This window comes from Myotis yumanensis, unplaced genomic scaffold, assembly GCF_028538775.1.
Source record: "Myotis yumanensis isolate MYYU_CA2020_CCGP unplaced genomic scaffold, mMyoYum1.0.hap1 SCAF_6, whole genome shotgun sequence".
NCBI lineage: Eukaryota > Metazoa > Chordata > Mammalia > Chiroptera > Vespertilionidae > Myotis > Myotis yumanensis.
Window position 1 is genome coordinate 63169105 of NW_027223757.1, and position 840060 is coordinate 64009164.

At 39.4% G+C, this 840060-nt stretch overlaps 8 protein-coding genes, 1 non-coding gene and 4 pseudogenes across 13 annotated transcripts; 7 read left to right on the forward strand and 6 right to left on the reverse strand.

Moving 5' to 3' along the window:
• Positions 1 to 1083: 1083 nt before the first annotated feature.
• On the reverse strand, positions 1084 to 27749 carry MTO1 (mitochondrial tRNA translation optimization 1). Of its 2 annotated transcripts, XM_070418237.1 has the most exons (12): positions 27477 to 27749; positions 23885 to 24084; positions 23689 to 23806; positions 17464 to 17753; positions 14278 to 14390; positions 13990 to 14180; positions 13497 to 13627; positions 12783 to 12987; positions 12530 to 12701; positions 9477 to 9595; positions 6907 to 7067; positions 1084 to 5531 (listed from the first exon to the last, which is right to left on the reverse strand). In XM_070418237.1, exons 1-12 carry the CDS (start codon positions 27691 to 27693, stop codon positions 5370 to 5372), a joined length of 2079 nt encoding a protein of 692 aa, XP_070274338.1. In that variant the 5' UTR covers positions 27694 to 27749; the 3' UTR covers positions 1084 to 5369. The 2 variants fall into 2 exon arrangements, with proteins under 2 accessions (XP_070274338.1, XP_070274337.1); XM_070418236.1 differs by having other exon boundaries at positions 12530 to 12987.
• A 2679-nt stretch (positions 27750 to 30428) lies between these two features.
• On the forward strand, positions 30429 to 31529 carry LOC139012870 (glyceraldehyde-3-phosphate dehydrogenase-like; annotated as a pseudogene).
• Positions 31530 to 32819: 1290 nt separating this feature from the next.
• Positions 32820 to 57698, forward strand: CGAS (cyclic GMP-AMP synthase). Of its 2 annotated transcripts, none has more exons than XM_070419334.1 (5): positions 32820 to 34020; positions 43204 to 43423; positions 47710 to 47952; positions 55282 to 55384; positions 57127 to 57698. In XM_070419334.1, exons 1-5 carry the CDS (start codon positions 32884 to 32886, stop codon positions 57473 to 57475), a joined length of 2052 nt encoding a protein of 683 aa, XP_070275435.1. In that variant the 5' UTR covers positions 32820 to 32883; the 3' UTR covers positions 57476 to 57698. The 2 variants fall into 2 exon arrangements, with proteins under 2 accessions (XP_070275435.1, XP_070275436.1); XM_070419335.1 differs by having other exon boundaries at positions 57162 to 57265.
• A 6244-nt stretch (positions 57699 to 63942) lies between these two features.
• Positions 63943 to 84624, reverse strand: DDX43 (DEAD-box helicase 43). Its single transcript, XM_070419336.1, has 16 exons — positions 84375 to 84624; positions 81116 to 81171; positions 80065 to 80191; positions 79101 to 79235; positions 77672 to 77753; positions 75674 to 75830; positions 75305 to 75423; positions 74721 to 74831; positions 74296 to 74437; positions 73273 to 73373; positions 69442 to 69529; positions 67545 to 67672; positions 67263 to 67372; positions 66203 to 66341; positions 64898 to 64985; positions 63943 to 64059 (listed from the first exon to the last, which is right to left on the reverse strand). Exons 1-16 carry the CDS (start codon positions 84622 to 84624, stop codon positions 63943 to 63945), a joined length of 1950 nt encoding a protein of 649 aa, XP_070275437.1.
• A 6034-nt stretch (positions 84625 to 90658) lies between these two features.
• On the forward strand, positions 90659 to 91671 carry OOEP (oocyte expressed protein). Its single transcript, XM_070419096.1, has 3 exons — positions 90659 to 90845; positions 91029 to 91213; positions 91582 to 91671. The coding sequence occupies exons 1-3, from the start codon at positions 90659 to 90661 to the stop codon at positions 91669 to 91671; spliced, it is 462 nt and encodes a 153-aa protein (XP_070275197.1).
• Positions 91672 to 96660: 4989 nt separating this feature from the next.
• On the reverse strand, positions 96661 to 98400 carry KHDC3L (KH domain containing 3 like, subcortical maternal complex member). Its single transcript, XM_070419097.1, has 3 exons — positions 98232 to 98400; positions 97883 to 98065; positions 96661 to 97619 (listed from the first exon to the last, which is right to left on the reverse strand). The coding sequence occupies exons 1-3, from the start codon at positions 98398 to 98400 to the stop codon at positions 96661 to 96663; spliced, it is 1311 nt and encodes a 436-aa protein (XP_070275198.1).
• A 3676-nt stretch (positions 98401 to 102076) lies between these two features.
• DPPA5 (developmental pluripotency associated 5) lies at positions 102077 to 102956 on the forward strand. Its single transcript, XM_070419338.1, has 3 exons — positions 102077 to 102188; positions 102302 to 102481; positions 102907 to 102956. The coding sequence occupies exons 1-3, from the start codon at positions 102077 to 102079 to the stop codon at positions 102954 to 102956; spliced, it is 342 nt and encodes a 113-aa protein (XP_070275439.1).
• A 10558-nt stretch (positions 102957 to 113514) lies between these two features.
• Positions 113515 to 114015, reverse strand: PBDC1 (polysaccharide biosynthesis domain containing 1). Its single transcript, XM_070419098.1, is given in 3 exon segments — positions 113515 to 113590; positions 113592 to 113838; positions 113841 to 114015. Coding segments are annotated over 3 exon segments (498 nt in total).
• A 21845-nt stretch (positions 114016 to 135860) lies between these two features.
• On the reverse strand, positions 135861 to 135989 carry LOC139013360 (small nucleolar RNA SNORA5). Its single transcript, XR_011472011.1, has one exon. It is a non-coding gene; the product is annotated as a small nucleolar RNA SNORA5 (small nucleolar RNA).
• Positions 135990 to 169348: 33359 nt separating this feature from the next.
• Positions 169349 to 683078, reverse strand: KCNQ5 (potassium voltage-gated channel subfamily Q member 5). Of its 3 annotated transcripts, XM_070418238.1 has the most exons (15): positions 682666 to 683078; positions 351637 to 351727; positions 312599 to 312725; positions 284981 to 285156; positions 284585 to 284710; positions 268606 to 268716; positions 262081 to 262176; positions 250143 to 250237; positions 246174 to 246200; positions 238931 to 238951; positions 237239 to 237459; positions 201956 to 202064; positions 177771 to 177902; positions 174635 to 174761; positions 169349 to 173731 (listed from the first exon to the last, which is right to left on the reverse strand). In XM_070418238.1, the coding sequence occupies exons 1-15, from the start codon at positions 683076 to 683078 to the stop codon at positions 172769 to 172771; spliced, it is 2835 nt and encodes a 944-aa protein (XP_070274339.1). In that variant the 3' UTR covers positions 169349 to 172768. The 3 variants fall into 3 exon arrangements, with proteins under 3 accessions (XP_070274339.1, XP_070274340.1, XP_070274341.1); XM_070418239.1 differs by lacking the exon at positions 238931 to 238951; XM_070418240.1 differs by lacking the exons at positions 238931 to 238951; positions 246174 to 246200.
• On the forward strand, positions 326150 to 326783 carry LOC139013155 (GTP-binding nuclear protein Ran-like; annotated as a pseudogene).
• Positions 504161 to 505559, forward strand: LOC139013156 (tubulin alpha-1A chain-like; annotated as a pseudogene).
• Positions 683079 to 695722: 12644 nt separating the features above from the next.
• On the forward strand, positions 695723 to 696200 carry LOC139012875 (small ubiquitin-related modifier 2 pseudogene; annotated as a pseudogene).
• The last annotated feature ends 143860 nt before the right edge of the window (positions 696201 to 840060 follow it).

The following is an 840060-nucleotide window of genomic DNA, read 5'->3' on the forward strand; positions in this document are numbered from 1 at the left end:
GCTAGATCCAGACCTGACCAGCCCCACCCCCGTCAAGCCCCGCCGGGTGGGGGTGTGTGGCCTCAGATCGCTTGGCCTGGTGCCAGGGCAGGGGGCGTGGCCTGAGGTCCCCTGGCCTGGGCCAGGGTGTGTGCCTTGAGGTCCCCTGGCCCAGGCCAGGGAGCACAGCCTGAGCCCCCCCCCCCCCCCGTCAAGCCCTGCCAGGCAGTGGGGGGGCACACAGCCTCAGGTCCCTGCTGATTGCTCATTAAGGGAACTCAGCCTCCACTATGGGTGCAGCCATCTTGACTGTTACGATGTGATGGTCAATTTGCATATTACCTCTTTATTAGATAGCATTTTGTTAATCAGTGTGTCTGTTAATGGGCACTTAGGTTGCTTTTACCTTTAGCTATTGTGAAAAATGCTACTCTGACCATGACTCTGTTCAAGGGTCTTCAAGACCCTGATTTCAATCTTTTTGGGTATATGCCCAGGAGTGGGCTTATTGGATCATAAAATAATTCTACTTCTAGTTTTTGTGGGAACTGTCATACTGCTTTCCATAGCTGCTGTACTGTTTTACATTTCCAACAATAGTACACAAGGGTTCCACTTTTTCCACAACCTTGCCAACACTTGCTATTTACTGTTTGATAATAGCCATCCTCATGGTTGTGAGATGGCATCTCCTTGTGGTTTTGATTTGCATTTTCTTAATGACCAGTAACAGTTGAGCATCTTTTCCTGTGTTTTTTTTGCCAATTGTATATCTTTGGAAAAATGGCCATTCAAGTCCTTTGCTTGTTTTTTAATGTCTTAGTTGTAGGAGTCTTTCATATATTCTAAATATTAACCACTTGTTAGACAGATGATTTGCAAATACTTTCATCCATCCCATAAATTGCCTTTTTACTCTGTTGTGTATTTCATCTGGCTTTTAAATTAGGAAATACTAATAACCTGCTTAAATAAAAAAAAATATCATAAAAATAAGCTTCATTATCATATTAGGGACAGTGAAAAGCCGGGACAATGCATGTAGGGAGGAAATGAAGCTGTAGAGAATGTAAAGACAAAAGAATTATGGAGAAAGGTATGTAGTTCTTAATATTTGTGTCATAAAAATTTTTATTCCATTAATTCAATTAAGTTTTAATTTTGCCATCTTTTACCTTTAGTAATAGTCATTCATTCATCCATTCATTCAAAAAGTATGTTCCTGGCCTAGCTGATTTGGCTCAGTGAATAGAGTGTCAGCCTGCGGACTGAAAGGTGCCAGGTTCGATTCCAGTCAAGGGTACACCTGGGTTGCAGGCTCGATTCCCAGTAGGGGACATGCAGTTCTCTCATCATTGATGTTTCTATCTCTCCTTCTCCCTTCCTCTCTGAAATCAATCATATATATATATTTTAAGCATGTCCCTAGTGTCTACAACTATGGCATTGCCTGCACTCAAGAGGCTTTTAACTTGTTAAGAGATTAAGGTAAGACAGATATTAAAAACTAAGGTGGAATGAAGTAAGTGCAATACTAGAAATGCTGTGAAGAGGGCGCCTAAAAGGAACAATTTATCTTCTCTGTGTGCCTTCCAGCATAAGCGGATCTGCCCACTCTGAATGAGTCTCTAGTCACTTTTGGGGGCTTTCCTGGTATTTCTGATCACTTCCCTTGGACAGGGCATTTTCTCATAGTTGATATTTTTTTGAAGTGGAAAAGCCATGGCTATTCCAATCTAGGTTGAAACTCAAAAATGAAAAAAATATTAAAACAATCAGTAATAAAATCCAAACTCTTGGCTATAAGGTAACTTTATAATTCAAATCTATGATGGTTTAATTTAGCATAGGTCTCTATCTTCATCCTCCCTCCCGCCCCCAATAATTTTATAAATGTTTAGTGTCTCCTAGCTGTTTCCTCTTTTGATGTTGGTTTCTGTTGAACTTTAGTACCTATAACTATTAGGCAATGTGGTCTGCGGTGGGTAGAGGAAATCACAAGTGTGACCAACTTCTGCTGGAGGCTGACTATTGTTATTACTGGGAGATTTCTATTAAATAACTGGCCTGAGTAAGGTTACATTCTTAGCTGATCTTTTCCTAGGGCATCCTAGTCTATAGCACTTCTGGCTAGTAGTACCAGAAGGAAGGCTGTTTTAAAATATTATTTTAGGTCAAGTAATTTTGTACAAGTTAACATATATTTTAAATTGTAGATTTAAAGAAGTTTTACATTCTAAACTAAATGGAAGAATGTATAACAAATGTTTTTCATAAAACATTTTTCAGTGAGTTACTATTGTAACAGAATTGCATTACAAAACTTAAATTTCTTTATATGAATAGTGTCACTAGACCCAAATTAAAGCTCTTAAAGAAACTCTCAAAGCATTTAACCTTTTGCGGTCCAATTTTATTTTTGGAATTCAAACAGTCTGGTCCAAATTAATTGACGGGATTGAATGTTGAACTTTTTATTGTTCTTATTTTAAAGTTTAAACCAAAAATTCACTGGTTATATTATTAAGTATGTTCAATCAAAGAGTTTATTCTTTAAAACATTTCAAGTGTGGTATCTTTTGAAACTGGTCTGTCGAGTCAGCCTCGACGCTGGACTGAAAAGGGTTAAGAACTTTCTATTTCTTCAAAATAAATTTTTGTTATATTCCATTCAATGAGCACTCTACTCACTGCTTTTACTCTTCTATTTAATGAGAACAAAGTTTAAAAACAGTGGTTTCCTTTCTAGTGATAAACAATTATCACAAATATCTTATTTGAAAAAATATGTATTGTAGTAAACATTGCCTCTGCAGTAAGAATTCTGCCCAGAATAGCCATGATAACTAAAGTTATTGCCAAAACCGGTTTGGCTCGGTGGATGGAGCGTCGGCCTGCGGACTGAAAGGTCCCGGGTTCGATTCCGGTCAAGGGCATGTGACTGGGTTGCGGGCATATCCCCAGTAGGGGATGTGCAGGAGGCAGCTGATCGATGTTTCTCTCTCATCGATGTTTCTAGCTCTCTATCTCTCTCCCTTCCTCTCTGTAAAAAATCAATAAAATATGTTTAAAAAAATAAAATAAAGTTACCTTTTTATGAAATTGCTAAATCAAATATCAAGAATAATCATTCATGCGCTAGCGCAGCGGTCGCCAACCGGTGGTCCGCAGACCACTGGTGGTCCGTGAGGTCCAAAAGGTTGGCAACTGTTGTCCTAGCTGGGTTGCTCAGTGGATAGAGCGTTGACCTGCAGATTGAAGGGTCCCAGGTTTGATTCTCGTCAAGGGCACATGCCCGGGTTGTGAGCTCCATTCTCAGTAGGGGGCATGCAAGAGGCAGCCAATCAATGATTCTCTCTCATCATTGATGTTTCTATCTCTCTGAAATCAATAAAAAATACATTAAAAAAATAAAAGAACAGCTCTAGCTGGTTTGGTTCAGGGAATAGAGTGTTGGCCTGTGGACTGAAGGGTTCCGGTTCGATTCCGGTCAAGGGCACATGTTGGGTTGTGGGCTCGATTCCCAGTAGGGGGCGTGCAGGAGGCAGCCAATCAATGCTTCTCTCATCATTGATGTTTCTATCTCTCTCTCCCTCTCCCTTACTCTCTGAAATCAATAAAAATATATTAAAAAAAAAAAGAATCAGTCACTGCTATATGATCAACATTAGAAGTACTTTTTACTTGCGACTGGTCTTTTTTTTTAATCCTCACCTGAGGACTTTTTTCCCATTGCTTTCAGAGAGAGAAGAAGGGAGGGAGAGAGAAATATTGATGTGAGAGAGACACATCGACTGGTTGCCTTCCACACCTGTCCTGACCCAGGGCAGGAAGCAAACCCAAAATCCAGATACATGTCCTTGACTGGGAATCGAACCCGAGACCCTTGGGTTTGAGGGCCAATGCTCTAACCACTGAGCTTACTGGCCAAGGCTTGCTACTGCTCTTGACTGCTTTATGGAAAAACTAAAGTTAGATGAAACAAATCCATGAAAATTGTGCTATATCCAAGTGGCCATATACAATTATAGAAAGATATTTGCCTGCCTCAACCCATAATCAGGCTTAACACCTAGATCTGTAGTCAAAGTGACTTCAGGGTTCTTAGAGCTATCTTAGCATCTGGTTTGGCCTGAAGCTGACTTGGGAAGCATCTCTAGGCTGATGACAGATCTGAGTTTGCATTTCCAGGGACAATTAGGGCCCTCTGGCCCACTTGGCTATATTCTTCCTCCAATCTCTCCAGAAAGGTCCAGGTGTCACCCAAAGGGTCCAGCTGGCCAGCCCACTCTGACCTTGTGACTATGTATCATGGAAGTACTGGAAAGAAGAGTGACAGCATCATTCTGATTTTCTGTCAATTCTGATTTAAAAACAGGGAAACACTAGTCACCAGTGATTATGGATTTGCCTTCAATGTTAAAAAATTGTATCCATGAGTTCCATAAAATAATATTGTATAATATAAAATAGCTACCTTTACTTTACTCTGCCTTAACCAGTTTACCAAGAAATTTTCCACATTGTAGATGACAGGAAACTATGATAATTTCCAATTTTTCTATTTTATAGGAATTAATCAACATTCATTAATGTTCAAAGACAATTACTGATGAGGATTTCCTGTAGAAGTACAGAAATCTTAGAAGTCAACTTTCACCCTCCATACTACATTCCAATATTGGAAATTAGTTGAATGATTTCGATAATTTTGTGCAGTTTAAAATTTTTAGCCCTAAGAATTTAAGGGTTCTGAAATTGCCTCCTAACCTAGCATAACCAAATAGAAGACTGCTAAGTTTCAGAACAAGTTGAAAAATAAGTGTTTTAATTTGGCACATTTAATGGACAAAATCCTTATGAGTTGAGTAGACAAATCTGCAAGCTAAGATTTTTTTTTCAGCTTTACTTTTAGGTCCACTATCTCTCTCTCTTTTTTAAAAAAGATTTTTAAAATTGATATTTAGAGAAGAAGGGAGAGGGAGCGAGAGCGCGAAACATCGATGTGAGAGCAAAATACCAAGCGGCTGCGCAACCTGGGTGTGTGCTCTGACTGGGAATTGAATCATCAACCTTTCAGTACACGGGACATCACCCAACCAACTGAGCCACACCAGCCAGGCCACTATATCTCTCTTTAATGGGCTTTGCACAAAGTTATATTAATAGGCTCACTGCATTAGAGCACCTGAGAGAAAGAGTATAAATTAAGAGTTTATAACTATTTTTTCAAATGTACAAAAAAAGCACAATGATAATATCTGTCTTCTTCATAGATTAATGACAAAACCATAATAATTTAGTTTTTTAACAGGTGTTAAGTAGAAATACTTCTTCTTATCTCCTATCTATACTCTTACATTGATTATAAGTCTTCGATGAACAGAAAGCTATAACTGTCTCTCTTCAAGTCTATCTGTATCACATAAGCATTGATCAGTTTTGGGCAACTCATTCATAGCTGCCTGTCTTTGCTGAATGGTCTTCACAAATCTGAGCAGATTGACGATGGCAGCAGGTGTCACTCCAGGTATCCGACTTGCAGCCCCAATCTATGAATTGAAACCACAAGAAAAACATAAAGTGAGCTATGTCAAATAAAATTTTCTTCCAGTGACAGTAACAATTTATGAAATATTTTTCAAAACTATTATTTTAATGTTTTCAAAATAACTATAAGATAGGTAAAGGAAATGTGTTTATTATCTTTTTTTAATGGGAAAATGACACTTAGCGAAATTAAAATGACCTGTCCAAGATCACATAACTAACAGATGTGGGAATACCTACTTTTTCTTTTCATTAAACTAATGTAACATCCCTAGCAGTGTGTTGGGCAGCACCCTATAATTAATCTCAGTATTTCTGTGTTGTATTTTTACAATGAAATATATGGATATTAACTCTAAGTGATGTAAAGACTAGCCTCAGGCCAGTTCAGGTCAGATTTCTGTGACAATGGATATTTTCTATAACATTTGCACTGTAACAATGTTCCATCCAACATGGTAGCCACTAGCCACATGTAACCACTGAGCACCTAAAATGTGGCTAATATGAGTAAAGAGTTGAATTTTAATTTTTAAAAATTTTAATTAATGTAAATGGTCTATTTGGCTAGTAGCCATAATTCTGGGCAGTGCAGCGTATGACTATCCATAAAAATATAACCCCAAAACGAATAGTATATATAGAGGCATAAAATTTAAGGCTTGTTTCCCTTGTTTCCATGACTACTGCTAGGAATACCATGCCATATTGATGAAATCACTCCTTCCTTTAAAAATCATTAAAAAAATATTTACAGACCATATTTTTGTTAAATGTTCCTTTTTTGTTATGAACCACTATTAAAAACAACAAAAAACCCACTGTCATTAAACTATGGTACACTATCAATTTTTAAGTTACAACTTAGCTTTTCAGATATGTTAAAATGTATGTCTTAGAATCAATAAATACAGCCTATCCGTCTGCAGCTATTTATTAGAAGTTCAATACTATAAACTACAAAGGTTTTTATAGATATTTACAGATGTGTGTACATGCATGTGGATGGCACATGCATGTGCAAATACACACACACACGTGGGCTAAAGCATGGGGCAGGAAACCTCTTTGGCTCCCCTTTCTCCTAGTTGCTCCCAAGGGCATACTATGGAGCCCCTAGAGAGGGATCTGAGAAGTGATTTGAAAACCACCAAATTATAATCAACCGAATTCTTGACTGGTGGTTATTTAGACTAAGCTTTTTCTTCATAAAAATATATTGACATCTGTCACAGAAAGAGATATTGAAAATAAGAAGTTACGTTTTTTATGATGAAATAAACCATTAGTTATGTGACCATGGTAATTCCAGGTTTAAAAAAGAAAGCACTGGCTCTTAATTTATAACCTATTCCTATCCATTGCCCGTGTTCTTACCGTCTGTGGGCGACTGAAATGTAGCTTCTCTCGAACTTCATGGGACAAAGACACATCCCTGAGAGTCAAATAATCTAGGTCTTTTGGCAGTTGGAGAGCTTCATCTCGCTGAATGTCCTTTATTTCTTGTTGCTGATAGAACAATACTGTTTCATAAGTGGCTGGTGAACAAAATAAATTATGTCATGATAGATTCATTAACAAGTTACATTTTTATAACTTTTTATAATTTATAAAGAGCTTTTGCTGCATTATCTCATTCAACACTTAATCTCAACACCGTGAGATAGGTGGGGTACCTGTTCCCTTTCACAGATGAGAAATTAAAGCTAAAATAGAGGGAATATCTTACATATTACTACAATATTCTGTCTGGCAGTATACTGCATGCCCTTTTTATTTCAAAAATTAGGAAAATTAAGAGAAATTGTGTTTCTTCCCAGTGCAAATTTTGGTGGAACATTCCTCAAAAGGCTGTGGGTTTGAATTTTAAGTCCTAAAGAACAGATGTTTCTTCAAGAAAATGGTTCTAAATTATGAACATATAAAGCTGTATTTTTTTAATTTAAAGCTTCTCAGATGATAACATAATTTAACTGAGGTTTTATTCAGACATAAAGTTAAAAAGATAATTCAGCCATTATTTTATAATTAAAGCATTCTGTTCTTAGAAACATAAATTCAAAATTTATTTTAAAACCTAACCTGAGGTAGTCACTCTGTCCTGTTCAAGAAAGTATGTCTTACCTGAAGGTTTTGGTAGCACCTGCTTCCATCACTTGTCTGGCAGCTCTGAGGCTGGCTCTGCCAATGAATTACCCTCTAAATATGGGCATATCATAATCATTCTGGCCCTCAGTTTCTTTATCTAGAAAATGTAAGTGCTAACTCAGATGACTTCTGATGGTCTTTAATGGTAAAAAGGGTGGTTGTGAAGTACACAGGCCTTAGTCAGACAAGCTAGATTCAATCCCAGCTCTGTCACTAACCAGTTGTGTGTTCTTGGGCAAGTTACCATTTATCTGTAAAATTAAGGTAATAATGCTAATACCTATTCTTCACAGGACACCTATAAGTATCAAATGAAATAATGCACATAAAGGGCTTAATACAACATGACAAAATAACAATTTAGTACAACAAATTGTAATACAACTTTATGACTCATGAATAGACTTGGCAAGGGATCATGGAATATAAATGAGAAAACATATATTAAAGTATATTTATTTAATCTTTCAAATATGTATATAGCAAAAACATCAGAGATAATACAAAGAATATGAAGTTGATTTCTGCCTTTAAGAAACTTAAAGATACTCTAGTGGAGGATCTGTGAAGTAATTGGAAAACCACTGATAAGTGTTATATTTTAACCTAGTGTGGTTTCTTTTAATGCATGGATACGAATTAGAGTCTTTATTTACAAACAAGTTAAAAATCATTATTCTGGATTATTCTAACCTAAACCTGGTGATTTATTGGACAAATTAAGTTGCAAATCAAGTTTAAAATGTAGAATTTAATCACTTTTTTCCAGTGCTAAGAGCCTAAACACATTCAATAAAGTAACTTTTACTTAATACAAAAATCATGATATTGAAATAAAAGGTCAACATTACTTCTTATACATTAGTACACTACTAGTGTCTGGTTATTTGAAAGAATGATTCTGGAGTTTAAATGGGTTTCCTTTCGTTGCTAGGTTTTTGTTAACTTGCATGGTGGAATGGCAGGCAGCACTTGGGTCATCCTATAAAAGCAACCAAAGCATAGCAAGGTGATAGGCTTCTGGAACTGATAGAAGATGCCATGGCTAAAAAGAATGTAGCATTCTTACCAACCAACATCGCTGGGCCCAAGGAGCTTTTAAGTCCTTTCCTGTTTGAACAGCGCATCATCATCCAACTTTTACTACTGTTCTCCCCATCTCATTCTGTTCCTTGCCTTTTTACCACCCCAGGAAAACACTTCCTCTATCAAAATACAGAAGCTGATCTTATTCTCAGTATTTTTATGTTTGAAATTTTTTATAATGAAAACCTTTTAAAAGTCATCTATAGCTTTGGGAATCAATACACTGACCCAGGGTAGGACTCAAGAGTATGGATTTCTTTGTCTGATACAAAATAAGTACCTGTTAATGGTAAAATGTTCCGGTATACTGTCAAAGCCAAACATAGTAATATTTTTCTCATTATTAGAATATTATATGAGGAAACTGTAAAAAGGAAGTTCAAAAAAAAAGTTGTTGCTTTTTTCTTTAAGGGAGAGATTTACAGTAGTTCCTAAACTTGAAATGTGCATAGTAATCACATGGGGATCTTGTTAAAATGCAGATGTTTACTCAGTGGGTCTGCAGTGGAGCCTGATATTCTACATTCCTAATGAGCTCCCACGTGTTGCAATGCTCCTAGCCTGGGATCTCCACTTTGAGTAGCACGGAGCCTAAGACTATGCTGGTCCTATGGTAATAATAGCTCCTCTTAAATGGCTGTCCATTCATAATTTGTACAAATGGAAAAGAGATAATATATATAGGCATCTTAAGTAAAAGAAGTATATCCTACCTTCTATTTTCAGTCTTTCAGCTAGCTCTCTACATTGAGTATACTTCGTCAAGGGCTCTGGAACAGCCTTTGCCAATAACTCCAGGTCAACTTCTTCATACTTCAGAACATCTAGAGCTCTGCAAATACACAAAAATTTCATTAACATAGGGGTCCATACAACATAAGACAGATTAAGAACAGGATTCCTTGGAAATAATAATTTCAGAATAAATAATATCAAAAGACACCTAATTTTTTCCAAGGACAGTGAACAAATGCAGCAGCATCTGCAACACAGAACCTCAATAAGATGTGTGTGATTCTCCCCAACTCCCTTCCCTTATCTTGAGAAATGAGTTGTTGGTAAAGTTTGCATTGCTATAATCCATTTGTCCTTTCTTGTAAGGACAGAAAATCCTCTGATAACAAGGGTTTGATTGAATTCCCTACGAATTTACATCTAAGCCATAGCCATGTAAGCCCATGTTCTGTAAGAGAGTCATCCTTTTGCATGCTCGGACCCAGCTGAAGGAAGACTCCTGCTTGCTCCAAGACTACAAAATATTCTGCAATTTCCCTCTCATTTTGTGTGGTTTTCACAAGGCCCCACTGATCTGTAAAGTTTCCCTATATTTACTACCGTAATTCATTTTATTTTTATTTACTAACTTTGATCTTTCCCTCTTTTTGTAGATTGCCTTTTTAATAAATGCTGTCCACCCAAAACCAATTAAAACAAGTCATTATCAAATTAACAGGAAGTCAGATCTGCCCATCCAGGGGTCCTAAGTACTTCACAAAAAACTACCAGATTTAATAAGCCAATTTGGCAAAGTAGCAGGATACAAAATTAACACCCGAAAATCGATAGCATTTTTATATACCAATAATGAACCCTCAGAAAAAGAAACTAAAGACATACTACCTAGAGCAGTGGTTCCCAACCTGTGGGTCACGACCCCTTTGGGGGTTGAATGACCCTTTCACAGGGGTCGCCTAAGACCATCGGAAAACACATATATAATTACATATTGTTTTTGTGATTAATCACTATGCTTTAATTATGTTCAATTTGTAACAATGAAATTGGGGATCACCACAACATGAGAAACTGTATTAAAGGGTTGCGGCATTAGGAAGGTTGAGAACCACTGACCTAGAGCAATCTACAGATTCAATGCAATCCCTATTAAAATATCAATAGCAGCCGAAACCGGTTTGGCTCAGTGGATAGAGCGTCGGCCTGTGGCCTGAAAGGTCCCGGGTTCGATTCCGGTCAAGGACATGTACCTGGGTTGTGGGCACATCCCCAGTAGGAGGTGTGCAGGAGGCAGCTGATCGATGTTTCTCTCTCATCGATATTTCTAACTCTCTATCTCTCTCCCTTCCTCTCTGTAAAAAATCAATAAAAAAATATTAAAAAAAAAATATCAATAGCATATTTCACACATCTAGAACCAATATTCCAAAAACTTATATGGAACCAAAAAAGACCCTGAATAGCCACAGCAATGTTGAGAAAGAACAGAGTTGGAGGGATCACAATACCAGATATCAAACTATACTACAAAGCCACTATAATCAAAACAGCCTGGTGCTGGCACAAGAACAGGTATATAGACAAATGGAACAGAATAGAGATCCTAGAAATTGACCCACGACAATATGGCCAATTAATATTCGACAAGGAAGGTAAAAGCATACAATGGATGAAATACAGTTTCTTTAATAAATGGTGCTGGTTAAATTGGACAGGTACATAAAAAAACACACAAAAAAACCTGCAAAAAAACTAGACAACCAACTTACACCATACATAAGAATAAACTCAGAATGGATAAAAGACATAAATGTAAGACATGAAACCATAAAAATCCTAGAAGAAAACAGGCAGTAAAATCTCATTTTCACTGATACACTGTCTAGGGCAAGGGAAACAAAGGAAAAAATTAACAACTGGGACTACATCCAACTAAAAAGCTTCTGTACAGCAAAAGAAGCCATCAACAAAATGAAAAGGGAGCCTACTGTATGGGAAAACATACTTGCCAATGATACATCTGATAAGGGTTTAATTTACAAAATATACAAAGAACCCATACATCTCAACACCAGGAAGACAAACAATCTAATTAAAAAATGGACAAAGGATCTGAATAGACACTTCTCCAAAGAGCACATACAGATGGTCAATTGACCCATGAAAAAATGCTCAGTCACTAATCATCAGGGAGAGGCAAATTAAAGTGACAATGAGCTATCACCTCATCCCCGCCAGAATGGCTACTATCAATAAATCAACAAACAACAAGTGCTGGTGAGGATGTGGAGAAATGGGAACCTTAGTACACTGCTGGTGGAAATGCAGACTGGTATAGCCACTGGTGAAATCAGTATAGAGGTTCCTCAAAACACTAAAAATGGATCTGCCATTTAATCCAGTGATCCCACTTCTGGGAATATATCCTAAGAATCCCAAAACACCATTCAGAAAGAATATATACATCCCAATGTTCATGGAAGCATTATTTACAATAGCTAAGATCTGGAAAACAGCCCAAGAGCCCCGCAGTAGGTGAATGGATAAAAAAAGCTGTGGTACATTTACACAGTGGAATACTACACAGCTGTAAAGAAGGATCTCTTACCCTTTGAGACAACATGGAGGGACCCAGAGACTATTATGCTAAGTGAAATATGTCAGTCAGAGAAAGACAAATATCACATAATCTCACTTGTAAGTGGAATCTAATGAACAAAATAAACTGACAAACAAAATAGATCCAGTGACATGGAAGCAGACAACAGACTGATAATTCTCAGAGAGAGATGGAAGGGGGAGGAAGAGATGAATCAAAGAACATATATGCATATATACATAACCCATGGTGAAGGCCTTGGGAGGGGGCAAAGAGGAGGGAGCGGACAAGAAGGGGATATCTGTAATACTTTCAAAAATAAAGATAAATTTTAAAATGAGTAGGGAGTCTTTAATATCTCTCTGAAATGATCTCATTTTTCTGTAAATCCTGTAATTTGTAAGTTCTGTAATTGATATTAAAAATGCATACCTGAGAGATACAACTTTACCCATACTTATAGAAGCCTCTGGGATTAACTTTTTCCATTTAGAACTTGAAAACTCAATGGATTTCAACACAGAAATGCCTTCTTCTAAAGAAGACTTCATCCAAGAAGCTCTTTCATATCTTTGTTGGGACACACAGCCAGCTTCCTTATACCCTAGAAGAAGGGAGGAGAGAACATAATGAGAGAGGTCTGAGAGAAGAGTAAACCTGGTTGGCAGACTCAGTGAAGAGTTACCTCGGAATGTGAGGCGGCTGTCAGCATTATCAGGGCGCAGTGACAAACGGAACTCTGCTCGGCTGGTAAACATTCGGTATGGTTCGTTAGTGCCCTGTGTGGTGAGGTCATCAATCAGGACTCCTATGTAGCCTTCTGTTCGGCTAACGACAAAAGGAGGCTTGCGTCTGACCCGAAGACTTGCATTGATTCCAGCTATCACACCCTACAAGAGGACTGAAATGTTTAAAAGGCCATTATGAACTGAATAAAGAGCTGTCCTGTTCAGAACACTACCTAGAAAAAAATAGCCTGGGGCACTAAGAAAGCAGGCACTGCCCAGAATGGATAGACTCGAGGTAGAAAATCTGAACCTTATTCAGAAACAGAATATGGGTAATGTACCACTTTACAACGCTATGATTTGTTCAATACATGCCTAAAAACTTTTCTAGCCGTTTCCCACTTATAAGTAAAAAGAATATAAATTCCCACTTAATAATAATATATGATCATTTTCAGTAAAGTTATCTTAAGAGCAATAAAGCCACAAGTGTTTTTTTAAAAATTCTATTGTATTTAGTAACCATCTCCACATAACCTGAAACAGAAATGTCTTCTATTAGTTATGTGTTGTATCTAAGATCTATATGATTATCGTAATAGACATTAAAAGGAGGAACACCAGTTAAATAGTCCCTTTTTGTTGACATTAACATTTGAACAAACTCTTACTTGAGCTGCAGCTTCCTCATAACCAGTAGTGCCATTTATCTGTCCAGCGAAGAAAAGCCGTTGCACCAAATGAGTTTCGAGAGAAGGAGTGATCTGACGGGGGTCTAAGTAATCATACTGAACACCATAGCCTGACCAAAGAATAAATGGTACAAAGTAAGTAAAAACAGAGCTGGATTTGATTATCATTAAATGCTCTTCAAAAATGGACACAGACACTGATGGGGGGTGGGGTGGGGAGATGAAGGAGGGCATGTGCCGGAGGGTAGGGGAGGTGGGGGGGGGGGGGTCACTGGGGGGAAAAGGAGACATAAAGTATTACTATTTGTAATACTTTAAACAATGAAAGAAAAAAATGAAGACTATTTTAAATGTCAAGTTGTTGGGCTTTGTCTTCTGAGGCTCTAAGCAGCCCTGACTGCAGTTACGATCTCCTCACTATCTGCTAAGGTGATGCTGAGCTCTTAGTGAAGGGTGCTGTGATTCTCTTTACCTGGCTGGATCATTTTAGCTTTCTCCAAGCCTCTGATGCATGTGATCATTTTCTCCTGTAATTCAGCTGGAAGTGTCACAGATAACCCTTGGGGGTAGATGAGGTCAGAATCTATTCCTTCAGGTTCCAACCAAACCTGATGTATACGGTTTGGAAAACGCAAAACCTTTGATTCAATGGAAGGACAGTATCTAGAACAGGGCATTGAAATAAAAAAATTTAATGAAACAAACGAAAGAGGCTGGCATCATTTCTCAAAGTAATTGAGCAGTGGCACTTCCTCCTTACCGGGGTCCTTTTGTAGTTTCCTTAATGTGACTATTAAGGTGCAGGTTCTCAAGGATAATCTCATCCACTCTAGGGTTGGTGTGAGTCAAGTAACACAGTAGCTGATCTTCTGGCTAAAACACATGAATTAGTTATAGCACTTTTGCCTCTCTACTAGTTTGCTTCTTATTCAAATAGACTGCACACATAATATTGGATGATGTTAACAGATGATGTTTTGCTGGATGTGATAATGTCATTATGGTTAGTTTTTATAAAATTTTTATCTGTTGAAGACATATAACTAAGTATTTATAAGTGAAATGATGAGATATTTGAGACTGTTGCTTAAAATCAGCAAGAAGAAAGTGTTAAGGGAAGATAAAACAAGAATGTCAAAAAAAGTTATTTGTGGAAGCTGGGTGATGGACACACAGATTCATTATACTATTTCTTCTATTCTCTATAAACTTAAATTTTATAATACAAGTTTTAAAATACACATACCAAGAAAGTATCACAATTTATATTTTCCCAAAGCAAAAATATAAAAATGAGTTTTCAAAAAAAACACACAAAAAAACACACAACAATATTTGAAGCCACTCATCAGGATAACACTTACAAGAAACTAGGACCATCAATTATTAGTCCTCAATTCTAAAAACACAACATACTATTTTTTTTTAATATTCAAAAGACAAGGTAAAAGTAACCTGTATTCTTAAAAACTGTCACTATTGTGAAAAACTGAAGAATTATTTCAGTTGAAAGAGAAATGATGGCCCTAGCCAGTTTGGCCCAGTGGATAAAGTGTCAGCCTGCGGACTGAAGGGTCCCAGGTTCAATTCCGGCCAAGAGCACATGCCCAGGTTGTGGGCTTGATCCCCAGTGGCGGGCATACAAGAGGCAGCCAATCAATGATTCTCTCTCATCATTGATGTTTCTATCTCTCTCTTCCTCTCTCTTCCTCTCTGAAATCATAAAAGAAATATATTAAAAAAGGAGAGAGAAAATGATTAAATATATGATCCTAGATTAGAAAAAAAATGGTTGCTATATTATAGGACAACATTGGGATAATCGGTAAAATCTGACTATGGACATTATATTATAATTAATGCACAGGTGGGGTCTGGCCAGCCTGCCCTGATCAGGGCGATCAGGCTGGCCAGCCAGGGAGAGGGGCCACAGGCGGTTGGCTGGCTGGCCCTGCCCTCTGGTCAAACTCCCAGTTGAACTCCTGGCCGAACTCCAGGCTGAGGGGACAATTTGCATGTTATCCTTTTACTATATAGGATAACACTATTGAATCAATGTTAAATTCCCCAAACTTTATCACTGAATTGAAGTTCTATAAGAGAATGTTTTTGTGTTGAGATACAGACTGAAGTATTTAGGGGTGAAGGGTCATGATCTTTGCAATTTGTTCTCAAATGTATCAAACAAAAAAGAAGAGTCAGAATGACACACACACACATACTGAGTGGCCAGATTATTATGACCACCTGACGTTTGTAGGCAAATTAGCTGTACACTGCATCGTATGGGATATGCAAGCCGAAGACCTGTTCAAACATCTTTGCTGTCTGCAGTTACCAAGATAAATCGTCTCCAATTTGCACAGGAACACAAGGATTGGACAGTTGAGCATTGGAAAAAAGTCATGTGGTCCAATAAATCACGTTTCCAGTTGCATCATGCAGATGGCAGAATGAGAATTTGGCAGAAACAGCATGAAAGCATGCACCCCACATGCATGAGTACAACCCTTCAAGCTGGTGGGGGCAGTGTATGGTTTGGGGCATGTTTTCCTGGCATGATTTTGGCCCTTTAATTCATGTGGAACAATGTCTGAATAGCACAACATACCTAAGTATCGTTGCTGATCAAGTTCATCCTATCATGTTGATAGTGTATCCCAATGGAGATGGCTTCTTCCAACAAGACAATGCGCCATGCCACGGTGCTCGTATTGTGCAGGAGTGGTTTCAAGAACATGAGGGAGGCTTAGGTGGCCCTCATAGTCACCAGATCTCAATCCAATTGAGCATTTGTGGGATGAAGTTAAAAGAGCCATCAGGCAGCTGGTTCCACAACCATCAAATCTCACAGAATTGGACAGTGCTATTCAGATTCCTCGCATCACCTTTCAACATCTCGTGGAGTCAATGCCAAGAATCACCACAGTATTGAAGACAAAAGGTGGCCTAACAAAGTACTAATGGGGTGGTCATAATAATCTGGCCACTCATCATAATATATATCCCACATTCAAAGGCTGTTAAATCGCATTGTTTTACCCGTATCTTCAGAAAAAAAATCACTTCTACTGTCGTGGTAAACAACCTGCTTCCCTATTTATAATGGTCTGGCCCTCTAGCAACTTCAGCGCGAAATTATAGCTAATTTGCCTACAAATGTCAGGTGGTCATAATAATCTGGACACTCAGTGTGTATATATACATACATACACACACATATAGATATGTATTTAGAGAGAGAAATATGGTAAATTATTAACAATGGGTGAATTTCAATTGTTCATAGGAGATTGTTTTAGTTGCCTTGCAACTTTTCTGTAGGTCTGAGATTGTTTCAAAAAGTTTAAATAGGCAACGTATTGAAGTAATGAAACTTAAGAACATACGGAGAAATGACCCAATCAGCCAAATTAATCCTTTTAAAGATCCTTTTTTTTTTGCACTAAGTAATAGTGATATAAAGTGCATTGCTACTGAAAGAAAGAGAGAGAGATCACAAAAGAAAGAAAAAGAGAGAGGAAGGGAGGGAGGGAGGCAGGAAGGTGTGTTAGGCTATACAGACAGTCCTCGGACTCCACGTATGTTGTTTTGTGGTTACATCGCCATCTCCCATTAAAAAAAAAAAAGTTCCATCATTTTGACGTATGTACATATGTGCTTTATGTTTTTTATTATTTATTTACCACAAGTAAAGGTCAGGAATTGTTATCTTTCTTTTAATTTTTTTTTTTTACTGTTTCACTTCATTACTGCTGTGTATGTGCTCCATGTGAGTGCCGTGGGTGCTTATGTAGGTGGGGTTCAGACTTACAGCGAAAACGTTGCACCATAGGAACCACAGAAACCATAGGAACGGATCTCCGACTTAACCTGAGGACCTACTGTATCCTTCTGTGAATGGCCAATATTTAGCTGTAAAGCCAGATTTTCATAATTATCTTACCTTAATCCACACTGTTTCATTAATAAAGCTGAATGGTACGGATGGATTATCTGGTGTCTGCTTGTTTAGAATACTGAAATTAATGGACTCTTTGGCAATTCGGGGTGGAGTCCCAGTCTTCAATCTTCCCACCACAAACCCCAACTTCTCTAGAGTCTGAGCCAACCCAATGGAAGGCTGGTCTCCTAAACGTCCTGCCGGATGCATCTCCAATCCAATTACAATCATGCCTCTCAGAAATGTCCCAGCAGTCAGGATCACGCTGTCTGCATATACTTTGCTTCCATCCACTAAAGGACAGGAAAGACAGTAAAAATCATGTTCTAACTGTACTATGGATCAAATTGAAATGTGACTACTTTATAATAGAACTACAGAAAAACTTTCTCTTTAGAAACTTGAGAAATAATTTCAAATGAGTAAGAAGGCTACATCTTATCAATCTCTAGAATCCAAGAAAGTTGGGAGGGAGAACATAATGTACTATCATCTATTCCTATGTTCCTAAAATTATACCAGCACCGAAAAAGATTAAATCAATTGATTTTAAAAATTAATTAATGTAAGACTTCTGGTTACCAGTAAATCTGATAGACTACCTCCTATAATTCCTTCTTCCTCCTGAAACTTCAAGAAAATGAAATAAAGGGGCAAAAAAGGTATAAAACCACAAGGACAATGAATGGGAGAGAGCTTGCCAAAAGATGAGACATTTCAAAATATTTTTAGAAGACAAAGTGGTTGGAAAAGTGATTAATGATCTAGCAAATGGGAGAAGACTATAAATCAAGAATCTGAAGAGAATACACCAATGGGGATGAACTAATTAGCCCTACAAAGCCCAGAAATGGGAAACTGAGGAATGTAGGAATGAAGCTTGGGGCTGAAATTAAGAGAAATAGTTGAAATCAACACATAAAGGTTCTATCTGCAGACAATTCCTTACAGGAAAATTTAGGTTTATTTTTTGGGTAATGGGGAGTTACTGTTTAATGGGAACAGTTTCAATTTAGGATGATGAGAAAGTTCAGAAAGTTCAGGAAATGGATAGTGGTGACAGTTGTACAATATTGTGGATGGACTTAACGGCACTGAATTGTACACTTAAAAATGGCTAAAATGGCCCTAGCCGGTTTGGTTCAGTGGATAGAGCGTCAGCCTGTGGACTCAAGGGCCTCAGGTTCGATTCCAGTCAAGGGCATGTACCTTGGTTGCGGGCACATCCCCAGTAGGGAGTGTGCAGGAGGCAGCTGATCGATGTTTCTCTCTCATTGATGTTTCTAACTCTCTATCCCTCTCCCTTCCTCTCTGTAAAAAATCAATAAAATATATAAAATAAAAATAATAATAAATAAATAAAATAAAAATGGCTAAAATGCCCAGCTGGAGTGAATCAATTGGTTGAGTACTGTCCTGTGCATCGAAAGGATCCTGGTTCAATTCCTGGACAGGGCACATACCTAGATTATGGGTTCAATCCCTGGTTGGGGCACATATGGGAGGCAACCAATTAATATTTCTCTCTCATATTGATGTCTTTCTCCACCTCCCCACCCCCACTTTCCTCTCTTTAAGCATGTCCTTAGGTGAGGATTTTTTTAAAAAAGGCAGGCCCGGCCAGTGTGGTTCAGTGGTTGATTGTCAACCCAGGAACCAATAGGTTGCAGGCTTGATCCCCAGGAGGGGGATGTGCAAGAGGCAGACAATCAGTGATGTTCCTCTCTCATCGATGTTTCTATCTCTCTATCCCACTCCCTTCCTCTCTCTCTAAAAATCAATAAAAACATACATATTTTTTTAAAAGCAAATTTTATGTTATGTTTACTTCCCCATTTTGCTGAACTATATCCCCCAGTAGCTTCCTAAGAAAAGATGCATGGGAAATAGGTTGTGTGAGTCCTTGTATATCTATAAATGTATTATTCTCCCCTTAGACTTGACTTTTAATTTGGCCCAGAATAGAATTCTAGTTTAAATCTTTTTTTCCCTGAGAATTTTGACAGTCTTGCTCCATTTTCTAGCTTCCAGTTTTGCTGTGAAGAAGATCAGTGCATATTTACTTAAATTTTTTTGTATATGACATTCTCCCCCATTTCTGAAAGCTTCTAGGATCTTATATGTGTCTCTGGTGTTCTGAAATTTTAAAATGATGTCCTCAGTGTGGTCTTGGTTCATTCGTTATGTACTAGGTGTTCTCCTAAAACTAGAAATCTGTGTTACAGATTACAAAAAAAGTTATATTATTAAGTCTATAAAGTAGACAGGGTAAAACATAGCATTTAAGGATATGAAATTAAGTAATAAAAACATAAATAAAGGTATAAGGTCTATACTAATAAAAACAATATAATCATTAAATTTGAAGAGGACAGGAGGCAGAAGAGAGAAAAGGAAAATAAAATAAAATTAACTATTCACAGTGGAAAGTCAACAAACACTGACAGAGGAAAAAGATTTAGTATGTAAAATCATAATTAAAATAATCACCAGAACAAAAATTCAAGCTTCTAAAAAAGAAACATAGTTCCTAGATACAAAGCAAACACAGACTAAGTGTTTAAAAGAAAGTATAGAACCATGTATATAATATGCTGTTATGTGAAACACACACACACACACACACACACACGAAAATACATGTATATTCACAGATAGAAAGACACTAGGAATGCTCGTAAAGAAGAAAACTGATTGGTTGGGGGACAGATGACAGAGAGACCACCTTTTCACGCTATGTTCTTTTGTCCCCTTTAAACTGTTTACTATATATATGTATGCCCCATTTTAAAAAATTAATAAATCTATAATTTTATAATAGGGAAATTAAGTCAAGATTTGTATTTTAAATATATTTTTATGGATTTCAGAGAGGAAGGGAGAGGGAGAGAGAGAGAAACATCAATGATGAGAGAGAATCATTGATCAATGCCTCCTGCATGCCCCCTACTGGGGACTGAGCCCGAAACTGAGCATGTGCCCTGACCAGGTATTGGCACTGTGACCTCCTGGTTCACAGTCTCAACCATTGAGCAACACCAGCCAGTCTCAAGATCTGTATTGTAAATGTTGAGATTCTCCAGGACAGCTCCTCTCATCATTTTTTAAAAAATATATTTTTATTGATTTCAGAGAAGGGAGAGGGAGAGAGAGAAACATCAATGATGAGAGAGAATCATTGATCAGCTACCTCCTGCACACCCTCAACTAGGAATTGAGCCCGCAACCCAGGCATGTGCCCTTGACCGGAATCGAACCCGAGACCCTTCAGTCGGCAGGCCGATGCTCTATCCACTGAGCCAAACTGGCCAGAGCTCATTATTTTTTAAAACTGATTTTTAGAGAGAGAGGAAGGGAGAAGGAGAAGGGGGGGGAGAGAGAGAGAGAGAGAGAGAGAGAGAGAGAGAGAGAAACATCAATGTGAGAGCAAAACATCAATTGGCTGCCTCCTGTATGCTCCCTGGGACCCACAACCAAGGCATGTGCCCTGACTGGGAATCGAACTGGCAACCTTTTGGTGTACATAAATGAAAACATAAATTTAAAAAATTAATTACAAAGATTCAGAAAATAAAGTTAAGGAAATCTCCTAAGAAAGTACGACAAAATGACAAAATGTACAAATAGAAAAAAACCTAGAAGACCAATCCAGGAAAGGATAGGAGTTACAAGAGAGAATGGAGAAATAATAGAAGAAAATATCTCAGATATCAAGGACACAGATTTCTAGTTTTAGGAGAACACCTAGTACATAACGAATGAACCAAGACCACACTGAGGACATCTTTTTAAAATTTCAGAACACCAGAGACACATACAAAATCCTAGAAGCTTTTAGAAGGGGGGGGTGGTGTCTATATACAAAACAAATTTAAGTAAATATGCACTGATCTTCACAGCAAAACTGGAAGCTAGAAAATGGAGCAAGACTCAAAATTCTCAGGGAAAAAAAAGATTTAAACTAGAATTCTATTCTCGGCCAAATTAAGGGTCAAGTCTAAGGGGAGAATAATACATTTATAGATATACAAGGACTCACACAACCTATTTCCCATGCATCTTTTCTTAGGAAGCTACTGGAAGATATAGTCCAGCAAAATGGGGAAGTAAAAAGGAGACAGACTGAAGTTCCAGGAAATAAGGGATGATGTAACACAGCAGAGTAGTAAAAGGAAGTCTCAAAAGGAAGTCTGTGGCCCTAGCCAGTTAGGATAGAGGATCGCCCTGCGGATTTAAGGGTTCCGGATTCGATTCTGGTCAAGGGCACATGCTGGAGTTGCGGGCTCGATCCCCAGTAGGGGGTGTGCAGACGGTAGCTGATAATGATTCTCTCTCATCATTGATGTTTCTATCTCTCTCCCTCTCTCTTCTTCTCTGAAATCAATAAAAATACATTAAAAAGAAAAAAAGCACATCTGTGGCCCTGGCTAATGTGGCTCAGCAGCTAGGGCACTGGTCCTGCATGGAAGGGTCTCGGGTTTAATTCCCAGTCAGGGGCACGTGCCTGGGTCCCTGCCCCCTCCACTCTAAAAATCAATGGAAAAAACATCCTTGGGTGAGGATTAACAACAAAAATGACATCTGTGCAGAAGCCTAGTGAGCAATTGTCTTGATTATAGCAGTAAATTGTGGGGGATTCAGAAGTTGATATTTCTGGAAGGGAAGCATTACAGAAAACTATAGAATTGATAAATTATTTGAGCACTGAGTGTTTTTAAAAAATATATATATTTTATTGACTTTTTACAGAGAGAAAGGGAGAGGGATAGAGAGTTAGAAACATCGATGAGAGAGAAACATCGATCAGCTGCCTCCTGTACACCCCCTACTGGGGATGTGCCCACAACCAAGGCACATGCCCATGACTGGAATCGAACCTGGGACCCCTCAGTCTGCAGGCTGACGCTCTATCCACTGAGCCAAACCGGACAGGGCATGAGTTTTTTTCTGATGAAAAAGTTGAACTGGGCAGGTACACAGGTAAAATAAGTAAATAAAAAATAAAGCAATTATTAACCCAAGGCAAAAAAAAAAAAAAAGAGGTATATAAAAGAAAACAAACATAATACACTACTTGAATCTGTAGTGAACAATATTCAAATAATCATAATAATATAAATATTATCAACCAAAATTTATGGTATAATTATATTGGAAGGATAGAAGGAAGGAAAGCAGGGGATTAAAGAGAGCTACCATATCCCTAGCCAATTTGGCTCAGTGGATAGAGTGTTGGTCTGCGGACTGAAGGGTCCCAGGTTTGAATCCGGTCAAGGGCACATACCAGGGTTGTGGGTTTGATCCCCAGTAGCGGGTGTGCAGGAGGCAGCCGATCAATGATTCTCTCTCATCATTGATGTTTCTCTTTCTCTCTCCCTCTTTGAAATGAACAAAAATATATTAAAAAATAAAAAAATAAAGAGAGTTACCATAAAAAAGTTAGTAGATAATGTCTAAGACTGATAATTTAGGGGGTAAAAATATAAGCTTATTGTTGAGAAATATGTTAAGTATAGATCAGAAGTGACAGTTAAAAAAACTGAACTATTAGGTTTATAGAGGGGATACAGAAAACAAACATGTATCTATACACATTTTTCTAAGTACATTCTTTTTAAAATATATATATTTTATTAATTTTTTACAGAGAGGAAGGGAGATGAATAGAAAGTTAGAAACAACATCGATGAGCTGCCTCCTGCACACATCCTACTGGGGATGTGCCCGCAACCAAGACACATGCCCTTGAACGGAATCGAACCCGGGACCTTTCAGTCCACAGGTCAATGCTGTATCCACTGAGCCAAACCGGTTAGGGCTATACACATTTTTAAATTCTACTTGATTTTTATAAAAGTTAGGTGCATGTGCTATTTTGATTAAAAAAATTAATACATAATCCTTTTTAATATAAAACATATAATAATCTTATAAATATAAGCTTTTAAGATTTAAGGTCAGAACTAGGAAAAATAAAAAGTACAAGAGAAAAAAGACACAATTATTCAGGCTAAAGTCCTACACATGGTACAGATGAGCCCATAATTTGACTAAGCTTCACAAATGCCAAAATGAAAGAATTATGATCTTTTTATACAGTTTTCCTTATTCATAAAGAGAAAACACAACAATTTTCTAGAATAAGTAAAACATCCCCACACTCTGCTCTGAAATAAATTGCTTACACGGAGCCTGATACTGTTATTATCATCTATAACTAGTACATACCCAAAACAACACCACTGACACGGCATTTCCCAGTGTGCTCAGGTTCTGGTTCTGTAAGTATAAGATCTTCTACAGCTCCCTCCTGAACCGTAAGCAGTGGTGTATTTAGGATTTCTTTCTGTCAAAAGAGAGTGCAAATTGAAACAACAGTTAAGTGATCACTACAATCTTTCCTGTTTTTGTGCCTTATTCTCACCTGCATGTTCTGTTTGTAGAGTTTCCTATCAATTTGAGCTCTCAGACCCCAAACAGCTGGTCCCTTACGCCGGTTTAATACTTTGTAATGTACACCAGACTGGTCACAGATTCGGGAACACAGGCCATCTAAAGCATCCACTTCCCTCATTAAATGCCCCTTTCCGATACCGCCAAAGGAAGGATTACAGGACATCTGACCTAAAGAAAATAGACAAAATAAATATATGAGCTCCTTGCAATAGAAAATTGTTTGTACAAGTGACTAGAATCAGCTCATGTGATAAAAAAAAAAAAAAAAATAAAGAGACTTGAAACAAACACTAAAAAGAAAATTCCAAAGTCCCAATAGGGTATAATTCAGGGCATTCTGGAAGACAAACTCTTGCCTGTAGTTTCCTTTCAATCTTTTCCTTGATGCATATTTTATTTCATTAGGTTGCCTTTTCCTTTAAAATGTGGTTTTTGAAATCTTCACCTCATGAAACCTTTCCAAATCAAGAATACTTTAGAAATACCTTGGCACTGGTTCACTGTTATAATCAATTATATCTTCTATAAATGCCATCTGTTTTCTTTTTTGCTTATTTTGCAGAAATAATAAAGTTTATAAGTTTCTTAAGTAAAAACCATATTTCATATCTTTTCTTTAAAATTCCCTAGTCTTATTTGGAGGTCTGGATACTGCTACTCATCAAAATGACTTACCTTTATTTTTTAATTGATTTGAGAGAGAGAGGAAAGGAGCGAGAGAAAGAGAAGGAGAGAGAAAGACAGAGAGAAAGAAGATGCTCTAATCAACTGAGCAACTGGGCCAGGGATAATGATGTAGCTTTTAATATCCATTATATATCAGTTAATTTTACAAAAATTTCTGAATCCTACTAATTTCTGACATGTTCTCAAACTCTGATCCCCAGAAATGAGTCTCCTCATACACAGAAGGGGGGAAAAACAGAACACCTAAAATACCAGAAATTATTGAAATTCTACTACTTTCTTGTGTTTTTAAAATATATTTTTATTGATTTCAGAGAGGAAGGAAGAGGTACAGAGAGACAGAAACATCAATGATGAGAGAGAATCATTGATCGGCTGCCTCCTGCATGTCCCGCACTAAGGATCAAGCCTGCAACCCAGGCATATGTCCTGACTGGGAATTGAACCGTGACTTCCAGTTTCATAGGTTGACGTGCAACCACTGAGCCATGCTGGCTTGGCTCCACTACTTTCTTATATCCCTAAACTAGAGAACTTCTAGGCACTTTATTAAATTACTGTAACTATATTATAAACCTATTTATAAAATTTACGTTTGTGGAAGTCAAATGCAAAGAAATCCTCATCTTTTTAAATTGCTGAAAACTTTTTCTCAAAGAAATGTATGCCTATAAGGAGCTTCTCTCCTTACAGGCATAGTTGAACATGTCATTCTCTTTTGCTTAGTCCTCCAAATTTTTCTCAACAGAGAACTCCAGGAAGCCAGCATTCATTCCCAATCATTTGGAGTTGGAATAAGATCTACTAAATCATCTGTGCTCTTAAATAGAGGCTACTAACATCCCAAGTGTGGCACCAGTACCTGGGGTGGGCAGTGGTAGTAGGAATGTATAATCAGTAAATTTTTCACTCTACTAAAAAATTTAAGTCAGCTATGTAGAAAAGCTCATGGTAAAACAACAGTTAACAACTGACCACTTAATATGGGCCAGCCATTATCCCAGGTGAGTTGCATGTATTTTTCTAACTTAAACTTTCTGACTTAAACCTGATGAAGTTGATACTATTACTTCTATTTCATGGAGAAAGAAAGTGACAGCTTAGATAAACTGTCCCTTGCCAAGGTCACCCAGATAATACACAGCAGAGCCTAGAATAAAATTCAGAAAGTCTAACCGCCTCTTAATGGACAATATTCTCCATGAAATGCATAAGTGATACAACATAGACGAGACAGGCTCAGAAGGCTAGTCTCTTTTATGGTGAAAGGCAAAATATAACTTTGCCAAAAAACTTTATTTTCCAGGTGAGTGTGAAAATAGAAGACTTTCTTTCCACCTCTGACTTCACCATTGGGAAATGGTATGACTGAATCATAGCAGGACAAATCTTGCAGTTCAACCTACTAAGCCAAAGCTATCTTTACGAGGTCACGCAGAAATATCTAATACTCCACTATATCGAATTACCTTAGGAAATAAAACCTTGATTTTAAGATAGAATTGTTATTCACTAAGGTCACCTGTAAAAGTTATTAAAGTATCTCTGAAATATATTTACTTTAAAACTTATATTTTGTTTAGAATAATAATGAGTTTTGATAGGAATTCCTTTATCCCTGACAGAACTACGTAATATACTATATAATGATCACTTTAGTTCAATAATACTTTTTTGTTCATTAGATTTTTGTTATTATTATTATTGAAAGGTAGTACTATAAGCAATGAGTAATTTTTTTTGGAAATCATATCGTTCCTCTCCAAACGAATCACAGTTAAACAGTGTATATTTCTCCACAGTTATGACCTGGATGGCAATTTTAAAATCGTATTTCAGTATACAAATATGTGATTTATTCACAACTTTTACAAAACACAGTTAATATTTCAATTGATCTTCACTCTTAAGTAAAATTCAGGAGGAAAGACATAGGCATGCATCATTTACCAGATACTGTTTTGGCTAGCATCTAGCATGATGCAAGAGAGCGGTCTAGCGCCCTACCTGGTTTGGCTCCGTGGACAGAGCATCAGCCTGCGGACTAAAGAGTCCCAGGTTCGATTCTGGTCAAGGGCACATGCCTGGGTTGCGGGCTTGATCCCCAGTAGGGGGCGTGCAGGAGGCAGCCAGTCAATGATTCTCTCTCATCACTGTTTCTATCTCTCTCTCCCCCTCCCTTCCTCTCTAAAATCAATATACTTGAGAGAAAGACATAGATATCTAGATAGATAGATAGATAGATAGATAGACAGACAGACAGACAGATATCTAGGTCCTAGCGGATTTGGCTCTGTGGATAGAGCATGGGCCGGTGGCCTGAAAGGTCCTGGTTCCATGCCGGGCAAGGGCATGTACCTCAGTTGAAGGCTCTGAGGCTCTATCCCCGGCCCTGGTCGGGGCAGGCGTGGGAGGGAACCAATCACAAAACTGGGGAACAAACATCCAGCAGAAATATAGAATGCAACGAAAGGTAAACAATGACTAATAATGCTAACTCACTCTTTACCCAAAGCAACGAGCGAGTCAAGGTTAACCGGCAGCAATGCAATCAGAAGCTATCAGCAAGCACCGTATTCTTAGTCTCCCCCTTTCCCCGAGGCACCGCCCCCACATCCTCCAGGCAACCGCTTTTGTCGGCAGCAGCACAGTCCGTGGCCCCCGGCACAGCCGACCCGCAGTGCCGACCCGGCCGCCGGGTTCCGCGAGGCACAAATCGGGCTAAAACCACCGACCCCAGGATTCTCGCCAGCCTTGCGGGAGGGAACAGGCTGCGCACACCAGGCACGGGGGGGGGGGGGGTGGGGGGGGGGGTGACTGATTATTCGCGACGTGCGTCCTACGCAGAGCGCCCCAGCGGCCGGGCCCCTCACCGATCGTGTCCACGCGGTGCGTGAGGAGCAGCGTTCGGGAGCCGCACCGCGCGGCCGCGGCGGCTGCCTCCGTGCCCGCGTGCCCTCCGCCGACCACCACCACGTCGTAGTGCGGGGCCCAGGGCGCAGCGCTGTCGCCGCGGAGCCGGGCGGGCGGAAGGTGCTGTTTGGCGAGGGAGGCCGCGACCCAGCGACCGCAGCCTCGGAGAGAGAACATGGCTGGAGACGGCAGAGTCTGTCCGACTCCAAACCTGACACGAGCGACGTGCAATCGTAAAGGGCACCGGCGTGAATCTTCAGGGCGCCGCCACCTACGCTGACGTCACGGCGTAGCACGTCTCCGTCCAGCGTCGCCGCTGATTGGCGGTTGGGCGCGACTTGCCTAGTCAATCCAGACCGGGTCCCGCGCTGGTGGCTCCTGGGACGTGCACCTGGGTCGCGGGCGGTGCAGGTTGTGTGACCGCCTGAGGCTCTGAGTGAGAGACATTGATTTATTGTTCCGCTTCTTTCTGCACGCATTGGGACTTTCTTCTATCGGGTGTCCCAAAATTCACGCAAGATTTGAATTTTGCGTGAGCATTAACAACAACAAAAAATAAAAGCCTAATTTTACTTGGTTTATTGAATCAGATTCTAATATCTGTTGCCCTTTGATTTCAATCCCTTCAACTTGATAAGCATTACCAAATACCAATTATGGCCCAGGAGCAGGGACAATGAAGACCAATGAAGACCACGGTTTTGCGTATGTGCCACCAAAGCTGTGGAGGCCATTTACCCAAAGTGCTCTTCCATACATAACCCTGTACTGTATACTTTGTGAATCAATAAAAAATTTACAATTTTAATTATAAACCTGTGTTTTCTATCAAAATTACTTCTTGCGTGAATTTTGGGACACCCTATATGTGCCCTGACTGAAGATGGAACCTCTACCGTGGCATATGGAGAGGACGCTCCAAGCAACTGAGTTATCCAGCCAGGGCCTTATTTTTCTCCCCTTTTCAATTCAACTTATCATCTCCCATTATATGTTTATTGGCTGTTTGGCCAAGCCAAAATGTAAGCTTCAGGAGGGCAAGGATGACCTTTGTTTACCAAGAACCTAGAATAGTAGACGCTCAAATGCTTCTTGAGTTACTAAGTGAATTACTGAGACAAACATGAAACATAAAGGGTTAGATGTAAAATCAAGTAGGGCCCTAGCTGGTTTGGCTCAGTGGATAGAGCTTCGGCTTGTGGACCAAAGGGTCCCAGGTTCGATTGTCAAGGGCACCATCTTGGTTGCAGGCTCCTCCCCATCCCGGACCCTGGTCAGGGCGGGTGGGGGAGGCAACCAATTGATGTGTTTCCCTCACATTGATATTTCTGTCTTTCCCTCTCTTCCACTCTCTCTAAAAATCAATGGGAAAATGAATCTCTGGTGTTATTTTTCTTCTAGATAAAGTCCAAGATTCACATCAAGACAACTAAAAAGTCATTCCCTCTATGATCTGGACACTGGTTGCTGCAACAAGACTGAGCAAGGAACAAGTTTTCCTCCTTTGAGAGGTCAGTAGCAGAGGTATTTAATTCTGGTCTGGTGGATTGTTGCTTGCATGTTTTTGGTTAAACAAACACCAGTGGACTTTTGAGGACGTTGGAAATGGCTGGAAATCAGTATTGAGCTATCTGTAGAGTTATTTACTGGATTCCAAGACAAGCAACTGGAGTCCTTGGAATAGAAAAATAGAACCATAGAGCAGAGGTCTTCAGAATGGAGTAGGCATACCCCTGGGCATCCTGGAAGACCACCCAAGTACACTTCCAGTTTTAAGGAAATGGATTTCCAAATTTCAGCTTCTAGTTTATTCTTCCCTAAAATTGGTCAGCTTGCAAACAAGCCTAACTACCCAACAGTCCTTCCATTTTACAAAGGAAAAATAAATGGATAAAACTCATGAATAAACATCTTTCATATTACAATTCAAACTAGGGCTACCGCCCTATGGTATAAGAAAACCTCTTTTTACGAAAGAGAAGGATATATCAAAGTATTGGATTCAGGGAAACCTCTTAATTAATCCACTGGCAGATGAATGAATAAATAAAATGTGGTATATACATAGAATGAAATTATTCAGCCTTAAAAAGGAAGGCTGACATAAAAACAACATGGATAAACCTTGAGGACATTATCTTAAGTGAAATAAATCAGTCATTAAGCCACAAAGACAGTGTGAGTCCACTGCCATGAGGTATCTAGGGTAGTCAAATTCATAGAAACAAAGTAGAAGGGTGGTTGCCAGGGGCTGGTGAGAGGGGGCAATGGGGTGTTATTGTTTAATGGGTACAGAGTTTCAGTTTTCCAAGATGAAGAGTTCTGGAGATGGATGGTGGTGGTATTTAATGTCACTTGAAAATGGTTAGCATGGTTTCAAAAAAGTAATCAAGACTTTCTAAACCCAAGGGGTTCCTGTCTCATATGTATGTATATAAAGGGATTGGCTTTAGAAATATACTTTTGAAAGCCTGTATAGAGATACTCTGGAAGCTGAACAGCCAAAGCAGTATGGATTATTTAAAATGTACAATTTTTTATGGGTTTTTAAGAACCAGTGGATAAAACTCATGAATAAGAACTTCACACAGTTTCTTTAAGATAGTGTCCTTTTGCCAAAACCGGTTTGGCTCAGTGGATAGAGCGTCGGCCTACGGACTGAAAGGTCCCAGGTTCGATTCCGGTCAAGGGCATGTACCTGGGTTGCGGGCACATCCCCAGTAGGAGATGTGCAAGGAGGCGGCTGGTCGATGTTTCTCTCTCATCGATGTTTCTAACTCTCTATCTCTCTCCCTTCCTCTCTGTAAAAAATCAATAAAATATATTAAAAAAAAAGATAGTGTCCTTTTAAAAAGTCAGATAGTCTCTCTGCTCCTCCTGTTCATCAGACAGCCTCGACCTCCTATGCAGTACCAGCCGCAACCCAGAGACACAATGATGAAGGTCAGAGCAAATGGATTTGGCCGTATTGGGCACCTGGTCACCAGGGCTGCTTTTAACTCTGGCAAAGTGGATACTGTTGTCATCAATGACCCCTTCATTGACCTCAACTACATGGCCTACATGTTCCCGTATGATTCTACTCATCGGAAGTTCAAAGGCACAGTCAAGGCTGAGAACTGTAAGCTTGCCATCCATGTCCATCTTCTAGGAGTCAGGTCCCGCCACCATCAAAAGGGTTGATGCTGGTGCTGAATATGTTGTGGTGTCTGCTGGTATCTTCACTACCTTGGAGAAGGCTGGGGCTCACTTTAATGGTGGAGTCAAGAGAGTCATCATCTCTGTCCCTTGTGTGGGTGCTGCCATGTTTGTGAAGGGGAAGGAACCATGACAAGCATGACAACTCCTTCAAGATGGTCAGCAATGCTTCCTGCACCACCAACTGCTTGGTCCCCCTGACCAAGGCCATCCATGACAACTTTGGCATCGTGGAGGGACTCATGACCACAGTCCATGCCATCACTGCCACCCAGAAGACATGGATGGCCCCCTCCGGGAAGGTGTGGTATGATAGCGGAGAGGCTGCCCAGAACATCATTCCTGCTTCTCCTGGTGCTGCCAAGGCTGTGGGTAAGGTCATCCCTGAGCTGAATGGGAAGCTCACTGTCATGGCCTTCTCTGGCCCTACCTCCAATGTGTCAGCTGTGGATCTGACCTGCCACCTGGAGAAAGCTGCCAAATACGATGACATCAAGAATATAGTGAAACAGAGGGGCCCCCTCAAGGGCATCCTGGTTATACTGAGGACCAGGTTGTCTCTTGGGACTTTTAACAGTGACACCTACTCCTCCACCTTTGATGCTGGGGCTCTCAACGACCACTTTGTCAAGCTCATTTCCTGGTATGATACTAAATTTGGCTACAGCAACAGGGTGGCAGACCTTATGGTCCACGTGGCCTCCAAGGAGTTAGAGCCCCCTGGACTACCAGCCCCAACCAGAGGAAGAGAGGCCCTCAGCTACTGGGGACTTCTTGCCCCAAATCCATCCCCCAACACACTTAGAATCTTCTGACTTTCACAGTTTCCATCTCAGACCCCCTGCAGAAGGGGAGGGGCTTAGGGAGCCCTACTTTGTCATGCACCCTCAAAAAAGTTCACTGGCCGTAGCTGGTTTGGTTCAGTGGATAGAGTGTTGGCCTGTGGACTGAGGGGTCCCGGGTTCGATTCCGGTCAAGGGCATGTACCTTGGTTGCGGGCACATCCCCAGTGGGAGGTGTGCAGGAGGCAGCTGATCGATGTTTCTCTCTCATCGATGTTTCTAACTCTCTATCCCTCTCCCTTCCTCTCTGTAAAAAATCAATAAAATATATTTAAAAAATCAATAAAATATATTTTTTAAAAAGAAAATATTAGTCCTGACCGGTTTGGCTCAGTGGATAGAGCGTCAGCCTGTGGACTGAGGGGTCCCAGGTTCGATTCCGGTCAGGGGCATGTACCTTGGTTGCAGGCACGTCCCCGGTGGGGGGTGTGCAGGAGGCGGCTGATAGAGGCTTCTCTCTCATCGATGTTTCTAGCTCTGTCCCTCTCCCTTCCTCTCTGTAAAAAAAAATCAATAAAACATATTAAAAAAAGAAAATATTTTTAAAAACTTCACTGCACCCAGCCAAAAAAGAAACAATTAAAAATAAATATTTTTTTACAATTACAGTAATCTTAAGCTCTTCCAATCTTGTAAAAGATGAACATTTACTATTTCACATTAATTTTAAAAAGTACCTTATTTAAACTAACATTGAAAAAGTTTGTGGCCGAGACCGGTTTGGCTCAGTGGATAGAGCGTCGGCCTGCGGACTGAAGGGTCCCAGGTTCGATTCCGGTCAAGGGCATGTACCTGGGTTGCGGGCACATCCCCAGTAGGAGATGTGCAGGAGGCAGCTGGTCGATGTTTCTCTCTCATCGATGTTTCTGACTCTCTATCTCTCTCCCTTCCTCTCTGCAAAAAATCAATAAAATATATTAAAAAAAAAAAAAAAAGAAAAAGTTTGTGAACTTCAATAGGCGAGAAAGCTTGTAGTTTTCCACAATTCTTTTAGGTGGCATGCCAGCAAATGCGTCGGGCTGTCAGTACTGCCCAGGGTGTTTGCAGCTTCTCTCAGGTTAGCTTTTTGCCTTGGAGCAGGAGAACATTAGCCTCTCCAGGACCCGGGCCACCCTGTGGCGGCGGGGCGGGGCGGGGCGTGGCTCCCAGGCTGCCCTCCCGCGTGGGGTCATATTTCCTGCGCGTGCTTCCTCACCGCGCCGCTGCCTTCCCGCCAGACTTCAAGATTTAAGTTTCATTTCCACTCACTGGCCGAGACTGCAGGTTCCTCTAACCGCGGCCCTTTCGCGAAGCCGAGTCTATTTTCCAGGAGCAGAGAGCGCCAGCCATGGATCCTCGGAGCGGAAAGGCGACGCGGACAGCTTCGAAGGCGGGAGCCGCCACCTCCAAGATTTTGGCGCAGAATGCGAAGGGCGCCCCGACGAAACCCTCGTCGACGAAGCCCACCCAGACGAAGCCCATCGAGTGTCCGGTTGTCCGCGAAGCTGTCCAGCCCCACGAGCAGAATTGCAGCTCCACTAGAGCGTCGGGGAACCAGCGGAAGAAGAGCCCCCCGGGCTCCCGGGAGAGACCGCAGGTCCGCGCGCGGGGTGCGCGCACCGAGAAGGCCCCTCTGAGCGGTGACGCGGTGGACGGGCACACGGATCTGGCCAAGGCGCAGGAGTCTCCCGCGGCTCCGGAGCCGCCCCTTCCCAGAGCTGGATCTCGCCGAAAAGGGGGTGCATGTGCCAAGACGGCGCCTCTGAGCGCCCAGGACGCCTTGAACGGGCACACGGATCTGGCCCAGGAGCCGGAATCGCCCCTTCCCAGGGCTGGATCTCGCCGAAAAGGGAGTGCATGTGCCAAGACGGCGCCTGTGAGCGCCCAGGACGCCTTGAACAGGCAGCCGGGTCTGGCCCAGGAGCCGGAGTCGCCCCTTCCCAGGGCTGGATCTCGCCGAAAAGGGAGTGCATGTGCCAAGACGGCGCCCCTGAGCGCACAGGACGCCTTGAACGGGCAGCCGGGTCTGGCCCAGGAGCTGGAGTCGCCCCTTCCCAGGGCTGGATCTCGCCGAAAAGGAGGTGCATGCACCAAGAAGGCGCCTCTGAGCGCCGAGGACATCTTGAGCGGACAGGCCATTCTGGCCGAGGGGCCAGAGCCTCCTGCAGCCCCGGAGTCGCCCCTTCCTAGGGCTGGATCCGCACGCTCCGTTGGGGAGCGGAGACCTCAGTCCAGGCCAACGGAGGACGCCGGCCAGGATCCGCTGGTTCCAGCCTCTAGTCTGGGCCGGAGGGACGCGGTGCCCGGAGTCTGGAAGCTCGGGGCGGTGCTGGATAAGTTGAAGCTACGTCGCGCAGAAATCTCAGAAGCCGCGGAGGTTGTAAACAGGGTCGTGGGCCACCTGCTACGAGGACTGAAGAACGGCTGGTCCGAGTTTAAAGGTGTCGAGGAGCTTCGCACTGGGAGCTACTACGAGCAAGTGAAGGTGAGTGCCAATCGCCTGCCCTCCCGTGCCCTAGGCGCGCGCCCGGCTTCCTCACCCCTCTTCTAACCTCCCCGATATTCCCCATCTCCTATGGTTCCTCACTTTACGTTGTAAGAAACTCAGACTAGTTCTTACGTTCTAGTTAAAACGACATACCTTTGTTCTTTCGTTTATTCATCACTACTTCCAAGGAACATAGAGCCAACCTATATTGATTGCTAGCCACTGTGAAGACACCATTTTGGGGGGAATTCAAATGTATAGATTCATTCATGTAAGCAGACCTGCACTGTGTTTCTCCAGCAGTGTTATACTTGGTAATTTCTGGTCAGGTTATGACTTGGATGATTAGGAGTGTGATCTGCGAAATATCCACAAAATTAATGTATCTAAGAAACTTTTTTCTATGAGGATTTTTGTACTGCAAAAGAAAAATATTTTCTGTCTCTCTCTCTCCAGCCCCTGTGAACCCACTCTTTCTCTCAACTTCTTATTTAGGTGTTATGGGAAGCTCCCAGTGAATGATGTTAAAAATAAATTAAGAGAAAATCTCCTACAGGTACTGAAAAGCATTCTTCCTAAATACACATCAGATGGAACTATTTTTAAGTGTGTATTCCACAGCTCCATTTGTCTGTGGGTGGTTGTCATTAAAGCCATCATTCCAGTATAAACGGAAGGCTTAGGAGCAGGTTTCTGACTGGAGTTTGTTTCCTGATCAGTGGCAGTGATGAAAGTGGACCACCTTGTCGTATTCTTGATCTTAAAGAAAATGCTTTTAGCTTTCCCCTGTTGAGTATGATGTTCGCTGTGTGTTTGTCATATATGAGCTTTTATTAAGTTGAGGTATGTTCCCTTTATTGCCACTTTGTTGAGTTTTATCATAAATGGATGCTGTATTTTGTCAAATGCATTTCTGCATCTTTTGATATGGTCATATGGTTTTTATCCTTCATTTTGCTTATCACATGGTATATCATAATAATTGATTTGTAGATATTAAACCAACCTTGCATCCCAGGAATAAATACCACTTGATCATGGTGTATGATCTTTTTAATATATTGCTGAATTTGGTTTGCTAACATATATATATATATAATATATATATATATATATAATATATATATATTATATATATATATACACACACACACTAATAAAAGACAAAGATGCTAATTGACTGTACCTTCGCTATTCCCACCAGCCAATCAGAAGAGTATGCAAATTAACCCAACAAAGATGGCCGTTAAATTTGCATACTGCAGGTGGGGCGTGCAGCGCCAGACGCCACCCGGGGAGGTGGAGCCGGCAATCGCCCTGGTCAGAAGCCTGAGGCCTGGGCAGGGGTGGAGCGGGCCATCAGAGTGGGCTGGGGGTCCCCTGCCCAGGCCCCGGTCAGAGGCCTGAGGCCTGGGAAGGGGCGGAGCTGGCAATCACCCGGGGCTGGGGGTCCCCTGCCCAGGCCTAACATCCTGGCCAGAGGCCTGAGGCCTGGGCCGGGGCAGAGCGGGCCATTGGAGCGGGCTGGGGGTCCCCTGCCCAGGCCCAAGGCCCGGGCCAGAGGCCTTAGGCCTGGGCAGGCAATCGGAGCGGCCTGGGGTCCCCTGCCCAGGCCTAGCCCCAGCCAGAGGCCTGAGGCCTGGGTAGGTGATCGGAGCAGGCTGGGGGTCCCCTGCCCAGGCCTAATGCCCAGCCAGAAGCCTGAGGCCTGGGCCGGGGCGTAGCTGGCGATCGCCCAGTGCTGGAGGTCCCCTGCCTAGGCCTAATGCCCGGGCAAAGCCTGAGGCCTGGGCAGGGGTAGAGCCTGCGATCAGAGCGGGCTGGAGGTCCCCTGCCCAGGCCTAATGCTCCTCTGGCCTGGGCAGGGGCGGAGCTTGCTATCTGAGCAGGCTGGGGGTCCCCTGCCCAGGCCTAACACCCCAGCCAGAGGCCTTAGGCCTGGGCAGGGGCCGAGCCGGGGATCGGTGTGAACTACAGAGGAAACACCTTTTCTGATTGCTCATTGGCTAAGCTCCCTGTATGCCACTAGTAATATTCTTAGTAACTTGGATAATAAGAATCCAAGAAGGTGATGTAGGGTTTTTCCACCTCACTCCTAGAGAAAAAAACGAAGGTCTGCTGCTGGAGGGGCTAAGAAATATCATATCCTGCACTAGCCAGTTTGGCTCAGTAGATAATGCCTCGGCCTGCCTACCACAGGGCCTGGGTTCAATTCTGACCAAGGGCATGTACCTAGGTTGCAGGCTCTTCCCTGGCTGGGGCCCAGGTCAGCGCTCATGCAGGAGGCAACCAATCAAAGTGTTTCTCTCACTTTGATGTTTCTCTCTGTCTTTCCCTTTCTCTTCCACATTCTCTAAAAATCAATGGAAACATATCCTCAGGTGAGGATAAAAAAAAATAATAAAGAAATGTCATATCCTATGAAAGACACATCTTGAAAATGCCTAAAGAAAGCTGTCATTTTTTCATGGTGAAGGGACTGGAATCAGTGTTGATGAAAACACCTTGGTGGCTGTAGTGACTGGCAGTGGCTGCAGCAGCGGGGTGATGGGGCTGGTGCCTTCCCTTGATCAGCCTGGTCGCCTCCCACAAAGGGAGGCCAGACTGCGGCTTAGGCCCGCTCCCCAAGGGGAGCAGGGAGCAGGCCTAAGCCGTCAGTAGGACATCCCCTGAGGGCTCCCAGTATGTGAGAGGGGGCAGGCTGGGCTGAGGGACACCTCCCCCCAGTGCACGGATTTCATGCACCGGGCCCCTAGTGTGTGTGTGTGTGTGTGTGTCCTATCTAATAATAGACAAAGATTGAAATTAACCGTACCTCCGCTACGCCTTCCATTAGCTAATCAGCGAGATATGCACATAAACTGCCAACAAAATGGTGGCTAATTTGCATACTGCAGGCAGATCCCGCTGCACCGCCCACGGCGAGATCCTGGCTTGCCTTGTCTTGGGTGGGATGGCGGGGGTGGGTGGGACAAGCGGGGGGTCGGGGGTGGGAGCGGCAGCGTGATCCAAGCTGCTGTCTGCCCCAGCGTGGGATCCGGGCCTGCCGTGTCTTGGGTGGGGTTGGTGGGGCTGGCGGGGGTGAGCGGCAGCATGATCAGAGCTGCTGTCCGCCCCAGCGTGGGATCCGGGCCTGCCGTGTCTTGGGCGGGGCAGGCAGGGCAAGTGGCAGCGTGATCCGTGAGAGGGCATAGGTTGGGCTGAGGGACCCCCCTTCCCTGCCAGTGCACAAATTTTTGTGCACAGGCCTTCTAGTGTATATATATATATTTTTTTAAATTGATTTTTATTTTTATTGATTTCAGAGAGGAAGGGAGAGGGAGAGAGATAGAAACATTGATTTCAGAGAGGAAGGGAGAGGGAGAGAGATAGAAACATCAATGATGAGAGAATCATTGATTGGCTGCCTCCTGCCTGCCCCTTACTGGCATGTGCCCTTGACCGGAATCGAACCTTTGACCCTTCAGTCCACAGGCCAACGCTCTATCCACTGAGCCAAACCGACTAAGGCTGGTTTGCTAATATTTTGTTGAGTTTTATATCTATGTTCATCAGGGATATTGGCCTATATTTGTGTGTGTGCGATGTCCTTGTCTGTTTTGGAAATGAGGGTAATGGTTACCTCATAAAATGAGCTTGGGAGCCTTCCTTCCTCTTGAATTTTTTGGAATAGTTTGATAAGGATAGGTGTTAGTCCTAACCAGTTTGGCTCAGTGGATAGAGCGTTGGCCTGTGGACTCAAGGGTTCCAGGTTCGATTCCGGTCAAGGGCATGTACCTTGGTTGCGGGCACATCCCCAGTAGGGAATGTGCAGGAGGCAGCTGATCGATGTTTCTCTCTCATTGATGTTTCTAACTCTCTATCCCTCTCCCTTACTCTCTGTAAAAGAATCAATAAAATATATATCTATATTTTTAAAAGGATAGGTGTTAATTCTTCTTTGAATGTTTGGTAACATTCACCTGTGAAGCCATAGGTACAGGACTTTTGTTTGTTGGCAGTATTTTGAGTACTGATTTGATTTTATTGGTAGTAATTGGTCTCTGCATATTTTCAGTTTCTTGATTTAGTCTTGGAAGAGTGTATGTTTCTAGGCATTTATCCATTTCTTCAAAATGATCCAATTTGTTGGCATATAGTTGTTCGTGGTATTTTCTTATACTCCTTTGTTTTTCTATGATGTCAGTTTTCACTTTTCTTGTTTTATTTTATTTTATTCACAGTGGTCCTCTTTTCTCTTTTTTTTTTAAAAAATATGTTTTTATTGATTTCAGAGAGAGGAAGGGAGAGAGAGAGAGGGATAGAAACATCAATTATGAGAGAGAATCTTGATTGGTTGCCTCCTGCATGCTCCCTACTGGGGATCGAGCCTACAACTGGGGCATATGCCCTGACCAGGAATCCAACCTCGACCTCCTGGTTCATGGGTCATAGCTCAAACACTGAGCATACCAGCCGGGCTTACTTTTTTTCTTGATGAGTTTGGTTAAAGGTTTATCCATCTTGTTTATCTTTTCAAAGAACCAGCTCTTGGTTTCAGTGATCCTTTATTATACTGTTTTTTTATACTCTACTTTGTTTATTGCTACTCTGATCTTTATTATTTCCTTCCTTCTATTCACTTGGGCTGTTTGTTGTTATTTTTCTAGTTTCTTTAGGTGTGTAAGGTTAGATTGTTTATTTGATATTTTTGATTGGTTTTTTTTCTTGAGGTAGGCCTATATTGCTATGAATTTCCCTCTTAGGACTGAACTTGCTGTGTCCCATAGATTTTGGGTCATTTGGGTCATTGTGTTTTCATTTGTTTCAAGGTATCTTTTGGTTTCTTCCTTGATCTCATTGTTAACCATTCATTGTTTAGTAGCATGTAATTTAACCTCCATGTGTTTGTGTGTTTTTCAATTTTTTCTTATAATTGTTGTCTAGTTTCATACCATTGTGGTTGAAGAAGATGCTTAATAGCTAGCATCTTTTTCAATCTTTTAAAATTTATTCTTACTGTTGTATGGCCTAATATGTGGCATATACTAGAAAACGTTCCAAATGCACTTGAAAAAATGTATATTCTGCTGCTTTGGGGTGAAATGCTCTGAAGATATCAATTAAATCCATCTGGTCTAATGTGTCATGTAAGGCTGCTGTTTCCTTGTTGATTTTCTGTCTGGAAGATTTATAGTTATAGTCCCCAGTGTCCTCACTGTGTTCTTTGGTATATGTACACAGAGAGAATGCAATCTTTCTCTCTTCCTCTTTTTACAGTCACCAATCCTGTCAGATTAGAACCACACCCTCATGATCCCATTTAACCTTAATTACCTCCTAAAAGTCCTGTTTCCAAGTACAGACACATTGGGGATTAGGGCTTCAATATCTGAATTTGGGGAGGACAGTTAAGTACACAGCACAATACATCTAAGTTTGGACTAGACGCATTTCATGTGGTCAGTAGACATATGGCTGCGAAGGACCGTGTTGAACAGTGCAGTCCAATAGCTGTTCCTGCAGCTTATCCTAACTAGGTAAAAGCATTTTTAATATAGTAAAAACAAGCATTTATTATAATTGCTTTAGTTATTATGAGAATGGAAAAGGTTCTTTGAAGCTTCTACAAATGCTTCTAAGACACTATTATTGTACATAACTTGGAGCTCACACTCATTTGGGTGACCAGTAGATATGAGATAACCCTTGTGCAACTAGCCAGTAGGTGAATACACACATTTTTGAGAGCATACAATGATCTCAAAATTGTAACAGTAGGGTGGCTGCAATGTGTATCTTGTGATGTGAAAGGTAGCTCCTTCCAGGTCTTTAATTTTATTAAGCTTTAAACTTAGAGTAAACCTGGTACAGATTTTAAAAGCTTACATGATATATTTTTGCTGTTGTTATTAATGCTCACTCACCCGTGGATATTTTTCCATTGAATTTTAGGGAGAGTAGAAGAGAGAGGGGAAAGACAGAGAGACATATCAATGTGAGAGAAACACATCAATAGGTTGCCTCCTGTATGAACCCTGACCAGGGCCCAGCAGGGGAGGAGCCTGCAACCGAGTGAGGTATGTGCCCTTGACAGAAATCGAACCCAGGACACTTTGGTCCAAAGGCTGACGTTCTACCCACTGAGTCAAACTGGCCAGGGCATATAATATGATTTAAAATTATTTTAAGCCTGATCAGCATGGCTCAGTGGTTGAGCAATGACCTATAAACCAGGAGGTCTCAGTTGGATTCCCAGTCAGGGCAAATGCCCAAGTTGTGGGCTGTGCGAAGGAGGCAGTTGATCAATGATTCTCTCTCATCACTGATGTTTCTCTCTCTCTCTCTCTCTCTTTATTTCTCTCCCTCTAAGAAATCAATAAAAATATATTTAAAAATAAAATAAAATTGATTTAATAATCCTGGCCAGTGTGGCTCGGTTGGGTGTGGATCCTGTGCACCAAAAGGTTGCCAGTTCCATATCCCATCCTGACATACTAGTATGTTCAAATTGTGGGCTTGAACCCAGGTACGGGGTGTGCCGGATGCATCCGGTCATGTTTCATTCTCACATGAACATTTCTCTCTCCCCCTCCCAAAAAAATATCAATAAAAAAATATTTTTAAATTAATAAAAGTGTTTTTAAAAATATATATTTTATTGCTTTTTTACAGAGAAGAAGGGAGAGGGATAGAGAGTTAGAAACATCGATGAGAGAGAAACATCAATCAGCTGCCTCCTGCACATCCCCTACTGGGGATGTGCCTGCAACCAAGGTATATGCCCTTGGCCGGAATCGAACCTTCAGTCCGCAGGCCGACGCTCTATCCACTGAGCCAAACCGGTTAGGCAAAAGTGTTTTAAGTATAGAAATCCCATATATATATATTATGGTTAAAAAAATGAGTATAGGGGAGAATCGAAGATGGCGGCATAGGTAAACACCGGAGACTGCTGCCCAAACAACCACTTCAAAAATACAACTAAAAGACGGAACGGACATCAACCAGAACCACAGGAAGGCTGGCTGAGGAGAGACTCTTCAACTAGAAGCAAAGACAACAGCAATACGAGGCTCAGAGGAGGCGCAGTGTGGAAAATATAAAGGTACCGAGGTGTGTGCGCAAAGCGGGCTGGTGGCTGAGGGTGCGGTTGTCATTTTCGGTCGGGAGTGAGTCTCAGACTCTGAGCTCCAGATCCGGGCGAGTCTCTAGGGACCCAGACTCAAACGGGAGAAGCGGGACTGTCTGGCTACGGTCCCTCCGAGGTTTGCAGCGGTTGCTGGGACAGAGAGGCAGAGCCCCTGGGGACGGACTGAGAGCAGCCATAACTGCTCCCTCCACCCGCCCTGTTGATCCCGCCCCGCCCAAGCCCTGCGCAGAGCCATTTGCCCGATCGCCTCAGGCAAAGGCTAGATTAGCACCTCCCCAGAGGACAGAAGTTTTCTACACAGCTGATTCTCACAGCCAGTCAGCCTGGTGGTCAAATCCCTCAGTATTAACTAAAAAAATCAAGGCTTAACTAGAACAAGACTGCGAACAAAGACCACAAGGGGGTGCACCAAGAAAGCATAAAAAATGCGGAGACAAAAAACATGACAGAAATGGAGGATATGGAGCTAAAAAACGCAATTTTGAGGGCTTGCAATAAACTTGTGGAGAGCCTCACAAAAACTAATGAGACCCTCGATGCTACGATAAAGAAACTAGAAATTAAGCATACACGGACTGAAATAAAGAATATTATACCCAATAGCAGACCAGAGGAGCGCAAGAATCAAGCCAAAGATTTGAAATTCGAAGAAGCAAAAAACACCCAACCAGAAAAGCAAAATGAAAAAAGAATCCGAAAATACGAGGATAGTGTAAGGAGCCTCTGGGACAGCTTCAAGCTTACAAACATCAGAATCATAGGGGTGCCAGAAGATGAGAGACAGCAAGATATTGAAAACCTATTTGAAGAAATAATGGCAGAAAACTTCCCCCACCTGGTGAAAGAAATGGACTTACAGGTCCAAGAAGCGCAGAGAACCCCAAACAAAAGGAATCCAAAGAGGACCACACCAAGACACATCATAATTAAAATGCCAAGAGCAAAAGACAAAGAGAGAATCTTAAAAGCAGCAAGAGAAAGAGACTCAATTACCTACAAGGGAATACCCATACGACTGTCAGCTGATTTCTCAACAGAAACTTTGCAGGCCAGAAGGGAATGGCAAGAAATATTCAAAGTGATGAATACCAAGAACCTACAACCAAGATTACTTTATTCAGCAAAGCTATCATTCAGAATTGAAGGTCAGATAAAGAGCTTCACAGATAAGGAAAAGCTAAAGGACTTCATCACCACTAAACCAGTATTATACGAAATGCTGAAAGGTATCCTTTAAGAAGAGGAAGAAGAAAAAGGTAAAGATACAAATTATGAACAACAAACATGCATCTATCAACAAGTGAATCTAAGAATCAAGTGAATAAATAATCTGATGTACAGAATGAACTGTTGATTATAATAGAATCAGGGACATAGAAAGGGAATGGACTGACTATTCTTGGGGGGGAAAGGGGAATGGGAGATGCGGGAAGAGACTGGACAAAAATCGTGCACCTATGGATGAGGACAGTGGGTGGGGAGTGAGGGCGGAGGGTGGGGCGGGAACTGGAAGGAGGGGAGTTATGGGAGGGGGAAGAGGAACAAATGTAATCTGAACAATAAAGATTTAATTAAAAAAAAAAAGAAAAAAAAATGAGTATAGAAACCATAAACTAAAACCAATAATACTTTCCCAACTCCACTGGTCCTAATCCCAGAGGGTATAAATACTAGGAGTCTTGTTTTTATTTTTTATTTTTATTTTTTTTTAAGTTTTTAAAAAAATATATTTTATTGATTTTTCACAGAGATGAAGGGAGAGAGATAGAGAGAGTTAGAAACATCGTTGAGAGAGAAACATCGATCAGCTGCCTCTTGCATATCCCCCACCGGGGATGTGCCCGCAACCCAGGTACGTGCCCTTGACCGGAATCGAACCTGGGACCTCTCAGTCCACAGGCTGACGCTCTATCTACTGAGCCAAACCAGTTTCGGCAAGTCTTGTTTTTAAAGATAGGGTTTTAGGTGGAAATTTTAAGAAAAAAATTGCAGTTGCTTGGAAAATATTCCTAAGCAAATATTTCACTGTTGTTTTTACTTTTTCTTAGGTTTCTGCTCCTAATGAATTTGATGTTATGTTTAAACTGGACGTCCCCAGAATTCAGCTAAAAGAATATTGTGACAGTGGTGCTCATTACTTTGTGGAGTTCAAAAGAAACCCTAAAGGAAATCCTCTGAATCAGTTTTTAGTAGAGGAAAGATTATCAGCTTCTAAGATGCTGTCCAAGTTTAGGGATCTCATTAAGAAAGAAATTAAAAACATTCAAGGTAAGATTTTTGAGTTTTGATCCTTAAAGGTCTAATCATACCTACTAATTGCCCATGTATATTCCTCTCCTGATCTTTCTTGACCTCCTACAGCACACTGTTGACCACTACCTCCCAGAAACAACTCTTTGCACTTGATGTCATTCTACTACATTTTCTTGGTATTCTTTTTTAAAAAAATATATTTTATTGATTTTTTACAGGGAGGAAGGGAGAGAGATAGAGAGTTAGAAACATCGATGAGAGAGAAACATCGATCAGCCGCCTCCTGCACATCTCCTATTGGGGATGTGCCCGCAACCCAGGTACATGCCCTCAACCGGAATCAAACCTGGGACCTTTCAGTCCGAAGGCCGACGCTCTATCCACTGAGCCAAACCGGTTTCGGCATTTGGTATTCTTTTTAACTGTTGATTGGCTCTATTTCGGTCTCCATTGAATATTCACTGAACTGCTGCCTGTGCCACTGGGCATGTGTGGTTGAATAAAATAATGGGATCCCCTCTTGAAGCTTGGATCTTGGAAACAAATTGTAGTGAATGCTCTGACGGGAATGAACTGGGAGAAGGGGTAGCAATTGAAGTGGTGGAGCAAGGCTCTGAGGCAGAAAAGAGCTTGGCAAGCTGAAGGAACTACAAGAGGCCCATGTGAACAAGGAAAGGGAAGAGGAACAGGAAGTGTAGTTTAAGAGGTGACCACAGACCAGATTCTTCAAGGACTTGGAAAGGTTCAGATTTTATTTTATGTTCATTGAGAAGCCAGGTTTTAATTACAAAGTAGTGATTCCCTTTGTATTTTTAAAAAATATGTTTTTATTGATTTTTTGAGAGAGAGGAAGGGAGAAGGATAGAGAGATAAAAACACCCATGGGAGAGAAACATCATCCATTGGCTACCTCCTGCACATGTCCTGATTGTGCCTCAAATCCGTGACCCCTTGGTTCCTGGGTCGATCTCAACTGCTAAGCCACACTGGCTGGGATAGCTTTATATTTTTAAATGTTTACTCTGGCTTCTTTGGAGAAGATATTATAAGAAAGCAAGTAAGAAGATTAGAAAGGAAAATATTTTAATAGTTGAAATGAAAAGATGGGGGTGAAGTGGGAGAGAAGCAGACACACCCAAGCTGTAGCTGTGCTTGCTTCTGGATTACAGTATGTATAGGGGTGAGAGAGAGGATGGAATTGAAGAAGGCTCCCAGGTTTCTGGATTGAGCACCTGTGTAAATTGTGCCATTTACTAAGATTGGAAGGACAGAAGAGGAACACTTTGGGGAATGAATGAAGAGTTTGGCTTAGGATATCTTAAGTTAGATTCCCTGTGATGTGTTAAACTGAATGTGCCAAGTACATAGTTGGATATGGGTTTGGAGTTCGGGGGACACATTTGGCTACATGTCAACATATAGCCAACCCTTTGACAGAGAGTGCAGAGGAACTTATTCATTAATTTAATCAATATTCATTGATTATCTAATGTGACAGATGGTCTAGATGTTTGGGATACGTTAATGAACAAATAGATGAAGACCCTCACCCTTCTGTACCTTATAATTATGTAAGAGCAGATATGCAATTAATGACAAATAGAAAATATAATAATCTTGAATACTAGAAAATAGTAAGTTCTATGGGGAAAAGGCTAGCAAAGTGAGAGGGATCTGGAGTGTTAGGAATAGGATGGGGGAAATTACAATGTTAAGTAGAGTGGTAAGAAGAGGATCCCATTAGAAGTTGGGGAGAAGAGAAGGAATGAAAGGAGACTTGGAGTGGTTTCACAGGAGCAGTGGTCAGTGTTTACAATGCTGCTGACATCCAAAAACCATTTGATTTGGTCCGTGGTTTTGTGGGGATTGTTGTTAACTTTGACTTAGCAGTTTTAGAGAGATTATGAACACACAAGAAAAAAGGGGCAGGGATGCAGTAGAGACAGCATGTGTAGGCCATTCTGGAAAATTTTGGCTGCAAAGGAAGAAGAAATATGGGTAAGTATGGGGAGGAAGCTGATTTAGGGCCAAAAGAGAGGTATATTTTAGAATGAAGGACACTGGAACCCTTTGTATGTGGAGAGGAATGATCCAGCAGGGAGGGGGAGTCCAGTGATGCAAGAGAGGGAACAATTGAAGGAGCGAGGTCTTGAGCAAGTGAGGATCCAGAGGCAGGTCCAGGGGTGGCCTTGGAAAGGTGAATGGACATTTCCTCGGTGGTAGTAATAGGAAGAAGGATAAAATGGGTAAGAGTGGGGGAGGTTTGCAGATTTGATGATAAGAAAATGAGAGTGTTCTCTAGGATTTTCTCCTTGGCATTCTTTCTCACTGTGGTCCCTTCCAGAAGTCTTATCTGGGAGTAGTCTTTACTGCTTATACACCCCTAAACCCCAAAGCCAGTATCTCTCATCTGGAAGTCTTTCCCGAATTTCTGACCACCATAGCTACTTGCCCAGTGGCTATCTCCACTTGGGTGTCCCATAGGCACATAGAGCTCAGTGTTCTAAAATGAAGTTCATTTCAGCTCAACCCTTCTTCCTCCTGCTTACTCTATATCAGCGGTCGCCAACCTTTCGGACCCCATGGACCACCAGTGGTCCTCGGACCACCGGGTGGTGACTGCTGCTCTCTATAGAAGAATGGAATCAACATTAATCAATTCCTAGGCTAAATTTCTGGATGGCATCCCAGAACTTGTACCTTCTTCCTTATCTTGCAGGTTCAGTCCATCTACCAGTTCTCTGGTTTTTAACCTCTTGAATTGCTCTCACTTCTGCTACCTGTGTCTTTAAAAAAATGAAAATTGTATATATTTAAGATGCTTTGATACACATATAGATAGTAAAATGACTTCCACAGTCAAGATAATTAACATATCTCACATAGTTACCTTTTTGTGTGTGTATGGTTAGAGTACCTGAAATCTACTCTCTTAGCATAATACTTAATATTGTACTGTTTCTAGTCGTCAGTGTGGTAGTATTAATGACAGTCATCATGCTGTACACTAGATGTCTAGACTCACTCTACCTAACTGCAACTTTGTTCCCTGTGACCAATATCTCCCATTTCCCTCACCTCCTCACCTCTGGTAACCACCGTTCTACTCTCTTCTTCTGTTGTCTTCTGCTTTTTTAGATTTCACATAGAAGTGAGGTCACGCAGCATTTGCTTTCCTGTATCTGGTTTATTTTCTCCAGGTTCACGCATGTTGTCACAAATGACAGGATTTCTTTCTTTGTTAAGATTGAATAATATTCCATTCATATGCAGGCATACCTCATCTTATCGCGCTTCAGTTCGTTTCACTTCACAGATAATGCGTTTTTTACGAATTGAAGGTTTGTGGCAGCCCTGTGTTGAGTGAGTCTGTTGGTGCTATTTTTCCGACATGCTCAGATGATGCTTTAGCATTTTTTAGCAATAAAATACTTTTAATTAAGGTATTTGCATTGTTTTTTAGACATAATGCAAGAGCACATTTAATAGACGACAATATAATGTAAACATAATTTTTATATGCACTGGGAAACCAAACAATTTGTGTGACCTGTTTTATTGCAATATTCACTTTATTATTGCAGTGGTCTGGGACTGAAGCCACAATATCTCCAACGTGTGCCTGTACATACCACAATTTCTTTTTTAAGTATATTTTTATTGATTTCAGAGAGGAAGGAAGAGGGAGAGAGAGAGAGATAGAAACATCAGTGATGAGAGAGAATCATTGATCGGCTGCCTCCTTCACACTCCACACTGGGGATCGAGCCCACAACTCGGGCATGTGCCCTTGACCGGAATTGAACCCAGAACCCTCAGTCCACAGGCTGACACTCTGTCCACTAAACCAAACCAGCTAGGGCCAGACCACATTTTTTTTATCCGCTCACCTGTCAATGGACTCTGAGATTGTTCCCATACATTGGCTATCGTGAGTAACACTGCAGTGAACATGGGTTGTTTCTGCCGCTCATCTGCCCTCTTTTCCAGGCTTCCCTCCAAACTGCTATTCATCAATTTAAATTAAAATCTAACCAAAGCACTCCCAAACCCCAATTTTCAGGGGCTCCTCATCATCATGCTAGACGGATTTTGGCAGTACCGTCCCGCCATAATACATTATCAATGAATATTGGCTAAACGAGTAAAACGTTTTGTGTTGTGGGGTCAGTTTCTGCTTTAGAACTAATTTTCACCTTAATACTCTCTAGATATCCAACTATAGTTATGCTATTTTTCCTATATTTTCAAGAAAATTAGATTGCTAAACCCTTTTTTTTCCCTTTTACATGTTTAAACAGATACAGATATCATTGTGGAGAAGAAAAAGAGAGGATGTCCTGCTGTAACACTTCTTATTAAAACACCTAAAGAAATATCTGTGGATATAATCTTGGCTTTGAAAGTGCAAAGCAGCTGGCCACTGAGCACCCAGAAAGGCATGCCCATTGAAAATTGGCTTGGAAGAAAAGTAAAGAAAAACCTAAGACTACAGCCATTTTACCTGGTACCTAAGCCTGCAAGGGAAGGAAATGGTTTTCAAGGTATCTTAAATGTGAAGGTTAATTTAAGAACATATAAGAGAGTTGTTAATGTTATATACAAGGGTAGTAAAAGTTCGACGACTGCTGTTGGCATTTCAAGAGTCATCAGGCTCAATAGGCTACCAGTACAAGATGGGAGTTTGATGAGTGATGGAATTGAAAACGGCATAGTTGTAGTAGTAACATCAAATACTCAGCTTTAAAATGTCTAGTAGCCCACATTTGAATGTTACCTTTTTTATTTAAAAAACTAGAGGCCTAGCCCTAGCTGGTTTTGCTCAGTGGATAGAGCGCTGGTCTGTGGACTGAAGGGTCCCAGGTTCGATTCTGGTCAAGGGCATGTACTTTGGTTGCGGGCACATCCCCAGTGGGGGATGTGCAGGAGGCAGCTGATTGATGTTTCTCTCTCATCAATGTTTCTAACTCTCTATCCCTCTCCCTACCTCTCCATAAAAAAGCAATAAAATATATTTTTTAAAAAAGAATTAAAAAAAAACAGAACTAGAGGCCCGGTGCATGAAATCGTGCATGGGTAGGCCTGGTCGGTGATCAAGGCCAATCGGGGCCTTCCTTTCCCCAGTTGCCGGCTGCTGGCCGTGGCCTTCTTTTGTTCTGTGCCGCCCCCTGATGGTCAGCGAACATCATGTCATAGTGGGCGGTCGAACTCCAGGTCGGTCAAACTCCCGAGGGGACAATTTGCATGTTTAGACTTTTATTATATAGGATATTTTTATTGATTTTAGAGAGTAAGGGAGAGGGAGAGAGATATAGAAACATCAGTGATGAGAGAGAATCATTGATTGGCTGCCTCCTGCACACCCCCTTCTGGGGATCAAGCCTGCAACCCGGGCATGTGCCCTGACCAGGGAAAGAACTGTGACCTCCTGGTTCATAGGTCGATGCTCAATCACTGAGCCACACTACCCAGGTTTGTTGTTAATAAAGAAAGGCAGTACTGGCCTCAGAGTCAGACTGCTCTCTGGTTCTGGATCCTAAGGCTTCTACTCTTAACTAACTGTGAGATTTTGGACTAGTTACCAAGCCTCTCTAAATAATACTTTATTCACATTTCCTTAATTTTTACCCATGTCCTTTTCCTGTTTCAGGATCTCATCTAGGACACCACACTACATTTAGTCATCATGTCTCCTTAGGCTCCTCTTGTTTGTTGTTGTTAATCCTCAGCCAAGGATATTTTTTCCATTGATTTTTAGAAAGAGTGAAGGGAGGGAGCGGGAGAGAGAGAGAGATCAATGTGAGAGAGACACATCAATTGATTGTCTCCCCCATGCACCCTAACTGGGGCCAGGGATCGAACCTTTAACCCAGGTACGTGTCCTTGACCGGGAACTGAACCTGTGACCCTTCGGTACGCAGGCCAACACTCTGACAACTGAGCCACACCAGCCAGGACTCCTTAACAGTTTCTCAGTCTTCCCTTGTTTTTGATGACCTTGACAGTTTTGAGGAATACTAGTTAATTATTTTGTAGAATGTCCCTCATCTGGCATGTACCTGATGTTTTTCTTCTTCTTTTTTTTAAAAAAATAAGTGGCCTTAATTTTTTACCTTTTTATTTTATTTATTTATTTAAATTTTATTGATTTTTTTTACAGAGAGGAAGGGAGAGGGATAGTTAGAAACATCAATCAGCTGCCTCCTGCACACCTCCTACTGGGGATGTGCCCACAACCAAGGTACATGCCCTTGACTAGAATCGAACCTGGGACCCTTGAGTCCGCAGGCCGACGCTCCATCCACTGAGCCAAACGGGTTAGGGCTGATGTTTATTTTATGACTAGACTGGAGTTCTGAGTTTTGGAGAGGGAGACCAGAGAGCTAAAGTGCTATTTTCGTTGCATCATTTTAAGGACACATGCCATGAACATGACCTAGCACTGCTGATGTTGACCTTGATCACCTGGCTGAGGTAGTACTTGTCAATTTCTCCACTGTTACTCATTTCCCCCTTTTCATACTGGACTATTTGGAAGGAGGTCACTGTGCACAGCTCACATTTAAGGAGTGGGGAGTTATGCCACCTCTTTAAGAGCAGTGTATTTTTTTAAATTTTTTTATTGATTTCAGAGAGGAAGGGAGAGGGGACAGAAACATTAATAATGAGTCAGAATCATTGATCGGCTGTCTCCTGCACGCCCCTCACTGGGAATAGAGCTTGCAAACTGGGCATGTGCCCTGACTGGGAATCAAACAATGACCTTCTGGTTCATAGGTGGAAGCTCAACCACTGAGCCACGCCAGCTGGGCAAGAGCAGAGTATTTGTACTCAGATTTTTTGGAATTATTCTGCATGGGAGATTTGGGCTGTAATCCAATAACACTTTATTAATCTTATTGCTTCATTTGTTCCAGCTTTGGCTTTAGGAGCTCTTTGAGTTGGTTCTGTGTCCTTTGGACATCTCCCATAATTGTGGGGATTTTGTTTCTCTTCATCACTAACTCACTTTCTGGCTCTACAAGGTATTCTAGGCTCATCTGGTATATTTCATGCATCAGTCCTAGAATCCGCCATTTCTCAAAGGAGCTTTGGTTTCTTTTATTGGAAAATGTACTAGAAACCACAATCTAGGTGCTCTGTGTATGTGTGCTCTTTTATGAGGGTGTCAACCCTCCCAGCTGGAGAAACAAGGGAATATAGGTAAGTATGTGTACTAACCCTGGTATATACACATATCTATAAACTAGAGGCCTGGTGCACAAATTCATGCTTGGGTGGGGTCAGGCCAGCCTGCCCCACCCCCTGGTCAAACTCCCAGCCGAACTCCTGGTGGTCAATGGGACAATTTACATATTTGCCTTTTATTACATAAGATATTTTTATATGTAACTACCTGTTGTATATGTTAAGTTATTCATGAGTTTATACTGTCTCTAATTATAATCCATTATCACCTGGATCATTCTTTCTTTCCTTGCTATCTGTAGCCTCTCATTCCAACAGTGAAAAATCTGACTCTCATATCTGCCACCGATATGCTTGATTGTATAGTTCTAGTGTGCACATACTAATATAGTTATTTCACAACTGCAAAGCCACTCCTCTATGGGAAACAGTTACCAACTAGAGTACAGAGCTAATGGACAGTTTCTTTTGCCTTCAGTCTTACATACCCCATTTCCAAAGTACACTGAGTGGCCAAATTATTATGACCGGCTGGATTATTATGACCACCCCATCAGTACTTCATTGACACTTCCAAAAATACTGAATATTGAAAACTTCCTAAGCAAATACTCTCAAGGTTTTATTATTATTATTATTATTATTTGCATAACTAATTCACTTCATTGTACTGGTGGGGTGGTCATAATAATCTGGCCATTCAGTGTAATTTAGGTCCACACCTTTTGCTCCCCCCCTTTCAGAAAGGTTGTTTTACACATTTGTAATGCAGTTGGAGTCCTTTTTCACAGTCTGCATTATTTCTAGGATCCCTTGACCTCCTAAATGATTTTTTAACAGTTTACATATATTAAGACTCACTCTTTGTGCTATAAAATTCTACTGGTTTTGACAAATGCATTGTATCATGTTTCTACCCTTAATAATAGTTTCACTGCTCTAAAATGTCCCTTCTTCACTTATTCAGCCCTTTCCATTCCAAACTTCTGGCAACCACTAATCTCTATAGTTTACCATCTCTATTGTTTTGCCTTTTCCAGAATGGCATAAATGGCTGTCATAAGTGGATTTATATAGCAATGAGCATACCTAGCTCAGTACCACCTTTTCCACATATTCACTGTCCATATATTATATAGCTATTACTACACTCTTTATTCTGTTCCACCAAAATCTTTGTCTACCCTTGCACTATACTATATTGTCATACATAATGTGTCTTTATAAGTCTTGATATTTGGTAGGGTAAGTTCTCCCACTTTGTCCTTCTTCATGAGTGTTTTAGATATTCTTAGCCCCTTGTATTTTCATGAAAATTTTCATATCATCTTGTCAAGTTCTACCAAAGCATTTTTTTGAATATTGATTGAGAGTACATTGAGTCCATAGATAAAATTTGGAAGACTTGATATATTTATAATGAGCTTTCCAATTCATGGATAAGTGCATATCTCCATTTATTTAGATTTCCTCTAATACTTCTTAGTGACATTGTAGAGTTTTCTCCACAGAAGTTTTATATATCTTTTGTTAGATTTACTCATAGGCAATTGTAAGTTTTTACTCTGAAAATTTTAAAACCAATAGAAAAGTAGAATTTACTAAACTCATACATATCTGTCACCTAGCTTCTTTTCTATTTTCTTCCTACATAGTTGTATTATCTATCAGTAATGATAGCTTTGTTCCTCTCTTTCCAGTGCCAGACCCCTTATATGCTTGCTAGGATAGCCAGTGCATGTTGAACAGAAATAGGGATAGCAGACATTTGCCTAACTAATTTCAAGGGAAAAACCTAAGCTTTTTACCTTATATTATCATGTTGCTGTGTCCTTTTTATTTTTTATTTTTTTTAAATTAAATCTTTATTGTTCAGATTATTACATTTGTTCCTCTTTTTTCCCCCCATAACTCCCCTCCTTCCAGCTCCCACCCCACCCTCCGCCCTCACTCCCCACCCACTGTCCTCATCCATAGGTGCACGATTTTTGTCCAGTCTCTTCCCGCATCTCCCACACCCCTTCCCCCCTCCAAGAATAGTCAGTCCATTCCCTTTCTATGTCCCTGATTCTATTATAATCAACAGTTCATTCTGTTCCTCAGATTATTTATTCACTTGATTCTTAGATTCACTTGTTGATAGATGTGTATTTGTTGTTCATAATTTGTATCTTTACCTTTTTCTTCTTCTTCCTCTTCTTAAAGGATACCTTTCAGCATTTCATATAATACTGGTTTGGCGGTGATGAACTCCTTTAGCTTTTCCTTATCTGTGAAGCTCTTTATCTGACCTTCAATTCTGAATGATAGCTTTGCTGGATAAAGTAATCTTGGTTGTAGGTTCTTGGCATTCATCACTTTGAATATTTCTTGCCACTTCCTTCTGGCCTGCAAAGTTTCTGTTGAGAAATCAGCTGACAGTCGTATGGGTACTCCCTTATAGGTAACTGAGTTTCTTTCTCTTGCTGCTTTTAAGATTCTCTCTTTGTCTTTTGCTCTTGGCATTTTAATTATGATGTGTCTTGGTGTGGTCCTCTTTGGATTCCTTTTGTTTGGGGTTCTCTGTGCTTCCTGGACCTGTAAGTCTATTTCTTTGACCAGGTGGGGGAAGTTTTCTGTCATTATTTCTTCAAATAGGTTTTCAGTATCTTGCTCTCTCTCATCTTCTGGCACTCCTCTAATTCAGATGTTGGTGCGTTTGAAGCTGTCCCAGAGGCTCCTTACACTATCTTCGTATTTTTGGGTTCTTTTTTCATTTTGCTTTTCCGGTTGGGTGTGTTTTGCTTCTTCGCATTTCAAATCTTTGACTTGATTCTTGCACTCCTCTGGTCTGCTGTTGGGTATAATATTTTTTATTTCAGTCCATGTATGCTTAATTTCTAGTTGGTTCTTTATCACAGCATCGAGGGTCTCATTAGATTTCTTGTAGATCTCAATAAGTTTATCGGCGGCTTCTAGACAGTTCTTGAGAGACCTTAAAAGTGTGGTTCTGAACTCAGTATCCTCCCTTGATAGTTTTGTCCTGTTTCTTTGTCTCTGCATTTTTTACGCTTTCTTGGTGCACCCCCTAGTGGTCTTTGTGCGCAGTCTTGTTGTAGTTAAGCCTTGATTGTTGTAGTTAATACTAGAGGGATTTGACCTCCAGGCCAATTGGCTGCGAGAATCAGCTGTGTCTGCAGTGGGAAAACTTCTGTCCTCTGGAGAGGTGCTAATCTAGCCTTTGCCTGAGGCTATCCAGCAAATGGCTCTGCGCAGGGCTTGGGCGGGGCGGGTCGCACAGGATCAACAGGGCGGGTGGAGGGAGCAGTTATGGCTGCTCTCAGTCCCGTTCCCAGAGGCTCTGCTTCTCAGAACCCCAGCAACCGCTGCAAACCTCGGAGAGAAAGCTGCCCTCACGTTCCAACTGATGCCAGACAATCCCGCTTCTCCCGTTTGAGTCTGAGTCCCTAGAGACTCGCCCGGATCTGGAGCTCAGAGTCTGAGACTCCCTCCCGATTGAAAACGACAACCGCGCCCTCAGCCACCAGCCCGCTCCACGCACCTCCGTACCTTTGTATTTTCCACACTGCGCCTCCTCTGAGCCTCGGTATGCTGTTCTCTTTCCTTCTAGTTGAAGAATCTCTCCTCAGCCAGCCTTCCTGTGGTTCTGGGTGATGTCCGTTCCGTCTATTAGTTGTATTTTTGAAGTGGTTGTTTGAGGCAGCAAACTCCGGTGTTTACCTATGCCGCCATCTTGGTTTCCTCTCCTCTCTGTGTCTTCACATGGCAGAAGCCCTTTTTAAAATCTGTCTTTCATCAGATCAAGTTGACAGCCAAATTTAAATTGCTGAAGCTTTTTAAAAAAATGATGAATCAGCCATGGCCGGTTTGGCTCAGTGGATAGAGTGTTGACCTGCAGATTGAAGCGTCGCAGGTTTGATTCTGGTCAAGGGCACATGCCTGGGTTTGCAGACTCGATCCCCTTGGCCTGGAGGAGGCAGCCAATCAATGATTCTCTCTCATCATTGATATTTCTCTCTCCCTCTCCCTTCCTCTCTGAAATCAATAAAAACATTTTTTCAAAAACTGATGAATGAATGTTAAATTTCATTACCCGCATATTCTGGGTTTTTTGAGATCATGTTTCTCCTCAATTCTGTTAATGTGACAGATTATATTGATTGATTTTTAAATTATAAATCAATGATGCATTCCTGGTATAAAACCAACTATATAATAGGATAGCCAAAACTTAAAAGAGCTAGCCGTGCTAAAACTTGCGGGAAGGGGAGAAATCTATTCTTAATTAAACTCTCGCAGGGAATAGAAATGTTCCCTAATTCATTTTACATGAATACCAAACTTGTAAGAATGGTATGCAATTTTTTTAATCAATTAATTCACATTGTTATTGAAACAATATATTAACAAACTGAATTTAGCAATATGTACAGCTTACATGGCTAACTCTAGTAAGCAACCTGCTCCATCCCTCCGCTCCAATGTTTTCCTATTTTGGTCCATTGTTTGCTTCAAATGACTTCTTTTAATATGTAATTACATCATATGTTCATTTCTTTGGGTCTATATCTCCCTAGAAATTTTTCAGAATGATAGTTTAATGAAGGAAATCGTTTCAATATTGTATTGTTTATATGTAGGCACTTTGGGTAAATTACTTCTTTATTTTTCTTTTGGAAATTAAGAAGAAACATGGCGGCTATCCTTCTCTCACATTGAAAAGGACATTTTGAAAAATCATGGAAAAGAAAAAACATGCTGTGAAAGTAATGGAGTGAAATGTTACAGGTAACTTTCTTATTTCTATGGTGGAATGTTTATTTTTTTAATGGACTCCATAGATCAGACCTAACGATGGTCATTACTGGGTTGAGTCCTAGGGGCAGCACATGGCTGGGCTGACCTGGAATATTATCTAGAGGGTGAGCATGAAACTAGGGAAGCCAGATCCAAGGGACCAAGGGAAGAGTGTTGTCAGAAGGCAAGGCCAGGGACCATAGTCCTGAACTTGGATCAGATGGATGTATAAAGTAGGACAGAACAAGAAGTAGGACAGAGCCGAACCGGTTTGGCTCAGTGGATAGAGTGTTGGCCTGGGGACTGAAGGGTCCCAGGTTCGATTCCGGTCAAGGGCATGTACCTTGGTTGCGGGCACATCCCCAGTAGGGGACGTGCAGGAGGCAGCTGATCGATCTCTCTCATTGATGTTTCTAACTCTCTATTCCTCTCCCTTCTTCTCTATAAAAAAATCAATAAAATATTTTTTTAAAAAAAGAAGTAGGACAGAAAGGACACTAGCCATGATTAGCCATTAGCCACTGGTTGTGTCTTAGTATTCTGCTTGCTTCAAGGTAATGAATATTATTGTCACATAATGGGAAGGTGCCAGAGGATCAATCTTTTTTTTTTTTTTAATGTATTTTATTGATTTTTTACAGAGAGGAAGGGAGAGAGATAGAGTTAGAAACATTGATGAGAGAGAAACATCGATCAGCTGCCTCCTGCACACCTCCTACCCGGGATGTGCCTGCAACCAAGGTACATGCCCTTGACCAGAATCGAACCTGGAACCCTTGAGTCCGCAGGCTGACGCTCTATCCACTGAGCCAAACCAATCTTTTTGATACTGGTGCTGCTTTGAGATAGTTTGGCTGCGTTGAAAGCCAGGACTGACTGGCTAAATTTGAAAGAACTAAAAATGGGTAATTCTTTTTCTTGGTAGCATACACACCATAAAAAAAGTGAGGCCCTAGCTGGTTTGGCTTAGAGGCTAGAACGTCAGCCTGCCAATTGAAGGGTCCTGGGTTTGATTCCAGTTGAGGGCACATGCCCGGTTGCACGCTTGATCCCCAGTAGGGGGCGTGCAGGAGGCAGCCGATCAGTGATTCTCTCTCATCATTGATGTTTCTATCTCTCCCTCTCCCTTCCTCTCTGAATTCAATAAAACAAATATATTTTTTTTTAAAAAGTGAGATTGGAAAAGAATTGTTCATTTGAGTTTCTAAAGTTGCCCAGTATAAGGGTCACAAAAGTTAAAAGGTCAAAACAACAATGTCCAACATGTGGACCCAGGAGGTTCTTTAAAGCTTCATGTACAGGCTTTGAAACCAATGTTGAGAAAAATATATTGCTGATATTGCTGGTAAAGCTAAATATTTTAAAAAAACATTAAATTTTGTCAACTATGACATAATTGGATGAATAATGTAAATATTTATAGTCTATCAAGTCATTGGATGAATAATACAAATATCTGCTAGTTTTATAGTTGAATTAATCCTGATAAAATAAAATATTTCAGCTAGGAATGGTGAAGCAGGAAGAAAAAATATGTTTTTGAAACTTCAAAGCATATATTTGAAAAAATAGAGTGACTAGATTATATTTATATGCTTTATCTTTGTGTCTTTATATGTATTATAGTATCTGTATTGTTTATTGTATCTTCCTGTAAGATACCCAAAGCTCTTTGTGGAATGAAGCAGGTTGTAAATAAGTAAAAATAAATGGTTTTCTTTTTTATTCAACAGGAAATGTTGTTTAAAACTAATGAAATATCTTTTAGAAAAATTGAAAGAAAAGTTTGAAGACCGAAAGGAATTGGGTAAATTCTGTTCTTACCACGTGAAAACTGCCTTCTTTCACGTATGTGCCCAGAACCCAGATGACAGTCAGTGGCGAGACAACCTGGAGTTCTGCTTTGATAGATGTCTGGAATACTTTCTTCATTGCCTCAAGTCAGAAAATCTTGAGAATTTTTTTATTCCTAAAGCCAATCTATTCTCTCGAGATAAAATTGACAGGATAAGTAAAGAATTTCTGACAAAAGAAATTGAATATGAAAGAAACAATAGATTTCCAATTTTTGGTGAATTTTGAAAATATATAAAAATAAACATCAATTATATATATTTAACTTATTTTTATTGTTGAGAGTATTACTGATGTCCCCCATTTTCTTCCCTTTTGTCCCCCTCCACCCAGCTACTGCCCCACCCCAGGCCTTCACCACACTGTTGTCTGTGTCCATGAGCTATGCATATGTGCATACCTGCAGCCTGGTGCACGGATTCATGCTGCACATTGAAAGGAAATTAATTAGAAGAAAGATTTGTGTGGTAATTACATTACTGCAAAAAATTACATATCAAAATAGTATATTTAATATAGTATTATAAAATTACAACACTTGTGCAGTTGGCACCAGTGAGAGCTTTATATGTATTGTGCATGTGCGAGTAAATGTTTATTTTTAAACTAGAGGCCTGGTGCACAAAAATGTGCACTCAGGGGGTCTCTCAGCCCAGCCTGTGCCCTCTCGCAGCCTGGGACCCCTCGGGGGATGTCTACCTGCTGGCTTAGGCCCCCTCCCCGGGGGATCAGGCCTAAGCTGGCAGTCAGACATCCCTCTGGGAGCCCGGGAGCCGTCAAGGGATGTCCACTTGCCAGCGGGGAGCAGTCCTAAGCTGCAGTCGGACATCCTTAGCACTGCTGAGGAGACCGCCACCACTGCTGTGCTGGCAGCCGTCAGCCTGGCTTGTGGCTGAGCAGAGCTCCCCCTGTGGGAGGGCACTGACCACTAGGGGGCAGCTCCTGCATTGAACGTCTGCCCCCTGGTGGTCAGTGTGTGCAATAGTGACCAGTCATTCCCAGTCGTTCTGCTGTTAGGGTCAATTTGGGTATTACCCTTTTATTATATAGGATTGCCAGTGCGCATCATATGTACCGGCCAGTCGGACAGACAGATAGTTGGTCACTTAGCCTTTTATATATAGATAGATAAGTTCTTTGGTTAATCTCTTCCCAACATCCCACTTCCAACCCCTTCCCTTTGAGATCTGTCAGTCTATTCCATGCTTCCATGACTCTGACCATGTTTGTTCACCAGTTTATTTTGTTCATTAGATTCCACATGTAAGTGAGATCATGTGATATTTTTAAAAAGAGAAGAATTAGAGTGACTATTGAAATGTTTGGCCCTAGCTGGTTTTGCTCAGTGGATAGAGCATTGGCCTGTGGACTGAAGGGTCCCCAAGTTCAATTCCAGCCATGGGCACATGCCCAGGTTGCGAACTCAATCCCCAGTAGAGGGTGTGCAGGAAGCAGCCGATCAGTGATTCTCTCTCATCATTGATGTTTCTATCTCTCCCTCTCCCTTCCTCTCTGAAATCAATAAAAATATATATTTTTTAAATGTTTGAAATATGTCACTGTAATGATGGATAAAAATGAATAAAAAATTATTCTGCTCTATTTGTCTTAAACTAATTAATATTAAAGGGTTGATTTTTTGGGAAAGAAATTAGTCAAGGAATACAAAGCAAAAGGAGTATTTAAAATCTGAAAGCTTTACCAGATTGGAATGATAAAGACAAAATACATAGTTATCTATCACCTTCATTCATTAAGCCCTTACTGAACACCACTTTTCACCAAGCACAAATGTGTGGAAGGTTGTAAGAGACAATATTAGAAATGACCATTGCCTCCATAAAACTGGTGGGCTTTGTTCAACATACAAATATATTTGGAAGCAGTGTCCTATCCTAAATATTAGGATATATAAGAAGGAAATGAAAATATAAATTCTACATTGTCTTTACATGTCTCAGGAAATTCATAATCTTATAGGAAAATATTGGCTAAATTAATACACGTGGCTAAATATAAAACATGTAATATTTTTTTAAAGTAGCACTTTTATATATATTTCAGAAAAGGCAATACATACACATGGTACAAAACTAAAAGAAACAGGTGTGGAGTTAATTTTGGTAACTTAGGAAAATATAGTCAAGCTTATGAATTCACATTTGTTGACATAATGTTATACACTGTTCTTAAAATTTTTTTGCCTCCATATCCCTAAGGTAGTTAGAGTGGGAAGAGCTGTTCTTCCCGCCCCACTCAGACTTATCAGAAACATATCTATTTGATGGTTCTTACTAAAGAATCAGGCGTTGGCTTTCAATGAACTCTGTATTTTTTTAAAAAAATTAACATATTTTAATTGATTTCAGAGAGGAAGGGGAGAGAGAGAGAGAGAGAGAGAGAGAGAGAGAGAAACATCAATGATGAGAATCATTGATCAGCTGCCTCCTGCATGCCCCACACTGGGGATCAAGCCCGCAACCCGGGCATGTGCCCTGACCGGGTATTTAATTGTGACCTCCTGGTTCATAGGTCAATGCTCAACTACTGAGCCTCGCTAGCCAGGCTGAACTCTGTTATTTCCTAATTAATTTATACTTTTACCCTTATTTCCTTTGTTTTCTTATTAATCTTCTTAGGAAACTATTACTGCATGAATAATGTAAGATGAGATGGTGAAGGCCTAATTATACACAAATATAAATACCTACCTAAATACTAAATGTTAATAAAAGTAACTATCATATATGGAATACAGGAAGCTGTACACAAAACTGTAAGGGAAAGGTGGGGAGTATCATTGGTCAAGGAAATTTCATGGAAATGAAATTTTCCTAGGATTTATTTTAGCATGGGGCTATAGGCTAAAATGTAAGGAACAGCTGTTGCATATTTCATTGCCATGAAATCCTTTTACTGTTTCATTTCAAAGTAGGTGAAGTATAATCACTTAAAAGAACCCCCGAACAAAATACTATTTAGTAAGCGCAAAATTAAAGGGCTCTGCAGACAGACAAGAGATCAGCATGTCTTTTATCATAGAAAATTTTTTATTTTGTTAGTATCTTTTTCACTGCCATGACAATATCCAAACAAGCTTTAAACCCTTTAAAGATTGACTTTAATACAGGAACATTACAGAAGACAAAATTTACTTTTATTTTTAAAAAGTGAAAAAATTTTTATGCTACATTCCTTAATATCCATTACAAAAATTTTCAACTCAAGTTGAAATACTTTTAATTTTGTTAAACTATAAAATATTGAATTCTACATTTTAAAGCACTATTATTTTAATAATCAGTCAAGTCTTTCAAACACCATCAGCATGTTTCCATATTTCCATACAGCTGAAGTACTATATCTGTAAAAAATCTTGAGTTCTGAAAAATAAGCAGAAAAAAATGTAAACTGCTGTTCCCAAATCTTTTAAAAGTTATAACTGTGATGAAATACATAACAAAACTTACCATGCTAGCGATTTTTAAGTACACAGTTCAGTAGTAAAGCATTAAATATATTCATTTTTCTACAACCAATCTCTACGACCTTTTCTTTTTGCAAAACTGAAACCTATATCCCCATTAAACATTTCCCCATTTCCCTCTCCCACTAGCTCCTGGCAACCACCATGCTAGTTTGTCTTTTTATTGACCACTCTAGCTACCTCAGGTCCTTATTTCATTGAGCATGATATCCTTTCACTATCCTATCCATGATTTCAATGGATCTGACACATCCATTTTATAGGATGTGTCAGAATTTCCTCTTACGCACCACTTAGTTCATCAATGCATTAACACCTGGTTGCCTCCACCTTTTGGCCATTATGAAGAAAGCTGCTATGAACATAGGTGTACAAATACCTCCTAGGGACCTTGCTTTCAACTTTTTTGGATATATACCCAGAAGTAGATTTGCTGGATTCTATTCTTAATTTTTTGAGTAATTGCTAGTTTGGATAGTGGATGCCCCATTTTACATTCCCACCAACAGTGCACAAGGGTTCTGGTTTCTGCATATCCTGGCCAACTCTTACTTTCGGTTTATTTGGTATTAGCCATCCTAAAGGGTATGAGGTGATCTCATCGTGGTTTTGACTGGCATTTCCCTAGTGACTAGTGAGACTGAGCATCTTTCATGTTTGTTGGACATTGGTACAGGGTGGGGCAAAAGTAGATTTACAGTTGTTGGTATGGAAAATAATCCTATCTAATAATAGACAAACATGGTAATTAACCATAACTTCGCTACCCTTCCCATTTGCTAATCAGGGCGATATGCAAATTAACTGCCAACTAAGATGGTGGTTAACCGCCAACAAAGATGGTGGTTAATTTGCATATGTAGGCGCAATGCTGGGAGGCGAAAGGGGAAGAAGCCGCCTGCCACTCGGTGATCGGAAACCCAAGTGGCAGCTAAGAGCCCGGTGGCAGGGCAAAAGTGGCCCTGGCACTCAAATGGAAGGAGGCGATGGTGGGGCCCTGCCCCGTGTGCAGCCTGCTCCGTGTGCGGCCAGGCCATCGACGCAGAGCTCAGGCGGAACAAGGGGATGGCAGGGGGCCCGCCCCGTGTGCAGCCCTTCCTGAGTGCAGCCCCAGCCATCCGCGCGGGGCTCAGAGGGAACATGGCGATGGCGATGGTGGTGGCCCAGCCCCCTGTGCGCCCAGGCCATGGGCGTTGGGCTCAGGAGGCTCCACCAGCAAAGCGGGACTGTGGGTTGGGAATGGGCACAAGGCAGACCTCCTGGTCCTTCCCCTCAGCCGGCAGGCTCCTATCAATCTTCAGTTTCTACTGAAAGGAATGTGGCGCCTCCACTGGGCAGCCTCCCAGGACTCGCAGGCTCTGGAGTGGAGACTTCAACAAGGACTTCAGCGCCTGCTCAGGGGAATAACCACCACCTCCCTACTCCACAGCTGCTTCTGTGTCTGCAAGAAGTGCGCATGCTCCTCTCTGTGACATGGGCGGGGCCAGAGCCTGAGTGAGGGGTTCCACCATAGCAAAGCAGCTGGACCAGTGCAGGGATGGAGGGAGGGAGGGCGGGGAAGGAGCAAGGGGGAAGCCCTGGTTCCCTGCTCCTCTTCCCACAGGCATGGCCCTGGCTGCTGTTATGATAAAAGGAGTTGTGTTTTTTTAACTCTGTCTGGGTAAAGGAAACAAGTGTCTGCTGACTTCTGATCTTATTCTCAGAGATGCCAGTTAATCCCTCTGGATGCATCATATCCAACCTCCAAAGGATCCGAGGGGCAGGATCAACCTTCGTTCCATAGTTGAGGAAATTGACCAATAAACACATGTGTCTCATGCCTCAGTGTTAACTACCACAGAAATCTCCGGGTAATGACTCAGATTCTATATCTAAGGGTATATTTTCTTCTGTTTTCATGTTTAATTCAGCCCCAAGAATCAAATAATACAATAAAGAATAAAATGAGTTCAGAGGGCTCAGCATTGTATTCCCAGGGCCTTTGGTCCCACACAAACCGCAGAGCTCAGTTATCCTGAGATGAAAGGAAAGGAAAGAGAAACATGAAAGGTTTCCCAGCTCAGTCACAGAGACATCTCATAACCACATATTAAGGACACGGCATTAACTTAGGGGTGGAAAGAACACAAATGGAATAGAATATGGAGCCACTTGGAGTGAGCAGGCCAGCAGGGGGGCAGTTGGGGGCAAGCAGGCCAGCAGGGGGTGGGGGGCAGTTAGGGGCAAGCAGGCCGGCAGGGGGGGTAGTTGGGGTGAGCACACTGGTACAGGGGGCAGTTGGGGCTGATCAGGCTGGTGGGGGGGGGGGAAAGTTGGGGGCAAGCAGGCTGGCAGGCAGAGTGGTTAGGGGCAATCAGCCAGGCAGGCAGGTGAGTGGTTAGGAGCCAGCAGTCCCAGATTGTGAGAGGGATGTCCGACAGCCAGTTTAGGCCCGATCCCTGTAAACCAGCAGTAGGACATCCTTCCAGGGGTCCCAGATTGGAGAGGGTGCAGGCTGGGCTGAGGGACACTCCCCCCAGCCCCCGAGTGCACAAATTTTTGTGCACCGGGCCACTAGTATAATTAATAAATAATAATACAAGAATAAGCTGTTATGTATACTCACAACTGTGTATCTTATTTGGAGAAATGTCTGTCCAAACCCTCTGCCCATTTTTTAATCAGGTTGTGTGTTTTGTTCAGTTTTAGTTCTCTATATTGTGGATAAATAGTCCCTTACCAGAAATATGATTTGTAAAAGTATTTTCTTCATAGTTTATTCACTCGGTGGCCTACTGGACATTTACAGTCTCTTCCCACTACAAATATTGCTGTAGTAAATCTTCACTTGTACATGCCAGCATATTTATAGAATACATTCTTAGAAGAGGAAATGCTGGATCAAAAGGTAAATGTATTTTTAATTGAGACATTACCAAATTGCTCAGAAGAGGGTATGATATGTGTACCTACACCAAGTCCATTACACTCTTGATCTTTCTGTACAATTTAAAGAATTAATAGTTCTAACTCTAAGATATATTACCTAGAATTTAGGTAACAAGTAAAGAGTAACACCTAATAATTTATTATGTTAACTCTTAAATACTGCTGATTTCAGTAAACATACTAACAAAGCCTAGTTAAGGAAAACAGGCATTTCAAAGACCATGTGTTATTCAAATTTTACCTCCTATAAGTAGGCTGAAACCACTTTTCAACATAGACATTAATAATGAAACTTCTTGGGTTTTCCTTGGGGTTTTCCCAATTTTTTTTCCACTTCTTTTTTCAGTTTATTTGCCTTATATCTCTCAGCCATCGATACAAGCTCCTCTGGGATACTCTGAAACCATTAAATGTGATTTTAGGATTGAGATTATTCTTTTAGTAGAACAGCTTTTCCACAATATACTAAAATGCCTCCAAACCATTTCAATCAGAGCATGTCCAGAACTGTTTACATGACATCTGTCAAATGTGTCTCTGCATATTGAACTCTGAATTTATCTTCAAGCTATAAAATCAGGCTGATCTTAAAAACACCCATCATTATACACTCCCCCGTTTGTATAGCCTCCCAGTTGCTTCCCAAGTCCTTTAACTTGCCTTACCTGGTGCCACTTTCTTTATGTTCTTTCTCATCTCTAGGCCTGAATATATGTTGCCCTGCTGAAACGCTTACCCCATTCTTCTACAACTCTCCTAACCCACTGGTTTCTTCCTCAGCAGGGCTTTCAGTGATGCTCATCTCCATTATACTAGTGGCCATAATTATATAATTTTATAGCTCCTCATCTTTGCTAGGCTACAGTCCTCATGTTTTTATTTATTTGAGAGAAAAAGGGAGCGAGAGAGAGAGAGAGAGAGAGGGAGGAAGAGAGAGAGAGAGAGAGAGAGAGAGAGAGAGGAAGAGAGAGAAAGATTGATTTGTTATTCTACTCATTAGTGCATTCATGGTTGCTTCTTATATGTGCCCTGACCTGGGATTGAACCCACAACCTTGATATCTCAGAACAAAGCCCTAACCGTATGAGCTACCTGGCCAGGGCTCATAATATGTTTAATTACTTGTTTAATATCTGTCTTTTCTGGTAAGCAGTAAGCCCAAGTAATGAGAACAAATGAAATTATTTGAACATATGTGACATGAGGTAGTGTTCTAATGAGTTTTATATTCTCACCTGGTTTGCTCTTTCCAGAATGTTAATTAATTCATTGGCAACCCTCCAATCATTTCTAGTGATAAGGGTAATTGACACTCCAGTCCTCCTTTAGGGGGGAGAAAAACGCGCAATTTTGATTTATAATTTATATTCATTATTCAGTTAGCAAAATGGAATAAAAACAGCTGCAGCAAAACCTCAACTCTTTCACAAGCCCAAATATGTATTATACATCAGAATTTAGCATCATTTAAACAGCAATATGGAATCTAAACACGCTGCAGTTGTTTAAACAGCACGTTACAAGGTGTGTGATAGTGGTGCTCTGGGAAGGAAAGGTCCTCTTACTTATGCCAACTTGGACAAGAGTAACCACTGGGTATATGACACTATAGATATAAAGCAAGGAGTGGAATCAGAAAGTTACATGCAGCTAACCATAGTGGGGTCTATAGAACCAGAATAGGCCAGTTCAACAGAAATAAAGTAGCAAAGCAGGTTATAGGGCAGTGATGGCGAACCTTTTGAGCTCGGCGTGTCAGCATTTTGAAAAACCCTAACTTAACTCTGGTGCAACCATATTTGCAACCATAGTAAAACAAAGATTTATATTTTTGATATTTATTTTATATATTTAAATGCCATTTAACAAAGAAAAATCAACCAAAAAAATGAGTTCACGTGTTACCTCTGACACACGTGTCATAGGTTCGCCATCACTGTTATAGGGTGACTCAGACAATTTACAGGCAAGAGAACAAAACCATTTATAGGCAAGAAAACAAAACAGTTTTTCAGGAAAAAAAGGTCTGTGAGGGGATGCCCGGCTGGTGTGGCTCAGTGGTTGAGCATCAACCTATGACCCAGGAGGTCATGGTTCAATTCCTGGTCAGGACATATGCCCAGGTTGTGGGCTCGATCCCCAGTACGGGGTGTGCAGGAGACAGCCAATCAACGATTCTCTCTCATCATTGATGTTTCTCTCTCTCTCCTTCTCCCTTCCTCTCTAAAACGAATTAAAATATATTATTTGTAAACTAGTGGCCCCGTGCATGAATCAGTGCATAAGTAGCTCTGCCGCTTGCCTCAGCTGACCGCCCAGCCCACCGCTTGCAGCGCTCCGCTGCATTGTAGCTCGCTGCCTGGCCCTCCTGTAGCTCTCCCCCACTTGTAGCTCGCTGCCCCACCCTCCTGCTGATCCGGTTATTACTCGGCAAGGTGTAATGACCATTTGCATATTACCTCTTTATTATATAGGATGTCTGAGAGGGGAGTAATGAGGAGCGAAGGTTGGCTTCTCACAGGTAGACTATGCTTACTTACCCTGCTCTTCCAGTGCGCCCTACTCTGTGCACATATTCTTCAATGTTCCGGGGAAAATCATAATTATAGACATGTGTGACATCATGGACATCAAGACCTCGAGATGCTAAGTCAGTAGCAATCAGTATTCTCACTTTACCTAAAGAGTAAAGCCAAATGAATATAGATACATTTTTGCATAAACCCAAGATATATCAGAAAACATATTTTCCCCTAATATCTAATCGGGTGAAATATTATCATCTTTAATATTAAAACACTTAAGGTAAAACACTTAATATTAAAACACTTAAGCATAACCCATGGACATAGACAGTAGGAGGGTGAGGGCATGTGCTGGGGGGTAGGAATGGCCGGGGAGAAGTCAATGGGGGAAAAAGAAGACGTGTAATACTTTAAGCAATAAAGAATTTAAATTTTTGAAAAAGGGGAAAATACCAAACACTTAAGGTAGTGAAAATGGGAATGGGATATTTATTTAGTCTTTCTTGTTAACTGCTGGCAAGTTACAACACAGTAGATACCATGGTTCAGCAAATGCTCCCTAAATCATCTGAGCCATATCACCAAGATACATGCATCTCAGGTAAATTAATAGAAATATCCCCCACTGCAAATTGTTGCCTTGACATCCAGGTTTAAGCATTAGCTCTCTGAATTTGGACAGTCTTAGTCTGATTAGTATTTAGAGCTCTACCAAGTATAGTTTTGATGTCTGTAAGCTGAGGACAGATCTTAGAAATGGGTTCTATGAAGAAGAGCTGTCACACAGCCAATCACATGCATTGTACTCATTTAAAATGCAACATATAGCCCCAGCTGGTTTGGCTCAGTGGATAGAATGTCAGCCTGCGGACTAAAGGGTCCCAGGTTCGATTCCGGTCAAGGGCATACGCTCTGGTTGTGGGCTCGATCCCCCCCGGCGTGCAGGAGGCAGCCAATCAATGATACTCTCTCATCATTGATGTTTCTATCTATCTCCCTTCCTCTCTGAAATCAATAAAAAAAATATTTAAAACAAATAAATAAAATGCAACAAATAGTAATTAAATAAATGTACCTGTTTTAAAGTTTTCTAATGCTTTCTCTCGATCGCTCTGTTCTCTGTTGCCATGCAGAGACTCTACTGATATATGCCGGAGAATCAGGTCGCTTGATAAGTGATCAGCACTGAAGCAAAAGATCAAGTCAGTGATCTTAAGTGCTTATTCTAATACCACCATCAATTCACTATTTTACTTCTATTAGCATATCCACTCTCATTTGAAAATAGGATACAAATAGAAATAATGCTAAATAAATCCATTTGATGACTAAGGATGTAAAAGAAAAAAATACCTACACAGCTTTTCTGCCGACAAACACTATGACTTTGTCTTTGGGAGACATGCTCTCTAAGAAGGTTTGGACATGAGATCGTTTCTCTTCTTCTGTGGTGACAATTATATTTTGTGTCACAGTACTTACAGCCTAAAAGATTCAAAGATCATAGTACATCAACATTGATAGGCAAATCCCATACCTCCTTGGCTCACAATAGATCTTATTTCACATCATTGGTTAATGCTTTAATAAACTGCCAACAGGAAAAAGAGCAGCAGGTCCTTGCAAAACTATTTCTATTCAAGGATTTGTAGAGAAGTTGGAAACTCTTTTATAAAAAAATATTTATTCCCTTTTTATGAATGTATTGGGGGTGAACTGGTTAACAATATTATACAGTTTTCATGTGCATTGGAAACTCTTGAAGGCTTGGCAGTGTGTTGAAGCTATTTGGTTACCATTGTAGGAAAAGAAATACCCATGAGGCTAATCTTACAAAAACTAACATGAATATAGCCCTTTTGAGTATAGCCCTTACAACAATGGAAGATTATTGGCTTATACTCAAGAGTTTCCATTCTATGAATATTTTGACAATTTAATGCAAAATTTCAAAATATCTTTGGTACCATTTTGACCCAGAGATAAAATAGATTTTTAATACAGTGGGGCCTTGACTTACAAGTTTAATTCGTTCCGTGATGGAGCTCGTAACTCAAATTACTCCTATGTCAAATCAATTTTCACCATTACAATGAATTGAATGCTGGGGCTGATGTTGTGGTGTTCACTGTGACGTTCGCTGCGCCAACTAGCGGTGGGGTATCTGAAGCTGGCTCGTAACCCGAACTTTAGTTCGCAACTCAAAGCAAAAAATCGGCCGAGAGACAGCTTGTATCTCGAAAAACTCGTTAGTCAGGACACTCGTAAGTCAAGGCCCCACTGTAGTATGTAATAAAAGGAAAGAACCAACCATGTATCCTGCCTTTCATGAAATCTAATGAAGTGAGCCTAGGCAAAGAGCCATTATTATTATCAGTGACTGAGTAAAAAGGGGCAATTTTCATTAATGATTACCTGAAAGGCCAATTACAATTATTAAGTGAAAGGCGAGAGAACTTTATAATGGAAGAGAGATATAATGGAGATCTTTAGTTATAAATTGTATAATTACTAACATCATCTGAAACTACTGAACTATCTTAACTTCACAAAAAGAGAACACCAGGCTTAAGTATATGCAAAGATATAGACCTTGTTCAGAACCTGATTCTAACAGGATTAATAAAAATGAGACACCAGGAAAATAGAAACACATAGGACTGGATATCCTATGGCATTAAAGGATTATTAAAATTTTTAGGTATACTATGGTATGCTAAATTAGTCTTTTAGACATATATACTGAAGTATTTATAAATAAAATCATATGTATCTAGTATTTGCTCTAAAATTAGGGAGTGGGCAGAGGAGACTTGCCAAAACACAAAGTATATTTTGGAAGATGGTTTTACTTTGGGTGGTGGATACACAATGCAATATACAGATCATGATACACTTGAAACTTATATGATCTTACTAACCAATGTCACCCTCAAAAATTTAATAAAAAATAAATGTGATAGCATTTTAAGCAATCAAATAAAGTTCTCCATTTGCATTGGAAAAAATATTTTTTATAATGTTTATTGATTTTTAGAGAGAAAGGGAGAGGTAGAAACATCAATGATAGAGAAACACCAGCAAACAGCTGCCTCCTGCACACCCGCATTGGGGATCGAGGCCGTAACCTGGGCATGTGCCCTGACTGGGAATGGAACCGGTGACCTCTTGATTCCTAGGTAGATGCTCAACCATTATGTAACACAAGCTGGGTTGAAATATTTATTAAAATAGTAATTAAAAACCAAACTTACAACTAGGTCCAAAGTACCAACATATACAATCATTGGCTCTTTTAAATAAGATTGTGAAAGCCGACGGACTGCATATGGCCATGTTGCACTGGAAATTAAAAAAAGGGAAAAAGATACACAAACATTAAAAATTTACTCTGAATCAAACATTACTAAGTTTCCTAAGAATGCTATGAACCAAATTGCTCATGAAAGACAAATTTAGTACTTTTTAATAAGACAGATTTTACAGAAAATATATGCTTCACAAAGAATTGTTCAACTTAGTGCAACTACTAGAAGAAACCTTCAAATATGTTTTTTTAAATGAATAAATCTTTATTGTTCAGATTATTACAGTTGTTCCTCTTTTTTCCCCCCCGTATCTCCCTCCACCTGGTTCCCATCCCACCCCATGCCCTTACCCCCTGCCACTGTCCTCATCCATAGGTGTAAGATTTTTGTCCAGTCTCTACCCACACCTCCTTCCCCACAAGAATTGTCAGTCCACTCCCTTTCTATGCCCCTGCTTCTATTATATTCACCAGTTTATTCTGACTTAATTTTTAGGTTCACTTGTTGATAGATATTTGTTGTCACTTTGTTGTTCATAATTTTTATCTTTACCTTTTTCTTCTTCCTCTTCTTAAAGAATATCCTTCAGCATTTCACATAATCCTGGTTTGGTAGTAATGAACTCCTTTAGCTTTTTCTTGTCTGTGAAGCTCTTTATCTGACCTTCACTTCTAAATGACAGCTTTTCTGGGTAGAGTAATCTTGGTTGTAGGTTCTTGCTATTCATCACTTTGAATATTTCTTGCCACTCCCTTCTCGCCTGCATGGTTTCTGTTGAGAAATCAGCTGACAGTCATATGGGTACTCCCTTGTAGGTAACTGTTTTTCTCTTGCTGCTTTTAAGATTCTCTCTTTGTCTTTAGCCCTTGGCATTTTAATTATGATGTGTCTTGGTGTGGTCCTCTTTGGATTCCTTTTGTTTGGGGTTCTCTTCGCTTCCTGGACTTGTAAGTCTATTTCTTTCATCAGGTAGGGGAAGTTTTCTGTCATGATTTCTTCTAATAGGCTTTCAGTATCTTGCTCTCTCTCTTCTTCTGGCACCCCGATAATTCGGATGTTGGTACGTTTGAAGTTGTCCCAGAGGCTCCTTACACTATCTTCATATTTTTGGATTCTTTTTTTGTTTCGCTTTTCCGCATGGGTGTTTTTTGCTTCTTCGTATTTCAAATCTTTGACTTGATTCTTGCAATCCTCTAGTCTGCTATTGGATCTCTGTATATTATTCTTAATTTCAGTCAGTGTATGTTTAATTTCTGACTGGTCCTTTTCCATTTTTTTGGCATTCTCATTAAGATCCTCTAAGTTCCTCTGAGGTTCGTAGAAGATTCTTGAGTAACCTTGTAACTGTGGTTTTGAACTCTACGTCCTCCATTAGTTTGCTTTCCTCCATTTCTTTCATTTGTGACATGTTTCTTTGTTTCTGCATTTTTGGCTGACTGCGAGGACCCGTTGTGTATACAGTGGAAGAACTGCTGTGCTGGAGACACCCTTATGGGGTAGGACTTGCTTCAGTGGGGCTTTGGTGCTCACTGAGTCTGCTTCTTGAGTGTGTCCCTTATGAATGTGAGGAGTTGAAATCTGGTATCTGACCAGGGTACCCTGGCTCCTGGATATCCAAGTCAACCACTGTGTGAGTCCACCCAGCAGGAGCTACAGCGATACCAGCAGATTTCTCCTCTTTGTTTGGGGTTTGGAAGTTTTGGAGCTCTCTGACCCAGCTGCAGTTAGGTTAGGCTGCAAAAGCGCAGGTAATTCCTTTGCACCACTGTGCACACTTTGGGTGGGGATGTAAACTGAGTGGGGCGGGGTCTCAGAGAATCAACAGGGCAGAGCAAACAGCAATGGCTATTGTCAGCCGTCTCCGCGTCTCTGCGTCCCGAGTCCTGAGTCCTGCACCCCACAGCAACAATGATCCCTGCGAGCAGCTCTGCGAGAAAATCACCCTCACTTTCTGACCCACTGCAAGACAGTCCAGTTTCTCCCTCTAGGAGTCTGGGACCCCAGAGTCTTGTCGTAAATGAGTTCAGTGCATTTGAGAGCTTGTATCCCCTTCCGGTTGAAAGAAACCACGCACCCAGGTGCAGCCCGGTTCGTGCGCCTCCGTACCACTGTTCTTGGCGCCTCTGCACCTCCTACCTGGTCTAAATGCGCTTTTTTCTTTCCTTCTAGTTTTAGAACTTCCACTCGGTCAGCTTTCCCGTGGTTCTGGATGATAGCTGTTTTGTCTTATAGTTGTAGTTTTAATGTTGTTGTGGGGGCAGCACGTACAGGTTTATACCTTATGCCGCCATCTTGGTTCCTCAAATATGTTTTTTTTGGTTTGTTTTTGTTAATCCTCACCCAAGGATATTTTTCCATTGATTTTTATGGAGAGTAGAAGAGAGAGGAAAAGACAGAAACATCGATGTGAGAGAAACACAGCGACTGGTTGCCTCCTGCATGAGCCATGACCAGGGCCTGGGCCAGGGAGGAGTCTGCAACTGAGGTATGTGCCCTTGACCGGAATTGAACCCAGAACCCTTTGTTCTGCAGGCCAACGCTCTATCCACGGAGCCAAAAGGGCTAGGGCTCAAATATGTTTAATACACAGGTTTATAAACCAATGGTGAAGGAGGTTTATACCTTAAATTCTAATATTTGAAAAGGTAAAATGAATGCAAGTGTTAGATTTCTCTTGGCCTATATTTTTAAAAAAGTAAAATCCTTGTATTTTTCATACAATGTCAGCAGGCAAAACAATGCCCCCCAAAAAACATTTTAAGCGTACTTATGAGAGGATATACAAAGTCAAATGTTTCTTAACCATATGTGTGTGTGCGTGTGTATATATGTGTGTGTGTGTGTGTGTGTGTGTGTGTGTGTATATATATATATATATATATATATATATATATATATATACTTTCACAGAAATTAGATGGGAAGATTTTAAGAAAACAAAGTGAGGGCCCTGGCTGGTGTGGCTTAGTTGGTTGAACATCATCCTGTGCACCAAAAGATCACCAGTTTAATTCCTGGTCAGGGCACATACCCAGTTTGTGGGTTCAGTCCCATGGGAGGAAAATCTCTAAAATCAATTTAAAAAAAATTTTAAAAAAGAAAACAAAGTGAAGAAATTTAGTATAGTTCATCAAGTATATACCACTTTTTAATGCTAATAACACAAAGGAGAAAATGGTTTACAAATCACTTGCATTAGTCTTTTTTTTTTTAAGATTTTAAAAATTTATTTTAAACAAGAGAGGAAGTGGGAGAGAAACGACCGTTGGTTGCCTCCTGCATGCCACGACTGGGGATCAAGCCCAAAGCCTGGGCATGTGCCTTATGGGGTGATAATCAGACCAGCAACCTTCTGATGCCTAGAATGATGCCCAACCAACTGAACCACACTGGCCACGGTGAGATCACTGTGCATTTAAATAACAATCATTGCTTCCTCAGTTTGACTTTGGGCTAAAAGTACTCAGTAATCAAATGTTTATTCCTAAGGACAGGGGATCATTTATTCAAATGTGAGACCCCACTATGAAACACGACCTCCCCTTTAGGAGTCCCCTCCATGTTTTTATAGAAATCCCTATCTGTAATTTAGGAAACCCAATAGTCCTTGTTACACTGATACATTGAGTTGCTATACTAAGTGATGACATACCTTTCACCTAAGGATCTCAAAATACTTTCAAGAAATGCTCTGAAAATCCTGTGGGGAAATCAACCAAAGAACGGAATCTATTCCAGATTTATATGTTGTAGGCTAGCAATTAGTCACATACCTACCTTGTCATAATAGTCTGCCTATCTGGGCGCACATCCAATAAAATCTTCATTATCTGTGGTTCAAATCCCATATCCAGCATCTTGTCAGCCTCGTCTAATACCTGCATTAAAAATGTGGCTCGATTAGATATGAGAGGTAGCTAGTATGTATGCTCTCTATGAACAGAATACTGAGATAATTTTTTCTCATTTTCCCTATTACTTAAACCACTATTTTAACTTCTCCAGGAGAATATAAGACAGTGATGACGAACCTATGACACGCGTGTCAGAGGTGACATGCGAACTCATTTTTTTGGTTGATTTTTCTTTGTTAAATGGCATTTAAATATATAAATATCAAAAATATAAATCTTTGTTTTACTATGGTTGCAAATATCAAAAAATTTCTATATGTGACACGGCACCAGAGGTAAGTTAGGGTTTTTCAAAATGCTGACACGCCGAGCTCAAAAGGTTCGCCATCACTTATATAAGAGGTCTGTGTTTGCAACATAAATTGATTTGATTATTTATAAGTTGGCTAAGTTTCTAAATCTATTTAATGAAAAAATTGTATCTAAATATCCATGTGGATTTTTATTTTCTTTTATACTTACCTACATTATTCAACATTTATAAAAAAAACATTAAAATAAAATTATCTTAAAACCCTTACTTTAACATAGTAGAGGAAATGAGAAATGTTCCTATGATTTAAAACTATTATAGCCCTAGCCAGTTTGGCTCAGTGGATAGAGCATCGGCCAGTGGACTGGAGGGTCCCGGGTTTGATTCTGGTCAAGGGCACATGCCTGGGTTTTGGGCTTGATTCCCAGTCGGGGGCATTCGGGAGAGCCAATCAGTAATTCCCTCTCATCATTGATGTTTCTCTCTCTCCCTCTCTCCCTTCCTCTGTGAAATCAATAAAAATATATTTTAAAAAATAAAATAAAACCATTATAAAATGAACAGTCATTTGAAAAGAGTATTTTAATAAGAGTTCAGCTCTTCCATCATTCCAGACCCCTGCTCCATGATTACCAAGTAGGTTATGCTTTTCAGGTTGACAAAGTTATTCATTTGCAGGTCATTCAATCTTCCAGGAGTTGCAATGATGATATCTACACCTTTTGTCAGGTCTTGTATTTGTCCATTTCTATCTCCACCACCATATATACAAACACTTAATAAAAAGAGAGAGGTTCACGTTCAGATGCCTTTGGAATTACATGCCCCTTTCTGAGAACTATCAGCACCCATCAACCCACTGTGGTGTGTCATAAAGAGCCATCTTTACATCACTGTTATTGATTCCATTGCCCTGGTTATAATTATATTGTCAGGGATAATACCTGACCCATGCCAAGCCAATCAGATTCTTGAAATGTGTGAAAAATAATGGGAAAATGTATAAAGCTACAAATGATCAAGATGCTGATGCAGATGCAGACAAAGAAATGACTTACGTTTTAAGACCTTTATATGAATACTTAGAACATTCAGCTTGCACTTGAAGAGCTAATTCCCGAGTGGGTGTAAGGACTAACATGCCAGGGCCATTCCTTTTCTCTCTAGCTCTTCGGAGAGAAAAACAGACTATTAAAGTACCTGTCTCAGATACATGGTAAATTCATTCAGTCCTTTTAAAATTTGTAGCAATGAGTGTCAAAGTCACATACATTCACCATAAAAGGTGGAGAAATATAGAAAGACAGTCAAACAAAAAAATCCAAGGGCCCAAATAGAAGCCTTTTCATTGAATATGGCCAATGCTTTCCTATGTCAAACATTCTCTCACACAATTGTACTGAACATGATAATTTAAATAAATTGTTTCCCATGTTTCACTGTTAAGACCTTTGGTAGGTACTATCTATTGCTTCACCAAAATGTTTTGTCTATTCATACTTTCACCAGCACAGTGAAAGTGTATTTCCCTGGGACTAGGCATTACCTTTTGACTGATACAATATGTCAAAGAATCTTTAAGTGAATTTTTGGTATCCATGTCCATTAAACCCCTAGAGAACCCAGCTGTAGAAATTCTTACACTGGTTGAGAGTCAAGGTGAATAAATCCAGGCATTAAGTAAGACAGTGTCTTCCCTGTTCCAGTTTGGGCTACTCCTATAAGATCTATTCCTTGTAGAACTATTGGCCATGCCTGCGACTGAAATAGAATGATAAATAGTGAAATCAAAAGTGCATTTCTTTGTGTCAAGTGTCCCTCCTATTCCAGTCCCAAACTTCATTCAACAAATATTTTCTGAGTGCTAGAAGTGGTAGTGCAGGAAGTGCTGGAGGAGTACTCATAAGAGACAGTTGCTCCCTGGTGATTTAACTTCTAACAGATATTGTTTGGGGGGTGGGGGCGGGAAATGGCCAGTGAAATATTAGAATTAAAGAATTATTCAGCATACCTGAATTGGTGTTGGTTTTTGAAAACCTGCCTTTTTAATGTTTTCCATAACTTCAGGATAACATTCAAAGGCATCCTCAAATTTACAAGTAGGATTGGGGATAGGACGTTTCTCACCATCTTTCAAGTCATCACACACTATATTATAATTTTCCTTCCTTTAAGGGAAAAAACAACAACAACACAGAACAAATATTATTGGTTTTGGTCACTTTACTCCCCAAGCAAGAAATTTTCCAGCGTTAGTTCAGGTCATATCTAGAAATTCAATTGCAACTGATTAAAACCAGACTGTTAGTACAGTTACAGTAAATGAGCACATCTTTTTTCTTATCAGAATAGTTGCAGAAAGAAGGGAAAAAATTACATGGTATATGTGAATGGGCCAATGAAAGTTTCATGAAAAAGTTAAGAATAGAGCCTGAGCCTGAAGTGTGTGTGTGTGGGGGGGGGGGGGGGGGGGCGGGGGGAGAAAGCCAAGATATAACGGGTCAATGGGAGAAAAAAGGGGACATATGTAATACTTTCAACAATAAAGATTTAAAAAAAGAATAGAGCCTGAAAAGTACATGCTTCATGATTCAAAATTAGATTGGCAAACACTTGAGGGCCAACATGTTACACACATATTTCCTTTTTCTAAAAATTTTTTTAAAAATTTTCTTAGGAAGGGAGAGGGCGAGAAAGAGAAACTTCGGTGTGAGAGAGAAACATTGACTGGTTGCCTCCATCACGCATCCTGACTGGGGATCCAAGCTGCAACCTTGGTATGTGCCCTGACCAGAATGGAACTGGTGACCTTTTGGTGCACAGGGGGACCCTCAGTCAACTAAGCCACACCGGCCAGGGCTTTATTTCTTTAAACCTCAACAATCCTGTGAAGTGGGAATTATTCCCATTTGGCAAGTGAGTATTAGTTACTTGTCCAAAGTCTGAACCCCACCCCAATCTCTAGAATAACTATTGTTTCTGCTATACTATCTTAATTTTCTAACAGGCATTAATAGAAATGAAATGTTGCCAATAGGACCTTTAATTCCAGATAATAAGGATTGAAGAGTAAAAAATTTTTCTAGTATTCAGATACCAGATCAATTTCTTATGATTTTCAGTTGCAGAAATAATTCTCTAAAACTTCTATTCAATATAGCAGGCATCAACCACATGTGCCTTTTTAAATTAAAAAATTTCAAGTAAGCTGTGGTGGATGTTTCTCAGTGGTTAGAGCCCTAGCACTGAAGGGTTGTGGGTTTGATTCCTAGTTAAAGTCATTAACCTGGGTTGCACATTCAATCCCTGACCCCGGTAGGGTTGGGTGTGCAGAAAGCAACTAATCTATGTGTCTTGCTTTCTCCCCCCACCCTCTTCCACTCTCTCTAGAAATCAATGGGAAAAACACCCTTGGGTGAGAATTAACAAAAAAAAGACAAAATAATAAAATAATAAATAAATAAATAATTTAAGTTAAAATTTCAGTCCCTCAATTATAATAGCCACACACACACACACACACACACACACACACACACACACATGTATATGTGTGTGTGTGTGTGTGTGTGTGTGTGTGTATATATATATATATATATATATATATATATATATATATAAATACATTTTTATTCATTTCAGAGGTGAAGGGAGAAAGAAAGAAACATCAATGATGCCTCACACTGGGGATGGAGCCTGCAACCTGGGCATGTGCCCTGACCGGGAATCAAACCATGACCTCCTGGTTCATAGGCCAGGAGGTAGCCATATATTAAGTGTTCCATACCTATATATAAATAGTGACTATTCTATCAGACACAAATATAGCCCATTTTCCATCTTTGCAGAAAGTTTTATTACATAGCAATGCTCTAAAATATGTCAATAGGTTACCAAGTTTTCATTTTTATATGAAAGGTGTAGACTTCAAATGCAATCATTTCAAATCTTTGCCCAAATTAATTTAATAACATAACTATACAAATACTCATTTGGAAAAGTAACCCACCTCCAAATGTCTATTTGCCCTTGTGACATTGACCTTGTTGTTTCTGACTCCATGTAAAAGTTTTTCTTAATTGGAGGTAAATCTGAGACAAAGGTGAAAATTCAAACTTTGATAAGTAATGACAATTTACATTTCATTGACACTTAAAGTAACACAAGTCAACCAAAATACGTATCAAGTTCATCCATACAGTTTTAGACAATTGTTCCACACTTTGTCAGCCAGGCTTATGCCAGAATTTTAGTTTGTCTTTTAATTACATTTTTCACACAAGAAAGAGCTCTTTAATTATAAAATTAAATATAAAAGAAACCATGCTTTGCAAAATCACAATGATCACAGTTGATGAACCTTCTCTCAAATATAGTAAACTGATTTTATCTTTTCTTTGAAGGTCTTTCCTATTACTGTTTAGAAATAAAATATTTGTCCTTATTCTACCTTCAGAAGCTACTCATCTTTAAGTGCCTTTATATCTCCTCCAAACTTAAAAATCCTTTTTCTGGTCACCCATCCCAAATCCCCCCAACTCATATATTGTTGAGGTGGCACTGGAAACTTAATATGCAGAAAGGTTGACTGCCATTGTGGAATTAATCATCGTTAATATTTGTCACATTTAGTGCATTAGCTTTTTAATTTTAAATAAATATATTGCTGCCTCATTCTGATAGACAAATTTAGTGCTCAAATTTACTCTGAAATTTGGTTATGGAACATTTCACTCCATATATAATTCCAAGTAAGAATTTCATTTAAAATTAAACAAATTTTAAAAAAACTCATATCTTATCAAGAACTGTATGCTTATTAAATGTTGTTCCCTTGTTATTTTGTCCTCGTCAGTCAGGATACTCCAAGATCAACTTTTGCTCAATCACAGCAACAATGTTAACAACTCATGGTCAGCATGTCTATTCCCTTCATTTCCCCTTGGGCCTGATTTTCTATTTTATTAAACTTTTGCAATAAGTTACCTCAAATAAGACAAAGAGTGGGTAAGTTTAATATTTTAATTGCCTACTTATAGCATAAATCACAACACAGACAACATAGAAAGTATCATGTCCTAGGAAATAATTGCAGCATTGCAAATTTGACTATCATTTTTCATACAGACCTTATTACTAAAAGTAACACATTTTACAGAGGATAAAAACCTCAATTAAGAGAAACATCAACACCACATGTAAGTATTAGAATACAACACCTGCCTGGCTCAGTGGTTGAGCATCAACCCATGAACCAGGAGGTCACAGTTCAATTCCTGCCTGGACAGGACACATGCCTGGGTTGTAGGCTTGATCCCCAGTAGGGGGCATGCAGGAGGCAGCTGAGTGATGATTCTCATCGTTGATTTTTCTCTCTCTCTCTCTCCCTCTCCCTGCCTCTTGGACATCAATAAAAACAAAAAGAAGACAGCACCAACCTGCCCACTTTTTTTCCTCCCATTTCAAAGCATCTTCTCGAATTTGGTCCCAATCAAGTAGTGGCTGATCTTCTGTAACAACACTGTCATCTGTCCTTACATCTCTTCGAAAAGAAGGTTGGAATGCAACAATATCTGTTAAAATATTTTTACCGAATTAGTTTCAAAACAAATCCTACCAGTACAAAATCCTCAAAACCATTTTACTATTTTGTGTTTTAATAACCTGACAATAATGCTTGCAATATAAAAATTTAGGATTTTAACGCTATAGTACCATGACAATTCTGGTCATGGTTTTTGTCATCAGTTATCTACTTCAGATTTATGAAATGTAACTTATTGGAGAAGTTAAATAGCATGAGAGCCTAGTGTCTACTAATAAATCACACATATCACTTAATTTTTATTATAATCCTGTGAGCTGAGTTTACTCCAGGTTAACAGATGAAGAAATGGAGTCTTAGCCCTGGCCAGTGTAGTTCAGTTGGCTGAGTGTTGTCCCGTGCACTGAAAGGTGGCTGGTTCTCAATTCCTGGTCAGAGCACATGTCCATGTTGCTGTTTCTCTAGCCCAATCAGATCTGAGATTTTTAAAATACCAAATTTATTAGGCAGTTTTCAACGACAGTCACGTTCCAGGGAAGAGACCATAGAGACAGGAGGCCAGGACTAATCTTGCTCTATCATTAATAGAAGTATGTTTAAAAGGCTAGTTTGTTTTTTTTCCAATCATCTGTAGCTAAAAGTAAAACTGCTAGGCTTCACCAAGGAGGTTATGTGTTTTCATTTGAGGAAAATGTATCCTGGAATTCCACAGAAAAAAAATTCTATAACAGACTAGATGTAATGATAGCAACCTAAAGCTTTATTATCAGGAATAGCATCAGCTATAACATGGCTTAGAATACTGAATGAAATTTAAAAAAAATTTTACAGGGCTTTAGTGGGCAAAAATCACTTACCAACTCTGGGTTGTGAATTGTAATTTTGTTGTTTTTTAACAAGATTATCTATCACTGCTTTTGCTTTTGTCTGCATTGCCTTGCTACCAAAAATTTTGATTTGTGCTTCAGGGCACCCTTTTGTTACCTAGATTCAAGGGGAAAAATTGGTAAGATTGAAGTCCCCTTGCCACTCACCCCTCCAACAATCACTCAAATCATATAAAAGTGTAAGTAAGTATAGTACTGCTATCAGTGTATGAGATATTATGAAAGGCTTTTATGCAGAAAAGGTCATAAACACACATAATTTGCATTTTAGAAAGATTGCTCTGGCCACAGTGGAGAATGGTTAGAGGACCACTGGAAGCAGGATGCTTCGTTTAGGGAAGAATGCCCCAAATGATGGGATTTTTCCTTGAGAAATACAGGAAATAGAAAGGACTTAACAATGATGGGCTGGTTGTAGATTAATGAGAAGTTAGTAATCTGAGGTTCCTGGTTTGGGAACTTGGTGAGTGATGTGGCTGCCTACTGAGACTGGGAAACAGGAACAGCTCAAGGTTTGAGGAATGGGGGTCAGGAAGGGCATATCAGATAGTCCCCAGAGATCTCATTCTTCAGTGAAGCTTATCTCTAAAGATTTTTACCTCCACCCTGGCCGGTATGGCTCGTTTGGGCATCATCCCATGCACCAAAACGTTGCGGGTTTGATTCCTGGTCAGGGCACATGCCTGGGTTTCAGGCTCCATCCCTGGTAGAGGGCGTGCAGGAAGCAGCCAATTGACGTTTTACTCACATCAATATTTTGCTCACATAGATGTTTCTCTCTGTCTCCCTCCCCCCGTTTAAAATCAAAAAAGATTTTATTTTTTTTAAAAGATGTTTACCTCCATGAGTCAAAAAACTGAGACCTGGAATGGCCCATAGCTTAGGTGAGTTCTTGAAAAGAATGGTAGTATAAAGAGCTTTGGCAGCTTATCTAAGTTACCACTGTATGTTAATAACTGAGCAGAAACGAGAGTTATGAATGAACTATGCATTTCGGGATTTAAGAACACGGATCACATACCTGTATTTTAGTGTTTGTGGAACTTTGGATGTCTTTTATTTTTGACCCACCACGACCTGTTTTTAAAAAATAAAGGAAAATAATTTTTTTTAGCCAAGTTGAAATCAGTAAGAGGGATATACCTACTTTCCTCAAAGAACCTTCTCTAGTTCTTTCCCAGATCATTCAAACAAAGGCTCCTGGGGTCCAATAATCATTTTCAGTTTGGAAAAAGGAAAGCAAGCATTTTCTATTCCAAATTTTGGTGAGTGGAAAAGGCTCATTTTCTAGACATAGATACTAAGGATTCATTAGCAGTCCCAACAAACTAATTAGATCCAAGGATGTGGAGAAATTAGAACCCTTACACACACCAACTCAACAAAAAAAAATCCAATTAAAAAATGGTGAAAGGTCTTGAATAGACATTTCTCTAAAGAAGACATACAAATGTCCAACAGGCATATGTGATAAGATGCTGAAATCATTAGGGAAATGTAAATTGAAAATCACAATGAGAAATTGCCTTATAAGTGTTACAAGGGCCAACATCAAAAAGATAAGAGGTTTAAAAAAAAAAAAGGTAAGTGTTCCGGAGGATGCTGTGAAAAGGGAACCCTTGTGCACTGTTGATGTGAATGTAAATTGGTGGAGCCACAATAGAAAACAATACAGAGGTTCCTAAAAAATAAAAAATGGAAGTATAGTATAATCCAGCAATCCTACTTCTGGGTATTTATGCAAAAGAACTGAAATCAGGATCTCAGAGTGATATCTGCACTCCCATGCTCATTTCGGCATTATTCACAACAGCTAAGAGGTGGAAACAATGTCAGTGTCTGTCAACAGATGACTCGATGAAGAAAACATGGCATGTGCACACAATGTAAGTTTTCAGCCTGAGGGGAGAAAAAAAGAAATCCTGGATTTGTGACAACAGGGATGGACCTTGAGGACATTATGCTAAGTGAAATAAACCATGGATGGAAAAAAAAAAAAAAGTGCATGACTCTACTCCTATGAAGGATCTAATGAAAGCAAAGTAAAATGGTGGTTGCCAGGGATGCAGGAAAGGGAAAATGGAGAGAGATTTGATGGGTTGGTTCAGCCATGCAAAATGAGAACATTCTAGAGGTCTACTACACAAATTGTTCTCACAGTTATCATTTTGTACTGTATACTTAAAATTGTTATGTGTAAAGTTGTATTTATTTTGAAAAGTTAGAGCCAGAATCAACATCAATTGTTCTTATAGTTGACAATTGTGACCTGTACACTTAAAATTGTTGTGTGTGTTATGTTGTAAATCAGTGAGCTAAACAGAGGATGCCGTAATTAATCAGTAAGCCAAATTTTAGAGTCTTTTATTACACCAGCGGGCTTAGAGGAATATTGTTTCCAGAGTCTAAGCAAGCACATGGAGGAAACTTTTCCCTTTTATACTCTTCCCAGCCCTTTGTCTCCCAAATATGGATTACACTTCCGGACCTTTTGCAGGCCTTGCTTGTAACTTGAGCATAGTACATTTCAGATAACTGGAGTATGGGAGTAACCAGGGACCCAGTGGAGCTGCTCAAAAGGTCAGACAGCTGAACCCACCCTCCCTATTATTCAAGTAAGCAAGCGTGTTTTACAAAAGCCAAGAAGAGCCGGGTTAAAATTTCAAACAGCAGTTTTTACAAAATGGAGGAAACATGAACAAGATGGCCTATGCTTCATGTGTAAATTAAAGTTATAATTTATTTTTTTTAATTAATTAATTAATTAATTTATTTTTAAATATATTTTTATTGATTTCAGAGAAGGGAGGAGAGATAGAAACATTGATGATGAGAGAGAATCATTGATTGGCTGCGTCCTGCCCACTGGGGATCGAGCCCGCAACTCAGGCATGTGCCCTTGACCGGAATCGAACCTGGGACCCTTCAGTCCACAGGCTGAAGCTCTATCCACGGCGGCAAACCAGGTAGGGCTATTTATTTATTATTGTTTAAAGCATTACAAGTCTTTTCCCCCAAGTGAACCCCTCCCTGCCACTCCCTCCCCCCAAAGTTGTATTTATTTTTTAAAAAACTGGATCTAGAACCAACATCAAGTCGGTGCTCTCGAGCACAGTGCTTGCATTTCACAGATGCTCAGTAAGTGTTGAGAGCTTAAGTGATTTTTACTGTAAACCTAGTGGTGGCTTTCATTTGTGGAGCATCATTCTTCAGATCTTTGCGCCTGAGCCACAATGAGAGGTCAATTAATCTCTGGCTGGTCAAGCAACAGATTGGTCAAGCAATATATTGCTCTATTTAATAGCAGCCTACAAAATCTGTTCTTTTTTTTTTTTTTCCCAAAAGAGGTTAAAAAAGGGGTAAAACAAAATGTTGGCTCTCATACTTACTGGTCAATTGTTGGAACTCATCTTCAGACTTGATGGCAATAAATGGAGCAAATCTAAATTCCAATAATTTCTAAATGCTTTTCGAAAAAGAATTTGTAAGACTCTAGATATACTAAGAAAAAAAGATGCCGTTTTCAGCAAATAAATCATATTTAAGTTAAACTATGTGCAAGATATGGCTAATGATCTGAGCTGCCCTACATCTTCCACCTCCTTATTTGTGGTTAATGGCTCCATGTGATGCTCAGATTGATTTCAGCACTGCTGTATTGTTCATTTTGGGGGTAAGCTGTCAAAGGCCTGATCTTTCATTCCAAAGCTTTCTGGAAGTCTTCTAAAAGTTCGTACCTTGGTGTGGGCACTTCCCCAGTAGGGAGTGTGCAGGAGGCAGCTGATCAAAGTTTCTCTCACATCGATGTTTCTAACTCTCTATCTCTCTCCCTTCCTCTCTGTAAAAAAAAAATCAATAAAATATATTAAAAAATAAATAAAGTTTGCACTCCCATAGGCCCTCAGACTGAAGGGTCCCAGGTTCTATTCTGGTCAAGGGCTAGATCCCCAGTAGGGGGCAGCCGATCAATGACTCTCTTTCATCATTGATGTTTCTATCTCTCCCTCTCCCTTTCTCTCTGAAATCAATAAAAACATATTAAATAAATAAATTTTTTTAAAAATAATAAATAAAAACGAAAAGTTTGCTCTCCCTAAACAATGTCTTTGTAAACTTCAAAAGGTGTGCTAAATGATTTATCATTCTAGCCCCAGAAGATAATAGAAGTATCACCAGGGATGCTCTTGCCCAGGCCCCGCCCCTGCCCAGGCCCCGCCCCTGGCCGCAACCATTCTCCTCTTCCGGCCCTGGCCCCCGCACACCCATCCTCCCGCTCTCACCGATCACCACGCCGACCCAGTCGTTCTTCAGTCCAAAGCAGAGCGGTGGTTCCTGGGGGACATCAGCCACAGGCTGCTGAGGGCTGGAGGGCTCCCTCCAGTCGCCGCCTCTGCCGCCCCTACGGCCTCCTCGACCTCTTCGGTGCGGCTCCTCCGTGGGCCTCCATTCCGGACTCTGGGGCACTGCCGATCTTCGCTGAGAAGCAACGACCCGGGAGGAGGCGTTGGCGCCGGCTTCCTGCCTAGACATGGTGCCGCGAAGGAACCCTGCGCCGCCGACGTCGCTCCCGTCCGGCCCGCACCTCCCGGCCGTGCCGTCGTGTGGCGGACCTGCCAGGGCGTCCACGCAGCCGCTACTTAAGGAGCCCGCGCGACGCGCGCCCCGCCCTTGCGCCGGTCCTCGTGGCCTCACACCCATTGGTGGACGAGACGTGTGGGCGGGGCATTCACGGCTGGACCAATCTGCTCTTTTTAATCGTGTGAGCGAAACGTCCGTGCGAATGAATCCCTGCGCCTACGCTGTCTGTTCCCTTTGAGGCGTGGGGCGCCCCTGAAGCCCGCTGGGCGCTTTTCCTGCTAAAGTCCCGAGCCCTTTCCATTTCACCAAGGCTCACAAACGCCGTCACGTTCACAGCGGGGTGCTATGCACGCACAAAACAGTTGAAACAAAAGGTTGGCAAAACAGCATTTACCATGGCGATGTGAGCAGCACTTGGATGTAATTGAGCCGATATTAGTTTTCAGAATGTTGGTGGTAATCTACAAATTTAATGATCCACAATTTTAAAATCTCGGACCTGAGAGATGTGGCTTCAGCACTTGACTTGAACTACCTGGTGTAGTTTTATTTTTATATTTTATTGATTTTTTTTTACAGAGAGGAAGGGAGAGGGATAGAGTGTTAGAAACGTCAATGAGAGAGATACATCGATCAGCTACCTCCTGCACACTCCCTATTGGGGATGTGCCCGCAACCAAGGTACATGCCCTTGACCGGAATCGAACCTGAGACCCTTCAGTCCGCAATCCGACGCTCTAGCCACTGAGCCAAACCCGTCAGGGCAACCTGGTGGAGTTTTAGATCTAATGCAATAAACTGAATAAATGCCCGAGGCACTCCAATCATTGCAGCCTGGCTCTGTGGCTGGGCATATTATTCCAGGCAAGCAAGCCAGCTGGGAGTGCCCCTGCTTTGATTAGGATCTTCAAATTGTCTGAACAAATCTCATGTCAATCATCTGTCAAACATGGTAGACATCTATTATGATGCTAGGATCTGTGGTCTGTGTCCAGGATTAAAGAACAGAAAGTACTACACCTTTAGATTAAGTGTTGAAGGAAACACGTGCTGTTCAAGTGGAGATACCCTGGCCACAGCTGTAACTTGCTAAAGTGCTGAGCAGCTGTGAATGTTATCTTATGTCTCTGGGCAGAGAAAGCATCAGACCAAGATGGGTGTTACTAAGATTTAAGGCTTGAACATTTGGTGCCTCGTGAATGTTGGGTACTATTTGTTTTTCTATAGCAAACTGAATCTTCTTATGTAATACAACAAACATAATTTATATTCCATTTACTTCAATAAGAGCAAATAATGCCCTTCTGGTCCCCAATCTAGGCAGAAGTAAACTTTGCTACTTTCAATCAAGCCAAGCCATGGCCCCAGTTCGGTAGAAGATGTTAATTCAGCACAGAACTTTGTTGAGGCTCAGAGGAGGTAACAGGTGATAAATTGGGGGCCTACATCAAGAGAATGGATAGAAAAAGGAAAATGAAATACCAGGTCACCAGTGAGTTCAAGACTAAAGTGAAACAAACAAAAAGACTAAAGTGAAAGACTAGAAAATTCTTTTGTAGAAAAAAAAAACATAGAGAAAAAAAAATGTAGTGGGAAAAGTGACTTAAAGAGGTGAAACTGAGCAAAAAGCACAAGAAAATGGCTAAGTTACAGGTTAATACTCCGGAAGGGGAATAAAGGGACATGAGCAATGCAAGTAAAAGTTTTATTTTGTAAGCATGAATTAAAAGCAAGTGACATGAGCCCAGCAGGTGTGGTTGACCCATGAATCAGGAGGTCACAGTTTGATTCTGGGACAGAGCACATGCTTGGATTTCGTGCTCGATCTCCAGCAAAGAGCTTGCAGGAGGCAGCAATCAATGATTCTCATCACTGATGTTTCTATTCCTCTCTCCCTCTCTCTGAACTCAATTAAAAAAACACACAAACAGATCATTGTGTCAAAAAAGCAACTTTTAAGGTTATGATCCTATCGCAGCCTTCAAAAGATTAATATATGGAGGGATTCAAAGAAGACATTATAAAATATCAACATTTAGCCCCTGATTTTGAAAAGGAGGAATGGAAAAAATTTGGTTGTACCCTTTATTCAGTCTTTGGCACTCTCAGTATGGCCACTTGGTGGCTCCAGATGATTTTAAATAGATATTAGCTAAATTTATCCATAAAATTATCCATCATGGAACGGACAAATTTGTTATTATCTTAAGTCAGCATTGATGGGGAAACTTTATAAAACAGCTGAGGTTATTTTCAGATTATGTATCACCTGTCAACAACATAATCCTTAAAAAATTGCAAAGGTGGGACAAGATCTGGAACCAGAGCCTCAAGGACCCTTTGACAGTGTTTGTTAAATATCTCCTTACAACTCTACTTTCCTTATGTTAACCATTTTTTTCCCTATCAGTGACATACATTTTGATGTTATTATTTGGTACAAAAATTGGTTTTATGTCTTCTTTATGCTTTGTAACATTTTTCATTGTATAGAGAGACTTCATCCTTAGAGTTGAAGGTTACAAGGAGTGAAGTAATGAAGAACAAAGTTTCGCAACGAGAAATTACAAAACCATTTCACTCACGTACTTTACTGTCTAAACCCAAAGCCCCGCAGACTGGTTCCTCCAGGGCTAAGCAAAGAAAATGAAAGCAGCTCTAGTCAGTTTGGCTCAGTGGAGAGAGCGTCAGCCAGCAAATTGAAAGGTCCCAGGTTTGATTCCGGTCAAGGGCACATGCCCAGGTTGTGGGCTCTGTAGGGCACAGCTATAGGGTTAAGCCTCGGACTGACTTGTTGGCAGAGCTACAAACAAGTCCCAGCTTAGAAGGCACAGTCCTCTTAGCATAATTAGGCTTGACCTTATGATGCTTCCTAGATCCTTCCTAGGTAGCTAATGGGCTGTGGGAGGTGCTGCCAAAACAAGTGAAACTCACAAAAACATTGACCACTACCTTGTTTACCTCTGGCTATAAAATAAAGGCTCAGCTTGCCTCTGGATCTCTCTCTGTGGCCTCAGCCAGGCACAGGAAGATTCACCTGGAGTCCTAGACCCAGCTTATTCTCTTTGTCATTTCTTCATCCTTCACCGCCCTCACTCAGGCTTTCCAACCCTTGGCTGAGCTGGCTCAGCACAGGGCTCGATCCCCAGTAGGGGGAGTGCAGGAGGCTGCCGACCCATGATTCTCTCTCATCAATGATGTTTCTCTCTCTCCCTCTTCCTTCCTCTCTGAAATCAATAAAAATATATTTGAAAAACAAACAACACAAATGTATTAAAAAAAATAAAGCAAAGAAAAATGAAAGCACATGATCCACTGGAAGTCTTCTTGGTAGAAGAGTTTTAACTTGCATTCAGTCACATAGCTAGAAAATGTTGGAGCCAGAATTAAAACCGTGCCCACCTCCCACTCATCAGAGCCAAATTAGGAAGCCTTGGAGATAACAGAGTGGCAAAACTGATTCATCTTGGCAGATTCTGCTAACTTCTAAAAATCTTTCTGTTTTGAAGCTGGCATGGGGTCAGCAAGTAAAACTCAAGGCTTGCCAATTGTAGGAAACTTAATACGGGGTCTCTGCATAAGACTAGGACCCCAGATGACTATACTTCCAAAAATGAAACTAAATCAGAATTAAATTTTGCTATCCAGATGGAAATGTCAAAGAACATAGTCTCAACTTTGCCTTTCTCAATTATGTCTTGACCTAATAATTAATTACTACAAACCAGCCTTGTGACTAATTCTACGTGTAGGAGTCTGAAATTTTCCAGGCGATAATGTGAACTGGCCTCAGGTTGAATGCATCCTTGAGAGAATGGCTCAAGTGAAAAATTATCATTTTATAAAAAGGTGACATTATCTCCCTACCTAATGTCAATTTTAAAAAATTAACCCCAGGTGGTACAGGATTTAAATGTTAAGATAGAAACGTCAGTATTCTCAGTAGAAAGTATAGTGAATATTTGTAGACCTCCAGGCAGGAAAGGATTTCTTAAGCAAGGCACTTGCTATAAAGATTGGTGAACTTGACTGCATTAAAATTAAACATTTTAGCCATCGAAAGACACCTTAAATAAACTGAAAAGACAATTTAAGCTAGAAGATACTGAGAATACATACAACTGACAAAGGATTAGTAAGAGACGGAAGAATACATTAAATAAAATACTTTCACATATTTATATCTTCCATACTTGTTTTTTACAATGTGCATTCATTATTATGTGATTTTTATTTATTTATTTTTATTATTTTTCTAAGAGTCTTCACATGAGAATACTTTTTCCATTGATCTTTAGAGAGAGGGAGAGAGAGAGAGAGGGAGGGAGAGAAGAAGGGAGGGAGAGAAGGAGGGAGAGAGAGAGAGAGAGAGAGAGAGAAAGACATCAATTGGCTGCTCCTGCATGCCCCTTACTAGGGATTGAGCCTGACACCCTGGCATGTGCACTGACCTGGAATCCAACCAGCGACCTACCTCTTGGTGCATGGGACAACACTCAGCCAACTGAGCCACACCGGCCAGGGCTGTTATGTTGATTTTTAAAATTAAATTGAAGAAGTAAAAACATCCACTAAAGTTAGATTCAACACCTTGTCTTATACAAATTATCTATTGATAACTGTTGATGCCTAGATGATGTGGATGAGGGAATTCAGCATATTAATACATCTCCCTTATACAAATGATCAAAAATGTCCATTAAAATGATTAAAACAACAACAACAACATATAGCTAGTTGTAAGAACAAAACAGTTTGTGCAGTAACTGCTATTTATTCTAAAACAACTACCAAATAATATTTCTAGAGATGCATTAGAAAAAGTATATAAACATGCATGGAGTGGTATAGACCAGCTTCAGGGGAATGATACCCTGTGGCGAGAGAAAGGAAAGATATTTGAGTGATATCTGTTTTAAAGAGGAGAGAAGTGAGGCAATGTGGGAAAATGTTAACATATTGTAGGGGTGTTGTTCATGGGTGTTTGTTATGTAACTTTTTGAATGTGTGACATCTTTTATAATTTAAAGTTTTACCTAAAATCAAAAACATTGAGAAGAAATGTACATCCATATTGTTTGAGGATTTTGGAAATAAATGGGATTTGTCTATACTTGCTACGTATTCTATAAGGAACAGCTTTGACTTTCATATTTTAAAACACGAAACACTTGCTTGAATGACTTAGAAGTAGTAACTAACCAGACCATCAGAAGATAACAGGAAGCAGAAGAGAGAAAAATGTCGATTCAATGAGCCTGCCCTCAGCCTGATTTGCCTACCAACCTCTGGAATTTAGATTTGCTCCATTTATTGCCATCAAGTCTGAAGATGAGTTCCAACAATCAAATGTAGTACCCAACATTCACGAGGCACCAAATGTTCATGCCTTAAAGCAGTGGTTCTCAACCTCGGCTGCACATTAGAATCACCTGGGAATCTTTTTAGAATCCTGATTTCTGGGCCTCATCCTCCAGAAATTCTGTTTCTTTGTTATGGGGTGGGGCCACAACCTTAGTAACAAAGAAACAGAATTTCCGGAGGATGAGGCCCAGAAATCAGGATTCTAAAAAGATTCCCAGGTGATTCTAATGTGCAGCCGAGGTTGAGAACCACTGCCTTAAAGTGACTTCCAGTCAACATAGTCTCCAATGCAAACCACACCTGCGGGGGGCGGGGGGGGGGGGGGGTGTGTGTCTTGGAGGCCAGGTGATACCTTACTTGTGGAGATGACCTCTGAGACCCAGCTGGAGCCAAATAAAGACTAATTCAAGGTCCCAAAGGAAGTCCTGGTGATTGATGCAGAGCAGGAAGCGCCCTATGGAGCCTGCAGGCCCTGGTGCCCAGTGTCCATTGGGCTGGGGGTGGAGGGTAATGCCAGAAGGGGCGGGGCTGCACGGAGACCCTAAAAGCGGGCACAGGCTCCGCCTCTGATTGGAGTTCTGTGAGAGCCACTCGACCTCGCCCTAGTGCTGCAGCTCCCAGCATGGTGGACCAGCCCGATGCCGTGGTCCAGGAGGACCCATGGATGTCCGCCCAGGCCCTGGACAGGCTGCTGAAGATGCCGCTTCCACTGCCCCGGATTCGCACCCGGCCCTGGTGGTTTCCTGCGCTGGAGCTGAGAGATCCATTGGTGTTTTACCTGGAGGCATGTCTGGCTGACCCCATCTTCGGTGAGCGAGCCGGGTGTGCAGGTGGCCTGATCCCCTCCAGTCCGAGAGAGGCCGGGCAGGGCACCTCTCGACAGCCTTTCCTAACTTCGAGGGCCACGTTTGACGCCGGGAAGCCGACGGCGGCGGCCTTTCCTTCCAATCTGCCTCCTCTTGCCACCCCTCAGTCTCTCTCTTCCTGTTTAGGCAAAAACGGAGCCATGATTCCGGAAATAGAGTGGATGAACCAGGTCCTGCTGACGGTGGAAAAGGTGAACTCCGGGAGCTTAATCGAAATCACTGTTTTCGGACAGCCCCGTGTCCAAAATAGGGTGAGAAGCGTGCTCCTGAGCCTGGCAGCAAGGCACCGGGAAAACCGTGCCCGAGGTGAGGCTCTCTGCAACCTGCATGTGGAGGGAGCCCAGGTGAACCCCTGGCGGTACCTGGCTTCCTTCCAGCCTCTCTTCCCTTCCCAATACTCTTTACAATTTCCCAGCTCCTGTAAGGTGCAGGCAGCCCCTGGGCATCCCTTTGTGTGGAGTCCAAGTAGGAACTTGGGGTAGTAAGCTGAGATCTGACACATTCATGCCCTTCACTGCCCATGTCGGCCTCCGTTTGATTATACAACTATTTCCAGATCCAAGTTCAGAACCTCCACCCGGAGAAATGGTGTTGCCAGCACCCCTCCCCCCAACCCCTCCCCCTGCCCGCAATGACGGCGTAATTTGAAACAGTGAGTATTTTTGCTTATCCAGATAAGAAGATAAAACAACTTGAGAAGTTCTTGAAGGCCTATGGGTCACCTCCCCCGACTCCCCAGTCTGCCCGGTCTCAGTCTCCTGTTGCATGATATTGGCAGGAGCATTATGAGAACCGACCTGCTCCTGCTCCTGAAGTTCAAAAGAAGCAAGTGTCCTTAAATCTCAGCTTCTTTCTTTTGCTGGCTGGATGGTGGTTTAGTTATTCTGATGCAGATGTGAGTGCTGTTGTAATAAAATGAATTTCCTTTTTGTCCACTGGCATAAAAATCTTTGCTCACTTAAAATTAAGCAAATTTACAAAAGATTGACAGTTCATGCATGTCTTTTTAAAAAAAAATTTTTTGTGTGTGGGTTTATTTGAGCCAAACTGGACAGTTGCTGGGAAGCAGAACCTCAACAAATTGAGATAATGCTTCAGAGAATGGAGGTTTCTCATTTATTTTTATACATTGTAATCAAAGGAGGCCATGTAGGTGAGTTACACGAAATCCATTGGTGATAGATTAGAGAGGCGGGAGAAAGCAAAGGGGAAACCTCTGGGATTGGGTAAAAGGTAAAATGATAGACACACACTTAGGTGGGTGGAGGAATAATTAACATGATAACAATGAAGGAATTTGTGATATCTGTCCTGGAGCCCAGGCACATTAGGTTGTGCCCCAAGGGGTCTGGAAAAAGGGAAGTTACAAGTTACCCAGACATTTCAAGGATATGTTATCATAGATGCAAAAAGACAGGCTCAGTTAAGATAAGGTTGACCTTGTCAGTGAAGACACCGGCCTAGGAGGTGACCACCCACCACTACTGCTTTCAGTTAAAGTTTAATTTCAGACCATCCTTTGTAGTTACTTTGTCTTTGAGTTTGCAAGATAGTCATGCAGGCCTTCCCTGAGCTTATCAGGTTAGCGTGTGGCCCCTTTCGTCCATCTCCCTTTTGGTCATAAATCAAACCAAAGGATTCATGCATGTCTTGATGTGCGCGGTAGGTATAAGGCCTGACAAGTGGTTTTCTTTTGGTCTGTTTGTTTCTACCATTTTGAAACTATTTTATGATTTTTATGGTGTCAGTCAGGCCTTCATTCACAGGAGGTAGAGATGTTGGGTCAATATACTTTGGGTCTTTTTTTTGTTTTTTTGTTTTGCATCATTTGTTCTCAAACTTGAACATGTGTGTAATTACCTTGGGAGCTTACTAAAAGTTTAATGCTCCTCAAGTGATTCTGATCAGTACATTGGGCCCATGAATTTGCATTTCTAACAAGCTCCCAGGTAATTCCAATCGGTGATTCTCCTTTGAGGCTCTCTCACTTTGAAGCTGCTGTGCGTTTTCTTCTGGAGCAGTGGTTCTCAACCTTGGCTGCACATTAGAATCACCTGGGAATCTTTTTAAAATCCTGATTTCTGGGCCTCATCCTCCAGAAAATTCTGTTTCTTTGTTATGGAGTGGGGCCACAACATTAGTAACAAAGAAACAGAATTTCCAGAGGATGAGGCCCAGAAATCAGGATTTTAAAAAGATTCCCACGCCCTAACCGGTTTTGCTCAGTGGATAGAGCGTCAGCCTGCAGACTGAAAGGTCCCAGGTTCGATTCCGGCCAAGGGCATGTACCATGGTTGCGGGCACATCCCCAGTAGGAGGTGTGCAGGAGGCAGCTGATCAATGTTCCTTTCTCATCGATGTTTCTAACTATCTCTCTCCCTTCCTCTCTGTGAAAAATCAATATATTTAAAAAGATTCCCAGGTGATTCTAATGTGCAGCCAAGGTTAAGAACCACTGTTCTAGAGGGGTGCCTCCCTTTCTGCACATGAGTGGGTATTCTAACAGGAAAGCTAAGCCATCCGCATTCATTCTGCTGGTGCTGAGATTCACTGGAGAACTGTGATCCTGGGCAGTTTGTCCCACAGAAGGTGTTCTTTCCCCAGGCTGGCTGGCTCTGCTCCCCCTTCCCCCCCATACACACACACCGGCCTGCAAAGGTGTCCTGAACCAGGGGATTTGTTTTTCTATTACCAGTGAAATAGTTATGAACAAATTGTGCAAAACAACCTTAAACCCTTGCTGTCTCCACTTTCAGGAAGTAGATTTCTTGGGGGGAGAGGCAGCTAAGAGCTCAGCAGCTTCAGACACAAAGTTTGAGTTGATTTAACTCCTGCACTTTCTTTACCCCTTAGTAGTAAAGGATTTTAGCTGTTTGCAAGGGTTTTTAAAATATGTCTTTGATTACAGTGATAATGATCATATTCCTAGTTTGCTTCTCATTTTTGGTCCATTAGAACTAATATTTTTTTTGCATGAGAGAAATTGTTATATGTAGTTAAACCAATTATTGTTTTCTGTGTGATTTCCCCTCATCCCTTTAAAAAAAAGTTTTGATTTTTAGAGGGAGAGGGGGAGAGAAAAACATCTATGAGAAACATCATTGATCAGCTGCCTACTTCGCGCCCCCTATTGGATATCTTGCCTGCAACCCAGATGTATGCCCAGACCTAGAATCCAACTAGCAACCTCTTGGTGCATGGGCCAATGCTCAACCACTGAACCCCATGCTCTTGGGGCCCTCATCCTTACTTTAAGCTTAGGAACTCCTGCTTGCTCTTATTCTGTAGATTTTTTAATTTTATTTTAGAGAGGAAGGGAGGTATGGGAGAGGGGGAGAGAAACATCGGTGTGAGAGAACATCGTTTGGTTGCCTCCCACACTTGCTCTGATCAGGGAGAAATCCACAACCTGGGTATGTGCCATGACCGATAATCAAACCTGCTACCTTCTGAGGCGATGTGCCAACCACTGAGCATTACCAGCCAGGGTATCCTGTAGAAATCTAACAAATATTCCTGCAGGTTTTCCTATTGGGATTTCTCAAAACCATTGAACATTTTGGACTGGTATTTGGAGGAAGAGGTTATGCTTAAAATTTATTCAAATTTTTCCCAGATTAATAAAAATTAAATGATTCTACACTTCTTACCCCCCATTACTTCCAAATGAGTGTATTTGGAGGTAGGGCCTATAAAGAGTTAATAAAGGTAAAATAAGGGTATATGGGTGGGCCTTTTCCCAGTATAACTGGTGTCTTTATAAGAAGAATATGGACACAAGATAGGTTGAGCACAGAGGAAAGCCCATGTGAAGACATACATAGCAAGAGGGCAGCCATCTGCAAGCTAAGAAGAGAGCCTTCAGAAGAAACCAAACCTGGGAATACCTTGATCTTGGACTTCTAGCCTTTACAACAGTGGTTCTCAACCTGTGGGCCACGACCCCTTTGGGGGTCGAACGACCCTTTCACAGGGGTCGCCTAAGACCATCGGAAAACATAATTACATATTTTTGTGATTAATCACTATGCTTTAATTATGTTCAATTTGTAACAATGAAATTAGGGTCACCACAACATGAGGAACTGTATTAAAGGGTCTCGGGCATTAGGAAGGTTGAGAACCACTACTCTAGAACTTTGAGAACAATAAATGTTGCTTAAGCCACCCAGTCTGTTTTGTTTTCTCTCTCCCTTCCCCTTTCTCTAAAATCACATTAGGTTGTGCCCCAAGGGGTCTGGAAAAAGGGAAGTTACAAGTTACCCAGACATTTCAATGATATAGTGTTATCATAGGTACAAAAAGACAGGCTCAGTTAAAGGTTGACCTTGTCAGTGAAGATACTGGCCTAGGACATTAACTACCCACCATAACTGATTTTAGTTTAATTTCAGACCATCCTTTGTGGTTACTTTAGGTCTCTGAGTTTGCAAGACAGCCATGCAGGCCTTCCCTGAGCTTGTCAGGTTAGCATATGGCCCCTTTCGTCCACAGTGATCACCTATTAGTGGTAACCAAAGGGCCTATGACAGACATACCACTGCCCTGATCTTTAAAGTGAAGTTCCCTTTTAAAATTTATTTCAAATCCTCAGCTGAGGATATTTTTCCATTGACTTTTGTTTTTAGACTGTGGAAGGAGGGGGAGAGGCAGAAAGAGAAACATCGATGTGAGAGACATATCAATTGGTTGCCTCCCTCATGCACTCTGACCAGGGCCAGGAATCCGAGGTTGGTGCTCTTGACCAGAATTGAACCCCGGACCCTTCAGTCCACAGGCCTAAGCTCTATCCACTCAGGGAAACTGGCTAGGACTTGAAGTTTTTTGTGTCTTAATTTTTAAAATGTTTATTTTAGAGAGGAAGGGCGAAGGAGAAAAGCATCTGAGAAATAGCAATTGGCTGCTTCCTGTATGCCCCCTCCTAGAGATAGAGTCCCAAACCCAACCTTGTGTACTTAAAGAATCCAATGGAACTGACCTAGGTGCATGGGAGGATGATCACTGAGCACAAATGAAAGTTTTCCTAAACACTAAGATTGGTGCTTGCTCTTGTCTTTTCATCCCAGTGCCCAGCTGTTAACAGTTCGCTTCCTTCTAGCAGGCACCTGGTGTTGGAGCTGCCTGGAGCCAGAAGCCAAATCTGACAAAGTTGCTAATTATGGCTACAATGGCATTCATAATGTGTCAGATTAACATGTTACATACCTGAATCTTACATTGTATTTCAAACATCAATTTTAACTGTGAAAAGGGTGCCCCACTCCAGGTTTGGAGAGGTTTCCCAGTGAGGGCCGGCTCCTTGGGCCAGAGGGGCCGCTCAGCGGACAAAGCCAGGTGTGAGCGGTGAAGGAGCATGAGGGAAGCACCAGCCTGCGACCTCTGGCCGCTAGAAATCCAACAGGTCTCACCTGCTTGCAGACAGAAAGCAGCCTAGAGCTGATATTGCCTCCCCTTCTACCTGCCAAACAACAGACGGTAGGTCATTCAATTCTTTATTAAGGAAATTCGATTCTTTTGTTACAACTTTAGATTTGTGCTTGCAAACATTTAACATGGGGGTGGGGAGGGGAAACCAAGAACAACCCACACCACCCTTTACTTTCCCCAGCTTCTGCTGCAGAAGCAGGACCTAGACTAGGGCTCCAGAGAGGGGTTTTCACTTGAACCTTGCCTGGCTCGCGCTCTGGGGTCCCGAAATGCCTTCATAACCTGGGAACGGGCTCTGGGTAGTGTTGGGGGAGCTCTGGGTCGCCGCCTCCTAGACTGTGTTGGGGAACAGCTGGGTCGCCATCTCCCAGACAGCGTCGGGGGACCGCTGGTTCCCCTTCTCTTGAACAGCGTCGGGGGACCGCTGGGTCGCCGTCTCCCGGACAGCGTCGGGGGACCGCTGGGTCGCCGTCTCCCGGACAGCGTCGGGGGACCGCTGGGTCGCCGTCTCCCGGACAGCGTCGGGGGACCGCTGGGTCGCCGTCTCCCGGACAGCGTCGGGGGACCGCTGGGTCGCCGTCTCCCGGACAGCGTCGGGGGACCGCTGGGTCGCCTTCTCCCGGACAGCGTCGGGGGACCGCTGGGTCCCTTTCTCTTGGACAGCGTCGGGGGACCGCTGGGTCCCTTTCTCTTGGACAGCGTCGGGGGACCGCTGGGTCCCTTTCTCTTGGACAGCGTCGGGGGACCGCTGGGTCGCCGTCTCCCGGACAGCGTCGGGGGACCGCTGGGTCCCCTTCTCTTGGACAGCGTCGGGGGACCGCTGGGTCGCCTTCTCCCGGACAGCGTCGGGGGACCGCTGGGTCCCCTTCTCTTGGACAGCGTCGGGGGACCGCTGGGTCGCCTTCTCCCGGACAGCGTCGGGGGACCGCTGGGTCGCCTTCTCCCGGACAGCGTCGGGGGACCGCTGGGTCGCCGTCTCCCGGACAGCGTCGGGGGACCGCTGGGTCCCCTTCTCTTGGACAGCGTCGGGGGACCGCTGGGTCGCCTTCTCTTGGACAGAGTCGGGGGACCGCTGGGTCGCCTTCTCCCGGACAGCGTCGGGGGACCGCTGGGTCGCCTTCTCTTGGACAGAGTCGGGGGACCGCTGGGTCGCCTTCTCTTGGACAGCGTCGGGGGACCGCTGGCTCTTGGCCACTCGGACTTTGTCGGGGGAGGCCTGGAGCGCAGCCACCCGGGCTGCAGCGGAGAAATTCCGTGGCTCGGCCTGCTCGGCAGCGTTCTTCAGCGAGCCTGGAAGAAGAGCAGGTGAGGAGGCCGCACCTGTGTCCCCATACTCTCCCCCCCGCAGGAGTCACCCGTAAGGGCTGCAGGGGTGGGGCCGAAATCTGAAAGCACTGGGTCCATTTGGGCTTCTAGATGCTTTGCAAAGAGGATGCCCATTCCCGGCGGACTAAGAGGATGAGACCGCTGCCCGGCCACACCCGGGACGCCTCAGGATCCCTCCTAAGTGAGCCAAGGTCTGCCCAGGCTTCCCCTCACTATTCCCGGCCCGCTACCTTGTGCCCGGAGTTGGCGGTGATAGTGAGCCAAGTTCATGATCATCTTGGACACATCCTTTTGGTAAGAAGGCCGGCCAAAGATCAGGATCTCAGCCTCGCCTTCGGGGTCCCACTGGTTAATGCGAAGCAGGGTCTGCGACACACACTCGACGTGCGGAATGTGCTCTCCGCCGGGGCCTGCACAGGAGGGAGAAAGGCCGTGAGGGGCGCACAGGAAGGGGAGGTGTCGGGAGGGGGAGAATTGCCAGGGCCACAGAGGAGGCTTGTCCCCAGGTGCGGTGAGGCTGGGTGATGGGAGCTGGGGAAAGGAGGCCGCCTTGGCTTCCCCTCTCCGGCCACTCACCGAAGATCGCTTCCACCAGCCACGCCTCGAGGTGAACCGTCTTCGGGCTCTTGAGATACTCCGTGTGGAACCAGTAGGGCTGCTTGGCGCTGTCACCCAGCACCTGGAATGGCGCCCCTCCCCGCTGCTCCAGCTGCACGAGCGTGGGAAAGCGCTTGGTGGTGGCCATGCTGCGGCGGGACACGCAGACAGAGCTGGTGCAGATGCAAGTGGGCCTGGCTACGGCAGCGGCGCTTGGGCCCGGGCCTTCTTATAAGGGGAAGGGCCGTGTCAAGCTCCTCCCCATCGCGCCCTGCTCATAGGATTCCAGGCCTAGCCGTCCGCAGCCGGCGTCGATCCGAGACGGCACAGGTGCGCTCTATTGCTCGCGGGTTCCCACGGGGCCCACCCCTCCCTCCCTCCCCGCTCCCCGCACTCGGGGAGGCAGAGGCGGAGCTCTAGAGTCGAAGGGAAGATCCAACAGCAGGACAATATTCGCAGAGAAGCAAACTGATATTTTCAGGGACCCGGGTGCTTTTCAGACAGTTCTAATGGGGCCATTTTAGCATTCCTGAGGAGTTGGGATAACTTTCTAATGGAAAACTAATTAAATACACACACACCAAAAAAAAAAAAAAAGAGCAAAAATTAAAAGGGTAAAATAGTATTCAAGGGCTAAAGTCTCCCACTTCCTCCTGAACCCCTGACCAATGAGTTTCCTACCCAGAGCCAGCACATTTCCAGTTTCTTCCTTAACCTGCCAGAGACAGCTGAACACAGCCAACAGCAGGTGGTCCGTGTGGTTTGGATGTTAGAGGGGAGTTCCTTGAAATTTTTCATGTCTTAATTCTCTCACACAATTACATTTCCATCTCTCGATTTTTCTGCCCAGCTTAAAGCATTACTTGTTATCTGCTACTCCGGAAGATGAAGTTATTTAGCTCTCACATCAGTAGTTGGGTATCATGCCCAGGCCCAGTGGGCTGAGACCCTCAGAATTCAAGCTCATCCTTGAATCCTCCATGGAATTCTGTTGGCCAAAGAAGTGCATGAGAAGTTTGTAGGTGTTTGACATGGTCCACAGTCTTGAGACCTAAGCAGAATACGCATTAGGAGCCAAAGAAAGGCAACATCAATTCAAAAGGTCACAGGATTGCCCTGACTGGTTTGGCTCAGTGGAGAGAGTGTCAGCCTGGGGACTGAAGGGTCTCTGGTTCCATTCTGGTCAAAGGCACATGCCTAGGGGGGCTCGGTCCCTGGGGGGGGGGGGGGGGGTGCAGGAGGCAGCCGATTAATGATTTTCATCATTGATGTTTCAATCTCTCCCTCTATGAAATCAATAAAAAATAAAAGAAACATGATTAAAACACAAAACAAAACTAAAGGTCACAGGATGGACTTATAAACTCCTGTGGGTAGGCAGAAGAATTAGATGAATGTATAACTGAAACCCAAGGATCTGGGCTCCATGACTGCCTCCCCTGGAGCTATGGAGTCATGAACACAGCAACTATAAATTGAAATCTGAGGTCCTATAGGATTTGAAGGATCAAATCCAGGAAGCATCTCCAGTCTGACTGACAATCTCTAGTCTGAAATCTGTTTCTGCTACCAAAATGATATAGGGTGATAATATTTCCCCTTAGTTGAGATAAGGATACTTGCAGTTCTATGCATATTGTTGTCATTTGTGTGTGTGAGTAGATTTTTTACTTCCTTGAAGTTTCAGAAATTGGGTATAGAAATATTTAAGAGAATTAAAACCATGGTATTAGTAATTATGTTAAAAAAGAATCTGTATTTAAATGAAATCCTAGACTATGAAAACTAATCTATAGTGATAGAAAGCAGGGAGTGATTGCCTGGGAAAGGGGATGAAAGGAGGAAGGGATTAGAAAGAGACACTAGGAAACTTGGGGATGATGGAAATATGCATTATCTTGATTATAGTGAAGGTTCCACTGGATGTATCTATATGTCAAAATTGGTCAAATAGTATACATTTTAGTATAAGCAGTTTATTGTACTGTATTCTTCAAAGTGGCTAAAAAAGAAGGAATCTATATGCATGGTATTTTATTTTCCTGTAATATTTTAGATAATTTAACAAATTAGAGAAATAGTTTTGTAATTCCAATTTGAAATATATAAGTAATTGATTTAGATATGTGGGTTAAGATGAAATATTAGTTTATATGCAGTATTGGATTTCTGAAGAGAAATTCAGGTCCAACATATAAATAAATTGTATTTATTTGATTTATAGGAATTATTTGGTAATTGGGAAGTTTTTTGAGGCTTAAAGTACCTTGCAAATGCTCTTTACCATGTATGAGAATATTTAGTTAATTAAATTTGTCAGTGGAACCTGTGATATTTAGAGACCATTAAATGTAATTGTTAAAACTTTCTGCCTGGTTCAGTGGCTAGAGCATTGGCCTTCAGACTGAAGGGTCCCAGGTTCAATTCCAGTCAAGGGCATATGCCCAGATTGTGGGCTCAATCCCCAGTGTGGGGCATGCAGGAGACAGCCCATTGATGATTCTCTCTCATCATTGATGTTTCTATCTCTCTCTCCCTCTCCCTTCCTCTCTGAAATCAATAAAAATATATTAAAAAACAAAACTTTCTGCCTGGTCAGAGTGGCTCAGTTAGTTGAAGGTCATCCTGTGCATGGAAAGGTTGCCAAGGCACATACATGGGTTTCGGGGTTCCATCCCTGGTTGTGTGGAAGGCAACCAATTGATGCACATCAATGTTTCTTTCTCTCTCTTTTCCTCTCTCTAAGCATGTCCTCAGGTGAGGGTTAAAAACACAAAAATCCAACTTTCTATGCTTATGAATGGGATAATAAGGTTTGAAAGTGAAACTTGGAAGCCTAAGAAAGAACTAAAGGTTTGGTTTTTATAATTTTCAGGAAAGAAAATATGACTTTTCAAATAAGCCATCATCATAATAGCCAGCTGAGGGATTATTAGGTAGAAGTTCCCAGATGGTGGCCTTGGGAAGACCCAGCTTCATCTCCATCTGTGAAGCCCTAAAACACTGAAATCATACCCTCATTGGGTGAACCCAGTACATCGCTTCAAGCAATATATTTTAAAAAATAAATAAAGCAGTTTATTTAGAGCCAGAGGTCTGGACCACACGGTTCGGTTCTAGTGGCCAGGCAGAGCCAGATGAGCTTCGAAATAGTAGATTCAAAATTTCCAGGCTCAGGGGCTTTAAGGAGCCCCTTTACGATAATGAATTTTTAAATCTCGTTTCCTCTTTGTTAAGTGACAGGAATGACTCCTGAGGTCCCAGAATTCACACCTGCGATGTGAAGACCCAAGATCCAACCCTCAGAGAAGGAAACGGACCCTCCTTTGGAACGTGGAAGGCCGAAAGGCTGAAACTCGATTGGCAGCTCCCGGGTGGTTCTCGCACCCTTCAACCTGGAGTTCCACTTTCTGGGGTTCAGGCCCAACCACTCGTTCCTGGGGCACGAGTAGCGCCTTTGTCCCGCGAACTCCCAAGGCCCGGGGTTTCTGGTGCGGAAGAGTCAATGCAGGTGGAAACCCTTGTAACCTTGTGAACTTGGGGACAGCTGGGCCCACCAGCGCTCGGGAAGGTACAGGAGGTCACCTGCTAGATCCGAGTGCAGGCAGGAGGCGGGGCGAGCAGGGCGATGTGAGCCCCGGATTGGACCTCCAGGCGGGCCCTTCCGGGGCGGGGCCTGGCTGGGGGCGGGCCCTGTCTGGGGGCGGGGCCTGTCTGGGGGCGGGGCCTTCCCGAGAGCTCAATTTTGGCGCGGCGGCAGCGGCGCGGGTTACTCTCAGGCCTAACGTAACCCTGAGCGCGGTTTTCCCTTCGAGGCATTCGCGATGGGGACGATGCCGAGACGGAAAGATATCCCCCCGTGGGTGAAAGTCCCCGAGGACTTGCGAGATCCGGAGGTGCTGCAGGTCCAGACGGCGCTGCTGGAAGCCATGTTTGGTAAGGGAGCCCAGTCCTGACTGGGGTGCCTCCACCAGGGCGGGCGGGCGGGCGTCTGGGCCTCCCGTGGGGGAGGGGGGTGTCTGAACGCTCCATCTTCTTCCCCCACGTAGGCCCCGGAGGATCTCGAATCCCATACATCGAGCAAGTGAGCAGAGCCATGCTCGAGCTGAAGGTTCTGGAATCCTCGAACCTCACCGAGGTCGTGGTTTACGGCAATTACTTGTACAAGCTCCGAACCAAGTGGATGCTCCAGTCCATGGCCGAGAGGCACCGCCTGAGGCAGGAGCGAGGTGAGAGGCCTTCGCCAGGTGCTGGGGGGCGGGGGCGGGGAGGGGCAGCTTCACCCCACACCCCCGCTCCCAGCCCTCCGCACCCCTGCTTCCTGTGCCCCCTGCAACCGCCGCACGGGCCTCACCGCCATTCGGGCCCTGGGTGTTGGGCTGGTCCTGGGCGCCTTGGGGAGGCCCATGGGCGGGTCCTCGGGGCCTGGGAGTGAGACTTGGATGGGAGGGGGCCCCGGGTTGGTCTAATCGGGTGGGGTTATCTGAGGTTGTAACCCTGCCCGCCCCCCAGTTCCTCGGAGGTGGTTGGAATGGGCCCAGTGGTTCCACGTTCCGAGGGCCCTGAGGATCCCAGGCCCGGAACGTTGGGCCGGGACCTGGCCAGGCTGTTGCCTCCCTTTCCTCACCACGCCCGCCTTTGTCTTCTGATCCAGGGATGCTCAGACTCGAGGACGCCATGAGTGCCCTCGAGCTCGGCCTTTAGCTGAGGGGAAGCGCGTTTGCACCCGGCGGACCGGGGACCAGGATGTGGACAGGAGGCTGTGGATCTGCAGTGGGTCTGCTCCCCGCGGAACAAGGGAAAACAGCTTGTTGGGGGTTTTTGCATTGGCCTCATGAGTCCTGCTGTAACTTTTTTCCAAGGTTGCTAATTAACGAATAAAATGTTAAAACAGTTCCTCACGTGTGGTTGGAGGTAATATCTATAGTTAAGGTGGACCTTGTACTTAAGCCTTAAATGAACCTCCCCCCCTTCAAAGCTAAGTGTAGAGGTCCAAGAACACACTTGGCTAGGGTATATATATATATATAAAAAAAGGGCAGGTGTCTAGGAGCAAAGTTTTGAGATAAAGCTCCAACCAAAAACCGGTCAATCTAGGGGAGATGTGATATGGTTTGGAACTGACTAAAAAATAATCGCTCTGCCCTGGCCTGTGTGCTCAGTAGTTAGAGCGTTGGCCTGCAACTCAGTCTTGGGTTCAGTTCCCCGTCAAGAGCAGGTACCTGGGTTGCAGGCTGATCCCCGGCCCTGGTTGTCTGTGTGGGAGGCAACCAGTCCATCGATGTATCTCTCACATCTGTTTCTCTTTCTCTTTCTCCCTCCCTCCCTCCTTCCCTTGCACTCTCTAAAAAAACCATATGGGAAAAATATCCTCAGGTAAGATTTTTTTTTTTTAAATATATTTTATTGATTTTTCACAGAGAGGAAGGGAGAGAGATAGAGAGTTAGAAACATCGATGAGAGAGAAACATTGATCAGCTGCCTCCTGCACATCTCCCACTGGGGATGTGCCTGCAACCCAGGTACATGCCCTTAACCGGAATCGAACCTGGGACCCTTCAGTCCGCAGGCCGACGCTCTATCCACTGAGCCAAACCGGTCTCGGCTATCCTCAGGTAAGATTAAAAAAATAATAGCCCTATAATAGATTAACATAACATGTATACAATGAAAAGCAACTATTCTATATAACAAATACAGAAGTGTCAATAACTTATTAGTATAGCAGTTTTATATCCTTGTAAACTCATTCGGTTCTCATCTTCAGTCTGCTGCAGAATGTTATTTAGGTGAAATTTGAAGAAAATTCAGCCTTACAGATAGGTTCTCCTTTTCCACATACCTAGCAGACCTCTTGAAAGGGGCTTTGGGGTTCTCTACCACACTTACAGGGATTCCCAAAGGGTATGTGAAATTGCAGGTAGATAAAGGCATTATTCTAGGTAGGGATCACCCCTGATTTGTCAAGGGTTCATCAGAATGGGGACTACAGTTTTCCCTAGTAGAGACTAGCTTAGTAGTTCCAAACCAAAATGAGTCCCACTTGGGGAACTTTCTGGCCCTATGACCTTAGTCAAGTTGTTCTATCCTCTCAGTCTCCAAATTGAAGATAACAGCATCTGACTCCACATGAAGTTGTGAGGGTTAGCTGTTAATACAGGTAGGGAACTTAAAACAAGCATCACACTCTAGCAAGTGTTGACTATTATTAGAGATTGACCAATAATGGAAGAGAAGACTAATAATGAGATGTCTTCTGATGGCATGTCTGTCAGACAACTATAGGCTAAATTCACAGAATGCTGGTCCAAAGGGAAAGACCATATATAATTTTGCTAGATGCTACTAACTTGCCTTCCAAAGGGGTTGAAATAATTTCACACTCAGCAACAATATATATAAGATTGCCTCTTTCCCCACAACCTCACCCAGAGACAACTGGCAAACTTTTTTGCTAGGCTGTTAGGTGAAGAGTCTTCCTGTCTTTAGTACTTCGAGATGGAGTCTGCTTTGTGGACGAACAGTTGTGGACCCTCAAATTACCCTCAGTTAGTGCACCCTTCAGAGTCAGTGGGCAATGAATGATTGTATGTAGGACTGTAAACAAAAATGAAACCAAATCTAGTGAAATCCTTTGGTTTATAAGTGGCTAGCAATAGACAACACTGATTGCCAGTGGAACTCAAACCACCTGGTGCATTAACTCAATTATCTCAATATTACCATTTTACTAATTAGAAAATCAAGATCCATCAATCACTTCCCCTCCCCAGGATTCATCTGAGTGGAGAAGGGTAGGGGAAGATTCCAAGCTGGTGTGAATGCTCCTAGGAGAGCCCAAACTGATCTCATTCCCCTCCTGAGCCCCAGGGGACTATCTGCCTGGACTCCAGGGACCAAGGACCTCTGGGGATGGGGTCTCTGCTGCTGTGGGTGGGCTGGAGTAAGTTTACCAACCTCTGATAACAGAAGGGCCTGGCCCTCCAGGAGATTACAATCTGGTTGGGGCATTAATCAGATCTAAGAGGCAGTGACTTTATGACTGCATTGTTTTTTGAGAAGCTCGAGGTTCTTTGGGAAATGGCAATGGGAATTTGACCTGAACAAGGTCAAGGAAGGTTCTAGGAGGAAGTCACTCCTGGGTGAGAGCAGAGTGGCAGCAGTGACCCCCAGCCTCCTAGAGACCTGGGGGCAGGGCCAGAAAGGGAGGTGGGGAAGCAGGTTGGCCCAGAGCCTTGCTGACTGTGTTAAGAGCAGAGGAAGCCACCCATGGGTTTTCAGCAGGTAGTGAGTTTTCTAAAAATCTAGTCCAGTTTTCCCTATACTACTTATTGAAGAGACCATCATTTCTCTATTGTGTATTCTTGCCCCCTTATAGATTAACTGACCATATAAAGTGAGGGTTTATTTCTGGGCTTTCTATTCTGTTTCTTGATCTATGTGTTTGTTTTTATGTCAATACCACATTGTTGTTGTTTTTTGTTTGTTACCACATTGTTTTTCTGTAAGATTTTGTTTGAGCCAAACTGATGATGATGCTGGAAAGCAAGATCTCTAATACCACATTGTTTTGATCACCATAGCTTTGTAATATAGTTTAAAATCAGGGAGTGTGATACCTCCAAGTTTGTTCTTTTTCAAGATTGCATCAGATTCCACGGATTAAGTGTTTAGGCCAGAAGGGAGTGGCAAGAAATATTCAGAGTGATGGAGAGCAAGGACCTACAACCAAGATTACCCAGTAAAGCTATCATTTAGAATTGAAGGTCAGATAAAGAGCTTCACAGACAAGAAAAAGCTAAAGGAGTTCACATGAAATGAGTTTACATGAAATGTTGAAGGGTATTCTTTTAAAAAAGCAAGAAGTGCCCTCGCTGGTTTGGCTCAGTAAATAGAGCATCGGCCTGTGGACCAAAGGGTCCGGGATTCGATTCCAGTCAAGGGCACGTACCTTGGTTGCAGGCTCCTCCCCAGCCCACAGGATTGTTCAGGAGGCAACCAATCAATGTGTTTCTCTTACATTGATGTTTCTGTCTTTCCCTCTCTCTTCCACTCTCCCTAAAAATCAAAGGAAGGATGTCTTCAGGTGATGATTAACAACAACAACAATTTTAAAAAAAGGAAGAAGAGATTAAAAATATGAACAATAAAATGCCAATAAATACATATTTATCAACAATTGAATCTAAAAAAAAAATAAATGAACAAGAAATTTAATGAACAAAATAAACCAATGAATAAAATAGAACCAGAAGCATGAAAACATGGAACAGATGGATGAATTTCAGGGGGTGGAGGTTGGGAAAAGATTAACCAAATATCTTTTTTTTTTTTTTAGATCTTTTTTAAAAAAATATATTTTATTGATAATTTACAGAGAGGAAGAGAGAGGGATAGAGAGTTAGACACATCAATGAGAGAGAAACATCGATCAGCTGCCTCCTGCACACCTCCTACTGGGGATGTGCCCACAACCAAGGTACATGCCCTTGACCGGAATCAAACCTGGGACCCTAGAGTCCGAGGGCTGACGCTCTATCTACTGAGCTAAACCGGTTAGGGCTAACCAAAGATCTTATATGAATGTATATATTACCTATATACATTAGGGTGGTGAAGGGGACATCTGTAATACTCAACAATAAACTTTTTTTTTAAAGGCAGAAAACAAAAAGATTTCTGTGGAAAGGAACAATTCTGAGTTTAAAAAAACGAAAGATTAAAGACAAAATTTAACTGAGTACATTTGGATATACTAATTGGCTTTATTAAGCAATTCATGAATTAGGCAATATCCCATCTAGCAAACAAAAGGCTGCTTTGAGGGGTTGTGCAAAATGGAAGGTTTTTATAGAAAGAAGGGTGGGACAAGGGACCTAATGACAAAGGAAAGATTATTTTTGGTCAGGGACATCTTTTATTTAGGGAAAGAATAGAGAAGAGGGTTTTTTTTTTGTTTTTTTTTATCATGCAGATTGCTTCTTTTTTTCTATGGGGAAGGGAGGGGGCCCATGTGACATTGCCTGGCTGGAGCTGGTTGATTTCAAACTGGTTGATTAAGGTTATATTTCTGGGAGAGGTTGAAACTGCAATTAGATCAGACATTAAATCTAGATTAGGCATCATGGGCTTTTAGCACAACTGCTTAGGTTTCTCCATCTAAAAATGGGGGTTATAACTATAGTATCTCGTGAAGTGAAGAGGATTAAATGAGTTAATATATTTAAAGACTTAGAAAAGTATCAGGCAGGTATTGAACACTCTATAAACATGAGCTATTCTTTTAAAAAATTAAAAAAATATTTTGTTGTTCTACTTATTTATGCATTCATTGTGTTTCTTGTACATATCCTGACCAGGGATCAAACCCACACCCTTGGCATATCTGGACAATGCTCTACCCAGCCAGGGCAATATTCACTATTCTTGTTGTTGCTCTTACTGTTCTTTTTCTCAAACTGCTTATTAACCATTCTTTCTTTGTATCTAGTAGATAAAATACATGTAACCAGTATTTTATTGAATTCCACTTGGTCCAGTGCAAGCAAAAAGTAACTTTTTTCTCATTCACTATTCCCCATTAAATTTGCTTAAATTGTTTTTCCACACACCTGAAATAAAATCTCAAGCAGATTCCATAGCCTTTTTTTTCTTTATCTCTTTCAGATACTATTGTGTTCCATTGATCTATTTGTCCATTCTGTTGCCAATACCACACTGTCTTAATTACTGTTGCTTTAAAGTAAGTCTTGAAGTCAGGTAGTCTTGGTCCTTTGACTTACTTTTTCTGTATCTTATTGTTTTAATATGCATTTTTTAACCTCAGAAGATCATCTCACACACTTATAAGTAATTTATTTTCCCTTTCTGTGAATTGCCTAATCATATTCTTTATCCATTTTCCTATTGAGATCTGCACTGTTTTTGTTTATTTTAAAGAATTCCTTACATGATCTATATATCAATATTCCGTTGTGTGTGTGTGTTGTTGTTGTTTTTGGTGTTTAAGTGTCTTCAAAATCTGTCATCCATTTGATGATTTCATGATGTGATTTTTATGTCTTTTTATTGAAATATAATTGATATAGAACATTGTATTAGTTTCAAATGTCAAGATAATCTACACTAATAAAAGAGAAACATGGTAATTGGCGTACGACCGCTACCCTTCCCATTGGCTAATCAGCATATCCTTATGCAAATTAACTGTCAGCCAAGATGGCGGCCGGCAGCCAGGCAGCTGGAAGCGAACATGAGGCTTGCTTGCTCCTGTGACTGCTGACTCTGAGCTGGCAATTTGAAACATTCTAACAAATATAGCCGGCTGGGATCTCAGAGCTGAAGTTATACATTGTTTCGATTATAGAACGGCAAACAAACCAGCAGCGGAAGCCTCAGAGCTAGAGCCAGAGCTAAAGCTGGCCCAGAAGAAAAAAAAAAAAGAAAAAAAGGAGCAGTTGGGAGCTTCAATCAAAACATAAGCCTGAAAGCAGCCCTCAGCCCCTCACCCAGACTGGCCAGGCACCCCAGTGGGGACCCCCACCCTGATCCAGGACACCCTTCAGGGCAAACCAGCCGGCCCCCAGGCCTCTATCCTATATAGTAAAAGGGTAATATGCCTCCCGGCACCGGGATCAGCAGAGCTGCGAGGCCTCCTGGCACCAGATCAGCGTGACAGGGGTGAATGCCCAAACCCCCTGATCACCCTGCGGCTCTGTGTGTGACAGGGGGTGGCATCCCAACCCCCTGATCGGCCCTGCTCTGTCTGTGACGGGGTAGAGCCATAACCTCTCCATCGGCCCTGCCCTGAGTGTGACACAGGTGGCGCCCCAACCCCCGATCCGCCCTGCTCTGTGTGTGACAGGGGAGCTCCACAACCCCCTGATGGGCCCTGCTCTGTGCATGAGAGGGGGGAGCTCCACAACCCCCTGATGGGCCCTGCTCTGTGCGTGACGGGGGGGGGGGGGCAGTGCCCCAACCCCCTAATTGGCCCTGCTCTGTGCGTGACAGGGGGTGGTGCTGCAACCTCCCCATTGACCCTGCCTTGAGTGTGATAGGGGGCAGTGCCCCAACCCCCCAATCGGCCCTACCCTGAGCGTGACTGAGGGTGGCATCACAACCTCCCAATCTGCCCTGCTCTGTGCATGACAGGGGGCGGTGCCCCAACTCCCCAATCAGCCCTGCTCTGAGCCCGACCAGGGGCTGCACCTAGGGATTGGGCCTGCCCTCTGCCACCCAGGAGCAGGCCTAAGCCAGCAGGTCGTTATCTCCTGAGGGGTCCCAGATTGCGAGAGGGCACAGGCCGGGCTGAGGGACCCCCCCTTCCCCCCCGAGTGCACAAATTTTTGTGCACCGGGCCTCTAGTCCTATATAATAAAAGGCTAATATGCAAACGGACCAAACGGCAGAATAACGGTCGCTATGACATGCACTTACCTCCAGGGGGCAGACGCTCAATGCAGGAGCTGCCCCCTAGTGGTCAGTGCGCTCCCACAGGGGGAGTGCCGCTCAGCCAGAAGCTGGTCTCACAGCTGGCAAGCACAGCAGCAGTGGTGGGAGCCCCTCCCACCTCCGTAGCAGCACTAAGGATGTCTGACTGATGGCTTAGGGGGCTTAAGCTGTCAGTCAGACATCCCCCGAGGGCTCCCGGACTGTGAAAGGGTGCAGGCCAGGCTGAGGGATCACCCCCCCCCCCCCAGTGCATGAATTTCATGCACTAGGCCTCTAGTGATTTAATATTTGTAAATATTGTAAAAATGATGATCACAATAATTTTAGTTAACATTCAATACCACACATAGTTAAAATTTTTTTTCTTGTAATGAGAACTTTTAAACTCTACTTTCTTGCCCTAGCTGGTTTGACTCAGTGGATAGAGCATTGGCCTGGGGACTGAAGGGTCCTGGGTTCAATTCCAGTCAAGGGCACATGCCCAGGTTGCAGTCTCAGATCCCCAGCAGGGGGTGTGTAGGAGGCAGCTGATCAATGATTATCATCATTGATATTTCTATCTCTCTCCCCTTCTCCCTTCCTCTCTAAAATCAAAATAAAAATATTTAAAAATAAATAAATAAATAAATAAACTCTACTTTCTTAGCAACTTTAAAATACAATATAGTATTATTAACTACTAGAGGCCCAATGCACAAAATTCGTGCAAGGGGCCTGGCCAGCCCTCTCAGCTCCAGCCGGCCCTCGCAGCCCCTCGCACCCTCAGCCCCTTGGAAGGTCATCTGGATGGTCGTTCTGCTGTTTGGTCTAATTAGCATATTAGCTCTTTATTATATAGGATAGTCACCATGCTGTCTATTATATCCCCAGCACTTATTTATTTTATAACTGGAAGTTTGTACCTTTTGACCACTTTCAGTCATTTTGCACACCCCCCCCCCAATCTGGCATCCTTTCATTTGTTGAAATGAAAAGTCCTTAAGTTTTAGGTATTTGGAACGTATAAAAAATTTTTTATCTAAAATTCAGATAAAACTGGACATCTTGTATTTTATCTGTCAATTCTGGCTATGAAGGTTTTTTTGCTTTCCAGGCACTCCTATTTGCTCTGAAGGATTGTTTCTGTTAATATGCTTTTATGTTGTAAATAGCCAACTCTCTCTTTACATTTAGTTTGGGACTAATTCTAAAATAGATGGTCAGTCAGTTCTTCTTGGTCATTTTTGAAGAGTAGAGCTGAAAAACACAAGTACTGCCAAAGACTAACATTTGATCATGCTTGTTTTACCTAGTGCTCTTTTACCTTAGCATGTGGACATACCTCCCCTCAACCCTTCACCTTTGGTTAAGAATGCTCATGTCTGCAAATTTGGCAAATTTCTTGTTTCAGGTTAATCCCATTGTTGGCCACTAGGTAGAGCAAGAATCTTATTTATGCAGATTCCAAAGCTCCCTGTTCCTGGATGTCTCATTTAGGAGGTAAAGTGGTCTTCGTGTTGGAATTTTTAGGCACTTTTCTGCACACTCTTCATCTTAAAATTTCCCACAGATTATTAAGGATTTAAAAGGAAAAGAGGAAAGGGAAGAACTTCTAAGTTCATCTACCCATCATGTTTCAGCATAATAACTATAATTTACTTGAGGTCAAGTCTCACAACTGTGCTCAGTCTGGGGGAGTTCTGCAGCCTCCCTCTGAAGTAAGTCTAAGATGGTTTAGGTGACTGTAGCCAGAGGTGAAGGACACACCCATTTCTTTACCAGGTCCTAAACTTATCAAAATTTTTTTTTTAAATGGCAGTGAGTATATGATTGAGAAGTTAAAAAAATCTTTTTTTTTTTTTGGTGAAAATCTCTTTATTTCCAACTCAGGATAGTATTCAGTAATAATCGGATGTTACTCATATTGGTTTGTAAGCCAGTCCTCTGCTAGTGAGGTTTTTATTGACTTGTTTCAGAATGAACAAAGTTGAAGCCCTTGTCCCTTCTTTGGAGTGGTAGATCTGTAGAAAGAGTGGTTGGCAACAGTCAGGCTCTGAGCACACAGCCTCATGGGTCTGTTGGAGCCCTGGCCGGTGGTTCAGTTGGTTGGAGCATTGTCCTTAAACACCTAAAGGTTGCAGATTTGATTCCAGTCAGGGCACATACCTCGGTTGAGGGTTCGATCCCTGGTTGGGGTGATCGGGGAATATGTAGGAGGCTACTGGTTGATGTTTCTTTCTCACATCAATCTGTACTGTAAGTTGTAAGTCATGTAAATTCTGTTTTGGAAGAGAATGGCTCAAGACTTAACTGCCATGCTCTCTTAGTTGCTATTTATCAAGTCCTTTTTCTCATATGTAGAAAGAATTGTGACATGGGGAATGGCCATGAGTCTCAGCTTGCTGGTTTGGCTAGTTCAAGGGCTTACTGATGCAACAGCTGTTTAGAACCTTGGCTCTGCAGAAGGGGAGCAGTTGCCATACAGTCTGCTGTAGTTCCAGACTAAAGCAAAGCAAGAAGCAGCATCAACTACCAACAAAAAAACACCCCAAACTACCCGGCCCTTCAGTCCTGAGGCTGATGCTCTATCCACTGAGCCAAACCAGCCAGGGCATACCTGACACTTTTATTATCCTGAGTAGCTTTATTCTCTGTAAACGTACCTCTGTTGGGCTTTTTCAGTTATTAAAACGTCTTCTAAGATTTTATTGCTAACTTTATGGATCCCAATTTATGAAGCAGTAAGCAAGACTGGCAGATAGGAAGATTTATTATCTCTTAGCATGTAAAACTGATATATTTTTATTTAAAACAAACATTTTCTTTTTTTTTTTTAAATATATTTTATTGATTTTTTACAGAGAGGAAGGGAGAGAGATAGAGAGTCAGAAACATCGATGAGAGAGAAACATCAATCAGCCGCCTCCTGCACATCTCCTACTGGGGATGTGCCCGCAACCCAGGTACATGCCCTTGACCGGAATCGAACCTGGGACCCTTCAGTCCACAGGCCGATGCTCTATCCACTGAGCCAAACCGGTTTCGGCTAAAACAAACATTTTCTGAAGTGATGTGTGATTGGGTTTATTTTAATTCAGTGAGTATGTGTTCACTCTGTTCCAGGTACATGCTGAGTAAGCCAGCTGCACTGCTAAAACATACGGTAGGAAACTCATGGGATTTATAGTCTGCTCATTACAGGGAAGCCTATTGTTCAATTTAAGGGATTTAAAAAGATACCTAGAGATTGGACAATCAACTAAAATTTATTGGTTTTGATAACTTTTTTTAAAGAACCAAAATCTTACTTGACCTGTGGAGAGAATCAAGAAAAAATATACCAAAAAACAATCGTCCTGGACGGTTTTGCGCAGTGGTTGGAATGTTGGCCCATGGACTGAAGGGTCTGGGTTTAATTCCCAGTCAAGGGCATTTACCTTGTTTTCGGGTTCAATCCCCGGCCCCATTTGGGGAGCAAGTGAAAGGTAACCAATGGATGTGTCTTTCTCACGTCATGTTTCTCTCTCCTCTCTCTCCCCCTCCCCCCTCCCTTCCACTCTTTCTAAAAAAAATCAATGGCAAAAATATCCTCACTCCCCCAGTGAGGATTAAAAAATAATAAAATGAAAAAACGAATCAACTACGACCCCAGTCATAAGCTTTAAGCCAGTTCATACAAAAGAACAACCAGAACAGCTCCTGATTATTAGGCTACAAAAAATGTCCTTCTGCATGTCCTTCAATTGAACAAGGACATACATTTAACCACAAGGATCTGTGTAAGTAGCATACTCAGTTTAGTCAGTTTCTAGAGTGCTATTTACTTTCTTCCTTACATAGATGTTTCATCACTGTGGTTATTTTCTTTGCTGGTTTCTTTTTCTTTTTCTCCTCCTTTGTTGGTTTTGTTTTTCTTCTCTGTTGGCTCCTTTCTCTTGTTCTTTGTCCTAAACACTGGTGTAAACTGCTTTATGGCCTTCCTGGTTCTCAGCAATTTCAATGGCAGAGATGGTGTTTTCCTCAGTGTCACCTTGAGAACAACCCAGTTGCAGCAAAGTACCATAGTTGAAGTCTTCTATTACCCCCTCAAATTTCAAACAGAACGGTCTCCACTTTTCTTTAGCTGATACTGATTTGAGTTCTTCTGGGTCCAAATATTCTCAAAATTTTTCTGAAATTCAGAATAGATTTGATCATCCACTTTAGTGAGTTTCAGGAACTATGGGTCAACTGATGAAATCAGCTTGTTGTAGACTTGAGCATGCTGCATTGCTGTCATGGCACACGCCACCTCAGTATCAAGTGGCTTTTTAGTTCTGCTAGTTGCCTCCATGTTGCAGCTAACCTTGATGACTGTTTTTGAGAAATACTGGCCAGATGTATTGTAGGCTGCCCCTCTACTGGAATTTGTGTGTTTTTCTCGTGATTAGACAGGGGAACTGGGTTTTTGGGAGAAAGATCACAGAAATCAATGCCATTTTCATCATATGTCAATGGTATATACTATCAACATAATGACTATTGATATTAACTTTGATCACCTGGTTAAAGTAGTGTTTGTTAGGATTCTCCAGGTTACAGCTATTCTTCCCTGTCTGTTCCCCTTCCCCTTTCCAGGCTGTACTCTTTGGAAGGAAGTGACTAGGCATGGCCCATACTCAAGGAGTGAAGATGTATGCTTATGGTGGAGTATCTACATAATTTATTTTAAATTCTTCTGTATAGGACATTTGTCTCTACTGCATTTATTAATTTATGCAGTCATTTATTTATATCAGTATGGACTCATGGGTATTTATTTTATACTTTGGGTTATAATACAATATTTTATTTCTTTTGTTCAAATTATTCCAGCTTGGCTTTGTTTCCATTGGGAACTCTTTCACTTGGCACCTGTGTTCCTTTGATGTAACCCCAGCAATTTTTTCTTTTTTAGCATTTCCTTTCTTTCTGGTATTATAAGATGCTTCAGGCTCATAGTGTATATTTCCTGCCTAGTTATAGAATTGGCCAATTTCCAAGGAACCCTTTTATTGGAGAATGGTATTAGAAGCCAAAATCTTGGTGCTAGATGTGCTTATTTCTACTGGAGTGTTTCTTTTAGGCCATTTCAGCTGACAGAGCAAGGAAATGTATGTGTTTACTAACCTGTGTATGTATCTATAAATATTTCTATATTAACCATCTGTATCTATTAAATTAAAAATGAGTTTCTACTGATGTCTCCAACTCCAATCCATTACTCAATTGACCCTTTTTGTTGTAAAGTTCCATGACTTAACAAATGCATGTTATCATGTATCCATTATTGTACCATATAGAATAGTTTCACCACTCTAAAATACCCTGTACTTCATCTATTCATCTCTTCCCCAAGCCCCTTGCTACCACTGACCTTTTTACTCTCTCATAGTTTTCCCTTTTCCAGATTTGTTGTATTTTTTGAATCATATATGTAATTTATAACCTTTTTAAACAGACTTCTTTCACTTAGCAATCTGCATTTTAGATTCCTCCATGGCTTTTTGTGGTTTGATAGCTCATTCCTTCTCTTTGCTGAGTAATATCCTCTGTAATAAAACCCTAATATGCAAATTGACTGACTGGTCGCTATGATGTGCACTGACCACCAGGGGGCAGATGCTCAAAGCAGGAGCTGCCCCCAGCCCACAGGCCCCCACCAGCAGCAGAGGTGGGAGGTGGGACTGGGGAGCAGGTGGCGCCAGGCCGCCAGCCAAGGTGGGTGCCAGCAGGGGCCCCCCTGAACACCCCACCAGTCACTCCGCAGAGAGAGGCGACCAGTGGCAGCAGCGGGGGGCAGGGCTGGTGAGCGGGCAGTGCTAGGCCAGCCAAGGTGGGTGTGAGCGGGGAGCCCCAATTGCCTGCTGGTTGCCCCATAGATTGGCCCTGATAGCTGGCCAGGCCTAGGAACCCTACCTGTGCATGAATTTCATACACTAGGCCTGTAGTCTATTATAAGGGCAGGAAAATAACTAGTCTTTTAAAATATGGTTCAGTGCCTTTGGCTCAGAACTGCTTTATCTTTTTTTTTTTTTTAATCCTTGCCCGAGGATATTTTCCATTGATTTTTAGAGAGTGGAAAAGAGAGGGCAAGACAGAGAGAAATATTGGTGTGAGAGAAACTAGTGACCTCCAGTAACCTCTTGGTTCATAGGTCAATGCTCAACCACTAAGCCACACACACTGGCGGGGCTATGAGCTTGGCTTTTCTAAACTAAAAAGGAAATACAGCACACCCCTGGATAACTTATTTTGCTCAACTTGGTTTTATTATAAAGTTTATATGAAAAAAATTAAGGGCCCAGGCCTGCAACAGAGGTACGTATCCTTGACTGGAATTGAACCTGTGACCCTTTGGTTCACAGGCCGACACTCTCTCCACTGACCCAAACCAGCCAGGGTAGAAATGCATTATCTTAAAAGTAGTCACTGTAATGCAAAGAATGAAGGCAGGTACATTAAGAGGAGAGGGTGCTTCTATCCTTCCTCATCCACTAGTGGAGAAAAGGATGGGGATGGGGGTGAGGAATAGGGGTGGGTGGAGAGGCATTTTTCCATAAAACACTCATCCTATAGGGGGGTGAGGGCATGAGTGGGGAGCTGGGGGGCAATGGGGAGATAAGGACACATATGTAATCCCTTAATCAATAAAGAAATAAAAAAATAAAAACATAAAAGCCTAGGTGGCGTCATGCCCCCACGTGACACCCTCGTGCAATGTCGACACAAGATGGCCACCGCAATGTCATCACAAGATGGCCGCCACAAGATGCTGGCAGGGGAGGGCAGCTGGGGGTTATCGGGCCGGCAGGGGAGAAGTTAGGCGTTAATCAGGCTGGCAGGGAAACGGTTAGGGGGCAATTATGCTGGCAGGCAGAAGCAGTTAGGGGCAATTAGGCAGGCAGGCAGGCAAGAGGTTAGGAGCCAGTGGTCTTGGACTGTGAGAGGGATGTCCCAGATTGTAGAGGGTGCAGGCTGAGTTGAGGAACACCCCTCTTTCCCCCATACACAAATTTCATGCACCGGGCCTCCAGTCTAATCTAATAATAGACAAACATGGTAACTGACCGTACCTTTGCTACGCCTCCCATTGGCTAATCAGCACGATATGCAAATTAAACACCAACAAAGATGGAGGATAATTTGCATACTGCAGACAGATCCTGCTGCACCGCCCCAGCACGAGATCCTGGCCTGCCGTGTGTGGGGAGGGTCAGGCGGGGTGGGCGGGGCAGGTGGCAGCACTATCCGAGCTGCTGCCCGCCCCAGCGTGGGATCCGGGCCTGGCCTGTCTTGGGCTGGGCAAGTGGCAGCGTGATCTGAGCTGCCACCTGCCCCAGCGTGGGATCCGGACCTGCGGTGTCTTGGGCGGGGTGGGCGGGGCGGGTGGCAGTGAGATCCCCAGCCACCACCCACCCCAGCGTGGGATCTGGGCCTGCCATATGTGACTGGGGGAGATGGGGCCGACACTGCAGTATTGGGCATGCCATCTGCCACCCAGGGAGTGACCCTAAGTCAGCAGGTGGTTTTCTTCCGAGGGTTCCCAGACTGTGGATTGGGCCTGTGGGGATTGGGCTGAAACAGGCTATCCGACATCCCCCGAGGGGCCCTGGATTGCGAGAGGTGCAGGCCAGGCCAAGGGACTCCACGGGTGCACGAATCCATGCATCGGGCCTCTAGTGTAAAAATAATACCAGCAATAGTTTATGCCTAATAGGCCTTAAATACTTGAGCTTTTTTCTCTATTTCTTGCAAGTAAAAGATGATTATATTAAGTCCTAATTTAATATCCTCAATAAGTTTTTGGAAAATAAGGAAACCAATTTTGCCATAGGCTAAATGAAAAGAAAAAAAAGAGAGAAAAAGAGTTAAGTTCCTATGGCATATTTCTGGTCACACAAACATCAACTAACTTCTAAATAAAGACCCAAACATTTCTGGCCCTGGCTGGGTTGTTCAATTGGTTAGAGCATCCTCCCAATATGCCAGGGCTTTGGGTTTGCTCTCTGGTCAGGACACTTACAGGAAGTAACCAATGAATGCAGGAATGTGTGGGACAATAAATTGATGCTTCTCTCTCTCTCTTTCTCATCAATAAATATAAATTAAAAATTAAGAAAAGAGAAACAGACCCAAACATTTCTACTATTAAACACTGAAGTAAATGTATATGTACATACATTTAAGAAAGATTAAGATAATGATTTTCCAACCCATTTATTCCCAGGTCTCGCGTGGCAGCACCCTATCCTGGCAGTTCAGGGTGAAAGGCAGGATCTAACCCTAGACAGGGAGCCACTCCATTGCAGAGTGCACCCTCACACATAGTTTGATGTGCCAATTCACCTCACATTGCACATGTCTTTGGGATGTGGGAAGAAACTGGAGTACCTGAGAAAACCCATGCAGACATGGGGGAAATGTACAAACACCACAGTGGCCCTGGCTGGGAATTAATTAATTTTTTTTACATCAACATTATAATAAAACCAAGTTGATCAAAACAAGTTACCCAGGGTTGTGCCGTATTTCCTTTTTAGTTTAGAAAAGCCAAGCTCATAGCCCCACCAGTGTGTGTGGCTTAGTGGTTGAGCATTGACCTATGAACCAAGAGGTCACTGGAGTTCACTAGTTCCATTCCCAGTCAGGGCACATGCCTGGGTTGTGGGCTCAATCCCCAGTAGGGGGCATGCAGGAGGCAGCCAGCTTATGTCTTTCTCTCTATCTCTCTCTAAAATCAATAAAAACATATATATAAAAAAAATAAAAAGCCAACTTCATAGAAGTAATTGCTTAAGATCACATAACCCATAAATGACCAAATCAGTACTTTAGGATCGATCTAGTACCATTCCCTATATATACTATCTCCCCAATTTGTTCCCACTCTCTGTTCTCACCAGCTCTGGTGAATTGTGAAGGTTGTTTGGACATGTGTCTGGAGCTATCCAAATTCAGAGTTGCAAGTCAGGGGCTATGTGTTCACCACTAACTGTAGTTCAGGCTCTTGGGCCACAACAGTAATGATCATAGATAGTCCTGAAAATTACTGCAGGTAGCAAATAAGAGACAAGGTAAGGGGGAGGCTCAAAGAAAGGATTGGAAAAGTCTGCCAGTGGCTGAAGGAGAGGTACTTTGGGACCTTTTGCCTGCAAGGCAGAGGGGGAAACCCAGCAATATTTGTTTTTGTTTGCATGTAATAGGGAAAACAAATCATCTGTGATAAACAGAGTAGAAGAACAGGTGTGAAAAGGCAAGGTTGGGGAAATTATTACAGATCCTGCAAAAAATTCCAACACTTAACCCCCCTTACCGAAATGGCGCCACTTAATGTGCGAATTCTATCAATTGCAACACCACAACGCAAAAGACTGCATATAAGCGTTTAAAGGCAGATCTGCGGTTGAAAGGCAGACGAGAAAGCCCATCCACATCTGCAAGGCGGGTGCGCCAGGTGCAACCTAAAGCGCCAGGGATGGGATCTCGCTTTCAGCCGGCGGGCCATGCATCATCCTCTTCGTACCCAGCTGTGAATCCGCTGGTCAGACAGTTCCAGTGATTGCCAGGAGTTACCCAACGCTTGGGGTCAAAGAAGCGAGGGAGGCTGCGCCTCGCTGGAGCATCAGAACGTTGGAGCTACCCTTGGGAAACGGGGCGCCTGGGGGTGCCAGGCGGGGAACGCGGTGCCCACAGTGGAGCCCCACCTGCCTTGCGGTCCCAGGGGACTGGCTTCGTTCAGCATCTCCCTCTGTTCACACTTTCAGCGCAGAAGGTCGAGTCTGTAGAGTGGAATGCCTGGGTAGGGGCACCTGGTCTCTGAAGGAGGGCTCGGGCCTTCGAGCCACAGAGCTTTGCATTCAATCGTAGGTTTCCCTCTCCAAACGAGTTGTTTCACATCTAGGGAGCCTCTGAGGCTTGCAGGTCACCAGTGGGTTCCACGGCCAGGATCCGCACATGGTTGCAGGCTACTCCCGGAAAGGCAGGTGTGGTTTCCGCGGCTGCGGGAGAATGCGGACCCCGAGACAAGGGCCTTCTACGTGGAGACTTTGCGGATCCTAGAATCCTAGGAGGCGATGCGGGTTCCATTCAGCTGCCACCCTTCACCCCTCCTCACTTACAGGCGCCCTTCTCTCGGCTAACCTGTGCCCGGAACCTCGCCAACCTGGAGCCTGGAGGGCCTGGGATGTGTTCGGGCCACCGAATGAATGGCAGAGGCCGTGACAGAGCATCGCTGAGAGGGACATGGGCTTTCAGACGATCGAAGAAATGGGACGTCAGAGAGCCCGCGGGCGGGGGATTGGAGCACCAGGTGTGGGCACTAGGAGCGGCGCGCAGAGGCCGGGCGCGAGGCGCCATAAGGGGGCCGCCCCGCACCCGGCCGCCCCACGGCTCCTGCGGGATGTCCCTGCCTGCTCGCCGCCAGCGCCGCCGCCGGCGCTGGGGCTGGCTCACGAGGCTTCTTCGCGACGAAGCCCAGACGTTATTACAAGACGACCCAACGTCAGAGGTCGTTGACGTCGAACTGTGGGTGGTACCGATGCTGTCTGGTGAGTGAGCCCGGACCGCATGCCCTTGGAGGTCCTGCCAGGCGCATCCTACCCCTTCCCGTAGCTCAGTGCCCGCTTCCCTGCACAGGCCCGAGGGCCCAAAGGCTGGCCGCGTACGAGAGGTGCTTCGGCGTTTTAATCCTGATGAATACGGTCTCCAGAGGCAGAGTCCTGCTCTTCGATATCCGACAGCCCTTGCGCCGGCGCGCTGTGACATCCCTGATTGTGAGCATGGCTGTCCAGCTTCGGGCCCGCCGAAATCGAGGTGAGTGACTTCAGGGGTCCTGGTGGGGGCGCTTCACTTGCCCAGGGGCCCAGAAAGGTGCACTTCACTTCCCCGCATCTTTCTGGCTCCAGTTCCCTAGCCTGAGGGCCTGGGCCAGTTCCATGGAGTCTAACCCCAGGGTGTGGGTCCTGGCTCCGGAGGACGAAGAGAGAGATTGCGGTAGGCGAGTCTATGGCTAGACCCGAATGTGGGAAGTTTAGGATATGTGCACGCCAGGGCTGGCAGCCCCTGGGGAGTCTTCAGGGTAGCACTCTAGGGGACTTGTCTTTCGCCAAACCTCTTCTGTGGGCCCGCCCCGTCACTTACGTCACTTACTTACGTTGCTAGGACTCAGCAGAATCAGCCTCACCTAGAAATGTGTTAGGAATGCAAACTCCGGGGCCCACGCTAGACCCAAAGAATCAGAACTCTAGGGGCGGGGCACTGTCACCTGGGATTTAACAAGCCCTCCAGGTGATGGCGATGCAGGGCAGCATTTTAAAACCACCGCCCCAGGGTATTCTCCAGAAAGCATACACCTGACCAGCTGCTTTCCTTTTAGCCGGAACTAGGGCCAGACGGCTGCAAAGTTCTGCGCGAGCCTCGGGGCGCTCTGCTTAAGCCCGGCCTGCTTGTGGCTGACCTCGGGAGAGGAGCGCATTGCTTTTGGAAGGAATGCTGGCCTGGAGGTCAGGAGGCTAAGGGCTCCATCTAGTTTTGTTTGTGCCATGAAAATGGGGTTGAGGAAGGGAGTGGGGCAATGGTTCTTAATTCTGTGCCGTTCACATTATTGCAAACTCGATCTTTTATGGGAAGTTTCAATGGTTTTATAATAAACGATTTTTACCGGTTTTGTGTGAATCAGTTTTCCTTCCAGGTTATAATGAGGAAAAGAAAAATTATTTTCACAAAGTAGTTTCAGCTCTTCACAGATTTGGGTGCCTGTATGAAACCCTCTCTGCCGCTTTAGACTCCAGCCCTCCATTTCTGCCTGGGTTCCTGCCAGTCAGAGTGGGGAATTTCAAAGAGAAAGTAGTGGGAAGGCTGTTCATCTGCCCAGTCAGTTGAGGGCAAAGAATTGCCCCTTCGCTGGTGTAATAGGCTCTCTGCTCCCCTTTGCAGGAACTGTTCAGTTGTAGCTCTGACAGTCTCAGAAGCCAGTTTGGAGAAAGTTGAAGAACTTAAACGGAATTGCATGTGGAGTACGTCTAGTGGCCTTTCCGGGTAAACAGAACTGATGTTCCTGGGAAGTAAAACCTGAGTACAGTGGGGCCTTGACTTATGAGTGTCCCGACTAACGAGTTTTTTGAGATACCAGCTGTCTCTCCACCGATTTTTTGCATTGAGATGACAGAGTAATTTGAGTTAACAAGCTCCTGAACGAGCTCGGTCTCGGAATGAATTAAACTCCTAAGTCAAGGCCCCACTGTAATTTTTGTTGAGGTGGGAAACAGAGAAATAGTTGGCAACAGAAAGGAGTTTGGGTTAAGAGTGAGAGAACCTTTCCTGTAGGAAAGGGCAGGATGCTGGTTGGATCGAGGATGATGCTTGGGAAGGAGAGGCTAGCAATCTAGAGCAGTGGTTCTCAACCTGTGGGTCGCGACCCCTTTGGGGGTCGAACGATCCTTTCACAGGGGTCGCCTAAGACCATCGGAAAACACATATAATTACATATTGTTTTTGTGATTAATCACTATGCTTTAATTATGTTCAGTTTGTAACAATGAAATTGGGGGTCACCACAACATGAAGAACTGTATTAAAGGGTCACGGCATTAGGAAGGTTGAGAACCACTGGTCTAGAGGCAGATGGGGATAATAGAAGCTCCAAGCCCGTGTGAAAGCAAGAGGGATGTAACCCAGCGCCCTGGTGGAGGCACCAGCCTTGGGTAGGAGGAGGAGCATATGTAACAGGAGGCCTAAAGGGTAATGATTCAGGGAGCTTTGTGGAGAGATTCGTTCTACCTAAAGGGAAAGAATACTCTTATTTATACCTTGTCTGAGCTCTGATGGCTTAATCTATGACTTTAATTAACATTTCTCTAATAGAAACACGAAATACTTATGCACTACATTCATGACTAAGAAATTAAAATGTATGTACGCTGAAGGCAGGGTGGAAGGGGTCAATGGGAAAAAAAGGAGGACATCTGTAATACTTTCAAAAATAAAGCTAAATTAAGAAGTATGTACTGTATTTCAAAATGTATTTGCTCAAATTTTTAAATGATTGGTCATACATTTCCCCCATTATCTGAAAATGGAGTGTTCCTATGAAACCTTCCGTAAACTGAAATGGGGAAGAAGCAATTACCACCTTATGAAATATCTAGGACACACAAAATAAATTGAGATAAATGAAGCACAGATGCTCACACACATAGTTCAAAGCTAAGGTGGCTTGTTCCTGCGGAAGGAGCTAGTGGTACCATTCTCCCCGCTCAGGGTGAGTGCTGCCTCTGAAATGCTCTCCCTGCCAAACAATGCTGAACACTACTTTTGCTTTTCTTATTCTTTTGTAGACTCACAAATCCTTTTCAAATTTCTTTTGGTTAGCAAAAACATGTATTAGTGTAGGTCTTTTATAAAAGTGAAGTGGCATAAAGTAAACTTTCAAAAAGCAGTAGATACTTGTAGTGAATGAAATGTAAATTTTAATTAAATCACGGTTCTAATATAAATCGATCCTCTTAAATGCTAAAAACTTTTAAAGTAGCTAGAACGTTTTCAAAATATACAGGGCGTCCCCCCCAAAAATCATATATACACACTTTAATAGCTGATAGCTCAATTGATGTCTCTTTCTTTTCAGATTTAACCCATTGGAATTAATAATTATACAAAGTGTGTATACTCCTTTTTGGACACCCTGTATTTGCTATCATTTGAGACCTTAAACACCAGGTCCTGCTCTCCGGTAGCTGTGTGATTTTAATATCTAAACCAACCATATGAAATTATTCCCTTGAATCTCAGACACAAAGAAAGTAAGCATATGGTCACACAGCTAGTGAGCGGCAGAGTTGAGATTGAAACCTGTGTTCTTCGTAGGACAGAGGACGGAAGGATCATGGGTTTGATTCTGGTCTAGGGCATGTACCTTGGTTTCAGGCTTGATTCCCCACATGTAGGAGGCAACCAGTTGATGTGTTTCTCTCACATTGATGTTTCTCTCTGTCTCTACCCTCCCTTCCATTCTCTCTAAAATCAATGGAGAAAAATATCCTCAAATGAGGATTAAAAAAAAAGAAACCTATGCTCTTACTCGATCTTTCCCCTTTATTATTATAGTGAATACAAAATGGATTATAACAGTTTTGTTAAAACCAGTTAGAGAAATGCTAATATCACAACTTTAAGTTAGTTTCCTTATTATCTCTATTTAATAACTGAGTGGGACATAATTTGTTATGTACAATGTGCCTCCCAGAGGTATACACACACTTAGAATAATTATAAAAGAAGTGTTTATTAAAAAACATTTCATTTTTAAAATTGAGCTATCAGTTGTTGAAGTATATATAGACTTTTTGGGACACCCTGTATATTCCTAGAGATGCAATAATATTACCAGGCAATATGTTTATATTTTATTTGGGTTTCAGTAATTTTTAAGACCCCAAAAGGAAAAACATCCCAGATTAGACATATTTTTGGCTCATAGATGCTGGAAGGAAAATGAACCTTGTTTTACAGTCTAGTTCTTTAAAATCTGAGCCGATCATTAAGTTGAGTGCTTTTTATAGTAAAGTGTAGCAACCCACTAATTATTTTTCAACTTCACACAAATTTTACTTACATTTTTAGTTCTATAAATATATAATACATGCACATGGTAGAAAATCCAGAAGATACAAAAGGGTATGTGGAGAAAGGTAAGCTTCTCTCCCATTCCTGTCCCTCAGTCATTCAGTCTGTCCTCAGGGGTGTTATATCTATCTATTTAGGCACATGTTATATTGCATATATGGATGTATTTTTATGTGTGGCAGAATATCTCATACATTGTTCTATACCTTTATTTTTTATTTTGAGCTAATTTTAGACTTATAAAAGAATTGCAAAAATAGTAGAGAGAGTTCCAAGATGTGCAGCACCCAGCTTCCACTTAGGTAAACATCCTACATAACAGAACATTTTTTAAAACTAAGGAATCATTTGGATTGCAACAATTTTCCCACTAATGTAGTTTTTCTGATTGAGGATCCAATTTAGGATTCTACATCATGTTTAGTTGTCATGTCTCCTTAGTTTCTTCCCACTTTTGACAGTTCCCCAATCTTTCCTTGTCTTTCATGACTTGACACTTTGGAAGAATATTGGTCAACTATTTTGTAGAGCGTCTCTCAGTGTGGATTTGTCTGATTTTTATTTTTCTTGATTAGATTGATGTTATGCAGTAATGGAAAGTATGCCACAGAGATGATCTGATCATGTGCCCTTCTCATTATAGCTCATTTCTTTCATGCTGAGAGTTCTTCCAGGTCTATTCCTATGGTGTGTCCTTTCAATATGTATTAGCCTTTTCTTTTTTTTCTGAGAACTTTCTTACTTTTGGCATTACAAGATGCTCATATATATTATTTTAATATGTGGGAATATATTTCATTGATATGTATATTTTAAACCCAATTTTATTTTGGAAATTATTCCATATCAGAAATAAACTATTTAAAAATGCTAACTAGTATTCCAATATATAGATGTTGTATGATAACATTAATATAATATTTTACTGGTCTCAGTTGATGGGCTTTTAGGAAACTTAATCTTTAGCTATGATAAGCAACATATGTCAGAGGACATTTGTAGCATGAATTCTTAGTAAAGTTTTTTTCTGGGATATTTTGTCATTCCCAGAATATTTTAATTTTTTTTTTTTTTTATTGTGGAATATAAACACAAGTAGGAAGGTGCACAAAACACAAAGGTGTAGGTCAATGAATTATCACATGGTGACTATCCATGTGATAATCATATAGGTTAAAAAAAAAGGCCATTGTCACCCTGACCGGTGTGGCTGGTCATCTCATACACTGAAAGGTCACAGGTTCAATTCTTGGTGAAGGTTCAATCCCTGTCAGGGTGCATGTGGGAGGCAACTGATCGATGTTTCTCTCTCTGTCTTCTTCCCTTCCTTTCTCTAAACATATCCTCTGGTGAGGAAAAAAAAAAAAGTTGATTGTCAAAGATGATCCTCTTGTACTCTTCAGTTACGCCCCTCCTTAACAAAAGTTCTTTTTTATACCTCCACCTGGATCAGGCTTTGGAATTGGAAGCCTTGGGAAGAGGGCATGCCCTCAGCGAGGCAGCTCTCCTCAGTGGAGGCCAGGCCCACAATGCTGACAGCTGAGGGCTTTCTGCCTCAGGGTCTCCCTTCAACTGAGGCTGATTCTAGAAGGATGATTGGGTTGACCCATTTCACAGCTCATCATACGGTTTGACATCTCTTCCTTCACCAGGGACAAAGGCAGGCTTGATAAAATAAAATGTTACTGCCCTGGCCGGTGTGGCTTTAGTTGGTTGAGTATCGTCAAGTGCACCAAAAGGTTGCTGGTTTGATTCCCGGTCAGGACACATACCTAGGTTTACCCAGGTTTTGGGTTCAATCCCCGAGGTGCATATGGGAGGCAACTGTTAGATGTTTCTTTTTCTCTCTCTCTCTTCCTCTCCTTCCCTCTCTCTCTAAAAATCAATAAAAAACATTAAGAATAAATAAAATGTTATTAATAGAGCCTAGAAAAGCAAGATTTATGCACCATTCATGAGAGATTGGATAAGTTTTAGTAAGCAGGAGGTGGACTATGGGAAGGTGAGAGCATTATAGGTTTCTTAAAAATATTTATACTTTGTTCTTTGTCATGAGAAGTTCTGCATGCTCATCTTTGCAATATTTCTTTAGAGAGTAGAAGAGGCATGGCTTTCAGTGGTTCAGTTGATAAATGAAAAGTTGATCTATGAGTGACACTGTCCATTATTTCAGGTGTAAATGAGGGAAGAATGTCACTTTATCATAGTCTCTCCTTTTCTCTATAGTTCTGAATTTTGATATAGTTCAAGGAAAAAAATCCTCAAGAGCAGAGAGAGAAATCAATGTGGGTAACATATAATTATTACCAATATTATCCACTATTATCTTATGTAAACCACATAGGGATATTTTTGGACATCCTCCTTATATATTTCTGTCAGAGGTCTGAATTTTCCCTTTACTGCTTAAAAAACAACCTAACAACTAATACATTTATTTAAACCTAAGCAATGAACCAGGTCTCTTTCCCTGAGAATTCTGGCGAGGTCTGGCTGCAGGATAAGGCTTGGAATAGGTGCAGAATTCTCACTGGCTACTCAAATGGATTGCAAGTCTTACCTTCTTGAGTAGATGCTTTTTGCTGAATCATGTAGATAGATAAGTTGAATAGTTTTTACCTTTGTCTTTTCCCTTTCTAAATATGGTTATGTACAGAAAACTAGAACAGAAATTGGAATGCTTTAGAGATAGCCTAAAAACTCTGAGGCAAAAAGCCTTTCAATTTACCTGTAAGGAACTAGCTGGGAATGAATTAAAATAATAAGATTATGCTCCATGTAAAAAAGAAAGAAAAGAAAAGATTGTGCTCTATCTGATGGCTAACTTTGGGATCAGCTCTTGGAACTTGGAATTGACCAAATTTGGAAATGCCATATTCTCTTAAAAATAATAAGAAAAAATCATAATAAGCATGCAAAGGGACATGGAGGCCACCCTTCAATGTACAGTCTTTTCCAGGAATTGTGGAATGATTACCAAGATTTCAAAAGAAGAACAATAAAAAGTAACCAGTTGGCCTAGCCGGCATGGCTCAGTGGTTGAGCATCGACCCATGAACCAGGAGGTCAAGGTTTGATTCCCAGTCAGGGCACATGCACGGGTTGCAGGCTTGATCCTCAGTGTGGGGCGTGCAGGAGGCAGCCGATCAATGATTCTCTCATTGATGTTTCTCTCTCTCTCCCTCTCCCTTCCTCTCTTTATATATACAATTGTTATATATATATAAACAATTAGAGAAAGGAGGGTCAAGATGTTGGTGTAGGTAAACCCAGTATTCGCCTCCTCCCACAACCACATCAAAATTACAGCTAAACCATAGAACAACCATTATTCCGGACAGCCTGAAATCTGGCTGAATGGAAGCTCTACAACTAGAGAAGTAAAGAAGAAAGCACATTTAGACTGGTAGGAGGGGCAGAGGTGTGAAAGGGCTGGGTCAAAACCCACGTGTGATGTGTTTTTAATAGGGAGGGATATCTTGGCTGCAGAGGCCTCCTGTGAGGAGCAAAGGGTCCCAGCCCCACACCAGACCCCCAGCCCAGGGTTCCAGTGCCAGGAAGAGAAGTCCCCAAAACTCCAGGCTGTGAAAACCAGCAGGGATTGTGGCTAAGTGACATAGAGGCTGCTGGAGACCTGGACAGCTCCTCTTAAAGGATTGGCATATGGACTTACACTCCCTTGGAGCTCCAATGTTGGGCAACAGTTTGAAAGGATCCAGGGACATATGAGGAGGAGCAAAATTGTCTGGCATCAGGGCAATAGCTGAGGGGCAGCTTTCTCCCAGACAAAAGTGTAGGCAGAGGTTATGTTTCCTTTGCTGAGACCTCCCCCACACAATGCTGACAGGCAGTCACCATACCCTGCAACTCCATCAACCTGGCCCACACTGTTCACCCCACCTCCATGATTCCCTGAGATCCCACCCCACCCAATTTGCAGCCTCCACCCAAGCTGTTTGCAGTGGCTTTTCCATATGAATGGCCTGTCCTGGCTCAGGCTTCAGACTTTCCTAAAGTCTCTCAAACAAGTAGTAGCTGGACTCAGTTTGCCCCATACCCTTGAAAAGTGGCCGCAGGCCCAGCACTAGCAGCAGCTTTCCAAGGTCCATAGCTTGGCCTCTCCTGGGCACCTCTAAGCCCAACACCAATAGCAGCCATCTGCAGATCGCTCTATAGCTTATGCCTTGTGGCCCCAGGCAGGGCACAGGTAGTGGCTGACTCTGCATCTCCTGGGAGGCCCCAGAGCCAGTGCACCCAGTGGACAGCTTCAGACACACCGGATTACAGCTCTACCACATCAACCAGTGACACACTTAAGGAGTGGACTCTGTGAGCACCAAAGCCCCACTGAAGCAAGTCCTGTTCCATAGGGGTGTCTCCTGCACAGCAGCTCTTCTGCTGTAGTCATAGCTGGTCCTCACAGCCAATTGGACTGGGGGTCAATTCATCCCAGTGACTCCAATAGCAATCCAGGCTCAATTACAACAGGACAGTGCACACAGCCCACACAGGAGTGCACTGAGAGTGCCCAGCTCTGGTTCCTGAGGAGGCTGAGCCACTGGGCCCTGCAGGACACCTATTACACAAGGTTACTATACCAATTCCAGGAGAAATAGCAGCTCTATAGAATACATAGAAACAAACACAGGGAAGCAGCCAAAATGTGGAGCCAAACATGTCCCAAATGAAAGAACAGAAGAAATATCTAGAAAAAGAGCTTAATTAAATGGAAGCAACCAAACTACTAGATACAGAGTTCAAAAACAATGGTTATAAGGATGTTCAAGGAACTTAATGAAAGCTTAAAGGAATTTAGTTATAATGTCAAAGAACTTAGTGAGAATTTCAAGAAAATTAGTGAGACCATCAAAGACATGAAAAAGGACCAGTCAGAAATTAAGCATACACTGAAATGAAGAATAATTTACAGGGATTCAACAGTAGATAAGAGGATGCCAAGAATCGAATCAGCGATTTAGAATATGAGAAAGCAAAAACACCCAATCAGAAGAGCAAAAAGAAAAAAGAATCCAAAAATATGAAGATAGTGTAGGAACCTCTGTGAAAACTTCAAGTGTACCAACATTTGCATCATGGGGGTGCCAGAAGGAGAGGAGAGAGAGCAAGATATTAAAAACCTATTTGAAGAAATAATGATTGTTCCACTTCTATGAATATGCCCTGAGACATATACCAATCAGAAAAAATGAATGCATCCCTATGTTCATAGCAGCACAATTTAAGATCTGGAAATAGCCCAAGTGCCCATCAGTAGATGAGTGGATAAAAAAACTGTGGTATATTTACACCATGGAATACTATGCAGCAGTAAAGAAGAAGGATCTGTTGCCATTTGAGACAGCATGAAAGTACCTGGAGAGTATTATGCTCAATGAAATAAGCCAGTCAGAGAAAGACAAGTATTACTCGATCTTACTCATTTGTGGAATCTAATGAACAAAATAAACTGATGGATAAAGTAGATACAGAGACATAGAAGCATGGAACAGATGCGGAATCTCAGAGGGAAGGCAAGAGAGGGTGGGAAGAGATCAACTGAAGAACTCGTATGAATATATGCATAACCCATGGGCATAGACAATAGGTGGTGAAGGCCTGGGGCAGGGGACAGGGGCTGGGGGCAGGGGCAGGCTAGAAGAGGTCAATGGAGGGAAAAAGGGGACATATAATACTTTCAACAATAAAGATTAAAAACAAATAATGACAGAAAACTTCCCCTACCTAGTGAAAGAAATAGACATATAAGTCTAGTAAGCACAGAGAGTAGCAAACAAGCAAGATAAACCCAGAGGCCCACACCAAGATGTATCATTATTAAAATGCCAAGGTTAAAGACAAAGAGAATCTTAAAAGCAGGAAGAGAAAAGCAGTTAGTTACCTACAAGGGAGCATCCATATTACTGCTAGCTGATTTCTCAACAGAAACTTTGCAGGCCAAAAGATAGTGGAAAGAAATATTCAAAGTGATAAAAAGTAAGAACCTACAACCAAGATTACACTACCCAGCAAAGCTATCATTTAGAATTGAAGGTCAGTTAAAGAGCTTCACAGACAAGAAAAAGCTAAAGGAGTTCATCATCATCAAACCAGGATTATATGAGATGTTAAAGGGTATTAAGAAGAAGGAAAAAAACAACAAGAATATGAATAATAAAATGGCAATAAATACAAATCTATCAACGATTGAATCTAAAAACCAAAATAAATGATCAAGGAATTTAATAAACAAAATAGACAGATGAATAAAATAGAATCAGAGGCATGAAAACATGGAACAGACTGTGAATCTCAGAGGGAAGAGGGGTGAGGGGAGAGGAAGAGATTAATGAAGAACTTATATGCATACATGGACACAGACAATAAATAGGGTGGTGAAAGCCTGGGATGGGACAGGATCCAGGTGGAGGGGGATAACGGGGGCGAAAGAGGGGGACATGCATGATACTCTCACCAATAAGGAGTTAAAAAATCAATTAGATCCCCTTCCACTGCAGCATGGGACTACAGAGTCACTACAGAGCCACTCCATGGCTGCTGTGGGTCTCAACAGGGACCACAAGGTGACCAGGACCATGGTTAAGCTGAGGCATAGCTGCTGCAGCAGTGCCCCTTCAAGCACACCAAGTTTCCGCCGGACATGATCTCTGGGAGGCGCATGGCAGTGTATGAGCCGGGGGCCAGGAGCTGCTCAAAGTCTCCAAGGGCAAGGGAGCTCTCAGATTCCTCAGTAAAGGGCAGAGCCAGGCATATCCTCTGTTTGACTCAAATAAACTCTAATACAAATTCTAAAAAGAGAAAAAGGAGGGGGAGGGTGTAGAAATGCCGGGAGCCGGTCCATCCTTGCTGCTTGACACAGTCACTGCAGAGAAGAAACATCTGCACAGCATATGTTTCAAGGGACCTGGCGTATATGGCATACTGTTCTTAATATGTTTGCTCCTCTTCTTGGCGCTATGTGTTTTAACTAAAGTCACCTCTCCGAGAAAGGTTGTTTTCCCAGGTTCTGTCTCTTGTTGTCTTGTTACATCTGTATTTATACCAGTTGATTTTAATCCTGTCAATTTCTATTGCAAAGGTTAGGGCGTTTCTTATCTCCATTCCAGGGAGTAAAGATTATGTAGCTTAAGCGTGATTGTAGTTAAAGTGATTAACTACCCGCCTGGCACTTAGTTAAGAGGTTTTATCCCCTCCCTAACTTCAGGGAAAAATCCCTACCTGGGGAAACCTTTCTCGGAGAGGTGACCTTGGTTAAAACACATAGCGCCAAGAAGAGGAGCAAACATATTAAGAACAGTATGCCATATACGCCAGGTCCCTTGAAACATATGCTGTGCAGATGTTTCTTCTCTGCAGTGACTGTGTCAAGCAGCAAGGATGGACCGGCTCCCGGCATAGAAACACACATTTGTGCCAAGAGTAAGAGAGAATAGGTGAGCACAGTCCTGGATGCCAGGAGGAAAGCAGCTGCCAAAGACAGCCTTCTACCACGTCTGTGCATAAAACAACCTTTTCAGGGAAACAAACAAATAAAATAATAAGGCCATATAAAAATCATAATAGCAATGGCAGCCAGACCTCACTGGTATAAGATCTTCAAAGGGCAGGGAGAGAATAATAGTCAACTGAGGATTGTGTATCTAGCAAAACTTTCCATTAAGAACATGCGTGAAATGAAGGTTTGGTTTTTTTTTTTGGGTGGGGTGGGTGGGGAGTAAGAGTTTACCATCTAATAGATCTCATGCATGGGACTTTTACAGGATATGCTTTAGGATAAATAAAAATGATCCCAAACCAGAGGGTCCAAGGAAAATGCCAGGTGGAACAAATGTACCTAATTTCACTCCAGTTCAAAACCCCATTAGATTCCAGTAAAGAGATAAAAGACATTAAATCCAAGAAACAGGGAGGACAGGTTGCAGAAGAAAATGGCAACATTTTGAAAACTGGAAGACAGATGGGCCTGTGGTAATTGATTTAGGATTTGCCTTTTTGGAGTTGCTAAGTCAATATAATTTGTGTTCCAGAATTCTCAAAATGCTCAGGACCTGGAGGTTACTGGGGGCTGGGCGATGGTAATATTCAGGATAAGGAGGGTTGGGTAAAAGATGTTTGAGAGTTCTCAACTCTGGATGTCTGCTCCCACTCTATTCCACTGGGCAACTGCTGGCAGGAAACTAAATTTCTTCTCTGGGAAGAATAAAATAACGGGAGAATTAGAGCAGGGATATTATTCTATTTTATAAACAAAAGGGTTAAGTGACCAAATGCCTACTGATGGTTAAAAGTTGAGATATTTATCCTTCTTCCCCTAAGTGGTCCCAAAACTTTTGAGCCATACCTTTACTATCCAGGCAGGAAACTTCAGGAGTCTTCCCAGGGAATCTGACCAGCTCACAATACTGACATCAGGGTTCCCCCACCAAGAAACCAGTCTGCGGTAGAGCTCAAAGTTGCCAAGCTCTCACCATGGACTAAAAACTTCTAATTGGCCCTGGCTGGTTTGGATCACTGGATAGAGCGTCGGCCTGGGGACTGAAGAATCCCGGGTTCGATTCCGGTCAGGGGCATGTACCTTGGTTGCGGGTGCATCCCCAGTGGGGGGTGTGCAGGAGGTGGCTGATCGATGCTTCTCTCTCATCGATGTTTCTGGCTCTCTATCCCTCTCCCTTCCTCTCTGTAAAAAATCAATAAAATATATTTAAAAAAACAAAACAAAACAAAACAAACTTCTAATCGGCTTTTTAGTGCTGAGAGGGATCAGAATCTGCCACACCAAAACATGCCACTTTCGCATGTGGATTATTTTGAGCTGAAGATAAGTGGGGCCCAGGAGACTCAGAGTTTTTTATCTCTCCCTTATCTGCTGAAAAGAATTTTGATATGGGGCCTGTTAATCTGTGGTTGGGATGGGGAGAATTACCCGCCTCTATCCTTCTTTAGTTCTTACGACTGGACTAATGATACAATAATAAAATTAACACAAGACCAGATTAACAGGAGAAAAACGACAACATGTGCACAGGGGATAATCGTCATATGAGGCTGTTTTGTTCTCATTTTGGGGGAGGCAGCAAAATTTATACTCAGAGACTAAAATCTGTCTTCGCCAATTAATTTAGCACAGGTTCATGTGGGAATTATAGTAATTTCACAAGCCAAGTGCATACAGGATAATATCTCTTAATCAACCAAATAAAGAAATAACAAACTCCAACCAAGTCACAGATTAATTATGCTATAGTTCCAGGCAAAGGAAGGTGAGAGAAGGAAAGTCCAAATTTAGTATGAGGTTTACCTTGTATATGAGTAGGCTCTTCGGAGAGTGCTTGCCCAACCGAAGAGTCATTCCAGCTGCCAGCTGTTAGTATACACAGACTCAGGGAAAGGTCCTAGGACGAAAACCTGTCTGTAAGCCAAGGACAGGGAAAGACCGAAGAAAAGAGTCTAGCCACTCCAGTCTGATAATTAATAGAGTTTGTTAAGGGAATCTTACATATGAGGTATGGTTTGGATGGCTGCAAGATATCCAAATGAATCCCTGTGCCAGTTAACAGGTGACAAAGATTCATATATGGGCAAAAATGGGATAGTCACAGGTACTAGTAAGAGAATGCTACCAGGAACAGGAAATTATTTACATATTTGACCAGGTCAGGACAAAGGCCTATTGAACCAACACATAGTAGGAGGCAGGGGATGGGTGCTGACTTATGTCAGAACAAACATCGATTACAATGTTGGAAGCAATCTCCCCCTTCTGGCCAAGGTCCAGCTCACAGCCCAGACTGTGGTCATGTCATACAGCAGTTGCTATTCCACACCAGTGCACAAGTGAATGTCCCCTGTTGCTAGAACATGTTGCTAAGTAACAAAGACTCTTTCATAGAGTACTGCTCAGTTTCTCACCACTGTCCTCAAGGAGCACCTCACCAACACAGGAGCATATGTCCCCAGGGTGTTTGGAGAGATTTTAGGTTAGGGAAGAATGGCCTTGCCCAAACCGAAGCTCTCAGATAGTCCTCACAGACACTCAATATTTGTAGTCTAAATATCCCCTAACTATAGTTGCTTCTCCACATTTTAAAAAAATTTTTTATTGTTGCAAGTATTATATATCTATCTATATATCTATTTCTATCTATCTATCTATCTATCTATCTATCTATCTATCTATCTATCTACCTGTCTGTCTCCTTTTTCCCCCATTGACCTCTCCCAGTCTGCTCCCGCCCCCCAGCATAGGCCCTCACTTCCCTACTACCTGTGTCCATGGGTTATGCTTATATGCATGCATACAAGTCCTCTGGTTGATCTCTTACTACCCCCCTAACCACCCTCCCCTGCCTTCCCTCTGCAGTTTGATGGTCTGTTCAATGCTTGTATGTCTCTGGATCTATTTTTATTCATCAGTTTATGTTGTTCATTATATTCCACAAATGAGAGAGATCATGTGATACTTATCTTTCTCCGACTGGCTTATTTCACTTAGCATAATGCTCTCCAGGTCCATCCATGCTGTTGCAAATGGTAAGAGTTCTTTCTTTCTTTCTTTTTTAAAAAATATATTTTATTGATTTTCTACAGAGAGGAAGGGAGAGAGATAGAGAGCTAGAAACATCAATGAGAGAGAAACATCGATCAGCTGCCTCCTGCACATCTCCCACGGGGGATGTGCCCGCAACCCAGGTACACGCCCTTGACCGGAATCGAACCTGGGACCCTTCAGTCCACAGGCCGATGCTCTATCCACTGAGCCAAACCGGTTTTGGCAAGAGTTCTTTCTTTTTTACAGTAGCATAGTATTCCATTCCACATATTTTGTTGTTGTTAATCCCCATCCAAGGAAATTTTTTTGATTGACTTTTTAGAGATAGTGAAAGGGAGGGGTGGGAGGAGAGAGAGAGAGAAAGAGAAAGAGAGAGAGAGAGAGAGAGAGAGAGAGAGAGAGAGAGAGAGAGAGACGGGGCGAGGGGGAGGTAGAGAGAGAGAGAAACATCTATGTGTGAGAGACACATCAATTGGTTGCCTCCAGCACATGCCCTGACCAGGGCCTGGGATTGAACCCAGGTATGTGTCCTTGACCAAGAATTGAACCTGTGGCCCTTTGGTGCATGGGCTGGTGCTTTAACCACTGAGCCACACTGGCCAGGGCTCCACATGCTCTTATTGATAAGTCCCCAGCAGGGCTCCTCAGCAGCTGGGCTGCTGACTGCTTATCAAGGACAACAGATGTAGAACGATGACATCTGGCACAGCTTTCTTTATTCTTATATCAGAGCAATGTGGAGTGATGACATCCCAACACAACTTCATACCTATGTCAAAGCAACTTTATCTCTTTGTCATAATCAAGTGGATTAAAACAACTTCACTTAAGTCATAAACCAATGGATTTGAAATTATTTTAAACCAGTATATACAGATGATCAGATCATAAAATGAGGTTCAAAGAAATGATTGAACTAGGCACTTTTTTTTTTCTTTCTTTTTCTTCTTTCTTTCTTTTTTTTTTCTTGGTGTCTGTAACCAAATTTATCCCTGAGGCCCAGCAGAGGGGATCAGGGCCCATGAGTCGCAGTGTTTCTATGGCAGCCTTTTGGGCCTAGGCACCTTTTTATCTTTTTTTGTTTTTGTTTGTTTGTTTTTTAATCATATATGAGTGTTTATTCCAATAGTGCCGGCAGTATGGGAGAGCAGCAGGTTATTCAAGAAAATCTGCTCTGCACCCTTTCCCCTGCCCCCCATAAACCAGCTGCTTATAAGGCGTACAAGGACAAAGATTACATGGGGAAGTGGTCAAAAGGAATAAGAATGGTTATAATGGTTACAGATTGAGGGCAATGTGGCTGGAGGGTTTGCAAAGCGGGTGGGGGCGGGAGGTCCCGTACTCCATTGTTCCTTTCCTCAACAAGATTGTTAATCTCTCCGTGATAAAAGGCAGTTCCCAAATGGGGAGGATGGGCAGCGTTTCCAGGTGAGCTCCCAGGTCCCAGGTACAATTCCCACTCAGGTTAGAATGTGCTTTCTCATGATTCCAGTCAGATATGACATTTCTGAAAAGAGAAAACTATGGAGACGGTGAAAAGGATCAGTGAGTGTGTCCCTGACGGAAGGATTGTGTGTGTCCCTTTTTATACTTTTTAGACAGACAATACATTTGTAAGAACTTGACAGGACAGCCCAGCCATTGTGGCTCAGAGGACTGAGCATCATCCCATGCACCAAGAGGTCATTGGTTCAATTCCTAGTCAGGGCACATGCCTGGGTTTCCAGCTCCATTCCCAGTAGGCAGTGTGAAGGAAGCCACAGATCGATGTTTCTATCTTTCTCTCCCTTTCCCTTCCTCTGTTTAAAAATAAATAAAAATGCCGAAACCGGTTTGGCTAGGTGGATAGAGCGTCGGCCTGCGGACTGAAGGGTCCCGGGTTCGATTCCGGTCAAGGGCATGTACCTGGGTTGCGGGCACATCCCCAGTGGGAGATGTGCAGGAGGCGGCTGATCGATGTTTCTCTCCCATCGATGTTTCTAACTCTCTATCTCTCTCCCTTCCTCTCTGTAAAAAATCAATAAAATATATTAAAAAAAATAAAAATAAAAATATATTTTAAAAAATTGACAGGACAAAGGAAGTGCTCATTAGAAAGGAACCTAAGGGGGGTGGGGGCAGGGTAGAAGGTGGGTCCATGGTGGGGGGGGGCGGGGAAAGAGGATATCTATAATAATTGCAACAATAAAGATACATTAAAAAAGAAAGAAAGGAATCTAAGCAAGGTGTGGGTATTAGTGAGGAATCTAAACAAAGCTTGGACTTGGGCATTCAATTAGGAAAGGCCTTCCAAGGCTTGTTTATATAAGCTTTGAGTCTGGATTCTTTTCACCCTTGTGATGAGGTTGTCTCTCAGCCTTAGCAGCAAGCAGGGAGGGCACCTCTCCTGGAGATTTGTCTCCTGCTTTCAGAGGAACACAGATGTCAGAGTTTTCTTCCTGCAAAGGCAGTTTCCTAAGTGACTATAATTCAATGGTCCATATGCCATTGTGGGATATCTCGGGGCCGCCTGCCCTGGCCTCCAACACTGTCCTATGTCACTTTAATGATCAGATCAGCCAAAGTACCTGGAAGGGGCGTTATCCACCCCTACTATCTCCCAGTCTTAATCATGAGCTAATTAGTGGTTCTCAACCTTCCTAATGCTGCGACCCTTTAATACAGTTCCTCATGTTGTGGTGACCCCCAATTTTATTATTACAAATTGAACATAATTAAAGCATAATGATTAGTCACAAAAACAATATGTAATTATATATGTTTTCCGATGGTCTTAGGCGACCCCTGTGAAAGGGTCGTTCAACCCCCAAAGGAGTCGCGACCCACAGGTTGAGAACCGCTGAGCTAAGTGATAAGTTAATGTACAAATTTAAAGATGATTGTAATCCATCTAAAGAAACAAATGGAGCGTTGGTGGTATAGTGGTGAGTATAGCTGCCTTCCAAGAAACAAATGGATATGTTTAACTTTTAATAACTTAAAAGTTAAACATAAGGAGGGTAGACATCTGGGTATTATTCTATTAAATACAGATATGAGTATAAAATATAAATAGGCGCATTTCCTCTATATAAGTGGAGAAGATGGATTTAGTAAACTGTGAATAGGCCAAAGGAATGTAGAAAAAGTAGGAATTATAACCAAGAATAGGAAGGGTAAGAAACAACGATGCTCACACCCAAAGCAAAGTGGAAAGAGGGACCAACAATAGCAATGTGCCTCACAATAGCAATGGGTTGGACACGGGTCCTAAGGAAACAGCTACGATGCAAATTGGATCCCTCATTTTCTGGGAGAGGAATCTTTAGTTGACAATTCTAATTTATTTATTATTATTTTTTACAATTCTAATTTAAATAAAATGCAAACAAGACAAGATTTCAATTATGTTAATAGAGCAGGTTCATACACAGTTTGACAAAAACAATATAATCAGAACCACTTATCAAGCAAAGCTTATGTCCTTAAGGAGAGAAATAAGCTTGAAGTCCCAATACTTCAGCAAGTAAATAACAACTATAAAACAGGAGCCCAGGCAGCTCTAGCAGGAAGCTGCTTCCTTCCCCGAACCCCAGGATACTCCCAGGATCGAGGCTGAGGTGGTGGTGGTGGTGGTTGGGGGTGGGGGGCAGTTGAAGTAAGTCTGAGAGAGAAGATGGGCTTGCAGTTGTAGATGGAAATGGAACACTGCCTCTTCTTGTGCCAGTGGGAGCAGAACCCCGTGGTCCGTCAACAAAGATGATGACAGAATAGAAAAAACACCTCCTGCGGCGGGGTTGGGCGGGGACAGTCTCTGAGACCCTAGGCCCCAAAGCATCTGAGAGCCACCTTGGATCGAGATGACCTCAAATTAGAATTCCTAAGAGTCTACTGATCATGGCCATGATGAGTGATGTTATAGTAGTCTGCTCATTATTCGTTGTTTAAGCCGCCCACTGTCAACCATTGGCCTGAAATATATATATATTATATATATATATATAATATATATATATTTATATATATATTATATATATATATAATTTTATTTATATATATATATTATATATATATAATTTTATTTATTTATTTATATATATATAATTTTATATATATATATATATATATATAATTTTATTTATTTATTTATTTGTTAATCTTTACCTGAGGATATTTTTTCCATTGATTTTTAGAGAGAGTAGAAGGGAGAGAAGTAGAGGTAGAGAGAAAAAGAAAGAATCGAACTTGTGACCTATTGGTGTGTGGGGTGACATTCTAACAACTGAGCAACACTGCCAGGGTGAGGCCTGAAAATATTAAATGGAAAGTTCCAGAAACAATGCATAAGTTTTAAGTTGCATTCCATTCTTAGTGTGATAAAATCTCTTGCTGTCCAGCTCTGTCCTGGCCAGGACGAGAATCAGCCCTCTGGCGCCTCCAGGAAATATATGCTCCTTGCCTTTAGCTACTTAGTAGCTGACTCGGTTATCAGATTGACTGTTGTGGTATTGCTGTGCTTATAGTCAAATAACCCTATTTTACTTAATAATGACCTCAAAGCCCAAGCAAGAGTAGGGATTCTGGCAATTTGGACATGCCAAAGAGAAGCTATAAAGTGCTTCCTTTAAGTGAAAAGGTATGTATGTATAGGAAAACATAGTATGTATAGGGTTCAATACCATTCACTGGGAGTCTTGGATTGTATCCCCGGTGAATAGGGCGGACTGTTGCACAAGGAAACTCTCCACATTTATGCCTGGGTGGCCCCCAAAGGCCTCAGTGTTGCAGGTTGCAGCCCATTGTGAGGCCCAAGGGGAAGCCTGACCATTGCCTTTTAGAGTTTCTCCATGTCACATGATCTAGAGCTTCCCTGAAGCCTCCCATTTACCCATTCATTCTGTGCCTCTGGGCTGGTGACTAACCCCAGCCACAGCCCTGCAGGGCAGCCTGGGAGGGGTGGGGGGCGGGGAGGGAACGCCCATGAACCTACTACCAGTCTTTTTTTTAAGCCCAGCAGTAAGTTTTTTCTTTAGTTCTTAGGCTGAAAAGAATCTGGGGACCCATGTTATTGCTGAGGGAAATGGAGGAAAAACATTTCAGTAAATTGTCCTGATTATTAATATGAAACTTAAGCAAGGACTTTTCTTAATACTGTATAGCATATATAGGGATTCATATCCGGTCAAATGGCCATGAGGTAGATCTGTTTTTTTTTTAAATTTAATTTTTATTGATTTCAGAGAGGAAGGAAGAGATAGAAACATCAATGATGAGAGAGTATCATTGATTGGTCAGCTTCTTCCTGCATGCCCGCTACTGGAATGAAACCTCGGCATGTGCCCTTGACCTTAATGGAACCCGGGACCTTTCAGTCCGCAGGCCAATGCTCTATCCACTGAGCCAAACCAGCTTGGGCTAGATCTGTTTTATACTCATTAATACCATTATTTGCATTAACTAGGCTAACTGGTTGATAAATATGACAATCACTGTTAATAGTCAATAATCCAGTCTATGTGCTTAGGACCCCAGGGGTAAAATTGAACCATCTTCCCTAATTCCAGAAAGTTTCTAGCCTAGTATAACAGGCAGGACACACATTATTATGTTTCCATTTTGCCCTTTCCTCATTTGTAAAATAAATATCACATCCATTTTCATAAGATTATGATTTCATAGAATTATTATAAAGATCAAGTCAAATGTATGTAAAGTGTATGTAACAGAACCTGTCACATACCAGATGTTCAATAAATCGTATTTTAAAACAGAAAAAAAGGGGGTGGGGCAGTTTTGACTATTTAGGCCTTGGGAGCTGAAGCAGAAGTAACTGACAGTAAACTTGAATATGCAACCTCAGTTGGGCTGAGACAGAATCCTTTTAACTTTTATTTATAATAATACTCTGAAAAGGTAAACAAAATTATTTAATCCAGGAAAGCTATCCTATTCTATGTAGATTATAGAAATAATGAAGAAACATACTGATGCCTATTAGTCTTACAATAGCTTTCATACTCAGTGAGGGTGTTTTGCCATTTAAGCTATTAATAAAGACATACTCAACACAATAGACTTATTTTTCATTAAAAGCTAAGGACAGAATCAGTTTGTCATCAATGTCTTAACACTTAAGAATTCGATTTAAAAAGCTTGTTTTACATCAATGAAACATTTTTTTCAATATTAACATTAATGAAATAAACAGTAATGTTCTTCCTTATCCACAAAAGCTCCCAGGACATGAAAGATCCTCCCCACAACCTCCTAGTACAAAACACTATGAAAAGCAGAACTGATCTTTCATAATTATTAGCCTTTCCCCATCTTGGAACAAGCAATGATGCTTTGCTTCATAACCAGTACTAATCCATATACGTGTGTGTGTGTGTGTGTGTGTGTGTATCTTTTAAAATTTATGTATTATGACTCATATTTGAATCTTTAGACAAGTGTCTATGCAGGAAAAGGGTGGTAGACCATTAGCAATTGTTTCCCGTCAGTCACAGGAGCAAAGCAGAATTTAGACTGGGCCTTAAACACCATGGCTCCTGACTCAGACCCAAGCCCCTACACCAAGGTCCTAATCACAGCAATGGCCTTATTTTGGGAGCAGATTTCTAGACAATCTTATGACCTATTTCCAGTAATTGCATGGCTTCACCCCATCTGTTCATCACGGTGGCAGAAGGAAAGTACTGGAACGAACACTCTTTCTTTCAAGATATTTCACGGTTTCCGGAGTTCATGAGCATCACTGTCCCTGGAAGGAAAGCATGAACTTGAGCATGTACGCTGCCCAGGAAAACATACAGGCACAGAGGGAAAGTGACTCCACAGAAAACACTCCCCACTGGTCACCTCCGAGCAGACCACCTACATTAGGACACCCAATGGGAAAAGACTGAGTAGTTTGCCAGGATTCTTAACTCCTGGCTGGGGAGGGGGTGGGGAGGAGGTCCTTCCTGCTGGGCTATCTGCATTCGCACAGAGCTCATTCTAAGTCTGAGAATCGCCGAGTGGGGGATCTCTGTGGCTGGAGTTTTTTATCTCAGAAAATGGGAGACAGCCCTAACCGGTTTGGCTCAGTGGATAGAGAGTCGGCCTGCGGACTCAAGGGTCCCAGGCATGTACCTTGGTTGTGGGCACATCCCCAGTAGGGGGTGTGCAGGAGGCAGCTGATCGATGTTTCTCTCTCCTTGATGTTTCTAACTCTCTTTTCCTTTCCCTTCCTCTCTGTAAAAAATCAATAAAATATATTTTAAAAAGTAAATAAAATGGGGGACAGTAGGTCCTCCCAAGCTCTGAACAGTGTATTCAGTGGGAAGGGGTTGTGATGGCGAACCTATGACACGCGTGTCAGAGGTGACACGCGAACTCATTTTTTTGGTTGATTTTTTTTTTGTTAAATGGCATTTAAATATATAAAATAAATATCAAAATATAAATCTTTGTTTTACTATGGTTGCAAATATAAAAAAATTTCTATACGTGACACGGCACCAGAGTTAAGTTAGGGTTTTTCAAAATGCTGGCACGCCGAGCTCAAAAGGTTTGCCATCACTGCCTAGGCGTTCCTTAGACTTCTTCCTTCCCGGGGGTTTCTGGCTGACACCCAGTGCCCTATTCCAGGGCTTCCCTGCTTACTTTGGAAACCCAGGAATCCTAGCATCTCAGGAGGTGAAGTCCCCGTCTTGTGGGAGGGAGTGGTGGAATTAAAGCCCTCTCAGCACAGCCCAGTCTGCAGCGCCCACGACCTGGCACATGAAGGTCTTTACCGCTATACCGCTTCCTTCGGGATTTCTCAGTCAAGCTCTGAATCATCTTTTTGGCGCGCTTCGGGTACCAACGTCTCCCGCGGATATTGATTTCAACCTTGCCCTCGGGGTCTGGCTCTCCCATCTGGAGCAGGACTTGGAACTCCCGTTCGAACACCCGGAGGAGCACTCTGTTCGGACCTGAGTGGAATAGAGGGCTCCAGAGGGGTCAGGTGGGATGGGGAAGGAGATGACTCACGCCCTGGCTTGCGGGACTCAAGACTCTGCCATAGGTGTGCGGGGTGTGGCGGAGGGGGGACCCCGATAACCCTGCAATAGGTGGCTGAGGGGGGACCCCGGAGACCGCGGTGGGGCCGAGTGGTAAAGAGCCCAGCGCACTCACCGAATATCTTCTCCAAAAGACACGCTTCCACGTGAAGCACCGATGGTTTCAGAAAGAACTTAAATTTGGATCTATACGGAAACTGTGGAAAAGGAGCCACTTCCTGGAATGGGAACTCTTCCTGTTGGTCCCTGGGCAGTGCGATCTGTTGAGGGCCCTGTTGGGGGTCGTCAGGCCGGGCTTCATCGCCGATACCCAGGATAGGACCTAAAGGAAGAGAAAACCCCATGTGGAGGAGAGGTGGGATGAGTACGCACACAGTCAGGCCACGGCTCCAGGTTTATTCCTTTCGTATGCCCCGCCTCCTCCAGGGGCGCTTGCTCATTGGCTAGCAGCCAATACAGTTTCAGCAGCTTCTAGCGCCAACCTTCAGACCGCCCACTGGTGCTTTTCGCCCGTTCAGGATGGAGGAACCTGGGTCGGAACACAGGACTTCCTTGAGTTACATTGTTTTCCCAATAATAAAGTCACAACACTGTGGGATTATGGAAAACACATTGCTCACCAACATTGCAGTTCAGAGATTTCATGTCTCCCAGCCTGGATGCACGCGTATGAGGACTGTTTCTACAGAACCAACCCGGTAATATAATAACATTTATTGAGGTCTAAGTACCTCAAAACAACAGTATGAGGAAGATACAATGATTATTTCCATTTTTATAGATTAGTAAAATGGAAATGATGGGATTGGGTCAAAAGTCCAGGCAGTAGGCTGGTGAGTTCCTGTTTGACTATGGTGCTAAAAGAATTCTATTTTTTCTTATAATGGACACTTCTAATGTTATCAGAGCTTTGCTTGCCTAATACATATCAGACAATAGGGCTGCCTCTTAGTACTAAAAAAATCAGCTAAAAAAAAAAAAGGTTTTGCAGATTTGTAGTGATCCTAAATCCTTTGCTGACACTATGAAATCCACAAACCTAACACCTACTTCAATGACCATGCCTTTACACGACACATTGATTAGAAGCCTCTTTTCTAAGGATGCCACTTCAGGAGTCTTAGTGTTGCTATTGGTCTATTATTTCACAGACCTTTAGCACATGCTCTGATATAGAGGACATCGCCCGAGTGTTCCCAGGGAGTCTCTAACATCCTTTTTGGGGCTTTATGAGGTCAAAACTATTTTCATAATACTAAGGTCTTATTAGTCTTTTTTAGTCTTATTCTTTCGTAAATGTAGAGTGAACTTTTCCAAAAGCTACATAACCTGTGATGGCATAGCAGGTCGTATGCTAAGCAGCTGTATAAAAATCCAGCTGTCTTCTATTAAACTGTACATTAAAGAAGTTTATAAAATGATGCCACTCTCCGCAATAAAATATTTTGTTTTTGAAAATACAGTTTTTTTTAAAAATAAAAATGTTATTTATGTTAACATTTAATATATTTTGTTACTTTAAGGTAATAAATGAATGTTTTGAAATGTTTAACTTTTAATTTCTAATACAGTGAGTATCAATAGATAATATAATTGATACATAGAAAAGCTCTTTGGGAGGGGGGGGTCTCCATAATTTTTAAAACCGTGAAGGAGTTCTGAAATCAGAGTTTGACAACTCCTACTCTAATAGAAAAAAAATTAGCCCTAGCCAGTTTGGCTCAGTGGATAGAGCATCAGCCTGCAGACCAAAGTGTCCTAAGTTCGATTCTGGTCAAGGGCACATACCTTGGTTGTAGGCTGGGCACTGGTCCGATCGATGTGAGAGAAATGCTATTTCTTTCTGTGTTTCCCTCTCTTCCACTATCTCTAAAAATCAATAAAAAAATATCTTTGGGTGAGGATAAAAAAAAAGAAATAAAAAACATTAGACTTGGTGTCAGGAGTCCAGCTCTGACGTCCTCACTTACTATCTATCTTTCTTCCTTCCTTCCTTCCTTCCTACCTTCCTTCCTTCCTTCCTTCCTTCCTTCCTTCCTTCCTTCCTTCTTTCTTTCTTTCTTTCTTTCTTCCTTCCTTTCTTTTTATTTTATTATTTTTTTAATATTGCTTAAAGTATTTTAAAGAGTATTACATATGTCTCCTTCCCCCTCAACCCCCTTGACATTCCCCCGGCTTCCCCTACCCCCCAGTGGTTTGTGATCATTGGTTATGCTTATATGCGTGCATATAAGTCCTTCGGTTGATCTCCCCAACCCCCCTCCCCCCGCCCCCAAACCCTCCCTGGCCTTCCCACTGCAGTTTGACAGTCTGTTCGATGCTGCTCTGCCTCTGTATCTATTTTTGTTCATCAGTTTGTAATGGTCTTTATTATCCATAAACGAGTGAGATCATGTGGTATTTTTCTTTCATTGACTGGCTTATTTCACTTAGCATAATGCTCTTCAGTTCCATCCATGCTGTTGCAAATGGTAAGAATTCCTTCTTTTTTACAGCACCATAGTATTCCATTGTGTAGATGTACCACAGTTTTCTAATCCATTTATCTGCTGATGGGCACTTAGGCTGTTTCCAGATCTTCGCTATGGTAAATTGTGCTGCTATGAACATATGGGTGCATATATCCTTTCTGATTGGTATTTCTGGTTTCTTGGGATATATTCCTAGAAGTGGGATCACTGGGTCAAATGGGAGTTCCATTTTTAACTTTTTGAGGAAACTCCATACTGTCTTCCATAGTGGCTGCACCAGTCTGCATTCCCACCAGCAGTGCACGAGTGTTCCCTTTTCTCCACATCCTCTCCAGCACTTGTCATTTGTTGATTTGTTGATGATAGCCATTCTGACAGGTGTGAGATGATACCTCATTGTTGTTTTGATTTGTATCTCTCAGATGATTAGTGACTTTGAGCATGTTTTCATATGTCTCTTGGCTTTCTGAATGTCCTCTTTTGAAAAGTGTCTATTTAGGTCCTTTGCCCATTTTTTTATTGGATTTTTTATCTTCCTTTTGTTAAGTTGTATGAGTTCCCTATAAATGTTGGAGATTAAACCCTTATCGGTGATAACATTGGCAAATATGTTCTCCCATGCAGTGGGCTTTCTTGTTTTGTTGATGGTTTCTTTTGCTGTGCAGAAGCTTTTTATTTTGATGTAGTCCCATTTGTTTATTTTCTCTTTAGTTTCCAATGCCCTAGGAGCAGTATCAGTGAAGAAATTGCTTCGGCATATGTCTGAGATTTTGTTGCCTTTGGATTCCTCTAGTATTTTTATGTTTTCCCGTCTTATATTTAAATCCTTTATCCATTTTGAGTTTATTTTTGTGTATGGTGTAAGTTGGTGGTCTAGATTCATTTTTTTGCATGTATCTGTCCAATTTTCCCAACACCATTTATTGAAGAGACTGTCTTGATTCCATTGTATGTTCTTGCCTCCTTTGTCAAATATTAATTGAGCATATTGGTTTGGGTCGATTTCTGGGTTCTCTATTCTATTCCATTGATCTATATGTCTGTTCTTGCGTCAGTACCAGGCAGTTTTGAGAACAGTGGCTTTGTAATACAGCTTGATATCAGGTGTTGAGATCCCACCTACTTTGTTCTTCTTTCTCAGGATCGCTGCAGCTATTCGAGGCCTTTTTTTATTCCAGACGAATTTTTGGAGAGTGTGTTCTAGATCTGTGAAATATGCCGTTGGTATTTTAATTGGAAGTGCGTTGAATTTATAGATTGCTTTGGGTAGTATGGACATTTTAATGATGTTGATTCTACCAATCCATGAACATAGTATGTTCTTCCATCTGTTTATGTCTTCCTCTATCTCTTTTTTCAACGTCCTGTAGTTTTCTGAGTAGAGGTCTTTTACCTCTTTACTTAAGTTTATTCCTAAATATCTTAATATTTTTGGTGTGGTGGTAAATGGGATTGTTTTTTTAGTCTCTCTTTCTGTAAGTTCACTGTTGGTGTATAGAAATGCCATAGATTTCTTGGTGTTAATTTTGTATCCTGCTACATTGCCAAATTCATTTATCAAGTCTAATAGTTTTTTGCTCACTTACTGTTTAAGTGCTCTTAGGCAGTTCATTTTCCTCTCTCAGTCTTAGCTTATTTACATATAAATGTAGGAGACAATATTTGATTGCAAAGGAATGTCATACAATTTAAATAAATCAAGTCAGGAAAGAATATAGATTATTAAGCACTAGACCAATGTCAGGAATTAATCTTATTACATACAGTATTTGACCAAAAGCCTGGATTGGCAGTTGAAATTTATCTGTCACTGAAGAACCCAGATTATACTGTGCCACTGCCAAGAGTTTAGATATTTGACTATTTAAAACCTTATCAGAAGTAAACACACACACACACACACACACACACGCAAAAGCTCAGTTTATCCTTAGGAGATGCATGCTGAAGTATTTAGGCATTATGTGTCATAATGTTGGCAACTTATTTCAAATGGTTTTTAAAACAATATTAATTTATAACTATATACATACTTAGAGGCCCGGCGCACAAAATTCATGCATGGAGAAGGGGGTGACACCCCAGCCCGGCCTGCACCCTCTCCAATCTGGGACCCTCTCACAATCCAGGACTACTGTCTCCTAACTGCTTGCCTGCCTGCCTGCCTGATCACCCCCTAACCACTCCCCTGCCAGCCTGATCACCCCAACTGCCCTCTCCTGCAGGCCATCTTGTGGTGGCCATCTTGTGGCAGCCGTCTTGTGAGACGTGAGGGCATGAGGGCATGAGGGCGTGAGGGTGCAAGGGCCACCTATGCTTTTATTAGTATAGGTATGTATAAAGTAAAAAAAGGGAAACAGATAATAAAATTGTTGAGTTAAGCTATAGCTGGTTTGGCTCAGTAGATAGAGCGTCAGCCTGCAGACTGAAGAGTCACAGGTTCGGTTTTGGTCAAGGGCATGTATTTAGGTTGCAGGCTCATCCTTGGTCTTGGTCAGGGCATGTGCAGGAGGCAACAATCTATGTGTCTCTCTCACATCAATGTTTTCTCTTTGTCTCTCTCCCTCCCTTCCACTCTCTCTAAAAATCAATGAAAGCCCAGCTGGTGTGGCTCAATGGTTGAGCATTGCCCTATGAACAATAGGTCAAGGTTTGATTCCTGGTCAGGGCACATGCCCGAGTTGTGGGCTCAATCCCCAGTGGCGGGGTATGCAGGAAGCAGCCAATCGATGATTCTCTTTCATCATTGATGTTCTATTTCTACCTCCCTTTTCCTCTCTGAAATCAATAAAAATATATTTTAAAAAGTCAATGGAAAAATATCCTCCAGCAAGGATTAACAACAATAAAAATAACCAAAAATTGTTGAGTCAAGATGGAAGTTGTGAAAAAACAAACAAAAGAAAAAAAAGATGGAAGATGTGGCTGTTCACTGTACCATTCTTTTTTTTAAAATTAAATCTTTATTGTTCAGATTATTACAGTTGTTCCTCTTTTTTCCCCCCATAGCTCCCCTCCACCCGGTTCCCACCCTACCCTCTGCCCTTACCCCCCTCCCCACACTGTCTTCATCCATAGGTGTACGATTTTTGTCCAGTCTCTTCCCGTACCCCCCATGCCGCTCCCCCCCCCCCGCGCCCCCCGCCGAGAATAGTCAGTCCACTCCCTTTCTATGCCCCTGATTCTATTATATTCACCAGTTTATTCTGTTCATCAGATTATTTATTCACTTGATTTTTAGATTCACTTGTTGATAGATGTGTATTTGTTGTTCATAATTTGTATCTTTACCTTTTTCTTCTTCTTCCTGTTCTTAAAGGATATCTTTTAGCATTTCATATAATACTGGTTTGGTGGTGATGAACTCCTTTAGCTTTTTCTTATCTGTGAAGCTCTTTATCTGACGATAGAGACTCATGAGGCTGCCTTTACTTATTTGAAAAATGCTGCCTGAACTTTTGACACATTGGTATTAGCCAATGTGGACACATTAAAAAATAATAATAATAAAAAAAAATATATATATATTTATTTATTTACTGATTTCAGAGAGGAAGGGAGAGGGAGAGAGAGATAGAAACTCAATGATGAGAGAGAATCATTGGCTGTCTCCTGCACACCCTCTACTGGGGATCGAGCCTGCAATGGAATCGAACCTGGGACCCTTCAGTCTGCAGGCCAACACTCTATTCACTGAGCCAAACCAGCTAGGGCTAATGTGGACTCTTAAATACAAACTAGAGTGCTTATACTGACAAGGGTTTGCAGCATGGTCACTGTGGACTAAAACACTACAGAACCCCAAATCTTACCAAATTGGATTTTGGACCAGGAAGTTCCAATAGTTTGAGACTAGAGGCCAATCAACTGAAAGGCTCACCTGGGCACTTTATGAGTCTCTACAATACAGAGTCATAACAAATAAGCCAATTATACTTAACCTCCAAGAGCATGTTTTGGAGTGGGAAAAACAGGTCCTTGACTGTGATGTTCTAACATGGAAATGGTATCTGCCACCCAGAAGGTGCACGGATCAGTGCATTTCACAGCCAGCCAAACACACTGGGGACTTGGGCAGCTGTATGCAGTAGGCCACGTGCACAGGAATTTACCTGGACCTTGCAGCTAGCTATCTCTTTGTCTTTATGTCCCACTCTACCAGCTCTCAATGGAATTTGTCATGATGGGCCCTCGTCCAGGGGTGGGCAAACTTTTTGACTCGAGGGCCACAATGGGTTCTTAAACTGGACCGGAGGGCCGGAACAAAAGCATGGATGTGTGAACTAATATAAATTCAAAGTAAACATCATTACATAAAAGGGTACGGTCTTTTTTTTTTTTTTAGTTTTATTCATTTCAAACGGGCTGGATCTGGCCCTCGGGCCGTAGTTTGCCCACGGCTGCCCTAGTCCATAGGGATCTTTGTCATCTCGACCTTGTTGCTTTACTGCCTAGAGCAGGGGGTCCTCAAACTTTTTAAACAGGGGGCCAGTTCACTGTCCCTCAGACCATTGGAGGGCCGGACTATAGTTTAAAAAAAAACTATGAACAAATTCCTATGCACACTGCACATATCTTATTTTGAAGTAAAAAAACAAAACGGGAACAAATACAATATTTGTATTTGCATGTGGCCCGCGGGCCGTAGTTTGAGGACCCCTGGCCTGGAGCAATGAAGGGCTTTCACTGTCTGAGACTACTCTGGAGGTGAACTTTCTACATCTTGTGAGGGCTGCATCCTTTGCATTCTTTTGTGGAAGCCTCTTGCTTCCTTGTTAAGCCATAAAAGGCTTGTATTAAAAGCCCATGATATCAAACTCAGATTAAATTTTTTTTTGTTGTTAATCATTTTTTGTTCTTGTTAATCCTCACCTGAGGATATTTTTCCTTTGACTTTTAGAGAAAGTGTAAAGTAAGGGAGAGAGACAGAGAGAGTAACATAGATGTGAGAGAAGCACATTGATTGGTTGCCTCCTACAGGTGCCCGACCAGGGCTGGGGCTTGAGCCTGTAGCTGATCCCTTGACTGGAATCAAACCTAGGATCCATCGTTCCACAGACACTCTATCCACTGAGCCAAACTAGCTAGGGCCCAAGCTCAGATTTAATACCAAATCTAATTGCCATTTCAAACCAGTTTTAAACCAGTCAGTCTGGAATTTCCTGATCCTGACTAGTGAGGTAACCTGAATGATAGGATCCTCTGCTTCCTCTAAGGCAGTGGTTCTCAACCTTCCTAATGCCGCGACCCTTTAATACAGTTCCTCATGTTGTGGTGACCCCCAACCATAAAATTACTTTTGTTGCTACTTCATAACTGTAATTTTGCTACTGTTATGAATCGTAATGTAAATATCTGATACGCAGGATGTATTTTCATTGTTACAAATTGAACATAATTAAAGCATAGTGATTAGTCACAAAAAAATATGTAATTATATATGTGTTTTCCGGTGGTCTTAGGCGACCCCTGTGAAAGGGTCGTTCGACCCCCAAAGGGGTCTCGACCCACAGGTTGAGAACCGCTGCTCTAAGGGACAGTGTCCTTGTTTGAAATAATCACCTCCAGAGTAGTTTAAAACAGTAAAAGCTCTTCCTTGCTACAGACCATAAAGCAACTTTTTTTATCCACTCGTTCATCGGTAGGCTCTTGAGTTGCTTCCATATCTTGGCTATTCTAAATAATGCTGCAATGAACATAGGGGTGCATATATTCTTGCAAATTAGTGTTTTGGGTTTCTTTGGCTATATACCCAGAAGTGGAATCTTTGGGTCATAAGGCAGTTCCATTTTTAATTTTTTGAGGAACCGCCATACTGTTTTCCATAGTAGCTGCAGCAATCTGCATCCCACCAACAGTGCATGAGGGTTCCCTTTTCTCCACATCCTCCACAACATCTGTTATTTGTTGTTTTATTGATGGTAGTTATTCTGACAGGTGTGAGATGATATCTCATAGTGGTTTTATTTTGCATTTCTCTGATGATTAGTGATATTGAACATCTTTGAGGCCACCTGAATGTCCTCAAAGAAGGTATTCTTATCAGTCAAAACCAAGTTCTCAAAACATAGAACAAGGCAAATAATATAACAGACAGGTGACAAAGAAAGTTAGTCACCAACTTTGGGAGGAGAAAAGATCTATAGAAAAGTTGCTATGCCCAAGGATCTCAATAGTGACTAACCAATAAGCCTTTTTATGGCTTACCCAAGGCAAACAGTTTATTTCCAGAGTTAGAAACAGCTGTTCCAAAACACAGGCTATCACTTGTTTTCCCCATTTTTGAACAGACTATGATGACTTATCAAGCCACAAGTTCACCATTTCTTAGATTCCCTAAGCTTGGATCCACAGCCTACTTGGCTGCATGCCCGATGCATCTATATCCTCTGGCTGGTGGAGAATGAGAAATATGAGAGGCCCTGTTTTTATCATCTCTGAGAGGGGAAGAATTAACAAAACCCATGAGTACTCATACCAAATAACCAGAGGCACTAAATCCCAGGAACTAATTCCACAGATATTTTCTTCTGCTAAAGTAAAAGAAGAAGACAATACCTTGCATTTCAGTGAAGTCAGTCATTCAGGCAGTGGGGACATCTGCTTCCAGCTTTTCTTGATGGTCATGATAGGCATGGAACCCTCCTTCCCAGCTTTCCTCATCCCTGTTTTAGAGTTCTCTCTTGTGCTTTTCACCCTTCAGATTGCAGCATACCTAACTATGTAAACAAGTAAAGCTGTTGTTTCTGTAGTAGTATACGGAGGTCCAATGTGATTTATAGAGCAGCTTGAAATCCTTTTATCAAAGCCCTAGGAAGGAATTAAGGGGAAGCATTTGGGCTGTAAACGTCACCTTTACATGGAAGGCTGCTTCATCCTATCATCTTCCTCTAGTTCCCAAAGATAACTGTCCTTTTATTCTCAATGATCAGAATAATGCCAGTGTGGACGGGAAAGGGGCCACATACTAAACCTGACGAGCTCAGGGGAGGCCGATGCTCTATCCACTGAGCCAAACCAGCTAGGGTAGGAATTATCTTCTTGAATATGCTCCCAAAGATCTGTGTCCTACTCCCTGGACAGCTTTTAATGAAGGCAGGAAATTGCCAGATAATTTGTTAAGGAGAAAGACTTCAAGGGGCTAATTTCTTATTGTGTTTAATGTCTAGTTAGGGCAAAGACAGAGAGATTGGCCCTGGCTTGCTCACATCACCTCTGGAGAATAGATTCAATTACAAAAGAGATTGATGTCTCAGCCATGGCCAGAAGCTTGGCAAGCTCTCAACTAAGACCATAATGTGGCAGTTTAAAGTGTGGGGAAGAGGCCAAGTGAGGGAGTAACATAACAAGGAGTTAATAAATCTAAAGGATGACTTTCCTGATGCCTCTAAATACCATGGGGCTGCTTCTAAGGCACTCCCTCTGATGACCCTGAGCTCTGAATGTAAGCAGTTTTGCTCTAAAGTTGGGGACCAGATCTGGTATCAAGGGGAAATAAAAAGAGCTCCAAAATCATTCTCTTTCCAAATAAGTTATAAACTTGGATATTTGTCTGCAGCGAGACTTCCTAAGGCTAAAAAGAGGAAGGAAGGGACATGCATTTGGGCTCCAACTCTGAGGTACAATGATACCTGAATCTCAGAACCAGGTTCCTCGAGCAGCTCTGTGGGTCCCCAGAGCCAGGGCCCAGAACAGCTCATAGCAGTTGGTGATCCAATATCCAATAGTCCCACCAGCCAATCTCCACCTGGGGATCGGATCCAGTGCCTGCATGAGCAGCCCACCTGTATCTGAGGGTGAGGTAGAGCCTGGCATTTAGACACATTAACATATGTGACCCCAAAACTCCTGGGAAATTAGGAATTATTAGTGCCCGTTTGCAAGTAAGGAAACTAAGACTGAGAGAGATAAAAACTTTTCTGCAGTCACTCTCCTCCTTATCTCTTGAATTCCCTGTGAGGAATTTTCTAAGCTCATGGAATGATTAAATGCACATTTTTCTCACCAACAGCAGGGGCTGTGACGTATAGACCCAACATTCATTTTCTTGGGGCTAAATCTTACGTGACTCTTTCTTGTCGGCCAAGAAGTACTTAGGGACTTTTAGGATCCAAGTCTACTTTCTTTTATTTCCATGGAACTTGCATCTTTGAGGCTCAAAGAGTTTTGGTTTTACTTTTTAAAAATTGTGATAAAATGTACAACATGACATTTGCCATTTTAACCATTTTCACTATGTACAATACAGCGGCATTAATTGTATTCACACTGTTGTGCAACCATCACCACTATTAGTTTCAAACAGAAAGTGTAATCGTTAAACAATAACCCCCTAATCCCTCCTCCCTCGAGCCCCTGGTTACCTCTAATCTGCTTTCTGTCTCTATGAATTTGCTTACTAGTCTAGAGGTTTCATATAAACGCAGTCATACAGATTTGTTCAAGGGTCAAAGAAATTTAATTTACTACAAATATCACACACCATAGCTGCTAATTAGCTATTCAAGAACAAATCATAATTAAGAACCAAAGACAAAAGATTTCAACCATGACCACAGATAGCTGCAATTGCTTGCCCTGGTTAGAGAATTCATGAACCAACGACCTAAGAAAGGCCATGCCTTTGTAGTAAATATTAGACATAATGTCTTTGACTAATATTTAAGGATCAGCTGGTATTTTTAATTATGCTAATAACTTAGGTGCACCTCTAGAGAATTTGCTTAAAATCTTTTATTTTATAAACATTGAGCACATGCCTTAGTGGAAGAAATATAAACCTTAGCACCAGGAGAGTTGGGTTCCAATTCTAACTCTACCATTGCTAATTAGACACCTGGTGCTACTTGTCATATGGGATTTGAGAGCAACTAGACTTCTTTTGAGTGCATATTTATTAGCATCTTTCCTTGCTTTTAAAAAACTCTGTAATCAGAAAATGATTGACACCTTTGGTTTCAGATGTGGCTGCTGCTCTGAGTCCACATTCATCAGGAGACAGCAAACCCAAGAGCTCAGGATCCTGTCCTTGTTGGTGTGCACACTCATAGGGCTGTAGCGAAGCAAGGTGAGTGCTTACTCCATAGGTTATACTTGCAACCTGCCTTTTTTATTGCTCTAAATTATGAGGCAACGAAGATTGTGCATTATTGGCATTTGATAATCCACAGCACACTATTTCTGACTCTGGTCCCATTGTGTTACTTTGGAATTATGTTTATTTATGTAATTTTGCATAAATACTGATTAGTGTTTTTTCTTTCTTTTTTTCCAAAGATAGTTTTTCTACTTTGAATCTGATTTTTTTTTTTTTTAGCTTTACCACAAAAGTTAAACCATTGCTTTATATCACCAAAGGGTTAATGTTAGAGAAAGGAAATGTTAACATGTATACAAAGCTAACTACAAGGTCAACTTTCTCAAAGTAGAAATCCAAGTTTCCTGTTAATACTGGTGTCACTAGCAAATGTTTGAAACTTTACCTTTTTTTTGGCCCCCACTCTCTCTCCCTCCCAAGGTCACACCAGGAAACATCAGGAAAGTCACACTCTATTTTAAATGAAACCTTTAAAGCTCAGACAGTGATGTGCAACACCAAAGAGCATCACAGCACAAATGGGAACAGGGAAAATCAGATGGTTGGCCCTTAAAAGCAGTCTGTCCCCCCAACACCCAGTGTCCCCAAGAAGAAAATCTCAGGACGATGCAAATAAATAGCTGAGCGTCGGTCTGGCAGCCTTACAGGACCAGGCGCCTGGGTCCTTACTGCTAGCCCTGCGTAGAGGTTGAGGGAACACATTTCTCTCGCTGCCTCTGCTCTTGGACTCCCAGCAGGCAACACAAAAGGGGAGTGTGGATGTGGGTGTACGGGAGGTTTTACAGGGCCCACAGCTGGTCCCAGCTGGCCATCCCAACCGACACACATCTATCTCTTCAGGGCACTGAACTCCCCTGGTATCTGAGCACCCCTCTTATCTGAGTACCACCCTGGGGGACATGCAGCAAGTTGGGGGGCTGGAGGGGCAGTTTTATATCGCAGGTGTTGACTGCTGCTGCTGCAGAAAAAATAGACATTAGGGGGCACTACTCAGTCTCAAATCTGAGCTTTAAAAACTTTTTTTTTCGAGTCACTTGCCGAAAATATTGAAGTCAGAAAATCCGGCTTGCTCTAGCTTCAAAATACACCCCAAATTCATAACTTTTCTACTATTTCAACCACTAGCACTTTAAGACACAACTTCTTATTTTTCCCCTAAAATTCAGGCCCCAAATCCAAAATAATCAAACCATTGAGATATCTTTTATTTTGGTTTTTGTTCTTTTAGTTTATATAGGAAAGAAAAATAAGGATATTCCATTTTGCTTGACAATCTCAAAATTTGGAGTAACTAAAATACATTATGAATATTTTTTTGGTTATCAAATTAGAATAATATAAAAAAACTGACGAAAGAAAAGTTAAGTTTTCCTAAGTTAATCATTTATAATAAAACTAGGGGCTCAGTGCACGAATTTGTGCACCTTAAAAGGAACTGTGGTCCATGAGGCTGTGGTGGGCACAGGGGCGGGTCTCGACCCATCCTCCACACCCCACCTGGCCCCTCCCGCTGTGGCCCCCGGTCCCCTGTCTGCCAGCAACTCTGCTCCCGCTGCCACCACTCCCAGGCACTTACAGCGCTGGCCCCACTTGCATCCGCTTATGGTGCAGAGTGATTGGGGCTGGCGCCGTCAGTGGGTGTAAGCAGTGGCTGCTGCCCCAATCTCCCCTCAGGAGCAGGGGGAGGTGGGGAAGCCCTAAGGGGCAATCGGGGCCAGCGCCAGGCACCGGCAGCAGGTTCGAGCAGTGGCTCTAGCGCTGGCAGTGGATGTGAGGGCTGGGTGGGACCACCAGAGGCTCACCCTGATGACAGCGACTGGTGCCCTGCCTTGATCTGGCACCCACACTCACCTGCTCCACCATCCCACCGTGGCCGATGCCCACCATGGTCCGTGTGCGCCCCCTGGTGGTCAGTGCACGTCATAGCGACTGGTTGTTTGGTTGTTCTGCCATTTGGTCTACTTGCATGTTAGCCTTTTATTATATAGGATGATGAGTACTTCTAAAGTTAAAACAAGAGCCTCTTTTTCATTATGTAGACTGATATAATAACTGCCAACATATTGATTTTAAAAAAGACAATATTTTGTCAACTGGTGACATTAATGATACACCTTATAGGATAAATTAAAGTCCCTGGGTGTTTGTTAATGCCCTTGTTAACTCTCCTGGCAACTCTCCTTTTCTTACTTGGGGAAGGAGAGTTCATGATTATTTCACCAATACTGTGTTAGGGCATGGTTTTTTGTTTGTTTGATTGTTTTGCCTGAAACTCCTTTGCTTAAGATTATTTACTGTGGCTGCTTTGCCTATGGAGTAGTCTTTTCTCTGTCCCACTCCACTAATTAGCTCTCTTTCACTTTAAACTCTAAAAACAAACAAAACAAAAGATTATTTAATGTTGTTTGTTAATGGTCCATACTTAAAAATATAAACTAGAATTATTTTCAACTATTCTATGTGATTACAGAGAAACTCACCATTAGAATATCACCTTCTCCCAGAAATTAAATCAGCTCACATGGCTGTTCTCCCTCACTGGAGCTTGCCAGCTAACAAGAGATTAAAAAAATAAATATTTATGTAGGCATGTAGTTGGATTGGTCCATTTCAGAAAGCTTTGAAAATAGCGAGTTTTTGAAATTGTTATTGAATTTATTGAGATGACATTGGTACATTATATTGGTTTTGAGAGTTTTTATTAAATATATTTTTATTGATTTCAGAGAGGAAGAGAGGGAAAGAGATAGAAACATCAATTATGAGAGAGAATCATTGATCAGCTGTCTCCTGCACATCCCCTCCTGGGGATTGAGCCTGCAACCCAGGCATGTGCCCCTGATCAGACTTGAACCTGGGACCCTTCAGTCTTCAGGCTGATGCTCTAACCACTGAGCAAAACCAGCTAGGGCTTGAGAGTTTTTTTATAGCATGATTTTTCTATTTATTGTGAACGTTTTCCCATAGCAATCAGTGGTTTTCTACAGCAATTTACATGACCATTTGTTAATGAATGTACCAAAATGTATCACTCTCACTCTAAATAATGCTGCCCTAAGCATTCTTATCCCTAGATCATTGCAAACATGTTTAAAACATCTGATGCCTGTGTTACCACACAGCTGGAGTTTATGCCTTGACAGCAATGTTTGTCTGCTTCCCATACTCAGTATCATTTTTTTGAGTGATACTGCCTTTTATTTATTTAACCATTTTAAAGTTTTTATAGTTCTTGCCTCATCCTAATATCCTAGCATTTGATGAATAAGTCTACATGATCTTAGCTAGATATTTCCTTTTTTTAAGAGCCAAATTTCTAATCTGTTTTCAAATAGCTGCCCTCTCTTGCCACCTATCAGTTTAGCTTCTTTTAATCTCTCTTGAGGCTTGGTGTAGTAACTTTCTATTGCTACTATTACAAATTCCCACAAACTTCATAAAACAAAAATTTATGATCTCCTAGTTTTGTAAGTCACAAGTTTGGTCTGGGTCTCTCTGGGCCAAAATCAAGGTGTCAGCAGCCTGCATTCCTTTCTGGAGGCCCCACGGGGGAATCCATTCCTTTGTGCATTGCTTTGACATTTTCTTCTGCCTCTTCTTAAACTTTCTGTTTTCTCTGGTGGGTGATTTCAACAGTGATGAAGAACGGGATGAAAATGTAAGTGGAGCTCTCGGCTTTGACTGAAGCCAGGAAGCCCTCTGGCTTCTGTGTTTCTCTCATAGTCCCATGTCCTTTCCAACCTCTTCACTTTATTACCAACTGGTCAGAGAAGATTTATTGTTATCTTTAAAAAAATATTTTTATTGATTTCAGAGTAGAAGGGGGAGGGAGAGGGAGAGAGAAACATCAACGATGAGAGAGAATCATTGATCGAGCCTGCAACCCAGGCATATGCCCTGACCAGGAATTGAACTCTGACCTCCTGGTTCATAGGTCGATGCTCAACCACTGAGCCATGCTGGCTGGGCTTGTTGTCATCTTTTTAATTCTCCATCAACAGCAACAGATTTGTATAACGAAGTTTGTTGTTCAGAATCATCTTTGGTTGAGTTCCCCGGCGGAGAGATTGGGTCGTATTCTCAGGATCAACATCTGTGTGGCGTGAGACAAGCAGGAGCAGATAGATAGAGAGATGTCAGATGTTGGACTGTGGTATGGTTGTAGCAGAGGACCCAGCCAACCTGCAGCGTGCCTTTATTTATCGTTAACTTCTTGTGCAAGTCTCATAAGAAATGACAAGAAATTGAAGAACTTTTAGAAGCTTTGTTATTCCCAAGGGGATAGCCATAATAAAAAAGTGGAGGCTCATTCAAAGGGTAATGGGCCAGAATCCAGAGGAAATACCTAAGCTTACCACTGCTAAAGAAGTAGCACGGAGCAAAGCAACGGCCCCCATTGATGGCTTATAAATATGTGCTGGCTATTATGTGCTTATTTTCAGGATGCAGTGAGAATATTCCTGATGGATAGCTAGGGTTCTGATGATAAATTGCTTGATTGTTATTCTGGACCTAAGAAACTCCAGCTGATTTCTTCAGTGATGTGGGGCACATATCACACTGTGCTTGTTATTAAAAAGCAGCTGCAGCCCTGGCTAGTGTGGCTCAGTGGTAGAGCATCAGCTCGTGCACTGAAGGATCATGGGTTTGATTCCTGGTCAAGGGCATGTACCAGGGTTGCAGGTACATTCCCCGGTCCCATTCAGGGCTCAGGTGAGAGGCAACCAATTGATGTTTCTTTCTCTCTCTCTCTCTCTCTCTCTCTCCTCCCTTCCACTCTTTCTAAAAATCAATGGGAAAAATATCCTGGGGTGAGGATTAACAACAATAACAACAACAACAAACTACAACCCCCCCCCCCCCCCCGCCCCAAGTCCCCCAAAACAGGTCCAAAATGTCCTTTATTAAAAAACAAACAAAACATCACTGTTCCAAATTGATGTCGAGAAAAACCAGAAAGAAAAAATGAATTCTAAATCTAAATTTGAGAATAAATACTCTCCAAGACTCTTGAACATCCATAGTCTGAGAATTGCTATTAGCCTTGATGACAATAAGATCAACTCCTGGGATTTGCTTCTGCCATATTGCAAGCTTACAGTTCTAAGTATTACAAAGGACTCATTTAATGCATCCGGCTTTATCATTAGTAAGTATATGTAATATATCCCAAATATCCACCTAATCAGACTGCATGATTGGAAATCAGAGATTTATTCTTTTGAAAGAGACTTAAACTGAAGATGTGTCCTCTAGCAGCAAATGATCTTTGGAAAAAGACTGAAAAACCAAGACCTTCAGAGCAAGCCAATGATGACATGAGGTAGATAGCTTCCACTCAAGATAATAAAACAAGACAGATTTTTTTGATATCTTTCCCCTCCTTTTTTTCATTTTGTTCCACTTATCCTTTTATTCTGGCGCCCCCTATAGGCCAACCAAAAAGTTTCTTGGTTCTTGCACATACCTACGCATTTTATCCTTATCCTCTATAGCATTTCTCTGCACCTACGGAAATGAAAACTCTCCTGTGTGTTTTACTCAGGCTATAGCTATTGTTCTTAGTCTAACTGAGTAATGGATTTGTCATCCTCTACCTGATTTGACTAAAAAATTTGATAGCTGTTCTTTTCAAAACTTTGTTAAAAGGTGGATTTTTCTGCCCTGGCCTGTGTTGCTTAGCAGTTAGAGCATGGGCCTGTGCACAGAAGGGTCCCAGTCAAGGGTATGCACCTGGATTGCAGGGTGTGCAAGAGGCAACTAATCCATGTTTCTCTCTCTCTCTTTCTCTCTCTCCCTCCCTCCCTCCCTCCCTTCCACTTTCATATATGAATAACCCATGGACACAGACAGTAGTGTGGTGAAAGCCTGGGGGAGCGGGGTGGAGGGGATCAATGGGGGGAAAAAAGGGAACATCAATAAAGATAAATTTTAAAAAAGCAACTCCAAACAACAACAAAAAAAAGATAAAAAATAAAACAAGCAACTAAGTAAGTAAATAAATAAAATGGAAATATATCCTTGATGAGGATCAACAAAACAAAACAAAACAAAACAAAACAAAAAAGGTAGACTTCCTATAGATCTCTTCTGGAATTCGAATTTTCTCACAATATTAATCCTAACCTTCAGTTCTACCAAAATTGGACACTGACTCCAAATAACAAAACACTTATGCTCACATATGAAGTAAACTTACAGGAATAGAAAAAAACATTTGAGGCTAGCCTTGCCATATTAATCTGCTATCTTCAGTGACTCCCCAGCCTCTGCTCAAACCTTATGCTAAGGGACTAGTAATTGTCCCACTTTCATTGTGATGAATGATACTTATTTTCCAATTTTGTTTGTGCAACACTAAGGTACTACTCTTAACGCAGACACCAGGCTTCCACCTGATTATTACAGAAACCTATCTTTTTAAAAATTTTAAACATTTATTTTATTTTTATTGGTTTCAGAGAGGAAGGGAGAGGGATAGAGAGATAGAAACATCAATGATGAAAGAGGATCATTGATCGGCTGCCTCTTGCATGCCCCTCACTGGGTTGTGAGCCCCCAACCCGGGCATGTGCCCTGACTGGGAATCGAACCCTGATCTCCTGGTTCATAGGTTGACATTCAACCACTGAGTGACACCAGCCAACCTGCAAAACTATCTTAAAATTTCTTCTTCTTCTTTTTCAATCCTCACCTGAGGATATGTTGTTGCTTTTTAAATTGATTTTTAGAGAGAGATAGAGATAGAAATATTCATTTGTTGTTCCACTTATTTATGCATTCATTGGTTGATTTTTGTATGTGTCCAGACGAGGGATCAGACTGTGACCTCCTAGTTCATAGGTCAATGCTCAACCACTGAGCTATGCTAGCCGGGAAAGACTTCTCAATATTTGAAACACCTACTTCTTCAGGAACGATGTTTCTCTGAGAAAGATAGAGATCTGAAATGAGGAAAGCATGGATTATTCAGGAAGCTCCCAAGAGAGATAGCCGACCTTTTCATTTATACTTCGGTGCTCCAATTCTAATAGTAGGAATAACACAATTAGGAAATGTGCTCCAAAATTGTCTCTGACCCTAGCAGAAGTCATAAATGAGCTTAGCTGGCATAGCTCAGTGGTTGAGTGTCTACCTATGAACCCGGAGGTCATGGTTCGATTCCCAATCAGGGCACATGCCCGGATTGCGGGCTTGATCCTCAGTAGGGGGCATGCAGGAGGCAGCCCATGGATAATTCTTTCTCATCTTTGATGGTTCTATCTCTTTCTCCCTCTCCCTTCCTCTCTCTGAAATCAATAAACACATATTTTTAAAAGGTCATAAATGACACCACATCTGCTCAGGGGGTACAATAAACTAGTTTATTTATTTAATTATTTTTTAAAATATATTTTATTGAATTTTTACAGAGTAGAAGGGAGAGGGATAGAGAGTTAGAAACATCAATGAGAGAGATCGATCAACTGCCTCCTGCACGCCCCCCAGTAGGGATGTGCCCGCAACCAAGGTACATGCCTTGACCGGAATCGAACCTGGGACCCTTCAGTCTGCAAGCCAACGCTCTATCCACTGAGCCAAACCGGTTCAGCAAACTAGTTTATTTTAAAGTTTCATGGTGGTTATAGATGATTACGTGGCCTCCAGAACTATGAGAAATAAATGCTTGCTCACAGGCACCCAGTCTGTGGTGTTCTGTCATAGCAGTGCAAACAGACTAAAACAGTACCTGTCCAAATGTAGGGAGGTCGTTTTGGAACCTTCTTGATTCAGTACCTTCTATCCCTCAACCCCTGCCTGGTGGATCTGCTCCAAAATATTTAGAAACTCGAATGAAGATAATTTTGAATATCTGGGTATCATGGAGGCAAGAACTAATATAATCCAATTTGGCATGAAGGGATTAAGATCAGAATAGCTAGAGGGCCAGGCCACCCTTTCCTAAGGTGATCCAAGAGGTGGGGTTAATTAGAAGTACATACCCTGGGCCTTTTCTGACTTCTTCCAAGTCCTTTTGAGACAGGTTTCCTGAGCTTGCCCCTATTCTGAATCAGGAAGGAGCAGTTCAGAACAAGGAGACAAGGCCTCACAGCAATGAGCCATGGTGGACCGTGTCTGGAAATTTTTACTTTCCACTGATGTTTTACATGGAAGAGGAGCAGGAGGAGCGCATCTTTGGTGAGTGGCCTTTGCCCACACTCCCTCCCCCATCCCTTTCTTCTGGGCTTCCAATCCCAGGTCTCTACCCCAAATGCCCTCCCCCTCCCCCGGCACCTGCTGGGCGCCTGGCACCCACTGCTGGTACTTCATGAATTCCTCCTTGGGCTTGGCTCACAGGCCGCCTGGATGCAGACCTTCTCTGCACAGAGGTGCACAGCCACACCCTCATCCAGCTGGAGGGGTGGTTCACAGCCACAGGCCAGATTCGCGTCACTGTAGTCCAGTGATGGCGAACCTATGACACGCGAACTCATTTGTTCGGTTGATTTTTCTTTGTTAAATGGCATTTAAATATATAAAATAAATACCAAAAATATAAATCTTTGTTTTACTATGGTTGCAAATATCAAAAAATTTCTATATGTGACACGGCACCAGAGTTAAGTTAGGGTTTTTCAAAATGCTGGCATGCCGAGTTCAAAAGGTCCGCCATCACTGCTGTAGTCAGACCTCCCCAGGCCAGGAAGTGGCTGTTCCTCATGATCTGGAGCATGGAGAGTGGGGACCCTGACATGCAGGCCCAAGGTAGGTGTCCTTGGCTGATTGTGGTAGGTGATTGTGGCTGAGGGCCTGATGGCGGGGCTGCGTGGTGTCTTGGTCTCTTTAAGAATCACTTGGGCCCCGCTGGCGTGGCTTAGTGGTTGAGTGTCAACCTAATAACCAGGAGGTTACAGTTTGATTCCCGGTCAGGGCACATGCACGGGTTGTGGGCTTGATCCTTAGTGTGAGGGCTGCAGGAGGTAGCTGATCAATGATTCTCTCTCATCATTGATGTTTCTCTTTCTCTCCCCTTCTCCATTCTACTCTGAAATCAATAAAAAGTAAAAAGAATCACTTGGGTGGCTGGGAATCAGGTGTTCCTTGGAGCCCTTGAGAAGTGGGGGCCTAGAGCCAAGCTACCTTCGTGGGATGGGGCAGCCAGGAAGGCCCAGACCGGGGTAACACTCCTCAGTGTTCCCGTGGGGTCCTGCCCTGCCCTGGGGTCTCAGTTGTGGGTTCTGCCTCACCAGGACTCTCTTGCAGGCCTTGAGCTGCTGCAGCGCGTCCGGAGCCAGCCGCTGACAGAGGAGGACCTGGCAGTGCCCCTGGGATGCAGCTGCACCCCATCACCCTGACTCTGCCAGCCTGGATGGGCAGGCCTTCCCCTGATTAGTTGGTTGGTTCTTCTGGATTTCGTTAGATTTCACTCTGTCAGAAATAAAAGCCTGATCTGCCCAAGGCAGTTGAGATGGGAGGGAAAGTTTTGCTTAGCCATTGCTGAGAAAGATGTGAAGGGCATTGGCTGAAGTTTGAATTGATAGCCTAATCCTGTGTCAGGCCTTCTAGGCATATATTTGAGACATGTCTCCTAAATGTAAGAAAGTGTTCTTTGGACAAAGATCTCCAATAAAATAAGAGACTCAATGTGCAAGGTCTCTGATGTGCTGCCCTCTTTCCTTTGGATAACTCTTGTGGCCCAGCAGGGGCTCTGGGCAGGCTCTGTGCTGACATCTGGGGAGTTGGGGTGTGCCGCCTGTGCAGCCCCTGGAGACAGGCCGGAAATGGACTATGAAACAGAAAAGACAGCTTCTTCACCAACAACTTCTCTCAGACTCAGAGGCTGGTCAGGCTGCTCTGAGTTAAAAACGGGGCTTCTAGAAAAAGAAGGGACCCTCCTAGGGTCCTCAGGAGCCCCCTGTACCTTAAAAGACAGACAAATGAGAGAAGAAAGGTATGGGGAGGGTTGTGTCTAGATGGAGACAGAAAGTGGTCCCACCCCAACTGCCTGGGGAAGCAGGCAGCCTGGTGAACGTGGGTACCCAAGCATTGTCCCGACTGCCAGAAGTTTGGGGGAAGTGGGACTGGGAAGGGGTTTTTTTTTTTCTTTTTTTTTTTTTTCTGGAGCAAAGGATCCTGAGGTTCCCTCAAGCTATGAATAAATTGATTAGTAAGGCTTGCTAAATCTCCATTCTAGAACTTTCCTGAATGCCAAATGCACATTTGGATCTCTTTACCCAAGATTGTGGCAAGCTACACGTGTCCTCACTTGAACTCTTCTCTTGAGCCTTGTCCAGCAGCCAGCATCTCACAATGAGCTATTATAGTATTCCAGGTGCGAGAAGATGGTGACTTGGACTACAGTGCAGGGCTGTGGTGAAAGTGCTACGAAATGTTTGAATTTGAAATATACTTTTGAAGCCAGCAAAATTAGTTAATTTCATGTTTTTTTTTTTTTTTTTTGTCCAGTTATTAAACAAAAGTTAGATGAGGTTCATGGTAGAGAAATACTCATGAATTTTCCTGGAAGAAAACCAAACTATACTATTCTTCTTCTTTTTTAATCCATTGATTTTTAGAGAGAGTGGAAGAGAGAGGGAAAGACAGAGAGAAATATCGATGTAAGAGAAACACATTGATTGGTTGCCTCCTGCACGAGCCCGACAAGGGCCCGGGCCGGGGAGGAGCCTGCAAATGAGGTACATGCCCTTGACGGGAATCAAACCCAGGAGTAACTCTTTGGTCTGCAAGCCGATGCTCTCTCCACTGAGCCAAACTGGCTAGGTCATAAACCATACCGTTCTTAAAAGGAATAGCATGCTTACTTCCTAATTAATAATTTAAAGATTAATGGCTCAAAGTGGAGGGAAAACTTCTCATTTTGTAAAGACACTTACAAGAAAACTATTTTCTCCCTCAATTAAGTTTCATATCAAGAATTGTCCTGTTGTGGAGTATAATGAACAACATAAATTGATGAACAAAGCAAATACAGAGACATAGAAGCATCAAACAGACCATCAAACCTCAGAGGGAAGGCAGGGGAGGGTGAGAGGGAGGGTAAGAGAGCAACCAAAGGACTTGTATGCATGCAGATAAGCAAAACCAATGGACACCTACATTAGGGGGGTGAGGGCATGTGTTGGGGGGGCGGGAATGGTGGGGGAGAGGTCAATGGGGGAAAAAGGAGACATATGTAATACTTCCAATGATAAAGAATTTAAATAATAATAATAAAAAAGAATTGTCCTGGTCAGGTAGCTCAGTTGGTTAGGGAATTGTCCCAATACGACAGGATTGTGTGTTTGATCCCCAGTCAGGGGACATACGAGAAGCAACCAATGAATACATAAATAAATGGAACAATAAATCAATGTTTTTTCTCTCCAACCAATAAAAAAAAGTTATCAAATTAACATTCTGCTTTCTTGGAGCTGTAATTCTGATCTTTAAATCCCATCACCAAAGATTGCTGTGTGGGCACAACTCAGGCATTAAAGTAGGAGTTAATATCTCAAACAGTGAAGTGAGACTACATGCTTTTAAATCTTAGTTCTACCACTAAATAGCTTTACAATCTTGGGCAAGTTACTGACTTCTCAGTACATTTATTTTCTCACCTAATAGTAGCTACCTCTAACTATACAGGTATAATAAATATATATATATTTTGCCTATATCTGTTCACTGGCTTTCTTTTAACAGGATTATAGTTTTATAGGCCTCTCACTAGTTCCAAAGGTGAGGAGGAGGGTCTCTTATTGGCTTAAGCCAATCCGGGCATACACCTGGTGACTGTTACCAGGTTCAGGAATAAGCATGTGACCTGTATTAGTCTAATCAGGTGTCAGAAGCAGGTTTATATTTCACTGTTGGATAAAGGACTCCCCACCTCCTCCTCTGTTAGATGAGATCAAAGAGTTACGTGGTACCAGTTGCCACTGGCATCCTGCTTGTGAACAGGGAGAGGAACCACCAGTATATCCTGCTGACAAGGAGGAAAACAGAGAAGGAACCTGGAACCTTGATGATATAATTGAGCAAGCTGTACTCTGCCTGGAACCACCCTACCTCTGGCCTTCAGTTATATCAGATAATAGAATATCTTTATGTTTAAGGTTGTTTCAGCGAGCATTTTTATATACCTGCAACCAAATGCGTCCTAACTGATACATTACCTGTGGTAATGTGAGGATTAAGTGAGATAATACCTAGGAAGCATTATTGGCATGATACTGGACAGTCTCTAAGCATGGATTGTTATTCTAAAGTCTGGGATCCAAAGACTCTGTAGTCTGGCTCTGGCTCTGGGCCTGGCATTAGTAGGTTATAAAGAAAAATGGGGTCAGTAATGTGTTATAGGGTTCAGGGACAGGGGAAGGGAAACTAGCACCTTCTCAGGCATGGGTGGGGTTGACAATCCAGGAAGGTAGTCACAGCAGTGTAGGCAAAGGGGAAGGAAAGGAAGAAGCAGCAATGTATGGAGAGATGAACATTACTAATGATAAGAAAAAAAGCATATTGGTGACAAAGTGAAAAAGTAGGTGTAGGTTATGACAGTGTATGGGAACGCTGCTAGGACCCGCATGTCTATCCTAGAGCATGCTGATTGTAAACTGGTCAACAAAATTATGATAGAAACTAGAGGCCTACTGCACAAAATTCGTGCAAGAGTAGGCCTTCCTTCCCCCGGCTGCTGACACCGGCTTCCCTCTGGCACCCAGAACCCAGGCTTCCTTCTAGCTGCTGGCAGGCACTGAGGACCTGGGCTTCCCTTGCAGCCCCAGCTTTGTCCGGAAAGGTGAAAGGATGTCTGGAAGGACATCTGGTCTAATTAGCATATTATGCTTTTATTGTTATAGCTGAAGTGCCTCATGTGAATGGGCAAAGAGGAGTATATCATTCCAATGTGCCTTTGGATTTTCCATTTATTTATTTACTAGAGGCCCGGTGCACAAAATTCATGCACGTGTGTGTGTGTGTGTGTGTGTGTGTGTGTGTCCCTCAGCCCAGCCTGCACCCTCTCCAACCTGGGATCTCTCTCACAATCCAGGACTGCTGGCTCCCAACTACTCGCTTGTCTGACTGCCTGATTACCCCTAACCGCTTCTGCCTGCCAGCCTGATCACCCCCTAACCACTCCCCTGCCAGCCTGATCGACACCTAACTGCTCCCCTGCTGGCCCGATTGCCCCTAACTGCCCTCTCCTGCAAGCTTGGTCGCCCCCAACTGCCCTCCCCTGCTGGCCCGGTCACCCCTCATGCCCTCCCTTGCCAGCCTGGTCGCCCCTAACTGCCCTCCCCTGCAGGCCTGGCCCCCCCCAACTGTCCTCCCCTGCAGGCCTGGTACCCCCAACTGCCCTCCCCTGCAGGCCTGGTCCCCCCCCCCCCAACTGCCCTCCCCTGCTGGCCATCTTGTGTCCACATGGGGGTGGCCATCTTTGACCACATGGGGGTGGCCATCTTGTGTGTTGGAGTGATGGTCAGTTTGCATATTACTGCTTTATTATACAGGATTTAGAAAAAAAATTCCATTCATCAGTTCTGTGGTGCTGTGATATCCAGGGCAGTGCATAAAACCTATGGTTTAAACAATGTGTCTGATGAATTTCTGCTTTGAAATGTAGTAAAAACTTCAATAATTTGGAATCAGGTAGGCATTAGGGTGAATTACTTATTGTAATTAGTGAAAATTTTAAAATTTTTAAAGAAATGATTTTTACTGTATTAGATTCTGGGGGCAGTTAAAACCAGGCTAATAAAACTGGTCACTTGAAAGTCTGGGAGCCAGTATTTATCAACTAGAGGCCCGTTGCATGAAGAGATTTGTGCAATAGACCTTCCCTTCTCCTGGCTGCCGGCACCGGTTTTCCTCTGGCACCTGGGGCCCAGGCCTTCGCTCCGGCTACAGCCGGAGCCTTCAGTTTTCGCTCCACCACTTTGCGCCTATGTATGCAAATTAACCGCCATCGTTGTTGGGTTAATTTGCATACTCTCCTAATTGGCTGGTGAGCATAGCGGAGGGCGGTCAATTTACATGTTTGTCTATTATTAGGTAAGATGGTTAGGGCAGAATAATTGTCCTAAGTATATTTTGTTTCTAAATGGTGGGGGTGAGAAGTACTGCTAAAGCAGTTCAAAGGCGTTTGGAAGGGTTTACACTTTTACGTGGGTTAAGCGGCATGTTCCATGCAGTTTTATTTTCACTGGTTCCTCTGGGAGGTGGTAGAACAGGCACATACTTTTTCTGACCTCCTTTAGAGCCATGATGGGGAGGCCTCTCATGTTATCCTCATTCTTCTTCCTACTGTCTAACACGCCTCTGTTAGGGCTTTGTTGCTGTGTATTCCAGGGTTCTAACTTTCTGAGCCTCCACTAAAATCATTCCCTTGGAATTAACCATGGACACATAGTGCAAAATCGCTAGTGGAACAGAAAGAATGGGGATTTTTTTTAGGGAAGAAGGAAGAGATTCCTTTTGGAGCAGAAGCCCTCCCCTGGTAAGGCAGAGCGGGGTGGGTGCTAGGAATGGTAATTGTGAGTAGCCAGGGGCTGGGGCATTTGGGCACTGCCTGGTCACCACTTCCTGTCACTTGCTGAACAAGCCCTTTTATCATAGTTAACGTGAAGCCCACATGCACTAGTATCTGAGTTTTGATATATCAAACAAAAAAATAAAATCAATGGCAAATTATTTTTTTAATAAAACCCTCAAAAATATTTTCAAGCCTCTCTCCCTCCCAAATTACCAATGATGTCTTCAGCCACCCTGCGGAAATTTAATTTTTGTATGTTAGCCCCAGATTTGTATACAGCCAGTTTGGTTGACTGGGACCAGTCAGGTTGGAACCCACCAATTATTCCAGAGAAAGACAGTCACATTAGATGTTTATTGACATCTTTTTAATGTTTTACTTTAAAACAAATAATCCCAGTAAAAGAGAGCAAAGGAAATGACATTTTCATGGTAGCTTGAAATGGATATGGTATTCCTGACTTATTTGTTTTCAGGAAACAGACAATTGCATTGTCGTACATGACTTTTAGAACTGCTCACGTAAATGCACGTACTTATATTAAATTTAGTTTCTCTTACAAAAACACAACCAAGTCATTTTAAGGCAAAAAAGAAAAAAATCAGCTTTTGGGGAGACAAGGTAATATTGTGGTATTTTCAGAAGTGATCCATTAATTTAGTTGCTCATGTGTCCATATTCCTTACAGTTTTGCTTTGCAAATGGGCAAGAGAATTAGTCACTTTGTGCCTGGTGTCCTCCTCTCTCTCAGACTTGTTTTACCTGCGGATTAAGAACTTTCAGAATTGCTGAGTCGATGGGAGGTGAGAAAGGCACCCTTGAGCAGGGGGTAATGACTAAAAAACTCAATAAAGTGTCTCCCTTTAAACAAAACTTGCAATCTACATATATTAACTTAGTTAAACACAATGCAAACATTTAGATCAGACACAGAACATCTTTTAGTTAACCTCATATAAGGGATGTTTGCAATGAAGTGTTAGCTTGATCAGCCCTGCATGTTGAAGAAGGCAGACAGACTGGAGCTGAGAAAGCATGTGGTTACTCAGTGCTCAGCGAAACTGTGCTTCTAGACACCATTTGGGATTGTCCAATGGGACTCTGCTAGGTATAAACGGGAGACCCCTCCGAACTCCCCAGAGAGACACACAACAGACAGACCCTACATTTTCCACACCACACAACTATCTTTGAATATCCAGTAATTTTTTTTTTGTGCTAGAGTTAAGATAGACACAATATGGTCATGGCTTCAATGTACAATAGTTTCTCACAACATGGCTCATTGCATTTTGCTACGATTAAGACCTCAGTGATATTTGTAGGTTTTGTTTCTGAATCTTCTATCTTCAGCAATGCTGGATGAACTGTGTTGTGTTTGAAGCCCAAGGAGGGGTCCCCAATACATTCAGAATTCCTGCTGCCAGTGGGGTTTGACCCAGGACAGAGTGTGTCCAAGAATCAGTGCTGCCTGAAAATTGCTGCCTCCTCCCGTTCCTCCGAGTATATGGAGATGTCTGGCTTTAGGTCAGTGGAGGTGTGTGTGCGTGCGTGTATTTGTGTGTGCGTGCGACCTCCTCCAGAGGGTGTATCACAACTTCAGGTTGAGTAGAGACATGGGTCAATGAAAAATTGCATTGGATAATTGACTAAGATTCTATGTTTCAAAAATGAAAATAATTGCTTTAAAAGTTTGGCAAAATCCTTTTAGCTGGAGTGTAAAATTAGACTCTACCTTCAGTGTGTCTCCAGCGGCAGAGAAGATTCCAAATGATACACTCCAGGGGAATGTGCTAGAACTTGGGCAGGCGAGAAGAGGAAGCTTTCAAAATGCCGGTGTCTATCAAAAGGGACAAGGACTTTAAAAGGTTGGGAAGCACATTTTAGGTGGAGTGGAGAAGTGGTTTCCTTGGGGTTGGAGGCTGGGTAAGGCTGGTGAAGTTCAGAAGCAAAATAGTGGCAGAGAATTGACAAGCAGTTACTGGAGAAGAAAAGTAAGGAGAGAGTCAGAGGTGGAGAAAGCAGGTTGTGAGAGAGAACTGGGGGATTTCAGGGCCTCCTCCTGCCTTTGGCTACCCAGTTGATATCCTTGCTCATTCTTTGGGCTGCTGGAGTTTTTCAGCAGGCAGCACTATTTGTGGGGGGTTGGATGGGGTAGGGTTAGGGGGAGGAGGCCTTTAAAAATGTCCTTTGTGGCTAGAGTTGAAGTGAATTGAGTGCTATCTTGCTTCTCCTTGCTTTTCGAAGACCATTACCTTGGCTGAAGTTCTGCGGGTCTGAGATCAGTAGGCTGGTTTCTAACAAGTTGTCAGCATTGCTTGCTTTCCGGTAAATACATGTTCTATTTTATTTCTCTTGGGCTTTTTTGTGGTCCTGTTATATGATGAAGTGTTTTGATTTGCAGACCCTGCCAGTGTTACCTGGCTTTTCTAACTATAAATGCTTATACTGTACCAGGAAACCGAACCAATAATTTCAGATTTGGGACAATATTCTTGGGGAGAATAGAAAATGTTCACTATAAGAAGTAAAGGAGGTTTCGTTTTTTAGCCGTTCATATGTAAATGTACTGCATAATAGCAAAAAACATTCAGGGCATATTAAAAAATAAATACCTTGCAAAATTCTCTGTTTATATATAAGAATAAGATGTTTAGGTAGTTGAATTTCTTAGTAGTATTCATTTTCTAAAAAAAAAAAAAAAATTGAGTTCTCTTATTTTGGTATTTTTCTCTCCCTCTCATTGCCCTTTGAGGGGAAGTCACTTTCTTGAACTTCACTGACTTCCCAGTGTTGTGTCTCGGTTCTTCTCAGGCCTTCCCCATCTCAGTCTCACTCCCATGTCTCAGTCCCTGGGATCCTGCCTGTGAACCAGCTTAGTGGGAACGGCTTCTCACACTTCCCCTTTCTGTGGGCAGCGTTGCCAAGTGTGGGCAGGCGCCATTGTGGAGAGCTCAGCCCAACCACACCGGCCATCCTACTGGTCAGCATTTCCTTTGTTTGGGTAGAAGTTGACAACTTATAAAGTTGGTTCCAGCCATTAGAGGAATATGTTTCCATAACGTCAAAAGTGTCAAATAGTCAGTCTATTTGCCCCACTGGCCCTGAATTTCATGATTTGTACATTTTCTAATTGAAGAACATTCTCATCGTAAAGAACAACATGAAAGTGATGTGCAAAATTGCTTGCCACAGCAGTAAATCGCCAAAAGCACACATACTGACATTCAAAGTACATTAATAATAATATGACTGAATAAGGAATGGGTTGGCAACTATATATCTTGAAATAAGCAGCCATTTCTACTGTTCCCAAATTCTGCTTTACTTGGTACCTTGTTAGCAGCTGTTGATGAGTGCCATTGTGTTTAAATATACATTATGGCCTAATTTTGAAAATATAGTTTGCATTTAATCGCAAAGCAGAAATGGCTGAAATTTGAAGGTGTTTACGCCCATAATTTCAAAATAGAGAGTCAAAATCTTCTAAGTGGCCTAATTTTCATACATCCCACAGCATTAGCAGTGTTTGGTTTCTCAGGATTATTAACTCAAGGTACGTTACTAAATGAGCGGGTTAATGTTGATGTACCTCGGAATTTCAGCCATCCCTAAACATGCATTTTCATGCAATTAAAAGATAATGGGCTTATAAACTGCCTTTCATGTTCTTCCCGATTCTGGCAAATTCAACTTTAGAAGGGCTTTCGAAATAGTTCATGCAATGATATGTATGGCTAAAGGAACTGCGATGCCTAGAAAGAAGACGAACTTATTTCAGTTTGACGTGAGGCAGGCTGAGGGCATCTGTACTTTCTCCGGCCTTACAAATGCTCTGAGATGATTGAGACCTTCCAGTCCTTAGTGAGTCTGACGCAAAAGCAGTTTCCCTGGCAGGCTGCGGCGCGGCATCGAAAGCGTCTGTCTCCGCCTCTTCCGAACCCACCTCTTCATCAGTTATAAACAATCTGGATTCCCTCCATTTGGGGTAAAAATCTTGGCTGCTTCTGGAGCCACTTGACTCGCTCCCCGAAAGCTGGATATGTAGCTCCTCTGTGGACCTGACCAGGTTTTGTACAGACAAAGATTTGCCCAAGTCCTTGGGCGCCACTGGGTGGACGGACAACAGAGTTTCTCCTCCCATGTCAAAGCTCTTCCTCAGAGAACGGTCCCTGGTCAGATTTGACTGTGCAACCTGAACATTTTCCTTGGAGGCAACAAGGCAGGCGGTGACGTCAGGAATGCTCTCCTGTAAGCCTGTGGGGTTTGGGTGCAGGGTCTCTGGCCTGGGCGGGTGCTTGATGGCTGGGAGAGGAGGCGGGATCTGTAAAGTTGCTGGGGCTGCTGGCTTAGGGGCCGCATTTATTTGGTTTGCAATGTTGTTGGTGACCACCACCGAGGAGCCATCGCTTTGACTCAGTGGCACCTGGGTTGCTTGACTGTGCATAGTGGGGCTCAGCGCGTAGAAAGTCTGAGCACTGAACTCATTTGGTGTCAGAATGAACTGCAGGCCTCGAGAGATGTTGGCACTAGCTGATCTGGTTAGGCAGCCACTGTTCTGGGCGGAGCTGGACAGGTCTTTGCTGTCCACGGGGCTGTGATAGTCAGATGTCTGTTCACATTCAAACGGTGGGATCTGGAATGAGGCTAAAGCGAGGGCCGAGGCGGAGCCTTTCCGGAGGACCTGCTGGTATATGTCTAGCAGGCAGTCCAGCTTGGACTCAATGGACTGTACCTGCAAATGGGGGAAATGGCCACAGATGAGTATAACTGTTACTAAGACAGGGCTTCACCTTTAGAATTAAAAAAATGAAACCATTGTGTGCCAATTCAGTAACATACAGAGTTTAAGGATAATGCAGACCTGATAGTTATTACCATTTTATTTTATTTTAAATTTTTTTGATTTAGTACCATTTTGCAACGTCATGTCTAGCAGTGCTGGGGCCAAGGGAGGACTTAGGAGAGAGATGCTTTGGCCTCTTTGTAATCTTCATTGGCACCCCCTTCCCTCAGTTCTTTAAAATGGACAATTGATATTCTCCAAACCCATGTAATCACTGTACAGATGCAACTTCACGACTGCCCAGCCCAGTCAGGTTGCCTTTCCCAAGCCTCTTCTGTGGAACTCTACTGCAGTATAGTAAGGAACTTATTCTATAATACAAGACCTTAAATAGCAATCTAGGTGATTCTCAATTGAAAAATAAAGACACAGAATGCTTCAGAATTAATACCTGAAATATTTATGATTAAATTGGGGTAGCAATTTGATTTCTGGAAAATGGTCTTTGTAGTGATAATGATTTTTTTTTTTTACAGAGTGACCTAAAAGAGAGACAATAAGAATAACCAAAACACAAATAAAAAATAGATTTTTTTAAATCTTAGTGTTGAAAATCTACAATTGCTTCCTGTGTGATGAGGTGAGATTTTCTGTTCCTTATATGGAAGTCCAAGTGTTTAGAGAATTCTGTCTATGCACAAAGAAAATTTCATTTCATTCGTTCTTTCTTGATTTTATTTCTTGATTTACCTTTCAAAATATATTAATCACTAAAATACATCCAATTGCCAAATCCAGTTTTTATTTTAAAAAATTCTGGCTAAAATTTTAACCAATATTGTTCAGTTGTACCTGTTTTTCAACCTTGACCACCCGGCCGAGCATACTGAGGTCATCTGTGGTCTCATGTTCTGCCGTTATTTTCTCTCGGCTCTTCTTATCTGATGTGATTTGCCCTTTTCCAAGAATTTGATCAACACTAGCAGAGAAAGAGGACATCTGATTATGAGTACTGAAGATGGAGGTTGCCCTAGGCCAGAATGAAGTGTTTTGAAAAGAAAAATTCAATACAATTATCTTTAATTTATGTAAATGAAATGAAAATGAACTTGTTTCAGTTGATGCGCTTTATTTTCTTAACATGAGAATTACATAAAATATTAATTTTCTTATTATTCTGGTCCAGGATGAAATCACTTAAGGGTGATCTTCTGGAGGCAAAATTGCCTTAAACTACAAATTACAGAGTGACCTAAAAGAGGTCACTTGTCTGTTTTCATCTTTGACTAAGTATTTCCAAAATTAACTACTTAAGCTATTACAATATCATAATTATGATGATTTCACATTAATAGATTACTCAATGAACATTTATTGTTCATCTGATATGTGAAAGATAAGCAGATAAAAAAGCTATTGGAATTCTAGTTGGAAAATATACTCTACATGAGTTAGATACAGAGTGACCTAAAAGAGGTCACTTGTCTGTTTTCATCTTTGACCAAGTATTTCCAAAATTAACTACTTAAGCTATTACAATATCATAATTATGATGATTTCACATTAATAGATTACTCAATGAACATTTATTGTTCATCTGATATGTGAAAGATAAGCAGATAAAAAAGCTATTGGAATTCTAGTTGGAAAATATACTCTACATGAGTTAGATACTCTAGTTCTGAAAATTCAGTAGCAGTTCAACTTGATAAAAAAAACCCTTAGGAGCCACAGATAGTTCTAGTAAAGGACTTGGAAGACTGCTACCACGTAGGCAAAGATTGTCACATGACCACAGGATGAGTTAAAACCATTTCCAAGGGGACTTGATCACCCTAACTGGGAACTACAGTACTTTCCTATTTTGTGTGTTTTAGAACTGAATTACCAGGAGGACTGACTCAACTTCCTGGTTTACTTTGTCTGCATAGAAATACAGGCAGTGCCAACCTTCTGTCATGACATCTAATCTATTAAACTCCAAGCTCAAAAGAATGGGGTCATTGTTTTATTAATATCTGGATGCCCACAGCACGTGGCACACATTACATGCTCAATAATTATCTGCTAAAAGAATGAATGAACAAATTGTAATTTTTTTTTTGTAACTGATTAACAGGTGTTTTACTAAGGGTCTAGTTTATATCCCTTACCCTGGGCTAAGTGCGCTGTGGGCATATAAGCCAATGTTTCAGACTCAGTCCTTGTATTTTAAGACTATTTCATCACAAATGCTGGTAATTTGTGCCTAAGAGTGAAGCAGAATCCTTAAAAAATGGAATTGACTAAATATTTTGCCTTCAAGATAACACAATTAGACACATAGAGTTGGAATAACATGTTGAACTAATTTCTTCTAATCACTCAATAAGATGCTCACTGGAAAAACAGTGTGTATCTAGTATTTACAGGACGTGAAGGAAGGGAAGGAAGGAGAACAAACTTGCAACTAGGAAACAATACAAGAACCAGCCAGTCATTTTTTAGTCTTGCCTCTGGCACAGTATACCGAGATTCCGAGTGCTTTTATTCCCATAGTGGACTTTATTTTTTTGCTAATCCTCACCCAAGGGTATTTTTCCATTAATTTTTAGAGAGAGTGGAAGGGAGAGGGAAAGACAGAGAGAAACATTGATGTGAGACAGACACATCGATTGGTTGCCTCCTGCACACACCCTGACCAGGGCCGGGGAACCTGTAACCAAGGTATGTGCCCTTGACTGGAATTGAACCCAGGACCTTTCAGTTCGAGGGCCGACCCTCTATCCACTGAGCCAAACTGGCTAGGGCTCCGTAGTGGACCTTAAATGCTTTGGGAGGTCAGAGTAGGGAAAGGTATTTTTGTGGGCTGTATAGTCAGGTAAAGCCAAAGAGGAAAACTAGTTTATTCCTGAAGGATGGTTAGGATTTAGATAATAACAAAACAACAGCAGCAGCAATGATAATTCAGATGGCATCAGAACAGCCATTAACATTTATTGAGCACTCATTTACTGTGTGTTTAATTAATTCGATCCTCGTGACAACCCTAAGAGGCAAGTACTAACATTATCTCCATTTTTGTTGTTGTTGTTAATCCTCACTCGATATTTTTCCATTGATTTTTTTAGACAGAGTGGAAGGGAGAGGGAGAGACACACAGAGAGAAACATCAGTGTAAAAGAGACACATCCATTGGTTGCCTCCTGAGTGCACCCTGGCCAGCGCTGGGGATTGAGCCTGCAACCGAGGTACATGTCCTTGACCAGAATCGAATCTGGGATCTTTTAATACTTGGACCAATGCTCTATCCACTGAGTCAAACTGTCTAGGGCAATCCTTATTTTAAAAAATATGTTTTTAGCCGAGACCGGTTTGGCTCAGTGGATGGAGCGTCGGCCTGCGGACTGAGGGGTCCCGGGTTCGGTTCCGGTCGGGGGCATGTGCCTGGGTTGCGGGCACATCCCCAGTAGGAGGTGTGCAGGAGGCAGCTGATCGATGTTTCTCTCTCATCGATGTTTCTAGCTCTCTATCTCTCTCCCTTCCTCTCTGTAGAAAAATCAATAAAATATATATAAAAAAAATATGTTTCTATTGATTTCTAAGAGAGGAAGGAAGAGGGAGAGACAGATAGAAATATTAATGAGAGAGAAGCATTGATTGCCTTCACGTCTCCTACTGGGGACCAAGCCTGAAACCCGGGGATGTGCTCTGATGGGGAACTGAACCGGCGACCTCCAGGTGCATGGGTCGGTGCTCAACCACTGAGGCACACGAGCCGGGCACATTATCCCCATTTTTACAGATGAGGAAACTGAGACACTGTATCATTGAAGGCTTCTAATACCCGATTTACATCCTTAAATAAAATCTATGCTTTAAAAGTAAGGCCCAGTTCCCCACTAAAATGAATTAGAACTATGGAATTTAAAAGTTTTCTCTTCTACAGAGTTCCTCCCAGATAGTTTCTGCGCCTTTCCTTTACAACAATAACATTTTCATTGCTCACCGTGTTTGAAGGCTCTTAATTCTACACAACATGTCCAGGTGACCAGCAGAATATTGTTCAATTACATCTTTTACATCATATGGGCGTAATGTTTCTTTAAACTTCCGTTTTGCAACATGAAATTTCATTATTCTGTAAGAGCAACAAATGACACATTGTAAAGTAAGTTACAAAAATAGCATACTAGTAAAATGTAATAAACTCTGGGGGAAAAAGTCATGCACCAAATTATTTGAGACTCCTATGAAAATGTAATATGAAAGCCTGAGATTACAGTGGACAATTTTAGAATATCTCACATGGGGCAAACCACTTTTAGTAGAAAAACTAAAAAGAGATTATGTTTGAAGTGTTGCACCTTTTTATTGTACCTTTTTAATGTTCACTGAAACCCTGATTTAAAATTAAGGTCAAAATGCAATTCTCCCTTTTCCATGTGATCCCCAGAAGTCCAAGATATAGCACCTACTGATTGCATCCCTTATGAAATATAAAAATTGTTAAAATGGTCTTTTATGTAACGAAATTCATTTAAAAATATATTTTAATTCACTTCAGAGAGGAAGGAAAAGGGAGAAAGAGATAGAAACATCAATAATGAGAGAGAATCATTGATTAGCTACCTTCTGCACGCCCCCTACTGGGGATGGAGTCCACAACCTGGGCATGTGCCCTGACTGGGAATTGAATCTTCGACCTCTTGGTGCATGGGACGATGCTCATCCAACTGAACCATACTGGCCAGGGCATGAGATTTTTTTTTTTTTATTACTATGCCTCCCCCATGTTTTAAAACAATATTTTATCAATACATTCCATGATGCCATAAATAGCTAAGCTGCCTAAGATAACCAGTGCTTGTAATAACTTGGTATAATTCCTGAAGAAAGCAAAGAAACAATGGTTGAATGAGTCTGTGCAGCCTTATTGCCGGTAAATGTTAAGTCTTGGTGTTTTTCAACTATTAAGTGGCTCATAGACTCCCATGATCACATTCAGGCCGGGAATCAATCAAGGAGGCTCTATGAACCAAAATTTATTTTCCCTTGGTGGAAAGAGGGAAGATGAGGAACAAATGAGTTTAAACAGAAAATCCTCATTACCTATCCTACGTGAAAGCCAATTGCAAGGAATCCAAATTACTTTATTGGTTAAAAAGCCCCCAACTCTCTTGTAATTGTATTAACTTCAAATTAATTGTATCCTAATTAATCCTGAACCATCTATCGACAATATATATGGTTTTCTTAAATTCAAGTATACTTGAAATTGACATACTATATTAGTTTCAGGTGTGCAACAGAATGATTTGATATTTAAATATACTGTTTTACAAAATTATCACTACAGCGAGTCTAGTTAATATCCATCCCCATTCATAATATCCATAAGAATATGAACATCCAGGAATGTCCATAATATTCTTTCTCTCTCTACCATATTTTCGCCACCAATCTCTTCTTTAGTTAGGATAGGTTTTTGTTTGCAAAGACATTTAAACAACGTTATCAGCAGAAAGTAAAGAAAATCTGTTTTTAATGTAACCTCTTAGTATTTAGCTTCGGTTCACAAATTTGTTGATCAGCATTTAGGTTTGACTGGGGCTCAGCCTCCTATATTGAAAAACTGGGAAAAAATAGTGCAATACGTATCCCGTGAAATTTTTCGCCCTGAGTGACCATGTTAAACATATCTGTTTTCTCACACTAGATTGTCAGCTGCATGAAAGCAGGATGGGCCTCTTATTCAACCCAGTGCTTAATGAAGGTTAGCGACTGTTACTACCCCTGCTATGACTGTTAACTACGCCTGTTCTTCAACACTATCCTCAGGGCTTAGCACAGTTCCTGATACACAGTGGAAAGAAACATTTATTGAATAAAAGGATTAAGGAAAGAAAGATAAAAATAAAAGATCCTCTGATAAGATTTAAAATAAAGACAAAAACAACAAAAACAACAACAACAAAACAACCCAGAAGAAAAGCTAATCTAATGGCCCAGAAACCATTTTTGCTTCTCTTCAATGGTGCCTGGGTGGGCAGGAAAAGGAAAATCTTTTTTATGTGCCCGTAGGTGTTTTTTTGGTTGTCACTGTTTGTGTTTTCAATATTATTACCACTTGTTATGTGAAATATTTTACATGTCTTACATTTAACAGCACTTGATAAGATATTTTTAGCTCCCCTCTTTTATAAAATTTATTTTTAATATGTATTGTTTAAAGTATTACATATGTCTCCGCTTTTCCCCCATTGATCCCTTTCAGCCTGCCCCCCGCCCCCGCCCCCAGCCAGGGGTGGGCAAACTTTTTGACTCGAAGGCCACAATGGGTTCTTAAACTGGACCGGAGGGCCGGAACAAAAGCATGGATGGAGTGTTTGTGTGAACTAATATAAATTCAAAGTAAACATCATTACATAAAAGGGTACGGTCTTTTTTTTATTTTAGTTTTATTCATTTCAAACGGCGTGGGCCGTAGTTTGCCCACGGCTGCCCCAGGCCTTCACCACCCTGTTGTCTGTGTACATGGGTTATGAACACTGTGAGCTCCCTTTTATATTAGGGAAACTGAGGTTCAGAGAACTTAATTGACTTGGACCCAAACTAGAGCCAGCAGGAGGCAAAGCCAGGATCCCACCCAGATCTGTCTGGTTCTCACCTCACATCACCTCTCAATCTCCCACGGCATCGATTCTGGAGATGTTGAGTTAACTGCGATCTTTGGCAGCTTTTGTTGCCCGTGGTGGCAGGAGCCGCCCTACATGCAGAGGGGCAAGCTTTGGCACAATCAGTGCATCTGCTCTGGCTGTAGCTCAGGCATTTGGGGCCAGTGGGGTGTGTGCACTGCACCTCCAAACTGAATTCCCTGTTTTGCGCTAATGGGGACCTGCCCTTGTTTCCTGGTAGAAAGTTGTGTGAGTTTGATATCATAACTCGTCTCCAAGTTGTACATTGCTTTTTTCTTTTCCTTTCACAAATGTCTTAAGAGAAAGAACAATCTGAAGGCATTCAACAGGCAGTGTTACACTCCAGCCCTCGGTCATATTTTAAGCAAAACTTAAACAAGTTCATTTTTTTTTTTACAAGTTCATTTTTATTTACAATTTACTATAAGAACTAGCCAAATTAAAAGAAAATCTGTTTTAAAGTTTTGATCAGCTCTTATAATTTTAATCAATATTAAATAGGAAACGAGTAGTCTTTTGTGTTATTTCAGTATGGCCATATGCAAAGAAAAGTAGATATTAGAATTCTTAATTGGCTTCCCATTTATTTTCACACATCCCATCACTCTTCAGGTGGCATTGCTTTTCCTCTAGTGCTTTACTCAGGTTTTCCCACCTTCATGTGAAATAGTGCAAGTTGGATTAACAAGTATCACTTTAATTATTTGGAAAAGAGGAGTATATGCAGTGATGGGCTGGAGCAGGCTTGTACTCACCCCCAAGAGCTGATTATTACACTTTCAGGAATTTTCTGTTTGTTAAGCACAGCCATTATTAAAAATTAAATTACATAAATGTATAATAAAATAAATTATATTAAAAACAAAGGTAATGTACCCTCAAAATTCATCACTTCCTTATTATTTTACTGCATGTTACGTTGTTCTTGAGTTATGCACATCAGTTGTATCAGTATGATGGAAATACTATCTAACACTGAGTATCGCACGTCTCCCCAACTTTTTGTCTTGTGATGTCACACTGAGAGTGTGCAACCAGCTACGGTAAGAGTATTTATACCATGGAAATCGGCCAACACTACAAATCAGGTGTTGATGGAAGCATTTACCAGTGCATTACTGAGTGTATAAACCATCTCACCTAGTAAGACTTGTGTTTTCTATGATGTAGATCAAATAGATTTTCTGGCTTTGTTGTGGGTTGAAAAGAAAAACATCAAAGAGGTCTGAGGGGAGATATGAGAATTCTAAATCAGGCAATATGTTTTATAAATGTGGAGGAAATATTTAAAAGCATAAGTATATTTGAAATCAATAATTTATAGAAAGGATAATGACAGTCATTTTGCCTTTTCTGAGAGCAGACCAAGTATGTACTAATAGCTCTCAAAGCTGACCCCTCCTTTCCATCTGCACTACTGCAGCCTTAGAAAGAATAAACCTTTCAAATGCAAAGATTACCATATTACCCCTCCCCTGCCAGAGCCTTTATTGCCTATCGGGTAAACATCAAATTCCTTAGCACATCCTATAAGACTGTTTTGGACTGGCCTCCGTCTATCTTTTTCGCCTCATCTGCTCTCACTTCCTCCTTGGAACTTGAGGTTCCAGCAACAATAAGATATTTGTAGGTTCACGAGAACAACATTAAATCAAATATATACATCAATTATTTGCATACACTATTTCTTCTTTCTGAAATCTTCCGATATCTTTGACTCAGCTCTAACATCACTTTTTAATGGAAATTTCTATGATTTTCCCAAAGCAGTTCATCAGTTGCCTATCAAACTCTATTTTAGTATGTAACACACCACATTATAATTATTTGCTTACTAGAGGCCCAGTGCACGGATTTGTGCACCAGTGGGGTTCCTCGGCCTGGTCTGCAGGGATCAGCCAAAACCAGCTCTCCGACATCCTGGGGGGGTCCTGGATTTAGAGAGGGAGCAGGCCAGGCTGAGGGACCTCACCGGTGCACTATCGGGGCCAGGGAGGGACTGAGGGAGGGCTCCAGGGCGTGTCTGGCACATCTCGCCCAGTCCCAATTGGCTGGACCCCAGTAGCAAGCTAACCTACTGGTTGGAGCATCTGCCCCCTGGTGGTCAGTGTGTGTCATAGCGACTGGTTGAACAGTCGAACGGTTGGACACTTAGCATATTAGGCTTTTATTATGTGGGATAGATGAGCCTCCACCACCAGACTGTATGAAGTCCTGGAATGCAGGGTTGTGTTTCCCCATTGTAAACCAATACTTGGCGTACAGTTTAATGGGCAGGAGAGGTTTGTTTGCCTAGAAGCTTTTCAATGAGGCTCAGTGGGCAACTTGAGAGGGAAGAGGGTAATGGACGGAGAGAGCTCCTGCCTTTTCTCTCCAGATGCTCATCTCTAGTCATTCTTCTGCACAAAGGTGCAGTCCAGCCCTCTGGAATTTCTTGTCCTCACAGTGCTCATTTCTCAGCATTCTGTCTTGGCACTCTACCCAAAACGCTAACTGTTCCAGGTTCAATTCGGGCATTGACTTCTCTAGGCAATCTCCCCTGACGGCCCCACGGGGGGTAGATGGTCTTGCTCTGTGCTCTCAAATGTGCTGTCAGGTAGCGGAATCTGTGGCATTGTATCTCACCCACTGGGTGTACTGATATCAGAGGCTGGGTTTTACCCTAGCACCTCACGCAATCTCTGGCCAGTATTAGAGATGCAATACGTGCTTGCTAAAGAAATGATTGAGGATTAGCTGCCCTCTAGTTGTTCAAAGCTGTTTGTGTTCTGTGGCGAGGCACATGCTTGTAGAGATCTTCTAAAAAGGTTGCCTTAGAATAGATCTGAGGTCTTCAGGCACATTTCAGAAACAGTATAAGCCTTTGCCTCTATTTCATGAATACCAAAGTACTTCCTAAAGTAAAAGAAATGTTCGTTCATTCATCAACAGTCAGGACCTTGCCTGGTTTAGAAAAGTTATTTAAATAGAACTGCTTCTGAAAAATCATAAAAATATAATATTCTTTTCCATTAGATAGCTAATATAAAAGCATTTCACAAAGCCATTAAGTCACAACAATAAACTGTCATTATGAGGAAGTAAAAAGAAACACAATAACATTAAAAGTCAAGGAATAAATCATACTATAATTCAGTAAGTACCAAATATGGAGAGAGAGCTAATAGCAAAATGAAACTGTCCAGGGTGAGGAAGAGGAATAGTTTGATGGGACACTAATATGTTGGCTGAATGAATTTTTAGTATCATAAGACCATCAAGAAACAGAGATGAGCCCTGGCTGGTTTTGCTTGGTGGTTAGAGCATAGGCCTGTGGACCTAAGGGTCTCGAGTTCAATTCCAGGTCAAGGGCACATACCTGGGCTGCAGGTTCGATCTTTCCCTCTACCCCCACCCACCCCTGGTCCCAGGCAGTGCACTTGAGAGGCAACCAGTTGATGTGTCTCTTTCACATCAATGTTTCTCTCTCTCTCTCTCTCTCCCTCCCTCCCTTCCTCACTCTCTCTAAACATCAGTAGAAAAAAATATCCTAGGGTGAGGATAAAAAAAAAGAAAGAAAAAGATGAAAACATGCAGTGGAAATCTAAAAACAGTAAAAACGTAGTTCTTTTTGTTCCCAAGAGACTCCTCTAAGTGCTTCCAAAAATCATGTCACTCAAGAGGGAGTGAATGTGCAGCACAAAAGGTTCCTGACCATTTTAGCCATAGTATGACGGTCCTTCTTGAGTGAAGATTCCATGTCATCAGGGCCAGGTGATTTGAGATGTTCCTATCATTCAATTCCCTCAGCTTCCCTCCCTCCACCCACCCGCCCTCCCCCGTCACGTCTCCTGAGACTGGACATGATTTTCATGGTTAAAACCAGAGTGGAAAACTTGAGAGACTAAGCTAAGCCCGAGAAAGCATCTCTGAATAAGTCTTGTTATGCTGAGTCCCTGTAGCACTCCTCATTTCTCTGGTCATCACTGGGATGTCTAAAACTGCTCCTGTCTCTAGCATGCAATGAACTTGACCTGAGCACCCAGTTCCCATATACGGGGCACACAGCTGGATGGCAGGGATATGAAGATGAGCAAGACACAGATCTTGCCCACGTCGGAGTAACTTCCAGAGGGCTCTAACAGTGAGGCCCTCGCTGGATGGCTTGTGCTACAGTTAAACCTCTAAGAGTTCCCCACCTTTGGTATTTGGGTCAAGTGAAAGCTCAAGAGGTTGAGTAACCTGTCCACGGTCACACAACTAGTCAGAGGCAGGTTATTGCTGATGCCGTGGCCTGTGTTCTTACCACTCTGCTAAGCTATCATCACAGGGTGGATCCTGGCAGGCAACCTGGTTAAGGAAAATGTCTAGGCTTTCTACTGGTCTGACCTGCTGTTACCTGTTCTCTCTGACACACTCATGCAGGTAAGTCTGAGTCCATGTTACTCTATTCAACCCAACTCCATCTCCGTGTTCCCAAAGGGGACCTCTTGCTTGGCACGCACTCTGCCCTTCAAATTGGCCACCTTCATCTCTCCAAGGGTCCTCTCCAGGATCCAGGCCATGGCTAACATGGGTTCCCCATGCCCCCAAATTGTAATGTTTTCCATTTTACCACAAATTCTAGGGGCCCTCTGCTTACTATGCCCCAGATGTCGGATATACCCCTCAGTTTCACTGTGGAAGTTGGTTTTGCTTGACAGTTATTTCCCAGCGTCTAGCTACAAGGGCACAATGAACCTTTACGAACAGAAGAAGTGAGTAGCCCATTTTCTGGTTATTGGCAGGAAGAAATGAAGCCCAGCGTTCAATAGTTCTCAATTCCAGGAAAGATCTGAGGGTGCTGAAAACTGAAGAAAAAGTCCAAAAGTAGCTGTCAGACTATGAATTTGAAAGGCTTTTCAATTTTCTGAATATTTTTCTCTTTAAGACCATACAGTTCAGATACTAAGGCTTTTTACTACAAAGTGGGGGGGGGGGGGGGCGCGGAGAAAGGAGAGCCGGGGGCTGGGGGTGTCCTACGTTAAGTTAAACTCTGGGTAGCTTATATCTTGGTTCTTGCACAGGCTAGCCTGAGTGTTATGGATCCAGAGCAACTTATAGTCTAGTCTAGACAAAGGGCCAGACAGTACCCATTTTATGCTTTATCGGTCATATGGTCTCTGTTGAAATCACTCTACTCTGCATTGTAACATGGGAGCAACCATAGAGCACACATACACAAATGAGTGTAGATATGTTCCAATAAAACTTTATTTACAAAAATAAGCACTGAGTTGGCTTTGGCCCCCCTCTAGTTTGCTGACCCCTGGTCTAGATAAGAAGAGCCATGAGGAAGTGCCTTGAGGCGGGGAATAAATGAAACATTGTGAACTGGCCTGGGAAAAAGAGGCAGAAGGACTTGGTGGTCTCTACATGCTTATTAAGTTTAATATAATCTATGCATTGCTTCACAGAAAGGAATGTTTGAGCAAATCATTCTAGAGTAAAATTGGGACTTTTAGAATACATTTATTGATTAAGATTAGAATAATGACAAAGAAAAAGCTAAAGGAGCTCATTACCACTAAACCAGCATTACATGAAATGTTGAAGGGAATTCTTTAAGAAGAGGGAGAGGAAGAGGAAGAGGAAGAAGAAGAAGAAAAGGGAGGAAGAAGAAGAGGAAGAGCAGGAAGTGGAAGAGGAGGAAGAGAAGAAGAAAGATAAAAAATATGAAAAATAAATGGCAATAAATACATATCTATTAACAATAGAATCTAAAAATCAAAATAAACAAACAAGGAATCTAATGAACAAAATAAACTGATGAATAAAATAGAACCAGAGGCATGGAAATGGAACAGACTGACGAATCTCAGAGGGAAGTGGGGCAAGGGGGCAGGAAGAGATTAACCAAAGATCTTATATGCATTACCTATGGACACAGACAATACAGTGGTAAAGGCCTGGGATGGGGTGGAAACCAGGTGGAAGAGGGTAGAGGGGGATATAAGGGGGAAATTCATAATACTCTCATGATGTCAGGTGGTACTTTATAGTATAACCCTATGAGAAGGGTACTACTGTCATCTCCATTTTGCAGATAATGAAACGAAGCACAGAGAGGTTAAGTAACTTGCTTGGGGTTAAACATATTGCTCTACTATTGTTTTAATATTAAGATCTTAATATAAAATAACAACAGAAAAGATACTTTGATATGAAATAGCTCTGTTTACTCATATGTGCCTGGTATATAATAGGTGCTCAATAAAATTTTGCTAAGTGAATGGCCTGTTCTTACAGGTGTTAGAAGGTCCTTTGGAGGACCAACAGAAGGCTGAGGAGTGATTTGCACTCTCATTGTCCTTTTCTCCTCATGAGGGTAAATTGCACCACTGGAGCTGATACAGCAGCAATATGCAAAAGGCCCTAAAGCCAGTCTCCTCTGATGCTGTTGGGAACTAAGAGGGTAGGAATCTAAGAGAAGAAAACCTGTTGCGCACAAAGCTGATATGCCCCAGTACTACCACTAGAGGGAGACAAAGATTCATCACAAATCTAAACTGGCAACTGCTCTTGAAACTGAAGGAAGTCTGCTCACACAGTTTTCTGAGCACAAAGAAATAACTAAAGCAAAGTTAAACTTTGGGTAGCTTATATCTATCTATCTATCTATCTATCTATCATCTATCTATCTATCCATCCATCTACACAAACACATGTGCACTTATAAGGAAATGTAGGTGCATTTGCTGTGCTGCCATGAGTTATAAAATCTTGCAAAAGTCTTGTTCCAGTCCTCTTACTCTGGGTAAAACATTGCATGTGGATATGCAGAGATAAGAATGATTAGAGCCGAAACCGGTTTGGCTCGGTGGATGGAGCGTCGGCCTGCGGACTGAGGGGTCCCGGGTTCGATTCCGGTCGGGGGCATGTGCATTGGTTGCGGGCACACCCCCAGTAGGAGATGTGCAGGAGGCAGCTGGTCGATGATGTCTCTCTCTCATCGATGTTTCTGACTCTGTCCCTCTCCCTTCCTCTCTGTAAAAAATCAATAAAAAATATATTAAAAAAAAAAATTAAAAAAAAAAAAAAAAGAATGATTAGAAAACAGAGGCGGCAGTGACTGTTGCTGCCACCAAACAGATGGAAGGGCCCGGACTGCAGCCAAACCATGTGCAGTGTGGAGAGGGCCCAGCCGACCGTGAACTGAAGAGGCAGATTGATTGACTGACTGTAAAGACAGCCGTCCTTCCCAAGCTTGGCTGCTCACTGGAATCAGCCAGGGAGTTCTAACAATGCCACCACCTGGGTTTCACCTCCAGGAATTCTGTTTTAATTAACCCAGGTGTGGTCCAGAGATGGTATAAGACTCTTCAGGTGATTCTAACGTGCAGTTCAGGTTGAGAACTACTGACATGGATGTGGGATTGGATGGAGAGGGAAGAACCATCTGCATACTCCCTGTTTCCATGCAAAGAAGTGATGCGGGTTTTGCATACGAGTCACACAAATTACACCCCTGAGGCAGAGTGTCAGTGTGTCTCGGTGTCCTGCTTCCAATCATAACCCAAGTGCTTCCTAACCTCCTCCCCTAGGTCAGGCCTGAAGTTTTCATGCAAGAAGTTCAATTAGTTTTATAAACAACTACCTTTGGAGGGAAGGGGGTGCTGAGTGACCATTCACTCATTCATTCAACAGATAATCACTCGGCACCTTCTGTGGTGTGCTGGGCGCTGTTCAAGGCGCTGAGGAGCAGTGACTCCGCGGGATTGAAGAGGCCCCCAGCATCACTTGGCCTGCAGTTTCTTCCCTCTGCAGTCCTGGTGGAAAGCAGCAGTCACTACACAGGAGCCCTGATAGGATGCTAGAGCCTGATCGGTCAGAGTGTGGAGCCCTTTAGATGAGTTCAGTGCGGCTGCTCCCCGAAGTGATGCCAAAGATGTGTTAGCTGAGTGGGACCCAAGAATTTATTCATTCATTCACTCATCAGACATTTATTGAATGCCTACTATGAGCTGCGCTCTGTGCTAGATGTGAGCGATACATCAATGAGGAAATAAACCCTGCTGTTTGAGCACTTCCAGTCTAGCGGGCAGACAGACAAGCAGGCAGACAGTCCTAATTCACCTTTGAATAAAAGGTGGTGGGAAGCCACCTTCCATTTCAGTAGCTTGATGGGGAGTGCGGACCAGGAGGGTTTACCCCAGGTCCATAGAGGTGATAGGAAATGCTTGCCAGAGGAGAGCACAGTCCTTTACTCATTCTGCACCCACACCTCCTCGGTATATTGCCAAATTTCCCCAGGCTGCAGACATGGAGAAATAGAGAGAGTAGGAGGGAGGGGGAGAGACATAGAGAGAAACATTGACTGGCTTGCAACTGAGGTACATGCCCTTGACCAGAATCAACTCCAGGACCCTTTGGTTCGAAGGCCAACGCTCTATCCACTCAGCCAAACTGGCTAGGACCCAGAGCTTACATTTTTGGTGTGGATCTCCTCTCGACCCCTCTTCTTACTCTTTGTTGGCTGGTTGGGTTGACTCACTCTACTGACATGCATTCCATATCGCTCTCTTTTCCAGTTTGGAAAACTCTGTACCTTGATTTCTGACTCTCTGTGAGAAACATAGCATCTATGGCATCACTTAGGGAAGTAGCCGTTAAAAGCAAGGGTCTCAGGGCTCAGTCTTGAGGTGGCTCAGAGCCTTTGGTCACCTAATCTTTCCCAAAGTAGCCCTCTCTCGCCTTTTAGAGATTGGTTCCGGGCTGGTGTTGATCATGGGCAAACTCAGCAGATAAATAGGACTATGGAACTTGATAATTTGGATTAGTATTAAAGGCATATGTATGACTTGTTTGGATGACTTATTAATGTTATTTTCCTCTTAATACATAAGCATGATTCAATAATATAGCTTTGCATGTGTGTATACAATCGACCCTTGAACAACAAGTGTTTGAACTGCACGGGTCCACTTACATGCAAATTTTTTTCAATAAATACTGTATATATATTTCTCTTCCTTATGATTTTATTTTAAAAATATGTTTTTATTGATTTTAGAGAGAGAGGAAGGAAGAGGGAGAGAGAAAAACATTGATCAACTGGCTCTTGCACACCCCCTACTGGGGATCGAGCCCACAACCCAGGAATGTGCTCTGACCAGAATCGAACCAGTGAACTCTTGGTGCATGGGATGATGCTCAACCAACTGAGCCACGCCAGCCAGGGTTCTTATGAGTTTCTTCGTCACATTTTCCTTTCTCTAGTTTACTTTATTATAATACAGTATACAATACATACACAAAATATGTATTGATTGACTGTATATGTTATCGGGAAGGCTTTTGGTCAGCAGTAGGCTATTAGTAGTTAAAGTTTTTGGCAGTCAAAACCTATATGTGGGTTTTTGACTGTGGGGTGGTGGTGGTGGTGGTGTCAGTGTCCCTAATGCCCTAGTTGTCCAAGGGTCACATGTATAGTATTTAGATTCCGAAAACCCTTCAAAAGTAGTTACAGAATTACAAATCCAGTATTGCTTCACCTTCCTTTTATTTCAGATTGGGCTCCCAGCCAGGAGGGTCTGGGTGTACTGACCTGTCTCATTTTCTTGCTTTCAGCTCGTGGTAGACAAGTAATTGAGTTTCATCCATATACGGTCTAACAGATGTTCTTACTGCAGGAGCAAGCCGGTATCTCGCTTGGCTGACCCAGGGATCAGGAAAGTTCTGTGGCCACACTGCTGCCACCACGGGGAGTAGGGCTGTTCTGCTAGTGCTCGTTATTATTGTGTTTTATATTCAGAATCCAGTAGACTCTCCTGTGCATTTTGTTGGGTTATCTTTTCTTTTTAAATTAAAAAACTTTTTGTTGTTGTTGGGTTTTCTCCCAAAGAGTTTAAGAGTAGTAAAGCCCAAGCGAGAACTTCTGGATCCAAGCAACTCTGCAATGGTGAACGTCCCTCCTAGGATTTTGTGAACACTGATACAGTAACTAAACTCGGGGATTTTCTTTTCCTAGGAATATGAAATTCTAGTGATAAATAAATAGATAAAGTGCTTATACATGTTGATCGCTCTTGAATACATTCAGTCATGGCAATGAATAGGAGATTCAGTTTAAATTATAACCGAATAAATGGTTAAAAATTAGATGCTGCAAAGTACATCTTCAGTGAAAATACTAGTTTAATGTGGTCTCAGAGCCAAGTGTGGCCACAATTAGCTTCAAATTAGAAACACACACAAAAAGATGATTCCAGGGAGTATATTAGCTGATTTAAAAAATGTGTGCAGAATGATCCATAAAACGTTCTCCCAGCAGCATCCTTTCCTGTAACATGTCGCAGACGTGATTGTCAAGAATGCCTTCCTAGTGACGTACAGACTCCTCACCTCTGCTGAACAGCAGCGATGCCATCCGCACAGTGAAGAACTGGTGATGATGAAACAGCTTGTAGTTTTAATAAAAACCCGCAATGTCAAACATGTGCCTCTCCTTCTCTATTCGTGTCAGTTGTATGAAGTGTGATTTGAGAAGAATTCAGGGTTGAGAATATCTGTCAGGGCATGGTCAAGAGAATGGCCCGGTCCATGCCTTTCCGCATAGGAAGAGCACCAGGGCAAGGAAACTGGGCAACCTCATCACCTCACCGAGGGGTACAGCGAGGACGGATTTGCATAACCCTCCTCCATCACGCCGGCGTGTCAGCAGTGGTTCTTCTCTCCGCTGATCAGATCGGAGCCGTTTTAGAAGAGCTGATGAGCTTTGCTAGTTAGGAAGAAATTCTTGACACCTCATCTATGTTTCTGTTCGAGTGAAAGATTCTGGTAGATAATGTTAGAAATTACACTCTGACTTTAAGCCTTTTTGCCTGTATTGAATTTTTCTCCGAAGCCACTGGGGGCCTCCTTGTGGTCACTTTTGAAGGACCTTGCCAGTCTTTATCTCCTTGACCTCTTGGCAGCATTTACAATTGGCCGTGGAGTGCCTCCTGATCAGAACACGCCTCTTCCACATGCTCTCTTCGTGCCCATCTGTCTGGCTGCTTCTAGTCCAGCTCCATCAGAGGCTTCTTCCTTTTGCCGCTCCTCTCATTCTTTTTTTTTTTTTTTTTTTTTTTTTTTTTTTTTTTTTTAAACAAACAAAAATGTTGATTTATTTTTATATTAAGAGCAGACAAAATAAACTTTAATATTAAAAAAAGAGTAAAAAAGGGTCAGTTTATAATGGTTAAAGTTTCAATTTACCAGCTATTCTTTTTTTTTTTTTTTTTTTTAAATTAAATCTTTATTGTTCAGATTATTACATTTGTTCCTCTTTTTTCCCCCCATAACTCCCCTCCTTCCAGCTCCCACCCCACCCTCCACCCTCACTCCCCACCCACTGTGTTCATCCATAGGTGCATGATTTTTGTCCAGTCACTTCCCGCATCTCCCACACCCCTTTTTCCCCCAAGAATAGTCAGTCTATTCCCTTTCTATGTCCCTGATTCTATTATAATCACCAGTTCATTCTGTACATCAGGTTATTTATTCACTTGATTCTTAGATTCATTTGTTGATAGATGCATGTTTGTTGTTCATAATTTGTATCTTTACCTTTTTCTTCTTCTTCCTCTTCTTAAAGGATACCTTTCAGCATTTCATATAATACTGGTTTGGCGGTGATGAACTCCTTTAGCTTTTCCTTATCTGTGAAGCTCTTTATCTGACCTTCAATTCTGAATGATAGCTTTGCTGGATAAAGTAATCTTGGTTGTAGGTTCTTGGTATTCAGCACTTTGAATATTTCTTGCCATTCCCTTCTGGCCTGCAAAGTTTCTGTTGAGAAATCAGCTGACAGTCGTATGGGTATTCCCTTGTAGGTAATTGAGCCTCTTTCTCTTGCTGCTTTTAAGATTTTCTCTTTGTCTTTTGCTCTTGGCATTTTAATGATGATGTGTCTTGGTGTGGTCCTCTTTGGATTCCTTTTGTTTGGGGTTCTCTGCGCTTCTTGGACCTGTAAGTCCATTTCTTTCACCAGGTGGGGGAAGTTTTCTGCCATTATTTCTTGAAATAGGTTTTCAATATCTTGCTGTCTCTCATCTTCTGGGACTCCAATGACTCTGATATTAGACCGCTTAAAAGTGTCCCTGAGGCTCCTTACACTATCTTCACACTTTCGGATTCTTTTTTCATTTTGCTTTTCCAATTGGGTGTTTTTTGTCGAATCTTTGGTTTGATTATTGTACTCCTCTGGTCTGCTATTGGGTATAATATTCTTTATTTCAGTCCGTGTATGCTTACTTTCTAATTTCTTTATCGTAGCATCGAGGGTCTCATTAGTTTTCGTGAGGCTCTGCACAAATTTATGGCAAGCCCTCAAAATTGCGATTCTTAGCTCCATATCCTCCATTTCTGTCATGTTTTTTTGTCTCCGCATCTTTTATGCTTTCTTGGTGCACCCCCTTGTGGTCTCTGTGCGCAGTCTTGTTCTAGCCAAGCCTTAATTGTTGTAGTTAACACTAGAGGGATTTGACCCCCAGGTCGACTGGCTGTGGAAATCAGCTGTGTGGAAAACGTCTGCCTTCTGGGGAGGCGCTAATCCAGCCTTTGCCTGAGGCGATCGGCAAATGGCTGTGCGCAGAGTTTGGGCGGGGCGGGATCAACAGGGCGGGCGGAGGGAGCAGTTATGGCCACGCTCAGTCCCGTTCCCAGAGGCTCTGCTTCTCAGAACCCCGGCAGCCGCTGCAAACCTCGGAGAGAAAGCTGCCCTCAGGTTCCAACTGATGCCGGATAATCCCGCTTCTCCCGTTTGAGTCTGGGTCCCTAGAGACTCGCCCGGATCTGGAGCCCAGAGTCTGAGACTCACTCCCGACCGAAAACGACAACCGCGCCCTCAGCCACCAGCCCGCTTTGCGCGCGCACCTCGGTACCTTTGTATTTTCCACACTGCGCCGCCTCTGAGCCTCGATTTGCTGTTCTCTTTCCTTCTAGTTGTAGAGTCTCTCTTCAGCCAGCCTTCCTGTGGTTCTGGGTGATGTCCGTTCAGTCTTTTAGTTGTATTTTTGAAATGGTTGTTTGCGGCAGTGGTCTCCGGTGTTTACCTACGCCGCCATCTTGGTCTCCCCTATCACCAGCTATCTCCTCTCATTCTTGTGAGCCTTAGATTCTGTGTCGACCATCTTCCCTCTTGACTCCCACACTCTCCCTGGGGTGATTCTTCTGTAACTTACCTATTTCTGTGCTGACGTCCACCAAGTTTGTCTTCTGGGCCTCAGATCTAGGAATCCACCTGCCTGCTGGGCCCCACTGAACGCGCCAAACTCAATGCTTGCAACAATGCACTATCTTCCCCAAGCAGGCCTCTGTCTGACCAGGCACCTAGAAGTATCACCCTCGATTCCTCCTGATCTTTCCCTCTGTCTTCTCAACCAGTAAATGTTCAAGCCCTATTATTTTTTACAGCTGAGGAGCTCTGAAATCCATCCTTCACTACTCTTCACCCTGACTGTCTGGCTCAGGCCCCCGGAAGGTCCAATCTGTTCTTCACACTACAATCAGAGTCATCTTTCCAGGTGTTAGAATAAAGCACCAGTCTGATCAATTTATTTCTGTACTGAATAGTCCCCACACCTTCCTGCTTGTTATAATGGTTCCTATTCCTCTTTTCAGTCTACCCTCTCCTTCCTATATCCTTCATCCTCCACCAGCTCACATGCTTTCTAATGCCACATTCACCTCTGGCTTTTGACCACTGCAGTTCCCTCTGCCTCAATGCACACTCTTTCAATAATCTGCCTAGAGCCTACACATCTACCAGATCTCTGCTTGGATGCCCCTTCTTCCAGAAAGCCTTCCTGAATGCCACCTCCCATGTAAGTGCCCACATTTTGTCTGCCCGAATATCCTGGACGTCTATGATTTCAGTGAATTGTTGCTCCATAGCCTAATTGACTCTACTTTTCTAGCTGCCCTTCATGACACTAAACAGGGATCCATCTTTCTTGTTAATGTTTACCCCTCTGTCTGGTGTAGAGTAGAAGCTCAACACACACATATATATATACATATATATATTTTAAGTGCATAAATTGAACCCCTGGGAGAAACTTTAACAAGTTGTAGGCAGGCTTCTGTGTGGGTAGGGAGAGGACAGGTAACTTCTACCTCTCACTGTCCTCTTACTTCTTGAGATGGTTCCTGCAGGAGCAGCAAACTCACCCAGAGGAGAGATCTTCTTGGAACATCGCTTCACAGTTGGGTGAAAAAAATTGCTCTTTTCACCTTGAGTGACATTACTCTGAGTGATTCCTCAGCGCAGGTAGTGAGGAGGTAACTCCAAGGGCTAAAAGCAACTGCTCTGGGGGGAAGTGGGTGCAGGCCACTTAGCAGTAAATGGTTGGGAGTTGGGAGCACCCCTTCAGAGGAAGGAAAGAAGTGCTCCTCTCACGTGATGCTCATAGACCTCAGAAAGGAGAGAGTCTGGCGTGAGTGGAGGATGGGCAGTGGAGGCACTAAGAAGCCTAGACACCTGGTTGTAATACGTAGCATTTACGTAGTGCTTACCATGTGCCCAGCACTGTCCTAAGTGCTCTGCAAATGTTAATTCATTTAATCCTCACCACAACCCTATGAGGTCAATACTATCACCATCTTCACTTCACCAACAAGAAAGCAAAGCACAGAGAAATGACGTGGGCCACCCAGGGCTGCACAGAGGCCGCTGTGTCCTTGGACTACCTCTCCTGGGCAGCTCTGGTGCCAGGGTAAAGTCAGGCTGTAGCTTTAACTACAGAATTCTTTGGGTTGTCACTCAAGGCCTTATTTATTCCCTTGATTCTCAAGAAGGGTGGTTTAGTGTGAGAAATAAAAGATTTCATACAAGTGAAATGTAGCCGGCGTGGTGATGACTGCATAGAGATACTAGGAGAACATGATAGAGTCAACGGCTGTTCCGTGATTTCTCTGCAGAAGAATGAGCAATCTCCATTGGGTTGCTTTGGTTATCTTCACAGGAAGAACAGGTTGTACATTAATCTGATTCATTTCTTGATGACTGGCAGGCAACATGGTTGTCTAAAACAAGTGGACAATTAACCAAAGAACTTATATGCATATATGCATAACCCATGGACAGAGACAATAGTGTGGTGAAGGCCTGGGGCGGGGGCAGGAGGGAGGAGGAGGGGGTCAATGGGGGGATAAAAGGAGACATCTGTAATACTTTCAACAATAAAAATAAATAAATAAATAAATAAATAAATAAACAAATAAAATATGGAAGGCAAAGGTGCAATAGTAACCCTGAAGCAACAGTCAGGAAATTGTCTAACTTTTATTGCTTCCATTTCTGTGGCATTAAAAAAAATGTCTGTAGAGGTGCATTGCCCCAAATTTTTAATAGTGTTTTAGGAAGAAATTGTAGGTTATCTCTGAGCATCCAGGTAGTCTTCCCGTATGGTGCCTCTTTACTTCTTTTTGTTTGTATCTTGGAAAAATGCCTCTTGGATTTTTAATCAGACTATGACTCTTCATTCATAAAATAAAAACATATTTCAAAACTCAAAAAGCAAATTAAATCATAATAACATACCACAACAGGCTTGTTAGAATGATTAAAATGAAAATCTAATAATACCAAGTATTGACAAGGATGCAGAGATACTAGATAACAGATACATTTTGGGTGGGAATATAAAACCGTAGGGCCACTCTGGCAGTTTCTTAAAATATTAAACATATTCCTTTCATACAACCCACAAATAACTCCTGGGTATTTTTCCCCAAAGATATAAAACCTGAAAAAGAAATCACACACACACACACACACACACACACACACACACACACACACAGCGTGGCCAGTGTGGCTAAGTGGTTGAGTATTGACCCATGAACCAGGAGGTCATAGTTTGATTCCCAGTCAGGGCACATGCGTGGTTGCAGGCTCGATTGGCAGTGGGTGTGTGTGTGCAGGAGGCAGCAGATTAATGAATCTCTCTCATCATTGATGTTTCTATCTCTCTTCCGCTCTCTCTGAAATCAATAAAAATATATAAAAAACAACAACACACAAAATAAAACAAGTGGAGGAGAGAACAATTGTTCTTTTTTTAAAAAAAAGATATTTTTATTGATATCAGAGAGGAAGGGAGAGGGAGAGAGAGATAGAAACATCAATGATGGGAGAGAATCATTGATTGGCGGCCTCCTGCATGCCCCTCACTGGGGATCGAGCCTGCAACCCGGGCAAGTGCCCTTGACTGGAATTGAACCCAGGACCCTTCAGTCCGCAGGCCGATGCTCTATCTGCAGAGCCAAACTCACTAGGGCAGAACAATTGTTCTTGATGATCTTAAGTGTAGTTTTGATCTGACATGTAGTAATTCTATAAAAAAAATACTGGTAAGAAGCAGGTAAGCTTTGCATTGCAATGTTTTAACAGACAAAGCTCTTTCTCCAGCTGCCTAATCCTTGACACATGCTTGTATGTTGCCTTGGTGTGCATATCTGAGAATTTATCTAGCCAGTTTGGTACAGGAAAACAAATACAAAAATTTCTTTTGCATTTAAAAAATATTCTGCGACCCTTCTACAAATATAACATTGTATCGGACATGACTTAAAATTTACTCAAACAAACACACATGTTAATTTGTGTGTGGAATTTTGCCCAAGATTCACACTTACGTAATATTTACACAATGCCAAGTGCACACTTGAAAGGTAAGTCAGTCAACCCGTTCAGATAGCCCCAAGTAGCCAGATGTTTAATATTGTGAAGGAACATATCCAGGTAATAAATGAGCTTATTTTTAACCTGAAAAGTTTGATATTGTGCCTGAGAAAATATTTTTCAGTGATACAAAAACAGGTGTCTTGCCATGAGTTATGGACTGAATTGTGTACCCCCACCTCCCCCAAATTTGTATGTTAAATCCCTACCTTAGAATGTGACTATATTTGGAGATAGGAGCTTTAAAGAGAAGATTAAGTTAAAATGAAATTGTTAGGGTCGGCCCTAGTCCAATCGGACTGTGTTATTATAAGAAGGGGGAAATCTGGGCACAGATAAGTGGGTGCATGAAGGGAAGACCATGTGAGGACACTGTGCGAAGACAGCCATCTGGATGCCAAAAAGAGAGGCCTCAGAAGAAAGCAACCCCGCTGACCCCCCTGGATCTTGGACTTTGAGCCTCCAGAATTGTGGGAACATAAGCTCTTGCTGGTTAAGCCACACGCTCTGTGGTATTTTGTTATGGCAACCCTAACAAATAAATATCCACGACACAGTGAACAGTGAGTGTGTAGAATGTTCAAGAGTTTATCAATTTGCTTGTCAATCTGTTTACTTCCCTGCTAATTTCATCTTTCTATTTATAAATTAATTTCTGAGTGGAAAAAAGACACTTAACATTGTTTGAATTAGACCATCAGCAAGCTATAAAACGTTTGTTAAAAATAAGTACAGTCTTCACTCCCAGAAATGAGTTTGAAAACACATTTCCAGTAACTTTGTGCATTCCCACTAACTAATATTTTGAGAATAATCTGTGGTAATCTTGGAGAAACTATGTAAAACTCAGTATTCTTTTGTCTTTTAGTACACATTTTGGAAATGTCTAAGAATAGCCACTGCTCAGTACTATAAAATATGATGTCATTCTTTGAAAAATGTCTCAAAATGCGTTCGGGTAATAGAATCCAGACAAGTTGAGAGTGGTCTTAATCATCTCATTACCTGAGAATCTTTACTCTCAAAAATATGCCCTGGCTGGTGTGGCTCAGTTGGTTGGGTGTCGTCCGTGCAACAAAAGGTTGCTGGTTCGATTTCCATTTAGGGCACATGCCCGTGTTGTGGGCTCAGTTCCTGGTAGGGGGCCTGCAGGAGGCAGCCAATCGATGGCTCACTCTCACATCGATGTTTTTCTCTCCCTCTGCCCTCCTCTCTAACAACAAAAATCTTAAAAAAAACCACCTAGATAATGGAAGATGCTTAATACATATTTTTTAAAAATATATTTTTATTGATTTCAGAGAGGGAGGGGGAGGGACACAGAGTTAGAAACATCAATGATGAGAATCATTGATTGGTTGCCTCCTGTACACCCCCCAGCAGGGAGCTCACAACCTGGGCATGTGCCCTTGAGTGGAATTGAACCTGGCCCTTCAGTCCACAGGCCAACGCTCTCTCCACTGAGCCAAATCAGCTAGGGCTAGTAAATATTTTTAAAGAATTCCTACTTTGTTCTTTGGGAAGGTAATGAGATTATTTTCCCTGCTGTCATCTTTGCAGTGGAATACATATTTCCTGTTAGACATTTTAATTTTAATTTGACTTTAAGAAAAACTATTGTTATTGTAAAAGCTACTGGAAGACAAAGTCATGTTCAAGTAGTTACAGTCAATAATCAAACAACCAAAAATAACAAGGAGAATGCCAAAACAAAGCCGCTGTTTTAGAGATGAATGATGAGAGGAAATCATTGATCAGCTGCCTCCTGCACGCCCCCTACTGGGGATCAAGCCTGCAACCTGGCATGTGCCTTTGATCGGAGTCAAACCTGGGCCAAACCAGCTACGGCAGAACCCAATAATTTTAAATGGAACTTAGAAGTGAGAAAAACACCACACTATCTGCAATAGTGTCAACAATATAAAATAAAAAAAGATGAGTTTGTTAAAGTGACTAATTCAGTTTTACTTAAATAAAATCAAATTGTAAAATAACCAACTTATAACTGTGGAAAAATAATGTGTATTTCAAAACTGCTAAAATAAAATGTTTAATAAAAACACAATAAAACAAAACAAAAAGCACTAATCATAATCAGATATGGGGGAGAAAAACTTTCCCCCTCAAGTGTCATGAAGCAGCAACCAGAAAGCTTCCAAAATCCACATGTAAGTGACGAAGTTCTGTTAAAAATAAAAACCAAGAAAGAATTCTGAAAAGAAGGGAATTCTGCAAAGGACTTTACAAAAATCAGTCAAGTTTCTAGAGGAAGGTATAAGGAATTAATCCTAAACTGCTGCTAAACTGCTTAGCTGGCAGAACAAACCTATTTCATTTTCTTTCTTGCTGCTCACGATTCTTTTTATAATTTGTGAGGCAAACGTAGAAAGTTTCTGCAGGTCTTGGGAAATGACACAAACTGTATTAAGTATGACTTTTAGGAAACCTAATCTGCTCCCATTAGATAAAGATTTTACTATACTTGCTGGAAATAAGACTCATCTGTTATGAATTGCCCTACCTTTGCTTTAGGGCAGCGATTTTCAACCTTTTTCATCTTAGGGCACACAAGCTAATTACTAAAATTCTGTGGCACACCAACACATATGTTTTGCTGATCTGACAAAAAAAGTATAATTTTGATGGAATTACAAAAAAGTAATAATAGTAGTAATTACTTACCCTTTTTGCTCCAAAGTGACTTTGTGAAAAAAAATCAGAAGCCCATACTTGTATATCAGGATTTCTGGTACCAAGAATTAACCAATCAGCTGCATCCTTATTATGTGATATGACCAATAAGATGCAACTCTATTTTATGACCTATGTATTTGTGGTTCAAGACAGGGCATTCACACTGGATGGCTATTGTGATGGCTGTTGTCATTTTAAATATATATATATATATATATATATATATATATATATATTTTAGAGTGGAAGGGAGAGGGGAGAGAGAGATAGAAACATCAATGATGAGAGAGAATCATTGACTGACTGCCTCCTACATGCCCCCCACTGGGGATCAAACCTGCAACACTGGTATGGACCCTTGACCGGAATTGAACCTGGGACCCTTGAGTCTACAGGCTGACATTCTATCCACTGAGCCAAACCAGCTAGGGTGGCTGTTGTCATTTTTTAAAAATTTGACAATTTAAGGGAAAAGAGATCAGTGTCTCTGAATAATCAGGTATTGCATGGTTTAGAAATTCTTGTGGTACACTGGTTGACAATTGCTGCTTTAGGGTCTTTGATAGATATGATGAATGAATGTAAAGAATTTCATGGTGACTTCTAGATCAGCAATGTCCAATGGAACTTTCTGCTATGATGGAAATGTACTATATCTTCTCTGCCCAATATAGTGGCCACTTACCACCTAAATATAGGTAATGCTACCAATGAACTGAATTTTAAATTTTCTTAACAAAATACATTTTATTTAATTTTAATTAATTTAAATAGCCTCATGCGGCCAGTGGCTACCATATTGGGCAGTGCAGTTCTAGATCCTTTTTATCCCTTTAACTGAAGGCCTCAGGCATCATTTCACTGCATTTCCTTGGGTTTTCTGGGATTAACTATTATCCAAGGCTTCTAGGTTCCCAGGGGATAGGGTGATCATATAATTGTCCAAACCTGGATACTTTTCGAGAGTCAGGGAGTGTTACTCCAATTATGGTGAGGCAAGAGGCATAATCTGGGTTATCCAGGGCACACAAGAAGGCTGTTCCCACCCCACACAGGGATTGCTGCTTGAAGATTCTATTGGGAAGTCACTGGACTTTTCAGACTGCTGTTACAGATCAGGTTTAAGCATCTCTTTGGGGCACACATTTCCTCATACCATGATTTTCTTTGCCCCCACAAATATTTACCAAAAATCTTTATAATTCATTTCTGCTTTCCGGTGACTTCCAACCATGAAGTAAAGCAATGTCTAACATGAGGCTAAATGACCAACTCAAAACAGAAGTAGATAATTAATCATACTGATTTGAGTTTTAGACCAAAGTATCTGAATAGCTAATTGGGCTCATTGTTAAGTTTTCCCCTGGCTTTTGGGTAAGAAGCCAAAGAGAGTAAAAAAGATCAGAGGTATTTCTTTGCAGCGTAGTCACTCAGCATTCCCGGATGGACACAACTTCTCCCAAAGGGATTAAAGTGGGCAGGCTGAGCATGAGGCAGTTCATTTAGTCCAGATTCTGAATTTTCTGTCGGGAGTGGATCCCAGAAATAAGTTGCTTTGGGTCCTTACTTACCTTTCTGCCATCGGTTGAGGAAGCATATTAAGATCTGCTTTTAACAGTTACATTTCAGCAGGATATGAGCAACTGCAGAATACTTTAGGGTTCCCATTTTTAGAACTCAACCTGTTTTGAAATAACCTAGAGGGCTTTTTTTTCTTTGACACGAAGTACAGAACATGGATTGAAACATCAAATCATAAAAGTAATTTCAAAATTCCAATCCAAATGCCTCTATACACTAAATGTCTTTAAAAGCAACCAAGTCACTAGACAGGCCAATTCTCATGTAATCTCACTGACATGCCATGGTAATCTCACTGACATGCCATGGCTTTTCACATCCTGCCCACCTTTTGTAGCATACTTTATGTTGAACACAGTAGAGTTTTGTGTTAAGAAAAAATATTTCAGAATTTAATAGGCATGTGGGTGAATAGGAAAGGAGAAGGCAATTATTCCAGGAGATTTACCTGCCGGGAAAAGAATTTAGCTGCATAGTAATTCAAATAATAAAAGCGAGGTCTCTGAATCATTTTGTCAGAGGTTTTCCACCAACCTGATAGCTCGAATGACAGTTTTAAGTGGTGGGGTGAGGTCTTCTACAGATACATCACACTGGCATCCTTTTTCATCATATACATCATCAGTGCCAAGGGCGGTGTCAGCTGCAAGAGAAAATTCCCAGTTAAATGCCACCAGCAGCAATTTAAAACATGGTGCGGAACTTGTCTCACAAAGCAATAGGGGGGAACTCACAGACTAACCTTACACATCAAGTATAAGGTCAGCCAATTGTTTTCCTCAATGTTATTTCTTCTCCTTTCTCTACAACCGCACCAATTTTCTGTCATTTGACTTGAATACCCTCCTAAGCTGATCTCCACAGGGAAGATGAAGATGTTGATGAGCTGTCTTTCCTTCAGTGGTGATGGATTTGTGTTGACCCACCCCTGCTCTTTGCCCAGTTCTTTGAAACTAACAGCCAGCATTTAAAAAACAGTTGTTTGGAGTTAGGGAAACAATCTATGGATACTTAACTAATTGATCTCTATCTATAGAGCTTGAAACCCATGACAATGATCCTGTTAGCCCCAAACCCTGAATAGGCAAGTAAGCCCTCAGACCCAAGAATCCTGACTACTTATCAGCTACTGCCTGACTACACAGGCAGCCCAGGAGACAGCTTGCTTAAGATAACACAACCGAGAGATTTTCAGGTTGGTAATAAAATCAGTTCCTCATAAACTGAGCAAATTAACTTTTTTTTTCTTTCTGAAACAAATTAACTTTTGGGTTAATAGCAAAGGTTGTAAAAGGGGGTAGGGTTACAATAAACCAAATTAGTAAGGATTTATAAAATTAATAAGAAACTCATATCATTGCAGCTTTATTTTCAGCAACAAAATATTGAAAAGAAATTACAATTTTTGGAATGGGAGATGAGTGAAATAAATATTGGTAGGTTTATATAATAGAATATTAGGAAGCCGTAAATATGATGTTGAATACGTGGAATTCAATTAACAAAATAAACTGATGAACGGAGTGGATCCAGAGACATGGAAGCATGGAACAGAGTGGAATCTCAGAGGGAAGGCAGGGGAGGGAGGGTAGATGGGAGGTAATCAACCAAAGACCTTGAATGCATATACTTATAACTTGTGGACACAGACAGTGGGGTGGTGAGGATCTGGGGTGAGGGGTGGGGGCAGGCTGGAGGGGCTCAATGGGACATATGTAATACTTTCAACAATAAAGATTTAAAAAATTGCTAAAAAATAAATAGAAAATAAAAAATGGTGTTGTTGAGGACTAATAATTAAAAAAAGTCACAATATATTATTATTATTTAAAATGTTTAAAACAATTTTTTAAATTGATTTTAGAGAGGAAGGGAGAGGAGAAAGAGATAGAAACATTAATTATGAGAGAGCATCATTGATTGGCTGCTTCCTACATGCCCCCTACTGGGGATCAAGCCCATAGTCTGGGCATGTGCCCTTAACCAGAATTGAACCTGGGACCTTTCAGTCCACAGGCTGACTCTCTATCTACTGAATCAAACCAGCTAGGGCAAAATTATTTATTTATTTATTAAATTTATTGGGGTGACTTTGGCCAACATGAACATATAGGTTTTAGGTCACAAAATATTATTAAAGAAAAAATCTATATATCTATTGGGATTAAGCATGATTTTATAATTTTGCTTGGCTATATTTCTAAAATGTCTACAATAAACATATTACTTTGGTAATAAAGTAATAAAAAATCATACATGAGATGAGTTATATAGCCTCCAAATATACGGCTAAATGCTGACATACACTAAAGGACTAACACTGCTCTCTGTTGCCTTTGCTCTGCTCAGTGGTCATGTGCTAAGTCATGAAATGTCCTTTGCCATGGGCTGTCCAGGTTGGGTTAAAAGTCCTGAAAGACTTTTGGAGGTCCATTCATTGAAGCAGTGCTTAATGAAAGGCAGTTGATGTGTCATTGAATTCAACTACAGTGGGGCCTTGACTTACGAGTGTCCCGACTAACTAGTTTTTCGAGATACGTGCCGTCTCTCGGCCAATTTTTTGCTTTGAGTTGCGAGCTAAAATTCGGGTTATGAGCCAGCTTCAGATACCCCACCGCTAGTTGGCGCAGCGAACGTCACAGTGAACGCCACAACATCAGCCCAGCATCATGTGTCTCACTTGTTCACTTTTTGATTTGACATACGAGTAATTTGAGTTATGAGCTCTGTCACTGAACGAATTAAACTTGTAAGTCAAGGCCCCACTGTATTTACTGTGTGTTTATTCAGTTTATTGTGTACTGAGAGTGGAGGTGGTGGTAGTGGAAGAGATGGGTCTTCCCAGCTCTTCTTCATGGTCCCTCTGGCCTGATAGTGATGATGATGATGATGATAATAATAATAATAGCAGCCACTCACTGAAATTTATGCCAGGCACTTAGGTGAAGCTTCTGAAAGCATTAGTTTTCTTCCAGGAACTCTATAGGTTGTTGGTGTTATTATGCCTGGTTTTTAGATGCCAAAACAGGCTCAGAGAAGGTAAGTACCTTACTTAAGGCCACAAAGGTGGTAAGTGTAGCTAATAAGTTGCAGAGCATGTTATTAATTTTTAAAATTTATTGATTGATTTTAGAGAGAGAAAGAGGGGAGGGAGAGAGGGAGGGAGAGAGAAAGAGAGAGAGAGAGAGAGAGAGAGAGAGAGAGAGAAAGATTTGTTATTTCATTTATTTATGCATTCATTGGTTGATTCTTGTATGTGCCCTGATTAGAGATCAAACCCACAACCTTGGTGTATCTGGATCATGCTCTAATCAACAGAGCTACCCGCCAGGGCTGCAGAACATGTTATTAAAATTCTGTTTCTTGAGGCTCCAAAGCCCTTGCCCTTGCATTATGCAGTGTTAGATGCATTCAGGGTTCAATAGTGGCATGCAGCATGTCAGGAGAGGGCCGGGGGAAGAGCTCAGCTGGCGTGCTGCCTCTTGGGTATATTCCACTTCTCTCCAGACAAGTTTGCCACCGTTTGGATGAGAGTACACTGATTAACTCTGTCAGTAGGTTCTGACTCAGTGATGACCTTGATGGTAGCTAGCCATTTTGCTTAATCAACCACCCACACAACACTACCCTTTTAGCTTATAACATCATGCCCAAGGTTAGATGACATTCTTCCAGGAACTCTTCATGATTTCTTCTTCTTAGTTGGTGAAGTAGGTTGAATAGTGTTGCCTCAAAGTTCATGTCTACTTAGAATATCAGAATACAGTGGGGCCTTGACTTACGAGTTTAATTTGTTCCATGATGGAGCTCGTAACTCAAATTACTTGTATGTCAAATCAAAAATGAACGAGTGAGACACGTGATTCTGGGCTGATGTTGTGGCGTTCACTGTGATGTTCGCTGTGCCAACTAGCGGTGGGGTATCTGAAGCTGGCTCGTAACCCGAATTTTAGCTCGCAACTCAAAGCAAAAAATCGGCCGAGGGACGGCTCCTATCTCAAAAAACTCCTTAGTTGGGACATTCGTAAGTCAAGGCCCCACTGTATGACCTTATTTGGAATAAGGGTCTTTGCTGATGTAATTAAGGTAAGGTGTCAGATGAGATCATCCTAGATTAGAGTGAGCCTTAAGTCCAATGAAAGTGTCCTTGTAAGATAGAAAAGGAGAACACACAGGAGCACAGAGAATATGGAAGAAGAGGAGGGAATGATGGGTCTCCAAGCGAAGAACACTGAGCCTGGCTGTCAACCGCCAGAAGCCGAGGGAGGCACCTGATGGCTTCTCCCTCGGAGATCCCAGAAGGAACCGCCTGTGGAGGCACTCTGCTTTGGGACACCCTGATTTCTTACATTGTGAGTGAATACATTTTTATTGTTTCAAACCACCCAGTTTGTGGAATTGGTTATGTCATCCTTAGGAAACTGATACAATTGGGAACACTTTTCTTTATGGTTTCTCTTCACTCAAGAACAATAATTATGATGATAATAGTAGTAATATGTGCTTTTAAGGGAAATCTAACTATGTGCCAAGGACTTTGATTAATTGCTAAAAACCCCAGGAAGGACATAATATTATTAGCTCCTATTTTACAGATTATGAAAGTGAGGCACACAAAGCTAAGAAACTTGCCCAAGGACACATGGGGCAGAAGCAGAATTTAAATCTGGGCAGTTGGGCTCTCGAGCTGCACTGTTAAACCCGGCCCAGCCCGGGGTCTCACTCCCGGCTCCTTCCAGATTTGTCTTTCTTGCCCCTCTTGTTAGCATCTCGATTTCCTTCTCCTGCGTTTTCTTTTCCTTCACATGGCTGTGAGCACCTGGCTGTTGTGGTCTCAGGTGAAGTGACCCCACAACATTGAAAAAGGATCAGACTTGGAGCAATGAGGTTCCCAAGACCATGTGCTGAGCCAGTCCACACCCCAAGGAGACCTGGAAATACACATACCCTGGAACTGCGAGGAGTCTGTGGGTGTGGGGGGCGCAGGTACAGGCCAGGTGGCTGTCAGAGCCAAAGTCACCAGGCACCATCATGGAGCCCTGGGAGACACCCCGATGTTACCTACCCCAAAGAAATATAGAACCATGCACTTTATCAGGATTCCCAGCAAGGAATTCAGGAGAGTATTCTACGCTGCCCTTGACAATAGAGGCATGTGACCTCTCTCCCTCATTGGAAATCTCGTGAGAACCAGTCTGACATGGTCCCATTTTACACCTCAGAAAACTGGGGAGGATGAGAGAGGTTCCAGGGAGGGCAGGTCCTACTTGAAAATACAATACACCCAATCATAACACAATGACGCAGGTCCAAACAATGGAACAGTATAAAATACAGGGCCTTTTAGAAAAATTAAAAAAAAATTGGTCATTTTATTTTATTTATTTTTGTTAATCCTCACCTGAGGACATTTTTCCTTTGATTTTTTTGAGAGAATGGAAGAGAGAGGGAAAGATAGAAACATCGATGTGAGAGAAACACATCGATTGGTTGCTTCCTGCTTGAACCCCAACCAGGGCCCAGGCCCAGGAGGAGCTTGCAACCAAGGTATGTGCCCTTGACCAGAATCGAACCTGGGACCCTGGTTCGCAGGCAGACACTCTATCCACTGAGCCAAACCAGCTAGGGCAAAAAATATTAATATTTTTAGAAAGAGAGAAAGAGGAAGGAGGAGATAGATAGATATGGATTTGTTCTGCTTATTTATGCATTCATTGGTTAATTCTTGTATGTGTCCCGACCCAGGATCGAACCTACAACCTTGGTGGTATTGGGCTGATGCTCTAACCAACTGAGCTACTTGTCCAGGGCCCAAAACAGGTTCTTTTATTATGAAACTTTAGTGCAAAACTTTTCAGCAGGTTTATACAGTCACAATAAGCACAAAAGTAAAGATAGAGAAATTACATTTACACTGACCCTAAATAGAACTAGGAACATCCCAAATGATGTTGAGGTTCCTCCCAGCTTAATGCTGCTCCCCCTCAACCTTGTCCTGTATCCCAACAAGAGCTTTAATCTATCATCTTGTTTAAATACAGGACTGGGTAGAAGATGGAAGTCAGTCACCAACTGCATCAGATCCAAATGCATCTTATTGTGGAATGTTAGTATACTACCTAAACTTGATTGCTCACAGCACAAATTAAACTCTCAGTCTTTAAAAAATTTTCTTTGTAGGTTTAGTCAGAGCAAATGAATAAGAACTATATCTTTGCTGGCCTCTATTGAAGCCAGGGCTCAGTTAGAAATTTTTTCTCCTTATTTTAAAGCCACAAAAATGGAGAAAATGCCATCTTTCTGCCTTGTAAGTATCTTGAGATGTCAATTTTCTTTCCAGTAAGGTTAACACCACATTAAATGTCCTTCTCATGATTCCTAGAGGATTAAAACCCTCTGTGAACTCTAAGGCACCTGGGTGGGGCTAAGTTTTCAGCCAAGGTTGGCTCTCACTCCCCAACCACGCATCTGGCTCTCTGTCCTGGCATTTGGGGAGAAGTGGGTTAAGGGAACAGAAGTTCACGGGAACACTGACCTGCATAAAACCGAGGCATGCATGGCAAAATCCCTGTGGGCAACCCTTCTAGGGATGGTGAGCCCGATCCAGTGCAAAATCCGTGCGTGCAGAAAACCAAGTGTAAAATGCAACCTTTTATCTCTCCCAACACTCTTCTGTTTCCTATTAATTATCAATGTTCAAGATCTGCTTTCAAAAACCTTGTTCCCCCACATTTTGGAAAAATGTGTCTTATGGTCTTTGGAAAGGACCACTGGGACCTTAGATGATGAAGAGGGAGGAGGTAATAAAATATTCTGGAAGCTTCTGCTATGTCCAAAGACCATTTTTCTGTTCCCATTAGATGTAGGCATTTATGAAAAAAAGGGTAGGTAGTTTCTAGTTCTTTCTTTTGGTCACCTTGTCCTACAGATTAGATTTCTTTTTTACATTTCTTGATGAAATGATTAAAATAGTTTTCATTATTTATATTTCTTTTTTTAAAAAATTTGTTTTATTGATTTTACAGAGAAGAAGGGAGAGGGATAGAGAGTTAGAAACATCTATGAGAGAGAAACATTGATCAGCTGCCTCCTACATGCCCCCTACTGGGGATGTGCCTGCAACCAAGGTACATGCCCTTGACCAGAATCGAACCTGGGACCCTTGAGTGTGCAGGCCGACGCTTTATCCACTGAGCCAAACCAGTCAGGGCGATTATTTATATTTCTTGATGACATGATTAAAATAGTTTTCATTTGAATCAAATGGGGAAGGTTAAAAAAACCCTCAATCCCCATAATGCCCTCAAGACCAATCATATTAGGAAACTGAGCGTTGGAATCCAGGCATTAAAGGTTTTTTTAAAGCTCCCAGAGGAATCCAAAGTGCAGCCAAGGGCCAGAACCATTATTGTAAGTAGAAAAATGATGTCCCTGGTTTCTCTCAGCCAGAGCTGAGGACTGTGTTTGGCTAATCTGCCATTGGATTTGGACTAATTCTCCATGTTTCCCCTGGTGCCACTGGTATGTTTTCCTCAGGAACAATCTATATATATAAAAGCCTAAGTGACCATCTGACCATTCGACAGTTTGATCGTTTGACTGGTAGCTATGATGTGCACTGACCACAGGGGGCAGATGCTCAACACACAGGCATGGAAACATGGAACAGACTGATGAAACTCAGAGGGAAGGGGCGGGGGGGAGGGTGAGAAGAGATTAACCAAAGATCTTATATGCATACTAGAGGCCTGGTACATGGATTCATGCACCAGTGGGGTCCATTGGCCTGGCCTGTGGGGATCGGGCCAAAACCGGCTCTCTGACATCCTTCGAGGGGTCCTGGATTGTGAGAGGGTGCAGACCATGCCGAGGGACCTCACTGATGCACGAATCCATGCACTGGGCCACTAGTTTGAGATAATATAGGTACTTCACAAGACAACAGGAAATGATTGAGTCATAAAAAATAGGGAAAAATCCCCTGAGAAATTGGTGACATAGGAAGAAGTTTCATCATTTTTGTACTCAGCTCGAAGGCCTCCTTTTTCCGAATTCCAGCTGTTGTCCTCTATGCCTCCATCACCTGAAACCTCATTCTTTCCAGGCCTTGGCACTGTCCTCTTGGAAAAGGACTACTGGTTTTCAAAGACCTTGCATGTATATATGCATAACCCATGGACACAGACAATTAGGTGGTGAAAGCCTGGGGTGGGGGTGGGGGTGGGCTGGAGGGTGTTAATGGGAGATGAAAGGGGACATTAGTAATACTTTCAACATTAAAGACTAAAAAAAAAAAAAAAAAAGAGTGACTACTGGTTTTACATATGAGCAGCTTACATGTTCATAGGCCAAGATCAAAAGGTCAAATCCTAGCAGAAAACATTTGTTGTCTGAGGAGGAATGATAAGGTCCCCATGTTTGCATCAATAGAAGAAATAAAAGGACAGGTGACAGCTTTGATCATGAAGACAGAAAATATTACTACTTGAAATAACTAATTAGAATGCAAAGAAAAATGCTTGACTAGGAAAAAATATAAAGAGACTTAATATTTATAATGGATAAGGAGCTTATAAGATTGGTCACAATCCAAAATATAAATGTACAAGTAGAGCAATCAGGAGAAACCACTAGTGGTGAAAAAGGACTGAAAACTATTCAAGCTTACTAGAAATAATAAAGAAATTAAAATCACGTGAAAGTATGGACTTATGCCTATTAATTAGCAAAAGAATTATGAGTAATGCTAACAAAGATGAGGTGAATCTAGTATATTTTTACATTGCTAGTAATAATGTAAACTGGAACAAATTTTTATGCCAATAAAAAATAGAAAAACTTATAGTCAGCAATTTATAATTTTAAACCAGATAAATTTTTTTTGGAAAATAATTTCAAAGAGAAAATAAAGACAGAAATTAATACAAAATAATATTGAATATAGACTGTAATTTAAAAAATTAAAAAAAGAAAATAAAGATAGCTTAGTACAATAATGTTTATTGAATTATTGCTTATTATAGAGAAGTAATTATATATATTTCAATATCCCAAAGTAGAAAACTGTAAATTATAATATTTGACAATGATGATGTATTATCTATATATATAAAAGGCTAATAGGCAAAGTGTCCCCTCGGGAGTTTGACCAGGAGAATGGGAGTTCAATCACTTGCTATGACATACACTGACCACCAGGGGCGGTATGGACCATGGTGGGTGACCAGTGGTGGGGGCAGGGTGCTGAGGGAGCGAGGGAAGGAAGAGGCGGGGAGGTGGGGAACCTGATCGGCCCTGATTGCCAGTCAGGCCTGGGGACCCTACTTGTGCATGAATTTCATGCACTGGGCCTCTAGTATAGCTATAGAAAGGTAATTATGGATAGTATGTAATATGAAACTATTTTTAAATGTTCAATAAAATTAAGCTATGAGACTAAATATTCATGTTGATTATAACTATGTACAATGATATTTGAAAAGAAAACCAGCTAGAAGAGAATATGTAAAAGTGAAATTAGCTATACTAGTGTATGAGATTACAAATAATTTGTATTTCTCTTAAAATTCTCTAAGAAATTTAAAGATTTTTTCCATTACAAAAATAATATATGCTTTCCAAGATAGAATATTTGAAAACCATAAAAACTATTAGAATAAAGAAAAAAGTCGTTCTAAGTTCTAGAACTTAAAGGCAACCATTATTGTAATATGTTTCTTCTAGTAAAAGTGTGAGGACTAGAAGTTCACAAGAAAATTTTACATTAGGATTTTAAATGAAGCATGTGATTATTCTATTTCATTATCCTATGGGGAGCACACATTAAAATGGCCACTATTTACAATGGTGACAACTAATTAATTACATCCTGTTGTGAATTACAATTTATTTCTCCAGGGTTCCTTCCTTCTGCTGCTGGTTGTGTTTCAATTACCTTCCCCCCACGATCATTTCTAAACACTTTAAATACCATCCTGAATTGAAAGGTTCCAGTTTAGTCATGTGCTAGTCCAAAGGCAATTCCTTTGATCCAGCTTGGGGTTAGAACAACTGCTTGGGCCTTGAGGTAGTAGCACAATTTCATTTTGCTGTGTCCTTGGCTCAGGTCTCTTTAAAATTTCTGTTCTGTGCTTCATGCTGCAAACTCACCAAGAGACATTTGGGGCCCTCAAGACACTAATGAGCCCAGAAAAAATACTCCAGATAATATATCTTTTGTTTAGACTTTTCTCTTTCCAAATACTTTTTATTTTAATTTTGTTAAAATAACTTTATTTTATTTTCTCTCATTATAATCGGAATATTTGCTCTCTGCAAAAACTTTGAACATTTGGATTTTAAATGAAATAAAAGAGATTGAGAAAAAATTCACATACTTCTAACACTCTGAGCCAAATCCTATTAAATTTTGGCAGATTTCCTTCCAGTCTCTTCTCCTCTGAATCAACTGATGTTTAATGTCAAAGTAAACACACACTGAAAGTTGACCATCCTTGGTGGCCGTGTGAGGGAACTTTATTCTGATAGCTCAGAAGCCCCCATTCAGGCTCCTTTTATTATTGCCTTCCCATCCATGCTCCCGCTACAGCGGACTACACCAGTTTCTTGAAGTGCTCTTTAAGCATGATTACCTTCAGAGACCCCCACAGGGTACTGTCTACGCAACTCCATTCACTCTCTCCTTTCCTTTCCTTATTTTTGGCCGGCATTCTCTGGGTGCTGAAATTGCAGTGAACAGACTCTGATATGCATATGGTCCAAGAAAACCAAGGGGCACCAAAAAAACGGGAGACCATCAGAATATTTAGAACAAACCAATTAAGTTTCAGCACCCTTATTACTTTTGTGCCAGTTTGAAAACAAGAATTTTATTTTGTAGTTTAGCAATTACTTTTATTTTGAGTTATCCAAAGCAAAGGGAGTGAGGTGTGGAGGGCAGTGTGACAGTTTAGAGCCTGTTTCAGCTCTGCAGTCACACGCCCTTCAGGACCCATCACTTCCATGAAAACCAGCCTGATCCCCAAGACGGACTCAGCCCTGTCTTTCTGTACTGTGCACACATATCTCTTATGGTCCTTATAATACAGCATTCCATTTGAGTGTTTGCAAGTACCCTTCCTTGTTCGACAGAAAGCTGTGTGAGGGCAGGGGCCACGTCTTCTCATCCTTGTATCTATCTACCATCTATCTTCTCATTCCTGCACCATCTGCCCCTAGGACACAGTGCGGTGCAAAGAAGACACTCAATGCTCGTTTGCTACATGAATGATAAAGCATTTCTCTCGGCACCACGACAGCAGCTCCTGTGACTTCAGTAATGGCTGGATTTAAGATTTTAAAAATAAATAAAAATACATAAACTCTGCGGTTGGGTAGACGGTCCTTCACTGTGTCCTTGTTCACTTGGTGAATCATCTCCTGGAAGTCAAGGGGCGAGTGTCTTCCCTGAAGAAGTTGTCAGCTGAGAGGCCGTGACGGCCCCTGTTTCTCTGCTTTGTGTTTAGAGGTGCATGATTTCAGGGTCTCTGCTATGAGTACCTTGTGGCATGGAGGCATGGGCCCCTTTTTATTAATGAGAGCTGTAATTTATTCAGTCCTTGCCTATGAACTGGTCCACAAATATGAACTGTAATTTAAAATATAATATTACCAGATTGGAAATATTATGCTCATTTTACAGTCGAAGAAACTGCAGCTCAGCAAGGTTAAATGGCCTGTCCAAGACACAGGGTTATTAAGGGCAGAGCAATCCTTTTAAAATTGAGATCATGTCTCTCTGGTTACAAGTCTCCAACAGTGCCCCATTTCTGCCAGTGTAAGAGCCCAAGTCTTTACTAGGCCTACAGGCCCTGGATGTCTGACCCCTGCCCACTCCCTGCCTGCCCTCACTTCCCATCACTCTCCTGCTGCTCTTTTCCTACAGGCCCCCTTCTCTGCCCCAGGCCTCCTACGTGCTCCTTGAAGGAGCCAGGATCTCTCTCTCTCTGGGCTCCCTTTGGGGAATGTTCCTCTCCAGACAATGTCCAGGCACCTTAGCAGCTTTAGGTCTCTGTTCCATGTCAGTTTTCCAGGAGAAGCACCTGGACCACCCTATGTAAGGTCACTACCCCCTCCACCAATCTGAATCTCCATACCCTGTTCTCCTTTTTCTTTTTTTCATAGCACTTGCCAGCTTCTAATTTATCAAACAATGTACTTGTTTGTGTTCATTCTTTATCTTCCCTATTAGAATGTTAGCTCCACAAAGACCAGGATCTTGTTCTCTGGTGTTTCTCAAGCACCTAGGACAGCGTCGAATATTTATTGAGGGACCTATCAGGGTGAGAGTGATTGATCATTCTATCTTATTGATGGCAAAGTATAACTCACTAGCTAAGCTGGATTTGGGCCTCATAGTGTTCTCTTGTGGCTGTGTGTGTGTGTGTGTGTGTGTGTGTGATTTTTCATGATTAGGTATATTTCAAGATCACACAGTGAAAAATATTCCAATTTCCCTCATTGTGTGTAATTTTTATAGGATTTTAAGATAGAATCCCTACCCAGTGCCCCATGAAAATATTTAAGAGGCAAAGTGAATGTCAAGTAAAAGAATGAATAACTTCTACAGTAGAACTCAGGAAATGATGGTTGAATAAAATCATACCCTGGAATTTTATTTTTAGGTTGAAATGCAACCTGTAGGTCCAGTTTAAATTATTTTGGGTCTCTAGGTTTATAATCATCCACATTAATATAACAAAAAGGCAACCTAGACATATTTTTCTCTTCAGAAGCAGTGTAACACTAATGGAAATGGAAATATAGTACAGTGAGATATAGTGTAGCTTCGTATGTCACTTTTGAATATTCACACCCATGTGTTTTACCAAATGTCACCTTTATCCCAGTACCTTATATGGCTAGTACTGTAGGGACAAATTGTGAAATTTTAGTCACGTGACTAATTTAGTCACGTGACATTATTTACTCAATTCTGAATCCTATGAAATTTAAAGTAATAGCTTAAAAGTGAGTTCATATTAAGAAATAGGAAATAATCTCATTGAATTCCCATATAAACAAAAGATAACATTATAAAAAAATTTCTGATGCACCTCTGAAAATATTCCATTAAATTTTTTCTAGGTTGTAGCATTCAAATACTATAGTATTTCAAAAAATTTGATAAGTAAAATATTTTTTTATTGAAAAACAGTTTAAGTATTAATATCTGCAACATATATTGGTCTGACAATAATAAATCCTCTTGAGTTTTTAAACCAATATTCTAGTTAGAGAGATAATGTTAACATTTTGAACAGGTGATGAGCATAATATTTCCAATCTGATAGTATTATATTTGTGTATTTTTACCATAGTAGGTGCAATTTATATAGCAAATGTTAGCACAGTTGAGTTACAGATTGATAGAGACTGCATTTATCTGTGCTTGCTGCTTATTTTACTTTTCGTGTTATGATATTCTTAACATGGAATAGGAAATTTGGGACCCAGAATAAATAATCCCAATATCCTGAATATAAATAAAGAGGCACATTTGAATATACTATCAGAGGAAGTGCAGCTTGCCTTTTTTTCTTTTTTTTAAAAAGAGTTATTAGGTCTAGAGTTTTCTGTGAATACCACATTCTGAAAAAAATGGTTCCATACACCTTTAAGACTCCCTCAGTTCCATGGAAGACTTTCAGAGTAAAGACAAGCTACCATTAGCCTTGTATGGATTTGACTGCTTCGTTGTTGGCATGGCCTAGTAGCGGTTTTTAAAAATTTTAATTTCCATCCACAATAAGAAATGCACTTAATATTGTGATCCAACACACACACACACACACACACACACACACACACATGAAGGACATTTTTTTCTGGGTTAAAATGGTAGATTTACCACACACATCTAATTTTGATCCCTCTGAAAAACCCACTAAAACTATAGTGATGAGAAACTTTTAAAAAAGACAAACTCAAAAAAGGATAGAATGGGAGAGGAGGCAGTGACAGCATAATTTTGGAAGTGGGAAAGCAGATGGACAAGTTAGGTAACTGACTAGCTGATACCAGAGAGAAAATCCTATGCCAACACTGGGAAAAGCCGAGAAACAACAAAATTTACACTTCAGAAAACTCAAAGGCCTCCGGAATTGGCTTCACTTGGGACCTCTGCGGATAACAAGGAAGGTCATGTGCAATCTGCCCCACACCCATGGGCATATGCATCTTTCCTTTGCCAGCAGGGGACTGACTGGAAGTCTTTGGAAGAAGGGTTGAGGATGGGTATCACACCAGAAACTAGTGCCTCAAGTGACCTCATGCAGCATGAACGTGGAGAACCTACTGGCATCCCATCACCATGTAACAATGGCGGCAGGACCGTTCCCCTCCAGGTAAGAGTTTGAATCAGAACTCTCAGTGGAATCTGAACAGTCCTCCTCCCCCTTCCCCAAAAGAGCTAAATACACAGTTTTCTAAGAAATGGCTGACCCAGATCAGTCTATGGTAAAGATCAAAGTTGATTGGCTGCAACCATATGCTCGGAAATTCCAGTCACCCTTGTCATCTTCCACACTTCATTATGAGGAGACATCCAAAGTTTACTAAATATCTAAGGAAATCTTCCCATACAAAGACAGAGATAAAAATGAACTGGAAGGAAACGGAAATGAAGGAAACAAAACTTCAAAATACTGTCATATTAATATCTTCACAGAAATAAGGCAAGATGCTATATCTATGAAACAAAAACAGGAAGCTAAAACAGAAGGACACTTAGCAAACAACAGCAACAATAAAGAACCTTAGAAATGACAGCAGAAATAAAAATTGGAATTAGAGGTTTGGTGGATAAAGTTGGTCAAAACTCCTAGAAAGTAGAGCTAAAAGGTAGATACTGTCAATTTTGTAAACTGTAATCAGAAATTTAAATTTATAATTGTAGAGTCACATGGAAAATAGGAGAGAAAAGACAAGAAAATCTAAGTCCCAGTCCACAAGCCCTACCTCCAAATAATGGCTTTTTGTAAGAGACAACAGAGAAAAAGAAGGGAAGAGATCATTAAAAAAAAAGCAATAACATATTCCAGAACAGAAGGTCATAAATTACCAATTTGAAATGACCCCTTGAATATCCACTGTGATAGATAAAAATACACCCATGCCAAGAAATATCATTATGAAAATTCAGAACACTGGGGACAAAGAGTGAATGCTACAGCTTCTAAAGAGAAACAAACAAACAAACAAACACCCCCACTGCTCATATAGAAAAGTCAGAATGGCTTTGGATTTAACAACAATACTGAAAACAAGTGCACAGGGTGCCATGCTTTCAAAGATGTGAAGGGACATTATTTCCAGCCTAAATTCTATACCAAGCCAAACTATCAAGCAGCATGAGGATGGGGGAAAAAAGCCATTTTCAGACATGTAAGGTCTCAATAAACTTTGCTTTCCTTGCACTTCTTGTTAGGAATGTACTGGATGATGCGCTTCATCAAAATGGGAAAGTTCACCAAGACAGAAGAGACCTAGGCATGGGAATCACAGGGTGATGGTGAAGGAAAAGCCCTGTGTGAGCACAGTTCTCCAGGAAGATGGTAATCCGTCTGGCTAGGACCAGTGTGAATCAGGGGCCAGGCACACTGACAGCTTTCAGGATCACACCTCTGTCATCACATCATCTTTTTGCCTGAAAAATACTGAAGTTTTATTTTCTGAAATAAGAATAAATTAAAAAAAGACAAGAACAGGAGACCCTGTAAACTGGAAATTCAATCCAGGAGCAAATAAAAAATTCAAAAGATAAGGGCTGTGCAGCAGGCTTGGAGGGCAGTCAGCTTAGCCAAAAGGGGGGGTGGAGGTTTTCAGGACGGATTCTCCAAGAACAATCACAATGAAACTGATAGGTGACCTGATACATACAATTGACTTTGTGGAAAATTTTGCTGAGATAGTTTTGGAAGAGGTGGGAAGAATTATGAAAGCGACAACAACAGCAATAAGCAGGGCGTTTATTTACTACAGGAAAAGCAAAAAAAAATTTGTAGTACAATATAACACACAATGTGGACAATGAATTTTGACTTATGGAAAAATTGTAAAATGTAGATTAGAAGGATGGGAGGGTCTATAGAAGCGAGAGAGCGAAAAAAGACCTGACTCTTCACTTAGTAGAATTGGGATTAAACAGATAATGTTCAAAATTGATTAACCAGAAGTCAGCTATACACACATACTATTGAGAGAGATACATCGATTGGTTGAGAGGATCGAGCCTACAACTGAGGTACATGCCCTTGACCGGAATCAAACCCACAACCCTTCAGTCTGTGGGCCGACGCTCTGTCCACCGAGTCAAACTGGCTAGAGCGACACACACAGTCTTTCCTGCCTGGTGCACTTCCTGAGTTTTTACTTCTCTTCAATATTTCTCCTCCTCCTGCTCCTCCTGCTCCTCCTCCTCCTCCTCTTCCTCCAACTTCGTCAATCCTATCTCATTATCAATTCTATCTCAGATATTTTACAGAAATCACCCATTGCTCTTTGACATGAAGGATAAAATATCTTTTTTTGTCCTAAAGTTTATTAAAAAATATTTTTTATTGATTTCAGAGAGGAGGGGAGAGGGAGAGAGAGACAGAAACATCAATGATGAGAGAGAATCAGTGATCGGCTGCCTCCTGCACACCCCCTACGGGGATTGAGCCCACAACCTGGGCATGTGCCCTGACCTAGAATCAAACTGTGACCTCCTGGTTCATAGGTCAACACTCAACCATTGACCCACACCAGCCAGGCTGTCCTGAGCTTTCTTATTGCTCTCTTTTCACATGTTTCCCTACCAGATGGTACACAGAAATGCACACAGGTTGCAATCCATTTAACTTAGAGTCCTAAAGAACAGTAGTCCCCCCTCATCTGAGGGGGTACATCCCAAGACCCCAGTGAATGCATGAAACCTTGGATAGTACCAAAAGCTATATGTACTATGTTTTCCACATACATACATGCACACACTTTACCATTTCTCTTTGGCATGTCCAAATTGCCAGCATCATTTCTCTTGAGCTCTGGGGTCATTATTAAGCAAAATAAGGGTTACTTGAACACAAGCACTGTGATACCACAACAGTCTACAACCTAGCTAGGTCTGAAGTGACTAACAGGCCTGCCAACCACAGTAAAACCTGGTCACCACAGGATTCAAAATAGTACTCTAACCATGTTTATCAAATGCACTAACCAGCACTCTTTTGATCTGGCAAACTTGATTTTTATTGTGTTCATTCTCTGGCTTGCTAATTAGAAATACTAATAGACATTAATGAGGATCTTACTAATAAGATAACGTCTGTACTTTCTCTTTAAGGCCAAAGATCCCACTTACACTGATTGAGTAGGTAATTCAGGCATTATCAGCATCTTAAATTATGTTAATTATAATACAAAGCTCTCTAAGGTTCTTTATTAAGGGTTTTCAAATAAACTTACTGGTTAGCAGAAATGCTGGCAAAATTTCATAGGATATAGTTCATGACACTTAATTAAAAGGAGTCTTTCTGTTTTGAATGATGATATGAAGAACTAGAGAGTTTTCAAAAATAATTAATGCTGTCTATAGTGCTAAAATTGCTGACCACATTTTAATAATAGCTTAGGACCTGCTCATAAGGTAAAGAGGAAAAAAGATAAAACCTTTTTTCTTTCTTCTTCCTTTATTTTAGACAGAGAAAAGGGGAGAGAGAGAGAGACAGAGAAAAAGAAAGAAACATCGATGTGAGAAACATAGATCGGTTGCCTCCCTCACACGCCCTGATAGGGGATGGAGCCCAAAATCTAGGTATGAGCCCTGACTGGGAATTGAACCTGTGACCTTTTGGTATATGGATGACACTCCAGCCAACCGAGCAACCCAGCCAGAGCTTTTCTTTCTTCCTTTAATTTTATATGTCACTATATTATCTATCTTTATTCAAATGGGAACACTGAAGTATGTTTTCATGTGTTCTTTTAAAATCACTGCAATGCAGGAATTTCAGTTCCTTTTTAAAAAGTCAATTGTGTGCTCAGTTGGTTGAGCGTAGTCCCATGCACCAAGAGGTCATTGTTTTGATTTCTGGGTAGGGCATATCCCGGGGTTGTGGGCTGATCCCCAGCAGGGGGCTGATGTTTCTATCTCCCTCTCCCTTCCTCTCTCTTTAAAAAAATCAATAAAAATGTCTTTTAAAAAATCACTCAAATACTCACTTTATTAAATATCTCAGCAGTCTGTGATTCAGCAACACACACTTTTAATTATATCATACTTTATGCTTTAGTGATACATTGTATTTGTGTGTGGGCTTTTCACAATCCCAAAGCAATTTTCCTCACTAAGGTTTAATGAATTGACCTTTGAATAACTAAACAATAAATCATTTATTTGTTCATTAGCTGTTCATCATTCATTCACAATAAATACTTTTCTCAGCAACTATTATGTTTCATGCATTGCGCTGTCAACTAGTGAACCAATGCCTCTCCTCCAGAACAAATGAACTATTTGTCATCTTTAATAAAGGCAACAATCCTTCATACCCTCATTCTCTTTGTGATTATATAAATTATTCAACAAGAGGATTCCCAAAACTCAGTCTAACGAATGAAGAGAACAAGTTTGCATGAATATTTATTTATTGAAAATAAACATTTATTGTTGAAAGTATTACATATGTCTCTTTTTTTCTCCCATTGACCCCTTGTAGCTCCCCTACTCCTAAGCCTTCACCACCCTACTGTCTATGTCCATGAGTTATGCATATGTGCTTATAAGTTCTTTGGTTGATCTCTTCCCACTCACCCACCCACCCCTTACTTCCTTCTGAGATTCCCATAAATAGGAGCTGCCATCAGTTACTGGAAGAAGGGAAGATGAAAACATGCAAATTAACCAAGCCTAGCCCTTTAACTCATGAAAATTAAGGCAGAAATTAGCATTAATGAATTAATAAATAATAGCAATCCACTCAATTTATTGAGTATCTATTCTCAATAATAGATATTATGCTGGGAATTGTACAAGGATTTTATTCATACTGTCTGTCATACTACTTTAATGATAGATAGATAGATAGATAGATAGGAAGAGAGAGAGACATAGTGCAGTGAGGATCAGTCACTTGCCTCATCTCACCCAAGCTAGTGAGGGAATGAGAATTTATAACAAGTTCCAGTTAATTTCAAGACTTTTTCTCACCACTGTGTTGAATTAATTCAATTTTCGTAAAAAATTCCTTGGGGACTCACCATATTCAAGGCACCAACTCTTTCCAATACAACAAAAAAAGACATACAACTCCCAGCTTTGTAAAAACACAAAATGACTTTTGTAGGCGTTTGTAGTTCCTCTAGTAAATCATCTAAATGTTTGTAATCAACACAAGGTAAATTCATAGTCTAGCAGGACTGCTGTTATTAGAACAAATATTCTGGTAATCCTAGCAAAGCCAGGCAGTTACAGCATAGCAGAGGCCAACCGCACGTGGATAACTGACACAGACATTGATCCGGGTCTGACAGCAGCATGTCAGACACCGCCATGCACAGCACAATAACTGAGCTGGGTCAAATGAGAAGAGATCAATGGATTGCTCTTGCCATTCAAGACCAAGACAGACAGTACTTCACCCTAGGGAGGAACATTCTGAATCAATGAGAAAGAGACTTAAAAAAAGTATTTAATCTTATTTCCAAAAGGATGAGATCTGTCTTCTTTGAATCATATTGAGAGACATATAACCTCAATCAAAGCAGTCATGGTTTTCAATGTCTGACAAACTGAAGAATCACAAATCTGCATTATTTATCAATCAAATCTTTTGGAGAATTCAAAATAAACCTGAATTTTTAAAATCAATTTTCAATTCTTGTTAGCTTATCAGTAATACTGCCAGGAAATGCCAATGTGTAAACCATTTAGACTAGACTGGCAGAGATGGGAATGTTTTGTTGCCTTAAAAAAATGAGAATTGCTGGTGCATGACCTTAATTGACACTTGAAGGGATAGGGAGAGACTATTTATAGAGTAAATATAATGACAGGCATGTCTTGAGCAGATTTGCCATGTAAACTAAAAAAGAAGATAAATTATTTGACTAATAGTAAATTTATAGCTGATTTAAACCAAGTTTCACTCATTCAATTATTAGTGATGAGACTTACATGAAAGAAAACATGCTGAGGAGCATGGTCAAACATAAAGAGCTTTGGAATTATATCTAAATGCAATTTCAAACTCCAACTCCGGCATTTGGACTGAGCTACATGAAAAAGTTATTTACATTTTCTTCTGAGTCTCGAGTTTCTTATCTGCAAAATGGCCATGTGGGCATCAAATGAACCGATAGAAAATGCCTAGTCTGTGGCTGACAATATTAGGTGCTAACAATGCTATTTTCCTTCCCTTTCCTTCTTAGACTCAAGAAGTGAAGGAAACTACAGGGAGGAATAAAATGTGAATCAGACACTAACACATTGGCTCATAGAACCAACAGAATATTGCAAAGAGTAAAAGCAAATAAGCTACAAATGACTGGGGTGGTGGATTGCAATACTGGCCACAATACTTGCAGCTCCTCACCTTAAGAGGTGGAGCCTTTTTTCTCCACTCCTTGCATTTGGGCTCTCCTTGTTATTTGCTTTGACCAGCAGGATCCCCTGGACATTACTCTGTGAGAGTTTAAGCCTAAGCCTCAAAAAGGTGTTCCTTATTACTCTTAGGAACCCACCACCACTATGTGAACCAGTCCGATTTACTGGACTGAGAGACCACATGGAACAGAGAAGAGTCAGCCCAGTTGAGGCCTCCTTAGGCCAGTGAGCCCCCAGGTAACCCAGTAGCTGATCACAGATATATGAGTTCAGCCATGACCAGAAATACTGCCCAACAGAATTGCTGTTTTAAACCACTAAATATGGGGGGAGGAAATAGTTTTGCTACAACAGATAACTAATCTTATCTAATAAAAGAGAAACATGGTAATTAGCCATACCTCCGCTACCCTCCCCATTGACTAATCAGGGCGATATGCAAATTAACTGCCAACCAAGATGGCGGCCGGCTGCCAGGCAGCTTGAAGCGAACAGGGAAGCTTGCTTGCTCCAGTGACGGAGGAAGCCAACGTTCCCTGCCTGCTGCTGCCGGCCTCTGAGCTGCAACTCTAAGAAACATTGTAACAAATATAGAAGCTAAACCAAACCCCAGAAACCTGCTTTCAGCCGTCAGAGCTGGAGCTAGCAGGACTGAGACAATGTTTCAATTATAGAACCCAAACAAACCCAGATCCCTGCTTTCAGCAGCCGAGGTCTCAAGCTGGAGCTGGCTCTCAGCTCCAGTGACAGCCATAGAAGGTAAATAAACTCGAGAATAAAAAAAAAAAGGAAAAAGGAGAGGTTGGGAGCTTCAATCGCCCGCCAGCCTGAAAACGGCCCTCAGCCCCTCACCCAGACTGGCCACGCACCCCAGTGGGGACCCCCACCCTGAAGGGGGTGTGACCAGCTGCAAACAGCCATCATCCCCTCATCCAGGCTGGCCAGGCACCCCAGTGGGGACCCCCACCCTGAACGGGGTGTGATCAGCAGCAAACAGCCATCATCCCCTCACCCAGGCTGGCCAGGAACCCAAGCGGGACTCCCACCCTGATCCAGGACACCCTTCAGGGCAAACCAGCAGGCCCCCACCCATGCACCAGGCCTCTATCCTATATAGTAAAAGGGTAATATGCCTCCCAGCACTGGGATCAGCGGAGCCGCGAGGCCTCCTAGCACTGGGATCAGTGGAGCCACGAGGCCTCCTGGACCCTGGAGCAGCATGACAGGGGACAGCGCCCAAACCCCCTGATCGCCCTGCGGCTCTGTGTGTGACAGGGGGCGGGGCCACAACCTCCCTATCCGCCCTGCTCTGTTCGTGAAAAGGGAAAGTGCCCGAACCCCCTGGTCGACCCTGCTCTGTGCCTGATAGGGGGGAGCTCCCCAACCCCCTGATCGGTCCTGCTCTGTGTGTGAGGGGGTGGAGCCACAACCTCCCCATCGGCCCTGCCCTGAGTGTGACAAGAGGGAGTGCCCCAACTCCCTGATCGGCCCTGCTCTGTGCGTGACAGGGGGCAGCGCCCCAACCCCCTGAACGGCTGGCTCTGTATGTGACAGGGGTGGCGCCACAACCCCCTGATCCTCCCTGCTCTGTGCGTGACAGGGGGTGGCGCTGCAACCTCCCTATCGACCCTGCCTTGAGTGTGACAGGGGGCAGTGCCCCAACCCCCAATCGGCCCTACCCTGAGCATGACCTAGGGTGGCATATCAACCTCCTGATCCGCCCTGCTCTGTGCATGACAGGGGGCGGCGCCCCAACTCCCCAATAGGCCCTGCTCTGAGCCCGACCAGGGGCTGCGGGGGCAGGCACCTAGGGATTGGGCCTGCCCTCTGCCACCCGGGAGCATGCCTAAGCCAGCAGGTCGTTATCTCCTGAGGGGTCCCAGACTGTGAGAGGGCACAAGTGGGGCTGAGGGATACCCCCCCCGCCTATGCACAAATTTTTGTGCACCTGGCCTCTAGTCCTATATAATAAAAGCCTAATATGCCAAATGTCTGGTCATCTGTTCAACCAATCAAGGTGTAATATGCTAATGATATGCTAAGGCCGCTCAACTGCTCGCTATGATGCACTGACCACCAGGGGACAGTCAACCGGTTGACCAGTCACTATGATGTGCACTGACCACCAGTGGACAGACACTCTGACCGGTAGGTTAGCTGGTTGATTAGGACTGAGCGAGATGGGCCTGACATGCTCTGGAGCATTCCTGAGGTCCCTCATCAGCTGGCCAACCTCCCGCGTCCCTCCCTGGCCATGATAATGCACCAGTGGGGTCCCTCAGCCTGGCCTGAGCCCTCTTGCAATCTGGGCTGAGGGACCTCCCCCCACCCCAGTGCACAAATTTCATGCACTGGGCCTCTAGTATAAATATAAGAAGACAGGAGGTCATGACATTTTTCAACCAAAATAAAATCAAGGGAACATAGGTTCAAAACAATTTTGGGAAAGATTAGTCACCGACGCCAACAGAATGAATGATGTGGTACAGCAGTTGCTACTGCATTAGATTAATGAAAGATGCAAATTTCTCACCACTGGGAATTAAGAATTTCATGTGCAAATGAATCTTTGTAACTAGAGATACAGAGATTAATTTTCCCCAGTTAATATTCTTCTGAGGTTTCCTATATTTTTGGAATCCAGGAACTGTTGTTATGCATTGCACATGGCAACAGAAGAAAAAATGGCAAGAGAGGAAATGCTGGTAAAAATTAGACATTGACAATAAAATAAAAGGAATTTGGGACAATGTAAGTGAGTTTTATGCTGTAAATAGCAGAAAGCAAAGCCTGGGTAACATGTCTTTTTCCATCCATTGCAGAAAATGGATTCTGGCCTTTCCCTAACCTTTTTTTCTCCTTCTTTACCAAGTAGAGTACACCATGAAAGTGATTAAATATAATTTTAAAATTGTGTCATATTGGTTTCTCTTTGTGAAGCAGACAACTAAGTGTGCCTTTGAAGGAAATAACTTGGGAAGTACAAATCACCATGCAGCTGCAAAGTGCCTCTCAAATACAGGCTAAATTCCGTGATTTGTGCAGTTGTTAACTTTGTGCTTATTTTGTGCAAATTTCAGCGGTCACCCACAGGTTATTTCTGAAGAGTGTGAAGTCTGAAGAGTGAGGAAGATGCTTTTTGATCTTCTCAGTTTCAATCAATATTGTAACTGGGGTGAGGCTGGGTATTAAAACTTATAGACAGATGGCAAGTTCTTTGAGGTGGCAGTTCTCACGTCGACTCACTTTATCCTCTTTAGTGTCCAGGAAAATGCTAGCCCTAAGAACAGCCCCAAATACATGGTGACTTGACTTGAAACATGCTAGTTGTAGACTTATCCAAATTCTGTGAATGCTCCATTATGAAGCAGACACATAAGCCTCATAAAAATAGGTGGGACACGTGACACATTTCGCAGGAAATTAAGGGCTTCGGCTGACAATGGAAAGGGAAGAGAAAGAGAGGGACTCCTGAGAGGTCGGAAGCAATGGGAAGCACTTTTCTCTGTGTCAAAGAGAGATGAGACCGGCGTCAGGACAGAAATCATGTTCCTGGCACTCCCCAGCCAACCCTTCCCTCCCTTTTCCACATTTCATTTTGGAATTCCCATGGAGGATAAGAGGTAACAAGGAAGAGCCAGAAGAGTAGTTCCAGAAACTTGGGTTTGGAAGAAAATTTCTTAGGGTTGTCTGGCTTGATCTCTTTAAGGGCCCAGAAATTCTTGAATGTTGACCATCCAAGTTCGGTTTGAAAGCTTCCACTGGTGGACTCCATTCCATTGGCATGGGGTCTCTAATTGCTAGGCTGTCATGATGTTGAGCTAAAAATTGGTACTGCACCTTTGGTTCTGGTACTGCCCTTTGTAGTGACCAAGAACATTTCTTCATCCTCTTGAAGCAGCTGAAGATGAGCCACACGTGGTAAAAAATAGAGCACTGGGGTAGAGGTTGGAACACTTTGGTTTTTGCTACTGACTAGCTGGTTTCCTGCTCTCTCATTTTTTAAAATTTTGTCACACTAATGAAATGCTCAATATTTTTTTTTTTAAATATCACTTTTGAAAGGCTTCACTAAGAATGGAATATAATTGTCTAGGTCTAATGTGATCAAGGTTGAGGGTGTGAACTATATATAACACAGAGAATACTGGACATAATATGGTTAGACTAGAGGTCACAAACACAAATGCCTTTAGAGGCAGGCAGGTAAAGGAAAAGTTTGAAAAGGATGGGAGCTGGTGGTTAGGGTTTTGGCAAAGACCACAGGGAATGGTAAAATACTGCCACTTGAAAGATGAACCCAATTTAAAAGCATTGTGGTAGTTAGCCACTAAGGTAGTCTCCAATGATACCCATATCTCCTGGTACTCACTCCTTTTTACAGTCCCCTCTACATTGTACCAGAGCTGGTCTGTGTGCCCACTAGCACATGGAGGAAGTGATAGTATGTCACTTCTGAGGTTAGGCTATAAAAGGCTGAAGCCTGCCTTGGGTACTCTCTCTCTCTCAAGTGTGTACTTTTTCTCTTTGTCAGCTGGATGTCATGAGGATATTTAGGCAATGTATACGTTGCTGATATAGTGAGGAGATGAGACCCGCTAGCAAATGCTTGAGTGAGCTTGGAAATGAATCTTCCCCCCCAGGTGAGCCTTGAGATGACTTTGTGCCCAGCGAGAGCTTGACTGCAACCCATAAAAGACTGAGCCAGAACCACCAGCCAAGCTGCTGGATTCCTGACCACAGAAATGGTAAGACAATAATTGTCTATTATTTTAAATTGCCAAATTTGATGCAAATTGTTATGTAACAGTAGATAACTAATACAACCTTCTAACTCATTTTAAAGCACCAGTGTACACATGCACAAACACCCTTTCCTGTGCTGTGAAACAGAATTCAGAGTTCCTGTTTACACCTCTGGGTCAATAAATCCTGGGTCTGTGGAAATCAGAAAGGTATGGCTTACGGTTGTACTCAGAGGTAATTTGGCAGTTTAGATTCTGCTTAAAGGGAGGACATGGAGTCCATTTATAGCTCATATCTTAAGTAGAAAGCTATTTTTCTCACCAATGGGAACAAAATATATTTTTTCTTATCACTGTAGGGTGACAAAAATTATTGGGGCAGAACCTAGAAAAATCTGGGCAGAAATACAAAGTACTTGGACTAGAATAGAAAGCCAGGGGAAACTCTAGTCCAATCAAAATAGAAATACATTTCTTGAGTAATTAAAAACTAGGAACAAACGTTTCACAAAAAAGTATTGGAAAAACAGTCCTTACCAGAAATACAATAAACACTTAGTCACTTAGAGTCCATAACCAGAGATTGACAGGTCTCTTCTCTTCTCTCCAACCAATACCAACAATAAGAACCTTGGAACACAGAGCAGATCTTAGGGAGATAGGAACAGTATAGAACATACAGGAGAGGACTAGGTTGTGTCTTTGAATGAAGAAATGACTGACTGAATGAGTGAGGAACCTGGATAACTAAAAGACAAAGAAACCTTTGGACCAGAATTCAAAAAATTCCTACAGGTAATGGTTTTCACCAATCCTATATCATAAAAGGGTAATATGCAAATTGACCCTAACAGCAGAACCACTGGGAATGACTGGTCACTATGACACACACTGACCACCAGGGGGCAGATGCTCAATGCAGGAGCTGCCCCCTGGTGGTCAGTGCGCTCCCACAGGGGGAACTCTGCTCAGCCACAAGCCAGGCTGATGGCTGCCAGCACAGTGGTGGTGGCAGGAGCCTCTCCTGCCTCCTTAGCAGTGCTAAGGATGTCTGACTGCAGCTTAGGCTTGCTCCCCGCTGGCAAGTGGACATACCCTGAGGACTCCCGGGCTGCCAGAGGGATGCCTAACTGCCAGCTTAGGCCCGATCCCTAGGGGAGCGTGCCTAAGCCAGTAGGTGGACATCCCCCGAGGGGTCCCAGACTGCGAGAGGGCACAGGCCAGGCTGAGAGACCTCCCCGAGTGCAAAAATTTTTGTGCACCGGGCCTCTAGTTCCTTAATAAAGAACTGGAAGTGTGTTTCAGAAACACTGAATAAGCTCTGCAGGCTTTTGCATAAAATGATGCTAGCCACAGAGTGTTAATTTCTAGAGTTTAGAGTCCAGTCATTCTCAAGAAATCCTTTAGTTCTACCATGAAAAAAACCCCTCAGGCTTTGTTATAGAGAGAGCTCACAGGAGTGGGCATGCTCCTCAGTCAGAGATCCCCTGACAAGGATGTGCACAATCAGGGTAAACTGAATCCCTAATCGAATGCTGCTTTAATAAGAATTATTTCTGTCATGGGGTTACCATACGACACAGCAACCCATCTCCTGGGTATCTACTTGAAAAATTTGGAAGCATTTATTTGCAAAGATATAGACACCCCTATGTTTATTGCAGCATCATTCATGGTGGCCAACACATGGAGACAACCAAAGTGTCCTTAGATAGATGATTGGAGTGAGAAGATGTGGTACATATATACAATGGAATACTACTCAGCCATAAGAAAAGATGAAATACATCCATTTGTGAGAATATGGATAGATCTTGTGAATATCATTCTAAATGAAATAAGTCAGGTGGAAAAAGTCAAGAAACTTATATTTTGCTCATATGTGGGATAAAAAACTGAAAGCAACAAACAACTCTAGCCGGTTTGGCTCAGTGGATAGAGGGCCGGCCTGCGGACTCAAGGGTCCCAGGTTCGATTCTTGTCAAGGGCATGTACCTCGGTTGCGGGCACATCCCCAGTGGAGAGTGTGCAGGAGGCAGCCGATCAATGTTTCTCTCTCATTGATGTTTTTAACTCTCTCTATCCCTCTTCCTTCCTCTCTGTAAAAAAAAATCAATAAAATATATTAAAACAAACAGCAATTATAGATACAGACAACAGTATGGTGGTTATCAGGGGGGATAAGAGGGTTGTGTCAGGGGAGGTAGTAAAGGGTAAAGGAGGTAAAATATAGGGAGATTTGACTTTGAATGGTAAACACACAATGTAATATACAGATGAGGTATTATAGATTGTACACTTGAAACCTATATAATTTTATTAACTAATGCCACCCCAATACTGGTACATTTAATATTTAAAAAGTGGTGGATACGTTTAAAAAAAGTATTTCTGTCAACACAATGCAGAGTCCTTATCAGGTAATTTCCAAAAGTGCCAGGAAGCATCATATATTGTGGAACATGATAACTGAAGTCTAGCTTAAGCTGGGCCATCTACATGGAAAATCAGGAAAAAGTGCAGTATAGTGCTTGGCATTTTGGGCAAACAGCAAAACAAAAATGTCAAGTGGGGAGACTTAGAAACACAAGAGGAAAGTAGAGGCCACTGGAAAATCAGTTTGAAAGAGGCCAGGAATGAGATGAAAGCCCATGTGGGTAAAGTAGTCAAGTATAAAATGTTCTTAGCTTGTGATTTATGCTGCTTGGAAGAAATTGTGCCATTGTTGGTAAAGGAGTCTGTTAGTTCAGGCTAATTATCAAAACCACTACACTAAACTGCTTCCTTTTTGTCACTATTCTGGTCGACCTTAGACTGATAATCTCAAACAAGAGCTTTAGGAGACCGGTGGACCCAGAAGACAGAAGTTAAGGAGGAGAGGAAAGGGATGGACTTACTATCTTTCAGAAGAGTTAAGGATTCCAGCAGCTCATGCTGTGCATTTCTACTCTTTTAAGAAGTTTTTTTTAAAATTGATGAGAGAGAGAGAGAGAGAGAGAGAGAGAGAGGAGATGGAATTGTTGTTCCACTTATTTATGCATTCATTGACTGTTTATTGCATGTGCCCTGACTGGGGAACAAACCGAAACCTTGGTGTATCAGGACGCTGCTCTAACCAACTGAGCTACCCTCCTAGGGCCTCTTTCGTTATTTCTAAGGGAGACCAAGTTGGTAATCTTTAGCCTGAAAGGGAAGAAGGAGTCCTCAAGGCAAGCAGTGTAAGCAATGAGGCATCTTGGGACTGGTGAAGACAACTGCACCCATTCCCCCTTGGTGGGGGCGTACGGCTGATTGTATGTCAGGGGGGATTATATGATCTAAATGCGAATTCATTTATTTTTCCCTAGATCTTCCTTCACCCACTTTTTCCTTTTGAAATCCAAGGAGTTAGGCCAGTCTGTGCTCATTGTCTCATGAAAAGTATGTGGCAGCCCTAACTGGTTTGGCTCAATGGATGGAGCGTTGGTCTGCGGACTGAAGGGTCCCAGGTTCGATTCCGGTCAAGGACATGTGCCTTGGTTGCGGGCACATCCCCAGTTGGGGGTGTGCAGGAGGCAGCTGATGGATGTTTCTCTCTCATCGATGTTTCTAACTCTCTATCCCTCTCCCTTCCTCTCTGTAAAAAAACCAATGGAATATATTAAAAAAAGAAAAGAAAAGAAAAGTATGTGGCAAAAGAATGCAGAAAAAAAAGAATTCTAAATCTGGCTTTATGTTTAAAAAGCATAGCTACTTAGAAGAACAGAAAGGACATGTAGACAGAATACTTGGGAGAAAACATGTTTATGGGCATTCTTCCTTCTCACTTGCACCAACTGAAAATATTTCTTGGCTGTATCAGACATCACTAGAGGTTGCTTTCCCAACATCCAGTCTCTGAACATGAATCCTCAAATCTATCCAGTTCCAGCCCACACCCGGACCCATGTGCTTCAGGGGAGTCTGGCCCCAGACTCAGGTGCCGGATCCTGACTGGTGATTGCCAATGCCCATTCTCCTTGCCAGTGATCGTTTTAGGCACGAGACCCAATTCTGCAAAATAAGAAGTGAATGGTCAGTTTCCCTCACTTTAAGAAGAGATACCAACAAAAGATGGTCCCCTTTCTGCCTCTCAGCGTGTTGTGCCTGGAAAAGATGCATGAAGTTGCTACAGCATGTTGCTCCCATCCTGAGGGAGAGGCAGACGCAGAGACTGGCAGAGACAAAGAAGACGAGAGGATCACAGGGAAGTGAAGCCGGACCCCGAAGGTCCTTGCCAGGAACTGTCCTGCCTCTAAACTTTTTTTTTTTTTTTAAAAAAATATATTTTATTGATTTTTTACAGAGAGGAAGGGATAGAGAGTTAGAAACATTGATGAGAGAGAAACATCGATCAGCTGCCTCCAGCACACTCCCTACTGACTATGTGCCCGCAACCAAGGTACATGCCCTTGACTGGAACCGAACCTGGGACCCTTGAGTCCAAAGGCTGATGCTCTATCCACTGAGCCAAACCGGTCAGGGCACTGAACTTCTTTTTATGTTTCATTATTGTTTAAGGTTCTTGCATTTGCTTGTTTTGTGCCCTGCAACCAAAGGCATCCTAACTGGCTGAGGGGAGAAAGGAACATGGAAGACAGAAGAGATAGTAGCGGTGCCTGAATGAGGGAACTAGCCTCCAGGGACCCTCAAGATTAGAAGGTATCTCACATTTTCCACCCACTCGGCCTCTGATCAGGTGAACACCACACATCTGTACCCAGGGTCCTGCTAGTCTTTCTCATTAACATCTGGTGAGGATGTATCTCCCACAGAACCAGGGTGAGCCCTGAGAATTGCCCAGCAAAACTGGTATGCTTCCCTTACATGGAAACAATGTTAAACATGTTAAAACATGCAGGTTATACATGTTTGTAGGACAGATGTTTTAAAAATACATGTGCAGGCAGCCAAAGAAAATTATGCATCACCTTCTCTGAAAACCTGCAGCATATTAATGGGACAGATTTTTAAAGCACTGCAGTGTGGGGCTACCTCAAACTACCTCCTTGTCCTTCTCTATAAAGATGATTGTACTCAGAGTGTAATTCCGAAAGGCATTTCCAGGTGCAGCAGGGTCCAGGCAGGATAGCCCTCCTTGGTAGCAGACTAGAATCCGCAAATCTGGACTCTCCCCTAGCTTTCCTTTAGTTTCATTCTTGTGGCTTTTGGCTCCTTGGTTTTCCTTTTACTTGCGGTTTGCCACTTTCCATTTCCTCGTCCATTGTTGACAGGTGTCCAACTCTTGATACTACCTTTTGCATCTTGAAACAGGCCTCAGATGACCTCACCATTTGCCTCCTTCCCTGGGTAAACAGACACAGCCCAGCACGGCTGCTATTCTGAGTGTCTTCCCAGATACTCTATCAAAAACAGAGAAGGGTCATCTAAAGGTCATTTCCCCAATTTGCCTAATCTTCTAGCTCTGGCAGTCTTTGAAAGTGATGTAGTTCAGAGGTTTGGCAGCAGAGATTGGGAGAAAAATGGGATTGGATAGTGGCAAGGTCAAATGGTTATAGGGGAAGAGGATCTGACCAACTGAAGATGGAAGAGTGAAAGCAGGCGGGAGTACGCCGCAGGAAAAAGGAAGATATTAAAGATGCTTAAAGGGAAATTGATATGACATCTGGGAGCACATCTGAAACTGTGTCCTCCAGGAGGGCTATGAAAATAGACTGCGTGGGTGTGTATTGCGACTCACTTACTTCAATCTGTTAGACTTTGGGCAAGTGACTTAGCTTCAAGTCTCAGGTCCCTCAACCATAAAATGGGGATGACTTTATAGAGGTGTTGAAAGAATTAAATTAAATAATAGAAGTAAAGCATTTAGAACAATGCCTGCCACAGAGAAGGATCCAATAATGCTCCAGTGACGGATAAAAATGCATACTTTTATCATTTTTCCTACCTAAATTCTTTTATTTTAAAAATAAAATTGTATGTTTAAATTGTACAACATGATGACTTGATATACATATATATAGTGAAATGAAATTATGGTATAATTATACAATGGGATATTATTCATTCTTAAAAAGCAAAGACATCCTGCCATTTGCAACAACATGGATGAACCTAGAGGACACTGTGCTAAGTGAAATAAGCCAGACACAGAAAGAAAAAGCTACATGATCACATTTACCTGTGGAATCTAAAATAGTCATTTCCTACCTAATTAAAAAATTATATGAAGGGGCTTAACTACTATTGATTAACTAATGAAATATTCCTCTCTTATATTATTGGATTTATAAACTGAAAATACTATTCACATCATATTGATCAAAATAAATTTGCTATGGCAATACCACACGAGTCCTTTATAGTTTACTCCTTCCTTTCTGCCATTTGTGTTTTTATTTTTTAAATTGATTTGAGAGAGAAAGAGAGAGAGAGAGAGAGAGAGAGAGAGAGACAAGGATGTGAAAGAGAAACATCCATCCATTGCTTCCTATACACGCCCAGATCGGGGATAGAACCCACAACCTGGGTATGTGCCCTGACCTGGAATCAAACCTGCAACTTTTCAGTGTATAGGGCGATGCTCCAGCCAACTGAGCCACACAAGCCAGAACTTCTTTTTGCCATTTGGAAATTCTGGCTTCAACATCTATTATTTTCCACTTCTCTGGTACATATTGATATGGAATATTAGGAGACAATTGTAGCCCTTTTAAGTATAATACATAAATTTCATAGATATTTATAGCAAAGAAAAGCAGCATGGGATACTTAACCTTTTGTAAGAGCCATTAAATTATAAAAATAATACCGTCTGCAGTAAAGGGTTTTATTTTTATATTTTAAAATATATTTTTATTGATTTCAGAGAGGAAGGGAGAGGGAGAGAGAGATAGAAACATCAATGATGGAGTGAATCATTGATCAGCTGCCTCCTGCATGCCCCCTACTGGTGACTGAGCCTACAACCTGGGTATGCGCCCTTGACTGGAATCAAACCCAGGACCCCTCAGTCTGCAGGGCAATGCTCTATCCACTGAGCCAAACCGGTCAGGGCTGCAGTAAAGGGTTTTGGATTTCACAGGAATTATTAACATTTACAGATTAACTCTAAATTTCTTTTTTCCCTATTATAGTATCTTTCAGTTACAGGCCCATTATTTTCCAAATGTAACTTAGTTATTAACTTAAAGGTCAACCTGAATTTCCATAATTCTTGCTGCTATGCATCCACCCTGCCAGAGCTGTTAATGGACAATGAAATGCCTACAATATGTAAAGGAAAGAGAGAAGTGGAAGAAGAGAACCCAAGAAGCAAGTGAGCATATAGATTTGAAATACAGGGTGGGGTAAATGAAAGTTTACAGTTGTGAGTATGTGAAACAAAGTTTATTCTTGGATTATTATTTATTAACTATTGTATTATTTTCTATCTCCACAACTGTCAACCTACTTTTTCCCCAACTTGTATTTGGGGGTTGGCAATAGTGTTATGTATTATTTTCTATGAGTAATAGGTGGATTTTAGAAATACTTAAAACCTGGACAGGCACCCTAAATAAAAATGCATAATTCAGGAGTAAAGTGCACTTCAATGAAAGCTGCTTCAGGGTGTTTTTTTTTTTTTTAAATAAAAAGAGAACTTCTGTTTCCCCAAGACCTAACTTTGAGTTAAGGCAGAGGTAAAGATTCTGGACCGTTGGATGCAATGAGGCGTCAGGAGTCATGATCTCTTCCAGGTGGGCAGCCAACAAAGCTACTTGAACAGAACAGTGGCCAGGCCTCCTGTCACTTGGGGAACTGAGAACCAATCGAGCAGGACATCAACCAGAGAAGGCAATTCCTTTCTAATGAAACAGAACTGCACTTGTATGGGATGATGTAGAAAATGGATGGCAGAGACCATTCCGATTTGTGATCCGGTAGAGAGTAGGACTTCTGTTTCTGTCTGTCTGAACTCTGAGACATCTTTGCCATAACTGAAAGTACTGTGATGAATAGTGCCGACTCTTGGAGTCCATGAAAAATGCTTTTCCTCTGGCCAAACATACAAGTAAAATTCATTTTTCATATTCAGAATCCAGGTTCTATAAATTTTATATTTAGATGTGCTCCGCTCACCCTAAGGACATCATAGCACACAGTCAAATGTTTTTTGAAGCCCACATTCACAAAGGGTATGAATCCATTGGGGCTAATTTGTTCTTCCAGCACAGCGTGAAGCCAGGGCGAGGCCTGAAGATGTAGGCACACCCCAGCTTTCCCTGGGATGCTGTGATGTGGTGAATTGGGGCTCTGTTATGGGCTGAATTGTATCCCATCAAAATTCATAGGTTGCATTCTAATCCCCAGTACCTCAGAATGCCAACCTATTTGGAGATAGGGTATTTAAAGAGATAATTAGGTTAAAATGAGGGCATTTGCATGATCCCTAATCCAATAGGACTGGTGTCCACATAAAAGGAGGAAAGCTGGACATAGAGGGAAGATAAAGTGAAGACACGGAGAAGGTGACCATCTATAAGCCAAGGGGATTTCAGACTTCTAGCCTGCAGAAGGGGAAAAATACATTGCTTTTGTTTAAGCCATCTAGTCTGTGGTACTTTGTTATGGCAGCCGTAAAGCCTAATAGGGCAGCTCTATTTGTTCTAGGAACTGTTAAACCTCATTAGACAATCTGTGTCTACATTCAAGAACGCTGATCTTCCACTATTAGAGCTGGTGTTCCTTCCACTTGGGGGGGAGGGGGGGCGGGAAATCAAAGTAAGGAGAGGGGTTTGGTGGAAATACAGGTGAACAAAATGAAGAAATAAAATATAACTATGATTGCACCACTTAGAGGTAACTTCATATATAGCCAATCTTTCCAGACTTTACTATAAATACTTAAATTTACACACACACACATACACACACACATGAAAATGGAATCATTTACTTTTTGTGATCATCTTTCCATGTCAATAATTTTGAATTTATAGCATCACTTCTAATGTCTGATATCATTTCAGTGCATCAACTATATCCTAGAAGTGGAATTGGTGGGTGGGGTGTGTCCAAGCTTAGGCATATGTAAAGGCTTTTGATATATGTTGCCAAATTGCCTTCCAGAAATGAGACATTCATTTATATTCAGAAAGCCTATTTTGAGAGCAACATAAAGCCCTGTAATTGGTAACTCTTGACTCAGCTGTTCATGGGCTTTCAGCCAAATACCTAGGGAGTTGAGTGTGGAAACCAGGGGACACTGAAAATCTGTGTTGCCAGGGTCTCAGCACACTCCCTGATGGAGGAGTGTCCGGGGCTGGTGGAGGGACATTTCCTACCTTAGCAAAGTGACAGGTGGCGAGAAGCTTGGTAGGATCAGCGCCCTGCAGCTGGGATGGGAGCTGCAAGCCCTGCCAGGAGGGGCCACATTGGGTCAGCTGCTAGGCTTCTCCTGGGAGGGCGTGGCATCCATGGGATTGTGGAGAACGAAGTGGGAAGAGGGACTCACGTTGCTCACTTGAGTCCCCAAGGATCTATGAATGGGCTGGGAGGGACCCATGGGCTGAAGTTTGAGGGATTTCACTGCAGGGAGCCTGAGGTCACTGAGATGACCCCCGGCTGTGAATTTTGTCCCTTGGGCTTTCGGGGCCTGGGAAAATACAGGTTATGCTGGGGAATGAGACCAGAAGGACTGATAGCCTTCGCAGTTTTCATGCATTAATGGAAGATGCCATTTGATTTTGGTTCCTTGCCCAGTATTAGAGATCCCAGGGGGCACACTTCAAAGGAAAGCCAAGCTAATCTTAAATGAAAAAAAAAATGTTTTCTTTCATAAACACAAAAATTATGTGGCACTCGACAAAATGTGCTGGCAAGTAAATGTCTGACATGTAGTGTGATAAATAAAATAGGTTAATTCCTCTTGGGAGAAGGACTTGAATGCCACTTATCATTAGATAGGAACTTTCAACGGGATCTTTCTAAGGAAGATAAGCGGTGGCCTCTGATTTAGTGGCGAACGGAGCATAGCAGACGGGAGAACAGCACCTTCACTGTTGCCTGGAAAGGGGCTGTTACCCTTCTCAGTGGGTTTCCAGACCGTCACAGAGTCTGCTTTGGAGGCTGGGCCTCTGCTCGTCAGACATAACCTACACATCAAAAGGACAGTCATGTTGATCTTGGTACAGACCTCGTCTAATAAATGATAATATGCTGTAGGTATGAGTGCAGGCTTAACAACATTTTGTTGGATTTCTTTGAAACTGAGATTTAGCTGCCAAAGTTGCTTCCCAAAGTAAACGTAGGTTTCGTACATTTGCCCGAGGCAAGGACTAAATTTCCAATAAAACAAACGAGCGATTCTTTCCTGGAGGTTGTTTCCTTCTATCTCCAAGTGGTACCGAGGAGAATGAATTACTTCATCATCTCACTCACTATAGCCTATCAGATTGAAAATGGTTATGGAAAAGCAGCGCTTACCGTCTACCATGGGTTTGGGCTGAGAACTTTTGAGGCGCAGCGAGGGCCGGAAGCGGGTTCGGTCGTTGAAGCTCCAGCTCTTCTGCACTTTGGTGGGGCTGCCCTCGGCTGTGATGTCGGTGCTCGGGGACCTCCTGTCACCTATCGAGGCTTGTCTGCTCTTAATACTCTGGCCTCTTGGGCTAGCCATGCGCACCCGCTCCTTAAAACTTAGCTTCTGACTGTGGACAACAGAGGCACGATTATTCCATTTCAAGCAGTTTCTTCCATGCCACTTGGGTAAATAATTTGATGAAATGGTATATGGTCATATACTTCAGTAAATAAAATGTTTTCAGCAAGAAGGAGCATAAAAATATATTTTCCTCCTATTGAAAATCTGAGTTTTGTTTAATCTGTTTGCATTCATTTGACATTAATCTCATGCTACAGGTATACACACCCTTTCTGGATTCATCATAGAAAGAGCTAAGATCAAGTGCAGTAGTTTGTATACAATTACACTGGAAATAGCCAAGAGCTGGTTTGGTCATCGCTTTTAAATAGATTTTAGTTTTAACCTCAACTTTTGAGATTAAAAAAAAAGTTACTTTTTTATTTGGGAGCATCTCTTTTTGTAATTTCTAAACATTTCTACAGGAAAACAGGGAGACAGTTACATATACATATATATCTACATTCTGCATGCATTTTATATTCCAGGCAAGATTACGATATCCATAAATTCATGCAATCTCATAGCAGTTGGTAGCACTGCATACGTAATATTAAACATACCAACACAACACCGCACTTCTTTTATGCTGACACTCATTCTTGTGAGATGAAACCACACAAGGTACAACAGCCCCAACATATAATGAATGTGATGACTGATGAACAGAATGAGACGTCATGTTCACTAACACAATTTCCTGCTCTTAAACAGGTTTATTGATTTGCTGTGGCAGCTACTGGTAAATTATATTTGTTCAGGTTTTCAGTTCTTAGATGCCAGCTAGGATTGAACTGTTGTGGGTTGATAAAGGAAACATTAACAACAATGATAAAATCCAAAGTACTGCCCGACCGGCATGGCTCAGAGGTTGAGTATTGACCTATGAACCAGGAGGTCATGGTTCCATTCCTGGTCAGGGCATATGTCCGGGTTGCCAGTGGAGGGCGTGCAGAAGGCAGCCAATCAATGATTCTCTCTCATCATTGATGTTTCTGTCTCTCTCTCCCTCGCTCTTCCACCCTAAACTCAATACAATTATTTAAAAAAAAATCCAAGTGCATCTCCATGTTTTCCTGATTAAGAGATGTGGGGTGATGTGGTGGGAAGGGCAGACTGAAATCCAAGAGGCTTGGGTTCTGGAGTTTTCATCTCTCATATGGAGACAACAGTAACAACCCGGCTAAGGGATTCCTGTGGGAGTCAAATGAACTGCAAGAAGCTTTGTGTACCTATTTTGTTTGTGTTCTTGTTTCATTTAGAAACTGCTGTGTTATTTATTAGAAGGTGACCGTTATCAGGTAAGAGGTCCAGGACTTTCCAGGGCCTGCAGACATGAAGGGTGTTGGATTGGAGAGGAGTCATTGAAGCAGCTACACAGAGCTGCCGAGACCTGCAGCGTTTGTGGGGCGTGAAGCAGTGTTCTCATGGAAAGGGATTATCTGAGACGAAGTGGAGGCCTGGTCTTTTCCACTTACCGCAACGTCCACTGTCCCCAACTGCAGCATGCCAACAGCAAATGTGTTTAGTGGATATGTGTTTTGCAGCTATCAAGAAACAGTAACATTTATTTTTCCATGCCTAGTTGTTTAACAAATGATATTCTAAAAAGACACCACGTTTTATGTGTGTTTACATGAAAACAAATAAAATAATGAACTATGGTGATCAGAAAGTCCTGGGAACAATAACAATTGACCATGCAACTGACAGCTCCCCTCAGAAACGCAGACGTAGCTAAATCCAGCACAACTAGCTGAAGGCACATGCAAAGAACAGGCTGGGCAGTTTTGTGATGGGGTCAGGTGGGTTCAAGAGTTCTTTAAAACAATCCCATCAGTCATCGGCTTTTTCTGTACTTGATAAGTGTGTGATTAAATGGTAGATTACATTAAATAACAGCAACAATAACATCATAAAACTGCATCTTTTTATTCTCAGGCTAGGTTCTACATGTCCTCTACAGCCTTCAAATTATTTCAACAAATCCTTCAAGGGATAGTGCCCAAAATGACTAACTACTCTTCTCAAGCTTTTTAAATTTTTTTTTGGTAAAAATTTCAAATCTCTTTTCAGTGTTAGCACACCTGTTCCATCATTGAAATTTATGATGATCTGGTTCAGGAACATATGCTTACCTCTGCACCTTGATTTAGATTAATGAGTGGCTTAAGTGGACATGGCTATCATTACAAGTGTTCTCACTATACTTGATCTAATCGATTACCTTTTCTGGAACAAACTGATCCTAATTACTACAGAAGGTTGCGTTTTAGTTAATATAAAATTATTTTTTCAAACTTTCAAGATATATCTCTTTCCTAGGTCAGTTAAATGAACAGGAAACTGATAAATATATCACAAAAACATTTGATATAGAATCTAATTTTTCCTTAAAAAATATCTCAATTACTAAAAAAAGTAACAAATACCCCAAATAAGTATCAAATCCACTGTGGCTCATTTACAATAGCAAAATATTTAAAAACAATTGTTTCCATGAAAATATTTTAAAAATTGCTCCTTTGAAGTATTTTGATATTATCTCTAAGAATAAACGGAAAGTGAAAATATTATTCTCTGAATCTTAATAGCATTTAAAACACTTAAAGTTGATATAAATGAGTTCTAAGTACCGTTTTGCCTTCTGTCCTTCTAAATTACATGAATATTTGCCCATGTCTACTATTTAAAAAAATTCTCAAGAACTCTTTTAAAGTGAACTCAACATATTAGAAACATATTAAACACACTAAATTAGAAAAAAATGCAATATTTTCACTCTCTCTTTTGACATAATTCTATGAAAGTTACGAATAAGATCCTAATTCAGAACTTTTAAACCAGGCAACATTTGTTTTATTAGTTTTCCTACTTCATTTCCTCTTTGGAAATCAACAGAGCATCTTGATTAGATGGCTATTAAACAGATTAGGTAGCCATTATTGAAAACACACATTGATGAAAAAATATAGGTTTTTCACTGGCCCATTGAAGTTTTCATTATTTCCATGTTGTGTGTGTGTGTGTGTGTGTGTGTGTGTGTGTGTTGATCAATAAACATGACTTTATATAAAGGAAAATTTATGTAACACTTTTTTTGGAAGAATGCCAAGGATTATCCCCAGGGCAACAACAAAGAGGTCACTCTTTGGAGAAAGTAACCAAAGGGTCGCTGTGGCCATTGACTGCAGGATCTGTGTATGCAGTCTCACATTCCCAGCTGAAGACTATACCCAGGGGAGCTGTACAACTGCTCTGCAAGGGAATTCTTCCCTCTCTAGGAACCAGATGTACAATTTACTCAAACGGCCTAGCATGCAGTCTACTAGGTGGGTATTTCCTGCCAGAGAATGGTGTGGCATCACTGTAAACCCACAGTAATCCTCTTGGACTTAGAATGCTGTAGTTATTGTTATATTTAATTAGGGTTTTAGCCCTTCATAAGATAAGCATTCTACAAATGCTCGCCTCAGGCACAATATGGCAAGTGAGCCACAACAATCCAGTGCGTGCAGCAACTCAGCAGTTGTTCCACCACAAGGAGGCGCCAAGGGGATGACTGCCAGTACTGTGCGGGACCCTGCCAATAGGACAAATGTGTCCCAAGAGTAGAGAGTATCAAAGCAGGCAACAGGCAAAAAGGAAAATTACAAGCGGGTTGAAAACCCCAGTCGAGAAGTCCTTAGAAAGAGTGTCTCAGAACAGGGCTCAATAGGATGGCGCTGTAACCTGGTCATGCACCTGAGGTTAGCTGGCATTCTCAAGTCTCATGTCAATAGCTGGGATGCTGGGTACCTCTGCTTCCGTGTGGTGTACATTCTGAAGAGCTTCTGCTTATTACTACAGAACTGACTAGGAGTGAGGGAAATAGAGTAGCACATTATTAAGCATTTTACCACCAGGAACGTGCTGAGGGATTTTATTTTCCATTTTGAAAAATAAAGTCATGTGTTTATATTGCTTTTTCAGATATAATAATACAGCGTATTTAAGCAGTAAGTACTAAGCAGTTTAATTGTGCTGCTCAAAATATATCTAGTGCTCTTAATAGTTAGAATGAAATAATTAGATTTGATAGAGGCATTAGAAATGATGATAATCTCTGTGTTAGCATATGATACATATGAAAATAAGAATATGAATATTTTAGAATACAGCAACCCTTATAATTAATAGCAGTGCAACATAGTATAAATAACTGAGGAACAAGATATTTCAGAACTATAAAAAATATTTACAGGAAGTTGGCAACATTAATTGCTTTGAAATAAAAAAAAAATAAGTTCTGGATTTTGTATGAAACACCTGCAGTTATAGTTAATACAGGTAACCAAGTGTCAGGTAGAATACCTGTTCAAAACAACAGAAGAAAGGATTCTAGGTTGCTAGTTTGTTAGAAAAAAGTTTTTTTATTTTAAGTCTTATGTGTTTTTTCCCCCTCTATAAATAAATGTGAACAGAAGAGACCACTTTGAAAAAAAATTTGAAACAATCTAAAATTTTGCCAATAAGGGCACAAGTTGGCTATCCTGGGAAAAAAGCCTAGTCTTACTGCATTTAACAACACATGCAGATCACTCATTGCAGACAGAAGAAAGGAGGTGTAAATAATGGAAAATAAATGCAGAAGAAATATAACATAGTTTTTGCATAAGTGTTCTAGAGTTCTTTCCTAAGAGCCACACATTTCCTCCATGCCTAATAAAGCCAGCCATGGAGGAGCCATTTGGACAAGGCACTCAGCAGATTGCAACACAGTCTTGTAATGTAATAAAATAATATCATTTATGCTTTAACTTTTAAGACGATGCATCTTTATAACAGTCTCACAACTACCTGTCATAGCAACTCTAGGTAGTCTACTAAGAAGTCTGTCAGAGTTCTGTTAATTCCTTAGAAACTGCGAGCAAGGCAGCTGAACTCTGAAGCACATATTCAACAATGATTGAGAAGGAGACAGGGTAAACAGAGGCACACAGCTTTATAGATGATCCCTGAACCTCCGATGGTATGATTCATTCTTGTAGCAATAAAAACTTAACAGGTAGGAAGAAGTAAAAGCCTGCTTGTACCAGCGTGATGGCTAATTCACCAACTGCTTGATGGCTAACTGACTTTGTCAAGGAGGGAAGGATGAGGACATAAAACCTCAAGGTGAGAATAATGGCTTAATCTGGCTCGATGGGTTTACAGGCCAATTCTATTCTCTGAAAGTGATAATTTATACCAGTGGTTCTCAACCTGTGGGTCGCGACCCCTTTGGCGGTCAAACGACCCTTTCACAGGGGTTGCCTAAGACCATCTTGCATATCAGATATTTACATTACGATTCATAACAGTAGCAACATTACAGTTATAAAGTAGCAACGAAAATAATTTTATGGTTGGGTCACAACATGAGGAACTGTATTTAAAGGGCCAGAAGGTTGAGAACCACTGATTTATACCCAAAGAAAAACTGCCCAGTTTAAAAAGTGAGTTGGAAGAATTACTTAATGGAATGATTAATCAGAATAAAATTAATAAGCACATTCACTACCACATATGAGATTAGAACTCTTTTAGTGGGAAGACAGAGGAAAACAAATAAATAATTAACTACCGTTAAAGAAGTTGTATTTATGGTCTCAGTAAAGGAAGAATAGAGCAGGCTCAGTTGAGACTAACAGTAATTTGTGCTTGACCCTCTACCAAAGAGAGTCAAAGAAATATTATTTTCACTGTTGTTCAGTTGAGCTCTTCTTGAGACTGATAGTATTTTTAAAGAAAATTTTGGCTCTGTCACAAACAATGCTAAGTCATGTCAGAACTGGATGTCTTCTTAGTGGCCTCAGTCATTGTAGATGAATTTTTTTGAACATACCCTGACCTCAGTGTGGAAAGACAAAATATCTTTAACAAGAATAGTCCAGAGCAGGGAACCTAGTTCACTGAGTATGATCCTTAATCCATTCTGCAGAGAGGAAATCTCTCTGTGTATAGAACAGCCCTGTCTACAATGTGGCCTCTTCCGGAGGGAGTGAGTGCCAGGCACCAGGAGAGGGCTACTGCCTGCTGTATTGAACTCATCTACACTTGAGTTATCCCAGTTCTTAACACAATGAAACACCAGGAGGAAGGATTTAGGGGATCACAGGCTCTGAGATACCTGGCGAATTGGCTAAAGGGTATCTATTTTGCTTATCTGAATCACCATCAATAACCCAATAGCCCCAATCTGTCAAGTGCTCTCCATGTGGGCTGTATTCATCATTCCAATTAAAACTGGGCCAAGCATTAATCAACAATATTCTGGACCCAGATCTGCTTTCTGCTGAGGGAGAATTCTCATTATAAATGCATTTTCCTTTGTGCATATTTTGGTTGAGAAAGGACCAATTTGTTATTTCCTAAGATGGTACTGTTGCCATTGTTATTACAATAGTCTTTCTACATTTATTATGCAATGTTATAAATTTCATTGCCAAGGTGAAAGCTAAGGTGATAGTAAAATGGGAGCTTTAGCTTCTTCCCTTCAGATTATTGAAATGTTTTTCATTTATTCTCTCTTTATGTTTCTCCTTCCCCCCCATTTTTGTCGCTGTTTTCTCTTTTTGCATAAACTACTTGAGATCAGAGACATTTTATTACACTATCCAAGAATTATTGACCAAGCACATTCTCTGTCAGAGCTTTACACAGGGTGATGTGATATATGTTTGGCAGATAGAATACCTAAGTGTCTGAACAGTAAGTAAGGCATGCATGCTAAATAGTAACACGCGCACGGCGTGTTTCAAGGTGGTTTTGCCAAATGTCCAATGACCACAGAGAAGCAAGAACTCCCAGTGTGAGATTTTCTAAGTCAATAACTTAGCTCAGTTGTTCTGTATATATTCAGATCCTCAAGTGAGTTACCCTTGATAATCTCAGACACGAGTATGCAGAAAAATTTTAATGTTTCAGGTACATATGAGCATCATGAAATTGAAAAAGCTTGGTTGGTAGATTTTTGACAGCTGACTACGAAGTTCATTTTTTGACTGAGGGGCTGAAGCTCAATAGTTACTTAAAACACACACACACACAATTCTGAGTAATTTAATGGAATAAGTGTGCTGGAACTTTCATATAAATGTGTTTCTCCAGGCTAGTGTGCCATCACAATGAGGATGTTCGATAGTTACCTTTTAACCCTGTGTCTGCTTTCTGCCTTACTAACATTTGGAACAAGAGCAATATTATCATGTGAGCCCAAGGTGACCCCTCACTTAGGACTGCCACAGAGGTTGCAAACTCCCCCTTTAGGTGCCAACAGCTCTGTTTTGGAGAATGAAACCAAGGCAGGTGACCTTACTCTCAGGTGGCTATCAGGTTTGTGCCAAAGATGGTATCTGACCTTAGCATTTGGAGACAAATCACTCTTTGAGATAATTTGTAAATGGCTAACTCCTGAGACAAGGAAAGCTTTTAAAATACCACCAAAGATACTAAACAGCTTACAATGTTTAATTCTGTGTAACTTTTTTCAAGTAAATTTGTCACAACACAAGGATGGCGGAGTCTGCTCTAACTCTATTCCTACCAAATAAGAGAAGGGTCTTTAGTGGCCTCCCCTGTGTAGGCGTACCTGCCACATCTATTGCCATCATAAATGAACCCATTTGTGATTTGATTTGTGAATCTCATTGATGTAATGCAGAAATGGGTGACCCAGAACCTCATCACCCCAAGTGAACTTTCAACACTAGTTTCAGTGCTGTATACAGTTCAGTAAGTATATTATGATTAATGCCACTCGAATAATGAAGCAAAGGAACAATTCCTGGACCCGCACTGACCCCCACCTGGGGGCTAACTCTGGGCAGGAGACGCCTTTGTGGCTTCATTACTGAAGCAAGTGGCAATAACGGAAAAAAAGACTTGTGTCCCTTCTTCCCTCCCAGGGACCTGGGATTCTCCTGCTGCTCCTGCCTCTGCTACATCTCACGCCATCACCTGGCTCTGTCCTCCAGGGCTTTGCTCCCAGACCCAGATCCTCGGGGTCCTTGCTGGTACTCACTAATACCAATTAAAATGATGCCTTTCACGTCCTATTCCCTCTAGGTCTAAATCTCTGCTGTTTGATGAAGCGTTCCCTTCTAAGGCATAAAAGAATGACCCTAAATTATTTGGTTAAGTTTCTGGGAGGGTTATCTTCTTTTTAAAGGATGGGAGTGGGGGCTCTTCTTTTGAATCAGGTCACCTAAGTAAACCTCAGCACCCAGTGAGCTGGAGATGCCGCACAGAGACCGTTCTCACCTCCTGTACACTGTTCCTTTTGCCAAAAAATAAAAAACCCCCCACAAAACAACCAACCAAGCCCAATGTCTCACTCTAAAAGAAGGACCCTGATGAAGGGAGTGTATCTTATACTGCTTCTTGGGGTTTAAATACTTGGGTGAGACTTCTGTCTGGGAAAATGGTAGCAAGGAATAACCAAAGACTATAATGATTATTTCCCCCTGAATGTTGCACGCTCTGCAGATTGTGAAAAGCAGTGAGTGGGTTAGGGAAAGGCACTTATGCTCCCAAGGGGAGGGGGGAATCAATAACACAGCAACCTCTGCAGGCAATCTTGGGAAAGGCCACTTTTAATCACTTTGTATTTGTGGATCGATTTTACTCACATGAGACACATTTAAAACATCTGTTAGGCACAGATTTATAAACAAACATGTAGCAGAAAAGATCACAAACCTGCTTGATGCTTCCCCTTGTTCTTTCCTTCAGGTGCGTGTGGACAGAAGAGAAATGATGATAAACTGGTGAATACATTTACAGCACTTGATAATGGCCCAATTGGGGGTTGGGGGACACAAGTACCTTAAGTAATTCATTTCAAGCAAGATCCATGGAAGCCATTTTAAAAATAATAAATGCATCTAGCTTTTTAACATATATTCTTTGTGGCACAGACCAGAGATAGCATAGCATCTACTTAGCAAAAACAATACTGCCTACATGTAATGAAAAACTGTGGACACTTCCACAGCCAGAGTTATCCATGGCTAAAGAAAAGTGGTTCTGATCTGATCAGCTTTAGCAGAGACTCTTGAAACAGTGCAGGTCACACTGTAGCTGTAGTCCCTGAGCTTTAGACAGTCATTTGGGTTTTTAATCTGGATTCACGAATGTGTGGCTTATGTACCTCAGTCACTTGTTGAGGCAGATGCTGTTTTCCTATTGTACAAAGTATGAATTCCCTTGGAGCCTAGTAGGCACATAGGAATCTGTTAGAACTCTTCCAGCCTAGTGTTGGGTGGTGTTCTTAATTACCGAATTTAGCAAACCCAGGTCTATACAACATGGTGCAAATGACCCGTTGTCCTTGGGTGGACACCTCACTTTCCTGTGGGTCTTGATTTTCTTATGAATAAATTGAAGGCATTGGATGAGATAATATCTAAATTCTGACTTCTTAAGATACCACTGGGCATCCGTGCACTTGATAATTCCCTATAGCTTCATAAAATATGCGACTCATTCCCTAAAATAACACGTTTACCAATGTTTCACATTTTGCATAGCCTTCATTCCCTTCAAGAAGAAAATCAAGAAAAATATATTCCCTTTATGAATCTTTTTGTTATTAAAACAAAAATTTAAAGTAGCAATTGTGGAAACCTTAAAGGAAATGTAAGAGACAAGCCAGACCAGAGAGGAGAGTAAGAAATTGCTGGTGTGTCCTTGGCAGGTTTGAGAGGGTGTGGCATGCCCCTCACCCCGCCCCTCTCTCCCCCACACAGTTCTCACTCCTCTCTCCTATATTACTCCTTAGAAGAGGTGGTGGAGTCAATGCATCCCATTGTACCTCTAAACTGTGGGGAACAAGAGCATGGTTGGTTTTTTAATGATGATGAAGAAGATGAAGAGGATGATGATAATGCTATTGGTAATACGATCACTTTGCTGACCACCTATTTAAAACTGCAGCCCCTAATGCTTCTTAAATTCCTTCCCTATTCTATTTTTCTCTTTAGCACTCACCACCCTCTGATCTAGTAAATATTTTACTTATTTATTTTTATTGTCTCTTCCCAGCAACCCTTGAATATACTATATTCCCCAAGGTCCGAGATTCTAACCGGTTTGTTTTTGTTTTTCTCTTTCACTGCTGAATTTCTAGTGCCTGGAACAGTGCCTTGCACATAATAGGTACTCAATGAATCCTTGTTGAATGAATGCATGCATGAATGAATGATCTCTCCCTTGGGAAGTTTTTAAGCCCTAAATGTTATGGGGAAATACATTATGTAAAGAGAAAGAAGTTTTGGTTTGTTTCTTACTACATATCACTTTGTGCTCATAAGACACTTGGTTTTATAAATGTAAAAATATCTCTCGAAGTCACTGTAAATTATTTACCTCACAAACCCACACACTTGATTAAAGCAGGTTTGCTTTCTAAAACAGAGATTCTGAACTTGGCTTCAGGGAGTTTATGACTACATTAAAATTGTAGGCAAAGTTTTAATTTTTTATGCAGTAAACATGTTTCTTGGGAAAGAGTCCATAATTACCATCCCATTCTCAGCAATTTAACAAAGAAAACTGACAACAACAAAGATTAAGAATCACTACAGTTTAGAACAACGAAGCACGGCTGGTGGGAGAGATGTTAGCACACCCGGGATCCCATGAACTTGGCCAGTGACTGCGGTGTCATTCTGGACAAATCCCTGTTATTCAGTAAATGGGGCTGAGTCTCCGGGGTGAGTGAGGGAGTGCAGGGAAGGGGAGTGAGAGGTGGTTGATAGTCACAGTGGAACAGGATAAATGCAGGTGTTCGCATAAATTCTCCTCTACCCTGTCCCCACTTAAATCAGGAAAAATATCAAAGGAGAAGAGAGAAATTATGTGAGTAAAATAAGTTTATGCATTGGAAGAGTCTGACTCATTATTAAAGTTTTTCCAGGCTTCAGAATGAGTTTTCTTCCAAAAACTGTGAAAGGGGAAAGCCAATCAATCACATGTGGTGACAGACCACTCTCTTCAGTCACCTGAGAACCGTCTTTTGGTTTCTCTGCAGGCCTTCCTCTTATACATTTATGAAGAAAAGACATACAATTTTTATGTAATTCCCAGTTTTGATTCATACCCCCAAGGAATAGACAGCACAAGAGTTATATTCCTTTTTTCTTCCCTACTACAACTTTGAAAGAGTCCAATACTCAATAAAGGGCATTTAACTACATTTTAAGATCTAAATGAAGAGGTTTCTCATCCACACATTCACTCAACGGCATCCATGCTTCTGTCCTTGCGAAGGTCCCATCCCTTTTAAAATCCTGGCGTTCTATGACTATCTCTGTCACAGGTGCTGGCAGAGTTCTGATACCAACTTTTAGGAGACATGCCCCATGAGAGCTCGGAAGTTATCCTGCCCAGCTCTTGCCCTTCACTTTGTGGATGGGAACACTGAAGCCCAGGGCAGGACAGGGAAGCCATACAGCAGACCCCGCCAGTTACTGATGGATCTGCCGCCCTCCACAGCGTGTATTCTGCTGCATCACAAATGTCCTTTTGAGACGTCAGTTCCAGGGAACACCTCATGAAGGCTTCCTCAGCCCATTTCTCTCTCACATCAGTAAGAAAGAAGTTTCCGAGTCATAGTAGTTAGATGCCTTGAATCCTATGAAGCCACTAGGATGAAGGTTTCGTTGGATTATGAAGGGAAATGGCTGACGCTCTAAAATCCTAGCTCAGGTAAGCAATTTGATAATGTTTGAACAATCTGAGGAACTGACCGCTGTCACCAAGCTGGGTGACTCACAGAAAGCCTTTCCCTTGACTTACATACTTTGGTTATTTCAATGAAGAGTTCTTTAATTAGATGGTGATTATGCTTGAATATGTGCTCTGCCAGTGGAACTGGAGTCCAGGATTCCAGGACTAAAGATTGTTTTTGAAAATTAAACTGCACTGTGGTAACCATCAGGACTGTTCATAACTTTTCTGGTTCTCCTCTCTTTCCAGGCACGTGGTAGGACTGCACTCCCTGTCCTCTTGGAGTTTTGCTTTGGCCAATGAAATGTGAATGTAAGTAATATTACTTTAAAATTTTGAATGCTAACTCCAAATTTTAATTTGTTTGGTCCCATTGCTTCACTGTAAACTGTAATCCTATTAGGATTCCAACTCTTCTCTTATTTTGCTATTAATGTTAGTTTGATCTGCAGGTAAAAGCTGGAGAGCCAAGGGGATCTAAATGAGAAATGACTTTGAGGAACTTCAATGTGCAAAGATATATTGCTTTCAAAGCACTCCCTGTTTGGGGTCAGGTGATGGATGGAGTTTAAACAACCATTATTTTTCAAAAATAGTGGTGCTTACCTTTAGAATTCTGGTGGGTTTTATGAAATGAGATATTAGAAAATAGTATCATGAAATAGTAGAAATAAATCTCTATAAAGTTTAAATTCTTTAAATCTTTAAACCCCATCAATGGATGGTGAGGAATGATACTGGGTCAATTGAGTTTTGTGCCTGAGTTGCTACTAAAAAGGTTTGAAAGAGAAGCAGAGAATAAGACAAGATCCAAATTGACACTGTGTGCATGTGTGTGTGTGTGTGTGTGTGTGTGTGTGTGTGTGTGTGTATGTGTATGGTTTGTTTGCAAATTTGAAGAGACTCGGCTACAGCACCAGCTGTCACACTGATACCTACTTGGTGGGGCTGCAGGTGTGCAGGGCCTTCAAATGCGGCTTCCAGGTTGCAATGGAAACAGATTTTTCGTCAGCTGCATAACTACGCCAAACACACTGCATGCAATATACGTGGGGACATAAAAAAGAAAAAGAAAAGAGAGAAGAAGATAGAATGAAATAAAGGGCTATTATTAAGTTAATACACATGAAGAATTTTTAGCCCTGAAAAATACCCAAAGGGGTGACGACTTGTTTGGCATTTTCAGCTGGCTATTAAACATATTATGCCACATAAGTAGAATTGCTTTTCAAAACAACTCACACCAAAGAACAAACATACTAAGAAGTCTAACATGAAGTAATTTTTGAATCAGTTAGGGAAAACTATGACATTATCTGAGGTAATCTACCCAAGCGTGAACATGCATTGCAGGACCCAACTGCACATCTTTAGTCACTACTTGATAAGATGGAGGCAAACGACTACTAGAAACTCACAATGCAAATAGTAAGCTGGATAGTAAATTAATGATCACCAGAGTATGTTAATGATTTAGTGGAATTTCATGAAGTTGAACTGTGCAACACTTATAATGCTACAAATGAAGACAGTGCTAAACAAGATAGAGGAAAATGTATTCTCTAGGAATATAACTGGAAGGCACTTAAGGATTTAATGTCATGGTCTAAGAATACATTTGCAGCTCCTTGATATAAACATAACTCTGTCTACTTCATATAATTCAGGGGTGGGGAACCTTTTTTCTGCCAAGGGCCATTTGGATGTCTATACCATCGTTCGCAGGCCATACAAAATTATCACCTTAAAAGTTAGCCTGCTATATTTGATGAAACATTTAATTAACTCACCCCTAATGCCTTGGCAGGGCCAGATCAAATGATTTTGTGGGCTTCATATGGCCTGTGGGCTGGATGTTCCCCATTCTGATATAATTATACCTGACATATATAATATGAAGTATTTCCATGTAAAATCCTCACAGAGTATGAATTAAGACCCCCTTAAGAAAATAAAGGCTCAGATAAAATAAGATGTTTACACAAGGTTGGTAGGGTTGACATTATCTCCAGTGACTGGCTCCTGCTTTTAGAATCCCTCACTGTCCTTTGCTGACTGCTTGATGATTGTTGGAAAAGCTTCCCTTTGAAACTGTCCATTGCCTGAACTTACTGTTCATATAGATTTTGGCAAATTTTTTCCTTTGTAATAAATCTGAAAATATTTCTAATGACCAAGTGTTGACTCAAAAATCCTGAGAGAAAATTTTTTCATTATAATTCATAAATCAAAGCATTCTATTTTATGTAGCAAACTAGAGGCCTGGTGCACGAAATTCTTGCGGGGGGGGGGGGGGGGTCCTTCAGCCCAGCCTGCACCCTCTCCAATCTGGGATCCCTCTCGCAATCCGAAAGCGTTGGCTTCTAACCACTTGCCTGCCTGCCAGCCTGATAGCTCCCTACCTGCTCCCCTGCCAGCTTGATCATGCCCTAACTGCTCCCTGCCAGCCTGGTCACCCCCTACCTGCCCTCCCCTGCTGGTCTGATTGCCCCTAACTGCCCTCCCCTGCTGGTCTGATCGCCCCTAACCATCTCTGCCTTGGCCCCCGCCACTGTGGCTTTGTCCAGAAGGATGTATGGTCTAATTAGCATATTACTCTTTTATTAGTATAGATTTGTTTAAACAAGTCACATTCCTACTATATAACCACCATTCATGATTGTTAAACCTACAATGAAGAAAACAGTTATCTAATAATATTCCTTTTCCTGAGTATCATTAAAGCAATGTGTGCTGAATAAAAAGTTAAAAATCAACACAACTACTTTGGAAAGTTGTCTGGCTATTATCTAGCAAAGCTGAATACATGCAGACTCTGTGACATAGCTACACACTTCTTCATATATACTCAATAGATATGTTTATACATGTTCATTGAAATATATGTGCTATCATGCTGAAAACAACATGAAACTTCATAAACCTGCTCAAACACCTATCAACAGTAGAATAAATAGATACGTTGTGAATATTAACATAATGGAATAGTACACAGCTAGAGCACTCTACCACTACATTCAAGAATATGGATGAACTATACATGAATAATGTGAGTGAGAGAAACAAGACACAAAAGAGTACATGCTGTGTGATTCCATTTCCATAAAGTACAAAACCCAAAACTCTTCAGGGGAAACAAATTGTAAAAGGCAGCACAGTGTTTACCCTTGGGGACAGTGATTGAGAAAGGGTACAGAAAGGTCAAATTCTGATTCATTAACTGGGTGCTGCTTACACACACAGGAGTGCTCATTTCTCTTAGGATATGTGCTCTTTTCTGTATGCACATTATGCTTCAGTAAAATGTTCAAGAAGTGATATTAAAAACTAAAAAAATATGTAGTAGAACCTCAGGGTTTTTTAATATTATTAAAGAAGGTTAAATAATTGAAGCAGGGTTCCTTGCCTAGAGTCTTACTTCCAGGGCTCATGTTAAATTTATCCTACAAATCTGTGAAAACTTATGCTAAGCATTGTGGCATCTTATAGAGAATAAAGCAAATATTGTTGTGTCAATGTTAGTTTTTGCAATTATTGCACAAACACGATTTACAGAGTGGTCTAAAGTAATCCATGAAAACACATGGATTTATTATTACAGCTTCCTCTGTAGTGAGGCCCAGAGAACCTCCAATACCATGAAGGCCTAGATGGCTGCTCTAATGAAACAATCTTCATACAAGGCACCATATATACATGAACTCAGATACTTTGAAAGCAAGACTCATGTAAAACTGGAAGTACACAGCAGGTCTGTGCATTATTAGATGCCAGTGAAAAAACCCCACAACAATACAACAAAAAATGGGACCAAGACATCACCTGCCAATGCTACAAAGAATTGGGGACAAAAGAGGCCACTCTCAGAAAATTGAAGATTTTCTTAACAATGCAACCTGGCTTCTTGCCTTTTTCTATCAAATTGATCTAAATGGCTAAGCTCTTATTCCTTTCATTACTCTTTTCCTAACATGTCTTCTAAATGGGAGGCACAGAAGGAGTAAGTGGTATCTATCTCAGGGCTGATATTAGCTAACAAAGTCTAAGTGGAAAGTGTAACTCTATTATTCTTATACTCTAATAACTTTGTCCTGTCCGTAGCTCTCTCTCTTCTAGTAGCACAACCATAAGATCAAGTAGCTGATGCTCCCATATTTTAGCCAAAATCACAAAGTGGTTGGCAAGAATAAAATTATGACCCAAAGGGATTTAATTTACAGGGTATATATACTCCAAAGGACAAATCAAGATGGAGCAAAATGAAAGTTTACCATCTTTCAGGTGACTCTGGTGCTCTAGGCAGCCAAACAAATTCAAAATTTGGTCTATAATTATAATTACAATGTCAGTACAATTAAGTTTTTAGGGAGTATTAGTTTGTATTGTCTGAAGTATTACCACTATGGCACATTTAATCCTTTCTAAAATTTTTAATTTCAGCTGACCATCCAAAGGTATAATGAACATGGAACTGATTTTTTTCAGGGTACATAATTTAAGAAGTCAGAGATATAAAAGATTCAAGATGAAAAACAGTAATCCCTTTCTCTACCTTGCTTCTCACTAATTTTTGTTCCTTAGAGGTAACTGCTTTCAATTTTTATAGTTGTTGCCCCTATTTTTTAAAATATATTTTTATTGATTTCAGAGAGGAGAAGAAGAGAGAGATAAAAAGTCATTGATAAAAGTCATTGATCAGCTGCCTCCTGCACACCCCCTACTGGGGACCAAGGCAGCAACCTGGGCATGTGCCTCACCAGGAATCAAACATTGACCTCCTGGTTCATAGGTCAACACTCAACCACTGAGCCATACCAGCCAGGCTGTTGCTTCTATTTTTAAGAATCCTAATTTCTAAGGATTGTTCTCATACTTACATTTCTTGATTTTTGAGTTTTAGGCACTATCAATTAACTTCTTATCATGAAAAATAATGACATCCCACCTACACACTCTCTTCCCTTCTTCTCATTCTAACAACAATTTTTAGTTGTTACTATTTAGTGTTTGCTTTATTATAACCCTGTAACTATTGTTTCTAGTTCAGCAATGTGATGTAGCATGACTTTTTCTTTCATGTTGTTTTTATGTACCTACTAGAGGCCCAGTGCATGAATTCGTGCATGGGTGGGGTCCGGCAGACCCTACCCCAATCAGGGTGGATCGGGGCAGGGCCTGTTGGGAGGAGGAGATGGTGGGAGGTTGGCCAGCTGGCCTGCTCCAATCAGGGCCAATCAGGGCCAGGCCGGCTGGGGGAAGGGGCTGCGGGTGATTGGCCAGTGGGTCCCACCCCCGATTTGGGCTGGGGGGCTGATTGAGGGTGGGGTCGGCCATGGGGAGAGGCTGTGGGTGGTGGGCCAGCCGGACCCGCCCCCAAATGGGGTGGGGGTGCTGATCGGGGGCCAGTGGCCTGGGGGAGGGGCCATGGGTGGTTGGCCAGCTGGCTCTAACCCTGATCAGGGTGGGGGGGCCGATCTGGGATAGGGCTGAGTGGGGGGAGGGGCTGCAGAAGGTTGGCTGGATGACCCTGCCCCCTATTGGGGTGGAGGGGTGCGATCAGGGGTGGGGTGGCCAGGGGGAGGGGCTGCGGGCTGATCAGGGTGGTGAGGGCCCATCGGGGGTGTGACTGGGTGGGAGGAGGGGCTTCAGGAGGTTGGGCAGCCAGCCCCGCCCCCTATTGGGGTGGGGGGTGCAATCAGGGGCGGGGCTGCGGGCCTATTGTGGTGGGGCGGGCTGATCAAGGGCGGGGGGGGGGGGGGGAGGGAGGAGGTGTTTGGCTGGCCGGTCCCCTCTTGATTGCATTGGGAGAGTCCACTCAGGGGCAGGCTGGCAGGGGGGAGGGGCCGCAAGGTTGGTCAGCCGGTCCCACCCCCTGATCAGGCCGGTTCACTGGCCACAGTGGGCATCATAACAACTGGTCATTACAGTTGTTACGGTCGCTGGCTTTTTATATATATAGATTATGAATACATTTCTGAGTTCTCCAAAAGAGCTCTAAAATTCCATTAGTTAAATATGTCATGAAAAGAACAAGAGCATTCTCCAGAAGAAGAGCTAAATGAATGAAGGCAAGCAATTTATCAGATTTGGAGGTCAGAGTAAAGATTATAAGGATGCTCAACACCATGAAAAAGGAATAGAAATCACAAAAAAGGACTGGTCAGAAATGAAGAATGGAATATCTGAAATAAAGAATACACTGGGGAAAATGGCATAATGGGGGAAAGGGGATAAGAGAGATCTGTAATACTATCAACAATAAAAGATATGTTAAAAAAGGAATACACTGTAAGGAATAAATAATAGGTTGGATGAAGCAGGAGAATGAATTAGAGATTTGGACGACAAGGTAGGAAAAACACCTAATCATGCCTGGCCAGTGTGGCTCAGTGGTTGAGCAATGATCTATGTACCAGGAGGTCATAGTTCAATTTCTGGTCAGGGCATATGCCCAAGTTGCAGGCTTGATCTCCAGTGTGGGCATGCAGGAAGTGGCTATCAATGATTCTCTTTCATCACTGATGTTTCTCTCTCTCTCCCTCTCCCTTCTTGGAAATCAATAAAAATATATCAAAAATAAAGACACCTAATCAGAGCAGCGACAAGAAAAAAGAGGAATAGTTTAAGAAACCTCTGGGACAACATGAAGCATAACAACATCTGCCTCATAGGGCTACCAGAAAAAGAAGAGAGAGCAAGAGATTGAGAACTTATTTGAAGAAATAATGAACCAAAACTTCCCTAACCCAGTGAAGGAAAAAGACAAAGTTTAGGAAACACAGAGAGTCCCAAACAAGATGGACCTAAAGAGGCCCACATCAATACACATCATAATTAAAATGATGGTAAAGACAAAGAGAGAATCTTAAAAGCTGTAAGAGAAAGACAATTAGTTACCTATATTCATTGCAGCATTATTCACAAGTAGCCACGACATGGAAACAACTTAAGTGTCCATCAACAGATGAATGGGAAAATATGTGATATATATATATATATATACATACACACACACACACACACACACACATATACATATATATATATCAAACATATTTGAAAGGTAAAGTTTTGAGGTCTAAAAATGTCTGTATCTTACTCATACATTCAATGAATAGTTTGGCTGAGTATAGAATTCTATGTTGGAAAGAATTGTCTCCATAATTTTAAAAGTATTGTTCCACGGTTTTTTTATTGTTAGTGGTATTCATGAGAAATTCAACACAATCCTGATTCTTGAACCTTTGGATATGTCCTGACCAGAAGGCACTTAGAATTCCCCATTTTTGCAAGAGATATTTCACTATGATGTCCTCAGTGTGAAGTTTTCTTATCATAGGGCTGGGCACTTGGTGGGCTCTCTTATTGTGGCCACTCAGTTTCAGAGAATCCTATATAATAAAAGCCTAATATGCTAAATGTCCGACCAATTGGTCAACTGTTCAGTTGACCGCTAGACCAGTTGCTATGATGTGCACTGACCACCAGGGGGCAGGGCTCTGACCGGTAGGTTAGCTTGCTGCTGGGGTCTGGTGGATCAAAATTGTTCAAGAGGGCCGGACATGCCCTGGAGCCCTCCTGCAGTCCCTCCCCTTGCTGGCTGGCCCCCACTGGCCCTGATCAGAACTGGGCAAGATGGCCCCAATTGGCCCTGATCGCAGGCAAGGCTGAGGGACCCCACCCATGCACGAATTCGTGCACCAGACCTCTAGTAATAATATAATATCCTCCCCTTAGTTTTCCTGTACTCTTTTTGAGATACTCATGTTACTTTGATGTACCCCTGGAAGGGTCATCCAATTTTCCATCTCTGTTTTCATTCTTCTTTCTAGGAGATTTCCACAACTTTATCTCTTCTTTGCTTTCTTTTATTCTTCTGTCACATTTTTCACGACTATGATTTGTTTTTCTAAATCTGTTCTTATTTATGACTGAAGCACTAAAAAGATATATAAGCTCTGTAGAAGTGGTTTGAGTTTATTGACTGGTGGCCTCACTCTAAGGTAACTGGGTGCAAACTCAGTTATTTTACTAGTTAAAGCCACAGTTTCTAGACAGATAAATAGATAGATTTTTCTTTCTTTTTCTTTTTGGGCCAGTTAGCTTCTCCATAGCAGCATCTTCTAATCTCTTCCTTTCAAGAAAATAAGCCCATCATTCAGCATTATTTCATAAACTTCCACTTAATTTCCCCATTTCTGTTTCCATTAAAGCATCTTGGTTTCACCTGAACTGGCCTAATCTCTCCAGAAGTGAACCTGTAACATAGTTCTTTGAAGTACCTTTAAATGCTAATCTCAAGGCTTCCATAACCTATATATATAAAAGGCTAATATGCTAAATGTCTGACTGTCCGACTGGTCGCTATGACATGCACTGACCACCAGGGGGAAGACACTCAATGCAGGAGCTGCCAAGCTGCAGTGACTTGGCAGCGGAGGTTCTTGGGTGACGCACCCTGAAACCAGAGAGGAGGGAGCCCAATTCCTCACAGGGCCGTGCAATTCCACCTTTGGCCATGGGTTATATCATTGCTGGGGCACTATTGGCCCTGAATCTGGTTTACTGCACACTTGTGTTTGCGTTCCACACTCCGTACCACAGCAACTTTGCAGAGTGCCATCTCGCATTCTGGGACCCCTTGGGGGATGTCAAAGAGCCAGTTTTGGCCCGATCCCCACAGGCCAGGCCAAGGGACCCCACCTGCCAGAGAGACCCTGCTCACTGTGCAGACACTGGGGAGGGACCGTGGAAGGTTGACTCCAGGGCGTGTCCGGCCCATCTCGTCCAGTCCTGCCCTGCCAGCCACCTTCTAATTAATTTTCTTTCAATGTGTACAGATCCATGCACTGGATCAGTAGTAAATACATATGTGATGATGCAACTGCTGCTCTTTGAAAGGAGTAATGGATTCAAGTTCAGACACCAGGGATTTGAGTCCTAGCTCTTCCTAGGCTTGCCCTTAGGATCAAGTGACTTAATGTATAGAAACATTCTGCCAACTAAAAAGCACATCACAAGTCTTAGGTATTATTAAAAGTTGTGACATTTGGGCAGGTATTCAAAATGTTGGTGAGAGTTGATTTCTTTTCCCAGACTGCTACATTTGAAATAAAAAGTTAATTTAAATGAATCATGCAAAGATATTGACACAGCTAAATTTGCTGCAAGCTGCTGGGGTAGTTTTTAAACTTTTCCCTAAAACCCTGAAATGCTGGTTAATTTAGTTGCCTCGCCAACCAAATGACAAGGCAATTTGGGCATTTCAGTGCCCTTTTAGAAAGATAGTTGCTCTGGCTTAACACTAATGAGATTGCTCTTGAGCTTGATGCCTTGTGTGTTCAGCAAACCAAGGCAGGTTTATTGGGTAAGAAAATAAATGGATCAGCAAATGATGCTTGCTTTTCAATCTAGTGCATCCTTGAAAATAAATTTCTAATATATATAACTAAGGTTTAAAGCCCTGAATTCTGGCTAAGGGCCATCAAGAAAGAACAGTGAATACATTTAATTATATTATTATTCTTATGGCTAATAAATAAATTAATAGCATTTGGATGGGGAAACAATTGCTTTTTAAATTAGTAGATCCTACTTTGATTACTGAAACTATGATTAGATTTTAAAGTGTTCTTGAGTGTTTCAAGTCTTTTTTTTCCCTTTCCCTTTTAATCCTCACCTGAGGATATATTTCCATTGATTCTAGAAAGAGAGAAAGGGAGAGGGTGGAGCAGGAGGAGGGAGAGATTGAGATTGAGAGGGAGGGGGAAGAAGAGATTGAGATTGAGATTGAAGGGGGGAGGGAAGGGGAGAGAGAGAGAGAGAGAGAGAGAGAGAGAGAGAGAGATCAATGTGAGAGAGAAACATTGATTCATTGTCTCCCACACATGCCCCCGATTGGGGATTGAACCTGCAACTCAGGTGTGTGTCCTGATGGGGAATCAAACCCTCGATCCTTTGGTGCATGGAACAATTTTCCAACCAACCAAGCCACACTGATGAAGGCTTAAGCCTTTCATTTATCCTCACTCAAGGATACTTTTCCATTGGTTTTTGGAGAGAGTGGAAGGGAGAGGAAGAGAGAGAGAAGGAGAGGGAGAGAGGGAGAAGGAGAGGGAGAGGAAGAGGGAGAGGGAGAGGGAGAGGGATATTGATGTGAGAGAGACACGTAGATTTGTTGCCTCCTGTATACACCCAGGGCGGGGAATAGAGCCTGCAACCAAGGTACATGCCCTTGACCAGAATTGAACCCGGGACCCTTCAGTCCACGGGGTAACACTCTATAGCTAGGGCTACAGTCTTTTTCTTTTTTTTTTTGTTCAGAACAACACATGAGCTAAAGTTTTAAGTAAAAGAAATATTAGTGGTTTCACTCTATTGCTACCCAACATTTGTACAAGTTCAATTATTGATCACAATATTTACATAACAGAATTCCATAAAATATACTTTTAGATCTCCAGGCAAAACTGTTCAGTCAGCCTCTCCTCCACGTAAGAGGAAGGCCTTGTCTTCCTATGACTGTGGAGATATAAATGTCTTTGGTCCAATGATTTGCTGCAGGAGTGATAGTCTATTTTCAAGTTCAGTTGGAAATTGTTTTTGCACAATTTAGTAGTTGATAATGATAAGTTAGATTAGGAAAGGTTCTCCTATTAGTCTTGATATTTGCCTTGTGCAATATGATGGCCAATAGCCACATATGGTTATCGAACACTTGGAATGTGGCTAGTGCAGGGGTGGGCAAACTTTTTGACCCAAGGGCCACAATGGGTTCTTAAACTGGACCGGAGGGCCGGAACAAAAGCATGGATGGAGTGTTTGTGTGAACTAATATAAATTCAAAGTAAACATCATTACATAAAAGGGTACGGTCTTTTTTTTTTTTAGTTTTATTCATTTCAAACGGGCCGTAGTTTGCCCACGGCTGGGCTAGTGTCACTGAGGAATTGACTTTCTAAACTTAAATAGCCACATACAGCTAGTGGTCACTGCACTGGGCAGCACAGCTTTATATCATCACAAGGAATACATGCATAGAAATTCCTCAGAGGGCTGACTTTCTAACAGAATAGTTAATATTGTAAGATTTTTTTTGATATAGAGCCCCCTTTTAACATCCAGAAGTATCAAAGATCTATACACAGAAGTGGCTGTATTTTGAGTATGTGTTGATTGATAAAATATGCAATAGAAAGCTAATAAATAACTTATAAGGGTTTTAAATAAATTTGAACTGTATTCATGAGAAAGCAGTCTAGATATGTGTAAGATATATCATTGGTTCCATACATAGCTAGGGCTTGTTGCCTGGATGGATGCAGGGAATCTATGAAATATCTTCTATATTCATAGACTGGAAAACATTGTTCTGAAATTAAAAAATAAGAAATAGATGCAAGGATAATTAAAAGATAAAAACAGTAAGGAGAAAAGTTCGTTTAAAGTATGGAAATGCCTTCACAACTAGTTAAGAAGAATCAAATGATGGAAGGGTATCAGTGCAGGGGGCAGCTGTGCGTACACTAGAGTCTGTGACACCTCTTTCATCATTTGGATTTAGATCTTAAACTCCTACCACTTAGGGATTTTTTCCTTCAAGCAAACAAAGCTTACTTTATCTTTAGTGCTCTTTTAAAACCTAGACATTTAAAAAAAAATAGAGACTCTCAGTGGTTCATATTAGGAGTCATGCCCAATGGCCAATTTCCTTATCAATAGTTGCAGAATAGCTTGATTTAAAAACTAATATCCTCATTTAATCATCAGATACAAAACAGATCTCTTTCATAATATAACTGAGCCATGCTCACCCACTTTTTCCTCTTGGTCCATTTCTGTTGGAGGTACTTCATATCATGGCCACAGGGAAAGGCTAAGGGTAGGGTCTTGTAATGGTTCCCCCATCCCGCAACCCACCCACTTAGACCTACAATCTAAATGAAAACAATGTGCATGTTACTCCAGCATGAAGACAAGTCTCCTAGCACCTCAGGTCACCAGCCCAAACCCCTTAGCTAGGAGTTCTGGACCTCCCACTGGCTGGCAAGGAGGGAGGAAACTAGACTGTATAATCATTGTGTCCATAATTCAATACCAAATCCAACTTGTGGATCTATAAAAAGTATATTTCGTGATTCTTAAACAACTTGGTTCTAGGAAGGTGCTATGCCCAAAAGATATGTATGGCAAAGGATGAGGGTTTCTTTTAGTACTGAAGCAAATACTGAGTTATACACACACACACACACACACACACAAAGTTAAACTATATATTGTTATGAGTTAGCTTTCAAATAATATGCTAATGATTTTCACATTCTCAAACACTTATGTATTCCATAATCCCACCAGCTCTTAAAAATAACTATTTCAAGTAATTGCTCTAGACGGCATTAAAAATGATCCCACAGGTATTAAACCTTGACATTCTAAACAAATATATTGTTCTGCAGATCAGTGGCATCCATTCTGCTGCAGAAAGTACTTGTAATGCAGGGAACAATTACATGTTCTGCTCCATCAGTTAATGATCAATTATATGTCACCAAGTAATTCATAAGACATATTAGGTTATTCCAGGAGCAACACAGCTGCTAACCTCTACATGGCCTTGCTGGCACGGCTAATTAACCCGAACAACACATGGACCATTTACTGAAAATATATACTATTTTTCTGTTTGGGATAGGGGTCACTTGCTCAAATCTAAGACTGTACGTTAAGTTCCAGCTTCATTAAACACCACACACACACACACACACACACACGCCCCAAAACAGTAGCTTGAAAGCAATGGAGCACAGAGATTGGAAAATGACCCAGCAAGCACTTATGAAGACAGATGTTGCCATCTACCTATTACATTGACATTTACCTGAATGAGGTTGGCAGCTGGGTTCCTTCTTTTCTCAAAGTGTTTCTGGCGGTGCTGTTCTTGTACTTTTAATGCAAAACCTGAGCCAAGAATGCCCTGGAACAAAATACAAAAATAACACTCAAGTTTTTTTCTCTCCCAATAGCACTGTTAAAAATTAAAACACACACCCAGAAACACAACTTCTAAAAAGAGGCTGAGAAAAGACACAGTATGTATGCAACTTGTCCAGAAATATTAAAACAAACTTATTAACACAAACACTATTCACTTCTATTATAATACCAGTGGCCAATGGCAAGTTGTTGGGCAAGACTGCCTAGAAATATAATAACTTCAGTTCTTTAGTAAATCAACCAGGCATTGCCAGTTATTGTCTCTTATGATATGGTAGAGGCACTCTAATTACAAATAAAAATCACCATTAAAAAATGTCTTTTGTGTGCCCTCTCTAACATTTCTTTCTGCCTAAGTTAGAGTAAATGGTCCTAGCCAGTGGTGGAATATGGAGGACATGAATTCTGCTTTTGGATAGAGGTGGATATGAAATTTGAAAGAGTTAAAGTCTTGCTGCTGTGGACATGGGAGTGTTTCTAGCACTTCGATGAAATAACTGAATTTTCTATTTGTGAAATGGGGCGGGGGTTGTGGAGAGTGTTTAAAATCTGTCCCCGTTTAGTTCTCATAATGCTATAAGTCTACACCTACCAAAATAAAGTGAAAGGGGAGGGGAGGACGGTTTTTCAGGTGAGACAAACAAACACTCAGTTTTCAAGACATAGGAGGTTTTCCATTTTGCCTGTTTGTACAATAAAGACAAGAACATGGGTTATTATTGCAAAGCACATTCCTGTTTCTCTGAGTTTTAATCTCACTGTTTTGGTATTCCTTACCTTTTGGTCTTGGCTCACCTATTCAGATTTTGGGGTTGGTAAGATTAGTATGTCCCTCTTATGTTTATGTTAATTTTTGGCCTGGCTTGCTTGTGTATCCTCTCCATCTGCCAAAGTTCTGGCTCTTTGAAATGCTCCCCTCTTCTCACTTTGCTTTGGTCTAACACTGTGGTCTCAAGATGCTGTGTGTCAGCCCCGTGCTGGCTTTCAGAGCTTGCTAAATCCAGTCTCCGGGCTTTGTAAGTCTCCAGTTTATTGCCATGGGACATGGAGCATCACTGCTTTCAAGTCTATGGATGTTACTTGCTAGCTATAAATTATTAGCTATTTATTAAACTTCAAGGAGTCTAACCCTTTGGTGAGAGATGGGTATCTGATAAGCGCTAAGTCAGTATTCGCCACAGATAAGGAATGGTTGTTTTTCTTTTCTTTATTTCTTCAAAGAAGCTCAAAGATGGTATCGGCTGCCTGGGAGGTGGTGGGTTTCTCTTCTTTAGGAGGTGGTAAGTCTCAGCGGGATGAAACTTGGCTAAGATATGTTTGCACTCTAGATAACCTTGAACCTTCCTTCTTATCTTGAGAAGCCACAATTCTGAGTACATCTGCGACAATAACCAGATAATAAGTAATGTGATTATAGTGGTTCCCCCCAGTTATTCACTGGGATATGTTCCAAGACCCCCAGTAGATGCCTAAAACCACAGATAGTACCGAAGTCTATATGTACTGTTTTTTCTATTCACACATACCTACGATAAAGTTTAATTTATAAATTAGGCACAGTAAGAGATTAACAACAACAGTAATAAAATAAAACAATTGTAACGGTACATTGTAATATAAGTTATGTGAGTGTGGTCTTTCTCTCTGTGTCTGATAACTGGTTTGATAACAGAGATGACTAAGTGACTAATGGGTGGGATAGGGTTTACAGCATGGATACGCTGGACAAAGTCCCAGGCGGGACGAAGCACGAGGACAGGAGATTTCATTACACTACTCAGAACGGCATGCAATTTAAAACTATGACTTGTTTATTTCTGGAATTTTCCATTTAATGTTTTCCAATCAAGATTGACCATTGGTTACTGAAACCACAGAAAGTGGAACCTCAGAAAAGGAGGGACTACTGCATGTTTAAAATAGTTACATAACACTATTAATGAGCAATGATCAACTCTATTATTAACTAGGGTAAATGACTATCATAAAATTAGAAATTATGTCATAGGTTCTGTTTTCCATTTCTTTTTCAGAGACTGTCTCTTGTTAAGATCTTCATCTCATATAGCTTGTGATTGCACGAGCTAAACTTGATAAAAACCGGGACTGTATAGCCTTGATTTTAGATGTAAACATTTCCCTTCATTAGAGGTTATAAAAATGGCCCTCCATTTTCAAATCCAGATCAACTATAGTTAATCCTAACTTTTAATTTTTCTCTGCTATTTCAAATCATTTAGGAAAGATTTAGTTATTTTCCTTTTTTGAAAATATATATTGTATTGATTTTTTACAGAGAGGAAGGGAGAGGGATAGAGAGTTAGAAACATTGATGAGAGAGAAACATCGATCAGCTGCCTCCTGCACACCCCCTACTGGGGATGTGCCCACAAACATGGCCTTGACCGGAATCGAACCTGCGACCCTTCAGTCCACAGGTTGATGCTCTATCCACTGAGCCAAACCGGTTAGGGCTAGTTATTTTCCTTTTGATGTCAATTTTCATTAAGTATAAACATGTAAGAGAATAGGAAGCATTTGAACTTATAGCACATATTTATACTATGTATTATATATAAACCACTCATATGCAGCCTAATTCTGATTTTGTAGATATTGCATTAACAGCAATAGCTACCATTCTGGAGCACTTCGTATGGGGGTATGAGGTTCAGAGTTAAATCCCTCTTGAAAAATGAAGACAGGCCCTACAAATCACAGACTTAGCATCTGCCAAACAAACTAAAATGTGCTGAAAATCTTATTGGTATTGCTTAGAAACATTAATAGTAAACGTTTGTTCCCATCTCTTGTGCCAGACTGTACATTACAACTATTATTAAACCAGCTCTGCTGATCATCTCATGATGGCTCCATTCCAGTCTTCTTCTGCGCCTCTGAGGATACAACATAGCGAACCTAACTGGAAGTGTGTTAAAGTCTATTATGTATATATATTAATGTAAGTTTATATGTATACTCACATGTAACTTACATATATATATGTATATATATGTATATATATATATATATATAATTTGTGTGCCTTCCCTCCAACTATTGACACCAACAAATACAACTTCTTAGAAGTTGAGTTTTGTTTCATATCACATAACTTACATTTTTAGGTTTTGAGTTTTAGTATTATGCCAAGAGGTGATACATATACTAAGTGCCAAGAAAAGATGTTTTAGTAGACATTTAAAATATTTATCCCTGTTATCTTCCAGATTAAATGAGCCCAATTTGTACCCCACACATGGTGAACAGACTAGACTGAAAGCCACTCCTTGAAGGAGGGAAGGGCGCGCCCTGAATGGTAGGAAGCCCTGTTCTTCAGGGTGATGCTGAAGTTGGGGCTGCCCCTGCGAGCTCCTTAGCCTGTGAGCCCCGGGAGGCAGTGGGCCTCAGGGAAAGTAACCTCCCAGAGGAGCTTGGAGAGGCTGACCTGTATGCCTCTGTGATGTGCAGGAGAGTCCTTCAGCTTTGAGGGGAAGATGGGAAAAGGCTTCTCTTTCTTTGTCCTCAGGTTTCCTGGGTGGGAGAAACCCCAAACAGTGGTGGCCCATAATCCACCTCTAACTTTCGTAGCAAAATGCCAATGCACTATCCTAAATCTCAGACAACACGTTGGCCAGTGGGTGCATAGACATAGTGGCAATTCCAGTCACCTTGTTTTTTTTAAAGGTATATATGAACAATTTAGTCTTTCATTAAATATACAAGAGCTTGGCTGGTGTGGTTCAGTGGTTGAGAACTGACCAATGCACCAAGAGGTCACCGGTTGGAGTCAGCAGTTGCATTCCGGTCAGGGCACATGCCCCGGTTTTGGGCTTGAGCCTCAGTAGGGGGTGTGCATGAGACAGCTGATCATTGATGTTTCCTTCTCATCATTGATGTTTCTATGTCTCTCTCCCTTCCCCTTCTTTCCTTTCTAAATTCAATAAAAACATATTAAAAAAATATATAAGAACTCTGCACCTGATGTGAGGTTGCAGTAAAAAGATTCATGGTAAAGTTTACTTTTCTTGGCATTGTTAGGGAATGTTCTGTTCTGTGCAAGCAAGTTTTTATATTTCCAACATATATTGATTTAATTGGCATAAATAAAAATTATAATCACTTCATTGGGAAGCATTTCCAAGAATGATTATTTAGTCTCTGATCTTGAACTGAGCAGAGAGACATAGTTCAGAGTTTTATGTTGGGGACCTGCTATCTCTCTGACAGATGCAACCAGCTGCGGGAGGTGTGGTGACCCTAACACTAATTGGGCCCCGGTCTTTACATGTTTGGAACACTTACGTCTGCTTGCTTCCTACAGATTTTCTATTCTTTCTCTTGGTAGTCTTTCCCCATCTCTTCCTGTTTGTTCTATCAGCCTACCTTTTCATTTGCTGTTTATAATCTTCAAGGAATTGTGAAACTATCAAGTTTTCCTCTAAGTTAAGAAAAGTTCATGCGTAGGTCTGAAGAGGCTCGCTGATGAGGACAGCACATACACTGTTGTTGATTCTAACAGCCCAGAAGTTGCCTACTTCCCTGTTTGTAGGTTTTCACTGGATCAGAGTTGTTACACATGTGGCCTCAGGTTAAGTATAAACACAAAAGCAGCAGGCTTTTTGTGCTATTATTTTGGGGAAAAAGCCCAAGACTGCATTTTATTTACAGGTTTTTCCTGTCGGAAATCTGATTATTGAGCGAATTGCTGCTCTGCTCTAAACTGTTGAGGTAAACAGGTAAGTTGACTCTGGATAAGTCAGATGCTGTTTTTACTCTCCTTGATTTTTTTTTTCATTTCACAACAGGAAACATACATCTGGATTCATATAGGAAATTTTTTTATGACAAGCACTGGACTGACATTATCACATAGGTCTTCACAAAATTTCTCAGGGTATAATAATTCTTTCTCCATTATATAGATGAATAAATGTACCCAAGGTTATCGCTATGGGTGGAATGGCTTCCCTCCAAAATTCATATGTTGGAATCCTAATCCCTACTACTTCAGATGCTGACTCTGTTTGGAGACAAGGTCTTTTCAGAGGTGATCAGGTTACAATGAGGTCATTGGGGTGGGTCCTTATTCAATAAGGCTGGAGTTCTTAAAAGATTGGGACACAGATGTAGAGAGAAAGACAATGTAAAGACTCAGGGAGAAGATGGCTATCCACAAACCAAGGAAAGAGGCCAGCATTCTTCTCTCATGGCCCTCAAAAAGAACCAACGCTGCCATCTTCTTGATTCTGGACTTCTAGCCTCCAGAACTGTGAGACAATGCATTTCTGCTGATTAAACCACCCAGTCTGTGATGCTTTCTCATAGCAGCCCTAGAGAACTGGAACAGTCACATAGGTAGTTCCTGACAAAACTAGAATTCAAAATGAGGTCTCCTGCTCAAGCTTCTGCATGGTCTTTCAGTCTCTTCTCTGTGATTCTGTGTGGTCAGCGCAGAACCAGCTGGGCGATCTGGAGTTGGCAGTGGCCATGGGAAGGACAAGCCCTTCTGCACTCGTTCACAGGCACAGAAGGAGCCCATGAGCTCAAGGCCATGGTGTTGAAAATCCCCACTCGCCTGGCTTCCCTTGGAGGGGTGCCCTGGGTCTCTGCTAGGCAGAGACTGTGACGAGTCAGCTCATGTCTGAAGTGAAACTGGGGCTGTTTTTCCTTAAGCATGACTGCTGCCACTCCTTTAAAAACTCCTTTTTGTTGGCTCTGTTCCCCCCATGAGGGGTGACATGAAAAAAGTGAGAGCTTGTGGATGGAGGCAGATTGTAATATCTTGACCAATTTCCTTTAAGGAAATAAGAGGAGACACAATGATCGGAAAGACAAGCTTCATCCATTAAGGAGAAAATAATCAGAAACTTGGGTGAAGATAAATGTGTTCTCCATTCTGATAAGATGCAGAAACTGCTCATTATGAAAAATCAATGATGATGACACAAAGAATAAATCATCTGATATAATGAAAACCCTTTAAGGTCATATGATTTTCACACAAATGGACTGGGAGAAGTAAATACCCCACTTGTGCACATCCTCCTCTTCAGCAGCACACAGTATAAACCAAATTGGAACCATCGGTTTAAAAAGAAATCTTTCGGTCTTTACAAATCTTCTAAATGTATTAGTAGCATGTGGACTGAGAGGTGATGCTATCTGAATTGTTATTTGGTCATAAAGACCTAGCTGGTATAAAACTCCCAGGTTAAGCATCTCCAAGAGAAGACTATATTTTATACATTGTCCACATGGCTATATGTAGAAAACTCAACATTATATCAGAAAAATTATATTTGTATATGATATAGATATGTTCCTGGGCATATCAATTTGTGAAAGCTCATACTAACAAACCTCTAAGATCGAATTTAAACTGCTTTATTTTTGCGAAGATACTCACGGCAGGAAGTGCAAAGAAAGAAATGCCAAGGAGTGCAAAGCCTGCAGAAAGCAATCTTCCCAGCCAAGTTAGGGGAGTTTTGTCTCCATAGCCAATCGTTGTCAATGTAATCTAAAAACAAAATAAATAGAACGTGCAGCTTAAGTACGTGAGAGGAAAGTCAGGACCTATGAACAGGAGGCAAAGCAACGTTTCCACTAAATCAGTATTCAACAAGTCTTGTTGGCTCATTTTATTACTGTGCTTTAATTTTCCATGACGCATACCAGAGCTTCTCTTTGTTTAAGATAGGGAATAACCTACATACTTGTTCCTACTTTATAACACAGTTTTCCATCTTTTCTAAGTGCATTCAAAGAAAGGTTATTTAAGTGAGTGGATAACCATCAGTGATACAGAAATGATAGCACCGCGGATTTAGGACTGATTCAGTACACAAATCAATAATTTATGTCAATTATGGCTGTTCATTTATTACCTTGGCAGACATTTCCTAAAGGTCTGGTGCATGCAAGGTACGTGTTATGATTTGTAGTGGAACAAAAACAAGAGGTACATAGTTCTTGTCCTGAGATATTTACGGCATAAGAGGGGAGACATGTCACACAAAAACCATTGAAACAAAAAAGCAAGACAGGTATTATTATGGATGCACAGTTAATCTGCCATGGGAATTCAGAGAACAGATGATTACCAGCTTGGGTGGTTGAAGAGGCTTTACTGGGAGATGTCATTAAACCTAGGCTTTGAAGGATATATATATATCCTTCTTCAAAGAACATATATATATGTTTTAGAGAGAGAGGAAGGGAGAGGGAGAGAGAGAGAAACATTGATGTGAGAGAGACATATCAATGGGCTGTCTCCTGCATATCCCCTACTGGGGATCGAGCCTGAAACCTGGCCATGTGCCCTGACTGGGAATCGAACCAGCAACATTTTGGTGCATGGGATGACATTCAATCAACTAAGCCACACTAGCCAGGACAGGACTAATATTTTGAGAGGCAGAAATGATAAAGAGGGTGATCTGGGTGAGGGTGACCAGCTGCACAGTAATGAGAAGAAATAGGGTAGGTTCTGGAAAGCATAAGTTGTTCAGTTGTTCAGGTAGGTCTGAAGAGGATTAGTGAAAGGGGAGATTAACCAGATCAGGGAGTTTCTTTGTCTCTCCCATGGTCAACTGCCTAGAGCAGGGGTGGGCAAACTTTTTGACTCGAGGGCCACAATGGGTTCTTAAACTGGACCGGAGGGCCGGAACAAAAGCATGGATGGAGTGTTTGTGTGAACTAATATAAATTCAAAGTAAACATCATTACATAAAAGGGTACGGTCTTTTTTTTTCCCTAGTTTTATTCATTTCAAACGGGCCGTAGTTTGCCCACGGCTGGCCTAGAGGCTTCCCATGTCCCTTAGAACAGTCTCAGCTCCTCTCCAGTGCCTATGCGGTTCTGCAAGATCTGGCAGAATGAAGGGCAAGGGGACTGGAACAGTGGCAGTGGGACTCTATGGGAGTGGAGGAGGAAGAGATGTGTTTAGGAAGTTCAATAGGAATACATTTATTGACTGCCTGGGATGAAGGGGAAGACTAAGTGAACAAGGGCTTGACAATTTCAAGGGGAAGATGGTTGTACCACAAATAAAAATATAATAATGAGGAAGAGAAAGCTTTGGAGCAAAGGTGAAGAGTTTGGTTTTGCAAGAAAGGGTTTTAAAAATGTCAGTGTGATGCTGATCTAGAAATGTTGAGCAGGAAATTGAGATAGAAAGCTTGAGTCTTGAGAGAGAGAGAGATTATTGGGGTTGGCATGAGATTTCGGTTTTGGATTCAGGCACAGGGTGAAGTTCTGTGAATAAAGGAGATTGCAAAGCATTCAAAGAAGGGGCCCAAAGACACTTCAGGAAACACAGACATTTAAGGGAAAGTAAAATCAAAAAAGAATTTTTTTTAAAAAAACAAGAGAACTAAAAGGGAGTAATAGAAATGTAAACTTAATGGAGAAGAGTTTCACAAAGGACCAGGTGATCCCTGATGTCACAGGCTCATAGATAACAAGGAGAATGAGGACTGAGAAAAGATATTGATACAGAGATAGACTAGTGATTTTTAACTAAGTGGTTGCTGTGGTCACGTCATCTTCCTGGGCTTTGAAGGAGGGTTAACATTTTTAGAGGCAGAAACAATAGAGGGAGGTAAACTCCACGATGCCAGACTTTTCAGAAGCATTCCATTCAGCTGACCACCCCTTCCTAGACTCTCTCTCCTCTCCTCACGTCTTTGGTTTTCCCTTTTTATCTTTGGTGGCTCCTCTTACGTGGCTCCCCCTAATTTAGTCAACCTTGAATTTTGGATTCTTGAGGGTTGTTTCTGGGTCTTTTTCTGTTTTTTAAAATTATATTTTCCTCTAACTTTCCTTTATCTTTCATACCCTCCTCTCCCATTCCCAGGTGATCTTAAATGCTCTCATGGATTTAAATACTATGTTAACACTGAACACACCAAATTTATACTTCCAGGCCAGACCCCTCTTCTGAACTCCAGGTTCACAAATCTGCACTTGATTTTTTTTTCTATTTGGATGTTGCACAGTCATTTAAACTTAGCATGTTTAAAAGAACTCTTCTTTCTTTCCAACCCATTACTCCCCAAATGTTTCCCCTTTCATCCTAATTCAGAGCACCACCATTTACCCAGTTGCTCATGTCAGAAGCCTCAGAGTCATCCTAATTGCTCCTTCCCTCACTCCTCTTACTGAATATGTCAGCAAGACCCATTGTTTCTATGTCCCAAAGATATTGCATACTCATGCCCTTCACTCTGTCTTCACTGCCACCACAGTAGAGCAGGCTGCTACTGCAGCCTCTTAATTGCTCTGTCTTTGCTCTTGCCTCTTTCTAATTCCTTCTCCACACACTTGCAAGGGGTATCATTTTCTTGTTTTTTTTTTCTAAAAACCCTTCAATGGCTACTTATTGAATTCAGAATAAATTCTAAGCTCCTAACTATGGCCTACATGATCAGGTCTCTGCCTACCTCCGCAAGAACATCCTGATTTCCCCCTTGCTCACTACTCTTTAATCACAGCATCCTTTCAGATGCTCAAACAGGCCAGTGTATTTCTGCCTCAGGGCCTCTGCACATCCTATTCCCTCAGCCAGAATTGCTCTTCTCCCCACTCTTTCCCAGGTTCTTTCTCATCCTTCAGATCTTCTCCAAAAGACCCCCAACATCAGAGAGGCCTTCTCTACCCACTTCGTCTATCATGGAATCTGTGTTCATCTCAATTTCAGATCCTTGTTTCTTAAGACCACTTGGCATTAGTGGTAGTTCACTGTATTTTTCTTTGGTGGAAGGGCTCTTATTTCCTTTACTGGAAGGAGGAATCATGTCTTTACTCTTTGCTATCTCCCTAATATCTAACACAATGCTTGCCACAAAGTAGAAGGAGCTCAATGAATATTTAGTAAATCAATGAAGAATCCTTTCAAGAATATTGGTGACAAATGGAGGGCGGGCGAGAACTCCCTGACTTGAGGAGGGGCTTTCCAGGATGTATGTGCACCTGTATGCAGAGAGGATGAGACTGAGCGGGGAAGGGGTGATGGTTTTATGATGGGGTAAGGTACCCAAGGAGGCAGAGGAAAAAGAATCAAGGGTACAGTTGGAAGGGTTAGCCTTGGCAGTGTGAAAGACACCTATTACACACTGGGGAGGGAATGTGGATGGGCACAGTGGGAGTGGAAGGCAGGACTGAGAAGGTTCTAGTCAGTTCCCTTCAGTTCCAGTGAAGGAGATGACTGGATTATCTGTGGGGAGGAAAAGGCATGTAACAGAGGAAAAGACTTGGGCTGTGAGGGTGTGAGAGGCATCAAGTACAAATCAACCAGAAGCAGAGGAAGGCCATCCAAGGTTGAAGAGAGGGACTTTGTAGTGGAACCCAGTGACCAAGTTAGTAAAATGCCACCCACAGTATCAGTAGGGGGCTCTCCAAGGGATTCCTTGGGTTTGCAGAAAAAATATCTGGCTCAATTTTATTACAGGTTCCCAATCTTCAATCTATGGGAAAGATTTTAATCTACTGCATTTTTCCTACAAAATACCTTAATCCTTTTACAGCCGTTTATTAATTGTAATAAACTGAAGGAGAAATTTCATAGTTTGGTCACAGCAATAACGTCACATTTCACGGTTTGCTTTACATTCTCATAATACATTTGCATTATTCTCCTGGGCCCAGTGCTTAGAGAGTGGGTTTTAAACCACTGCCTCTAGCTCGGAAGAATGAGACATGGCCAAGTGATGACGTGCTCAGTGTTGCTTTCTGAGTAGAGGAATGCCTGCTCTCTCATTCCCAGAGCGTTGCCCTCAGTCTTACAGGGTGGTTTGTGCGGGAGAAGAGAGTGTTGTGAACTCTGAGAGCAGCACGCTGGAGTCCCTCTGGGGGCAGCAAAGACTCTGCCCACCTTCTCTGCACTCTGGTTCAGATTTCTGGATGATCACGTCTCATCACGTGCAGGAGACTGGAATGACCAGCAGCTTGGCCACAGCAACTTCCTCCACTCCGATTTCAAAGTCACTCCAATTTCAACATCTCTTGGGTGTTGCTTGGTTGAAAACACAGGGGCCTTTTATTGCCAGGCTAGGTTTGAGAAGGAGCTGCCAACAGAGTGGCAGTTTGTCTCTCTCTTAGCCAGGGAGGGGGTTGGTGAGGGGTTTCCTGGGCGTATCATTTCACTTCCTGTGGCTAAAAGGGGACTACTGAGCTTTCTGGTGTGAATGGAGAGATAGCAGCCGACATGTAATTAGGACATTTCTAAGATAAACGTACAATAAAAAGATGTGAGCCTTCTCAATAAATTCATGCTGGCCTGTCCATTCCATGTAGCTGCTGTCTCTCTAAGGCAATGCCTGGCTGCATTCGGTAAAACCATCCTCAGATGAGGCTTGCATAGGTGTTCACTCATTTTCTGGACTTTCAGGTCAAGCTGTCCTTGAAGTACAAGTGCGTCTCCTTGGGATAGTACAACTACATTATGTTTCTTATCCTAGCACTTGGAAGGCTCTGCTAATGGTTATCAGCGTGTCCTCTGCCCATGGACTGGACAGTAGAGGCCCCTTTGATGCTTATTCTCCTATCCTTATGCCGAACAATAGACCCATGTTTGTCTCCCCGAAAACTTGTGAATCTGTCAGTGGCTGGGCCCAGTAATGATTCCTTTCGCGTGGACCTAAAGTCAGAGGAAGGTGGGCTTGCACAGGACCCCGAAGGCACCAGCTCTTCAGGGAGCTCCTGGAACAGCAGCTTGTTTCAAGGGAAACTTGGGAGGCGGTGTACGTGAACTTCAGGGGATTGCAGAAAATCACACTTGGAGGAAATCCACTATATTGGGCATAATTCCATTTTTGATCTACTTCCAGGGTTTATAAGAGATATGCTAGCTAACATATGCTAGATAGATTACATTTCAAAGATTTATTCCTGTATTTATTTATGCACTTATTATTGATTCCTACTCACTGACATTTTGTTTTCTTTGCCAGTTATTTATTTAGCATAGGTTTGCCGTGGGAATTATAATAAATTTGCTAGCCAATGCTACACAGGATAATGTTTCTTAATAAGCTAAATAAAGAAATAACATACTCCAAACAAATGACAGATTAATCACATTATTGTTCCAGGCAAGGGGAGATGATAGAAATAAATTCCAACTTTTAATAGTGGTATATCTTTTTATACACTGCTCACTGACTTTTGTTGTTGTTGCTAATCCTCATGGGAGGATATATTTTCCATTGATTTTTAGAGAGAATGGAAGAGAGAGGGAGGGAGGGGGTAGAGAGAGAGAGAGATTGACTCATGGACTGGCTCCCTCATTTGCCCCAACCAGGGCTGGGGATTGGACCTGCAACCCTTTGGTGGGCAGGCTGGCACTCTAACCACTGAACAGCCAGGGCTGCTCATTGACTTTTGACCATGGTGCTTACAATATCATTAGAAACGGTCATGAAAATTTTGAATTTACTTTTAAAAATTAAAAGATACATTTAAAACATTTCCAGTATCTTTGTAGTGCAGTTTCAGTCAGAGTAATACTTTGATTACGGGAGAGGAGGCCATTCACCAACCAGCCTGTATGGCCTGAGGTGAGGCTGGCAGATGTGTCCTCAGGCTGTGCCTGATGGGGCAGCTGGGGGCCTGAAAGGAAGCGATGTCAGCCCCTGCTCCATCCCGTCAGCCTCAGGAAGGCTGGCAGTCGGTGCTGCCCCCCCAGGTGGACTATTTATGTGAAGGTGACTTGGCAGGTAGGAAGAGCTCAGATAAATGTTTGCCCTCATATTCCATATGCTCAACTGCAGTCACCCAGGTGAGAAAGGATATTTTCTGAAAAATCTGTGGGTTGCAAATATTGGCATAAAGGTGTATTTGCATTAGCAAAGCCTGAGGTGCATTGGGAGTACTTAGTGTGTTTAGCAATCAAGAATTCTTCCTTAGGAATAACACTACAAAATAAATGCAAATTCTGATTTTAAAAAATGGGATGGCATAAGCTATGGCCAGATTATAATTTAGACATCAGTTAGGCTAGTTGTTTGTTGTTGTTTTTTAAATAGCAGAATTAATTCCAGACCATGAGTTATAAATCCTTTCTTCTTTCCTTCAAGCAACAAATCAACAAAAATTTATTGGTCTGATTTGGAAGATACAATTAAGAATACTAGTTTATAGCTAATTCATTCATGTGAGCAAGTTAAGAATATACTAGTTGTAGATTTCCATAGCACAGTATAATTTCTCCACAAGGGGGTCCTTTAAGGGAGGATGATTATCATTGGCAGTTTGTCGACAATTTTTCTCCCTTCCCTTCTCTTCTCTCCTCCCCACCGTTCCCCTTCTCTCCTTTTTCTCCTTCCCCTCTCCTCATTTCCTTGGGTCACCTCCTGAGTACCTGGTTTCAGGTAGTGGGTACACAGAACCTGTGCAGTTAATTTTGAAATTTGGTCACCTTGAACTAGTAGATCGGAAAGGTTTTCAATCTTTTTTTTTTTTTTTTTTTTTTTAATTAAATCTTTATTGTTCAGATTATTACATTTGTTCCTCTTTTTTCCCCCCATAACTCCCCTCCTTCCAGCTCCCACCCCACCCTCCACCCTCACTCCCCACCCACTGTGTTCATCCATAGGTGCATGATTTTTGTCCAGTCACTTCCCGCATCTCCCACACCCCTTTTTCCCCCAAGAATAGTCAGTCTATTCCCTTTCTATGTCCCTGATTCTATTATAATCACCAGTTCATTCTGTACATCAGGTTATTTATTCACTTGATTCTTAGATTCATTTGTTGATAGATGCATGTTTGTTGTTCATAATTTGTATCTTTACCTTTTTCTTCTTCTTCCTCTTCTTAAAGGATACCTTTCAGCATTTCATATAATACTGGTTTGGCGGTGATGAACTCCTTTAGCTTTTCCTTATCTGTGAAGCTCTTTATCTGACCTTCAATTCTGAATGATAGCTTTGCTGGATAAAGTAATCTTGGTTGTAGGTTCTTGGTATTCAGCACTTTGAAAATTTCTTGCCATTCCCTTCTGGCCTGCAAAGTTTCTGTTGAGAAATCAGCTGACAGTCGTATGGGTACTCCCTTGTAGGTAATTGAGCCTCTTTCTCTTGCTGCTTTTAAGATTTTCTCTTTGTCTTTTGCTCTTGGCATTTTAATGATGATGTGTCTTGGTGTGGTCCTCTTTGGATTCCTTTTGTTTGGGGTTCTCTGCGCTTCTTGGACCTGTAAGTCCATTTCTTTCACCAGGTGGGGGAAGTTTTCTGCCATTATTTCTTGAAATAGGTTTTCAATATCTTGCTGTCTCTCATCTTCTGGCACTCCAATGACTCTGATATTAGACCGCTTAAAGCTGTCCCAGAGGCTCCTTACACTATCTTCACACTTTCGGATTCTTTTTTCATTTTGCTTTTCCAATTGGGTGTTTTTTGTCGAATCTTTGGTTTGATTATTGTACTCCTCTGGTCTGCTATTGGGTATAATATTCTTTATTTCAGTCCGTGTATGCTTACTTTCTAATTTCTTTATCGTAGCATCGAGGGTCTCATTAGTTTTCGTGAGGTTCTGCACAAATTTATGGCAAGCCCTCAAAATTGCGATTCTTAGCTCCATATCCTCCATTTCTGTCATGTTTTTTTGTCTCCGCATCTTTTATGCTTTCTTGGTGCACCCCCTTCGGTTTTCAATCTTTAAACATCAGAAGCTTCTGTGGTGGTGGCATCATATAATTTGGGTTCTGCTGCGGCAGGTAGCTCAGGGCATTAGCATTCTATATTTTCCTACCAGGCTTGTGGTCAAATATGTAACAACAGGAGTGACTAACATTTGTCCAGTGCTCGATAAAGCACATTTACATGCCCCGATTTAACACACACACAGCAACTTCATGTTTGTGTAACATCATAATAGCCATTTTATGGAGATATTAAATGATTGCTTAGTATCACACCTTCACTAAATCCTAACAATGGGGCTGGAACCCAGGTCTCCTGACTATTACTTTGTCATTTTCTATATAGCATGTGCTCAATAGTTATGGAATAATACTGAGCAAAAGTGTCCAGAGCCATGTATGAGATGACATTAAAAAAGGAACAGAGTTCTCAGGAAAGACTTCTCCAAAGAGGCTTATGACCAATGTACTTCATAAGTGCATGCCATTAGGTAGGCCTGGGACTTGTCGATGCTCCTAACAGCCAGGGTGCTCTGGTGGGTAGTGGCTGGGGTATGTATGTTTCAGTATTTACTTGGTGGTTAGCAATATTCTTGAACAGTTAGAATTGGTGTGTTGGTTATCTCACGGCCAAGTAAGGCTTTGATACCATCAGGTAATGCATTGGTGGTAGGAAACTTTTGTTAACTTTTATTTAATGTACCAGCGCTGAGTCAGAAAACAATAGCTCATAAAAGTTGCAGAAAACACTTTGTCCTGGGAAACCCAATGTAAGGAGGGTTGATTCTCAGAATTATAACTGGTATTAACAAGCGAAAAGGTATTTTTGTTCATTCCACAAATCTGTACCATTTCTTATTCTTAGATTTTGTAGGTGGTACGACCGGTTGAGTACACAGTATACTATATTATACACAGAGCCTTCCATATTGTTTGCTTTGAGACAGATTGTTACGATATTCAGCATGTATTATAGGACTAACTCTGGCTGATATCGAATTCTTCTATATGCCTAACGTAATAATTTCAAGGTGGAGGTTATATTCAGATGCTACTCAAGAGTATATTTATACTATATGCTACTGCACTTATTTTATTAAAAAAAAAATCCCAAACAGTATCTTCATCATAGGAATAGCAGTAAATAGAAAGAGGATCAGCTGGTCTTTACCAGGTTATTACAAGAAAAAATTACTTCAGGAAAACCTGATCTTTAGTTATTTCAGAACAAATCTAAAGCAAATCAAGAGGAGAAAAATAATAACAGGAAAAAAGATAACAAAAAATAACTGCAATAAAAACCGTTATAAGTTTATTTCAGGATAAATCTACAGTAACTAAAGAGAAAGAAAATAACAGGAAATAACATTAAATGGAGCTCTGCCCAGCAATCAGAAGCTCCTTCTTCTAGGAGCTGGCTCTATCTCAGCCACTAGGTTTACTTCACTCACCCCTCCTCCGCTTCCTTTGTCATCAACACCCATCAATTACCACTTCAGAGCCCAGAACATCTTTCTGTCTCAACCCCCAACCCCAGCTTCTCTGCTTAAGCTCTGGGTCCGCCATGAAGCATATAGCTTTGTTTGTTCCTTTGGTTATAAAGGTCCTAACATCCAGGACAGCAATGTTTAGGGGTCCTCAAACTACGGCCCGCGGGCCACATGCAAATGCAAATATTGTATTTGTTCCTGTTTTGTTTTTTTACTTCAAAATAAGATATGTGCAGTGTGCATAGGAATTTGTTCATAGTTTTTTTTAAAACTATAGTCCGGCCCTCCAATGGTCTGAGGGACAGTGAACTGGCCCCCTGTTTAAAAAGTTTGAGGACCCCTGGTACATCAACAGTAGCCACCATTTTTGACTGGGAACTTGCTGTGCTGTTAGTATTGGGCTCTTTTTTTATTGGTTATCCCACTTACTCAATGAGCTAATAAGTACCATTATTCACTAGCACAGAATTGTTTTCAGAGAACAAACTTCTTTGAATTTCTGTTGGCTTTAAGCAGTGCTGATCACGCCATTGTATTTCTCTAAAAGTTGCTCTTGGAAATAGCTCTCAGCATCTTCTTAATGAAAGAAGTTTAGTAGCTGATATTTAGAATTCACTGGGATACTGTTACCCTGGGCCACAAATTGCATGTTGATATTTAATGTTGATACTTTGGGCTTTTTTAATAAAGGAAATTTCCTTTTTCCCCCCAGCAAGCCTAGAAACACTTACTTAGAAACACTCCATTTAAGACGCGTTCATTTCCCTATTTATTCTGGATTCTTCCATAGTTAGCAAGGTGTCTGTTATGTGCAACGCAGACAATTTTAACTAAAAAGTATCCAGCTATATATTCCTTAATGTCTTGATTAACACATAATGGAAAGTATAGTATTCTAAATTTATTTTTATTTTACACTGAAGATGTACATATTCTTATAATGAATAGTAATAATAAGCCCACTGTTTGCTTATTATTTTAGGCTTTAGACAATTTCATTAATGAGTCAGTTAATATCAACAAACCACTGTGAACCAAAAAGGCCATTTTACTCCTATAAACTTAATGTCTTAGAAGATTTTTATTCTTATATTCAAGACTAGATTTTTTTCTCGAAAAAAAAAAGAGAGACATATTCAGCCATTCAAGAAGCCTGTTAAGTACAGGTTAAACTTCAGTCAAAATAACACTATTGAAATGCAAATTGATGAAAATATGTTGCTCCCCTCACCTTCCCCAAAGTCACAGATATGATCTTTGAAAATCTGCTGCTCAGACTATTCTGGCAAAAGAAGCAAGCTGTTGACTAAGTGAGAGATATAGTAAGAGTTTCCCACACACTATTTAACACAATACAACAATTCCTATCTATACTAATAATAGAGGAATATGCAAATTGTCAGGAAGCTGTCACAGTAATGACCGAACAGCAGGCTGTGTGGGACGACCAGGCTGGCAGGGGGGCAGTTGGGGGTGACCAGGTCGGCAGGGGGTGGTCAATTTGGGATGACCAGGCTGGCAGGAGGGGCAGTTAGGGGCGACCAGACTAGTGGTGGGGCAGTTCCCAGTGACCAGGCCGGCAGGGGGCGGTCAGTTGGGGGCAACCAGGCTGGCAGGGGGGGCAGTTAGAGGCGATCAGGTTGGCAGGCAGAGACGGTTAGGGGATCGGGCCTAAACCGGCAGCTGGACATCCCCCGAGAGGTCCCAGATTGGAGAGAGTGCAGGTTAAGCTGAGGGGCCCCCTCCCATGCATGAATTTCATGCACCGGGCCTCTAGTGTTATAGTAAAAGCCTAAGCGACCATTACAGTGGAATGATCAGAATGACTGGTCGCTATGATGCGCACTGACCACCAGGGGGCAGACGCTCAATACAGGAGCTGCCCCCTGGTGGTCAGTGTGCTCCCAGAGGGGAGCGCTGCTCAGCCAGAAGCTGGGCTCACAGCTGGTGAGCGCAGCGGCGGTGGCAGGAGCCTCTCCTGCCTCCATGGCAGCACTAAGTAGCAGCGAGCAGGCAGGCAGTAAGGAGAGAGGTCCCGGACTGAGAGAGGGCACAGGCCGGGCTGAGAGATTCCCCCCCCATAGTGCACGAATTTCATGCATTGGGCCTCTAGTTAGTAATAAGGGAGAAAGGAAGACCAATGGAAAAAGGGGACAGAGCTGCCAGCTGAACTCCCCAACAAGGGCATCCCAATGAGAAGAGGAGCACTCGAGTGCCTTGGGAGTTTAAATAGTTAGAATTATCAAAGAGAAGCGAACACTAAGCTTAAATTCAAGTCATTGCTTTGAAGGTTGGGTTTATAAATTCTCTTCCCCTCATTAACTAGAAAAGTCTTTGTTATCTCAGTTTACACAATTTATCCCACCAAGAGTCATAGATTTTCATTCGTTCTCTACATACAGGGGTGGGCAAAAGTAGGTTTACAGTTGTGAGCATATGAAACAGTTTATTCTTGTGTTATTTATTAATTATTGTATTATTTTCCATACGAACACCTGTAAACCTACTTTTGCCCACCCCTGAATAAGAAGTGTTTGAAGAATGTCAGATGACTTCTCTCTTTTGGGGTTTCTCTTTTCCTCCTTTCTAAATGACCATTATTGCTGGTGGGCGTGGGAGGAAGTGGTGTTGGAAACAAATTAGTACAACAACGGAATGCTTTGTTATCAATGGTGCGATCTCGTAGACATTTACTCTGATAATTTAAAAGATCTTAATCTATAGGTGAATACATTTTTGATTCTTACTCATTTTATTGCTGCTATACAATCAACAAAAATACCAAGTTCTGCTTAATATAAGCCCTGACAAATTTCCTTTGTTCTTGACAAAAGTTCTGGTTCCTGGTAATGTGGTTTTGGGGAACAATGCAACAACTGGCAATAAACCTATGCTCCACAAAGTTAAAACAAACAACTTGCCAATGTTTAAATCACAGTTTAAGAAAATGATTTAGTTTTATTTTGGCAACGATCTAGCCAAAGTTATAAGAGAACTTAACGTTGTTAGACCAAAGAGATGGAGAGACTCTTTAAATAAAAAATTATAAATGCTGTATATTTTCACATAATACTCTGTTGGAATGTCTTAAGGAATAAAATAAAAAGGATATAGTTTATGAATTGAATAAAGCACTTCTTTATCCTGTGACATTCTTATTAATGGAACATGTTTCAATGACTATTTTTTTTATTTTATTCATTTATTTATTTTTCCTTTTAGGCAGTACATTTATCAAATGCATAGCAATATCAACATATTTGCAAACATTGAATTTGATAACCTTTTTCTGACTCAGATCTAGTTAATGTCAATAGTTTCATAGAAAGAGGGCCTTGGGAGTTAGTGTTGCCCTGGCCATTACTAGTTATAAAATATAAGGCAATAAGTCGTGTTGGCCTTACATTCCTCAATAGGTGATAAGATTATGTGACCTCTAAGGCCTTTTCTAGTCAATGACTGTTTTTTAAATTCTTTACAATGCAGGGAAATTTTGCTTCAATGGAAAACTATGCATTGTTTAGAGTACCCCTTCCAGGTTATTGAATTGTGATTTTATGGGGCTCTGTACCTTGCATGGCCTTTGAGTTATTTTACAGCTCTGCAGATTGTAGATAATTGGTAGCAATGCAAAATAATTCTTGTCTATAGACATGGAAATGAATTATGTCTAGTGGTAGTTTAATTGACTTTTCTCTCACACTGTTCAAAGAAGCCAGATTTGCCTTTATTTGTACATTCATTTAAGAGGACATACAGATGGCCAATAGACATATGAAAAACATGCTTAACATCACTAATCATGAGACAGATGCAAATTAAAATCACAATGAGATATCATCTCACACCTGCCAGAGTGGTTACCATCAATAAATCAACAAACAACAAGTGCTGACAAGGATGTGGAGCAAAGAGCACTGTGGTGCACTGTTGGTGGGAATGCAAAGTGGTGCAGCCACTGTGGAAAACAGTAGGAAGGTTCCTCAAAAAATTAAAAATGGAACTGCTTTTTGACCCAGTAATACCACTCTAGGGATATATCCTAAGAATCCTGAAACACCAATTCAAAAGAATATATGCACCTCTATGTTCATAGCAGCATTATTTACAATGGCCAAGATATAGAAACAACCCAAGTGCCCATCAGCAGATGAGTGAATAAAAAAGCCGTGAGACAGATACACAATGGGATACTATGCAGCTGTAACAAAGAAGGAACTCTTACCTTTTGTGACAGCATATCACAGGTGAGGGACTGGATGAAAGAAACTGAAGGGAGCAGCCAAAGCACATATATTCATAACCCATAGATTCCCACTTCCACCCAGCCCCCACCACCCCTTCCCTCTGGCCATCACCACACTGCAGAAAACAGTGGGAAGGGGTGGTGGGGGCTGGGTGGAAGTGGGTAAGGGGGAAAATGGGGACGTCTGCAATAGTGTCAACAATAAAAATAATTTATTAGGCTAACATTGGTTAACAAAATTATATAGATTTCAGGTGTACAATACTGTAATATGGCATCTGTATGTTACATCATGTGTTCACCATCCCAAGTCAAGAATCCTTCCATCACCATTTATCCCCCTTTAGCCTCTTCTACCTCCCTCCAACCCCTTTCCCTCTGGTAATCACCGTACTGTTGTCTGTGTATAATTTTTGTTTTGTCTTGTTTATCCCTTTGACAGGGGCAGAAACAGAACATTGGGGAACCAGCTAGAATTGTAAGAAATATTAATCATGCTCTGTTAACCGGGATTGTTTTATTCTGATTAAAGAAGGCACATTCTAACCTGGCTGACAGTTACCCACATGGGACATGGGAGCTCACCTAAAAATGCAGCCCATCCTCCGCATTTGGAGCTGCCTATTACCATGGGAAGATGAACAAATTTGCCGCAGAATCAACAGCTCTTTGAAGACCCCCTCCCCCAGCCTTTGCATATCACTAAGCCCTTTGAAGACCCCCTGCCCTTTGGAATCCCTTTGAAGATCCCCAGCTCTCTACTTATCTGTTAACTGCCCATGTGGCACACCTTTTGGTTACTTCCCCATGTAATCTTTTGTCCTTTTACCCTATATAAGCAGCTGGCTTATGGTGGGGTGCAGAGCAGACTTTTTTTGGATGACCTGCTGCTCTCCCATATTGCTGGCAGTATTGGAATAAACACTCATAATGTTTCAACCCTGTCTCTGCTTAATTGGCTCAAGTAGTGACAGGCAGCACAGACCCATTGATTGTCTGGTTACACCTTCACCTTTTTCAACCAGTCCCCTAAACCATTCCCCTCAGACAGCAGTTAGTCTGTTTTCTGTATCTATAAGTCTATTTCTATTTTGTTTGTTAGTTTATTTTGTTCATTAGATTCCACATATAATTGAAATCATATTGTACTTGTCTTTCTCTGACTGGCCTATTTCACTTAGCATAATACTCTCTAGGTCCATCCATGCTGTCACAAAAGGTAAGAGTTCCTTATTTATTATGGCCACATAATATTCCATTGTGTAAATGTACCACAGCTTTTTGCACCTTCATTCCTGATCTTGATATGTTTCTGTTCTTTAGGTAGTCCTTCGAATTGCTTTTGACATCTTAATGGTGCCATCATTAATACTAGTACTTACTTAAATGATAAAAAAACCCAGTTAAAATATTTAGCACATGTTTATTTTTTTTCTGTATGAGAGTCATGATTACTTTGATTTGGTTAAAACTAGCCATTAGTAAAAATATAAAGGGAAAGTAGGTTTTTGAATGGAAAGTTTTGAAATTAGGTGTTTATAATCTCTGATCTCACAGATGGTTACCAATCTTCTCTTTTTCACTTTTTGTGCCATGATTTCACCTTTATAACTTTTGTTCAGCTACTATTTCTTTACTTTTTACATCATTTTGATGAATGACAAACCAATGTAGCACTTGGTAATTTAAATCTGTGCTCCATAAAGCTGAACCAAACAAATGAGCTCATAAACATTTTAATCACAGTTAAAATTGATATGCTTTTATTTTGGCAACAATCTAGCACTCAAGAATTATGACTAATGATTTTTAAGAGAAGTTAACTTTGCTGAGCCAAAGGGGGCAGGGGGGAACTCTTTAGACAATTTTAAGTACAGTATATTTTCACATAACTCTCTTTTGGGAGTTAATATTTTATTGAAAATTTTCATCAGAATCATTACACTACAACATATTCAAAGGGGAAAAATTTCACAACATCTAATAAATAAAAACAGAATTTTATACTTACTGTGCCCCACCACAGAGCATCTGCATATGTGGAAAACTCTTTGTTGGCATCCTTTTCCACCAGGTAGACAAGGAAAGATGAAAAAATAAGAACCAAAAATCCTATGTACCAAGCTGTGATTAATTCCTAGGTAAAAAAGGAATGAAAGATTTTTAGAAGGGAAAACAAATCTTTGAAAAAGGAAAACAAATCTATCTATGCATGATTCCATTCATTTGACTACTTCTTGGATACTTATGATGATTTTTAAACAATCCATTATATACTGTGTCTCTAAATTACTTTGGCCAAATTCTGAAATGACTAAGTTCGCTAATGACAAGCTTATCAAATATTTCAGCAACCAATGCAAGAGTTTAAAAAATCCTGTTCTATGAGTCAGTAAGTAGATCTTACCTTGCTGTGAGCATAAACCACAGAACCTAGTAATTTCCAAGTGCCTCCCCTTCGGTCCATGCGCACCATACGGAGGATCTGTAGGAAACGGAGACTTCTGAGTGCGGACGTGGCAAAAATATTACCCTGAGTTTTTGCAGAAACAACTGCTATTGAAGCGATAAGAACAATGGTATCTGAAAGAAACAGGTTGAAACAGCCATAAGAAGCACGACAAGGCATTTTTAGTTCCAAAAAAACAACATTTCAGAAAGGTTCGCTCGGACCTGTTTGAGGTACAAATAACCAGATCTCGAACCCCAGCACGGCGTAGCGCTACTTGGGCTCTGCGATGCCTGGACAGCGAGAAGGCAGAGAACAGGACTACCCATCCTTGTAGTTCTGGCCCATCACCATCCCATGCTCTACCTATGCAGTTTTGAACCACTTACTACTTAACCCTCAGCAAATTGGCAACGGCTTTCAGAAAGTCTGGGGTTCCCGGGAGCCTTGAAGCTGTGGGCAGCTTTCCCCAACATCCCTGGTTTCCTCAGCATCCCTGCGGGGCAGGAAGGAGCTTGCTCCTCAGCCTTCACACCTCGGCTTCCTGGTTGATGCCACAGAGGCATCATAGTCTGTCCAGCCATGAAAGAGCCACTTGGGACAATCATGTCTCTTGCTTACTTTTAAAAAAAAAATATTTTTATTGATTTCAGAGAGGAAGAGAGAGGGAGAGAGAGATAGAAACATCACCGATGAGGGAGAATCACGGATTGGCTGCCTCCTGCTCACCCCACACTGGGGATCCAGCCTGCAACCCAGGCGTGTGCCCTGACGGAGAATCGAACTGTGATCTCCTGGTTCATTGGTTGATGCTCAACCACTGAGCCATGCTGGCTGGGCTCTCTTGTTTTCTTGACAAAGAAGCTTGTAGCTCCTTTGGGAAAAAAAATTTCCTTATGTTGTGGAGTCTGCAGCATTACATTTTGTTTAACAAAGGCCTCAACTAAGCGGAATACTCTAAGCTCTCTGCATAAAGTACTCTTGATATCTGGTCAGCCAATTATGTGCAAGTTTAGAAACACAAATCAGATAACATTACATTTGTTACAATAGAGTATGTAATTATACACACTGTGCGTTGCATGGGAATAAATATTTAATTTTTGACATATTGGCATTTGGACTAAAAAAATCCTCCCTAGTGTAAGCTAAAAAGAGGAAAAAAATGCAGCTAATGAAAGCGTGGAAAAGATAAAAGAGGACTTAATCGCTCTAAGGGTAAATATCTGGATGATGGAAAGTAGGCTTTGAAGTGGAAGACGTGAAGTGAGGACAAATGGCCTCCTATGACAATTTAAAAATAAGTTAGCTTGACCTTAACATCCTCAAATAAACTTTCCTTCCTGCTTCAAGTGGACTGTCCATGACTGGGCATCCACACTCCAAGAGGAGTTTCACTTCGAGGGCGCTGCATTTATAATGTTTCTGTGATCCTTAGGATTAACTGCTGGATGGATGTGAGCCCCTTATTCAGCTCAGTCCTCCCTGCACATAGGAAGCCCTGGTCTGGACTGAGAAGATCTGAGTCATTCTCCTGGTGCCCTTTTGGGCCAGGACTTTGAGAGGGAGAAAGGGTAAGTAGATGGCAGTACAAAGGTCAGCAGGAAGGTTTCATTTCCCCAGTCAGATCTGAATGCTCTATGGCTCTATGCGTAAGGACATAGAGAGCCACACGTGCATCCTTGAGTTGCTGCTCTCTGCAGCTGTTGAAAATGAGAAGGAATTAAATGTGTTGACACAAACACCAAAGACATTATATAAGTGAATAAAAGCCAGTTACAAAGCAGTATGTGATTTTATTTTAATAAATACATATATAACTAGGAAAAACATATGAGAACATACACAGATTATTACCATGAATTATCTCTAGGAATAAAGAATCCAGGTTCGAATAAATAGTTTTTTTGCTTTCTAAGTTATTAATTTCTCTAATGTTGAAATTTTATTCATTTATTTAAAAAATCTACACTAATAAAAGAGAAACATGGTAATTAGCATATGACCACTACCCTTCCCATTGGCTAATCAGCATATCCTTATGCAAATTAACTGTCAGCCAAGATGGCGGCCGGCAGCCAGGCAGCTGGAAGAGAACATGAGGCTTGCTTGCTCCAGTGACTGCAGACTCCAACGTTCCCTGCCTGACTTGCCGGCCTCTGAGTTGCAACTCTAAGCAACTATGTACTAAGTTGCAAATGTAGAAACCAGCTTTCAGCCTGCCGGGATCTCAGAGCTGAAGTTATACATTGTTTCGATTATAGAACTGCAAACAAACCAGATACGAAGCCTCAGAGCTAGAGCCAGAGCTAAAGCTGGCCCAGAATAAAATAAAAAAAAGAGAAAAAAAAGGAGCGGTTGGGAGCTTCAGTCAACAACCGCCAGCCTGAAAGCAGCCCTCAGCCCCTCACCCAGACTGGCCAGGCACCCCAGTGGGGACCCCCACCCTGAAGGATGTATGACCAGCTGCAAACAGCCATCATCCCCTCATCCAGGCTGGCCAGGCACCCAGTGGGGACCCCCACCCTGATCCAGGACACCCTTCAGGGCAAACCAGCCGGCCCCCAGGCCTCTATTCTAAATAGTAAAAGGGTAATATGCCTCCCAGCACCGGGATCAGTGGAGCCGAGAGGCCTCCTGGCACCGGATCAGTGTGATAGGGGGCAGCGCCCAAACCCCCTGATCGCCCTGCAGCTCTGTGTGTGACAGGGTGTGGTGCCCCAACCCCCCCCACGGGCCCTGCTCTGTGTGTGATGGGGTAGAGCCATAACCTCCCCATTGGCCCTGCCCTGAGTGTGACAGTGGCGGCGCCCCAACCCCCTGATCCGCCCTGCTCTGTGCGTGACAGGGGGGAGCTCCCCAACCCTCTGATGGGCCCTGCTCTGTGTGTGACAGGGGGCAGCGCCCCAACCCCTCCCACCCCCATGGGCCCTGCTCTGTGTGTGACAGGGTAGAGCCATAACCTCCCCATCGGCCCTGCCCTAAGTGTGACAGTGGCGGTGCCCCAACCCCCTGATCGGCCCTGCTCTGTGGGTGATAGAGGGTGGTGCCCCAACCCCCTGATCTGCCCTGCTCTATGTGTGACAGGAGGCGGTGCCCCAACTCCCCTATCGGCCCTACTCTGTGAGTGAAAGGGGGAGCTCCTCAACTCCCTGATCGGCCCTGCTCTGTGTGTGACAGGGGGCGGTGCCCCAACTCCCCTATCAGCCCTACTCTGTGAGTGACAGGGGGGAGCTCCTCAACCCCCTGATCTGCCCCGCTCTGTGCATGACAGGGGGGAGCTCCTGAACCCCCTGATTGGCCCAGCTCTGTGTGTGACAGGGTACAGAACCCCAAACCCCTGATGGGCCCTGCTCTGTGTGTGACAGGGGGTGGCGCCGCAACTTCCCTATCGACCCTGCCTTGAGTGTGACAGGGGGCGGTGCCCCAACCCCCCAATCGGCTGTACCCTGAGCGTGACTAGGGGTGGCATCACAACCTCCCGATCCGCCCTGCTCTGTGCATGACAGGGGGCAGCGCCCCAACTCCCTAATCGGCCCTGCTCTGAGCCTGACCAGGGGCTGCACCTAGGGATTGGGCCTGCCCTCTGCCACCCGGGAGCAGGCCTAAGCCAGCAGGTCGTATCTCCTGAGGGGTCCCAGACTGCGAGAGGGCACAGGATGGGCTGAGGGACCCCCTCTCCCCCATGAGTGCACAAATTTTTGTGCACCGGGCCTCTAGTCCTATATAATAAAGAAGTAATATGCAAATTAACCCTCACACCCTCACAAGATGGTTGCCTACGACCAGGCTGGCAGGGAGGGGGCAGTTAGGGGCAACCAGGCAGGCAGGTAAGCGATTAGGAGCCAGTGGTCCAGGATTGTGAGAGGGATGTCCAACTGCCAGTTTAGGTCTGATCCCCAGATTGGAGAGGGTGCAGACTGGGCGGAGGGGATTCTCCCCCCCCCCCCGCCCCCGTGCATGAATTTCATGCACCAGGCCTCTAGTTCTTGTCATAAACCCCATTCCCAGCCTAATGCCACACAATTGGGAGAGAACCATCACCTCCCAGCTTCTCCCTGAGCATCTAAGGGTTTGGATCCCACATCTAATACCCCAACTTTTAAGACTCCCACTTGAGAGACAGGCTCCCAAAACACCTATCTCTGAAAACCAGTGGCACTTGCATCCATGAGACCCACAAGACTATAGCAAACAAAGAAGCAGTTATTAATGGATATGAGCGCTAGCTGTGGCTGTCCCCTAGGGCTCAGTGCAGAGGAAGTAGGCAGAAATGCTCACTTCCCAGTCTTTCCCTGAAAGGATTCTATTTGCATACTTCAATTCTGCCTGAGGGTCAGGCTTCTAAATTAGTAAGCATTTAGGGGCTGGCTGTAATCCTTCCTGGAGACCAGGGAAGCTGGTGGACACCTCTCTTCCCTCTCTCTCTAGCCCTATCCAAGTTGCCAGAGTCTCCCTGGAAGAATCTAGTATACACACCTGGCGCCTCAGCTTTTCGACCCCTTCTATCCCCCAAAAAGAAGAAGACAGAACACTTCTACTAATTTTACAAGGCCAGAATTACCCTGGTACCAACACTAAAGACACCACAAGAAAATAAAATTATGTATTCCCAATGAACATAGATATAAAAATTCTCAATAAAATCTTAGCAAACTGAATTCAATAGTACATTAAAAGGATCAGACACAGCTATCAAATGGGACTTACTCCAGGGATGCAAGGATGGTTCAATACCTGCAAATCAATGTGATATACAACATTAACAAAACAATGATAAAAATCATATAATCTCAGTAGATGGCAAAAAAACTTTGACACAATTCAACATACTTTCATGATGAACATTGTCAACAAAGCAGCTTTAGAGGGAACATAACTCAACATAATAAAGGCTATATATAACACACTAATAGCTAACATCATACTTAATGGCAAAAAACTAAAAGCTTTCCCTCTAAGGTCAGGAATAAGATAAGAATGCCCACTTTCACTACGTTTATTCAATATAGTATAAAAATCTTAGCTAGAGCAATTAGGAAAGATAAATAAATAAAAGGCACCCAAACCAGAAAGGAAAAAGTAAAATTATTACCTTTTGCAGATGGCATGATATTATATATGGAAAACCCTAAAGACCACCAAAAATGGTTGGAACTAATAAATGAATTAAGTAAAGTTGGAACTAACAAATGAATTAAGTAGAGTAATTCTTTATGTACAAATAGCAATATATAGAAATCAGCTGCATTTCTATACACCAACAATAATGTCAGAAAGAGAAATTAAGAAAAAAGTGGATTTACAATAGCATAAAAAAAATCCTTAGGAATAACTTAGACCAAGGAGGGAAAGGATCTGTTCAGTGAAAACTATATGACATTTGATGAAATAAATTGAAAAAGACACAAATAAATGGAAAGATACTTCATACTCATGAATTGAAAAAATTAATATTATTAATATGTCCATGTAATCCCTATCAATATTCAAATGGTATTTTTCACAGAAATAGAACAAACAATCCTAAATTTATATGGAACCACAAAAGACCTCAAGTAGTCAAAACAATATTGAGAAAACAAAACAAAACAAAACAAAATAAAACTAGAAGCATCACACTTTCTGGTTTCAAAGTGTATTACAAAGCTAAATACAAAGCTATAGTAATCAAAACAGTATTGACATAAAAACAGGCACATAGATCAATCAAATAGAATAGAGATGCCAGAAATGAAATCATACATATATGGTTAATTAATTAATGATAAACAAGTCAAAATATATATAATGGGGAAAGAATAGTCTCTTTAATAAACGGCATTGGGAAAACTGGACAGCTACATACAAAAGAATAAAAATGGACCACTATCTTACACCACACACAAAAATCAACTCAAAATAGACTAAAAACTGTAACACCTGAAACCATAAAACTCCTAGAAAAGACACAGGTGGTGAGCTCCTTTAATATGGGTCATGGCAATAATTTTTTTGATTTGACAACACAAAGGTGACAAAAGCAAAATAAGTAAGTGGGACTACATCTAACTGAAAATCTTCTCTACAGCAAAGAATGCCAATCTATATATATAAAAGCCTAAGCTATCGTTAAGATGGAACAACCAGTCGACCAGTCGCTATGACGCGCACTGACCACCAGGGTGCAGATGCTCAATGCAGGAGCTGCCCTTTGGTGGTCAGTGCACTCCCACAGCCAACCTCCCATGATCCCTCCACCCTGCCGGCAGGCCCCAATCGGCCTGTCGCCCGCCTGCCACGGTGGCGGTGTGGCAGTGAGGGAAGTAGGAGGAGGGGATGCGGGGAACTGTGGTGGCGGGGCGCCTATATAGGCGTCCGGCGTCCGTTCCTTCCATGCCAGGCCTGGCGACTGTCTAGGTACCCTACCTGTGCATGAATTTGTGCACCAGGCCTCTAGTAATGAAATAAAAAGGAAACCTATGAAATGGGAGAAAATATTTGCAAATCACATATCTGATAAAGTGTCAGTAGCCAAAATGTATAAATAATTAATATAACTGAATAAAAAACCCAAAGAGTCTGATTAAAAACTGAGCAAAGAAACTGAGTAGACCGCCCCTCTCCCCCCGCCAATATTATTAATCATCAGGGAAATGCAAAGTAAAACCACACTGAGATATTACCTCAAACCTGTTAGAATGGCTATTATAAAAAAGATAAGAAATCACAAATGCTGGTGAGGATGTGGAGAAAAGGAAACCCTAGTGCACTATTGTGGGAATGCAAGTTGGTGCAGCCACTATGAAAAAGCATGGAGGTTCTTAAAAAAATTAAAAATATAACTACCACATGATCTAGCAATCCCATATATAGGTATATATTCAAAAGTAATTAAAACAAGATCTTGAAGAGATATCTGCACATACAGTTTATTGCAGCATTATTCTCATTAGCTAAGATATGAAAACAACGTAAGTGCTCATAAACTTAATGGATAAAGGAGATATATATTATATATAATATACATAGGTTACATATATATTATATGTAATAGCATATTCAGCCACCAGAAAGAAGGAAATCCTAATATTTGCAGTAACATGGATGGACCTTAAAAACATTATGCTAAATGAAATAAGCCAGACAGAGAAAGACAAATACTGTACATCACTTATATGTGGAATCTAAAAAAGCTGAACTCATATAAACAGAGACTAGAATTATGGTTACCAGGGGGAGGGGGTAGAGAGGGTGGGAAATGAGATGTTGGTCAAAGATTACAAACTTCTAGTTATAAGATGAATAAGTTCTGGAAATTTAATATACAGCACAGTGATTATATTTAATAATATTATATTATGCATTTGAAAGTTTCTAAGAGAATAGATCTTAAATGTTTTCACCACAGAAAAGGACATGGTAATTATGTAATGTAATGGAGGTGTTAGTTAATAATCAATTTCTAATAAATGTGTATCAGATCAATAAAATTTTAACTTACACAGTATTATGTCAATTATATCTCAATAAAGCTGAGGAAAATTGGGTGGAATAGATTAAAACTGTGCAATTAATTAATTATCTAAAATGTCTTTTGAAACATAGGTGCTTTGTCTTAGGTGCAGATACCATATTTTAGTATAAGAAATAAACTATAACCCATATAACCATAACTAATGGACATAAGACACTGGGGGGTAAGGGAGGGCAAGGGCTTGTCAAGGGCGGGGGGGAAAAAAGGACACTTATGTAATACCCTTTGTAATACCTTAAGCGAAAAATTAAAAAAAAAAAAAAGAAAAAAAAGAAATAAACTATAGACAGCCCTTTAAGCTCATTGGCTTCAGATACATTTGTTTAAACATTCATGAGTTAAGCAGTTAATCAATTATCAAGTATTATACTAGACATTTGCATCAGAGATGAATATCCATTCATCCATCTAATAATCAATCTATCACAAATATTTATTTAATCACTACTAAGTACCAGGCATTGTGCTAAATTCTTTATGTACATAAATGATTGTCAAATGGGGACAATTTTGCTTCCCTGGGACAGTTGGTAATGTCTGGAGACATGCTATTTGGTTGTCCTCACTGGGCAGGGGGTTACTACTGGCAACTAGTGGTAGAGGCCAGGGTTGCTGTGAAACATCCTACATTGCCCAGAACAACCCCTAGGGAAAAGAATTACCCAGTCCCAAATGACAGTAGTGTGAATGTTGGAAAAGCCCAATGTACATTTTTAAATTTAATCCAAACAACCTTATGAGATAGTGATTATAATCTCCTTCTTACAAATGAAGAGCTAAGGCTTGCAGGGGTCTGTTAGTCAAGGTCCAAATCCATGAGAGGCTGAGCTGGCCCCTAATTGACACCAAAGTTGTGCTCCTTAGTATGGTACACTATTCCTTGGATAAAGAAAATCCAGGGTGACATAGGTCAAGGTGGGGTGGGGATGAGTGAGGGGAGAAAGGGATAAGCTGTGAAAGCAAGTGGGTAATAAAGCAAGAATAAATTGTTACTGCATAATGCATTCAGGGAAAAGACAAGTGCAAGGAGGATCAAGCAGACATAAAATGACACTAAAAACAGATGGTATTTTTATGGATGCATCAAGAGAAAATGGGGCTAGAGAAAGAAATAGAACTGCTAATAAACAAGGAGGAGCTCCAAATTGCATGGAAAACAAAAAAGCATGTGATCCTGAGCTCTTAAAATCTGCCTCTCCCACAGGAAACAGATGTGAGCAAGTTGGGAAGTAGTGAAGAAATAGTTATTGATTACAAGCAGCCCATTAGAAATGTGAAATATAGGCTTATAAGATATTAGGAAGTAGGCTCACATACTTACTGAATCACTTAGAGTGATTTATGGACGAATTCTTGAGATTTGAGGAGGCTGCAAAGATTTGAACAAAGTAAAAACTGTAATGATATTTAAGACACATAGGGACTATAAAAGAAGCTTATTATGAGACTCCAGTGGAACTTTGTTCCACTAATATTTACAAAATCAATATAAATTGATAAATGTGAACCCTGTTTGAGAGAAATCAGCCACTGAAATATTGAAAAGCCCTCACTATAGGGTGGATTCACATTCAAGGGTATCCTATCATGCAGCCAAAGACTGGGCTAAAGCAAGGTCATTTGTATATCTGAACTCTGATGGGCTGTATTATGTTGCTACAATTACACAGAAAAATATACCTATTAGAAAGTATACAGTCACCCCTTGGTGTCTGCGGGGGATTGGTTCCAGGATCTCCCATGGATACAAAAATCTGAGGATGCTCAAGTTCCTTATATAAAATGATGTAGGGTTGGCCGGTGTAGCTCAATGTTGAGTAACCTAAAATCCATTTACTCATGAACCAAGAGGTCGCCGGTTCGATTCCTGGTTATGGCACATGACCGGGTTGTGAGCTTGAGCTCCAGTAGGAGGCATGCAGGAGGCAGCTGATAGATGTTTTTCTCTCATCGATGTTTCTATCTCTCTCTCTCCCTTCTTTTCTCTCTAAAAAACAATCAATAAAAACATATATTTTTTTAAAAAGATGTATTTGCATATGACCTACAGATACCCTCCCATATACTTTAAATCATCTCTGGTTTATTTATAATACCTAATACAATGTAAATGCTATGTAAGTAGTTGTTGTTTAGTGTTCAATATATATTGTTTAGGATATAATAACAAGAAAAAAAAGCCTGTATATGTTCAATATGGACACAACCATCATAGGCCTAACTACATAGTACACATGAGCAACAACGTACATTCCCCCCTTCCCCCCTGAATATTTATGATCTGAGGTTGGTTGAATCTGCAGAAGTGGAACCCATAAATATGGAGGGCCAACTGTATGCTACATTTGACTTTATTTAAAATCATAGTGGGAAGAACTAAATAATATGGATTAAACCAAGCACTTCTGGATTATAATAATATGGATTAAAAGTGTTCAATAGTTTTAAACTTGTAACTGTAGGACAGATAAAATTTCTAGAGGTAAACCACAAAGAGAGCACTTCCTGACTCCTAGAAACTGTCTGAAGTCTCAGAAAAATTTTCCATAATAGCTAACATATATATCCCTTTTGCACTTTAAACTCATTACATCTTGTTATCTCTGGGAAAAACAGAAGTGCAGCAACTGCAATATTCCTGATGATTGTATCCTCCTCTCCTACCACCATTTTTGTTCCAATTCCTTGAGCTCTTTTTAGTGGCCTCATTATAAGCTAAAATTTGAATAGATTTAACCAAATGCATGTTTAAACATTGTAAAAGTGACAATTGCCATAAACTATCAAAACATTGGACATATGGATAAGATAGGAAATAAATGTAATGAATTGATTTACTTAGTCAACAACTTGTTAATGACCTTAGGGTTACTTACTTTTCGCTATTAAAATGCAAGGACCTTGAGGCAGGAGCATGGAGAGTGTGCTTGGGGAGGGGGAAGGAGTGGGTACAGAGGTTAATTTAGCTTGAGTGGAGTGAGGATGGGGGACAGTGGGTGGGCCCTGGTCAGATCATAGTGACTTTGGGAAGAACCATAGATGTCCTGATGGGTTTTGAGCAGAAGAATGCAAGATCAGATTTGCATTTTAGAAGATGGGTTTTGTTGCCTTTGAGAAAGAGATCAGGAGGGGGCTGGATGGCAGGCATGGAGGTCAGAAGCCATTGCCATGCTCTGGACAAAGGGTGAGAGCGGCTTTAGAAGAGACAGGTTAAAGTGAGGAGCAGCAGAGAAGGGTTTGCATTTGGGACATGTTGTGAAGGCGGAGATGTCAGGACTTGCTGAAGGACTGATTGTGCGGTGTGTCACAGAAGGGAAGCCAAGGGTAATATCCGGGTTTCTGGCTGAGCAATTGGGTGAATGAAGTGCTATTTACAAAGATGGGGAAATACTGCAGTGGGGGGAGGGAGAGCAGAAAGGAGGGCTATTTGAGGAGTAAAATTAACAGCTTGGTTTTAGCCACATTCATATTAGGATGCCCTCTAGGCCTCTGGTAGACAGTGGGTGAGGCTGGAGTTCTGGAGAGAGGTCAGGCCTGCATACTTAGGCAATAGATGTTTTGTTTGTTTTTTATACCACAGGGCTAATCTCCTCCAACTCAGTAACCTACTGAAACTATTGCTTCAGAAGGTGGGATCACAAATGTTTAATTTCAGATGTGGGTTGCAGATTGGAGGATGTAGGAGACTGTTTCAGTATTTATAAACAGGAAAGGAGCATTTGTCCTCTGAGAATCACTGTGAATGAGTAGGAGGAAAACCATCCTCTTTAAGGCATGCTACAGTATCTTGAGTAAATTACCTAGGTGCAATCCCATCAGTCCTCAATAAATCAAAAGGATGAAAAGTCACGCATAGTTTTGGATGATTCAGGACACGTTTTAGGGCAATGACAGAGTGGCTATATATTATGTCCCTTTATATAGAAAATTAAAAAAAGGCTGTTAGAAGCAGCCATTTTGCACGCTGATGTCTTCAGATGTTCTTTTCTTCCAGCCTTTATTTTCGCACGCACCAAATGAAAACCTGTGGCCAGTTTCAATTCAGCAGAGCCCCACACCTGTATTTGAATGCAGGTCTAAAAAAAATTGGGGTCCGACCAATGAATGATCAAAGTTGAAACTTCTTCTGGAAATCCCCTAACATCCGAGGATGAAACCCAATGCTTAGATATCTAGTTCAGTGTCATACCTGAATGTTTATTCATCAACAGTCAAACAATGTCATTACAGGTTTAAATTTACAGAGTGAAAGCAAAATACCTGACTTTCAACACTCCCTTTTTGCACTTATTCCAAGCAGTTGAATGATACGGATTCTTTGAATTTTGGCAGCTGGTTATGTTTAGTAGTGCTGGGAACTGTAATTTTTCTTTGAGAAACTTGATACGTATTTTCAGACATCAGGTTACGGTTAATTATCATCTACTACTAAAAGTTTTTGAAAGGATATCTTTAGGAAGTGCTTTGAATAGACTGTGCTATTTGGATTTTGTAGAGGAACATGCCACTTCAGCTAAAATGTCACTAAGCAAAGGGCACCTATGGATGGGGTTTCATTTTAAGTCTTCTGGAGGGAAATCGAGAATTACCTGGTACACCTGGCTTTCTTAATCTTTTTCAATGTGCAACTTCTTATTTTTAGAAGTAAGAAATAGATACAGTTTAGGCTCCTGAATAATCCTTAGGGATAAAAACTGGAGTGTGAAAAATGGACTTTTTCTTCTGTAAAGAATGAAAAGATAGTGCTTAAAAGGAGTAAACATGAGTAAACACAAGCCACAAATAAATACCTGACACTCATTATAATTTTGGAAATCCTACATGTTGCCATGTGCAGATCTATCCTACCCTCTATCTGTATTTTTAGAGGGGTTATTAACTAAACAAATTGTGTTTAATTACACTCTAAATTCCATCTTTAATTATGAAATTCTTGCCCAAATTTGCCCTCATTGGTCCTAGCTACAGGGCAGTTTTTAGAACATTTTAATTTCATATTTGCTTGTATGTGCTACTGTTTACGAACCCTACAAAGTATATTTCTGTTCTCATCCATGTTTAAAAGGAAAGAAATGGTGTCCTGGAGAGGCTTATAGAAGATAATACAAGCCAGCACAGGATTAGAATTCGTGGTAAACAACTCGGGAAGCTGCAGCTTAGGCTGCAAAACATACATACGGTCTCATAACACATCCTAAGCTATGAGAAAAAATCCTACTTTGGACTCACTTCCTTTTCATTATCAATTCCTTTCCTACCATTATGAGCTTTTTGAATGAGACACGCTCTGCTTCAAGGAGAATAAAAACAAAGGTTATTGAAAACATGCGATGATTCGACCTAGGCATCCTTGATAATGAGGCTGGAGATGGCCGACCAGAGCTCATTGCCGTTCGGAGCAGGATATTTTCCCACACACTAAATGTGGAGACGTATCAAGAAAACGTAACTCAAAAATAGTTTCAGATGTGCACATTTTAACATTATGACCAGTAAATACTCTAGAAAACCACAGAAACTTGATAAGAAATGGATTCTTAAGGGCAAATGTCTTGAGGATTAGCTACAGTCCTTTGATCTCCAAATTCCAAACACAGATTTGGAGTCTGTGGTAGGAGCTAAAAGCAAATACAGTATTTAAAAGGCAAAAGAAAAACATTGAGAGAAAGGTAACATGGGGGTAGAGGAGCCTCCTGTAAAGAAGCCTATAATTAATTACAAGCATGCAAAGTAAGCACTTTATTTAAAAATATCATCATATTCACATGATCAAACGAAAGTAGGGAACTGAAGCAATTAGACCAAAAAATGCAGGTAAATATTATTCTTCTGAAAACTCTTGATAATTGAGGTAAAGGTGCTATTTTATTTTATTTTATTCTTGTCTTGCATTGCTTGGATAATTGTAACAATTTTTCCTTCATTTTCTCATATTGTTTTTACATTGTGTAGGTAGAAGGACAACGGGGGGTGGGGGTGGGGTAAGATTCTACATGTGAATGTCTAATAGCTTGAACTGTTTTGAACTTTTTATTCACTTGATACACATTTACTGTGGCCAGAAACTGCTAGCACCTGGGTATACAATAGTAAAGGCACAGATGGGACTTGGATGGGTGAAAACAAGAGAGATGGCACCCTGCACATACGGGGATGAGAGGACAATAGGCATAGGAGACACTGAATGGAGGAATACAAGGAGCACAGTGCAGGGTCAGCTAACCTAGTTAAGGGGCCAGGAAAACATGGGGAAACATAGGTTAAGCCATAATGGACAATCAAACTCCTCTTATTAACCCAACATCCTTTAGGTACCATAACACAATCATATCTGATATGATCACATCTAAAGAGCTCTAGACTAAAAAAGTACCTGGAATAATTCCCTCCCCATCCATTCCTCTTTGAAAATCAAATATATTCTTATTTAAGATACATAGACTCTCAAATTCTAGGAAATAAGTATTGATTAGAAAAAGCAACCAACAAAAACATACAAAGAGGTCTTACAGAATTGATACTTTTTCTTCTGATTGTATTTATTGATTCTGGGATTGATCAGAGATCAGACTGAACCCATTACTTTTTTGATTCAATGTATTCCACTAACAGTTATAGTGTGCTAGTATTTATTACATGCCAGGCACTAAGCTAAAATTTTTACATGTATTATTTTATTTAATCTTCTTGGACAATCTTTTGGGAAAGTACAACTAAAATTACAAGTTTAATATTAAAGAAATGTGTGGAGAGCAAATTAAGGCCAATCTTAGAAAACCTTTCCAGACAGGGCTCTGTTAAGGGAGTTAAAAATGCTGTTTTGTGTTAGTTCAGCCTAGGGCTGAGGAACATTCAAGTGAAAAATCCTATGGTAAGTTACCTCCAACACTATCTTTGCAGTGACAAAAATGCCTCCAGTGTGAGATTCTGCATAATGGCACATTATGGGAACCGATCAACCCATCCCAACATCACTGGACAACAAATATAATAATAGTCAGCATTTATGTTGCACTTATTATGTGCAGGCAACATTCTTTTTATTTAGTTTTTAAATAGTTAATATGTTTATAGTTTAAATATCAAAATGGTATGAAGAGAAATTAATGATTACTCTTGCTCTCAGCCCTGTCCCCATTCACTTTGCCCTTTCTCATTATCTTCAAGTGAACATTTTTATTTTTTTAAAAAACATGGACAATGTGTCTTTATACAAATAAAAAAACAATATGACTATATATTGCTTGTCTTTTCTTACACAAAAATATAGCATACTACATATGCAGTATTACATTTTTTCCTTTCACTTATATATACTGAGATCTTTCCAAACTACATAACTATATAACTTCATTGCATGTTATTTATTGTATTCTTAGCTTATTCAGCTACACTGAATACTTATTATACATTAATGAAACTATTAGGAAGCACACTTTTGAGTTGAAGTGTAAATGCCATGTAATTTTATGAGACATTAACGCTTTTCCATAAGGGTGATACCATTTTGCATACTATGGAGTATAAATGCCATTTTCCTCATGGTCTAACTAAAAATGTGTAGTCAGATTTTGGATTTTTGTCAATCTGAGGAAATACTATGAGGAATACAGATTTTTCTGTGAACTGCCTGTTCATATCCATTTGACATCTTTTATTTTCTATGGGGATGTTAAATTTTTCTTCTGAATTTCTAGAGCTCTTTACATTTAAATGATTAACTCTTTATCTCTGATAGGAGCTGTATTTTCCCATATTTGTCTTTTGACTTTGCTTGTTTGTTTTATTTTATGCAGCATTATTTGATTTCATTTAGCCTAACTTTATACATTTTTAATTTTTATGTAGTCTAAATTTATCAATATTTTCTTCTATAGCTTCTATATATTTAGTTGCAGTTAGAAAGGACTTCTGGTTCCATGACTACAAAAAAAATTTACCCAATTCTGCTATCCAGTATTTATAGTTTTATTTAAATCTTTGATTTATTTGGAGTTTGTCTTGGGATCTGGTAAGATATATATGATCAAATTTATCTTTTTCAAAATGAGTAATTAGTTGTTCCAACATCACTTATAAACACAGTGAGAATGAAGTTGAAATTCATGAATTTGAGCACATGGGGTTGTTATTAACTTTTGAGAACATGACCTTTTTGTTTATGGTGATGAAGAATCCATTGGGAGACATTAAAGAAAATGATGGAGGAAAAGCAGAGTCTGAGAGAATCGTTTTAAGAATAGGGGGATTTCAGAAGGTGTGGAATTAGGGAGAACAAATGACTTCTTTTTAGATCACATCAGAACCTGAATATTGGGGCTCACTTTGCTATAAAGCTCCACTGGGCCTTGTTAGACATTTTAAACTTTTTATTCTGTTGGAGTTACGCTTTAAAGCTCTAACTAATGTGCTTACAGCTGGCCCTCCACGGGTTTCCTATCCAGAGATTTAACTGACTGGGAAACAAAAATATTCCAAAGAGTAAAGTTATGTTGTTGTTGACATACACTATGAAGTTAGACCTAGGATGGTTGCAGACTTATTTTCTTTTCATTATTCCCTAACAATGCAGTATATGTATGTCACTTACATTATATTGGATATTATAACTAATCTGGAGATGAATCAAAGTATATGGGAGGGAAATATATGCGTAGGTTATATGCAAATACTAGGCCATTTCACATAAGGGACTTGTGCTTCTGGGGATTTTGATATCTGTGGGGGTTCTGGAATCAACCCCTGCAGAGACTGAGGAACAACTGTTCGTATATTCTTTAGAAGGCAAGCATAGTTAGTATTGGTCTCATTAATGTTTGTTTGAAAAGGGACTTTCTACAAAATAAAGTTAGATTTAAGTAATGGTCCTTCAGGAGTCTGTATAGTATTGACTTTTTACATTAATTGGTCTCTCAACACTTCATCTACGTAAACGTCAAAGTTACATTCGTTTAACAGATCACGAAGAACTTCTCCTTAATGACTATATTTTAATTTGTTTTATTGATCCAAGTGGTTAAATATGAATTTTAGAAACTTCTGCTTATGAAAATAATTTTCAAAGAAAAACAGATAAAGTAGAATCATTCAATTTCTATGAAGATAAAAAATGTCACGTAAGTCAGCCTAGCTGTAATTTATTACCATGAAATATTCTAGGCATTTTTATATTTTGAAAGGAATGGTCACATTCTGGAAGACAGTTTGGCAATTTCTGATAAAGTTAAAGAAACACTTACCATATGACCCAGTAATCTCACTCCTGGGTATTTACCCTAGAGAAATAAAAACTTATGTTCATACAAAAACCTGTGCATGAATATTCATAGCACCCTTATTTGCAATAGTCATAATTGAGAAGCAATCCATTGAACGTTTAAAGGTAAATGGATAAACTATGGTACATCCATATTATGGAATACTATTCAGCAGTAAAAAGGAATGAAATACTGATACATGCAGTGACTTGGATGGATCTCAAGAGCATTATGCTGAGTTAGGGGGAAAAGCCAATTTTGAAAGGTTACTACTATATGATTCCATTTACATAACATTCTAAAAATGACAAAATTACAGTGATAGAGAATAGATTAATGATTCTAAAGTTATCTCAAAATAAGAAGTTGGAAAAAAAAGGCCTGACCTTAGGAAGATGGCTAATGGGAAAAAGAATTGTACATTTTATGACACTGATATCTATTTTCTTTTAGACTTCAGCTAAAATGTGGGGTGGAGGAGGTTTGGGATGGGAATCAGACTTCAGCACATGGTTTATCATTTGTTCCTATGCCACAGTGGGTAGTGGAGGGAGATGTGGTGTCATAGAAAGACCTTGGGACTTGATGTGAGCAAATCTTTCTCTGTATTTTTTGTTCTGATTCTTTTGCTTATATGCAGTGTGACCCTTGATATGACCTATAAGTTAACACTCCATTTTTAAATTTATAAAATGGGTATCATATGGGGGGAGATGGAAGAGAGCTATGGGAGATAAATGGTGATGGAAGGAGACTTGACTTGGGGTACTAATGTGTTGTGGAATTGTGCAACCTGAAACCTGTATAATTTTGTTAATCAGTATTACCCCAATAAATTCAATACAAGGAAAACAAATAAAATGGGTATCAAAATCTCTTCCAACTTTAATAAGATTTTCATAGGATTTATCTGAGATAGTTCATAAATATGATTTATAATTTAAACTATGAAATTTTATTCCTGTTCATGTAACACCAGATAGCCCAACTCTCAACCTTCTGGTATTTTCAGCTTCAAAAGAAGATTACTTATGTAAGTACATAACCACAGTGAATTAGTGGACAAGCAATCAAAAGTCAAAAATGAAGCAAAGGCTCACTTATCTTTTGTTTCAAGGAAGGCTGTGAGTTGAGCATTTAGCTCAATGTGGTTCTTTCTTTCAAACCAGAAGGGTCCCGAGGGAAAGTAATGCACTGTTTTCTTTCGTAATTAAAGAAAAAAATCAGTAAGTTATTTCTAACAAAAAAAAGAGATGGTTCTGCAGCATTTTCAGTTGGAACTTTTGCTTATGTTTAAAAATGAGGAAAATAAAAAAGTCCTTTCCAATTGTGGCCAGTAGAATTAGGATTATCCCTTTCATGGCATCAGGTACCACATGAAAATCTGGATCCTAAAAAGAAAGTTGCTAATCTAACATGGTCTCCCACCAACCCTTTAATAAATTCATTTTCCCTGCTCCATCATTATTCTTCCAAATATAGATTAAATGGATTATGCTGTAATTAAATTTGACTCTCAGAAGAGGCAGTGCTTTAGAGCAATAGGCTCTAGGGAGGCAGAATTCTATTACTAGCTTCACTGCTGACTTAGGGGCCAGGTATGAGCCCCTCCTCCTTATTTCGTGGCACCTCAATTCTTCTGTCTATAGAATGAGATAAACAATGTCTCAGAGGGACATGGTGCTGCTGCTTTATGAGCTCTACATTCTAATTGCGCTCCAAATTCCTTGATGGAAAAGTGCTCTTTGAAGAATTAAAGATGTATTTATATTGTTGTTGTGACTCTTAACAGGAATGAAGCTTTAAAATCTAATTTTAAAAGCCTCCTACTGCACAGTACATTACCCACTTTCTTAAATACTGCAATCAGCTGTGCACTGAGTAGCTCGGTGGTATTTATTAAAAATAAAAAATAAAACACTGCAAAAATGTACTGTAGAACATTTTCAAAGCTATGTGCAGCGGTTTAACGGCAGGACTTCCATTGAAGTTAATGGGACTCATACTGGCAAATTCCAAGCACCATTTTGAAAATTTACCCCATAGTGATAGTTTAATGTTTCTTATTGATCATAAGTTTTCAGATAACATTTCGAGGCAAAAAGGGACAACTTATCAAAGGAAATAAATAATCTTTAATGAGATAACTCTGCATTGCCACCATTCTAAGTAAGAGGATGCTCACAGTCCTTTGGTAATCAGGCTCTTGGGGATTGTTTATTGGCGACTGCTACCAATGGGGCTGAGAAAAGTTTTCACCATATTCTCCTAATTCCTGTGGCTTATAGAAAATAACACATTTCCTTTTCAGTTTTGATATTTCATGTTTGCAAGGGTAGAGATATAGTTATATGGGAAAGTAAGAGGGAATAGGTTTATATTCTTCTGAATGAGTAAAATTTGCATATTGCTGATACAAAGTTCAAACAGGTATAGATAACTAAAAAACCCAGAGCTTTGTATATCCATAGTTTTTTTTGCCTGATCAAAATGTGTTTTTCTTAGTCCAAATATTCAGCATCATACCTGCCACACTGATCTATTGGACCTTTAACTAGTGTGGTTACCTGATACTAGAAGCTGCCTTGTATCAGGTAACTACTAGTATATGCCCTCATATGGCCTACATGACCCTCATGTGACCTCTGCCTATGTGTCCATCAGCTCCTACTCCTCTCCGCACTACTCACTGAGCTCCAGCCAAAGTGTCTCTCCCTTGGACAAGCCAACCTCATTGGGTTTTAAGAATGTTTGCAATTACCATTTTCTGGCCTAGAAAGATATCTGCCTAAATCTTCTCATGACTGGTTCCCTTTTAATATTAAGGTCAACTTTCGGGTCTATTCCTTAGAAAGACTTTCTCAGGCCCCCCAATCTAAAGAAGCCCCTGACATCTCTGTTTTATTTTCTTCATTGCATGTCTCTCCAGTTGATATCTTACTTTTCAAAAATATGTTTGTGTATTTTTTTTTCCTGTCCATGGGGATATTCGTTCTATGAGTAGGACCTTGCCCATTTGGTGCAACACAATCTCTCCAGCATCTCGAATTATGCTTGGACATGGTGCACATTGTATAAATGTTTGTTGGGTGACTAAATTAAAAACCTGGAATACCTTTTGCTCCTGTGTCTCATACAATTTGTAATGAGATTCTATATCTTCTCCCCACAAGTACTTCCACCTCCATCACCTTTATTTGGTGTCACCATAATTAATCTCCCTCCTCAGGTTGAAACGGCCCCCGTGAGGTAGGGACGACCCCGGTGAGGTTGAAACGGTCCCCGTGAGGTAGGGACGTCCCCGGTCAGGTCGAAACGGCCCCGGTGTGGTAGGGACAACCCCGGTCAGGTTGAAACGGCCCTGGTGAGGTCAGGACGGCCCCGGTGAGTTTGAAACGGCCCCCGTGAGGTAGGAACGACCCCGGCGAGGTTGAAACAGCCCCCGTGAGGTAGGGACGACCCCGGTCTGGTAGGGACAACCCCAGTCAGGTCGAAACGGCCCCGGTGTGGTAGGGATAACCCCGGTCAGGTTGAAACGGCCCTGGTGTGGTAGGGAGACCTCGGTGAGGTTGAAACGGCCCCCGTGAGGTAGGGACGACCCCGGTGAGGTTGAAACGGCCCCCGTGAGGTAGGGACGACCCCGGTGAGGTTGAAACGGCCCTGGTGAGGCTCAGACGGCCCTGGTGAGGTTGAGACTACTCCAGTGAGGTTGGGACAAATAAAGGGGACCAGTATGGACTGATGAACAGGGGTAGATACAGAAGCAGAGCAACATTGAACAGAATGTTAAACTACAGTGGGAAGCCTGGGGAGGGTTGGGGGGGGGATTAAGAGACCAACTGAAGGACTTATATGCATGCATATAAGATTAACCAATGGACACAAGACACGGGGCGGGGGGGGGCGGGGGGGTAGGGGCCGGGGGAATGTCAAGGGGGGAAAAAAGGAGACATATGTAATACTCTTTGTAATACTTTAAGAAATAAAAATTATTAAAATATTAAAAAAAAATAAAAAATAATAAAAAAAAAGAAACATAAAAAAAATAATAATTTAATTAATTAAAAAAAAATTAATCTCCCTCCTTCCAGTTTTGCCCTTCTTTAAGAGCCCAGGAGACTGTACTCTTACAGGCAGGGACCACGTTCCATTCATCTTTGAGTTTTTTACACATAGGACCATGTTTAGCATGTAATAAGTGCTTTGTCTGTGAATGAATTTTCTTACAGAACATTTGATAGTACAGAATATTAGTACAATATATCACAGTGCTCTACTGAAGTTTATAGAAAGAGTGGGAAATAATCATTTGTTATTCATTTCTCTCTAAGGGCATTTTCTATATGGTTAAGTCATACCAGCTAATCAAGCTACTTTCAAATTTGTGCATCAGGTCAACAATCACCTAAACAGGTTTCTGAATAGTCTACTAATGTTAATAAACATTCAAAGGCTTTTCTGGTAGTAACATTACATATCCTGGAGATGTTTCCAATTAGGAAATACATGGAGAACCTCATGATAATTCTGCTTAAGAGCATATGCAATCTGATACAAGGCAAGTAAAACTACTTTAGAGCCCAATCTCCCCTTTAGGTTAGAGAACAGAAATAAGTGACCTGATACTAAACCTGGTGGAATTAAGACTGATACTGCAAGGAAAGTCATTTTGTAAAGTCCAACTTCTCATTCAAAAATCTTGGATTACTAAAGATGAACATAAAAGTATCAAGTTCTTTGTGAGTTGATGACAATGAATAAGATTCAATTACATTTAAACAAGGGTAATTTTGTCATAGTTGGGTAGTGTGGTACAACGGAAAATAGATCATTGCCTGGTCGTTGTCCTGGGTATGGGAAGTAGATAATTGTTTGGTCAGTGTCCTGGGTTCCTGGCACACTGCTCCCAAAATCCTTGGAATCTTTGGAATGATAAATATCTTTTGTATGCTAATGAGATGACCATAGTTTTAAGATTGGGACCAGTTACCAGAAAGACCAAAGCATGGTTAGAGAGTTGGAACTTTAAGCCCAACCCTGGACCTCTGGAAAGGGAAGGAGGTCTAGAGATGAGTTCAATAAAGAATGGTCAATGATTTTATCAATTGTGCCTAAGGAATGAGAATTCCATGAAAATATCTAAACCATGAGGTTCTGAGAGCTTCCAGGTTGGTGAACACATTGAGGAGCTGGGAGGGTGGCATGCCTGGAGAGGGCATGGAAGTGCCATGCTAGTCATTGCCCCATGCCAAATAACTGTCCTATGTTTCTCTTCCATTTGCCTGTGCTGGAATTGTATCTTTTATAAATAACCAAAAATAGTAAGTAAAGCACTTTCCTCAGTTCTGTGAATCATTTTAGTGAATTCTCAAACCTGAGATGGGGGGTATGGAAACCCTTAGAGTTGTAGTTAGCTGGGTAGAAGCATGTGTAGGGAACTTCATTATAGCTGACAAGTCAAGGCTGGGAGTGGGGTGCAGGGGGAGTCTTGTGGGACTCAGTTCTTAACCTGTGGAATCTGCACTAACTCTGTGCAGTTAGTATCAGAATTTAATTGAGTTGTTGAATACCCAGTTGGTGTCTTGAGAGTTGGAGAATTGGCTGGTATGAGAAAAAAAGCTTCAGATTTGGTGTTGTGAGTAAAAACAGCACATTAGGTAAGCATATTTTTCTAGAGTGAAATCACAAACAGCCAATCTTGTTTCTTTCACCTTCCATCTTTCTGTGGACAAGTCTCTTAAACCCTGTCTTACTTCCTCATACAAAATGGGATATAACATTTATAGAGTGCTCAGAGCAGTACCTAGCATAGAGCAGGTCATAATAAATATCAGCTTATCAATAACTAAAGGGATTGAAATGACTTTAATGGCTTTTTGTGATAAATCAATCCAACAGAGTTTAATTGTCCTCAGATGGTCCAAAGAATCATATGGAATAAATCTATATGTGAAGTAGTTTGAAGACTTACAAGTAAAGAGAAACAAGATAGGAAATAAGAGAGAATATAATTTTTATCAAAGGAGAGAAAAGATTAGAAGGTATATAAAATGATGCAATTCAAAGGCTTAGAACAAAATTCAGTGTTTCATAGAACTGAAGATGGAGAAGGCAGAGAAGCAAAAAGCAAAAACAAAAAAATGCTGAATGCCTGTTGATGGTGATGAAGAATCATGTTTCAAATCTTCAGATGAGAGGGCAGTGGCAGTTCTGGAATCTCTGATTTAACTTTTGAACACATTAGCAGCTGAAGTTGCCTTTTAATAGGATGAACTCCCAGATATATTAGAGTGGCCTGGGCTATGTGGTTGATTTTAATAAAGGCTTTTATTTTGTTTTAGCCAAGTAAGAGGCTGGTTATTTTTTTCTTATTAAAAAATTCACTTGTTGGCATTTTCCTGAGAGACCGTTATCTCATGTCAAAGGCACATGTGCTCAATTCACGGGGGAAAGATCTGTGCTGGGATTTGTCTCCTTTGTCCTCTTGTGAAAATATTACACTGAAGGAAAACTGTTAAAACTGCATTAAGAAATCAACTTAAATTTAGCATCAAGTACAGATCCAAGATTAATAACAGGCTGGTATTTTCTGTTTCTTTAAGATGCATTGCAAGACTGAAAAATATGGCCCTATTATACCTGTCTTTAAAATCACCAGGGAATCCCAACAAGCCACTGTTGGAAGTAATTTGTTGGCTTCCTGACACATCAGGCTCATTATCCTGATCTAAGTACCAGCCTTTGGTACTATTTGCAATTTTCAGGTAGGTCATTAATAAAAGCTTGAAAAAAGAATGGCTACAAAGTCAGTCTTTGAAGTTATTTCACACAGTCTCAATATTGAGACCATTGAATGAGTGATTTGTGCTTGAATGTAGAAATATTGTAAAGGGCAACCTGGATTGTCATCCTAAAATATACTTGACCCTACAAATTGGTAAGGTAACGATTATTGCCCATAGTTGTAGAAACGTTATTTCAACAGAGTCTTTGAGGAGAGATGTAAATTAAATATATAGGCATAAGGAATAATTTTGTAATAAAAAAGAAATTTTACCAGTTTTCAAAGGAAACTCCCCAAACCAAGCAGAGATAATTACAGTAATGAAAGACAGCACCTAATAAAAAAAATTAATAGACTTTTCTCTTCCCCTAGATAAGCAACTGTTGTTTAAAATGTTTTCCCAACACACAAGTATACAATGATTTTCTGATGTCTTAAATCAACAAGTTTTTTAAATGCTCCTGGTTCTGGTTAGAGTGCAGGGGTAAGAGGTTGGGCAGTTCAGGATGGGCGAGTTCTAAAGTCTTTGGGAATTAGCCTGTGCGACTTCTATCAAATTGTGTCCAAATACTATCATTTAGTCTATAGGGCTCAATACTATAGAAAGGTTACTAGATGCCCACTCAAGTAGTTTTCATCTCTTTCCAATCGGAAAGAATAATATTGGTATGCTTACAGAAAGCATTTTTCACATTGAAGGTACAGCCAACTTATCACAATCTCATCTATATCTTTTTCTTGAATGCTTAAGACTTTTAAAAACATTTGGGTGTGTATTTGGCATGTTCAGAGTAATCAAGTCATACAAACACATGGAGACCTGAGAAATTTTAGCTACATTTTCAAACTCAGAGCAGTTACCATGGACAGATGAGAGAGATATTACTCCTTGTTCCATTTCATCACAGTAAATTATGTTGAACACGGGAACTACAAGGTTCAGTTTACACTATACTTTATCATTTTACCAGTGACATCAATCATTTTTATGGACCTATTCAACAGGCCCAGAAGGGGTTTTGTCATCTGGTACAGCCTGCTGCCTTCAGGCCGGTGACATTTGGCTCCTCTGTGTAAGTTAAATTTGTATTGACCTCATACTAACGAGCCACATATGAACATGTTTCACTATTACCTCAATTCAGCTGGGCCATGGATCAAACTGTTATATGCACTTTAAATAAAAGACTGAAAAATGCATAGTTACCCTAAATGTAAGTATAAATATTGTCTTTGTTCTAATAGGGATTCATTATATACTTATCCATGAAATTTTCTTCCAAAGTGATTAATTTACAAAAATACCCAAATGAAGAAAAGGCTTAAAGAGTTAACTAAACTTGAAACTATGCCTAAGCCATGTTATACTAAATTTTTTAAAAAAAATATATTTTATTGATATTTTACAGAGAGGAAGGGAGAGAGATAGAGAGTTAGAAACATCGATGAGAGAGAAACACCGATCAGCTGCCTCCTGCACACCTCCTACTGGGGATGTGCCTGCAACCCAGGTACATGCCCTTGACCGGAATCGAACCTGGGACCTTTCAGTCGGCAGGCCGACGCTCTATCCACTGAGCCAAACCGGTTTCAGCAATATACTAAATTTTTAAGGTCACTATTGACAGGGTCAAAGGTGTCTAAAATTACATATAACATAAGATCATTTTTAGAATCATGTGTCACATCCAAACCTCAAGGATCTGATACAGGGAGAGAAAGATTAAAGCACTAAGAGGGGCTGATGCATCCAGAGTTGAAAACAGCTAGCAAAAGGCAGCAGGCATTTGGGAAAGAACTTTCTTTTCAGCTTGGCGGCCGGAAATACATTGGCATTGCCTCTGGAACTGGAACAAAACCAATTTGTAATTGGTTTTTAAGTCTGGAGTGGAACATTCCTGCAGCCATCCATGAACCAATCTTATCTTGTAGAAGCTGAGTGAGTCTTGGCTAACCATTTGCCTTGTAAATTGTTTTGTTTGGTCCTTTAAAGGACAGAAAGTACTCGTGCAATAGTTTCACATCAAGTTACAGTCTTCTGTGATGTTGCTTGAGCAGAGAATTCCAAAAGAGAAAAAAAATCTCCAGGGAGAGAAAAAAAAAAAAGCCTTCACTAATATGTTTTGGGGCTGGACAGGCCTGCAAGGCTGGGAGTTCCTACCTATTTTCCTCTCTACCTGAGCAATGGTTTCCAAAGAGGAGAAAAGCCCATTCTTGCAGAAGAGAGGCAGTTGGACAAATAAAAATTCATTAGCAGAGGCCAAACTAGGCATTTTAAGACTGTGTTAATTTAGAATTTCACTATTGTCACTCCAGTGCGTCACACACCGCCAAATTTCTATAAAGTTTGACTGAATAAATGGTGACTCTTCTGAAGTGTGTATACTATGAAAGTGCCTCAGTGGCAGAGTGTGGGGAGCCCACCCATTCTTCCATCGCCACGACAGTGCTCTTCCTTCGCAACAAGGGTGGAATGAAAGGTGGTTCTTAACAGGGCCCATGGATGGGGAGATCTTCTCCAGTGCCTCCTGACATTCACTCTGCCCCTGCCTCAGGGAACAGGGGTAAAGGAGGAGACTAAGAAGATTGTTCAACAATTCCTGACTTCTAAAACAAAATGAAAACCCGTTGTGGATGGAGAAGATAGTCTAAATCACTTTGTAGATTAAAAATCCACTTTCTGAGAGTGGAAATGGTTGAAATAATAAGTAAGCCTCCCCAAGAACTTTCAGTATTTGGATTTGAATGGCTGCCAAAGAAGTGAGAAGGCAAAAAGAGCAAGAAAACCAGATTTAGCTGTTAAATAACAACAACAACCATAACAATATAGCTTAAATATGTAGGGTTTTTCTGTTCAAAAGGAAGAACATTCTATTTTCTAAAAAGGGGGTGGGGCTGAAGCTATGTTCTTCTAAAATGCCAATGTCATGCAGCAAAGAAGGTCTGAGGATTTGTTCTAGATTAAAGGAGACTAAAGAGACATGGCAACTAAATGCAGTATGTGATCTAAATGCAGACTGGATCATGTACTGAGGAGGAAAAAATGCTGTAGAGGACATTATTGGATCAGCTGACAAAACTGGAATACAACCAGGAGATTAGATAAAGTGTTGCATCAATGTTAAATTTACTGAAGGTTATATAAAGGAATATCTTTATCCTTAGGAAATCTACATTGCAATATTTAGGGGAAAAGGACTTGGATGTAGGCAATTTACTCTTTTTTAAAATTATTTTTTGAGATATAATTTACTAGAGTTTCCAATTTTATGATATACTTTTAAATATATTACTGGAAGATCCCAGATCTTAACCCCAGAATGCTATATGATGTCTTCATTAATAAGTATGATTTGAAATTGGTACCTAGGTGAATGGAATCCCTCTGAAAACCACAGCATCTAGCGGGGTGCAGAGATGTGATTCTTACTTAGGGACTGCAGGGAAGGTGACTCATATTTCAGAGTATAAAACACTTAATCCTGTCTGAAGTTACCAGTGCATAAAGTAAAACAAATTTGAGGCACACTAATTGACATGCATTACCAAGTCTAATACACTTCTATCCATTCCAGTTAATTAGAAGCAAAAAGGGATATTGCTTATATTATAGGGGAGAAAAGGGTTTTATTTATATTTGCTGAAATTAATGCTTCCCTAATTCAGGTCAACACTAAGAACCATATAGTTCAATGTAACGTAATTGATACAGGTGGGTGTTCTAGAGCCATACCTTCTGGCTCAAATCCCAGCTCCACCACTTACTACTGATATGACTTTTAGTAACTTATTTCACTTTTCTTTGCCTCAGTTTCTTCATCTGTAAAATGGGGGTAATAAAAATACCTACCACACAGTGTTGTGGTGAGGATTAAATGAGTCAACACTTTGAAAAACACAAGCATGCCTGACATGATAAATACTCCACAAATATTAATTTTAATATAAATTAAATGTTGCAATGCAGTAGACAGAAGAAAAGGATGCAGAAGTCCAGGTATCTGGACTTTGATATTTACCTATAACACAGAAGGGCTTTCGGGCAAACCTCAGTCTTCCTTGCCATCCTCTGTACCGACAACAGCAACCTGCAGACCAGATTCGAATGATGAACTCCAAACCAAAGACGACAATCATCACAAATTCCTGAAATATAAAAGCAGACATGTTAGAGGTATTGTGGAGCAAACCAGAGCAAGAAGCTCGGAGCGTATTTCTGAACATTTAGGCACTTCATCTAAAACGTCTATTTGTTAAATTTAGACAATTGAAGAACATCTCTTCTCCAAACCAAACTAAACCTGGAGAACATTGAGAACTCATATTGTCTGCATTTGCTATTATGGAATGCCATTCCTTTCCAAGTCTTGAACACTGCAGATTTAAGAGTCATTTTCAATACTAAATTTGCAGGTTGAATTACCAATCTGCCTTGTATAGCTGACTTACCAGTGTAGCTGACTTCAGCTACCTGGTAACATGTGAAGGATCTGAAATGAAAGAGAGGACCCTGAAAACACAACTTTACAGTTTCACAGAAAACAGACCATTTGGCTGCAAGAAGTGACTATCTCTAAGCCTTCAAGGGTTGTTCTTACCAGCAGAGAAAAAAGAACTGACTATTTAAAACTTTGCTGAATTCTTTTATTATGGTGTCTAAATCTCCTCATAAAACAGCAAATTCAGAAACATTACTGTGCATGTGGCATATGTACGCTTTGTCAGACATGAGACCCTAAACTTTAGGGCCTAAAGTCTTCGAATCTGAAGGTTATTAATGATCATATTGGCCTTTGGTGAGAGCTGCTTGGAAAATAACACCTGCTCCAGCAAAAGGACTTTGAGATTATTTAGGAAGAGTTGTGAGTGGACCTTGGGGAAAGGCCAACTAAATTGGCTCATTAAGCAGTGGGTCATAGAATGAGAAACCCAATGGAATTTTTAAGAAGAAAGCATTTTTGGAGCAAGCTAATCATACCACCTTGTTTCCCCTATAGGGACAGGCACTGAGTTGATCAAAATTGGTTTCTTTTTAAAAACAATTCCCTGTCTTGTTTTGAAATAAGGGTTGGTTCAGCATCAGTAATGTAGAGCAGCTATCTTCAACCTTTTTCATCTCATGGAATACATAGCTAATTACCAAAATTCTGTGGCACACCAAAAAAAAAAAAAATATTTTTTGCTGATCTTACAAAAAAATAGGTATAATTGTTGACAGCTATGGTTGTATTGGCTGTTGTCATTTTTTAAAATTTGGCAATCTAAGGGAAAAGAGGTCAGTTCCCCTGACTTAATAGTCAGGTATTGCATGTTTTAAAAATTCTTGTGGCACCTGTTGAAAATCGCTGATGCAGAACAATATATATATATATATTTAAATTATTTTTACTATAATTGCTTAATTGTAAAAGTGATACATGGTCCTTATGAAAACATTAAACATTACAGAACTATAGAGCATAGAAAGTAAAGGTTCTAAGCCACTCCCCATTCTCCCACCCCATGTGCCAGGATAAAAACAGTTATCAAATTTAGAAAAACGGCATTTGTGTTGCAAGTTTTAGGCAAATGTCTATTTCTTCAGTTAGAGTATGTGATGATGTGTTGCACTTTGGAAATGCCTAGTAGAGATACATCATTTTACCCGTCTGTTATTTTGCACTAAGTAACCCACAAATATTTCTCACGATGGGAAATAAATCTCCAACATCATTGCTGCTTACTTACAGTGATTTAAAACTACTTATGGGTTAAATCTCTGAAGATGACTTTACACACAGATGACCAAAACTATGCAACATTATTAGTAATGAAATGAGGGGTTTTGTTTTTGTTAATCCTCGCCTGAGGATATTTTTCCCATTGATTTTTTTTTGAGAGAATGGACGGGGGGGGGGGGGGGGGCAGGGGGATGGGAGTGTAAGAGAGAGACAGAGAAACATCAGTGTGAGAGAGACACTTCAATTGGTTGCCTCCGCCATGTGCCCTGAGAGGGGCCAGGGACAGAGCCTGCAACTGAGGTACATGCCCTTGACCAGAATTGAACCCTCGACCATTTAAGTAAAAAGGCCAACACTCTATCCACTGAGCAAAACTGGCTATGGCTGAGGGCTTTGTTTTGTTTTGGCTTTGTTATATATCTAGGTGGTTGGGTCTAGTCATTTATTAAGGTGGCTACAGTACCAGATCACCTGTGTTTCACCCAGCACATCTTCCCACACACAGAAAGCATGCCGAGGCCTACGATGCCCATGGAGCTGTGCCCCATCCAGATCTAATGGCAAGTCCACTTTTCTACCCCCGCCTCTAACTCCTACTTGTGCCAGAAAGGTTGACACTCCACTGGTGACAGGTCATATTATAAGATTATCCAAGAATATCCCAAATATGCCTGAGGGCCCAGGCACTACCATATCATGATGTTTCTTTTTTGTGGGAATAGCTGACATTATTCTAAAGGAATAAATATTTAACCATTGTAATTTTGCACCATTTTTAGGTGGTACTGAGGTAGGATAAATTAAGTCTACAAATTCTTTACTCAGGATCCCTTGTTCAGGAATATTGCTTACAGCTTTTTTTAAGGGGTTAGGGAAAAATCTTTCATTTCCAAATAAAGCTAGAGGAAGTTGTAACTGGATTTCACCACGGGAACACCACGGGAACATAACTTGTGCCTTGAGGGAAATAATAATAGAATTAGAATTCTCTTGTCCTTCCTTGCTAGAGACCATTACTTAGCATTCCCTATGAGGGCTTGGTTTCAGACTGTGTGAAAAGTAACCTGGAAAATCTGTCACTGAGTAAGCAGCGGTGAGAGGTGAGAGCTCAGCAGGTGTGGAGAGCTTCCTCAGGCCCAGCGCAGCAGCTGTGGGGAAGTTCTCGCTCCAAGACTTGGATGGATGTGATGGGGACAAAAGTGTGAAAACCACTTTGAACAGACTCTGTCTCCTGGTTCCTGAAAGTTGCATCTTATTTCAGTAAAAAGGAATAAATTTTATTGAGCTAGAGAAGGGCAATCACCCCTCATCTGACAGGTGTAAAATGAGTGGGGAGTGGAAGTGTGAAAAGACCACTTTTTCCCTCTTTTTCCTTTCCCCAGCTTTGTTAAGGTGTAATTGACAAATAAAAATTGTATATATTTAAGGTATACAATGTGATGTTTTAATATACATATACATTGTATAATGATTATCATAATCAATCTAATTACGTATTTATCACCTCACAGTTAACATTTTGTGTGTGGTGAGAACACTTAAAATCAACTTAGCACATTTTTAGTATACAATACAATATTATTAACTTCTATTACTAGAAGCCCAGTGCACGAAATTCATGCACGGGGTGGGGGGTGGGGGTGTCCCTCAGCTTGGCCTGCGCCCTCTTGTAATCCAGGACCCCTTGGGTAGGGTCCCTAGGCCTGGCTGGCGATCAGGGCTTATCGGGGCTTTCCTTCCCTCTAGCTGCTGGCAGCTGGCCCTGCCCCCACCACTGCCTCTGCTTGCCATTTGTGCAGCACTGCTCCCCCTTCCCCCACCACTGGTCGCCTCCCTCTGTGGGCTTGGCTGGCCTGGGCCTCCCTCTGCAGGGTGATTGCTGACTGGCCCTGTACACCTGCCACAGCATCACTGGGCAGTGGCCTGGGCCTCTCTCTGTGGGGCAATCAATCACCGGGATCTGTGATTGATCACCCAGCAGAGGGAGGCCCTGCCACTTGGCTGGGGTTTTGAGATCGATTGCCGTGCAGAGGGTGGCCTGGCCTCCCTCTTTGGGGAGATCACAGAGCCCCCCCCACCCCGCCCGATTGATCGCCTTGCCAGCTGGTGGTCTGGGTCTCCCTCTTTGGGGTAATTGATCGTGGAGCCCCCCTCGCCCCCCGCCCCGCATCGATCACCCCACAGAAGGTGGCGTGGGCCTCCCTCTGTGGGGCGATCATGGGACAATGGCAGGCCCCTCTGACCAATCGCATCACACCTGCCTTGGCTGACCTGGCGCTAGTGCATGTCATAACGTGGTCGTCTGGACAGTTGTTCTGCTGTTTGGTTGTTCAGTTGATTTGCATATTATGTTTTTATTATTATAGATAGTCACCATGTTGTACATTAGATATCCAGAACGGGTTCATCATGAATAACTGAAATTTGCATAGCTGAAGCAGTAACAACTCTCCATTTTCCCTGACACCCAGCCCCTGATAACCACCATTCTAACCTGCCCTTATGAGTTCAACTTTTTTAGATTCCGTATAATTGAGATCATGTAGTATTATAGTTGTCTTTCTCTGTATGGCTTATTTCATGTAGCATAATGTCCTTCATGTTCATCCATGTTATTGCAAATAGCAGGATTTCCTTATCTTTCAAGGCTATTCCACTGCACACATATATACCACATTTTTAATCCATTTGTCCTTTGATGGACACAGAGGTTGTTTTTATATCTTTGATATTGTGAATAATGTTTCAATGAACATGAAAATGCAAATATTTCTTTATGATCTTGGTTTCATTTCCTTTGGATATATTCCCAGAAGTGGTATTGTTGGGTCATATGGTAGTTCTAGTTTTAATTTTTTGAGGAAACTTCATACTGTTTTCCATAGTAGTTTCACCAATTTACATTCCGACAGACAATGCACAAAGGTTCCCTTTCCTCTATAGTATCACCAGAACTTATCTTTTGTCTTTGAAAATAGATATTTTAACAAGTGTGAAATGATATCATTGTGGTTTTGATTTTCATTTCCCTGATGATTAGTGATGTTGAGCATCTTTTCATATACCTGTTGGCCATTTGTATGTCTTCTTTTGAGACATGTCTATCTAGGTCCTTTGCTCATTTTAAAAATAGGTTATTTTTGAATTTTTGCTATTGAGTTATAGAAGTTATATATATATATATATATATATATATATATATATATATATATATATTTTAAAGATGTTTTAGATGTTTTCTCCCATTCTGAAGGTTGTCTTTTCCCTCTGTTGATTATTTCCTTTGCTGTGTGGAAGTTTTCCAGTTTGATGCAATCCCATTTGTCTAGTTTTACTTTTGTTGCCTGTGCCTTGGGATCTTGTTTAAAAAAATCATTGTCCAGAGTAATGTCAAGCTCTTCCCCTAGAGTTTTGTTCTAGAGTTTTAGGCCTTACATTTAAGTCTTTAACCCATTTTGAGTTGATTTTTTTTACAGGGTATTAGATAAGTATCCAATTTCATTCTTTTGCATGCAGATATCCAGTTTTTCCATTTATTATAAAAATCTCAGCAAGTTAGAAATAGAGATTTATTATCTCAATTTAATAAATAACATGTACAAAACCCCAATGAAACATTTAGCTATGCTCTTAGCTATGCATGCTAAAATTACAAAATGTTGATAGAAGAAATCATAGAAGACCTAAATAAATGGAAATACCATGTTCATGAATTGGATGACTGAACATAATAAAGATGTCAAATCTTCCCAAATTGATCTGTAAGTTTAATGAAATTCCTATAAAAATCTCAAAAAGCATTTTTTTTAAAGAAATAGACAAACTTACTCTAAAATTAATATGGAAAAGCCCAGGTCCTAGAATAGGTAAAACAATCCCAACAAAGAAGAATAAAGTTAAAGGAATCACTCAACATGATAGTAAGACCTACTATATAGCTCCAATATTCAAGACTGTGTGGTACTCTCAGAAGGACAGACACACAGAGAACAATAGAGAGAACAGAATAGAGAATTTGGAAACAGACAAATATGCTCAATTTATTTAAAAATATTTTTATTAATTTCAGAGAGTAAGGGGGAGGGAGAGGAGAGATAAAACATCAATGATGAAAGAGAATCATTGATCGGCTGTCTCCTGCACGCCCCACACTGGGGATCAAGCCCACAACCCGGGCATGTGCCCCGACTGGGAATGAATCAGTGACCTCTTGGTTCATAGGTCAATGTTCAACCACTGAGCCATAATGGCTGGGCTGATTTTTCTTATAAAAGTGCAAAAGCAATTTAGTGAAGGAAGAAATAGCCATTTAACAAATGATGTTGGAGCAATTGGGCATTAATAGGCCTCCCCAAAAGTGAACCTAAATCCATACCTCACACCTTATACAAAAATCAATTCAAATGTAACATGGACTTAAATGTTAAACTATAAAACTTTTAGTAAAAAACCGGAGTAAATTTTGGGAATTTGAGTTAATAAAAGTTGTTAGACTGAACATGAAAGCACAAGGTATAAAAGAAAAAATTAATGACTTGAACTTCATCAAAAGCAGAGAGAATGAAAAGACACACTATAGTCTCGGGGAAAACATTTACAAACCACATATATGACAAAGGACTACTATCTAGAATATGTAAAAACTCTTAAGACTCAGGAGTAAAACAACAACAACACACAAATTCAATTAGAAAATGGACAAAAGTCATGAATGACATTTCACTGAAGAGGATTTATGGATAGCCAATCAGCACATGGAAAGATATTCAACATTAATAGCCATACAGAAAAATGTAAATTCAAATCACAATGAGATAACACTACACATGTGTCAGAATGGCTAAAATAAAAAAATAGTGATAACATAAAATGCTGGGGAGAATGCAGGGAAACTGGATCATTCACACACTGCTGGTGGGAATGTAAAATGGCAACACTCATCTGAAAAACAGTTTTATTAATTCTTATAAAAATGCCGTTACTATATTCTTGGACATTCATGTCAGAGAAATGAAAACTTATTGTTTATACAAAAACCTGTATACACAAGTGTTCATAGTGGATTTATTCATAATGACCCCAAACTGAAAACAGTTCAAATGTCCTAACCATGTGAATAAGTTAAGCAAGGGTTACTGTATCCATACCATGCTCTACTACTCAACAATAAAAAATGAATAAACTGTTGATACACAAGACAACTTGAATGGATCTCTAGATAATTATGCTGAGTGAAAAAAGCCAATCTTAAAAGGTTACATATCATATTATTCCATTTATATAACATTTTTACACACCATCTTAGCCAAAAGGCTGAGAAACGATTATATGACATTTTTAAAATGAAAAAAAAAGAAAGAAATGCAAAACAACTAATGGTTGACAGAAGTTGAGGATTGTGGGGGGAGTCTTCGGTGGGTGGGAAGGAGGAGGTGGGTGTGGGTATTAAAGGGCAACCTGAGAGACCCTCGTGGTGATGGAATTGCTTGATATCTCGATTTTTGTTACAGATACATGAGCCTCTAACATTACACAGAACTACAGCCATACATACAACCAAAACTGGAGAACTTTAAAAAAAGATCCATGGATTGTAGCAATATTAGTATTCTGGTTGTGATATTATACTACAGATTTGCAAAATTTTATTGTTTGAAGAAACAGGATAAAGTGTACCCAGGATACCTCATATTATTTCTTACAACGGCATGTGAATCTACAATTATCTAAAAAAATTCCAATAAAAAAGGCATTGCCCATCATCCAACCAATGGGGGAGACTCATAAGAGGAAATGTTTTCCTCTTTAAGTCCAGATGCTAACTCTGATCTCACCGAGTTTTGCTTTAGTGGTGCTCTCCAAATGATCCTTTGGAGGGGGTCTCATTTTATTTTCAAATGAGTTAGAAATTCAAAAATCTTTTATGTTCAGTTGGAAATGTTTTATGGGTGGTTCTTCTGACTCTTGCTGGGCCAGCAGGTACAGGTGCCTTTGCTGCTGTACCTTAGGATAAACCTGTTCATTTTCTCTTACTTGTTTTTAATTGAAATAAGATGCCCCTATTTTCTCAAGTGGTTGCTAAAGAGATATGTGAATAACAATCAGAGTACTTAACCTACTTGGAGGAAAGCTGTAATGTAAAGCTGGTATTACTAACAATGGTTCTGTCCTTCCTAATGGAAGTCCCTAGATGTTTGGCTTTGCCAGCCCTCTACAACTAAAGGCAATGTTTATTATTTTTACCATCTGTCTTAAGGAGTTTTAGTATTTCCCCATTTGTCTTCAGAGAAATTAGGTAAAACAACAAGCATTTTTCCTTCTCTCTTAAAGACTAAGGGAATGCATATAGAAATTTAGAAATCCAAGACACAGGGGTAGAGCCAGCCTATCTTGAATATCTATTGAGAATGCTAACTTAGTATTAACCCTCTTTTATAGAGATTAAGGAAGAATCTTTATATGTCACACCAGAGAACTGTGATGCTATTTTATTGATATTTATGACTTTGCTGTATAATTTGAGATTGAAATTCTATTCCTGCAGTTATTTTGCTCTTGAGTTACCCAAAGTGGTTTTAAGTAAGATGGATTGATTTTGGGGGGCACAAATTCACAATGCCTAATAGCTCACGTTCTAGTTGTTTTCTCATTAATTAACAACCACTGTTCATTAAAACATAGTGACCTTTGTCTAATCTACAAGCTGTCTGCTGTGACCATTAGTTTTTTTTCTGGTTTTATGCCATCAAATAGCATTTCTGTGAAGATGAAATGCCGACATTATAAACCCTGTGACATTTGCACCAATTTTTGAAGAGCTGTGGCTAATTAGACATACAAAATTGGAACTATTGCCTTTCTTCAGAATATCAACATAATCAATTTCCAGCTATTTTTGCTCCTGTTGTGTGTGTGTATACTTAAAGTAACATAGGGCAGCAGTCTAGCGTGCCTCTTTCAGATAATCCCTGCAGAAAAAGGATGTGTGATGTAAACTGAGTCATAAATTGCCAAGAAAGGCATCAGTCAGAGGGTTGCAGTTATAATTCTTTGTAATTTGGAAAGTTTTGCTAGTACAGTAGATATTAAGGAAATAAAATTAAGATATAGAGATGGCTCCACTCTTAAATCAGAAAATGGGGATAAATACACAAAAGGAAATCATCTTTTGAATTTGTCTCCTTAAAGGGCAGAAAGACCCTAAACACTCGCCATCATCAATTTAGATTACTTTCACATTTCTTTTTACTTTTTAGGAAGATATATTAACTATTAGCACATTGGAAGAGAATTTGAAGGAATATGTGTTTCTATCAAAGGGGCTGATTTGACCTGGAGTTGACATATCAATACCTTCAAAATCATGTCTGCAAGGGGGCTGGTGGTGAGAGTATGATGGAAATTTACTAAGTTACTTAGTAGACACTAAGTGGGGGTTGTGTAGAGATAAGGGATATAGAAGTAGGGAGTGGGGTGAGGATGGGGAGACCAGAACAAGGTGTGAAGAGCATCAGTGGCTCCTGCCTTGGGAAAGAGCAATTGAGATAGTCTAGAAACTGGTATCTGGGGTAGACTTTGTGAGCTGGAAGGCTTAGGAAGACACTGAAAAAGGGATTCACTTCGGGAGCACCAGGAGAATCAAGTGGCTCCTGAGGTCCTCCTGTTTTTTTGTTGGGTGATTCCAGAAATTTCTCTAGAAACAATTTATCCCTTTAAGTTTTTCACACCTGATAAAATGTAAATCTCCCTCTGAAAAGTAATTTATTTAACCACACTTATATGACAGTGTCCATTTATCTCAAAAGTTCCTCAGAGAGGCATAGGGAAGAGAATAGATTGAAAATGTCCCATTTCAAATGACTGATTTACGGTTGGTTACCAAAGGAAGATCAGGGACAGGTCTTTCTCAGGTGTTGGGGCCACAGGTTGAGAGCAAATGGGCCAGGGGCAGGAAGCGGGTGCCCCTTGCTGGGGAGGAGAGCAGTACTACAAAAGCTGGGAACAGAGGACATCCCAGGTTTCCCCCTCTGTTCAATCTAGCAGGGATCCTATGCATCCTCATTGCCAGGTGGGATGCCATGATGAGGACTTTTGCCCTCTTGTATTGATTTTAGACTCTAGGCTTGGGCTGGCTGCTATAAAGGGCTATAATGCCATCCAATATGGGGGAGACACTCAAGAGACACCTTCTGTGTTCTTAAAGACATACCCTACAGCAGGGTAAAACATGGCTCCATCTGCCACGGGGGCATTTCTCTGTGGGATAGAGCCACAGCGGTGCTCTCTGCTGAGGTGCCCAAGTTGGCAGTGCACACAGGGGGCTTCCCTCACATTCTCCTCTTCCCTCCATTAGGAACAGAAGGTGGGTTCACTGATTTTTTTACAGTTGTCTACTCTTCCCCACTCCAAGCTAAATTGTATCTGGCTGTATATGGTTGTGCCTGCAAGCAACCACCTGTGTATATAGCAGGGATTAGAACTAAACCTCTGAATCATGAACTCCAAGCTGGAAAAATTGAAAACAGTTTGCTGCACCTTGAACTGAACCTAGATATTTATTCTGCTACAATTTTGCCAAATAATCACAAATGAGCCAGTTCAACTTAGAATTGAAGCTGAAATCCCTGAATCAGATAAAAATGGAAATACCAAGAAAGCCTCCAAAAGGTTCCTCAAAAAAATTAAAAATGGAACTGCCTTATGACCCAGTAATTCCACTTCTGGGTATCTATCTGAAGAAACCCAAAACACTAATTTGAAAGGATATATTCACCCCTATGTTCATTGAAGCTTTGTTTACTATAGTCAAGATATGAAAGAACCAAAGTGCTCATCAATAAAGTGGCTAAAAATATCTGTGGTGCATATATACAATGGAACATTATTTGGCCATAAAAAGAATAAAATCTTACCATTTGTGACATCATGGATGGACCTGGAAGGTATTATGTTAAGTTAAATAAGTCAGAGAAAGACAAATACCATATGATTTCACTTATATGTGGAATCCAAAGAACAAAATAAATGAACAAACAAAACAGAAACAGACTCATAGATCCAGAGGGAAGGAAAATTGGGGCACTGGGTGAATAAGGTAAAGGGATAAGAAGTACAAATTGATACGTATAAAAAGTCAATGGGATGTAAAGAACATCATAGGGAATATAGTCAATAATCCTATATAATAAAAGGCTAATATGCAAATTGCCCTCTCGACCAGGCGTTTGACCAGGAGTTCAACTGGGAGTTTGACCAGGGAGCAGGGCCAGCTGGCCAACCACCCACTGGCACCCCCCCCACCCCCGTCCAACAGGCGGGAACTCACCCATGCATGAATTCATGCACCAGGCCTCTAGTATTATAATAACTATGTATGGTGCAGGTGTACCGGAAATATCGGGAGAAAACTTTGCTGTAAAGTATATGATTATCTAACTACTATGCTATATACCTGAAACTAATACAAAATAATATTGAATGTAAACTGGAATTAAAAATGAAAAATAACTAAAAATATTATTAATACTTAAAATCTATCAATAATAAAAACAAAAAATAAAATTAACATTGATACCAGAAATAAAATTAGGCCATTCTATTAGTTTTATAGTAAGAGAATATAAAAGGGCAATGTTTTTTTATTATAAAAATTTAAATAGAATTCCTTAAAACAAAACAAATAGTATATTTTAATCAAGAGACATCCCTGGCCTTAAGAAATTGGCACACATCAGCCAAATTGACTATAAAAACTCTGACCCCAATGTGATGGTGTTTGGAGGTGGGGCCTTTGGGAGGTAATCAGGTTAGATGAAGTCATGAGAGTGGGGGTTCCATAATGAAGTTAGTGCCCTTATAAGAAAAGGAAGAGAACCCATAGCATGCACACACACTCTCTCTCTCCATCATATGGGCACACAGTGGGAATGCAGTCATCTTCAAGCCAGGAAGAGTGCCCTCACTAGGAAACCAATCAGCTGGCACCTTGATCTTGAACTTCTCACCTCTAGGACTGTGAGAAATGAACATGTGCTGTTTAAACCATCCAGTCTGCAGTATTTTGTTATAACAGCCCGAGCTGACTAAGACAGATGGCTTCTGTGCTACTGAGAGGCTGAGAGTCAGGTCAGGGCTAGGTGTGTTAGAGAATTTTCAGAACTTTCTACTTTTCTCATGTGCTCATTATGTCTCTGCTCTTACACCTGCCCTTGCTTGGACCAAGAAATTGCTCTTATATTGAGAGATCCCTTGGCTTCAAAACAATCTGTCCCTTCACTGTTCCTTTAGGGTACTTGCATTAATCATCTAGGCTTGCCAGAAGAAAAGGAGAGACAAAACTTAGAATGAAAGTCTACAGGAGACCCTATTAATAGAGCATATTACCACAACTAGAAAGTGCATATCAACTCTCAGCGCAATCTCTGATAAACATAAGATGTTAACTATCCCCAAAGTATGTAAAACAACGACATTATAACAATATTCCATTAATAACACTTTCTAAATTGAAGGGAAATTTGAAGATTTCTGCCCTCTTAAACATTCAAATCACTAAGAAAAATAAAATATAACTGGAGTTATTTTAATAGTTTCAAGATTATTAGCCATGTGAATCTTCACATTGGATCCTTTATGAAATCTGTCAAGATTATAGGATATTTATTTATGTCTCTAGTTAATTGTTTCTAGTTATCAATCAAAATCATTCAAGATCAGCCATGCTATAAATCAAGTGTACTCTTAAATTAGATAAGATGAAGGCCTGTTTACAGGTAACCTTGAACTAATTTAATAAGCTTCTCTGCCTGTTGTTCATTTGAACCATTAAACAATAGATTAAGAAGGAATATATCTTCTATAACCATTGGCTTAAGAAAAACCGAGATGAGAATAAAAACAAGAAAACTTTGGAAAATTTCCAGGTGTTTTAGAGCTCCGATTTTTTTTATGATCTTTAAGCATAAAATATAGCACGTGACAGATATTTATTAATTTGATTGAATGGTGAATTATTCTGACAGCTAAACCCAAGGAGTACTTGGGATAGCCCTTGTGTCTTCCATTTCTCTCCTGTGTTATTCATCAAGCCATGTTCTCATCCTGAAGCCTTTTGGAGAGAAAATGCCTTCTCTTGGTACATCTAGCCTTTAATTCAGACAGAGATAGCTCCTATTGTACATAAGCCATCATTTTTATTTGCCTATAATAGTATTTGGAATGTTATTTCTGCCAAACACCTGTGTTCACATCATCAGCATATCTTTAGCAATACACCACTGCCTGCTTGCCACCGAGTATCCACACCTGCCAAACAGCCTCTGATTGGTGATGGACTGATTTGGAAAATCACTTAGTGTAGGAGGGAACTGATCTGCCACAGCAACTTGAAACCCTGCTCTGCTCTCCCGCTCTTTTGTTTGGCTGTGGACTTATTCCTATCTGGCAACACGACACCTGACTTGGAGACCATAGTAGTAATATAATGACATATGAGAGGACTGATTCACATGTTAGCTAATAAAGCATCTTGTGCACAATTAATGCCCAAGCCATGGTAGTATAGACCCATATAACTTTATAGGACATTAACAACAAGTAGGGTCTGAGCAAAAATAACTGTCTATTTAGAAGTAAGGCTCTGCCCCCAGAAAAGAATGCATTGGAGCAAGTACACTCCTTATCATTTCTGAAGACACATGGACTGCCTGGGTAGATGTAAAGTGATATTGCAGGGTCAAGTTGACCTTCTGTAGAATCTAGACATAGAAGTCCTAGAGTGGAATTACCCTTTTGCCATCTTTCCAGCTCTCAGTCAGATGGCCCAGAGAGGCTTCTGGAAGTGACATCATTATGGCCGCCCAAGGAGAACCCCAAGTTCAGTTCAATCTTATATTGGTTGGTGATGGTGGGGCTGGGAAAACTACATCCGTGAAACACCATCTGACTGGGGAATTCAAGAAGTAAGTAGCCACCCTGGGTGTAGAGGTCCATCCCCTCATGTTCCACACCAACAGAGGGCCTACTATGTTCAATGTGAGGGATACAGCGGGCCAGGAGAAGTTCGGGGACTTCTAATGGTGAGCTCAGGGTGCCATTTTAATGTTTGCTGTAACTTCGAGAGTGACTCACAAGAATGTGCCTAACTGGCATCGAGATCTGGTACGGAGCGTGTGAAAACATCCCCACAGTGTTGTGTGGCAACAAAGTGGATACTAAGGACAGGAATGTTAAGGCAAAATCAATTGTCTTCTACCGCAAGAAGAATCTTCAGTACTACGACACGACTGCCAAAAGTAACTACCACTTTGAAAAGCCCTTCCTCTGGCAGCCTAGAAAACTCACTGGAGACCCTAAGGGGGAGTTTGCTGCCGTGCCCGCTCTTGACCCACCAGAGGCTGTCCTGGACCCAGCTTTGGCAGCACAGTAAGAGCCCGATCGAGAGGGTGCTCAGACTCTTGCTCTCCTGGACGATGATGACCTGTGAGAAAGGGAAGCTGAAGCCCCATGGCAGAGGTCCAGTTTTATAGGCGACTGTCCTGGGGTGTCAGTGGTGCAGCGTGTTTGCCACTTTACCGTGGAGCTCAGCGGGGCCTGTGCTTGATCTCTGGGCCGTGGAAGGAGATGAATGGGCTTCGGAGTGAGTGTGGCAGCTAAAAAACACCTTCGTTTTTTGGACCTGCATACTTAGCCGTGTTGGAATGCAGCTGCTTCCTTATTGAGTTTCAAATATAAGACTGCTGCAGTCACGTCACAGTACTCAGTGGTGAGCCCTTGTTTATTACTGTCATTCCTATTCCTTTTTGTCTGGAATCAGAACAAAATTGCATTTCCAATACCTTAAAAAACAGAAAGAAAGAAGAAATCCTGGGGCAAGCTGTGCGGCTGCGAAATGTCCACAGCCTGAAGTGGAGGCGGGAGGTGTTAGGCTGGAGGGAAAAGGAGCAAGGAACCCACAGAGGTGGGTTCTCCCGTTGAAGCAAGCAGGTCCCTGGAAAATGTGTTCCCCTTTTCGTCCTTGGTTATCTTCCAGCCAGACCATGAAGCTTCCAAGGAAGAGATGCTGTCAGGCTCACCTCAAGGTGGCCTGGCTGCGCAGCTGCGTCCATCACAGCTTCTTGTCAGGCACGGTTGTCGGGGGAGACTTCCCTGCTGCTCCCCCACCTCCCAGCCCCATATCCTGACAGGCAGGGAAGAGAATTGTATTAAAGCAAGCATTTCACAGCCCCTGGCCCTCCTCCCCCATAATAAAGAGGATCTAAGTGTCACTGAAGGTATAGTTTTCAAAGATTAGCTTTATGTATTCAAAATTGATATCTTATCAGAGAGTATAGCCTGTTTATACTGTTGAAAGTTCCTATTTTTACACCTTCTTCCATTATGTTTGCTCTGCTTGTTTGCATAGTAAATGCAGGCTCAGTGGATTCTTAGCTTCTTCAAGAGCACAAACACAATTCATTACTTCCATTCTGACTCCCTTGATTCAGGATTTGTGATAATTCTGCTAGAGTTTAGGTAGCACTGATTTGGTACCATTGATTAAAAGGGGATTTAGGAGGCAAATTAAGAACAGGAATGAGAGGACACGGGAAAAGGTTTAACATATTTAAGACGAAAGAATTTTCAAGGTCTTAATAGCACTTATTTGCATTTAAACAATTAATGGAATAATTGCAACCAAGCCATCTCATTAATTAAAGAAAACCCAGCAGGATCTTTATTTGGCAACAAACAGTTTGTTAGCAGAAATTCCCTAAGTATTGACTCAGTGGAACATTGGTAAGAAATATGCTTCCTCCCAAATTCTAATTACCCCCTTTCAATCATCCTAAATGTTTTCCAAACATTGAAATAATCATTCCAAAAAGCTATAGCTAGCTGCATAAATTAGTATGTAAATATGTGTCAGTCTGTCCCACAGGTAGCTCTAGGCTCCGGTGATGGTTGGAATTAGCCCCCAGCCAGGTAGAAGCATGCTAAGGTGGGCCCACAGGAAGGGTCTCTAGCGCAACCAATGGGCCTGAGACCCACCAGTCTGTTGCTCTACATTTGCGTGTTCTGTTCTGATCCTTTTTGTACCTCTTACAACTGGCCCCAGTATATAGGCCTCCTTGCCCCTCTCTCTCCCTGAAACCAGCCCTGGAGACCTAAAAAACAGCAAGTTTCTCTTCTAGAAAGCAGAGGGCTGGCACAGTGATTTGATTAGGTCCCTATCAAACACTGGGTCATTAATTCAGTCATAGTAAGAAGCTTAAGAAGAAGTGCTGAAAAATGGAGACTCCACCATGTTTCAATCATTCATTCATTTGGCAGAGAACAGGGAGCATGGAGGGGTTCTGCCAGTTCCTAGCTGTGTGGCTTTGGGCAATTTAACTTAACCTCACTGCACCTTGGTTTTCTTTTCTATAAAATGGGGATAACAGCTCCTTCTTTATAGGGTTTTTATCATGGTTTAAATGACTGAATATTTAGACATTGCTAAGAACAGTGCTTGATTTATAAAATCACTTTTCTAACTGCTATAAAGTAAATCCACTCATTCGAGAGTTATTGAGTGCTTACTATGTGCCAGGTACTCTTTTAAAGTAGATGCTGGAGATACCTAAGCGAGCAAAGAGGCATACTCTTCTGCCCTCTTGATCCTTCTAGTGAGGGAGGCATAGAGTAAATATAATGAATAAGTGCATTTTATACAACAGAAGGTCAGTGCTATGGAGAGTGATAAAGGAGGGTGAAGGTGCTGGAGAGAGCTGGCAGGTGTCCAGCCTTAAACAGAGAGTCAGCATAGGCCTTTTGAGAAGACCAGACAGTGTTAAGGGAGGGAGCCAAGCAGATTTCTGATGAAAGAGGCAGAAGGATCTGTTGGTGCAAAAGCCTTGAGGTATGAAGAGGAACACAGAGATGGGAGGCTGTAGTAGGTCAGGTAAGGTTAGAGGGGTAGGAGGTAAAGAGAGAGGGGAAAGGAGGGCCAGACTGTAGGGTCCTTCAGTTCATTGCAAGAACTTTGGTTTTTACGCTGAGAAAAAAGGGGAGTGTTTCAGGAGAAGGGGCTCAGGAAGAACCAGCTTTCATTCTGTCTCCTCACCACAGCTGCTCTAGGCACTCACCAGGTTTCGGTAAAGGTGGGTTTTCTCTCTCTGAGAGCAACTGGGCACCCACAGATGATCCAAGAACCAGAGCATGGGCTCTGGGACATAACTCATACACATGTCTATTCCAGGGAAGAGAATAGGAATGAAAATCCAAGCTAAGAACAAGACTTTTCCCTGACACAAAAAGTACTAAAAAGTAGAAGCTTGGAGATATAACATATCCTTGATGATGATTTCCTGTAAGTATTAGAACTTCCAAGTGGATTTTGTTCTCCTCATTGCCAAGTGACAACCCAAAGTTCTTCATGCCTAGTCTTCAATGTGGCCCTGAACTCACAAGTTTCTAAGAGTGGCTCTAAAGAGATAAGAAACAATGTTAGATTTGTTATCATTTGTTACCAGTAAAGGAAGAAAAAAACCACAGCAGCTACACAAAGAATCATCTTATATTTGATTTTTATATACTTTCAAGATAATTTTAAATGGAAATTCAGAACTCTTAGATTCTAAGACTTAGAATGTTTTTATTTATAAGTTTGTAGAACATAAAACTTGACAATACTTGCTTATCCTGCTCTTTTCCTTACATTCTTCTCGCTGGAGTTCTAGAGCAACAATTATATTGTAACAGTTTTGGAAAATGGCCACATTTTTCTTCAAATTTGACAAACATCTGGGTCAGAAATCTTTGAAGTAGTGTGGAGATAGTGAGAATCAGATTACTCTTCGCTTTCTGACAGCTAAGCCAAAGTTGGAGAGAAGAGACTTCAAATGTCCCTATTTTCTGAGTTTATGGCTACATGTAAAGGAGTGGCCATACAATGAGACTATTTTAAAGAGATCAGGGACAAAATAATACTGTCTTCCTCATCTTTTTTTTTTTTTTTTTAATTTTTTAATTAAATTTTTATTGTTCAGATTACATTTGTTCCTCTCCCCCCCGCCCCCCGCCATAACTCCCCTCCTTCCAGTTCCCGCCCCACCCTCCACCCTCACTCCCCACCCACTGTCCTCATCCATAGGTGCACGATTTTTGTCCAGTCTCTTCCCGAATCTCCCATTCCCCTTACCCCCCCAAGAATAGTCAGTCCATTCCCCTTCTATGTCCCTGATTCATTATAATCACCAGTTCATTCTGTACATCAGATTATTTATTCACTTGATTCTTAGATTCACTTGTTGATAGATGCATGTTTGTTGTTCACAATTTGTATCTTTACCTTTTTCTTCTTCCTCTTCTTAAAGGATACCTTTCAGTATTTCGTATAATACTGGTTTAGTGGTGATGAACTCCTTTAGCTTTTCCTTGTCTGTGAAGCTCTTTATCTGACCTTCAGTTCTGAATGATAGCTTTGCTGGATAAAGTAATCTTGGTTGTAGGTTCTTGGTATTCAGCACTTTGAATATTTCTTGCCATTCCCTTCTGGCCTGCAAAGTTTCTGTTGAGAAATCAGCTGACAGTCGTATGGGTATTCCCTTGTAGGTAATTGAGTCTCTTTCTCTTGCTGCTTTTAAGATTCTCTCTTTGTCTTTTGCTCTTGGCATTTTAATGATGATGTGTCTTGGTGTGGTCCTCTTTGGATTCCTTTTGTTTGGGGTTCTCTGCGCTTCTTGGACCTGTAAGTCCATTTCTTTCACCAGGTGGGGGAAGTTTTCTGCCATTATTTCTTGAAATAGGTTTTCAATATCTTGCTGTCTTTCATCTTCTGGCACCCCTATTATTCTGATGTTGGTACGCTTGAAACTGTCCCAGAGGCTCCTTACACTATCTTCACACTTTCGGATTCTTTTTTCATTTTGCTTTTCCAGTTGGGTGTTTTTTGTCAAATCTTTGGTTTGATTCTTGTGCTCCTCTGGTCTGCTATTGGGTATAATATTCTTTATTTCAGTCCGTGTATGCTTACTTTCTAATTTCTTTATCGTAGCATCGAGGGTCTCATTAGTTTTCGTGAGGCTCTGCACAAGTTTATAGCAAGCCCTCAAAATTGCGATTCTTAGCTCCATATCCTCCATTTCTGTCATGTTTTTTTGTCTCCGCATCTTTTATGCTTTCTTGGTGCACCCCCTTGTGGTCTTTGTGCGCAGTCTTGTTCTAGCCAAGCCTTAATTGTTGTAGTTAACACTAGAGGGATTTGACCACCAGGCCGACTGGCTGTAGGAATCAGCTGTGTGAAAAACTTCAGTCCTCTGGGGAGGCGCTAGTCCAGCCTTTGCCTGAGGCGATCGGCAAATGGCTCTGTGCAGGGCCTGGGCGGGGCGGGCTCAACAGGGCTGGGGGAGGGAGCAGCTATGGCTGCTCTCAGTCCGTCTCCAGGGGCTCTGCCTCTCTGTCCCCACAACCGCTGCAAACCTCGGAGGGACCGTAGCCAGACATTCCCGCTTCTCCCGTTTGAGTCTGGGTCCCTAGAGACTCGCCCGGATCTGTAGCCCAGAGTCTGAGACTCACTCCTGATTGAAAACGACAACCACGCCCTCAGCCACCAGCCCGCTTTGCGCGCGCACCGCACCACCACCGTACCTTTAAATTTTCCACACTGCGCCTCCTCTGGGCCTTGTAATGCTGTTGTTTTTCCTTCTAGTTGAAGAGTCTCTCCTCAGCCAGCCTTCCTGTGGTTCTGGGTGATGTCCGTTCCGTCTTTTACTTGTATTTTTAAAGTGGTTGTTCGAGGCAGCAAACTCCGGTGTTTACCTATGCCGCCATCTTGGTTTCTCTCTCTTCCTCATCTTTTAACCAAATGTTGAATGTTTAAGATTTTAAGAAAAGCATATAGCTGACCCAGCAATTCCACTTCTGGGTATATTTCCAAAGACATTCTAAAACACTAATTCAGAAAGATATGTGCACTCCTATGTTCATTGCAGCATTATTTATAATAACCAAGATATGGAAGCAAACTAAGTGCCCACTGATAGATGAGTGGATAAAAAAGATATGGTACACATATACAATGGAATATTGCTCAGCCATAAAAAGAATGCAATCTTGCCATTTGTTACAAGATGGATGGATCTAGAGGGTATTATACTAAGTGAAATTGGTCAAACAGAGAAAGACAAATACTATATAATTTCACTTATCTGTGAAATCTAAATAACAAAGTAAACTAACAAACAAAACAAACAAACAAACTCACAGATACAGAGAACAAATTGATGGTCACCAGATGAGAGGGGGGTTAAGAGAATAGGCGAAAATGGTGAAAGGGTTTAAGAATAGCAACTGCTAGTTATAAAAACAGACATGGGGCTGTGAAGTACAGCAGAGGGAATACAGTGAACAATATTGTATTAACTATGTATGGTGTCAGATAGACACTAGACTAATTGGGGTGATCACTTCCTAAGTTATATAAATGTCTAATCACCATGTTGTACACCTGAAACTAATATTGTATGTCAACTGTAACTGAAAAATAAAAATACTTTTTAAATTAGAAAAAGAAAGCATATGGCTTATAATTGATACTATTACTTAAATGTTAAAATTTTTAAGTGTCAAGGGGACTTTTAAGCAGTGCTGAGCTGTGTCAAGGAGGAATGACCATTGGGCAAGCAGCATGCTCTCCCTACCTTAGCATCCTTAGGCTGGGACCCAATTTATAAAAGTTGAGGATGGTTATTTGCTTTGGTGATTTTTTTTGTCTATTGTAAAAATAACCTACTTGAATAATGTTTTTGTTCATCTGAAATGCCAGTCTTATAAAAAGTAGCTAGTCACCATAGTTGTTAGAAAATTCCATCTTATAATTTTAAAAAGTTGTCATCAACAGAAATATAAGAATGAATTTTGGTTCTGGCTACAAGTCAAATCAGGTTGAGATTTTATTTCATCCCTCTATATTTCTGAATAGTACTTAGACAAGAGAAAGGGAAATCCTTCATTTCAGATTGATTTTTCTTGGAGATTTCCCCAAGCAATTAATTCCTTTTCTCTTCAGTGTTCCCTCTCTCATTTCCTGAAAATCTCACACTTTGATAGTTTTTTTTATTTCCAGCTGTCATTTGATGACATATCAAGAGAAGCGCACATATGTAGGTTACCCAAAACCTCTTTTAAAAAAATTGTTTTCCTTTGATCATTCTGTCCTAATGATACAGACACTTGTGCCAGTGATTGAACTCTTATATTAATATTTGCTGTTCAGGTATTTGGCCAGGATTATTTATGCCTGAGGCTTACAGCTAAGGACTGACTTTTTACTGTTCACAACAGCTTAGGTGAGTGGTTCTCAAATTACCTACCATGTGGTAGGAAGTGATTTTGATTCATGCAATGATTATTGAAAAAAGATTGATATTTGGGGATGATGCCAGATTCCTGAAAAGCACTGATTCCACACAACCTTAGACATTTGAGTAGATGAAAGGTAACAAACCTTCCAAGGTGCTCCATTTCTTGGAGAACTCCATCGCTCTATCATGTGGGAAAATGGACAGCAGCAGGGGATTGCAACAACCTTAAAGCTTCCTGGATTTTTATCCTAGATTTAGGGTAGTTAAGAACAGCTCTCAGCGAGACCTTTTAAAGAGTTTTGCTTTAAAAAATTAATGAAAATCACTGGATCGTCAGTGCAATATTGACCCATAGACTCAAGGGAAGAAGGCTCCATCCGCAATTTTGTATCCGTTATCCAGGAGCCACAACACTTTGGACAAAGACTGCTGTAAACGAATGCTCTAACCATTTAAATTCCAGTGTTGAAGATGACATAGGTGGTGAGCCATGTCCTGGGAAGTTGCCTAATGAAATGACTAAAGTCTAACTTTTAACATTGGCATTAGGTTTCTAGGGGCATGGAATAAAGAAGAGTATTCATATGACATCTGATCTCAGAGTGATTTGCTCTCCATAATGGTGGCTGCTATTTCCTTTTACAATTTTCTCACTGTCCACCTCTCAGAGTTCTTTCATTCCCCCTACATAGCATGATCTCCAAATCTAGACTCCTACATCCCCTGGACTAGAGATACAATATTTCCAATATGTTCTGATGGTCCCCAAATTAATGAAATGCTATATTTTATAAACCAGCTTATCTTTCCTCTGAACCTGTTCTGTATTCACAGTCTTGGGCAATGATGTCACTATCTGACCACAACCTAAAGTCAGATTCACAGGCATCTTCATCCCCAGTCTCTCCTTCAAATTCCATCCCTCCTTGCTCGATCTCAGAAATGCCATCTGAATCCAGCCTTTTCTCTCCTTTCTCTGTTTCTATCTTAGTCCAGATGCTCATTATGTGCCTCAGGGCAATGCAGCAGTCTCTATTCTCATCCATACCTCCTCTATTCCAATTACTAGTATCCTCCAAGGAGAACTCAGAATTGTCTTTCTCAAAACCACACTTGATCAGGTCATTGTACTACTTAAAGACCTCTTTTTGATTTCCATCACTGACAGCATAAAATCCAAATGACTTTATTTGGGAAAACTAGGTTCTTCTCAGCACAGTTTCAACCTTCCTCTGAGCCTCCGTTTGTCTACCTGACCCCCCCTAAAATCCAGCCAGACTAATCCAGACCTTTGTGACTCTAGACCCACCTCTGGAGGCTTTCCCTAACTTGCAGTGGGGGAATTAATCACATCTTTTGTTATAATAAATTGTTCTTTCTATGTATTTTTAAAATTTGAATTTATAGAGAGAGGAAGGTAGAGAGAGAGAGAGAGAAACATCAATGAGAGAGAGAAACAGTGATTGGTTACCTGCACACACACCTTTCTGGATGGAACCTGCAACCTGGGTATGTGCCCTGACTGGGAATTGAACCCAAGACCTTTCAGTGTATGAAAGATGTTCCAACCAACTGAACCACACTGACCAGGCTACACGTTTCTATTAAACCATTATATTTATTGATTACATAGTCTTTAAATCTAGTTACTTTTGGTTCTCTCACTCATTTTTGCTTCTCTCTCTCAAGGTAAGGACTTGGATCTCCTAATTCTGAAAATTATTTGTAGTTTTACTTTAGGTGAAAAACAGGAAAAGACAGAATAATCCAAATAAGATTCAGGAGGCTAGGGCACACAGCCTAGAACAGAATAGGTACTAAAGAAATGCTTATTTAATGTAAGGTTTAAAGCAAAATATGTGTCAAAAGTGAAATATAAATAATATATTGAGTGAAATCTGAGGAGGGAGTGATAACTAGGTCTTAGTTTGATTAAGTTCTGTTGACCTAAAATGCTATCGTAGGAAGCTATTTAGAGACATTGGTCCCGATTTCTTTTTGCCTCTAGAGATCATTAGTGAATGACTTAGTCATTACTAAATGAGTTTTTAATTAAAATATGTTAGTGTTGAATCACTGGCTAGGTCATTACAGTAATTCTCTCTGGTTACATGATCTTATTAATTTTTAATGTTGGCTACTGACTCATATTATACTATTATTCTTTAATGTTAATGATCAGCCTGCTTTGATATTAGGTAAGAGTATTTGTTTAAATAACATAAATTTCTTGATTATACCAGATTCAGAAGAGCACATCAAAGTCAGCAGAAAATGAGGATGAGTGAAAAAAAGGGCAAAAATTAGCAAATGATCATTTTAGATTATTGAACCTTGTATTCTGCAATACTTACACTTGTCTTTATATGTATTCCATCTGAGTAAGAAATTGGTTTTGGAATTTCATACTGTTAAACTTAAAAGATTAATTAAAAACTGAGTATCTTAATGTCTCTCTAGAGGCACTGACTTCATATAGTAACTTATTAAAAAGCTTGCTATTAGTTGAGGAGAACAAAATCTGGATCTCCTCATTCATTTCACACACCTGATAGTTTATCTTTTACCTTTCTTGTTGTTCTAGGCATTGAGTACGTGTTTTTTTTAGGCATGGGGTGAAAGTAAACATAATAACAAAAGTCCACTTGAATTCTAGTGACAGAAACCAGCAATGAAAAAGAGTTCCAAATAATCCAGAAAATATCAAATAGTGATAGACACTATAGAGACAACAAAAGAAGCATACATGTGGAGAATTACTGCTGGTGTCTTTAGACCGGATGGCCACGCCACTTAGTTTTCACATATTTATTGAGCATCTCCTACATGCTAGGCACCGTGGTACATACATACTAGGAAATAAAAAGACGACTGACAGACAATCCCTAGTCTTATGTAGTTTTTAGTCTAACAGAAATGAAATACAGTATATGCTTGGAAACCAACAATCATACTGCAGTGTGAATGCTGCTATCAGCCATTTCTTCTGATCTGTGCTGGACCCCAGAGCACAGAGGAAGGGAATATCACAGCTCCTGGGGAGTCAGGAAAGAACACCCAGGAAGAGGGGAGATGAGCTGAGACTTCAAAAATGAATAGGAGTCATCAAGGTGGTGAAGAGAAGTGGTAGAACTGGGCTTTTCAAATAGAAGAAATAAAATTAATAAAGGCACAGAGGCAGTGTGCATAAAAATATGAATGGCTTAATATTGCTGAAGTGTAGAGTGTGACTGTAAGAGAGAGAGAGAGAGAGAGAGAGCATGTACACACATGCACATAGGTGTACATACATACAATGATGCTGTGTGGGTAACTTTAAGGGAAACTGGTGTTGAAATAAGCCTCAAAATTTAAGGGAAAATTAGAGATATGTGAGAAGCCTGTGTGTGGCAAGGTAAGGAATTAGATCTTTTAATTCAAAAAATTATTTGAAATTTTACTTCAAGTTAAAAAGAGGATAAGATAGGATGATAAAAATGCTACATTTTTTTTTTTTACATATTGAGGAGATATCAAAAGACTTAAGAATTGCTGGGCCGGTGTTGATCAGTGATTGAGCTTCGACCTATGAACCAGGAGGCCATGGTTTGATTCTTGGTCAGGGCACATGCTTGGATTGTGGGCTCGATCCCTAGTAGGGGGTGTGTAGGAGGTAGCCGATCAATGATAGTCTTTCATCATTGATGTTTCTATCTCCCTCTTCCTTCCTCTCTGAAATCAATAAAAATATATTAAAAAAGACTTAAAGTTAAATAAGGTGAAAAATCTTTATAATAATTAAAGCAAATTATATTTTTAAAAATAAAATATTCTCAATTTGCTCAAATGCAACAGTGTTAAAATTTGATTCTATCTATAGCACTATATAACATTATTTTTCTATCTAAACTGCATAAAAGTTTCTTTTATTAAAATTTAGGCTGAATGTTAAAATTTGAACTTTTGATAAATAGGTCTGTAAAGCTTGAAGGTTTCTTTAACATCGCTTGATAAGGGAAGAGTAGAAAGGTTTGAAAAAAGATGGCTCTAAACCACCATCTGATATATAGCTTTTTAGCCTTTTGATTTATTTGACCTAAGGATGACACCCCCTCCCCTTCACTCCCCCCCCACCCCACACCCAACTTAGTGCCACTGATGCCTTTCACTTGAAAAGACCATATTATCAAGCCGAAGACTGGTGCACTTCTGAGTAGACAGAATATATAAGCTTGTTCCACTTACATACTGGCTTTCCAGCCACAGTGCAGTAAATGCATTTCTGCTTTAACACAAAGCCAGGTTTTAGGGCAAGACTGCTCACTAAAAAGAACAGGGCTTATGATGAAAATAGAGCTAGAGCAAACCACTCTAAACCCATGGAAGCAGAGATCTTACAAAAACAACAACCCTAATAAGATTTTAGTAGAGTTAAAAAGATATGTCAACATCAGAGATTCAGAGAACAAACTGATGATTGCTAGATGGAAGTGGGTTTGGAGGGGCTGGGTGAAAAGGTGAAGGGATTAAGAACTGCAAATTGGTAGTCACAAAACAGTCACATAAGAAATATGGTTAATAATATTCTCATAACTATGTATGGTGCCACATGGATACCAGACTTACTGGGGTGATCACCTTGTAAGTTATATAAATGTCTAATCACTATGTTATATACCTGAAACTAATATAAAATAATATTAAGTGTCAACTGTAATTGAAAAATAAAAAATAAAAAGACATGTCAACAAAATAAAGGCCATATTTCTATAATCTAAAAAAAAGCTATGCTAACATCTAATGAGAAAATGCTGGAGCACCCCTGGCCTTCACTACACAAATGTGAAGGGAGCTCGATGGAAGGGATGTCAGGAAGGGTGCAGGTGCTGCGTTATGGAGACAAGGGCCCCACATCACATGTCACTAGTAGAGAGAGTTGCAGACTTTGCACAAAATGTAGTGAAGCTAAAGATGGATCTCTTTAGTTTCCCACTTTATGTTTGTGTCTTTTACACAAAGACTGGGAGAACTGCCTAAAAGCACTTCCAAGGCAGAGTAAGTGTCCAAAATAAAGAAGGTGGACAGGGGCAGTTTGCACTCCAGGCTTGCTGTGTTCAGCTGCTGTTATTTGGGAAAAATCACTGTCAACTTCTATGTTACATTGACATCATTATTCTATTTACAATAGCATGTGAGGTAAACTGCATTATGGAAATGTAAGGTAAGAGAAGGGACCGCATATGCATAAAACTAAACAATTTCCACCTGATTTAGTTAGGGAAAAAAAAAAGTAAAGAACCATCACAGACAGGGATGGGGACCATATGAGTACAGCTGGTGTGTAATGTGGGCAGTGTCTTTGGCTCACAGCCTACCTGGTAGGTGCTTAGTGAGCATAAGATGGATGGGGAAAAAAAAAAAAGAATCAATGAGCAGCTAAAAAAAAAAAAAAATCCTTCAGTCTGCAGAGGTGACTCAAGGAAACACATGTCCTCACAGCGTTGGACTTCTGAACGACCCAGCTGGATGCTTTCCCATTTTTGACCTCCAGCCTAATGCTCTGCATTGCTCTTTCCTGGACTCTACAAACAGATGAGCTTCCCAACCTGGTCACACAGCTCACTTGCTTCAGCTAGTTGAATGCCTAGCCGTGCCTGGCAACAGTGACCCTGACTGTGCAATTTTCCACTGCTGTGGGCCATAGGTCCAAACCAGAAAATGACCCAGGAAGGAGTTGTGTGTTTTTTTTTTTTTTTGGAGAGAAGCAAGTGGGTTGGCTAACTGGGCAGAAAATCCTCCAGCTTTATAGATATGCAATGCCCAAGTCCTCCAGTCTTTATTATCATGACATCTAAGAGGCAGGGATGCTCACCATCCCCCTTCACTTCTGTATAACACTCTCCCATTATGCTAGGGTTTCTCTTTCTCATAAGGTTGCATTTTATATTGATTTGTACTTGATTTCACCTGATTGAAAAATGGCCAGTAGAGTCAGGGACCGGGGAGTGAGAAACACTGAATTCTCCCTCTTGCCCTCCCTCATAGGGGTGGTGGTTCCTCACTCCCCGCCTCCACCTTACCCAAGGGTGGCTGAGGTCTGGAGTTGGCATTTTCTTGTTAAGGCTGCTCTGCAGAAAGGCTTTTCAGGTTTCCCATGATGCTGAGTTCTTGCAGCACTGAATCTCCCTCAATTAGTCTTCAGCGAGCAGGGCTGGAGGGCCTGTCACACGCACAATCTCTTTCCTGTTCTCCATTTTCCAGTAATGTTCTGTGGATTCATTGTGATTTATAGTCCCGAGGGAGCCAGGTCTGCAGCATTTTCATTGAATCCAGCCTTTAATGCTGTTTGTCAAGCTGCCATTTACAGCTTGGAAATTTTTTCTCTAACCTATTATGCAGAAGCATGATATGGCTTGTCACTTTAATAGTGACCCCTGATGTATGGCTGCATGGGGGCAGGGGGGCCCACCCACTGCTTCTAGTTTTTGGCCTGGTGCAGTACCAAGCCAATATCTAATATACAGGCATGATTAGTAGTAATCTATATTGAAGATAGTTTTTGATGATCTTATTTGTGATTTTCATGAGAAATAGATCACTTGAGATAGGGCTATTCTCTCAAGTGCACATGCCTTAAAATGGGAATTTAAAAAAATAACAAATTAACCCATTTATTTTTCATCTCCTAATTTCACCATTTATACTCTATCAATCCATGATTTCAAGGCTTTTATTTTTTCTAGAGTTGGTCAGAGATTGTAGACAAGAATGTGCTTTAGACACGCTCCCAGGGCAGGGCATGTCTTATGCATATTTAGGACTCCAGCCCCCAACACAGAGGCTGGAATGCAGGAAGCACTTCATATAGATTTGAGTTAAAACTGCAGTGAAGTAAGAGATGGGGCCTGGAGAGATTAGGAGAGGGCCTAGCAGGATCCAGGGAACCATCTGACAATCGATGGAAATCCACAGGATCAGAGACCAGCTGGGAAAGCCTGACTGGGATACACAGGTCAGAGCAAGATGTAGATCTAAACCAGAGAGGCAGTGCAGAGAGAGAGGGCGAATGAGAACCACAGGTGGCACAAAAAGCATCTGAAATGAGGCAGCAGGCGGCACTTGGGAGCCGTGTAGTGTGCACCGGGCAGACTATCTCAGTTCTGAGAAGAAAAGCCCTCCCAGACTTGCTGTGAGGCACCGACCAATTCCACAGGATGAGCAGCTTTGACCTGAGCTCGGAACTACTCTTACTGCTGCAGTGCATCCCCTCCCTCCGTTCACAACTCCGGTTTTGTCTAGGCTTCCATCGTGTTTTCCATGAATGACTTCAGTTGCTTCCTAAATGGCTTCAATCCTATGATTCCCTACTCCAGCCATGCATCTTGTTTTAATCTTGGCGTCATCTTCATGATACTGTGACAATTTCAATATGAATGTTGTATATTTAAATAATTGGCCATCTTCTCTCACCAAATATTTAATGATAATTTGCCACCAGATACCACTATATTAGTGCTATCCCTGAATCAGCTTTGGATCCTATTCTCAAGAAATTTACAGTCCAACTGGTGCCTCATTTTTCTCCATTCTGCCCCTGGCTTTTCCTCCATCAACTGTTCTGGTCTCCATGCCCTTCCTTCACTCAGCAGGTGTGCTCCTGCCCGGGGCTTTTGTCCTTGAAGCTCCATCTGCCTGGAATGTTCTTTCCCCAAATCGAATCTCTGCACAGCTTGTTGCCTCACTCCACTGAAGCCTCTGCTACATGCTTCCCTTTCTTTTTAAAAATATATGTTTTTATTAATTTTGGAGAGAGGGGCAGGGAGAGAAAGAAACATCGATGAGAGAGAAATATCACCCATCGGCTGCCTCTTGCATGCCCTCTACTGGGGATTGAGCTCACAACCTGGGCATGTGCCCTGACTGGGAATTGAGCTGGTGACCTCTTGGTACATGGGTCGATGCTCAACCACTGAGCCACAATGACCGGGCTAAGCCTCCTCCTTCCAGTGGTCTTCTCTAAATATGTTATCAAAACACCACTCAGTATCTATTCCTTTTTTTTTGCTTTTCTTTTATTTATAACATTTAACATATTGGTTTGTTGATTTGTTTACTATATGTTTCCCCACAAAAATGTGACTTCCCTGAGGATAGAGATTTGCCTGTTTTGCTCATTGCTATATCCTTCGGTGCTGCATAAATATTCTTCTTCTTTTTTTTTTTTTAAATATATTTTATTGATTTTTTACAGAAAGGAAGGGAGAGGATAGAGAGTTAGAAACATCGATGAGAGAGAAACATCGACCAGCTGCCTCCTGCACATCTCCCACTGGGGATGTGCCCGCAACCCAGGTACATGCCCTTGACCGGAATCGAACCTGGGACCCTTCAGTCCACAGGCCGACGCTCTATCCACTGAGCCAAACCGGTTTCGGCTGCATAAATATTCTTGAATAAATGAATAAGGAAGAACAAGTAGCCAATGCCGAGGGAAGGCAGAGGAAGAGATCATTTACTCTGGGAAAGCAAAAGTGTCTGACCCAGGTTTCAAGTGGCGGAAATTATTTAAACCCGGAAAGATCCTAAGAGAAGGGTGTTCCTCCTTTATTGCCAACCATCTTGGACTCTTATTCTCTGATAACCCTCAGATACTTATCATACCACCTTGTTTCTCTCTTTCTCTCTCAGTCTAAATACGTTTGTGGAGCTCAAAAGCACATAGGGCGTCAGCGCAGACCTGCTTGAGTTTGGCTCACGGAGAGCTGTTTGGATGTCTGCTGGGCTGCGCGTCAAGTCTCAAAATAAAATTGTACAGAGCAATTCTGTGATATAGACTGGGCCAGTTGGTTAGATACCATGCTTGCACCAGAAATGTGGAGAGTTCTTTCCTTCCTAATTGTAGAGAGAAATCTGGTCTTTTTCAGACACGATTTCATTACCTTTAACGTGAACAATTCTTTGCTCTAATATCTGAAATACTTTTCATAAGGCAACTTACTATATTATTATCCCTCAGTTAAGAGTCAGTGTAGGTGTTATACTACTTCTGCTTTTTCTTTTCAGTCCTCACCAGATTGATGAGGTTTGTTAGATTCAATAAATCATTTTAAAGTTTATGTGCATTTTCCTTGCTGAAAGACAAGGAAAGGAAAATAATTACAGTTTTCAGTGCTCATTGGGATATTCTGAGAGCTTTCTGCAGTAAATTACAGGAGTGTGATAAACAACAAGAAGCATCACTCACTCCTCATATCTGATTATTTAGTATCTTAGACTCTGTCACTTCCATTGCAAACATAAGATTTAATATTCTCAAATGGATTCTTATACTCTCTTATACCTTCTTACAATGTTTAGCTAGAGCTTTGAAATCGGACACATAATGTAATCTCATTTCCACACCAAATCCATACAATTTTATGTGCAAATCTTTCTACTCTGCAAGGACAAGAAAATGTGTTTGGGACTGATTTTCCCCCTCTACTAATATTGATTGATAGCAAGTGGCAACAACCTCTCTAATTCTTCAATACTGCATTATATCATGGACAGTTATCTAACAATTTAAAAACCCTACAGGCACTCACATTAGAAGAAGAAAACAAACATGAAACAGATTAATTATGTAGCTGTTATTAGCTTTTCAAGAGGACTCTTCACTCTACAAAAGGATTCACTACAGATTTCCTTTAAATAGTAAGCTCCACTAGTGCATTTAAGATATAATTAGATCTGCTTAAATTGGATTTGTACACATTTCAGGAACTGATTCATTGTGCAAAGGAACAGCAAACCCATGTTTGCTTTGCTACATGAAGCAAAAACAGCAAATATGCATATGCTCTATCTAGAAGGTGCCAAACACCCAGCTGTTTGGACAGACCTGAATGTTTGACCATGTGTTTGAGTACTTGTCCAGATGCTCAGTACAATCCATTTGTGGTTTGGAGTCTTTTTGACACAGTAGGAGGATAGAGGCACAAATTCGCTGAAACATTCTCTATCTTGCTAAAATTGATAATGGTATTCCTTTTACTGCGTTGTGGCTGGGCACTTTTAGAAATGACCATCTTTAGTGAAAATTTTACAAATGATAATAATCACTTTCATTAAGTGGAGAGGTAGCCCATTTTTAATGTGTTCAACAATCTATATGAAGGGCCTAAATGAATACTTTAAAATTAATCTGGAAGGCAAGAAGTTATCCAATCAATAGAAAATGTACTCTAAACAGCATTGTTCTTAAGAAAGTAGGATATGAGACTGAGAATCGAAGATGGCGGCATAGGTAAACACCAGAGACTGCCGCCGTGGACAACCACTTCAAAAATACAACTAAAAGTCGGAGCGGACATCAACCAGAACCACGGGAAGGCTGGCTGAGGAGAGTCTCTTCAACTAGAAGCAAAAACAACAGCATTCTGACGCTCAGCGGAGGCGCAGTGTGGAAAATTTAAAGGTACGGCGGTGCGGTGAGGGTGCGCACGCAAAGCGGGCTGGCGGCTGAGGGCGCGACTGTCGTTTTCACTCAGGAGCGAGTCTCAGACTCTGGGCTACAGATCCAGGCGAGTCTCTAGGGACCCAGACTCAAACGGGAGAAGCGGGACTGTCTGGCTACGGCCCCTCCGAGGTTTGCAGCGATTGCTGGGACAGAGAGGCAGAGCCCCTGGGGACGGACTGAGAGCGGCCATAGCTGCTCCCTCCCCCCCGCCCTGTTGAGCCCGCCCCGCCCAAACCCTGCGCACAGCCATTTGCCGATCGCCTCAGGCAAGGGCTGGATTAGCGCCTCCCCTGAGGACTGAAGTTTTCCCACAGCTGATTTCCACCGCCAGTCGGCCTGGAGGTCAAATCCCTCTAGTGTTAACTACAACAATTAAGGCTTCGCTAGAACAAGACTGCGCACAGAGACCACAAGGGGGTGCACCAAGAAAGCATAAAAGATGCGGAGACAAAAAAACATGACAGAAATGGAGGATATGGAGCTAAGAATCGCAATTTTGAGGGCTTGCCATAAATTTGTGCAGAGCCTCACGAAAACTAATGAGACCCTCGATGCTATGATAAAGAAATTAGAAAGTAAGCATACACGGACTGAAATAAAGAATATTATACCCAATAGCAGACCAGAGGAGTGCAAGAATCAAACCAAAGATTCGACAAAAAACACCCAATTGGAAAAGCATAATGAAAAAAGAATCCGAAAGTGTGAAGATAGTGTAAGGAGCCTCTGGGACAGCTTTAAGCGCACTAATATCAGAGTCATTGGAGTCCCAGAAGATGAGAGACAGCGAGATATTGAAAACCTATTTCAAGAAATAATGGCAGAAAACTTCCCCCACCTGGTGAAAGAAATGGACTTACAGGTCCAAGAAGCGCAGAGAACCCCAAACAAAAGGAATCCAAAGAGGACCACACCAAGACACATCATCATTAAAATGCCAAGAGCAAAAGACAAAGAGAAAATCTTAAAAGCAGCAAGAGAAAGAGGCTCAATTACCTACAAGGGAATACCCATACGACTGTCAGCTGATTTCTCAACAGAAACTTTGCAGGCCAGAAGGGAATGGCAAGAAATATTCAAAGTGCTGAATACCAAGAACCTACAACCAAGATTACTTTATCCAGCAAAGCTATCATTCAGAATTGAAGGTCAGATAAAGAGCTTCACAGATAAGGAAAAACTAAAGGAGTTCATCACCGCCAAACCAGTATTATATGAAATGCTGAAAGGTATCCTTTAAGAAGAGGAAGAAGAAGAAAAAGGTAAAGATACAAATTATGAACAACAAATATGCATCTATCAACAAATGAATCTAAGAATCAAGTGAATAAATAACCTGATGTACAGAATGAACTGGTGACTATAATGAATCAGGGACATAGAAAGGGAATGGACTGACTATTCTTGGGGGGGAAAGGGGAATGGGAGATTTGGGAAGAGACTGGACAAAAATCATGCACCTATGGATGAACTCGGTGGGGAGTGAGGGTGGAGGGTGGGGTGGGAGCTGGAAGGAGGGGAGTTATGGGGGGAAAAAAGAGGAACAAATGTAATAATCTGAACAATAAAGATTTAAAAAAAAAGAAAAAAGAAAAAAAAAAGAAAGTATTTGCACTTAATAGTACTTAAGAAGACAACTGTAAAAAAAAAAAAAAAAGAAAGTAGGATATGAAATGCTAAAATATACAACTTAAAGGTAACAGAATTAAAACAAGTCAAAACAAAACTTTTCACTATATGTTAACCTGGAAACAGGAGCTTTCCCTTCAATAGCATAGTGCTTATTGAAACAAAGTGAGCTGGGACTAGAAGACACAGCTTTCTTTATACTTGACTATTTACCCCACAGGTCAGGCTATTGACTGTTGACAAAATAGTATTTAGAATTCTTGATACAAAGACCTTATAGTGGTTTGATTTGATATACCCATTTGTGATAACTTTGTAAGTGAATCCTTTATGAAAAAAGAAACTGACATCCCTAGTACAAGGGTGCAGGCACCACTTGGCATATTTGGAACAAAAAAGAAGCCATGAACCTCAGTGCTTCATTGACTGGTAGAAAGTGCACTTCAGTAGACCTGTCAGTCTTGATCAAGAAGCAAGAGAATGAGGTTGCGAGGTTGCTGGATGCCTTGAAGACAATCCAGGTTTTCAGTCAGCCAGGCCATGAAATCCTGGCTCTCTCTTAGGCTGGGTGCATGATCTGCAACTTAGTTAGCCATTCAGTAAAATGGGAGTAATTTATACAGCAATTATTTTTTTTAAATAAGAAATCAATGAGTCATAAACAAAAGTTACTTAAAAATATGCTAGCTCCATTTCAGTTTTAAAGAATTTACAAAACATAGGAAATTAACTTCAGCTTTTAATTGTCCTTGGTATTATCCCTGCCCAGTGCCCCATTAAGAAGAGCTAACAGAGCTATGGCATTGTCATCAGATACATTTGTCAAAAAATTACAACAATAAAAATCTGATTCATTAGTCATCAAAAAATACGTGGTTATTGTGAACACACATTGCACGCTGAATGTGTGCCACTGACTCAATTTTAGTTAAATGAATGTTTGTGAAGAAAGTTGCCCTAATTCACAGTATTTGTGGTGAAAAATACCTGTTTTATTTCAGAAAAGTAAGATTTTTTCTCAGATATAGTATTTTCAAATAGTCCACGGTTCACCTGTACTTGTGTCCCTATTAATGCTCCCATTAAATATATGGGAGAGCCAGTGATTATAATATTTGTTAGCTTTCCCTATGCTGGGCCCAGTTCTGAGCACTGGAATTTAACTAATCCTCACAAAAATGTTATGAAGTAGGATATATTATTATCCACTTTTAACTGATGAGAAAACTAAGATACAGGAAGTAATTTCCCAAAGTTACACTGCTATAAAGTGGTAGAAGTGAACTTGAACTCAGTGTTGTCAATAACATTCTTCAGTATATGCTCTGCTGCTTCTGTGGAGAGAGATAGGGAACCTCATATATATCATGAAACCCTAGTTCATACAAGAATAAAAAAGAAAATTAACATGGGTATTCATTTGACTTGTAACTGAGGCAAGTAAGTTACAAGTTTGCAAGTAGCATTGGGGGTGCAGATCTGGATGAGAATGATGAGAGCCTCCCCTTAGGGTTGGGGATGGAGACTGAAGACTCTATGGAGACCTAGGAGGTGAGCAAGAACAAGTCCAAAGTAATAGCCTCTACCTATTATGCTGGTGCCCTCAAGGAAACAAGTGTAAAGTGTGTGTCAAAGAGGGTCCTGGGCAGTCTGTCCAGGGGCCAGTTTGGCTGGAGTGTGCTCCCTGACAGAAGTGTGGGTGCCTTTTATTTGCACAGAAATAGAATCTGAGTTAGAATATAGGAACGTCTTTTAATACGTTTAAAAAACCCAAATGGGACAGAATTATGAAAAATATATAATTGTGATATATGATTATCTATCTATCTATCTATCTACCTACCCATCCATCTAATCTGTATCTTTTTTCCCTGTAGTGATTCAGTTTCTGGTTTTCTTTTTAAAAAATTTATCTTTATTGCTGAAAATATTACAGATATCCCCTTTTTTTCTCCGCTCTGATTCCCTTCCCTAGGCCTTCAATGCGCTATTATCTGTGTCCATGGGTTATGCATATATGCATATAATTTCTTTGGTTAATCTCTTCTAACCCAACCAACCAACCACCCACGCCTTCCCTTGAGATTCGACAGTCTGTTCCATGCTTCCATGTCTCTGGATCTATTTTGTTCATCAGATTCCACATATGAGAGAGATGATGTGATAGTTGTCTTTCTCTGACTGGTTTATTTCGCTTAGCATAATGCTCTTCAATTCTCCTAAGTTTACTCCTCTGTTGTGCTTGTGACCAAAAGTACACAAAAGTGACTTTATTGTAAATTTCTGCAAACACGTTTAAAGCCATTCTTATTACTATTTGGGTGGCAATTCTTTAGATATGTTCCATCTTGGGAACTAATTAGAACTGTGTTCTCTGAATCATGTTTGATTAGATGTTCAGAGTATAGACATACTTTGAAATCAGATGAACTATCTCAAACGTGCAAGTTAAAAGAATAAATAAGAGATTCCCTAAATAATTGAGATTTCTCTTGTCCCCCTCACCAATATTCTACAACTGATCAAATTTTCATCCTATACTATGTTTTCTAATTTATTAATTACTAAAGAATAAAAAGGCTAGACTTGATTATTTTTTTGTTTGAATAAAACATAATTTTGGGAGAAAATGTTAATGAAGAACAATAACAACTATGATCTTAGACCTGTATCACAATCTGCATATTCCTAGGTAGGTTTTAAGAATACACTTTGGGTTAAAATTCACCCCAACAATTTATCACTATAGCTTGAAAATAGGAGGGTAACCATACTCTCTCCCTAAGAAAAGCCATGCAGCAACACCTTTCTACCTGCAGCACTTACCACCATGCTCAAAACAAAGGCCTCATTTGCATAAAGGGACTAAATCCAAAGGTATTCAATACTGAAAGAAGATATACAATGGCAAACAAGTATAAGAAAAGGTGCTCAACAGTACTAATCATCAAGAAAATGAAAATAAAAACCGCAATGAGATATTACCTCACGCCTGTCAGAATGGGTATTATCAAAAAGACAAGAGATAACTATGCTGGGCCAGGATGTGGAGAAAAGGGAAACCTTTTGCACTGTTGGTGGGAATATACATTGGCAAAGCCACTATGTTAAACAGTATGGAGGTTCCTCAATAAATTAAAAATAGAACTGCCATATGATTCAGCAATCCCACTTACGGATATATACCTGAAAGAAATGACGTCACAATCACAAAGAGGTATCAGCACTCCCATCTTCACTGTAGCATTATTCACAAAAGCCAAGACATGAAACAACCTAAGCGTTCATCAATGAATGAATGCTTAAAGAAACTGTGGTATGTATACAATGCAATATTCAGCTCTGAAAGGAAATTTATCTTGCCATCTGTGATAACATGGATGGACCTTAAGGGCATTACTCTAAGTGAAACAAATCAGCCAGAGAAAAACAAATGTTGTATGATCTCATTTCTATGTGGAATCTAAAAAACAGTAATTAAAAAAACAAACGAAACCCAAACCAAATTCATAGAAACAGAGGGGGGTGGGGATGGTGAACGTGGTCAAAGGGTACAAGCTTCCAGTTATAAAACAAACAATTCTGAGGCTCTGATGTACAGCATGGTATTTGTAGCTGACAATACTGTATTGTATACTTGAAAGTGGCTAAGAGAGTAGATATTAAAAATTTTCACTACACACACAAATGGTAACTATGTGAGGTGATGACATGTTAATTAACTTTATTGTGGTAATCATTTCGCAACATCTACATATATAAAATCATCACATTATACATCTTAAATTTACACAATGTTTTCTGTCAGTTATATCTCAATAAGGCTGGCAAAAAAAAGACTGAGGTATGTGTGACATCTACATTTTTATCTTCTCAAATGCACTCTAGTTACTAAACTCTGACCAATTGTTCAGAAGTTTTAAAGTCAAGACACTAATCAGCTTTGGGCTTTTTACTAACATGGGTTCCTTAGAACTATTTACCAACTCATGAGCAATGACTGAGTTTATATTTCAGAGATTTAGAGAAGGTAACATTTTGGATTCTTGACCTGGTTATAAGAGACACCTTTTTGTGGCATGCCTATGTTTGATTTATGCATACTATTTCTCATGGGTCATGCAGTCGATCTAGTTTTTCGTGTTTCCAAATATAACAATCAGATTTATATTTTGACTCGAAAATTCCTAGTTGTGGTTCTGTATGTAAACATAAAAGCCAGCTGTGCCTTAGACCTTGTGTGCAGATCATTTGTTGTTATTAAAGGGGCGTATGAGGCTAAAAGGCCACTTGTGACCCAAATGGAAATCTTGCAAATGGAACAGATCTCCAGTGTGCTCTTTGGTCTGTCTGTCTACTCTCTGTGTTGAGTTTCAAAAGAGTAACCTTAACATTAACAATATGCAACTGAGCACAGTTTGTATGAAACAAACTGGAATAGATTTGTTCCAGGCTCAAAAATGATTTCTCCCTGATGTAGACTGAGACTTGATGAGGTCTTGGTAACATCAGCAAAAACTAGCCATCTGAAACATAGGTAAGAAGAGTAGCTGCCCTCTGCTCAGGTTATACTAGATGACATCTTTCAGTTTCCACCTTCAAGGCAAGAATAATTTTCTTGTATTAAATGCTTATTGCTGCACATAGCAATCTCTGTCTATTAGGGCACACAGCCATTGTATCCCATTTTCTCTTTCTCTCTCTTCCTTTGTAGCTCATCAGGTTTTAGAGTGGAAGTGAGTTCCAGTTTAGAATTCATTCAGACAGTGCTGAGACTATCAAGTCTGATATTTTTGAACTAAGCAAGAAAGGTCAAAATGGATGTACATGAACAAAACTTTCAATTGGGTGTGATTTGAGAATACAGTGCTATAGTTTAGTTGCAATAGAAAATTTAAGAGCTAAAAAATTCCAGAATAATTTAGAATAAAATACCTTGGGTCTTTTTCCAAATTAAGCAATTCTGTGTGTTTGAGGATTGACAGCAAAATGTAGAATTTCTTACCAGGGAATTGTATTAGCAGCAAAACTCATAATGCATTCCGTTTGTTGAAAAGACCATGAAGGAGCCCTAGCTGGTTCGGCTCAGTGGTTGAGCGATGACCTATGAACCAGGAGGACACGGTCTGATTTTTGGTTGGGGCATATGCCCAGGTTGCAGGCTCAGTACCCAGTGGGGGACATGCAGGAGGCAGCCCATCAGTGATTCTCTCCCATCATTGATGTTTCTATCTCTCTCTCTCTCCCTCTACCTTCCTCTCTGAAATCAATAAAGATATATTAACCAAGAGGTCGCTGATTTGATTCCAAGTCAGAGCATATGCCCAGGTTGTGAGCTCCATCCCCAGTGTGTGTGTGGGAGGGGGGGAGGGGGGAAGAGGTTGTGTGTGTGCAGGAGGCAGCTGATCAATGATGTTTCTCTCTTATTCATGTTTCTATCTCTCTCTCCCTTCCTCTCTCTAAAAAATCAATAAAAACATTTAAAAAAATGGAAAAGAGCATGAACCAGGTGCTATATTCTTATAGTTCTTGGCCAATTATACTTAGCTACAGCCAAATTGTGGTTATTTGGAAAGTGCTTTCTATATTGTAACTTTTATCAATGTAATAAGAGACCTCATGGACATTGATTCTTATAATGTGTTACCATAGATAAACATCATTAAAACTGCTTCCAAGTATTTACTTGCATTAGTGATGTAGATATTCCTCTGTAATAGAAATCCTGAACATTGACTAAAGGTTAACATGGTAGGCAAACATTTCAGTGATTTTTGAAACTTTTATACTTCACAGTAACTCTCCCTTTTCTAGATAGAACTTTTTGTGTGCATTGCACAAATATTATCGACAGTTCTTATATTACATTAACTTTATGTACATTTTTGTTCATAGGTTTTACTTACCAGAATCAAGAGGCAACTCGAGGCCAATTTCGTGTGCTCAGGAATGGTGGAAAACACTGACAAAATCAAGCAACCAAAGACAAGGAGAAAGCTGTAAAACGACAACAAAAAAGAGAAATCTGATGAGAACCTTGCCTTATCATGACAGACTTAATTTCTTCTTTCTAACGAGTAAAGCACCAGATCCATGTGACTTGGCACATGTGATTGGTTAAATCATACATGCCCTGGAAGGGACCAGCCATTTTTAATAGCAAAATACAATATGATGTAGGTGCAAATGGGGGTGCTTTGTAACTTTATTGGTGAAGCGAAGGTTGTGTGTGTTGCATGCTGTGTTTAAATGTCCACATCCTAGAATCTAGGAATTTCCCACAAACATCTTCCCAAGCAGGGGTTCTGAGAAAGGCCCAGACAGTGTGCACTTGAACTCCTATCCAGGAGCGAGTGCTGCAGCTGCTCTCCCTTCAGAGAAGCCGAATCTGCCTCACATTCACTCTGCTGGTGACCCGTCAACTGTTCTAAATAGTTGTTACTAAGCCCCTGGCTCACTTTCAGAGTCTGATATTGCTCATGGATTCTAATTTGTTGTTTTATTTTTTTTTCAATCCTCACCTGAGGATATTTTTTTCCATTGATTTTTAGAGAGAGTGGAAGGGAGGGAAGAGGGGAGAGAGAGAGAGAGTGAGGGAGGGAGAAATATCAATGTGAGAGAGACACATCGATTGGTTGCTTCTGCCCCCCACCCCTGGGGCTGGGGATCAAACCTGCAACTGAGGTGTGTGTCCTTGACTGGGAATTGAACCCACAACCATTTGGTGTGCAGGCCAATACTCTAACCATTGGTTCAAACCGGCCAGGGCTATTTCTTTATAATGATAATAATAATAATAATAATAATAATAATGGAAGGGAATAATTTCCTCTGATATCCACATGCTTTCTGTGTCCTTTTAGTCAAACTACTAGAGAAAGGAGCCCTCAGCTCTGTCTGTTCATACACAATGATTGGGATCAGAAGTCAGGAGCAGACTTTTCTACAAGTAACCTACAGAGATTTTTATTCCTAGAAATATGCAACTTCTGAGGGCCAAAGGGGGAGCCAATTTCCCAAGGAAATGTCTAAGAAAAAGGGAAGACTCTGTTGTAAAGTTGAAGTTATTTATCCTGAAATGCAAGATTATAAAAACAAACAAATCTAACAATACCTGAGCTACTTGCTCTAGGCCAGTGATGGCGAACCTTTTGAGCTCAGCGTGTCAGCATTTTGAAAAACCCTAACTTAACTCTGGTGCCGTGTCACATGTAGAAATTTTTTGATATTTGCAACCATAGGAAAACAAAGATTTATATTTTTGGTATTTATTTTATATATTTAAATGCCATTTAACAAAGAAAAATCAACCAAAAAAATGAGTTCATAAGTTCACCATCACTGCTCTAGGCCATATTTTTCACTTTCACGTATTTCTGGGAAGTTCATATAATAACATCCCTGAAAATATCAGTCTCCACGTTCTTTAGTATGGCAGTGGAGTGGGTTCCCACCTCCTCTGGCTCACCTTGGCAAGTCTTATAAGTCTGTCTACTGCACTTGACTGGGAGCACAAGTGATTGGTGAATTACGGTCTTGAAGACAAATCTGGACTCTAATGCCTATTTTTATGAGTAAAGTTTTATTGGCACACAGACATACCCATTTGTTTCTGCATTGTCTATGGCTACTGTCATCTACAACTACAAAACTGAGAAGTGTGACAGAGAAGTATGGTGCACAAGAGTAAAATATTTATTCTCTGGCCCTTCAGAGAAAAAGTTCCCTGACTCCTAACAAATACCACGTATTCCTTATCTCTTTATATCTATCCCAACACACAACTAGAGTGCAAGTTCAAACTGCTTATATTCTATGTGCTTAAAACAATTACCAACATCCATAGAGCCTTTTCTACAAGCTGGACATGGGTCTAAGCCCCTTTCACATGCATCATCCACATTATCCTCACAAATGTATGGAATAGAAATATCATTAGGCCCATTTACAGATATGGAAACTGAGAACTAAGAACACTTTGTAACTCATCCAAGATTGTATAGCAGAAAGTGTATGCATGGATGAGAATGGCAATAACACTACTGGCTCAGCGAGACTTTTGGGGATACTTCTCTGTCTCTTCACACTGAAAAGGGAAGTAGTTATCATTCCAAATAGAAGTCTGTAAGGGAAAGGAGTTCACCAGTGAAAAACACCCAGCACACAATGTTAATAACTACGCATCAGGCTTTTCACTCATGCGTATAATGATTCAAGATACTTTAGATGATTAAATTGGTCCTGATGGACTGGAAATTACAAACCAGGAATCAAATTCCATTGCCCCTATATGACTCACAGACTCCTAATGAGAAGTTGAAAATCAGGGATCAGTAAGATAGTTTGGAGGATGATGTGGCATCAAATAAAGACAGTGACACATGTTTCTCGGCTGGTGAGTGCCTATTACCTACATATGCCCATGAGTTCAGTCTTCCCAGAAAACATTAGAAAAAGCAAGCAGGGGGATTGCTTAATCACTAAGACACCACCTTCTTTCAAAAGCATCCCAATACTAGCTGTATTTATACTTAAAGCAGATCCATGCCATGATTCTTTTTGCTAGTTCCTTCTTCATTAATCTTTTTGTTTAATATTTTTGCTTCATGTCATTACTTTGCCTATTTTCTTCCTTGAGCTGATCTTACCCTTTCTAACAAGTAGTTTCTGCACTAGAATTCTGTTATTGCTATAGGGGCCCATCTGAGGACTGCAAGCCAAACACCTCCAATGCTCCAGCTGTCCAAAGGGCTATGGATGGTCAAATACATTAATTAATTTGTTAATTCCTTCCCTTTTCCCATCCCTCAGCCACTCAGCCAACTTATCCAATCAGCAAATATTAATTATGTATATAATACTATGCTCAACCTTGGGTATATAACAATAAATAGGGTTCTTTTTTCCCCTTTCAGAACTTAGGATCTGTTGAGGCACACAGAATACTAAACAGATGTAAATAGAAAAGTAAAATTCTGAGTGATTATTGCAGAGATAGGAAAAACACAAGAGGAGACAGAAATATACAGAAAGGAGAGGTTAGGCACAACTAACTATAGTTAATTTGTGGAGTCAAGTGCAAAGTGAATACACAGGGACCTTTATTAAAAAATTATTAAAAATGTCAAGATGATGACAGCAGAACATGACACCAAGAATTGAGTCCTTCTTGGTGTTGGGTCCTTGGGACTACAAAGGTGACAGGCCCATGAAGCCAGACTTGGGGTTAGGGAAGACTTCCTGAAAAAAGCACTGACCAAACTGAGTTCTGAAGGTCCAGCAGGAGTTTGCACAATGGTTGGAATGACTAGTCCATGAGACTATGGGTTAAGGCCAGGTGCAACCACAGTGTCACTAAAACTCACTAGTTAATAAATTACAATTAGTGAACACCTGCCAGCTAGCTTATTCTTTGGTGGCACATGGAAAGTGTAAGGTAGGGCATTCCTGCAATTCACTTTCTGTTTAGGGATCATTTCAGTTCAACTGAAAAATGCACTGAGCACCCATTGTAAAAGAGACTGTGCCACACACTACCGAGGTACAGGATGAATTAAAGCAGCCCCTACCCCGAAAATATAGTGCAGTGGGTGAGATCAACATAATGGATCTTAATGAAGGATTGAGGCAGATAAGTCATAAGAAAAATGCTTAGAGGCTGAAGTGGGGAGGGTTCTATTCCACCAAATTGGGAATGGTGGAACCACATCAAAAAAGTCTCCAAAAATGGGTGGTGCTTGAGATGGTCTTTGAAGGAAGGGTAGGGCTTCGACCAGAGAAACTTCTGGGGAAACAAATTCCAGAAGGAGGGTACACTATAAGAAAGGCAACAAGCCAGAAAATAAAGGAGGTAAAATATTTGCTCTCTGTTTTATGGAACAAAAAGTTATCGAGTTAGACTGAAGCACTGGGTCAGACAGGTGGCTGAACTGGGAGTCTGGGGACATGATCAGGGGAAAAGCTTGTATAGAGATACAGACTATAAATATAGGAGCTCCCTGCCGTTCCTAGTTATTGGATTGGGGAGTAAAGTTTGGGAAGGAGGTGTGGTGGTTGGAAAGTCTGAAGCTTCCATATCTCATTATTGGTGATGCCCCTAACAAGTCAGGAGGAGAAAAGTCAGGAGGAAAAACTGATTTTGGGGAGAAGAGGATAAATCCAATATAAGGCATCCACATAGATTTTGGATCTAAATCTTGGGCACAAAGTCTGGGTGGAGACATGAAAGTACTTCTTTCCTAGAGGAAGTTAGTGTGTGGAACATGTTATCCTCAGGAAAGTTGTAGACCAAGCATGTAAGGTGTAGCTAAATAAACAAAAAGGATATTTGGGGAACATTTCCTGATGTTGGAGAATGACATTATGGAGAACAAGGAACATGTTTTTCTATACCAGAGACAGACTCTCTGGCTGGGGAAGCACTGAACTGACACGGAATGACCCCGGGGAGTGACAGTGTTTAGACATCAGGCTCATTGGCAGTGAATGGTGCACTGCTGGGTTTTGAGTGTGATTGCTGACATCACTGCTTCTGAGGGTCCCATGCACGTGTATGCATGCTGACCACTGACCAGTACCCCACTCCACTGGTTGGATAAAAGTGGGAGCAGCGGCAAGAGTCATTGGATGCAGTCTTAATCTAGGGTCCATGGGCCTCCAAGGGGTCTGTGGATAGGATTTAGGGGGGTTTTGAATATAGAAGGGAAAATTGCACTTTTATTTGTCACTAACCATGGCAACAAACCATGATGGTATTAGAAGTATTTATGACTTTCCCCTTCATAGAAATCACAAATAATTTTATACCCCATTTTATAATTGTAGATAAAACCATAATTATTTCATCTTGAATATTGATTTTGCTCATCACTATGTCAGGATTATTGTAGTTATTAGCCTCAATGCCAGGGGTTGTTTTTTAATGTATTAATAAAGAAGCATGTGTGCTACTATATCAGAAACTTATTTAATATTTTAATAATAGCATTTCAACATCACTTTTTCTTTTGTGTTTTATGCATTTAAAAACGTTGTTCTGAGGAATGGTTCATAGGCTTTATCAGACTGCTGAAGGGTCCATGGTACATACAACAATACAGATGCCTGTGGTGGGGGATCAGGAAGGAGGGGCTGAGAGCTGGAAAACGGGTAATTTTGGCATGGGTCACCAACTTACTCAGGTAAGTTTTAAGATAAGTTAGAAAAAATAGGGATATTTTTTCTTTTATACATTAATCCCAAGATATTGTAAGATCCATATTCCTTCAAAATTATTCTGTAACAGTCATTGGTCTTTATTTTGACTGAAGCAATAATTTCTATTTTCTTTCTGAAGAAATTCTCTTAATGCAGAACTTTTGACCAAAATTCTTCTTCAGAAAGCACTGATTATGGTAAGAGGAGAAGAAGGGCATTTATGATAAAAAATATTATCAGTTCAATGGCCTATACGTGTACGCAATAAAACAACCACCACCACCTTTTCTTGTGGGTTAATTAAGAATCGATTTGTCAGATTTAATCGGATAAAAAAGCTTTACTTGGAAATATCATGGTGCTTGTGAGATAGATAATGTCCAGTTTCCAAAGCTCGTGCTTCAAGCATGGGTTCATTTAGCAAGAATTAAAATGATATGAAAACAAAGCATTCGGAAAAGCTCAACTGATGTTTCATCAAATGAACCATGGCAAGTTACACAATGTCATGCACACAAGCACAACCCCCAGCCACTCACAAGCAATTATGAATAACACAGTGAAGAAAGAAGTGGAGCTGATGTTTAGAGCAGGCATCTCAATAATGAATTTAGCTCAGTGGAACAGGCAACTTTACAGAATGGGCTTTGTGGACTGAAACAACCACATGTTTCCACCTAGAAGGCGCTCTCGGCAAGTTTTTGGATGGACTTTCAGCTTTCCACGGCACAATGTCCATGTAAGTAAACCATTAAAAAAGCTTTGGGAGGGGAGCGATCTTAAAAGTCTTAAAGGGAATGGAATCTTGGGATTAAGATAAAAAATGTTATTAAGAAGTAGTTATAGATTTTTTTAAGGAAATCATTCTTCAGAAATAACTTCCAAAGGAAATTCGACCCTGCCTCTGATTTTGATACATTTTTAAGTATTGCTTTGATAAAGTGTGTACTTCAGCACATTTGATGGAAGTGCTCACAAGTGCATCCTGAATTATAATGGCTGAAATACACATGCTAGCATTACTGACTGTAGATGACCCACTGGCTGGCATGACATCTTCTAGAGATCATGCTGCCTAAAGAAATTAAAGCCTTACCACCAGATTAATGACGGAAACTCATTTTTTTTTTATTTCCAGTGTCTCAAGTTTACCTTTCTGTGTAAACTTGGCACTTCACAAAATGTCCTTCTGCATATTTTTTCCATACCAGAAAGGCATTTTGCACATAAAATCTATCCACAGCATGCACAGCTTCCATTGCATAACAATAAAAATTAAATATGACATTTTTGGTGTCTGTATAGATGATCCGGAATATTTGCTTATAAACACAGCACAGCCTGGCTGGTGTGCTCAGTGGTTGAGCATTGACCTATGAACCAGGAGGTCATGGTTCGATTCCTGGTCAGGGCACATGCCCAGGTTGTGGGCTCCATCCCCAGTAGGGGCCGTGCAAGAGGCAACAAGTCGATGTTTCTCTCTTAATGATGTTCCTATTTCTCTCTCTTTCTCTCTTCCTTTCTCTGAAGTCAATAAAAACATTTAAAAAAATAAAAAAAAGTACAATTCTGTTTTCCAAATGCAATAAATCCTAAATATGACCAAAGACCCTTATCAATAAATACTGTCTCTGTGAAGTTGTAACATCAACTAACAGTTCTAAAAAATGAAATGTATTTTACGTGTGTGATGTGAAGAAGAAATGGGAAGGAGTGGTCTCTGCTCACACAGCGTGCTTCTGTAAAGGACTATGGCTGATGTAAATGAGCTAGAACAAGGCAAGGGGATGCACAATAGTTCACGACCCTCCCCTCAGAGCAGTCCCCGAACTCTACACACAGACACACAACACACTCAGCCTGATTTGCACTCAGGATCAGATAATCCTTGTGGCTAGAAGAATTTCTGACTGAGCTCCTCTCCACAACAGGGATTAACTTTTTTTTTTTAAAAAAATATATTTTATTGATATTTTACAGAGAGGAAGGGAGAGGGATAGAGAGTCAGAAACATCGATGAGAGAGAAACATCGACCAGCTGCCTCCTGCACACCCCTACTGGGGATGTGCCTGCAACCCAGGTACATGCCCTTGACCGGAATCGAACCTGGGACCCTTCAGTCCGCAGGCCCACGCTCTATCCATTGAGCCAAACCGGTTTGGCAAACAGGGATTAACTTTAAGCCATCACTAAAAGACCATTGTGCAGATGGTTCTCCTTGAACCCTTCCAGCATCCAGAACCCTCTCAGGACTTAAGGCAGCACAATGCTGTTATAGATGGCTCGACTGTTGGAATTCTCTTTTCCCTTCTGAGTCAGGTCTCCTCATCTAGGCCCATGACTCATTGGTCCTCATTCAGGTCCTGCTACCGAGGACATGTGCTCCCCTCCTCCGTATGTTAGTTTTTCAGATATTTGGTTTTATCATGACTTCCCTGTCAGTCTTCAGATGAAATCTACCAAGCCCAGTTCTTTGTCGACTTTGCATATGGAACATTGTCCAGATTTGTCATTCTTCTTGTCACTGTTATGTAGATATACCCAGTGTGTTCCTGCATCCTTCAAAGTTTGACTCAGTCTGAGCAAAAGGTTTAGCATTGAGTCATGAACATGAAAGACCTGCACTGTCAATTCTTGCCAGGGAATCCAAATTCAAACTTTCCACTGCCTAGCTGCTAGCAAAAGTTTGGTTTCAAAGAGAACTGTCTTGAAGATATTCATTCGCTTATTTTCCTGTATTTTTCCTACCACACCACAGGGTCTGGAGCAAACCTGGCCATTGACAACCTGAGGACTTGGATCTCATTCCCTTGATCACTCATGGGATACTTTTACTAAACTCGGATTTTTTGCTATTTTCTTGAGGAATAAAAAGCATTCAATTAACTACTATATTTTAAGTTTCTCCATACTTCACATTGTATTTATTCAATGAGGTAGCATGTTGCTGGGTCTATATTTATGCTATAAGGCATCAAGTACTGATGGATAAAACTGAAGAACTATTATTAATAAACTTAATAATTCTTGAAAAATGTAACAGGTGCCAAAGGACCAAAGAGAGGAAAATATTCTAAGTGTCAAAAAAAGAGTAAATAGGGGACTCTAGACTTTGTATATTGATAAGCTCAATTACAACTTTTAGGAATATTCCAGATAGAATATTAAGCAAATGATTTATAGTAAATTCAAAAGAACAACCACGATTTCTAGAAAAAAATAAAAGTTAACCACCATAAAGAAACACAAAACTATGCTTGTGTTCTGCTTCAATAGGCTTACAACCTTGTTATAATAGGGAAATAGAATAGATAAAATGTCTTGATTTCAGCAAAGCACTGAAAAGTGTTTTATAATATTCTTGAGGAAAAAAGAAGAAATTCAGGCAGGATAGTATGACTCTTGGGAAAAGTCTCCAGAAATGAGCCACCATTATTTTGTAAGAAATCTCTGAAGATAAGTGTCTTGAAGCAATTGAAATTCCATGATCCATCAAACCAAAACATCATCTGCTACTTCAGGAAAAAATGACAGGGTGTTGCTTTATGGAGAAAGTAATTTAAAAAAATGTTTTATTGGTTTTAGAGAGAGAGGAAAAGAGAGAGAGAGAGAGAGAGAGAGAGAGAGAGACATCAATGAGCGAGAAACATCAACTATTGATCATCTGCCTCCTGCACACCCCCTTCTGGGGTATGAGCCCACACCTAGGGAATCAAACTGGTGACCTCTTGGTGCATGGGTTGAGGCTCAACCACTGAGCAACACCAGCCGGGCTCCTAGGAAGCTTACAGGTGAATTTGCGACCCACGTTAATAATGGTGCAGATCCTTCTGGTATACGTGTTTATGGATTACCTTCATCCCTGACTTCTTTATATCATCCTATCATTACTTTGCCTTCACTATATTATTTCAGTCACAAATATTTACAGACACTAGGAACTTAGGCATGGTTTGTGCCTAACAGGGCTTTCAGTTTGGCGGGAAGACAGACCTTTGCTTATTTTTATCCCTGTGTATTTTGTTAGCAGGCTGAAGTTCTTTCTGGATGACACAGGGTATTTGGGATATACTTGACTAAATATGAAAATGATAAAGATGTGGTTTTGGTTATCACTACTCTTTACTTGGAATAGGGGTATTAATGCAGCTTAAAGGTGCATTTTTCAAAAAGAAGCAAGTGATACTATTGACTCAAATTGACTTAACGTAAACTAAACCTAATAGATTTCTCTCATTTGGATTTCTGAAAAGTTTTTTTTTTTACATTCATTATTTTTTTAACTTTGTATTATGTTAATTTTGATTCATTTATATCTAACATGAGCTACCAACTCCCTGCTCCAAGAATCTTTAAATGTCTTACTTTTGCCTTCAGAGATTTCTTATAGATCCCATGGCTCACCTCTGGAGACTTTTCACCAGGTACAAAGCCTCCCAAGAGTCATATCATCCTGCTTGAATTTCTTCCCAGTTTCTTCAAGGATATTATAAAACACTTTCCAGTGCTTTGCTGAAATTAAGACATTTTATCTACTCTATTCCTCTGATATAGCAAACTGGCAAACCGATTCAAATAGGAAATAAGCATAGTTTAATGTTTCTTGCTCTTGTGAATTTGTGCTGTTTTCTAGGAATCATAGTCATTCTTTTGAATTGATTAGAAATCATTTGCTTACTATTCTATCTGGAATATTTCTAGTTGTTATTGAGCTTATTAATATACAATGTTCAGAGTCCCTTTTATTACTCTTTTTGACACTCAGAATAGTTTTTTCTCTCTGGTCATTTGGGACCAATTGCATTTTTCAGGGTTTATTAAATTTTATTAAAAGTTCTTCAATTTCATCCACAAATCATTTGATGCCTTATAACAGTGGTGGGCAAACCGTGGCTCGCGAGCCACATGCGGCTTTTTTGGCCCCTTGAGTGTGGCTCTTCCACAAAATACCACGTGCAGGCGCACACATACAGTGCGATTGAAACTTCGTGGCCCATGCGCAGAAGTCGGTTTTTGGCTTGGGTGAGTCTATTTTGAAGAAGTGGCGTTAGAAGAAGTGGGGGTACGTTCGCTGAGGTCGGCTCTTCAGATTGAGGACGTTTTTAGCAAAGGCCAGCTTAGGAGTACCCGAATTAAGTTAATAACAATGTACCTACCTATATAGTTTAAGTTTAAAAAATTTGGCTCTCAAAAGAAATTTCAATCGTTGTACTGTTGATATTTGGCTCTGTTGACCAATGAGTTTGCCGACCACTGCCTTATAACATAATAAATTTGGACCCAGTGACACTAACTTGTTAAAAATGGCCCAAAATTTGCCATTATATAATTTCATTTTCTCTGAACCACTTTAAAGAAATTCCTTTTAGTTTGAAAATCATGCTTTTTGATGAAAAAACAACAACAAAAACAACCAACAACACACAAGAGGTTAGAATTTGAATAGTTCTGCCTTCTCTGTGTAATTGTAACAACACTGGTCCCCAACAGTAGGACTATACATGCTTTCCATTGTCTCTATGGTTAAAAAATGCATAGTAAATATCTGAGTTCTTTGGAGAATTTCTGGGTAGGATGTCTGAAAAGACAAGGTTGATTTCTTTCAATGCTCCTTCTTTCTAGGTCTCCTAATAGATTTCTGTCTTTTGTTCTTACTCTTATTAAAATTGTTTTCCTGAAGCAAAGTCATAGATACAGAGAACATTTTGATGGTTTCAGGATGGGTAAAAAGGGGAATGAATTAAAATGTACACATCCCTAATTACAAAAACAGTCACAAGAATGTAAAGCACAGCATAGAAAATACACTAGTAGTCTATAATATTTTAATAGCTATGTCTGGTGTCAGATGGGTACTGGACTCATTGGGGTGATCACTTCCTAAGTTATATAATGTCTAATCACTATATTGTCACCTGAAACTAACAGAATGTTGTATGTCCACTGGGACTAAAAAACAAACATAAATAAAAAATAAATTGTTTTCTTGACTTCTATGTTCTCTGTCCGCCTCCATCTGTGTTTTTTAAAAAAGGATCCTACCTCCTTGGGAAGTGGTCTTGAGATGGGGAAGTTCAGACTTTTCAGTTGTTGCCCCATCTTCAGGTACTGATCACAAGTCTGAGTTCTGTGGAGACACTCACTTGGTCTAAAATCAATTGAATGAATCATGGCCTATCAAAATTAAATTAAAAAATATCTTTTTTCGATAGCAGTCAAAAAGCATGTTTTTCATCCTGGTAGATGATGAAAGCATGTTTTATATCCTGGTAGACTGTGCAGGCAGTCATCGGCTGAATGGAGTGGCTGGGAATGAATGGTCTTGCTGAATAGAACAAAGCAACTTGAACATTGTTTCTTAAAGGATCTTAGGTCTGCAATTTAGAAACCCATCAGTCAGGTTCTTGCCTCAGTAAGCTGTTTCTGTGTCCTTTCCAGAAAACATAACTGAGATTGAAAACTGGTGTATACTGTTTAGCGACAATGCCTTTAAAATAAAAAACAAAAATGGTCTTTCCTACTGTCCTATATTCAATGCATGCAATAGGAGAGCATTCTATTTTTGATATATACTTTATATTCTTGTTACCCTGTTATATTTTCCTCTGAGAAAACAGCACCATCTGGAATTCTTATATGTTTTGGGCTCCTCTGCTAGAATCTTAGCTCCTTGAGGGCAGAAACTTATCTCCCTATTTGCCACTTTATTACTAATACCCAGAATCAGGCCTGGTACAAGTACTAAAAAATTCATTTATTTATGCAACTTGTACTACCCAGGGCCTGCTATGCACAACATAGTGTTTCATATGCTGTAGGTATAGAAGTGAATAAAATAGACTAAAATCTCTGCCCTGACAGAATTTACATTCTAGTAGAAGACTGGGTCATACTAGTAGACAATGTAGATAATAAAATGTATGCAGTGTTAGAGAGTGATAACCACTAAGGCGGGGGGTAGGGGGGCGATGGGGGCTCCACATATAGCAGAGAAGGAGAATAGGATGCAGACTTTGGGGATTTGCAAGTTTGGACAGAGTGCCAGGGGAGGCCTTACTAAAAAGGTGCCATTTATTGAATGGCAGAAGTGAAATTTGACGCTCCATCGCTCCATCGAGCCAAAGCAATAGTGCGTTAGAAATTCAGCCTGCATAGGCCTCCCAGCCCTGCTCCTTGAAGAACGGCTTTCATCATGCCAATTCCTTGTTTTAAAGCGTATGGTTCCCCTCTCCTGCCGTCATTTCCAAACCTCTTTGGTTTCTAAGATCCCCACCAGAACATTAATTCCTCCATTCTTCCAGGGAGGCCCTTTGGGCAGGCCTATCTCCTTTCTACTTTCTGCACAATGTCATGCTGTAATATAATAATGTGATATAATAACCGAATGTCAGCCTTCTGTGTGCTGCTTGTCCTGCCTGCAGCCACAGTCAGCGAGTCACACGTCCCTGGTCTGTCTCCAGGCTCCAGCTTTCTGTCCCACTCGGCCTCACAAGCCCCATTGCCTCTCCCCTACAGCTGTTTTAACAATGAAACGAGAGCATCAAACTAAAAAAATGTGTGTTCTAACGTAACCATTAAATACACAAACATACAAATGAGTTTTAAAATGCTCACTGAACATCACATGGGCACCTAATTGCTATCTAATTCCAACAAGTTTTGAGTCACAAGGATAATATTTATGACCAAGAATTAAAGTGACTTATCATCTAAGGTCTCTGCTTATCAAGCACGATATTTGAAAATGTAAAACATGCAACAGTGCTCAGCAAAGTCTGAGAGGCTGGAATAATTCAACCGTGTGCCTCAGCAAACCCTTGGGAATGACAAGGTCCTAGCTGGGTTCGGACCTGTGCGATGCTGTTCTCAAGGTGGACCTGCACAGTGTCTTCCTGACACACAGCAGCTTTGGTGAGCTGAACCTCAGGGTGCTGTCCCTCCTTAGCCTAGTTCCTGGGAAACGACGTGAGGCCGCCCTAAAGTAGGACAACTGTGAAGCTGCTGGACAGCAGTTTGTGGGCATGAGTTAATTGACCAGGCAAAGACTCACCACCATTCAAATGACCATGAATGACCATGAATGACTGCCGACCCAGGCTGTCCGCTCCACCTGACTGAGAAAGGGGCCCCATCAGAAGAATGTGCTAATTATAGCCGTGAATGAAATAAATGTTACCCATAAAGGGCGAGGAAGAGACACTATTTGTAAAATCTATGTGAATGTTCCTTTTAAAGTCATCTTTTTAAGAGATAATTTTGGTGCCGACACCATGGAAAGTAATCCACTCTAATAGTTTTGATACTATGAACCCATGTGGATTAAATTTTCCATGCTTTGTTTCAAAGGGTCTGTTTATGCAAGAAAGTGAGTTATGACAAAGGTTGAAAACATATGTTGAAAGATGTTTGACGATAGTTGTCTGGCCTAAATTGTTTTGCCATAAAAAAGGTTGTAAATTTATTAGACAAATATTGACTTAAGCATTGCCATTTGTTATGAATATATGATAATAACCATTACATTATCTGAAACTGAAAAATAGAAATTCTGAAGTACATTTATTTAAATATTATTATTGGGGAAAAAAGGAAAGGGGCTAAAAATAGGCTTCAAGTTATTCTTCCCTGCAAACAAAAAGCTATTTTTAAAGTACTATATTTGATAATAAAAATTCTATTATGAATTTGGTTCCTTTCAACTGATTAAACTCATATGACCTAATTGCTTTAAAAATAGGCTTTCAATGAAAGGTTTTCTGAGAGCATTCACACTTCATGGGAAATCTCTGTGCAGCTCTTTGTTGCACATATACACAAGAGAACCCATCGTGCAATGAGAGTTTTAAAGCTCTCACAGAATAAAAACTTGTAACCAAATGAAACCAGGTTATGCTGTGAGGGCTATGGCTGTGGAGTGGGAATTGCTACTGGTGTTCTCTACTCTACTTGGCTTACAGAAATAAAGTAGAAAAGTAAGTAAAACAGCAGAAAACAAAATCTTCCTGACTAGCTAAAGGACTTTTGGCAGTAGACTTTATGATGTGGTACAACATCAGGAAAAAATAAACTCAGCAGACAGATGTCTCCAGAGAGTAATAACCATAAACCCTGAAACTACTACACATGTAAGTACCTGCCCAGGGGATATGGAAGATACATGTTTCTCTCAGGACTGGCCCACAATGGCACTTGTTGCTCTTGCTGACCCGAGTTGAAAGGAAGCTCAAAGCCAGCATCACACTGTAGATTCTATTTATGGACTATTTATGGACCAGCCAATTTGGCAAGCCGTAGACAGACACTAGACAGCACGTACTTTTGGTCTCCAAAAATATATTGGCAGTCAGCTTAAAAAACTGTACACACACTTGCAGGACTGGGTAAGTAAGTAAAAGAGTCTGCTCTTGCTGCTGCTATATAAATAGACATAAATTTGTGTGTATGTGTGTGTGTGTGTGTAAAACATTGAAGGTGGTGATTTCATGTAGATATAAACATAGCTGAAACAAAAGTGGGGGGGGGGGGAGAATGTAGCTGTATTTAATATAATATTATGCCCTTCAGTGAAGATTTTAGAGATGTTTACTTAGATTTTGTTGTATTGTTTCAGGTGCAGAGTTAAAACTAAACCATGTTAAGTGGTGAAGGATGATGTAAAAGTGATAATTGTATGGATGTTTGGCCCTAAGTCCTCAGTTTTCATGGGTACTGATCCTTCTCTCTTAAAATGGAAGCATATCTTAGTTTTATCATTAGTAAGCTGGCAGAGATGCACTAAATGAACCCTAACATCCCTGTCAGTTAGCAATTCAGTGGTTTCTGGATATTGTGATGTTTTGCTTCTGTTCAGAGAGCAGTGGCAGCAAGGCCATGATATTGAAGGGTCATAAACGGCTTCTGATTCCTGGGTTCTTCAATGCATGAGACTGGCAGGGGTCCAGAAGTATCACCTGCACAATAAAACCCCCCAAACTGCCCAGCCAGCATGGTCCAATGGTTGAGCGTTGACTTGTGAACCAGGAGGTCACAGTTCGATTCCCGGTCAGGGTACATGCCTGGGTTGCAGGCTTAATCCTCAGTGTGGGGTGAGCAGGAGGCAGCTGATCAATGATTCTCTCTTATCATTGATGTTTCTCTCTCTCCCTCTCCTTTCCTCTCTGAAATCAATACAAATATAAACAAACAAACAAACAAACAAACAAAACCCCAAACCAAAACATTATTTTCTACTTCTTGCCATAAGACATTCTAGGCTGTCTTTGCTCACTAATTATTGCCATCTGCAGGAAAGGAAGGGAAAGGAGAAAGCTTTACAGCAGGAACTGTCAAACTTTTCTGTAAAAGACTAGATAGCAAATATTTTGAGCCATACCATCTCTCTTGTAGCTACTTACCACTGCAGTTGTAGCAGCAGCCTCAAGCCAATATGTAAACGAAGGGGGGTGGCTGTGTTCTAATAAAACTTTATTTACAAAAACAGGTGGTGAACCATATTTGGTACACCAGCTGTAGATTGCTAACCCTATATTTATTGTTGAGGGGCCCCAAAGTGATTTCCACTCTCAGCTGGCAAGACAATTGTAATCCTCCTGATCTGTAGCTCATCCCCAAGAAAGGTTTTCAGTGTATCTCCTCCTACTCAAGCCCTTGTGATAAAGCCCATCATGAGTGTACTTTTACTTCAGAATTTGTTTCAAATTTAAAGGTTCTCATTCAAAGTAATTTTAAAATGTGAGAAAAAATTTGTCTATAAAACTGAACGCTTTTTGTCTCTTTAAATATAAAAATAACCAAAAGACAAATAGATGCAGGCAAACTGATGTCACACATTTGAAAAATTTTTTGGCAGAACTAAATTTAATACTACTTTTTGATTGACAGGACAAAGAGAAAACCAAATTCCTTTCTTTATTATTCCCATGTTGTCATTTGATTTAGATAAAATAAGCACCAGCTGATCAGAAGAGTATTTAATCTTTGTCTTCTCTGTTTAATGTCGCAAGGTGGAAAACATTAATTGAGAGAAGAGCATTAGTAAATCAATGAGATACTATTTCTGCAATGGGTGTCAGGCAACTTTTTCATCGTTATAAAATTTTAAGTGTTTGAAAAATTTTCCAGAGCATCTCTCTTTGCCATGAAGATTTGGGAAACATAAATTAATTTTATGTTCTCAAATATCAAAATGATTTTCCATAATAATTCAGTGTTGCAAAGGATTCCTACAAAACCTGTACCCTCCAATAAAAAATCAAATGCTAGAATGTGCCTATGTACATACATACTTTTAAAATGCATCTGAGAATAACTCTTTAACATTAAATGCTTGGAAAAAATCCATAGCATCTCTAAAATGTACTGTAGACCCCAGGGTTTTAACATTTTTCTTTCCATGGAGTAAAATTAAAACCTATTAGACATGGATTTTCTTTTTACTAATGAAAAATTTATAATTCTATCAATATGATATAACTGTGATAACTAGGAACCTAAAGCCAGTAAATTATTACCTAAGGGCCACATGCTGTTGAAAGTGGTTCAATTTTTTTTCCTCATTCGGGGCATTGGTGAGTAAATGAATGGATATTGTTTTCTTCAGTTTGCCAAGATATTTTCTTTTTAGTTTCATTTAGTGAGTCTGGAAGGTTTGGTGGAACCCGTGTTGGATTAGGCATTAGAAGGCCTGGATTTTAATTTCGCTTCACTACTTCCTACCTGGAACCTGTGTCCACTCGATTGGCCGTGGGGTGCCCAGGTTAAACATTCTATCTGAGTGTGTCTGTGAGGTGATGCCAGATGAGATTAGCCTTTGAATTGGTGCACTGTCAGCAAGGCAGATTGCCCTTCCCAATGTGGGTGGGCATTGCCCAATCTCTTGAGGACCTAAGTAGAACAAGAAGTATAGAAAGGAGGAACTCACCCCCCTTTTCCTGCCTCTGCATAAACTAGTACAGCTCCTCTCATCTTCTCCTGCCTCTGGTCTGAGATTTATCCCATCAGTTCCCCTGGTTCTCATGCCTTAGGACTGAATTACATCACCAGCTTTCCTGGGTCTCCAGTTTGCTGGTGGCAGATTGTGAAACTTTTCAGCCTCCATAATCACAGGAGCTGATTCCTTATAATAAATATCATATATATATATATATATATATATATATATATATATATATATATTTTTTTTTTCCTCCTGTTTGTTCTGTTTCTCTGGAGAACCTTGACTGATAGAGAATGCTTGGCCAACTCTCTTATCTCCTGTGAGCTTTGGTTTCCTTATTTGCAAAATGAGAAGTTTAATACGTGTCACAGGTGGGTAAGATTTGATTATGCATGTGATGAAATAAAAGTATTATACAAACACATGGTACTCTTGTGAGAGGATTATAAAGTCCTTGAGAACAGGCCTTTGCCTTGGTTCTTTGACTTTAATTTAAGAAAAATTCATTAAACACCTACTAGGCCCCAGAATTACCCACCAGGGCTTCATACAATGAAGCAGCTCAATAATTATTCACTAACTTGTATTATTTAAATGCCATGTTTAATGTTCAACTATTCACTAATAAATAGAAACAGCTGGTTCTTTTAAGATGTTGCCTGTTTCTACATTAGATTTCCGAAAAGAAGAATTTGAAAACAAGCTCTCTGGCATGGCAGCTTGCGTTTGGATTGATAGTGGTTTGCAGAGGTAGAGGCTGTGACAAATGCTGTTAGGGTTAGAGAATTTCCTTACCAGTAGCTAGGAAGGCAGTGCAACCTTTGACACCATGCAAAAGCCATAACGTACAATTGTTCCTATTTCTACCAACAGATACCTGTCACAATACTCATTGGGTCATATTAAGCACCTCCTATAAAGTCTAACTCTCCTCACCTGGGTAATTAGATTTGGTATTACTGAAACTCCACGTGGGAAAAACCCACTGCAATTTATATTCTCAGGTCATTGTGTCAATATTGTATACATATGCATATGTAATACACACCTGGGGGTAATCAAACTATTAAACAATCACATCAGGTTTACATACTTAATCCATGGAAGCTAGTACTATAGTTATTTTGATCTGTAATCATAGTGGGGAGCAGTGAAGAATGAAATATAGGGGACAAATAAACATAAGCATGCTGGAGTTTGGGGGAATATTTCTTTTTAAAAATAATTATTGCCCTAGGCCAGTGGTCGGCAAACTGTGGCTCGAGAGCCACATGTGGCTCTTTGGCCCCTCGAGTGTGGCTCTTCCTAAGCCTTAGGAGTACGCTAATTAAGTTAATAACAATGTACCTATCTATATAGTTTAAGTTTAAAAAATTTGGCTCTCAAAAGAAATTTCAATCGTTGTACTGTTGATATTTGGCTCTGTTGACTAATGAGTTTGCCGACCACTGCCCTAGGCGGCTTGGCTCAGGGCATAGAGCATAGGCCTGCAGACTGAAGGCTCTCAGGTTTGATTCTAGTGGAGGGCACATGCCCGGGTTTCGGGCTTTATCCCCAGTGGGGGGTTTGCAGGAGGCAGCTAATCAATGATTCTCTCTCATCATTGATGTTTCTATCTCTCTCTCCATCTCCCTTCCTCTCTGAAATCAATAAAAATATGTTAAAAAATAATTCTTTATTTTTCAATTACAGTTGACATACAATATTATATTAGTTTCAGAGGTACAACATAGTAATTGGGCACTTATTTAACTTACTAAGTGATCACCCCAATGAGTCTAGTACCCATCTGACACCATACATCATTATTACAATATTATTTACTATATTCCCTATGCTGTCCTTTACTTCCTTGTGACTATTTTTGTAACCACCAATTTGTACTTCTTAATCCCTTCACCTTTTCCACCCAGTCCCCCATCCCCCTCCCACCTGGCAACCATTAGTCTGTTCTCTGCATCTATGAGTCTGTTTCTATTTTGTTTGTTTATTTTGATTTTTAGATTTCACAAATAAGTTAAGTCATATTGTATTTGTCTTTCTCTCTCTGACTTATTTCACTTAGCATAATACCTTCTAGATCCATCTATGTTGTCACAATGGCAAGATTTTATTCTTTTTTATGGCTGAGTAATATTCTATTGCATATATGTACCACCTCTTCTTTATCCATTTGTCTATCGATGGACTCTTAAGTTCCTTCCATATTGTGGTTATTAGAAATAATGCTGCAATAAGCATAGGGGTGCATATGCCTTTTTTTAAAAAAAAATCTTCACTTGAGGATATTTTTTCCTTTGATTTCTAGAGAGTGTGGAAGGCCGGGAGGAGGGGAGGGAGGGAGAGAGAGAGAGAGAGAAAGAGAGAGAGAGAGAGAGAGAGAGAGAGAAACATTGATGGGAGAGCAACACATTGATTGGTTGCCTCTCGAACTCAACACGCCCCCACTGTGCCAAACTGGCCAGGGAAGCATATATCGTTTTGAATTGAAGGAAATATTTCTTGACAGCATTTGTCCAAGAACCAGTCTTCTATGCAGGCCTTTCTGCCAAGCAATTCACAGTGACATCAGGCAATCAGAGGTTGACATCCTACAAAGGCTCCTTAGGTACCTGAATTTCTAGGATCCTCTATAAGCTTTTAGATAGAATTGAGAGTAATAGAAATAGGGACAGGTAATAGAGAAAGAGCAACATTAGTGGACTAATTTTGTGTCCATGACACTGAACTCAATATGAGAACTTCCTCTGGCCTTAAAGGTCTGAGGTCTGATAATCTGCCAACCAAGAAATGGATCAGCATATAAGAACTACTATAAGTAACCAGCCTGTCCAGTAATCTTTAGGAGATAACAAGAGTCAGAGTAGAATAACATAGAAGTAGAGAAAGCCAGAAAAAAGGAATTCTGACCCAAACTGGGGATATGATACATACCACGCCAACAAAATTAGCAAACTGTCTACTGAAGTGAGGAGAGACCACTAAATGAGGTAAACTCTAAGGTTGAACCATATGAAACTGCCTTTATTGTATTTCAGAAACAATACAATTTCAGCAATTACATGGTCCAATCACACATGTTATACCTGTATACTTTGCCAAATACATGTATATACATTTTTTTATACTCAACACAATGTTTATATACTATGTCTTTTTCCTAAATCAAAAAAAATTCCCTTAAAATAGTATCTTACGGATATGAAGGAAACAATAGCTTTCCAAGCTTACAATAATCTTTACAAAATATTTCCTTTTTCTAGGAGGGTTTTGAATTCATTTACTTTCAAACTTGGTTACATTTTCAGATTTAAAACTTGTGTTTTAGGCACAAGTAGCTTATTGAGTATTAAGGAACACCTGAATTTGCCATTTTCAAAATAAAATGTACCTTAAAAATGGAATACACTGAAACTGAGGAGCAACCAAAAGGTTCCTTTTTAAGGAAGCTGAACTATAGTTAGGAACTGCAAGTTGGCTATTTTTCTGATTACTCCTCAGCTCATCAGTTTCAGGTATAAATTTGTCACATACTGATAGGATGGCTTGCCAAAAAAGAAACTTAGTAAGGGACCACATCTTTAAATCTCATCCCTGAAGTCAGCCATACTTGAAAGATGAATAAACAACAGGTGCTGTCCAAGTTTAAAATACAGGTTGACACTGGTGGTTCAACTTGTTTTTGACCAAGACATTGTATTTTACAGATGTTTGTGAATATTTCATGCACACACATATACTGTATATTTTATATATATATAAATTATGGAAGTAAATATCTATATATATCTTAGTTAATCTGATAGTTAAACCTCAGTAAATTTTAGGAAAATATCATCTGATTATAAAAACAAGCCATTGTATTACAGAATATGTATTATAAAAACAAGCATAAAAATAATGCAAAAACTATAATGTAGATAGTCAAAGTGCCTAGTAATCATTGTTACACCTTTGCAGCACCCCCTCCCCCCAAATAATCAACCTGAACACTGGGGAGATATAACTTGAGTTTTTCTTTCCTCATCTCAGTGTTCTGCTTTTATCTCAACTACACCTGTATTTCTTTTAAAGCCCAACTCCTCTTAGATTCTTTTCTTCACCAGCTTATGTCATAATAATCTTTCTCTTCTGCATCGAGTTTGCACTCAAATGTTAATAATAAAATGCTCTCTGTGGCTCTCTAATTCAGAATTTCCCAACTGGTTTTTTATAGAACACCAGTATCCCAAGAGATTTTCATCAGTCTGACTCAACAAAATAATTTCTCTGTTAAATACACCTAGGGAAGGCTAGAATAACAGTAACGGTGTATCTCAGGACTTCTGGGACACCTTTAAGACTTACTGTGAATGGCAAAGTTTTAAGGAAGATTTTAATATAGCATATTTCTGAAAGTTGGATCAAGGAACACCATTATTACCCACCCACTTTTTGATATCCTAAATGACACTTCTATTTCTTAGAACCTGGTATGGCAAACATTACATTCTTGAAAGCTGGGAACATGTTCTTTCTTCCTATTGATAGCCCTGTAGTGCATAGTATAGTTCTGAAAACATCAAAGTATGTAATAAATATCTGTTGATTGCTTCATATGGCTGAAGGAAAATAAGAAGAAAGGAATAAAAAATACACCGAAAAATCAATATGTGCCAAAGGCTTTCACAATACATTTTCTAATCAACTCATTTATCTTTAATTAAGAGAGGGATACCTGTTGTTTTAGATGTATATCGTAAAATTACACAATGCCATTATATTGCACTATGCTGATCAAAAGTCATTTCAAAGGAAGGGTACAGGGACTCGTTATCAAACCATGAAGAGGAACTTGAAAAATTTATTGGCTAAAATTTTTACAGAGCAAGAAATGTGTTTCTATCCTAAAGAGGGTAATAAAAAGGAGGAAGTAAAACACTAAAATTAATGCCATTAAATTTATGGCAGTTCATTTCTGATGTGTGAATGGAGTCTAATGGAAAATGCCTTAACTTTGGACCATATGCCTTGACACTGCTGAAGGGAGCCCGTGCTGACATTTTATTCCATTTAGTGTATTGTATGGTAGAAGGAAGTATTCTGCTATAAATATATTTCTGTACCCTATGCACTATAAGGGCATAGAGCTTCCTCTAACTGCTACAAGATACAAAACAAATCACTTTTCATTCCTTAATTTCTCTAACTCCCCCCAAAACAAGTCTTCAAGGCACAATTGAGTGGGTTTTATTGAAATCAGCTGTTGGTAGACCCTGCCAAGCACCTGTGCCAATTATTGAGTCACCAAGGAAGTGCTGGATCCCCAAATATAGTCTGTATGGAGCATATTTTTCTCGAAGTATTTCCCTTGCAATGCTACCTTGCCCCGCAGTGCCTTTCACTTTGATCTGCACAAGATCCAGTCATGGGTTTCAAACTAAACACTGTTGAGTTTCTAATGACAGTTCAGCTTTAATACTAACATTTTAATGTCATCACAGATTAATAGAAAGGTACCTTTCAAAATATTGTTTTCCCTTTTAAAAGGAAAAGATAAAATAAAGTTTCTGATTCCAAGTTAATTGGAAATATTTGACTTCTATTCATAAATGTGCTTAAACTAATGAGGAAAAAAGTAATAACAATAAATCCTCTTGGGCCTGGGATGGTATCTCAGAATTGTAAATATGTATTGTCTCACCCTCACTGTTGGAGCATCTTCCTGTGCATAAAGAGGTTGTGGGCCTGATCCCCGGTCAGGGCTTGTGCGGGAGGCAGCTGATAGATGTTTCACTCTCACATCGATGTTTCTCTCTTTCTCTCTCCCTCTCCCTTCCTCTCTCTAAAATCAATGAAAGCATGTTCTTGGGTGAGGGTTACAAATAAAGTATACTCTCTTCTTCAGGACTTCAGGGGAAGGGTGGTGTGATGACGGAAGCATGCTCATAGGACTGAAAGGCAGCACCTCTCCAGCTCAGCCTACCATCTGGACTTGGGCAGCACCTTCACCCCTGGGCCTGGCATTTCCCTTCTGTAAAACCCAGAGGTTGATCTGTATACATTCACATATCTCTTTAAGCTACATCCTAATTCATGACCCTATTATTCCACATAAAAGCATGCTCTAGATTAGTGATGGTGAACCTATGACACGCCTGTCAGAGGTGACACGCGAACTCATTTTTTTGGTTGACTTTTCTTTGTTAAATGGCATTTAAATATATAAAATAAATATCAAAAATATAAATCTTTGTTTTACTATGGTTGCGAATATCAAAAAATTTCTATATGTGACACGGCACTAGAGTTAAGTTAGGGTTTTTCAAAGTGCTGACACGCCGAGCTCAAAAGGTTCGCCATCACTGCTCTAGATCCTCTCATACATAGGAGTTTACTCTCATACAAAGTAAGTTACTCTCTGCTTACATAGTGCACTTTGTTAGGGGTTGCTAGCGCTAAAGCAATAGGAGTCTATTCTACTCATCCCAGTAATGAGCCTTTCCTAAACATTTAAGCAGTAATTCCAAATAAGTTAAACTTTAGTAGCAGCCTGATTGTTGAAGTTTAAGAATAAATGATCATCCAATGGTTAATTACTGTGGTGACTACTGGGCTACCTTTTTTCCTGCAAATTGTTTAATGCTGTAGGTCAAGGGATAGTGCCAACAAAAATGGGTATGAGATCATCTGCCCAAATGGTGTATTTCACATTCACAACCAGCTTGTAATGGTTCATAGTAAAATGTTGGGAAAATGGCTTCTAGGAAAGAGCAAAACAGAAGACAATCGATTTTTGTTATTTGTCGTAGTTAAATGTTCTGTGAAGTTGCAGGGAACACTGAATTAGGGAACACTGAACCAATGCTCTTGGGGAAAATACAAGGTTGGGCTCCTGTGAGTCTCTGGTCACAACAGTTTTTTCAACCATTCAATACATAACCGTGTTTCATGTGTGCTTCTATTTAAAGACATCTTATTTAACATATATTGCGGATTCATTAACATTGAACTCATGGCCAGTAGCCTGAAAGAAGCTTATCTTTGGGGGTCCAAGACCTCATGCCAGCCATTGTAGGAGCTCCATAGAGCTCTGGGCACCTCTTTGCAAAGCCATGTTTGCACGGTGGGGGTAAGGGTGGGGGGAGGGTGTGGAAACAGGGATTCTGTGTCTTTGTGTCATAACTTTGATGGAGGAGGTGAGGGAGACAGCCCCAGGCCTTTTCTCCAATCCCCCTTCCCCAGATTCCAACTTCCCTCTACCTTCTCCCCCCACATCTGTCCTATCTATATTTGTCTCTCTGTCCACCCACTCCTTGGGGGGCCTTTCCCAGCTCTCCTCCAGCACCCCCTCCCCACCCCAGGGATGGGGAAAGGAGTTTAGGGAGGGTGTTGGTCTCTATGGTTTTATATATAATATATTAAAAAAAATAAAAAATCTGTATGAAAATATCAAAAAAAAATGTACATGTATTTTCTTCGTAAGGCACAACACAGCTTTCTCGTGTTTGGGAATACTGAGCAGCACTTCAACACTATTCTTGGGGACCATGTTAGGTAGTGAGATCATCAACAAAAAGCACAAAAATGTGGCAGTAAATAGGCCGTGAAAAGGTCACTTGTTTACAGTGTGGGAACTAAAACAAGAAAGCAGAGTGCAACCTTGCCCAACCTTAACTGGAAACATGTGCATCAAGGGGCTGAAATTTTTTTCTTGCTTTGCCAATGACCACAAAGTGCCACAAATATTGATTTTCATCTCACAAGTACATTTTAGTGAGTTGGCAAATTTGTAAGTATGAAATTCATGAATAATGAGGATTGACTAGATATAAACTGCATATAAATTTCTAAGTATGTAAATACCTAAATATAACTTCCTTTATGCAACAAGATGGTATTACTATGATCAGTTTATGTAAAATATGAGCTTAAATATATTTTCTTATGAATATGGTAGATATGAAATCAATAAAATATTTATAGTTCACACAAAAATAAAAATAATACATATTTTCACTGTGGGTGAAGGTTATAGAATCAACAAATACACAGGAATTACAACATGAAGAACTATGGCAGCTTGTTCTTACAATTGATTAACACAAATTATTTGGCCATATCCTTACAATAATCCACATATAATACTGTAAGGGCCACAGACAGAAGTAAAACCAGTCACTTAGATGATTGCTATCATTCTTAATGTCTCACAAATTACACTTAAACGTCTATCAGGGCATAATTACAATTATTGAGTCTATTGATTGAATAAGTACAAAGCTGCCAAGTCACTCACTCTATGACTTGAGAACTAATGTTGTAAAAATGGCCAAGACAACATCAATCTATTTCAGTAGATATCCATTCTTTTTAATTTTCCCAAGCAATGGATAATTGTGGGGACTCAAACGAGTCACTAAAACTCATCATGACCGACTTGACAAGAAATATAAACCTGCCATCTTAAAAATAAGAGCTGCGATGAGTAGGTAGAGCAATCTAATTGAAGGTTTCAAAGTCAGTCTTTAACATGAATGCTTCCCACTCTCATTTAAGTAATGTATATTTGCTAACCAATACTCCTTGTAGATCTTAGGTATTTTCATGCTAGTAGAAATGCAGATGTCAACTGGTTTTCTATGGCGTTAAGTAGAAAAGAATAATCATGTATTAAAATAAATAACAAATTGAATTCCCAGTAAGGCTAAGGTTTGTTCTGTGAAAAATTGGAATTAAAAATATATTAGTTAAATTATATTGTCTTCCAGCTTTAAATAGATCACTCACAAATATGAATTCCATCTATGCAATGCCATGTATTGCACTGTGGTCAAAGAAAAAGGTTTGTTTTTCCATCTCCATTGTAACTTTATAGTTTTTAGTTAAAAAAGGTAAGGAGCCCTTCTAAAATATTTTACTTTAGATCTGCAGTTTAAACCAATATCACTGCCTCCAAAGGAAACTGACTCCAGTCTCTAAAATTACCTCATCACTTAGACTCAACCAGCCTCAGAATGTTTTTTATTATGTAAATATGTTAACCCTTTTCTGAGCAATATTTATAATGTTTGAGCTTGTCAACAGTCGAATTTGGATGAAACTCTGAATTTTTCTCAGAAAAGTATAAGATAGAAATGATAATATCTTTAAAATGAATCTAAATCCCCAGGTAACAAAATTTGTAAACTCAAGATAGCTGCTGACAGTACATGAATATTATATAATAACAAGCTTAAAGTCTTTTGCAGAAGGGACTGTGTGGCCCTAAGGAGCAACCAAACTGGCTCTGTTCAGTCCCGACTCCAAAGGCCTCACAACTAGATGCTTCCATTGGCTTCTTATCATTCTCTCTGGCTCCACTGTTTCTTCTGCTGCCATATAGTCTACAAACTGCTCCTAAATCCTCCTTTTATCAGTTCACTTTCCCCTTTCAACAACCTTTAGTGGTTCCCTATGGCCTCTTGAACCGAACAAAGTTTTGCCCACCATTCAAGGTCATCACACATGACCAGACCTGGTCTTTCTGTTCTCCTCTGTCAACCACAGTTCTTCATGCCTCTGATGGTCTGGAGGGTGGGGGTGGTGATGATGAAGGAATCCCCCCATTTTCATGCTTATTTAGCATCTTACTCAAATTCACACCTGAAATACTTTATCCTGTCAGCTCAAACCATGCAAAATTCCACCAACCCCACCTTCTCCAGGCCACTCCCCTCCACTTTCCCCTGATATTACCTTCTGTCATGGCTATAGTCTTGCGTAATCTGACACATGATCACACACTGTTATGTTGTTATCTAAATTTTTATTTATATTGGTCTTGGCCACAGGTAGATAAGGGTCAGCATCATATTTTATACCCTGTTCAGCTTAGTAAGTTGCATCAGTTTTAAAAGTGAATTAATTAAGTTATTAATTTAATTAATCAATGAGGATAGTCACTTTTTTGTTTTCTATGATGATACTTCTAACAACTCATCTGGGGGCATTGAAATGAAATATTGAGGGAATTATTTAAATATTTATTTAATATTTAATAAAAGGTAAGAAAATAACAGGAATAGAGATATCTGATAAATAATTTTATAAATTGACATTAGGGGTAGTTTGAAGGTTGTCTTGGTGGCTACTATTAGATCTTGATCATTTGTGGTAGTGATACTATAGTTCAATGTCTGTAGGATCACTTGGGCACCCCTTCCTCAAGTTCTCAGTCTTATACTGGTAATTCTCATTATGTGACAGGCTCAGATGTCACAATGCCTGTAGAAAGGCTGTATTGTCATGACTCTTTCATTGCAATCCCAGTCTATCTCAGATGAAAACTCAGCACACACAAAATATTGTGCATCAAAGTATTCCTTTTCATTGTGGTACATGGCTGGGCAGGTTTTCAAAAATTCTTTGCAGTGCAGAATCACTCGATATTATATGTATTTGTTTTACAGTATTAGATCAAAAGAGCTATTGCTGCAAGTTTCGTTAAAAAATTAAACACACTCGAGATACTCCCCATACTTCTGTGCTCTGAAATGCCATTTCTGTAATTAGATTTGAATTGTATTGTGAATTTCCTAGATCCTCAAGTTTATAAATAAACTTTTATTCACCAATAATTTCAGTCTGGGTTTCTTGAAAACAATTAAAATGATAAGATGATCATTTTGTATTATAAGCTCTGCAATGAGAAAATGTAATTTATTTACACCCCCCCCCCCCCCAATTTGTGACCAAGAATTCTTGTTTTCTTTCACATTTCTGAATCTCAGGGATGCCCAGCATATTATGTAACTGAAATAATATTGTGTGCTACCTTTTAGATTCAGATATGCTGTTCTAAACCTTGTCTCCTAAAATAGTTTCATGGCATCCTTAATTGGTAGTACAATTCTGGAATAAGAGTCTGTGTTGACTGTCTTTGTGGATAATCCATATATATGCATACTTCCTAAAAATATGGAAACCTGAACTTTAATCGGGAGCCATGTTCCTTGGAGAGTTCCTTAACTCCAGCAACTTGTAAGCATGTTCCTTTTCTTGCCCAAATAAGAAAGTTAGTGTTAATTTGATGCGTATAAATGAAATAGCAAATATGAAACAGCAAAAATGAGAGCCAAAAATGCCCTGGGCAAGATTCCCAGTCAGAGCATCTAGAATTCTATCTCTGATTTGCAGGATCATTACTGTCCAGTCCTAGCCTGGAAGCTAAATGCATTTTATTCTGCTTATTGATGCAGACTCTGCCTCATAACAACACCAGAGATTACTAAACTCATTTTCTCCTGCAAAAAATCTGATTTAAAGTTCACATTTTCAAAAAGGAAAGCAAAAAGCACTGGCTGGTTGGTAACACCCTGAGTATTAAAATATAACTCAGAAGAAAAGAGGAGAAAAGAGAAGGATTAACACCTTCCAAACCCTCCTTTTCAACTTTACTGCAGTAAACAGGTAGCCCATATATAGGCTTGCATGAAGTTTTGTATTCATTGTTGTTATTAGTAAAGTGGGTCCTAGTCATGATATAGAAATATTAACATCTCTATGTAATGTGGTACTAATAGACGGTCACCATATGTTTTCCTATTTTCAGATAATGTATGGCACTTTGAAAATGTAAGAAGTCATGTTCCTATAGTACCAATTAAGGCAATTCTCTCATTAATGTCAATGGATTTATAACCTGCTGCTTGACCTTAGTGTGAGGCCTGTTCAACATCAACTGAACATATATTTATTGTGTATCTCATGTGTTAGATCGCAAATGTTTTTCATATTTCATTTACCTTAATATATCAGCACAAAAATCTAAATTCCCTATCATATTGTTCAATATAGAGACAATGTTTGACTTTAATAGCTTACAGACAGACACTTAATTTAAAGCAAGAACCTAGCAAGTGGACATGCTTTTGATAGAGGAAAGTGCTTTGTTTGTGCCCATGGGTATGTTAGGAGGAAGTGCAGAATGAATTTTTGGGGCTAGGCTGACAGAATATTATATCTCACATACAAAACGCCTATGAAACAGTGTTCATAAATTGAACATAACAGCTGTTTTGTGCTTCTACTGAATATATGTTATGGGTAAGTTATTTGAGATAATCTTTATCCTTGATACTGTAATTCCATAAAATCAACCAGTTGTCTTTCCAAGTGGTAAATGTGGAATGGGGATGAGGAGGCTATAACACTGAGTGCCTCAACTGCCTATTTGTTTTATGGTAAATTGAAATTGTTCTCCTGTAATGGGTAATTTGAAGCCTCATGAGGGAACTGTATTTGTATAACACTATTCTGCTTTCAAGAATTCATCGGCTAAATTGGATGCCTTTCATTTACTAAGAGAAAAAAAGGAGCACCGATTATGTGCCAGTGATTTAAGGTATTAAGCCTGGGTACACATCAGTTCCTAAGGCACAGAAGGCCCCGAGGAATCTAGTAGAATAATGTAGTCATTTTCAAAGAGGGATCAGAATTTTTCTTTTTCACCATTTGTGAGGCTTAGCATTCAAGAATGATGGATAGAAAACACTGCAATGGTCTGCAAAAGAAAAATGAGAACAAGAGTAAAATCTTTTCCTGGGCAGCCCTTAAAGCCTTTCTCTCGGGTTACCTGTGGCCAATCATGTGATTAAATCCAGTCCATACACAATATGGTCACTGGGGGAGGGAAATTTATAAAATGAACCCCTCTTAAGCTCGTGATGCCATGGAGCACGATGGCGGAGACACTTAAGAATGTCCTCATCAGGATTTCAATGATAAGACAATGATCAGTTAGAAATGGATAGACTCAGGGAGGTCATCTCTACCTGTGGTTCCCCATTCTGTCTACACATTAGAATCATCTGGGGAGCATTTAAAAAATATTCATGTTCAGGTTTCATCCAAAGATGAAAGCAAATTGGAAGCCCTGGGGGTGGGACTTGGGGATTGAAATTTTAAAAAGATTTTAATATATGTACTGCCAGGGTTGAGAACTACTGCTTTAGGTCACCCCTCACTCATCTCAATGCTTAGAAAACGCAGATCCTTAAGTGATGCACTCAAGATCGTACTGTAAAGTAGGAGCAGAGATGAGCCTGCAAAGCAATTTCTGTACAATATAATGGTCTGGACACTAAGCGCTCCAAACATCTGCTTTTATCCATGCTGACTTCAGAGGAGCCTCTCAGTAGTCTACCAACAGTAACTGAACATTCAGAACCTCACAAAGTTTTGAGATGTCAAAAGCTCATCTTGATGGGCGAGGGGTAAGCCAGAATTTCTGGAGTTCAACCTGCCCTGCCTCTCCCCTCCTGCTATCAGACAATATCAGTTTTTATCTGTTTAATACATACATAGGTTTTCACTATAAGATTTCATGTAAAAAAAAGCAATTAAAAAAAGCAATTAAAGTCTTCACCCCACCCTCAAGGAATACAGTGGTGAGAGTTCTTATTTAGATATTGTTTAATTTATGCCTCCTGTCCTTGAAAAAAATATTTCTGCATGAACGAGGGTTAGACATTAAAGGCAATATAATTATGAGGTTGCTAAATAACTTGGTCCTGGTTTGGGTCCCTTCTCTGATAACTGACTTGCTGTGCGGCTTTGAACAATCTGAGATTTGATGTTTTTTTCATATGCAAAATAAAGATATTGACACTGAGTATTATATGAAATGATGAATGTGTGTGTTTGAAATTCATTAGTTTCATTCCTTTCTCTTTTCATTGACAGCAAAGAAAAAGTTTCTATTAAATGGTGACAGAATTATAGGCTAAAGAACTTGGCACTTAAAATTGTTAAGATTTGCCTTATTTTGAGAACAATTGGTATTGCATAGGAGGTTTAAAAATGAAGACCCATTATTATTATTTTTTAAGCCTTTTCCAAGGACATGTCTTCCCTGATTCATAGAGAGGGGAAGGGAGAGAGAGAGAGAGAGAGAGAGAGAGAGAGAAGCATCTATTGGTTGCTTTCTGTACACACCCCAACCGGGGATTGAACGTGGAACAAAGGTGTGTGCCCTGATCGGGAATCGAACCCGCAACATTTTGGTATACGGACCAAGCTCCAACCAACGGGCCACCAGCCCAGGGCCAGAAGACCCATTTCTATGGTACAGGCTTTAGTGCATCACAGTGTTTCCAAAGTACAAAATAATTCAGTTTCAAGATCGTTAATGTCAGAGACACTATTCAGGTCCTAATTCCTTCTATATCAACCTGCACCGTTCCCCAACTGACCCAACCAACATAAGGTAGATTAAGTCACCTACAATAAATAACTTCTTTTTATTAGAGGCACAAAGTTCTTGTAGTTATAATAGATTAAATGAGCATGCATTTTGGCAACACTCAAAGCAATTAAAAATGATTTAAATTGCAAAAAGACAAAATTACCAGAGATGCAATATGTCAAAATAATCTAGCTGTTCCACTTTTATTTAATCAGAGGCCTCAATTTGATTTTTTGTATTAACTTTAAAGAAGTGTAAACCGAACAATTCAGAAGACTTTTGGATGATTTATTCATGCTCTGCCATAATGTTTATGTATCCAATTTGAATTTAAATTTCATGATTACTTAGACTACACAATGATAAGAATGGACAAACAGGTTCACTTTAAGAATGACGGTTGTGAGTGATTATGTTAAGTGTTTTTTTAAAAAAGAGGGGATGACAAATTGTGGAACAATCGCCTGTGAAAATAACCTAAACTAATGTTTAGATCTGCCCTAGTCCTCAACTCACTGCCAAATTTCCATGATGCTACTGACTTAACTGCCTTTGAAGAAATCTGCCAAGAGACTTTCCCTATCTGAAGGAAGAAAACAAAGGGAGATCTTTTCCATGAGCTAAGAACAAATTTTGAGTTAACAGGAACCAGATAAAAAGGTAGGTAACAGCTGACAAGACTGGGAAACTCTGAGATTATAAATTTGCACATACAAATACATAGCGTCGTGGCCCCGAGAGTCCTTCAAGTGCAATGCCAAGGTTTGCCCTTCCTTTTAAGCATCATGTGTTCATTAACCAGATGTCAGACAGTTTAACCACACATTTGAAACCAACTATTTACTGTTTGTCTGGGGAAGGGCTACATATCTAGGAAAGCATATTTGTCACCGTATCGTGCTTTCAACTTAAATTCCTGCTACCCTTTACTGTAGAGTGACATTTTCTATAACTGATGAGAGATTAACAAGAAAAAGCTTATTCTAAGTTTACTGGAAGTGAGAGTTTTATCAACACACACACACACACACACACACACACACACACACACACGGAGGCCTTGAAAAATCTTCAGAGAATACAATTATACCCTACATTAATTCCTTGCTCACCAAAGTTTAACTGTATTAATAACCCTTCCTTAACTGGATGCACTGGAATGCTGTGTTCATTATATCAGATTGTTTTCCTGCAGCAACGTTTTGTACTTATTTGCACTCATTCTTCACCATCTACCTCCACCCTGTCAGGCCTCCTGCTGCCCCCTTCCTCCCCTCCTCCACCCTACTTTGCTCTTTGACACAGCACCGAAGCCAGACAGACCTGGATGTGAAATAGTTGATTTGTCAGGTGAGCCTCTCTAACAGAGGCCTATAGTTGGAACAAGAAGACTAGCATGGTCTTAGTGAATCTTGTACTGTGTCACTGATAAGGAAGCTGCATATAGTATCTGAAGATGAACCTAGAGACAAAATAATCTTACTTGGTTGTGAGGAGTTAGATGGGGTCAGGCAATTTAGGATAAGGGCCACAGGGAGGGAAGATGGTAGATAAAGAGGAGATGAGCCAGATGGTCAGGATGTGAGCAAGATAGGGGGAATGTACCAGTCAACCGTAGAGCTGCCCTTCCCCCTGAACCCAAGAGCGGGAACTAAAAGTGGGGAGATGACGGCAAAAGGAGATTGGCCAGTGCTTTTTTGAAAGAGCCAATAGAAGGCAAGTGCAGGAAATTTAAAGCCCTAGACTAGTGAGCTTCTGTGGCAATCCTTTTCGCGACCCCTCTCATGTGCTGACAGCTTTGTTACTTTCGCTGTAATAAACTTTGCTTCCCTTAGCTTACCTTTCCCTTGTCCATGAATTTACTCATCGACTTCTCGAGATAATGAATCCAACAGCTCAGATTCACATCTCAGTTGTACTGAGGTTTGCCAACCGCGCCCCCCCCCCCCCAAAAAAAAAAATCCTTGAATGATTGCCAAGGAATTTGAACTTTAGTGGCCAGAGCCTTTTGTTGATTCAATTTTGCTACTGTTCTTTGTTGATGGATAATCATTATGATTGAAGTCTCATAAATTTACTCCAGGGAAGCATTTTGGGCCCAGAATGATGAGATAAAGAATGAAGATTGTGGTAAAATATTGGCTGTGCTGTCTTCTCCAGTTGGTTGCATTTTCTCACCAAACTGTCTTTCTTTACTTTCCTTACATTTTTTCTTTTAAATTTCTGTTTGCCTTTGTTTTGAATAGATAATACTTTCTCATGCCTGACATGTCACAAGTCTGTAATGTGTACACATTGAGGAAGTCTCACCCCACTCCTGACTCTGTCTACCCTGCTCCTGCCTCCACAGGTAACTGCAAAAACCAGCGTCCTTGCTTTTTTATTTTAATTTTTTGCTCAACTTTTGTATAATTACAAATCACCCTGAAAGGATAACTTGCCAAGGCATATATAACTCCTCCTGTGCTTTTTCCTGTGGAGAGGAGCATTATCCGACTAGACATCCAGGTGTTAAGGCTGCTGAATCAGGGGGTGGGGTGGAGGCGGGGGTGTGGAAAGGAGGAAGAGGGAGCCATAAAGTATTGATCTCTTGATAGATACCACAAACAGGAAGCTCTTTTCCTTTTGTTTCCTACTTCACTCTCCAACATTACAAGGCATGGAAAATAAAAGTCCTCAAAACATGAAAACATTAATTACCAAATGTGTCACTTATGAAACTGGTTCCCACCAGGACTCCCTCCCTGCTCGCAAAATATTCAGGATTCTTTGAAACTGGCAAAAGATGTGTCAGAAAACTGCTGAAATAAAGCTCCAAACTATTGCCAAAACAGCATGGGGGGAAGAGTTGGATCTATTAGCAGTTGAGTCTGAGGAAAATAATCTGAGGATGGTGATGGATGAAAACTTCCAAAAAGAGAGGTTTGAATAGCAAATGTTTAAGGAAGGCTTTTAGGTATTTTTCCAAAAATTATTCATTTTTTTATATTTTAAAAAACTATGAAATAAAGGATGTCATGTCATGGTATTGTACAATGTTGACAGAAAAAAAATAGTCCGGACATTAACTCTTTTTTTGCGACTTAAAACAACAGTATAATGTCATTTCTTAAAGGTCTATGGGTTGATTGAGTTGAGTTGGGTGCTTCTCACTTGGGGCCTTTGCAGCTGTAGTCAGATGGTGACTGAGGCAGCAGTCATCTGAAGGCTGGACAGGGCGGGGCACCAAGATGCTGCACTCACCTGGTTCATCTGCAGCAGGGGCTCAGCTGGAGAGGTCGTCCAGATTTCCTACACATGACCTCTTGTTATGGCTGGAATTTTTTATAACATGGCAACTGTGTTCTGAGAGGAACCCTCCTGTGAATGAGCTTTTCCAAGAGGCCAAAAATTAACTATTGATATCTTTTTTTAAAAAAAGAATTAGCATCTAGTGAAATTGCATAAATTTTGATAAAGGCAAACTAAAAATTAAAAAAAAAACTTTATTGTTGAGATTATAACAGATGTTCCTTCCTGCCCCCTGCCCCAATTGCCTCCTCCACCCAGTTCCCACCCCATCCCAGGCTTTTACCACCCTATTGTCTGTGTCCATAGGTAATGCATAGATGCATAAAAGATTTTTGGTTAATCTCTTCCCACCCCCACTTCCCTCGGAGATTTGTCAATCTCTTTCATGTTTCCAAGCCTCTGATAGTATTCATCAGTTTATTTTGTTCATTAGAATTCTTGTTTGTTTATTTTGACTTGTAGATTTAATTGTTGATAGATATGTATTTATTGACATTTTATTGTTCATATTTTTTATCTTTTTCTTCTTCTTTTTTCTTTTCCTTCCTCTTCTTAAAGAATACCCTTCAACATTTCATGTAATATGGTTTGATGGTGATGAACTTTAGCTTTTTCTTTGTCTGTGAAGCTCTTTATCTGACCTTCAATTCTAAATGATAGCTTTGCTGGGTAGAGAAATCTTGGTTGTAGGTCCTTACTATTCATCACTTTGAATACTTCTTTCTTTTTTTAAAAAAAATTTTTAACATGGAACTTATTCAGAGATATTATAAGCATTTTATTTCATAATTATTTTACTATTTAAGTAGTATTCCATTTTGAGTGGAAAATAAGCTCTTTCATTATTATTTAGTAAGTGTTGTGTAATATCATGGTGAGAAGAAGTTGCTTTTCTATGGTACATTTATATTAATTATAAAAAAAATACCTATTTTCTATATGGAAAATTGTATGACTCTGACAAATTAAATATCCTGTTAGGTTATCTCACAATCCTCTTTAGTACATGTAAAATAAAATAAACTAATAAATGAAAACTTATAAAAAAGTGAAGTAAATACCTATTATTTTAAGCTTTTGAGTACACAGTACAAGCAAAGTCATCTTCTTCAGTTCACTATAAAATATCTCAAATATTAAGGTCACAACTTTGAATATTTCTGGCCTGCAAAGTTTCTGTTGAGAAATCAGCTGACAATCGTATGGTGCTCCCTTGTAGGTAACTAACTGCTTTTCTCTTGCTGCTTTAAATATTTTCTCTTTTTTTAAAAAGTAATTTTAATTTTACTTCTCAAGATAATGTACTACACTTTTTTTTCTTTCCCCAAAGTTTACTATGAAATTTTGGTTTCTCAATCTAACAAGCTTCTCTTTTAATGGACTTTTACCAAAACTAGTTGTCCTTGGATAAGGAGATCCTCTTGTTACTGGTGGTGTTGGCAGCAGAATTGGACCTTGGTTCTTGAGTTCGGCAGAGAAAGATTTCAGAGCCAAGAACTCAAATTATAAGAGAAAGTTTATTTAGAAAGTTACAGAGGTCGTAGAAGTGAGCCAGCTGGGCTGCATAGGCTCAGGAAACAAGTTACAGAAGCAAAAGAAAGGACTTCAAAGTTTAGGAGAGGGAAAGGCAAAGGGAATGTGCCTGGGGGTTCAGAAAAGGGGATGGAAAAGGCTTGGGTGTGCTCCCCAGAGGAACCCTTTCTTGAAGCAGGCACAAACAGACCAAGATTTCTTAGTGACAAACAAGGGATGGCCACAAAAGGACCTTAAGGGGGTGAAGCAAACCAGAATATGTCACTCTAAAATATGCCATTTTGGCATAAGGATTATTTTGAGCTGATTATTTTGAGAAACAGCAGACACAGGAGAAGTTCTGGAAAAAGAGAAGTTACCCTTTTCCAAAGGACATTTACACTTATAAAGGAAATTTCCATTTGTAACGGTGTGCCCCTCTCTATACCAGAAGAGAAGGATGACTCTAAATCACAAGAGAATCTTTTCAATGGAGAAGATTTGTATGACACTTAAATTTGTATGACAAATCTTACTCTTGTTTACAATACTTTTTTTCTGGTCAGCTTCCTGTAACTTGCCTCCCTCACACCCATCATTCTTCATTTTAGCTAAAGATGCTGTTCCAGCCCAAATTCTAAGTCATATCTTTGAGCTTACTTATCCCTGAGTTTCTCCCATGTATATATATTAGATATATATACATGTTAATAAACTTGTTTTTTTCTCTTGTTAATCTGTCCTTTGTTACAAACATCCCAGCTGAAAATTTAGAAGAGTAGAAGGAAAATAAATTTTTTCTCCCCTAAAAGGGGCTTGACCAGACTGCAAGAGCAGAGGAGTGAAGGAGCTGTCCTAAGAGAAAAGCTCTTACTCTGTGGGGAAGAAGGAAGGACAGAGGTAATAGGGTAGTATGATTCATTGGATTTGAAAGTAGATTTAAGTGCAATTGTTGTTTCAGTAATATTACACATTTTACCGTTTGTTGATGTCATTTTCTATTTCCTTTAATAGGAGAAATGTACTCTGCAACTAAAACACACAGTAGTCTGTTAAACAGAAACACCAACTCTGAAATGGAGTCACTTGTGCTAAGCCCCACCAGCATTTAATACCTAGCTTGACTGCAGTTTCAGTTTCTCCCAAGAGTAAAAATTTAAATTAATCAGCCCTTGAATTTCCTGGTCAGCACTAGTGAGGTAACCTTGCCTGAAATAATCCTCCGCTTATTTAACTTCTTTGTTCTATTCTCTTTCTGCCTATAAAAACCTTCCATTTTTACAACTCTTCAGAACATCATTCTACTTGCTAGACAGAATACTGCCTGATTCATGAATCACTCAATAGAGCCAAGTAGATCTTTAAACTTACTCTTTGAATTTTAATTCTTTAACAAGTTCAATGCCAGTAACCTTGGTTACATTTAGTTAGTAAACTCCTCTTCCAGAACCAAAGGATTAGTTAGCAGCTCTTATTCTGAGGGCTAGTAAGGTTTTGTTTATACCGTTGTAATTAACCTAGTTATTAATAACAGGAAAGGAGCAAATGGGGAAGCCCGCCGTTATAGGCATATCAGTTGGACAGTTTCACAACTTTACACTCTCCAGTGGTCCAACAAAGGAAGATAAATACATGCCCAGTAAAGTTGGGGTGACAAAGGAAAGGTACTTTTGTCAGTCACACCTGGAAATGGTGATCATTGGATAGAATGGGTGTGGCCACTGCAATCGTGGTTAGATTTGGGATATTTAGTCCCTGACCAAGGGAACTTGCTCTCTTGTACTTTGGGGGACCTTGGGACTCTTGTTGCTTGGGGAATGTTCTGCTGCATTCTCCCTCATGGCCCATGGCAATACGGACCTCCATACACAATGGACTAATGGACTGCATCTAGCCTGATGCTGTATTTGACCCGGCTCCTACATAGAAAGGAAACTTTGGACACTGGCTCTTTTAGTTCAGCTAAAACCCCAGCTATACTTTTTTCTATGACTGGACTAAAGGAAATGCTACTTTAAAAACACAAATATTTAATTCCATGCAAATAAAAATCACTAATTCTTCCATATGAGTCTCAGAAAATTCTTTTTCTTGAGATTTCGTAAGAATTCTATCTACCCCCAGCACCCAGTTGGGAAAAGGACCCCCCACCCCCACTTCATCTGATAACATTGTGATTCACAATCTGCCAATTGAAATTATCTACACTAATAAAAGACAAACATGCAAATTGACTGTACCTTTGCTATGCCTTAAGCCACACCCACCAGCAAATCAGAGCGACTATATGCAAATCAACCCAACCAAGATGGCGGCCAGCAGCCATGGAGCTGGAGCAAGCAGGAGGCTTGGTTGCCCCAATGATGGAGGAAGCCAGGCTTCCCATCTGCCATGACTGGCTCTGAGCTCCACTCAAAGCAATAAAGTTTCAATTATAGAAGGTAAATAAATCCCAGAATAAATAAGAAAAAGAAAAAAAGGAGAGGCTGGGAGCTTCTGTCGCAGGGGGGCTTGGCCAGCCTGAAAACGGCCCTCAGCCCCTCACCCAGACTGACCAGGCACCCCAGTGGGGACCCCTCCACCCTAAAGGGGGTGCAGGCAGCCTGCAAACACCCATCAGCCCCTCACCCAGGCTGGCCAAACCTCCATGGGGTGAGGGTCCCCACTGGGGGGGGGGGGGCTTGACCAGCCTGCAGACAGCCATCAGTCCCACACCCAGGCTGGCCAGGCACCCCTGTGGGGACCCCCACCCTGAAGGGGGTGTGACCAGCCTGCAAACACCCATCAGCCCCTCACACAGGCTGGCCAGGCACCCCAGCGGGACCCCCACCCTGATCTGGGACACCCTTCAGTGCAAACCAGCTGGCCCCCACCCATGCACCAGGCCTCTATCCTATATAATAAAAGGGTAATTTTGACCCTAACAGCAGAACGACTGGAAATGAGTGGTCACTATGACACACACTGACCACCAGGGGGCAGACACTCAATGCAGGAGCTGCCCCCTGGTGGTCAGTGTGCTCCCACAGGGGGAGCTCTGCTCAGCCACAAGCCAGGCTGATGGCTGCCAGTACAGCGGTGGTGGTGAGAGCCTCTCCTGCCTCCTCAGCAGTGCTAAGGATGTCCTACTGCAGCTTAGGCCTGCTCCCCGCTGGCAAGTGGACATCCCCTGAGGGCTGCTGGGCTGCCAGAGGGATGTCTGACTGCCAGCTTGGGCCCGATACCCCAGGGATCAGGCCTAAGCCAGCAGGTGGACATCCTCTGAGGGGTCTCAGACTGCAAGAGGGCATAGGCCGGGCTGAGGGACCCCCCTGAGTGCACAAATTTTTGTGCACCAGGCCTCTAGTTACTCATAAGAAGAACTTCTTGATTTATAGCCAGTTGGCTGCAAGTTAGGTTGAAATCTAGTTGGAAAAATGTTAATTAATCAATTTTGGTACAAATATATTGAATAAATTGTGTCAAAAGAAGTTCTCATTGTGTAAGCTTCATTATTGGACTGTAAGATCAGAGGCCTGGGACCAAGTCTGTTTCATTCACCTACTATATCCAGAGCCTAGTACTAGGCCTGGCACACACTAGGTACTCAACAAATAATCACTGAATGGATGTATAATAGAATCATATGGAACCAGCCTGCTGGAAAGCTGCCCCCCATTTTCCTTTTCATTAGCAAGTATTTTCTACATTCAAGAGCACATTATTGGGTGCCGGGAGCCAGTCCATCCTTGCTGCTAGACACAGTCGCTGCAGGAAAGAAACATCTGCACAGCATATGTTTCAAGGGACCTGGTATATATAGCATATTGTTCTTAATATGTTTGCTCTCTTTAGCGCCATGTGTTTTAACCAAGGTCACCTCTCCGAGAAAGGTTGTTTCCCCAGGTGGGGATCTTTCCCTGAGGTTAGGGAGGGGATACAACCCCTTAATTAAGTGCCAGGCGGGTAGTTAAGCTACATAATCTTTACTCCCTGGAATGGAGATAAGAAACGCCCTAACCTTTGTAATAGAAATTGACAGGATTAAAATCGGCTGGTATAAATATGGATGTAACAAGACAATAAACATCAGAACCTCATCAGTTCCTAACCAGAGCTCCGACCAGAACTTTGGCTGGAAATCCTGGCTATAGGTTCTGACTAGGCTGCTGATCAACTGAAGGCTGTCTTCGTGTCATTCCTTCTTCGCTGACTCCGTCCACACCTTTGGGGACCCCTGGACCCGCTGGGATTGGACCCCAGCAATTGGGTCCTCAGATGAAACAGAAAAAGAATGAAAGAGAACAGATGCCTGTTTCTGGAATTATAGTCTAGATGTAGCATAAAAGTTTATGACTTTTGACTTAAAACAACAAAAATAGACTATTTAAAGAAAAAAGTCTTCAGTTAAGGAATAAACTTGGCAGGATTATAAAATACAGGATGGATAGTACAGAATATTCCTGAGAACGTCCTTCAAGAGCTCTTCTAATTAGAGAATTACTGAGGAAGGAACGTGTTACTATCAAATTGAAAAAAGGACTTTCAAAGAAGGTGAAATCTGATAATTTGGCTTTGAGATTCACAATGTCTAAACTCAGTTTAAGCTGGAAAATAATTTATAAAATGGACTTACGTTTAAAGTTCACCAATGGTGTAGGAGGCTGAAGAGGGGCAGAATTTGTTACCCTAAAATAGGCCTGTTTGGGATAAGGATTACTTTAAGCTAATTATTTTTAAGGAAATCAGACATAGGAATATGCAGCTCTGAAAACCAAGTAGAAGTTACCCTTTTATAACAGACATTTACATTTGCAAGGAAAATCTCCATTTGTCTCTCTCACTGTACCAGAAAAAGAAGAATTACTAAATCTCTAGAAACTCTCATCAATGGAGAAAACAAGAACTTAAATTTGCATAACAAACATGCCCTTGTTTATCATGCTCTTCCTGGTGACCTCCCTTCCACCTCCAACATCTTTTGTCTTTACCTGGAAATAGTATTTAAGGTGATGGCTTGGGCCATTTAGGGGATTTATTCAATTTTCCTGGGTACCTTCCAGGTACACATGGTATTAAACTTCCCTTTTATTTTTCTCCTGTTTATCTGTCTTTTATTACAGGGGGTATCTCAGTTAAAAACCAAGAAGGGTAGAGTGAAAATTATTTTCCTCCCCTAGAAAATTAAAATATTTTTGTCATGTTTCCAATTCTGAGGTGATTTCACACCACTATAAAAATATTTTTCTTTCTAAAATTGTGGATTGCTTATTGAAACAGTTGCAAGAACAGATTCTAGAATATTGTGGTTTAGAAGGAGGAGTTTTGAGCTATGTATAAGAAGTGTACAAAGCTACACTTAAAATTTTTTTTATTGATTTTTAGAGAGAGAGGAAGGGAGAGGGAGAGAGAAACATTGATGTGAGAGCAAAACATCAATCAGCTGCTTCTTGCAAACCCCTATGAGGAATCGAGCCCACAACCCCAGTATGTACCCCAACCATGAATCAAACCAGCAACCTTTTGGTGCATGGGACCACACCCAATTAAGTGAGCCACACTGGCATGGGCCACAATGCTAGGTCTTAAAATGGATCTAGCATCATGTCTAATAAAATTTCTTTTCAATGATGCAAATGATGAGGCATCTTGGAAAGGAAAACTCCTGGACCAAATAAATAGTGAAGTTGCTGGCATAAGTAAAAGAGAGAGTACTGGGTATTTGTGTTTGCTTTGTGTGTCTATGTATATATGAACATGTGTGCTTTCTTGGAATGTTTTCTTTGAAGCTGAACTTTGACATTGCCTTCTTTATGTGACACAGCAACTATCCTCATTTAACAATACTTTACTAATCTCAGTGAATCCTTCCTTTTAGCTTCCATTTCACCACCTACCCTTCTAATTTACTTCAACTTGGCAAACTTACAATGGCCGTTTTTTTCCACAGGGACAAATTGTTCTTAAGTAATGACCTCAGCTGTCAGGCACAAATACTATCCTTTCATATCTAACCAGTTACACAAGCCAAACTATTTAATTTCAGAGACATGACAACCATTTTATTTGGTGAAATGTTAACTACTGTTTCATCAAGTTACTTTATTTCTCTTTTAATTTAATGGATTTGGATAGAATGTGAAATTCAAAGTGCATTTCTTCTATGCTCTTCAGGAATGAAATAATCTTTGTCATGTATTAAGAACTATATTTTTCCTTTTGTTCTAGGTATATAATCCTCATCTCTATTTGTTCCTGGGGATGTTCTATGACAAATGGTTGTGGATTAGGAAAAAATAAAAATACTACCACCAAATAAAAAGTGAGCAAAGGTATATATGATACTTTCATGATTACTGCCAGGTTATATATGTTAGAGGAGGGCATAGGTTTCTGTATTAGCAAACTAAGGGATAAATTAAGCAAGGATAATTTCTGGGAAAAGAGGTTCTGGGACAAAGGAGAGATTTGAAAATTTAAATCATGGGGAGAATATACCCACTTTTACTTCGTGTTCAGATGCTCCCTCTGCATGTGAAAATACTCAAATTTTCAACATTTCTCTCCCCCTCCTCCCCTGGATTTGGGGAGCAGCAGAGGGAACTGAAAATCAGGCTCAAAGTTTTCAGAGAAACATTTTCAGATCCAAGAAACAGCAATAGGAAAGGCTAGAGAAGAATTGTTTTAAGGTCTTGGAACCAGATATCTAATCTAATTATTAATAGGAGCTTCATTTCACATGACTTTTTGTATAGCACAGAAAGTTACATTTGGATGATTAATCCTTATGGCATCCTCATAGGCAAAAAGAGTTAATATTTGGATTTCCCCTCCCATGGTATGGTCTTCTTCTAAGTTATGGAAGCATATCCTTTGTAATCAAGATGAACCATGCCAGACTGTGATAGTTCTACTACTCCAGCCCTTGGCATTCAACTCCTTGGCATTCAACTCCTCTAACACATACACAGCTGTGGCCCAACTGCCCACATCCGTGTGGTCATCACTGTGGTCATCACTGCAGCTGGCAGGCGAGTCTTAGTCATGCCGTGACCAGGTGAATACAGGGCGCAGCAGCTGGCTCACCCACCCAAATGAGGCAGTGAGACAGCTGAGAGAGACTCAGTGGCTCCTGTACTCATGAGTGGGGACCATACAGTTAGAGTATTACCAACCAGTTGGGCTTTCCTTTCATGCTTCACACAGGTTGGCAATAGTCAGTGAGGATTTTCTGCTTGAATTTTGGACAATTATAGTTTTCTTTCTTGTGAAGTGTTAGCCTCATCAACTCCATTCAGTGACACTAAACTGTGTCCTAACTCTAAGCAAGTGAATCAGTATAAAGGATGATAAAATTCTGGATGACAGATAATATTTTTTAAAAAAACCATATTTTTATTAATTTCATAGAGGAAAGGAGAGGGAGCAAGAGATAGCAACATCAATGGTGAGAGATAATAATTGATTGGCTGCCTCCTGCATGCCCCCTACTAGGGATCCAGCCCGAAACCTGGGCATGTGCCCTGCTTGGGAATGGAATTGTGACCTCCTGGTTCAGGTCGGTGCTCAAATATTAGCCATATGGGCCCGGTGATAGATAAGATAATCTTTTAATCAGTTTGTTTACCAAACTGGCCACTGGCGGTATGCCATAAAAAAATGATATTGAGTACTCTACCAGTTCTTAATACAAACAATTCTCAAGACAGACTTTTACAACACGCAATAAGAGATTCAAATTTCTAGTGGCCCTTGAGAGCACAATTCTTAGTTTTTCTTAGCTATTCTTTTTTTTTTTTTTTAAATTAAATCTTTATTGTTCTGATTACATTTGTTCCTCTTTTTTTCCCATAACTCCCCTTCTCCCAGTTCCCGCCCTACCCTCCGCCGTCACTCCCCACCCACTGTCCTCATCCATAGGTGCACGATTTTTGTCCATTCTCTTCCCGAATCTCCCATTCCCCTTCCCCCCCCCACCCAAGAATAGTCAGTCCATTCCCCTTCTATGTCCCTGATTCATTGTAATCACCAGTTCATTCTGTACATCAGATTATTTATTCACTTGATTCTTAGATTCACTTGTTGATAGATGCATGTTTGTTGTTCATAATTTGTATCTTTACCTTTTTCTTCTTCCTCTTCTTAAAGGAAACCTTTCAGCATTTCGTATAATACTGGTTTAGTGGTGATGAAGTCCTTTAGCTTTTCCTTATCTGTGAAGCTCTTTATCTGACCTTCAATTCTGAATGATAGCTTTGCTGGATAAAGTAATCTTGGTTGTAGGTTCTTGGTATTCATCACTTTGAATATTTCTTGCCATTCCCTTCTGGCCTGCAAAGTTTCTGTTGAGAAATCAGCTGACATTCGTATGGGTATTCCCTTGTAGGTAATTGAGTCTCTTTCTCTTGCTGCTTTTAAGATTCTCTCTTTGTCTTTTGCTCTTGGCATTTTAATGATGATGTGTCTTGGTGTGGTCCTCTTTGGATTCCTTTTGTTTGGGGTTCTCTGCGCTTCTTGGACCTGTAAGTCCATTTCTTTCACCAGTTGGGGGAAGTTTTCTGCCATTATTTCTTCAAATAGGTTTTCAATATCTTGCTGTCTCTCATCTTCTGGCACCCCTATTATTCTGAAATTAGTGCGCTTGAAGCTGTCCCAGAGGCTCCTTACACTATCTTCACACTTTCGGATTCTTTTTTCATTTTGCTTTTCCAGTTGGGTGTTTTTTGTCGAATCTTTGGTTTGATTCCTGTGCTCCTCTGGTCTGCTATTTGGTATAATATTCTTTATTTCAGTCCGTGTATGCTTACTTTCTAATTTCTTTATCGTAGCATCGAGGGTCTCATTAGTTTTCGTGAGGCTCTGCTCAAGTTTATAGCAAGCCCTCAAAATTGCGATTCTTAGCTCCATATCCTCCATTTCTGTCATGTTTTTTTGTCTCCGCATCTTTTATGCTTTCTTGGTGCACCCCCTTGTGGTCTTTGTGCGCAGTCTTGTTCTAGCCAAGCCTTAATTGTTGTAGTTAACACTAGAGGGATTTGACCACCAGGCCGACTGGCTGTAGGAATCAGCTGTGTGGAAAACGTCTGTCTTCTGGGGAGGCGCTAATCCAGCCTTTGCCTGAGGCGATCGGCAAATGGCTGTGCGCAGGGTTTGGGCGGGGCGGGCTCAACAGGGCAGGCGGAGGGAGCAGTTATGGCCGCTCTCAGTCCCGTTCCCAGAGGCTCTGCTTCTCAGAACCCCGGCAGCCGCTGCAAACCTCGGAGAGAAAGCTGCCCTCAGGTTCCAACTGATGCCGGATAATCCCGCTTCTCCTGTTTGAGTCTGGGTCCCTAGAGACTCGCCTGGATCTGGAGCCCAGAGTCTGAGACTCACTCCCGACCGAAAACGACAACCGCGCCCTCAGCCACCAGCCCGCTTTCACGCGCACCTCGGTACCTTTGTATTTTCCACACTGCGCCTCCTCTGAACCTCGGTTTGCTGTTCTCTTTCCTTCTAGTTGTAGAGTCTCTCTTCAGCCAGTCTTCCTGTGGTTCTGGGTGATGTCCGTTCCGTCTTTTAGTTGTATCTTTGAAATGGTTGTTTGCTGCAGCGGTCTCCGGTGTTTACCTATGCCGCCATCTTCCATGGTCTTCTTAGCTATTCTTGATTTTTAGTGATTTGGCTTATGTGGATAGTTGTTGAAAAAAATATTCAAGAGACATTTTTATGACTTTTTTTATACTAATTCTGTTTCTGAAAGAACAAAAGCATTTTTTTTTAAATGTTTCCTTCGGGAATTTAACAAAGGTAGAAAGTTTTGAATAAAAAGATTATTCAAGATAGTTTTGAATAAAAAAAAAACACTTGAGAGAGTAGATCATTTTGAACAAAAAGAAGTAAGTCTGTTCTTCCCTCATGATTAAATATGGCATTAAGTTAATAACCACTTTACAAAATGAATTTAGTTTATTAGGGGAGGGTGAAGCAAATCTTACTCTTGCTTTCCAGTGTAACTTCAGTGAGAGTAACAGCTAGGCTTATTCCTATTATAAGTTTTGAAAAAGATTGATTTATTAATCATTGCAGAAATGTCCAATTCACTTTCCACTCAGCACAGATGCCAACATTAAATATGATAAAATATTAACTTGAAATATATGTAAAAATGATTATAATATAAGTACTTTTAAAGTTATACCAATGTAATTAAAATTTTTCTGTATAGTTTGTAATATTAACAGTATACTGTGCATACAGCATATAAACTCAGGAAAATCTCACACTGACTCATGTTGATGTTGCATAATCAATTCTAAAGAAACAGGAGAGATATAAAAGTACAGGGTATTTACAGCTGTCCTTGCCCATCACTTCACCCAGGAGGCTCTGTTCCAACATGGTGGATCCAAGTGTCCTGCTCCACTTTACATGGCTGGCAATGCTATTTGCCACATGTAACTCTATCCTGCACCCTTGGATTCCAGGCCATGAAAAATAAGTGCCACAATAGCTTCAAGAGAGGAAATAATACTTCCACTATTCATATTGCCTATGAGATAGTACAGGCAGATGATTTGTACAATATTATAGAGAATTAACATTAAAATGCAAGTCAAGTCTCAACTTTCCAACCATTTGAGATGGCCAATAACTTGTGTCCGTGTTTTACTTTAATTTAATTTTATTAAAATTTTTTTAATATATATATTTTTTATTTATTTCAGAGAGACAGGGAGAGGGAGAGAGAGATAGAAATATCAATGATAAGAGAGAATCATTGATTGGCTGCATCCTTCACACCCCACACTGGCGATCGAGCCCACAAACTCAGGCATGTGCCCGGACTGGGAATTGAATCATAACCTTCTGGTTCATAGGTCAGTGCTTGACCCCTGAGCCACACCAGCTGGACTAATTTTAACTAGTTAATGATAAAAGTGTTCCTTTCTCCTTTTCCTGAATCAATTTAAGTAAATATGAACACTGCCAATCAAGGAGCAATTCTGATCTAATAACAATGCTAACCAGAAGAGAGTGAAGAAATAGTTTTAAAAAGTAGTAAGGGAAGTAGAGATTTTAATGAGATTGTTTAAATGTGTTTGTTTGCTATTTAAAACTTCCTTTGGTTCACGGATCTATCATCTTCTATCATCTTCTCCCATGGAATTTCAAGAAGATAATGTTGTTAACATTGAGTTATTAAAAGAATCGCATAAAATCTTTATGATCTCTTGATAAAACTCAAGTACTTTCAGGCCTCCCTTTATGAATCTACTTAAAGAAAACCAAAATAAACTGTAGGTATGTGTTAATCTAGTAGTATGACAAGTAACCTAAATACTAAAATACAGACAATAACTTAAGGGAATATTTTTATAAATATGGAAACATGCATTGCTTTTCTTTGGGGCAATTTAAGATAACTGGCAACGTTAGTGACTGGCAAAGGTAAAAGATAGTCCATCTCACACTTTCTCTTTTCTCAGAACACATACCTTGAGAGGAAAAATGGGTACTGACCATAAATCCATTAAAAAGAAAAAAAGAATTATCCCTTCCATGGGAGGAATGAAGCCAAAACCTAATAAAACACTGTATATGTCACAGAAGATACTTGCTCACTCTGTAGATGGAGCCAGCCAGAAGATGCAGAACAACTTCTTCTTATGATTCTTAACTGTGAAGTGTGGTTACAATAGGTCAGCTGAATTTATAGACTGGCTGAGTTAGAAAGGTCTTGGCCATTTGTGAAGTCAATCTTTTTTTCTTTTTCTCTTAAGAATGACCTGAAGGCATGTTAACAAATTTCCTTCAAATACGTGGTATTGTTCATCAAAGTTCAGTCTAGCAATTATTTTAAAATTAAGTATCTGACCACCATGAAATTTGATCCTGTGATGGGGAAATATGATAATTGCTTTTTAAACTGATGGGGTGCTACATTAATTGGTTTTTTGGTATTCAGGGAAAACCCCAGCATGTTGGTTCCTCTTAATAACATTGTATAATTGGACTCCAAGGACTTTCCTGAAATTTTTAAAGTATGTTTACTGTATCTAAATTGTGCAGAAGTCAAGGTTCTAATTAAAGCATTAAATTGTAAAACAAAATTAACTATAAGCTATCTCCATGTAACATCTGTGTAACTTTCCAGGGTGATCTGTCCTCTGTGTCGGCAATAATATATCTCATTATTTAATATTTGACAGAATAAATGTGGTCATTATAGATAGATCAATAGACTGATAGTGACATGTGCTATGGGGTCTCTTTAAGGATAAATCACACTTTTTGTTTTTCGAAGTGCAGAAAGATAAGCGGGCAATGTTTCTGGAGATGTGGTGCAATTATAGCTATTAAATTTTATACTAAGCATGAGGAACCTTTAATGCTTCCATTGGTGTTTCATTGGAGATACTCCACTGGCCTTTGGGTATCCCAGACAAGTACATAATAGGCTCATGACCTACTAAGTATGCAAGAAGTTATATTTATCAGTCCAAACCTTACTCTTCTTCTGTGTAATAAATATTGTTTTCTGATGATAATGACATTAGATGCTTCAAGCTTTCCTTCCTGTCTTAGGGTCACAAGAGTAATTAAAAGTTGCCTGACCTCATATTTGCAGTATGAAACAATGCCTATTTCATATGTAAAGCTCAGGAGAAACAGCATGTCAAGTGGAGTATATTTTTTAGTTTACATGTTATAACAAAATTTTACTTTTTTTTCTCTGAACATCATCATTATTAATTATGATCCAGGCCCTGGCAGCTCACTAATACAGTTGCAGTTAATATTGAGGTTCAAAGGCTATTGTGGATATTAGTCATCTTGGGATAGAGTTAAAATAATCATTGGTGGAAAACTAAAAGTGTTTAACCTACGACTATGAAGAGCTGTGAAGCTCTGACCAGCTGGAGAGCCAGGCTCCCTCCCAGTCTGGAGACTGGACAGGCTTCGCAGCTCAGCCTGCACTCTGGTCCATCACCTGCCATGCTTCATTTCCCAGTGGAGAAAATGTCATGTTGTAAACGAGACAAATATAGTTTTAATACTTTAAGATTTCTGTATGCAAGTTGTTCTGTGGTTAAAATATAATTAACAGCAAGATCAAGCACTTTTTCAACCAGCAAGTTTGTATTTATTTCCTGTTCTCTTTTCCAATTAGATTTAATAGATGTTTAGGTGAGGAAGAAACAAATGTGTTTGGTTTCTTAGAAGGAACAGTTAAATTCAAAGTGATACAAAATATCTGTAGGCTTTGTAAAAAAAACCCTGAGAGAGAGAGAGAGAGAGAGAGAGAGAGAGAGAGATGTGTGAGAGAGAAACATCAATTAGTTGCCTCCCATACATGTTTCGATCAGGGATCAAAATCTAGGTATGTGCCCTGACCAGAATCAAACTCCCAACCTTTGGTATACAGGACAATGCTCCAACTAACTGAGCCCTCACCCCTGCCTCGCCCCCCCGTCCCCTGCCAGGGCTATCTGTAGGCTTTTGATTTGATTCCACTCTTCTTACAGATGGGTACAAAGATTTTCCAAATCACTACATAACATTTCTATTGTAGTTAAAATGGCTCATGACCTATTAAATAAATAATGTCTTGCTTTCCTTATATCTCAGTTAAGTTTTCCAGTCCAGACCCTGATCTAGGAATTATAGTGTGTAATATTATTTGATGATGATGATGACTTTCAAAGGTATATAATAAAATGAATGGAAAATGTGTTAATTTCATCTATGCCAATTACATAAGTTTTATTCCTTTTAAAGGATCATCAAGTAATTTGTTAAAAATGCAGCACCTGAAAAATATAATTGATTTATAATTATTGTGGATGGCTATCAATTCAACAATTTTTGATAAATTATATGAAAGCATATAGAGATGGTTCTTCATACTAATATTAATGTGATATATATATGTGTGTATATATATATATATATATATATATATATATATATGGTCTATAAAAGACAGTTCAGAACTGCTTTCTCTTTGAACTGCAGTGGTTTCATAATTATCTGCATGATCTCTGTCCAAGTAATATACTATGCTGTCATGGACTATACCATACTACACAGCTGCTATAGTCCTGGCTCTGCTTCCTCAGTGAACTTTGAGTAGATACATGGCTTTCCTGAATTTCTACTTTCATGTGGTTAAATGCACTTACTTCCATAGTTGTTGTGATAATTAAGTGAGATTATGCGTGTTAAATTTGTGGGTGGTCAATTTATGTAGGTTTCCTTTCTCCCCTGTCATTTCTTAAGAATAGATCACCCAAACTGCAGAATAAAAGAAACACTCATGTTCTCTTAAATTTTTAGGAGATTACATTTTTTATGAGCTCAGTAATTTCCCCTCAAATAACAAAATGACGGAAAAAGTGTCTTGAATAATAATGTTACAATAATGAGTTGTTTTCCCTTGTATATCAAAGGACATAATCTGATATGAAACGCCTTCACTGATATAATTAATCACTTTGCATGATATTGATGGTAGCAGAATATGAAAAAAAAATAAAAAAGAATACCTGCAAGAGAAAACAGCCCTAAGGGAATAAAATAAATGGTCAAAGTCTGCCCTCAGGAATTTAAAATCCTCAGCTTCTATTTTGGAACTCGGATGGCTTTTCTCCATGCAGCGACGAGGAGAATGGACTTGGAGACACCCACTCATATGCCAGTGGAGAAAAAAATGGCCAGCACATTCCTTCCCTATGGGCTTCATTAATGGATGCAGTTCTCAGACATCCTGAAATGCCTTTTCTTAAGTATGTGGGGAAAAGCTGGAGACACAGAGGACTGTGGCCTGTGTAATGCATCATCCTGCTAATGTCCCAAGTGTGTAACAATGGAAGATTTCATTTTAGTCATAGCACTGTTTCCCAGGATTAAAGGCTCAAGCTGGAATCGAGTCAATGGCACAATGATTTATTAGGAGGTAAGATCTCTGACATCCAGGACCTGGTCTCTCGGGTTCTCAGTTGAATGCCCTATAACAGTTCCTGGAATAATGCCAGGCAGTTAGTAGGTGTCTTATTCTATAAGTAAGTATTTGTAGAAAAAAAAAAAAGAATGGATGATTTTTAAAAACTGACCTTGTTTCACACTCTGGTGTGTGAAATTATGGAAACCAAAAATGTGTGATGGCTTTAGTGTATGTTGACCCCAAGATAGCCTTATTAAATCCCAGCAAACATAGCTAAATATGGTGTAAAAGGAAAAATTTGAGTGAAATGTTATTCATTGCAATAAAAGAGACACCATAACAAAATATGGCTTATAACATTTATGAACCAGTAGCAATAATTACTGCTCATTGAATATTACTAGAACCACATAATGGTCTAAGTGCTTTATGTATAGAATCTCATTTAATAATCCCATGTTGACTTGTGCATTGGGCACTATAGGGTAGTGACTGAGGAGAAACTTTGGGGCTAGACACCCTGGGTCTAAATTCAGCCTTTGGCAGTTAGCTGCCTCTGGGCAAGTTGTTTTACTTCTTCTCAGTTTCTCAGTTTCCTTATATGTGAAGAGGGGGAAATAGTGCCTGCCTCATATGGTTGTACCAAGACTAAATGTATAATTGATCTGAGAATAGTACCAGTCATGTAACATCTATTCTCTCTCTTTCTCTCCCTTTCTCTTTCCCCTCTCCCTCTCCCTCTCCCTCTCTCCCACCTTCTCTCTTAGAACAGTGCCTGCCTGGTACATAGTAGAGGGCTATGTAAATGTTAGTAATCATTGTGTATTATTATCATTCTCATTTCACAGGTGAGAAAAGTGAGGTACAAAGAAATAACTTGCTCAGGATCACACAGCTAGTCGTTATTGAAAATAAGTTTGGAATCTAGATAGTCTAGTTCTAGAGCAGGGTTCCTCAAACTACGGCTCGCAGGTCACGTGCAGCCCGCCAAAAACATTTGTTTTTTTACTTCAAAATAAGATATGTGCAGTGTGCATAGAAATTTGTTCATAGTTTTTTTTTTAAACTATAGTCCGGCCCTCCAATGGTCTGAGGGACAGTGAACTGGCCCCCTGTTTAAAAAGTTTGAGGACCCCTGTTCTAGAGCTTATGCTCTTAACCTCTACGACACATATCTCCCCAAACGGATGTACTGAAAATGTAGTTCTTAGTAATAAAATGCTCCTAGAGTTTATTCAATAAAATAATAATTTGACACTTCTTGCCGAGAACATCATTTTGAAGATTTCTGGTGAACAAGTACAGGTGTTTTTGTAGATGATTAATAAAATGTGCTATTATTAACCCAGTTGCCTGATTAAAGAGCTAATATACTAGAAAATGATTGCTATTTTCTGTAATTTAGTCTTCAAAAATTGTTAGTAATTAAAAATAAACCTCAGCTCAGTGCATTTGACACGAACCAATTCCTAATGTTTGATTCCCCCGAGGTGAAGGCTCCTCCCCAATGCGGTAGTGCAGGACGTAGCCATGCAGGTTGCATGCTGCATAAGGAAGGTGAAGTTATCCTTCAGTGACTGCATAAGAGATCAGTATTTTTGAACAGCAGTTGAGCCACATCTTTAATTAAAAAAAATAATGTGGGACAATAACTATGCTGACTATATTTAATAGTAAATGAGGAGAAACTGTGTTTGTTTAAATGTTGAATTGCATCTTTAGTTGCATTGATGGCATGACCATGAAATGAATAAAAAAATTGATTATCTAATTTCCACATCTCCCCTCAGAGTAGTTGTAAGTTGAAACAGCCTGTGAAACCTGGCTGGGTCTGTAAAGTACACTATTTGTAAAGTGAGAGACTGAAACTTCAAACAGGTTATTTCCCATTAAAAATTACAATTGTCTTCCTTCCTGAAATCAGCCAAATAGGTTGATACGCACAGATACAGGCCAAGGCTGAAGTGATTAACCTTTTGGCTAATTTAACCGGTTATTTTAGCTCCAGTCACTGCCTCTACTGCAGTCTTTCCATGTCACCCAAGAGTCCCTACAGCACCACAGTGAACATTCAAGGAAAAATTGATTGAACAAAACCTGCATTTCTTTCTACTGGGAAAATTCAGTTATACTTTTGAAGCTTCAATTCTATATTCAAATTTTTCTCAAATATTCTGAAAAGTTAGAAAGCAATTAGTATAGTGAAAGTAGAATCTCTGCAACTGGGTTAGTTCTTTAACGCTTTTATCTGTCAATCTCTTTAATTTTTATGGGTAAAAATTATTTTTGAGCTTATTCTGGATGCCTACATGACAGCTACAGAGCTGAGGTGTCAAGAATGACTGTACTTCTCAATTTTTATAGAGTAATCATAAAATTCACGATGGATATTTGGCTCTGTATTGGGGTAATACTCAATAATTTATTAAAACAAATTTATGTAGAACAAGGAACATAGGTTTAATTTTAATACTGCAGGTCAATCCATAAATAACTACATATATTTAAAACACATGATCCTATAAATGCAAAAGAAACTCTTATTTAGAAATAAATCACAAGGTACTGTTTGGTTATCTGTAAGGCAAAGCATCCTTTTGCTTGCTATTGTAATATTCCCCCCAAAATCTCTCCAGTGTATCACTCTTTTGCCTTGGCACCATTATGGCATCTTTCTCCAAGTTTCAGTCTCATTCTTAAAATGCCCGCACTGGCCACGGGTCTCTGTATGAGCGATTGTTTCCACAGCGAAGGTCACCCCCTCCTTTGGGCTTGGTAAACTCCATCACAGTCTTCAGATTTAGCAGATCCTCCCATCACTCTCTCACAGGTCAACGGCTTCTAATATGTCCTTATGAACGTGTTCTGTTGGCTTAGGACACTTACCTAAAGTTGTAATTATGCCTTCATTAGTGAGGTAATCCTTCCTACCATTAGATTATACAAGAGTCAGAACCATGTTGACCTGCTCCCTAGTTGTATTCCCAGAGTCCCCAGAGTACCTGACATGGGGGAGGAAACCAGTGATCATTAGTTTAAAGAGAGAAGAAGAAGAAGAAGAAGAAGAAGAAGAAGAAGAAGAAGCAGCAGAAGAAGAAGCAGAAGAAGAAGGAGGAGGAGGAGGAGGAGGAGGAGGAGGAGGAGGAAGGGAGAGAGAGAGAGAGAGAGAGAGAGAGAGAGAGAACACAGATATCTAGAGAGAAGACGAATATGGAGAAGGATTAAGAGGAGGGGAGAAAATAGAAGAGAAAGTAAAGGAAATGAAATATATCAGGTAGGGGAAGGGAACTAATACTTATGGAGACCTATCTTACTTAGTCTAGGCATTTTATAAACAGTTCATTTTGGGCTCCTGCCAACCTTACAGAACAGAGATTTTCTGATTGTGTTCCATAAGACCCCTCCAATGCCAGTACCCTTCATGTTATATCATAGTTATATTATATTGTTTTTGCCCATCTAAATGTTCTTTTCTTTGCGGTTCAATTTTAATTTTTTTTCTACATGGAGGAATAGCATATAGACAATTAACACAGAGTTTTCATCATGTGCCAAGTACTTTTCTAAATACTTTACATATACTACCTTACTCAATCCTTGGAACCCTATTATTATTCTCATTTTACCAGCAGGGAGCACCAAGGCTTAGAGTCACAGAGCTTAATGTGCAGAAGCCATGATTCAAACCAGGTGGTCCAGATTCAGAGTCTGCTTGATCACTGCCGTGTACTGCCTCTTTGTGTAGAGCAAACAGGTTTGTCTGAATAGTCTTTGTTTTTCTGACCGAAGTGATTCACTTGAATGCACACACCAATGGCATCTCTGCCGTCATCCGGGATTGTGACTGAAAGCTGGTAGCATCACAGAGTCACACACAGGCCTGTATACCCAGTGGCCCAAGGCCCCGCCACCAGTGGTTGGACTTGAGCACTGTAGCCCCAGTGGCAGGAGGAGGGATGGGAACACACTTTTCAGTCAGACAAAAATTAGGCTAGATTAGGTGACACCCATTCTACTCATGAAAACAGAGTTGGGCAAAAGATTTTTCCTGACGAAATTTTAATAATTTGATGGAAACGATAGCCACCCCAATAATATTGCATAAATAATCAGCTTGAAGGAATGTGTCTTCTGGTGGATGCAGTCAAATCATTAAGCCTTGTTTTTGGTTCAAACTCTACTTATTGCTGTGGAGCTAAGGGCTAAATCTTGGGTATGATTCAGTGTCTCAAAGACTATTTAAGTTTAAAGAGGACTTGGAGGTCATAAATCCACCACCTATATTTTGTAATAGAAAAAACTAAGGCCCAGAGAGATAGTTTAAGAAGAATAGGAATTGCTTTCAAACCTTAAAATGACTCAGAGAGAAAGACACTGGAAATACATATTTTTCATGTGCTGCCTCATATTTAGCTATAAAATTGAGGAATCCAGTAAGTAAATGATAGTTACTATTGATCTTTTAAATCATTTTCACATTTTATTCAACTTCCACAGAAGTGAGTAAAAGGAAGTCCCAACCTTTCTCTGCTATGAGAACACATGTTTACAGTGTTGTCAGGGGCCAAACACAAGATCTCTATTAAGAGATGTCCATGTAGGTTTATGTGATTTAGTAGCAGAGACACTATCTGATTTTATAGATTTGAATCAACCTTAAATAAATAACATTTTGATAAATATTTGTTGAATGAATGAAAAAAAGTACATAAATTAATCGATGAGCAAATTTGGGGGGGCTTCTCTCATCTGAAGTGTACAGATCAAGCTGGAACAAGGTAACATCTGGTATATTTTTAGGGAGGTAGACACTGTGGAGAAACGTATTTCCAAGGAGGAATTGTCTGTAAGTTGAAAAGGAGCGTGGGGGGTTTAGGATTTAAACTGGGACAATCACTGTAAATTCAGGAAAACTTGGAAGAATTGGGATCCAACTTCAAACTGAGAGCAAGGGAGTCCTTTGTATTGTCCTAAAGCAGGAAAGTGTCTCTGAAGATAGGAAGCATGGATTGAAATGGAAGACTCATTCCTTCTGTGTGGAAGCAGAGCTCCAAGCTCCAGTGGGCTTGAGGTCACCTGCTCTGCCTAGCACCTTCCATTCTGCTCATTCTGTGATCTGGGGTCCCTGACAGGCAGCTTGGCCTGGGGGTCGGTTCAAGCAAATGATTGTGCCAGGGCTTGGCCCGTCCTCCCCAGCCTAGCTTCCACCTGCTCTCCAAACATCACTAAGGGTTCTGTTACGCTCAATCAGTGTCAGATTTACAACATTGGCAACATTTCCAGATATATCAGGGCCATATTTCTGTTTTAAAGATAATATTTTAAAATCATTTTTTAGAGAAGAAAAGAGAGAGAGAGAGAGAGAGAGAGAGAGAGAGAGAGAAGTGAAAGCACAACATCGGTAGGCTGCCTCCTACATGCCCCCTACTGAGGATCAAGCCCACAATCAGGGCAGGTCAGCAACCCTTCATGCACAGAATGATGCCCAACCAACTGAGCCACACCAGCCAGGGCGGGCATATTTCTTAAACTAAAGTCTCATACATGGCAAGTTCAGCATAAGGGTTAATGAGTTTTGGTTTTTTTTTAAAATTTAGATATCATATGTCTCTCATAGAGTGTGAAATCTGTTCTAGGTTTGAAACAGTTTTGCTATGGAATTAGCATTATGTTAATGTGTTTTTTTCAAATACAAAAATCATTTGAACTTTCAACTATATACACCTGTAGGTCAACAGCATCCATATTTCTCCAGCATATTGTAGCATTTTTTTGTTTACATGTCAGTTTTCCCTATTAGACTATAAGCTTCCTGAGAATAGAGACTATGCCTTATTTATTTAAAAAAAAGCTTTATTGAAGTATAACATGCAAGCCTTAAAATTCACCTCTTTTAAATGTACATTTCCATGATTATTAGTAAATTTACAGAATTGTGCAATCATCATCGCAATCTTATTTTAGATCATTTCTATCACCTCAAACAGAAACTTCATGCTCATTTGCCTTCATCCCATTCCTACCTCCAGTCCTAGGCAACCACTAATCTACTTTTTTTGCCCTACTCATAGAAACCAAATGCTCTGGGAAATATTGGGCACCTAGTTGGCACTCATAAAGTTTGTGCAATGTTTTAATTAATTAATTAATTGGGTACTAAGGGCAAACACTTTCTGCTAACAAAATTTGACTTTTTGTTTGTGTACAAAGCACTTCAATACGGAATCATACTTCATCAGAGGAACTTGTGAGGTGGTCAGGGAAAGATGAAAAAAATAGATCTAGAGAGGATGAATGATGAGTTCAAACCACCCAACAGTAAAAGGGAAAGCTGTGCCTTTTGACTATTCAGCCAGCATTCACTCCACTGTAGTCAAATAAAGGTGAAAGGATTTTGAGAAGACTATGGTCAACCTAAACGTATTTGGAATTTCACATAGAGTGTGAAATAAAAACTCCCACTATCCTTACCCCTGAGTTTATTTGAAGTGGTACAATAAGAAATATTTTTACTTTAATATGAAGTTTACAAAAGGAAAACTACAGGAACTGAGAATTTACTTAGGGTTTCTAAAAACACACATTACTCCTGTTATTTGGCTAATTCAAGACCTTGCAGCCTCCATGAGGTCCTCTTTGTATGGCTGATAGTTTAACTTTGCTCTTCATTTTGGGCAAGGAAGTATGACTTTGATATCACCGAAGTGTTATGGGAAAGAATATTAAAAGGTGTACAAAGGAAAGAAAATCACTTTTCATTAAAATGTACTTTAACTTGATCAAAATTTTATCAGTTTTCATATGTGCTATATCTTGCAGATGTGTGATTCTGTGGTGGAAACAAGCATAATTTTGCTTGTTATGCGCATCCCTTGGCACAACTTCCTATACCTTGGCACCGATTCTTGCTGGTTCAAGGAAAGGATGACATAGTTCTTTGCCCAAAGTGACTTGGGCTTCAGTTGGCAGCTGAATTTGACCTGGGTTTACAAAATATCACACAGGACCTTCAAGTCCTGTTGCCCTTAAATATCCCAAAAGTGAGGAGATGGTGAGTTTTCTGGGCACCTAAAGTTATAATTCCTTTTTATGGAGCATTATTATAAATTACTGCAATGAAATTTTACTTCTTTAAAATCCCAGGTTGCATGTATAATTTATCAATATGAATAGCTGCTTTTATGAGTTAGCTTATTTTGTGTGTTCTCTCAGCTCCCTGGGGACTCTTAAAGCCCCAGTTAGTTATAGCTATAGCTCTATCCTAATTATGCACAATGCGCAATTGAAAATCTGGAGCAATTACAGAGACATACAAACACAGGAACACATTTGTAGGATGGTAATGTTAAGGTGGAGTCAGAGTACTTAAGGTTTAGAGATTAAACAACATGTGGGAATTTAAATTGAGGAAGAAGCAAGAGGAGGTTTTGACAAAAGCCATGAATTTGCTAGAGAATTTATATTTTAATGAGTTAAGTAGATTTATCAATTTTAAAGACCACATATATGTATATAACTAAAATATAAAATGAATCTTATATACTTATAAAAATAATTGAAATGTAATATTTATCATGGTTGAAATCAGTTCTAAGAGGTTGGAAAAGTGATACAGTTATCAGTCCAAACTTTGCATGTGACTCATTTTAATACAATATCTAATTTTATGCCATTTTTTCCTCCTTTAGAAAAAACCATCATGTAATTAAGGTTAAATTTAAGGTTAAAGTTGAAATGTCAAATTTTTAATTCATTAATTTTATAATAAACATTTACTGACTGTCAGCTATGAACCAGGCTTGTTCTGTGCTGTGGGACTAAAGCCAGAATAAGTCTGATAAGCTCTCTGCCCTCATGGAGCTTACATTCTAGTAAGGAGGCAAATCATGCACAAAAAAATAAATAAGTGAGTGAGAATTTCTGATAGTCAGATCTACAATGAAGAAAATGAGAAAAGGGCAATAGGATAGAGTGACCAGGCAGGCTACTTTACATAAGATGGCCAGGGAGATCTTTTGTAGTGGAGAGCATTTGAGTTGATACCTGAAGAAGACAGTTCTAAGAAAAGCAAGACATGCAGGTGTATTCCATGTGGAGTGATCAGCAAGTATGAAGACCCTCAGGCAGAAATAAGCTTAATGTATTTAAGAAATAGAAAGACAAAATGGCTGGAAATGAGTGAGGGAGAGGAAACTTTGCAGAGAAACGTGAAGAAAAAGTCAGGAACCAGGTTAAGCATTTTCTTGCACGCCATGATAAGGAGTTGGGATTTTCTTTTAAGGGCAACAGAAAGTCAAGAGGATTTTAAACAAAACAGAGTCAGAATCTGATTTATGCTTTTTTAGGTTATTTTGGCTGCTGCTTGTATATTGGGCTATAGGGGGAATGGTGGAAGCAGGGGAGTAGTTAGTAAACTATTGCAGTAACCCTGGCAAAAAAGATGGGCGCTTGTGATGGTGACAGGGGGAAGGGGCAAGTAACACCGTAAGAGAAATGGACATATTTGAAATATTTTGGAAGTAGGATGGACAGGATTTGCTGATGGACTAGAAGTGGAGCAAGATACAGGAAAAAAATCAAGAATGCTTGTAGTCAATATGAACAACTGAGTGGAGAGCGCCAGTTACTGAGACAAAGCAGTAGAAATGTCAAGGAGCCTTCTAGTTGTGTGAGACTGGAGTTCAGGGCAGCATATAAAAGAGGAGCACAAAAAAGAGATGGAAGACCTGTCATTAAGGGGAAATCTGAAAATAAAGAATGTCCAGTGCTGAGTGCCGGGACAATCCCAAGTGTAGAAGTAGGTTAGGGAAGAGAAGCATTAAAGAGGTGGAGAAGGGTTCTTCCAGGAGAGAGGGGAAAACCAGGAGAGTGTGGAGTCTCAGACTGAAGAGAGAAAAATTTCTAGACGGAGGCTGGTCATCTGCATGGAATGCTGCGGTGAGGCAGAGTGAGAGGAGGACAGAGATGATGCCATTGAATTGGGCAGAGCAAGATGGAAGCTCAGTGGGAATTAATTAGAGTGAATGGGAGGCTAACCAAGTGGAGACGGCAAGCACAGACCACTCCTTTGAGAAGTTTTGCTGTAAAGAGGAACAGAGAAGTTGACAAAAGTTGGATGGGGATTTGAGATCTAAGGTGTTTGTTTTTTAACAGGAAACATTAATCATGTTAAATACCAATAAGAATGATGCAAAGAGACTTGACTTTGAGTGGTCAACACACAGTATAATATGCAGATGATGTATTATAGAATTGTACACATAAAACCTATATATATATATGATATTAACAAATATCATGCTAATAAATTCAATAAAAATTTAAAAAATAAAAACCATTTTTATTTTAAAAAGAAAGGAAACAATTACTCATGCAAAGGAGAGAAGGCTTGATGCAGCTGTCCCTGAGTGTTGGGAAATACACTTAGCAGGAGTATGATGACCATTTGAGACAAATGGTTATGGATTCAAAGGGACCAGTGAGCATGGCTTGTGATTTTCTCAAATGCCATTTAGTTTCTCAGGCACAGGACATGAGAGGGCCAATAATTGGATGTAGTCAAGGTTGGGGTTTTGTTGAGAGAGGGGTCTGTAAGGGAGTATTATAGTGAAAATACATGGAATGTACACTCATCAAAAGAAGGAAGTAAGCACATGAGGGTGGTAATGGATAGGAGGTTCCAATGGGCTGAAGATTTAGTGGCATTGGGGGATACCTACATAAGTGCTGCATGGGTAGAAAGTGAGAGGCTTAAAACATTTTCAGAGTTGGTGGCATTGTGGGCTGTGGAGTGAAATAGTAGATCTGCTATGCAGGTGATAAGAACCCAGACAGATGAAGAGCGGCCTGTTACCAAGCTGGAGATAAGCTTCAGCACAGGATGAGCTCCTGTAGTTCAGGAAGTACTTAAGGAGTCTTGAAATTAGGGGATTCCAGTGAAGATATGCCTGTTCTCTAAGAGCGCCTTTAATAAGATAGCAAAAAGTGGACATTCAGGTCACCCTTCAAATCTCATTGTCACTAAGTACTTTGGTTTGGGGGCCAAATCATTTACAATTGTGTGAACATGGGCATTGTATTTAGTTTTTGAGTTTCATTTGTAAAAGAACTGTGTTACCACACCCACCATTATCATTACTATCACCACTATCACCATATCATCATCATCATCATCATCATCATCATCATCATCATCATCATTCTCACCATATCATTGTTGTCTTTGTCATTATCATCATCATCATCATCATCACCATCACTGCTATGTACAGGGTGGGGCAAAAATAGGTTTACAGTTGTTTGTAATGGAAAATAATACAATAATTGATAAATAATGATACAAAAAAATAAACTGTGTTTCAAGTACTCACAACTGTAAACCTACTTTTGCCCCACCCTGCATAGGTTGCTATAATTTATTTAGGGTCTTTCTACTGGCTCTGCAGGGAATACTCTGTCCCCAGACCTTTGCTCAGTGGTTATTCAATCTTCATTTCAAACATTACCTCCTCAGAAAAGCCCAGGCACTTAAAATTTAAGGAGGACCCCTTGTTTTCTGACATCCTTTATTTCTAAAACACCCAGTTTTATACCTTATTGCATTTACGGCTACCTGGGATTATCCTTTTAATGGGAGACATTATATATTAATTTGTTTAATTACATTTATATATTCACTTATTTATTGTTTGTACTATTTCTTTCAAGAAAAAATTCTATGAGATCAAGGACCTTGTCTGAAAATTAGAACAATGACTTGCTTATAGTAATGAATAAAAAATAAACTGAAAATCCTCTGTAGTAACTGTTATTGTTAGAAAATGCATGAGCTCAATACAATCAGCTTAAAAAAAGGAAGTAATAGTTTGTAACTTGAAGAGAAGGCAATTGATTTTTATATTGTATATTTGATGCCTAGTTGTTATATAGATTAAAAATTTTTTAAAATATATTTTTATTGATTTTAGAGAGGAAGAGAGGAAAAGAGAGATAGAAACATCAATGATGAGAGAGAATCATTGATTGGCTACCTCCTCATGCCCCACACTGGGATCGAGCCCGCAACCGGGGCACGTGCTCTTGACCAGAATTGAACCCGGGACCCTTCAGTCTGCAGGCTGACACTCTATCCATTGAACCAAACAGAGCTATATTTTAAAATCCTTAAGACTTAGGCTTATGGAGTTAAAAACAACTGGTCAATTCATTAGACCTAATTTGAAATAATCAAGTACAATTAATTACCTATGACAGATGACAGAGATCATTAACTGGTACTTACAGCAGAGACTGAGCTAACATAATGCAGTCAGAGGCAAGGTTCAAATCTCCCTGGATAAGGGTGGAGTTGCTTGCCACCCACTTTACCCCCAGGCCGTAAGAATCATGGACTAGAAGCAAAGCTATCATCCTTTAACAGATGGTAGAAACTAACCTGATATAGAGATGAAACAGGAAAGGTTAATCTCATAGCTCCCTTTGACGCTCATTGACAGTTTTCCTAATAACCTCTCAAGGTAAATCCTAATCTAATTAAGACTTTTAACTTAAATTCTTAAAATGATTAACAGCATATATTCTGTTCAGAATTCTTTCCAATCTACGCATCTGAAGGCAATTTTCATTTAACATACTCCAAAATAATTGCTTTCTAAAAATGCAGATATTTTCCCTTTCTTGCTGCTTTTCTGAGGACTGTTACTCAAGAATGGCACTGCATTTATTTTTTTCATGCTCAAACCTATTTAAGGCAATATAAGTAATTTGCATTTCATATAAATCATAGTCAATTGACAGACTTATATTCTTAGTTAAGAAAAATGTTATACATTAATTCATGAGAATTTTCAAGAAACATTTTCTAGGCACTTTGAAAAGCAGCTTTAGTATAAAATAAAGTTCAGAAAAGCTGATAATGCTAACAAATAAATCATCAGGAAAATGAGTTCCTTGAAGCAATACTATTTTAAAAAGCAAAATTATAAAAATCCTCTTAAATTTTATACCACATATAATTTATATTCAATGTAGGACATAGATGCATTTTTAAGTTATTTGGTATGATGTAAGATGGGGCATCCAAAAATAATAATTCCTACGGCTATGTAGGTCTTAAGATGACAGACCAGCATGAGGATATACATGAAAATAGGTTATAAAGGAGAAATGCTGGGGAATTGGTAAAGAAAGAATAGTAGCTTTCTCTCAGACTCACTAAAGTTTGCTCTTTTTTTTTTTTTTAAAGAGAAATATGTAAGCATTTATTGTAATTTAAATTTAGGGTTTTAAAAATCAAAGTTATTCATGTATACAATTGAGAGTCACATAGTTTCCTGTTTTCAAGTCTAACTGATTTTTTAAAAAAGTACAAGACCTCTGGCACTTACCATGTATTTTGTGCTTTTACTTCCAGCTCTCTGGTAATTTTGTGTTAGTTTTTCAAATATTCAGATCTCATTTGAGCCACAGGAAATGACTTTTGCCACGGATCTGGTTGGCTGAAGACCTAACTTAACTGAAGACCTAAGGCTCACCTTTAAGGAATCTTTGTTTCATTTAGAAAAATGTCTAATAAGCTATTGAGCCCCACGAAGGTAGTTATTGAGAAAGGTCATTCTCTGCTTACAATTTGACACCAATTTAAAAAATAATCAAAATAAGATGCCTCTTTGCTGCTTCTTGGTTATTCAGGTGTTATCTATTGACTTGTCTTAGGAGGAAAAGGATGTAGCCCCCTTTCTCCTCATTTTCCTGCCACCCTCAACACACACACACACACACACACACACACACACTTTCTGTGCCCTAGCTCTCACTCTTCTAATAGAGATGGGTCATACTTTTGGTAGGATCTATGTTCAATGTTTTTATTTCATTCCCTAGTATATATCTGAAGCAACCCAAAACAGTAATTCAAAAGAACATATGAACCCCAATGTTCATTGCATTGTATTTACAATAGCCAAAATATGGAAGCAACCCTATTCCCATCAATAGACAAGTAAATAAAAAAAATCTATAGTACATTTACTGTATACTAGTATAATGGATTATTAATCAGCCATAAAAAAGAATGAAATCCTACCATTTGCTACAGCATGGATGGACCGAGAGGATACTTTGCTAAGTGAAATAAGTCAGTCAGAGAAAGACAAAAAACACACAATTTCACTTACATGTGGAATATAAAGAACAAAATAAATGAACAAACAAAACAGAAATAGACTCATAGATGCAGAGGACAGACTAAGGGTTGCCAGATTGGAAGGCAGTTGGGAGACTGGATAAAAAAGGTGAAAGGATTAAAAAAATACAAATTGGTAACTACAAAATAGTTACGTAAATGTAAAGTATAGCATGTGGCATATAATAAACTATATTGTAATAACTATGTATGGTGCCAGGTGGGTACCAGGGTGAACACTTTACAAATTATATGAATGTCTAACCAGTATGGTGTACACTGGAAACTAATACAAAAAAATATTGAATGTAAACTAATTTCAAAAAAAAATTTTTTTGAAAACCATACAATCCATATTCTCAGCTGAAATACTCAGTGAGGAGCCTAAAAGCTGCCCGGGATCTGGGAGATGGGTGGGCTTTAGCATTGGCGGATCTGGCTGGGCCTTTTCATGGGGATCGGCTCCATGGCCCCCTTTACTGTGGACTCAAATCTTTGTTTTTAGGCTGTGAAAATTCCCCTGAGAAGGCTCTTCTAGTGCTTGGGGAGTAGTGCCTGGGAGTGCAATATTTTTGTCCATGTTTTGGGAGTCAGGGGGAGACAGCATACTCATATGTTAACTTCCATTTTACCTGCCTGTGTTCAGCCCAGTGTTCCTCTTTCAACTGTGTGGGTGGACCACAGTCTGGAAGCTCTCTCTTGCAGTCTCTCCCCTTTTTGCCAGGGTAAGGGAGGATTGATTACGTGGTTGTGTGGAGGTGGGGGGGGGGGGGGGGGGAGCGGCTGGGATGTAACTGACTCTTTCACAAGCTTCCAAGGAGCCTTTTGTCTTGGCTCCTTTCATGTCCACTTCCAGAGGTGCCCAGTGTCACAGTCCTGAGCCTTTTGGTGCCAATATAAATCAGGGGGCTTTTTGGCTTTTCCAGCTGCTGACTTAGGATTTAACTATCTAGGTTCTGCTAAGTCAGTTACCACTTGTCCATATGTTTTCCATGTTGCATTCTCTCTTTTATTTCCTGTGTCCTAGTGAGTTAGGACCTTTTAAAAAACTCTTTATACTCATTTTATTGGGATTTCAGAAAGGGATCAGAGACAAATGCATACATTCAATTCACCATCTTTAACCAGACATCCTGAAATTTGATTCTTAACAAAAGTGTTTTAAATACTATTTAAGAAAAATATGTTTTAATATGTGATGCTTTAGTAGTAATGTATTACCACACTATATTGGTCAACATAGCAGATTTAGGGCAACAAACTCATGTAACAAAAAAAGTAAACTTTTTAAAAAAAATAAAAAATGAGTTCTCTTAATTAAAAAATGTCATCTATATATATAAAAGGCTAATATGCAAAGTTGAACCTTCAGGAGTTCAACTGGGAGACTGGAAGTTCACTCGCTCGCTATGATGTGTGCTGACCACCAGGGGGTGGTGTGGAACATGGTGGGCGACCAGTGGCAGCGGTGTGCTAAGGGAACAATGGAAGGAGGAGGTAGGAGGTGGGCAGGCAGGGAACCTGATTGACCCTGATCCCTTGCCAGGCCTAGGGAACCTACCCATGCATGAATTTTGTGAACTGGGCCTCTTGTCTATATCTCTCTAAATACAAAGTTTAGTATCCAGTTAAAAGTGGCCATAAAGGGCTCAGGCCTGTGTATTTCTGTATGAAGAACAGGTGTATATTTGACTGTTTAAAAGCACAGATCAGTTCTGTCACAATGAAAGTAAATCACAGTCAATGATGACTCAATTAACTACAGACAGCAGAAGATAGAAACAAATGCAAAGGTTTACAACATTATTACTGAACTAAGTATGACTAAACAGTGATTAAAATTGGAATTACACGATCATCACCTCCCAAGTGTCTTCTCTAATGTATTAAGAGTCAAGACAGCTTGAGATAGCAGATTTAATTTAAACAAGTAAACCAATGGTTTATTCATTTATTTTCTTCAATCACTTCCACAGCTGGTGTGAACATTTGTTAAGTTTCAAATAAACCAAAGCCAACGTGTGTTGTAGTAATTAACTTATGAAAGCAATTAATGTAAGCAACATATGCATGAACATTATCATGTAGTAGTGCATATGCTTAATTAAAGTTTAACATAAATTAGATCTATTTAACCTTATTTCAAGGACCGTTGGCACAGGTTTTTTCATAAAATGCCCATATGTCTCAGCTAGGGCGATTAACTGCATTATAGCCATGACCTCAAAAAATTAGCCAAAGCCTTGTAGTTTATTACTTAGTTAGCAGTAAACATGGCTCAAATGCTCTGTGTGTTTTCAAGATGATTTAGAAAACCAAGACTGGCTACCACACACAAAAGCAAAATCAAGGATCAATTTTTCTGGAAATAACTGTTCATGAAAAGAAAAAAAAAACACTTGCCTTTGTAAAAATTAAGGTTATAAAATATACCATAGTTGTTCATCTCAGGTGAACTTTAATTGCTTTTAATAAATTATTGGATGTCTTTTTCTCTTTATTTACTTTTTAATGAAAGACTCCACCAATAAATTAATACTTAATGTGGTAAATGTGTGCTAAGCTGCTACTCTACCTAAGGAACTCTGTTCAACTCTATGATACAAAGGTACATATTTTTTATTATATTCCATCTCCTTGCAATGATTTAAGAAAGCTATAAAAATGGTCATTCATCTAACAAGATCAACATAGAATAAGAAAATCAAATGGTATGAACAGGAGGAGAGCACAAATAATTACTATTTGCTATGACTATGCATCAAATATTACACTGAACATCCTGACATTCATGGTAAAAAATATGTTAAATTACACAAATGAAAAATGAATAAAATATAGTCAGTGCTCTTGGAATTTCCTGTCACAAAGTTGTATTTAATATTAACATCTACCAAATGGTTTTCTTGATATTCTTTTACGATGTTGTCAACAATTATATTTAACAAACTGTACACAGTTTAAATGATCTTGGATAAAATGAATGGTTTTAATGTTCTGGACTTACCATGTTCTTACCCTGGGTCATTTTTCTCTATCTCATTAAATTTCTGTTTCAATCTAATGTATTCTATATATTCCATTTGCCACAACAAAGGTTTGTATATGGACAACTTTGCAGTTCACATAAAACACATGGAGCTGGCTTTATATTTCGAAAAGATAAGATTTTTAATTCATATATTTTGCAGTTTAATAAATAAGAAACTATGCAGATATTTCCTTGTACCCAGATAAGTGAATGTACATTTTCTGGCAGTCATGTCATGTGCCTGTGGGAGGCTCAGAAGGAGTAACTGGTTCATACTGTCCATTTGGTCTATTTCACTGAACTTTATTTTCTCTTTCCTGTGGTTAACCATCACAAGCTTTCATCCCTCCACTTCTCATCCACATTAATGAAGCTTTTGATCAATGGTCACTCTCGGCTCAATCCCATAAATACACATTTCAGCATTTTACAATCCAAACTTCTCAATTCATTGGAAAATTAAGGAATTTGCTCATGGCTTTTGAACTGGGTAAGTAGCCTCAGTTATGAGTCAGCATTTCTGAGGCTAGAGTTTTAAAATATCACATACTAATTAATTACATAATCATAATTATCCTCCTAAACTTGTATACACGTGATCCTCCTATTGTCAGTCCTATCTACATGATTCAGGATTAGGAACTAGCCTTTAGTCAGTGATGGCGAACTTTTTGAGCTCGGTGTGTCAGCATTTTGAAAAATCCTAACTTAACTCTGGTACCGTGTCACATATAGAAATTTTTTTATATTTCAACCATAGTAAAACAAAGACTTATATATATTTTAAAAAATATATATTTATTGATTTTTTACAGAGAGGAAGGGAGAGGGATAGAGAGTTAGAAACATCGATGAAAGAGAAACATTGATCAGCTGCCTCCTGCACACCCCCTACCGGGGATGTGCCCACAATGAAGGTACATGCCCTTGACCGGAATCGAACCTGGGACCTTTCAGTCCGCAGGCCGATGCTCTATCCACTGAGCCAAACCAGTTAGGGCAAGACTTATATTTTTGATATTTATTTTATATATGTAAATGCCATTTAACAAAGAAAAATCAACCAAAATAATGAGTTCGCGTGTCATAGGTTCGCCATCACTGCTTTAGATGCTTTGTTAGTCTTTGACCAAGTCTTATTTATCTCTGTGTCTACAACACTTAGAGAAGTGCCTGACACAATATTTAATGTTGGCTGATTGAGTGAAGAAATTCGCAAATGAAAAATCAAAAGTTTACTGGCACCTGCAGAGTAAGAAAGTATGCTGGGGGTGTTAGTTCATTCTAATGTCTAATGTCTATAGCAATCAGACTACTGATTATTTTTCCCCATACAGTAGATATACATATAGCCATACATTAGAGTATATTCTATATCAATACTATCTATCTAGGGATTACTGTTTTTCTAAATCAAGGCTTATTTAAAATAAAATGAAGATTTCTCATGCCACCACACATCTGAAAAATACGGGCCTCTGTTTATCTTCTCTCATATTAAATCTAACTTAAGTGAATTTTTCTTCAAATGAAGTGGTTGATGGCTAATAGAAAATTATTTAATGCTAAGATTCTTCCTAAGGAGAGGGAGAGAGATAGAAACATCAATGATGAGAATCATTGATCTGCTGCCTCCTGCAAACAACATACTAGGGATTGAGCCAGCAACCCAGGCATGTGCCCTGACTGGGAATGGAACCGCGACCTCTTGGTTCATAGGTCAATACTCAACCACTGAACCATGCTGGCTGGGCTAGAAAGGATATTAATATAAATGTTATCTACTGAGCAATTATGAAACGCACTGTGGAATCTCCAAGATTTCTCAGAATTTTTTTCAGAATGGGTTCTTTCAATTGCATATACTAGTACAGTAGTTCTCATACCATTTGATGTTGGGGCATATTTTAGAGTATCCTCTTCCCTAAATTCAGTTAAGCATCTAATAAAATATTTGCCCAGTATAACTGGCTAAAAGCAAAGTTGTATTTCTGATTTAGCCAGTTAAATTAGAACATCACAAACGAAGAACTTTGCAATCTGTTGTTTATCTGAGGACTGACTGACACATGTTAAAGAAATTAACACAAAGGCTTTGTTTTCTTCTCAAGGTAACCTTATCTGTCTGCATTTAACAAGCAACAATTTTGTTGCTTAAAGAGCTCTAAGCACTACACATTTTTTAAAACATGTAGTTTTTCTATTCTTCTTCCTTTTCATGCATTTATTTCCTGGACTGCTGTTGAAGGGTCATATTTTTTTTTTCCTCCAATGCTTTCAAGGTCTTAAGTACAGGAATGGGAACCAATGTTTGCTGAATGCCTGCTGTGACCAGGAATGTGCCTAGAAATCTGAGTCAGGAATTGCCATTTGCAAAAATAAGTGGAAAAAAACACTTGCATTGGTCACCTATATATTAATACCAATATACTTAATTAAAACAATACTAATTGATAAATACAATGCAATCTTAGTTGTTTTCAATCTTATAATTGAAAACAATAAAGTATTTAATATTATAGAAAACTACAGAGGACGGTTGAGTTGGCACTCATGCTATTTACATTACAGCCTTTAAGTATTTTCTTTTCTGATAGGAAGAAATTAGCCAGATTTTCCTCCCTCCTTCCCCATCCCATTTTCTCATTTCCATTGACTGAAATGACTGTATGTTTTAATACACTGAATTTTTTAAAAAATTCTTGTGTTAGTCTCATTGTCATCTACATGGGCTAAGAGCCTTTGTTTGTAGAAAAAGCCTTTGCTTAACTTTAGGATCCTCAGTCATAGGAGAATATTAAAAAACAAAAACAAAAAACAAGCCATCATAAAATAAGAGGGGGCACACTTCTCTGATTTGTAGTATAAACAAATTAAGCAGTTTTCCACAATGAGATATGAACAAAGTCATATTTCCTGAAAAAAATTAAGCTTGTAATAGTTGAAATATTTGAGAAGCTCAGTGGAACTTAATCCAGGGATATTTGCCACATATTAAAACTACAGAATTCTGGGTTGTAAAAGTTTTAGCATTTCCACATGGCTAATAAAGAACCACTAAATACTACTGAAGCTACTATAAAATTTCCCACTGTGAGACCAAAGTTAGCCAGTTTTGTAGAATTTAATTCCTTGTGTCAATGTTTTGTAAAGCTTTGATTTTTATTTTTTAAGTGAAGCCTCTGAGTCTTTATCAAAACATTTACCAAGTAGTAAAAATGATTTGTTGAACCTAAGAGAAAAGGAGTTGCTATGGTAAGGAGAAACTTGTTGGAGCACATCATTTGTCCCCACATATCTACACTAATAAAAGCGTAATATGCTAATTAGACTGGACGTCCTTCTGGAAGAAGCCGAGGCTGCAAGGGAAGCCTGGGTCCTTGGTGCCAGAGGGAAGCTGGTGCCGGCAGCCAGGGGAAAGAAGAAGTTCTACTCTTGCACAAATTTCATGCATTGGGCCTCTAGTTTTTAATAAAATACAAGTCTTATATCTTCCTTAAAAATGTTAGAGAAAAGCTCTAGCCGGTTTGGCTCAGTGGATAGAGTGTCAGCTTGCGGACTGAAGGGTCCTGGGTTTGATTCTGGTCAAGGGCACGTGCCCGGGTGGTGGGCTCAATCCCCAGTAGGGGGTGTGCAGGAGGCAGTGATCAATGATTCTCTCTCATCATTGATGTTTCTATCTATCTCTTCCTCTCCATACCTCTCTGAAATAAATAAAAAAATATATTAAAAAATGTTAGAGAAAAGAGATTTTGAATTTTCACAATTAGAGCACCCCCTCTCCTTCCCAAAGATTTAAATTGAAAGTTCTATGGAATAGTAGAGTTGTTGGCACCCCTTAGATATTGCTCATTGTCTTTTAATATAATTTGATGCTTAGGGAGTCATTAGGTATCGCTGTACATAACAAACTATGTGATTAGAAGTAATAAGTATAGTTAAAATATACTGACTTCCAGAAGCCAGAATATAATACCAAAGAGAAAGAAGAGAAGTGGAAAGAAATGATGCCTCAGCAGATACAGTGGACAGATGTTTTCCATGAACAAAATAAGCATGTGAGTTTTAATACAGTGCAGCTTTTCATGAGCTGATAATTTCTTGCAGCAGTAATATTAATTAATCTTTTTCTACCAAGTTCTGTGTCCCAAACCAATAAAATTCTGTGGGGCAGAACAATTTATCATCTTCCTGGCAGTTAGTGGAATGAATGAAGATTGGATCCCTGAGGGCAAAATAGCGAGTAAGCAGACACTCTGTTCTCCATCTCCACCTCCGGCCTCCAGAGGACTCTTCCTGGGGTCACCATATAGCCCAGAGGCAGCCTCTATTGGTTCCCTGCTATTTCTCTGGTGTTTCCATGTCTGTTTTCAACATGGTAGATGGGGGTAATCTTTATCCAACATCAACTGAACCACACATCTAAACATCTAAGGGTAGAACCCTTTGATGGCTTCTTATGGCATTTCACAAAAAAATGCAAAGCCTTGCCCTAGCCAGTTTCACTCAGTGGATAGAGCATTGGCCTGTGGACTGAAGGGTTCTGGGTTCCATTCCTGGTCAGGGCACATGCCCGGGTTGCGGGCTCGATCCCCAGTGGGAGCATGCAGGAGGCAGCTGATTAGTGGTTCTCTCTCATCATTGATGTTTCTATCTCTCTCTCCCTCTTCCTTCCTCTCTGAAATAAAAATATATATATTTTAAAAATGCAAAGCCTTTGCCTCAGCTCACAAGGTTCTATGCAATCAATGACTGCCACTCTCAGCAGGACTCCCCTTTGCCTGCAAATCTCCAGTTGCAGCACAACCCTCAGGTTCCTGAAACTACTGAGCAAGCTCCTCCTTCACATAAACTGTTCTCTCCACTCAGAATCCCCCTTCATCCCTACCTGGATGACGCCAACCTTCAGATTTCAACAAAGCCACCTTTCCTCCTTGCTGTTGTACCCATTTATTTTCCTACAGAGCCCATATTGTGAGTTCTAATTTTATATCTACTAGAGCAGGGGTCCTCAAACTACGGCCCGTGGGCCACATGCAAATACAAATATTGTATTTGTTCCCATTTTGTTTTTTTACTTCAAAATAAGATATGTGCAGTGTGCATAGGAATTTGTTCATAGTTTTTTTTAAACTATAGTCCGGCCCTCCAACGGTCTGAGGGACAGTGAACTGGCCCCCTGTTTAAAAAGTTTGAGGACCCCTGTACTAGAGGCCCAATGCACGAAATTCGTGCAAGAGTAGGACTTCACAGCCCTGGCTGCCTCGGCTTCGTCTGGAAGGTTGTCCAGATGGGTTGTTCTGCTGTTTAGCTGTTTGGTCAATTTGCATATTATACTTTTATCATTATAGATTGGATTAGTTTTTAAATGTCCTCAGTATATGATAAACTCTGTGAAGCCAAGAACTGAGACTGTTTTGCCTAGAACATGGTAGATGCTCAATTAAAAATGGTTGGTGCTTAAATGAATAATAATTTGCAGATCTTTTCTGATGACCTTGGTCTCAGAGTTATAACTACAAGATAAAAAATAACTAGATGTGTTATTAAACATTTAATTAATTGATTCAGATGCTAGACAATATGTTTATTATATATTTTTCTAAAAATATGTTAAAAATAATTCCCTTTATTAAGAGTTGTTAATGTTTTACTGAAAGATAATTTTCAGTGGTAGGCTCTATTTCTGCTCCATATTTCAAATAAAAACATTTTCATAGTTTATAAAAGGCATTCAGATCAGCCCTAAAATGATAAATTATGGAAAAAAGAACTGAAGAGTAAAACACTCTCTCTTTCTTTTTCACATACTTTAGGGAACAAAAAGAATTTAAATTTGCATAGCTCTGGGAAGAGAAGGGAGGGGCCTGCCAGCTGAGAGAAATCTTTGAGCTTGAAGAGCAGATTTTGAAATAACAAATGGAGCTCAACCTAGTGCTGTGCCATGGATGACAACCAGACTGTGGGGTCTGTGAGGACAGGCTGGTGCCCATAACCAAGGTGGGCATGGGGACTGATGGGGCTCAGAACCTGCTATCCCAAAAGATGGCACCTAGGCAAGCTGAATATTTCAAGCTGAAGGAATTTGAGAAAATGGCAGAGGAAAGAAGGTCATTCTGACTGTTCCCACCCCCTGGTCCCTGCCTCCTGTCTGAAACAGGTCATAAAAACCTGATGTGAGAGGTATCCTCCTTATTCCAGGAGGAGGGGAGAATCCTTATCTCTGAAGACAAAGGAATGTCAAGAAGAATTCTAACAGGCCATACTAAGTGTCCTTCAGTTTACTACACTTCCTTCATATCCTTAACCTCTCATACTCCTCCACAATTTTCCACTCTTCATCAAACTAGTATAAAAACACACAAGTTTAACTGTTTCTTTGGTCTTCATTTCTTTATGTCATGTAAAACTTCTATTAAATTAATTTGTATGCTTGACTTCTATGAATCTGTGTTTGTCACTTTACTTCTCTGACCCAGTCAGGGTCCCTAAGAGGGGTGAGGAATACTTTTTCTTCCCTTGCAGGACCACTCAAGCAGACACTTTTACTTTATGCTGAGGACCTCTAAGTGGGATTTTAGTGACTCCTAGTTTTGATTTTTATTTAAAATTACTGAGTGGAGAGTCTAGACACTCATTTCTCTACAGAAAAAAATTGCTATTTCTACTTTATAATTTCAAAAAAAAATCTGTTATGAGTTCTTATTTTAACTACACTGCAAGTTATTTTGAAATAACTGGTGAGTCGTAGGTGAGCATGTTATGGCATGTAATGACTAGAAGATGAAGTATAAGAAAACTTCTGTTCACATTAAAATTCTTTAGGAAAAGAAACTAAAAGGAAAAATAATATAAATATCTGCCAAGTTGAATGCTATTGATGTTACCCACAAAGTATTAGCAAACATTCTAATTTAGTACACTGTGATTGAATTATTTTAGTATCTTTTTCCAAACTCATCTTGACCTAAAAAGAAAATCACTGTGTACAAAACCATCTCCAAAGATAAAAGCTGTGTTTCTAGTTCTCTTTTATTTAAAGACTAGAGGCTCGGTGCACGAAATTCACCCATGGGTAGGGTCCCTAGGCCTGGCTGGCGATCAGGGCCAATTAGGCTCCCTGCCTCCCTGCCTCCTCCTTCCCTCGCTCCCTCATTGCCCCACCGCTGCTGGTCACCAGCCATGTTCACCACCACCCCCTGGTGGTCAGCGCATGCCATAGCGAGCAATTGAACTCCCAGTCTCCCGGTTGAACTCCTGAGGAGACAATTTGCCTATTAGCCTTTTGTTATATAGGATCATACAAAGAAGCAGAGTAGTATATTTTAGGTACTAAAGCACAAGTAGAAAATGTTATATTCTTCTATTAAATAATTCACTGAAATTGACTGAGCATCTGTTCTACCAGTATGTTTAGATTTATTAGGAAGTTTACGTAAAGTATGACCACAAATATGAAGTCAGTCTTAATACAGAACTGGGGCTGGTACCTCTGATTTCTTTTGAGTGAATTACCATTGCCTACTAAACTGTAAGATGGATTTTTCTGGCATTGTTCTCTGCAAACCTCCTTCCCCTTTTAGAGAAACATCCTTTGACATTATCAAAAGTTTCAAGCAGAAGGAGCTACATGTCTTAACTTTTTAAAAAAAATATATTTTATTGATTTTTTACAGAGAGGAAGGAAGAGAGATAGAGAGTTAGAAACATCAATGAGAGAGAAACATCGATCAGCTGCCTCCTGCACACCCCCCCACTGGGGATGTGCCCACAACCAAGGTATATGCCCTTGACTGGAATCGAACTTGGGACCCTTCAGTCCACAGGCCGATGCTCTATCCACTGAGCCAAACCAATCAGGGCTTAACTTTTTCTTTATGTCCTTAGCTGACAAAGTTACCATACTAGGGTCACAAAGCCAATCTAGATTTAAGATTCAGTGAGTTATACACTGTTTTGACTTGGTCCACTGGGAAATTTACTGTTAAAATGTTCAAACCAAGGCTCTCTAGGATAAAAGATTAGCTAACAAAATTTGAGTACTTATGAATAATTAATTATTATGTACCTATTAAGAATTTAACATGGCTTTTAGCTCATGTAATTCATACTACAATGTAATGAAATAGATTCTCATATTTTTCCCATTTTAGAAAGAAATAGAAGCTCAAAGATCCTCATGTGAAAGCAAGGTTGTAGTAAGTAGCAGAGCCAGGACTCAAACCCCGATATTCCTGGCTCCACTGTTTTGCTCTTTGCCTCTCATCACACACTTGGTTTGCCAGAAATGCCCTGTCAATTATTTCTGGCTCATCTCTCACTCTTCTGCACTTTACATGCTGTTGAGCTCAATCAACCTTCACACCATCTCTAACCTTGCCATGCATATTCCTATTTCCATATCTTTGCTCATATGCCTGGACACTGGTTAAGAGAGGATGGCTGATCTATCCAAACTTTACTGTGTAGCACTAAATATGCATAAAAGGAATTGGCTAAGCTTTAGTAAGAAAAGTATTTCTAAAAGAGCCTAGAATTGGGTGAGGAATTGGAACCGTTAACAGCATTGTGAACAAAAAATGTAAAACAGAGAAAAAGAAAAGAACATCAGGCCTTTTCTTCAAGGCAATAAATGTCAGGAAAATGTTAACGGTTACAGTTTCCTGATTCTGAAATAACACCTGAGTGGCAGAAGTCTTCAGGAAGTAGCTCTAATGGCACTCTATTAATAAGAGAGCCAGTGAGGGAGAGCATAAGTGATCTGCGTAAGGTTACAGATGGCCTTAGGTGTGGATTCCCACACTCAGGTTCAGAATGCTCCATTATATTCCAAGGGATCTTTTGATTAACCAATGAAAAAGAGATACACAGATCGTGACACAGGCAGACTGGAGGGTGAAAAGGGATGCAGGATCCCCTCTCTTGAAGAGATGGAGATGGAGACTGTGCTGCTGTAAGACAGCTTCAGTGAGCATCTGGGACTCGGTGGAGATTGAGCTGAACAGTTCCTGGGCTCTCGTTCTTGGGCTCCATGCAATAGACACACTCCAAGTGCTGAAAATGCTAGTGAGCTCACCTAGAACACATCCATCATGGGCATGAACCCTGTGAAATAGCTACATGATTGATCTATAACGACAGGCAGGTTTCCTGTAATATCACCTGATACTTTTTCTGAAATACCAGCCCACCCAGGATAGTTTGCTAAAAATCTAGGCATCTAACTGCCTACAGCTATATTTTTACTTTCTGATTTTTTTTTCCGCCAGAGAGGGATTTCAGTAGAATAACTAAGAGCAAGACTGAGTCAGATACCTAGGTTTGAATCCATCATTTATCAGGTGCTGGATTTAGGGAACTTAACTTTTCTGCTTTTCTGTTTCTTCACCTATAAAATGGGAAAAATAATTGTACCTATTTCATAGATTTGCTATGAGCATAAAGTAAGTGAACTACAAAAAGGCATTTAGAAAAGCACCTGATGTACATACAGGTTGCATTCAACCACTCAACAAGTGTTAGGGATTATTATTATGGTTTGTGTCAGACAATTGTAAATGGAACATGGCAGTGGGTTGTAACAGCTATGCTTTGGGGTTTCTGTCTCACCCATAGCCTCTTTCTTTAAGAGTGGCCTTGGCCCTCCTAGCCTGCTGAATGAGCAGGTCTGGGCTACCCTATAAATATTTTGTGCCTGTCCATGGATTGCTAGACCAGAAGCAAACACCTGATCCAGGGCCAACTAAGTAGGCCATTGGATGGCCACAGATACTCAAGTCATTTGGGAAAAGGTCATATAAACTCAGGGCCAAAATCAAACCCAGATCAGAACAAAGTCATGTGCCAAGTGAAGTTATGAGAACTGAAACAGTGAGGAAGCAGAAGCCTGTCTATGGAGTGCAGGATGGAGCAGCCATTCTGAGAAAAGGAAGGATGAGAAATTATGAGAGAGTGAGAGAATGGAGAGAAGGGAAGGGAAGGGAAGACAAAAGAAGGGAAAGGAAGAGAACCGAAGGGAAATGGAAGGGAAGGGAAGGGAAGAGAAGGGAAGGGAAGGGGAGGAAAGGGAAGGGAAGGGAAGGGAAGGGAAGGGAAGGGAAGGGAAGGGGAAAGGAAGGGAGATGTGGTGAGACTAGACAAGAACAGAAGGCACTTTACATCAGTAGATGAATGGATTAGAAAACTGTGGTACATCTACACGATGGAATACTATGCTGCTGTTAAAAAGAAGGAACTCTTACCATTTACAACAGCATGGATGGAACTGGAGAGCATTATGCTAAGTGAAACAAGCCAGTCAATGAAGGAAAAATACCACATGATCTCACTCTTTCATGGATAATTAAGACCATTACAAACTTTTGAACAATAATAAATACAGTGGCAGAGCTGCCTCAAACTGATTGTCGGACTGCAGTGGGAAGGCCAGGGAGGGTTGGGGGACAGGAGGGAGGGGAGTAAGAGATCAACCGAAGGACTTGTATGCATCCATATAACCATAACTAATGGGCATAAGACACTGGGGGGTAAGGGAGGGCAGGGGCTTGTTAAGGGTGGGGGGGGGGGGGGAAGGACACTTATGTAATACCCTTTGTAATACTTTTAGCGAAAAAAAAAAAAAAAAACAAAAAAAAAAACAGAAGGCACTTTAGTCCTTGAAGTTAGCCTGGTTCCTAGCTCTAGTCTCTACGAATCCTTTTTGAACTTCATGCAACTTTTCAATACTTACTATTTGTTTACTTGAGGTTGTTTACATTAATGTTTGTTCTTTTACCGTAATATATTATAATACTGAAGAAGTGTATATGGCATAGGATCCCCAATTTATTGATAGGACCCCAAAGTTTTACCTGGCAGCTATTTAGACTAGGTATTGTCACATATGTCTCTCATTGTATTAATTGGTTGGTTTGGCTTGATGTTCTAGAAGGGAAAGGAATTCAGGGCAGCCAGCATTCAATCTCCTTTGAAGTTCGGATCAGGAACTTGACTGAGGGGCAGCTTCATCTTGTTATCTATTGCTCTGACTCTCTACCAAATTCTCAAGATTCTGGGAAGAATAAATTTTGCCTCTCCTCTCAAAAGACCTCTTTCTTGTGACCTTAAAATATATTCACAAAAATGATTTCCTCTTTGTTCAGAGATTTTTGATCACAGAAACCATTAAAATAATAACATAAAGTGTTCACTATACTAGGCTCTATCAGTCAAAGCCTATTCAACACGTGTTTCAAGGACAAAGAGCCTCACAAAATATTGATGAATGTTAATGAAAAACAGGGATACCATGCTTAAATAAATTGGGCTTTGGTTTAAACAAAGTCCAGCAGGGCTTCTGAGAGATTTTAACATGCTAATGTGCAGTGGGAATCTTTGAGAAGAGGGGAGAGCATGCACCAGCTCCCAAGGTGTCACTTTTTCATGGAGCATAGTGACGCTGAGTACCCAGTTTGGAAATTTAAACTAGATTCGGGGTTCTCAACCGAAGACAGTTTTGTGCCCCCTCCCCCACCTCCACTCACCTTCCCTGAGAACATCTGGCAATGTCTGGAAACATTTGTCACAACTTGGGAGAGTAGGAGGCTGCTATTGCATCTGGTGGACAGAAGCCAAGGATGCTGCTAAATATCCTACAATGCATAGCGCATCCATCTATAACAAAGAACTATCTGGCCTCAGATGTCAATAATACTGAGGTTGAGAAATCCTGATCTAGATTATAGTAACTTGATCTAGTGATATTAACAGTAGCTTTCAAGGGGTAGAGGGAGAAGGGGGTGGGAAGCAGGCTTCTTGGGCACAGCCTTCCTTTTACGGCCAAACACCTTATAATAAGCCCTTAAATATTTCAGAATTTGTACTAGAATAAGTCCTCTGCAGGTTGCCCATGTTCCCAGTTCAACAAACCAGCTCTGAGTCTTATTATATTCATTCTTTTAAAACTATTTCAAATTTACAAAATAAAGCAAAATTTACAAAGGAAAGCAAAGTTGAATTAAGTATTGGTACTTCCCCCCCCTCCCCTCTAACCTCACACTTTTTAAACATTTACTCAGTCTAATTTAATTCTACCACGTGCTGTGGGAGAGGAGCAGCAGCAGGGGTGCCCCTGGTTACCGTGGCAAGGCGATTTTGAGTACTGCTCCCTTCCTCCCTTCCTTCTGCATTACCTCTTCCTTCAGTGTCCAGGACTCCTCTGGAGTTGCCCTGCTTTCTTCCTAGATCGAGAACTCATTGCCGTGAATGTACAAGAACAAGAGCGCCTTATTCCTCCACAGCTAGGAAATGAGCTCCCAGTGCAGAAAGAGGACAAAGAAATGATCATTCACATGGAAGTACTAGGTATCTGCATTTTAGTGCAGGGCCTGCCTCTCAAATCTGTCCTGTAGGTGACCGATTTCTCTCATTGGAGGGTGCCTTTCTAAGGCATTCATCATCATCAGGAAACATCATTGCCCAAGGCAGAAATGGTCTAGGAAGCATAGGCTGTGGATTCTTTCTCGACTCAGCTAAGCCATGTTAGGATTCTTTCTCAAATTTGCTGCCCCCTCCTCTAGCTCACTAGTCTTCCCATCCTCCATGGAGGTTCCCAGTTTGTCTTGGAATGCTGATACTCTGAGATGTTTGGGAAAGGCATCTTCATTAGGGTGCAGTGAGTGAACCTTGCCCCAAATAATATATACCATAATCCTATATAATAAAGAGCTAATATGCTAATTAGACCAATGGCAGAGTGACCATCCAGAAGATCTTCCAGACAAAGTGGGGCTGCGAGGGCCAAGGCCCTTGTACGAATTTCGTGCACCTGGTCTCTAGTATATTATAATACTGGGAGAATGTTTTCTCTTTCAGACTTCAGAAGGTTTACTGCTGAGGTCTCCAGCGGGGATAATCGAGCTGAACACAAGCATGCTCTTATCCCCTCATGCTTCGGAAGCAGTGCTGTCCGCCCAACTGTCCCCAAGGAGGAGCCAGCTGACGATAGGCACTTGCCTCTCATTGCAGTACTCTGCTCTCTCTGTATCATCAGTGCCGTCCTTAGTTTTCTATTCCACTCTGGCTTACTTTGATTTTTGTCCTGGTCTAGGCCCCTGGAAGGTCTAAGAGAGCATGGGCCAACATCAGTTTCATCTGAAATATTTTGAGGCAGGCACACTATCTGGAAGTTATTGGGTTATGGTCAAATAAAGCTGAGGGTGAAACCTGAATTGTTCTAGCTTTGTATTAGGAATTAATACCCATTACTGATCCTGTGTAAATAATGAAGTGGCTGGGGAGAAGACATGACACGAGGAATTGCTGCCATAGAAACTGCCAATGATTCTGCTCTGTCACTGTGACTTTGGAGGTTGTATCAAAGAGCTTAGTTTTAATAATTTAACAATAAAAATGAATCAGTTTTCTTCAAAAGACTGATTTTATAGCTATGTCTCAATTCCCTAAGATTATCTATTAGCGATAAAGCCAAAGCCACTTAATATACACAGTCTTGGGAGGGATTCATTTAGCAAATTCATGTGTGGGGCTCTGTTTGCACTGGAATTTCTGTGCAAATTCTGGTTTAGGTGAGAATCTTGGTACTGACTATGAGCTTTAGTGGCCAGATTCATTTGTATGTGTTAATATTCAAACAGGATCTTACATAAGTGATGACACAAGGTTAGACATGAAAAGAGAAGTATAATGAATCAGTCATTTTTCTAATGGCTGAAGATTTTTGACAGCACTTAAAATTTAGTCAGTGTGCCTGTGTGTGACTATAAGTGTGTGTGTATATGTTTGTGTGGTGGTGTGTGTTTGTGTGTGTGATGATGAGTGTGTGTGTGTGACAGTGAGTGGGTATGTGTGTGTTATATGTGTGCATGGTGGTGAGTGTGGCTGTGTGTGACTGTAAGTGTGTGTGTGATGGTGAGTGTGTGTTTGTGGTGTTGAAGGTGTATTTGTGTGTATGTGTGTATGATGGTGTGTGTGTGATGGTGAGTATGTATGTGTGATAGTGAGTGTGTGTGTGATGAGTGTGTGTGTGCATGATGGTGAGTGTGTGTATATGTGTTTGTGTGCATGTACACAGGTGAGGCACATCACAGAAAAGGATCCACTACCCTTTAAATCTTCAAGCCTTAGCAAAGACACATACATTTATATTTTATAGAAATGTTTTCTAAAATTTAAATACTTAAGATAGAATCTGCCAATTTTCAGGGAGATTTATGGAATGTTCATTTTGGGGAAATTCAGGAAAACTGCTTAATATGGAAGCCATTTGATTAATTTTTCTGATTTAAGTGGTCCTTATTTTCAGACAAAAGGAAAAATGTGGACCTTTTTATTTGGGAAGCAAAGGACCAAGAGCTATTTAAAAATTTAAAAATAAGAATCAATAGTTACTTAATCTTTTAAAAATAAGAAACCAGACTGTCTCAGAAGCAGCTGGCTATATATACATCTCTTTTAATTAGACAAGACATCCTGGAAGTCTAGAAGTTTGTCCTCATGTCTAACCTAATCATATCTAGCTGACACCTCTGACTTCTTATTTTGCCTCAGTGCTAAAAGAAAATAGATCTGCATTTTCGCTGTAGCACATTTTTTTACTAAAAGCCATTATTAACTTGTTCCTTTGGCATCTCTTCTCGTGACTAAATAACCCCAACTCCTTTACCTTTTTAAATGAATAGGTTCTATTTTCTGGTTGTTGTATTATTCTTGTAACTTTTCTCCCCACATCTTTTTGTAGAAATGCTGAACCATAGAAAAGGCACATTCTCTGTTGAGTGGGGAGAGTAAGCCAGCTTCAGCCAAGAGTGTTTATTTGGTCTGGGTTTTGCATGTTTCCTTGGACCAGCAGACCTGCTGAGCTTGCACTCTTCCAAGGGGTTCCCCCTTCCTCTCTCCCTTTGCAGGTACACAAACACATAACTGCCCAAGTCCTGGCTTGAGGTTGAGTGTGGGGACTCAGACAATAGCACATAACTAGCTGCCCAGGTCCTCCATGCTTGAGGCCTGAGTGTAGGGACTCAGCCAATAGCTCTCCCAGGGCCACCACTGTCTGGAAGGCCCCTTCCCCCTCCTCCTCTCCTTACCTCCCCATACAATCTATCCTCATAGAAACCAATATTTATCCTTTAGCTCTTCAGGGCCTGGAAGCTTTTTCTTCCTTCCTTTTTAATCATAGCAATGGGCATTTTACTGTTTTATTTTACTTTTTTAAAAACCCTGCTTTTACTGCACTTTATATTTATATTTTCACACGTCAGATGGGGAAGAGAGAGCCCCGTGGCATGGCAGATGTGTCGGTGGGAAGCTGGGGCCTCAAAACATGGGACCAGCACTCTCTCCCTCCACCTTCTGCTCCTGTCAGCACTGAAGAGGTTGAGCTCACAAGGGCAACCTGGTCCTGAAAGAGCCCCCCATAGAGCCGTGATCACCCCACCCCTGAAACACCTGATTCTGGTAATAGAACAAATTAATTCATTTTCAGGCTAAAAATAATCTCATTGTCCCTTTTCTTACCAATAAAACAAGCCCATGCATCCTTCCTAGCTTTTCTCTGTACCGTTACTAGTCTGTTTCATGAAGTTCCTCATTACGCTCTTCCCTAGACTGGACTGAGTTAGTAAGCTCTCCCAATGCCTTCTGGACATGCCACAGTTTCTGGGTTCCAAGTTTTCATATTCCAAGTCCTTGACATTCAAGTACATGAGCCCATGTCCACAGGTTCTTCTACATGAGTGCAGTTGTACTTTATGCAACTGTTCACTGAGAAAGCACATAACAAAACACTACTCAAATTTAGTAATTCTTTAAATATTTTTTTCTAATCACAATAGCATTTGTACACCTTTGAAAAACAGTTGTACATATGTGGGATACCTAATTCTGATTTTTTATAGACAACACGTAGTGGACCCATGAACTCACACACCTCTGGCTGAGACTCAGTTTCCCAGTGGTCCCCAGGATACACAATGGGAACAGCTGCTCCAAGGAATAGTGAGATCTACATGGTACATTTTACTACTCTAAACTCTCACAATGATGTGGTGGCCTTGAAGGTCAATTTTAGGTCTGAGTTTCTATAATTTTGCTGCAGGAGATAACCTGAGAATTGTCCAAGCTTGTTTGGCATCAACAATACCACTGATTAAAATCTAACTGAAATCTATTGGTGATGAGAAAAAAAGAGGGAAAAACATACCTGGAATGTCAGATTGTAGCTAATATCCCAAATATTTCAATTAGGATTTTAATCTAAATAATATTAAGCTTACTCTACATATCATGACTGAAGAGTGCAAAAATATGTGTCAGACTCAGACAAGTTAGACACGTTGTGTATGATTGCCAAGCTGAAGTGTCCCATGACTTGAATTTGAACCCAAGTTACTATGATGACAAAACCCGAGCACTTCACATTACACGAGGCTACAAACTTCTCTGATAAATTCAGCATAAAGGAAAACAGTTGTTCCTAGTTCTGGGAAATCACAAACAGCTCTGAAACTAAGCAAGAGGGACCCTGTATTAACAAGGAGGTGGAATGCTCTACTCTTTAGCAGAAGTATCTTATAAATTTAGTAAACAATTCATGCCCATTATGAGAACGCTATAGATTAATAAGCCCATTAACTCTATTTCATTTGCCTTCCATGTGCATAGCCCTGTGTGACAGCAACAGATAATTCTGCCAAGCAATTAACTATTTTCAGTGGTGGTGAGTATTTTGGATCCTATCCAAGCTTGATCTGTCAACATTTGGGATGATAATGACATCAATGAGTAGAAATACTCCGCAATAACGCACCAAGTGTGGATCTGCTTACTCTCTCGTTTGCTCTCCAATCTCTTCCTCTCCTAGATGTTAATAATTAGAAAACTTATATATGTTTGAACCTTGCTGTGAAAAATGAAGGAAGAAATGTGCACTGCCAAATGGGGAAGAAGGAAATGTATGGGCGAGCCTTCCAAAGCACAGAAGCCATCAGCAAAACTGCCAGCTCAGAAATAATGCAACTTCAGTGGCAAAAGAATGCAACATCTTTAAGGAAAGGAAACTGCTAAAAGGGACAGGCTCTCTTGTCAAACAAAATAAAAAACCTTTCTTTAGCTCTGAATACATAGGATGCTCTTTATTTTGCAGACTTGTATTGGACACTTAATCCTGATGCACACTCGATGACAAGCTACCATGCTGGCCTGGTAAACGCTTCTCACGCCTGGATTTCTGCAACAACTGGTCTCTCGGCTACCATGCACACTCAGCATCACTTGTTAATCACCTCTTATTTTCCAGGCACTATTCTAGGCATCTGTCTTACTTTCCACTCTTTCTCCATCCTTCACATTAGAGCCAGAATGGTTTTTCTAAAACATAAATTTGCTCATGTCATTTTTCCTGCTATAAACTCTTCATGGGCTTTCCATTGCTCTTGGGATAATGGTCAGAGCTCCTTAGTTAGAACAGCTAGCAAAGCTTTCCACAATCGGACCTTGGCCCCAACTGGAGTCATGAGTGCAGGCCCTGTGTCTGAGCTCCCTCCTCAGGCCTCTCCCCCCCACTCCCCTTTGAAAATGTCTCAGACAACATGTCTTTCATCCAGGACTTCTTGAGGTCACAGTTGTTGTGAAGTTGATGTACCTGCTTCAGTGCTGCTCATACAGTAAATACTAAGTCACGTCCATGTTCGCTACTTTATATACATATTGTTACTCATGTTAATTTTAACCTCTTTCAGCTTCTTTTTTAGAAAGTTGTCCAGAAACTCAGAGCAACCAAATTAAAGTTCAAGAATATTTGAGTAAGAGGAGTAGGAAGTCTAGAAAGAGATGTAGTATGCATAAGAGAATAGAACACAGGGGACAATCATTTATCTGCCACAAGCATATAAAAATTCTATGAGTGATTATAAGTGAAAGGCTCAAATTTATGAATGTTTACACATTAATCAACTAATCAGATGAAGAATGACATATGATAGCAATAAAAGCATCCTGCCCTGACCGGTTTGGCTTAGTGGATGGAGCGTCAGCCTGCAGATCAAGGGTCCCGGGTTTGATTCTGGTCAAGGGCATGTACCTCGGTTGCGGGCACGTCCCCAGTCGGGGGTGTGCAGGAGGCAGCTGATGGATGTTTCTTCCTCATCAATGTTTCTAGCTCTCTATCCCTCTCCCTTCCTCTCTGTTAAAAAATCAATAAAATATATTTAAAAAAATAAAAACATCCTATATAATAAAGAGGTAATATGCAAATTAACCCTCACAAATGGCTGCTTGCAACCAGGCTGGCAGAGGGGTTAGTGAGGGACGACCAAATGACTGAACAAGCAGGTTGCGTGGGGCGACCAGGCTGGCAGGGGGGTTAGTGAGGGATGATCAAATGACTGAACAGCAGACTGCATGGGGTGACCAGGCTGGCAGGGGGGCAGTAAGAGGTGCCCAGGCCGGCAGGGAGGAGGCAGTTGGGGGCGACCAGGCTGGCAGCGGGGGGCAGTTAAGGGTGACCAGGCTGGCAGAGGGGGGCAGTTGGAGTAACCAGGCCAGCAGGGAGGGGGCAGTTGGGGGCAACTTGGCCAGCAGCGGGGGAGAGTTAGGGATGACCAGGTTGGCAGGGGGGGCAGTTAGAGGTGATCAGGCAGGTGAGCGATTAGGAGCCAGCAGTCCAGGATTGTGAGAGGGATTGGGCCTAAACTGGCAGTTGGACATCCCCCAAGGGGTCCTGGATTGGAGAGGGTGCAGGCTGGGCTGAGGAGACACCCCCCCACCCCCCGCCCCGCCCCACAAATTTCATGCACTGGGCCTCTAGTAATTCTTATAATATTCAATGAAAGCATTAAGTGCATTGGCAGGTGGCTCCTTTTCTATCTCTGTCACTAACTGTAACATTGAGCAGATTTACCTTTCTGGTTTTATTTCCTCAACTGTAGGATGAGAAGTTTAAAATAAATGAACTTTAATGTCATGTCTAGCTCCAGATTTAATAATTTGATTAGCATGTTCTTAGAAATGTGTAAGGTATAAAAACATAATTAATCCTAGAGCTTAATGCAATAAACAATGATTACATTAGCTGTATGGGTAAATACTATATCTTCAATTTAAGTATATCACCATCAGGTGGCAGTAATGTGCTTGTATCATGCAATTCAAGTAAAAATGATTTGTGTTTGATAAAGGGATTTATATATTCTTTTATTTTATTATTGAAGATATAACTATGCATTAAAGAAATTTGGTAACATTTAACTGTAAGGAAACAATCAGGGATTGTTCTCACTGATGATCTTCTTTTACTTTAACCACTACATATGATCTTGGTGTCTGAAATCCTTCTGATTTGATGTCCTAAATCTTTGATCTTACTAAATGTAAAATTGCCTATGATTATCAGTTTGGAACATTTACTTTTTTGCATTAGCCATAGTCTATTTAGAAACTCCCAGATATTTCTTTCAGTGTCTCTGCTTTAAATGGTCTATTTTCTATATTGAGGCAGCTAAGAAACCTTCAAATAGGGTCATGATGACCTCCAAATACTGAAGCATTGGCCCTCATCATAGTTCTTAAAGCCCTAGCCCTGGACTAGAGTCACAATACAGGCTGGTTGTTTCCCCACTTAAGTTGCTACAACTGTAACCTTTCCTCAACTCCATCCATGGGAACAATCTGCTGTTGGCCAAAGATTATCCTTCTCACTTCACTTTAGTGTTCCATCAGATTGATTAAGGAAAAAGATTTAGGATCCCTTATATTCTATCTTCTGATCTAATCTTCTCTTTCCTTTAAAAAATATATATTTTTTATTGATTTCAGAGAGGAAGGGAGATGGAGAGAGGGATAGAAACATCACTGATGAGAGAGAATCATTAATTGGCTGCCTCCTGCACGCCCCATACTGGGGATCAAGCCCACACCCCGTCATGTACCCTTACTGGGAATCTACTGGTTTTTAGGTCGAGCATCATTGGGCTAATCTTTTTAATTCTTGAGCTTTCTCTGCTATTAGTGTTTCAGTTTTCTTTATTTCTAATACTTCGCTTAGTATCACACCTCATTTCTCTTCTGTCTACCCAAAAGCTATTTTCTCTAGAGAACACTATAAATTTTTGTCTGATATTTCTCACAACCATTAAATCTTATTACCTGTAACTTTTCTCCTTACACTTACATTTTCTTTCAAGTGATTTAAGATCTGACTATGCCTCTACTGCTTTACCTTTTGTTTGAAAACTTCCCATTGAAGTATTATTTCAATTTTAAAATGTCTGAGATTTGAAAACACCACAAGGATGCTCACTTAGTAATCTGTTAGTACTTTTCTATTTCATGTATTCAATTTCATAAAAATATTAAGTTATATTTGTACACTTTTAGTTGCAGAGAATGAGAAATATTTTCAAGTTAAATGCATTTTTTCTCAATTTATATAAAGAATCTGTTGAACATTGCAGTTAAAACACAAGTGGTAGATTCAAATTAGCAGGCATCTCCAATTTAAAAAAGAAAATAGATTTATAAGAATTTTTTCAATTAATTAGATTCTTTTAAAAAAATATATTTTTATTGATTTCAGAAAGGTAGGGAGAGGGAGACAGAGAAACATCAATGATGATAGAGAATGACTGATAGGCTGCCTCCTGCATGCCCCCTACTGGGGATGGAGCTGGCAACCTGGGCATGTGCCCTGTCTGGGAATTGAACCTTGACCTCCAACTTCCTGCTTCATAGGTCAATGCTCAACTGCTGAACCATGCAAGTTGGGCTAATTAGATTCTTTTTCATGCCACCAAGTTAAATGATCCTGAATATCATCACCTATTAATTTACAGAACTTTGGTTCTACAGCGCAAAATTGTTTCCTTCACTCCTTTGGTCTCCTGTTTTGAATAATTCGCTACGGCTTGTTGCATTCAGCATTATTCAAAAGTCTCTTCAAATTCCAAAAAGGTTTTCTTAATTTTAGAAAGTCCATATGCTAAGCTTCTGTTGATAAATGCTTTCTGGAGACATAAATGGATATGGAAAATCTGCCTGTGAATAAAATACATCTTTTCCATATATTTTTAAATGTCTAGGGGAAAATAAAGATCAAAATTCCAAATTCTTGTTGATAAAAATGTTGAACAAATGTACATACTAGGTAAAGGCATTGTGGAAGAAAATGTTTTTGCCTGTCAACACATTTCTATTAATATTACTGGTTCAGACTGGCTGTATGGTACTTTTATTTTCCAATATGCAAGAAAATACACATATCTATCTGGACTAAGGATAAACTACTATTACTCTGTCTCAACGAAACAACAAAACAACAACATGGAAAGGTATGAAGTCATAAGGGAGGGTTGAGAGAGCAGTAAAATAGTATTCAGGAGACTAGACTCAAGCCTTGGCTTAGCCACTAACAGCTTTGTAAACAGAGCTTGTTTCTGACTAGGATTCTTCATGTGCAGGAGGAGGGTGAGCCGAGGACCTCGTCTTCCAGCGGTAAAATGCAGTGCCAGCACTCAGGCAGGCTGAGAACTGATTCGAAAGCTCAGAATTTCAAATGTATATTATTGAGAAGGTCAAGTAGAAAGCAATTCAGCAGATGGGTTTAATAATAACACTGTGGCAATATTCACATATATTAAAATTTCAAGGGTCATGATAATTGCTTGTCATGGTTCATTGTATGTGCTAATCACTTAAGAAAAGAAAAGCCTACATCCCATTGGTGTCACAGCATGATAGGTGGTTAGAGAAATTAACAGAGAAAGGCACCACTAGGCCTTTATTCTCTTAATGATGTGGGTTTGGAACGCTACATATTTTAAGTGGTCTCCTTCTCTTAAAATAAAAAGTACCTAAAACTCACTTTTTATGGAAAGTACTTGGTTGCTTAAAATCCAGAACTAACCTATTTTGCACATGAAGAATATCTACTTCGAATTAACTAAAATGAGTTATCTTGATTTGTCATAAACTGTTTGAAAGTTTATGTTTAAAATCAAAATACAAAATATAATAGTTAAGGTGGTATGCAACATCATAAGGATAGACCTATCAAAGATGTAAAGAGACAGCCTAGGATGCAATATACACAAAATTCATTTTACCTCTAATGAAAGAAATGTCACAGTTAGTGGAGAAGGATTAATATATTGTTATAAAACAAGTGGCTAGCTACTTAAGAAAAAACACAATGAAGTCTTTGTCTCATACTCATTCACCACCAAGAAATGCTGTACATATTGGGGATAACTGTAAATAATGAATGTCAAACATTCTAAATAAAAATGTAAATGATAAGTTATAGAAAACCATGTACAAAATAACACATAAAAAGTAACAATTTAAAAATTTTATGTAATCCAAAAGAATACAAAACATAATGATCAGACTGGTGAGAAAAAATACAATATAGTCAACAATATGATGACAGCCATAGACTACAAAACTGTTCCAAATCTTTAATAAAACATTATGATCCCAATTAGTAATGGGCAGTAACACAAATAGAAAACTTGCAAAGAGGGAAATGAGTAAGTAGGTTTGACTTTGCTGGTAATCAAAGTGATTTAAATTAGGAAAAATAAATAGAATAGGTTATTATCAAAATAATAACATATGAGAAACAATTTTACGCACGACAGAATATATGTAAAGAGTACAAGCGTATTTTCAAAGTAATTAGTACATCAAATATAGTCATACTGCTTGATCCAGTAATTTTTAAAAAAGTAATTGACTTTTTTTTGCTCAATCCCTCCACCCAGCTAGAATCTGTATTTTAAACAGGCTCCTCAGCTGCTTATTAGTTGAGGTTTGAGAACCACTGCTCTAAAAGGTTTTTTTAAAACCTATATATTTCTCTGTGATTCTCTTTAAATAATTTTCCTTTAACCCATAATGGAGATCATCATCAATACATTTTATAAGTAATCTATATAGGATATCTTTAGGGTAAAGTACACAGATAAAGTTAAAACTTGATTTCTGTCTGCCATTTCTAAGAATGCACTTAAGTCCATTATAGGGTATTCAATTTAAAAACTTGATTTAAATACTATAATTATATAAGTATTGTTTTCTACTATTTTTCAGGACAATTATATGAAATTTTGATTATAATGTGGCCTCCTTTACAAACTTTCATTGGGTACTTTATTGTAACCTACACATACTCTTATTATAACTTAATAGGCTTGCTAAAAAAACTTTTGGAACTCAAGTCATGTCTAATTGAGCCTATTAAGTTCTGTGACTCAAGCACATTTTTAAAATAAAAGATTTTCTATAATGTCCACATCTCTAAAGTTTAGAATCTGTACAATTCATCTTGTAAAGATCTCATTGAAACTTCCACCAAATATGCCAGAACCAGTTTGGCTCAGTGGATAGAGTGTCGGCCTGCGGACTGAAAGGTCCCAGGTTCGATTCCGGTCAAGGGCATGTACCTGGGTTGCGGGCACATCCCCGGTGGGGGGTGTGCAGGAGGCAGCTGATCGATGTTTCTCTCTCATCGATGTTTCTAACTCTCTATCTCTCTCCCTTCCTCTCTGTAAAAAAATCAATAAAAAAAAAAAAAAGTAGATTTTCTGGAGTAGATCAAAAAGTTTTCTGAGTTGTAACCCATTATAAATCCTTTGACAATTAATATAGATTATTTTAGATGTAAGAAAATAGCTTTTTCTAAAGTCCTTTTTCCATTCTTTAAAAAGACTACCAGTTTGAATATATATAGTTAAACATAAAATAAATGCATTAGGTCTATTGCAGCTAGATTATAAATATATCATCAGTGGTTGAATAACATGCAAATTGAGCACTTTACAGTGTACATGGTAATGAATAATTCAAAGTGTCAGTTAATGTTCTTCCTAATGCTGGTGCACCTTGGTTTTGTAGCCTTTTGAAAGAATCCTTGATAACTGCATGCTATCTTTTTCTTCTTCATAAAGGTCCTGCTCTCCACCCCCACATCCACCCCCAAATCCCCATATTCTCAAGGGCATGCTCCTGAATTTTTCATCAGATGTATGGCTAACACTCTTGTCATTTCACAGCCCAGCTGAAGTTAAAGTAGCATATTTGCTGTTACTTAACCAGGAATAAGCAACTGCATCACCTTGGAGCTTTTTGAAAATACAGACTTCCAGCCCCCACCTTAAATCTACCGCATAGAACATATGGAGCTGAAGCCTACATGTGTGTGTTCTCATGGTCATGCCCAGGTGACAGCTGCTGCACGCCCTTCATTAAGAAAGAAACCACTGAGAGCTAGAGTGCAGAGGGCTGATTGCTTTAGAATTTGAGCTTTAGTTTTCAGGGAAAGATCTAATTCAAATCCCTGTCTGACCACATGACAGTTGTGTGACCATGTTATTTAATCTCCCTGAGATTAATTGCTCCTCTGAAGTTACCATATTGAATTCAAAATGTTGTTTTTGATAATCAAAATAATGTGCATGAATTTCCTTCCATGTAAAACAAATTTCCTTCGTTAGCTTCTACAAGGAATAATTTTATATGAATAGTATTCTTTATACAATCTCCTTATGCTAGTTTTCACTTAATCAGACAGATCTGACAGTCTCAATGAGGAATCATAAAAATAATCAACCTTACCCCAGAAGAGTTGTCAACTAAGACACAGCCGGAGAGAAATTCATTTCACCATCTCTTTAAGTAACTTTTTTTGGAGGCCTTTCTCACTTTGAGAATAAAAGCTTGAGACATAATCTCTTGGAAAAATTTGCATATCATTTCTAACAAAGATGTTATGACCATCTATCAAAGCTCGATGCCACTCAAATTGCTGGACAAGAACTAAATTACTATAGAAGAAACAGTGACAGCACAAAGAAACAGGGAAACATTAAGGCACCGGGTAATTCTGTGTATTCATGGCTGTTTTCTAAATCACTCCCTCTTTAAACGCAATATATTGACCCAAACAGGAGGGGTAAGGATGTGTATAACATGTTTCCTAGGAAGCATCAAAGATAAAGTTTCAAGTGTCAAGAATAATTTTGACACATTTAGTTGAGAGAGATGCCTTTTTTTCTTTACTTGGGATACTGTCATCAGGGCCTAGGCTCCATCTCCTTCCCCCTGTGTATATGTGATCTACGCTCTGAGCCACTAGCCATTGGCAGAAGCACATGGCAGAGGCCAACTGCCTTCTCCTTGGATTCATGATTTCTCCTTAACTGTGGCCGTTGAAGAGCTCCCTTACTTTCCTACCAGTTCAGCTATGCATTTTTTAGGTGGTGTTTTAAGAGAGCTTTCAGGGTACCTATTCCATCATATTGTTAGAAAGGTAAGTCCTTTTTTTAGTATCCTTTTTTGGGGTATATTTTTTATTGTTGATAGTATTACTGATGCCTCCTATTTAGCACCCCTTTACTCACCTCCTCCCAGCCCCAACCCACCTACCCCAAGTCTTCACCACCTTATTGCCCATGTCCATGGGTTATGCATACAGGTATATAAGTTCTTTGGTATATCTCTTCTTGTTCCCCCACCCCCACATCAAGTCTGTTCCATGCCTCCATGCTTGGGGTCTTAATGTATTGGTCAATTCATTTTGTGCAGTAGAGTCCACAAGTGAAATCATGTGATATTTATTTTTCTCAGATTGGCTTATTTCACTGAGCATAATATTCTCCAGGTCCATCCATGCTGTCCCAAAGGGTAAGATACCCCTCTTTTTTTTTTTTACAACTGCATAGTATTCCACTGTGGAAATGTCCCACAGCTTTTTTATCCATTCATTTACTGATGGGCACTTGGGTTGTTTCCAAATCTTAACCATTGTGAATAACACTGCTATGAACATAGGGGTGAATATATTCTTTCTGATTGGTGTTTTGGGATCAGTATTCTGAATTACTCATTTGATAACACTTAGTACATTCTTTTGTAAGTTTCAATGACATTTTCTATCTCTCCCAGTTGATTGTGTTCATTCTGAGGGCAGAAACTTCCTAACTAGGTCCTAATTTATTCAGTAAAGAAATATTATTCAGTTTCTATTATTTACTAGGTACTGATGCACTGTGTCAGTTGTTGTACATACATAGGTGGTCTGAATGGAAAGGCTCTCTGAAGTAAAACAGATGACGCTTTAAAAATAATAGAAGCTAACTTTTGTTCAATCATTTCTAGTTCAACAAATGGTCAGTTGTTCTGATGAATGCTTTCCATATATTATCTCATTATTCACAATCACCCTATCAGTTTGTCATTTTTACTTCATTTTAAAGATGATACTGAGAGAAGTGACTTTTAGTTATTATGGTAAACTAGTCATGTCCTAATTAAAAAATTAAATAATCTTTTACTACTGAATTCTCTTAATGGTTACCTGCTGCTAGAGACTCAATGCTATACATAGATTCAGTAATTCACTTGAACATATGTAAAGGGAAGTGGGGAGCGTCCCTGAGGATGGACTCAGGCATAGACTCTAGGTTATATCCAGGATCAAAGAGTGAATATCTTCATGAAAGAACACCATTCCTATCATAGCAAGAAACCTCTTGCTAAAGAATTCTAACCTCCATTATTTTACATGTAAAGAATTCTCAATGAGTCCTATCTTCAAATACCTATGTGACGTGGCAGAGTTTTATCTTATCTTATAGATGAGAAAATGAAGACATATTGCATATGCCCTTAATGGAATGAATTCTTAATATGTATCAAGCCATGATAAGAGTTCTTACTATGGAATATACAGACGCATTTAATTTTACTAATGACATCCTGTCAGCAGCAACTTGTACTTTATTCAGCCTCACTTGGGCTTGTCATTTTAAGTCCCCCTCCCACTCCTCTTAATCTGCCTTATTTTAGATTCCAGCCTCTTGCATGCTTTGTTCTCTCCACGTCCTTATCTTTTATGGCAGCCGAGGTGGCTGCCTGGTCTCTCATTCACACTCATTGCCTGCTGTGTGATGAGTTGCAGCATGAGATTCTCCTGCAGGTAGCAATGGAACTTTTCTGTTCAGTTCCGAATCCTGGCCTCTGTGCATACACAATGCTGGCTTTCTGATAACTTTGTTCTTTCCGAGTCAGCTCCATTCTAAGCATATTTGTTTCATATTGGACTCGTCCCTCTTTTTTTCCTCTTTCTTTCTCTTGCTAAAGCCTTTCAAAAGTTTGGCTCTGAATTTTCAAGGTAAGTTTATACACTCCAAGTCTGGATGCTCCAGGGATTTTTAGTAGAGCATGAGTCTAGCAGGAAAAGTAGTCTTATTAGGATTTTTCATGTTATAATTTCTCACATTGTTTTACAAAGACAGTACACCAGAAAAACACACTGGGAGGCAGCAACTGCTCTAGAAGGAAATGGTAGTATAAGTAAGTAGATGAAAACAGCATAAGGGGGAAAATCATCTTGTTTAACATTTTGAGAAGTGTGGGCAGCATAGGTGTTCTAGTTTTCAGCAGCTCTCATCAGACAAGGATTGCCTGGTACATCTTAAGGGTGGAGCAGGAAGATGGGTGAGTCTAAGGCTCACAACTGCTGGAAATCTCATGGAAGAGAGGGTTTTTGATAGATCTTAGGCCTGTGATTAATTACAGACCAACAACTGCATGAGTCATAGCTTGTTAGTCACATTAAAACTCTCATCTGAATCAAGTTGAAAAATAAAATGGGATATATATATATTTCCCACATGAAAAAATAGAAAAGGCTTTCCACATTAAAGGCCATAAAGCTCCCACAATGATGTATGCACTGTTGTCAAACTTCCCTCAACTCTTGAGGAAAACATCTCACAATCAACACAAACCCAACAGAAGGCCGAGAAATGAGTGAAACCATCCCTACAATGTGTGCGATGTGTGCTGATGAGAAGAAAATAATAATAACCCTCATATGCATGATTACTCCAAAACTTTCAATAGTAAACTTAAAAGGACTGATTTTTAGAAAAATTAGTACCTAAGAGTTAAAGACAAGTCAAGTAAAAGTATCAACACTTCTGAGCATTTAAACCTGATTCTCTCAACAACTTCATACAATATTGGTGCCTTGTGCTTTTCCTGAGGACATTAACTACTGATAGATTCTTTCATTTTTCTTTATTTTTTATGACATCTTATGCATTTAGAAGTTCACCCAAGATTTGTTTGTGCAGGTTCAGGTCTTTTAAAAGCAGTATTTTCCAGTTGATGCCTGTACCCTGTTACGCATTACTAACAATTATGCAAATGAATCCCTGAACCACCCACGTCCACTTGTAACATGAAGCTCTCTGTACATTAGAACTAAATTTTAAAGATTAAATACGTACATCTATAATAGTGCTGGACTTTTAAATTTTAAATTGTAACATTTTGTCTTTTGAAGTGGCAATAATATATTTTATAGAGTATACCAGTGAAATGGTGGTATACTGTCTTTTTTTCTCCCCCATTCTGTTCATTAAAAAAATTAAGTGCATGGACACGCCCTCATAGTAACTCACCAATCTCTCTCCTTTACCTTTTTATCAGTAAGTACACAATCAAAAAGCTGAAAAGTAAAGACTGAATTACAGAATCACCAGCTGGAAAAAGTCTCAAAAGATAATCTAATCTATTCCCTGGCTTTCATCCCAAGTAGCATTTTGCTTTTACTTATCATACTTCTTTTATTCTGCCAGTGATTACAGTTGGTCACATCCTCAATAGTTTGCTTCAGAAATGTCTTTGAGGAGATTGTGTTTTTATCTATTTTTGAATGTCTCATGCTTAGCACATAATAGGTGCTCAATCATTGTTTGTTAAGTGGAATCTAAGAAACGTGGCGTTCTATTCTGTTTTTAAAAACCTCCAGAGAAAATAATCAGACATACTTGAGTAAGAAGTAAAAATGAGCTTAAATGATTTGTTCTGGAATTGTCCATTACTTCTATTCTGTCCTTCAGAGAACTAAACAAATTAGCTGATGGTTTAATGTGGAGAGTTCTAAGGGAGATAGCTGAATTTTACATTTTGTATCTATCAATCCCTAGCTGTATGATAATGAGTAAATTACCAAACTTACTAGGATTCATTTTCTCATCCGTAAGATGGTGATTATAACATTTATCTTCCTCATATGGTTTTCCTAAGGATTAAATATGATATAGGTATAAAATATTTAGCAGTTTCCGATATGTAGTAACACTCAGTTATTAAATGTTGATCATCATCATCATCTAGCTGGATTGTTACTGTCAATAGTTTCAAATATAATCTTTAATTTCTTTAATTCCTTTCTGCTCCATCAACCTGGAATCAATTCAACTGCCTATTTATTTATTTGCGCTTGCCATTTGCCTTTTGAATGCTATTAATCCTACCTTTCACTTTGCACTGGAGTACAACCTGAAATTGAGTTCAAAAGGTAGAGAAAAAAGTTGACATGATTGATAGATTTGATACTATATATACAAAATCCATGATAACATAAAACCACCTATTAAAACTAAGTAGGCAATTCAGCAAGGTGGTGGGATATATGACCAATCTATAAAAACCAGTAGCATTTCCATACAGCAGCAATAGCCAAGTAGAAAATGAAATAGAAAAAAAGACACTTTGATAATAGCAACAAAATGTTTAAGATTCCCAGTCATAAATATAACAAAGATGTGCATGAAGACCAGAAGACCAGAATGAATGGCAAGCTAGGACAAATTCACGATAGGAAGACACAATATTCAGATACATTGTTTTCAAAATTTTCTATAAATTCTGTCAATTTTCAAGCAACTCATGAGTGTTTTTTTTGGGGGGGGAGGCGGGGGGAAAGGAGGGCATACTAACAAAGTGATTTACTTATCATGTGGAAGAGTAAAGATCCAAAATTAGACAACTAGAAAAAAGAAAACAAAAAGGGGAGAGTTGCCCTACCAGATGTTTTATTTACTTTATTTTATTTATTTAAAAAATATTTTTATTGATTTCAGAGAGGAAAGGAGGGGGAGAGAGAGATAGAAACATCAATGATGAGATAGAATCATTGATTGGCTGCCTCCTGCATGCCCCCTACTGGGGACCGAGCCCGCAACCCAGGCATGTGCCCTTGTCCGAATTGAACCTCGGACCCTTCAGTCCGCAGGCCGACGCTCTATCCACTGAGCCAAACCAGCTAGGGCCAGATGTTTTAAATATATAGTAATCAAGAATATTGGTGGACACAGGGATAGACAAAAATATATCTTTGTAAAAGGACAGAGAGCCCAGAAGTCTACTCAAGTATACATGGGTCTTGGTATGTCATGAGGAGGCATTACAAATCAGCTGGAAAACAGGAAAATGGATCATTGACAATTGTATTTGGAAATGGAAACAAAATAAATTAGACTTGCATTTTCATACCATACATAAAAATAAACTCCAAATGATTTAGAGACCAAAATGCAAAAAAAGAACTTGAAAAATGTGGGAAAGGTAGGAGAATAACCCTATATATTAGGCAAGAAAGGACTTAAATGAGTCCTTTCAATTTTCAACACAAGATGATGAAAATTGTTACATTCACTAGAGCAAAATATAAAATTTTCTACAATAAAAATCACCACATGCTAAAAGTAAAATACCTGAAAAAAATGTTAACCTATAAAATGATATACATTTAGAATACATAACATCATTTAGAAAAAGACATAAAAGAAATATAAGCAAGAATGTAAATTGGACATTCACTATATAGGAACCCTGAATGGCAAATAAATGCATAAAAAGATACTCAATCTCTTATAATAAGGGCAGTGAAAAGCAAAAGAATGAAGAGGAGACATTTCATGTTATCAGAAGTGGCAAAAAGTTAAAATGTCTGACAATATCAGGTATTGATGAGAATAAGGAGAAACTGGAAGGCTTTTGTGTTCCTGGGGTTGATGAAAATTGTCAGCCCAATTTGAATTGCAATTTATCAATATTTAGTAGAGTTAAAAGTAACTTATGACCTAATAATTACACTCATAGATACAAGATCCCAGAGAAACTTTAGCACCTGATGACAGAGATATATTTAAGGACATTTGTTTACAGCATTATCTCTAATAGCCACAAAGCTAGAAAAACTCCAAATTTCATGAATAAATACTTGTAAAGTCATATGAAGGACTAATACATAAATACAGATCTTGAAAAACATAATATCCATCCAAAAATGAATGGTAAAATAATTTACATAAAGGGAAGACTCAGTTACTACTGAGGTGGATACAGGATTTAAGCAAATCACATCTCATTTTACTAAGGTTAGACATTCTCATAATTTAATCATATAATCTGATATAACATGGCATATTTGGACTGGTGAAAGAATGATAGTCTAAATGGGAAAAATGAGATAAAATATTTCATATGAGAACAAAATTTTTAACAGATTTTACTAAAATGGAATTTAAAAGGTAAAATAAACTTCATAAAGTTCACATAAACTTCAAAAACTGCCTCTCTTTGCTCTGTTATTAAGTGTCCTGGGAAAATGTCACCGTGTCTATGTCCGGCACTTGTGAGTTTCCAACCTGACATGCAACCCTGGTGCCCAAATTTTGGCCTCTATGTTCTGTAAAAGAAGCCAGGATTCCTTGACATGTAGTTAATTGCCTGTCATGGAGTAGGGAAAATGAAGTTATACTTGAAATGCTTAGTTGTTACCAGAAAGTGAGCCACTTTCAAAATGACTGGGGGCAGTACTACAGGGGAAAATGCCTCCAGGGGTTGTGACAATCAGAGCACCAAAAAAGAAAATAATTCTGTCACAGGCAATGAGTTTATGATATTAGTCAAATTAGGTCAATCCTCTGAGTATATAGAAGCAAAGGCATCTATGGATTTCCAATAATGTCTATAGAAATACATATTTCAACTGAAACTATGTAGGTATATTGCAGTTTATTTTCATCAGTTCCATTAGGAAAAAACATAGTAAAAAGTTGTCTTTGAGATGATAACAAGACGATGGGTAAGGGTGACAGTTAAGGGCTGCCAAGGAGACAGGCTGGGAGAAACCATTTCTCAACAGTAGACCAATGGCATGTAGCAGCTGACGGGATTGCACAGGACTCCAGGCCAATAATCACTGGCTCTGTGGGACCATATACGAAAGCATACCCAGGTTCTTGTGTCTCAACTCTCTGGCTAATAATCTAAATCTATAAACATATCAAGGTCTTAATTCTATAATCTCTAAACTTAATTTCTAACCAAACAGCCAGCTTGAGATGGTCATTTTGTTTTTATGGCAAATGATTTTGAAATGGGATGGTATGAAAAATGATGGAGATGATAAAGAAACAAGCCAAATTCTGAGTATTAGTAACTTTTGCGTTAAGTTAAAGTGTAGTTTAACTTAATTTGCAATTACTTGGCTGACTCATATTTGTACTATCTGCTTTTTAAAGAGGGATTTAGAAAGGATTCTGACATAAGGAACTTGAGATTTTCAATTAAATACTCAGAGATTTAACCTTGTGACCAATGTTTAGGTGCTCAAGGCAATCTGATTTCTTAGAACAATCTCCTTAGATTTATTGTATGGATAAGCTATTGTATGTACTAGTATAAGCAGTGTTTTGAGTGTCTCACTGTGTTTTTGTTTTTTGTGGGGGTATTTTAAAGCCTGCCTTTCTGGCTGTTATAAGTGCTAGAAAAAATCAGAGGTATAAAATTTGTGGTTTTTATTTAAAAATGTTTAAGATAGTTTGCTTATAATTTCTTTAAATATTTTTTAAATGTGTAGGGATTTTTATCCACCAAATGCATAAGTAAATAGAATATTAGTTCAAGGGCAAATACAAGTTAGTGTTTAATGTATCCACAGAATTGACATTTTTTAAAAAATTAAGATTTATAAATTTGCTTTGAAATCTTATGAAAGATGGGCTTTAAAATTAAAACTCTAGTAAACAGGATATTAATTTCAACACAAATAACTAACTATAGATATTCGTTTATGTGTATAAAAGAATGCCACTTACCCCATGGCATCAAAAAGGCAATTGACTAGATTAAATGAAAAAAGAATTACAGAAAATAATAATGAAAATGATATAGAAAAATTATACAAACAACTCCACATATTACACATGAACTAGAGGCCTGGTGCATGAATTCGTGCACCAGTCGGGTCCCTCAGCCTGGCCTGTAGTATCCCGCCGAAACTGGCTCTCCAACATCCCCTGAGGGGTCCTGGATTGCGAGAGGGTGCAGGCCAGGTCTAGGGACCTCACCGGTGCATGATCGGGGCCAGGGAGGGAAGCGGGAGGTCGGCCAGCTGTGGAGGGACCACAGAAGGGCTCCAGGGCATGTCTGGCCCATCTCACTCAGTCCCGATTGGCTGGATCCTAGCAGCAAGCTAACCTACCAGTTGGAGCGTCTGGCCCCTGGTGGTCAGTGCATGTCATAGCAAGAGGTTGAGTAGCCTTAGGATATCATTAGCATATTACACTTAGATTGGTTGAACGGACGACTGGACACTTAGCATATTAGGCTTTTATTATATAGGATTATCATACAGATAGTAACAAAGATATTTAAGTGTGAACTGAGGAGAAAATATAAATAGACATGAATTTTAACTAAAATATTTAATTTATGAAAAAATCCAAAATAATAACAAAATGTTAATTTTTTTGAGTGGCAAATGTATAGGTGATTATTACATTATTCATTGTATTTTTTATTTTTCTCAGTTAAGATATCCATAATGTAAAGATTCAAATAATAGTGCACGAAGAACCTAAGAGACCAATAAAAATAATAAATTGGACATAGGCCTGAGATATTAAAATAAAAATTATGTAACAAAATATTTTAATTTAAAACAAAACAACTTAAGACTAAAAAAAAAATAAAGTTGGAAAAAAAAAGAATGAGAGAAATTTCTGCCAAGATGTCTCACACATTATGACTGACAAAAAAACACAGTGACGAGTTAAGCTTTGTTGTGTTTTTTTGCAAGTAAGGGGACAAAATAATGTGTTTTTGAGGAAATTAGTAACTGGTGATGAAATATGTTCCTTCCAGTAAAAGTCAGAAATGAATCATAATAGTCTGCCGTGGAAAACAGCAACACAGAGAAAAGTTTACCTGCCAAAATCTAAGTGAGATGAATGATGATTTATTTCTATGATATCAATGACATTATTCATGAAAAATTTGTATTATTAAGTAAAATACTTGAATTTATTGTGATGGAGAAATCATGATGCCTCTGGAGCTTCCTTATAAAACAAAGCTAAAGGATTGAGGGGCCGTGGCTGACTTCCCTATGAGGATGATGCCACAAAGATGTTGCTGTAAACATTTTTGAATAAATATATTAATTGCTTTTATCACTCCCTTTATGCATAAAACAAAGTTTCAAATGCTTCCAGGCTGCTTCTACATGAAACCCATCTCTCATGGACTAAGATTTTCTATCAGTGAAGACAGTCAAAGGAAATGTGCTGCAGGATTTACAGGCAATTTTAGAACCAGACTTGGAAGAATTGTATATAGCTTTATTTAAAGAAAATAATATTTGACTATAAGCCCTGCTGTCCCTTTTTGCGAAAATTGTCTATTTTGCAAAATATATGATTTTTGTGTTTTCTGTAAAATTTTAAGGACAAATATTTCAGGGGAGTGTATAACATAATGAAGCACATGGGCTCACATGGACTATGGATTCAGCTAGAGATGAAATTCCTGTTCATCCCTTTAAGTAATATATGAGTCTCAGTTTCTTTATCTGTAAAATGGGGATGAGAAGACTTCAGTGGGGTGTGAGGCATGGCAATGAGTCAAGTATCTAGAACTGCCTGGTTTGTGGCAGATAATAGGAGGTAGCTATTATGACTATGAGTGTTATTTTGTTTATATTATGTATTCAACAAAAGGTTTGTCTACTTTTTTCCTTTTCATTAAATTACTTCCATTAGACTTGAGAAATATAGGCTTTTCTGTGTTGGTTTTAGCACCTCAGTGATTGAAGTGAAAATATATTTCCCTAGAAAATCTCATAGTATGATTGTTAAATCATTTGCAATGAAGAATTATGTCAATAGACCACTTGGGCCCCAGAATTATATTGCCCACCATTTCTACAGCTTTTTCTAAGATATTCAGTCCAAAGATAGTATTTATCAGTAAATGATTGTATTAGCTTTCAAATTTTTCTAAAACAACAACCAAACCTTTATTTAACTTATCTGACCACTTTGGTAAAATTATCAGTAGTATGTTTTCCAGAAAACTAAAACTATGATATTTCTTTGCTCTCAATACAACAAAGATGAATTATGTTTCATACTATTAAAATATTTGCTCTTTCAGTTTGGGATAGGCTTTCTCATTTGGGCTAAGTCACTATGACTTTTAATGCTTAAATGATACCCAAATTAAGACATTAAATCTAACATCAGCTGAATTTAGGTTTACTCACATGTACGTAAAATGAGGAGCCTTAAACCAAAGGCACATTTTCAGAGTCTATATTTTACTGTTATGCTTTATACAGTCTTTTCTCAACTCATACTATTAATATACTTGCTGACTGTCATTAAAGTTTTATAAAAGATATATATGTATATATATATTAGGGAACACTTCAAATATATATGCATGTACCTATTAAAATGACTATCTTAGACTTTTTCTAGCCAATGGATCTTAGCTCATCTAATTATCAAGTGAGCAAAATGGAGTTTTTCTAGATTGTTTTTAATGTGGTACAAACACGACTTCTATTGAGATACTTCGGAAATATAATTAAACACAAAGACGGTTACTAATACGATTAAGGGGAAAGTACAGTTAGGCTTTTCTAACCCAGTTAAAATCATTATGTCGGCTGCCTTAGTCAATAATAAATCACAGCTGATATCTGGAAGCAGAAATACCGTGTAAGCATTTCTGTTCTTTTCCTGTCCACAGAAGTTTGGAGGGTTGTATTAGAATAAGATTTCTGATGGGATCAAATGAAGTATCACCCAGTTTGTGCAGGTACCAGCAGAGCCATTTTATTTAGTGGAGTTTGAGGCTGTTTTGCAAGATTGATAGCGTTCTTCAGGAAGGGTATATCATATTTATGGTAGATATGACACAGACCCATAAACTACAATAATTTAGATTACCTGAGCTGCAGAGCATAACGGACAAGTACCAATAAGTAGTTATAACAAAATACACACATTACATTTGAATCTCACTTTCAATTGGTTCATTTTATCTTAGTTTTAATAATATTAATGCCAGAGAGAGAAGGTGAATAGGAAGACTATGTGAACACAAGAAAAGGAAAATATGCTCATTGGTTGAAAAGCAATTGAAAGCTGTATTAATTCTAGAGCTTAAACGAAAAGAAAAGAAGATTCCCTCTAAGCGTGTAAGGGTCTCTAAGAAAAATGTGAGCACTCTCATTCTGGAGACTTTTAGAGTAGAAATATCATGCATATCTTTCTCATTTTGTTTTTGTATAAGAGGTATTTATTAAGTCAACAAGGATTATAAAGGTTTGCCAATACCTGTGTAAATGAATGACTGATTCTACATAAAAATGATTTAATGTATAATATGAAAACCAATTTCATTTTCTCCCCAAGTTTGGTCACACAATACATAATTTGAATACTTCCCAGAGATGGCAGTAATGAAGGGCATTTCATTAAGGTAGCTTTGAATGCCGATCCCTCTATTTTTGTACAAATTGGAAAATGAAAAATGTCCCTTTTTTTAGAGCAGCAAAACACATGCTCTGGGGCAAGATGGCCTAGGCTCATATCCTGACCCTACCAATTACTAATTGTGTAACCTTGGTCCAGTTACTTAACCACACTAGGATATAAAATAGGGGTAACAATACCTGCCTGAGAGAGTTCTTGAGAGTATTAAATGAAATAATACAAGTGGAGCTTTTGCAAAAATGTCTGCATGTAGAAGTTGTTCAATAAGTGTCAACTTTCATTGCTATTTCAAAGCAGTGGCCCGTGAAATTTGTTTTTTGCTGAGACTCACACGACAATGTCCACAGGTGCAACCTGCTCTGTTGGTCCATTTTGCAGAGCTGCGTTCCATCCTCACTCATGACACACGTATTGGAGTGCAAATAAGCGACAGTGACATTATCACAGAGAGAACTCTAATTCTGTTCTAACTTAAAATAAGAAATAATTAAAAAACCTCAGCACTTAATATTGGTCTCAGGTTCATACCAAAACATGTCACAGTAGATTATGACAGAGTCGTGCTGCCAACACTTCTTTTAGGAAGTAAAGCAAAGGGAGAGAAGTACATGGTTTGGGATAAGTCTATGAAATTAAAATCAGTTCCTTTTCCATTTGTCCATCCATTCATCTTTCCATCCATTATCCCCCCAACCATCCTCTCTTTATCAAATATTTATTGAAAACCTATAGGGGGTTGAAAAGACGGAAGAAACCCTGCCAAGAAGTTTGCATGCTTGCATGGAGTTCCAGGTTCCTTTGTTTTGTTGTAGTTCTTTGTTTTGTTTTTGTTTCTTACTCTTTGGGGAACTTCCTATCCTAGCAGGAGGGAGGAAAGAGTAAAATTTCTCCTTTACTCTTGAAATGAGCATTCATCTCTTCAATGGTACGTTTGAGAGAAAAAATCCGAGGTTGCAGATAAATGTTTGCCCAATCTCAGATTCTGCTAGATGGAAAGTATCCTATTCAAAGGAGTGGGAGAACGAGGGAGAGGCATGTTCATGTGCAAAATTGAAATATGTACATGGGTCAGTTTCTTTGATTTTTCACTGGCTTTTATTATTCGCTATTTAGTGAACTAACAAAGTGGCCGTTAGTTTACATTTAGGTTAAATGTTGTTCTTTTTGGGTTTAATAAGGCAAGTGTCATTTAGAATATTTTTGTTTAACACTGCTTTTTACTACTATAAGGGAGTTATCATACTCAAAGTAAAATAAACCTTTAACTTTAGTGAGTAGCTACTTCTTTAATGATTGATTTCAACATACATTTGTTTATTTAACAGATTAAATGATGAAGGAGTTGACAGCCATATTATCACAACATTTACTACATGAATATGTAAATATATCACAGAGAGGGGGATATAACAGAAAAAGCTAGCAATTTACTTTGATTTATTTCCCAGAATTTCCTGCTAGGTTGTGCATAATCAGTAATAGTATGTTACATGGTCAAATAAAAAATTGGACGTAAAACTTTAGAAATGATAGGTATTTAAATTACCTCCTGTTCCAAATTTTTTTTTTTTAATATATTTTATTGATTTTCCACAGAGAGGAAGGGAGAGAGACAGAGAGTTAGAAACATCGATGAGAGAGAAACATCGATCAGCCGCCTCCTGCACATCCCCCACTGGGGATGTGCCCGCAACTCAGGTACATGCCCTGGACCGGAATCGAACCCGGGACCTCTCAGTCCGCAGGCCGACGCTCTATCCACTGAGCCAAACCGGTTTCGGCTCCTGTTCCAAATTTTTAAAAAATAATTTAATGAAGAAGTCCTTCTTGGGTGAAAAAGGTGAAAGGATTAAGCAGTACAGATTAGTAATTACAGAACAGCCACATCTGCAGATTACAAAAGAGGGAATATAGTCAATAATTTTATGATAACTATGTATGGGGCCAGGTGGGTACCTGAACCATCAGTAGGACCACTCTGCAAAGTACATACTTTTCTAGTCACTTTGCTGTACATCTGAAACGAATCCAGAATTATATTGTCTATAAACTGTAACTGACAAAAAAGAAGTTCTCCCCTTGATGCTGCAGGCTTCTGTTAAATGGGGGTGCTAGTTCTTTCCTTGAAAACGTGAGGTGACCATTAGGAGGACAGTTGGTGGAGCAATGAGGACTCTGCACTCAGAACAGTAGACACTCACTGACAGTGACTCAAACTGTATGTGAAACATCAGTCAGACCAACCCTGAGCCAATGTGTACCAACTCTCAGGGTAGTTACTTGAAAGCTAGAAAACTTGTTCTTTTCAAGAGTGTTGCTCTCAAATGGCTAAAACATAAAAGGGAAAAATTAACACAAGAGAAAACTGAAGCAGGAGGGAAATAACCATCATCTTCTATTGAGTATTTGATTTTTAAAAATCTATGCATTATACATAGAATTCTAGTCATTATAATGACATACACAAAAAATCTGTCATGGACAGACAGTAGTGCAGGGAAGGCCTAGGGAGAAGATGGGAGCGGGGTGGCGGGGGTCAATGTGGGGAAAAGGGGGGACATCTGTAATACTTTCAACAATAAAGATAAATTTAAAAACAAACAGAAATCTGCATTACTGGGTTATATATTATATATATTTTTCCCTGGGTATAAAATTTCCAATGGTTACATGTTAGATAAAAGTGCATTAAAAATATACTATAATGCCCTGGCCGGTTTGGCTCAGTGGATAGAACATCAGCTTGCAGACTGAAGGGTCCCAGGTTTTATTCTGGTCAAGAACACATGCCCGGGGTTGTGGGCTCGATCCCCAATGGGGGGCGTGAAGGAGGCAGCCAATCAATGATTCTCTCTCATCATTGATGTTTCTATCTCTCTCTCTCCTTTTCCCTTCCTCCCTGAAATCAATAAAATTAAAATTTATACCTATATATCTATATCTATATCTATATCTGTATCTATATCTATATCTATACCATTTTCAAGACAATAGAATTATGATAAATTGGTCTAAAAATGAGTGATGGCTTTAAATATTTGAATGCATTTTAATAAAGATGAGGAAGTTATTATATTTTTTGCCAAACTCTTAGGCACATCAGCATGGAAATAATAAAAGTTATAAAATAAGTCAATGGGTAGCAAGGTTCTCCTGATGTCATTGTGGTCACAGCAGAAATCCAGTTCTCTGATAACTCAATGTAATAATTATACCATGATTCCAAATTTTAATGTTTTTTTTTTAAGTATTCAAAATTATAATTATAATGCCAGCGAATCAGAAATAGTTGAATTTTACAGAATGAGCATGTGCAAGTAAAATGGATACGGCCAATTTGATGCTGTGGACTTTTCAATGCAGCAATATGAGAGAGGGGACATTTTGATATTCCCTAAAGAGCAGACCATTATATTCTCAACTTCTTAAAATGTCAAGTTCTTTACACAAAAGCCATCTGCATTCTCTTCCTGACACTCACCAAACCCCTGGAGCCCGAACTGTCTGGAAGTTGCACTGAACCCATGTTCACCCTAACCTGACATTGAGTCTCACTCACCCAGTGGGGAACATCGTGAAGGGTGGCACAGAGGGCCAGCATCTCTTATGCTCATTACTTAAACATACCACCCTCTTTAATATTTTTTTTTTTAGGTTTTACATCTTGAAGTGACTAAATGTCAAAAAGGCTGTGCCAAAATGCTCTGTCTTTACAAGTGCTATGCTTATAAAAGATGAGCAAGGAAACCCACGGAAGAGAAGACATTCATGCATTTGTCTAAAGTACATGTAAAAATGGAAAATCTCAGTGCAAAAAGTCCATATATTAATACAGAATCAGGGTATTTAAAGATTGGAAATACTGACAAGACCCTGCAGTTTAAACACTGACCTAATAAATGAATTATCCCCATGCTCTTGCTTCCCTGATGTCACAGGCTGCTCTCTCTTCGGGTAAGAGCCACTTGACCCTCACCTGCAGTGTCAGTCTGCCCCAAGCTCAGTTCCCCAGATGGTGAGGTTAAAAGAAATTCTGGTTCAACACCCATGAAGACTCGACCTGACCTCTTCCAAAGTCCTGTTCACTGGTGAACGCTAACTCTAACCGAGAGTTTTATGGTACTTATAGTGAAGGCTAAGCTTGGGTCAGAAACTGGCTCTTGACATTGTTTCTTGTGCTTGAATCTCTATTTTCATTATGTATCTTCCCTGGGAAATGAGAGTTGCCTCATTCTCCTCAGGTCCTACAAAACACCACACTTAAATTTTTTTATTTTAAATTTATTTTTATATGTATTTATTTTTTTTAGTTAACGCATCCTTCACCTTACACAGTTATATTTTTGTTTTTTGATTGTGAGGCTATTTAGGGTTTACTCTTTCAGCAACTTTCAGATAAATAATACAGTATTATTATAGTCACAATATTGTACATTAGATCCCCAAACTTCTTACAATTGAAAGTTTGTACCATGTGACCAAAATTACCCCAAATCTATAATGCATAGATTTTTAAAAATCAAATACTCAATAGAAGATGATGGTTATTTCCCTCCTGCTTCAGTTTTCTCTTGTGTTAATTTTTCCTTTTATGTTTTAACCATTTGAGAGCAACACTCTTGAAAAGAACAGGTTTTCTAGCTTTCAAGTAACTACCCTGAGAGTTGGTACACATTGGCTCAGGATTGGTCTGACTGATGTTTGAGTCACTGTCAGTGAGTGTCTACTGTCCTGAGTGCAGAGTCCTCATTGCTCCACCAACTGTCCTCCTAATGGTCACCTCATGTTTTCAAGGAAAGAATTAGCACCCCCATTTAATCCATGGAATCACCATTCTATTCTCTCCTTCTATGAGTTCAGCTTTCTCAGATTCCACATATAAGTGATATCACACACTATTTGTCTTTCTCTGTCTGACTTACTTCATTCAATATTATGCTCTCAAGGTTCATCCATGTTGTCTTAAATGCCAGGGTTTCCTTCTTTTTTATGACTGAATAATATTCCTTTGTATACATATACCACATGTTCTTCATCCATTCAGCTGACAGTGGACATTTAGGTTGTTTCTATGTCTTGGCTATTGTGAATAATGTTGCCAGGAACATGGGAGTGCAGCTATCACTTCAAGATCCTGATTTAATTTCCTTTGGATATGTATCCATAAGTGGTATTGCTGGGTCATATAGTAGTTCTATTTTTTATTTGTTGAGGAATCTTCATATGTTTTCCATAGTGGCTGTACCAGTTTACATTCCAACCACATCCTCACAAACATTAGAGCACCACCTTTTTTTAGGAGTTCTTCTGCCAACAGACATTATCTTTCTGATGTAGACTGCCATCCATTTAGCTGTATTTCTAGAGCTTGCTGTTTCCTGTCTTTCCTATGATTGTGCTCCACCTACTTGCTACCTTTGCCTGGTTCTTCTTGATGCTGGTCGCAAATGCGGAGTCACCTGCTGCCTGTCACAATACTCATTGAATGCAATGTGGCACCTGCTGAATCCATTTCACCCCTTTCCAGGTAGGCCCACTCTAACAGCCTCTGCCAGTGTTGGGATTCTCAGATCCTGTCCTTCCAAGGCTACCTTTGATTAACACGTTAAGCGCCCGGCCTGTTTTGTCTTCCGGCTGGAAAGTATAATGTCAGTCACCGGTGACTGACTGGGCGCTTAACGTGTTAATGGCTTTCCTGTATCATGAATTTCTATTAAGTAGTCATCTAATTGTTTGAACCTTAAAGGTCCAAGTACTCACTAATTTTTGAGGAAGTCCATTTTCTTATGAAAACTAATGACTAATAGAAATGTTTTCATTGTATGAACTTGAAATCAACGCCTACATGGCACACACAATGCTTTTGTGTAAATTAGAAAAAAGCACTTGCTGTAGACAGACCAATTTCCAAAAAGGGCCCTTACCATTCTACAGTCTAATCTAGGCCACAGGGCTTGGCCAAAGAAATATAAGCACAATTTCGGTCCTCATTTAACCCCTTGGCTGTATGTTCTTGTGGGGGACACAGCCCAGGCAACTCTATGTGGTGGTCTGTGGATTGGTTCTGGTTCTGTTTCTTCAAGTCTAAAATAACAGATCTAAATGGCTCTTTCATATAAGAATTTTTCAATTATTTGGTAATGACTGCTCTATTCCCGTTTCAATTTCTCTTCTTTGGATTAAACATCGTAGGTGCCTACAATTATTCCTCTTCACAAATGTTTTAAAATCCCTCCACCTCCCTGTTGGCTTTGTTTGGAACATTGCTTCCATTTTCTGTATTTTCATTTAAGTGCACTCTAAACCAAACAAAGCAATACTCCAGATTGGTTTCACCAAAGTGGAGTGGATTGGGATCTGATTCCCCTTGTTGTACAACATTCTGTGCTTCTTTTTAAATTAGCCTATGATTTCAGAGAGTTGGAACAGGCTGGCAAGAGAGACTCAGAGCTTTAAATAGCAAGTATTCTAAGTTAAATAACTATTAAACCGAACAAAACCAAAGTTATGTTTTCTTAAGATCATCTTTCAAAAATAAGTATAAAAAGTTGTGAGTTACTTTGAGAAAGCAAAGTCAAGCCAATTTTGCCTGATAAATTTAATTAGATTAACATTTAGAAATTTATTTTACTCCATAAAGCAGATGCTGATTTACATACATATTTTAATACTATTTTCTTTCAAGTCTATGTACACACATATATTTATCATTCAATTATATGCAATTTGTGCCTTGTATCAGTGTCAGAACTTAATGGGTTAGATTAATTTCATAAAGGCTAGACAGAAACAAATTTGATTATATTTTGGGGCAAATAATTTGAGATCATTCAAAAGAAAGATGGCAAGAACAAAGAGGCTTACGTAGTTTTCCATATCAAGGAAGGATTTTCTAATATGCTCTGAGTGGTATTGAGAATGTTGATGATACAGATCATGAAGTTCAAGGTCCTTGGGCACTATAGTTAGATAATGGCACAGTCTGTGTTCTGCAACTGTTTCCATGTTTTTAAATTAATTGACTGATGATTTGGATGCATGGCAAGATTTAAACTGAATTAGAGGACATGACTAAGGTATGGTTTGGAGTCAGACTATGTGTCTAACTATTAACACACATTGGTATCATCTTTTTTTGTGTTTTCTTTTATCCTATATAATAAAAGGGTAATATGCAAATTGACCCAAACAGCAGAACAACTGGGAATGACTGGTCACTATGACACACACTGATCACCAGGGGGCAGGCGCTCAATGCAGGAGCTGCCCCCTGGTGGTCAGTGAGCTCCCACAGGGGGAGCTCTGCTCAGCCACAAGCCAGGCTGATGGCTGCCAGTACAGCGGTGGTGGTGGGAGCCTCTCCTGCCTCCTCAGCAGCACTAAGGATGTCCATCTACAGCTTAGGCCTGCTCCCTGCTGGCAAGTGGACATCCCCCAAGGGCTCCCGGGCTGCCAGAGGGATGTCTGACTGCCAGCTTAGGCCCCATTCCCCGGGGACTGGGCCTAAGCAAGCAGGTGGTCATTCCCCGAGGAGTCCCAGACTGCAAGAGGGCACAGGCCGGGCTGAGGGACCCCCCTGAGTGCACAAATTTTTGTGCACCGGGCCTCTAGTATATATATAAATATTAATATTTATTATTATAACTACTTATATTTTATTGATTTTTTACAGAGAGGAAGGGAGAGGGATAGAGAGCCAGAAACATCGATGAGAGAGAAACATTGATCAGCCACCTCCTGCACACCCCCACTGGGGATGTGCCCGCAACCCAGGTACATGCCCTTGACTGGAACCGAACCTGGGACCCTTTAGTCCCCAGGCCGATGCCCTATCCACTGAGCCAAACTGGTCAGGGCGTTTTTTCTTTTTTAGTAGATCCTCATAGGGGAGGACAAAAAGAGAGTGGCTGTAGTAAAGAGGGGAGAGGGAATGAGAATCAGCATGTGATTATGGGGTGGCATAATAAAGTTGTAAACATGGAGACTCTGGGGTCAGACAGATACAGTTTCAGTCCTGACATTTCACAGTGACATTTGGCAAAGTTATCTAAGTTATCTGAGTCTTAGTATTTTTGTTTATAAAATGGGGTTAGTAATAGCTATTTTGAAGCAGGGCTGGAACAATTAATCTCCCAGTTTAATAAAGTGCCCAGCATATAGCACATGTTCAACACATTGTTTGTTATTACCATACAACAGTAAAGCTGACACTACAATATGTACCAGGAAGTGACTGAAAGAGTGGATAGCTAGGGTTAGATCTTCAATTTGCCATTTTTGTTTGTTTCCAATGCTGGTTAGAAACACCAGCCTTTATCTCTTCACTTTAAATGGATGTGCTCTGCAGTTTCCATCAACACACACAGAGGAGCAGTGTACAGTAGCCCTTCTCTGGAGAAAAACAATATTTCTCTTCCAATTACCCCACATGAAAGATTCTGGGGACTTAAAAGTCAGACAGTTAAATGACTGCTACACACTGATATGATGACTTGAAATCTTCCTGGATGAGGGCTCATATGTGTAGAAGACATTATTAGTAATCTCCAGTTGTCAGTGGGAAAGTATGTAGCCAGCAACTAAATAAATGATATGTCCTAATTTCAAAATACTGTTGGCCTTGGAATTGGGGCCAAGTGTTCATGACATGTCTCCAGCTGGCATCACAGTAGTGCTGGTTTTCTAGATGGCAAAACATCCTGTTTGGGATCAAAAGAACTCAGCATGGGGATTAGTCTTTCAAAGAGATAATGCACTGCATCTTACAGAGAGTATGATTGTGACAAGACCATTGTATAACCCTGAGACAGGTCTAATATTTTGTAGTGAATCCATTAATTCCACTTAATTCCTTTAATTATGGCGGATAAGGGAGATTGTATATATGCGATAGTTTGCCTATTAATTTTCTGTATTTTGGCCAAGTCTATCTTTCAGTATACATTTCCATGATGACTTTTAGATATATACACGCTTGAATGACAACGGAGTCTCTATATAGCATGCCAAAAGGAGAGTGACAACACAATGGCAGGAAAAGAAGCTGAGATCCAGATCCAGAGGGTTTGGGATTCCGGTCCAAGTTTTCACTTACATTAGTATTCATGGTAAAGTCACTCCACTACTTTAGGCTCCAGGTTCCTTATCTACAAAGCAAGAATTGTGATATCCACCTTCAAAGACACTGTAAGGATTGAATGAAGAAATATAAGCAATGTACTGTAGACCCTAAAGGTAAAAGGGAGTCAACAAATGTTTCCTGGGTCAAAGACATGAAATATTTCTCATGGGGGTTGTTCTCCAACATAGCAGGAACTCGACTAATAGAAACAATGTTCAAATATGGACTCAGATGGAAAAAGCTCTGTGTAAACCTTAGGACTCCAGTCTTTCCATTTCCATGGAATGTCTATCAGTCTTCCTGACAGAAGGTGGCAAATGACTGAAACAACAAAAAGTATCAAAACTAAAATTTTATTTTTCAAAATTTCCAAAAATAAATAAATGAAAAAAATATATAATTAAACATGCAAATGATGTAAGTTTATAGTATGATAGCATTTATATGTCCAAGTTAGACCTAAAACCTAGCTAAGACTTTTGGTACGTATGTGTGTAATTACTGATATGTAATTACTGTGTGTGTGTGTGTGTGTGTGTGTGCGCAAAATTATGTAATTACTGATAGAAACTAGCATTTTCAAATCTGCATGGCTTCATAAAGTCAAATTGATTCAAGCTCTAGCTACTGCTAACATTTTAATGTTTAATAAGTGTTACCTTGTGAGACTATCAGGCTATTTCACAACGAACTGGGCTAATACCACAGGAAAGGACCTGAGATAAGGAAGAGACAAGCGGCTTACCTAAGGTCAGGTACTGACCCAGATTTTCTGTGAGCAAACATTGCTTCTGAGGAAAAGCTTGGTGGTTTGGAATTGGTGTGAAGTAGTAAGGCTACTAGGATAGTATTTAGTCATTTATTTTATATTTGTACTAAGTAGCTTTGTTTCCTGTCTAATACTGATGACACATGAATACTTTATCAAGAATCAAAAGAAAAGGAGCAACACAGAGAGCCAGGTAGCACTGGAAGTGCTTTCACATGATACAGATGAAGCCAGGGTGCCGGCTGCGTCTCAGGCAGGTGTAGAGTACAAGGGAAAGGGCATAAGAACAAGGAAAGAGTAAAGCATATAGAGAATGTTATGTTGAGATGCAAGGATTCAGAGCATGGGAAGCAGGGCCCAGGAATAGTTTTGTATTTGGGTGTTGAGCAACCCCTCTGCAATGCCAATAAAACAGGAGATGAATATGAACCGAGACAAACTACAAAGTAGGAGTAAGTGGTGGTTGAAAGAAAGCTTATACTTTTACTATTTGTTTATAATGCACAAAACTTATAATTATTTATGTACTATAAATTGATATATTTTATATACTTAGCTGTAATTTTTTATGTTACCCATATTCACCAATAGTTCTAAAGAAATTTATTTTTTTTGAATTAAAAAATACCCTAATAAAATAAAATGAAATAAAAACACTTTAAAGAAGCATTTGTTACAGAAATACCTATATAGAGAGGAAACAATGGCCTACTTTGTTGTCGAGGTAAATATTGGCCAATCTTCTTTGGGTCTACCTTTTATTCCCCCTTGCTTACCATTGAGCTATTTAAATTGTTTTAAATTATTATTTCCCAGAATGGCTATCTAGCTGGCTCTCATCAGCTAAATTTGCCTTTCCCTAAGTCTTTTAAAATCTTTTCAATAAAATACATGGGGATAAATGAGAAATATATTTTGTAATCTATGCAAACATTTTACATAAAATTATGTAAATTTTATAAATGCATTATTGAAAAAATACAATTGGATCAAAGAAATACCTATTTCAAAAGTGGGTATGACTTACGGTGTTAGGATGACACATCTTACTTACTGAGAACAGAGTTGTTTGACCCTGTTTATGTTGAGCTCTCTGGTAACTTGCTGATAAGGATTAACATGTAAGGAAGGGTCTGGAAAAATGTGGTTTCTCTGTGGCTATGCAGCATGGGTGTACAAACAAGTCTGATTGTTCTAGAAGTCTGGATCAGGCCTTTCCTACATTCCTATCTAACATATTTTGGACATACCTGCTTGCTAAGAAATACAATCTCTGCACACTATAGGGTGTGTTTATACACACAAAATCGATCAAGTCTAATTGACTGCTGTAAGGTGCTGCCAACACCATTTCTCTTTTTTGGCTATATTCCTACTAATACCAGTGCAAAGGTATTTACCTTAGAGAAAAATAAACATACATTACTGTTTTTAGATATAAAAAAGATACTGGTTAGATTCCCCCCCCCCCCCCCTCAGCCTAACAGGGTGACTAGATGGGTGCTATAGGATTAGAATGAGCTTATGCAATATTCTATAAATTAGCAAAAATGTTTTTTGAAAGCTAAAAAGTGTTTTGCTGAGAAATTTGAAAATCATTAGAAATATAAAAAGCCAGGAAAACAGGTTTCTGAGCACTATGTGAATCACAGTGAAAAAACACACACACAACCAAGCCATTTGTTCAGTTATTGGTATATCTTAAGTAGACTGAAAACACTGAGTCAACTTCCTGCTTAAATACAGTAGACATAACATTCATGCCAACCCACTCACACTCCTCACTCTCCTTAGATGATCTGTCTTCCCATCCCCAAGAAATCGTTCTTTTAGCCCATGATAGGACCCCCCCAGTTAGCCCAGTCAGAGCTGATGGGATGGAGGTGACAACTGCTCCGAGCTGGACTGTCAGGTCCCTCTCTGAAGAATTTAGAACTGGAGCAAAGGGACAGGAGTCAGTTACTTGCCTGTCAGGATTTAGTTTGAAAGTTCCTGTAGAATTGGAGCCAAACTTAGCACCACTGCTAGCCAAAGGACAGGCAAGCCCAGAGATCTAGTAAGGCCAGGGACCCACGCGCAGGCAGGAAAACTGTTTTGCAATGGACACAGTGAGAAGAGTAGAAATAAGAAAGACCCCACGAGAGATGGGTTACTTGAGTTCATTTAAATGCATTTCTATTCTTGACAATTGGGGGTGGATACATGCTTTGTGAGGCCTAAAACATATACCATTTAGGGAGCATTCTTTCTGAAGAATTAACAATTACAATAGAAAATTTGGTACAAGGGCCATGGAGCTTAAGTGAGGGGCCCTGAAGGTTAAGCTCAATGACTTTACATCCACCTGTGCTTTTACAGAATCAAGTGATTTCTGATGAAGACATCCAAAGGGGATCTTCTGCAGTAGGTCAGGAGGAATGAGGTCTGATTTTTAAAGGAATATTTCGAGAGACCACTAATAAGGGACATTCTGGTGAGTCCTTTCTTGGGCCATTCTGTCTTTGGAAGGCTTATATGCTCCTGAGATTCTAGAGGCAACACTCAAAGAATTCATTCTCTGACTCTCCACACACCTCACTGGTCCTCCTACTATTTCAATTTTGCTGCTGGCTTTTTTGGAATTTACTTGTCTTTAAATTATCCTCTAAAGGGATCCCTGATATTTATTTTCTGTATTTGGAGTTTTGCTGGTTGGCTGCATAGTTAAAACCGTCTGCTTTATTTTTGAGTCATTATCAATAAAAAAGAAAATTCATGAGGCATATGGTGGGTGATTCCTGGTTGGCTGGGCTTCTTCATTCTGGTCACATCCTACAAGGATCTGAAATGGCTTTATGGTCACTCTTCTAATTCTATGAGCTGGGGAATACTTTAGGACAACGATTTCATGTAAACTAATTACTAAGATTCTGTGACACACACAAAAATACTTTTCTTCCCCCCCTCCCAATATGAAGACAAAAGGAATAATTTTGATTCATTCACACCAGAAAAATACTTTTCTTCCCCCCCTCCCAATATGAAGACAAAAGGTATAATTTTGATTCATTCACACCAGAAGGCTATTATTGTGTTGACTGTTGTTACTTTTTTATTTGACAATCTAAGGTAAAAGAGATCAGTGCCCCTGACTAAATAGTCGGGTATTGCAATTTTTAAAAATTGTTGGGGCACTCGGGTTAAAATCACTGCTTTAGGAGACTAAGTAGCAATACTTATATTATAATCTGAAAATGTGAGCTCTCAAACCCAATATGCACAGGACACTTGAGATAAAAGCTTCTAATATGGTGTACATCACCATTAATCTCCATGAAATGGACAAAAAAATACAATCAAAGGGAAAACTATTCAGACTGAGTGGTGATCTCCCTTCTCTCCCTCTATTCTGCAAACACAAACACACTTGTACCCCCCTCCCCCGACACACAGAGATTAGATAGCCATAAAAGGCAGCAGTGAGCCAGAAATATATGAACTCCAAGACAAAAAAGAAATAAAGATAATAGGAATTAAATTATTGCTCCCAATGTATGAAATATAATAGCGTTTTTGAAGGAGGATCTATACTTGGAATGAAAGGATTTTTACAGGGAAAGTGGATACTGCTTAATTAACACTGAATAAATATTATTCATTGAGTGAATAAAATGATTCTCTAAAAGTCAATGATACTGAAAATTAAAAAAGAAGAAAAAGATAATATACATAGGAATGTGCTGACTAATTTTTGGTATTGTACTAAATGCTTTCCATAAATTATGCTTTCCACATATTTCTCAGATCGGCTCTGTATTATTATTCCCATTATTTTACAGTTGAGTAAATTGAAGTTTAGAAAAAGCAAAGTAAGCCAAACTCACACACCGAGTCCAGGTGAAGCCAGGACTTCAATTCCTAAATGCCAGGGCTTTTAAAAAACTTTTTTCTTCAAGAAAGACTGAGCACTTTGTAAAGGTCTTATTGAGATAACTATAGTGGACAAAAGTATAAACAGGATTGGGGTCAGATACTTGTATTGTTACCTTGCAGGTGGAACTTCAGAGGAAGACAAAATGAATTACAGTAAAAATGGGGGTATCCATGCCTGCACATGAGGCATTATGAGAATCACCTCATTTGTATTTGAGTACCTGTATTTCCTATCGCTTCACTGGGCTTAGCTTTTCAGAAAATGGTTCTGTTTTTCCTTGGGTGTTCTGTCCAGTATCTACACAGAAAAGATGGCTAAGAATTATTTACTGAAGGGACAACAAAAGGGAAAATATTTTTTATCAATAAGATTACAAATGATAAAGAAATAACAAATAGGTAGTTAAAAATCAGGAATAAGTGCGGGAGGTAGGCACAAAGATACAAAAAAAAGAGTACAGAGCTTAAATATTTTAGGAGAAGCAAAGATAAAATCTATGGAGAGCGACTACAGCATTTGGACAGGTTCAAACCTTGGACTAAAGAGAGGGCACGGTCCTCTCGTGGCCACGTGCAGGTCCCAGCTTTAAGGGCAAAGCCCTCCCAGCACAATTATAGCCAAAGGCTATGGTTGTAAGCTTGACCTTATGGCCCGAACCTGTGGTCCCAGGTGGCTGAGTGATATAGGCTGCGAGAGGTGCAGCAAGTGCTGCCAAAACAAAGCTTGATAGAGTTCTCGGGTGCATGTAATTAAGTAGATTCGAAAATCACGAGAACATTGTAAACATCTTGACCACACCCTTACTTTGTCTCGTGGGATCTGACTATAAAATAAAGACTCGGCTTACAGGCTGGGTCACTGTCTCTCCATCCGAGGACAGTGTCCCACCTGGCCCCAGCTGTATTCTCTTGTCTGTCTTCTTTAATTCTTCACTGCCCCTCCTCAGGTTCACCCCTGGCTGTGCTGAGCACAGTTCAAAAATCATATTGGAAGAACAAATGTGTGATATAATTAATTTGAAAGGAAAACTGAAAAAGTTGGGGAAAATTATAAATTATTTGTCCGCCATATTTACCTATATCAGTGGTCGGCAAACTTCGGCCCCTTGAGTGTGGCTCTTCCACAAAATACCACGTGTGGGCGTGCACATACAGTGCGATTGAAACTTCGTGGCCACACTCAAGGGGCCAAAGAGCCGCATGTGGTTCGCGAGCCGCAGTTTGCTGACTACTGACCTATATACTTTGGAGTAAAGTTAATTAAATAATTTAAAAAACAGTATTATATTTATTAATAGGTTGTTACAATGCTATCGATGGGAATTTTTTCTTACAGCATTATGTAGAAAGAAAGCAATGTAGTTAAAAGAACTTTATTATTATTATAGGGTTCTATTATAATAAAACTTTACTATCATAGGAGAGAGCCTTGGAATTTTTTAATGAGATAATTTATACACTCTTTGAGTGTATAAACCTTTTAAATTTATTGGCCTAAACATGCTCAATATGAAGAAAGGTGGGAATGAGAGAACCTCTTAAATTTTTTTTTGAAGTAAGTATACAAAAGTGTATTGAGAAGTCCTGTATACCCTTTAATAGGCTTCTCCCTTCAACTGTAACATTTGACCATTGATCAGCTGACCATTGATCAATGTTGGGGTTATGGATGACAAACCCCTGCCCTGTTGAAAATCGAGTATAACTTTTGACTCCCTCCAAATGTTACTAATAATAATAACCTACTATAAGCCTTACCGAAAATATAAACTATCAAATTAATACATATTTTGTATGTTATACTGTATTACAATAAAGTAAGATAGAGAAAAGAATATTATTTCAAAAGTCATAAAAGAGCAAATACAAATGCAATTACAGCTTAAAAAATCCACATAAACATGGATCTACACAGTTCAAACCTGTATTGTTCAAGGGTCAACTGTATACTAAAAGCAAGAAATTGGCATTGGCACAAGACAATTAACTAAACTACAGATCTTACTCAGATGTCACCAGTTGTTATGCTCTATTGAATATGTGTATATAAAATGATGACATTTTATTACATGTATAGATTTGTGCTACCAACCACAATCAAGATAAAGAATTTTAACATGAAGGGTCAGATAGTACAGAGATAACATATATAAGAAAGCTAGTATAGGAAAGACAAATGTGCCATAAATCCAGAAGAGTTTTAAAAAATGGAAAAATTAAATATAAAGAAAAACTATAATAAATTAAAAATATAAATGTAAAGGCTGAGGAACAACAATTTAAAATTCATATTATGAAAGTTACTAACTTCAGAAGACTTGGGAAATATAAATATACACATGACAGGTTGCACAATGAGGAGATGGTCAAACCCAATGAAAATGTAGAAGTGCCAGAAAATAGCCTTTCTTCTTGAAAAAAGGATATGAAGTGACAGAAGCATAGGAATAGCTGATCTCATTATTGAAATGCAAAATAATTTTTTGAAATAAATTTCTATGGACATAGAGATACAGATATTAGGGAAAATGTTATAAATAAGATCATTACTCAAATCAAAACAAATGGGTGATACAGACTATATAGGTCTAATAGGGATTTTTTAAAAAGTCTTGTGGGCTTTGGCTAGTGTGGGTCAATGGTTGAGCAATGACCTACGAACCAGGAGGTTACGGTTAGATTCCTGGTCAGGGCACATGCCTGGATTGCAGGCTTGATCCCCAGTAGGGGATGTGCAGGAGGTGGCCAATCAATGATTCTCTCTCATCATTGATGTTTCTATCTCTCCTTTCCTCTCTGATAGCAATAAAAAATATTTTTAAAAGTCTCGTGGATTTATACATTTTCATAGTTGGTAAAAGTGTTTACGCCAATCTACAACCATTTTTTTCAATCTCCCCCTCCCCACCCCCCCAACAGAGCCTACCTCCTGCTACAGAAGTTGAACTTGCTTTCTCAACCTCTTTTGTAGCTGGGGCATGGATACACAATGCAATTTTGGCTGATGGAAACTGGAGGAAAGCATGCTAGAGAGTACTCCAAGAAATAACTTCTTTATGAATTAAAAACAGAGAGTGAGAAAAAGACTAAGAAAGAGAACAAAGAGATAGGAAGCCCCCCTGTCCTTTCCTGCTATTGTTGTTCTGTGAGGACAAGATGTTTTGGCTCTGCTGCAGCCATCTTGCAACCATGAGATGAGGACCAGAGAGTCACAGAGCAGCTGAAGCACAGTTCTGTCCACTGATTTAATATCAGATATACCTTGTCACTTTACTTCTTGATGTGTGATCAAATAAAACCCTATTGTTTTAGTCAAATATGCTCAGACTCTGTGATATGAAGGCAGTTAAGAATCATGTAGGACTGTAATAGTCACTTACTAAATACCTACCATGTGGAAAGCACTACATGATTCCTTTTAGTTCAATATCTCTTCCAACAAATTATCTATGAATACATGGAATAGAAATGACCAAAAGCCAAGAATGGGCAAAGAATGACAGTTTTATTTTATAAATAGAAAAGAATCCCTAAAGAAGTCTTTTGGTGTTTTTTCCCCCACCAAGGAATTTATGACTTTAGGGGGGTTGGTGTGGAAGGCAAGTATGAAACTGGAGTAATAAAAAATAAAAATGTACATGTGCATTTAAATACTACTCTGTAAATATACTCAATAGCTAAATATATTTCTCAACTTCAGAAACTGGAAATCTTAGAGATTAGCTCTTTTTTGACAAGAGAAAGGCCATTTTTTGGTTTGATGATCATGGATAATTCAGTCCGTATGACATATACATGTTTGGATAAACAAGAGTAGTTCTTTCCAGGAATTCATTCTCTCAATTTTACCAAAAGTTTGCACTCATTTGAAGAGAGAAGTTGAATGTTCATATTGAGAAAGAATGATTTAAGGCCATACCCTGAGAATCTGCCTTTTGAGGGGGAAGAACTTAGCCAATGGAAATTACTTTGGTCAATATCTGCCACTCAGTTAATAAGCAGAGACTTTTAGGATGGCTGTCTCCCTTGCAATGCTGCTATGTGGATATTTTAGGAGAAATACAGAAACAATTTTAAAGCATAGATTAGTGTCTGAAAACTTTTTTGCTGTATTTAGAAATGCATTTTTTCAAAGCAAAAGAGTATTTGAACATCAAATGCCATAGGAAAATTTATAATAATTTTATTCTATGCATACTCCATATATAGTTCTACTAGCTGTGATTTAGCTCAAATTCTATGTTCTCCAATAACTTCCCGTAACCTCTCAAGCCCTTACTATTTGTCTCTTTTTTTTTTTGATCCACATCATTTTTCACTTAGCTCTACTTTTTTTTTATTGCTGTGGAATGCAAGTTCTATGAGGCAGCATTCTTTGTATATTTTGTCCTTTTATGTATCCCAAGTGTTTGCCTGATTCCTGGCACATATTAGGTATCCAAATATTTATTGAACAAATTAATGAATTTGTTTTTATTCTCTAATTAAATTGCAAACTCCTTGAAAGTGGGGCCCATGGCACGTAATTCTGTATTTTCTTCTGTATACATAGTGGACTATTAGTAAACAATCTCTAACTAACAGGTTGCATGATGGAACACATACTGAGAGAATTCCCATTACTTCAGCTCACAAGTCAGTGTTCTGGGTCAAAAAAACCATCACTGTTTTTTCTACCTGGACTTGTAAGTATGCCACACACACAAATTATTTCACTGGGAATATGTTCATTTATACTCTGAAGTCATTTAGTTATATGCTTATCCCAAAAGGCAGAATATCAAGGTCAATGTTGAGACAACTGCAAATGCTTTATCTTGTAAACTATTTGGTACTTAAAACTGTTCCTCCCAGACAATGCCAACACTAGAAGTATGTAGGCAGTCTTTGCTTGGCACCATCGTAATCAATGGGAATATTATGATTGACCCATGATCTTTAAAACTTTTTGTGAAAACATTCAAAATCTCTCATTGTCAGTTACAAAGGTGTGGGAAAATGAAAAAGGGGTAAAACAAATATAGTTTAAGTATATTATGACTTAAAACCTTAGAAGTATTGGGAATTCAAGTGTTTTAGTTTTACTCCTTTGTAAAAACACATTAATAGTGTGAATAGTGCTTTCTTCTTTGTCTTGCCTTGTAAGTTTTTGTTGAGAAAGGCAGTTATGCACAGCTTCTTGCCCCATGCACAGCACAAGAGTAGCCTTGGCAATTAGCACATCTATCACCTCACAGAGTCTACACAGGCACTTTCATCATTATTATTTTGGTGAGAATGCTTGAGATTCATTTAATAAAGTTAAAAATTTATCTATAATAATAAAAGCTTAATATGCTAATTAGACCGGATGTCCTTTCCGATGACCTTCCGTTCGAAGCCAGGGCAGTAAAGGAAGCCTGGGTCCTGGTGCCTGCCGGTGGCCAGAGGGAGGCCCAGGTCCTGGGTGCAGGGGGAGGCCCATGCTGGCAGCCAGGGGAAGGAAGGCCTACCCTTGCACGAATTTTGTGCATCGGGCCTCTAGTCTTTAATAAAAACAGTAGCCTTGGGTCCCAAACATTTTCTTACTGGGAAATAAAAAGCCCTCAAGCCAGTCCTGAGGGTATCAGCTGGAGTATCTTTCCCTGATTTGGGCCTGATGTAGACTCCTTTGTTCTGCTTAAGCACGTGCATCCATGGCCTCCAAGCACCTCCCCACTTACTGTATTTCAGAGCCCACCGGGAGGGGTTAGTTGTGTTGCTGCTACACTGCCCCAGTGAGCTGTGGAGTAGATCTGCTGGCCATGTGGGACTGATGCATTGCATGGGGCTAGGTCTTGTGCACTTTCCCACCTCTTGCTGTACCACTTGTGCCTGGTGTGTGTGTTGTCAGTTCTCAGTGTCCTTGAATCATGCACTGGTCTGTTACCTGGGTGGCACTTACCTGCCTTCTGACCTTGGCCGCACAACCTGGCCACTCAGTGAAGGGTGAAAACACCTATAATATGGGGAAAGTGTGTTTCTTTTAAAATATATTTTTATTGATTTCCTAGAAGAATGGAGAGGGAGAGAGATAGAAACATCAATGATGAGAAAGAATCATTGATCGGCTGCCTCCTGCACGATGGGGGATGGAGCCCACAACGTGGGCATATGCCCTGACCGGGAATTGAACCATGAATTCCTGGTTCATAGGTTGATGCTCAATTACTGAGCCATCATGGCCGGCAAAAATGTGTTTCTAATGTCTTGGAAAACTGTCATAGTCCTTTCTAGGTTTGGATTAGCTTTGAACGTTTTTTTGTCCTTTACACTTCATGGCATGAAGTATTTCTGAGAAGTCTTTTCATGTGAATTTTTATTTTGCTGGCATCTCTCTCTCTCTTTTCATCACCACCATTCCTCATGTCTATCAACAGGTTCACCTTCCCAAAGGTCCTCTGACTGCACATTTAGAGCGAGTTGAATGGGGGTGGTGTGGGCATTCCTATAGTCAGCTATTTCTTCCATAACTCCGTTTATGTTTGATTTAAACTTCACTTCCAAAATTATTACTTTTTGTTTCTTTGCTGCATTTTCATCTTTGTTGGCATTTCCATTTTTCATTGTTCATATACACACACACACACACACATATTGCTATCATTGATTTTGTAAGTTTATAATTGGCCTACTTTTATTTTTAAATTCTTCTTAAATCCTACATTTTCCAACTGTGTAAAACCCCTTATCTAAGACACTAACATTCACATTGGGAAACTTTGAACCCTTTAAAGGAAGAGACTCCTGCAGCTGATGTCACTGTCGGCCACAAACATGATTGCAATAAAAAATTCAGCAAGTGAATACATGTCAGGCAGGCTCTGATCTCAACCAAAGTTTCATGGGAGTTGACTTCTCAGAAGACCTCTTTTTAAAATGCTTGGAGAAGTTGAGAAAAAAGGCAATGATGGAAATGATAGAATCTTTAACAGAGCAGAGCCAGATTTTGTATGCAGCTGTGTCTACTAAACATTTTAAAATGCTCACTCAAAATTTAAACATTAAGAGGGTACATTTTGCCCTAATCGGTTTGGCTCAGTGGATAGAGCGTCGGCCTGTGGACTGAAGGGTCCCAGGTTCGATTCAGGTCAAGGGCATGTACCTTGGTTGCGGGCACATACCCAGTAGGAGGTGTGCAGGAGGCAGCTGATCGATGTTTCTCTCTCATCGATGTTTCTAACTCTCTATCCCTCTCCCTTCTTCTCTGTAAAAAATCAATAAAATATATTTAAAAAAAGAGGGTACACTTTCCTTAATTTATGAACACCCCCCCCCCCCATTTTAGATGTATGGATATGAATTACAATTGTTTTATACAAGATCCCCTATTCGACTTCTTAGTTTATTAAATCTCAAGGTAAACTCAGATTTACTGACAAATTCAAAGCTACATTTTTTAGTTAAAGTTTTCAGAAGATAGGCCTACTGCTAAAATTTAATTAAAAATCTCATCTATATGAGAGGGTGAAATCTGCGTGGTGAATTTTATATCTCAGCTGGTAGCACTCATTATTTCTCCAGCTTAATTTACTCCTGACTCATAAAGCACTTACTCCCAAGCCCTTATTTTCCATAATAGTGCTTTCCCCACCCCCCAGTCTAAAATTAGCCAAAATTTCACCAGAGTGCCTTTCCAAAGTATATTGAGCCATAGGAATATAATTTCCTTGGTGTCTTGTCAGAATAACTGAAAATACTTAATCAGACTGAAAGAAATATTTGTATTCTAACCTTGTCTACCAATATAATGGATGATGGTATACAAAATTAAGAAACATACATTCTTTTGCTTAAATGATTTTTGTGTGTGTATGTGTGCATACTTACAGAGTCAGGATCAAAGATTACCTTTATTCATTTAAATTGGTATTTGTTTTATTATATTGTGTATTTACCATCTCAAGTCATGTCTCTTTCCATCACCATTTATCTCCCCTTTACCCTCTCCTGTTTTAATAACTCATTTAAAAAAAACCAGCTCTTTAGTAAAATAATGGCTTGAGAATAACCAAGACTTAAGCATTATTCTATTTTCTAGTTAAATTTTTATCGGCAATTTTGTATTAAAAATAAACTTTTAAATTTTAAATAGTTTTAATTTATCTTGTTTAAAATGCCACATCTGATAAAAAATATTTTGGTTTACCATGGCATAATTTCTTATCTTCCTATCAAAAGCATGAACTCAATCTGAATGTTTAATACGGGTGAGGCATAGTGAGAACATAATAATTTGCACTGGGTGAGGCTTGGTGCGCTTTCTTTTCTAATTCCTGGTAATTGCTGATAAAACAATGGCCATTGATGAGTGAGTGCTTATATAGCACTTCTTGTTCCTCTGAATGGAATAAGAGTATCATTATCCATGGTACAAAATGTCAATATCAAGAGCCATTTGCTCAATGAGGCCAGGGACACTGAAAATGATAATTATGTCTTTTCTTCCATAAGGCCATGTGATTATAATAGGAACACTGAGAATCCATAAATTAAACTTCTCATTTGGCATGATAAAATTAATGTACTTGCTCTGATCACCCATGTAACATGGTTTAGTGTGGGGCAAAAAGTAGGCTTATAGTTGTTCATATGGAAAGTAATACAATAATTAATAAATAATAATACAAGAATAAACTGTATATCTATAATAATAAAAGGGCAATATGCTAATTAGACCAGATGTCTTCCGGACATCATTCCAGACATCCCTCCTGATGAATCCAGGGCCCGAGGGAAGCCAACCGGGTCCTGGGTGCCTGTGGGCGGCCCAAGGGAAGCCAGTCCAGGTCCTGGGTGCCTGCTGGTGACCAGAGGAGGGAGGCAGCCCGGGTCCTAGGTGCCGGAGGGAAGCCTGTGTCAGCAGGCGGAGGAAGGAGGCCTACTCTTGCATGAATTTTCATGCATCAGGCCTCTAGTATACAACTTACAACTTCCCAGCAAGTAATTTAGATATAACTGCTTTTTGCTTTGACACTATAAAGAAATTGAATAGAAAATACAATCCCTCAAAAGACTAAAATATGAAAAAAAATCCTTTGACTTATATTTAATGATTATTCTCTTTTAAAAATTAATAATTGTAAACTTTTTTGGATTACTTAAAAAAACTATGACAGAATTTTAGAGTAATATTGAATGTCTTTTACATAATCAAACATAGATTACTGGTAAAAAGATACATTTTCATTAATTAAAGCTAATTAATCTCCTAACAGCTTTACCACCATGGATAATATTCTGATCATCTCTTATTTAGTGTTGTCTCAGTAAAGTGTTATTACAAGTATTTTATATGTAACATTATGAGTTGTTTAACTTGAAATTTGTGATAGTAAATGTAACAATCAGATTATAAAGAGATAATTCATTGACATTCATACACCCTTTCCTTCTCTCTCTCTTTTTTTAACTTTACTAGTTGGGACAAGCATGTGTTTCTATTACCTTGTAAAGATCTGTATTATATTTTAGGAGGGGAACCCATCTAAGAATCCAATTTAAATTTTGAATGGAATCCTGTCTGCATATTTTTTTTAAAAAAAGCTTTCTTCTTTGCATTTCTATTTATTAGGTCACTGTAATCTCACCACATAGACACTTCACTACAAAGTAGGCATTGGCTTACTCTGGTCTGTTGTGTTCCCTGTTGGAAGAGGTTTACACAAAAACACAAACTGATTTCATCCAAAAAGTGTACAGTAAGTTGTAAATATAGTTTTACTTTAAGATTTCAGTGTATTTACCAATAATGCAATTGCACATTTCTCTAAACATTTACAACATGCTACAAAACAAAAAGGAATGGAAACTGGATTGTGAGGGTTTGGGATGTTGTTGGAAAGGATACTACTGATAAATTACTATACTGAGCTATAAGTAGATGGAGAACCCTTCCCCTTGCCCAGCGTTGCTCTTTTCAGTGAATGTTAACTTAGCTTCATTCCTGCTACTGGACACAAGAGCAAGCTGTTCAACCTGACTGCACATCAGCCAGGGCTGCCCTAGTGAGGGGTGCAAATGTATTTGCCAACCGACACTTGAACTCAATTTGTCAGTGTTGTCTAAGATCCCATCTGACTTTCAAGTTTAGGAAGAGGTCTTAGAATCATAAAATCTCAAAACACTCTTTATAGATTGAAATATATAATATTGTCCTTTCCTCATTTTCATTAAAGTCTATCATAAAAAGAAGGATAAATTGATATAAAGAATCAATGGAATTAGATATTAACCCAATAATTTAGTTAGAATAAGTACTGGTAAGTGGTGTGATAGTAAATGTAACAACCAACTCCCCAAAGGGGCAGGGGGAACCTTATCTGTAGGATTTGCTGATTTTTTTTAGAAAGTGACATTTGCAGTAAGTTGCAGGCAATGGTAATAATGGTGTAGGCATTAAAACAACAAATGGGAATAAAGTTCTACTCAGAAAAGTATGGCATGAATTGAAGGACTAGTAGTCAGACTTGTTAAGATCACAGGGGCCTTTGTTGAGTTAGTCCCAGATTAACAGCTGGAAATGAACTCAGTTCCTGACTGCTGAGTGCCAATTAATGCTGCTAACGGTTTACACACATTACAAGGAGCAAAAAATTGTATTTTCAAAAAGTGTCATTGAACTAATAATTTTAGATGTATGTTGACAACTTTAAATAGCAGAGTTACTGGAAACTTACAAAATAAGTTTACAAGATGTTCAGCAAATCTATTAAAAACCTGCATATGAATTGCTCTTTAATGTTTAAACTAGTTGAAAAAGTGATAGCAATATGATATTTAATCTCATATATATTGTTTTAATGTGATAATTTCTTAAGTTGTTTGGGAATTCAATAGGACTTTAATAATTATTAACTTCAACTAAAGGTAAACCAACTTCTAAGCAATTAATTACTTTTGGGTTTTGAACATCTTTTGCAAGAATTTTTCTGAACATAAGGAATGTTTGTTCCTCAAGATGTAGTTTTTAAAATCTGTAATAAATCACAAAGATTTGAGGCACTCAAAAAAATGAAAAAGATTAGGAAACATTTAGTCTAGGTAAAAATAATTTGATTATTATAAGCTTATCTTCTACTGGGCCATGAATCATGAACTCACATTAATAAAAGGCACATCAACTATCTCAGAATAACATAGCTCTAGGCAGGTAGCATCCAACCAGAAAAACCTGGCTTGTCAGAGAAGTTCCTACTCTGTGGCCTGAAGGGCAGCATTCTTCCATGTTTACATGATACGTTCATCTGAGGATTCTCATACTTCACAAACATTCATTTGCCAATTTTCACAGCATCTCCAGGAACTAAATCGTGTGAAAGATTATTATTCTTATAGTAGAGTTGGGTGCAAGAGTCATACAGAAGACGTGTTTGCCATTGGTTAATAAAACTATATAGATTTCAGGTGTACAATTCCATAATGCTTTCTTCCTTGAGAAAGAAAACCTGATGTTGCTACTAAAAGTCTTTTACTCTTCCACGCATAGATCATTGTTGACAACCTTTCTATCATCACCATCATCATTAAAAGAGTCAATTGGAGCACAAGTAATTTTTCTCAGGGACCTAAATCTGATAACATTCTGGCAAGAAAAATCAGTAGCTATCCTCCTTAATCTGTACCCCATCCCTTATTTTCTAGGACGAAGCAAACACAGAGCAAGGCAGGGGGTTCACACTTGGATTTTAAAAGAATGAGTCTGATTTGAGGTCTTATGAATAACTTACTTATTCAAATGAATACAATCCTCATCAGAGTTTCCAACTTAGTGGACTATACCCTGGCAACAAGGCCTTTAGTACTCACAACAATTTGCAACTGATTAAAATAAACCTTGACAGTTCCCTTTGAATACTGTGGCAATTGGCACATTTTCACTCTTTGAGGGTGGATTTGACTGCTTTAACAGCCAAATATCATCCAGAGGCTACTCTGGTGAGGAAGTTACATATACATGCAGGAAATCCTTTTGGGTAAAAAAAAAATAGTGGAACTATAAAGCCACCAGGCCAAGTTGTATACATTTGTAGCTTATAAATTGGCTCTACTAGTAAAGTCAATTCCCAAGGATAGTTCCACAACTGTTTTGAGACTTGATGATGCCATTAGTATAAGATGAGAGTGTCCCAAGGGACCTATTCTGAAACTATATACATATGAAACCAATTGATGGATTTGTTTGAAAACAAGCCTCATTATTCTACCATCACATTCTATTGTAGCTTATGTCTTCTTCTGAGCTGGAGTATCATTCATTTACTCATTTGCTCACTTAAGAATTGGCCCATTGACATAGTGTTGATGTTGAGGAAAGAACTCTGAGTCAGAGTGGCTGGATCCAAATCCAACCTGGACACTGTGTACTCTGTAACCCTGAGCAAATGTCCCTAACCTCTCTGACTCTCTCAGTCTCCTCCTCTGAGTAGAATGGATATAACATCAGTGTGGTGGGGGATTCAGTGAGTGACTCCATGCACTGCCTGGTGCCCACAGTAAGTATTTCACATGCCAGCTGTCATGAAAGTTTTATTGACAACCCATTTTATGTTAGTCTTGCCACCGAAATTCTTGGTTTGGGATTAAGGAGAATCACAACAAAAATTAATAACATAAATTCAAATAAAATAATAAAATAAAAAACATCACTTTCATATGATTATTTATTTAAAATTACAAGGGTATAAAATCTTCTAAAAATACCCAGGGAAGATTTATCTAGGTTATTGTACCAGTGACCAAATCATTACTTGTTATGACAATAGTAGCTAGATGACGGTTATTTTAAATTCATATATGCTAATGGCCCTGAAAATTTCTCATTAAAAGCAACTGTTGTTTTAATCTGAAAGCTCGTAGCACTTAAACTATACAAAGCATAATGCTTTTATATAATAATATTTGAAGTAGGAGCTATACAGATATATTCTGCATAAAACTCCATTACTATTCTTTTGTAAATGTTGCACATTTATGAAGATTAAGTAGGTTTTGGATCAAGTTATGGGTGAGGTTGTATTAAGACTTCTTCCAGCGATTTTGACAGATGAACTCCCACAGCCAGAATCTACATCTGACCATGGAAACATGATGCTCTGCTCAGAGTTCAGTAGGATAAGACTGGACACTTTCTTTTCTAGTCACAAAAGACTGATATTTGCAGTCATTTTTCACCTGTGTGTGTTCACACATTTACTGTATATATGCCCTGCATATAAATAATGCACCTGGATTTCTCCTGAAGTGGGCAGTATTAGAAGAACCCTTCGGTTTCAGAGGACATCGAAGAAGAATAAAGCCTTTCCATAAGGTTTTCCAAACAATAGCTTTAGGTTAAAATTGATCCCAGTTATTTTGGCAGTGGCAATTATAGTTTCTTGGGCTTAAATGCTTAATTAGGAGCCTTTGGAAAGTTTCATGTCAAGCTAAAAATATTTCTAATGTACACTCTCTGCTTACTCAAAGCTGCGTGGAGCTGTAATTTACAAAGGAAACTTGTTTCTTTAATTGTTGTGTCAGTCAGTAAAAGCACGGGGAGCAGGCACAGAATAATCTGTTTATATTTAGCTGTGCCAGTGGCCATGAAATGTCGCAACCTTCATGTAATTGAAGGAGAGGTTAGGGATGTTATTTCTATAGAACTGACGGCTTTAAAATTTGTTTTACTTTCTAAAATTATGCACTTTGCAGGATTTTTGTGTAGAACTTTTACTTCCATCATCATAATTTTGCTTTCATACAATACTTGGAAGTGAAGACTTGAGTAAGGTTTATTAGTTGATTCCTTTGTTTTTTTATTTTAGTTAGTCATTACAGAAAGCTAGATTGATAGACAATATAGGCTAATAAGTAGAATTTGAATTAAGAGGCTTATTCATCTTAATTCTACTATTTTTATATTGTCTTCAGTTTTGAAGAGTATGTTTCATTATGGAATCAATTTAGGGATAATAAACTAAAAAGAAGCACACATTTTCAGGATGACTCATCTATTTACCAAGTGTGATGAGAGAAAGGAGAAAAACAAAGAAAAATGAGCAAACAAGAAGGAACAATGCCTTGCATCTGTATAGCACTCTCTGGATTTTAAAGCATTTTTACATCTATGTCTGCAGCCTTTCCAGAGAGTTTACAAGGTATGTTCTTTTTAGCTGAACTCATCTCCCAAAAGTGTAGGGGCCTGTGTCATGTAGTGGTTACAAGTTCAAGATTGAGAGTTATGTGTGACCTCGGATTAATTCTGTAACATCTTTGAGTGTCATGCGTGTCCTCTGAAAAAATGGGGGTTACAACAACTGCTTTACAGGTTGTTTGGCCACACAAATAGCATGGTATATGCACACAGTAACCACTCACTGAGTCATAGTCAGTAATTCTTGTTACCATTATTATTGCTATCTAGCCCTATAGGTAGATACTTTCCAGCTACGTATTGTATAAAGACAAGGCCAAAGCAAAATGGACATTGAAGACTTGACAATGAACTTAGAGAAAAAGATGTTTCACTTTCTTTCTGGAAATTACTTTAACAGATTATGTCAACATATTGGCATGCTCATTTCCACATTCCATTAACTTGCAAAAGTTATTTCTTAGAGTTGACCCTCCCCCACTGGGAAAGTTTTTGGCCCAGTCTCTAATGCACCTTTACTTTATGATGTGTGGAAATCTCTAGTTAATGGAGTCATTTGATAGTTCTCATTTATTCTACTCTTGAGTTAGTTTTGCTTGAAATTATTTTTGTACTTTATGTGCATTAATCAAGAGGCAATATGATAGCAATTAGGGACCCCTAGACAACCAAGGTCCAAAAACAATCTTCTAAGTTATTTAACTTCATAAACTTATTGGTACATCTGTTTTATGCTATATTTCATTTTGAATATCAGCATCACTGAAATGTCTCATAATAATTACAGAAATGTTTCATAATAATTGCAGTAATGTATAAAGTTAATCTATTATTGATACAAGTGGACATATGAGTTCTATATCTTTTAAGGAATACTAAGCACTGGGATTTACTGTTTAATTAGCATTATGTATCTAAATGGAAAGAAGGGGCATTTTCAAGCATATATGGTTTTTAAGGAATAATCAGGTGTAATATGGGCAGAGAAAGAACTAGGGGTTTATGGTGAATCAAAACAGCATGTAAGAAATATGGCACTACAATATTTAACTATCACAATTCATCCTGGAATAAAAATAATAAAGAATGTAGAAATCTACACTTCTTTCAAAATCTTAAGCATTTTACAACAAATTTCTGTTTGAAGAGTGACTTGGTATTTTATAGTAGAATAAGGATGGAGGCATTTCATAACATAGTAGTAAAAAGTTGGAAGAACAGATACATTCAGTTTAAGAAGATGTTTTCAAGCTAGATAGAAATTTTGGCTCAATTTAAGCAGAAATGATTCTCAACAGTTTGGGTGCTGTAGGCGAGTGTTTCAGAGAAGGTGAGGGTCAGGGACAAAAGTAAAACATTGCCTTAGATTTTGTATGAAATAGTCACCCACAGGTTTAATGGTATGACTGTATCAGAATAACTGTGTGTGCTTGTGACAGTATGCATACACTATCAGGGCTGCTGCATAGAGAGGGTGGTAAACTGCCTAACCTTCAAGGAAGCTGTGTGAATCAATTTGTATGTTATCACAATGTGTTTCTGGCAAACGGCAGAAAAATTTTTTGTTCCATAAAATCAATATAGGAGTTTCCACTTCTGGTGTGGGAGAATAAGGTCCTAACTGAATCTCTTGCAAATAACTATAAATTCTGATTAAAATATACAAAAACACACCCACAAACTATTTGATGACTCTGGAGAGTGAACAAAAGTAGGAAAACTACTGAAGGGGAGTAAATACTTGGAGGAACAACTAGCACATGTTGATTTTCAGGTTTTTACAGTTTTACCTGAGGGTAGCTGGGGCAACCAGAGAAAGAAGCCACTGGAAAGTGAGGGGAACATTTCAGAAAGGAAAGTGTCTGAGAAGGGGAGTTCCAAGGTCTGTGTATAAATTCTGCACAAGGCCCCTATTAACCCCTAAAGCAAGAATGGGCATGACACACTCAAAACAATCAAACTGTAATTTGAGCTGCTGATCGCTGGAGGTGAGACAGTTGGAAGTTTGAGACTAATCAAGGCAATGGCCCACTGAAACAAAACCATCAAGTAATATCATAGAATCCAGGGTGTCCACAAACTAACATTCACAATATTCAGGATATAATTTCAAATTATTTGACAAAAAAAACCCCACAAGAAAAACATGACCCATTTTCAAAGGAAAACAACCAATTGATGTCAAACCTAAGATAACCCAAATGTTAAAATTATAAGATAAGGATTTTAAAGCAGCTATTATAATATGCTCAAGGTCACAAAACAAAATATATTTATAAGGAAGAAAATGATGTAAAATCTTAGTAGAAAAAATTAAAAAATACAACCAGTGTATCACAACCATCTCTAAACAAATGGAGAAAAGGGTTTCTTTATTGATTTGCACAAGGAACTGTGTGGACTATCAGTCAAATACATATTCCTAGAAAATACCTAAAGCTTCTTACTCTTGAAACGTCATAAAATAGTTAAATTTAACCCAGGAAAAACTACTTTTAAGTACTTGGGATCTGTCCCATATGAAAAGTGAACTAAACATAATTTAGCAATGCCAGGACAAAACTAAAGTGTGCAAATTTTCCACTAAGTTCCATTATCTAACAGGCTTCCAGGAAATACAATATATAGAGTGGAAAAAAAGTAGGTTTACAGTTGTATGTGAAACAGTTTATTCCTGTATTATTATTTATTAACTAGAGGCCTGGTGCACAAAAATTTGTGCACTCGGGGTGGGGGTCCCTCAGCCGGGCCTGTGTTTTCTTGCAGTCTGGGACCCTTTGGGGGATGTCCACCTGCTGGCTTAGGCCCACTCCCCAGGGGAATGGGCATAAGCTGGTAGTCATACATCCCTCTGGCAGCCCGGGAACCCTTGGGGGATGTCCACTTGCCAGCAGGGAGCAGGCCTAAGCTGCAGTCAGACATTCTTAGCACTGCTGAGGAGGCAGGAGAGGCTCCCACCACCACTGCTGTGCTGGCAGCCATCAGCCAGGCTTGTGGCTGAGTAGAGCTCCCCCTGTGGGAGTGCACTGACCACCAGGGGGCAGTCCTGCATTGAGCATCTGCCTCCTGGTGGTCAGTGTGTGTCATAGTGACCAGTCATTCCCAGTGGTTCTGCTGTTAGGGTCAATTTGCATATTACCCCTTTATGATATAGGATTATTGTATTACTTTCCATATGAACAACTGTAAACCTACTTTTGCCCCACCCTATATAACAACATTTATGAAGAAGATACTAGCTACTTAAAGTGGTATATAAAGTTAATTTCTCACAAATTTTTGGCCTGTAACTCTTCTTTTTTAAATGCTGGTGGTTCTTTTAGGTTGTATAATATAAAATATATTGAAAAGCATAGTTCATGAAAAATGGGGATGTAATTTGTGAGCAACTTATGTTACTATGTTATGGTTTGTATATATTAGTCACAGCAAAGATAGGAGAGAGTATTTGTGAATGATTACTAAATTTTATTTATCGACTTCCATTTGCCAGGTACCATTTTGCTCATTTCTTCAGAGAATACAATGGTCTATTTTGCAAAGTATTTTAATGAGAAATTCCCAGCATACTACTAGTGCATAAGAAGCATTAGAAGCAAAGGAATTATTCAGTCAACAGTGTTGTGCATAGAAAAAGAGTTACTGAGGTATTAGATGGTGGTATCTTCTCTCTTTAGAGAGTTGGTGTCTGAATAAACTGTGCAAGAGCTATCAAGAACTTGGTGTCCATGTTACATATTATCAGGCTTTTACTTAGCCACATTAATTCAACCTATAGTGTATTCTCTGAATATTATGGGTAGCAACACATATATATGATGACTTCCCAATTTAACTGTCAGGATTGATAATATGAATGTTTTAGACTGGCTAACAGAAACTGTATGGTAAAGAAAACTCAGTATTGTGTAAAGAGAGGCAAGTTCTTTATTTCTGTCTTCAAATTTTGTGTGTGTGTTTGTTTGTTTTTGGTGACTCAATGGGTATATATATATATATATATATATATATATATATATAGTAATCTTTTTTTTTAATGTTATCATTCCAAAGTATCTTTACTCCAATGAGGTTGAGAGTTGTTCAATGTTCATAACTATGTTACATGTTTTTTCACTAGCACAGGTGTTAAATATAGAAGCTTGGAAATAAGAAACACTTATCTGGGATTAGATTTAGATAAGTAACTTGAACTCTCCAAACAATAGTTTCCTCATCTTTTAAATAAAGTTGCTGCATGTTTTGCACAAGATAGAGCACATAAAGTGCATATATTAGAACCTGGAACATAGTAAGTACTAAAAAAGTAGTTATTAGGCTTATATTTTATTATAGTTAGCAAAATTCATTGAATAAATGAACAAATAAATAATGATATAATTTTATTAACTTGACAATTTTATTTCATATTGATCCCCAAGAGCTGCTAAATTGTTCCTTTGAGTGCTCATATAAAAAGTGAATGCCAGGACTTGTATGCATGCATATGAGCATAACCAATGGATACAGACTGGGGGAAGGGGGGCAAGGGCATGTTCTGGTGGGAGGGGGGGTGGCCAGGGAGAGGTCAATGGGAGAAAAAGAAGACTTATGTAATACTTTAAACAATAAAGATTTTAATTTAAAAAAAGTGAATGCAAACACTATTTGGCAATACTAGGTGAGAACAGAAATATCCACTTAGTTTCATATTCTAGCAGACTTTTAGAAATACAATATATAACATTTGTGAAGAGAATACTTGCTATGAATCTTATGACCAGATAAATTCCACAATTATTTATTAGCACCTAGAAACTATAGTACATCGTGCAAGGACAAATGGTAGAATGAAGAATAAAAACCTACCTATAAGAATAAAAGTGTAATATGCTAATTAGACCGGAGGACCTTCCTGACGATCTTCTGGACTAAGTTGCAGTGCCATGGGGGCTGAGGCAGAGGCAGCTGGCGCCGTGGTGGGGGGACTGAGCCTCTTGCACAAATTTTGTGCATCAGGCCTCTAGTATATATATAAAAGGCTAATATGCAAAGTATCCCTTCGGGAGTTTGACCAGGAGACTGGGAGTTCTATCGCTCACTATGATGTGCACTGACCACTGGGGGGCGGTGCGGAATGAAGGAAGGCCCCAGCATGCAGCTGGCAGCCAGAAGGCCCTGATCGGCCCTAATCTCTAGTCAGGCCTAGGGAACCTACCTATACTCAAATTTCATGCACCAGGCCTCCAGTATAAAGATAAAAAGACATGGCCCTGTTTTCAAAAACCCACAACTTTCACTTAGAAATTGAAACAACAGGTTTTCTTGTATGGACAGTGGTCCTAGACACTGCAGCTTTTATTAACAAATAAATAATCGTGTATATATAAAACATAGGTTCCCTCTTCTCCCACTGCAGTCATTACTCCAATATTTCCCTTCTGAATTTCTCTCTGCTGCCCTGACCCAACTCCACTTTTCATATGAAGCATAGGGAACAGAGAGAGCAATGTTAAAAGCTTACATTTTTAAGCAGGTAAGATTGGTACTTAAACATATAAATGGAAAACTAGAGTCCTTAAGGTAACAAAGGCTAGAAAGGAAGGGAGTAGGGACAGGGCAAGAGATATTATATCCAGTAATCTATGTGGGGACTGAAAACTTTGCAATGATGAGAATCAGTGAAGATATGAATCAACTAAAATAGTTGACAGGGACAATTCTTCCATCTTTGAAAATATCTATATCAAGTCTGTTTAAATAGATTTTCATCTGCATAATATAACACATTCTGACAAGACCACCACCACCACCAATGTGGTCAGTGTTGTGCTGGTAAATGTTTAACAACTGGCTCTCAGTCAAAGAAAACAAAACCTTGATTTATAGTATCGGCCAATTTCTGTGGCATAAATTCTCCATCCATGGCTGATTCCAGCTGCTAATGTGATGCCACTTAAATGCAGAGCTGAGGAGAAAAGTGCAGTAATACACTTATTGTATTCCACCAGAAAGACCCAAAAGATATAAATAATGTCAAGAGTCCGAACAGTAAAGTGTAGTAAATAATTGAGGAGTGATGAATTTTGAGTATGTATTACCTTTGGTTTTAATGTAATTTATTCACTTTCAAGATTATATAATTTAATTTTTAATAATGACCATGTTTAACAACCACCTTACAAAAATTCCTGAAAATTTGTGAGCCAGTAAGAGCGGTCTCCAGCACAATACTGAGTGGAGTATAATGGTTAAAGGGCATGGCTCATGGATTTGAAAAGAGACTCAGCCACTTTCAGGTTTTACTGGTCAAGTTACCTGATCTCTCTATACCTCAGTGTTCTCTTCTGTGTCATTATAGTACCTACTGTATAGAGTTGTTGCAAAGATAAAATGAAATCTGTGCATGACACTGTACAGTACCTGAAAGAATAATTCACTCAATTTGTTATAAACTGTTACTACCTCAATACGTTGTTGACAAAATTACTCCACTTACGCTGAAAGAATGAAATTTTATTGATGAGAAAAATACCTTATTTTGCAATCTACATGGAGACAGTCAATTTTGCTTCCTAGGCAGTAGATGGTAATCTACTACTAGAAACTGCATGGGGAAAAATGACCTCAATCAACATGATTGAGGCAATGTGTTATTAGCTGGATCATAAAGCAGAGAGGATGCCATACATTCTGGGATACATCTGTAGTAAGAGGCTTCACCACAGGTATTAATTCTGATCAACTAAGCATCAGACTTAAGATGAATGATGAGAAGGATTCTGAGGCTGCTTCTAGACTTATCAGGAATAGCACTTTAATACATAAGCAACAGTTACTATGGTTAATGATGGCGAGAAAAAACACACCATGATTTGCATATAAAATCCTTGATCTAGGTGTAAGCCTACAATGTTTGGAGAAAATTTATGTGTACCCTGCTTGAAAAAACAAAAAAAAGAAAAAGAAAGAAAAATATATTCCTAAGTTTGAAGGAATACCACACATTTCAAATGGAGGTTGATTAAATAAGGTGATGACTTTACAAAAAAATTCACCTAAGTTATGGTCAGAGTTAGAGAAAGAAAACAAAACTGACCAGTTCAGCAGTTCTTTGGGGGAAGGGCAGCTGGAAAAGAAAATGGGACTTGGAATCACAAGAAAAATCAACATTCCTGGCTATTTTTCCACATTCCATTTGAGAGCCATACAACAAAAATAGCGATGCTGGAATATTATTTGGGATATGTGTTAATGGAAGTTACACATGCCTTTTTATGAAAAGATTATAGGCCTCGCTTTGGCGTTCTAAGCAGTGTAATAATCCCATTTCCACACAAAAGCAGCAAGGCCAGCAGAGTCTTGCAGCAGATGGCCAATTCTAAAGTTTCCTTAAGTGAAGAGGGTAGAATTAAACTGTGTCTTGGCCTTTTTACCAAAAAGCAGCTTATGTTCTGTGGGATGATTTTGTGTAAAACCTTTGACAAGTATCATACTCTCTAGAATCAGGTTTTTCCAAGTTATAAAAATCAGTTCCTAGATTTTCCAAGCATCATCAGGGTATTCTCTTTAGAGTCTCCACTCAAAAACCAAAATCGCTTATCCTATTTAGGTAAATATTTCATTTATCCTGTTTAGTTACATACTTCAGAGTCAAATGAATACCCTAATATTCAATACCAAACCTTACAGGAATGGAAATAGGTATTACTTCTTTTGAGCAGTACAGATCTTGACAAATTATCCTAATTTAAGGGTAGTTACTTTGCAGTCAATTTAATTCTGTTTTTCTACACTCAAGCCCCCTTTAATGAAATACTATTTTCTTTCTCTTTTTAAAGCTTAAAAATACAGAAAAGTATAGAGAATAATTTCATAAACATTCATATATTTATGAATTCATAAATGTTCACATTTTTGTCATTTGCTTCTTACATATTAGTTTGGTTTTATAAAAGAACTGCAAAGCTGCTTGCTGCAGCATGGATGTACCTTGGGGATGTTGTGCTGGGGGAAATGGATCAGTCACAGGACAGGTGTTGTATGATTCCACTTGTATGAGGTATCTGGGGCAGTCAAACTCAGAAAGAATTGTGGTTACTGGGGGACTTAGCGGAGGGAGAAATGGGGAGTTGTTTGATGTGTACAGAGTTTCAGTTTTGATCTGTTGCACAGCAAAATGAGTGTACTTAACACTACTAATCTGCATACTTAAAAATAGTTAAGATGAGCCTGGCTGATGTGGCTCAGTGGTTGAGCATTGACCCATGAACCAAGAGGTCACCATGAACTATTAGTCACCTCCTGTACATGCCTGAGGATGTACAGGAGGTGACTAATGGATAATTCTCTCTCATTGATATTTCCATCTCTCTCTCTCCCTTCCTCTCTCTCTAAAAAGGAATAAAAATATATTTTAAAAAATGATTAAGATGACAACTTTTGGATTATGTGCTTTTTCTTTTTACCACAAATAAAAATTTAAAAAAATATATTTAAATAAATTTACAGCTCATCATTTGTTTCTTTCTTCTAAAAGTCGTGAACACTCCAAAATGCTTCTTCATTTGTTCACTCGATAATTATGCAGCACCATTATATTTCCCTGATAGAGTGAGAGGCATTAGGAATAAAGAGATGAGTAGGTGTGGTCATTGTTCATAAAGAGCTGTAAGTCAAGTTAGGGGAAATAAGCATAAACAAATAAAAGAAACCCTGCAAAACTTTTGATAAAGTTGAGGTTCCTCTTTTCTTTCCTTTGTATTCTCTAATCCCTTACCAGATGCAATTATTATCACAAATTAGGTGCCTATTATTCCAGTCTACATTTTTAAATCTTTACTGCCTACATAATCTACAAATAATCCATTTACAGTAATGTTTAATGTTTCTTATTAAATTTACACAAGTAATATAGTTTTACATATTATTTTATAACTTGCTCTTTTTATTCATTCAATGTTACCTTTTTTGAGATCTATTGATGTTGACAAATATAGATGTAGGTCATTCTTTTTAGTTGCTATATAGTTATCTCATCCTATAAATATTCCAAAATTTATTTTATATTTTCCTATGGATTGACATTTAGGTTTTTCAAAAACCAATCCTGAAAAAAAAGACATGAAATTTTGTCATCTTTAAAAATATGCTATTATCATATATGCACCCCTATGTTCATTGCAGCATTATTCATGGTGGCCAAGACATGGAAACAACCAAAGTGTCCTGTGATAGAGGACTGGATAAAGAAGAGTTGATACATACACACAATGGTATACTACTCGGCCATAAGAAAGGATGAAATAGCACCATTTGCAATAACATGGATGGACTTTGAGAACATTATGCTAAGTGAAAGAAGTCAGTCAGAAAAGCTAAGAACTATATGATTTCACTCATATGCAGGATATAAAATTGAAACTTGTGAACAACACAAACCAGTGTGGTGATTGCCAGAGGCAAGGGGGCTGGGAGAGAAAGGGGCCCTAATATATGGTAACAGGAGAAGATTTGACTTTGGGTGGTGGGCACAAGGTGCAATATACTGATCTTGTAGCATAGAAACCCACACAAACCTGAAACATATATGCTCATGTTGACCAATGTCACCCCAATAAATTTTTTTTTTTAAATATATTTTATTGATTTTTTACAGAGAGGAAGGGAGAGGGTTAGAGAGTTAGAAACATCGATGAGAGAGAAACATCGATCAGCTGCCTCCTGCACACCCCCCACCGGGGATGTGCCCGCAACCCAGGTACATGCCCTTGACCGGAATCGAACCTGGGACCTTTCAGTCCACAGGCCGACGCTCTACCCACTGAGCCAAACCGGTTTCGGCACCCCAATAAATTTAATAAAAATAAAAATAAATAAAAATATGCTATTTTCCAATTTCTAACTTAACAATTTTATTCCAATGCAGACAATTTAGAAACTAACCAAGCAAAAGACAAATAAAATCTCTTCCAATCTATCATCTAGAAAGTTAAATGAATATTAATACTATATTAATATTTTTGGTATGGGTTCACGGGTTCACTAAAGACACACACACACACACACACACACACACACACTTACAAAAATGACATCCCAATATTCAGGCTACTTGTCCAGGGGTTCATGAAAATTTCACTCTTTCACATTTACTTTTTGTTTTGATTTTCACAATGAATTAGGTAGGCATCTATTGAGGAAAGTTATAAACACAAAATATTATTTCCAAGTGTAGCAACACTAGGAACCTGGGCAATGCAGAGTGGACACAGCAGAGGCCTTGTGGATTGCTGCTGCCATTGGCAGCAGGCAAGGAAGTTCAAGGGCAGGCTGCGGCTGCTCAAGCACATGAATATGTTTTCTATTGATCATGTACATCTATGAACATCCTGGACAAATATAACCAAGTGTATACTCATTCCTGGTTTATCCACCAGTGGTTTTACCATATATGTGTTAAGTTAAAGTTACTCGAAAGACATGAGTGTTTACTTGCTTTTGTGTAAGTAATTTGGTCCAACCAACCAACCAGCTGGTACATACCAGTATGACGCGCACTGGCAATTTAAACATAAACATTGACTCACGCATGCATGATACATATAAAGCTCTCACTAGTGCCAATCGAACATGTGTGTTTCGATCTGTCATTGTCGATCGTGAATTTGGTTGTTTTTGTTGTCATTTCTAGTATAGAGAAAGGGCGAATAGTGATATTAAAATATTTCTTCTAATTAATTTCCTTTCAATGTGCAGGAATCTGTGCACTGGGCCACTAGTATGCTTATATTTAAGCAGCTAGGCATCCAAAGAAACTGAAATAAAAGCCTTTTTTTTTTCCAGCTAGAAGCATGACATATTTCTTGCAATTCATTATTTCTTATAATGTTCCTGCAGCTTCTGAGGTGAAAAGACTGATAAGAAACGCTGACTTTCACTATTTCTAATCCACACACACAAAAAATGACTTGCTTCTAAATTTAGCTCATTGTAATTACCTGGTTTTCCCAAGGCATTAACAAGGTTAATCAGGGGGTCTAATGACTAATCTCAGAAGAAGAATGACTGATGACTAAAGTATTCCTAAAGTCATATATGAATAAATGTATCTTTTGATGATTAGGGCAGATTTAAATTGGTATCTTTACCTTGCAAGTGTGTAGTTTTAATTTAAACCCATGTGTAAATGACAGTCTCAGAGTTGAAGCCTGGCCTTGGCTCTATGAAGGAAAGTGATGGGTAAAGGGCCCCAGAGTCAGTGGCTCTTCATCCAGGGAAGTGCATTGCTTGCTGGCACCATGCCTAAGGTTGACCCCAGAAAGGCAGATGCAACCGGACAAATGAGTTGACCTCCCAGATCCCACGTATTCCTCCTATATTTGCCAACTTTTGCTTGATTGAGGCTTTCTCTCTACAATTAAGAATAAAGCATTTCATAACATTGGTTTACATTCATATACAAATGACTGGTTTCATTTATTAATTTTCATTCATTCATTCATTCACTCACTCACTCAAAAAAATGAAATGCCTCCCAGGTGCCAGTGTGGGTAGACAAAGAAGAATGATGCTAACAACTACATCCAGGTTGCCCAGGAATGACACACCTGGACTGAGAAACTTGCCTCCTCTATGTGGGAGGGCCTGCTCCTAAACTCAGCTTATACTGGGCCCTCAAGGTTCCATGTATTAGACAGTGGGGGTCCCATAAATTTCTGTAAAGGGCTGAAATCTAAGGCCAGACCGTTTGTTCTCTAATTTAAGCTCTATTTGTCTTATTTTAAGACTATTGTCACCGTCGCCCCTAAAAAGGAGAGAACTCCCCTGGTGGAGCTGTGGCTGATGGTTTGTGCCCTGAGTCCTAGTGACTCATGCTGGCTTTTCATCGGGCCCTTTGCCAGCAGTATTCCAGTTGCTGTGGAGATCCATACCAAATAGACAAAAATCCTTACCCTCAAGGATCTTGCATTCCAGTGGGGAAGCTGGACAACAAATACATTGTGTGAACAAGTATGTATGTAGTACATCTGAAAGTAATAAGTGTGATGGAAAAACGAAGCAGGAAAGGGTACAGAGGGTGTTGGGAGTGGGGGTGGGTGTCGTACTCTCTTTTCAGAGTAGATCTGGATGGGTGATGTGGAAAAGGCAGCCTGGTGGCATGGAACATTTGAAGATGGTGGTGAACATTAGACCAGGGGAAAAGGGCATCAGAAACCTCTAGAGGTACAGGAGTCCCACAGGGCTTTTCTTTTTGTTCTCTTGTAACAAAGATCAGCTGGCAATTACAGATGAAAACATGGACCAAATTCCCTCAATGACCGAGAAGCTTGAAGAGGTCTCTTCACGTGTCAAAACGGGAATATTACTGTCTTTTCTGCTCACCTCTCAGGGTTGTTGGGAGGACTGAAGGAGAGAATGGCTATAAAGATGCTTTGAAAGCTTTCCACACTGGCAAGGCATTATCATTGCACAACGGCATTAGAAACAAGTGAGGTGACTACTCCTGTATCCAAACATTATTGAGTGTAGTATAAAGATGAGAGAGAGAGAGAGAGAGAGAGAGAGAGAGAGAGAGAGAGAGAGAGAGAGAGATTGAATACTCTTTGTGTGGCTCACAAAGATGTGTATCAAGCTGTTAGCTGACTGTTCAGGTGAAGGGACTTCCTTCCTCACCTGCAAGTCACTGCTGTCAGCCGTCACAGCTTTGTTCTGAGGTAATTTTACCCTTTACCCTTAGACTGCAAAGCACATGCCCAACTCTAAAGTAGAAATATTGACTTGACCCTAATAAGTAAATGTGTGAATTGAAAGGCAGGCTAATTAGTCAGGCAATAGAAAAATAACAATAATTGGCAAGTGGAAAAGGAGAAACACTGATGAGAAAAATGTGTGTTTTTAAGAACATAACAACCATCAATGTTAATGAATATTTTGTTATAAGAAATAAAACAATCTGATTTAGTTAACACTTTTGTTTTCTTTTAAAAACATCAATTTTTTTCTTCATTATTTCAGAGATTGCCCCTCTAAATTTAGTAGAGATTGAGAAGACCATTCCTACTGCTCAATTACTTCTAAAATAGTAGGTAGGGAGCTTGCAATGAGATGATGATAATAATCTTCAAATATCACTAGTTGTTTAAAGGGAAACATTTTCTGAAATAATATGAGAGCCAAGCCTCTAAGGTTTAATTTTTGTCTCATTGGAATACAGTGCTCCTGTTTTAGATAAGAATTGCAGGAAATAAACATTCCAATGCTACTTATTATTAGAAATAATGTGGAAAAATTAAAATGATTCTAACAAAAACACACAAAATTATTCTACAGATTGTGTACAATGGAGGAAATTTAATCAGAGACAAATTGATGGATGACATAGATCAAACTAATTGATTTACAGTTGGCCAGACTTCATCAGAGGAAATGTATTTGAATGTGTTGTCCTGACAATCCACAATCTCCCCGTGTGTGTTTGGTTTCCAAAGTTAATTAAAATTTTTTTCATTCCAATGTTCTCTATTTTTGAGTTCTTGAGCTGGCATATGGTTTGGCCCACGGAGTGCAACCTTAGTCGTATGGCAGAAGCAGGACGTGCAGGGAACTGTGAGGCATCTGGCAGACTCGGAAGGCTTGGGTCAGGGACCGGAGGAGCCCTGGTGCCTGCCAACAGCATGCCAGGCCCCTCTCTGCAGCTGTCATTGGCTCACGGGGTGTTACAGGGAAAAGTGTTTGTGTCCAAATACAAACGCTGAATAAAACCATAGGCAGAGTGAGAAAAAGTGTCGCTGGGAGAATTTTTCAGAAATCTGACATATTCTTACATTGAAAAATTCTAAGTGATTCCTATAAGTAGTTGTATAGAATAGACTCCAGCATCTTTTACATCTTGTTTATTTTCTAAAAATATGTTTTTATTGGTTTGAGAGAGAGAGAGGAAGGGAGAGGGAGAGACAAACATTGATGAGAGAGAAATACTGATTGGCTGCCTCCTGCAGGCCCCCTACTGGGAATCGAGCCCACAACCTGGGAATGTGCCCTGACTGGGAATTGAACTGGTGACCTATTGGTGCATGGGTCAATGCTCCACCTCTGAGCCACACCAGCCAGGCTGGTCTTGTTCATTTTTAGTGCTACATACTATGAATATGTATATATTGTATGTAGGTATGAACAATAATTTGATATGTAGCCACCATGGTGGATTAGGAATATAAGATAAATATTCTTCCATATATAAGGCAAAACATAACGCTCTATTGATCATGAAACACCTGCTTGCTGGGTTCTTGAAAAACAACGTTCCTTTTTGATTTGAATATTAATATTTATTTTCAAGTTAGCATGTTGAAAGATTATATACAGGTTCATATATATTTTTGAGACTTTTTAGTGTGTTTCTTTTATTTATTTATTTTTCGATCCTCACCCAAGGATAATTTTTTCATTGATTTTTTTTTTTAGAGAGACTGGAAGGGAGGGGGAGAGAGAGAAACTTCAATATGAGAGAGAGAGAGAGACATCTATTAGTTGCCTCCTGCACATGCCACAAGGCCGGGGATCAAACCTGCCACCAGGTATGTATGTGCCCTTGACTGAGTGAGAATTGAACCCAAAATCCTTCAGTTTGCAGGGCAATGCTCTAACCACTGAGCAACTGGCCAGGGCCACAGGTTCATATTGACATCTAAGTAGAGATAGGTAGGCAGAATAATGCTCCCTCAAAGATTTTCATGCCCTAATCTGTGAATATGTTAACTTACCTGCAAAAGGACTTTGGGGACATGATTAAGTTAAGGATCTTGAGATGGGAGATTATCCTGAAATGTCAGAGTGGAGCCACTGTGATCACTAGGTCCTTATAAGAGGGAGGCAGGAGAGTCAGAGTCAGAGCAGAAGTGACTGTGGCAGCAGAGATCTGAGTGAGATGGGGTCCAAGACAAAGAATGCAGTCGGCCTCCGGGCTCTGGAAAAGAAAAGAAATGGCTTCTCTCCTAGAGCCTCTGGTAAAGAATGCAACTCTGCCGATACCCTGATTTTAGCCCAGACCCATTTTGGACTTCTGACACCCAGAACTGTAAAGTGACAAACTTGTATTGTTTCAAGCCACTAACTTTGTGGAAATTTGCTTCTGTAGCAATAGGCAAGGAATGCATAGAGTTTATAAATCCATTCGTCTCCCCATTCTCCAATACATGCTAGAGGCTTAGTACAAATAGGAAATAAAACTTATTTAAGAAAAACCCCCTGAAGAAATAGAAGTACCTGCAAGTTCCCAGATGCACAACTTAAGAAGCGCGCTTTACGGAAGCATCTGTGATGTCTCTCCTATTGCCATGCTTTGTGATTTAACCCCTGGTTACCATGGTGCAGACCGTCCTATGAACAAAGCTCAGCAGACACGCACAAAGAAAGGCGAATGGATGAAGTTCTAAGGAAAACGTGGCACATCATTCATTCTCTGACTTTATCAAGTGGTAAATCCCTAAGTGTTTATTTCAAACAGCCATTGGAGCTAGTAGAGTTTGCAGAAATGCAGTTACCCACATGACCACACACTCAAGCAGAAACTGACTGAGTGTATGGACTGCATGTCTGTGTCCCTTCAAATTTAGATATTGAACCCCTAACCCCCAATATGATGGTATTTGGAGATGGGGCCTGTGGGAGGTAATTAGGTTTAGATGAGATCATGAAGGTGAGGCCCCAAAATGGGATTAGTGTCCTTATAAGGAGAGGAAGAGGGACCAGAGCTTCCTCTTCCTCTGTACCTTGTGAACACATTGTAAAGTATATAATTACCTAACCCCTATGATGTACACCTGAAGCTAATAGAAAATAATATTTAATGCGAACTGTAATTGAAAAAAAAGAAAAGACAACGAAAAGGCAGTAGTCTGCAAGCCAGAAGGAGAGATCTCGCCAGGAACTGAATCTGTCAGTACCTTGATCTTGAATCTTCTAGCGTTCTGAACTCTGAGAAATAAATGGCTGTTGTTTAAGCCACCCAGTCTATGTTGTGTTATAACAGCCTGAGCAGACAGAGACACTGGGCAATAATCATGTTTCATATGAGGAAAGTTCAAATTGAGTTGCAGGGAAGGGAGGCCCAGGAGGCTGCACCCTTAGTCAGTCACTTCAGGAATTTGATCGTTTCCCCAGGTTGGTCAGGAAAGGGTGGATGCAGAAGAAAGACTTTCCAAGATTCCTTGAGGGGAAAAGGAGGGTAGTGTGGAGCATGCTATGAGCCTGGGCCCTTGGGGTAAGACTGACCAGGAAATGAATAGCAGACAGGAGGCACGGGATGCAGTGCAGCAGGTCAGGGGTGTGATGAGAGCCTGAATGCAGAGACTGAGGTCCATGGTCCAGGTTTATTAGACAATAAGAACTATTGCAAGAAGTTTGGAGAGAAAAACTAGCAATCATTAAACAGAGTTCGGTGAAGGCAGTTTTGGCAGCAATACTAAGGCACTTCAGTAAGATGCTACTAAGGTCCCAGGCCCCAAGAAGTGCAATAAAATAAAAGTATAATAGTCAAGGTAGAAAGTAACAACTGGTTTTTAATAAAAGCAGAAGCAAGGCGACTGGAGATATGATGAAAACTGATATATATATATATATATATATATATATATATATATATATATGCGCCTTGCAACTTCATGAGTGGTCGCTCTGCAAAAAAAGAATATTTGGAAGGAGAGATAAATGGCTGTGGCATTTCAGTTGTGAAGGAATATTTAGCTCCAAATGTCTCCCACAATGACAGGACATAATATATGAAATTCAATGAAAAGCAATTTGGGAGGAATATATGAAATTCAATGGAAGGCAATCTGGTTCCTTCCTTAAAGTGGTTTTTTATTGGGGGTGGCATGGCTGGAAGGTATGGGGAACAGGAATGTTAGTAGTAGAGAGCATCTTTTGTGGACATATTTCGAATGGCTTAGAACACTAATATCAGGTAACTATGCAGAATATTTCACTACCATTTACAAAATACAGTTGCAACCCTGCCGCTCTTCTAACATCTGACCCACACAGTTATTAGAACTTTTATCAGTCTATCTCAACATCCCTAGATTATCTTCACGGTTACATTCATCTTTAAAGCCACACAATCCTTGGTGGTATCTGTCCCTTTTCTTTCTTTGTCCTTCCCCTCCTCTCTCAACATGCATATTCACTATATATCAGCTTCTTTTCTTAAAAAAATTTTTTTATTGATTTTTTACAGAGAGGAAGGGAAAGGGATAGAGAGTTAGAAGCATCGATGAGAGAGAAACATCGCTCAGCTGCCTCCTGCACAACTCCTACTGGGGATGTGCCCGCAACCAAGGTACATGCCCTTGTCTGGAACCGAACCTGGGACCTTTCAGTCCACAGGCCAATGCTCTATCCACTGAGCCAAGCCAGTTAGGGCTATATCAGCTTCTCTTCCCAGAAGATCAACTAAAAGCCTAGTGGGATGAATTTATGCAGCACCACCCGCATTTATAGATGTACCTATAAAATATTCTAGCAATCACAAAATAAATGCATAAGACACTCTTTGGAAAATGATAATTCTTATAATACTTGCTAAAACCCTAAGTTCATGTGTGTATAGTTCTCAGGCTCCTCTGGTGCTCAGAGGCAGATCCTCATTTCCAAGGGAAATGATGCATTTCATTGATATCTCCTGGATTGCCTATGTCTTTCTGTGAGTCTGTCTTTGATTTCATGCCAGAGAGCTGAAAAACTGCCACTTTTTCCTTGAACTCCTGCCCTCACGCCTAATCTGTATTTCTTTTTAATACATTTTATTCTCCCTTCTAGATAAAAATGAGATATTTAAATACTCTCCTTATTAAAGAACACATCAACTTTTTGGAATCCTATATAATAAAAGGCTAACATGCAAATCGACTGAACAGTGGAACGACTGGTCAATATGATGCCCACTGACCACCAGGGGGCAGATGCTCAAAGCAGGAGCTGGCCCCTGGTGGCCAGTGCACTCCCACTGGGGGAGCGCTGCTCAGCCAGAAGCCGGGCTCATGTCTGTTGAGTGCAGCGGTGGTGGCGGGAGTCTCTCTGCCTCCATGGCAGTGCTAAGGATGTTCAACTGCTGGCTTAGGCCTGCTCCCTGCAGGGAGTCAACCCAAGCCATCAGTCAGACATCCTCTGAGGGCTCCCAGACTGCAAGAGAACTCATGCCAGGCTGAGGGACCGCCCCCCAAACCCCCTGGAGTGCACGAATTTCGTGCACCAGGCCTCTAGTTTATATATAAACTCATAACATATTAAATGCCTGGTGGTAACTTGTAATGGGTTTGTGGATTTGTTAGAAGTCTCCTCAATATTCCACCCCTTTCACCTACTCTCATGTTGTCAAGGTAGTTAAGAAGACACACTTAGGTATTCTGACTCTTTGGGTTGGATTCCCAGCTGCATTTCTCACCAGCTGTGTGGCTTGTCCAAGTGACTTAACCTCTTTATACCTCAGTTCTCTCATTTATTCAGTTAACAGCAATAGCATTTTGGCCCTCAAATGGAAACCATGAGGTCCTCTATTTGTTCAACCTGAACTTCCGCACACTATGATAAAAAGAGTTGATAGGTGCTCCCAAAGAAAAATATAGACTGAAACACAATTACTGTGGCAGAGAATGGAAGTATCTGAGCCTAATGAATATAAGGAAGATGGGCTCTGAGGCCCTAGATATGAAGAGTGCAATGCCTAGCTGGAGGATCCTCTATTATGAGGATCTGAAAGGCACTGGAGAGAGGAAGGCATTGGAGTAAAGGAGACCAGAGAGCAAGCAGAGAAAGAGTCCAAGTGGGCTCTTAAGTCAACAGGCTGCCCAGGAAGTGGAAATCAGGTGCTATTGCAATAGGCAGACAAACAGGAAGCTTAGGTTACCTTCGGAAAAGCTCAAGAGGCACTGGCCAGAGCTGAGCTGGCAAAATGGGATAGGTAAGAAGTTACTCAACTAACTGAGACAAGCCAAACAAGCATGATGGCTCATCCCAGCTGATTAACCATGAAGTCCCAGGGCATTGGACAAGAAAGTTGGTGATGAGAGAGGAAGAACAGTCTTTCCTGGAATAAGGGGACCAATTTATAGAGTCCTAGAATTTTCACTGAGTATTCATCTTAGATATTCCTCACTTGGGTTACTTTGGGAATTTTAGAGATTTCTTATTTTTTTATATCCTTGGAAGAAATACCAAACAGATTGGATTTTAGTGGTGATTTTGTAAAAAAAAAAATCTTTAAATTATGAAGAAATATAAAATAAGTTACATAATATTATGATTTCATATTAAATTCTGGGTGTTTTAATTCACAGATTTAGTAACTTTGTTGTTTTATAAGTACCCGCGCGCTAACCGATTGCGCCACTGGAGCTCCACTTTGTTGTTTTATAAATATTAATTGCCTGTATCTACTATACATATTAATAACTTCTCAAGTTTTTAAATCATGAAATAATGGACATCAATAGTTGCAGAGCTTTTTACTCCATGATATGAACATGTAGACATTAACTCTTTTCAGAGTATGTGTCCTGTCTAACAAAGCATATGCTTGTATCCACCTAAGTATTACTGTAAAATAGAAAACTATGCAAGTCAACTAATTCTGACATTGAAAATTCAAAAATATCTCTAAAATAATTCTTAAAACTTTTGACATAAGGGTCAAGAGAATCACCCATATGGTATAATATGTATACTTCTGTAAAATACAACTCAAATATAAAACATCACTTTTTCAACAACAAAGAGCTTATGTATTTATTGTACTGAAGCAAAATAGATGGTGTGACATATTTCTATATTTACGACATAATAAAAATTACAACTCATCATAAAGATGTAAGTCCAAACTTGTATAACACATCCATTGCAAGTAATTCATAGATTTCAGTTAAATATTGATGGCAGTGTTTATGTAAAATTAAAATTAGTTGATAAAATTAGCTTTTATAAAATCAATAATCAAAACAGTCACATGTGCAGGATAAACACAACCAAATACACTCAGAAAAATACTACTTCTCTCTGTTTTCTCATACAATATGCTTACTTTGTGTGATAAACTAAAACAGATTTTTAAAAATTATACAACAATGCAGTCTGTATTAACTAGTGTTGATAAATATTAACTTTGGAGTTTTATGGTTTTAATAAATGGAAAAAGCAAGTTGATTTTAAAAACCTTGTTGAAATTAACATGACTTCTCAATAGAATTTTTTTATTAATCAGCATTTCTTCAAACTCATACGAGTTTAACTAAGTATATGGGAATGCCTATTTACAAATTTTTCTTACCTGTGTGATGTAAAAGAGCAAGTTATATTGCTTATAAGTTAAGCCATATTCAAACTGAGCTTAGATATTTAAAAAAAATTAACTGATGAATGTGCAAATATAAAAGCTGTCACAGTTTAATGTGCCCTACTGTTTTATTAAAGGGACTTTGCTTAATTTACCTGTAAATATTAACTTAATGGGAGGTTCTCTTACATTGACCGCCTAAGAGTCACGCTGTAAGAAGCAACAACCTCCCCTCTTCCTCTTTGCCATCTACTTGGTAGCCTCAAAGCAGCAACCATGCGTGAGAGCATCTCCATGCATGTTGGCCAGGCTGGTGTCCAGATAGGCAATGCCTGCTGGGAGCTCTACTGCCTGGAACACAGCATCCAGCCTGATGGCCAGATGCCAAGTGACAAGACCATTGGCGGGGAGATGACTCCTTCAACACCTTCTTCAGTGAGACAGGCACTGGTAAGCATGTGCCCAGGGCAGTGTTTGTAGACCTGGAACCCACAGTCATTGATGAAGTTCGCATTGGTAACTATCGCCAGCCTTCCACCCTGAGCAGCTGATTACAGGCAAGGAAGATGCTGCCAATAATTATGCCCGGGGACACTACACCATTGGCAAGGAGATCATTGACCTCGTCCTGGACCAAATTTGGAAACTGGCTGACCAGTGCACAGGCCTTCAGGGCTTCTTGGTTTTTCACAGCTTTGGTGGGGGAACTGGTTTTGGGTTCACCTCCCTGCTGATGGAACGTCTCTCGGTCAATTATGTCAAGAAGTCCAAGCTGGAGTTCTCCATTTACCCAGCCCCCCAGGTCTCCACAGCTGTAGTTGAGCCTTACAACTCCATCCTCACCACCCATACCACCCTGGAGCACTCTGATTGTGCCTTCATGGTTGACAACAAGGCCATCTATTACATCTGTCGTAGAAACCTCGATATTGAGCACCCAACCTACACTAGCTTGAATAGGTTGATAGGTCAAATTGTGTCCTCCATCACTGCATCCCTCAGGTTTGATAGAGCCCTGAATGTTGATCTGACTGAATTCCAGACCAAGCTGGTGCCCTATCTCCGCATCTACTTCCCTCTGGCCACATATGCCTTTGTCATCTCTGCTGAGAAAGCCTACCATGAACAGCTTTCTATAGCAGAAATCACCAATGTGTGCTTTGAGCCAGCCAACCAGATGGTGAAATGTGACCCTTGCCATGGTAAATACATGGCTTGTTGTCTGTTGTACCATGGTGACGTGGTCTCCAAAGATGTCAATGCTGCCATTGCCACCATCAAGACCAAGCGTACTATCCAGTTTGTGGACTGGTGCCCCACTGGCTTCAAAGTTGGCATTAATTACCAGCCTCCCACTGTGGTACCTGGTGGAGACCTGACCAAAGTACAGCGAGCTGTGTGCATGCTGAGCAACACCACAGCTATTGCTGAGGCCTGGGCTCGCCTGGACCACAAGTTTGACTTGATGAATGCCAAGCGTGCCTTTGTCCACTGGAATGTAGGTGAGGGCATGGAGGAAGGAGAGTTTTATGAGGCCCGTGAGGACATGACTGCCCTTGAGAAGGATTATGAGGAAGTTGGTGTGGATTCTGTTGAAGGAGAGGGTGAGGAAGAAGGAGAGGAATACTAAATTTAAAATGTCACAACGGTGCTGCTTTTACAGGGAAACTTATTGTGGTTTTTTTAAAAATTTTGTTTTATTGCTTAAAGCATTACAAAGAGTAGTACATATGTCTCCTTTTTTTTCCCCCTTGGCCTTCCTCCGGCCTCCCCTACCCACCAGTGTCTTGTGTCCATTGGTTATGCTTATATGCGTGCATACAAGTCCTTCGGTTGATCTCTTACCCACCCTCCAACCCTCCCCGCCTTCCTGCTGTAGTTTGACAGTCTGTTTAATGCTGCTCTGCCTCTGTATCTATTTTTGTTCATCAGTTTATAATGGTCTACATCTACACAATGGAATACTATGCTGCTGTAAGAAAGAAGAAATTCTTACCATTTGCAATAGCATGGATGGAACTGGAGAGCATTATGCTAAGTGAAATAAGCCAGTCAATGAAAGAAAAACACCACATGATTTCACTCATTTGTGTTTTAAACATTGAAAAGTTCTGGTCTGATCAGTTAATTTGTTGTGTAGAGCAGTGTACACTCTCATATACAATTACTGGCCTATGCTTTAAAATACAATGCTTTGTTACAGATCCAAACTTTCAGTTTCTCTGATGGGTTTTAATAGAGTATTCCCTGTCTTAAATGAAAAAAAGTTTAACTTAATGGGGTTTGTGAACACCTTCACCCTCATTTTCCTCAATTCTAAAACCAGGAGGATGTTAGAGGAGCCTCCACATCTCACCAACTTTACTTCTGGCCTGTGATTATGCTGAATGTTCTTTCTTAATTTAGTACTCAATTTTAATGCATTTATCTGAAATATTATCCCTATTTTTATAGTGAATTTTTAGCTGCCTTTGTATTTGCGCTGTAGCAAATCTTTGTTTCACATTTTTAGAATCTAATTTTGAGTCATGTACACTCAGATAAGTATCTGAATTCTTTTGTTTTAGACATTTAAAATGAACATACTATGATCATTTTTCTCATATAATTGAATCTTATTAAACTAAGATAAATTGCACCTTATTCCCACCATTTCTCAGTTAGATATATTACAGCAAGTGGGATGTTTTCACCAATTCTATTATGCTGATAATAATAATAATCATCATCACATTAATTGTATCATTTAAATGTGATCTCATTTTTAAGATGGAGTCATCTATATATCTTTTCTTGGTTGGCAAGTAGGCAAATCTTCATTATGTCTTCCCCAATATTTTACTCTGAAGCAATTCCTATTCAGCATTGGAAATAAATGCATTTTAACCACCCCTGGATAATACCATATAGTATATTTCTGAATTTCTTAGGTCAAGGAAATATTTGTACTGACTTCTGTCTTTCATATACGAGGCTGATTTTAGGAGAATTTTCTACCTAACTATTTCTGAATGCACTCCTTAGTCTGGTTTCCTTTTCCACTGTGAGAAACTCTCTTGTGAAGAGATTCCTCTTTTATTTCTCTGTTATTACTAAGACAATGGTAGTGGAAGGACAATGGTAATCGAGAGATATTAGAATACTCACTACTCTTTTGCTCTCACAGAAGATAACCGACTTCCTCTTAGTCACCAAATTAAGCATCTCTTCTCAGGTTCCATATTTATTTGTAACAATAAAATTCATGTCTGCCCTTTTATTTCTGACACTTTCTCCCTCTGTGACTTCCTTGACACGCACTCCAAGGTATTCATTTCATTTTTGTGCTGTTCCTTCTTTGTGTGTCCTTGCTCTGTACATGAGGGTATCCCTTAAGGTTCTGTCCTTAGGCCTTTCTCACTTGGTCATTAATTCCAAGACTTTGATTATCTTCTGCACATGAATGATCTCTCCACTGAAAACCTCTCTCATGGGTTCTGGTGTTGAATGTCCTGCCAGCACTTTGACCCTTAATGTGACCCTGGTAAAATTCGTCATCTCCCATGTCAAGCCAGCTCTTCCTTTTGGGCAGCCTGGTTCTGCTAATGATACCATCGTTTGTCCTAAGAGGCTCAGAATGAGTCAGATCAATTTTAGCTTCTAAGTGCCTCTTGCACTGGTCTCATCCTTTCTATGCTCATTGCCAGACGGATCAGCTCTCCTCCCCGTTGTATCATCACTGGAAATTTACCAATGCATTTTAATGATTCATCCTCCAGAAGCTCAACTCTGACTATGCTCTAATGCAGTGATTCTCAATCTTCCTAATGCCGCGACCCTTTAATACAGTTCCTCATGTTGTGGTGACCCCCAACCATAAAATTATTTCCGTTGCTACTTCATAACTATAATTGTGCTACTGTTATGAATCGTAATGAAAATATCTGATATGCAGGATGTATTTTCATTGTTACAAATTGAACATAATTAAAGCATAGTGATTAATCACAAAAACAATATGTAATTATATACGTGTTTTCCGATGGTCTTAGGCGACCCTGTGAAAGGGTCGTTCGATCCCCAAAGTGGTCGCGACCCACAGGTTGAGAACCACTGCTGTAATGTCTTCTATGGGTCCTCACTGCTTGTAGAATCAAGTCCAAGTTTCTGGTCCTAACTTTCAAGATCTGGAGCAGATCTATTTTTCAACCTCATTTCTCACCACAACCCTCCAGGCAAACAATTACTCCTGTTTCCTAAATCTTCTAACCTCACTGTCTTTGCTCATATCCTCTCTGCCCATAAAGCCACATATCCTCCACATCATTGAAGACTTGACTGGAATATTTGCCCATCCATGTTTTTCCCTCATCTTTCTATAGAATTTTACATCACTCTTAGGGCATTTATAAAAATTTGTGTTTAATCATTTGTTGTATTTTATCATTTTACTGTGTTCTGGGGGTAAAAAGTGAGCAATTCATAATTCCTATCTGCTAGGTGTGTGTTAGATTCTGGGATGTAAAGTTCCCAGGCCCGTGTCATATGTTACCTACCTGACTCTATAAGAACCTTGTGAGTAAAATACATGTCTGATTCTTTATCTGTGTCTTCTAAACACCAAGCACTGGAACTCCATACACACATAATTTAAAACGAATTACCAAAAACTGAATCCCAAACTTCCTCACCAAGGTCCACTCCTTCAACCCTTTCCATGCACTCTTCTGCTTGATATTTGGTCTTTGTCTTCTGAATTCAGCTGACAAAATTCTATGTAAAAATTCATGCAAAATTATACCAAATTTTTTCTTGCTTAAAACTCTAAACAAGGGTTCTATTTAGATTGAAAAGAAGTGCATACAAAAGCAGACGAGGAAGAGTTACTCTGTATTGTCACTGTGACCTGGATTGGTAGCATCCTCAGGACCTTTTTCAATTAACAAGATGAAAAAAGGAAAGACTGGGACTATATATTTCCATGCTTAGGAGTTCCACATGGGTAAACCTCTGGATTTAAATTTTAAAATTAACTTACTGCACAGAATTTGATAAGGAAACAAAGACTCTTGCAAATACTATTGGTGGAAGAAAGCCATACCGAAACTAAAGAGTTCAATTCGCATGAACCTTGGAGGTGCAACAGACAATATAATGCTAAAATATTTAACTCCCAGTGCCAGCTGTTGCTCTTTACAGGAGCAAGCCAGACTATTTTATATTAGGTAAGTAACCTAGGAGGTTGGTAATCTTCTTATAACCTCTATTTTACAGGTGAAGGAACAGGAGCAAGGGCAGCTCGAGTCATCTCACCAAGGAGGCACAATTAGTAAGTAGCAGAGTAAGGATGTGAGGCCAGGCAGCCTGCGTGGAGGCTGAGAAGTGAACTGATGCATTACTCTGCAGCCAAAGGGCACAATGAAACACAGCTAATTCACCCTATCCACAGAGGGCCACGTTCCCTACAGGTACACTCTTTCTAGGGGGCGTGACGGCTCTGCCATTCTCCACTGGGCACAGGGCCCTTTTCTGTCCTTTTGCTGTACTTTCTTCTTTTGTACACACCTTCCATTCTGCTCCTCCCCCTGAAGTGTTGTGTCTCAATGGCCTTGGGGTGTGCTGCTTTGTGCTCTTGTTCTGGCAGCCACCCGGCCTGCTCTCTTCCTGCTCTCTTCCTGCCTGGCCCCTTAGGCTCTGGGTGATGGTGCCATGAATCAGGGCTCAATACAGTCAGCAAGCCCTAGTGACTGCTAAATGCCTGGTCCAAGGGGTACAATAAGGTAATTTAAATGGAAGCCTTTACTTTAAATGGTGGTACATGAGTTGGGTGTGAGATAAGGTAATGTCTGTTAATTGTGGGAAGTAGAGAAAGAGGCTTATTTAGAGTTATTTCTCTCTGACCGTGTCTTATGCTAATGAACCACTGAATAATCTTGTAAACTCATATCACTGCTACTCGACAATAAGTGAAGTAGGCTTCAAAAATAACTTTCCCCAGTTGGCTCACATATTCTCAGGGTGAAACCTTCATGCTGGGAGAATCCTGGAAACAAGCCCCTAAAAAGAAGGCTATTTAAAAAGTTTTGTTTGGTTTAAATATATTTCTCAGACTGTTCACTTTAGTCATAGGTAGCTATTAAAAACCAAATACAATGAACTGCAAAAATCAAGTAGATGAAACACCACAGTTTCTCACTGGTGAATAAGTAGCATCTCTAGGAAAGAAATAAAAATCCAAAAATGAAACAATGCTTAATTTCACCCAGAAAGCAATCACATTTAGAATGCATCCAAAACAATGAACACTATATTGTAACACTATCTTATAAATAAATTCTCCCTAGATTATAAATCCCATTTGGAAATGTGCACTGTAGTCCATTTAAATTTTTAAAAAATGCCCCTCCTTTGACTCAGTAATTCTCATGACAGTAGGTACTGGGGTAAACTGGCTTGCTGCTTATTTTTATAAATTTCTCTCACTTGTTCCTAAAACCTTTACAATGTCCCCTTACAGTAAGAAATGAAGCTTGGGCACACTTAATGTGCTGCTCACTGTGCCTTCTCAACAGATCTCTCTGTTGAAGCCAGTCCACTCAGCTTAGCTCCATTCTATGCAACGCTAATGAGCCTCCCCACCTCCATTCCTGTCCAGCAGCGATATTCTTTATACAAAGTGGCTCTTTAGCTCTTTCACACCAATTTTTAACATGACAGTTCCAAGATACTCTGTCTACACAATTTTAGCAGCCAGTCCACGACAGAGAACACAGGGGTGTTGCCGTTAAATGGATTCCGACGCCCAATGTGTTTCAGCACAGTATACGTGCTATTCTCTGTGGGCTCCCTGTTCTATATGACTTCACTCACTCAATGAGATTTTAGTACCCATTATGGGTAAAGTGCTGGCCTATCCACTGTAGGAGGAGTGGGCCTCCAAGTCCTAGCAGTGGGTTCCAAGGATGAGTGGGCCTGGGGACTTAGCACCCACAGGCTTACCATCAGCGGGCCTGAAAGAATCGCCCTGGAATAACTCTAATACATGCCGCCCGTGAAACATGCTGTTACCACCACGGAGCTGTGGGAGCACAGCAGATTAATTCTGAAAGGAACCTGTCTTAAGCAACCTGCGGGTGGGATAGTATGTTCTTTTTTAGTGGGAAAGAGATGCTTGCATATATTATTTATAGTATATTTATCCACAAACACAGGGCAAATAAATTATGATCTTTTCCTAAGAGAGGATGCATAGAACCTGGCTAGCTGATGATATATAAATGAGACTTCATGCCATTCTCGAGAATTTGGAATTTGTTAGACTTCCTCGATTTCAGGAAGCATGCATAAGTAAAAGATTCTTCTGGGAGGAGGAGAAAAGAAAAAAGTCTCCCTCCATGATTCTTCCTTTCTACCAAAAGTATGTTTTACAGAACTGTCAACAGAATTCTCCTTTGCTTCAAGCTTTGCACAGGGAATTATCATGGAAGTTCAATGACAATGGTGGTCTCTTATTTTGCACACAAACTCCGACCCTGGCAACTCCCAGGTCCCCCTGCATTTTCAAGCCACCTGGCGAGGTCTGTGCTTGAGCAATGCCCTGTGCAATGATGCTATGCCTGAGCTTTAGGAAGGCAGACATGTTCCTGCTCCTGTGTAAACACATAGAAATGAACCTCATCAGTTCAGAAAAGGGAATACTCTGCACCAAGAAGACCTAGACAGGAGGTATTCTTAGCACCTGCAGGTTGGTCAGCATAAAAATGTTACCATGTTGTTTTAGAAAATAGATAAAAAGATACTAACTCTTTATGGTTGTTATCTATAGAAAATAATCTTAACTCTATATGTCAGAATGAAAAACACATGTTTATGTTTCAGATATTTTTTCCTCTGTCTTCATTCTTAACCCCACAGTAATGACTGAGTGTGCCCAAAGAGGCATTTTATTTTTATAGCCATGCTCACAGAAAGCCAAAATGGCACCTGAATGACGTTTCCCCCTCTAATTGCCTATAGTCATAATTTTTAGCACTCACATTACAGTAGCCCGGACTGTTTTCAATAGCAAGCATTTCCTTTTTCATTTTCAAGCACAGCGGAAGAAATAGGAAGGTTCCCTGCAGATCTGGAGGGTGGGAACGTTTGATACATTCACTACTCCTAGGATGGGAAAGGAAAATAGATTTCTACTCTGGTGCGATCATAGAAATCCTGATTCTCCAATCCCCAGAGGAAAGCTACTCCCAGCATACAAGAATATCATGGTACATCCATTCTGTGCAGTGAAATGTCATATCAACCCTAGTGTTTGGATCCATGCACTGTGTGTTTTTAACCTCCTATTTCTTCTTTGAAAAGGATTCCTTTATTCAACAGGTCAAAGAATATTACTGCAAACAGGGATAGTCTCCTAGAGTGAGTGGCAGGTTTTACCAAAGAATTCAGAAAGCTAACTAAAATACTTCCCCGAGGAAGCACGTACAAACCACACGGCATCATTGTTAAAGGGGCATTTAGCTGTAGGAACCCAAAAGGAATGATTCGCTATTTCAGACACAGGGAAATGGCAAACGTGTTCACGGGAGTAACAGTTATGCTTTGAGAACTTATTTAACTGGAACACGTTTAATGACATGTTAGCTTGAGCCTAAAGTGCAGTAAACATTTACTGCCCATAGTATATAATGAAGCAGTGGAGTAATGCCTTTTATCAGAGGCTGTTTCTTAATCATTCAGGGCCCATTAACAGTCACAACAGAGGCAAACAGAAACTGTGACATGTGCCTCTAAAAATACTGCTTATTGGCAACTGCTCTCTGGAAGAGGTATTTTGTGTTCATTGGAACCATTAGTGTGTGAGTGAAATTTTCCAGCAGTTCACAAAAATACCCGGACCACATCAAGGGCACATCTGTGAATTCAGAAAATGTGGAAGTAAGAGGCAGCATTAGAAAGCAGCATACCTCTGTTATCTGGGCAGATTACTTGTCGCTAAATTCTCCTTTGTCTTGACAGTATTAAGAATAAATAACAAGGAAGTGCTCTATGTGAAAGTTTCCATCCAACACGGTCAGCATCCAGCCCACACAGATTATTATTTTTACATGTGTTCTTCTGTGTGTAAAGTTTTGTCTAGTCAACACGGATGTGACTCAAAAAATGTGGTGTCACTTTTACAGTCATTTTCATTCACCACCTGACTTGGGAAAGGCTCCTTCTCAGTCCCAAGGCACGAGACATAAAAATAACAAATAGAAATGGCCTTTTGTTTTTCCAGCTTTAAAATTATTTATTTTGAATAGAGATAGTGCATCATTAGAATGACTGGTACAAGAAGTAGAGGTAGAGTTATAGCTAATCAAAAGGTAATATGGCTTTGGTGATGGTTACACCTCAGGCGCTAAAAAAGAGACTTAATAGAGATTTTTTAAATTTTTATTTGGTTGAGGTAGGTGTCTTAACTGAATATTCCAGACCAAACAAAAAGAATCAACTCAACTGTGGCTTCTCTATGTTGCACTCTCCACTTTTCCCACTTCCCTGGTAGATGCTCTTCCGGTTTCCTGTCTTAACTGTGCATTCAGTCATTTGAAGTAGAAAATTCAAAATCATACCCGATAACTTCTTTCTTAAGTCTTCCTAAGAATCTCTCAAATGAGCCCACTTCTCTCCATTTCCTTTTCCACTGGCCTGGATAAGGCCACCATTGATTCTCTATTCCAATTTCTGTCCCTAGTCAACTCTTCATATTGCTTCCAGAGGAAGGATCTTTGTAAAACAAGCAATTGATCACATCTAGCTCCTGCTTACTCTTCTTTGGCAATGTATTACTCTCAGAATAAAAATCTAGTAAGTAGTAAATAGTTATTAACACTACTCACTCCCTATTTCCATTCCTACTTCCCTTTCTACACAACAGCCATACTGAACTTCTTCCAGTTACCCCCAAAGATCACATTGTCTTGTTCTGTAGGCCTTTGCACTTGCAGCATCCTCTGTCTGGAACACCTTCCCACTTCCTGTCTCAGCCTCCTGGAGAGAGCAACTCTTTATGCTTCAGGTCTTATCTCAGCTGCTACTGCTAGGAGGTTGGTTTGGGTGGGGCCCAAAGAACAGGTATGTTGAACATATCCTTTACTATAGGAGTGTTAAACAATTATGTTTTACCTTAGTGGTGTATAAGCTCTATTGAGTTTCCCGATTAACTGAGCCCCACTATTCAATAGATTTGGGGTGCATCCTGGACATCTATTTGACAAGTTCCTTCAGGAGGCTGTGGTATACTCCAAACTTTTAGAACCAGTACCTCAACTCAAAATTAATCCAGTTAGCAGATAACAAGTAGAGGAAAAATTTCAAAGTACAAAAGATGCTTATTTTAGATAATAATTTAATTTATAATTTAATAAATTTTACCTCCCCTTGAGAGAAAGATGACTACTGCATAAATCAGTCATACCTTTGAAACATCTATTCTATTGCTGTACACATAGTAAATACTAAATAAACATGATGAAGTAAAAATAATACTTTGAGTTTTTGCTATGAACCAAGTCCTATGATATGAATATTATATGTATAAGCAAGAGGTAGCTGGTACTTGAACCCAGATATTCTTAAATCAAAACCTCTTGACTGATTTAAATAATCCCCCTGTAGGATATCCTGACACCAATAATAAACACACATGGCAAGGATGTGAAGAAAAGGAAACTTTTCCTAGTGCACTGTTGGTGGGAAGGTAGATGATGCATCCACTAAGGAAAACACTGTGGAGGGTCCTCAAAAAAATTGAAAATAAAACTGTCTGGATATATATCCAAAGAAAGCCAAAACACTAATTTGAAGAATATGTGCAATCCTATATTCACTGCAGCATTATTTACAAATAGCCTAGATATGGAAGCAATCTACGTACCCATCAATAGGCGAATGAATAAAGAATTGGTGGTACATATGTGCAATAGAATATTACTCAGCCATAAAAAAGAATGAAATCTTACCATTTGTGACAGCATTGATGGACCTAGAGAGTATTATGCTAAATGAAATAAGTCAGTCAGAGAAAGGCAAATACCATATGATTTCAGTTACATGTGGAATCTAAAAAATAAAATAAATGGCCAAACAAAATAAAAACAGACTCATAGAAACAGAGATCAGACTGGTGGTTGCCAGAGGGGAAAGGGGTTGAGGGACTGGGAGAAAAAAGTGAAGGGATTAAGAAGTACAAATTGGTAGTTACGAAATAGTCACAGGGAAGTAAAGTACAACATGGAAAATATGGTCAATTATATTGTACTATGTATGGTGGCAGGTCGGTACTTGAAAATTGGTGAGAGCACTTTGTGAAGTGTATGATTGTCTGACCACTGTACTGTACACCTGAAACTAATGTAAAATAATATTGAATATAAGCTGTAATTAAAAAGAAACACTCAAATAAATAAATAAATAATTGGAATAAAACATTTTACCACACAGACTGAGAAACTTCTCAATGACAAATCTTCATGATAAATAAGATATACCTATAATAAATAATGAGAGAGCCAAAGGCTGCTTATAGTACTGAATGCTTATTATGTATGTAAAAGAGATTTTCAAGCCATAAAGCCATCTACAGATTTTATTCCCATACAATGGAAAATTAAAAATTAACAAATAAAATTTAAAGTAAGAAAATGATTAATCCTCAAAAAGATAAGGTAAGGAGTTAGAGTAAATTTAGCAAAAGTTCTAAGGACCAAAACTGGAGAGAAAAAAATAGCAACAGATAAAGTAAGACAATAGCATAGAGTAATAGTGCTTAGGCAACTTCAAGAGGTCTCCTTGAGATGGACTGTATGAAAAATAATTTTTTTTCTGGAAACTCTGACTCCCAGATGTTTAGTCAATGTACTGTAACTAGTAATTAAATGTCATACTGGGACATAAATCCCATAATGTTGGGAAATAAATATTTGTTGGTTTTTTAACTGATGAATGAATGAATGAATGAATGACCAACTGTATGAGAAATAAGTTCCATACTGTTGATTTGGCCTGTAAGTTTATTCCTGGGTCCCCACTTTTATTTCCTTAAGCCAGTCCCAGTTTTGCACTATAAACCAATGGACTGGAGCTTCCAAGTCTTCCTCCAAGTCCATTCGAAGAAGTCAAGGGGCAAGGGCATCATGCAAGAAACAACTGAACAAATATGGATGAACATAAAAGGAGAAAAAAAGACACATACTTTGTTCTTCTTTTTCAGACTCTTAGAAAAGTCATACAACCATTAAGAGGAAATAAAAAAACAACAACATGCAGGATAAAAGAGAGCTATTTTTTCATTAGTCTGTACTGAATTCTTTTAGATTTCGAGTGCTTAGATCTGTGAATATAATGATGTAATTCACTGATGATAATCAGTGGTATCTGGCAATTAAGTGCTTCTTTGAATATTAACATTTCCATATTTAATATTATGTCACTTGGAAAGGGCACACCAGATAAGTTTCACATTACCAAAGAGCTCTTATGTAAATTCTTTTTCAAAATTCACATTTACGTTAGTACTTGAAAACCTACCCCTCACCTGCTGTAAAGACAGATTTGGTAATTAAAACTTTGGTAAAAGGAGTGGTGAAAGTATAAATTATAAATTGCTATAACCCTTTGGTTGTATGTGTGAATCAGTAATTCCATTTCTAGAAATCTATCCCAGGAAAATAATCTGAGATACACACACACACACACACACACACACACACACACAATGGTTTTAGTACAAAGATGTTCACCACTGTACACTTCATAATAGTGAAGAATTGGAAATAAGCTAATGTTAATAGGAAAATTCCACATGATGGATTATTACCAAATCATTAAAATAATTTTTGTGAAGAATTTTCAAGAAAATAGATGAATATGTTACAAAGTTAAGTGAATATAAGTAGAATATATATTTTAACCCAAATTTGTTAAAATGCGTACATTCTAAGAAGTTCAGAGGAACTATTAGCAACACATTAGAAACAGTGGTACTCAAATAGCGGGATTATTAGAAAACTGTTCTTTTTATTTCTCTTAGTTTTCTAATTTTACCCAATAAATGCATATTACGTTTACTAGCTCTATCAATATTGTTGGGAATAATGCCTCAATCCCTTTTTGTGGTTATTAATATAGCTAAAGAATTAGCACTATTTGGCAAGGATGCCAATCAATGCCAAATAAAAGAGAAAATACTCTTGCAAGATTCAGTTTCTGTCTAGGCACATGGAACTTGTTTAGCATCATGAAAGTAAAAAAATGAGAACTGTGGCAGACCAAAAAAGAAAGAGAAGTCAACGTCCAGGTACTTCTGGGGTCTACTTCCATCCTGCCTCCTTCCTCAGGTCTCTATTGCCAGTTGCCTCTCAGTAGATTTTGGGCATCAGGAAGAAGTAACCTATACGATGAAGCATCTCAAAAACCCAGAACAGTGAAATGTATGCTCGCATAAATGTGACTTATAAATGCTTTTGCTTATATTCAAGAATCTAAGCTCCTAAAAGGCATCTATTTATAGCTACTAAAGTTATCAAGGGAAGATTATTGGGCTTATATTTCTCTAAGAATAAAGAAGAATATTTCTGAAGCGATTCTGAAAAAACGCACTTTGGTAAAATAAAAACAATGAGAAAGACTGTGGAATGAAGCATCTAGTCAAATAATCCATTAAGTAAAAAGTATCTGATGACAACAAGTAGGATCAACATATCCCGGTGACTATAGTCTGTGAACATATTAAGAATATGTTTTCTTTTTTGGCAAGCGTATGAAACATTTTAAGTATTAACACAATGTAGCAAAAGCTCAAGAATTTTGAAGGAAATCACGTATAAGACTAATTTATAGAACAGATCCAATGCCTGTGGTGCTACTCAGGTGTGGACCCACTGGGCAGACCTAGTATAGGTAGCAAGCTCTACGTTTGGAAATTGAAACCATTAAGCATAAACTCTTTGAAAAGCCTGTGAGAGTTAAGATCCTTGATCCTTGGATAAATGTTATGTGCTTGGCAATTCCCATAGCAAACTTAGGGGAACATGGCTTTAGAATTCAGCAAGTAGGCAGTGAGGTGACTTTTCCCCCATTAAGTATCTGTTCCTGGCCCAGATTTTATCTTAAGCCCATTACATGGGTTTGTATTTGCAAAAATTAAAATACTGAGAATGAACCAATACACGATGACATTCCATATCCCCACCCCCACCACTCCCAAAGTTGAGTTTCTCTTGAAATGAGGATTAATGAAAGTATAATAGGAACAAATATTATGTCCAAGAAAAATACTGACCATTGCTGGCCTGAGAGTGGACTCTGAGGTTGCCTCAAAAATAAGGTCAGGTACTGCTGCTAGACACCAGAAAAAACATCCTGGTGCAATTTCTTAAAACATTCCCTTACTATCTCTGGAAACTTTAATGCTGGTGCAGCCCAGGGATTGGGAGTGCTGTGGCAGAATCATAAGGACATAGGATCATTCATTATAGTACAGGGGTCATGTTCTAATTTCTTACACTCAGCACAGAGAGGCATATTTATATGAAGAAAGAGTTTACAAGGAGAAATGAGTTTTATGAGACTGAGCTCTAATAAGACCAGAATGCAGTGTTATTGACTGGGCACAGTTGGAGTAGGGTGCCTGTCTGATTTTTGGCTTTTGCTCTAATTTTTAAATAGCTGTAGGACATGAGTTCTTGGACCTACAAGAGGATTAATTCATATGGACACCAAAGCTCTTTTAAAACCAAGTGCTTTGATTCAAAAATATTTAGAAATATGCCTTATGTTGATTTTTATTACTGAAATGAGACTATTGGTAACACAAATAGAATTTTTTATATTAGTTAAAACAATGATATGAAGTCAAGCTCTGCTTTGCCTGCATGAGGGACCAGAACTAAGTCAGTGGTTAATTTCATCAGCAAATTAAGTATGAAAATAATTGTTTATTTTGTTGTATAAAATGCTTGAGTAATTTAAAATTGCTGTCACAGTTTTGCTGCATAAAGGACAAGAAGTTAAATAAGACTTGATTAAAAAGTGGGTGGCTTTACTCCTTGAAACTCAAACCATAACTTGGAGAGTATGTGGTGGGGGTGGAAATAAAGATAGGCTTTCTCCTATAAGTATTTATTAGTCTGGTTATTTAGATTATGTGATCTAAAGCGCTCAATGATAAGGTGCTAATAATCAAAGTGAACTGTTTACCCCTGTGAAGGTATTTTGTAGATGTGGTTTCACCTTTATAATCAGTTGACTTGAAGTAAAGGAGATTACCTTGGTGATGTGGGTGGGCCTCATCGAAACAGTTGAAAGGCAAAAAGAGGAAAACTGAGGTTTCCCTTACGAAGAAGAAGAAATTCTGCCTCAAGACTAGCATCAGCTCCCGTCTGTTTCCAGCCTGCTGGTCTACCCTACAGATTTTAGATTTCCCAGGCCCTACAACTGTGTGAACCAGTTCCTTGAAACTAATCTCTCTCTCTCTCTCTCTCTCTCTCTCTCTCTCTCATAAATATAATATCCTATGAGTTTTGTTTCTCTGGAGAAATCTGACTAATATGCTATGTTTGTCCATTTATGTAAATAACTATTTGTACATTAAAAAGACATATCCCACACAATATATATTGAAAATAGGAGAGAAATTGGACAGATACAATTTTAAACATCAATATTATATAGAAAGAAAGGCAGTTTTTGTATTAATAATGTCAGTGTATCATGAACTCAAAGGCTTGCTCAAATCCCATTCTGTGCCCCCACCTGAGAATATTCATATTTATAAATCACATTATGCATTATAATGTGTCAATGAAACGTCATGCCTGAAACTAAAATACCAGCTTAAAAGATAGTTTGTTTTTTTTTTTTTTTTAAAAAGTAGACAGATTACATCTAAAAAAATGTTAGGATGTATCTGAACATACATGTGAACTTTCAATAGATTTCACTAAATTATTGAAATTATATAAATTATATTTATCTCTCAAGACCTTGTTCAGTTTCCTTAATAGTCTTGCTCTGTTTTTGAATTATTAGAGCATTAACTCTCCAAAGCACACATTGGGTAACACAGAATGTTTTACACTGTTAATTGTTTTTTTTAAGTATTTTATGCCTTGCATCCCATCGAGGCTGTAAATTCCTTAAAAAGATCTATGATTTTTATATTTATTTATTTCCCCATAGTGACTGGTTTATGTCTAGCACATGATGATATTCTTATTTTAGGCACTCAATAATTGAATAATGGCATCTAATAATGAAGGCAGAAGGTAATTCTAATAAAAAATAATGAAGTTTTAAAAACTGTAAATAGGATCCTAATAACTTAATATGTTGATTTTTTCTGCTAAAAATACTAGCCAGAACTTGATTTTTATTTTTTATTTGTTCACACCATAAGTCTGTTGTAGCTAAGTCCCTATTCTATAAAAATCTAATAAAATGTATCCTATTCACATAATTAAAATCTCAATTGAACTACATAACATCACTATAATAACCTATTAAATATATCATTATTTTAACTGGCTGAGCTCTGATAGCATATTGGGGTTCTTGCCAATGTAACTATAACAAACAGTATTTATGCTTAAGATTTTAATTTAAAAATTGACATGTCAAAGTCATTGTGAGTTTTTATTTGATATGCTGTTCTGACTAACTAGAATAGTTAATTGGCACAGGTAAATTTAGGATTAAATACAAATTTAGGTACTTCCATGAAGTTTTGCTGAGATTCTATGATGAATATCTTTATTTTCCCCAAAGAAATCAGGGTGAAGGTATATTAACAAAACACAAAATGGTAGTGAGTTCATAGAAGTTGCAATATTACACATCTGCTTTATAGAGCTCATTTTTTTGTTTAAGCTGTGGACTCATCTGCCTGAGAATAATCTCATTATATTCAATGAACAGATTCACCATTAGCTCTTCTTGCCCTTTAATCCCATTACAGTATCTATTTGTATTCCAATTTTTGACCTTTGGAAAATTTTAAATCAGTATTTCCTGCAAAATGTAATATTACAGTCTTTAATATGACAAAGACATCTAATTATGTTGAAATCTTAAATAAACTCTCATGGCTCAGCAAAAATCAGTTTGATACCGTCCCCATTGTTTTATAATTCTCATTTATGATGTTAATGCTTCTGGAATGAAGAGTCTGGCTACCAGCACAATACAGCATGCTCTGCAGATGGGCTTGTAGGGCTGGGAATGTTCTTCCTCACTCTATCCACATACCTCAAGTCAGGTCCAGGTGTTGTAGGCACTCCCAGAGACCAGGTCCCTGACCTTGGCCTCCTTATCACCAGCTCTAATGACTTAAGATAAGCAATTGCACACACAAATGAGTGCCTTTGGCTCAGTGTGGTCCTGACTTGCTTTGAAATGATACCTGTTTCACATCATTGTCAGGATGGGGAGAATTTATCCATTTGGGTTTTGTTTAGAACTTATTTTAAAGGTGTATGCTTTCTGAAGTGAACACATACACATTTTTGAAATAAGTAATTTCTGTTAACAGAGAGGGCTTATCTGAAATAATTAGGAAAAATAGTGATCAGAGGAACCAAAATATAAAGATTTTTAAAAAATCAAAATTACTTTTCAATGTCCATCTCTGACTGAATAACAAGTTACTATAATAATAAAAACGTTAGAAATGATAACATAGATGGGAAGGGGAAAATATGGGATTTGTTTTTTAAATTTTATGTAAAGTTTTGTTATGACCCCTGCATTCCACACTGAATGCTTTAAATAAAATTCTGATTCATATTTTATATTACTTTACTCAAGTATTTTTCACTGATGTAAGATAACCAGCTCTTGCAATTAGCAAGACTCAATTTTAAGATGAGCAAATTCTCAAAAATTATTTAAATTGATGGTTTCCAACTACATAATTTACAAAGTCTCTTTCAGTTCTAAAATTCTGTGATTTCCTAACTGTGCATTCTTACATCTCAAGAGGAAGATGAATAGAATTAGGGTTTATGTAGCTGTAATATATGTAAAACAGATTTTCTTAATATCTGGCTGCTCCCCCTGTGTTGGACCACCAGCATTTGGAGGATATAGAATCACATCTCCAATCTCAGTGCATTTGACTCCGGTTCTGATGGAGCTAAAACCCCTCCCCCATGAAGGCACATGATTTTGGTCTGGCCAATCAGCATCATCCATCCATCCCTCAGTCCACAGCATTTGCTTCATGGACATGTGACCTAAATCGGTAAAGTAAAACATTTATTTATTCATATTTTGGAAAATAAGCTTTTCACTCTGATTGGATAAGGATAATAGAAGACTGGCACTTCTATCAACCAACCTATCAACAGAGTCTACTCTAAGCTGAAGCTAATTCAAAGGAAGCACAGCAGAGCCGAGAAATGGAAAAAGAGAGAGACAGACATCAATCTAATAACAAAGCTTGAGTCCTAGCTATGCAGGAAGCAAGTGATACCCTAGGACTTTCAATTAAGTGAGCTAGCACATTCTCATTTTTGCTTAAAACAGTTTTATTTGTGTTTCTATAACTTGTGACAAAGGAAACCCAAGAAAGAGTGGTTTAAAATGATTGATTCTAGTTATCTTCAAATTTATAGCAGTGACTGCAATATGCCACCTTTTCAGCACAGGGACTCTTTTTCCTGAAGTTGGCCCCTCCTACGTTGTCTGTATTCTTTTTTAAGGCATATTCTGGTCAGTAAAAAACAAGATATAAGGATCATTGTCCTCATTAAACACCCCCACAGCCTTTCCTGGGCATTTAAAAAAGAAAACAATCTGTCATTTATTCAAAATTTTAATATGTTTAAATTGACTTCTCTGAAATATTATATAGTAAAATTATCTCCAATGCTTAAAAATGACTTAGACTATCTCTGTATCAGAAAGGTCCCTTTTGTTCAGTTTTTTAAAACTCGAATCAACCAACAAAGAAGGATTAGTACTGAATTCTGGTGACGTTTATTTTTCATACCATACTTTAAAAAAATAATTTTGTTTCAGATTCATGGTGGTAATATATCTTAGTCTTTGGTTTTCTTTTTGGTTCATTTTGGGAAATTTAAATTTTTTGTACTTTCTAAATGCCTGAGATTTGGCTTAGTGGAGATACTACTTTTGACACAACTCCATAGCTAAAAGTAGATATAAACATATGTATTGCATTTCAGAGTTCATTTATCACTTACGGATGTGTCCCGCAAGCTATAAATAGGGAGCACCGGCTCCCCAACTTTCACTGATGTTCATGTGCATATGAACGTGTGTGCCTCTACTATGACTTTTTTCAAATTTCATAATACTTCTTTGTGAAAATTTCATTAGCCACCCTAAATCCGGCTCTGAGGCTGTCACGTATTTAATAGAACTTTAAAATAAGTTTAACATTCCAGCAATGTCAAGAATATTCATCTACTCTTTTCCCCTCAATCTCTGCTCACCAAATGTCAAGCAGACAGCTCCGAATGTGGCACTCCAGGCCAGAGTCAAAGCACACGTGGCATTTCTCAGCGCCTTGCACACAAATGAGATCATGCATTAGAAGGCTGGGCCCAGGGCCTGACACACAGTAGGAGCTGGAATCACAACCAATTCTTCATGCCCCTTTCCTGCCTTTTCTTTTTTTGCACTAAAACGCACATGTGCACATGGACAGCATCCCCTTTCCTCTTGGAGGAGTGATATGTTTTAGAAGAATGGCCCTTAGCCTTAACTCGCCTAATTCTCCTTTAAAAATATAATTATTTTATAATGCCCCTTTAATATCCTGAAATGGAACTCATGAATAAAGTAATTTGCCTAAACACACAATTCTTCAAAGACCTGAAATATAAAGGGAACATAAGGAAAGTAATTCATCATAAAAAATGTACTTCAATAAGTAAATATTTGGGCATGATACATTTGATTAGAATATATAACTAAATTGTTGGGCAAGGGCACCTAAACACAGAATCCTTGAGATTGCTACTGCTGCAAATTTATAATAATACAGGCATGTTTTATTGGCAGCTCAAATAGCGTATGCTGGGCTTGCCATCAATGGCATTTTTTTTTCTTCTAATGGTGATCAACTCTTTGTAAAAAGAGTTCCAAACAAAACTATAGTTGTCTCAACTTACACAGTAGGTTTCATTCCCGGAAAATTCAGCAAGTATTAACATCTTTGTGTTTACTTGCAAAATGGAATTAGGCTTAAGGTCAGACAATGTTAACCGGCTTTTTATCTACATAAATGTCCAGGAGGATTTGAAAGTGTAACAGCATTGCAGACCGACATTCAGCATTTCTGACTTCTGCCCACATATTGTAACAACCTGAAAACATCTTATCCATTTTTAAAATTCTCCCTGGGAAAAGTGGGGGTCAATTCTATCCCCAAAGAGACTTCTTAGAGTTACAGGTTTGATTTCACAACATCTTTAGTTATAATAAAATATTTACAGCACACAATAAGTATTCCATATTCTTCCCAAATTCCTCTGGCATTGCTGTTCACTGTAACGAAGACATCACCATTGTTCCTACGCATCCCTAAATATGCATGGGTAGTTTTTGGGTTTTGAATTTGCTGAAATGACCTCGAAATAGAGACATTAATTACATGCTTAGTTGCAGACAATGTAATAAGTTTTCTTTGCCAGAGTAATTGGGACCCTGCAGCTATGGTCTCCTAGTTATAAGGTAGCAACAAGTTTTAAGGCATATAAAACATGAGAGGTAGGTTGAGTGGTAATAGCAGCTCAAAGTCAATTGAAAATATTCTAAATTAAGATAAAAAACAAAGGACCCATCATTGAAATGCTCTGATTCATGACTCTGTGATGGCCAGGAGGTAGCCATTTTATAGTCATTTTAAGAGCTGTATTTACTTAAAGATCTGTTTCATTAAAGACCTGATTTACTTGCAAGTCACCTAAAAAAAGCACATTGATTCCAAAATACTGGTGCAAGAGGATATCTCCAATATCTTATTGTGCTCCAAAAGTCAAAGGAAGGACATGGCAAGATCTTCCCCTACCAAAGCAGAAACAGCAGCAAGAAGCTTGAATTTAAAACAAGATTTTGCAAAAGTTTTATGAACAGTGATTTTGAGAAATAAATGGATGTGGTAAAAGAGAAAGGCTATCAGATGAGACATAGAATATGGAAGAAAAACAGCCAAATATTTAAACATACCCTATATAATAAAAGGCTAATAGGCAAATTGTCCCCACAGGTGGGAGTTTGATCGACGGGGAGTTAGACGTGCACTGACCACCAGGGGGCGGCAGGGAACATGGCGGGCGTTACCATGTGTTGCTGGCAGCGGACGGTAGTGGAGGTGCTGCTGGTCCTGCTGGGCCCCAATGAGAGCAGGACTGCGGTGTGATGGTGGGAGAGGTGAGCAGGCGGTGCCAGGCCAAGGCGGGTGCGAGCAGGGGCCCTAATCTCCCCGCCGGTCACCCCACAGATTGGCTCTGATCACTGGCCAGGCCTAGGGACCCTACCTGTGCACAAATTTCATGCACCGGGCCTCTAGTTTGGAATATAAAACACTAGCTTTCTCCATAGAGTTAAAAATGTATTCAACAGTTTGTCTTGCTACCATAACTTAGAAATGAAGGTCAAAATAGGGTTTTATATTCATGGCATCCAAGTAATTTTATTTTCTGGGAGTCTCAATTTATATTTTTCAATATGTTTTTATTAATTTTATAAAGAGAGAGGAAAGGAGAGGGATAGAGAGATAGAAACATTGATAAGAGAGAAACATCAAACAGCTGTCTCCTGCATGCCCCCAACTGGAGATTGAGCCCTGACTGGGAATCGAATTGGGGACCTCTTGGTTCATGGGTCAATGCTCAACCACTGAGCTACACTGGCTGGGCTCAGGGAGTCTCAATTTAGACAGTGTATTATATTAGTTTTCTTTCCATAAAAATATAGGAGCCTTTTTTGCTAATGGTTTCCAGATAGCTGAATTTATAAAAACCACCCATGAACCAAGCATAGGCAGAAGTCAATTGCTATGGCATTCTGAACTAAGATCAAGATGCACCTTTTGGAAGTCGGTATTTAAATCTCTCCCAAGTTACGTGTGTTTGAGATGGGGGAAGATATGGGGGTATGAGAGAGAGTTAGGACACCTCAAAATATGACATGAAGGGATTTTTTCATCTTAATTCTCCATCCTAATTTCTGGATACTTGTCTAGTTGATGTTGCACTTTGTCATCATTCAGTATGTGTGTGCACGCATGTGTACACAATGCACACACACACAAAACTATGCACTCTGGCCTCCTTTTTATTCCTCTCCTATGAAAAGCTGCTATTTCAGCCATTTACATAAACTGAGTCCTCTGCCTCACATGTTCTTCCCCTAACTCAGTCTGTGCTGCAAATGTCACCTCTTCGGAGAAGCCCTTCCCCATTCTCTATCAAAGGTGCCATTTTCACCCACTATCAAATATAAGATTCTATTTTTTAGGGAGGATAAAGAAAGACAGAACTGTGTCCTATGATTTGAGTTTATTTCCTTACTTTGCCATTCACTAGCTATGTGACCTAATACAAGTCCATTGACCTCTTTGTGTATCAATTTCCTCATGTTATATGTGGAAATGGTAATATTCACCTCACTAAAAGGACCTAATGATGAAAGAGTCACCATATCTAATACATAAAATCTGCTTACTGAAATTAATTAATACTTTAATTAATTGAAAATTAATACTTTAACCCTTCCTGATATTCTCTTTATATCCATATATTTAAATTACTTAAACAATATCCCATATAGCAAAGTTTTTCTATGCATCAAGAAAACTGCACATCCTAAATAGCTTGGAAGATTGGTTTGGAGGTGGAAAAACTGGGTTTCAGTTCCAGTTCAGCTAAGGGGCACTGGACAAGTTGTTTAACCTCTGGGCTTCATTCCCCCTCATATGTTAAACACAGAGGGTGGGGTAGATTAGTGGCTGACAACTTTGGTTGCATGTTGGCATTTGGGAGATTGAAAACAGATGATTCCCTCTGGCTCCAGTCTTAGAGATTCTGATCTGGAGTGGGGCTGGGTATTGGAATTTTACCTTCTCAGGTGATTATTACTTGAAGCCTGGGTCAGAAGCTTTTAATTTTTTATAATGTATGACTATTCTGGGACCAACAAATAGGAAGGTACAATATTTTTAAGCACAGACATGTTTTCCTTAAGTATAGAAAATATAAGACATGCGTTCAAATGAAGTAATTCCCCATCTCAAAACTCATGAAGCCTTTGAAAAAAATTGTTATGTAAAAAGGACAGGGCTTACAAAGTGAATAAGTTTATGTGATGCTTATATTATGGGGAAAATCTATTATTAGAGCCATGGTATTGAACTATAAGGTCAACTATAAAATTTTGTGATCTAAAATTATTTGAAAACTTTTATTATAAAATATATGTTCAAACAATAAATGATTTTTACCAAGTCATCTATAATAATATTGCTATCAGCTGCATAATTTAATAAATGAGACTGCAAACTATTTATAACTATAAACAATTCAGGTGAAAAAGGATGCCTTAGCCTTGAAGAAGGCAGGAGAAAACTTTCCATTAAGACACTATTGTGGGTCAGGCATTATACTAGGGACTACTGCATTTGATAAGTCATCCTCACACAATTCTGTGAAGTAAGTTTTACTTTCCCTATCTTACAGATACTCACAGAAAAGACCTAATGATGAAAGAGTTACCATGTCTAATACATAAAATCCAAAATCTTTGTCTCAAAGAGGTGAAGTGATTGTCTCATGGTGCTTTCCAAAGAAAGTAGCAGAGCCAGGACTTGAATCTGATTTTGAACTTGATTTTAAACTCACTCTACCCACAACACATAGTCTGCAACATTCCTATGTATTTTTTCTAGTTTTTCCTTTCATTCTGACATTTCATTCATTCATTTTACTCATTCATTCAACTACCAATGAACCTATCCACCAAACACCAAAGTGACATGTCAGGCTGGAGACTCACAGATACTCAAAAAAGCAACAACCGGAATGTAAACTGTCTAAGGCACAGGCATTGAGGCAACTGAAAACATATTTTGGGGGTGGGGAGGCAGAGGGAAGGAAAATCAGATTGGTCTTGAGAAAGCTATAAAAGCAGCACACACATAGTGATTCAGAAGAGACATAAAATCATGTAAGAGACGAAATGGCCCCCAGGCTGATACGGTGGATTAACTGGTGAATGCACAGGAAGAATGTGTCAATCAGCAGGAGCTGGTTAAGTGTGGAAGTGGAGGAACGCCACAGTCACCGAGGTGAAGCGGTGAATGCTGGCAGGTCCGGAGAAGCCCCGAGTTAGAAGAATGTGCCTTGGCATGCTGACTTAAGTGGCCTGTATGCTGATGGGCCTGGATGGACTGGAGATGGATACTCAAGTTGCTTTCCTGACCTGAGTCCAAGTTCTCCACACAACCTTCTGGTTATTTTGGCTTCTTACATAGATTGGCTATTGTATTAGAATGAAAAGAGATTTCTTTAATATCGATGACAAACTGAGGAGGGTAGAGCAGACAGAATCCTAGTTCTTAATGACACTGTAAAGTCTTGACTTCTTCCAGAATTTTTGTGTGAAAAAATAAATGCTGAACTTGTTAAGCCATTCTTCATGCAATTTTCTATTACCTGCAGTGAATATAATCTTAACTAACATAGTAACTATTATTTATAACAATGTCACAGTTGAAGTCTTTTCCCCCTTCCTGGAAATCTCTCAGTGACCGTACCCTTCTTCCATCTTCTGTCCAGTTGTCTAGTTCCCTCTGCTCTCTCCCTTCTCTCCTCCCTATCGGGTCTTGCTCATTAGATTCAGAACTTTCAGAAAAGGGCGCATAAAGGAGAAACACAGTGCCATGAACAGCACTGGTGGTTTAGAACCATGCTCAGTAACACACTCCCTCCCCTTGACATCTTGGTCATGCTCTCCCCAAGCTAAGGAGTTTCATCAGAGCACTTTGCTGAATGAGTGCTCAGGGTCTTGGCCATAAAGAGCCAGGATTGGAGGGAGGGTGAAATCGCCAGCGGAGATACAGAGGCAGGACAGGTGGGGGTGGCAGCTCCCCATGTTGCCAAATTCATCTCATTTCCACATTTGGTGAGCCTTGGGGCACAAAAGGACATTGTTCAGATTATTATGGGCGACACAGGCTTTTGTGTTCTGTGGTAAATCCACACAAGCTTTGCCATCCCAGCGATGTCATCAAGCTCGTTAGAAAAGCATTCCTCCCCACAGATAAGAAAAAAAGAAGCCTCCAATCCAAAAACAGCCAAGTCAACAAAGGAAAATTGAAAAGATGCCCAGACAACAGCACAGAGGCCCATATTAACTCAGAAAAGGAAAATGTCTTTTTCCCCTAGAGCTATTTATTCGGAACTTTTTAATGTAACTAGGTGACATTGGGTAATGTTGATATAGCTACAGTTCTCCACTTTTCTTTCAGCACAGTGATATACTCTGCTTTCTTCCTACAATTTCTTCATCTGGAAATACATACCTAGGATATTTTGGGTGAAATAAGCCTCTCTAGTTTCCTATATAAAGCTATGTGGGATCAGATGTAGAAAGAACACATCCCAGAGCCAGGTAATGTTATCTGAATATTTGCTGGAATGTGTTTTGCATATTTTAACTTAGTTATTTTATTTCAAAGTTTAAGTTGTTTTTCCCCTAACAATGTTATTTCACTGCCCACCACTGCTATATTATAATGCCATGCTCTATGGAGTATATACATAAACAAAGAATTTCAAAATGCATATATTTGTTGTACAGGCCCTAGAAATGGTACTTGGGAATTCAGCAATTTCCTTTCCTGAGAGTCTGATTTACTTGTTACATTTTATAGGCAAGCTTCGGAAATGTTCAGCTTCCATACCCCTTACCCCCCACCTCTCCATACACCTGCCCAAATGACATAACTTTAGGAATTGTCCTTTCATCCCTGACCCATTGCTGCTTTGTGCCCAGGCTCTGGATGCCTCCCTCCTTTGTCTCTGCAGATTGTTGACAACCCTTTTCTAAAATTACCCAGTATTTTCCCCAGGTCTCCAATAAAGTCCTTGCTTCTATTCATCACTTTGAATATTTCTTGCCACTCCCTTCTGGCCTGCATAGATTACTCTACCCAGCAAAGCTATCATTTAGAATTGAAGGTCAGATAAAGAGCTTCACACATAAGAAAAAGCTAAAGGAGTTCATTACCACCAAACCAGTATTATATGAAATGCTGAAGTGTATTCTTTAAGAAGAGGAAGAAGAAGAAAAAGGTAAAGATAAAAATTATGAACAACAAAGTGACAACAAATACATATCTATCAACAAGTGAATCTAAAAATCAAGTGAATAAAAAATCTGATGAACAGAATAAACTGGTGAATAGAATAGAATCAGGGGCATAGAAAGGAAGTGGACTGACAATTCTTGGGGGGAAGGGGGTGAGGGGGTGCGGGAAGAGACTGGACAAAAATTGTACACCTATGGACGAGGACGGGGCAGGGCGTAAGGGCAGGGGGTGGGCTGGGAACCCGGTGGAGGGGAGCTATGCGGGGCAAAAAGAGGAACAACTGTAATAATCTGAACAATAAAGATTTATTAAAAAAATAAAGTCCTTGCTTCTACACTTATGTTAAGAACCTGTCTTCAACTATATTTAGCTTCTATCATAGCTTCTTTCTCTCAATCCTCACTTTTTGTGGTTCCTGGGATATCTCCTTGGCATGATTGGTTCATTCATTGAACAAACATTTGAGATTAACCAAAGAACTTATATGCGTATACACATAACCAATGGACACAGACAACAGTGTGGTGAAAGCCTGGGGTGGGGCAGGGGCTGAGAGGAGGTGGGTAAAGGGGAGGGGGAATCTGTAATACTGTCAACAATAAAAAACAACAACATTTGATTGGCAACAGGCACAGCTCTAGGCTCTGTAGGTGATGCAGTGAACTAGGTAGGTAAGAATCTGCTACTCTGGACAGACAGAAAATAAATCAATGAGTAAATTAATAAACAATGAAACTCAGCTAAGTGTTACAATAAAATAAAATGAAGATCATGTGACACAGAGGGTTGAGGGACTTCTATGCAAAGGAGATAAAACTTAAATGTGTAGAACCTCTGCATTGCTGACTCTAAGGCCTGCATCCTGTCTCCTAATATAATTAATTCATCAAAGCAGCAACCATAAAAACACTGCAGAAGTGAATTGGAAGAGCAAAGTGGTACTGGCTTTGTTGTAGTTTATGTGTGTTTCTGGAGAATAGGGTGGTAGTCATTTACCTCCTTAAGCACACACAACTTACAATAGTCATGCTCATTGGAAAGCATAAAATGAATTACATTGTCTAGGATCAGGGTAGCAAATGTGGAGAAGATGCTCTGAGCAGAACTGCTCGAGTCACCAAGTCTCCCTCTTTACCATCAGGTTGCACCTCAAGCTCTTGTGAGTGTGTGTGTGTGTGTGTGTGGGGGGGGGGGGTGTATGTGTGCATAAGGGGTCTCTGTGACTGATGAGTCTGAGTAGGCAGCCCCAGAAAATCTCAAATATATTGGTGTCCAGCTTTTCTTTTGGAAAAATATAAATGGTAAACAAAACCAGCCCCATAGCATTTGTGAAGTAGGTAACAAATACAATTGTCATGTCAACAAGAAAATAGTTTGCAGAGAAAAGAATAAATGATGTAGGGTTAAAGTTAAATCAATGCCACTGTGTTGGTAGGAATTAAAAGAATTATAACTCCTCTTGTTACATAGCAGTTACATGTCAATTCTATCTGGCTAGCTCGAAAATCCAACAATTCTATGTTGTGAAAACTAAGGGTTTCAAATAAGAGGTGAAAACACTCCTTTTAAGTTTGATTGCTTCTCATGTGCTTTGCAAACAGCTCCTGCTATTTCTGGTCTTGAATAAGAGCAGGCTCTGTCAACTCCTGGGTCAATGCAAAAGTCAGGCCGAAAGCAGGCGTGCACTATTTTTATACCATTTTCAAGCATAGAGGTAGATGTTCCGGTCATAAAGTAAGTCTTAACTTCATATTACTGCCAGGCTAGGGTAAAAAGGACTCTGTTTTTGGAACCTGAAATATTTAAAGTGTGGGTAACAATATGAAGGTGAAAGCAAGATTTGCCCCAGGGAATCCAAATGAGGTTAGTCTATTGGGCAAATGTCAGTGAAATGCAATAAAGATGGCAGCCTCATGAGGTCATCAATCATGAATGATGTTTCCTTCAGAAACTATGCGCTTATTTGTATGCAATTATAAGTATATGAGAATATAACCATGAGTAGAAATTTAACTTGAGAAAAGAAAGCTGTATTAGTTTCCTGGGGCTGAAGTAACAAATTATCACAAACATTTTGGCTTAAAACAACAGAAATTTTAATCTCTCACAGTCTGGAAGCTAGAAGCCTGCAATTAAGGTGTCAGCAGGGCTATGCTCACTCTGAAGGGTCTGGGACAAATTCTTCCTTGCTTCTTTCTAGCTTCTGCTGGGTCCTTGCAGTCCTTGGCATTTCCTGGCCTACATATGCATCATTCTATCCCCATTTTCACATTCTTCTCTGTGTGTCCTCTCCTCTTCTTCTTTTTTTTAAAAAAATATTTTATTGTTTTTTTACAGAGAGAAAGAGAGAGGGATAGAGAGTTAGAAACATCAATGAGAGAGACACATCGATCAGCTGCCTCCTGCACACCTCCCACTGGGGATGTGCCTGCAACCAAGGTACATGCCCTTGACCAGAATCGAACCCGGGACCTTTCAGTCTGCAGGCTGACGCTCTATCCACGGAGCCAAACCAGTTAGGGCCTCTCCTCTTCTTATAAGGACACCAGTCATTGTATTAGGGCCCAATCTAACTATGACCTCATCTTAAAAACTAATTACACCTGCAAAGACCCTGTTTTCAAATAAGATCACATTCAGAGACTCTGGTTTTATGTGAATTTTGGGGGAACACTATTCAAACCACTACAAGTGTTATGAGACCTATGTTTAGATATAAAAGCAAAACTAAAAAACACACACGTACACATAAAAACCCACTAAAAACTAATGTCAAGAACACTGGGCTCAGATCTAGCAACCTGGGAGTGGTTCTTTTTTCTCTAGCTCCATTGCTATTGCCTTAGGTCTGGTCCTCTCAGGAGCTTTATCTGAGGCCATTGCAATAGGCTCCCAACCAAGATCCCTGCCTTAGCCAGTCTGCTATGTTTAAATTCTGCCTCTGCCCCTTTTTGGCTTTGAGATCTTGGGCAAGTTACTTAAACTATCAGTGTCTTAGTTTTCTCATCTGTGAAATGGGAATAATTACACTTCCCTCATAGGGGTTCTATGATGATCAAGTCATTGAACCGGTGTAAATCACTTACATAGTGCCTGAACCAGAGTAAGTGACAGCTTATAATTTTAATAATTATTACTTTCCCTGTTGTATAATCCATCCTGCTTGTTATTGGCAGGGCCATGTTTCTAAAACTCAAATTTGATGTCATTCTCTTCTTTAAAACCTTACATGTCATCCAGCTGTTACCAGATAAAGTTCTCAACAGATACAATGTCCTTAATATCTGGTTCCATATTTAGTCTAACTTTTGCAGCCCTCACCCAACAGTCACCCTATGTCCCAGGTGCATTGAGCAAAAATGTCATGCCTTCACATGCCTCCTTGCTTTTGCACATACAGTTCCTGAGTCTGGAATGTTTGTGACTCCTTGTTCACCTGGTGAATACTGACTCAGATCTGCTAAGGGCTCAGGTGTCAGCTCCCTAAGACTTCCTTAAAGCTCAGTCAAAGGGACGGGTTCCTCTTCTTTGTTCTCTGTATCTATCCACCCCTCGCATTTGCTTGTGATTATTTGTTGACACGTCTTCTTTTGTGGATTAGAAATTCCCTGAGGCTAGGCAAAATATCATATTAATTCTTAAAGCTTAACTCATTGAAAGGAAATACAGCCTATTGGCTAACAACATATAATCTGGAGTTGGACAATCTGTGCCCTGCCTTTTCACCAGCTGTGAAACCTTGGAGAAGTTACTTAACTTCTAAATTGAAGTAATGCACATACCTACTGGAATTGAGGTAATATTTGCAATGCATAATGCCAAGAATATATTAAGGGCTACTTAATAAATACCATTAAAAATTCTGTTAGTTAAACACAACTGAAAAAACCATACCATCTTGCAGATTGTTACTGTCAAACATTAAGTCTCCCACTCTTAGCAGCTTCAGTTTAATCTTATTTTTAAGTAATGCCCTTGCCTACATGCCTTAGTCTTCATCCAAACCCTCACTGCTTTAAGATTCTACTTAACTTCCTCATTCTCAGCAGATGACTCTACCTCAGCAGTTCTCAACCTGTGGGTCACAACCCTTTGGAGGTCAAACGACCCTTTCACAGGAGTCGCCTAAGACCATCGGAAAACACATGTATAATTACATATTGTTTTGTGATTAATCACTATGCTTTAATTATGTTCAATTTGTAACAATGAAATTGGGGGTCACCCCAACATGAAGAACTGTATTAAAGGGTCGCGGCATTAGGAAGGTTGAGAAACACTGCTCTACCTCCTACCAGAAAAAATGAATCAATAAGTAAATACCACTCAAAATATTTTTTTCACATTTGAAATTTTTGTTTTATTGTTGACTCCATTAGATATGCCTGCCCCCTTCTTTGCCTCCCAAGAGTCAGAACCTTTAAGCATGATCTCATCTCCCTACTGCCCCACCATTTCTCTGGGACGACACACACACACACACACACACACACACACACACACACACACAAAAAAAAAAAACACACACACACACATTTCTCTGTGTCTTTCATCCTGGCCTCACCTGTCTCCTCTAGAACTCTGCCTCATCATGCCTCTCTCATCAACACCTGTCTTGGTAGTTGGCATCTGTCCCTGTAGCCTATGAATATACTAAACATCTCATTCCAAATAAAACAGACAACAACAAGAGTTTCCCTTGGCTCTGTCTCTAGATTTTTTCTTGCCTGCTTCTCTCAATCTTATCCAAACTGTTAAAGAATAGTCTGGAAAAACAATCTCCACTTCCTCATCACCTACGTGCTCACCAACTCACCTCACTGCAATTAAGGACAATTGCTTCAGTGATGTCACTCTCACAAAAGTCACCTAAGACTTCCTCATTGCCAAATTAATGAGTGTTTTGAGGTACTGTTTTTAGTGGTTCTTCTTTTATGCTATGCCATGGAGCATAAAACTCTCCTGAAAACTATCTAAATTTCTATGCTCTGGGATACAAATTTCTTCCAGTTTTCCTGGTTGATTTCCATCTCATTGAACTTTTAAGTGAACAATTTTCTTCTACTCCAAATGTGTGTAATTTTATGACTTGCATCTTTGGCCTGCTATTCTTTCTATGGCACTTCCTTTTCTTTCTTTTTTTATTAGAGAGAGAATGGAAAGGATGGAGAGACACAGGGAGAGAAACATCAGTGTGAGAGAAACTCAGGGAGACACAGGAAGAGAAACATCAGTGTAAGAGAAAGATATTGACTGTGTTGCCTTCTGCATGCACCCCAATGAGGTCTGGGGATCGAGCCTGCAACCAAGGTACATGCCCTTGACTGGGAATTGAACCCATGACCTTTCAGGCTGCAGGCCAGCACTCTATCCACTATGCAGAACTGGCCAGGGCACCTACTGCTCTTCTTTTATCCCAGAGAAACAGCAATAACTTACATGAGTTTTTATTACCACAATCTATGACTCTCAAATAGTTATGTCTCCCTAGGGTTTCAGAGTTGATTATCCCACTGCTCTTTAAAGGTTTCTAACCGAATATTCTACAGGCATTTTAAATTTAGCTTGCTTAAAGCCAAACTCAATATCTTTCCTCCAGATCCATAGTCTCTCTTATTGGCAGTAAAAATCATCCAATCACCAAAGCCTAACATGGGATGCATCAGGGCAGGGATAAAAGGTGGTGCCCCTTTTGGGGCAGATGTAAAATTTAAAGCAAGCTCTCTATAGCTTACAAATGAAGAGAAAAGGCTTGGAGGCAGATCCTCTGGACTCTGCAAATAATCACCGCAATGATCTCCTCTCCTCTCCTCTCCTCTCCTCTCCTCTCCTCTCCTCTCCTCTCCTCTCCTCTCCTCTCCTCTCCCCCGCTCCTCTCCTCTCCTCTCTCTCTCTCTCTCTCTCTCTCTCTCTCTTTCTCTCTTGTTATTGTTAAATTCATCTTAGAATATTTTTTTCCATTGATTTTTAGAGAGAGAAGAAGGGAGGGGGAAGAGAGAAAGGGAGAGAGAGAGGAGAGAGAGAGAGAGAGAGAGAGAGAGAGAGAGAGAGAGAGAGAGGAGAGAGAGAGAGAGAGAGAAGAAACATCGATGTGAGAGAGACTCATCGATTGGTTGCCTCTGGCACATGCCCCAATGGGGACCAGGTATCAAACCTGCAATCCAGGTATGGGCCCTTGACCGGGAATCAAAACTGAAACCCTTTTATGCACAGGCTGATGCTCCAACCACTGAATAACACAGGCCAGAACTCCAAGATCTCTCTTGATTATGTGAACATAGGGCAAGAAGTTACCTTTTATCCTTTGTTTTATTCAAAAACAAAGAAATTTGTTCCGTTGTTTTTTGTTGTTTTCTTTTGAAGTCTTATCTCAAAATACTCAACTTGCTGATATTCAGAGCTACTTCCTGGTGTGGAGGTAGTCAAATGGGTAAGTGGAGCCCAGGGCTTATGTGTGCTTCTTGAGATCTGAAGTTCTGAAGATCTGTAGTACAGACACGGGGCCCAGCTTAAGACTCCTTGACCAGCACCTTCATCTACCCTCCCCACACACCCCACCCTATCCCATTACCACCAGTCATTTTTCTCAAATATTTACACCTCCTTCTCTCCATATTTACCACCATCTTCCTAAACCAACCCTTTACCACATGTCTCTTGAGGACTGCAGTAACCTCTTTGACAGAGTTCCCAGTAGTTGGTCTTGTCCTTCTCAGATCTGAGTGACCAAGCTAAAAGTCAAACCTTTCAATGACTTTCCATTTCTTACAGGACAAAGATACAGCTCATGAAATGGCACAAAACCCTCTCCATACTCTAGCATTTTCAGTTTAACTCTCCCTGCTCCCTGCTTGCACTACTATACAGTAACAGCAGACTGCCTAGTTTCCTGAACCACACATTATTTCACCTTGCTTCTGTCATTGGCTCATAGGATCTTCTTTGCTTGGAATATCTATTCCAAGACTCCTCAGCTGCATAAATTCTGCCCATCCTACAAAAGCTTAAGGGATACCTAGCTGTGCCAGGTGACCTGCTCCTTCATTGCATGGCACCCCGTACTCATGTCTATTGGCTCGATTATACATGCACTGGATCATCCATTCATTTGCCTGCCTCTCTCCACCCCTGCCTTCTTCTCCTGAAGGACAAAGTCTTCCTCATCTTTTTAAAAGATTTTTTAAATTGACTTTTAGAGAGAGAGAAATGGAGAGGGAGAGAGAGAGAGAAACATCAATGTGAGAGCAGAACATTGATTGGCTGCCTCCTACATATGACCCTTACAGAGGATTGAGCCCCCAACCTGGGCATGTGCCCTGAACGGGAATCAAACCAGCAACCTTTAGTGACACCCAAGCAACTAAGCCACACTGACCAGAGCAAGTCTTACTCATTTTTATATCTCCAGCACCTATCATAGTGCTTGAACCATAATAAATACTCAGTAAGTGCTTGTTCAAATAAACAAATGAATTCCAGCTCTCCCACCAATTTATTATGATTCTTGGCAAGTACCAAATTCTCTGGAACTCAGTTATTTCATATAAAGTTAAGGAACTGAACTAATCTTTTAAATGCCCCTTTCAGTTCCAACATTCTATGATGCTTCTATTATATTTGTTGAAAGAGTGTAATGGAGTGAAAATTAATTTTTAATGGTCTGTAATTACTAACAAAAACATTCCCTATTTCATCACTCAGCTGTTCTGTGTGGAGTTTCATATATAGTTTAACTTAAAATATCTCTTAGTAAGTTATAGTGCATAAAGCTTCCACCTTAATGTGTCGAAGTAAACAAAGCAATTCACATTCACAAAGTTTAATCACTTGTAGAGAAAGCAAAGAATAATTACTGCATTATAACTAGCTCTTGGGTTATGAAACTAGTCTTTGTTTCCTGCTCTTGTATTTTCTTATTGTGAATAACTTGATTCCATAAGCCATGTTTCCTGGTTTAAGCTTCTTATATGTGGTGTTTTTTTAAAGAAACTTTTTATTTCGGAATAATTTTAGATTTACAGAAAAGTTGTAAAAATAGTACAGAGAGTTCCAGTACTTTCTGCACCAAACTTCTCCTATTGTTAACATCTTACGTTATATATATATTCTACTAATGTATATGCTAAAAGTATATCATATATCATATATATATATTATAATAAAGTATATTTACCATACTTTACTCAGATTTCCTTAGTTTTTACTAGTAACTTTTCTTTTTTGTTTGTTTGTTCCAGGATCCCATCCAAGATACTATATTACATTTAGATGTTATATATCCTTAGTCTTCCCTTGATACTTTGTTAGGCTTTCCTTGTTTTGGGTGACCTTAACAGTTTTGAGGAGTACTTGGTAAGCTATTTTGTGAAATGTCCCTCCATTTGGGTTTGTCTGATTTTTTGTTATGATTAGAGCTACGGGTTTTGGAGGAAGATCATGGAGGTAAAGTATCATTCTTATCACATCATATTAAGAGTGCATACTATCAATATGACTTACAGATGATGCTTTTGACTTTGATCACCTGGCTGAGGTAGTGTTGTCAGGTCTTACATTGTCAAGTTAATCTTCTCTCCTTTACAGACTGTACTCTTTGGAAGGAAGCTGCTATGTTCAGCCTACCCTTAAGGGGAGGGTATAGTCTACCTCCTTGAGGATAGACTTATGCAGAGTATCTACATAAATTATTTGAATTCTTCTGTATGGGAGATTTGTCTCTTCTCTCCCATTTATTAAGTTATTCAATAATTTATTTTAATGAGTACGGCATATGGATTGTGGGTTATTTTTGGAACATCAAATTTACAAATTTAGAAGTATAAGAAGAATAAAATTTAAATGGAGCAGATAAGGGGACAGGGAACCAAGAAACATTACCCTCATTTACTCTGATGTTAATCTAATTTTTTTCAATGACTTAAGCCCCCTATACAGTAAACTACAGCAGAATACAATGTACATGGAACAGTGTACTTAAATGTACATCCCAATTAATTTTCACAAACTGAACAAGCCTTGGAAACCCATACCTTGTTCAAGAAACAGAATATTACTGCCCCCCTCCCCATGGGAAACCTTCCACATGCTTTCTTCCTTCCAGTTATTATGTCCTCCCCCCTCAGTGTATCCATGATCCTCAATTCTAACAGCATCGATAAGTTTTGTTTGTTTTTGAATTTCATACAAATAAAATCACATTATATGCATTTGCTTGCATTGGGCTCCTTTCACTCAATATTTTTTGGTGAATCTCCACAGATTCACCAAATACTTAAATTTTTGGTTAACACTTTTTGTATTCAGTTTAATATCTCTCCAGATTCACCCACCAAAAATAGTGAGTGAAAGGAGCCAGATGCAAATATACATATAATGCATATTGCATGTAGTTGTAGATTATTCTTATTGCTCTGTGTGTGAATATATATTATGTGAATATACCACAATGTATTTCCTTGTGTGCAGTTGCAGATCATTCTCAATGCTGCACAGTATTTATAGTGTGAATATGCCACATGTTACTTATGTTCTTCTGTTGATGTAAATTGTGACTATTATGGATTGTGCCTCTATGGATATTTAGGTACATGTCTTAGTAAACATATGGACATGCTTGTGTTGATTTTGTACCAAAAACGGAATTGTTGGATTATAGTATATACCTATAACCACCGCAAGTAGCCAATACAGTTTTCCAAAGGCATTATAGCTACTTACATTTTCACTGGTGGTATATGAGAATTCTGTTTGTTCTACATCCTGGTGATACTTAGAATTGTCCCCTCTCCTCCCTTTTTCATTTGTGTATACATAGTAGTATGTTACTGAAGTTTTATTTCCACGATAACTAATGAAGCTGAGAAACTTTCTTATATTTATTGGCCAATTGGATATTATCTATTGTGGAGTTCCTTTTGTAGAATTTTCAATCAAGAATTTCTTTTCATTTTTTTCAATTGGGTTGTCTTTATTTTTTTTTAAAGTCTATCTGTAAGGTGTGTGTGTGTGTGTGTGTGTGTGTGTGTGTGTGTGTGTTCTGGATATGAATCCAGAAGGTTCCAGGAGGAGCAGTAATATTCTGTTTCTTCCTATGTTTGTTCAGTTTGTGAAAACTAAATGAGATGTACATAGGCATTTTGAATATTTTTGTCTACTTTCTGTGTTAACTTTTCACAATCTCAACAGTGTTTTTGATAAATAGATTGAAATATTTTAATGTAGCCTAATTTATCAAATGCTTAAATTTTTGGTTAACACTTTTTGTATTCAGTTTAAAAAAAAATCTTTGCACACTCCAAGGTCAGAAAGATGTTCTAGAACAGGGTTGGAAAACTTTGTCCCAAAGGCCAAATCCAGCCCGCCATCTGTTCTTGTAAATAAAGTTTTATTGGAGCATAGACAGGCTCATTTACATACTTGTCATCTATGATTGCTTTTGCTACAGTGGCAGAGAATTGAATAGTTGCAACAAAGACTGTATGGTCTGCAAAGCTTAAAATATTTACTATCTGTGCCTTTAAGAAAAGTTTGCCAACTCTCTTTTTCCCCTTAACCTTTACACTTAGATTTGCAATTCATCTAGAATTGATTTTTGTGTGCATTGTGAAAAGGGGTCAAGATTCCTTCCCTCCCCTCCCCCATAATGTTATCCAATTGACTTTGCAGCTCTTGCCCAGAAAAAAAATCTTTTTTCCACTGCACAACAGTCTCATCTTTGTTATAAATCAGGGGATCTGTATGTGTGTGGACACTCTATTCTGTTCCATTGATTTATTGCTATTCTTCCTCAAACCAATACTTCACCATCTTAAATGCGATTGTTCTATAATAGGGCTTGTATTTTGAAATGCAAATCCATCAATAGACCTCAGCTATTCTTGGCTCTTTGTATTTCCATATACATTTTACAAAGTTTGGTATGATTTTTACCAAATATTGTTAGAGAAATAGAAAAAAGGTTTTTCTTTTAAAAACACAATTTTCAGATATAAATTTGAAATATAAAAATATTGACTAGTGAATAGTTTCTATACATTACTTTTGCTTATTGATATATTCAATATTGTATATATTTTAAAGTGCACATTGACAAGCTACAATCTAGGTTGCCTGTGAAACTGACATAAAAGATGTCCTTGGCAATTTAGTTCAATTTTTAACCTTTCTGTTCGGTACCCTTAAAGTAACCATCATAATTCAGGTGTGGTGGGTGGGAATGCAAATACTATCTTTTCATTAATAAAAACTTTTTTGGTAGCTTTAGAGTTCTTAGCAAAACACTCTCCCACAAATTTCTCAGTGTTTTTAATTGGGGGGCGGGGGGAGGGGATGCACTGTTATTTTTTCCTAAATGATGCAGTTCAAAGAAGTCTGTTTTAAAAGAAATAATGCCTTCTTATCCAACAAGCAACAATTAATAGGTTATGAATTTGAACTTCTATGAAGCCTATTTATTTTACTAAAATAAAAAAGGAATTTTACTATTTAGTATGTAAAATCACTTAACAATTTACAAAGAACTATGCACAAATGTTATTAACTATTGTCCAGTTTCTAAAATTTATAAATTATTATCCTTTTTCAAAATTAGCCTTGCCCTAGCTGGTTTGGCTCAGAGTGTCAGCCTGCGGACTTGGAAGGTCCGGTTAAGGGTACATGCCTGGGTTGCAGGCTTGATCCCCAGTAGGGGGGCGTGCAGGAGGCAGCCGATCAATGATTCTCTCTCATCATTGATGCTTCTGTCTCTCTCTCCCTCTCCCTTCCTCTCTGGAATCAATAAAAATATATTTTTTAAAAATTAGCCTTAAGATTTTCCTCATTGTACTTTGTAACAGGTAAACTACTGCAATGGCTGGTTCTAAGTTCTAGCCTACAATGTAATTTTGTGTGTAATCTTTTATAACAGTGTATTTTCTGTGGTAACTACTCTAAAATATACACAGGATTTTTAAAATGTAAGTGTATCAGAGATAAAATATCTCAAGAACTAAATTAGGGTCAAATTTCATAGTGGAAGATTTTTTCACAAATTCAGAATATAAGAGTACTGAATTAGATAAAAGTCTACCATAAGATATGTAAAATAAGTTTGTAACCTAAGGCAAAATATTTTAATGTTTTTGGAGTTATAAATCATTTGAGACTTTGTTGAAAACTATAGACTACCTCCCCAGAAAATACACACACACACACACACACACACACACGTTTTGCATACAGTAGTTCAGGGATTCTCAAAGTCTTTGTTCCCTATCTCTACATTCCCTGTCCACAGATCCCACCCTCTATTCCCTTGTACCTATCTGCCCAGCGTCCCAGCTCTCAGGAGCTATTAAATAATTCTGTTATCAAAATCACAGAAGTCCCATTTTAATGAAGTTTAATAAAGATAGTCCTATGTATTAATCTCATTACCATCAGCAGCCATTTTTAAATTACTAAAAAATAATTTGGTTCCCTATCAATCTTTTGAGTTAAAAAAGTAAGTTTAATTAAATTGAAAGTATATAATACTATTTTCTTGAGTTAGAGTAAATGAATACATGCCCATCTTATCTGAGCCTTGAATGCCTACTCACCTTTTGAGATTGGCTCTTGTCACTATCTCCCCTCCTCCCACGACCCCACATAACCTCTCCTTCCTGGCCACACGTAAACAGCACACATTACAGCAAAGCTTTTCTCTTTCATCTCCTGCTCACCCTTCCCAGAAGGCTGCCCACCCCTTTATCTGCTCTTCCTCTAGGTGTGCAAGAACCTCTTTCAGCACATCTGATGTATTGCTTTCTTTGATTATAATCCCCCTACCATCTCCTACTTTTAGACTGAGGGTTCCTTGAAGGCCAACAAGATTTCATATTTATTTATATATATGGATTCCTGATACAATGCTTGCCACATTAGTAAACAAAGTTTGTAGATAAGTAAGTGAAGGAAGAAAAATTTTCTGTAGTTGTACATTTATTTTAAAGATATTTTTAGTATAGTGAGAACATTTTAACATAAAATCTACTTTCTCAAATTCTTATATCAAAATATAATATTGGTAAATATAAGCACAAACCTTCTTTAGAGTGAATATTACTATTTTATAACTGTATGCACAAAAGTCCTAAAGTATGTATTTTCATTTGTTCAGTTTTTTTTCCTATGATATTCACGTTAGTACTAAATGAATCTCAGTAACAGACAAGAATTGTAATATCTAAGTCCACATGCAATAGGTACCCTAAAAGTGTGGAAAATGAAAATGACCCACATTTTTGAATAATGGTTCCTTTCTCCTTGAAATAATTATTGATTTCATACTGAATGCTCTTAATTTTAAAATAATTCAGGTCATCTCACAGTCTTTAAAAACAAAACTGATTGTTCTGCAGAGCACATTTTGTGTCATATTGTATTTCTTTTAAAGATTCTAATATTTAGTTTCATCATATTTCATTCCTTTCAAACCCCTGAAGTAAATCTACTTGTCATTCTTCTTCCTCAGACATCAAGTCATCACAAAAAATTCTCACAATCATCTACTGATGCGCTAGTGTCTTTAATACAAAAGCAGAAGAGTAGGTTAGAGTTTCCCAATTCCTTTGGAGGTAACAGCTACCAGTCACCTGGAGAACTAGCCCTCTCTGTCCTCCACCTCTTTTCTCTCTATTTTTGGACTATTGGTGATAGAATGATTTCACCTAATAAAGCTACCAACATTTTAAGTTTATTTATTCTAAAAAGAAATTTCAGCTAAGTGAGGCATTAAAACCCATTTTTAAACCATTATCTCCCACTTAATCTTTCTCAACCTGTTGCTTAAGATGGTATTGAGAAGGCCTTTATACTGTTGCCTCTGTTTACAGATTGATGGGATTTCTTTTCTTTTACTGAGTGTGGTTTTAAAAGTCCTATCTACTCCAGGAGCATGTGATGGAAGGTTCACCTGTCAGCACAGTGCCTAAAAATAGTTCTTAAACAAACTGGCTGACTTCCCACTTCAATTGAATCAGCAACTGTTGAGTCCTCTGCATTTCCTAAGTCTGTTGAACTTTTAGTTCTATTTTCCCATCTAGAAACAAAGAAAAAGCTGGTCAAAGCAATGAAATTGGACATTTCTGAAGGTGTAGGATTGAATTTTAGGTTTGCTTTCCTTCCATATTTCAGTTGTAGGCCGATTGCAATGATCAGAATACCAGTTCACGGGACAACACCGTGCATTTCTACAAGAAATCTTCAATAATCAGCTCAAGGTTCTCAACTCTCTGCACATGGAATCACCTAGAGAACTTTTTAAAAAAATCAATGCGTAGATCCCCATCCAGAGATGCTGATTTAACTGATCCAAGGTGAAATTTTGGCATTGGTATTTTCTTTCAAAAGCTCCCCAGATGATTCTAAGGATTAAAAAAAATAGATTTTACAGTTTGTGATGTATCTATGATTTTGCATATGATTATGCTTAGATTTACTTAGTACTTTCTAATTCTATCAAACAACCCAGAACACAACTGCTGTATGAAAGGCTGCATTTTTATTATGTGCACCACACTAAACATTATATCATTGATTTTATATAACTTTCAAAAATCCAAAATTAGTTTTGAAGAGATGTTTTGAACAAATATATGCATTTGTTCTCTACCCACGTGGTGGCGTGCCATAATATTTCTGTTGTACTTTTAAATTTTGTTACTCTGTTTTGCTTTTTTATTGGTAGCCCATCTTTTTCTGAACACTGCATGAGTAGAAATAGGAAAGTATTCAGGGAAGAGGAGTGTTTGGGGAGTTCCTGGCTAGGGCCAGGGATAGGGAGACTGGCTATTTGGGGAGTGATTCTCTTCCAGATGATGAAATACTTTCCTCTCCTCCTCCACTGCAAGAATTGTTGGCTAAAACCCCAATACGTAGCTCCAACAGTGAAGTGGACAGTGAAATATGTATAAATGTAAACCATGTAGCATAGTCCCAGGTTGGAACATGATGAAAGTTGAGTTTTACAACTGAGAAAAATTTCACACACACACACACACACACACACACACACACACACACACGTTTTTATAAGCAAGGCAGCTATAAAGAAGCACACAAACCTCATGAACTGGATTGCTATAACTAGAGTCACTCATTTGTACCCATTCTATCTGGCTTCCAATTTTGTTGGATAAAGGGTCCCAGCTCCTATTAAAGGTTAATCCCTCTTCCAAGTAGGCTATGGATATCATCTTCTCCCAGAGCTTTATTCTAGTAATTATCCACTGTCTCCCTCTTATAGCATCGATTTCTCCTTCTGTACTAGGACAATCATGTCAAAGAACAAAGCTGCTCTAAAACAAAAGGAAAATAAAGAAAAACCCACCAACCAAACAAAAACAAATGAAAGTCACCCTACCTTAACCCAGTTCCTGTCCCATCTCTTTACTCACTTTCTAAGCCAAATTTCTTAAAAGAAGCTATAAGAAGTTATCTTCCCTTCCTCACCTCCTTTTTCTTCTCCATCCACTCTAGTTGACCATTCCCTCTTCCTAGAAACCCAGTCCTCTCAGATCCTGTGAAAATGTATTTCCCTAATTTCTCTTCAGGCCTACTGTCCACTGTTTTGCTGGTCTCCTCTTCTTTTATTTATTTTTTTTGTAACAAAAGCTATAATTTAAATGCCATCCATTCACTCATTTCAGGTGTATTATTGAGTGGTTTTTAATATGTTCAGAGTTGTCCAAGCATCACTACAACCAATTTTAAAGCTTTTTATCACATTAAAAAAACCTATATATTTTTGAGCAGTCATTGCCCTTTTCCTTTTAACAGTTACTCTCCCACCAGCTCTAGGCAATAACTAGTCCACTTTCATGGAAGGATGTTGGATCTTTCAAAATGCCTCTTCTGCATTCTTTAATACAATCTTGTGACTTTTCTCCTTCAGCCTGTTGATGTGAAGGATTACATTAATTGATTTTTAAATGTTGAAGCAGACTTGCATACCTGGGATAAATCCCATAGGTTGTGGTATAATTCTTTTTACTCATTAAATGATTTAATTTGATACTATTTTGTTGAGAAAGTTTGCCTCTATACTCATGAGAGATATTGATCTGTAGTTCTCATTTTTTGTAATACCTTTGTCTGGTTTTGGGATTAGGGTAATGTTAGCCTCATAAGTTAGAAAGTATTCCTTCTGCTTCTATTCTGTGAGAGAGGTTGTAGATAATTGGTATAATTTTTTTTCTGAAATGTTTGGAATTCACCAATGAATCCATCTGTGCATGGTGCTTTCTATTGGAATGTTATTAATTATTAATTCAATTTCTTTAATAGATATGAGTCTATTCAAATTGCCTGTTTCTTCTTGGGTGAGTTTTGGCAGACTGTGTCTTTCAAGGAATTGAGTCATTTCTCCTAGTTTATCAAAGTTGTGAGCATAGAATTATTTGTAATAATTCTTTATTCTCTTATAATATCCACAGTCTCTATTTCATTTCTGATATTGTGGGTTTTCCCTGACCAGCCAGCCTACCTAAAATAGTTTGACCACATGTGAATCTTCTTGTTTGTCTATATCTCCCATTAAATATAAACCACATGAGGGCAGTTTCTGTGCTTTTGACCCTTGCTGCATGCCCAATGCCTAGAACGGGATTTGGCACACAATAGGCCATCAACAAATATTGTTGAATAAATGAATGAATGAATAAATAAATGTCTTTATTACTACTATCCTAGTTTAAGCCACTATGGTCTCTTGTTTAACAATTCCATAATCTCCGAATGAGTCTTCCAGCTTCCACTTTTGCCTCTTATAGTCTAATCTCCATAGAGCAGATAACATTATGTTTTATAGATGCCAATCAGATCGAGTCATTCTCTGCTTAAACTTCTCAGTGGTGACTCATCATACAATCAAATCCAACACAACACAATATATACAGTACAATCTGAACTCCTTACTTGTGGTAGAGGAAGGTCTAGACATGAGCAGTCTTCTGCCTGTCTCTCCTTATCTTAGTCCACACTTCCACTTTGATCAGGACACTCTAGTCAAACTCACCTCCAAGTACCCCTAGCTCACTCCCATGTTAGGGCCATATTTTGTACTTACTGGTCTTTCTTCATGGAACACTCATACCCCAGTTTTCACAGGGTTGGTTTATTTCTGGCCCCTGAGACTTCAGCGTAAGTATCACCTCATCATTTAAAAAAACAACAACCAAAAACTTTTCCTGATCACTTAGTGTAAAGTAGACACAAATCATTCTGACTCATTGCTATGTTTTATTTCTCTGCATAGCCCTTATCTTGACCTGATATTCTTCTTATTCATTGATGATTGATTGTCTGCCTTTCCCTCCCCTCCTCAACTAAAATATAAACTCTAAGAGAGGAGGAATTGTGGTTGCTTTGCTTAACACAGTATCCTTAGCACCTAGTATAGTAGCTGGCACATATTAGATGCTTAATATTTATTTGTTACATGGAATAAGTTTATTTATTTTCCATCTTACCTGATACCAAACACCAATTTTTAGTTAGAGGAATATATTCTGTAAAGTTTCATACACTTCTTTTGTTTTTATTTTTTGTCATTTAAAATGAGTGCAATTTTTAATTTGGAAAAATTTTCTAATTAACCTAGCAGGGTGTTTCCTCATGATCAGAAGTCACATATTCACAACATTTGCTTAGTGTTCTGAGTAAGACCTTGGCAAATACAGCCTTTCTTGTGACTTGGCTTCCTTAGATTTCCTTTTCCTTTTCTAGGTAACTATTATCAAAATAACCATCATTTTAGTTGTACAGTAACTTAGAGTTTACATAGTCATTTTACAAAAGCAAGCTCTTGATCTGCACTCTTGTATTCATTAGTGTTGTATAATAAGATGGACACTAAAGTGCAAAGAGATAAATTTCTTTTCCATGGATACAAGACAAGAAGATAGTAGAGCCAGAACTCGGGTCAGGATTCTTTTTTTTCCCCAAATATTTTGTTCTTTTCACAACAGCCCGTGATTACCCCTCAAGGGACTAGTTGGAAACATGAAACATTGAAAATGTTCCTTCATACATCTTCCTCCTCTTTAGGCTTTCTCTCTCCTTACTTTGCCAAACCTTAACTATGGAACTGAGAGAATACACTAGCTGGAGGCTGCCTTTTTGTTAGAAATTATAATAGAAGTCTCAGAATTGAAATGAATACCTTGCCTTGGATAACATAATTTGTTCTGCTACTAAAATATCAGAATTGTAAGAATTTATAGTTTAAGCATTAAGATAAGAAGAATCTTGACACAAGATAATAAACTGGCCCTAACCGGGTTGGCTCAGTGGATAGAGCGTTGGCCTGCAGACTGAAGGGTCCCAGGTTAGATTCCGGTCAAGGGCATGTACCTTGGTTGCAGGCACATCCCCAGTGGGGAGTGTGCAGGAGGCAGCTGAATTGATGTTTCTCTCTCATTGATGCTTTTAACTCTCTATCCCTCTCCCTTCCTCTCTGTAAAAAATCAATAAAATATATATATTTTTAAAATGATAATAAACTGCACCAAGCATGACTTATAATTGACACTTTATACATTTATTTAAAGGAAGGACTTTATTTGAAAACTTTTGGGAAAGAATATGACAGGGGATGAGTATGTGTGGGAGAAAGACGAAAAATAGATTCTTGGACCTGTAATTTAAACTCCCACACTGTTTCTTTCAAATGTCTACGTGGATAGTATTTATAATAAATAACTCATCCCTTTGAGGCTAACACGTCCTGCTTGTGGGGCTATTAGGCCTGCTTAAAAAATAATTAACATAAGGTTTGTTAATATTGTTCAATGCACTGTGGAAGTGATATATCTAGGGCCCAGGGCACTAACACTTTTTCAGAAAAATAAATAAGTAATAAGTAAGTAATATATTACCTTGCTCATTGGTAACTAAAGTCTACCATCTATGAAACTAGTTTATTATTATTATATAAAAACAGATCTGATTCTGGATAATATCTTATTAATATAACTAGAGGCCTGGTGTATGAGATTTGTGCACTGGGGGTGGGGGGTCCCTTAGCCCAGCCTGTGCCCTCTTACAGTCCAGGACCCCTCAGGGGATGTCCGCCTGCCAGCTTAGGTCCCCCGGGGATTGGGTCTAAGCCAGCAGTCAGATATCCCTCTCCCAGTTCAGGGCTCTTGCAGTCCGGGACCCCTCACTCCCTACTGCCCGCCTGCAGCGGAGGCAGGAGAGGCTCCTGCCACCACCACTGGGCTTGCCAACTGTGAACCCGGCTTCTGGCGGAGCAGCGCTCCCCCTGTATGAGCACATTGACCACCAGGAGCACACTGATGCTCCTGCATTGAGCATCTGCCCCCTGGTGGTCAGTGCGCATCATAGTGACTGGTTGTTCCGCTGTTCGGTTGATTTGCATATTAGGCTTTTATTATATAGGACTGTGTAGGTGTGCGTGTGTGTGTGTGTGTGTGTGTGTGTGTGTGTTTACTATAAGCATTACTAAAATGGTTCAGTGCTATCCAATTAGCTTTATATGTTGGGAAAATGAGATTAAATGTTTAAATCAGATTCAAATGACAATAATAGGTCAATTTAGCAGAAAGCATAAAAAGAAAATTTAACTAAATGGATGACCATAACATACTTAAGTGATTCTTGAGACACAGCAGTGAATCTAACTTATTCAAACAGTGGCAGACAACTCATAGTATTAGTTACTCATTTAATAACAACACAGTGACATCCTCCTCTTATTTGAATAATAGGTTGTGTTTATTCTAGAGCCTGGGGAAAACTTCCTAAATTTGAACCTCAATCTATATTAGCTTTTTAAGTATCATATTTTTAGCCACATTATACTGCCTTTTGTTCCTGATATTTTCAAAATCCTGCAATGTCAAGCTTGCTTGACCCCTTGTGAAAGCTAATATCTGAATAAAATGATAATTGATCAATACAGGTGGGGCAAAAATTAGTTTATAGTTATTTGTATGAAAAATAATACAATTAATAAACAATAATACCAGAATAAACTCTATGTTTCCGTACTCACAACTGTAAACCTACCTTTGCCCCGTCCTATATCATATCATTCAATGTGTTGTCTTCAGTCAAAAGATGTGGAGGATCCAAATTAAAGACATTAAAAAAAAATCCTCAGGTCACCCAGCTGGTTAGTGACAAAGCTGTGTTTCAAAAATAGGCCTATGCTTTTTACATTCTATTTCTCCTCACCTCCCTATGCTTTCTCACAAAATTAAAATCACACACTAATACTTTTAAATTTGTCAAGTTACAAAAACAAAACAACACAAACACCTCAGCATTTTTTCCAGATTGTGATACTCTAGCCTTCATTTCTCCCTGCCCCAAACATTTAATGTGATTTTATGAATTCGTCATATATAGAATGACAGCAGATAGTTTTGATTGACTGGGATTCTCTAAAGGGGTTCTCTCTGACTAATAGTGAATATATCCTGTAAGTAAGGCTGGGAGGAAGGAAAATGGTTCCTGGACATGCCATCGCCCATCTCTCTGGAGAAGAGGGATGTGTATGGGACCCACAAATTCCTCTGTATGGGCCTCTTAGCATTGTGACAGCAAAGGAAAGCCAGACCTTCTCAGCGGCCTTGGACACCTCCAGATACGATCTAGGAATCTTGGTGACTTCTGATGATCAAAGGCTTGTTTCCAATTGCTACTACTGCTATTGGGGATAAAAATATCCTAAAATGTAACTTCACCATATATTTGGGAATAGTGAGCTGAAATATTTTCAGTTATTGCATCTCCTCCCCAATCCTTATCTAAAGATATAAATACTAAACAAGATAATATACACATTGCAGTAACTGCCAAGACATCTTTTAGAATTATAGGTCAAATGACTTTGACCTGATAAGGAAATGAAATGACATGTGAAGAATATGTGTATTGTTTAATAAAACTGGAAGAATTATGAAAAATTATGACTTTATAGCCTTTTATGTTCATATTTGTGATAGATTAAATCTGATAAATATAGACATGCTTTAGTAGGCTATGAAGAATCATATGCATATGTTAATTATTATTTATAATGTGGCTTTGAAAAATATATATTAGCAAAAAGACTCAAGGAAAAAAAGAATAAAATCAAAGAAGCTATAGAATTTTAAAAATGACTATCAATTACCAATTAAATTATCTACTTTTATCTTTTGAGACTTATGTGGAAAATACCTTTATAATTTTACTGTATCCTTGCTTTATGTAATTTTTAAAAATGTTTAAGCTTCCCTTATTCCAGAATCTTTAAAATGGTAATTTACAGCTAGCTATTTTTTCAAAGTTCTTTTCCCGAAGGTGTTATAATTCTAAGAGAAAAAAGGCCAATAAATTGATTTTCCTGACTGTGAATATTTTTTGATATTTATACCTTCCATCTAGAAGTGAAGAAAATGAGGCTACCAAGGGCTAACTTCACAAATTCAGTCAAGGCTTACCTTATGTCCTTTAATTCTTAGTTCCTCAGAACTGACAAACACACTAGAAAAAGGCACCCCTCCCCCCAGCCCCTCAAATGGAAAAAAAAAAAATGCATAGGAGGGTGACTATGATCACAGATAAATATATGGGAGAAATATATAATGAAATGTAGCCATGACCATGACTCCAACTAGGAATTAGAAACTAGTTACAGAAACTAAAAGCATGAGCATAGTATGTGAAGCGAGGTGGCCCATGTTCCTTTTTTTTCTGTTAAGCTTTCCTTGTGAAAAATGTCGGTAAGTACAGTCATTGCTGTACTCTTTTCCCCTTTAGATAAGGATTCCAGATAAGCAGGTGCCTTCAGGGTTTCCTTCATCAGTTTTGACAATAGAAACAGTCCTACATTAGGAAGAAGAATGATGTGCTAGTGGGCAACAGTTATTCAACCAATAGCTGGTGAAAAAATAATACCCGCCCCTTCTAGCCCAGAGGGTTTCCATGGGAATCCTGTCTATATTAGCTTTGGCTGAGACATGTAGCTATTTTTAGAGAATTTGAAAGCAACTAAGAATGCCTTTCACTTTTATTCCAAAACTGATCTGGTATGTTTGATTACAAACCCTCTCACCCCATGTGCATACCCCCCGCCCCCCCCCCACCCCCCACACACACTTCTGAAAAAAACAATTGTATTGAGCTTTAACTTGGGTGCAGCTAAAAATCAAAAGCCAAGTCACCGCCTCTCTTTTTCCACTTGTTCAGGTGCTGACAAGCCTGTCTTTTTTAATTAGCTCTAATTGCTCTTAAAACTTTACCCAAGAGACCTTGCTCCATTGTCTCTTAGACCCAAATCTGGAGGTTAATGCTGCTTTTCCAATAAGAGCGCTTCTTGGTACAACATGATTGACTGGACTTGGTGTGTTAATAAAAGTTACCAAGTATAGACACAGTTCCATAGGAGCACACCCTCATTGTGAAGAGAAAGGGTTCACAATGGAAAAAGGGTCCTTTCTCCTTCTTATGAAATCATTTGCTCAGAAGAGTTCTGTGTCATTCTGGGACAGGAATGCTGAGCATTTTGCTCTGCTCTGGTCAGTGATAGCAGCACTTCTTGTCCTCTCACCGTTAGTTAAGAGTTGTCTCATTTTCATGCCTTATCTTTTTTCTTCCCTTTATTTCTTACCAGAATTCTCAGTTTCACAGGCACTTCTAGTTGTTTGTTTATTTGTTTGTTTGTTTACTTATTTATTTATTGTTAATCCTCATCCAAGGATATTTTTCCATTGATTTTTAGAGAGAGTGGAAGGGAGGGGAAGAGAGAGAAATAGAGAAGCATGGATGTGTGAGAGACAAATCAATTGGTTGCCTCCCGAACACACACCCTGACCTGGGGTCCGGGATGGAGCCTGCAACCCAGGTATGTGCCCTTGGAATCAAATCCTGGACCCTTCAGTTCGGGGGCTGACGATCTGTCCACTGAGACAAACTCGCTGGGGCCAGGCACTTCAATTTGAAGAAAGACGAATGTGTATGAATCTTTATCCCTTTACTTATATTGTTCTTCTTTTACTTTAGTTCTTTTAATGTGACTATAAAATATATGAACTTTACTTTTCAACAGTATTTAATACTATTTATGGCAGTGGTTCTCAACCTTCCTAATGTCGCGACCCTTTAATACAGTTCCTCATGTTGTGGTGACCCCCAATTTCATTGTTACAAATTGAACATAATTAAAGCATAGTGATTAATCACAAAAACAATACGTAATTATATATGTGTTTTCCGATGGTCTTAGGCGACCCCTGTGAAAGGGTCATTCGACCCCCAAAAGGGTCACGACCCACAGGTTGAGAACCGCTGATCTATGGGTATATTTAGCTAGCAGTTTCCCCTCTAGGGAGGAGCTATCTTGAGAGGAGTGGCTCATTCACAGGATGACCTGTGGTTTTATGTTTACATCCAAGCCATATTTTGAGAATGAAAAGGGCATGAACTGGGACTGTACCCAGGTAAGCGGGGAGGCATGGTTACCTATTCTGGTACAGGTAAGACCAAAGCAATGCCTCTACTAGAAATAATGATTCCAAAATTCTCAGCTGCATGATCATTTCTATTCTATTCCATTCCATAAAAATGGAAAGAGACAGATTATTAGTATATGAAGTTTATGTAGATATGCTTCTCCTTTAACCTTAGCCAAGATCAGCTTGAATGAATCATTCTTTCTTCTAGCATGATTAATAATAAGAGTTATTGTTATTATTATTTTGCTTATAACTGGGGTAGGAAAGAGACTAACTTGGAGAAAAGATTTGTGTCTTTTGACTTCAGACTTACAGCTCCAAAATTTATAGATAAGTTTTTGGACTTAGACTCCAGCTGTTTGCATTTCCAGAGAGGGATCTTAATGAGGTGGTCATTTATTACCCAAAGTTTTGGATTTTACGCAATTCTGATTGCTGCTCAATAGTGCTTCTGTTCTGGAGAGAACAGAAATAAGAAGCATCCCATGATACTTTTAACTTTCTTTTGGCTTTAGGTATTTTATCCAATAGAAAATTCTTGAAATCCACAGATACCTTTCTCTAGTTTAAACACATTCTCTCTCAGAATTATTCATGCTGAAATTTCTGGCCATTCTTGGTGGAGTTAGTGAAATTTTCTTCCTGGCATGCTTTCATGCCTTTGGTTGTATCTTTTTTTCTTTTTTAATGTATGGGTCTTGTTTTTTTATCCACTTAGCCACCCTATGTCTTTATTTGTTTAGAGAGGAAAAAGTCATTTTTATTAAATTTATTGGGATGACATTGATTACTAGGATCATATAGGTTTCAAATACACATTTCTGTGATGCAAGATCTGTATATCGCATTGTGTGCCCACCACCCAAAGTCAAATCATCTTTAGGGCAACCAAGTTAGTAAGAACTCTGGACAGGGCCTAGCTCTGACACACCACCTACTTAGAAATACATAACTTGCTATTTTCTTTTTAGAATGGTAAACTAATGGACATATTAAAAAATAAATAAACGAGCAACACATAGTGCACAATCTAAACAAGTGAGCACATTCAAAGAGGGTTATGGCCCTGTCTACATATGTTAAAGGCTTCTTGCTCTATCCTGGCTTTCAGCTCAGGCTTCAGCTCTCTACTTTGCCTTGAATTCTGGTTTGACCAAAGCACTTTGTAGTTAGGCGACAGGGTTATCTGTGGCTACAGTTATGCTTTTTCACACAAAGTACAAAACTCTCCTCATAAAAATGTTTTGAAATCAGGAAAAATAATCTAAAACAAAGACACAAAAGAAAATAATAATTATTCTAAAGTAGCGTAGTTTTAAAGAGCATTCATACAAACAGCTACATAGAAAGGTAATTGCTGATGGGAGAAATGAGGGCTGGGGAGATGTAAGTGAGTTGCACATTGCATTCTATGCTCTTATTGAAAAGGAGAAAAGCTCAGTTTTGAGGCTATAATCTTAGCAACTGTACCATGGAGCTGAGAAGAGGGAATTCTTTCCTATCTTCTTCCTTCCATGCTGCCCTCCTGCCATGAGCCCCACCCTCCTGTTCTCTTCCCCTTGGCTGCATGGGAGACTCCTGGTCCGTTGGAATCCTGTGCACGCCTCTTGGAGCTCTTACACAGGTGGCTCTGTGTTCTTGCCTTTGTGCTGAGTTTTCCTACTCCCCCCACCAGACTGGAAGCTGCTTGAGAGCAGAGACTGTGCTATCACAGATGCTGAAGTAGTGGTCTGTGCCAGGCAACTAAATAGTTCTTGAAGTACTTTAATTCAAATGCTAAACTCCCAACTCCAAGAAGAGCTAATTGGTATAGCCTGTAACTTCATAATTAACTGTCAATTTTCTTGTGTTCTTAGAAGTGGATTTAAATCAAGTGTTAATTTCTTAATGACATTAATTTTTTTCATAGTGGACAATTCTAGAAAGTAAAATAATAAAGATCTATACACAAAGAATGGATATATTTTCCTTAAACGATGCCTTATATGCACTCTGATCAGGTGGTATGATGTGAACAGCATTCTCCTGGGTGCCTTGCTTGGCAAACTGCTTCATCACTCATTGCTCCTATGGTTCAATCTGATTCGCATTTTTTAAGGGCTAACATTATGCCACTACATGAAAAAAAAAACACACCTCAATTTGAATGCTCTATGATAGCCCAGTTTCTTTTAATATTAATCCACATATATTGTTCAATTTTCTCACAACGCTTCATCTCAGCATAAATGAAGGTGACATTATTTTATGGGCATTAACATTCCTTACACTCCATACTGTCATTAATTACTATTTAATAATATATACTTATCTTAAGGGAATCCTGAAATTTACTTTTGCAGGCAGTCTAAATTCAAAAAAATTAAAAGTAGCTATTGTTTTAAAATGAATTTATTTTACTTTTAGCAAGTATGTGTATGTAAACCATTTGAGTTCATATGAACAGGGAATGATAAATATGTTCCAGAGATCAGCTGGCTATTAATCTTAGTCATAAAATTCACAGGAATTAAAGTGAGTAAGAAGTATAAATAGGAATTTGGGCACAACAATGGTTAATCCAACCGCATGCCATCACCTCCGAACACCTTCCAACCTTGACCATGGAACTTGCAGTACTTTCACAGTTACTGCGTTTGTAAAATGATTGAATGCCTATGTAGAAATAGAACCTTTGGGGTCATGATAAATAAATCTCTAAAATCCAGAATTCCACAAGGAATTAGTAGGTGACATATCCTTCTGAATAATTAACCAATAAGGTAATAGAAGATATTATATAGGGCAAAGTAGGCTCCGTTCTAAAAAACATGCAAAATGGAGTTCTGAAATGCTTTGAACCATTTCAGATCCCAAACAGGCTAGCACTTGTCTTTGTTTGAGTGGTGAAAGGGGAGGTTCACTTGGACAAAGAGGCAGAGGATGTAGAAAACCACAAGAGCGTGTTGCTCCCTCTGTCAGTGAATAGAAGCCAGTAGGCGCGCACATGTACAACTTTCCTTGAGCCCATCAGAGAGCTGAAGTGCAAAGCAACCAAGTAAACTAAATTTCAAAGAGTGACAAGCCTCTCCAAGAGGGGCATAAAGAGTGTTTTATCTTTGACCAGGTGTGGAAGAAAAGGAGGATTCCTTACAAAGGATTAAGAGGAAATTAGTTAAAATTCTCATGAATTCATAAAGGTCAGCATGGACTAATATGTCGGTTTGAAATAGCTAGGAATTCCAGACACACTTGCTCATAAACTCTTGTCCATGGATGTCTAGCAGGTGCACATGAGAAAGTCTGGGAGTGGGAAACGAGAGAGAGTGAAGTCCTTGCTATGGCAGAGACATGCAGGAGCTGACCAGTTGCCACAGGGAACAGGCATGAAACCAACAAAACTATGGTACAAGGAAAGTTCAAAGAAGTTCTTCAGAAAGAATGCATATGCTAACAGATGGAAATTTGGAGCTATTTAAGAAATAAACAGGGCTTGAAGAGGTAAAAATAGAGGTACAAATAAAAGATATTTTTTTCTAACTTTTAATCACTTTTAAGGATAACTGACTGCCTAAAGCAAAAATAGTAATAATGTATTATAAGGTTTATAACATATATAGAAGTAAAATGGATGATATCATAACAAAGGATGACAAAAAAGTAAATGGAATCTGTATTGTAATGTTCTTATATTATAGGTGAAAAGGTATAAAATTACTTGAAGGTAGATTGTGACAAGTTAAAGATATATATTGTAAATTCTAGAAAAATTACTAAAAAATTTTAAAAGAGGAACAACTAATAGGCCAACAATAGAGATAAAATAGAATCATAAAAAATATTTAATTAACTCAAAGTTAGGAAAAGAAGAAAAAAGAATAAAGAACCCATGCAACTGATAGAAAATAACTAGTAATGTGGTAGGTTTAAATCCAGCATTTCAACAATCACATGATATATATAAATGCTTTAAACACATTTATTAAGAGACAGAAATTGTCAACTTGAATTAGAGAAAGTCCCAACTATATGTTGTCTACAAAAATGCAATTTAAATATAGAGACATATATAGGTTAAAATTATAGAAGAAAAAATACACCACATAAACGCCAATCAAATGAAAGTTGTAGTGACTTTGAAAATATAAAATAAGTAGACTCTAGAACAAGAAATATTGCTGGGAATAAGAGGTACATTATTCTATATAATAAAAGGCTAATATGCAAATAGACAGAATGATGGAACAACCGAACAACTGAACAACCGGTCGCTATGACATGTGCTGACAATCAGGGGGCATGCACGGAACATGGCGGGTGTTGGCTGCAGCGGGATGGTGGAGCAGGTGAGCGGGGGTGCAGACCAAGGTGGGGTGCCGGTTGCTGTCATCTGGGCGAGTTTCTGGTGGTTACTGAAAATTCTTTGCTTCCACACGCCATGGTCCCACCTGGCGCTCACACCTGCTGCTAGCACCAACCCCGCTTGCACCCACTGCTGGCACCCGGTGCCGGCCCCGACTGCTTGGCACCATCAGCGGGTATGAGCAACAAGAAGCTGGACTGAGGCCCCGAGCGCAGCCTGCCATCCGCACGCCGCATCCGCTCCCGTCTCCAAATCTGACGCAGCCACCACTTCTCAGGGATCCTGCCCCAAATGCAGCCAGAGTGCCAGCAGCCCTGAGGAAGGCAGTGCCCTGCCCCGGTCAGACCCACAGAGCTCTGGGGGCTACAAAGAAATCTCCAAGATGTTTTTTCACTAAATAGAAACTCACATGGAACAAAATCAGAAAACCCAGCCTGGAAACCTACGGAGAAGTCTTCAGGTTCATTCGCAAAGTGATCCCCTTGAGCCACAATCACTGAGGACATCATTTTCTTTGAAACACGTTTTACAGCCTGAGACTTAAGGTATTGCTGTTGCTTCCGACGTTCTCCCCTGCATGGTCAGCGGCTGTTTTAGGAGCCTTAGTCCCCATTCGCCGAGCCCTTCTTGTTTATGTCTTAAGTTTTACAGAGAGGCCCCTAGGTGAGTGCAGTCCATCAGCTGCAAGACCCGGCTGGAAAGTGGCAGCTGCAGATGTTTGCACCTGCAGAGGGACACGGTTCCGCCTCGGCCAGCTCTCGGAGCCACAGAGAACACACCTCTCCCGTGGGGGTTCCATCCGCTCCACGTGTCAGCTGTGCCACAAGGGAACTCAGTGACAGTGTGAAGCACACCTGGCAGGGTGGGTTTCCGGGAATAATTTATGCTCCTCAGGGCTTCTCTACCTCCCCCTGCTCCTGAGAAGTGATCAGGGCCGGCAGCCACCTCTCGCACCCACTGCCGGTGCCAGCCCCGCCCGCACCTGCAGCAGGCGCCTGGCACTGGTTCCGATTGCTCAGCATAGTCAGTGGGTTCAAGCGGCGGCTGCTGGCCCTGATTGCCTCCGAGGGCTATTCCACCTCCCCCTGCTCCTGAGGGGCGATTGGGGCAGCAGCCGCCGCTTGCACCCGCTGGTGGTGCCAGCTTATTTGTGCCCGCTGCTGGCGCCAGCCCCAATCGCTCTGTGCTGTTAGTGGGTGTGAGTGGGTCCGGCGCCGTCAGCATATAGGAGCGGTGGTGGCAGGAGCGGGGCTGTCAGCAGACAGGGGACCTGGGGCCGCAGCAGGAGGGGCCGGGCAGGGGCATGGAGGATGGGCCAAGACCCGCCCCTGTGCCCACCGCAGCCTCATGGCCCACAGTTCCTATCCAGGTGCACAAATTTGTGCACTGGACCCCTAGTATAATGATAAAAAGGCCAATTCTTCAAGGACTTATAAAAACCTGAATGTACCTAACAACATAGCTCCATAATATGTGAAGTAAAAACTAATAGAACTGAAAGAAGTGACACATTTACGATTATAGATGGAGATTGCAACAGTCTTTTCTCAGTAATCTATAAAGCAAGTAGATGGAAAATTCAATAAGAATATAGAAGGCTCAAATAGCACTATCTACCAAGTTGACCTAATTGACATTTATACAACATTCCCCCATACATCAAGAGAATGCACATTTTTTTTTTTCATGTGTACCTTGAACATTCACCAAGATAATCATATTCTGGGTCATAAAACAAATGTGAACAAATTTAGATGATTCAAAACATGTAAAGCAGAATTTCTCAAACTTGGCACTGACATTTGGGGCCCAATAATTCTGGTTGTAGGAAGCTGTCCCGTGTGATTTAAAATGTTTAGCAGCATCCCCAGCTTCTACCCACTGGAAGCCAATCGCAAATCTTTCCCCCTCCTCCCAGTTGTAGCAACCAAACATATCTGCAGATATTGCCAAATGTCTGCTAAGGAGCAAAATTGTCCTAGGTTAAGAATCACTGATATAAAACATTCTCAAACTACAAAAATAAAACAAATTAGCAAATCAAATCCAGTAGTATAGAAGAAAACACACATTATGACCAAGTAAGTTTATCTCAGATATGCAAAGCTGATTCAATATTCAGCAAATTAAAAGAGCTGCACTAATGAAAATATAATATACTTTATAGATAGGAAACATCATTTGACAAAACTCAGGATCTATTCATAATAAGGCCCTCACTAAATGAACAAAAAGGAACTACCTGATAAAGGGCACCTCCAACTATCACACCTAACGGGGAAAGACTGAATGCTTTCCCCTAAGATCAGGAGAACGTGGCAAGACTGTCTGCTCTCACTGCTCCTATTTAGCATTGTAGTAGAGGTCCTAGCCAACGCAATCATGTATAATCCTATATAATAAAAGCCTAATATGCTAAGTGTCTGGTGGACTGGTGGGCTGTTCAACCATTTAAAGAATAATATGCTAATGATATGTTAAGGCTACTCAACTGCTCACTATGACGTGCACTAACCACCAGAGGGCAGACAATTGACTGGTTGACCAGTTGCTATGATGTGCACTGACCACCAGGGGGCAGATGCTCTGACTGTTAGATTAGCTTGCTGCTGGGGTCCGGCAAATCGGGACTGAGTAAGATGGGCCAGACATGCCCTGGAGCCCTCCCGCGGTCCCTCTCTGGCTGGCCAACCTCCCACATCTCTCCCCGGCACCAATCGTGCACTGGTGGGGGGTCCCTCAGCAAGCTGGTTTCAGTCCGATCCCACAGGCCAGGCCGAGGGACCCCACTGATGCACAAATTCATGCACCGGGCCTCTAGTAAAGAAATAAAAGTTACGCAGATTAGAAAGCAATAAATAAAACTGCCTTTTATTTGCAGACCACATGATTGTCTATGTAGAAAAATCTCAAAGAATCTATGCAATTTAAAAAGACACTGCTAAGGAAATGAAAAGGCAAGTCATAGACTTGGAGAAAATATTTGCAAACACACATATCTAATAACAAATTCTTCCATTTGGAATTTGTAAAGAACTTTTACAATCAATGCTAAAATAGCAAACATGTGTTTTGTTTTTTTTAATATATGGGCAAAATACTTACAAGGATAACTGCACCTAAGAAGAGAAATAAGTGGCAAGTAACATGGAAAGCTGTTCCTCATTATTAGGTACTAGTGGCCCATTGCACAGATTCGTGAACATTGAAAGGAAATTAATTAGAAGAAATACTTTAATATCACTATTCACCCTTTCTCTATAGTAGAAGTATCAAACAAATTCATGATCGACAATGACAGATCGAAATACACGCATGCGATTGGCGCCAGCGAGAGCTTTATATGTATTGCCCATATGTGAGTCAACTTAGCCTTTTAACTATGTAGAATAAACTTGCTTAATTAGTTAGACCTGCTTTCTGATTTAGCTAAACTTTTTCCAGCCCAGTGAAGCATCCCAACTTCTCTTTCAGGTAATTGTCAGCAACACAGCAGTAAATAACAACACAAAGCAGATAATTATTGTTGATCACCCAGGGAGAACAAAGGCTGCATATTTAACTGCAGCAGTATTTGACTATATTCTGTGCAGTGAGAAAACTTGAAGTCATTTTCAAGGCCCACCATTTCTTATTTATTTTTAGTCGGGTCAAGTTTCTAAGCTTTCTAAATCTCTGTTTTCCGGCTAATGAAAAGAAAATAGGATTCCACCGAGTCTCCTATCTGCCTACTCCAGGACTTCTGTGAGGATCAAATGAGATGAGACATGGGAAAACGCTTCACAGACATTTGGTTAAAGTGTAAAGTGTTTGCACCTGGCTATAAAGCAAGTTGGGTTCCCGGGCTGAAGAAAGTGCAAGGAGGCTAGTCATTAGGGAGAGGAAGCCAGGCATTGCTACGTGACATCATTACCCGGCGCCCACAGCCACCATTTCCTGGCTGGGCTGGGCTGGGCTGTGGGCCTCATTTTGCGCCATGGGGTCTCTGCGGCGTTGACTGCGGTTTGGTGGGCTGTCACTCCGGGGTGGTGGTGGGGTCTGTGTCCCACTTGGGGGAAGCCAAGTGTTGCTTTGTCAGCGCCAGGTCCGTGGTGCTGTATCTTTGTAAATGGCCAGTGCGCGTCACGGCAGCTCCTGCATTGAGCATCTGCCCCCTGGTGGTCAGTGTGCATCATAGCGACTGGTCGAACAGTCGGAGGGACACTTAGCATATTACTCTTTTATATATATAGATTAGAGAAATGCAAGTTAAAATCCTCTTGTTGATGAGAATGAAAAATACAGCCACTTTGAAAAAAAACAGTTGGCAATTTCTTATGAAGTTAAACATACACTTATCATACAACCAGAATCCCTTTTCCTACATATTTACCCAAATAAAATATCCATACAAAGACCAATACAAGAATGTTTCTAGCAGTTTTATTCATAGTCACCAAGACATAGAAATAACCCAAATAATCATCAATTGGTGAAAGAATAAACAAATTGTGGTACATCCATACAATGAAATATAACTCAAAAATAGAAAGGAATCATCTCTGATACATGCAACTAAATGCATTCAACTCAAAAACATTATGTTAAGTGAAAAAAGTTTATGTAATATTCTGGAAAAGGCAAAACTAAAGGGCCAGAAATCAGATCAGTGATTTCCATGAACTAAGAATGAGAGAATAGAAATAGAGGAACTATCTTGATTGTGGTGTTTGTTACATGACTGCATAAGTTTTTCAAAACACCAAATTACACAAAAAGTCGAATTTACTGCCTATAAATTGGACCTTAATAAACCTGACTTAAAATAAAAATAATATTGGAAAAAAAATCTTTAGAAACATCATAGTATCCTATGGGGTGTTTTGTGGAACATTCAGAAAGAAAAGACCCATAAACGAAGCCTGGAGAGAAGCTAAAATATGAATTATGCTCTACTCAAGAATTCAGTACCAGAAAAAGAATTGAAAAATAACAAAAATCAGCTCTGCTCCTCCAAATCACAAAGTGTATATCCTGTTATCTTGTCTATTTTAATTAATATTTGACATTCTTGGTTATAATAATTAATTAAAATGTTTCTTACGTGAAAGAAATTTTTCTATATTCCTAGAAAGCAAGAAACTGCATTATGGTTTAATTATTAATTTACAGATAACCTTCAATCATTCATAATGGGTACACAGTTTTCTTGTCTCTTCAGAAAGTATTCTTCTAGAATTTAGAAGAATCTAGATCAATTCATTTTCCCTTCCTGCCCTTTGTCACTGCACATATTCTCTATACTTTGTTTTACATAAAACCTCCTATTCAATAGAGTGGTATCAGTACCTGTATAAAACCCAGAAACACAATATTATAAATTACTAGGACAGAAGTAGAGCTTCAAATAACCTAGTCTAATTCCCTATTTACATGTACTGGCTGTCCCAGTTGGTCAATTGACAATGTGTGCACAGTTGGATGTATGTAATTCAGGGAGATGTGGGGATTTTATTCTTTTTAAAAAATATGTTTTTATTGATTTTTAGAGAGAAAAGAAGGGAGAGGGAGAGAGAGAAACATCAATTGGCTGTCTCCTGCATGCTCCGCATCGGGGATCAAGCCTGCAACCCAGGCATGTGGCCCAATAGGGAACTGAAGCTGTGTCATCTCGGTGCACGGAAGTACACTCAACCAACTGTGCCACATAGGCCAGAGCGAAATTTTATTCTTGTAATGGACTGTGGTAGTGAACATTTGAGATACAATCTGGAGACTCAGAAAAAAAATTGGTGTTGATTTGAAGATGATTGCCCATATCAATGGATGGGGCAGAGACAGAGTGAATCTACGTTCAACACCCTGGTTTTCCTTCCAAGCTTATTTGCCTTGAGAAATAGTTATTATTTAAAGAAAACAAAAATCTTTACCTATGTTATTTTCTTTATCTAAAATCCTTTTATCTCCATTACCTGCTAACTCCTACTCATCTTCAGGTCTTAGCTTATGTGCTATTGTTCCCACATGTAAGGATCAAGTTCCTCCTTTTACCTACTCTCTTGTACTTTGTCTTGTAGCACATAGCTTGATTTTAGTGATTAATCAAACAGTTGTGATTAGTGTTTTTAAAATCTGTCTCCCAACTTAAATATATGATCTATAAAAAATGGACAATATAATTCTTGGTGACCACTGTTCACCTAATGCCTGATTCTGTGTCTTATGCAGAATAGGTGCTCAACAAGTGTTTGATTTTCCACTAGGGAAGTGGTTTTCAACCTGTGGGTCGTGACTCCTTTGGGGATGGAACGACCCTTTAACAGGGGTTGCCTAAGACCATCGGGAAACACATATTTCGATCGTCTTAGGAACCGAGACACTGCTCCTCTATCCGTCTCCAGGCGGGTCCTCCCACATGCAGATATGCCCACATACGAGTACCCGACGTGATGACATCATTGCGCCAACCCCATCACATACACCCCGTACAAATACAGGTGTATGTGACAGGGTTGGTGCCATAATGTACTTATGCGGACCAGTCACACATATGTAGAGAGCAGCTACTGTGTAGAAAGCAGCTGCTGTGTTGAAAGCAGCTACTCTGTTGAAAGCAGCAGTATTGGAGGTAAAATGACACTTCATGAATTATAATTACTGGGTAAATGTAAAATCATGTACTGTAAAATCATCAACTACTGCAAAAAAATATCTGTACCATGGGAACTTAATCTGGATGCTGATCAGTCTTTTTATATTCAGCTGTGGTCGATGTGAATACTGCCCCCTTGTGATAGTAACAGGTATGTAAAAAAAACAACACAGAGAATGGTAAATCATAGGAAACTTTAATGAACTGTATTGACTGAACTATGCCATGTATCATCTTTTGTATTATTAAAGCTATTGTTATATATTATTTTCATTAGCAAACCATCCCATGACAATGGATCGTATAGAGAAGAACGTTAAGAAAAGAAAATATAGTGAGGATTTTTTACAGTATCGTTTTGCCTCAATAATTACAGCAGAAATTGAAAAACCGCAATGTGTTATTTGTTGTGAAGTTCTATCAGCCGAATCTATGAAGCCGAACAAACTAAAACGCCATTTTGATAGCAAGCATCTGAGCTTTGCCGGCAAGGATACCAACTATTTTAGAAGCAAAGCTGATGGTCTCAAGAAAGCCAGACTTGACACTGGTGGCAAGTACCACAAACAAAACATAGCAGCCGTTGAAGCTTCATATTTGGTGGCACTCAGAATCGCCAGAGCTATGAAACCTCACACCATTGCTGAGGATTTACTGTTGCCAGCAGCCAAAGACATTGTTCGAGTTATGATCGGAGACAAATTTGCTATGAAACTGAGTGCAATTTCCTCATCAAACGACACTGTCCGCAGAAGAATAGATGACATGTCTGCTGATATTCTTGATCAGGTAATCCAGGAAAATAAATCTGCTCCACTTCCAATATTTAGTATCCAGCATGATGAATCTACAGACGTTGCAAACTGTTCACAGTTACTGGTTTACGTGAGGTATATTAATGATGGCGACATTAAAGATTAGTTTCTTTTTTGCAAACCTCTTGAAATGACAACTACTGCACGTGATGTATTTGACACAGTTGGTTCATTCCTGAAAGAGCATAAGATCTCTTGGGAAAAGGTTTGTGGTGTTTGCACAGATGGTGCTCCAGCTATGCTAGGATGTCGATCTGGATTTTAACGTTTGGTACTGAATGAGTCACCAAAAGTCATCGGAACTCACTGTATGATTCATCGGCAAATATTAGCAACAAAGACGCTGCCACAAGAGTTACAAGAAGTAATGAAAAGCATCATAAATTGTGTCAATTTTGTAAAGGCGAGCACTTTAAACAGTCGACTGTTTTCACAACTGTGCAACGAGTTGGATGCGCTGAACAATGCTCTGCTATTTCACACTGAAGCAAGATGGTTGTCGAGAGGAAAAATTTTAAAACATGTTTTTGAGTTTCGTGATAAACTCAAAACTTTTTTTAATCAGAAAGCAAGACCGCAGTTCGAAGCACTTTTCGGCAATAAAAGTGAACATCAGAAAATAGCTTACTTGGTTGACATCTTTGCCATCTTGAATGAGTTAAATTTATCACTGCAAGGACCAAATGCAACATGCCTCGATTTGTCTGAAAAGATCTGATCATTCCAAATGAAACTTCAGCTTTGGCAAAAAAAATTGGATGAAAATAAAATTTACATGTTGCCTACCTTATCTGCTTTCTTTGTGGAACATGACATTGAACCAGACAAAAGGATACGATTATAATTTCTGTGAAAGAACACTTGCACATGCTTGCAGATGAAATTTCATAATACTTTCCAAATCTACCTGACACCCCATTTGCACTTGCCAGAAGCCCATTCACAGTCAAAGTTGAAGATGTTCCTGAGACAGCACAAGAGGAGTTAATTGAGCTTATTAACAACGATGCATCGAGAACTGATTTCTCTACAACACCAGTTACAAAATTCTGTGATCAAGTGTTTGCAGTCATATCCTGTTCTGTCTGAGACTGTGTTGCGCCTTCTTCTTCCATTTCCAACAACGTATCTTTGTGAAACAGATTTTCCAGCTTGTTGGTTATCAAGTCTAAATACAGAAGTAGACTTGTTGTGGAAGATGATCTTCGTTGTGCTCTTGCAAAGACTGCCCCGAGAATTTCTGATCTGGTTAGAAAGAAGCAATCTTAACCTTTGCACTGACATTGGCTTTTTACGCATACTGCCGCAAAAAGTAGCAACGTAGTTTACTGTTGTTATATTAAGACTGTTACCCATGCTACACCATGCTTCAAGACAAAATTTCATTTATTTGTAATTAGAAATAAATATTTCACAATATATAATCACTTATCGTTTTTTGTGATTAATCACTATGCTCTAATTATGTTCAATTTATAACAATGAAAATACATCCTGCATATCAGATATTTACATTATGATTCATAACAGTAGGAAAATTACAGTTATGAAGTAGCAACGAAAATAATTTTATGGTTGGGGGTCACCACAACATGAGAAACTGTATTAAAGGGTCGAGGCATTAGGAAGGTTAAGAACCACTGCAGTAGGGGATTGCTGGTCATGCTGCAGAAATAGCTTAACTCAATGTGCAGCAAAAACCCAAACCCAAACCCAAAACTAAAACCAAAAGATGTCCATTTGAATCCTAACACTATCATTTACTTGCTAATGATTTGGGGAAATATATATAAACATTCTAACCATTATTTGTCCTTTAAATGCATCTAGTAACAATTAGTGAATAGAGGTATGTAATGTGCCTGAGAGTGTACTTAGAATGTAGTAGGTAGTCAAAAAAAAATTACGGAATCGATCCATTGTTTTTTTGCACTGAATCACAGTGCTGCCCTTCTCACTCTTTATTACATTACATTTTAAAAAAGTTTTTATATAAAACAAGTCAAAGTAAAATATACATTTAAGACTCAAAAATTAATTTATTAAGGTGAACTCTATGAAAATGGTGATGTTTGACTGTTGCTGTCATTCAAAATTGGCAGTTTCAAGTGGTTCAAACTACTTGATGATTTTGAATTCTAAGTATGTATATTTTCTTTACGTTTGTCCGTTTGTAAACAATGTGAATGCAATTTGATGACAGAAAAACTCACCAAACACTGTTTCTTGGTTCCCCGTTACGTAAAGGATAGTCTTAACTCCGTAGCGTGTTGTTCAAGCCTCTCTAATCTGGCTTCAATCTCCACTTTCATCCATATTTTCTAATCCCCTTTTCCACCCTGAGCTCAAATCATACCAGACGATTCATTACCTAAGTACAGCTTGTACTTTTGTGAGTCCATGCCTTGGCTCACACTGTACCCTCCCTCTCTTTGGAATTACCTTTAAGCATTTCTATCAACACATTGTCTATCCCTTAAGATCCTGTTCAAATGCTATTTCTTAGTCTCTCTGTGCCTCTCCCTCCCCAACCACTACTTCGGATAACCCGTCTTATGTTAACGCTAATTTTAGACAGGGTTTTCTATTGAGCCAAATTGTTGTCTTCTGAATGGTAGGCCCCATATGTTAGCCATCTTTTTGTGCATCCCACTACCAGCTCTATCCAAGAAAACAACTAAAACAATATCCTTGGTCATACTCTGAAGATGTATATTTTTGAGTGACATAAATCAATAAAAGTCACTAAATATATATTGAAGGGATGAAAGTGGAAGGCTTGAAAAGTAAAACTTTTTTTAGGATACTATAATGAGGTAAAAGGATTTACCTTGGGCAAGTTTATGTGATATTCTGGAAAAATGGACATGTGACCAGGTGTGAGGGATCTTATTAGTTTCTTATTTGAGTGATGGAAATGGTCTAAAACTGGATGGTGATGATGGTGAGCAACTTGCTTAATTTACTAAAAATTATTGAATTGTGCACTTAAGATAGGTGAATTTTCTGCTATGTAAATTATATCTCAAGAAACTATTTAAAATCTAAAACATAATTGAAAAAAATTTAAAAGCTTATTACTTTCTATATCTCCATCTATGACCACAATTTAATATCATCTTGGTTTTATTATTAATAAAATTAATAAATCCCAAAGTACATAGATAATTTATTGAAGGTTAAAAACTGACCCAAGTAAACGTTACATAGAGCTATGTTTCCAAACCTACTGTGTTGAAATGGAATATTTTCTTTTCTAAAAACGAAATCTCAAAATGACGTTGAAATTGGTTTCCAGTACATTTTTATTACTAAAAAATCAATACTTAATCATAGCAGACTTCATAGATTATTTATTTCCAGAACATTCTTTCACTTTGGATGGAGGTAGTGTATTTAAACTCACAAACACTAATTTAAGAAATACATTTGGAAGTTCTTTTTTAAGGTTTGTGAATGACTCACTCTGTGGCCAGGTTATTTATTTACTTTTTTGTTGCTTACATGTCCCAAATTATAAAAAGTATGTAAAATTTGCCATGTGCTATTTCATATAGCATTTTGATAGCAAGATATATAGACCAAGGTTTTATGAAATGTAAATTCTATGTTATTTGCATTTTGACTTAAAAAATTATGAACAATGAAGTAATTATGTGTTTTAAAGAAGGTTTTGCTTTTTTGAATAATGTTGTCATTGTAATCTGACCCGTGAATGGTGAGTACTTCCTTGACAGGCAACATTAATTTATATGTTCGCTTTTAATTAGATAATCCTTTCAGAATAAATAATAAAAAAATCTTAAATTTCAGCCTTAATGGTATGTCAGAAACAGCCCTAAGTTGATTACATAAATGGAAATAAAAACATTAAAAAAATATTGTCAGTGACCATTCAAGTCAGGATTATTCCTTATGTGGGCTATTTGTGCCTTGTATTTTTCCATCCACCTACCTATGTTTGGACCATTTCCCAGCCCATTTCTGTGGAATGGAAAGCAGAGCACGTCAGGAGAAATAAAATGTAATGAAGTTCAAATCCTTACTTTTGGCTACTTGTGAGCAACTGGAGGAAGTGGTTCCAAGTGAATTTTAACAGCAGGTACTGAAGTTTGTTGAATAGGAATGGTTTTAATTTGCCCACATTGTCCCATGAACAGGGGCTAGCTGAGGATGAAGTGATTGACTGATGACATTTAAAGCATATAACTGAGTGAGAATAATTCCTACCCCAAGTACAAAACAAGGAAAAAGTACAAACACTCCTCATAACCAGGAGGCTTTAAACTATAAACCAAAATCACTCTTTCTAATTGGCTGGATACATTGGTATTCTGTTTGAACTTTTAACAGAACCACAGTCTAAATATCAGAGCAAGGACCTGCTTTCAAATGAAAATGCTTTGAGGTGTTGAGAATTTCTTGTGCAGTTTATTCAAACTTCTCTGAATTGTAAAGTTCTGCTATAGCAATGGGCAGTGAAGAGAAAGATGAGGGGGATGAAAATAAACATGTAATTTAAAATCTGTCCAAGATCCAAGAGTTAAGTCCCTTTATTCAAGAAAGTTGAGTCATGGGCAAACCGCAGGTGGTCAGGGAGTGGGTGAACCATGACACATCTGTTTCTTGTAAAGCCAGGCTGTGCCATTCTAGAGCCTTTTCCTTTTTCTGAATGAAATACATTTATGTGGGAACATGTCAGAGCTGGTACAGGAAAAACATTAGTTTTCGCTGGCACACTATGCACTTATGATTTGCCTAATGCAATACTTGGGCCTTCTTGCTCTCTGTAAACATTTACCATGTTCACTGAGCATTCCTGGCAAGTCTGTGATGTCAACAGGGGCCGGTTTTTTTAATACACTGTGCTCTCCATTATGAAAATCTATAATAATAAAAGGGTAATATGCTAATTAGACTGGACAGCCGGACATCCTTCCGGACAACCTTCCGGACGAAGCTGGGGCTGTGAGGGCCGAGGCAAGCCGCCGCGGCTGCGAGGGTCGAGCCCCTTGCACGAATTTTGTGCATTGGGCCTCTAGTTTGTTTATAATCGCTTTAGGAACATCTGCCTGATTTAATGAAATTTTCACCACCCCCACTCCCCTATTAATGCATTTTTATTAGTATGGGTCTCATAGCTATTGATGAAGGTACAAACAATAGCAAAAACTCAAACTATCAAAGACCGAAATGTAGAAATGTAGTCACCTCTCAGTTATGATAGATGAACATAAAGTCAGTAGTGCTTCTCAAACTTTAATGTGCATGTAGATTACGTGAGAATCTTGTTGAAATTCAAATTCTGATTCAGTAGGTCTGGGGTGAGACTCAAGATTCTCATTTGTAAGAGGCTGCCAAATAATATTCTGATGAAACACCTTTTAAATAAATTTTAAAAAATCCTAGGGACAGTTCCTTACCAGGGAGATTGCAACTAACCAGAACATATTGAAGCCAGGTTGGTTAATTTCAGCTCAAATCATCTTTTTTCCTAGCTCTTCTGAGTACTTGCATTCAGAAAAGTTTGGGATAAAAAAATGATTGCACATCAACTGTATCAAGTTCATGGACAGTGACCGCTTTCCCAATCCCAACATCCTTCTCCCTCTTTTGAGGTCTTCCAATCCATTTCATTCCTAATAATCCATCTTATAACTTAAGAAATGTATGAAATGGATACTGCAAAAAAACTGGGGATTTTCTAATGTAGGAGTTTTTTATGGAAATGGTGATGTGAAATGAAAAGTCCTACTGAACTACAATTTGAGGAGCTGACAATTTTCTTACTTCATCTCATTTATTCTCTGCTTAAGGGAAAGTCACTTCTTTACTTAGAAACTGGAATGATCTTGCTCTACCAATTTAACAACACAGTTGATGATGTCCAATGAGTTCTCATGCAGGATAGCATTTGGAAAACATTTTTTAAAAACATTTATACAAAGTAAGTCATTATTTCAAGATGTATGAACAATGGCAATTCATATGTTATGTAACCAACTAGACTATAATGTAATTGAGCACTGGAATTATCCATTACACTTCTATTTTTATGACCTTGCATCTTCAGTCATTTAGTTCAATGCTAGATATCACAGTATTCTAAAAATAATAATTCAGATGATGAATAAATTGGTTGACAGAAAAAGAGATAAAGTTGTAGTATGTGATGCTGACATTTGAGCCTACTGCTAACTTGCCATTGTGAAATAGAAGGAACTAAAACTAACAAAGAGGTTCTTTTTTTTTTAATTGATCAGGATTTGTTATTATTTATTTTCTCATTTATTTTTAATCCTCACCTGAGGATATTTTTCTATTGATTTTTACAGAGAGTGGAAGAGAGAGAGAAAGACAGAGAGAAACATCGATGTGAGAGAAACACATCAATTGGTTGCCTCCTGCACACGCCCTGAGCAGGGCCCGAGTTGGGGAGAAGCCTGCAACCCAGGTACATGCTCTTGACCGAAATCAAACCAGGGACCCTTCAGTCCATAGGCCAATGCTCTATCCACTGAACCAAACCAGTTAGGGCACAAGGAGGTTCTTAATCTCTTTTGTGTCATGGGCCACTCTGACAGTCCCAAGAAGCTACGGAACCATTTTATTAAATGCATAAAATAAAGACATTACAATGAAAACAAATACATATAAATTATTATAAAATATTAAGAGGACTCTTTATTAATGCATTAAATAACAAGGTCCAGCAGCAGGTCCATTAACTAACATAATTTTGAAGTGGTGGTGAGTATAAATTACATTTTATGTATTTTTAGTAACTGTGTTGTGATTTTTAAAGGATCTATGATTTTTATTGGTGCCAATACTAACTGTGGTTTGTAGCTTACATTCGTAATTGATGGTGGTATCAAATATTAAAGTTGGTGAAAATAAAGATTCTTTCCAAGTTCTGGACCTTAGGTTATAAAACCCTGAACTAGAGACAGGTAAATCTTAGAGTTATAAAATAATATAATCCTTAAGAGACCTCAAAATCCCTATCCTTGTCTCCTTCTAGGCAAGATTTATACTACCACATATTAACTTCTGTTACTATAATTGTAAAGGTTTGCAGTTCTGCTGGGTAGAATCAAGTAGTTTCATTACTTTATGAAATGTATGACATTCAGTAGTTTAACATAGTCATGCAGTATAAAAGGGTGCTATTGCACCTCAATTTATTATCTGGCACTTGTGGGTCTCAATTTATTATCCTAAATGGAATTTACTAACTTTTTCTATTCTATTATTACAATACTCAAATTATATTAATGTTGCTTTGAAAGAAAAGGTGGTGCTCCAAGATTTTCCTTAGATTAAAAGAAAAAGCATTTAACTAAAAGTATCCAATGTAGTTATTGAAGAGTTAGAGGGAAAAATAATTCTAAGTATCTTCATTAAGAGCAGTTTCAACCTTGTTTTCTTTTACGTTTGCTTCAGATTCAGTTTAATGACAGCCACCATTAGTATCTGTCAGCAGATCCCTGACAGAGGTGGGAAATAGTGAGTCACCCTTGATCACTGCATGTCTACTCTGGTTCATCTGAACGGCTTCCCAATGCTTTCAGAAAAAAGTAGAAGTTTGACAAGACCCACTGAGAAAATCATGAGAAAGAGAAGAGCTGATATCAAGGAACCAGGCCTTAGATCAAGTAAACAATGATGCAGAATTTTAACAAAATTGGCAATCAGAACCAAGCGGAAATTATCATCTGGCAATCAGAATCGTGATGAAATTAGTATCTGTCATATATTTTTAGGCTGGGAGAGAAGGTATTCCATAGGATCCTGCCGGAGAATTACAGAAAATTTTCAATAGTGCCGCTGTTATGCATTGAATTGTACCCCCAAAAGATAGGTGAAGTCCCAACCTCTGGTACCTTTGACTATAACCTGATGTGGAAATAGAGTCTTTGCAGATGTAACATATTTAAGATGAAGTCACACTGGATTAAGGTAAGCCCTAAATCCAATGACTGGTGTCCTTAAAAGGAGAGAAAAATTTGCACAGTTACACAGGGAGACAGAAGGAAAACAACCATGTGATGACAGAGGCAGAGAATGGAGTGATGCAGCTACAAGCCAAGGAACGCCAAGGGTTGCTGGGAACTGTGAGCAGCTAGGAGAATGCAAGGAAGAATTCATCCCTGGGGTCTGCAGAGAAAATCTGACCTTCTGACACCTTGATTTCAGGCTTCTGGTCTCTGGAACTTTGAAAGAATAAATCTGTTATTTTCAGCCACCTGGTTTGTGGTAATTTGTTATGGCAGCCCTAAAAAATAGAATCCAACCACCTTTCCTTTAAGAAAAGTTGAAAATTCATTATGATCACCAACAAGGTAGCACTTTAATTTCTGTTTCAAAAAGTTGCTTTCATTTCAAACCAAAATATAGCTCAGTTTAAAGAGAGAATGGCTGTAACATTCCTGTAAATATAGGCTAAAATTTAGGAAAAGAAATGAAAAGTTGCAAGTACCGTATCTGATCCTAGCTTGCTGGCATTTTTGAAAGACAATGCTGAGTGATTTGGGGTGGCTCCTAGAAATTGCAAGAAGTGTGAAAGACATAGCACTCACTTACTTTAAAGATATAATCTTTTATTGATCTGATGCTATAATGAATTTTAAGTCTGGAGAGCACAATTCAAGCAATTAACTGATGAGAGGTGACAAAGGAAGTATGATGGGACCAATGATTTCCTAATTGACCTTTTCGGTTTTAAGGAGCAATTGTACACATAGAAAGGGATATAGTTTCCCAAATTCCTTTCATTGCTGGATTTTTAAATGGCAAAGCAAAAAGACAAAGAACAAAAGAAACAGAGACACAGAAAAGCTGAGTCATTAGATTAAAAGGTCCTGATATTTTAGCAAAAACAACGTAAAAAATGTACTCATTAAGAATAGCCCAGACATCAGAATTTCTGAGTTGGATTTTTTCTTCTTTGCATATTAGTTCCTCTTTTCCTCTTCACAAATCCACATCCTTCCTATTTTTCAATATTCAGTTCTTAACTTTGTTTCCAACAAAACCTTCCCCAGTCTAGCTGTGGGTCCTCAGCAAGCCTGGTATCCTTCTGCCTTTCGTCCTGTTTTCTCATTTTTATATATATTTGTATGCACACAAATATATATGTACTATATATATAAACTGTTTCTAATAACAGAGCATGTGCCTTGATTTTTATTTATTTCATATCATAACACCTCTATTTCTCAAATCTTGGCTGCATACTTCCACAGTTCATAGTAGAAAAAAACTACATAAGGGTGTTCCCTACTACTGTAAGGCAAATAGAGAACACCTACTACTGTATTTTGCCCTACAGGGTAGGTCGAAAGTAGGTATGGAAAATAATACAATAATTAATGAATAATAATACAAGAATAAACTGTTCTCACAACTGTAAATCTACTTTTGCCCCACCCTGCATAATTTCATAACTAAGTTTGAGTTAGGATAAATAAATTACAGTTTTACATTTAAATACCTGTGATTCTGTTAACTCTCCTCACATATATGCCTGTTCCCCTCTGTATCTGGTGCCAGAACTTCCTCACTCACCAAGAGGTTTGGTGTAGCCGCGTGACTTGTTTTGGCCAATGAAATGCGGGCATATGAGCCAATTTGGTGTGCTATTTCTGGGAGAAAGTTTTAAGTGCCAGTGCCTAAATTGCCACCATCTTTCCTCTCACCTGGCGATTGTGGAAGCACAAGTTAGCATGGAGCATTGAGTCTGGTCTCACAGGATCTCATGGGGATTACAGAGACCAGCTCCCACAGTTGCTAAGCAAGAAAGAAAAATAAACTTTTTCAAGCCTTTGAGATTGGGGCTTTGTTGTGTGTTTTTATTGTTGTTTGGTTTTGTTACCACAGCAAAACCTAGCTTATCCTGAGAAATAAAATGACAAAAACTCACACTGAATTCAATATTTTATTTTCACCTAGTTATTCCTTCTCCATAAAATAGGCAGGGTTTAGATGATAATGACCAAGTCACCAAAGAGAAAGCTAAGGTTTAGTGTTACAGACCTGGTAAGAATACAAATCAGAAAGTTGAATCTAGGTCCGGCATTCTTTCCTTTATAAGTTGCTTAATATAGCATATAAATATAGTCCTAACAGCAAAGACGGGATCTGGATTTTAAAAGGGCATATGTTTACTGCAGCATAATATGGTGTGGTCACTACCAGGGAAGCTAATAAATTGAATTTGTGAATTTGCCATCATGTTCTGTTTTCATCTATTACATTGCATAGTGGAAAATGACAATGAATGGGTTTTTATTTACTACAAACTTATTTTAAAATTCAAATTATAAAGCTGCATGGCAATGTTAGATTAAATTTCATTAAAATTCTATTAACATAATTAAATTACAATTTAATGACTAAAATGAAAAACACTTAATAAAATGAATTATTTATATTATGAAAGATTTCATTAATTAGACTTAATATTTAAATTAATTCATTACCAGTAGAGAAAAACTATAGCTTACTTATCTATTAATGCTTTTCTGTATATAGTTACACTTCTATTTCTATTCCATACTTTTATCTTTAAATCTTCTTAGTATTTCATGACTGCTGCTATATTACCTGAAGTCAAGAGTGCATTTTAGATCAAGATGCATCTAAACTGATCAAAGGTCTTTGAAGAATTTTGTGCAGAAGCTATAGAGAATAGCCTTTAACATGGACAATTTCAAGATAAAAATGCTGTTGGATAATTTCACCCTTAAGAAGAATTTTTCATTTTTGTTGACTGATTTTATTTTTTAAAGAAGCAATAATATTTAAGAAATCTTTTGGTTACAGTGTAAGAGGCATAAAAATAAGCAGAAGCCCACACTCCCTAGGTCTAAAAGCTATCCGGGCAGACCTGTGGTAAACCAGATAGCTGGGTACATTATGTTCATTTCTGCATCTGGACTTCCCCAAAGGCTCTCACAGAAATTCCAGCTAAAGGGCATGGCCTCAAAAGTCTACCAGTTCTGCTTGTTTATGTCCCTGTACTGTCCAAACTCACTTTACCTGCTCATTAAGAATAGTAGAGTGTTTAAAAAACAACTGAGGTCAGGTGTAAGGTTATTACATGTTCATATAAAATAATTTATATTAGCAACAAAAGCATATCACTGCCAAATCATGAATACAAATAACCAGATATCAGTCCATGAACTACCTGTAAATCTTGAGCAGATCGTACTTAGGGAGCTGTGGTTATTTATATCAGATACTATGAAGAAAGCTGATCTCCTGTAGGACAGCTGATATAAATAGCAGTAGAAAGAGGAGCAGGGGAAGTCACATTTGTATATGTGAGCAGATCAAGTAGAAGTTTTGCAACCCTTATGAACTCTGAAAACTATTTCTAAGATTGCGGCAACAGCATCTATTATACAAGGGAAGTTTTACTGCATTACATTTTAAGAGCAATACAAATTCTTTGGTGATCTTTGAATTGCATTGCATTAAATATTAAAATGACCTATTACCATAAAGGATACTGAAGCTATGTTCTAACCAGCCTTCCTCCACTGCTCCACCCCTAGGGAGATTTCACACACCACCTCAACCCCATCACCATCATCGCCAAATTGCTCTAGAGTATTTGATAGCCAAGTCTAAAATTCATCTACAAAGCAGAACCTTCAGTTGCTTCCCTATTGTATGAAAGTTAGTGGCATGTATGGGATGAAAGGCATAGCATAAAGGGGGGTCTGGGTAGGATGGGGTGTGGGTGTGTGGCAGAGCTCTTTAACAAGCTGGCATTAAATTGTCCCTAAAGCTTAAACAGAAGATCATATCCTTCAGAGTTAGGGAATAATGGAGCTAGGTTTTCCTGATTCTCTAGTCTAATCTTTCAGATTTCCCGTTCCCTCCTGACATGTCCTTTAGCAATTCGCTTCAGTAAATATATAGGTTTGATTTTTGTTTTTTCCTTGAGATCTCTAAGTCTTCCTGAAGAGCTCTTTAATTTCTAGTTCAGTTGCGTGGGATAAGCCAAGTTTCCTCTTATTTTGCTGCTGTACAGTGTATGAAGACCACGCTCACATTTCCTAAGGTATGTTTTCCCTATTCTGATGCTTCCAAGTTTTGCTACTTAAAGTAAGTCTGTGAATCAGAAGAATTAGTATCACTTTGGAACTTGTTATAAATACAAATTCTCACCAGTTCCACCTCTCCTGCCTAGTACATCAGAACCTGCGTTTTAATAAGATTCCCAGGAGAGTCATATGATCATACATTTAAGAAAAAATGCCCGAAGAGACATTTGGATTCTTTCTTCCCTAGAACTCTTTTTCTCACAGGTTGCCTCCAAAGGAGGTCAAAAGTTGAGGGGCACCATCAGTCTTCTTGGTTATGTATTACTATTAGAAAGGCCACCGAAAAAGAAACATTATATGACCTCAGGGGACACTTGAGACCTTAATCATTTACTGGGCAATCTTATATCCAAGCTCAAGCCAACTAAGGTTCAACTCATTGCCAATCAATTTTTCTGAGCATTCTGACTCCTATTTCCCACTCTCAGAGAAAGGACAAGCACATCAGTGACGCCACCCAAACTCCCATCAGAGACTCTCTTGCCTAACTTACAGGTAACTAATGCCATCCTCACATTTTTAAGCCCTGCCTGTAGAGAGAGCCCTCTAGTTGTGTTAATTCAGCTACAAAGTTCATTATACTGCAAGCCCTAGAACATGACCTCCAAAACAATCAAAATTCCTACAACCATTCCTAGGCCTCACTCCCAAAAGATGCTTAATTACAGCATTAATAAAGTCATACTTAGAGGAAAAGGGAAAGGATTAGACATGGACACAAGACCTGACAGAACGTAGTAGCAAATAACTAGGGTTCTACCTAGAGTTCAAGGTATTAGATGGTACCAACAGCTTGTTAAAGCTTTCAGCAGACAGGTCTACTTCTTAGAATCTTTTCTTTCATTTGCATAACCATACTTGGGAAAGTCTTTATCCACCCTTTGATTCTCTTCTCAGAATCTCATCTTTCTCATGTGCTGGGTGAACATGGCTCTGTCTTCTCACTACATAGTCATAAAACTACTTCTTGGACTTGGTCTGTCATTGAGCAGCTCATTTTAGCTGTTGTAACAGTCTTCAACTCAGATGACAGCGGCAGACTGCTTCGTAGTATCCCAATACAACAGCTCCCCTTTGCAAATCTATTATTTAGAGAGAATTTCTAGTTACTGAAAGACAAAGTAATACTGGCAGTTACTCTGAGTTTCTTTCCTCCTCTCAGAATGATTCAGGCTTGGTCTCCCTTAAAAACCTTCCGCAATCTGCTTCACCACTAGATAATTCCTGCAATCAGGTCCTCTCACTCATCTGGTGTTTCCAGCGCCTTGACCTGGCAAATAAGAGGTACTCAATAAATACTTTTGAACTGAAGATAATTGGAATGGAAAAACTAGGCTCTCCAAAGATGCTACTGTATCCAAGGAAGACATCCAAACTGATTTGAGAAGGCTGAGGGATTACTGTACTAAAAATTTGGAAATCCTATTTCTCTGGTAGGTACGTCTGTTTTTTTGGTGGCTGACACTTTTATTTCAATCTGATGATTTCCTGAGCAGAGAACCCAGATAAGCCTGCCAAGACACCTGACCACCAGAAACTGTGAGACAATAAACTTATTTGGTTTTTGAGCTGCTAAATCTGTGGCAATTTGGTACATTGCAATAGATAACTAATACAATAGCCTAAGCCTACAATGCTGTAAATATTCTTAAAAATAAGAGTTAACTTTATTTTCTCATTTTACAGATTTATAGTGTCTGAAGCAGACACTAAATGACATCAATTCCTGGGACCATAAAATAGTGGAAGAGCTGCTGTGAGAATTAACAGCTTCTGAGCCCTAAGCTCTCGGCTCACTAAACTTACCATCTGTAGCTCTGTTGCCTTCTCTGATAGAGAAACAAATTACTCAGGGGACTATGATTTTCTTTAACTGTTGTATTTGTAAAAGTGGTGTCTGTTTATCATTTCTAAGAAAGAACGGGTTTTTAAATGAAATGTAGTGAAGCGGCAAAAGCTCAGAGTTCCTCTTATGAAATGAAAGACATTCAGAAGCAATAGAGACTAAGCAGAGAAAAACCAAAATGAGAAGTTAGTGGAAAGGTCATTAGTAGAAAAGGATGTGATAAAATTAAAAAATTTTTCCTTATATCTTATTTATTGGTCCTATATAATGCATTAAAAATGTGGTTTCAGTCCTTCAGAATAACACTGTTATCCGGCTTTTTTGGCAGGTACACTATGGAATTACCCAAAGGAGAACTGATTTCTATATTTTCCCACAACTATATTCTTTTCATAACTCTTATATTAATATATAATTTTAAAATATTTTAAAAATATACTCTATTCTTTAGAACAGTTTTAGGTCCCAGCAAAACTGAACAGAAAGTAGAGATATCCCATGTAGGCTGTGCACCCATCTATGCCCAACCTCCCACATTATTAATATTCCCCACCAGAGTATAACATTTATTGAAACTGATGAATCTATATTGATACTCCATAATCACCCAAAGCCCATAGTTTGTATTAGAGTTCATTCTAGTGGTGTCAATTCTATGAGTTTCAACAAATGTATAATGTCATGTATCCATCATTAAAGTATCACACAAAATAGTTTCACTCCCTAAAAATCCTCTGTGCTCTGCCCATTCACCCCCCCCTTCACCAGCCCCCAACCCCTAGCAACCTTTTATCTTTTTACTGTCTCCATAGTTTTTCCTTTTCCAAAATGTCATATAGTTGGAGTCATTCAGTATATAGTCTTTTCAGATTCAGGCTTCTTTCACTTAATAATATTCATTTACGTTTCCTCCATGTATTTTTATGGCTTGATTGCACATTTCTTTTTAGTACAGAATAATATTCCATTGTCTAGATGTATTACAGTCTATGTATTCATTCTCTACTTGGTTTAAATTCCTCTTTAAAATATTTTTATGCTACCCTCCAAAGTCTTATAATTTACCATGGAAAGTAATATAATAAATCCAATGCAGTGATAGACAGAAAAAAATCAAGAAAAATAACAACAAATATGGGAATTGAAAATCTTACCAATTTATTTTTATAGTTTTGAATATATTAAAAAATACTAAATGGCTATTGTTGAGAATCGAAAATATAATGTAGTATTTTTATATTCTTATAGCCATTTTAAGAGTAAAAGTTTATACCCCAGAATATCTGGATTCTATACTGAAGTTTCTAAGAATTGAAAGTGCCCCGGAACTACTCCTCCAGGTGAATGAGGCCTCAGGCCCTGAGGCTGTTTTAAATCTGAAGGACTTGGAAGGTCAATGTCTTCAGTCCTCCTTTATCAACAGATAATTTTTGCCCTCTAAAATAGTATTTTTCAAACTTTCTTCACTCAAATTATAAGTAATACATTTTGTATTCTCCATCTCTCCTCCCTCCTCCCTGAGACACACACTTACACAAACACACACACATACACATTGATGGTAGGCTTGGCCATGGGACTTGCTTGGCCTCTGGAATATAAACAGAAGTAGTTGAGCAGAGGATTAAAATGTTCTTGCTTGATTGGGGCTTTGACACATTTACTCTGCCTTTCGCCATGAGGAGACTATGTCTCATAGACTTCTGGTTCAAGGAAGGTTGAATAGATCTAGACTAAAATTGCAACTAAAGCCAAGTTGACGGGAGCCTAGATAAACCAAACACCAACTAATCTCACCTTTGACAAGAATTTTAAAAGTTGCCTGTTTATTTGAACATTGAAATTTATGAAAACATGCCATTTGTTGTAAGAAGGTGACAGTATTAAAAAACAGATTTTATTTATAGTTTACAAATATCTTGGCTTTTCTGATAAATAAGGAATCATGCTATTATTATTAAGTACATTCTTTTTTATCAAATTACATACTTTTTTTAGATTGTGTGAGATGAGAATTTTTATATACAAGAATCCATGCATTCTACATGTGAATTACTTTGGCAGTAAGACATTTTAGAAAACTGTACTAAGAAAAAAATGACAATAATGCACCCATTTTTGTTATGTAATAAACTATCTGATACAATATGGCAGATTTTATAAATTATCTTTACTGTAAAATCAAATATTTTTTTAAAAAAAATATATTTTATTGATTTTTCACAGAGAGGAAGGCAGAGGGATAGAGAGTTGGAAACATCAATGAGAGAGAAACATCGACCAGCTGCCTCCTGCACACCTCCTACTGGAGATGTGTCCGCAACCAAGGTACATACCCTTGGCCGGAATTGAACCTGGGACCTATCAGTCCGCAGGCTGACGTCTATCCACTGAGCCAAACCGGTTAGGGCCAAATATTATAATAATCTTAAATGGGGTTCTTGAAAAATTAAAAATTAAAAAAATTAAATTATTTTTTCCTACTATGCTTATTAAAGAAAAGTCATGCCCTACTATATATACTACTTTTAAATTAATCAGTGAAATCCCTCAACAAAAACAGCAATCAATATGATCAATTAGTTTTGGCAGCTTGTGTAAGAAGAGGAAAAATGATTGCTACTTGAACTTCATTAAATTATTAAACATTTATGCATTTTTGGAATTTATATTTATATACTAAGAGTTGAATATAACTCAGTGTTATCTTGTCATCAGATTACAATATAATTTGATACTTCATTAAAAAGACTATTTTAAAAGATATCATGGTTCCTCCTTTAGCTGAATTTTTTTCTTTTAAATTTCTTTTTTAAAAAAAACAACAAAAAAACCCTTTATTGTTGCAAGTATTACAGATGTCACTTTTTTTCCCCATTGACCCCTCCTAGCCTGCACCCATATTCATCCCCAGACCTTCACCACATTATTGTCTGTGTCCGTGGGTTATGCATATGTGCATACTAGTTCTTTGGTTGATCTCTTCCTAACTGCCTTCCCTCTGAGATTCCTCAGTCTGTTCCATGCTTCTATGTCTATTTTGTTCACCAGTTTATTTTGTTCTTTAGATTCCACATATGAGTAAGATCATGTGTGTAGACGATTTTTTTTAATGAATCATGCTTAGGGGAAAGTGGGGAAAATTGTAAGAAAAAATACATCTTTTATTTTAGTATATAAATCAATTTTTAACATATTCTTTAAGACAGTTTAGTAATTGCATCATGGGTGAGCTAATATATTATTAGGGATATATCAAGTTGTTTAAATTTGTTGTTTCCCTTTTCTAATGCAACTATGTTATAAAGTATAGCATAATTTATATTTCTGCTCTGGAGCCTATGGTAAGTTAAACAATATATTTTCTATTTGACTTCAAATGCCTCTTGTTAACTGAGAGAAACCCACACCCAGAGGGCATACAGACAGACATTTTTCACAAGCATGAACTATTGCTTATTTATTTAAGAGTAAAACCACATGTCACGAAGTCTATGGTAGTACAGGCTTTATTCAGCATTGCCTCTCAATTCTCAGCCATGGCACTCATGCATGGTGACTAAGGAGGAACATGGGGGCATAAATCTCTCAACAGAGCAACCTTTTCTACTTTGTCAAATGACTTCACCATTTCTCATTTTAAATCCACTTGGGGTGTGTGTGTGTGTGTGTGTGTGTGTGTGTGTGTGTGTAAAGTGTGTGGGCCCAGAGTCAGAATGTCTCCATAGAGCAGAATAGACAATTCTCCAAGGCACTGACTGGGCTACTGAGCAGTTTTCAGGGAAAGCCTACAATCACAGGGATTGCCCTTGTTAGATTCTAGCAAAAATGCACAAAGAACAGACTGTCCCACAGATCATAGAAAAAAATTCCCAAGTGCCTTTTAGGTAAATTTAATCTCCTAAATTATATACAAAATTAAATCTTTCATCAAATAAAAGTGGCTTAAGGAAAAAGAAGAGGAAATAATCTTTCTTGCTTTAAAAATAATAAATGACAAAGGCCAAGTTCTGAGGAATCTATTTGGTAAATTTAAATAAACTTATTCTTTTTCTTTATAGAAATTATTTTCATTTTCCCTACTTGCTTCTAGCAGCAAAAGTAGTCATTACTACCATTTTTCCTAGCATTCTCATATCATATTTCCTTGGTGATTTGGAGCTATTTCATGTAGCTTAAATAAAGATGAGTTATTCCAAGTCTCTCTAAAATAATTAGAAGGCAAAAAGGCAGAATTTAACTATATAAAACATATGAACATGTATACAGATAAAATATTTGCAAATAAGCCTGAGTTTCTAAAGAAGAAATCATCTCAAAAGGAACTCAATTCCTTAAAAATCACATTATAACATTAGCAGACAAAGGAAGTGCAGAATATGTAATATACCTTAATTTTAGCATAGTAGCTCATGAACTCTCATTTGAAAAATAAATTCAAATTAGCTGGGATAGGAGAGCTCTCATCTACACTAAAATAGCATGAAGGATTGTAAAGGGAAGGTAATGATGAATGGCAATGTATTAAATCACAGATTTTTAGTTTTGCAAAAATGGTTCCAAAATATAATGTGTTCAAAGTACTTAAAGTATCAAACTATTCATACACTCATCTGAGGTAAATGAGAAAGAGGAAGGAAGGAAGGAAGGAAGGAAGGAAGGAAGGAAGGAAGGAAGAAAAAGAGGAAAGGAGTAAGAGATAGGGAGGCAGGCTTTAGGAGTTTCCTGCACACTCTTGTAGCTTGAGCATTGCTCCAACAGCAAACCCTAAAAGGCTGTGAGACTTGATTCTATAACACACATGATAGCAAAGCATGACATTAGGTATTAGATAGATACTCAATTTTCTTCCTCCTGTTTCTCTTGTTATTGCCATATATAAAGTACAAGAATATCACCAGTGAGGCCCCTTGGCCTGACCTGCGCGGATCGGGCCGAAACCGGCTCTCCGACATCCCCCGACAGGTCCCAGATTTCGAGAGTGTGCAGGCCAGGCTGAGGGACCCCACTGGTGCACGAATCTGTGCACTGGGCCTCTAGTATACATATAAGATCTTTGGTTAATCTCTTCCCGCCCTTCCCTCTGAGATTCATGGGTCTGTTCCATGTTTCCATGCCTGTGGTTTCCACTCCTGCATTGAGTGTCTGCCCCCTGGTGGTCAGTGCATGTCATAGCTACCGGTCGGATGGTTGAACAATTGGCTGGTCAGCCAGTTGCTTAGGCTTTTTATGTATAGATAGAATAAGAACAAGTAAAGAGAAAATTAAATACTGATTACCATTAACAACAGTTAATGTGTACTGAAATCTTACTATGTTCTAGGTGCTGTGCTGAAATTTTAAATTTATCATCTGAATCCTGAAAAAAAAATTAGGAGGTAAATACCATTATTATTCCCATTTTACAGATAAAGAAACTCAATTTATTTTATTTTCATACAGCCAGTAAATTTTGAAGGTAGAACTAAAACAAAGTCTCCCCAAAACTCATGCTCCTTTCATTGTATCACTTATTATTATTATTATTATTATTATTATTATTGTTATTATTGCTATTGTTATAACTATTATCATGCTTGCTTTTGTGAAGTTGACAAACAGAGAAACAAAAACACAAACACGTTAAAAATAAAGCATTGTTGAATAGTTCTTTCAGACCATAATCGGAGATATACTGGATGATATTTCATATGAATGCCAACACATGCAGAATCCTTACTCTGATTCAGCCATCAGGTCAATTTACTTTTATGTGGAGCATCTCTAGACTTTACAATCCTTCATACAAATGAAGATGCTGAGACTTCTCCAAGGGAGTAGTAGAATCAGGATTTAGACCCAGGCATTCTGATTTGAGAGATTTTGCACAAACTACTCCTGGGTGGAGATTTCCATAACCGGATGCACAGCAAATTGCACAGATCCTGATTGCCTTAGAGCTTCAGGGAAGGAAAACTCACTCTTGGTTGGAAGGGTCAAAGAAGGCTTTTATAAAAATAGGATAAAGGATTTACTCAGAGCTTTCAAAAATGACCTGGACTAACAGAAGGAGAGTAAAGGGAGAGTGTGCCTGGAAAGTGAGCACAGCTCAGAGATGAGAAAGCACATGAGTAGCTCAAGGAAAAGTGTAGGACCCAGTAAGAGAGGAGACAAGGGTCTGAACAGTTGATTTCTTGAAGAAAATAGAGGTGTTAGTTTACTATTGCTGCTTTAACAAATCACCACAGACTTATTGACTTAAAACAGCACAAATTTAGCATCTTACAGTTCCGGAGGTCAGAAGTCCAAAATCAGTCTCACTGGGATAAGTCAAGGTGCCAGCAGGGCTGGTTCCTTCCGGGGCCTGTGAGGGGAGAATTGTCTCCTTCTCTTTTTCCGTTAATAGAAGTTGGCTGTTTATTTGGCTCAGGACTGCTTCCTGCCATCACTCCAACCTCTTGCTTCAGTCTTCACATACTAACTCTATTCCTCCTGTCTCTCTCGATTACATAGACACCCAGATAACAGAGGTAATCTCCCTATCACAAGATCCTTCATTTAAGCTCATCTGCAAAGTCCCTTGCCATGTAAGGTACCCTATCCCCAGATTCTAGGCACTAAGAATCTGTGGGGGATATTTTTTCAGCATATTACAAGACTAGACAAGCAGGTTCACACAACCTGATAGTAAGGATCCATCTTGCCGAACTGGAGATTAGTGAGAACTACTGAAGGTTATTTAAATAAGGTAATAGCATGAGTACAGTTTAGGTCCAGGAATCCGGTGTTTTGGATGATTCATCTACAGCAGTTATTCTAAAAAAATTAGACTGCGTAAAAAAATCACATTTTGAGTTTGTTATAAAATAGAGATTCCTAGACCCCTTCATTGCTAAAGATTCTTATTCATTGGGTCTGTGGCGGAGCTCAAATTTTTAAATTTTAAATAATTCCCACAGGTGATTCTGATGCAGGTGACATAAGATCATGTTTGAGAAACGATAGTCTATGACACTTAAATGCCTTCATAAATCTATACTCACTCCTTCCCCATTTTATTCAAGAAATTAGATCAGGATTAAAAAACAAATGCACATTTATAACCTATTTACAAATTAGTTTGTTAGATGTATCAAAACCCTAAAATAATAGCAATACAACAAAAAGTCACCATTTTAAGCATAAAGGAAAAAAAGTTACCTATTTCTGATAAAGGGGAAAAAGTTACCTATTTCTGAGAATTGTCATCATCTTACTTACTGGACACTTACTATGGGCCAGGTACTGTTCTAAGCACTCTATAGTATTAATTCATTTAATCCTCAGAGTCACAACAACCCTCCATGGATAGTATTATAATTTGCCATTTATGAATGAGAAAACTGGCATTTAGAGGGATTTAATAACTTGTCCAATATTGCATAACAAGAAAATGACAGAACTATCATTTGGTCATTGTCTGACTTCTAAATTCATATCTCCCTACTTTTTTGTTTTGTCCTCTGCAGAATGCTAACCCACAGGAGATTAACTACTACTCTACTCATACATTTAAATAAAAAAACTACAACCACTTAACAGACATACCTGATTCTTTTTAGAAGGAGAAGAAATAAAGAGTGAGGGAGGGAGAAGCTATGGACTAAGAACAAGAAGTTGGAATTTTATACTGGTTCTGGATCCACTATCTCTGGGTCCTTGAACAAATTCCTTAATCTCCATGGTCTACATTTTCCCAATTTGAAAATAAGAAAACCAGACAAAACATTCTCAAGAATCCCATATTGTGTTACATTTCTGGGAGTTTTATCATTATGAATCATATCTAGTATCACATATCACTCCACACTGACTTGATCATGGTTTCCTCCAAGAAGGATTTCTATGTATTAGCAGAAACCTCTTTGGCCGAAAAAAAAGGCTAAATAAGAAGGAAATTGAAGAAAATTACATGCTCAAACCTGTATGAACAAAGAGAAAAGAAAATATCCTTTACCGTTCACTTATTCCAAAGATGCAGCAACACAAATAATACGATAGAGCTGAGAGCCACGGAGCAGGCAAAACTGAAAAGTCAACAATTAATTTGGTAGATTTAGAAACTTAAGCAAATGCAAAGGAGTCCTTTTCTGGGAGTCTTGTCATCTCTCATTTTAGATACAATGTGAGGAAGCATCTATTCCATGGCAGATTAAGAGCAGCAAAGCCACCAGAAGGTTAAGTGAGCTGTGCACTTGCAGCAGTAAAAAAGCAATGGAGAAGATAATAAAACTATTACAAGCTGGCATAATAACACAAAAGCAAATGTCTGAAGCTCCTTTGTAGAGACAAAGGACACTCCAGAGGCCAAATGGTAGAATGATGATAAGCATTTTCTTGGGTGCCAGACAGATAAGGTTTTGGATCATGTCTCTGATGTTTATTCAACATTTGCTGAGTTAACCACCAGAGTTTAGTTTATATATCAGCCATAAGAAGGTAGGGAATGAAGAATATGAGTTTCTTGCCAGATCCCTCAGAAGTCTGGATCAACAGTGAACGACTGACTCTATGGTATCATGCCAGGAGGGCCTAAATCAGGGGTGTCCCAAGAAAGTGCCTTGAGAGAGGTCTTCAGAACTGCTGTTACCACTAGAAGGTCCTGGAGATGGTGCTGAGAGAGTAACACTGTACTTTCTAATTTCTGAGGAGTTGTTTGAAGAAGCAAGGGAGTTACATACAGAAAAAAGAGGAACCCATGAGCACCCACTAGGCCACCACTGCCCAGAGAAGATGCCACCTTCATGGAAAAAGACCTCTAAGCAGGATACTACAGAGTTATGACTTTAAAAATGCATATGGCCCTGGCTGGCTGGCTCAATCAGTTGGAACGTCATCTCATACACCAAAAAAGTTGTTGGTTCACTTCCCAGTCAGGGCGCATACCTAGGCTGTGGTTTCGATCCCTGGTCAGGGCTTGTATGTAGTCAACAGAGCAATGTTTCTCTCTCTAAAAAAAATGCATATGGCTTTTGAGTCACATAGACCTGGCTTTGAACCTATCTTGGCTTAGGTGTTCAGTATCCAGGTTTTTCACAGGTAAAATTATCTACCACATCTCATCAGTGTGAGAATTGAATGAAATGTGGCTGAACCTCAGTTACTTAAATTTTTTTATTGTTTTACCATTACCTAAGACATGTGGCATGCACTGAAAGGAGGGACTCCATAAGAGGAGAGGCTTCTGAGTGGAGTTTTTTTGGGAAGCAGGAGGTAGAATGGATCAGTGAGGGACACCTAATGCTTGGAGAAATCTCTGCCTCTGTCTTCCACCTCAATGTGCTTCATCTCTGGGGAAGGGAGACTATATTAATCTTTCAAAATACTTCCCAGAGCCAAGGAAAAAATAACACTTTCTCCATCAGAAAACCTAGCTTAGTAGGGGCCTACGAATCTGAGTGTGAGTATAGTATAGACTCTTGCTGTTTCAGTAGAAGATTATGATTTTTCCATCTAGACTTTATGAGTTACAGTTATATTTTATTTTTGTTTGTTTTAAAATATATATTTATTGATTTCAGAGAGCAAAGGAGAGGGGGTAGAGAGATAGAAACGTCAATGATGAGAGAGAATCATTGATCAGCTGCCTCCTGCACGCCCTCCACTGGGGATCTAGCCCGAAACCCCGGGCACGTGCCTGACTGCGAGTTGAACCGTGACCTCCTAGTTCATAGGTTGATGCTCAACCATTGAGCCATGCCGGTTTGGCTACAATTATGTTTTGTTCATCTTTGTATGCTCCACCTATCCTAACAAACAATAGAAGCTCAATAGTTATTGAATGAGTGAATGAATGAATACATACATACATACATACATACATACATACTGAATAAATACCCTCTCCTCTGATCCCAGTAGGATTTTTTTCCTCATTGATTACATTTTACAACCATGTTTGAATTACTTCTTAGGAGCTATTTTTAGAAAATAAAGCTAGAATATTTTAACATTTCAATACAAAAAGAACAACTGATAAAATATAAGCACACACAAAAGCAGGCATAAAACAGATCTTATATTGAGGAGTAGGGAGAAAATGTCATTTTTATAAAAATCTTTCCTTGTCTGGCTATCCCAAATATGTAAAAGGATTTTAAATTATACCATAAGAAGGAGCAGAAGGGAAGAGTCTCAAGACCTGGCTTAGATCCCGAATCTCCAAGTGAAAAGCAAGATAAAGATAAGACAGCTGCTGCTTAATGCCACCAACTGTTGATGGAAAACTGGCAAGCAGAGTAGGCAGACCAGCAAAAGATGAGGCCTACATGTGTAACATGATTAACTATTCCAACCCTCTTAACGATCCGTTCAGAGGGACTCTTTTATAAGATCATATATATCTAAAGAAAAAGTAAATGCTGGCTGCTTGGGCAACCTCAGTTTCTCTGAAAAGCCAGCCACTCAAGGGAAATTTTTAGGAATTCAAGGCAAGGAAGAGAGCTCTCCACAGCTCTTTGCCAAAACCAATTTGTAAAATACTACGGGTGCTCCACATGTGAGGCTCTTGTGTATACTTTGGGGTGGCTGTGGAGGGTGGAAGGGATGCTTGTATGAAACAAAATCTTTGGCCTCCAGAGACTTCGAGCTAATGACTGGCAGCGTGATGTTTGATTGGGAGAAAGAGAGGCATGTGAGGTCATGCAAGAGAAGACTCTGAGGCAGGATTCCAGCTACTATGAGTAGAACCATCCTGTCAAAGCTGAGTGGATGTCTACAAAACAAATGGCCTTTAAAAAATAAAGGAATTTTTCTAACGCCTTCGTAGTGCTAAGAATATTTTTCATGCTTTTAGGGAAACTCATTCATGAATACATAAACAAAAGTATTCACCCAGTTTTTGTTTCTGGCTTAGATAGATGGCTGTTAGAGGCAGCCTCCTGGGGAGGGGTTCTAAATTAATGGCGTGGGTGATGCTGTGCCTATCACCCTTTAATTATGTGGCTAATGCTAAGAGCCAAAATGTCTGCAGGCTTTATTAAAGATTTCACCAAAAATCAGTGTTCCTATACTGACACTTCACATGTGCTATTTTCTGAAAGCATGTGTCATCTAAGAACATTTTCCTATAACACGTTATTTCGTAACTCCTGGGAAATACAAGGTGGTCAACCATTCCTCTTAAGCAGGCCATTTACAGCATTGGTGAAAGAACACTAGGTGTTAGAGTATCTGAATGTCTAGATTTGCTCACACTGTATAACTGGTACTCCCTTCTGTGGTACAGTTTATGAATCTCATCAAATTATGCCAGTGTGATCCCATCGCACTGGTATCATTACTTACATTTTGTCAACAATCAGAAACAGTGTTCACAAATAAGTTATAATATCTTCCAAAATCATCATTCTTCCCACTAGCATGCAAACTACTTGGAAATTCTGTGTTGTTTACAGCTATTATCCCAGTCCCTAGAATGCTCTTTGGCAGGTAGTAGGTGTCTAATAAACTTTGTGTCGATCCAATGCATAAATGAATTTAAATTGCTACTTTGAGATGGCACTGGGAAATAGTGGATAAAGTGAAATAAGAAGTTATATGTCACTTTATGAATTAGGATCCCTAAAATCCCTTCTCTAAAAATTGTTTTTGTAAAAACGCAATTTTCACTCTTGTCTCATTTAAGTTGAACACTTCTCTCAAATATCGGGAAACCTAAACATGACAAGGTATGTATCTGACATCCAGCATCCACACAACAGACAGTCAGTGAGAACCTACTATGTCCTTGGTACTATGTCAGTCATACACCAGTGAACCAAACTGTCGTGGTCTTATTCATGTCATAGAACCATGAAAAAAATTAATCTTGTGGCTATATACACAGCTTTACGAAATGTGCCCAGGATTAATTTGTAGAAAGTAAAGTAGCTGTTGAGATTAATAATTAGGGACCCTGGAGAAGCCTTTACAGCTGGGTTTTAACTACTGCTTTTGGTATTGCAAAGTCAAAGAAATATTCACCTAAGCAAAAAACTTTAAAACAAAAAGAAAAAAAATTTATATGCTTCCTTGAAGTTAAGAATAGTTTTTCATGCTATTATGTTAGTTCATTCATTAAGTTAAAAAAATAGGTAAAAACACACGACTGCACATATCTTCTACATCTAAATAATTACTTGCCTTTAAAAATATTTTGGTAAGGTTATATCTTTATTATCATGAATAGCCAGTTAAATATTTCAAAATCACTTTTTAATTTCCTTCAGAACTGTGTCCTATTCTTTTAAGTAAACCCAAAGGATGAATTTTATTTTGGGAGGCTGTAAAAGATCACTTGGAGCCCCTTATGATAAACAATAAAGGTGACAATTATAACTAGAGAATTAAGAACAAGATGCAACCATAGCATATGAGAACATTTGTATGTATTCATAACTTGGTTACAAAGGCTAATCTAAAAGAGCTCTAAAATAATTTTGAACAAAAGCATTATCAGTAGAGTAAATGGAAAGCTTATTATGGTGACTCTTATTAAGATCAACTCCCATTGTCTTATTTAAATGTGTGTTATTGAATAGCAGTGTTTTATACTTAACCCTTAAAGATGCATTCCTAAAAGAATTATTTTATTTCATCATTTTATTATTATTATTACTTTTATTTTTCCCTAAAGAAATCACACATAGAACATTGCAAACTTTTCAAAATTATATATTTAGAAGTGAAATAATTTTATTTATTTTTATTATTGATTTTAGAGAGAGAAAGGGAAAGGGGTAGAGTAACATTGATGAGAGAGAAACATCAATTGGCTGCCTACAGCATGCCCCCTACTGGGGATTGAGCCCGCAACTCGGCCATGTGCGGTGGACCTTTTGTTTTGTGCAAAAGTGAAATAATTTTAATAATAGAGCTAAAATAATCCACAGATAGAATGTATTAACATGTAAGATGTAATGGGAACAATGTTCTCTAGAGGGACTATGAAAAAGAAAGATTTGACCTGTATTTGACCTGATCTGTTTCTTTAAATTCAATTTAGAATTTTTTCCCTCACGGCCAATCCTTTATACCATTTTTCATTAAGTTTTAGGTCTTTCTTCCAAAAAGACATATGTAGTTCGTTGTCTATTTTTTTATATATCAAATCCCAGATACTAAGGCTTTTTGATGTTCTAATGTCACTTAGAAGTTCTTCAGAATAGATGTTTCATTTATTAGGTAATATTCATAAAATTATTGTTTTAAGTTAAAATTTGGCAATGTATTTTCTTTAAATATGAGTACATGTTTTATAAAATGTTTACATTAAATAAAAGATCAAAGAGATATGAGAAGTTTAAGAGCATAAAAGTTTTAAGTTTGATAATTAATGTTGAGAGAATTAAAATTATTTTACCAGCTATCTTTTAATCTATTATAAATCATATGAATTAACAGTGCTCTATGTGAAAATATTTTCCAAAAATAAAAATTAATCAACTACATTATTTTGTCTATGATATAAATAATATCACATTTCTGGATAATATTATGAGGCAATATTCTCTCATTGCATTTCATCCTTAACAAACTATACAATAATTCTCATTGCCTTAAAATAGAGCTCATTACAATCTCAATATATTTTTATTATTTAGCATGTAACAATAGAAAAGTAATTATACCATAAACATTAATCACAAGCTCTTAAGTTTTGATACATGCTATGAATAAAAATTATTTTTTAGATTTAAGATTTTTCATCATAGATGAAAAATTGAAGCAATATTAGGATATTCAGATATTGTGAAATAATTATCATTTGTATGAACACAGTATGAGAATATCCTTAAAATGTCATAGCATTCAATGCTTATCTAATCATTAAAATACCATAACACAAAACCAAGTATTACTTTTAAGATATTTTATGATGGTTTCCTTTTGTGTTTAAGTGTGTCTGTATTTCAAAGCGAGCAGTTATGCAGGATGAAAAAGTTTTAGAGACCTAATGTACATATGGAGGCTGTAATTACTAATGTAGTATTGTAACTGAATGTTCGCTAAGAGAGTAGATCTCTGGTACTCTCATCACACACAACACAAAGCTAACTATGTGAGGAGATCAATATTTGAATTGCCTTCACTTTAGTATTCATTTCACTATGTATATGTACATCAAAGCATCATATTACACAACTTAAGTATATACAATTTGAAAAAGCACAACAATGTGAATTGCATGTTGTTAAATTGGTGCATGGCTTCACCCAATAAGGATCCATCTTCTTTACATAGTAGGGAGGGACCAAGGAGGCTCACTCACTGTTATGTGAAGGCAAGAACCAATTTCAGCAAAATTTAGAATTGGCTTCTTTTGCTCCTTCCTCTTTTCAGCCTATGCTTCAGAATCTTGTCTCAACCTCTACACCAGTGATTTTCAACCTTTTTCATCTCATGGCACACATAAACTAATTACTAAAATTCTGCAGCACACCAAAAAGTACATATTTTTGGCTGATCTGACAAAAAAAGTAGGTATTTTGATTCATTCACACTAGATGGCTATTGTGTTGACTGTTGTTATTTTTTTTTCCTTTGACAATCTAAGGTAAAAGAGGTCAGTGGCCTTGACTTAATAGTCAGGTATTGCATGTTTTAAAAATTCTTGTGGCACACCGGTTGAAAATCGCTGCTCTTTAGAAAAACAAACAAACAAAAAAGCCTTTGTAATAATCAAAGGGCAAATATTTATTGAGAGCTTATAACCTGTGCAAGACTGCAGCTGTGATTAATAGACAATCTTTGCAAGAGAAAGCCAGAGCCCCCGAGGGATTTGGCCTGGGAATTTGGGACAGGTTAGGAAAATTTGATTGTACTGTGAACACCCAGGGACTGGTCATTCTGTTTGCTACAAACACTGGCGGACTCTTCAATGATCTCACCAATAGGTACAGGGCAAAGTTAATCCTCCACACCCACCCTGCAATGACCTGTCTGAAATTGGCTACTCTGTGACTTACTTTGGTCCTATTAAAGAAATATTCACTAGTAAATAATCTGGCAAGCACATCTTTGTCATAAAACATGTTTAAGTGTCAATTTTGGCCCCAATAGAAAGACAACTATTTAATGATAGGAACAAATATTATGTTATTTAGCTGAATTGTATAATTTTAAAACTCTTGACTACACTGAAAAAGTTCTATCTATTTTACAAAAGCAATTAATCTGCTCACCGAGACTTTATTTTTCCTCTTTGTAACATTTATTTTTGTTTGCCCATTTCCTTTATTATCTCCTGTTAGAAAACTATTTCCAGCATTAATTTGTTTATTCTAAATATGATGGCAAAAATCTATCAGATTTATTACCCAGACTCTCTGGTGCCCATGAATATGATCCTCAGGATATTAATGTGAAATCAAGGTTTTGCTAATTTTGAACTGCCTCGACATTAGCAGTTATCATTTAGAAACCGACGGAAATTAGCCAGTATATGAAGGAGTTCTCACATATATCAATTGACAATTAAGCTCTGAATCTGATGGTCATTAGTGAAAGCACAGTAGCTATCAAACAATACCTGAGGCTACCATTATCCATATTTGCCATAAAAGAAAATTTCAAATTCTTTGTAAACACACAATATTAGGCATGAAGTACAGAAGTGACTGCTCCTGAGCTACAGCAGGGAAAGTATTTAGCCATATTACATAGGATATTCTATGAAGGCTCTATTTCAATTTAGTGGAGAATCCATTTCCATTTTGAACTCTGAACACAGTGTGAGGTTTCCTACAAAATGGGCTGTCAAATCTCCTCCATTGCTACAGCTCCGAGACAAAGAACTTCAGTGAAAGAACGGAAAATGTTGTCTTGCACAATCGTGGCTAGTGCTTTACAGAGCATATTGGAGAGAATCTAGGACCTCCTTAGAAAGATAGCATTTGATATAAACTTAAAATCTCAAGTAGGTAATTAGGTAGAAATTAAGACTTAGTAAAAAAAGGACTGAAACAAAAATATGGGTTCACCAGGAGCATGTCTTTAGGTGGTCAGAATCTACTACCCTGCACACGTAAGTGCCTTTACAGAGGGATACATGAAGTCTGTGAGCAAATAGAGAAGTCTTAAGACTGCCTGGGGTAGTGGTGAACTGACATTTGAGTTGGGCTTCTAAGAATGAATGGGATTTGATCACGTGTGTAAAGGGAAAGAGGAATTCATTCCAGTCAGGGGAATGAGATTTAATAAATGGCACCCCCTGGGGTGAAAAGTGTATACCCCTTCTGGAAACAACACAGGAGTTAAATAGGATGTTTGTGTTTAGGGTCTTGGAAATGGTCTGGAATGAAGCTAAAAAGGCAAGAGAGTTTGGAAATATCATTTTAATGGATTAAGTTTTATTCTACTGGAAACAAGAGGTCTGCACATTTTTGTGAAGGGCAGTGACATGAGCATTTTGAGTCTCTATGTCCTTCTGTAAGACAGAGCCCCATGTAGGCTTGGACTACTCCTTGAGCCTAAAATGGACACATAAAAGGAATTTAACTAATGTTTATTTGTTGATTAATTAATATTTACATCAGTTAATTTTCTTATTTTAATAGATCTCAGCTGACAATATGGAATACTGTCTGGACAAGAGAGAGACTAGAGGCACCAGAAGACCATAGGAGGCAACTACAACTGTCAAGAAAGGAGACTTATCCCATGAACCAGAATAGGGGCCAAGTGGTTTGGAAGGTGGTTATAAAAGACATTGCAGAGGCAAAATAATGAAATTTGGTGATTGGTTGGATACGTTAAGGTAAGAGTTTGAGTTTTATAACTCAAATTAGTAGGTAGATGGTGAGGAGGAAGTGGTCTGAGGGTTGAGTGCAGGTCAGGGGGAAAAATAAGAATGGTGTTTGGGATACCTCAAAGTCAAAGTGCCTGTTGGATTTTCTTTAGAAAAAATCCAATGTGGGGCTGGAGCTTAGGAGAAGTCAACTAGAAATGTTAACAAGCCATGGTTTCCTGGATTTTGAATGTGTAACTTGATATCAGAAATTGCAAACTCAACCAACACTTTTGTATCCACCTTCTGCCATCAGGCTTTAAGCATCTATTCATTTGTTTGTTCTGTAATATTACTAAGCATCTACAGTATGACAGGCATAGTTTTGAGAACAGCAACATTCTCATTCTCATGCAGATTACTTTTCAACAGAAGAGTGACCAAGACCAAATAAAGTAATAAACACATAATAAAAGTTCAAGTAGCATAAATGTGTTGAAGAAAAATAAAGCAGGGAGGGACAGGGAGAAGTATTCCTTAAACTAAATATTTACAGTCTACAGTTGAGATGTAAATCAATGACTAATTAATGACTTTTCTCCTTATTCTTTCCATTACAGATAATAACCTGTAAAAGTCAAGTGAATTATTTACCTCAAGAAAAAGGCCATCAGAGGAGCTGAAGAGGCAGGGTTTTCTGATGACTGTCCTTGATCTCTAGGTTGTGATCCTAATTTAGCTATAAGAAAACCATGCTTATGAGCGAAGAGTGGTCCCCCGAGGGTCCCACTGCTCTGATGCAAGGGAGAGAATCTGTGTGAGAATAACTATCATTAGACAAATTATACTCACAACCTTAGAAATTAATTATAATCTGCACCAAAATATCATTTTCCCTTTTAAAATCAATCTATTTTTTTTCTTTTTTAGAAGTTATGCAGCTGGCAAAATAAAATTATTTTTTTACTGCACAACCAAATCTTAATTATGATTCATCATGCGGTTATGCATGAAGCTAATAAAGTCTGTTTCATTCAGAGTACAGGGAAGTGCAGAGTGAAATAAAAGGGAGTGGGGAGGAAGGCAGGCAAAATGTGGTTGAGCTTTCATCCAGAGAGGAGACTACAAGTGAACTTGTCAAGAAAAGCTACTGGTGTTCTATTACTTGAATACATTTTTTTGCAACTGTCATCATGATCATAATTTAATGCAAAGGATGATAATGTAATTATATATACGCCCATGCTGGAAATGTGTCAGTGATGTGCTTTCAAAGGTGGTTCCAGAGACTATTATCTGAGGTAAATGTTACACATAAGAAATCAAATCTTCTTTGATTCCAAGATTGACAACAGTGATAAATAAATTCAAGTATCTTAAAGACTGTCTGTGAGGATTCAGAAGTGTTCTAAATGTGCTAGGCTTGCTACTGCCTGCCACTCACTCTGGAGAATGGGTCTGCCTTTTCTTAAAACACTCTCTTCCCTTGGCTTCCCAAACCTCAGACTATACTTATGTTTATCTTCCTCTCTCTGACTCTATATGTTCATTTTAAGGTTCATTATAGACCTGTTTCTCCTTTCATGTTAAATTCTTTCCCTGGGTAATCTATTTATTTGTTCCTTCATTCATTCACTCATTCACTCAACAAATGTGATTAAGTGCCTCTCATATGTCAGCGGTATTCCATGCACCTAGGGTATATCCGTGTACAAAACAAGTACAGCAGCAGGTTTGCATTACCATATGTACTCCGTGACCTCCAAGTTCATATCTCCAGCTTCCATCTGTTCCCTGAGCTCCAGATTCATCGATTACCAATTGGCCACTTGAATATTTTAGAAGCACCTCAAATTCAAATGCCCAAAATGAAACTGATCAGGCTTGGGGATAAAATTATGAGTTCAATGTCCCCCACCTCAAGAATGGTATCAACATCCTTCCATCTGCGGAACCCAGAAATGTGTGAGAAATGCCTGATATATAAATATCAGTCCACTTCTCTCCATCTTCATTGCCACCATCACAGTCCAAGCTATGCCATTTCTCTGGGACCTTTAGGGTGGGTCTTCCTAAACCCACTCTTTCCGTAGCCCAATTTGCCACAGCTAGATGATATTTAAAACAAATTTGAGGGGAAAAAAAGAATTCAAAGGAAGAAACTATAACAATTGAATTGAAAAAACAAAACAAAAAAAGCACAAATTTGATCATGTCAGCCCTTTTAAGATGAAGGCCAAAATGCTTTATAGAGCTTGCCAGACCTTGCATTATTTGACCTTTTCGACTTCCTTCACCTCTCCATTTACTGCTTTCATCTTTACTCTCAGTGCCAATGGGCTTTCTTTCAGGTTCTCAACACACTATGTGCTTTCCAAATGTCAAGAGCCTTATGCTTCACTTCAAGTGGTTAACTTCTAACCAACCTTCGGTTTTCAGCTCAGAGATCATCTCCATAACAAAGTCCCAACGACTAGTTGACACAAATAATAGAAATATGTTTTCTCACAATTTGGAGGCTGGATGTCCAAATCAAAGTTTTGGCAGATTTGATTTCTCCTGAGGTCTCTCTCCTTGGTTTGTTGATGGTTGGTCATCTAACTGTATCCTCACATAGTCTTTTCCCTCTGTGCATGGATCCCAGGTATGTCTTCCTCTTCTTTTAAAGATACCAGTCCTATTGGATTAGAACCCCACCCTTCTGACCTCCTTTAACCTTAATTTCGTCATTAAAGCCCCTCTCTTCAAACACAGTCACATGGGTTTTAAAACTTCAACATATGAATGGGGGACACAAATCAGACCCCCAAAGAAGCCTCCCCTAATTCCTTAGGGTAGATTGGATTCCCCATTATCTATTCTTTTAACACCTTATATTTGTTACAAAGACCTTTTCACATTTTGTAATAACCAAAGCTGTTTGTATAAGATCTGGCCCCTTCCTATCTCTCTGACCTCATTTCCTACCCTGAATCACTCCAGTCCCCTTGCTGATCCAGGTACTTACTTTCTACCTGGAATTCTCATCTCATGGCTCATTTCCTCTCTTTATACAGATCTCTATGCAAATATCCCATCCATTACCATTGTGTCTATAGACATATTCCTCTAACCCTCAAAACTTCCTATGCCCTTCTGTAGCTTAATTTCTTTCATAGCACCACCAACCCTGACAATATCTATTTACTTATTTTTAAAAAATATTTTTATTGATTTTAAAGAGGACAGGGGAGAGATATAGAAACATCGATGAGAGAGAAGCATCAACATTGATTGGCTGCCTCCTATATGACCCCTACTGGGGATCAAGCCCACAACTCAGGCATTTGCACTGACCAGAAATTGAATTGGTGGCCTCTTGATGCATGGGTTGACACTCAACCACTGAGCCATACTGGCCAGGCTATTTACTTATTTTTTAAAATTGTTTACTGTCTTATTTGCCTGCTAGAATGTAAGCTTCCAAGTTTTTAGCACTATATTCCCCAAGTCTAGAATAGGTCTGGAACACAGGGCCCCTCAATACATATTTTTTAAAGAATAAATAAGTGCATTTATTTGTATAGCTATTTGATTCTTATCTGTTTGCCCCATCAGACTGTAATCTCTTTCATACAGGAAGAATGTCTGTCATGCTCACCAGTAACTGGGCACTTAAGACTAGTGGCTGGTACATGGTATGTTCTTAGTAAATATTTGTTGAATGAGTGAACAAAATTTTTTTAAAAGCAAAAGTAGTGAAAGTTTATAGAAAACATCTTGAAACAATTTTCAGAACAGGAAGAAAAGTTGTGGCATTTCTAGCTATTTCACAATTCATTTTGATTTAGCAGGGGTACACCCCAGTTTAAACATGCTTTTTCTGGGCTAAATCTCTGTTAGGGGCCATAAAACTGGCCTCAGAGTGCTATGAAAATTACAGGAGAAAGAGAATAACAGTATTTTATTTCTAGAAATATTTCCTTTCCAAAGACCAAGCGTAATCCCAAATTATTATTTATTTGGATGGTCTTTTAGTTCACCAATGAATGGGATTCCAGTACCAAATTATTTGAATGTTTTTATGGACCGAAATAAATGTCTTAAAAACAAGGCGATAAAAACACACATTTAGAATGATTCCTACTCCAAACCAAGTAATTTTAAAAAAGTAAATATGTTCTTTCTGACTGTTTTATTTTTAGAGAATGTTAAAAGGAAGGAAAATTGATTAATATTTAGGTAATATATTGTTTTGGAATTTATTTTTTAAATAACTGTAATTTAATAAAAACTATATATATAAAAGGCTAATATGCTAAGTGTCCAACTATTCGACCAGTAGCTATGATGCGCACTGATCACCAGGGGGCAGATGCTCAATGCAGGAGCTGTCAAGCTGCAGTGACTTGGCAGCAGCGGTTCTCGGGTGACACACCCCGAAACCAGAGAGGAGGGAGCCCAATTTCTCTTGGACCTGCACAATTCCACCTTCGGCCATAGGTTATGTTGTTGCTGGGGCACTATCCGCCTCGAATCTGATTGACTGCACACTTGTGTTTGCGTTCCACACCCTGTACAACAGCAACTTTACAGAGTGCCCTCTTGCACCCTGGGCACCTCGGGGGATATCAGAGAGCCAGTTTCAGCCGGATCCCCACAGGCCTGGCCGGGGGACCCCACCTGCTGGAGGGACCCCACTCACTCTGCAAATGCCGGGGAGGGACTGCGGGAGGTTGGCTTCAGGGCGTGTCTGGCCCATCTTGCCCAGTCCTGCCCCGCCCGCCACCTTCTAATTAATTTCAATGTGCATGAATCCATGCACTGGGTCACTAGTATATGTAATAATTGTGTTCTCTCTCTTCCAAAATCTCCTAGTAGGAACCTGATTATTTGTCAAAAAGTACCTGAGCCAAAATAACTATACTTATTGCCATTTTGATTTGTCTCTCAAAAGTTTGAAAAAAAAGTATTTGTTTAATAAGCTCAAATATAACTTTTTTCTCTCTTTGCAATAGGATAAAACTTCAAATAATTTTATGTATTTGAAAATAGCTAAAATAATTTTCCCTCTTACACTCTATTTTTTCTACCCTGCCTTTTTTCAATTTTGTACCTTAATATAAAATGTGTTAATATGTGCGACAATTAAAAACGTTGTGTACTTTTTCACTTAGTTATAATTAAAATTTAAATATAAAAATACATTGACAGAAAAAAAAACCTTATTGTAGGAGGTAATATGAATAAAAAAGGGTAAAACCTGCTGAATAGCACAGGTCACAGAGTAAATTTAGGAAGAAGAAAGCTGTTATCAAAGGATTAAGGTGGTCTTGACTATGTTTTAATAAATACAACATAGACTCAGTTTATCTTTGATTTTATTGTGTGGTAGTCCTATGAGGGCTTAAAGAACTAAGTTTTCAAATGTACTTCTGGTTATCTCCGAGTATATTTTTCATCTTCATAAGTAGTGGGAGAAAAGAGGGGAATTGTATGTAATTGTGTCCCTTGGCTGAATCCCTAGAGGTTCTTTCTTTTGAGGAAGTATAGAAGATCCTTGGTTATTTACAGTTAACTGTAACATCCATTAATGACATTTCTTAACTTTGGTACTATTGACATTTGGGGTTGGGGATAATTCTTTCTTGTGGGGCTGTCCTGTGCCCTGTGGAATGTTTAGTAGCATCCTTGGCTTCTGTAGATACCAAAATAAGACCTTCCAACAACAACAAAAAAATGTTTTCAAGCATTGTCTAATGTCCCCTGGTGTGTGTGTGGCGGGGGACTTAAAGTTTTCATAATGACCTCTGTAGTCTACTCATAAAATGAGAATTTACTGAGTATCTGATAGGTCTCTTTGTTTTCTGCATGGGGATCAAGAGAAGAATGAGATTTAGCTCTTTATCTTAAAAAGCTGTTACAGAGACAATATCACACATTACATGTGATACAGAGACAATATCACATGTTACACATAAGAAAGACAATATAACAGTACAACACAAGACATATGTCACTGAGTTCTAGATGTCCTGTATTGCTAATAAATATGTATCTCAGTGACTTTAAAAAGTGTCCAGAGTAGTAGAGAGCCCTGGGGGAAATTCTTGAAAGGCATGAATTCATAGGGGCTCTGAAGACTGGATGGGATTTGGAAAGGCAAAATTAAGAGGAAAGTACATTTCCTGTATCATAAAGAACATATTTGCAAAGGCCCAGACTCAAACTGTGTAAAGTAAGTGTGAGAGAGCAACGGAATAAAGGTGAAGGGAATTCCTTCCCAGCTTAGAGAAGGAGGTTATTTGGAAATATGATAAGATGTCAGTGAAGGGAAAATAAAAGGTGTGGCTAAGCAAGAGGTAGGTTTCTTTAAAACTATCACTGGAATTTTAAGAAATGATGTGATTTCTTCAAAAGTGGTCTAACGCCCCGGATAAGCAGTTTAACAGCAGATAATGGGTATGATTAAGGGAACAGGGGACTACAGTTTGAGGACTGATGCAAGAGAAATGGATGTAAAGATCTGAACCTTAAACAAGGAAGAACTATAGTTTTGGAGCTGATTTTGGGTAAAAGGCCAGGTCAGAGTCAGATTCTTGACTTCTGGCTGATGAAGTAAATGCTTGCATGCCAGCTGCAGACTGAGCACCTGTCCATTTGCTCTGGGTAGTGACTGGGGGCGGGGGGATCTTTTAGAGTCAGATTTTATTAAGAAGTTCTGTGGCTGCTGAATGATTAACATGTATATTTAAAAATTATAATTGGTATCTAGCTTCTCTTCTGTCCTAAATGAACTATTATCAGATTAATATGTAATTAAAATTCCAGGAGATTCAAGGATCATGGAATAAATTGAACATTCTTAAGCAATTTATCTTAGCTATAATTTATCTCAAGGGCTATTTTTGGATGTTTTTAAATATTAATCAATTCAATTGACAAACTATAAACTTTATTTTATTTCCTACTAAAACAGATATACAGTATAATGTCATTAAAATTATTTTAAAATTAACATATACACATATACTAGTATACACATGCACAATCAAAAGCTAAATAATGCCTGCAGGTGAAGAAAGAATGTTCACATATAGGACACTTTGAATACCAAGAAAATTGATACTGATATGTTAATTTACTTATGGCTTTCTGCCTTGATATTTAAAAGTGAATAAACACTGATTCTCTAGGCAACATTTGTGAGATTCAAAATTTCACATTCAGAAATAGAGATGGTCAAATACTTCAAAAAATTGCATAACTTTATGAATACACATACAAACCTAAAAACCATTTATGAAGTATCTAATTGCCACTTTCAATTGGAAACCCAGGTTGTTACTTATGTCTAAATGGGTAGACACATACACACATACACTCAGTTTGTATGATCATATTAGCTAGACATCTCTGTCCCTGATATGAAAACCAAGAAACAATTAAGTTACTGAATTGTCCCTAGAAATATCTTAATACAGGTAGAATGATTACATTGGTGTGGGTGTGTTCATGATTATGAATATGAATAAGCATAGAATAGTGATGGCGAACCTATGACACGCGTGTCAGAGGTGACACACAAACTCATTTTTTTGGTTGATTTTTCTTTGTTAAATGGCATTTAAATATATAAAATGAATATCAAAAATATAAGTCTTTGTTTTACTATGGTTGCAAATATCAAAAAATTTCTATATGTGACCCAGCACCAGAGTTAAGTTAGGGTTTTTCAAAATGCTGACACGCCGAGCTCAGAAGGTTCGCCATCACTGGCATAGAACATTATTGCATGTGGTTCTAAGTATTATTCTTTGACAGGAAGGGAACAGATAAAGATGACACTTTATAATCATTAATGGTGTGGCTTACTATAGGAAAAGCTATTCTGTACTTTTCTTTTTATGAACATTTGCAGTTACATTCTCCTTTTTTGGTTAAATTGTGCCTTGGTTTTAATTTAGATATTTTAGGAAGGCACCTTGAAGCTTTCAAGGTCATTATGACACCGATTGAGTGTGCCACGTTAGAAATGGACAGAAATGATCTATTGTTTAACAGTTGATGTGCTTTCCCATTAACTTACTCTAATACCAAGACATGATTTGGCATGGGAAGAATATGAAACAAATGGATAGAAAACATGAATATATGCACACATTCACATATGTTCTCAGATTTTTTCAGTTAAAATTATATGAATATATTGTAGCATACAGAATAAATACTTTAGAACCCAACACAGGCCATGGGCAAATTAAGATCACTATTCTGTTTACACTCCCTGTATTGCAAATCTCTGAGGAACGGTAGCTATAATTCATCTCTCTATTCTGAGTGCCTATCATTGTCTGGCAAAGAGAAAGCAGTAGTAAATGTCTAATGGATGAATGAATATATTCACATATATATTTGTAAATATATTCTTAAAACAGACTTCTTCTAAATTTCAATTATAACAAGATATTATTTAAAATATTAAATTTACCAGAATCTCTCAACTTATACAGAAAACATCCTTTCCATTTCACTTTTGTTCTCAGAGGTGCTTCTTTTATTAACTGCTCAATAATTAATTATCAAAAGAAAAAATACAACTACTCTTTGTGGCATTTTAAGCAAATTTAATTTTATGTTTAGTATTTCTGATGTCTGCTATTTTACTTTACCAAAATTCCAAAGTAAATTAACTAATCCTTTTATGCAGTAAACATTGGTCAAATATTTATTGCAAAATAATTTATGCAAATGTAATATCTTATTTTAATAGTTTGCTAGTCTTTCTTTTGTTTAACTTTCATACTCAACACACTCAAATTTCTAAAAGTAAGACAGCAGTGTCAAGAATAATTTTTTTTATCTTATACCATACTTCTTATTTTGATCATTTATTTCAGGGAATTTGAGCTTGTCATCATTGTAACAATGTAAAAATTTTGCTCTCAAATTGAAGTAATTAAGGCATAAAATATGACAGCTCTTTTTGTGTTAAAAATTAGTTCTGATAATTACTTTGAAAATTTCCCTCTTCCCCAGATTACTTTTTAAAGGACCCACACAATCCTACAGATAGAGAAATTAAGTTTTATAATTTTTATTTTATCTTATTGGCTGTGCTTTCTCTATAAAATAATGACAGCAAAACCAAACAAAACAATAACAAATAGATACAGAGAACAAACTGATGGTTGCCAGGTAGGAGCAAGGGTAGGAGGATGAGTGAAAAAGGTGAACGGATTAAAAAATACAAATTTCCAGTTATAAAAACAGTCATGGGGTTGTAAAATACAACATAGGGAATATAGTCAACAATATTGTAGTAACTGTGTATGGCGTCAGATGGGCACTAGACTTACTGGAGCCATCAATTACTAAGTTATATAAATGTCTAATCACTATGTTGTACACCTGAAACCATTATAATATTGTATGTCAACTGTAATTGAAAAATAAAAATAAAGATTAAAAAAAGAGAATGAGAAACTGTCTAGGCATATTTTTAAGAATAGTTACACAATTAACTGAGCCGGTGTGGCTCAGTGGTTGAGCATCAACCCATGAACCAGGAGGTCACAGTTTGATTCTTGATCAGAGCACATGCCTGGGTTGTGGGCTCAATCCCCAATAGGGGGCATTCAGGAGGCAGCCGATGGATGATTCTCTCTCATCATTGATGTTTCTATTTCTCTCTCCCTCTCCCTTCTTCTCTTTGAGATCAATAAAAAAAATTTTTTTAAAAAAGAACAGTTACACAGTTAAAATCACTTCAACCAGTAACCTATGTAAACATTTTTCTTCTTAGAAAAATAATACAGTATCCACAGAGAGGCAACTGGATATTTCTATCATTCTATTGAGGCAATTCTACTATCTATTTCTTGGCAAAATGTCTGTCTTATTTATTCATACTTATCAAACACTGACCAAAGTAGTAGTACATGCATTCAATATGAAGACATATTCTAGCTTTAGCTTCTGCTGTTTAACTTTACTGATGATTGACAGACATGCAGTGAATTCTAATGATTCAGGATGCCGCTCCTCACATTTAACCATCTAAATTGAAGTAAATGAGTAGTTACTTAGGGCACCCCAGATGCAAGTATCAAGAAAGTCACCACCTATCTGGTTAAGGGAACTGATGTGGATGGGATTTGAACTCAAATACTGAGGAAAGCACATCAGGTGCAAGAAATAGATTGAATAAAGACAAAGAGGCAGAAAGGAACAGAAATCATTGGAGAAACACTGACTAATTCAGATTATTTGAAGCAAAGACTGAGAAAGAGTCAAGTAGGAAAATAACATAAAGGCAGGTTATGCTATTGCGTAAAGGCCTCACTGCTTCTGAACTGAGGGGTCGTCATAAAATCTACAACTGCAACATCTCTGTAAGTAACTTTTCTATTTACTGTAATAGCATTGTAATCATCTTTTAAATGTAATAAATGTAATAGAGTAGAGGAAGAAAAAGGGAAAGAAATAGCATGTTTTATATAGCATCACCAAATCAAGAGATTTGTAATAGAATTAAGTAGGAAGTCAGATAATAGCATTCCATGTTTAAAAGACATCTACTTACAGAAATGGTAATTCTAAACAAAGAGGAATCTTTACATTTTATGTGAATGGAAATAACTTCTTCATCACTTACAATAATCCCCTTCCCCTCAGAAACCCTTTTTCAAAAGCAAGAACAAGATATATGGAAAATCTGAACTCATATTTATGTTCCTTTTTTATTAAGAAGGAATCCCTCACATCATAAAGTTGCTATCAGTGTATATCTATATATATAAAACCCTAATATGCAAATAGACCAAACGGCGGAACAACCGAACTGAACAACCAAACAACTGGTCTCTATGACATGCGCTGACCGGCAGGGGGCACGCATGGAACATGGCAGGCGTCCACAGCAGGTGGCAGAGTGCGGAACATGGCGGGCATCAGCTGCGGCGGGATGGTGGAGCAGATGAGCAGGGCACCAGACCAAGGTGGGGTGCCGGTCGCTGTTATTAGGGCGAGCCTCTGGTGGTTACTGAAAATTCTTTGCTCCCATGTGCCAGCCCCGCTCGCACCCACTGCTGGCACTGGAGCCACCGCTCGCACCTGCTGCCACCGCCTGGCGCCAGCCCCAATCACTTGGTGCCATCAACGGTTGCGAGTGGCGGCTGCCAGCCCCAATCGCCCCTCAGGGCTTCTCCACCTCCCCCTGCTCCTGAGGGGCAATCGGGGCAGCAGCTGCCACCACTCGCACCTGCTGATGGTGCCTGTTTCGCTCACACCCGCTGCTGGAACTGGCCCCAATCGCTCATGCTGTCAGAGGATGTGAGCAGGGCCAGCACCAGCAGCATGTGGGAGCAGTGGTGGGAGTGGGCTTGCAGGCAGACAGGGACCTGGGCCGTGGTGGGAGGGGCCAGGCAAGGGCGTGGACAAGGGGCCGAGACCCGCGCCTGTGCCCATCGCAGCCTCACAGCCCACGGTTCCTTTCAAGGTGCATGAATTCGTACACTGGGCCCCTAGTAATTCTATAAAAATGCTAAATATTTCATTCTAAGCAAGAAAGTCATTATTTCAGTTGCCTAAAAGAACTTACTGAGCATCTCTTACAGACATCTCATGGGTCTCACTAGGTAATCTCTGAGAAAAGAGAAACAGGGCAATTTATAAAGGCATAAAGAGAACATGTATATTGTGGCTGCATTATTAAAAGACTTAAATAATGAACTTGTAAATAGTTCAATATGATCTTTATGAGTATTAGAAAGTAGTCTTTTTTATAAATTTAATATGAATTCAATATCATTCCATAAATACAGGAAGAAATATTTTTTCTAAAGATTTATGTTGCATACATAAAAAAGGAAGAACATAGGAAGGAAATGATCTTCCCAAATACCTAATTATGATAATGAAAACATATCTAAAACTGTGAAGCTCACCCCTAGTATAGAAATTATTGATAACATTTAAAAATATAATTAACACCTTATGTTATGTGCAGTTATCAGTATTCAGAGAGATTTCAGGTAGGATTTACTAAAAACACTTATTGAAAAGTATGGCTTTGCCATATTCTTTAAGGCACACAAAAATGTGGCACAAAATATTGGTATTTCAAAGCAGCCACAAATAAACCATTTATTGAATTTGCCGTATTTTAAAACCTTATTTTAAGAGAAAATCTCTCAGAATGAGTAGTTTTACAAGTTTCACAGGAACAGGAACTATATCAGATGTACTCGTCGTGGGTAATTACTTCCTTTGCAAGGCCACGTACATCCCTGCAATTTAGCTGAACATTAAAGCACACATTGCAAACAGAATTGGATAAATGAAAAAAAAAAAAAAAAAAGTCAGACCAAGTAAAGGATTACTTAAAAATGCTGACATACATCTAAAGCACCTGAAATTGTTAGTTTATAGACTGAGCTGGCTTCTTTGCAAATGCTTCTTTGCAAGAATTTAAGTCTGTGTACCCTGGTTCTGGCCAAATATTTTTTAAGAAATGGTTTAACTAGATATGGTTTTGTTGAATTGGTATGACATTATTCTTGTCACCCCAAAGTTATTATACTGGGGGAGACAGACACAACAAATAATTACAAAGCAGCATAGGGACTTGGGCCCGGGAATAGAAAATAGGGATGGCCAGGAAGCCAAGTTAAGACCAGATGGCTAGAAAGAACTCGGGCACAATGTCACCGGCCCACCACTCCCTAATCCAAAACCCTGAGGTAGCTGATTTTTATCTCCCTTGTAACTTCCCATGTTGAAACTAGTGATTTGCAAGTACAGTTGATCAAGGTTTGACTGCTGTACAACCTTCCTGAGGTGGCGGTAATGAGCAGTCCCTCATCTTAATCCTCACAGCTCAGGCATGAAGATAGTTGCTAAGCAACCTCACAGAAGGAGAAAGTAGTTCCACCTGACCACCCACAAGCCCACCTTTCAGGCAAGCCCACTTTGTCCTCGCCTTATACAAGCAGCTAAGCTGAGCCAGCCTCCGAGCCTGTTCAGAGGACCTTCCATTCCTCTGTGCTGCCTCCCTTGTGCTCTACCATAAGCTTAATAAAATCTATCTGGAAATTTCTCTGGGGTTTCCTCCTGATTTTTATCCTGGGGAATCCAAGAACCACAAAGCCAATAACAACGTGGAAGTGCAGTAATCTAGATATGCCCGGGACATGGGATCAAGAAGGAGGGCCACTCAATCTTCATCTGGATGAAAAAGGGCAGAGTCTAAAAGGAGAAATTAGAGCAAAAGAAAGTGAAGAAAACTGAGGGGCAGCATGGGCAAAAACTGAGGGTGGGAAGGGCAGGTCACTACAAGCAGTTCAGGGTTACTGGGGTGTAGTTATGAGTCACAGGGAGAGGAGACAGAGAGAAGGCAGCTCCTGTGCATAGGTAGTGTGGTCTGCCCTGATTAAAGCTTGTCCTCTGCCTGCGGGGCTCTGGCAGTGGAGGGGGCGGGGCAGTGATGTCAACAAATCTGCACCTAAACAGATCACTGTGGTTGTGCAGAGGATGGTGGGAAGGAGAAACAAGCCAGTTAGGAGACTTTTTAACTGGGAGAGAGTTGAATAGAGCCTGAGGCAGGTCAAGAGTGACAGGGATGGAGAGGAGAAAGATTTCTAGTACAACATTTTTAAAAGGAATCAAGACTACTTCTAAGGAGATGAAAATGCTAAACGATTGGAACAATAACTATGAACACTTTTTTTAAGCTTGGACCTGCCAAAAAGTACAGCTTTATGAAGTAAAATCTTACTGTAAATGCACCATTTCTTTTTTCAATTGCGAGGAAGTCTAGAGTAATGTATGCTCTTTGACAATGAGAATCTACCTTGTCTGTCAATGTTCTGAGTGATTGGGTCACATGCTGAGCACCTGGGAGAACCACAGCTGAACTTATCTGATGCTGCACACAGTCCTGGGGCTGAGTTTTAAAGTCTTTCCACGGAGAGTGGAATAAAACAAAAGGCGTTTTTGTTCCTTGAATTTTGAAAACACATCTTTCTCTACTTGAACCATAGCTATTTATTGCAACATTCCAAGAACTTAATACTTTTTATCACTTGCAAAAAATTACCTGTTTCCTAAACCCTTTCATATATTCCTTTAAAAATATCTGTATTTCCTTCAGCTTGGCCAATAACTTAGGAATGCCCACCTTTATTTCTCTTGAGCCACACTCTGACCTTCATACTGTATCTTCATTGAAAAGGCATTATTTTGTGAAGATTGGCTTTCCTCTGAAAGATGTCCAAATTCAGAAGAGCAGCCCATCCCAAAAAACCATCCATATTGTTTTTTTTTAATTTTTCTATAATTCTAATGTTCCAAATTATTCTGTAATTTCTAAAGTTCAACTTAGTTGAACATTTTCTTAATAGTGATGTGTAGGGATGTAATACAGTTTATTAACTACATCAAAAACCACCCACAATACTCTTTTATTTACTCCTTATCCCATAAAACACAAAATAACTCTTAACTATAGAATTTATAATACTGCCTATTTATAAAATTGCAAAATTTATTATTGATTATTGAGATTATTTTATTTATAAAACTTTACCACAATATTTGGCACTTGCTTTTTGGAAGTAAAACAAATAGTCTAAAACAACTTTTGTCTATTTCCAGAGAGTCTGAAGTCAGGGTAAAAAGCTTTAAACATTATATTAGTTTTGGTTAACTTTTGTTCAACTACATAGATATAAAAAGTTTGACTGATTCTCTGGATTGCTTGTTAAATTTTCATGAATACAAAACTTTAAGTAAACATCCCTTTACCTTGAGCTGGTATGAATAACCTACAAAGTGCACAAAGATGCAATTTTTCCATCTTCTCAGAGTCCTTTTAGTAAGTCAGCTAATTACAAAATGTCCCCCCATGTTTTGGTATTAAAGTCCCACCTATAACTTGTTGTTGCTCTAGGCTTTCTAAAATGAGTTGAAACATAAACTTAGTAAGCAGCAATGTAGACAGATGATAGAAGAGTGGCCAAATGTCATTTGGTCCCTATCTGATGATTCTAGGTATATTAATACTTTTTCCTTCCTGGGTCAATTAAGTTCAGAGGAAAACCTTCGTAAAGTTTAGCTGAAGGGTAGGTTTGCTGAGCCATTCCTATCTTTCAACCTAGCAATCTGGATGGATGCCATGGAAGACCCTCTTCTGGACATGTGCAGATCATAGGTAATGCAGATCATATAAGATTCCCAGAGGACCCTTTGTGACTCTCCCTTTGCTTTTCCTCTTAAGAGCAAAGGGATAATCTCGCATCTGGTATAATTTATGTTTAAAAAATCATTTGTAAATTTTAGTTCTTTATTGTACTATTTTACTGCTATGAGTAAAATTACCTTTGATACATCTAACAACTGGCACTGTGGTTGAGAATCTCAGAATTGGATAGTGTTCTAAATGTAGAAACTCCATCTAATCTGATAAATCTTCCTTAAAAAAAACCTGAATGGGAAAGAGATGAATGGGCCTGAGCAGAGCTAGAATAGTGATGTTAGGATTGGGGTTATTCATGGCAAGATTCATTTGAAGAATTTGGACTATTTTAAACTAAAAAAAGTAATAGCTACTTAGCTATTTGAATGTAGCTAAGGCACTGAGCTCTGAAACTACAGAACTGGGTTTGCATCACAGCTTTGCCAGATGTATGAGCTGCTTGTAATTGAAATAATAATAATAGTGCCTATCTCGCTGTCTGCTTTGATTATCAAAATATCTGATTTTGGCCCGGCCAGCATGGCTCAGTGATTGAGCGTCGACCTATGAACCAGGTGGCCACAGTTTGATTCCAGGTCGGGGCACACGCCTGGGGTTGTGGGCTTGATCCCCAGTGTGGGGCATGCAGGAGGCAGTTGATCAGTGATTCTCTCTCATCATTGATGTTTCTATCACTCTCTCCTCTCCTTCTCTCTCCCTGCTTCCTCTCTGAACTCAATAAAAATATATTTAAAGAAACAAAATATCTGATTTTAATATCTTCCATTTATTGAGTGCTTACTCGGCTGTTCTAAGTGTTTTATATAAATTATCTAATTTAATTCTCAAAAATGCCTTTGAGATGTTTCTAGTTGTTATATCCATTTTGCAGACGAAGAAACAGAAATAAAGAATAATTAATTGTGAATGAAAAGTAAGGTGTGGTGCATGGGAAGCATGATGCCAGAAACATATTTAATAATAGTAAATGTTAACTATTTTGCTCACAGAAGTTTAATTCAGCAATGTAAGTAACAAAGGGCACACCAATTTAAGACTACTTTTTCCCCACATATGTTTTTTAAATTGATTTTACAAAGAGAGGAAGGGAGAGGGAGAGAGAAAGAGAGAAACATCAATCTCACCCAGTTGGGGACCAAATCCACAATCTGGGCATGCGCTGTGACCGAGAATCAAACTGGTGACCTTGCAATGTACAGACGATGCCCAACCAACTGAGCCACACACACCAGGGCCAATATAAGACTACTTAAGCATAATCTATAGTATGCTAAATTTCCAAATTGACCAAAGTTCAATTAATCAGTTCATCTCAGCATAAACCAAACTAAGTAGCTAAGAATGAAAATTATGTGGCTAAAGGTTCTTAGTATTAAATAAAACTTCAACTCATCAAATTAATAAATTCTTGAGATTAAAAGAACCATTGTTTATTTTTCAAATTGCAATATTTATGTAGCTCTACAATAAAGTCAGAGGTTTGGCAATCTTCTAACTCACTTGATATAAGCAGCGAAGTAATAATTAAATTCTCATTGTAAAAAGAAAATTTGACCTAAATCATTAATTTTAGATGTCAAGAGTTAAGCTAAGCAAGGTCTTACTCAGCTGGCATAAATGAAGGTATTGTTTAAACTATGACCATTGGAGCAATTTGCAAATCTCTGATGGCTGTTTGTTAGCACTTAGCCACTGATCTCATCTTCAGTCTTCTTTAGTTTGAATCTGACACAGTCACAGGATAAATAATATTTCATATCACAAGATAGACCTAGAGCAAAACTTTCTTGCTTCTTAATTTCTTCTAAATTTTCCAATTCTGAATTTCATCTCAGATTCTAGTTTGTTTTGCTGCCCTCACCTGCTTTCTTTGCATATAGTTTAGAGAAAAATGTTCCAGGCATGAACATAGAATTTGTATTCCAAATTTCAGCAGAAGAAGCCACTGAAATAAACACAGCTGTGAGTTACTCGATTCTATAACTATTCTACATGGCCCTTCCTTCCTCCCCCTGCATCCCACATGCTCTCTCCTCATTTCAAATGTTGCCCAGAAATACATAATTGGTAGGATCTAGGGTACAAGTGAACATTAGGAATGGCCAGTAAAAGCAACCATCCAAATACATCTGCAGAATCAATACTCATTGAAATACCATTTCACAGGGAAAAGGTCACTCGATGATTCTTCAGTAGAATGAAAACACAAAGCTAAACCCTTCTTTAATGACCATCTGATTTATAACATAGTAGTTTTACAGAATAAGGTAAAAGATTATTTCATCATCTTCACAGTGATGAACAAGACAAGATACAGAAATGAAGAATGATGCCATGATTGACTGCAACTGTGAGGTTCTGGAAGGGTGCACAGTAGTAACCGGGTTATCCTCACTGGCAGCAGTTTATCACTCCAGTTATGGATATGTGGTATTGAAGTGCCAATCATTGTTTAGTACTAAAACTACTATCTTTCAAACTATGGATGTTCCTTTCCTTCTCATGCAATAGATGTATTCCTGAACATCAAAAAAATAAGTTTAGTATATGAATAATATTTAAGGTACTGTGAGTGACCCTATGCAAAGGTGTTTATAATTATAAATCCTAGATCCTGTTTTACAAAACCTCAAATTTACCATATATTTTAAGTCCTTGTTTTAATACGCCAGATTTTCTTAAAGCAAAGAGCCTCTATAACATTAACTTATAGGACTTCTTGGCTTGTGAGCCACTAAGAGAGAGTATAGAGAACTGCCGCTCGGAATTGCATAAAAACATTGTATTCAAATGGCAAAGCAGATTTTGCCTTATTTATTATCCTACATCTCTTTTTGGAGATGTATTATTTTTCTCCTGTAGTTATCTCATGCAAGCCCAATAGTTTACAACACAAATAAATTATATAAAAATTATGGTGAGTGGGGCATAAGAGAATATATTTTACTTTATAAAGTGTCTAATAGTTAAAAATATTTTTATACCTAGATTTTATCAAGTAATGATTGCACATATGTTTTCAATAGTTCTTTTTTCTAAGATTAGCATAATTTGGTTTATTGAAATGCTATTTTAATTGCTACACAGTTTTTCACTATTTGTATATTTCACTAATTAGGGACACTTCCATGCTCATTATTATAAATCACTGTTATGAAAAACTTTACATCTTTTTGCACATGTGGAGAGTTTTTTAAGATTTTACATAGAAGTGAAATTTTGGATCATAGGATATACATTCTCTCAAATTCACCCTGTATTTCCAAATTGCTATACTAAATATCTGTACAGATTTACTCTCTTACCAGCAGTATAGGAACCCAATTCTCTTTTCAAGTTAAAATGCATAAGAACTATATGTGTAATATGGTAAATCTCCCAGAACATTATTTTTGAATGAAACAATTTATCTGCAAGTTTAAATCCTCCAAAACAACTGTGTATATATATGTGCATACAAATTACATACATATGCAAATACATATAAAATGTATTTATATATATTCAGTTTATGGAAAAATTAACGTGTAGTAAAATATGCATGGAATTGATAGACATCAACTTAAAGACAATGATAACATTCAGAGAGGGAAAGAGGTGACTGGGATGGGAAGGTGAGGCTTTAGCAATATTCATAAACTTTGTACGAAAATCTGAAGGAAATGAGAAAGGTACAAGAATATCTATGACTTCCTGTACTTTTTTGTGAGCTCAAAAAATTCATAATGAAGAATTAGAAATGAAAACATGATTGAGTTTAGGTAAAACTTAATGTCCTTTTAAAGTGACACTGAGTCATGAAATACACATTTTACAATTATCACTTATTTGTACAAATATCTAGATACTGTTTGTCCTATACCAGAGAAAGGTGTAGTTTCAAGAGGACAACAATCCACTTCTTCAGGTTGCTGATCCAGGTGTCCTCTCCTTGAATGGTCATAGCTATTCTGCGAGGTCAGATTTATTGCCTTTATCTTATAAATGAGAAAATTAAGACTCAGCGAACTTCATTTACTTGCCCACAGGCAGCTACAGAGTGCATATGGGTCCAAGTCAGAACTAGGGCCCAAGACTCCTTCTTTCTCAGCTAGTGCATTTTCTCCTAACTCTGCCCCACCACCCCTCAATTCATGAGAAGAAAGGATAGACACAAAGAAAGGATGCATCTATTACCATATCAAACATTCAGACCAAATTAACAGAAACCCTCAGCCATCCAGATAGTTTGTCTGCAAACCAAGTCCTCTTTCCAGTGACAGGGGCACAGCCCATGCATGGCCTCTTTAAGGGCCACAGTATGGGCATCTCATCTAAGGGGTGCAGATGCTGCATATTTCCTGTGTACTATTACTCATGAAAATGATGTCTGGTAAAGTACCGATGACAGCAATTACTAGAAAAAATAATTGTCCGAATTTTGCACAATCAAAAATGTATAATTTCTCACTACACTTTCAGTGACTTCGCTGCTTAAAACAAGGTGAGTTGGAATAAACTTCCTAGTTTTTGTTGGGCAGAAGGCAGCTGGCATTCACATATAAGAGCACAAATGAAGAAATTAAATCTAAAAGTTTAAGCTAACCAGTGTGTTATTTTTTTTTTAAAAAAAAACCACAATAACAGTGAAAAGAATAAAAGAAATATGGAATTCTGAGACCTTCAGAAACTAAAACATCTGAAGTTATATTTTTTCTTTACTAAGGCACTTTTTTCAAAAGCAGGAACCAATTGCCAAATAACTATGGTTTTGAAAATGGTTGAAATAAAAGCCTTAGAAACAGCTAATATAAATGTCTCTCTCCAAATTAAATCAGTAGGGTGCTAGTTTTAATACCTCTTCTTATTAGCTCATAATTTGGACTCAATATAAGCAATTAAAATACTCACCTCTCTGAAATAGTTTAAGTGGAGTCTTGGCCTACGGTGGTACAATTTAAAAACCAGTAATAGTCAGTCCTATAATTCTATGATTAGGGCTTCCTTTACTGCCATAAGATTAGTTTCATTTTCCAGTAATCCTTTTTTACTCTCCAAAGAAAAACTTTTCCTCCATTAGGTTCTCTCTCTTGCCACCAGAAAATCCTTTACCTCATTACTAACAGTTTTTTCTTCTAACAAACAAGACCTTATGAACTGAACCCAAAAGCAGTAAGGTTCAAATGACCTTCTACTTGCCAAATCCACAGGTTCTTTTTCAATTTTCATCCTACTTGACAATTTAGCAGTATTTGGCACCCGATACCAACTCTATCTTAAAATGGTCTCCTTGATGGATTACTAAAAACACTTTCCTGGTTCTCTTCTTTCTAATCACCCCCTCACAGTCTTATTTGCTCGTTCCTCCTCTTTTTGTCTCCCCAGACACTTCTAAAGATTCCTTCCTTCTTTCCTGATTGTCCTCTTATTTTATTGTCCTGGTTTCTCTGGATCTTCTCATCCATGGTTTTAATTATTAGCTATAAGTTAGCAACTCATAAATTTCTACCTCCAAGTTCAATCTCTTTCCTGAAAACCCAAATCCAACATTTTCTCCACTTTTCTACTAGAGTTATTCTCTTCTTAAAAAAAAAGATCATACCCTCCTCTGCCTGGAGGAATAGTCCATATTTCTTAATATTACGTACAAAACCTTGTAATAAAGCCCTTATATTCCTTTCTAATCTCAATTCTTTTTGTTCCTTATCATAAATCTTGCATCACACTATAGCAGAGCCTCATAAGTCCTCCTTCCTTTCTATGTGTCTTTGCTACCTTGACCATGTTTCCAGGATTAAGAGCATAAGGACATAAAGTCTGACTAGGAGGTTCTTAGTAGGGTAAACAAACTCATTTGAAGTTGGGACTTTCTTGGGAAGTAGAGGCTATTCTAAGCTGTGCTCTAAGCTGAACTCTTTCCCCTCTTTATCAGCTCATCTTAGAAAATGTCAAAACCATTCATGCTCACACAGAATATATTCAGAGTCTTAGGTAGAGAAACCCATATTCTAGAATCCCCACTCTGGGAGAAAGAATCTTCCTTAGTTATCTCCTTTAACCAACAAATTAGATTCAGAAACAGAGAGGAAGAAACGAAACCTGCAAAGAAACAGGCAGACCAGTTGGATGAACCTTGATAATCAAGGAAGTGACGCCGCTGCAGGCAGATGTTCTCATACACATCCTCAAGCTAAATCTGACTCAATCAGTGAAAACAGTTCTTTCTCTGTGTTTCTGTAACATCTAGTTATGCCTTGATTATAGCTCAAAGTATATTAATCTGCAATTACTTGATTTTATGGCCATTTTTCCAATCAGTCTATGATAGAGCAGATGCCAATAAAGGAGTAATGAACTCATCATTCAAAAACAGCAATACTGAGGGTACAATGAAGGAGACATTTCTTCAGGACTTTGGCAATCACAGCAATGGCTATGTTAAAATAGCACAATTGGTCAAAGAAATTATGAATGCTGCTAAAACACACTGTATGGACTATGAAGTCCCTCCGATTAAACCAACCTGCTCATGAAACAATCAAATGCTCAACTTCAGTTATAGATAACTGTCTGCAACAAAATTTCCAAGTAGTAAAGCATTCATGATGGCACAAGCTATTTGTGCTTGAAGATACAAGATAAAAGAGTTGACAAATATTTCTCTGTGCAATTCATGAGAATTTCATTTGCATTTTTTCAAAATCCACTAAGAACTAATGACATACATTTGTGTTACAAAAGAAAGTCAGATGTTAATATTCTAGCTGTGATGCATGAAAATGCAGTGTTCAGATTAGAATATTGGTCCAAAATGCGAGACAATTACCAAGAAAGTGCTGATAAGTAATTCTCTTTCTGATTTTCACATCTCTAATATTCCTGTTTCTTTTCCTTTCCTGATATTTCACATCTATATTATTTCTTTCTCTGCAATTTAGCTCTTTATTTAGCTCATAAAGTAGGCATTATACTAAGGAGGTATTCATCTTTTGGCGTCAGTATGGTTGCCCTTAGCAACCACCACTTGAAGGGAAACCTTATTTTCATCTGGCAACTCAAAATAGGACTAAAGGGTCAACTGCAGAGCAATTGTAAAAGGCAGGTCTCAAACTGGCAAATTGCTCATGACAACACCCCTTTCATTTGGATCATTCCAAAGACAATGGAAGTTTTGTTCACAAATATTTTATAAATCATAGGGTTTATAAATTGGTTGCTAAATAATACTTTTAAAAATAGAATTGTACATTACCACTTGAAATATCTTTATTATTAAGACTATGAAGAGGAACCATATAATGGGCACAAGTCTAATGCAAACAGACTTGATGGGCAGAAGGCAGCTGGTAGGTGAAAGGAATAAATATCCATTTCAAATGTATTATGTCAAGTACTCTAAAACTATAACTACTTTTGAATTTACTGATCTTTAATTTGAGTTCAAGCTTTCAAGAACCTATGCTAAGAAGCAAAGTCAATTTGCTGTCCACTAGTTTAGGTTAAAAATGCAATTATTAAACAGCCAATGATTCAGTATATTTTTGAATCATTACCTGATAAATAACAATGGTCACTCTATTATTAAAGAATATTAAGGAATAAATATAATTTTCATTCTTTTTATGCTCTTTGAGGTCCATTTATATATCACTTATGTACTCTAGCTGATATTTAATATATAGTATACATTAGCATCTTTCTTATAAGTCAAAGAGTGAAAAGAACTGCAAAAATATACACTCGCACTACTGTGGCTTAAGGAATCTAAACAATATGGCTGTTAGGGTTTTCTTGGCAGCAGATTCCAGAAATCATGTGTCACCCCAATTTAGAGTTCTGTGTGTGCTTGAGAAATGGACATTGTCATCAGCTTGGGCAGCCACGTCATTTATGTTGACACACAAAGGTTTTGCCTCTTGCATTGTAAGTCTTCTGTAGAAAGATGCCTCATCATTGCTAGCATCAATGTTTTACGTTGTTGAAGTCAGTCAATTCAACAATGTATGGCAAGATATTTAACTAGTGTTTTGTCCACAACCCTAAATAGGACACGAGCCTTGCTTTCATGAAACACAATTTATTGAGGGAGATAGGCAAGGAGAAGAGTGGGAACTGAAGCACAAAGAAGTGGAAACAGGTAAAAAATTTAGGGAGAGTAACTTGCAAATAGGAAGAAGGAGGAGGAGGAGGAGGAGGAGGAGGAGGAGGAGGAGGAGGAGGAGGAGGAGGAGGAGGGGAAGAAGGAGGAAAAGAACAAGAAGAAAAAGAAATTATATAAATAAGCATAGGAGTGCTTATTTCATGCTTTTGCAAGCTACTCCAGCTAAGTTTTAAAATTCACATGTTACAAATTTAATATTGTATTCTTTAACTCTTAAATAACACTTAAGTAAATTAGTTACTAAATCAGACTGGGGTTTTGTTTTGTTCATTTTTCCTTCAAAATTGAGGTTGCATCAAAATTGTTTTTAACTGAAAAAATAAATATAATTAAACGACTTTAAAACTTGACAAAATGTCACTGAATTGTAGTGCATTTCATTATGTAAATTTTAGCTCAACAGTAAAAACAGAAAACTTAATATGACAAACACAGATAAACTACAGTTTGCTTAAGACTTTATAAGCATGAGGATCTATAGTCTTTGAATTTTTATTTGAGCCTAACTTCTCAGCTACTATAAAAGTGTGCTGCCTCTAAAATTTAGCTTTCCAAGGGGACTGAAATCTTCAGGTGTGGATCTGTCACAAAAGTGTTTTACTCTGTAAGCAAGGATGCTGCTCCAGACCCTCATCCACAGATGTTCGTTGTCTTTATGAGTTGACACCCAGTGCTCTCTCACCTACTGTCCCTGTAACAAATGGTTACATTTGTGAGCAGCCCGGATGAGCTTGAGATGATGCTTGAGACCACAGAACAATTTTTTTTTTTTTTGGCTAGAGATTTTCTGTCTTGTTTTTCCAGTGTGAAAGCCAACTCCATCCACAGGGGAATTAGCCTCATGGCTAGAGGTCCACTAGTTACTGCCTCCTTGTCACGGCCCTCACTCATTCCGTTCCAACTGCTGCTGCTGTTAGATAGCTCCACACATTTGGAGAAAGAGGAGAAGGACAGGAGTAGCGGCCCAGGGTTTGTGGTCTAACCAGAAGGCTCCACAGGTCCGTCTCTGTGAAGTTTACTTTAAACCTTGACATTAATTATAGAAACACCATCAGTAAATTAAGTTCCCAACTATGAGAACAAAATGAGTAAAAATGTTTAATGACTTAATGTGACATTTTTAATAATAAAAACTCCAATTATTTTTATAGCTATAATGCTTCTTTCACTCTAAAGAATTGTTTTTAATTTAAATGTGCTCTAATTTGACATGAAATATTTCCGGAGGTGATAAATATTTACTGAGCTTATATTTTTTGGCAACTTGGGTACAAGAGAAAACATGCCAAAAGACTGAGATTTAAAAAAAAAAAACCTCACTTTTTGGCAATCACAGAGATTTTATATTATAAAGTAAATATTTTCTTTACATAAATAGGATGCAATTTTAATAAAGGGCATAAAGAATGATATTAACTGTTTTTCTGAAAAAAAACTTTTACATTTTATTTTATATGTATGACCATACCTCACCTATCTCCTGATAACAAATTCAGAACTTCAACTGTATTGAACCTTGGTGAAAAATTAACAATAATTTTAAAAGATCCGATGACAGTCAAAATTGATTGCATATGTTGTACTGTAGAACTCATGCATTTATTTATAAGAGGAACTTCATTCTGTCACAGGGATCCTGTAACTTCTTTTAGGTACAGTTTTCTTTTTTTTTGTTGTTTCTCCTTTTTTTAGAGAATGTTACCAGACGGGGACTGGGCTCGCAGTGGGTTTACCTCAGGCCATCCTGTAATGCGTGGGTTCTTGACTTTGTACAGGAAAGATTTCACAACACGAGTCCAGGTGATTTGGGGAGTACATTTATTAAAGCTGGGGACAGCGAAACAAGTGGGGGGTCCAGGATAGAAGAAGCAATAGGAGAGAGACTAGGCGGGGCTGCTTTGGCTCTCTAGAAACATTATAGGAAAGAAGTGAGCCAAGGCAGGGCTGCTGTCAGCTCATGGGAGGGTCAGAGAAAAGGGGCCCTGGGAGACAGGGTCCGGGGTAGAGGGGGCTGGTTTGGGATGAGCTTCCCCTGCCCATTGCTCCCCTGGTTGCAAGTCTCATGGGGACCCTTAGAGTTTAGGTGATGCACGCCTGTGGGGGAAGAAAAGGGAGAAGGGAAACACACAGGCATGCTCCCAGGAGGGCAAGCACCCTGGCCAGTTTCTTCATCTATTTTCCCAAACCATACATGATAAGAAGCAGCAAATGAAGAAGGGCAGAGATAAAGAAGTGTGGAGGTAAACACTTGGATGCCAATCGAGACAGACAATGGAGGAGACAGAAAACTCTTAAAAGAGTGAACTTTAAGAACTTACCCGGCAGGTCCTGAATGGCCCTGAAAGTGCTGTGCTGCACAAAAGATGTTCTTGATGGTATTTCTGAAACTCTCTCTTTATTGCCCATTTTTCTCTGTATTCTACGTGTTACTTTGTGCTGATCTGTTTTTGGCCTGATATATAAACTAACAGAGTAGAGGAGAGACAATGCTGTATGCCAAGGAATGCAGCCCTAAGGGAAGTGTTTTCAATCATCACACCCAGGAGGAATAGAGCAGGGCCCACGTGGCTGAGGCAGATCTGCCCCAAAAGACATTGATGAAAGCTTATTGGAAGCTTTTATTGTCTGTCAGAGCAGAGCATTTTTCAGGCAAAACAGTTAAATAATATCTTGGGAAGAAGCCCAAGTACTTTGTCAGTGCAGGCTCTCACCCCACTATGTGGATGTGCCTTAACGTGGGCAAGTGGCCAGGGTCCTGTTTGTCAGAATCCCTGGGTGTTGGGCAGTGGGGGATGCGGTCTCTGCTGGTGCAAAACAAGAGCCCCTGGACCTGATAACAATCAACCTTAACTGAATCAAGTGGGATTGCACTCATCCAGAGGGGGCGCTGGGAGAATCACAATGGACCTATTCTATCTATCATCTCTCTCTCTCTCTCTCTCTCTCCTATCTCTTTATCTATCATCTATCTATCACCTATCATCTATCTCTCTATCATCTATCTATCATCTATCTCTCTATCTATCATCTATCTATCTATCTATCTATCTATCTATCTATCCATCCATTTATCTATCTATCATCTATCTATCTATCTGTCATCTATCTACCCATTGCTTTGTAGAGACCAGGTAATCATACCTTGTGCATAATAGATGATGAGAATGTACATAATACGTAGGTAGCCAAGAATGGGTGGAGATATTGGTTGTCCAGGCTTTGAAGGGAAAGGAAGTAAAGTGGGGTAGAAGGTAGCAAGAAAGGTCAGGCCTGGTGTCAAAGGAAAAATAATCCAAGTCCTGTTGTATAAACTGGAAATGATCAGAGAAACAGAACAGAGTAGAGCTAGAAGTTTAGAAGATTACCTCTTCTGGAGGCTCCAGAAACAAATGTTTTTAGGGATCAGGAAGAGAATATCAATCAGGAAAGTGGAACGAATGTAATATAACAGGTATCAGTGGGAACTGTGGAGAACTTAAGTAATGTATCGTTCCTAAAGACAATGCAATTGATAATAATAATTGATAATACAGTGCTGGCCGAAAGAACTTGACTTTAGGAGGAATTCATTCAGTCCCTTCAATGTTATCAATGGGATTGCTAAGCATTCAAATATATAAAGAAATATTTTATGATGTGAAAATCTCTACACAGATACAGCTCACTCAGGCTCTTTTCTCCAAGGACTTGAAAGTAGGGTCAGATTTGAAGATCTCGCAAGAAGTGAATTAACTCTGACACTCTAGGAAATCCTCAAATCCTAAAGAACTCCAGGAGTTTCCCAGTTCCTCTCTGGGGAGCTCCTTTCATCCTCCAAGGCAATTCAGGAGGGAATCCAGCGTACATCTAAAGATACCTCAAAGGAAAATTAAAATATTTTAAGGTGATTCTAGATTCTTGTAAGTCAGAAACAAGGCACGGAAGGTATCGAAAGGGGATGGTACACAGTTGATTTCTTTAACACTCTATCAGACCTTGTCCTGAATAGCCTAAGATCATAGCACAGGGGCTGTGCAGCAGCAAGCCATCGGGTTAAGCTTCTAGGAGCAGCTAGGGAGGTACAAGATCCAGAACAAAAGCAGGAGAAACAGGTTTATTTAGGGCATACATGCAGTGTCTGCATCTTTTTGGGCTGAATAAACCATGTTATCAACAATATTATGAATGTGCAATATCCACAGTTTTGATGTCAAACATAAAATACCCAGCCTTGTCTACTTCAAAGAGAGGGACTTTGGAGTTGGTCAAGCTTGTGCTTGAATTCCAGCTCCGTCACTCATTAGCTCTGTGACACGGGAAGAATCACTTCACTCTTCAGGGTCATAGTCTTTCATCGCAAAAATGGTGATGATAAAGTCTGGATAAAAAAGATGCGACGCATGTGTACAATGGGATACTACTCAGCCACAAGAAAAGATGAAATACTACTAATTGCGATTACATAGATGGATCTTGAGATATCACAATGAGATAAGTCAGGCAGAAAAAGTTCAGAGCCATATGATTTTACTCATATGTGGGATATAAAACTGAAAGCAACAAATGAACAAACAAACAAAAACTCATAGACACAGACAACAATGCGATGGTTGCCAGAGAAGGGGGTGGGAGTAGTAAAGTGTGAAGGGAGTAAAAGATATGGTGATGGAAGAGGATTTGACTTTGCATGGTGGGCACACAATGTAATGTCTAAAATGATGTATCATAGAATTGTACACTTGAAACCTATATAATCTTATTGACTAATATCACTTCACTAAATTTAATTTAAAAAAATGGTGATAATAAAACTTATCTTAGAAGTTTGTGAAAAGGTAAAATAGAAGGGTAAGGTGCCCAGCAGATAGTAAGTATTCAATGAATAATAGCTGCTGCTATTATTTTTTATCATCCTTGTTACTATTATCATTGTAGTAGTTGCAGACAAAGCCCATCACACAGTAAGTCCTCATGTGTGCTTCTCACCCCGTCATGCTCTGATTTACCAGACACACAGGACGTGTGTCTTCCCTCGGAGAACTATGGCGACCGCACAGGGCATGGTGCATTGTGATTACACAAGCAAGTACAGACCGTGATGAGCACAGCTTCAGCACCAGTCCATGCTTTTTCACTCCAGCTCTTGGGTACATAATTAGTAAGTGGTATTTCTAGCAGCTTGTGATTTGCAATAAGTAATTGCAGTCTAGTGCTCTTCCTTCTATTGCCACTTACTAAACACCCACTTAAAGTATCAGATCATAAAATTCACTATAAATTGAAATTTATGTTTCCTTGTGAGTTTTCTGGGACTAATCCAACAAAGACAATGAGGAAAACATACTGCTAATTTTCACTCTTGGTTTTATAACACTATACTGATTATTTTTAGACTTCATTTGGTGCAAAACAATTAAAAGAGATATTTCCTCATATTTTTGTTGATGTGTATTTTTCCCCCCAGCCAATGAATTTACTACCAAATGTCAGGCAGAGCAAAGAAAAGCATTCGTAACTTGCTGAGGCATTTTAGTGGGGGGAAAAAACCTCATGGTTCTCTTTTGCCTAAACAAATGGAAGTCAGGGTTTTTATTTTTAAAGGTATCTTCATAGACTGTGATTTTGTTAATATGAGAAAGAAGGCAAGAGTGTTTATTATTATCTGGAAACTAGCATGGCTTGTATTCATGCTTCTGCTCTTCCAATTTTTAATATGTAAGTAATATATGACCCAAACATCCATCAAATGATTAATAGATAAATGTGGTCTATCCACACAGTGGAATATTATTTGGCCACAAAAAGGAATGAAGTACTGGTAACATACTACACCATCAATGGACCTTGAAAACAGTATGTCACGTAAAAAAGCCAGGCACAAAAGGTCACATACTCTATAATTCCATTTAAATTAAAGGTCCAGAATAGGCAAATCCATGGAGACAGAAAGTTAATGGGAAGTTAATGGGCTATGGGGCAGTGGCAGTGGCGGGGAGCAACTGTTACTATGTATGAGTATGAAATTTCTTGTTGGAATGATAAAAATGTTTTGGAATGACATAGTGACGACTGTACAAGTCTGTGAATATACTAGAAACCACTGAATTTTATACTTTAAAAGGGTGAACTGAATGGTATGTGAGTTGCATGTCAAAATTCTATGTAAAAAATTCTTGCCCGTCATCGTCATCATATTCTAAAACAAACACCCACTGTAAGCTCACCTTGCAAGGTTAAGGGGATTACTGAGTGACACTGCATTAGTGAAACAAGTTTGGAAATTCTTGTATGTGAATCTCAAGTTGGTTTCCATAGTTTTATAAACAAAATTTCCTGCCAATTTTAAATTTTGAAAAGAATCGCCTTGGGTCATTCTTTCCTTTTATTAGCTTTTCTCATAGGTAAAATAAGTATTCCACTTTTTTTTTTTTACTCATCTTTGTTTTTGGAATGAAGCAGAGTCAAAATGGAATTAAGTAAAAATTATATTGTGTGGCTTCTTGAAAGCAGCAGAAGATCAAATGTGGAGCACATTCCAAGTGCGAAAGAAACAATTACTTAATTGAGCACATTAATAAAAAAGACCTCGCAAATTAAATGTTGTTCCAAAGACATCTTAAATACTTACTGGAGCATCACACACTTGGGAAAATGCCAAGTTTTATATTTTGGTCTTCTAGAAACTTAATGCAATGAAAATTGCCAGAAAAACAAAAAGAATAACGCAATTTTTATTTTAAAATGTACACACGCATAGCATCAATGTTACTGTTTTCTTTACATTTAATGTAATGCGTTTGGAAGTGCCATTAATGCAAGGTTTTATCTAATAACTAGAGGCCCGATGCATGATATTCGTGCAAGAGTAGGCCTTCCTTCCTCTGGCTGCCAGCACCAGCTTCCCTCCAGCACCCGGGACCGGGCTTTGTCGGGAAGGTCATCCGAAAGGACTTCCAGTCTAATTAGCATATTAGGCTTTTATTGTTATAGATGTATAGCAATGTGGTAGTTAAGAGCACAAACTCTGGAGTCAGGTTGATGTGAATCCTGATTCCCCTACTTATGCCATTGAGAAAGTTCCTTAATCTCTCTAGGCCTCAATATCTCCATCTTAAAAGTGAGGATAATCACATAGGGTTGTGGGAATTCAACATGTTAATACATTTAAAGTGCTTAATAAGATGCTGGGCACAGAGTGAGCTGGTAGTATTGTTATTACCATCATCATCATCATCTTTTTTTTAGCAATGCTTAATGCCCTTTTATAGAATCATTTCTTATCCTAGTAACACTGATAGAATCCACAGATTTCAGCTAGAGGAACAACGGCAGAAACCAATTTCGCCCTACAGCAAGACACTTTCTCTGTTTCTCTCAAAAATTCAAATTAGAATTCCAAGAAACCACTCATCCTTTTTGCTAACAGGCGTCTAACCACAGTTTCATAAAATATCTTTTTTTTCCATAAACAAAGCCAAACAGAATATCTTGTTCATCTGATTATAAGCAGAATAGCTGCTATCTGAGCACTGCCATATCACAGACAATAATGGCAGTAATTACTAACTACCCAGAAAAAAAGGCACCTAAGAAAGACATGTGGCATCCATCAATGTAATGAAAAATGGAAGGAAGCAAACAAGGCTGCTCATTCAACTCTGTGTGTTGTGTGAGTTCAGTAGTATTACATCTGTGTATAAGGAATTCTTAGTTGGTCACTAGGTTTTGAACATGGTAGGTGGCCAGAATACATTTCTCATTCAGTTGACTCTCCTAGTACTGTGCTAGGTATTAGAGATATAAACTAAGGTTAAAGCACACTCTCTAATCTAAACGTTAAAACCTTAATCTGAAACATGCTGTATTCAGAACAAAAAAATAGTCAAGTTCTTCAATGACAAGAAAAGGTTTAATAAGGCAAAGCAAACATCAGTCAAATGTCTGTGCCAGACACATTTATCCTTTGTGACAATTAGACACGGATCCCATTTCAAGATAAATTTAAGTAGTTTTATTTTATTTTATTTTTTTTTTTTTTTAAATATATTTTATTGATTTTTTACAGAGAGGAAGGGAGAGAGATAGAGAGTTAGAAACATCGATGAGAGAGAAACATCGACCAGCTGCCTCCTGCACATCTCCTACTGGGGATATGCCCGCAACCCAGGTACATGCCCTTGACCGGAATCGAACCTGGGACCTTTCAGTCCGCAGGCCAACGCTCTATCCACTGAGCCAAACCGGTTTCAGCAAATTTAAGTAGTTTTAAAAAAGTTCATAGTACAGAAAACAGTGATGGTAATCTTTACCACAAGATTCCCCTCTTCCTAAAAATGTTATTTTCTGTCATCCCAGTTTAAACATTCCCATCCCTGAATTCCCAAATTATCTGGGAACTCTCCAACCTGCAGCATTCTTGGAGAGATCCTTAACCTAAAGGCGGATGCTGACGTTTCTGCGGGCAGCACTGGGAAGGCCCGGCGTGCTCGCCAGTTACTGATGCATCTGCTGTGACTAACCCAGGCTGGCTTGTCCCATGTCACCGCGAGGAGCAGGGCACTGGAGGTTTCTGAGACTAGTGTAGCATGGTGTGTGCATTTGATCCTGTGAATCAGGTTGGGACTGACCATCGTTAGGAAAACAAAACAAATAAGAATCAGGAAAAAATTAGAATATCAAAGACTTCACAACGGTTTTAAAGAGGATGTCAAACTTGTGGGAAGATGCAAAAATAAGATACTAATAAAAAGATAAGTAATAGCATTTTTTAAAAAGTCTTGCCAGTCAATTAGTGTCACATTTTCATTATAAAGAAATAAATAGTAAAATTTCTTTCTAATTACCAAAGTCTTGCTTTTCTATCATTTTCACACAGAAATTTTTATATTCTTTTTTAATCTAGAAAAGTTTACTCCAGAAATTAATTTTGAAAACTAAGGACACGGATATCAACCTGCTTCTTTTGAGGCTTAATATATAACAGAAATATGCTGTGCCCCCATCATTTCTGAGCATGCTCCGACTCAGCATAATTGAATTTATAATTGAGTGAAATACTTTACAATGGAACTTTTATTCTATTACTTCATGAAAGAGTAAAAAAATACACAAACCAGGAAAAAAAGAAAAGGGAAAAATTTCTCTACTCCTTTTGGATGTATTGCATTTCCACACACTTCTATTCCTAGCTCACAACCTAGGAGGTGCTTTCATGTTTAAGAAAAGAATAGAGAAACTTAGGCCTTTAAACTAAGTGCTAGACAGTAGAACACGCAGATTAGTCAGCTCCCATTAAGTAACCTCAAAAGTCAGAAGGTCTTTGTAAGAGTTAATGAAATCAGATCCCATAATAGCAACTCTAAAGAAAAGATGCACTGAATTTATTTAAACAGTTACAAGAGGAACAATGCACAGTTTCAAAATCAATAAGAGGTTCAGACTGGAAATATTTTAAAAACAAAGGAAAGACTGTCGTAGTAAACTAGGTTAAAATGTCCAGCGATTTATTTCCTCAATTCTGAAATGGATCGATTCTTCTAAGCCACTGTTCCCATCACATAAAATCACCACTCTAAAAATTAATAGCATAAGGCTACAGGAATATAAAATCCGAAAGCTTACTTTAAAAGAATCTATCACCAATTCTGTGTCCTATGTTTTTATTTCAGGTAAAATAATTGGATGACAATAAAATTCTCAGTTCTGATAGGAAAAAAAAAGGTCTATACCGAAGTTGTACATAGTGTTCTAGTTTCTTGATTGAGCCAGGGGGGCATCTTTATGTACTGTAGAATATCAACTAAATGTTACTGTATTTTCCCAAAGCTAGACAAGTATGTCTATGACTAAATTTTGACTAGGAGACTGATTATCTGATGCATTTTTCCGAGAATCCTATAATTCAATCTGACTGGTGTCCTTATAAGAGGAGGAAATTTGGACACACAAAGAGACACCAGGGTTGCATGTGCACAGAAAAGGGACCATTGTGGGCATAGAGTGGGAGGGTGGCCATGTGTGGGCCCAGGAGAGAGGCCTCAGGAGAAACCTGCTGATACCTTGATCTTGGACTTCCAACTTCCAGAACTGTGAGAAAATAAATTTTTGTGGTTTAAGCCAAAAAAAAAAAAAAATCTAAAGTGAAATAAGGGAGAGAAGTTCCACTCAGGAGGGAAAATTGTGACACGCTTTCAGGAGTAGGCCAGGAAACTTCACCGGTATTATCTCACTGGCAGTTCTCGCTATTGTCCAGTCACTCAGACTTAGCCATGATGGTTAATCTCAGGGGGCTGTTGTTTGTCTGTGCAGGAAGCAACACTGCAAGACGAAGTGGGAGCAGACACTAGGGCCCGAATCAAACATTGAAATCAGAGGCCCACAGACAGAGACTGGCTTTCCACAGCAGAATTCAAAAACACAATGTTTTAAGTCAAATATTACTTCAATCCCAAGACAAATTATTAATAGAATTTAGATTCCTTTCTCTAGTTCTCCCTGGGAATTAAACTTTTATTTGCTACAGATGACAATTTTATAATTGTTTTTTGGAAAGCGCTTGGATAGAAAGTATAACTAATTTGATAATTTAACAAATAAGTTCATGACTAAGCCCTCTATGTCCTCAAGAGTATTTTGGATGTTCCATTTTAAATATCAAGCGATTCCACAGGTACCAATATATAAAGTCTTCTGGGACGTAGAAACAGAGAAAAAAAGGTTTGTTTGTTTGTTTTGTTTTTGTCTCAGGAAGACCTGAGCAAAGCAAAAAACCACTACCGGATGTTTTAAAGCCTGAACTACAGTACCTTACATAATAACAAGTGTAAAGTGCAACTTAGCAAAAAACTTTCTACAAAGCAGTCTTTATGTAAGAATTATATTTCTTAAAGTAATAGATCTAGTAGCATCCATGCAGTTATGCTCACACACATATTTACTCCCTGAACAATAAAACACAAAGAGTTATTCTATGAAACAAAGGCTTAAACTGAATTAATAGCAAAGCCTTATTTATATTATCAAAAGACAATTTCCCATACCTACTCCCAACCTTTTTAAGGACATGGACATCTAGCACCTCTTGAATCCATCCTCCAACCCATCTAGTTAAGAAATTTAGCTCTAGTTATTATCAAGGATTTGAGAAAGTGAAAAATAATTTCTCCTATAAAAACAAAACACTGAGGGAGATGATAGATGGATGGATAAATGATGATAGATAGATAGATAGATAGACAGATAGATAGATGATAGATAGATAGCTTTTCCTTCCCTTGTTTTCAAAAAGGATCTGGAGTACAGTTATTATTCTTTGCATAGTTTCAATCTTCAAAGTTAACTCACAATGTTTCATTAGAATAAAATAATTTGTTAATGCTTGTAGTGTAATAGTGTACTAAGAGTGGTTGAAATACCAGGAATAAAAAGCTGATTCATGCTAACCTCTTTGTACAGTTCAGTGAAGAGCTTCTGTTCAGCGGACACTTGGTTTGATTTTATCCAGACTAAACTGTTGTCACTGCCACTGTAGTCTACCAGTGGTCGGCAAACTCATTAGTCAACAGAGCCAAATATCAACAGTACGATTGAAATTTCTTTTGAGAGCCAAATTTTTTAAACTTAAACTATATAGGTAGGTACATTGTTATTAATTTAATTAGGGTACTCCAAAGGCTTAGGAAGAGCCACAGTTAAGAGGCCAAAGGGCCGCATGTGGCTGGCGAGCCGCAGTTTGCCAACCACGGGTAGACAATCCCCAGTGTCCACTCTGGTGGCCCTCTCAAATTAGTGCACCAAAGGAAAGAGATCAGAGAGTTGAAAATCTGGACAAAATAGTTAACCAGCTAACCAACTTTCAAAAGCAGACGATAAAGGATATAACAATGTTGATTTCCACAGTCTAAATAGACAGTGTCCTTTACTAAATCTAGTGTATCCTTAATCCACCTCTCCTCTTCAATGGATAACCCTCATCATCTGAATCCCTCCCTTCAGTCTCCTTTTCTTCCTTCCCTCTCTTCCTCCTCTACCACAAGTTTCTTTTAATATTTACCATACTCATTACATAAATTTCATTCAGATATTTTAATATAAAAATTGAACATTTTAGTTTTCAAGAAAAGAAAAGCACTTGGTGCATTGTGTATTTAGTGTGTGGCTTTCTGTTTTTTGCTTTTTTTTTTTTCCTGTAGGTAAACAATCATTACCAGGAAAAGAAGTTCCCTTCCCCACTAGCACAGCACCCTGGATTTATATGGAAGCATAGAGCACAAAGCGCACAGGGAGCCCTGGGTCTATGGAGTCTGAGTCCCTCATTCCAAGGCAAGGCTGGAGGTCAATCGTCCCCAGCCAATGGGACGGCTGCCACAAAATGGGATTCCACAGCCTGCCCAGAAGCCAATTCTAGTTTGCAGTGGCTTTCACTATTGCCAAGTTATTTTGTTTAATTAGCCTAAATAACTCATGCTCAACTTTCCCATTCTGCTCATCATTATTAACTCTCTGGAATAGTTTTCATGGGCTTGAAGGCAATCATTGGATTATCTATTGGCCTTCTCTTTCTCATATATCATACCTATGAATCATTTAAGCTTTTAAAAATGCAAGTGCTCCTTTTTCTATCATTTTTACTATAATAATGATATCTCTAGGCTTACTATCACCTTTAATTATGAAACATGAAAGCAATAAATATGAGAAAATACTCACTATTATAGTAATGAAATAATGAATTAAATAATGGAATAGTTATAAAGCCGATTGGGGGCATGATATCTTCTGATTCTAACAAGTCTGAAAAGTAGGTCTGGCAGGGAATATGGCTCCTTTTTTCCTCAGATGAAAAAACTGAAGCCCAGGAGGTTGTCACTTCCCAGAGAATGTAAAGCCATGTAGTGTGCCAAGGACTAAACTAGAACTTGGGACTTCTGACACCAAAACATTTATAGTTTTAATTTTAAAAAATACTAGGCTGCCTATTCATGCCAAAGCCTATGATACACCTTTGTGGATCTTTTTGTCCTTTTTCTTTTCTGTTACAAAAATTGTGTGTGTGTGTGTGTGTGTGTGTGTGTGTGTGTGTGCGCGCGCATATATACAAATGCTAATGATTTTTATCAGTATCTATACTAATAAAAGGGTAATATGTTAATTAAACTGGATGTCTTCTGGACATCCTTCCAGACAAAGCCACGGTGGTGGGGGCCAAGGCAGAGGTGGTTAGGGGCAAGCAAGAGAGAGCAGTTAGGGGATACCTGGCTGGCAGGGGAGAACAGTTAGGGGTCACCAGGCAGGCAGGCAGGCAAGTGAGCAGTTAGGAGCCAGCAATCCCAGATTGCAAGAGGGATGTCTGACTGCTGGTTTAGGCCCAATCCATGCGGGGCAGTTGGACATCCCCCAAGGGGTCCCGGATTGGAGAGGGTGCAGGGCAGGCTGAGAGACACCCCGCCCCTGCACAAATTTCGTGCACCAGGCCTCTAGTATATCTATATTTATACAGCTATATCACCACAAACAATTCCTGCTAAGAATTAGCTTGCCCATGTACTCTGTCATCATGGACTGGGTTGGAAGAAAGCTTGTTGTCATTGTTACTTTGATAATCCTAGTATACTCTGTTATGTACAAAGGTAAAATTACTACATATTATATAAAATTGATGCTATTTCTTGAGTAAATATTAGAACATTTAAACCCAAGAGGCAGCACAATTTTAAAGTGATAAATAAAAAATGAACTCACTGTCATTATCTTGTCTTTCTAGAAAACAAAACTCAAGAACTTAAATGTATGTGGTTTGGAGGTAAAGTTCAAGACAACCAGAGTAAACTATGAGAAACCCTTCTGGCTAACCTGACAATAAACAAATGTAAGCCTTCAACACAGCCCTGCAAGCCCTTACTTTAGACTCCCTTTGAAACTTAACAGTCTCCCTACTTTTTCCTCTCTCAGATTGTCCACTATTATAGACTTAATGTGGTGCCCCTAAAATTCACATGTTGTAGCCCCGACCCCAAATGTGACTGTATTTGGAGATAGGGTCTTTATGGAGGGAATTAAAATTGAGACAGATCTGGGGACAGAAGTGAAGTGTTTATGTGACAAATACCTAGAAATATGGAAGTGGTTTTGGAACTGGGTGATGGGTAGATGCTAGAAGAGTTTTGAGGTGCATGCTAGAGAAAGTCAAGATTGACATGAATGGACTGTTAGTACAACTGTGGATGTTAAAGACAATTCTGGTGAGAGCTCAGGGGGAATAAAGGGGGATCTTAAAAGAAAGCTTCCATCTTCTTAGGGAATACATAAATGATCATAAACATAATGGTAGAAATATGGATGTGAAACATCATTTTGGTGAAGTCTCAGACAGAACATGAAGAAAAGGCATTCCTTGTTATACAATGGCAAAGGTTATGGCTAAATTGTGGCCTAGTGTTTTGTGGAAGGTTGAATTCATAATCGATGAAACTTAGCCAGTAAAGTAATTTCTAAGCAAAGTATGGAAGGTGTGGCTTGCTGCTTATCACACAATGTGAGATGAAAGAGATGAACTGAGGCAGTAGTTGTTAAGCAAAAAGGAAACAAAAATTGGAGATTTGGAAAATTCTCTGCCTATCCATATTGGGGAGAGGGGGGGAGAAAGAGAGAGAGAAAGAAAGAAAGAGAGAGGGAGAAAGAGAGAGAGAGAGAGAAAAAGAGAGAGAGAGAGAGAGGAAGGGAGAGAGAAAGCTTGTGATTAAGAGAATACTGAAGGCCCTGACTGGTTTGGCTCAGTGGATAGAGCATTGGCCTGCAGACTGAAAGGTCCCAGGTTCAACTCTGGTCAAGGGCATGTACCTTGGTTGCGGGCACATCCCCAGTAGGGGGTGTGCAGGAGGCAGCTGATCGATGTTTCTCTCTCATCGATGTTTCTGACTCTCTATCTCTCTCCCTTCCTCTCTGTAAGAAATCAATAAAATATATATTTTTAAAAAAGAGAATACTGAAGGTGTGGCCTTTGTTAAAGGCAATTAAAAATAGATATAGGGCCCTAACCGGTTTGACTCAGTGGATAGAGCATCAGCTTGTGGACTGAAAGGCCCCAGGTTCGATTCCGGTCAAGGGCATGTACCTTGGTTGTGGGCATATCCCCAGTAGGGGGTGTGCAGGGGGCAGCTGATCGATATATCTCTCTCATCAATGTTTCTAACTCTCTATTTCTCTCCCTTCTTCTCTGTAAAAAATCAATAAAGTATATTTTAAAAAAGATATAGGGAGAGAGAAAGAAGGGGAGACAATAAGCATTTGACATATTTCTTATTAGAAGCCATTTCTCATATTTTCTTTGAGGGGAAAAACAGTATTTCATTAATTTCTTAATGAATATTTGGTAATTTATAGTAGCATAAATCTTTTAAAAATTTTATTAATTGATTTATTGGGTGATGGATCTTGGCCAATATTTTAGGAATATTTATTGTGATATATCTGTAAATAATGGAACATATATAATTGTGAATGATGGAAATAATGACCTGCAAATTAGTTAGGACCCCTGCAGTTAGTTTAGCATTATTTTATGGCTACACCTGATAATTTTCTTATTGGAGTTTCTGTTACCCTTTAATGTAAATTGTATAATAATGCAGTTTAAAAGTTTTTAAGTATAAATGTTCATGATAAAATAATTATGAGGAAGTTGTAGTTAATTAATAGAATATGCCTCAGTTTTTAATCTTTTCATATACATATGTATAATTTCAATATTTTAAGTTATTAAAAAATTAAATAGTTTTAAAGGTATAAATAAAATTCAAACTTACAGATATAAATCAATCCAAAATAAGGGTAAATCACTTATCAACTTACTAAATTTGATGAAGAATATTAAATTATCCTTCATTTTTAAATGATTCTGTTTTATGAAATTAATACTGATAATTTGGTAATATCAAGAAGTTGGAATAAAGCTTGGCTTCCCCACAAATCAAAATGTAAATTTACTTCATTTGTTATATTCTTTTTATAGAATGCGAAAATAAACACAATTTTAGAGTTGGAATTTTTTAATAATTACTTGTACATTAAATGCCCTCATCATGTCATGATATATGGCTCCATTTTTTCTTTATTGTTAAACTTTAAAAAAATAAATTATATATATATATATATATATATTTTTTTTTTTTTTTTACTGTGGAAATAACCTCATCAAAGCCTTAAGATTCAGGTCTTTAACACTCATGAGTAAGGTACAATCATATGGAGAAGCCATAAAATTGTTCCTATTGTACTCCCATGGTGGAACCTACTTATGGAACACCTAGTTTGGAATTCTTTCTTTTTTGATTATGGAAACAAAGATAAAGTCATTAGAAGCCATGAGCAGTGAGGATGGTGGGTGACAGGTTTGGGATTTCAATTGTGACCAGAAGCCAAATAGGAACTGAAATTCTCATCTGGTTCATTAAGTGACTGAAGACAATTCCAAAAGCTCCCACTACACAGCTATAAAAAAGAAGGAACTCTTACCTTTTGTGACAGCATGGAGGGACCTGGAGAGTGTTGTGCTAAGCTAAATAAGCAAGTCAGAGAAAGACAAATACCATATGATTTCATTAATGTGTGGAATCTAATGAACAAAATAAACTGGCAAACAAAATAGAACCAGAGGCATGGATACATGGAACAAACTAACAAATGTTAGAGGTGAGGGGGGTGGGAGGGACTGAATAAAGGAAGGTGAAGGGATTAGCTAAAGAAAGTATATGCAGAGCCCATGGACACAGACAATAGTGTGGTAGGGCCAAGGGAGGGGGTAGGGGGTTGGGGGGGGATATGAGCAAAAGGGGAACATCTACAATAGTGTCAACAATATAAAATTAAAAAGAAAGAAATAGCTCCCGAAACCATCAACAAAACAACAAGAAGACCCACTGCATGGGAGAACATATTTGCCAATGATATCACCAATAAGGGTTTAATCTCCAACATTTACAGGGAACTCATGAAACTTAACAATAGAAAGATAAACAATTCAATCAAAAAATGGGCAACAGACCTAGATAGACACTTTTCGAAAGAGGACATACAGAAGGCCGAAAGACATATGAAAACATGCTCAAAGTCACTAATTATACAAGAGATGCAAATCAAAACAACAATGCGGTATCATCTCACACCTGTCAGAATGGCTATCATCAACAAATCAACAAACAAGTGCTGGAGAGGATGTGGAGAAAAAGGAACCCTTCTGCACTGCTGGTGGGAATGCAGACTGGTGCAGCCACTGTGGAGAACAGTAAGGAGCTTCCTCAAAAAACTAAAAATGGAACTCCCATTTGACCCAGTGATCCCACTTCTAGGAATATAGCCCAAGAAGCAGGAAACACCAATCAGAAAGGATATATGCACCCATATGTTCATAGCAGCACAATTTACAATAGCTAAGATTTGGAAACAGCCTAAGTGCCCATCAGCAGATGAGTGGATTAAAAAACTGTGGTACATCTACACAATGGAATACTAAGCTGTGTTAAAAAAGAAGGAACTCTTGCCTTTTGCAACAGCATGGATGGAACTGGAGAGCATTATGCTAAATGAAATAAGCCAGTCAGAGAAGGATAAATACCTCATGATTTCACTCACTTGTGGAATATAGAGAACAACATAGACTGATGAACAGGGACAGATCCAAAGACAGAGAAACAGCGATCAGACTATTAATCCCCAGAGGGAAAGTAGGGGAGGGGGGGGCACAGGGAAGAGATCAACCAAAGGACTTGTATGCATGCATATAAGCCAAACCAATGGACATGGACAACAGGGGGATGAGAGCATGAGTGGGGGGGGGGGGGGGGTTAACGGGGGGGATGAGGACACATTTGTAATACCTTAACTAATAAAGAATTTAAAATAAAAGAAAAAAAGAAAGAAATAGCTCCTTCTACTCTGCACCCTAGAATATATACCAGTGGTAGGTATGGCCTCTAAGGATATTTTCTCAAAGACAACAGGATGTAGGGGTCATTACCTCTGGCACTATAACCACTTTCACACAGACAACTCTTGATTATTTGCACCAATGAGGATAAACAGTGAAAATCTGAAAGGGTGGACTATTCATGAAAAATACAGTTATGGAAAGAAAGTAGTTTGATTTCTTGGAGAAGAGCTACCATGCTTCTAATGACTTTATAGGAGTCCTGATTCTCAAAGTGGTTTGTTATGTAATGGCCCATTTACAGTGTGAATAATCCACACTGAGCTAATTAAAGCCTTACAAGAATGTTACTGATTCTCTTTCCAGAAATTCACGGAAATTTTGGGGTGGATATAAATGATGACAATAGAACTTTTATACTCTGGAAATTTTTAAACATCATATTACACAAATGGATTTTGTCCGCAAATTAGTCTTAGAATTGAAAATTTTAAATGTTACAAAGGGTAATACATAAATTTCACACTATCATGTGAAAAGGGAAACATTTTTACTTATAAGCAATACTTAATTGTATATTTAAAAAAGCCTTGTTTTATTCTCAAAAACAATGCTTTTATCCTAAAATATGTTTGCCCAGAGTAAACCACAGTCTGTCTACCTATCTAATAAACTATCTATGTAGCAAAGCACTTCATGTTTTTGCAGTTTAAGGGAGATTTATAAGACTAATGGCAAACAGATTTAATAGCAACAGTGACAGAAAGAGTTCTAAATAATAAACCTTAGTACTTGATTATTTATTTAATTCTAATAAAGTTCCTGGCCCTAAATCAAGCATTTAAACATATTATATTCTCAGTCTGACTGTTATTTCATGAGTTCAGTTCATTCTCCTTGCCTCTCATATAGCTTTCCAAATATGTCCTAAAATTATATTTTATTCATATAAACTGTATTTTTATAGGATACATTTTGTATTTCCCCCTATAAAATATGAAAAAGATGTGCCTTTGAAAGAAAATCATATTGAGGTCTGCATTTTCAAAGCACCATAGTTTATTGGGAAAGTCCTAGACTTGGGTACATCTCAAAACTTTCCTTTCTCATTTGGGAATTTATATTTGAGATCATTTTGACCTGGTATGCTAATTTCAGATGTCCTCGTGGTTTACATCTTTATAACCCAAATCTGAACATTCCTTTAAGAAAAGTCCATTTAATTTTAGAGAAGTCTGACATTCTAAGAACTTAATGTGGCACAGCATCTATGGGAAGAGGGTGTGTATTTTCACAGTACTCACTCCTAGGGACCCTGATTAGTCTTAGTCAACATCACAGGCAGCCAAGGGTACTGGAGCAGGGAGTCAGAGAGCTCAATCTCATAGAAAGTAGCCCTGAAGAAACACTGGTCTAAGTAATCCCAGGCTTCATCAAATCTCAGTACAATAATTATGACTGTTGTCCATAAAAGCATACTGTTCAGAAAATCATAGAGCTTATTTCTTAGAATTCCTTCAGATTAGACTAGGATTACATTGAAACTAGGTAGAATTTGTCACAGACCAATAGGCAGATCTCTCTTTGAGAAAAAAAAATGCAAGATTACAAATATAAAATTATAAAATTAAAATCAGAGCCTTGGAAGGAATTGTGCAAGAGGGATGGTGAAACTTATGGTTCATTTGCTTTGTGGTAAATTTCCAAGAGTATTATATACCTTTGGAAAATATAGACTTTTCTAACCCTCAACTGAGGACATGTTTCCATTCATTTTTATAGAAAGAGGAAGGAAGAGAGGAGAGAGAGAGAGAGATCAACCAGCCACCTCCCAGAGCCTGGGTATGTGCTCTGGCTGGGAATTGAACCTGCCACCCTTCAGTTTATGGGGCAATGCTCCAAACAACTGAGCCATACCAGCCAGGGAGAAAAATGTAGACGTTTTGTCATATTTTCCCCCTTCAGAAATGGTCTTCCATGAATCCTGGAGTGTCAGGTACCAGACCAAAATATATTTGGTTAGCTTATACAAATGCAAACAATATAATATGAGGACAAGTTTAAAAGTAATTGCCATGTGTTTATAAGACTTTTTCTTCAAAGACCATTGCTACCTGAATAACAGGTATCACTGTTCTCTAAAACCACAATGATATTTTCCATAGGTCCTTTCTTTACTTGACCAGCCCCTTATTTGCCCTTCTTGCACCCTGTTAGGGATAATGATAACTCATGAAGCTTTCTTCTTACTCTACTTTTGTGGTGTAATGAAAACCATGTAAGGCAGACCTCTGATGAGGCTGCTCTCTGAAACCAGAGAAATATCCAAAGAGTGAATCCTGAATAAGTTGTGAGATTCCTCAGAGAAGCCACACAATTTTTTGATGGTCTTGAGGGGCCCTCAGTGACCTGATTGTAGAATATTCCTTGGGGAAGCCAGAGGAATGCTAAAGAGAAGGGGCGTGGGGGTGACAAGTGGAGCTTGAACTAAAGTCAGCAAAGCTCTCTGGTCATGAAGATGCCATGGGCTTGCCACCCCCAAGGCGTTCTCACTTCTCTGTCCTCTACTTTGTGCTGGGGTCAATGTCACCTCCATGCTTGGAGCAGCCACTGCTGATGAGGGGACAGGCACAGGAAGGTAGATTGGAAACCATAGGCTGGGGAGTGGGAGTGAGAATAGAAGAAAGGGGAGAGAGCTCAGAGAGAGAAACCTCAGTACAGCTCAATGTCCTCATTTATATGTAGAAGATAAAATATTTTGAAACAACTGACCCTAAAGTATTTCCCTCAAGAAGTGAATTACACTAAGCACCAAGTATGATTATAATTGCCTATGTGATCTTCACGTACTTGACAAATCTTGAAGTGAAACTTTAAGCCTCCTTGAAAACACGACTATTTTAATGATCAGGCAACTGCTATCATACCATGCATGAGTTTTCCCAAAGACCTTTAAAGCATTTCCTCTTGGCAGGTTTTTAAAAGAGCAACATAAAATTCATCAATATTACTCTCTATGCTTTTATAAGTTCAAATAAAGTTTGGCAATTATTCCAGATAATCATATTTATAGGTTTTAGCTGTCAAAGGTAGTCTTCTTTATTTTTCTTTTACCAATAATTAGAGTGATTTAAATAAAACAATAACAACAACAATAAAGTGATCTCCTGAAAGGATAGTCAGTTCCTAAAACATTGTACTTGCTTAATGACACCATGAGCCCTTTCTAGAGGTAAAAAAAAAACAAAACAAAACACTTCAGGTATATAAAAACATGTTCTTTTCCAGGAGATAACTTGAGTTTTTGATCACTTACTGTCTTAATTTTATTATTGGTGAACATGATTTAATTTTTAATTTCTCTCATGGGTATAGCGTAATGTTACCTATCGTCACTTCTCCATACCTCTTTCAATAAGTGAAAATATTCCAGACAAAAGCTTTTTATGTCATCAAATTACCACCATACTTTTTGAGTGGCTAAAAAAAATAAACAGAAACTAATTGCAGATATATTACTAGACAAGGAAATGACAAAATTTTTACTTCTCCTCTTATTCCTAGAATGTAAGTATATATTCTTCATGTGTATTACTTTTAATGATCAAAAAATCTGAAATAGTAGTTGTGACTAAAACAAATGTGCATATATGATAATATAATTCTCAGCTGCACCATAATGTTCTGGATGTAAATGTACTGAGAGGAAAGGAAGTAAACTGAATATTGCTTTTAAAAAAGGTGGACAATTATGCATCAGATAAGAAGAGGAACAGGAAGAAAGGTCATGCCAAATAGAGGCTTAGGAAAGGAAAGGAAATATTAAACAAATGTCAAACAAACAATGATTGCGTATGTGGGGGATCACGAGCATGGTGCCCCTGTAGCACCTGTGCACATTTTGAATGTGGCCCTCTCTACTATAATGGGTGCTGTAATGGATAAAATAAGTAAATAATTTAAAAGCAGTCTAGTCTTTCATCTCATGAAGTTTATCTAGCCCTTGATGAGACTCTGTAAATCCAGAAATACAGCTTATTATGCACCAAGCAATATGTTAAATGCTTTACATACATGAACCCATAAAGAACACCCTTAGGAAGATTAAATAACGTAACCAAATAACAAAGCCAACAAAAATAACAGGCCGCCTTTATGCCCCAGTCTTTAAGTATCTGAAGCTCATCTAATCACTATACCCTAGTGATCCACAATGGTGTATGTGTCACTGAAAATACAGGACAATCTTTAAAATATGTCCAAGCCTAAATCAATACGAAAAAGTAAAGCCAAATAAATGGTAAACATGTGAAAAACCAACTCCTTTGGGAAAAAAGTATCTCTGTGCTTTCAACTACATTAGAGTAATTTGATAATATTATGGATGGTGGGTTAACTTGTATTTTTGCAAGAGTAACTCTCAGTCTACTTATATAAAAACCATGGGTGGTGTTCGTCACATACAGACGAACAGCCGCAACCTAATGGAAGGAAGTCAGTCCTCCAGGGGTTGTGTTGGCAATGGCTACACCCTCCCCTGAGCTGTTTCCCGGAGCTGTTTCCTGTAAGGGCAGAGTTTGAGGCAGGAACCCGTCCTGGGAGCGAGGAGGCAGATCTTTCTAAAGTGTGCCGCGCCAGCATGGGGTGAACCTGAGTGGGGCGGCTGAAAGGCTTAGAAAAGACAGACAAGAGAATGAAATCCGGGTCTCGGTGGGACGCTGCTTCTCTGAGAGACAGCGATCACAGCCACAGCCATGCCTTTATTTTATAGCAGATGCTACCAGGCAAAGTAAGGGCGTGACCAAGATGTTTACAAACATTCTCCTGGGTTTCAATCCTACTCAACTACATGCACCTGAAATCTATCAAGCCCACATCACTCAGGCACGTGGGGCCACGTGTTCGGACCATAGGTTCAAGCTTGCAACTACAGCTGTTGGCTTTAATTGTGCTGGGAGGGCCCTGCCCTCCAAGCTGGGACTTGCACGTGGCAATGAGAGGACTGTGCCCTCTCATCAGTCCAAGGCTTGAACCTGTCCAAAACACTGTAGTGGCTCCCCACAACAAAGTTTTAATTCTGTTTCTTTGTTACTAATGTTGTGGCCCTACCCCATAACAAAGAAACAAAGGAAAATTTCCCCATCGAATTTCTGAATAGTATTACTCTTTCGGGAATGCCGTGTCATAAATTAAAATTGAAAGTGGGTGCAATCATCATGCTATTGAGAAATCTCAATAGTAAATGGGGTCTTTGTAATGGTACCAGATTTATTATCAAGAGATTATGACCTAACATTATCGAAGCTGAAGTATTAACAGGATCTGCAGAGGGAGAGGCTATTCTGATTCCAAGAATTAATTTGTCCCCATCTGACACTGCCCTCCCATTTAAATTGATTCGACGACGGTTTCCTGTGATGCCAGCATTTGTGATGACTATTAATAAATCACAAGGACAAACTCTAGACAGAGTAGGCATGTTCCTACCTGAACCCGTTTTTGCACATGGTCAGTTATATGTTGCTTTCTCTCGAGTTCGAAGAGCGTGTGATGTTACAGTTAAAGTTCTAAGTACTTCATCACAAGGGAAATTAGTCAAGCACTCTGAAAATGTTTTCACTCTTAATGTGGTGTACAGGGAGATATTAGAATAAGTTTAATCACTTTATCAGTCACTGTTTGCATCACTGTTGTTTTTATATCATGTTTTTGTTGTTTTCATATCATGTTTTTTTGTTTGTGTATCATGCCTCTGTTGTTGTTATATCCTTTTGTTACTGTTTATTAATAAATTTATATATTATTTTCATATACATTTTACTAATTTCCTTTCATCTCTCACACTTCTATTATAGAGAAAGGGCAAATAGCAATATTAAAATATCTCTGCTAATTAATTCCCTTTTTTTAAAATATATTTTATTGATTTTTTACAGAGAGGAAGGGAGAGAGATAGAGAGTTAGAAACATCGATGAGAGAGAAACATCGATCTGCTGCCTCCTGCACATCTCCCACTGGGGATGTGCCCGCAACCCATGTACATGCCCTTGACCGGAATTGAACCTGGGACCCTTCAGTCCACAGGCCGATGCTCTATCCACTGAACCAAACCATTTAGGGCAATCAATTCCCTTTTAATATGCACGAATTTTGTGCACCGGGCTACTAGTTTAAGGATAATACCTCAAGGCAGGCTTTTTTAAAAATTATTTTTATTATATAACCATGCAACAGTGATCATAAGCCTTCCTGGTAACAACAAAGAAAAATTACCAAGTTTTAAAAGTACACTAAGGTGAAAAATTATGTCAGTTTTATGTTGTACTTGTTCAATAAATTTGCAATGTATTATTATTATAATTTAACTAGAAATAATAATAAATTATATAGAATTTACATTTCTAAAGCAGTATGAAGAATATATTAGTGGCTTAGTTCTTGGCAAGAGGGCTACATCTTACATCTATACAACAAGATTCCGTTAGTTGTATCTAGGACAGTCATTTAGATGAGGATATCTTAATAGATATTGCAAAAGAAAATATATGACACTTAAATTTGCTTACACTTCATGGAAAAATTCAGATGTGACTTAAAGAATGTTTGTCACCATAAAAATGAGCTTTTTATACATTTTTAACAGTGATTTTTAATCATATACCAACACATAGGTTTTTAATGATTTTGGAACCAATCATCATTAATAGTTTTATAAAATACAGTAACATTAACTTCCCAATTAAACTAAAATTTTTCTTTACCTACAATTGCATACCTTTTAGTGCCCGCTGGTTCTCATAAAGAGCAGAATCTATTAATGCGATTTCCTGAGAACAGCACTCATCACTTATATTCACTTATCTTAATGAACACAGATTTTAAAAATACAGTAATGGTGAAAAAGTTAAAATAAGACATCGGTAGCAGAATTTCAATAAGGATTAAAGTGCAAGATAAACATTAAAACTTAGCAGTGGAAGCTCCAGCCAGACTAAAACACTACTGGGGCCCTTCAGTGTCAAGAGAAATATTTGGTGGTTACTCAGTGTACTGCTAACTACTTCTTACATGAACAGGATACTAAGAAACTTTATCACAAAGTTACCTTCTAAATATATTACATCTTACTGTTGGCTCTTTTCATTGATAAAAAATGGATGATCAGAGAGTCCATGTTTATAACCATACACCATGCTAAGAGGTTAAACAGTTACAAAGAAAGAGGAGAAAACTGAGCTTAGCCTTTTAGTATCCATGCTCTGGAATCTGGATGCTTAAGGTTAAAGCACAGCTCTGCCATCTCACTATCTGAGTGATCTTCAGAAAGTTGTTAAATTTTGCTTTAAGTCAGTTTTCTCATGTGAAAGCTAACAAAAATAAAAAGAGATTGTAGTGAGGATAGGCATGTATGCTTTTAGCATAGGCTCTGCGACAGTGTAAGCAATCAACACAAATTAACTGAAGATGCTATTAATAAAGTTCATAACATTTCAATGATATCAGTAGAAGGTTTTCAACAGAGGAAATACATGATCTAACTTAAATTTTAAAAGGTTCATCTATGCTTCAGGGTTGAGAATAGACTGCAGAGGGCAAGAACAGAATGAAAAAAATGATATAAGTGGTCAGTGTAGTGACAGCCAACTTGAGAGTGGAGGAAATGGTGAGAAGTGGGAAGGTTATAGAGATATCACAAAGAGATTACCTTATTAATGGAATATGGGGTGTGAGAAAAACAGAAGCATCAAGATAATTTAAAAAATGTTGACTTTTTTTGGTGGAGAGGGTTGTGTATTTATTTGTTTCTGTCCAAGTGACTAGAAGGATGGAGTTAGAAGTGGCAAGATACCCGGATGGGGATGAATATGCAGATGTAGGTTTGAGATGAGGAGATGAGAATAGCCAGGAATTTGGTTTTGTACACATTCGGGTAGAGATGCCTATCAGACATCCATGTGGAAATGTTAGGGAAGCACTTTGATAAACAAGAGGAAGGTCTGGGCTGAAGATTTAAAAATGGAGTCACCATTGATTAAATTATATTGTATGAGATGAGACCCAAATTTGAGATGGTAAATTGAAAGCAGGTAATCCCAAGCAGACATTGAACCACAGTTAAACTAAATCTTCCTTGACAGAGATATTTTTTAAAACTCTTAAATTATCTGAATAATTGCTGAGCTGCATGCATAGTAAACTTTGTTTGGCACTGTCTGGATAATGTTAAATATGTCAGGAAATCTCACAGTCTTTAAAGCAACAGATCATTGTGAAAATAAAAATCCACGATTCTAAGAAACATCTATCATGAAATGTGCATATTGGAATAAGAACACAGGAAGTTGCCAATACTTAGGGAGGAGAGAAGTTTAGGCAACAGAACTCAACTGTTGATCCAACGTACACTAATCACTGGTTATACGATTCAGACATTGAAATAACTCACCACAATTCAAATGGGAAGCTGGAAATAGTATTTAATAACTTAGCATTTACTGATTCAGCCAGCCAGTCACTGGGAATAAAGATGAGGAGTCCAGGGCAGCAGGCGTGGCTCAGTGGTTGAGCCTCGACTTATGAACCAGGAGGTAAGGGTTCGATTCCAGGTCAGGGCACATGACTGGGTTGTGGGCTCGATCCCTATTGTGGGGTTTGCAAGAGGCAGCCGATCAATGATTCTTTCTCATCATTGATGTTTCTATCTCTCTCTCTCTCTCCCTCTCCCTCTCTGCCTAAAAATCACTAAAAACATTTTTTTAAGCTATGGTACATTGACACAATGGAATATTTCCCGGCTGTAAAAACGAAGGAACTCTTACCTTCTGCGGCAGCCTGGATGGACTTGGAAATTATTTGCTAAGTGAAATAAGCCAGACAGAGAAAGACAAATACCATATGATCTCACTTATATGTGGAATCTAATGAACAAAATAAACTGACAAACAAAATAGAACCAGAGGCATGGATACATGGAACAGACTGACAGCTGTCAGAGGGGAGAGGGATTGGAAGGGGACTGGATGAAAGAAGATAAAAAAGAGATTAGCTGAAGAACATATATGCATAGCCCATGGACACAGAGAACAGTGTGGTGATGGCCAAAGGGAGGGAAGGTGGGGACTGGGTGGAGGTGGGTAAAGGGGAGAGAAATGAGGGACATCCATAATAGTCTCAACAATAAAAAAAATTAAAGTAGATAATAATAAAAGCTATGACTATATCATAACATCACTTGCATATAAGCTATGAATTTCTATTTACAAAAGCCTTTATTTGCAGGAAGAGGTTTTTTAAATATATTTTTATTGATTTCGGAGAGGAAGGGAGAAGGAGAGAGAAATAGAAACATCAATTATGAGAGAGAATCATTGATTGGCTGCCTTCTGCACACACCCCACTGGGGATCCAGCCTGCAATCCAGGCAACCCGGGCCCTGACTGGGAATCAAACCCTGACCTAGTTCATAGGTCGATGCTCAACCACTCAGCCACTTATTAAGCACCTCTGGGATCCATTGTGAGTGAACAAGACCCTGTTTCTTCCTTAGCCTTTAACCGTTCATGAGGCAAACTCCAAAAGCTTCAAAAGTAAAAGAAATAATCTCTTTTGCTCTGAGAAAGCATTATAATACTTAAATCTATTTCGGCGACAAAGGCCCCAGTTATCAAGGGGGGCCTTTAAGATATATCTTAAAAGTAAGTGCTAAAAAAATTATGTGACACCTTTAAATATTGAAAATCATTCCACATTTTTAAGACCTCTCTCAATTAAAAATATGACTTGATTAGTCATATTTGAGTGAAGGGTTAAAAATATTATGAAATAGATTTTTTTCAAGATGGGTTTCTTCCCCACCCCATCCTCATCATTATATTAGGCTCTTTGGGCTTTAAAAGGTACTTTAATTCATAGGCTTTTGGTTAAAAATAATTTGTTTTATGATGTTGTGTAATAATGTCCTCAAGCACCCAGTGACAGAGCCAAATGTCTCCCAGATGCACTGGTCAATGGGAATGATTACATCCAAACCGAAGAGTTAGAGCCAAAGATAAGGGCCTCACAGTGAACATTCACGTGTGTGCTGGCAAAACTCTTGAAGAGCATAAATACCAGAAAATTGAGTGTATGATGTTTATTTAATTCATTAAATTGAGGAAAATTAAATTTACTTTTCATTAGGTGAAAGGGAGACAAAAGCAAGGCCACAAATGCTGGACTGACTGTTGATTCTTGTTTCAGTGTTATTTGTGTTAGAAGTTTTATTATAATTAAATATATTTTAATATTGCCAAGATGTAATAGATGAATAAATAATTTGATATCACTAACTGAAATGCCCTTTACTGGGAGATTATTCTTTTTGCTGAGTGGGGAAACTGAGATTTATGAAAAATAAATAAAGCAATAAATCTTCAAGCATACCAATTCCTTCTGATGGAATACCAAGAAGAGGGCATTTGAAGACTAAACCTACAGGGCAATCATGCAATGTCCAAGTTATGGTGGGTGAGAAAAGCAGTTGTCTTTCTAAAGTAATTAAAAAGCATCTGTAAAAATACTGGGCAACCAGTTCATAACTCCATGTCATGTCATGTGGTCCTGAATCCCCAATGAGATTTGGCTATGTGAGCATCCAGGACTAGTAGACAAGAAGCAGCAATTGACTTTACCTACATATGCACTTTCATGGCCCTGAAAAAGTGAGAAGATCCCATTAACACAGAACAAAAGCAGTGAGATTGGCCTGCGCCAAACCAGAGCACAGTTCAGACTGTGCCAAATATCTGAGACAATGTGGAAAATTAAAACAACTCTCCGGATATGTGCTCTATGGAATTCCACATGAGATATTTCTACATATTTGCATTTCAGAAGACCTACATATGGAATCTTTCCTTTTCATTCTATCCTGGTTCAGACTTTCATTAACTGCTGGGCTATAACAATAGGTTCTCAGTCAGTTTCCCCAACTCCCATCCGTCTTCACTGCAGAAGTCTACACTGCTGTCATATCAGTCTTCTAAATGACTACTCTAGTAATATCATTCCCCTACTCAAAATCCATCAATAACTCTTCATTGCCTACTGAATCAACCAGAATTTCCTCACCCAAGCACTCCTACTATGCTGCACACACCACCCTCTCTGTCCTAATTTCCTACTATTCCCCCACTTTTGAGTCCCTTTGCATTTAGCCAACAAGACAGTCATTCCCCAGGAATACCAGGCACGAAGACTGTCTCTACATCTTTGTTCATGTTCCCACTGACAGGAACATGGCATCACTCTCCATTCCTGCTTCTCATTTCTAATTCTACTTCTCCATGAACCTTTTCTTGCTCTCTCTCAACCAGATGGTCTCTTTCTCCTTAGAATCTTCACAGTCCTTTGGAAATGTCCGCAGTGATCAACACTCTCTCTTTCGTGTCTTGATTATTTATATATTCTGTACTTGTCTCCTTACACTTAAAGATAGGGAGCTTGTGGTTTGAAGAACCTAACACATTGCTCAAAAATGGGCAGTTAGTACATATTTGTTGATTTGAATTAAATTTAGCAATACTTGAGTTCTCCTTTAGTGATTGGGTGCTGGGTGATTAACACTGTAGGTGGATCACAGTTGATTCTGAAGGCCCATTCCCTATTTTTTTTTCTTTTGTTTGTATATAGCCACCAAGACAAAGCATGTATAATTTTTTCTTTAGAAAAATCTTTGCACCAGGGGATTGTCAAGGGCGGGGAAGAAAAAAAAAGGACACATATGTAATACCCTTTGTAATACTTTAAGCAATAAAAAATAAATAAAGAAAAAAAATCTTTGCTATCAAACATAAAATAAAGTAAGCAGTATTTATCAGAAATGTGTCTGGTGTATTGCAAATTATGCATACAATTGCATAACTAAACATTTGCAAACATGTGAGCACGCTTAATCTGAATTTAGGCACAAGCACATCCTTCACTGTTCATTAAACAACTGCTTGAAGACATTTACTTTTATGAAAACAATGGTTTCATATAAGAATAAGTAGATATGTGCAATCATTTTCATTTGTAAATATGGTAAATATAAGCTAGTAATATTTTATTTTCTATCACTGTAACTTATAAGAATGACCCTAAACTCTAAAAAACACATTCAATACCTACAAAAGTGATTTTTATGAACATCCATAATTTTTGAAGCTCTCTTCTCCCCTAATACAGCACTCTCTTGATACACCTTCAGCCTCCTATGTTGGTTCCTTGGAGATTTCTTCCTTCTTTTCTCCTCTATTATTTGAAATTATTAACTAACTCTTCATGCCTAGTACATTGTTCATCACTCCTAAACTTTTCCTTAGAAAACTGACTCATAAATTTACATATTTCCATCCTAAGTTTGTCACCTAAGTACCATATCAAGTACACAGTTGTCCCACAATAGATATGTCTTGAAAAAAATAGTTTATAACATAAATATTCTAGTCCAATCTGTGAGGTGGCTATAGTATATATTCCCTGCAATGACCTTCTATCACTTTAAATTCAATGTATCCCAAACACAACTCAATATTTTCCATTCTCCTTCAAACCCCCAAATACTCTCAATTCCCTGCCCCTGGACCCCAGTCTAATTTCCCTCTATTCTTATATCACATGGTCTCAAAACATGGAAGTCATTTACTTTCTTTCTGTCTTCCCCTATCTAAAATGTTGATTATTCCTATTATTATATCCTTAAGGTCTTATTCTGGGCTATGTTTATGGCATGAAGTCAATCATAACAGCTAGCATTTACTAAGTGCTTACCATATGCCAGACACTGGGTTCCGTATGTATTAATTTTCAAAGTAACTCAATGAGAAGGTGCTACTATTATTTCTCTTTTACAGATGAGAAAGACAAAGTATTTCAAATACTTATTGAGAAGAAGAATATGTAATTGTATATGAAACTATCAATATACAGGAGTTTGTATAAGTTTCTATCACCTAGTCAAATACATAATATCTATCATATATTTTTTCCTATAACATTTTCTCTTATAAACACTTGCAAATAGTTGTTTTAAAAATATTAAGATAATGTCACTTTATTTTGATAAATAATTATCTTTACTAAGAGAATGAACTGTTTTTATATCCACTTAGCAACAGGTACATTTTGCACTAGCAAAATAAAATGCCACATTTGCAAATACATTAAAGATATTATTCAGATCTTGACATTAATGCAGTTATTCAAAATAACAATTTTAATAAGTAGTATATGACCACAACTATAAATTAATGCAGCTCATAAAAATCACCAAAATACAATAAAAATGCAAAAAGGCATTTTTTATTTTTTTAGGTTTCACTTTTGAGCACCATTCATTATCTTCTTCTCTCTGAATACTACTGACAGAAAATTAACATCTATGAAACAAATTTCACAAATAGAGAAGGAGGTAAAGTTACATAGACTGATATAACATGTACCCAAACCAAAAGGGACCCTTACAGCAAAACTGAAGGGCTAGGGGGAGAGAGATTCATTCAGTGTATCTGAGTCACACAGTAAATGGCTCGCTCCACTGATTCTGACAACCTGCCTGCTGGCTGTAACCAACACAAAGGCTTTAAGACATGGGCGAGTCAGAAACTGTGGCAGCTGAAACATATTGTAGTGAATCTAAGGGAGATGCCCCTCTCCTAAAATAAACTGAAACCTATTCTTGTGTAATAAACACCCTATGGGAAGTCTTAGAAACTGCAAGTGCCTGTGATTTTGGGTACAGGTTTCCACTACAATGGAGAACATACCCAGGATGCTGCGAACCATAGCACAGAGGGAAGGAACGATGAACTAGGCGCCAGCTGGGTCCTGGCTTTTTACTTACATCATTTCACATAGTCCTCATGATACCTCCGTGAGGCAGGTCTGACCGTTCTCATTTTACAGATGAGGAAACTGGGACCGGGAGAGTTCCTTGTTTAAGACCATACTCAGAAGAACTTGTGAAGCTGAGTTGACCTATGTCTTCTGATGAGCAGGGAGTGTTCCTTGTTCACTAGTATAGAACCTCTTTTCAGGATTAAAACAGAATACAGCCATTTTGATATTAATAAGTGTGCCTTCCACCTTTCCAAAGGCCCCTGAGCAATTCCTGTGACTAGGGTGGGGGGAGAGGTTGGCTGTGATATGGATCAGAAAAAGCCGAAAGGAGCTCAGGTCCTCTTCACATCCCTAACCGTGCTTGGCACAAGTCGGGAATGGAAGGAAGGGAGAACTATTCCCAGTTCCATTCTAGAGAATCACCACCAAGCTCTTTGGGCTTTTTGCAGGAAGGAAAGGAGGAAGGAAAATGAGGAGAAAGAAAAGGAAGAGAGGAGAAGGGAACACTGGGGGGAAAGAAAAGTGAGTGGGTCTCTAAGTCTCTAAGTCGGAGAGAATGATTCATAGGCGCTAATATCCCACTCCACAAAGGAAGCAATAATTACAACTTCTTCATCTGAAAAAAGACACGACTAGAAAGCTTCTTTCTCTCTCTTTTTTTGGTTCTTTCTCAAGCACTTTTAAAGTTGCCTACACATTACAGAATGCTTTATGTTTGATTTCCTTTTAATGTCTTAGTGACTACTTGGAGTGTTTTTAAATTTATGTATAGTACTGGTTGGTTACAGACAGGTCCCATGGAAAATAAAAAGATGTGAATATTCAGGTGTGAGTGTGTGCATAGAGAAGCAAGGAAGAGGTAATTAAAGGAGATGGAAGAAGCTTGTGAAACCATGTTTCTTACCCTATTCACCCCCATCAAAAAACAAATGGTAATTCATGAATAAAATATAGTGTGGGTTTTACATCAGCATTATAAAGATTCTTATGAGTATAAGTTTTTAAAATGTTATTGTGTTATAAAATTTAATGAAAAATTTTTTCTTTCCCTTAAAAATAAACCCAAATACCACAGACATTTCCCCAAAATTCCAGCTGTCTGCTTGCTCTCCTTGTGTCTCCAGAGCTATTTTATTTTTCCTCCATTGGTAGTTAAAAGGTGTACTCTTTGACATGTAACACAATTTTGAAGAGTTTAACAGAATTAAGTTTTTTTGCCAGTGTGTTAAGCTGTTTATTTTCACAAAATTGAGCTACACCTTGCACAGTGTTTTAATTGGAAAACTTTCATTACTAGGTAGAAACTGTCATCTCAATGAAAGAATATACTTCCAAATCAAAGAAGAGTTTAGTCCAACAACTTGACAAGTGTACTGGTGTATGCATGAGTGTGAAATTTTGGAAGGACCAGGCATAGGGGGAAATAATTTCTAATTTGTACTAAAGTCCAAGAATATTTCTAATAAAAATATTTTTACATACTTCCACACCCAATGTATTGCATTTTTTCTTCCTATGTAATTTATTCCACTAAAGCAATCATAGCCCAAGTACATTTCTTTATAAATACAGAGCATCCATCCATCCACCTATCCTTTCATTCATTCAATTCCACCAAAAGAACATTCTTTTTTAAAAATATATTTTATTGATTTTTTTACAGAGAGGAAGGGAGAGGGATAGAAAGTTAGAAACATCGATGAGAGAGAAACATCGATCAGCTGCCTCCTGCACACTCCCTACTGAGGATGTGCCCGCAACCAAGGTACACGCCCCTTGACCGGAATCAAACCCAGGACCCTTCAGTCTGCAGGCCGACGCTCTATCCATTGAGCCAAATCGGCCAGGGCAGAATATTCATTTTGTACACACCTGGTGCCTGGTCCCATGCTAGGCACTAGGGAATAGAGACAAATGAAATATTCTTCCTACTCTTGAGAACTTTACAGAGCAGACTAAAGGGTTATCAGGTAATTGTGGTACAGTGAGGAGGAAACTACATTAAATATATGGACAAAAGGCTTGAGAACAAGCTCTAAGAAGACAGAAACATTACCTCTTATCTCACCTTCACACACAAGGTAAAATCTACAGTTCACAAGAAACAGGAGTTCTCAAATTATTCTCTCCTGCATTTGGCCTCTGTTCCTCATCCTTCCCACCTGTTGCCTCAAACAAGCTGACCGTTGGCATCCTTCATCCACCTAACGTAAGCATCACCTTCCCTGACTATCTTCTCCTCCGTGCCCCACAGAATTGGTTGCTGCTTAATGTATTCTCATGGCACACACAGGTTCCTCAGGCTTCTCCTTAAAATTATAACTACTTAAAGACAGGGGCTACTTCTTTCATCTTCGTATCACCAGTGCTCATCTCATAAATGTGTGATGAACAAAAGAAGAGAAAATAATTACAAATAAACAAGACCCTACACAAATACATTGAATTGTACCCTCCTATACACATATATCCTCTCCCCTCCCACTACCAAGAACTACTCTTTTTTTTTTCTTTCTGGAAAGGTAAAAATTTTAAATATTTTCTCTTTTAAATGGATTTTTCCCCCAGAGGACAAACCATTCATTACTCTCCTGGCAGAGAAAAATAGCAAAGTGTCAAAATGCCTAAGCCAGTTTGAAAATATTCTGGAATTTCTGTGTTGTTTTCTTTTTGCCTTGCTTTTCACAGAGCTATATAAATGTGGACCTGTTCTGAAAGTCAGCTTGAAACACACATTTCAAGGTCCTTGCAGGACTTTTTCTTTTTCTTTTTACATTTCATTTGGCTGGACAGTTGTTTAAAATGTGGTATCACCAGACTGCACCTATTTATATTGGTTATTTCAAAATAGATGCTTATGAGTCACTGCTTTTATATACTTTAGCTAGTCAGCCCGTTCAGAGAAAAATAAAATGGTTACGGTAAATTATAAGAACAACAATTACTAGATGAATGGTCTAATACAGATTAAATTATAAGAAAGAAGAAAAAGAAATTTAGTTTATATCTCACAGAAGCGCATTTTAATTGTCTGATCAAAGCAATAATGATATATTTCAGAAGAATGGAAAAAATGGAGTTTAGTATTAAAAAGAGTCACTATGTATTTATATCATGAATAAAAATGTGTAACAGTCAGAACAGAAACACAACACTAGCAAGGAGAGACTGTCTGTATTAAATATACTTGGATATGTCAGTCACTTCAATATTTATTCAATAAACCAAGCTTCTGGGACTTCATTTCTATTTACCACCTGGTGAATAAAAATGTGTTAAGTTCGTGTTGCCTTGACCTTTTAACAAATTTTCATTCCTGAGTTATATTCTACATTGGTGGTCGGAGTGGGTTGCCAAGATTTTGCCTGTCATCTGAATTTCCTTTCACTTGCAATCCCTCAGCTGGATTACACCATCCCAGATGACTGCACATGAGGTGGCAGGGAGAGCTGAAACATTTTCTATGCCCAGTGGCTTCACTGTTAAAAGGACTATTCAAGAACCATTACAAAACCATTAAAGGAAGGGCAGATTCTGAAGAGTTTGGTCATTTGTGCTCCATGATCAGGATATCTAAATCAATGCACCTATGACATCTCACTGAGTGACACAAACTCTTTAAGAAGTCTGCAACTCCACATCCAGAGTCCTGTGTATAGTCACAGAAACTGCACCATTAGTTGTCTTCCCTGGAGAATTTGACCACATTTATCTGAAGCAGTGTGTCTATCCATTAGGTCCTTAAGCCAGGTTCTCAGGTCCCATGGTCTATGAAATTCAGGAAATGTGTGCAATCATGTGTGTATGTACATGCACGTGTGCATATTTGTTTAAGGAGACAGTTCATAGTTTTCTCATATTCTGAAAGGAGCTGTGACCCCTAAATATTTGGAACCTTGTTTTTGCAGCAGAAGTATTGGCCAGGGATTCCTGACATATTTGCCCCTCAGTTGCAAACCTCTCTGCTGCTGCTCATATATGCACAGCTGCACAACTGTGGCAGGACACAGCCTGTGCTCAAACCATCTCCAGGCTTCATTTATTGGTTTGACCACATGAAGTAGCGCCTTGACTCTATCACAGAGTAACTTTCACTTGGCTGACTAATACGATTAAGCACACAATAAAACCGAGGAGCTCAGAGCTAAAACTGGATTCTAATCCACATCATCTGGCCGAGGAGATTAACTGAGTGTAACCATCCACATTTCCTTTCTTTGGAATGTCTCCATACACACACACACACACTTAGGTTTCTCTCTTTTTTCCTCTTCTGAGATATTTCAAACAGGAAAGGTCTAAGAATAGTAAAATGAATGTCCAGGTTCCCATCACCCATTTGGCTATATTTCTTTCAGGGTTAGGCCTTTAAAACAAAAGATTTAAATATTCAGATACAGTTAAAACCTGCTCCCTCCATCCTACTTCCCTCCTTCTTTCCCCAGCTTTAAAAGCTATCGTTGTATCTATCAATTCTAAATATTAAAAAATATTTATACCATATATGTATGTTAGAGTAAGCAATGCAGAAGGATTGGTTTCTGTGTTCTAAAATATTATATAGTTGGTCTCATACTGTAAGAATGTTTTTGCACCTTATTTTTGGCTCAACATTAGGTCTGAGATTTATCACTATGGATTCATGTAGCTCTCATTCCTTTCAACTACTTACTGAGTGGTATTTTATCATATGATGACACTGCCAGTTATTTACTCATTATTCTCTTCATGGATATATCATTTTTCTATTACCCATGATGCTGCAAGGGGCAATCTCATTACATCTCAAACGCCCATCTGCCTGCCACCCCACACTGGCTCCCCTGGTCAGGAAGCAAACTCCCTTCTCTCGTGCACAGCACTACTGTTCTTCCAAGGTCAAAGTCTCAGCCTCATCTATGTCAGTATCCATGGTGCCTGGCATTACGCTTCAGTACCTAATGAGCCTGCTATAAATATTTACTAAATTTAATTACCACTGGTTTCTCTGTATGGTAGTTGTTGGTGTACCTGGCCCAACTTTCTCAGAAGATTGCTTATGTTCCCTGGGGGTGAGTCTTGTTATGTACTTGTTCTTATCCACCAAGCTGTCATGCACATGTTCTTTATACTTAGGTCTCCAATATTTGTTGAATAATTGAATAAATAAAATAAAAGGGAAAATGTTAATTTCATTAAGTATGAGATGTCTTAATTGGAGTTGACATTATATTTAAATTTTCTACCAACGTGGCCCTTTTCCACTACATCAAATGACTTTTCTGCCCAAGCTAGTTTATTGGTGCTTATTGGCAACTGAGATCCTAAAGGGGAATCATTCCCATGGGAACTTAAAAATAAGGGAACTAAATTTGCCCCATAATACATAATACATACTCTCTTTCAATCCTTCTCTTTTAATTGCAAAAAGAAGAGCTCCTTGCCTTATACCAGCGGTTCTCAACCTGTGGGTCATGACCCCTTTGGCGGTCGAACAACCCTTTCACAGGGGTCGCCTAAGACCATCCTGCACATCAGATATTTACATTATGATTCATAACAGTAGCAACGTTACAGTTATGAAGTAGCAACAAAAATAATTTTATGGTTGGGTCACAACATGCGGAACTGTATTTAAAAGGCCAGAAGATTGAGAACCACTGCCTTATACAAACAAAGGAGGTTGATGTACCTACACCTGTGATTGGGCAGCTATCAGAAACCCTTGGAGCTTGAGGAACAAGCTAATCTTGGGCAATCTGGTCTTTCTCTCTCTCATAACATCTCGCTTTTCTCTGGCTCTGATTCACTGCCCTCTGTCCCCTGATTAGGTTCCTCTACTTAACTTGTGTTTCTGCTTCCTCATATCTCTGCCTTATACTCTCCCTCACTGTCCAGGACCTGAACTCTAACTGATGGCACCCTTTCAATTTCACCTCTACCACAATTGACTTACCATGTTTGTGTTTCATCCCATGTCTCCATCAGACACCTGCCAAGGGCAAGACCACATGATAGAGAACAGATTTTTCTGAATGGACATAATAATAAACATTTTCTCGGCCAGATAGTAAACATTTTCAGCTTTGTGAGCCATAAGGTCACTGTTGTGACTACTTAATTCTGCTGTTATAGCATGGAAACAGTCATGGACAATACATAAATGAATGCGTAGGGTGGCATTCCAATAAAACTTTATTTATGAAAACAGGGAGCAGGATGGTGTGCCCTGAGGCCTAGGCAATGGCAGTCTCATCAAGGGCTGTGAATGGAAGGCATCTACTGACAGCCCTGATACAGAGTCAGGATAGGAATAGGCAATGGACCTAGATCTACAAGTCTTAATCAGAAACTGACTGTTCTATGCTTATGTACACTAACGCACCTTAGTGATGATGGTTTGGTTTTGCTCATGGCTCTGCCTACAAGAAGAGAAATTGTTATGTGCATTTGAAGATTTTAATCATTAAAGAGGCTTATAGGACTAGTAAGTAAGAAGAGTCCCTTCAAATGTGACTAACGTACACAAAGTAATGGTGACTCATATCTCAGTGCTCACAGATATGGCTAAAAGGTATTATATATAAACTAGAGGCCCAGCGCAAGGAGGCACCCTGTGGGAGACCAGGAACCATGCCTGACCCTAGCACCGGCCGCCGCATTGTGTCTGCTGGGGTGGGGGCAGGCACTCCTGTGTGTTGTGTCTTTGCTCCGGCCTGCCCCCAGCCCCAGCCTCTCCATCTCTCCATGTTTTATGGCTCCACTCTGGCCCACCCCCAGCCCCAGCCTCCCCGAGGCTGCTGGGGTGAGGGCAGCACACAGTCCCCTCCCGCCCAGCTGCGTGTGCAGCTCATCCTGAGTGATCGTGATGCAGCCTCCTCCTGAGTGGTCATGATGCTCGGCTAATTAGCATATTCCCTGTTTATATAGATAGACTAGTGGCCCAGTGCACGAATTCGTGCACATTGAAAGGAAATTAATTAGAAAAACTATTTTAATGTCATTATTTGCCCTTTCTCTATAATAGAAGTGTCAACCAAATTCACAATCCACAATGACAAATGGAAACACACATGTGTAATTGGCACCAGTGAGAGCTTTATATCGCACATGCCCAAGTCAATTTAGCCTTTTCTAGATATAGAATAAACTTGCTTAATTAGACCTGCTTTCTAATTTAGCTAAACTTTTTCCAGCCCAGTGAAGCACCCCAACTTCTCTTTCAGGTAATTGTTAGCAACACAGCAGCAAATATCAACACGAAGCAGATTATTATTGTAGATCATGCAGGGAGAACAAAGGGTAAAATATTTAACTGCACAGTGTTTGACTATATTCTGCATAGTGAGAAAACCTGCAGTCATTTTCAAGGTCCACCATTTCTTACTTTTCAGTCAAGTCAAGTTTCTAAGCTTTCTAAATCTCCATTTTCCATGTAATGAAGAGAAAATTGGATTCCACCAAGTCTCCTATCTACCTACTCCAGGACTTCTGTGAGGATTAAGTGAGATGAGGCACAGGAAAATGCTTCACAGACATTTGGTTACAGTGTAAAGTGTTTCCACCTGGCTATAAAGGAAGTCCTCTTCCTGAGCTGAAGAAACTGCAAGGAGGCTAGTTACTAGGGAGAGGAAGCCAGGAGTTGCTTCATGACATCATTTCTCAGTCGGACACTTAGCATATTAGCTTTTTATATATATATAGATAGATGGGGCAATGCACTAGGCTGTGCCTTTGCCAGTGGGCAGCAGTCCCATCCTTACAATGTACACTCTGGACTAAGTGACATTAGACCAATCGTGGAGAATTTGATCCCAGATAGTTACCAGCCAAAAGGCATCCTCAGTAACTCAAGAAAGCCTTGACCAGTGCAGCACACTCACTACACACAGGTTCTGATCCAACAGGTCCCTTTACTTGACTGAAGGCTCCTGTGTACAGATACAGCTGTAAAGTATAGAGACCAATAGACATCCATGTGCTTCTTCCTAAACCCTTGTGGTGTTGCAGACATAGGATCAGTAATAACTACAGTCTGTTCCACTGTGGGTAACTGTCATATTTGGTAATAAAAATAAATGTTTGAGAAATTTTTCTATTTTTATTTTTAGAGGTCCATACATTTATAAAGTTTATTCTTAAAATAAACTCACCATTTGTTGCTAAAGTTATTCTTTACAATTCTGCATTTTTCCCCCAATGAAGGGGTGTTCTCACACATTTTGAGGATATATATGTATACTAGTATGCATATAAACATATTGAAAAGAAGTATCCTCAATGTTTGAGAAGAGATACAGTGATGGATGGCAGAAATCCAATTATACATAAATTTGAATTATTTTAGATTATAAACTAACAAAGGGCATAGGGTGACATGGGAAACTAATGAATTCTAGCTATAATTAGATGTGGACATGCCTTATACTTTTCCTTTGCTCATTGTCAGCTTAGCAACAGCACACCACAGGAAGTACCTGGGGGAAGTGGAAATCTCTAGATTAATTAGAAAGAAAGCCTTCACAGGGAGGTTACTTTCTATTCAGGCTTTTCATGGGTAGTAAAGGAAAAGAACATCATGGCATATGCAAGGAAGGAAACATTAGACAAACTAAAGCTTTTCCCTCTTTTCTAAAGTTACAAGTTATGAATGGCAAGATTTCAAAATAATCAAAGAAACCAAGCCTATGAGCTGAGGACAAGCCAGAAATGAATGCTCCTGAGTTCTGGGTGACCTGGGGAAGGTGGGACTCAAGAATTCTGTCTGAGCCCAGCATGAAGTCAGCGGGGACCAAACCCCAGGGACTTGCTACATCTTCTGCCCCCAAGAGAAAGGTGGGGGGAGACCACACCCTAGGATTTTCCCCAAAGGAATTTCCACACAAATACCACCCATCTATTTGGTAACTGTCATAATAGCATTAATATTATTTAAGTTGTTTCCTACTTATTAAGCTTCCATTCTACAGTCTATGGTAAGAATTTAAGCTAGAGTATTTGGCAGACTGAACGTGCCCTGAAGGCCAGGCCTCCCCAGGGAGCTGGGAGACAGGGTAATAGTCTATAACACACATTACCCAGAGAACCCCTGTTCTGAATATCATTCTTAGCATTTGTAAAACACTCTCCATCTGCAAAACTATATTGGCCAACTTGACAAGAACCTGGTTCAGTGGGTGTTCACTACGATAAATTTGGCTCACATGAAACCTCAGAAAATGCACATGACTTGCTGAGAGAATGGAGACAGATGGTGGGGTGGTAGGGCAGGAGGAGAGAGAACAGACGAGAAGGTATATGTCATGTCCTCAGTAAAAACAAAAAGTCACATGGGACAAAGAAAGTTACAATAAAAGGTGCACCCTGTCTCACTCCTGCCCTACAGTTCTATTATCCAAGGGTCACTTCCATCAAGCAGTTTCTTTTAGTCCTTTCAGAAACTTTCCATTTGCATAAATGCAGGGTGCATATATATATCGCTGATCCTCATTATTTGTAGATTTCATATCTGCAAATTTGCTTACTACTAAACTGTGTTTGTAACCTTGAAATCAATGCTTGCTGGGCATCTATAGACATGCAAAGGGCCACCAAACATCTGAGTCTCCTGATGCTCACTCTCCCAGCTGACACTGAATGTAGTGATTCTCTCTGCCTTCTTGTTTCAGCTCCCATATTGCAAACAAGGGTCCTTTCCAAGGTCTGCTTAATGCCATGCTGTTTGCATTTTTTTTTTGGCTTTTTTTTTCTGGGGGGGGGGGCGGTATTTTGCTGTTTATTATAGTGCTGAGTGCTCTCTAATGTTCTCAAGTTCAAGAAGGATGGGATGTGCCTTCTAGAAAACATACATCTAACGTAAGCTTCATTCAGATGTGAATTATAGTGCTACTGGCTATGAATTTAACATCAATAAATCAATTGCATATTAAATAACATGCCTTTAAACAAAAACACACATAAAACTGGGTTATGTATTAATTGGTTGATGAAAATATGACCAAAGACTCCAAGAAGTCCAAACTTGTCTTTCTTTCTTTCTTTTTTTTAAATATATTTTTATTGATTTCATAAAGGAAGGGAGAGGGAGAGAGAGATAGAAACATTAATGATGAGAGAGAATCATTGATGGCTGCCTCCTGCATGCCCGGTTGTAGGGATCAAGCCCACAACCCTGGCATGTGTCCTGACCAGGGATTCAACCTTGACCTCCTGGTTCATAGGTCAATGCTCAACCACTGAGCCATGCCCAGCCAAGCTCCAACCCTGTATTTCTGCTAGGAACAATAATTCGGTATTCACAAATTCTTGGTTTGCAGTGACTTTATAAACCATTAAGTACCATGAATAATGAGCATCTACTGAGTGTGTGTATTTTTTTAATTTACAAAAGTGGATTCTTGTGTATCCTACATACAATCTTACACCTTGATTTTTTTTTCTCCTAATAATTCCTTTAGAAACCACGTTATACAATGTCATGCATTTTTACTTTTTTCTTTTCAAAGAATTCAGTTTTCCCTTGGACAATGTTGCCATCATTGATTTAACCAGTTGCTAATGCTAGGGTTTTATGCTGTTTCTGAATTTTTTTAAGTGCCAAAACAATGCTTCGGGGAACATTCTTATGCTTACATGTTTGCAAACAACACAGATCTTTGAATGAAAGAAAACTCTGGCCTTTGTAATAAATACATAGTAGCTGAGGCTGTCTTTAGAAGCCATCAAAAAATGTAATAGATTGACATTAATACATAGGATGGGGATTTGCCCTGAGTTTGATGTGGCTGAGCACAGGTTACTGCACTGAGGATGTTTAACAAATGCCACACAACCAGGCTTCATTGGGTAGGTAAGGTCAGGGTTTAACGACTTCAGTGTCCATTTTTTTGTGGGCCAATGTAAGTACTCTGCATTTGTATATAAATCTGTTCCAAGACAAAGGATGACCTTTGTAAAGTGCTCTTTATCTTGTGGCACCAAACCAACCGTCTTCTCTAAGGAAAAAAGCAACAGCCATGTAACCAAAGAGAAGCAGGTGTCTCCTTTACCTGATTTCTACCCCTCAGCACACCTGCTGGCTGTGTTTGGGTAGTGAATGAAGCAGCACTGAATTAGGACCATCAGTGAGGGAGGTTATGAGGACCAAGAAAGAGTACTGTCAATATTTGAAACTCATGGGAATAACTTAGGACATAATGAATTATTCATAAGAGTAAATGAGAGTCCTTTGTTTTCTCCAAGTCACTTCTTGGCCTCAAAATTTTCTTAACAAAAATAAGAAGATGCCTGAAGAAGCACATAAAGTACACCCCAACCTCTCAACATATGCATGTGACTCATGCAAAAAATGGCCATGAGTGGGTCAATAATTTTAAACAAACGCCAAAATTCCTTTCACCTCCTAATTCATTCTTGAAAACCACTAATTTTCTAATGGTAATATTAACCATGAAGAGCTTATGAGATATACACAAAGAAATACCAGGAGGTGAAAAACAAGTTTAAGGAAATTTTAAGCATTCAAATTAGGAAAAAAAGATATTGGGCTTACAAAGCTGGGAATATGCCTAACCTCTCATGAAATAGGGCAAGGATTTTCAGAAGGTAGGGTCAGCTCATCCTGCTGCGCCTGCCTACGTGGGACTATCTTGGACATATAAGCTAGACCTGTTTCACATTTCTATGCAGATGAATTTCGGGATGGACACATTTACTTTCCTCTAATGAATTTAGCAAGTATGATGAGGGAGACAGAAAGAGAGAAGTAGCAGAGAGAGACAGAAAGAGATACAGAGGGAGAGAAAAATGCTTTTGGAATTCTCATATAACATTTATATATATTCTTCCCACTCCCACTCCCATTTGCTCAAATTCTGGAGATATTTCTCACAAAATTTTCATATCTGGAAAGAAACCACAGTGCTGCAACTGAAGATATAAATATTAATTTGTTTCTTGCTTGATCTATCCATTTATTGGAGACTGTAAAGAGGAAGTCAATATATTTTTAACCCTCAAAGACAGTCTTTCTTTAGGATTTGACTTTTTTAGAAGAAAGAAAAGTCATGGACATTAATATCTTTTGCTGGTTTTTAGGAATTGTAAAAGAGAAATATTTTCTCTGATCATACACACAGTGAAAAGGTACTAAAATGCTTTTTAATGCAATATTCTTCATATAATAGTTGCACCAACAATAGGATTTGAAATAAATGTCACTCTTCATCTTTTTTTAAACCCTAGAGAATCTTCACAAGAGGGAAGCTAGGACAGATCACAGGGCTTCACACTGAAGTTATTTCTGTGAGGGTTGTGGGAAGGCTCGGCCACCAGGGAGTTCACATCTCCCCAGTCTCAGTCTTCCCACCTGAAAAAGGACAGCATGAGAGTAGGTGACCAAAGGTCCTCCCAGCTCTGCAATCCTATTACTTAAATGTGGCAAAGCAGCAGCCTCTGGCAATTTTTTCCAATGTAAGCTTTATCCATGTATTTAAAAATAAAAGGGATTATAATATGTCTCTTGATTTCTGAGAAAATCTTTTTGTTCAAGCTCAGGGAGTGGTCACCAACCGGTCACAGCTGGCGGGGACTCTCTGACCAAATAATCTTGTCACCAAATACATTGCTGCTGTAAAATAAACAATATACCATTTTAATTCCTTTATTCACTCATTTATTCATTAAGCACATATTTTTACATGGGCCTATTATTGCAGTATTTCCTCCTCTGAAGAGGTTAAAGACCGTATTTGGTTAGGGAGTAGGAACACTGTGTGTGTGTGCGCACGCGCATAAGGAGCCTTCACACTTGCACATTTCCACATGGATTAGACAGTTGATGCTGAGAGATGTTAGAGATTTGTTCAGGGTCCCACGTGTTCAGTGTCTGGGGCTTCTAGAGTATTTCTCATTTGCTTTACCTTGGGCACACGGTTGCCAGCTCTGGGTTGTGTGTTGTTCCATCTGCTTTTGAAATATCCTCCGCACACCACTGTCAAAGAGATTCTCAGAATCACACACACTGAGTCCCCTACCTGGTCTCGCAAACTCCATCAGGGCCTTTGCTGCTGTCATTAACCATGTTATCCACCTCCCCCTGCTGCCTTATCACACCCCAAAGCTGCCATCCCAACCTTGTATTTACCTAAACCCCCTCTCTCTCTTCTTCTAGGATCTCGGATCGTCTCTCAATTACTTCAATCTTTCCCCTTGGGGGAGAGGGAAACTTTTCCTAAGCTTTTATATTTGTATGCACCTCCAGGTGCTTAGAAAATAAAGATTTAGTTTGATTCTGTTGCTTCCTAATCAGTCATTCTCCCTCACGCTTCAACTATTGAATTGTCAGTTACACAGCCTAATCTGTCTCCTCCTTTTCCCCTCCTGGCACTGTTTGGTGTCTTATCTCAAACTCTTTAGAACTGCTTTGCACTTATCAACATCTCTCTTAGAGGCTGCAAGATTGCTTTCAAACCAGATTTCCCTGCTTTCACAGGAGGCTCTCTGAACACCTCTCCCCTGGAGTCCTCATTCCAGTTAGACCTTCCAGGACACCCCTCACCCTTCTGGGATGCTGATTTCTACGCCAGCATACTACCCAATAGCTGGGTTATTTTGGCCTTATTTCTAGGACATGATCTCCCCCCCCCCCCCCCGTCCCCACCCCCCCCCCCCCCCCGCCCGTGATATTGGATGTCCTCCTAACACATGGTGCTGCCCTGCTGATGCTGTCTACTCCTAACCATCAGGTTTTCTTCTAGGTTCTGGCCCCTCCTCCCCATATCCCAGCTTTCTACACTATTGCTCCTTTTTTATGTTTACATCTTCATTTCTCTTCTTTATAATCCTCTCATCCACTTGCAATCCCTTCATTGAGACTTGGTCCTCCTATAGATAAAATACTATAGCAGTTTTATTTTGCCCCATCAAATGGAACAGACAGAGAAGCTGAATGGCAATACAATTGGGAGAATCCATTTATAACCTTCAAAATAGGATCTGAACACAAGGGGCATCTGTGCTTATTCCTGGCATATTGCCCTAGTCCCGTGGTTGGCAAACTGCGGCTTGCGAGCCACATGTGGCTCTTTGGCTCCTTGAGTGTGGCTCTTCCTAAGCCTTAGGAGTACCCTAATTAAGTTAATAACAATGTACCTACCTATATAGTTTACGTTTAAAAAAATTGGCTCTCAAAGAATTTTCAATCGTTGTACTGTTGGTATTTGGCTCTGTTAACTAATGAGTTTGCCGACCACTACCCTAGTCTTCTTTTCTGTCTCTCTCACAAACCCCTTTCTCTCTTTTTTTCTCCCCAAATGTTGGTATTCCCTACAACTCTCTCCCTACATTCTTCTCCCAACACCTTTATTATTTCTTCATCCATCACCTCATTGGTAACTAATGGCCCTCTGTCTTTCGTTCCCAAAGCCAAAATAGGTTACATGTCCACTTACTTATATATCTGGTCTCTCCCTAAAACAAAATTAAGCAACTTCTGCTTTGTCACAGTCACATTTGCTTGAAAGCTTGGAAATGTTGATTCTTTCATCTCTTTTGCCTACCAGACTCTAATCAAAGACTAAGAAGTCCTATTTTCCCTTTGAAATCTCTCCTATTCTCTCTTCCTTCCTGTTCCCAGAACTAAGACTCCAGGCCAGGCCCTTGTCATGCTATGTTGCTGCACCTCACTTCCTCCCAGACACTTATTCTGAGGTAACCACTAGCTTCACATGTGGCTACTGAAGCAAGTCTTTAAAAAGGCGTACAACAGATGTATTGTGAATAGATCATTTAAGTGTATTATCATGTGCTTTGGAAATCTATATTAAGATTGCAATATGACTTTGGATCAACAACAAACCAAAACAAAACAATGGGTTCAAGTAATTGCCATTAACCTTTTTGGTAGGAAAAATGGATGATCTCTCACTGATAACAGTTGTGAATTATGGTATCCATCCTTGAATTAGAGGGATATTCTGTTTTCTTCAGCACAATGTGATGGTTTCTTGACTCTCCTTATTTAAGGTTGTCTAGGCGACCTCACTTTAGTGCCATCTATGAACTTATTTTTATTATTCACTTCCTGCCCCGAAGCCTGGAATAAAAACTCCATACCCACCAGCCCTGGAAAACGGCTCTCGGTGGCATGACCCAACTAGTTTGGGAATAGTAATTTGTAAAGGAACACACCGAGTCCAACACTGAAAGCAAAAATTCTGGAACCATGTAAGGGAATCTTTCCTGCTGAAGGTAACTTCCACTTTCAGTGGAATGCCTTCTATTCCCTTCTACTGACAGAAGGGAATAACGGGCCACTGAAGTATGGTCAAATCAAACTGGTGATCTGAATGACTGTCTAGAAGTCAACATGATTGACACAAATGTGATGACTAATACTTGCTTTCTTTCTTTGTGTGCCTCCTGTCCTACATTTGGAAGGTCTGTAAGACCAGCTCAGTGCAAGACTGAAGTAAGACTTTTTGGCTAAGGTAGCTACCTTGCTCCGCTGGGCTAATTCTAAACCATCTCATTGTGTTTTTCCCTTGGTGGGTCTGAATTTAAAGAAACTTAACTGTCTTTTTTTCTAAGAAAACATTTTGGATGCCAATTTGAATGATCAAGCTTGGTAAAAATGTTGTCCCTAAATAAAGTGACTGTATTTCTTCCAGTTGTCAAGGACACCTTGAATAAGAACAGATGCCCCTTGGGTTCAAGATCCTGTCTGGAAGGTTATAAATAGGTTCCCCCCAAGGTCTTTTGTATTGCCATTCAACTTCTCCGTCTTTTCCATTTGATGGAACAAAACTGCTATAGGATTTTATCTGGCATGGTAAATTTAAAACTAATTTAATGGCACCTTGTAATTCCTTAACCAGACTGCCTATCAACTTCGGAAATACTTCTGAAAGGTTAGGTTGTAAACTTAAGGAGCTAGATCAAGAGTACCTTAGGGATCACAAGGAACAACCATTCTTACACTTGCTGGCCTTCCCTTTACTCTGAAGTGCCACTCTCTAGTTGAAGAAAAGAGTCATGTTCACAAGCCTGAAGAGAGTTAATCAAAAATCAAATGGGAAGGAGTATTTCTACAATGTTCCAAGAACATGGTTTGTGGTGGACACTCAAGTACTGAATAAATGAAAGAAAGAATACATAAGTGAATGAATGAATGCTAAGCCCCATGGAAGGCTGGGTATAATATTTTCCTTCCATGTACTAGAATAAAAAAGTTAATAATATTAGAAACTTAGAGTGCTTACTGAAAATAAACAGGCCGTTCACTTGATTAAAACAACAACAACACACCTTTAGATTACATTACTGTTCATAAGCCATTTTAGGGAGGAAAAAAATAACACCCCCAAAGTATTATAAAGAAGCATCAGTTTCTTTTCTATTTTTGAAAATACTTTGGAGCAAATTAAACATACTCAGAATGTTTTTTTAACTAGAACATTTAGTTTAACTAGTTTAATTACTACTCTTTGAAAATTACTATGATCAGTGGGAACTCCTGTGTTTGGTCTCTGTGTGGGAATGCCCTGAGCAGAATGCCCGCCCACCTGCACAGGCAGCTGGACACCCAACTCCAGACTTTCTCAAGGGTTCTTGAGAACTGACATTCAGCATTTCTCTATATGGTGATCCTGGAGTTTACCTTGTAAATCCCTTCAATAGGAGCAATAGCTAAATGCCACTGGAAAAGGGCCAATCTTTGCTTTTATCCTAAGTCAGTTCAGAGAGATGTTTTTTGTAGCTCAGTAGATGATAAATTAATATCCTTCTTGAGAGAACAGGCTGCATTTTATTTCCATTCAGCTCTGTAGTTCCTACTCAGGGCCTTACACATAGCATGAGGTCAGGTACTGAACAAACACAGAAGAATTATTTCTTAATTTTGCAAATCAGAAATCTGAGAAATGTATCCAGTGACTCAAAACACAGAGAGAAGTATCTAAATTTTCAACTCCACCCAGTCCTAGATTCAATCAGGTGTGAGAAAACAGGTTTAGAGAAATGGATTCCCTAAACTTGGTTACCATTCTATAAATGGTTAAGGAAATCGCATTCAAATGTCTATGCTTTGGAAAAATACAGGTAATTTCCTATCCTATATGCAGTCTTAAGACAATTGCATTTTGAGCCCATGCTTTAATCTCCCAATTAAATAGGAAAACTGCAGCTCGCTGCTGCCAAATTATAGATTCCTTGGCTCACTAAGTAAGAAAACTCATAATGACTATTAACAGTCTATGAAAGAAAAAAATTAAAAATATAGTTTTATTGATTTTAGAGAGAGGAAGGGAGAGAGATAAAGTGAGATAGATTCATGGGTGAGAGAGAAACATCAATAGGCTGCTTCTGCATGCCCCCTACTGGGGATAGAGCCCAAAACCCTGGCATGTGTCCTGACCTGGAATCGAACAGGGACCTCCTGGTTCATGAGCCAACGCTCAACCACTGAGCAACATTGGCCGGGCTATGAGATAAATATTTTTAAGTTCACTACTTTTAACTAGGTTTCAAATGTATTTAGACTTTAATGTGCCTTTTTCTATAATAATTCCACCTACAATAAAAATAACTTCTAATGTATTTACCAACTGTATATAGCAGTCAACTTCTAAAATGGAAAGTATGATCTTTTAAAAATTATTCACCGGATATCTGAGTATCCCCAGATTTCAAAAGTAATAGATAGATATTTAAAAACCTGAGAGTAATTTTAAGCCCTCACTTTCTTATTTTCTAAGAAATCTGAGCCCAACTAAAACTCCCAGAAAAGTTCTCTACTCACCATCTTTCTAGAGGCCTCTGTTAATTACTGCAGTGTGATATGTAAATTAGGTGGCCCGGTCTACTTATGAAGTGCAGTCTTGGAGCTTACAAGCAATTACAGGGTCAATGCATCTCTTGATTAAGAGCAGAGAGCTTTAAGAGGAAGAGAAATCAAATTATACAACATGGTTAAAAGAAATGAAGAGAAACACCATTCTAGAAAGGCAGATGCAAAGAGAAGAAGGAAGAAACAACTAGCAGTGATTTAATTGGGGGGAGGGAGTACAACAGGACAAGTGGGAGACAGAAAGGGAGAAATATCCAGAAAAAAATGTATATGTGGGAGGAGAGACAAAGAAGAAATGTATTTATATTAGTGTGATAAACACACACACACACACACACATACACACACACACACATGAGTATTTTATTTATTCATTTAAAGAAATAAAATCAATTTGAAGCAAATGGTTCTATATTCAGCCATTATGAAACTTAAATGAAGCAATTGCTGCTATTTTTTTAAGTGAATCGTAGGTATTCTGCAATGAAAGTATAAATTAGAAATTTAACATTCACAGGAAATGGTATTAAGAAGCTATTATAGCAGTTAGGGACTGCAATACAAGTTGCTCTACAATTTAAACTAGGAGAATTTAAGGAAATTCTTGTTTGGAAATAAAGTTGTAGCATTTAAATAGTCTCCCTGGTAGCAATAAGCTAGGTGAATTTTGATTAAAAATAAAGAATAAAAACAATGACTTGACGACATAGAAGATACAAGAAAAGAGAGCATTTTGATTTCTTTAGTTGCAATTATTTTGTAAAGAATTAGATAAATGATTCAATTAAAAGACAATGCAAAAATGTAATTAAAAGCTAAAATATATGGTCCAAATAATAAACACTATGGGAGGCAAATAAAGCTACGGAAATAGGCCAGAGCTACCAGGAAAAACTTAATGGAAAAATTAGAACATGAGCTGATTAGAACTTGAAGACAGAAACAAACAGTCCTAATACTACAAAGTTATACCTAATTTGTTGGTACTAGGTCATAAGAGATTTTAACTATCATTCATTTTTTTCAACAAATATTTATCATGCATATACAGTAGGTGCTTGAACAACATTGTCATTCTATATATATAAAAGCCTAAGCGACCGTTACAATGGAATGATCGGTCACTATGATGTGCACTGACCACCAGGGGGCAGACATTTAATGAAGGAATTGCCCACAGGCCTTGATTGCCGATGGGCAACTCCTACATTAAACGTCTACCCCTATTGCCCTCTATCTTTACATAGTTTTATCTCTTGTCTCTACTTTTTTACATGTTTTAAATCTTCATCTATAGCTGCTAGACATATAGAGTTGGAAGTCCCACAGTCACCAAAAGCTCAGCATCTCCAAAGCTAAACTCATTTTATCATCCCCATTATCTTAATCTTAGTTAATGGCTCCATTATCTAGCCAACTACCCAAACCAGGAATAGGGAAATAACAACCCTGTCCCTCTTCCTCAGCTTCCACATTCATTTATTCATTAATACATTTCAATTCTATTGCCATACTATATAGCATGTTTGCTTTATAGCCAGGTGCAAACATTTTACACTTTAACCAAATGTCTGTGAAGCATTTTCCCGTGCCTCATCTCATTTAATCCTCACAGAAGTCCTGGAGTAGGTAGATAGGAGACTTGGTGGAATCCTACTATCATTGTCTCAGTCTAAGTCCTAATTATGTCTTTTCTAAGTTGGAACAACAGTTTCAAAATTGATCTCCTACCTCCAGTTTGTTCCCTTCATGCCATCATTCATAGCATAGCTGGCAGAGTATCAATCTAAAATAGAAATTCAATTGCATTATTATCTGCCTAAACCCCATCTACCTCAAAGACTGTCTATCATCTACAAGATAAAATCCTGGAACTCTAACATAGCAGTATAGCCCTCTACCACAATACCTGTATTTTTCTTTCCATTTTAAATAACAGCTACCATGTTACGTGTAATTATATACATATATATGTATATATATAAAATATTGTGATACCTTGATGTAATACTATTATTCCTATTTTACAGATTAATGGATGGTATTGGAAGCAATTTGCTCATACTCATAAAATTGATAAAGGTAAAGTTGATCATTGAATTCAAATCTAATCATCTTCCCCAGTGGAATTTCTTTGAAGTCAAGGTCTACATCACTCCCTTTTTTTGAACCACCAGCCTCTAGCCCATTAACTGGTACACATATGGCTGTTAATTAAATATTAAAATCAAATGACTGTTTAAAAGAGAGAAATTATAATATGATCATTATAAAAGGTCATCCTCACTGAAGAAGGAATAAAGAGTCTAGAATTACCTCACAGGTACTATAAATGGAAATAAACACTTTGGCTAAGTTTCTAAAAAGTGTGTGTCTTCATATATTCTTAAATTTAAATATCTTTCAGATTATAATATAATCTCCACATTATCAAGAATAACTTTAAGATTCTTTTTATTTTTAAATGAGAGGCCCAGTGCACAAATTTGTGCACATTGAAAGGAAATTAATTAGGAGAAATATTTTAATATCGCTATTCACCCTTTCTCTACAATAGAAGGGTCAACCAAATTCACAATCGACAATGACAGATCGAAACACACATGTGTGATTGGCACCAGTGAGAGCTTTATATATATAAACTTGCTTAATTAGACCTGCTTTCTGATTTAGCTAAACTTTTTCCAGCCCAGTGAAGCACCCCAATTTCTCTTCAGGTAATTGTCAGCAACACAGCAGTAAATATCAACATGAAGCAGATTATTATTGTAGATCACACAGGAAGAACAAAGGGTAAAATATTTAACTGCAGCAGTGTTTGACTATATTCTGCACAGTGTGAAAACCTGAAGTCATTTTCAAGGTCCACCATTTCTTACTTCTTTTCAGTCCAGTCAAGTTTCTAAACTGTCTAAATCTCTGTTTTCTGGCTAATGAAAAGAAAATAGGATTCCACCAAGTCTCCTATCTACCTACTCCAGGACTTCTGTGAGGATTAAATGAGATGAGGCACGGGAAAATGCTTCACAGACATTTGGTTAAAGTGTAAAATGTTTGCACCTGGCTATAAAGCAAGTTGTGTTCCTGGGCTGAAGAAACTGCAAGGAGGCTAGTTGCTAAGGAGAGGAAGCCAGGAGTTGCTACGTGATGTCATTACCTGGAGCCCATAGTGACCGTTTCTGGGCTGGGCTGGGCTGTGGGCCGGATTTTGCCCATGGGGTCGCAGCAGCTTTGACTGCAATTTGGTGGGCTGTCACTCCAGGGTGGTGGCGGGGCCTGTCTAAACTTTTAAGTTTAGAAATAGATGACTTTGGTAACATTTAGGAAACTCATTCTGACACACTGATAAGAAAGGATCAAAGGATCATCTGAAATCTGAGACCCATCAAAAAATTTCAATAATTATTAAAAAATGCAGTTGTATGGCAATCTATCTCCCAGGTTGCAACCAAATACCATTTCAAATAGAATACTTATAAATAGTTGAATAAAAAGGAAATTAAAATGTAAACATCTATAAATCATTAAACATAACTATGAACTATGGCTATTCAACAATTGGACTTTAAGTAGTTTCACACCACTGAGCTGGGATAAAACATGCTATCCTGGCATATTCATCTGCCAAAATAGCCATTTGCAATTAAAAATTAAAACTGGCACCATTTCTTCAGAAGCAATAATCAAAAGGTGCAGGCTATCTTCCTTGTTTATAGTGTTTCTTGTATCAAGACTTCATTCCATTTTGAAATAGTCTTTTCTTATGTTTTATTTCTTTTAGGTAATCATATTCCCAATGCTAATATTTTAACACTTTTCAACATTTATAACTATATGGTCCTCCAATACTATAGCATTGTTTAAATTTCTGGAAACAGGTTTGAAGGGTACATGGAACATTTTGCTAACAGGCTATAAAGCAGTATAATTTATATAAGGCCTCTCTACGTTAAAAGAAATCAGTGATTTTTAAGGTATGCAAAAGCAAAAATGAAATGTGAACAATTTCTAGTAAAGTTATTCATTGAGTCTAATTGAGTCTGGACACAGAGAGTGGTCAACAGAGCAAAATTGTATCTTCTACCAGGAAACCAGTAGTACATTTTGGAGATTTGGAGTATCAGTAAGTGAAACAATCTGTATGCATGGGGGGATCTTCTATGTGGCAGACATCATTCTGGGTGCTGATGATATTCCAGAGAACAAGATGGAGAGAGCCCTTGACTTTGAGGAACTGGGTAGAGGTAGGCAATAATAAACAGTTTCCTCCTCCAAGAAGATGAGTGATGTGTTTTGTTGAACTCTCTTTTAGAAAGATCACTTGGGCTACTATGTGGCATAGACCTCTCCAGGAGTTGGAAGTAAAGTTAAAATGACCAATTAGGAGGTGGCTCTGAAGCTCGGAGATTAAGGAATAGAAATGATAAAAAATTAAAAATTTTAAAAAAGGGCAAAGGCCAACAGACATGTGAAAACATGCAAATTAAAACGACAATGAGATGTCATCTCACACCTGCCCGAATGGCTACCATTAATAAATCAACAAACAGGTGCTGGCAAGAATGCAGAGAAAAGGGAACCCTAGTACATTGCTGGTGGAAATGCAGACTGGTGCAGCCACTGTTGAAAACAGTATGTAGTTTTCTCAAAAAATTAAAAATGGAACTCCCATTTGACCCATTGATCCTACTTCTAGGAATATATCCCAAGAATCCTGAAACACCAATCAGAAAGAATATATGCACCCCTATGTTCATAACAGTTTATTTACAGTAGTTAAGATCTGGAAATAGTCCAGGTGCCCATCAGTAGATAAGTGGATAAAAAAAACTGTGGTACATTTACACAATGGAATACTATGCAGCTATATAAAGAAGGATCTCTTACCTTTTGAGACAGCATGGATGGACCTGGAGATTATTATGCTAAGTGAAATGGGCCAGTCTTCTCTAATTATTACATGATCTCACTTATATATGTGGAATCTAATGAACAAAATAAACTGATGAACAAAATTGGTCCAGAGACGTGGAGGCATGGAACAGACTGTCAGATCTCAGATTGGAGGGAGGAGGGATGGGAAGAGAGTAACCAAAGAACTAAGATGCATATATGCATAGCCCATAGACATAGACAACAGAGTGGTGAAGGCCTGGGGTGGGGCAGGGGCTGGGTGGAGGTGGAGAAAGGGAGGGAAAATAGAGGACATCTGTAATACTGTCAACAAGTAAAAAAATATAAAAATAAAAATCAGCAATAACCTTACCACCCAAATAAAATCATCAATACCCTGTTAGTATATGTCCCAGGCTTAAAAAAAAAATCAGATATCTCCATATTACAAATACTCCCCCTAATGATAGTATTTAGGTAACCCACAATATCCTCTATCATCTTGGCTGGATCATAGACACTATTGTACCCATTTCACAGATAAAGATTTGGAGACTCAAAAGGGTGAAACGACTTATTCCAAATCACAAAGCTAATTAGTGGGAAAGTTGGGTGCAAAGAAATTACTCTTCTACTGCTAGCCCCATACATTTTTCCTCTTAATTCTATCAGTATATTCCAAGAAAAATAAAGAACTCTTGGTAGTTCCTTCAGGTTTTGTTCATTCACAAATTCCCCTATGGAAAACTTCCAGGGAAAATTATTTACTTACTCATTAAGTAAGCATTTATTGAAACTATACAAGATACAATGCATCATGCTAGGTGCTTGGGATTCAGACACAAGTATATTTTCTGTGTGGGGAGCTCACGTTCCAGTGGGAGAGACAGACCAAGTAGCACACAATGCCAACACAGTAGAGCAAGCACCATCATAATGACATTCATAGAGTGCCATGGAACCTGAGACCAGGGGTACCTAAATCATTCTGGCAGGCAGGGAGAGATGCCCAATAGGAAGTGATCTTCAATTGTGTTTTGAAGAAATAGTAGGAGCTGGACAGCCAGAGTGCAAGAAGTGGGAAGAGTCTAAGACAGTGGTCGGCAAAACTGCGGCCCCTTGAGTGTGGATCTTCCACAAAATACCACGTGTGGGCGCGCACGTACAGTGCAATTGAAACTTCATGGCCACACTCAAGGGGCCCAAGAGCCACATGTGGCTCAGGAGCCGCAGTTTGCTGACCACTGGTCTAAGAGAACAGCATGAGTAAAGACATGGCAGAGAAGCACAGGACGGTAAGTCTGAGGCTCAGGGTATAAATTACAGATGAGGCGAGAAAGATGGGTAGAGGCCATGTCATGAAAGGTCTTGTGAGCTATTCCAAGAAATTTGGAGTTAACTTACACTATTGTTTCACTTTCCCAAGTCTTAAGATCCTCAGTCCACTTATATCACATTTGTGACCCTCAGTATTCCCTCTAAAGTTTCTGTAGCAAAGGCCATCAGTTACCTCCTTCATGACCAATCCAATGACATCTTACTCACCTCTTCTAGTCCTTTCTACAGCACTGGAAAGTGAAGACTACAATCTCCCTCCTCTGCTTTTGTGAAAATAAGGTCTCCTGACTTTTTCTTTGGCCTTTTGGTTGCTCTGTCACATTTTTCTGTGGACTCTTAGTCTTCCATTCACTGCTTCATGTTGGTATTCCCCAGACTCTGTCCTCCGCCATGTCCAGATCTTACTCTGCATCTCTGAACTATCTCACTCAGTCTACCCATTGCCTTAACTACCACAGAATTGCTAGAGGCTTCCAAACATGAATGTCTAATGTAGACATCTATATTAAGATCTACATTTGTAAATGCATGCATTCATTCAAAAATATTTTATTGAGTGCTCTCTACTCATCAAAAATAGTTCTAGATGTAAGAGACCAAATGTACCTGGTTCACAGTTGTGCTTTTACCACTTAAAATCTCCACCGAAATGTCTTACAAACATCTGAAACCCATCAAGTCCAAATCTAAACTCATTATATTGTCTTGAAAATGTGCCTCTCACCCTTTGTCCCAAATACTACTTGTTTGGGGTACCTTCATTCTCCATATCACCCAAATCAGAATCATCTTTCTCACATTACATATCAGATTGGTGAAAAAAATCTGCCAATTCTACCTACTTAACATTTCTCTAATTAAACTCTTTCTTCTTGCCTTCACAGTTACTGCCCAAGTTCCTTAGGTAATCATCTCTCAGCTTTCTTGAACAGTTCATGACACATAGATAGTCAACAGACATTTGTAGAATTAATTTATAGATTAAATAATACAAGAAAGAATGGAAAACTTGGACAACTGCTATCATCTTTTTCCAAGCCATACTGACTCCATTTTTTGTTGTTGTTGTTGTTGTTGTTAATCCTCACCCACGGATATTTTTTCCATTGATTTTTAGAGAGTGGGTGGAAGGAGGGGGAAATGAGAGAGAGAGAGGGAGAGAGAGAGAGAGAGAGAGAGAGAGAGAGAGAGAGAAATGATAAAATTGGTTGCCTCCTGCATTTGGCCCACCTGGGCCAGGGATTGAACCTGCAACCCAGGTATGTGCCCTCGACCGGGAATCAAACCTGAGATGGGCCAATACTCTAACTACTTAGCAGCACCAGTCAGGGCCATACTGACTTCATTTTGCACCCTTTGATCCATTTACTGAACCAATGAAAGACAGATATTTCCAAAATTTGTATCTGATTACAACATTCCTTTGATTATCACCATTCAATGACCACTTCTGCCTAAAGCAGTGATGGCGAACCTATGACAAGCGTGTCAGAGGTGACACGCGAACTCATTTTTTTGGTTGATTTTTCTTTGTTAAATGGCATTTAAATATATAACATAAATATCAAAAATATAAGTCTTTGTTTTACTATTGTTGCAAATATCAAAAAATTTCTATATGTGACATGGCACCAGAGTTAAGTTAGGGTTTTTCAAAATGCTGACACGCCGAGCTCAAAAGGTTCGCCATCACTGGCCTACAGGATAAAGACCAGATTCCATTGCCAGCATCTGAGGCCATCCAAGTTCAAGTTCTCAACTCTCTTTCCTTGTCACTGTCCTTATTCTGCAAATACTTAACAGTATCTGGAATTACTATGTTGATTCACAATTCCATTTTTATGCCCAAGCTGTTTTCTCTACCAGGATTGCTCATTTTCCCTTGCTTTTACCACTTGAAAATTAACTACTCATTTGTCAAAACAGTTCGTTCCTCACTTCCTCTTTGAAGCCTGTGCTCACCTTTCTGCCTTCATTTCTACTTCCCTCTCTTTTCCCTTGAGACTTTGTACTTACTTCTATAATAACTCAGATAATGTTGTTTCATACTTGTTCACAAATTTCTAGTCATTCCATTGTGTAGTCATTTCGATCCTTGAGATTGGAGGCCTTTGCCTTATTAATTGGGGATTAGCACATAGTAAACACTCTCATGTTTACAGATGGATAAATGAATGAATGAATGAGTACATGGTAAAGTGTCATGAAAATATTTTAATCAAGGGAATGATATGATGAGGTTTTCATTTTAGGGAGAACATTGTGGTGTTAAAATAGAGCTGAAAGGCTGAGAACAAAAGCTAGATGATTAAGTAGGAGAATATCACATATAATCCAATGGAGAAACATTGAGAAACAAGAGTTAGTGGCAGTCATGAAGGAGAAAAGGGAACAGATTTGAAAAAATATTTGGAAAGTGAACACATAGAATTTAATGATCATTTGAATGGCCATTAGGAGCAAGTATGAGAAAAATGAAGGCATCAAGGATGACTTCCAGGTTCCTAGCTTGGGTGGCTAGACTATTTTTCTAGTTTAAAATATCTATAAATTCCGATCTATTACATTACACCAGACAAAGATACACTGTACAAAGCGATGAATTACATGTATCTGCCACAGTTTCCCATGCTACTTCTGAAAACCACATTTGATGCATAAGTGCAAATCATGTGTTCCTCTACTACCACCATTATTGTAAACTTTTCCTAAAAAGAGGGGGGATTAAAAATAGACAGACAACATTCAAAGAATTATGTCCCCTCATAGTTGAACAGCTTATCTATTAAGCAAAGAACAGGTGAAGACAGAAAACACCAGGAAACATAGTTGTCTGGTAAATCTTAAAGAACAGTAAGGGAATGGACTTTCTAATCTCCACCAATTTATAAAGATTGGAAGCAAGTATCTGAAGTAAATCATCTCTTGTTCTTGCCAGCGATCTCATCAGGAGGCTAGGATATATATATATACTAGAGGCCCGGTGCACAAAAATTTGTGCATTCGGGGGGGGGGGGGCCCTCAGCCCGGCCTGTGCCCTCTCGCAGTCTGGGACCCCTCGGGAGATAACGACCTGCTGGCTTAGGCCTGCTCCTGGGTGGCAGAGGGCAGGCCCAATTCCTAGGTGCAGCCCCTGGTCAGGCTCAGAGCAGGGCTGATTGGGGAGTTGGGGCACCGCCCCTTGTCATGCACAGAGCAGGGCGGATTGGGAGGTTGCGATGCCACCCCCAGTCACGCTCAGGGTAGGGCCGATTGGGGGGTTGGGGCACCGCCCCCTGTCACACTCAAGGCAGGGTCGATGTGGAGGTTGTGGCGCCAGCCCCTGTCACTCACAGAGCAGGGCCCATCAGGGGGTTGGGGAGCTCCCCCCTGTCACTCACAGAGTAGGGCCGATAGGGGAGTTGGGGCACTGCCCCCTGTCACACACAAAGCAGGGCGGATCAGGGGGTTGGGGCGCTGCACCCTGTCATACTCAGGGCAGGGCCGATGGGGAGGTTATGGCTCTACCCCATCACACACAGAGCAGGGCCGATCAGGGGGTTGGAGCGCCGCACCCTGTCACACACAGAGCCGCAGGGCGATGAGGGGGCTGGGGAGCTCCCCCCTATCAGGCAGAGAGCAGGGCTGATCAGGGGTTTGGGGCGCCTTCCCCTGTCACGAACAGAGCAGGGTGGATAGGGAGGTTGTGGCCCCGCCCCCTGTCACACACAGAACCACAGGGCGATCAGGGGGTTTGGGCCTCCCCCTGTCATGCTGATCCCGGTGCCAGGAGGCCTCACGGCTCCACTGATCCCGGTGCTGGCAGGCCTCGCTGCTCCGCTGATCCCGGTGCTGGGAGGCATATTACCCTTTTACTATATAGGATAGAGGCCTGGTGCACGGGTGGGGGCTGGCTGGTTTGCCCTGAAGGGTGTCCTGGATCAGGGTGGGGGTCCCCACTGGGGTGCCTGGCCAGCCTGGATGAGAGGATGATGGCTGTTTGCAGCTGGTCACACACCCTTCAGGGTGGGGGTCCCCACTGGGGTGCCTAGCCAGCCTGGATGAGAGGATGAGGGCCGTTTTCAGGCTGGCGGCTGACTGAAGCTCCCAACCGCTCTTTTTCTTCTTTTTTTTTTTTATTCTGGGCCAGCTTTACCTCTGAGGCTTGGCTCCAGCTCTTAGGCCTCGGCTGCTGAAAGCAGGTATCTGGTTTGTTTGGGTTCTATAATCGAAACACTGTTTCAACTTCAGCTCTGAGATCCCGGCTGGCTGAAAGCAGCTTTCTAGGGTTTTGTTTAGCTTCTATATCTGTAACAATGTTTCAAACTGCAAGCTAAGAGGCCGGCAGCGTCAGGCGGGGAACGGGAAACATTGGCTTCCTCCGTCACTGAAGCAAGCAAGCCTCCTGTTCGCTTCTAGCTGCCTGGCTGCCTGCCGCCATCTTGGCTGGCAGTTAATTTGCATATCGCCCTGATTAGCCAATGGGAAGGGTAGCGGAGGTACGGCTAATTACCATGTTTCTCTTTTATTAGATAGGACACTTTACACCACATATTATACCATTAAAGATACCTTTATAATAATGATTTTTGCATAATTAACAATATTTTTTTTAACCTAAAACAGAACTTTAAACACACTTTTCTTGCTTCTTGGCAGTGAAAACTTGGGTCTACCAAGTGAATTCATCCCTGAAGTACCTCATTAATCACAGTGCACTTGTTCTTGGCAAGAGCCTTAATGTGCTACAAAAACTGTTATTAAAGTAAGATTTGGGGATTCCCAGGCTGGCAGGGAATTAGTTAGTTACACCCCTCTAGAAATAATTTTCTTATAATTTCCTTTATTATTAATAGTCTTGTTAGACTCACAGCTCAAACTAACTTTCCTTTATTCATTTAACATCCAACTATTCTAAAGCTCATTTAAAATCATAAGCAGCAATTGCCAAAGATGGCCTGTACCCCAGGGTTGGCTGTAGTTGCACAATCTCCTAGGAAATGACACTATTCATTGTGTTAATGTGGACCTAGCACCTCTATCTAAATGCTCAAGCATTATAATGTCATACTCCAGAAATATAAAATACAAAACTTCACATTAGCATATTGTACTGAAAACTACATCATTTATTTCATATCTACCACTAAAGACATTGATAGACTGATTAAGCCTAGGGAATAGAGAATTATCCAAACTTGAACCTCTTGAAAAAATCATTTGTCAAAATTTAGAAATTCTGTAAGGCGATAGAAACCTGTTAAACATGAACATACTGGGGGGGGGGGGGGGGGGGGGATGTTGTACCCATTTCAGATTCAAGGGCAACACATAGGACATATAAAGGGTCAGCACCAACAAAGTTTGTCTCTAACCCTCTGTGAATATACAATGTATAATTTACTCCAAATTAAAGGCCACGAAAGGCATCATAATGTAAATTTCAAAGCTATAAATATTTTAAGCATACTCTTTTTTAAAAAGTCATTATCCATACAGTATATATTTTGCTGCCAAATTGAGTGCAGATCATTATTGCTGAATGTTTTAGTAGATCCTGACAGGTCAAAATTATTTATCAGGCTCATTAGGTAATAGGGTTAATTATATATCACTTTGGAGGGGGGTGAACATAAAAAACATCAGTAATGTTTCTCTCTGTCTATCATTTATTAAAGTAACCACATCTAAATCGATGTGAATCTTACACAAGTGAATAATAAATGTTATGGCTTTTGATGGAATAATAATACAACACAACGATCTCCTTGTATACATTGTAAGATGGAAAGTTGGCTGGAATATTCTACCTAATGTTACATGTTCACATCAATCCAGGACTGTAAAATTTTCCAGACACCAGAGCCCCACAGATTGTAGACTCCACCAATTTCCTGACTCGTACGTGGTCAAATTCCAGGTTCACCTATTTACAAAACCAGCCCCTTCTTGCATGAGACTTCAAAAGAAATTTCAATCCGGGCCAATCCTCCATCCCAGGTGAAAGCTATGTTTGGATGGCAGGCCTCATTTCTAAAAGAAACCTAGTTCACGTTTTCAAAAACCGATTTACTAGGAAACAAGGAAGTACCAGTGGCTGCAACTTTCTCTACTGGTCTCCTAAGGCTGACGTCTTTATATTTTATTTTAACATAAAAAGACAAGAAAAAAAGGAACTAAAAAAGAGAGGAGAATAAGAAAAAGAAGAAAAAAAGAATGAAAAGAGTGTAATGGCATCAAACTACCTTAAAATGTCCAGCTAAACCTAACTCTAACAGAAGACTGAATGAATGGACGTTGTGGGAAAAACAGTAGTAAACTTTAAAGCCACTGAAAGGTTTTAAATGCCTGAGGGAAAAATAAACATTTGCTTCCAATCATTTTCTCATTAAGCATTCTCTGCTAGATGGCGAAGGCTTACTTAACACACACACACTTTGACTCAGCGCCACAAATGCCCACTTAACCCACTGCCTGATCCCTGTCCTGGGCGGCCCACTTGCGCGCCGGCTACTGCACTTCGGCCGGGGCTCCCGCGTCCCAGACTCCCCCGTGGCCTCAGCCACTTTCTTGGGAGCATCACCGGGTCCGGCCCTGCTCGCCTCGTCTAGACCTGAGCCACCTCGGTGGCAGGAAGGGCTACAGGCACTGACAAATTTTCCGTTGGTGGTGGCTGAGGTGGTGGCGAGGCGTGTTTCCGGGCGCACTGAGAACCGAGCTGCTCTCCCCACCGAGCCGCAGCTTCCCCAGCTCCGCCCCCAGGACTCTCTCCACCCGACGTACCCCGCCGCCACCTCCTAACCTCGCCAGTCAACTCTCAACAAGCCTCCCTCGGGCACGCGTCCTCCCTGGGCATTTCCCAGCTCCCAGGCGCCCCGCTCCGTGGGAGTTTATCCGTTGGAGTTTACGTCTCTCGGGACCTAATCGCTCCCCATTAACCGCGCGGCTCAGGTCCCACGTCCGCCTGGCTCCCGCCTTTGGTGCCTCAAGCTGCCCAGCAGCTTATTGGGTGTGCGCGGAGCCAGGGTTCTGTTCGGGGAGGCGGGAGAGGTGGGGCTGCGGGAGGTGGAAGGCTCTACGAGGAAGACCACAAACACGTGCAAAGAAATAAAAGCCACCACGTGTGCGCGTGAGTGTGAGTGTGAGTGTGTGTGTGAGTGTGTGTGTGTGTGTGTCTGCACGCGCGCGCACCGGGCCAGGGCGTGGGCGCGGAGCGCGTCCCAGGGGACCAGGCACACCGGCCCCCCGACGCGGGCGTGGCAGGGGGCGCGCGTGGGGCGCGGGTACTCACACGAACGCGTGGTAGATGAACGCCCAGCCGCGGGGTCTCTCCAGCACGTTGTACAGGTAGTTCTGCACCCGCCGGTACTTGACGTTGCGCCGGCAGCTCTGGCTACTGGTGTACGAGAGCGGCTTCCCCAGCAGGCTCATCCGGGCCCCCTGCTTGCCCCGGCGGCTCTCTCTCAGGCCGCCGCCGCCGCTGCCGCCGCCGCCGCCGCCGCCGAGCGCGGCCGCGCGGGTGCCCAGCAGCAGCAGGCCGTCGCCCCTGGCGGCCGCCGAGTTCAGCAGCACCCTGCCCCGGCCCGACTCCACATCCTTCATGCCGCTGCCCAGGCGCCCCCCGCCCGCCGCCGCTGCCGCGCCGCTCTGCACCCAGAGCCCGGCGGCGCCGCCCTCCTCTCCTCCCGCGTGGTGGCGGGGCATGGCATCACCACGGGCACCGCGAGGGGGGCGCCAGCGCCTGCGGCGGGGGCAGCGGCCTCATGCGCGCGGGCGGGTTTCAAGGAGGAAGCCGCGGCGGACCTGAGCCCTCGGGCCCTCGACCTCGGGTTTGGGGGGGGGTGGAGGCGGGGAAGCCAGAAGCTTAGCAAACCGCCGGGGCTTCGGGATTAGGTTGCAGGGGGTGTGCGGAGGAGGAAGAGGAATTCCAATTTCTAGCAGCCTTGAGCTTCGAATTCGCAATCCGGACCTGTTTGGGGCATCACTTGGAGGGTTTCTCTCGCTCCCTGTGATTCCCGCGGCTACCACTCCCTCCTTCCGAAGTGTCCCCGGGGCTGGAACGGGTGGTGCGGGGCGCTCCGAGGCGCGCTCCCACGCGCGCACACCCAGCCCCAGGCTCCCCCTTTCTTCTCTCCCTCCACTTTCCACGCCCAGGCTGCGTCTGCCCCCTCCCCCGGAGGGGACGGGGCTGCAAAGCTCCCCTCGGAGGCGCAAGTTTGGTTTGGTCCCCTTTGGGGCTTTGGAGCTGTCCGGGAGGTTAAGTCTGCCTCGTGCCCAGAGGAGAAACTGCAGCTGCAGGTCGCTGCTCTCTCCCGGCGCTACGCTGCTGCGCCAGGTCCTGCCATCCTTCGGCAAGGGGTGTGTGAGCGGGACCGGCCCTGCCCTGCCCTGCCCTTCAGGTACCAACCAGTCCCGAGCCGGCGCGCCGGGCTACGCTCCGGGCAGTGGCCGTCGGGTCCCGCACTGCTCTCCAGTCCTTGGCAGTTTAGTGCGGAAACCCCGCAAGGCATTACTGCTGAGAAGGCGAGGCGGGGACCGGCATCTCCCCGCGGCTCATTCCATCCCAGGATTCAGACAGCAAGCTCGCGAGTAAAACTCTCCATCCTTCCCAGCCCTGGGGTGGAGTATGGGGAGGGCGTAAAAACTCCAAAGTGGCTCGTCCGCGGGTGAACGACTCGCCTGGGGGCTCTGCCTGACAGTGCCGAGAAGCACGGGAGAAAAAACCCCGGTTCCCTCCGTCAAGAAATTTCCATTGAAGTCCGAGGAAGTGTTAAAACTGCGAAGTCTCGCAGTGGCGGAGGCGGCCCCAGGGCCTGGGAGAAAATCCTGGAGGGTGGGGAGCCCAGGACACGGGTTTCTTGGAGTCCCCACCCTACTCTAGTCTGCTGTGACTTACACGGCGAGGGGCGCGCGGGGAGTTAAGACCAGCGAGGTCTCCCACCACCCCTGACACTCCGATAGCCAAAGCCCGCGCCCTCGGCCAGAAGAGAGGCCACGGTGCCACAGGCTGAGTGCGGCCTCTGGCCTTCAGCAGTTCTGTATTATAATAAAGTCTAAGCAGTGACACATCACAGCGGGCGTGGGGAGATTGGAAGGACCCAGGCTTGGGAACTTCTAGCAGAGATGACCTCCCCTGCCCACCCCCCAGCCCCAACATGAAAAGAAAATGATCATCACTAAGTTAAACTGAAGGAAAGAACTGTAGCCCCCACCACAAAACCATAGCACACAGTGGCAAAGTAGTGATTCCTCGTGCCTTATTCCTCCCAGAAGACTAAAGCCCAGGCAAGGCTAAAGCAAACGTCTTATTTCTGCTGTCTCCTCCCCTCGGAGACACTCTCCCAATTCTCTCCTGTACACACACCCACTCCCCCGGGACAGCTCCTTTCTGCCTCTGGCAGGAGTTCCATTAGAATGTTTTGCTTTTTATTGTTGCTGCTATTATTTTCCTGAAGCCTTGGTGCCGGCTCCCAGCCACTGGCAGGACCCTGCTTTCCTTCCCTCCTCTTCCCCAAGCCCGTCCATGGCAGGCACTAGCTCCAGGCAGCTGCTAAAGGTGCCACATGGCTGACTGTGCGCCAAGCACCAATACCCAGAGCCACTCTCGCTTTCCCTTATTACCCTTCACACCCACGCGATGTGGAGGTGCAAGAGAGATTGCTCCATGCTCTGCTATTCCAGGCAGATGCGGAGAGCGCCCCGGAGCAAGCTCTCCGATCCTGTGGCTGCGCTAGGGCCCCGGCTTCTGGCTGGGGGGAGTTTGCTGTTGCTATATTTAGACTCCCGGCGGAGTTTCTGTGCAGGGACTTTCAGGGTGAAAGATCTAGAGACTTAAAATGACTCGCGTGCACTCTTTAAACTTGAAAATCTTGGCTTTTCTGCAGGCAGGAAAATGAAAACTATTTCCTCTTAACCAAGAGGTTTTTATTCTTGCAAACTTTGACCGCCGCGGCTGCCGGAGTCAGACCACTTCCATCTCATTGGTGTGGTGGGGCCGGGCGTGCAGGCAGGAAGTCTCTGGAAGGCGGGACGAGGATGTTTCCCCGGAAGAGAGCCAGCTGCTTAATTATCCGGCGATGCCTGCCTGGTGGTGCAGCAATAATATCAGTGAAACCGTGTTGTTGATGAAACAAATGCAATTAAACTTTAAAAAAACAAGATCCGTAAGTGGGAAGGACCTTTGGGGTCATCTCTTTTGGAGTAACCCCTGGTTAGAGCGAAAGCCCAGAGGAGACCGGACCCAGCATCCACAGGTAGTTAGGAGGAGGATTAGTATAAAACCAGCCATCACCCTCCCAGTTCTGTATGCCTTCCACTCATTGGTCGGCATCTCCATCAGAATATGTATAGGGGTGGGTGGGTGGGAAGAGATTAATCAAAGAACTTGTATGCATATATGAATAACCCACAGACACAGACAATAGTGAAGGCCCTGGGCTGGGGAGGGGTGGAAGGGGTCAATGGGGGGAGGGGGGAGTACAACTGTATAACTTTCAACAATAAAGATAAATTTAACCCCCCCCCCCCCCCACCACCACCACCACCACACACACAGACATACACAAAGCAGATGGCTTTATTTAAGTGTGGCTGCATAGCCTCTCCTATCAGATTCTCTGTATCTCATTTCCTTTAGTACCTGCTAACTTTCCTCCAAAGGCAGGAATTAACTGTGGGGGAAACAAAGTATTGTGATTAAGCTTTTTCTGTCGTTCCTTTGAATACAGATGTTGCTAGGAAACTGCCTTTCATTCTTTTTGCTGAAATATTAAAACCCTAATATCAGAAGAGAGGATGGGCATATTGGGCAAAGATTAAAACAAAAGAGTGTATAGTGTGTGCATAAATAATTACATTAGAGCATTATAAAGAGGCAAAAACCTTAAAAGACAACCACCTTTTTCAAAGACAAAAGTTTATTGCGAGTGTAGAGCATGTGAGTTGTTTGGCCCTCTCCATTCTTTGGAGATGGGTTTGATTTCAATCACTCGTTCTCTACACATTGTAACATGCCTGCCTGAACTTTGATCATGGAAACTTCTTTTCTCTGAAGTCTACATGGAGGTGGTTTCAGTTGAAAATAGTTACTAGAAATATTTTATTTCAGTGTGTTTCTGTCCCATTATACTTTTCTTCTCAAGGTACTCTAAAATAGTAACATTGCAAATTCTATACAAGAGGTAGAGATACCCACGAGAGTAATATTGCAAATTCTATACAAGAGGTAGAGATACCCACAAGAGACTTGAATAACTGAATCTGAGCTGTTTTCACAAAATGCTCTCCCCCTCTCATTTTTTTCCTATGCCTCCCCATCTTCCCATTAGCCTTAGCCCTACCACTTCACATAGCTTCCCATCAAGTCATGTTCTGATCAACCAGTGATTAATACAATGCCACTTTTTTTAATGATGTGGGTGTACTTTGAGCCATTGTGGAATTCCTGGGCCAACCAGAGTGGTAATAATAGATAGATTCCTCAAAACTGAAGGCAAAAGGAAATTTACTGAGGAAGAAATGGAAATCCATTGTTGGCTGCTGTTCAATGACTTGCCTGAGGCTCTTGTTAGCCTTGTAGGCCTAGAGGTAGAACTGAAGTCTCCTTGCTCCTGAATAGAAAGCCCTTTAAGCTATGTCACCCTTTTCCTCAGCTTTTATTTCCCCTCTATCAAGTTATAACCAAACCAATAAGCATAACAAATTTAATTGCATTTGTTAGGTATCTTATTATAACCATTGGTTCAGTAAACATATTTACCTCCTCTTTATTATTTAAAACATATCAGCATTGTTTTAATCAATCAAGAATTCTTACCTGTAAGAGATATGATGCTATGTTTTTCAAAATGTTTCTCCAACAAGCAGAAAATAATTGGAGGACCCAGAGCAATATCAGAGGTCATTTGAGCCTGGTTAGAGGACATGAAGGTTCTAACACAGTAGGGATCCTAGCCCAGCCCCACACAGGGGCTGAGGTCTGGCCCTTTCAGAACAGCCTTTGCCCCAGGAATACAGGAAGAGCATAGGTGTGAGTATATGTAGATGTGAAGAGACACTGATAAAAGAGCAAACAAACAGTGAGAGAAAGGGCCCAAAAGGTTTCACCATTTTCATTCCAGCAACAATCAAAATTGATGTTCCTAAGAGTTATTAATGTGCAGATCACCATTGTCAAAGCAAAATAATAGCACACTTTAGCATATGTTACTGTGCTTTAGACACTGTGACTTACAAGAATTATTTCACTTGATTCTGACAATAGCCTCATACGTTAGACACTGCATTCCTATCCAGTTTACAGAAAAAAAACTGAGCTGTGGACAAGTTAATCATGTCTCAAAATTAATAAGTATTTGAGCCAGGATCCAAACTTATGGTATTTACTGGGGGGAAATGGAGATATCTGTAATAGTGTCAACAATAAAAACAAAGAAAAAATGAAACAAAGCCCACAGAAACAAACAAACAAAAAATTTAACCACTAAATTATGTTAACATTTGAAATAAAAAGCTTACCAATTATTGGGTGTCAGTAATCTTGACAGTTTCTCTTTCCAAAAGAAATTATTTCTATTTGTGGTTTTAAAACAGGCTTTGGAGTTTTATTCTAGATACAGAAATAGCCTCAATATTTCTCTTCACTTTTCCTGCAGAAATAAGGGCTTCCCTGCATAGATACTTTTTTTGTATTGGTAATTGTAAAACAGTCACAAATCTTGCAGTATCAGTTTATTGAAATTGCATTTTGATCTTTTCCCTAACACTACCTTCAAGTTATATTCATAAAACCCTGTTTATTGTACTTGGCTGTACTTGATTTCATTTTTCCTGACATGTTAGTATGACAGCACTGCTCTCTTTATTTCAGCCAATTACTTAAACACTTCTTCCTGGAAGTATTCTGAATACAGTTGTCTGATATTTTTAAGAGTCATATATTTAGAAATTCTGTAAAGAGGTTGATCCACAAAGAAAACATCTCCTTTGAGCTGGTGTAGTGGAAAATTCTGTTATAATTATGTGCCCTCTAGTGGTACTGACATTTTACCTTTTTACCTTTTTCCAAAGAGGAATTAAGAAAGCATCCTTTATAAATCTCCCCAAATCTTTTCATCTCTTCAACACGCAATCATCAATCATCAGGTGCTGTGCTAGCTGGAGTGGGTGCAGACATGGAAAACAGCCTGATAATTATCATGTTCATGGACCAGTGGGGGAGATCGGTAAAGGGGCAGGTAATTATAACGAGCTGATGAGTTCACAGGGATTCACAGAGGGATGTTATGGGAAGCCAAGAGGGTTTCCTGAAGAGTGCACTCAATAGCTGGGCTAAGCCTTGGGGATAACTTTGGTGAAAACAGGAGGGATGGTATTCAAAGAGAAAACATTTGAGAAACTGTGAAGTCTTGAGAGGTGATCATTTGTTGAGGATGACAAGTAGTTGGATTCTACTGGAGCTCAGGGTGCTTTTGAAGGTGGGACTATATGAAGGAGAGAGAAGTAAGGTAGGGGCTCCGTGGCTAAGTCTCAGGGAGAACTTTGGATTTTGTCATGAATTGCATAGGGAGCCACTAAAGAATATTGAGGAAGAAATTCCATGTTCCTAGTTCCACTTTCAGAAAAGCATTTGATATTAGTCCAGTTTAATGAAAAAAAAAAAAAAAAAGTGGCTTGAGCTCCTATGTGTGGAACACATTACTCCAAGCTGAGGATTCAAAAATGAAGTGTCTATGCTGGAATTTAGTGATCGCTACCAATCCACCAACAAATGTTAAGCCCAACCTTTAGTTTTCAGACATATGTATCTGGGTAGATTGTGGTATCATCCACTGAACTAGTAAAGACCAAATAGGGAGGCCACCTGGGGAAAGAGAAGATACTAAATTCTATTTGATATTGAGTCCGACATGCCTGTTGAGAGAGCCCAGTGGAAATGTCCGTTGGATATATGAATTTTTGACTCAAGGGGGAGCTAGGAATCAAAATTTAAGAAATAGATATATGATGAAAGTGATAGGTTGATATGAGATTGTTAGGGAAATCACGTAGGTTGACTTTCAAAGGAAGAGACCCGAGGACCCAACTCTGATACCCAGGCATATCTAGGATATGGGAGAAGGAAAAAGAAGGGCAGAGACTGAAATAGAGAAAGCTGTAGCCACTGAAGATCTTTGCCACAACAGCCAAAAAAGAAGCTTCAACAGGGAAATTCTGGAAAGCGGTCAAATGAGATCAGGATTTTTGATCTGACAACAAAGAGATTATTTGAAGAAGTTGTATTGTTTTTTTGTTTTGTTTTCTTGCAGAATTATAGGAATAGAAATCAGGTGAGGGAGTGGAGAGAATGGTTGTGAAGGGTAGAAGACAGGTAGCAGCAAGCAGAGTATTTGGGTTTGAGGAAGGTTCTAAACAAAATGCAATGTTGTCTGAAGGGAGACTGGAGTGGCCACTACAGCTGCTCTCACAGGTCCTGTAGCTGAACAAGTACTTGGACATCTGAGCTACAATTGCAACGGACAGTATTTCACTGTCAGTTGTGGAGTCTGAAACAACTTGGACAGCTTCCATTGATTTTGGACAGCATTTTACTAGTAAATAAAACTATCATTTTTATATCTAATATTTCCAAAAGAGGTCAATTAAATAAATATGTATTTCTCATGTTTAGTTTGACCTGGAAGAAAGAAGCATATTGTATTAACAATGCATTTTTGTTTGATTTAATTTATAATGAAGGCTGAGGAACTTACCATATTGTCCAGGAAAAAAAGAGTTAATTTATATGAGAGACAAGTGTCCTGAAAAACAGACAGAGTGAAAGCAGGGACTGCAACAACGTTGGTTCATTTTTGTTTGTTTCTTTTTGCTACTATGGTGTAAAGTTTTGATAAGATCAATGAAAGAGAAGGAGTATTACTTGGCATGTTTTCAAGGTTTTTTGTTTTTCCTTGTTATTTTCTATGTAAGACTACAGTATGTCGAGGAAAAGACGGACAACATTGAAGCTGTTTTAAGGAAGAAGATATTTCATGATATGAACAGGAAGGTAAAAATGAGGAAGAAACTGGGAGCCACCAGACCTAATATTGTTTTCGTGATGAGAATTGAAAGTGGAGCAATAAATACCAATAAATTGCTTTTAAAGTGCTAAGGATTTGAAGTGAGATAAAACATATAAGCTGTGGGATCCTGGTTCCTGGCTGAGTTACTGAATTTCCCTAAGTCTTCATTTCTTTCATGTTTAAAGTGGGGATGAAAATATCCTTATCATAAGGCTTTTGTGAGGATTAAATGGAATAGTTCATGCAAAGACCTCAGAATCGCTCCGACATGAGTGCTCACAGCTAACATTCATGCATATCAAGATCTACTGTAGGTTCCATTTGTAATTTAGCTTGCAACTTGGAAAAAAATGCTGATTAATTTTCTGAAACATCTGCTTCTGTACTTGTTAACATTTAACTGAAATTTAGTAGGCACATTAAATTATAGGAATATGAACTTGTAAAGATATGTTTTTTATGAATAAATCTTGAAATAAACTAGAAGTAAAACTTTAAATTTTGCAGATGATAGCTTTCAGGTGAACTATTTGTGAAGTTTAAAAGCAAATGAAAGCAACCATAGCTGAAATATATTAGGCTTTGTATTCATGTATTGATTAATAATACTTTATTAACGGCTACTGATATAATTAAAAAGACAAACCTTAAGATATATAGCATTAAATATTATTTACCTCTAACAGCAATACTTAAATGGTAATAGGTGTTTAATTCTTTCCTTCTAAAATGTATGTGATATTTTATGCCCTAACCGGTTTGGCTCAGTGGATAGAGCATCGGCCTGTGGACTCAAGGGTCCCGGGTTCGATTCCTGTCAAGGGCATGTACCTTGGTTGTTCGCACATTCCCAGTGGGGAGTGTGCAGGAGGCAGCTGATCAATGTTTCTCTCTCATCAATGTTTCTAACTCTCTATTCCTCTCCCTTCCTCTCTGTAAAAAATCAATAAAATATATTTTAAAAAAATAAAATGTATGTGATATTTTAGATGACTGGTGATGTGTTGAAGTCATCACCCTAGAATATCTTTGAATCTATGATTCAGAAGTTTTTCTGGATGATAGAGGTTTTAGAATTTCAGGAAAGCCTTAGGAAATGTCGAACAACATACCTATAATTTTACATACAACAGCTAGGGTTCACAGATACTCTGAAGCAATTCATAAAATCTGGAGTTTATGGATCCCAGATTGTGAGTCCTTGGACTGTACACTTAAAGGGATGGATTTTACAAGGAGCCCCTGGAGGCTGTCTCCAGGATGCCTTGCAGCAGACAAATGGGAATACTCATAGCAGGAGGAACTTCCTTGACCTCCCTGGGACAGCCCATGCTATTTCTCAGGCAGCCATTTATATAATGCATCATCAGGGTATCCCCAGGGCAGGAAGGTCTGCGGTCACCTTAAAGCCCTTAAATCAGCGGTTCTCAACCTGTGGGTCATGACCCCTTTGGCGGTCGAACGACCCTTTCACAGGGGTCACCTAAGACCATCCTGCATATCAGATATTTACATTATGATTTATAACAGTAGCAACATTACAGTTATGAAGTAGCAACGAAAATAATTTTATGGTTGGGTCACAACATGAGGAAATGTATTTAAAGGGCCAGAAGGTTGAGAACCACTGCAAATGGACAGAACTGAGGTTTTAGGTATCTGTGATGGCTTTTTCTGTCACAGTATCTAAATGAATTCTTGAACTCTTGTTACTTTCTTCATATGGTATACTATAGGAGCACATTTATTTAGAATAATAATATTTATGTTCCAAATTAATTTTTCAGAATTTGAGTATTTTATCTATAAAATCATGACTGTGTGTGCATGTGTATAGCTTAGTGCATGCATACATAAACACACACATATATATGCATTGATATCATTGCAATCCAATGCTTTAAGATATTACCCACCAACATACACAACCAAGAATCATCTATTCATGCAATAAAAGGGAAGATTCAACTCTGGTAAATAAAACATAGTCATTCTTATGCTTAAATCCCTTACATTGTTGTCTAATAAGCTGGCATGATAAATTATCAGCTTTGCTCTTGTCCATCACTCCCAGGAAATTAAAAAGTCTTGACCTTGTGTCTCAGAATGGTGATTGGAGGGTTATTACTGGTTTACCAACTTCTAAAATGTCAGCTGCCTACCTGCCCACCCACCTGAACCTGTAGATGTCATCTTGGCTGCAGTATTCCTTTAGGGCACTGAGTTATATGTATTGGATAACCTCCAACTGCATGATTGTACAGCATGATTCCTAAATGATGCAATCGCTACCTCGCAGACAATTTCCTACCCACATCTGAAATTTGTGCTGTTTTTCTCCCACCCTTGCTCGTGTTCCTAAGTGAGCCTGTCAATATTCGGTTTTAAAGTGTTAGCCAGGTCATGACTAATCCTACCTGACTACTCTAGATGGCTATCTCATTCTCTTAGTGAGAGTTTATTCACTCAGCCATTCACCAATTCATTCAACACTTGTTTGAGTGCTTACAATGTGTCAAAACTCTAGAACAGATATTATCTCTATCTAACGCAGCCTGTAATTTACTGTAATTTTTCAAAAGCTTTAAACCCATTTAAGCAGACTCAAATCCTATATAATAAAAAGCTAATATGCAAATCGACCAAACGGCAGAACAACTGGTCGCTATGACGTGCACTGACCACCAGGGGGCAGATGCTCAACACAGGAGCTGCCCCCTGATGGTCAGTGCACTTCTACAGGGGGAGTGCCGCTCAGCCAGAAGCCCTGAGCTGGGATCACAGCTGGCGAGCCTAGCAGCAGTGGTGGGACTCTCTCCCGCCTCTGCTGCAAGGCTAAGGGTGTTCGACTACCGGCTTAAGCTGTCAATCAGACATCCCCTGAGGGCTTTCGGGCTGCGAGAGGGCACAGGCCAGACTGAGTGCATAATTTTGTGCACTGGGCCTCTAGTAGATAACATAAAATAATAGAAAGATTATCTAAAACTTGATAATTCAAGGCCAACTAAAATAGTTTTATAGTATGCATTCATCCAGAGGTAATTCTTTATACAAGTGGTGATTGTGCTCCCGAGGGGATATTTCAATGCCTAGAGACATTATTGGTTGGCACAGTGTAAGGGAGGTTGATGTGTAAGGGCATTGTTATTGGTGTCTAGGAGGTAGAGACCAGCGTTACTGCTAAACATACTAGAATGCACAGGACAGCTCCCACAACAAAGATTTATCCTGTCCACAATGTCCATAGTGCTGAGGTTGAGAAAGCCTGCTTTAGACAAACTCTTTAAGGCAGCTTAAAGATATTGAGGTGGGGAGTTTGCTTGCTGTTATTTGGTAATGTGTGTTGGTCTATATACCACTTTTAGAATGTTAGTTCATCAGAGCATGATGCTAGATATTTGTATAAAAAATATTTCACTATTTAAAATAAAATCTTTCCAAGTATACAATACCAGAGAAGGTCAACAGGTTCATCTCAATACTATTCTAGAAGGTTAAGGCACGATCAATATTACTTATACATAAACATAAACATTTCTTTCTGTCTATATCATAGGATGGAGATGAAAGAAGCAGCAAGAGTCAGAGAACACATGAATAGCCAGTCGGTTCAGAGTTTTGAGGGCTCTTTGAGACATTCTTTCTTGATTGCATTAGAATAGAGATCCTTTAAGTGGCACTATAGGTTTATTCAAGCTGTATCTAATTCCATTTAAATTTATACAAGAGCTCTTTAGGTTAGGATGGTAATAAAATGCCAATCAGCAAAGTAAATTAAATATGGTTTTTAGCTATCTGCTCACCACTTCACTAAAGGTATTTTATTGAGAGATTCAAGCATGGACATTTGGCCTGTCATTTTAATGTATTTCCATTTTGGTTACTGCATCTTTTTTTTGAGAAATTTAATAAAAACACATATTTCTTGTTATCATGACCTTAGAAGAGCTATATCAACTGACAATATTTTTTTACTTTAATAATACGTGAATGTACTATAATGACTAATAATTTTATTGTATAACAATGGTCTCTGGGTTAGTAGGCACTCTGTGAGAGTGGGAAACTATCAAAAAGAATGAAGTGACAATACATTTTTTGATGCCATGTTATCCATGAACAAATTTACCTACTTTTTAAATGGCAAAGCTTTTTTTTAAACTTTCTTTTTCTTAATCAAAAACATGTTCTCTATAAGTAGTATTTATTTTTTTACATATACACAATTTGGATACAGACGCATGGGCATATATAGCCACTAAAACATTAGCTTTATTTATTTTTTAAATTATTTTTATGTACTTTATTTTTTTAAATAATTCTTTATTGTTGAAAATATTACATATGTCCCCCCTTTCTCCCATTGGTCCCCTCCAGCCCACCCCAGCTGCCCCCCCCTTCCCAGGCACCCACTGCCTCATTGTCTGTGGTCATGGGCCATGCATATACGCATAAAAGGTTCTTGGGTGATTACCTCCCTCCCACCCCTGGCCCCCATCTTCCCTCAGAGATTCCACACACTGTTCTATGCTTCCATGTCTCTGGATCTACTCCGTTCATCAATTTATTTTATTACTTAGATTCCATATAGGGGGTGAAATCATGTGATACTTGTCTTTCTCTGACTGACTTATTTCACTTAGCATGATACTCTCCAGGTCCCTCCATGCTGTCTCAAAGGATAAGAGATTCTTCTTTTTTACTGCACTTCCTTTATTTCTGCTTTCACTAATCCACTAAGCTCCTTAAGCTTCCTTGTTCTGTAAACTAAAAGTAAAACTGCTCCTCAAATTTGAATCATGAAAGAAATCCTATTTCCTTAACATTCCTTGAATGATGTTCTAATTTTTGGTTTAAATAAAAATAATTAAACTTTTGCTAGATTTTTTTTTTTCTGTTATAAATTATACTAGAAAAATCAGAGACTTTACCTGGTTTAGTTCAAATCACAGTATCTCTATTTAACTTATGAGTAAACTTGGATATATTATTTAGATTTTTTTTGTCCCTCAATGTTCTCATTTTCAAAATAGGGTACTATAAAGGGTTACTAGGAGATGAATTAAATCATATAATACATGCAAAGTGCCTTGCCCTTGGTAGATGTTCTGTTAAATAACAATGATAGATTCCTTCTCATTTTGTCATGGGAAAATAAGGAAAGTACTTTAGGAGAAAATATTAAGAGTCACAACAGGCAGCTCCTGGTGCTGCTTGTGTGCCCCTTTGGTGCGGACCTGGTACCTCTTTTGTGAAGCGGCAACTGAGAAGACTCTGGCTCGCACCATGGCCCACGAAAAGCTCAAGGAAGGAGTCAAGACAGAGCAACCATCATATTAATTTGAATGTGGCGGGGCAGGATGGCCCTGTGGTGCAGTTTAAGATTAAGAGGCACACACCACTTCGTAAATTAATTGAAGTCTATTGTGAACGACAGGGTTTGTCAATGAGGCAGATCAGATTCCGACTTGACGGGCAGCCAATCAATGAAGCAGACACACCTGCACAGTTGGAAATGGAGGAGGAAGATACCATTGATGTGTTCCAGCAGCAGACGGGTTGTCTACTAAAAAGGGAACCTGCCACTTTACTCCAGCACAGCCTCCAGACCAAGAAGACATTCTCAGTTAGAAATCTGCAATTCGGTTTCAACACATCTGACTGCTACAGTATAGTGTTCTCTATTCTTTCATTTCCCTCTTCCCATTCCTTTATTACGCATAAAGCAACTGATGTATGTGCACAAGCATTTGCATTTTTTTAACTAAATGGCCAATGGTATGTTTTTTAAAAAAATATATTTTATTGACTTTTTACAGAGAGGAAGGGAGAGGGATAGAGAGCCAGAAACATCGATGAGGGGGAAACATCCATCAGCTGCCTCCTGCACACCTCCTACAGGGGATGTGCCCGCAACCAAGGTACATGCCCCTGACCAGAATCGAACCTTGAACCCTTCAGTCCGCAGACCGGCCCTCTATCCACTGAGCCAAACCAGCCAGGGCAATGGTATGTTTTGATGGGCATCAAATGGAGATGGATTGGAAAAAATACTGTTTCTGTGAAAACACCCCCTTTCTCCATTACTGGCATACTCATTCAGCTCTTTATCTTTATATTCCAATAAGTTATTTTGCTCTCACTGTTTCACAAAAAAAGAACAACATAAATATTCTTGCATACCTTGTTTGATTGGAGAATTTTAATGTTTCCCATTTATCATTTTAAAACCAAGGACAATTTTATAACTTTTTGTGCGTAGCTGTTACATGTAGGGCAATCTGTCTTTAAGTAGGGATAAATTTCTCTAAAAATATGAATCTTAGATAGTTTCCCCTTCAAGTCAAGTGTCTTGTTGTTTAAATAAACTTCTTGTTAAAAAAAATAGAGTCACAACCTATTGGAACACTTATCCCCTTATTTAACATTTTTTTTCTTGTAAAGGAACACAGTTAATTGGCTAGTTCAACATGGCTCAGTCATACAGATTTTAGATGTTTTGAGTTGCTCTAAAACTAAAGTAAGTATATGCAAACACTCATGTACAAGAACCTAAATAGGCTTACTCTCTCACTCTCCTATTCTGTTCTTTTTTCTTTTACTTTTTATTCCAAGTCCCTGTGCTTTGTGTCCATTGCCAGGAAGAGCTACCAGTCCAAGATGACAGATGTTCAGACACCCTTTATTACTTTTCCTAGAGCAGAAATTATAGGCTTATAGTGACATCCACACACAAATTTCTTACCTCATTTAGGACACCGAGATCCCTGTTTGTCTCTATTATTTTATAGAAACACAAATTGCAAGCAAATGTAATTTCCAAGACAAGCAAACTAAGAAAACAAATAAAAAGAAAGACTTAACAGGGAATTTGATGACATTATATATTCTCTGTATTTTGGGAGAGGTCACAAGAAAATGGGTGTTATTTCATTTCCTCTTCAGGAGAAGGAAAAACCACATCATGCTGCTGTCAGGGTCACAGACTCTTATGTAGAAGATTTTTTTAGGGGCTCCTGTGGATTCAAATGCAACTAAAATTGAAACAATACAAATTGAAAATGGTAGGTGATCAGGAATGTTAGTTAAATAAACCAAGTAACTTAATGTTGTCCTCAGACATAGGCATTACATGTAATTCAACTAATTCCTGAATTTTTAATGAACAGTAGAGAGCAGATATTTTACACACATATGCACACACATCTATACTAACTGAGGTAATAAGGAAACATACTATTGGTCTGTTTTTGGCATTGTGGAAAAAGTACGCTTTGATCCACCCTCCATCAGAAGTCAAAAACTAATGAAAATGAGAATTCTGACAGGTAAGTGGAGCTACCAGCCTAAGATATTTGCCAAGTTAAAGTGAACTTGAAATTCAGTTTCACAGGGTAGTAAGGTCCAGGGCAGAGAGTGGCAGGAAGCTAAATTACTCAAGATAGGGGGTCTAATGGTTGATTGTCCTGACATAGAATCTCAATGGGCTAAATCCTCAGTTTAAGGACTAATTGGAAAGAGACTGAAGGGAAAATTATCTGTCTTAAAACTTGGCATTAGCTTTATGGGAAAAGAGGCTTTCTCAATAATTCTTTTTTTTAATTTAAAGTCTTCATTGTTTAAAGTATTATATAAGTCTCCTTTTCCCTCATTGGCCTCTCCCCAGCTGCCTCCACCCATCAGCACATCCCCTCAAACCCCCGCCCCCCATCTGTGTCCATTGGTTATGCTCATATGCATGTATACAAGTCCTTTAGTTGATCTCTTACCCTCTCACCCGCTGCCTTCCCTCATAGGTTGGACAGCCTGTTCGATGCTTCTATGACTCTGGTTCTATTTTTGTTCATCAGTTTATGTTGTTCATTATATTCCACAAATGAATGAGATCATGTGATACTTATCTTTCTCTGATGGGCTTATTTCGCTTAGCATAATGCTCTCCAGTTCCATCCATGCTGTTGCAAATGGTAAGAATTCCTTCTTTTTTATAGCAGCGTAACGTTCCATTGTGTAGCTGTACCACTGTTTTTCAATCCACTCATCTGCTAATGGGCACTTAGGCTGTTTCTAAATCTTAGCTATTGTAAATTGTGCAGCTATGAACATAGGGGTGCATATATCCTTTCTGATTGGTGTTTCTGGTTTCTTGGGATATATTCCTAGAAGTGGGATCACTGGGTCAAATGGGAGTTCCATTTTTAACTTTTAGAGGAAACTCCATACTGTCTTCCATAGTGGCTGCACCAGTCTGCATTCCCACCAGCAGTGCACGAGTGTTCCCTTTTCTCTGCATCCTTTCCAGCACTTGTCGTTTGTTGATTTGTTGATGATAGCCATTCTGATAGGTGTGAGATGGTACCTCATTATTGTTTTGATTTGCACCTCTTGGATGATTAGTGACTTTGAGCATGTTTTCATATATCTCTTCGCCTTCTGTATGTCTTCTTTCGAAAAGTGTCTATTTAGGTCATTTGCTCATTTTTTTTTTTATTGGATTGTTTATCTTCCTTTTGTTAAGTTGTATGAGTTCCCTATAAGTTTTGGATATTAAACCCTTGTCAGAGATAACATTGGCAAATATGTTCTTCCATGCAGTGGGCTTTCTTGTTGCATTTGTCGTAGCAATATCTTTACCGATATAGCTCCCAGGGCAATGGAAACTAAGGAGAAAATAAACAAATGGGACTACATCAAAATAAAAAGCTTCTGCACAGCAAAAGAAACCATCAGCAAACAATTCTTAACAGATCAGTACACAAGCATTTACAGATTGAAATCATATCATCTGGGTGGTTCAAAAAGGCTTTTGGTGGAATTTTAGTTGAAAGATGTTCCAGGTTGTTCATGTCCTCCAGAACTTGTGAAAAAATGAATGCAAAACTTGGTATCCACTAAGTCTCAAGGAATACTTTCAGATGACATTCCAAAGAATGGGGATTTATTGAAAAATTACAAACACACAAGGAAACAGGACAACATGAACGAGCACATCAGAGTAAACAAACAACTGAATGAAACCAGCAAACTTTTTGATATGGATTTATCACACAATAAAATAGCATTTTTAGCATTTTTAAAGTGTTTGCTTTAAAGAGAGGATTAAAATATAAAGTGCTATAAAGTTAAACAAGCAGACTTGAAAAAGAATAAAATAGAGTGTTCAGAAATGAAAAAATATTAAAATGAAGACAGGGATTAGATTTAATAGATAATTAGATACTTCATGAGAGGATATGAGAACCAGATGATAAATCTAAAGAATTTAATGAGAATGTAGCACAGTGAGTAAAACAGAAAATACAGCAACGAAGAGTCAGGCAGAACAGAGTGAAAAATTCTAATATAATTCAAATACTTAGAGTTCTAGAAATAGAGAGAGGATGAGGTAGAAGCAACATTTAAAGAGAAAAATACTGAGAAGTTTGCCAATTTGATGAAACATATCAATCTATAGATTCATGATTCTAAGGTAGAATAAAAATAAATAAATAAACACCTAGATTATCTAGCTTAAGGTACAGAATGCCATAAACTAACAGAAAAAAAATCTTAAAAACAAACAAAAAACAAAACAAACAAACAAACAAAAAACACACACAGCTACCAGAGAGAAAGGAAGTATAATTAGGCTGGTAATTGACTTCTCAGCAAAAACAATGGAAACCAGAAAACAGTGGAATATTCAGTGTGATGAAAAAAAGTACCTGGCAGTCTAGAATTGTATAATTACAAAATAACTTTGAAGAAAGAGAAAACAGTATATTGGCAGATGAGGAAAGGTGAGAGAGTTTGTAATAAAAGATTCACTCTAAAAAATTCAGAAGATGTACTCTAGGCAAAAGGAAACCAATTCCAAATGGAAGATGCAAAAAAGGATTAAAAAGAAAGTGGGAAAAATGTGGGTAAATATAAAAAACATTGAATACACAAAAATACTTCTCTTTGCGTTGAAAACAAGGTAGATTTTGGGTTTAAAACTGGTCCGTGTGGCTCAGTTGGTTGGGTGTCATCCATGCACCGAAGGGTTGCTGGTTTGATAGCAGGTCAGGGCACACACCCGGGTTGTGGGCTTGACCCCGGCAGTGTGCAATATTTTGCTCTCACATCAATGTTTCCCTCTCTCTAAAAGTCAATAAAAAGATCTTTAAAAACAACAACAACAAGGTAGAACTATGATATCCAATAATAATTACATATAAATCTGGGAGGCATGATCAGATTTAAAGGTTTAATAAGTTCATTGTTTTAAAGATGTGAAAATTGTAATTTCAGATTTTGATAGGTTATGTAGGCACTCTGAGCCTGTTAAGGTAACCAATAAAAGAATAGATATAGAAAGTATAACTTTCAAATCGGTAGAGAAAAAAATGAGAGAAAAAAAACATCTAATCAACATTGTAAAAAGGTAAAAGAAGCAAAGAAGAAAGGTAGGATAAAAAAAGGTAGAATAAAATAGGATAGGGAGAATAGAAATCAAACCTATAGGACAGTAGAAATAATTCCAAATAGAGCTCTCTCTCACTTCTTAGCTCTAAGTATCTAGATATTAGCATTAATGATTTGCATGTGTTTTATCAAAATTTTTATATCGGAAATAAAAGCCAACTATGATAAATCCACATATTTACCAGCAAAAAGTAAAATTCTGTGCATGTTCACAAAGAGGTTATTGCAGAAGTACTCAGGTGTTTTCCTGATAATGTCGTATCTCTTGCTAATGTTATTTTCTGGAGGATTTAGCTTTTGTATTTGCTTCTGACAGTTATCTTGGGGCACTCACACCTAGATCCAATATAAATAGAATCCTTGTCATATTTAACATATAACTTCTTTGTTTAGTTATTTAACAGTACACATTTATTAAGCATAGAAGGTAAAGGTAATTTGCATTCAATACTCCATAGATTAAATACTCACTAGACACAACATTCTCAACAACATCTATTTAACACTAATTAATTTGGTAAATTGGGTTTAAAATATTCTATGTAATGTAGAAATCTTCTGTGCTTTCTTACATGAGTTTTAGACTGTTTTTAATGATGTTTGGGGAAATTAATCTCAGTTTTTGTGTTATTATTATTGTTCCCCAATTGTATTTGCAGGAACATAAAAGTATTAAAATATAATTAAAGATTTGATTAGAAAACAAGGATATTTAGTCTTAATTAAAAATAGAAGACTCATCTAAAACATCAGGATATAGTTTGAAAAATGGAATGGTGAGCAAAGATCTATTGCACAAATGATAGTCAAAAGAAGAGCTCTATAACTATATAATTATCAGAAAAAAAATAGTTTAAGACAAAGCATTAGTAGAGATAGAGCAATTGCAAAGTGGAGAAAAGTTTCAATCTACTAGCAAGATTCAAGAATTTTAATTTAATGCATCTACTTAATAATGAAATCTTCATATACATATGTATTTAATATGAAAAGATGTACACTACCAGAGTGAGAAATTTTAACACACTTGTTTAATAACTTCAAGATCAGGCACATAAAATCAGTGAGAATATAGAAGATCTGAATCACACAATAAACCAGCTTATCCTAATGGATCAATTGCAAAATGTTAATTTGTTCAAGGGCACTTAGAACTTTTACAAAATTAATCACATATCCTATATAATAAAAGCCTAATATGCAAATTGTCCCCTCAACTGGGAGTTCAAGTAGGAGGCGGGGCTGGCAGCGGTGGCAGCAGGTGGCTGGGTGAAGTGTGGCTCCCAAGCCGGCAGCAGGCAGCCACTAGGGACCCTTCCTGTGCACGAATTTCATGCACTGGGCCTCTAGTTATGTCATAAAGTAAGGCTTTAGGCCCCTTTGGGGGACAAACGACCTTTTCACAGGGGTCGCCTAAATACATCCTGCATATCAGATATTTACATTACGATTCATAACAGTAGCAAAATTACAGTTATGAAGTAGCAACGAAAATAATTTTATGGTTGGGGGGGTCACCACAACATGAAGAACTGTATTAAAGGGTTGCGGCATTAGTCAGGTTGAGAAGCACTGCTTTAAATGAATGGTGTCATGTAGAAAGTTCTCTCACCACAATAAAATGAAGTCAGAAATAATTAATGAAAAGATAAGACAAAACTCATACTTTTGGAGATTAAACATTTCTAAGAACACACAGATCAAAGAAGAATCATAATGGAAATTAGAAAGTACTGGGAACTGAAGGATAATGAAAATGCTGCATATCAAACTTATGTGATGAAGCCAACATGGTTATTAGAAGAAAATATAGGGCTTTTAGTCATTATGTCAGAAAAAAGAAGCCTCAAAGTGAGTGAGTTTAAGAAATTAGGCAAACACTTGAATTTACCTTGCAAAAATTGAGGGCAGGAAATAATAGAGAACCAATGGAAATGGAAACAAAACAGACATGCAGTAGAGAGAATGAACAAAGTAAAAAATTGATTATTTGAAATGAATAGCAAAATTGACAAACCCTGCCTTAGCTGGTTTGGCTCAATGGTTGGAGCATCTGCTCACAGACTGAAGGGTCCTGGGTTCAAGTTTGGTCAAGGGCACATACCTGGGTTGCAGGCTTCGGCCCCCACATGAAGCACATGCAGGAGGCAACCTATCAATGTGTCTCTTTCACATCAATGTTTCTCTCTCTCTCCCTCCCTTCCTCTCTCTCTAAAAATTAATGGAGAAAATATCCTAGGGTGAGGATTAACAATATCAACAAAAAAACATTGACAAACCCTGGTAAGACTAGGCAAAAAACAAACAAACAAAAAAAGGTATGTACCACTGTATATATTGTATATATAAGATGTGGTACATATAAACTACTCAGTTATAAGAAAAGATGAAATACTGCCATTTGCAACAACATGAATTGATCTTAAGAATATTATACTAAGAGAAATAAGTCAGACAGGAAAAGTCAAAACCATATGATTTCACTCATAAACCTATATAATAAAAATGTAGTATGCAAATTGTCCCCTCAACTGGGTGTTTGTCCAAGAGTTTGACCAGGGGGCAGGGCTGGCCAGGGGAAGGGAGGGAGGCCCCAGTTGGTGGCCAGCAGCCGCTAGGGACCCTACCAGTGCACGAATTTTGTGCACTGGGCCTCTAGTGTGGGCTATAAATCTGAAAGCAACAAATAATCAAACAAACAAGGAGGGATTGAGCAAAAAATAAAAAAAAAACTCATGAACAAGGACAATACTGTAGTGATTATCAGGGTGGATGGATGGAGGTGGTGGGGGGTGAAGGCAGCTATCAGGAGATATATGGTGATGTATGGAGACTTGACTTGGGGTGATGAACACACAATATAGTGTACAGATGATGTGTTGTAGAATTGTGCACCTTAAATCTATATATAATTTTGTTAATCAGTGTCACCCCAATAAATTCAATAAAAGGGAAAAAATAAATTTAAAAAAATTATAGACACAGATAACAATATGTTGGTTACCAGAGGGGAAAGGAAGGTTAGGAGGTAGTAAAGGATAGAGGGGGTCAAATATATGGTGACAGGAGGAGATTTGATTTGGGGTGATAAACACACAATGGAATATACAGATGATATATTATAGAATTGTACACTGAAACCTATATACTTTAAAATTTTTGTTGTTGTTGAAAGTATCATGTATGTCCCATTTTTTTCCCATTGACCACTTCTAGCCCACCCCAGGCCACTGCCAGTGTCCATGGGTTATGCATATATGCATATGAGTTCTTTGGTTGATCTCTTCCCACCCCTCCACCCCCTGCCTTCCCTCTGAGATTCAACAGTTTGTTCCATGCTTCTATGTCTCTGCATCTACTTTGTTCATCAGTTTATTTTGTTCATTAGATTTCACATATGAGTGAGATCAGGTGACATTTGTCTTTCTCTGACTGGTTTATTTTGCTTAGCATAAGTACTCTCCTGGTCCCTCCATGCTATCTCTAAAGGTAAGAGATTCTTCTTTTTTTACTGCTGTATACTATTCCATGGTGTAAATGTACCCCAGCTTTTTAATCCACTCATCTACTGATGAAACCTATATACTTTTATTAACTAGTGTCACTCCAATAAACTTAAAAAAATTTTTTAAAAAAGAGTGAAATGATAATATTAACAATGGAAAGGGAGCATGACTAGGCACTCTGTATAGTTTAAATGATAGGTAATATTTGAATATTATGCCAATATAAAACTATATATATAAAAGCCTAAGCAACTGTTGCAACCGAAACAACCGAACTGATGGCCAAATGGGCTGCATGGGGCGACCAGGCCAGCAGGGGGGTTAGTGAGGGCTGACCAAACGACTGAGTAGCAGGCTTCATGGGGCGACCAGGCCGGCAGGGGGCTTAGTGAGGGATGACCAAACGACTGAGTAGCAGGCTTCATGGGGCGACCAGGCCGGCAGGGGGCTTAGTGAGGGATGACCAAACGACTGAGCAGCAGGCTTCATGGGGTAACCAGGCCAGCAGGGGGGCAGTTGGGAGTGACCAGGCCGGCGCGGGGGGGGGGGGGGGGGGGCAGTGAGGGGTGACCAAGCTGGCGGGGGGCAGTTGGGGCTGACCAGGTCAGCAGAGGGGGGTTAGTTAGGGGTGATCAGGCAGGCAGGCAGGTGAGCAGTTGGGAGCCAGTTGTCCCAGATTGTGAGAGGGATGTCCGACAGTCGGACATCCCCCGAGGAGTCCCGGATTGGAAAGGGTGCAGGCTTTTCATGCACCCGGCCTCTAGTGTCATATAAAATTAACAAATTCTTAAAAATGTAATTTAACTTAAGGAGATGTGTGGGGGGGAGGGGTAAATAACAGTAGAATTTTTATTACACCTTTCTGTTAATTTCTACCAAATATTCAATACATAAATTAATACCAATCTTACACAAGCTATTCTAAAATATAGAAAGAGGAAATATTTCCAGTTTATTATTTTATGTGGCTCTCCTTACGTTGGTTTGAAAACCTAAAAGGACAGTCTAAGAAAATTACAGGCCAAACTAATTTGTAACATAGATATTAAAGTTTTAACATCTGACATGTATATTCATTCAGGAATATAGTGTGGTGTAATAAACAAATTTCAAAAATATATCACATGAACAAATTAAATAGAAATGTATAATTTAAATGGATGTAGATAAAGGATTTGGTAACATTAAACTTTCCTTTGTGTTAAAATACTTATCAAACTCAGATTTGAAGCCAAAAAACCTCCCTAATTAAAGGTATTGTCAAAAGCCTGAGAGCATACTTAATGATAAAACTTTAAAGTATTCCTTTTTAGATAAGGCAGAGACAGGGTTTACTGCTATCATCACAAGTTATATTTTATCAGGACAATAACAGAACTAAAGAAAACATATAAAGTTTAAAAGGGAAAATTGAATCTCTTATTTTTTCACAGATGGTATAAATGTTTTATGATTGAATTTGTGTGTCATTGATTAAATCTAGCATGGTTGTTGGACACATGCATCATGAAAAGCTTTAACCATATTTCTATATATTAGCAACATGGAGTTAGAAAATGGAATAAAACAAATATAATCTTTACCATGACATTAAAAAATTAAATACCCAAGAATAAATTATCACAAATAGGTGAGATATTCATTGGGAAAATTATAAAGCTTAATTGAACAATATTAAGTAAGACCTAAATAAATGGAGAGAAACACCATGTTTATGAATTGGAAGATATGATATTAAAAAATATCACTTTCCCTTTAGTTAATCTGAAAATACAATATAATTCTAATAAAAATTCTGATGATTTTTTGTTTATATATATTTTATTCTGTTATGGAACTTAACTAACTGGGTATAAAATCTATATTAAAGAGCAGAACCATAATAGACACTGTTGAATAGAACAAACTTTGCCTCACTGAGATAAATTGTAAAACATAATTATAAAACTATATAGTCAAGTCAGTCAACAAACAGAACAGTTTCCAAAAACAGAATGAAACATATGTAAACTAATTAATGATGAGTTGGCATTTCATATTAATGGTGCTAATAGGAGTTTTTATAAAACAGCATTGGAATAATTATGGGGAAAAATAAAATTGTGTCTAAACACAAACAAAAGTAATTTCCAATTGATGTAATAATAGAGAATAATGTATATGCCTATAGCATAAATATCCATTAATTAAATAAAAAGAAAAAAATGGAAGATATTTGCAATGTATATAACTGACAAAAAAATTAAAGTTTGGGATATTCAAGAAATTACACAAAATCAACAGGAAAAAGATAAACAATATAATAAAATGGACCAAAAAGAGAAAAAGTGGGGAAAAAGTGGAGTCATTTCACTTGAGAGAAAGAGAAAGCCAGAAAATATATGAGGCTCACTCTCATTAAGAAATTAAGGAATGAAAATTAAGACTATAACAAGAAGTTAATGCATGTGAGAATATGATATTTTGCTTAATTTATGGAGCCACCAGACTACTATGTGCCCTTGGTGGACTTGTAAATCGGAACCATCACTTAAAAATATTTGCTCTTGCCCTAAGTGGTTTGGCTCAGTGGATAGAACATCGGACTTCAGACTGAAAGGTCCCAGGTTCAATTGCGGTCAAGGGCATGTACCTTGGTTGCGGGCACATCCCCAGTAGGAGGTGTGAAGGAGGCAGCTGATCGATGTTTCTCTCTCATTGATGTTTCTAACTCTCTATCCCTCTCCCTTCCTCTCTGTAAAAAATCACTAAAATATATTTTAAAAAATATTTGCTATTTTCCAATTAAGTTGAAGATATACCAATTCTATGACACACAAATTCCACTCCTGTTTATATTCCCCCAAACCACATGCACATGGATACCAGGAAATAATGCTAATGGGTGTTATTAGGAGCACTGTTTGTTAACACCAAAAAACCTGGAAACAACCCGGTAGTAGACTGGATAAATAAACTGTGGAATATTCATACAAGGGAATAGTAAACAGTTGGAAAATGAATGAATTACAATCACATACAATGTTTATGAATGTTTAAGGAGAAAAAAACAACAACCAAAAAACAAATTCAAGAAGACACTTGATAATTCCATTTGTATAAAGTACTAAGCCATGTGAAAAGTAAACACATAAATATACTTGGTAACAATTTAAAAAAGCAAAGGAATGATACAGAAATTATGATTATGGCTACTTGGAATAGAAAGGGAAAGGGTTGGGATAGGGATGAGATTAGAGAATAGCATGTAGAAGGCTTGGAAAGTGATAGTAATGTTGGGTTTCTTAAATTGGGTTGTAGGCAAGCATGTGTTTGTTGAAGTGTTGCATTGCTACTTTTGTACTTTTCACATGTCATTTGTATTTTTGAATCTATACAATATTTAATGGGGAAAAAGAGAGAAAAACTAGCTTCAATAAGTGCTGTGCAGCAAATTCATATTTTTAAATGTAATAACTGGGGAAACGTCTTCTAATAGTTCATTTCCTATGAGACATTCATGTTACCTGAGAACATCCCAGGCAAGTTCTTAAATATATTCTTTCAATGTAACCCCCCTCTGACATTACTAAGCCAGTTTTGGTAGGGAGAAGAGATGAACAACCAAATAACGATCCTCACAAATCTTTACTATTCTTGACTTTCTTACGATTGCTGTACATGGGGGGTTAAAATATCTTGAGGGTAAAGCACAGCTTGATTTGAGTGAATTTGTTGTTTGGAGTTCTGTAAGGTTAAGTGGAAAGCACTTATAGAAAGTGTTAAATGGGATTTACTTATAGACATTCCACATCATCTTTCAATTACGGATTAAATTACCGATTCTTTTCATGTGAAAACATCTTACTGGTTTTCAGTCAACATTATGAGCTACCAACGCTTATTGTTTTATTTTACAGGATATTCAACAGCAGCATCTTTGTCAAGCATGTACTCTTGAGGTTTTCTTCCCCTCAGTTTTATGAGATTCCTGATGTCTTTCCTTATTAGTGTTATCTTAATTGTTCCCCTCTTTGCTTAGGGCATAATTGCTGTTCAAGGAGCCACATTGAAGAGGCACTTAGCTACTGCCTTTTGAAGTTGTTGGAGAGATGTCTTCAATTAATTGTAAATCAAGAGCCAAGTTTACTCTCTTATCTTCCTAGACTCCATTGAGTGATTTTTCCAGAGCTCAGCAGGCTACTGAAGACAAATTGAATGCAACAGTAATCATCTTTGACTTCTAGCTAATTTGAAGGCACAGTTTTTAAAAATAAAAAAGATAATTGATATATTATTTTAAATTCAGCTGCCTTAGAAACTTTCAGTAGTAAATGAACTAATGTGATTAATATGGAAAATAAGTCTGCTGTCCTCCCCCTCCTCCCACCCCCCGCCATGCTCCATTCTGTGTTTTTGTTGTATTTGTGCCAAGAAATTTTGGCAATCGTACATCTTTAAAAAAAAACCAACAACCTCAAAAGTAAATAATAAAACACAGACTCCATCCTTGTGTGGTGGACTTTATAAAGTATTATGGCATGGCTAGCTGTGATAAAATCCTCCCAAATTTTCCTACTCCCATAAATGCATCCGTGGAATCCTCCCATAGTGTGTGTGTGTGTGTGTGTGTGTGTGTGTGTAATTTCTAAATTGTTATTATGTTTACATAATTCAAACTTTCAAAAACAATTTAAAAATAGTTAGTGGTTCCTCAGCATTCTGAATGATAACTTTAAAAAGTTGAATAAAATGTTTTAAATTTTTCTTAAAGCATAGATGAACTAACAAGATAATGAAGAATTACCTTAGCCAAAATCTAAGATAAGGTGAAATTTCAGAGGGTTAGGCTCAAAACTAAAAGCTACTTTTGTCCCAGAGGTATTCATTTATTGAAAGAAAAAGCTGTGCTACTGAACTCTTTTGGCAGCCTCCTAGGGCAAAAAGACAGACTTCAAAATCAGTTCCTACCTAACTATTGAGTTTGAAGAGAGCTCTACCCTCTGAGGAAGGCTGAACCAGAAGGAAAGAAACCCTTAATTGAACCTATGGCCTGGGTAGATGACACTTTTGTAGCACCCTGGCAAAAGCAAATGAAAATTTTCTTTCAAGGCCTCACATTATTTCTGCAATTAACTTTTTTAATATAAAGATCAGACACACAAGAAAAGGAATAGCATAAATTAGAATGAGCATAGAAAAGTAGACAATAGAATAAAATCATAAAGAATTCAGATATTTAAATTAATAGACAGATAAGGCCACTTATGCTTATAAGCTAAAAATATAAAAAATAACAGGCTTAAGAAACAGAAATTACTTTGAAAATACACTGATTTAAAAATTAAATCAGTCTTCTCATTCTAAAACTATAAAATTAAGAACTCAGTGAAATATTTAACAGCTAACTAAAAATAGCTGAAAATAAACTTAATGAGCTAAAAGATAGGTTAGAACACATTTTCCAGAATACAGCATAAAAGTATAAAGAGATGAAAAATGCAAATGACATACTAAGGGACATAGAACACTCACTGAAAAGATATAAAATAACATGGGTAGGAATTGAGTTTTGTAATTTGTCCCTCTGAGCCACCAGTGGGGCACCTTTTTCTGCCAAGGATCATTGGATATTTATAACATTATTCTCGGGCCACACAAACTTAACTTAAAAATTAGCCTGCTATAGTTGGTAAAACATTTAATTAACTCACCTTTCATGCCTTGGCAGGGCCAGACCAAATGATTTCAAGGGCCTTATAAGGCTCATGGGCTGGAAGTATACCACCCCTGCTAGACTAAGGAGGCTGCAAGAAGGAAATGGGTGTGCTAATACAAGGCAACAGGAGGAATCCTCATGGTTTTGAAACTACTACTATTCTTTATCTTGACTGCCTAAGGGACACACAAACCTACATATGTGATAAAATTCTATGAAGCTAAACACATACAAACAAGTATAAGTAAAACGGGGAGATCTGAATGAGATCACAAGATTGTATACATGTTAATTCTCTGATTGTGATATTATACTATAGTTTTACAAAATTTTAACATTGGGGAGAAGTAGAAAAAGCATACGTGAGCTCTCTGTATCATTTCTTTTTTAAGTGAATCTACAATTATCTGAATAAAATCTGAATTAAAATAGAAGCATGCATCTTGACATAATGAAAATGCAGAATACTTAAGGCAAAGAGAAAACCTTACACACAACAGGAGTGAGGAAAGGTAGAATAAATACCTCCAAAGTAGCAGCAGCTTCACAGCTTACTCCTTAACAGCAACCACGGCAGTAAAATCGTACCTGCAGTGCTTCCCGTGGGTAGCCAGTGAAGTTATCCTCTAAAGTTAAGTTAAAGGACAAAAACTAACACCATTTCCCCTAAGAACAGGAACAAGACAGGGATGCCCACTCTCACCACTCCTGTTCAACATAGTACTGGAAGTTTTAGCCATTGCAATTAGACAAGAAGAAGAAATAAATGGCATCTAAATTGGAAAAGAGGAAGTAAAACTGTCCTTATTTGCAGACGACATATTATACATGCAAAACCCTAGAGACTCCATCAAAAAACTACTAGACTTAATACATGAATTTGGCAAAGTAGCAGGATACAAAATTAATGCCAAGAAATCTGAGGCATTTCTATACACCAATAGTGAACTTTCAGAAAGAGAGATTATAAAAACAATCCCATTTACCATCGCACCAAAAAAATTAAGATACCTAGGAATAAACTTAACTAAAGAGGTAAAAGACCTCTACTCAGAAAACTACAGGACGTTGAAAAAAGAGATAGAGGAAGACATAAACAGATGGAAGAACATACCGTGTTCATCGATTGGTAGAATCAACATCATTAAAATGTCCATACTACCCAAAGCAATCTATAAATTCAACGCACTTCCCATCAAAATACCAAAGGCATACTTCACAGATCTAGAACGAACTCGCCAAAAATTTATCTGGAATAAAAAAAGACCCCGAATAGCTGCAGCAATCCTGAGAAAGAACAAAGTAGGTGGGATCTCAATACCAGATATCCCTCTCTTTTGGCAGCCTCCTAGGGCAAAAAGTGGTATTACAAAGCCACTGTTCTCAAAACTGCCAGGTACTGGCACAAGAACAGGCCTATAGATCAATGGAATAGATTAGAGAACCCAGAAATCGGCCTGAACCAATATGCTCAATTAATATTTGACAAAGGAGGAAAGAACATTCAATGGAGCCAAGATAGTCTCTTCAATAAGTGGTGTTGGGAAAATTGAACAGACATATGCAGGAAAATGAAACTAGACCACCAACTTACACCATATACAAAAATAAACTCAAAATGGATAAAGGACTTAAATGTACGACAGGAAACCATAAAAATTCTAGAGGAATCCAAAGGCAACAAAATGTCAGACATATGCTGAAGCAATTTCTTCACTGATACAGCTCCTAGGGCAGTTGAAACTAAAGAGAAAATGAACAAATGGGACTTACATCAAAATAAAAAGCATCTGCACAGCAAAAGAAACCATCAACAAAACAATGAGAAAACCCACTGCGTGGGAAAACATATTTGCTAACGTCATATCTGATAAGGGCTTAATCTCCAAAATTTATAGGGAACTCATACAACTTAACAAAAGGAAGATAAACAATCCAATCAAAAAATGGGCAAAGGACCTAAATAGACACCTTTCAAAAGAGGACATACAGAAAGCCAAGAGACATATGAAAACATGCTCAAAGTCACTAATCATTCGAGAGATGCAAATCAAAACAACAATGAGGTACCATCTCACACCTGTCAGAATGGCTATCATCAACAAATCAACAAACGACAAGTGCTGGAGAGGATGTGGAGAAAAAGGAACACTCGTGCACTGCTGGTGGGAATGCAGACTGGTGCAGTCACTATGGAAGACAGTATGGAGTTTCCTCAAAAAACAAAAAATGGAACTCCCATTTGACCCTGTGATCCCACTTCTAGGAATATATCCCAAGAAACCAGAAACACCAATTAGAAAGGATATATGCACCCCTATGTTCATAGCAGCACAATTCACCATAGCTAAGATCTGGAAACAGCCTAAGTGCCCATCAGTAGATGAATGGATTAGAAAACTGTGGTACATCTACATGATGGAATACTATGCTGCTGTAAAAAAGAAGGAACTCTTACCATTTGCAACGGCATGGATGGAACTGGAGAGCATTATGCTAAGTGAAATAAGCCAGTCAATGAAGGAAAAATACTACATGATCTCACACATTCATGGATAATAGAGACCATTATAAACTTTTGAACAATAATAGATACAGAGGCAGAGCTGCCTCAAACAGATTGTCAAACTGCAGCAGGAAGGCCGGGGAGGGTTGGGGGGCAAGAGGGAGGGGGGTAAGAGATTAACCAAAGGACTTGTATGCATGCATATAAGCATAACCAATGGACATAGACACTGGGGGGTAGGGGAGGCCAGGGGATTGTCAAGGGCGGGGGAAAAAAGGACACATATATAATACCCTTTGTAATACTTTAAGCAATAAAAAAATTTAAAAAAAATTAAAAAAATAAAGTGACATTAAAATCTTCACATAAACAAACAAACAAACAAAAAGTGGGAGTGCTCAGCACCCACAAAACTGACTTAAAAATAAATTCTAAATGATGCACGAATAAAAATAAAAATTATCCTAGAGGAAAGGTTTGAGAGACATAAAGGAATAAAAAGCAAACAAAGTGGTAAATATGTTAGTCTGTGAAACATAACTATCAGATATCCTCAACCAGATTCAAGACTTAGTAACATTAAGAGAGTGCAGAATAATTAAAACCACACAATGAGATGAAAGAGATACCCTAGAAACAGAGTCATGCATGTATGGACATTATATCAAGTATTAGAGAGCAGTGGAAAATGCTATCTTTTAAACAATGCAGTAATAGTTAAGTATATATGTGGAAAAATAAATGTGGTCTCCTATATTACATCATTCACAGGTGGAAAACAAGGCACCAGATGATAAAGCTATTGGGAATGTGTGCATAATATAATCTTTATATCTAGGAAGGAAAATATTTCTCAAATAAGAAACAAAAAGCACAAACCATAAAGGAAAAGATCAATAAAAATGACTACGTTAGAATTACAAATTTTGTTCATCAAAAAGTACTATGAGATAATTACCAAGACACAGAGTGGGAGAAGATATCTGCTAACAGATAGAGTCATATTCATAACATACAATGAGCTCGTATAAATCAATAAAAAGTGAGAAATCCAATAGAAAGAAATGGGCAAAATAATGAATAGGCACTTTTTCCCAAAAATAGTCCAAAAGGCCAATAAGTCCAAAAGTGCTTGACTTCATTTATAATCAGAGAAATGCCAGTTAAAATCATAATAAGATAACAATACTATTGCCTCCCCCACCAGATTGGCAAAATATGAATTCTTAAAACACAATAATAAGAAAAATAAGTCAATGTGTTAGCCAGTTTGGCTTAGTGGATAAAGTGTCGACACCTGGACTGAAGGGTCCCAGGTTCGATTCTGGTCAAGGGCAGGTACCTCCATTGCAGGCTTGAGTCCTGGCCCTGGTCCAGGCTAGTGTGGGAGGCAACCAATCATTGTGTCTCACATTGATGTTTCTCCCTCTCCCTTCTACTCTCTTTCAAAGTCAATAGAAAAATTTCCTTGAGTGAGGATTAACAAAAAAATAAAAAGAAGAACAAGTCAATTTTAAAATGGGCAGACTCTTTCAATAGGCATATCACCAAAGATATCCATGGAAAATAAACACATAAAAAGTTTCTCAACATAATTGGTCATTAGGTAAATACAAATTAAATTCTCAATCAAAAACAATCACACCATTCAAATGCCTACCATTAAAAACACTGATCATACCAAGTGTTGGTGAGGATGTGGAGGAACTAGAACTCCCAGGCTCTACAGGTAATGTAAAAAAAAAGTAAAAAAAAAAAAAAAAATATATATATATATATATATATATATATATATATATATTTTTTCAGCCTTACATGTATTTTGTGTCTGGAATATAGCTTTCTCCTAGTTTCACTAAAAATGTAGATTTCAGATTTTTGTGGCTTTTCTATGTTTTCCAGTCTGAGAGGTGGGGAAATGCTGACTTTCATAGCCATTATTATCTGGAAGCATTCCTTATATTTTTAGGCACTTTAATTAATAATTTTGAAAGGCTGGTTAGAGGTGCCTTTTTAATACTAAACTTTAAGTAGTTATATGAGACTGTATAGTGCTAACATGTAACAAAGCAGAAAGAATATTTTCCTACACTATACCACTTATTTTTTAAAAATATGTATTTTTATTGATTTTAGAGAGGAAAAGAGAGGAGAGATAGAAACATCAATGATGAGAGATAATCATTGATCAGCTGCCTCCTGCATATTATCTACTGGGTATTGAGCCTGCAACTTGGACTTATGCCTGGACGGGGAATTGAACTGTGACCATCTGGTTCATAGATGGATGCTCAACCACTTAGCCACACTGGCTGTGCACTATACATATTACTTCTTATGAAAATTAATCTGGTCCAATTTATTCAGCAAAATAGAGTGAATATTGCAATCAGAAAAATGAAGGATGAAGGAAATCAAAGCTACGATACCATCCTAAAGTAATATTTAGTGTAACAAATAGGTGAAGAAAATATGCAGACATTCTCATCCAAGGCATGTGAGTATTTGAAATTCGAAGTGGGCAATGTTTACCATGCTGCAAGCTCACAGAGGAATTTGAGATTACTTACCTGTCTCCTGTTAGCTAGTCTCATTCCTATAAATACTCAGGGGTATGCTCTTGTTAGGGGATGGAACTGCAGTTTAATTGTTAGGCTTAGAACAAAGATGAATCCAAGATGGCCTCAGGAGTGCCTTTTCACATTTCTCTTGCTAGATTTGGACATCCCATGCTTGATTAAACACCAGAAAGGGCTCTCAGAAGCACTTTGTTTCTGTATACTAGTGTGTTGGTTTTCAATAGGCTTTTCGGTTTGTCCTCATTACCTAGAAATGCCCAACTCCATTCTCCCATCACAGCAAATGCCAAATTCCTTTCCTGTATTATTACCCAAACCAATTCCTGCAAATGTTATCTTATATTCACCACTTATTTTACTGAATTTATTTCGAGACTTTTTCTGTCTTCTCAGAAATGTTTTAAGAAGTCCCTTTTCTGAAAGGTAGAAAAGAAATATGAGAGAAGAATTGGTGGGGTGGGGGATGTGGGATGTGGGTTAGTCCAAAAAGGATGATGACTGGAATAGCAGGAAAGACCAAACTAAGTGTTAAAATGGGACCTACACAGGGATAACAGAAAATATTTTAAAATAATGATTTACACTAGATGTTAAATAAGTCAGGAGAGAAAGCAGGTGCCTGAGTTAAGGGATGGTTTTAAAGAATTAAATCAATCTGAAGGTGGAAAAATCATCTAAATACTGGTTTTTTAGATTTTTAACCAAGTGTGAACAGAATAGGCTAAATCACTAGCAGAACCTGTAAGATGTCTTCGGCCTGACCCTGATTTTTATGTAGCTCTCTTGGTATTTGTAGGTGTAGTTTTCTGAAAAAGGACTATACCTTGGAGCCAAATGGACTTGGGTTAAAACAGCAGTTTCACTACTACTTTTTTTTTGAGTAGTTATGGGTTAAATAATGTCAAGTAAAAATATTGAATGAACCCAGCTGGCATGGCTCAGTGGTTGAGTGTTGATCTGTGAACCAGGAGGTCATAGTTCAATCCCCAGGGCACATGCCCAGGTTGCTAGCTCGATCCCTGGTGTAGGGTTTGCAGGAGGCAGCCAGTCAATGATTCTCTCTCATCATTGATGTTGCTATCTTTCTCTCCCTCTCCCTTTCTCTCTGAAATCAATAAAAATATTTTTTAAAGAAAAGGTTGAATGAATGGTGGATGCAGCACACATTTTCCAACCATAATCAACACACAAGCCTGGCCCAACACAGCTATGGTGAGGTTGTACACATCCAGGTATTTTGAAGGTATTATTCTGCCCATATGATTGTTTCTTACAATGTGAAATATCCCCTGAAAAGAAACTCATCAAAGTGCTGTAGTGTAGAGAGAATGGTTTTATCATCAGATTACTTGAATCTAAGAGTCATCAGGAGAGCATAAAAACATGGATACTGGCTACAACACAGCAAAGGAATATTTAGGACAAAAATAGTACAACAGCTGTTTCATGGTTTTATTTGCCAGTCTTGAAAAAAGGGATCTTAGAAAGAAATAGGCATTCTAGGAAAAGAAGTGTTCTTTTACTAATCAGTGTAGGGGATAAGTGACAAGAATTTGTAGGACAGAGTACACATGGGCTTGCATTAAACAAGGTGAAATTATGTCTCTGTTGTACATAAAATAAGACTTATTCTTAGCAATTAAAAAGAAAATCTAAATATTAGTTTATTTTCATGGTATTTAGGGAAGATTTTTGTCAACTCTAGCCAACAGGCTTTTAGAATAATCGCTGACATTTCCTCCCAAGAGTCCTGATAATCTCAGTATCTTCACAATATATTTGTTATCAGCTTGTAGGGCCTTTGATCATTTGTCCTTGTAACCTTTTACTCTAATGCTTCTAATTTCTTTATCACTTTGTAACTGTGATTTGTTTTATAAATAATTAAACACCTTTTGCATTATCACACCATCTAATTCATTTCCCATATTGAGGAAGTGGTTTGTGTACTCTTAGGAGGCTATGATCTTAAAACACTACAGGGAATAGGATTTCTGAATTAATTGTCTGCCAGACGAGGCATGGTCTGTAGACAAGGTGAAAGAAAGATATAATTCCCTGGGACAAAAAGGAAAATTAGCACAAGGGATTATTACAGTACTAGAGGCCTGGTGCATGAATTCGTGCACATGTGGGGTCCAGCCGGCCCGCCCTGTTTGGGGCTGATCGGGGCCAGGCCTGCCAAGGGGAGGGGATGTGGGAGGTTGGCCGGTCAGCCCCGCCTCCAATTGGGGTTGTGGGGGCTGATCGGGGCCACAGTGCATGTCAAAGCAACCAGTTGTTCTGGTTGTTCTGGACATTCCAGTCGCTTGGCTTTTATATATCATCTTTGGATATTTTATACCCACATATTTAGGTAATAAACTTGACTGTTATGAATTAAACTATGTAATTATCTCTACAGAGCATGTTTCATTATCCTTGCTACTGCAAATGTGAAAAGCTATTTGAAATTTGGTACTTACTTAGCCCTTTGCAAGTGATCTGAAGAATGACCCAGCAGGTGAGCTGAAATCTGGAAGAGTATCCATTAAATAGTAGGCAGCATACTTGCTTGAACTTTAAGGAAACTCTGACCTTCAGAATTAAAACAAGGGGATAAACTAGAACCAGGATAGACACAAGAACCTGATCTTACCTGGTAGTCACCGACACACACCAGATCTTACAGTAATTAAATTTATATAAGAAAAGGATAACCTAATTAAAGCAAGTATCAAAAGTTACAGACCATGTTTCCAAATGGTGTTGCTGGTTAAAGAGTCAGAGGGTTGAATACTTAGATGCAACATCAACTTTTTCTGTGCCACAAAATTATATAATCACAAGCAGATACTTCCCTCCGCTTAGGTAGTAGTTTAGCTACCAGCATGTATCTTTGGAAATAGTCTTCAGAATAATGGGCTTATCCAATTTTTAATGACTTTCTATTTATTTTTTAGCTCAAAAACACACCCTTTAGTTAAAAATATAAATGTCCCCCAATACACTTTATTATTAGTGTCATCAAATTATTTTTTCTGTTTCCAAATACAATAAATGTGTTAATTTTCTAAGGAGCAAGCAGAAAGATAACAATAGCTTCACTTTAGAAGAGCTGAAGCCAATGCTACTGATAAGTGTCAGAAGGAATTATTACACAGAGACTTTTAAATAGAAGAAATAGAGCACACTAAAGAAATATTTTTTGAGTAAGAATCACAAAGCTAATTATTATTGTTCACCTTTTCTAGATAGTTTCAAAAGCATTTTCTATGTGAAAACGCTATTATAGTGTATTTTCTTTCCACACTTGGATTACAAATCAAAAAATACGATGCCAGCTCTCTCTAGATTCATAAACTCGAATTAACTAGAGTAGTTCCCTTTACAGTAGCCGGAAGCATGCAGCAGATGGCACTAAGAACATTCAGCAAAGCAGCCAGGAAGAGGTCTTCCTTAATTGGTTCTTCAGGGTCAGAAAATTGTCTGACAAATGGGATATAGTAACTAACTGAATCCAGCCTTCTTAAGACAAGTCACACAATAGAAATTGCAAGTTCCATACACTGTTCTCTTCATTTAGAAGAACTTATTCAAAACAAACATAGAGATAATACCATGTTGAGCCTCTTCAAGAATTAGAATTTTGTGCTATTTTCTGAAATATGAGCCATCACAACCATTACTTTAAAATTCTCAGATGAAACACGTTAATTTTTTTAACTTTGGAAACATAATACAATGTGTGTCATTTTTATATTCCAGGAAAAAATATGATTTATACAATTGATGGCAAAGCAAATACCTGAGTGTTTCCACAGTATGCAGTCCATGGTTTGACTTTGTGCCTGCCTTCTCTGCATTTCCACTGAAGCAGCGTTGGAGATGGTTTTGTCGCAGTTCTGCTCTTATTCTCTATTGAGTGCTTTTCTTTAGCAAACTGATACTTGCTGCAGGATTGGATCGTTACGTTACAATATCTTTCAATATCCAATAATATGTGACTAAACCATGGATAAAAACTGATCAAGGCTAATGTCTATTATGGAAAAAATAAAACTCAAGCAAATTTTGAGTCAGCATTTTGCTTTTTAAAAATAACATCTACTATAGATTAATTTCTTTTGTATCCACAGTGCAAATTCCATCATTTTCTTGGTCCACAAGTAACTTTCATATAAATTTTTTTTGCATCAATTGCATATATTTATGTCAGAGTCATAAGGTGCAATGAGTCTTGAAATGCATTTACTATACAAAGGGAAAATAGTTTTTTAGTCCTCTTTCAGTAATTGAACCTTTATTTAAAGAAAATAAATTCATTAGATGATATGGATAGAACATTTTGGTGAACCTGCACCACACAATGATATTGTCTCCATGAATGATTTGTGGTCACAATACTCTGTTATTCTACTTGGCCTCTGCCATCCATACATTCTCAAACTAATAGTTTTAAAATCTTTTTGTGATTTTTTGTGTGCTGTTACTGAGTTGTTTAATTAAGTCAATTCTATATACAATGCAGGTGAAAATAAATAGTATGTCTCCTGTTGCAGATATATGGGTAGAGATGTTGAGCATCATTCCTGTCTCATTTTTTTATGAGGAAAATATTCCCTCCAGATAAGTGTATAGAGGGAAGAGGGAAATCATGGTTGATGAGGTTAGAGATCCTGAGAGCCCCATATATCAAATTATAACACAAACGGAATACTGACTTGTGCATTCAATATTCATCATTTCTTGAAGGTTCCCCATCTATAATAATAAAAGTGTAATATGCTAATTAGACCAGACGTCCTTCTGGACATCATTCCGGATGAAGCTGGGGCTGCTAGGGAAGCCCGGGTCCTTGGTGCCAGAGGGAAGCCAGTGCTGGCAGCAAGGGAAAGAAGGCCTACTCTTGCACAAATTTCGTGCATTGGGCCTCTAGTCCTTAAGAACAGGTTATAATAACTTCTGCCAGCCCAACATGACAGCATGCACATGTAGATTGGGAGACCAATGGCTTTGGAAGGAATATAATATGTCCTCTTCCCAGCAGCATCTCTTAAAAGTAGAAATGACACTATGGCTTAGCAAACTTCCATTAACATCCTGTCAATGGGTGCCAGGATGAAAGAAGACACTGCTTTTTTACTTAGGGCCTTACAATAGAATATTCCTCCTTTATTCTGAAGGGGCTTAATCACCTAGTGCAGAATTTTCCAAATCCTGTTCTATTGAATATTAGTGTTTCTAGAGATGCTAATAAGTGTTTTATAAAGAAAGTTAATTTTTTAGATGTATTTTTATCTTTATTGTTGAGAGTATTATAGATGTCCTCCTTTTTTCCCACCATTACCCCCATCCACACAGTTCCTGCCTCACCCCAGGCTTTAGGGCACTATTGTCTGTGTCCATGGCCTATCCCTATAATGCATATGCATTCTTTGGTTTAATCTCTTCCCTCTTCTTTCTGAGATGCCTCAGTCTGTTCCAGGTATCCATGCCTCTGGTTCTATTTTATTCATCAGTTTATTTTGTTCATTAGATTCCATATATAAGTGAGATCATGTGATATTTGTCTTTCTCTGACTGGCTTATTTTGCTTAGCATAATACTGTCCAGGTAGATGTATTTTTAAACGGAAGAAAAAGTTTAAGATATTTATGTGTTTGTTTTTATTATTACGCTAGAATTTAACTTTCGAGAAATTCCCAAGAGTATTAGGAAGTGAAAAAAGGAAGTCCCTGACACATGCTGTTTGATCAGTGTGTTAAAGGAGAGCGGCGTTCAGCGGTACTTGGGTGCTGGGAGGCTGACGCAGACCATCTGCTCGTGCTGCATCTTCTGGTTTTGTAACTTGAACACACAGTGGTGACATTTTCAATGTTTAAGGTACATGAAACATTCATAGATCAATGAGTTCCTGTTGTGGTTCTGTCAATATATCATAAATTAAAAATTATTTTTGGATCAAATAAGTTGGAGATATGTCACTCTAGAGAGCAATTTTGCAGTTGTCAGTAGTCCACGAATAATAACAAAGTCTGCTCATTATCTAGAGGAAGAGGAACATGAAAAAAATTCCCATCTTATATGATAAGTAGTTTTAAGCACTGGTCTACACAGAATAAATGGCATTGTTACTTGAAGATTTTTTAAACTAATAAACTTTATTTTCTAGACCAGTTTTAGGGTATAGCAAAATGAGCAAAAAGTATGGAGAGTTCCCATATAGCTTCTGCCCCCACCCACAGAACCTCCCCCACTATTGATATCCTGAACCACAGTGGTATACTTGTTACAATCAATTACCTGCATAAACCTCACTATTACTGAAAGTCCATAGTATATGTTAGGTTCACATTTTGTGTTGCTCTTTCTATGGGTTTTGACAAATGTATAATGGCATATATCTGCCATTGTAGTATTACACAGAATTATGTCACTGCCCTAAAATTCGTCTGGGCTCTACCTATTCATTCCTCCCTCCCCCTGCAACTCCTGGAAATCATTAATCTTTTTAGTCTCTCCATAGTTTTGCCTTTTCCAGAATGTGATATAGTTGGAATCATACAGTATGTAGCCTTTCAAGTTGACTGCTTTCTCTTAGTAATATGCACTTAAGTTTCCTCCATGTCTTTTCATGGTTTGATGACTCATTTCTTTTTAGTGCTAGATAATATTCTATTGTCTGGATGTACTATAGTTTATTTATCCAGTTTATTTACCTACTGAAGGCAGCCTTGGGCGGAGGGAGCAGTTATGGCTGCTCTCAGTCCCGTTCCTAGAGGCTCTGCTTCTCAGAACCCCAGCAAGGGCTGCAAATCTCGGAGAGAAGGCTGCCCTCACGTTTCAACTGATGCCAGACAATCCCGCTTCTCCCGTTTGAGTCTGAGTCCCTAGAGACTCTCCTGGATCTGGAGCTCAGAGTCTGAGACTCTCTCCTGATTGAAAACGACAACCGCACACTCAGCCACCAGCCCACTTTTCGCACGCACCTCCGCACCTTTAAATTTTCCACACTGCTCCTCCTCTGAGCCTCTGAATGCTGTTCTCTTTCCTTCTAGTTGAAGAGTCTGTCCTCTGCCAGCCTTCCTGTGGTTCTGGGTGATGTCTGTTCCGTCTTTTAGTTGTATTTTTGAAGTGGTTGTTTGCGGCAGCAATCTCAGGTGTTTACCTATGCCGCCATCTTGGTCTCTCTAGTTTTTTTTTCTTATCTTACTATACTAGATAGGACTTCTGGTATGATGTTGGAAAGCAGTGATGAGAGAGGACATCCTTGCCTTTGTTCCTGATCTTGGTGGAAATGCTTCAAGTATCTTACCATTAAGTATGATGTTAGCTGTAGAGACTTTGCAGATATTCTTTATCAAATTGAAGAAGTTCTTCTCTATTCCAAATTTGTTGAGAGGTTTATTTTTTAAATCATAAGTGCATATTGAATTTTGTCAATTTTCTTCCTGCATCTTTTAATATACAATATTTCTTCTTTAGCCTGTTGATGATAGGTTACATTAATTGATTTTGAAATGTTGAATGGGCCCTGCATATTTGGGATAAATCTTACTTGGCTTGTGGTGTATCATTCTTTTTATATATTGTTGGATTTGATTTTCTAATATTTAATTGAAGATTTTTACATCTGTGGTCATGAGAGAGATTGGTCTGTAGTTTTCCTTTTTTTGGAATACCTTTTCTGGTTTTGGTATTAGGGTAATGCTGGCCTTATGGAATTAATTAAGAAGTATCCCCTCTACCTCAATCTTTTGGAAGAGGTTTTAGAAAATTGGCATAATTTCTTCCTGAAATGTTTGGTAGAATTTACCAATGGAATTCAATCCATGTGGGTCTAGTGCTTTCTGTTTTGGGAGGTTATTATTGATTTAATTTCTTTAACAGGTGTAGGCATATTCAGATTGTCTATTTATTTTGTGTTTTTTTAAATAAGATTATATTTTTTAAGGAATTTGTCCAGTAACTTCACTTTTTCAACTATTAATCTGTTCTATTAGTCTGATTATTTTTTATGCATTGGTAAGTAGCTGAATTTGAGAGTAGAATGATATTTTCCTTCTAAATCTGAAGAGATGAGATATATATTTTTGTAACAGTTATTTGATTTGTTATATTAAACCTTATTTTCTCAACATTCCTCAAAAAAATCCCATTTATGTAAATAAAATGTGTATTTGATTAAGTGGCAAGATCACCAATAATTTTTAAATAACAAGTTTTACCAAAGATAAAGTTTGTGGTATTTTGACATACTCAGCAAGTGTGAATTAACACTCAAGTTGCTATCAGTAATGGTATTAACCTCACAAGACTATGATTACCATGAACTATTAAATCTTTATCTTTCTTATACTTTAGAAATATAAGCTACATTTTTGAATTAACTTATATCTGTAACTTGAGAATTTTAGAAGTGGAACAAAACCACATTATCATTATTGTTGAAGTCTTGAGTAGCTAATATCTTTAACTACTAACGATATATTCTCTTATTTTTAGGAGAAAACAGGAAAAGGCAAAGAATTAAAAGATCATTTACTGATATTTCATGTTCTTCTGTGCATAGTCTGAATATCAAGAGCGGATATGGATCCTAAAACAGCACTCAAAAGCTTCTGCTTCAAAATGTGACACTCTAGGGGACTCTCAAATGTCTAGTCACTTTTCACTGTGGCATTTACTATAGAAAATCGAACAGAATGTCTGGTTGTACTTTTCCATCCCTAGTGGCTTTCCAAATGCCAAACGACATTGCTGGCCGGAATGATTCTTAGTATTTCTTTTTCCTAAGCATGTATTTTAAAGCTGCTTTCACACCATTAAGTTCAATAGGGTCAAGTAAGTCATAGTCTCTGCTCTCAAGGAGCTTACATGTTATCAAGGGAAAGAGATGCATAGACAACTAACCCAAAAGACTATGCTCTTTGTGGGAACACAGGGGAGGAAGCTGGTAATTCTTCTGAAAGGGTTCCAGTGGTTCTCAACCTTCTGGCCCTTTAAATACAGTTTCTCATGTTGTGACCCAACCATAAAATTATTTTCGTTGCTACTTCATAACTGTAATGTTGCTACTGTTATGAATCGTAATGTAAATATCTGATATGCAGGATGGTCTTAGGCGACCCCTGTGAAAGGGTCGTTCGACTGCCAAGGGGGTCGAGACCCACTGGTTGGGAACCACGGGAGACAAACTTTTACAGGTGAGGTGGGATTTAGAGCTTGCCCTTGACCAGTGAATTAATTCCACAGAGAAAAATGTCTGAGGGAAATGAGAAGTGAGAGAAGCACACTCAGACAAATTTTGGGGCATGTAAGATTGTATAATTGCTTATTAAAAATAACCTTTAATATGGTTATTAGAAAATTAAGAAAGATGCTCAAAACTGTAAGAAATGGAGCTATACCTTAGGACATTAAGGAAGAAGGATTCATTTCTTCCTTCCCAACTTGATCACTTTCTAATGAGTATAAAAATCAAAGGATATAAAAATGCTTGCACTCTAGCTGCCATTTGAGTATTTATTATAGGCAAGGCATAGTGCTAACTTCTTTGCACAGGCTATCCCAATTGATTCTGTTAATAATTCTCACAGGTATTTTTATTTCAATTTTATATCTGGCAAAATACAAAGGTCAGTAAAGGTTAAATGAACTTCCTGAGGTCACTTGGCTATTAGATGATACAAGAAGGATTCAAATCCATGCTAACTTCAAAGTTCATTCATGATCTTAGCCACTACATTGAACTATCTCATTGGCAAGAGATGTGCTGAAAATCACGTAGAAAAACCCAGACACACGTGGGCCTAACTTCTAGAAGGAAGCACTCAGGGTGGGGCCTTATCTGGAAGGAATCTGCAGAGACTGAGTTCAGAGCACTTACCATGTCAGTTTTGTTTTTTTAAGATGACTTTAGCAATCCTGCTATTTGATTTCATAATTTAGGAGCATATCCCTCCTTATATCTAGGGTTAGAGCAGAGTTTTGTCTGTTGACATTCTACCTCTTTGGTACATGACTGCAAAATCCTAACTTATATACATGGAAAATCATGGTCTCTACCCTTACAATTCCATTGATTTAGTTTTTTGTTTTTTGTTTAAATTCTGTTTGTAATTCCAGGACTCGATATCAAACTAGGAATTCTCCACTGTAATAAATTCAGATTGCACTGCTTGGGAAGTGTGAGATGGGGGATGGACATGGGAGACTGTTAATTTTGGCTGAGTATTCCTAGATAGATACCCAAAAAGGGAAGTTGCGCTGGCAGTGTTTCTGTCTCAATTTGCATTTCTGTGGCCTACAGGCTGCAGGAAAAAAAAGTGTCTGGCAGACTGCCTAGTAGTTGATATAAATGTATGAGGGTTATAGAGTCCAGGTGGGTGTTGGTCAAATGACTGACTTCTGAGATTGACCAAAGATAGTTTATAATAGGCCATTCTTCCTAAAGTTACTACTCAGAAATACATCAACCGGTCACATTTCTCATCAAGTTTTTGTTTTACAGATGAGATAGTGTTTTTACGAAGTGAAATCCAACCTTAATTCACCTATTTCATACCAAGTTGAATACCATGAACAGTCCTGATGGTGAGCTACCCATGAAAACTCTTTCTCTCTATTAATGATCTATTTAAAAATTTGTATTGAAAAAGGCAGTAGATTCCAGCACTTGATTCAAATTTTATATCACGAATTAGACTAAAAATCATCTTAACTAAACTTTTCAGTTTAGAGATATGCTTGAAATGGGAATTGTAAAATTTAAATATCTTGGAGAATTTTTGTGTTCATAGGCAAGTTTCAGCAAGCCTTACTTGGATCACAGTGAAATGATGTGTTCTTGTTTGTTTTGTTTTTTTCTTTCAATATATTAAATGCATCATGCAGAAAGGGAGAATACCTTGAATGCTTTTGTATCCAGTATGCCGAGTATGAATATCACTTGTAAGCAAAAGGATATCATTACAGAAATTGATTTAAAGACTTAACACTGGGGAGATAATTTTACTATGACAAAGTTAATATATTCAGTAATGGAATTACTACATTGGCAAACCTTCTAATTGGAATTTTGTCTTTATATAAATCACAAAGCACTTGTACCTTATAAATGAAATAGTGCACCCACCCAGATGATTATCATTTAATATGAGCATGCAATTCATATAAATTTGGACTTCAATTATTGAAACATGTGCTTAATTTATATCTTTAAGTTATTACTCATTTGTAACTCTAGTAAAATAAAGAATGGGATGCTATAATATTTTTCTGTTCTGATATGTTAGAGATAAAAATTTAAGATGGACACTGTAATAGTAGGTGCTATAAATTATAAATAATTTTATTAAAGAAAATAACTTACCTGTTATTATCACTAATATTGTCAGTATCATGATTGTTAAGAATAATGCTATAAAATCTTAAAAGAACTAATAATAAAATGCTTCCTCCCCCCCCACCCCCCAGATTATTATTACCTTACAGGGTAAAATTACTGAACATTATCAAAAACAAATACATATAATTAACAATTCATCTTTATTGAGGGCAACATGTTTTAACAAATGTGGTCTCAGAAATTAGGGGGTAAAGCAGGAAAATACATCAATTACATGTAATTAAATAACCAGGAAATAAATGATATTGCTTTACTTAAATATTTGAAGTAAAAAAGAGAATGAAAACCTCAATATATTACTTCCAGTTATAGAAAGAGTGGTACAAAGAGTCAAAACAAAGAAATTGAGAAGTGGCAAATCAACTATGAGGGTGAGTAATTTCTCCTTTGACTTGAGTCCACGTAGACTAACTGTATAGAGGAGAACTGGAAATAGGTAAAGGACCTAATAAAATGCACTTCTCCTAATTTCTGTTTCCTTAACATTGTATTAAAATAATGTTCTTAGTAAGCTTTTCCTTGCCATCATTCATACAATTCCCACAGAGGCTACTTCATTCTCAGGAGCTGAGTGGTAAGTGACCACCCTGCCCCTACACAATGCATAAAACAACAGGCCCTGCATAGAATAAGGCTCCAGGCTCTGGGCCATAACTCCCCCAAGGTCCGCAATGAAGCAGGTGGAGACATTTGGAATATGCAGCTGAATGTGGGACCTTAAGCCCAGGAGAGAGACTGGGTTGGAGGCAGAGATAGTTTGGTTTTCTTACAGGGGTAGTTAACTGTAGGCGTGGCTATAGGGTCAAGCCTCAGACTGACCTGTTGGCAAAACCATAAACAAGTCCCAGCTTAGAGGGCACAGTCCTCTTAGCACAATTAGGCTTGACTTATGACGCTCCCTAGATCTTATCTGGGTAGCTAAAGGGCTGAGGGATAAGTGCTGCCAAAACAAGTGAAACTCACAAGAACATTGTAACTATGGTGACAACTACCTTGTTTACCTCTGGCTATAAAATAAAGGATCTCTGGATCTCTTGTCTCTGGATCTCTGTGGCCTCTGGATCTCTCTCTGTGGCCTCAGCCAGGCACAGGAAGATCCACCTAGACCAGTGATGGTGAACCTATGACACGCGTGTCAGAGATGACACACGAACTCATTTTTTTGGTTGATTTTTCTTTGTTAAATGGCATTTAAATATGTAAAATAAATATCAAAAATATAAGTCTTTGTTTTACTATGATTGCAAATATCAAAAAATTTCTATATGTGACACGGCACCAGAGTTAAGTTAGGGTTTTTCAAAATGCTGACAAGCCGAGCTCAAAAGGTTCGCCATCACTGACCTAGACCCAGCTTATTCTCTCTGTCTGTCATCTCTTCATCCATTCGCTGCCCTCACTCAGGCTTGTGAACCTTTGGCTGAGCTGGTTCAGCACAGTTAACAATGTAGGAGTGGGCGATATAACTGCAGGAATTCAAATATGCTCAATGAGAAACATAGAGTGAAGACAGAACTTAAGGAAATAAAAATGTTATAGGGATGAGCCACAGAAGAAAATCCACAGGACAGTTAGCTAGGTAGCCTATTTTATAAAACGGGAAGAGGCACAGTTTCAAGCATGATGCGCCAAGCATAGTGTCAAATGATGCAGGAAGATAGTGCTTAAATGACTGTGGGTTTGTCCTGTAGAAGTTAATTGGGAGCGTTAGCATGTGTAGACTGAGTGGATGGTGAGTGTGAGAGCTAGATTGCTGTTTTCCTAGGTGAATTAGACGTGAGGAGCAGTGGAAAGCCAGTTTTGTCTCCGCTGGCATTGATTTATGCTATTATTTCTACCACAGAAATGCTAGAAGAAGAAACAGAATAGCGTAGTGCCATAGGCCACCAACTGCAGTCACCTTGAGGGGAGTTTATTTAATATTTATTTTTTACTAATGTCTGGGCCTCACTCCAAACCAATTATATCTGAATCTCAGAGGATGGGGGCCAAATATTGCTATTTCAAAATAGCAATCTAGGTAATTCTAATGTTTTGCTAGAATTGAGGATCACTGGATTAATTAGTTAAGAACATGGTTTCCACTGTCAAACTCCATCGGGAAGTCCGGGGAGGGGTGGTGGTGGGGGGGTGAGGGGTAAGAGGTCAACCGAAGGACTTGTATGCATGCATATAAGCAAAACCAATGGACACAAGACACTGGGGGGGGGGGGGGGAGGGGAGGCCAGGGGAAGTCAAGGGGAGGAGGGGAAGGAGACATATGTAATACTCTTTGTAATACTTTAAGCAATTAAAAAAAAAAAAAAGAACATGGTTCCCAGAATCAGCTTCACAGCTTTAGTTTAAATGTCAGCCTCACCATCTGCCGGCTGCATGACTTCTCAGCCTCAGTTTCTTTATCAAAGAAGTGGGAATGATAATAGTATTTTCCTCATTGGAAGAAAGATTAAATGACATAAAGTATATCCAACACTTGGCATGGTACTATTTATTATTGATTGTTGTTGTATGGAGAGAGAGAGAGAGAGAGAGAGAGAGAGAATCCGCCACCCCACTGATGACCATGTACTAATCAAGAGATGAGGAGAGACAGGTTTTGTAATTCTTTCCACCTCTTATATTTCATGCCACGCACTCAACAACTCTGATCCTGCTGTGCCTTAGTAATAGCTTGTCAAAAGTTTCTTGCTTTATTCTTGTTGTACATAGTGTTGAACTTGATCATCTATTTCCTTGCTATGTCTTTCTCTGGTTTAGATAGCCACTACTGCATATATGATGTTGATTTAAGGTAACTCATTATTCTGGCTGTTTTCTTCAACATTTCTTTTAAGATGAGGTGCAAAACTTCCTGAATGGAGATGGACCAGTCAGAGTAGAGAATGATCACCTCACTTCATCTGTACCGTTTACTTCTATTAATGCAGAGATCAAATTCATTTGTAGCAACTTTGCTATTCACATATACTTTCTTACTGTATTTAAAAAAAACTGTCAGACTTTACATATGCTCCTAGTAATTCTATTGTGTTGGATTTGATCCACTATTCTAACTTCTGAAGGACATTGGGGTATTGGTTATAGCTTACATTTTATTAGCTAATTTTCTCATTTTCATATAATCTGCTACACAGGTAAAGATTACTTCTACTTTACTGCCTGAGGCTAAGAAGAGCCCTGTTGTCCGCCACTCACCAATGAGTCAGCACTTTTAGGGCATGGTCATTCCACAAGTTATACATTTACCTCATGGTGCCCAATCTCCATTTATCTATATCCATATCCCAAGGTACTCAAATGTACTGGTAAAGCTTCTTTTCCACAAGTCTTTATTATTTTCTGAGTGTTCCCATGAACTTAGCTTTTAACAATCAAAAGATTTAAAAGAAATTATAGTAGATCCTTCAACCCTCTTGTGACACTTACAGACATTTATTGAAGCTAAAATATGTGTTAATCTAGTAATTAAGAAAACCATTCAATTTTGAAACCCATCCTGGCTTATCTTCAAAATGTATAGCTTCTCTGGGAAACATTGACTAGAATTGTTTTTGGAAAACAGCAAAATTGCCATTCTTCCATTCATGAGCAACCCAGAAACAGAAGGCCCAGGTATCCTTTGCTGCTCTGGCAGAGTGATGTCTTCTCTGCTTTCAACTCAATTAGAAAAATATCTCAAGGTGTAAGTCTCCTTTAATCCCCACATAATTAGTCTTCAAACATTAATTTTCATAGCTCTTTTTTTTTTCCCTGAATTGGCATTCTGTGGCTTTGGGGGCGCAATAACATTTTTTAGGTGATTTGTTTAAATTTTTATTGTGTCATATTTTACTAGTCTACATATAAAGACATGTAATGAGTAAGGTATGATGGCTAGTAATAAAATAAATATTCATTCCCCAATTTAAGAAGTAGGAAAAAAATAGAATTAGATCATCACTAAACCATTGTGCTTTTCCGTATTGAATTTTACTGCTTTCCTTCTGGGAAGTTTAAAGGAATTCACTCAATTTCTTTTAAGTTTTTTGTTTAACATCTTTTTCTTTTAAAATATTATCATATAAACAATATACTTAGTTATGTTTGCTTGCATATTTTATTTTTAAATATGAGGTAAACATCAATATGTTTAGAACCATAAGGACCAAAGTGGAGATCTGCATGGTAAGTGTTATTAGCAAGCGGATTGGCTGCACACTGGACAATCTGCTGCTGTTTGGGTCCTCCCTTAGACAGGGAGATGCTTTTAAAAATGCTGTTACAGACTGTGTATCTCTACTGCTCACTTGCCAATGTACTCTTTTACTTTTACTTTTTAAAAAGTTACAGGCAGTACATACAATAATTTTGCTTATGTTAATAGAATATTAGAAAATAAAAACATTTAACTCAAATTTTGATGTAACAATAACTACAGGAATAGTCAAGTACACTGACAACTGAACCGTGATTGTGCTGTTTAATTTATATAATGGCTAAGTTGGCTGTATATACAAGTACTAAACTTCAGATACTCAGATAGTGATTAGTCAAGTGTCTTTTGTCTAGATCTTGTGAAATCCCCTGGTCCTTTTTGTTTAATATAATTTTATTTATTTTAATGAGGGAGAGGGAGGGAGAGATAGAAACATCAATGATGAGAGAGAATCATTGATCCGCTGCCCCCTACACTCCCCACTCAGGGCATTGAGCCTGCAATCTGGGCATGTGCCCTGATTGAGAATCAATAGGTAACCTCCTGGTTCATAGTTCGAAGCTCAACCACTGAGCCATGTTGGCTGGGCTCCTCTGGTCCTTTTTATAGCATCTCTATTCTCCTTGCCTGTCTTTCTAGCTTCTCGTGTATTTGTTGATTCATTTCTATTCTACCTGAATGTTGCCTCTCTCCATATCTGACTTTTCTTAACCCCCTATTGGTTGGTATCTGCTTTCATGTCATGACTGTCTCTACAAGTCTCTCATTTTTGCTTCATCCAGGATGGAGAATAAATTTAAATTCTGATTTAAGATTCCAGACTGAAACCTGAGGAGACTCTGGCCAGATCTAAAATAAGTTGTGTGATCACAAGGAGAGAGAGATGCAAAAACTTCAAGGATAGGGTAACAGATACATAGATAGACAAGGAGGAAGTGAGACAGGTGGGGATAAATTTTAGTACAAGATGAAAACTAGGAAGACAGCTAATTTTAAAGTTAAAGGAAATCTACACAAACCACTTTTGAAAAACTGAGATTTTTAACTGCTTGATTTGTTCGCAATTTGCATTGAAGACCTCTGGTTCTGGATGATTGAAATGCAAGTATTGTGTTCTTATTTTATCATGGATTGCTGGGACTTGATCATATATAAGGTAACCAGGTTCTGTTTTTTTTTTTCTCTTTTAAATTGTAAATACTCCCCCCTTTTTTTCTTTATTGATTAAGGTATTACATATGTGTCCTTATCCCCCCATTGCCCCTGCTCATGCCCTCACCCCCCTAGTGTCTGTGTCCATTGGTTATGCTTATATGCATGCATACAAGTCCTTTGGTTGATCTCTCCCCATTACCCCCACCCTCCCCTTCCTTCCCTCTGAGGTTTGATGGTCAGATCGATGCTTCTCTGTCTCTGGATCTGTCTTTGTTAATCAGTTTATGTTGTTCATTGTATTCCACAAATGAGTGAGATCATGTGATATTTATCTTTCTCTGACCAACTTATTTCACTTAGCAAAATGCTTTCCAGGTCCTTCCATGCTGTTGCTAATGGTAGATACTATTTGAGAATAGTAGTGCAATTAAGTAAATATTAAACATTAGTGTAAGTAGACTTTATTTATTTATTTTTATTTATTTACTAGAGGCCCAGTGCATGGGTTCGTGGGGTCCCTCAGCCTGGCCTGCACCCTCTCGTAATCTGGGACCCCTCAGGGGATGTTGGAGAGCCAGCTTTGCCTGATCCCTGCAGGCCAGGCCGAGGGACCCCACCAGTGCATGAATCCGTGCACCAGGCCTCTAGTATGCATATAAGATCTTTGGTTAATCTCTTCCCACCCTCCCCCCTCCTCCCTTCCCTCTGAGATTCATCAGTTTGTTCCATGTTTCCATGCCTGTGGTTCCCACTCCTGCGTTGAGCGTCTGCCCCCTGATGGTCAGTGCGCATCATAGCTACCGGCCAGTCAGCCAATCGCTTAGGATTTTATATATATAGATTAGTAGCCCAGTGCACGAAATTCATGCACATTAAAAGGGAATTAATTAGAAGAAATATTTTAATATTGCTATTTGCCCTTTCTCTATAATAGAAGTGTCAGAGATGAAAAAAAGTTAGTAAAATATATATGAAAATCTCCCTCCTGTCAGAGTCTGGGGTGCACCACGGGACCCAGAGTCAAGTCCCCACCCACCCATGCGCACCTCAAAATCGTTCGAAACCCAGACCCGGCCAGCACCACCCCCGTCAAGCCCTGCAAGGCAGGAGGTGCAGCCTCAGGTCCCCCTGCCTGGCCTCAGGTCCCCCAGCCCTGGTGCGAGGGCGTGAGGGCACAAGGGCGTAACAATCATTTGCATATTAGCTCTTTATTATATAGGATAATTTTATTGTCTAAAGTTTTACATGTCTCCTTTTTCCCCAATTGACCCTCCCCCCAGCCATTCCCACCCCGGGCAAACCCCTACCACCCCAGTGTCTGTGTCCATTGGTTATGCTAATATGCATGCATACAAGTCCTTTGGTTGCTCTCTAACCCCCACTCCTCTGCCGTTTGTCTCTGGATCTAATCTTGTTCATCAAATTATGTTGATCATTATATCCCACATATGAGTGAGATCATGTGATATTTATCTTTCTCCGACTGGCTTATTTCGTGTAGCATAATGTTCTCCAATTCCATCCATGCTATTGTAAATGGTAAAAGTTCCTTCTTTTTTATAGCGGCATAGTATTCCATTGTGTAGATGTACCACAGTTTTTTAATCCACTCATCTGCTGATGGGCACTTAGGCTGTTTCCAAATCTTAGCTATTGTAAATTGTGCTGTTATGAACATAGAGGTGCATCACAGGTTCTTTTTTAATAAATCTTTCATCCAGCCTGTAATATAAATAACTGGTATTTTAGCCCTAGCTGTTTTTTTCTCAGTGGTTAAAGCATGGGCCCTGGGACTGAAGGGTCACAGGTTGGATTCTGTTAAGGGCACGCATCTGGGTTGCAGGATTGATCCCTGGCACTGGCTGGGCACGTGCAGGAGGCAACCAATCGATGTGTCTCTTGTACATCAATGTTTCTCTCTCTCTCTGTCTCTTCTCCTCCCTTTAATGGAAAAATATCCTGGGGTAAGTATTACCAAAAATAAAAATAAAAATTGGTGATTTTGTTTGCAACTTTGTGTTGTGATTGTATTGTCCTTCTATTATTTAAACACCCATGGCATCCCTTAGTAGACTATAAATCTCTATTTGTCAGGATAAGACTCTGGTACTAGACAATAAAAATTAATCTCTTGAATATTAAATAAACATTCAGGGAAAGGTGATTGCTGAGACAACCAGGAATAAAAGGAAGGAATGGGAGGCAGGAGTGGTGTTTCTCTATTACAAATCTGTCACTAAACTTTCACTGTTAGCTGTCATGATTTCCAAAATCTTACATTGAACTGAATTCTATGTGGTTTTCAGTCTCAGCTTTGAGTGCTTTTCCGTGATCTCACATTGAACTGAATTCTATGTGTTTTTTAGGCTCAGCTTTGAGTGCTTTTATGCAGCAAAGCACACCGAAGTCAAGGAGGAACTGAGCGATGTGACAGGTCTCACTCCCAGGTGAAGCTTTTGTGTCACAGACTTCATTGGGAATCTGAGGAGAACTAGGGCTCCAAGAAAAACATACAATTTTTACAATTTACAATTCTGCGAAGAAGAGACATTTTCAAGTGTGGCTACTACAGCTGTCACCTGTGCTCTCTCCCCAGGGAAATCTCTAGGCAGCTGAGAGTGGCTGCCTGAGTCCTGGGGTCCTGAAAGACTCCCCTGGATATTCTAAACTTGAGAAGTGATGGCCATAGGAAGTCCCCTAAGTTGATGTTTCTCCAACGTTAATGTGCTTACAACTCAGCTGGGGATGTTCATAAAATGCAAATTCCACAGATACTGATATGGTGTGTCTGGGGTGGGGCCTGAGAAGCTGCCTTTCTAGGAAGCTTCCAGGTGCTTCTGCGTTGCTATTTTAAGGACCAGACTTTGACAAGTACTGCCCTCAGCAGTCACTTCCCTGTGGTTACTTCCATCAGGAATTTGGAAAGGTCTCTATGAATATACATAACCCAAGAATCGGCATCTGGAGGGCTGTCCACAGACAGGAGAGGGAGAAGAACACACCTGCCAAGCCAGTCATGTCAGCAGAATCAACCCTGGAAGTCAGTATGGTGATACACGACACCGTTCCCAGCCAAGAACCACTGCCTTGAGTAAAGAGATGAGCTCTGGTTGTGACCCAGAACTGTGACCCTCCTCCACAGAACCCAGGTGCAACCAACACTAATGAATGAAGCCCACATTGGCCAGAGCCTGCAGTGGTGAGTGACCATTTGTCTGGGCATGCAGGCAACCCTGTAATATATTTTTATTTATTTTTTAAAATATATTTTATTGATTTTTTACAGAGAGGAAGGGAGAAGAATAGAAAGCTAGAAACATCTATCAGTTGCCTCCTGCACACTCCCTACTGGGGATGTGCCTGCAACCAAGGTACATGCCCTTGACCGGAATCGAACCTGGGACCCTTGAGTCCGCAGGCTGATGCTCTATCCATTGAGCCAAACCAGTTAGGGCAACCCTGTAATATAGAGTAGTGACCAAGACCCAGGCTTTTGGTGGAACAGTCTGCTGTAGAAGACCTGCACAGCCACTCAGCTGTGTTCCTTAGAAAGTTGCTTAACCCTTCTGGGCCTTATTTTTTCCATTTGTAGAGATATTTAAAATACCTTCTTCCCAGGGTTGTTATAAGACATACAGAAGCACTGACCACCATGCCTGATACTTCAAAAGTGCTCAATAAAGATGAGTGACTATGCTTCCAGCAAAGTAAATTTTGCCTTTGATGTTATCTAGTGACATCATCAGAATAAAGACTTTTAAAAATATTTTAATGTGACAAATGCAAAATATTTACACAGGTGCTGGAAATTTTTGTAAGTTAATTGGACCAGAGTATATAAATTATCTTTTAAAGATTAGTGCAGTTACTGTTTTTGTGATAATAACTATGCCTGGCTAAAGGGTTCCTGGGCCATTTCCTCTACATTTGAATTCTAACTTGGGGAAAATTTTATCTCACGTGTTAGCAAATTCTAACAAAGAATGCCAGTCATTTCTGATTATCATGACAACTGGATGTTTTCTGGCATACCTTGTCAATAGTCAGTTTAATTCTGAATTCTCACAGAATGCGTATTGTGTTTATTCATTATTCATTCATTCCTCTCCATTCTTTATTGCACACGATCTATTTCTATTGCCATGGGATAGCTATTTAATGACAATATTTTTTTTTTTTTTTTTACTTTCTTTCCATCATCTCCACAATTACTGTTGTGTGAGGTTGATTCTAGCTTTGAAGTTGATGGAAAGGAAAAAAGAAACTTATTTAATAAAGTGATTTTATTCCCACTTCATTTGCTTTTGCATCTTTTTATCTGTGACTCATATTTAGCAAGTGAAACATTTGTTCCAAGGGATCTTTTGAAATACATTGTTGGCTGTCACATGCATGATTGATTTTAAACGTATGCTTGAATCCTTCTTACCAGACTAAACCCCTGGGACAGCAAAACACACTGTAAAAAGGGCTCTTCTGTCATTGTCAGGTACACCCGTCATCTTTGACTTCACCCTTGTATTGTAAACAATCTCTGTGTCTCTAGTTCTCACATGTCTCCTCAGAAAGGGTATCTCTCTGACATCACCCCATTCATCCTCTCTCGGTCCTTGACTCTAGATGTCCCTCTCCTTGCATGCCATATTCACTTTCCCGTATCCATTTGAAAGCAGTCTGCACTTCTCTGGTTACTGTGGCTCAGCAATGAGTCATGGAAACTACTCAAGACTTGTCTCTCTCGATTTATCCTACCCGCCATATCCTGTTGTTTGTCTGCCTTTCAGCTGCCCTTGTAACAGATGCTTTCTCACTTGCCTTCTTCAGTGCTATTTCTCATTTAAATTCTTTAACTTTGAATTGCCAGCCCTATCTTCATTTTTTTATTTTAAATATTTCTATTAATTATTTTTAAAATGTAGTGATTTGGCTAAATGACAGTGTCTCTCCGTAATATGAACTATGTAATAGTATAATGTGCTAAATTTAATTAGTTCTAATTAGTGTTTCAAACTCAAGTGGTCATTTGATTATTCTCATCTCCCTTCAATAGCAGAGGGACACACATTTTCAGAGTATAGGTTCAAAAGCTTGATTTTGTTTCCCTTAAAATCTTGTTATTTTTACAGTTTTTTCAGAGTACAGCTGTATTTAATTTTTATGATTTTTGAGACTCCAGCTATATTCAATTGGACCAATTCCCCAATACGTTAAATTTAATGTCACTGGAATATTGGGTAAGTGCTAGTTTAATTTTTTTAAATTTTCTATTAATTATTCTGTACAAGTTTCCACTGTACATTAGATATTCTTCTACTCTTGCTCACACAGTGAACAAGCATACACCAGCCCTTAGCCTCAGGTCCATAGGTCTACCCGGGGAAGGGTGTCCGGGCAGTTACACTCAGGGTGGCTTTGTCAGCCATGAAGCTGGCCTCCTCCAGGGAGCACTGGGAAGCTCCAGGCGCCGAGGAGCACAAGCCAGGCCAGCTGGGTGGGTGCAAAGAACTCCATGCACAGAGCTCCCTGCCTGGTGCTGAGCAGCTTTACTCCCTGGGACAGCAGAGAAGTGTGCCCAACTACTTAGGGTAAAACCATGCCCCTGGGAAAGAATCAACAAGCTGAGGCAAGAAGTCTCAAAACCCTCAGGCTCCAGCTCCCAGGGTAGGACTGAAGACTGATGCCAAGGGGATGCTAGTTCAATTGTAACATGACAGCCTCTGGGTCAAATCCGGCCTGACACCTACTTTTGTAAATAAAGTTTTATTGGAATACACCCACACCCATTTATGTAATATCTGTGTTTTCACACTACAAAGGAAGAATTGTGACAGAGATTGTGTGGTCTGCAAAGCCTAAAATATCTGCTATCTGACCCTTTAAGGAAATGTTTATCCACTTGTGAGCTACCCAATATGCCATGTCTGGCAAATTTCCCTGGTTAGGACTTGAGGCAAATTTTATAAAATATTCACTCATTGAATACTCCTTCCCCCAAATTTGTGAAAATCACATATTCACTCATAGGAAAGGCCAGATTATCTTCAGAGATAGCTCAAAGGTATTTGCATGTAAATAGGATTGCTAGATGCAATATATAAAACATAGTTAAATTTCAGATAAATTACAAAGATTTTTTTTTGGTATGTTCCATTTATTTCATGGACATACTTATACCAAAAATCAATTTGTTATTTATCTGAAATTCAAATTTAATTGGACACATTGTGCTTTTATTTGTTAAGTCTGGCAGCCCTCTGTATAAAGGGATGAAAAGAAGAAAAACTGAAGAGATGTTGAAGCAACATCGACTGGGCACTGTGTGAAGATTTTAGTTTGTTAGCACCTTCTGGTACACTGTCTGGTAACATTCCAGAGTTCTCCAATTTATATTCATGTTTTGAATCAATAATGAGAAGCTTCATTCTTTATGCCCAGGTGTTTGGCTCACGGATGGTCTGCTTTCGGATCCAGGAATCCATGCTGTTTATTAGCAGGTGGAAAATTTCAATTGTACATCAGCTTGCAGGAGAAGAGCACTTCCAATACAAAATAAAGGGGAATTACGCAGCGGGACTTCGTAGGTTTGATTTAGTCACTGGAGGAGAGCAAAAAATAGAAAGTTTACAAAATGAGTGATTTGGGAAATGGCAAGAGTCCACTTGTTCTAATACCACTCTATCTGTGAGGAACAGTGTTAGGAATTTAGTTGTAGCTAGGAAACACTGGCCAATGAAGGCTATTAACTGAGAAAGCAAGGTTTGTTAAATAGAAAAATAATGTATTTTAGAAATTCTTATTAGAGGCACTCTTTTTCTTTGTCACACTTAGAATATTAAATGAACTCCTGTGATGGCGTTCTTTCTCACACCCATTTTACTTTTCTGATTTGACTGCACATTAAAAAAACACATTTATATATATTGATCAGCATGTTTGTCCCAATATAAGTCTATACTAACTTGTAGAGTGATTTTAAGTCAGTAATTTCACCTTTTGGTGATTGATTTTTTTATCTGAAGAAAGTGAATTGGAAGATTTTGAAGGTCTTCCCAGGTCTAAAACTCTACTTCTATTACATGCCTGCTGTGCATATTATGTTTGTAATGTAATATTAATAATACTAGAGGCCTGGTGCATGAATTTGTGCACCAGTGGGGTCCCTTGGCCTGGCCTGCAGGATTGGGCCAAAACTGGCTCTCTGACATCCCCCGAGGGGTCCTGGATTGCGAGAGGGCACAGGCCAGGCTGAGGAACCCCACCGGTGCACCTTGGGGGCTGGGGAGGGACTCGGGAGGTTGGCCAGCCGCGGAGGGGCCGTGGGAGAGCTCCAGGGTGTGTCTGGCCCACCTCACTCAGTCCTGTTTGGCCAGAGCCCAGCAGCAAGCTAACCTACCGGTCAGAGCGTCTGCCCCCGGGTAGTCAGTGCACGTCATAGCGACTGGTCGACAAATCGACTGTCTACCTTCTGGTGGTCAGTGCACATCATAGTGAGTGGTTGAGTGGCCTTAGCATATCATTAGTATATTACGCTTTGATTGGTTGAACAGCCGACTGAACGCCGGACACTTAGCATATTATGCTTTTCTTATATAGGATGTCTAAAATATTAAAATTATCAAATCTCACTGTGAATACTAGCCTCAGATTTTGTAAACATGGCAGTATCAGAAACCAGTCTCTATTGATGAGGCTGATCCCAGCAAATGATAACAGACCTGTTTAAATCAGACGGAGCACTGATTTAATATCTTAGGTTTGTCTATTTCTAGCATGTTTTCATGACATATTAGAATGTCTGAAATTCTATTCCTTTTTTTTCTCTATAAATATTTTGGTTACTTGGTAATTTGTAAAGTTTTCACACCAATTTTAATTGATAGTATCTTCTATTATATGGTGACTGGATTGGTAGTAGGTACCATAGAAAGAAAACCTGTCTTTTGTCGGGTTTGTAATGCCATAATTTGTCAGTTTAGTAGAAAAAGTACACGTTATTCTTTCTCATCATTTATGTTTCTATTTCTCTCCCTTCCTCTCTCTGAAATCAATAGCATTATTGATATTACATTACAAACATAATATGCACAGCAGTCATGTAATAGAAGTAGAGTTTCAGACTTGGCAAGACCTTCAAAATCTTACAATTCACTTTCTTCAGATAAAAAATCAATAACCAAAAGGTGAAATTACTGACTTAAAATCACTCTACAAGTTAGTATAGACTTATATTGGGACAAACATGCTGATCAATATATATAAATGTGTTTTTTTAATGTGCAGCTGGCAAGACTCAGTGATTGAATGTCAAGACCCATTAACCAGGAGGTCATGGTTCCATTCCCATTCAGGACACATGCCCCAGTTATGGGCTTGATTCCCATTAGGGGGTGTGCAGGAGGCAGCCAATCAATGACTCTCATCATTTACGTTTCTATCTCTTCCTCTTCCTTGCTCTCTCTGAAATAATTTTAAAAATATTAAAAAATGGTTTTTAAAGTACACATTAGCCCTAGCCAGTTGCTCAGTGGTTAGAGCATTGGCCTGCAGACCAAAGGGTCCCGGGTTCAATTCCGGTCAAGGGCACATACCTAGATTGCAGGCTCCTTCCCTGACCCAGGCCCTGGTCAGGGCTTATGCAGGCGGCAATCAATCGATGTGTTTCTCTGACATGAATGTTTCTCTCTGTCTTTCTCTCTCTCTTCCACTCTCCCTAAAAAATCAATAGAAAAATATCCTTGGGGGAGGATTAACAAAACAAAACAAAACAAAAAGTATACATTCGGTTATAGTAAACATTTAAGAGGATAGAACTGACCCTTAAAAATTATTTGAAAAGCTGCAAGTAGAATTGGGGAGGTGATAATATGTATTCTCTGTTTTAAGCATTTTAAAAAATATTAATCTGAGAAAGCAAGAGTATGTAAATATGCTAAGGTTAATTTATGTATCTACTAAAACACTATTTTAATTATATTTTTTATCTACACAAATAATATATGAAGATATTCTGTTTGCCCCAAATTAAAACATTATAAGTGAGGCTAAAAATTGCCTTTCACCATCACCTAATTCTTCTTCCTTTGCCTGTTCCTTTTCTGTGCATTTTCTCACAGAGATTTGACCCTTTGCTGTATTACATATAGGCTAAGAAGCTCAGCCTGCTGTGTTTGGTAATGTTGAACGGGAAAACAATGTGCTATGAAAGACCTTTTGCACTGGGACTGATTAACTGAAGAAAGCTACATTGGTAGAGGGTGAGTCACATAAGTGCCCAGGTGTTTGTGTGTGTGTGTGTGTGTGTGTATGTATGTGTGTGTGTGTGTGTGTGTGTTATGTGTATATACAAAAAAAATTGGTTCACAAGCCACTCTGAACTTCAATTTCCTTATCTGCAACACAGAATGCAATGATCCAAAACATCACTAAGGTTTTGTCCAGCTCTCAGTTTATTTGGGTTTATTATTTCCAGTGCTAAGATAGCTGAAAAGATGGCCACATGAAAGGACTTCTGTTTGTTTCTTTGTTTTTTTTCTTCCTTGGTATTGAGTCATCGTGTCTCTTTATGCAACCTAATATTGTTTGCAAAAGTTGAATATGCATTCCTTTGCTCAAAATAGATTAAACTCATTCCTGGTCCCCACAGACCAGGAGGGAAGATCCAATAGTGTTGGTCAACCTTCCACACCATCGCATGATCATTCATTCCTTGAGTTTTTTTCAATTCATTTGGACTTGATCCCACTAAATTCACCCTCTTGTAATTGTTCTAGGTACCATTGTAACTCCCTCATCACACCAAACTTGGTGAGCAATGTTGTCAAGTCATGTATGATATTCTGCAACTTCTTATTTCAGAACTGAAAATTCAGCTTAGCTTTCATACCTCTTTCTCAGTCTCATTTTCTCTTGCTCAAAATCACTGCTACCCATACTAAAGCATCAAAAAGTAGGTTTTTATTTTTTAATCTCTCTTAAGTTTGTGAGGTCTACATATGTGAAAGTGAATTTTAATCAGCTAATTTCCTTCTATATCAAATAGATGAATATGATATGACCTGGGTGCCAGTAGTTATTTTTAAGCTCTATGTTCTGGGCCTGCATGGATGGCATTAGGATTTTGTTATTAGAATGTTTTCTTTAAATCTCCCTCATCAGCCACATTCTCTATTACTCTCCACAGCAAACGAAGCCTGGTAAGAACGAGTGGTTAGGGGGAGTGAAGCAAAGGTTTAGGCTGAACACAGGTTAACAATGCATTAAGAATTCCTCGTTGTTTTCAAAGCTGTAGGACAAGTGCAAAACCAATAAAAATAAAGAATGAAAATATATCCATCTGTAATTTCAGAGTTCACTGGAAAATACCTTTTGTAAATTTGTAATCTCTTTATAACTGTGTCTTCATTAACATTCATTTCTGAGTAGTTCAATTGCTACTTAAGCCAAGGTCTTTAAAATAGACTTGAACAATACTCCACCATAAAGATAACATTCATATGTAACCATGGACAGTTTGTTTTATTGAATGTGCTTCACAAATATTGCATATTTTACAAATTGAAGTTTTGTGACAACCCTGTGTCATACAAGTCTATCAGACCATTTTCTCAACAGCATTTGCTCACTTTATGTCTCCTTGTCACCGTTTGGTAATTATTGCAATATTTCAAATGCTTTCATTATATTTGTTATGATGATCTGTGATCAGTGAGCTTTGATGTCACTAGTGTAACTGTAATGGGGTGCCAAGAACCGTGTCCATGTAAGACGATGAATTCAGTAAATGTTGTGGGTGTTCTGACTGCTTCACTGACCAGCAAAGCCTGATGACAGCACATCTGTTCATGACATGGTTTCCAAGTATTTTAAGCCCATGGTTAAGACTTCCTGATCAGAAAAGAAGATTCCTTTCAAAATATTACCGCCCATTGACAATGCACCTGGTCAGTCAAGAGCTCTGATGGAGATGTACAATGAGGTTAATGTTTTCATTTCTGCTAATAGAACATCCACTCTACACCCCATTAGTCAAGGAGTAATTTTTTAATAAATACATTTCATAAGGTTGTGGCTGCCATAGATAGTGAGTCCTCTCATGGATCTGGGCAAAGTCAATTGAAAACCTTCTGAAAGGATTCACCATTCTAGGTGCCATACGAACATTCATAATTCTTGGGGGAAATGTCAAAATGTCAACATTAATAGGGGTTTAGAAGAAGCTGATTTCAACCCCAATGGATGACTTTGAGGGGTTCAAGATCTTTCAATATGGAAAAGGACAGTATCTATAACAAATTATTTTGTGAAAACTGAATACCCACATGCAAAAGAATGAAGTTGGATCCCCACCTCACATAACATAAAAATTAATTCAAAGTAATTAAAAAATATAAGTGCAAGATTGAAAACTATAAAACATTTAGAATAAGAAATAGGAATAAATAATGATCTTGGATTTGGCAATAAATGCTTAGATATGACACCAAGAGCATGAATAACAACAACAAAATTGGATAAACTGGACTTCATAAAAATTAAAACCTTTTGTGCATCAAAGGACACTATCAAAAGAGTGAAAAGACAACTCACAGTGAGCAAGAAAATATTTTCAAATCATCTATCTGGTGTCTGGTACATACAAAAGGACAAACAACCCAATTTAAAATGACCAAGGCCTCGAATACCCATCCCTCCAAAGAGGATGTACAATGGCCAACAAGCCCATGAAAGGATGATGTTCAACATGATTTTCATTAGGGAAATGCAAATCCAAACCATAGTGAGACTCAGATCTGCTGAGTTGGGTATAATTTAAAAAATGCAAATAAAAAGCGTCGATGCACATACAGATTACTTAAAATCCTTATGCATTGTTGGTGGGAATGTAAAATGGTGAAGGTGCTGTGGAAAAAGTTTGGCAGTTCCTCGATAACTTAAACATAGAATTCCCACATGACCTGGAAATTCCCAAAATAATTTAAAGCATGTGCACATGTGTGAAAAAAACATGTATGAAAGAATGCTCATAGCAGCACTATTCACAGAACCCAAATCTCCATCAACTAATGAAGTGGTGAAAAATGTGATATATCCATAAAATGGTATGTTAGTGAGTCATAAAAGGAATGAAATACTGATGCATTTTACAACTTGGATGAAGCTTAAAAACATTATGCTGAATGAAAGAAGCCAAACACAAAAGCTTACATATTGTGTACATGTAATTTTATTCAAGTAAGATACTAAAAAATGTAAAATTCTTAAAGGTAAAAAACAGATTAGAAGTAACCAGGGGCTGAGGGGAGGGGAGAATGGGAAATGACTGCAGTGAGGACCAGGTTTACTTTTGGGGAGATAAAAATACCTGCAACTACTAGTATGTTGTGGTACTGGTTGTACATTTTGAATGTACTAAATGCCATTGGATTGTACTTTTAAAGTGGCTAAAGTGATAAATTTTATGTTATTTATATTAATCAACAAAAAGTATAAAGTATAATTTAGAAAAAGCACACATACCTATGTCTATCAATTATAAAATTCTATAATTCAATCTATGACTTTATTTCCACTTTAGTGATGACTTAGACATCATGGCTTTGGGTGTCATAAAACTTTTGGTTCATGGCTTTCAACATTAAGGAACATTATAAATGTGTAAGTGAGCTTAGAATTAAAACGTCTAACAACATTAATCTATATCAACTGGAATGTTCCCATTTCAGGCCTGTGTATGATGATTCACTTTGAGATGGTATATGAGGATCATAGTCTTAAAGAGATTTCAGAGAAAAGCCACTGACATTGTTAAAGGATAAGAAAATTACATTTGCGAGAAGAGATAAGAAGAATAGGGATTAACTCGCCTAGTGGAGAATAAACTCAAGTCTAATTTAACAGCTGGCATCAAGTACTGTACTTAGGGGAACAAAAGAATGCTGTAGTATTTAAAGGCTAGAGAAAATGTTGGACTTTTATGATTATCTTGTTGTCTTTCTCAGAGACATGTTGACAAGCTTACTTGAAAAATGGAGGCCAGGTGGGGCAGGTGTGGTGAATTTGCCATAGTAACCTCTGTAAGAGTGGCAGATAGCAAAAAAGATGTGCCTTATCTTGTAAAGTTACAATTATTTTGATTGTTTAATGGTCAAAGATAGAAAAGGGAATTAATCTCACTTTTTCCTGAATATTTACAAGTACCTTTTGCATTTCTCTTCAGGTACATCTTAAGAAGACTTTGGAAACTAAGAGGTAATAGACAAGGGTAGGACAAATCGGACTGAGGCCATGATTGGAGAAGAAAGAAAGAACCTTGTTCAAAGTCAGAGATAATAAATATTACAACCGTATTTTTAAAGTAGGGTTTCCTTGGAAAACTTTAAAAAAAATTACATCCTACTTTATAAAAATCTATTTCATTTTGCTTGAGAGGAATGAATGGATTAGATGACCACTCAAGTTTCATTTACGTGAAGTAGGAGAATCATGTTTTTCTGATAATAACTCTAAATTCATAGAAACTGAAGGGCTCTTGAGATATACTTTAATCCTTTAACAATCTTACTTAATTTTATCCATTTTTGTAGGTAGGTAGTATTACTAGCATAGTACCAACAAAGTCAGTAGCATGATTATAGGTGCCAAACAAATTCTATCACTCTGGACAGAAACATACAATCCAGGATCAGCCTGGGAAACTATGGAAATGTGTTAGTATTAGTGCAAAATTTCTGCTATATGCAGTGTGTAAACCACTGGACTGAAAAAACGTCTCCAAAGGACCTTCCTGCTGAGCAGAATAAACTGTTCTCCCACAACATTATCAAAATTTGGATTAAATAGAAAAGTAAGGGCGATGTCATCATCATGGAGTTGTTCCCTTGGTCTCTGCCCTTTAAGTTATAAGCAGTAGGACATCTATAGCCCAATAAAGTATCCTCTGCAAAGCACACCAGGATGCTCAAGAGATCCACACATATCTGTGCATCTGAAGGTGGGTGTATTGGACCTCGTGGAGGAGGGGGATGGAGGAGCAGCACAACCAATGACCTGAGACTCCAGGAACCACTTTGACTCCTGAGACACGAGGATACAGGAACTGAAGCAGTGCCTGAAACCCAGCCCTCCCCCACCCCCTTCTCCAGCAGTGGTGGCAGCATCTGCAACCTAAGGCTCCAGGACCTGTGGCAGCAACCAAGACCAAAGGCTCCATGACCTGGCACTGAAGCCATGGCTGCTCTGAGTACGTTTATTTTTCATTTCGTACATTTTTATTATTTTTTATTGTTATATGGGTGACATTGGTTAATAAAATTATATGTTTCAGGTGTACAATTCTATAATACATCAGTTACCCAAAGATAACCCCCACATATGGTACTGGTGGTAGGAAAGAGGTGAATTCAGGAAATAATGTGTTCTGCCCATATTTACAAATTGGATTAGAGATCCTATTACAGAGATAAAACCCTTGAAGTGCAGCACCCATGCTTAAAGAGTGAACTACACAAATAAAGAAACTCGCTTCCCACAGATTTGGCTCAGGATGGGTAGGGTGAAACATTTCTCATGTGGGTTTGAAGCCAGATTTCTCACTACCTAGTTCTTCCCCCCAAAAGAATTTCATTTGAAGTGATCCTGAATTGGAGGTTCCTTTTCCATGGCTAACAAAAATAAATAACTCCAAAACTGAAACAAAAGTAACGATGCTTCTCAGGAAAGAAGAACATTGAATTCATACCTCAAAGTATAAAAAGTACTAACAAATATCAACCCATGATCTGAAAAAATTCACAGATAGATAAAGAACAAGTCAACCTAAGAGAAAGAAGATATAACGGACCTGTAAAATACTCAAGATTAGAATGATTAGATCCTAAATATAAAATGAGTTTGTTTAATATGTCTAAGTAAATACAAAAAGAAAAGAGTCCTTAAGATATCATCAAAAATGAAGAGGCAGAGGCGCTGATTCTGGTAATGATGGATTAACTGGATTTGAGATGACCCTACTGCAGGATACTGAGGGAGCACAAATAAGAGATGTCTAACCAAGCCAGGATGGGGGAACATGATGCTATTCAGGGACTGACCAAATGTCAGGAATGAAGTTTGACTCAGGAATGTACTGGTGTTGGGGTGAGGAAGCATGACAATTTGAGGTGTGCTTTACTGTGTAACCAGATCTTAGTATTTAGTTCATTACCAAAGTATATTTTATTGTATTTTTACATGTCTTTCTTCACCCACACATGCATTTTCTTCAAATAAAAGTTTGTATTCATTCATTCGATACTTATTGAGTGTTTCTCATGTGCTAGGAACTATGCTAACATACTAGTGATTCTGCTGTGAAGAGGCACTTGAGATTTCCATGGGACATTGTCCACAGGGGCCTAAAGCTCAGATCACACAAATAAGTGCAGCCAGCAAAGTGTACTGCAGTAGGGAATAGTGAAGGCTTATTAAACCTGACAAAACCTCCTGTCTATTGGCATTAAAATCCAGATCATTAAGCAAGACTAAGTCACTCACCAGATGCCAGTTGGAGACTTCTGCAAGATTGAAAGAAATAGTTGCTTCCCAGTTAAAATACGGAGGGGGGTGTTCTGTAATACAGCTTCTGAAGGACATTTGAGTCATTAGAACACTGGAGTGGAGGGAAGACAGACATAGGATCTGGGGGTTAAACAGATATGAGCCAGCACTTCAGTGGAAGAAAGTATTCACTATACCATCTACTTCTCACTCCTTTCTGCGTATTAGCTAATAAACATGTAGAGGGCTGATTCAGCTTCATTTTTCTTTATATCTCTGATTGAGGTTTTCAGTACAAGAAGTAGATACATAAGAAAAACATAAAGAACAATTGGCATTATGATGCTGATGAGCTGCAGGAAGAAATCGTAGGTAATAGAAAATGATCTCCAGGTAAAAGCAAAAGGAGAACCAGCCACTTCCAATTTTAAGGGTGATGTTGAAGGAGGGTTCCCCTAGCGCCTGTGAGTGGAGAGGAAGCAAACCCCTTAGATGTGGTGGAAAGAATAATGTGTGCATCTCTGAAAAGGCTGACCTCACTTTGGAGCACTATCAAATGCTGGGGGAGAAGCAGCCTCTCAATGAGGCAGACTCAGGGCAAGGCTCCTGCTCCACCCCAGGGTTGTGCCCCAACAGTAGGACACAAACAAGCTGACAATTACATGAGGAAGATAACTTGGCAGTTATGTGGGCAGGTGTCGGCACTGTGACATGTGGACATGGGTGAGCCACAGGAGAGTGGCAGAGCCCTGGGTTAGGGGCACAGGATGACTTCTCCAGCGCCACCCATCTTGAACACTGTGTGAATCAGACAGTGCTGCTAGAGAGGAAAGAACTTCAGAGTAGATGTGAGAGGCTTCCTAGTTGAAGATGGTGGCCAGGGAGGCTAGCAGGGCCAACAGCAAGGCGGGGTACTTTTGGGAGCCACCATGGGACTCTACAAGTGAAGCAAGGATGCATGACAATCTGTGCTGCCGGTGTGCCTGACTGCCACCCCTTGTTGAGGGGCAGTCATCTGTGAAACCTTGCTTACACATGCTGTCCTCTACAAGATCCATATCAAAAAGACAACACAAGTAGAGTGAGCACTTTTCTCCACTTTTGGAGAGTTTTCTGGAAACTTTTCTATCCCTGATGTCAGTGTTACCCAGCCTGAGCATATATTCCCACTCCATCTGGTGGTGATACACTTCCAACCGCCTCCTACTTGTGAAGAAGAAAGAGCCAATAGGTTTTAATGAGTAATTGGTTTAATAGCACGTCTTGAAATTTAGCCACACATTCTATTAGAATAATTACAATACATTTGCACAAGAGCAACATTTTGGGTGAATACATAAAGCTTAAAAGCAACTGAATAATCATTCTATACAGTGTTGGCAAAGGATGCTTTTATTTTTTCTAAAAATATCTAGGCATAAAATGAAACTTTATATAGTAATGCTTTGGGGAGATGGGGTTGTTGCTAGTGTGGGTTTGTTTGTATTTGAAGTAAAAACTCTTGGGTAGCTTCATAGTCCAAGTTCAGACTTTCAAAGGAGGCACATTCCTCATGCCAGTTATATCAGCACTCTGTTCAGTAATGTTGAAATTAAGTAAACACACATCTACTTGTCCTTCTCCAAAAGCCTAAATGTCTCTTTAATTTGCTTCTATATCTCATTCATCCTGCTTCTAATGCACTTATGGTTCTTCCATTTCTTTACAGTGTGATCACAGTGTACGGAATATTTGGAGATTAGCATCAAAATTCATCAGAAAGCGTTTTTCATAAGATATGAGAACACCATCCTTCACTTATGTCCTTGTTGCAAATTCTTAAGTATTGATTGAAACAATTTATACCAATGATTTATTCCATGGTTGAAGGGTAACTGTAAACTGAGTTGGGAACATCTTTCTCTATACATTTTCAGGTTCTATTATTGGTGCTAACTTATTCTGTTTTACTGTACTTCTTCTCTTAGCAGATACCTCAGATTTATCACTTACAAGTTGAGTAAATATGCAGCATATATATTGACAGATCAACAGTCTCAAGCAAGCAGTGAACAAACTTGCTACATATGTTCATCTCACCACAGATGCTTCCCCCTTCACTCTGTTTTTTAAGTGCATCAAATATTAATAAATGCACTTGTGAATGTTCTTACATATGTCTCTAAGATAATCTGATTTTGTACTAAAATCCATCTTTTCTAGGCTTACGAAATCTTTATATAGGCAAATTTTCTGTAATAAAAAATTCCCGAGGGTGGCATAGTACTGCAAACACAGATGCTAAAGGCAGAGAAGCAAAAAGATTAATCAGTGTGGTTTAGACTCATCCAACTCTATTGAAAGGCATATAGTCAGAGTTATTATTTAAGAAATTCACAATTGGGCTCAAGACTGCTAATATGGGATACTGACTGAAATGATGCTGGGACTGCATATCTGGTAAATAATCAGCCAAATCCACTGTGATCAATAGTAAGGCCAATGTTAATAGAGTCCATTTAGGACCTGCTGAAAACCCATGGGCAACATAAAAATCAAAAGCCTCTCTTTCATTTGGAGTAGGGCAATGATTTAGGACCAATAATGTTCTACAGGTATGCTGACCTCCTCTGAGAAACGTGATGAACCCATTTCACAGAGCAGGGTCAACCCACTGTGTGCACAAACATAAAAATAAAGCGAGCCTTTAAACAAATGATTTATGGCAACAAATAAGGATAAAGAGAAGTTGAAGAAGTTCCAAGCTTGGAAGCCTGAGACCTGACTTTGGGTCCCAGTTTCATAATTAGTAGCTCAGTGATCTGAACAAACATCAATCTTCTCTGAACCTGTGCTCAGAAATAGTGTTACAAGCCCAGTCTGATGCACAGGTTACTGTGAAGGTCAGATATGAAGTCACATTATTAGAGATTTAAGGTTCTCCTTCTAAGTGGTTGAAGAAATGATGGCTTGGAAACATTTATACTAGAACCACTTAACTAGAGCATGCTTGTTCTTGATAAGTAGTGCTTTTCACTTACTAGTTCTTAATTAATGCTTAATTTAGTTTTTTTTAATCTTCTGTCTTTTGCTTATGTGGTCCAAGGTTACATGTAATGGAGGCAGCATGGGAAGCAGAAAACCCGGGGTTAGAGTCAGACAGTTTAACTTAAACTTTTAGTCTATGATCCAGAGTAAGTTATTTAATTAAACAATGAAGAAGAAGAAAAATAAGAAAAAGAAGGAGGAGGAGGAGGAGGAGGAGGAGGAGGAGGAGGAGGAGAAGAAACCTTTCTGAAGTGCTTTCACATGCTCAGGACCAAGTCTCCTACATCTTGGTATTAATTCCTCACATTAACCTTATTATCATCCTCATTTTGTGAATCTGGGAAACAGAATCTAAAAGTGTTTATATGACTTGCCAAATTAACCAGTATTGCAAACAGTTAATAATTTGAACCCACACAATCTGATTCTATAATCCCTGCTATTACCTGCCATCCTCCCACAAAGTGGAGGTAACAGCCGACTTGCAGTGACTATGAAAGTAAAAGTCATCATTATCTCTAAAACACAGTCAGTCGTTAGTTTGAGATATACTGAGCTCCCACAAACAAAATTTTTGAGAGATAAAAGTTGTAAAAATTTCTTCTCCATCTTCCTCTGGAATCCCTACTGACTTTGAGCTTGAGAAAAAGATAGTTGACGATAACCGGAGAAGGGCTCCATTATGCATCATTCGAGGACATTATGCATTCGGATAGAGGGAGTTAGTCTTTCCCACACTAGGAGGTTAGGACAGCCACAAAGAAAAGTTTCTGAAAGGAAGGGCTGTTCTCATCTCAATCAGTGACCAGGACGTTATTTTAACAGGAATTATGACACACTGTGGATGCTCTTGGTTGTGAAATCCTTTGTGTAAGTCCCCATTAAAAAAGCAAAAAGCTACTCATCTCTCTAAATTTAACTTTGGCTTAAAGCTATAGAGTTAAAAGTTTAAGCTGATTTTTCAAAACCCCTTTAAAGTCATTCTGAAACTGTGATTTGTACATTTTAACTGTGTATGTATATTTAAACAAACCACTTGATGCAGACCTTTGAAAATAAGTCCTTTTATTGGTAAGCTTGCTAGGATCGCCAGAGATAAGAGACTAATAAAGTTTTGACTGAAATGTCTTTTAAAGAATCCAAAAATGTGCATTTATGTTTCCATACATATGAACTAGTTTAATTTCAATTAAATTGGGTGGATGATAAAAAGTATCATAAAACACTCAAGATCTGGTAAATTTTTTTTGGGGGGGGGGAACAGATGCTGTTTTGACAGTTGTAAAATTTTGATTACATTTTAATGTGAAGATGGGATGCAGCTTTAAGGGTGGTGTTGGAGAGCTTTTGCAATGAAAACTGACATTCCAGGGCTGGTAGCTGCAATGAACGCCTTGGTGATGTTGCTATTATGACTATTGTTTTTGTGGATATCTGCCTTTTGAAATCTTTCTGACATTTTGTTCTCATTTAGAATGTTTTAAATATATAGAAAACTGAACTTTGGAGCAAAAGCTCTTTATTAACCAGGCAGATTTTAAAATAAAATCATCCATTTAATTCTAGCTAGGAAAGGTTACCAGGGCTGGTCATCAACACATAAAATAAAAATAAAAGCAGTGATCAATTCTACTTTGGAGGAGCGCCTACGCAGAGGACAGTAATGGTTTAGGCTGGTTTGCATGTCAATAGAGGAATACAGTTGCTTCCTTGACAAGATGTCAAGGACCCACAATACATACAATATACACTCCTTTGGTTCAAGGCATTGTCAGCTTTTATTAAAATGCAAATATCAATTGCTGTATTGATATTTTAATTATTGTCAGTATTAACACCTTAACTCAAATGTATATATAAGATTAATTTAGTAATATACTCACCTTTATTTTTAAAGAATAGTTTATTAATTTTTAAAGAGAGAGGAAAGGAGAAGAGAGAAACATTGATGCACATTATCAATCAGCTCCCTCCTACACGCCCCCTCTGGGGGATGGATCCCACAACCCAGGCATTTGCCCTGATCTGGAATCCAACCAACAACCTTTCGGTGCATGGGACAATGCCCCACCAACTGAGCCACACTGGCTAGGGTTGTAATATATTCATCTTTTAAGAAAACTTTCAACATGGGACGTATGTTCTCATTTTGGGTGAAGGGACAATAAAGAAAAATCTTGCGTATGAGAGAGTTCCTGGTGTTGAAGAGTTTAGGCTAGACACTGTGGCAGAAGGGTGGTGGGTGGGATGAGGACACTGACTCCTTTTCTTGGACGTGAGACAGATACTGGGAGTTATACAATAAAGAGAGGTAATGTAATGAGACTAAACCTTGTTTTCTTTCCCTGAGATAAACTTTAAGCATGAACACGTCATATAACCATTGCCTCCACCCAGGACATTGCCTTCACATTATTTATAGCCATTCCTCACAGTAAGCCAATAGCTTTCTTCCTAAAACTTGGAGTCATTGATTCTAACTTTGCCCTCTTAGACCACACAGGATTTGGTTTAAGGTAAAACACTAGCACTTGCTTTTCGTAGAGTATAGGGCAGCTGGGATGATATACGTACAGGATAGACTATGCAAAATACCCTGCAACAAAAAAAGAATCCCCATATATATTCATTCTGCTGCTCATAATTAATAATAATCTCAGTTGTATCCGCTGCTGTGTTTGACTTTGAGTACCTGGGAGAAGCGATTGTGTGTCTGGAAAAACTTGATGGTATTAATAGACTTTCCTATTTCTTCCAATGTTTAAAGGAAACAATAGAGAGGGATGATTATTTCTGAAGGTCAGGCTGGAATAGTTGGGCCAGAGTGGTTATTTCCAAAAGAGAATGGGAAAGGTTCTTAGATCGATGTCCATCTGGGAGTATTTCTATTGAGGCTATAACAAAAGACTATTTCATTCTGTTCTATTCAACAGTTTAAATGAATGGACATAGAAAAAAATATATGGTGATATATTAATAAAATTCAGAGATTAAAAAATTTAAAAGAATAATTAATATGTTGAATAAAGAAGAAGCAGGAACCAAATATAAAAGGCCAGAATGCTCAGTGAAATATAATAAAGACATGTAAAAGGTATAAGTGCAAAGTTGAAGGGGAAAAATAAGACATTTGAGGGGCTAGCTATCTGAATCTGTGCCAGTAACTTGCCTGCTGACATACACTCTTGCTTGCCGATAAACTCCCTTCTTATCTGTGATGCCTGTCCTGCCTTGCAGAACCTGTTTCCCGGAATACGCCCATTTTACAGAGGCCATTACCATGAACCATATGCAATCCCCGAGGGGCTGGTGCCAGTGCTGGCAGGTCTCTGGATGTGGTCTCACTTCCCTCATCCCAACTCACTGGGGGCCTGCAAAGCCTGAGAAGAGTCTGAAAGCCGGATCCATATTTGGGGGACAAAGGAACTAAAGGGTATAAAGGGAAAGCTTCGTCCATATTCATCACTCAGGATTTGGAGACTGACTTCCCTGAGTCACGGCACTAGTGTAATCTGCAATAAAAGCTACTTTTCTGAGTACCCTCTGAGTGCCCAGCTGATTAATTCTCCCGCACCGCCTGACAGTTTATCTGCAACAAAGTTATATGTTTGAGTTTAGAAGTCAAATTGCATAGTTCTAGGATAGAGGATATTTGATTTAGTAAGCTGTCAATTCGATGAATAAGGAGCAGATGTGTTCCCCGAGAAAGCTCCTGTGGTTTAGTCTGGGTTTATAGAAAATGTTTAAGTGGTCATGCTGGATTGTGTACTGATTAGACCTCACCAAAAATCATCTGTTCAAGAATAAAGAGATTCATGAAGGATATCCAGAGGGAGGTGTTTGGAATATATAGTGGTCTATAAACTGTATCCCATGGTTGTAGGAGAATGGGATGTTTAATTTATAGGAATGAAGACTTGAGAGAGGGAACATGATGGGTGGTCTTGGAGTATAATATTTTTACACAAAAGGTGGATTAGATTTCTTCTGTGTGGTATAAGAAGGTAAAGCTAAAACCAATGGGTCTAAGTTTCAGGGATAAAAATATTGGCTTGCTACAAGGAATGATTATAGATGATAAGGTACTGCATTATTCCAGGAAAGCCAGAAATACAGGGAAAAAGGTAGTCTTTGGAAATGGTGATTTCCATTGCTAGTGGTTGTTAGGAATAGGCCCAAAGATTGTTTTTTTCAGGGCCGTGATTATATTGAAAGGAGTTTTAGGGGTAAAATAGGGAGGTTTAGGGAGTTTTAGAAATAGAGGGTCGCCCTAACTGGTTTGGCTCAGTGGATAGAGCGTTGGCCTGCAGACTGAAGGGTCCCAAGTTCGATTCCAGTCAAGGGCATGTACCTTGGTTGCGGGCACATTCCCAGTAGGGAGTGTGCAGGAGGCAGCTGAATCAATGTTTCTCTCTTTCTCATCGATGTTTCTAATTCTCTATCCCTCTCCCTTCCTCTCTGTAAAAAATCAATAAAATATATTTTTTAAAAAAAGAAATAAAGAGGGTCCATGCGGGGGAGAACTACAAAGGTGAGACCTATGGAGCTGCCAAAAGGTGCCACAGGATAAGGGGAGAGGAAGACACCCATTCACAGAAGATAGGGAAAAAATGCCACAGGGGATAGAGAAATGCTGACAAAAGGGAGAAAGAGGAAAACAGATTTTCACAGGAAAAAGAGAATTCTCCCACTGAAGAGAAAGAGGTGACCCCACGTGGGGTTTGAGCTTTGAAGCTGCTAAAGTGACCAATAAGAAGGGAGAATCAAGAGACAAAGAACTGCAGCCTTTATAAACCTTAGGAAAAAGGAGCTTAGTGGGATACCCGCTTTGGGACCCTCCCCACGTGGGAGTCTGTAGTTGTTTCCAATAAATTTCCACCTTTTCATATACCATCTTTCGTCCGTGGCTTCATTCTTCGAATCCACCTGGACAAGAACCCGGGAAAGAAACCACCCTTGCATCCTGCTCAGCGAGAAACCACGCGTTTCAATTTGGTTGCGTGGTTCAATATCTAGGGGTCATTTAAGCCCTCCCATCCTGAATTTCTGTGAGATCCTTCAAGGGGAGAATCTGAGAAAAGGTAAATGCTACACTTCTTTAAAGGAGAAAGTAGAAATGTCTTTCTCATGTCATTTGTTCATGTGATTGTTCTCATTTTCATGTAGTTAGTGACCATGATTTTTCTGTGTAAATAAACTTCCTTCGACATTTGCAATGCACACTTATATTTCTCTAAATACAGCATTTGAAAAACTCCTGCAGTTTCTTGTGCCAAACTGTATGTTTTGTAACGATGGCTTAAGCTCTGTCAACAGCATTCATTAGAGGGTGAAAAGACCTCACCACCTGGCACAATGAAATAATTTCAGAACTCTCTACTCTTACAGAAAACACACACACACACACACCAAAACACAAACTGTGGGAGTGATGTTTCTTTCTGACAAGGAAAGAAAACCCAAAGGAGGGAAAAAAATGCTTCTTGGGAATGAACGGAACTGAATAAGTGAGAACTACTCAGTGAGGCACAAAATGAAATAATAGGAAATCATTCCAGGAGCTGAGAAGCACTTAAGCCAGGAGATAAAGCTTTCTCACATATAGTCTTTCAGGGCTCCCTTCCAAGAGGAATATTTTTTTGAGTCCAAAGTTTGCCTGGTTTTTGTGCAGAATGACTGCTTAGGTGAGTGAAGTGATTATAAGACCCCATAAATATATTTATATGTAAAAATAAAGTGGAAGAGAAGCTTTGGATTTAGAAATCGTATCTAAAGTGCGCTGAACTTAAAGGCTATTAGCAATCAATTCTCCTGAGAAATCATATTTCAGAATGTTCTCTCAAATATCCTGGTTACTAATAGCTTCCTCTTCATACTTGACTTTATAACTTTTTCAAGAAGCTAGAGAAAGTGCAAGGCAAAGTATGGGAGCTTGAGATTCTTCTTCTAAGAATAGTATTTTCTAGCTGCTATTAATTGTGGTCACATCTTTCTAAATAAGTTGCACCTCATTCAGTTCTCAGCATGAGCCAACACCTACAAAATGCTTTTGTTGACCAACTCCTAGGAAGATAAAGGCCAATTGCAGGGACCAATTGCAGGGACCATTCAAAGTTTTGCCTCAAATAAAGTCTTTGATGAAATTTACTGGGAAAAAATGTGTGTAACAGAAGGTCTAGCCAAAGATGAAAGTAACATATTACCTGCTATAGACTGAACATAGATTTTATTTTTCACTGTGAGGGCAACTGGAGTTTGCCACCCCCAATATGCCATTTTGAATATTGATTTTAAGTTGGTTATTAAGAAACAAAAGACTCGGAAAGAACCTGTGACTCTCCACTTTAAGCAGGAATTTATCCCCCTTAAAGAAAGGCAGCTGTTCCCTTTAGCTATTCACCTTAGCATATATGCATTCAGTGTGGCAGACCATGTGAAATCTAGCAGCCCTGTTTATTGGGCTCCCTTCTGTGTCTCACTGCTTCTGGGCGGCCCAGCAAGAATGTGTGTACCACCTGTTTGCTCTTTCCCATCTATCTGTGAATTCCCTGCTTCCCTGTTGCAACCCCAGGCCCCTGCTTCCTTTTCCTTAGTCCAGAAGCATATAAACTTCAACTTGAACAATTAAAAACTTACGTTTATACAAAAACTTGGTAACAAATGTTTATAACAGCTTTATTTCTAATCGTAAAAAACTTAAAACAACTCATGTTTCCTAACAAATGTTAAAATAGCTGTGTCAACTCATATCATGGAATACTATTCAGCAATAAAAAGGAACAAACTATTGATCTACATAATGACTTGGATGTATCTCAAGGGAATTGTGCTGAATATATAAAATCAATCTTGAAAGGTTACCTACTATGTGACTCAATTTACTAGTATACAACATCCTTGAAATAATGAAAGTATAGAGATAGAGTGCAGATTATTTGCTTGGCAGAGGTTAGGTGTGGTTTGTTAGGTGTGGCTAGTGAGCAGAGCAAGTGAAGTTAGAATGGGCTAGCACAACGGAGTGTGATGGTGAAACAGTCTGTATCTTTACTGCTGTGATTACATAAATCTACATATATGATAGAATTTCGTAGAACTACATACACAAACACATATGCATACACACAAATGCATGCACACAAACTTAGTGAAAACTGAATAAACTGTGGATTGTACTAATATCAGTTTTCTGGATTGTGTATTGTGTTATAGTTATGCAAGATATTACCACTGGGGGGATCTGGTTGACGGATACACAAGCCCACCGAAGTTAGAGCATAGAATCTCTACTTCTGATTTGAAATGATAAGCTACACATTATCTTTTTCGAAATATATAATATCAATAGATGGCAGTTATCAAACACGCACTACGTGTCAGATTTATTATCTGTAGATTCAGTTTCTTATATAATCTTCCAATTTTTGAGGTAAGTAGTATTTTAATCCATTTTTTCAGATGACAAAATAGAAGCTTAGAGAGGTTAAATTAATTTTTGTATGTTTTTAAAAATTAATATAGTACCATATTCCACAGAGCAAGACAGAACCTAAACGCTTTCAGAGGTAGTGGGAAAGCCTGCCTGTCTTGTCTCTATTATCTCTTCCTATGTCAGGAGAAAGACCTTTCAATTTCTCGTTAGAAATGTGTCTGATCCCAGGAATGAAGGAAAAGAGACATAATGTAAGGAGAAAATGTTGAAGACACAGATGTGAGGCTATCTGGGACATATTATATACCCTTCATGATTTAGCTCAAGAAAAGTGTTAATCTCTCCTGAATGTTAAGAATTTCCTGGAGACAAACTTGGCACCCTGGAAGATTTCTTCTAAGATGGCCCTTGATCTTGATACTTGAAGTTGAAATGCAGCAAATTTGATCAAAATCAGTCAACCCATTTGAAAGTTAGTAGGAAACAAAGAGATGTAAAACACTAAAGGATCCAACTGATTTCACTATGTTAAATCAATATTATTTCCATTTCCAATTCAGCAGGTAGCCTTCTTTTAAACATCCATGTAAGCCAAGAATGACTGAAAAAGTGTTTGATTTTACCACATACTGTTAACTGAAAATTAACCACGGGGAAGCAGAAGACAAAATATTCAATAACCAATCTGTTTCTCTCTTCCATATGAAAAATAAAGGCTCTTCATGCAAATCATGTAAAAATACTCTGTAATTTATATATAAAGAGCTTAAATACATTTTGTTTGCTTTTTTGTGTGTCCCCTATTTCAACAAATGATTCCCTTTTTGTGTTAGAGAGATTTTGTGATAAACTTTAAAACAATAGTAGAGCTGGAATCATTAATTTAACATAACTTGCTTACTTAAATGATGATAGTTTAGCTTCTGATTTTAAAATACTAAATATTTGATCTTATCCTATAACAATGAAGATTTTATTGTTTTATTCCTAAACTGTGCAGATAAATCTCAAACCCAGATGTCAAAAATAATTCTTCCCCACCCAATATTGTAAAACCTATTCATTCTTTTAACAAATCATTATCTAACATTAATTAAATGCTAGGTATTATGGTAAGTGCTGGGATTTATCAAGTGAAATTACATGAAGTTGCTAATATATGATCTAGGGAATATGTGACTTAAAAAACAACAATTTTATCCTGTTCAACCTAATAAAAATGAAAAATGCAGTTTTTTCTATTAATACTTCACAATTTAATACAAGAAACCTGCCCAACCAGTGTGGCTCAGTGGTTGAGCATTGACCCATGAACCAGGAAGTCACAGTTGGATTCCTGGTCAGGGCACATGTCCAGGTTGCATGCTCCATCCCCAGTAGGGGGCATGTAGGAGGCAGCCTATCAATAATTCTCATCATTGATGTTTCTGTCCCTCTCTCCCTCTCCCTACCTCTCTGAAATCAACAAAAGACTTGGGCTTGCATGGGGTCAAGGAGGAAGATAATAAGCCCAGGCTTACACACCCAAGTGGACATGTTTGGTTGGCAACTTGGCATTAGGGTTTTGAGACTCCAAGAGAAATCTGAACTGGAAATATAGATGGCAGAGTCAATAGCATAGGGATAGTAGTTAAACTCAGGGAAATATATAGGGTTGTCCCAGCAAAGAATGGCAGGTTGCTGGCAACACTGACACTGAAGGGGTGGGGCAGAGGAGGAAGGCCCAGAAAGGAGACAGGGCAGGGCACTGAGCAGGAGGGTGGGTGCTAGGAGTGAGTATGTGGAGTTCAGAAAGTCAAAGGAAGTGAGAATTCAAAGACGAGAGTGATTAATAATATTGAAAAAACATGAAAAGATTTAATAATAATGACAAAGGCATCCACAGACCTTTGTTATGAGGGAACCATTTGTTATTTGGTGAAGAGTAATCTTTCTGAAGACTTGGGGATAGAAGCTAGATGGCAGAGGGTTTAGGAGAGAATGAAAAAAATGAGGAAGTAGAGACAGCCTGTTTAGTTTTCTTAAAAATAACATAATGACATCATCCAAATGTTTTTTCATACTTTTATCATAAAAATAATGTCTAATAATTTTTTTTTGGCGGGGGGCAGGGGGGAGGTGAACTTCAGATGTTAAAAAAACACCTGTAACTGCAAAGAAAAACACTATTAAAAATCATTTCTCAAACTCGAAGAAAATACAACACCAAGAGTGAACCCTCCTGTAAACTATGGACTTTAGTTAATAATAGTGATAATGTTGGTTCACCAGTGATAACAAGTGTATCACACTAATACAAGACATAAATAATAAGGAAAATTGAGGAGAGAAAGGAAAGAAGGTGTATGGGACCTCTGTATTTTCAGCTCAATGTTTCTGTAAACCTAAAATTGCCTTTTAACAATTTTAGAATAAAATTATTTTAAATTAAAAAATAATTTGTCATATATATATATATATTCATAGGGGTGGGCAAAAGTAGGTTTACAGTTGTGAATACAAAAAACAGTTTATTCTTATATTATTTATTAATTGTTGTGTTATTTTCCATAAGAACAACTATAAAGCTACCGTTGCTCAACCCTATACATAAATATTTGTATTTTCATATACACACAGGGTGTCCCAAAAATGCATATACATTTTAACAGCTGATAGCTCAATTTTGAAAATGTAATGTATTTTAATAAACACTGCCTTTATAATTATTCAAATAATGTATATACATTTTGGGGGACACCCTATCTATAGCATATATATATGTGTGTGTATATATGTGTGTATACATGTGTATATATATATATATATGTGTGTGTGTATATATATATATGTGTGTGTATACATGTGTATATATATATATATACACACACACACATTTTTGGCAAATTGCTGTCTAGTAATCTGTTTTTATTAATATATAATGAACATGCCAACAAGTAGTCTTGTGTGACATTTATTTGATCAGGCTCCACGGATGGACCACAGTTATTTAACTGCTCCATATGGTTGGACGTTTTTACTGTCTTCATTCATAGCTATGTGCTCATCCTCCATGCTGCTCCTATGTGTACTTGTTCTTTTCTCAACCTGAGCACAGCTGGTACCTTGAGACTTCCCGTCATCGCCAGTTTGGGAAGATAATTGTTCTGATTCCTCACATGTCTGAAAAGTATTTTTAAAATTCTATTGACTCATTTGATAATGGCTCTAGGTTGAAAGTAATTCTCTCCCAGAACTCCCATAACATTGCTTCATTATCTTTCAGTATCCATTGTGGATAAAAACAAAGAATAAAAAATACTCATGCTTGTGATTCTCTCTCCTGTGTATGTGCCATGACTTTTCCTCTCTGAAAGGTTTCAAAACTTTGCCTACATATTTGATGCTCCAAAATTTCAGGATTGAGGAATCCAGATGTGGTATATTAGAATTCATTGTTCTAGTTATTCTGTGGCCTCTTTCAATTTGGAGACTTTGAATCTTTTCACACTGGAGATTTATCTTCAACTGTTTATTTGATTATTTCCCTCTTCTATTTTTATCTGCTCTATCTCTAGAGATTCTGTTCTATTAATCAGATGTTTGAACCTTCTGAAATGTTTCCCATGCTTCTATTTTCTCACATCTGCAGTCTTCCTTTTTGTGTTAGTTTTTCTCTTGCTCTATATTCAGGGAAAATCCCTCATTTTTACCTTTCAATCCACCTTAGAGCTCACATGCAAGAGCTCTTCTTGATTCTCTGGTTGTTCCCTTTGTCGCTTCTTATTCTTGTTTTGTGGATACAATTTCTGCACAAGTCTCTGAAGACAACGATTAGAAGTATGTTGTTATTGTTTTCTTATTTTTTTAATTTGGTTTTTATGTTTGTTTATTTTGGTCACTGTTTCATATTGAAAGATTTCTTCGGGCTTCAGGAGCATCTTGGGTCTTTTTAAAAAACATATCAACTGGTAAAAAAAGCTGATTGGTAGCTTTATATATGTGGGCCCCAATAATTGATAGATAAGCACTGTTTAGAGTAATGACAGTGGGGGCAAGGGGTTGGGGGAACCCCACATTTAAGTTTCCTATGCTGGTGACACCTTAAATAAGTTGTTTTCTTTAGGACTGCTCAATTTCTTTAGAGAAATACTCTGCTGCCTGGTAAATAGAAACCTGCTTTTGAGCACGCTTCACTTGGGGGTTGGGAAAATATATTTGTGTGGGGTAGTCAACTGTTCCATATGCACACATTGTATTATTGCTCCTGCTCTCAGCCTCCTGCCTGACTTTGCCATCAAATGAATATAGCATTTTCCAGGCCCAAGCTATGCCTAGATTCTGCATTAGAAGTGAGTTCAGACCATAAAACTCTGTGTATTCTAGGTTGGACATTTCCTCTGACCTAGTTTACTGGTTATCACTTCTTCAGCTCTTTTATGTATTCCATACATTTTCTAAGATCTCTCATCTGTTTATAACTCCTCTTCTTTTCCTAATTAGTAAGTTTTTAAAATTTCAATGGGGGTGCTTGGTTGGAAATGAGAAAAGTGAATCTTTAACCAAATGCTCCCTTAAGTACCGATTAATTCTGTATGTTGCTTTAGTTAATACACTCTGTGAAGGTAGGGGTTAGAATGTTTTCACTGCTATAATCATATAACTTCTTGTAATGTCTGATGCCTCAAAATATAGTTGCTGAAAGAGCAAATAGAAGTTGTGAAAACATCATAAAAGAATGTGCAAATACAAAAATAAAACCATTATACGTATATATACATATTTAAATATTTTTTATTTATTTCAAGAGGAAGCGAGAAGGAGAGAGAGATAGATACATCAATGAGGAGAGAGAATCATTGATTGGCCGCCTCCTGTATGCCCCCTACTGGGGATCGAGCCCGAAACCTGGGCATGTGTCCTGACCAGGAATCAAACTGTGACCTCTTGGTTCATGGGTTGATGCTCCACCACTGAGCCATCCTGGCTGGGCAAAACTATTATATTTTAATCCAGTTGGATCAAATTTTAAAATGTTAAGAAGGGATACAATCTGTTTTACATAAAATTATCTTATATTCATTGAGAATCTCCACCTTAACTACTTGCTTTGAACATTGAAAAGGGTGACATCTTAGCTGGTTCAGCTCAGTGGATAGTGTCAGCCCTTGGGCTGAAGGTCCCAGGTTGAATTCCAGTCAAGGTCCCGTACTTCAGTTGTAGGCTCAATCCCTGATCCCAGTCATGGGCACATGCAGGTTGTGTCTTTTTTGTATCCATGTTTTTTTCTCTGTCTCTTCCCCTCCCTTCCACTCTCTCTAAAAATCAATAGCAAAATACCCTCAGGTGAGGATTAACAACAACAAAAAATAATAATAAGGTCATTCTGGGACAGGCTGCCCTTTAGAGTTGATTATATCTATGTGTGTATGCTCCTGAGCAAGCATGTATAATACTGTTTTTATTATTTTCCTCAGAATCCCCTTTATTCACTAGGCTTTGAACTTGTCAATTATAATTTTGCAACTTGAGTGTTGAAATAAAGCAATGCTTATAGTTGGCGAGGGGTAGCTGTATTAAAGACCCTCAGATATCACTGCTGTCATCTGCCTGGCTCCCAAGTATTCATACCCTGGAGGCTAACAACTCAGTTAATTAAATAATGGCTTCTTGAGTGTCGGACACCTACTTCCTACTGCTCATTCTCATTAGTTCATTCATCCATTCATCAAATAACTATGAAATACTATTTAAAAAGCAAAAGAGTTAGGCGGTGTGTGTACTCAACTAGGTTAACAGTATATATATACTGGGTATACTGAGACACACATAATTTTGTAGCAGGGAATACAACCTCCACAGGCACTTGGCAGTGTTGGTGTAATAGTGATAAAGCATCAGGAAAGAGGAATGGAGAAGTACTGTGCCCTGTAGCTACATGATCACTTGAGCATCAGTTCAGGGGACCAGGATTTGGACACAGAGTAGCAATACAGACCTCCAGGAAAAGTGGCAGGTCTGGACAGAGCAAGTCAGTGGCATGCACCCATACAGGGTTGCCAAGGGATCCCAATACACCCTCAACTAAGCCGGAATTAAGTTTGAACTTGGCTTTTCTGGAAGTGATGGTATTGGTGGATCAAACTGCAAAGAAATGGGGAAAAGAAGATGAGGAAAATAATGTAGAGGCTGGCAGAGAAGGTTGCAAAATGTATTGAATAACAAAACTGGCCTTTCTGGTCTATGTTCTGAATTAAAAGGTTTCTTACGCCTATTTTTTATTATTTCTGATACCTGGAACTCACACTCAGTAATGCTGGAGCTCTGGAGAAATGAACTGAAGACAAGTTCAAGCATGGCTTGAGGACTGCTAGGATTATTAACTGTGGGGTTTCAGCTGCAATGGCAATGTAACAGCTCATGCTCAGGCTGAAGGGCTCAATTTGGAAAAAGACACCTTCTGTAAGTGTTTGTAAATGTTCCTCCTCATTATGGGACCTTGACTAGGATGCCAGATGGGAAGCCGAGGTGCAAAATTTAAGGGTGAGCTCACTCCCAAAGTCGTGCAAGTGCTACCCGGCCTTGCAAGACCCTAAGAGTGAGTGCCTTCTGACATTTTCTGCCTCTGGCCTTTCATTTGCCTTAGACTAGCTCTGGCTCTGCCACATTAAAATATATTTTACAGCACCTCCCCATGATAGGCCTCATTCCCTCGCCAGGGCAACCTATAGCTCTTAAGCAGTGAAGGGATTTTCAAGAAAAATGGGACACACATGCCTGGACATGAGACCTTCACTCCCAGTCTAAAGATATTTATTTTTAGATGTTTCATTTGGTGATTTTTACCTTTTTTTAAGCTCTTGAAATCTTGTAACAACACAGCACATGCCTATTAGCCCTTGTTGGCGACTTATGTGAAGATAGAGAACACATTTAAGCAAGTTACATTTGACATGAAGTTGGCAGGGACACTGAAGATATTGCATGCCAGAACCAAGATGCTAAAAGATCTTGACAGGTTGAAATGATGGGCCAAATATAATAAGATGAAATTTAACAGGGATAAAAGTCTGTATTTATTTTTCTCTCTCTTCAAATTGAGTTACTCCTTCATTGAGGGGAGTAAATAGCTCTTTTGTTTAAGAAAACCTATTAGTGGTCCCCTTGTGAATGTGATATGTAGACTCATTGAGGGGAGAAAGTGTGATACAAGAGAAGCTAAAGTTTCTGGGTAATAAAGTAATGGGAATTTTCTGGAAGAAAGATCTCTGTGGATGGAAGTAGGTTCTAACAATACAGTGGCAGACTGGTGATTAAGGAGATAAAAGGCTAGTGACAGCTTTCTTGTTTGGGAAAGGACTGCTATTTAATAGTAATAGATTGCCTTCTGTTTTGTATTATAATCCCCCCCCACCCCCAATCCCTAAGTCTTCATTACAAGTCAGTTACATACAATAGGTTTGTGTTTGGTGGAATAAAGGAGGGATATATTTTTGTAGGGGTTAATAGGCAACAGCCACAGGAAGTAAGACTGAGATTAATGAGGTCATCAAGAATGGAGCTTGGGGAATGGATTTGGAGCAAGAGGTGACTGTTGGGCCTCTGAAATTAATCAACCCCCATTCCCTGACGAATTCTTAGCAATATCAATAAGGGAGCTAGATTTCACTTGGGTGGGTTCTGGAGTTATTTTATATTATGTGGTTAAACTACAGGATGATTCTGGATGTTCAGAGAACTTGGGAAAATTGGATTTCATTTGCATGCTTGAGATCTTTCCTGGTGCATTGTGAATTTTGCCACTGGGTTGTGTTTTTCTTTTCTTTTCTCTTCTTTTCTTTTATATATATTTTTATTGATTTCAGAGAAGAAGGGAGAGGGAGAGAGAGATAGAAACATCAGTGATGAGAGAGAATCATTGATCGGCTGCCTCCTGCACAGTCCCTACTGGGGATCGAACCCGCAACCCAAGCATGCGCCCTGACCGGGAATCTAACTGTGACCTTCTGGTTCATAGGTAGATGCTCAACCACTGAGCCATGCCAGCTGGGTTGGACTGTGTTTTTCTCGTTTGGATCCATCAGCCAGTGCCTAGGGTATAAAAATAACAAATATCTATTGAGTGAATTAATGATATTACTGCCTTTGATATGCTAAGGATAATGTCACATAAATAGAGATTATTAAGATAGAGTCTGTTCTCAAGAAGCCTATATAGTCTTACGGGAGAGTCATTTATTCAACTAATTGATTATTGAAGTGTTTTTCTGGGCATTAGAAATATGTAAAGAAAAAAAACAGACAAGGTTTGTGTTTTCATGGCGTTTACCTTTTGGCTAAGGGCACACAGATAAAAAATAAATGAATTAATAATTAAGAAAAATAGTCAGCAGTGATGAGTGCTATGCAGAAAACTGAAACCGTATAAAGTGACAGCGAAAAGCAAAGCTAGTGAAGGGTTTGAAGCTTGATTGTGGCTGTGAGAGTGCAGACAGAAAACCGTGGTTCAGTATAACAAATGTCCTGATAGAAATAAGAGATAATCACAGGGTCCTGAGGGGAAAACTAGCTGCTGAGGGGCTGTCAGGAAGGCTCCTTGGGAGACATGGTGCCTGTGAATCTTGCCCAACAGATAACCAGATGAAGAAAGAGAAAGGAAATGGTGCCTGAAGTGTGTGCCAGTTTGGAAGTTGGATGAAATACGACTTTGTCATAGAACCGTAAGGAGCATGATTCTAATAAAAGAGAATGGGAGAAGATGGAGCTGGAGAGGTGAGTGGTGACTGATGGAAAAGGATCACAAACGTCTTACTAAGGAGGTTGCATTTGTGTCCAAAGGCAATGGAAAGGCAACATGGAATTTCCATCAGAGGATTTTTATAGCCAGATTTGTGCTTTAATGTCTATGCCCTGGCATCATCATGAAAACAGATCGGAGGGGGCAAAACTGTACAGGACACAAACCATGAGGCCATAATTCAAAGAAGAGACAACTGTGGCCTTGACTAAAACAGGGGAAGGGGGGAGTATGAAATGTATGAATTTGATATATTATAAGGAAGTTAAACAATATCTTGTTGGCTGATTTGCCACTAGGTATTGTTGATATGATTCCCTTAGGGGGGAATAAAAAAAAGCACCAAGCCCAGTGGAGGGGATTTAAGGGAGAATGGGGTACGGTGATGGATTCAATTTGCACTTACTGATTTTGAGATACCGGAGGGATAGAAATTTTGAAGTATTTAGTAGGCAATGGACTATTCAGATCCATGCTCAGGAGTAATATCAGGCTGCAATAGAGATTTGGGCCCATCAGCAAGCACATGGGTGGCGATCAAGACTTTGAAGAAATGACTATGGAAGAGTGTGCATTAAGGGATGAGATGAGGCATTAGCACAGAGCCTGGAGGAGCATCAGTATTTTAGGGACTATGAGAGGGAAAGAGTCTATGACTGCCACCATGAAGGAATTCATGGGGCTGCAAGAAGAGTGTGAGGGACCTTGTCACAGAATCAAGTGACTTGAGAGTTTCAAGGAGAAAGAGCCATGAGTATCAAATGCTTTAGAGACTGCAAGAAAGGATGGGTGACTTCCTCAGAGTCTAACAAAGACAAAAGAGATTGGTGATAAGAGTTGTTAGAACAGTTTCATTGAAGTGTCAAGGAGGTATTACCATAATGGGAAAGTATAAAAAAAAAGAGATATCCCAGGAGGAAATGTGAGGTTGTCCTCCCTATGACTAAGTGTATCCAAGTACTACTACATCATAAAGTTTTACATAACGAAAATCCAAACCCAAGAATTTGTTTAAGATTTTAAAAATCATAATTAGTCATTTATAAGATGAAGGGTATAGTAATTACTGCCTTTTCACACCCAAATACCAAAATAATAGTTAAAATATAACAAAAGAGTTGCATTCTTAAGAAAACAAGTGATATTTCAGATTGACAATATAATAAAATGTTTATATACACAAACAATTTTAGACATAGAGAATAGTTGTAAGAACAGAACAAAAAATACTTTACCCTGAATTTGAGAGTAAGTTGCTGACATGATGTAGTATCTGCCATGATTCTGCACTGAAAAGTTACTGTTTTGCCTTTTGCAATTAATACATATTTAGTGTGTATGTACTTTGTGATTATGTACTTATGAGAGACGGTCTCATCAAACTTTCAGTTAATTAATCTGAGTATGGGTTCATGGATTCTTATTTTACTTGCTGTGGTAATTTGTTGCTATTATTACTAATTTTTATGCTAAATTGCATGGCTTTGGCCAATGGGAGTCTTTTCAAGCTGCGTTCTGCGTCCTTGGACATGTCCTCATCATTCTTTGGGCACTCTATTATGGCACAACAAGATGTTCTAGGTGCATCTTATACTTTTCCTGTCCAGTCTTGAATTCAGCCATTTCTCCAAGGAACCCTTCTAAGGGAGAATAGTATTTAGTAACCAAGACCTGGGCAGTAGGTATTTTAAACACAGACACACACACACACACAAATTGTGATGACTAATTTTGTGTCAATTTGATTGGAGTGCCTGGACATTTCGTCAACCATTATTCTGGGTGTGTCTGTGAGGGTGTTGGTTGTTTCTGGATGAGATTAACATTTGAAACAGTAACTGAGTAAAAGGCTCACCCTAATGTTGGTGAGCCTCAACCAATCAATTGAAGGCCTGACTGGGATAATAGGACTGATCTTCCACAAGTAAGGGAAAACTCCTCCTGCCTTTGAACTGGAACATTAATTTATTTTTCTGCCTTTCAACTTGACCTAAACATTGGTTCTTTCTGGGTCTTGAACCTACTGGCCTTTGGACTAGAACTTTATCATCAGCTCTCCTGGGTCTATAGCTTGTCAATCTCCATAATTATGTGAGCCAATTCCCCGTTATAAACTATACACACATACACATACACATCCTATTGATTTTATTTCTCTGAAGAACTTTAACACACACACATTTACCTCTACATTTAATTCTCTGTTATCTAAAGACATTGCAAAACGTTAGTTCATACTGATATCTCTAATTTCGATACAATACCACCGCATTCATCCTAGTTTTTTTCCTTTCTATAATTTGTACCTCCCTTCTCTGACCATGAGAAACCTGACTTCCATCATCCTTAATATATTTTCTTCTTTGATCAAATCCCCTTTATGTAACCAGTCATCAGTGGCTGTGGCTATTCCGTGTCTTGATGCGCTGATGCCCTCCTAACTCTGCTTGGGCTCTGACACTACTGTCCTCTGAACAATCCCTTACATATCCCACTGCAGCTGCAGCACACCATGTCACCATCATTTCAGATGTGCTCCTCACCCCTCTCAGGCACTGACACTGCATCGGACAGCTGCCTCTGCAGATTCCTGCCTCTTCTCCTCCATCATGTTTTGTTTTTTAGTCCACCAAAAATTGTGGAAAATTTTCAATGCATAGTTTTAATGTTTTCTGGTGTCAACAATTTTTCATTCATCAAATACACTTAGAGAAAAATATGGATATCACGTAGCTTCCCTCCTCAGTATGCCACTCTTGAGCCTTCAAAGTTAGTACCACCACCAAGTGCAGTAAGGAAACTCCTGTTCATGAAACCTATCTAGAGAACCGCAAATTATATCTGAGAAATGGCATTCCATATCCCACTTATAAAAGTTGTGCATTCAAATTTAGGATTCATGGCAACTGTGCTTACTATACTTAGGAGGAAGGTAGGGATAGACATTTAATTTTGACAAATTTCACAACACTGCTTAAATCCTGTTTTGAAATACAAATTATTTTAAGAAACACATTTATATGTATGCTTTTCAAAGACTCAATTTAAAATAGTCACAGCTTTAGTAATGAAGGCATATATATTGCATAATAAATAATCCCACTTCTGGTATAGTTTCCTGTAACAGATTTTTTTTTAAAAAAGGAGAATATTCCTATAGTGAAACACTGGCAATACCTCTTTATCTTTCTGAATTTTTTTTTATTGTTTAAAGTATTACATATGTCTCCTTTTCCCCTGTTTTTTAGCTCTTTCATTTAGAAAAACAATGAACTCTCTTTCCTCTATTGGGCACTGGAATGCTGACATCTGAAGGATAATATTTATTACTTTTCATGAGGCAACATAAAAGTTGGCAGATGTGTTATCCTTAAGATTAAAGAAGAAGCATTGCACATTTTCTTGCCAAACACCATGGTGATAGGAGAAGTTATATGTGATGAATTCACAGTAATAGAGTTGTGTAGAAACAGGGAAAAATAAGAAATAATATTCTGGAATGATTCTTCATTTATATGTTGAATTGATTCCTATCACTAGCTTTATTTCAAGAAAACTATCCCATAATTGTATTTTATACTAAATATTTTATTAAAGAAAGAAATTTGGATCGATGTGTAGACTCAGCACAGAAGACTGAAAGTGGGAACTGGCCAATCCAGTGATTGTAATTCCTGCTCAGGTCGCTCAGCTTGCTTCCAGTGATTTCAGTGTGTGTGTGTGAAATGAAACGTACAAAAATTCTCATAAGCTATTTGTTGTCATTAAAAAATAGTGGTGGCATTGGCAGTGAGGATTATGTATTTAGGAAATTGATGACTTTTGAGTAACTCTAAAACTGAGAGAAATTGCTTATTTACATTTTATATACAGCCTTAATTATTTACAGAAATCATGTGAATAAAAACCTGAGTAAACCAAATAGGGTAAAAATGCTAAAATAGTATTTTCTAAAATAAGTCATAAAATAAATATAGTGGTTTATAGGTGACAATTTCAAAATAAAATAGTTATAGAAAAAACATCACATGTAGTAAAGGTAAATATTGATTTTGTAAAATTTTTATTCCTGTTATTATATATTATTGGGTGGTGGAAGATTTGTGAAATAAAATGTGTTTTTACTGTTAATTGTGTAAAAATACTTGGAAGTCATTCTGTCTGAGGAGTCCCTTAATGAAGTTTTGCATTTACTTATTCGCTCACTCAAGCTTTAATTTGTTTCCTTAGTGTGTGTGTGTGTGCATTTTCCCCAAACTTGCTAAAACACTTAGCATATACTAAGTAATCACTTTTAAAGAATTATTAAAATCATCAGTACTAGTTCAGCAAATGTTTGTTGGTCACTGATTACATTTCATGTCCTGTGGTAAGTCCTATCGAAAAAGATAACCTGTGTTCTGGAAGGTTGGGTTGAGTGGGAGAGAGTGAGACACGGACAAATGATTAGGGTAAGCTGTGACCCGAGTGTCCCGATAAATGGACGGACAAAGTAGAATGGCAGGGGCACATGTGGACCTGACCCTGAAAATCTTGTGCAGACAACTATTATTAGAACTGAATCTTGAAGAGGAAGAGTAATAGTAGAGGAAGGCAGAAAGAAGAGCAAATACATAGACGTGAAGATGTGTAAAACTACAGAACAAGAAATCGTTTGTGGCTAATGTCTGCTGGTGGGGGGGGGGGGGGGGGGCGGTTGTGAGCGGTTTGGATACAGCTAAAGGATAAAATAGCACATTCCTACTGGTTCTACTTGCTATTCTACTGAGATGCCAGCATGTTGTCCTAAAGGCAATGAGGAACTGACTTCATCCTTGAGATTTTCAGGTACAGAAGTGAGTGATTGAATCAGTCTTTGTAATAGATTGCTTGGATTGGAAGGATTGTCACAGGGGGGCCCCCCATTGGATGAAGGGAAGCTCAGTGTGAGCTTATTATACTAGAGCTTACAAGGCCCTGACAGTGAAGGAATGCAGAAAAAGGTGTGAATTAGGAAGAGGTCTAAGAGGAAGAGTTGTAGATCATAAGGGCAGGGAGATAGGGGCAGGTACTGAGTATAGCTAATCAAGTGGGCTATGTTAGCCTTCCCTGGAACAGTGAATACAAGCCTGTGATTAATTTAATTTCAAATGTGGATTAGAGTTGTTGGAGGATCATCCCATGGAGATACGTAATAGAGGCTGGGATAGCATAAGCTCTCAAAAAATGTTAACTGAATAAATATATGTGCAGTTGGACATAAAGATTGAAACCTCAGGAGCAGCATCAGTGATTTGGGAATCTCTGGTTTTTAATAAGAGAAAAATTACCTACATCGAGATTCTGGGGCATACCAATTATGGTAGGAGGCAGGGAGGAAAAATAGAGGTAAAATGGAATGTTTGCAAAGCATGTAATCATGCTAACAACATTTTGGTCTAAGTGTGAATTTTTAGTCTAAGGACAGTGCTTTTGTTTAAGGAAAATATCCAATTGATTTATTATGTCAGGTTCCCTAATCTTTATTGCCTTGTAAAGGCCTTCAAATTATGTTAGTGTATGGATTTAAGACACCAATATCTATAAACTATGATATGACTCAGAAAATTTCTAGACACAGAGGCACCCTTTAGTATCATATGTTTTTTTACATTTCCAAGGTGTCTAAGAGTTAATTCAGCCAGAAGCAAAGAGCCTTGACTTGATGAGGTCGGAAATTCAGATGACTGTCAAAAGGCATTTGCACTGATCAGAAAGCTATAGGGTGTGGGCATCATTGTTCCTACGGGTATTTTTATATCATGATAGGCTAACAGAATGTGGCTTATTGGTACTTAATATGATATTAAATATGATAGTATCTTTATGCTCTATTTGGAGTGTTTGTAGATCACAGTGTTTGTAATGAATCCTCGCTCTTCCTATTTTTTTGTGTTTGCGGGGAGGGTGGTTTAATAAAATAAATTAAATGTAGTATCAAATGATGCTTTCCTGACAGGGAGGAAAGAGTTTATTGACCTTGTTTAAATCTATGCAATTATAAAGCATCTTAATATTATCCTTTGTCTCAAATCGACTAAAATAAAAATTTAAATTCTGCATTCTGGATTAAAATTGCAAGTATTTGTGCATGTTTATGTAAAGAACCCACTTAAGGAATAGCTAATACTGAGTTCAATACTGAGTTTAATAATCTTATTTAAAATTTAAATATTGTATTAGATAATATATGTAATTATGTCTATACAATTATACCTCTATTTATGAATTTATAAACATCCTTAACACACACACACACACACACAAAAGTACTAGATCAGCTTGTGTCTGATGAGCTGATGGCAAAGGCTTCCTGGAGGGTGAAGCAGTGAACATTCTAGTTTGTGTCTCCAGAATCTATCCTTCTTTTGGCAAAAGTCTCCAATTTTAGCTTCTCTTCCATCTCTTTCCTTTAGTCCAGATGGGCCTCTATCCTCAGCTCTAGGAGTGGAGCAGATGACAAAGGCCCAAGTCTAACAGTGCATTGTTCCCTGTATTCTCCTGGTCACCATAATTTATTGAGGAATGGGCATGGGACTCAATCAGAGCCAATGAGACATAATAAAGCTTTCAATTGGGGCTATTGAGACAGAGGAATTGTGCAAAATATTATACTACATAACCTGACTTAATCCCTATACAAACCCTGTGCAATAAGAGCTATAATTTTTGCCATTTTATAGATTTACATGTTAAGATATTGACAGGTTAAGCAATTTATTTTGAGCAAGTTGATGGTATATATTTTAAAAAGTATAAGCCAAATTTAAACATGTAAAAAGATGCAGCCTTTTGCTTTGGGGGAGAAAATGAACTTAATCTAGTAGATGGAAGACCATAAAGTTACCACTAGGGTATCTGGTAGCCAAAGGGATCTTCTTGCAGAATGTGGAAGTGTTAGGAGGAAAAGATGAGTTTCAGTGTCCTCTCAAAATAGGAAATTATTACTATTCAGGAACTGCCTAACCCTAAAGGAAATTGTATCTTTCTGAGTAGATGAACTCCTCTGGAGCAATTACTACGAAGATTTAGGTCCAGCCTTTTACAAGGAATCTGACTTTTGGATGTCCCTGTTTATTAGCAGATAAGGCTTGACAGACACTCTCCAAACACTTCCACAAAGGCCACCCTCATGCTCCAAACATGAACTCTCTCATTAGCCAGGTCTTTGCATGGCAATATTTTGCTTCCATTTGGGAAGACACAAGTTTCTCCTGTAGGGCAAAAGCAAGGATCTTAACTGTGTTAAAAGAGTAACAGATTTAAGTGTTCTCAAATGGCTGTTCATCTGTATGTCTGCTACGGTATCTATATTTTCACATCCGTAAACATAGCAGATGCAAAGGACAAACTGTCCTACACATAATCTCTTGTGCGTCAACTCACACCAAAGAACTGTTCAGTTCAGCAAGGCTGCCAGGACCTATTGTAGGAGCTAGTTCTAATCTTACCTTTCCCTGGTGCCAAGACACTGTTTACACGAACTCTCTCAAGCGTGCTATTTATTAAATAACACGTAGGGAAAAAAATAACAAATAAGGGACTTCATGGATCATCTAATTAAGAATTTTTTTAAAGTTTATCATGTTCCTTAGCATATTACCTTCACTTGTTTTTTACTTTGACTCTCTCTCTCAAGCATCACTAGGGGAGAAGATGTAAGCCCATGCAGAGCATTAGATGCTGACTGCTTTAGAAATTTTAAAAATCTGTTTTAGTGATCAACATATGTTTTATTCAGTCAAGCTCTCATTTCACATTTTTCCAGAGTATAAATATTTAGACATCAATATTTTCATTATTAGCAGTAATGAAAATACTGTCATTTATATTTTGTTTTATATATGAAAACATTGTCAGGAGCCAGTTTAGTGATTTTCCATAACAGTTCTCTGAGGGGCATTAGCAAGAGAAATCCTTATGCTAAGTCTTAACCATGTGAGGGATCATTCTTGATATATATCTCCTGTCTAATAATAGACAAACATGGTAATTAACCATACCTCTGACACGCTTCCCATTGGCTAATCAGGGCGATATGCAAAATTAACTGCCAACCAAGATGGCGGCCGGCAGCCAGGCAGCTGAAGCGAACAGGAGGCTTGCTTGCTCCAGTGAAGGAAGAAGCCAAGGTTCCCTGCCTGCTGCTGCTGGGCTCTGAGCTGCACTCTAAGCAACTATGTTGCAATTATAGAAGCTAAACAATCCCCATGCTTTCAGCAAGCTGGCCAAGCTGGAGTTGCAACAGTGTTTCAATTATAGAAGCCAAACAAACCCAGATACTTGCTTTCAGCAGCCGAGATCTCAGAGCTGGAGCCGAGCATCAGAGCTAAAGCCGGCTCTCAGTTCCAGTGACAGCCATAGAAGGTAAATAAATCTCAGAATTAAAAAAAAAAAGAAAAAAAGGAGAGGTTGGGAGCTTCAGTCACCCGCCAGCCTGAAAACGGCCCTCAGCCCCTCACCCAGACTGGCCAGGCACCCCAGTGGGGACTCCCACCCTGAAGGGGGTGTGACCAGCTGCAAACAGCCATCATCTCCTCATCCAGGCTGGCCAGGCACCCAAGCAGGACCCCTACCCTGATCCAGGACACCCTTCAGGGCAAACCAGCCGGCCCCCACCCGTGCACCAGGCCTCTATCCTATATAGTAAAAGGGTAATATGCCTCCCAGCACCGGGATCAGTGGAGCCGAGAGGCCTCACGGTACTGGGATCAGCGGAGCCGCGAGGCCTCCTGGCCCCTGTAGCAGCGTGACAGGGGTCAGCGCCCAAACTCCCTGATCGCCAACATCCCCTTAGGGGTCACGGATTGTGACAGGGTGGTTCTCGAGTGACGCACCCCAGAATCGGGCTTCCTCCTCTCTGGTTCTGGGTGCATCACCTGAGAATGGCAGCTGCCAAGTCACTGCAGCTTGGCAGGTCCTTTTTCTAGAAATCATGATCCTTTTTAATACTAATTTCTAAATGTGCCCAGAAGGGCAACTTTTATAGAGTGAGGCAGAAATTCTATCAGTGTTTATTCCTCAGGCAATGTAAACCAGTGGCACTTTCCAAATCAAAACTTGAGATGGGGCTCAAGTTCATAGATTGTAGGCCAAGTCTCTTTTTCTAAATTTAGAAAAGTTTCTCCTTCTCTTTCTTTCTTCCTTCCTTCCTTCCTTCCTTCCTTCCTTCCTTCCTTCCTTCCTTCCCTTCTCTTCTCTTCTCTTCTCTTCTCTTCTCTTCTCTCTCTCTCTCTCTCTCTCTCTCTCTCTCTTTCTTCCCTTTTTTCTTTTTTAGTTAAAAATAAATCCAGGTGGAAAAAGTCTGAAGACCTTGATTCTTATTCAATCTGAGAATTCCCTCAGACCATGGAGACTCATAGTATATTGAAAAAGAGGAAGAAATCCTTAAAATGTCTTCATTCCACTTCCTACTTTTACACAGGAGACCACCAAGGCCAAGAGAAGTTACATTAGATATGAAAGTTGCTCAGTGAGTTAGCAGTAGGCCAGCACAGAACCCAGATCTCCTTTTAATGGAGTTCCTGGCATTATAGCATCAAGCTTGGGTCTTTGAGTCCGGGAGAGCTGGGTTCAGATTCCACCTCCTCCACTTGCTAACTCTCTACCTTGGGTAAATTCAATTACTTATCAAAATCTTAACATGTTATGAAGTGGTTATAATCATAGCCCTCATTGCACAGTGTTTGCATGAGGAGTGAATGAAGGTGTTCACATACAGTATTTTGTACAATGTGTGGCTCTCACTAAGTGCTTGGCAGCTATTTATTACTGAGTTAAAAAACCCTGATAGGCCATCAATCTTGAAGCTGATATTGGTTCTTAAATATTCTATAAAGAAAATAACAAATTGTTTATACTTTTCCAATTACAAAAAATGAGTTTTTAACAATTCCTTCTAAAATCTTATATGCTACATACAATAAAGTCAGTCACACCTAGAGTTCAGTTGTGGCTCTACCATTTGATAGCCTGTTATCTTTTTTGAGTTTCAGTTTCATTATGTAATAATATGTATAGAAATATTGTGTGAAAACTACATGAGATGATTGATAAGAGAATGCCTAGGAGATTGCACATGCACAGATATTCCTTCTTTTCATGTATTTCTTCATAAATCATTCTTCCATCATAGTCAAAAGATGGAGAAAAATTAAATTCTGGTTCCAGAGATGAGAAAACTCTCAGAGCACAGTTGTAATATTAACAGTAGAGAGAGGAGCTTGAAATCTATAAAGCACAATAAAAACATTTACAATATTATTATTTCTAGTCTGATGGGTGGCCATTTTAACCTTTTACTTGCAGAAAGTATTCTTGTCAATTTGCCTAGTGATATTTTTTGGGGGGCAAAATTCTTCATATTAAAATGGAGAAAATTAGAAAAGGAGATTTATTTTCTATTCAATATTGTTTTACTACAATGTACACAATAATTACTTTTATGCATTCAAACAGTGTTTTTAATTTCACACCAAAAATGAAAGATAGACCACAATAGAGTATTTGACGTACATATAATTATATATCTTTATATCTGGAAATGTATCTTAATTATAATATTTAAGAAACACAAATGAGAATCCTTCAGAGGTACAAGTTGACAAAGTGTATGCTATATATTTTAAGGTAAAATATCAATACCAGGCCATATCTGCAAATACAAGGAATACTGTAGTCCTACAATTGTAACACAACCAAATTCATTTTGATGAACAATCTTTTATTGCAAAGATTCATGATTTCTAGATGTCTGTGATAAGAGAAATCTTAAAAGTCATCTGATTAAAACCCTGATCTTTTTTCTCAATTTATTTGATTTTATTTTCAATTGAATTTATTGGGGTGACATTGGTTTGCAAAACCATACAGGTTTCAAGTGTACAACGCAATAAAACATTGTCTGTGCACTGCATTGTGTACCCATCTTTCAAGTGAGCAAGTTTAAATTCCCCCAAAAGCAAAATTACTTCCGTAAGTTGTGCAGTAAGTTGCACAATAAGCTGGCTGAAGAGTCCATCCAGACTGTACCTGAAACCTGACACTCAGCCCCTGTTGTTCCCAATAGCCTCTAAGGCCTGTGGCAGCACCTATGCCGTGAATAACCTTTCCAGAGGTTTCTCTCTACACCAGAACATTTCTTATCTTTTGGAATTATGAGCAAGGGATGGATGAAAAGAATAGGATAGATAACAAACATCAAGTAGGTGGTAAATCATAATCCCAATAAATTAGTATGGCAGTGAATTTGGGAGAACTACCATCTTGGGCCACAATTTCAGTCATGACTCCAAACATCTGTGGTTTGGGAAGATAGGGGAAAATGAATTGAATGAATCAATTGCTGGGTGATAGAGCTTTGAGATAAGAAAGATGCATTTAACTACAAGAAGCTGTAAAATGAACCATACCTATTGTATTAACAAGCACTTATTGAGTATCCGCTATATACAAGCCAGGTACTACACTCAGTACTTATAATAGAAAAATCAATAAGAAAAATAGTGTATTTCACTGTTAGAATACTGTATTTAACTAAAGGAAATGAATAGCTCTTGTAATGTAAGAAAAGAGGGGGAGCTTGCTTTAGGCATTAATCTCTTTCTCTGGGGACTTAGATGATACTTTTAGGTACCTTCTCTTTTCCCTCCACCTCTTAACTCGGGTTCTCTTGGTAAGCTCGCCCCATTATCTCAGGATTTTCTGTACACAGGAACCATCTGAGTCACATGCTTATAACATCTGACCCAAGAGGAAAAGAAAGACTTCGCACCAGACTCATATATGAAAATCCCAGCAGAGTGTTCTGATTAGCTCTGATTGGGTCACATGGCCAGGTGACGGCAGAAGGCAATGATGAATGTATCTTGCCTTAATCAAAACTGTTTAACAGGCAAATCCACAGAGACAGAAAATAAATCTATTGCCAAGGGAAATGGCTGATAATGGGTGGAGGCCTTCTTTTGGGGTGTTGAAAACGTTCTGGAATTATATGGTAGTGGTGATTGCACAACTTTGTGATTATACTGAAGATCTGATCTATATTTTTAAAGGATGAATTTTATGGCATGTGAATTATATTTCAATAAATAACTGTTCAGCTTCAGTGGAATTTTCGAAGGTTAAGGAAGAGTCATGAAAGGGAGTACAAGAAAGGTAAACATACATGAGCTTTGATAGGCTTAGTAACTTATGCCAGAGAGTTTGGATTTTATTTGGCTGGGCCCAGGATTAGGGTGGTGCAAAATAAATTTAGAGGGGCAACAAAAGTGTTTTTTAAAAATTAAACTTAATGTAAAAATCCATGCTAAAGAAAACAGTGAAATTTGAAATGACAGCAGGATCATTGGCAATGGGGAATCAAGGCTTTTGGCAGAGCCATGACTAATCATATTGAGGCTTTGGAAAGAAAACCTTTGGTGACAACAGAGACTGGATTTAGAGGAAGAGGCTGAGGCAGAGTCATCCTTACCAGGCTATTAGAATATCCCAGTAAGAGATCAAGAGGTCCTTATAAGCATGGCTCTGTGAAGAGAGAAAGAATTGATTCAGATGCTCTGAGCATCTCTGGGTCTTCTACCCCCTGCCCTGCCTGAGAAGAGGCCTCCAAGTCATCCCTGCTATCACTGCCTGCTTGTTTGTTTACTGCAGCGTTTGTGATCATCTTGAAAAGGCATCATGTCTCTGTATTTCTTATTCCTTTGGCAGGGCATTTTTTACTCACTCATTAAAAATTTGTTGAATAAATGAATAATGAATGAATGGATGGATGAAAAATTGATGACCAGTTTAACTGTGTGTGGGAGGGTGGGGTGGATAGTTGTTTGCTATGCTGAGTGACCAGCTGAACATGACAATCTGGTGCATAGCTAGATAAAATAGATGGTTAGCAGTATCATGTGACATTACAAAAGAGGAAATTTAGGTTGACATCTGATGACTTTGCTGTCATAGTAAATGGCTAAAGACAATGGAGAAGATTGTGCCTCAAGAATTTGTAAATAATAAAGTTATCACGGGTGCATGTATGAGTCTGAACAGTATATTCAGATATGCTAGGGACCAGAAAGAGGTCTGGTGGTCTCTTCTTAACAACAACAACAACAAAATTCAAGATGTACTCCAACCAACCAAGACCTGATACCAACTGTAAGCGCAACAGTGGCAAATTCACATCATAGACCATACAAATAAGCTAGGAACATTCCTCCCCACCACCTCAAACCTATAAAAATAGAAAAGTGAGAGAGAAAAAAATATGTTAAAAACCAAAGATAAATGTTAAAGATAATTTATTAAGGTAAAAATAGTAGTAGTAAAAATAAAAATATTCTGTATTTGAAATAATTATACATATAAGGACCAAAAATTCAAGATGTATGCAGGAGAAATAAAGATATTTTAAACATATTTGTTTCAACTATTCAGAAGATATGTGATTTTTGTGTCTAGTAATTTAAAAAGAGATAATGTTATGGCATGTGAATTATATTTCAATAAAATATTATAAAGAAATAACTGTTCAGCTTCAGTGGACCTTTCAAAGGTTAAAGAAGAGTCACAAAAGGGAATAAAAGAAAGGTAAACTTGCATGAGCTACTTTAAAAAAATTCAAGGTTAAATATCAGCAAATTGAAAAATAAAGCATATAGCTTTCAAGATTGTAGGATAAACCTAAACAAAGGAACAAAAAAAGAATAGCCCATATATCAAAAGAACAATGATAAAGAATTCTATGAAAGCAAAGCAATAACAAAACAAAATAAAATACAAAAAAATCCAACCCAGATAGTTTAGAACCAAGTGAGAGAATGAACTTTTAATATTTGTTTTAAGAAAAATATAAATGGGTTAAATATCTATCCTATATAATAAAAGGCTAATATGCAAATCGACTGAACAGAGGAATGACCGGTTGCTATGACATGCACTGACCACCAGGGGGCAGATGCTCAATGCAGGAACTGCCCCTGGTGTTCAGTGTGCTCCCACAGGCGAAGTGCTGCTCAGCCAGAAGCCAGGCTCCCGCCTTTAGGGCAGTGCTAAGGATGTCTGACTGATGGCCATCAATTGGACATCCCCTGAGAGGGCACAGGCCAGGCTAAGGGACCCCCGCTTCCCTCAAAATTTGTGCACTGGACTTCTAGTATATATATATATATAATAGTCTAAGAGACCATTACAACCAAACAACCGGAATGACCGGTCGACTGGTCTCTATGATGCACACTGACCACCAGGAGGCAGACACTCAATGCAGGAGCTGCCCCCTGGTGGTCAGTGTGCTCCCACAGTGTGAGCACCGCTCAGCCAAATGCTGGGCTCACAGCTGGTGAGTGCAGCTGCAGCAGCTGTAGCCTCTCCCACCTCCACGGCAGCGCTACCAGGTGGCAGTGCCAGACACAGCAGGCCGGGATGAGGAGCAGTGGAGCTGTGCCTGGCCCCGTCTGGGGCTCCACCTCAGTCACCTGCTGCTTCAGCACTGCTACATCCCTCCAAGGAGTCCCAGATTGCAAGAGGGCACAGGCCAGGCTGAGGGACCCCACCCATGCACGAATCCGTGCACTGGGCCTCTAGTTTCTAATAAAGAAACAAAGAAACAAAAAGTACCACTCATAGTGTGTCAAAAACAATATCCCCTCATAGGCTATGCATATGAAATATATGAAAAGTGACATAAAAATAGAATATAAAGATAGTAGGTAAATAAAGAAAAAGCAAGAGTTAATATCAGACAAAAATTCAGGATAAAAGATGTTAGCTGTGGGACTGATGTGATTATGTTATCTTGACAAAGAGTCCAAAATCATTATGTAGGTGTAATTTTAATGAAGATTAATGAGCTGAATACAACCCATTGAGATACATAAAGAAAAAAAGAACACTGAATAATAAAAGGAAATATGTCTACAAAATATAGACTGGAGAGATTTTTAACACGTTTCCCTTAATTGTCGACAAATTAATGTGCCAAAAATAAGCATTTATGATATATAGCATGTAATAGTATAATTAATAAAGCAGATTTAAAATATATATGTTGAATTTACATAGAAAACACATATTATTTTCCTGCGTCTTCAGAACTTTGAAAAGTCTTAGCCCAGAAAGCAAGCTTAGTAAATTTCAAAACAGAATATATACAGGTTGCATTTTTAGCAAGCTGAAATAAAAATAATTTTGTTTTAAGATTTAATTATGACAAAAGCAATGTGATTTAAAAAACCAGCTTAAATGAGAAAAAATGACCGTTCTCATTTATAAGCATTGTTATAGATATTCATCATTTGAAAAGTAAGTTATATCAGGACAGACTTACTCACTATTCAGAGCAGGCACAGTGCCCAGGGTGCACCCTGCTTTTTAGAGTCCATGAAAATGTTTTCATTTCTTTTAAAATCAGAAAGAAAAATGATCTTTTAGATCAAATAAAATGTTTCAATATATAATATTACTATATTCGTCTTTATACTAACAGAGTTATAAAATATAATTTATATATATGAAAATATTTTTTTTCTTTATTGAAGAAGGGGAAAGTGGGTATGGACCATGAATATCATAATGAGCCATGCACACTTAAATAATGGCTCAACAACAGATGCAGTAATATTTAGGCTTAGCAGAACTATGACAAAGAAATGTCTGTAATTTATCAGTGTGAGAATAAGAGTGCCTGTTTTGGGATTAATTTCCTCATTCACAAACATACTATTTTCCCCATATATTTCACCGCGTCTTTCTGAAGACTGACAGTTTATTATCCTTTGGGAGAAAAACCCCACAAAGGTTTTCATCTAAAGTACAATGTGCTCTGTTTGGTTCCATAGCAAAGCCTGCAGCATGAGGTGGGGACTCAGGTGGGCACCCCCTGAGCCAGTATCAAATCAGAGCCTGTAGCCAAGCAAGGCCTGGGAGCTGTGCCCTCAACTCTGCCTGGCAACACAACAGGAGACACGTCACTGCCTCTCGTTCATCACACTCTCTCGCTCCACTGTCATTCATCAAGACGTCTGTTTCACTTAGAAAATTATAGAATTAAGTTTGCAAGGCATCTAGGGAAGCAGCTGCTCTCACAATTCTAAAACAAATAAAAAATACGATGGAAGAGATACATTTTTTCACGGACAGTATGGTTCCCTTTAACAAACAGCATCATTAACATCTTTCAGTCCCAGACCCACAATTCTAAACTTAGCTTTGATCCCTTTCCCAAAAATCACTGTTTTTATGTCATATATGTAAAATCAGAGTTCCTTTCTCCCACTTTTCCAAAAGTCCTGATGTGTCTTTTATGTTGTTTACCTGTGATACTGTCTAAACTCCAGCAGAAGGTAAGGACTGCCACTGAAGAAGCTAAAAGGGTCCTAGGTGTGGCATGCAGGTACAAGTGAGGCTGAAGCCAATTTTTAAAGATGGAGAAGACATCAGTATTGAGGTCTTTAGCTACAATACAGCAGCTAAAGAGACTGTGTGTGTATGTAACAGATAGAAACTAAGTTCCTAGAAAATGTGTCCCATAGTCAGAGTAATAACAGCAACACCTAACTTCTCAGGTTGTTATAAAGATTAGAGGAAGTGTGCTATGAGCACTTAGACTAGGGCCTATTATATAGCAGGTGCTCAAGAAATAAAGATTATCACCATCAAAGAAGTCTATCAAACCAAAATTACTCGCCCTAACCAGTTTGGCTCAGCGGATAGAGCGTCGGCCTGCGGACTGAAAGGTCCCAGGTTCGATTCCGGTCAAGGGCATGTACCTTGGTTGCGGGCACATCCCCAGTAGGGAGTGTGCAGGAAGCAGCTGATCGATGTTTCTCTCTCATTGATGTTTCTAACTCTCTATCCCTCTCCCTTCCTCTCTGTAAAAAATCAATAAAATATATTTAAAAAAAAAACAAAAACCAAAATTACTCACATGTAGTTGCTCCCCAATGTACAAATTGATCTTACGTAAATATCTTGTACATATTAATCTAATTTCCTCAAATTCTGTGAAGGAGGCCAGTATTTCTAACCCTGCTTTTAAAGCCAAGACTAAGATTTGGCAAATTTAAGTGACTTGTGCAAAATCATACTGACCTTTTTATTCCAAATCCAGTGTGTGTGGTGTTTGTTTCTTTGTTTTCCTTTCAATTTTATTTTATATTAGTTTCAGGTGTAGAGCTTAGTGGTTAGACAATCATATACTTTACATAGTGTTCCCAGTACTCCAACCGGCACCCTATATACTATATTTTTCCATGTATAAGACGCTTTTTTTCCCCTAAAATTGTTAGACTGAAAATCAAGGGGTGTCTTATACATGGAAGTCAGCCTAGGAGGGAGCCGCAAGGGTGCGTAGCTGTCCATACCTTCACACAGGTTTCCTCCAATCACAAGCCTTACTGTTACTGACATCAGCTGATGCCGTAATTGGAGGTGGAGGTGGAAGTGGAGGTGGAGAGTGCACAGATGCAACAGGGACCAGAGCATTCTGAGCCCATAAAGATGTCAAAAAATAAAAAGATAAAAACCGGTAAGCGATTGTCTTACTCTGAAAAATTCAAACTGAATGTAATCAGCTGTGCAAAAGAGCATGGAAATAGAGCTGCAGAGACAATTTGGACTCCTCCCACTGAGTGTATGATCAGACAGTGGAGAAAACAGGAAGAACAACTCCTTAAGATGCCAAAAAAGAAGCAGGCCTTAAGAGGAAAACCAGCAAAATGGGCAAACTTGGAGCAGAGGCTTAAGACTTGGATTATGGAGCAGCACCAGAGTGGCTTATGTCTGTCAACCAAGCTTATTCAATGTCAGGCAAGAATGTTTGCAAGCGAAATGAACATTGTTGATTTTACAGGAAAGGCAAAATGGTGCTTCAATTTCATGAGGAGAGAAGGGTTGACCATGTGAACATGAACAAAGTTAGATCAGAAAATGCCACCACTTTATGAGGATGATCTCACACATATAGACAGTGACTCAGAAGACAGCAGTGATACCATAAGGTGAAGAAATTGATACGTCTGGAACTAATAGTGATGAAGAAGAGAGCAGTGGTGCAACAGAGGCTGAATAGAGTGATATACTGCATAATATCATAGTATTGGTATGTAAGCATTACCTGTGATAATTACTAAATAAAAATGTGTTCTGTTTCATGTTTAAAATATTGATTTCTTAATTTGGGGTTGGAAAAGTGGGGGGCATCTTATACATGGGGGCATCTTATACACAGAAAAACATGGTAATTATCACCATATAATTGTCTATAGTCCCTACGTCAGTGGTTCTCAACCTTCTGGACCTTTAAATACAGTTCCTCATGTTATGACCCCCAACCATAAAATTATTTTCATTGCTACCTCATAACTGTAATTTTGCTACTGTTATGAATCATAATGTAAATATCTGATATGCAGGATGGTCTTAGGCGATCCCTGTGAAAGGGTCGTTCGACCCCCAAAGGGGTCACGACCCACAGGTTGAGAACCACTGCCCTACGTCTTACTTACATCTCCATGACTATTTTATAACTACCAATTTGTACTTCTTAATCCTTTAACTCTTTCACCCAGTTCCCCAACCCCCTTCCCCCTGGAAACCACTGGTTTACTCTTTTTGTCTATGAGCCTGCTTCAATTTTGTTGGTTCATTTATTTTGTTCTTTAGAGTCCAAGTGAAATCATGCTTTTGCTTATTACAAGTTGGCTGTCATCATTTTAAAGACCTGCTTAACATACATTATATATTATTTCTATATTTGTTAGAACAATTACCCACTGGCATTGTCTGCCACTTTCAGTTGATTAGTTTAAGACAGTTGGTAATGACTCTTTGGATATCTTGTATTTCCTTTATCCACAAAGAGGTAATTTAATTCTTCGTCATCAACACAGTATTGAACATTTTGCTAACATGGTAGATTTTAGATAATTCTGGAGTTTACAATGGAATAGAATGAAGGGCAACTTTTCAAATCTCCACTCTATATGTTGTGTTTCTAAAATAAAATTGATATACTTTCTAACACTCTCTACTTTTACATTTGGTATAATGCTCCTAATAGATACAGAATCTTCCTCTCTACTCACAGGACTTATTCTTCAGCAAGTGTTAGGTACAAATGGTGCTCTCAGTACTTTCCATTGATTGCCAACCTCTAGCACTTACTTCATCTCCCATTATTGCTTTCTTTCTGATCTTCATTGCATTTTAGATAGCGATTGCCAATTTTCAAACATTGCTAAAAATATTACAGGTTCACACAATAAAATTCTGACTTTAAGTCAGTGGTTCTCAACCTTGGCTGCACATTAGAATCACCTGGGAATCTTGTTAAAATCCTGATTTCTGGGCCTCACCATTAGTAACAAAGAAACAGAATTTCCGGAGGATGAGGCCCAGAAATCAGGATTTTTAACAAGATTCCCAGGTGATTCTAATGTGCAGCCAAGGTTGAGAACCACTGCTCTAAGTGAAGGCCCTCACTAAGCATGAGTGAGAGATGAAGTCTTTGGATTACACTTGGAGAAAAGTTAACCCACAGCTAAAGACCAACTGCCAAATGATGGTCTGTTGCTTGTTTAATTACTGGAAACAGCCGCAAGAACTAGAGCCAGACCTCAAAATAATGGTAGAAGCAGCCCAGGGAAAGTGTAGATGTGAAAATCAGATCTATCAGATTAAACCCGCCCAGTTAGTTAGGAACAATTTACTTGTTTTAGCAAAAGGAAAAGGCTTCTTTTTCCAATACTTGGGAGCTGCACGCAAGGATGGATGATGGGGGGAAAGGCTGAGTGAAATTTGGAGCAGCTGCTCAAATTCAATGAACTCAAAAAATAAATTAGGGCAATCAAATCAAAACCAGAGAAAGCCACAGCGCTAAGGCAGTGACACAGCCCATGGCTATGCCAAGGAAGCAATAATGCGATGCTGGCCCCAAAGCCACAGTTGCCCCTGACAGCAGCCTGTTCCGATTCTCCAGTGCCAGCTTTGCCGCACCGAGGCGTTGTTTAGACATCTGGGGGCTGAGTCCTGATGCACAGAAGCAGTCCTTTGACTTAAAAGGAAAAGATGAATCCCAGTGACGTATATGAGAGTATGCTCAAAATGGTACATCCTCGGGGCTCTAGAAGCCCAAGCGAGACTCTGCGTCATGCAAGAGGACTGGGCAGGGCTCCCTCTGAGCTCTGGGTCTCTTTTCACAGCAGTAGCAGTTTGATTTGCTCATTTGACTTGTACTGTGATGCTGGTAAATACCACGAGCTGCCATGGGAGCCTGAAACCATTTAGACTGGTTCTGTTTTCTTGAACCGTAGGGAGTAGAGAATAAAAACAGACACCTCAAGGGCTGTTTCTCCCTCCTCTTCTGCTTTATGTTAGCGGGGGACTGCAAATGGAGCTGTGGTTGTTAATTGATCACCGACGAATGGAGCAATCTCCATCAGACAATGGAGCAATGTCAGATAAATGCCTTGAACGGGGCACTGGAAACCTAGTTATATGTGTTGGAACGGATTTAAAGTACCAGATGAGAGGGTTGAACCTGGAAACACCTCGTGGCTGTGCCAGGTGCTCTCTGGAGGGACAGTGAAGTCCTCAGAACTGGTCAAAAGTAGACTTTCCAAGTCAGAGCGTTAGCCATGCCCTCTCATGTGTTCACATATGTATCTCATTCTTCTTTTTCTTTGCCTTTTTCTATTCTGGTTCATTTAAGGTAGGTTTTCCTCCTCCTCCTCCTCTCTCCCAAAGAACTGTTCTTGTTATTTTCTAAGGTGGTTCTTTAGCTAACGTGCATTTAGCCGTTGCTGGACTCACTATAAATAGTTCGGTTTTGCATGAATGCCAGAAAGAAACGCAAACAGGCACACGTTCTGTAGCTCACTTTATTTTCTCAAGCCTAGCAGGGATTTCAAGCCTACACTGTGTCCTTTCATGTATTATTTTATTGGCTCACCCACATTTTTCCTAGTAGCTTAAAATCACATACTTCTAGCTACTCGAGTGAGCATGCTGGCATTGCTGTCACACAAACCAAAGCCTGGTGAAGAAAACTTTTGCTCTCTTGTTAGATAGCTATGACTTTTTTGAAAAACAAAACCAAAAAAAACTCCTTGGCTTAAAAAAAAAAAAAATGACTCCTGAGTTCTTGTTCTAGGAATGCTGTAAACCAGAGTTTGGCTAATGTTTTCTGTAAAGGGACAGATAGGAAATATTTTTGCCTTTGTGGGTCATAGGGTCTCTGTTCCAGCTACTCAACTCTGCCGTTGTAGCTTAAAAGCAGTCACATAAATGAATGGGCCTGATTATGTTCCAATAATACTTCATTTATGGGCAATGAAATTTGAATTTCATAGTATTTTTACATGCCATGAAATATTATTATTCTTTTGATTGTTTTTTGCCAACTATTTAAAAAACATATAGTCTATTGTTAGCTTGTCAACTTTATGTAAACAGGCAGTGGACAAAATTTGGTCCATGGACTATAGTTTTCTGACCTCTGCTACATATTTTTTTCAATTAGAGAAAAACTGTGCTATTCAAAGGCAGTTGTGACACAGCATTGCAGCTGTATATGATTTTACTTATATGTGGAATCTAAGAAACAAAATAGCCTATCCAGTTTGGCTCAGTGGGTAGAGCGTTGGCCCATGGACTGAAGGGTCCCAGGTTCGATTCCAGTCAAAGGCACGTACCTTTGTTGCAAGCTCAATCCCTGGCCCTGGTCAGGGCGTGTGTGGGAGGCAACCAATTGATGTTTCACATCAATGTTTCTCTGTCTCTCCCCTCCCTTCCACTCTCTCTAAAAATCAGTGGGAAAATATCCCCGGGTGAGGAGTAACTAAAAATAAAATAAAAAATAAATGAACAAACAAAACAGAAACATACTCTTGGAAACAGAACAAACTGGTGGCTGCCAGATGGGAGGGTGCTGGACGGGGGTGGGGGGGGGGGGGCACGGTGAGAGTAAAAGGTGAAAGGATTAGAAAGTACAAATTCCCAATTATAAAAACAGTTGTGGGGATATAAAGTACAGCATAGTCAATAATACTGGAAAAACTGTCTGGTGTCAGATGGGTATTTAACTTATTAGACTTTGTAAGTTACATAAATGTCTAATCACTATGCTGTCCACTTGAAACATAATACTGTATGTCTGTAACTGAAAACACACACACACACACACACACACACACACACACACGTATTCATTTCCTGTGAAAAGGCTATAAGAACACCAGTAAAACCCTGAGGACTAACAGCAAAATATCAAGAGACTACATTTAATACTCTTAATCTCTTGAGTTATATGAATGTGTAGTGTACATTGCTTGAATTAATCATTAGGCAACATTTATGGATTATAACCAGTGACTATTATGGTGAAGAGGTTTTAAAAGGAAACTTTCTGAAGTTAGGTAGAGCCCTTATAATTTTTAAGACAGCGAAACTCTCCCTGTCCAGCAATGAGCTACTCTATCTGCCTGCGTCCCCCTCTCAGCGGTTCTGATTTTAGGTGAAGGGAGTCTTTATTTTACTGATGGTACTTTCCTTCTGAAGCCATTCAGAAGCTCAAGTAGCTCAACATAAGATTGATAGCTTGATTACAGCATGACTAGTCTAATTGTTCCTGAGACTAATAATATGCATTTCATCTGTAATTTTTTTCAGCTGGTCTCATAGTTCATAGCCAAGATATAACAATTTTGAAAATATTTCCAGACTGCCACAATATGCTTCAAGATAATAGTATTGAAAGACAAGTCCATACTAAATCATACAAGCACAATTTATGATTATCGGTATTATATAAACAATAAGACAATTTGGGGAGAACAGAGTCTTTTAAACAAGGCAGTTTGTTTTTGGGTGGGTTTTATTTAACCTTAATTAGTTCACCACACCATTTATCTTTGCTTTTCTCCTAAGAAGCAATGAAATTGATATTTGATCTCGAGCTAAGCAGGGACAAGTACACATTTTCTATTAATAGTCATTATTGTTGGGTGCCATGTGGCAAACCCAATAGGCTGTGTGTCTTTGGCATATACCACTTGCTTTTAATGTTGAAATAAATGGTTATAAATTTCTCCTTTTCCATTGTCTCTACTTTAAGTTTATCAATTACATTTTAAGCTCATAGGTTTTATATTTTTCTTAAACCTCAGATCACATCATATTATCCCTCTGCTTAAAAAATTCAATATCCAATGGCTTAAGTGAGAATAAAATTCAAACATTTTAGTCAGTTGCTCAAGTGTCTCAATAATTTGATTATCCCAATTAACCACCTTTGATTTTCACAATATTCCTTCCTCATCATAATTTCACACTTCACTGTATCCATGCCTTTGTCTACATAGTTACCTCAGAGCTACCTGCAATGCCCTTCCCCTTCATAACTACCTGCTAATGCACCATTCATCTTTCAATGCCAAAGTCAAAACTTGACTTTTCTAAGAACTCTTCTTAAAAACTCAAAGGTTTGCTCTTCTTCCCGTAGATAATCATGGCTGTTCACACATATTACCTTAAAATTGAATTCTCTATTCTCTCTCTCTCTCTCTCTCTCTCTCTCTATATATATATATATATATATATATAGCTATCTCTTTCATCTATCTTCTTTTTCTTCCAGGCTATAAACCCATGGAGAATAGACTTCTTTGAATGTTCCAAAGCATCTTGGTATGATGTTGTGCATATATAAGGGCCATGATTTCTAGCGTAGGCCTTTGGAAGGATCTATCACTTGAGAATCCACTGTCATCATTGCAGAATTTAGGTCTTCATTTATGACCACGTGTTATCAGAGACTGCTGAGAAGTGCATGAGACCTTGTAAGTAGGTTTAATTAAACCAAGAATCTTATTGGGAGTGGGTACAAAATGAAAAAAAACAAAAACAAGCAGAAACCCCCAAACTATGTCATGTCAAAACTTCATATATACATATAATGTATAAGAGCTAGACAACTAAAAAACTTTTATTTTAAATAAAATAGTACAATTAAAAAATTTGTTGTGAAGGGGGTTGTGTTGCTTTGTTTTGTTTAGGCATAGGTATGAGAAAGCCTACAGCTGAAATGGAGAGTGCAGTGATTTTGTGGCTCTGGGAAGAAAAACATTTTCTTTAGAGGAAAAAGGATGGCATAAGGGAGAAACTTTTTAAGTCTCAGATGATGGGAAAGACAGACAGTGGGAGAGAACATCATTCTCCATACTCTTCACAGAACCCAGATTACTGTGGCAACTCAAAGACTGGCAGCTTTGGAAACGTAGAGGGATGCGACTTTGACATTGATATTTATAATGGTATTCTCGCAATGGGCCACAGTCAGCAATGTCTTTGGGTTTCCATGGAGATTATTGGCCAAAGATAATGGATGAGTAGGAGCCAGAAATAAAGAACAAGATAGGGGAAACACTTTGTAAAGTATAAGATTGTCTAACAACTACACTGTACAGCTGAAACTAATACACAATAATATTGAATGTAAACTGTAATTGAAAAATAAAATTCAATATAAAAAGAATAAGATGGAAGACATTGAACATGGGCTGCAGCTGACAGACTAGTTTTGGTTTCATGCCCAACCTCCTTTATGAGACTCTAACAATTAACTGTTGGACCCTCTGAGGCTGATATTACATAATCATGAAAGAGAACTTTTGATCTTAAAAACTGATGTGACCTCATTTTGTAGACATAGGCTAGAATGCAGCTATTTAATAAATTTTATTTAATAAAAGTTTGTCAATTGCAATTTAAATTCTGGGTGATCAGAATTGTCATTCTGGGATAATTGCCTCTTATAAGGAACTCTCCAACCACTATCCTAATATAGACTATTGAGACATCCACTAGCCCGTGTGTTTTAGCTAAACAGAAATGTGCAGACCCATTCAAGAACACAAACCTTGGCAATTTTGACATTTTAAAAGTAAATATTATACCCTACTTGATCACTTAATCTTCAAGTTCACACAAAGTGTTCTTCATGCTAGAAAGAGAAGTGCTATAGTGACTACTTAGGATGTGTGAAGTAATACTGTGTCCTCATACCAACCACCAACATAACTGGTTTGTGTGTGTTTGGCCATGAGCACAGCTGCCTCTCATCTGTGACCTCAAGGCCAGACCTGCAGTTCTGAGGAACAAAGCATTCATGTACTTCACAGCATAGGTTAGACTGGGTGGGCAGTACAGTCTACTGTTCTGCCACTGAAACACCCCAGAGTTGACAAGGAGGTGATGCCAAAAGCCTCATTCCCCACCTTCAACACCATATTTGCCTTTTGATATTTTGATCACATTAGATACATTAGAATTTTAATCCATTTTAATTATTTTAAAATTCTACATATATACACATGCACACTCACACCCTTAGACAAATATGTTGTTAATACAGTATTTTGTTTTATATGAGAAGAGACAATTAAGAAATATAGATAATTCCCAAGGCTCCGAAATGCCTTTATTTCCATTTCCCTGCCACAAGGCATCTAATGATAAGAAAAAGAAATCTCTCAGCCAGACCCGTCAGTCTATTCCAAAATGCTTTCATTTTCATTTTCGTTAGAGTCAGTGTATATATTTTTCCTCGAATTTTCTTTCAGTGTTTATTTTAACCATACTTCTTAGGGAAATTATGCATATTTCCTTTGGACAGAATATTCTCACACTCTAAGTATTCTCTTCACAGTTTGAGAACACATTTTTAATCCAGCTACATTGGTGTATTCTTGTTGGCCATGAAAAGAGAAGACTGCTTTTGGAGAATGGCAGGAAAGAAGCACAAGAACTATGCTGATTTGTATGACTTTTCAGACCTTTTTCTATATGTTAAAAATAGCATTTTGCTCCAAGGTATCTTTTCCCTAATGGGCTGCTTAATAAGTACTTTCTTCCAGCAAGGGAAAAAGCAGCTTTAGGGCTGCAGTGGTGGGGCAGCGTGTCTAAGTCACCTTCCGCAGAAGGCCTCCGCAGTGGCAGCCCGCTCTGGGGGTTGCCTCCCTAAACAGCACACGGCATATTGCTAATATTAGAGCGTTCGCATTTCTGCATGAGATCATTAAGTAAACAGAATTCACTGACTTGGTGTTGGGTCCAACCACTTTCCAAACGCTAATTGGGATGACAGGCTGTGATGAGCACAGTGGCATTTCCAGTGTGGGCCACTTCTGTCCCCTAAGTCTCAAGCTGCCTTTTGAAATGTTGTGCTTCCGTGGAGTGCTGACACCTGAGGATGGAGAGAAATGCCAGTGAGTCCTTTGACTGTCTCCCTCAGGAGCGTGAGTCATGGTGGATCAAAGGAGGAAAGAACTGCACAGTCTGTGTTGTCACTGTCTCCTAGGGGCACTCCTGCGGTGCTTGTGGCCTTGACCAGCAGCTTCCAGAGACCCATGCTGACGAGCTCCTCAGCCATTCTTGGCTTGGCTCCCACAAGTGGGTTTGAACACACAGTTAAGACTGATGCTAGAACTAGCAAATAGCAATGAATAAAGATGAGGAAGTATGCAAGATTTCCTTGATGTCTAGTTATGTGTTTATAAGTAGAGCCATGCATTCACAGAGGATTTGATCTATGATGCTAATTTGTACTCAGACATAGAAATAAACAGAAAAATGTGTTAGAGGGGACAGTTTCCTGTATAAAAGATGGGAGAAGGACATATTGATTTTTAAGGTCAAAATGGAAGAGAGAAAATTGCAGGAGTGGAGAAAAATCACCTTGTTAACAGCGAGACAGAGTAATTCACTTGGTTTGGAGGAGAAACACTCTTAGGAGATCCAGGACAGTGTGAATTAAACTCTGAAAGTTGTAATTGATAGGAAAGATATTATCTTCTCTATACTTACCCAAATATTTCATTCAGAGTGACTATACCAGAGAGAGAAATAAACAAACAAATAAACAAACAGAGTGAATATACCAAGTGATAAAAGATTACCGATGAGTGACATTAAGGACCACTGTTAACTACATTGTTAACTACATCGGTTTAGACAGCTTTAGTGGTTGTTTGGGAGATTTGGGTTTCATGTCCATTTGTAAATCCACAGGGCTCTTTGCTGTGTTTCGAAAGTCCCACAGACTAATAACTAGCTTCCTAAGTGATTTCCACGCTTCTGATGGAATCCAGATTTTCCATTTCATCATGTTACTACAGATTCATGTTTGATAGAGAAAGATGTTATCAACAAGCCTAGTAAGGACACGTTGTCTGAACAGTGTTATTATTTTCATGGGAAAACTTCTGAAGCTTGAAAGACTATTCTAGGATAAAAGGGAGAGGCAACATAATATGTATAATTTAGACAAACTCTATTCCAAGTGGAAACATAATCCTTTTATCTTATTTGTGAAGAGGGAGCATGCGATAGAAATTGATTTCATGGTTTTCCATGGTGTTCCACATAGAAAAATAAACGTGCACATTCATTAGGATAATTCTCTGGTGATACTGGTAATGATGTTTATTTAGTAGATGAAAGTGGAGCTTCAGACCTGCAGATGTAAGAGTTAGAATTCTGGAGCATTCGAATGGAAAGCGAACTTGTGGACAGTTTAACCACACTGAAGCCCAGGGGAGTCAACTGGCCATCAAGTAGGGAAATAGCTCAGACTCATTGAAAATATGATTAGAGCCAATTGTTCAAAGATAAGGTGTACAGATTATGAATTAGCAAGACCGTTTCCTCTTCTTTTTCACTCATGTCACCTAACTTAAAAGGAGCAATCAGGAAACATTCAGACCAGATAAGTAAAGTGAAGAGCTGTGCACACTACTGGATCTATTAGTGTCACCCATATATGGCTTGGTGTGAACAGAATGGAAATTAATATTGAAACTGAAATCTTTAATTCTCCATTCATTTGCAAACAAAAACAAAAGCAAAAACACACACACAAGTAGTTGATTATATAACTACTTGTGGAAGATCATATTTTCCAAAGATGGCAGTAACAATATCTCTCATTCCACATGTTCTTGACACTCTCCTTATCTAGAGGTGAGTTGATTCCCCAACCTGCTCTACTCCTCACCCTCAATTTCCCTTTTCCCCTCCCCTTACACCTGGGTGTTCCGTTGTGACTGTTTGGTGGAATGGTGCTGTGGAACTTCAGAGGCTAGGTCAAGCTGCCATATCTATGTCAGGATACATGCCTTGGCATCAAGGCACCATGCTGTGAGGAAAGCGCAGACTACCTAGAAATGGCATTTATAGGTGTTCTGGCTGGAAGCCCCAGCTAAGGGCCCAGTCAACAGCCATGTGTGTGAGGGAGCCTTTAAGGTGAATCCAGGTGCCATGACCATCTGATTGAACTTTGTAAGTGCCCTTGAACAAGGATTGCCCAGCTGAGACCAGTTTTCCTGTCAAACAAAGAGAAATAAAAACAAGTGGTGGCTGTTATTTTAAATGAGTAAGGTTTTTTGAGGTGGTTTGTTTCAATAGATAAGAAGAATGCTACTTCTAAAAAGGGATGAGGGTTAAAAGAAAATTATTATTATCCTTTAAAAGGGAAATGAATTTGTAGTCAGACTTACATTTTACTACAAAGTACAAATTGATCTCAAGAAAAATGTGAACTAATGGCAAAGCTCATATGGTCCTAGCAAAACCCATAGTTAAAAAAGTACATAATGGGGGGAGGGTCAAAGTTTTTCTAAGCTTAAAATGCTAAGTTATACAGACTTACCATTATTATGCACACATCTTTGTATTTGCTTTAAAAAAAAAAAAAAAGAAAAAGAAAACAGGCAAGGTGACCTTATACATCTTTTTCACTTCTAACTTCCGTCATTCTATCTTCACCCTGTGAGTGTTCAGTTTGCTGAAAAAGCCATATTTTAGAAAGGCTTTCTTTCAGAAATGATGTTTTTAAAGTTAAGGGAAAAAAGCTTGCCACATTGTTGAAGTAGCAGCTACAAAAATAGATATAAAAATAAATTGAAAATTCATAACAATTGTGCTGCAAACTGAATTGAATTACAAAGTAAAAACAAAGTGGGCTTTTGATTAAAGAATAAGCCAAGCTACTTACAATATGATAATATGCTGGATGCAGCTAGAGATAATGCCAAGTAAATGGAAGGAAACACTCTGTACAGTGCTAGGGGTGAGCTAGCATAAAAAGAGAATTTTAGAAAGTATGATCTTACAGTATAAGACAGGGGTCAGGGAGCTGGGTTAATTCCTAGCCCCAACAGAAAAAACACTCAAAATTGTCCTTACAAAATGCAGAGAAACGGAAACCATGTTTCCAAAGAAGTTTTGTGCCGGCAGAAAGATATTAAAGGAAGAAAAACCAAAAGATTTGGACCAGCTTGTATAAAATGAAAGAACATTGCTTTCCTCTCCTTGCATCCCATGCTCACTGTCTTCCGACACATATCAACACCATCCGTTTCTAAAAAGTAAAGGCGACTCCATGTTATTCTCTTGCATCTGCACAGATGGCAACAATACCTCCTCAGCTTCCTAACAATTCACCACCCCTTTCAGAGAAAAGGTAGGAGACCTCACTGGATTGAAGTTCCAGTAAGGCTAAGAGTTTCATTGAAGGCCCTCTATTAGCAAGTAGTTTTTTTTCTTTTTTTTTTCTTGATTAAGGTATTACAAACGTGTGGTTATCCCCCCAGTCCCTCCCACCCCCCCAATCCTGCCCTCACCCTCACCCCCACCCTTTGTTGTCTGCGTCCATTGGTTATGCTTATATGCATGCATACAAGTCTCTTGGTTGACCTCTTCCCCTTACCCCCACCCTCCCCTACCTTCCCTCTGAGGTTTGAGCATCTGATCGATGTTTCTCTGTCTCTGGATCTGTTTTTGTTCATCGGTTTATGTTGTTCATTATAATCCACAAATGAGTGAGATCATGTGATATTTATCTTTCTCTGACTGACTTATTTCACTTAGCATAATGCTCTCCAGCAAGTAATTTTTAATCACTTAGCACCTACTCAGCATGATGTTGAGCACTTTGGAAGTATACAGAGGTCTAAAACCTGTGAGCAGCTCCTCCTAACAGAGGAGACAGAATTACATTGGAAAAGAATAACGAGTCCTAGCCAGTCTGGCTCAGTGAATAGAGCCTCAGCCCACAGACTGAAGGGTTGTGGGTTCCATTCCAGTCAAACGCACATGCCTTAGTTGCAGGCTTGATCTCTGACCCTGGTCAGGGCGTGTGTGGGAGGCAACCAATTGATGGGTCTCTCTCACATCGATGTTTCTCTCTCTGCCCTGTCCCTTCCTGTCCCTTCCACTCTCTCTGAAAATCAATGAAAAAATATCCTCAGGTGAGGATTAACAAAAAAATAAAAATAATAATGAATTCTGAAAGAGTCCAAGCAGCATTAATGAGAGGGATAAGATAAGTGGGGTCTGAAATATGGGTGAGAAATGAAGAGAGAAAGGTAGTCATTTCTGATAAGTGCCTTGTTCTATATCTGGTGCCTAGTAGGTGCTCACAAAATATTTGTTGAGAAAAAAGTGAACAAAGGGATTAAGATGTACAAATTGCCAGTTATAAAAATAGTCATGGGGATGCAAAGTACAGCATAAGGAATTTAGTCAATAATATTGTAATAACTACACCTGGTCTCAGATGGGCACTAGACTTATTGGGGTGATCACTTTGTAAGTTACATAAGTGTCTAATTACTATGTTGTACACCTGAAACTAATGTAATATTCTATGTCAACTATAAATTAAAAATAAACAAGCAAGGCAAAACATCTGAAATAGGGGCCTAAAACTGTTAGGCAATTCTCTCCTGATTATAAATGTGAGGTCAAGGTTGAATGTCAGAGCATAACACGATCAGGGAGGCCTGGGAAGGAAGGTGATATATTCATTTTCTGTGGCAGAAAAATGGAAATCAATAAAGCTGCCTGATACTCAAGAGATATTACTCTGACAGCAGAATGTGAGAGGGAACAGAAAGAGAAACTCAAGTGAGGTAGCATCTATTTCAATTCTTCCCTTCCTTGGCAGGTTTGTTTTTACTATGGCTCAGATGAAGTCAAACAACATCAAGTGAGAGTTGTGCTGTCGGGAGGGGAGGGTGCTGCAAGAATATTATGAAGCATGACAGCAACTAGTTTCGTGGAGACCCGAAGGAAGTGGATGGGGAATGCTAGGACGTGGGCAAGTCGCTTTGAACTAAGACTTTCCGAAAAAGAAAGCTTATGAGAAAGGATGAGAAATAAAGTCTTAGAACTCAAGGGAGGGTCCACATATTGAAGTTTTTATTAAATAATTGTAAGAAGTATACTCTATGTTGTGGTGTTTACAAAGAAACAGGTTTTCTTGACTGAAAAGTCATCATACACCTGATTTAAATTTTTAAAAAATATATATTTTATTGATTTCAGGCAGGAAGGAAGAGGAAGATAGAAACATCAATGATGAGAGAGAATCATTGATCGGCTGCCTCCTGCTCGCCCCCTAATGGGGATATGTCTGCAACCCGGGCATGTGCCCTGACCAGGTATCAAACCATAACCTCCTGGTTCATAGGTTGATGATCAACTACTGAGACACACTGGCTGGGAGATTTTAGCCAATACTTTACTCAAAACAGGCAAACTATCGAAGAGTAATTCCAACACTGAGCGTTTTGCATGTCTGCTGATGCACTGAATGAAAACTTATGTCTGTCATTTCACTGGGAAAGCAGCAGGATTCTATGACTTTAGGCAAGTTGTTTAACCTCTCTGGGCCTCCATTTTCATCTGAAAATCAGGACAGAATTAGAAGCTTTTATATAGGGTTAAAATGAGGATTAAACATTATTAGTTACATGTGAAGTGCTTGAAATAATACTTGGCTCATAGGTAGTGATGAATAAATATAGCAGCTACTGTTGTCTGTAGCTGAGCAAAGAAGAAACAAATTATTACTACCCATTTTTTCCATGGTAAAATGCCAGAGAGAGATAACTAGGTGGCTTAGCTGATGTAACACCATGAATTATTTGATGGCATTCAGCAAGTACTCTCTTCTCAAATCCTTCTGGTAAAAAAGAACCATGCTTTTTTTATTTTTCTGGAAAAAAGCTAAAAAAAAAATACACTTACTGAGTGGAACAAAAAAGAATCATAAATAAATTAGTTGCATTTTGCTTTTCCTGTTTGAGAAGAGCTGAAAAATTATTTTCCTTTTTATCTGAAAGGACATCTAAAGGGAACCAGACCACACAATGACACCGAGATGTCTGTACCTGAAGTAAAACGAATCACAGTGGAGAAGGATAATGTCTGACTGGAGGCTTTGAATATTGTTTTCATTATCCAGTTATTTTCTGTGTAAAAGCCACTTGTGTCTTGGAGTGGACCTTGTCATCTGAAAAGCACTCATCTTGTTGTATTGCCAAGGATTTAAATGGAAATTGTTGCTTTTGGGAAACAGCCATAAGCAGAGACTTGGCTGCACTTAAAAGCCTCCATTATTTGCCTCCTAATACCAGTAAGTCCCCCCACCCCCACCCAATGCTACAGGTTCTGCTTTCTCCAGATGCTCCTAATCTAATAATCATAGAACAATCAAATCTCTAAAGCATTGTGGACACACAACATGTGTGCATTTTGTGTAGTCACACATAGGACTACTCACATGTAGCTCTTAACAGCTACCTTGCAATGTTTGTATGATTTTTCTAATTTCACAGATGAGAAAACTGAGGTTACAAGGTTAAGTTCACTGTTCAAGGTCACAGAGCCACCAAGGGAAGGAGTAGGAATAGTCATTTCCACCCAGATTCTTTGTTTTCACCTCTTGAGTATTACCACCATTCTCAGTGGTTATTGTTCAGGCTCTTTCATTCAAAATAATAGAAAACTTAATAAAAATAAAATAGAGCCACAGCCTTTGGGGTTTCGTACCTGAACTCAGACAACATAAAACAGGATTCAAAAGAAGATTTGTTCTATCACTGTGCTCCGTGCTATCTGGACATCAATCAGTGTCATGTGAACTGGTCTCATGCATTTCTAGTTACATAAACTCACTAGAAATTCAGTGTTTGGGGAGTGGGTACCTCATTGTTTTGGCTTTTCTTTGATCTGGCACCCCCCACTGTTTTGACGCCACTGTTTTCTATGTATGTTGTTAATACAAATGCAATGACTTTTCCTAGAAAATATTCTTTAGAATATTCAGTGGAACAGGTGACTCTAAATGCAACAGTGTTAAGTTCAAAATGAATGCCCAGGTTTAAAAAAATAGTAAATCAAATATTACCCTCTGAAATTTCTTTCTAAGAGACAGTATTGAATTTATAGTTATTCCTTATAGATTAGTGAGTGTGTGTTACTAACAGCAAACTTTTCTTTCCCAGATGCATTATTTATTTACTGACATTTGAAATTCTAAAAATATGCTTTCTCTTGGCTTATGGGAAAAATATAAAAACAAAAATTGGACATAACCACACTGCTATGGGCCTCTCAGCTGAGCAAAGTTGGGAAACCCATATGCAGACCAACTGGCCCTTTCTTTTCTATCTCACAAGCTGCTGCTTAAAAAACAATTCTAGGAACATATAAAGCATAGGAAGAACAAAAAGAGATTTCTAATCATTTTCAAGTAACTCGATTTTTTGCTTTGATAGTATTACATACCATCAGGATATATTCGTTTTTTCATTTTTAAAATTTATATAACTAACTACAGAATTCACAGTCTTTTTTAGCACAAACTGATATTTAGAAAAATTGACCAAAGATTGGCCATATGCCCTAGCTGGTTTGGCTCAATGGATAGAGCGTCAGCCTGCGGACTGAAGGGTCTTGGGTTCGATTTTAGTAAAGGGCACATGCCTGGGTTGCAGGCTCGATCCCCAGTGGCGGGCACACAGGAGGTAGCTGATCAATGATTCTCTCATTATCATTGATGTATTGATGTTTCAATCTCTCTCTCCCTCTCCCTTCCTCTCTGAAATCAATAATAAAATTTAAAAAGATTGGCCATAAAGCATGGCTGAACACATTTAAAGGATTGAAACATTACAGACTATGTTTTCTGATCATAAGGTAATTATGTTAGAAATGGAAAACAACCACAAAACTAGGAAAATCTATGCTTGAAAATTTAACAAATAATTATGTAAATAACATATGGGTCAAAGAAGAAATCATAATAGATTAGAAAATATTTCACACTAAATAATAATTAAAATATAAGATTTCATACTTTGCGAGATGTTGCTAACTCATTACCTAGAGGATATTTTTATTATAAAATACATTTATTAGAAAAGAAGAAATATTACTAATAGGTGAAGTAAGCAACCATCTCAAGAAGTTATAGAAAGAAGAGGAAATTAAGCCAAGGAAAGAAAAAAAAAAAAGCCAGACTTCTTGAAATAGAAACAAACCATAAAATAGAATCAAAAGAAGCAAAAGTTGGTCCTGTTAAAAGATAATTAAATTGATATAACTTGTCAACACTGACACAAGAAGCCAAAACCAAACAAACAAAAAACCCCAAATAATTCATCTACAACTATTAAAGAAATAAGAATAAAAAATTTTACCAAAAAAAACTCAAATGACTCTAACATTATCTAAACTCTTCCAAGTATAGAACAAGGTAGACACCCCAAGTCATTTAATTAGGATAACGTTACATTGATACTAAAACCAGTGAAGCAAAATTATATAAGCTAATCTCACCAATAAACATGGGTACAATAATCTGTTGAAAATTAATAAACAAACATAGCAATTTATAAAAGTAGTAATATGTATGACTAACTTAAGTTAATCCCAGAAACTCAAAATTGCTTTGACATTCAAAAATCAATCAACATAATTTTCCATATTTAGATATTAGGGGAGGAAAATTATAGCATCATTTCCATAGTTTCAGAAAAAGCATTTCAACAAGTCTTCATGATTATAAACTTTAAAGATAGAAAAAAAGAATAGTTCCACAAGTTGGAAAGTACCTAAAAACATCTACAGGAAGCACTGTACTTGCTAGTAAACTTTGAAATAGGGATGAAGGATGCTACTATCACCACTTTCATTCATCTGGTTACTGAGGGTCTTGGCAACTGCAATCGGCAAGAAAAATAATACAGCTCTCTGAATCAATAAGGAAATAAGATTTTTATAAGTTATATAATTTTGAAAGGAAAAAATGATATAAATCCACAGATTAAATTTTAATTTTAAGAGAATTTAGCAGTTACTAAATACACATCATTGCATATCTCTATAACAGCCATAAATATTAGAAAATTAAATGTATAGTCAGAGGCAGATTGACTATGGAGCTTGCACTGTCCCTTTTCAGGACCCTTCGAGATGCCCTAACACTGTGTCCACATGATTATACATTTCAGTAAAATGTGTTGAATACAACAATTTAATCATAGCAAGTTAAGACTGCCATGTCTTTCCTCTGTGAATTCATATATCTGTTGGCTGGCTTTGGAATGGCTGTGGGCATTTGTGGAATTTAAATGAGGAAATTTGAGTTGGGGGTATATTTAATATTAGTTTTAATATTAGCTTATCGTGACATTTATGTAGATCTAAGTCATTTCCATATTTAGTAAATTTATTGCTAGCCTTCAATTATAAGAATGGCTTCCAGGAATGTGCCTAAATCCTATGGGTTAACTCTCCCAGTGTGTGACCTGAAGATGTGAGGCCAGAGGCCACAACACTACATGCATTTGTCTTATGATACCTGGAGCCAGAAGTGTGTGGGTGGTGGAAGAGAAAATAGATGTGACAAATGGTGCCAGAGCTACTCTGTGGAAATCAGCAGACCTGTAAAATATTAAGTGGATAATTCATTTTTCATTGATGCTTAAATCAGGATGGACAGTCTCTTATTTCAGAATTTCCCTTCTCCCTTTCTAAGTTTGTCTGGGTGGACTAATAATCAAATTCACATGAGACAGATTAACAGGAGAAAATAAGCAAATTTATTACATGTGTACATACTGGGGTTCCCTAAGAATTTGGGACCCTAGGACACATTGGTCAGTTGAGGCTTATATGCCATTTTGGACTGAAGAGAGGGAGCCAGGGGCCTGGGACTTCAAAGGGAAAGCAGGGAATTCACAGGTAACTAAGAACGAGCAAACATTTGGTAAATAAATTCTTGCTGGTCCACCTAGAACCATGGGACACAGATGGGAGCCCAGCAAACAACTTTGCTTGGTTTCACTCTTTCTTCTGCATTACGTTTGCATTATGATACTAAAGTGAGAGCTCTCTTCTTTTAAACAGGTTTTTCTAACTGAATTTATTTAGGCAAGTAAGGGGGAAGGGTCAAGGGCTATTTCTGAGTCTTTTGTTTCTTAAAAATAACCGACTTAAAAAAATCAATATCCTAAAAGGCATATTTTGGGGGTAGCAAACTTTGCTTCGCCTCAGATATATACTTGACAACACAGGGTATACAATCATAATTTCACCATGCATGTTTTTATGAACACCATACAAAGTAGAAATAATGAGAATTTCTCCATTTGTATGGCACAAACTTGTAGCAGTATACAAATAGTGAGTATATCTATAGCTGACATAGAAAAAATTTTGGTGGTTGCTTTTCTAAATTTGACAAAAATTCTAAAATATTTACATCTTTAAACAATGATAAGATGAAAATCTGAACAAAACTTTCCTAACTCACAAAAGTGAGATATAAATTTTGATTAGCTGTGCCAGGGGAAAGACTAATTTTTTCTTCATTTCTAATAGAAAATGGAATTACAAAATCATCATAGTATGAAAAGGCAATCAAAGAATATTTAGCCAAAACTATATAGAAAAAACTAAGCAGTATATCAAGTAATTAATAAAGTATGCTATTTTTCTGAATTTCATTATGTTTACGTTTGTTGTGGTTTATTTACTGTTGTCTCTATTTTTAGATTCATCAAATTTTCTTTTCTTATTGAAGAGTACAAAATTGTATATGTTTCGGGCTCCTTCATATAATGCCCTGGCTTCTACCTATCAGTGGAGACCATGACCCTGAATGGAAATACCTGGAAAGCTGATAAATATTCTATTGATCCCCCCCTAGGATCTCCCTTAAAATCTTCATCCTTAAAAGCCCTTAGGACAAAATACCTAGTGCTCTCCCTCCTCAAGGGCCCCTCTTTTTCCTCTGTAACTTGTTTCCTGAGCCCATTTCTTCTACAGCTCACTGCTTCTACCTCTGTGACGTTCTAAATAAAGTTTCTCTTATAGCTTGAGTCTTGTCTCTGAATGCTTTGCTAGCCAGAACTAAAGTCCAAAGTTGCTGAACCAAGGTCTGGTCTGACCCCACCGGCCTAACACCTGGTGCTGCTGCCAACATTTAGAGAATAATTTATTAAATACTAGTATTTGTTAACAAAAGAACATCCAGCCTAAGAAAACGTTTTATAGGCGTTTATTTGAACCAAACCGACAATCATTGCCAGGAAGAAAATCTCTGGAGAATGGCAATTTTGTAGTTTATTTTATACATTACTATCAAAGTAGGAGACATAAGGAGGTTACATGAAATTCATTGGTGGCAGGTGAGAGAGGTGGGAAAAAGCAAAGTGAGAAAATCTCTGAAATTGGATAAAGAGTAAAATGAAAAGACAGATGCTTCTTTTACATTGGTGGATAGAGGATAGTTAACAATGACCATTTGTCACACACATAGATGGTATTTGAGCAACAGTGAGGGCTTTCTGGTCTCCTGCTCTGATGGGAGATTGATTGTGCCCTGAGGGTTCTGGAAAAAAGGGGATTACTCTGACATTCCAAAAGTTTGTTATAATAGACAGGCTCAGTCAGGGTAAAGAATGACCTCTGTCAAGGATGATACAGGCCTAGGACATAACTCGCTTTTAGTTAAGAAGTTTCAATTCCAGAGGATCCTGTGTAGTTATGATCCTGGCAAGGGGACCTAGTCCTGAAGGGGTCTGCCTAGGGCCAGCCGATACTGTGTGGGTTCTTGACTTCGTGCAGGAAAAGTTTCATAACAGGAGTCCAGGTGAATTTTAGAGGATGCTTATTAAAGCTGGGGACACGGAACCAAGGAAGGGCTGGGGAAATGAGTGTAGGCTGGTCTGCTTTGGCTCACTAAGAAATCAAAGAAAAGAGGGCCTGAGGACAGGTCCGGGGGTTTGCCTGGAATGAAATGCCACTGCTATTGCTGCCCTGGTTGCAAGCAGCCTGGGACCCTTAGAGTTTAGGAGATGCAGGCCTGTGGGGGGCAGCTCAGGCATGTTCCTGGGAGGGACAGCATGAGCACTAGACCTTTGTTTTGAGGGCTTTTAGAGGCTGGACATTTAGGGGAGGTCTTAGGGGAGGATTTCAATATAATATTAATCAGCTTTTATGCTGATGTACCCAAATGAGGTTTATTCTCTTAACTTCATCCATCCTTGGGTGTGATACTAGTTGGATTTTTCTGTTATTTATCTCCTTGACTAGGGTGATTTAAGCTAATTTACCCTCTGTTTTGGGAGGAGAAATGCAAACCATTTACTCTTAAGTGTCCCTGGTTTAGGGAAGAAAGGATTTATTAGATGGCTGCAAATGGATTGCCATCTAGATTTTCTAGGTGGTTGCAAACTGATATTTAACTATCTGTCTCAGTTTCCCTATTCTACTTGTCCTAGATACTGGCTTGTCTCAGTTACTTTTAGTCTCTGAGTTTGTAAGGTCTGCCATGCAGGCCTCTGCTGAGCTTGTCGGTTTAGTATGTGGCCCCTTTTCTGCCCACAGTAGGATTAAAAAAACACTATCTGTAAAAATTAGATAAATTTAACCTTGAATGGGAGCAGAATGTGTCACCCCAAAATATGCCTCTTTGGCACCAGCATTATTTTAGTCTGGTTATTTTTTAAGAAACTGCAGGCACAGGAGAAACTCTGAAAACCAAGTAAAAGTTACCATTTTTAAAGAGACATTTATAAGGGAACTTTTCATTTGTAAGTGTGTCTGTCTCTTGGTATCAGAAAGAGAAGGATGATCCTAAACCTCTAGCAATGGTTATCAATGGAAAAGACAAAGGTTTAAATCTCTATAACAACCTTACCCTTGTTTGCCATGATTTTCCTGGTAATGCCCCATAACTGGCTCCCACTCCCAACATCTTTTGTCTTTAGTTGGAGATGTCAGTTAAGGTATTGGATTGGGCCATTTGGAAGAGGTACTCAGTTTTCCTAGGCATCCTCTATGAATACTGGAGGTATACATGTTATTAAATTTCTGTTTGTTTTTCTCCTATTAATCTGTCTTTCATTATCTCAGTCAAGAACTTAGAAGGATAGAAGGAAAATTGTTTTATCTCCTTTACAACTTTATTAAAATTAAGAGGGTCTTTTAAAGAAAAGACACCACTGAAAGGCAATCTAGAGAGGTAGAATTTATGTGCAACACATACAATTTTCTACAGGTGTATATCTCGAATATATTGACCCCAAATCAATTAAAAACAAACAAAAAACATAAAATAGGGAAAAGTCATTTCACAAAAGAGGAAATTCAAATGTTCAACAAACATATAAAAAGGGGATCAACCTCTGTAGACAAAAAACGTACAAACCTGTAGAGATTTTTTAGTTTTATTGAGTCAAACAAGATACATCTCGAAGGTAGAGCTCAACTGACAGAAAAATTCTTCCAAGAAATGACAGTTTGCAGCTTCTTTTATGCATTTTGAATTAGGGGCGGGGGTGAGAGTGTAAAGAAGATTACATGAGAGACAGGGAATCAGATCACAGGATAGTTAATGAGATCACTATCTTCTTGAGTGTGGTCATTCTTTAGAAGGAGGGGTCTGAAAGGAGGCATTTCAAAGAGGAATTAACCTGGATGCACAGAACAATGGACAGAGCTTGCTTAGGGCAAAGATGAGCCTTTTATAAAGAAGTTACATGCGTGGGCATGGCCACCCACTATGATCTGCCCATTTAGGAAATTATGATAAAATCATCCTGCGAGGTTACTTTACATAGAATCTCTTTTTTTCACCCACACTCATTAGCCACCAGGGAAATGCAAATAAAAACCGTAATAAGATGTCACTACACACATAGTATAATGGCAAATTAAAGAAATCTCTAATCCTGTAGTGCAAATGAGAATAGTTTTCCACTGCTGATAGAAGTATACATTGGTAGAATGTTGGACAAATGTTTAAGCACATCTACTAAAACTTATTATATTAATGCTCTATGATCAGCAATTTTACGACCAGATATACACCATACAGAAAAGCATGTTCAAGAATATCCATTGCATGCTCTAGCTGGTTTATCTCAGTGGATAGAGCATCAGCCCATGGACTGAAGGGTCCCAGGTTTGATTCTGGTCAAGTGCACATACCTAGGTTGCAGGCTCAATCTCTGGCCTTGGTCAGGGCGCGTGTAGGAGGCAACCAATCCATGTGTCTCTCTCACATGGATGTTTCTCTTTCTCTCTCTGTCTCTTCCCCTTCCTTCTACTCTTTCTAAAAATCAATGGAAAAATATCCTCAGGGGGCCGAAACCGGTTTGGCTCAGTGGATTGAGCGTCGGCCTGCGGACTGAAAGGTCCCAGGTTCGATTCCGGTGAAGGGCATGTACCTGGGTTGCGGGCACATCCCCAGTAGGAGATGTGCAGGAGGCAGCTGATTGATGTTTCTCTCTCATTGATGTTTCTGACTCTCTATCTCTCTCCCTTCCTCTCTGTAAAAAATCAATAAAATATATTTAAAAAAATATATATCCTCAGGGGAACCAAGATGGCGGCATAGGTAATCACCTGTACTTGCTGCCTCGCACAACCACATCAAAACTACAACTAAAAGACAAAACAGATATCATCCAGAACCATGGGAAGGCTGACTGAGTGGAAGTTCTACAACTAGAAGGAAAAAGAAAAGCGCATTAAGACTGGTAGGAGGTGCGGAAGTGCAGAGGTACGGAGGCACACACAAAATGGACTGGCAACTGGGTGCACTGTTATCGTTTTCAATCGGGAAGGAGATACAAGTTCCCGATTGCTTTGAACTCCAGTTCTGGGCGACACTCTGGGGACCCAGACTCATATGGGGAGAAACTGGACTGTCTGGCATTGGGCCAGAACACGAGGGCAGCTTTCTCTCAGAGGTGCTTGCAGTGATCAATGTTCCTGCATGGGGGAGCGGGACACAGAGACCCAGGGACCTCTCTGGGGCAGGGCTGACTGGCAGCCATTGCTGTTTGCTCTGCCCTGGTGATTTCCTGAGACACCCACCCCCTGCCCCATCCAATTTACAACCCCATCCAAGCTGTGCACAGAGGCTTTTGCATATGAATGGCCTGTCCTTTTGCAATCTGAAACCTAACAAACTGCAGCTGGATCAGAGAGCCCCAGAGCTTCCAAAAGAAGGCCTAAGGCTTGACAGTAGCCTGCATTGCTTCACAGCTGGGCCTCATCTGGGCACCTCCAAACCCCAAACAAAGAGGAGGAATCTGCAGATCTCTCTGTAGCTCCTGCTGGCTGGCCTCAGGCAGTGGCTGACTTTGCAACTCCTTGAAGATCCAAGAGCCAGTGTACCCAGTGGTCAGTGTGAGATCATACCAGATTACAGCTCTTCACATCCATAAGTGACACACTCAAGGGGCAGACTCAGTGAGCACCAAAGCCCCACTGAAGCAAGTCCTGCCCAGTAAGGGTGTCTCCAGCACAGCAGTTCTCCCATTGTAGACACAGCTGGTCCTCACAGCCAATTGGCCTGGAGGTCAATTCCTCCCAGCAATCAAGGCTTAAATACAAGAAGACTGTGCACACAGCCCACAAAGGGGTGCACCAAGAGTGTCCACCTCAGGTAATTTTGGAGGCTGAGCCACTGGGCCCTATAGGACACCTAGCACACAAAGCCACTCTATCAACACTGGGAAGCAGCCAAAATGCGGAGACAAAGAAACAGATCACAAAAGAAAAAAATGGAGGAAAGCAAACTACTGGATATGGAGTTCAAAACTATGGTTATAAGGTTACTCAAAAATCTTCTAGAAACCTCTGAGAAATTTAGTGTAAAAGGACCAATTAGAAATTAAGCATACACTGAGTGAAATAAAGAATAATATACAGAGATCCAACAGCAGACTAGAGGATCCCAAGAATCAAGTCAAATGGTTGAAATACGAAGAAGCAAAAAACACCCAACCGGAAAAACAAAAAGAAAAAAGAATCCAAAAATATGAAGATAGTATATGGAGCCGCTGGGACAACTTCAAGCATACCAACATCCAAATTGTGGGGGGTGCCAGAAGAAAAGAGAGAGTAAGATATTGAAAACCTATTTGAAGAAATAATGACAGAAAACTTCCCCTACCTGGTGAAAGAAATAGACTTACAAGTCCAGGAAGCGCAGAGAACCCCAAACAAAAGTAATCCAAAGAGGACCACACCAAGACACGTCATAATTAAAATGTCAAGGGCAAAAGACAAAGAGAGAATATTAAAAGCAGCAAGAGAAAAACAGTTTGTTACCTACAAGGGAGTACCCATATGACTGTCAGCTGATTTCTCAACAGAAACCATGCAGGCCAGAAGAGAGTGGCAAAAAATATTCAAAGTGATGAATAGCAAGAACCTACAACCAAGATTACTCTACCCAGCAAAGCTATCATTTAGAATTGAAGGTCAGATAAAGAGCTTCACACATAAGAAAAAGCTAAAGGAGTTGATCACCACTAAACCAGTATTATATGAAATGCTGAAGGGTATTCTTTAAGAATACCTTTAAGGAGAAAGAAGAAAAAGGTAAAGATGAAAGTTATGAACAACAAAGTGACAACAAATACATATATATCAACAAGTGAATCTAAAAATCAAGTGAATAAAAAACCTGATGAACAGAATAAACTGGTGAATATAATAGAATGATGGGCATAGAAAGGGAGTGGACTGACAATTCTTGGGGGGAAGCAGAAATGGGGGGTGCGAGAAGAGACTGGACAAAAATTGTACACCTATGGATGAGGACAGTGGGGGGAGGGGGGTAAGGGCATGGGGTAGGGTGGAAACCCAGTGAAGGGGAGCTATGGGGTGGAAAAAAGAGGAACAACTGTAATAATCTGAACAATAAATATTTATTTAAAAAAATACCTTTGGGTGAAGATTAACAACAACAATAAAAAAAAGAATATCCATTGCAGCATGTTTGGTTATAGTCTGGAAAATTCAAATATTCATGAACAGTGGAATGCTATATATTTTCCATTGTATAAATTACAGATTCAATTATGGATTCAGTTATGTATAAATTACAAATTCAATTATGTATTCAACAATATTAATAAATCTTAAAGGCATAATGTTAAGCAAAGAATATAAAAGAATACATACTGCATCATTTCATTTACAAATATTTAAAAACAGGCAAATTAAATCACATTGTTTAGAGATATACAATTTGGTAGGAAAACTTTAATGAAAAATGAACAAAGTGGTTGTAATAAAATTTAGGTTTGGTTTCCAGTGGGATGTGAAGGATAGAGAAGGGACAGAGAGGAATTTCTGGGAGATGCTAGTAATAGTATATATTTTTTTTATCTGAGTGGCGTTTACAGATTTTTTTTTTGCTTTATTTTTCAATAAGGTGCTAATTTATGTTTTATGCACTCAAAAGCAAAGAACAAAAAATTAAGAAAACAGAAGATATTTTTCATAATAAAAATAACTGTTAAGCGTTCACTGGCATTTACTTCATAGTTCAGAGTGCCGTGAAATCCGAGCCCCTTCAGCTAGCATTCTAATTCTTCCTAGGCATAAAATAAAGGCAAATAAGAGACAATTCACGAGTGGAATTTGCCAACATTTATTTATTTGTTTATTCAAAAACTATTTATTGAGTAACTTCTGTGTACCCTGTACTGTTCTAAATGCTCCCGTTATAGCAATGGCAAAACACAGTACAACATCCATGCTCTCCTAGAATTTGCATTCTCACTTGTAAGACAAAGAGTAAACAAATAGTTAAAATTACGTCAGTGGTGATAAGTGCTATGAAGACAGAGAAGGCAGGGAGGGGGAGCGGGCAGAATGAGGATGAAACTCAGGTGGGGTGGGATGCTGTAGCCAGGGTAGCCAGGCGGCTGGGTTTTGGGGTGGAGCATTCCACACTGCTGGGAATGTCTTTAGGAGTATCTTGAGGTGTGGAAAAGCTACAAGATCTGCGTATGGAGAAATTTCTATGAGATTCTCAGGCAAACCTTGAGAAATTATTCTGAGTTGTTCTAAATTGAAATTACAGAGGCCGGAGAGTGAGAGAGAGACAAAGCAGCCGGTTAATAGCTGTGGACATGCTTTGACAAAAGACTGCTCACATTTCTGCATGTCTGCTGGAATTTAGAATTAATTTCCAGGCGGCTGTTTCCACAATTATCCAAAAGCGAGAACAGCCAGGCACCATAGCGCCCCAGGAGCCCCTGGTTCTTGTTTACACCAAATTTTCCAGTCAGCTGCCCACAGCTAATCCACCGGAGCAGGCACTTTTCCTTAAGGACTGTGCTGTGCCTATCTCAGGACTAGCCTTGCTTTACCTTCTCCCATCCCCTTTGTCTATACTCTATAGCTAAAGTAAGTCCTTCCAGAATGGCTCACAACTTTCTCTCCACAGCTGATGTATGAAAACGCTTGGAGAGCTCTGGGATAATGAACATGCTCTTTCCTACCTAGCCATGCTGCTGGTGGTTTAACCCCATGCCCCAGGCACAGTCTTTTTTTGTTCTTTTCTTTTCTCTTTTCTTTTCTTTTCTTTTCTTTTCTTTTCTTTTCTTTTCTTTTCTTTTCTTTTCTTTTCTTTTCTTTTCTTTTTCCCCTTTTCTTTTCCTCTTCTTTCTTTCTTTCTTTCTTTCTTTCTTTCTTTCTTTCTTTCTTTCTTTCTTTCTTTCTTTCTTTCTTTCTTTCTTCCCTCCCTCCCTCCCTCCCTCCCTCCCTCCTTCCTTCCTTCCTTCCTTCCTTCCTTCCTTCCTTCCTTCCTTCCTTCCTTCCCTCCCTCCCTCCCTCCCTCCCTCCTTCCTTCCTTCCTTCCTTCCTTCCTTCCTTCCTTCCTTCCTTTCTTCTAGCAATAGACTAATAAATCCTTTTTTCTAAAAAGGCTTTCAGCCATGGAAGTTAACATTTTGTCTTTAACATAATCTACTAGTTCATCTGCCTTTTCCAGTGCAGGCTTTCCATAACCTAGTTTCAAATCTGAGGTTGTGGATCTCATTTCTATGTTCACATCACATCATGAGATTTTCATTTTCCAAGGAAAGTAACTTGGGAGCAATAACTCAGCAGTCAGCTAAAGTTGTTTTTTCTCTTACTGTAGAGATTTGTTCTAAATCATGCACTTTTCTTATTCCTGCTTGAAAGAGAATGGTTAGCTAAGTGGAGACAATTAAATGGTGTGTGACTGTTTGAGACCCTCACCTGCTGTCACATCATTTTCAACCCCATTCAATCATCTCTGTCTTTTGATGTGATAGGGAAATGAACTGAATATGTGTCAGTCCCCAAACCTCCTCCGAAAAGTGTCATTGTGATCTGTTTGATATTGTGTCCCTTTCTCTCAAAACTGGAATATAGCAAATATAAATGGATAGATAGCTGATAGCTAGATAGCGTTTTTGAGATCTGACTGAGCAAAGATTATCTCTAGCTCCAGTTCAGCCATTTATGTGTGATCTGGAGGTAATGCACGTAAAGTGTAAAGACTGTTTAGAGCTCATTTGCTGTCTAAGGAAGGCTTAGACTAATATCTCTGCATCTTTCTTGCAGACGTTTTCACAGCTTCACTGAAAATCTAATCTAAATTAAATTCCACTAGATGAAACTAAAACCCATTTCTAATTCTTTAGTACAGAATAAATAAGACTTACTTTAGACAACTATTTAAAAAATATCAGTAACTGAATCCATTCTTGAGTTCATTTGAACTGACTCATCTTTCTTTTCTTAATTGTTTTCCAGAAATCACCAACACATTTTTGTTTGTTTGTTTGTTTGTTTGTTTTTAATGTTCTACTTGTCTTCTGAGTTCATACTGGACACAGAAAGTGGTAGTTCTAAAAGAGGTGGTAACCCCTTTCAGTAAATAGTATCTGTTGTGTTTTAAAAGACATCAGTCCCTGGCTGCTGTGGCTCAGTTGGGTGGGCATCATGCTCTGCACCAAAGGGTTCCTGGTTGGATGCCCAGTCAGGGCACGTGCCCAAGTTGTGGACTCCAACCCTGGTGGGGACATACAGGAGGCAGCTGATCGATGTTGCACTCTCACATTAATGTTTCTCTTCTTTCCTCTCTCTCTAAAAATCAATAATCTATTATTTTTCTTAAAAGACAGGATTTCCCTTAGAAACAGACTCCTGAACATTTATTAGAGTCTGAACTGATCAAAGCTACAAGTGGGGACCAAAAAGAGCTCAGAACCAGATGATGAGAAGCACTGCATAAGGCAGCTGTTACAGTTGTAGACGTTGTGCCCTGCACATCTTTAGGGCACCATCAACCTTGTATGTAGCTGCTTTGACTTGAGAAAACGCTGTAATCCTGGGCCCAGAAAGAAGACCTTTGAGTTAGAAAAGAATCAAGTAGTCAGAGTTCTCAGCATGAGCACATGCACAATTATGCTGCCCTGGCTATGTCCCCTGCCGGCTAGAAGATGGGAAACTGCGCAGACTTGGGGAACCTACAGGATCTGCATATGCAAAGCAGTTCCCATAGAGCATAGGTGAGCAGGTGATTCTTGCATAATCAGCTACAGTCTCTGGACAGCTTGTCCAATTTGGCCTCCTCTGAAGGCCTCTCTGGCACCATTTTCCCCTACTCTAATCTTTCAAAACAGTTCCTTAATCTTCCAACAAAGATGCCTACAGGGGAGAATACATCTTTGCACTTGCCTTCTGCCAATAGAAGTGAGTGGATTCATTTGTAATCAAGAACCTGAAAATGTATCAGCATGGAACTGGAGATTGTACTGTGAATTGAATGTAAGTCTTGCATTCTGCTCACACCTACAAATTAAAGCTCTTCAAGCAAGGCATTTGAGGATAATAGAGAATAAAATCCATTTGGAATGTAATATATGCTTTCCTAGCTACAGCATTTGGCATATTATAATATTTGGACAATGAATTTGGCTCCAAACTCTCTTATAGCCAGGAAATGCACTAGGTTTCTGGAGTTTTGAGTTTCTGTTAGTAGGAAACATAAATTTATCTGTAGCAAAAAAAAAAAAAAAAAAAAAATCCTGATTGAAATGGCAGCAAAAACCTTTCACATGTATAGCAGTATCATAGGTCTTAAAGGAATCTAAAAACGTCTCATTCTACCTATGTAAAAACTGGTGCTTAGAGAAATTAGTTGATAATGAGTCACAATCTTAGCACATATTCTTGGTTAGCTCTCTGTGGGGGAAATTCTAAAGATGTTTTTTTTAATGAACTATAGAATGATCCCTGAAAGTAGAATTGTACATTTCAAACCTATATAATTTTATCAACTAAAGTCACACCAATAATTGAAATGTAAAAAAAAATTACAAAACCAATATTACTACCAGTAATAAACCTTCTAAAAAAAGTTGAAAAAATAAAGATGTTTGTAATATGAAAAAACTGCTGATTTATGAGCAAAGCTACTAAAAATTTGAAATTCAAAGCGACATTATGAACTACATAGTCAGACATCCTTGATTTCCCAAATTTAGAAACTGAGACTTAGAAAAACTAAAAAAATAAAAATACTAAAATTGAAAACAAAATAAACAAATACAATAACATTAAAATATAATTAATAGAAGAGATAACAAGAATAATAGGATTGTGGGATAGAATTTCCTCTTTATCACAGAATGTTGGGAGAGTAAATTTTGAACCCAAATCTCTCAATACTCATCCCCAAATCCTCTAAAACTACACAATTAAAAATGGTTAAGATTAGCCCTAGCTGGTTTGGCTCAGTGAATAGAGCGTTGGCCTGTGGACTGAAGGGTCCCAGGTTCAATTCCGGTCAAAGGCACATGCCTGGGTTGCTGTGACAGAGACAGGCAAAAGATTCCCTCTTCCCTTCCACCATGTGATGTTGCTGTTAGGAGGGAGTGTTCAGTGAGGGACCACATATCCCAGGCCCATTTGCCTCGGGAAACTGTATCTTTTCTTCCTGTCCCTCACCTTCTTCTACCACATCTCTCTTCAAACCTACAAATTCTCATCCCCTTGATGTAAAAAAATTATACATGACAACTGTGAATTAATGCATTAATTCAACCAGTGTCTTTCTCTGCTATACAGCTGGGCTTCTGAGCACTGACAGAAAAAGTTCCCAAAGCAAATGGGTTGTTCGGAGCATTAAACTTTTTCAAACGGCAGCAAGATCTTCCTTCAGCTCTGCTTGACCATTCTGTGCCTTCCCCTGAGAATTCCCCTTCCTTGCATCATACTCCCAGCATCTGCTTAAGTTTCTGACCCCAGAAAACCTCTTTCTGGCAATGGGGGATCTCTCTCCAAGGTACACCAGCTCACAGCATTTCCCTTGCGTAAAAGCCTCTGAGGACTCATCTCCACATTGATCCCCAAAGTCAAAATTCCTCAGCTAGAGCCTTTCTGGAGTGGCTCCTGCTTACCTGCCATTATATCCCACATCTGTCACACACACACCCCCGCCATTCCAGCTGAATCAGTGACTCGGGGATCTCGGACCGACCAGGCTCCCACCCCACTGTCTTTGCACATTCTGTAGGTAGGCCTGCTTGCTGAGCTCCTCTCTATTCAGTTCAGGTGTGATCTGCTCCCTCCTAAATCCCAGTCCTACCCCTCTCCTCCCTCCCACACCAGGGCTCATTCTATTACAGTTGGCTTCTTTCTCCTCCTTGCACCTGGAGACCTTGCTCCCTCCTGAATCCCAGTCCTACAACCTGCACCTCAGGGCAGAGAATCTACGTCGCAAATCCTAAGAGCTGCAGCTTTCCCACAATAAACATTCAATACATGTTTCCAGAGCGAATGGATGTTATGGCCAAAGGTGATCCTGAGGGGGGCGGCGGGGGAGGGGGGGCGAGGGGGGGGGTGAAAGGATTGAGAAAAGACAGACAAGAGAATGAAAGCTGGATCTCAGTGGGACGCTGCTCCCTGATGAGGAGGCAGCGCCAGCGCCCACAAGCCGTGTCTTTATTTTATAGCAGATGCCACGAGGCAAAGTAGGGGCATGATGAAGTTGTTTACAGCATTCTCGTGAGTTTCAACCTCACTCAACTACATGCACCTGAACTCTATCACAAGGCACGTGGGGCCACGTGTTTGGACCATAGGTTCAAGCTTACAACCACAGCCGTTGGCTATAATTGTGCTGGGAGGGCCCTGCCCTCCAGCTGGGACTTGCACGTGGCAATGAGAGGACCCTGTCCTTTCATTAGTCTGAGGCTTGAACCTGGCCAAAACACTGTAGCCGCGCCCCACAAATGGACAGATGGGTTTTTAAAATGAAGAACAGGACATTCTGTTTAGTAATCGGGGGACGGGAGAGAAGTGGGGGTGCCTGTTACTCACTACATGAGCATCCACTCTCCGTTCGGTAACGTCACTAAAAGCAGGAACCTAAAACCACCAACAAAAGGTCTCACTCTGAAAGTCTTTGCCTTTAGTTGATTACCTTCAACAATATTTTGTGGAAAACATTGTTTTTCACTTTTAGTATTTGTAGGTGTCACAAGTACTGAAAACTGTGGTGTCCGTACCTTCTGCTTCCTATTACGAAAGTAAGGAAGACAGGCTGACATTCTGATTGAGTGGAAAGCAATAGCCGTATATTCAGCGCCACCTACAGAGACAGTGTTCCAGGCTGGCAGGCTTTACTGCAACTCTGAAGGTAACAGGCCAGAGAAAGACTGTTGGCCAGAGCGGTACTGGTCAGAATCCTAGGGAGGCAGAGGCAAAAGACAGGTACAAAGCTGACCAGTGTTTTGCAAGGCATCCTGGGATGCCTGTTGAAAATGCTGTTCACCAGGCCCCATCTCAGTCCCACTAAATCAGTCTCTGGGAGAGAAGCCCATGAATCTGAATTGTAACAAGTGTTCTGGTGTTTATTTGGCCATTAACCTGTGAGAACGCTAATTCAGACATGACTCTCCTCAGAGCTGCCAGGACAGAGGGAAGGCTCCCGATATGGAAATAGAAATATCAGGCTAAGGCAACCCAGATGCCCTTGACACTGGCAGCCATGTCTATTTCCCCTGTTTTGAAGTCCATGCTCACTAAGCATCTTTCTGCAACTGCTTCCGTACAGCTAACCGACTCAGGGAGACTGCAGGTGCAGCCAATGTGGATGTCAGTTCTTTTCACTGTGGTCTTTCTCATTGCAAATCAACAAATAGCCAGGGTTGTTCTATTTAATAATCTCTTGGGAGCTCTGTTCCTGTGAATGGAAACCCTGAGTCTGACCAATTCTTTAATCATTCTTTAAAGTATATCAGCATGTGGTTATCTAAGGCTGGAGAGGGACCCTGGGTTACCACTATGTGTACAGTCTTTCTTCGGGAACATCCCTGGCCCCCTCCCCATAATCCTTCTCCACCACCCCAACTGTCTTATCTTTCTCAAATATGTATAATGGGTTTGTAGAGGTTTTATCTGAAGAGATTAAATACTTATATAACATCTAGCCAGCTTCTTCTGTTTTAATCAAGCAGAGTTCAAATGATGCCTCTTAAGAAACTCAAAGTCAGAACCTAAACTTCTATTTTTTTCTGTAGGCCATACTCTGAAATCGTTGTTTTCAGCCAAAGATGAATTTGTCCACCAGGAGACATTTGACAATGTCTAGTGGTATTTTTGTTTGTCCTAATTGGGGATGCTACCGACATCTAGAGCACACAGGCCAGGGGATGCTGCTAAACATTTCACAATGCACCCCATAAAAAAGAATGATGGCAGGCAAAGGGTATACCAGTGTGGGGACTGTCTGTACTTTCTACTCAATTTTAGTTGTGAACCTAAAAGTGCTCGAAAAAATAAAGTCTATTTTTTTAATATATTTTATTGATTTTTTTACAGAGAGGAAGGGAGAGGGACAGAGAGTCAGAAACATCGATGAGAGAGAAACATCAATCAGCTGCCTCCTGCACACCCCCTACTGGGGATGTGCCTGCAACCACAGTACATGCCCCTGACCGGAATCAAACCTGGGACCCATCAGTCCGCAGGCCGACGCTCTATCCACTGAGCCAAACCGGTTAGCGCTAAAGTCTATTTTTTAAAAAGGAGAATTATCTGGCCCCAAATGTCAATAATATTAAGTTTGAGAAACCTAGCCCTGAAGGAAGCCAGGAAAGTTCTTTCTTACTTGTGAATGGACATCCAACTTTGTGACAAGGCAGTTCAGATGTACATCTCTCTCTCTCCTTCTGTTTGAATCAGAAGATGTTATCATTGAGCAACACATGCTCCATAATATCACCCTTAACACAGAACCATTTAGCTGTACCACAAATATGAACTATGCTGAGGCGAGAATTGAACTATATGAACTATGCTGGGCCATGAAAGAAAGACCTTCGACAATGTCAACTGTGACTTGAATGGTTCATTAGTGAAGATGAGAGAAAATAGTTAACTACTTTTTACAAGGACAAAGCCAAATGAACGGTGGAAATGAACTATGTGTTAGTTTTAAAGGATGCTAACAGGACAGCAGGAGAGAAGCACTTTTAAAAGACACACTTATGTCAACAGAGGTGAGCTAAGTTAGAAATCGGCGATGTTAACGGAAAGGAAAGTTGGTCTTGAAGGATGACCTACTTTGTCAGGGTGCTTCATTTTTTATTTCTAGAATCTGTGTTTCCCTTGGCGCAGGAGCCTTCTGTACCCACACATCTTGTGGGCCATATGGTGCTCTTTTGGGCTAACTCCCATTTAATTTTCTTCCTTCCTTAGAAATATTTCTTTTATTTCCACTCTGTCAGGAAGTGCTGAGGTCCTTGAGGAAGGGTCTTTTGCCCAAATGTTTTTTTTGCTAATAGTTTTGATAATTGCATGAGGACTCTTACAGAATAGTGTATCTTCTGGAAAAAAACAGAAGTGTAACTCTGTTGATGAAGTTTAGAAAAGCATTTATAGATAACTTATTTGGATGTAGCGAAATAAAAGAGTCCATTCTGTCTGGGGTCAGGACATCAATAATATTGTTAGCTGAAAAATTCAGATTTCTTTCGTGTGGTGGGGAAAATGGATGAGAAGTGTGAGGAGTCAGGGTTGAGGGACTCTAAGTGTCACTTTCTGGGAAGTTACTGCACTACATGGAGTTATTACCTCAGGGCCATGAAAAAAGGACCTTCGACAATGTCAACTGTGACTTGAATGGTTCATTAGTGAAGATGAGAGAAAATAGTTAACTACTTTTTACAAGGACAAAGCCAAATGAACGGTGGAAATGAACTATGTGTTAGTTTTAAAGGATGCTAACAGGACAGCAGGAGAGAAGCAGATGAATTAAACAGAGTTAAGGAGTAGAACTCACTGTACCAAAACAGAACCTGTGACTTCCCAGAAAGCCCGCACCTCCCCCTGTTTTCCATCCATCAGTTTGCTGCTTCAGATGTAGTTGTTCAGCGTCAGTGTAACACTCAATTATGGGCAAAGGCACTCCGCTCTGTTTCTTCCTGTTAGGATAACTCTACTTCTGTGTCATCTGTTATATTTGCTTAGGACATTTCCACCATTACATCTGCCTCAGAAATCCACACTTGGTGAAACGCCTCATTGGAAAATTGCTTCTCAGCATCTCTCCTCAATAATCTCATTAGCCATACAGGCTGCTGGGACATTCCTCTTCTCAACCCCCCAACACTGTCTACAAACGTAATTCACCTTAGGCTGAGTGCCCCCTATTTTTTTGTTCTCTTTAACTGTCCACTAAATGCTCTTCTTCTTTATAATCTAGATTAATCTAGACTTTCAAAGTGTTTTTCAATTCTATTTTTTATCCATTACACAGGTCGAGGAGACCAAATGCCAAGCACCTGCCAAACGCTGAGGCCATGCTACTTTGAAAGTGATCTGAATGGCAAAAGCTTAATAAACCAATGGTTTGCCTTTAAAAAGACAAACAAATGCACAAAATAACAAGGCACTCTGTTCTTCTTGAAAGAAAAAAGGCTACCAATTCTTATGTCAAATTGTTAAAAGTACTGCCATACAGGATAAGTATGTTGGTGGCCCAGGGCAGGGAAATGCTTTTAGCAAATCCCATAGAAAAACCATTCCATTCTATTAACAGGGTACTCTCTAAGCAAGGTCTTAAGAAGTTCTGATTGGTGCTGACTGTTAAAGGCACAGACTTTTCTCTTTCTTACTGTCTTCATTGCATAATACTTGTGGTTCTCAATCTGTGGGTCATGACCCCTTTGGCGGTCAAACGACCCTTTCACAGGGGTCGCCTAAGACCATCCTGCATATCAGATATTTACATTACGATTCATAACAGTAGCAAAATTACAGTTATGAAGTAGCAATGAAAATAACTTTATGGTTGGGTCACAACATGAGGAACTGTATTTAAAGGGCCAGAAGGTTGAGAACCACTGACTTAGGCAGACGGATTGGTATGTCTTCAGGCTCCCCTCAAAGACGATCCTTTTTCCAATGTTCAGTGAGTTAACCTTGCGATTGGCTGGCTCCTGGGAGGGTGGTGGAGGTGATCTTCAATCAAGTCTTTGGAGGCACTCAGACTGTGGGTTCTTTTCAACTTTCAGAGAGAGTCCTAAACTGGTCAGGGTTCTGAGGACAATGGGAGCACCAGGGGTGCTGATGTAAGAGACTGTGTCTCGCCAATTAGCAAGAACAGAGGGCCTTGTTACTCTGTGTGCTTCTGTGTGTGTTTTTAAAAAATGTATATTTTTATTCATTACAGAGAGAAAGGGAGAGGGAGAGAAAGATAGAAACATCAATGATGAGAGAGAATCATTGATCGACTGCCTCCTGCATGCCCCCTACTGGGATCAAGCCTGCAACCTGGGTATGTTCCCTGACCAGAATTGAACCATGACCTCCTGGTTCATGGTCTACACTCAACCACTGAGTGACAACAGCTGGGTGTGTGTGTGTATTTTTTAAGGGCAAGTGTAGATTTGTTAACATTTTACCTTTAAAATTACAACAATTATTAAGTGCTAAATTAAACAATATATTCAGTACTGTAGGAGTTCGGGCATCTGGGAGATGAGAGCAAATTAGTCCCAGAGAGAGAAGGAGGGATGAGCTGGGCCTTGAGGAAGAGTCAGGGGAGGACTAAACACCTAACCATGAGCTCTTTTTCACATATTTTTTCAATCTGAAGAAAACCCAATTTTTTTCTTATTCTGCATTTTCCCCAAGTTTCTACCTATCAATTCAGGAATATTTTTCTATACATTATTCATCTTTTATTTTTATTATTTATTTTGGTAGCATTTATTCCTTTATTCTGATTAAAAATAAATACTGATTGAACATGTAGCATCAGAGGTTGTCAACGATCAACGAAGTAAAGGAATGGCTTCTGGAACTGCTTACAGAAGCTAAAGAAAAGAATATCTATAAACCCATGACTTAGAGATAATCTCTGTTAACATTTTGGTGTTATTTTCTGCTAAAAAATATTTTTTAAACAGACTGAATATGCTGGTAATTAGAGTTCCTTTAATATTTTGAGCATTTTATCATAAAGCATAACCATGCATAATATAAGCATTAGTTAATTATTCTCTGCCTGAAACATGCTAGAAAAGCTCTTTTTTTGAGCTATAGGCACTCAGTTGTGGCCCTTAATAGCCTGGTATTTTTCTCCTTTCTGTGGCCCCAGATGCATCTCCCAAAGTCTTCAAAGGGACTAACAAGTAGAATGGAGACTGGCTGAAGCAAAAAGCCACCTGTTCTTATGAATAGTTTCTGAAAGTAATTTTACTACTTTTTTTAAAACAACCTTTCCCAGATCATTCGGAAATACACAATATTCTTAGGTGGAAACCCTTTCGGAGTTCTAAGGATATCTTTCTATTGCTGACATGAAATGTTGACAAAAAATGGACAGATGCCTTCTCTGTCCACAAAAAGGCCAACTCCCTGTTTTAGCTCCAACTAGGTCTGTTTCTTCACAAGATAGTAAGCTTTCCATTAGCCTCATATTTAAATTTAAGAACTTGTTTTATTTATGTATTTGATTTTCCACATGTTTAACATACCTTAAAAAATGAAGCACCTGAGTTATAAAAACTAGCATATTTGAAAGTATTATATTTACTAATAGGGCATTTCAATTTAACAGCATTTTACTTGCCTCACTATTAAAAAATTAAACACATCTTGAATACAATATGCTATTTTCCTTTGCTACTTTGGAAGCCGTGTTTTCCTACATTTTTCCAAAATTTAAAGAATTATTTCTAGACTCATATTATGCAGCTCTACTACCCTCTGGTTATAAACAGTGTAATTTTGTGATGTTCTCCATGTCACTGATACACACACTTCAAGGATTTTAATATCTGACTCAGTCATCACCTTCTCCCCAACTCCTGCCATAACCTTGGAAGAATTCAGTTCCATTGACTATCTATTTGTGGGTGTGTCACACAGGCAGCTTAAAAGGTCTAGGATGCAACTGGCCACCCCCCCCCCCCCCTTTAAATCTTCTCTTTCTTCTTTGCTTTCTATATTGATGACCAGTAATGCTACTATTCCATCTTCCAAGCTAGAAGAGCCATTTAAATTTAATCTTTGTATTTTGCATATCAAAGTATTTACCAAATTTGTGTATTTTTCTAACAAATATATGTACAATGCATTCTATAGTGTTTGCTTTTATCCCAACTGTTCCATCTGAGAATAGAACAATTGCTTTCTAACCCTCTTTGGTAGGAGTTTACTCAATTCACAGCTAGTGACCAATAGCTCCAATAGATGGGACTCAGTGGCCATCTCTCTGTTAGTTGACTCCACCTCCTGAACATGAACGATTGATCCAAGTTGGGCTAATCAGATTCTTTCCTCTAGAAATTTGAATTATCTTTTCTTGAATAGAGGGACAGAGTGACTAAGAGTTAGTGGAACTGACAACGTCCCTTTCGGTAGACTGCCGATGACTCCTGTGGCTCCCCTGGTTCTGTACAGAGTCTTAGTTGTTCAATAATTTCTTCAATGAAGTGAGATAACTCAACCCTTTGCAATGTGTTTGTTTGTTTGTTAATTTTGGCCTATTTGTGCATGTTGCTTGAAACCAAAGCATCCTTAAACTGTTCCCTGGGGTTTCTTACCCTGTCATTGGCGTCCTCTTTCTGAAACACAAGGTTGATCTTATTTCTCTTCTTAAATTACTTCAGAGATACTCCATTGCCTCTCATATAAAACTCAAATCTCATAGTTAAACATGAAAGAACCTTCAAAATCTGGGTTCTTCTTCCTTGCGTTACCTTCTTATACTTCCCTGTGTATATGGCTCCCTTTTGTTTATTTTTAAATAGGTATTTATTTTATTGATTGGGATGACCTTAGCCAACATGAACACATAGGTTTCAGGTGTGGGTTTCTATGTTACAAGGTCTGTATTCCCTATAGATAGAAGGAATTCCAGCCCCGCCACCTGTGATCTTCTGTGTTCTGCAGGCTGATGGGCCTGCCCTCGCCTCCCTCCTTGCTTAGTAGTTAGTGTGTGCCTCCTCACCCCTGTGATGCATCTCCTCGCTCTTCTCCCCTTGGGTGTGATCAATGCCTTCGTCCCCACTCCCATAGCACACTGCATTTGCTTCTGTTAGTGCTTTCACAGCTGCAGTGTAAGCATTGGTTCACACACCTATGATCCTATCAGACTAGAAGCTCCCTGACGGCTGAAACATCTGGCCAAGAAGCCCATGTCTCTGGAGGCACCATCGTGCGAGGGTGGATGACAAAACATGAGAAACCCTCAGTGTGGAGATGGCAAAGCCAGTGCCATAAACCAGGGGATGTGAGGAGGACTGGGGTGATGTTTAGGGACATATGACAGACATACTAGTGATGGCTGAATAGAAATGGGAGGGCTCTGGGCACTTGGGCCCACTAATTTAGCTTCTAAACACCAGATCTTTATTGTTCTTGGTCCCATGTCATTGCTGCCTTATTTGTAAACATTGCTGAGGTGACTAAAGAGAAGACCCAAATATCCCACAAATGATTTCTAAAAACAATAAGAACAGCTGTTTGGACTGGGGACTGCTGTCGTTTAAGAGTTGTGAGAGATTGTTGAAGGATATTGAACAGGGAGATGAGTCAGTCATTCTGAGCACAGATGAGTGTGAATGTGTGACTAAGCAGCCGAGGAATAAAACGTGTTGAACAGAGGTTAATTAAAAACAAATTTGGCAAGCACTACAATCTTGGACAGCCTGAAAACTTTTAAAATGTTGCCACTTTATTATGCCCTTAGGCTTTTACTTATTTCTTTAATTACCATCTGTTAAGTGAACAGTGATGAGGAAGTAAAATAAAGTTTTTCCAAAGCTGTTGGTATTAAATTTGTTTTAAAAACTCAATCATCTGTGAAAATTTGTTTTATTTTTATGGTTATTGCCTGTTCTGTCCAGGCCAACCACCCTTTGGTTTTGACGTAAACCAATATTCTCGGCTTTATTATGGTCACTACAACCACTGTTTCAATGTTCCCTGTGAAGTTGCAAATGAAAACCTGAGTTGCTCTTATCTTGTGAAAATCGTGTGATAGATTTGATGATGAAAAGGGAAAGTGCTTTTAAGAGCCCAGTATGGATGCACTCCTGTATTTTAGCATTTTAATATCTAGTAACTGTGAATTTGGTTTGGGCAGAACATGGGGTCACCTTTCGGGATACTTCAGCAGTGGCTGGTGGTTCCATGATTTGACATTATTTTTTCTAATGTTATATTTATTAAAAGTAAATACATTAAAATGAAATAATCAGCCCTAGTGGGTTTGGCTCAGTGGATAGAGCGTTGGCCTGTGGACTGAAGGGTCTCAGGTTCAATTCTGGTCAAGGGCACGTACCTCGGTTGCAGGCTCAATCCCAAACCCTGGTCAGGATGTGTGCGGGAGGCAACCAATCGGTATGTCTCTCTCACATCGATGTTTCTTTCTCTCTGTCTCTCCCCCTTCCTTCCACTGTTTCTAAAAATATCATCCAGTGAGGATTAACAACAACAAAAGAAACAATCATAATGTTTACCACCACTGTGATATTTAAAAGATAAAAGGAGAGTTTTTATTATTTGTTTTTCCTTAATCTGGGTAGGAAACAGTAATATGGGTTCATTTTGAAAGAGAAATTTGCCAGAGTGGACTTCCAGTTTGTCCTTTACCCGCACTTGGCAGAAGTAAAAATGATTCGCATCTGATATAATAAGATTGTATTAAGTACACAGAAGTCACAAGAAAAAGCAACACTTCAGGGTGTCAATATAAAGTGAAAGGACCAGCCAACTGCTGAGGAAATGAGATATTGACCCCATAAAGACAGGAAACTATTCTTTAGAATGTTGTCTGTCCTATGGACTAGATTTAGATCAATTAGCTTGTTCTTAGTGCCTTCCACCAATCCCGCTGGCTTCACTCGCCCTGGGGCACTCTGTTTCTGCCCCAACTCCAGTCCTCCATGTGTCCTGAAAATCCAAACACGACCTGCTCCTGAGGGTCCAATTCAATTCTATCCCAACACCATGGCCTCGAGTCGCAATGATTCCTCTCCCATCTGAATTAGTTCACTAAAGGGTGAACTGTGTGTAACTGTCGTTTAAGTACACACAGTGCCATATTGCTCAGCATTGCGGCATGTGCCCACATCTGTATTCCTTATGTAGACTGTAAACGTTCAGGGGAAAGCACCAGGTTTCATACTTCGGCAGTGTCCACTGCAAGACAACCCTGAGCATATGTCCAGCACGTCCTTATTACTTGAGCTACGGTTTCCCACAGGCCTGCTAAAGAGAAGGGAGGAACACGATAAGGAGATAACCTGGATTAACTAAAGGAAATGTCCCTGCACAATGGGCTGTTAACTACTCGTGCAGTTCATCCATCCACTGACACTTTAGTTTGTAGTAATTCTTAGGGAATGCAGAAGAAACAAAGTGGAAGTGGTGGTGGTGGTGGTGGTGGTGGTGGTTGAGTTATCAACAGGAAATAGATCTGTATAGACCCCATTAATTCTGGTTACTTTTCCTTATGAAAGTTCTCTCTGTCATAAATACGCTGCTACATACTCACTGCTATAAGAAAGCACAGTTTCTGCTTACAGCTGACTGCCAGTCCATTACAGTTGCAGTTTATCTCCATTTTTCCTTTTTTTTTTTTTAGCCAAAGCAAATAGTTGTTACTGTCTCCATTTCCTGTAACAGCTATTACTACAATTAATTGCTCCAATAAAATTTCCAGAGGCATAAATTTACCCCCAATACCAGATAAGGCAGATACTCAAAGAAATATGGAGATATTTAAATTAAAAAGGATACTATTTTAAGCTGGGTTGGTGGTCTTTTTAAAAACTGGGTGGGTAGGAAGAGATTAATAAAGAACATGTATGCATATATGCATAACCCATGGACATAGACAACAATGAAGGCCTGGGGCTGGGGGGTGGGTGTGGGCTAGAAAGGGTCAATGGGGGGGGGGAAAGGGGAAATCTTTTAATCTGTTGTAGTACTTGCAACAATAAAGATTTTTTAAAAATTGTACCTCAATTTATTTGACCACCTATGACTCCATTTACACACTTTTATACATTAATTTAAGAAATAATCAATGATTTGCTCCATAAGGTAAGTGAATAAGATTTAGGACTTTCCATTTAATCTAGCATTTCGGTTTCAAAAGATGATGGCTGCCAAAATTTGAAAGGAACCAAGATGTTCTCCAATAGGTAATGGATAAATAACCTGGTACATCTGTAAATGAATTAGTATTCAGTGATGAGAGAGAGAGAGAGAGAGTGAGAGAGAGAGAGATGAAGAGACACAAAGACTTGGAGGGATCTTAAATGAATATTGCTAAGTAAAAGAAGCCGATCTGAAAAGGCTACATACTATGTGGTTCCAACTACATGGCATTCTGGAAAAACAGAAACCATGGAGGCAGTGAAAAGTCATTGTTTGCCAGGGGTTCACGGGGAAGAAGTGCAGGAGGGATGAATAGATGCCACACAGGGCTGTGATGGTGGAGACATAAAATTATACATTTGTTAAACTCACAGATCACAAAAAGTGAACCCAAATGTAAACTATGGGCTTTTAAAAAAAATAATGTATGGGCATTGCCTCACCAATTGTAACAATCGTAGCAGGCAAGGTGTTACTAATAGATGAGATTGAGGGGCAGTGGCATATGAGAACTCTGTACTTCCTGCTCAATTTTCCTGTAAACCTGAAACTGCTAAAAAATTATAATGTCTATTTAAAAATATGGGATTATTTTTTTAATATGCAATGAGTTATTCTTGAGTGAAAGCTTTTTTAAAATCTCTAAGATAACTGAACATTATAAGGGATAACATCATTAGTGTCTTGTTCAGATAAATTTTAAAATTTAAATATGAAAATAAATGCTATAATGAACATGTTCAAAGGTCATGTTGTCAAAATATATAAAACAGTTGGCACAGGATGGTTGATAAATATTATTTGAGAATATGCTATAGCATGCCCAGGATCTGCAAGCTGTCGTGTGGGTGCACCAACTCTTGTCTGCCATCCTTAGTCTAGTCTCTCCTTCTCCTCCAGCTTGTCGGAGCAGTGAGTGCACTTTGAGGGGAAATAAATGTCTATTGTTTCATCTGAGGATGACTAATCACATTTTCAAATATGGGGCCTCTCATAACATTTGAGAGACTGGTGAGTACATGGAAAGGATTTAAAAAATGAATGAATTAATAATGAGGGTAATTCTAGGCTATGGAAATTAATTTTATATTATTTAACATGTATTAAGCACTTGGTTTATGCCATACATTAACAAAATGCTTTTATAAACATTCATAGAACATTTAATTAACAAATATCCATGGGTGCCCACCATACACCAGGCATATCTTATTTATTTCTCATATAACTTCATAAAATAAGAGCTCTCATTATCTGTATTTTCCTCTGAGGAAACTGAGATTTTCCAGCTTAATGAAAACTAAGAAAGTGAGAACTAAGGAAGGAGACATGAGAATCAAGTTATTTCACTTTTTTTGCCACATTTTGGTAAAATCTTCAAAGTTTTACTTACTCTTCCTTCTCTCAGTTCTAACCTTAACTCTCCCTATGGGAGGGCATGTCAACAGCTGGCTCTCCAATATAAAAAGCCCCTATTTATAGCATTTGCCAATTTCTGTGGTGTAAATACTTCCACATGGCTGATTTCAAGCTACCAGGGTACACTGAGTTGGGAAGAGATATTCACCATTGGTTCTTGTACTCTGGCTCCAATCGTTGATACCCCGTCAAAAGGGGCGTGTAGTAGATGAGAAGTGATCAATTCCAGAAGGAAACTGTTTTGAGGGTTGAGAGATTTAGGGTCAATGATATTTTGGGTACATTGGGCTCTTTCCTGATCAAATCTAGAGAGAAGAATCAATTTTCCCCAGTAGATTTTACGGTATTTTACCCAGCACTTAAGAGGGCCTTGAGTACTTTCTCAGGTGATGAGCTGATCCTAAGGTTCTGGAATTAAAAACAGGAGTCTATTCAGCTATAGAAACCAGAGGTAGATCTTTAACATAGTTGCTGTGTGATTTGCTCAATCATTGCTCCTAGGGGTCAGTTAGGGACTCTGACACCTATTGGTAGGGAGAAACAAGTAATGAAAATCCTATATAATAAAAGACTAATATGCTAAGTGTCTGGTTGTCCAGTTGTCCGTTCAACCAATCAAAGTGTAATATGCTAAGGCCGTTCAACAGCTCGCTATGACGTGCACTGACCACCGGGGGACAGATGCTCCAACTGGTAGGTTAGTTTGCTGCTGGTGTCTGACCAATCAGGACTGAGTGAGATGGGCAGTACACACCCCGGAGCCCTCCTAAAGTCCCTCCCTGGCTGGCCAACTTCCCGAGTCCCTCCCTGGCCCTGATCCTGCACTGGTGGGGTCCCTCAGCCTGGCCTGTGCCCTCTCGCATCTGGGACCCTTCGGGGGATGTCAGAGAGGTGGTTTTGGCCTGATCCTGCAGGCCAGGCTGAGGGACCTCACTGGTGCACGATTTTGTGCATTGGGCCTTTGGTATGAAATACAAATACAGCTTCACTTATATATGGAATCTAAAAAAAAAAAAAAGAACACAAATGAACAAACAAAACAAAAACTGACTCCTAGAAACAGAAAAAACGGATACTTGCCTACTTGCCAGAGGCGGTGGGGTGGGGGTGGGGGATGGGTGAAAAAGATGAAGGGGAATATAGTTAATAATAATGTGCTAAGTTTTGGGGGGTGACAGATGGTTACTAGACTTAGTGCGGGGTCGCATTGTAATGTGTCAAATCTCTATATTGTATACCTGACATGAATCTAATGCTGTATACCAACTATACTTAAAAAATACTCCTAGAAACTCATTATAAGCAGCTATATGTCTGATGGACATTCAGCGTTCCCAGCTATTGCTGCGAAGAGTGCCACACCACAGCCTGCCTCTGCGTTCAGGCCTGCACTGCTCAGCTGGAAGGAACTGGGCTGCAAGGAACTGCTCTCTGCAGCAACATCTGGGTTCATGTGCTGCCTCAGGACTCAGCCAGCCAGGGGGCCTCAGGCACAGGAAATGTCCTATCCTGGGGTGATGCCTAGGGTGGGAGTGCTCCTACTGAGGAAACTCCCAAGGCCCTTCTCCCTAACTACAATACAACTTCAGACGGCTTGTTCCTCACCTGGCTCTCTCATTCCAGAACAGCTTGGCTGCTTGTCCTGCTCTCCCTGGGAAGTCTCATTACATGAGCAATACATTTCCTCTGGGTGTGTGTGTGTGTCAACATCAGTCTTTTTTGTTATTGATTTCAGAAAGGAAGGGAGAGGGAGAGGGGAGAGAGAGATAGAAACATCAATGATAGGAGAGACTCACGCCCCACACTGGGGATTGAGCCTGCAACCCGAGCCTGTGCCCTGACAGGGAATCGAACTGTGACCTCCTGGTTCATGGGTCAACTCAACCACTGGATCACACTAGTTACGTCCTCCATAAAATAAGTAGTTCCGGCAGCTTCACCAATTTACGACTCGATCAGATTTAGGGAGTTCAGTGGGATTTCTGGCACTGCTGTTTTGTGAGCCTGATTTGGACCCAAGCGGATGCAATGCCATATATAATGCTTTAACTGCATTTCTGTCTCCTTTCTGGTTCCTTTTGCTAAGCCAAGATGAGCCCGTTGCTTCAAAGCCAGACAACCAGGTTGTGTTGAGTACCTTCAGACTGTACTGTCTGTAACTGCAGCCTCTCTGGAATTGTCTGTGGGAAATCAGCAAGAATCTCAAGCAGGGCTCCAGTCTTAATAATAAGTTAAACTGCAAAGACAAAGCTTGTTATTGAGTGAGTGAAGTGAATGAATATGTGGGCTGTAATATTTCTATTTCAAGTTCTATCAACCGAACAGCAGGAAATCGAAATCTCCTGTCCCTGGGCAAGGCTACTTGGAACCAGAGGGCCCTCTCCCGTCTCCTCTGCACATTCACAGGGGATTACCCTAGGCAGATGCCAGGGCGGGCCTGGGAAGACAGGCTCTCTTCAACAGGCCCACTCCTTTCCTAAAAACCCTCTGGCTATGTGGATGCTTAGCAGTAACCACCAACCCCAACTGCAGGTCCGTCCCCCACGCCCCCCATACCCCCCACGGCCCCCATGCCCCTGCCCCCGACCCCTCCCAGTCTTCTGTGAACCTCGGAGCTCCTCACCAACACAGCAGATCTGGGAGCGAGCGCCCCCGACTGGTCAGCACTGTACCAGACGCTGAAGGGCACCGGGGAAGGATCTGGGCAGGACCAGGGTGCGGGGAGAGCTCTAGGTTTTGGTGGGTTTATTTATTTCATTTCATTTTATTTTATTTTATTTTATTTTTTATTAGTTAAGGTATTACAAATGTGTCCTCATCCCCCCCACTAACCCCCAACCTCCTCCCCCCCCCCACCCCCCACACACACATTCATGCTCCCATCCCCCTGTTGTCCATGTCCATTGGTTTGGCTTATATACATTGAGATCAACCGAAGGACTTGGTGGTTTTATTTTTAATTGCAGGTCAAAACCTGCCATTTTATGACTTGCCCAGAGACTTCAGGAGATCCTGGGTCTCGAATAATGAAGAATGAATGGAAACTTATTTGGAGGCTCAAATGGGGGATGAGGGGTTGGAGGGATTGCCTTTGGTACAGGCAATTGAGTGGATTATAAGTGGAGGGTTAAAATGCACATTTTTTAACAAGTGGAGAATTCCTTTTCTGACATCTGTTTGTGGAGAAAAACATGTCCTTAAACCACTCTTGTGTAAATAGGTTACCTTTTTGCAGTGTTAAAAAAACAAAAACACAAAGAAACACTTGGGAATTGAGCAGGCCCAATCGCATAAACACAATGGAGTGGAAGTCAGCATCTCTGGAACCCTGGCTGCCCAGGAGCTCCCAGGAGGCCACCCCCGGAGGCCACCCCCGGAGGGAGAAGGTAAGTTGCTGTTCTGTGGATGTTACAATGTGCCCAATTGAAATGCACATTGCCTGTGGCATCCCTGGCACTGTAATCTTTACAGTTGATACTAGTGATGGATAACTGTGGACCAGCCATGGACACTTGTGATGTGCTATGGACCAAGACAGCTCATCTGAAGAGGAGGCAGAGCCTGGGTAAGCAAACGCTACAAGTGGGCAGTGGGAAGGCCCGAATGCTGATTGACAGCTGATGGTTGTGGAGTGACCAGCAAGATGTGGGTGGGGTAATCAAATTACTGGCCGAAGACTTCTCCAGGCCACACAATCTTCTGCCTACAGGCGGGGTGGGGTATGGATGTGGCAAGGGATTTACAGAAATAGAAAAGCCACCCAAAAGTATAAAGCAAAGAGTGCATATCCTTTTAAAAAGCTGACATTGAATGAGGTTTATGGAAAGAAAACATGTTTTTCTCCTCTTTTGGCCTCTGACAAGCTAGTGGGGGCAGGGGAAAGGTGAAGTGACCCAAAGGTTTTCTAACTTGAAATGAGCATGTTTTTGTGAATTTTTTGGGGGGAGGGACAGGGAATAGGAGCCTCTGCGTGGTACTTTGTAGTTTCCAAAGCGCTACCACAAGCCATGCTTCTCGTTAACTACATCCACAACGTGGGGACTGTGTCGAATGACTTCTGCAGATTCCACAGTGATTTGCGGGCAGGTTGTGGTGAGGATGCCAACTGACCAGACGGAATCCTTTCCCGCCCCCTGGGGAGCACCTTTTTGGCTTTAAAAAAAAAAGCTTTTAAAATAGAAGAGTGGTTTTGAAATGATACTAAAGTGATGCTTAAATTTGAGTAGGTCCTTAAGTCTCTTATTAAAAACCCACTTTTCATAATAAAAATAATATGAGAAATTCTTATGATGTATTGATAATAAAGATGATGATAATCCTCCGGCACTCAGTGTATGTTGGGAATTGCACCAAGCACATGCCTAATGTCATTCTCACAGCAGCCCTTTGAGGAAAGTCATGCTGTTTGCCCCAATTTGGGGATGAGGGATTTGAAGCGCCGTGTGCGCCAGTTACTCACAAAAGGCTACAAAGCTAGTGTCTACTGCAGTTTGGATTCGACCCCCACTGTGCCTTGTCTGCAACTGTGCTGGCATTGTTAAGCACACATCCCCTTGTTCCCAGCGAATGCTACCCAGCTTGCTCTCTTACCTCATGCCTCTCACCAAGGATGGCCTACCACCGCAAGAGGTCTGTGCCCTGCACTCTGGAGAATGCCATATGAGCGGCTCTCCGTGATCCATTACAAGGCCCTGGATAGTCTGGCATAACGGCTAAGAACATTGCATCAGAGAGACCTGGGAACAAACACTGGCTCAGCAATTCTTACGTACTTATGCTTTCTGAGGCTCAGTTTTCTTTTCTGTAAATGCAGGCAACCCCACTACCTTTAGGCTTAGTGGGATCTTGGACATTAAATGCAATCCTATATAATAAGAGAGGGATATGCTAATTACTCTGGATATGCTAATTAGTCACAACCAGTATGCAAATTGACCATCACTCCAACACACAAGATGCCCGCCCCCATGTGGCCACAAGATGGCCAGCAGGGGAGGGCAGTTGTGGGTGACCAGGCCTATAGGGGAGGGCAGTTGTGGGCGACCAGACCTATAGGGGAGGGCAGTTAGGGGCGATCAGGCCAGCAGGGGAACAGTTAGGCGTTGATCAGGCTGGCAGGCAGAAGCAGTTAAGGGCAATCAGGTAGGCAGGAAGGTGAGCGGTTGGGAGCCAGCCGTCCTGGATTGTGAGAGGGATGTCTAACTGCCTGTTTAGGCCCAATCCTATAGGGGTCCCAGATTGGAGAGGGTGCAGGCTGGGCTGAGGGACACCGCCCCCCTCCCCTGTGCACAAATTTTGTGCACCGGGCCTCTAGTAACTACATAAAATGCTGGTGATGACTAAGTCTTCAATATGATGATGATGATGTTGTCTCTGTTACACACTGAAGTTTTCTGAAAAACTCATCATTGTTTGGCTGTGTCTACTTTATCTTCCCTCAGCCTTCACTAAGGGAGGGTAACTCATTCAAATGATTATTGACAAGCTATCTCAGGCACTGTGCCAGGCACTTGGAATGGAGAAATAAACATCATCCTTGATCTTAAAGAAATTACTTGACTGGTCAGAGGAGCGGACTAAAAATAGTTAGCATGTGATAATGGAGGCGTTACTGTTGTAACTCGGGCACATGGATGAACAGCTCATTCTATCTGGAGGCCATCAAGAGGTGTTCCCAGTTGTGCTGTGAACTAGATAAATGCACGGCAGGTTCAAATCCCGTGTCCTCTCCAAGAGGGGAAGATGGCAAGATCACATTTCCCTGTATTCCTGAATGAGCTTTGTGCCAGGACAAGGCAAAGGTGTTACCTATGGCTGTCCTTGTCGCTGCATGCCCAGGTTGGCCCACAAAAGGAACTCTAAGACAGCGGTTCCTCATAGAGCATGTCAGTACAGACTTCAGGTTTCTACTTCCTGTCTGTTACCCTGAGAAGGCTACTTCCCTCCTTGTTCAAATTTTCCATATGAAGGAGCTCCGCTGGAGGAGAAGATGGGCAGGATCCCTTTCATTGGCCATCATTTGCTTTCACCCTGGCCACTCAAAATACATGTCTTCCGTGTAAAATCTGCTCTCAGCTCCACAGGTCAGCCAAGAACCTGGGCCACCCCAATCTTTCCTGAAGCATTTTCATTGGCAACCAGGACCCAGCCAGAGACCTCACCAAGCCCCGGTGGGACTCAGTGGGACCCTGAAGGAGTGAGTGTCTGTGCACCCTCTGCTTTTATTATTTATTTATTTTTAAAAATTTTTGTTAATACTCACCCAAGGATATTTTTCCCACTGCTTTTCAGATAGAGTTGAAAGAAGGGAGGGAGGGGGAAAGAGACAGAGGGGAGAGAGAGAGAGAAATATCGATTCGAGAGAGACGCATTGATTGGTTGTCACACCCAGACCAGAGCCAGGGATTGAACCTGAAACCCAGTTGCATGCCCTTGTCCAGGAACTGAACCGGCAAACCGTCTGTTCGAGGGCCGGCACTCTAACCACTGAGCAACACCAGCCAGGGCCACCCTCTGCTTTTATTAGTAAAAAGTAAGAGCCCACACAGGGAGACTCGCTCCGGCACAAATGCAGACCCAGCAGCCATTGCTTTGTATTTGTAGAGCATCTTTCATCTGGACACCTCAAAGCAGGGTGATTTCACAGCATGGGGCTTACCTAGTGAGATGAATGTCATCATTCTTCACATTGTTTCTATAAGGAATCGGGAGTGAGAAAATCAAAGGATTCTCCGGTGGACTCCTTTGTTCTCCTTATTTTTTGATATATTTTTTAAGCAATGTCCTTGGCATTCCTTTATAGTTACTTTTGCAGTTATCTGTGAAAATGCTACACCAAAATGCTGGAGTGAAGATCACAGAATATTGTTTGGTTCCCCAGTCAGGACAGCAGAGTTGATCTTCCACAGTAATCAAAGCTGAACCGAACTGATGTCTATGTGGTTCATAATTTGGCTGGGGATTGTCCGTGAAGAGGGTCCACATTGAGGTAAGAGTAACTTCTCTTCTCTCCTCCTGCCAACCACAGGTCATACCTGGGGTGTTCCTAAGGAGATCCTAATAATGAGGAAAAAAATATTGAGGATCCCCAGTTCACTGTATGAAATTTACCAGACAGGGATCACTTAGCAGTGGTAATCAACCTTGGCTGCACATTAAATCACCTGGGAATCTTTTTTAAAATCCTGATTTCTGGGCCTCATCCTCCGGAAATTCTGTTTCTTTGTTGCTAATGTTGTGGCCCCGCCCCATAACAAAGAAACAGAATTTCCGGAGGATGAGGCCCAGAAATCAGGACTTTAAAAAGATTCCCAGGTGATTCTAATGTGCAGCTAAGGTTGAGAACCGCCTTAGGGCAAGGCTTCTCAAACTCTAATGTCTAAAGGAATCACCTGGCAAGCCTGTTCAACAGCTGGTTCTCATTCCATCAGTCTGGGCTGGAACCAGAAGTTCTGCCTTCCTGACTATTTCCCAGGTGTTGCCGATTCTGCTGGTCAGAGGATTGGACTTTTAATAGGCACAGGTCAGACCCTATGTCCTTGCTCATGTGAGCACGCCTGTGCCTGTACATGCTGTGAAAGTGGGAGAGAAAGAAAAGCACACCTTTTATGCTTGTGAGATTTTCAACATTTCAAAGATTTTTCATATACATTCCTCTTAGGCAAGCAGGGCAGTTAGTATATTACCCTGATTTTCCTACCCAGTGACAAATACACAATGAGATTCCTTTTTTTTTTTTCCTGTACTTGCTCACTGAAAGACTAATCTAAATAGAATATTTTTTGTCATGTATTATAGTATTTTTTTTTCATTACTAGAGTATCTGTATACTAGGTGTACTAGTTAATAATGCGGATTTTTTTCAATAGATGGAGTTACACATATGTTGATATATATGCGATTTGATATGTATGCTATTTTGTTGTATTGCTCCTTCAGATTACCACTTGTTCTGATCGATGGCACACGCACTTTCTGAGTGGCACTTCAAAACGTGTGAAGAAGTGGAAAATTGGGTCTCTGAATGGTTTGCTTCAAAACAAGAAAAGTTCTACTGGGACGGAATTCAGTAATTACCTGAAAGATGGGGGAAATGTGTAGCTGGCGATGGACATTACTTTGAATAAAGCACTTCTGCTGTTTCTCTTGAAATTATCGTGTTTTCTTTAATTACAAAAATCTGTATTGACCGGTTAATAATGCAGATTACCTAATTCCGTCCCAATAGAACTTTTCTTGTTTTGAGGCAAACCATTCAGAGACCCAATTTTCCACTTCTTCGCATGTTTTGCAGGAGGGTTCACAGAGACGTCTCTGGGGAAGGGGGTTTCTTTACCAAAGATGCATCTCCAGAAACTTCACATCCATAGTCTAGTGAACTTTCCTGCTTTGGCTGATATCTCCTGACTGCTCTGCAGATGGACTCAAAGCCCATAATTCTGGTGAGAAGAGAATAATTATAGCGATGCCGGGGAATACGCTGCCTCCCAGCTGTAGTGGATTGAATGGTGTCCCCCACCCCAAGATAGAAGTCCACCTGGAACCTCAGCGTGTGACTTGGTCTGGAAGAAGCGTCTTCATAACTTTCATTAAGGTCAGGCTCTGGAGATGAGATCAATCCTGACTTAGGGATGTGCCCTAAATCCAGTGAGTGTCCTTCTAAGTCACAGAAAAGGAGAAGACAGAGAGAGAGAGACAGGGAGGAGAGGCACGGCAGGATGGGGGCAGAGAGGGGAGCAACAAGGGTTGCCAGAAGCTGGAAGAGACAAGGAAGGATTCTCCCAATTAGGTGTTTGAGGGAGTGTGGCCCCGCTGACACTGTGGTTTTAGATCCCTGGCCTCTAGAACTATAAAACTATGCATGTTTGCTTTTTTAAGCCATCAAGTTTGCAGCAATTTGCTGTGGCAGCTCTAGGTAACTAGTACACAACTCCTGACAAATCTTTCATGGTTAAAAATGGTGCAACCTGGGAGGTTTCTCTCAGTGCTGGGGCCCCAGGGCCCCCGGGTCCCAGTCACAGGGCCTTTTCGGGGCAGATGTATGTGGTGCCTGTGGGTGAGAGTGGTGGCATCAGCCCTATGGACAGGAGATCTACTATTAGACAAATGGAAACAATAGAGATTCTCTGGCAGACACATTTGCAAACTGACAATGAACTTGCTGTGCCCTCAAGGAAGGTGAGTCAGAGGCAGAGTTCACTCAATAACATAAGACCTCTTGACTCATTCTCAATGGAGGTAAAGATGGAAAAATTGTGTGTGTCTATCATTGCAAAATGTGTATACTCTGACATGTTTTTATGCTTTGGAAAAAGTGCTTTGCCTACAAGTTTTAGCCTTAACCTTGAGGTTTAGTCAGTTCTAGTCTAAATCTCCTTCACTTCAGACTTCACGGCGGTATTGCCCCCTCAGAAGGCCCTTCTGCCTTTGGTGGTTGGCGGAGCTGCATGAAGCTCTACTGCCATCGTGTGGTGCTCATGCGCCACTACACCCATTTTTGATGAAGTTCCTGTTCTTACCAACAGAGGGCAGGGATTGAGGCCGCTCCCGGAAACCCTTGTTTATAATTTTGAGTTTTTGGCTTTGAGCTAGTATGGCAGGGTGAGGTTTGAAACGGAATATTTAGATTGAGAAGAACCATATAATACAACCTCTGTTTGCGTGTTATTAATGCGGTGGAAATGCACAAATATTGCACAGCTTCCCTGGAGGTGAAGACAGACTGTTTTGAATTTCTGATTCTTTTTTAATTCCCACCCAGTCAGGGCTTTCATGGCATACTTTTCTAGGAAGCAATTTACATAGCTTAGAGTCATATTTGGTGAGTGGCTGCGATTAAATTAAGGGGATCATGCTTTCTTTTCCTCCATCTAACGTCTCAGGACAGTGGGCTTTCCCGCCTGCCCTGTGTCCCATTCCTCTTCCCCAGCCCTGACCACATCGCCAATCAAGTTACAGCTCAGAGCTCTGGCTGGACTTTTGAAAGTTCTGGAACCTTCTACCTTTTCTACCAATATCTAGAGACAAGACTGCTCCGCAGTTTTCTGGAGCATTATTTGAAAATGTGTCTTCAAGAGAAACAAGTTTTTAAAGGGTAAGAAAAGAATTCTTAGAACATTGCTCCAGGGGATTCAACTTACCAATTTTCATTAAATTGAGCAGACATCTAAGTGGCTGAAAGCCATGACCAGCTTCACCTGGACACTGCTTTCCAGGCCTGGGCCCTCCCACCTTTCTACTGAAAGTCAGATCTACCAACTCGGGCATCACTCGAGAGCAGGGCCAGTTTCATATGGGTTATACTTGCAATTTTAATGAGCTCTTTTCCCAGTGCAGATATCTCCATATTGGTATGCATAGGTTGAGAAATCAAAACACCATTTTTGATATGATAATACATTTAAATAAAGGAAAAACAAAAGCAGACCAAACCAAAGTATTGTTTTCGGACTACAAGGTGGAGAATTGCATTCAAGACAAATCCTGGCTACAGGCAACCGAAAAGTATAGAACTTTGTCTCTTATCTGAAGGAAGAGCTATAGACCCCTTGAGCATTATAACCATAGCCATGTTGGGAGTAGGAGGTGAAATTTTTATGTTTATCAAAAAGAGATCAAGTTCTAGTAGACTGAAAAACAGTGATCTAGGAGGATGTAGGGTTAGCTCCCACTCTTCCTGCCACTCATTCGTTTTACCATCTTGTTTTTTGTACACATTCTATGTGCCAGGCACTGAAATGCTAGTTTACGTCATTGTTTTTTCTTTGAATCATTTCAAAAGGATTTACAAATAATTTCATCCACCCATTTTATTATAACAGGATTGGAAAAAGGCATAAAGAGAGAAAAAATGCATTAGCCATGAGCGCCACCATAGTTGATACTGGAATGTAATTGTGGAGCAGTGCTCTGAATAGCCAGGGTATATTGAGACCATATACTGGGTTATATTACTCCTATAGTGGTCCCAGGAAGAAATTTAGGAGGTCCATGAATTTGGATGAGAAGAAAAGAAATGCCCCTTTACTTTTTTCTTATCTCTAATTGAAAATTGGGCATTTCTTTCCACTATCACTGTAGGCAACAAACACAATAGCATAATAGTAGCTAAGACATCATTGTCAATAAAATTTACAGATATTTTTATAACACATTAGAGTTGCTGCAGATAACTTGAATTATTATTTTTGCTCATCATTACTTCAAAAATACAGTAGTTACTGGTCTTTCACTATTTTATTTAGTCCTACAGTAAAGAAGTCATATATATGTATTAATGCATCACAAATTTGTTTTTAAAATGTTTAAAATTTTTTTAATATAGTTGTTTTTTTCTAACCCTATGTACTTTTTAAATGAGTTTAATATTATTCTGAGAAGGAATCTAAAGGCTTTACCAGGCACCATACGGGTCCAAATTGGATAAAAGGCTAAGAACCCAGTGGTGGAAGAAGGTGCAAGTCTATAGAAGAAAAAAATTTTCAGACACTAAGTGATCAATTGTTGAGCACACAAACAAAAGCATCATGTACATCTATTTGAAAAAAGAAAAATGCTGAGTGATATATTGGGAAATATCTGACAAAAATATATAGCTAATGTAAGAAGAAATATATATATATATTGATTTCAGAGAGGAAGAGAGAGGGAGAGAAACATCAATGATGAGAGAGAGTCATTGATCAGCTGCCTCCTACATGCCCCACACTGGGGATCGAGCCCGCACCCAGGCATGTGCCCTGACTGGGAATTGAACTGTGACTTTCTGGTTCATAGGGCGACACTCAACCACTGAGCTACACCAGCTAGGCAAGAAGAATTTTTAATTAATATTCAATAAAAACCAAAGGCAAAACATTATAGAAAAACGTGGTGATTTTACATGGAGTGAGCATGATGGCAGGAATAAGTCAATGTGACTGGGTGTGTACTCTCTGGTGATTTTACTTTATGTGTTGGTAGAACTTGGAAAATCTAGAGGAATGAAGAGATAACAAAACACACTAGTCCAAAAAACCATGACAGATTTTCTGCTATCGTGGAGTTTACATTCGTGTGTGGGTGTGTGTTTGTGTGTGTGTAGGAAGGGCAATGGCCCTGTTGACTCATATGGAGGTACCCATTTTTCCAACTA

Excerpts from the sequence above, each read along its gene's own strand:
- OOEP (XM_070419096.1), top strand. The coding sequence starts at position 90,659 with ATGGTGGACCAGCCCGATGCCGTGGTCCAGGAGGACCCATGGATGTCC. Across the intron at positions 90,846-91,028 it reads TCTGGCTGACCCCATCTTCG|GCAAAAACGGAGCCATGATT; the intron begins GTGAGCGAGCCG and ends CTTCCTGTTTAG. Across the intron at positions 91,214-91,581 it reads AAAACCGTGCCCGAGGTGAG|AAGATAAAACAACTTGAGAA; the intron begins GCTCTCTGCAAC and ends TATCCAGATAAG.
- KCNQ5 (XM_070418238.1), bottom strand. The coding sequence starts at position 683,078 with ATGCCCCGCCACCACGCGGGAGGAGAGGAGGGCGGCGCCGCCGGGCTC. Across the intron at positions 351,728-682,665 it reads TTCATCTACCACGCGTTCGT|CTTTCTCCTTGTCTTTGGTT; the intron begins GTGAGTACCCGC and ends GTCGTTTTACAG. Across the intron at positions 238,952-246,173 it reads CAAGGGGAAGCATCAAGCAG|TTGGGGACAGTGGACGTTGC; the intron begins GTTTGTGATCTT and ends GGCATGCTGCAG.
- KHDC3L (XM_070419097.1), bottom strand. The coding sequence starts at position 98,400 with ATGGCCACCACCAAGCGCTTTCCCACGCTCGTGCAGCTGGAGCAGCGG. Across the intron at positions 98,066-98,231 it reads GCTGGTGGAAGCGATCTTCG|GCCCCGGCGGAGAGCACATT; the intron begins GTGAGTGGCCGG and ends CCTCCTGTGCAG. Across the intron at positions 97,620-97,882 it reads CCAACTCCGGGCACAAGGTA|GCTCGCTGAAGAACGCTGCC; the intron begins GCGGGCCGGGAA and ends CTCTTCTTCCAG.
- CGAS (XM_070419334.1), top strand. The coding sequence starts at position 32,884 with ATGGATCCTCGGAGCGGAAAGGCGACGCGGACAGCTTCGAAGGCGGGA. Across the intron at positions 34,021-43,203 it reads GCTACTACGAGCAAGTGAAG|GTTTCTGCTCCTAATGAATT; the intron begins GTGAGTGCCAAT and ends ACTTTTTCTTAG. Across the intron at positions 55,385-57,126 it reads AATGGAGTGAAATGTTACAG|GAAATGTTGTTTAAAACTAA; the intron begins GTAACTTTCTTA and ends TTTATTCAACAG.
- DDX43 (XM_070419336.1), bottom strand. The coding sequence starts at position 84,624 with ATGTCTAGGCAGGAAGCCGGCGCCAACGCCTCCTCCCGGGTCGTTGCT. Across the intron at positions 74,832-75,304 it reads CACCTTGACTCTCAACCAGT|AGCTAGAGAGAAAAGGAATG; the intron begins GTAAGAATTTCT and ends TTCTCTCCGAAG. Across the intron at positions 67,373-67,544 it reads TTTGTCGGCAGAAAAGCTGT|TGCTGATCACTTATCAAGCG; the intron begins GTAGGTATTTTT and ends CTTTTGCTTCAG.
- DPPA5 (XM_070419338.1), top strand. The coding sequence starts at position 102,077 with ATGGGGACGATGCCGAGACGGAAAGATATCCCCCCGTGGGTGAAAGTC. Across the intron at positions 102,189-102,301 it reads GCTGCTGGAAGCCATGTTTG|GCCCCGGAGGATCTCGAATC; the intron begins GTAAGGGAGCCC and ends TCCCCCACGTAG. Across the intron at positions 102,482-102,906 it reads CCGCCTGAGGCAGGAGCGAG|GGATGCTCAGACTCGAGGAC; the intron begins GTGAGAGGCCTT and ends CTTCTGATCCAG.
- MTO1 (XM_070418236.1), bottom strand. The coding sequence starts at position 27,693 with ATGTTCTCTCTCCGAGGCTGCGGTCGCTGGGTCGCGGCCTCCCTCGCC. Across the intron at positions 14,391-17,463 it reads ATGAAACAGTGTGGATTAAG|CCAGAAGATCAGCTACTGTG; the intron begins GTAAGATAATTA and ends CATGTGTTTTAG. Across the intron at positions 14,181-14,277 it reads GAAACTACAAAAGGACCCCG|ATACTGTCCTTCCATTGAAT; the intron begins GTAAGGAGGAAG and ends GCCCTGTTCTAG.